Genomic DNA, 1,087,307 nt, shown 5'->3' with positions numbered 1-1,087,307 from the left:
TCCTCGGTCTATTCAGTAAGTCGGGCCTCACTTTGCTAAAATCTATTTAATCTCTGTGTTTGTATTTTCATCTTTACTCACAGTCATTATATGTGGGGGGCTGCCTTTTCCTTTGGGGAATTTCTCTGAGGCAAAGTAGGCTTATTTTTCTATCTTCAGGGCTAGCTAGTTTCTCAGGCTGTGCCCGAGGCGCCTAGGTCTGGTCAGGAGCGCTCCACGGCTACCTCTAGTGTGGTGTGATAGGATTAGGGATTGCGGTCAGCAGAGTTCCCATGTCTCAGAGCTCCTCCTATGTTATTAGTAACTATCAGGTCACTTTGTGTGCTCTTAACCACCAGGTCCATTGTGTTTCTGAACCACCAGTTCATAACAGTACTGGAGGCCCAAAGTACTAATGCTTCTCAATAGAGAGAAAAGAGAAGTTCTGAGACCATTTTTTTTTCTTTGCACTGTGTTTTGTCTTTCTTTTCCCCTTTACATCAGGGTGGTTCAGAACACAGGTGTGGACATGGACATTCAAGGTCTGTCCTCTTTGATGGATAATCTCACTATAAGTGTACAGAACATTCAAGATTTAGTGGTTCAGAATCCTATGTTAGAACCTAAAATTCCTATTCCTGAGTTATTTTCTGGAGATAGAGCTAAGTTTCTGAATTTCAAAAATAATTGTAAACTATTTCTGGCTTTGAAACCCCGCTCCTCTGGTGAACCAGTTCAACAAGTGAAGATCATTATTTCTTTATTACGTGGCGACCCTCAAGACTGGGCATTTTCCCTTGCGCCAGGAGATCCTGCATTATGTGATATTGATGCGTTTTTTCTGGCGCTCGGATTGCTGTATGATGAACCTAATTCAGTGGATCAGGCAGAGAAAAATTTGCTGGCTCTGTGTCAGGGTCAGGATGAGGTAGAGATATATTGTCAGAAGTTTAGGAAGTGGTCTGTGCTCACTCAATGGAATGAATGTGCGCTGGCAGCAATTTTCAGAAAGGGTCTCTCTGAAGCCCTTAAGGATGTCATGGTGGGATTTCCTATGCCTGCTGGTCTGAATGAGTCTATGTCTTTGGCCATTCAGATCGATCGACGCTTACGTGAGCATAAAAATGTGCACCATTTGGCGGTATTATCTGAGCATAAACCTGAGCCTATGCAATGTGATAGGACTTTGACCAGAGCTGAACGGCAAGAACACAGACATCGGAATGGACTGTGCTTTTATTGTGGTGATTCCACTCATGCTATCTCCGATTGTCCTAAGCGCACTAAGCGGTTCGCTAGGTCTGCCACCATTGGTACGGTACAGTCGAAATTTCTTTTGTCCGTTACTTTGATCTGCTCTTTGTCATCCTATTCTGTCATGGCATTTGTGGATTCAGGCGCTGCCCTGAATTTGATGGACTTGGACTTTGCTAGGCGCTGTGGGTTTTTCTTGGAGCCCTTGCAGTATCCTATTCCATTGAGAGGAATTGATGCTACGCCTTTGGCCAAGAATAAGCCTCAGTACTGGACCCAACTGACCATGTGCATGGCTCCTGCGCATCAGGAGGATATTCGCTTTTTGGTGTTGCATAATCTGCATGATGTGGTCGTGTTGGGGTTGCCATGGCTACAAATCCATAACCCAGTATTGGATTGGAAATCTATGTCTGTGTCCAGCTGGGGTTGTCAGGGGGTACATGGTGATGTTCCAGTTCTGTCTATTTCATCATCCACCCCTTCTGAGGTCCCAGAGTTCTTGTCGGATTACCGGGATGTATTTGATGAGCCCAAGTCCAGTGCCCTACCTCCGCATAGGGATTGCAATTGTGCTATCGATTTGATTCCTGGTAGCAAGTTTCCTAAGGGTCGACTGTTTAATTTGTCTGTGCCTGAGCACGCCGCTATGCGGAGTTACGTAAAGGAATCCTTGGAGAAGGGTCATATTCGCCCGTCGTCATCGCAATTGGGAGCAGGGTTCTTTTTTGTGGCCAAGAAGGATGGTTCGTTGAGACCTTGTATTGATTACCGCCTTCTAAATAAAATCACAGTCAAATTTCAGCACCCCTTGCCGCTGCTGTATGATTTGTTTGCTCGGATTAAGGGGGCTAGTTGGTTCACTGTTATGAAAGGTAATTCAGTACCACAATGGACATAGAGGTCAGCGCACATACAGTGACCTGGCAATAACCCAAAAAACAAGAACGAGCTCTGAGACGTGGGAACTCTGTTGACCACAATCCCTAATCCTCTCCAACCACACTAAAGGCAGCCGTGGATTGCGCCTAACGCTCCCTATGCAACTCGGCACGGCCTGAGAAACTAGCTAGCCTGAAGATAGAAAATAAGCCTACCTTGCCTCAGAGAAATACCCCAAAGGAAAAGGCAGCCCCCACATATAATGACTGTGAGTTAAGATGAAAAGACAAACGTAGAGATGAAATAGATTTAGCAAAGTGAGGCCCACTTTCTGAACAGAGCGAGGATAGGAAAGGTAACTTTGCGGTCAACACAAAACCCGACAAAAACCACGCAAAGGGGGCAAAAAGACCCTCCGTACCGAACTAACGGCACGGAGGTACACCCTCTGCGTCCCAGAGCTTCCAGCAAGCAGTAAAAAATAAATTGACAAGCTGGACACAAAAAAACAGCAAACAAATAGCAAAGAGGAACTTAGCTATGCAGAGCAGCAGGCCACAGGAACGATCCAGGAGGAAACAGGTCCAATACTAGAACATTGACTGGAGGCCAGGATCAAAGCACTAGGTGGAGTTAAATAGAGCAGCACCTAACGACTTCACCACATCACCTGAGGAAGGAAACTCAGAAGCCGCAGTACCACTTTCCTCCACCAACGGAAGCTCACAGAGAGAACCAGCCGAAGTACCACTTGTGACCACAGGAGGGAGCTCTGCCACAGAATTCACAACAGTACCCCCCCCTTGAGGTGGGGTCACCGAACCCTCACCAGAGCTCCCAGGACGACCAGGATGAGCCATATGAAAGGCACGAACAAGATCGGGAGCATGGACATCAGAGGCAAAGACCCAGGAATTATCTTCCTGAGCATAACCCTTCCACTTAACCAGATACTGGAGTTTCCGCCTTAAAACACGAGAATCCAAAATCTTCTCCACAATATACTCCAACTCCCCCTCCACTAAGACCGGGGCAGGAGGATCAACAGATGGAACCACAGGTGCCACGTATCTCCGCAACAATGACCTATGGAATATGTTATGTATGGAAAAAGAATCTGGAAGGGTCAGACGAAAAGACACAGGATTAAGAACCTCAGAAATCCTATACGGACCAATAAAACGAGGTTTAAACTTAGGAGAGGAAACCTTCATAGGAATATGACGAGAAGATAACCAAACCAAGTCCCCAACCCGAAGTCGGGGACCCACACAGCGTCTGCGATTAGCGAAACATTGAGCCTTCTCCTGGGACAAAGTCAAATTGTCCACTACATGAGTCCAAATCTGCTGCAACCTGTCCACCACAGTATCCACACCAGGAGAGTCCGAAGACTCAACCTGCCCTGAAGAGAAACGAGGATGGAACCCAGAGTTGCAGAAAAACGGTGAAACCAAGGTAGCCGAGCTGGCCCGATTATTAAGGGCGAACTCAGCCAAAGGCAAAAAGGACACCCAGTCATCCTGATCAGCAGAAACAAAGCATCTCAGATATGTTTCCAAGGTCTGATTGGTTCGTTCGGTCTGGCCATTAGTCTGAGGATGGAAAGCCGAGGAAAAAGACAAGTCAATGCCCATCCTACCACAAAAGGCTCGCCAAAACCTCGAAACAAACTGGGAACCTCTGTCAGAAACGATATTCTCTGGAATGCCATGTAAACGAACCACATGCTGGAAAAACAATGGCACCAAATCAGAGGAGGAAGGCAATTTAGACAAGGGTACCAAATGGACCATCTTAGAGAAGCGATCACAGACCACCCAAATGACTGACATCTTTTGAGAGATGGGAAGATCTGAAATAAAATCCATAGAGATATGTGTCCAAGGCCTCTTCGGGACCGGCAAGGGCAAAAGCAACCCACTGGCACGAGAACAGCAGGGCTTAGCCCGAGCACAAATCCCACAGGACTGCACAAAAGTACGCACATCCCGCGACAGAGATAGCCACCAAAAGGATCTAGCCACTAACACTCTGGTACCAAAGATTCCAGGATGACCAGCCAACACCGAACAATGAACCTCAGAGATAACTTTATTCGTCCACCTATCAGGAACAAACAGCTTCTCCGCTGGGCAACGATCAGGTTTATTAGCCTGAAATTTTTGCAGCACCCGCCGCAAATCAGGGGAGATGGCAGACACAATTACTCCCTCTTTGAGGATACCCGCCAGCTCAGATACACCCGGAGAGTCGGGCACAAAACTCCTAGACAGAGCATCCGCCTTCACATTTTTAGAGCCCGGAAGGTATGAAATCACAAAGTCAAAACGGGCAAAAATCAACGACCAACGAGCTTGTCTAGGATTCAACCGCTTGGCGGACTCGAGTTAAGTCAAGTTCTTATGATCAGTCAAGACCACCACGCGATGCTTAGCTCCTTCAAGCCAATGACGCCACTCCTCGAATGCCCACTTCATGGCCAGCAACTCTCGATTGCCCACATCATAATTTCGCTCAGCAGGCGAAAACTTCCTGGAAAAGAAGGCGCATGGTTTCATCACCGAGCAATCAGAACTTCTCTGCGACAAAACAGCCCCTGCTCCAATCTCAGAAGCATCAACTTCGACCTGGAACGGAAGCGAAACATCTGGTTGACACAACACAGGGGCAGAAGAAAAACGACGCTTCAACTCTTGAAAAGCTTCCACCGCAGCAGAAGACCAATTGACCAAATCAGCACCTTTCTTGGTCAAATCGGTCAATGGTTTAGCAATACTAGAAAAATTGCAGATGAAGCGACGATAAAAATTAGCAAAGCCCAGGAACTTTTGCAGACTTTTCAGAGATGTCGGCTGAGTCCAATTATGGATGGCTTGGACCTTAACAGGGTCCATCTCGACAGTAGAAGGGGAAAAGATGAACCCCAAAAATGAAACCTTCTGAACACCAAAGAGACACTTTGATCCCTTCACAAACAAAGAATTAGCACGCAGGACCTGAAACACCGTTCTGACCTGCTTCACATGAGACTCCCAATCATCCGAGAAGATCAAAATGTCATCTAAGTACACAATCAGGAATTTATCCAGGTACTCTCGGAAGATGTCATGCATAAAGGACTGAAACACTGATGGAGCATTGGCAAGTCCGAATGGCATTACTAGATACTCAAAATGGCCCTCGGGCGTATTAAATGCAGTTTTCCACTCATCGCCTCGCTTAATACGCACAAGATTATACGCACCACGAAGATCTATCTTGGTGAACCAACTAGCCCCCTTAATCCGAGCAAACAAATCAGATAACAATGGCAAGGGGTACTGAAATTTAACCGTGATCTTATTTAGAAGGCGGTAATCTATACAAGGTCTCAGTGAACCATCTGTTAGGAGTCGAGTTTCCTCTGCTGCACAGGGGGAATCTCGATCCATGTCTGCTGCGGTCTTCCATTCGGTATTGGCCGCAGTGGGCTCTGCTCAGCGGAGACGTCGCTCCCAGCGTCTCGCTGGGGCTGATTCGGTGCATAGGGTCACTACTGCCTTTTCTGGCTTTCCTATGGTACCCTGCACTGATCTGCGGCGAGCGAGCCTCTCTGGGACTAAGTCCTTGTTTACTCACACTGAGCATGCCCAGGGCAGGGTCTCCCATTGGAGGTCGAGGGCCACATGTTCGGTCACATGCTCAGGTGCTGCAGTACATTCCATTGGTCCTTCTGGAAGGTCCTGAAAGGGCAAAACATGCTCAGGTACTGCAGCACTTTCCATTGGTCCTTCTGGAAGGTCCTGAAAGGGCAAAAACTTCAGTAGCAGCTTCCTGTGCTGCAACTATATAAACTGCGCATGACCGCACAGCCATGCACTAGTATCGTCTTATGCTATATGCTTTGCGCCAATGTGGTCATGTGTTTGAATGTGTTCAGGCACCCGGCTGAAATAAGCCCCTAGAATGCTGGCACCTCCGGCGAGGAGATTGTGTTTAAGTGTGTTCAGGGACCCAGCTGAAATAAGCCCCTAGAATGCTGGCATCTCCGGCGAGGAGTTTTGTATGCATGCATGACCACTCACTGCTCACATCTGGGTAGTTGGCCTGTGCCTCTGTGAAAGTCTAACAGGGCACAGAGCTTTCCTCTCGCGGTTACTCTGTGAAGCTAACAGAGTTGGTATATACCGCCATATAGAGCCGCCATTATTTAGCAGCAGGTGCTTTCCTGCACGGTGGATCCCGGGTTGCGAACGCACCAATTCCATTTAATAAATTATATATTTGGTGCGTTCCGCCAACCCTAACACCATCCTTCTTGGCTACAAAAAAGAATCCTGCTCCTAATGGCGACGATGACGGGCGAATATGCCCCTTCTCCAAAGACTTCTTCACATAACTCCGCATAGCGGCGTGCTCAGGCACAGATAAATTAAACAGTCGACCTTTTGGGAATTTACTACCAGGAATCAAATCGATAGCACAATCACAATCCCTATGCGGAGGTAGGGTATCGGACTTGGGCTCATCAAATAAATCCCGGTAATCAGACAAGAACTCAGGAACCTCAGAAGGGGTGGATGACGAAATAGTCAGAAATGGGACATCACCATGTACCCCCTGACAACCCCAGCTGGACACAGACATGGATTTCCAATCTAATACTGGATTATGGACTTGTAGCCATGGCAACCCCAACACGACCACATCATGCAGATTATGCAACACAAGAAAGCGAATAACCTCCTGATGTGCAGGAGCCATGCACATGGTCAGCTGGGTCCAGTACTGAGGCTTATTCTTGGCCAAAGGCGTAGCATCAATTCCTCTCAATGGAATAGGACACTGCAAGAGCTCCAAGAAAAACCCACAACGCCTAGCATACTCCAAGTCCATCAAATTCAGAGCAGCGCCTGAGTCCACAAATGCCATGACAGAATACGATGACAAAGAGCAGATCAAGGTAACAGACAGAAGAAATTTTGACTGTACCGTACCAATGGTGGCAGACCTAGCGAACCGCTTAGTGCGCTTAGGACAATCAGAGATAGCATGAGTGGAATCACCACAGTAGAAACACAGCCCATTCAGACGTCTGTGTTCTTGCCGTTCAACTCTGGTCAAAGTCCTATCGCACTGCATAGGCTCAGGTTTAAGCTCAGGTAATACCGCCAAATGGTGCACAGATTTGCGCTCGCGCAAGCGTCGACCGATCTGAATGGCCAAAGACATAGACTCATTCAGACCAGCAGGCATAGGAAATCCCACCATGACATCCTTAAGGGCTTCAGAGAGACCTTTTCTGAAAATAGTTGCGAGCGCACCTTCATTCCACTGAGTGAGTACGGACCACTTTCTAAATTTCTGACAATATACCTCTATTTCATCCTCACCCTGACACAGAGCCAGCAAATTCTTCTCTGCCTGATCCACAGAATTAGGCTCATCGTACAGCAATCCGAGCGCCAGGAAAAATGCATCGATATTACTTAATGCAGGATCTCCTGACGCAAGAGAAAATGCCCAGTCCTGAGGGTCGCCACGCAAAAAAGAAATAACGATCCTAACTTGTTGAAGTGGGTCACCAGAGGAGCGAGGTTTCAAAGCCAGAAATAGTTTACAATTATTTTTGAAACTCAGAAATGTAGTTCTATCTCCAAAAAACAAATCAGGAATAGGGATTCTCGGTTCTAACATAGAATTCTGAACCACAAAGTCTTGAATACTTTGTACTCTTGCCGTGAGCTGATCCACACATGAAGACAGACCTTTAATGTCCATTGCTACACCTGTGTCCTGAACCACCCAAATGTCTAGGGGAAAAAAAAGGCAAAACACAGTGCAAAGAAAAAAAAATGGTCTCAGAACTTCTTTTTTCCCTCTATTGGGAATCATTAGTACTTTGGGCCTCCAGTACTGTTATGAAAGGTAATTCAGTACCACAATGGACATAGAGGTCAGCGCACATACAGTGACCTGGCAATAACCCAAAAAACAAGAACGAGCTCTGAGACGTGGGAACTCTGTTGACCGCAATCCCTAATCCTCTCCAACCACACTAAAGGCAGCCGTGGATTGCGCCTAACGCTCCCTATGCAACTCGGCACGGCCTGAGAAACTAGCTAGCCTGAAGATAGAAAATAAGCCTACCTTGCCTCAGAGAAATACCCCAAAGGAAAAGGCAGCCCCCACATATAATGACTGTGAGTTAAGATGAAAAGACAAACGTAGAGATGAAATAGATTTAGCAAAGTGAGGCCCACTTTCTGAACAGAGCGAGGATAGGAAAGGTAACTTTGCGGTCAACACAAAACCCGACAAAAACCACGCAAAGGGGGCAAAAAGACCCTCCGTACCGAACTAACGGCACGGAGGTACACCCTCTGCGTCCCAGAGCTTCCAGCAAGCAGTAAAAAACAAATTGACAAGCTGGACAGAAAAAAACAGCAAACAAATAGCAAAGAGGAACTTAGCTATGCAGAGCAGCAGGCCACAGGAACGATCCAGGAGGAAACAGGTCCAATACTAGAACATTGACTGGAGGCCAGGATCAAAGCACTAGGTGGAGTTAAATAGAGCAGCACCTAACGACTTCACCACATCACCTGAGGAAGGAAACTCAGAAGCCGCAGTACCACTTTCCTCCACCAACGGAAGCTCACAGAGAGAACCAGCCGAAGTACCACTTGTGACCACAGGAGGGAGCTCTGCCACAGAATTCACAACAGTTCACCAAGATAGATCTTTGTGGTGCGTATAATCTTGTGTGGATTAAACAGGGCGATGAATGGAAAACAGCATTTAATACGCCCGAGGGCCATTTTGAGTACCTGGTTATGCCATTCGGGCTTTCCAATGCTCCATCAGTATTTCAGTCCTTTATGCATAACATCTTCCGAGAGTACCTGGATAAATTCCTGATTGTATACTTGGATGATATTTTGGTCTTCTCGGATGATTGGGAGTCTCACGTAAAGCAGGTTAGAATGGTGTTCCAGGTCCTGCGTGCGAATTCTTTGTTTGTGAAGGGGTCAAAGTGTCTCTTTGGTGTTCAGAAGGTTCCATTTTTGGGTTTCATTTTTTCCCCTTCTACTATCGAGATGGACCCTGTTAAAGTTCAGGCCATTTATGATTGGACTCAGCCGACATCTCTGAAAAGTCTGCAAAAGTTCCTGGGCTTTGCTAATTTTTATCGTCGCTTCATCAATAATTTTTCTAGTATTGCTAAACCGTTGACTGATTTAACCAAGAAGGGTGCTGATGTGGTCAATTGGTCTTCTGCTGCTGTAGAAGCTATTCAGGAGTTGAAGTGTCGTTTTTCGTCTGCCCCTGTGTTGTGACAGCCAGATGTTTCGCTCCCGTTCCAGGTCGAGGTTGATGCTTCTGAGATTGGAGCAGGGGCTGTTTTGTTGCAAAGAAGTTCTGATGGCTCGGTGATGAAACCATGTGCCTTCTTTTCCAGGAAGTTTTCGCCTGCTGAGCGTAATTATGATGTTGGCAATCGAGAGTTGTTGGCCATGAAGTGGGCATTCGAGGAGTGGCGTCATTGGCTTGAAGGAGCTAAGCATCGCGTGGTGGTCTTGACTGATCACAAGAACTTGACTTATCTCGAGTCTGCCAAATGGTTGAGTCCTAGACAGGCTCGTTGGTCGCTGTTTTTCTCCCGTTTTGACTTTGTGGTTTCGTACCTTCCGGGCTCTAAGAATGTGAAGGAGGATGCCCTGTTTAGGAGTTTTGTGCCCGACTCTCCGGGTTTGTCTGAGCCGGAGGGTATTCTCAAAGAGGGGGTAATTTTGTCTGCCATCTCCCCTGATTTGCGGCGGGTGCTGCAAAAATTTCAGGCTAATAGACCTGACCGTTGCCCAGCGTAGAAACTGTTTGTCCCTGATAAATGGACGAGTAGAGTTATCTCTGAGGTTCATTGTTCGGTGTTGGCTGGTCATCCTGGAATCTTTGGTACCAGAGATTTGGTGGCTAGATCCTTTTGGTGGCCGTCTCTGTCGCGGGATGTGCATTCGTTTCTGCAGTCCTGTGGGATTTGTGCTCGGGCTAAGCCCTGCTGTTCTCGTGCCAGTGGGTTGCTTTTGCCCTTGCCAGTCCCGAAGAGGCCCTGGACACATATCTCTATGGATTTTATTTCGGATCTCCCCGTCTCTCAAAAGATGTCGGTCATTTGGGTGGTTTGTGATTTATTCTCTAAGATGGTCCATTTGGTACCCTTGTCTAAATTGCCTTCCTCCTCTGATTTGGTGCCATTGTTTTTCCAGCATGTGGTTCGTTTATATGGCATTCCGGAGAACATCGTTTCTGACAGAGGTTCCCAGTTTACTTCGAGGTTTTGGCGAGCCTTTTGTGCTAGGATCGGCATTGATTTGTCTTTTTCCTCGGCTTTCCATCCTCAGACAAATGGCCAAACTGAACGAACCAATCAGACCTTGGAAACATATCTGAGATGTTTTGTTTCTGCTGATCAGGATAATTGGGTGTCCTTTTTGCCTTTGGCTGAGTTCGCCCTTAATAATCGGGCCAGCTCGGCTACTTTGGTTTCGCCGTTTTTCTGCAATTCTGGTTTCCATCCTCGTTTCTCTTCAGGGAAGGTTGAGTCTTCAGACTGTCCTGGTGTGGATACTGTGGTGGATAGGTTGCAGCAGATTTGGACTCATGTAGTGGACAATTTGACATTGTCCCAGGAGAAGGCTCAACGTCTTGCTAACCGCATGCGCTGTGTGGTTCCCCGACTACGTGTTGGGGATTTGGTTTGGTTGTCGTCTCGTTATATTCCTATGAAAGTTTCCTCTCTGAAGTTTAAGCCTCGTTTCATTGGTCCGTATAGGATTTCTGAGGTTCTTAATCCTGTGTCTTTTCGTTTGACCCTTCCAGCTTCTTTTTCCATCCATAATGTATTCCATAGGTCATTGTTGTGGAGATACGTGGCACCTGTGGTTCCATCCGTTGATCCTCCTGCCCCGGTTTTGGTTGAGTATATAGTGGAGAAGATTTTGGATTCTCGTATTTCGAGACGGAAACTCCAGTACCTGGTTAAGTGGAAGGGTTATGGTCAGGAAGATAATTCCTGGGTCTTTGCCTCTGATGTTTATGCTGCCGATCTGGTTCGTGCCTTTCATTTGGCTCATCCTGGTCAGCCTGGGGGCTCTGGTGAGGGTTCGGTGACCCCTCCTCAAGGGGGGGTACTGTTGTGAATTCTGTGGTCAAGCTCCCTCCTGTGGTCATGAGTGGTACTTCGGCTGGTTCTGTCTATGAGCTTCCTCTGGTGGATGTGAGTGGGGCTGCGGCTTCTGAGTTTCCTTCCTCAGGTGACGAGGTTACGTTGTTAGGTGCTGCTCTATTTAACTCCACCTAGTTCTTTGTTCCTGGCCTCCAGTCAATGTTCCAGTATTGGTCTTGCTCTCTCCTGGATCGTTCTTGTGGCCTGTCTGCCCTGCATAAGCTAAGTTCTGCTTGTGTTACTTTTGTTTGCTATTTTTTCTGTCCAGCTTGCTATATTGGTTTTTCTTGCTTGCTGGAAGCTCTGGGACGCAGAGGGAGCACCTCCGTGCCGTTAGTCGGTACGGAGGGTCTTTTTGCGCCCTCTGCGTGGTTGTTTGTAGGTTTCTGTGCTGACTGCAAAGCTATCTTTACTATCCTCGGTCTATTCAGTAAGTCGGGCCTCACTTTGCTAAAACCTATTTCATCCCTGTGTTTGTATTTTCATCTTTACTCACAGTCATTATATGTGGGGGGCTGCCTTTTCCTTTGGGGAATTTCTCTGAGGCAAGGTAGGCTTATTTTTCTATCTTCAGGGCTAGCTAGTTTCTCAGGCTGTGCCCGAGGCGCCTAGGTCTGGTCAGGAGCGCTCCACGGCTACCTCTAGTGTGGTGTGATAGGATTAGGGATTGCGGTCAGCAGAGTTCCCACGTCTCAGAGATCGTCCTATGTTATTAGTAACTATCAGGTCACTTTGTGTGCTCTTAACCACCAGGTCCATTGTGTTTCTGAACCACCAGTTCATAACAGGGACCTATTCAAGATTGACTTCCAAAGAACCAGCTAATGGTGCCGGAACTCAGATAGGCAGCTGAATATCCACATGAAAAAAAAATTGCAAGGCCGCGAGCCGGCTGGAATTATCGAAAACCCACAGTCCTACAGGGGGAGCTTGTTCTATTGACACTATGGAACCAGCTTTGATTGCCAGTTCCCGCAGCCCACATTGGAAGCACCTAAACGGCAGGCACCATAGAGTTGGCAAACCCGACCGCAACCCGACAGGACAAAGTATTGGAGGCAAAGTTACCTTGACACTACCCGGAAATAGCTGGCCTGCTGGAACCAGGCTGGGCAGGAGGGAGCACCCGTACCAAAGACACTGCTGAGAACCAGCTGACGGTACTGGAACCCGGATGGGTAGCAGAAGGTACAAGAGCCAATGGAACTACCGAGGACCAGCTGACGGTACTGGAACCTATTTACTAAGCAGGAGGTACCCGTGCTAGAAAGCACTATCAAGGACCACCAGACATTGGTGGAACTCGGATACCGAGAAGGAGGCACCTAAGCCAAAGGCTCTGCCTGGAACCAGCGGACGGTACTGGAACCCAGGGGGACCTATTCAAGATTGACTTCCAAAGAACCAGCTAATGGTGCTGGAACTCAGATAGGCAGCTGAATATCCACATGAAAAAAAAATTGCAAGGCCGCGAGCCGGCTGAAGTTATCGAAAACCCACAGTCCTACAGGGGGAGCTTTTCCTATTGGCACTACGGAACCAGCCTTGCTTGCCAGTTCCTGCAGCCCCCATAGGAAGCACCTAAACTGCAGGCACCATAGAGTTGGCTAACCCGACCGCAACCCGACAGGACAACATATTGGAGGCAAAGTGACCTTGACACTACCGGGAAACAGCTGGCGTGCTGGAACCAGGCTGGGCAGGAGGGAGTACCTGTGCCAAAGACACTGCCGAGAATCAGCTGACGGTACTGAAACCCGGATGGGTAGCAGAAGGTACAAGAGCCAATGGAACTACCGAGGACCAGCTGATGGTACTGGAACCCGGTTACTAAGCAGGAGGTACCCGTGCCAGAAAGCACTACCAAGGACCACCAGACGTTGGTGGAACTCGGATACTGAGAAGGAGGCACCTAAGCCAAAGGCTCTGCCTGGAACCAGCTGACGGTACTGGAACCAGGATGGGGAGCAGAAGGTACAAGAGCCAAAGACACTGCCGAGAACCAGCCGATGGTACTGATACCCAGATGGGTAGCAGAAGGTACAAGAGCCAATGGAACTACCGAGGACCAGCTGACGGTACTGGAACCTGGTTACTAAGCAGGAGGTACCCTTGCCAGAAAGCACTACCAAAGACCACCAGACGTTGGTGGAACTTGGATACCGAGAAGGAGGCACCTAAGCCAAAGGCTCTGCCTGGAACCAGCTGACGGTACTGGAACCCAGGGGGACCTGTTGTGAATTCTGTTGTCGAACTCCCTCCTGTGGTCGTGAATGAAACTTCGGCGAGTTCTGTCCATGGACTCCCTCTGGTGGCTGTGAGTGAAGCTGCTGCTTCTGAGGTTCCTTACACAGGTGACGTGGTTTATCCTTTGGTTGGCTGCTCTATTTAACTCCACTCAGATCGTTACTCCATGCCAACTGGCAATGTTCCTGCATTGGTTCAGTTCGCTCTTGGATCTTTCTGGTGACCTGTCTTCTCCAGCAGAAGCTAAGTTCCTGATAGTTATTATTTGTTCATTGTTTCCTTGTCCAGCTGGTTATCATGATTTTGTCTTGCTAGCTGGAAGCTCTGGGTTGCAGAGTGGCATCTCCGCACCGTTAGTCGGTGCGGAGGTCTTTTTGCACACTCTGTGTGGTCTTTTGTAGTTTTTTGTGCTGACCGCAAAGATACCTTTCCTATCCTCTGTCTGTTTAGTAAGTCTGGCCTCCCTTTGCTGAAACCTGTTTCATTTCTGCGTTTGTGACTTTCATCTTTACTCACAGTCAATATATGTGGGGGGCTGCCTTTTCCTTTAAGGAATTTCTCTGAGGCAAGGTAGGCTTTATTTTCTATCTCTAGGGCTAGCTAGCTCTTAGGCTGTGAAGAGGCGTCTAGGAAGAGTCAGGAACGCTCCACGGCTATTTTTAGTTGTTGTGATAGGATTAGGGCCTGCGGTCAGCAGAGTTCCCACATCCCAGAGCTTGTCCTGTGTGAGTTTAACTATCAGGTCGTGCCGGGTGCTCCTAACCACCAGGTCATAACAGTACAGCTGGCCCAAAGTATTAATGCATCTCAATAGAGGGATAAGAGAAGTTCTGAGACCATTTTTTTTTCTTTGCACTGTGTTTTGTCTTTCTTTTCCCCTAAATCTTTGGGTGGTTCAGGACACAGGTGTAGATATGGACATTCAAGGTCTGTCCTCTTGTGTGGATCATCTCACAGCAAAGGGTACAAAACATTCAAGATTTTGTGGTTCAGAATCCTATGTTAGAGCCTAGAATTCCTATCCCTGATTTATTTTCTGGGGATAGATCTAAGTTCTTGAATTTCACAAATAATTGTAAACTGTTTCTAGCTTTGAAACCCCGCTCCTCTGGAGACCCCGTTCAACAAGTAAAAATCATTATTTCTTTGTTGCGTGGTGACCCTCAAGACTGGGCATTTTCCCTTGCGCCAGGAGATCCTGCATTGCGTGATGTTGATGCGTTTTTTCTGGCGCTTGGATTACTTTATGATGAACCAAATTCAGTGGATCAGGCAGAGAAAATCTTGCTGGCTTTGTGTCAGGGTCAGGATGAAGCGGAGGTGTACTGTCAGAGGTTTAGAAAGTGGTCTGTGCTTACTTATTGGAATGAGTGTGCTCTGGCGGCAATTTTCAGAAAGGGTCTTTCTGAAGCCCTTAAGGATGTCATGGTGGGATTTCCCACGCCTGCTGGTCTGATTGAGTCTATGTCCTTGGCCATTCAGATCGATCGGCGCTTGCGTGAGCGCAAAGCTGTGCACCATCTGGCGGTATTCTCTGAGCATAGGCCTCAGCCTATGCAGTGTGATAGGACTTTGACCAGAGCTGAACGGCAAGAACACAGATGTCGGAATGGGCTGTGTTTTTACTGTGGTGAATCCACTCATGCTATCTCCGATTGTCCTAAGCGCACTAAGCGGTTCGCTAGGTCTGCCACCATTGGTACGGTACAGTCTAAATTTCTTTTGTCCGTTAATCTGATTTGCTCTTTGTCGTCCTATTCTGTTATGGCATTTGTGGATCCAGGCGCTGCCCTGAATTTGATGGACTTGGAGTATGCCAGGCGCTGTGGTTTTTTCTTGGAGCCCTTGCAGTGTCCTATTCCATTGAGAGGAATTGATGCTACGCCTTTGGCCAAGAATAAGCCTCAGTACTGGACTCAATTGACCATGTGCATGGCTCCTGCACATCAGGAGGATATTCGCTTTTTGGTGTTGCATAATCTGCATGATGTGGTCGTTTTGGGGTTGCCATGGCTACAGGTCCATAATCCAGTGTTGGATTGGAAATCTATGTCTGTGTCCGGCTGGGGTTGTCAGGGGGTACATGGTGATGTTCCATTGTTGTTAATTTCACCTTCCACTCCTTCTGAAGTCCCTGAGTTTTTATCAGATTACCGGGATGTATTTGAAGAGCCCAAATCCGGTGCCCTACCTCCTCATAGGGATTGCGATTGTGCTATTAATTTGATTCCTGGTAGTAAGTTTCCTAACGGCCGTCTGTTTAATTTATCTGTGCCAGAGCACGCCGCTATGCGGAGTTATGTAAAGGAATCCTTGGAGAAGGGTCATATTCGCCCGTCGTCATCACCGTTGGGAGCAGGGTTCCTTTTTTTGTGGCCAAGAAGGATGGCTCTTTGAGACCTTGTATTGATTACCGCCTTCTTAATAAGATCACAGTCAAATTTCAGTATCCTTTGCCGCTGCTGTCTGATTTGTTTGCTCGGATTAAGGGGGCTAGTTGGTTCACCAAGATAGATCTTCGAGGGGCGTATAATCTTGTGCGAATTAAACAGGGCGATGAATGGAAAACAGCATTTAATACGCCCGAGGGCCATTTTGAGTACCTGGTTATGCCATTCGGGCTTTCTAATGCTCCATCTGTGTTTCAGTCCTTTACGCATGACTGTTATGACCTGGTGGTTAGGACAATAATGGACCTGATGATCAAGAGATCCGGGAAAGACCTGATAGCTACGAAAACACAGGACAAGCTCTGGGAAGTGGAAACTCTGTTGACCGCAATCCCTAATCCTATCACACACACTAGAAATAGCCGTGGATTGCTCCTAACGCTCCCTATGCAACTCGTTACAGCCTCAGAACTAGCTAGCCCTAAGAAAGGAAAATAAAGGCAACCTTGCCTCAGAGAAATTCCCCAAAGGAAAAGGCAGCCCCCCACATATAATGACTGTGAGTTAAGATGAAATCACAAACACAGAGATGAAATAGATTTAGCAAAGAGAGGCCCGACTTACTGAACAGACAGAGGATAGGAAAGGTCACTTTGCGGTCAGCACAAAAACCTACAAAAAGCCACGCAGAGTGTGCAGGAAAAAAAACCTTCCGCACCGACTCACGGTGCGGAGGCGCCACACTGCGTCCCAGAGCTTCCAGCAAGCAAGGCAAATTTACAATAGCAAGCTGGACAGAAAAAATAGCAAACAGGAAAATAGCAAAGAGGAACTTAGCTTCTGCTGGAGTAAACAGGTAACAGAACGATCCAGGAGCGAACTAGACCAATAGTACAACATTGACAGCTGGCATGGGGCAAAGATCTAAGTGGAGTTAAATATAGCAGCCCACTAACGACTTAGCCTCGTCACCTGTGGAAGGAAACTCAGAAACACCCACAGCCACCAGAGGAAGTCCTTGGACATCAACAGCCGAAGTACCATTCATGACCACAGGAGGGAGCCCGACAACAGAATTCACAACAGTCCCCCCCCCTTGAGGAGGAGTCACTGAACCCTCACCAGAGCCCCCAGGCCGACCAGGATGAGCAAAATGAAAGGCACGAACCAGATCGGCAGCATGAACATCAGAGGCAAAAACCCAGGAATTATCTTCCTGACCATAACCCTTCCACTTAACCAGGTACTGGAGTTTCCGTCTCAAAATACGAGAATCCAAAATCTTCTCCACCACATACTCCATCTCCCCCTCAACCAACACCGGGGCAGGAGGATCAACGGATGGAACCACAGGCGCCACGTATCTCCGCAATAACGACCTATGGAACACATTATGGATGGCAAAAGAAGCTGGAAGGGCCAAACGAAATGACACAGGATTGATAACCTCAGAAATCTTATACGGACCAATGAAACGAGGCTTAAACTTAGGAGAGGAAACCTTCATAGGAACATAACGAGACGACAACCAAACCAAATCCCCAACACGAAGTCGGGGACCCACACAGCGCCGGCGGTTAGCGAAACGTTGAGCCTTCTCCTGGGACAATGTCAAATTGTCCACCACATGAGTCCAAATCTGCTGCAACCTATCCACCACAGTATCTACACCAGGACAGTCCGAAGACTCAACCTGCCCTGAAGAGAAACGAGGATGGAAACCAGAATTGCAGAAAAACGGCGAAACCAAAGTAGCCGAGCTGCCCCGATTATTAAGGGCGAACTCAGCCAACGGCAAAAAGGACACCCAATCATCCTGATCAGCAGAAACAAAGCATCTCAGATATGTTTCCAAAGTCTGATTAGTTCGTTCGGTTTGGCCATTTGTCTGAGGATGGAAAGCTGAGGAAAAAGACAAATCAATGCCCATCCTAGCACAAAAGGATCGCCAAAACCTCGAAACAAACTGGGAACCTCTGTCCGAAACGATGTTCTCCGGGATACCATGTAAACGAACCACATGCTGGAAAAATAATGGCACCAAATCAGAGGAGGAAGGCAATTTAGACATGGGTACCAAATGGACCATCTTAGAAAAGCGATCACAAACCACCCAAATGACCGACATCTTTTGAGAGACGGGGAGATCTGAAATAAAATCCATAGAAATATGCGTCCAGGGCCTCTTCGGGACCGGCAAGGGCAAAAGCAACCCACTGGCACGAGAACAGCAGGGCTTAGCCCGAGCACAAGTCCCACAGGACTGCACAAAAGAACGCACATCCCGTGACAAAGATGGCCACCAAAAGGATCTAGCCACCAATTCTCTGGTACCAAAGATTCCAGGATGCCCAGCCAACACTGAACAATGAATCTCAGAGATAACTCTACTAGTCCATCTATCAGGGACAAACAGTTTCTCCGCTGGGCAACGGTCAGGTCTATCAGCCTGAAATTTTTGCAGCACCCGCTGCAAATCAGGGGAGATGGCAGATAAAATTACCCCCTCTTTGAGAATACCCGCCGGCTCAGGAACACCCGGAGAGTCAGGCACAAAACTCCTTGACAGGGCATCAGCCTTCACATTCTTAGAGCCCGGAAGGTACGAAACCACAAAATCAAAACGGGAGAAAAATAACGACCATCGAGCCTGTCTCGGATTCAACCGTTTGGCAGACTCAAGCTAAGTCAAATTCTTGTGATCTGTCAAGACCACCACGCGATGCTTGGCTCCTTCAAGCCAATGACGCCACTCCTCGAATGCCCACTTCATGGCCAACAACTCTCGATTATCAACATCATAATTACGCTCAGCAGGCGAAAACTTTCTAGAAAAGAAAGCACATGGCTTCATCACTGAGCCATCAGAACTTCTTTCTGACAAAACAGCCCCTGCTCCAATCTCAGAAGCATCAACCTCAACCTGAAAGGGGAGCGAAACATCTGGCTGGCACAACACAGGGGCAGAAGAAAAACGACGCTTCAACTCCTGAAAAGCCTCTACAGCTGCAGAAGACCAATTGACCACATCAGCACCCTTCTTGGTCAAATCAGTCAACGGTTTAGCAACACTAGAAAAATTAGCGATGAAGCGCCGATAAAAATTAGCAAGCCCAGGAACTTTTGCAGGCTCTTCACAGATGTCGGCTGAGTCCAATCGTAAATGGCCTGGACTTTAACAGGGTCCATCTCGATAGTAGAAGGGGAAAAAATGAACCCCAAAAATGAAACCTTCTGAACGCCAAAGAGACACTTTGACCCCTTCACAAACAAGGAATTCGCACGAAGGACCTGGAACACCATTCTGACCTGCTTCACATGAGACTCCCAATCATCCGAAAAGACCAAAATATCATCCAAATACACAATCAGGAATTTATCCAGGTACTCTCGGAAGATGTCATGCATAAAGGACTGAAATACTGATGGAGCATTGGAAAGCCCGAATGGCATAACCAGGTACTCAAAATGGCCCTCGGGCGTTTTAAATGCTGTTTTCCATTCATCGCCCTGTTTAATACGCACAAGATTATACGCCCCTCGAAGATCTATCTTGGTGAACCAACTAGCCCCTTTAACCCCTTCATGACCCAGCCTATTTTGACCTTAAAGACCTTGCCGTTTTTTGCAATTCTGACCAGTGTCCCTTTATGAGGTAATAACTCAGGAACGCTTCAACGGATCCTAGCGGTTCTGAGATTGTTTTTTCGTGACATATTGGGCTTCATGTTAGTGGTAAATTTAGGTCAATAAATTCTGCGTTTATTTGTGATAAAAATGGAAATTTGGCGAAAGTTTTGAAAATTTCGCAATTTTCACATTTTGAATTTTTATTCTGTTAAACCAGAGAGTTTTGTGACACAAAATAGTTAATAAATAACATTTCCCACATGTCTACTTTACATCAGCACAATTTTGGAAACAAAATTTTTTTTGCTAGGAAGTTATAAGGGTTAAAATTTGACCAGCGATTTCTCATTTTTACAACGAAATTTACAAAACCATTTTTTTTAGGGACCACCTCACATTTGAAGTCAGTTTGAGGGGTCTATATGGCTGAAAATACCCAAAAGTGACACCATTCTAAAAACTGCACCCCTCAAGGTACTCAAAACCACATTCAAGAAGTTTATTAACCCTTCAGGTGCTTCACAGCAGCAGAAGCAACATGGAAGGAAAAAATGAACATTTAAATTTTTAGTCACAAAAATTATCTTTTAGCAACAATGTTTTTATTTTCCCAATGGTAAAAGGAGAAACTGAACCACGAAAGTTGTTGTCCAATTTGTCCTGAGTACGCTGATACCTCATATGTGGAGGTAAACTACTGTTTGGGCGCACTGTTTGGGCCCCAAGGAACTTATCTAGATGCATAGTGAGCACTTTGAACCCCCAGGTGCTTCACAAATTGAGCCGTAAAAATGAAAAAGTACTTTTTTTTCACAAAAAAATTCTTTTAGCCTCAATTTTTTCATTTTCACATGGGCAACAGGATAAAATGGATCCTAAAATTTGTTGGGCAATCTCTCCTGAGTACACCAATACCTCACATGTGGGGGTAAACCACTGTTTGGGCACATGGTAAGGCTCGGAAGGGAAGGAGCGCCATTTGACTTTTTGAATGAAAAATTATCTCCATCGTTAGCGGACACCATGTCGCGTTTGGAGAGACCCTGTGTGCCTAAACATTGGCGCTCCCCCACAAGTGACCCCATTTTGGAAACTAGACCCCCCAAGGAACTTATCTAGATGCCTAGTGAGCACTTTAAACCCTCAGGTGCGTCACAAATTGATCTGTAAAAATGAAAAAGTACTTTTTTTTCACAAAAAAATTATTTTCGCCTCAATTTTTTCATTTTCACATGGGCAATAGGATAAAATGGATCATAAAATTTGTTGGGCAATTTCTCCCGAGTACGGCGATACCTCATATGTGGGGGTAAACCACTGTTTGGGCACTCGGCAGGGCTCGGAAGGGAAGGCGCGCCATTTGACTTTTTGAATGGAAAATTAGCTCCAATTGTTAGCGGACACCATGTCGCGTTTGGAGAGCCCCTGTGTGCCTAAACATTGGAGCTCCCCCACAAGTGACCCCATTTTGGAAACTAGACCCCCCAAGAAACTTATCTAGATGCATATTGAGCACTTTAAACCCCCAGGTGCTTCACAGAAGTTTATAACGCAGAGCCATGAAAATAAAAAATAATTTTTCTTTCCTCAAAAATGATTTTTTAGCCTGGAATTTCCTATTTTGCCAAGGGTAATAGGAGAAATTGGACCCCAATTGTTGTTGTCCAGTTTGTCCTGAGTACGCTGATACCCCATATGTGGGGGTAAACCACTGTTTGGGCGCATGGCAGGGCTCGGAAGGGAAGGCACGCCATTTGGCTTTTTAAATGGAAAATTAGCTCCAATCATTAGCGGACACCATGTCACGTTTGGAGAGCCCCTGTGTGCCTAAACATTGGAGATCCCCCAGAAATGACCCCATTTTGGAAACTAGACCCCCAAAGGAACTAATCTAGATGTGTGGTGAGGACTTTGAACCCAAAAGTGCTTCACAGAAGTTTATAACGCAGAGCCATGAAAAAAAAAATATATTTTCTCAAAAATGATCTTTTAGCCTGCAATTTTTTATTTTCCCAAGGGTAACAGGGGAAATTTGACCCCAAAAGTTGTTGTCCAGTTTCTCCTGAGTACGATGATACCCCATATGTGGGGGTAAACCACTGTTTGGGCACATGCCGGAGCTCGGAATTGAAGTAGTGACGTTTTGAAATGCAGACTTTGATGGAATGCTCTGTGGGCGTCACGTTGCATTTGCAGAGCCCCTGATGTGGCTTAACAGTAGAAACCCCCCACAAGTGACCCCATTTTGGAAACTAGACCCCGAAAGGAACTTATCTAGATGTGTGGTGAGCACTTTGAACCCCCAAGTGCTTCACAGAAGTTTATAATGCAGAGCCGTGAAAATAATAAATAAGTTTTCTTTCCTCAAAAATAATTATTTAGCCCAGAATTTTTTAATTTTCCCAAGGGTAACAGGAGAAATTTGACCCCAATATTTGTTGTCCAGTTTCTCCTGAGTACGGTGATACCCCATATGTGGGGGTAAACTACTGTTTGGGCACATGCCGGGGCTCGGAATTGAAGTAGTGACGTTTTGAAATGCAGACTTTGATGGAATGCTCTGCGGGCGTCACGTTGCGTTTGCAGAGCCCCTGATGTGGCTAAACAGTAGAAACCCCCCACAAGTGACCCCATTTTGGAAACTAGACCCCGAAAGGAACTTATCTAGATGTGTGGTGAGCACTTTGAACCCCCAAGTGCTTAATGCAGAACCGTGAAAATCATAAATACGTTTTCTTTCCTCAAAAATAATTATTTAGCCCAGAATTTTTTACTTTCCCAAGGGTTACAGGAGAAATTGGACCCGAAAAGTTGTTGTCCAGTTTCTCCTGAGTACGCTGATACCCCATGTGTGGAGGTAAACCACTGTTTGGGCACACGTCGGGGCTCAGAATGGAAGTAGTGACTTTTGAAATGCAGACTTTGATGGAATGGTCTGCGGGCGTCACGTTGCGTTTGCAGAGCCCCTGGTGTGCCTAAACAGTAGAAACCCCCCACAAGTGACCCCATTTTAGAAACTAGACCCCCCAATGAACTTATCTAGATATGTGATGAGCACTTTGAACCCCCAAGTGCTTCACAGACGTTTACAACGCAGAGCCGTGAAAATAAAAAATCATTTTTCTTTCGTCAAAAATGATGTTTTAGCAAGCATTTTTTTATTTTCACAAGGGTAAAAGGAGAAATTGGACCCCAGTAATTGTTGCGCAGTTTATCCTGAGTATGCTGGTACCCCATATGTGGGGGTAAACCACTGTTTGGGCACACGTCGGGGCTCGGAATTGAGGGAGCACCATTTGACTTTTTGAATACGAGATTGGCTGGAATCAATGGTGGCGCCATGTTGCGTTTGGAGACCCCTGATGTGCCTAAACAGTGGAAACCCCTCAATTCTACCTCCAACACTAACCCCAACACACCCATAACCCTAATCCCAACTGTAGCCGTAACCCTAATCACACCCCTAACCACAACCCTAATTCCAACCCTAACCCTAAGGCTATGTGCCCACGTTGCGGATTCGTGTGAGATTTTTCAGCATCATTTTTGAAAAATCCGCGGGTAAAAGGCACTTCATTTTACCTGCGGATTTTCCGCGGATTTCCAGTGTTTTTTGTGCGGATTTCACATGCGGATTCCTATTGAGGAACAGGTGTAAAACGCTGCGGAATCCGCACAAAGAATTGACATGCTGCGGAAAATACAACGCAGCCTTTCCGCGCGGTATTTTCCGCACCATGGGCACAGCGGATTTGGTTTTCCATAGGTTTACATGGTACTGTAAACCTGATGGAACACTGCTGCGAATCCGCAGCGGCTAATCCGCTGCGGATCCGCAGCCAAATCCGCACCGTGTGCACATGGCCTAATTCTAAAGGTATGTGCACACGCTGCTGAAAACGTTCCGGATCCGCAGCAGTTTCCCATGAGTTTACAGTTCAATGTAAACCTATGGGAAACAAAAATCGCTGTACACATGATGCGGAAAAACTGCACGGAAACGCAGCGGTTTACATTCCGCAGCAGGTCACTTCTTTGTGCGGATTCCGCAGCGGTTTTACAACTGCTCAAATAGAAAATCGCAGTTGTAAAACCGCAGTGAAATGCGCAGAAAAACTGCGGTAAATCCGCCATAAATCCGCAGCGGTTTAGCACTGCGGATTTATCAAATCCGTAGCGGAAAAATCCGCAGAGGACCAGAATACGTGTGCACATACCGAAACCCTAACCCTAGCACTAACCCTAGCCCTAACCCTAGCCCTAGCTCTAACCCTACCCCTAACCCTACCCCTAGCCCTAACCCTACCCCTACCCCTACCCCTAGCCCTAACTCTAGCCCTAACCCTAACCCTATTCTAACATTAGTGGGAAAAAAAAAATTCTTTATTTTTTTATTGTCCCTACCTATGGGGGTGACAAAGGGGGGGGGGGTCATTTATTATTTTTTTTATTTTGATCACTGAGATAGATTATATCTCAGTGATCAAAATGCACTTTGGAACGAATCTGCCGGCCGGCAGATTCGGCGGGCGCACTGCGCATGCGCCTGCCATTTTGGAAGATGGCGGCGCCCAGGGAGAAGACGGACCGGACGGACCCCGGCAGGATCGGTAAGTATGATGGGGTGGGAGGGAGCACGGGGGGGGGGATCGGAGCATGGGGGGGTGGATCGGAGCGCGGGAGGGGTGGAACGGAGCATGGGGGGGTGGAACGGAGCACGGGGGGGTGGAACAGAGCACGGGGGGTGGATCGGAGTGCAGGGGGGTGATTGGAGCATGGGGAGGGTGATTGGAGCAAGGGGGAGCGGACAAGAGCACGGGGGGAGCGGAGCAGAGGACGGAGGGGAGCCGGAGCAGTGTACCGGACAGATCGGAGGGCTGGGGGGGCAATCGGTGGGGTGGGGGCACATTAGTGTTTCCAGCCATGGCCGATGATATTGCAGCATCGGCCATGGCTGGATTGTAATATTTCACCAGTTATAATAGGTGAAATATTACAAATCGCTCTGATTGGCAGTTTCACTTTCAACAGCCAATCAGAGCGATCGTAGCCACGGGGAGGGGGTGAAGCCACCCCCCCTAGGCTAAACTACCACTCCCCCTGTCCCTGCAGATCGGGTGAAATGGGAGTTAACCCTTTCACCCGATCTGCAGGGACGCGATCTTTCCATGACGCCACATAGGCGTCATGGGTCGGATTGGCACCGACTTTCATGACGCCTACGTGGCGTCATGGGTCGGGAAGGGGTTAATACGAGCAAACAAATAAGACAGCAACAGCAAAGGATACTGAAATTTGACTGTAATTTTATTAAGAAGGCGGTAATCAATGCAAGGTCTCAAAGAACCATTCTTCTTGGCCACAAAAAAGAACCCTGCTCCTAACGGTGACGACGACGGGCGAATATGGCCTTTCTCCAAGGATTCCTTTATATAACTTAGCATAGCGGCGTGTTCTGGCACAGATAAATTGAACAATCGGCCCTTAGGAAACTTACTACCAGGAATCAAATTAATTGCACAATCGCAATCCCTATGAGGAGGTAGGGCACTGGCTTTGGGCTCATCAAATACATCCCGATAATCCGACAAAAACTCTGGAACTTCAGAAGGAGTGGAAGACGAGATTGACAAAAATGGAACATCACCATGTACCCCCTGGCAACCCCAGCTGGACACAGACATAGATTTCCAGTCCAATACTGGATTATGAACCTGTAGCCATGGCAACCCCAAAACGACCACATCATGCAGATTATGCAACACCAAAAAGCGGATATCCTCCTGATGTGCAGGAGCCATGCACATGGTCAATTGGGTCCAGTACTGAGGCTTATTCTTGGCCAAAGGCGTAACATCAATTCCTCTCAATGGAATAGGATACTGCAAGGGCTCCAAGAAAAAACCACAGCGCCTAGCATACTCCAAGTCCATTAAATTCAGGGCAGCGCCTGAAACCACAAATGCCATAACAGAATAGGATGACAATGAGCAAATCAGAGTAATGGACAATAGAAATTTAGACTGTACCGTACCAATGGTGGCAGACCTAGCGAACCGCTTAGTGCGCTTAGGACAATCGGAAATAGCATGAGTGGAATCACCACAGTAAAAACATAGCCCATTCCGACGTCTGTGTTCTTGCCGTTCAGCTCTGGTCAAAGTCCGATCACATTGCATAGGCTCAGGCCCATGCTCAGATAGTACCGCCAAATGGTGCACAGCTTTACGCTCACGCAAGCGTCGATCGATCTGAATGGCCAAAGACATAGACTCATTCAGACCAGCAGGCATGGGAAATCCCACCATGACATCCTTAAGGGCTTCAGAGAGACCCTTTCTGAAGATTGCTGCCAGGGCACATTCATTCCACTGAGTGAGCACAGACCACTTTCTAAACTTCTGACAATATATCTCCGCTTCATCCTGACCCTGACACAGAGCCAGCAAGATTTTCTCTGCCTGATCCACTGAATTAGGTTCGTCATAAAGCAATCCAAGCGCCAGGAAAAATGCATCAACATCACGCAATGCCGGATCTCCTGGCGCAAGGGAAAATGCCCAGTCTTGAGGGTCACCACGTAACAAAGAAATAATGATCTTTACTTGTTGAACAGGGTCACCTGAGGAGCGAGGTTTCAAGGCAAGAAACAATTTACAATTATTTTTGAAATTCAAGAACTTAGATCTATCACCAAAAAACAAATCAGGAATTGGAATCCTAGGCTCTGACATCGGATTCTGAACCACAAAATCTTGACTGTTTTGTACCCTTGTAGTGAGATTATCCATCCAAGAGGACAGACCTTGAATGTCCATGTTTACACCTGTGTCCTGAACCACCCAGAGGTAAAGGGGAAAAGAGAGACAAAACACACTGCAAAGAAAAAAAAATGGTCTCAGAACTTCTCTTATCCCTCTATTGAGATGCATTAATACTTTGGGCCAGCTGTACTGTTATGACCTGGTGGTTAGGACAATAATGGACCTGATGATCAAGAGCACCCGGAAAGACCTGATAGCTACGAAAACACAGGACAAGCTCTGGGAAGTGGAAACTCTGCTGACCGCAATCCCTAATCCTATCACACACACTAGAAATAGCCGTGGATTGCTCCTAACGCTCTCTATGCAACTCGTCACAGCCTCAGAACTAGCTAGCCCTAAGAAAGGAAAATAAAGCCTACCTTGCCTCAGAGAAATTCCCCAAACGAAAAGGCAGCCCCCCACATATAATGACTGTGAGTTTTAGATGAAATCACAAACACAGAGATGAAATAGATTTAGCAAAGAGAGGCCCGACTTACTGAACAGACAGAGGATAGGAAAGGTCACTTTGCGGTCAGCACAAAAACCTACAAAAAGCCACGCAGAGTGTGCAGGAAAAAAAACCTTCCGCACCGACTCACGGTGCGGAGGCGCCACACTGCGTCCCAGAGCTTCCAGCAAGCAAGGCAAATTTACAATAGCAAGCTGGACAGAAAAAATAGCAAACAGGAAAATAGCAAAGAGGAACTTAGCTTCTGCTGGAGTAAACAGGTAACAGAACGATCCAGGAGCGAACTAGACCAATAGTACAACATTGACAGCTGGCATGGGGCAAAGATCTAAGTGGAGTTAAATAGAGCAGCCCACTAACGACTTAGCCTCGTCACCTGTGGAAGGAAACTCAGAAACACCCACAGCCACCAGAGGAAGTCCATGGACAGAACCAGCCGAAGTACCATTCATGACCACAGGAGGGAGCCCGACAACAGAAATCACAACACATGACATCTTCCGAGAGTACCTGAATAGATTCATGATTGTATATTTGGATGACATTTTGGTCTTTTCGGATGATTGGGAGTCTCATGTGAAGCAGGTCAGAATGGTGTTCCAGGTCCTTCGTGCGAATTCCTTGTTTGTGAAGGGGTCAAAGTGTCTCTTTGGAGTTCAGAAGGTTTCATTTTTGGGTTTCATTTTTTCCCCTTCTACTATCTAGATGGACCCTGTTAAAGTTCAGGCCATTTATGATTGGACTCAGCCGACATCTGTGAAGAGCCTGCAGAAGTTCCTAGGCTTTGCTAATTTTTACCGTCACTTCATCGCTAATTTTTATAGTATTGCTAAACCGTTGACTGATTTGACCAAGAAAGGTGCTGATGTGGTCAATTGGTCCTCTGCGGCTGTAGAGGCTTTTCAGGAGTTGAAGCGTCGTTTTTCTTCTACCCCTGTGTTGTGCCAGCCAGATGTTTCGCTCCCGTTTCAGGTCGAGGTTGATGCTTCTGAGATTGGAGCAGGGGCTGTTTCGTCGCAAAGAAGTTCTGATGGCTCGGTGATGAAACCATGTGCCTTCTTTTCTAGAAAATTCTCGCCTGTCGAGCGCAATTATGATGTTGGCAATCGAGAGTTGTTGGCCATGAAGTGGGCATTCGAGGAGTGGCGACATTGGCTTGAAGGAGCTAAACATCGCGTGGTGGTCTTGACGGATCACAAGAATTTGACTTATCTCGAGTCTGCCAAACGGTTGAATCCTAGACAGGCTCGATGGTCGCTCTTTTTCTCCCGTTTTGATTTTGTGGTTTCATACCTTCCGGGATCTAAGAATGTGAAGGCTGATGCCCTGTCAAGGAGTTTTGTGCCTGACTCTCCGGGTGTTCCGGAGCCGGCGGGTATTCTTAAAGAGGGGGTAATTTTGTCTGCCATCTCCCCTGATTTGCGGCAGAAGTTTCAGGCTGATAGACCTGACCGTTGTCCTACGGAGAGACTGTTTGTCCCTGATAGATGGACTAGTAGAGTTATCTCTGGGGTTCATTGTTCGGTGTTGGCTGGTCATCCTGGAATCTTTGGTACCAGAGATTTGGTGGCTAGATCCTTTTGGTGGCCTTCTTTGTCACGGGATGTGCGTTCTTTTGTGCAGTCCTGTGGGACTTGTGCTCGGGCTAAGACCTGCTGTTCTCGTGCCAGTGGGTTGCTTTTGCCCTTGCCGGTCCCGAAGAGGCCCTGGACGCATATTTCCTTGGATTTTATTTCTGATCTCCCTGTTTCTCAAAGGATGTCGGTCATTTGGGTGGTTTGTGATCGCTTCTCTAAGATGGTCCATTTGGTGCCCTTGTCTAAATTGCCTTCCTCTGATTTGGTGCCATTGTTTTTCCAGCATGTGGTTCGTTTGCATGGCATTCCAGAGAACATCATCTCGGACAGAGGTTCCCAGTTTGTTTCGAGGTTTTGGCGGTCCTTTTGTGCTAAGATGGGCATTGATTTGTCTTTTTCTTCGGCTTTCCATCCTCAGACTAATGGCCAAACCGAACGAACTAATCAGACTTTGGAAACATATCTGAGATGCTTTGTTTCTGCTGATCAGGATGATTGGGTGTCCTTCTTGCCTTTGGCTGAGTTCGCCCTTAATAATCGGGCCAGCTCGGCTACTTTAGTTTCTCCTTTTATCTGTAATTCTGGTTTCCATCCTCGTTTCTCTTCGGGGCAGGTTGAGCCTTCGGACTGTCCTGGTGTGGATACGGTGGTGGACAGGTTGTAGCAGATTTGGACTCATGTGGTGGACAATTTGACATTGTCCCAGGAGAAGGCTCAACGTTTTGCTAACCGCCGGCGCTGTGTTGGTCCCCGACTTCGTGTTGGGGATTTGGTTTGGTTGTCATCTCGTCATGTTCCTATGAAGGTTTCTTCTCCTAAGTTTAAGCCTCGTTTCATTGGGCCATATAAGATTTCTGAGGTTCTTAATCCTGTGTCATTTCGTTTGGATCTTCCAGCTTCTTTTGCCATTCATAATGTGTTCCATAGGTCGTTATTGCGGAGATACGTGGCGCCTATGGTTCCCTCCGTTGATCCTCCTGCCCCGGTGTTGGTCGAGGGGGAGTTGGAGTATGTGGTGGAGAAGATTTTGGATTCTCGTGTTTCGAGACGGAAACTCCAGTACCTGGTCAAGTGGAAGGGTTATGGTCAGGAAGATAATTCCTGGGTTTTTGCCTCTGATGTTCATGCTGCCGATCTAGTTCGTGCCTTTCACTTGGCTCATCCTGATCGGCCTGGGGGCTCTGGTGAGGGTTCGGTGACCCCTCCTCAAGGGAGGGGTACTGTTGTGAATTCTGTTGTCAAACTCCCTCCTGTGGTCGTGAATGGTACTTCGGCGAGTTCTGTCTATGGGCTCCCTCTGGTGGCTATGAGTGAAGCTGCTGCTTCTGAGGTTCCTTACACAGGTGACGTGGTTTGTCCTTTGGTGGGCTGCTCTATTTAACTCCTCTCAGATTGTTACTCCATGCCAGCTGTCAATGTTTTTGCATTGGTTCAGTTCGCTCCTGGATCTCTCTGGTGACCTGCCTTCTCCTGCAGAAGCTAAGTTCCTGATAGTCATTATTTGTTCACTGTTTTCTTGTCCAGCTGGTTATCATGATTTTGTCTTGCTAGCTGGAAGCTCTGGGATGCAGAGTGGCATCTCCGCACCGTTAGTCGGTGCGGAGGTCTTTTTGCACACTCTGTGTGGTCTTTTGTAGTTTTTTGTGCTGACCGCAAAGATACCTTTCCTATCCTCTGTCTGTTTAGTAAGTCTGGCCTCCCGTTGCTGAAACCTGTTTCATTTCTGCGTTTGTGACTTTCATCTTTACTCACAGTCAATATATGTGGGGGGCTGCCTTTTCCTTTGGGGAATTTCTCTGAGGCAAGGTAGGCTTTATTTTCTATCTCTAGGGCTAGCTAACTCTTAGGCTGTGAAGAGGCGTCTAGGGAGAGTCAGGAACGCTCCACGGCTATTTTTAGTTGTTGTGATAGGATTAGGGCCTGCGGTCAGCAGAGTTCCCACATCCCAGAGCTTGTCCTGTGTGAGTTTAACTATCAGGTCGTGCCGGGTGCTCCTAACCACCAGGTCATAACAGGGACCTATTCAAGATTGGCTTCCAAAGAACCAGCTAATGGTGCTGGAACTCAGATAGACAGCAGAAGGTCCACATGAAAAAAAAACTGCAAGGCCGCGAGCCGGCCGGAGTTTCCAAAAACCCACAGTCCTACAGGGGGAGCTTGTCCTATTGGCTCTACGGAACCAGCCTTGATTGCCAGTTCCCGCAGCCAACATAGGAAGCACCTAAACTGCAGGCACCATAGAGTTGGCTAACCCGACTGCAACCTGACAGGACAACGTATTGGAGGCAAAGTGACCTTGACCCTACCCGGAAACAGCTGGCGTGCTGGAACCAGGCTGGGCAGGAGGGAGTACCCATGTCAAAGACACATCTGAGCAGTAACTGGTGGTGTTGGAGCCCAGGGATTACAGGAGAAACAGAGTGTAGGCTGAGGCCTAATTGGAGCAAGTTCAAAATATGTAGTAGTGTGAATGTGGAGGGAGCAGGAGAAATTGCCGCACACACAGCTGGAAATCAGCTGATGTTACTGATCCCCAAAACACTGGAGCATGTGTTGACTGTACATACGGCACTTCCGATCAGCAACAGGCGGTGTTGGAGCCCAGGGATTACAGGAGAAACAGAGTGTAGGCACAGGCCTAGTTGGAGCAAGTTGAAAGGGAACCCGTCACCCCCCAGGCGTTTGTAATTAAAAGAGCCACCTTGTGCAGCACTAATGCTGCACAAGGAAAAGGTGGCTCTTTTAGTTATGCTCCTTGCACACGCTGAACTAAACACTTATAAAATGTGCCCTCTCATACCGTGAAACCGTCCCGGTGGCGGGACTTTCCTTGTTAATCAGAAGCTGCACAGCCGTTATTCATACCTCCTTGGCGCCGGGCGCCACCTCCTGAGCGTTGTTTGAATCTTTCCCTGTTATGTTATCCCTTGGCCATGCGCAGTTAGCACTGCCTGTCTTCTGACATCATTTGATGTCAGGCTGACTGCGCCTATGCGTCTGCGCTGCCCGAGATCCTGCCTGAGATCACACTGTAGTAGTGTGAGTGTGGATGGAGCAGGAGAAATTGCCGGATACACAGCAGGGGAGGAGCTGACATTACTGAACCCCAATAACACGGCAGCAAGTGTTGACTGTGCAGATGGCACTTCTGAGCAGCAACTGGTGGTGTTGGAGCCCAGGGTCAATGCTAGAAACAGAGTGTAGGCTGAGGCCTAATTGGAGACAGTTTATTATCTGTTGCAGTGTGAGAGTGGATGGAACAGGAGAAATTGCCGGATACACAGCAGGGAGCAGCTGCCGTTAGTGAACCCCAATAACACAGGAGCAAGTATTGACTGTGCAGACAGCACTTCTGAGCAGCAACTGGTGGTGTTGGAGCCCAGGGATTACAGTTCAGGTGGTAGAAACATGAACACAACAAGGAGACCTGGATACTGTTGCCAACCAATTATTTAATTTGGAAGAGGAGTGGCAAATTCCTGAGAGATCCAGGCCTTGTTCATTTTCAGAAAAGTAAGCCGGTCAACGTTATCGGAGGATAGTCGCATGCAACGGTCTGTTAGTACACCACCTGCGGCACTAAAGACGCATTCCGATAATACACTAGCAGCAGGGCAAGCCAGCACCTCCAATGCATACTGGCTAAGCTCTGGCCATGTATCCAGCTAGAGACCCAAAACTTGAAGAGGGAAGAGCCGTCTGGGAGTACACTGAGAGGGCAAGACATGTAGTCTGTCACCATCTGACAGAAACGTTGCCTCCTGCTGACTGGAGCTGTCTGTGATGGTGTAGACATTTGTGGCGGGCACACAAAACTTTTCCACATTTGGGCCATACTGATTTTGCCTTGTGCTGAGGCACTGCTTCTGCTCCCTCTTTGTGCAGAACTTTCTCCACTGCCTCGACGCACTGAGCTGCTCTCGGTTGGAATGGAGAACATGATGGAATGTACCAGTCTGTCTTGGTACTCCCGCATTTTACACTCCCGATTCAACGGTGCAGTGAGGCTTTGTAAGTTGTCCCGGTAGTGAGGATCTAGGAGGGTGTACACCCAATTATCAGCTGTGTTGAGAATGTGGGCGATGCGGCGGTCGTTTTTCAGGCACTGCAGCATGAAATCAACCATGTGCTGCAGACTGCCAACTGGCCAAGAAACGCTGTCCCCTGCTTGAGGCGTGATCCCTGCCTGCTCTGCATCACCCCACCCTCGCTCTACATACTGACTACTAGAGCATTGTGTAACTCCCTCCTCTGGACAGATGTCTTATTCCTCCATTGACTCCTCCTCATTCTCCTCACAAAGTGTCCCCTGCCTAGGCCTTTGTGAGGAACCACGTTGCGCATACTGTCCAGAAGCAGATGGCATTTGTGACTCCTCATCCTCGACCTCTTCCACAACCTTCTCCCTTAGTGCTTGCAGTGTTTTTTTCAAGCAGGCAGATAAGGGGGATAGTCATGCTGACTAGTGCATCATCTGCACTCGCCATCTGCGTGGAATAATTGAAGGCACGTAAAATGTGGCAGATGTCCTTCATAGAGGCCCACTCAGTGGTGGTGAAGTGTGAACGGTGCACAGTGTGACTTGTTTGCACCTGATGCAGCTGGTACTCCATTACTGCTGCCTGCTGCTCACACAACCGCTCCAATATATGTAACGTTGAATTCCACCTGGTGGGTAGGTCACATATGATGCAATGTTCTGGAAGGCGGAATCGGCGCTGCAGAGCTGCAATGCGTGATCTTGCCATGCTGGTACGCACTCTAGGCGGACCTTGTGCAGCAGTGCATCAAGATCCGGATAGTCCCTCAAAAAACTCTGCACGACCAAGTTGAGCACATGTGCCAGACATGGGATGCGAGTGAGGTTACCTAGGGCCAGAGCTGCCACCAGATTTCGGCCATTGTCACACACTACCATGCCTGGCTGGAGATTCACTGGCACAAACCACAGGTTGCTCTCCTGCTTGATGGCATTCCAGAGCTCCTGCGCTGTGTGGCTTCGATTACCCAAAGAAATCAATTTCAAGACGGCCTGTTGACGTTTGGCTACGGCTGTGCTCATATCAGTCGGAACAGGTAAGCGTTCACGGGTCCTTGTGGAGGTGGACTGTGACGGCTCCTGCAGCGATGATTCAGAGGAACTGGAGTAAGAGGAGGAGTCAATGTGTACAGACTGGATTCCTGCAATCCTTGGAGTTGGCAGAACACGTACAGTGCCACTCACACGATCTGTACCCGGCTCCACAACATTTACCCAATGGGCAGTGAGGGAAAGGTATCGTCCCTGTCCATGGTGACTGATCCACGCATTGGTGGTGAGGTGGACCTTGCTACTGACGGCATTTAGTAGCGCATTTTTAAATGTTTCCCTCCACATGCTTTTGCAGGGCAGGGACGGCTTGCCTGCTGAAATAAAAGCGGCTGGGCACGTTGTATTGTGGGACTGTCAATGCCATGAAGTTACGGAAGGTGTCAGTCTCCACCAGCCTGAATGATAGCATTTCAAGGGACAGTTTTGCAATGCCAGCATTCAGAGCCTGTGCTTGGGGGTGGTTTGCCGAGAATGGCCGCCTTTCCTCCCATGCCTGTGCTACCGATGGCTGTAGACTGGGCTGGGAGCGTGAGGATGACAGGGAACGTGGCGCTGTGGGTGGACTTACACTGGGTCTCTGGACAACAGTGCCAGAGGTTCTTCCATGGTGATCCTGTGAGGAAGCCAAACCAGCTGTGTGTGAGCTGGAGGAAGAGGCTACAACACGAGCTGAAGAGGTGGTAGGTGGCGCTGTAGGTTGGCGTAGGTCTCCAGTGTGTTTTTGTAACTCCACACATGCTTGGTCCACACATGTTTCCACATATTTGTGGTATTGAGATTGCTGCCCCTTTTCCCTCTTTTCACTTTCTGATGACACAGCTTGCATTTGACAAAGCAAATGTCATCTGCAAATGTGTCGAAAAAGGACCAGGCACTGCAAGTCTTGGGAACGCCCGTTTTGAAAGATGCATGCTCTTAATGGGTACTGAAGTGGAGGCTACAGGCAACCCAGTCTGCCCCCTTCCTCTCCCTCCTTTTTGGGCTGTTCGGGCAATCTCTTCCTCAAAGCTGCTCCCACCACCTTCCTGTACCTCACGCCATGATGGTTCAAGGACCTCATCATCTACACTGTTATGAATTCTGTTGTCGGGCTCCCTCCTGTGGTCATGAATGGTACTTCGGCTGGTTCTATCCATGGAATTCCTCTGGTGGCTGTGGGTGTTTCTGAGTTTCCTTCCACAGGTGACGAGGTTAATTCGTTAGCTGGCTGCTCTATTTAACTCCACTTAGATCTTTGCTCCATGCCACCTGTCAATGTTCCAGTATTGGTCTAGTTCACTCCTGGATCGTTCTTGTTACCTGTCTTCCCAGCAGAAGCTAAGTTCCTGCTTGTTTTCCTTTGGTTTGCTATTTTTCTGTCCAGCTTGCTATTTTGATTGTTGTCTTGCTTGCTGGAAGCTCTGGGACGCAGAGGGAGCGCCTCCGCACCGTGAGTCGGTGCGGAGGGTCTTTTTGCGCCCTCTGCGTGGTCTTTTTGTAGGTTCTTGTGCTGACTGCAAAGCAACCTTTCCTATCCTCAGTCTGTTCAGTAAGTCGGGCCTCACTTTGCTAAATCTATTTCATCTCTGTGTTTGTATTTTCATCTTTACTCACAGTCATTATATGTGGGGGGCTGCCTTTTCCTTTGGGGAATTTCTCTGAGGCAAGGTAGGCTTTATTTTTCTATCTTCAGAGCTAGCTAGTTCCTTAGGCTGTGCCGAGTTGCATAGGGAGCGTTAGGAGCAATCCACGGCTATTTCTAGTGTGTGTGATAGGATTAGGGATTGCGGTCAGCAGAGTTCCCACGTCCCAGAGCTCGTCCTTTATTATCAGTAACTATCAGGTCATTCCGTGTGCTCTTAACCATCAGGTCCATTATTGTCCTGACCACTAGGTCATAACAGTACAGGTGGACCAAAGTACTAATGCATCTCAATAGAGGGATAAGAGAAGTTCTGAGACCATTTTTTTTTTCTTTGCACTGTGTTTTGTCCCTCTTTTCCCCTTTACCTCTGGGTGGTTCAGGACACAGGTGTAAACATGGACATTCAAGGTCTGTCCTCTTGGATGGATAATCTCACTACAAGGGTACAAAACATTCAAGATTATGTGGTTCAGAATCCGATGTCAGAGCCTAGGATTCCAATTCCTGATTTGTTTTTTGGTGATAGATCTAGGTTCTTGAATTTCAAAAATAATTGTAAATTGTTTCTTGCCTTGAAATCTCGCTCCTCAGGTGACCCTGTTCAACAAGTAAAGATCATTATTTCTTTGTTACGTGGTGACCCTCAAGACTGGGCAATTTTCCCTTGCGCCAGGAGATCCGGCATTGCGTGATGCTGATGCGTTTTTCCTGGCGCTTGGATTGCTTCATGACGAACCTAACTCAGTGGATCAGGCAGAGAAAATCTTGCTGGCTCTGTGTCAGGGTCAGGATGAAGCGGAGATAGATTGTCAGAAGTTTAGAAAGTGGTCTGTGCTCACTCAGTGGAATGAATGTGCCCTGGCAGCAATCTTCAGAAAGGGTCTCTCTGAAGCCCTTAAGGATGTCATGGTGGAATTTCCCATGCCTGCTGGTCTGAATGAGTCTATGTCTTTGGCCATTCAGATCAATCGACGCTTGCGTGAGCGTAAAGCTGTGCACCATTTGGCGGTACTATCTGAGCATGGGCCTGAGCCTATGCAATGTGATCGGACTTTGACCAGAGCTGAACGGCAAGAACACAGACGTCGGAATGGGCTATGTTTTTACTGTGGTGATTCCACTCATGCTATTTCCGATTGTCCTAAGCGCACTAAGCGGTTCGCTAGGTCTGCCACCATTGGTACGGTACAGTCTAAATTTCTATTGTCCGTTACTCTGATTTGCTCTTTGTCATCCTATTCTGTTATGGCATTTGTGGATTCAGGCGCTGCCCTGAATTTAATGGACTTGGAGTATGCTAAGCGCTGTGGTTTTTTCTTGGAGCCCTTGCAGTATCCTATTCCATTGAGAGGAATTGATGCTACGCCTTTGGCCAAGAATAAGCCTCAGTACTGGACCCAATTGACCATGTGCATGGCTCCTGCACATCAGGAGGATATCCGCTTTCTGGTGTTGCATAATCTGCATGATGTGGTCGTTTTGGGGTTGCCATGGCTACAGGTTCATAATCCAGTATTGGACTGGAAATCTATGTCTGTGTCCAGCTTGGGTTGCCAGGGGGTACATGGTGATGTTCCATTTTTGTCTATTTCGTCTTCCACTCCTTCTGAAGTTCCAGAGTTTTTGTCGGATTATCGGGATGTATTTGATGAGCCCAAAGCCAGTGCCCTACCTCCTCATAGGGATTGCGATTGTGCAATTGATTTGATTCCTGGTAGTAAGTTTCCTAAGGGCCGACTGTTCAATTTATCTGTGCCAGAACACGCCGCTATGCGGAGTTATGTAAAGAAATCCTTAGAGAAGGGTCATATTCGCCCGTCGTCATCACCGTTAGGAGCAGGGTTCTTTTTTGTGGCCAAGAAGGATGGTTCTTTGAGACCTTGTATTGATTACCGCCTTCTTAATAAAATTACAGTCAAATTTCAGTATCCTTTGCCGTTGCTGTCTGATTTGTTTGCTCGTATTAAAGGGGCTAGTTGGTTAACCAAGATAGATCTTCGAGGGGCGTATAATCTTGTGCGTATTAAACAAGGCGATGAATGGAAAACAGCATTTAATACGCCCGAGGGCCATTTTGAGTACCTGGTTATGCCATTCGGGCTTTCCAATGCTCCATCAGTATTTCAGTCCTTTATGCATGACATCTTCCGAGAGTACCTGGATAAATTCCTGATTTGTGAAGGGGTCAAAGTGTCTCTTTGGAGTTCAGAAGGTTTCATTTTTGGGGTTCATTTTTTCCCCTTCTACTATCGAGATGGACCCTGTTAAAGTCCAGGCCATTTATGATTGGACTCAGCCGACATCTGTGAAGAACCTGCAAAAGTTCCTGGGCTTTGCTAATTTTTATCGGCGCTTCATCGCTAATTTTTCTAGTGTTGCTAAACCGTTGACTGATTTGACCAAGAAGGGTGCTGATGTGGTCAATTGGTCTTCTGCAGCTGTAGAGGCTTTTCAGGAGTTGAAGCGTCGTTTTTCTTGTGCCCCTGTGTTGTGCCAGCCAGATGTTTCGCTCCCATTTCAAGTTGAGGTTGATGCTTCCGAGATTGGAGCAGGGGCTCTATTGTCGCAAAGAAGTTCTGATTGCTCGGTGATGAAGCCATGTGCTTTCTTTTCTAGAAAGTTTTCGCCTGCTGAGCGCAATTATGATGTTGGTAATCGAGAGTTGTTGGCCATGAAGTGGGCATTCGAGGAGTGGCGTCATTGACTTGAAGGAGCCAAGCATCGCGTGGTGGTCTTGACAGATCACAAGAATTTGACTTATCTTGAGTCTGCCAAATGGTTGAATCCGAGACAGGCTCGATGGTCGTTATTTTTCTCCCGTTTTGATTTTGTGGTTTCGTACCTTCCGGGCTCTAAGAATGTGAAGGCTGATGCCCTGTCAAGGAGTTTTGTGCCTGACTCTCCGGGTGTTCCTGAGCCGGCGGGTATTCTCAAAGAGGGGGTAATTTTGTCTGCCATCTCCCCTGATTTGCGGCGGGTGCTGCAAAAATTTCAGGCTGATAGACCTGACCGTTGCCCAGCGGAGAAACTGTTTGTCCCTGATAGATGGACTAGTAGAGTTATCTCAGAGATTCATTGTTCAGTGTTGGCTGGGCATCCTGGAATCTTTGGTACCAGAGATTTGGTGGCTAGATCCTTTTGGTGGCCGTCTTTGTCACGGGATGTGCGTTCTTTTGTGCAGTCCTGTGGGACTTGTGCTCGGGCTAAGCCCTGCTGTTCTCGTGCCAATGGGTTGCTTTTGCCCTTGCCGGTCCCGAAGAGGCCCTGGACGCATATTTCTATGGATTTTATTTCGGATCTCCCCGTCTCTCAAAAGATGTCGGTCATTTGGGTGGTTTGTGATCGCTTTTCTAAGATGGTCCATTTGGTACCCTTGTCTAAATTGCCTTCCTCCTCTGATTTGGTGCCATTATTTTTCCAGCATGTGGTTCGTTTCGGACAGAGGTTCCCAGTTTGTTTCGAGGTTTTGGCGATCCTTTTGTGCTAGGATGGGCATTGATTTGTCTTTTTCCTCGGCTTTCCATCCTCAGACAAATGGCCAAACCGAACGAACTAATCAGACTTTGGAAACATATCTGAGATGCTTTGTTTCTGCTGATCAGGATGATTGGGTGTCCTTTTTGCCGTTGGCTGAGTTCGCCCTTAATAATCGGGGCAGCTCGGCTACTTTGGTTTCGCCGTTTTTCTGCAATTCTGGTTTCCATCCTCGTTTCTCTTCAGGGCAGGTTGAGTCTTCGGACTGTCCTGGTGTAGATACTGTGGTGGATAGGTTGCAGCAGATTTGGACTCATGTGGTGGACAATTTGACATTGTCCCAGGAGAAGGCTCAACGTTTCGCTAACCGCCGGCGCTGTGTGGGTCCCCGACTTCGTGTTGGGGATTTGGTTTGGTTGTCGTCTCGTTATGTTCCTATGAAGGTTTTCTCTCCTAAGTTTAACCCCTTACCGGCATCGGACGTACTATACCGTCCGATGCCGGCTCCCCTGCTTTGATGCAGGGCTCCGCGGTGAGCCCGCACCAAAGCCGGGACATGTCAGCTGTTTTGAACAGCTGACATGTGCCCGTAATAGGCGCGGGCAGAATCGCGATCTGCCCGCACCTATTAACTAGTTAAATGCCGCTGTCAAACGCAGACAGCGGCATTTAACTACCGCTTCCGGCCGGGCGGCCGGAAATGACGTCATCGCCGACCCCCGTCACATGTCCGGGGGTCGGCGATGCGTCTCCATTGTAGCCATAGAGGTCCTTGAGACCTCTATGGTTACTGATTGCCCGTCGCTGTGAGCGCCACCCTGTGGTCGGCGCTCACAGCACACGTGCAATTCTGCTACATAGCAGCGATCAGCAGATCGCTGCTATGTAGCAGAGCCGATTGTGCTGTCCCTGCTTCTAGCCTCCCATGGAGGCTATTGAAGCATGGCAAAAGTTAAAAAAAAAAGTTTAAAAAAATGTGAAAAAAATAAAAAAAACATAAAAGTTTAAATCACCCCCCTTTCGCCCCAATCAAAATAAATCAATAAAAAAAATATCAAATCTATGCATATTTGGTATCGCCGCGCTCAGAATTGCCCGATCTATCAAATAAAAAAAAGTATTAACCTGATCGCTAAACAGCGTAGCGGGAAAAAAACTCGAAACGCCAGAATTACGTTTTTTTGGTCGCCGCGACATTGCATTAAAATGCAATAACGGGCGATCAAAAGAACGTATCTGCACCGAAATGCTATCATTAAAAACGTCATCTCGGCACGCAAAAAATAAGCCCTCAACCGACCCCAGATCACGAAAAATGGAGACGCTACGAGTATCGGAAAATGGCGCAATTTTTTTTTTTTTTTTTTTAGCAAAGTTTGGAATTTTTTTTCACCACTTAGATAAAAAATAACCTAGTCATGTTTGGTGTCTATGAACTCGTAATGACCTGGAGAATCATAATGGCAGGTCATTTTTAGCATTTAGTGAACCTAGCAAAAAAGCCAAACAAAAAACCAATGTGGGATTGCACTTTTTTTGCAATTTCACCGCACTTGGAATTTTTTTCCCGTTTTCTAGTACAAGACATGCTAAAACCAATGATGTCGTTCAAAAGTACAACTCGTCCCGCAAAAAATAAGCCCTCACATGGCCAAATTGACGGAAAAATAAAAAAGTTATGGCTCTGGGAAGGAGGGGAGCGAAAAACGAACACGGAAAAACGAAAAATCCCCTGGTCATGAAGGGGTTAAGCCTCGTTTCATTGGTCTGTATAAGATTTCTGAGGTTATCAATCCTGTGTCATTTCGTTTGGCCCTTCCTGATTCTTTTGCCATCCATAATGTGTTCCATAGGTCGTTATTGCGGAGATACGTGGCGCCTGTGGTTCCATCCGTTGATCCTCCTGCTCCGGTGTTGGTTGAGGGGGAGTTGGAGTATGTGGTGGAGAAGATTTTGGATTCTCGTATTTCGAGACGAAAACTCCAGTACCTGGTCAATTGGAAGGGTTATGGTCAGGAAGATAATTCCTGGGTTTTTGCCTCTGATGTTCATGCTGCCGATCTGGTTCGTGCCTTTCATTTGGCTCATCCTGGTTGGCCTGGGGGCTCTGGTGAGGGTTCGGTGACCCCTCCTCAAGGGGGGGGGGTACTGTTGTGAATTCTGTTGTCGGGCTCCCTCCTGTGGTCATGAATGGTACTTCGGCTGGTTCTATCCATGGAATTCCTCTGGTGGCTGTGGGTGTTTCTGAGTTTCCTTCCACAGGTGACGAGGTTAATTTATTAGCTGGCTGCTCTATTTAACTCCACTTAGATCTTTGCTCCATGCCACCTGTCAATGTTCCAGTATTGGTCTAGTTCACTCCTGGATCGTTCTTGTGACCTGTCTTCCCAGCAGAAGCTAAGTTCCTGCTTGCTTTCCTTTGGTTTGCTATTTTTCTGTCCAGCTTGCTATTTTGATTGTTGTCTTGCTTGCTGGAAGCTCTGGGACGCAGAGGGAGCGCCTCCGCACCGTGAGTCGGTGCGGAGGGTCTTTTTGCGCCCTCTGCGTGGTCTTTTTGTAGATTTTTGTGCTGACCGCAAAGCAACCTTTCCTATCCTCAGTCTGTTCAGTAAGTCGGGCCCCACTTTGCTAAATCTATTTCATCTCTGTGTTTGTATTTTCATCTTTACTCACAGTCATTATATGTGGGGGGCTGCCTTTTCCTTTGGGGAATTTCTCTGAGGCAAGGTAGGCTTTATTTTTCTATCTTCAGGGCTAGCTAGTTCCTTAGGCTGTGCCGAGTTGCATAGGGAGCGTTAGGAGCAATCCACGGCTATTTCTAGTGTGTGTGATAGGATTAGGGATTGCGGTCAGCAGAGTTCCCACGTCCCAGAGCTCGTCCTTTATTATCAGTAACTATCAGGTCATTCCGTGTGCTCTTAACCATCAGGTCCATTATTGTCCTGACCACCAGGTCATAACACTACACTACCCTCTTCCAACAACTGCTTCTCCTGGGTAGTCTCGGCAGCACAGTACACACCATAAAGTGGCACCTGAGTCTCAACATCAGATGCGTACTGAGGTGTGCTGACCGTAAGCACTGGCCCACCCACCTCTTCAGAGTCAGAGAGACAAAGCAGTTGTGCATCACTGCATACTGCCTTCTTCCATTTCTCGAATACTGCTTGGCTGGCCCCCTCTTTTCAAGCCAAGAGATTCAGAGAACAGAAGTAGAGAAGGCTCCTGTCCAGGGCTCTCTGACTGCCTGAGCAATTTGGCAGGTGGTGAAGAGACAGATGGGTGCTCTTCAGTGCTCTGGACCTGGAGGATGTGGCACTAATTGAAGTCGATGCGTTAGCTGCCATCCATCCGACAACTGCTTTAATTTGCTCGTCCCGCAGCAGTGGGGTACGGCAAGCTCCTACAAAGCTGTGCATAAAGGACTGTTCCCTGGTAAAACTGGGTGATGCTGAGTCACTGGTGCACGCAGCAGGCACAGAATCCCCACGTCCTCTCCATGCAGAAACTCCACGCCCATGACGACTTCCCTTACTCCCTGCCTTCTTCATCTTGGTAGACTGATAAAGATAGGCAGAAAAGTACTAAGGGGTTAGTGTGCTTATTCCTGAACAGCTGCTAACAGGTATAAGAAACACTAATTTTATAAAGTGTGGACTAGACTTTAATATGAGCTAATGTGGCCTACACAACTGTAAAGTGGAGTGTTTGGTGAACTTTATTTATTTTTTTTTTTGGACAAAAAAAAGTGGATGTGCCCAAAGATATAAAACGGATAGTATCACAAACTTTTTGTAGCTATTACAATGCAGGAAGGTGACCTACAATGCAATAGATGAGGCTCCAAAAAATAAGCTAATACTAATCTGGCTGGGGCTGCAGGGCACAAGGCTGCAGAAAGGCTCCTCTATCTACTCCTATATAGTGCACGCAATCAAGCTGGATACGGATGTAAACACACCACTAATAGGAGAAATCAGGAAAAATGGGCTGCACTAATGAAAAAAAGGACAATGTCTGAGGCAGTGACACACGCTGAGCGGACTACAACCAGATGTGGCTGCAGAACACACTGCAGCAAAAGCTAAACTCACACACACAGACCTTGCAGACAGCCGTGAATGGCGCTGCAAGGCTGCAGAAAAGCTCCTCTATCTACTCCTATATAGTGTTTGCACGCTATCTAGCTGGATACGGATGGAAACACAATAATAGGAGAAATCAGCAAAAATGTGCAGCAGCACAAATGAAAAAAGACAATAGAACAGTATGAGGCAGTGATGCATGCTGAGGGAACTAGAACCAGATGTGGCTGCAGAACACACTGCAGCGTGAGCTACGCTCACACACACAGAGACCTTGCAGACAGCCGTGAGCAGCACTGCAAGGCAAATAAAAGGTTCTCACACAGCGGTTGCTACAGTAGCCTGGGTAAAGCACAATGAAGCAAATCGCTATCTCAAACTGTCCCTCAGTCAGAACAGCAGCGTCCTGTCCCTAACTGAATTCACAGCATAGTGAACCCAAAATGGCGGCGGCGGCTTTTATAGTGCATCATTTCAGCAGCAAATCACAGCCAAGCCAGTAGTTACATGCCTAACATGCATAACAGGATGTGCCCACACTTCTTAGGATTCCTCATTGGCTGAATTAAATCAAACTGGCTCATAGTATTATGGGAAATTCCGATTCCGCTATTCGATATTGCAAAAGTATCGGAACTCAGTATCGGAATTCCGATACCGCGAATATCTGCCGATACCCGATATTTGCAGTATCGGAATGCTCAACACTAACTATGACGCGTATGCCTGAGAAACTACGATTTTTCCACCACCGATACACCAGGCCACAGCAACAGATAACAGACTGTCTAACTTTTTCTCTCTTATATGTGAAATTTGGCAAAAAATTAAAAATTGGTACAACGCTAGCAGACAGAATTGTGAAACTTATGCCTGCAAAGCTACGATTTTTCCACCACAGATACAAAAGCGTTAGTCCGATATAGCAGACTGTATAATTTTTTTTTTTGGGGGGTTGGAGAATTTTAAAATAAAAAAAAGCGTGGAGCAAGGCTAGCAGACAGAACTATGAAACTTATGCCTGCGAAGCTATGATATTCCACCACAGATACACAAGGTCTCAGTTTAACATAACAGAGTGTATAACTTTTTTTTTGGTTTTTGGAGAATTTAAAAAAAAAAAGAGTGGAACAAGGCTAGCAGACAGAACTATGAAACTTATGCCTGCGAAGCAGCGATTTTTCCACCACAGATACAACAGGCCTCAGCCTGACATAACAGACTGTATAAAAACTTTTTGGCTTTTGGAGATTTAAAAAAAAAAAAAAAAAGTGGAGCAAGGTCAGCAGACAGAACTAGGAAGCTTATGCCCTCGAAGCTATGATTTTTCCACCTCAGATACACCAGGCCTCAGCCTGACATAACAGACTGTATAAAATATTTTTTTTCAGTTTTTGGAGATTTTTTTTTTTTTAAAGAGTGGAACTAGGCTAGCAGACAGAACTATGAAACTTATGCCTGCGAATAGGGGAGAGAGAGAGAGAGAGAGAGAGAATGAGAGAGAATGAGAGAGAATGAGAGAGAGAGAGAGAGAGAGAGAGAAAAAAAAAATCCCATTGACTTTGCATTGGGTTTCGTGTTTCGGTCGATCCCCGACTTTTCGCCATAATCGGCCGATTTCACTCGACTCGACTTTAGAGATAGTCGGGTTTTGCGAAACCTTACTCGACCCTAAAAAAGTAAAAGTCGCTCAACCCTACCTGCGAAGCTACAATTTTTCAAACACAGATACAACAGGCCTCAGCCTGACATAACAGACTGTATAAAAAATTTTTTTGTGGGGATGAATTTTTGAAAAAAAATTAAGAGACCAAGGCTAGCACAGAGAACTAAGACACGTATGCCTGAGAAACTACGATTTTTCCACCACCCATACACCAGGCCGCAGCAACAGATAACAGACTGTCTAACTTTTTGTCTCTTATATGTGAAATTTGGCAAAAAATTAAAAATTAGTGCAACGCTAGCAGACAGAACTGTGAAACTTATGCCTGCGAAGCCACGATTTTTCCACGACAAATGCACAAGGCCTCAGCCTGACATAACAGAACATATACAAATTTTTGGGGGGCTTTTGGAGAATTAAAAAAAAAAATAATGGAACAAGGCTAGCAGACGGAACTATGAAACTTATGCCTATGAAGCTACGATTTTTCCACCACAGATACACAAGGCCTCAGCCTGATATAGCAGACTGTATAATTTGGGGGGGGAGGTGGAGAATTTTAAAATAAAAAAAAAAGAGTGGAACAAGGTTGGCAGACGGATCTATGAAACTTTTGCCTGCGAAGCTACGATTTTTCCACCAGAGATACACAAGACCTCAGACTGACATAACAGACCATATACAAATTTTTGGGGGGCTTTTGGAGAATTAAAAAAAAAAATAGTGGAACAAGGCTAGCAGACGGAACTATGAAACTTATGCCTATGAAGCTACGATTTTCCCACCACAGATACGCAAGGCCTCAGCCTGACATAACTGACTGTGTAACTTTTCATTTTGGTTTTTGGAGAATTAAAAAAAAAGAGTGGAACAAGGCTAGCAGACAGAACTATGAAACTTATGCCTGCGAAGCTACGATTTTTACACCACAGATACACAAGGCCTCAGCCTGACATAACAGACTGTATAATTTTTGGGAGAGGTTTTGGAGAATTTTTAGAATTAAAAAAAAAGAGTGGAACAAAGCTAGGAGACAGAACTATGAAACGTATGTCTGCGAAGCTATGATTTTTCCACCACAGCTACAACAGGCCTTAGCCTGACATACAGTAACAGACTGTATAAAAAATGTTTTTGGATTTTGGAGATTTTTTTTTTTTAAAGAGTGGAACTAGGCTAGCAGACAAAACTATGAAACTTATGCCTGTGATGCTACGATTTTTCAAACACAGATACAACAGGCCTCAGCCTGACATAACAGACTGTATACATTTTTTTTTAAGGGGGGGTGAATTCTTGAAAAAAAAAAAAGGAGACCAAGGCTAGCACACAGATCTATGACACGTATGCCTGAGAAACTACGATTTTTCCACCACCGATACACCAGGCCGCAGCAACAGGTAACATACTGTCTAACTTTTTCTGTCTTGTATGTGAAATTTGGCAAAAAATAAAAAATTAGTATAACGCTAGCACACAGAACTGTGAAACTTATGCCTGCGAAGCCACGATTTTTCCACGACAGATGCAAAAGGCCTCAGCCTGACATAACCGACTGTATAATTTTTTGGGAGGGATTTGGAGAATTTTTAAATAATAAAAAGAGTGGAACAAGGCTAGCAGACAGAACTATGAAACATATGCCCGCAAAACTAAGATTTTTCAACCACACATACATCAAGTCTCAGCCTGACATAACAGACTGCATAACATTATTTTTTTTTTTTTGGGGGGGGGGGGTGAATTTAAAAAAAAAAAAAAAGGAGACCAAGGTTATCACACAAAACTATAATACGTACGCCTGTGAAACTACGATTTTTCTACCACCGATACACCAGCCTACAGTCACAGATATCAGACTGTCTAATTTTTTTTTCTCTTGTATGTGAAATTTGGCAAAAAATTTAAATGAGTACAACAATGCTAGCAGACAGAACTGTAAAACTTATGTCTACGAAGCTATGATTTTTCCACCACAGATACACAAGGCCTCAGCCTCACATAAGAGACTGTATAGTTTTGGGGGGTTTTGGAGAATTTTTAAAATAAAAAAAAAAAGAGTGGAACAAGGCTAGCAGACAGAACTATGAAACTTATGCCTGCGAAGCTACGATTTTTCCACCAAAGATAAAGCTGGCCTCAGCCTGACATAACAGACTGCATAATTTTTGGGGGTGATTTAGAGAATTTTTAAAATAAAAAAAAAAGAGTGGAACAAGGCTAGGAGACCGAACTATGAAACTTATGCCTGCGAAGCTATGATTTTTTAACCACAGATACAACAGGCCTCAGCCAGACATAACAAACTGTATAAATTTTTTTTTGAGTTTTTGGAGAATTTAAAAAAAAAAGGAGTGGAACAAAGCTAGCAGACAGAACTATGAAACTTTTGCCTACGAAGCTACGATTTTCGACCACAGATATGGATCGCCCCCATGGAGCCGTGGGGTGCACGGTACCGGGTCCTGCGGTTCACAGGGGGATGTCACAGTGGCTGACCCGGTCCATGGCCCTGGGCCATCCGTGTAAACGGGAAAGGTCTTTAAAGGGATAAAGTTTGTGTTCGTGACGCCACCAGTGGTATTTAGTCAGGGTGACCAACGCTGCTTTAAGGGGTCCACTGGGGTGATGTTATGGTAGCTAGATGGTATACCTTCCCACAGATGAAGTATGTCCCCTGGGCTTCCCGGTGTGTAGATGGTGGATGGTGAGAGGCGCAGAGAAGAACGAGGACACAAGGTTGCAGTCTCTTTACCTTTACTGAAGACTTCAGCATCCACAGTCCAGGGCACCAGATCACAAGGCAGGCAGAGTCCGGCCGGTTTGGCCGCAAGTCCAGAGTCCCCTTTGTCCAGGTGGAAATCGGCAGCCTTCCCTTGCGCTGCAGTGGTGTAGTCCTTTACTGACTATGGCTTCACATAAGGTAACTTGCAAATAGCTGCCCTGCCGGTCTCTGGAGCAAAGCATAAAGGCCATTACTCCCTCAGTGTTCCGGCTACCGTGATTCTGTGCCTTTGCAGGGCTGTTCCCCTTCTGGTATACTCTTCTTTGCTTCGACTTCCCTTGCACGCTCGCTGCAATACAGTTCTGCCTTAGATGTCTCTTCCCAGGAGCTGCAGCTCTGAGGGCATGCACAGCTCCTTGTCCTTTCTCCTTCATTCTCTGACAGGATCCCACCCCTGTCAGGGACCAACTAACTGAGCTGAGCTCAGCCAGCAACTTACTAACTTTCCCTACAGGCGACCAGTTTTACCTATGTGGGGAGTGACCTAATAAATAGGAGCAGATCCTCTCCCTGTTGGAGTGGAGTGTGAAATGTGTTGCATGTTTGTGATACCTGGATGCAGTTATCCTTCTTTGCCTCCAAACGTAGCATCACTCTCCCCGAGAGGAAAGCGTACTATTGCGATGACCAGGACCCTGGGGCGCTGCACTCCCCCCATTAAATCCAGCACTCCCAGACTGGGAAAGGAAAACAACAGTTACAGGTTAGCAAAAAGACATACACATTTTTGAAATACTATAAACCAAATTAATATAACTGATGCTTCCCTTTATGGGAGGTGAGGACTCTTGAATGTTACATAACAAAACATATTTACATAGTAGGCCTACTTTTAGAAATTGAACAATTTCGCAAAACAGTACATTAACTAACTATGAAATGCCACGACCCTCATGGGTATACTATCTTTTAAATACAAAGGCAAACATTCTATCTTTATTCAAGTGCAAATTTGTCGTCCAAACCCCGCGGGTTACTTTATTCCCTTCATTTATCAGTACTCACTATCGGCTATATTGAAACATCATTCTGACTAAATTCAAGTATTAGCTTTCATTACTCTCTACTATATTAGCTCTTTAATATATTCTAGCAAAGTGCAACTAGCAAACATTTCCTTTAAAGGGACACTGTCACCTGAATTTGGAGGGAACAATCTTCAGCCATGGAGGCGGGGTTTTTGGGTTTTTGATTCACCCTTTCCTTACCCTCTGGCTGCATGCTGGCTGCAATATTGGATTGAAGTTCATTCTCTGTCCTCCATAGTACATGCCTGCACATGGCAATCTTGCCTTGCACAGGCGTGTACTATGGAGGATAGAGAATGAACTTCAATCCAATATTGCAGCCAGCATGCAGCCAGAGGGTAAGGAAAGGGTGAATCAAAAACCCAAAAACCCCGCCTCCATGGCTGAAGATTGTTCCCTCCAAATTCAGGTGACAGTGTCCCTTTAAGGGCATCAACGTTACTCAAGTCTATCTTAATGAGGTAGTGCAAAATATCAATACCTAAGTCAATTAATAACATTGTAGCGGCAGAAACGAGCGAGGGACCTGTCATCAACCTCAACGTTGGTCTTGGGTGGGCTACAAGGCGTGTATCCAGACCTGGAATCCTGCCGCGCCAAACAGGTTTTTCTTCAGGTCTCTGAAAAACAAAGTAGTTCTCACAACAAGATTAGAAAAAGTCTCTTCTAGAAGCAGTCTCTGTAAAAGCTTCCTTTGTAAAACCAGTAGGAAGCACCATTAAGAAGGTGCAAACTATTTACAACAAAGTTCCGATCATGCACAGTTCATGATTCCCAGTTCGTTAAGGCAACTTGTGCAAACATGTGTAAACTGATGCAAAACATAGGATCCTCCTGGAACTGAGGACCCCTTTAAGAATAACCCTGGTCGGGTTCAATAAACTTTAGCAGCAAAAGGCAAACAGTTAACTATTTACAGTCATGTCAGATTTCACCTATTGAGTAGCTCTGGAGGTAGCAAAGATTATGGCAGTCCCCTAGGGTATGGACTGCTACCAGGTGCTATGTATGGTGCTACTTCACTCCAGACGGGGGTCTGAGTGCCAACTGACTTCTGTTCCACATCGGCTTGAGTGCATGTGATGGTTGGTCCTGTGGCTACTGCAGTCTCTGTAGTAGTAATGGTACATACTGTCGCCTTGATAAAGGTACAACCAGGAGTGACTGTAGGGGTAGTAATGGCTGTGGCCGCTTTAGCACGAGGAGGCGTTGTGACTGCACGAGGTGGCACGGCTGGCACGGCTGGCATCTTGGTGCTAGGTGGCTTGGCGACGGGGTCTTTGTATTTATGCACATTCAGAGCGAACCATCCTTTGGCGCCAAAGTGCCCGGTGTAGGTGACATGATCACCTGGGTACAGATCCCTATCCGGGTGTCCTTTCCAAAGGTGAGACTCCACGTCCCTCCTGTTGACAAAGATCTCCGCATAGAGTCCCTGCTCTTTGATGAAGCCCCAGCCTCCATTTAGTTTAAAGTTTTAGTTTAGTTTACTACTATGCCCTGCTTACGCAGGGGCCTGGTTAACAGAGTGGTCCTTGGAGGCCTGGGCCTTGGCCTGCAGATCCCTTTTATCAAAGGCTCTGCGCTGGGCCTGGTGTTCCTCCTCCCGTGCCTTCAATTTACGGGCGAGTTGACCCTAGTATTTGTCCCAGCTCAGGACTTCTAGGGTTTCTCCCTCCTGCTTAGAGGTCCCGGGGAACCCCATGAGGTTGGGTCCAGGGTTAACTCAGCGGTACACTGTATTTTCCGCATACAGTTCACCCAGCAAGGTGGTAGATGCTATTGGGGCCTTCATAAAGCTCTCAAATACTACTGCGACGACCAGGACCCTGGGGCGCCGCAGATACACAAGGCCTCAGCCTGACATAACCGACTGTATAATTTTTGGGGGGGGTTTGACGAATTTTTAAAATAAAAAAAGAGTGGAACAAGGCTAGCAGACAGAACTATGAAACTTATGCCTGCGAAACTATGATTTTTCCACCACAGTTACACCAGGTCTCAGCCTGACATAACAGACTGTATAACATAATTTTTTTTGGGGGGGGGGGCTGAATTTTTGAAAAAAAAATGGAGACCAAGGTTATCACACAGAACTATGATACGTATGCCTGCGAAGCTACGATTTTTCCACCACAGATACAACAGGCCTCAGCCTGACATAACAGAGTGCATAATTTTTTGGGTGGATTTGGAGAATTTTTAAAATAAAAAAAAAAGATTGGGACAAGGCTAGCAGACAGAACTATGAAACGTATGGCTGTGAAGCTACAATTTTTCCTCCACAGATACAAAAGGTCTCAGTAGGGTTGAGCGACTTTTCTTTTTTAGAGGTCGAGTCGGGTTTCGCGAAACCCGACTTTCTCAAAAGTCGGGTCGAGTGAAATCGGCCGATCTTATTGAAAAGTCGGGGTCGGGGATCGGCCGAAACACGAAACCCAATGCAAAGTCAATGGGAAATTTTTTTTTGTATATTTACTTCAGCGCGATATAGCAGAAAAGCCGGTAATTCAATTGCCGACTTTTCATTTCTCCTGCCTAAACCCGACATGATATGAGACATGGTTTACATACAGTAAACCATGTCATATCCCCCTTTTTTTTGCATATTCCACACTACTAATGTTAGTAGTGTGTATGTGCAAAAATTCGGCGCTCTAGCTATTAAATTTAAGGGTTAAATCGCGGAAAAAATTGGCGTGGGCTCCTGCGCAATTTTCTCTGCCAGAGTAGTAAAGCCAGTGACTGAGGACAGATATTAATAGCATAGAGAGGGTACATGGTTATTGGCCCCCCTGGCTAAAAACATCTGTCCCCAGCCACCCCAGAAAAGGCACATCTGTAAGATGCGCCTATTCTGGCACTTGGCCACTCTCTTCCCATTCCCGTGTAGCGGTGGGATATGGGGTAATGAAGGGTTTATGTCACCTTGCTATTCTAAGGTGACATTAAGCCAGATTAATAATGGAGAGGCGTCAATTCTGACACCTATCCATTATTAATCCAATTGTATGAAAGGGTTAAAAAAACACACACACATTATTTAAAAGTATTTTAATGAAATAAACACACAGGTTGTTTTAATATTTTATTGCTCTCTCAATCCACCTGAAGACCCTTGTTCTGTAACAAATTAAAAATAATAAACCAACAATATACATACCTTCCGTTGATCTGTAACGTCCCACGATGTAAATCCATCTGAAGGGGTTAAAATATTTTACAGGCAGGAGCTCTGTTATAATGCAGCTGTGCTCGTGCCTGTAAAACCCCGGGGAATTAAGGTAATGTATGTCAATGACCTGTAGTTACCTTCATAAGCAGTGATGCGCCCTCTGCTGGATGTCCTCATATGCCCTCGAGCCTGGGAACTTTTCTGAATATTTTCCCATGCTCGAGGGACATCCATATAAGGTTTATATGAAGGGATATAAGGTTTTATATGAAACCTTAAATATATTATTAAACATCCCAGTGGCTTTGAAGTGTGATCCACCTAGCATGGGTTTAATAGAAAACTCTGTATAGCTGGGTAGCAAGCTGTATTTAGACGTGCAGCCTGACTAAATGTGACACCGCACAGTGTAATAATAGTGTTAATACAAAGTCTTACATACTCTCTTTTCAGCTCTGTGGTACAGCGCTAGGGCATATAGTATGAACCCTATCAGGCTGCTTGGCGCTATTGCGCAAGCGTCAGTGACATAGGTCGCAATATTCTAATGTGCCACAACTAACATGGTGATTTTCAGTGTTACTGCGCATGCGCCGTGTAAAAAATGCCACACAGAGCGCCCTATTGGTTAGAACAGCGTTTCTGTGTGATGATGCATGTAAGACATGCGCAGTAAGCGGCAGGGAATGCCGACTTACAAATAAATCGTCCTCCATGAGTCCAGATGTAAATCAGGGGTAAGTGGACTGTAATGTATGCAAAATGAAACGGATATTAGGGTGCTTATCATTATAATGACTATAGGCAGTATACTAGGTGAATCTGGGGATAAAAGAAGAATATGTTTTTAATGCACAGAAGCACAAGTCACTTTATTGAATATGGGCACTAGATGATAATATGAACAAATGAGAAAATATATATGGTATGTAAGCACAAATTGATTGTAAATTATAATTCGATCGAATTTAATATTTGTTGAGACACGTATAAATAGGCATCAGGTATGGTTAGTCACTGCTTGAAAAAGGCTCAGATGGAGCTGAAACGTCGCCCGGCTATGTGGGTTGATTAAACCATCCACTTTTTTCACTTTAACAATGGAGTGCTGCCTCTTTTTTGAATCTTTATATATATATATATATATATATATATATATATATATATATATATATATATATATGTCATAGAGACACATATATATATATTTATATTTATCCCACAGTGGGATCGGGTCGGGTTTCACGAAACCCGACTTTGCTAAAAGTCAGCGACTTTTGAAATTTGCCAATCTGTTTCGCTCAACCGTAGGCCTCAGCCTGACATAACAGACTGTATGAAAAATTTTTGGGGTTTTTGGAGATTTAATAAGAAAAGAAAAAATAGTGGAACAGGGCTAGCACACAGAACTATGAAACTTATGCCTGCGAAGATACGATTTTTCCACCACAGATACAACAGGCCTCAGCCTGACATAACAGACTGTATAATTTTTTGAGGGGGTTTTGGAGAATTTTTAAAATAAAAAAGAGTGGAACAAGGCTAGTAGACAGAACTATGAAATGTATGTCTGTGAAGCTACAATTTTTCCTCCACAGATACAAAAGGCCTCAGCCTGACATAACAGACAGTATACATTTTTTTTTTTTGAAAATTAACCCTATTACCCCCAAGGGTGGTTTGCACGTTAATGACCAGGCCAATTTTTACAATTCGGACCACTGTCCCTTTATGAGGTTATAACTCTGGAACGCTTCAACGGACAGTATAATTTTTTTGGAGGAGTTTGGAAAACTTTTAAAATAAAAAAAGAGTGGAACAAGGCTAGCAGACAGAACTATGAAACGTATGCCCTCGAAACTACGATTTTTACACCACAGATACACAAAGTCTCAGCATGACATAACAGACTGTATAACATTATTTTTTTTTTGGGGGGGGGGGGTGAATTTTTGAAAAAAAAAAGGAGACCAAGGTTATCACACAGAACTATGATACGTATGCCTGCAAAGCTACGATTTTTCCACCACCGATACACCAGGCCGCAGCCACAGATAACAGACTGTCTATTTTTTTTTTCTCTTCTATGTTAAATTTGGCAAAAAATTTAAATGAGTGCAACAACGCTAGCAGACAGAACTGTAAAACTTATGTCTGCGAAACTACGATTTTTCTACTACAGATACACAAGGCCTCAGCCTGACATAACAGACAGTATAAATTTTTGGGGGGGCTTTTGTAGAATTAAAAAAAAAAGAAAAGAGTGGAACAAGGCTAGCAGACAGAACTATGAAACTTATGCCTACAAAGCTACGATTTTTCCACCACAGATGCACAAGGCATCAGCCTGACATAACGGACTGTATAATTTTTGGGGGGGTTTTGGAGAATTTTTTAAATAAAAGAGTGGAACTAGGCTAGTAGACAGAACTATGAAACTTATGCCTGCGAAGCTGTAATAGTATGCAGGTACTGAGTATGTCACCATGGAAAAGACAGACCAACAGTTGAGGGGTTTAATAACAGGAATCAGGTTCTCCTCGCAGGGAGGAAGCAATGGAAAATAACTGGCAATAAAACGGTGCAAAAATATGGAAGTCAAACAGTGTAACAGAAGTAAGCAAGATTTCTTGAGAAAAGAACACTTATCAGTCTGATGATGACTTGCTTGAAGGGTTGTCTTCTCCAACATAGGCGCCGAGAAATAACAGCACTTGTTGTCCCTCTGTTGTCCGTGGGCTGAGTAGTCTCTAGGAGCCCGCTGCCTGGGGTTTCGGGAGTTAATGTGATATGCACAGGCTCTGAGTCTTTAGCTTTTACAGCACAGCCTATCCCGGGAAAACGATGGTCTGTCTATTATTAAGTCTCTCAACAGGAATCAGGGGCTGTGCACTGTTAAGTCTCTCACCAGGAATCAGGGGCTGTGCACTGATACCGTGGGTACCAGGGGTCACAGTCTTTGTACTGAGACCACAGGTGCCAGGGGGTCGCAGTCTCTGCAAGGGCCAATGTCTCTACACGGGTCTCAAAGTGCCCCTCTCCAGCCACAGCAGAGTCCATTTTTATGTACTCACAAGAAGCAGTCTTTCTGGGCAATCCCCCTGTATTTGTCCTCTGACCGGGAGCCCTCTCTCTCCCGGAGCGCAGCTGCACCCTGCTCTGACTGCTGCTCACGCTGCTCTGTTCCTTGCGTGTGTGCCTTTCTCGCTCTCTGCCCGGCTTCCTTCCTGTCCCAGTCTCTAAGTCTGCCACCTGGGGAACCTGTAGCACAGCTCAATGGTTCCAGGCACAGAGCCGAGAAGGTAACCGCCCCCGGACTCTTCTTGTGCTTCACCTCGTTACATTCCCCCCCTCTTTCTGCTCGCCATTCCATGGGCGAGATTTTCAGGAGTTCCTGTAGGCAATATTCCAGTTCTTGCACAATCTGCTGCCAGATGAACTCATCCTGATTGTAGCGAACAGGGGGTACACCAGCCATTGAACGTTCAGAGCATCTCAAATCAGCAGGGGTGGTGGTGTCAACTGCTGTGGGAGGAGTCGAGGTTTCCTCCGATACGTTGGTAGTTTCAGGCACCAGCCCTGTTTCTGGGTTCCCTGGGATAGATTGGGAGTCTTCCTCGTCTTTCACATCTACATTGATCAATGGAGCAGCCGTTGGGGGCTCTGGAGCCAATTGGACTGATTCAGGATCTCGACACAAACATGGACGCAGCATATTCCTGTGCAGTGTGCGGTTGGGAGTCCCCTCTTCCGTTTCGGGCTTGACCTCATAAACGGGACCCCCGTTGCTGAGCCGCCGCTTCACTCGGTATGGCCTTTTCTCCCACCGGTACTCTAGTTTGTTGTGTGGGCGCTTTTCCCTCACTAAGACTTGGTCTTCAGGCCACAGGGCTGTCCCCTTTTGAGGAGCTACCTGGGGATGCTCCAATTCTTGCAGCCGATTCTGCACTAGACATTGAATTGTCCGCAGCCAACGACGATGTTCTTGAACCTAGGAGTACACCCCGTCCGTGGGTAGTCCTCCTCTGGTCCCAGCTCCAGCTCTGCCAGCCCCTTCCTGGGTCGGCCAAAGAACAAAGAGTAGGGGGTGAATCCGGTGGTGCTGTGTTTCCGATTGTTATATACCCACACCAATTCAGGGACGGACTCAGTCCACTTCGCCTTCTGGTTCTCTTCCAGGGTCCTCAGCATTTGAATCAGAGTGCGGTTAAATCTTTCACAAGCCCCATTCCCCTGTGGATGATAAGGGGTGGTTGATGTGGTTCTTAGTGCTCACTAGTAACTCTCTGTCATGCTCAAGGAGCATATTCATGATGATATTTGAACAACGTAGCAACCCTTGTTCCCATGTGGAGCGAAAGGTCACAGAGGGTTCCCATGCAGGATAAATGGGAACCCTTAGGCCCCGAGGCACAATGTTGGCTTTAATGTACTCTTCTAAACTACGGATGTTCCACCACAATCCACCACAGTCTATGGGCTGTAGTAAGCTCAGATGATAATGTGGAGAATTCAGAGCCCGATACACAGGTCTCTATAGAGGAAAAGACATTAGTGGATTCGGCACGCCAAGCCGCCTCGCAAGCGTCCCAGTCCATGACAGACCCAAGACCAACAGTAGGCTATAAAGACAAAATATGCAATATATGATCAGTAAAATATTTACAGATCCTCAATCCCCCTAATAGGGTGCGTGCAGGCAGAAAGAAAGACCTGCTATAAAGAGCTAGGCCTGAACAATTCATGGAATTAAAGAGAACCAGCGTACAGCCATAGAAAATTGTATGTGAACAGGGGGTGCAAGTAGTAGAATGAGCTGAACAAAAAAGGAAAAGAAAAGACACTACTACAATATGCACACCACCCAATAAACATATAATACAAAACACTTTATTGGCACATATATAAAAACAATTTTAAAAACACTACGCCACTGCGTACAACCTGGGACACATATCAATATACAGTCTGTTAAGCAGGACAGTGGAATATACAATATATAATCCTACCACCCTTCTTAGCGGCCCATGGGGTATCTGAGGTCATATACAGGGCATAATAGATTATTCAGGACCCTAGAAGGTGAGTAAACACCAAGCTACCCCCATAATAGTAGCAGAAAAAATCACCAAGTACCAGCATGAACCCTGCAATGGTTAACAATGTGGTGATATAATACAAACCGGCACTAGGGGAAGCAGACTGCGGTGCCCAGGAGGACTAGTGGACCATAGCGCCACGCGTATCGCCTCCCAAGCGAGGCTTCGTCAGGGGAAGTTGAAAGTTTGCCAATGCACAAACATATATACACATGTAATACTAATACTAAATAGCCTACCGGTGTGGAACAGGGTGTCACCACAAATCCGGAACTGACGCTGAGACCGGGAGAACACGTAGTGCGCATGTCCCCATAACCCCTCCGTAGCACGAGGTGGGGAATAGAAATACAAGGCTAGCAGGTCAAACCGCGCATGCGCTGTTAACCAAAGTCGCGCGTGCGCAGCTGTGACCAAAGCCACGCACGCAGATGAAGAGACACACCAGCGTTGAGAATGAACAGCTGGTGGAAATGGGAAAATATACAAAAAAGGTTGCACTCTATTGTGCAAAAGCATGTCTAATCTGAAATATATGAAATATGAATAGCAAAATGGCTTTTGAACATTAGGAAAATATTTAAGAGACGCTTTGCACAGAATTTGATATAATCAAATAGTGTGAGCCCATCAACCGTCGTCAAGGTGGTTTCATAACTGATGGGTCCCTGACCCTCCTGTCCAAATGTGAACACTTACCGAAGGCCAATGTCTGTATGCCTGGGTGAATGTGGACACCTCTGTTCAGCAAAGCCTACATATATGGGTTGGCCGGGACCAAGTGTGATGAGATGCAATTAAAAACCACATGGTGATGGGAGGAGTGCTGAGTCAGTCAGCTACCATAGAAATGCAAAAGCATGTCTAATCTGAAATATATGAATAGCAAAATGGCTTTTGAACATTAGGAAAATAATTTTTGTCATTTCTATGGTAGCTGACTGACTCAGCACTCCTCCCATCACCATGTGGTTTTTAATTGCATCTCATCACACTTGGTCCCGGCCAACCCATATATGTAGGCTTTGCTGAACAGAGGTGTCCACATTCACCCAGGCATACAGACATTGGCCTTCGGTAAGTGTTCACACTTGGACAGGGGGTCAGGGACCCATCAGTTATGAGACCACCTTGACGACGGTTGATGGGCTCACACTATTTGATTATATCAAATTCTGTGCAAAGCGTCTCTTAAATATTTTCCTAATGTTCAAAAGCCATTTTGCTATTCATATTTCATATATTTCAGATTAGACATGCTTTTGCACAATAGAGTGCAACCTTTTTTGTATATTTATGTATGGAGGTATGCACCTCCTGGTATGCACCTATTCACACTAGTTTGGATGTGCGAGTCTTTTTTTTTGTCATTTTTTGTCAAAAAATGGGAAAAGGCATAAGGGGCATGTGAAGCCCATATGGGATAAGTCAGTACGTACCATAGGAATAAACCCAACTAGTGATAACATGGGATGGGAAGAGGTATGTAAATAGCCACAAAAATTGAAGATGGAGGCGGGGGGGAGGGGGGAAGGAGAGAGACGGGGCCATATAGGGCATAAATGGAATTGCATGCATATGTATAGCATTAGGCCATAAGGCCTGACAATAACTTGGAGGCATAGTAAATAGCCTCTATGTGTGCCAGAATGAACCCTATACGGCACACAGGCGATGACTCGCATCCACAAACCTACACAATCAAAAATACATACATCCAGTCCCCAGGGATTAAACAGACCGACCAATCATGCTCCACTAAACTGAAGACAATATAAACCATAAACCGAGAATTTTACTATAAATGAGTATTTTATTACATTTATATAAATAGATAAAGACTTGGTACAAATTCTAATTGAGACCCAACAATCCCGGTTTGTTATAAAAGTATTGCAAAAAGTGAGCCTAAAGATATTTTTTAGGGGCATGCTGAGAACAAGCAGATGGGACCAGATATTCTTAAGACCGGTGGGTGTAGGATCAAAAACCCCACCAGCCACCACCAGATGCCCTCAAAAAAAAGTGGGGTATCATCACAGTGAAATAATTAAAAAACCAACTCAGCCATATGCCTGGACATAAATTTGAGACCACCATACACAACCCATTGACCCATATCCCATAGGGTGTCAGGTGCATACAGACACCCATACGCATGTGTAGAGTAAACGCATCCAATGCCTAACCCCTGAGCCTATCTAAAAGAAGCCTGACCAATAACACCAGCCCCATGAGCCAAATCCAATCAAGGAAACTATATAATTGGACCACACTGCCCACAGGGACAGAGAAGCAATCCACCTTCTAACCAATATGCTTCAAAGTCCATAAATAGTCCATGGGGTAAGGTTCCAAAAATTCTCTCCAGTCAAGAAGAGTCCCAACGGAAGTCCTCATTCACTATACGTTCTTCATATCCGAGATCTCGCGTGCTGGGCTCAATTTGGACTTCGACCCCATCCAGCGGGATGCCGGCTCATATAGGCAGGGGAAGCACAGTCTGCCCAGGGGGCAACACTCAATTGACTGAGGGGGGCGACGACTTTGCCAAGTTCCTTTCCGTCGCTGTATGCTTCCCGGACCTGGGCGGTCCATATCAGTTGTTGAAAGACCCTTCTCTGGGGGGTTTGGTCACTCCATTGTTGCAGGAACTGTTCCAGACTCGATGAAAACCAGGCTTCCGAGGTGTTTTAACACCTTTATGCCCAGGGTCACAGTATGGTCTTTAACTACCTCTACATCCACCAATACCACTCCTCTTCTCCCGAGGTCTTTTCCGCAGACCTCTATGTTCATCCATACCACACCTGCGACCGGGAGGGCGCGGGGATGGTTGGCTCCGCCGGGGACACCATCGAGCAATGTGGCCAGATTCTCCACAAGTGTAGCATATAAGAGGGCTTCTCCTTCTGGTAGTTTTACCCTCCCTTTGGGGGGCAGCTTCTCTGTCTTGCACCAGAGGGCCCGGCCCTCTTCTGGAGACCGCCATTTCTTCACGGACCTGTCTAATCTCCATTCTCAGGTCCTCCACCCGCTAGGGGATATTGTCTGGGGTGGTGGTTACCTCCCCGTTCTGCACCCTTCCCACCAGCCCCATCACTCCCTGTTCTTGTTCTCGCACATGCGCCTCACTGCCAACCTCAGAGAAAGTCATGTCTGGCTTTCTCGTATGCACTCTCGCAGTGCCTGTTTCATCACTGCGTCACGCAGTCCCGTCACCAGCTGATCTCTGAGCACCACATCAACTGACCCAACCCTTACACCGTCCTTTTGTCTGATAGCAGTGTGAAGCTCTTGTAGGGGATTCATGAATTGGGTCACGGTCTCCCCCTTCCGTTGTACCCGGTGTCCCCATGCATCTCCTCAAGTATGCGCAGCACTTTGTCCAAGATATCTCTCTCCCAGGGGAACCTATGCATGACAGAATACTGCACCTCCCCCTCCAGGGCCATCAATGCAATTTCTGCATCTAAGGCTGATGTCATGGGATGCATCCTCATCATTCCCTGGATACGCTCCTGGATCACCCCCAGACACAGGGCCACGAGTTCTCGGTACCGGGCCTCTCTGGTTTGGTGCTGAGGCTGTCACGGTGGCTAGACCCAGTCCATGGCCCTGCTAAGGGGCGTCTAGTAAAGGGGGAATAGTCTGTCAGGAGTTCGTGACGCCACCTGTGGTCACCCTGACATCGAATCTCCATCGGGTGGCCCAATCGGGAACTCACATGAGCTTGGGCCTTCAGGCAGCGAGCCAGCTGCCGGGCCTCAGCCGCGGCCATCCCACCGACGGGCATCCATCCGCCGGGTTTTCCCTCCGGCTGCTCCGCGATGGGAAGTTTCTGCAGCGGTGATGATTCTGAAGTCGCTGCAGGGGATGCAGGTCGCTGCCTGGCCGGGTTGTCGCCATGCGGTGGCCTGGACGTCGCCATCTTTGTCTCCTCCTCTGGGTCTTCTTCCCGGGCTCTTTTCCGAGGGCGGTCCCATCTCCATTGTCTCCACCCTCCATGGAGAATGAGGAGGCGGATCTCAGCCGCTGACGGACATGCCCTCAGGATACAGCAATGCTTAGACTGGACAGCCATTATCCTTCGCGCTCCCCAGCTTACTCACGCCCACATCCACGCCCTTCTTCTTCTCCTGCGCCCCTCATGGTGCGGCAATGGCGGCAGTCTTGGCGGGAATCTTGCGGTAGATAGCAATACACAGTCCTTGTAATAAACCACAGTCCAACACGCTTCAATCACAGTTCCAAGGCACACATGACCCAACTCTTCAGGCTTAAGTACGATCCTGTTCATGACGCCAAGTTGGATCTCCCCCAGACACAGGGCCACGAGTTCTCAGTACCGGGCCTCTCTGGTTCGGTGCTGAGGCTGTCACGGTGGCTAGACCCGGTCCGCGGCCCTGCTAAGGGGCGTCCAGTAAAGGGGGAATAGTCTGTCAGGAGTTCGTGACGCCACCTGTGATGTTCGGTCAGGGTGACCGACGCTGCTGTGGGGTCTGCTGGGGTGATGGAATGGCAGCTGGATGGTATAACTTCCCACAGGTGAAGTATGTCCCCAGGGCTTCCCAGTAAGGTGGATGGTGATGGTGTGAGGTGCAGGCAATAACGAGGACACAGGGTTGCAGTCTCTTTACCTCTTTACTGAAGACTTCAGGATCCTCAATACAGAGGCTATCAGAGACCGGCCGGTCCGATGGACACATCCAGAGTTTCCTTCACAGATGGAAATAGTTGCCTACCACTAGCGCCTGTGTGTTGTAGTCCTACCCTGCTGAGCATTCGGAATAGTCCTCACAACTGCTGTTCTCGTTCGTTCGTTCTCTACAGCTCTCTCTCGTACTTTGGTTCCAGATGTTTCTAGTTTCTAACGTCCCCCAGGTACAGTATGTTATGGCTAGGACGCCACCCGTATGATGGGAAGGCTCGGAGCTCTTCCGGGACCCTAGAGACGCCCCTCTCCACGCGTTGCCCCCTATGTCTTCGTAGGTGTAGTAAGGTAGACAGCCAACCTATAATTAACTGTCCGGCGGAGTTTGAAGTAAGGCCTGAAGTCAGTTACTCCTGCGGTGTTCCGGCCACCGACTACGTGCCTCAGTAAGATGTTGCCTCTCTCTCTCAGCACGACTTTTACTGGCTCTCCTTTGTGCTTGATCTCGTTTACACTGTTCCACAATATCCTTCCCTTCGTGTCTCTCTCCTGGATACCGCCGCAGGGTGTGCAGGCGCGGTTCCGTTCCGTTCTGTTCTGTTCGCTAGGCACCTGCCAGGTTCCCACGCCTGACAGGGACCCCCCTGTGCCTTCTCCCTGCAACACCCCCTGCCACGGGATGTTGCCTGAATCCAACCCAGTCAGCTTCTGACTAACTTCCTCCCCAGCCCCTAGTTTTACCAATGTGAGGAGTGGCCCAATAAATAAAGCCTTTTTCTCCCCCTAGAGGCCAGAGTGTGAAGTGTAATGTGTTCTGGTGATACCTGGTCAGGAGAACTCCTTAGTGCCATCAGACGTACCGCCACTCTCCTTAGCCGCAGAGTGTCATACTGCAACGACCAGGTCTCTGGGGCGCTGCACTCCATCCAACTCCACAGCATTACATTATTCCCAGTGAACCTTGGCAAATTATTCAACATGGCTCCCAGGGAAATGCTAGACCTGGGAACTTCCCCAGCTGCTTGGTCTGCCCTGTCCACGCTACCGTGTAACATCCTGCCGACTACGCCAAATGTAATAGTATGCAGGTACTGAGTATGTCACCATGGAACAGACAGATCAACAGTTGAGGGGTTTAATAACAGGAATCAGGTTCTCCTCGCAGGGAGGAAGCAATGGAAAATAACTAGCAAAACAACAATGCAAAAATATGGGAGTCAAACAGTGTAACAGAAGTAAGCAAAATTTCTTGAGAAAAGAACACTTATCAGTCTGATGAGGACTTGCTTGAAGGGTCGTCTTCTCCAACGTAGGCGCCGAGAAACAGCGGCACTTGTCGTCCCTCTGTTGTCCGTGGGCTGAGTAGTCTCTAGGAGCTCGCTGCCTGGGGTTTCGGGAGTTAATGTGATATGCACAGGCTCTGAGTCTTTAGCTTTTACAGCACAGCCTATCCCGGAAAAACGATGGTCAGTCTATTATTAAGTCTCTCACCAGGAATCAGGGGCTCTGCACTGTTAAGTCTCTCACCAGGAATCAGGGGCTGTGCACTGATACCGTGGGTACCAGGGGTCACAGTCTTTGTACTGAGACCACAGGTGCCATGGGGTCGCAGTCTCTGCAAGGGCCAATGTCTCCACACGGGTCTCAAAGTGCCCCTCTCCAGTCACAGCAGAGTCCGCTTTCATGTACTCACAAGAAGCAGTCTTTCTGGGCAATCTCCCTGTATTTGTCCTCTGACCGGGAGCCCTCTCTCTCTCCAGGTAATACAAAAACGACCGGTGCACCGCCATAGAGCAAATATGTATATAGGGGGTGCAACGTAGTAGAAAAAACTGAGTAGCAAACAAAAGAAACAAAAGACTCTACTATAAGATGCACACCACCCAATATAATATACAAATTACAAATTTTATTGGCACATAAATTAAAACACAATTAAAAACACTATGCTGCTTGCAATCAACCAGAATACATAGTACAAATATCTACAAAGTATCCATTATACAGCCTGAGACACAAATCTAATAATATGTATACCCTATATAGTCAAAACACCCTGCCTAATGGCTCATGAGGTATCTAAATGTATGTGGACACCAATAAACAGAACCATGCAAGGGTCAACAAAACGCTGTAAACAAATACAAACCAGCGTTTGAAGAGAGCAGGCTGGAGGATATGGGAAGATTTAGCAAGCCATAGACCCACGCGTATCACCTCCCAAAAGAGGCTTCGTCAGGGAAAGTACAGAGAATGCCAATTCCAGTGTATATATACACATGAGTAATCAATATTTAACAGCCTACCGGTGTGGAGCCGCCTACCGCCATGGAGCCTGGACAGGCGCGCCAGCCCTCATCACGCTTGGAAAGCAGGGAAGTGACGCACCTCTACCCAGAATTCCTAGCGACAGAGTAAGAGGGCTCGATCCATAGCAGCCAATAGGCTGCAAACAAATGCCGCACACGCGCACACGGTTATCAGAGCTCCGAGTTAAGCCTGGGCAAAGTGGGCAAAGTACATAGCAGCGAATAAGCTGCAGAGAAGGAAGCTGTGCGGACGGACACTATAATATCGATATAACAATAAGGGGAAACCCCTGACCTGAACAAGTCCGCCATAAAAACATAATCCGACCCACTGTGCATGCGCTGAGTCCCAAATTCCACGCTAGTGAAAGGGGGTTGTAAGTAGATGTAACAGAACGTAAAAAGGTCGGGGGGGAAAAGAAAAGAAAAATAAATAAAGATGAAAAAAAAATATATATATATATAAATGGAGGCGGAAAGACTCAAGATGTGTGGGGAAATATAAAGCTGTTAATTGTGTAAAGTATAAAGTCCAAACATCGTTGCATAATAATGAGATGCGTGCACATGGATATATAGCAATACGGATAAGTATCGATTAGGATGGCAGGTGTGGCTAACATGCATGTACTGACGGAATATGCATAGAAAGAGGCACACTAGTCTGCCCAATCTATGCATAATATGAAAAGGCCTATACCTATAAAGGACCACACATATGTATGTAAAGATGGAGGTACAATACAGCGCACAAGTGCACAACACACACAATTCCAAACAATCCAATATACATGCATAGAGTCCCCGGGGATCACACAGTCCCACCAATCATTCTCATTCCCCACAAATCAACAACAATGGATACAACAAACAATATTGAGCAATCCTTTTATTGTATAAAGTTATAAATACACATTAATTAGTTTATTGGTTTTCCATTAGAACCCGGTAGTCCTGATCTCGCTATCAAAATTTTGCATGTAATATGCATAAAAGGGAAGTCCAGAACCTAAAAGACGGGGGAACCGAATGCTACAGGGACAATACCAAAATATACTAAACAACTACAGTGGGCCAGCATACCAAGCCCAATTGGACATAGGAGGTCACAAAAGACCTAGTCATATACCATCTATGCCTATAGAGTACCTACATACTATACGGGGCCCCATGAGCCAAGGCCAAAAGAAACACAATCCCTACGCCACACCCCATGAGCCGATGTCACAACATGTGTAAACGAGCACTCATCCATTTCTGATAACACCAATAAATAACATTGGAATTGGTAGATGAAAGTAAATGTAAATTCAAACAACCCATTGTAAGGTCCATAGCATGGGCTTCCAAAATCCCCTCCAAATATAGAGAACACTAACAGAAGTCCATATCCGCAGTATGTTTTCATTCTACAGCGGTCCACGTAGATAAAAAGGTGGAATTGAGGACCACCTAACTTCCTTCCCCTCGAATACAACTCCAAGGGATTCCGTGTATAGCATGGTCCATCCAAGAATAGTCGCTCCTTCAACCCAAGAACCCGGTGAATAGAAGCTCTTCATTTAAACCTGCAGGGGTGATAGAACCCAGATTAAATATCCAGCGTGATTCAGCTTGAAGTAGTCTTTTCTTAGGAGAATCACCCCTCTCTGAGATAAGTATCTTTTCCAATCCTACCACCTGTATGTTAGAAACACTACCCGAATGGTGTGCCAAAAAGTGGGCCGCTACCGGAGTAAGTGTCCTTCCCTTGCCAACATCACTACTGGCCAAATTTATAGTGGAAAAGTGTTTTTGTACCCTACGTCTCAGCTCTTGGGAGGTCTAGCCCACATAGACCAGCTGACACGGACAGATTAAGGATTGCTCAATATTGTTTGTTGTATCCATTGTTGTTGATTTGTGGGGAATGAGAATGATTGGTGGGACTGTGTGATCCCCGGGGACTCTATGCATGTATATTGGATTGTTTGGAATTGTGCGTGTTGTGCACTTGTGCGCTGTATTGTACCTCCATCTTTACATACATATGTGTGGTCCTTTATAGGTATAGGCCTTTTCATATTATGCATAGATTGGGCAGACTAGTGTGCCTCTTTCTATGCATATTCCGTCAGTACATGCATGTTAGCCACACCTGCCATCCTAATCGATACTTATCCGTATTGCTATATATCCATGTGCACGCATCTCATTATTATGCAATGATGTTTGGGCTTTATACTTTACACAATTAACAGCTTTATATTTCCCCACACATCTTGAGTCTTTCCGCCTCCATTTATATATATATATATATATATATATATATATTTTTCATCTTTATTTATTTTTCTTTTCTTTTCCCCCCGATCTTTACGTCCTGTTACATCTACTTACAACCCCCTTTCACTAGCGTGGAATTTGGGACTCCGCGCATGCACAGTTGGTCGGATCATGTTTTTATGGCGGACTCGTTCAGGTCAGGGGTTTCCCCTTATTGTTATATCGATATTATAGCGTCCGTCCGCACAGCTTCCTTCTCTGCAGCTTATTCGCTGCTATGTACTTTGCCCACTTTGCCCAGGCTTGACTCGGAGCTCTGATAACCGTGTGCGCGTGTGCGGCTTTTGTTTGCAGCCTATTGGCTGCTATGGATCGAGCCCTCTTACTCTGTTGCTGGGAATTCTGGGTAGAGGTGCGTCACTTCCCTGCTTTCCAAGCGTGATGAGGGCTGGCGCGCCCGTCCAGGCTCCATGGTGGTAGGCGGCTCCACACCGGTAGGCTGTTAAATATTGATTACTCATGTGTATATATACACTGGAATTGGCATTCTCTGTACTTCCCCTGACGAAGCCTCATTCGGGAGGCGATACGCGTGGGGCTATGGCTTGCTAAATCTTCCCATATCCTCCAGCCTGCTCTCTTCAAACGCTGGTTTGTATTTGTTTACAGCGTTTTGTTAACCCTTGCGTGGTTCTGTTTATTGGTGTCCACATACATTTAGATACCCCATGAGCCATTAGGCAGGCTTTTTTGACTATATAGGGTATACATATTATTAGATTTGTGTCTCAGGCTGTATAATGGATACTTTGTAGATATTTGTACTATGTATTCTGGTTGATTGCAAGCAGCATAGTGTTTTTAATTGTGTTTTAATTTATGTGCCAATAAAATTTGTATTTTGTATATTATATTGGGTGGTGTGCATCTTATAGTAGAGTCTTTTGTTTCTTTTGTTTGCTACTCTCTCTCTCCAGGAACGCAGCTGCACCCTGCTCTGACCGCTGCTCACGCTGCTCTGTTCCTTGCGCGCATGCCTGTCCCGCTCTCTGCCCAGCTTCCTTCCTGTCCCAGTCTCTAAGTCTGCCCCCTTGGGAACCTGTAGCACAGCTCAATGGTTCCAGGCACAGAGCCGAGAAGGTAACCGCCCCCGGACTCTTCGTGTGCTTCACCTCCTTACAAAGCTATGATTTTTCCACCACAGATACAACAGGTCTCAGCCTGTCAAAACAGACTGTATAATTTTGGGGGGGTTTTGAGAATTTAAAAAAAAAAAAAAAGAGTGGAACAGGGCTAGGAGACAGAACTATGAAACTTATGCCTGTGAAGCTATGATTTCTCCACCACAGATACAACAGGCCTCAGCCTGACATAACAGACTGTATAACATTTTTGGGGGGTTTTGGAGAATTAAAAAAAAAAAAAAGAGTGGAAAAGGGCTAGCAGACAGAACTCTGAAACTTATGCAAAGAAACAAGAAAATGTGGCACTCACCAGCTTGTGCTGCGATAAAAAAAAGTCCTTTATTGCGCCATAGCGTGGACTGAGGACATCATAATAACAGCTGCAGGTATGTATATGCGAGTGTGCAAGGTGACCGAGGACGACGGCCGTTTCGCACGAACTGCGCTTCAACCGGTCAAGGTGCCACATTTTCTTCTTTCTTTGTATATGTTGCTCTTGGACTGCTAATCTATATTGAGCACCACAAAGACATTGCAAGATACCACCATAGTGTACAGGGAACTTTTGCTGCTGCAGCCACAGAAAAGTGCAGGTGTAACCTAGCGCCATTCTACTGTTCTCTATGAAATTCATCAGAACTATGAAACTTATACCTGCGATGCTAGGATTTTCCCCCACAGATATAACAGGCCTCAGCCTGACATAATATACTGTATACAGTTTTGGGGGGCTTTTGGAGAATTGAAAAAAAAAAAAGCAGTCTAACAAGGCTACCAGACAGAACTATGAAACATATGCCTGTGAAGTTACAATTTTTCCACTACAGATACACAAGGCCTCAGCCTGACATAACAGACTGTATAATTTTTTGGGGGTGTTTAGGATAATTTTTAAAATCTAAAAAAAAGAGTGGAACAGGGCTAGGAGACAGAACTATGAAACTTATGCCTGTGAAGCTATGATTTCTCCACCACAGATACAACAGGCCTCAGCCTGACATAACAGACTGTATAATTTTTTAGGGGTGTTTAGGATAATTTTTAAAATATAAAAAAAAAGAGTGGAATAAGGCTAGCAGACAGAACTATGAAACTTTTCAAACACAGATAGACATAACAGACTGTATAAAATATATATTTTTGGGGGGTGAATTTTTGAAAAAAAAAGTACAAGGCTAGCACACGGAACTATGATACGTATGCCTGATGAGAGAGAGAATGTTCTGTCCTCACTAGCTGAGGCAGGCTTATACGTAGCTATACAGTCAGCTAAACCGCTATACCGGGGTCCAATAAGGAGACTGTGGTTGAGTCTGTGCTTTATTAAACGTAGTGGTATATTGATGCGGTGAAACTGTGAACAATGATATACATAGAATCAGTGCATGGTATAGAACAAATACATACTACACATGATGTACATTATGCATAACATTTAGAAGGCTAGTAACTGAACTAGAAGTACAACTGGTTAAGCCAGGCTAATATAGAGCAGGGATTATATCTAGAGAAAACATAAAGACATACCGGCAATGCAATCGCAAGGGGGATGAAGTAGAAGTGTCTTTCCTTGAAAGCAGACTGAAGGAAGTGAAAGGGAAATGGAGGGAAATGGAGGCTGAGCTACCATAATGCATTGCAAAGGGGGAGGAGAATGAGAAATGTAAAATGCCAAAAACAGAAAATGGAACTGCCAACATAAATCTGACCGCTAGAGGGAGCCAAAGCATCACAAACAAAGGTATGAATATATCCATACTGAAAAACCAGCAATTATGCAAACAGATAATCGGGGTAACAATATTTGATGGCGGAGACAGAACACTCCCCGTCTAGCATCAACGGATGTCACTACTCCTTTCTTCCGAAGGCAACAATAGGACCAGTTCAGATACCGGTCTGGAAAATGTCTTAGGTTCATTACCTTTGGTCATCCTTAGCTCAACTTTGCGGACGTTGCCGTCCTTGCTCGGGAATGTTGCGGTAACTAGACCAAGTGGCCACTGGTTCCGGTGCCGGTGAATCTGACATTCTTTCACAAGAACAAGGTCACCTATGTTCAGATTAGGTTTAGTAGATTGCCACTTCGCACGTGGCTGCAGGGTAGACAAATATTGTTTGCGCCACCTGTCCCAGAAAGTATTTGCAAGACATTGTACCTGTCTCCATTGGCGCTTGTAGAGGTCCTTAGCGTCGAATCCTCCTGGAGGGGCACTGGACAGTCCTGTTTTCTGGGTAAGTAGAGTAGCTGGAGTCAATAACAAGGGCTCCTCGGGGTCATTAGGAACTGGAACCAGGGGTCTTGCATTGATTATAGCTGCAGCTTCAGCCATGAAGGTGATTAGGCTTTCGTGGGTGAGCCTCGCTGCTCCTTTACATTTTTCTGTGCCACGAGTTCTGGTGGTCCTGAATGAGCGAGCTATATGAGTCAGGCAGGTAATGGCTCGAGTAAGTGACTTCCAACTTGATAATCTGTCGAACCTGCAAGATCCAAGCTGGATAACAGAGGTCATTGTATGAAGTGTAGACACCTGAGGGCGGATTTCAGCATCTGAGTCCTTTCCTACTAGTTCAAAGGTGTCTGGAAAATATTCCTCAATGTACAATAGTTTTGGTCCAGAGAGCCACGTTGTGCTTCCTAGTCGACTTGCGTCAACTGCTCTAGTTGCATGATCTGCGGGATTCTGGTCTGTGGGTATGTAATGCCACTGCTTTGGATGAACTGATCTCCTGTTTCATAGCACTCTGTTATTGACATAAACGTAGAATCACCTGGTTTCGTTGTGGATATATCCCAGGACTACTTTGCTGTCTGAGTAGAACTTGGCCTGTGTCAGGTCGATATCCATTTCGGATGAGATGAACTCCGCTAACTCAACGGCTAAGACTGCGGCACAAAGCTCTAACCTGGGTATAGTGTGCTCTGGTTGTGGTGCGAGTTTGGCCTTTCCCATGACGAAACCAATGTGGCACTGACACTTGGAGTCTACAGTTTTGAGGTAGGCAACAGCGGCAATTGCTTTGACAGAAGCATCTGCAAATACGTACAGTCTTTGGCTCTGTATCTCAGTAGATGGCACAGGGGTGTATGGTCTTGGCACATGCAGGTTGGAGAGTGCCGCTAACGAGTTCTTCCACTCTTCCCACTGGATCCTCTTATCAGGTGGCAGAGGTGCATCCCAGTCAGATGTTTCCCTAGTTAAGTCTCTTAGTAGGGCATTGCCTTGTATAGTAACAGGAGCTGCGAAACCCAAGGGATCGTACAGACTGTTGATGGTAGACAGGACGCCTCTACATGTGAAAGGCCTTTCTTCCTGGCTGACCTGAAAGGTGAAAGTGTCTGATTGTAGATTCCAGAGAAGCCCGAAGCTGCGTTGCATTGGTGCGGGGTCTGACCCCAGGTCCAGGTCTCTGAGACCATTACATAGGTCCTGAGAAGGGAACGCTTCCATGAGTTCTTGGCTGTTTGAGGCTATTTTATAAAGCCTAAGGTTCGAGCAGGCAAGCATGTCCTGGGCTCTCCTGAGAAGACTGATGGCAGTATCATTTGAAGGCATGGCTTTTAGACAGCCATCAACATAAAAGTCCTTTTCTATGAATTGTCTGACATCTGCTCCGTATTCTGCTTCTCCTTCCCGAGCCGACCTTTGAGTCCATAAATGGCGACTGCAGGTGAAGGACTGTTGCCAAAGATGTGCACTCTCATGCGATACTCTGTGACTTCTTTAGTAGGATCATTGTCTCTGTACCAGAAGAATCTTAGGAAGTTCCTGTCTCTCTCTCTTACAAGGAAACAATGGAACATTTGCTGGATGTCAGCGATGAAGGCAATGGAATCCTTACGGAAGCGCATAAGTACACCCAATAGTTTGTTATTGAGGTCTGGTCCTGTCAGCAGAACGTCATTCAGGGAGACATCATTAAATTTAGCACTGGAATCAAACACGACTCTGATCTGGCCTGGTTTCTTAGGGTGGTATACTCCGAACATGGGTAGGAACCAGCATTCTTCAGAGTCTTTGAGAGTGGGAGCTAGTTCTGCGTGACAGTTTTCAAAAATCTTTGACATGAAGGAGAGAAAGTGATCTTTCATCTCTGGTTTCTTTTGCAGATTACGAATGAGAGAGGAGAAATGTTGTAATGCCTGATTTCTGTTGTTCGGTAGACGTGGTCTGTGGGTTTTGAAGGGAAGAGGTGCGACCCAGCTGTTGGTCTCATCTTTAACGAGTCCCTTGTCCATTACCTCTAAGAACAACTTGTCCTCTACCGACATTGCCACTTGGTTGTCCTGCTTAGTTCTCTGGAAGACTGTGCACCCTAACTGATCCTCATAGCTTCCCGACACTATACTGCTGTCGTGAGTAAAGTCTATTAAATGATCATGTAGTTGGATGCTGTGTGGCAGTTCCCTGACATGGAACTCATTGTTACAAGGTTGAAACAGAGATGGACGTCCTTTCTCCAATGTATTTGTCAGCATGCTTGTCATAGAAGATGGGGCGTGCATGCGTCCCAAGCATACGTTGCCAATTATGACCCATCCTAGGTCTAGCCTTTGGGCATAGGGAGCATTGTGGAGTCCATTGATATGACGTCTCACTTTATGAACCTGCAGGATATCTCTCCCCAACAGCAGAATTATCTTGGCCTGATGGTCGAGTTCCGGTATAAAGTGTGCTATTCGTTTTAAGTGAGCATGATGGATTGCTACATCTGGTATAGGGATTTCAGATCTGTTGTCTGGAATCTGGTTACATTCGATGATCGTAGGTAGCGGTAAGCAGAATTGTCCGTCTAAAGACTCGATCTGGTAGTCAGTAGCTTTCCTGCCTGCTGTTGTCACAGTACCTGCACACGTCTTTAAGGAGTAGGGAGTGCTTGGCCCTTTGATGTTGAATAGGTCAAAGAACGTTGATCTAGCCAAGGATCGATTACTTTGATCATCCAAGATAGCATACAGTCTTACAGCTTGGTCTCTATGGCCCTTCGGGTATATTTTGATGAGGCATATTTTTGAACAGGACCTACTGTCTATTGTCCCTTTGCAGACCTCGGTGCATTGTGAAGTGATCTCTGGCGTAGCTGTATCAGTGTTCCTTTCCTCCCCGCCATGCTCACTGTCAGCAGGCGTGTTTTGTGTACTCCATGGAGCTGGGCCAGGGTGTAGAGCGGTGTTATGGTCTGTGGTGCCACATTCTGTGCATTTTACACTGACCTTGCAGTCCTTGGCGAGATGAGCTGTGGACGAGCAGCACTTGTAGCAGATACCGTTTTCTTTCAGGAAGCTTCTGCGATCTGGCATAGATTTTCCTCTGAAGGCTTTGCATTTCAGGAGAGGATGAGGCTTCTGGTGAAGTGAGCACTGCTTGTCAGGGTCCTGCACCTTTGTCTCTGATTGGGAGCAGCCAGCAGACCTGTAATTAGAACCTGAAGAAGAAACATAAGGGTATGTGTCCACGTGCAGTAAACGCTGCGTGTTTGACGCTGCATAGAGCCGCAGCGTCAGACACGCAGCGTCCAGATGTTACAGCATAGTGGAGGGGATTTAATGAAATCCCGTCTCCACTATGCGTGGTATCACGCACGCGGCGGCCCTGCGACTCCGGACATGCTGCGCGTCTTTTCAGATCGCAGCATGTCCGTATATCTTGCGGCGACGCTGCGTCGCCGCAAGATATAGCACAGGGCCCTATGGTGGGGAGCGATGATGCCGGATGTGTGCGGTGAACACATCCGGCATCATCGCGTCCCAGAAAGGGGGCGGGGCTTACCGCAGATCGGCTAAGCCGCTCCGACGATACCGCCGGCCATCCTGAAAGTGGACACATACCCTCAGTCTTGTGTACTGCCACAGATGTTCTGCGTGGATTTGCAGGTGGTGATGGTGTGGCATATGGTATTGCAAAGTCAAAGCTGGGATCGTTTCTGATTCTCGCTTGTTGGTGTATGAAGTCTACAAAAACGGAGAAGGGAGGGAATGGAACGCTGTGTTTGTATTTGTACGTGGAACCATGTGTGAGCCACCTCTCCTGTAGATTGTAGGGCAACTTCTGGACTATAGGGTTAACACCTCTGGCTGTGTCGAGAAATGCAAGTCCCTGTAGGTCGTCCTCGTATTTGGCAACTTGGACTTCCTTCAGCAGGTCGCTTAGCTCTCTAAGTTTCTGGAGACCTTTGTTAGATATTTTAGGAAAGTCATCGATTCTTTTGAACAAGGCTCTTTCTATTACTTCTGCTGAGCCGTAACACTCATCCAGCCTTTTCCAGATCTCTTTGAGGCCAGTCTCAGGGCGGTTTATATTAATGTCTCTGATCCTTACTGCGTGTTTGACTGACTCTTCTCCCAGGTATTTGACTAACAGGTCTATCTCTTCCCTGTGTTGTAGCCCCAAGTCTCTAATGACATTTTGGAAGGAAGCTTTCCAAGCTCTGTAACCTTCAGCTCGGTCAGTGAATTTCATGAGTCCCTTGGCAACCAGTTCACGTCGTGTGAAGAACTTGGCAAATTCTGTCGTGAACCGGTTGTCAGCAGAGTATACTAGTGATGGGTCGCCCTGATAGTGATGTGAGGTGCATTTGTACCTGTTAGTGTCCTCAGGGTGGCGCCAGCCAGTGTCGTATTGCTTCGGCCTGATGTACGGTGTGTCAGCAGGGTGATCCACGTTGGTTACCTGATGAGGGGCAGGGTAGTCATTAGCAGAGTTGTTTTGCCTCACATTTTCGAGTTTGTTTCTGTCCTGAGCCTCGTGACGACTCTCGCTCACTTCGCTGGAGGTGTCGTATTCTGGTTTTGGTACTGGTTCAGGGTTATAGTTTGGATCAGGAAGGTCATTAACATACTGAGATGTGCATTGTGGTGAGTCTTGCAGTGGAAACTCCAGACTCGACGTACTGCTTTGGCTATGCAGCTTGGGATTTTGCGCGGCTTCTAGCGATTCTGCTTCGGCAAGGGCTGCAGCAGCTTCCCTTTTTGCTGCTAGGCTTTCTAAGGCGGCATCCACACGTGCCTTCTCTAACTGCGTTCTTCTCTCTTGGTCGGCTCTCTCATGATCTATGCGTGCTTTCTCTAAGCATGACCTTCTCTCTTCATCATCTAGGCGTGCCTTTTCTAATTTAAGTTGCATCTCTTGGTCAGCAAAGCTCGCTCGTATTTTGGTGGCTTCAGCATTTGCGCGGGCAATGGCGACCGCGCTGCTGATGGATGTTGTCTTTGAGGAGACGGAAGTAACAGATCTTGTCCTATGTGATTTGTGAGACATGGTGTCTTGGGAAAGTGCTGGGTTGTGCAGAAATTACTGTAGCTGTATTTAGTCTCTGAGTACCCGGTGACTTGAATCCCACTAGTCGGATGGCTGCCGTTTCACTGTTCTGTCCTCACTAGCTGAGGCAGGCTCATACGTAGCTATACAGTCAGCTAAACCGCTATACCGGGGTCCAATAAGGAGACTGTGGTTGAGTCTGTGCTTTATTAAACGTAGTGGTATATTGATGTGGTGAAACTGTGAACAATGATATACATAGAATCAGTGCATGGTATAGAACAAATACATACTACACATGATGTACATTATGCATAACATTTAGAAGGCTAGTAACTGAACTAGAAGTACAACTGGTTAAGCTAGGCTAATATAGAGCAGGGATTATATCTAGAGAAAACATAAAGACATACCGGCAATGCAATCGCAAGGGGGATGAAGTAGAAGTGTCTTTTCTTGAAAGCAGACTGAAGAAAGTGAAAAGGAAATGGAGGGAAATGGAGGCTGAGCTACCATAATGCATTGCAAAGGGGGAGGAGAATGAGAAATGGAAAATGCCAAAAACAGAAAATGGAACTGCCAACATAACTCTGACCGCTAGAGGGAGCCAACGCATCACAAACAAAGGTATGAATATATCCATACTGAGAAACCTGCAATTATGCAAACAGATAATCGGGGTAACAATATTTGATGGCGGAGACAGAACAGAGAGAGCGAGAGAGAGAGAGAGAGACCCTAAAAAAGTAAAAGTCGCTCAACCCTAGTGCCCATTTTAATGCCAAAAACATCAATTCGTATTACTGAAGCTTGTCAATCTTAATTTACTTTATAATAATAGTTAGGCATTAAAAACAGGGGGTCATTTGGCTAAAGTTGTGGGGGGGGTAGGGCTGGCTCAAGATTTTCGTGGGCCCAGGAAACGCAGAATACGTCACGGCGGTGGAGCAGGGAGAGGAAAGTATTTCAACTTTGCAAGTGCTGTGATCCTGAGCAAGCAGGGGGGGGCCCACTAGTTGGCTCAGGCACAGGGCCCCTCATAGTACGGTGGTGTGTTTGACGGTGGTGTGTCCCACTGCCAGAGACACTTTTGCGTACTATGAGGGGCCCTGTGCCAGTTTCAACGAGTATGCCCACCCCACCTGATGATGGAACCTGCACCTTCCTCTTTGTCCCCGTGTAAGGTGATATAGTATGCGGGAAGGGGAACCTGACTTTCAGCAGGGTCAGATTCTGGCTGTGTAGAGTGCAAGGGGAATGTAGTGGTCTGGGTCAATGTACCAGCAGACTAATCTAGCTGTGGCTGGGCAATGGGCAGGATGAGGAGGAAACACAGATATAGGTCCAAGTAATAAAGTAGGCTAAATGCAGTTCAAAATTGGTAACAGGACTAATAAGGCGGCATAGCTTTGTTCAGTGGAGGACAACTGCAATGAGTGGCACAGACACAGTTAGTAGGCCCCCCCCCAAAAAAAAAGGAGGCTAAATGCAGTTCAAAATTGGTAACAGGACTAAACAGGCTGCATTGCTTTGTTCAGTGGAAGACAACTGTAATGAGTGGCGCAGACACAGTTAGTAAACCCAAAATAAAAAAGGAGGCTAAATGCAGTTCAAAATTGGTAAAAGGACTAATAAGGCGGCATAGCTTTGCTCAGCGGAGGACAACTGTAATGAGAGGCTGACACAGTTTCGATATCGGAAAGTATCGGTATCGGATTGGATCGGCCGATATTCGAAAAATATCGGATATCGCCGATACCGATACCCGATACCAATGCAAGTCAATGGGACCAAAATATCGGAATTAAAATAAACCCTTTCTTTCCTTGTAGGTTCATTCTACATGAAGGAAAACAACTAAGAATAATGTAGGATGTATTGGGGGAGGTGGCGGAGACATTAAAGGCATAGAGGTTTAGCCCAATCAAATAGAATAGCAGGAATTTTTTTTTTTTTTAAGATGTTCGGAGTTACAAAGATATTGACTATGTTAAGATATTTTTTATTTTGGCAGATATTGATGTTTCACTACTTCCACGCCCTTCACTTTTTTTTTTTTACTTTTCCCACACTTTCTTCTTCATTATCATCAGCATCTTTGACATCAACTTCTTCTTCACCTTATTCATCTTCTTCATCTTCTACCTATTTTTTTTATGACATTCTTCATATAATTTTTATTCAACTATTATTATTCTTCATATTCTACTTCTTCATCATATTCTTATTTGTGACAGGCATTCCCATAGTTGTTATCTATAAAAGTTTGAAGATTACACCTTCCGTTCTGCCTGTCACAAAAGAGTTACATTTGTCTGCGTTCAGTTTGGCCTGCAGCATCAGGCTTTATCCAGGGGCACCAAGAGGAGGAATGGACTCACCCCCATACACTGCTTAGTCTTCTTCTGCATATAATTTAGATAATATCTTTTGCTCTGATATTAAGTGTTATGCTTAATGTTCTTCTGCTCTTTGTTCTGCAGCCTCTTGTTCTTCTGCTTCTCGGTCTTCCATGTCGTAGTCTCCAGGGTCGTCGTCGTCGTCGTCATCGGGGTGGTCTTCAGGGTCGTCGTCTCCAGGGTCGTCGTCATCTCAGTGGTTGTCGTCTCTGGTGTCGTCGTCATCTTAGGGGTGGTCTTCCGGGTCGTCGTCTTTAGGGTCTTGAACTTGAAAATGTAGCAGAAGATACAAGAAGGCTGAGAAAATGCCGAGAACCAGCTGATGGAACTGGAACTCGGATGGCTACCCGAAGGTCCAAGAGCCAATGGAACTACCGAGGACCAGCTGACGTTACTGGAACCCGGTTACTAAGCAGGAGGTACCCGTGCCAGAAAGCACTACCAAGGACCACCTGACGTTGGTGGAACTCGGATACCCAGAAGGAGGCACCTAAGCCAAAGGCTCTGCCTGGAACCAGCTGACGGTACTGGAACCAGGATGGGGAGCAGAAGGTACAAAAGCAAAAGACACTGCCGAGAAACAGCTGACGGTACTGGAACCCGGATGGGTAGCCGAAGGTCCAAGAGCCAATGGAACTACCGAGGACCAGCTGACGTTACTGGAACCCGGTTACTAAGCAGGAGGTACCCATGCCTGAAAGCACTACCAAGGACCACCTGACGTTGGTGGAACTTGTATACCCAGAAGGAGGCACATAAGCCAAAGGCTGTACCCGGAACCAGCTGATGGCACTGGAACCAGGATGGGGAGCAGAAGGTACAGGAGCAAAAGACACTGCCGAGAACCAGCTGACGGTACTGGAACCCGGATGCGTTGGCCAAGGGTGCAAGAGCCAATGGCACGACCGAGGACCAGCTGACGGTGCTGGAACCCGGTTACTTAGCAGGAGATACCCGTGCTAAAAAGCACTACCAAGGACCGCCTGACGTTGGCGGAACTCGGATACCCAGAAGGAGGCACCTAAGCCAAAGGCTCTGCCCGGAACCAGCTGATGGTGCTGGAACCAGGATGTGGACCAGAAGGTCCACAGGAGAGGAGAGAACAGCTAGGCCACGAGGCTGCCGCAGTTACCGAACACCAACAGTCCTACAGGGGGAGCTTGGCCTACTGGCACTACAGAACCAGCCTTGATTGCCAATTCCCGCAGCCCACATAGGAAGCTCCTAAACTGGAGGCACCATGGAGTTGGCTAACCCGACCGCAACACGACGGGACAACGTATAGGCATGTAAGTGATCTTGACACTACCCGGAACCAGCTGACGGTGCTGGAACCAGGCTGGGCAAGAGGGAGTACCTGTGACAAAGACACTGCCGAGAACCAGCTGACGGTACTGGAACCCGGATGCATTGCCCAAGTGTGCAAGAGCCAATGGCACGACCAACGACCAGCTGACGGTGCTGGAACCCGGTTACTAAGCAGGAGGTACCCATGCTAATAAGCACTACCAAGGACCGCCTGATGTTGGCGGAACTCGGATACCCAGAAGGAGGCACCTAAGCCAAAGGCTCTGCCCGGAACCAGCTGACGGTGCTGGAACCAGGATGTGGACCAGAAGGTCCACAGGAGAGGAGAGAACAGCTAGGCCGCGAAGCTGCCGCAGTTACCGAACACCAACCGTCCTACAGGGGGAGCTTGGCCTACTGGCACTACAGAACCAGCCTTGATTGCCAATTCCCGCAGCCCACATAGGAAGCTCCTAAACTGGAGGCACCATGGAGTTGGCTAACCCGACCGCAACACGACGGGACAACGTATAGGCATGTAAGTGACCTTGACACTACCCGGAACCAGCTGACGGTGCTGGAACCAGGCTGGGCAAGAGGGAGTACCTGTGACAAAGACACTGCCGAGAACCAGCTGACGGTACTGGAACCCGGATGCATTGCCCAAGTGTGCAAGAACCAATGGCACGACCAACGACCAGCTGACGGTGCTGGAACCCGGTTACTAAGCAGGAGGTACCCGTGCTAAAAAGCACTACCAAGGACCGCCTAACGTTGGCGGAACTCGGATACCCAGAAGGAGGCACCTAAGCCAAAGGCTCTGCCCGGAACCAGCTGACGGTGCTGGAACCAGGATGTGGACCAGAAGGCCCACAGGAGAGGAGAGAACAGCTAGGCCGCGAGGCTGCCGCAGTTACCGAACACCAACAGTCCTACAGGGGGAGCTTGGCCTACTGGCACTACAGAACCAGCCTTGATTGCCAATTCCCGCAGCCCACATAGGGAGCTCCTAAACTGGAGGCACCATGGAGTTGGCTAACCCGACCGCAACATGACGGGACAACGTATAGGCGTGTAAGTGACGTTGACACTACCCGGAACCAGCTGACGGTGCTGGAACCAGGCTGGGCAAGAGGGAGTACCCGTGACAAAGACACTGCTGAGAACCAGCTGACGGTACTGGAACCCGGATGCGTTGGCCAAGTATGCAAGAGCCAATGGCACGACCGAGGACCAGCTGACGGTGCTGGAACCCCCGTTGCTAAGCAGAAGGTACCCGTGCTAAAAAGCACTACCAAGGACCGCCTGACGTTGGCGGAACTCGGATACCCAGAAGGAGGCACCTAAGCCAAAGGCTCTGCCCGGAACCAGCTGACGGTGCTGGAACAGGATGTGGACCAGAAGGTCCACAGGAGAGGAGAGAACAGCTAGGCCGCGAGGCTGCCGCAGTTACCGAACACCAACAGTCCTACAGGGGGACCTTGGCCTACTGGCACTACAGAACCAGCCTTGATTGCCAATTCCCGCAGCCCACATAGGAAGCTCCTAAACTGGAGACACCATGGAGTTGGCTAACCCGACCGCAACACGACGGGACAACGTATTGGAGTCTAAGTGGCCTTGACACTACCCGGAACCAGCTGACGGTGCTGGAACCAGGCTGGGCAGGAGGGTGTACCCGTGACAAAGACACTGCCGAGAACCAACTGATGGTACTGGAACCCGGATGCGTTGGCCAAGTATGCAAGAGCCAATGGCACGAACGAGGACCAGCTGACGGTGCTGGAACCCGGTTGCTAAGCAGGAGGTACCCGTGCTAAAAAGCACTACCAAGGACCGCCTAACGTTAGCGGAACTCGGATACCCAGAAGGAGGCACCTAAGCCAAAGGCTCTGCCTGGAACCAGCTGACGGTGCTGGAACCAGGATGTGGACCAGAAGGTCCACAGGAGAGGAGAGAACAGCTAGGCCGCGAGGCTGCCACAGTTACCGAACACCAACAGTCCTACAGGGGGAGCTTGGCCTACTGGCACTACAGAACCAGCCTTGATTGCCAATTCCCGCAGCTCACATAGGAAGCTCCTAAACTGGAGGCACCATGGAGTTGGCTAACCCGACCGCAACACGACGGGACAACGTATTGGAGTCTAAGTTACCTTGACACTACCCGGAACCAGCTGATGGTGCTGGAACCAGGCTGGGCAGGAGGGAGTACCCGTGACAAAGACACTGCCGAGAACCAGCTGACGGTACTGGAACCCGGATGCGTTGGCCAAGTATGCAAGAGCCAATGGCACGACCGAGGACCAGCTGACGGTGCTGGAACCCGGTTGCTAAGCAGGAGGTACCCATGCTAAAAAGCACTACCAAGGACCGCCTGATGTTGGCGGAACTCGGATACCCAGAAGGAGGCACCTAAGCCAAAGGCTCTGCCTGGAACCAGCTGACGGTGCTGGAACCAGGATGTGGACCAGAAGGTCCACAGGAGAGGAGAGAACAGCTAGGCCGCGAGGCTGCCGCAGTTACCGAACACCAACAGTCCTACAGGGGGAGCTTGTGCTACTGGCACTACAGAACCAGCCTTGATTGCCAATTCCCGCAGCCCACATAGGAAGCTCCTAAACTGGAGGCACCATGGAGTTGGCTAACCCGACCGCAACACGACGGGACAATGTATAGGCGTGTAAGTGACCTTGACACTACCCGGAACCAGCTGACTGTGCTGGAACCAGGATGTGGACCTATTGAAGATTGTCATCCTAGAGCCCCAACTAGCGGTGTTGGAGCAAAGGGTCAGCAGGGGGAGCAGAGTGTAGGCCGAAGTCTGCACTGGAGGCAGCTTTGTGTCTGCATGGTGTTTGCAGGACACGTTGCCGGCTAAACAGCAGGGGAACAGCTGGCGTTGCTGAACCCCACTGACACATTGGTTGGTGTTTTTCTCTGTGCAGCTAGCACTTCCGGGCACCAACTGGCGGTGTTAGAGCCCGGGGTCAGCAGGAGGAGCAGAGTATAGGCCGAAGCCTAATTGAACCAATTTCAAAGGTAACCTTTAACACCCCCTCAGGTGTTACAAAGTAGAAGAGCCACACCTTGTGCATCAGAATTGCTGAACAAGTAAAAGGTTGCTCTTTAAATTTTGCTCCTTGCACACGCTGAATGAAACACGTATACAATTTAGCCCATTATACAGTCTAACTGTATTGGAGGCGTGACTTGCCTTTTTAATGAGACACAGCACAGGTGTCAAAAATAACACCTTGGTGCTGGGCGCAGCCTCCTGAGCGTCGTTATTTGCTGTACAGGAGTCTGCGCTCTTGTGTTCTCCCTTGGCTATGCGCTGTTAGCGCTGCCCGTCTTCTGACCTCATTTCATGTCGGCCGGTGCGGTTAGAGATGCCCATGAATCTCAGCCCCGCAGTGTCTTTTGAATAATTCACATTGCGGGGCTGGGATTCATGGCCCTGCGCAGCAAATATGTTCACCTCTCACACATGTCCTTACACCTGCTTCAGACTGGGCGGCTTCAGCTGATCCCTTATCGCATGCCACGGCCATGAGGCCGCACAGTCTGAAGAAGGCGGAAGGAGATGAGTGATGAGTCAGACAGGCGAAGATATGCACTGCTCATGCCCATCAATCACTCTCTCGCAGTCAACATAAATAAGACACCGAGGGGCGTTGTATCGGGCAGGGCGGACGCACAGGCACAGCAAGCCAACCAATGATGTCAGAAGATGGCTAGCGCTACCAAGGGGGTTGCTGCGTGTCATTAAAAAGGAAAGTCACACCTCAGGGACAGTGTAATGGTCTCAGGGGACACTTTTTTTACGTGTTGAGTTCGACGTGTGCAAGGAGAAAAAGTGAGCCACCTTGTACAAATGCAGCATTACTGCTGTACAAGGTGGCTGTTACACATAGAAACGCCTGGGGGGGGGCCGGTTCCCTTTAATTTCAGTTCAGGTGTCTGCGTGGCGTTTGCAGGACACGATGCCGGCTACACAGCAGGGGAACAGCTGGCGTTGCTGAACCCCACTGACACACTGGCTGGTGTTTTTCTCTGTGCAGCTAGCACTTCCGGGCAAAAACTGGCGGTGTTAGAGCCCAGGGTCAGCAGGAGGAGGAGAGGAGCAGAGTGTAGGCCGAAGCCTGCACTGGAGGCAGCTTTGTGTCTGCGTGGCGTTTGCAGGACACGATGCCGGCTGCACAGCAGGGGAACAGCTGGTGTTGTTGAACCCCACTGTCACATTGGCGGGTGTTTTTCTCTGTGCAGCTAGCACTTCCGGGCACCAACTGGCGGTGTTAGAGCCCAGGGTCAGCAGGAGGAGCAGAATGTAGGCCGAAGCCTAATTGAACCACTTTCAAAGGTAATCATTAACACCCCCTCAGGTGTTACAAAGTAGAAGAGTCACACCTTGTGCAGCAGAATTGCTGAACAAGTAAAAGGTTGCTCTTTAAATTTTGCTCATTGCACACGCAGAATGAAACGCGTATAAAATTTAGTCCCTTATAAAGTCAAACTGTCTATGAAGGCGTGACTTGCCTTCGTTATGAGACGCAGCACAGCTGTCACAAATCCCACCTTGGTGCTGGGCGCAGCCTCCTGAGCGTCGTTATTTGCTGTACAGGAGTCTGCGCTGCTGTGTTATCCCTTGGCCATGCGCTGTTAGCGCTGCCCGTCTTCTGACCTCATTTCATGTCGGCCGGTGCGGTTAGCGATGCCCATGAATCTCAGCCCCGCAGTGTCTTTTGAATAATTCACACTGCGGGGCTGGGATTCATGGCCTTGCGCAGTAAATATGTTCGCCTCTCACACATGTCCTTACACCTGCTTCAGACTGGGCGGCCTCAGCTGATCCCTTATCGCATGCCACGGCCATGAGGCCGCACAGTCTGAAGAAGGCGGAAGGAGATGAGTGAAGACAGGCGAAGATATGCACTGCTCATGCCCATCAATCACACCCTCGCAGTCAAAATAAATAAGACACCGAGGGGCGTTGTGTCGGGCAGGGCGGACGCACAAGTGCAGCCAGCCAAACAATGATGTCAGAAAACGGGCAGCGCTACCAAGGGGGTTGCTGCGTGTCATTACAAAGGAAAGTCACACCTCAGGGACGGTGTAAGGCCGGCATCACACTAGCGAGTTTTACGGACGTAAGAGCGCATAAAATACGTCCGTAAAACACGCCTAACAAACGTCCCAATTATTCTCTATGCCCCTGCTCCTATCTGCCGTATGTTACTGATCAGCATTATACGGCTTTCTACGGCCGTAGAAAATCGCAGCATGCTGCGTTTGTCACTGTATTGCGCAAAAAAAACGCCAATGAAAGTCTATGGAAGCCAGAAAAATACGGAGTACACACGGACCAGCAGTGTGACTTGCAAGAAATACGCAGCGGTGTTAGAGAGAAAAGCCCGCAATTCAGTGCGGTGTACAGTAAAATCACATGCGGGGAAGAGAACAGCTGACCGCACCACCGCTACTCCGACCAAAATGCATAGAACTCACAGCTTTCAGCCAGCCGGCAGACCTTAGGTGCTACAGCCAGAACAACGACCATCAGCGATACAGCAGCGAAGAAGAAACTTGGCGGCACTCACCGGTCTTCAAACAGGTATTTATTTCATAACTTCACGGCACGGGGGTGTATACAAAGAGAGCAGCAGGCGAACGACGGCCGTTTCGCGCCCTCCTGGCGCTTCAACGGGTTCGTAAACACAAAAAATGCGATAAGTTTATTAAGGATAAAAAAGACTTTGAACTGGGCCAAATTTTCACGTGGAACAAGCAACCTAAGAGTGAAGGACGATTTAATTATGACAAACCTGGCCGACAGAAAAAGAGGCCCTGGCGGCGTTATACCCATCAGAGAAGGGACTATGTTACCACCGAATCTGACTCCAGTCAGAGTGAGGGAGCAACGGCCTCAGGGAGCCTGACAGAGGATTTAACCCTTCCAGGCACCTCCACGGCAGATCTCCCTTTAGGAGAAGAAAGACACGCCGGGGAGGCAAGAGGAATCAGATCTGTGCAAGATCACAAAAGGAAGTTCGTGTCATGGAGGCAGAGGAAATGAACAGACTCCACGCACAGCATATAGTTAATTTGACTGAACACACATTAAATTCTGCTCACCTTTCTTTGCTTGCCAAAGGTTTAAATTATTGTATCCCTAAAGAGTTTGACATGGCTGAATTTCAGATCGATCTGTTTAAGTCTATTCGTAAAATCCACTTATATAAGCACTTTCGTAATGCTCCTATAACACAACAGACCTTGGAGGGTGAGCGCCCGTGTGCTATTGGGCCCCTGGGATTTATGGCAGTGGCTGGATTGCACACATTGGCAGACACCCATGGTGAAGCAGAGATATTGGTGGGTCTAACGGAGACTGATAACTTTGACCCAGGGATGTACACAACACCCACGGCCCCTTTCACAGGGGGGGTTACGTCACGATATATGCCCCCGGTGTCCCCTGGGAATGTGATTGACTTGTTCGAGATGCATGTCATCAAAGATATAGAGTCCTTGATTTATCCAAAAGCACCGGCCAATCTGACGGTGCAAGAACAAACAGCTCTACAGGAAATAAGGGGATGGAAAGACACCGTAGTTCGGCCTGCGGACAAAGGGGGTAAAACAGTGCTAATACCCAAGGATATGTACATTACAGAGGCCCATAGGCAATTGGCCGACACGAATACCTATAAAAACTGCAGGGTGACCCCACCAACAAATTTAAGAATGAGTTGAGAACCTTACTTAGGAAAGCGGTGGAAGCCAATGTCCTATCAACTGACAAAGCTGGAAAGTTGCTGTCGGAGTTCCCCAAGAAGCCGCACTGGTACCATGTCCCCAAAATACACAAGGCTGTTAGCAATCCCCCAGGTCGACCGATAGTGTCAGGGGCGGGATCACTGACAGAACCTCTTTCCAGATATATAGACTGGTTGTTACGGCCCCTATTGATACACATACCAGCATATACTAAGGACACTAGCGCCTTCCTGCGACAAATCCGTTCGTTCACTTGGCAACCAACCTTTCAGTTGGTGTCAATAGATGTAGTAAATCTCTACACACGGATACCACAGGATTTGGGAGTTACAGCGGTGCGCCACATTCTGAACACTACAGATATGGGACAGGATACCATAGAATTTATATGTGACAGCCTCGGTTTTATTCTTTCGCATAATGCGTTTACATTTTTGGACCTCTGGTACCTGCAGATCGTCGGTACGGCGATGGGGACTCCGGCAGCTTGCACTTTCGCTAATTTGTATTTGGGGTACTTTGAAGAGTCATATATGTACTCCTTAGGGAATCCCTATTTGAAGCATATCAGGATGTACCTACGGTACGTCGATGATATGTTCTTCGTATTGGATGGGACGCAGGATACCTTCGGACATTTTGTTTCATATTTGAATGACAACACCATGGGTATGGCCTTTACCTCCAATTTTGGGGGGGCACACTTAGAATTTTTGGACGTGTCTGTGGACATAGTGGATGGCGAGGTGAATACCTCCTTGTACTGTAAATCAGTCTCCACGAATGCATTGATGCACTACCACAGCTATCATCCGGGTCACACCAAACGCTCGTTGCCTTATGGCCAGTTGGTACGTACTAGTCGTGCCAATAACACACAGGAGGGCCTTGCAGCACAAAGCCTAGATTTACAACAGAGGTTAAGGTATAGAGGATACACAGATCATGTGTGGAAAGATGCTTGTGAAAAAATGAGTAATAGAGACCAACACAGGGGTAAGGTGCAACCACCTATGGGCAAAAGGTTTACATTTTGTTTCCAGTATGGCCCCATGGACCGGCAGATTAGGACCGCCATAAGAAAAAATTGGCACTTGCTAGACAGGGATAAAGAGCTAGCCGAGGTGGTAGCCAGGGGCCCCCTTATTTCAAATAGAAGGAGCACTAGACTTAGGGATGTGCTAGTACGGAATAGATTGGTAGAGAATAAGCCTGATAATTGGCTGAGTAAAAGTACCCCGATGGGGAATTATCAGTGTGGGCACTGCACGTTCTGTAAACAGCATGTCACGGATAGGATTCTACATATTGGGCCAGTTAAACATAAGGTGGGTCAATTAATCACATGTAGAACCAATAACGTAGTATATGTGGTGTGGTGCCCGTTTGGGCGCTTTTACTTGGGCAAGACCATTAGATGTCTGTATGTGCACTTTAGAGGACATTGTCGTTCGGTTACTACAGGGAAGGGAGCACCCAGACTTATTAACCATGTACAAGAGGAGCATGGAGGAAACGTGGAGGCATTAACATTTGCAGGTGTGGAACAAGTAAAGATCCCGAACAGAGGGGGTGACCACCATAATGCACTACTGAGATGTGAGGCAGTGTGGATCATACGCACAGGGGCCATGGGTCCGGCAGGGCTCAATGACAAGGTTGACATGTCCATCTTTCTTTGAGTAGTACTATGGGGTATGTTGCGTTTAGTGTATATCCCTAGCGGTGGTGGAGCCTCACTATGGTTGGTCCTGTGATTTGCGCAGAGCCCGATGGTAGGTATCTAGGATGGGTATCATGGGAGGCTTGTAATGGTCTCATGTAACTGTAGTATTGAGATATGTAGATTTCTACATCTGCGGTATGTCTTTAAAAAGCCCGCTCTGTGCAGCGGTCAAACACTTCATAGTTCTTTCAGTATTGTGTATTTAATATAGTGGTAGCTCATTGCCTGGTGTTAGGTTTTGTTTTTAATGCAAAAAAAAAAAAAGAAAAAAGGAACCCGTTGAAGCGCCAGGAGGGCGCGAAACGGCCGTCGTTCACCTGCTGCTCTCTTTGTATACACCCCCGTGCCGTGAAGTTATGAAATAAATACCTGTTTGAAGACCGGTGAGTGCCGCCAAGTTTCTTCTTCGCTGCTGTACAGTAAAATCACGCTGACTGCTTACAGTAGAATAGGTAGAATAAATGTGTACACATAGAATAGGTATATAAATATGTATGTCAGTGAGACACATACTGTATATGTATATACATTAATATTTCATACAGCGCGAGATAGCTTTAAAGCCGGTAATTCAATTGCCGGCTTTTGCTATCTCTTTCCTAAACCCGACATGATATGAGACATGGTTTACATACAGTACATATCACCTTTTTTTTGCATATTCCACACTACTAAAGGTGACATTAAGCAAGATTAATAATGGAGAGGTGTCAATTATGACACCTATCCATTATTAATCCAATAGTAGTAAAGGGTTAAAAAAACACAAACACATTATTTAAAAGTATTTTAATGAAATAAACACAAAGGTTGCTGTAATATTTTATTCTACGCTCAATCCATCTGAAGACCCTCGCTCTGTAACAAAGAAAAAATAATAAACCAACAATATACATACCTTCCGAAGATCTGTAACGTCCCACGATGTAAATCCATATGAAGGGGTTAAAATATTTTACAGCCAGGAGCTCTGCTAATGCAGCGGTGCTCTTGGCTGCAAAACCCCAGGGAATGAAGGTAATGTAGGTCAATGACCTATATTTACCTTCATTCGCGGTGATGCGCCCCCTGCTGGTTGTTCCTCGAGCGTGGGAACTTTCCTAGAAAGCTCCCAGGCTCGAGCTCATATGAGGACAACCAGCAGAGGGCACCTCACCGCAGGCAGTGTTAGAGCCCAGGGTCTGCAGGAGGAGCAGAGTGTAGGCCGAAGCCTGCACTGGAGCAACTTGAAAGGGAACCATTAACCGCCCCCCCCCAGGCGTTTGTTGCTGAAAGAGCCATCTTGTACAGCCCTAATGCTGCAAAAGGAAAAGGTGTCTCTTTTAATTATGCTCCTTGCAAACGCTGAACTAGACACTCATGTAACGTGTCCCCTCACACCGTAAAACCGTCCCGGAGGTGAGACTTTCCTTTGTAATGTGATGCAGCACAGCCGTCATTACTACCCCCTTGGTGCCGTGCGACGCCTCCTCAGCGATGTTTTAATCTGTCCCGGAGCCTGCGCTGTAATGTTATCCCTTGGCCATGCACACTTAGCGCTGCCCGTCTTCTGACATCATTTGGTGTCAGGCTGGCTGCGCCTGTGCGTCCACGCTGCCCGAGATCCCACCTCGCAGTGTCATCTAATGTAATCTCACTGCGGGCCTGGGATCCATGGGCATGCGCAGTGCATATCCTCGCCTCTCACTCCCCTCCTTCCGGCTTCTTCAGACTGTGCGGCGTCACGGCCGTGGCATGCTATTAGGGATCAGCTGACGCCGCACAGTCTGAAGAGGCCGGAAGGAGGGGAGTGAGAGGCGAGGATATGCACTGCGCATGCCCATAGATCCCAGCCCCGCAGTGGGATTAAATTAGACGACACTGCGAGGTGGGATCTCGGGCAGCTTGGACGCACAGGCGCAGCCAGCCCAACATCAAATGATGTCAGAAGACAGGCAGCGCAAACTGTGCATGGCCAAGGGATAACATAACAGCGCAGGGTCCGAGACAGAATCAAACAACGCTGAGGAGGCGGCACACGGAGCCAAGGGGGTAGGAATGACGGCTGTGCTGCGTCACATAACAAAGGAAAGTCACACCTCCTGGACGGTTTAACTGTGTGAGGAGACACATTTCATAAGTGTTAGGTTCAGCGTGTGCAAGGAGCACAAAAAAAATAGGCACCTTTTCCTTGTGCAGCATTACTGCTGCACAAGGTGGCTCTTTCAGTAACAAACGCCTGGGGGGGGACACAGGTTCCCTTACATTTTAGTTGTGCCAGCGTGGCGGTCGCATGACACGTTGCCGGATACACAGCAGGGGAGCAGCAGGCGTGACTGAACCCCACTATCACATTGGCGAGGTGTTTGGCTCTGTGCAAACAGCACTTCCGGGCAGCAACCAGCAGTGTTGGAGCCCAGGGACAGCAGGAGGAGCAGAGTGTAGGCCGAAGCCTGCACTGTAGGCATGTCAATGTCTGTTAGTGTGCCAGCGTGGCGGTCGCATGACACGTTGCCGGATACACAGCTGGGAATCAGCTGACGTTACTGAAACCCAATAACACGGCAGCAAGTGTTAACTGTGCAGCCAGCACTTCCAGGCACCAACTGGTGGTGTTAGAGCCCAGGGACAGCAGGAGGAGCAGATTGGAGGTATTGCCGCACACACAGCTGGGGAACAGCTGACGTTACTGAACCCCAATAACAGAGTAGCAACTGTTGACTGTGCGGACAGCACTTCCAGGCACCAACTGGCGGTGTTAGAGCCCAGGGACCGCAGGAGGTGCAGATTGGAGGTATTGCCGCACACACAGCTGGGGAACAGCTGACGTTACTGAACCCCAATAACAGAGGAGCAACTGTTAACTGTGCAGACAGCACTTCCAGGCACCAACTGGCGGTGTTAGAGCCCAGGGACAGCAGGAGGAGCAGAGGAACAGAGTGTAGGCCGAAGCCTGATTTGGAGCAAGTTGAAAGGGAACCTTTAACCCCCCCCAAGGCGTTTGTAGCTGAAAGAGCCATCTTGTGCAACACTAAGGATGCAAAAGTAAAAGGTTGCTCTTTTAATTATGCTCCTTGCAAACACAGAACTAAACACTTATAAAATGTGTCCCCTGATACCGTGAAACTGTCCCGGAGGTGGGAATTTCCTTTGTAATGGGACGCCGCACAGCCGTCATTCCTACCCCCTCGGTGCCATGTGCCGCCTCCTCAGCGTAGTTTGAAGCTGTCACGGAGCCTGCGCTGTAATGTTATCCCTTGGCCATGCACACTTAGCGCTGCCCGTCTTCTGACATTATTTAGGTGTCAGGCTGGCAGTGCCTGTGCGTCCACGCTGCCCGAGATCCCACCTCGCAGTGTCATCTAATGCAATCCCACTGCGGGCCTGGGATCCATGGGCATGCGCAGTGCATATCCTCGCCTCTCACTCCCCTCCTTCCGGCTTCTTCAGACTGTGCGACGTCACGGCAGTGGCATGCAATTGGGGATCAGCTGACGGCGCACAGTCTAAAGAAGGCGGAGGGAGATGAGCGAGAGCCTGAGGTGAAGATATGCACTGCGCATGCCCATGGATCCCAGGCCCGCAGTGTGATTAAATCAGAAGACACTGCGAGGCGGGATCTCGGGCAGCGCGGCCGCACAGGCGCAGCCAGCCTGACACCAAATTAAGTCAGAAGACAGGCAGCGCTAAGTGTGCATGGCCAAGGGATAACAGAACAGCGAAGGCTCCAGGACAGCTTCAAACAACGCTGAGGAGGCGTTGCATGGCACCAAGGGGGTAGGAATGACGGCTGTGCTGCGTCACATTACGAAGGAAAGTCCCACCTCCGGGACGGTTTAACGGTATCAGTGGACACATTATATAAGTGTTAAGTTCTGCGTGTGCAAGGAGCTAAACTAAAAGAGCTACCTTTTCCTTGTGCAGCATTACTGCTGCACAAGGTGGCTCTTTCAGTAACAAATGCCTGGGGGGGGGGCTTCAGGTTCTCTTACATTTCAGTTGTTGTGTCAGCGTGGCGGTCACAGGACACATTGCCGGCTACACAGCTGGGGATCAGCTGACGTTACTGAAACCCAATAACACTGGGTCGTATGTTTTGACTGTGCAGCCTGTACTTCTGAGCCTCAACTGGCGGTGTTGGAGCCCAGGAATTACAGTTCAGGTGGTAGAAAGATGAACACATCTGGAGACCTGGATGACACCCAATTATTTAATCAGGCAGAGGAGTGGCAAATTCCTTCGAGATCCAGGCCTGGTTCATTTTCAGAAAAGTAAGCCGGTCAACGTTATCGGAGGATAGTCGCATGCGATGGTCTGTTAGTACACCAGGCAAGCCAGCACTTCCAATGCATACTGGCTTAGCTCTGGCCATGTATCCAGCTTAGAGACCCAAAACTTGAAAGGAGAAGAGCCGTCTGGGCGTACAGTAAGAGGGCAAGACATGTAGTCTGTCACCATCTGATGGAACCGTTGCCTCCTGCTGACTGGAGCCGCCGGTGATGGTGTAGACATTTGGGGCGGGCACACAAAACTGTGCCACAGTTGGGCCATACTGGTCTTGCCTTTGGCAGAGGCACTGCTTCTGCTCCCTCTTTGTGCAAAGCCTCCTCCACTGCCTTGACGCACTGAGCTGCTTTGTAAAGCACTAGCAGCACTCCTCTCAGTTGGACTGGAGAAGATGATGGAATTCACCAGTGTGTCTTGGTACTCCCGCATTTTACGCTCCTGGGTCAACGGTGTGATGAGGTTTTGGATGTTGTCCCGGTAGCGAGGATCGAGGAGGGTGTACACCCAATAATCAGGCATGTTGAGAATGTGGTCGATGCGGCGGTCATTTCTCAGGCACTGCAGCATGAAATCAACCATATGCTGCAGACTGCCAACTGGCCAAGAAACGCTGTCCCCTGCTTCAGGCGTGATCTCTGCCCGCTCTTCATCACCCCACCCTCGCTGTACACACTGACTACTGGACAATTGTGTAACACCCTCCTCTGGAGGGACGTCTTCCTCGTCCATTGACTCCTCATCCTCCTCACAAAGTGTCCCCTGCCTACGGCTTTGTGAGGAACCACGTGGCGCTGACTGTCCAGAAGCTGATGGAAGTGGTGACTCCTCATCCTCCATCTCTTCCACAACATCATCCCTTAGCGCTTGTAGTGTTTGCTGAAGCAGGCAGATAAGGGGGACAGTCATGCTGACTAGTGCATCATCTGCACTTGCCATCCGCGTGGAATAATCGAAGGGATGCAAAACCTGGCAGACGTCCTTCATAGTGGCCCACTCTGTGGTTGTGAAGTCTGAACGGCATGGAGTGCGACTTCTTTGCGCCTGATGCAGCTGGTACTCCATTACTGCTTGCTGCTGCTCACACAACCGCTCCAACATATGTAATGTGGAATTCCACCTGGTAGGTAGGTCACATATGATGCGATGTTCCGGAAGGCGGAATCGGCGCTGCAGAGCTGCAATGCGCGATCTTGCCGTGCTGGAACGCCGCAAGTGAGCACACTCAGGGCGGACCTTGTGCAGCAGTGCATCAAGATCTGGATAGTCCCTCAGAAAACTCTGCACAACCAAATTGAGCACATGTGCCAGATATGGGATGTGAGTGAGGTTGCTAAGGGCCAAAGCTGCCACCAGATTTCGGCCATTGTCACACACTACCATGCCTGGCTGGAGATTCGCTGGCACAAACCACACATTGCTCTCTTGCTTGATGGCATTCCAGAGCTCCTGTGCTGTGTGGCTTCGATTCCCCAAAGAAACTAATTTCAAGACGGCCTGTTGACGTTTGGCCACGGCTGTGCTCATGTCGGTCGTAACAGGAAAACATTCACGGGTCCATGTGGAGGTGGACTGTGACGGCTCCTGCAGCGATGATTCTGAGGAACTTGTGTATGAGGAGGAGTCAATGCGTACAGACTGGATTCCTGCAATCCTTGGAGTGGGCAGGACACGTCCTGCGCCACTCGCACGATCTGTACCCGGCTCAACAACATTAACCCAATGGGCAGTGAGGGAAAGGTATCGCCCCTGTCCATGTTGACTGGTCCACGCATCGGTGGTGAGGTGGACCTTGCTACTGACGGCGTTCAGTAGCGCGTGTTTTATGTGTCCCTCCACATGCTTGTGCAGGGCAGGGACAGCTTGCCTGCTGAAATAAAACCGGCTGGGCACATTGTACTGTGGGACTGCCAATGCCATTAAGTCACGGAAGCTGTTATGACCTGGTGGTTAGGACAACAATGGAACTGATGGTTAAGAGCACCCGGAAAGACCTGATAGCTACAAAAACACAGGACAAGCTCTGGGAAGTGGAAACTCTGCTGACCGCAATCCCTAATCCTATCACACACACTAGAAATAGCCGTGGATTGCTCCTAACGCTCCCTATGCAATTCGTCACAGCCTCAGAACTAGCTAGCCTTAAAGATAGGAAAATAAAGCCTACCTTGCCTCAGAGAAATTCCCCAAAGGAAAAAGGCAGCCCCCCACATATATTGACTGTGAGTAAAGATGAAATCACAAACACAGAGATGAAATAGATTTAGCAAAGAGAGGCTCGACTTACTGAACAGACAGAGGATAGGAAAGGTAACTTTGCGGTCAGCACAAAAACCTACAAAAAACCACGCAGAGAGTGCAGGGAAAAAAACCTTCCGCACCGACTCACGGTGCGGAGGCGCCCCTCTGCGTCCCAGAGCTTCCAGCAAGCAAAGCAATATTCACAATAGCAAGCTGGACAGAAAAAATAGCAAACAAGAAAATAGCAAAGAGGAACTTAGCTTCTGCTGGAGTAAACAGGTAACCAGAACGATCCAGGAGCGAACTATACCAATAGTACAACATTGACAGCTGGCATGGGGCAAAGATCTAAGTGGAGTTAAATAGAGCAGCCCACTAACGAATTAGCCTCGTCACCTGTGGAAGGAAACTCAGAAACACCCACAGCCACCAGAGGAAGTCCATGGACAGAACCAGCCGAAGTACCATTCATGACCACAGGAGGGAGCTCGACAACAGAATTCACAACAGGAAGCTGTCAGTCTCCACCAGCCTGAATGAGAGCATTTCCAGTGACAGAAGTTTGGCAATGCCTGCATTCAGAGCCTGTGCTCGGGGGTGGTTTGCTGAGAATGGCCGCCTTTTCTCCCATGCCTGTACTACCGATGGCTGTAGACTGGGCTGGGAGTGTGAGGATGACTGGGAACGTGGTGCTGTGGGTGGAATTACAGTGGGTCTCTGGACAACAGTGCCAGAGGTTCTTCCATGGCGATCCTGGGAGGAAGCCGAACCAGCTGTGTGTGAGCTGGAGGAAGAGGCAACATGAGCTGAAGAGGTGGTAGCTGCCGCTGTTGGTTGGCCTAGGTCTTCAGTGTGTTTTTGTAACTCCACTGCATGCCTGTTCCGCACATGTTTCCACATATTTGTGGTATTGAGGTTGCTGACACTTTTCCCTCTTTTGACTTTCTGATTACACAGCTTGCATTTGACAATGCAAATGTCATCTGCAACTGTGTCAAAAAAGGACCAGGCACTGCAAGTCTTGGGAGCGCCCTTTTTGGCTTTTGGAAGAGACAAGCTCCTAACGGGTGCCAAAGTGGAGGCTACAGGCTCCGCAGTCTTCCCCCTCCCTCTCCCTCTTTGGCCCGTTCGGGGAATCTCTTCCTCAGAGCTGCTCCCACCACCTTCCTGTACCTCACGCCACGATGGGTCAAGGACCTCATCATCTACACTACCCTCTGCCACCAACTGCTCCTCCTGGGTAGTCTCGGCAGCACAGTACGCACCAGAAAGCGGCACCTGAGTTTCATCATCAGATGCGTACTGCGCTGTGGTGACCGGAGGCACTGGCCCACCCGCCTCTTCAGAGTCAGAGAGACAAAGCTGTTGGGCATCACTGCACACTGCCTCTTCTTCCATTTATCCAATGCTGCTTGGCTGGCCCCCTGTTTCCAAGCCAAGAGATTCAGAGAACAGAAGTAGAGACGGCTCCTGTCCTGGGCTCTCTGACTGCCTGGCCAATTTGGAAGGTGGTGAAGAGACAGATGGCTGCTCTCCAGTGCTCGGTGCCTGAGAGGATGTGGCACTAATTGAAGTCGATGCGTTAGCTGCCATCCATCCGACAACGGCTTCAATTTGATCTTCACGCAGCAGCGGTGTACGGCGCTCTCCGACAAAGCTGCGCATGAAGGACTGTTCCCTGCTGAAACTGGGTGATGATGAGTCACCGGTGCCCGCAGCAGGCACAGAATCACCATGTCCTCTCCCTGCTCCACGCCCACGCCCACGTGCCTTACTCCCTGCCCTCTTCATCTTGGTTGACAGATAAAGATAAGCAGAAAAGTACTAAAGGCTTAGTGTGCTTATTCCTGAACAGCTCCTCCTAACAGGTATAAGAAACACTAATTTTCTAAAGTGTGGACTAGACTTTATTATGAGCTAATGTGGCCTACACAACTGTGAAGTGGTGTGTTTGGTGAACCTTACTTTTTTTTGTTTTTTTTGGGACAGATCTGACTACAGAGCGAGTTTAACTCACATGGAGACCGTGCAGACAGCCGTAAACGGCGCTGCAAGGCCCAAAAAACCTCCTCTATGTTATCCTATGTAGTGTTTTTCCACTATTAAGCTGGATACGGGTGGAAAGCCGCTAATAGGAAATTTTTGAAAAAATGTGCAGCAGGCTGCACTATTAGCAAAAAAGGACAATGTATTTTACGGTATGAGGCAGTGACGCACCCTGAGCTGAATACAACCGGCTGTGGCTGCACACAGACTACAGGGCAAGCTGCACTCACACCAAAACCGTGCAGACAGCCGTAAACGGCGCTGCAAGGCCCAAAAACCCTCCTCTATGTTATCCTATGTAGTGTTTTTCCACAATTTAGCTGGATACAGGTGGAAAGCTAATAATAGGAAATTTTTGAAAAAATGTGCAGCAGGCTGCACTATTAGGAAAAAAGGACAATGGATAGAACAGTATGAGGCAGTGTGAACCCCCCTGAGCTGAATACAACCGGCTGTGGCTGCACACAGACTACAGAGTGAGCTGCACACACACACACACACACACACAGAGACCTTGCAGAACGCTGTTAAAACAGCGCTGCAAGGCAAGAGCAAGGTGAACACACAGCGGTTGCTAAATTAGCCTGGGAAAAGCGCAATGAAGCAATTCGCTATCTCAACTGGCCCACAGTTAGAACACAGCATCCTGTCCCTAACTGAAATCACAGCAGAGTGAGCGCAAAATGGCGGCAGCATTTTTTATAGTGCATCATGACATCATTTCAGCAGCCAATCACAGCCTTGCCAGTAGTTACATGCCCACCATGCTGAACAGGATGTGCCCACACTTGCAATCAATCCTCATTGGCTGAATTTGTGCAGTTTGAATTCTGGGGCCTGGGCACTTCTGATTCTGGTATCCGATATGCGGTAAATATCGGAACTCGGTATCGGAATTCCGATACCGCAAATATCGGCCGATACCCGACACTTGCGGTATCGGAATGCTCAACACTAGTAAGTAGGCTAAATGCAGTTCAAAATTGGTAACAGGAGTACACAGGCGGCATTGCTTTGTTCAGTGGAGGACAACTGTAATAAGTGGCTCAGACAGACTTAGTAGGCCTAAATTAAAAAAGTAGGCTAAATGCAGTTCAAAATTGGTAACAGGAGTACACAGGCGGCATTGCTTTGTTCAGTGGAGGACAACTGTAATAAGTGGCTCAGACAGACTTAGTAGGCCTAAAATAAAAAAGTAGGCTAAATGCAGTTCAAAATTGGTAACAGGAGTACACAGGCGGCATTGCTTTGTTAAGTGGGGGACAATTGTAATAAGTGGCTCAGACAGACTTAGTAGGCCTAAAATAAAAAAGTAGGCTAAATGCAGTTCAAAATTGGTAACAGGAGTACACAGGCGGCATAGCTTTGTTCAGCGGAGGGCAACTGTAATGAGAGGCTGACACAGTTACTAGGCCCAAATAAGTAAGTAGGCTAAATGCAGTTCAAAATTGGTAACAGGAGTACACAGGCGGCATTGCTTTGTTCAGTGGAGGACAACTGTAATAAGTGGCTCAGACAGACTTAGTAGGCCTAAAATAAAAAAGTAGGCTAAATGCCGTTCAAAATTGGTAACAGGAGTACACAGGCGGCATTGCTTTGCTCAGTGGAGGACAACTGTAATAAGTGGCTCAGACAGACTAAGTAGGCCTAAAATAAAAAAGTAGGCTAAATGCAGTTCAAAATTGGTAACAGGAGTACACAGGCGGCATTGCTTTGTTCAGTGGAGGACAACTGTAATAAGTGGCTCAGACAGACTTAGTAGGCCTAAATTAAAAAAGTAGGCTAAATGCAGTTCAAAATTGGTAACAGGAGTACACAGGCGGCATAGCTTTGTTCAGCGGAGGGCAACTGTAATGAGAGGCTGACACAGTTACTAGGCCCAAATAAGTAAGTAGGCTAAATGCAGTTCAAAATTGGTAACAGGAGTACACAGGCGGCATTGCTTTGTTCAGTGGAGGACAACTGTAATAAGTGGCTCAGACAGACTTAGTAGGCCTAAAATAAAAAAGTAGGCTAAATGCCGTTCAAAATTGGTAACAGGAGTACACAGGCGGCATTGCTTTGCTCAGTGGAGGACAACTGTAATAAGTGGCTCAGACAGACTAAGTAGGCCTAAAATAAAAAAGTAGGCTAAATGCAGTTCAAAATTGGTAACAGGAGGACACAGGAGGACACAGGTGGCATAGCTTTTTTCAGTGGAGGACAACTGTAATGATAGGCTGACACAGTTACTAGGCCCAAATAAGTAAGTAGGCTAAATGCAGTTCAAAATTGGTAACAGGACTAAACAGGCGGCCTAGCTTTGTTCAGTGGAGGACAACTGTAATGAGTGGCTGACACAGTTAGTAGGCCAAAATAATAAAGTATATATTTATTTATTTATTTTTGTATGTATATTTTTATTATCATCTATAACTTCAACAAATTTGTGTTGGCAGTGCCATTGAAGGATTTAACAGCACAGACTACACAGTGGTGGAGCAGGGAGAGGTAAGTTTTGCAAGTGGTAGTGCAGCGCCCCAGAGTCCTGGTCGTTGCAGTAATGTCGCTCTGCCACTAAGGGGAGCGATGTTATGTCTGATTGCACTAAAGGAGTTCACCTGACCAGGTATCACAGTCACACATTACACTTCACACTCCGGCCACCAGGGGGAGCAAAAGGCACTATGTATTAGGCCACTCCTCACACTCTGGTAAAACTGGGGGTTGGATAGGAAGTTAGACAGAAAGCAGCCTGGGAGAGCTCCAGGGAGGACCTGTCAGGGGTGGGTTCCTGGCAGGTACCTAGCAGAAAGAACAGATCGTTACGGAGCCGCGCTTGCACTATCTTGCGGCGGCATCCTAAGGAAGGACACAAAGCGAAGTATATTGTGGAGAAGTGAGAAACGAGATCACAGCACAAAGGAGATATAACCAGTAGGAGTCGTGCCCCGAGATCGGCAACATCCTACTGAGGCGCGTAGCCGGTGGCCGGAACGCCGAGGAAGTAACAGATTTCAAGCATTACTTCAAACAGCGGCAGGACAGTTGATTATAGGTTGGCTGTCTACCTTAAATCACCTAAACAGACATAAGGGGCAATTGTGGGAGAGGGGCGTCTCTAGGGTCCCAGAATAACTCCAGGCCTTCCCATCATACGGGTGCGTCCTAGCCAGATAAACTGGGGGACGGAGAAGAGAAAGAACATACGAAAGTTGTGAGGACTATCCCGTGGTGCTCAGCAGGGAAGGACTACAACACACAGGCGCTAGTTGGTAGGCACTGATTTCCACCTGCAAAGGGAACTCTGGATGTGCCTTCGGACCGGCCAGTCTCAGCCAGCCCTGTTAACAGTGCTCTGGATTGCGGATCCCGAAGCCTTCAGTAAAGAGGTAAAGAGACTGCAACCCTGTGTCCTCGTTATTAACTGCGCCTCGCATCATCACTACTTACACTACTGGGAAGCCCTGGGGATATACTTCACCTGTTGGAAGGAATACCATCTTGCTGCCATTACATCACCCCAGTGGACCCCTAAGCAGCGTCGGTCATCCTGACCGAATACCACAAGTGGCATCACGAACTCTTAGAAAAGAAAGGAATGTCCAGCTTCACCGAGTCCATAAAAAAGCGTTTTCTTTATTAACAAACTTTTAACATGGAGGATACAGACTTCAGCACAACCATATGGGTAAGAATCTCAACGCGTTTCTGGAGACTAGGCTCCCTTAATCATGACAACATGACATGTCATGATTAAGGGAGCCTAGTCTCCAGAAACGCGTTGAGATTCTTACCCATATGGTTGTGCTGAAGTCTGTATCCTCCATGTTAAAAGTTTGTTAATAAAGAAAACGCTTTTTTATGGACTCGGTGAAGCTGGACATTCCTTTCTTTTCTTGGATCTTGTACGCCTGGACACAGCGGGTCCGTGCTCCCGAGGTTTGGTTGCAGTATCACGGGTGAGCTGGTTTATGTTCCTTCTTACAAAATCACGAACTCTTGACAAACTCTCACCACCTTTCATTGGACGCCCCTTAGCAGGGTAACGGACCGGGTCTAGCCACCGTGACAACCCCAGGACTGAGACAGAGAGGATCGGTTCCGAGTACCGCGCGGCTCTGCATCTGGGGGCGCTCCAGTAGAGCACTGTTCGAGCTAGGGGGAACACTCTCTCGTGGGCGGCGGTACTGGCACAGGGCCCCTCATATTACGACGGTGTGTCTGACGTTGGTTGTGCACCACCACCATCAGAGACACTTTATTGTACTATGAGGGACCCTGTGCCAGTGCCGTCGCCCAAGAGTGGGCACACCCACCTGTCCAGGCAAACGGCACTCGCACGGGTGCTTGTGCCAAGTGGTGGCCACGGCCCTGTGGGGGAAGTCAGCCCATTTAGGGAGGTATAAAAATGGCTTATGGTGGACATTCAGCAGCTGCAAATGGAGGAATTGGAGCAGTCAGTAAGAGGAGGCCAAAAGACATTTTTCAGACAAGCTACGTGTCAGCAGGGAAAGATGGGGCAAAATAATTTGAAATCCATGATTGGTTCATTTTAATGGAGGTTAGATCATCAACATTTCTGGTAGCCAGACGTGTCCTTTTTTCGGTCAGTATTGAACCAGCAGCACTGAAGACTCTTTCTGATAGCACACTAGCAGCTGGGCAAGTGAGCTCTTGTAATACATGTTCTGCCAATTCAGGCCAGGTGTCTATTTTAGATGCCCAGTAATCAAAGGGGAATGACCTGTGAGGGAGAACATCGATAAGGGAGGAAAAATAGCTCGTAACCATACTGGACAAATGCTGTCTCCTGTCACTTTGAATTCATGCAGCAGTACCTGTCGTGTCTGCGGTCATTGCGAAATCACTCCACAACCTGGTCATAAAACCCCTCTGTCCAACACCACTTCGGATTTGTGCACCTCTAACACCTCTGCCATGTTGCCCCCCCTACAGCTTGTGTAAGAATCATCACCGGCGCTGTGTGCTGGGAATGCCTGAACCAAACAGTCTACAAGAGTTGCTTGTTTGGTAGCCAATATTTGCTCAAGGTTCTCATGTGGCATGATATTTTGTAATTTTCCTTTATATCATGGATCCAGGAGGCAGGCCAACCTGTAATCGTTATCGGTCATCATTTTGATAATGCGGGGGTCCCTTTTTAGGATACGCAAGACATACTCAGCCATGTGGGCCAAAGTTCCAGGTGTCAATTCACTGATTGTGCTGGGCTGAGGAGCACTTTCTTGCAAATCAACAACACTTGTGGCCCGCAAAAACCCTGTATCTGACCTTGCAATGCCACCAGTTTCTATTGCCCCCTGAGGAGCATCCTCCTCCCATAAATATTCATCCCCATCCTCCTCCTCCTCCTCTTCATCCGCCACCTCGTCCAGGAGAGTTCCCTGAGCAGACAATGGCTGACTGTCATCAAGGCTTCCCTCCTCGGCTGCAGACGCCTGCTCCTTAATGTGCATCAAACTTTGCATCAGCAGACGCATTAGTGGGATGCTCATGCTTATGATGGTGTCGTCTGCACTTACCAGCCGTGTGCATTCCTCAAAACACTGAAGGACTTGACAGAGGTCTTTGAGCTTCGACCACTGCACACCAGACAACTCCATGTCTGCCATCCAACTGCCTGCCCGTGTATGTGTATCCTCCCACAAATAAATGACAGCACGCCTCTGTTCGCACAGCCTCTGAAGCATGTGCAGTGTGGAGTTCCACCTTGTTGTAACTTCGATTATTAGGCGGTGCTGGGAAAGATTCAGCGATCACTGATGGTTCAGCATACGGCTGGAGTGTACGGGCGATCGGCGGTGGATGTGCGAGCAAAGTCTTCGCACCTTCAGGAGCAAGGCTGGTAACTCTGGATAATTTTTCAGGAAGCACTGCACCAACAGGTTCAAGGTGTGAGCCAGGCAAGGTATGTGTTTCAATTCTGAAAGGGCTATGGCAGCCATAAAATTCCTTCCGTTATCACTGACTACCTTGCCTGCCTCAAGATGTGCACTGCCCAGCCATGACTCAGTTTCTTGCTGCAAGTACTCGGCCAATACTTCCACGGTGTGTCTGTTGTCGCCCAAACACTTCATTTGTAGCACAGCCTGCTGACGCTTACTACTAGCTGTTCGATAATGGGACACCTCGTGTGCAACACTGGCAGCTGCGGATGGAGTGGTCGTGCAACTGCACTCTGTGGATGAGCTTTCGCTTCTGGAGGAGGAGGAGGGGTGGCGAATGCCTACAGCCAACTGTTTCCTAGACCGTGGGCTAGGCAGAACTGTCCCACTATGGCTGTCCCCTGTGGACCCTGCATCCACCACATTAACCCAGTGCGCCGTGATGGATATGTAACGTCCCTGGCCATGCCTACTGGTCCATGCATCTGTTGTGAGGTGCACCTTTCTACTGACTGATTGCCTCAGTGCATGGACAATGCAGTCTTTGACATGCTGGTGGAGGCCTTGGATGGCTTTTCTCGCAAAGAAGTGTCGACTGGGTAGGTCATAGCATGGTACTGCGTAGGCCATCAGGGCTTTGAAAGCTTCGCTTTCAACCAACAGGTAGGGCATCATCTCTAACGAGATTAGTATAGCAATGTGGGCGTTCAAACCCTGTGCACGCGGATGAGAGGATGAGTACTTTCTTTTCCTAACGAGAGTCTCTTGCAGGGTGAGCTGGACTGGAGAGCTGCATATGGTGGAACTAGCGGGGGTGGTGGTGGACATGGCAGATTGAGAGAGGGTTGGTGATGGTATTCTTGATGTTGGCCTACCAAGAACCTTGTGATTCCCTGACTGCTTTGGCCTTGCGATGATACCTCCACATTTGCTGCTGGTGTTTGGCCTAACCAGTGGGCTTACAGTGAGGGAAGCAATGTAGCGTTGCTGACTACCTTTGTTCTGTCCTCACTAGCTGAGGCAGGCTCATACGTAGCTATACAGTCAGCTAAACCGCTATACCGGGGTCCAATAAGGAGACTGTGGTTGAGTCTGTGCTTTATTAAACATAGTGGTATATTGATGCGGTGAAACTGTGAACAATGATATACATAGAATCAGTGCATGGCATAGAACAGATACATAATACACATGATATACATTATGCATAACATTTAGAAAGCTAGTGACTAAACTGGGAGTACAACTGGTTAAACTAAGCTAATATAGAGCAGGAATATCTATATGAAGCATAAAGACATACCGGCAATGCAATCGCAAGGGGGATGAAGTGAAGCGTCTTTCCTTGAAGGCAAACTGAAGAAAGTGAAAGGAAAAATGGAGGGAAATGGAGGCTGAGCTACCATAATGCATTGCAAAGGAGGAGGAGAATCAGACATGGATAATACAAAAACAAGATTGAACTGCCAACATAACTCTGACCGCTAGAGGTAGCCAAAGCATCACAGATGAATAAAGGCATGAATATATCAATACTGTATACTGAGGAAACTGCAATTATGCAAGCAAATAATCAGGGTAACAATATTAGATGGTGGAGACAGAACACTCCCCGTCTGGCATCAACGGATGTCACTACTCCTTTCTTCCGAAGGCAACAATAGGACCAGTTCAGATACCGGTCTGGAAAATGTCTTAGGTTCATTCCCTTTGGTCATCCTTAGCTCAACTTTGCGGACGTTGCCGTCCTTGCTCGGGAACGTTGCGGTAACTAGATCAAGTGGCCACTGGTTCCAGTGAATCTGACAGTCTTTCACAAGAACAAGGTCACCTATGTTCAGATTAGGTTTAGTAGATTGCCACTTCGTCCGTGGCTGCAGGGTAGACAAATATTGTTTGCGCCACCTGTCCCAGAAAGTATTTGCAAGACATTGTACCTGTCTCCATTGGCGCTTGTAGAGGTCCTTCGCGTCGAATCCTCCTGGAGGGGCACTGGACAGTCCTGTTTTCTGGGTAAGTAAAGTAGCTGGAGTCAATAACAAAGGCTCCTCAGGGTCGTTAGGAACTGGAACCAGGGGTCTTGCATTGATTATAGCTGCAGCTTCGGCCATGAAGGTGATTAGGCTTTCGTGGGTGAGCCTCGCTGCTTCTTTACATTTTTCCATGTCACAAGTTCTGGTGGTCCCGAATGAGCGAGCTATATGAGTCAGGCAGGTAATGGCTCGAGTAAGTGACTTCCAACTTGAGAATCTGTCGAACCTGCAAGATCCAAGCTGGATAACAGAGGTCATTGTATGTAGTGTAGACACCTGAGGGCGGATTTCAGCATCTGAGTCCTCTCCTACTAGTTCAAAGGTGTCTGGAAAACATTCCTCAATGTACAATAGTTTTGGTCCAGAGAGCCACGTTGTGCTTCCTAGTCGACTTGCGTCAACTGCTCTAGTTGCATGATCTGCGGGATTCTGGTCTGTGGGTATGTAATGCCACTGCTGTGGGTGAACTGATCTCCTGATTCGTAGCACTCTGTTATTGACATAAACGTAGAATCGCCTGGTTTCGTTGTGGATATATCCCAGGACTACTTTGCTGTCTGAGTAGAACTTGGCTTGCGTCAGGTCGATATCCATTTCGGATGCGATGAACTCCGCTAACTCAACGGCTAAGACTGCGGCACAAAGCTCTAAGTCTACGTTCACATTAGCGTCGCGTCGCCGTTGCGTCGGCGACGCAGCGGCGACGCACGGAAAAACGCGCACAAACGCGCGCAAAAACGCGCGCGTTTTGCGACGCGTGCGTAGTTTTTTGCCGAAATCGGACGCAAGAAAAATGCAACTTGTAGCGTTTTCTTGCGTCCGACGCTAGCATCTAAAACGACGCACGTGTCGGAAAACGCGTGCAAAAAGACGCACGCGTCCCCTATGTTAAACATAGGGGCGCGTCGCCGCTGCGTCGCCGCTGCGTCGCCGACGCAACAGCGACGCACATTAGCGTAATGCTAATGTGAACGTAGCCTAACCTGGGTATAGTGTGCTCTGGTTGTGGTGCGAGTTTGGCCTTTCCCATGACGAAACCAATGTGGCACTGACATTTGGAGTCTACAGTTTTGAGGTAGGCAACAGCGGCAATTGCTTTGACAGAAGCATCTGCAAATACGTACAGTCTTTGGCTCTGTATCTCAGTAGATGGCACAGGGGTGTATGGTCTTGGCATATGCAAGTTGGAGAGTGCCGCTAACGAGTTCTTCCACTCTTCCCACTGGATCCTCTTATCAGGTGGCAGAGGTGCATCCCAGTCAGATGTTTCCCTAGTTAAGTCTCTTAGTAGGGCCTTGCCTTGTATAGTAACAGGAGCTGCGAAACCCAAGGGGTCGTACAGACTGTTGATGTTAGACAGGATGCCTCTACGTGTGAAAGGCCTTTCTTCCTGGCTGACCTGAAAGGTGAAAGTGTCTGATTGTAGATTCCAGAGAAGCCCGAGGCTGCGTTGCATTGGTGCGGGGTCTGACCCCAGGTCCAGGTCTCTGAGACCATTACATAGGTCTTGAGAAGGGAACGCTTCCATGAGTTCTTGGCTGTTTGAGGCTATTTTATGAAGCCTAAGGTTCGAGTAGGCAAGCATGTCCTGAGCTCTCCTGAGAAGACTGATGGCAGTCTCATTTGAAGGCATGGCTTTTAGACAGTCGTCGACATAAAAGTTCTTTTCTATGAATTGTCTGACATCTGCTCCGTATTCTGGTTCTCCTTCCTGAGCTGACCTTTTGAGTCCGTAAATGGCGACTGCAGGTGAAGGACTGTTGCCAAAGATGTGCACTCTCATGCGATACTCTGTGACTTCTTTAGTAGGATCATTGTCTCTGTACCAGAAGAATCTTAGGAAGTTCCTGTCTCTCTCTCTCACAAGGAAACAGTGGAACATTTGCTGGATGTCAGCGATGAAGGCAATGGAATCCTTACGGAAGCGCATAAGTACACCCAGTAGTTTGTTATTGAGGTCTGGTCCTGTCAGCAGAACGTCATTCAGGGAGACATCATTAAATTTAGCACTGGAATCAAACACGACTCTGATCTGGCCTGGTTTCTTAGGGTGGTATACTCCGAACATGGGTAGGAACCAGCATTCTTCAGAGTCTTTGAGAGTGGGAGCTAGTTCTGCGTGACGGTTTTCAAAAATCTTTGACATGAAGGAGAAAAAGTGATCTTTCATCTCTGGTTTCTTTTGCAGATTACGAATGAGAGAGGAGAAACGTTGTAATGCCTGATTTCTGTTGTTCGGTAGACGTGGTCTGTGGGTTTTGAAGGGAAGAGGTGCGACCCAGCTGTTGGTCTAATCTTTAACGAGTCCCTTGTCCATTACCTCTAAGAACAACTTGTCCTCTACCGACATTGCCACTTGGTTGTCCTGCTTAGTTCTCTGGAAGACTGTGCCCCCTAACTGATCCTCATAGCTTCCCGACACTATACTGCTGTCGTGAGTAAAGTCTATTAAATGATCAGGTAGTTGGATGCTGTGTGGCAGTTCCCTGACATGGAACTCATTGTTACAAGGTTGAAACAGAGATGGACGTCCTTTCTCCAATGTATTTGTCAGCATGCTTGTCACAGAAGATGGGGCGTGCATGCGTCCCAAGCATACGTTGCCAATTATGACCCATCCTAGGTCTAGCCTTTGGGCATAGGGAGCATTGTGGAGTCCATTGATATGACGTCTCACTTTATGAACCTGCAGGATATCTCTCCCCAACAGCAGAATTATCTGGGCCTGATGGTCGAGTTCCGGTATAAGGTGCGCTATTCGTTTTAAGTGAGCATGATGGATTGCTACATCTGGTGTAGGGATTTCAGATCTGTTGTCTGGGATCTGGTTACATTCGATGATCGTAGGTAGCGGTAGGCAGAATTGTCCGTCTAAAGACTCGATCTGGTAGTCAGTAGCTTTCCTGCCTGCTGTTGTCACAGTACCTGCACACGTCTTTAAGGAGTAGGGTGTGCTTGGCCCTTTGATGTTGAATAGGTCAAAGAACGTTGATCTAGCCAAGGATCGATTACTTTGGTCATCTAAGAGAGCATACAGTCTTACAGCTTGGTCTCTATGGCCCTTCGGGTATACTTTGACGAGGCATATTTTTGAACAGGACCTACTGTCTATTGTCCCTTTGCAGACCTCGGTGCATTGTGAAGTGATCTCTGGCGTAGCTGTATCAGTGCTCCTTTCCTCCCCGCCATGCTCACTGTCAGCTGGTGTGTTTTGTGTACTCCATGGAGCTGGGCCAGGGTGTAGAGCGGTGTTATGATCTGTGGTGCCACATTCTGTGCATTTTACACTGACCTTGCAATCCTTGGCGAGATGAGCTGTGGGCGAGCAGCACTTGTAGCAGATACCGTTTTCTTTCAGGAAGCTTCTGCGATCTGGCATAGATTCTCCTCTGAAGGCTCTGCATTTCAGGAGAGGATGAGTCTTCTGATGAAGTGGGCACTGCTTGTCAGGGTCCTGCACCTTTGTCTCTGATTGGGAGCAGCCAGCAGACCTGTAATTAGAACCTGGAGAAGAAACATAAGTCTTGTGTACTTCCACAGATGTTCTGCGTGGATTTGCAGGTGGTGACGGTGTGGCATATGGCATTGCAAAGTCAAAGCTGGGATCGTTTCTAATTCTTGCTTGTTGGTGTATGAAGTCAACAAAAACGGAGAAGGGAGGGAATGGAACGCTGTGTTTGTATTTGTACGTGGAACCATATGTGAGCCACCTCTCCTGTAGATTGTAGGGCAACTTCTGGACTATAGGGTTAACACCTCTGGCTGTGTCGAGAAATGCAAGTCCCTGTAGGTCGTCCTCGTATTTGGCAACTTGGACTTCCTTTAGCAAGTCGCTTAGCTCTCTAAGTTTCTGGAGACCTTTGTTAGATATTTTAGGAAAGTCATCGATTCTTTTGAACAAGGTTCTTTCTATTACTTCTGCTGAGCCGTAACACTCATCCAGCCTTTTCCAGATCTCTTTGAGGCCAGTCTCAGGGCGGTTTATATTAATGTCTCTGATCCTTACTGCGTGTTTGACTGACTCTTCTCCCAGGTATTTGACTAACAGGTCTATCTCTTCCCTGTGTTGTAGCCCCAAGTCTCTAATAACATTTTGGAAGGAAGCTTTCCAAGCTCTGTAACCTTCAGCTCGGTCAGTGAATTTCATGAGTCCCTTGGCAACCAGTTCACGTCGTGTGAAGAACTTGGCAAATTCTGTCGTGAACCGGTTGTCAGCAGAGTATACTGGTGATGGGTCGCCCTGATAGTGATGTGAGGTGCGTTCGTACCTGTTAGTGTCCTCATGGTGGCGCCAGCCGGTGTCGTATTGCTTCGGCCTGATGTACGGTGCGTCAGCAGGGTGATCCACGTTGGTTACCTGATGAGGGGCAAGGTAGTCATTAGCAGAGTTGTTTTGCCTCACATTTTCGAGTTTGTTTCTGTCCTGAGCCTCGTGACGACTCTCGCTCACTTCGCTGGAGGTGTCGTATTCTGGTTTTGGTACTGGTTCAGGGTTATAGTTTGGATCAGGAAGGTCATTAACATACTGAGATGTGCGTTGTGGTGAGTCTTGCAGTGGAAACTCCAGACTCGACGTACTGCTTTGGCTATGCAGCTTGGGATTTTGCGCGGCTTCTAGCGATTCTGCTTCGGCGAGGGCTGCGGCAGCTTCCCTTTTTGCTGCTAGGCTTTCTAAGGCGGCATCCACACGTGCCTTCTCTAACTGCGTTCTTCTCTCTTGGTCGGCTCTCTCTAAGCGTGACCTTCTCTCTTGCTCGTCTCTCTCTAAGCGCGACCTTCTCTCTTGCTCGTCTCTCTCTAAGAGTGACCTTCTCTCTTCGTCATCTAGGCGTGCTTTTTCTAATTTAAGTTGCATCTCTTGGTCAGCAAAGCTCGCTCGTATTTTGGCGGCTTCAGCATTTGCGCGGGCTATGGCGACCACGCTGCTGATGGATGTTGTCTTTGAGGAGATGGAAGTAACAGATCTTGTCCTATGTGATTTGTGAGACATGGTGTCTTGGGAGAGTGCTTGGCTGTGCAGAGATTGCTGCAGCTGTATTCAGTCTCTGTGTAGCCGGTGACTTGAATCCCACTAGTTGGATGGCTGCCGTTTCACTGTTCTGTCCTCACTAGCTGAGGCAGGCTCATACGTAGCTATACAGTCAGCTAAACCGCTATACCGGGGTCCAATAAGGAGACTGTGGTTGAGTCTGTGCTTTATTAAACGTAGTGGTATATTGATGCGGTGAAACTGTGAACAATGATATACATAGAATCAGTGCATGGCATAGAACAGATACATAATACACATGATATACATTATGCATAACATTTAGAAAGCTAGTGACTAAACTGGGAGTACAACTGGTTAAACTAAGCTAATATAGAGCAGGAATATCTATATGAAGCATAAAGACATACCGGCAATGCAATCGCAAGGGGGATGAAGTGAAGCGTCTTTCCTTGAAGGCAAACTGAAGAAAGTGAAAGGAAAAATGGAGGGAAATGGAGGCTGAGCTACCATAATGCATTGCAAAGGAGGAGGAGAATCAGACATGGATAATACAAAAACAAGATTGAACTGCCAACATAACTCTGACCGCTAGAGGGAGCCAAAGCATCACAGATGAATAAAGGCATGAATATATCAATACTGTATACTGAGGAAACTGCAATTATGCAAGCAAATAATCAGGGTAACAATATTAGATGGCGGAGACAGAACAACCTTCATTCTGAGCATGTGCAGCAACGGTACGGGACGTTTGGTAGTTTGTCCAGGCTTGCAAGTGCATGCTGGTTAAATGTCTAAGCATGCACGTTGTATTTAAATTTTGGAGATTCTTCCCTCTGCTAAAGGTCTTTGAGCATTTCTTACAGATATCTTTGCACTGATCATTCGGATCTTGGTTAAAAAATTCCCACACTGCACTCTTCCTACTATGGAATACCTTTTCAGGCATTGCACGCTGTGCTACTTTAACCGGATGGCCACGCTGTCCTAAAACTTTTTGGTTTAGACAAACGTTTTTGGCCAGATACGGGCCTGCCAGATGAAAGCTGTTGCGATGTAGATGGCTGCTGCGGATCATCCTCCTCCGCTTCTGAGCTACTGGCAGCGGCACTCTCTTCCCCCAATAGCTGCCAATCTGGGTCAACAACTGGGTCATCTATCACCTCCTCTTCAATGTCATGTGCACCTTCCTCTGTGTCACCGTGTAAGGTGCTATAGCGTTCGGGATGGGGCAACATAGTCTCATCAGGGTCAGATTCTGGCTCAGTACACTGTGAGGGCAATGTAGCGATCTGAGTCAATGGAACAGCAAAATAATCTAGCTGTGGCTGGGCATCTGTGCACTCCATGTTTGATTCATCTTGTAATGGGCTGTTAACAATTTCCCTCTCTAACCCAGGTACGGTATGTGTAAAGAGCTCCATGGAGTAAACTAGTGTCGCCTGCCGCATCCTTCAATTTTGGTTTGGGTGAAGGACACAAGGAAACGTCTTGTTCCTGACCGGGAGCATCCACTAACGACTTGCTGCTTTTATATTTCGAACTTTCTGAAGAGGAGGTGAAAGAGCTAGAGGCTGAGTCAGCAAGGAAAGCCAAAACTTTTTCCTGCTGCTCCGGATTTAAAAGCTGTTTTCCTTCTCCCAGATAAGGGAGCCTTCGAGGCCTTGTGTAGCCAGATGATAACACTGGCTCAACACCTTGAGCCTTTGGTGCTATTTTGCTTTTTCCACTACCACCAAGATGCTCCACCACCACCACCACCAACAGTACCAGCTGGCAACGATCGCCCACGGCCTCTTCCACCAGACTTCCTCATTTTTGGAAAAATCTAACCAAAATAACAACCGTTATATGGTACTGTAAAACAAGGTAGAAGGTGTATATAAACTTGTTGAGAATTTAAATCTCCTTTTTGTGGGGGGAGACTGCAAGAAAACTCAGGCCCAGTGAATTACACTACACAATGTAAGTGGCAGAACGTGGCTGGAAGATATACAACAAACCAACAGAACTGACGTAGGTCCACTTAGTGCCAATTTAAATCTCCCTTTTTTGGGGGGAGACTGCACCAAAACTCAGGCCCAGTGTATTACTCTACACAATGTAAGTGGCAGAACGTGGCTGGAAGATATGCGACAAACTAACAGAACTGACGTAGATCCACTTAGTGCCAATTTAAATCTCCCTTTTTTTGGGGGGAGACTGCACCAAAACTCAGGCCCAGTGTAAGACACTACACAATGTAAGTGGCAGAACGTGGCTGGAAGATATACGACAAACTAACAGAACTGACGTAGATCCACTTAGTGACAATTTAAATCTCCCTTTATTTGGGGGAGACTGCACCAAAACTCAGGCTCAGTGTATTACACTACACAATATTAGTGGCAGAGCATGGCTGGAAGATATACAACAAACTAACAGAACTGACGTAGATCCACTTAGTGTCAATTTACATCTCCCTTTTTTGGGGGGAGACTGCACCAAAACTCAGGCCCAGTGTATTACACTACACAATGTAAGTGGCAGAACGTGGCTGTAAGATATACCACAAACTAACAAAACTGACGTAGATATACTTAGTTTCAATTTAAATCTCCCTTTTTTAGGGGGAGTCTGCACCAAAACTCAGGTCCAGTGTATGACACTACACAATGTAAGTGGCAAAACGTGGCTGGAAGATATACGACAAGCTAACAGAACTGATGTAGATCCACTTAGTGACAATTTAAATCTCCCTTTATTTGGGGGGAGACTGCACCAAAACTCAGGCCCAGTGTATTACACTACACAATATTAGTGACAGAACGTGGCTGGAAGATATACAACAAACTAACAGAACTGATGTAGATCCACTTAGTGCCAATTTACATCTTCCTTTTTTTGGGGGGAGACTGCACCAAAACTCAGGCCCAGTGTATTACACTACACAATGTAAGTGGCAGAACGTGGCTGGAAGATATAGCACAAACTAACAAAACTGGCGTAGATCCACTTAGTTTCAATTTAAATCTCCCTTTTTTGGGGGGGGGGGGGAGACTGCACCAAAACTCAGGCCCAGTGTATTACACTACACAATGTAAGTTGCAGAACGTGGCTGGAAGATATATGACAAAACAACAGAACTGACGTAGATCCACTTAGTGCAAATTTAAATCTCCCTTTTTTGGGGGGAGACTGCACCAAAACTCAGACCCAGTGTATTACACTACACAATGTAAGTGGCAGAACGTGGCTGGAAGATATACAACAAACCAACAGAACTGACGTAGATCCACTTAGTGCCAATTTAAATCTCCCTTTTTTTTTGGGGGGGAGACTGCACCAAAACTCAGGCCCAGTGTATGACACTACACAATGTAAGTGGCAGAACGTGGCTGGAAGATATATGAAAAAATACAAGGGCTGTAGTACAATTTCAATCTCCCTACAATGATCTCAGGACAAGTATGGCAGCAATAAAAAGGACTGTTGCACACAAAAGTGTGGACAAATAAACAAGATAACTGTGCAGAAAGGAACAACAGGATTTTTGCTGTTAAAAAAGCAGTTGGTTTGCACAGCAGCGTGCAAACAGCAATGCAGCTATCAGGGAGCCTTATAAGGCAGCCTAATAATCTACAGAGCTGATGCACAAAAATATAAACTCCACTGTCCCTGTAAACAAATGGTGGTGTTGGACAGTGGAAATCGCTACAGCACAAGCAGTTTCGGGGCTTAATCTTCCCTCCCTAACTATATCCCTTCTTCTGCTGGAGCTGTGGCAACCTCTCTCTATGCTACGATCGGCAGAAGGAAGATGGCGGTCAGCGTGCACGCCCTTTTATAGCCCCTGTGACAAAGCAGAAAGCAAGACAATCACTGTCATGCCCTTCTCTAAGATGGTGGGGACCGACACCTATGTCATCACGCTGCCCACACTCAGCGTCCTCCTTCATTGGCTGAAAAATGGCGCTGAAAACGTCATACGAAACGCGACTTTGGCGCGCTGATCGCCGACCTCATGGCCGATCCCACACTAGGATCGAGTCGGGTTTCATGAAACCAGACTTTGCCGAAAGTCGGCGATTTTTGAATTTGTCCGATCAGTTTCGCTCAACCCTAGTGTCAAACAATTGACTATGAGCCTATGACACAAAAAAAAAAAAAAAAAAGATTTTAGGCGCACTCACATCTGGTGCCTTGGACAAAAAAAAAAGCCGCGGAAAACTGCAACTATATATATATATATATATATACAGTTAGGTCCATATATATTTGGACAGAGACAACATTTTTCTAATTTTGGTTATCGACATTACCACAATGATTTTTAAACAAAAAAAAATCAGATGCAGTTGAAGTTCAGACTTTCAGCTTTCATTTGAGGGTATCCACATAATAATTGGATGAAGAGTTTAGGAGTTTCAGCTCCTTAACATGTGCCACCCTGTTTTTAAAGGGACCAAAAGTAATTGGGCAGATTCAATAATTTTAAATGAAATGTTTATTTTTAGTACTTGGTTGAAAACCTTTTGCTGGCAATGACTGCCTGAAGTCTTGAACTCATGGACATCACCAGACGCCGTGTTTCCTCCTTTTTGATGCTCTGCCAGGCCTTCACTGCGGTGGTTGTCAGTTGCTGTTTGTTTGTGGGACTTTCTGTCTGAAGTTTAGTCTTTAACAAGTGAAATGCTGCTCAATTGGGTTGAGATCAGGTGACTGACTTGGCCATTCAAGAATATTCCACTTCTTTGCTTTAATAAACTCCTGGTTTGCTAAGGCTTTATGTTTTGGGTCATTGTCCATCTGTAGTATGAAACAACGACCAATCAGTTTGGCTGCATTTGGCTGGATCTGAGCCCACAGTATGGCGGCTCTGAATACCTCAGAATTCATTCTGCTGCTTCTGTCCTGTGTCACATCATCAATAAACACTAGTGACCCAGTGCCACTGGCAGCCATACATGCCCAAGCCATCACACTGCCTCCACCGTGTTTTACAGATGATGTGGTGTGCTTTGGATCATGAGCTGTACCACGCCTTCACCATACTTTTACTTTTCTCTTTCCATCATTCTGGTAGAGGTTGATCTTGGTTTCATCTGTCCAAAGAATGTTCTTCTAGAACTGTGCTGGCTTTTTTTGATGTTTTTTAGCAAAGTCCAGTCTAGCGTTTTTATTCTTGATGCTTATGAGTGGCTTGCACCGTGCAGTGAACCCTCTGTATTTACTTTCATGCAGTCTTCTCTTTATGGTAGATTTGGATATTGATCCGCCGACCTCCTGGAGAGTGTTGTTCACTTGGTTGGCTGTTGTGAAGGGGTTTCTCTTCACCATGGAGATTATTCTGTGATCATCCACCTCTGTTGTATTCCGTGGGCGCCCAGGTCTTTTTGCATTGATGAGTTCACCAGTGCTTTCTTTCTTTCTCAGGATGTACCAAACTGTAGATTGTTCCACTCCTAATATTGTAGCAATTTCTCAGATGGGTTTTTTTCTGTTTTCGCAGCTTAAGGATGGCTTGTTTCTCCTGCATGGAGAGCTCATTTGACCGCATGTTTACTTCACAGCAAAACCTTCCAAATGCAAGAACCACACCTCAAATCAACTCCAGGCCTTTTATCTGCTTAATTGAGAATGACATAACAATGGGATTGCCCACAACTGTCCATGAAATTACCATGGAGTCAATTGTCCAATTACTTTTGGTCCCTGTAAAAACAGGGTGGCACATGTTAAGGAGCTGAAAGTCCTCAACCCTTCATCGAATTTTAATGTGGATACCCTCAAAAGAAAGCTGAAAGTCTGAACTTCAACTGCATCTGAATTGTTTTGTTTAAAATTCATTGTGGTAATGTCTATAACCAAAATTAGAAAAATGTTGTCTCTGTCCAAATACATATGGACCTAACTGTATATATATATTAAATAAGCAGCAGCAGCAAACAGTATTGGAGCTTTTGGAGGTATGCAGTGAGAGCTATGTACTCACATACAGTGCCTGCATGACTGTGGAAACCTGGGTGTCGTAACCAGTGCCTTCCCCCCTCCCATCAATCCCGTAATGAAACACACACACAGTCCTAGGTGGGTTGAACAGGTCGGTCACAGTTTATTAATTAAATAATCAGAGAAAGGGCAATTACATATCGTAACGAGCGGCTCGCGCCGAGCTCCTGTCCGTGATCGACAGGGGAATTGGCCCAACGAGCAGTTACGACCTTTGCCCTCCTCCGCTTTTTCTGCTGTGACTTAATAAAGGTTACCAGGGGTTAGTTCTATCAACATGCGTACTAAAATTTTTTTTTTTTTTAAATCTTACAACATAATTCACACATTTACATTCTCCTGCGGGTTAGTTTAATCATTAGCCTTTAAAAAGGGAGGGTGGGTGGGACAAAAGCTTCCAGGTGTCCTGCCGAGAGTGAAATAGAAAGTTCCTGGCCGGACACCTGGATTTAACCCCTGTAGGAGTGGCCGTAGGACCCTTCCCCTCTAGTGCCCACTGGCCGGCTGGGGGGTCTTCCAATTAGTGCATCACTAAGGGGGAGTGATGCTAGGGGGGATCTGGCACGGACATCCTTTACGTGCAGCTCTCTCTATGTGCTCCCCAGTCAGAGACGCGTACCTTAATCAGTACTGCGTCTGCCAGACTGTGGAGACCTGGGTGTCGTAACCAGTGCCTTCCCCCCTCCCATCAATCCCGTAATGAAACACACACACAGTCCTAGGTGGGTTGAACAGGTCGGTCACAGTTTATTAATTAAATAATCAGAGAAAGGGCAATTACATATCGTAACGAGCGGCTCGCGCCGAGCTCCTGTCCGTGATCGACAGGGGAATTGGCCCAACGAGCGGTTACGACCTTTGCCCTCCTCCGCTTTTTCCGCCACGGAGGATCCCGTGTATTAACTACGCAGGACTCCGACCCCACCCCTCGATGTTAGGGCCTGTTCAACCCCATCCTGTAAACCAGACAGAAAAATATCGAGGCCAATGTCCGTTAGGTGAACTCCGTCCGGCCTTAATTGTGGCGTGTTATCCCCTTGTAGCTGGTGGTGACGGATCACGATACCGCCTCTTCCTCTCACATATTTTCCAATCCACGCGTTGAATTTCCTTCTTGTCCGCCCTATGGCTTTTTTATCTCTTACTCCTTGCCAAACGGCCCGTGGTGTTATATCTGACCACACCAGTATTATGTTCCTGAATAGACAGTTGAACCTTTCCATATCCGTTGTCACCCATTTGTACAATTCGGCCACCTTTTGTTTGCCCAGGTCATTGCCACTCGCGTGTACCACCATTATCACCGGATGTTCCGCCATCCTTGCTATGCCAACCATCTCTTTGAACACCTGTCTCCACTGGAGGCCTCTGACACTCCTCCAGTTAACTTTTATGCCCGGGAGGTAAAGATTTGTTCCTCCTGGCCGCAGTTTGGCCCTCTTTTTGGCCCAGTAAACGTAGGAATCTCCTACCACCCAAACTTCAACCCCTGTAAGAGACAACACATGTTAATTAAGCAAGTCGGGTCTTATGTATCTGACGAAGCATGCAGACTTCCAACGACCCATTCTCTGCACTTCGGCCTCTGACACTCCTGCCCTAGCCGCTTCTGTGGCTGCACCTATGCGAAACGAATGTGTTCCGTACTCCTTTGGATTTGCGCCGGCTTTTTCCAAGCATAGCTTGAACATCGCCTGAAATTGGTACTTGGTCAGAGGGGACCCGTCTGTATGAGTGAAGAAAAATCTACCAGCGTGTCTTATCCCGGCGTATCTTCTAACCATTTTTAGCGGGCAAGCTGGGCCATCTGTGGAGTTAACCAGTACCCATGTGCCCCTACCAGTGGGATCGCATTTGGATTTTCTAACCCTGATGCACAGGGCGTCGCTGCATATAACTATGTCCTCATTAATTAGGCCTCCTTCCGATGCGTTTTTTGACCGCGGTAGCAATTCGCTGATACGCAGAGCTCTGAAAAAGACGGTCGCAAAAGCTGCTGATATAAGGGCCGCCTCATATTGCGATAAGCAGACCGACGGGGATATTGCAATCAGGTCCTGCAATAGTCTCAGAGAAATGGGGCGGCGACATTCTTGGCTTGGCTGAAGCCTTTTCCAACCTTTTATGGCTTGTCTTATGCAGAAGGACTTAGTTACGTCTACCCAACCCAATAATTGAAAGAAAAATGCTAGCCCCGATAATTTCCGTTGTGCCGAGGTGCCCGACGCCCCACCTTCCCTCATCCGTAATAGGAAATCGGTTGTCACTGCGCTTCGTGCTCGGTTGCATTTATCGACTGGCCTACCCTGAATTAGTGAGCACCACTCCTCTCAAGCCTTACCATACACCTGCCAGGTAGCTGGCGAAACGGAGGCCCGGATTAAGGGCATCAATGATTGGCCACTGTGTCCCACAGGGACTGTGGACACAGAATACCCCGGGGTTGCGCGTTGGGCTGCTGGATTCTGAAAGCCTGCCAATTGGAAAATAACAATGGGTTAATGATATTCTCGTCGACCTCCGCCACCACGGTGGCTCTACACCAAATATTGTTTTCTAGGCATAACAGCGCAAGCCGTCGCAAGAGAGCTAGTATGGGCAAGGATGAAGAAGACGTGATTTAGACTCCTCGCTGTTTTCACATTTTTAGTTTGGAAACGAATGTTCATGTTCCTCAACTGATCGGCCCATAACTCCATCGCTGCTACTACAGCAAACAATTCCCATAGGGCCGGGTCTTGCCCCCACTTTGTTGTCGTCCATTTCTCCGGCCAACCAGATTTGCACCATTGGTTTTTATAGATTGCTGCGAAACCCTCTTTTTTGTTCCACCCTACTGTCAGCCCTAATTCCTTGCTTGTGATCTCTCTAGCCATGACGCACGTGTGACCGCTGTACGATTGTAGGAACGTCTGCCATACCAGCAGATCTGCTTTTAGTGAACGAGTGAGCCTAATTCTATGGCCGGGCTGAGAAGCGCCTTTTGTCGCCAGAGATAGTCTGCGCGAGAATGCTCTGCCGACCGGCATTACACGGCAGGCGAATGTCAGAAGACCCAATAACGCCTGCATTTGCTGTAGGGTTACCTTGTTAACTTCGCGGAAGCCTTTCAACATTTGCAGGGTTTTTTGTATTTTATCCTCTGGTAAGCGGAACACCATCATGTTGGTATCTATTTCAATGCCCAGAAAGGGCGATACATTACATGGTCCCTCCGTTTTCTCCGGTGACAATGGCACGCCGAATTTGAGTGAGATAGATTTGAATTTTTCTAGTAGATCGGAGCAGAGTTTAGAATTTCTGGGGCCGACGAACAGGAAATCGTAGAGGTAGTGAATTAGGGATTTACTGCCCGTTTCGTACCAAACTACCCAATCTAGGAAGGTGCTGAATAGCTCGAAATAGTGACATGAGATGGAACATCCCATCGGGAGGCACATGTCGAAGTAATAGTATTGGTCCACTTTGCAGCCCAGAAGGTGGAAACATTCGGGGTGCACGGGTAGTAAACGGAATGCCGATTCTATGTCGGATTTGGCTAGCAGGGCGCCGGGTCCGGCTGCCCGCATTAATTCTACCGCTTTATCGAAAGACGCGTATGAGACGGAAGCTTCTTCTGGGGAAATTGCGTCGTTAACCGAATCGCCCTTTGGGTGAGATAAATGATGGATTAGGCGGTATTTACCAGGTTCCTTTTTTGGTATAATGCCTAATGGAGATATTTTAATGTTTTTGAAGGGGAGCGACTTAAAGGGGCCTGCTACCCTACCCAATTCCACCTCCTTGACGATTTTTTGTCTAAGAATTTTGGGGAATTCGCGAGCCGATTTTAGGTTATCAGATAGGGTTGGCATTCTTGTTAGCCTAAAGGGAATAAAGAACCCGTCAGAGAATCCTGCTTGCAGCTGCTGAGCCGCTTCCTTATTGGGGTAGAGCTTTAGCCAGGGGTCCATCGCGGTTACGCTCACTGGGGTTCTGCCTTGTAGGCCTTTTGTATGCCTGACGAGTGCACCTTGAAGCTGGGTGTCCCCCCCCCCGCAAGCGGAGCAGTCATGTCTGAATTTGCATAATGTGTGGAAACGGCAGTTTCCCTCGTTATATAGCCAGCAGGCCCCGGGTTTTCACACGACCACTGAGTTCTGACCTGCAGCTGTGGAGTAATTAGTGGTCGTAGCTGAAAAGGGGGGCTGCTTTTGGGACAGCATCAGACGCAACCACACGTCAGTCGCTTTAACCCCCCAGCCTAGATCGGGCTGTAGGGCCAGACGCCTGCGGAACTCCTCGTCGTACCGACGCCAGGCTGAACCGCCGTGCGACTTGTATGAACTATATATCATGTCCTGATATATAAACAATTCGGAGCAGCGTTCCGGATGTTTCTGGCCCATAATACAGCCCAATACTGCGAAGGCCTGGAGCCAATTATTCATGGTTAACCCGATTTTTGATCTCCCCCTATCGAAAACCCTCTCGTTAGCTCTATCAACCGTTTGTTGGTCCGCTGATAACAGCGACCATATATCAATATAATCGTTGTTCCAGATTTTCTGTCTCGTTTCCTGGTCTATATGAGCGCCTAGCGGGCTGATCCCGCAGAAGAAGGCGTCTTTGTGTAGATTAGCCGACTGTGGTGTTGAATTGTTCACCACAATTCCCCTTGCATGAGATAATTGTATGATTATCTCCTTTAACGCTGAAGTTAGCTCCATTTCCTTTACATTAACCCCGTTGCGTAACGTTTCCTCGCTATCCTTGGAACACTCACCGCTGTGTGACTCTGGACGAGTGTACACCGATCCTGGAGGAACCCCCGCAGATGTTGACGGGGTGATGTCGCAGGACGGGGAAACTCTTGCTCCCGCTACAGCGAGGGACTGGCCGACGTGCTGAGTATCGTGCGTTGGAGCCCGATTACTACCACGTAGTGGCGGATTGATGGCTCTGTCTTCCGCGACTGCGTGGTGGTTGTTGTGGCTGGAAGCCGCGGGGGATTGTTCTCCCCGGCTGAAAGCCCTAGAGGGTGCCCGTGATTTAGCGGACTTGCCACGTGCATGATGACTCCTATCCGGGCTCAGCGATACTTCGGACCCCTCGGATATTGCTGATGACGGCCATCCTGTGGCCCGGGATCTGCGGCGGCTCGTATGGGGGCTGCATCTGCAATGGTGACCGGAGGGGCGTTTAGAGGAGTAGCGGAAACGGCGACGGGAGTTATCGGAGGAAGATTGGGAGGACGTGCGGCATCTACGCCTTCGTCCGCCGTTATTATGCGGTGTAATGGGGGGGATTCTATCAGTAGACGGAGGGGGATAATTGGCCGTAGACGGTCCTGTAGTGCTAATTAGAAGGGGGGGCGTAAGGAGGTAACTGTATTCCTCCCTATTGCTGGGATTTGACGGGGCGGCGGTTAACGGAAAATTTTTATTAAGACTTTGGGCAGTGTGGGGAGGTGAGAATGTGTCTGTGCTTGGTGCGTTTACTGAGATGTCATCGTGATTCCCGCTGTGTGGCTGTTGAGCGCCCTGCTCGGTCCTATGGGACCGAACAACGCGCTCTTCAGCTGCCCTGTGACCTCTTCGGCCTGACCCCTGACACCCCCGTACAGGCATCAGTGCTGCGTCTGCCAGGGGTAGGCTGGAGGTCAGGCCGGGTGACAAATCAGCACGCTGTTCGGTCGAGTTCGACCGAACAGCGCGCTCTGGGGAACGTGAGGGGTTAAAACCAGCCTCCAGGTTATCCCCTGCGGGCGGCGTATATGTGCCCGCAGGGAAGGTAATGGAGGACTGGCCAGCACTGTGTTCAGCGCTGATATGCGGCGACCGGAAGTGGGAGGGCGGGGACCGGAAGTGGCTGGGCGGAGCCTCCCAGCACTCCGAGCGGTGTCCGAGGCCTCCGGAAGACGCCTGCAGCTGCGAGGCGGCGAGGCCCTCCCCTCCCCGACCTGGAGCCGCTCCGGGGCGCAGGGTAAGCGGGCGGATCGCCTTCCACCCGGCGCCACCACCGGCCTCTCCGGAGCGGCCGGGGAAGGGGGCGACACCGTCCGCCGCCGGGCGCCGCCGGATGTAGCCCCGCACAGCCGGGACGGAGCAGCCGGCGCCGGCTGCCCATCGCCGCCCTCCGCCCCCACCGGAGTCCGGACAAGAGCCGACGAGGAGACGCCGGCCACCCTCCGACGGGTGCGACGCCCGGCTCTACCCCGCCGCCTTCGAGAGGCCCCCAGACCCTCTACAGCCGAGGGGCCTGGTACCGGCAGCGGCGCAGATAGGGGCCTCCGTCCAACGATTGGGGCTGGGCCAAACGACGGACCACAGGGTGCTGGTGCTCCCGAAGGCAGCGGACGTGAGCTAGGCCCGAGGGGGCCCGGGGGGCCCGAGGGCGGAGGGGTACAGGAGAACAGACCTGGGTGACCCAGGGGAGAAGGTATACTGGGGGACGGACCTAGGGGACCAGGGGGCGACGGGGTAATGGAGGACGGACCTATGGGACCAGGGGACGAAGGGGTGAGGAAAGACAAAGCGGGGTCGGGAGAAGGCCCAGGGAGGTGAGCCCTGACGCCGGTAAGGATGGCCTGAAGCCAGTGCTCACCTCTCTGTTCCAATCCTTTCCGCAGGGCCTCGACCAGGGGGTCCGACATTACTACGGGGATGCAGGGACAAAAGCTTCCAGGTGTCCTGCCGAGAGTGAAAGAGAAAGTTCCTGGCCGGACACCTGGATTTAACCCCTGTAGGAGTGGCCGTAGGACCCTTCCCCTCTAGTGCCCACTGGCCGGCTGGGGGTCTTCCAATTAGTGCATCACTAAGGGGGAGTAATGCTAGGGGGGATCTGGCACGGACATCCTTTACGTGCAGCTCTCTCTATGTGCTCCCCAGTCAGAGACGCGTACCTTAATCAGTACCGCGTCTGCCAGCCTTGCGCTGATGAGGATATACGCACATAGACTCCCCTGCCTACCTAGGGTTGCAATCTCGGGTCCCCCGAATTAGCCCAAAAATGGACTGTTGGTTTCTCAGGAGTTGTGGACTGAACAGTTGCAGACCTACACTAACTATTAGGCTGCCGTCACACTAGCAGTATTTGGTAAGTATTTTACATCAGTATTTGCAAGCTAAAACCAGGAGTGGGTGATAAATGCAGAAGTGGTGCATACAGTATGTTTCTATTATACTTTTCCTCTAATTGCTCCTCTCCTGGTTTTGGCTTACAAATATTGATGTAAAATACTGACCAAATACTGCTAGTGTGACGGCAGCCCTAGGGGTCATACTCACTTGCGAGCAAAACGGACGAGTGCAATCCAATAAAAAATCGGATTGCACTCTGACCAATGTTATTCAATAGGTGACATCTTATTTGCCATTTTTTTCTCCGCCGAAATCGGACTGAGAAAAAAAATCGCAGCATGCTGCGATTTGCTGCGAGTCTCGGAAGAGACTCGCCAATGCAAGTGAATGGGTGCGAGAAAAAAACAGGACCATTTACAGTGTTCTATGCCACTGAAAGGTAAGATATCTGTAAAAAACGGACGGAAAACGGATGGTCCGTATTCCGTCCGTTTTTTACAGATACCTTACCTTTCAGTGGCATAGAACACTGTAAATGGTCCTGTAAATGATTGTATAAAAATAGCTGCTGAGAAAAAAAACGCATTGCATACGGATGTCATACGGATGTAAAACGCATGGTGCGATTAAAAATCGCATTGAATTCGCATGACAATCGCATAGTTTGCAACCAATTTTCTCAGTCCAGATTACCAACCGTTTTTTTCCTCGCAAATTGGGTATGAGCCCTTAAAAGCATGATTCTGAACCTATCTCAGCAGCAGCTCTCCCTACACTCGCTAAGTCCGGAGCAGAGCCCTCATATACCTGATGACGCTGTGCGGCCAGCCAATCACTGTAATACTACAACAAAGATGGCTGCGGCGTTACAGTGCATGGCTGACAATTCCCGCACTGTCATTGGCTCTATAAAGAGCACCAGAATTGCAGGGCGGAGACCCGAGCTCCTGTCGAATATTCCCGGAAATACTCGGTGCTCGCCGAGTACACTGAGCATAGTGATACTCGGGCGAGTACCAAGTAGTGGCTAGCACGTTCGCTCAACATTAGTCACCTCCTATTAATTCTATTTCTACTCTGGTGAAATTGATGCCGCATTGGTGGTGACTGCCACTAATTTTTGTTAATGTGGAGAGCCCTGATTGGGTCTCTCCATCTGCTGGGTTGGCTGCAGTGGAAGAGATGTCGCTCCCCATTATACTATTTCTACTCTACTGAAATTGATGCCGCTTTGGTGGTGTCTGCCACTAATTTTTGGAAATGTGGAGAGTCCTGATTAGTTCTTTCCATCTGCTGGGTTGGCTGTAGCGGAAGAGATTTCGCTCCCCATTATACTATTTCCACTCTGGTGAAATTGATGGCACGTTGTTGGTGTCTGCCATCAATTTTGGAAATGTGAACACTCCTGGTTGGATCTCCATCTGCTGAGTTGGCTGTAGTGGAAGAGGTGTCAGTTCCTCTTATACTATTTCTACTCTCGTGAAATTGACAACATACGAGAACAAAACGGAGTTAAAGTCCATAAAATTTTCACAAATTTATTAATTACATACTAAATAGCCATAGTTGTATAAATACACAATTCATATTATATATTATATTAGATAACATAGAAAAAAAGGGGGGGTGGAGGTAGCAATGATGGAAACAACACAGCTTGGAGACTCCTGAGTGCCATATATTAATATTTAAAGTGCATAGTGCAAATCCCAAATGGGCCTAGAACTAGATGATTTATCTTACTACAGGAAAAAGTACTGGTCACTAATGACATATATCAAGCCCTGCGCACGGCTCAAAAAAGTCAAGTCAATAATGAAAGTAAAAAAAGAGACATGTGGGGATGTGGTGAACCCACGCTAGTTCTTACCCAGGTGTTGGCCCTAGGGGCCACAGCGAGGTTTTTTCCGTCTGCCAACACCTGGGTAAGAACTAGCGTGGGTTCACCACATCCCCACATGTCTCTTTTTTGACTTTCATTATTGACTTGACTTTTTTGAGCCGTGCGCAGGGCTTGATATATGTCATTAGTGACCAGTACTTTTTCCTGTAGTAAGATAAATCATCTAGTTCTAGGCCCATTTGGGATTTGCACTATGCATTTTAAATATTAATATATGGCATTCAGGAGCCTCCAAGCTGTGTTGTTTCCATCATTGCTACCTCCACCCCCCCTTTTTTTCTATGTTATCTAATATAATATATAATATGAATTGTGTATTTATACAACTATGGCTATTTAGTATGTAATTAATAAATTTGTGAAAATTTTATGGACTTTAACTCCGTTTTGTTCTCGTATGTTGCCAATTGTTGGAGTGTCCTCGTGGTATTAGTAAATCGGTATCTCCCTGAGAAGCTCCCCCACTGGGGTGTGAGCATGGTGGGGAAACCTGAACAGTTGTTTTTCAATTTGGGTTTTTTGTGTCTCGTGAAATTGAGCCCACTTTGGTCGTGTCAGGCTCTAATTTTTTTTAAATTTGAAGACTCAAGATTGTGTTTTCATCTGCAGTGTTGGCTGTAGTGGAAGAGGTGTCGGTCCCTATTATACTATTTCTACTGTGGTGAAATTGATGCCACTTTAGTAGTGTCTGCCCCTAATTTTTGGAAATGTGATGAGTCCTGAATGGGTCTCTCCGTCTGCTGGGTTAGCTATAGTGGAAGAGATTTCGCTCTCCATAATACTATTTCTACTCTTGTGAAATTGATGCCACTTTGTTGGTGTCTGCCACTAATTTTTTTAAATTTGAACACTTCTGGTTGGGTCTCCATCTGCTGAGTTGGCGCTTAGTTGTAAAAGGTGTCGTTCCCAATTATACTATTTCTGCTGTTGTGAAATTGATGCCACTTTGTTGGTGTCTGCTATAAATTTTTGGCAATGTGAAAACTCCTGGTTGGGTCTCTATCTGCTGGATTGGCTTTAATGGAAGAGGTGCCGGTTCCTGTTATATTATAAAATAAATAACTTGGCACTCAACTTGGTGGATAGTGATATTATAGAAAATCAATTTTTTATTACTTGAGTAGCAGTCCAGCAAAATAAACGTTTCGGTCAAACATATAGACCTTCTTCAGTAAACTGCATAAATGTATAACAGAACATGACAATTACAATGTCGAAAAATTAATAACAAAAAAGGTAAATCTCATAGTCTAGATATGTGATGGATGGGAGGGAAGGAAAGAGAGGTGGGGAAAAAAGGTAACATATTTACATACCCGACTGCTGTGGTGATGGTATATATAAGGCACTGATGTATGTGGAAATGATCCAATTGCGAGGTTAAATTGTAGGGCCTCAGACATGAAGGCCAATATCCTAAGATAGTGAAAAGGATATGAGAGGTGTTGTGCCATTGGTAATTTACAAGAAAGAAGAATCTAGGTGTACTAACCGAGCAAATGAGACTTGAGTGTATATGATCTCGTCCACAATGGGTATATGGAATAATTAACTGAAAGAATGGAATACTCATTATAGAATAGTGGAGCTGAACCACAGAGGAAATTTAGAGGAAAAGGAATCTCACCTATTATGGATGTTCGGAGAGATAAGGGATGCTAGGATGATCCCGAAACAAGGTATCGAACGGTATACCATAACATAGCTATAAGTTGGAAAGGAAAAGGAAATACTGTAATGTGGCCAAAGAATAGAAAGCTCAATACAGGATATAAATATTCTTCTCACCCTGGGGCACTGTGATCCTGGCCTAAATAGAGTATAGAGCCTGGGCAGCGGAAATCTAAATAAAGGGTACATTATAAGTATAATATATTAGGAGTAATCTTTACCAAAGGAGTAAGATAGGCTCACCTAATGCACAAAGTTACATGGAGAAAATTCCATAGAGGAGTAGCGATGCAGGTCCGCTCCTAAGAAATGGCAGGATATTAGGAAAAAGCCATAGGAGTAGGAGGTCAAAGATAGAGGCTGCTATATGACTCACCTGTTATATGTCTACTCTTGTTAAATTGTTACCACTTTGATGGTGTCAGGCTCTAATTTTTTTAAATTTGAAGGCTCCTGATTTTGTCTGCATCTGCTGGGTTTGCTGTAGTGAAAGAGATGTCGCTTCCCATTATACTATTTCTACCCTGGTGAAATTGATGCCACTCTGGTGATGTCTCATACTAATTTTAGGAAATATGGAGACTCCAGATTGGCAGATTGGGTCTCTTCATCTGCTGGGTTGGCTGTAGTGGAAGAAATGTCACTCCCCATTATACTATTTCTACTCTGGTGAAATTCATGCCACTTTGGTGATGTCAGGCCCTAATTTAAAAAAAAAAATTTAAGACTCCCGTTTGGTTCTCCAATCCATCTGCTGCATTGACTGTAGTGGAATAGGTGTCAGTCCCCATTATACTATTTCTACTCTATTGCAATTGATGCCACCTTGCTGGTTTCTGCTGTTATGATCTGGTGATTAAGGAGTGACATGTGACTAGCTCTGAGCAGGTGCTAGCTATACTGACCGCAGTCCCTAAGCTCAACACAACACTAGAAGTAACTGTGGGGGGTACCTGACACTCCCTAGACCCCTCGACAAAGCCTAAGAGCTAACTACCCCTAAAGACAGAAGCAGGAAAACTATCTTGCCTCAGAGAAAATCCCCAAAGGATAGATAGCCCCCCACATGTAATGTCTGTGAGAGGAGAAGGAAATGACATACGTAGTATGAAACAAGATTTAGCACAGGAGGCCACTTCTAGCTAGATAGAAAAAGTACAGAAAAGAGCACTGTGCGGTCAGTAAAAAAAAAATAGAAAAAGTCCACCGCAGAGAAATGCAAAAAGTCTCCACACCTAACTAAAGGTGTGGAGGGCAAACTCTGCTGCCCAGAGCTTCCAGCTAGCTGAATAGATTCATATTGATAAGCTGGACAAAAGAGCAAAAACTACAAAATGCTGATCAACAAAGTCCACAACAAGTGAACTGCAAAAAGACAAGCAAGGACTTAGCTTTGCAGAGCTGGTCAGAGTGTCAGGAAATCCTAAGAGCAATGACTCCAGGTAGGAACAATTGACAAATGGCAATTAATGAGAGAAAAGGCCAGACTAATATAGCCGAGCCAAGAAGACGATCAGTGAAAACAGCTGCAGAAGCTAAATCCAAGAAGCAGCCATACCACTCAAAACCACAGGAGGGAGCCCAAGAGCAGAACTCACAAAAATGCCACTTACAACCACCGGAGGGAGCCCAAGAGTGGAATTCACAACATTCTGCCACAAATTTTTGGAAATCTGTAGACTCCTGGTTTGGTCTACTACATGTGTGTTGCCAGTAGCAGTAGGCGTCTGAGACTGGTAGTCTCCACTTACTTTAAGTCAACTACTCCTGTTACTATAGTAGTCTTCAAAACTGGTATTTGTGACACCTGAGTGTGGCTGAGCATCAAATTAGGTTGAGCTGTTGTATGTAGTATCAGTGCTCCTAGCACAGCAGGCCTACACCGATCCCTCACCCACCTCATCTTAATTTGAGGTTCAATTCAAAGCTATAAATTCTGGCCCAAACAATGATACCTCATGCATGGCTGATTGCTGCCATACCATTCTAAAATGTGCGTTGTGGGAGAATTGAGACCACTTTTCTGCTGTCTGCTCCTAATTTGATGTGTTTTGGCAGCTTTTAGGAACGTTTGAAGGTGTTGTGCATGCTTTTGTTCTGCATCCCGTTGATTTCAATGGCGTTCTGCTCTGTTCGATGAATATTTGATGAATATATCTGTGAATATTACAAAATCGGTGATAGTATTACGAAGCCTACACTTAAATATTCGCTCATGTCTATTCCTCACCCATCCATTGTAGATTGTTTGTGTGACCTCGTTCGCAGGGCCCTCTCTCCTCTTGTACCAGTCAGTAACTCCTTTTCACATGTAAAGTGTCATGGAATAAATGGCACTAGAATATTAATTAATAATAATAATTATACTACTTGTATCCTGGATCGATTGATGCCACTTTCCTGGTGTCTGACTCTAATTTTTAAAAATTTGAAAGACTCCTGACTGGGTTTCCATCTTCTTGGTAGGCTGTTTTGGAAGAGGTATCAGTCCCCATTATACTAGTTGTACTCTACTGAAATCAGTGGTTTGAGGCCCTAATGTTTGGAAATTTGAAGACTCCTAATTGGGTTTCCGTCTGCTGGGTTGGCTGAGTTGGCTGTGGTAGAAAAGATGTCGGTCCCCATTATACTATTCCTACACTGGTGAAATTGATGCGACTTTGGTGGTATCTGCCCCTAACTTTTAGAAATGTGGAGACTCCTCATTGAGTCTCTATAGTGTCGGCACCTCAGGCTTCTGCTTCACACTCCCGGGAGAGACACTCTATCACCAATGCAGCCCCTGTCCTGCACTTCCTTCTTCCTCCACGTTTGCAAAATTGGCCATAGTAATCTGAACCAAACATTGAAATATCCACTCATCTCTAGCCGGCACGCACCTGTCCCACTTTGCTGGGTGAAGATGGCAGAGAACGCCAAGCATTCACAGTATGTCTGTCTTCAGTGCAGTACAGTAATTTATGTTAAAGGTCAAAGTAAAATCATCTAAAGGGACTTTGATCCGTGGTTTCACAAGCACTCTGTTACTTTATTCCTGCCTGGGGAATTATACTTCAGGGAAAGAAGAGAAGGAAAACAGAAGAAGAAAGGTGTTTTGGCGAAAGCTACATGAACTGTTTAGACAGAGAAACTAGCACACTCTTTGGGAATCCAAGAAATTGTTTGGATAAGAATAGACTTCAGGTGAATGAGTCTGTGAGAGACATGGAGGACAAGACCCAGGTATGTTTTAAGTCATTTTTTGTTCAGCTTTTTAAGTATTATTTAAAGGGAACCTGTTAGCAAGGATTGTGCACAGTAGCCTACAGACAGTGTCAGGTTGGTGCTGTTACACTGATTAAAATTTTATTTTGGTTGATGAAATCCATTTTGTGGTTGTTGTTTAATCTTTGTTTTCAGTTTTCAGTTAATGAGATTCTCGTGCTCTGGGGCGGCCTGTGGGGGGTCTTTAAGTGGTGCTCTGCTTAGATATTCATACTAATGGCTTATGACAGGTCGCTGAAACCTCAGTGACCTGCCCCCTATTTTACATACTGTAAATAATATGTATTGAAAAAAATCACATTCAGCAGGCATGCGCTGGCGGAGGTGCCTGCGCTGCTGCGTGATCGCATCTGTAATATGCGTTAAATTTTATTTAGCCATATACATTTATTCTGAAAAAAAATCTGTCTCCAAATGGCAGGTACTGTCAGTGCCATTTTGCTAGAGGATAAAAAATTGCTCCCAGCAAGATGGCTCTGCATCAATAGATTGTCAATAGATGCTACTGCGCAGGCACCATTTTGAAACAGAATTTATTTTGCAGAATAAATGTAAATGACTAAATAAAATAATTTAATGCATATTTCAGATGCCATTATGCTGCATAGTCAGCACAATCTTGCTGACAGGTTCCCTTTATAGCTCCAGTCTTCCTTTAACTATGGTAACATTAACTATCAAAATTTTAAAGGGTCCATTTAATTTACAAGAAACTAGAGAAATCATAGTCATCATAGACAAGTCTCAGAGCCAAAAGACACAAAGTAGTGCAGCTACTCAACTGAACATTATCGTTTTGATATTTTAGCAAACATTAAGGGTTTCAGCCCCAAAATACCACTGACTAAAACCTCTGACATGTTTTTATAACCCTGCTGTTCTGTTGGTCAAAAATGACCGACTTTGAACTTCAATATTCTTTAAAATATTCAAGATGCGGCTCTGAAACCCGTGGCCGACCGACCCATCCTCATTTAAGTCAATCAACCACAAGTTTCAGAACCGCATCTTGAACACCCCAAAAAATACCAAAGTTCAAAATAGGTCTCCCCAGACCGAACAGAACAGCAGGGTTTTAATATGGTAGATAAACTTCAGATATTTTTCACTAAATCACAGCAAGACAGACTGGCATTCAAGATTTTTAAACTAGGCTTATTTTGTTTTGCTAATCTAAATTTAAGTATGTGCAATTCAGCGCTACTAGATTTAAGACATTTAATTAATGTACAAAAATCTTTCTTTCAATTTAAAGGTATTAGGCAGAAAAAGATGCATAGTATAATGATTGTATCCTGTTCTTGCTGGTTTTTGTACATAGTAAATAATTTCAAATGGAATCTAGACCACCCATCAGCTTCACTGTCTGCCAATTGATTTTAGCGGATGACATGTAATGCCTCAATACAGACATGCTTTCCCAGGAATAGCAGCTTAAGGCTGGACACACACTAGTGATTTTAATATTGGTCCAATTTTGTTCCTGTAAAGTCTGATGAGTGTAATTCAAGTGTCATGCGTTTATCATGCGAGTACAAACAGACTTTTAAAACCTAGCATCCAATTTACATGCAAATGCAGTGCGATTGTTATTTGATTGAAATGCAATTTTAACATGAGCTTTCACATAGAAAAAAATTCTACGTCTATTACACATAGTTTTCAAAGCAAATATTCATTAAAACACTTATGTATATATATATATATATATATATATATATCTATAATATAACGCTGGGAGCGTCACTCTGTCCGAAGCCTCTATAGACTGCGCAAGCGCAAGCGCCGGCGCAGTCTGGGCCTCACAGAGCGACGCTCCCGGGAGATCGCGGTGTGCGTTCACACTGAACGCACACCGCGATCTCCAACAGAGAAGCAGGGACCGCCAGGAGGGTGAGTATCGGCCTATATTCACCTGTCCCCGTTCCATCGCTGCGCGCCGCCATCTTCCCGGTCTTCGGCCTGTGACCTTCAGTTCAGAGGGCGCGATGACGCGCTTAATGCGCGCCGGCGCCGCCCTCTGACTGAACAGTCACAGCCAGGAGACCGGGAAGATGGCGGCGCGCAGCGATGGAACGGGGACAGGTGAATATAGTAAGTGCTGGGGGGGCCTGAGCTGGCGGCGATACCGGCACCTGACCCCCACAGCGCGCCGGTGTCCCCGCCTGCTCAGGCCCCCCAGCACTCGGCGCTGAGCGGGTCAGAGGCAGTATGGGTACGCAGGATGCAGCAGCACATAAGGATGGGGACGCAGGATGGAGCAGCACATGAGGATGGGGACGCAGGATGGGAGCAGCACATAAGGATGGGGACGCAGGATGGAGCAGCACATAAGGATGGGGATGCAGGATGGAGCAGCACATAAGGATGGGGAGGCAGGATGGAGCAGCACATAAGGATGGGGACGCAGGATGGAGCAGCACATAAGGATGGGGACGCAGGATGGAGCAGCACATAAGGATGGGGACGCAGGATGGAGCAGCACATGAGGATGGGGACGCAGGATGGAGCAGCACATGAGGATGGGGACGCAGGATGGGAGCAGCACATAAGGATGGGGACGCAGGATGGAGCAGCACATAACAGTATGGGGACGCAGGATGGAGCAGCACATAAGGATGGGGATGCAGGATGGAGCAGCACATGAGGATGGGGACGCAGGATGGGAGCAGCACATAAGGATGGGGACGCAGGATGGAGCAGCACATAAGGATGGGGACGCAGGATGGAGCAGCACATAAGGATGGGGACGCAGGATGCAGCAGCACATAAGGATGGGGACGCAGGATGGAGCAGCACATAAGGATGGGGATGCAGGATGGAGCAGCACATAAGGATGGGGACGCAGGATGGAGCAGCACATAAGGATGGGGACGCAGGATGGAGCAGCACAAAAGGATGGGGACGCAGGATGGAGCAGCACATAAGGATGGGGACGCAGGATGGAGCAGCACATAACAGTATGGGGACGCAGGATGGAGCAGCACATGAGGATGGGGACGCAGGATGGAGCAGCACATAAGGATGGGGATGCAGGATGGAGCAGCACATAAGGATGGGGACGCAGGATGCAGCAGCACATGAGGATGGGGACGCAGGATGGGAGCAGCACATAAGGATGGGGACGCAGGATGCAGCAGCACATAAGGATGGGGACGCAGGATGGAGCAGCACATAACAGTATGGGGACGCAGGATGGAGCAGCACATAAGGATGGGGACGCAGGATGGAGCAGCACATAAGGATGGGGACGCAGGATGCAGCAGCACATAAGGATGGGGACGCAGGATGGGAGCAGCACATAAGGATGGGGACGCAGGATGGAGCAGCACATAAGGATGGGGACGCAGGATGGAGCAGCACATAAGGATGGGGATGCAGGATGGAGCAGCACATAAGGATGGGGACGCAGGATGGAGCAGCACATAAGGATGGGGACGCAGGATGGAGCAGCACATAAGGATGGGGACGCAGGATGGAGCAGCACATAAGGATGGGGACGCAGGATGGAGCAGCACATAACAGTATGGGGACGCAGGATGGAGCAGCACATGAGGATGGGGACGCAGGATGGAGCACCACATAAGGATGGGGATGCAGGATGGAGCAGCACATAAGGATGGGGACGCAGGATGGAGCAGCACATGAGGATGGGGACGCAGGATGGGAGCAGCACATAAGGATGGGGACGCAGGATGCAGCAGCACATAAGGATGGGGACGCAGGATGGAGCAGCACATAACAGTATGGGGACGCAGGATGGAGCAGCACATAAGGATGGGGACGCAGGATGGAGCAGCACATAAGGATGGGGACGCAGGATGCAGCAGCACATAAGGATGGGGACGTAGGATGGGAGCAGCACATAAGGATGGGGACGCAGGATGGAGCAGCACATAAGGATGGGGACGCAGGATGGAGCAGCACATAAGGATGGGGACGCAGGATGCAGCAGCACATAAGGATGGGGACGCAGGATGGGAGCAGCACATAATGATGGGGACGCAGGATGGAGCAGCACATAAGGATGGGGACGCAGGATGGAGCAGCACATAAGGATGGGGACGCAGGATGGAGCAGCACATAAGGATGGGGACGCAGGATGGAGCAGCACATAAGGATGGGGACGCAGGATGCAGCAGCACATAAGGATGGGGACGCAGGATGGAGCAGCACATAAGGATGGGGACGCAGGATGGAGCAGCACATAAGGATGGGGACGCAGGATGGAGCAGCACATAAGGATGGGGACGCAGGATGCAGCAGCACATAAGGATGGGGACGCAGGATGGAGCAGCACATAAGGATGGGGACGCAGGATGGGAGCAGCACATAAGGATGGGGACGCAGGATGGAGCAGCACATGAGGATGGGGACGCAGGATGGAGCAGCACATAAGGATGGGGACGCAGGATGCAGCAGCACATAAGGATGGGGACGCAGGATGGAGCAGCACATAAGGATGGGGACATAGGATGCAGCAGCACATAAGGATGGGGACGCAGGATGGAGCAGCACATAACAGTATGGGGACGCAGGATGGAGCAGCACATAAGGATGGGGACGCAGGATGGAGCAGCACATAAGGATGGGGACGCAGGATGGAGCAGCACATAAGGATGGGGACGCAGGATGGAGCAGCACATAAGGATGGGGACGCAGGATGCAGCAGCACATAAGGATGGGGACGCAGGATGGAGCAGCACATAAGGATGGGGACGCAGGATGGAGCAGCACATAAGGATGGGGACGCAGGATGGAGCAGCACATAAGGATGGGGACGCAGGATGCAGCAGCACATAAGGATGGGGACGCAGGATGGAGCAGCACATAAGGATGGGGACGCAGGATGGAGCAGCACATAAGGATGGGGACGGAGGATGGAGCAGCACATAAGGATGGGGACGCAGGATGGAGCAGCACATAAGGATGGGGACGCAGGATGGAGCAGCACATAAGGATGGGGACGCAGGATGCAGCAGCACATAAGGATGGGGACGCAGGATGGAGCAGCACATAAGGATGGGGACGCAGGATGGAGCAGCACATAAAGATGGGGACGCAGGATGGAGCAGCACATAAGGATGGGGACGCAGGATGGAGCAGCACATAAGGATGGGGACGCAGGATGGAGCAGCACATAAGGATGGGGAAGCAGGATGGAGCAGCACATAAGGATGGGGACGCAGGATGGAGCAGCACATAAGGATGGGGACGCAGGATGGAGCAGCACATAAGGATGGGGACGCAGGATGGAGCAGCACATAAGGATGGGGACGCAGGATGGAGCAGCACATAAGGATGGGGACGCAGGATGGAGCAGCACATAACAGGATGGGGACGCAGGATGGAGCAGCACATAAGGATGGGGACGCAGGATGGGAGCAGCACATAAGGATGGGGACGCAGGATGGAGCAGCACATAACAGGATGGGGACGCAGGATGGGAGCAGCACATAAGGATGGGGACGCAGGATGGAGCAGCACATAAGGATGGGGACGCAGGATGGAGCAGCACATAAGGATGGGGACGCAGGATGCAGCATGAACATAAGGATGGGGCCGCAGGATGCAGCATGAACATAAGGATGGGGACGCAGGATGCAGCATGAACATAAGGATGGGGACGCAGGATGGAGCAGCACATAAGGATGGGGACGCAGGATGGAGCAGCACATAAGGATGGGGACGCAGGATGGAGCAGCACATAAGGATGGGGAAGCAGGATGGAGCAGCACATAAGGATGGGGACGCAGGATGGAGCAGCACATAAGGATGGGGACGCAGGATGGAGCAGCACATAAGGATGGGGACGCAGGATGGAGCAGCACATAAGGATGGGGACGCAGGATGGAGCAGCACATAAGGATGGGGACGCAGGATGGAGCAGCACATAACAGGATGGGGACGCAGGATGGAGCAGCACATAAGGATGGGGACGCAGGATGGGAGCAGCACATAAGGATGAGGATGCAGGATGGAGCAGCACATAACAGGATGGGGACGCAGGATGGGAGCAGCACATAAGGATGGGGACGCAGGATGGAGCAGCACATAAGGATGGGGACGCAGGATGGAGCAGCACATAAGGATGGGGACGCAGGATGCAGCATGAACATAAGGATGGGGACGCAGGATGCAGCATGAACATAAGGATGGGGACGCAGGATGCAGCATGAACATAAGGATGGGGACGCAGGATGGGAGCAGCACATAAGGATGGGGACGCAGGATGCAGCAGCACATAAGGATGGGGACGCAGGATGCAGCATGAACATAAGGATGGGGACGCAGGATGGGAGCAGCACATAAGGATGGGGACGCAGGATGCAGCAGCACATAAGGATGTGGACGCAGGATGCAGCAGCACATAAGGATGGGGACGCAGGATGGAGCAGCGCATGACAGGATGGGGACGCATGATGGAGCATCGCATGACAGGATGGGGACGCAGGATGGAGCAGCACATGACAGGATGGGGACGCAGGATGGGAGCAGCGCATCACAGGATGGGAGCAGCGCATCACAGGATGGGGACGCAGGATGGGAGCAGCGCATGACAGGATGGGGACGCAGGATGGGAGCAGCGCATGACAGGAAGGGGAACGCAGGATGGAGCAGCACATGACAGGATGGGGACGCAGGATGGAGCAGCGCATGACAGGATGGGGACGCAGGATGGAGCAGCACATGACAGGATGGGGACGCAGGATGGAGCAGCGCATGACAGGATGGGGACGCAGGATGGAGCAGCACATAAGGATGGGGACGCAGGATGGAGCAGCACATAAGGATGGGGACGCAGGATGGAGCAGCACATAAGGATGGGGACGCAGGATGGAGCAGCACATAACAGGATGGGGACGCAGGATGGAGCAGCACATAAGGATGGGGACGCAGGATGGGAGCAGCACATATGGATGGGGACGCAGGATGGAGCAGCACATAACAGGATGGGGACGCAGGATGGGAGCAGCATATAAGGATGGGGACGCAGGATGGAGCAGCACATAAGGATGGGGACGCAGGATGGAGCAGCACATAAGGATGGGGACGCAGGATGCAGCATGAACATAAGGATGGGGACGCAGGATGCAGCATGAACATAAGGATGGGGACGCAGGATGCAGCATGAACATAAGGATGGGGACGCAGGATGGAGCAGCACATAAGGATGGGGACGCAGGATGGAGCAGCACATAAGGATGGGGACGCAGGATGGAGCAGCACATAAGGATGGGGAAGCAGGATGGAGCAGCACATAAGGATGGGGACGCAGGATGGAGCAGCACATAAGGATGGGGACGCAGGATGGAGCAGCACATAAGGATGGGGACGCAGGATGGAGCAGCACATAAGGATGGGGACGCAGGATGGAGCAGCACATAAGGATGGGGACGCAGGATGGAGCAGCACATAACAGGATGGGGACGCAGGATGGAGCAGCACATAAGGATGGGGACGCAGGATGGGAGCAGCACATAAGGATGAGGATGCAGGATGGAGCAGCACATAACAGGATGGGGACGCAGGATGGGAGCAGCACATAAGGATGGGGACGCAGGATGGAGCAGCACATAAGGATGGGGACGCAGGATGGAGCAGCACATAAGGATGGGGACGCAGGATGCAGCATGAACATAAGGATGGGGACGCAGGATGCAGCATGAACATAAGGATGGGGACGCAGGATGCAGCATGAACATAAGGATGGGGACGCAGGATGGGAGCAGCACATAAGGATGGGGACGCAGGATGCAGCAGCACATAAGGATGGGGACGCAGGATGCAGCATGAACATAAGGATGGGGACGCAGGATGGGAGCAGCACATAAGGATGGGGACGCAGGATGCAGCAGCACATAAGGATGTGGACGCAGGATGCAGCAGCACATAAGGATGGGGACGCAGGATGGAGCAGCGCATGACAGGATGGGGACGCATGATGGAGCAGCGCATGACAGGATGGGGACGCAGGATGGAGCAGCACATGACAGGATGGGGACGCAGGATGGGAGCAGCGCATCACAGGATGGGAGCAGCGCATCACAGGATGGGGACGCAGGATGGGAGCAGCGCATGACAGGATGGGGACACAGGATGGGAGCAGCGCATGACAGGAAGGGGAACGCAGGATGGAGCAGCACATGACAGGATGGGGACGCAGGATGGAGCAGCGCATGACAGGATGGGGACGCAGGATGGAGCAGCACATGACAGGATGGGGACGCAGGATGGAGCAGCGCATGACAGGATGGGGACGCAGGATGGAGCAGCACATACCATGATGGAGACAATATACCAATATAAATGCTCGCCACCTGGGCGTAGAACGGGTTCAATAGCTAGTATATATATATATATACATACAGCTCTGGCTAAAGTTAAGAGACCACTGCAAAATTTTCAGTTTCTCTGATTTTTCTCTTTATAGGTATATTTTTGAGTAAAATGTAAATTGTTCTTTTTTTCTATAAACTACTGACAACATGTCTCCGAAGTTCCAAGCAATAAATTTTGTATTTATTTTCTGAAAATGAGAAATGGTCAAAATAATGAAAAAATGCATTGCTTGTAGACCTCAAATAATGCAACAACAAAAAAACAAGTTCATAATCATTTAGAAACAACAATACTAATGTTTTAACTCGGGAAGAGTTTAGAAATCAATATTTTATGGAATAATCATTATTTTTAATCACAGCTTTCATTCGTCTTGTCACAAGCCATCAAACAAAGAAGAACTGCTTAAATTTTTGTACCAGGAGTGGCATAAGGTCACCCAAAAGTGTGAAAGACTAGTGGAAAGCATGTCAAGATGCATGAAAGATGTGATTAAAAATCATGGTTATTCCACAAAGCAGCTGCAGGCTGATATTAATAGTCTAGGAAGGGGCCATGGATAACATCAGCTCTCATTTATAAGATGCGCCAATTCAGGCACTTAGTCTCGCTCTTCCCATTTGCCCTGATGTGGTGGCAAGTGGGGTAATAATTGGGGGGTTGATGTCACCTTTGTATTGTCCGGTGACATCAAGCCCAGAGGTTAGTAATGGAGAGGCATCTATAAGACCCTCTATTATTAACCCCATAGTCATATTGAATAAAAAAAAAAAACACACCCAGAATAAAGACCTTTAATTTAAAGAATGATGTGAGATAGGAGTGCGGTCGTTGGGGAGCACTGAGAATAGGATCCCAAAGGGTATAATTGTTTGAAGGCAAGATAAGTGAAGACAGCCAGCCTCCAACAGCTCCAGACTTGTTCCCTCAGCAGAGGGAAGGAGAGATAAGATGCAGAAAAACACGGTCAAAGGAGCGCTCAGGACAAGGTTGCAAGGGCAAATCCTTTATTCCACAACGCGTTTCAATGGCAAGTCGCTGTCTTCATCAGGTGCAAGATCTTGTCACCTCTTGAAACACGTTGTGGAATAAAGAATTTGCCCTTGCGACCTTTTCTTGAGCGCTCCTTTGACCATATTTTTCTGCATCTTATCTTTAATTGAAAGAATGACACCGACTCATTTAATTAATCTAAATTAAACCATACTTACAACATCAACTATTACAGTGACGCCATTATCCCCTGTAAGAGAATTAAAGTAATAAACAACAAAATTCCTCACCTGTCCGATGACAAGATAATAATCCATTTGTCCCACAATGGGTTTAGCTTTGCTACATCTAGATGGCAGGCTGCATGGTTGCATGATGCGACTATACAGTCTCCCATCCATTTGAGATACTGAGCTGCGTGTGTTCAGTGTTTCCCGGTGAACTCCTATTACACGCTCACGGTGCTGTCAGAAAAGTCCTGGAAGTTCACAGCGTATTAACTCAGTTCACCTATCTGACGTCAGTGCAAGTGCTGTTAGATATGTTTAATTGGCTGTGAACTCCCAGGACCTTTCTGACAGCACCATGAGCGTGATAACTTTCTCATGCTCACGGTGACGTCAGTCAGGTAATAGGAGTTCACCGGGAGACACTGAGAACACTGCTCAGTGTCTCTGTTAGATGTCAGGCTGTATGGTCACATCATGCAACCATGCAGCCTGGCATCTAGATGTAGCATAGCTAGAGCCGTCGTGGGACAAATGGATTATTATCTTCTCAGCGGACATGTGAGGAATTTTGATTATTATTTAATATTGTCTTGCAGTAGATAATGACATCACTGAAATGGGTGATGTCGTAAGTATGGTTTAACCCCTTCCCGACCCATGACGCCACATAGGCGTCATGAAAGTCGGTGCCAATCCGACCCATAATGCCTATGTGACGTCATGGAAAGATCGCGTCCCTGCAGATCGGGTGAAAGGGTTAACTCCCATTTCACCCGATCTGCAGGGACAGGGGGAGTGGTAGTACAGCCCAGGGGGGGTACAGGGGGGCCCCGTGGCTACGATCGCTCTGATTGGCTGTTGAAAGTGAAACTGCCAATCAGAGCGATTTGTAATATTTCAGCTATTAAAACTGGTGAAATATTACAATCCAGCCATGGCCGATGCTGCAATATCATCGGCCATGGCTGGAAACACTGATGTGTAGGGCTAGGGTTAGGGCTAGGGTTAGGGCTAGGGTTAGGGTTAGGGTTTCGGTATGTGCACACGTATTCTGGTCCTCTGCGGATTTTTCTGATGCGGATTTATGGCGGATTTACCGCGTTTTTTCTGCACATTTCACTGCGGTTTTACAACTGCGATTTTCTATTTGAGCAGTTGTAAAACCGCTGCGGAATCCGCACAAAGAAGTGACATGCTGCGGAATGTAAACCGCTGCGTTTCCGTGCAGTTTTTCCGCAGCATGTGTACAGCGATTTTTGTTTCCCATAGGTTTGCATTGAACTGTAAACTTATGGGAAACTGCTGCGGATCCGCAGCGTGTGCACATACCTTTAGAATTAGGCCATGTGCACACGGTGCGGATTTGGCTGCGGATCCGCAGCAGTGATCCATCAGGTTTACAGTACCATGTAAACCTATGGAAGACCAAATCCGCTGTGCCCATGGTGCGGAAAATACCGCGCGGAAACGCTGCGTTGTATTTTCCGCAGCATGTCAATTCTTTGTGCGGATTCCGCAGCGTTTTACACCTGTTCCTCAATAGGAATCCGCAGGTGAAATCCGCACAAAAAACACCGGAAATCCGCGGAAAATCCGCAGGTAAAACGCAGTGCCTTTTACCCGCGGATTTTTCAAAAAATGATGCTGAAAAATCTCACACGAATCCGCAACGTGGGCACATAGCCTTAGGGTTAGGGTTGGAATTAGGGTTGTGGTTAGGGTTAGGGGTGTGTTGGGGTTAGGGTTGTGGTTAGGGGTGTGTTGGGGTTAGGGGTGTGATTAGGGTTATGGCTACAGTTGGGATTAGGGTTAGGGGTGTGGAGGGGTTAGTGCTGGAGGTAGAATTGAGGGGTTTCCACTGTTTAGGCACATCAGGGGTCTCCAAACGCAACATGGCGCCACCATTGATTCCAGCCAATCTCGTATTCAAAAAGTCAAATGGTGCTCCCTCAATTCCGAGCCCCGACGTGTGCCCAAACAGTGGTTTACCCCCACATATGGGGTACGAGCATACTCAGGATAAACTGCGCAACAATTACTGGGGTCCAATTTATCGTGTTACCCTTGTAAAAATAAAAAAATGCTTGCTAAAACATCATTTTTGAGGAAAGAAAAATGATTTTTTATTTTCACGGCTCTGCGTTGTAAACGTCTGTGAAGCACTTGGGGGTTCAAAGTGCTCACCACATGTCTAGATAAGTTCCTTGGGGGGTCTAGTTTCTAAAATGGGGTCACTTGTGGGGGGTTTCAACTGTTTAGGAACACCAGGGGCTCTGCAAACGCAACGTGACTCCCGCAGACCATTCCATCAAATTCTGCATTTCAAAAGTCACTACTTCCCTTCTGAGCCCCGACGTGTGCCCAAACAGTGGTTTACCTCCACACATGGGGTATCAGCGTACTCAGGAGAAACTGGACAACAACTTTTGGTGTCCAATTTCTCCTGTAACCCTTGGGAAAATAAAAAATTCTGGGCTAAATAATTATTTTTGAGGAAAGAAAACGTATTTATTATTTTCACGGTTCTGCATTATAAACTTCTATGAAGCACTTGGGGGTTCAAAGTGCTCACCACACATCTAGATAAGTTCCTTTCGGGGTCTAGTTTCCAAAATGGGGTCACTTGTGGGGGGTTTCTACTGTTTAGCTACATCAGGGGCTCTGCAAACGTAACGTGACGCCCGCAGAGCATTCCATCAAAGTCTGCATTTCAAAACGTCACTACTTTAATTCCGAGCCCCGGCATGTGCCCAAACAGTAGTTTACCCCCACATATGGGGTATCACCGTACTCAGGAGAAACTGGACAACAAATATTGGTGTCAAATTTCTCCTGTTACCCTTGGGAAAATTAAAAAATTCTGAGCTAAATAATTATTTTTGAGGAAAGAAAACGTATTTATTATTTTCATGGCTCTGCATTATAAACTTCTGTGAAGCACTCGGGGGTTCAAAGTGCTCACCACACATGTAGATAAGTTCCTTTCGGGGTCTAGTTTCCAAAATGGGGTCATTTGTGGGGGGTTTCTACTGTTTAGCCACATCAGGGGCTCTGCAAACGCAACGTGACGCCCGCAGAGCATTTCATCATAGTCTGCATTTCAAAACGTCACTACTTCAATTCCGAGCCCCGGCATGTGCCCAAACAGTAGTTTACCCCCACATATGGGGTATCACCGTACTCAGGAGAAACTGGACAGCAAATATTGGGGTCAAATTTCTCCTGTTACCCTTGGGAAAATTAAAAAATTCTGGGCTAAATAATTATTTTTGAGGAAAGAAAACGTATTTATTATTTTCACGGCTCTGCATTATAAACTTCTGTGAAGCACTTGGGGGTTCAAAGTGCTCACCACACATCTAGATAAGTTCCTTTCGGGATCTAGTTTCCAAAATGGGGTAATTTGTGGGGGGTTTCTACTGTTAAGCCACATCAGGGGCTCTGCAAACGCAACGTGACGCCCACAGAGCATTCCATCAAAGTCTGCATTTCAAAACGTCACTACTTCACTTCCGAGCCCCGGCATGTGCCCAAACAGTGGTTTACCCCCACATGTGGGGTATCAGCGTACTCAGGAGAAACTTGACAACAACTTTTGGGGTCAAATTTCTCCTGTTACCCTTGGGAAAATAAAAAATTGCAGGCTAAAAGATCATTTTTGAGAAAATAATTTTTTTTATTTTATTTTCATGGCTCTGCGTTATAAACTTCTGTGAAGCACTTGGGGGTTCAAAGTCCTCACCACACATCTAGATTAGTTCCTTTGGGGGTCTAGTTTCCAAAATAGGGTCATTTGTGAGGCATCTCAAATGTTTAGGCACACAGGGGCTCTCCAAACGTGACATGGTGTCCGCTAATGATTGGAGCTAATTTTCCATTTAAAAAGCCAAATGGCGTGCCTTCCCTTCCGAGCCCTGCCGTGCACCCAAACAGTGGTTTACCCCCACATATGGGGTATCAGCGTACTCAGGACAAACTGGACAACAACATTTGGGGTCCAATTTCTCCTATTACCCTTGGAAAAATAGGAAATTCCAGGCTAAAAAATCATTTTTGAGGAAAGAAAAATTATTTTTTATTTTCATGGCTCTGCGTTATAAACTTCTGTGAAGCACCTGGGGGCTTAAAGTGCTCAATATGCATCTAGATAAGTTCCTTGGGGGGTCTAGTTTCCAAAATGGGGTCACTTGTGGGGGAGCTCCAATGTTTAGGCACACAGGGGCTCTCCAAACGCGACATGGTGTCCGCTAACAATTGGAGCTAATTTTCCATTAAAAAAGTCAAATGGCGCGCCTTCCCTTCCGATCCCTGCCGAGTGCCCAAACAGTGGTTTACCCCCACATGTGAGGTATCGGCGTACTTGGGAGAAATTGCCCAACAAATTTTATGATCCATTTTATCCTATTGCCCATGTGAAAATGAAAAAATTGAGGCGAAAAGAATTTTTTTCTGAAAAAAAGTACTTTTTCATTTTTACAGATCAATTTGTGAAGCACCTGAGGGTTTAAAGTGCTCACTAAGCATATAGATAAGTTCCTTGGGGGGTCTAGTTTCCAACATGGGGTCACTTGTGGGGGAGCGCCAATGTTTAGGCACACAGGGTCTCTCCAAACGCGACATGGTGTCCGCTAACGATGGAGATAATTTTTCATTCAAAAAGTCAAATGGCGCTCCTTCCCTTCCGAGCCTTACTGTAAGTATTCGGACAGAAATCCGAGAGTGGACCCTCTGGGTCGTGACTCTAGAGCCCCCGGGGTCGAGCGGACCAGATGGAATCACCCCCTATACAGGGAGTGTTAGGAGCAGGACCTCGGGGGAATGGAGACACAACAGCTAGAGCCAAAGGGACGACCCAAAATAAAGAGGGAAACCACAGGCTATAAGGATGGCAGGGAATAATAGGAAAACAAGACTTAACTGAAAGAATGTCTGGAACACGGAACGGCAGGACACAGCAGGAACACGGACCGGCAGGATACAACAGGAACACGGACTGGCGGGATACAGCAGGAACACGGACTGGCAGGACACAGCAGGAACACGGACTGGCAGGATACAGCAGGAACATGGACTGGCAGAATACAGCAGGAACACGGACAGGCAGGATACAGCAGGAACACGGACTGGCAGAATACAGCAGGAACACGGACTGGCAGAATACAGCAGGAACACGGACTGGCAGAATACAGCGACAAAGCAAGGACTGGGCTGAGAAAAGACACTGGTACAGGGGAGCCTAGGGCATAGGGACACTGACGGCAGACAGTGCACCTACAAAGCAAAGGCGTCTTACCTAGGAAGACACCGGGAAGAAATACCCGATGGGCGCCGCCATGTTGGGGCGGAGCCACCGGGTCGCGACCTCCCAGAAGGCTCAGCGACGGGGGAGACGCGACCGCGCATGCGCGAAGAGACCAGACGCTGAGAGCCGGCGAAGGAGGAGGCAGAGCGGCGCGGGACAGGATCGTGAGCGCGCCGAGGGATGGGAGAAGCCGGGTAAGTATGTGCGGGCGTGACAGTACCCCCCTCCTTAGTCCCCCTCCTTTTAAGGCTAGAAAGGAATCTTTTCATGATAAGGGGAGCGTTGATGTTCTCTCGGGGCTCCCAGGACCTCTCCTCAGGGCCAAATCCCTCCCAATCAATCAAAAAATAAGTTTTACCCCTAACTACTTTTTTGGCAAGAATATCTTTAACATTAAAGATTCCATCAGAAGTACAGAGCTGAGGAGAGGAAGAGGTAGCGGAGTGAAAACAATTAAAGACTGCGGGTTTAAGAAGAGACACATGGAAGGCATTGGGGATGCGCAAAGAGGCAGGTAGCTTCAACTTATAAGAGACATCATTAATGCGACTCAAGATAGGAAAAGGACCAATGTAGCGAGGACCCAGTTTGTAAGAGGGAATTTTAAGCTTGATATAGCGAGAGGAGAGCCAAACTTTATCACCCGGAGAATATGGCGGAGCATCCAAACGCTTCTTGTCAGCAAACCTTTTCATATTAAGGCTAGCTTTCTCAAGAGCCACTTTGGTCTCATTCCAAATCGTAGAGAATTCCCGGGACAAGAAATCCGCTGCCGGTACCCCCGAGGAAAGAGAAACAGGAAGAGGAATGTTCGGATGTTGACCATAGACTACGAAAAAGGGAGATTTGGAGGAAGACTCGCTGGGAAGATTGTTGTAAGAGAATTCAGCCCAAGGGAGAAGAGAGACCCAGTCATCTTGGTGTGCATTGGTGAAGTGTCGCAGATATGTAGTCAGAACTTGATTAACTCGCTCCACTTGTCCGTTGGACTGAGGGTGATAGGCGGAAGAGAAGTCCAAGTTAACCTTTAATAGACTGCAGAGAGCTCTCCAAAAACGTGAGGTAAATTGTACTCCACGGTCTGAGACAATATGATGTGGAAAACCATGAAGACGGAAGACTTGGTGTAAAAAGATCTTTGCCAACTCAGGAGCGGAAGGCAGACCAGGCAAAGCGATGAAGTGAGCCATTTTAGAGAACCGATCTACAACAACCAAGATGACAGAGCAATTCAAGGAAGAAGGTAGATCAGTGATGAAGTCCATAGCGATATGACTCCATGGAACGGAAGGCACAGGCAGAGGATGCAGGAGACCGAAGGGAAGCTGCCTAGGGACTTTATTTTTAGCACAAGAAGGACAAGAAGCGATGAATTTGGTGACGTCTTGACGGAGAGATGGCCACCAGTAGTGCCGAGAGATAAGAGACAGTGTCTTCTTGACTCCTACATGTCCTGCAATTTTGGAGGAGTGACCCCAACGTAAAACTCTCTCCTTGTCTTGATTAGCCACAAGAGTCTTGCCAGGAGGAGTAGGAATCACTCTTAGAGGAGCAAGAGTGACGATCCTCGCAGGATCAATGATGTGAGCCGGAGAATCCTCCATGTCCTGAGGTTGAAAGGATCTCGAAAGAGCATCTGCTTTGACATTCTTATTTCCAGGTCGGAAATGAAGTTCAAACTCAAATCGTCCGAAGAATAAAGACCATCTGGCTTGTCGTGGATTTAGTCTTTGGGCAGACTGAATATAGGCCAGATTCTTGTGGTCAGTGTAAATGATGAATGGATGAAGAGACCCTTCAAGAAGATAACGCCATTCTTCCAAGGCTAGCTTGATAGCCAATAGCTCCTTATCCCCTATAGAGTAGTTACGCTCAGGAGCGGAAAAAGTTTTAGAAAAGAAACCACAGGTCACCAAACGTCCGGACGAAGATCTTTGCAAAAGTACTGCTCCAGCTCCAATAGAAGATGCGTCGACCTCAAGGACAAACGGTCTATTAGCATCAGGACGATGAAGCACAGGGGCCGTAGCGAAACTTTGTTTAAGGGACAAAAAAGACTCTTCAGCCTCAGGGGTCCAAAGGCTGGAATTGACTCCCTTGCGAACTAGGGCAGAGATAGGCTTGGTCATGGAAGAAAAATGAGGAATAAATTGTCTATAGTAGTTGGCAAAGCCAAGAAAACGTTGGATTGCTTTTGTTCCAAGAGGACGAGGCCAATTCAGGACAGCAGAAACCTTCTCTGGATCCATCTCTAAGCCAGATCTTGAGACAATATACCCAAGGAAGGGAAGAGAGGACTGTTCAAAGACGCACTTTTCAATCTTAGCGAACAGATGATTCTCTCTTAGCCTTTGCAGGACTCGGCGGACATCTCGCCTGTGAGTGGAGAGATCCGGAGAGAAGATGAGGATGTCGTCAAGGTAAACCACGACTGAGGAGTAGAGAAGATCCCGAAATACATCGTTCACAAATTCCTGGAAAACCGCGGGGGCGTTGCAGAGACCAAACGGCATAACCAAGTATTCGTAGTGACCGTCACGAGTATTGAAGGCGGTCTTCCACTCATCGCCTGCACGAATACGAACCAGATTGTATGCGCCACGTAGATCTTATTTGGTAAAGATTTGCGCACCCCGAAGACAGTCGAAGAGTTCCGGAATGAGTGGCAGAGGATATTTGTTCTTCACCGTGATGTTGTTTAGGCCTCGATAATCAATGCAGGGACGGAGGGAACCGTCTTTCTTCTTCACGAAAAAAAACCCTGCTCCGGCCGGAGAAGAAGACTTGCGGATGAAACCTTTAGCAAGATTTTCTTGAATGTACTCAGACATAGCTTGAGTCTCAGCAGGAGAGAGAGGATAGATTCTGCCCCTGGGCGGGTTAGTTCCAGGTACGAGATCTATGGGACAATCATAGAGACGGTGAGGCGGAAGCTCCTCAGCCTCCTTCTTGTTGAAGACATCAGAAAAAGCGCTGTAGACAGAGGGTAAGGCAGGAAAGGAAGAAGAAGGAGAAGAATTAGAGGAATATCCCACAGGACGCACCGGCAGCAGACAACGTTCCCGACAAAGCTCACCCCAGCGCAAGATATTACCATTGCGCCAATCTAAAATGGGCTCGTGGCTCCGTAACCAAGGAAGACCTAAGAGCATAGGATGAGACAGACCCGCTAAAACATAAAATGCAATTCTCCCCTTGTGCAGAGCCCCAACCTGAAGTTCCACCTCAAGTGTCACTTGAGTAATGGTCTCCTGTAAAGGTTTACCATCCACAGATGCTAGAATCACAGGAGCCTCTAAGGTTCTGACTGGAACGGAGAATTTCAAAACCTCTTCCAACCTAATAAAATTCCCTGCAGCGCCCGAATCCACATACGCATCCAGAGAAACGCCCTTGCCCGCAATATGCAAAAGAACGGACAAAGTAAGGGGTTGAGAGGAATCACACACACCTAGGGAGGCCTCTCTTACCTGACCTAGGCGGAGGAGTTTTCCGGACGTTCAGGGCAAGAGCGCAATAAATGAGCAGCACTTCCGCAGTAAAAACATAACCCCTGAGTGCGCCTCTCTTTACGACGTTGTTCGGACATTTTAAGATGGTCCACTTGCATAGGTTCCGGTGCGGACGCCTGAGAGGAGGTTCTAGGCTGTGGACTGAGTGGCTTACGGGTGGCAGAAGAAGGACGAAGAGACCTCCGCTCGCGAGCGCGTTCTTGGAACCGAAGGTCAATACGGGTCGCTAAGGAAATTAATTCCTCCAAAACCGTAGGGGTGTCCCGACCAGCTAACTCATCCTTTATTCGCCCAGAGAGGCCCCGCCAGAAAGCACCCACCAACGCCTCATTGTTCCAGCCCAAGTCAGAGGAGAGGGTGCGGAACTGAATAGCGTACTGGCCTACGGATAACGATCCCTGATGGAGAGAGAATAGGGCTTCAGTTGTAGAGGCCAGTCGTCCAGGTTCGTCAAAGACAAGACGGAAAGTCTCCAAAAATTCAGACAACCGGGAGACTAGGGGATCGTCTCGCTCCCAAAGTGGATTAACCCATGCCAAGGCGTCACCCTCTAGATGGGAAATCAAAAACGCAACTTTGGACCGATCCGTCGGGTAATGCTGGGGCAGAAGCTCAAAGTGAAGACGGCATTGGTTTAGAAATCCTCGGCAGGACTTAGGATCCCCATTGTACCGAGGCGGTTTAGCCAAGCGGGGTGGAGGGTGGGAAGCAGGAGCAGACGTAGAAGCGGCTGTCTGGATGGAAAGCAGCCGATCGTCAATAGAAGACATATAACTAAGTATATGGGCCTGGGTGTCACGCTGCTGAGCTAACTCTTGCTGTAAGCCAATGAGTAGAGCGGCGTTGCCAGGATCGGAGGACTGGAGCGTGGACAAACGAGAATCCATAGCCTTCATAAAGGACATCATACGGGACTGATTCTCCCGCAAAAAGAGTAGCTCTTTTTGCGTAGCAGAGGCCCCAGCGGGGTCCATGGCCTTTGCTTCCTGTAAGTATTCGGACAGAAATCCGAGAGTGGACCCTCTGGGTCGTGACTCTAGAGCCCCCGGGGTCGAGCGGACCAGATGGAATCACCCCCTATACAGGGAGTGTTAGGAGCAGGACCTCGGGGGAATGGAGACACAACAGCTAGAGCCAAAGGGACGACCCAAAATAAAGAGGGAAACCACAGGCTATAAGGATGGCAGGGAATAATAGGAAAACAAGACTTAACTGAAAGAATGTCTGGAACACGGAACGGCAGGACTCAGCAGGAACACGGACCGGCAGGATACAACAGGAACACGGACTGGCGGGATACAGCAGGAACACGGACTGGCAGGACACAGCAGGAACACGGACTGGCAGGATACAGCAGGAACACGGACTGGCAGAATACAGCAGGAACACGGACAGGCAGGATACAGCAGGAACACGGACTGGCAGAATACAGCAGGAACACGGACTGGCAGAATACAGCAGGAACACGGACTGGCAGAATACAGCGACAAAGCAAGGACTGGGCTGAGAAAAGACACTGGTACAGGGGAGCCTAGGGCATAGGGACACTGACGGCAGATAGTGCACCTACAAAGCAAAGGCGTCTTACCTAGGAAGACGCCGGGAAGAAATACCCGATGGGCGCCGCCATGTTGGGGCGGAGCCACCGGGTCGCGACCTCCCAGAAGGCTCAGCGACGGGGGAGACGCGACCGCGCATGCGCGAAGAGACCAGATGCCGAGAGCCGGCGAAGGAGGAGGCAGAGCGGCGCGGGACAGGATCGTGAGCGCGCCGAGGGATGGGAGAAGCCGGGTAAGTATGTGCGGGCGTGACACTTACCATGTGCCCAAACAGTGGTTTACCCCACATGTGAGGTATTTGTGTACTTAGGAGAAATTGCCTAACAAATTTTAGGATCCATTTTATCCTGTTGCCCATGTGAAAATGAAAAAATTGAGGCTAAAAGAATTTTTTTGTGAAAAAAAAGTACTTTTTCATTTTTACGGATCAAATTGAGGGTTCAAAGTGCTCACTATGCATCTAAATAAGTTCCTTGGGGCGTCTAGTTTCCAAAATGGAGTCACTTGTGGGGGAGCTCCAATTTTTAGGCACACGGGGGCTCTCCAAACGTGACATGGTGTCCGCTAAAGAGTGGAGCCAATTTTTCATTCAAAAAGTCAAATGGCGCTCCTTCCCTTCCAAGCCCTGCCGTGTGCCCAAACAGTGGTTTACCCCCACATATGAGGTATCAGCGTACTCAGGACAAATTGGACAACAACTTTCGTGGTTCAGTTTCTCCTTTTACCATTGGGAAAATAAAAAAATTGTTGCTAAAAGATAATTTTTGTGACTAAAAAGTTAAATGTTCATTTTTTCCTTCCATGTTGCTTCTGCTGCTGTGAAGCACCTGAAGGGTTAATAAACTTATTGAATGTGGTTTTGAGTACCTTGAGGGGTGCAGTTTTTAGAATGGTGTCACTTTTGGGTATTTTCAGCCATATAGACCCCTCAAACTGACTTCAAATGTGAGGTGGTCCCTAAAAAAAATGGTTTTGTAAATTTCGTTGTAAAAATGAGAAATCGCTGGTCAAATTTTAACCCTTATAACTTCCTAGCAAAAAAAAATTTTGTTTCCAAAATTGTGCTGATGTAAAGTATACATGTGGGAAATGTTATTTATTAACTGTTTTGTGTCACATAACTCTCTAGTTTAACAGAATAAAAATTCAAAATGTGAAAATTGCGAAATTTTCAACATTTTCGCCAAATTTCCATTTTTATCACAAATAAACGCAGAATTTATTGACCTAAATTTACCACTAACATGAAGCCCAATATGTCACGAAAAAACAATCTCAGAACCGCTAGGATCCGTTGAAGCGTTCCTGAGTTATTACCTCATAAAGGGACACTGGTCAGAATTGCAAAAAACGGCCAGGTCATTAAGGTCAAAATAGGCTGGGTCATGAAGGGGTTAATTTAGATTCATTAACGGTGTCTGTGTCATTCTTTCAATGAAAGGACATTATTCTGAGTGTGTGTTCTTTCACAAAATATGACTATGGGGTTAATATACAATACAAAGGTGACATCAACCCCCCCAACTATTACCCCACTTTTCACCGCATCAGGGTAAGTGGGAAGAGCTAGGCTTAGTGCCAGAATTGGCACATGTTGCAGATGCGCCTTTTCAGGGGTGGCTGAGAGCTGATGTTTTTAGCCTGGTGGGGCAATATCCATGGCCCCTTTCCTAGGCTACTAATATCAGCACGCCGATGTCTGCCTAGCCTTGCTGGTCATTAATTGTAGTGGGACCTACGTCATTTTTTATTTGGGTCCCCTATTTTAATAGCCAGTAAAAGCTAAGTATACAGTTGTAAGCTGATATTAATAGCCTGGTAAACTCCATGGGTATTACCCCCTTCCCAAGCTATAAACATCTGCACCCAGCTGTCCGCTTTCCCTCTGCTGGTTAAGAAAATTTGAAGGGAGCCCACACCATTTTTTTTCCAAAAAATAATCTTGTAATAATTAAATACATGTATAGTTATCTGGACACGCACTGTACTAATTGTATATGTGACTGACATCTATATACCTATCTTTTCTATGTGTATATACTGTATGTACTCCATCTATTCTATCTGGTCGGGTCCCGCTGTGATTTTACTGTTTGTGGCCGCTGAATTGCCAGCTTTTCTTCTATCTATCTATGTAATATATATATACATATATATGTGTGTGTGTCACTGATATCTATACATCTATGTATTCTATGTGTATATATTTATTCTATCTATTCTATTCTAACCTGTCACTCTATGATTTTACTGTACACAGCAGATGAATTGCCGGCTTTTCAAAGGACATTAATGTGTAAAAATCGCATGGTCCGAGTGCTGTGAGATTTTTTTCTTGCACCCATTGACTTCTATTGTGGGATGCAATCCAATTTCTGATTACAAACACAGCATGCGATCCGAGCTGAAAAAATAATCGCAGATGAACACACAATGATAGACTAACATCGGTCTGAATGCAATTCGATTTTTAATCAGATTACGTTAGTCCGATTTCATTGCAAGTTGCAATGAGACCTCACACACAGGTGCCTACAGAGAGAGTTCAGTTGACACTCTTATTGTTTTGGCAATATGAAAACAAAATAAGAATTTGCCGAAAGCAGACAACATCTTAAGCCACGTTCCCACCATCAGTAATAGGTCAGAATTTTACATCAGTATTTGTAAGCCAAAATAAGGAAAGGAACAGTCTTTATCACCCAAACCTGGTTTTGGCTTACAAGTACTGATGTAAAACACTGACCGAATAGTGATAGCATGGCCGCAACCTTAAAGTGAGGCCTTTAAGTATTGGAATTCATAGCCATAAATTGTATTTCAGGAAATAACAGTGACTGTCTTATCGTTATGCTTTATGCCCTGATATTAAATTCCTTTCATTTCTACCATTCAATAAAAAAAGAAACACTACTGCGTCACTATGCATGCATATAAATTTTGATTTCTCTCTTCAAACTTTTGTAGCCAGATTTATAGTCACAACAAGGTAGACTCTACTGCTTAGATGCATGGATAAGCTAGGAATTGCTAGGTGTATATTTCTACCTATGTTTCATTTATATAAGTGCATCTGAAAAACACATTTTAGCCTCAAAAATTGTTTTTTACCATGTTATTTTACAGTGTAATGTACTATATATGCTTAAAGGCATTGTACATTTTTGTGGACATTTTTTTCTTACTTAAATGCCTGTACTTTTGCCTCCCCCACCCCTCCAAAAAAAAAAATCATTTTTTGTAATTGTATTTCATTAACAAAATTGCACTGTTTGCCTTCTATTGCCTCTTTGTTGCATTGCCTATTGCTGGGTACAAAATCCATCATTGACCCCATTCTTCTGATGGTCCAATGGTAGAGCTTATAACTCTTTTATCTGTCTTTTTTTTTAAACTTCTTTCAGCTGACTTATGACCACAGATTGCATCAAAGAGGAATGCACAGGGAAACATACTGTAGAGCCAAAACCCATTGCAAAAATGATTTTCAACCCTAAATATATGCATCAAGTAAAAAAAAATGTCCCCACAGTTGGACATTCTCTTTAATCAAGCATTTACGTTTTCATTCTTTGTCCTTTGGACCCTGTGTCAATCATTTGCATGAGACACGAGTACACTTTGGGAGTAAAGTCCAGAAACTGATATCTCCCTGTGTGATAGCAAACGTTTACCTGCACAGGAGTTTTGAAAGATTTTTTTTGTTCCAAGCACAATTGAACATAACAAATAAGTAAGAAAAAAACTTGAAATGTTACTTGGCAAACTGTTTTGTGTGTGATAAACAAATTGGACGCTAGTTGCTTGAATATCTCAGTTTTTTACTTTAATTCATATTTCAACTGTTATTGAAAAATAATGTGCATATACTGTATACTTCAGTAGCCCTAGGAACTATTCTCTACGATGCCTACTTGCATCAGTTTTGAGATGAAGCATTTGTACATTTTCTAGCTTCCTTCCAATATGTTTGAATTCATATTCTCCTGGACCATAATGCAAAGTATAGTTATGGGAGGTTGGTCTGCATTGATCAAATTAATTTGAAGACAGGGCTAGGGATGTGACCTGAATCTTTGCCCTGGGACATAGAAATCCTAGCTAATAGTGAATCACTAACCCTATACTTAAATTTCCTGGCAATTGTACTATTTCCTGGCTCCATCTACTATTCCAAGACCACGTTCACATGTGGTCAGTATTTTACGTCAGTATTTGAATGGCAAAATCAGGAGTGGAACAATGAGACAAGAATCATAATAGAAACATATGCACAACTTCTGCATCTATCACCCACTTGGCTTACACATACTGAGCAAGTACTGAACATGTGAACATGGCCAAAAAGTAAAGATAGAAATTCCAAGCAGGAAAATATTAGGTATAATGCCACATTTACACATTCGGTATTTGGTCAGTATTTTCCATCAGTATTTGTAAGCCAAAACCAGGAGAGGAACAATCAGAGGAAAAGTATAATAGAAACACATCACCACTTCTGTATTTATCACCCACTCCTGGTTTTGGCTTACAGATACTGATGTAAAATACTGACCAAATACTGCTAGTGTGAATGTGGACTCAAATATTTTCCTGCAAAGCTATAAATCAATTTGCCCGTTCAATGTGATGGGTTTGTTTTAAAGTTTGATATATATTAAACCTGTCACCAGGTTAGTCTCATATGAGGTAAGGCCAGTACCTTTCAGCCCGGATATACAGCATTCTTGCTTTGCGTGGATGACGGGTCCTATGCCATACACACAGTGTCCTCGACATTGCACTCTTCCACAGGTGTATTTCTTTCTGCCCTGTTGAGGGCAGAGCAATGTACTGTATTGTGCATGTGCAGGAAAAGGCCGAAGAGCCTCGGTGCATACGCACTGCAGTACTTTGCATTAGTCAGCACAGAGAAGTGCGCCTGCGCAGCACAGAGATGTTGGAGACACTGCGGATGACATAGGACGTGTCATCCACATGAAGCACAGGAGGACAACGGCATTGCAAGAAGAGAGGATGCACCGGACTAAGACAGCAATGCTTAATGGAGCCGTCTGCCCTATAAGTGAGTTTTATAGAATGTATTTTTCTTGTCTTTGTCTGTCTTGCAGCCGAATTGGGGGCATATATACAGCATGTTACAATGCTGTATATAATATCAGGGTTGAAAGTCACTGGCCTTACCTCATATGGGAAAAACCTGGTGACAGGTTCCCTTTAAAGGAATTTCTGATTAAATTTAAAAAGTTTACAGACAGCAAGAATTCTTATTAGAAAATATTAATTTAAAACAACTGGAGTCCTCCACCACTTCATTGTTGCTTTTTTGATGGTCTCAGCGGGTGCAGGAAGCAAAGACTGCCTTAATGTTCGGTCCTGACAGAGACCATCAGAGCAGCAGCACTGGAACAGCAGAGGTTTCCAGTAGTAAGTAAGGTTACATTTCTTACCATTAATTCCATTTGCTTTAGTCCAAAGAGCAGCACCAATGGATTCTGTCCTCCTGAAATAATAAGGCAGCCACATTGTGTACTTATAAAAAGTAAGCAGAAAAACATCACAAGGTCTGCTGAGGAGAGTCAAGATACAATCGTTTCCACTTCCATCTGTATCTCGTTGATGATCGGTTCCACTTCTATTAGGACTACTAAGGATTGAGTGCTTCCCTGACAATCACTTCTACTTCTATGAAAGTGACTACGGACCAAGAGCCTCCCTGACTCAATACAGCTTATTAGGAGGGATAGCTATGCTGCTGCTTTGGACTAAAGGAAAGAGAATTTATAGTAAGGAATTAAAATTTCCTTGTTATCCTTCAGCTACACTAATGGGGATTTAGCAATTAACCTTTAAGAAAGTGTTATTTTGAAACATTGATATTACCACCGATCTGCCAAAGGCCGGTTTCACACGTCAGTGGCTCCGGTACGTGAGGTGACAGTTTCCTCACGTACCGGAGCCACTGACACACGTAGACACACAAAAATCAATGCATCTGTTCAGATGTCATTGATTTTTTGCGGACCGAATCTCCGTGTGCCAAACACGGAGACATGTCAGTGTTCGTGGGAGCGCACGGATTACACGGACCCATTAAAGTCAATGGGTCCGTGTAAAACACGTACCGCACACGGACATTGTCTGTGTGCAGTCCGTGTGCCGTGCAGGAGACAGCTCTACATTAAGCGCTGTCCCCCCCACTGGTGCTGAAGCCGCGATTCATATCTTCCCTGCAGCAGCATTTGCTGCAGGGAAGATATGAATAATAGTGTTTAAAATAAAGATCTATCTGCCCCCCACCCTCCCATCCCCTGTGCGCCCCCCCCCCCCCCCCGCTGTTCTGAAAATACTCACCCGGCTCGCTCCCTTGCCGGAGCTGCTTCCTCTCCTGGCCGCAGCTTCTCCTGTATGTGGTCACGTGGGGCCGCCGATTACAGTAATGAATATGCGGCTCCACCTCCCACAGGGGCGGAGCCGCATATTCATTACTGTAATCGGCGGCCCCACGTGACCGCATACAGGAGAAGCTGTGGCCAGGAGAGGAAGCAGCGACAGCCAACGAGGGAGCCAGGTGAGTATTTTCAGAACAGCGGGGGGCGCACAGGGGGTGGGAGGGCGGGGGGCAGATAGATCTTTATTTTAAACACTATTATTCATATCTTCCCTGCAGCAAACGCTGCTGCAGGGAACATATGAATGGGGCTTCAGCACGATGCCGGGGACAGCGCTAAACTTTAGCGCTGTCTCCGGCACGGTGCGTGTGGTACCCAGTGGGCACACGGGCGGCACACGTGTGCCGCACGTGTGCCACACTGATGTACCACAGAAACTCACCGGCACACAGACACGGATAATTCCGGTACCGATTTTTCCGGTACCGGAATTATCTGGACGTGTGGGACTGCCCAAAGGCTGTTTCACCAGAGCTTGGAATATTTAGAAGAGGCCATTTAAGGGTATGTGCACACGTTGCGGATTTGGCCCTTTGGATCCGCAGCAGTTTTCCATGCGTTGTACAGTACCATGTAAACATATGAAAAACCAAATCCGCTGTGCACATGCAGTGGAAATTTCAGTGTGGAATCGCTGTGGTTTATTTTCCACAGCATGTCAATTCTTTGTGCGGATTCTGCAGCATTTTACACCTGTTCCATAATAGGAATCCGCAGGTGTAAAACCGCAGGTGAAATCTGCACAAAAACCGCACAAAATCTGCAGTAAAATCGCAGTGAATCCGCAGGTAAAACGCAGAATCCGCCCGGAAAAATCCATAATGGAATCCGCAACGTGTGCACATAGTTTTCATTTGGAATGCAATTCTGAAACAGACATGGCTCTGTTTCGGTGAACTTCAATTACCTTTGGCAAAAATCTAAAGTGTGGCTAAAAAGTGGGCTAACATACAGCTCTGGCAAAAATTAAGAGACCACTGCAAAATGCTCAGTTTGTCTGATTTTTCTGTTTATAGGTATATTTTTTAGTAAAGTGTACATTTTTCATTTATTCTATAAACTACTGATGTTTCTGAATTTCCAAGCAATACATTTTGTATTGTTTTTCTGAAAAGAAGAAATGGTCACATTTTAAAAAAAAAACAAAAAACAGTACTTTCAGACCTCAGATAATGCAAAGACAACAAGTTTATAATAATTTAGAAACAAAAATAGTAATGTTTTAACTCAGGAAGAGTTCAGAAATCAATATTTTGTGGAATAACCATGATTTCTAATCACAGCTTTCATGCGTCTTGACATGCTTTCCACCAGTCTTTCACACTGCTTCTGGCCCCAAAATTTAAAGGGAAGGTGCCATCAAAAAAATTTTTTTTTCAGAAATTGTAAAAATGTAAAGAATTAATGATTACATTTTCTTAAAAAAATATTATCATTTGTTTATAATTTAGTAAAATATGAAAAATAATTTGAAAAGTTTTGGAATTTCCACTTTTCAACACTAGGGGGAGCAGCTGCTGAAATTTCAGAAAAACCTAGTGTACAACTAGCTCACATTACAGCACTGCAGTAATTATGGGCGGAGTCTGCTGACCTGTGTGATGTCTCCTCTCCTTATGGGTGTTTGCTAAGGGATTAGAGAGGATGATATTCAGGAACCCAGTGAGCAGCCATTTTGTTGGTGACTGCAGAGTATGGCTGCCGTCACACTATCAGTATTTGGTCAGTATTTTACCTCAGTATTTGTAAGCCAAAACCAGGAGTGGAACAAATAGAGGAAAAGTATAATAGAAACATATGCATCACTTCTGCATTTATCACCCACTCCTGGTTTTGGCTACAAATACTGAGGTAAAATACTGACCAAATATTGCTAGTGTGACGGCAGCCTTATACTGACAAGTAGACAGTCACCAAGGATGGCAGGCAGCAAGGATTCTGGGAGATATGTGGTGGAGGGAGCAGGGTGACAGCAGCACAGAGTATTTCAGGAGAGCAGTGTGCAGGTCTATGGGGGGGCCCCCTGTTTGGTGCGCAGAGCAGCCAGGGATTGTACATAGAGCGCTATCTTTTATACACATGGATGGACCGTCTGCTCCACAGAAATCCAGGAAACATTTCTGCGGATTGATGGCCTGGTCTGATCCAGACTTTGCATGCAGACCCCATTCCCCTCCTCAGATCCTGTCTTCTCCATCCTGTCCTGGCGATGTGTGAAAGCGAGGTGACAGGCGCAATCTGTGGTGACGCTGGGAAGGAAATGTAGCCATATAGTAACGATAAAAATGAGACCCCTCTCTTCAGCTGCCTCACCAGCCCTGACTGCACCTAACTGGAGGTCATGCTTTACCCTCTATTACCCCAGACCCGCGTGCAGGTGCTCAGCCAGAACCACCATAGAATGGGTCCGCTTTCTGAAGATAATACTGCCATAGTGTTCTCGCATAATACCGCCATATAGATCACACACAATACTATCAAATAGATCACACAATACTGTCATACAGTTCTCACATAATACCACCATATAGATCACACATAATACCGCCAGTGTTCTCACATACCGCCATATAGATCACACATAATACCGCCAGTGTTCTCACATACCGCCATATAGATCACACATAATACCGCCAGTGTTCTCACATACCACCATATAGATCACACATAATACCGCCAGTGTTCTCACATACCACCATATGCTTCTCACATAATACCGCCATATAGATCACCCATAATGCCGCCACATAGATCTCACATGTATTGTAAATAAAGACTCGGCCAGAATAAAGTCCTTTATTAATCTTTTTTATACCATACCGAACGCATAATCCTCGACTCCCTCATCTCCCACAACAAAAATAATAAACCACAATGGGGAAAGACACGCAGGGGGGAGAGGAGTGCATAGGAGAGGATTAGATACTGACTGCTGAGCCGTGTATCTAATCCTGTCCTGTGTGATACTGTGCTGCGCCGTGTATCTAATCCTATCTTGTGTGAAACTGTACACAGGACAGGATTAGCTACACAGGACTAGATTAGCTACACAGGACAGAGGTAGCAGTGGTAGATGGTATATAGAGGCAGGCAGCAGTGGTAGATGGTATATAGAGGCAGGCAGCAGTCGTAGATGGTATATAGAGGCAGGCAGCAGTGGTAGATGGTATATAGAGGCAGGCAGCAGTGGTAGGTGGTATATAGAGGCAGGCAGCAGTGGTAGATGGTATATAGAGGCAGGCAGCAGTCGTAGATGGTATATAGAGGCAGGCAGCAGTGGTAGATGGTATATAGAGACAGGCAGCAGTGGTAGATGGTATATAGAGGCAGGCAGCAGTGGTAGGTGGTATACAGAGGCAGGTAGCGGTGGTATACAGAGGCAGGTAGCGGTGGTATACAGAGGCAGGTAGCGGTGGTATATAGGGGCAGGTAGCAGTGGTATATAGGGGCAGGAAGCTGTCGTATATAGGGGCAGGTAGCAGTGGTATATAGGGGCTAGTAGCAGTGGTATATAGGAGCAGGTAGCAGTGGTATATAGGGGCTGGTAGCAGTGGTATATAGGGGCTAGTAGCAGTGGTATATAGGGGCTAGTAGCAGTGGTATATAGGGGCTAGTAGCAGTGGTATATAGGGGCTGGTAGCAGTGGTATATAGGGGCTGGTAGCAGTGGTATATAGGAGCAGGTAGCAGTGGTATATAGGGGCTAGTAGCAGTGGTATATAGGGGCTAGTAGCAGTGGTATATAGGGGCTAGTAGCAGTGGTATATAGGGGCTAGTAGCAGTGGTATATAGGGGCTAGTAGCAGTGGTATATAGGGGCTGGTAGCAGTGGTATATAGCAGCAGGTAGCAGTGGTATATAGGGGCAGGTAGCAGTGGTATATAGGGGCTGGTAGCAGTGGTATATAGGGGCTGGTAGCAGTGGTATATAAGGGCTGGTAGCAGTGGTATATAGGGACAGGTAGCAGTGGTATATAAGGGCTGGTAGCAGTGGTATATAGGGGCTAGTAGCAGTGGTATATAGGGGCTAGTAGCAGTGGTATATAGGGGCTGGTAGCAGTGGTATATAGGAGCAGGAAGCAGTGGTATATAGGAGCAGGTAGCAGTGGTATATAGGAGCAGGTAGCAGTGGTAGGTGGTATATAGGGACAGGTAGCAGTGGTATATAAGGGCTGGTAGCAGTGGTATATAGGGACAGGTAGCAGTGGTATATAAGGGCTGGTAGCAGTGGTATATAGGGGCTGGTAGCAGTGGTATATAGGGGCTAGTAGCAGTGGTATATAGGGGCTAGTAGCAGTGGTATATAGGGGCTAGTAGCAGTGGTATATAGGGGCTAGTAGCAGTGGTATATAGGGGCTAGTAGCAGTGGTATATAGGGGCTAGTAGCAGTGGTATATAGGGGCTGGTAGCAGTGGTATATAGGAGCAGGTAGCAGTGGTATATAGGGGCTAGTAGCAGTGGTATATAGGGGCTAGTAGCAGTTGTATATAGGAGCAGGTAGCAGTGGTATATAGGAGCAGGTAGCAGTGGTAGGTGGTATATAGGGACAGGTAGCAGTGGTATATAAGGGCTGGTAGCAGTGGTATATAGGGACAGGTAGCAGTGGTATATAAGGGCTGGTAGCAGTGGTATATAGGGGCTGGTAGCAGTGGTATATAGGGGCTAGTAGCAGTGGTATATAGGGGCTAGTAGCAGTGGTATATAGGGGCTAGTAGCAGTGGTATATAGGGGCTAGTAGCAGTGGTATATAGGGGCTAGTAGCAGTGGTATAAAGGGGCTGGTAGCAGCGGTATATAGGGGCTGGTAGCAGTGGTATATAGGAGCAGGTAGCAGTGGTATATAGGGGCTAGTAGCAGTGGTATATAGGGGCTAGTAGCAGTGGTATATAGCAGCAGGTAGCAGTGGTATATAGGGGCTAGTAGCAGTGGTATATAGGGGCTGGTAGCAGTGGTATATAGGAGCAGGTAGCAGTGGTATATAGGAGCAGGTAGCAGTGGTATATAGGGGCTAGTAGCAGTGGTATATAGGGGCAGGTAGCAGTGGTATATAGGAGCAGGTAGCAGTGGTATATAGGGGCTAGTAGCAGTGGTATATAGGGGCTAGTAGCAGTGGTATATAGGGGCTAGTAGCAGTGGTATATAGGGGCTAGTAGCAGTGGTATATAGGGGCAGGTAGCAGTGGTATATAGGGGCTAGTAGCAGTGGTATATAGGGGCTAGTAGCAGTGGTATATAGGGGCTAGTAGCAGTGGTATATAGGGGCTAGTAGCAGTGGTATATAGGGGCTGGTAGCAGTGGTATATAGGAGCAGGTAGCAGTGGTATATAGGGGCAGGTAGCAGTGGTATATAGGGGCTGGTAGCAGTGGTATATAGGGGCTGGTAGCAGTGGTATATAAGTGCTGGTAGCAGTGGTATATAGGGACAGGTAGCAGTGGTATATAAGGGCTGGTAGCAGTGGTATATAGGGGCTAGTAGCAGTGGTATATAGGGGCTAGTAGCAGTGGTATATAGGGGCTGGTAGCAGTGGTATATAGGAGCAGGTAGCAGTGGTTTATAGGAGCAGGTAGCAGTGGTATATAGGAGCAGGTAGCAGTGGTAGGTGGTATATAGGGACAGGTAGCAGTGGTATATAAGGGCTGGTAGCAGTGGTATATAGGGACAGGTAGCAGTGGTATATAAGGGCTGGTAGCAGTGGTATATAGGGGCTGGTAGCAGTGGTATATAGGGGCTAGTAGCAGTGGTATATAGGGGCTAGTAGCAGTGGTATATAGGGGCTAGTAGCAGTGGTATATAGGGGCTAGTAGCAGTGGTATATAGGGGCTAGTAGCAGTGGTATATAGGGGCTAGTAGCAGTGGTATATAGGGGCTGGTAGCAGTGGTATATAGGAGCAGGTAGCAGTGGTATATAGGGGCTAGTAGCAGTGGTATATAGGGGCTAGTAGCAGTGGTATATAGGAGCAGGTAGCAGTGGTATATAGGAGCAGGTAGCAGTGGTAGGTGGTATATAGGGACAGGTAGCAGTGGTATATAAGGGCTGGTAGCAGTGGTATATAGGGACAGGTAGCAGTGGTATATAAGGGCTGGTAGCAGTGGTATATAGGGGCTGGTAGCAGTGGTATATAGGGGCTAGTAGCAGTGGTATATAGGGGCTAGTAGCAGTGGTATATAGGGGCTAGTAGCAGTGGTATATAGGGGCTAGTAGCAATGGTATATAGGGGCTAGTAGCAGTGGTATATAGGGGCTAGTAGCAGTGGTATATAGGGGCTGGTAGCAGTGGTATATAGGGGCTGGTAGCAGTGGTATATAGGAGCAGGTAGCAGTGGTATATAGGGGCTAGTAGCAGTGGTATATAGGGGCTAGTAGCAGTGGTATATAGGGGCTAGTAGCAGTGGTATATAGGGGCTAGTAGCAGTGGTATATAGGGGCTAGTAGCAGTGGTATATAGGGGCTGGTAGCAGTGGTATATAGGAGCAGGTAGCAGTGGTATATAGGGGCTAGTAGCAGTGGTATATAGGTATATAGAGGCTGGTAGCAGTGGTATATAGGAGCAGGTAGCAGTGGTATATAGGAGCAGGTAGCAGTGGTATATAGAGGCTAGTAGCAGTGGTATATAGGGGCAGGTAGCAGTGGTATATAGGAGCAGGTAGCAGTGGTATATAGGGGCTAGTAGCAGTGGTATATAGGGGCTAGTAGCAGTGGTATATAGGGGCTAGTAGCAGTGGTATATAGGGGCAGGTAGCAGTGGTATATAGGGGCAGGTAGCAGTGGTATATAGGGGCAGGTAGCAGTGGTATATAGGGGCTAGTAGCAGTGGTATATAGGGGCTAGTAGCAGTGGTATATAGGGGCTAGTAGCAGTGGTATATAGGGGCTAGTAGCAGTGGTATATAGGGGCTAGTAGCAGTGGTATATAGGGCTAGTAGCAGTGGTATATAGTGGCTGGTAGCAGTGGTATATAGGGGCTAGTAGCAGTGGTATATAGGGGTAGGTAGCAGTGGTATATAGGAGCAGGTAGCAGTGGTATATAGGGGCTAGTAGCAGTGGTATATAGGGGCTAGTAGCAGTGGTATATAGGGGCTAGTAGCAGTGGTATATAGGGGCTAGTAGCAGTGGTATATAGGGGCTAGTAGCAGTGGTATATAGGGGCAGGTAGCAGTGGTATATAGGGGCAGGTAGCAGTGGTATATAGGGGCTAGTAACAGTGGTATATAGGGGCTAGTAGCAGTGGTATATAGGGGCTAGTAGCAGTGGTATATAGGGGCTAGTAGCAGTGGTATATAGGGGCTGGTAGCAGTGGTATATAGGAGCAAGTAGCAGTGGTATATAGGAGCAGGTAGCAGTGGTATATAGGGGCTAGTAGCAGTGGTATATAGGGGCTGGTAGCAGTGGTATATAGGAGCAGGTAGCAGTGGTATATAGGAGCAGGTAGCAGTGGTATATAGGGGCTAGTAGCAGTGGTATATAGGGGCAGGTAGCAGTGGTATATAGGAGCAGGTAGCAGTGGTATATAGGGGCTAGTAGCAGTGGTATATAGGGGCTAGTAGCAGTGGTATATAGGGGCTAGTAGCAGTGGTATATAGGGGCAGGTAGCAGTGGTATATAGGGGCAGGTAGCAGTGGTATATAGGGGCTAGTAGCAGTGGTATATAGGGTCTAGTAGCAGTGGTATATAGGGGTTGGTAGCAGTGGTATATAAGGGCTAGTAGCAGTGGTATATAGTGGCTGGTAGCAGTGGTATATAGGGGCTAGTAGCAGTGGTATATAGGGGCAGGTAGCAGTGGTATATAGGAGCAGGTAGCAGTGGTATATAGGGGCTAGTAGCAGTGGTATATAGGGGCTAGTAGCAGTGGTATATAGGGGCTAGTTGCAGTGGTATATAGGGGCTAGTAGCAGTGGTATATAGGGACAGGTAGCAGTGGTATATAGGGGCTAGTAGCAGTGGTACATAGGGGCTAGTAGCAGTGGTATATAGGGGCTGGTAGCAGTGGTATATAGGGGCTGGTAGCAGTGGGATATAGGGGCTGGTAGCAGTGGTATATAGGAGCAGGTAGCAGTGGTATATAGGGGCTAGTAGCAGTGGTATATAGGGGCTAGTAGCAGTGGTATATAGGGGCTAGTAGCAGCCGTATATAGTGGCTGGTAGCAGCGGTATATAGGGGCTAGTAGCAGCGGTATATAGGGACAGGTAGCAGTGGTATATAGGAGCAGGTAGCAGTGGTATATAGGGGCTAGTAGCAGTGGTATATAGGGGCTAGTAGCAGTGGTATATAGGGGCTAGTAGCAGTGGTATATAGGGGCTAGTAGCAGTGGTATATAGGGGCTAGTAGCAGTGGTATATAGGGACAGGTAGCAGTGGTATATAGGGGCTAGTAGCAGTGGTATATAGGGGCTAGTAGCAGTGGTATATAGGGGCTAGTAGCAGTGGTATATAGGGGCTGGTAGCAGTGGTATATAGGAGCAGGTAGCAGTGGTATATAGGGGCTAGTAGCAGTGGTATATAGGGGCTAGTAGCAGTGGTATATAGGGGCTAGTAGCAGTGGTATATAGGGGCTGGTAGCAGTGGTATATAGGAGCAGGTAGCAGTGGTATATAGGGGCTAGTAGCAGTGGTATATAGGGGCTAGTAGCAGTTGTATATAGGGGCTAGTAGCAGTGGTATATAGGGGCTAGTAGCAGTGGTATATAGGGGCTAGTAGCAGTGGTATATAGGGGCTAGTAGCAGTGGTATATAGGAGCAGGTAGCAGTGGTATATAGGGGCTAGTAGCAGTGGTATATAGGGGCAGGTAGCAGTGGTATATAGGGGCTGGTAGCAGTGGTATATAGAGGCTGGTAGCAGTGGTATATAAGGGCTGGTAGCAGTGGTATATAGGGACAGGTAGCAGTGGTATATAAGGGCTGGTAGCAGTGGTATATAGGGGCTAGTAGCAGTGGTATATAGGGGCTAGTAGCAGTGGTATATAGGGGCTGGTAGCAGTGGTATATAGGAGCAGGTAGCAGTGGTATATAGGAGCAGGTAGCAGTGGTAGGTGGTATATAGGGACAGGTAGCAGTGGTATATAAGGGCTGGTAGCAGTGGTATATAGGGACAGGTAGCAGTGGTATATAAGGGCTGGTAGCAGTGGTATATAGGGGCTGGTAGCAGTGGTATATAGGGGCTAGTAGCAGTGGTATATAGGGGCTAGTAGCAGTGGTATATAGGGGCTAGTAGCAGTGGTATATAGGGGCTAGTAGCAGTGGTATATAGGGGCTAGTAGCAGTGCTATATAGGGGCTAGTAGCAGTGGTATATAGGGGCTGGTAGCAGTGGTATATAGGAGCAGGTAGCAGTGGTATATAGGGGCTAGTAGCAGTGGTATATAGGGGCTAGTAGCAGTGGTATATAGGGGCTAGTAGCAGTGGTATATAGGGGCTAGTAGCAGTGGTATATAGGGGCTGGTAGCAGTGGTATATAGGAGCAGGTAGCAGTGGTATATAGGGGATAGTAGCAGTGGTATATAGGGGCTAGTAGCAGTGGTATATAGGGGCTAGTAGCAGTGGTACATAGGGGCTAGTATCAGTGGTATATAGGGGCTAGTAGCAGTGGAATATAGGGGCTGGTAGCAGTGGTATATAGGAGCAGGTAGCAGTGGTATATAGGGGCTAGTAGCAGTGGTATATAGGGGCTAGTAGCAGTGGTATATAGGGGCTAGTAGCAGTGGTACATAGGGGCTAGTATCAGTGGTATATAGGGGCTAGTAGCAGTGGTATATAGGGGCTGGTAGCAGTGGTATATAGGAGCAGGTAGCAGTGGTATATAGGGGCTAGTAGCAGTGGTATATAGGGGCTAGTAGCAGTGGTATATAGGAGCAGGTAGCAGTGGTATATAGGGGCTAGTAGCAGTGGTATATAGGGGCTAGTAGCAGTGGTATATAGGGGCTAGTAGCAGTGGTATATAGGGGCTAGTAGCAGTGGTATATAGGGGCTAGTAGCAGTGGTATATAGGGGCTGGTAGCAGTGGTATATAGGAGCAGGTAGCAGTGGTATATAGGGGCTAGTAGCAGTGGTATATAGGGGCTAGTAGCAGTGGTATATAGGGGCTAGTAGCAGTGGTATATAGGGGCTAGTAGCAGTGGTATATAGGGGCTAGTAGCAGTGGTATATAGGAGCAGGTAGCAGTGGTATATAGGGGCTAGTAGCAGTGGTATATAGGGGCTGGTAGCAGTGGTATATAGGGGCTAGTAGCAGTGGTATATAGGGGCTAGTAGCAGTGGTATATAGGGGCAGGTAGCAGTGGCATATAGGGGCAGGTAGCAGTGGTATATAGGGGCTAGAAGCAGTGGTATATAGGGGCTAGTAGCAGTGGTATATAGGGGCTAGTAGCAGTGGTATATAGGGGCTAGTAGCAGTGGTATATAGGGGCTAGTAGCAGTGGTATATAGGGGCTAGTAGCAGTGGTATATAGTGGCTGGTAGCTGTGGTATATAGGGGCTAGTAGCAGTTGTATATAGGGGTAGGTAGCAGTGGTATATAGGAGCAGGTAGCAGTGGTATATAGGGGCTAGTAGCAGTGGTATATAGGGGCTAGTAGCAGTGGTATATAGGGGCTAGTAGCAGTGGTATATAGGGGCTAGTAGCAGTGGTATATAGTGGCTGGTAGCAGTGGTATATAGGGGCTAGTAGCAGTGGTATATAGGGGCAGGTAGCAGTGGTATATAGGAGCAGGTAGCAGTGGTATATAGGGGCTAGTAGCAGTGGTATATAGGGGCTAGTAGCAGTGGTATATAGGGGCTAGTAGCAGTGGTATATAGGGGCTAGTAGCAGTGGTATATAGGGGCTAGTAGCAGTGGTATATAGGGGCTAGTAGCAGTGGTATATAGGGACAGGTAGCAGTGGTATATAGGGGCTAGTAGCAGTGGTATATAGGGGCTAGTAGCAGTGGTATATAGGGGCTGGTAGCAGTGGTATATAGGGGCTGGTAGCAGTGGTATATAGGAGCAGGTAGCAGTGGTATATAGGAGCAGGTAGCAGTGGTATATAGGAGCAGGTAGCAGTGGTATATAGGGGCAGGTAGCAGTGGTATATAGGAGCAGGTAGCAGTGGTATATAAGGGCTAGTAGCAGTGGTATATAGGGGCAGGTAGCAGTGGTATATAGGAGCAGGTAGCAGTGGTATATAAGGGCTGGTAGCAGTGGTATATAGGGGCTGGTAGCAGTGGTAGATGCATAAGAAAATAAAAACTCTGTACTTACCTTCAGTCCTCTTCCAGGAAGTGCTGAGTCATGTTCAGGGCAGAGCAGTGTGACGATCTCTCTGCTCTGAACGGCAGTGAGCAGTGATTGCAACCTGTGCTGTAATAATAAGTACAGGCTGCAATCACAGCTCCTGGCTGCAGATACTCACCCCGACCCTCGCTTCCCAGCAGCAGCTTCTCCCTGGCAGCTCCTGTCATCGCACGCACTGAGCTGTGTGTGCGATGACAGAGGAAAATAAAAAAACAAAATGGCCGCGATCTCCTCTCACAGCTGTGACGTAGCAGCTCAGGGGGCGTGCCCAAGTCACAGCTGAGAGGCAGGAGGAGCGGTCGAGCCCGACTGTTGGCTCCTATGCCCATGGCTGCCGTAAGTGAGGGGTGCAAGTGTCGTGCCCAGACACTTACACCCACACTAATGAAAATGGCGGCCTCCAGTGGCAAAAGTAAAAATGAATAAATAAAAAAGTATTAAAGTAGTACATTTACTTTTGTATTAAAAATAATTGATTATATAATCAATAATTATTAATACAAAAACTAAAATCACGGCACCCTCCCTTTAAGCAGTTCTTCTTTGTTTGATGGCTTGTGAGTATCCATCATCCTCTTGATTACATTCCAGAGGTTTTCAATGGGGTTCAGGTCTGGAGTTTGGGCTGCCCATGACAGAGTTTTATGCCAGAGCTGTATTTGTTTCATCATACAGAATAATTTAGAGTGTGAGCTGATTGTATACTGTTAAATGAGTGGCAATCGACTTTATTCAATTCGTCCTGTGCTTTTTTATTGGCCTCATTGAAGAGGCTGACAAAGAATGATGGGTTTATAATCACTAGTGATGAGCGAATATACTCGTTACTCGAGATTTCCCGAGCACGCTCGGGTGTCCATCGAGTATTTTTTAGTGCTTGGAGATTTAGTTTTTATTGCCGCAGCTGAAGGTTTTACATCTGTTACCCAGCATAAGTACATGTGGGGGTTGCCTGGTTGCTAGGGAATCCCCACATGTTCTTATGCTGGCTAACAGATGTAAATCATTCAGCTGCAGTGAGGAAAACTAAATCTCTGAGCACTAAAAAATACTCGGAGGGCACCCGAGCGTGCCCGGAAAATCTCGAGTAACGAGTATATTCGCACATCACTAATAATCACTAATAAATTGCTCTGTCCCGTTATAAATCACTAGCTATTGAACCCGTTCTATGCCCGGGTGGCGAGCATTTATATTGGTATATGGTCTCCATCCTGGTATGTGCTGCTCCATCCTGCGTCCCCATCCTGTCATGTGCTGCTCCCATCCTGCACCCCCATCCTGTCATGTGCTGCACCCATCCTGCGCACCCATTCTGTCATGTGCTGCTCCCATCCTGCGCCCCCATTCTGACATGTGCTGCTCCCATCCTGCTCCCCCATTCTGACATGTGCTGCCATCCTGCGCCCCCGTTCTGTCATGTGCTGCTCCCATCCTGCACCCCCGTTCTGTCATGTGCTGCTCCCATCTTGCGCCCCCGTTCTGTCATGTGCTGCTCCCATCCTGCGCCACCGTTCTGTAATTTGCTGCTCCCATCCATATGCCCCATACGCTGCTCTATAAAGGTTTATGGCCCCCATAAGATGCTCCATATTATATGCCCCGTACACTGCTCCATAAAGGTTTATGGCCCCCATAAGATGCTCCATAGCATATGCCCCGTACACTGCTCCATTATGGTTGATGGCCCCATAAGATGCTCCATAGTATATACCCCCGTACACTGCTCCATTATGGTTGTTGGCCCCCATAAGATGCTCCATAGTATATGCCCCCGTACACTGCTCCATTATGGTTGATGGCCCCCATAAGATGCTCCATAGTATATGCCCCCGTACACTGCTCCATTATGGTTGATGGCCCCCATAAGATGCTCCATATTATATGCCACCGTACACTGCTCCATTATGGTTGATGGCCCCCATAAGATGCTCCATAGTATATGCCCCCATACACTGCTCCATTATGGTTGATGGCCCCCATAAGATGCTCCATATTATATGCCCCCGTACACTGCTCCATTATGGTTGATGGCCCCCATAAGATGCTCCATAGTATATGCCCCCGTACACTGCTCCATTATGGTTTATGGCCCCCATAAGATGCTCCATATTATATGCCCCCGTACACTACTCCATTATGGTTGATGGCCCCCATAAGATGCTCCATAGTATATGCCCCTGTACACTGCTCCATTATGGTTGATGGCCCCCATAAGATGCTCCATAGTATATGCCCCGTACACTGCTCCATAAAGGTTTATGGCCCCCATAAGATGCTCCATATTATATGCCCCCGTACACTGCTCCATTATGGTTGATGGCCCCCATAAGATGCTCCATATTATATGCCCCCGTACACTGCTCCATTATGGTTGATGGCCCCCATAAGATGCTCCATAGTATATGCCCCCGTACACTGCTTCATTATGGTTGATGGCCCCCATAAGATGCTCCATATTATATGCCCCGTACAGTGCTCCATAAAGGTTTATGGCCCCCATAAGATGCTCCATGGTATATGCCCCCGTACACTGCTCCATTATGGTTTATGGCCCCCATAAGTTGCTCCATAATATATGCTCCCGTACACTGCTCCATTATGGTTTATGGCCCCCATAAGATGCTCCATAATATATGCCCCGTATGCTGCTGCGATATATAAAAAAAAAATACCATACTCACCTATCGCTGCTGGGTGCCGAGTGCTGGGGGGCCTGAGCAGGCGGGGACACCGGCGCGCTGTGGGGGTCAGGTGCCGGTATCGCCGCCAGCTCAGGCCCCACAGCACTTGCTATACTCACCTGTTTGTACCGTTCCAGCGCTGCCCGCCGCTTCTTCCGGCTCCTCTGGCTGTGACTGTTCAGTCAGAGGGCGGCGGGCATTAAGCGCGTCATCGCGCCCTCTGAACTGTGAACGTCACAGGCAGAGGACCCGGAACACGGAGCCGCACGCAGCGCTGGAACGGGGGACAGGTGAATATACTTACCCTCCTGGCGATCCCTGCCTCCCCTTTGGAGATCGCGGTGTGCATTCAGTGTTTACGCATACCGCGATCTCCTGGGAGTGTCACTCTGTGGGGTCCAGACTGCGCCGGCACTTGCGCTTGCACAGTCTATAAAGGCTTCGAACAGAGTGACGCTCCCAGCGTTATATTATAGATGTTATCAGCAGCAGGTCTCCTGTTTAAACGGGGTGATGTGCTGCCACGGACAATGATTTTTATTCTAGCATGAACGATATACAAAACCCAACACCAATATTACCAATATTACCACCATGTGGTGATAGTTTAATGGTAGTAAACAATTCTGAGGAATATGTTAAGAGATTACAGTACAGATATAGCTTACAGTTGATGTTCTTTCTAATGGAGTCATTCACTTTTCCTGTCATTTCCATCTGACCCAGACCTACATAACTTCTAGTCTGCAGAGTTCACAACAAAGACATTTGACTTCTCACATGTCCAGCACTATGTCCATCTATTCCCAGCCCACAACACCCAACACTGTTGGGAACCCCACAGCTCAGTATATACAATATACAATGTTGTGGCCCCACAGATTTATACGTGCAGTAGGATGGCCTCACATCTATTTATGTACAGTACCTGGCCCCCAGAGCTCTTTACATACAATATAAGGCAACGGCCTCCCTTACACAGTTTAAATGACCACACAGCTCACTATATAAAGTATTAACACCCTGGCAGCGCCATATATACAGTATAATGCCCCCACATATCCCTACATGTATTGACTTATATAATAAAAAATATAAACACTATATATTCAACTAATCCAGTAGTGGCCGGAGCTGGAGCCGCCCCTCCCCCCAGCGGCGTAAGTGGAGGCGAACATGACCATGGGATGGAGGGAGGGGTTAGGGTTAATAGGGAGGAATAGTGGAAAGAGTGGGAGCTTATATAGTGGTGGGGGGGTGGGGCCAAGCAGTTCCCGCTCTCCAGGCATCGTGAGTACACCTTACCTGACAATGGCTGCGGTGGACCAGATCCTGGAGAGCCTGAGGGCTGCGGCTGCCTCGCACCCTCCCGACTGGCTACAGCAGCAAGTGGCGGGCATCCTTGGGAGCGGTGGTCAGGCTGCGGCGGCGGCGGCTTCCCCGCTGCGGCGCTCGCGCCGCGCCAGGCCGCCGGACCGACTCTCACCCGACTCTGCACCTCGGGCCCCCCGTAGGCGTAGGAGCCCCTCCAGGGACCCTCCAGGCCGGGCGCCAGCGGGTCGCGGTGCTAGGGGGCCCCGGCCTGGGAGGAATCCATTGGCCACGAGGGGTCCATCTTCGCAGCACTGTGGGGGCGGAGCCTGTGCGAGCTGGGCAACGTGGAAGGACTTGTGCGACGGGGGGGCGCAGCGGTGATGTCCCTGCCGCGCGGCCTGCCTCAGCGTCACCGGTGGCTACGCAGAGCAGAGGTTTCGGTACGGGCGGCTTGGGGTCTCATGCACTGGGGCCGGCCCCGAGTACTGCAGCAGGATACTCTCCTGCCCCGGGAGTGCAGGATGGGATGGCGTTTTCACCAGGACCGGTTGGTGGCTCCGCAACTTCGTCGGTGCAGTCATTTGGAGGGCGGCTGGCACCAGATCTGACACCCTCATCGGCTGGAGCATCGCAGGGATCGCAACTGGATTCAAGCCAGGGGCCCAGCACGGCATCCCCCTATGATGGATCGTCTGCAGCGGGACGGAGTCGTCAGGACCCTGGTACTCCGGCTGGAGGGATCACAGCTCCTTCGCAGCCTGGTGAGTGTGCGTCTTTGTCTTCACTATCTGCTCAATTGTTATCCACGCCAGTGGTTCGGGGTCTGCAGGGGGATGGGGGGTCTGCTTTTGGGGCCGTGGGCCCGAGTGCAGGGGATACAGGGGGGGTAAGTGCGCTTTTGGAGAATGTGAGGGATTTAATGACAAGATTGGAGAGGGGTATGAATGATCAGAGGCATTTGGCAGCATGGATAGGTGCTGGCGGTGTGGGTATGGGAACGAGGGAGGTAGCGGTTAGCCCTGTGGCTCCGGTTTCAGTTTCAGTTTCAGTGCAGACGGAGAAGGAGAAAGAATGCCGTATTCACTTGGATGATAGGGCGCATGGGGAGGTGTATGTCTGTTTTGAGGGCCCCTTGGGGGCGCACCTTAAAAAAGAGGTGAGAGAAAAAATTGTAAAAGATGAGTATGTGGAGATTTTTTCGTTACTTCCCCTTGAAAAATTTAACCTGGATAAAGGGAAGAAAGAGGACAGTAAAAAGGAGGAGGAGGAGAAGCGCAGATGGCGTTTAATTCCTCAGACTTTTGTTAACTGGCTGCAAGCCTTTGCTATTTTGGCTAGTGTGATTGGGGAGAAGGCGCCGGAGAATTGTTCGGGCCTGTTCTGTTACATGGACTCTATTGGGGAAGCTCATAGAGTGTATGGGGGGCAGGCTTGGCTGAGGTATGACGAACAATTTCGTCAGCGTAAAGCGATTCGGCCGACATTGCGGTGGGACCAAAAGGATATAGGGCTATGGCTGCGCGTGATGGCGCAGTATAAATTCGGTCATTCCTTTCAAGGGGGGGCCGGATCTTCCGGTCAAGGTAACCAGTCCACCAGTACAGGGGCATCAAGCCAGTCCGGTCAGTCAGGGGGGCATAAGGCAGGTCTGTGTTGGCAGTACAATGACGGACAGTGTAAGTACGGGGTCAATTGCAAATTCAAGCATTTGTGCTCCCATTGCAATGGATCCACACACGGGGCAACAAAATGCTTTAAAAAAGGCAAGTCAAAGACAGGGGCAGGGAATTCCTATGGGGGTGACGCCGGTGAGGCTGGAAAGGATGGCCCCCTATCTAAGTAGATATCCTGAGAGGGAGGCGGCAGAGTTGTTATTCAGTGGTTTCCAGGTTGGTTTTGTTATCCCGGCTCCGTCGTTTGAGGTGCCTCGGGTCCTTAAGAATTTACGTTCGGCTTTGGTTCATAAGGAGATTGTGTCGGAAAAATTGAATAAGGAGGTGGCGCTAGGGAGGATGTCGGGCCCGTTTTCGTCATCGCCGTTGAAGGATTTGGTAGTCTCCCCGCTGGGTGTGGTCCCTAAGAAGGAGATGGGTAAGTTTCGGCTCATTCACCATCTTTCTTACCCGCGTGGACTATCGGTTAACGATGGTATCGCTCCTGAGCTTTGCTCTGTGGTGTATGCATCATTTGATGAAGCCATTGGGTGGGTGCGTAAGTTTGGGAAGGGGGCGCTGTTGGCAAAAACGGATATTGAGGCAGCATTCCGGTTACTGCCTGTTCATCCGGATAGCGTAAGACTTCTTGGTTGTTTTTGGGAAGGGGGGTTTTTTGTGGATCGATGTTTGCCCATGGGTGGTGGAGCGGTTTGGGGTACCGTTGGCTCCTGGTAAAACAGAAGGCCCGTGCACGTGCTTGAGTTTTCTGGGCATTGTCATAGATACTGTGGATTGGGAGTTTCGGCTGCCTGTTGAGAAGATTGAGGGGCTTCGCCAGGATTTGGTCAGAGCGCGTCGGGTGAAAAAATTGCCATTGCAGGATCTGCAGTCATTGTTGGGAAAACTCAATTTTGCGTGCAGGGTGATGCCGATGGGGAGAGTTTTCTCCAGACGGCTGGCAAGTGCTACTGCGGGTGTCCGAGCCCCGCATCATTTTGTGCGGTTGTCAGCTGATTTAAAAGAGGATTTGGCGGTATGGAGCACTTTTTTGGAAACTTACAATTGTCGTTCATTGGTGATGGAAGAGGTTGTGGGCAATGACTCGTTGGATTTGTTCATGGACGCGGCTGGCAGCAGTGGTTTCGGAGCGTACTTTCGAGGGCAGTGGTGTGCGGCACCTTGGCCTGCGGAATGGTTCTCGGAAGGGTTGGTGCGTAATGTTGCGTTATTGGAAATTTTTCCTATTCTGGTGGCAGTTCATTTGTGGAAGCAGGAATTCCGTAACAGGCGCATTCGTTTCAACTGTGATAATATGGGGGTGGTGTGTGCGGTTAATGGTCTCACTGCATCGTCACCTCCGGTGGTAAAAGTGTTGATACAGCTGGTTCTTTGTTGTTTGGAGTTGAATTCTCAGGTTACGGCTACTCATGTGCCTGGGGTGCGTAATTCAATAGCTGATTCTCTTTCTCGTTTCCAGTTCGACCGTTTTCGGTCCTTGGCTCCAGAAGCGGAGAGCAGCGGTTTGGAATGCCCGGCGGAACTTTGGCTATTGGTATCCGGGACACAGAAGATCTGATAAGATCGTCGTTGGCTCCCAAGACGTGGGAGGCTTATCAGGCGGCTTGGTTGTTATGGGAAAGAGAGTTGTCTTTTCACCATGGTGAGGGTGATCCTGATGGACAGGTGGGGGTCTTGTTGTCATGGTTGAGACGGGGGTTTTCTGAAGGTTGGTCCTGGTCTAAAGCGTCGCGTTTGTTAGCTGCTTTAGCTTTTGGTTTTAAGCTAAGAGGACAGCGGGATTTATCAAAAGTGTTCCTGGTAAAACAGGCAGTTAAGGGTTTTCGTAGACAGTATAATCGTTTGGATTCTCGGCGTCCAATTTCTTTCGTGATGTTGGAGAGGTTAGGCGAGGTGTTAGGTGAGTGTTGTGAGTCGGAATTTGAACACTGTTTGTTCAGACTGGCGTTTTCTTTGGCCTTTTTCGGCGCTATGAGAATTGGAGAGTTAGTGTCTCCCAATAAGAGAGTAGTGGGGGGCATTTTGGCACGCGATGTAATTTTGTATGACGGGCGTGTGGAATTTTGGTTACGTCGATCTAAGACGGATCAGGCGGGTCGAGGTAAGAAGATTGTGCTCGGCTCAGTTAGTTGTTCAAGAATGTGCCCAGTTGATTGTTTGAGAGTTTTTTGGGGACGGGGTTCGTCCAGGGCGGGTTCGTTGCTTTGCCACGGGGACGGTTCCTCGCTGTCACGATATCAGTTTCATATGGTCTTTAAAAGGGCGATTAGAGCCTTAGGTCTAGATGACTCTCGATTCGCTCCTCATTCGTTTCGGATTGGGGCAGCAACCGTTGCAGCGGAAGGGGGTCTGGATTCCGAGGTCATCAAGCGCATTGGTAGATGGAAGTCTAACAGATATCGCAGTTACGTTAGGAATTGATGGTAGGGTGCTGGGTGACATCAGGTTTGGTGTCCGGGTCGTTTTAGCGTTGGTTTAACTGCATGTGTTTGTATTTTTCAGATTCCCCCCCCACTGCTTGTGTGGATTTTCGGCCATTCTTATGTCCATTGGGGAGCCCTGAGAGCTGACGTGCGGTCGGAGGGTAGACAGCTGGGATTCGATCGCTCGGTGGCGGTGGTTCGATGGATCGGATTTAGGGGCTTGGTCTGGAACAAGGTGCTGAAGGAAATCCAAAAGGCAGTTATTTTGGATAAGTCACCTGATATTTTGGTGTTGCATGTGGGGGGTAATGATTTGGGGGCAAGACCCTTTAGAGAGTTAATCAGGGATATTAAGCAAGATTTGCTTCGGGTATGGCTTTTATACCCGGGTGTGGCAGTGGTTTGGTCCGAGATAGTGCCGCGTAAGCATTGGCGGAACATGAGATCTTTGGACAAGCTTAACAAAGCTAGAATTAAAGTAAACAGAGCGGTGTCTGCTTTTGTTGTACGGAATGGGGGAGTTGCCGTGCGGCATTTTGAATTGGAAAAAGGTGATGGGGCCTTTTGGTTGGCAGATGGTGTCCATCTGAATGCAGTCGGAATGGATTTCTGGGCACTGGGATTGCAAGAAGGTGTGGAGAAGGCCATAGCGTTTCGTTCTGGTGGGGTCTTGGGCCTTTGAGGTGTTCAAAGACCCTCGTTGTGGTGGCTGGGGGGAGTCCTTGGAGTTGGTGGAAATTGGGTTGGGGGAGACATTGGCTGATGGCTCCTCTGTATTTAGAGGTCAATTGGTTTTGGATCTGGTGACTGGGGTGGGGGTTCCGGCAGGGGTGGTCGGTTCCCCTGGAATATTAGCGTGAACAGTTAACCCTATGGGGTTCTTTGGTGCTTCCGAGCCAGTAGGGTAACGGCTGGGAGTAATTTTGATTTGGATAAAGTCACGCTATGCTGTGTTGGTCACCAGATTCTTGGGAGCTCCAAGGACTCCTTCACAGTTTTAATGATTGGTGTTTTTTATATATTCAATGTTTGTTTTATGTTAAATAAATAAAAAGGCTGCTGTGGCCGATATTATTCCAAAGAATATGTTGTAAGTGTGTTATTGGTGGGCAATGGGGTTGGCAAACGGAGGTATGTACAAGTTTAAGTAGGATGGGGTGTTTCCCCGTTACCCCAATCGCTCGACATTACCAGGGTCATGAGTATGCCAGCACAGTCAGTGCCCAAGCACACATTCATACCACTTGTGCCAGGATGCTGATGTTTTATGCGTGCTTCAGGCATTCTGTAGGCTGCTTTAGGTTTGTGGCTTACAAAATGGAATCAGTAGGGAATGGAGACCATTAATTATGAACGCAAGTGCTTTCGAGTTTGCCTAGGATGCTCAAGTGACATGTTTGAGTCCCCGCAACCTCATGTTTCATTGTTGTTTGCCACAAAACATGAGGGGATTGCTTGACAAACACAGGTATTCCCTGCATGTTTTGCGGCTGTCCAACAGCCACAAAACATGTGGCCGTGGGGATTCGAACTTGTCACTAGAGCACCCGCGATACTGGGTGTATACCCAAGCACCCTAGGCAAACACAAGTAAAGAGCACTTGTGCTCATTACTAGAGACCATGTTTCTCTTCTCTACCACAAAATTAATCTGTGTTGATGTGCTGTGCACGTTGATATAGTTAGAAGTGGCGATCTCTTTGAGTCTGTCTCTGTGAGTGTGTAGGCTCTGGGTGACTGCATTATCTGATCTGCTCCTGCTAGTTTTCCCTCATCCCTAAAGGTACCGTCACACTTAGCGATGCTGCGCGATACCGACAACGATCCGGATCGCTGCAGCGTCGCTGTTTGGTCGCTGGAGAGCTGTCACACAGACAGCTCTCCAGCGACCAACGATCAGGGGAAAGACTTCGGCATCGTTGAAACTGTCTTCAACGATGCCGAAGTCCCCGGGTAACCAGGGTAAACATCGGGTTACTAAGCGCAGGGCCGCGCTTAGTAACCCGATGTTTACCCTGGTTACCATCGTTAAAGTAAAAAAAACAAACGCTACATACTTACCTACCGCTGTCTGTCCCCGGCGCTGGGCTTCTCTGCTCTGGCTGTGAGCACAGCGGCCGGAAAGCAGAGCGGTGACGTCACCGCTGTGCTCTGCTTTCCGGCCGCTGTGCTCACAGCCAGAGCAGAGAAGCCCAGCACCGGGGACAGACAGCGGTAGGTAAGTATGTAGCGTTTGTTTTTTTTACTTTAACGATGGTAACCAGGGTAAACATCGGGTTACTAAGTGCGGCCCTGCGCTTAGTAACCTGATGTTTACCCTGGTTACCAGCGAAGACATCGCTGAATCGGCGTCACACACGCCGATTCAGCGATGTCAGCGGGACCTCAACGATCAAAAAATGGCCCAGGCCATTCCGACACGACCAGCGATCTCACAGCAGGGGCCTGATCGCTGCTACGTGTCACACATAGCGAGATCGCTACTGAGATCGCTGTTGCGTCACAAAACTTGTGACTCAGCAGCGATCTCGCTAGCGATCTCGCTATGTGTGACGGGGCCTTAACTCAGCCCTGTGGAGATCCACTTGCTCACAGCAGATGGGTACTGTTTCTATTTTCCATTTGAACAAAGAACCTTTGACACATTCTGACTCTTATTTCTCCTAAAGTAAGAAAAAGATACTATGACTTCCTTGTTTCATTGATGCATTCTACATAGGTCTTTAAGGTAGTTAAAGGGTTATTCACATCTTCAAGATCCTATCCAAATACGCAGTATAATAATATTAGCAAATACCTCCAATAAGAAATGTATATAGTTTTTCTGATTCGCTATGTCTCTTTCCTCATATGCATGGCATCTTTCCCGTCAATCCTAAATACCCAGTAAATGATGTTCATTGGACAAAAGAATTATTGATTGGACAAAAATTGCATACATGAATTAAGACAATTGTAAATAAACAAAATATTATTATTAAATTATTAATATTTTGTTATTTTCACTTGTCTTAATTCATGTATGTAATTTTTGTGCAATCAATAATTCTTTGTATATATTTTTTTTGTTTTCATGTTTCTTGTTTTCATTGTTCTTTTATGCAGTTTTCTAGCATGTTTTTTTTGTCCAATGAGCATCATTTACTGGGTATTTAGGATTGATGGGAAAGATTTCCCATCAGGCATTGAGGAAGAATGCTGTTTGTGTTCGAAACGCGTCGCCATGTTATTTCCTGTCCCCCGCAATGTGCCATGCGCCATGAAATCTTTGAAAGTATAAGTGTCTTCAATAAAGGATTTTCATATTTTTATGGATTGTTGCCAGAAACTGAATTTCATTTCTACTTGTCTCTAATGAAAGTTAAGGCCTGTATTTCAGTAATCCTGCTTACATCAGGACACAGACATTGAGAGATAGATGACAGCAGACAGAAGTGGCTCAAAGGAAACTATACAATACTGATATAGGAGAAGGCTAAGATCCCATCTGAGAATTGGGTCCACAGCAATAAATCAAATTCTATTGACTGCCACAATAAATCTTTGTATAAGGCCAGGTTCACATTAGTGTAGCTGTGAGCAGCGTATGCCTGCAAACCGATCCGAATACATCTTGCGTACATATATTTAACATTGTGTACGCAGGAATATGCGTTAGCCTGCGGATGCGTACCCATGCGTCGTTTCGTGGTGTGTGGCGAACGCAACATGTTGCATTTTTGAGGCGTCAATTTAGCGCAGACATACGCATGCGGATGAGTGCGTTAAAACAACGCATTACTGTCTATGGGAATGCATTGGTACGCAAGAACATGCATACGCATGTGTTCAATACCTTTGCGCATTTCGGACTGAGCATGTCCAGGACACGCCCATTGAGACACGCCCTCCTGGAAATATCGAACGCATGCGCATAATCAAAGCAAAGGCAGGCAAAAACGCATACAAACACAGCGTTTTTTGGCGTCATGCCAAAAATGCAGCATAAACATGCATTTGAATACGTTTCGGCATGCGTTTGCACATGCAGATGATACCCTGCGCACAGAGACGCTAAGCCTAAGTGATTCCCTGATAGCAGTAAGTTTAAGAACCACATCAAACCTATAGTTAGAGAAGTCTAGAATATTTTGGATTGAAGGAAAAAGGGATAACACCTGGTTTCTGTGGCATCAACTACAGAAAGTTGCCTTAATCCTTAGATATGTCCAATAGGTATCATCACCTCTATAACATTTAAAAGCATTAGTGACCACCTCATATATTGCAGAACTGACTAAAGGAAGAGATCAACCTCTATGCAGTTAAGGCTAGTTTCACACTAGCGTTCAACAGGGCTGCGGATGGCAGCCTTCTTCTCTTGTTAAGCCCTGCCCACTGCCGCACCTCTTCCTTCAGCTCTGCTTATGTCTGCATGCGTCCTGCGTACCCCATCTTTAACATTGGGCACGCAGGCCATGCGGATGTATGCGGATGCCTCCGCATGCGCCGTTTTGATGCTGCTCTGACTGCAACAAAATGCAGCATGTTGTGTTCCACGCAGTTCAGCGCAGCGTCAAAACAATGCATGAGAGGCATCCGCACACATCTGCATGGCCTGCGTACCCAGTGTTAAAGTTAGGGTACGCAGGACCCATGCAGACGTAGGCAGAGCTGAGGGAAGAGGTGCTGCAGTGGGCAGGGCTTAACAGAGAAAGAAGGCTGCCATCCGCAGCCATGCCGAAAGCTAGTGGAACACCTGCCAGGGCCGTGGGGTACTACCGGGTCCGGTACTTAAAGGGATATGTCACCGCAGCTGTGACCCAGTCTGTGGCCCTGGGCGCCCATGTAAAAGGGAAATTCTTTAAAGGGGTTGTGAAAATAAAAGTTTGTGTTCGTGATGCCACCTGTAGTATTCGGTCAGGGTGACTGACGCTGCTTTAAGGGGTTCTCTGGGGAGATGTTGTGGCAACAATAATGGTATGGCTTCCCACAGGTGAAGCTGGGTCCCCAGGGCTCCCAGTGTATAGATAAAGATGGTAGGTGGTGTAGCAAGAAACGGAGGACAGAGGTTTGCAGTCTCTTTACCTGGTTTACTGATGAATTCAGGCAGCCACAGTCCAGGGCACCAGATCACAGGTACAGGTAGGGCCCGGCTGGCTTGGAAGTGAGTTGGGAGTCCCCTTTACCAGGTGGAGTTAGAAGCCTTCCTTCTAGTGCTGTGGTGTAGTTCCTTGCTGCTCTAGGCCTCTCACAAGATCCTCACATGTTCTCTCTGTCCCCCTTGTAGGTAGGACACTAACCCATATGAGAGGTGTCTCGAGCCTTTTTACAGGGTCTCTATCATGACCCGGGTTCTATGCGCTACTGTGTCTCTAGGTGTCATGGCGGACAGGTGTCTTGTAATCCAGCTGTTCTGCCGGTTTCTGCTGTGATACGTAGAGTCTCTCACAACCTCTGTCTTCTGGCTACCGGTGTCTGCGCTCTGTAGGGAGGTAGCCCAGTCGCAGCTATTCTCCCCAGTTCTCACTCTCCTACACTTCACTTCTCCTTCATGCTCTCTACATTTCCGTTTGGCTTTTCTCTTTCTCTCTTTCTAGGAGCTGCAGCACTTCTCGTGGCTTCATGGCCCCTCTACTCCCTTTTCCTCTGTCTCTCTGACAGGAACTAACTGAACTCACTTTCCCTCCAGACCAGAATATATATATATATATATATATATATATATATATATATATATATATAGGGGAGCCACCCACAAGCTGGATCAGAGCTCCCCCTTCTGGCCTGGAGTATGAACATGTTGTACGCTTGTGATTACCTGATAAGAGAGATTCTTCCTCGCTTCCAAGCGTGACATCACTCTCCCTGTGAGGAAAGCAATGCCACTGTAACAACCAGGAACCTGGAGTGTTACACTAGTGTGAAACTAGCCTTATTTGGAGTCATTACAGGTGAAGATAACATCAGCTGATCTGAGTCACTGAATTCTAGGAAGCTTCCTGGATTTCACCTTTCTTTCAGAGCATTGAACCAGGCTCTCTTAGGCCATTATGGGCAGATGACAATTGCTGATCCTTGTTCACGTTTGAGCTTCGGTAAGACCTTTGGAATCACTGGCAGAAACACATAGGCTTTCTGGAATGTCAATGGAACTGAGAGCGTCTCCAGTGATGTTGGCTGATAGTCTTGTACGATGTAGCGGAAATGAGGGTTTTGAAGTGTATGTGTGTGTGTGTGTGTGTGTGTTTTTATGCATTTTTACATGCTTTTTTCTCCATTTATTTGAATACGTGAAAAACACTGCAAATGCAACAACTTACAGCATTTCTACATGCAAATTCTTTTATAGATTTTACTTTAAAAAGTCATTAAAATTAGGTAAATTAATGTTTATGCATATGGTTACCTCACAGAATCACCTATAGATACAGATATATACTTGTAAGGGATGATTGAGTATTCCCTATCAAAGAAACAGCAACATAACTTGTTGGTAAAGCAAATTACTTATTTTTACTCTTTTGCACAGTTACTATTGAATGTTACACTAGGCTTGATGGCTGCAATATTCTTAAAGTGGTACAAATAATCATTTTGTTTTCAGCCCATTCTTGATGGTTCAATAGATTTGCACATGGTACTCAATAATAAAGACCTGTTCAGTGTCAACAAAGAATAAAATAGTACAATTTCAAGAACAAGTTATGGTATACGGCAACAAGGGATAACTGGATGGACGCTTGTGCTTTCTCCTTCCTGTTAGCAGAAAACAGAGGCCCCGATTCTATTTCCATGTAGGTCTTCATGAGGAGACGTGTTGGAGTCACACGTTCCTGATCCTTTAAGAGGCGCATGCCTCTTCATACTTCTAATGAAGTGTCTGACACATCCGCATCCATCCACCCTGCCACAAATCTTACTCCAGTTAGGGCCTGAAGAAAAGATTTCTGGTGTAAGGAACATCACACCTTGTCATGAATGTGGTGTCATGCCCCCGCCATGCCCCTGTACCACCCCAGCTCCACCAGTTTTGCCAAAGGCCTACAAAGGTCCAATGAGTCAATGGGAATTTATAAGAATCATAAAGCCAATTAAAATACCCCCATACAAGGAAAAATTAAATCTTTATTGAAAAACCTTACATAATAATACATTAATATATCTAAAAAATTGTTAAAAAGACGTACTGCATAGATAAATAACTAGTAAGTATAAATAGATTGTGTGTGTCTTTTTAAGAAGTAAAATTTGGAAGGTCCAAACAGCACTACGGGCAGTTACTATTTATCTACTTGGGGACCTTATCTGAATATTGGTCCCATTTTATACTGTATGTGTACATCTTCACCTGCCCGTAGCGCCGTATGGACATTCTAAATTTGACATATTTTTTTTAGGCTACAGGTGGTAATTGTTCACCAAACCAGAGAGCTGGGTAGTTTTTATCCTGTCTAGCACCAGTGCCTCATTGATTCCTTCTTTTTAAGAAGTATTACTCAAAGCAATTGCTATACATGTGTAAAACAATTTATTAATGGAATACTATAAACCCATATAGAGAAGAGTATACTATTATGTATAGAAGAATCACATTTAGTAAATCAATCAGATCATTCATAGTATAATGTCTCCATCTAGTGGTGCAGTATGAATATAGAACTAGAAAAAATGCATAAACAGGAATAGTTATAAAATAGTATACAGAATAAATGAGTATATAACGATATTGCAATTGGCATCCACGTGTCGGGAAAATGCTCAGCTCAGAGAAAAAAAAATTTGGTTGAAAAAATCTGAATAAATAGTGTGATTAAATACATAAAGTGTGAGTGCATTTGGCCAGTCATCAACCATAGGAACAAGGGCAATTTCCAGTCACTCGGCAGTCAAAAGCAAAGGGAAGATAAATAGTGATGAGTGAATACATTTGGCACTATTCGTTACTCTCATGAATAGTACGCTATTCGGGCTATTCGTTACTCAGTGAGTATTTAGCTATTCACCTCGGTATATTTAAATTACCTTTATTTGCAGCCACTGAACATGCTGGGCTTGTTTGCCAATTACAGTAATGCCGTCGCCATTTTTGGTGTGGCATTACTGTGATTGGCTGGCCTTACAGGGTCATAGGGTATAATTAAGCCCTGCCGGCGCCAGCTTGTGCACATTACATGTGGAAACAGCGTAGTGAGAGCTTAGTGTTAGCATAGAGAGAGTGAAAGCAGTGTATAGGGAGAGTTTCTGAGTCCAAAAAGCTCTTTTAACACTAGGACTACTGGACTCGTGACCCCGCCTAGAACTACTGAAAGGAGTCATTTTGACTCCTTGCTTGTTTTCGTTTATTTTTAGAGTTTCATTTGTGGTTATTTATTAATAATTATATTTTTTGTAATGTATTATTATTGTGAGATCCAACAGTAATGCTTTTGATTGTTTTTTTTCTGCTTTTCTTATTTTTCTACAGAAAATAACAATAATTATAATAGACGTTTTTCAAACATTTTTTTTATTCAAGTGCACACATATAAACAACAACTGCAGAACAAAAAGCAGAGAAAATGTAGGTGGAGGAGCATAAAAATGAAAATATGGCGCAGAATTCACCTTCTAAACATTTGGTGTTTCGCATTTTAGGCATTGCCTTTGATTTATGGCAGTACATTGCCCACACAAAGACTTACCACAAGTCTTACAATTGCCGACAGATCTATTTTTCTTGCACTTTTCTTTGATCTGGCAAAATTTTGTTTGAACCATCACTTCTGAACATGTAGAAACTTGGGACGTGGAACCCTTTTCCCTATCTGTGACATAAGGACCACTCAACTCTCTCACAAGCGTTTGCAAAAATGCCTTGCGTGACATTTTTTGGTGGGTAATCTCCTTGAATATTATACATGCATTTATACCCGCAAAGTCTAAGGCATTTTCAAATGCATGAACAGGCCATCTCCTTGTGGATGTTCGTGTGGTATATTTTCGTGCCATCTGATCCACTACATCTACTCCATATTTTGTTTCATTGTAAAACTTTACCGTTTCTGGAGTTTTTTTAGCGGAATCAGACGCAACAACAACATCTGGATGGACGGAACTCAAAATGACAACATTTTTGTTGGGCTTTCCTTGATATACTGTAAGTGTAAAATTGTCTTCATTTCTAAACACTTTAGTGTTGTACAATTCCGCTTTCATGGATTTTATTTCTTTAGGCACTTCTCGCCTTATCTTATTCAGTGTTCCCACGATGGTTGTTCCTTTGCTTTTTAGCTGTTTAGCTAATTTTAATGAAATAAAATAATTATCGGTTGTAACATTGCGACCTTTTTTCAAAAACGGGTCCAATAACTTCATTACCACATGGTCAGCTAAACGGTCCTCAGCACGGCGTGTGTCATCTTTGCCTAGATAAGGGAAGCCATTTGCCAGATATTTGCTCTCCTTATCAACAGCTAGCCAATATTTGTGGCCATATTTATCTGGTTTGGAAGGCATGTACTGCGTGAATGGACACCTAGTTTTGCTTGGGAAAAGTTGCTCATCCACCGTTATGTATGGGCCAGGTTTGTAACACGCAATACAATTTTCAATAAACCTGTCCCACACAGTAGAAAATAGAGCAAACTTGTCCGTTTGCAGTCTCTCCGATCGAGTAGATTTCTCATCAAATCTGAGAAACCTCATAATTTCAACAAAGCGGTCCCTAGACATTGTCGCTTTGCAAAACGGTATTCCCCAGTCATTACACCAAATACTGCTAATCGAGTGACGGTTCGTGCCAGATATTCCACGAGCATAGAATATCGCAATGAATGCATCTAGCTCCTCATCAGATAGAGTAAACTGTAAATTATTGTTCCTGCATGCTTCTGCAAGCGTACAGTTCTTTATATGTGTCAATATATATGAATCAAAAAATAAACGCCATGCGCTCAAAGGACTATCGATAATGATATTTCTTCTGGCGTATCCTGTAGGGCCAGGTGCTTCTCGAAGAATATTTTGGCTGTCACGCCTACCAGGCAAGTGTTGTCCAATTTCAACAGGTTTCCATTGAATACCATCCGCTGAAACTAGTATTCCTTCAGATTCGCCTTCTCTGGTGTTTGTTGTTGCATTACCTTCGCCGCCATCGTTATCTGTTGTTCTTTCATTTCTGGGACGTTTTGCTGATTTTTTCTGTCCACGACCAGGAGGATGGTCACGAGGCAACATAACTGCATGAGCCCGATCCCCAGTTGATGTGCTTGGAATATCTGGAAAAAAGTTGATGAATATTTAGAATTTTTGTTTTGTAAGGGTCCGTGCACACTGGCTGGATTAGCGGCGGAATATCCGACCGGATATTCTCACCACAATCCGGCCCGTACCTGCCCGCTCAGGAACAGAGCGGAGTTTCATACCTGAAGCTCCGCTCCGAACCCCGGGCTGGAGCCGCTGTCTGGGACGGAGCCGTGCTCGCGCGTAAGCAAGCGCTGCTCTGTCCCTGACAGCGGCTCCAGCCCGGGGTTCGGAGCGGAGCTTCAGGCATGAGCGGGCAGGTACGGCCTGTATTGCGACAAGAATATCCAGATGGCTATTCAGCCAGAATTCTGCTAGTGTGCACAGGCCCTAACTCAGTGTGTGGAAGAACAAATAAATACACATAACTACTTACCTTCTGGATTTGTTCCTTCTGAGTCTTCAGATTCACTTGATATGTTCTGAGGAATGAAATCTTCATCACTGTCAGAATCAAATACATGTTCCTGCAATTCGGATTCCGATTCATCCTCCGGTATGGATTGCAAAGTAGCCAGAATATCCTGAGGCTTTATCAAACGTCTTCTCTCCATATTCCTCACAAATTCCATAATTCTATATAGTTCCCTGCTGAAAAATAGAAATGAAATGAAAACTAAAAGTAGGTGGGCTGAATCAGTTGACAGACAGCTAAACTATTTCATAACAATTCATACCTGTATGAGTCTTCAGAGCTCGTATGTCTGCGTCTGTTCTCTTTGTCTCTTCAGCTGAACTGAAAGTAAAGTTACTATCCAGAATACTGTCTCCTGCTAGGACCTTAGAAAAACACCACCCTTCATTAGCATGAGATAAGAGCCTAGAGTAAACAAGCTATTTTGTTCAGCATTACACAGTAATACAAGCAGGTAAAACACAAGGAAAATGTGAAAAGTTGACATGTAAATTGACCTACATCTATATGAACATCAGGGTAAATAAGACAGAGTGAAAAAATTATGCACAAAACTTTATAGCAACATTTAGTGACAAAAGGACCTCAAAATATAGTAGGGAGTCAAAATGACTCCCTTCAGTAGTTCTTGGTAAATTTTGAAAAAAACGCGCAAATTTTTTACCAAAATTATTTATTCTCACAAAATCTTTTTTCACATCATATTTGAGGAAAAGTCACCGAGTTTCAAGCCGGAATTCTGAAAAATGTAGTCACAGAAGAGAAATGAAAAACGAAAGGAGTCAAAATGACTCCATCAGTAGTTCTAGTGATGAGAGTGAAGATTAGTTCTCTGTTAGTTTGAGATAGCCTAGGGAGAGATTTAATATGAGGGAGAGGGAAAGGCAGTCAGGATGTTAGCATTGCAAGTATATGCTGCAGATCTCTGCTAGTTGCATTGAGTATACTGTAAGGACAGATTGTGGGAGTAGGGAGAGAGGCATGATTTCATATCCAGTACCATAATATACAAAACAGCTTTTTTTAGAGCAAAGTAATATTCCTGAGTACCAGCATATACTACCACTTTCTTTACAGCTAAATAATATTACTCAGTCCCAGCATATAAATAACCACTCTATTTTTACAGCTAAATAATATTGCTCAGTGCAAGCATATACTAAAGACCTTTTTTTTTAAAGTTAAATAATATTCCTCACCTATTGCTGAAATAGCATATATTTAGCTAGCAGTTGAGCGACTGGTGCAAAGCCTACTGAGATACGCAAACGTCACTATTTACCAGTAATTTTCCTGAGCCTGCTGTTGCCATGTGTAATAAAGCTGATAGCTAAAAAAATACCCACCCATTGCTAGATACAGGGAATTTGCACATAACACCTCTGTGAGGGTACTTGTGAAAAATAAAGCCAGGACATTTGTTTTCATAATGCATTCAATATGGGAAAGGGCGACATTAAGGAATGGGGATGTGGATGTGGCGGTGCTCGCCAAGGCCATGTGACAGATCAGAAGGCGACTTTCTCTTGTTCTAGCTTCCTGTCAAAATTCAGTCTGCACACTACACCACTGTCGAACGCAGACAAGTGCAAGGATGTAGTGGGTTGGATGGCAGACAAAGGCTTCAGTGTGTTAACAAGCAGCACCACCAAGTCTTCCAAATGGTCCAGTCTCAGTAGCCAAGAGGCTGGGGCTCACAATCCTCAACTTAGTCATCCTTCCTCCCCCATCAAGAGTCCCAAAGAGTTCCTGGAGACTTGTGACCCCAATGCTGGCCTCTCTGAGGAACGGTTTAAGTTTACTTATAATTATTCAGGCCTCTCACGTGCACCATTAAAGATTGTCATGAGGAGGTAAAGTGCAGTAATGCACAAACATTTGAGCACCCACGGTCAGAAGAAAGACACATTGGGGAAGGTCAATTGATGTCTGAAGAGGTGGAGGATAATCATGACGCACAGTTGCCATCAGATCAGCCTAAATTGGCAACTCAGAAGGAGTATCAGATTGATGAATTGGAAGACAAAGTGGTCGATGATGAGGCCACTGATCCAACCTGGCATGGTGACACGCATAGCGGGCACAACAGTGCAGAGAGGGATGAATCTGCAGCATGAAAACAGACGAGGTAGTGGTTTGACCAGAGGGATAACTCTGTCAACTGCTCCACAGAAACCCACCACTCATCTAGATAACAGGCCAAGGGTTTGTTGTTCCCCTGTACTGCAGTTTCTTTCTGAAAGTCCTTCAGACAAAAAACTGTAATTTGCAGCATGTGCCATACCATGCTGAGAAGAGGCAAGAACACTACCAACCTGAGCACCACCAGCATGCAGAATCACATGGCAGCCAAGCAATCCAGTAAGAGGGTAGAATGCCTGGGTACAAAATCCGTGTCTCAGGGTGAAACCACTACCCATTCCCCTGTGTTACGGCCTTTCCAATCTGCTGTCCATGAAGCAGGCGCTGATGCCTCCTGCCCACAACCTACAGTTGCACAGACACAACAGTCAGCAACCACAACCAGTTCATTGTTCCAGCACAGCGATCAGTTGTCCCTGACCCAGAAGTATCACAGGAAGCAGAAACATCCACCCACCCACAGGCCCTAATGCTAAACACTCACATTGCTAGAGTGCTAACCCTGGAAATGTAGCCTTTTCAGCTTGTGGGAACTGAGTCTTTCCATGGCCATATGGCAGTGGCAGCCCCACAGTACTCAATTCCCAGCCGCCACTTTTTTCTGGTGTGCCGTCCCCGCATTACATAAGCATGTATTACATAATATCAGTCATGCTGTGGCCAAATCAGTGACAGGGAAGGTCCACCTAACCCCAGACACGTGACAAGTTCTTGTGGACAGGGATGCACACTGGGTGAACCTGGTGGAGTCTGGGACAGAGTAAGAGGATGGGACATCATATATCTTACCCACACCAAGAATAGCGGGCCCAGCTTCCATCAGGGTTTCAGTCTCCTTGTATGCCAGTTCCTGTCTTTCCTCCTCCTCAGCTGAACTAGCCTCCCCATCACTCCCCAGCTGAGAGCTCTGCAGCAGTGCCTTGTCAAAACAGCAGCACGCTCTGCTGAAGCTCATCCGTTTAGGTGATAAAGCTCATGATAGAGCTGCTGAAAGGGATAAAAGACCGGACCGATCAATGGCTCTCCCCATTGAACATCTATCCAGGGGGTTAAAAATAACTGCCTAGCTAACTAGCTAAAATCTAGGCACAGCATCAGGAGCAGCCTCTCTGCACTGTTATACTGACAAAATGGTGGTAAAACAAGATGTATGTTCTTTATATGGAGAGGGACATGTGATTTCAGCAGCCAATGACCTTATTGAGCGGTGCCACGTGATCGCTCAGCACAGGAAGAGCAACTGGAAGCCTGTATCAACGAGATGCTGCACGGGCAAGCTGGAGGGTAAATAGGATGTTTTTTTTTTTTTGTAATAGGAAGCATGCATACCAGGACAGGATGGGGGAGCTACGCAATGCCAGGACAGCAACAAGGGCAGCCACGCATACCAGGACAGCGACAGGGGGAGCCACACATACCAGGACAGGACGGGGAGCCACGCATACCAGGACAGCTATGGGGGGAGCCCTGCATACCGGCTTATACTCGAGTCAATAAGCTTACCCAGTTTTCCATGGCATAATTAGGTGCCTCAGCTTATACTCGGGCAGGCTTATACTCGAGTATGTATGGTACTATAGAAAATGTATTAGGGGTTTCTTAGTCCCAGAAACGTCTGTTCGCCGCTGTCTAATGCTGGTTGCTATAGCTGAACCTGTAGAGATAGCAGCAACCAGACGCACAGCTTGAGACTGAGCAAGACGCTGGGACCGACATCTTTGCTGAGCAGAATCTTCTGCGGCTGAGACAGAAGGGGAGACTGCAGAATACATGGCTTGGAATTCCACCTGTGCAGCGGGATAATCCCGATGCCTAACATTACCTCCCTTCTAGGGCCCCCTGTTGTGAATTCTGTGGCAGAGCTCCCTCCTGTGGTCACAAGTGGTACTTCGGCTGATTCTCTCTGTAAGCTTCCGTTGGTGGAGGGAAGTGGTACTGCGGCTTCTGAGTTTCCTCCCTCAGGTGATGTGGTGAGGTCGTTAGGTGCTGCTCTACTTAACTCCACTTAGTGCTTTGATCCTGGCTTCCTGTCAATGTTCCAGTATTGGACTTGTTTTCCTCCTGGATCATTCCTGTGGCCTGCTGCTCTGCATAGCTAAGTTTTCCTTTGCTATTTTGTTTGCTTTTCTTCTGTCCAGCTTATCTATTTGTTTGCTGGAAGCTCTGGGACGCAGAGGGTGTACCTCCGTGCCGTTAGTTCGGTGCGGATGGTCTTTTTGCCCCCTTTGCGTGGTTTTTAGGGTTTTGTGTTGACCGCAAAGTTACCTTGCCTATTCTTGCTCTGTTCAGAAAGTCGGGCCTCGCTTTGCTAAATCTATTTCATCTCTACGTTTGTCTTTTCATCTTACTCACAGTCATTATATGTGGGGGGCTGCCTTTTCCTCTGGGGTATTTCTCTGAGGCAAGGTAGGCTTATTTTCTATCTTCAGGCTAGCTAGTTTCTCAGGCTGTGCCGAGTTGCATAGGTAGCGTTAGGCGCAATCCACGGCTGCCTCTAGTGTTGTTGGATAGGATTAGGGATTGCGGTCAACAGAGTTCCCACGTCTCAGAGCTCGTTCTATGTTTTTGGATTATTGTCAGATCACTGTATGTGCTCTGACCTCTGTGTTCACTGTGGTACTGAATTGCCTAATCATAACAGCCCCCCCTTCCTTGGGCCTCGCCACAGCAAGCTGAGGAGCCCGAATGTGGTCAATTGGTTCCCAGGTCCTATCCTCTGGACCATGACCTTTCCAGTCCACCAGATAGAAATTTTTTCCGTGTACCACCTTCGAACCGACAATGGCGTTCACCTCAAAATCATCTGCGGACGAGCCCAATGTCTGGCTGATGACTCAGAGAACCGGGACATGTGAACGGGTTTTAAGAGGGAAACATGAAAGGTGTCTGTTACGTGTTATGGAACCACTCAGCACCCAGAATATGTTGTGCAGTTATATGTATGTATAATAGGTTCCATGTGAGATGCATGTCCCTAATGCATCAGCCCACAGGTTGTGCCCCTAGGCAGAGGGGGCGCGATATTCCCCTTTTGTCCGCCCCCCACCTTTGTAATTCCCACAGTAAATATCGGCAGGCTCCATCCACGTGTGGCTATTGTAATGTATGTCTGGCCTGCCGCTTTTCTATTGGCCTGCCCTCTGTATCTGTGTTATATATTCTGTGTCCTGTGAGTAAAGTGTTGTCAGACTGGAAATACGTGGAGAAGCAGTGATCTTTTATATGCGCCCATGTAACCAAGGAATTCCAGCCAGCGTCCTTCATTCAGACTCCAGCCAACACAGGGCGGACCTCCGAAAACACGGGGTGGTACTGAAAGAGGTACCCCAGATTGGTAGACCCCGTTACACTGGTGGCAGACAGCGGGATATGATACCCCTTCTACAGGATAAAAGGAATGAATGGAAAACAACTACCAGAAGTTAAAGAGGACTACATTAAAAGATCTGGTGGAAGCCCGAGTGTTGAATGCCAGCAACAAAACAAAAGCGGATTTGATATCAATCATCATTTAACACGACAGTGCAGCGCCCCCCAATGTGAACGTGGAGGAGACTGAATTCCAGAGGGAGGTAAAGAACAGACTGGAGTTCTATGGCCCAAACCCTGCAGTAGAGATCATACGAGAGGTGATGGCTGATGTGCGTACTGATCTGAAGGAAAAGATGGCCGAGCGGAACAGGATAGAACTAGCCAAGATGAAGATGGCAGAGCGGACCAAAGTGGAGCTGCCCAAGATGGAGATGGCAGAGCAGAGAGAGGAGAGTCAGCGAGCAGGGGGAGCTCTGGCCTTCGACCAGGGGGAGCTCTGGCCTTCGACCAGGTACCTTCAACAGTAAGCCACAAAAAGATCCAGTATAATGCCTTCCGACAGTTGGGGGAGGCAGAGGAAGACATTGATGGCTTTCTGCAGGACTTTGAGCGGCAGTGTGCCCTTCATCAAGTGAAGCTGGAGGAACGGGTTCAGATTCTGGCCAGCAAGCTGATAGGCCGGGCAGCGGATGTCTATCGCACGGTACCTGATTAGGACTGTATGGACTATGAGCAGATCAAAGAAGTGATCTTGGCCCGGTATGCGATGACACCAGATGCATACCGCCAAAAGTTCCGCGGACTTATAAAACGCGTAACCGATACCCATGCTGAATGGGCCTGTAAATTACTGTGGTCACTGCTACAGTGGGTACAAGGGAGCCAAGCAATCACTAAGGAGGACGTCCTCCAGCTCTTCTTGTTAGAACGATTCTTTAATGGACTAACCCCCGAGACACAGGAATGTCTTTGGGACAGGCGGCCAACGACTCTTGAGGAAGCCGCTCGTCTGGCCGATGAACATTATGATGCCAGGATGCCGCAGTTGTCCGGATCAAAGATGGTCACTAGGGGACCGCCCATGGACCTGAAGGGCCCTAAACCACCGAAAATTGTAGGGGGACCAGCTAGGCCTACCACAGTCCCCCTGGGGCACGATGCCACACCGCCGTCAGCTGGGCCACCTGCAAAGACAATGTCCCAACCGGACTCAGCATACCCAGTGGCCAAAGGCGGGAACAGCTACCTTCAGCCGGGGGCAACGAAGGGGGTGGAAGAGATGGAGGAAGTGCTGCATGAATGTAGACCCCGTGCAGGCAGCCCGGGCAGATAATCTACAACAGCATCGACAGGTCGTGTGGGTTAATGGGAAACATATGCAGGGACTAAGAGATTCCGGGGCAACTTTGACTCTTGTGAAGCCTCATCTCGTCCGGGACCAAGAGAAGATGGACCGGACAGTGGCAGTCAGTGTAGCAGGGGAGCTATACATCGACTAACGACTGCCAGGATTCACCTGAACTGGCCTTGTTGAGGTCGGCTTGATGGAGGATTTGCCTGCAGACGTCTTGCTGGGAAATGACTTGGGGCCCATGTTGTCTGCATTCTCGGTTGCCCCTCTAGCTGAGACATATCCTGTGACCACCCGGAGCTCGAGCTGCGGAGGCAGAATCACACTCAGAGGACGCGCAGGTAAGACATCCCAGCCCTACATGTATTCCCATAACCAGACACATTTCTTGGGCCACCCCAGATGAATTTAAGAGGGAGTTACTTGAGGATCCTTCATTAGAGGGATATCGTGGGAAGGCACAGGAGGGGAGAGGGATACTGGAAGGGGAACAGTTTGTATGGAAGCAGGGACTCCTCTACCGGATCACAGAGCAGCACCACCCAGGGACGAGCCCCACTATAAAACGACAGCTGGTAGTTCCCAAGAAGTATAGGCAGGAGTTATGGCGAATCTCTCATGACATACCCTTGGCCGGGCACTTCGGCGTCAGTCGCACCAGGCATTGTCTGACACAAAACTTCTTTTGGCCGGGGGTAACCTATGATGTTCGTCAGTACTGCCAGACCTGTAACAGTTGCTAGCTCATTGGCAAGAGGGGGGATCGATGCAAGGCCAAATTACACCCCCTCCCCATTGTGGAGGAACCATTTAGCCGAGTAGCGGTCGATCTGATAGGGCCGTTAGCCAAACCCAGTCCATCAGGGAAAAGGTATATATTGACAGTGGTAGATTATGCCACACGGTATCCAGAGGCGGTTGCGTTACCTAAAATACTGGCAGAGACGTTGGCGGCCGCCCTGTTCCAGGTTTTCTCACGGGTTGGATTTCCCTGGGAGATTATCTCAGACCAGGGTACCCAGTTTACAGCAGAGGTGACCAACCAATTGTGGAAGCTGTGCGGCGTAAAGTCCATTCGAAGCGCCCCGTACCAACCGCAAACCAATGGGTTGTGTAAACGCTTTAATGGGACATTCAAACAGCTCATTTGGACTTTTACCAGGACCTACAGGGACTGGAAGAAATTCTCGCCACACCTCCTGTTTGCCTATCGGGAGGTGCCCCAAGAATCCATGGGGTTCTACCGGATCGAGCTGGTATACGGAGACGGGTCAGGGGACCCCTAGACTTAGTGCTAGAACACTGGGAAGGGGAGGGCCTCATAGAAAGGGTACCTATTGTACCCTATGTGCTGGAATTCCGGGACCGCCTACAGGAGCTGACCCAGGCTGTACGTGAGAACTTGCAGGTGACCCAGCGGCGCCAGCACGTATGGTACGATCGGAGGGCCAGAAAGCGCACCTTGGAAATAGGACAGAAGGTCCTGGTTTTAGAGCCCACTAAGCAGAACAAGTTTCAAGCTGCATGGCAGGGGCCCTACCAGGTAGTGGGGAAAATAGCCGACACAACCTATAATGTCGCCGATTGTGACGACCCCAGGGTTATCCGCATGTTCCATGTGAATATGCTGAAGCTCTACCGGGAGCGTCCTGAAGAGGTAGTGGCCATCTGTGCACCTGAAGCAGAGGATATAGCCGGACTTCCCTTGCTGGATGTCTTAGGGGAAAGGACTCAGTCTAAAACATGGGACCAGGTACACTTGGGTGAAGACCTAGGCCCCCGGGAAAGACAGCAGGTGGAGGAGTTGTTGAGGCAGTGACAGAGGATGTTTTTGGGTAGACCAGGGTACACTCGCCTGGCACAACACAAGGTTGAGACCCAGGATCAGACCCCCCTGTGACAAAATCCCTTCCGCATTCCTGAGTCTGTACGAGAGGGGATGCGACAAGAGATACAAGAGATGCTGCATTTAGGGGTCATTGAAGAGTCAGATAGTCCCTGGGCATAGCCCGTAGTGTTAGTGCCCAAGAAGGATGGGTGTTGTGAATTCTGTGGCAGAGTTCACTCCTGTGGTCACAAGTGGTACTTCGGCTGATTCTCTCTGGGATCTTCCGTTTGTGGAGGAAAGTGGTACTGCAGCTTCTGGGTTTTCTCCCTCAGGTGATCTGGTGAGCTCGTTAGCTTCTTCTCTACTTAACTCCACCTGATGCTTTGATCCATGCTTCCTGTCAATGTTCCAGTGTTGGACTGGTTTTTTCCCTGGATCATTCCTGTGGCCTGCTGCTCTGCAAAGCTAAGTTTTGCTTTTGTTATTTTGTTGCTATTTTTCAGTCCAGCTTGCTTTATTGGTTTTTTCTCGCCTGCTGGAAGCTCTGAGACGCAGAGGGACGACCTCCGTACCGTTAGTCGGTGCGGAGGGTCTTTTTGTCCCCTCTGCGTGGTTATTTGTAGGTTTTTGTGCTGACCGCAAAGTTATCTTCCCTATCCTCGTTCTATTCAGCTAGTCGGGCCTCACTTTGCTAAATCTGTTTCATCTCTATGTTTGTGTTTTCATCTTACTCGCAGTCATTATATGTGGGGGGCTGCCTTTTCCTTTGGGGAATTTCTCTGAGGCAAGGTAGGCTTATTTTTCTATCTTCAGGAATAGCTAGTTTCTCAGGCTGTGACGAGGCGCCTAGGTTCTGGTCAGGAGCGCTCCACGGCTGCCTTTAGTGTGGTTTGATAGGATCAGGGATTGCGGTCTGCAGAGTTCCCACGTTTCAGAGCTCGTTCTTTAATTTTGGGTGTTTGTCAGATCACTGTATGTGTTCTGACCGCTATGTCCATTGTGTTACTGAATTGGTTAACATAACAGTACAGGAAGCCAAAAGTGCTAATGAGTCTCAATAGAGGGAAAAAAGAAGTTCTGAGACCATTTTTTTTTCTTTGCACTGTGTTTTGTCTTTTTTTTCCCCTAGACATTTGGGTGGTTCAGGACACAGGTGTGGACATGGAGATTCAGGGTCTGTGCTCTTCAATGGATAATCTCGTTATAAATGTGCAAAAGATTCAAGATTTGGTGGTTCAGAAGCCTATGTTAGAACCAAGAATTCCTATTCCTGATTTGTTTTATGGTGATAGAGTCAAGTTTGTGAATTTCAAAAATAATTGCAAACTGTTTTTGGCCTTGAAACCTCACTCCTCTGGTGACCCAGCTCAACAAGTGAGAATTATTGTTTCTTTTTTGCGTGGCGACCCTCAGGATTGGGCATTTTCTCTTGCGCCGGGAGATCCTGCATTAAGTAATGTTGATGCGTTTTTCCTGGCGCTCGGATTGCTGTACGATGAGCCTAATTCAGTGGATCAGGCAGAGAAAAATTTGCTGGCTTTGTGTCAGGGTCAGGATGAGATAGAGGTATACTGTCAAAAATTTAGAAAGTGGTCTGTACTCACTCAATGGAATGAAGCTGCGCTCGCAGCGATTTTCAGAAAGGGACTCTCTGAAGCCCTTAACCCCTTCCCGACCCATGACGCCACGTAGGCGTCATGAAAGTCGGTGCCAATCCGACCCATGACGCCTATGTGGCGTCATGGAAAGATCGCGTCCCTGCAGATCGGGTGAAAGGGTTAACTCCCATTTCACCCGGCCTGCAGGGACAGGGGGAGTGGTAGTTTAGCCCAGGGGGGGTGGCTTCACCCCCTCGTGGCTACGATCGCTCTGATTGGCTGTTGAAAGTGAAACTGCCAATCAGAGCGATTTGTAATATTTCACCTATTATAACTGGTGAAATATTACAATCCAGCCATGGCCGATGCTGAAATATCATCGGCCATGGCTGGAAATACTAATGTGCCCCCACCCCACCCCACCGATCGCCCCCCCCAGCCCCCCGATCTGGCCGGTACACTGCTCCGGCTCCCCTCCGTCCAGTGCTCCGCTCCCCCCCCGTGCTCTTGTCCGCTCCCCCTGTGCTCCAATCACCCCCCCGTGCTCCAATCACCCCCCCTGCACTCCGATCCACCCCCCCGGTGCTCCGTTCCACCCCCCCGTGCTCCATTCCAGCCCCCCGTGCTCCGTTCCACGCCCCCGTGCTCCGTTCCACCCCTCCCGCGCTCCGATTCCCCCCCCGTGCTCCGATCCCCCCCCCGTGGTCCCCCCCCACCCCATCATACTTACCGATCCAGCCGGGGTCCCGTCCGTCTTCTCCCTGGGCGCCGCCATCTTCCAAAATGGCGGGCGCATGCGCAGTGCGCCCGCCGAATCTGCCGGCCGGCAGATTCGTTCCAAAGTACATTTTGATCACTGAGATAGATTATATCTCAGTGATCAAAATAAAAAAAATAATAAATGACCCCCCCTTTGTCACCCCCATAGGTAGGGACAATAAAAAAATAAAGAAATTTTTTTTTTCCACTAATGTTAGAATAGGGTTAGGGTTAGGGTTAGGGGTAGGGTTAGGGTTAGGGGTAGGGTTAGGGTTAGGGGTAGGGTTAGGGTTAGGGGTAGGGGTAGGGTTAGGGGTAGGGTTAGGGGTAGGGTTAGGGCTAGGGGTAGGGTTAGGGCTAGGGTTAGGGTTTCGGTATGTGCACACGTATTCTGGTCCTCTGCGGATTTTTCCGCTGCGGATTTGATAAATCCGCAGTGCTAAACCGCTGCGGATTTATGGCGGATTTACCGCGTTTTTTTCTGCGCATTTCACTGCGGTTTTACAACTGCGATTTTCTATTGGAGCAGTTGTAAAACCGCTGCGGAATCCGCACAAAGAAGTGACATGCTGCGGAATGTAAACCGCTGCGTTTCCGTGCAGTTTTTCCGCAGCATGTGTACAGCGATTTTTGTTTCCCGTAGGTTTACATTGAACTGTAAACTCATGGGAAACTGCTGCGGATCCGCAGCGTTTTCCGCAGCGTGTGCACATACCTTTAGAATTAGGCTATGTGCACACTGTGCGGATTTGGCTGCGGATTGGCCGCTGCGGATTCGCAGCAGTGTTCCATCAGGTTTACAGTACCATGTAAACATATGAAAAACCAAATCCGCTGTGCCCATGGTGCGGAAAATACCACGCGGAAACGCTGCGTTGTATTTTCCGCAGCATGTCAATTCTTTGTGCGGATTCCGCAGCGTTTTACACCTGTTCCTCAATAGGAATCCGCGGGTGAAATCCGCACAAAAAACACTGGAAATCCGCGGAAAATCCGCAGGTAAAACGCAGTGCCTTTTACCCGCGGATTTTTCAAAAATGGTGCGGAAATATCTCACACGAATCCGCAACGTGGGCACATAGCCTTAGGGTTAGGGTTGGAATTAGGGTTGTGGTTAGGGTTGTCATTAGGGTTATGGCTACAGTTGGGATTAGGGTTAGGGGTGTGTTGGGGTTAGGGTTGTGATTAGGGTTATGGCTACAGTTGGGATTAGGGTTAGGGGTGTGTTGGGGTTAGTGTTGGAGTTAGAATTGAGGGGTTACCACTGTTTAGGCACATCAGGGGTCTCCAAACGCAACATGGCGCCACCATTGATTCCAGCCAATCTCGTATTCAAAAAGTCAAATGGTACTCCCTCACTTCCGAGCCCTGACGTGTGCCCAAACAGTGGTTTACCCCCACATATGGGGTACCTGCATACTCAGGACAAACTGCGCAACAATTACTGGGGTCCAATTTCTCCTGTTACCCTTGTGAATCTAAAAAAATGCTTGCTAAAACATAATTTTTGAGGAAAGAAAAATGATTTTTTATTTTCACGGCTCTGCGTTGTAAACGTCTGTGAAGCACTTGGGGGTTCAAAGTGCTCACCACATATCTAGATAAGTTCCTTGGGGGGTCTAGTTTCTAAAATGGGGTCACTTGTGGGGGTTTTTACTGTTTAGGCACACCAGGGGCTCTGCAAACGCAACGTGACACCCGCAGACCATTCCATCAAAGTCTGCATTTCAAAAGTCACTACTTCCCTTCTGAGCCCCGACGTGTGCCCAAACAGTGGTTTACCCCCACTCATGGGGTATCAGCGTACTCAGGAGAAACTGGACAACAACTTTTGGGGTCCAATTTCTCCTGTAACCCTTGGGAAAATAAAAAATTCTGGGCTAAATAATTATTTTTGAGGAAAGAAAACGTATTTATTATTTTCACGGCTCTGCATTATAAACTTCTATGAAGCACTTGGGGGTTCAAAGTGCTCACCATACATCTAGATAAGTTCCTTTCGGGGTCTAATTTCCAAAATGGGGTCACTTGTGGGGGGTTTCTACTGTTTAGGCACATCAGGGGCTCTGCAAACGCAACGTGATGCCCGCAGAGCATTCCATCAAAGTCTGCATTTCAAAACGTCACTACTTCAATTCCAAGCCCCGGCATGTGCCCAAACAGTAGTTTACCCCCACATATGGGGTATCAGCGTACTCAGGAGAAACTGGACAACAACTTTTGGGGTCAAATTTCTCCTGTTACCCTTGGGAAAATAAAAAATTGCAGGCTAAAAGATCATTTTTGAGAAAATATATATATTTTTTTATTTTCATGGCTCTGCGTTATAAACATCTGTGAAGCACTTGGGGGTTCAAAGTCCTCACCACACATCTAGATTAGTTCCTTTGGGGGTCTAGTTTCCAAAATGGTGTCATTTCTGGGGGATCTCCAATGTTTAGGCACACAGGGGCTCTCCAAACGTGACATGGTGTCCGCTAATGAATGGAGCTAATTTTCCATTTAAAAAGCCAAATGGCGTGCCATCCCTTCCGAGCCCTGCCGTGCGCCCAAACAGTGGTTTACCCCCACATATGAGGTATCGACGTACTCGGGAGAAATTGCCCAACAAATTTTATGATCCATTTTATCCTACTGCCGATGTGAAAATGAAAAAATTGAGGCGAAAAGAATTTTTTTGTGAAAAAAAAGTACTTTTTCATATTTACAGATCGATTTGTGAAGCACCTGAGGGTTTAAAGTGCTCACTAGGCATCTAAATAAGTTCCTTGGGGGGTCTAGTTTCCAAAATGGGGTCACTTGTGGGGGAGCGCCAATGTTTAGGCACACAGGAGCTCTCCAAACGCGACATGGTGTCCGCTAACGATGGAAATAATTTTTCATTCAAAAAGTCAAATGGCGCTCCTTCCCTTCCGAGCCTTACCATGTGCCCAAACAGTGGTTTACCCCCACATGTGAGGTATTGGTGTACTCAGGAGAAATTGCCCAACACATTTTAGGATCCATTTTATCCTGTTGCCCATGTGAAAATGAAAAAATTGAGGCTAAAAGAATTTTTTTGTGAAAAAAAAGTACTTTTTCATTTTTACGGATCAATTTGTGAAGCACCTGGAGGTTCAAAGTGCTCACTATGCATCTAGATAAGTTCCTTGGGGCGTCTAGTTTCCAAAATGGGGTCACTTGTGGGGGAGCTCTAATTTTTAGGCACACGGGGGCTCTCCAAACGTGACATGGTGTCCGCTAAAGAGTGGAGCCAATTTTTGATTCAAAAAGTCAAATGGCGCTCCTTCCCTTCCAAGCCCTGCTGTGCGCCCAAACAGTGGTTTACCCCCACATATGAGGTATCAGCGTACTCAGGACAAATTGGACAACAACTTTCATGGTTCAGTTTCTCCTTTTACCATTGGGAAAATAAAAAAATTGTTGCTAAAAAATAATTTTTGTGACTAAAAAGTTAAATGTTCATTTTTTCCTTCCATGTTGCTTCTGCTGCTGTGAAGCAGCTGAAGGGTTAATAAACTTCTTGAATGTGGTTTTGAGTACCTTGAGGGGTGCAGTTTTTAGAATGGTGTCACTTTTGGGTATTTTCAGTCATATAGACCCCTCAAACTGACTTCAAATGTGAGGTGGTCCCTAAAAAAAATGGTTTTGTAAATTTCGTTGTAAAAATGACAAATCGCTGGTCAAATTTTAACCCTTATAACTTCCTAACAAAAAAAAATTTTGTTTCCAAAATTGTGCTGATGTAAAGTAAACATGTGGGAAATGTTATTTATTAACTATTTTGTGTCACATATCTCTCTGGTTTAACAGAATAAAAATTCAAAATGTGAAAATTGCGAAATTTTCAAAATTTTCGCCAAATTTCCGTTTTTATCACAAATAAACGCAGAATTTATTGACCTAAATTTACCACTAACATGAAGCCCAATATGTCACGAAAAAACAATCTCAGAACCGCTAGGATCCGTTGAAGCGTTCCTGAGTTATTACCTCATAAAGGGACACTGGTCAGAATTGCAAAAAACGGCAAGGTCTTTAAGGTCAAAATAGGCTGGGTCATGAAGGGGTTAAAGATGTCATGGTGGGATTTCCTATGCCTGATGGTCTGAATGAATCTATGTCTTTGGCCATTCAGATCAGTCGACGCTTGCGTGAGCGTAAATCTGGGCACCATTTGGCGGTATTACCTGAGCTTAAACCTGAGCCTATGCAGTGCGATAGGACTTTGTCCAGAGTTGAACGGCATGAACACAGACGTCTGAATGGTCTGTGTTTCTACTGTGGTGATTCCACTCATGCCATCTCTGATTGTCCTAAGCGCTCTAAGCGGTTCGCTAGGTCTGCCACCATTGGTACGGTACAGTCAAAATTTCTTCTGTCCGTTACCTTGATCTGCTCTTTGTCATCGTATTCTGTCATGGCATTTGTGGATTCAGGCGCTGCCCTGAATTTGATGGACTTAGAGTATGCTAAGCGTTGTGGGTTTTTCTTGGAGCCCTTGCAGTGTCCTATTCCATTGAGAGGAATTGATGCTACACCTTTGGCCAAGAATAAGCCTCAGTACTGGACCCAGCTGACCATGTGCATGGCTCCTGCACATCAGGAGGATATTCGCTTTCTGGTTTTGCATAATCTGCATGATGTGTTCGTTTTGGGGTTGCCATGGCTACAAGTCCATAATCCAGTATTAGATTGGAAATCCATGTCGGTTTCCAGCTGGGGTTGTCAGGGGGTACATGGTGATGTTCCATTTCTGTCAATTTCGTCATCCACCCCTTCTGAGGTCCCAGAGTTCTTGTCTGATTACCGGGATGTATTTGATGAGCCCAAGTCCGATACCCTACCTCCGCATAGGGATTGTGATTGTGCTATCAATTTGATTCCTGGTAGTAAATTCCCAAAAGGTCGATTGTTTAATTTGTCCGTGCCTGAGCACACCGCTATGCGCAGTTATGTGAAGGAATCCCTGGAGAAGGGGCATTTTCGCCCGTCATCGTCGCCATTAGGAGCAGGGTTCTTTTTTGTAGCCAAGAAGGATGGTTCGCTGAGACCTTGTATAGATTACCGCCTTCTAAATAAGATCACGGTTAAATTTCAGTACCCCTTGCCATTGTTATCTGATCTGTTTGCTCGGATTAAGGGGGCTAGTTGGTTCACAAAGATAGATCTTCGTGGTGCGTATAATCTGGTGCGAATTAAGCAGGGCGATGAATGGAAAACTGCATTTAATACGCCCGAGGGTCATTTTGAGTATCTCGTGATGCCATTCGGACTTGCCAATGCTCCATCAGTGTTTCAGTCCTTTATGCATGACATCTTCCGAGAGTACCTGGATAAATTCCTGATTGTGTACTTGGATGACATTTTGATCTTCTCGGATGATTGGGAGTCTCATGTGAAGCAGGTCAGAACGGTTTTTCAGGTCCTGCGTGCTAATTCTTTGTTTGTGAAGGGATCAAAGTGTCTCTTTGGTGTGCAGAAGGTTTCATTTTTGGGGTTCATCTTTTCCCCTTCTACTATCGAGATGGATCCTGTTAAGGTCCAAGCCATCCATGATTGGACTCAGCCGACATCTCTGAAAAGTCTGCAAAAGTTCCTGGGCTTTGCTAATTTTTATCGTCGCTTCATCTGCAATTTTTCTAGTATTGCTAAACCATTGACCGATTTGACCAAGAAGGGTGCTGATGTGGTCAATTGGTCTTCTGCTGCTGTGGAGGCTTTTCAAGAGTTGAAGCGTCGTTTTTCTTCTGCCCCTGTGTTGTGTCAACCAGATGTTTCTCTTCCGTTCCAGGTCGAGGTTGATGCTTCTGAGATTGGAGCAGGGGCTGTTTTGTCACAGAGAGGTTCAGGTTGCTCAGTGATGAAACCATGCGCTTTCTTTTCCAGGAAGTTTTCGCCTGCTGAGCGAAATTATGATGTGGGCAACCGAGAGTTGCTGGCCATGAAGTGGGCATTCGAGGAGTGGCGTCATTGGCTTGAAGGAGCTAAGCATCGCGTGGTGGTATTGACTGATCATAAGAACTTGACTTATCTCGAGTCTGCCAAGCGCTTGAATCCTAGACAAGCTCGTTGGTCGTTGTTTTTTGCCCGTTTTGACTTTGTGATTTCGTACCTTCCGGGCTCTAAAAATGTGAAGGCGGATGCTCTGTCTAGGAGTTTTGTACCCGACTCTCCGGGCTTATCTGAGCCGGCGGGTATCCTCAAGGAAGGAGTAATTGTGTCTGCCATCTCCCCTGATTTGCAGCGGGTGCTGCAAAAATTTCAGGCTAATAAACCTGATCGTTGCCCAGCGGAGAAATTGTTTGTCCCTGATAGGTGGACGAATAGAGTTATCTCTGAACTTCATTGTTCGGTGTTGGCTGGTCATCCTGGAATCTTTGGTACCAGAGAGTTAGTGGCTAGATCCTTTTGGTGGCCCTCTCTGTCGCGGGATGTGCGTTCTTTTGTGCAGTCCTGTGGGATTTGTGCTCGGGCTAAGCCCTGCTGTTCTCGTGCCAGTGGGTTGCTTTTGCCCTTGCCGGTCCCGAAGAGGCCTTGGACACATATCTCTATGGATTTTATTTCTGACCTTCCCGTTTCTCAAAAGATGTCAGTCATTTGGGTGGTCTGTGATCGCTTTTCTAAGATGGTCCATCTGGTACCCTTGTCTAAATTGCCTTCCTCCTCTGATTTGGTGCCTTTGTTCTTCCAGCATGTGGTTCGTTTGCATGGCATTCCAGAGAATATTGTTTCTGACAGAGGTTCCCAGTTTGTTTCGAGGTTTTGGCGAGCCTTTTGTGGTAGGATGGGCATTGACTTGTCTTTTTCCTCGGCTTTCCATCCTCAGACAAATGGCCAGACCGAGCGAACCAATCAGACCTTGGAAACATATCTGAGGTGCTTTGTTTCTGCTGATCAGGATGACTGGGTGTCCTTTTTGCCTTTGGCTGAGTTCGCCCTTAATAATCGGGCCAGCTCGGCTACCTTGGTTTCGCCGTTTTTCTGCAATTCTGGGTTCCATCCTCGTTTCTCTTCTGGACAGGTTGAGTCTTCGGACTGTCCTGGTGTGGATACTGTGGTGGACAGGTTGCAGCAGATTTGGACTCAGGTAGTGGACAATTTGACCTTGTCCCAGGAGAAGGCTCAACGTTTCGCTAATCGCAAACGCCATGTGGGTCCCCGACTTCGTGTTGGGGATCTGGTTTGGTTATCTTCTCGTCATATTCCTATGAAGGTTTCCTCTCCTAAGTTTAAACCTCGTTTTATTGGTCCGTATAGGATTTCTGAGGTTCTTAATCCTGTGTCTTTTCGTCTGACCCTTCCAGATTCTTTTTCCATACATAACGTATTCCATAGGTCATTGTTGCGGAGATACGTGGCACCTATGGTTCCATCTGTTGAGCCTCCTGCCCCAGTTTTGGTGGAGGGGGAATTGGAGTATATTGTGGAGAAGATTTTGGATTCTCGTGTTTCAAGACGGAAACTCCAGTATCTGGTTAAATGGAAGGGTTATGCTCAGGAAGATAATTCCTGGGTTTTTGCCTCTGATGTCCATGCTCCCGATCTTGTTCGTGCCTTTCATGTGGCTCATCCTGGTCGGCCTGGGGGCTCTGGTGAGGGTTCGGTGACCCCTCCTCAAGGGGGGGGTACTGTTGTGAATTCTGTGGCAGAGTTCACTCCTGTGGTCACAAGTGGTACTTCGGCTGATTCTCTCTGGGATCTTCCGTTTGTGGAGGAAAGTGGTACTGCAGCTTCTGGGTTTTCTCCCTCAGGTGATCTGGTGAGCTCGTTAGCTTCTTCTCTACTTAACTCCACCTGATGCTTTGATCCATGCTTCCTGTCAATGTTCCAGTGTTGGACTGGTTTTTTCCCTGGATCATTCCTGTGGCCTGCTGCTCTGCAAAGCTAAGTTTTGCTTTTGTTATTTTGTTGCTATTTTTCAGTCCAGCTTGCTTTATTGGTTTTTTCTTGCCTGCTGGAAGCTCTGAGACGCAGAGGGACGACCTCCGTACCGTTAGTCGGTGCGGAGGGTCTTTTTGTCCCCTCTGCGTGGTTATTTGTAGGTTTTTGTGCTGACCGCAAAGTTATCTTCCCTATCCTCGTTCTATTCAGCTAGTCGGGCCTCACTTTGCTAAATCTGTTTCATCTCTATGTTTGTGTTTTCATCTTACTCACAGTCATTATATGTGGGGGGCTGCCTTTTCCTTTGGGGAATTTCTCTGAGGCAAGGTAGGCTTATTTTTCTATCTTCAGGAATAGCTAGTTTCTCAGGCTGTGACGAGGCGCCTAGGTTCTGGTCAGGAGCGCTCCACGGCTGCCTTTAGTGTGGTTTGATAGGATCAGGGATTGCGGTCTGCAGAGTTCCCACGTCTCAGAGCTCGTTCTTTAATTTTGGGTGTTTGTCAGATCACTGTATGTGTTCTGACCGCTATGTCCATTGTGTTACTGAATTGGTTAACATAACAGATGGGACTACACAGTTTTGTGTAGACTATTGTAAGCTCAATGAGAAAACAGTGACGGATGCATATCCCATGCCGCTTGTGGATGAGTTGTTAGACCGGCTGGCGGGGGCAAATTATTTGACCACCATCGATCTATGCAAAGACTACTGGCAGATTCCCTTTAGTCCTGACGCTATTTCCAAGTCGGCATTTGTCACCCCATTCGGCTTATTCCAGTTTCGAGTTATGCCATTCGGGATGAAGAATGCCCCGGCGACCTTCCAAAGGCTGGCTGACCGGCTTCTGGATGGTCTCCAGGACTATGCTTGTGCCTACCTGGACGACATCGCCATCTACAGTGCGACATGGGAAGAGCATCTAAATCACCTAGAGACAGTATTGGACAGGATCCACCAGGCTGGAATCACCCTGAACCCAAACAAGTGTCATGTGGGCAAAGCAGAGGTTCAGTATTTAGGGCATTGGGTGGGAAGTGGGAAACAGCGACCAGAACCAGCCAAGATTGAGGCCATAGCCAAATGACCCATCCCACGCACTAAAACCCAGGTCATGGCGTTTCTAGGGACAGCGGGGTATTACAGGAAATTCGTTCCCAATTACAGCAGCATAGCCAAGCTCCTCAGTGATCTGACCCGTAAGAACCAACCCCGCCAGGTAACTTGGATCCCAGAGTGTGATGAAGCCTTCCGCCAACTAAAGGACACCCTAACCAATACCCCAGTATTGGCCGCACCCGATCCAACTAAACGTTTCCTTGTTCACACAGACGCTTCTATGTTTGGATTGGGGGCAGTACTGAGCCAAGTCGGGCCGGACGGCCAAGAACACCCGGTAGTTTACCTGAGTCGGAAACTACTGCCCTATGAAGTAAGCTATGCGGCCATCGAGAAGGAGTGCCTGGCTGTAGTATGGATGTAGTATGTTATATGTATGTATAATAGGTTCCATGTGAGATGCATGTCCCTAATGCATCAGCCCACAGGGTGCGCCCCTGGGCAGAGGGGACACGATATTCCCCTTTTGTCTGCACCCCCCACCTTTGTAATTCCCACAGTAAATATCGACAGGCTCCGGCCACCTGCGGCTATTGTAATGTATGTCTGGCCTGCCGCTTTTCTATTGGCCTGCCCTCTGCACTCTGTATCTGTGTGATATATTCTGTGTCCTGTGAGTAAAGTGTTGTCAGACTGGAAACACGTGGAGAAACAGTGATCTTTTATATGCGCCCATGTAACCAAGGAATTCCAGCCAGCGTCCTTCATTCAGACTCCAGCAAATGCAGAGCAGACCTCCGAAAACACGGGGTGGTACTGAAAGAGGTACCCCAGATTGGTAGACCCCGTTACAGTGTCGGTGATACCCAAGCGCGGAGGAAGGGCCATGCTATAAACCACAAGGCTAACTTTTTCCCGGACCTTGAAGGGACCAATGAAGCGGGGAGCAAACTTAGTGGACTGTACTCGCAGCCTGATGTTATGGTTGGAGAGCCAAACTAAGTCACCAGGAGCAAAGTTTGGAGTGGGATGCCGATGCGCGTCGGTGGTGACTCTCATTCTCTACTTAGAGGCCTGGATGACATCCTGCGTGTGGTCCCAAATGTCAAAGGCCTCTACCACCCAGTCTGCCACCCTAGATTCGGTGGACGACACAGGCATGGGCACAGGAACACGTGGATGCTGGCCATAGGTAAGGAGGACAGGAGTATGTCCAGTGGAATCGGCAACAGCATTGCACAAATCGGCAACGGCATTGCACATAGCACAAACTCTGCTTATGGTAGCAAGGATGCCCAGTCATCCTGCCTAGCGGAAATAAAATGTCGTAGATATGTGCCCAGGGTCTGGTTGGCCCTCCCTTCCAACCCATTTATCTCGGCATGGTAAGCAGAAGAGAGATTCAACTCAATAGAGAGTAGACGACACAGCTCTCTCCAGAACCGAGACACGAACTGGGGACCCTGGTCACTGACTATTTTGTCTGGCATACTGTGCAGGCAAAAAATGTGCTTGATAAAAAGTGCCGCCAAAGCCCATGCCGTAGGTACCCGTGGAAGAGGTACCAAGTGCACCATCTTGGAGAAATGGTCAGTTACCACCCAGATAACAGTACAGTTAAGGAATTTCGGTAAACCCACAAAAAAATCCATGCCAACCATCTCCCAGGGCCTATCCGCAGGGGATACAGTAAGCCCGCGGTCTGCTGCCCAGAGGACCGATTTTTAGCGCACTAGACACATGCCCAAATCCAACGTCATGCACCATATGCGGCGACCAGTATGACCTCACCAGGAGCTCAGATGTCCCCTTGGTCCCGAAATGTTCCCCCACCCTGGAATAGTGAGCCCAGGAGAGAACCTCCGGTCGCAAATTAGGTGGGACAAAAGTCTTGCCCAGAGGCACAGACTCCAGTGAAACTGGAGCTACAGTTGTCAAACTCTCCAAAGGGATAATAAGCTGAGGCTCCTCTCCCTCCTCAGATGAGACCACGGAACGGGAAAGAGCATCAGCATGTGCGTTCTTCTCCCCAGAAAGAAAGTGGAGAGTAAAATTAAAGTGGGAGAAGAACAGGGACCATCTGACCTGGCGAGAGTTCAACCACTGGGCGGTTTGTAAATATAGGAGGTTCTTGTGGTCGGCACAGTATATACTTGAAAGGGGTAGCGAGCCCCCTCGAGGAGATGTCTCCACTCTGAAAAGGCCAGCTTCATAGCTAGGAACTCCCTGTCTCCAATGGAATAATTCCTCTCCACCGGTGTGAAGGTCTTAGAGAAGAAAAAACAAGGAGCATCCTTCTGAAAGAGAACGGCTCCAGCACCGAAGGAAGAGACATCCACCTCCATAATAAATGGTTTATCAACATTGAGGTGATTTAGAATGGGAGCGCTAGCAAAGTGGGACTTTATGGAGAGAAAGGCCTTGAAGACCTCCTCTGACCACAACTTGGGATTAGCCCCTTTGTTGGTGAGGACTACCAGAGGAGCTACCAAAGTTGTGAAGTGGGGAAAGAAATGGCGATATTAATTAACGAACCTCATAAAGCGTTGCACTGCTTTAAGAGAATGGGGTTCTTGCCAGTTCATCACAGATTCCAGCTTGGCAGAATCCATGGCCAATCCCTGGGCCGAGATGATACAGCCCAGGAATGTCAGGGACTCCTGCTCAAACATGCACTTCTCAAGCTTTGTATAGAGAGAATTAGCCCGTAGGAGGTCGAAGACATTGCAGACATCTCTCCAGTTGGAATCAATATCTGGAGAGTAGATTATAATATCATCCAGATAGACTATGACCAAGGTGGATAACAGTTGCCGGAAGATGTTATTTTCAAAGTCTTGAAATATGGCTGGGGCATTACAAAGCCCGAAGGGCATCACCAAGTACTCATAGTGACCATCCCTAGTGCTAAATTCCATCTTCCACTCATCCCTGTCATAGATGCCTATCAGGTTGTAAGCGCCCAGCAGATCCAGTTTAGTAAATACCCTCGCTCCCCGCAACCTATCGAAGAGCTCAGAAATAAGAGGTAGAGGGTATTTATTTTTAACGGTTATTGCATTAAGACTCCTGTAGTCAATGCATGGACGTAACTCCCCATTCTTCTTCTGCATGAGGAAGAAGCCAGCCTCTGCAGGTGACACTGACTTCCTAACGAACCCTCTCGCCAGGTTCTCCTTAATATATTGGGACATTGCCTCCGTCTCTGGAAGAGATAACGGATAGACTCGACCCCGGGGCGGCTCTGCACCTGGCAAGTGATCAATAGGACAGTCATAGGGGTGATGAGGTGGAAGAGTCTCTGCAGTTTTTTTGGAAAATATGTCCGCATAAGACCAATAGTGTTTGGGGAGAGAGGTTAGATCTGTGGGCACCCCAATAGTAGCGACCTGAACGTAAACGCTCTGACATCTACCCTAACAGGAATCACTAAATCCCAATATTCTCCCAGAAGACCATTCAATATGGGGAGAATGATACCATAGCCATGGTACCCCTAGCAAGACTTCATCAATACCCTCAGGTATGATTAATAGGGAGATTGTCTCCTGATGAGCTGGAGACATGGTGAGAGCGAGGGGAATGGTCTGGTGAGTCATCTCTGAGGGCAAAGTCGACCCATTTACTACTCGGACGGTCACTGGTTTGGTGAGCATCACCAGAGTTATAGCATGCCATTGGGCGAAGGCAGAAGACATGAAATTGCTCTCCTCCCCAGAATCCACACAAATCTCCACCACATGAGTGGACAGGCCTAGGGAAAGTGTCCTCTAAAAGGACAATTTGGAGGAAAACGCCGCTGTGTCTAGTGAGCCTCCTCCTATAGCCACTAGATGCGATCATTTCCCGACCGCTGAGGACATCTGTTGGCATGATGTCCCGACTGTCGACAGACATAACAGACCGACAGACATGGACAGATCTACCGATGGAAGTTAGCAATATATACTTATTATTTTTCTAGCCCAAATCTGTGGCCCAATATCTTACTATAATAGAACAAAGAACCTCATGTCTTGAGAGGGATATCAGACCAGTTTCAGCTGGAGGGAGATTTGTACAGCTACAAGCGCAATAAAAATTCCTGGCTTGGAGGAAGGGCAGAGCATAGAGGAATAACTTCACATACAGCAGAAGCTTAGAGAGAAGGGGGGATCGGAGCCCACAGTGGTGTGCTAACAGGGAATATGAAAAATCCTGATCCATTTTATACATTATCGTGACACCTCCCCCTTTTGGTCTGCACTAAGGAGGCAGAACCACTCGGTATGCCTCCATGTGCACCTCAGTTCACACTGGCAGAACAGTCCATCTGCATTGCCATGCTCCCTGCTCGTTTTGTGTTCAATGGTGAAGTCAAACTGCTGAAGGACAAGGCTCCAGCGTAGCAACCTTCTGTTGGTTCCACACATGGCGTTCAGCCAGCGCAGAGGGTTGTGGTCGGTCAACACAGTGAAGGCGCAGCCATACAAGTAGGGTTGCCGGCGTTGCAGGGCCCAGACTATGGCCAGGCACTCCTCGACGGTGGAGTAGGCCACTTCCCTCGGCAGAAGTTTCCATTTCAGGTATAACACGGGGTGCTCTTGGTCCTCCGAGTCAACCTGACTGAGCACAGCACCAAGGCCAAATTGGCTGGCGTCGGTCTGCAACAAGAACGGTCAACTGCTGTCAACTGCTTTCAACACAGGGGCGTTGCACAGTGCTGTTTTCAACGCCTGGAAGGCCCCCTCACAGCCGTCGGTCCAGTTAACGATATGGGGTAGCTTTTTCCTGGTGAGGTCTGTCAAAGGTTTTGCCAGGCTACTATAGTGCTGTACGAAGCGCCTATAGTACCCTTCAGTGCCCAAGAAGGACATCACCTGTTTCTTGGTCCTGGGGGTGGGCCAGTTCTCGATCGCTCCCACTTTCTCAGGCTCTGGCTTTAGGGTGCCCCCGCCTACTCGGTGCTCCAGGTAGTAGACCTCACTCATGAGGGAGATTTGTGCAGCTACAAGCGCAATAAAAATTCCTGGCTTGGAGGAAGGACAGAGCATAGAGGAATAGCTTCACACACAGCAGAAGCATAGAGAGAAGGGGGGTCGGAGCCCACAGTGGTGTGCTAACAGGGAATATGAAAAATCCTGCTCCATTTTATACATTATCGTGACACGCTTGTTCAGCCATGTCCAAAGGGAGGGGGAGTCATTGATGCAATACATTAATGAGTTACAAGAGATACAAGCGCATATTGCCCGGTGGGATGATGTGGGGGTAATAAGAATGGAGCCCCTGATGTCATATCGAGGGGCCAGTTTGTGGTGGGCCTTAGAGACACGTCGCTTATGCAAGCTTTGGGGGGCCTGTATGCTAGGCCGCTCATGACCTTCTTAGAAGCTGGAGCAGAAGCATGCGAAAGAGAACAGGGGACAGCAGCCTTGGCAGGGATGGTCCAAAGCAATGGGGTACTCCCCTCACCCACAGCAGAACCAGAATGGGCCCGAGAGATCCAGAAGGAAATATGTGACATGTGAGAAGAATAGTCCAGTCTAAGAGGAGCCCCCACTGCAGCCCCAAATGTGCCTAGAGACAGGAGTGACTCAGAGCCCTGCTTGCTAGTTGAACAGCACCAAGGATGGGGTAACCCGGCACAGAGAAAAATCCAACTTGTTTAAAGCGCAGGGACGCAGGGAACTATGCCCAAGGGTGCATGAGATGGGGCTCCCTCTAGCTCGGTGGCCATTAAACTAGTGGGCTCCGTGGCTGGGGGACACTGCCCGGAGCCTAAAAGGCCAAGGAGGAGAGAAGGCAGTCCAGAAAGTTTAATTTCTATGAGTCCCCTCGTATAGGCTGAGATAATTGGATGAGCCATCCGCTGTCTAGTCAATACCGGATCGCAGGTAATCACCATGCCAGAAATGTATTTCAGATGTCATTTTCCTGAGGGGACGTGGCCCGAATGGGGCCCGGTAATCAAGCTGACGGCAGCCAATCCCTTGCCCATCCCGGTAGCAGGGGTGGTCTGGATGCAGATTACAGCGTGCAGCAAAGATGTGAGCAGGAAAGGAGTTATGTTAGTCAACGGAGACACTGGCAATGGTCCTGCGGTGACTCTGGGAATGAATGTGCTGAAGGAACTCAGAACCCTCTTGATCAGTGAGTCATGTCAAGATGCTTTTCTGGACCGATGGAGCTCACCCCCCCCCCCCCCCCCCAGAGGAAGGTGTTTCAACAATTGATACGAGTTGCCCAGGCCCAGGAAGCATCCAGCAAAGGGAGGGAACTAGGAAAGATGATACAATTGGGTCCATATTATTATGCTGTAAGAATCAGGCTGCACTCAGATGTCACCCGAGCGCAGTACTATAGTGAGCATGATGATTCACAGGAGGAAAACGGGAAGTGGACCCTCTAGACTGCGACGATGAACCCCTCACGGACGAGCTGACCAGATAGACCGCCCCCTATACAGGGAGAGTTAGGGGCAGGCCCGTGAGGGACTATCGCCACGGAAGCTGGAGGACCAGGACAGGAGAAGACCAAGATGAGACGGGGATAGTAGGACCACAGAGTAATGCTATAGAATCAGGCTGCACTCAGATGACACCCGAGTGCAGTCCTATAGAAAGTACTGCAGAGACACAGGACTGATGGGTAAACTGCACCAGTACAGGGACTGGCGAAGGAACTGAGGAAACACTGAGGCTAGCAGGATCCAGGAAAGACAGGAACTGCAGAGACACAGGATAAACCCAAAGTCAGAGGGAAAACGAACTTCACAGAGACTAAGAGCGGCCAGGAACACCTGAAGGAACAAATGATAACCAGGCACAGAGGGACGGCAGGAAGCAATTTAAATACCTACAGGCAGGGTAGCACTTCCAGGTAACAGACCTCCAGTACCATAGAGAGGACAATAAGGAGAACCGACCTCAGGGTATTAGTCCTCCAAGACCATAGAGGAGACAGAAGATCAGAAGTGCACACGTGCAGCACTGAACCTGGTATGCATGCGCGCACGAGAAGCAGAGGCCGGGAGAGAGCGCGGAGAAAGAGACGCTGACTGGGGAGGCGGCAGCAACGGTATGACATATATATATTTGGACAGACAAAACATTTTCTTAATTTTGGTTATAGATATTACCACAATGAATTTTAAACAAAACAATTCAGATGCAGTTGAAGTTCCGACTTTCAGCTTTCATTTGAGGGTATCCACATTAAAATTGGATGAAGGGTTTAGGAGTTTCAGCTCCTTAACATGTGCCACCCTGTTTTTAAAGGGACCAAAAGTAATTGGACAGGTTCACTAATTTTAAATAAAATGTTCATTTTTAGTACTTGGCTGAAAACCCTTTGTAGGCAATGACTGCCTGAAGTCTTGAACTCATGGACATCACCAGACGCTGTGTTTCCTCCTTTTTGATGCTCTGCCAGGCCTTCACTGCGGTGGTTTTCAGTTGCTGTTTGTTTGTGGGCCTTTCTGTCTGAAGTTTAGTCTTTAACAAGTGAAATGCTGCTCAATTGGGTTGAGATCAGGTGACTGACTTGGCCATTCAAGAATATTCCACTTCTTTGCTTTAATAAACTCCTGGTTTGCTTTGGCTTTATGTTTTGGGTCATTGTCCATCTGTAGTATGAAACGACGACCAATCAGTTTGGCTGCATTTGGCTGGATCTGAGCACATAGTATTTCTCTGAATACCTCAGAATTCATTCGGCTGCTTCTGTCCTGGGTCACATCATCAATAAACACTAGTGACCCAGTGCCACTGGCAGCCATGCATGCCCAAGCCATCACACTGCCTCCGCCGTGTTTTACAGATGATGTGGTATGCTTTGGATCATGAGCTGTACCACGCCTTCTCCATACTTTTCTCTTTCCATCATTCTGGTAGAGGTTGATCTTGGTTTCATCTGTCCAAAGAATATTATTCCAGAACTGTGCTGGCTTTTTTAGATGTTTTTTTAGCAAAGTCCAGTCTAGCCTTTTTATTCTTGATGCTTATGAGTGGCTTGCACCGTGCAGTGATCCCTCAGTATTTACTTTCATGCAGTCTTCTCTTTATGGTAGATTTGGATATTGATACGCCGACCTCCTGGAGAGTGTTGTTCACTTGGTTGGTTGTTGTGAAGGGGTTTCACCATGGAGATTATTCTGCGATCATCCACCACTGTTGTCTTCCGTGAGCGCCCAGGTCTTTTTGCATTGATGAGTTCACCAGTGCTTTCTTTCTTTCTCAGGATGTACCAAAGTGTAGATTTTGCCACTCCTAATATTGTAGCAATTTCTCGGATGGGTTTTTTCTGTTTTCGCAGCTTAAGGATGGCTTTTTTCACCTGCATGGAGAGCTCCTTTGACCGCATGTTTACTTCACAGCAAAACCTTCCAAATGCAAGCACCACACCTGAAATCAACTCCAGGCCTTTTATCTGCTTGAGAATGACATAACGAAGGGATTGCCCACACCTGCCCATGAAATAGCCGTGGAGACAATTGTCCAATTACTTTTGGTCCCTTTAAAAACAGGGTGGCACATGTTAAGGAGCTGAAACTCCTAAACCCTTCATCCAATTTTAATGTGGATACCCTCAAATGAAAGCTGAAAGTCTGAACTTCAACTGCATCTGAATTGTTTTGTTTAAAATTCATTGTGGTAATGTTTATAACCAAAATTAGAAAAATGTTGTGTCGTCCAAATATATATGGACCTAACTGTAGTCCCTGCAGCAGCTAAACTCATTCTACCGCCAGGTCATACCGTGCTCACGTTACCCGTCTGGGCTTGTACACCTCTCGAAGGGGTGGAAGTGCAGATCGAGCCAACCGTAGTGCATCAGATACCCTCAGGACTCTTCGTCGCTTGGACATTAGCCACAGTCCATGATGGTGACGTGATAGTGTGGTTCGTCAATCTAAGGGAAGAAGATCTCACCCTCTCGCCTAAAAGTAAAGTGGCTTAGGTGTTGGGAATGCCAGAAGCACTGATACAATCGGAAGCCATACAATTGGCAGCCATGCAAGGCGACCCCTGGACCCTAGCCGTCATGATGACACCGCAACATCCGCCTGAAGGAGGGCCGCTGAATACTGGAATAGATATGGGTGAACCGATCGGACTCTCCCCACAACTGGTGCAACATGTTGAAGCTGTACTGGAGCGCTACCAGGAGGTTTTCGCTTGTCATAAAGATGACTTTAGGTAACCACGGCTTATAGCCCATGAAATTCCTACAGGAAGTGCTGCCCTGATCCGGGGGAGATATCGGTGGATACTGCCTCAAATCTACAAAGACGTAACGGAGATGCTGGCTCACATGCTGCAGAGTGGAATCATAAGGGAGAGCCAGAGCACTTGGGCAGCTCCCATCGTTTTAGTCTGGAGAAAGGATGGAACCCTGCACTTTTGTGTCGATTATCAATGACTGAATGCCTGTATGGGCGGGACTCCTATCCCCTACCCAAAATCGAGGAGTCGCTATCTGCCTTGTGAAAGGCAAAGTATTTTTCATCCCTGGATATGCCCAGCGGATATTGGCAGGTGCCCATGGCTGAACACGATGGGCCACAGTCAGAGTTCATACTGCCCATGGGATTGTTTGAATTTAATCGGATGCCCTTCAGCCTGACTAATGACTTTTCAGCGATTGATGGAATGATCCTTGGGGAATCTAAACTTCAAAGCAATACTTATCAACCTGGATGATATCATTGTCTATGCAGCCACCTTTGAAGAACACCTCCAGTGGCTGGAGCAAGTGTTGAGTCAATTACAGAAGCATGGCCCGAAAATGAAGCCCCAAAAATGTCAACTTTTCTGTAAGCAAATCGAGTACCTAGTGCACATCGTATCAGCTAAAGGAGTGAGACCTGCACTTGAGGAGAAAGTGGCAATACAGGACTGGCCCACCCAGAAGACAGTGAAAGATGTTTGGGCCTTTCTGGTACTTACTGGGTACTACCAAAGGTTCGTGAAGAATTTCACTCACATCGCTAATCTGTTGCTGGAACTACTAAAGGGAGTGCCGTCGGGTTCAAAGAATCAGACTATTCAATGGTGAGGTAGCCAGGAAGAAGCTTTCCAAGCTTTGAAGATGGTCTTGACTGAAGCCCCAATCCTCAACTATGCGGACTTCTCCCGGCTCTTCATTCTTCACACCGATGGAAGCCTACATGGTCTGGGGGCTGTGCTATCGCAAATGCAGAAAGGGAAGGAATGAGAATTTGACTATGTGAGCTGGTCTCTCCATGACACAGAACGGAACCCGGACAATTACAGCTCCTTCAAGCTGGAACTGCTGGCATAGTGTGGGCGATGACCGAAAAGATTACCAAATACTTGTCGGGGTCCGAAGTCCTGGTGCGCACCAACAACAATCCCCTAGCCCACTTGAAAAATGCAAAATTGGGGTGCTTGGAACAAACATGAATGGCCTGCATGCCAAAGCATCGGTACAAGATCGCTTATCGGGTCGGAGCCGAGAATACGCATGCTGATGTTTTGTTGAGAGTGACCCATGAGTAGCCTGGACATGACTGAGAAGAAGAGCTAGAGGCAGAGGAGATTCCTGGTTTTCGGGACCTTGCCAGGTCTTTGGTGGCGATACAGGGACAGATCGGAGAGTTGTCTGGAGAACAGGTGCTAAGACGACCTCGGGATGACTGGGTGCAACTCCAGCAACAAGATAAGGAACTTGCCCGGTTGAGACAGTGGGTGGCTCTGAAGTGACTTCCCAGACAGAGTGAAAGTGACACTCTGTCCCCGGGGACTCTGCAGATTCTAAGGCAGTGGGAGAGACTCCAGATGGAGGACGGCTTGCTGAATAGGAAAGTGCAGTTGGTGCAGGAGTTGAGGGTCACCTGACAAGTGGTTCTCCCAGAGAAGTTGATTCATGTAGTGGCCAGAGAGGCCTATGAGAGAGGGGCTCACTTTGGTCTCTAGATGATGTTCCAGTGGTTACAAAAGGTTCTATATCACCCCCGATTGAAGACTGCAGTAGAGAAGGCCTGTCAATGATGTCGGAGCTGTAAACTAGCCAAACCTCCGGAGCAGAGAACTCGAGCACAGACCATTGTGACTTCTGCCCCCTTAGAATTGTTGATGATCGACTACTTAACCATGGGCCCAGCTCATCTCGGGTATGAACATTGTCTGGTGATGACTGACCACTTTACCAAGTTCACTGTGGTGACTCCAACTCGGAATCAGACTGCTGAGACAGCAGTGCAGGTCATCTGCTGGCACTTAATCCGGGTGTATGATTGCCCGAAGAGGATCTATTCTGATCAAGGTACTTGTTTCCAGGGTCGAGTGATGGAGGAGTTACATCATCTGTACCAGATTGAGAAGTCAAGGACGACACCCTATCATCCTCAGGGGAATGGAGCCTGTGAACGTTTCAATCAGATGCTTATTCAGATGCTCCGGACATTGGAGGAAGATTGGAAAATACGGTGGCCTGAGTACGTGGCTGAATTGGTCTGGGTGTACAACAACTGAGTGCACAGTACAACAGGAAACACTCCATATACCTTGCTGTTCAGGCGAAAGGTACAGAAAATTACAGAGCTGGAGTTGGATCCGGAAGACTACCCACGGATGGGGGTGTCTTCCTGGGTCCGAGAACATCGACTTCGACTGCAGACTCTTCCCCAGCTGGTGCAGACTAAGTTTTAGGAACTCCAATACCATGAAACGATGCCCATTGGAGGGATACCACTCAAGGCCGGAGATTGAGTGTTGGTCTGAGACAAACGGCCTCGGGGCAAGTTGGAGCATCGATTGGAAAAAAAACCATATCGAGTGAAACGCCAAGTTGGGTCTTATGGGCCAGTGTATGACGGTCAACCCGAATGGGAAGAAGGAACACCTACCCAGATAGTCCACCGCAGCATGTTGCATCCTTGCTTGTCACAGGGTCCTGTAGGAGGAGAGAGTGCCGAACACCACCAAAACGCTCACCCCAACGGTTCTCGACTGTGATGAGAAAGAGACACTCGCCTCGTTCTCAGACTTGGATAGTCTGCTGTCCACCAGTCCTAGGGAAGTGCATAGGCTTGAAATCCCAGAGATGGTTGACTCATCGGATCAAGATATGCTCCCTTCCTCTACCACTCAACCTGAACTGCACCCCGCAAGGAGCAGATGACAGCTGGAATACCTCTCACTCGTTATGAACAAGACCAGTTTATTTGACAATTAATTATTTGACAAATGGAAAAGTGTGAACATTTGATGAAGGAACTATTGCCCGTGGAATGGCGAGTTAAAGGAGGGCAGGAGTGTAAGGAGGAAGACCAAGCTGCGGATACCTGCATTGTGCCGGGTCCAGAATTGCCGAGGCTGTGCCCAGTGTTCCCGGGTGGAAGGAATGAGAGACCGGACAAGTCCCATGACCTGGGGAGAGGGTGTGTGGCTAAGCCGGGCAGTGAGAAGGAAGCGCAGGAAGAAGCTCTCAGTTTCCCACCAGCAGCGAGAGTAGAGGCAAGTGTGCGGCGTGAGAGGCAGCGTGGAGTCGAGCCTCAGCAGAGCTTAAGTGAGCGCTCTAATCAGACAGTGAGCATGCAGAGCGCCATGCGCCCAGCTAAGCAGAGGGCTGTGCCAGTGTGTAGGAGCGGGTGAAAAGTGCAGGACCCCGAGGTGCGTTCCCCACTGCTGAAAGACAAGCAGCAGCATGTGTGTTGGACAGAGACTCCTGCAGTGCTCCCAACTTTGGCTGCACAGATTTATGGCCTAGGGGCTCAACGGGTAAAACCGGTGACCGCTTGTTGCCACAAGAAGCTGGACTGTGAGTTGCTGTAATTCATCTTAGGACACCACGCTGGCCATGGCCGGTACTACAACCCCCATCAGACTGTATTCGGATGAGAACCAGAGAAGACCACGATAAGTGCTATTTACATATCAGACTGTCACGTTAACCCTCTATTTACCCCCCTTGTTACTATTCATTGTTTAATGTCACTAGCTCCCTTCTAGGAGACCATTGCTATCCTTTTTGTTAACCAATTAAACAACTTTGTTATACAGCCTTGTTCTGCAATCCCTGCATTACTGCATTTCCGCACCTGCTTACAGTGTCAAATGTAGCAGAGGGATACAGGAGAATAAGCAGGGAGTAGGGACCATTAGATTTAGCTTTTAATACATCATTAGAGACTTTAATAAGGGCAGTTTCAGTAGAGAGAAAAGAGTGGAAATCAGATTGTAAATGATCAAGAAGTTCTGGTTGAGGGATAGTTTTTTTTAGTTATAGGTGTATGCTGTCATGTTTAAATGAGTAGGGAAAGATATCAGAAGAGAGATAGAGATTAAATATTTTAGTTAGGTGATTGGTGACAGCCAGGGAAAGGGACTTGAGACGTGAGGGCATAGGGTCACTACTGCAGGTAGTAGGGCAAAAAGATACAAGGAGCCTATTTACTTCTTCTTCAGTGACCGGTCTAAATACAGAAAGTGAGCTAGATGCAGTGCAGGATTGAGGAGAATGCATAATGCTAGGAAATTGGGAGAAAATTTCCTGTCGGATGTGGTCAATTTTTGGTTTGAATTGTGAAATGAAATTAAAAGTGTCAGAGGTATTTAGGATTGTTGGATAGTACAGTGCTAATGGTGTTGAATTAGGCTTGTTTGGAGAGGTGAAGGGCAGAGTTGTATGATTTATGCATAAACTTATAATGGATGAAATCTTCAGCCAAATTGGATTTTGTCCACAGACGTTCAGTGCACCTGGAGTACCACTGGAAAAAATGTGTTTACAGCGTGTGCCAGGTTTGCCGCAGTCTATGCCAAGTTTTTCTATATGTAGAAGGTGCAGCTTCATCCAGGGCACTTTGCAGTGTTTCATTATAATGTTTTAGAGCAGAGTCAGGACACGAGAAGGAGGAAATTGGGATTGGGATCAATGATGTCTTAAAATTCTTCATAAGTGTTAATGGTATGTATATTCCTATGCGTGTGGTAAGTGGAGGTGTTCTGAGTGGTGTCAATTCTTGACTGAGAAAGAAAGAACATTGTGGTCAGAGAGCGGGAGAGGGGAATTTGTAAAATCATGCAGTGAGCAGAGCCAGAAGAAAATCAGGTCCAGAGTATTTCCATCTTCATGCGTAGGAGAGTTAGTAAGCTGTGAAAGACTGAAAGAATAATTTAGAGATAAAAAGTAAGTGGCAGATAAGGAGAGGGGATCACAAATGGGGAAGTTAACGTCCGGCATGATGAAGGTGGGGATGTCACAGGATAGAAACTGTGGGAGTCAGGTGGCCAAGTATTCCAGAAACTGACGGGAGTGGCCCGAAGGGTGATATACAACAGCCATTCATAGGGAGAAGAGCTGGTAGATTCCGAAAGTGTGGACCTCCAAAGAAGCGAAAATTAATTATGATACTTTGGGGATAACCGGAAAATTACATTTTTGCTGAGAGGAGCAGACCAACACCTCCACCTGGTCTGTTGTCAGGTCAGGTAGTATGTGAAAAATGTAGGCCACCATAACAGTGAAGCCCAAACAAGGTCTTACACATATTATGCAGTGTAAATCAACATAATATTTTACAAAGATTACTCCCATAAACAAAAAACTCAGTATGAAAAATTAATATTGAAACAATCAACAGATGCATAAAAGCATGTTAAAAGAAGAGGTTTTGCCGAAAAAAAATATAATCAGGTAAGTAAACAAAATGTATTTTAAATCTGTCCCACAGTATGGAAAAAGTATAAAAAAATATAAAATACTACACTACTATATTGTATTGCATATATAGTACTACTTTACTGTGTATGCAATACGATATAGTAGTGTGGTTATTTATATTTTTAAAACTTTTTCTATATGGGCTTATTCTGACTCTTCAAGGCAGTATGAGTCTCTAAATCTTTAGCCATCAATTCCTTAGATAACTATATGATTGTTGTACTCATATGCCAGGCGTCCTCAGATATTTATTACAAGTCAGTACAGCTTAGTTGGCACTAATAGTCCAGGAGAAACAGAGTTGATATTCTCTGAAATCTTGTAGTAAGTACAATGCAGCAAGTGGAAAGTGTAATTCCAAAACAGGAACTTATACATGTGCATCAAAAGATGGCTACAGCAAACTGATAATGAAGAAGAAGGGAGGAGCAAGGGCTAACAACATCAACTACAGAAGAGAAGAAGGGACACACTTCAAAAGACAGAGCTTCTCCCTAGCAACAGCAGAATTAAATGCATAACACAGAAAATACACAACAAGTTGTTCCCATTCATGGAACACAACACTCCCCTTCTGAAATCTTCAAATTTCACAATGTCTCTGTATGACATGATGAGTCATTTCTGTCCAAAGCAGATATGGAATCTGAAAAAGGATAGAAGACAATATGCAACAATAATGCAACAATTCAAGTCCATACTTGAACGATGACACCTAGTCCTTGAATAAAAAATAAAAAATGAATATGAGTTCAGTAGAAAAACCCATCTTCGGGTTGGGGAACTCTTCCACCAACCCAGCAATCCAATGGTAATGTTTAATCCACAGAGAAGTGTTCAAGGCCGGTTTCACGCAGAGCGTTTTATGTTCTAACACAACTGGGGTGTGAGAAAGTATGCTCCCCGCCGTGATGGAATCCAGCAACAATTTATGTGACATCCTCCTTTGGTAGAAGTAGCATGAGTTCAGTGACTGAGCGAAAGAAGACTCAGCTTGAACCCCTTTTGTCACCTTGACTTCTACCTTTCGAGTCTTTCCGTCATCGCTGGGCACAACCTTGGTGATAAGATCCATCGGCCAGTGGTTACGATGAGCCTCTTTGTCTTTTAAAAGTACGATATCTCCTTCTTGTAAGTTAGGAGTTGGCTTAATTTCCTTGTCAGATTCTGGATCCACCAGCTCATATGCGATGTTGACATTATCGCAGGTATCCTCATATAAGATACTTGGAGGTGTCAGCCACATGTTGTCACTAAGCTTGGATGCAGCTGTGAGTCTCGTTCCTCGGTTAGCTGGGTTTAGATCAGAGGGGATGTGATGCCACTGGTCAAGAGTAGCAAAACGTCTGATGCACTCTACTCTATTACTCACGTAAAGATAGAATTGTTTTGTTTGGTTATATATACAGTACATCCGAGTACCACTCTATTATCTGTGTAAAGCACTCGATTGTAATGTCCATTTCAACTTTCACTACTTTAGCAATTTCTACCACCAATACTGCTGCACAAAGTTCAAGCTTTGGTACTGAGTGTGCAAGTTTAGGGGTTAGTTTGGCCTTACCCAGAATGAAACCACAGTGCACTTCATTGTGCACTCCCAAGGTCTTCAGATAAGCTACTGCGGCTATGGCTTCTGTAGATGCGTTGGAGAAAATGAGGACTTCTCTTCTGGTGGCAACTGAAGAAGATTTTACAGAGTATGAACGTGGAACTTGAAGTTGTTCTAAGACCATTAGTGACTTCTTCCAGGCCTCCCATCTTTGTTGTTTCTGGGATGGCAGCGGAGCATCCCAATAGGTATTTTTGGCAGTGATTTGTTTTAGCAGAATCTTGCCTTGAATAGCAATGAGTGCGACGAACCCAAGAGGATCGTAGATACTGTTTATGACAGATAGGACTCCTCGTTTGGTTAATGATTTGTCACAGGGTGACATTTGAAAAGTATATGTGTCCTGTTTAATATCCCATAGCAGACCAAGGCTGTGTTGTGTGGGAGGGACATCGGAATCTAAATCGAGGTCTCTTAAGCTTGTGGCATAGTCTTCGGATGGAAATGCCTCCATTACCTCTTGACTGTTGGAGATAATCTTGTGAAACCTGAGATTTGATGAAGAGAGCATTTCCTGAGTCCTGGAGAGCAGATTGATAGCCTCTTCCCTCGAGGATAAAGACTTGAGCCCGTTGTCCATGTAGAAGTTCTTCTCTGCAAACTGACGAGCATCGTGTCCATATTCTCTCTCACCTTCCTGGGCTGCCCATCTCAGTCCATAGATCACTACAGCAGGTCAAGGTCAAAGGTGAAGGTTGCCGAAAATGTGTACCTTCATCCGGTAGTCCATGACCTCGTTGTGGATGTTGTTGCCCATGTGCGATAGGAACCTGAGATATTTTCTACTGTCTTCCCTCACGATGAAGGGATGTCGGCCATTATTGCCACAGATTCCTGCCTGAAGTGAATTAACACTCCTACGAGGCTATTGTTCATGTTGGGTCCAATAACAAGCAAGTTGTTGAGGGAAATGCCTTCCTGCTGAGCACTGGAGTCAAATACCACCATGATCTGGTTAGGTTGGTTTCCGAGGGTGGTAGAGCACGAAGGACAGAAGGCACTAGCATTTTTCTCCTTCTTTCAGTGGTGTTTCGGATTCTGCATGATCTCTGTCAAAGATGTTTTGCATGAATTCTATGAAATGTCTTTCCATCTCTGGCCTTTTTTTTAAAGTGAGAAGAGAACCTTGCTGTTGCTTGCTGCATATTGTTTGGCAACCTTGGTCTTGAAGAACGAAAGCGTAACGGAGCCACCCAGCTGTTGGAGTCATCTTGATTCTGCTTGGGAGAGACATCCTCCGTTTACACAAGGTACATCAGCAAATCAATGGTCCTCACGATGCACCATTTGCTCAACGCTTCGACCTAGGCTGGGTGATCATAAGGAATGTCCGCGTCTTCTCCTACAACACGCACATCTTGCCAAATGGTTGCAGCACTGATTTCCAGCCATGCCCACATTACTCGGTAAAAGAGAAACTGAGAGACATCAAGTGGCGACGGCCACCACTTGACAGTGCAAATATGGACCGTCCCTGGGATGACGACCTTGGGTCAACGGTTTTCAGTCCAAGTTGGAACAACAAGTTAGCACCCACAAGAGAAGATAAAGAATTTATAAGGGTTATGGACAAAGAATTCGCTCTGGATTTCTGCGTTGTGATCGAGAGCTGGAATCTTACTGGCTATAGTCTTCAGGTGAGGGTGATGAAGAGCGGTTTCCGGCGTTGGGATCTCTTCCTTGTTAGACGGTATCTGATCGTATTCGACTAGTGTGGTTAGAGATATTTCTACAATATTTTCAAGAGACATTAACATGAGACAACTGGCCCTTCTTCCGAAGACTTCTGAGATGCCGCTACAGGTGCCTAAGGTGCAGGGATAAGCGCTTCCCTTTAAATCGAACAGATCAAAGAGTTCTGACCTTGCTAGTGATCGATTGCTCTGATTGTCCAGGATGCTATACACCTTCACGGCCTTTGGCCTTCTATGGGTGACCCTTGGGATATACCTTCACCAGGCAAATCTTCTCACAAGACTTGTCCCAAAGACCTTCTCCGCAGACTTCTGTGCATGAAGAAGATACTGTGAGTATGACTTGCTGCTTGGCCTGTGCTCTCCCCTCCATGACTTGTGGTGAGCAGGCGCAGGCATAGGATTAAGCTGGGATGGATGGAGCGCTTGTATGTGGTCCTTGCTGCCACAATTCCATACACTTGATTGTAATCTTACAGTCCTTAGCAAGGTGTTCGGTAAAAGCACAACATCTGAAGCATACTCCAAACTTCTTTAGAAGCTCCTTGTGTTCTTGGAGCAGTTTCTTTCTGAAGCCAATACACTTCTTCAGTGGATGAGGATTCTTGTGGATGGGACACGGACAGTTTGGATTCTCGACTCTTTCACCCTTGTCGCCCTCATCAGCAACTGGTCTTCTATATTTTTTGTCAATTTGACGAGGGCTCTCATATTTAGTAGCGGATGAAGCTGCAATGGCGGGTTCTCCACAGGTGAAGCTTGGGTCCACCTGACGCTCTGCAATGTCTTTGATGAACTAGCAGAAATGGGAGAACGGAGGAAAGGACACCTGGTGTTCCATTTCTTATCTTGTCCCTAGCATAGTCCACCTTTCTTGCATGTTATATGGCAGCTTGGCGACTATGGGTTTCCCCCCCCACGTGCAGTGTCCAGGTAGCTGAGGCCAGGTAGATGTGTGTCTGTCTTGGTCAGCAGGTTGCTGAGTTCCAGGAATTTTGAAGCGTCCTTGCCAGATATTTTAGGAAAATCCTGTAATTGTTTGAACAGTGCATCTTCTATAGCTTCAGGACTGCCGAAACCATTCTCTAGTCTGTCCTGTCATGACTCAGGATGGGATGGTTCAGCCTCCGTCCTGGTCAGGTCAGGGTTAATTCTAGTTCGCCTCTCTTAGGTTCTGGGGAAGCTATTTATGCTGGTTGTTCCTGGATCCGGTGTTGGTGATACTTCTGTTACTCTCGGCCTGGTTTTCTGCACACATACTGCTTAGAATCATCACCAAAAAAATGAACTTTTTTGAATATATCAAATGGCTGCAATGAAACAAAGAGTGGCAGAGTGGCCTGACAGAAGCCTCTCCTCAGTGCAAGACATATGAAAGCCCTCATAGAGTTTGCTAAAAACACATGAAGGACTCCCAGGCTATGAGAAATAAGATTCTCTGGTCTGATGAGAGAAATCTAGACCTTTTTGGTGATAATTCTAAGTGGTATTTGTGCAGAAAACCAGGCACTGCTCATCACCTGCCCAATACAATCCCAACAGTAAAACATGGTGGTGGCAGCATCATGCTATGGAGGTTTTTTCAGCTGCAGAGACAGGACGACTGATTGTCATTGAAGGAAGCATGAATGCGGCCAAGTGCAGAGATATCCTGGATGAAAACCTCTTCCAGAGTGCTCTGGACCTCAGACTTGACTGAAGGTTCACCTTCCAACAAGACAATGACCCTAAACACACAGCTAAAATAACAAAGGAGTGACTTCAGAACAACTTTGTGACCATTCTTGACTGGCCCAGCCAGAGCCCTGACCTAAACCCAATTAAGCATCTCTGGAGAGACCTGAAAATGGCTGTCCGCCAATGTTCACCATCCAACCTGACGGAACTGGAGAGGACCTGCATGCCATGACTAAGACCTGATGGTCGAAACGCGTCGGCGTTGACCACCTGGGACCCCCATCTCTTTTTTGCAACTGTTTGCATTTTAAAGTGTTTTCAATAAATTGACTTTTTAGAAGATCCATGCTGGAGATTATTTTTTCTTTTTCATTGCTGGCTCTGGACTACGCCCTTGACCAAGGCGGCTCCGTGCATGGACATCATTGCACTGTTGAGGGATTGGTGAGCTGACTTATTTTCTTCCCATTTTTTCCTTTTTCCCTATTTTTGTGTTTTGCAAGGAAGAATGGCAGAGGATCCCCAAATCCAGGTGTGAAAAACTTGTTGCATCATTCCCAAGAAGACTCATGGCTGTACTAGCTCAAAAGGGTGCTTCTACTCAAAACTGAGCAAAGGGTCTGAATACTTATGACCATGTGATATTTTCTTTTTTCTTTTTAAGTAAATTTGCCAAAATTACTACATTTCTGTTTTTTTACGGTCAATATGGGTTGCAGAGTGTGCATTAATGAGAAAAATGAACTTTTTTGAATTTACCAAATGGCTGCAATAAAACAAAGAGTGAAAATTTTGAAGGGGTATGAATACTTTCTGTACCCACTGTATATGTAAATGATCATTCTTAATCATACTGTAAGACAAATTTAAAACACATTTTTTTTACTTACCCGATGATATTTTTCTCTATATGACCTCTTTTTAAACATGTTTTTATGCGTTTGTTGATCATTTCAGAAAAAATATTGCTTTTTCACCATAATAGAGAGCAGCAGGGGAGGTGGCGTCCAACTTCTGGAACCAGGGTTCAGTAAGAGCCAGAAGGTTAAGGGAATTTGAAAGGAAAAAGTCATGGATGTAGTAGAGTTTGTTACATGCTGACCGTGGATTCCACAGGGCACAATTAAAAGACATAAGGCATGCAAGTAACATAAATGAGATTTGCTGGGGTTTCTGAGTGTAGCAGGGGAAAGTTTAAACTTACTATTACAAGAAGGATGCGACTAGGAAAAGGAGAATTGACAGAATGAGCAGATGGTTCAGTAATTTGTGAGAGCATCTCGTGTTTTATTATTGTATGGTGGGAGTGAATGATTCTGTATGGTTTAAGATTGTGAAAAGAGCATAAAAACTGTACATAGAAGAGGAGAGGGGCTGATATGGATCAAGTGCACAGAGTGTGTGGCGAGATGTAGAAGTGAATGACTGCAGAGGTTAGAATATAAATTATACAAATACAGTGCCTTGCAAAAGTATTCGGCCCCTGGAACTTTTCAACCTTTTTCCACATATGCTTCAAACATAAAGATACGAAATGTATATTTTTGGTTAAGAATAGTGATGAGCGTGCACTAAAATGCTCAGGTGCTAGTTGCTCGGGTCGAGCAGATTGGAATGCTCGGCTACTAGGCCAGAACATCGAGCCCAATGTAAGTCTATGGGAGACCCGAGTATTTTTACGAAATTTTTTGAACACAATTTATTGGTTATTTTAAATTTTTGAGGAAATGTAAAAACTGAAAAGTGGGGCGTGCAATATTATTAGGCCCTTTAATTTCAGTGCAGCAAACTCACTCAGGAAGTTCATTGTAGATCTCTGAATGATCCAATGTTGTCCCATATGCCTAATCATGATAAATATAATCCACCTTTTCTTTCTTTCTGTTACTGAAATTATTTACAGCACTATTTAGCATAAAAAATATTAAAAGGCCACATATTGGCCAGTGAGGTATTTCCGTTAGAGCCCTCATATATCTGAGTGCTCCAAGTTTGGTCATTGTAGGCCGGAGGACATCTTTTTTTCTGTCTGATACTCTAAGATTCTATAGAGCACTATTTAGCTTCCAAAATTACAAAAAGGCCACATATTTGCCAGTGTGGTATTTCCGTGACAGCCCTCATATATCTGCGTGCTCCAAGTTTGGTCATTGTAGGCCGGAGGACCACTTTTTTTGCTGTCTGTTACTGAAATTATATACAGCACTATTTAGCATAAAAAATATAAAAAGGGCACATCTTTGCCAGTGTGGTATTTCCGTAAGAGCCCTCATATATCTGTGTGCTCAAAGTTTGGTCATTGTAATCCGGTGTATTCCTTTTTTGCTGTTATGCTACTTATATACAGCACTATTTTGCATACATTAAATTCACAAAAAAGCCCCACAAAATTGAATACAGTCTGTTATGTAAGGCTGAGGCCTGCCTGGTGTTTGGATTTGAAAAATCGTAGATTTGCAGGCCTACTGATCAGATATTATTTCACTACTAATAAATATATTTAAAACAATTGATAACAATGCACAGTCAACCTACATATGATGTCTGTGCCTATACAGGAAATTACAATTAAGCAAGTCCCATGCAAACAATATACAATAGCCCCTACATATAAAAATTTGCACAACCAGGATCAAATGTAATAAAAATAATTGTTTTTATTAGACATAATCTTAAAACAATACATACCATAACACTACTATGGGATTCAATGATGGGTACAACTACAAAGGAGCCACAGGTCAAAGGCAAATGCTATGCAATCTAATCATATTTGCACCCTATATTAACCTTGGAACATACATACAGAAGGTCCATTGTTTAATAGGACACAGTATCACCGCGCTAGTAAATAGCATCCAGCAAAAATAACACCAAACAGGTTAAAGGGGGAACACCAAAAATATCTGCAGCATATTTAACTAAGACCAGCAGCACCACCAACCCTACACGTGTTTCGGAGTGCGTGCCTTCTTCCGGGGGAATTTGCCTTACCTGTGGCTCCTTGGTAGTTGTACCCATCATTGAATCCCATAGTAGTGTTTTGGTATGTATTGTTTTAAGATTATGTCTAATAAAAATAATTATTTTTATAACATTTGATCCTGGTTGTGCACATTTTTATATGTAGGGGCTAATAAATATATTTGTGTTGAGCATTTGAAATAGTTCAGTAGTCCATTTAAAATGGGCAAGGCAAGGGGCAAGGGATGGGGCAGTGGACATGATGATGATGGTGCATGCAGAGGACGAGGCCGTCGCCAAGGTGAAAGTGGGCTGCAACAAAGACCCACATCTTCTCGCTCGACCTTCCTGCCCCAGTTTCCAGGGGACCGCAGCACACCACTATTGAATCCAGAGCAGTGTGAAACGGTTGTTGGTTGGATGGCGGATAATACTTCCAGTCACTTAGCCACCACCACCATATCTTCCACACGGTCAAGTCTGAGTAGCCGTGATTGTGGCCCAGATATTCATCACCTTGAACCTCATTCTTCCCACCGTGCCGAGTGCCCTAAGACAACTGATCCCACACTTGGACACTCTGAAGAGCTGTTCAGTTTTCCATTTCAAGAATTTGAACTCTCGGACGATCAACTTGAAGTGGTGACAGCTGAGATCGCATATAGAGATACCCAGAGCTTTGACCAGCCCCGGTCACACGAAGGTGATGGTGGGAAAGTGTCAGAAGAGATGGACAATGATGAGACACAATTGCCAGAAAGTCAGGAGGAGGAGCATGGTGCGGATGTGGAAGATGAGGTGGTGGATGACTATGTGACTGACCCAACCTGGCAGGAGGACATGCAGAGCGAGGGCAGCAGCACACGTGGGAAAGGAGGCATATCACCACAACAGGCAGGAAGAAGCCACAGACAGAAGGCGTGCATCCGTTCCCTGTGACACCAACATGACAAAAGTAGCCATTCCAATTGTTAGATCTTCCCGAGTCTGGATATTTTTTAAAGACTCTGTTGATAACCCCAAACAGGTCTTTTGCAGCATCTGCCATGCCCGCATCAGCAGGGGTAGCAAAACAACCAGCCTGACCACCACCAGCATGATCAGGTACATGGCAGCAAAGCACCTGACTTTGTGGGCCAAACCCCAGGCTCCAGGACCACTGCCTGCAGGTCACACCACTGCTTCTTCCACTGTTTTGCGTAGAAGCCAATCCCCAGTACACCGTGCATGTAAAGATGCCCCTAGCCCTGCACCTGATGTGGCCCACAGTCAAGCAGCACCATCAGCAAGCCCGTCCACGTCCTTGTCCCAGCACAGCAGTTGTCTATCACCCAGTCTTTGGAACACAAGCGGAAATACCCAGCCAACGCTCCACAGGCCATAGACCTCAATTCTAGAAATGCTGTCTTTTAGGCTTGTTGAGATGGAAGCTTTCCGCAACCTGATGGCGGCAGCCATCCCAAGGTACTCGGTCTCCAGTTGCCACTATTTCTCCCGGTGTGCCGTACCGGCATTACACCAGCATGTGTCCCACAACATTACCCGTGCCCTCAACAATGCTGTTACTGGGAAAATCCACCTAACCACGGACAAGTGCTTGTGGGCAGGGACGGTTCATCTCACTGACGGCACACTGGGTTAACATAGTGGAAGCCAGGACCCAGTCGGACCTTGGGATGGAACACATCCTTCCCACGCAGAGCATTGCTGGCCCTACGTCAATCAGGGTTGCCCCCACATTCTACAGCTCCTGAAACTCCTACTCCTCCTCTTCATCCTCCATCTCTGAAATAAACACATCAGTCAGAAGCTGGAAGCACTGCAGCACTGCCTCAGCCAAGCGGCAATAGGCTGTGCTGAAGCTAATCTGCATATGTGACAAACTGCACAATGCAGAAGAGTTGTGGACAGTAGGGTTGTGCGACATTTACTTTTATAGGATCGGGTCGGGTTTCACGAAACCCGACTTTCTCAAAAGTCGGGTCGAGTGAAATCGGCCGATCCTATAGAACAGTCAGGGTCGGGGTCGGCCGAAACACGAAACCCAATGCAGTGCATTGGGTTTCTAATGGTTCCCAGGGTCTGAAGGAGAGGAAACTCTCCCTCAGGCCCTGGGATCCATATTTAAGTGTAAAATAAAGAATTAAAATAAAAAATATTGCTATACTCACCCTCGGACGCGCCCTGGTACTAAGCGGCAGCCTTCCTTCCTTAGAATCAGCGCGTGAAAGCCCTTAGATGACGTCGCGGCTTGTGATTGGTCGTGCGACCGCCCATGTGACCGCTCACGCGACCAATCACAAGCCGCGACGTCACCGAAGGTCCTTCAAGCGCTGATTCTTAGGAAGGATAATACCTAATAGGAATATACTCACCCTCGGACGCGCCCTGCTTCTTTCCGGCAGCCTTCCTTCCTAAGAATCAGCGCTTGAAGGACCTTCGGTGACGTCGCGGCTTGTGATTGGTCGCGTGATTGGTCACATGGGCGGTCGCGCGACCAATCACAAGCCGCGACGTCATCTAAGGTCTTTCACGCGCTGATTCTAAGGAAGAAAGGCTGCCGCTTAGTACCAGGGCACGTCCGAGGGTGAGTATAGCAATATTTTTTATTTTAATTCTTTATTTTACACTTAAATATGGATTCCGATACCGATTTCCGATATTGCAAACATATTGGAACTCGGTATCGGAATTCCGATACCAGATTCAGAAGATCGCCGACCTCATGGCCGACCCCACACAGGGGTCGGGTCGGGTTTCATGAAACCCGACTTTGCCAAAAGTCGGCGACTTCTGAAAATGGCCGACCCGTTTCGCTCAACCCTAGTGGACAGCGCTGAAAGAGCAGTTAGATGTTTGGATGACACCGCTGAACCTACAGCCACGCATGGTCATGCGTGACCTGGTGGCGGCTCTGAGGCAAGGTGAGCTCACACACTTACCTTGCTTGGCCCATGTGCTTAACCTCGTGGTTCAACGTTTTGCGAAAAGCTACCCGGAGCTGCCGGATCTGCTAGTGAAAGTACGCCATCTGTCTGCCCATTTTAGAAAGTCAGCTACAGCTTCAGCCGCCCTTGCCATGCTTCAGCAGCGTTTGCAGCTTCCAGCTCACCAGCTGGTGTGTGATGTCCCCACATACTGGAACTCTATGCTGCTTATGTCAGAAAGGCTTTGTGAGCAGAAGAGGGCAGTTGTTTACTACCAGCATCAACAAGCCCATCGATATTCAGTTCAGACTCCACACATAAGACCTCAGGAGTGGCCTTAATGTCCGACATATGTACCATCTTCCAAAACTTTGAGGACTGCACCCAGATGGTGAGCGGCGATGACGCCATAATTAGAGTCACCATCCTGCTTCTCAGCATTCTGAAAACCTCTATGCTCACAATTAAAGAGGCTGCCTTGCAGGCAGAGCATGAGGACATGGAGCAAAGAATGATACAGGGGGATTACACTCAGCCAAGCCTCATGTCTTCTCATCGCGGATTGGTGGTCAATGAGGAGGAGGAGGAGGAAGACCTTGAGCTACTTCATGCGCTATAGATGGTACTACAAACACAGCTGTCATACCGTCTGTTCAGTGAGGATGGCCTGAGGACAGGGAGGAGGAGGATGAGGAGGACAGCATGGTCAGTCGTCCTGTTGGTGAGTACACGGAAGTCTTGCCTGTTAGCAGTCTGGACTCATGGCTGACTTTATGTTGTGCTGTGTTTCATGTGACCCTCACATTATAAAAATTTTGGGTGACACTCATTTCTGGTTGGTGACACTTCTAGACCCACGCTGCAAAGGAGAACTTTCAATCTCTTCTACCAGAGGCAGAGAGGTGTGCTAAAATGTTGCAGTACCAGAGGGCCCTTGTAGCGGAATTACTTAGAAAATTCCCATGTGAGAATGCTGGTAGCAGATGTCAGAGTTTGTTGTACAACCAAGGAGTCCAAGCGAGAGAGACAGAAGTGCAATCCAGCTCAGGCAGGGGAACAATGGCAAAGTTCTGGGACAGTTTTCTCAGACCCTCCCATCGTAATGGCACAGAGGCAAGGAGTGCTGTTACAAGAAGTGCAATGTTTGTGAAGATGGTGAGGGAGTACCTTGCAGATAGTACAAACGTCCTCCGTGATTCCTCTGTCTTTTAATTATTGGGTATCCAAGCTGGACAAGTGGCCTTGGAGGCCCTGGATTGCCCTGCTGCTAGCATTCTGTCAGAGCGGGTTTTAGTGCCGCTGGTGGAATTATAACAGATAAGCGCATCCGCCTGTCAACTGAAAATGCTGACAGGCTGACTCTTATAAAAATGAACAAGGACTGGACCGGGAAAGACTTCTGTACATCACCAAGTGAAAACAGCGAAACATAACCTCAAATACATTCTCTCTTTTGGGGAGGTCTATTCTCATGCACCTCTTCCTAACCACACATGGGTATACGCTTCCACATTTGGTCTGTTTGTTGTTATCCTCCTCCTTATCCTCATCCTCATCATCCAGAACCACTAGATGACCAGGGTGAACGTGTTCTGTACTTTTATAGGCAGGTGAATTTTTCTGCACGGGGGCTGTGAAGGCACTATTTTATTTCTTAAAAAAGGACCCCACATTGGGGAATTGGGCATGACATTACATTGGGCCTACTTCTTCATTCTGTCTCCTGCAATGTGTCCTTTAACTGCCACTAGATCACCAGGGTGAACGTGCTCTGTACGGGAAATTTTGGGTATGGGGGCTGTGAAGGCACTATTTTATTTCTTAAAAAAGGACCCCACATTGGGGAACTGGGCATTACATTACATTGGGCCTACTTCTTAAGTCTGTCTCCTGCAATGTGTCCTTTACCTGCAACTAGATCTCCAGGGTGAACATGCTCTGTACTGTTATAGGCCGATGAAGTTTGGGCTAGGGGCCTGCGATAGCACTAGTCTATTTTTAAAAAAGGTACACCCATTGGGGAATCGTTTGGCAGATCATGCACTGCATTTCAAGTCTCAGAGACACACACCACTACATTGGGCCTAATTCTTAACTCTGTCTCATGCAATGTCTCTTCTTTAACTGCCACTAGATCACCAGGGTGAACGTGCTTTGTACTGTTATAGGCTGGTGAAGTTTGGGCAAGGGGGGGTTGTGATAGCAATAGTATATTTTTAAAAAAGGTACCCCCCATTGGTGAAACCACATCCTTGTTGGCAAACACTTCATAACATTTGTGTACCTTACAGAGCTCACTTGAAAAGCTACTTTTTGTGTTGTCTGGTTGCTCACATTGGACACAATACACTTCATATAAATTTGATAAAGCAATACTGTTAGTTTTGGCTCCGTAGTTCATTAAAAATATAGCTTTGTCCACTATATTAGTTTCTCTCCTTGAGAGCCATAACTTTGGCTGCCTCAAATGCATGGAGCGCCCCCAGACGCAGGGCCGCGGGTTACTCGGTACCAGTCCTCTGCTGGCTCAGTTCTGGGGATGTCACGGTGGCTGGACCTGGTCCGTGACCCTGCTAAGGGGTGCCCAATGAAAGGTGATACGAGTCTGTCAAGGTTGTGTGACGCCACCTGTGGTATTCGGTCAGGGTGACCGACGCTGCTTGGGGTCCACTGGGGTGATGTGATGGCAGCTAGATGGTAAACCTTCCCACAGGTGAAGTGAGTCCCCAGGGCTTTCCAGTAGTGTAGGTGGTGATGGTGTGAGGTGCAGACAATAACGAGGACACAGGGTTGCAGTCTCTTTACCTCTTTACTGGTGACTTCAGGATACTCAATCCAGAGCACAGTTAACCGGGCTGTCTGAGACCGGCCGGTCCGAAGGCATATCCAGAGTTCCCTTCGCAGGTGGAAATCGTTGCCTACCACTAGCACTTGTGTGTTGTATTGCTTCCCTGCTGAGCATTCGGGATAGTCCTCACAACTTCTGTTCTCGTTCGTTCTAGTTCTTTCTAGCTCTTTCTATTCTCCGTCCCCCAGTTTTGTTATGGCTAGGACGCACCCGTTTGACGGGTAGGCTTGGAGCTCTTCTGGGACCCTAGAGATGCCCCTCTCCACGCGTTGCCCCCTATGTCTGCTTAGGTGATATCAGGTAGACAGCCAACCTATAATTAATTGTCCTGCGGTATTTGAAGTAAGGCATAAAGTCAGTTACTTCCTCGGTGTTCCGGGCACCGGCTACGCGCCTCAGTAGGATGTTGCCGGGCACGACTCCTGCTGGCTCTCCTTTGTGCTTGATCTCGTTTCTCACTGTCCACAATATCCTTCGCTTTGTGTCCTTTCTTAGGATACCGCCGCAAGGTAGTGCAGGCGCGGTTCCGTAATGTTCTGCCTTGTCGTTAGGTACCTGCCAGGTTCCCACGCCAGACAGGGACCCCCTGAATCTTCCCTGCAATACCCCCTGCCACGGGATGTTGCCTGGACAAAACCCAGTCAGCTTCTGACTAACTTCCTATCCAACTGCTAGTTTTACTGGTGTGAGGAGTGGCCTAATAAGTAAAACCTTTTGCTCCCCCTAGTGCCCGGAGTGTGAAGTGTAAGGTGTGCTGGTGATACCTGGTCAGGTGAACTCCTTTAGTGCCATCAGACATACCATCACTCCCCTTAGTGGCAGAGCGACACTACTGCAACAACCAGGTCTCTGGGGCGCTGCATGTACAAATGGCGAATACACAAATGGCGATTTGTTAACACGATTGAAATACTGTACACCGAATGCATTCAGACAATCACATAGCTGCATTTCTTGTAAAACATTTACAGATGTGACAGACAATGCTCATAGTGACACAATCTTGATAAATGTTTGTTTGTTTATTCACTTCACAAACAGTTCTAAACCTCTATATGTTTGCTGTTTGTCATTGTAAAATATTAAGGCTTACTGAAACCATGTCTGTGGTGATTTGATCTAAATCCTTGTGGCTTTTATTTTCTAGGGGTTTATGGCCCCTTGTCTGATGACTCCATGATATCTCAGTTTCATCGAACCTTGAAAAGTGGCCACTTGAAGGTCTGGGTGAAACTAGAGTCACTACATAGTGTAAATCACTATATAAGACCAGAGAAACATGACTAAGACAGATACCAAAACTGAGGTACCTGTACATGTACAGTGTGCTGATACCTGTATAATTGGGGACGCCCATGCAGTGTAGGTAATCTACCAGAGGTTCTCTGTATTGGTGTTGCTTCTCTGATATTCCAGAGGGATGATGTTTAAAAGCCTCTTGGTGATGATCTAAGTATATTGTGTGTAGTTAATCTTCATATATACGTAATCACTATATTTATATAATCCTTATATGTACTTATTAACCTTTCTATGTTAACATATACAAAAGTGTATGGACTCACACTATTCAATCATACTATTCCTTGAACTGTGTAGTTTCCAATAAAATTGCGTTGTATTGCAAGTATTAGCTTTTTTTAAAGCCGTATCTGAATCTTAGTGTTAAAAACATGGCAAATAAAATAGCCAAATTCTCCTGTAAATAATTCTGCAAAAAGGAAACCATCATACCATTAAAAAAATTGACTGGATTTTCATGGGTCCATCCAATATGTGGGTTCAAAGGTGTAATGGGGTGCATATGACTGACTATGCAGCAGGGATGGCCTTGCTGCCAATGTGTAAAACAAAGGATCACCGGGTACAAAATGCATATTGTGAAGTGGATTTTCATGGGCCCATCCAGTATGTGGGTTCCAAGACATAATGGGGTGCATATGACTATGCAGCAGGGCTGGCCTTGCTGCCAATGTGTAAAACAAAGGAGTACGGGAGTACAAAATGCATATTGTGAAGTGGATTTTCCTGGGCCCATCCAGTATGTGGGTTCCAAGACATAATGGGGTGTATATGACTATGCAGCAGGGCTGGCCTTCCTGCCAATGTGTAAAGCAAAGGAGTTCCGGTGTACAAATGCATATTGTGAAGTGGATTTTCATGGGCCCATCCAGTATGTGGGTTCCAAGACTTAATGAGGTGCATATGACTGACTATGCAGCAGGGCTGGCCTTGCTGCCAATGTGTAAAACAAAGGAGTACGGGAGTACAAACTGCATATTGTGAAGTGGATTTTCATGGTCCCATCCAGTAAGTTGGTTTCAAGGCTTAATGGGGTGCATATGACTGACTATGCACCAGGGCTGGCCTTGCTACAAATGTGTAAAACAAAGGAGAACTGGAGTACAGAATGCACATTGTGAATTAGATTTTCATGGGCCCATCCAGTATGTGGGTTTAAAGGCTTATTGGGGTGCATATGAATTGGGCAGGCCTTGAATTCAATGCAACACTTTTTCAGGAGTCCCCCCTGGACATCTTATGACAGGGGTATTGTGGTGCGTCGTAATTCTTGGCAGCCCATCCACTCACAGCATAAGCTACAACAGCTTAGGAGACCCACATGTTTCACAATGGCCCATTAAGAAGATTAATGCCGCCTGATGCACCAGTAAAAATAGACTCTGTGATTTTAAGAGTCCCTCCTTCATAAACGAAACAAGATGGGTCTGCTTATGTGTCACACACCACATGGCCAGCTAGGGTTGTTAAATGTTACAATTAAATTTCCCAGTGAATGCATTTGTAGTGGTTGAAAGCAATGTTGAAGTTGAAAAACGCTTAAAAAACGCTGCGTCTGAACTAAGCCTAAGTGGGAGAGGAAATTTTCGGTCTGGAGTTAAATATTTGGCCTTACAGGCAAGTCATTAACCTGGAAAGGATGTATCTTGATTCTTGACATATTTTCAAGCAAAACCTGTTTTGGTTTCGTTTTAATGTCTTTTTGTGGCACCGGTAAAAATGGCATGAATCTCTGAAAAAATTGATTAAAGCTGAGAACTAGGAGACAGGAATGCTTCCAGGGGCGATCCCCATGATGTTCCTGTGTCATTTGAGCAGTGCTTCCATCATTTTCAGATGTTTTTAGACCTTAAAAGGACCCCTGGGGGGGGGGGGATTGCGGTAAAAATACTCGGGTCTCCCATAGACTTACATTGGGCTCGTTGTTCTGGCCGAGTACCCGAGTATTCCAATCTGCTCAACACGAGCAACAAGCACCCGAGCATTTTAGTGCTCGCTCATCATTATTCTTCACCAAAAATTTACATTTGGTATCTTTATGTTTGAAGCATGATATGTGGGAAAAGGTTGAAAAGTTCCAGGGGGCCAAATACTTTCGCAAGGCACTGTACATATGTTGAATACAGTTTGCAATGCAAATTACCTGGAAACAATTTTCTTTAAAGGGAACCTGTCACCCCGTTTTTTCAGATTGAGATAAAAATACTGTTAAATAGGGCCTGCGCTGTGCGTTACAATAGTGTATGTAGTGTACCCCAATTCCCCACCTATGCTGCGAAATACATTACCAAAGTCACGGTTTTTGCCTGTCAATCAGGCTGGTCAGGTCGGGTGGGCGTGGTCAATTCATGCTGGTCAGGTCGGGTGGGCGTGGTCACAGCGCTGTTTCTTCCCCAGCTTTACGTTGGTGGCGTAGTGGTGTGCGCATGTCCCAGTGCCGAATCCACTGCGCGCACGTGAAGAAACAGCGCGCAATCTGCGCTATTACTGGCATCGGTGGGGCGTCCATCTTCCTGGGGCCGCGCGTGCGCAGATGGAGTGCTCTGCTGCACGGGGCTTCAGGAAAATGGCTGCGGGATGCTGCGCGTGCGCAGAAGAGATCGCGGCGGCCATTTTCCTGAAGCCGAGATGCAAACTGTCCAACTGCCACGTTTAACTGTCCTGGCACTTTAACAAAATATGACACGTTGACAAAATCTGCATAAATACCTCCTAAATAATTTTATCTTTTTAAATTTTACGTAATTAATTTTACCTTTCTCCTTTCATACACTTAGGATGCCAATGATATGCAGAGTTTGGCGCTTCTAGATTTACTGTTTGATTGTCAAGATGGTATTCTGCGGCATGAATATTCAACTGCTGAAACCTTGTGGACATCTGAAACAAATGTTGGTATATATTTATAGATTATTTAGCAATGCTGTATTTGTTTTCTTATTTTTATCTGTTATAATTTTGTATCTTGTGATGCAGAATCCTACTAAGGATGAAGAGGCACTTTTGTCTTTCCTCCTGGCACCTAAAGATTCTTCCTCAGACTCACATCTCTGGTCGCCTGCTGCTAGTGATAGTGGTCTTTCTGAAGATAACCACTCAGACCAACAGGATAGCCCTGGCCAGTATTACTATACAGATTCTTACCATATGATGCACAATCAGACGGATTTACAAGAATATGACATGTCTATTGATCTGGGTGAAAATTCAGGTATTTTTATGTAAACTAAAAGAGAAGACTTGCTTTAAGTTAAACTACATAATAAATGACAAATTCACAATATTGTGCGCATTTTACTCCTCAATATTGAAATTGCAACACCAAGATGATGTTGTGGAATTATGGAAATTACAGAATTGGTATGTTAAGGGCATCTGTCAGTAAGATCCACCCTCCTAATCTATCTATGATACCTATGTATAAGTCATGGGAAGTTGAATAAAAAGACACCTTTACATTTGTGTTCTAATGTCAAATTCCAGAGAAATCCACGTTTTTCTTATATTTATATGAGCTGTTCAGAACTATGGGCCGGACACTGATTTGCATGAGACTCCAGAGATTATTTTATATGAAAGGGAGTTACCCATATGATACATAATGGCTGTACTGTGCTCTCCTGATTTCACTGCAGAGTGGTGTGTGATTACAACTGACACATCTGCAGGTCCCTCTCTGGGCTTTAGCTTCTATCTCACAGGCAGCCATTGTTACAATACAGCAGAGCTGTGAAAGCTGCAGAAAATGTGTTTTTAAGTGGACAAAGTTCAATTCCACTGTTCTGTGTTAGTTATTACATATTTTACACTGGTAATGTCCCCCCCCTTTCATTTATAATAATCTCTGGAGGCAGATTCTCATACAGATCAATGTGCGGCCCATAGTCCTGATCAGCTCATTTACATATAAGAATAATGTGGATTTCTGTGGAGTGAGACATCGGATCACAGATACCAAGGTATCATTTTATTCAACTTCCTATGACCTACATACCCTTATAGATGGCTTAAAGGGGTTGATCCTACTGTCAGATTCCCTTGGTATTCCCTGGTATGAAAAAGATGAAAAAATGGACAAAACATTTAAAAAATATCTTGATTTATTCAGCATCTAGTATGAACAGAATTACATGCACTTACATGATTTAGCTGCCAACAATGAGGTTATTATGGTTCTCTGAGGAATGGTCTGCCATCATGAAAGCACATGGACACACCATCAAGATATGCTTGTTACTATCTGTGCAATTTCCAACCAATGTTGCCCCAGATGTGCTCCATAGGAGACAAGTCCAAAAGTGCTGCAGGCCATGGTAGTACGTTTAGACCTCGGAGTCTCCTCACAGTAACACAAGTTACATGTGTCCTGTCATTGTCTTATTGAAAAATGGCTCCTGGGACACTTTGGAGAAATGGCTGTGTTGAGGGAGGATCTAAATTGATCCTTCACGGTTGACTCAGTGATTTCCAAATTTATCTACAGGGCGTTGCCGGCAACTGAAAATGACCAGACGGAGACACATGTCTCTGTATGGGGGATCGAGCAGATCTCTGGGCCCCCGTTTATTGTGTTGCAGTTTTATCATATTAGCAAATTCTACTTCAACCAATCAGCATAAGAACACGCTCACAGTTCTTAACCTTTAAGAATACAGGAAAAACTGAACCCATGAGGATACAGGAAAAATGGAAACTACAGATATGGTCATGTCTTTTTGGCATAAAAAACATATTAACAGATGCCTCAGTCTTGTATAGCGATACACCCACGAGTCTCTTATCTGGCTCGGCTCGAGTTAGAACACTCAAGGTCTTTATACCAATTATGAACCATAGCCTAATTGAATAACAAAATATTATCTTCGTGAGAAACAGGACAGAGTTACTTCACGGCAGCTGTAACCTTCTACCTAAGTAAATAACAGAATTTATCTTTAACCAACAACAAAATGGAGTCAAAGCACAAAATGGAGAATCTAGCACAAAATGGAGAATCTTTCATAATTTGTTCCTTCACATTCCCCCCTAGATAAATTTTGTTAATTAATGTCCAGCATCAGAGGTACTATCCCAAGCTTTAAGCTCGAGGGGTACTGGTCTTCACATGACTGGTGCCATGTTACCAGCCATGGCTGTTGTGGCGTACCCGTCCCCCCTGTATACTAGAATTTACGAATAACAATTATTGATAACGGTGGTGGGGATCCTTTGAAGATAGCCATGCGCTTGGCTTCAACATCTTCATCAGGTAACTTTGTGAAATTGGTGTAGAGAAGAGCAGGGGTGGCAATGCTTTTCGTTTCATCATTAGTTGTCTTAGTGCAGATTTTCCTAATACATACAGAAATACACCAAAGAACAAGTTTTAGTATTACATACATGACAAGGATAAAGGCAGCGATGTGAAACAAACTTTGCAAGATTCCAGCTATCCAGCCCCCAAGTCCCTCAAACCAATTGGCTGGATTAAGAAAGGAGAAGATATCTGCCCACCAACTGTCCTTATTACGGTCATTGTCTTTATCATATTGATCTGAGTTTTTTTTAATATCTTCTAACTTTAACTTTAAAGTACTATTGGGATCTGTATAATAACAGAAAGCGGGTCCAATAATCTGACACATACCACCCTGTGCTGCTGTTAAGTAGTCCAGTACTACAGTATATTGATTAGTGAATATGATAAGTTGGTTTTGAACAACAACAGTAGTATTAAGTATATCCAATATATCTCAAATTTGATCATCTGGATAATCTGTGGCCCTAAGCAATTTATCCCACATTTGTGTAATCATAGGGTAAATGAAAATAGAACTGACAATTTTATTGGCTATACCCATCTGTACTACTAATCTTTCATGATATTGTACAAACTTATTATTCAAGGATGTTGGGGAATTTAGGCTGTCCCATGCGGTTACCAATATTATTAAATGGACATACGAAAAACTAAAACATTATGTTCCCTTATTTGCTACTAGTCTGTTTGACCAGCTTGTAGTGCGATACGTTGATCCACGTTGGCCTTCCTTCCAGCTTTACTGACATAGGAGTGATGAGGAGGACTTGGTAGGGACCATCATACAAGGGTTCTAGTCCGTGTTTTCTAATATAGCTTTTCACGACCATAAAACCACAAGGCTTCAAATTGTGACAAGTGTCGGTTTCTGCTGAATCTGGAAGGGAAGAATAAACTAAAACATGGGTGTTAGCAAGATTTTTACTAAGCTGAATAACATATTGAACAGCACGATCAGTTTCTTCTGACAACTACTGAGACTGAAAATTTGCAACTGAGAACCTAGCACCAAACAATATCTCATATGGGGACAGGCCATGTTTTGCAATAAGGGCAGTACGAATGTGGCACAGTACAATAGGTAGGAGCTCTGGCCATGGAGTTGTAGTCTCCTGCATCATTTTGGTCAATTGTCCCCTCAGTGTGCCGTTCAGCCTCTCAACTTTCCCTCTGGATTGTGGATGGTACGGAGTATGGAGGGCTGCTGTGGATCCAAGCATTGTCAGAACCTCCTGATACACATGAGAAGAAAAGGCCGGGCCTTGGTCACTTTCAACAACTTCTGGAACACCATATCTGCATATAACTTCCATCACCAGTTTCTTTGCTGTGGTCTTTGCAGTCATGTTGGCAACGGGGAATGCTTCCGGCCAATTGGAGAACATGTCGACAACCACCAGACAATATTCATACCTTCCAGACTTAGGCAACGTGATGTGGTCCACCTGGAGCCTTTGGAAAGGATAGTCGGGCTTAGCAAGATGCTTTGGGGGTACACGTTGAAGTTGACCGGGATTGCAGGTCTGACAGATATTACATGTACGGTTGAGTGCTGTCAGGACTGTAGAAATACCTGGAGCCCAGTAGAATTTTTGTACCAGGGCAAGGGCCTGGTTTTTTTTCCTCGATGTGTGGGCCCATGTGCCCACGTGGCAATAGCAGGGTACATCCGCTTAGGGAGACACGAGTTGGTCCTTTTTCCTGAGACCATTGTCCATACGTGCTCCATCAGCTTTCCACTGCTTCACTTCTTCCTTGGGAGACATTCTCTGCATCGTCATTAAGCGGTCTCGCGGGGTCCGACAGAAAACTTCAGTCTGTTGTGGATCATCAGGTTCCTGTAGAGTCAGTGTTTCTTTTAACTTTACGCTGAGAGCGTGTGGTCACCATAGCTGGTATGGTCTGTTCAACGGGTAGGAGAGCAGCAGCTTTTGCTTGCATATCTGCAGAGGCGTTACCAACAGTCTGTGGACTGTTCCTAGGACCGTGCTCCTTAACTTTGATAATGGCCACCTGAGTAGGTAATTTGATTGAGTCCATGAGGGTTTTAACAGCTTCAGCATTCTTCACTGGAGTTCCGGCAGTAGTAATAAACCCTAGATTGGCCCATAGAGCCCCCAAATCATGAGCAATACCAAATGCATACTGTGAGTCCGTGAATATATTAGCCCACCTGTCTTTGGCCAAAGTACATGCAGTAGACAGAGTCTGAAGTTCTGCTTCTGGTGCTGACAGTGAGGGAGGGAGGGAGGGAGGGAGTGCAGCTCCGTGCACTACAGTGTCTTCCGTAGTAACAGCGTATCTGGTGTGGAATCTGCCAAACTCATCAGCATATCTTGAACCGTCTTTCAGGGCATTGTAGAGAGGTTGCATTATGCGGGATGCATCCGGTATCCACTGACAACAATAAGTACATAGTCCAAGAAAACGCTTGGAGTGCAGTCTCATCTTTTGGGAAAGGAAGGGAGCTGACGGCTATTTTTTTTGCTTTTTCTTCTGTGAGGTGTCTGGCACCCTGAAGGAGACAGTGACCCAAAAATATCACTTGACCAAGGCAGAACCAAAGTTTCGAGGCCGAAACCCGACAGTTCAGATCTGCCAGATACTTGAGAAGGCTAACAGTGGCAACAATGGCTTCCTGCTCTGTCCGTGCACACAACAAAAGATCAGCCACATACTGAAGCAGCATAACTGTTATGATCTGGTGATTAAGGAGTGACATGAGACTAGCTCTGAGCAGGTGGGAACTATACTGACCGCAGTCCCTAAGCTCAACACAACACTAGAAGTAGCCGTGGAATGCTCCTAACTCTGCCTAGGCATCTCGTCACAGCCTAAGAGCTAACTACCCCTAAAGATAGAAGCAGGAAAACTATCTTGCCTCAGAGAAAATCCCCAAAGGATAGATTAGCCCCCCACATGTAATGACTGTGAGAGGAGAAGGAAATGACATACGAAGTATGAAACAAGATTTAGCACAGGAGGCCACTTCTAGCCAGATAGGAATAGTACAGGAAAGAGCACTGTGCGGTCAGTAATAAAACCTAGAAAAAGTCCACCGCAGAGAAATGCAAAAAACTCCACACTTAACTAAAGGTGTGGAGGGCAAACTCTGCTGCCCAGAGCTTCCAGCTTAGCTGAATAGATCCATACTGATAAACTGGACAAATGAGCAAAAACAAGACAGTACTGAACAACAAAGTCCACAATAAGAAACTGCAAAGGACAAGCAAGGACTTAGCTTTGCAGAACTGGTCAGAGTGTCAGGAAAATCCAAAGAGCAATGACTCCAGGCTGGAACAATTGACAACTGCCAATGAATGAGGGCTAAGGCCAGACTAATATAGCCGAGCCCAAAAGACGATCAGTGAAAACAGCTGCAGAAGCTAAATCCAAGAAGCAGCCATACCACTCAAAACCACAGGAGGGAGCCCAAGAGCAGAACTCACAAAAATAATACTTACAACCACCGGAGGAAGCCCAAGAGCGGAATTCACAACAGTACCTCCCCCTTGAGGAGGGGTCACCGAACCCTCACCAGAGCGCCCAGGCCGATCAGGATGAGCCAAATGAAAAGCACGAACCAAATCAGCGGCATGAACATCGGATGCAACAACCCAAGAATTATCCTCCTGGCCATAACCCTTCCACTTGACAAGATACTGAAGCTTCCGCCTTAAAAAACGAGAATCCAAATTTTCTCAACCACATATTCCAACTCCCCCTCAACCAACACCGGGGCAGGAGGATCAACAGATGGAACAACGGGCACCACATATCTCCGCAACAAAGATCTATGGAAAACATTGTGGATGGCAAAAGAAGCTGGAAGGGCCAAACGAAAAGACACAGGATTGATAATCTCAGAAATCTTATAAGGACCAATAAACCGAGGCTTGAACTTAGGGGAAGAAACCTTCATAGGGACATGACGAGAGGACAACCAGATCAAATCCCCCACACGAAGCCGAGGACCAACACACCGACGGCGGTTAGCAAAACGCTGAGCCCTTTCCTGGGACAACGTCAAATTGTCCACCACATGAGCCCAAATCCACTGCAACCTGTCCACCACAGAATCCACACCAGGACAATCAGAAGGCTCAACCTGCCCTGAAGAAAAACGAGGATGGAAAACAAAATTACAAAAGAAAGGCGAAACCAAAGTAGCCGAACTGGCCCGATTATTAAGGGCAAACTCGGCCAATGGCAAAAAAGTCACCCAATCATCCTGATCAGCAGACACAATGCATCTCAAATAGGTTTCCAAGGTTTGATTAGTTCGCTCAGTTTGGCCATTTGTCTGAGGATGGAACGCCGAAGAAAAAGACAAATCAATACCCATCCTAGCACAAAAGGCCCGCCAAAACCTGGAAACAAACTGGGAACCTCTATCAGACACAATATTCTCCGGAATGCCATGCAAACGATCAGATGTTGAAAAAACAATGGAACCAAATCAGAGGAGGAAGGCAATTTAGGCAAAGGTACCAAATGGACCATTTTAGAGAACCGATCACAAACCACCCAGATAACAGACATCCTCTGGGACACAGGAAGATCCGAAATAAAATCCATGGAAATATAAGTCCAAGGCCTCTCCGGAATGGGCAAAGGCAAAAGCAACCCACTAGCATGGGAACAGCAAGGCTTAGCCCGGGCACAGGTCCCACAGGACTGCACAAAAGAACGCACATCCCACGACAAGGAAGGCCACCAAAAGGACCTAGCAACCAAATCTCTGGTACCAAAAATCCCAGGATGACCGGCCAACACAGAACAATGGACCTCAGAAATTACCTTACTTGTCCATCTATCAGGAACAAACAGCTTCCCTACAGGACAGCGGTCAGGCTTATCAGCCTGAAATTCCTGAAGCGCCCGCCGCAAATCAGGGGAGATGGCAGATAGAATCACCCCTTCCCTAAGAATGCCAACCGGCTCAAGGACTCCAGGGGAATCAGGCAAAAAACTCCTAGAGAGGGCATCCACCTTAACATTCTTAGATCCCGGAAGATATGAGACCACAAAATCAAAACGGGAGAAAAACAGGGACCACCGAGCCTGTCTAGGGTTCAGCCGCTTGGCTGACTCAAGGTAAATCAGATTCTTATGACCGGTCAAGACCACAATGCGGTGCTTGGCTCCCTCAAGCCAATGTCACCACTCCTCAAATGCCCACTTCATAGCCAACAACTCCCGATTGCCGACATCATAATTGCGTTCCGCAGGCGAAAACTTTCGGGAAAAGAAGGCACATGGCTTCATCAAGGAACCATCAGAATTCCACTGTGACAAAACGGCCCCTGCCCCAATCTCAGAAGCGTCAACCTCAACCTGAAAAGGAAGAGAAACATCCGGCTGATGCAAGACAGGGGCAGAAGTAAATCGGCGTTTAAGTTCCCGAAAGGCCTCAACAGCCTCAGAGGACCAATTAATCACATCAGCGCCTTTCTGCGTCAAATCGGTTCAGGGGTTTAACCACACTAGAGAAGTTGGCAATGAAACGACGATAAAAATTAGCAAAGCCCAAAAATTTCTGAAGGCTCTTCACAGATGTGGGTTGAATCCAGTCATGAATGGCTTGGACCTTAACAGGATCCATTTCTATAGACGAAGGAGAAAAAATAAACCCCAAAAAAGAGACCTTCTGAACTCCAAATAGGCACTTAGACCCCTTCACAAATAGAGCATTATCACGAAGGATCTGGAATACCATCCTGACCTGCTTCACATGAGACTCCCAATCATTGGAAAAAATCAAAATATCATCCAAATACACAATCAAGAATTTGTCAAGATAATAGCGGAAAATATCATGCATAAAGGACTGAAATACAGAAGGAGCATTAGAAAGCCCGAAAGGCATCACGAGGTATTCAAAATGGCCTTCGGGCGTATTAAATGCAGTTTTCCATTCGTCACCCTGTTTAATACGAACAAGATTATATGCCCCTCGAAGGTCAATCTTGGTAAACCAACTAGCCCCCTTAATCCTAGCAAACAAATCAGAGAGCAAAGGTAAAGGGTATTGGAATTTGACCGTGATTTTATTAAGAAGGCGATAATCAATACAGGGTCTTAAGGAGCCATCCTTCTTGGCAACAAAAAAAAATCCCGCTCCCAATGGTGACGAAGACGGCCGAATATGCCCCTTCTCTAAAGACTCCTTAACATAGCTCCGCATGGCGGCATGCTCTGGCACAGACAGATTGAAAAGTCGGCCCTTAGGGAACTTACAGCCAGGAATCAAGTCAATAGCACAATCACAGTCCCTATGTGGAGGAAGGGAACTGAACTTGGGCTCATCGAATACATCCTGGAAATCTGACAAAAATTCAGGAACATCAGAAGAGGGGGAAGAGGAAATTGACATTAAAGGAACGTCACTATGTACCCCTTGACACCCCCAACTACTCACAGACATAGATTTCCAATCCAGCACTGGATTGTGTACTTGTAACCATGGAAAACCCAGTACAACAACATCATGTAAATTATGCAAAACCAGAAAACGGCAATCTTCCTGATGTGCAGGAGCCATGCACATAGTCAGCTGAGTCCAATACTGAGGTTTATTCTTGGCCAATGGTGTAGCATCAATACCCCTCAAGGGTATGGGACTCTGCAAAGGCTGCAAAGAAAAACCACAGCGCCTAGCGAATTCTAAGTCCATTAAGTTCAGAGCAGCGCCTGAATCCACAAATGCCATGACAGAAAAAGATGACAACGAGCAAATCAGGGTCACAGACAGGAGAAACTTAGGCTGCACAGTACTAATGGTAACAGATCTAGCGACCCTCTTAATACGCTTAGGGCAATTAGAAATAGCATGAGCAGAATCACCACAGTAAAAACACAGCCAATTCTGATGTCTGTATCCCCTCAGTTCAGCTCTAGTCAAAATCCTATCACATTGCATGGACTCAGGACTCTGCTCAGAGGACACTGCCATATGGTGCACCACTTTGCGTTCGCGCAGGCGCCGATCAATCTGAATGGCCAGAGACATAGATTTGCTCAAACCAACAGGCGTGGGAAACCCCACCATAACATCTTTAAGGGCTTCAGAAAGACCCTTTCTGAAAATGGCTGCCAGAGCGTCCTCTTTCCATCTAGTGAGCACAGACCATTTTCTAAATTTCTGGCAGTATAATTCTGCCGCTTCCTGACCCTGACACAGGGCCAACAGTGTTTTCTCAGCATGCTCTACAGAGTTAGGTTCGTCATATAATAATCCGAGCGATTGAAAAAATGCATCTACATTAAGCAATGCCAGATTCCCTGACTCAAGAGAGAATGCCCAGTCCTGAGGATCGCCACGCAGCAGAGAAATAACTATCTTTACTTGCTGAATGGGGTCACCAGAGGAAAGGGGTTTCAGAGCAAAAAAACAATTTGCAGTTATTTTTAAAGTTCAAAAACTTAGATCTATCCCCGTAAAACAAATCCGGAGTAGGAATTCTAGGCTCTAAGGCCGGAGTCTGAACAACATAATCTTGAATACTCTGTACTCTTGCAGCAAGCTGATCCACACGAGAAAATAACCCCTGAACATCCATGCCTGCATCCAAATCCAGAATCACCCAGATATTAAGAGGAAGAAAAAAAGACAAAACAATCCAAAGAAAAAAAATGGCTCAGAACTCCTTTTCTTTTCCTTCTTTTGAAATGCATTCAGCTCATTTTTGGCCAGTTGTACTGTTATGATCTGGTGATTAAGCAGCGACATGAGACTAGCTCTGAGCAGGTGGGAACTATACTGACCGCAGTCCCTAAGCTCAACACAACACTAGAAGTAGCCGTGGAATGCTCCTAACTCTGCCTAGGCATCTCGTCACAGCCTAAGAGCAAACTACCCCTAAAGATAGAAGCAGGAAAACTATCTTGCCTCAGAGAAAATCCCCAAAGGATAGATTAGCCCCCCACATGTAATGACTGTGAGAGGAGAAGGAAATGACATACGAAGTATGAAACAAGATTTAGCACAGGAGGCCACTTCTAGCCAGATAGGAATAGTACAGGAAAGAGCACTGTGCGGTCAGTAATAAAACCTAGAAAAAGTCCACCGCAGAGAAATGCAAAAAACTCCACACTTAACTAAAGGTGTGGAGGGCAAACTCTGCTGCCCAGAGCTTCCAGCTTAGCTGAATAGATCCATACTGATAAACTGGACAAATGAGCAAAAACAAGACAGTACTGAACAACAAAGTCCACAATAAGAAACTGCAAAGGACAAGCAAGGACTTAGCTTTGCAGAACTGGTCAGAGTGTCAGGAAAATCCAAAGAGCAATGACTCCAGGCTGGAACAATTGACAACTGCCAATGAATGAGGGCTAAGGCCAGACTAATATAGCCGAGCCCAAAAGATGATCAGTGAAAACAGCTGCAGAAGCTAAATCCAAGAAGCAGCCATACCACTCAAAACCACAGGAGGGAGCCCAAGAGCAGAACTCACAAAAATAATACTTACAACCACCGGAGGAAGCCCAAGAGCGGAATTCACAACAGTACCCCCCCCTTGAGGAGGGGTCACCGAACCCTCACCAGAGCCCCCAGGCCGATCAGGATGAGCCAAATGAAAAGCACGAACCAAATCAGCGGCATGAACATCGGATGCAACAACCCAAGAATTATCCTCCTGGCCATAACCCTTCCACTTGACAAGATACTGAAGCTTCCGCCTTAAAAAACGAGAATCCAAATTTTCTCAACCACATATTCCAACTCCCCCTCAACCAACACCGGGGCAGGAGGATCAACAGATGGAACAACGGGCACCACATATCTCCGCAACAAAGATCTATGGAAAACATTGTGGATGGCAAAAGAAGCTGGAAGGGCCAAACGAAAAGACACAGGATTGATAATCTCAGAAATCTTATAAGGACCAATAAACCGAGGCTTGAACTTAGGGGAAGAAACCTTCATAGGGACATGACGAGAGGACAACCAGATCAAATCCCCCACATGAAGCCGAGGACCAACACACCGACGGCGGTTAGCAAAACGCTGAGCCCTTTCCTGGGACAACGTCAAATTGTCCACCACATGAGCCCAAATCCACTGCAACCTGTCCACCACAGAATCCACACCAGGACAATCAGAAGGCTCAACCTGCCCTGAAGAAAAACGAGGATGGAAAACAAAATTACAAAAGAAAGGCGAAACCAAAGTAGCCGAACTGGCCCGATTATTAAGGGCAAACTCGGCCAATGGCAAAAAAGTCACCCAATCATCCTGATCAGCAGACACAATGCATCTCAAATAGGTTTCCAAGGTTTGATTAGTTCGCTCAGTTTGGCCATTTGTCTGAGGATGGAACGCCGAAGAAAAAGACAAATCAATACCCATCCTAGCACAAAAGGCCCGCCAAAACCTGGAAACAAACTGGGAACCTCTATCAGACACAATATTCTCCGGAATGCCATGCAAACGATCAGATGTTGAAAAAACAATGGAACCAAATCAGAGGAGGAAGGCAATTTAGGCAAAGGTACCAATTGGACCATTTTAGAGAACCGATCACAAACCACCCAGATAACAGACATCCTCTGGGACACAGGAAGATCCGAAATAAAATCCATGGAAATATAAGTCCAAGGCCTCTCCGGAATGGGCAAAGGCAAAAGCAACCCACTAGCATGGGAACAGCAAGGCTTAGCCCGGGCACAGGTCCCACAGGACTGCACAAAAGAACGCACATCCCACGACAAGGAAGGCCACCAAAAGGACCTAGCAACCAAATCTCTGGTACCAAAAATCCCAGGATGACCGGCCAACACAGAACAATGGACCTCAGAAATTACCTTACTTGTCCATCTATCAGGAACAAACAGCTTCCCTACAGGACAGCGGTCAGGCTTATCAGCCTGAAATTCCTGAAGCGCCCGCCGCAAATCAGGGGAGATGGCAGATAGAATCACCCCTTCCCTAAGAATGCCAACCGGCTCAAGGACTCCAGGGGAATCAGGCAAAAAACTCCTAGAGAGGGCATCCACCTTAACATTCTTAGATCCCGGAAGATATGAGACCACAAAATCAAAACGGGAGAAAAACAGGGACCACCGAGCCTGTCTAGGGTTCAGCCGCTTGGCTGACTCAAGGTAAATCAGATTCTTATGATCGGTCAAGACCACAATGCGGTGCTTGGCTCCCTCAAGCCAATGTCACCACTCCTCAAATGCCCACTTCATAGCCAACAACTCCCGATTGCCGACATCATAATTGCGTTCCGCAGGCGAAAACTTTCGGGAAAAGAAGGCACATGGCTTCATCAAGGAACCATCAGAATTCCACTGTGACAAAACGGCCCCTGCCCCAATCTCAGAAGCGTCAACCTCAACCTGAAAAGGAAGAGAAACATCCAGCTGATGCAAGACAGGGGCAGAAGTAAATCGGCGTTTAAGTTCCCGAAAGGCCTCAACAGCCTCAGAGGACCAATTAATCACATCAGCGCCTTTCTGCGTCAAATCGGTTCAGGGGTTTAACCACACTAGAGAAGTTGGCAATGAAACGACGATAAAAATTAGCAAAGCCCAAAAATTTCTGAAGGCTCTTCACAGATGTGGGTTGAATCCAGTCATGAATGGCTTGGACCTTAACAGGATCCATTTCTATAGACGAAGGAGAAAAAATAAACCCCAAAAAAGAGACCTTCTGAACTCCAAATAGGCACTTAGACCCCTTCACAAATAGAGCATTATCACGAAGGATCTGTAATACCATCCTGACCTGCTTCACATGAGACTCCCAATCATTGGAAAAAATCAAAATATCATCCAAATACACAATCAAGAATTTGTCAAGATAATAGCGGAAAATATCATGCATAAAGGACTGAAATACAGAAGGAGCATTAGAAAGCCCGAAAGGCATCACGAGGTATTCAAAATGGCCTTCGGGCGTATTAAATGCAGTTTTCCATTCGTCACCCTGTTTAATACGAACAAGATTATATGCCCCTCGAAGGTCAATCTTGGTAAACCAACTAGCCCCCTTAATCCTAGCAAACAAATCAGAGAGCAAAGGTAAAGGGTATTGGAATTTGACCGTGATTTTATTAAGAAGGCGATAATCAATACAGGGTCTTAAGGAGCCATCCTTCTTGGCAACAAAAAAAAATCCCGCTCCCAATGGTGACGAAGACGGCCGAATATGCCCCTTCTCTAAAGACTCCTTAACATAGCTCCGCATGGCGGCATGCTCTGGCACAGACAGATTGAAAAGTCGGCCCTTAGGGAACTTACAGCCAGGAATCAAGTCAATAGCACAATCACAGTCCCTATGTGGAGGAAGGGAACTGAACTTGGGCTCATCGAATACATCCTGGAAATCTGACAAAAATTCAGGAACATCAGAAGAGGGGGAAGAGGAAATTGACATTAAAGGAACGTCACTATGTACCCCTTGACACCCCCAACTACTCACAGACATAGATTTCCAATCCAGCACTGGATTGTGTACTTGTAACCATGGAAAACCCAGTACAACAACATCATGTAAATTATGCAAAACCAGAAAACGGCAATCTTCCTGATGTGCAGGAGCCATGCACATAGTCAGCTGAGTCCAATACTGAGGTTTATTCTTGGCCAATGGTGTAGCATCAATACCCCTCAAGGGTATGGGACTCTGCAAAGGCTGCAAAGAAAAACCACAGCGCCTAGCGAATTCTAAGTCCATTAAGTTCAGAGCAGCGCCTGAATCCACAAATGCCATGACAGAAAAAGATGACAACGAGCAAATCAGGGTCACAGACAGGAGAAACTTAGGCTGCACAGTACTAATGGTAACAGATCTAGCGACCCTCTTAATACGCTTAGGGCAATTAGAAATAGCATGAGCAGAATCACCACAGTAAAAACACAGCCCATTCTGACGTCTGTATCCCCTCAGTTCAGCTCTAGTCAAAATCCTATCACATTGCATGGACTCAGGACTCTGCTCAGAGGACACTGCCATATGGTGCACCACTTTGCGTTCGCGCAGGCGCCGATCAATCTGAATGGCCAGAGACATAGATTTGCTCAAACCAACAGGCGTGGGAAACCCCACCATAACATCTTTAAGGGCTTCAGAAAGACCCTTTCTGAAAATGGCTGCCAGAGCGTCCTCTTTCCATCTAGTGAGCACAGACCATTTTCTAAATTTCTGGCAGTATAATTCTGCCGCTTCCTGACCCTGACACAGGGCCAACAGTGTTTTCTCAGCATGCTCTACAGAGTTAGGTTCGTCATATAATAATCCGAGCGATTGAAAAAATGCATCTACATTAAGCAATGCCAGATTCCCTGACTCAAGAGAGAATGCCCAGTCCTGAGGATCGCCACGCAGCAGAGAAATAACTATCTTTACTTGCTGAATGGGGTCACCAGAGGAAAGGGGTTTCAGAGCAAAAAAACAATTTGCAGTTATTTTTAAAGTTCAAAAACTTAGATCTATCCCCGTAAAACAAATCCGGAGTAGGAATTCTAGGCTCTAAGGCCGGAGTCTGAACAACATAATCTTGAATACTCTGTACTCTTGCAGCAAGCTGATCCACACGAGAAAATAACCCCTGAACATCCATGCCTGCATCCAAATCCAGAATCACCCAGATATTAAGAGGAAGAAAAAAAGACAAAACAATCCAAAGAAAAAAAATGGCTCAGAACTCCTTTTCTTTTCCTTCTTTTGAAATGCATTCAGCTCATTTTTGGCCAGTTGTACTGTTATGATCTGGTGATTAAGCAGCGACATGAGACTAGCTCTGAGCAGGTGGGAACTATACTGACCGCAGTCCCTAAGCTCAACACAACACTAGAAGTAGCCGTGGAATGCTCCTAACTCTGCCTAGGCATCTCGTCACAGCCTAAGAGCTAACTACCCCTAAAGATAGAAGCAGGAAAACTATCTTGCCTCAGAGAAAATCCCCAAAGGATAGATTAGCCCCCCACATGTAATGACTGTGAGAGGAGAAGGAAATGACATACGAAGTATGAAACAAGATTTAGCACAGGAGGCCACTTCTAGCCAGATAGGAATAGTACAGGAAAGAGCACTGTGCGGTCAGTAATAAAACCTAGAAAAAGTCCACCGCAGAGAAATGCAAAAAACTCCACACTTAACTAAAGGTGTGGAGGGCAAACTCTGCTGCCCAGAGCTTCCAGCTTAGCTGAATAGATCCATACTGATAAACTGGACAAATGAGCAAAAACAAGACAGTACTGAACAACAAAGTCCACAATAAGAAACTGCAAAGGACAAGCAAGGACTTAGCTTTGCAGAACTGGTCAGAGTGTCAGGAAAATCCAAAGAGCAATGACTCCAGGCTGGAACAATTGACAACTGCCAATGAATGAGGGCTAAGGCCAGACTAATATAGCCGAGCCCAAAAGATGATCAGTGAAAACAGCTGCAGAAGCTAAATCCAAGAAGCAGCCATACCACTCAAAACCACAGGAGGGAGCCCAAGAGCAGAACTCACAAAAATAATACTTACAACCACCGGAGGAAGCCCAAGAGCGGAATTCACAACAGTACCCCCCCCCTTGAGGAGGGGTCACCAAACCCTCACCAGAGCCCCCAGGCCGATCAGGATGAGCCAAATGAAAAGCACGAACCAAATCAGCGGCATGAACATCGGATGCAACAACCCAAGAATTATCCTCCTGGCCATAACCCTTCCACTTGACAAGATACTGAAGCTTCCGCCTTAAAAAACGAGAATCCAAATTTTCTCAACCACATATTCCAACTCCCCCTCAACCAACACCGGGGCAGGAGGATCAACAGATGGAACGAAGGGCACCACATATCTCCACAACAAAGATCTATGGAAAACATTGTGGATGGCAAAAGAAGCTGGAAGGGCCAAACGAAAAGACACAGGATTGATAATCTCAGAAATCTTATAAGGACCAATAAACCGAGGCTTGAACTTAGGGGAAGAAACCTTCATAGGGACATGACGAGAGGACAACCAGATCAAATCCCCCACACGAAGCCGAGGACCAACACACCGACGGCGGTTAGCAAAACGCTGAGCCCTTTCCTGGGACAACGTCAAATTGTCCACCACATGAGCCCAAATCCACTGCAACCTGTCCACCACAGAATCCACACCAGGACAATCAGAAGGCTCAACCTGCCCTGAAGAAAAACGAGGATGGAAAACAAAATTACAAAAGAAAGGCGAAACCAAAGTAGCCGAACTGGCCCGATTATTAAGGGCAAACTCGGCCAATGGCAAAAAAGTCACCCAATCATCCTGAACTCCTAAAGAGGGCATCCACCTTAACATTCTTAGATCCCGGAAGATATGAGACCACAAAATCAAAACGGGAGAAAAACAGGGACCACCGAGCCTGTCTAGGGTTCAGCCGCTTGGCTGACTCAAGGTAAATCAGATTCTTATGATCGGTCAAGACCACAATGCGGTGCTTGGCTCCCTGAAGCCAATGTCACCACTCCTCAAATGCCCACTTCATAGCCAACAACTCCCGATTGCCGACATCATAATTGCGTTCCGCAGGCGAAAACTTTCGGGAAAAGAAGGCACATGGCTTCATCAAGGAACCATCAGAATTCCACTGTGACAAAACGGCCCCTGCCCCAATCTCAGAAGCGTCAACCTCAACCTGAAAAGGAAGAGAAACATCCGGCTGATGCAAGACAGGGGCAGAAGTAAATCGGCGTTTAAGTTCCCGAAAGGCCTCAACAGCCTCAGAAGACCAATTAATCACATCAGCGCCTTTCTGCGTCAAATCGGTTCAGGGGTTTAACCACACTAGAGAAGTTGGCAATGAAACGACGATAAAAATTAGCAAAGCCCAAAAATTTCTGAAGGCTCTTCACAGATGTGGGTTGAATCCAGTCATGAATGGCTTGGACCTTAACAGGATCCATTTCTATAGACGAAGGAGAAAAAATAAACCCCAAAAAAGAGACCTTCTGAACTCCAAATAGGCACTTAGACCCCTTCACAAATAGAGCATTATCACGAAGGATCTGGAATACCATCCTGACCTGCTTCACATGAGACTCCCAATCATTGGAAAAAATCAAAATATCATCCAAATACACAATCAAGAATTTGTCAAGATAATAGCGGAAAATATCATGCATAAAGGACTGAAATACAGAAGGAGCATTAGAAAGCCCGAAAGGCATCACGAGGTATTCAAAATGGCCTTCGGGCGTATTAAATGCAGTTTTCCATTCGTCACCCTGTTTAATACGAACAAGATTATATGCCCCTCGAAGGTCAATCTTGGTAAACCAACTAGCCCCCTTAATCCTAGCAAACAAATCAGAGAGCAAAGGTAAAGGGTATTGGAATTTGACCGTGATTTTATTAAGAAGGCGATAATCAATACAGGGTCTTAAGGAGCCATCCTTCTTGGCAACAAAAAAAAATCCCGCTCCCAATGGTGACGAAGACGGCCGAATATGCCCCTTCTCTAAAGACTCCTTAACATAGCTCCGCATGGCGGCATGCTCTGGCACAGACAGATTGAAAAGTCGGCCCTTATGGAACTTACAGCCAGGAATCAAGTCAATAGCACAATCACAGTCCCTATGTGGAGGAAGGGAACTGAACTTGGGCTCATCGAATACATCCTGGAAATCTGACAAAAATTCAGGAACATCAGAAGAGGGGGAAGAGGAAATTGACATTAAAGGAACGTCACTATGTACCCCTTGACACCCCCAACTACTCACAGACATAGATTTCCAATCCAGCACTGGATTGTGTACTTGTAACCATGGAAAACCCAGTACAACAACATCATGTAAATTATGCAAAACCAGAAAACGGCAATCTTCCTGATGTGCAGGAGCCATGCACATAGTCAGCTGAGTCCAATACTGAGGTTTATTCTTGGCCAATGGTGTAGCATCAATACCCCTCAAGGGTATGGGACTCTGCAAAGGCTGCAAAGAAAAACCACAGCGCCTAGCGAATTCTAAGTCCATTAAGTTCAGAGCAGCGCCTGAATCCACAAATGCCATGACAGAAAAAGATGACAACGAGCAAATCAGGGTCACAGACAGGAGAAACTTAGGCTGCACAGTACTAATGGTAACAGATCTAGCGACCCTCTTAATACGCTTAGGGCAATTAGAAATAGCATGAGCAGAATCACCACAGTAAAAACACAGCCCATTCTGACGTCTGTATCCCCTCAGTTCAGCTCTAGTCAAAATCCTATCACATTGCATGGACTCAGGACTCTGCTCAGAGGACACTGCCATATGGTGCACCACTTTGCGTTCGCGCAGGCGCCGATCAATCTGAATGGCCAGAGACATAGATTCGCTCAAACCAACAGGCGTGGGAAACCCCACCATAACATCTTTAAGGGCTTCAGAAAGACCCTTTCTGAAAATGGCTGCCAGAGCGTCCTCTTTCCATCTAGTGAGCACAGACCATTTTCTAAATTTCTGGCAGTATAATTCTGCCGCTTCCTGACCCTGACACAGGGCCAACAGTGTTTTCTCAGCATGCTCTACAGAGTTAGGTTCGTCATATAATAATCCGAGCGATTGAAAAAATGCATCTACATTAAGCAATGCCAGATTCCCTGACTCAAGAGAGAATGCCCAGTCCTGAGGATCGCCACGCAGCAGAGAAATAACTATCTTTACTTGCTGAATGGGGTCACCAGAGGAAAGGGGTTTCAGAGCAAAAAAACAATTTGCAGTTATTTTTAAAGTTCAAAAACTTAGATCTATCCCCGTAAAACAAATCCGGAGTAGGAATTCTAGGCTCTAAGGCCGGAGTCTGAACAACATAATCTTGAATACTCTGTACTCTTGCAGCAAGCTGATCCACACGAGAAAATAACCCCTGAACATCCATGCCTGCATCCAAATCCAGAATCACCCAGATATTAAGAGGAAGAAAAAAAGACAAAACAATCCAAAGAAAAAAAATGGCTCAGAACTCCTTTTCTTTTCCTTCTTTTGAAATGCATTCAGCTCATTTTTGGCCAGTTGTACTGTTATGATCTGGTGATTAAGCAGCGACATGAGACTAGCTCTGAGCAGGTGGGAACTATACTGACCGCAGTCCCTAAGCTCAACACAACACTAGAAGTAGCCGTGGAATGCTCCTAACTCTGCCTAGGCATCTCGTCACAGCCTAAGAGCTAACTACCCCTAAAGATAGAAGCAGGAAAACTATCTTGCCTCAGAGAAAATCCCCAAAGGATAGATTAGCCCCCCACATGTAATGACTGTGAGAGGAGAAGGAAATGACATACGAAGTATGAAACAAGATTTAGCACAGGAGGCCACTTCTAGCCAGATAGGAATAGTACAGGAAAGAGCACTGTGCGGTCAGTAATAAAACCTAGAAAAAGTCCACCGCAGAGAAATGCAAAAAACTCCACACTTAACTAAAGGTGTGGAGGGCAAACTCTGCTGCCCAGAGCTTCCAGCTTAGCTGAATAGATCCATACTGATAAACTGGACAAATGAGCAAAAACAAGACAGTACTGAACAACAAAGTCCACAATAAGAAACTACACCTCTATATGATTCCACCCAAAAATCACCCACCATCGGGGACAAACCTCAGATCCTCTTTGCAGCACAAACACAGGAAAACCACACCAAACGGTCAGTCTGGACAGTATAACTGCCAACGTACAGTGGTTGTTGTGGGGGATGATCAGTCCCAATTTTCCAGTGCCTGTGTCCGGTCCGAGGGTCCTTTGTCTTGTTGTCCTCCAGGGGGCAGAGGCGTTCCTGTTTGGGGCCCCACGTTACGGGCGCCAAGCTGTTGAGGGAGGATCTAAATTGATCCTTCACGGTTGACTCAGTGATTTCCAAATTAATCTACAGGGCGTTGCCGGCAACTGAAAATGACCAGACGGAGACGCATGTCTCTGTATGGGGGATCGAGCAGATCTCTGGGCCCCCGTTTATTGTGTTGCAGTTTTATCATATTAGCAAATTCTACTTCAACCAATCAGCATAAGAACACGCTCACAGTTCTTAACCTTTAAGAATACAGGAAAAACTTAACCCATGAGGATACAGGAAAAATGGAAACTACAGATATGGTCATGTCTTTTTGGCATAAAAAACATATTAACAGATGCCTCAGTCTTGTATAGCGATACACCCACGAGTCTCTTATCTGGCTCGGCTCGAGTTAGAACACTCAAGGTCTTTATACCAATTATGAACCATAGCCTAATTGAATAACAAAATATTATCTTCGTGAGAAACAGGACAGAGTTACTTCACGGCAGCTGTAACCTTCTACCTAAGTAAATAACAGAATTTATCTTTAACCAACAACAAAATGGAGTCAAAGCACAAAATGGAGAATCTAGCACAAAATGGAGAATCTTTCATAATGTGTTCCTTCACAGCTGTATCCCTAGTTCTTTGGCCAGATCTATATAATGTCGAGCTGTTAGTATACGTGGAATGATTATGATTACATTATGCCACCACCAGGGCCACCATCAGGGCATTATTGCCCTTACTGCTGTACGGGGCCCAGTGAACAGCAGTACACAGAGGTGCCTGCAGGTCCAAGGCCCCGCTTATGTGCAACTGATCATCGGGCCCCATATTGCAGCAAAGGGGTGCGGGCTGCTGCGTACACATCGGCGCTGGGGCCCGGAAGCTTTCCGGAGCTGTGCACGGCGTCTTACCTTGACGGCTGCGGAGCTCCTAGTGCTCCCTCTGTCTTCTGTGTACTTCCTGTCAGGTGACAGTGCGTACACAACGACTTCATTGCGTATGCGCTGCCTGACATGTGCCGGCCGCTGGAGGCAGAGCCGCGCTGCTGGGGAGTGACTGTGAGGTAAGTATATAAAATGTTTTTTGTTTTCTGAACAAAATGAATTAAATGGGTTAGGGGAGGAGGAGGAATTGCACATGATGACAGGGGAAGGAGTAATGTGGAGAGGGGGTTAAAGGGGGACTGCACATGATGATCTGGGGAGGGGAGGTTAAAGGGGGACTGCACATGATGATGTGGGAGTTAAAGGGGGACTGCACATGATGTGGGGAGGGGGATTAAAAAGGGGACTGCACATGATGTGGAGAGGGGAGGTTAAAGGGGACTGCACATGATGATGTGGAAGGTTAAGGGAGGACTGCACATGATGTGGGGAGTTGGTTAATGGCTGACTGCACATGAAGTGAGGGGTTAGAAGGAACTTCAAAGGATGACATGGGGTAAAGGGGACTGCACATGATGAAGTGGGGGAAGGGGACTGCACATGATGAAGTGGGGGAGGGACTGCACATGATGAAGTGGGGGAAGGGGACTGCACATGATGAAGTGGGGGAGGGACTGCACATGATGAAGTGGGGGAGGGGATGGGAGACTTCAAATGATGAATTGAGAGTGAGGGAAGAGGAACAGCAATTTAATTGAAGGTGGGGGTGGAAGAGCAAATGATCGGGAGAGAGCAAATAATAATGAATTTCAAGGATGGGGGAGTAAATAATGTATTGAATGTGGGGGTAGAGCTGTTAATAATGAATAGAGGGTGGCAGAGAGAAGACATGACAATGAATTGGGCCGGAAGGGGCATGTAAATATAATGAGTGGGGGGATTAGGAGGCACATAGTGGGGAGCGTTGTGGGCCAGATCAGAGCAGCGTGCAGAGCAGTGAGTGGTGTGCTCAGTCTCCCTTGCCCTCAGACAGTACTGGCACTTTAGCAGGCCACATAGACTGGGCCCCATCACCAGGAGTGCACAGTAGCACGCAAGAGAGAGAGACTGCTGCAATGCCGCGCAGAGTGGAAAAGAGCTGTGCAGAACCAAGGTGGGCAGAGCCATGCACACAGAGCGGAGCCGAGACGGGTGCTGCAGCAGACATAGAGAGGAATTCTCCGGTCGGAAGCACCAGCGCCAAAGAGATAAGCATCGCCTGCTGCCAACAGCGGGGACCAGGGAGACCGGGATGTGCGGTGTGTGCCTAGTGATAGCCAGAGAGTACCAGGTGCTCTACACGATGTGACCGTGAGTACCACAGATGCATTGCCCCCAAGAAAGATCACACAAGGGACTGAGACTTGCAAACTGATGTGGGGAGAGAATAGTTGTCCTGACCGTCTGTTACCTGACTACCCCCATTTGAAATAGTTACTGAGCCACGTTGAGCTCGCAGCGGACTGTGGCCTGTGCCTTTAATAGCCACATTAGTATATGCACTAGGCCCAGTGGAAGATATCGGAGACTGACCACTGCTGCTAGAAGATGGAACCAGCGACTACAGTACCCTCCAGGAGGAGGCGCTGTGCCTGCCATTGCCGGTGCTATTTAGTGTGCAGCATGAGCTGCAGTGAGAGAACTACCATATACTCTTGTTTCCTAACTGTCCTGTTTGAACTGTTGCATCTCCCAGTGCCTTTAATACCGTTAACTCTTTATCTCCCTGCATGGAGTATCTCCCCTGTAAATAAACCTGTTAAACCTTGCTCTGCCTCCCATCGCTCACTGCATCCTGCATTCCTGCTTGATATCTTACACTTGGCATAGTCGGCAGGATGCAGTCTACGGACGTGGGGGTAGCAGACCAAGTGGTCAGGGGCACACCAGAGCCACCATACCATTAGGGACAATATTGAATAACCTCCCTAAGTTTGCAGGAGGCAATATTCTACTGTGGGGCTGGACTGACCGAGAAAGGGGTATGTTGAGGATGTATCTCATGGATCCCTGTTATGACAGGCAATTCAGTACTACAATGGACATAGCGGTCAGAGCACATACAGTGATCTGACAATAACCCAAAATCATAGAACGAGCTCTGAGACGTGGGAACTCTGCAGACCGCAATCCCTAATCCTCTCCAAACAACACTAGAAGCAGCCCCCCACATATAATGACTGTGAGTTAAGATGAAAAGACAAACGTAGAGATGAAATAGATTCAGCAAAGTGAGGCCCGACTTTCTTAACAGATCGAGGATAGAAAAGGTAACTTTGCGGTCTACACAAAACCCTAAAGAAAACCACGCAAAGGGGGCAAAAAGACCCTCCGTACCGAACTAACGGCACGGAGGTACACCCTTTGCGTCCCAGAGCTTCCAGCAACAAATTAGACAAGCTGGACAGAAAAAATAGCAAACAAATAGCAAAAAATAACTTAGCTATGCAGAGCAGCAGGCCACAGGAATGATCCAGGGAAAAGTAAGTCCAACACTGGAACATTGACAGGAAGCCAGGGTCAAAGCTTTAGGTGGAGTTAAGTAGAGAAGCACCTAACGACCTCACCAGATCACCTGAGGGAGGAAACTCAGAAGCCGCAGTAACACTTTCCTCCACCAACAGAAGCTCACAGAGAGAATCAGCCGAAGTACCACTTGTGACCACAGGAGGGAGCTCTGCCACAGAATTCACAACAGATCCCAGAATAGAGGCAGAGATTGCCCTGATGGCTCTGGACGGAGAGGCGAGGACCTCCATTATGTTACGACCTTCCCATGAGCGAGACACCTTTGACAGAGTACTGCAGATACTTGAGGAGACGCATGGAGACCCCAAGGACGTAGGAGAGTTACGCACATGCTTATTTAGGCGTATTCAAAGAGAGGGGGAAACTGTGACGCAGTACATGAACGTGATACAAGAGCTACAGGTAGGCGAAATTGTGAGCAGCTGTCGGCCTTCAGACAAGCAACGTGGAGGACGACGAATCCTCGCCCGTGGAATGGTGAGTTAAAAGAGAGGGGGAGTGTAAGGATATAGACCAGACCTCGGGTACCTGCATGCCGGGTCCAGAACTTGAAATGCTGCATCCTCTGTTCCCGGGGGACAGCTTTGAGGAGGTGGACCTTCCCCTGCAGCCTGAGGGAAGCCTGAGTGGGAGGGACCTTCCTGCAGACCCAGGGAGGCACGGCGAGGCAGAAAAGGGCAAGCAGCCAGAGACGAGAAACCACACGCAAGAGGAGAGTTGCGGGCCAGAGCAGCGCGCAGAGCAGTGAGTGGCGTGCTCGGTCTCCATTGCCCTCAGAGAGTACTGGCGCTGTAAAAGGCTGCATAGACTGGGCCCATTCACCTGCAGAGACAGGTGTGCACAGTAGCATGCAAGAGAGAAATTGAGGGCTGCAGAGCTGTGTAGAGTGGAGCAGAGCTGTGCAAAACCAAGGTGTGCAGGGCCGTGCACACAGAGCTTAGCCGAGACGGGTGCCGCAGCAGAAATTGAGAGGAGTGCTCCGGTTGGAAGCACCGGCGCAGAAGAGCCCAGCGTCGCCTGCCACCAACAGCGGGGATCAGGGAGAGTGGGATATGCGTTGTGTGCCTAGTGATAACCAGAGAGTACCAGGTGCTGTACACAACATGACAGTGAGTACCGCACACACGTTGCCCCCAAGAGAGATCACACAAGGGACTGAGAGTTGTACCCTGACGTGGGGAGAGAATAGTTATCCTGAGCGTCTGTTACCGGACTACCCCCCATTTGAGATAGTTAATGAGCCACGTTGGGCTCGCACCGGACTGTCGCCTGTGCCTTTAATAGCCACATTAGTATATGGACTAGACCCAGTGGAAGATACCGGAGACCGACCACTACCGCCAGAAGATGAAACCAGCGACTAAAGTACCCTACAGGAGGAGGCGCTGTGCCCACCGTTGCCTGCGCTATTTAGTGCGCAGTAGGAGCTGCAGTGTGAGAAAAACAATATACTCTTGTTTCCTAATTGTTGTGTTTGAACAGTGGCATCTCACCATGCCTTTAATACCATTAACTCTTTACCTCAGTATCTCCCCTGTAAATAAACCTGTTAATCCATGCTCTGCCTCCCGTCCGTCACTGCATCCTGCATTCCTGCTTGACATCTTACAGATGAAGGACTTCAGCTAGAGACATCACTGGTGAGCAGTGTGTTACCTGTACAATGATACTATACACTCTATACTCTGTACAGAGCTCCTGTGTATAATGTCTCACCAGTGATCACTTTATTATCTGTTGACTAACACTGTATACTGAGCTCCAGTGTATAATGTCACCAGTGATCACTGTATTACCTGTACACTGACACTACATACTTTGTACAGAGCTTCTGTGTATAATGTCATTTGTGATCACTGTACAGAGTTCCTGTGTATAATGTCATTTAGTATTGTGTTTTTTTTTATTTATTAATGATCATTATTGTAGTATTCAGTCACTATGTGGTGGTAATATGTGGGCTGGTCATGGTGTGATGGCATTTGCCCCTTGTATGTGGTATTATAGGTCACTAGGTGGTGGCAATATGTGGTCTGATCATGTGATGGCATTTGTCCCTTGTATGTGGTATCATTGGTCTCTATGTGGTGGTATTATGTGGTCTGGCCATGGTGTGACGGTATTTGTCCCTTGTATGTTGTATTAATGGTCATTTAAAAAAAATGTATGTGACTCACTCCCTTAACCCCTTAACGACCGCCGATACGCCTTTTAACAGCGGCAGTTAAGGGTACTTAAACCACAGCGCCGCTAATTAATGGCGCTGTGGAAGAAGTGAATAGAGCCCCCCAGGGTCGGATTTTCTCTGGGGTCTCAGTTGCCGGAGGTAGCCGAGACCCCAGAGAACATGATTTGGGGGTTTCTTACTGACCCCCGAGTTGCGATCGCCGGTAATTAACCGTTTTCCGTCGGTCGCAAAAAAAAAAACACGATTTCCCTTTTAATTTTTCTGTCCTCCGATGTGATCGCACATCAGAGGACAGAGAAATGGGGTCCCCAATAGCCCCCCGATACTCACCTGTCTCCCCCGGTGCTCCTCATGGCTCCCGATGGGCGCCGCCATCTTTATCCGGCAAAGAAATGGCGGACGCATGCGCAGTGCGCCCGCCTGCCAGCACCCGGTGGATCTTTGGGGTCTCGGCTGACGGGAGTAGCCGAGACCCCAAAGAACATGATCGGGGTCGGTTTTTACCCACCCCTGTTTTGCAATCGCCGGTAATTAACTGTTTACCGGCGGTTGCAAAAAAAAAAGCGATCTGTCATTTTCTGTCCTCTGATGTGACCGCACATCAGAGGACAGAGAAATAGGGGGATTCGGGGACCCTGTTATACTTACCGGTGGTGTCCCTGTGTCTTCCTGTGTCCCCTCCTGCCCACTGGCTTCTTCATCGGGAAAGAAAATGGCAGGCGCATGCGCAGTGCGCCCGCCATGATCTGCCGACCGGCAGCTAGAGGAGTTGGGGCTAAAATTAGGGTTAGGGCTAGGGTTGGGGCTAAATTTAGGGTTAGGGTTGGGGCTAAATTTAATGTTAGGGTTAGGTCTAGGGTTAGGCTTCTTTCACACTTGCGTCGGTACGGGGCTGTCGCAATGCGTCGGACCAACGTACCGACGCACGTTGTGAAAATTGGGCACAACGTGGGAAGCGGATCCAGTTTTTCAACGCATCCGCTGCCCTGTCTATGTCCTGGGGAGGAGGGGGCAGAGTTACGGCCACACATGCGTGGTCGGAAATGGCGGAAGCGACTTACAAAAAAAAGGTTACATTGAATGTTTTTTTGTGACGATGGTCCGCCAAAACACAACAGATCCAGTGCATGACGGACGCGACGTGTGGCCATCCGTCAGCAATACACGTCTATGGGCAAAAAAGGCATCCTGCGGGCACATTTGCAGGATCCGTTTTTTGTCCAAAACGACGGATTGCGATGGATGCCACACACTAGGGCTAGGGGTTAGGGTTAAATTTGGGTTTAAGGTTAGGGTTGGGGCTAAATTTAGGGTTAGGGTTAGGGCTAAAGTTAGGGTTAGGGCTAGGGTTGGGGCTAAAATTAGGGTTAGGGCTATGGTTAGGGTTGGGGCTAAAGTTAGGGCTAGGGTTAGGTTTAGGGTTGGGGCTAAAGTTAGGGTTAGGGCTAGGGTTGGGGCTAAAGTTAGAGCTAGGGTTGCAGCTAAAGTTAGGGCTAGGGTTGCGGCTAAAGTTAGGGTTAGAGTTGGGATTAGGGTTAGGGTTTGGATTAGGGTTGGTATTAGGGTTAGGGTTGGCATTAGGGTTACGTTTGGGATTAGGGTTAGGTTTGGGATTAGGGTTAAGGTTAGGGTTGGGATTAGGGTTAGGTTTGAGGTTATGGTTGAGATTAGGATTAGGGGTGTGTTGGATTTAGGGTTTTGATTAGGGTTATGGTTAGGGTTGAGATTAGGGTTGTTTTGGGGTTAGGGTTGTGATTATCGTTAGGGTTGTGATTAGGATTATGGATCGGGTTGGGATTAGGGTTAGGGGTGTGCTGTGGTTATGGTTGGAGTTAGAATTGGGGGGTTTCCACTGTTTAGGTACATCAGGGGGTCTCCAAACACGACAGCCAATTTTGCGCTTAAGTAGTCAAATGGTGCTCCCTCCCTTCTGAGCTCTGCCGTGCGCCGAAACAGTGGTTTACCCCCACATATGGGGCATCAGCGTACACGGGATAAATTGGACAACAACTTTTGGGGTCCAATTTCTCCTGTTACCCTTGTGAAAATAAAAACTTGGGGGCTAAAATATTTTCTTTGTGGAAAAAAAATATATTTCTTATTTTCACGACTCTGCATTATCAACTTCTGTGAAGCACTTGGGCTTTCAAAGTTCTCACCACATATCTATATAGGTTCCTTGGGGGGTCTAGTTTCCAAAATGGGGTCACTTGTGGGGGGTTTCTACTGTTTAGGTACATCAGGGGCTCTGCAAACGCAACATAACGCCCGCAGACCATTCTATCAAAACCTGCATTCCAAAACGGTGCTACTTCCCTTCCAAGCTCTGCCGTGCGCCAAAACAGTGGTTTACCTCCACATATGGGGTACCAGCATACCCAGGACAAATTGGACAACAACTGTTGGGGTCCAATTTCTCTTGTTACCCTTGTGAAAATAAAAACTTGGGGGCTAAAAATCTTTTTTGTGGAAAAAAAAATATTTTTTATTTTCACGACTCTGCATTATAAACGTCTGTGAAGCACATGGGCATTCAAAGCTCTCACTACTAGGGTTGAGCAAAACGGATTGTTCATTTTCAAAAGTCGCCGACTTTTGGCAAAGTCGGGTTTCATGAAACCCGACCCGACCCCTGTGTGGGGTCGGCCATGCGGTACGCGACTTTTGCGCCAAAGTCGCGTTTCAATGACGCTAAAAGCGCCATTTCTCAGCCAATGAAGGTGGACGCAGAGTGTGGGCAGCGTGATGACATAGGTCCTGGTCCCCACCATCTTACAGAAGGGCATTGCAGTGATTGGCTTGCTGTCTGCGGCGTCACAGGGGCTATAAAGAGGCGTTCCCGCCGACCGCCATCTTACTGCTGCTGATCTGAGCATAGGGAGAGGTTGCTGCCGCTTCGTCAGAAGCAGGGATAGCATTAGGCAGGGTCCAATTACCACCAAACCGCTTGTGCTGTAGCGATTTCCACTGTCCAACACCACCTTTTGTTTGCAGGGACAGTGGAAGCTACATTTTTTTTTCCTCAGCGCTGTAGCTCATTGGGCTGCCCTAGAAGCTTCCCTGATAGCTGCATTGCTGTGTGTACGCCACTGTGCAAACCAACTGCTTTTTTCAAAGCACAAATCCTGTTGTTCCTTCCTTTCTGCACAGCTATCTTTTTTGTTTGTTCACACTTTTTATTTAATTTGTGCATCAGTCCACTCCTTATTGCTGCCTGCCATACCTGGCTGAGATTACTGCAGGGAGATAGTAATTGTAGGACAGTCCCTTTTTTTTTTTAATTCTCCCTAAAAAAAATAAGTTGTGGGAGATTACGATTGGCATTTCTGCTAGAGTGCCATCCCTGTGTGTGCCATCTCTCTCAAATAGTGGGCCATAGAAAGCATTTTTTTTAATTTTTTTATTGGGTTTATAAATTCTCCCTGACCAAAAAAAAGTGGGAGATTAATATTGGCCTTTGGGCTTGTGTGCCAGTCCTGAGTGTGCCATCTCTCTCAAATAGTGGGCCATAGAAAGCCTATTTATTTTTTTTTTTTTAATTTGGTTTCTAAATTCTCCCTGAAAAAATAACAAAAAACAGTGTGTTAGGGGTCGAGTTCCCGCTTCTGCACAGGGGGAATCTCGAGCCACCTCCGCTGCGGTCTCCCATTCTTGTCCAGCCGCAGTGGAGTCTGCTCAGCAAGGACGTCGGTCCCAGCGTCTTGCTCATTCTCACTCTGTTCTGAGAGTTACTGCTGCTTCTCCAGTCGCTGCTATTAAAGTCTGTGCTGGTCAGCAGCGAGCGGACTTCTCTGGGACTAAGTCCTTGTCTGCATGTACTGAGCATGCCCAGCGTAAGGTCTCCCGTTGGAGATCGAGGGTCATGTGCTCAGGCTCTGCAGCACATTCCATTGGTCCTCTTGGCAGGTCCTAGAAGGGCAAAAGTGCTGTGGCCACTTCCTGTGCTGCTGCTATATAAACTGCGCATGACCGCACGGCCATGCGCTAGTATTGTCAAACAATTGCTAATGTGTGTATGTTGTGAGTGCAAGTCGTCCTTGGATACCCCTACCCTATAGTATGACTGTTCGCGGAAGGTTTATGGCTGCTACCTAGCGCCCGACTTATCCTACAGCACTAGTCACACATTATAGCGTCCAGTTGCTGTGACCGCCAGTACGGCGCCGTGCACTTCCTCTGTGCTTTCCTTACCCAAGCCTGGGTGGTTAGTGGCGTTCGTCAGTGCGGCACTGCATGCTCTTCTGTTTCATTTCACACCCAGTTGCGGTGTTGCGCCAGCAAGGGTCTAATCGGACTTCAATCCCAGTTGGAGTTGAGTTCGCTGACTACTTGCTCGCGCTTTAGGTGCGGTACCGCGGTCCTGTGCCTTAACAGGATTGCTTCTTTCACGCTGGGTGAGGTTAACCCACGCGTGTATACTCTAGTGTACTGCCATATAGTCTGCTAATTGCTAGCAGCAGGTTTTCACCTGCACGGTGGACCCCGGACTGCGAACGCATCTATACCATCTGTCTTGGTGCGTTCCGCCAGTCCTAACAGAATACTAGCGCCAGGGTCTGGCTAGTAAAATGGCGGACGACCAGCGTTTACAGCGGTACATCCAGCAGCTGGAGGGAAGGTTGGTGGCTCTTGAGCGTTCAACCTCAGCTGTGGATGTTACTGCTGTCGCTGTTCAGGCTGCAAGTGTGGCTGCAGCTACCTTGTCCACTGCCGCTCCTGTACCGACGCTATCTCGCCTCCCGCTACCAGAGAAATTTTCTGGTGACAGTAAGTCCTGTAGGGGTTTCGTGAGTCAGTGCTCAATACATCTCGAGCTTCTGGCCTCTCGTTTCCCTACAGAGCGGGCTAAGGTGGGCTTTATAATTTCCTTATTGTCGGACAGGGCGTTGCAGTGGGCTACGCCGCTGTGGGAGCGTGGCGATCATGTGGTGCAGAGTGCTCTGTTATTCCTGAGCACTCTGAAACAGGTCTTTCTAGGACCTCGTGTCACCCATGACATGGCGCTCCAACTGTTGGCACTGACTCAGGGCTCGTCCTTGGTCAGCCTTTTTGCCGTCCATTTCCGCACTCTGGCATCTGAGCTGGAGTGGTCGGATAATGCCCTTATCCCTATATTTTGGAGGGGGCTGGCTGACCACGTTAAGGATGCTCTGGCCACTAGGGAGTTCCCGCCACACTGGAGGAGTTAATAGCAGTATCTACTCGCATTGACCTCCGTTTTCACGAGCGGAGGTTAGAGCGAGCCCAGTGCAGGCAGAGGTTTCGGCTGGCTCCCACCTTCGCCAAACCTTTGGAATCTCCAGTCCAGGCTCCTGAGTTCCAGGAACCTAAGGTGGTGTCACGAGTGGGATCTAAGTCCCAGACCGCTCGTGCACTCCAGGGTTGCCATGTTTGCCAACAGTCAGGACATCTTGCCACCAGATGTCATCAGCGGTCGAGGAAATGTCAGCGTCTAGTGGTAGTAGGTGGAGGTGCACTAGACACTGCGACGTTTGCCTCCAAATTGTCCTTTAAGGGGACAATTACCTTTGGCTCATCCTCCCACTCGGTAGACCTCTGCGTGGATTCTGGGGCGGAGGGCAATTTTATGTCTTCTGCCTTCGCCCAACGTCACGCAATACCCCTGGTTATGCTATCTCAACCAGTAACGGTACGAGTGGTGAATGGGTCGACACTCCCCGCACAGATAACACATCAGACCATCCCTGTTACTCTGTCCCTGTCGCCATCCCATCAGGAGATTATTTCTCTGCTCGTCATTCCTGAGGGTATTGATGAGGTCCTGTTGGGGATACCTTGGCTACGGTACCACTCTCCCCACATCGAGTGGTCCTCAGGCAGAATTCTGGGATGGGGTGAATCATGTGGGGGTAGGTGTCACCGAGAGTGCGTTCAGGTTGCTACTACTGAGGTACCCGCAGATCTATCCTCTCTCCCCAAGCAATATTGGTCTTACGCAGACGTGTTCTCCAAGAAGGCGGCGGAGACCCTTCCGCCCCATCGCCCCTATGACTGTCCTATCGATCTCTTGCCTGGTGCGGAGCCTCCCCGGGGTCGAGTTTATCCATTATCTCTCCCGGAGACGGAGGCCATGTCTCAGTACATTCAAGAGAATCTGGCAAGAGGGTTTATCAGGAAGTCAGTGTCACCTGCTGGGGCAGGGTTCTTCTTCGTGCAGAAGAAGAATGGGGAGCTACGTCCATGCATAGACTACAGGGGTCTTAATGCTATCACCGTTAAGAACAAGTATCCTTTGCCCTTGATATCTGAGCTCTTCGATAGGCTTCGGGGAGCAAGGGTATTTACTAAATTAGATCTGCGGGGTGCTTACAACCTGATTCGCATCCGTGAGGGGGACGAATGGAAAACGGCGTTTAACACCAGAGATGGGCACTATGAGTATCTGGTGATGCCCTTCGGGCTCTGTAATGCCCCAGCCGTTTTTCAAGACTTTGTCAACGACATCTTCCAGGATATGCTTTCCACCTCAGTTGTAGTCTATCTGGATGATATTCTCATCTTTTCTCCAGATATTGACTCCCACCGGAGAGATGTTGGCAGAGTCTTCGACCTCCTACGGGCAAACTCTCTTTACGCTAAGTTGGAGAAGTGTATGTTTGAGCAGGAGTCTTTGCCGTTCCTGGGCTATATCATCTCCGCCCAGGGATTGGCTATGGATCCTGCCAAACTACAGGCTGTGATGGACTGGCAAGAGCCCCATTCTCTTAAAGCGGTGCAGCGCTTTATGGGGTTCATTAACTATTACCGCCAGTTCATTCCCCACTTCTCAACTCTGGTAGCTCCCTTGGTAGCCCTCACCAAGAAGGGAGCGAATCCTAAATTGTGGTCGGAAGAGGTCTCCAAGGCCTTCACTTCTATTAAGTCCCACTTTGCTAGCGCTCCCATCTTACATCGTCCCGATGTGGATAAGCCATTCCTAATGGAGGTGGATGCCTCGTCCGTTGGTGCTGGAGCAGTCCTCTACCAGAAGGATGCTCAAGGTCGGAAGCATCCATGCTTCTTCTTCTCTAAGACTTTCTCGCCAGCGGAGAGAAACTACTCCATCGGGGATAGGGAGCTGCTAGCAATGAAGTTGGCCTTTTCAGAGTGGAGACATCTTCTGGAAGGTGCGCGGTTTCCCTTCCAGGTTTACACTGACCACAAAAATTTAGTCTACTTACAGACAGCCCAGAGGCTAAATTCTCGCCAAGCCAGATGGTCCTTGTTCTTTTCCCGGTTCCACTTTTCTCTTCATTTTCTCGCCGGGGAGAAGAATATTCGTGCTGATGCTCTCTCTCGCTCCCTTATGTCAACTGAAGAGGAGGAAGAGGAGCCTCGGCTTATTGTTCCCTCTGAGAGCCTGAGAACCGTAGCACCGGTTTCGCTTGAGTCTGTGCCTCCGGGCAAGACTTTTGTGCCCATTAATTTGCGACCGGAGGTTCTCTCTTGGGCTCATTCGTCCAGAGTGGGTGGACACTTTGGGACAAAGAGGACATCTGAGCTACTGGCGAGGACGTACTGGTGGCCGCATATGGTCCGGGATGTCAGGGATTATATTCTGGCGTGTGTCTCCTGCGCCAAAAATAAATCTCCGCGTCAAAGGCCAGTTGGGTTGCTCTATCCCTTGCCGGTGGCAGATAGGCCCTGGGAGATGGTCGGGATGGACTTTGTCGTGGGTTTGCCCAAGTCTCGCGGCTGTACCATCATTTGGGTCATCACCGATCATTTCTCGAAAATGGTGCATTTGGTGCCGCTACCACGGTTACCTTCTGCACGGGCCTTGGCTGCGTTGTTCATTAAGCACATCTTCCGCCTACATGGTATGCCTGACAAAATTGTCAGTGACCGGGGTCCCCAGTTTGCGTCTCGGTTCTGGAGAGAGCTGTGTCGTCTTCTCAGTATTGAGTTGAATCTCTCTTCCGCTTATCATCCCGAGACGAATGGGTTGGTAGAGAGGGCCAACCAGACCTTGGTCACATACCTGCGACATTTTGTTTCAGCCAGGCAGGATGACTGGGCATCCTTGCTATCATGGGCAGAGTTTGCGCTGAACAACGCCGTAGCTGACTCCACTGGACAAACCCCATTCCTCCTCAACTATGGTCAGCATCCACGGGTACCTGTGCCTATGCCCGTGTCTTCCGCAGACTCCAGGGTGGCAGACTGGGCTGTGGAGGCACGGGATATTTGGGACCGCACTCAGGATGCCATTCGGGCCTCTAAGGAGAGATTGAGGTCCTCCGCCGATGCTCATCGGCGCCCCGCCCCGTCCTTTGCTCCTGGCGACTTGGTGTGGCTCTCCGCCCGTAACATCAGGCTGCGAGTTGAGTCCACTAAATTTGCTCCTCGCTACTTGGGTCCCTTCAAGGTCCTCGAACAGGTTAATCCTGTGGTCTACCCTCTGGCCCTTCCTCCACGCCTTGGTATCACCGACACCTTTCATGTGTCCCTCCTTAAGCCCGTATATATGTCTCGGTTTTCTGAGTCATCTGCCGGGACATCGGGTTCGTCTACGGACGATTTCGAGGTGAACGCTATCTTAAGGTGCAAGGTGGTACGTGGCAAAAAATTTTTTTTAGTGGACTGGAAGGGTTACGGCCCTGAGGATAGGTCCTGGGAGCCTGCTGAGCACATTCGGGCTCCGCAGCTCATTGCTGCCTTCGAACGTAGCGAGGCCCAAGGAGGGGGGGCAATGTTAGGGGTCGAGTTTCCGCTTCTGCACAGGGGGAATCTCGAGCCACCTCCGCTGCGGTCTCCCATTCTTGTCCAGCCGCAGTGGAGTCTGCTCAGCAAGGACGTCGGTCCCAGCGTCTTGCTCATTCTCACTCTGTTCTGAGAGTTACTGCTGCTTCTCCAGTCTCTGCTATTAAAGTCTGTGCTGGTCAGCAGCGAGCGGACTTCTCTGGGACTAAGTCCTTGTCTGCATGTACTGAGCATAAGCGTAAGGTCTCCCGTTGGAGATCGAGGGTCATGTGCTCAGGCTCTGCAGCACATTCCATTGGTCCTCTTGGCAGGTCCTAGAAGGGCAAAAGTGCTGTGGCCACTTCCTGTGCTGCTGCTATATAAACTGCGCATGACCGCACGGCCATGCGCTAGTATTGTCAAACAATTGCTAATGTGTGTATGTTGTGAGTGCAAGTCGTCCTTGGATACCCCTACCCTATAGTATGACTGTTCGCGGAAGGTGTATGGCTGCTACCTAGCGCCCGACTTATCCTACAGCACTAGTCACACATTATAGCGTCCAGTTGCTGTGACCGCCAGTACGGCGCCGTGCACTTCCTCTGTGCTTTCCTTACCCAAGCCTGGGTGGTTAGTGGCGTTCGTCAGTGCGGCACTGCATGCTCTTCTGTTTCATTTCACACCCAGTTGCGGTGTTGCGCCAGCAAGGGTCTAATCGGACTTCAATCCCAGTTGGAGTTGAGTTCGCTGACTACTTACTTGCGCTTTAGGTGCGGTACCGCGGTCCTGTGCCTTAACAGGATTGCTTCTTTCACGCTGGGTGAGGTTAACCCACGCGTGTATACTCTAGTGTACCGCCATATAGTCTGCTAATTGCTAGCAGCAGGTTTTCACCTGCACGGTGGACCCCGGACTGCGAACGCATCTATACCATCTGTCTTGGTGCGTTCCGCCAGTCCTAACACAGTGGGAGATTAATATTGGCCTTTCTGCTTGTGTGCCAGTCCTGACTCCTGAGTGTGCCATCTCTCTCAAATAGTGGGCCATAGAAAGCCTATTTATTTATTTTTTTAAAAAAATTGGTTTCCAAATTCTCCCTGAAAAAATAACAAAAAAACAGTGGGAGATTAATATTGGCCTTTCTGCTTGTGTGCCAGTCCTGACTCCTGAGTGTGCCATCTCTCTCAAATAGTGGGCCATAGAAAGCCTATTTATTTTTTTAATTTGGTTTCTAAATTCTCCCTGAAAAAATAAAAAAAAACAGTTGGAGATTAATATTGGCCTTTCTGCTTGTGTGCCAGTCCTGACTCCTGAGTGTGCCATCTCCCTCAAATAGTGGGCCATAGAAAGCCTATTTATTTATTTTTTTTTAAAAATTGGTTTCCAAATTCTCCCTGAAAAAATAACAAAAAAACAGTGGGAGATTAATATTGGCTTTTCTGCTTGTGTGCCAGTCCTGACTCCTGAGTGTGCCATCTCTCTCAAATAGTGGGCCATAGAAAGCCTTTTTTTTAAATTTGGTTTCTAAATTCTCCCTGAAAAATAAAAAAAAACAGTGGGAGATTAATATTGGCCTTTCTGCTTGTGTGCCAGTCCTGACTCCTGAGTGTGCCATCTCTCTCAAATAGTGGGCCATAGAAAGCCTATTTATTTTTTTTTTTTTTAAAATTGGTTTCCAAATTCTCCCTGAAAAAATAACAAAAAAACAGTGGGAGATTAATATTGGCTTTTCTGCTTGTGTGCCAGTCCTGGCTCCTGAGTGTGCCATCTCTCTCAAATAGTGGGCCATAGAAAGCCTATTTATTTATTTATTTTTTTAATTTGGTTTCTAAATTCTCCCTGAAAAAATAACAAAAACAGTGGGAGATTAATATTGGCCTTTCTGCTTGTGTGCCAGTCCTGAGTGTGCCAACTCTCTCAAATAGTGGGCCATAGAAAGCCTTTTTTTTTTTTTATTTGGTTTCTAAATTCTCCCTGAAAAAATAAAAAAACAGTGGGAGATTAATATTGGCCTTTCTGCTTGTGTGCAAGTCCTGACTCCTGAGTGTGCCATCTCTCTCAAATAGTGGGCCATAGAAAGCTTTTTTTTTTTAAATTTGGTTTCTAAATTCTCCCTGAAAAAATAAAAAAAACAGTCGGAGATTAATATTGGCCTTTCTGCTTGTGTGCCAGTCCTGACTCCTGAGTGTGCCATCTCTCTCAAATAGTGGGCCATAGAAAGCCTATTTTTTTTTTAAATTTGGTTTCTAAATTCTCCCTGAAAAAATAAAAAAAACAGTGGGAGATTAATATTGGCCTTTCTGCTTGTGTGCCAGTACTGACTCCTGAGTGTCAAAGAGAAAAAAAAAAAAAAAAAAAAAAAACTCCAAGTAAATGTGGCGCTAAGCACCTACGGATTTTTTTAAATTCATCCACTTCAAGTGAAAAATGTTAAAAAATTCATTTATTTTCTCAAAATAAAATATATTTGTAAATTTTTTTAAAAAACAGTACAACGCGTTTCGGCTGCTATTTTTACAGTGCAGCCTTCATCAGGTAGTAAAAAAACAAAAAGAACAAACAATACAATAAGCACTATAAAATGATGTTACAACCTCCAAGTTCTCTTATTTATGAGGGTTCCTAGAAGGGATTAGCAGGGCGGGACCGGGGATCAGGTTCTCCTTTCCTGATGACTAACTACATGGTAGCCTCTAAAGAGACACATTTATCCTATATATATAAAAGAGCAGTTTAGTACTTCTATTCTATCCAAAATGAGCTTTTAGATACATGGTATTACACTGTTACGAACAAACACAACATTAAAAATATAGGTATATACACAATCATAAATATGATTCATTCCAATACCTCATCAATATATTTAAAAAAAATATATAAAAAAAAAAAAAAAAGGGAATTCTCCCTTTTTTTTCCTTTTTTTTTCCTTCCCCCTTCCTTTTTGTGTTGTTGTATTGACACATGCGCGAACGACTGAGCTATTTATGACAAACCCTTACACATTCTCTACTACATCATTAAGTCCATTTGGATAAAGGCTTTGTAACCTATATATCCAATATGACTCCTTGCGGTTTAATAATTTGTTCCTGTTATTAGCCCCTTTTGGTATATGCTCCAGCGGTGTGACCGTAATGCAGAAGCATTTATTGTGCTTCAGCAGGAGATGACGGGACAGACTATGTTTAATCTGCCCGTTCTTTGCATTATAGCGGTGATTATTCATCCGGGCACTCAATTCCTGGGAAGTTCGTCCCACGTATTGGAGCCCGCATTTGCAAGTCACTACGTAGATGACAAAATCCGTTCTACATGTGAGTCTCTGCTTAATCTTAATTGTTTCCCCAGTAGTATTAGATTGAATACTCTGAGCTCCATGGTTAATGATCTTACAACATTTACATTTGTTTGAAGAGCATCTATATACTCCTGTGTTCATCTTCCCTCCATTCACATTGGTATTGTTTCCTATCATGTTTTTTATTTTTGGAACCTCTCTTAATTTACTCTGAGCTACAATATTTTTCACTGTCGCCCCTCTCCTAAAGGTTACTCCCGGTTCCCTTGGAAGCATTTTCCCAAGAATCACATCTTTTTTTAAAATATACCAATATACCAAAGATGCATAAAAATTCCACTAATCCACCTGGTCGCCCGATTATATCTGGTATTGATTCCTTAACAAGTTCATTATCGCATTACATTGATTTATTTCTTCAAGAAATTGTAACTACCCTTCCTTCATATTTGAAAGACTCTGCACAACTGATTGAGGAATGTAGGAATATAGAATGGCAGGAGAATTACAGCTTTATCACACTGGATGTAAATTCATTGTACTCCAACATTGATCACACACTTGGCATCAGATCAGTAGATCATTATTTATCATCAGTATCAGGACTGCAGGAGGAACAAAAAACATTTTTGTTGGAAGGGTTGAAATTCATATTAACGCACAATATCTTTGAGTTCCAGGGTAAACTCTATTTACAGCGCCTTGGTACAGCGATGGGGACTCGGGTAGCGCCAAGTTTCGCAAATCTCTTTATGGGACGTTTCGAGTCCTCATCGCTGTTGTATGCATCTGAATACAAAGAAAAAATATTACTATACCGTAGATATATAGATGATTTGATCATTTTCTGGGCCGGGACTGAGGAAGAAGCCTGTAAATTAATAGATTCTCTTAATAGCAATAACTGGGGCATCTCCTTTACGTCATGCATCAGAAGGGACAAAATCGTGTTCCTGGACCTGGAATTGGGGCATGAAGCGGGGAAAATTATAACAAAAACGCACTTCAAAAGCTGTGATACGAATGGCTACGTGGACTTTAGAAGTGCGCATTATAAAAAATGGAAAACTAATGTACCATTCAGCCAGTTCTTAAGGATACGAAAAAACTGTACAAACACTAAAGATTATGTGACCCAATCAGCGATACTGAAGAAAAGGTTCAGTGATAAGAAGTATCCAAAAAAATTAATCGAGGCAGCATACAGAAAGAATTTGGACAAAGTACAGGAGGATTGTCTCCCAAGTAGGAAGAGAAAAGATTGTAATGCAGAGGAAACTAGAGGGAAAGAACGGCCAGCAAGCAATGAGGAGAATAAGAGAAATCTTTGGAAGTTTAATTTTATAACAACTTATAATAAAGGGAATGTATTGATAAGGAGAATTTTAAAAAAATATTGGTATATTTTAAAAAAAGATGTGATTCTTGGGAAAATGCTTCCAAGGGAACCGGGAGTAACCTTTAGGAGAGGGGCGACAGTGAAAAATATTGTAGCTCAGAGTAAATTAAGAGAGGTTCCAAAAATAAAAAACATGATAGGAAACAATACCAATGTGAATGGAGGGAAGATGAACACAGGAGTATATAGATGCTCTTCAAACAAATGTAAATGTTGTAAGATCATTAACCATGGAGCTCAGAGTATTCAATCTAATACTACTGGGGAAACAATTAAGATTAAGCAGAGACTCACATGTAGAACGGATTTTGTCATCTACGTAGTGACTTGCAAATGCGGGCTCCAATACGTGGGACGAACTTCCCAGGAATTGAGTGCCCGGATGAATAATCACCGCTATAATGCAAAGAACGGGCAGATTAAACATAGTCTGTCCCGTCATCTCCTGCTGAAGCACAATAAATGCTTCTGCATTACGGTCACACCGCTGGAGCATATACCAAAAGGGGCTAATAACAGGAACAAATTATTAAACCGCAAGGAGTCATATTGGATATATAGGTTACAAAGCCTTTATCCAAATGGACTTAATGATGTAGTAGAGAATGTGTAAGGGTTTGTCATAAATAGCTCAGTCGTTCGCGCATGTGTCAATACAACAACACAAAAAGGAAGGGGGAAGGAAAAAAAAAGGAAAAAAAAGGGAGAATTCCCTTTTTTTTTTTTTTTTTTTTTATATATTTTTTTTAAATATATTGATGAGGTATTGGAATGAATCATATTTATGATTGTGTATATACCTATATTTTTAATGTTGTGTTTGTTCGTAACAGTGTAATACCATGTATCTAAAAGCTCATTTTGGATAGAATAGAAGTACTAAACTGCTCTTTTATATATATAGGATAAATGTGTCTCTTTAGAGGCTACCATGTAGTTAGTCATCAGGAAAGGAGAACCTGATCCCCGGTCCCGCCCTGCTAATCCCTTCTAGGAACCCTCATAAATAAGAGAACTTGGAGGTTGTAACATCATTTTATAGTGCTTATTGTATTGTTTGTTCTTTTTGTTTTTTTACTACCTGATGAAGGCTGCACTGTAAAAATAGCAGCCGAAACGCGTTGTACTGTTTTTTAAAAAAATTTACAAATATATTTTATTTTGAGAAAATAAATGAATTTTTTAACATTTTTCACTTGAAGTGGATGAATTTAAAAAAATCCGTAGGTGCTTAGCGCCACATTTACTTGGAGTTTTTTTTTTTTTTTTTTTCTCTTTGAAATTGCCACCTATGTGGATCTGAAGCAGGATCAACACATAGTTCTCCAAAGTGAGCTGCACACCTTATTGGATTATACAACATACGAAGAAGAGTTGCCTAAAGAATTGATTCCTTGAGAATCTCAACGTGCATTTCTTACCGATAGAAGGTGAGCATAACTACAAATAAAAGAAATGTTTTTAACTTGTTGGTAAAAACGTATTACGCTCAGAGGAAGCGCCGCACTTGTCTCTTTTTTTTTTTTCCCCTCTTTCCCTAAACCAGGGTATTTCTAATGACTCCTGAGTGTGCCATCTCTCTCAAATAGTGGGCCATAGAAAGCCTTTTTTTAAATTTGGTTTCTAAATTCTCCCTGAAAAAATAAGAAAAACAGTGTGAGAATAATATTGGCCTTTCTGCTTGTGTGCCAGTCCTGAGTGTGCCATCTCTCTCAAATAGTGGGCCATAGAAAGCCTTTTTTTTTTTATTTGGTTTCTAAATTCTCCCTGAAAAAATAAAAAAACAGTGGGAGATTAATATTGGCCTTTCTGCCTGTGTGCCAGTCCTGACTCCTGAGTGTGCCATCTCTCTCAAATAGTGGGCCATAGAAAGCTTTTTTTTTTTTAAATTTGGTTTCTAAATTCTCCCTGAAAAAATAACAAAAAACAGTGGGAGATTAATATTGGCCTTCCTGCTTGTGTGCCAGTCCTGACTCCTGAGTGTGCCATCTCTCTCAAATAGTGGGCCATAGAAAGCCTATTTTTTTTTTATTTGGTTTCTAAATTCTCCCTGAAAAAATAAAAAAAAAAACAGTGGGAGATTAATATTGGCCTTTCTGCTTGTGTGCCAGTCCTGACTCCTGAGTGTGCCATCTCTCTCAAATAGTGGGCCATAGAAAGCTTTTTTTTTTAAAATTTGGTTTCTAAATTCTCCCTGAAAAAATAAAAAAAACAGTCGGAGATTAATATTGGCCTTTCTGCTTGTGTGCCAGTCCTGACTCCTGAGTGTGCCATCTCTCTCAAATAGTGGGCCATAGAAAGCCTATTTTTTTTTTTAAAATTTGGTTTCTAAATTCTCCCTGAAAAAATAAAAAAAACAGTGGGAGATTAATATTGGCCTTTCTGCTTGTGTGCCAGTACTGACTCCTGAGTGTGCCATCTCTCTCAAATAGTGGGCCATAGAAAGCCTTTTTTTAAATTTGGTTTCTAAATTCTCCCTGAAAAAATAAAAAAAACAGTGTGAGAATAATATTGGCCTTTCTGCTTGTGTGCCAGTCCTGAGTGTGCCATCTCTCTCAAATAGTGGGCCATAGAAAGCCTTTTTTTTTTTTTATTTGGTTTCTAAATTCTCCCTGAAAAAATAAAAAAACAGTGGGAGATTAATATTGGCCTTTCTGCTTGTGTGCCAGTCCTGACTCCTGAGTGTGCCATCTCTCTCAAATAGTGGGCCATAGAAAGCTTTTTTTTTTTTAAATTTGGTTTCTAAATTCTCCCTGAAAAAATAACAAAAAACAGTGGGAGATTAATATTGGCCTTCCTGCTTGTGTGCCAGTCCTGACTCCTGAGTGTGCCATCTCTCTCAAATAGTGGGCCATAGAAAGCCTTTTTTTTTTTTTTATTTGGTTTCTAAATTCTCCCTGAAAAAATAAAAAAAAAAACAGTGGGAGATTAATATTGGCCTTTCTGCTTGTGTGCCAGTCCTGACTCCTGAGTGTGCCATCTCTCTCAAATAGTGGGCCATAGAAAGCCTATTTTTTTTTTAAATTTGGTTTCTAAATTCTCCCTGAAAAAATAAAAAAAAACAGTGGGAGATTAATATTGGCCTTTCTGCTTGTGTGCCAGTCCTGAGTGTGCCATGTCTCTCAAATAGTGGGCCATAGAAAGCCTATTTTTTAAAAAAAATTTGGTTTCTAAATTCTCCCTGAAAAAATAAAAAAAACAGTGGGAGATTAATATTGGCCTTTCTGCTTGTGTGCCAGTCCTGACTCCTGAGTGTGCCATCTCTCTCAAATAGTGGGCCATAGAAAGCCTATTTTTTTTTTTAAATTTGGTTTCTAAATTCTCCCTGAAAAAATAAAAAAAAACAGTGGGAGATTAATATTGGCCTTTCTGCTTGTGTGCCAGTACTGACTCCTGAGTGTGCCATCTCTCTCAAATAGTGGGCCATAGAAAGCCTTTTTTTTAATTTGGTTTCTAAATTCTCCCTGAAAAAATAAAAAAAACAGTGTGAGAATAATATTGGCCTTTCTGCTTGTGTGCCAGTCCTGAGTGTGCCATCTCTCTCAAATAGTGGGCCATAGAAAGCCTTTTTTTTTTTTTATTTGGTTTCTAAATTCTCCCTGAAAAAATAAAAAAACAGTGGGAGATTAATATTGGCCTTTCTGCTTGTGTGCCAGTCCTGACTCCTGAGTGTGCCATCTCTCTCAAATAGTGGGCCATAGAAAGCTTTTTTTTTTTTAAATTTGGTTTCTAAATTCTCCCTGAAAAAATAACAAAAAACAGTGGGAGATTAATATTGGCCTTCCTGCTTGTGTGCCAGTCCTGACTCCTGAGTGTGCCATCTCTCTCAAATAGTGGGCCATAGAAAGCCTTTTTTTTTTTTTTATTTGGTTTCTAAATTCTCCCTGAAAAAATAAAAAAAAAAACAGTGGGAGATTAATATTGGCCTTTCTGCTTGTGTGCCAGTCCTGACTCCTGAGTGTGCCATCTCTCTCAAATAGTGGGCCATAGAAAGCCTATTTTTTTTTTAAATTTGGTTTCTAAATTCTCCCTGAAAAAATAAAAAAAAACAGTGGGAGATTAATATTGGCCTTTCTGCTTGTGTGCCAATCCTGAGTGTGCCATGTCTCTCAAATAGTGGGCCATAGAAAGCCTATTTTTTTTTTTAAATTTGGTTTCTAAATTCTCCCTGAAAAAAATAAAAAAACAGTGGGAGATTAATATTGGCCTTTCTACTTGTGTGCCAGTCCTGACTCCTGAGTGTGCCATCTCTCTCAAATAGTGGGCCATAGAAAACCTATTTTTTAAAAAAAATTTGGTTTCTAAATTCTCCCTGAAAAAATAAAAAAAAACAGTGGGAGATTAATATTGGCCTTTCTGCTTGTATGCCAGTACTGACTCCTGAGTGTGCCATCTCTCTCAAATAGTTGGCCATAGAAAGCCTTTTTTTAAATTTGGTTTCTAAATTCTCCCTGAAAAAATAAAAAAACAGTGTGAGATTAATATTGGCCTTTCTGCTTGTGTGCCAGTCCTGAGTGTGCCATCTCTCTCAAATAGTGGGCCATAGAAAGCCTATTTTTTTTTTTAATTTGGTTTCTGAATTCTCCCTGAAAAAATAAAAAAAAACAGTGGGAGATTAATATTGGCCTTTCTGCTTGTGTGCCAGTCCTGACTCCTGAGTGTGCCATCTCTCTCAAATAGTGGGCCATAGAAAGCCTTTTTTTTTTTTTTTTAATTTGGTTTATAAATTCTCCTTGACAAAAAAACAGTGGGAGATTAATATTGGCCTTTGTGCTTCTGTGCCAGTTGTGTGTGTCATTTCTCAGAAATAGTGGGCCACAGAAAGCCTAGTGCCTGCTTTGGGTTATTAAATTCTCCCTGAAAAAAAAAGAAACAGTGGGAGATTAATATTGACATTTGTGCTTGAGTGACAGTCCTGCGTGTGTGGCATCTCTCTCATTTGGTGTCACAGAAAACAGAGTGTGTAACATCGTGCCTGATTTTCCTTGCCGTCTCACCCACCTATAAAGGGATATCTAAATCATACAGAAGTTAGAGTTCACCTTGTAAGTTGTTTGACAGTAACAAATACCGTTACTTTGGTGACGTTTTTAAAACAATGAGGAAGTCTGGTGGAAGAGGTCATGGCCGTGGGAGTTCATTGCCAGCTGGTAATGATGGTAGTGGTAGTACTAGTGGAGCATCAGGTGGTCGTGGGAAAAACAATGTAGGACCTAAGCCTCGAGCTGTGGAGCCAGGTTCGTCATCTGGCTACACAAGGCCTCGAACGCTCCCTTTTTTGGGAGTAGGAAAACCGCTTTTAAAGCCGGAGCAGCAAGAGCAAGTTTTGGCTTACCTTGCTGACTCAGCCTCTAGCTCTTTTGCCTCCTCTTCTGAAACTGGTAAATGTAAAAGCAGCGCGTCGTTAGTGGATGTTCACGGTCAGGGACAAGTCGCTTCCTTGTCCTCTTCAGCAAAAACAACAACAGAGAAGGATGCAGCAGGCGACACAACGGGTTACTCCATGGAGCTCTTTACACATACCGTCCCTGGCTTAGAAAGTGAAACAGTTAACAGGCCATGCCCATTACAAGTTGAATCTGACATGGAGTGCACTGATGCACAGCCACAGCCAGACTACTATGCTGTTCCTTTTACCCAGACCACAACATTGCCCTCGCAGGGTACTGATCCAGAATCAGACCCTGATGAGACTATGGTGCCCCGTCCCGAACGCTATACCACCGACTTACACGGTGACACAGACAAAGTTGCACACGAGATAGAAGAGGAGGTTATAGATGACCCAGTTGTTGACCCCGATTGGCAGCCATTGGGGGAACAGGGTGCAGGCGGCAGTAGTTCTGAAGCGAAGGAGGAGGGGCTGCAGCAGGCATCAACATCGCAACAGGTTCCATCTGCCGGGCCCGTATCTGGCCCAAAACGCGTTTCAAAGCCAAAACCTGTTGGAGGACAGCGTGGCCATCCGGTTAAAGCTCAGTCTGCAATGCCTGAAAAGGGATCCGATGCTAGAAAGAGTGCAGTCTGGCATTTTTTTAAACAACATCCAATTGATCAGCGCAAAGTCATCTGTCAAAAATGTTCAACTACCTTAAGCAGAGGTCAGAATCTGAAAAGTCTAAATACAAGTTGATTGCATAGACATTTAACCACCATGCATTTGCAAGCCTGGACTAACTACCAAACGTCCCTTAAGGTTGTAGCACCCTCAGCCAATGAGGCTAGTCAGCAACGCTACATCCCTTCCGTCACTGTAAGGCCCCCATTTTCCGCACCACCTGCAGTATCTGTGCAGGTTTCTTTGCCAGGCCAAAGCAGTCAGGGTCAGGGAATCACCAGTTTTGTAGTAGGAAACACTGCATCTAGGCCACCAGTGGCAACAATACCATCTCCAACCGTCTCTCAGTCTGCCATGTCTGTTATGAACAGGTGATTCAGAACCACAATGGACCTTGAAGTTCAGAGCACACAAAGTGACCTGACAATTACCAAAAACATAGGAAGAGCTCTGAGACGTGGGAACTCTGCTGACCGCAATCCCCAATCCCATCCAACCACACTAAAGGTAGCCGTGGAGCGCTCCTGAGCAGACCTATGCGTCTCGAGCACAGCCTGAGAAACTAGCTATCCCCAAGAAAGAAAAATAAGCCTACCTTGCCTCAGAGAAATACCCCAAAGGAAAAGGCAGCCCCCCACACATAATGACTGTGAGTTGAGGAGATGAAAATACAAAAGCAGAGATTAAATAGATTTAGCAAAGTGAGGCCCAACTTACTGAACAGACCGAAGATAGGAAAGATTGCTTTGCGGTCAACACAAAACCCTACAAACAACAACGCAGAGGGGGCAAAAAGACCCTCCGCACCGACTAACGGTACGGAGGTGCTCCCTCTGCATCCCAGAGCTTCCAGCAAGCAAGAAAAACCAATATAGCAAGCTGGACAGAAAAAATAGCAAACAAAAATAACACAAGCAAAACTTAGCTTATGCAGGATAGACAGGCCACAGGAACGATCCAGGAGGAAGCAAGACCAATACTAGAACATTGACTGGAGGCCAGGATCAAAGCACTAGGTGGAGTTAAAAAGAGCAGCACCTAACGACTTAACCTCATCACCTGAGGAAGGAAACTCAGAAGCCGCAGTACCACTCTCATCCACCAAAGGAAGCTCATAGACAGAACCAGCCGAAGTACCACTCACGACCACAGGAGGGAGCTTGGCCACAGAATTCAAAACAGTACCCCCCCTTGAGGAGGGGTCACCGAACCCTCACCAGAGCCCCCAGGCCGACCAGGATGAGCCACATGAAAGGCACGAACCAGATCGGCAGCATGGACATCAGAGGCAAAGACCCAGGAATTATCTTCCTGACCATAACCTTTCCACTTAACCAGATACTGGAGTTTCCGTCTCGAAATACGAGAATCCAAAATCTTCTCCACTATATACTCCAACTCCCCTTCAACCAAAACCTGAGCAGGAGGATCAATAGATGGAACCACAGGTGCCACATATCTCCGCAACAATGACCTATGGAACACGTTATGGATGGCAAAAGAAGCTGGAAGAGTCAAACGAAAAGACACAGGATTAAGAACCTCAGAAATCCTATATGGACCAATGAAACGAGGCTTAAACTTAGGAGAGGAAACCTTCATAGGAATATAACGAGATGACAACCAAACTAAATCCCCAACACGAAGTCGGGGACCCACACAGCGCCTGCGGTTAGCGAAACGTTGAGCCTTCTCCTGGGACAAAGTCAAATTGTCCACTACATGAGTCCAAATCTGCTGCAACCTATCCACCACAGTATCCACACCAGGACAGTCCGAAGACTCAACCTGCCCTGAAGAGAAACGAGGGTGGAACCCAGAATTGCAGAAAAACGGCGAAACCAAAGTAGCCGAGCTGGCCCGATTATTAAGGGCGAACTCAGCCAAAGGCAAAAAGGACACCCAATCATCCTGATCAGCAGAAACAAAACATCTCAGATATGTTTCCAAGGTCTGATTGGTTCGTTCAGTCTGGCCATTTGTCTGAGGATGGAAAGCCGAGGAAAAAGACAAATCAATGCCCATCCTAGCACAAAAGGCTCGCCAAAACCTCGAAACAAACTGGGAACCTCTGTCAGAAACGATGTTCTCTGGAATGCCATGTAAACGAACCACATGCTGGAAAAACAATAGCACCAAATCAGAGGAGGAAGGCAATTTAGACAAGGGCACCAAATGGACCATCTTAGAGAAGCGATCATAAACCACCCAAATGACCGACATTCTTTGAGAGACGGGGAGATTCGAAATAAAATCCATAGAGATATGTGTCCAAGGCCTCTTCGGGACCGGCAAGGGCAAAAGCAACCCACTGGCACGAGAACAGCAGGGCTTAGCCGAGCACAAATCCCACAGGACTGCACAAAAGAACGCACATCCCGCGACAGAGACGGCCACCAAAAGGATCTAGCCACCAAATCTCTGGTACCAAAGATTCCAGGATGACCAGCCAACACTGAACAATGAACCTCAGAGATAACTTTATTCGTCCACCTATCAGGGACAAACAGTTTCTCCGCTGGGCAACGGTCAGGTCTATTAGCCTGAAATTTTTGCAGCACCCGCCGCAAATCAGGGGAGATGGCAGACAAAATTACCCCCTCTTTGAGAATACCCGCCGGCTCAGGCAAACCCGGAGAATCGGGCACAAAACTCCTAGACGGGGCATCCGCCTTCACATTTTTAGAGCCCGGAAGGTACGAAACCACAAAGTCAAAACGGGAGAAAAACAGCGACCAACGAGCCTGTCTAGGATTCAACCGTTTGGCAGACTCGAGATAAGTCAAGTTCTTGTGATCAGTCAAGACCACCACGCGATGCTTAGCTCCTTCAAGCCAATAACGCCACTCCTCGAATGCCCACTTCATGGCTAGCAACTCTCGATTGCCAACATCATAATTTCGCTCAGCAGGCGAAAATTTCCTGGAAAAGAAGGCGCATGGTTTCATCACCGAGCAATCAGAACTTCTCTGCGACAAAACAGCCCCTGCTCCAATTTCAGAAGCATCAACCTCGACCTGGAACGGAAGCGAAACATCTGGTTGGCACAACACAGGGGCAGAAGAAAAACGACGCTTCAACTCCTGAAAAGCTTCCACAGCAGCAGAAGACCAATTGACCACATCAGCACCCTTCTTGGTTAAATCAGTCAACGGTTTAGCAATACTAGAAAAATTATTGATGAAGCGACGATAAAAATTAGCAAAGCCCAGGAACTTCTGCAGACTCTTCAGAGATGTTGGCTGAGTCCAATCATAAATGGCCTGAACTTTAACAGGGTCCATCTCGATAGTAGAAGGAGAAAAAATGAACCCCAAAAATGAAACCGTCTGAACACCAAAGAGACACTTTGACCCCTTCACAAACAAAGAATTAGCACGCAGGACCTGGAACACCATTCTGACCTGCTTCACATGAGACTCCCAATCATCCGAGAAGACCAAAATATCATCCAAGTATACAATCAGGAATTTATCCAGGTACTCTCGGAAGATGTCATGCATAAAGGACTGAAACACTGATGGAGCATTAGAAAGCCCGAATGGCATAACCAGGTACTCAAAATGGCCTTCGGGCGTATTAAATGCTGTTTTCCATTCATCGCCCCGTTTAATACGCACAAGATTATATGAACCACGAAGATCTATCTTGGTGAACCAACTAGCCCCCTTAATCCGAGCAAACAAATCAGACAGCAGCGGCAAGGGGTACTGAAATTTGACCGTAATTTTATTTAGAAGGCGGTAATCAATACAAGGTCTCAGCGAACCATCCTTCTTGGCCACAAAAAAGAACCCCGCTCCCAATGGCGACGATGACGGGCGAATATGACCCTTCTCCAAAGACTCCTTCACGTAACTCCGCATAGCGGCGTGCTCAGGTACAGATAAATTAAACAGTCGACCCTTAGGAAACTTACTACCAGGAACAAAATCGATAGCACAATCACAATCCCTATGCGGAGGTAGGGCATTGGACTTGGGCTCATCGAATACATCCCGGTAATCAGACAAGAACTCTGGGACCTCAGAAGGGGTGGATGATGAGATAGACAGAAATGGAACATCACCATGTACCCCCTGACAACCCCAGCTGGACACAGACATTGATTTCCAATCTAATACTGGGTTATGGACTTGTAGCCATGGCAACCCCAACACGACCACATCATGCAGATTATGCAACACCAGAAAGCGAATATCCTCCTGGTGCGCAGGAGCCATGCACATGGTCAGCTGGGTCCAATACTGAGGCTTATTCTTGGCCAAAGGCGTAGCATCAATTCCTCTCAATGGAATAGGACACTGCAAGGGCTCCAAGACAAACCCACAGCGCCTAGCAAACTCCAAGTCCATCAAATTCAGGGCAGCGCCTGAATCCACAAATGCCATGACAGAATAGGAAGACAAAGAGCAGATCAAAGTAACGGACAAAAGAAATTTTGACTGTACCGTACCAATGGTGGCAGACCTAGCGAACCGCTTAGTGCGCTTAGGACAATCGGAGATAGCATGAGTGGAATCACCACAGTAGAAACACAGCCCATTCTGACGTCTGTGTTCTTGCCTTTCAGCTCTGGTCAAAGTCCTATCGCACTGCATAGGCTCAGGTTTATGCTCAGATAATACCGCCAAATGGTGCACAGATTTACGCTCACGCAAGCGTCGACCGATCTGAATGGCCAAAGACATAGACTCATTCAGACCAGCAGGCATAGGAAATCCCACCATGACATCCTTAAGGGTTTCAGAGAGACCCTTTCTGAAAATAGCTGCCAGCGCACATTCATTCCATTGAGTGAGCACGGACCACTTTCTAAACTTCTGACAATAAATCTCTATCTCATCCTGACCCTGACACAGAGCCAGCAAATTTTTCTCTGCCTGATCCACTGAATTAGGTTCATCGTACAGCAATCCGAGCACCAGAAAAAACGCATCAATATTACATAATGCAGGATCTCCTGGCGCAAGGGAAAATGCCCAGTCTTGAGGGTCGCCACGTAATAAAGAAATAATGATCTTAACTTGTTGAACTGGGTCACCAGAGGAGCGGGGTTTCAAAGCCAGAAATAGTTTACAATTATTTTTAAAATTCAAAAACTTAGCTCTATCTCCAGAAAACAACTCAGGAATAGGAATTTTAGGTTCTAACATAGGATTCTGAACCACTAAATCTTGAATATTCTGTACATTTATAGCGAGATTATCCATCAAAGAGAACAGACCCTGAATGTCCATGTCCACACCTGTGTTCTGAACCACCCTGATGTAAAGGGGAAAAGAAAGACAGAACACAGTGCAAAGAAAAAAAAATGGTCTCAGAACTTCTTTTTTCCCTCTATTGAGAAGCATTAGTACTTTGGGCCTCCAGTACTGTTATGAACAGGTGATTCAAAACCACAATGGACCTTGAAGTTCAGAGCACACAAAGTGACCTGACAATTACCAAAAACATAGGACGAGCTCTGAGACGTGGGAACTCTGCTGACCGCAATCCCCAATCCCATCCAACCACACTAAAGGTAGCCGTGGAGCACTCCTGACCAGACCTATGCGCCTCGAGCACAGCCTGAGAAACTAGCTATCCCCAAGAAAGAAAAATAAGCCTACCTTGCCTCAGAGAAATACCCCAAAGGAAAAGGCAGCCCCCCACACATAATGACTGTGAGTTGAGATGAAAATACAAACGCAGAGATGAAATAGATTTAGCAAAGTGAGGCCCAACTTACTGAACAGACCGAAGATAGGAAAGATTGCTTTGCGGTCAACTCAAAACCCTACAAAAAAACACGCAGAGGGGGCAAAAAGACCCTCCGCACCGACTAACGGTACGGAGGTGCTCCCTCTGCGTCCCAGAGCTTCCAGCAAGCAAGAAAAACCAATATAGCAAGCTGGACAGAAAAAATAGCAAACAAAAATAACACAAGCAAAACTCAACTACCTTAAGCAGAGGTCAGAATCTGAAAAGTCTAAATACAAGTTGATTGCATAGACATTTAACCACCATGCATTTGCAAGCCTGGACTAACTACCAAACGTCCCTTAAGGTTGTAGCACCCTCAGCCAATGAGGCTAGTCAGCAACGCTACATCCCTTCCGTCACTGTAAGGCCCCCATTTTCCGCACCACCTGCAGTATCTGTGCAGGTTTCTTTGCCAGGCCAAAGCAGTCAGGGTCAGGGAATCACCAGTTTTGTAGTAGGAAACACTGCATCTAGGCCACCAGTGGCAACAATACCATCTCCAACCGTCTCTCAGTCTGCCATGTCTGTTATGAACAGGTGATTCAGAACCACAATGGACCTTGAAGTTCAGAGCACACAAAGTGACCTGACAATTACCAAAAACATAGGAAGAGCTCTGAGACGTGGGAACTCTGCTGACCGCAATCCCCAATCCCATCCAACCACACTAAAGGTAGCCGTGGAGCGCTCCTGAGCAGACCTATGCGCCTCGAGCACAGCCTGAGAAACTAGCTATCCCCAAGAAAGAAAAATAAGCCTACCTTGCCTCAGAGAAATACCCCAAAGGAAAAGGCAGCCCCCCACACATAATGACTGTGAGTTGAGGAGATGAAAATACAAAAGCAGAGATTAAATAGATTTAGCAAAGTGAGGCCCAACTTACTGAACAGACCGAAGATAGGAAAGATTGCTTTGCGGTCAACACAAAACCCTACAAACAACAACGCAGAGGGGGCAAAAAGACCCTCCGCACCGACTAACGGTACGGAGGTGCTCCCTCTGCATCCCAGAGCTTCCAGCAAGCAAGAAAAACCAATATAGCAAGCTGGACAGAAAAAATAGCAAACAAAAATAACACAAGCAAAACTTAGCTTATGCAGGATAGACAGGCCACAGGAACGATCCAGAAGGAAGCAAGACCAATACTAGAACATTGACTGGAGGCCAGGATCAAAGCACTAGGTGGAGTTAAATAGAGCAGCACCTAACGACTTAACCTCATCACCTGAGGAAGGAAACTCAGAAGCCGCAGTACCACTCTCATCCACCAAAGGAAGCTCATAGACAGAACCAGCCGAAGTACCACTCACGACCACAGGAGGGAGCTTGGCCACAGAATTCACAACACATGTCCACCGGCACCCCCGCTAGTTCCACGATCTCCAGCTCTCCAGTCCAGCTCACCCTACATGAGACTCTGGTTAGAAAAAGGAAGTACTTAGCCTCGCATCCGCGTACACAGGGTTTGAACGCCCACATAGCTAGACTAATCTCGTTAGAGATGATGCCCTACCGGTTAGTTGAAAGCGAAGCTTTCAAAGCCCTGATGGACTACGCTGTACCACGCTACGAGCTACCCAGTCGACACTTCTTTTCGAGAAAAGCCATCCCAGCCCTCCACCAGCATGTTAAAGAGCGCATTGTCCATGCACTCAGGCAATCTGTGAGTACAAAGGTGCACCTGACAACAGATGCATGGACCAGTAGGCATGGCCAGGGACGGTACGTGTCCATCACGGCACACTGGGTGAATGTGGTGGATGCAGGGTCCACAGGGGACAGCAATTTTGGGACAGTCCTGCCTAGCCCACGGTCTAGGAAACAGTTGGCTGTAGCCGTTCGCACCCCCTCCTCCTCGTCCTCCTTCAGAAGCGAGAGCTCGTCCACAGACCGCAGTCGCCCAACCACTCCATCCGCAGCTGCCACTGTTGCACACCAGTTGTCCCATTATGGGGCAGCTACTGGCAAGCGTCAGCAGGCTGTATTAGCTATGAAGTGTTTGGGTGACAACAGACACACCGCGGAAGTTCTGTCCGAGTTCTTGCAGAAAGAAACGCAGTCGTGGCTGGGCACTGTAGATCTTGAGGCAGGCAAAGTAGTGAGTGATAACGGAAGGAATTTAATGGCTGCCACCTCCCTTTCCCAACTGAAACACATTCCTTGCCTGGCTCACACCTTAAACCTGGTGGTGCAGTGCTTCCTGAAAAGTTATCCGAGGTTATCCGACCTGCTCCTCAAAGTGCACGGACTTTGCTCACATATCCGCCGTTCACCCGTACACTCCAGCTGTATGCAGACCTATCAGCGGTCTTTGAACCTTCCCCAGCATTGCCTAATCATAGACGTTGCAACAAGGTGGAACTCAACACTGCACATGCTTCAGAGACTGTGCGAACAGAGGCGTGCTGTTATGTATTTGTTGGAGGATACACATACACGGGCAGGCAGTAGGATGGCAGACATGGAGTTGTCAGGTGTGCAGTGGTCGAAGATACAAGACATGTGTCAAGTCCTTCAGTGTTTTGAGGAATGCACACGGCTGGTTAGTGCAGACAACGCCATAATAAGCATGAGCATCCCCCTAATGCGTCTGCTGATGCAAAGTTTGACGCACATAAAGGAGCAGGCGTCTGCAGCCGAGGAAGAGGGAAGCCTTGATGACAGTCAGCCATTGTCTGGTCAGGGCAGTGTACAGAACGAGGTAGTGGGCGAACAGGAGGAGGAGGAGGACAAGGAGGATGATGAGGATGAGTATTTTTTTAATGAGTAAGCTTTGCCGGGGCCACTGGAAATTGGTGGCGTGGCAAGGCCGGGTTCTGGTTTTTTTAGGGACACAAGTGACGTAGATTTGCCTGAAACTGCCCCTCAACCCAGCACAACCGCAGATTTGACAACTGGAACTTTGGCCCACATGGCGGATTATGCCTTGCGTATCCTCAAAAGGGACACACGCATTACTAAAATGATGAACGATGACAATTACTGGTTGGCTTGCCTCCTTGATCCTCGCTATAAAGGCAAATTGCAAAATATTATGCCACATGAGAACTTGGAACTAATATTAGCAACCAAACAATCAACTCTTGTTGACCGTTTGCTTCAGGCATTCCCAGCACACAGCGCCCGTGATCGTTCTCACACGAGCTGCAGGGGGCAGCAGACCAGAGGTGTTAGAGGTGCACAAATCAGAAGTCGTGTTGGACAGAGGGGTTTTCTGACCAGGTTGTGGAGTGATTTTGCTATGACCGCAGACAGGACAGGTACTGCAGCATCAATTCAAAGTGACAGGAGACAACATTTGTCCAGTATGATTACTAACTATTTTTCATCCCTTATCGATGTTCTCCCTCAACCGTCATTCCCATTTGATTACTGGGCATCCAAATTAGACACCTGGCCAGAATTGGCAGAATATGCATTGCAGGTGCTTGCTTGCCCGGCAGCTAGTGTCCTATCAGAAAGAGTATTCAGTGCTGCAGGTTCAATATTAACCGAAAAAAGGACTCGTCTGGCTACCCAAAATGTTGATGATCTAACATTCATTAAAATGAACCACAACTGGATTTCGAATTCTTTTGCTCCACCTTGCCTGGCTGACACCTAGCTTTCCTATGAAAAGGTCTTGCTTGTGGACTATTCTGACTGAATTTTCCAATCTCGTAATTTGCAGCAGCTGATTGTCCAGCATACGACATGTTTACACCTCCCTAAATGGCCAAACTCCCCCCACGGGGCCGTGGTCTCGCCACTTGGCGCAAGCACCCGTGAGAGTGCCGTTTGTCTGAAGAGGTGGGTGTGCCCGCTTTTGGTCGACGGCACTGCCACTGGGTCCCCCATAGTACAATAAAGTGTCTCTGGCGGTGGTGGTGCGCACCCAACATCAGACACACTGTTGTAACATGAGGGGCCCTGGGCCTGTACCGCCGGCCACGAGAGTTCCTCCCCCCAGCTGAAACATTGCTGGACCACTTGCACAATTATCTCTCACATTTCCAACAGTGTGTAGTCTATGCGCTGACATTCTTCAATGCCTGGCACTGACAATACCATTGTGTTGACATGTATGATGGTACTTAACATAGTCAGGGGAAGTGTCCTATATTTACACCAGTAAATAATTAGCGCCACATTACTAGGTCTAAAACTCAGTAGAGGAGCCCACCCCTGTACCTAAGTATTCCACCCTTTTGTGTTTTGGTTTTGTTGTAATGCGAGACATTAACATCGATTTATTTTTTGGGAGTACTAACTGGCAGACACTCATTACAATCGGCCTCCGCTGACAACAGCAATGCTGCCTGTGTACCCCTGCAAGAGAATTGCAAGTGCCTACAGCCAAATTTTGTTATGTTAGGCCTACTACGCCTGTCTGCGGTCCCTCCTTCCACTAGTCGTCCACTGACCAGACCACTGCTGCCCGTGTACCCCTGGAACCAATTTTAAAGTGCCTACAGCCAAATTTTGTTATGTTAGGCCTACTACGCCTGTCTGCGGTCCCTCCTTCCACTAGTCGTCCACTGACCAGACCACTGCTGCCCGTGTACCCCTGGAACCAATTTTAAAGTGCCTACAGCCAAATTTTGTTATGTTAGGCCTACTACGCCTGTCTGCGGTCCCTCCTTCCACTAGTCGTCCACTGACCAGACCACTGCTGCCCGTGTACCCCTGGAACCAATTTTAAAGTGCCTACAGCCAAATTTTGTTATGTTAGGCCTACTATGCCTGTCTGCGGTCCCTCCTTCCACTAGTCGTCCACTGACCAGACCACTGCTGCCCATGTACCCCTGGAACCAATTTTAAAGTGCCTACAGCCAAATTTTGTTATGTTAGGCCTACTACGCCTGTCTGCAGTCCCTCCTTCCACTAGTCGTCCACTGACCAGACCACTGCTGCCCGTGTACCCCTGGAACCAATTTTAAAGTGCCTACAGCCAAATTTTGTTATGTTAGGCCTACTACGCCTGTCTGCGGTCCCTCCTTCCACTAGTCGTCCACTGACCAGACCACTGCTGACAGTGTACCCCTGGAACCTTTTTTAAACTGCATTGAGCCAAATTTTAGGCCTACTATTTGTGTATGGGGTGTAGAGACGGTGTGTTCCACTCCAAGGAGTTCCCCAGGTTGCCTCTCCATTGCTTTGATCTTCTTGCTCTCGTTTAGTAGTTGTTGAAAACAACACTGCATTAGGCCTACAAGTTCGGTCTGGGGTGTAGAGACGGTGTGTTTCACTCCAAGGTGTTCCCCAGGTTTCGTCTCCATTGCTTCGATCTTCTGGCTCTTCTTAAGTAGTTGTTGAAAACAACACTGCATTAGGCCTACAAGTTGGGTCTGGGGTGTAGAGACGGTGTGTTTCACTCCAAGGTGTTCCCCAGGTTTCCTCTCCATTGCTTCGATCTTCTGGCTCTTCTTAAGTAGTTGTTGAAAACAACACTGCATTAGGCCTACAAATTGGGTATGGGGTGTAGAGATGGTGTGTTCCACTCCAAGGTGTTCCCCAGGTTGCCTCTCCATTGCTTCGATCTTCTGGCTCTCGTTTAGTAGTTGTTGAAAACAACACTGCATTAGGCCTACAAGTTGGGTATAGGGTGTAGAGAGGGTGTCTTCCACTCCAAGGTGTTCCCCAGGTTTCCTCTCCTTTGCTTCGATCTTCAGGCTCTTCTTAAGTAGTTGTTGAAAACAACACTGCATTAGGCCTACAAGTTGGGTATGGGGTGTAGAGACGGTGTGTTCCACTCCAAGTTGTTCCCCAGGTTTCCTCTCCATTGCTTCGATCTTCTGGCTCTTCTTAAGTAGTTGTTGAAAACAACACTGCATTAGGCCTACAAATTGGGTATGGGGTGTAGAGACGGTGTGTTCCACTCCAAGGTGTTCCCCAGGTTTCGTCTCCATTGCTTCGATCTTCTGGCTCTCGTTTAGTAGTTGTTGAAAACAACACTGCATTAGGCCTACAAATTGGGTATGGGGTGTAGAGACGGTGTGTTCCACTCCAAGGTGTTCCCCAGGTTGCCTCTCCATTGCTTCGATCTTCTGGCTCTCGTTTAGTAGTTGTTGAAAACAACACTGCATTAGGCCTACAAGTTGGGTCTGGGTCGTAGAGACGGTGTCTGCCGCTCCAAGGTGTTCTCCAGGTTGCCATATAATCAAAACTGCATAGAGCCTATTTTGTAATTTTACACCTACAAAGTCTTTCTGCGGTCCCTCCTTCCAATTGTCCTCCACTGAGCACAACAATGCAGACCGTGTACCCATGCAACCTTTTTTAAACCAGCGTCGAGCAAACTTTGTGGTTTAAGGCCTACTTGTAGTGTCTGGCTGCGCCACTCAATACAGCTGTTATCTTTACAAAAAATGACCTACAGTTATCTGTTTTTCAGCCTATCGGAATTTTAAAACTGCAGTGGGCCTACTAGTTGGGTTGGGGCCTTCTATCTGTGTCTTCCGCTCCTTGCTGTTCTCCTACAGTGAACAAAGCTGTGCCGCCGGTTTACTACTGTTGCCAATTTTGAACTGCATTTAGACTACTTACTGATTTGGGCCTACTCTCTGTGTCAGCCTCTCATTCCAGTTGTCCTACACTGAACAAAACAATGCCCCCTGGTTAGTCCTGTTACCAATTTTGAACTGCATTTAGCCCACTTTATTCTTTGGGCCCATATCTGTTTCCCCCTCATCCTGCCCATTGCCCAGCCAGTGATAGATGAGTCTGCTGGTACATTGACCCATAACGCAACATTCCCCGTGCACACTACACTGCAAGATTGTGCCCTGCTGAAAGTCAGGTCCCCCTTCCCGCATACCATACCACCTTACACGGGGAGAAAGAGGAAGGTGCAGATGAAGGTGCAGGTTCCTTCATCAGGTGGGAGGAGGAATACTCGTTGGCGATGTCACTGGCACAGGGCCCCTCATAGTACACAAAAGTGTTGCTGCCGGTGGGAGGCGCCCCCGCCGTGCAAACACACCGCTGTACTTTGAGGGGCCCTGTGCCAGTGCCAATGCCAACGAGTGGGCCCCCCCTGCTTGCTCAGGATCACAGCACTTGCAAAGTTGAAATACTTACCTCTCCCTGCTCCACTGCCGTGACGTGGTCCAGATTTACTGGGCCCACTAATTACTTGAACCAGCCCTACCCCCCACAACTTTAGCCAAATGACCCCCAATTTCCAATGCCTTACTATTATTATAAGGTAAATTTAGATTGACAAGCTTCAGGAATAAGAATGTATGTTTTTTGCCATTAAAATGGACACTGTACATGTTTTCCTGGCCTCCACTCACTGCCGACTATGCTCCCCCATTGACTTGCATTGGGTTTCGTGTTTCGGTCGATCCCCGACTTTTCGCGGTAATCGGCCGATTCCACTCGACTCGACTTTTGAGATAGTCGGGTTTCGCGAAACCCGACTCGACTCTAAAAAAGTCAAGGTCGCTCAACCCTACTCACTACACATCTAGATAAGTTCCATGGGGGGTCTAGTTTCCAAAATGGGGTCACTAGTGGGGGGTTTCTACTGTTTAGGCACATCAGGGGCTCTCCAAACGCAACATGGCGTCCGATCTCAATTCCAGCCAATTCTACATTGAATAAGTAAAGCGGTGCTCCTTCTCTTCCAAGCTCTGCGGTGCGCCCAAACAGTGGTTTACCCTCACATATGGGGTATTGACGTACTCAGGTACTCAGGAGAAATTGCACTACAACTTTTTGGGTCTAATTTCTCCTGTTACCCTTGTGAAAATAAGAATTTGTGGGCGAAAAGATCATTTTTGTGTAAAAATATGCGATTTTTTATTTTCATGGCTCTACATTATAAACTTCTGTGAAGCACTTGGGGGTTCCAAGTGCTCACCACACATCTAGATAACTTCCTTAAGAGGTCTAGTTTCCAAAATGGTGTCACTTGTGGGGGGTTTCCACTGTTTAGGCACATCAGGGGCGCTCTAAACGTGACATGGCATCCAATCTCAATTCCAGCCAATTCTGCATTGAAAAAGTCAAACGGTGCTCCTTCACTTCCAAGCTCTGTGGTGCGCCCAAACAGTTGTTTACCTCCAAATATGGGGTATCGGCGTATTCAGGAAAAATTGCACAACAAAATTTATGGTTAAATTTCTGTTTTTACACTTGTGAAAATAAAAAAATGGTTCTGAAGTAAAATGTTTGCAAAAAAAGTTAAATGTTCATTTTTTCCTTCCACATTGTTTCAGTTCCTGTGAAGCACGTAAAGGGTTAATAAACTTCTTGAATGTGGTTTTGAGCACCTTGAGGGGTGCAGGCTTTAGAATGGTGTCACACTTCGTCATTTTCTATCATATAGACCCCTCAAACTGACTTCAAATGTGATGTGGTCCCTAAAAAAAATGGTGCAAAAATTAGAAATTGCTGGTCAATTTTTAACCCTTATAACTCCCTAACAAAAAAAAAGTTTCCAAAGTTTTGCTGATGTAAAGTAGACATGTAGGAAATGTTATTTATTAACTATTTTTCGTGACATATCTCTCTGATTTAAGGGCATAAAAATACAAAGTTTGAAAATTGCTAAATTTTGAAAATTTTTGCCATATGTCTTTTTTTTCATAAATAATCGCAAGTAATATTGAACAAATGTTACCACTACCATGAAGTACAATATGTCACGAAAAAACAGTCTCAGAATCAGCGGGATCCGTTAAAGCTTTCCAGAGTTATAACCTCATAAAGTGACAGTGGTCAGAATTGTAAAAATTGGCTCGGTCATTAAGTACCAAATTAGCTCTGTCACTAAGGGGTTAAAGAAAAATATAAAAAAATATATTTATATTTCATAGGTTAGAGTAGAGTAGGGTCTGGCCAAAAGAGTCTACCGTGTCATGGTGGTGGCTTAAAAATTCTTTTGGTCAGAACAAAAGCTGCTGGCTATGTACAGTACAGACCAAAAGTTTGGACACATCTTCTCATTTAAAGATTTTTCTGTATTTTCATGACTATGAAAATTGTAAATTCACACTGAAGGCATCAAAACTATAAATTAACACATGTGGAATTATATACTTAACAAAAAAGTGTGAAACAACTGAAAATATGTCTTATATTCTAGGTTCTTCAAAGTAGCCACCTTTTGCTTTGATGACTGCTTTGCACACTCTTGGCATTCTCTTGATGAGCTTCAAGTGGTAGTCACCGGAAATGGTCTTCCAACAATCTTGAAGGAGTTCCCAGAGATGCTAAGCAGTTGTTGGCCCTTTTGCCTTCACTCTGCAGTCCAACTCACCCCAAACCATCTCGATTGGGTTCAGGTCTGGTGACTGTGGAGGCCAGGTCATCTGGATTAGCACCCCATCACTCTCCTTCTTGGTCAAATAGCCCTTACACAGCCTGGAGGTGTGTTTGGGGTCATTGTCCTGTTGAAAAATAAATGATGGTCCAACTAAATGCAAACCGGATGGAATAGCATGCCGCTGCAAGATGCTGTGGTAGCCATGCTGGTTCAGTATGCCTTCAATTTTGAATAAATCCCCAACAGTGTCACCAGCAAAGCACCCCCACGCCATCACACCTCCTCCTCCATGCTTCACGGTGGGAAACAGGCATGTAGAGTCCACCCATTCATCTTTTTTGCTTTGCACAAAGACACGGTGGTTGGAACCAAAGATCTCAAATTTGGACTCATCTGACCAAAGCACAGATTTCTACTGGTCTAATGTCCATTCCTTGTGTTCTTTAGCCCAAACAAGTCTCTTCTGCTTGTTGCCAATCCTTAGCAGTGGTTTCCTAGCAGCTATTTTACCATGAAGGCCTGCTGAACAAAGTCTCCTCTTAACAGTTGCTGTAGAGATGTGTCTGCTGCTAGAACTCTGTGTGGCATTGACTCGTTCTCTAATCTGAACTGCTGTTAACCTGCGATTTCTGAGGCTGGTGACTCGGATAAACTTATCCTCAGAAGCACAGGTGACTCTTGGTCTTCCTTTCCTGGGGCGGTCCTCATGTGAGCCAGTTTCTTTGTAGCGCTTGATGGTTTTATCCACTGCACTTTCAAAGTTTTCTCAATTTTTCGAACTGACTGACCTTGATTTCTTAAAGTAATGATGGCCACTCGTTTTTCTTTACTTAGCTGCTTTTTTCTTGCCATAATACAAATTCTAACAGTCTATTCAGTAGGACTATCAGCTGTGTATCCACCAGACTTCTGCTCAACATAACTGATGGTCCCAACCCCATTTATAAGGCAAGAAATCCCACTTATTAAAACCTGACAGGGCACACCTGTGAAGTGAAAACCATTCCCCATGACTACCTCTTGAAGCTCATCAAGAGAATGCCAAGAGTGTGCAAAGCAGTCATCAAAGCAAAAGGTGGCTACTTTGAAGAACCTAGAATATAAGACATATTTTCAGTCGTTTCACACTTTTTTGTTAAGTATATAATTCCACATGTGTTAATTCATAGTTTTGATGCCTTCAGTGTGAATTTATAATTTTCATAGTCATGAAAATACAGAAAAATCTTTAAATGAGAAGGTGTGTCCAAACTTTTGGTCTGTACTGTATGTGATCTGGTGTTTGATGGGAACTGTTAATATCTGATTGATGAGGACGTGGTGGAGAAGTTGAGTTTTTCCAAGAATGAACAGTGGGACTGTGGAAGGTTCAAAGGGTGGAGGAGGAGCAGGGGTGGAGCCTGGGCGGAGTCTCAAGGGGGCCCGAAATGTTTGCCAGTATGGGGACCCAAAATTCCTAGTGGCAGCCCTGGCCACCACGCACCATAATCTCTGTAAATAGGACCAGTGGGATGTTCTCTTGTGAAGACCTCTTCAACGCATTGCCTATGTGGCCTCCAGACTAACCTTCGGTTATCATTGTTACAAAGTCAAATCCAAGACTCAACACTCAAGAGGATAGACGTCCATAATAGCCTCCATGCTTTCTTGCTCGGCACCATGATAACCTTAGAGAGCTGTAGCATGAGGTCAATGGAACACTTGAGCTGCACGTTTGTAGTCCACTGTTATGCAAACATGTAGCGATCTGCTTGAGTGATAATCCAAGGTCTCTGAGTTCAAGGATTCTTTCCCACTCAGTTTGCCACAAGTGGCAATAACTGCCACAACAATGAACAGAAGGCATCACACTACCATCCCACAGGACATTATCAGATTTTCGAGGTTCCATATGGCTAAAAAAAATACTTTAGATATGACATTTATGCCCCTCCCAAGAACCACAGAATGGAGGTGGGTACTTGAAAATTTAACAATTTGCAGATTACAGTGATGCTTGCTACTTACTCAATTTGCATAACCTTATGGCTTGTCTTCTTAAAGTTGCAATTTACATTTTGAGCAGTGTAATAAAAATTTAGCTTTGTAGTATTGTATTTAAAAAGGAAATATAACATATTTAAATAATTCTTTAAGGTTGTGGGGATCTCATATGGTCAGTGTTCCATCAATCCAAAAGAGATGCCACATCTTGCATGTATGGGATAATTAATATAAGTGGTGCACCCCTGCACAACACATAGAGATGGGGTGCAAAAACCTGGTCAGTAAATAGAATGCTATAAACACAAAAGAAAAAAGACTCGACCAATAATGGTATGCACACCCATAAAATATGTGAAAATATCAAAAAATGTTTAATTACACCTCAAAGAACATGACAAACATATAAAACCATTTAAAAAGGTCTGAATACAGAACCATAAGTCACCATCCCTAAGCACAAATATCATGAAATAACAACACTGCATAGATAAAGTGCTATATATATATACAAGATGTGTCCTGTCTAAACATGTAACGGTCCAATATGACATACATGAATATATAAAGGCCGAAACAAATGCATATGTAAACCTGTAGTCGTACACTGACAGATAATCTAGCAATAAAATTACTGCAATTCAATGTTTGGTATATAACAATGTGAAGTGTTATATCAGCATGCTGTTTAGCCAAGATGATGGTAGTACCAGGATAGGTATATAAATGCGGGGTACAAGCATGTGCCAGAAAGCCTCAAATATGACATACATGAATATATAAAGGCCAAAACAAATGCATACGTAAACCTGTAGTCGCACACTGACAGATAATCTAGCAAATTACTGCAATTCAGTGTTTGGTATATAGCAATATAAAGTGTTATATCAGCATGCTGTTTGGCCAAGATAATGGCAGTACCAAGATAGATATATAAATGCGGGCTACAAGCATGTACCAGAAAGCCTCAAATAGGCATACACTGGTGCTCCCCTGCAATCAAATAATAACCCAATGGGTGCCAAGATGTAAGAAAAAATGAGGGGAGTAAAGAGAGGAAAAATTGTTCCAAAGGAACAGCATGAACACTGAACAATGGTATACCATGAGCCCAGATGCCTAATGGAGACAGGAGACAGGCTTAAGGGGTGAGGCGAGAGCCCCACGCGTATCGCTGCGGACACAGCTTCGTCAGGGGAAGTGAGAGAATCTGCCTGTTCTGAGGTATATATAGATGTGATAATGATAGAAATGAGTCAAGTACTAACCGGTGTGTAGTGCTGACGAGACGCACACTGGAGGCCGCCGCATGGAGTGTGCAGGAAATGGCTATAGCCAGGAAGTGTACACAGTCGTCATGGTGCAGATGCACATGCGAGACGGCAACACTAGGGGGAGACATAGACGCATGCGCAGAAATCCCTGCATGATGGAGGACGGCATACATAGGCCGCAGGTGAAAGAAAATAGGAAACTAGGTCCAAATAAATGCATGCGGACCATAGATGCACTGTCAGTTCATGTTTGAAAATAAGAAATAGGATGACATAATGTAAAAACCTGTAACATATATTGGAAAAACAATAAATCAAAGAGAAAAACCATAATGCGGTGGTTACAAAAATGAACTGGCATCCATATAATAATGGAATAACATTTGATTAGAGGAAGACTGGCATGGAAGCAGACACCGTCCACAGAATGTTAAATAAGCCAGAGCATGAAGCCCTGCTAGGTGAGGGGGCTATACCAAAAAAAAAAAAAAATAGAAATTAAAAATATACTGAGGCAGATTACCCAAAGGAAGCTTATCCATATATTATGTGAAAATCAGAGACACCAACAATACATACGAACGAAGAAGGTTGCACCTGAGAAGGATATGTGTCCATCAATAGGGACTCAAGTACCAGCGCCAGATTGCACACAAATGCCAACCTGGACCCAATTAGGAAGCACGAGTATTGTAACAGATAAAAATAAAAGCAAGGGGAAAAGGCTCAACCACATAGTCCCAGTACGTCTTGTAAGAATGCGCAACCTTGGCAGCGTTCATACGAGTTTGTTTGGTGTCCAGAACAGCATGCTGATATAACACTTTATATTGCTATATACCAAACACTGAATTGCAGTAATTTGCTAGATTATCTGTCAGTGTGCGACTACAGGTTTACGTATGCATTTGTTTTGGCCTTTATATATTCATGTATGTCATATTTGAGGCTTTCTGGCACGTGCTTGTACCCCGCATTTATATACCTATCCTGGTACTACCATCATCTTGGCTAAACAGCATGCTGATATAACACTTCACATTGTTATATACCAAACATTGAATTGCAGTAATTTTATTGCTAGATTATCTGTCAGTGTACGACTACAGGTTTACATATGCATTTGTTTCGGCCTTTATATATTCATGTATGTCATATTGGACCGTTACATGTTTAGACAGGACACATCTTGTATATACAGTTAGGGCCAGAAATATTTGGACAGTGACACAAGTTTTGTTATTTTAGCTGTTTACAAAAACATGTTCAGAAATACAATTATATATATAATATGGGCTGAAAGTACACACTCCCAGCTGCAATATGATAGTTTCCACATCCAAATCGGAGAAAGGGTTTAGGAATCATAGCTCTGTAATGCATAGCGTCCTCTTTTTCAAGGGACCAAAAGTAATTGGACAATGGACTCTAAGGGCTGCAATTAACTCTGAAGGCGTCTCCCTCGTTAACCTGTAATCAATGAAGTAGTTAAAAGGTCAGGGGTGGATTCCAGGTGTGTGGTTTTGCATTTGGAAGCTGTTGCTGTGAACAGACAACATGCGGTCAAAGGAACTCTCAATTGAGGTGAAGCAGAACATCCTGAGGCTGAAAAAAAAGAAAAAATCCATCAGAGAGATAGCAGACATGCTTGGAGTAGCAAAATCAACAGTTGGGTACATTCTGAGAAAAAAGGAATTGACTGGTGAGCTTGGGAACTCAAAAAGGCCTGGGCGTCCACGGATGACAACAGTGGTGGATGATCGCCGCATACTTAATTTGGTGAAGAAGAGCCCGTTCACAACATCAACTGAAGTCCAGAACACTCTCAGTGAAGTAGGTGTATCTGTCTCTAAGTCAACAGTAAAGAGAAGACTCCATGACAGTAAATACAAAGGGTTCACATCTAGATGCAAACCATTCATCAATACCAAAAATAGACAGGCCAGAGTTAAATTTGCAGAAAAACACCTCAAGAAGCCAGCTCAGTTCTGGAAAAGTATTCTATGGACAGATGAGACAAAGATCAACCTGTACCAGAATGATGGGAAGAAAAAAGTTTGGAGAAGAAAGGGAACGGCACATGATCCAAGGCACACCACATCCTCTGTAAAACATGGTGGAGGCAACGTGATGGCATGGGCATGCATGGCTTTCAATGGCACTGGGTCACTTGTGTTTATTGATGACATAAGAGCAGACAAGAGTAGCCGGATGAATTCTGAAGTGTACCGGGATATACTTTCAGCCCAGATTCAGCCAAATGCTGCAAAGTTGATTGGACGGCGCTTCATAGTACAGATGGACAATGACCCCAAGCATACAGCCAAAGCTACCCAGGAGTTCATGAGTGCCAAAAAGTGGAACATTCTGCAATGGCCAAGTCAATCTCCAGATCTAAACCCAATTGAGCATGCATTTCACTTGCTCAAATCCAGACTTAAGACGGAAAGACCCACAAACAAGCAAGACCTGAAGGCTGCGGCTGTAAAGGCCTGGCAAAGCATTAAGAAGGAGGAAACCCAGCGTTTGGTGATGTCCATGGGTTCCAGACTTAAGGCAGTGATTGCCTCCAGAGGATTTGCAACAAAATATTGAAAATAAAAATATTTTGCTTGGGTTATGTTTATTTGTCCAATTACTTTTGACCTCCTAAAATGTGGAGTGTCGGTAAAGAAATGTGTACAATTCCTACATTTTCTATCAGATATTTTTGTTCAACCCTTCAAATTAAACGTTACAATCTGCACTTGAATTCTGTTGTAGAGGTTTCATTTCAAATCCAATGTGGTGGCATGCAGAGCCCAACTCGCGAAAATTGTGTCACTGTCCAAATATTTCTGGCCCTAACTGTATATATAGCACTTTATCTATGCAGTGTTGTTATTTCATGATATTTGTGCTTAGGGATGGTGACTTATGGTTCTGTATTCAGACCTTTTTAAATGGTTTTATATGTTTGTCATGTTCTTTGAGGTGTAATTAAACATTTTTTGATATTTTCACATATTTTATGGGTGTGCATACCATTATTGGTCAAGTCTTTTTTCTTTTGTGTTTACATCTTACATGTATGGCATCACTTTGTAGGATAGAAACACACTTCCTCCTTCTCCTCCTCCTATCTAGACAAATCTTAGCAGAAGCAACTGCCATCTCCTATCTCTATAATGGGAAAGTCTGTCTTCACTGAATACAGATTTTACCTCAGAATTGAGCATTTTGATAACGACTGTTCAATTTTGGCAAAAAAAGATTATCTGATAAGATGTATTACCAAGTTGCCTATTTTCATGTGTACTATTGCTTTATGAAATAACAATTAAAACAATTGTTATGCTTTAAACAGTATCTGAAAATTTTTGGTGCCATTTTATACACATTCTTCTTCAGTCAACTTCAGGAGCAAAAGGAAGGAAACAATATTGCTATCCAGTTTTAAGGTGTGTCTATACATCACCTTTTAGGGGAAGAAGGAAGTAACCATTCACATTGTCAAAATCAGCATAAGTTGCAAAAGTAATTCTTCAGGCACTCACAGCAATTCCAATTTCTTAATTATTACTATAATTTTGGACTATGAAAGGAAGCCAAAGTATTCCCCCCAAAATAAAGTAAATATACAAACCATATGTAGGAAACTCAAGTGGCATCCAAACCTACTACCCATGTGGCACTGACTGATGTCTGCCAGCTTACAGACCGCACCTGATGGCAGTTCTGCTGTTTCAGTTAACCTCATGTCAATAGAGCAGCTCTTCCTTTTCCTCACTACTCTGTTGATGGGGCATCATTGCAGAGATCATGCTGATTGATAGCCAGCATCCTGTAGCTGGGCAGTGAGTAGATAACTTTCAATCAGCATGACATCGGAAGAGACACCCCATCAGCAGAGCAGAGCATAAGAGAAGACGCAACACTGTCAACATGAAATCACTGGGAGCCTGAGCTGTCCATGACTGCTTTGAGACTGCTTTGGCTAGCAGAGAGCTGCGGCGGACAGAACAGGCATAGTGTTAGAAACTACCAGCCTGTTTGTTTTTAGCTAGCCCCATGCCAAAAAAATAATCAAAGTCCCAGATGACACCTTTAACGGTGCAAACCACTGAGCCATTGTGCTGTAAACTATTTTAATGGGATGAAATTTCTAAGCGCTGGTAATTTTTGGTCATTTTAACCCCTTCATGACCCAGCCTATTTTGACCTTAAAGACCTTGCCGTTTTTTGCAATTCTGACCAGTGTCCCTTTATGAGGTAATAACTCAGGAACGCTTCAACGGATCCTAGCGGTTCTGAGATTGTTTTTCGTGACATATTGGGCTTCATGTTAGTGGTAAATTTAGGTCAATAAATTCTGCGTTTATTTGTGATAAAAACGGAAATTTGGCGAAAATTTTGAAAATTTCGCAATTTTCACATTTTGAATTTTTATTCTGTTAAACCAGAGAGATATGTGACACAAAATAGTTAATAAATAACATTTCCCACATGTTTACTTTACATCAGCACAATTTTGGAAACAAAATTTTTTTTTGTTAGGAAGTTATAAGGGTTAAAATTTGACCAGCGATTTGTCATTTTTACAACGAAATTTACAAAACCATTTTTTTTAGGGACCACCTCACATTTGAAGTCAGTTTGAGGGGTCTATATGGCTGAAAATACCCAAAAGTGACACCATTCTAAAAACTGCACCCCTCAAGGTACTCAAAACCACATTCAAGAAGTTTATTAACCCTTCAGGTGCTTCACAGCAGCAGAAGCAACATGGAAGGAAAAATGAACATTTAACTTTTTAGTCACAAAAATTATCTTTTAGCAACAATTTTTTTATTTTCCCAATGGTAAAAGGAGAAACTGAACCACGAAAGTTGTTGTGCAATTTGTCCTGAGTACGCTGATACCTCATATGTGGGGGTAAACCACTGTTTGGGCGCACGGCAGGGCTTGGAAGGGAAGGAGCGCCATTTGACTTTTTGAATCAAAAATTGCTCCACTCTTTAGCGGACACCATGTCACGTTTGGAGAGCCCCCGTGTGCCTAAAAATTGGAGCTCCCCCACAAGTGACCCCATTTTGGAAACTAGACGCCCCAAGGAACTTATCTAGATGCATAGTGAGCACTTTGAACCCCCAGGTGCTTCACAAATTAATCCGTAAAAATGAAAAAGTACTTTTTTTTCACAAAAAAATTCTTTTAGCCTCAATTTTTTCATTTTCACATGGGCAACAGGATAAAATGGATCCTAAAATGTGTTGGGCAATTTCTCCTGAGTACACCAATACCTCACGTGTGGGGGTAAACTACTGTTTGGGCACATGGTAAGGCTCGGAAGGGAAGGAGCGCCATTTGACTTTTTGAATGAAAAATTATTTCCATCGTTAGCGGACACCATGTCGCGTTTGGAGAGCTCCTGTGTGCCTAAACATTGGCGCTCCCCCACAAGTGACCCCATTTTGGAAACTAGACCCCCCAAGGAACTTATTTAGATGCCTAGTGAGCACTTTAAACCCTCAGGTGCTTCACAAATTGATCTGTAAAAATGAAAAAGTACTTTTTTTTCACAAAAAAATTCTTTTCGCCTCAATTTTTTCATTTTCACATGGGCAGTAGGGTAAAATGGATCATAAAATTTGTTGGGCAATTTCTCCCGAGTACGTCGATACCTCAAATGTGGGGGTAAACCACTGTTTGGGCACTCGGCAGGGCTCGGAAGGGAAGGCGCGCCATTTGACTTTTTGAATGGAAAATTAGCTCCAATTGTTAGCGGACACCATGTCGCGTTTGGAGAGCCCCTGTGTGCCTAAACATTGGAGCTCCCCCACAAGTGACCCCATTTTGGAAACTAGACCCCCGAAGGAACTTATCTAGATGCATATTGAGCACTTTAAACCCCCAGGTGCTTCACAGAAGTTTATAACGCAGAGCCATGAAAATAAAAAATAATTTTTCTTTCCTCAAAAATGATTTTTTAGCCTGGAATTTCCTATTTTGCCAAGGATAATAGGAGAAATTGGACCCCAAATATTGTTGTCCTGTTTGTCCTGAGTACGCAGATACCCAATATGTGGGGGTAAACCACTGTTTGGGCGCACGGCAGGGCTCGGAAGGGATGGCACGCCATTTGGCTTTTTAAATGGAAAATTAGCTCCAATCATTAGCGGACACCATGTCACGTTTGGAGAGCCCCTGTGTGCCTAAACATTGGAGATCCCCCAGAAATGACACCATTTTGGAAACTAGACCCCCAAAGGAACTAATCTAGATGTGTGGTGAGGACTTTGAACCCCCAAGTGCTTCACAGAAGTTTATAACGCAGAGCCATGAAAAAAAAAAAAAAATTATTTTCTCAAAAATGATCTTTTAGCCTGCAATTTTTTATTTTCCCAAGGGTAACAGGAGAAATTTGACCCCAAAAGTTGTTGTCCAGTTTCTCCTGAGTACACTGATACCCCATATGTGGGGGTAAATCACTGTTTGGGCACATGCTGGGGCTCGGAAGTGAAGTAGTGACGTTTTGAAATGCAGACTTTGATGGAATGCTCTGTGGGCGTCACGTTGCGTTTGCAGAGCCCCTGATGTGGCTTAACAGTAGAAACCCCCCACAAGTGACCCCATTTTGGAAACTAGACCCCCAAAGGAACTTATCTAGATGTGTGGTGAGCACTTTGAACCCCCAAGTGCTTCATAGAAGTTTATAATGCAGAGCCGTGAAAATAATAAATACATTTTCTTTCCTCAAAAATAATTATTTAGCCCAGAATTTTTTATTTTCCCAAGGGTTACAGAAGAAACTGGACCCCAAAAGTTGTTGTCCAGTTTCTCCTGAGTACGCTGATACCCCATATGTGGGGGTAAACCACTGTTTGGGCACATGCCGAGGCTCGGAAGTGAAGTAGTGACGTTTTGAAATGCAGACTTTGATGGAATGCTCTGTGGGCGTCACGTTGCGTTTGCAGAGCCCCTGATGTGGCTTACCAGTAGAAACCCCCCACAAGTGACCACATTTTGGAAACTAGACCCCGAAAGGAACTTATCTAGATGTGTGGTGAGCACTTTGAACCCCCAAGCGCTTCATAGAAGTTTATAATGCAGAGCCGTGAAAATAATAAATACGTTTTCTTTCCTCAAAAATAATTATTTAGCCCAGAATTTTTTAATTTTCCCAAGGGTAACAGGAGAAATTTGACCCCAATATTTGTTGTCCAGTTTCTCCTGAGTATGGTGATACCCCATATGTGGGGGTAAACTACTGTTTGGGCACATGCCGGGGCTTGGAATTGAAGTAGTGACGTTTTGAAATGCAGACTTTGATGGAATGCTCTGCGGGCGTCACGTTGCGTTTGCAGAGCCCCTGATGTGCCTAAACAGTAGAAACCCCCCACAAGTGACCCCATTTTGGAAACTAGACTCCGAAAGGAACTTATCTAGATGTGTGGTGAGCACTTTGAACCCCCAAGTGCTTCATAGAAGTTTATAATGCAGAGCCGTGAAAATAATAAATACGTTTTCTTTCCTCAAAAATAATTATTTAGCCCAGAATTTTTTATTTTCCCAAGGGTTACAGGAGAAATTGGACCCCAAAAGTTGTTGTCCAGTTTCTCCTGAGTACGCTGATACCCCATGAGTGGGGGTAAACCACTGTTTGGGCACACGTCGGGGCTCAGAAGGGAAGTAGTGACTTTTGAAATGCAGACTTTGATGGAATGGTCTGCGGGTGTCACGTTGCGTTTGCAGAGCCCCTGGTGTGCCTAAACAGTAGAAACCCCCACAAGTGACCCCATTTTAGAAATTAGACCCCCCAAGGAACTTATCTAGATATGTGGTGAGCACTTTGAACCCCCAAGTGCTTCACAGACGTTTACAACGCAGAGCCGTGAAAATAAAAAATCATTTTTCTTTCCTCAAAAATTATGTTTTAGCAAGCATTTTTTTTTATTCACAAGGGTAACAGGAGAAATTGGACCCCAGTAATTGTTGCGCAGTTTGTCCTGAGTATGCTGGTACCCCATATGTGGGGGTAAACCACTGTTTGGGCACACGTCAGGGCTCGGAAGTGAGGGAGCACCATTTGACTTTTTGAATACGAGATTGGCTGGAATCAATGGTGGCGCCATGTTGCGTTTGGAGACCCCTGATGTGCCTAAACAGTGGTAACCCCTCAATTCTACCTCCAACACTAACCCCAACACACCCCTAACCCTAATCCCAACTGTAGCCATAACCCTAAACACAACCCTAACCGCAACACACCCCTAACCACAACCCTAACCCCAACACACCCCTAACCATAACCACAACCCTAATTCCAACCCTAACCCTAAGGCTATGTGCCCACGTTGCGGATTCGTGTGAGATATTTTCGCACCATTTTTGAAAAATCCGCGGGTAAAAGGCACTGCGTTTTACCTGCGGATTTTCCGCGGATTTCCAGTGTTTTTTGTGCGGATTTCACCTGCGGATTCCTATTGAGGAACAGGTGTAAAACGCTGCGGAATCCGCACAAAGAATTGACATGCTGCGGAAAATACAACGCAGCGTTTCCGCGTGGTATTTTCCGCACCATGGGCACAGCGGATTTGGTTTTCCATATGTTTACATGGTACTGTAAACCTGATGGAACACTGCTGCGAATCCGCAGCCAAATCCGCACCGTGTGCACATAGCCTAATTCTAAAGGTATGTGCACACGCTGCGGAAAACGCTGCGGATCCGCAGCAGTTTCCCATGAGTTTACAGTTCAATGTAAACCTACGGGAAACAAAAATCGCTGTGCCCATGCTGCGGAAAAACTGCACGGAAACGCAGCGGTTTACATTCCGCAGCATGTCACTTCTTTGTGCGGATTCTGCAGCGGTTTTACAACTGCTCAAATAGAAAATCGCAGTTGTAAAACCGCAGTGAAATGCGCAGAAAAACCGCGGTAAATCCGCCATAAATCCGCAGCGGTTTAGCACTGCGGATTTATCAAATCCGCAGCGGAAAAATCTGCAGAGGACCAGAATACGTGTGCACATACCGAAACCCTAACCCTAGCCCTAACCCTACCCCTACCCCTAACCCTAACCTTACCCCTACCCCTACCCCTACCCCTAACCCTACCCCTACCCCTAGCCCTAACCCTACCCCTACCCCTAACCCTAACCCTAACCCTAGCCCTAACCCTACCCCTAACCCTAACCCTAACCCTATTCTAACATTAGTGGAAAAAAAAAAATTTCTTTATTTTTTTATTGTCCCTACCTATGGGGGTGACAAAGGGGGGGGGGGGTCATTTATTATTTTTTTTATTTTGATCACTGAGATAGATTATATCTCAGTGATCAAAATGCACTTTGGAACGAATCTGCCGGCCGGCAGATTCGGCGGGCGCACTGCGCATGCGCCCGCCATTTTGGAAGATGGCGGCGCCCGGGAGAAGACGGACGGGACCACGGCTGGATCGGTAAGTATGATAGGGTGGGGGGGGGGACCACGGGGGGGGGATCGGAGCACGGGGGGGGAATCGGAGCGCGGGAGGGGTGGAACGGAGCGCGGGGGGCGTGGAACGGAGCACGGGGGGGCTGGAATGGAGCACGGGGGGGGTGGAACGGAGCACGGGGGGGTGGATCGGAGTGCAGGGGGGGTGATTGGAGCACGGGGGGGTGATTGGAGCACGGGGGGAGCGGACACGAGCACGGGGGGGAGCGGAGCACAGGACGGAGGGGAGCCGGAGCAGTGTACCGGCCAGATCGGGGGGGTGGGGGGGCGATCGGAGGGGTGGGGTGGGGGCACACTAGTATTTCCAGCCATGGCCGATGATATTTCAGCATCGGCCATGGCTGGATTGTAATATTTCACCCGTTATAATGGGTGAAATATTACAAATCGCTCTGATTGGCAGTTTCACTTTCAACAGCCAATCAGAGCGATCGTAGCCACGAGGGGGTGAAGCCACCCCCCCTGGGCTAAACTACCACTCCCCCTGTCCCTGCAGATCGGGTGAAATGGGAGTTAACCCTTTCACCCGATCTGCAGGGACGCGATCTTTCCATGACGCCGCATAGGCGTCATGGGTCGGAATGGCACCGACTTTCATGACGCCTACGTGGCGTCAAAGGTCGGGAAGGGGTTAAAGAAAATGACCTATTTAGTAGTAAAGACATAGTTACATAGTTTCATAGTTATTAAGGTTGAAGGAAGACTATAAGTCCATCTAGTTCAACCCATAGCCTAACCTAACATGCCCTAACATGTTGATCCAGGGGAAGGCAAAAAAACCCCATGTGGCAAAGCGTAAGCTCCACATTGGGGAAAAAAATTCCTTCCCGACTCCACATACGGCAATCAGACTAGTTCCCTGGATCAACGCCCTATCAAGGAATCTAGTGTATATACCCTGTATCATTATACTTTTCCAGAAAGGCATCCAGTCCCCTCTTAAATTTAAGTAATGAATCACTCATTACAACATCATACGGCAGAGAGTTCCATAGTCTCACTGCTCTTACAGTAAAGAATCCGCGTCTGTTATTATGCTTAAACCTTTTTTCCTCCAAACGCAGAGGATGTCCCCTTGTCCCTGTTTCAGGTCTATGATTAAAAAGATCATCAAAAAGGTCTTTGTACTGTCCCCTCATATATTTATGAGCAAAAAAGAAAAAAAATCCAGCTCCAGAAGTAAAATTAAACAAACATTTTTTATTAAATATCTTTAAAAATTGGAAAGCTGCTTACCAAAAATATAAATCACAAAATAAGGATGAAGACAAACATCAATTCGCTGGCGAATTCAGCTATGTCTTTCTTATACACCGGAGACCAGAACTGTGCACAGTATTCTAAGTGTGGTCGAACTAGTGACTTGTATAGAGGTAAAATGATGTTCTCCTCATGAGCATCTATGCCTGTTTTAATGCATCCCATTATTTTATTTGCCTTTGTAGCAGCTGCCTGACACTGGCCACTGAATATGACATTGTCATCCACCCATACACCCAGGTCTTTTTCATTGACGGTTTTGCCCAGAGTTTTAGAATTAAGCACATAATTATACATCTTATTACTTCTACCCAAGTGCATGACCTTACATTTATCCCCATTAAAGCTCATTTGCCATTTATCAGCCCAAGCTTCTAGTTTACATAAATCATCCTGTAATATAAAATTGTCCTTCCCTGTATTGATTACCCTGCAGAGTTTACTGTCATCTGCAAATATTGAAATTCAACTCTGAATGCCCCCTACAAGGTCATTAATAAATATGTTAAAAAGAAGAGGGCCCAATACTGACCCCTGTGGTACCCCACTGCTAACCGCTACCCAGTCCGAGTGTGCTCCATTAATAACCACCCTTTGTTTCCTATCCCTGAGCCAGCTCTCAACCCACTTCCACATATTTTCCCCTATCCCTATTATTCTCATTTTATGTATCAACCTTTTGAGTGGCACCGTATACAAAGCTTTTGAAAAGTCCATATATTCTACATCCACTGGGTTCCCTTGGTCCAATCCGGAACTTACCTCTTCATAGAAACTGATCAAATTAGTCTGACATGAACGGTCCCTAGTAAACCCGTGCTGATACTGGGTCATGAGGTTATTCCTCTTCAGATACTCCAGTATAGCATCCCTTAGAATGCCCTCCAGGATTTTACCCACAGTAGATGTTAAGCTTACTGGCCTATAATTTCCGAGTTCAGTTTTTGTCCCTTTTTTGAATATTGGCACCACATTTGCTATACGCCAGTCCTGTGGTACAGACCCTGTTATTATGGAGTCTTTAAAGATTAAAAATAATGGTCTATCAATGACTGTACTTAATTCCTGCAGTACTCGAGGGTGTATCCCATCCGGGCCCGGAGATTTGTCAATTTTAGTGATTTTTAGACGCTGTCGCACTTCCTGCTGGGTTAAGCAGGTGACATTTAATGGGGAATTTTTTATCACTAGTCATTTTGTCTGCCATGGGATTTTCTTGCGTAAATACTGATGAAAAAAAGTCATTTAGCATATTGGCTTTTTCCTCATCCTCATCCACCATTTCACCCAGACTATTTTTAAGGGGGCCAACACTATCATTTTTTAGTTTCTTACTATTTACGTAGTTAAAGAATATTTTGGGATTATTTTTACTCTCTCTGGCAATGAGTCTCTCTGTCTCAATCTTTGCTGCCTTGATTTGCTTTTTACAGAATTTATTTAATCTTCTGTATTTATTTAATGCCTCATCACTACCTACTTCCTTTAATTCTCTAAATGCTTTCTTTTTGTCACTTATTGCGCCCCTTACAGCTCTATTTAACCATATTGGTTTCCTCCTATTTCTAGTATGTTTATTCCCATACGGTATATACTGTGCACAGGTCCTATCCAGGATGCTAATAAATGTCTCCCATTTTCTTTGTGTATTTTTGTGTCTCAGGATATCGTCTGTTATGGACCTGGTGGTTAGGAGCACCCGGAACGACCTGATAGTTAAACTGGAACAGGACAAGCTCTGGGAAGTGGGAGCTCTGCTGACCGCAACCCCTAATCCTATCACACACACTAAAAATAGCCGTGGATTGCTCCTAATGCTCCCTATGCAACTCGTCACAGCCTAAGAGCTAACTAGCCCTAAAGATAGAAAATAAAGCCTACCTTGCCTCAGAGAAATTCCCCAAAGGAAAAGGCAGCCCCCCACATATATTGACTGTGAGTAAAGATGAAAGTCACAAACACAGAAATGAAATAGGTTTCAGCAAAGGGAGGCCCGACTTACTAAACAGACTGAGGATAGGAAAGGTAACTTTGCGGTCAGCACAAAATACTACAAAAGACCACGCAGAGTGTGCAAAAAGACCTCCGCACCGACTCACGGTGCGGAGGTGCCACTCTGCATCCCAGAGCTTCCAGCTAGCAAGGCAAAATCATGATAGCAGGCTGGACAAGAAAACAATAAACAAATGATAAACTAGCAGGGACTTAGCTTCTGCTGGAGTAGACAGGTCACCAGAAAGATCCAGGAGAGAACTGAACCAGTACAAAAACATTGACAGCTGGCATGGAGTAACGATCTAAGTGGAGTTAAATAGAGCAGCCAGCCAAAGGATTAACTACGTCACCTGTGGAAGGAACCTCAGAAGCAGCAGCTCCACTCACAGCCACCAGAGGGAGTCCAAGGACAGAACTCGCCGAAGTACCATTCATGACCACAGGAGGGAGTTCAATAACGGAATTCACAACAGTACCCCCCCCCTTGAGGAGGGGTCACCGAACCCTCACCAGGGCCCCCAGGCCGACCAGGACGAGCCAAATGAAAGGCACGAACCAGATCGGCAGCATGAACATCAGAGGCAAAAACCCAGGAATTATCTTCCTGACCATAACCCTTCCACTTGACCAGGTACTGGAGTTTCCGTCTCGAAATACGAGAATCCAAAATCTTCTCCACCACATACTCCAACTCCCCCTCGACCAACACCGGGGCAGGAGGATCAATGGAGGGAACCATAGGCGCCACGTATCTCCGCAATAACGACCTATGGAACACATTATGGATGGCAAAAGAAGCTGGAAGGGCCAAACGAAATGACACAGGATTGAGAACCTCAGAAATCTTATACGGACCGATGAAACGAGGCTTAAACTTAGGAGAGGAAACCTTCATAGGAACATAACGACACGACAACCAAACCAAATCCCCAACACGAAGTCGGGGACCAACACAGCGCCGGCGGTTAGCGAAACGTTGAGCCTTCTCCTGGGACAATGTCAAATTGTCCACCACATGAGTCCAAATCTGCTGCAACCTGTCCACCACAGTATCCACACCAGGACAGTCCGAAGACTCAACCTGCCCTGAAGAGAAACGAGGATGGAAACCAGAATTACAGAAAAAAGGAGAAACTAAAGTAGCCGAGCTGGCCCAATTATTAAGGGCGAACTCAGCCAAAGGCAAAAAGGACACCCAATCATCCTGAGCAGCAGAAACAAAGCATCTCAGATATGTCTCCAAAGTCTGATTAGTTCGCTCGGTTTGGCCATTTGTCTGAGGATGGAAAGCCGAAGAAAAAGACAAATCAATGCCCATCCTAGCACAAAAGGACCGCCAAAACCTTGAAACAAACTGGGAACCTCTGTCCGAGACGATGTTCTCCGGAATGCCATGCAAACAAACCACATGCTGGAAAAACAATGGCACCAAATCAGAGGAGGAAGGCAACTTAGACAAGGGTACCAAATGGACCATCTTAGAGAAGCGATCACAAATCACCCAAATGACCGACATCCTTTGAGAGACAGGGAGATCTGAAATAAAATCCATAAAAATATGCGTCCAGGGCCTCTTTGGGACTGGCAAGGGCAAAAGCAACCCACTGGCACGAGAACAGCAGGGCTTTGCCCGAGCACAAGTCCCACAGGACTGCACAAAAGAACGCACATCCCGCGACAATAAGGCCACCAAAAGGATGTAGCCACCAAATCTCTGGTACCAAGGATTCCAGGAGGACCAGCCAACACCGAACAATGAACCTCAGAGATAACTCTACTAGTCCATCTATCAGGGACAAACAGTTTCTCCGCTGGACAACGGTCAGGTCTATCAGCCTGAAACTTCTGCAGCACCCGCCGCAAATCAGGGGAGATGGCAGACAAAATTACCCCCTCTTTGAGAATACCCGCCGGCTCAGGAACACCCGGATAGTCAGGCACAAAACTCCTTGATAGGGCATCAGCCTTCAAATTCTTAGAGCCCGGAAGGTACGAAACCACAAAATCAAAACGGGCGAAAAACAGCGACCATCGAGCCTGTCTAGGACTCAACCGTTTGGCAGACTCGAGATAAGTCAAATTCTTGTGATCCGTCAAGACCACCACACGATGCTTGGCTCCTTCAAGCCAATGTCGCCACCCCTCGAATGCCCACTTCATGGCCAACAACTCTCGATTGCCAACATCATAATTGCGCTCACCAGGCGAGAACTTTCTAGAAAAGAAGGCACATGGTTTCATCACCGAGCCATCAGAACTTCTTTGCGACAAAACAGCCCCTGCTCCAATCTCAGAAGCATCAACCACGACCTGAAACGGGAGCGAAACATCTGGCTGGCACAACACAGGGGCAGAAGAAAAACGACGCTTCAACTCCTGAAAAGCCTCTACAGCCACAGAAGACCAATTGACCACATCAGCACCTTTCTTGGTCAAATCAGTCAACGGTTTAACAACACTAGAAAAATTAGCGATGAAGCGACGATAAAAATTAGCAAAGCCCAGGAACTTCTGCAGGCTCTTCACAGATGTCGGCTGAGTCCAATCATAAATGGCCTGAACTTTAACAGGGTCCATCTCGATAGTAGAAGGGGAAAAAATGAAACCCAAAAATGAAACCTTCTGAACTCCAAAGAGACACTTTGACCCCTTCACAAACAAGGAATTCGCACGAAGGACCTGGAACACCATTCTGACCTGCTTTACATGAGACTCCCAATCATCCGAAAAGACGAACATATCATCCAAATATACAATCAGGAATCTATCCAGGTACTCTCGGAAGATGTCATGCATAAAGGACTGAAATACTGATGGAGCATTAGAAAGCCCGAATGGCATAACCAGGTACTCAAAATGGCCCTCAGGCGTATTAAATGCTGTTTTCCATTCATCGCCCTGTTTAATACGCACAAGATTATACGCCCCTCGAAGATCTATCTTGGTGAACCAACTAGCCCCCTTAATTCGAGCAAACAAATCAGACAGCAGCGGCAAAGGGTACTGAAATTTGACTGTACTTATTAAGAAGACGGTAATCAATACAAGGTCTCAAAGAACCATCCTTCTTGGCCACAAAAAAGAACCCTGCTACTAACGGTGATGACGACGGGCGAATATGACCTTTCTCCAAGGATTCCTTTATATAACTCCGCATAGCGGCGTGCTCTGGCACAGATAAATTGAACAGTCGGCCCTTAGTAAACTTACTACAAGGAATCAAATTAATTCCACAATCGCAATCCCTATGAGGAGGTAGGGCACTGGATTTGGGCTCATCAAATACATCCCGGTAATCCGACAAAACTCAGGGACTTCAGAAGGAGTGGAAGGCGAAATTGACAGTAATGGAACATCACCATGTACCCCCTGACAACCCCAGCTGGACACAGACATAGATTTCCAATCCAATACTGGATTATGGACCTGTAGCCATGGCAACCCCAAAACGACCACATCATGCAGATTATGCAACACCAAAAAGCAAATATCCTCCTGATGTGCAGGAGCCATGCACATGGTCAATTGGGTCCAGTACTGAGGCTTATTCTTGGCCAAAGGCGTAGCATCAATTCCTCTCAATGGAATAGGATACTGCAAGGGCTACAAGAAAAAACCACAGCGACTAGCAAACTCCAAGTCCATCAAATTCAGGGCAGCGCCTGAATCCACAAATGCCATAACAGAATAGGATGACAAAGAGCAAATCAGAGTAACGGACAGAAGAAATTTAGACTGTACCGTACTAATGGTGGCAGACCTAGCGAACCGCTTAGTGCGCTTAGGACAATCGGAGATAGCATGAGTGGAATCACCACAGTAAAAACACAGCCCATTCCGTTCAGCTCTGGTCAAAGTCCTATCACATTGCATAGGCTCAGGCCTATGCTCAGAGAATACCGCCAAATGGTGCACAGCTTTGCGCTCACGCAAGCGCCGATCGATCTGAATGGCCAAGGACATAGATTCATTCAGACCAGCAGGCATGGGAAATCCCACCATGACATCCTTAAGGGCTTCAGAAAGACCCTTTCTGAAAATTGCCGCCAGGGCACACTCATTCCACTGAGTAAGCACAGACCACTTTCTAAACTTCTGACAATATACCTCCGCTTCATCCTGACCCTGACACAAAGCCAGCAAGATTTTCTCTGCCTGATCCACTGAATTTGGTTCATCATAAAGCAATCCAAGCGCCAGAAAAAAACGCATCTACATCACGCAAAGCAGGATCTCCTGGCGCAAGGGAAAATGCCCAGTCTTGAGGGTCGCCACGTAACAAAGAAATAATGATTTTTACTTGTTGAACGGGGTCACCTGAGGAGCGAGGTTTCAAAGCAAGAAACAGTTTACAATTATTTTTGAAATTCAGGAACTTAGATCTATCCCCAGAAAACAAATCAGGAATTGGAATCCTAGGCTCTGACATCGGATTCTGAACCACAAAATCTTGAATGTTTTGTACCCTTGCAGTGAGATGATCCACACAAGAGGACAGACCTTGAATGTCCATATCTACACCTGTGTCCTGAACCACCCAGAGGTTAAGGGGAAAAGAAAGACAAAACACACTGCAAAGAAAAAAAATGGTCTCAGAACTTCTCTTATCCCTCTATTGAGATGCATTAACACTTTTGGCCAGCTGTACTGTTATGGACCTGGTGGTTAGGAGCACCCGGAACGACCTGATAGTTAAACTGGCACAGGACAAGCTCTGGGAAGTGGGAGCTCTGCTGACTGCAACCCCTAATCCTATCACACACTAAAAGTAGCCGTGGATTGCTCCTAACGCTCCCTATGCAACTCGTCACAGCCTAAGAGCTAACTAGCCCTAAAGATAGAAAATAAAGCCTACCTTGCCTCAGAGAAATTCCCCAAAGGAAAAGGCAGCCCCCCACATATATTGACTGTGAGTAAAGATGAAAGTCACAAACACAGAAATGAAATGGGTTTCAGCAAAGGGAGGCCCGACTTACTAAACAGACTGAGGATAGGAAAGGTAACTTTGCGGTCAGCACAAAATACTACAAAAGACCACGCAGAGTGTGCAAAAAGACCTCCGCACCGACTCACGGTGCGGAGGTGCCACTCTGCATCCCAGAGCTTCCAGCTAGCAAGGCAAAATCATGATAGCAGGCTGGACAAGAAAACAATAAACAAATGATAAACTAGCAGGGACTTAGCTTCTGCTGGAGTAGACAGGTCACCAGAAAGATCCAGGAGAGAACTGAACCAGTACAAAAACATTGACAGCTGGCATGGAGTAACGATCTAAGTGGAGTTAAATAGAGCAGCCAGCCAAAGGATTAACTACGTCACCTGTGGAAGGAACCTCAGAAGCAGCAGCTCCACTCACAGCCACCATGGACAGAACTCGCCGAAGTACCATTCATGACCACAGGAGGGAGTTCAATAACGGAATTCACAACAATCGTCCCAGTTAATTGCACCAAGATCCTCTCTCATACGTTGGAAATTTGCCCTCCTGAAGTTTAGTGTCCGTGTAACCCCTCTATTACACATCTTTTTAAAGGATACATGAAAACTTATTCTTTTGTCATCGCTATTTTCCAAGTGACCCCCAACCCTTATATTTGCTATGCGGTCTGGCCTGTTGGTTAATATTAGGTCTAGCAGTGCCTCCCTTCTTGTTGGGTCCTGAAGCAGTTGTGAAAGGTAATTGTCTCTCATAGTTGTCAAAAACAGATTACCTTTGCTGGAACTGCAGGTTTCTGTTCCCCAATTTATTTCAAGGTAGTTGAAGTCCCCCATAATAATGACTTCTCCTTGAGTCGCAGGTTCATCTATTTGCTTTACGAGGATATTCTCCATTGCTTCCATTATTTTGGGAGATTTATAACAAACCCCTATCAGTAATTTATTTTTCCCCCTCCCCTTATCTCCACCCACAGGGATTCTACATTTTCATTAAATTCACCTATATTATCACGCAGGATGGGTTTTAAGGACGATTTTACATATAGACACACCCCACCCCCTCGCTTATCTGTACGGTAATTTCTGAACAGACTATAACCCTGCAAGTTAACAGCCCAGTCATGGCTCTCATCCAGCCACGTTTCAGATATCCCAACCATGTCATAGCTATGCTCCAACAACATTAGTTCTAATTCGTCCATTTTGTTGGCGAGGCTTCTGGCATTAGTGTACATGCACTTGATGTTCCTCTCTGTACCTTTATTTCTTAAATTATTAACTGTTCTAACCCCACCCCCCATGCCACCGCCACCCCCAACTTCCTTATTTGTGCCCAGGTCTCTATCTGCACTATCTTCCCCTCTTATAAAATGAATACCCTCCCCCCAATTCCTAGTTTAAACACTCCTCCAACCTTCTAGCCATTTTCTCCCCCAGCACAGCTGCACCTTCCCCATTGAGATGCAGCCCGCCCCTATCGTAGAGCCTGTAGCCAACTGAGAAGTTGGCCCAGTTCTGCAGGAACCCAAACCCCTCCTTCCTACACCAATTCTTGAGCCACTTATTAACCTCCCTAATCTCCCGTTGCCTCTCTGGCGTGGCACGTGGTACAGGCAGTATTTCGGAAAATACCACGTTGGAGGTCCTTGCTTTCAGCTTGCGGCCTAATTCCCTGAAATCATCTTTAAGGACCATCCACCTACCTATAACTTTGTCATTTGTGCCAATATGCACCATGACCGCTGGGTCCTCACCAGCCCCTCCCAGTAATCTGTCCACCCGATCAGCGATGTGTCGGACTCGAGCGCCAGGTAGGCAGCACACCGTTCGACGATCCCTGTCTTTGTGACAGATTGCCTTATCTGTTCCCCTAATAATTGAGTCGCCCACTACCAGCACCTGTCTGGCCTGCCCTGCTCTCCTATTTCCCTCATTACTGGAGCAGTCACTCCTCCGGCTTTCGGAGGACATGCCTGGCTGCAGCAGTGCTACCCCTGTACTGGCACCCCCTCATCTGCCAACTTAGCAAACTTATTGGGGTGTTCCAGATCAGGACTAGCCTCCATGGCACTCTTCCCTCTACCCCGCTTCCTGTCACCCAGCTTGCTACTTCATCGTCCTGCAGCTCCATCCTACCATCCCCCCCATCTATCCCATTGAGCGTCTGCTCCGTGAGCAGAAGACTCCTCTCCATATTGTCTATGGATCTCAGTGTTGCCAGCTGCACATTCAGAATCTGGGTTTCCAAATGCACAACGTGCTCACATCTCGCACAGCAGTGTGCACCCTTGATTGCCTGCTCAAGGATTGCATACATGTGGCAAGACGCGCACTGGATGGCATTAACAATAGTGGAGCACATTTCCTAATGGGGATTGCACCAGACAGAAAAGTTTAATAAAAAATAAATAAATACAAAGTATTAATAAAAAACAGACAGCAATTCAGTAATTCCTCCCTTGGAAACTCCCTGACTCCAAAGTCACTGAATCACAAGTCACACTTACCGCCGTCCACACTTACGCTCTGGTCACACTCAGCTCTCTCACACTCGCTATGATGAAGATTTATAGATTTTTTTTTCTCTAGTTCCCCTTAACAGCAATTTTCCTTGCTGTTCAAATGCACTTCCAGACGTTGCTCATTTGCAAACAAAATATGCAAGTAAGCCATCCACTGCTTTACGTATATTTTGAAAAATTTTCATTAATAGAATAGTGTTTAATTTTAGAAAGATAAACAAAAATATAGAATAGTTGTCACTAGTGTTGAGCATTCCGATACCGCAAGTATCGGGTATCAGCCGATACTTGCGGTATCGGAATTCCGATACCGAGATCCGATACTTTTGTGGTATCGGGTATCGGTATCGGATACATAGAGATGTGTAAAATAAAGAATTAAAATAAAAAATATTGATATATTTACCTCTCCGGCGGCCCCTGGACTCAGCGCGGGTAACCGGCAGGCTTCGTTGTTCAAAATCAGCGCTTTTAGGACCTGAGAATCACGTCCCGGCTTCTGATTGGTCGCGGGCCGCCCATGTGACCGCCACGCGACCAATCACAAGCCGCGACGTCACCGCAAGCTATTAACGCGCTCATTTTTAAAAATGAGCGCGTTAATGACTTTCAAAGACGTAGCGGCTTGTGATTGGTCGCGTGGCCGCGACCAATCACAATCTGCGACGTCACCGCAAGCTATTAACGCGCTCATTTTTAAAAATGAGCGCGTTAATGACTTTCAAAGACATAGCGGCTTGTGATTGGTCGCGTGGCCGCGACCAATCACAATCCGCGACGTCACCGCAAGCTATTAACGCGCTCATTTTTAAAAATGAGCACGTTAATGACTTTCAAAGACGTAGCGGCTTGTGATTGGTTGCGTGGCCGCGACCAATCACAAGCCGCGACGTCACCGCAAGCTATTAACGCGCTCATTTTTAAAAATGAGCGCGTTAATAGCTTGCGGTGACGTCGCGGCTTGTGATTGGTCGCGTGGCCGCGACCAATCACAAGCCGCTACGTCTTTGAAAGTCATTACCGCGCTCATTTTTAAAAAATGAGCGCGTTAAGGACCTGCGAATGACGTCACGGCTTGTGATTGGTCGCGTGGCGGTCACATGGGCGGCCCGCGACCAATCAGAAGCCGGGACGTGATTCTCAGGTCCTAAAAGCGCTGATTTTGAACAAAGAAGCCTGCCGGTTACCCGCGCTGAGTTCTTCGGCCGCCGGAGAGGTAAATATATCAATATTTTTTATTTTAATTCTTTATTTTACACATCCCTATGGATCCCAGGGCCTGAAGGAGAGTTTCCTCTCCTTCAGACCCTGGGAACCATGAGAATACCTTCCGATACTTGATGTCCCATTGACTTGTATTGGTATCGGATATCGGTATCGGCGATATCCGATATTTTTCGGGTATCGGCCGATACTATCCGATACCGATACTTTCAAGTATCGGACGGTATCGCTCAACACTAGTTGTCACTGGAATGTAATACAATGCATATTTGTCCTTGTTGGGCAATGCCAAGAATCTCATGTCTGTAAGTTCTCTCAAATAGTTTAAATGCGATGGATTAGTGACCTTTAACCCCTTAACGACCGCTGATACGCCTTTTAACGGTGGCAGTTAAGGGTACTTAAACCACAGCGCCGTTAATTAACGGTGCTGTGGAAAAAGTAAATAGCGCCCCCCAGAGTCGGATTTTCTCCGGAGTCTCGGCTGCCGGGGGTAGCCGAGACCCCAGAGAACATGGTTCAGGTTTTTTTTTACCGACCCCGCTTTTGCGATCGCCGGTAATTAACCGTTTACCGGCGATCGCAAAAAAAACCGCAATTTCTTAATGTCTCTGTCCTCCGATGTGATCGCACATCAGAGGACAGAGAAAAGGGGTCCCCGATCGCCCCCCGATACTCATGTGTGTTCCCCGGTGCAGTGTCGCCATCTGCCGGCCGGCAGGAGAAGAGCAGTTGGGGCTCTTCCGAGCTCTGCCGTGCGCCCAAACAGTGGTTTACCCCCACATATTGGGTACCAGCATACTCAGGACAAATTGGACAACAACTTTTGGTGTCCAATTTCTCTTGTTACCCTTGTGAAAATAAAAACTTGGGGGCTAAAAAATATTTTTTTGTGAAAAAAAAATATTTTTTATTTTCACGACTCTGCATTCTAAACTTCTGTGAAGCACTTGGGCATTCAAAGTTCTCACCACACATCTAGATAAGTTCCATGGGGGGTCTAGTTTCCAAAATGGGGTCACTTGTTGGGGGTTTCTACTGTTTAGGCACATCAGGGGCTCTCCAAACGCGACATGGCGTCCGATCTCAATTCCAGCCAATTCTACTTTGAAAAAGTAAAATGGTACTCCTTCTCTTCCAAGCTCTGCGGTGCGCCCAAACAGTGGTTTACCCCCACATTTGGGGTATTGACGTACTCAGGAGAAATTGCACAACATCTTTTGTGGTCTAATTTCTCCTGTTACCCTTGTGAAAATAAAAATTTGGGGGCAAAAAATCATTTTTGTAGAAAAAATGCAATTTTTTATTTTCATGGCTCTACGTTATAAACTTCTGTGAAGCACATGGGTGTTCAAAGTGCTCACCACACATCTAGATAAGTTCCTTAAGGGGTCTAGTTTCCAAAATGGTGTCACATGTGGGGGGTTTCCACTGTTTAGGCACATCAGGGGCTCTTCAAACGCGACATGGCGTCCAATCTCAATTCCAGCCAATTCTACATTGAAAAAGTAAAACGGCACTCCTTCTCTTCCAAGCTCTGCGGTGCGCCCAAACAGTGGTTTACCCTCACATATGGGGTATCGACGTATTCAGGAGAAATCGTACAACAATTTTTGTGGTCTAATTTCTCCTGTTACCCTTGTGAAAATAAGAATTTGTGGGCGAAAATATCATTTTTGTGTAAACAAATGCGATTTTTTTATTTTCACGGCTCTACGATATAAACTTCTGTGAAGCACTTGGGGGTTCAAAGTGCTCACCACACATCCAGATAAGTTCCTTAAGGGGTCTAGTTTCCAAAATGGTGTCACTTGTTGGGAGTTTCCACTGTTTAGGCACATCAGGAGCTCTCTAAACGTGACATGGCGTCCAATCTCAATTCCAGCCAATTCTGCATTGAAAAAGTCAAACGGCGCTCCTTCAATTCCAAGATCTGCGGTGCGCCCAAACAGTTGTTTACCCCCACATATGGGGTATTGGCGTATTCAGGAGAAATTGCATAACAAAATTTATGGTTACATTTCTGTTTTTACACTTGTGAAAATAAAAAAAAATGGTTCTGAATTAAAATGTTTGCAAAAAAAAGTTAAATGTTCATTTTTTCCTTCCACATTGTTTCAGTTCCTGTGAAGCACGTAAAGGGTTAATAAACTTCTTGAATGTGGTTTTGAGAACCTTGAGAGATGTAGTTTTTAGAATGGTGTCACACTTCGTTATTTTCTATCATATAGACCCCTCAAAATTACTTCAAATGTGATGTGGTCCCTAAAAAAATGGTGTTGTAAAAATGAGAAATTGCTGGTCAACTTTTAACCCTTACAACTCCCTAACAAAATAAAAAAATTTTTCCAAAATTTTGCTGATGTAAAGTAGACATGTGGGAAATGTTATTTTTTAACTATTTTTTTGTGACATATCTCTCTGATTTAAGGGCATAAAAATACAAAGTTTGAAAATTGCAAAATTTTAAAAATTTTCGCCATATTTCCATTTTTTTCATAAATAATCGCAAGTAATATCGAAGAAATGTTACCACTATCATGAAGTACAATATGTCACAAAAAACAGTCTCAGAATCAGCGGGATCCGTTGAAGCGTTCCAGAGTTATAACCTCATAAAATGACAGTGGTCAGAATTGTAAAAATTGGCTCGGTCATTAAGTACCAAATTGGCTCTGTCACTAAGGGGTTAAAGGACTTTTGAAAGTCTGATGGCATCAAATGTCTTTATTCTATTTTCTTTGCAGTATGTCTTCTTACAATGCTCCTGTACAGATATACGACATAGCTGCATGAATTATCAATAGATGGATAATTACAATTTTAACTCCATATCTTCCTTTTTTAGACTTGTGGACCGGACAGCCTTGTAGGGAGGACAATATGAAAATTAATTCTCAGGGCAGAGATATATCATATTCCCTGACTGTAAAAGACCTTTTGCTATCAAATAACTTTGATTTGGTAAGCTTTACATTAATTTAAAAGCAGACATTTGCTTAACCAAAATGTTATATTATTTGCATTTTAATGCTCTTCACCTCACTTTTTTAATTTGCAATGATTTTCTCAAAGCAGCAGCCTAGCTTCCCATCAAGTGGTCGGATTTCTGGGACTTGTGGTGAATTATTTCTGACTGAAGATGAAAAGAAACTTCTTTCAAAGGAAGGGGTAACACTGCCTACTCAGCTACCACTCACAAAGGTAATATGAGGATCACAGTAGTGTTTGATGATTTTACTCTTAACCATTGTTAGGCTTGGTTCCCATTGCGTTAATGGGAACGCGCTAACGGACAGCGTTGCACGGCGAAATTAACGCCGTGCAACGCGTCCGTTAGCGCGCCCATTCACGGCAATGGGAACGCGCAGCACTAGCGCGTGCCATGTTCGGCACGCGCTAGCGACGCGCCGGTGTTTCCTGGCGCGCCGCGGACGCTGCTTGCAGCGTCCAAGGCGCGCCCGCGGTCCGTTCCCCGCTCTCGCAGATCGGGGATCTGCGAGAACGGGGACGTTACCGCGACCCCGGGACGCGGCCACATAAAAACATTGCGTTAGCGCAACCCGCTAGCGCTATCGCTAAACGGGTTGCACTAACGCAATGTGACCCTAGCCTTAGAGAAGGGATTTCCAACCTACTCAGGTGTTCTGTCTTTTAGGTACCTACGCAATGAAGCAATAATCAGAGAGACACACGCTCGTTGTCTGTCCAAATAGTCTCTGGTCTTTTATTTCTAGGGCTGGGCTTATAAAGGCCCAGGATCAAAAGGAAATGTAGAGTTACATAATAAATTGGCACAAATGAATGTCTTATACAATAAGTTGAAAAAAACATCCTGGGATACAAGATGGATGAGGTGAAAGAATGCGGGGAGTTGTTGTGCATGTCTGCGGTTTTATTAGATTTTGGCTGAACATTCTGGATTTTGGGAAATTCTGACCACTACTATGTAAGATATTCGGGAAATAAGACTCAGATGATAATCTTGTGCAATACTTTGTTTTTCGGCTATTTTCCTGATAATTAACAAAATGAAGATTAACCATTTCATTAACAATTCCCCTCTTTTTATCATCTGATCTACCTTGCCCTAGCTGATCCCTTCCTGTTACTCAGGTCTGCAAGATAACCCTACTTCACGAAATACATGGCTTATCCAGTGTATATGAAACCAAACCAAAAAGAACACTCTACATATGCTGCCCACGAGTTGAATTCTCATAGTCCTCATATCATAGGCATATTAACATCAAATGGACACTCCTACTAGCACTATACAACCAAATAAATCAATGGAGTACTCAGTCCAAACAAATCTTCCTTTTTTCAAAACATGTAAAGTACTTTATTAAATAATTAATGAATACATTAGCACAAAGTATAATACAAAAACAGGGTAAGGGTAGTCACAGGTACCCGGCTCATACTGATAAAGTGCATAGTGCTCATAATCTACATGAGAAGCTCATCTCCCATTCATATCACATATAGCATCACAAGTATCCACACTGTGGTGGCATATCAATATGCAGTTAAATGCTAATATTTATTAGGGGGCTTACCCATAACAGCGTGGAGTGCCGGGCCCGTGTCACGCCGCCACCGACGCGCGTTTCGCAGATCTTTATCAAGGTGCGGTAATCAGGTGTGTGGGGGCCGCCATTTAATACCCGTAGGAGCCGGAAACTGCGTAGCCGGCGCATGTCCCCTGACTTGTGCGCGGCCGAAGACATCACTTCCGGCGGGCGGGACAACACTGCGTGTCAGCATCACCATAAATATGATGTAACTGGAACGCATATGTTCTCCCTATTCGCCATCAGCCATGCCCCGTAACGCACCACAGAGGACATGCGCACCACAGGATCCGGACAAGATTAAACACCAAGCTGGGACAGCAATCGGACCGGAGGGACAGAGAGAGTGCTACCGCCACATTAATACATATCGGCCGTGAATAAACGTGATACATTTATATTATACGTACCATCATTATATAAATATATAAATATAGAATTATATACAAAGACAATTATAATCTATCAGTAAAAAAAGGTGAATGTGAATACCCACAATACGAAACACATAATTATATATGACACATCCAACTTGTACAACTATTATTATTAAGATGTGACATTCTCATATATCGTGATAATTGTGATGATGTCCAGTCTGTTCTCCATGTTTCCGATGTTGCTGTCAGAATGTTCCATCCAGCATAACTATATGGCCCAGAAGGTTATGTGATTCACACATCAAGGGGATAATATTACAGAACTAAACTAAAAATAAAATAAAAATAAAAATAAAAAACAACAATTAATATCAAAGACATGACAAACATAACCCATAAAAACACCCAAAATTAAAAAATCCAGGACTGGGATAACGCATATTGTACCTATAAAAATGGACTAAAGCTCACTTGTTCATTAAGTCCTGCCGGTGCCACCGTGTTTAATACCGTGATCCACCGGCACTCTCTTTGAGCCAAAAGACGCTTGGTGTCACCACCCCTGATGCCCACACGGATTTTGTCTATTCCCCAGGCTTTAAAGCCATCAGGATTACTGTTGTGCTTGAGACGAAAATGTTTCGGAATTGGTTTCATTGTAGCCACATCCTCCATGTCATGTGCGGCCCTTATGTCCCTTACGTGCTCACGTATGCGAACACTCAGTTCTCTAGATGTAAGGCCTACATACACCAAATTACAAGGACATACTGCGTAGTACACCACATTAGTGGTGCTACATGTGATATAGTCCCTTATAGTGTATTCTTTCTGGCCATCTGATGACATGAAGGATGTGGCACGTCTCAAATTTTTACATGCTAGGCATCCACCACAAGGGTAGAAGCCTGTCCTAGGAGCACCAACACCAAAAATGTTAGTCTTCCTCTGTACGTAATGACTTTTTACAACAATATCCTTGAGGTTTCTACTCCTCCGTGCAGTCATCAAGGGTCTATGTGGTAGGCATTCCCGCAGGATAGGATCAGTCCTCAATACTGACCAATGTTTGTTCAGAATAGACCTCATGCCCCCCCACCTATGGTTAAATGTGGATATGAATCTGAGTTCTCCCTCATTATTAGATCTATCAATCCTTCTTCTCTGCGCCAATAACTCATTCCTTTGCACTCCCCTTGCTCTCAAATATCCCCTCCTAACACTCCTCTTACTATAGCCCCTCTGGGCAAATCTCTCCCCAAGGTCCACTGCCTGCTCCTCGAAGGCTTCATCCGTAGTGCATATCCTCCTGGCTCTCAAAAATTGCCCTACTGGTATGGATCTGATCGTGGACTGCGGATGTGACGAGGACGCATGTAGGAGGGCATTCACAGATGTCTCTTTCCGATATAAATCGGTATGTATCAAACCATCCGGTTGAATTTTCAATTTTACGTCCAAGAATGTAATTTCCTGCTGACTAAACATGTAGGTGAGAAAGATGTTGGAGCTGTTCCTGTTCAGTCCCGACATAAATTTCTGCAGATCTATAATGGGGCCCTGCCAGATGAACAGGACATCATCGATGTACCTGTACCATCCCATGATCTGAGGGGCGGCATGTGCGCCATCCGAAAATAACTCCCTCTCCCAAAATCCCAAAAATAAATTAGCATAGGATGGCGCACATGCCGCCCCCATGGCAGTCCCTTGTTTCTGCAGAAAAAAACGATCTTTAAAAGTAAAAAAATTATGAGTCAGGACGAACTCCAACAGCTCCAACACCAACTCACGCACCTCAGCGTCCAAGTTGCTATTCTCCAGAAAAAATCTGGATGCCCTCATACCGTCCTCGTGGCGGATGCTAGTGTAAAGTGACTCCACATCCGCCGTAACTAGTACCATATCCGCGTCCACGAACAGACCATCCAGGCGTCTCAAGATGTCATTAGTATCCCTGACATAGGAGGGAAGTGTCTCCACCTGTGGATGCAAATAATACTCAATAAACTTGCAGATTGGGTCACACATCCCCCCTATGCCAGAGACAATAGGGCGACCAGGAGGATTCACCGGATCCTTGTGGACCTTGGGGAGAATATAAAACGTAGGGATTACTGGAGTAGTAACCAGGAGACCACCCAACACTTTTTTTGTGATAATCCCCCTTTCATAAGCCATCTCAAGAATATTATTGAGCTGAATCTGAAATTTAGATAGGGGGCTCTCAGGCAGCTGCACATATGTTTCCCTATTCTTCAGCTGCCTCATGGCCTCCCTCTCGTATTTATCTACTGGCCAGATCACCACATTGCCCCCCTTGTCCGCAGGTTTTATCTGCACATCATCCCACATTCTAATTTCTTCCAAAGCTTGTCTCTGGGTTGGGCTTAAATTATCCCTTTTCTTAAAGTTGTTAATGGTCTTAAAATCCTCCGTGACCAGACGGGTAAAAATATCCACCTGTGGGCATAATGACAATGGGGGAAATGTGGTGCATCTGGCCGCGATCGGGGGCATAGATGTACTCACCGACTCAGAATTTGCCTCATTTTCAAGCTCTTCCAATATACGCAAAGTTTCTGCCTCAGTGTTCTCCATCCCACGATTAGATGTAAATCGTGCATGTAGTCTTTTTAGGATGATCTTTCGGGAGAATAGATGCAAATCTTTTATTGCTATAAACAAATCAAAGTTATTAACTGGTGAGAAGGATAATCCCAATTCAAGAACACATTTCTGTGGCTCCGAAAGAATGTGGGAGGAGAGATTAATTACCTCTAGTGTATTTGGTCGAGCTTTTTTATCACTTTTGGGTGACATCATGTTTTTACGTTTATTGTTCGGTCTTCCCCCTCTCCAGCGGCCATCCTTCGTAATCTCCCTTCTATCTCCAAAGGATTTTACATAGTCCATAGTGTGCCCTGCATCTTCAGCCGAAGATACTGATGATATTGAAGTAGATCTACCCCTCGAGGGTGCCCTATTACCAACAGAGTGACGGCCACGCCATCTATAGACCTGATTTTGCTGTCGATCAGTCATATCACGCTGATACTTTTTGGTTTTCCTCTGAACAATCTCTGTCTCCCATTTCTTTAGCAATATATCCAGCTCTAATTTGAACTTAGTAAGAGTTTCTACACTTAATTGTTTATTAATCTCATCCTGTATGGCCCCAATTTCCACGTCAAGTTCATTAAGTTGTTTCTCATTGGATTTATGTAACAATTCCATAAATTTCCTGGAACATGTGGAGGCCGCATCTTCCCACTGGGCCACAAAGTCCATATCACTCACATTGAATGAGGGGAACACCTGGATCCGTAGACCCCTAGGTATCAGACCGCATGTTAAATATCTCTGCAGGAATGCCTTATTCCACCACAGTCTTATGCGTCTGTTCAAAAATTCTTTATATCTCATAGTAAGTACAGCAACATCACCAGTCCTGGATTCCAAACCACTACCCGAACCCTCATTAAAAACTTTGTCTAGCTCTGTGAGCCACGCTTTTTCGCGTTCACGGAAATCCATGTGTTCCTTATTGGTAGCTGTGAAAACACAGAGAACAACAATATGAAACCAAACCAAAAAGAACACTCTACATATGCTGCCCACGAGTTGAATTCTCATAGTCCTCATATCATAGGCATATTAACATCAAATGGACACTCCTACTAGCACTATACAACCAAATAAATCAATGGAGTACTCAGTCCAAACAAATCTTCCTTTTTTCAAAACATGTAAAGTACTTTATTAAATAATTAATGAATACATTAGCACAAAGTATAATACAAAAACAGGGTAAGGGTAGTCACAGGTACCCGGCTCATACTGATAAAGTGCATAGTGCTCATAATCTACATGAGAAGCTCATCTCCCATTCATATCACATATAGCATCACAAGTATCCACACTGTGGTGGCATATCAATATGCAGTTAAATGCTAATATTTATTAGGGGGCTTACCCATAACAGCGTGGAGTGCCGGGCCCGTGTCACGCCGCCACCGACGCGCGTTTCGCAGATCTTTATCAAGGTGCGGTAATCAGGTGTGTGGGGGCCGCCATTTAATACCCGTAGGAGCCGGAAACTGCGTAGCCGGCGCATGTCCCCTGACTTGTGCGCGGCCGAAGACATCACTTCCGGCGGGCGGGACAACACTGCGTGTCAGCATCACCATAAATATGATGTAACTGGAACGCATATGTTCTCCCTATTCGCCATCAGCCATGCCCCGTAACGCACCACAGAGGACATGCGCACCACAGGATCCGGACAAGATTAAACACCAAGCTGGGACAGCAATCGGACCGGAGGGACAGAGAGAGTGCTACCGCCACATTAATACATATCGGCCGTGAATAAACGTGATACATTTATATTATACGTACCATCATTATATAAATATATAAATATAGAATTATATACAAAGACAATTATAATCTATCAGTAAAAAAAGGTGAATGTGAATACCCACAATACGAAACACATAATTATATATGACACATCCAACTTGTACAACTATTATTATTAAGATGTGACATTCTCATATATCGTGATAATTGTGATGATGTCCAGTCTGTTCTCCATGTTTCCGATGTTGCTGTCAGAATGTTCCATCCAGCATAACTATATGGCCCAGAAGGTTATGTGATTCACACATCAAGGGGATAATATTACAGAACTAAACTAAAAATAAAATAAAAATAAAAATAAAAATAAAAAAAGCAAGCACAACAGTAATCCTGATGGCTTTAAAGCCTGGGGAATAGACAAAATCCGTGTGGGCATCAGGGGTGGTGACACCAAGCGTCTTTTGGCTCAAAGAGAGTGCCGGTGGATCACGGTATTAAACACGGTGGCACCGGCAGGACTTAATGAACAAGTGAGCTTTAGTCCATTTTTATAGGTACAATATGCGTTATCCCAGTCCTGGATTTTTTAATTTTGGGTGTTTTTATGGGTTATGTTTGTCATGTCTTTGATATTAATTGTTGTTTTTTATTTTTATTTTTATTTTATTTTTAGTTTAGTTCTGTAATATTATCCCCTTGATGTGTGAATCACATAACCTTCTGGGCCATATAGTTATGCTGGATGGAACATTCTGACAGCAACATCGGAAACATGGAGAACAGACTGGACATCATCACAATTATCACGATATATGAGAATGTCACATCTTAATAATAATAGTTGTACAAGTTGGATGTGTCATATATAATTATGTGTTTCGTATTGTGGGTATTCACATTCACCTTTTTTTACTGATAGATTATAATTGTCTTTGTATATAATTCTATATTTATATATTTATATAATGATGGTACGTATAATATAAATGTATCACGTTTATTCACGGCCGATATGTATTAATGTGGCGGTAGCACTCTCTCTGTCCCTCCGGTCCGATTGCTGTCCCAGCTTGGTGTTTAATCTTGTCCGGATCCTGTGGTGCGCATGTCCTCTGTGGTGCGTTACGGGGCATGGCTGATGGCGAATAGGGAGAACATATGCGTTCCAGTTACATCATATTTATGGTGATGCTGACACGCAGTGTTGTCCCGCCCGCCGGAAGTGATGTCTTCGGCCGCGCACAAGTCAGGGGACATGCGCCGGCTACGCAGTTTCCGGCTCCTACGGGTATTAAATGGCGGCCCCCACACACCTGATTACCGCACCTTGATAAAGATCTGCGAAACGCGCGTCGGTGGCGGCGTGACACGGGCCCGGCACTCCACGCTGTTATGGGTAAGCCCCCTAATAAATATTAGCATTTAACTGCATATTGATATGCCACCACAGTGTGGATACTTGTGATGCTATATGTGATATGAATGGGAGATGAGCTTCTCATGTAGATTATGAGCACTATGCACTTTATCAGTATGAGCCGGGTACCTGTGACTACCCTTACCCTGTTTTTGTATTATACTTTGTGCTAATGTATTCATTAATTATTTAATAAAGTACTTTACATGTTTTGAAAAAAGGAAGATTTGTTTGGACTGAGTACTCCATTGATTTATTTGGTTGTATTATCCAGTGTATATCATGGGATACCGACATGCTGTGTATCCATTCAAATTATACTTGTGGGTCAGACCTTCTGTTCCTTCTAACCCTATTTCTATTGAGGGATTATTATAAGGGGATGATATAGATAATTTTTTATGACAGAGAAATATAGACATTTATATTAATATATTAAAATGTGTTAGAAAATAGAATATAGTTTTTGTTTGTTAGTATAATTCATACAGTCCATATTGTCAATGTGTCTTTGTAAGTTCTCTGTGGGTTCTTTGTCTTTTATCAGACCTTTGGTGTTCTGAAATACAATCCGCCAAGTCTACTGAACTTGCTTGTTGCAGAATATGCATTCAGGTTGGAGTGCAGTTATTGAGGTAGTCATCACTTGGGTTTACTTTATTATCAAGGTAGTCATCACTTGAGTTTGCCTTATCTCAGAGTCAGTATCGATTTTAGCTTTACGTTTACCTGGAAAACATGTGCAATTAGAACTAAGAATTTTCTTTATTGCATAACAATAACTTTATCATCACTGCAATGATTAGTATCACTAAAACTGCTTGAATTAGGACATGAATTACACCCGATATCCATCCACCTATTCCTTTGAACAGGTTCACTGGGTTTACCCATAAGAGCCATTCAGGGAGGGGTAAATCATCCAGTGAGTTAGCTTTTCTCACCCCTTCCCTTTATCATTTCAAGTTATTCTGTATCAGGAGTAACTCTCATTAGTCCGGAAGGATCTATATAGCGGCAACAGGCAGGTCCTACCACCTGACAGAATCCTCCTTGAGAGGCTGTGAGATAATTATGTACTATAGAATGATGATTAATAATAACTATAAGCTGTTTCATGTAGGCTGATTCAACATTTAGAGCATCAAATAAATAATCAGTTATACTATCAAAAATGTCACCTAGTCGATATATACCAACACATATTTATAGATGCCTACCTCTAGAAGCTGTATGAAATTAGTTTGAGGTAGCTGGAGCAGGTACAATGGTCAGGCGGTGCACTTTTCCCACATTTAGGCATACACAGACTACGCATCCCTATACGAATCTAGCAGCAGCACAATGGAATTCTGGGGTCACCCAATTGGCTATTACCTGACTTACCATTGCGCCTTTAGACTGATGCACCAGTCCATGAGAGAGCGCACATCATGGAGACCAGTGCCCTAGGAAGGCAGTACTTACTGTCCGCTCTGCTCAGTCCATCTTCTTCCTTCGCACAGGAGTGCCTTTGCCATCCTTCTTTTTCCGCTGTAGAGGCCTGATCTACAGGCTCTGGAGTAGTTGTAGGTCCATCCCCCCGGACACCTGCACAGTGTATATCTTTGCGGGGAGAGGTAGTAGTGCAGCAGCCTTTGCCGCAATGTCAGCTCTATTATTGCCTTCAGCTTCTCTAGTGCGCTCCTTAGTATGAACCTGCACTTTAATTATTGCAACTCTCTTGGGCAGTTCCAGTGCTCTCAGAAGCTGAGCTACCAACTCTGATTTTTTTAACGGGTTTACCAGAAGAACCAATAAACTTTCTGCTCTTCCACATGGGACCACAATCATGGAAAATGCCGAATGCGTGGCACTATCAGTAAATGCTCTGCCATTATACATGCCTCAGCGAGTGCTTTCAATTCAGCTTCCCGAGCAGACATCCTAGAACAGGGGTCCCCAACTCCAGTCCTCAAGGCCCACCAACATGTCATGTTTTCAGGATTTCCTTAGTCTTGCCCAGGTAATAATTGCATCACCTGTGCAATGCAAAGGAAATCCTGAAAACATGACCTGTTGGTGGGCCTTGAGGACTGGAGTTGGGGACCTCTGTCCTAGAACATATAGCTTCACTTTTTACTACCTCATATTGATCAACTATTGCACAACCTCTATGAGGTACTATGTCTTTTTAAAAAAAAACAACAACCTGTGACCCGCTTACATAAAGCTCTAGATTTACATTAGGGATTGGTGGCTCTTGCATATTGGCAAGTATTTGTGTTTAAACAGTACACTCATAACATGTCCCCCTGGATTTATGACAGTACAAACGGAAAGGGAGGTTATAACTTGGGATTCCTAGTGCTGGGGCTGAGAGAATGGCTTCCTTCCAGTCCCTAAACCCCTCTTTTGCTTCCGTGGTCAGTTGGTATGGGTGACCCTTGTTTCACATTGACAACACATCAAATAGAGGGTGCATGATTTATGATGCAGAGGGAATCCATTTTCTACAGTAGCTGATCAGCCCTAGGGATGGTCCCAGTGTACTTATGGCCTTTTACCCATTCAGTGACCTAAGAAAACTACTTTTTTCCTCTTTTTTTTTTTTCTTGAAACCTTACATCCTTTGTGGTACAAAAAGATTAGCAAAGAATCTATTTTCAATTAGACATACCTGGTTGCTCTCTGCTCAGGAGATATTGTCTAATAAATCAAAACACCTAAACAACAAGGATCCCTAAAATATAACGTTTATTGAACCAATAATAAAAAATCTCTTAATCATGACACAAGTAAAAACGAATTAAATAGACAAATTATGTACCTATTAGGTCCTAGTAAGTCACTACGCTAAATCCTACCTGCCAGTGGAGGTTGGCACCCTAATTTTCTGCGGTAGGCGCCCCCACTCCGCGTCGACTCGACCCTCACAAGTCCCTAGAATTCCCTAAATAAGGAACCCTAGGAGATCCTAACAATATCCCTAAAGGAAAATCCTACCTGGCAGTGGGGGTAGGCACCCTAATTTGAAACGGTAGGCGCCCCCACTCCGCGTCGACTAACCCTAGGAACCCTACAAAGTCCCTAAATAGGGATAGAAATAAAGAAATGTACCCAAAAACTCCCAAAAAACCCAAAGATAAAGAGAAACACACAGAAAAAAAGGGGAAAAAAAAAAAATAATAATAATAAAAAATAGAAACAAAAAATATATACAAAAAAAATGAGACAATGTCTCATCCCCTAAGAGATACGCCCAAATAGTCCAATATCGGGTATCTCTATAATATAGCACAAATATGCTCTTATATGTGTAAATGCAGAAATCTCAAGATGGGTAAATGAGATGATACTGTATGATTTTAATATTGTCCATATACAAAAAAGCGCTCATACAATATAATACATGGATGCTTATAGTGTGTATATCAAATGAAAAACACACTATTTACTGCATACTGACATGCACCATAACAAAAAACCACCTCTACAGATAGTGGTCAAAATTATATGTCAAGACGTCTCAATGAACCAGTGCCTTATTAGAGAGACATGTATCACAAATGGGAATCAAATAGCACCTCAGGGTAAATAGCAAAGCACCTCAGGGTAAATAGATATCACCATATATTGTACCTATCCCATTTAAAGTGCACAGTGCAATAAGCATGATCTAACAAGTAGATAAAATCTTATAGACAAGTTATCTTAAGTGCATGCTGCAGTAATGTAACAGGTCGACCCCACAAGCCTGGAGCCCCCAGAGAGGCAATATATTCTCAAACATGGAGGGACACAATCATCCCCCCAAAAAATGCCATATCATTGATACTCATCTGCAGGCTTGCGGAGATGTCCGGCACAACTAGAATACCATTCGCATCCAGCGCTAGATAGCAATCTCCCCACAACAATGCCCGACGCGTTTCTCCCCATCTATGTATAGTGGGGGTTCATCAGGGGTATATAGAGCTGATAGATAGCTGCATAAAATAGGAGCTGTGGACTTACCATGTGTCTCTCCTTAAATAGCAGTGCGAGCACATGTGGAGCACGCCGGCAACAGTTCCGTCCCCAGAGATGACCTCATCACACCGTGCCGCCTAGGTCAATGAAGCGCACAATGCGTGTCACCCACAATATCCTATCCACGCATGCGCAGAGTCAGTTGCACAAAGGAGAAGCCGATATGTGTGCAATCATAGCCGGCGCATGCGCAGAAGCAAAGTGGCGTGATAATCAGTCACAATGCCACCTAGCGGCAGGCGAAGGAACAGTCCGTGGAACGTACAATACGGTACCACACTGAAATAGGCGCCTGCGCATAAACTAAAAGCCTCAGACGGACCCACATACATGATGGAGAGGCACATTAATGAATAACTCTCAAGCCGGATGACTATAACGTACTCATATTGGAGCATAACCATAACTGTATTAAAAAAGTGCCACACCTCTATCGGGGGCCCAAAATGCATACTAGAATCTTATTATATGATGCATTTATAAGCGTACATACAATATATAGTATTAATAAATGTAATATACACAAATTGAAGAAAAATTGCATCCTTCAATATCTAACACATAGTTAAGTCTCCCAAGTAGTGTGATAAAAGTAATAATAAACAAATAAGTATCCACAACAAAAAACGGACAACATAGCAAAGCATGAAAAGAGAAAAAATGAAACAATTAAGTGTCCAAAAAATAAGACAAAAATAAATAACTACATTCTGTATCAATATACATGGCTATGGTTCAAAATTTATACAAGGCCTGATAGGTGGCTAGATAAAACTAGCAAAAGTCAACTGTTCATTGAGGCCAGAAGGATTCATGGATCTCAATAAATAGATCCATCTGGTTTCACGCTGTGTGATCTTTTTATCCCAGTCACCACGTCTAACAGAGGGAGGGATAACCTCGATGACACTGAATTTTAAAGAGCCAGGATCACCATTATGTACTTGGGTAACATGACGTGCAATTGGTGTATCCTTGCAGTGCCGGATATCACCAAGGTGTTCACCAATGCGGACCCGGAGTTCACGTTTGGTCTTACCCACATAGTCTTTCGGGCAAGTACACATACAGAGATACACCACCCCCACAGTCCTGCAACTGGCAAAATGTCTCATAGAGAATGTCCTATTGGTGGCCGAACTTTTGAAGGTTTTGGAGACGTTAATGTGTTTACAAAAAGAACACCGTCCACACCTAAATGTACCAATAGATCTCTTGTCCAACCATGTACCCTGTTTGGTTGGGGGTACAAAATGGCTCTGGACAACGTTGTCCCTGATTGACCTCCCCCTCCTATATGTAATCGATGGATGTGGGGCCACAAAAACGCCTATATCTGGATCAGATGTCAGAATACGCCAATGTCTCCTGAATATATCAAAAACTCTCTTAGACTGATCATCAAAGGTGCCAATCAGGCGTGTGATAGATGTAGATTCAGTCTCGATCTTAGGTAGCAAAAGTGATGTCCTATTTGAGTCCAGAGCTGTTTCATAGGCGGAAGTGACCACATCATCAGGGTATCCCCTATCTCTAAAGCGATGTCCAAGTTCGGTGGCCCTATTGTTAAACTCACTTAGGGAGGAACAGTTCCTCCGAAGCCGGAGGAACTGCCCCTTAGGGATACCACGTTTCAACGGGAAAGGGTGGTGGCTCTCCCATCTCAGAAGACTATTTGTGGCCGATGGTTTACGGTAAATAGATGTACCCAGAGAGCCATCCCTAAGTATCTTGATAGAAACATCAAGGAAGGTGATACTGTCCCCACCTATTTCATAGGTAAAAAACAACCCTTCCACAGTGGTATTCAAATACTGCAGGAAGTTGGAAAACGAGACAGCATCACCCCTCCACAGGACGAGAATGTCGTCAATATACCTGCCCCAGAATATAATCCTGGGGCACCACATCTCATCCTCGTCCCTGAAGACAAAAATGTCCTCCCACCAGCCCAGGAGCAAATTAGCATAAGTGGGAGCACAAGGGCTCCCCATCGCTGTGCCCCTGAGCTGGTGGTAGCATTTCCCGTTAAACAGAAAATAATTCCGTTGGAGGACGAAGTTAAGGAGCTCAATCAAAAAGGCATTATGTTGGGCACAGTGGATGCCTCTACTACTCAGAAAATACTTAACAGCCCCGAGGCCATCCTGATGGCGAATGCTACTATAGAGTGCCTCCACATCAATGGAGGCAACAATAGTATCGGACTCAACCACAATCCCCTCCAATTTGGTCAGGAGGTCACTCGTGTCCCTGATGTAAGAGGGAAGGGCGGTCACAAACGATCTCAACAGTTTGTCCAAATAAACACTTGAGTTTTGGGAGAGAGCATCCACCCCTGATACTATGGGACGTCCCTTTAGGGGACTCATGCCCTTATGCACCTTAGGGAGTGCGTAAAAGGTGGCTACAGTAGGAAACTTAGGTAACAAGAAGTTATATTCATTATTTGAGATCAGCTTAGACCCGATGGCCCGAGTCAGGATGTCTTGTAATTCCGAAATATACCCTACCGTAGGGTCATTTTTTAAAATCTCATACGACAAGTTGTCTGATAGAATAGCGTTACACATCTCCACATACTGTAAATGATCCAAGATAACAATGTTCCCGCCTTTATCAGACGGCTTGATGACAATTGAACTGTTATTCTTAAGATCATTAAGTGACTTTCTCTCAGCCAGTGTCAGATTAGGGTGAGTAGGATCGAGGCCAGGAGTAATGTTGTTAATTTCATCTGTGACCAATTTCTGAAATATCTCAATGCTTCCGTAATCACTTGGCGGTGGCATCCGCCTACTAACCGGCTTCAAATTTGAAAAAGGACCCTCACCCCCTGGTCTCTCCCCTTCCTCGCTCAATTCAGTGAGTATGTCCAAATCAGAGAGGTCATCCATAGAGATCCCTAACTGTAGGCACCTCTGGAGATCATTCTTATGAAAGAAACGTCTCCATTTGAGTTTACTGGTGAACAGGTCCAAGTCTTTGATCCATGTAAAAGGATCAAACCTCATTGTGGGAACAAATGTAAGGCCCTTGCCAAGAACCCGCTTTTCAGTATCCTTTAGATGATATGATGACAGATTGATGATCTGATTTCTGTCACTTCCCGCCAGCATCATTGTTTCTGCTGACTGTTGGGATTCCGGTTCCGCAGATGGTACATACTTCCCCCATGATCCCCTAAAAAAGAGGAAAATGAGGAGGAAGAGGGTTGATATCCCCTTTCTGGCCTTTGCCATTTTCGCCCACCTCTCTTACCACGATTTCTAGATCTTACAAATTGTGTAGCTGAGTAACCTCTTGGTGCAGAATCAAGGTCAGAGGAGTCTATATCCGATGATGAAATATCGGTAGTCGGTGTAGGAGCAATTTGTAGAGAGGGATATGCCCTCTTTTCTTTAAACTCAGAGCAGTCCTTAATAAACCGCTTGTGTTTTCTCTCCTTTATTTCTAAATGAAATTTTTCTACAGCGTTTTTAAGGGTCTCCTCTCTATTATTGAACTCTGGGTCACTCTTAAATTTCAAAATAGACTCAATATGTTCTTTGAGTTTGAATGACATACTCTCCAGAGTCTTTTTCTCCTCGTCCAACAATATCTGCATAAATCGCAAAGATGACGAAATAGACTCCTCCTCCCACCTAGTTAGTAACGTGGGAGAAGCACACCTAGGGGCTGGCAAGAGATGAATTCTGAGGCCACATGGTATAACACGATGTTTGATATAATTGTCCAGAGACTGAACCTCCCACCAGGATTTAATATTATTCCTATAGACAGTCAGAAGGTCAGCAAACAAATTCCTCAAAGTAGGAGTAGAGGATGAACCCCCCGTACCTTCAACATCCGAGAAGACCTCCCTAGCGTCATCCAACCACCTCCTATTATCCAAAGGCCCTGACAAAAAACCAGCCATAACAAAGACCTAAAGAACAAAACCAAAAAAGGGGTAACTAAGGACCCTAGAAAAATCAAAACACCTAAACAACAAGGATCCCTAAAATATAACGTTTATTGAACCAATAATAAAAAATCTCTTAATCATGACACAAGTAAAAACGAATTAAATAGACAAATTATGTACCTATTAGGTCCTAGTAAGTCACTACGCTAAATCCTACCTGCCAGTGGAGGTTGGCACCCTAATTTTCTGCGGTAGGCGCCCCCACTCCGCATCGACTCGACCCTCACAAGTCCCTAGAATTCCCTAAATAAGGAACCCTAGGAGATCCTAACAATATCCCTAAAGGAAAATCCTACCTGGCAGTGGGGGTAGGCACCCTAATTTGAAACGGTAGGCGCCCCCACTCCGCGTCGACTAACCCTAGGAACCCTACAAAGTCCCTAAATAGGGATAGAAATAAAAAAATGTACCCAAAAACTCCCAAAAAACCCAAAGATAAAGAGAAACACACAGAAAAAAAGGGGAAAAAAAGAAAAAAAAATAATAATAATAATAAAAAATAGAAACAAAAAATATATACAAAAAAAATGAGACAATGTCTCATCCCCTAAGAGATACGCCCAAATAGTCCAATATCGGGTATCTCTATAATATAGCACAAATATGCTCTTATATGTGTAAATGCAGAAATCTCGAGATGGGTAAATGAGATGATACTGTATGATTTTAATATTGTCCATATACAAAAAAGCGCTCATACAATATAATACATGGATGCTTATAGTGTGTGTATATCAAATGAAAAACACACTATTTACTGCATACTGACATGCACCATAACAAAAAACCACCTCTACAGATAGTGGTCAAAATTATATGTCAAGACGTCTCAATGAACCAGTGCCTTATTAGAGAGACATGTATCACAAATGGGAATCAAATAGCACCTCAGGGTAAATAGCAAAGCACCTCAGGGTAAATAGATATCACCATATATTGTACCTATCCCATTTAAAGTGCACAGTGCAATAAGCATGATCTAACAAGTAGATAAAATCTTATAGACAAGTTATCTTAAGTGCATGCTGCAGTAATGTAACAGGTCGACCCCACAAGCCTGGAGCCCCCAGAGAGGCAATATATTCTCAAACATGGAGGGACACAATCATCCCCCCAAAAAATGCCATATCATTGATACTCATCTGCAGGCTTGCGGAGATGTCCGGCACAACTAGAATACCATTCGCATCCAGCGCTAGATAGCAATCTCCCCACAACAATGCCCGACGCGTTTCTCCCCATCTATGTATAGTGGGGGTATATAGAGCTGATAGATAGCTGCATAAAATAGGAGCTGTGGACTTACCATGTGTCTCTCCTTAAATAGCAGTGCGAGCACATGTGGAGCACGCCGGCAACAGTTCCGTCCCCAGAGATGACCTCATCACACCGTGCCGCCTAGGTCAATGAAGCGCACAATGCGTGTCACCCACAATATCCTATCCACGCATGCGCAGAGTCAGATGCACAAAGGAGAAGCCGATATGTGTGCAATCATAGCCGGCGCATGCGCAGAAGCAAAGTGGCGTGATAATCAGTCACAATGCCACCTAGCGGCAGGCGAAGGAACAGTCCGTGGAACGTACAATACGTACCACACTGAAATAGGCGCCTGCGCATAAACTAAAAGCCTCAGACGGACCCACATACATGATGGAGAGGCACATTAATGAATAACTCTCAAGCCGGATGACTATAACGTACTCATATTGGAGCATAACCATAACTGTATTAAAAAAGTGCCACACCTCTATCGGGGGCCCAAAATGCATACTAGAATCTTATTATATGATGCATTTATAAGCGTACATACAATATATAGTATTAATACATGTAATATACACAAATTGAAGAAAAATTGCATCCTTCAATATCTAACACATAGTTAAGTCTAATACACACCGGTACAGTACCTGGCTTGAATTTGATGGATACTTGTGTTATCCTTAACAAACCAACGCCTCTCTTATCCTTTACCCATACTGCAGCTGTTTGCTCGATCATTTGATGAATGTCCTCATCTTTGTCAATTTGCAGTTTTTCATCATGTAGCTAAATTAGCGACATCATAGTGGAGAGGGTTGCTCCAGACAATGGGCCTGTAACAGTAATACTTTTCTTCCAAACAATTAATAACTGCATTCATTGCACTCAGGATATCAGCACCTATCAAGCTTAGGACATTTATCTGAGACCAGCAATTGGGCACACCAGTCTGTGGTACATGCTATTCACACATTCTTAGGTTCTGTTTTATGCAAGGGATGGACTGCCCCATCTGTCCCTACACCCTGGACTGTTTTCATTGTCATGAATCGTTGTGGCATCTCCATTTTCTTATATCAGTACGACTCGCCCATGTATCAATCAGGCATTATAATTGTGTGAAAGTGATTGCCATCCTGTGGAGGGCCACTATTTTTGTTTACTCTTCTCTGGTGAACAATCCCATTTTTCCTTTTCTTCTCTCCCCCTGTTCCCCTGTGACATATACCTGTCCCCTGCACCGCAGTTTTCACAGCATTATTAAATACATCCGGAGGTATATTCACCATAACAGAGGTTGGCTTTTGCTGCTTCTTTTGGTTTCCTACTCTTAAATCTGGTCCTCTATCCTCCTAAACATGGGAAGGGATTGATCGAGTGTTGCATAGATACATTCTGGCCTCACTCTTCTCTTAATCCTGTCAGGAACATATTTTTAAGAAACCTAGCTTCCCTATTTTTCAGGTCATAATTAGTGTTGAGCGATACCTTCCGATATCGGAAAGTATCGGTATCGGATTGGATCAACCGATATTCAAAAAATATCGGATATCGCCGATACCGATACCCGATCCCAATGCAAGTCAATGGGACGAAAATATCGGAATTAAAATAAACCATTTCTTTCCTTGTAGGTTCATTCTACATGAAGGAAAACAACTAAGAATAATGCAGGATGTATTTGGGGAGGTGGCGGAGACATTAAAGGCATAGAGGTTTAGCCCAATCAAATAGAATAGCAGGAATTTTATTTATTTTTTTTTTTAAGACGTTCGGAGTTACAAAGATATTGACTATGTTAAGATTTTTTTTATTTTGTCAGATATTGATGTTTCACTATTCCACGCCCTTCACCTTTTATTTTTATTTTTTTACTTTTCCCACACTTTCATCTTCATCATCATCAGCATCTTTGACATCAACTTCTTCTTCACCTTATTCATCTTCTTCTTCATCTTCTACTTAATTTTTTTTTTATTACATTCTTCATTTTATTCAACTATTATTCTTCCTATTCTACTTCTTCATCATATTCTCATTTGTGACAGGCATTCCCGTAGTTGTTATCTATAAAAGTTTGAAGATTACACCTTCCGTTCTGCCTGTCACAAAAGTTACAGTGGGGCAAAAAAGTATTTAGTCAGTCAGCAATAGTGCAAGTTCCACCACTTAAAAAGATGAGAGGCGTCTGTAATTTACATCATAGGTAGACCTCAACTATGGGAGACAAACTGAGAAAAAAAAATCCAGAAAATCACATTGTCTGTTTTTTTATAATTTCTTTTGCATATTATGGTGGAAAATAAGTATTTGGTCAGAAACAAACAATAAAGATTTCTGGCTCTCACAGACCTGTAACTTCTTTAAGGCTATGTTCACACTTTGCGGATTTTGCTGCGGATCCGCAGCGGATTTGACCGCTGCGGATCTGCAGCAGTTTCCCATGAGTTTACAGTACAATGTGAACCTATGGGAAACAAAAAACGCTGTGCACATGCTGCAGAAAAAAACGCGCGGAAAAGCAGCGGATTACATTCCGCAGCATGTCACTTCTTATCTGCGGATTTTCACCTGCTCCAATAGGAAACTGCAGATGAAAATCCGCAGAAGAAACCGCAGTAAAAACCGCGATAAATCCGCGGTAAAAACCGCGACAGGTTTTCACTGCGGATTTTGGAATTCTGCTGCAGAAAAATCTGCAGTGGAAACCGCAAAGTGTGAACTTAGCCTAAGAGTCTCCTCTTTCCTCCACTCATTACCTGTAGTAATGGCACCTGTTTAAACTTGTTATCAGTATAAAGACACCTGTGCACACCCTCAAACAGTCTGACTCCAAACTCCACTATGGTGAAGACCAAAGAGCTGTCAAAGGACACCAGAAACAAAATTGTAGCCCTGCACCAGGCTGGGAAGACTGAATCTGCAATAGCCAACCAGCTTGGAGTGAAGAAATCAACAGTGGGAGCAATAATTAGAAAATGGAAGACATACAAGACCACTGATAATCTCCCTCGATCTGGGGCTCCACGCAAAATCCCACCCCGTGGGGTCAGAATGATCACAAGAACGGTGAGCAAAAATCCCAGAACCACGCGGGGGGGACCTAGTGAATGAACTGCAGAGAGCTGGGACCAATGTAACAAGGCCTACCATAAGTAACACACTACGCCACCATGGACTCAGATCCTGCAGTGCCAGACGTGTCCCACTGCTTAAGCCAGTAAATGTCCGGGCCTGTCTGAAGTTTGCTAGAGAGCATTTGGATGATCCAGAGGAGTTTTGGGAGAATGTCCCATGGTCTGATGAAACCAAACTGGAACTGTTTGGTAGAAACACAACTTGTCGTATTTGGAGGAAAAAGAATACTGAGTTGCATCCATCAAACACCATACCTACTGTAAAGCATGGTGGTGGAAACATCATGCTTTGGGGCTGTTTCTCTGCAAAGGGGCCAGGACGACTGATCCGGGTACATGAAAGAATGAATGGGGCCATGTATCGTGAGATTTTGAGTGCAAACCTCCTTCCATCAGCAAGGGCATTGAAGATGAAACGTGGCTGGGTCTTTCAACATGACAATGATCCAAAGCACACCGCCAGGGCAACGAAGGAGTGGCTTCGTAAGAAGCATTTCAAGGTCCTGGAGTGGCCTAGCCAGTCTCCAGATCTCAACCCTATAGAAAACCTTTGGAGGGAGTTGAAAGTCCGTGTTGCCAAGCGAAAAGCCAAAAACATCACTGCTCTAGAGGAGATCTGCATGGAGGAATGGGCCAACATACCAACAACAGTGTGTGGCAACATTGTGAAGACTTACAGAAAACGTTTGACCTCTGTCATTGCCAACAAAGGATATATTACAAAGTATTGAGATTAAATTTTGTTTCTGACCAAATACTTATTTTCCACCATAATATGCAAATAAAATGTTAAAAAAACAGACAATGTGATTTTCTGGATTTTTTTTCTCAGTTTGTCTCCCATAGTTGAGGTCTACCTATGATGTAAATTACAGACGCCTCTCATCTTTTTAAGTGGTGGAACTTGCACTATTGCTGACTGACTAAATACTTTTTTGCCCCACTCTACATTTGTCCGCGTTCAGTTTGGCCTGCAGCATCAGGCTTTATCCAGGGGCACCACGAGGAGGAACGGACTCACTGCTTAGTCTTCTTCTGCATATAATTTAGATAATATCTTTTGCTCTGATATTAAGTGTTATGCTTAATGTTCTTCTGCTCTTTGTTCTGCAGCTTCTTGTTCTTCTGCTTCTCGGTCTTCCATGTCGTCGTCTCCAGGGTCGTCGTCTCCAGGGTCGTCGTCTCCGCCGTCGTCGTCATCGGGGTCGTCTCCAGGGTCGTCGTCATCTCAGTGGTTGTCGTCTCTGGTGTCGTCGTCATCTTAGGGGTGGTCTTCCGGGTCGTCGTCTTTAGGGTCTTGAACTTGGAAATGTAGCAGAAGGTACAAGAAGGCTGAGAAAATGCCGAGAACCAGCTGATGGAACTGGAACTCGGATGGCTACCCGAAGGTCCAAGAGCCAATGGAACTACTGAGGACCAGCTGACGTTACTGGAACCCGGTTACTAAGCAGGAGGTACCTGTGCTAAAAAGCACTACCAAGGACCGCCAGACGTTGGCGGAACTCGGATACCCAGAAGGAGGCACCTAAGCCAAAGGCTCTGCCCGGAACCAGCTGACGTTACTGGAACCAGGATGGGGAGCAGAAGGTACAAGAGCAAAAGACACTGCCGAGAACCAGCTGACGGTACTGGAACCCAGATGCGTTGGCCAACTGTGCAAGAGCCAATGGCACTACCGAGGACCAGCTGACTGTGCTGGAACACGGTTACAAAGCTGTAGGTACCCGCGCTTAAAAGCACTACCAAGGACCGCCTGGCGTTGGCAGAACTCGGATACCCAGAAGGAGGCACTTAAGCCAAAGGCTCTGCCCGGAACCAGCTGACAGTGCTGGAACCAGGATGTGGACCACAAGGCCCACAGGAGAGGAGAGAACAGCTAGGCCGCGAGGCTGCCGCAGTTACTGAACACCAACAGTCCTACAGGGGGAGCTTGGCCTACTGGCACTAGAGAACCAGCCTTGATTGCCAATTCCCGCAGCCCACATAGGAAGCTCCTAAACTGGAGGCACCATGGAGTTGGCTAACCCGACCGCAACACGACGGGACAACGTATTGGAGTCTAAGTGACCTTGACACTACCCAGAAACAGCTGACGGTGCTGGACCCAGGCTGGGCACGAGGGAGTACCCGTGACAAGGACACTGCCGAGAACCAGCTGACGCTACTGGAACCCGGATGCGTTGCCCAAGTGTGCAAGAGCCAATGGCAACGAGGACCAGCTGACGGTGCTGGAACACGGTTAAAAAGCTGTAGGTGCCCGCTCTTAAAAGCACTACCAAGGACCGCCTGGCGTTGGTGGAACTCGGATACCCAGAAGGAGGCACCTAAGCCAAAGGCTCTGCCCGGAACCAGCTGACGGTGCTGGAACCAGGATGTGGACCACAAGGCCCATAGGAGAGGAGAGAACAGCTAGGCCGCGAGGCTGCCACAGTTACCAAACACCAACAGTCCTACAGGGGGAGCTTGGCCTACTGGCACTACAGAACCAGCCTTGATTGCCAATTCCCGCAGCCCACATAGGAAGCTCCTAAACTGGAGGCACCATGGAGTTGGCTAACCCGACCGCAACACGACGGGACAACGTATTGGAGTCTAAGTGACCTTGACACTACCCGGAAACAGCTGACGGTGCTGGACCCAGGCTGGGCACGAGGGAGTACCCGTGACAAAGACACTGCCGAGAACCAGCTGACGGTACTGGAACCCGGATGCGTTGCCCAAGTGTGCAAGAGCCAATGGCACCGAGGACCAGCTGACAGTGCTGGAACACGGTTAAAAAGCTGTAGGTACCCGCGCTTAAAAGCACTACCAAGTACCGCCTGGCGTTGGCGGAACTCGGATACCCAGAAGCAGGCACCTAAGCCAAAGGCTCTGCCCGGAACCAGCTGACGGTGCTGGAACCAGTATGTGGACCACAAGGCCCACAGGAGAGGAGAGAACAGCTAGGCCGCGAGGCTGCCGCAGTTACCGAACACCAACAGTCCTACAGGGGGAGCTTGGCCTACTGGCACTACAGAACCAGCCTTGATTGCCAATTCCCGCAGCCCACATAGGAAGCTCCTAAACTGGAGGCACCATGGAGTTGGCTAACCCGACTGCAACACGACGGGACAACGTATAGGCGTGTAAGTGACCTTGACACTACCCGGAAACAGCTGACGGTGCTGGAACCAGGCTGGGCAGGGGGGAGTACCCATGACAAAGACACTGCCGAGAACCAGCTGACGGTACTGGAACCCGGATTTGGACCTATTCAAGATTGTCTTCCGAGAGCCACAACTAGCGGTGTTGGAGCAAAGGATAAGCAGGGGGAGCAGAGTGTAGGCCGAAGCCTGCACTGGAGGCAGCTTTGTGTCTGCGTTGCATTTGCAGGACACGTTGCCGTCTACACAGCAGGGGAACAGCTGGTGTTGCTGAACCCCACTGACACAATGGCGGGTGTTTTTCTCTGTGCAGCCAGCACTTCCGGGCACCAACTGGCGGTGTTAGAGCCCAGGGTCAGCCGGAGGAGCAGAGTGTAGGCCGAAGCCTAGTAGAACCAATTGCAAAGGTAATCTTTAACCCCCCTCAGGTGTTACAAACTACAAGAGCCACACCTTGTGCAGCATTAATGCTGCACAAGTAAAAAGTTGCTCTTTGAATTTTTCTACTTGCACACGCTGAATGAACCACATATACAATTTAGCCCATTATACAGTCAAACTGTATTGGAATCGTGACTTGCCTTTTTAAGGACCCGCAGCACAGGTGTCAAAATTTACACCTAGGTGCTGGGCGCAGACTATTAAGCGTCGTTATTTGCTGTACAAGAGTCTGCGCTCTTGTGTTTTCCCTTGGCCATGCGCTGTGAGCGCTGCCTGTCTTCTCACCTCATTTTATGTTGGCCGCTGCGGTTAGCGATGGCCAGGAATCCCAGACCCGCAGTGTCTTTTCAGAAAGTCACACTGCGGGGCTGGGATTCATGGCCTTGCGCAGTAAATATGTTTGCCTCTTACTCATGTCCTTACACCTGCTTCAGACTGGGCGGCCTCAGCTGATCCCTTATTGCATGCCGCGGCCATGAGGCCGCACAGTCTGAAGAAGGCGGAAGGAGATGAGTGAAGACAGGCGAACATATGCACTGCACATGCCATCAATCACACCCTCGCTGTCAAAATATATCAGACTACGAGGGGTGTTGTGTCGGCCAGGGCGGACGCACAGGCACAGCCAGCCAACCAATGATGTGAGAAGACGGCCAGCGATACCAAGGGGGGTGCTGCGTGTCATTTAAAAAGGAAAGTCACCCCTCAGGGACAATGTAATGGTCTCTAATGAGACACATTTTGTATGTGTTGAGTTCGACGTGTGCATGGAGAAAAAGTGAGCCACCTTGTACAAATGCAGCATTACCGCTGTACAAGGTAGCTGTTATACATACAAATGCCTGTGGGGGGGCAGGGTCCCTTTAATTTCAGTTCAGGTGCCTGCGTGGCGTTTGCAGGACTCGTTGCCGGCTACATAGCAGGGGAACAGCTGGCGTTGCTGAACCCCACTGACACATTGGCTGTTGTTTTTCTCTGTGCAGCTAGCACTTCCGGTCAAAAACTGGCGGTGTTAGAGCCCAGGGTCAGCAGGAGGAGGAGAGGAGCAGAGTGCAGGCACTGTTGGCAGCTTTTGGTCTGTTGTGCCAGCGTGGCTTGTGCTGAACACGTTGCCGGCTACACAGCAGGGGAACAGCTGGCGTTACTGAACCCCACTGACACATTGGCGGGTGTTTTTCTCTGTGCAGCCAGCACTTCCGGGCACCAACTGGTGGTGTTAGAGCCCAGGGGCAGCAGAAGGAGGATAGTGTAGGCCGAAGCCTAATTGAACCAATCTCAAAGGTAACCTTTATCCCCCCCTTTCAGGTGTTACAAAGTACAAAAGCCACACCTTGTGCAGCATTAATGCTGCACAAGTAAAAGGTTGCTCTATGAATTTTGCTCCTTGCACACGCTGAATGAAACATGTACACAATTTAGCCCATTATACAGTCAAACTGTAGTGGAGGCGTGACTTTTCTTTTTAAGGAGACGCAGCACAGGTGTCCAAAATAACGCCTTGGTGCTGGGCGCAGCCTCCTGAGCGTTGTTATTTGCTGTACAGGAGTCTGCGCTCTTGTGTAATCCCTTTGCCATGAGCTGTGAGCGCTGCCTGTCTTCTCAGCTCATTTCATGTCGGCCGGTGCGGTTAGCGATGCCCATGAATCCCAGACCCGCAGTGTCTTTTCATAAAGTCACACTGCAGGGCTGCGATTCATGACCTTGCGCAGTAAATATGTTCGCCGCTCACACATGTCCTTACACCTGCTTCATGACCGCGTATAGCCCATATGGAACATTTCCCCCCCCCTAAATATGCAAAAAGAGCATGACACATTAAATTCTTTGGAAATTTTTGGCCACAGCGGCCAGTTTATTAACAAACAACAATTAAAACATTATAAACATACAGAATTATCTGAAAACTTGAGGGGGAGGGTTCTTGGAGCTAAAAGATCTGGCATCATATATATATAGGCAAAAACCAACACTTTTTACCCTCAGCCGTAACCACCAGCTCGAGGGCACCATGCAACCCTTTTTCAGGGCAAACCAAAAACCCGAAAGCTCCCGAGGACAATCCCCGTCCAGAGCGCGTAACCACAAGCCAGATCCACCCCATCCAATTGACCTTCCTCCAATAAACATCAGCAACTCCAAGAACCCCGCCCCCCCGCCACACTTGCCACTGTGACAATGAGAACTCTTAAAATTATTAAAAACAACAACCTCACCCACTAAATAATCGTATTAAATACCCTAAACAACAGCCCTAATCGATGCCCCTGAAAACAAAGGGAGGGTGGGCTTTCTCTGCTGACTTCCTCCTCGTGACTGCACTTCTTCCCGCACTTTTTCCCCCTAGCCAGTGATACCCAGCCCCCTAGCTCCTCCCCCCCCTTTTCCCACAGCCAATCCCCTTCAATAAATTCAAAATATAATATGGGAAAAAACCCTCCCATGGCAACGCAGTCATGGGGGGCTTTCATCTAGCTCTGCCCATTCCAGCCCCCCCCTGACTGGGCGGCCTCAGCTGATCCCTTATCACATGCTGCGGCCATGAGGCCGCACAGTCTGAAGAAGGCGGAAGGAGATGAGTGAAGACAGGCGAACATATGCACTGCACATGCCCATCAATCACACCCTCGCTGTCAAAATAAATAAGACAACGAGGGGCGTTGTGTCGAGCAGGGCGGACGCACAGGCGCAGCCAGCCAACCAATGATGTCAGAAGACGGGTAGCGCTACCAATGGGGGTGCTGCGTATCATTAGAAAGGAAAGTCACACCTCAGGGACAGTGTAATGGTCTCTAATGAGACACATTTTGTACGTGTTGAGTTCCACGTGGGCAAGGAGAAAAAGTTAGCCACCTTGTACAAATGCAGCATTACTGCTGTACAAGGTGGCGGTTATACATAGAAACGCCTGGGGGGGAGGTCCCCTTTAATTTCAGTTCAGGTGCCTGCGTGGCGTTTGCAGGACACGTTGCCGGCTACACAGCAGGGGAACAGCTGGCGTTGCTGAACCCCACTGACACATTTGATGGTGTTTTTCTCTGTGCAGCAAGCACATCTGGGTACCAACTGGCGGTGTTAGAGCCCAGGGTCAGCAGGAGGAGAGGAGCAGAGTGTAGGCCGAAGCCTGCACTGGTGGCAGCATTAGGTCTGTTGTGCCAGCGTGGCTTGTGCTGGATACATTGCCGGCTACACAGCAGGGGAACAGCTGGCGTTGCTGAACCCCACTGACACAATGGCGGGTGTTTTTCTCTGTGCAGCCAGCACTTCCGGGCCCCAACTGGCGTAGTTAGAGCCCAGGGTCTGCAGGAGGAGCAGAGTGTAGGCCGAAGCCTAGTTGAACCAATTTCAAAGGTAACCTTTATCTCCCCCCTCAGGGGTTACAAAGTACAAGAGCCACACCTTGTGCAGCATTAATGCTGCACAAGCAAAAGGTTGCTCTATGATTTTTGCTCCTTGCACACGCTGAATGAAACACGTACACAATTTAGCCCATTATAAAGTCAAACTGTATTATCATCCCTTAACGCTTGCAGTGTTTGTTGAAGCAGGCAGATAAGAGGGACCGTCATGCTGACTAGTGCATCATCTGCATTTGCCATCTGCGTGGAATAATCGAAAGGATGCAAAACCTGGCAGATGTCCTTCATAGTGGCCCACTCTGTGGTTGTGAAGTCTCATCGGCGCTGACTGCGACTTCTTTGCGCCTGATGCAGCTGGTACTCCATTACTGCTTGATGCTGCTCACACAACCGCTCCAACATATGTAACGTGGAATTCCACCTGGTAGATTGGTCACATATGATGCGATGTTCCGGAAGGCGAAATCGGCGCTGCAGAGCAGCAATGCGGGATCTTGCCAAGTTGGAACGCCGCAAGTGAGCACACTCTAGGCGGGCCTTGTGCAGCAGTGCATCAAGATCCGGATAGTCCCTCAGAAAACCCTGCACAACCAAATTGAGCACATGTGCCAGACATAGGATGTGAGTGAGGTTGCCAAGGGCCAAAGCTGCCACCAGATTTCGGCCATTGTCACACACTACCATGCCTGGCTGGAGATTCGCTGGCACAAACCACACATCGCTCTCCTGCTTGATGGCATTCCAGAGCTCCTGCGCTGTGTGGCTTCGATTCCCCAAAGAAACTGATTTCAAGACAGCCTGTTGACGTTTGGCCACGGCTGTGCTCATGTCGGTCGTAACAGGTAAACGTTCACGGGTCCATGTGGAGGTGGACTGTGACGGCTCCTGCAGCGATGATTCTGAGGAACTTGTGTATGAGGAGGAGTCAATGCGTACAGACTGGATTCCTGCAATCCTTGGAGTGGGCAGGACACGTCCTGCGCCACTCGCACAATCTGTACCCGGCTCAACAACATTAACCCAATGGGCAGTAACGGAAAGGTATCGCCCCTGTCCATGTTGACTGGTCCACGCATCGGTGGTGAGGTGGACCTTGCTACTGACGGCGTTCAGTAGCGCGTGTTTTATGTGTCCCTCCACATGCTTGTGCAGGGCAGGGACGGCTTGCCTGCTGAAGTAAAAGCGGCTGGGCACCTTGTACTGTGGGACTGCCAATGCCATCATGTCACGGAAGCTGTCAGTCTCCACCAGCCTGAATGAGAGCATTTCCAGTGAAGTTTGGCAATGCCTGCATTCAGAGCCTGTGCACGGGGGTGGTTTGCCGAGAATGCCTGCCTTTTCTCCCATGCCTGTACTACCGATGGCTGTAGACTAGGCTGGGAGTGTGAGGATGACTGGGAACGTGATGCTGTGGGTGGAATTACACTTGGTCTCTGGACAACAGTGCCAGAGGTTCTTCCATGGCGATCCTGGGAGGAAGCCGAACAAGCTGTGTGTGAGCTGGAAGAAGAGGCAACACGAGATGAAGAGGTGGTAGCTGCCGCTGTTGGTTGGCCTAGGTCTTCAGTGTGTTTTTGTAACTCCAACCGCGTGCCTAGACATGTTTCCACTAGTGTTGAGCGATACCGTCCGATACTTGAAAGTATCGGTATCGGATAGTATCGGCCGATACCCGAAAAATATCGGATATCGCCGATACCGATATCCGATACCAATACAAGTCAATGGGACATCAAGTATCGGAAGGTATTCTCATGGTTCCCAGGGTCTGAAGGAGAGGAAACTCTCCTTCAGGCCCTGGGATCCATAGGGATGTGTAAAATAAAGAATTAAAATAAAAAATATTGATATGCTCACCTCTCCGGCGGCCCCTGGACATCATGCTGCTAACCGGGAGGCTTCTTTGTTTAAAATGCGCGCCTTTAGGACCTGGGAATGACGTCCCGGGTTCTGATTGGTCGCGTGCCGCCCATGTGACCGGCACGCGACCAATCAGAAGCCGTGACGTCATTCGCAGGTCCTCAATTCCTAGAATTAGGAGTTTTTGTGAATGAGAATGACGTCGCCTCCCGGTTAGCAGCATGATGTCCAGGGGCCGCCGGAGAGGTGAGCATATCAATATTTTTTATTTTAATTCTTTATTTTACACATCCCTATTGATCCGATACCGATACCCGATATCACAAAAGTATCGGATCTCGGTATCGGAATTCCGATACCGCAAGTATCGGCCGATACCCGATACTTGCGGTATCGGAATGCTCAACACTAGTTTCCACATATTTGTGGTATTGAGGTTGCTGACACTTTTCCCTCTTTTGACTTTCTGATGACACAGCTTGCATTTGACAAAACAAATGTCATCTGCAACTGTGTCAAAAAAGGACCAGGCACTGCAAGTCTTGGGAGCGCCCTTTTTGGCTTTTGGAAGAGACAGGCTCCTAACGGGTGCCAAAGTGGAGGCTACAGGCTCCGCAGTCTTCCCCCTCCCTCTCCCTCTTTGGCCCGTTCGGGGAATCTCTTCCTCAGAGCTGCTCCCACCACCTTCCTGTTCCTCACGCCACGATGGGTCAAGGACCTCATCATCTCCACTACCTTCTGCCACCAACTGCTCCTCCTGGGTAGTCTCGGCAGCACAGTATGCACCAGAAAGCGGCACCTGAGTTTCATCATCAGATGCGTACTGTGCTGTGGTCACCGGAGGCACTGGCCCACCCGCCTCTTCAGAGTCAGAGAGACAAAGCTGTTGGGCATCACTGCACACTACCTCTTCTTCCATTTCTCCAATGCTGCTTGGCTGGCCCCCTGTTTCCAAGCCAAGAGATTCAGAGAACAGAAGTAGAGACGGCTCCTGTCCTGGGCTCTCAGACTGCCTGGCCAATTTGGCAGGTGGTGAAGAGACAGATGGCTGGTCTCCAGTGGTCTGTGCCTGAGAGGATGTGGCACTAATTGAAGTCGATGCCGATGCGTTAGCTGCCATCCATCCGACAACGGCTTCAATTTGATCTTCACGCAGCGGTGCACGGCGCTCTCCGACAAAGCTGCACATGAAGGACTGTTCCCTGCTGAAACTGGGTGATGATGAGTCACCGGTGCCCGCAGCAGGCACAGAATCACGTCCTCTCCCTGCTCCTCTCCCTGCTCCGCGCCCACGCCCACGTGCCTTACTCCCTGCCCTCTTCATCTTGGTTCACAGATAATGATAAGCAGAAAAGTATTAAGGCCTTAGTGTGCTTATTCCTGAAATGCTCCTCCTAGCAGGTGTAAGAAACACTAATTTTCTAAAGTGTGGAATAGACTTTATTAATGACAAAATGTGGCCTACACAAGTGTTAAGTGGTGTTTGGCGAACTTTACTTTTCTTTTTTTGGGCAGATCGAGCTACAGAGCGAGTTTCACTCACACGAAGACCGTGCGGGACAGCCGTTAACGGCGCTGCAAGGCCCAAAAACCCTCCTCTAGGTTATCCTATGTAGTATTTTTCCACAATTTAGCTGGAGACGGGTGGAAAGCCACTAATAGGAAATTTGAGAAAAAATGTGCAGCAGGCTGCACTATGAGCAAAAAAGGACAAGTTTTTTTACGGTATGAGACAGTGACGAACCCTGAGCTGAATACAACCGGCTGTGGCTGCACACAGACTACAGGGCGAGCTGCACTCACACGGAGACCGTGCAGACAGCTGTAAACGGCGCTGCAAGGCCCAAAAAAACCCCTCTAGGTTATCCTATGTAGTGTTTTTCCACAATTTAGCTGGAGACGGGTGAAAAGCCACTAATAGGAAATTTGAGAAAAAATGTGCAGCAGGCTGCACTATGAGCAAAAAAGGACAAGTTTTTTTACGGTATGAGACAGTGACGAACCCTGAGCTGAATACAACCGGCTGTGGCTGCACACAGACTACAGGGCGAGCTGCACTCACACGGAGACCATGCAGACAGCCGTAAACGGCGCTGCAAGGCCCAAAAAACCCCCTCTAGGTTATCCTATGTAGTGTTTTTCCACAATTTAGCTGGAGACGGGTGGAAAGCCACTAATAGGAAATTTGAGAAAAAATGTGCAGCAGGCTGCACTATGAGCAAAAAAGGACAAGTTTTTTTACGGTATGAGACAGTGACGAACCCTGAGCTGAATACAACCGGCTGTGGCTGCACACAGACTACAGGGTGAGCTGCACTCACACGGAGACCGTGCAGACAGCCGTAAACGGCACTGCAAGGCCCAAAAAAAACCCTCTAGGTTATCCTATGTAGTGTTTTTCCACAATTTAGCTGGAGACGGGTGGAAAGCAACTAATAGAACATTTGAGAAAAAATGTGCAGCAGGCTGCACTATGAGCAAAAAAGGACAATGGATAGAACTGTATGAGGCAGTGTGAACCCCCCCTGAGCTGAATACAACCGGCTATGGCTGTACACAGACTACAGAGTGAGCTGCACACACACACACACACACACACACACACACAAGAGAGACCTTGCAGAACGCTGTTAAAACAGCGCTGCAAGGCAAGAGCAAGGTGAACAGTGAACACAGCGGTTGCTAAATTAGCCTGGGAAAAGCGCAATGAAGCAATTCGCTATCTCAACTGGCCCTCAGTTAGAACACAGCGTCCTGTCCCTAACTGAAATCACAGCAGAGTGAGCGCAAAATGGCGGCAAGCATTTTTTATAGTGCATCATGACATCATTTCAGCAGCCAATCACAGCCTTGCCAGTAGTTACATGCCCACCATGCTAAACAGGATGTGCCCACACTTCCATTCATTCCTCATTGGCTGCTGCGTGCAGTTTGAATTCTGGGAACTTCAGATTCCGGTATCCGATACGCGGTGAGTATCGGAAATCGGTATCGGAATTCTGATACCGCAAATATCGGCTGATACCCGATACTTGCGGTATCGGAATGCTGAAGACTAGTCGCTACCCATTATACAATTTCTACTCTGGTGAAATTGATGAAACTTTGGTGGTGTCTGCCTCTAACACTGGTCAATGCAATTTTTCTGGCAAAAGGTTTTAAAACATATTTTAAGTCAATTTTGGCTGTTGATTACGAATATGAACTCCGTTTTTGGCTATCACATCAGGATTTCGAGATATTTTCAAGTTTTGATGTGATAGAGAAATTATAAGATCAGATTTGAATTCAGCACCCTCAAATTAGTCTAAAACTGTTCTTAAAGTCCATGCCAGAATATTAATTTGTTTTTGTTTTGTAGACCAGTGTAATTTTTGGAAATGTGTAGACTCCTGGTTGGGTCTCTTTCATGTGTGTTGCCTGTAGTAGTAGGCCTCTGAATCCGGCAGCCCTCCTTTGAGTCAACTACCCGTGTTACTATTCTTACATTTTTCTGACAATAGTAGTTTACCAGACTTATATTTATGTTGACCTGTTGCATGCCTATCAGGGCTCCCAGCACAGCAGGCCTACTCCGAACCCTCACTCACCTCATCTTAATTTGAAGTTCAATTCAAAGCTGTAAATGCTGGCCCAGACCCCGATACCTCATGCATGGCTGACTGCTGTTGTGCTATTCTAAAATTTGTACTGTGGGTGAATTCAGGCAACTTTTTAGGGGAATTTAGGGGCAGTAAGGTGTCTGCTCATAATTTGATTTGTTTTGACAGCTTTTGGGAATGTTTGAAGGTGTTGTGCATGATTTTAGTTTTGCCTCCCGTTGACTCCAATGGCGTTCAGCTATGTTCGGTGAATATGTCACAAATAAATTGGCGATCATTGCATAATCGGCGATCATAATCCGAATGGAATGCTGAGATATTCACTCATCTCTAATCTTTATCAAATGTAGTGAGGCTCAAAATTCTGTGTTATGCTAATCTCATCAGAAATCTGCAACAGGCAGTCTGTTTTGGTGATTTTACAAACATACTCCCTGCATGTAGGTTCCTTTAGTGGCAGCTGCAGGTTGCCGCTGTGGCACTGTCATGGCAAGCAGCGGAAGTATTCATTTTATTTGACCACCTTTCCCCACAACCACCAGAACAATTTCAATATGCTTTTTGAGCTGAAAATGTTTGTAATACATTTAATCAACAGTATGAAGAACGTGTCCTTAAGAAAATTAGACGTAAAATCCGTAATAAACAGTCAGCACAAGAAAGTCGAAAGAAGAAGAAAGAATACATGGAAGGACTGGAGACCAGGTATATATATTTATACCAGCTTCTTACAAATAAATAACAGAAAGCATGCATTGAAGTGTATTCACATTGTGTGATTGCAGCATTGCAGTAAAATAACAAGTGAAACTTGATGAGCAAACACAAAAGTAATGACAAATATGGATGTTTTTATTAAAAGAATGCTTCACTACAAATCAGATTGGTGAGAGTCTGACACCTAGCATAATCTCAAATAGTTGTTCTCAGCTCCGGTGCCAGCTGGATGTAAGTAGCTGCACAGCTGAACAGCTGCTAAATATGAGCTGCAGCACCCGACCACTACACAGTTAATGGAACTGTGCTGCTCAGCTGTTTACATTTGGCCGCAGCTGAAGCAGAGATCAACTGATCTGTGCATGTGCTGCGTGTCAGACCAGGATGATCTGATAGATGACCTATCCTAATAGTTAAACACCTCTTTAATTTAGGAGCTCAAATCACACAGAGTATGGCTACTATTGTGGTAAGGGCTCATACACATATGTGTGAAAAAAGTTCCGATATCAGAACTGAAAAAACGGACGAGTGTCATGGAAGTATATACACATAGGATAGATATATAGATGTCAGTGACACACACATGTATACGGTTATAGGATGTTTCGCCCCCAGCAGTTTGACCCCGGGTACATTTAGTCCCCGCACATGATGACGGATGGGAATTCATGAACCACAAGGGTACAAACATCTGGGGGCAAACTGCTGGGGGCGAAACATCCAAATCCCCATATACACTGTGTGCAGAATTATTAGGCAAGTTGTATTTTGATCACATGATGCTTTTTATACATGTTGTCCTACTCCAAGCTGTTCAGGCTTGAGAGCCAACTACCAATTAATTAAATCAGGTGATGTGCATCTCTGTAATGAGGAGGGGTGTTGTCTAATGACATCAAAACCCTAAATAAGTTGTCCTTAATTATTAGCCAACTTCCTTTCCTTTGGCAAAATGGGTCAGACTCAGAAGAGAGATTTGACGGGCTCTGAAAAGTCCAAAATTGTGAGATGTCTTGCAGAGGGATGCAGCAGTCTAGTGCAGGCTGGAGCAGGCGCCCATCCCCCATGCGGCGCTAAGTGGAAGCCGACATGACAGGGGTTGGGGAAAATGAGTCACTTTAAGGGGGTGGTTATGGTAATGGGAGGGGGGTTTATAAGGGTAAGGGGGGAGGAGCGGGGCACTTTCCCGCTCTGAAGTGCAGCGAGAAGTCCCCTAGCTGCTTCACTCACCATGTCATCGGTGGCCCAGGTCCTGGAGTCCCTCCGGCAGGCAGCGGAGAAGCAGCCGCCAGGCTGGCTGGAAGCACAAGTGGCGGGGATCATCGGAGGCAGAAGCGGCGCTGCGGCGGATCCTGGAACGGTGCGGCGTTCACGCCGGGTACGTCCCCCAGAGCAGCTATCGCCCGACGTCCCATCCAGGCCTCAGCACCGGCGCCGGAGCCCCTCTAGGGACCCTCCAGGCCAGGCGTCTGCATCCAAGCGCCCCAGCAGACCCCGGGCTGGGAGGAATCCACCAGCCAGGCTGAGGCCTACAGTGTTGCGCGGGCCTTCCCGCCCTGTGTCGGGGGCGGAGTCAGCGCTCGCTGGAGCTGCAGGGGAGTCCAGAGACGTCACAGCAGGCCGCCGGGGTAGCTCACCTGGCAGGCGTCCTGCTTCGTCGCCGGGAATGAGTCGGCGGTGGAGTACAGCGGCAGGTGGCACCCCAGTGGATTCGGGGTTGCTGGACCTGCCACCAGATGGCGCTCTTGGCGCGCGCCAGCACAGGAGTGCTGGCAGTGGATCGTCGCATCCCTCCCCACATCGAGGAGCGGGCAGGGGGTCCGGAGTCAGCAGGGACGCCCCAGTTCAGGGGCCCGCTGTCTTATCTGCAAGCAACAGGCTCCCCATTTCCAGGGCGGCCGGGCCCTCGGCAGCGTCGCCAGCGGGATCCGTGAGGTCGGTCATCAGCGGACCTCCTCTCCCGGAGGGTCCTGAGGGAGCCTCGAGGTCATCGATCAACGGGACGGACGCACGCTCGGCGGCTGGAGGGATCACAGCTCTCTAGCAGCCTGGTGAGTATAGCTCCATGTCTAGTTCGTCCATGGCGGTTTCTCAGTCAGTGGGGGTCGGTACGGTGGGGGCATCAGGCGTAGTTAGTCAGGGCGTGTCGGCAGCGGCCGGTTTGGGGGAAGCTGGCGTTAGCGAATTGCTGGGTAATGTGAGAGAGTTGATTGCGCGTTGGGATAGCGGTGTGCCTGGTCAGCTGGCCGCGTGGGTAGGGCCGCAGGAAGCCAGGCACATGTTTCCGGGTTGGGGCTTATTGGTGCACAACAGTGCTGCTGCACCGGTGTCAGTATCGGTCCAGACCGAGAAGGAGAAGGAATGCAGGATTCATTTAGATGACAGGGCGCATGGCGAAGTGTATGTGTGCTTCGAGGGCCCGCTGGGGGTCCATTTGAAGAATGAAGTGAGGAAAAGATTTGGAAAGACGAATACATGGAAATCTTTTCCCTTCTCCCGCTAGAAAAGTTTAACTTGGATAAGGGGAAAAAAGATGAGAGCAAGAAGGAGGAGGAAGAGAAGCGTAGGTGGCGGCTTATACCGCAGACTTTTGTGAATTGGTTGCAGGCATTTGCTATCCTGGCCAGTGTTGTGGGCAAGAAGGCGCCCGAGAATTGCTCCGGCCTGTTCTGTTACATGGACTCGATTGGTGAGGCGCACCATGTATATGGGGGTCAGGCGTGGCTCCGATATGATGAGCAGTTCAGGCAGAGAAAAGCGATACGGCCGGCTATACGTTGGGATCAAAAAGATATTGGCTTATGGCTTTGGGTGATGGCACCCACACGGTTTGGCCAACCCTTTCAGGGTGGGGCCGGGGCACCGGCCAGTCTGCATCTCAAGGGACCGCTTGGGGGTCCGGGAGTCAGTCAGGGGGGCAGAAGCATGGTTTGTGCTGGCAGTTTAATGAGGGCCAGTGTAGATTCGGCGCTACGTGCCGGTTTAAGCACGTGTGTTCGCACTGCAGTGGTTCCTCACATGGTGCCGCACGATGTTTCAAAAAGAACAAGTCTAAGACCGAATCCGGTAACTCCAAAGGGGGTGACGCCGGTGAAGCTGGGTGCGATGGCCCCTTATCTAAGTAGGTACCCTGACAGGAAAGGGGCCAAATTGTTATGGTCTGGGTTTCAGGATGGTTTTAAGATACTGCCCCCCCGTTTGTTATCCCCCGGTCTTGTAAAAACTTCAGGTCGGCTGAGGAATATGCTGGTGTCGTCACTGAGAAATTGTCAAAGGAGGTTGCATTGGGCAGAATGTCGGGGCCGTTTCAGGACCCCCCTTTTGTGGATTTGGTGGTCTCCTCATTGGGTGTCGTGCCTAAAAAAGAACCTAATAAGTTCAGGCTGATTCCCCATTTGTCGTACCCCCGGGGTCGATCCGTCAATGACGGGATTGACCCTGAACTCTCCTCGGTTGTTTATACATCATTTGATGAGGCGGCCCGTTGGGTTCGGCGTTGCCGTAGGGGAGCGCTTTTGGCGAAGACAGACAGGTTCTTCCTGAGAGTTCAAAGGTTATTGGGGTGTTTTTGGAACGGCAGGTTTTTTGTGGACAGATGTTTGCCGATGGGCTGTTCCTTGTCATGACTTTTTGTGCATTGGTCCGGCAGATTCCAGGTGCTGTGAATTTATTTTGTGGTCAGTTTGTTGGGTGGCTGAGCTCTTTGGCGTGCCGTTGGCTCTGAGCAAGACTGAAGGGCCTTGTACGTGCCTTTCCTTCTTAGGCATTGTTATCGACACAGTGAACTGGGAATTTCGGTTACCGGAGGAGAAGGTGGTCGCTTTATGGCTTGAGGTCGCAAGGGCGAGGCGTGTGAAGAAGTTGCAGTTACGTGAGGTTCAGTCGCTGCTTGGTAAATTGAATTTTGCGTGCCGCATCGTTCTGATGGGGAGGGTTTTTTCCTGTAGACAAGCAGCCGCTACGAGCGGGGTTCGCGCGCCGCATCATTTTGTACGGCTAACAGCTGAGCACAGGGCCGATTTGGAGGTTTGGGATCGTTTTTTGGCAGATTACAATGGTATGTCTTTGCTAATGGAGGATGTTGTGGTTAACTCAGAGTTGGATTTGTTTATGGATGCTTCTGGCGGTGTAGGTTTTGGGGCCTACTTCAGAGGACAATGGTGCGCTATGAGGTGGCCTGCTGAATGGTTTGCGAATGGCTTGGTAAAAAATGTGACTTTGCTGGAGATCTTTCCCATTTTGGTGGCCGTGCATTTGTGGAAGTCTGAGTTTCGAAATAGGAGAATCCGTTTTAATTGCGACAATATGGGTGTGGTGTGTGCTATCAACAGCCTATCAGCTTCCTCACCTCCGGTGATTCGCGTTAGTGTTGTCCTGCCTGTCTTTAAATGCGCACGTTACCGCCACTCATGTTCCTGGGGTTCAGAATTCCATTGCTGACTCATTGTCTCGTTTGCAGTGGGATCGTTTTCGTTTGCTGGCTCCGACGGCAGAGGAACTGAGTCTGGATTGCCCACCGGAACTCTGGAGCGTGGTCTCAGGGCTGCAGACCAATTGATACGGGCTTCCTTGGCTCCCAGCACTTGGGCCGCGTATCAGTATCAGGGTGGTTGGAATCCTGCCAAGGTGGAGGTTCTGCAGAAGATCAGGTGGGTGCCTTATTGTTGTGGCTGAGTAACGGGGCTAGGGAGGACTGGTCCGCAGCAAAGGCGGGGCGTATTTGTGCTGGTTTGGCTTTTGGCTTTAAACGTAGAGGGCTCAGGGATTTGACGAAAGTATTTCTGGTCCGGCAGGCGTTTAAGGGGTTTGGGCGACAGAGCGGTGCGGGGGACCACAGACGCCCGGTTTCTTTCCAGATGTTGGAATCTTTGGGGGAGCGGCTGCCGGAAGTTTGTGTTTCCGGTTTTGAAATTGCTCTTTTTCATTTGGCTTTTTCCTTAGCCTTTTTTGGGGCTTTACGGATGGGGGAGCTGGTGGCTCCAAGCAGGAGTAGTTGTGGAGGTTTGCTGGCTAAGGATGTTGTGCTGGGTAATGGTCGTTTGGAATTCTGGATTCGGCGGTCAAAAACGGATCAGCTGTGAAGGGGTCGAAGGGTGGTGCTGGGGGCAGTGGTTAATTCGTTGATGTGCCCCATTCGTTGTTTGCAGGTGTTCCTTAGTTTTGATCCGGTGAAGTCTGGTCCTATATTATGCCACGCTGATGGGTCATTTCTGTCAAAATTTCAGTTCATAGCGGTTTTTAGACAAGGTTTAGCGCTGATGGGTTTGGACACATCTCGGTTCGCCTCGCATTCCTTTCGGATCGGGGCTGCGACTGAGGCTGCGTCGGGCGGTTTGTTGCCCGAGGTGGTGCAGAGAATTGGGAGATGGGAGTCGAACCGGTACAGGAGTTACATTCGGCCCTGAAGGGTGGGGGGTCGTTACAAAGTTTAGAGTGTTGTTGTACGGTTTTCTATGTTAAGTTTCTTCTTTCGTTGTAGGTGCCAAACCCCTCTTGGTCTGGATATTGGGACATTCTTATGTCCATTGGGGCGCTCGATGGGCCAATATGCGGCGAGACGGACGGCAGCTCGGGTTCCATCGGGACGTGGCGGTGATTCGGTGGTTAGGTTTCCGGGGCATGGAGTGGAGCAGGGTCAGCCAGGAGGTGCAGAACAGTGCCCAGCTTGACAGGCCTCCAGACATTCTGGTGCTCCACGCGGGAGGCAACGACCTGGGTGTTCGTCCAATCCGGGAGTTGGTAAAGGACATTAAACATGACCTTTTATGCTTGTGGTTGGCGTATAGCGGTTTAACGGTAGTTTGGTCGGATATCGTGTCGCGCAGGTGTTGGCGCCACGCGAGATCGTTTGTGAAGATTAATAAGGCGCGGATCAAACTTAATCGAGTGGTGTCCGGGTTTCTACAGCAGAATGGGGGTGTGGCGGTGCGGCATGTGGACCTGGAGGACGGGGGCGAGGAATTTTTGTTGGGTGACGGTGTGCACCTAAACGCTGTGGGTATTGATCTATGGGCACTGGGTTTACAGCAAGGTATTGAGAGGGCCATAGCAATTCGGTGTGGTGGGGTCTCGGGTCTTTGAGGGGTCAAGAGACCCTCGTTGTTGCGGTTGGGAGGGGTCCTTGAAGTTGGTGCTAAATTGCGCTGGGGGGTCCGTGGGTATATGGATTCCTCAGTTGGTCTTATGTGGTGGTTATTTATTTATTCATGGTTATTTATGTAATGTTAATTTGTTTGTTTAATAAAGGCTGCTGTGGCCAAAATTATCCAACGATGGCTTTAGTGTCGTTTATGGGTTAAAGGGGGAGGGGGGAATCTTCGGGCCTGGGGCCGAAAAGGTTAAGCACCCTACGAGGATTGATCATACCAATGTCATGAAATTGCCAAACTTTTGAAGCGTGATCACCAAACAATCCAGCGTTTCATGGCAAATAGCCAACAGGGTTGCAAGAACTGTGTTGAGCAAAAAGGCGCAAAATAACTGCCCATGAATTGAGGAAAATCAAGCGTGATGCTGCCAAGATGCCACTTGCCACCAGTTTTGCATATTTCAGAGCTGCAATGTTACTGGAGTAACAAAAAGCGCAAGGTGTGCAATACTCAGGGACATTGCCAAAGTAAGGAAGGCTGAAAACGACTACCTTTGAACAAGAAACGTAAGATAAAACGTCAGGACTGGGCCAAGAAATATCTTAAGACTGACTTTTCAAAGGTTTTATGGACTGATGAAATGAGAGTGACTCTTGATGGGCCAAATGGATGGGCCAGAGGCTGTATCAGTAAAGGTAGAGGTGGGGTACTGGTATGGGCTGGTATCATCAAAGATGACACTGTCTGACCTTTTCGGGTGGAGGATGGAGTGAAGCTGCAATACGCACTGACTTCATAGTGAGCGGTCAGGACGAGGTGCAGCGTATTGCAGCAGCCCCCGATTCGGGAAACAAGCCCTTTTCTGGTCCCCTGATGAACCCCAGTCTATATTCCTGGGGAAAATGCGTCGGGATGGGCAACAAATTGATAAGTACTATCTGTACTATTTTTTCTATGACCACGATCTAACTATGGATCACCGATATCCCTGCAATGTGCTATATAACTAGGAATTTATTATTGATTAAGCACCTGTGAGCATGATCGTGCCTTTATAGTTGTGGGCATACTGTGATTGATGATATCAGGCAACCTGATTATATAACTAACTAGAAGCAGTGTTATTATCACTTGCTGGTTACTTTTTTGTGGTATACTACTAATTGTGGTATCTATTATTTTATAAGCATTTGTGAGCGGTGCTTTCACATTTGTGGACATACTACAATTTTCTGACTTGGGAACCTACTATTGAATCAACCAGCAATAATAATAATAATAATAATAATAATTTTATTTATATAGCGCCAACATATTCCGCAGCGCTTTACAAATTATAGAGGGGACTTGTACAGACAATAGACATTACAGCATAACAGAAATACAGTTCAAAACAGATACCAGGAGGAGTGAGGGCCCTGCTCGCAAGCTTACAAACTATGGGGAAAAGGGGAGACACGAGAGGTGGATGGTAACAATTGCTTTAGTTATTCGGACCAGCTATAGTGTAAGGCTCAGGTGTTCATGTAAAGCTGCATGAACCAGTTACCTGCCTAAGTATGTAGCAGTACAGACACAGAGGGCTAATACTGCATAAAGTGTATGAGAACATGATGCGAGGAACCTTTTTTTTTTTTTTTATTATAAATAGGCCACACAGGGATCGTTAGGTTAATGCATTGAGGCGGTAGGCCAGTCTGAACAAATGAGTTTTTAGGGCACGCTTAAAACTGTGGGGATTGGGGATTAATCGTATTAACCTAGGTAGTGCATTCCAAAGAATCGGCGCAGCACGTGTAAAGTCTTGGAGACGGGAGTGGGAGGTTCTGATTATTGAGGATGCTAACCTGAGGTCATTAGCGGAGCGGAGGGCACGGGTAGGGTGGTAGACTGATACCAGGGAGGAGATGTAGGGTGGTGCTGAGCCATGGAGTGCTTTGTGGATGAGGGTAGTAGTTTTGTACTGGATTCTGGAGTGGATGGGTAGCCAGTGTAATGACTGGCACAGGGTAGAGGCATCGGTGTAACGGTTGGTGAGGAATATGATCCTGGCTGCAGCATTCAGGACAGATTGGAGCGGGGAGAGTTTTGCAAGAGGGAGACCGATTAGTAGAGAGTTACAATAGTCCAGACGAGAATGAATAAGTGAAACAGTCAGAGTTTTTGCAGAGTCAAAATTAAGAAAAGGGCGAATTCTAGAAATGTTTTTGAGATGCAGGTAAGAAGAGCGAGCCAGTGATCGGATGTAGGGGGTGAATGAAAGGTCAGAATCAAGGATGACCCCAAGGCAGCGGGCATGTTGCTTTGGAGTAATGGTGGAACCGCACACGGAGATGGCAATGTCAGGCAAAGGTAGGTTAGTAGAGGGAGAGAACACGAGGAGTTCAGTTTTTGACAGGTTTAGTTTCAGATAGAGGGAGGACATGATGTTAGAGACAGCGGTAAGACAATCACTGGTGTTTTCTAAAAAGGTCGGTGTGATATCGGGAGCAGAAGTGTATAATTGGGTGTCGTCAGCATAGAGATGGTACTGGAAACCAAATCTACTGATTGTTTGTCCAATAGGGGCAGTATACAACGAGAAGAGTAGGGGGCCTAGGACTGATCCTTGAGGAACCCCAACAGTAAGGGGAAGGTGAGAGGAGGAGGAACCAGCAAAACATACAGTGAAGGATCGGTCAGAGAGATAGGAGGAGAACCAGGAGAGAACGGTGTCCTTGAGGCCGATGGAGCGGAGCATAGTGAGGAGGAGCTGATGATCCACAGTGTCGAATGCTGCAGAGAGATCCAAGAGAATTAGCATGGAGTAGTGACCATTAGATTTAGCTGTTAGTAGGTCATTAGAGACTTTAATGAGGGCAGTTTCAGTAGAGTGTAAAGAGCGGAAGCCAGATTGAAGAGGGTCGAGAAGAGAGTTATCTGAGAGATAGCGGGTAAGACGGGAGTGGACCAGGCGTTCGAGGAGTTTAGAGATGAAGGGAAGATTAGAGACAGGTCTATAATTAGCGGCACAGTTTTGATCGAGGGATGGTTTTTTAAGTAATGGATGTATGATGGCATGCTTAAATGAGGAGGGAAAAATACCGGAAGTGAGGGAAAGGTTGAATATTTTTGTTAGGTGAGAGGTGATAGCCGGGGAAAGGGACTGGAGGAGATGTGACGGAATGGGGTCACTGGTGCAAGTGGTCGGGCGAGAAGATGCAAGGAGCCTGCTTACTTCTTCTTCTGTAACTGCTTCAAAGTCAGAGAGTGAACTAGATGCAGTGGGGGAGGGAGGACAGTGCATGGTATGAAGAGATTGGGAGATGATTTCCTGTCGAATGTGGTCAATTTTTTCTTTGAAGTAATTGGCCAGATCGTCAGCACGGAGATCCGTGGTTGGGGCCTGCTCTCTTGGGTTGAGTAGGGACTGGAACGTGTCAAAGAGACGTTTAGGGTTATTGGACAGGGAGGTGATGAGGGTGTTGAAGTAGGTTTGTTTGGAGAGGTGAAGGGCAGAATTGTATGTCTTTAGCATGAACTTATAATGGATGAAATCTTCGGGTAGATTAGATTTTCTCCACAGACGTTCTGCGCACCTGGAGCACCGCTGCAGGAAACGTGTTTGCAGCGTGTGCCACGGTTGTTGCCGTCTGTGCCGAGTTGTTTTATGTATAGGAGGAGCAGCTTCATCCAGAGCACTTTGCAGGGTTTCATTGTAATGCTTCAATGCAGAATCAGGACATGAGATGGAGGAAATAGGGGCCAATGAGGACTGCAAGTTCATCATAAGTTTCTGGGTGTTAATGGCCTGTATGTTTCTATAGGTGTGGAAAGTGGGGGTGACCTGAGCGGGATGGCAGTTCTTGATAGAGAATGAAAGAAGGTTGTGGTCAGAGAGTGGGAGAGGGGAGTTTGTGAAGTCATCCACTGAGCAAAGTCGGGAGAAGACCAAGTCAAGGGAGTTTCCATCTTCATGTGTTGGAGAGTTAGTATGCTGCGAGAGGCCAAAAGAGGAGGATAGAGATAAAAGGTGAGAAGCAGATGGGGAGAGGGGAGAGGCAATGGGGATGTTGAAATCACCCATGATAAGGGTGGGGGTGTCACAGGAGAGAAAGTGTGGAAGCCAGGTGGCAAAGTGATCCAGGAACTGATGAGAGGGGCCGGGAGGACGATACACCACCGCCACTCGCATGGAGAAGGGGACGTAGAGTCTGACCACATGGACCTCAAAGGAAGGGAAGACAAGTGAGGGTACTTGGGGGATAACTTGGGGGATAACTTGGGGGATAACTTGATAGTGTTACTATCCCTCATTGGTTGTCTCTCCCTTTGTGTGGTACATTGTTTAATATCTATAACTAATGAGATAAGGTATAATAACCTGTATCTTCTTTATGAGGTTATAATAAACTGCTCAATGTAAGGCACAATTAGCATTAGTATAATACCATTATTGATCTTTGCTCACAACTGCACCTTAGTTATAAAGCATCAGGACTCATATCAACAAGAATCCTGAAACAAAAAAGATTGGTTTATGAGAATATTGGTATATACCTATGCAGGTGTTATTTAAGCACTTTTAAAGCACATTAGCACTTTAATATACTGGTGTTGGTGGTGGTGTTTTCTTTGTTAGTCCCCCTTAGGGTCTTAACGGAGAGCCGTCGTCGAGTGGGGACGCCATGTTCAACTTAGGGTGCCAACCTCCGCGGTAAGGTAGTGTGAGTTAGGGAGAGAGCACCCCCTCACCTATTATACCTCTATCCTTTTTAGTGTTAAGTTTATATGGTTAAATTAACTACTGTCTCCTGACCCTTAATAGGTCATTTTACCTAATACAATAAAAGATATATTTTAGGGGCATTTTTTTGGTTCTTTATGGTTGATATTAGTTTATATGCTCCAGTTCTATTTGATTTGGTTTATTCCTAAACAGCCAGATCAACCCTATAAGCATCATCACCAACTCCAAGAACCCCACCCCCCACCACACACGAACAGCCCGGACCACCTCAGGCTCGTGAGTGCCCCACCACCGCCAAAGCACTTTCTACTCCTTCCTGTAGACCGAGAGCCCATAAATCCATACCTATATCATTGAGATGCACTCCATCATCCCTCCAAAAATTACCGATCCCGGCCTCCAGTTCAAAATGTCTCACGGCAATACCCCCGTTCCGAGACACAAAGCTCGCCACCGCCCTATTCAGCTTCACCCTGGCCCTGTTAATCCTTTATGAGAATGGGCCTCTGCCACGTCCGCCATGGCACAATGTCTTACCACACCGTCATTACACCAGAAAAAGATACCCACAGTCTCATCAAATCAAACCGGATATCCCGAATCAATTCCCTCACTGGTTTTGCCCCCAAATCGTTACCTCCAAGAAGAACAACCACGATGTCCGGGAGGCGATCCAAACGGGCGGCGCGGGAGAATTCCGGCAACAAACTACGCCACAACATACCCCGAAAACCCATCCAACGAATGACCACTGCATCCCTACCAAAACCCAATTGCCTACCATTCAACCTAGCATCAGCCCGGAGGGCACCCCAGTAAACGAAAGGGTGTCCAACAATCCAAGCCAAGAAGGGGGTCCGACCTGGAAAACATAACCACAATTAACACAACGCAAAAGCATGCCCCACCATCATTGACTCAATGTCGAACATAAGACATATAACAATTTGAACTCCATCTGCCTATTTTCTTAATCACATCCGGACCCAAGCCCAAACCATCGGCTTCGGAAGCGGCCCCAATTCTAAAAGAGTGTGACCCGAAATTATCCGGGTTAACATCCAGGAATCCCAAGCCTTTCTTCAATATGGCTACAAATTGGAAGCGCGACAGAAAATCCCCTTCTTGGTGTTGTAACAAAGGGCCTGACCTAACCAGGCACAAACTCCAATATGCTTCCAAACAGTGTTGCCGGCACATACAGCTACCAGCCACCCTTCCCAACACTACCTTCTTTCCCCTACCCAGCTGATCAGTCTTTGAACGCCTGATCCAAAAAGCGATACCACCATCCCAAAAAACCACATCTTCCGCTAAAAGACCACTCGCCTTGTCCTTGCTCAGGGACAACAACTCTCCCAAGCGCAAAGCACCAAAAAATGCTAAAGAAAAGGCCAACCGAAACAGTACCGCCTCAAACTGAGAACAACAAATGAAACCTAAGGCCTCACCTAACCGCTGCAACATCCCAAAAGAAATGGGCCTATGCTTATCAAAAGTCACATTGCCTTTTCGAAAACCCTTCAACACCTGCCGTATCACAAAATCCTTTGTAACATCCCTTAACCCTTGCAGCTGAAAACCGAAAGCCAAACATGCAATAAACTTGTTTAACCTAGACACAGACCAACCCCACTCCACCACCTTACCTATCAGGGCCAATAACGCCATCGTCCTATCGCTATCGGACTCAGCCCAGCCACATTGGGCCAACCAACCTTCCCACATACCCCATGCCGCTGTATAATCTGACCATGTCCTGCTTGACACTGAAGCTTGGATCAATTGGCCTCCCCTTCCGCAACAACCTGCCACAGATGCGAAGGACATGCTGCTCCTGTCACCTCTGAATCTGGAGCCAATTCCCAGAATCATTCCCACTGCAAACGAGACAAAGCATAAGCTATAGTGTTTTGAACGCCTGGCACGTGCATCGCCGAAATCCATGCATTCAAATCCAAGCACTTCAACACCAATTCCCTGACCAGCCTGATTACTTAGGGGGGGGAGGAAGAAGATAGGCTGTTAATCATGGACACCACACTCGAGTTATCACAATGAAAACGTACGTGCCGGTCCTTAAAAATGTCACCCCAAATAAACACCGACACCACAATTGGGAACAGCTCCAACAACGCTAAATTCTTGGTAAGCCCATTTTTTCGTCAATCTTCAGGCCACACCCCCACACTCCATTTTCCTCCACAATAGGCACCATAACCAACTCCACCCGCTGCATCCGTGTAGATCTTGCAGTTAAAGGCGTTCAGATCCTCCTGCTGAATAAGCGACCTGCTGTTATAATTTTCCAAGAAACGTTGCCAAACAAGAAGGTCGTCCTTATGCTCTCTACCCAGACGGATAAAATGATGGGCAGACCAGGCGCTCGCCATAGCCCTGGACAATCTGCAGCAAAAAATCCTGCCCATCTGCATAATACGGCAAGCAAAATTCAGGCGGCCAAGCAACGACTGCAACTCCTTCAGAGTTGTCTTCCGCAATTTTAAGATCCTGAACACCTCCTGATTAAGCAACAACAACTTGTCGTCTGGCAACCTGCACTCCATTTTTTCGGAATCAATCAGAATCCCTAGAAAACTCAAAACCGTGCAAGGGCCCTCCGTTTTATTCTGTGCCAAAGGAACACCAAACTGTCCGGCCACCCATTCCATGGCTGCAAGTAGATGCCCACACACCGCAGAATCCGGTGGACCAACAAACAAAAAAATCATCCAAGTAATGAATGACCGAAGGAACATCCGAAACGTCTCTAACTACCCATTCCAAAAAGTCTCGAACAATGAACAAGAAATCGAACATCCCATAGGCAAACACCTATCCAAGTAAAAACCACCCTCCCACCAACAACCTAACAAAGGAATGCTCTGCGGGTGTACCAGCAAAGGCCTAAACGCTGACTCGATGTCTGTCTTCACCAACAAGGCCCCGGCCCCGTACCTTCGCACCCACTGGACAGCCGCATGAAATGACGTGTACACAACGGAGCACAACTCCTCCGCAATCCCATCATTAACAGAGGATCCCTTGGGATATGACAGGTGCTGAATTAGCCGAAACTTGTTCGGCTCCTTCTTGGGCACCCCAAGCGGGGAAACAATTACACCAGCCATGGGCAACGAACTAAACGGCCCCGCAATTCTTCCCAATTCGACCTCTTTTGCCAACTTAGCCGTAACAACCTCCGTATACAAACTTGCCGATCTCAAATTTTTCGTAGAAAAGGGGACCACATGCGTCAGGTGAGGAATCTTAAACCCTTCAAGAAAACCATCCCTAATAACCTCCGCCTTTTGATAGTCCGGGTATCTATTTAGATAGGGGGCCATCTTTTGAAGCCTCACTGGCATCACCCCCTTGACCGCCACCCACTGGTGGCTTGCTCCGTGATTTTTTTGAAACACTTAGAAGCCCCGTGTGAGGCCCCATTACAATGGGAGCACACGTGTTTAAACTTGCAGGTGGCGCCATACTTACACAGGCCATCATTAAACTGCCAGCAGGTCCCCGTTCTTTCCTTTGCCCCCTGTGACCCCTGTCCTCCTCCACCTTGTCCTGACTGCTGACTGCTACCCCCCCACCCCCTTGAATGGACTGCCCATACCCTTTTGATCCCATTTTATCTCGGGCCTAACCGCTTTCCGCTGCCTAAACTGTTCATCGTATCGCAGCCAGGCCTGGCCCCCATACGTACGATGTGCTTCTCCAATGGCATCAAAATAACAAAACAGGCCCGAGCAATTCTCTGGGAATTTCTCCCCTATGACACTTGCCAGAATGGCAAAGGCCTGCTGCCAGTTTACGAACGTCTGAGGAATAAGGCGCCAACGTCTCTTTTCCTCCTCCTCCTTTTTGCTATCGTCTTTCTTTCCTTTATCCAAATTAAATTTTTCCAAAGGAAGGAGAGAGAAATCTCCACGTATTCGTCCTTCCAAATTTTTTCTTTCACCTCTTTCTTCAAATGGGCCCCCAGCGGGCCCTCAAAACACACATAGACCTCGCCTTTCGCCCTATAGTCTAACTTCACCGCATCACTCTTCCCTGTTTCCGTTTGCACCGACACCAACACCCAAGCCACTGAAGCCGGCAGCTTGCTACCAGAGCTCGCAATCTCGCTAGCACCCCCTGCTCCGCAACCAGCAACTGGCAACCAAGCGCCTGCGGGCGACGCTCCCACACTATCCCCAACCCCACCATCCAATCTCCTCAGAATCTGCGACATAAGCTCTCTAACGCCTGGAACCCCTGCACTACCACCCCCACCCCACTCCGCTAACCCCGCCACACCCGGCACCGGAAAAAGACTGGACATATACTCACGGGGCTGCGCAGGTGCTGTGTCCCCACCAGCCGTGCCTCCTGAATCCTACCACTCTCCCTCATCACGATGCTTGCTCCCGGAGTCGTCGCTGCCACTCATCTGCCCCAGGCCCGCGCCCCTGGCCTCCACGTCACCAGGGGGACTGAGACTGGCGAAGGCGACCAGTCCCTCGACCTCCTGCTGGATCTGGACCTGGCAGCCTCCATAGGACCTCTGTACGCTGCAGCCGGACTGGCCCCTCTAGCCGCCGCTCCCACGGTGCGACCACGACCCTATCCCTTCCGAAGCGCTGCCACTGGCCTGCCCGACATCCTGCTCTACCGACCTGTTCCCGAGCCAGGTGCACCGTGCGGCTGTGATCCCGGTGCGTCCGTCGCTGTCCCATCTGGCTCCAAGCTCCTGGATGCTGCCGCCGTCGCTGGGCTCCTTCCTCGTCCCATCGCTGATGCCTCTGCCGCTGGAGCTGCTCCCCGGCGGGTCCTGGCTGTAGTCCCCGGCGCTGCGGCGCCCTCGCGCCCAATGCTACACCGCACTTCCGGTGCGGCCCTGACTTCCTGTGCAGCGCTGGCGTCTGGCCGTGCCTGCACCATCCTCCCAGCGCCTCGTTGCCTCGCGCCGGCAGGGCTCGACAGGTAGATTCCTGCCGGAGGGGGGACGGACGAGGTGGCTGCGCCGCATCCCACAGCCCCCGCAGGGTCCCCAGAGGGGCTCCGCGGCCTGCGTCTGCCACGTAATGTCACGTCGGTCGGGTGGCCTCGTCCTCCTGGTCATGCTGCCCTGACTCCCGCTGTCCCCTAGCAGCCCGGTGAGCTGCTCTTCAAGCCATCCGGCCCTCCTGGACCGTGCCTCCCTCCGAAGCTGCGTGACCAAGCTGTCCACTGTGGCCATGGTAAGTAACGCTGTGGCAGCAGGTCCACTCTCTTCGCCTGTCACTGACAAACTGATCCCATTTCTGCACTTTTCCCAAGCCCCCGCCTCCCATTCCCACAAAACCCCCCGCCTTATTCCTAACCTACCAATCCCGGGACAACCTGTTTATTTTTGAAAAAATTCTACACTACTCCCCATGGCAATGCAGTCATGTGGGGGCTTCCTTTTAGCTGCGCCCCATACAACCCCCTTCTAGAAGATGGAAAAGGCTTTACCTCCAGCTGTCCTCATTACCAAACCTGTGCTATGCTTCTGCTGTTCTTCAGCATCCTCTCTCTCCCGCCCTCTCTCCTGTTCCAAGGACTTTCACTGCTTGCATTAGTACCTGCTAAACCCCAAGGACATAAGTACCGTACATTTACAGATTCTTATGCATTATACCCTCTCTAACATTGTGGGGATGTATGTAATATTGACGTAATCTATATACATTCTATGCATCCCAAACAGTTGTCTCTTAGGTAAGCTTCAAATTAGCTTTAGCAGTTCAGTTTTTCTGTTCCATGATAGTAACAGAAAAATTAAACTACTGCAAGAAACAGGTTTGTCCTGGGACAGATAAAAAATGATACCAGATGAACCCCATTAACTACAGTGGGACCTCTTTTGCTTCAGGTTGGCTGGCCATCATTTTACTGTAGAAAAATAGTTCAGTAGGCTGCATTTTTTTTTAATTGACTGAACCAGCAAAGGACCGTCTAAGAGTAGGTTCACATGACTGAGGATATTTTTCTCACTTGTCATGCATATGCAGACTGTATGCAATCCATTTTTTATAGCAATAGGTATTAATTAATAACAGTGCTACTCAGACTTAACCGTGTGGAAGACAGAGTGCTGGTGGTGGCCAAGTAACTGGTATTATCCACTATCCAATCAACAACCTTTTCACACTGCTCTGGCTTCAATAGTGGTGTCTTGCTGTGGTCCCCTAGGACTTCGGACAGTAAGGTCCAGCGATAAGATGTGGGTGTTTTTTGTGGCCCAATTTCAGTTGCCCACAGCCTCGGTCTTGGCATGCACCATCACGTCCACTTCCCCATCCCTTGCCACGTGCCTTGCCCATTGTAAATGGCCTAGAATATTTTACACGTTCACTACAAAAGGCTGAATTGGGAGCGAACTTGTGTGTGATATGTGGCAGGAAAACCTCACTTTAAACTATCTGGTCTGTAGTTAAAAATGTTTTTTTGGTTATCAAATTGGTGTCAATAAGTAGGGTAATAGACAGCAAAAACACTAGAATATGTAGGCCTAAAATTGCCAAATTTTTAGCACAGATAGATGAGACCTGTCACGGAGATACCACACTGCCAAATATGTGGCCTGTATTTTTCATTTTTCATTTTTTTTTCAATGCAAAATAGTGCTGTATATAACTAGATTAACAGACAGGAAAAACACTGGAATACCGGCCTAAAATGCCCAAACTTGGAGCACGCAGATACATGAGGCCTGTCACGGAAAAACCACACTGCCAAATATGTGGCCTGTATTTTTTTTTAGGCCTGCTAAATAGTGCTGTATATAACTAAAATATCAGACAGGAAAAACACTGGAATACTGGCCTAAAATGCCCAATCTTGGAGCATGCAGATATATGAGGCCTGTCACGGAAAAACCACACTGCCAAATATGTGGCCTGTATTTTTTTTTAGGCCTGCTAAATAGTGCTGTATATAACTAAAATATCAGACAGGAAAAACACTGGAATACCGGCCTAAAATGCCCAAACTTGGAGCACGCAGATACATGAGGCCTGTCACGGAAAAACCACACTGCCAAATATGTGGCCTGTATTTTTTTTTAGGCCTGCTAAATAGTGCTGTATATAACTAAAATATCAGACAGGAAAAACACTGGAATACTGGCCTAAAATGCCCAATCTTGGAGCATGCAGATATATGAGGCCTGTCACGGAAACACCACACTGCCAAATATGTGGCCTGTATTTTTTATTTTTTTAATGCAAAATAGTGCTGTATATAACTAGATTAACAGACAAGAAAAACACTGGAATACTGTCCTAAAATGCCCAAACTTGGAGCACGCAGATATATGAGGCCTGTCAAGGAGATACCACACTGCCAAATATGTGGCCTGTATTTTTTATTTTTTTAATGCAAAATAGTGCTGTATATAACTAGATTAACAGACAAGATAAACACCGGAATACTGGCCTAAAATGCCTAAACTTGGAGCACGCAAATATATGAGGCCTGTCACAGAGATACCACACTGCCAAATATGTGGCCTGTATTTTTTTTTTAGGTCTGCTACATAGTGCTGTATATAACTAAAGTAACAGACCAGAAAAAAACTGGAATACTGGCATAAAATGCCCAAACTTGAAGCATGCAGATATATGAGGCCTGTCATGGAGATATACACTGCCAAATCTATGGCCTGTATTTTTTTGAGGTCTGCTAAATAGTGCTGTATATAACTAGAGTAACAGACAGGAAAAACACTGGAATACCAGCCTAAGTGACCAAACTTGGAGCACACAGGTATATGAGTCCTGTCACAAAAATACCACACTGCCAAATATGTGGCCTGTATTTTTTTTTTAGGTCTGCTAAAGAGTGCTTTATATAACTAGAGTAACAGACAGGAAAAACATTGGAATCCCGGCCTAAAATTCCCAAACTTGGAGCACGCAGATATATGAGGTCTGTCACGGAGATTAGTGATGGGCGAGCATTAAATTGCTCGGGGGCTCGTTGCTTGGGTCGAGCAAACTGGAATACTCGGGTACTCTGTACTCAGAACAACGAGTCTATGGGAGACCCGAGTATTTTTACCGCGATCACCCCCGGGGTCCTTTTGAGGTCTACAAACATCTGAAAATGATGGAAACACTGCTCAAATGACACAGGGACCTAATGGGGATCGCCCCTGGAAGCATTCCTGACTCCTAGTTCACAGCCTTAATCTTTTTTTTCCGAGATTCATGCCATTTTTCCTGGTGCCACAAAAAACACATGAAAACGAAACCAAAATGGGTTTCGCTTGGAAATATGCCAAGGTACATCCTTTACAGGTTAATGACTTGCCTGTAAGGCCAAATATTTAACCCCGGACCGAAAATTTCCTCTCCCACTTAGGCTTAGTTCAGACGCAGCGTTTTTTAAGTGTTTTTCAACTTTAACATTGCTTTCAACCACTACAAACGCATTCACTGGGAAATGTCATTGTAACATTTAACACTCCTAGCTGGCCATGTGGTGTGTGACACAAAAGCAGGCCCATCTTGTTTCATTTACGAAGGAGGGACTCTTAAAGTCACAGAGCCTATTTTTACTGGTGCATCAGGCGGCGTTAATCTTCTTAAAGGGCTATATGAAACAGTGGGTCTCCTAAGCTGTTGTAGCTTATGCTGTGAGTGGATGGGCTGCCAAGAATTACGACGCACCACAATACCCCTGTCATAAAATGTCCAGGGGGGACTCCTGAAAAAGTGTTGCATTGAATTCAAGGCCTGCCCTGATACCAATTCATATGCACCCCAATAAGCCTTTGAACCCACATAGTGGATGGGCCCAGGAAAATCCACTTCACAATATGCATTTTGTGCTCCATACTCCTTTGTTTTATACATTGGCAGGAAGGCGAGCCCTGCTGCATAGTCATATGCACCCCATTAGGCCTTGGAACCCACATACTGGATGGGACCATGAAAATCCACTTCACAATATGCATTTTGTGCTCCATACTCCTTTGTTTTATACATTGGCAGGAAGGCAAGCCTTGCTGCATACTCAGGCATATGCGCCCCATTAGGCCTTGGAACCCACGTATTAGATGGGCCCAGGAACATTCACTCGTATTTTTAATGGTATGATGGTTCCCTCTTTGCACAATTATTTATAAGAGAATTTTGCAATTTTATTTGACATGTTTTTAACACTAAGGTTCAGATACGGCTTTAAAAAAGGCTAATACTTGCAATACAAGGCAATTTTATTGCAAACTACAAAATTCAAGGAATAGTATGATTGAATAGTGTGAGTGTGTACACTTTTGTATGTGTTAACATACACAGGTAATAAGTACATATAAGGATTAAATAAATATAGTGATTACGTATATATGAAGATTAACTACACACAGTATAGTTAGATCATCACCAAGAGGCTTTTAAACATCATCCGTCTGGAATATCAGAGAAGCAACACCAAGACAGAGAACCCACAAGGATTTAGATCAAACCACCACTGGCATAGTTTCAGTAAACCTTAATGTTTTACAATGACAAACAGCAAACATATAGAGGCTTAGAACTGTTTGTGAAGTGAATAAACAAACATTTATCAAGATTGCATCATTATGAGCATTGTCTGTCACATCTCTAAATGTTTTACAAGCAATGCAGCTATGTGATCGTGTATACCGAATGCATTCAGACAATTTCAATCTTATTTACAAATCGCCATTTGTATATTCTCCATTTGTACATTTGAGGCAGACAAAGTTAAGGCTCGCAAGGAGAGAAACAAATATAGTGGACAAAGCTATATTTTTTATGAACTACTGAGGCAAAGTAACAGCATTGCTTTATCAAATTTATATGAAGTGTATTGTGTCCAATGTTAGCAACCAGGCAACACAAAAAGGAGCTTTTCAAGTGAGCTCTTTAAGGTACACAAATGTTATGAAGTGTTGTCCAACAAGGATGTGGTTTCACCAATGGGCGCTACCTTTCGTAAAAATAGACTAGTGCCATCACAGCCCCCCTTGACCAAACTTTACCGGCCTATAACAGTACAAAGCACATTCACCCTGTGATCTAGTGGCAGTTAAACAAGAGACGTTGCAGGAGACAGAGTTAAGAAGTAGGCCCAATGGAATGCCATGCCAAATTCCCTAGTGTGGGATCCTTTTCGGACTGATTAAAATAGTGCCATCACAGCCCCCTAGACCTAAATGCCCCTTACAGACCACGTTCACCCTGGTGATCTACAGGCAGGAACTGGACAGATTGCAGGAGACAGAGTTAAGAAGTAGGACGAATGTAATGTCATGCCCAATTCCCCAATGTAAAATCCTTTTTTTAAATAAAAGAGTGCCATCACAGCCCCCTTTCCAAAATGCACCGTACAGAGCACGTTCACTCTGGTGATCTAGTGGCAGGTACATATTAGCCATCACAGCCCCCTTGCCCAAAATTTACTGGCCTATAACAGTACAGAGCACGTTCACCCTGGTGATCTACTGGCAGGTACAGGACAGATTGCAGGAGACAGAAGTAGGCCCAATGTAATGCCATGCCCAATTCCCCAATGTGTTGTCCTTTTTAAAAAAAATAAAACAGTGCCATCACAGCCCCCTTGGCCAACATGTACCGTACAGACCACGTTCACCCTGGTCATATAGTGGTTCTGGATGAGGAGGATGAGGATAAGGAGGATAAAAACAATCAGACCAAATCTGGAAGCATATACCCATGTGTGTTTGTGAAGAGGTGCATGAGAATACACCTCCCCAAAAAAGAGAATGTATTTGAGGTTATGTTTCACTGTTTTCACTTGGTGGTGTACAGAAGTCTTTTGCAATCCAGGCCTTGTTCATTTTGATAAGAGTCAGTCTGTCAGCATTTTCGGATGCGCTTATCTGTTATAATCCCACCAGCGGCACTAAAAACCCTCTCTGACAGAACGCTAGCAGCAGGGCAGGTCAGGACCTCCAAGGCGTAGAGAGCCAGTTCATGCCACGTGTCCAGCTTGGATAACGAATAATTAAAAGACACAGAGGAATTATGGAGGACATTTGTACGATCTGCAAGGTACTCCCTCACCATCTTCACAAACATTGCACTTCTTGTGACAGCACCCCTTGCCTCTGTGCCACCACGATGGGAGGGTCTGAGAAAACTGTCCCAGAACTTGGCCATTGTTCTCCTGCCTGAGCTGGATTGTACTTCTGTCTCTCTCGCTTGGAGTCCTTGGTTGTACAACAAATTCTGACATCTGCTGCCAGCGTTCTTACATGGGAATTTTCTAAGTAATTCCGCTACAAGGGCCCTATGGTAATGCTACATCTTAGTACACCTCTCTGCCTCAGGCAGAAGAGATTATAAATTCTCCCTCCTAGCGTGGGTCTAGAAGTGTCACCAACCAGTAATGAGAGTCACCCAAAGTTTTGAGAATCCGAGGGTCACGTGAAATGCAGCGCAACATAAAGTCAGCCATGCATGCCAGACTGCTAACAGGGAAGACTTCCGTGTCTTCACCAACAGGACGACTGACTATGCTGTACTCCTCATCCTCCTCCTCCCTGTCCTCAGGCCATCCCCGCTGAACAGGAGCTAATACAGATGTGTTTGTAGTAAAGTCTATAGCTCAATGAAAGTAGCACCTGTTCTTCCTCTTCCTCATTGCCTACCAATCCACGTTGAGAAGACATGAGGCTGGGCTGAGTGTAATCCCCTGTATGTTTCTTTGCTCCATGTCCCCGTGCTCTGCCTGCAATGCATTCTCTTTGATTGTGAGCAGAGTTTTTCAGAATGCTGTGAAGCGGGATGGTGATGCTAATTATGGCATCATCGCCGCTCACCATCTTGGTGCAATCCTCAAAGTTTTGGAGGATGTTACATATGTCTGACATCCATGTCCACTCCTAAGGTCTTATGTGTGGAGTCTGACCAGAAATTTGATGGCCTTGTTGATGTTGGTAGTCAACAATGGCCCTCTTCTGCTCACAAATCCTTTCCAACATATGCAGCATGGAATTCCAGCACGTGGGGACATCACACAACAGTCGGTGAGCTGGAATCTGAAACTGCTGCTGAAGCACGGGAAGGGTGGCTGAAGCTGTAGCTAACTTTCTAAAATGGGCAGACAGATGGCGTACTTTCACTAGCAGATCCGGCAGCTCCGGGTAGCTTTTCAGAAAATGTTGAACCACGAGGTTAAGCACATGGGCCAAGCAAGGTACGTGTGTGAGCTCACCTTGCCTCAGAGCCACCATCAGGTTACGGCCATTGTCACATATGACCATGCCTGGCAGTAGGTTCAGTGGTGTCATCCAAACATCTAACTGCTCTCTCAGCACTGTCCACAACTTTTCTGAATTGTGCGGTTTGTCACCTATGCAGATTAGCTGAGGCAGTGCTGCAGTGCTTCCAGCTTGTGACTGATGTGTTGATTTCAGACATGGAGGATAAAGAGGAGGAGGAGGAGGTGCAGGAGCTGTAGACTGTGGGGGCAACCCTGATTGACATACGGCCAGCAATCCTCGGCGTGGGGAGGATGTGTTCCATCCCAAGGTTCGACTGTGTCCCGGCTTCCACTAGGTTAATCCAGTGTGCCGTAATTGAGATGTACCGTCCCTTCCCACAAGCACGTGTCCACATGTCCGTGGTTAGGTGGACTTTCCTGGTAACAGCCTTGTTGAGGGCACGGGTAATGTTGTGGGACACATGCTGGTGTAATGCCGGTACCGCACACCAGGAGAAATAGTGGCAACTGGGGACCGAATACCTTGGGATGGTCGCCGCCATCAGGTTGCAGAAAGCTACCGTCTCAACAAGCCTAAAAGGCAGCATTTCTAGCGCATGCAGAAGAGAAATATTAGAATTGAGGACTGTGGCCTCTGGGGCGTTGGCTGGGTATTTCTGCTTGCGTTCCAAAGACTGGGTTATAGACAACTGAACACTGTGCTGGGGCAAGGACGTGGACACGCTTGAGGATGGTGCTGCTTGACTGTGGGCACAGCCTATTATATCCACTATGCCTGCTATGCTAATATCAGAAGGGGTACCTTCTTGATAGGTTGGGTAAGAAGGATAGGGTTCGTTTCGGGTGGAAACCCTGTTGAATATTTATTCATTTTCGGATTTTCCTGAGATCAGTACACAACCTGGGTATCTTGTTCAGCCATAAATGCATCTTTTTGGATAGATGTTCATATCAGTTCAACTTGCTATTTCTATGGGTATTGGCATCTTTTGCAAATAACAGCATGCATATAACTGGTTATTAGGATTTGACTATGTGGATATGTATTGTACTGTAATTTCGCTGTGAATAGTTCTCCTTGGTATTTACCTTATATTTATGTGGACCCGTAACCTCTACCCACTTTGTTGGGCTTTTTAAACTGTTTTTAATGTTTTTTGTGTGGTGTTTTCAATAAATATTATTATACTAGATGGAGGCCCGATTCTAACGCATCGGGTATTCTAGAATATGCATGTCCACGTAATATATTGCCCAGGGACGTAGTATATTGGCCAGCGACATAGTATATTGCCCAGCCCACGTAATATATTGCCCAGCCACGTAGTATATTGCCCAGCGACGTAGTATATTGCCCAGCCCACGTAATATATTGCTCAGCCATGTAGTATATTGCCCAGCGACGTAGTATATTGCCCAGCAACGTAGTATATTGCCCAGCGACATAGTATATTGCCCAGCGACGTAGTGTATTGCCCAGCCACGTAGTATATTGCCCAGCCATGTAGTATATTGCCCAGTGACATAGTATATTGCACAGCCTACGTAGTATACAGCACAGAGCCACGTAGTATATTGCACAGCGTTGTGGTATACAGCACAGAGCCACGTAGTATATTGCACAGCGACGTAGTATATTGCCCAGCGACGTAGTATATTGCCCAGCGAAGTAGTATACAGCACAGAGCCACGTATTATATTGCCCAGCCACGTAGTATATAGCCCAGCCACGTAGTATATTTCCCAGCCACGTATATTGTCCAGCCACGTATATTGTCCAGCCACGTAGTATATTGCCCAGTGACGTAGTATATTGCACAGCCTTTGTAGTATACAGCACAGAGCCACGTAGTTTACAGCACAGAGCCACGTAGTATATTGCACAGCGACGTAGTATACAGCACAGAGCCACGTAGTATATTGCCCAGTGACGTAGTATATTGCCCAGCCACGTAGTATATTGCCCAGCCAAGTAGTATATTGCACAGTTACGTAGTATACAGCACAGAGCCACGTAGTATATTGCCCAGTGACATAGTATACAGCACAGAGCCACATAGTATATAGCTCAGCGACGTAGTATACAGCACAGAGCTACTTAGTATATTGCATAGCGACATAGTATATTGCCCGCGACGTAGTATATTGCCCAGTGACGTAGTATATTGCCCAGCCACGTAGTATATTGCCCAGCCATGTAGTATATTACCCAGTTACGTAGTATACAGCACAGAGCCACGTAGTATATTGCCCGCGACGTAGTATATTGCCCAGTGACGTAGTATATTGCCCAGCCACGTAGTATATTGCCCAGCCATGTAGTATATTACCCAGTTACGTAGTATACAGCACAGAGCCACATAGTATATTGCCCAGCCACGTAGTATATTGCCCAGCCAAGTAGTATATTGCACAGTTACGTAGTATACAGCACAGAGCCACGTAGTATATTGCCCAGTGACATAGTATACAGCACAGAGCCACATAGTATATTGCACAGCGACGTAGTATATTGCTCAGCGACGTAGTATACAGCACAGAGCTACTTAGTATATTGCATAGCGACATAGTATATTGCCCAGCGACGTAGTATATTGCCCAGTGACGTAGTATATTGCCCAGCCACGTAGTATATTGCCCAGCCATGTAGTATATTACCCAGTTACGTAGTATACAGCACAGAGCCACGTAGTATATTGCCCGCGACGTAGTATATTGCCCAGTGACGTAGTATATTGCCCAGCCACGTAGTATATTGCCCAGCCATGTAGTATATTACCCAGTTACGTAGTATACAGCACAGAGCCACATAGTATATTGCCCAGCCACGTAGTATATTGCCCAGCCAAGTAATATATTGCACAGTTACGTAGTATACAGCACAGAGCCACGTAGTATATTGCCCAGTGACATAGTATACAGCACAGAGCCACATAGTATATTGCACAGCGACGTAGTATATTGCTCAGCGACGTAGTATACAGCACAGAGCTACTTAGTATATTGCATAGCGACATAGTATATTGCCCAGCGACGTAGTATATTGCCCAGTGACGTAGTATATTGCCCAGCCACGTAGTATATTGCCCAGCCATGTAGTATATTACCCAGTTACGTAGTATACAGCACAGAGCCACGTAGTATATTGCCCGCGACGTAGTATATTGCCCAGTGACGTAGTATATTGCCCAGCCACGTAGTATATTGCCCAGCCATGTAGTATATTACCCAGTTACGTAGTATACAGCACAGAGCCACATAGTATATTGCCCAGCCACATAGTATATTGCCCAGCCAAGTAGTATATTTCACAGTTACGTAGTATACAGCACAGAGCCACGTAGTATATTGCCCAGTGACATAGTATACAGCACAGAGCCACATAGTATATTGCACAGCGACGTAGTATATTGCTCAGCGACGTAGTATACAGCACAGAGCTACTTAGTATATTGCATAGCGACATAGTATATTGCCCAGCGATGTAGTATATTGCCCAGTGACGTAGTATATTGCCCAGCCACGTAGTATATTGCCCAGCCATGTAGTATATTACCCAGTTACGTAGTATACAGCACAGAGCCACGTAGTATATTGCCCAGTGACATAGTATACAGCACAGAGCCACATAGTATATTGCACAGCGACGTAGTATATTGCTCAGCGACGTAGTATACAGCACAGAGCTACTTAGTATATTGCATAGCAACATAGTATATTGCCCAGCGACGTAGTATATTGCCCAGTGACGTAGTATATTGCCCTGCCACGTAGTATATTGCCCAGCCATGTAGTATATTACCCAGTTACGTAGTATACAGCACAGAGCCACGTAGTATATTGCCCAGTGACATAGTATACAGCACCGAGCCACATAGTATATTGCACAGCGACGTAGTATACAGCACAGAGCCACGTAGTATATTGCCCAGTGACGTAGTATATTGCCCAGTCACGTAGTATATTGCCCAGTCACGTAGTATACAGCACAGAGCCACGTAGTATATTACCCAGCCACGTATGTCACAGGTTAAAAAATAAAAAATAAACATACTCACATAATGATCAGAGGGCCCCTTGTAGTTTAACATACTCACCATTCTTGTCGCTGCTCCTCAGCGTCCCGTCTCTCTGCCTCCTGGGATCCAACGGCGCAGTGTCGATGGGCGCGCGGCTGCCACCATCTTCCGTTCCCAGGATGCATTGCAAAATTACCTAGATGACTTAACCGTCTCGCAAGACCGCTAGGTCTTCTGGGTAATTTCGCAATGCATCGCTGGGAAAGGAAGATAGCGGCAGGCGCGAGCGGACAACGGAGGGTGAGTATAGCAGGTTTTTTGTTTTTTTACTATTTTTAACATTACTTTTTTTTACTATTGATGCCACATAGGCAGCATCAATAGTAAAAGGTTGGGGACCCACAGGGTTAATAGCGGCGGTAACGGAGTGCGTTACCCACGGCATAACACGGTCCGTTGCCGTTGGCATTAACCCTGTGTTAGCGGTGACCGGAGGGGAGTATGGAGCAGGTCCCGGGGACAGTGACTGCGGGAAGCATGGAGCAGAGCACCGGAGACACTGCGTGGAGTATGGAGCGGAGCGCCGGGGACACTGACTGCGGGGAGTATGGAGCGTTTCGCCGGGGACACTGACTGCGGGGAGTAAGGAGCGACCATTTTCTTCTGGACTGTGCCCGTCGCTGATTGGTCGCGGCAGCCATGACAGGCAGCAGTTGAAAGTCCGTGTTGCCAAGCGAAAAGCCAAAAACATCACTGCTCTAGAGTAGGGTTGAGCGAAACGGGTCGTTCATTTTCAAAAGTCGCCGACTTTTGGCAAAGTCGGGTTTCATGAAACCCGATCCGACCCCTGTGCGGGGTCGGCCATGCGGTACGCGACTTTCGCGCCAAAGTCGCGTTTCAATGACGCGAAAAGCGCCATTTCTCAGCCAATGAAGGTAAACGCAGAGTGTGGGCAGCGTGATGACATAGGTCCTGGTCCCCACCATCTTAGAGAAGGGCATTGCAGTGATTGGCTTGCTGTCTGCGGCGTCACAGGGGCTATAAAGGGGCGTTCCCGCCGACCGCCATGTTACTGCTGCTGATCTGAGCTTAGGGAGAGGTTGCTGCCGCTTCGTCAGAAGCAGGGATAGCGTTAGGCAGGGTCCATTAACCACCAAACCGCTTGTGCTGTAGCGATTTCCACTGCCCAACACCACCTTCGGTGTGCAGGGACAGTGGAAGCTACATTTTTTTTTTTTCCCCTCAGCGCTGTAGCTCATTGGGCTGCCCTAGAAGGCTCCCTGATAGCTGCATTGGTGTGTGTACGCCGCTGTGCAAACCAACTGCTTTTTTCAAAGCACAAATCCTCTTGTTCCTTCCTTTCTGCACAGCTATCTTTTTTGTTTGTCCACACTTTTTATTTAATTTGTGCATCAGTCCACTCCTTATTGCTGCCTGCTATACCTGGCTGAGATTACATGCAGGGAGATAGTAATTGTTGGACACTCCCTGTTTTTTTTTTTGTGGGAGATTAAGATTGACATTTCTGCTAGAGTGCCATCCCTGTGTGTGCCATCTCTCACTCAGTGGGCCATAGAAAGCCTATTTATTTTTTTGCTTGATTTGGGTTATAAAATCTACCTGAAAAAATCACTACATCAATCAGTGGGAGAAAAATATTGGCCTCAGGGCTTGTGTGCCACTCTTGACTCCTGTGTGTGCCATCTCTCAGTCAGTGGGCCATAGAAAGCCTATTTTTTTTTTGCTTGATTTGGGTTCTAAAATCTACCTGAAAAAATCACTACATCAATCAGTGGGAGAAAAATATTGCCCTCAGGGCTTGTGTGCCACTCCTGACTCCCGTGTGCATCATCACTCACTCAGTGGGCCATAGAAAGCCTATTTTTTTTTTTTTGCTTTATTTGGGTTCTAAATTCTACCTGAAAAAATCAATAAATCAATCAGTGGGAGATTAATATTGGCCTTTGGGCTTGTGTGCCAGTCCTAAGCGTGCCATCTCTCTCTCTCAGATAGTGGGCCATAGAAAGCCTATTTATTATTTTTTTTATTGGGTTTATAAATTTTCCCTGGAACAAAAAAAAAAAAAGTGGGAGATTAATATTGGCCTCTGGGCTTGTGTGCCAGTCCTGAGCGTGCCATCTCCCTCACAAATAGTGGGCCATAGAAAGCCTATTTATTTATTTTTTTTGGTTTTATAAATTCTCCCTGAAAAAAAAAAGGGAGATTAATATTGGCCTTTGGGCTTGTGTGCCAGTCCTAAGCGTGCCATCTCTCTCTCTCAGATAGTGGGCCATAGAAAGCCTATTTATTATTTTTTTTATTGGGTTTATAAATTTTCCCTGAAAAAAAATAAAAAGTGGGAGATTAATATTGGCCTCTGGGCTTGTGTGCCAGTCCTGAGCGTGCCATCTCTCTCACAAATAGTGGGCCATAGAAAGCCTATTTATTTTTTTGGTTGATTTGGGTTCTAAATTCTACCTGAAAAAATCAATAAATCAATCAGTGGGAGATAAATATTGGCCTCTCGGCTTGTGTGCCACTCCTGACTCACTCAGTGGGCCATAGAAAGCCTATTTTTTGTTTTATTTGTTTTATAAATTCTCCCTGAAAAAATCATTTTTATTTTATTTGGTTTCTAAATTCTTCCTGAAAAAATCATTTTATTCTATTTTTTTTTTTCCTAAAGTCTCCCTGAAAAAAAAAAAAAAAATCAGTGGGAGATTAATATTGCCCTTTCTGCTTGTGTGCCAGTCTTGACTCCTGGGTGTGCCATCTCTCTCTCTCTCTCCAATTGTGGGCCATAGAAAACCGATTATTTTTTTAGCTTGATTTGGGTTCCAAAATCTACTTGAAAAAATCACTACATCAATCAGTGGGAGATAAATATTGGCCTCTGGGCTTGTGTGCCACTCCTGACTCCTGTGTGCGTCATCTCTCACTCAGTGGGCCATAGAAAGCCTTTTTTTGTTTTATTTGTTTTCTAAATTCTCCCTGAAAAAATCATTTTATTTTATTTGGTTTCTAAATTCTTCCTGAAAAAATCATTTTATTCTATTATTTTTTTTTCCTAACGTCTCCCTGAAAAAAAAAAAAAAATCAAATCAGTGGGAGATTAATATTTACATTTGTGCTTCAGTGACAGTCCTGCGTGTGTGGCATCTCTCTCATTTGTTGCCACCAACAACAGAGTGTGTAACATTGTGCCTGATTTTCGTTGTGGTCTCACTCACCTGTAAAGGGGTAGCTAAATCATACTGAAGTTATAGCTCACCGTGTAAGTTGTGTGACAGCAACAAATACCGTTAGTTTGGTTACGTTTTTAAAACAATGAGGAAGTCTGGTGGAAGAGGTCGTGGCCGGGGGCGTTCATTGTCAGCTGGTAATGAGGGTAGTGGTAGTGGTGGAGCATCAGCTGGTCGTGGGAAAAAAAATATTGCACCTAAGTCTGGAGCTGTGGAGCCAGGTTCGTCGTCTGGCTACACAAGGCCTCGAACGCTCCCTTTTCTGGGAGTAGGAAAACCGCTTTTAAAGCCGGAGCAGCAAGAGCAAGTTTTGGCTTATCTTGCTGACTCAGCCTCTAGCTCTTTTGCCTCCTCTCGTGAAACTGGTAAATGTCAAAGCAGCGCGTCGTTAGTGGATATTCACGGTCAGGGACAAGTCGCTTCCTTGTCCTCTTCAGCAAAAACAACAACAGAGAAGAATGCAGCAGGCGACACAACGGGTTACTCCATGGAGATCTTTACACATACCGTCCCTGGCTTAGAAAGTGAAGCAGTTAACAGTCCATGCCCATTACAAGTTGAATCTGACATGGAGTGCACTGATGCACAGCCACAGCCAGACTACTATGCTGGTCCTTTGACTCAGACCACAACATTGCCCTCGCAGGGTAATGATCAAGAATCAGACCCTGATGAGACTATGTTGCCCCATCACGAACGCTATACCACCGACCGACACGGTGATACAGACGAAGTTGCACACGAGCTACAAGAAGAGGTAATAGATGACCCAGTTCTTGACCCCGATTGGCAGCCATTGGGGGAACAGGGTGCAGGCGGCAGCAGTTCTGAAGCGGAGGAGGAGGGGCCGCAGCAGGCATCAACATCGCAACAGGTTCCATCTGCCGGGCCCGTATCTTGCCCAAAACGCGTGGCAAAGCCAAAACCTGTTGGAGGACAGCGTGGCCATCCGGTTAAAGCTCAGTCTGCAATGCCTGAAAAGGTATCCGATGCTAGAAAGAGTGCAGTCTGGCATTTTTTTAAACAACATCCAATTGATCAGCGCAAAGTCATCTGTCAAAAATGTTCAACTACCTTAAGCAGAGGACAGAATCTGAAAAGTCTCAATACAAGTTGCATGCATAGACATTTAACCACCATGCATTTGCAAGCCTGGACTAACTACCAAACGTCCCTTAAGGTTGTAGCACCCTCGGCCAATGAAGCTAGTCAGCAACGCAACATCCCTTCCGGCAGTGTAGGGCCACCATTTTCCGCACCACCTGCAGTATCTGTGCAGGTTTCTTTGCCAGGCCAAAGCAGTCAGGGTCAGGGAATCACCAGTTTCGTAGTAGGAAACACTGCATCTAGGGCACTGGAGGCAACAATACCATCTCCCACCGTCTCTCAGTCTGCCATGTCCACCGGCACCCCCGCTAGTTCCACGATCTCCAGCTCTCCAGTCCAGCTCACCCTACATGAGACTATGGTTAGAAAAAGGAAGTACTTAGCCTCGCATCCGCGTACACAGGGTTTGAACGCCCACATAGCTAGACTAATCTCGTTAGAGATGATGCCCTACCGGTTAGTTGAAAGCGAAGCTTTCAAAGCCCTGATGGACTATGCTGTACCACGCTACGAGCTACCCAGTAGACACTTTTTTTCCAGAAAAGCCATCCCAGCCCTCCACCAGCATGTTAAAGAGCGCATCGTCCATGCACTCAGGCAATCTGTGAGCACAAAGGTGCACCTGACAACAGATGCATGGACCAGTAGGCATGGCCAGGGACGTTACGTGTCCATCACGGCACACTGGGTGAATGTTGTGGATGCAGGGTCCACAGGGGACAGCAAGTTTGGGACAGTTCTGCCTAGCCCACGGTCTAGGAAACAGTTGGCTGTAGCCGTTCGCACCCCCTCCTCCTCCTCTTCGTCCTCCTGCAGAAGCGAGAGCTCGTCCACAGACCGCAGTCGCACAACCACTCCATCCGCAGCTGCCACTGTTGCACACCAGGTCTCCCATTATGGGGCAGCTACTGGCAAACGTCAGCAGGCTGTATTGGCTATGAAGTGTTTGGGCGACAACAGACACACCGCGGAAGTTCTGTCCGAGTTCTTGCAGAAAGAAACGCAGTCGTGGCTGGGCACTGTAGATCTTGAGGCAGGCAAGGTAGTGAGTGATAACGGAAGGAATTTCATGGCTGCCATCTCCCTTTCCCAACTGAAACACATTCCTTGCCTGGCTCACACCTTAAACCTGGTGGTGCAGTGCTTCCTGAAAAGTTATCCGGGGTTATCCGACCTGCTCCTCAAAGTGCGTGGACTTTGCTCACATATCCGCCGTTCGCCCGTACACTCCAGCCGTATGCAGACCTATCAGCGTTCTTTGAACCTTCCCCAGCATCGCCTAATCATAGACGTTGCAACAAGGTGGAACTCAACACTGCACATGCTTCAGAGACTGTGCGAACAGAGGCGGGCTGTTATGTTTTTGTGGGAGGATACACATACACGGGCAGGCAGTAGGATGGCAGACATGGAGTTGTCAGGTGTGCAGTGGTCGAAGATTCAAGACATGTGTCAAGTCCTTCAGTGTTTTGAGGAATGCACACGGCTGGTTAGTGCAGACAACGCCATAATAAGCATGAGCATCCCCCTAATGCGTCTGCTGATGCAAAGTTTGACGCACATAAAGGATCAGGCGTCTGCAGCTGAGGAAGAGGAAAGCCTTGATGACAGTCAGCCATTGTCTGGCCAGGGCAGTGTACAGGACGAGTTAGCGGGCGAAGAGGAGGAGGAGGACGAGGAGGATGATGGGGATGATTATATTTTTAATGAGGAAGCTTTTCCGGGGCCACTGGAAATTGGTGGCGCGGCAAGGCCGGGTTCTGGTTTTTGGAGGGACACAAGTGACGTGGATTTGCCTGAAACTGCCCCTGAACCAAGCACAACCGCAGATTTGAGAACTGGAACTTTGGCCCACATGGCGGATTATGCCTTACGTATCCTCAAAAGGGACACACGCATAACTAAAATGATGAACAATGACGATTACTGGTTGGCCTGCCTCCTTGATCCTCGCTATAAAGGCAAATTGCAAAAATATAATGCCACATGAGAACTTGGAACTAATATTAGCAACCAAACAATCAACTCTTGTTGACCGTTTGCTTCTGGCATTCCCTGCACACAGCGCCCGTGATCGTTCTCAGACGAGCTGCAGGGGCCAGCAGACCAGAGGAGTTAGAGGGGCAGAAATCAGAAGTGGCGTTGGCCAGAGGGGTTTTCTGACCAGGTTGTGGAGTGATTTTGCTATGACCGCAGACAGGACAGGTACTGCAGCATCAATTCAAAGTGACAGGAGACAACATTTGTCCAGTATGGTTACAAACTATTTTTCATCCCTTATCGATGTTCTCCCTCAACCGTCATTCCCATTTGATTACTGGGCATCAAAATTAGACACCTGGCCAGAATTGGCAGAATATGCATTGCAGGAGCTTGCTTGCCCGGCATCTAGTGTCCTATCAGAAAGAGTATTCAGTGCTGCAGGTTCAATAGTAACAGAAAAAAGGACTCGTCTGGCTACCCAAAATGTAGATGATCTAACCTTCATTAAAATGAACCACAACTGGATTTCGAAATCTTTTGCCCCACCTTGCCCGGCTGACACCTAGCTTTCCTATGAAAAGGTCTTGCCTGTGGACTATTCTGAATGCCTTTTCCAATCTCGTAATTTTCTGTACCTGATTGTCCAGCATACGACATGTTTACACCTCACTAAATGGCCAAACTCCCCACACGGGGCCGTGGTATCGACACTTGGCGACAGCACCCGTGAGAGTGCTGTTTGTCTGAAGAGGTGGGTGTGCCCGCTTTTGGTCGACGGCACTGCCACTGGGTCCCTCCTAGTACAATAAAGTGTCTCTGGCGGTGGTGGTGCGCACCCAACGTCAGACACACCGTTGTAATATGAGGGGCCCTGGGCCTGTACCGCCGGCCACAAGACAGTTCCCCCCCCAGCTCAAACAGTGCTCTACCACTTGCAAAATTATCTCACAGCTCCACCAATGTTTAGTCTATGCGCTGACATCCTTCAATGCCTGCCACTGACAATACCATTGTATTGACATTTTTGTTATGTTAGGCCTTCGAAGCCTGTCTGCGGTCACTCCTTCCACTATGCCTCCACTGACCACACCACTGCTGCCCGTGTACCCCTGGAACCAATTTAAAATTGCCTACAGCCAGCCCAATTTTTTTATTTTAGGCCTTCGATGCCTGTCTGCGGTCCGTTCTTTCTACTACTACTACACTGACCAGGCCACTGCTGCCCGTGTACCCCTGGAACCAATTTAAAATTGCCTACAGCCAGCCCAATTTTTTTATTTTAGGCCTTCGATGATGCCTGTCTGCGGTCACTCCTTCCACTAGGCCTCCACTGACCACACCACTGCTGCCCGTGTACCCCTGGAACCAATTTAAAATTGCCTACAGCCATGTGTTATTATTTTAGGCCTTCGATGCCTGTCTGCGGTCACTCCTTACAATATGCCTCCACTGACCACACCACTGCTGCCCGTGTACCCCTGGAACCAATTTAAAATTGCCTACAGCCAGCCCAATTTTTTTATTTTAGGCCTTCGATGCCTGTCTGCGGTCACTCCTTCCACTAGGCCTCCACTGACCACACCACTGCTGCCCGTGTACCCCTGGAACCAATTTAAAATTGCCTACAGCCATGTGTTATTATTTTAGGCCTTCGATGCCTGTCTGCGGTCACTCCTTACAATATGCCTCCACTGACCACACCACTGCTGCCCGTGTACCCCTGGAACCAATTTAAAATTGCCTACAGCCAGCCCAATTTTTTTATTTTAGGCCTTCGATGCCTGTCTGCGGTCACTCCTTCCACTAGGCCTCCACTGACCACACCACTGCTGCCCGTGTACCCCTAGAACCTATTTATAATTGCATAGAGCATCCTTTTTTTTATAGTAGGCGTACAAAGTCTGTCTGCGGTTCACTATTGAACTTGTCCTCCACTGCCCAGAGCACTGCAGCTTGTGTACCCCTGTAACTTTTTTCTGCTGCAGTGAGCCACATTTTTGGCTTGAGTCCTACTACCTGTGTCTGTCTGCGCCACTCAATTCAGCTGTGTTCCTTTGAAAAAAGCTGAGCGTCAATAGTCTTGTTTTCAGCCTCTAGGAATTTTAAAACTGCATTGGGTGTACAACTTTGGTAGGGCCTACTAACGGTGTCTGCCTCCCCAAGGTGTTCCCCAGGTTTCGTCCACATTGCTTCGGTCTTCCGACTCTCGTTTAGTAGTTGTAGAAAACTACACTGCATTAGGCCTACAAATTGGGTATGGGGTGTAGAGAGATGGTGTGTTCCACTCCAAGGTGTTCCCCAGGTTTCCTCTCCATTGCTTCGATCTTCATGCTCTCGTTTAGTAGTTGTTGGAAACTACGCTGCATTAGGCCTACAAATTGGGTATGGGGTGTAGAGAGATGGTGTGTTCCACTCCAAGGTGTTCTCCAGGTTGCCTTTCCTGAGCTTCAATCTTCATGCTCTCGTTTAGTAGTTGTTGGAAACTACGCTGCATTAGGCCTACAAATTGGGTATGGGGTGTAGAGAGATGGTGTGTTCCACTCCAAGGTGTTCTCCAGGTTGCCTTTCCTGAGCTTCGATCTTCTGGCTCTCGTTTAGTAGTTGTTGGAAACTACACTGCATTAGGCCTACAAATTGGGTATGGGGTGCAGAGAGATGGTGTGTTACACTCCAAGGTGTTCTCCAGGTTGCCTTTCCTGAGCTTCTATCTTCAGGCTCTCATTAAATTGTGGTTAAATGGAACAACTGCATTTGGCGTACTAGTTGGTTTGGGGCCTACTATCGGTGTCTGCCACTCCTTGCTGTTCTCCTCCACTGAACAAAGCTGTGCCGCCTGTTTACTACGGTTGCCAATTTTGAACTGCATTTCGACTACTTACTGATTTGGGCCTACTCTCTGTGTCAGCCTCTCATTCCAGTTGTCCTCCACTGCAATGCCCCCTGGTTAGTCCTGTGTTACCAATTTTGAACTGCATTTAGCCAACTTTATTCTTTGAGCCTATATCTGTGTTTCCTCCTCATCCTGCCCATTGCCCAGCCAGTGATAGATGAGTCTGCTGGTACATTGACCCATAACGCAAAATTCCCCGTGCACGCTACACAGCAAGATTGTGACCCTGCTGAAAGCCAGGTTCCTCTTCCCGCATACCATACCACCTTACACGGGGACAAAGAGGAAGGTGCAGATGAAAGTGCAGGTTCCTTCATCAGGTGGGGGGAGGAATACTAGTTGGCGACGTCACTGGCACAGGGCCTCTCAAAGTACGCAAAAGTGTTGCTGCCGGTGGGAGGCGCCCCCGCCGTGCAAACACACCGCTGTACTTTGAGGGGCCCTGTGCCAGTGCCAATGCCAACGAGTGGGCCCCCCCTGCTTGCTCAGGATCAGAGCACTTGCAAAGTTTAAATACTTACCTCTCCCTGCTCCACTGCCGTGACGTGGTCCAGATTTACTGGGCCCACTAATTACTTGAACCAGCCCTACCCCCCACAACTTTAGCCAAATGACCCCCAATTTCAAATGCCTTCCAATTATTATAAGGTAAATTACGATTGACAAGCTTCTTTAACAAGAATGGATGTTTTTGCCATTAAAATGGGCAGTGTAGGTGTTTTCCTGGCCTCCACTCACTGCCGACTATGCTCCCCCATTGACTTGCATTGGGTTTCGTGTTTCGGTCGATACCCGACTTTTCGCGATAATCGGCCGATTCCACTCGACTCGACTTCTAAGATAGTCGGGTTTCGCGAAACACGGCTCGACTCTAAAAAGGTCAAGGTCGCTCAACCCTACTCTAGAGGAGATCTGCATGGAGGAATGGGCCAACATACCAACAACAGTGTGTGGCAACCTTGTGAAGACTTACAGAAAACGTTTGACCTCTGTCATTGCCAACAAAGGGTATATTACAAAGTATTGAGATGAAATTTTGTTTCTGACCAAATACTTATTTTCCACCATAATATGCAAATAAAATGATAAAAAAACAGACAATGTGATTTTCTGGATTTTTTTTTCTCAGTTTGTCTCCCATAGTTGAGGTCTACCTATGATGTAAATTACAGACGCCTCTCATCTTTTTAAGTGGTGGATCTTGCACTATTGCTGACTGACTAAATACTTTTTTGCCCCACTGTATATGACGGCTGTAACGGAAATACCACAATGGCAAATCAGTGGCTTTTCAATTTTTTTGGAAAAAAAAGGTATAAAAAGGTATATAGACAGTATATAAGCTGCAGCAGCAGGCAATTATGGAGCTTTGGGAGGGATGCAGTGGGAGCAATGGACACGCATACAGTGCCTGCAGGCCTTGCACTGATGTGGATATGCTGTGCCCTGCCTGCCTAGCGCTGCAATATCGGGACCCACAAATAAGCCCTTAAAGGACTGTTGGTTTCTCAGGAGTTGTGGATGTAAGAGTTGCAGACCTACACTAACTCTAAAAACCACGATTCTGACCCTATTTAGGCAGCAGCTCTCCCTACTCTCACTGAAACAGGAACAGAATGTGACGAGCAGGGCGATGCTTGGTCTCATACTCGGGATGATGCTGTACGGCCCAGCCAATCACTGTGGATCGCCCCCCAAGGGCCGTGGGGTACTCGGTACCGGGTCCAATGTTCACTGGGGGATGTCACGGTGGCTGACCCGGTCCGTGGCCCTGGGACGTCCGTGTGAAAGGGAAAGGTCTTTAAAGGGATAGAGATTATGTTCATGACGCCACCTGTGGTATTCGGTTAGGGTGACCGACGCTGCTTTAAGGGGTCCACTGGGGTGATGTTATGGCAGCTAGATGGTATACCTTCCCACAGGTGAAGTATGTCCCCCGGGCTTCCGGGTGTATAGATGGTGGTATGATGAGAGGTGCAGTGAAGAACGAGGACACAAGATTGCGGTCTCTTTACTTTTACTGAAGACTTCAGCATCCACAGTCCAGGGCACCAGATCTCAGGGCAGGCAGAGTCCGGCCGGTATGGAGGCAAGGCAAGAATTCCCTTGTCCAGGTGGAAATCAGTAGCCTTCCCTTGCGCTGCAGTGATGTAGTCCCTTACTGCCTATGGCTTCACATAAGGGTCTCACAGTTGTGGTGTTTCGTTCTCTCTGTCCCCCATATAGGACAAAACCCGTATGACTGGTGACTTGAGCCTAATTATAGGGTCTCTTAGATAACCCAGCTCTGTAGGTGTCACCGTGCCTCCTGGGTGTAGGTGCGGACAGGTAACCTGCAATTAGCTGTCCTGCCGGTCACTGAAATAAGGCATAGAGGTTCATACTCCCTCGGTGTTCCGGCTACCGGGATTGTAAGACAGCTTGAGCGGGGCTGGTCCCCTTCTGGTATCCTCTCCTTTGCATCAACTTCCTTCACGCTCGCTGCAATGCAGTTCTGCCTTTCAATGTCTCTTTCTGGGAGCTGCAGCTCTGAGGGCATGCACAGCTCCTTTGACCCTCTGTCCTCTGTCCTCCTCAAACTCTGGTCTGGAACTAACAGAACTCCTGTCTGGAGCTCTGCCGGGAACTGACTCCTGTCTGGAACTGACCAAACTTTTCCTACAGACTACCAGTTATATATAGGTGGGGAGTGACCTAATAAATGGGAGCAAAAGGCTTCCCCTGGTGGTCTGGATTGTGAAATGTGTTGCATATTTGTGGTACCTGGATGCAGTTATCCTTCTTTGCCTCCAAACGACGCATCACTTTCCCCGAGAGGAAAGCAATACCACTGCGATGACCAGGACCCTGGGCGCCACAACTGCACGACCACAACAAAGATGGCTGCGGTGTTTCATGACCTGGCAGACAATCCCTGCACCGTGATTGGGTCTCTAAAGTCTGCCAAAACTGCTGGATGGAGACTGCAGTTACCGCCAAATAATCCCGGAAATGCTCGCTGTTCGGCGAGTACCCCGAGTACTGCGATACTCGGGCGAGTGACGAATAGTGACGAGCACGTTCGCTCATCACTAATGGAGATACCACACTGCCAAATATGTGACCTGTATTTTTTATTTTTTTTAATGCAAAATAGTGCTGTATATAACTAAAGTAACAGAAAGGAAAAACACTGGAACCTCCGCCTAAAGTGCCCAAACTTGGAGCTCGCAGATATATGAGGCCTGTCACGGAGATACCACACAGCCAAATATGTGGCCTGTATTTTCTTATTAGGTCTGCTAAATAGTGCTGTATATAACTAGAGTAACAAACTTCAAAAAAATGGAATTTAGGCCTAAAATGTCCAAATTTTTAGCACACGGATGTATGAGGCGTGTCACAGATATACCACTCTGTAAAATATGTGGCTTGTATGTATTTTTTGGGGGGTTCAGCAAAATGGTGTCAAGGAATTGTGTAAGAAACTCAAAAAAAATTATACTCTACCATACCAAAAAAAATGAATGATTTTTCTACGCACTCATAAGTGATTTTTGTGACTCCTCTAAAATTGCTGGATTTTCACACTGTGCTAGGAAAAGGATCTGGCTGTATTGTACAGTGTCAAAAAGCAAATGGAGAAAAAAAGGGCTCTGGATTGCTTTGAAATAAAATAATTTCTATTAACCTGGCAAAAAAAATTTCCTAGCTAATTACACCCGGGGCTAGGTATATATGGTCAATATATGGTATAGGTAGCAGCAGCAGACACTAATGAAATGGACCCTCATGATGTATGCAATGATATCTATACAGTATACACACATATACACACATACATTGCTTGCAGGCCTTGCACTGATATGTATAGACCGACGTACACTAACACTCCCTGGGCCCTGCCTACTTAACACTGCAACCTACAGTGGGGCAAAAAAGTATTTAGTCAGTCAGCAATAGTGCAAGTTCCACCACTTAAAAAGATGAGAGGCGTCTGTAATTTACATCATAGGTAGACCTCAACTATGGGAGACAAACTGAGAAAAAAAAATCCAGAAAATCACATTGTCTGTTTTTTTAACAATTTATTTGCATATTATGGTGGAAAATAAGTATTTGGTCAGAAACAAAATTTCATCTCAATACTTTGTAATATATCCTTTGTTGGCAATGACAGAGGTCAAACGTTTTCTGTAAGTCTTCACAAGGTTGCCACACACTGTTGTTGGTATGTTGGCCCATTCCTCCATGCAGATCTCCTCTAGAGCAGTGATGTTTTTGGCTTTTCGCTTGGCAACACGGACTTTCAACTCCCTGCAAAGGTTTTCTATAGGGTTGAGATCTGGAGACTGGCTAGGCCACTCCAGGACCTTGAAATGCTTCTTACGAAGCCACTCCTTCGTTGCCCTGGCGGTGTGCTTTGGATCATTGTCATGTTGAAAGACCCAGCCACGTTTCATCTTCAATGCCCTTGCTGATGGAAGGAGGTTTGCACTCAAAATCTCATGATACATGGCCCCATTCATTCTTTCATGTACCCGGATCAGTCGTCCTGGCCCCTTTGCAGAGAAACAGCCCCAAAGCATGATGTTTCCACCACCATGCTTTACAGTAGGTATGGTGTTTGATGGATGCAACTCAGTATTCTTTTTCCTCCAAACACGACAAGTTGTGTTTCTACCAAACAGTTCCAGTTTGGTTTCATCAGACCATAGGACATTCTCCCAAAACTCCTCTGGATCATCCAAATGCTCTCTAGCAAACTTCAGACGGGCCCAGACATGTACTGGCTTAAGCAGTGGGACACGTCTGGCACTGCAGGAGCTGAGTCCATGGTGGCGTAGTGTGTTACTTATGGTAGGCCTTGTTACATTGGTCCCAGCTCTCTGCAGTTCATTCACTAGGTCCCCCCGCGTTGTTCTGGGATTTTTGCTCACCGTTCTTGTGATCATTCTGACCCCACGGGGTGGGATTTTGCGTGGAGCTCCAGATCGAGGGAGATTATCAGTGGTCTTTAATGTCTTCCATTTTCTAATTATTGCTCCCACTGTTGATTTCTTCACTCTAAGCTGGTTGGCTATTGCAGATTCAGTCTTCCCAGCCTGGTGCAGGGCTACAATTTTGTTTCTGGTGTCCTTTGACAGCTCTTTGGTCTTCACCATAGTGGAGTTTGGATTCAGACTGTTTGAGGGTGTGCACAGGTGTCTTTTTATACTGATAACAAGTTTAAACAGGTGCCATTACTACAGGTAATGAGTGGAGGAAAGAGGAGACTCTTAAAGAAGAAGTTACAGGTCTGTGAGAGCCAGAAATCCTGATTGTTTGTTTCTGACCAAATACTTATTTTCCACCATAATATGCAAATAAATTGTTAAAAAAACAGACAATGTGATTTTCTGGATTTTTTTTTCTCAGTTTGTCTCCCATAGTTGAGGTCTACCTATGATGTAAATTACAGACGCCTCTCATCTTTTTAAGTGGTGGAACTTGCACTATTGCTGACTGACTAAATACTTTTTTGCCCCACTGTATATACTCCAGAATTAGTTCCTAGAAGGACTGTTGGTTTAGCTGGATTTGAGTAGTTTAGGATGGTAGACCCCACGCTGACTAAGAAATCCCAAAATCTGACCCTATCTCAATCCGGAGCAGAATGCTGCGAGCAGGGCAGCATCTGGTCTCTTATACCACTGATGATGCTGTGCGGCCAGCCAATCACTGCAAGACCACAACAAAAATGGCTGCGGCGTTACAGGGCCTGGCAGACAATCCCTGCATGTTGAATGGGTCTCTAAAATCTGCCAAAAATGCAGAGTGGAGACCCACGTTCCCGCCGAATAATTCCAGAAATGCTCGGTTCTCGCTAAGTACATCGAGTACAGTGATACTCGGGCGAGTAACGAGTAGTGCCGAGCACATTCGCTCATCAACACTTCTTAACTGTTTAAGTGTTCGACATAACATAAAAATCACATACTAACAAAAGTATGTATTATGTCAAGTCCTTGGGTATGGAGCAGGCTCAGAAACTGAGCCCACAAAATACGCGGCACATGTCAGATGTACTACATAGGTGGCATCTGCCTGTAAAAGCAGCTGCCAGTGCACGCTCTGATCAGGTATCTCAGACAGCAGCATTTAATAGACAGTGAGAGCAGTTACTGGCTTCCACCGCTTCTCCTTCACATGATAATGGGGAACCAAAGGCCCTCATTGGTACTGGTTCTTCTGATGGGAGAACATAAAAGTAAATAAATTAAAAAAGGAAACAAATATTTTTTATTGCTGCATTAATAAAAGTTTGATCTATCAAAATAAGAAACTAATTAAATGGGTTTTCCACTATTTGGACAGCCCCTTCTCAAACTGAATGTTTGTCCCTTTCAAAATGAAGACACTTAACACTCATCTTTGGTTCCAGCATTGTTCCAGTTGCATCGTCACTTGCATTCTTGTGGTTTTCGGGAAGTAAAGTCATGTGAGCACAGTGTCCAGCCAGCACCCACATAAAGACTTACTGTATCTAGCATCAACAGGAAGTCATAGCTGTGGCTGGCTGCTCTTTCACCTCCTCTAGCAGGTTGAGTTTTCTGAAGGTGGGGACCGGGAAGCCGGCGCTGATTGGGAACAGGGCTACTGTGATGTAACAACCTCACGTGAGCCCAAGGAATGCAGTGCCTACACCACTGAAACAACAACAGCATGGGAACAAAGTATAAGAGTTGTTATTTTGACGTGTGCATACAGTACATTCAGATTGAAAAGGACTTGTCCTAGTAGTGGACAACCCCTTTAAAGCGAACCTGTCACCACGTTTGGCCAATATGAGTTACGGCCACCACCTTTCAGGGCTGATATACAGCATTCTATAAGGCTGTATATCAGCCCCCAACCCGACCTGTAAGGGTGCGTGTCCACGGTTCGGATTGTTTGCACTTTGGACAGAGAGGAAAACCCGCTCCGCCCAAAGCGCCGCTCCCTTCTCTATGCACGGTGATTCCGGATGTGTTCATTGCACACATCTCGAATCGCCGCACCCTATACATGCTTGACAAAGACCCATGTGGGTTGAAACGTTGCACTTTGGCAAATAAAGGAATCCATTTTTGAACACTTTCACCTGGATTGGATGCTGTCCTTCATTGTTTACTTGGTATGTACACTTTTCATGGGGGTCCAGTGGAACTAGGACGTGCATCCACTTATCCCATGTGCTGTCGGCCATTTTGCTATTCTGTAGGAAAACCTGCTCCGCCCAAAGCGCCGCTCCCTTCTCTACGCACGGTGATTCCGGATGTGTTCATTGCACACATCTCGAATCGCCGCACCCTATACATAGGACCCTGTTATTTACCTTGCGGCGACAGAGTGTCGCCGCAAGGTAATCAGACATGCTGCGTTCTAAAAAGACACGCCGCATGTCCGTAAACACAGGGCCGACCGGATGCAAGTTAGCACGCATAGTGGAGACGGGATTTCATAAAATCCCCTCCACTATGCTGTAACATCTGGACGCTGCGGGTTGAATGCTGCGGTTGTACGCAACGTTCAATCAGCAGCTAATCCCCATGTAAACCAGCACGTGGACACATACCCTAAGACAAGAAAAATTACTTTTATTATACTCACCTGTGGGGTGTTGCTCTTCTTGATCTAACACCTCCCATCTTCTAACGATCGCCATTGTCCTTCTTAGTTCGTGTGGATGGCGTGTGCCTGCATCATCCACACAGTCTCCCCGGCTCTCTGGCGCAGGCAGCTCATTTTTACTGCACAATGACCTCCATGAAAACGAAGCCCCCAAAAAATATTATAGAATTTTTTCAGCATTTCATTTCACAAAAATTTTAAAGACTTTCCAATACATTATATAGTATTGGTAAAGTGAATGGTGCCATTCAAATTTGTACCATAAAAAATATGCCCTTATACAGCCACTGTATGTAAATGGAAATAGCAAATAGATCAATGGCTGCACTCAAAATTTACTGTGCTAAGCAAGGAAATGTGCGATACATGAAATGGGAATAGCATAATGGCTTGTGAAATATATGAAAAAACACATGAGATTCTTAGCACAAGATTTGGCCAAAAGTTGTGAGCCCATCCACCAAACGTCAAGGTAATCTCAGAACGGATGGGTACCTGAGCTGACTGCCTAGTGTGAACACTTACCTATGGCTAATAACATGGTAAAGCCTGCTTTTATAGGAATCTCAGAACCAACTGTGTTTGGATGTAATTAAAATCACAGCATGGTGAAGGGAAATAGTCATGGCTCTAGGAACAGTGGTGAAAGAAAATAAAGCGCAAAAGACTAAATTGGTTGTGTCCTTAACCATGCATACCCAACAATTTTAACGTAGACATAATTTACAAGCGGTTTGGCACCACAGACACAGATGCAATCTGACTGCAGATGTTTTAATTATTTTAGTATAATCTGAAAATATTATTAAGACCTAAGAAGTCTGCCTACTAATTCATCGTCAGCAGTTTTCTCACCTACAAAGAATGCTTTCCTTTCTTTTAATTGTACATGGATTGTGCTTTTAGTTAGAGCAGAATATTGCTGGATTTTGGAATCTTGGGCTTAATTATTTTGAAAGAATATGACCAAGAGAGGAGAGGCCTTAAATGTAAGGTTCCATTTGATAAGGTCGCAATGTTGTTGACAGCGATCCTTATATAGTATAATAATAATAATTTTATTTATATAGCGCCAACATATTCCACAGCGCTTTACAAATTATAGAGGGGACTTGTACAGACAATAGACATTACAGCATAACAGAAATCACAGTTCAAAACAGATACCAAGAGGAATGAGGGCCCTGCTCGCAAGCTTACAAACTATGAGGAAAAGGGGAGACACGAGAGGTGGATGGTAACAATTGCTTTAGTTATTCGGACCAGCCATAGTGTAAGGCTCGGGTGTTCATGTAAAGCTGCATGAACCAGTTAACTGCCTAAGTATGTAGCAGTACAGACACAGAGAGCTACTAACTGCATAAAGTGTATGAGAACATGATACGAGGAACCTGATTATGTTTTGTTTTTTTTTGTTTTTTTATGATAGGCCACACAGGGATCGTTAGGTTAATGTGTTGAGGCGGTAGGCCAATCTGAACAAATGAGTTTTTAGGGCACGCTTAAAACTGTGGGGATTGGGGATTAATCGTATTAACCTGGGTAGTGCATTCCAAAGAATCGGCGCAGCACGTGTAAAGTCTTGGAGACGGGAGTGGGAGGTTCTGATTATTGAGGATGCTAACCTGAGGTCATTAGCAGAGTGGAGGGCACGAGTAGGGTGGTAGACTGAGACCAGAGAGGAGATGTAGGGGGGTGCTGAGCCATGGAGTGCTTTGTGGATGAGGGTAGTAGTTTTGGACTGGATTCTGGAGTGGATGGGTAGCCAGTGTAATGGCTGGCACAAGGTAGAGGCATTGGTGTAATGGTTGGTGAGGAATATGATCCTGGCTGCAGCATTCAGCACAGATTGGAGCGGGGAGAGTTTGGTAAGAGGGAAGCCGATTAGTAGAGAGTTACAATAGTCCAGACGAGAATGAATAAGTGAAACAGTAAGAGTTTTTGCAGAGTCGAAAGTAAGAAAAGGGCGAATTCTAGAAATGTTTTTGAGGTGCAGATAAAAAGAGCAAGCCACTGATCCAGTGATCGGATGTGGGGGGTGAATGAAAGCTCGGAATCAAGGATAACCCCAAGGCAGCGGGCATGTTGCTTTGGAGTAATGGTGGAACCGCACACGGAGATGGCAATGTCAGGCAAAGGTAGGTTAGTAGAGGGAGCGAACACGAGGAGTTCAGTTTTGACAGGTTCAGTTTCATATAGAGGGAGGACATGATGTAAGACAATCACTGGTGTTTTCTAAAAAGGTTGGCGTGATAACAGGAGAAGAGGTGTATAATTGGGTGTTGTCAGCATAGAGATGGTACTGGAAACCAAATCTACTGATTGTTTGTCCAATAGGGGCAGTATACAAAGAGAAGAGGAGGGGGCCTAGGACTGATTCTTGAGGAACCCCAACAGTAAGGGGAAGGTGAGAGGAGGAGGAACCAGCAAAACATACAGTGAAGGATCGGTCAGAGAGATAGGAGGAGAACCAGGAGAGAACGGTGTCCTTGAGGCCGATGGAGCGGAGCATAGTGAGGAGGAGCTGATGATCCACAGTATCGAATGCTGCGGAGAGATCCAAGAGATCCAATAGTATAAACAAAATCTCCGCTAAGAAACTTACATTTCTTCTATATATAGTGAATAAGGTAGTAATAGTACTTAAACACATTCATATAGTCAATGTTTACATACAGGGCTGGCTCCATGCTTTTGTGAGCCCCACGCGAAAGAGGCGCAGTGGGCTCCTTTAACACATACTACAATACATGATGAACAGATACGGCAAAGAAATATAGATATAGTACAATGCCAAAGATTTCACTTACTTCTTCCATTACATGAGTGATATCTGTTGTAAAATCTTCCGTCCATTCCCGTAGAATGTAATTCCGCAAGGACAGGGTCCTCTCCCCTCTGTACCTGTCTGTCATTGTAAATTTGTTTACTTTAAACGATATCTATAACTCTGTACGTAACCCCTTTCTCATCTATAGCACCATGGAAATAATGGTGCTATATAAATCTAATATATAATTGCCTAGAATACTACTTCCTGCAATTTGTGCCAACTTCCGTGGCTTTGTCCGGAGCTAATGTCCGGAGCTAATGTCCGGAGCTAATGTCCGGAGCTAATGTCCGGAGATAAGTGACGTCAACAGTGTCCAGTGTCTGTTTGGTTGCCGCCTGCTGCGAGCGACCAATCAGAAACATGCCGTACTGTGACACACTCCGCCCGCAATTTTGGTGTGATTTTTGAATTTTTACCTCACAGCAAGTTTCTACTGCGTGGAGGCGGGCCCAGTGACGTTGCTCTTCAAGCTCCTGCCGAATTTCGTCAAAAAAATGATAATACCATTTACCAAAACTATATATATTTAGTTGTGAAGTGGTTCAGTGACATTTTCACACCAATTTTGAACTTTTGTTTGGTGTTTTCTCCATATACTGCCTATTATTCACTGACTGTTATACTGAGAGACTGCCGTTTATTAACCTCTTCTTTGCCACATTGGGTATATTGCTCTATTATTTGCCACATAAGGACATTGTCCATTATTGCCCAGCAATTTCTCTGCAATATAAACTGCCTATTTATTAATATCTGCATTCCTGCAAAGAACTATTGCCTATTATTAACTGGCTATTTTCCTACTACCTGACATTGCCTCTTATTAACCTGTTGTTTGCCACCACCACGCTTAAAGCTGTTTAGCTTAGCCAACATGAGCTCTAATAGTAAGGATACTAATGACACAGAGCCCAAAGCTGCTGATGGCGCACGTAAGATTAGGTCTGATAGAAAGTATACTAATAATGCAGAGCAATAAGACGCCGATTCCGCACGTAAGCGCAAACAGCGTGCTAACAAGAGTACAGAGGATAGATGCAAGCGCATGGACACTGTTAAGTATACTAATGACACAGAGTCCAAAGCTTATGATGGCGCACGTAAGATCAGGTCTGATATAAAGTATGGTAATGATGCAGAGCGAAAAGCCGCCGATGCCGGACGTAAGCGCAAACAGCGTGTTAACAAGAGTACAGAGGATAGATGCAAGTGCCTGGATACTGTTAAGTATACTAATGACACAGAGCCCAAAGCTGCTGATGGCGCACGTAAGATCAGGTCTGATATAAAGTATGGTAATGATGCAGAGCGAAATGCCGTCGATGCCGCACGTAAGCGCAAACAGCGTGTTAACAAGAGTACAGAGGATAGATGCAAGCGCCTGGATACTGTTAAGTATACTAATGACACAGAGTCCAAAGCTGCTGATGGCGCACGTAAGATCAGGTCTGATATAAAGTATGGTAATGATGCAGAGCGAAAAGCCGCCGATGCCGCACGTAAGCGCAAACAGCGTGCTAACAAGAGTACAGAGGAGAGATGCAAGCGCCTGGACACTGTTAAGTATACTAATGACACAGAGCCCAAAGCTGCTGATGGCGCACGTAACATCAGGTCTGATAATAAGTATACCAATGACGCTGAGCGAAAAGCCGCCGATGCCGCAAGTAAGCACAAACAGCGTGCTAACGAGACTACAGAGGACAGACATAAGCGCCTGGACACTGTTAATGCTGCTTGCAATAAACGCATTACTAATGAGTCTTTTGAGGACAAAACTAATCGATTAAGTAATAAAGCTGCTGCTGCACGCTCTCAACGTTGCAAACATAATATTTCCACGTCCTCAGTCATAGATTCTGCCCACAATACAGCTTCTTTGTCTCCATTCATAGAATGTGTGCAGCTTGAAGCTCCTTTAACCGTTGGTAAATCTGCACGTAAGCGCAAACACTGTCCTACTTACACTCCAAATGATAAACGCCGTCGCCTGCACACTGTTAAGTCTGCTTATAAGACATGCTTCACACCTGACTCTTCTAAGGCAACAAACAAACCATTACCAAATGCAGCTGGTGCACGCCGTGAATGGCGCAAAAAAACCGCTTGCACCTCCATATTAATAAACTCTGACCACGATACACCTTCCAACTCCTCAGTGATCGTCTGATGTCTTTCATCCCTCCCCTCATAAGCATGTTCATGGATCCTGTGTAACTGTACCTTAAATAACAAGAATTGTCAAGAGCTGGTGAGTGCAGCCATTTTTTGTTCTTTCTTACTATTATTTATTAATTGTATTATTCTTACATTTGAATAAATAAAGTATATATGGATTCTAGACTCCCGATTCTTTAGAATCGGGCTGCCATCTAGTAAATAATAATAATAATAACAATTCTACAATAGCTCAGAAACTGGCAAATCCTCACAGTGCACAGTGCACAGTGCATGCCCTGGTGGGATTCAAAAGTCTGCAGTCAGTGACTGCAGCCTTTTCATTTTAGACCGTACAGTAAAGTCCTCCATATAGTACCATACAGTATTATGGGCAGCATAGTCCTCCTTACAGTATAATGGACCCCATATATTGCTCCATACAGTATAATGAGTCCTATATAGTGCTTCATGCAGTATAATGAGCCCCATATATTGCTCCATACAGAATAATAGACCCCACATAATGGTCCATACAGAATAATGGACCCCATATAATGCTCCAAACAGAATAACGAACTCCATATAATGCTCAATACAGAATAATGGACCCCATATAATGCACAATACAGAATAATAGACACCATATACTGCTCTATGCAGAATAATGGACCCCAAATAATGTTCCTTACAGAATAATGGTCCCCAAATAATGCTCAATACAGAAAAATGGTCCCCATATAATGCTCCATACAGAATAATGGACCCCATATAATGCTCCATACAGAATAATGGACCCCATATATTGCTCCTTTCAGAATAATGGACCCCAAATAATGTTCCATACAGAATAATGGACCCCATATAATACTCCATACAGAATAATAGATGGCATATAATGCTCCATACAGAATAATGGACCCCATATATTGCTCCATACAAAATAATGGGCCCCATATGGCAAGCCTACAACCTGCAGTAACCACCGATCGACCAAACCACTGCACGACCAGCTCTATCCTCACCTACTGTATCCTCACCCATCCCCTGTAGATTGTGAGCCCTCGCTGGCAGGGTCCTCTCTCCTCCTGTACCAGTTGTGACTTGTATTGTTCAAGATTATTGTACCTGTTTTTATTATGTATACCCCTCCTCACATGTAAAGCGCCATGGAATAAATGGCGCTATAATAATAAATAATAATAATAATAATAAATAATAATAATATAAAGCTGGTGGCTCTAATGGAAAGTGAGCTCCCGCTTGCTCACGTCCCCGGCACTTGCCCGGGTGCATCAGATAATGTTGCCAGCCCTGTTTACATAGGTCTTAAGCCTAATTCATGAAGGTGAGTGTTGGAGAGAGACTTGCCTGGTTCAATAAAGGGGATGTCCACTACTAGGACCACATCCTTTTGATCAAAATGTTTGTCCCCTAAACAATAGTTCAGCTTATACTCACCTCCCAAGCCGGCGTCATTCCTACAATGTTGGCACTCATTCTCCCTGAGACTCTCCTGCGGTGTTGTGAAACAATGACGCCAGCACCATATCAGCGCTGTTGTCATTGTCTCCACTTTCAGACAAATCGAACATGAAGAGAAAATCAAGGGTGAGGGTGCGGGAAGTGACTGGAGGATAGAAGGTGCAGTCCAGGGCATGGGTAAAAGGTGATGATGGGGGTCCTGGCAGCCTGGAAGCAACTTAGGATCCACCAAGCCAGGTGGGTTTGAAGGCCTCCCTGCTGCGCTCTCTTAGGTCCTAGATGCTTAAAGCTCTGCTCAAGTTCCTCTCCTGCATGCTGCTTCTAACCTGTATGGCAAACAGCATGAGCCTATCACGAGTGCTGCCTTTTCACTGGCAGCACCTGGCTTTTGGTCTCCCGCGGTGCCTCCGGGTGTTTGGTGTGGCAAGGGAGCTTCCAGTCCCCTGCCTTCCAGATTTGGTGGTCAGGGTGTACAGTACCCACACAGCCAAGGACTCTGGCATCCTCTTTGTCAGCACTCTGTTCTGGGGTGAGCTTGGCTACAGCTCCACTCCCCAGGTTCTCCTCGTCTGCTCTCCTCTCACTCTCAGACTCGACTCACTAACTCCTTCTCCAGGCCAGAACTTATAGGGAAGCTCCCCTGAAACCATGTGTTAGAGCTCCTCCTTCTTGTCTGGAGTAGAAAAAGTGTTCGATGCTGGTATTACCTGTTAAGGGGACCCCTCCTTGCTTCCAGGCATTACATCACCCCCTGTGAGGTAGGCAATGCCACTGTGGCAACCGAACTCCTGGGGTGCCACAAAGACATACTTTGTCATTTTTATATTCTCTCCTGATAGATCCCCTGGACCAGTCTATAACATACTTCCAATCTCAATGGGAGAGAGCTCTGAACTGCACCTTAACAAGGGATCAATGGAGGCGTATCTTTACCTTGACACATAAATCATCCATCAGCTCGTGATTTTAGGAGGCTGGCTACAAACTAATGAAGCGATGGCCGGGGGACCACCACGGTGCAAGGAGACTACCGTACACAAGATGAGGTGCAAACAACAAAGGGTAAATTTATTGGAAGGCATGGAATGAAGTGGATGAGGAAGGTGCAAACAGGGGTATACAATGGAAAAAGATAATTTACAAGAGTTGTATTCTTTAGCTGGGCCGTCAAATAGCACAGTGCTCCAACTATTACAGAATCAACATACCTCACACAAGCAAATGCAAACAATAAACAAAGAATGATGTTACTCTATGTATAGCCTCCCTGGCCTCTACTAAGCAGGCCACACGGCTGCCGTGTTCTGTCTATTGAAGCCTACACTAGGCCCTGACATGTGCACAAAACAGAAACAACATAACGGTGATGTTGGGGACTCAGATCCAGTTCCAGGGGGCCCCCAACAGTCTAGTACGGTGGTGCGCATGGTTCTCTGCCAGCTCTGTGAAATGTGGTTTTCTCCTTGCTTCTGGGTCCTGGATGTGGTCATGGAAACTGTAAATCCCTTTCTCGGTCTCTTCGTGGCTTCTCAAACTAGCACACAACAGCCACCTTTGCTTCTCCCAAAGAATCTGTCCAATTTCATGAGTCCACTCCATCCCAGGCTGTGGCACCTCTTTTACAGGTACAAGCTTAGCACCGACGTTCTCTGCAGCAGCTTCTGATCTGTTCACACACTTCCAAAGCTCAACTCCTCCCCCTAGAACAGGGCAGTTCATTTTACACAGTCCATTCCAGGGGGAAGCAAAACATTCCAGACAAGGGGGTGCTGTCTCTTAAATTGGCAGCGTGTTCCTATTGTTCATAACAGCACCACCCCCTTACACTACTCTCTTGATGCACGGGGGTCCCAACTCACCTACACTCTATATTTTCAGATGCAAGTCCTACTAACCTACTACATATTTTTTGGACATGCAAATTCCTGTCATCTAGTGATTCGTAAACTCACAGATCTTACAGATCACAGATCTTATTTTAGACTTTGACCCGACTATCGATCTCCTCCATCACAGTGACATTCCATTAAAACATATGAAAACTCGATTCTGAGGCATTTCATTACGTCTGCTACAGCATGTATTCCTTTGTTATGGAAACGTGAGACCACCCCGACAATCCCACTTTGGTTTTCCCAAATAAACAACATTATGGAAATGGTGGATCTCACCTCCATGATCAACAACTCTCATGATTTTATAAAACATGGTTTTACTAGCTGGAAATTAAATCTTTAGCTGATTATTTTGACTTTCTTGGGGAAACGTACATATATTTTCTCTTCAGGGCCCTTTATGATGTTCTCTTCTGCTCACCCTCTTACCTTTACACACCTTCCCTCAATCCCATTGTCTTTATGTTTTTGAGTTTTTACTTCTTTTTTGTTTCTCTTTACCATTCCTCTTTAGTAATTTACATGGCCATGTAATGATTTAAAGATTAAATTTGAATCATCACCACGCTGTTATGTTCTAAAAAACATTGAGCCAATGCACAATCAGCGATTACACTTTGGAATATATTTACTTCTTTTACCTTGTTCTAAATGTTATGGAGATATTGTTTCTGATTCCCTTGCGGTTTTGTTTGACTCATTACCTGTGGCACAATTCGTGTCTTTTGTTAGGATTTGTATTTATATTTCCTCTCCAAAACTCAATAAAGTTAAATTTATAAAAAAAAGTAGTGGAGAACTACTTTAAGAGGTGCTGCTCCACAAATCTTACTTCAGTCAGAGACTGGAGTAAGATTTGTGATGTACGGCACGCCACAGCTAGTCAAGAATTAGACAAGCGGCCATAGTCACGCCCTGTCCCACCACAGCAATGCCCATTTGGTGGAGCTGGCCCAAAATTCATAATTTTGTAATTTTTCAAAGTATTTCATATGCTAGACATCTTGCATAATTGCTTTTATTAAATGGCATCTTTGTGCTTTCTGTAGGACTTCCATTTTTGCCTTTTTGTTTTTTCCACCCCTTCTTCCAAGAGCCATATTTTTTTTCATCCACAAAGCTGAATGAGGGCTTTTTTTGCAGAATAACACAGCCATCATCTGCATCAAAGACAGGGACCTCACATATTACATCATATGTTGGGAATTGGTTAAAGACTAAAGTTGCCCAAACACACTAATTTTGGTAAAACCAGAAGATCAATAATTTTGTTCGCTGCAGAGAAGAAATATTGTCAAATCTATCTGTCTGTAGCTTAATCCATTCTCACGCTAGAGATCGTATTCAGCTGCACAAGCATTAGTACATTAGGTTACTGAAATGTTGGCACATGCTTCTGAAATAAAGTCTTGAAAATCTTAATATGCAGTGGTAAATAATAATTTGATTAATACAAAGTGCAACATAATCTGCCAAATCTATTTTCCTTGTAGAATGTGGTACAGTCTATTATATAAATCTCTGAAGAATCTTTTCTGTCTGCATCTTTTAGGATGTCCGCTTGTACTGCTCAGAATCAGGATCTGCACCGCAAAGTTCTAATTCTGGAGAAACACAACTTGTGAGTGGTTTATCTTTTACAAAACACTTTATTAATTTTAATTTGAATTAGAAACTATTAAAAAGGTATCTTTGAGAATGCACCCCTACCCAAATATGTATATGGTCATGTTGCTGTGTTGAACATAATGCCATTCTCACTTTTATTTATCCACTCTGTTGCTCCTTGACTGAAAACTCACTTTTTTAATGCAAATAATAGTAAAGTACTCTGGGTATGTCAAAGCACTTCTGCTTCCCTGGCTCTTTTCCCAGCCCAGTCCCTCTTTTCTCGGCTTGACTGACAGCTCACTGTGTAGCCAAGCCAGTGAACTGCCAGTTAAAGGGGTTGTCCGGTCAAAATCGATAAGTCTGCAGACACTCTGTGTGACTACAGACTTATAAATCCCCCAAGCGCACGCACTGTGCACTGCCGGGATTCACCGGTTTCAGATTTCAAATTTGAAGTCACAATTCAATATTTATAATTTGTTATTCATTCTCATCTGGACTATTGTAACTCTCTACTAATCAGTCTCTCTCTTACCAATCTCTTCCCTCTCCAATCTGTCATGAATGCTGCAGTCAGGATCATATTCCTCACCAACCGTAACACCGATGCCTCTACCATGTGTCAGTAATTGCACTGGTTACCCAACCACTCTAGAGTTCAATATAAACGTATCACTCTCACCCACAAAGCACTCCACGGTTCAGCATCACCCTACATCTCCTCCCTCGTCTCAGTCTACCACCCTACCCATGCCCTCCATTCTGCTAATGACCTGAGGTTAGCATCCTCAATAATCAGAACCTCCCACTTCTGTCTCCAAGACTTCTCACGTGCTGTGCCAATTCTTTGGAATGCATTAGCCAGGATCAGGGGTGGATTAAGGGTAGCCAGGGCCCCGGGCTGTTCAGACACTGTGGGCCCCCCCCGGTCATGTGATGGGGGTCATGTGACGGGGGTCATGTGACGGGGGTCAAGATATACCCGAACCAGATTATTCCAGAAAAATGGCCGGGCCCTACTCTACTGTAACCTATTAAATATTTGTTAGAATCTGCAATACAATTTAGGTATATTTTGACCAATAATATCACATACAAGGAACAAATACCACCGCACCATGACCAGACCACAAATTACAACCACAGTGATCGAATTATATCACATACAAGGAACAAATACCACCGCGCCATGACCAGACCACAAATTACAACCACAGTGATCGAATAATATCACATACAAGGAACAAATACCACCGCACCATGTCAAGACCACATATTACCACCACTTGGTGACCAAATATCACATACAAGGGACAAATACCACAACACCATTTCCAGACCACATATTACCACCACATAGTGACTGAATACTACAATACTGATCAGTAAAAAACAACAACACAATACTATCACCATAAGTGCCAGTAGTCACAGGAGATCTGTACTTAGTATGCAGTGTCTGTGTAGAGGTAATACAGAGATCACTGGTGGTATTATACACAGGACCTCTATATAGTATACAGTGTATAGTGTCAGTGTATAGGTAACACTGACTCACCAGTGACGTCTCTAGGTGAAGTCCTTCATCTTTCATCCAGCACAGACCGCCATCATTTCTTCCAGCCAGGACTCGTTTCTGCAGGAAATAACACAGTTATCTCGAGCTCCGCTTGCAGAACACATTACTTAATTTTTCACAACTTCTACATTACACCACATGAAGAAAAAAAGGCGATATAGTGTCACTCTGCACAGTAACAGGACCGACCCCCATTTAAAACAGTATACTCAAAAAATAAAATAAATACATCACTGCAGTAATAATATCCCTTAATTAGCCCCTATGGTAATAATATTCCACATCCTGGCCCCGTGTGTCTGATTCCTGGCTCCAGCCATATGTTCTCGCATCCTGCCCTCATGAGTATCCATTCTACCCCATATGATCTCAACGTCCTGCCCCATATGTCTCCATCGTATCCATCCTGCCCCATGATCCAATCCTGCCCCATGTCTTTCATTCTGCCTCGTGTCTCCAATCATGCCCCGTGTCTACATTCTGCCCATGCCTCCAGTCCTGCCCCCAGTGTGTCCAGCAATCTGCCCCAGTATGTCCAGCATATTGCCCCAGTGTCCAGCAATCTGCCCCAGTGTCTCCAGCATATTGCCCCCAGTGTGTCCAGCATTGCCCCAGACAGTGTGTCCAGCAATCTGCCCCAGTGTGTCCAGCAATCTGCCCCAGTGTGTCCAGCATATTACCCCCAGTGTGTCCAGCAATCTGCCCCAGTATGTCCAGCATATTGCCCCAGTGTGTCCAGCATATTGCCCCCAGACAGTGTGTCCAGCAATCTGCCCCAGTGCGTCCAGCATTGCCCCCAGACAGTGTGTCCAGAATATTACCACCAGTGTGTCCAGCAATCTGCCCCAGTATGTCCAGCATTTCCCCCAGTATGTCCAACATTTCCCCCAGTGTCTCCAGCAATCTGCCCCAGTGTCTCCAGCAATCTGCCCCAGTGTCTCCAGCAATCTGCCCCAGTGTCTCCAGCATTGCCTCAGTGTCCTCCAGCAATCTGCCTCAGTGTCCTCCAGCAATCTGCCTCAGTGTCCTCCAGCATTGCCCCAGTGTCCTCCAGCATTGCCCCAGTGTCCTCCAGCATTGCCCCAGTGTCCTCCAGCAATCTGCCCCAGTGTCCTACAGCAATCTGCCACAGTGTCCTCCAGCATTGCCCCAGTGTCCTCCAGCATTGCACCAGTGTCCTCCAGCAATCTGCCCCAGTGTCCTCCAGCATTGCCCCAGTGTCCTCCAGTATTGCCCCAGTGTCCTCCAGCATTGCCCCAGTGTCCTCCAGCAATCTGCCCCAGTGTCCTCCAGCCATCTGCCCCAGTGTCCTCCAGCCATCTGCCCCAGTGTCCTCCAGCATTGCCCCAGTGTCCTCCAGCAATCTGCCCCAGTGTCCTCCAGCCATCTGCCCCAGTGTCATCCAGCAATCTGCCCCAGTGTCCTCCAGCATTGCCCCAGTGTCCTCCAGCAATCTGCCCCAGTGTCCTCCAGCAATCTGCCCCAGTGTCCTCCAGCAATCTGCCCCAGTGTCCTCCAGCCATCTGCCCCAGTGTCCTCCAACAATCTGCCCCAGTGTCCTCCAGCAATCTGCCCCAGTGTCCTCCAGCATTGCCTGTTATGACCTGGTGGTCAGGACAATAATGGACCTGGTGGTTAAGAGCACACGGAATGACCTGATAGTTACTGATAATAAGGACGATCTCTGGGACGTGGGAACTCTGCTGACCGCAATCCCTAAACCTATCAAACACACTAGAAATAGCCGTTGATTGCGCCTAACGCTCCCTATGCAACTCGGCACAGCCTAAGAAACTAGCTAGCCCTGAAGATAGAAAAATAAAGCCTACCTTGCCTCAGAGAAATTCCCCAAAGGAAAAGGCAGCCCCCCACATATAATGACTGTGAGTAAAGATGAAAATACAAACACAGAGATGAAATAGATTTAGCAAAGTGAGGCCCGACTTACTGAACAGACCGAGGATAGGAAAGGTTACTTTGCGGTCAGCACAAAGACCTACAAAAAGACCACGCAGAGGGCGCAAAAAGACCCTCCGCACCGACTCATGGTGCGGAGGCGCTCCCTCTGCATCCCAGAGCTTCCAGCAAGCAAGACAACAAATTAAATAGCAAGCTGGACAGAAAAATAGCAAACCAAAGAAATACAAGCTGGAACTTAGCTTCTGATGGTAGACAGGTCACAAGAACGATCCAGGAGTGAACAGACCAATACTGGAACATTGACAGGTGGCATGGAGCAAAGATCCAAGTGGAGTTAAATAGAGCAGCAGCTAACGAATTAACCTCGTCACCTGTGAAACTCAGAAACACCCACCAGAGGAAGTCCATGGACAGAACCAGCCGAAGTACCATTCATGACCACAGGAGGGAGCCCGACAACAGAATTCACAACAATTGCCCCAGTGTCCTCCAGCAATCTGCCCCAGTGTCCTCCAGCAATCTGCCCCAATGTCCTCCAGCAATCTGCCCCAGTGTCCTCCAGCAATCTGCCCCAGTGTCCTCCAGCAATCTGCCCCAGTGTCCTCCAGCATTGCCCCAGTGTCTCCAGCAATCTGCCTGTTTCCTCCAGCATTGCCCCAGTGTCCTCCAACATTGCCCCAATGTCCTCCAGCATTGCCCCAGTGTCCTCCAGCCATCTGCCCCAGTGTCCTCCAGCCATCTGCCCCAGTGTCCTCCAGCAATCTGCCCCAGTGTCATCCAGCAATCTGCCCCAGTGTCCTCCAGCATTGCCCCAGTGTCCTCCAGCATTGCCCCAGTGTCCTCCAGCAATCTGCCCCAGTGTCCTCCAGCAATCTGCCCCAGTGTCCTCCAGCCATCTGCCCCAGTGTCCTCCAGCAATCTGCCCCAGTGTCCTCCAACAATCTGCCCCAGTGTCCTCCAGCCATCTGCCCCAGTGTCCTCCAGCCATCTGCCCCAGTGTCCTCCAACAATCTGCCCCAGTGTCCTCCAGCAATCTGCCCCAGTGTCCTCCAGCAATCTGCCCCAGTGTCCTCCAGCAATCTGCCCCAGTGTCCTCCAGCATTGCCTGTTATGACCTGGTGGTCAGGACAATTATGGACCTGGTGGTTAAGAGCACACGGAATGACCTGATAGTTACTGATAATAAGGACGATCTCTGGGACGTGGGAACTCTGCTGACCGCAATCCCTAAACCTATCAAACACACTAGAAATAGCCGTGGATTGCGCCTAACGCTCCCTATGCAACTCGGCACAGCCTAAGAAACTAGCTAGCCCTGAAGATAGAAAAATAAGCCTACCTTGCCTCAGAGAAATTCCCCAAAGGAAAAGGCAGCCCCCCACATATAATGACTGTGAGTAAAGATGAAAATACAAACACAGAGATGAAATAGATTTTAGCAAAGTGAGGCCCGACTTACTGAATAGACCGAGGATAGGAAAGATAGCTTTGCGGTCAACACAAAAACCTACAAACAACCGCGCAGAGGGCGCAAAAAGACCCTCCGCACCGACTAACGGTACGGAGGTGCTCCCTCTGCGTCCCAGAGCTTCCAGCAAGCAAGACAAACCAATATAGCAAGCTGGACAGAAAAAATAGCAAACAAAAGTAACACAAGCAAAACTTAGCTTATGCAGGGCAGACAGGCCACAAGAATGATCCAGGAGAGAGCAAAACCAATACTGGAACATTGACTGGAGGCCAGGAACAAAGAACTAGGTGGAGTTAAATAGAGCAGCACCTAACGACTTAACCTCGTCACCTGAGGAAGGAAACTCAGAAGCCGCAGCTCCACTCACATCCACCAGAGGAAGCTCATGGACAGAACCAGCCGAAGTACCACTCATGACCACAGGAGGGAGCTTGACCACAGAATTCACAACAGTACCCCCCCCCCCTTGAGGAGGGGTCACCGAACCCTCACCAGATCCCCCAGGCCGACCAGGATGAGCCAAATGAAAGGCACGAACCAGATCGGCAGCATGAACATCAGAGGCAAAGACCCAGGAATTATCTTCCTGACCATAACCCTTCCACTTAACCAGGTACTGGAGTTTCCGTCTCGAAATACGAGAATCCAAAATCTTCTCCACTATATACTCCAACTCCCCCTCAACCAAAACCGGGGCAGGAGGATCAACGGATGGAACCACAGGTGCCACGTATCTCCGCAACAATGACCTATGGAATACATTATGGATGGAAAAAGAAGCTGGAAGGGTCAAACGAAAAGACACAGAATTAAGAACCTCAGAAATCCTATACGGACCAATGAAACGAGGCTTAAACTTAGGAGAGGAAACTTTAATAGGAATATAACGAGACGACAACCAAACCAAATCCCCAACACGAAGTCGGGGACCCACACAGCGCCTGCGTTTAGCGAAACGTTGAGCCTTCTCCTGGGACAATGTCAAATTGTCCACTACATGAGTACAAATCTGCTGCAACCTATCTACCACAGTATCCACACCAGGACAGTCCAAAGACTCAACCTGCCCTGAAGAGAAACGAGGATGGAAACCAGAATTGCAGAAAAACGGCGAAACCAAAGTAGCCGAGCAGGCCCGATTATTAAGGGCGAACTCAGCCAAAGTCAAAAAGGACACCCAATCATCCTGATCAGCAGAAACAAAACATCTCAGATATGTTTCCAAGGTCTGATTGGTTCGTTCAGTTTGGCCATTTGTCTGAGGATGGAAAGCCGAGGAAAAAGACAAATCAATGCCCATCCTAGCACAAAAGGCTCGCCAAAACCTCGAAACAAACTGGGAACCTCTGTCAGAAACGATGTTGTCTGGAATGCCATGTAAACGAACCACATGCTGGAAAAACAATGGCACCAAATCAGAGGAGGAAGGCAATTTAGACAAGGGTACCAAATGGACCATCTTAGAGAAGCGATCACAAACCACCCAAATGACCGACATCTTTTGAGAGACAGGGAGATCCGAAATAAAATCCATAGAGATATGTGTCCAGGGCCTCTTCGGGACCGGCAAGGGCAAAAGCAACCCACTGGCACGAGAACAGCAGGGCTTAGCCCGAGCACAAATCCCACAGGACTGCACAAACGAACGCACATTCCGCGACAGAGACGGCCACCAAAAGGATCTAGCCACCAAATCTCTGGTACGAAAGATTCCAGGATGACCAGCCAACACCGAACAATGAACCTCAGAGATAACTCTACTCGTCCATTTATCAGGGACAAACAGTTTCTCCGCTGGGCAACGGTCAGGTCTATTAGCCTGAAATTTTTGCAGCACCCTCCGCAAATCAGGGGAGATGGCAGACAAAATTACCCCCTCTTTGAGAATACCCGCCGGCTCAGGCAAACCCGGAGAGTCGGGCACAAAACTCCTAGAAAGGGCATCCGCCTTCACATTCTTAGAGCCCGGAAGGTACGAAACCACAAAGTCAAAACGGGAGAAAAACAGCGACCAACGAGCCTGTCTAGGATTCAACCGTTTGGCAGACTCGAGATAAGTCAAGTTCTTGTGATCAGTGAAGACCACCACGCGATGCTTAGCTCCTTCAAGCCAATGACGCCACTCCTCGAATGCCCACTTCATGGCCAGCAACTCTCGATTGCCAACATCATAATTACGCTCAGCAGGCGAAAACTTCCTGGAAAAGAAGGCACATGGTTTCATCACCGAGCCATCAGAACATCTTTGCGACAAAACAGCCCCTGCTCCAATCTCAGAAGCATCAACCTCGACCTGGAACGGGAGCGAAACATCTGGCTGGCACAACACAGGGGCAGAAGAAAAACGACGCTTCAACTCCTGAAAAGCTTCCACAGCAGCAGAAGACCAATTGACCACATCAGCACCCTTCTTGGTTAAATCAGTCAACGGTTTAGCAATACTAGAAAAATTATTGATGAAGCGACGATAAAAATTAGCAAAGCCCAGGAACTTTTGCAGACTCTTCAGAGATGTTGGCTGAGTCCACTCATAAATGGCCTGAACTTTAACAGGGTCCATCTCGATAGTAGAAGGGGAAAAAATGAAACCCAAAAATGAAACCTTCTGAATACCAAAGAGACACTTTGACCCCTTCACAAACAAAGAATTAGCACGCAGGACCTGGAACACCATTCTAACCTGCTTCACGTGAGACTCCCAATCATCCGAGAAGACCAAAATATCATCCAAGAATACAATCAGGAATTTATCCAGGTACTCTCGGAAGATGTCATGCATAAAGGACTGAAATACTGATGGAGCATTGGAAAGCCCGAATGGCATAACCAGGTACTCAAAATGGCCCTCGTGCGTATTATATGCTGTTTTCCATTCATCGCCCTGTTTAATACGCACAAGATTATACGCAGCACGAAGATCTATCTTGGTGAACCAACTTGCCCCCTTAATCCGAGCAAACAAATCAGACAGCAGCGGCAAGGGGTACTGAAATTTGACTGTGATTTTATTTAGAAGGCGGTAATCAATACAAGGTCTCAGCGAACCATCCTTCTTGGCCACAAAAAAGAACCCTGCTCCCAATGGTGACGACGACGGGCGATTATGACCCTTCTCCAAGGATTCCTTTACGTAACTCCGCATAGCGGCGTGCTCAGGCACAGACAAATTAAACAGTTGACCTTTAGGAAACTTACTACCAGGAATCAAATTAATAGCACAATCGCAATCCCTATGCGGAGGTAGGGCACTGGACTTGGGCTCATCAAATACATCCCGGTAATCCGACAAGAACTCTGGGACCTCAGAAGGGGTGGGTGACGAAACAGACAGAAATGGAACATCACCATGCACCCCCTGACAACCCCAGCTGGACACAGACATAGATTTCCAATCCAATACTGGGTTATGGACCTGTAGACATGGCAACCCCAACACGACCACATCATGCAGATTATGCAACACCAAAAAGCGAATATCCTCCTGGTGCGCAGGAGCCATGCACATGGTCAGTTGGGTCCAGTACTGAGGCTTATTCTTGGCCAAAGGCGTAGCATCAATTCCTCTCAGTGGAATAGGATACTGCAAGGGCTCCAAGAAAAACCCACAGCGCCTAGCAAACTCCAAGTCCATCAAATTCAGGGCAGCGCCTGAATCCACAAATGCCATGACAGAATAGGACGACAAAGAGCAGATCAAAGTAACGGACAAAAGAAATTTCGACTGTACCGTACCAATGGTGGCAGACCTAGGGAACCGCTTAGTGCGCTTAGGACAATCGGAAATAGCATGAGTGGAATCACCACAGTAAAAACACAGCCCATTCCGACGTCTGTGTTCTTGCCGTTCAGCTCTGGTCAAAGTCCTATCACATTGCATAGGCTCAGGTTTATGTTCAGATAATACCGCCAAATGGTGCACAGTTTTACGCTCACGTAAGCGTCGATCGATCTGAATGGCCAAAGACATAGACTCATTCAGACCAGCAGGCATAGGAAATCCCACCATGAAATCCTTAAGGGCTTCAGAGAGACCCTTTCTGAAAATTGCTGCCAGCGCACATTCATTCCATTGAGTGAGCACAGACCACTTCCTAAACTTCTGACAATATATCTCTACCTCATCCTGACCCTGACACAGAGCCAGCAAATTTTTCTCTGCCTGATCCACTGAATTAGGTTCATCATAAAGCAATATGAGTGCCAGAAAAAACGCATCAATATTACATAATGCAGGATCTCCTGGCGCAAGGGAAAATGCCCAGACTTGAGGGTCGCCACGTAATAAAGAAATAATGATCTTAGCTTGTTGAACTGGGTCACCAGAGGAGCGGGGTTTCAAAGCCAGAAATAGTTTACAATTATTTTTAAAACTCAGAAACTTAGCTCTATCTCCAGAAAACAAATCAGGAATAGGAATTCTAGGTTCTAACATAGAATTCTGAACCACAAAGTCTTGAATATTTTGTACTCTTGCAGTGAGATGATCCACACAAGAAGACAGACCTATAATGTCCATCACTACACCTGTGTCCTGAACCACCCAAATGTCTAGGGGAAAAGAAAGACAAAACACAGTGCAGAGAAAAAAAAATGGTCTCAGAACTTCTCTTTTCCCTCTATTGAGAAGCATTAGTACTTTGGGCCTCCAGTACTGTTATGAACTGGTGATTCAGAACCACAATGGACCTGGTGGTTAAGAGCACACAAAGTGACCTGATAGTTACTAATAACATAGGACGAGCTCTGAGACGTGGGAACTCTGCTGACCGCAATCCCTAATCCTATCACACCACACTAGAGGTAGCCGTGGAGCGCTCCTGACCAGACCTAGGCACCTCGGGCACAGCCTGAGAAACTAGCTAGCCCTGAAGATAGAAAAATAAGCCTACCTTGCCTCAGAGAAATTTCCCAAAGGAAAAAGCAGCCCCCCACATATAATGACTGTAAGTAAAGATGAAAATACAAACACAGAGATTAAATAGATTTTAGCAAAGTGAGGCCCGACTTACTGAATAGACCGAGGATAGGAAAGATAGCTTTGCGGTCAACACAAAAACCTACAAACAACCACGCAGAGGGCGCAAAAAGACCCTCCGCACCGACTAACGGTACAGAGGTGCTCCCTCTGCGTCCCAGAGCTTCCAGCAAGCAAGACAAACCAATATAGCAAGCTGGACAGAAAAAATAGCAAACAAAAGTAACACAAGCAGAACTTAGCTTATGCAGGGCAGACAGGCCACAAGAACGATCCAGGAGAGAGCAAGACCAATACTGGAACATTGACTGGAGGCCAGGAACAAAGAACTAGGTGGAGTTAAATAGAGCAGCACCTAACGACTTAACCTCGTCACCTGAGGAAGGAATCTCAGAAGCCGCAGCCCCACTCACATCCACCAGAGGAAGCTCATGGACAGAACCAGCCAAAGTACCACTCATGACCACAGGAAGGAGCTTGACCACAGAATTCACAACAAGCCACGTAGTATATTGCCCAGTGACGTAGTATATTGCCCAGCCACGTAGTATATTGCCCAGCCACGTAGTATATTGAACAGCCACGTAGTATATTGCTCAGCCACATAGTATATTGCCCAGTGACGTAGTATATTGCTCAGCCACGTAGTATATTGCCCAGCTACGTAGTATATTGAACAGTGACGTAGTATACCGCACAGAGCCACATAGTATATTGCCCAGCAACGTAGTATATTGCCCAGCCACGTAGTATATTGCCCAGCCACGTAGCATATTGCCCAGCCACGTAGCATATTGCCCAGCTACGTAATATTTTGCCCAGTGACATAGTATATTGCACAGCGACATAGTATATTGCCCATGCACGTTGTATATTGCCCAGCTACGTAGTTTATTGCCCAGTGACATAGTATATTGCCCAGCCACGTAGTATATTGTCCAGCTACGTAGTATATTGCACAGCGACGTAGTATATTGCACAGTGACGTAGTATACAGCACAGAGCAACATAGCATATGACCCAGCAACGTAGTATATTGCCCCGCCACGTAGTATATTGCCCAGCCACATAGTATATTGCCCAGTGACGTAGTATATTGCCCAGCCACGTAGTATATTGCCCAGCTATGTAGTATATTGCCCAGTGACATAGTATATTGCCCAGCCACGTAGTATATTGTCCAGCTACGTAGTATATTGCACAGCGACGTAGTATATTGCACAGTGACGTAGTATACAGCACAGAGCAACATAGCATATTGCCCAGCAACGTAGTATATTGCCCCGCCACGTAGTATATTGCCCAGCCACATAGTATATTGCCCAGCCACGTAGTATATTGCCCAGTGATGTAGTATATTGCTCAGCCACGTAGTATATTGCCCAGCCACATAGTATATTGCCCAGTGACGTAGTATATTGCCCAGTCATGTAGTATATTGACCAGTGACGTAGTATATTGCCCAGCCACGTAGTATATTGCCCAGCTACGTAGTATATTGCCCAGTGACATAGTATATTGCCCAGCCACGTAGTATGTTGTCGAGCTACGTAGTATATTGCACAGCGATGTAGTATACAGCACAGAGCCACGTAGTATATTGCCCAGCCACGTAGTATGTTGCCCAGTGACGTAGTATATTGCCCAGCCACATAGTATATTGCCCAGCCACGTAGTATATTGCCCAGCCACGTAGTATATTGCCCAGTGACGTAGTATATTGCACAGCCACGTAGTATATTGCCGAGTGAAGTAGTATATTGCCCAGTGACGTAGTATACAGCACAGAGCCACGTAGTATATTGCCCAGTCACGTAGTATATTGCTCAGCCACGTAGTGTATTGCACAGCGATGTAGTATATTGCCCAGTGACGTAGTATATTGCACAACGACGCAGTATATTGCCCAGTCACGTAGTATATTGCCCAGCTACGTAGTATATTGCCCAGCCACGTAGTATATTGCCCAACCACGTATGTCACAGGTTAAAAAATAAAAAATAAACATACTCACCTTCGGATCCGAGGGCCCATTGTAGTTCTAACATACTCACCTTCGGTTCCGAGGGCCCCTTGTAGCGCGAGGCTGCCGCCAACTTCCGTTCCCAGGATGCATTGCAAAATTACCCAGATGACTTAGCGGTCTCGCGAGGCCACTAAGTCTTCTGGGTAATTTCACAATGCATCGCCAGGAACGGAAATGGCGGCCGGCCCTGCGGACAACGGAGGGTGAGTATAGCAGGTTTTTAGTTTTTTTTATTATTTTTAACATTACATTTTTTACTATTGATGCCGCATAGGCAGCATCAATAGTAAAAAGTTGGGGACACAGAGGGTTAATAGCGGCAGTAACGGAGTGCGTTACCCGTGGCATAATGTGGTCCGTTACCGCTGGCATTAACCCTTTGTTAGCGGTGGCTGGAGGGGAGTATGCGGGCGCCTGGCAGTGACTGCGGGGAGTAAGGAGCTGCCATTTTCTTCCGGACTGTGCCCGTCGCTGATTGGTTGAGGCTGTTTTGCCGTGACCAATCAGCGACTTGGATTTCCTTGACAGAAAGAGGTCGCGACCAATGAATATCCGTGACAGAAAGAAGGAAAGACAGAAAGACAGAAGTGACCCTTGGACAATTACATAGTAGATATATACATACAGTATCTATAATATAACGGTGGGAGTGTCACTCTGTCCGAAGCCTTTATAGACTGCGCAAGTGCGACGCACCGCGCCTGCGCAGTCTGGACCAGAGTGACTCAGCCGAACTTACTTATCACTCCCCCCAATATACCGGCCATGGGGGCTCCACACACCCGTATATCCCCCATAATATAGCGGCCATGGGGGCACCGTGTTCTGCAGCTCCGGTCAGGGTAGATGTAGAGCCCAGTGGGGCTCCAGGACCTTCGATGATGTCACTTGCATGTGACCAGTGACGCGAGTGGGCAGAGTCAGCCCTCGCTGTGCTGGCTGCAGGGGTGCTGTATCCATTAATGCCAGCGCCGCACTCAGGCAGTAAGTACAGCCACACTCTCCCGCACTCAGGCAGCACAGCCGCACTCGGGCAGCACAGCCGCACTCAGCACAGCCGCACTCAGCACAGCTGCACTAGGCACAGTTGCACTCGGGCAGTACAGCCGGAGAGAGAAAGATGGGAGCAACATATGGCAGAATGGAACCAGGAACAGGCAGAAAGGGTGCAGCACATTACAACAGAATGGGGGCACAGGATGGGAGCAGAACATGACAGAATGGTTGCGCAGGATGGGAGCACCACATGACAAAATGGCAACGCAGGATGGGAACAGCACATGACAGAATGGTTGCGCACGATGGGAGCACCACATGACAGGATGGGGGCAGGATGGGAGCAGAACATGACAAGACGGGGGCGCAGGATGGGAGCACATGACAGGATGGGGACGCAGGATGGAGCAGCACATGACAGGATGGGGGCGCAGGATGGAGCAGCACATGACAGGACGGGGACGCAGGATGGAGCAGCACATGACAGGATGGGGGAGCAAGATGGGAGCAGCACATTCCAGGATGGAGACCATATACCAATAAAAATGCTCGCCACCCGGGCATAGAACGGGTTCAATAGCTAATATATATATATATATATGTGTGCGTCTCACTGAGATATATATATATATATATATATATATATACTGTATATATAGACTGCCTATATGTTTTCACGTATATATGAGCCCATGGATCCATTCTATGTCCATTTTGCAAGCCGCCGAGAAAATCTCGCCGTACGGATGCCATATGGATGAAACACGGATAATTGTTTGGGAAAAGAATCGTATCCTCGCTTTGAATACGGATCACTGTTCAGGAACTTTTCTTCGTATTACGCCTGTAAAAAACGGACCGTATTTTCCTACGCTAAGTGTGATGCCAGCCTTATTGTTAGTCCCCTTAGGGGACTTGAAAATGCGTGTAGCAGTAATCATGGTCTCCTTCAAAGCCCGGCTATAGGCAAGGTTTCAAAGGAGCTCCGTAAAGACAAGCACGAGGTCATCAGCTGACACCTGGCTGTTATGACAAGCCATCAGCGACCCATGACATGGGCACGCCGTCTTAAATGCCAATGTCAGAGATTGGTCATCAGCCTTTATTCCATGTCTACCAATTATAGTGGCTACTTTATTTTTGTGTAATAATTGGGCTAGAACAAATCTGTCCATCCCTCTTACTAAAATTTCGATTAGATTGTTGGAATTCTGTATACCTTATCTTATCTGCCGGGGCATCAACAATATGTTACTTTGCTATAAGGATCACAACGGCAATGGGGTCTTACATACTTTCAACGTGCTCTACTACACTTTTAAGGGGAGCTGTGTTTCCGTGTCTCTTTGGCTACGTCCCACAGATCCTGAGATGTCTGCCCTATAATAGCTCAAATGGTGAGAACCCTGTTGAAGACTGCCGTAGCTCTCTGACTCCCAATATTAAACAGGGTAGTAACATGTCCCAATCCCTCCTGTCTTTGGAGACTGCGTTTTTAAGCACATATTTCAGGGTTTTGTTAAATCTTTCATTTAGACCATCAGTTCGTGGATTATACACCGACGTGCGCAATTGTTTAATCTGAAGCAGCTTGCACAGTTCCTTTCTAACCTTGAACACAAGAGGAGTCCCCTGATCCATAAGGATCTCCTTAGGTAGCCCAAGGTGGCAGAACACAGGAAACAGCTCCCGGGCAATTAAGTTTAGCCGAGATTTAACTAAGCGAATTGTAATGAGTGGCATAATCCACTACCACTAATATGTGGTAGTGGCCATGGGCGGATTTTACTATTGGCCCCACCAGATCCATGGCAATCCACAACCAATGGACTATGGAAACTTGCAGTTGGTGTGGTCAGCTGACACTCTGGGTAAGACTCACAAAACCTCTGCAACTCTGCATAAATCCTGTGTCTAAAGAACGGCTGTAAAATCTGCTTTTGCGTCTTTCTATCCCCTAGGTGACCACCCAGCATGTGTTTTTGGGCCATCTCGAGAAACACCCGATGGTACGATTGGGGCACTACCAGCTGTTCCACCACTTGGTCCCGGATTTTTTCAGCCTGATATAGGAACTCCTGGTTGATCATCATTCACAGAAAAACTGCCTTTGCCCCAGGTTGCTGAGCCAGCTCATCTATGCCAGCGCATAGATTGGAGCTCATGCTTTACTGTGCCTGGGTCAGTGTGGGATCCTGGAGATGAGCTGTCCCAAACATTCCCCAAGATGCTTTTGGATTGATGTCGCCTCCTTGAGCTCTTCTGCCAGCACCTCTAGGAGAAACCTTTTGAGTTTACGCTCTTTCCCTATGAGGGTGACCCCTACGCTAGATATCCCCGACTCGGGATCTTCGGGTTCTGCACTTGGGCATACCTTTATCTTTGGAGGGTTAATTTTACTCTCCCACAAAGACCAGAACAGGGGCAAGTCTCTTCCCAGCACCGACCAGTAAAGAAGGTTCTTTATTATTTTCACCACATGTTTAACTACCTTGTAAAGAGTGGAAAGTTCACCATGTATACAAATAACCCAGACTTTACCGCCCAGTGAGACCTAACACCGAGATCAATGACTCATGGACGAATGTCACTAGGCTCCCTGAGTCCAAGAGAGTCTCCACCCGGTGTCCATTGACAAGCACCTGGCACAGGTGGGGTTCCCTAGCTGGATCGACGACGTCTGCAGTGTAGATGGTCTGGACATACGACACCGGGCAAGTAAACCTGCAGTCCATTGGTTTAGTGGTCAGGGGGCAGTTGGCAGCCACAAGTTCTGGCCCTTGGAACCGCCAGCACCTGATAGAGTTGGCACCATTAGTCCACGAGACTGGTTTAGTGAGAACTGGTCTCCTGCCACCCTCACTCCAGGGTAGCTCCCCAGCATGGGTTCTGTTCTGACTGACCTCAGCAGAGGGTTGAGTCCCTTTCCTGGGTGGCCACATAACGCTCGATAAGGCTAACCACCTGATCTAGGTTGCCCGGGTCCAATTGCCCCTGCCAGCACAATATGGCTACTGCCAGAATTTGTACCACCCGTTCGACTACTGCTCTCTCTACCATCTGGGCTGGGCTCAAAGGCGCAGGCTGGAGCCATTTTTTTATACTAACTGCAACAAGTCACATGCCTGAGACCTAGCAGGTTGGGTCTCCACAAAAGAACACTTGAACACTCGTGCCCGTACATATGTACACTGCTCAAAAAAATAAAGAGAACACTAAATTACTTCATCCTAGATATCATAGTAACATAGTAACATAGTTTTTAGGGTTGAAGGAAGACTTTAAGTCCATCTAGTTCAACCCATAGCCTAACCTAACATGCCCTAACATGTTGATCCAAAGGAAGGCAAAAAAAACCCATGTGGCAATGAGTTAGCTCCACATTGGGGAAAAAAATTCCTTCCCGACTCCACATACGGCAATAAGACTAGTTCCCTGGATCAACACCCTAACAAGGAATCTAGTATATATACCCTGTAACATTATACTTTTCAAGAAAGTATCACTGAGTGAATGAAACATTTCAGCTGTAAATCTTTGTTTATTACATAGTAGAATGCATTGAAGACAATAAAACATAAAAATAATCACGGTAAATCAAAATTTATATCCCATGGAGATCTGGATTTGAAATGATACTCAAAATCAAAATGGAAAATCAATTGAAAGACTGATCCAACTTTAGTGGAAATGCCTCAAGAAAAGGAAATGATGCTCAGTAGGGAGCAGGGCCGGACTGGCCATCGGGCAGTTCTGGCAAATGCCAGAAGGGCCAGTGCCAGTAGTACGCCGCTGCACAGTGCCCCCCGCCAGCGCCGCCGCATTCAACTATACCGCCATCTATGACGCCGGTACAGTTCAATGCAATGATGGAGGAGAGAGCGTCTGACGACGCTCCCTCTCCCATCATTCCCCACTCTGCCTCTGACACTGCGGGTGCACGATGACGTCATCGCACACTCACTGTGTGCCGTGCAGTTCCTGTTGCTGCGGACCCTCTCGTCCCTTGGCATCACAGACTGGGCCCTATCCTGGATCTCATCATACCTAACTGACCGAACATTCAGCGTCTCCCACTCACACATCACCTCCTCACCTCGCCCTCTATCTGTCGGAGTCCCGCAAGGCTCAGTCCTAGGGCCCCTGCTCTTCTCCATTTACACTTTTGGCCTGGGACAGCTCATAGAATCTCACAGTTTTCAGTATCATCTCTATGCTGACGACACACAGATCTACACCTCTGGACCAGATATCACCACCCTACTAACTAGAATCCCTCAATGTCTATCCGCTGTTTCATCCTTCTTCTCCGCTAGATTTCTAAAACTTAACATGGACAAAACAGCACTATGTGGGCACTTTATACAGTTTGGAGCACTATTTGGGGCCATTATACAGTATCCTATATATTTAAATTATGCTATTGGGCCACATGCTTTTTACTGCTCTTACATAACATGATATATTATTCCATTATAATTCCAAAAGTTAATAGTTTTATTTGTAAAAAAAAAATGTCTACAATTTATTTCCTTAACAAATAGCAAAGTTGGCCAGTGACTTTGTGCAAGCTTTTATCTCCTTCGCTTGAAGGGTTATTTTCATCATGATAAAGGGCTACAATTGCAAAGAAGTTTTAAAACCAAACAATTTTGCAATTTTACATTTGATTCAAAATCCTCTTCATTCTCAAGAACAGACCTTCACTACAATCGGTGGCTAGCATCTTAGGCTTGGAGTGCAGCACTTACAAGCTCTTTGCTATAGACTCTATAGCACGCTAATGTACAAATTGTTTTTCTAATCTAAAACATCAGTATTCCAGTTAAATTGCTGTGTTGGCACTTTGCGATAAATAAGTGGGTTTTGGATTGCAGTTTGGGCACTTGGTCTCTAAAAGGTTCGCCATCACTGGTATAGTGTGAGCGCTATCTTGTTACCCTACACTAATCACCTATACAAGCATAATAACCTGATGGAGGGCCTTTGCATTGTTTGCGTTTTTTTTTTACAAGCTACTCTTACATTTCTGTTTGTTTTCGTACATCTAACTGAGCCTGTGGATAGAAGTTTGCTGAAAAAGTACAGTCCTTTTAACACATTAAATTATGAACTATTTAGTAACTGGAACCACTAACAATTTTATTTTTGCCCATTTAGGTCCCTCCTTGAACAACTGCGCAAACTTCAAGCTTTAGTCTCTCAGACTGCAGGAAAAACAGCTCAGACAGGAACATGTGTAGCAGTAAGTAACATCATGAATTTTATGTCCTATTTGTGTGTTATATAGCATAGAACTTTTAAAGGGGTTGTCCACTACTCTGACAACCCCTTTTTCAATCACTATGTTTTTTCCAAGTAAAATAATAACAGATATACTTTCCTCCGTGGCTAGTGCATTCACAAAATCTATCCTTTTGTGACTGATATTATTTTGCTCACTTATATAGTGCCATTAATTCCTCAGCGCTTTACACACATTATCATCACTGTCTCCATTGGAGCTCACACTCTACATTCCCAATCACTATGTCTTTGGAGTGTGAGAGGAAACCGGAGAACCCGGAGGAAACCCACACAAACACGTGGAGAACATAGAAACTCCTTGCAGATGTTGTCCTTGGTGGGATTTGAACCCAGGACCCCAGCGCTGCACTGCTAACCTCTGGGCCACCGTGCTGCACATCAAACCTCAGAGCCACATAATCTATTTTTATGTTATTACATTTATTTCACCCAATTAAATTTCACTTTATTTATTCACTTTAGTTCACACAGCAGAACTAAGATAATTAATCACACAATTAAGATATAAATCACCCCCCACCCCTAAACAAAAAGCTATATTTAAAATAATTTTTGTTAAAATCATAATGTTTGCACAACTAGATATAATTAAAAAAGTTAAGTTGATTTATACAATTTGTAAATAATAGTTAAATGGTTTAGTAGTATGGCTGTGTTACATTTCTGTGGGGCGAGGCTGTGCCCACAAAATTGCTTCTGCCCCAGAGTATGCATATCGCATGTATCACTGCCAGAAACCAGCGAATCATTGCAGCACATAGTGTGTGTGTGTGACCTGGGGGGATTCAGTTAGAGTAAATGCAGACTTTTTCTTTTAGATGGGACAGCCTCTTTATATCACTCTCCAAAGACTGTAATGGGCATTTCCCATCTGCAAATGTAAAAAGTAAAGCATGCTGCTTTTTAAAAATTAAGGGCATACTTTCATGCACATGTGACTAAACTCACAGATTAAAATGATCTCCTGTGAATCCACAACAGGAAATCTACTAGCTAGAATGTACATTTAATCCTCGGTAAACTGGATGAGATAAAGGAATATTGGTTTGCTTAGTACTAGTAGACCAAGTCTTTTTATAAAGTGTCATGTCTGAGCCTGCATTGATATGGCATGGCCAGTAGGATTGATAGTGAGACTTGGTATTCCCATTGACTTCAGTACTTTTCATGTAGAGTCAAATGGACTTATTTTTTTTGTAGTTTAAATATAGGTGAAACTTGATGATGTTTAACATGTGTCCAGGTGGACAGACGGCCAAGCTGTGACTTCACTTGCTTGCTAAATGCAAATTTTAGGCATCTTTTTTAATCGTCTTCATTCATTCTTTGTGCAATTTTGTATATATATATATATATATATATATATATATATATATATATATATATATATTATATAAAGGTGTGTGTGTGTGTGTGTGTGTGTGTGTGTGTGTGTGTGTGTGTGTGTGTGTGTGTCCGGGATTGGCATCTGCACCGTCGCAGCTACAGCCACAAAATTTTGCACAGTCACACGTCTGGACCCCGAGAGCGTCATAGGCTATGTTGTGAGACGAAATTTTAACCCCGCGCGTTCCAATTCACCAAACAATTTTGCCCCTATCTACATAATGGGGAAAAAAGTGAAAGGAAAAGTGTTGGAAGCGTCGCAGCTACAGCAACAAAATTTTGCACAGTCACACGTCTGGACCCCGAGAGCGTCATAGGCTACGTTGTGAGGTGAAATTTTAACCCCGCGCTTTCCAATTCACCAAACAATTTTGCCCCTATCTACATAATGGGGATAAAGTGAAATGAAAAGTGTTGGGAGCAAATTGACAGCTGCCAGATGTGAACAAGGGGGACTTAAAGAATGAGAGCGATGGCGCCAAAGAGTATATACCGCACAGTTGCTAAGGTGGGGCCCCGACATGAGATACTCACCACACATGGGGATATGAACACACACACAAAATGCGCCACACACTACCACGTGCTTGAACACATATACCACCCTCAGCACACATTTCACCACACATACACCAACCTCGCCACATAAAAGTCGAAACACAAAAGTCGCCGCTCAAAACTCACCACGCGCAAAACTCGCCACATGCAAAAACTAGGCTTACGCAAAACTCGCCACAAGTGCAAAACTCACCTCATGGAAAACTCGCCACACGCAAAACTTGCACACGCGGAAAAATTGCCACATGCACAAAATTTGCAACACATGCAAAAGTTGCTTCACACAAAACTTGCACATACTCAAAAGGCACCAGACATAAAACTCGCCATGCACAAAACTTGCTGCACACAACTTGCTACACTAACCTGTCACATGCAACTCGACACACAAAAAGTTGCTATACGCATGTTGCCACACAAAACTCATCTCACAAAAGTCGCTACATGCGTGTCGCCACACACAACTCAACACACACAACTTGACAAACGAAACTCGCCCTAAAACACACACAAGTCCTGGTATTAGCCTTCAAAAATAAAAATCTGATTAATAAGCAGACAAACTACAAGAGCAACAAATGTACCATATAGGAAATACAGCAGCTGTCAGTCACATGACCTGTCTATTATGTGTATGTGTGAGCTAATATATACTGCCAGGGGGAGGGCTTCCTGTTGGCTGGGGATTTATCAGGCTGCCAATTTATCTTACAAATACTGAGGTAAAAATACTGAGCAAATAACGTGTTAACGAGGTCTAATACAGGAGATCACACAGGTATATACTATATACAGGGGAGATGACACACAGGTATATACTATATAGATGAGGAGATGACATACAGGTACATACTATATACAGGAGGAGATGACATACAGGTATATACTATATACAGGAGGAGATGACACACAGGTATATGCTATATATAGAAGATGACATACAGGTATATACTATATACAGGAGGAGATGACACACAGGTATATGCTATATATAGAAGATGACATACAGGTATATACTATATACAGGAGGAGATGACACACAGATATATACTATATACAGGAGCAGATTACCTACAGGTATATACTATATACAGGAGGAGATGACATACAGGTACAGGGCCGGCGTCAGCACCCGGCATCCCGGGCAAATGCCGGGGCCCTGGGGAGAGAGGGGGGCCCACTGTCATAGATACAGCTGGGAGAGCAGAGCAGGAGAACATGCTCTCTCCGCCCACAATGTCACAGCTGGCTGCGTTCTCTTAACCCCTATGTGCCAGCTCTGACACAAGCATCTTCTCACTCAGTCAGTGCAGCCAGGCAGGCACACATAGGGGTTAACAGAAGGCAGCCAGTGTGACATTGTGGGCGGAGAGAGCACGTTCTCTGCTCTCCCCCCTGGCTGGCTGCAGACAGTGCTGAAGTTTATCAAGCAGATTCCGGAGGAGCTCTGTCCTACCAGTGCCTGAGTGCAAAGGTATCCAGCAGTGGTTGCAGTTGTGGCTCAGTCTGCTGTCTGTCTCCGCTGCCTAAAAATGTGGGTGATGTCTGGAGGAGCAGCTGGTGCGGTGCAGCCTGCAACCTGCAGCCACCCAGCTCTCCCAGAATACATGCATGCTGCACCAAACCTGCACCAGTGGGTTAGGAAGAAGCGTAACCCCTTCCCATCTGTATGAAGGTTATTGCTGAACCTTAAAGATAACAATCCGACCCGCATAAATGGGGTTAACCAGATGCCAGGAGGAAGGGGAGCTGCTGCCATGGATAAATCTGAGCTGTGGGCTGTAGGTTGGGGCCCTATGGCCCCAGGCTGGTGACTGGAGGGACTCTGCCCAGTGCTGGCATGTGGGTGATTTCTGCTCCGGAGTCTCAGCTTCTCTCCTCCAGGTCACACTGTGCAGTCACAGCAACATTGGTTGTCTCTGTCCAGGTCCCAGCAGCTGCCACTGCTCCCACCAAGGACATGGCATCACTTAACCCTTCCCCTGCAGCCACCGGCAACAAATCCACATTATTCCTTGATTAAATCAGGTTCCAACCCAATAGAGGAGCAGACATTTCCTGCTGCCATTATGGTCTGGGAGGGGGTGACATTGGCTGCCCTGCTACTCTGTAGTGGGGGGTGACAAGTGTAACATGGGGTAACGATGACGGAGAAATGCACAGGATAATAGTGAGAGCGACAGAGGGCAGTGTATGGTATGGAGCAGTCAGGGGGTGGGCTGCAGGATCCCCCCATACTGTACATGACTGCCCGGGACAGGGAGGCGTTTAATGAGGTTCTAATGACGGGGCACTAATTGGGTCATTAGGGTTTGTGGAAAGGATTCAGCATCAGGTCCCTCATTAATGCCCGAGCCGCCTGTTACTTTGTAGCACAGATCTGTTGGGGCCGCAAAACCAAACAACGTTGTTTATGTAGAAAAGTCTTTGTTTCATAGAAAAACTCAAAACAGAAAAGCACCTCTCCTGTATATATACACTGCACAGCACCTTTCCTCCTGCATATATACACTGCACAGCACCTCTCCTGTATATATACACTGCACAACACCTCTCCCCCTGTATATATACACTGTACAGCACCTCTCCCCCTGTATATATACACTGCACAGTACCTTTCCTCCTGTATATATACACTGCACAGCACCTTTCCTCCGGTATATATACACTGCAGAATCTACAATAGCTGTCACTCATGTAAGAAGCGAAATCTGGCATTGTACTATACATTTCTCTGCCGTATCTGTGCATCATAAATCGGGATATGTGTTAAAGGGGGGGGGGCCCACTGAGACTCTTTCGCCCGGGGCCCTCGAAAACCTGGAGCCGGCCCTGTACAGGTATATGCTATATATAGAAGATGACATACAGGTATATACTATATACAGGAGGAGATGACACACAGATACAGTGGGGCAAAAAAGTATTTAGTCAATCAGCAATAGTGCAAGTTCCACCACTTAAAAAGATGAGAGGTGTCTGTAATTTACATCATAGGTAGACCTCAACTATGGGAGACAAACTGAGAAAAAAAAATCCAGAAAATCACATTGTCTGTTTTTTTAACAATTTATTTGCATATTATGGTGGAAAATAAGTATTTGGTCAGAAACAAACAATCAAGATTTCTGGCTCTCACAGACCTGTAACTTCTTCTTTAAGAGTCTCCTCTTTCCTCCACTCATTACCTGTAGTAATGGCACCTGTTTAAACTTGTTATCAGTATAAAAAGACACCTGTGCACACCCTCAAACAGTCTGACTCCAAACTCTACTATGGTGAAGACCAAAGAGCTGTCAAAGGACACCAGAAACAAAATTGTAGCCCTGTACCAGGCTGGGAAGACTGAATCTGCAATAGCCAACCAGCTTGGAGTGAAGAAATCAACAGTGGGAGCAATAATTAGAAAATGGAAGACATACAAGACCACTGATAATCTCCCTCAATCTGGGGCTCCACGCAAAATCCCACCCCGTGGGGTCAGAATGATCACAAGAACGGTGAGCAAAAATCCCAGAACCACGCGGGGGGACCTAGTGAATGAACTGCAGAGAGCTGGGACCAATGTAACAAGGCCTACCATAAGTAACACACTACGCCACCATGGACTCAGATCCTGCAGTGCCAGACGTGTCCCACTGCTTAAGCCAGTACATGTCCGGGCCCGTCTGAAGTTTGCTAGAGAGCATTTGGATGATCCAGAGGAGTTTTGGGAGAATGTCCTATGGTCTGATGAAACCAAACTGGAACTGTTTGGTAGAAACACAACTTGTCGTGTTTGGAGGAAAAAGAATACTGAGTTGCATCCATCAAACACCATACCTACTGTAAAGCATGGTGGTGGAAACATCATGCTTTGGGGCTGTTTCTCTGCAAAGGGGCCAGGACGACTGATCCGGGTACATGAAAGAATGAATGGGGCCATGTATCGTGAGATTTTGAGTGCAAACCTCCTTTCATCAGCAAGGGCATTGAAGATGAAACGTGGCTGGTTCTTTCATCATGACAATGATCCAAAGCACACCGCCAGGGCAACGAAGGAGTGGCTTCGTAAGAAGCATTTCAAGGTCCTGGAGTGGCCTAGCCAGTCTCCAGATCTCAACCCTATAGAAAACCTTTGGAGGGAGTTGAAAGTCCGTGTTGCCAAGCAAAAAGCCAAAAACATCACTGCTCTAGAGGAGATCTGCATGGAGGAATGGGCCAACATACCAACAACAGTGTGTGGCAACCTTGTGAAGACTTACAGAAAACGTTTGACCTCTGTCATTGCCAACAAAGGATATATTACAAAGTATTGAGATGAAATTTTGTTTCTGACCAAATACTTATTTTCCACCATAATATGCAAATAAATTGTTAAAAAAACAGACAATGTGATTTTCTGGATTTTTTTTTCTCAGTTTGTCTCCCATAGTTGAGGTCTACCTATGATGTAAATTACAGACGCCTCTCATCTTTTTAAGTGGTGGAACTTGCACTATTGCTGACTGACTAAATACTTTTTTGCCCCACTGTATATACTATATACAGGGGAGATGACACACAGGTATATACTATATACAGGAGGAGATGACATACAGGTATATAATAAATATAGAAGGAGATGACATACAGGTATATACTATATATAGGAGGAGATGACATACAGGTATATACTATATATAGGAGAAGATGACATACAGGTATATACTATATATAGGAGGAGATGACATACAGGTATATACTATATACAGGGGAGATGAGACACAGCAGGTATATACTATATACAGGGGAGATGAAATACAGGTATATACTATATACAGGAGATGACATACAGGTGTATACTATATATAAGGGAGATGACAAACATGTATATACTGAGGTGAAAATGAGGTGTGAGGTGAAAATGAAAAGGTGTGAGTGCAAAATGAGAGGAGTGAGGGAAAATAGTGTAGTGATCGGAAAATGACAGATGTGAGGTCGAAATGACAAGTGTTAGGCGGGAATGAGAGGAGTGAGGGAGAAAATGAGAGATGTGAGGGGGGAAAATGAGAGATGTGATTGGGAAAATAAGAGACATGAGGTGCCATAACTAACCACAGATATTTACTATGCCCAGGCAACGCCGGGCTCTTCAGCTAGTATATATATATATATATATATATATATATATATATATATATATATATATATATATATATATATTTAAAAATTGGAACAGCATCTACAAAGTACCTGATAAAGTGCAAAGCTTCCCCAGTCAGTAGTCCAGTGACTTCCAGCAATATGAAGAAAAAACGGAGCAGCACCAAGAATATAGAAAAAGTGGACTTTATTGCCTGGATGGCGTGGCCACGCCATCCAGGCAATAAAGTCCACTTTTTCTATATTCTTGGTGCTGCTCCGTTTTTTCTTCATATATATATATATATATATATATATATATATATATATATATATATATATATATATATATTGTAAGATTGCTCTTACTAACGGGTAGGGGATTACTCGCTTGGCACGGGATTGACGTACTCAGGCACGATTTTTTCAAACAAGACAGTCCATACGGTTTATTTTGTACAGCATAAACCGCATCGTAAGCCAAGTTGCATATCACTGTCTTACATGTAGTCCATTCGTTAACACATTATCTTTACATTAAGTCTCAGAACCTTAGTCTGTGGTAACTAAACACACTGGTCCTCCTGACCAGTTGCCGTGGGTTACCACACAGTTCATATCACACAGGTTGCAGCAACTAATCACGCTGGTCCTCCTCTGACCAGTTGCCGTGGGTTACCACACAGTTCATAGAACACAGGTTGCAGCAACTAAACACGATGGTCCTCCTGACCAGTTGCCGTGGGTTACCACACAGTTCATAACACAATAAGGACCAACAGTCTATGAAGGTACCTTACGGGAGCTCCTGTTCCACCAGCTGACTCCTTGTCAGTCCTCTCTTCTGGAGAAGCTGCCAAACGGGGATCACCAACTTGCCTTTGCAAGTCCAGACCCACCGAGGACTGTAGCTTCCCCAAGTTCCACTGCGCTGCTCAGGGATCCAGTCCTACTCCCAAGACCTCCCACGCTAGCATGTGCTTTCCAGGAAGCAACACAGGCTTCCACAGGTCACTCATACACCGGGCCCATGTGACCCACACCCTGGTCACATTATATACCTTGAACAACTTCCCCTGGGTGGGAGTGTGGGTGTGTGTGGCTACTCTGACCCGCCCATCTCTCATGACTAGCCCTGCCAATCTCCCATTAGAACTTCACATTTACTTGTGGGACTACAGGTCCCAGCACACCAACCAAACTTCAGACTGGCAGCGCAGAGTCCCCTCCTCTGCGACACATATATCGGCCATTAACCACAATGCCGGATTTTGTCACATCATCACATCCACGCCTGTGATTCCCAAGCACTCTCACGGCCTCAATGCACCTCTGTGCGCATACTTGAGAAACCATGCAGCGCCCCCTACCTGTTACAGGGGTCACTGCATCACAATATATATATATACTAGCTGGTGAACCCGTTCTACGCCCGGGTGGCGAGCATTTATATTGGTATATGGTCTCCATCCTGGTATGTGCTGCTCCATCCTGCGTCCCCATCCTGTCATGTGCTGCACCCATCCTGCATCCCCATCCTGTCAAGAGCTGCTCCCATCCTGCATCCCCATCCTGTCATGTGCTGCACCCATCCTGCACCCCCATTCTGACATGTGCTGCTCCATCCTGCGTCCCCATCCTGTCACGTGCTGCACCCATCCTGCACCCCCATCCTGCCATGTGCTGCACCCATCCTGCGCCTCCATTCTGACATGTTCTGCACCCATCCTGCCCTTCCATTCTGTCATTTGCTGCTCCCATCCTGCACCCCCATCCTGTCATGTGCTGCTCCCATCCTGTGCCCCCGTTCTGTCATGTGCTGCTCCCATCCTGCGCCCCTGTTCTGTCATGTGCTGCTCCCATCCTGCACCCCTGTTCTGTCATGTGCTGCCCTATTCTGTCATGTGCTGCTCCTATCCTGCGCCCCCGTTCTGTCATGTGCTGCTCCCATCCTGCGCCACCATTCTTTAATTTGCTTCTCCCATCCATATGCCCCATACGCTGCTCCATTATGGTTGATGGCCCCCATAAGATGCTCCATAGTATATGCCCCCGTACACTGCTCCATTATGGTTTATGGCCCCCATAAGATGCTCCATAGTGTATGCCCCCCGTACACTGCTCCATAAAGGTTTATGGCCCCCATAAGATGCTCCATAGTGTATGCCCCCGTACACTGTTCCATAAAGGTTTATGGCCCCCATAAGACGCTCCAGTGTGTATGCCCCCTTACACTGCTCCATAAAGGTTTATCGCCCCCATAAGACGCTCCAGTGTGTATGCCCCTGTACACTGTTCCATAAAGGTTTATGGCCCCCATAAGACGCTCCAGTGTGTATGCCCCCGTACACTGCTCCATAAAGGTTTATGGCCCCCATAAGACGCTCCAGTGTGTATGCCCCCGTACACTGCTCCATAAAGGTTTATGGCCCCCATAAGATGCTTCAGTGTGTATGCCCCCTTACACTGCTCCATTATGGTTTATGGCCCCCATAAGATGCTCCATTGTATATGCCCCGTATGCTGCTGCGATATATATATAAAAAAAACAAACCATACTCGCCTATCGTCGCTGGGCGCCGAGTGCTGGGGGGCCTGAGCAGGCGGGGACACCGGCGTGCTGTGGGGGTCAGGTGCCAGTACCGCCGCTAGCTCAGGCCCCCCAGCACTTGCTATATTCACCTGTCCCCCGTTCCAGCACTGCGCGCCGCCATCTTCCGGGTCCTCTGGCTGTGACTGGTCAGTCAGAGGGTGGCGCCGGCGCGCATTAAGCGCGTCATCGCGCCCTCTGAACTGTGTACGTCACAGCAGAGGACCTGGGAGACGGAGCCGCATGCAGCGCTGGAGCGGGGTACAGGTGAATATACTCACCCTCCTGGCGCGTTCCTGACTCTCTGGTGGAGATCGCGGTGTGCGTTCAGTGTTTACGCATACCGCGATCTCCTGGAAGCGTCACTCTGTGGGGGCCAGACTGCGCCGGCGCTTGCCCTTGCGCAGTCTATAAAGGCTTCAGACAGAGTGACTGCTCCCAGCGTTATATTATATATATATATATATATATATATATATATATATATACAGTACAGACCAAAAGTTTGGACACACCTCATTTAAAGATTTTTCTGTATTTTCATGACTATGAATATTGTACATTCACACTGAAGGCATCAACACTATGAATTAACACATGTGGAATTATATATTTAACAAAAAAGTGTGAAACAACTGAAAATGTCTTATATTCTAGGTTCTCCCAAGTAGCAGTCAAAGGTGGCTACTTTGAAGAACCTAGAATATAAGACATGTTTTCCGTTGTTTCACTCTTTTTTGTTAAGTATATAATTCCACATATGTTAATTCATAGTTTTGAATGCTTTAGTGTGAATTTACAATTTTCATAGTCATGAAAATACAGAAAAATATTTAAATGAGAAGGTGTGTCCAAACTTTTGGTCTGTACTGTATATCTGAGTGCTTTGTTACAAATCCACTAAAGCTTTTAGAGCTAGTAACAGTAGGGAAGAGGGCAGTACCCAGATCTCAGTATCGACAGGAGAGAACCTAGAAATATGTATGGTTCTTAGTCATTGGGACCACTACCGCTTGTTTCACACCGTGCATGTGCCCTCAATACTTAGGGACACAAGAGCACTTTCGTCTATTTTGGGATACTCACCCTAGTGATCATGACCGGCTTATGAGGGGGAGTGGTTTCTATTGTGAGTGGGGTGTTTAAATATGGCGTTTTTGATCTGAGACATGCCACATCAACCATCATTATATTTATATATCTCTATAAATCCTCCTGAGGCAGAGTGGCATATCTCAATCATCAGTTTGGATAAGTACTACCTTCTGACAGGATCTACTCTATTGCAGATATACCATATGCTTTTATTAACAAACTGTCTGCATCATTATTGAGTCACTGTCCTGAGTCAGAGGTAGGGCCATCTAGGATCAATAAAGGACAGCCCACATTGAGTGAGCTCCAATTCACTAATTGTTTGGGTGTCATCCTCCGCTGACATGCAGGGGACAGCCATCTTGGTGACTCCCAGGGTGAGGTACACAGTGTTTTTACTGGTAGTTTTATGTATTATCATTGATTGCTACTGTGACGCCCAGGAGACCGGGATACCCAGCACCGGACCAATGGAGTCTGTCTCTTAAGGGGGATGTCACGGGTGGCTTGACCCGGTGCTGTGGCCTCAGGCAATGCACAGTGTAAGGGGTATCGTGAGGGGACAGGCACTTACTTGATCAGCAGCAGGTTCTCCCAGCGGTGATGATCCCGATCCTGGATAGATGGCTATTGTCCAAATGAAAGACTGGGGCACTGAAACGTTTAACCAGTTTACTTTAACATAAAAGGATTTACAACCAGTCCTGTCACCGGAGTCTGTATGGGAACTCTGAGTTACTTTGACCCTGCCGGGGTCTTCGCCTTTTATTGTGTGCAATTTCTGTGTGGCCCTGCTGCTGTATGTGAACTGGCTGCCGGCCCAATCTGTCCCCTCCGGGTCCTGGTTCGACGGGCAACCCGAGTCCTTTTATCGGTTTACCCCCTCTGGGAGTACCGCTGAACTCTGTGTCTGTTGCTGCGTCCGGTCCTAGTGAAGCTGATATCACCTCACGTTTTTCCGGTTGCTGTATTATATATAATGAATACAGCCACGGATCCGGTATCCGTCTTTGCGCCTGTTCTGGGTAGTGATTAATGCTACCCGGTTCTCACAATGTCCCTTTTCTCTGTCCCTCTTCTCCTCAGGCTGGTGATTTAGGCCTGGAAACCGTCATAGGGCTGTTAGAAATTCAGCTGTATGACCTCTCACTTTCAGCTCCTTAGCCCAACTGCCATTTCTTCTCTCAGACCAGAATGGATTAAGGGGAGTCTCTGGAGCTCCCCCTTCTGGCCGGAAGTGGTAGTGCAGTTTTGCTATCTTAATATTTGTATTTAGTGTCAGTAACTATTTTTGTGGCAAATACCCCTAGGGGTGCCACATTCCCCCTTAGTTAAGAACAGTACTCCGGGACTGTGGGACGATAACATTTTGAAATAACAATTAATATGTACAGAGTCTTAAAAATGAAAAGTTACAAAAACCACTCAAGGAAACAAAAATAGCGTTCTGTAAAAAGTCACTTCAAATAGCGTCCATTAATACAGTTCTACCCTTGAAGGTACTCAATATAAAGTCTAAAGAAAGTTCAAAAAGAGCAAAAAGCAAAGTTCAAAAAGCAGTCTTTCCGGAGCTTTGATTTAGTGCCTCCGGGCTGATAACAAGTTCAAGAATATGCAAGAAGATCATACAGACAAGTCTCTGTAGGTACTGGGCTTAAACATTGCAGAATGATAACAATGACTATACTACATTTTCTGTTTAACTATATACGGCATAACATATATACAATTCACATTATGAGCTTTATAGTTGGTAATCTGCATACCTGGCCGGTAATTGACCCTGGGTACTACGTTGTGATCTACGTAATAGCGGTGTCTCTTCATGTGGTGTACTACTGTCTACTGCGGATGTAGTATCTGCCCGCTCTGCTAAAGATAATTCCACGACTATGGAGTTGGCAAGTCCACCGTGAATGGGATTACTCTGACCAGGAATCTGTTCTTCCTGGCCTGGAACCTCCTGTAGTACGGGGTCAGCCTCTTCCTGTCTTGGGACTTCTGGTATTGGGTTCGGTGTTGGGTAAAAGGCCACCATGGGAACCACTACTGCACCATGGTATGTTAGTAGGGTTTTGGGAAAGTCTCCTATACAGGTGTGATACACTTCCTCTTCTTTTTCCTTTACTGGTTGAACCTGTATGGGTTGAATAACTTCTGGTTCTGGCTGGACAACGTCTGGCTCTTTCAATGCTTCCGGACATAATTTAAGATTGTCTCTTGACACTAGTACAGATGTCAAGCCTCCGTTTTTGCTAATGAGACACATTTTAGGATTATCCACTCTTGTTGGTAAAACTGTGTAGGGTACGGCTTCCCACTGATTGTCCAGTTTATTGGTTCGACGATTTCTCTTGAGCACTTGGTCACCCGGTCTTAAAGGGGTCGCTAGAGCATTCTGGTTGAAAGTTCGCTCTTGTCTTTCTCTAGTTTGCTGAAGGCTTCTTTCCACACTCTCTTGCACTTGGCGATACTGCTTTTGCCGTAGGATATCCCAATTAGAGTCGTGAACTTCTGCGTCTGGTTTCAGAATTCCCATTTCTAGATCGATTGGTAATTGGCCGGGTCTTGCACGCATAAGGTAAGCTGGGGTGCAGTTGGTGGAGCTCACCGGGACATGATTATACAGATCCACCAAGTCAGGCAATTTCTCTGGCCATTGATTCCTTTCTGTCTCAGGTAAAGTCTTTAGTAGGTCTATTACAATATGGTTCATCTTCTCGCATAAGCCGTTTGTTTGTGGATGATAGGCCGTCGTCCGGATCTTTTTGCAACCATACATATTACAGAATTCTCTGAAGATCTCTGATTCAAAGGCTGTTCCTTGGTCAGTGAGAACCTGTTCCGGATATCCATGGGGTCTACAAAAGTACGTTTGGAACACTTTGGCTGCTGTTTTTGCTGTCAGATCTTTTACGGGTACTACTACCAAGAAGCGTGAATAATGGTCCACGATGGTCAAGGCATAGACATAGCCGGACCGGCTTGGTATTAACTTCACGTGGTCTATGGCTACAAGTTCAAGTGGTTGTTTGGTGATTATGGGCTGCAGTGGTGCTCTTTGGTTCTTTTGATCGTTTCTTCTGAGGTTGCACGGGCCACAATTTCTGCACCACTGTTCGATTGATTTTCTCATCCCGACCCAATAAAATCTTTCTCTTAGAAGTACTTCTAACTTTTTCCAACCGAAGTGACCAGCACCAATATGGTAAGCTTCGAGGACCATCTTCACATCTTGTTTAGGCACGATAATTTGCCAAACCAATTCATGTGTTTTCGGATTGGTGTACCTTCTACAGAGCTTCCCTTGATACAGGAACATTTTGCCTCTCTCTTTCCAGAGTTGATGCGTCTCTTCTGGGGCATCCTCATCGGGATATGCACTTTGCTCAGTCAGCAGTTCCTTCACCAACTTCACAGCCGGATTGCTGTCTTGGGTGTCAGCCCATCTATGGTGTGCTAACGGATTAAAATTCACCTCTTGTTGTTTCTGATAGGTACTTGACTGATGATGTTTTGCCTTGGGATGATGGAAGGCTGGTAGTTCAATTTCTTCAAGCTCCCCCGTTTCTTCTTCTACATCTCTCAAGTGTGGCATCCGGGATAGGGCATCAGCATTTCCATTCTTGTGACCTGCTCGATACTTGATCTTGAAGTTGTAATTAGATAACCGGGCTATCCATCGCTGTTCTAACACACCTAATTTGGCTGTGTCCAGGTGGGTCAACAGATTGTTGTCAGTATAGACAATAAATTCTGCAGCGGCCAGATAGTGTTTGAAACGTTCCGTCACAGCCCAAACTACTGCCAGTAGTTCCAATTTGAAGGAGCTATAATTTTCTGGATTTCTTTCAGTAGGCCGGAGGTTTCTACTTGCAAAGGCGATGACTTTCTCCCGACCTTTTTGCTTTTGTGACAGCACCGCTCCTAGTCCCACATTACTGGCATCGGTGTAGAGGATGAAAGGTTGATGGTAATCTGGGTATGCCAGAACCTCTTCTCCGGTTAGTGCCTTCTTTAGTTGTTCAAAGGAGTCTTCCCTTTCGTCGTTCCACTGGAAAGGAGGGTTTCGGTTTGAAGGTTTCTTCGTCTGCCCTACCAAGGCGTCTTGCAAGGGTGCTGCCAACTTGGTAAATCCTTTTATAAATCTGCGATAGTAACCCACCAATCCCAGGAATTGCTTCACTTCTTTTGCGCTGGTAGGTCTCGGCCAATCCCTTATGGCGGTTATTTTCTCGGGATCTGGTGCTACTCCCTCCGAACTCACGATGTGTCCCAGGTACTGTACCTTTGGCTTGAGGTGACATTTGGATGGCTTGACTTTCATGCCATACCTGGATAAGGCTTCGAACACTTCTGCCAGGTCTATTAAGTGTTGTTCGTAAGTCTTTGAGTAGACGATCACATCATCTAGGTACAGGAGGACGGTCTCGAAGTTCTTGTGTCCGAGGCAGCATTCCATCAGCCGCTGGAAGGTACCGGATGCGTTGCAGAGTCCGAACGGCATGCGATTAAATTCACATAGACCCATTGGTGTGGTGAATGCCGTCTTTTCCTTATCTCTCTCAGCCACAGGGACTTGCCAATACCCGCTTGTTAAGTCTAAGGTGGAAAAATAATTAGCAGATTTCAAAGCAGTTAAGGACTCTTCTATCCTAGGCAAGGGGTAGGCGTCTTTATGGGTGATGTTATTAATCTTCCGGTAGTCTACGCACATTCTCATGGTTCCGTCCTTTTTTTTGACAATCACTAGAGGGGCCGCCCAGGGGCTACAGCTGTCTCTTATTACCCCGGCCTGTTTCATCTCCCTCAGCATATCTTTTGCACATTGATAGTGAGCGGGCGGTATGGGTCTATATCTTTCTTTTATTGGGGGATGGTCACCGGTGGGGATTGTGTGTTCTACCCCTTCTATCCGTCCGAAGTCCAATGGGTGTTTACTGAAGACTTGTTCATATTCCATCACTAGCCTATACACCCCTTGTTTTTGATGGGTAGGTGTTGAATTTATGCCCACGTGTAGCTGTTGGCACCAATCCTCCAATTCTCTGTCTGAGCCGTTGCCTTCCACCTGACAGGTTGGTTCTAAGGGCTCAATGGTTGTGATGGCATTGTTGTCAACAGTATATAGCTTTGCCACTGTAGCATACCTTGGCAAAGTGACCTCTTCCTCTCCACAGTTCAAAAGTCGTACCGGCACTCGTCCCCGGTGTACCTCGACTACCCCTCGTGCTGTTAGTATAGTGGGCCTGCTGTCGGTGTACACTGGTTCTATTAAGGCTTGATAATCTCGTCCCTTAGTACCAATGGCTGCTCTACACCATACCAGCATTTCTGTTTTTGGTGGGATTACAATAGATGTCGGATCACTTACCCTCACACTGCCGATTTCTCCACCTGCAACTTCTACCTGTTGCCTTAACATCAATACTTTTATTTCCCTCCGGAGAACTCTCTGCTGGCAGGATTGGGCAGTTTCAGCAATTTGCTGTAAGACAGAAATGACTTCGGAAAAGCAGTTCTCTAACACATTCATTCCTATCAATACAGTTGGTTCACAGTTCCGCCGGTCAACATCAAGAACAATTATACCCTGTTTCTTCAATTCTACTTTACCAATCTTTATGGTCATCTCCCGGAAACCTAGTTTCGGTACCAACTTACCATTACTGGCCCATATATCTAGTTCAACATCGGAGGGCCCTTTATCAATATCTGCATCAGCCCAGTACCTCTTATAAAGGATATACGGTATAGATGAAATCTGGGAACCTGTGTCCAGCAAAGCGTTGAGGGGCATTCCGTCCAGCACGATAGGGATAATGGGTCGTCCTCTGATGTACCTGTCGTGCCAGGGTGTTGGGCCTTGAAAGTTCATTCCTGCGAAGCGGCCCGCATTCCCAGGGGATTCCCGTTTAAATCACAATCTCGTGCAAAGTGGCCTGGCTGCTGGCAACGGCGGCAAATGGGCTGTCCATCCGGTTGGTAGCGGTCGCGGGGTCGTCCTCTCCATGTTGGGTATCTCCGGGGTCTCATCCATGGAACATCCTCTCTACAGTTTGCCAACTCCATCTTGTGTCCTCTCATCTCCTGCATGGTTTTAGCCATTGAAGCAACAACATCAGCTAAAGAGTCAAGCTTTTGTTGAAGAGCCTCATTAGTACTGGGCCCCAGGGGCTTAGCAATGGCCCCAGACATAGCTGATGTCACTGGCACTCCCTGTTGTTGAGGTGCCTCTGCCATGGGTTGCGCAGGATCCTGATCCCGAGGTGCCTCTGCCAGCTGGAGACGTATAGCGCTCTCCGTTAATTGGGCAAATGTCAATTCAGGGTTCTTAAAAACAAGCATGCTCACATGCCCCCAGTGAGAAGGGGTGTAGAGTCCCTCAATAAATTGATCTCTTAGCAGTTTATCCGCTCCGGTGTTAAAAATGGGTTCAGCCAGTGTAAGTGATTTAAGGGCTTCCTGCAGGTTTAAGGCAAAGTCTCTCACGCCCTCATTAACTTTTTGTTTGCAATTAAAGAATCGTACGTTAGCTTTGCTGCTGGCAGTGGTTTCAAATGTAGCTTTTAATCCAGCAAATATGCGTTCAACAGTGCCTTTTAGATCAGCTGCCCATGCTGTGACTTCTCGCTTAGCATGGCCACTTAACTGCATCATCAGGAGACTAACACGCTGAACTTCACCCACGGGGAACATGTCAAAATGGGCCAGCATCTTTTCTCTGAAATCGTCAAGGGTATTAGGCTCACCTTCATACATTGGAAGCCACGGGCCACCCGGGGTATATGGCATCAGCACCGGCATGATGGGCGCCACTCCTTGCACCGCTGTGCTACCGGACTCTCTATCGACACTCTGTCTTTCAGCTGCATTAGCGTCGCCGGGTGCTGCGGCGTCTCCGTGCTGCGACATACTGTGCCCCCTTAGTTAATCCGGACCCTTCCGGTCCTCCGCTTCCGTCGGGATAGTGTAGATTAGTTCCGCTGTGCAGCAGGATCATAGTAACATAGTAACATAGTAACATAGTTAGTAAGGCCGAAAAAAGACATTTGTCCATCCAGTTCAGCCTATATTCCATTATAATAAATACCCAGATCTACGTCCTTCTACAGAACCTAATAATTGTATGATACAATATTGTTCTGCTCCAGGAAGACATCCAGGCCTCTCTTGAACCCCTCGACTGAGTTCGCCATCACCACCTCCTCAGGCAAGCAATTCCAGATTCTCACCGCCCTAACAGTAAAGAATCCTCTTCTATGTTGGTGGAAAAACCTTCTCTCCTCCAGACGCAAAGAATGCCCCCTTGTGCCCGTCACCTTCCTTGGTATAAACAGATCCTCAGCGAGATATTTGTATTGTCCCCTTATATACTTATACATGGTTATTAGATCGCCCCTCAGTCGTCTTTTTTCTAGACTAAATAATCCTAATTTCGCTAATCTATCTGGGTATTGTAGTTCTCCCATCCCCTTTATTAATTTTGTTGCCCTCCTTTGTACTCTCTCTAGTTCCATTATATCCTTCCTGAGCACCGGTGCCCAAAACTGGACACAGTACTCCATGTGCGGTCTAACTAGGGATTTGTACAGAGGCAGTATAATGCTCTCATCATGTGTATCCAGACCTCTTTTAATGCACCCCATGATCCTGTTTGCCTTGGCAGCTGCTGCCTGGCACTGGCTGCTCCAGGTAAGTTTATCATTAACTAGGATCCCCAAGTCCTTCTCCCTGTCAGATTTACCCAGTGGTTTCCCGTTCAGTGTGTAATGGTGATATTGATTCCCTCTTCCCATGTGTATAACCTTACATTTATCATTGTTAAACCTCATCTGCCACCTTTCAGCCCAAGTTTCCAACTTATCCAGATCCATCTGTAGCAGAATACTATCTTCTCTTGTATTAACTGCTTTACATAGTTTTGTATCATCTGCAAATATCGATATTTTACTGTGTAAACCTTCTACCAGATCATTAATGAATATGTTGAAGAGAACAGGTCCCAATACTGACCCCTGCGGTACCCCACTGGTCACAGCAACCCAGTTAGAGACTATACCATTTATAACCACCCTCTGCTTTCTATCACTAAGCCAGTTACTAACCCATTTACACACATTTTCCCCCAGACCAAGCATTCTCATTTTGTGTACCAACCTCTTGTGCGGCACGGTATCAAACGCTTTGGAAAAATCGAGATATACCACGTCCAATGACTCACCGTGGTCCAGCCTATAGCTTACCTCTTCATAAAAACTGATTAGATTGGTTTGACAGGAGCGATTTCTCATAAACCCATGCTGATATGGAGTTAAACAGTTATTCTCATTGAGATAATCCAGAATAACATCCCTCAGAAACCCTTCAAATATTTTACCAACAATAGAGGTTAGACTTACTGGCCTATAATTTCCAGGTTCACTTTTAGAGCCCTTTTTGAATATTGGCACCACATTTGCTATGCGCCAGTCCTGCGGAACAGACCCTGTCGCTATAGAGTCACTAAAAATAAGAAATAATGGTTTATCTATTACATTACTTAGTTCTCTTAGTACTCGTGGGTGTATGCCATCCGGACCCGGAGATTTATCTATTTTAATCTTATTTAGCCGGTTTCGCACCTCTTCTTGGGTTAGATTGGTGACCCTTAATATAGGGTTTTCATTGTTTCTTGGGATTTCACCTAGCATTTCATTTTCCACCGTGAATACCGTGGAGAAGAAGGTGTTTAATATGTTAGCTTTTTCCTCGTCATCTACAACCATTCTTTCCTCACTATTTTTTAAGGGGCCTACATTTTCAGTTTTTATTCTTTTACTATTGATATAGTTGAAGAACAGTTTGGGATTAGTTTTACTCTCCTTAGCAATGTGCTTCTCTGTTTCCTTTTTGGCAGCTTTAATTAGTTTTTTAGATAAAGTATTTTTCTCCCTATAGTTTTTTAGAGCTTCAATGGTGCCATCCTGCTTTAGTAGTGCAAATGCTTTCTTTTTACTGTTAATTGCCTGTCTTACTTCTTTGTTTAGCCACATTGGGTTTTTCCTATTTCTAGTCCTTTTATTCCCACAAGGTATAAACCGCTTACACTGCCTATTTAGGATGTTCTTAAACATTTCCCATTTATTATCTGTATTCTCATTTCTGAGGATATTGTCCCAGTCTACCAGATTAAGGGCATCTCTAAGCTGTTCAAACTTTGCCTTCCTAAAGTTCAATGTTTTTGTGACTCCCTGACAAGTCCCCCTAGTGAAAGACAGGTGAAACTGCACAATATTGTGGTCGCTATTTCCTAAATGCCCAACCACCTGCAGATTTGTTATTCTGTCAGGTCTATTAGATAGTATTAGGTCTAAAAGTGCTGCTCCTCTGGTTGGATTCTGCACCAATTGTGAAAGATAATTTTTCTTGGTTATTAGCAGAAACCTGTTGCCTTTATGGGTTTCACAGGTTTCTGTTTCCCAGTTAATATCCGGGTAGTTAAAGTCCCCCATAACCAGGACCTCATTATGGGTTGCAGCTTCATCTATCTGCTTTAGAAGTAGACTTTCCATGCTTTCTGTTATATTTGGGGGTTTGTAACAGACCCCAATGAGAATTTTGTTACCATTTTTCCCTCCATGAATTTCAACCCATATGGACTCGACATCCTCATTCCCTTCGCTAATATCCTCCCTTAAAGTGGACTTTAGACAAGACTTTACATAGAGACAAACCCCTCCTCCTCTCCGATTTTTACGATCCTTTCTAAACAGACTGTAACCCTGTAAGTTAACTGCCCAGTCATAGCTTTCATCTAACCATGTCTCGGTTATTCCCACTATGTCAAAGTTACCTGTAGATATTTCTGCTTCTAGTTCTTCCATCTTGTTTGTCAGGCTTCTGGCGTTTGCGAGCATGCAGTTCAGAGGATTTTGTTTTGTTCCAATCTCCTCACTGTGGATTGTTTTACAAATGTTCTTACCTCCCTTCTGAGTATGTTTTCCTGGGTCGTCTTTGTTCGAGTCTAATGTTTTTCTTCCCGTCCCCTCTTCTTCTAGTTTAACGCCCTCCTGATGAGTGTAGCGAGTCTTCTGGCGAATGTGTGTTTCCCAGGTTTGTTGAGGTGTAGTCCGTCTCTGGCGAGGAGTCCATCATACCAGTAATTCACACCGTGGTCCAGGAATCCAAATCCTTGTTGTCTGCACCATCGTCTTAGCCAGTTGTTTGCATCAAGGATCCTGTTCCATCTCCTGGTGCCATGCCCGTCTACTGGAAGGATAGAAGAAAAAACTACCTGTGCATCCAGTTCCTTTACTTTCTTCCCCAACTCTTCAAAGTCCTTGCAGATTGTCGGTAGGTCCTTCCTTGCCGTGTCATTGGTGCCAACATGTATCAGAAGAAATGGGTGGACGTCCTTGGAGCTGAAGAGCTTTGGTATCCTATCGGTCACATCCTTGATCATCGCACCTGGAAGGCAGCATACTTCTCTTGCAGTTATGTCCGGTCTGCAGATGGCTGCTTCTGTGCCTCTCAGTAGTGAGTCTCCCACCACCACCACTCTTCGTTGCTTCTTGGCTGTACTTTTTGCTGTCACTTGTTGCTGTGTGCCCTTTTCTTTTTTGCTTGCTGGTATTGCTTCATTCTTAGGTGTGCCATCTTCATCCTCTACAAAGATTTGATATCGGTTCTTCAGTTGTGTGGTTGGTGATTTCTCCATGGTCTTCTTGCTTCTTTTGGTCACATGCTTCCACTCATCTGCTTTTGGAGGTTCTCTGACACTTTTTGCACCTTCTGTGACTAGTAGAGATGCTTCTGTTCTGTCTAGAAAGTCTTCATTCTCTTTGATGAGTTTCAAAGTTGCTATTCTTTCTTCCAGACCCCGCACCTTTTCTTCTAAAAGGGCCACTAGTCTACACTTCTGACAGGTGAAATTGGATTCTTCTTCTGGTCGATCTGTGAACATGTAGCACATGCTGCAGCTCACCATGTAGGTTGTCACATCTGCCATGTTGCTCCTAGATCCTGCTGACTTGCTGTGTGTTTTCCTTCTTGTGTAATCTACTCAGCCAAGCTCTCTTGCAATAATGTCCTACAGGCGCGCGGTTTGGTGATGCTTTCGAAGCAGCTGGTCCCGGCTGTACCCAACGATCTTCTAGCTTAGGGAGACTTCGCTTCTCCCAGAAGGCACCTGGAATATGCAAATTAGCCTCCTGAAGCTTGAATCCCTGGTTTGGTGATGCTTTCGAAGCAGCTGGTCCCGGCTGTACCTAACGATCTTCTAGCTTAGGGAGACTTCGCTTCTCCCAGAAGGCACCTGGAATATGCAAATTAGCCTCCTGAAGCTTGAATCCCTGGTTTGGTGATGCTTTCGAAGCAGCTGGTCCCGGCTGTACCCAACGATCTTCTAGCTTAGGGAGACTTCGCTTCTCCCAGAAGGCACCTGGAATATGCAAATTAGCCTCCTGAAGCTTGAATCCCTGGTTTACAGATCGATTTTCCCCTTGCTCTGACGTCAGAGCGCTCAGCTTGGTGCCGCCCACAATGACACGCCCCCTGCTGCTCCCACCCGCCGCGCTCTGTAATGGCGGATTCTGAAGTTTTTCAGTTAGACTGGGGCTCAGGTGATGGCGTAGCTCAATTAACAGTCTTGTGCCTAACGGTTATGAGGTGATTACCTCAGGGGATGGCGGCCATCTTTACTCCATTATAACCAATGGGAAAAAGTCACTTTCAATAGTTTTCAATGGGAAATGGAATTTTGTTTAATAAAGTCAATTTTCAAGATTTTTCATCCAAGTTTTCACAATTTTGGACTCCAATCATGGCACACAATACCCGGTATACGGGCTGGCTGGATCCTGTTCGTGACGCCAATTGTGACGCCCAGGAGACCGGGATACCCAGCACCGGACCAATGGAGTCTGTCTCTTAAGGGGGATGTCACGGGTGGCTTGACCCGGTGCTGTGGCCTCAGGCAATGCACAGTGTAAGGGGTATCGTGAGGGGACAGGCACTTACTTGATCAGCAGCAGGTTCTCCCAGCGGTGACGATCCCGATCCTGGATAGATGGCTATTGTCCAAATGAAAGACTGGGGCACTGAAACGTTTAACCAGTTTACTTTAACATAAAAGGATTTACAACCAGTCCTGTCACCGGAGTCTGTATGGGAACTCTGAGTTACTTTGACCCTGCCGGGGTCTTCGCCTCTTATTGTGTGCAATTTCTGTGTGGCCCTGCTGCTGTATGTGAACTGGCTGCCGGCCCAATCTGTCCCCTCCGGGTCCTGGTTCGACGGGCAACCCGAGTCCTTTTATCGGTTTACCCCCTCTGGGAGTACCGCTGAACTCTGTGTCTGTTGCTGCGTCCGGCCCTAGTGAAGCTGATATCACCTCACGTTTTTCCGGTTGCTGTATTATATATAATGAATACAGCCACGGATCCGGTATCCGTCTTTGCGCCTGTTCTGGGTAGTGATTAATGCTACCCGGTTCTCACAATGTCCCTTTTCTCTGTCCCTCTTCTCCTCAGGCCGGTGATTTAGGCCTGGAAACCGTCATAGGGCTGTTAGAAATTCAGCTGTATGACCTCTCACTTTCAGCTCCTTAGCCCAACTGCCATTTCTTCTCTCAGACCAGAATGGATTAAGGGGAGTCTCTGGAGCTCCCCTTTCTGGCCGGAAGTGGTAGTGCAGTTTTGCTATCTTAATATTTGTATTTAGTGTCAGTAACTATTTTTGTGGCAAATACCCCTAGGGGTGCCACACTACTATAGCCCATTAGCCTATTTCACCCAATTCTGCCAGGCTTCTTTTTCTACAAGTATTGGTCACTGATTTACAGTTATGCCCTTAGGGCCATACACTGAACTATGTATGCATCTATGACAATGATTATCTTTCTGTGTGTCTAAATATTGGCACATGGAGGGTACCATTTTCGGTTGGTAGCATTGCTTATCCTACTGGTTTTAGACTCCTGTGGGAATCTATAATTATTTATCTCCTACCACCAACACTGTGTCTCTCTCTATCTAAGAATAGGGCTTCCTAGGGACAGCCGCCAAGGAGCCGGGGAACCACTGCTGTGTATCACAGAATGTTAACCTCTGCTGATAGGCAGGCTACAGAACAGGTCCCTTATTAGGGGTGTAGTAGCAATTTTTCTTTTTTTGTTTTTGGTCGTGATGTATTTTGTCTCATAGGAGTATTATCCTTTTTAATATATATTTAATGCAATTATTGATTTTAGAGGTTTTTTCATATGTTAGCCGATTTCTTTGAGACCTCACACTGGTATCTAACAATGTTACATGGTTCTTGGTCATGCCATAACTAAGAACTGTACATATTTCTAGGTTCGAGGCATGAAGAATTGTTTGTAGGATGTCCTGCTTTCAAACTTGTGTTTTTGTATCTTTTTAGTGGATCAATAAAGCACTTTTTTACTTGGAAAATGTGGAGATTGAGTGGTGGACAAGATTACTGTTTTTATTCACATGTGTTGGAAGTTGTACTGGAATATTATATCTGTAATTCCAAGTACAAACCATAAGCATGTATATACAGTATTTTATGAAAATATGAAAAGTAAAATTGCCACAATAGAAAATAAGAGAAGAATTTGGAAGGGGATGGGAAATAAAACAAAAAAGGCCATAACATAAGGAGGGATAGGAAAGACATCATAACTAGTGATGATGAGCGAGCACTAAACTGCTCGGGTGCTCGGGTTGAACAGATTAGAATACCCAGGTACTCGACCTGAGCAACGAGCCCAATGTAAGTTTATGGGAGACGCGAGTATTTTTACCGCGATCCCCCTGGGGGTCATTTTAAGGTCTAAAAAAGTCTGAAAATGATGGAAACACTGCTCAAATGACACAGGAACATCATGGGGATCGCCCCGGGAACCATTCCTGACTCCTAGTTCACAGCTTTAATCAATTTTTTCCGAGATTCATGCCATTTTTCCCGATGCCACAAAAAACACACTAAAACGAAACCAAAACGGATTTTGCTGGGAAATATGTTAAGGTACATCTTTGTAGGTTAATGACTTGCCTGTAAGGCCAAATTATTAACCCCAGACCTCCCCCACTTGGGCTTAGTTCAGGCGCAGCGTTTTTGAAGCGTTTTTTCAACTTTAACATTGCTTTCAACCACTACAAATGCATTCACTGGGAAATGTCATTGTACTTTACCAGGTGGAGTTAAAAGCCTTCCTCTAGCACGGTAGTGTTGTAGTCCCTTACTGCCTATGTCTTAAGATAAGATCCTCACAGTTCTTCTCTCTGTCCTCCATATAGGATAGGGCAATACCTGTATGACAGGTAACTCGAGACTTTTTACAGGGTCTCTATCACGCCCCGGGCTCTATGCGATACTGTGCATTCAGGTGTGTGTAGTGGACAGGTAACTTGCAATACAACTGTCCTGCCGGTCTCTGATGTAAGTCTTAGAGTCACTTACAACCTCGGTGTTCCGGCTACTGCTTATCTGCGCATTGCCAGGGAGACAGTCTGCTCACTGTTGTCCTCCCCTGGTGTCCTCGCCTGTGCCTCGCTCTCCTCACTCTCAGTGAACAATGTTCTGCTTTCTGTATGTCTCTTTCTTTAGGAGCTGTAGCGACACGGCCCCTTCAGCCCTTCCAACACTCTATGTCTGGCTGCTTCCTCCTCTGTCCTCTGACAATCTGACTAACTTCCCTCCAAACCACAATATATCTGCATATGCAGGGGAGTCACCTAGTAATAGGATCAAAATCTCCCCCTTGTGGCCTGCAGTGTGAACATATTGTGTGCATGGTGATTACCTGATGAGAGTTATCCTTCATCACTTCCAAGCGTAACATCACTCTCCCCGTGAGGAATGCAATGCTACTGTGACAACCAGGACCCTGGGGCACCACATAAACTCAGTTAGTGTCTTGCTTCTGAGCTGCCAGGCCTTGCTCTGTGTTTTGCCTTCTCTGGAGGCTTTTCTCCTCGCCTTGATCTTGTTTGTCTGCCCTCCAGGAGGCAGTATATCCTGGTCTCAGTGTCTTTGTTCTAGCCTTTGCTTTGTACTTGTCTGTCCGCCCTCCATGAGGCAGAATTTCCTGGTCCCTGTGTCTTTGTTCTTGTACCTTGTATCGTTCCATTACCTTGTCTGAACTTTGTCCTACCTCTGTCTCCTTGTCTGTGGCTTCTTTCCCTGCTGTGTCTTTCCTTGTGTCCTCTCTGTTTGCTTATGCTCTGCTCTCTTGCGGCTCTGCCTGCTCTGTACCCTTGTGACTTTGCCTGTACTCTGCTCTCTTGCAGCGTTACCTCTGCTCCGCACTCCTGCGGTTCTGCTCCATTCTACTCTGCTCCGCTCCTGCTGCTGCAGAATCTCTTCCTGATTTACAGCTGTTATCCGCAACCTTGCGGGCTACACTTGGGGCTATTTAGTTTGGAAAAACGAAGACTAAGGGGTGATCTCATTTTAATGTATAAATATATGAGGGGACAGTGCAAAGACCTTTCTGATGATCTTTTTAATCATAGACCTGAAACAGGGACAAGGGGGCATCCTCTGCGGTTGGAGGAAAAAAGGTTTAAGCATAATAACAGACACGGATTCTTTACTGTAAGAGCAGTGAGACTATGGAACTCTCTGCCGTGTGATGTTGTAATGAGTGATTCATTACTTAAATTTAAGAGGGGACTGGATACCTTTCTGGAAAAGTATAATGTTACAGGGTATATACACTAGATTCCTTGATAGGGCGTTGATCCAGGGAACTAGTCTGATTGCCGTATGTGGAGTCGGGAAGGAATTTTTTTCCCCAATGTGGAGCTTACTCTTTGCACATGGGGTTTTTTTGCCTTCCTCTGGATCAACATGTTAGGGCATGTTAGTTTAGGCTATGGGTTGAACTAGATGGACATATAGTCTTCCTTCAACCTTAATAACTATACTATACTTGCAGTTCTCCTCCTGTGTGAACAGGTCTCAACCTGTTCCTTCATACTTCATTCCTTCCTGCTTGTATCTGTACCTTTACCTTCTGTGTGAACAGGTCCCAACCTGTTCCTTCATACTTCATTCCTTCCTGCTTGTATCTGTACCTGCACTTCCTGTGTGAACAGGTCCCAACCTGTTCCATCATACATCATTTCTTCCTGCTTGTATCTGTACCTGCACTTCCTGTGTGAACAGGTCCCAACCTGTTTCTTCTTACTTCATTCCTTCCTGCTTGTATATGTACCTGCACCTCCTATGTGAACAGGTCCCAACCTGTTCCATCATACATCATTCCTTCCTGCTTGTATCAGTACCTGCACTTCCTGTGTGAACAGGTCCCAACCTGTTCCATCATACATCATTCCTTCCTGCTTGTATCTGTACCTGCACTTCCTGTGTGAACAGGTCCCAACCTGTTCCTTCATACTTCATTCCTTCCTGCTTGTATCTGTACCTGCACCTCCTATGTGAACAGGTCCCAACCTGTTCCATCATACATCATTCCCTCCTGCTTGTATCTGTACCTGCACTTCCTGTGTGAACAGGTCCCAACCTGTCCTTTCATACTCCACTCACTCCTCTCTGTTCCAGTACTAGCATCTTATGTGTGAACAGGTCTCTACCTGTTCCTTGATACACCATGCCAGCTGCCCTGTGTCTCAGCTGTGCTTGACTGTCTTGTGCCTCAGCCGTGCCTGCCAGCCCTGTGTCTCAGCCGTGCCTGCTTGCCCTGTGTCTCAGCCATGCTTGCTTGCCTACTCGTCTGAGTTTCAGCCATGCTCATCTGCCAGTCCTGCCTGATGCCCGCACCAATCCTGGTGTTCCTGTCTCTCAAGTGGGATCAGCAGCCACATCCAGACATCGCCCTGGAGTGGCACCTGGCAGCTGCCTGCCGCACAAGCCTGACCTCACCATCAGAGGCTCCAGTGAAAACCAAGGCAGCTGTCCTATTCACACCCCTTCCAGGGTAGCCTGGTTTGTGGCACAGTGGGTCCACAAACCCCCTGGCTCACGCTCACCAGTCAGGGCGTGAGCGTGACACAGACTCTATAGCATAATAAACTTCCCATAGGCAAAAAAATACATTACTCACCTCTCCTCCTCATTTCCCTGCTGCTCCTAGCGCGCGCACATCTCCGGACAACAGGCACCAAGTAATGATGTCAGATGCTGAGAGGGTGAATGATGGGAGATGGAGCATAATGCATCAATGCCAATGCGGTCAACTGTATCGGCATCTAGCCAATAAAGTTGAACACAGTCACAAGAAAGAAGTCAGTCGACCGGCACTGATCGAGCTCTCCCGAAATTAGACCCCAACGAAACTCTCCTTGGAGACCAGACGGAGCAAGCTTCTTCTGAAGACGTGGAGGTGCATGCACTAGGAGCAGCTGAATCACCGGTAAATGAAGGAATGAATGAAAGCAGCACGGCCATTTCGCGAACAATCGCTTCAACGGGTCTCACTGGACCCGTTGAAGCGATTGTTCGCGAAACGGCCGTCGTCTGTCTCGTCTCTGCACGCTCCCTCACCGCTCCCTCCTCATGTCGTAGCCTGTGTGATTCCTAGCTGGGAATGCTGAGCCATGGTCAAAAAAGGACTATTATACCATTGAAGATTACGGGTGAGTGCTGCTTTCATTCATTCCTTCATTTACCGGCAATAAAGTTGAACTATGAGGCCCCCTCCTGCTCAGGGTCATCATAGTGGCCCGGTGTCATTGCAGGGAGATCGATTCTCGCTGCTCTGCCACAGAGTGTAACTGTATGGGTCCGCTGTGCACACTGATACAGTTACAGTGGCTTAGCTTTGGGTGGGCCCCCTCAGAGCTCGGGGCCCGGTGCGACTGTTCCTCTGTTCCCCGGTAGCTGCGCTACGGGCACACCCTTAAGACATAAATTCCTATAAGACATAAACTCCCTTGTCAAAGCCAAGGCGAAATGTGCGTCGAGTACATGCGGGTCAAACAAGGGGTATGTACAATTTGGTCAGCACCTTATTCATTGTTATGTATTAGCACTTTTTATGCAGAAGCACTTTCCCAAGCATTAGCACTTTGGTAGGCTGGCTATTTTCTTTCCATTATATATGACATTAGTATAGTATTTTACTTCATGCTAACCTGCCCTATGTTCATAATCCTATAGGGTTGTATACTATTAACACTGCTGCACTGTTTGTTGATTTAGCTTTTTTGTGTTTGAAAATCAGCAGCTGACCATGATATTATTTACTGCATATAAATATGTATGATATCACTATAGCACCTTATCTAGACATATATATTAATTTTCATACTTTTTTCACACACAGTAATTCATTTGGCTCTATATTATTTATTTATTTGTATTATTATTATTATTATTATTATTATTATTATTTTGCTACAGCAAACAAGTTTACTGTGTATTAGATTGTATAATTTATCTATTTATTTATTTAAATTGTATGTCTTTCTGATTAGGGTGCATGTTTCTATCATATATACTATTGGAATTTATACATATATGCACACCCCATTGTTTTGTCCTGCAATCTTTTGCCACCTGGTGACATTTCCTTTTATCAATTCTTTAAGATATATACAGTACAGACCAAAAGTTTGGACACACCTTCTCATTTAAAGATTTTTCTGTATTTTCATGACTATGAAAATTGTACATTCACACTGAAGGCATCAAAACTATGAATTAACACATGTGGAATTATATACTTAACAAAAAAGTGTGAAACAACTGAAATTATGTCTTATATTTTAGGTTCTTCAACCTAGCCACCTTTTGCTTTGATGACTGCTTTGCACTCTTGGCATTCTCTTGATGAGCTTCAAGAGGTAGTCACCGGGAATGGTTTTCAATTCACAGGTGTGCCCTGTCAGGTTTAATAAGTGGGATTTCTTGCCTTATAAATGGGGCTGGGACCATCAGTTGTGTTGTGCTGAAGTCTAGTGGATACACAGCTGATAGTCCTACTCAGGGGTGGATTAAGGGTAGCCAGGGCCCCGGCTGTTCAGACACTGTGGGCCCCCCGGTCATGTGATGTTGTCATGCGACGGGGTCATCATATACCTGAACCAGATTATTCCAGAAAAATAGTTGCTGTGTGAAACTATAACCTGTCAAACATCCATTGATCTAGTCAATTTACCCTTCAGTTATGAAGAAAAAAAAAACAAAACACAATTCTATCACCATAAGTGCTAGTTTTCACAGGAAATCTGTAATTAGTAAGCAGTGTCTGTGTACAGGTAATACAGTGATCACTGGTGACATTACACACAGGAGCTCTGTATATAATGTGTAGATAATACAGTGATCACTGGTGACATTGTACACAGGACCTCTGTATAGAGTATACAGTGTATAGTGTCATTGTATAGGTAACACTGACTCACTAGTGACGTCTCTAGGTGAAGTCCTTCACCTTTCATCCAGCACAGACTTCCATCACTTCATCCAGCCAGGACTCGTCTCTGCAGGAAAAAAGGCTGGGTTCTCATTGCGTTAGTGCAGTCCGTTCAACGCATACGCTAACGGACTGCGCTAACGCAAGTGCCGAAAAAGGATCGCGTTTAGATGCTCTATCTGCGCTAGCGGTAACGGACCCAAAAATGCTGCAGACTGCGTCCAAGGGTCCGTCACAGAATGAAGTCACATCACTAATGCATGCCGATTATGACATGCGTTAGTGATGCGCTACATAATGGCAGTTAATGGGTGCGCTAACGGATCCGTTACATAGCGGCACTAATGCTAGTGTGTCCAGCAACCTGCTCCCAGTGTGTCCAGAATATTACCCCCAGTGTGTCCAGCATATTGCCCCTAGTGTGTCCAGCATCCTGCCCCAGTGTGTCCAGCATATTGCCTCCAGTGTGTCCAGCAATCTGCCCCAGCATCTCCAGCATATTACCCCCATTGTGTCCAGCATATTGCCCCCATGTGTCCAGCATATTGCCCCCAGTGTGTCCAGCATATTGCCCAGTGTCTCCAGCATATTGCCCCCAGTGTGTCTCCAGCATATTGCCCCCAGTGTGTCCAGCATATTGCCCCCAGTTTGTCCAGCATATTGCCCCCAGTGTGTCCAGCATATTGCCCCCAGTGTGTCCAGCATATTGCCACCAGTGTGTCCAGCATATTGCCCTCAGTGTGTCCAGCATATTCCCCAAGTGTGTCCAGCATCCTGCCCCCAGTGTGTCCAGCATATTGCCCCCAGGGTGTCCAGCATATTGCCCCCAGTGTGTCCAGCAATCTGCCCCAGTGTCTCCAGCATATTGCCCCCAGTGTGTCTCCAGCATATTGCCCCCAGTGTGTCCAGCATACTGCCCCCAGTTTGTCCAGCATATTTCCCCCAGTGTGTCCAGCATATTGCCCCCAGTGTGTCCAGCATATTGCCCCCAATGTATCCAGCATATTGCCCCCAGTGTCTCCAGCATATTGCCCCCAGTGTCTCCAGCATATTGCCCCAGTGTGTCCAGCATTCTGCCCCCAGTCTCCAGCATTCTGCCCCGGGCCCCCCGGATTGCCGTTCGCAATAAAAAAAAAGTTCTTCTCACCTGTCCACGCTCCAGCGGCGAAGCTCTCTCCTCGCAGCTGAAGCGCGCACTCGCCGGCGACTGACAGTGACATCAGATGGCGGCAATGTGCGCGCTGCGGCTGATGTCAGCTGCCAGCCTCCGATTGGCTGGCGGCTGTTAACTGTTGACATGCGGGCGAGCGCCCGCACATCAATAGCGTTTAACTGCCGCAGCGCCGGTAGGGGCCCGGTGAGCAGATGAGACGGGGCCCGATGCGGGCCCCCTCTGCCCACCAGGCCCATACGCCAGTCAGGGCAGTAATGCCCTGATGGCAGTGGGAAATCTGAGCGGTAGCCCAGGGCCTCCCCACACCACTGGGCCCTGGGCTACTGCCCAGATTGACCCTATTATAATCCACCCCTGTGTCATGATCCCAATGGCAGGGGATCACAAAAAGGACAAGCACAGATACAAACAAGCTCTAGGGCGATGGAACCTGAGCTGACCGCGACCCTGAACCTAACACACAAATAAAAGTAGCCGGGGAACGTGCCTACGATGATCCTAGACGTCTCGCTCCAGCCGAAGATCTAACTTCCCCTATCAGAAGAAACACAGACCTCTCTTGCCTCCAGAGAAATACCCCACAGCAAATAGCAGCCCCCCACATATAATGACGGTGAAATGAGAGGAAAGCACATACGTAGTATGAAAACAGTTTCAGCAAAATGAAGCCCGCTAAAGCTAGATAGCAGAGGATACAAAAGTGAACTGCGCGGTCAGCGAAAAACCCTTCAAAAAACCATCCTGAAATTACTTGAACTCATGTGCCAACTCATGGTACATGAAAAGCAATTTCAGCCCACTAGAGCAACCAGCAGCAGAGAATCACATATCTGCAGGCTGGACTAAAAACCAAATTAAGCAAAACACAAAACAGGAAAATCCAAACTTAGCTTTTCCAGAAGGTTCTAGGAGCAGGGAGCAGAGGTAACAAGACACACTGGATACATTGATAACCGGCGAGGAAATGCCAGCAAAGCCAGGTTAAATAGGAAACTCCCATATGCTGATGGAACAGGTGGAACCCAGAAACCCAGGAAAGACAAGTCACCCAGTACCATCAGTAACCACCAGAGGGAGCCCAAAAACAGAACTCACAACAGTACCCCCCCTTGAGGAGGGGTCACCGAACCCTCACGAGAACCACCAGGGCGACCAGGATGAGCCCTATGAAAAGCGCGAACCAAATCATCAGCATGAACATCCGAGGCAACCACCCAAGAATTATCCTCCTGACCATAACCCTTCCACTTGACCAAATACTGGAGTTTCCGTCTGGAAACACGAGAATCCAAGATCTTCTCCACAACATACTCCAATTCTCCCTCCACCAGCACTGGAGCAGGAGGCTCAAGAGAAGGAACAACAGGTACCTCATACCTCCGCAACAACGACCGATGAAACACATTATGAATAGCAAACGATGCCGGGAGATCCAAACGAAACGACACAGGGTTAAGAATTTCCAAGATCCTATAGGGACCGATGAACCGAGGCTTGAACTTAGGAGAAGAGACCTTCATAGGAACAAAACGAGAAGACAACCACACCAAGTCACCAACAAGAAGTCAAGGACCCACGCGGCGACGGCGATTAGCAAACTGCTGAGCCTTCTCCTGGGACAACTTCAAATTGTCCACCACATGACTCCAAATCCGATGCAACCTATCCACCACCATGTCCACTCCAGGACAATCAGAAGGTTCCACCTGACCAGAGGAAAAACGAGGATGAAACCCCGAATTACAAAAGAAAGGAGAAACCAAGGTAGCAGAACTAGCCCGATTATTAAGCGCAAACTCGGCCAGCGGCAAAAAGGTAACCCAGTCATCCTGATCAGCAGAAACAAAACACCTTAAATAAGTTTCCAAGGTCTGATTAGTTCGTTCAGTCTGGCCATTCGTCTGAGGATGGAATGCAGACGAAAAGGACAAATCAATGCCCATCTTAGCACAGAAAGTCCGCCAAAATCTAGACACAAACTGGGATCCCCTGTCAGAAACGATGTTCTCAGGAATCCCATGCAAACGAACCACATTCTGAAAAAACAGAGGGACCAACTCAGAGGAGGAAGGCAACTTAGGCAAGGGTACCAGATGAACCATTTTAGAAAAGCGATCACACACAACCCAGATGACGGACATTTTTTGAGAGACAGGGAGATCCGAAATAAAGTCCATGGAAATGTGCGTCCAAGGCCTCTTCGGGATAGGCAAAGGTGACAACAATCCACTGGCCCGAGAACAGCAAGGCTTAGCCCGAGCACAAACCTCACAAGACTGCACAAAAGAACGCACATCCCTCGACAAGGAAGGCCACCAAAAAGACCTGGCCACCAAGTCTCTAGTACCAAATATTCCAGGATGACCTGCCAACGCAGAAGAATGGACCTCGGAGATGACTCTACTGGTCCAATTATCCGGAACAAACAGTCTCTCAGGCGGACAACGATCAGGTTTAGCCACCTGAAACTCCTGCAAAGCACGTCGCAAGTCTGGGGAGACAGCAGACAAAATCACCCCATCCCTAAGGATACCAGAGGGCTCAGAATTTCCAAGGGAGTCAGGCACAAAACTCCTAGAAAGAGCATCCGCCTTCACATTCTTTGAACCTGGCAGGTATGAAACCACAAAATTGAAACGAGAGAAAAACAGTGACCAACGAGCCTGTCTAGGATTCAGACACCTGGCAGACTCAAGGTAAATCAAATTTTTGTGATCAGTCAAGACCACCACACGATGTCTAGCACCCTCTAGCCAATGACGCCACTCCTCAAATGCCCACTTCATGGCCAAAAGTTCCCGATTACCAACATCATAATTCCGCTCAGCCGGCGAAAACTTTCTAGAAAAAAACGCGCATGGCTTCATCACTGAGCCATCGGAGCTTCTCTGTGACAAAACCGCCCCCGCTCCAATCTCGGAAGCATCAACCTCAACCTGAAAAGGGAGCGAAACATCTGGCTGACGCAACACAGGAGCAGAAGAAAACCGGCGCTTAAGTTCCTGAAAGGCCTCCACAGCCGCAGGAGACCAATTAGCAACATCAGCACCCTTCTTAGTCAAATCCGTCAAAGGCTTAACAACACTAGAAAAATTAGTTATAAAACGACGATAGAAATTAGCAAAGCCCAAGAACTTCTGTAGACTCTTAAGAGATGTAGGCTGCGTCCAGTCACAAATAGCCTGAACCTTGACGGGATCCATCTCAATAGTAGAAGGGGAAAAAATATACCCCAAGAAAGAAATCTTCTGGACTCCAAAGAGACACTTTGTGCCTTTTACAAACAAGGAATTGGCCCGCAGGACCTGAAACACCTTCCTGACCTGCTGAACATGAGACTCCCAGTCATCAGAAAAAAACAAAATATCATCCAAATACACAATCATAAATTTATCCAGATATTCACGGAAAATATCGTGCATAAAGGACTGGAAGACTGAAGGAGCATTAGAAAGTCCAAAAGGCATTACCAAATACTCAAAATGGCCCTCAGGCGTATTAAATGCGGTTTTCCACTCATCACCTTGCTTTATTCGTATAAGATTATACGCACCCCGAAGATCAATCTTAGTGAACCATTTAGCCCCCTTAATGCGAGCAAACAAATCAGTCAACAATGGCAAAGGATACTGATATTTTACGGTAATCTTATTCAAAAGACGATAATCTATACAAGGCCTCAAGGAACCATCTTTCTTGGCCACGAAAAAAAAACCTGCTCCCAAAGGGGACAAAGATGGACGGATATATCCCTTTTCCAAGGACTCCTTAACATAATCCCGCATAGCAGTATGCTCTGGCACTGACAGATTGAACAAACGACCTTTAGGAAATTTACTGCCCGGAATTAAATTTATAGCACAATCGCAATCCCTGTGAGGAGGAAGCGAACTGAGCTTAGGCTCCTCAAAAACATCCCGATAGTCAGACAAAAACACAGGAATCTCAGAAGGAGTAGATGAAGCGATAGAAATCGGAGGTGCATCATCATGAACCCCCTGACAACCCCAGCTTAACACAGACACTGATTTCCAGTCAAGGACTGGATTATGAGTTTGTAACCATGGCAGACCAAGTACTAGAACATCATGCAAATTATACAGTACCAGGAAGCGAATCACCTCCTGATGAACGGGAGTCATACGCATGGTCACTTGTGTCCAGTACTGAGGTTTATTCATAGCCAAAGGTGTAGAGTCAATTCCCTTCAAAGGAATAGGGACTTCCAGAGGCTCCAGACTAAACCCACAGCGATTGGCAAATGACCAATCCATAAGACTCAGGGCAGCGCCTGAATCCACATAGGCATCGACGGAAATGGATGATAATGAACAAATCAGAGTCACAGACAGAATGAACTTAGACTGTAAAGTACTAATGGCAACAGACTTATCAACCTTTTTTGTGCGTTTAGAGCATGCTGATATAACATGAGCTGAATCACCACAATAAAAGCACAACCCTTTTTTCCGCCTATACTTTTGCCGTTCACTTCTGGACTGAATTCTATCACATTGCATTATCTCAGGTGACGGTTCAGACGACACCGCCAAATGATGCACAGGTTTGTGCTCCCGTAAACGCCGATCAATCTGAACAGCCATAGTCATAGACTCATTCAGACCAGCAGGCGCAGGGAACCCCACCATAACATCTTTAATGGCCTCAGAAAGGCCATCTCTAAACTTTGCAGCCAGAGCGCACTCATTCCACTGAGTAAGTACCGACCACTTCCGAAATTTTTGACAATAAATTTCTGCTTCATCTTGCCCCTGAGAGAGGGCCAACAAAGCTTTTTCAGCCTGAATCTCTTGGTTAGGTTCCTCATAGAGCAAACCCAATGCCAGAAAAAACGCATCCGCATTAAGCAACGCAGGGTCCCCTGGTGCCAATGCAAATGCCCAATCCTGAGGGTCACCCCGCAGGAAAGATATAATTATCTTGACTTGCTGAGCAGGGTCTCCAGAGGAGCGAGATTTCAAAGAAAGAAACAACTTGCAATTGTTCCTAAAATTCAGAAAACGAGATCTATCTCCAGAAAAAAACTCTGGGACAGGAATTCTAGGTTCAGACATAGGAGCATGTACAACAAAATCCTGTATATTTTGAACCTTAGTGGCAAGATTATTCAGGCTGGAAGCCAAACTCTGGACGTCCATGATAAACAGCTGAGATCAGAGCCATTCAAAGATTAAGAGGAGGAGGAAGTAGCCAGGCTGCAATAAGGCTAGGCAGCAAACTCTGAGGGGAAAAAAAAAAAAAAACTTCCTCAGACTACTTATCCTCCTACTTCAGCCAATACAATTAACACTTTGTGGGCCGGTTATACTGTCATGATCCCAATGGCAGGGGATCACAAAAAGGACAAGCACAGATACAAACAAGCTCTAGGGCGATGGAACCTGAGCTGACCGCGACCCTGAACCTAACACACAAATAAAAGTAGCCGGGGAACGTGCCTACGATGATCCTAGACGTCTCGCTCCAGCCGAAGATCTAACTTCCCCTATCAGAAGAAACACAGACCTCTCTTGCCTCCAGAGAAATACCCCACAGCAAATAGCAGCCCCCCACATATAATGACGGTGAAATGAGAGGAAAGCACATACGTAGTATGAAAACAGTTTCAGCAAAATGAGGCCCGCTAAAGCTAGATAGCAGAGGATACAAAAGTGAACTGCGCGGTCAGCGAAAAACCCTTCAAAAAACCATCCTGAAATTACTTGAACTCATGTGCCAACTCATGGTACATGAAAAGCAATTTCAGCCCACTAGAGCAACCAGCAGCAGAGAATCACATATCTGCAGGCTGGACTAAAAACCAAATTAAGCAAAACACAAAACAGGAAAATCCAAACTTAGCTTTTCCAGAAGGTTCTAGGTAACAAGACACACTGGATACATTGATAACCGGCGAGGAAATGCCAGCAAAGCCAGGTTAAATAGGAAACTCCCATATGCTGATGGAACAGGTGGAACCCAGAAACCCAGGAAAGACAAGTCACCCAGTACCATCAGTAACCACCAGAGGGAGCCCAAAAACAGAACTCACAACACCCCTGGTCCTACTGAATAGACTGTTAGAATTTGTATTATGGCAAGAAAAAAGCAGCTAAGTAAAGAAAAACAAGTGGCCATCATTACTTTAAGAAATTAAGGTCAGTCAGTCTGAAAAATTGTGCAAACTTTGAAAGTGTCCCCAAGTGCAGTGACAAAAAACATTAAGCAGTACAAAGAAACTGGCTCACATGAGGACCGCCCCAGGAAAGGAAGACCAAGAGTCACCTCTGCTTCTGATGATAACTTTATCCGAGTCACCAGCCTGAGAAATCACAGGTTAACAGCAGCTCAGATTAGAGACCAGGTCAATGCCACACAGAGTTCTAGCAGCAGACACATCTCTACAACAACTGTTAAGAGGAGACTTTGTGCAGCAGGCCTTCATGGTAAAATAACTGCTAGGAAACCACTGCTAAGGACAGGCAACAAGCAGAAGAGACTTGTTTGGGCTAAAGAACACAAGGAATGGACGTTAGACCAGTGGAAATCTGTGCTTTGGTCTGATGAGTCCAAATTTGAGATCTTTGGTTCCAACCACCGTGTCTTTGTGTGATGCACAAAAGGTGAACGGATGGACTCTACATGCCTGGTTCCCACCGTGAAGCATGGAGGAGGAGGTGTGATGGTGTGGGGGTGCATTGCTGGTGACACTGTTGGAGATTTATTCAAAATTGAAGGCATACTGAACCAGCATGGCTACCACAGCATCTTGCAGCGGCATGCTATTCCATCCGGTTTGCGTTTAGTTGGACCATCATTTATTTTTCAACAGGACAATGACCCCAAACACACCTCCAGGCTGTGTAAGGGCTATTTGACCAAGAAGGAGAGTGATGGGGTGCTATGCCAGATGACCTGGCCTCCACAGTCACCAGACCTGAACCCAATCGAGATGGTTTGGAGTGAGCTGGACCGCAGAGTGAAGGCAAAAGGGCCAACAAGTGCTAAGCATCTCTGGGAACTCCTTCAAGATTGTTGGAAGACCATTCCCGGTGACTACCTCTTGAAGCTCATCAAGAGAATGCCAAGAGTGTGCAAAGCAGTCATCAAAGCAAAAGGTGGCTACTTTGAAGAACCTAGAATATAAGACATAATTTCAGTTGTTTCGCACTATTTTGTTAAGTATATAAATCCACATGTGTTAATTCATAGCTTTGATGCCTTCAGTGTGAATGTGTTATGAAAGGCAATTCAGTACCACAATGGACATAGCGGTCAGAACACATACAGTGATCTGACAATTACCCAAAATCATAGAACGAGCTCTGAGACGTGGGAACTCTGCAGACCGCAATCCCTAATCCTCTCCAAACAACACTAGAGGCAGCCGTGGATTGCGCCTAACTCTGCCTATGCAACTCGGCACAGCCTGAGAAACTAACTAGCCTGAAGATAGAAAATAAGCCTACCTTGCCTCAGAGAAATACCCGAAAGGAAAAGGCAGCCCCCCACATATAATGACTGTGAGTAAGATGAAAAGACAAACATAGGGATGAAATAGATTCAGTAAAGTGAGGCCCGACTTTCTAAACAGAGCGAGGATAGGAAAGATAACTTTGCGGTCTACACAAAACCCTAAAGAAAACCATGCAAAGGGGGCAAAAAGACCCTCCGTACCGAACTAACGGCACGGAGGTACACCATTTGCGTCCCAGAGCTTCCAGCAAAACAAATAGACAAGCTGGACAGAAAAAATAGTAAACAAATAGCAAAGAAGCACTTAGCTATGCAGAGCAGCAGGCCACAGGAATGATCCAGGGAAAAACAAGTCCAACACTGGAACATTGACAGGAAGCATGGATCAAAGCATTAGGTGGAGTTAAGTAGAGAAGCACCTAACGAGCTCACAAGATCACCTGAGGGAGGAAACTCAGAAGCCACAGTACCACTTTCCTCCACAAACGGAAGCTCCCAGAGAGAATCAGCAGAAGTACCACTTGTGACCACAGGAGAGAGCTCTGCCACAGAATTCACAACAGTACCCCCCCCTTGAGGAGGGTTCACCGAACCCTCACCAGAGCCCCCAGGACGACCAGGATGAGCCACATGAAAGGCACGAACAAGATCGGGAGCATGGACATCAGAGGCAAAAACCCAGGAATTATCTTCCTGAGCATAACCCTTCCATTTAACCAGATACTGGAGTTTCCGTCTTGAAACACGAGAATCCAAAATCTTCTCCACAATATACTCCAACTCCCCCTCCACCAAAACCGGGGCAGGAGGGTCAACAGATGGAACCATAGGTGCCACGTATCTCCGCAACAATGACCTATGCAATACGTTATGTATGGAAAAAGAATCTGGAAGGGTCAGACGAAAAGACACAGGATTAAGAACCTCAGAAATCCTATACGGACCAATGAAACGAGGTTTAAACTTAGGAGAGGAAACCTTCATAGGAATATGACGAGAAGATAACCAAACCAGATCCCCAACACGAAGTCGGGGACCCGCACAGCGTCTGCGATTAGCAAAACATTGAGCCCTCTCCTGGGACAAGGTCAAATTGTCCACTACATGAGTCCAAATCTGCTGCAACCTGTCCACCACAGTATCCACACCAGGACAGTCCGAAGACTCAACCTGTCCTGAAGAGAAACGAGGATGGAACCCAGAGTTGCAGAAAAATGGCGAAACCAAGGTAGCCGAGCTGGCCCGGTTATTAAGGGCGAACTCAGCCAAAGGCAAAAAGGACACCCAATCATCCTGATCAGCAGAAACAAAACATCTCAGATATGTTTCCAAGGTCTGATTGGTTCGTTCGGTCTGGCCATTAGTCTGAGGATGGAAAGCCGAGGAAAAAGACAAGTCAATGCCCATCCTACCACAAAAGGCTCGCCAAAACCTCGAAACAAACTGGGAACCTCTGTCAGAAACGATATTCTCTGGAATGCCATGTAAACGAACCACATGCTGGAAGAACAATGGCACCAAATCAGAGGAGGAAGGCAATTTAGACAAGGGTACCAGATGGACCATCTTAGAAAAGCGATCACAGACCACCCAAATGACTGACATCTTTTGAGAAACGGGAAGATCTGAAATAAAATCCATAGAGATATGTGTCCAAGGCCTCTTCGGGACCGGCAAGGGCAAAAGCAACCCACTGGCACGAGAACAGCAGGGCTTAGCCCGAGCACAAATCCCACAGGACTGCACAAAAGAACGCACATCCCGCGACAGAGATGGCCACCAAAAGGATCTAGCCACTAACTCTCTGGTACCAAAGATTCCAGGATGACCAGCCAACACCGAACAATGAACCTCAGAGATAACTTTATTCGTCCACCTATCAGGGACAAACAGTCTCTCCGCTGGACAACGATCAGGTTTATTAGCCTGAAATTTTTGCAACACCCGCCGCAAATCAGGGGAGATGGCATGAGTGGAATCACCACAGTAGAAACACAGCCCATTCAGACGTCTGTGTTCTTGCCGTTCAACTCTGGTCATAGTCCTATCGCACTGCATAGGCTCAGGTTTAATCTCAGGTAATACCGCCAAATGGTGCACAGATTTACGCTCACGCAAGCGTCGACCGATCTGAATGGCCAAAGACATAGACTCATTCAAACCAGCGGGCATAGGAAATCCCACCATGACATCCTTAAGGGCTTCAGAGAGACCCTTTCTGAATATAGCTGCAAGCGCAGATTCATTCAATTGAGTGAGCACGGACCATTTTCTAAATTTCTGGCAATATACCTCTATCTCATCTTGAGCCTGACAAAGAGCCAGCAAATTTTTTTCTGCCTGATCTACTGAATTAGGCTCATCGTACAGCAATCCAAGCGCCAGGAAAAACGCATCGATATTACTTAATGCAGGATCTCCTGACGCAAGAGAAAATGCCCAGTCCTGAGGGTCGCCACGCAAAAAAGAAATGACGATCCTAACCTGTTGAACTGGGTCACCAGAGGAGCGAGGTTTCAAAGCCAGAAACAGTTTACAATTATTTTTGAAACTCAGAAATTTAGTTCTATCTCCAAAAAACAAATCTGGAATAGGAATTCTCGGTTCTAACAAAGAATTCTGAACCACAAAATATTGAATATCTTGAACTCTTGCCGTGAGCTGATCTACACATGAAGACAGACCTTTAATGTCCATTGTTACACCTGTGTCCTGAACCACCCAAATGTCTAGGGGAAAAAAAAGGCAAAACACAGTGCAAAGGAAAAAAAATGGTCTCAGAACTTCTTTTTTCCCTCTATTGAGAATCATTAGCACTTTTGGCTTCCTGTACTGTTATGAAAGGCAATTCAGTACCACAATGGACATAGCGGTCAGAACACATACAGTGATCTGACAATTACCCAAAATCATAGAACGAGCTCTGAGACGTGGGAACTCTGCAGACCGCAATCCCTAATCCTCTCCAAACAACACTAGAGGCAGCCGTGGATTGCGCCTAACTCTGCCTATGCAACTCGGCACAGCCTGAGAAACTAACTAGCCTGAAGATAGAAAATAAGCCTACCTTGCCTCAGAGAAATACCCCAAAGGAAAAGGCAGCCCCCCACATATAATGACTGTAAGTAAGATGAAAAGACAAACGTAGGGATGAAATAGATTCAGCAAAGTGAGGCCCGACTTTCTAAACAGAGCGAGGATAGGAAAGATAACTTTGCGGTCTACACAAAACCCTAAAGAAAACCACGCAAAGGGGGCAAAAAGACCCTCCGTACCGAACTAACGGCACGGAGGTACACCCTTTGCGTCCCAGAGCTTCCAGCAAAACAAATAGACAAGCTGGACAGAAAAAATAGTAAACAAATAGCAAAGAAGCACTTAGCTATGCAGAGCAGCAGGCCACAGGAATGATCCAGGGAAAAACAAGTCCAACACTGGAACATTGACAGGAAGCATGGATCAAAGCATTAGGTGGAGTTAAGTAGAGAAGCACCTAACGAGCTCACAAGATCACCTGAGGGAGGAAACTCAGAAGCCGCAGTACCACTTTCCTCCACAAACGGAAGCTCCCAGAGAGAATCAGCCGAAGTACCACTTGTGACCACAGGAGGGAGCTCTGCCACAGAATTCACAACAGAATGTACAATTTTCATAGTCATGAAAATACAGAAATATCTTTAAATGAGAAGGTGTGTCCAAACTTTTGGTCTGTACTGTATATAATTTGTTAATAAACATGCTATTTTCTATACCATCTGGTTGGATATCATATTTTTAGGTACTTTAATTGTTAGTGGATACACAATATTTCTATTTATTTGTCTCTTTGTGTGCTAAATTAGCTGTGGTTTATAGGATCTTTGGGAAGTTTAGTTCAAATTCCATAGACACACCCAGGGCTGATTACTGCCACATCTTTTCTCAATCAAGAAATCACTAAAATAAAACTTGCCTGACAAAGTGAAGCAGACCAAAAGAATCTCAAAAGCTAGACATCATGTGTAACAACCCAGGTTCCTGGTTGTTACAGTGGCATTGCTTTCCTCACGGGGAGAGGGATGTCATGCTTGGAAGCGAGGAAGGATCCCTTTATCAGGTATTCACAAACATGCAACATGTTCTTACTCCAGGTCATAAGAGGGAGCTCTGATCCAGTTTGTGGGTGGCTCCCCTATATATTTTCTCTCTGGAGTTAAAGTAGTAAGTCAGTCTGTGAGAAAGACAGAGGAAAGGGGCCATGCAGACGAGAAGATCTGCAGCTCCTGTGAAGAAAGTGTGGAGCTGTGCAGCCACGTGAGGTGCTGCAGCTCCTGGAAAGGAGAGGTAAATGGATGGAACAAGCTGTAGAGAGTGTGAAGGAGGAAAATGAGCAAAGGAGAGTTGAGAGCTGGAGAGAAGCTGTGACTGAGCTTCCTCCACACTGAGTGCAGATACCGGTAGCCAGAAGACCGAGGTTGTGGAGGTAACTCTATGCCCGATGGTAGAAACTGGTGGACAGCAGATTGCAAGTTACCTGCCCACCATTAACACCCGAAGACACAGTAGGAGATAGAGCCTGTAAAGATGAATATATTTTATTAAATTATCAAGAAAAAATACATTATAATGGAGACCAATAACATTGGTTATAACACAAAGTATGCAAACCAAAGGCCAAATGGAGAAGTCAAAAAGCCCAAGAGGTACGTGCGTGAATATAATAAGGAAGGTCCTCATGCGTGGCCACAGGAAATGATAACTCACAAGATTTCCAGAGCACGAAGATATAAGTATTCCATACTGGAATCCAAATGATGGATCATGCCACAAGGTTAGGAAGCAAGTAAATCCAAGGGCCAAAATGAGGAATCCAAGGAGCTGGACAGAGGACATCTGCCACTGATGAAAAAAGGAGAGTCCAAATACATAAATGTGGAGAATCATTATTCCTGAAGATGCCATGAAAAATCCACGTAGAAGGTGCCAATATTCCAAATTAGGCCATAAGATCTCCATATGACCAAAGTCCAGGTAGCCTGAGAAAAGAAAATTAATTCATTAAGGATGAAAAAATTAATTAGAAGAAATATAAAAGACAACCCTTTATCAGCCCAAAAAGCCCGTAAATAAGAGTTCCTCGTTAAGCCCCACTGGGGAGACAGACTGTAACTCAAATATCCACCTGGATTCAGCCTGGACAAGCGTTTACAGCTGCTGCCTCCTCTGCCATTATGAGTGATTCTCTGTAGACTCACAAACTTGATCTTTGATGCAGTGCCCCTGTATGAAGACAGAAAGTGGGCAGCCACCGGGGTGAGGGCCTTGCTTTTTCTTTGATCTGCTGCAGCCAAATGGATAGTAGAAATATGTTTCTGGGCCCTTTTCCTCAACTCCTGTGAGGTCTGCCCTACATACACCTTATTACAGGGGCAAATGAGCACATAGATCTTTAAAAATGCTTCCTTAAGGTTGAGGGGATTAAGAAAGGCATCTCGTGTCGGAATAATAAATGTGCAGACATGACAGTCCCCACATGGGAAAGATCCCTTCAATATGATCCCCCTATTCAACTTTTGGGTGGTCCAAGAAAAATGGCTTCTGGTCAAGAGATCCAGTAAATTGGGTGCTCTTCTGACTGCAAGGAGAGGCCGTGTGCTTGTTACTACAGAAGTCTGGCTATCCGTGGTAAGGATTGGTCAAGGCCTAGATAGTATACTATTTACCTGGTGCCATCTATTCTTGTAGTCCGTGATGAATCTTGGCTGGGACTCATGTTCACAAATGCGCGGGGAAAGAAGTGAGGCTTGATCTTGTTGTTAGGCCTGCTGAAATGCGGTAAAAATTACCATCCTAGGGTAGCCTCGTTGTTTGAAGCGGTCTGTTAAACCCTGAGCTTGTAAGAGAAAGTCCTAGTTACGTGTGCAATTCTGTCTGACCCTAAGAAATTGACCAATAGGCATGCCACCTTCATGTGGATCGGATGAAAGCTGTTGTACTCCAATAATGAATTTGTGGTGGTTGGCTTGCGATAAAGGTCAGTGGCCAGGTGAAAATTATCCACAAAAATCCTCAAATCCAGAAAGGTGGTAAAGCTGGAAGAGAAGGAATGCGTAAGAAAAATATTATGTGAATTGAGGTTCGAGCTGTTCAGAAACTGGACATATTCAGTCTCAGTACCCATCCATATGAAGAAAATGTCATCTATGTAGCGATGTCAGTGACAAACCTGGTCTTGGAAGATACCAGATGAATAGACCACATTCTCCTCCCACCATCCTAAAAAGAAATTTGTGTATGCCAGCGCACAGCGAGCCCCCATCGCCACTCCACTCCAGAGATTTGTCGAAAAAATACTTTATCAAAAAGAAAATAATTGTGGTGGAGAATGAATGCCAAAAGGTCAAGCAGAAACGAATTATGCCTATGGTCAACATGCTTACATTTATCCAAGAAAAATGTGATGTCACTCATCCTATCCTCGTGTCTGATATTTGAGTAAAGCGACGCCACATCACGTGACCAGTAAAAATTCAGATGGCAAGATGATTTCGTGACAAACCTCAATAAAATGGGCTGAGTCCATGATAAATGAAGGCAAGGATGTAGCCAGGGATTGTAAAAAGAAATCCACATAGGCACAGGCTTACTCGCATATACTGCCAATGCTTGAAACAATTGGATGGCATGGGGGCTTGGTGGCATGCTTGTGGACCTTTGGCAGCATGTAAAAGGTGGAGATGATCGGATGCTACACTCACGTGCATTTCTTCTCATTAGAAATGATGATGCCATAATGAACAGCTCAATTCAACAATGTTTGGAATTTAGCTGAAAAGACCGAGGTAGGGTCTGAAGGTAACCTTTGATAAAACTGAGAGTTCCTCTGTTCCCTGCGCCTTTTTGCCATGTACCATTCAGCAAGTGTATTTGATTGGGTACACTCTGGTTAAATTTTGTCTTAAGCTTTAGTTACACTAAACGACTTACCAACGATCACAACCAGCGATACGACCTGGCCGTGATCGTTGGTAAGTCGTTGTGTGGTCGCTGGGGAGCTGTCACACAGACAGCTCTCTCCAGCGACCAACGATCAGGGGAACGACTTCGGCATCGTTGAAACTGTCTTCAACGATGCCGAAGTCCCCCTGCAGCACCCGGGTAACCAGGGTAAACATCGGGTTACTAAGTGCAGGGCCGCGCTTAGTAACCCGATATTTACCCTGGTTGCCATTGTAAAAGTAAAAAAAAAACACTACATACTCACATTCTGATGTCTGTCACGTCCCCCGCCGGCATCCACAGGGTTAAAACTGCTTTCGGAAAGAGCGCTGCTAATGCTCGCGCTGCTGCCGAGAGCTTCCCTGCACTGACTGTGTCAGCGCCGGCAGTAACAGCGTGTGCTCTGCTTTACAGCCGGCGCTGACACATTAGCAGCGCTCCTGCCGAAAGCAGTTTTAACCCTGTGGACGCCGGGGGACGTGACAGACATCAGAATGTGAGTATGTACTGTTTTTTTTTTTACTTTTACAATGGTAACCAGGGTTAATATCGGGTTACTAAGCGCCGCCCTGCGCTTAGTAACCCGATTTTTACCCTGGTTACAAGTGAACACATCACTGGATCGGCGTCACACACGCCAATCCAGCGATGACAGCTGGTGATCAGCGACCAAAAAAAGGTCCTGATCATTACCCAACGACCAACGATCTCCCAGCAGGGGCCTGATCGTTGGTCGCTGTCACACATAACGAGATCGTTAGCGGGATCGTTGCTACGTCACCAAAAGCGTGATGTTGCAACGATATCGTTAACAATATCGTTATGTGTGACTCCCCCTTTATTGTGGCCGATCTTATCTCTGCTCATGAGCAATCTCAGTTCTTTTCCAAGGGCCTGATACCATCTGCACACGCGCTATCTATGTCACACTTGGCAATCCCCCATTTTTGGAACAGACCGGTCTGTTACATTGCACATGCGTGCACTTCGATGCTTCCGGGTTTCTCCACATGATCTGGCCACATCCCTGCCATCTCCATTCTGGACTGCCTTCTTGCTTGGACCAATTAGGCAGACGCCACACACCGGTAGTTGACTGAAGCACTAATTGTCTTCAATATACTTCCCGCAATTTGATTCTTTTACATACTCCCCTGACGAAGCTGCTTTTAGCAGCAATATGTGATGGGTCTTTTCCCACACCCCTTTGCATTGTGGACTCTTTGCCTAGTTTGGCTTGCTTTACGAGGCCTCCAGAGCCTGTCAGGTAGCGATGGTTAGGGACATCTCTATTTAGAGCCTGCACTTTACTTTTCCAGCAGGTTACAATATATTTTTTCCACCTATCTACTTCCACATTGTTCTTTTTTGATTACATTTTGTCTTTTAGGCTACGTTCCTCACATTATGTCATCTGCAGTTTATATCTGCATGATCTTATATATAGCAGATGTATGAGTGGTCTTCTAACCATTTCAGGCGTACTGTGTGTCATTATGGGCTATTTATCCCTTTAACAAGCTTGGTTATTAGGCCATGCCCTTGATATTTTTGCATTTTTGCAGAAGCACAGGGTGGACACAACGTACTGGTGACTGCAGCGCACTGGTCACTACATTGTACTGGTCACTACAATGTCAGTTAGCAATTTTCACTGGGCAACATTCATTGCTGCTTGTTTCTGGAAAATACCCATGGAGTCAAAATCGTGACTTATTTGTGACTCACTACACTTGTAAATAAATTCCCAAAGGGGTATAATTTCCTTGGCGTCAAATGAGGGGGGATTCTGCTCTTCTAGCAATTAAGGGCTGTGTATTTGGAGTCCTCAAACTGTTCTAGGAAAATCTGCACTCCAAGAGGCAAACAGCACTGCGTCCCTCCTGAGTTTCTCAGTATGACTAAGCAGTACTGTGCAGCTACATATGGGGTATTGCCACGTTCAGTAGAAATTGTGGGACAAATTATAGTGCCATTTTTACCCACTTCTTGTGTGAAAATGTAAAATCTGGGGAGAAAACAACATTTTAGTGGTAAAAAAGTAGATATTTTTTTCTTTTTTTCAGAGAATATGAATGATTAAACCAAAGCTTTTTCTCCACTCATGGTGTGTGGTTGGGTGAAGCCATTTATTGTCAAACTACTGTGTTTTCTATCTTTGAATCATAATGACAACCCAAAACATCCAAATGACCCTGATCAAAAGTTCACATACCCCATTTCTTAATACCGTGTGGACATGAAAAGATAAGTTTGGAAAATAGCAAAATTTGCCAAATTTTCGCTTAATTTCTGTTTTTTTCACAAATTAGCGCAAGTCATACTAATGAAATTTTATCACTATCATGAAGTACAATACATCACAAAAAAACAAAAAAAACAATCTCAGTGTTACGTGTTACAGAACCACTCAGCTCCCAGAATATGTTGTGCAGTTATATGTATGTATAATAGGTTCCATGAGAGATGCATATCCCTAATGCATCAGCCCACAGGCTGCGCCCCTGGGCAGAGGGGACACGATATTCCCCTTTTGTCCACCCCCATATTTGTAATTCCCACAGTAAATATCAGCAGGCTCCAGCCACCTGCGGCTATTGTAATGTATGTCTGGCCTGCCGCTTTTCTATTTGCCTGCCCTCTGTATCTGTGTTATATATTCTGTGTCCTGTGAGTAAAGTGTTGTCAGACTGGAAATATACGTGGAGAAGCAGTGATCTTTTATATGCGCCCATGTAACCAAGGAATTCCAGCCAGCGTCCTTCATTCAGACTCCAGCCAACGCAAAGCAGACCTCCGAAAACACGGGGTGGTACTGAAAGAGGTACCCCAGATTGGTAGACCCCGTTACACTGGTGGCAGACAGCGGGATACGATACCCCTTCTACAGGAGGAAAAGAATGAATAGAAAACAACTACCAGAAGTTAAAGAGGACTACATTAAAAGATCTGGTGGAAGCCCTAGGGTTGATCGCCAGCAACAAAACAAAAGCGGATTTGATAGCAGCCATGATGGAACACGACAGTGCAGCGCCCCCCAATGTAAACGTGGAGGAGACTGAATTCCAGAGGGAGGCAAAGAACAGACTGGCGTTCTATGGCCCAAATCCTGCAGTAGAGATCATACGAGAGGTGATGGCTAATGTGCGTTCTGATTTGAAGGAAAAGATGGCCGAGTGGACCAGGATAGAGCTAGCCAAGATGGAGATGGCAGAGCGGACCAAAGTGGAGCTGGCCAAGATGGAGATGGCAGAGCGGAGAGAGGAGAGTCAGCGAGCAGGGGGAGCTCTGGACTTTCACCAGGTACCTTCAACAGTAAGCCACAAAAAGATCCAGTATAATGCCTTCTGACAGTTGGGGGAGGCAGAGGAAGACATTGATGGCTTTCTGCAGGACTTTGAGCGGCACTGTGCCCTTCATCAAGTGAAGCCGGAGGAACGGGTTCTGATTCTGGCTAGGCAGCGGACGCCTATCGCACGGTACCTGATGAGGACTGTATGGACTATGAGCAGATCAAAGAAGTGATCTTGGCCCGGTATGCGCTGACACCAGAGGCATACCGCCAAAAGTTCTGCGGACTTCTAAAACGCATTATCGATACCCACGCTGAATGGGCTTCTAAATTACGGTGGTCACTGCTACAGTGAGTACAAGGGAGCCAAGCAACCACTAAGGAAGATGTCCTCCAGCTCTTCTTGTTAGAACAATTCTTTAATGGACTAACCCCCGAGACACAGGAATGGCTTTGGGACAGGCGGCCAACGACTCTTGAGGAAGAGTCGATGAACAGCATGATGCCAGGAGGCTGCATTTGTCCGGATCAAAGATGGCCACTAGGGGCCCGCCCATGGACCTAGAGGGCCCCAAACCACCGAAGATTGAAGGGGGACTAGCTAGAAACCCGGCCTACCACAGTCCCCCTGGGGCGCGATGCCACCCCTGCCGTCAGCTGGGCCACCTGCAAAGACAATGTCCCAACCGGACTCAGCATACCCAGTGGCCAAAGGCAGGAACAGCTACCTTCAGCTGGGCAGCTGTACACTGCTACCAAGGTGAAGCTGACCCGGCATTGGGGGCTACGACTAACCAAGGGGTGGAAGAGATGGAGGAAGTGCTGCATGAAGTAGACCCCGTGCAGGCAGCCCGGGCAGATAATCGACAACAGCATTGACAGGTCATGTGGGTTAATGGGAAACGTATGCAGGGACTATGAGATTCCGGGGCAACTTTGACCCTTGTGAAGCATCATCTCGTCCGGGACCAAGAGAAGACGGACCGGACAGTGGCAGTCCGTGTAGCAGGGGGAGCTATACATTGACTGCCTACTGCCAGAATTCACCTGAATTGGGGAGTCGGGGATAGCCTTGTTGGGGTCGGCTTGATGGAGGATTTGCCTGCAGACGTCTTGCTGGGAAATGACTTGGGGCCCATGTTGTCTGCATTCTCGGTTGCCCCTCTGGCTGAGACATATCCTGTGACCACCCAGAGTCAAGCTTGAGCTGCGGAGGCGGAATCACACTCAGAGGAGGCCCAGGTAAGACATCCCAGCCCTACATGTATTCCAATAACCAGACACATTTCTTGGGCCACCCCAGATGAATTTAAGAGGGCGTTACTTGAGGATCCTTCATTAGAGGGATATTGTGGGAAGGCACAGGAGGGGAGAGGGGTAGTGGAAGGGGTACAGTTTGTATTGAAGCAGGGACTCCACTACCAGATCACAGAGCAGCACCACACAGGGATGAGCCTCACTATAAAACGACAGCTGGTAGTTCCCAAGAAGTATAGGCAGGAGTTACTGCGAATCTCCCATGACATACCCTTCGCCGGGCACTTCGGCGTCAGTCGTACCAGGCATCGTCTGACACAAAACTTCTTTTGGCCAGGGTTAACCTATGATGTTCGTCAGTACTGCCAGATCTGTGACAGTTGCCAGCGCATTGGCAAAAGGGGGAATTAATGCAAGGCCAAATTACGCCCCTCCCCATTGTGGAGGAACCATTTAGCCGAGTAGAGGTCGATCTGATACGGCCATTAGCCAAACCCAGTCCGTCAGGGAAAAGGTATATATTGACAGTGGTAGATTATGCCACACGGTATCCAGAGGCGGTTGTGTTACCTAACATACTGGCAGAGACGGTGGCGGTCGCCCTGCTCCAGGTTTTCTCACGGGTTGGATTTCCCCGGGAGATTATCTCGGACCAGGGTACCCAGTTTACAACAGAGGTGACCAACCAACTGTGGAAGCTGTGCAACGTAAAGTCCATTAGAAGCGCCCCGTGCCACCCACAAACCATTGGGTTGTGTGAACGCTTTAACGGGACATTAAAACAGCTCATTGGGACTTTTATCAGGACCTACAGGGACTGGGAGAAATTCTTGCCATACCTCCTGTTTGCCTATTGGGAGGTGCCCCAAGAATCCAAGGGGTTCTCCCCGTTCGAGCTGGTATACGGGAGACGGGTAAGGGGACCCCTAGACTTAGTGCTAGAACACTGGGAAGGGGAGGGCCTCAAAGAAGGGGTACCTATTGTACCCTATGTGCTGGAATTCCAGGACCGCCTACAGGAGCTGACCCAGGCTGTACGTGAGAACATGCAGGCGCCCCAGCGGCGCCAGCGCGTATGGTACGATCGGAGGGCCAGAGAACGCACCTTGGAAATAGGACAGAAGGTCCTGGTGTTAGAGGCCACTAAGCAGAACAAGTTTCAAGCTGCATGGCACAACCTATAATGTCGCCGATTGTGACGACCCCAGGGTTATCCGCATGATCCACGTGAATATGCTGAAGCCCTACCGGGAGCGCCCTGAAGAGGTAGTGGCCATCTGTGCACCTGAAGCAGAGGATTTAGCTGGGCTTCCCTTGCCGGATGTCTTAGGGGAAAGGACTCAGTCCAAAACATGGGACCAGGTACACTTGGGTGAAGACCTAAGCCCCCCGGGAGAGACAGCAGGCGGAGGAGTTGTTGAGGCAGCGACAGAGGATGTTTTTGGGGAGACCAGGGTACACTCGCCTGGCACAACACAAGGTTGAGACCCAGGATCAGACCCCCTGCGACAAAACCCCTTCTGCATCCCTGAGCTTGAACGAGAGAGGATGCGACAAGAGATACAAGAGATGCTGCGTTTAGGGGTCATTGAAGAGTCAGATAGTCCCTGGGCATCCCCCGTAGTGTTAGTGCCCAAGAAGGATGGGACTACACAGTTTTGTGTAGACTATTGTAAGCTCAATGAGAAAACAGTGACGGATGCATATCCCATGCCGCTTGTGGATGAGTTGTTAGACCGGCTGGCGGCGGCAAAGTATTTGACCACCATCGATCTATCCAAAGGCTACTGGCAAAGGCAGTTACTGTAAAAAAACAAAAAAACAAAAAAAAAACATAAATAAGAACCCAAACAACAAAAAATGCAAGAAGAGATGTTCCTCCAGCCTGACAGAGGGTGAAACTATAAAAGACAAGGCCCAATATTCCAAGGCCCAATAGTCCTGACGCTATTCTCAAGTCGGGATTTGTCACCCGGTTTGGCTTATTCCAGTTTCGAGATATGCCATTCGGGTTGAAGAATGCCCTGGCGACCTTCCAAAGGCTGGCTGACCGGCTTCTGGATGGTCTCCAGGACTATGCTTGTGCCTACCTGGACAACATCGCCATCTACAGTGCGACATGGGAAGAGCATCTAAATCACCTAGAGACAATATTGGACAGGATTCACCAGGCCGGAATCACCCTGAACCCAAACAAGTGTCACGTGGGCAAAACAGAAGTTCAGTATTTAGGGCATTGGGTGGGAAGTGGGAAACAGTGACCAGAACCAGCCAAGATTGAGGCCATAGCCAAATGGCCCATCCCACGCACTGAAACCCAGGTCATGGCATTTCTAGGGACAGCAGGGTATTACATGAAATTTGTTCCCAATTACAGCAGCGTAGCCAAGCCCCTCACTGATCTGACCCATAAGAACCAACACCGCCAGGTAACCTGGACCCCAGAGTGTGAGGAAGCCTTCTGCCAACTAAAGGACACCCTCACCAATACCCCTGTATTGGCCGCACCCGATCCAACTAAGCGTTTCCTTGTTCACACAGACGCTTCTATGTTTGCATTGGGGGCAGTACTGAGCCAAGTCGGGCCAGATGCCAAGAACACCCGGTAGCTTACCTGAGTCGGAAACTACTGCCCCATGAAGTAAGCTATGCGGCTATTGAGAAGGAGTGCCTTGCAACCATATTTGTATGGAGTTTTCCCTCCTAACAGACCATAATCTCCTAGTCTGGCTTAATCAGGTCTCCGGAGACAACGCCAGATTGCTGCGGTGGAGTTTAGCCCTACAACCTCTGGACTTCACCATCCACTACAGACCCGGCAAACAAAACGGTAATGCCGATGGACTAAGTCGATAAACGGAACTTGTACCAACCCCATAAACTTCGGTAATCCCCAAACCGATCCGTTGAGGATCAGACTGTATGCCGATCGCGTCGCTGAATAGGGGAGCCGTGTTACGTGTTACAGAACCACTCGGCACCCAGAATATGTTGTGCAGTTATATGTATGTATAATAGGTTCCATGTGAGATGCAAGGCCCTAATGCATCAGCCCACAGGCTGCGCCCCTGGGCAGAGGGGGCACGATATTCTCCTTGGACCTCGGAAAACACGGGATGGTACTGAAAGAGGTACCCCAGATTGGTAGACCCCGTCACACTCAGAATCACTGGGATCCGTTGAAGCAATCCAGAGTTATTACCTCATAAAGTGATAGTGGTCAAAATTGTAAAAATTGGCCTGGTCATTAACGTGCAAACCACCTTCGGGGCTAAAGGGGTTAAGTGTATCATTTTTGTTTTTAAATTATATATGTTATTTTTATATTATATTTTTTATTTAGGGGTATAAGTTTTCTATTTGGGTTTTTGCCTCTAAGCTCTCATATAATTTCTCTGTTTGCAGGTATTGCTACTCTCTTTCTCCCTTATCCTTTTCCCATCGTTGAGTCAATTTACAAAAAACAAAGCCAAAGAGGGGAGTGATTTCCAACCAGTCAGAGGTAAATTACTCAAATCCTTCATGTGCTTTCTTTCAGTAATATCTATACTTAAAGATGACCTGTCACCAGATCAAAAGTGGCCAGTTTTGCACTAATTTTATTACCTTTGTTTTAATTTGCCACACAGTTCCAGAGATATGTTATGTTACTTAGTGCTAATTTTCATGGTCTATAGTTAGATGTTTCCTAGTAAAAATATATAGAATTTACTAATACTTGTACTATCAAACAAAGATGCTCTGAACTCCAGATATAGAATTGATAATACAAAGTATTCCCCCCTTGACTTTTAACCTATTTTGTTTGTTACATTACAACCTGTGTTTAAATATTTTTGTAACCAAATGGTTACAATGGTGGTGTGATCCATCAGAACTTAACCCTCCGTCACATACAATATTCGGACTAACGAGTTCACATACAATGTGCCTGTCAGGCGCCTGCTGGAAAAATACCTATAATATCTAATGTTTGCAATTTCAGTGCTCTAAAAGTGATCAGTGACCTTCATGGGGATGTAATAAAAGAGACTACACATAATCAGTTGCAAAAAAAACATTTACTTAACATAAAACTAATAACTAGGAAATACAAACTTTTCAAAACTCCCGCCAAATAGTCCCCAGTTCGACTCTCTCAAAAAAATGTACAAAGAAAATTTTTGAACACAAACTTAATTTTAAGGTACCTTAAGTACTATTAAAAACATATTCAATCAGAAGTAGATGCTGAGGTTTCCCCAGAAAAGTCACACTTGCAGAGCAAATAGCAAGAATTACACACCATTTTTGCATGTGTCAGGCAAATTGCTTTATGACATTTGAGACATTCATAATTTGAAAGCCTTCTGGTTCCGCTTTCCGTTTGGCAGGTGGTGCATCTCCTTCTTTTGTGAGGTGGTGCAGATGGTGACTTTTCACCATCATCTTCTGGGCGGAACCTTTTGAGCTGAACTTGAAGGCGAGAGGGGATACCGATTGTTTTCACGCTTCTCCTGCGTAGCTCTCCAAGTACTAGTTCATGGGCCAATTTTTTCAGATACAATCGTCTACAGAGTGGTTCAAGCTTGTTTTCAAGATAAATTACTTGTGAATTTATACCACCCAAATTCAACATAGCAAAAAATATGACCATTGGCCAGCGTTTGATGTTTCTGATGACGTTGAAAGTGGAGCACATCTGATCTGCTGTATCCACACCCCCTTTGGTGGCATTGTAAAATGTAATTATCTCCGTTTTTTTTTTCTGCCCCAGTCCCAGGATCGATGGCAGCATCATCATGAAGTGTTGATAGAAGTACGATTTTTTTTTGGCATGTGGTACATAGGAAACTAAAGCCTTTCCATTATGGAATGCAAACATACTGCTGTACTGTTGTCTCTCTTTCACACTTACAAACTGTGGCGGCAATTCCCTTTTGTTTTTTCTTACAGTTCCCACATATGACCGCTTCTGAATTTTCAGATAATCAATCAGATCACAGCTTGTAAACCAATTGTCAGCTGTAATATTGCGCCCCGATCCAAATAAGGGTTCAGCCAGTCTTTTTACAACATCAATGGGTTTGTTGCTCACACAGTAAGGACCTTCTGGTTGTTTTCCTGCATAAACTTCCAGGTTGTAAGTGTAGGTCTTACTGGCATCAACAAGGGCATAAATTTTTATTCCATATTTGTTTGGCTTTGATGGAATATATTGACGAAAGGCACATCTACCACGAAAACCAGGGAGCATTTCGTCAATAGTGAGATTCTCTCCAGGGTAATAACTTTGTTTACAGTTTACAACAAATCTTTGAAATATATCACGAATTGGAGCAAGTCGGTCATGTGTTTTGCGTTCGGTTCGGGTAGTTCTGTCGTCAAACCGAAGGCAACGAATTAGAATCTTGAATCTGTTTATGGACATAACAAGGCTAAATTTTTCAACTCCATCCCCATCTTTACCCCAAAGTTCCTCCAAACTTTGTCTATTTGCCCTATAAGCTCCTGCAAGGTACAGTAATTCAAAAAAAGCACGCAGTTCTATTTCATCTGTGGGCTTGATGGTTCTGTTGCAGATGTACTTGTCCTTTATAATGTCTATATATTGGTTGGTATATGTGACAATAGAGTCCAGAGTTTCATCTGTAAAACTACTGTTCCAGCATTCAACTGCAGTTTTTGCATTACGTGCAGTTCCTATTACTGCAGGAAGGTGAGTAATAATGTTTAAAGGTTCCCTACGTTTTTTTCTGGAATGTCTTCTTGTTCCATTTAGTATTTTTATCTTTTCCAATATAATATGATCCAACTTCTTCATCCTCACCACTGTCACCATCTTGCTCTGTTTCAGAATCCAGGACACATTCTTCCACCTCATCATGAGAATCAATCTCACTTTCCTCTCCTAAATCCTCATTCAGTGTGAGGTCTCTATCATCTAACAGCATGTTTGTTACTTCCTCAACATCAAGTTGTTTGGATAAATTGTACGTTTTCCTCTCCATTTCAGCAGATAATCTGAAGCAAGAGAAGGAATATGTTAGGGAACTACTGTATATGCCTGAGCAGCACACTTTCTTTTATAAAATCTCCCTTATTTCTATTAAATATCCTCACATTTTGTGCTATACATTCATAAAACAAGCTAAATAAACTATTGTGATGAATAAAAACATAAAATACCAACCTTACTGAATGTGACGTATTCACATACAATGAGCCTGAGAGATCTGTGCAGCTATATCCTCTCCCCTGAAGCTCTGAAATCCAACTGTGATATCAGGTTTCACAGACCTTCAAGAGACAGGAGACTACCTGGAGGGAGGGGGTTTCCTCACAATCTGGTGAGGAAGGAGAAATGAAAGTAAAAGAGAAGCGCCTGTCAGATCAGTTGTATGTGACGGAGGGTTAATAGTAGTATCCAACTATAGCAAGAAGTCTAAGCCATGAAGTAAAATCAATAAATTTTATTAATACAAAGGCCGGTTTCACATTTGCGGTTGTGTCCGCAGAGTTTCTTCTGCAAATATCCGCATGTGTTGTGTATTCCTATATTTAACATTAGGGACGCATGCGTCTGCAATCGGTTGCGTTTTGCCGCGTTTGACGACGCATGCGTCATTTCGTTGTCTGCGGTTTGGCGCGGTAAACACTACATGTAGTAATTTTAGAGGCGTCAATTTGCCGCCTAGAAACATATGCGGTCGATTGCGTAAGGAATGTGCAAAAAAACGCATTGCTGTCTATGTGAACGCATGCGTTCACAAGCACATGCGTTGCTTGCGTTTGTGAACGCATGCGCTGTATCCCAGGAAAACATGTATAGACACTGATTAGCCACCCCCCACATGCAAAGGTGATAAAGGGAGGGAGTGGACATTTGCAGGTCACTTCTCAGCAGACAGTGAACCAGACGAGACGCCGGCTACAACCTTGGAGAAAAACAAGACACTGAACAATGTGAGTATATCATAGCCAATGCCTATATTTTCTACTTTCTGTTTCTACATGTCCTAATTTCTGCCATTTCTTTCTGCATGCATGCATCATGCGGAAAATGTCAGCGAAGTGAGTATTCACCTCCTCAGATTGGTAAGTATTCACTGTCACATAAACACATATGACAATTTTTTGGTTTGTTTTTGTAGAGCACTTCTTCCACTGCGGCAGAGGCTGAGCAGGAGGAGCGGGGTCGCAGGAGGAGCGGGGTCACAGTCGGGTGGCACGGCGGCAGCGTGCATGTATACGTGGCTGACTGTTTATTGTATCCACACTTGACAATTCTTGAATCTTAATTTCTTTACTTTTCTCTTTCTTTCCCTTTTACTTCTGCACTCCTTTTTTCTTGACTTTCAATATTCATGCCGTTTCTCTGATTCTGTTTTCTTTCTTCCTTATGTTAATGTCTCCAAAATTAATGTCCTTTTTTTTTTAGGTTCCAGAATGGGATGAGGACCTCATAGACAATGACCACCTCATCTCCTTGGTCCATGAGCGAGTCCCGTTGTGGGACACCCGGGTTCCGCAGCACTCGGACAACGTGACGATCCGGCGGCTATGGAATGAGGTGGCCAAAGCGATGTGGGATGGCTGGGACAACGCCCCTACTCGGGTCCGAAATGCATTTGGTAAGTATTGCAATGCAGTGTGAAGCAGCAGAGACCTTGGCCGTGCTCACACAACTGTATGTGATGAGAGAAACTCCTGAGAGTTTCTCTCATCACACACAGTTGTGTGAGCACAGCCAAAAGACCATTGTTGAACCATTGTTTTGTTTTTTCAACGGTGCTCAAAGTCAAAACACGTTGGCGTACGATGAAGGACCGCTTCAACAAGGACCTGCATCAAGACAGCCAGCTTCCTAGTGGTTCCGGAGCAAGGATCAGAAAATACAAATATCACCGCCTCCTTGCATTTTTGAGAGCGGTCCTTTCCAGAGAACGTAAGTATATTTTTGGTGAAAAAAAAAAAATGTTTTGTATTGCATTAGGCTGCCATCACACTAGCAGTTTTTGGTCACTATTTGTAAGCCAAAACCATGAGTGGGTAATCAATGCTGAAGTGGTGCATATGTTTCTATTATACATTTCCCCACATTGTTCCACTCGTGGTTTTGGCTTACCAATAGTGATGTAAAATACTTACCAAATAGTGACAGTGTGACGACAGCCTACAAAAACAGATTTATAGTCATCAAGTCAGGCGTCAGAAATAATGAATCCATGATGCACAAATAAATGCCTCATGAATTCATTATTTCTGACACATGTCCTGGTGAGTATAGATAATAATAATCTTTATTTTTATATAGCGCTAACATATTCCGCAACGCTTTACAGTTTTGCACACATTATCATCACTGTCTCCGATGGGGCTCACAATCTAGAATCCCTATCAGTATGTCTTTCGAATGTGGGAGGAAACCGGAGTGCCCGGAGGAAACCCACGCAAACACGGAGAGAACATACAAACTCTTTGCAGATGTTGTCCTGGGTGGGATTAGAACCCAGGACCCCAGCGCTGCAAGGCTGCTGTGCTAACCACTGCGCCACCGTGCTGCCCTGCTAGATATGCCTTGTATGACCTCCATCGACCCTTCATATTTTACATCAGTATTTGTAAGCCAAAACCATGAGTGGGTGATCAATGCAGAAGTGGTGCATATGTTTCTATTATACTTTTTCTCACATTGTTCCACTCGTGGTTTTGGCTTACCAATAGTGATGTAAAATACTGACCAAATACTGACACAGGAGTTTGCGTTTTTTAAATGTTTGGTATTAATTTATTTTTCTTCTTTTTTCACAGCACATGGAGCAGCACCGTTGGCCCTGGTTCTGGAGCGGTCCTTCATCAGACAGCCACGGACTCGTCCCAGCCATTCTCCAGCGCTGCAGCAAGTGGGCCTGCCACACTTAGGGTATGTTTCCACGTTCAAGAAAAGCTGCATTTTTGACGCTGCGTTAAGCCGCAGCGTCAAAAACGCAGCATCCAGATGTTACAGCATAGTGGAGGGGATTTAATGAAATCCCGTCTCCACTATGCAGGAAAAAACGCATGTGGCATAGCGGCAAAAACGCACATGCGGCACGTCTTTTCAGAACGCAGCATGTCGTTACAATGAGCAAAACACGCAAGAACACCGCAGGCGACCTGCCAGTGACCTCAGGTGCAGATTTGGTCAGGAATTTACCTGCATAAAATCCTGACCAAATCCTAAAGCAAGCCTGAACGTGGACACATACCCTAACTGAAGACCAGGAAGCTGGTCCATCAGGTGATCCCCTTTCCCAGTCCTCTGCCTCTGCCCATTTTTGGGGGGCTCCTCCCGGCAGCGGCAGAGGGCCGCGGACAGGTCACTCATGCCCGAGTTTTTGCACTTGAGCTCGGTTTTCCACGAGGGACTCAAGGCGATGGGTGACCGACTGGATACTGCCATTAGCCATGAGTACACGTATCCAAGAGGTTACCACAGACCTTGCCCAAGTGAAAGCCAACCTCCAGAGGCCAGCACATCAATTTTTTAATCAAATTTAACAGGGCATGTCAGAACACCTTACTCCCGATCTCCAGATTAGTGTTATACAGGCCTGCAATGCTGCTTACGTGCAGGCTATGCAGCAGAATCGGTATTTTCAGCAAACAGTGGGGGCATTTCCACCTGTGCCCACCCTGTCACGCTTTACCTCTATGCCGACATCTGTTGCATACCACTGCACGGCCACCTCCATTCCAAGCACTGCCGGACACCACTATAGCACCACCACTATGCCGAGTGCTGTTGGACAGCCCACTGCCACCACCATGACAACTGCTGCTCCTGCTTCGACCTCCTCCACTGCCACCACCATGCGGCAGCCGCAGGACCCTGGCATGGCCTTCTGCATTACCAATAACATGCAGCAGCTGCCGGACCCTGGCCTGGCCTTCCCCGCCACCACAACAATGCCATTGCCGGACCCTGGCCTGGTCTTACCCGCTACCACAGCAATGCCGCTGCCGGAGCCGATACCAGTGAGCTCAACGAGGCTCCGCGGACCGCAGTGCCAATCACAAAAAGGGAAAAGCAAAAAAAAAAAATAGAGAAGATCCCTCTCCTCCCAATGTGTCTGTAATGTCTGGTTTGTCTCGCCCTTCCAGTGTGTCTCTGCCCTCTCATGTGTCTAGCCCAATCCCCGAATTTCCAGACCCCAGTAATTTTATTGCACCTTCTCCAGCCACCCCTGCGCTCACAGCTCCACACCCCCCATTTCCGTCAATCAATCCCAAACAGGCACAGTGAATTTTCTTTTTGGTTGTTTTGTTAAAATAAATAATCATGTTTTTTGCCCCCAATAAGGTTTGGTCAATTGTGTATTTTGCCATCGGCAACACACACCATGCGCCAAATAAAAAAATGCGCCGCACACTTTATTTTTTTGCCACCTCCTAGCTCTTAAAGTTAGTAAATACAACACTGCAGCTTTGTGTGTGTTTGGTATAGAGATATGAGGTGGCTCAAAAAAATAATACTTGTATTTTCTCCATAATCTCTTCTTTCTGTTTACTCTGTGACTTTGTGTCGCAGACTGAATAGAAAATTGTAGTAATACACAGCAGAATACACAGCAGAACTATGCTCAACAAGTCATGTGTTCAAAAAATCATTAGTTATGACACCTGACCTGGTGATTAGAGAAATGCCTTGTATTACCTCAATTTTATCTTCGGTGTACATAAAATCTATTTCACACAAATTGAAGGGACGATGGAGGTCATACAAGGCATATCTATACTCACCAGTACATGTGCCAGAAATAATGAATTTATGAGGCATTTATTTGTGCATCATGAATTCATTATTTCTGACACCTGACTTGATGACTATAGATCTGTTTTGTAGGCTGTCGTCACACTGTCAATATTTGCTCACTATTTTACATCACTATTGGTAAGCCAAAACCACGAGTGGAACAATGTGAGAAAAAGTGTAATAAAAACATATGCACCACTTCTGTATTTATCACCCACTCATGGTTTTGGCTTACAAATACTGATGTAAAGTACTGAACAAATACTGCTAATGTGACGGCACAAAACAGCCATAGTCTCTTCAGTCTGCGTCAAATAGCTACTGGTGAACCAAGTCAGGACGCAATGACATCAACAACCTAAGCCCAAAAAACCAAAGTGGTTTGGATAGGAAATACATAGGAGACATGGTCAAGATAATAAAACACGTATTTTATTAACAACAAACATTAGTAACATTTAAAACATAACTGTACAGACCCAAAGCCAACAGGACATTTTACACAATATTGTCCTGCCATGCCACACGTCCTATCTCAGAATCAAAAAAGGCAGCAAATTGGTCCCGCATGTGGCCAACTTCAACAGTTGACCGCAGCGGGTGATGCCGGTAATCAGGCAAAGGGTTTGCAACTTGTTCATCAAGTTCAATGGTGGGTCGCTCCTTAGCCAGAATGTAATTGTGGAGAACCACACAGGCTTTTACCACCTCATCCACTGTCTCCATTTTTAGATTTATGGCTGTTGCAAGAATGCGCCATTTTGAGTTTATAATCCCAAAGGCACACTCTACTGTTCTGCGGGCCCTGGTGAGTCTGTAGTTATAGATCCGTTTTGTGCGGTTCAAGTCCCGACTTGAATAAGGCTTCAGTAGATTTTCACTCATCTGAAAGGCCTCATCCCCAACCATAACAAATGGCATCAGTGGGCCTCGAGTGTTGGGGAGAGGTCGTGGCTGTGGAAAATTAAAATTTTTGCCATAAACCCGTCGGCCCATATCCTAGTTTTTGAAAGTCTGGGAATCGTTGCCACTGCCAAAAGCACCAATGTCCACGGCGATGAAGCGACAGTCCGCATCAGCTATTGCCATGAGAACTACCAAAAAATATTTTCCAGGACGTCCCCCTGACAGCACCATGGAGGACATCCTCCTCCCCTTGCTGGGACAGGAAACACATGAGTTTAAAAGGTCATGTCCCACCCCCAGTCCTCAGTGTTTTTCCTGTCCCTGCAAGGAATGGACGCATGAGTGAAAGCTGCGCAAGGCTTACCAGCGCTCAGGGGGATCGTGCAGCTTGCCAATACCCTTCCCCCTGTCAAGAGGCTCAGGGCAGAAACCCTCCGGAGGGGGGTCCCTCTACTCCAAAGACCAGGAGTGGGACGAGGCTCCTGGTGGCAGCCGCTCCTCCCGGTGGGAGGCTCTCGGCTGCGGACGCCATCCACGTGGTGTGCAGACCTCCAGGAAGCAGCGTGGTGTCCAGCACGGCGTCTCCAGACGGAAGTTCCAGGGACGTGTCACTTCCGGTTTTTCGGCATCCGGTACCGTCATTTCCGGTATCGCTGCATGTGTGGGGGAAAGTGTGCATTCCAGCACGGATTGCATAGCGGCTGAAACGCTCCTGATCTGGCGCTAGGAGCTGCGGGGACCTGCAACCTTCATCATGGATGCAAGCATACCAGTCGAGGAGGGGGTAAGTGCGCATAGCACGGATTCCCCTACCTGTATGCAGGAGCAGGCTTACCCCAGTGCTTATCCCTATCTTATTATTATTATTATTATTTATTTATATAGCACCATTGATTCCATGGTGCTGTACATGAGAAGGGGTTACATACAAGTTACAAATATCACATACAGTAAACAAACTAACAATGACGGACTGATACAGAGGGGCGAGGACCCTGCCCTTGCGGGCTTACATTCTACAGGATTATGGGGAAGGAGACAGTAGGTTGAGGGTTGCAGGAGCTCCGGTGTTGGTGAGGCGGTAGCTCTGGTGTTGGTGAGGCGGTAGCTTCGATAGTGATGAGGCAGCAGCAGTGTCAGTGCAGGCTGTAGGCTTTCCTGAAGAGATGAGTTTTCAGGTTCCGTCTGAAGGATCCGACTGTGGTTGATAGTCGGACGTGTTGGGGCAGAGAGTTCAAGAGGATGGGGGATATTCGGGAGAAGTCTTGGAGGCGATTGGATGAGGAGCGAATAAGTGTGGAGGAGAGAAGGAGGTCTTGGGAGGACCGGAGATCACGTGAGGGAAGATATCGGGAGATTAGTTCAGAGATATATGGAGGAGACAGGTTGTGGATGGCTTATGTCATTTAAGTTAAAAGATCCGGCAAGGCCTCTGGGAAATCCATTAGATGCCCTATTTGTAATACGAAGCTCCCAGACTCCCATGGGAAGACCTTGTGTGCAGATTGCACATCTAAGGTCATGAGGGACGAACAACCCGCACTGCTGTCTGAGATGAGATCTCTTATACGCGAAGAAGTACAAGCTTCTTTGTCTAGCATGGTGCAGAAATCCAGTCCTATTCCCAGCCGCAAGAAAGCCAGACGGGAGCGAGACTTAAAAGAGCAGGAGTTTACTTCTGAGGACAAGTCTGACTCAGAAGACTTAGTCTCAGAAGAAGATGGAGAAATTCCATCAGGGAGCCAGGACTACCAAAGAAAATATCTCTTCCAAGCTGAAGAGACGAATGACCTTGTGCAGGTTGTACGTTGCACTATGCAGATAGAAGAAACTGCAAAGCCACAATCCAGGCAGGACCTGATGTTTGGGGGACTTATGTCACGCCAGCAGACAGTGTTCCCGGTCAGTGAGCATATTAAGGCCATGATACTGGAGGAGTGGAAAGAGGCGGAACACCGGCTGGTACTATCTAAAGACTTCAAAGCTCGGCTACCATTCGAGCCTGAAGACATAAGACTTTGGGAAGAAATTCCCAAGGTAGACGTTCCAGTGGCAAAGGTGGCTAAAAAGACAGCCATACCATTTGAGGACTCGTCAAACCTGCGTGATCCCATGGATAGGAAGACTGACATACTGTTGAAAAGAGCCTGGGAATCTTCTGCGGCTCTAAAACTAACATAGCTGCTACTTCAGTAGCTCGGTCTATGTACCTATGGATGGGTCAATTGGAGGAGCACCTGTCCAATAAGACTCCGAGATCTGAAATCCTAAATTCTCTCCCTATAATGAGATCCGCCACGGCTTTTCTGTCCGATATGACTGCCGAGTCAGTCAGATTTTTGGCTAGAAGTGGTTCTCTATCCAATGCAGCTAGGAGGGCAGTTTGGCTGAGATCCTGGTGTGGGGTTAATGCTTCTAAATCTAAACTATGTTCAATTCCCTTCTCAGGAGCAAGGGTATTTGGGCCCTCCCTGGATACTATTCTAGAGTCGGCCTCTGATAAAAAGAAAGGGTTTCCGGAAGAGAAACCTAGGAAACCTCAGTCCTTTCGGAGAGGATTCCCCTTCAGGAGACAGTCTGATTTTAGAGGAGGTAGATCCAATAGAGGTTTTTATAGGGGTTCCCGTAGCCAGGGAAATAGAAACAGAAGTTTCTTCTTTAGTCCCTCCTCAAAGCCTAAGACACAATGACGCCACACTCATAGGGGGTCGGCTCCGTGATTTTGCGCACAATTGGGCCCGGGTCACCCAGAACCAGCGGGTCCTTCGGACCATGTCAGAAGGCTACAAAATCGAGCTTTACTCCCCCCCACCAGACAGATTCATCATGCCTACGGTAGTATCGCGAGACTCTCCCATGATGATAGACCTAAGGGATATGCTTTCCTCAGAGGTCATAGTTCCAGTACCACCACTAGAGGTAGGCCTGGGGCATTACTCCTCCCTTTTCTTCATAACAAAACCATCCGGCGAATCTCGCACGATAATAAATCTGAAACCTCTGAATGCCTGGGTCAGATACAAGAGGTTCCGTATGGAGCCCATTCGATCGGCAATCCTCCTCATAGCTCAGGATGCCGTGATGTGCACTCTCGATTTGAAGAGCGCCTATTACCAGGTTCCCATCCACCTTTCATCTCAAAGGCTTCTGAGGTTTGCGGTAGTTCTGCCGTCCGGGACCTGTCACTACCAGTTCCAGTGCCTTCCGTTCGGTCTTGCCTCATCACCCCGTATCTTTACGAAACTGATGTCGGAGATTGTCGCTTTCCTAAGGAACCAAGGGATCATAATAATCCCATATCTCGACGACTTCCTTCTGGTAGCAAGAAAGTCAGAGATTCTATCAGACCACAGGAACCGAACCATTTCTGTGATGGAAGAATTAGGATGGGTCATAAACTGGCGGAAATCCAACCTAACTCCAGAACACAGGAAGACCTTGCTGGGAGTATGTCTGGATTCAACAAACAGAATATAACTCCTACCCGAGGCCAAGTTGGATGCTATACAGTCCCAGATCTGGCTCTTATTAGAGCACAGAGTATCAATAAGGACAGCCATGAGAGTTCTTGGTCTAATGACGGCTTGTATTCCATGTGTAAGATGGGCACAGTTCCATTCAAGGCCACTGCAGAAATTAATCCTTTCCAAATGGGACAGGCACCTGTCTTCTCTGGACAGTACTTTAAGGCTACCACATTCCGTAAAAAGGTCTCTCCTCTGGTGGACAGAGCCAGCGAACTTAAGAAGAGGAGTGTTATGGTCTGCCGATCCCTATGTAGTAGTTACTACAGACGCCAGCGCCTGGGGCTGGGGAGCTCACTTAGAAGACAGGATTCTTCAAGGGAGATGGCCGGAAGACATTATCCACTGCTCCTCCAACTACAAAGAGCTGTATGCTGTTTGGGAGGCCTTGAGAAGGAACAGACATATTCTGGAGAATCGCCATGTCAGAATAATGTCCGACAACGTGACAACAGTCTCTTTCCTGAAACATCAGGGAGGCGCAAGACACCATCTGCTCCAGAAATTGGCGGGGAGAATATTTAGTTGGGCAGAAAGATCAGTCCTATCCATTACGGCAATTCACCTGGAAGGCTCCCAGAATGTCATAGCAGACTATCTCAGCAGGAGAAAGGTGTTCGCAACAGAGTGGGAACTCAACCAAGATGTTTTCCAGGACTTGTGTCTACGCTGGGGAACTCCCTGTATAGACCTGTTCGCAAACAGGAGAAACTCGAAGATCTCAAGATTCTTCTCTCTGAAGCCTCGGGATCTTCCGGAAGGAATAGATTTTCTGAGCCAGGATTGGACGGAACCTCACTCGTATGCATTCCCTCCTCTGGCATTAGTCCCGGCTGTTCTCAGAAAGATCAAGGAGGATCAAGCTCGTGTCATATTGATTGTTCCATACTGGCCAAGAAAGAGTTGGTTTTCCCTTCTATTAGAGCTGGCAATCGAGAATCCAGTAGAGCTTCCTCTCAGAGCAGACGTAATCCACCAGGGTCCGGTATTTCACCCGAACCCAGAGAAGCTCCATCTTTCAGCATGGATCCTGAAGGGTTCATCCTGAAGGCAAGAGGTCTGTCAAGCCAAGTAATAACTACTATCAAGTCCAGTAGGAAGCCTGTTACATCAGCAATTTTTCCTGAAGATCTGGTTTTGTCTGGAAGGTGGCAGGTCTGAGGTTTCGGCAGGCACTCCCGACTTACCTAGAATTCTAGATTTCCTACAGGCTGGGTTTGACAAAGGTCTCAAACCAAGCACCTTGAAGGTGCAGATTTCGGCACTTAGCTCCTTTCTTGACTATCCCCTAGCGACGCACCCGTGGATAGTTAGATTTATCAGAGCCACCCAGAGGTTGCGCCCCACCATTAGACACTTCTCTCCTTCCTGGGACCTTAATTTGGTCCTCAATTTCCTCTGTAAAGACCTCTATGCTTCAACTGATAATATGCCCATCTCGGTTCTCACACGTAAAACGGCTTTTTTAGTAGCAATTACCACGGCTAAAAGAGTGGGGGAAATTCAGGCCCTGTGCACTAGGGACCCGTACCTCCAAATTAGAGAGGATTGTATAATTCTTAAACTAGACCCCTCTTTTATTCCAAAAGTAGGAACAACTAAAATTAGAAATCAAGAGATCGTGTTACCATCTTTCTGCAATAACCCTGCTAATGCTAAAGAAAAGGCCCTTCATTCGCTGGATGTCAGGCAGGCAGTTCTAGACTACCTGGCAGCCACCAACTCATGGCGCATTGATCCAAACCTATTCATTCTGTATGGGGGAAAGAATAGGGGTAAGAAGGCCTCTAAGGCCTCTATCGCGCGGTGGATCACATCTGTGATCTCTGAGGCCTACCAGTCAGAGGGTGTCTCTCCTCCAAAAGGTCTCCATGCACATTCTACTAGAGGGATAGCTACTTCTTGGGCAGAGAGGGCAGGCGCCTCTCTAGAACAGATCTGCAAGGCAGCGACGTGGCCTAGTGCCAACACCTTTTGTAAACACTACAAACTTGATGTTTTGTCTGGTCAACATACTGCATTTGGGAGAAAAGTTCTCCAAGCGGTAATCCCACCCTGAGGAGGTGCTTTGGTACTCTCCAGGGTGCTGTCAGGAGGACGTCCTGGAAAATAGGTATTAAGCTTACCGTTAATGATGTTTCCTGGAGTCCATCCTGACAGCATGGGTAGTTCCCTCCCTGTAATATCTATATCAGGTTATAGTATCCAGACATGTATGTAACATGTTCCTAACATATGATGTAATATGTTTTTGGATACAATGTAATATGTGTGTTACCATTAAACAATTTTTTTCTGCATTTCCTTGAAGCAGTTCTTGTTACAACACTGAGGACTGGGGGTGGGACATGACCTTTTAAACTCGTGTGTTTCCTGTCCCAGCAAGGGGAGGAGGACGTCCTCCAGGGTGCTGTCAGGATGGACTCCTGGAAACATCATTAACGGTAAGCTTAATACCTATTTTTTATAGTTGAAGAACTCTGATCCCGTTCTGGCTGGTTTGAGAAACCGGATGTGCTTTCCATCCACCGCACCCAAACAGTTTGGGAAATCACACACAGTCCAGAATTTATCAGCAATTGCCATCCACGTGTCCTCGGTGGGTAAAGGTATAAATTCTTGACGGAGAACGTTCCACAAAGCCTGGCAGGTATCCAAAACTATTCCGGACAGGGTGGAAATTCCAAGCCGGTACTGGAAGTGGAGGGATGACAAGCTCTCTCCGGTTGCCAGAAATCTGTAATAAAATAAAGAAAAAATAAATTACAATCAATTCTATTTCTGGTGTTATTCTGCTAAAGACATAAAATAAAATACAAAGAATACATGTCATACCAACAATAATTATGACTGGCATTTGTTTTTGAATTATTACGTACCTTAAGGTAACCGTAACCAGGAGACGTTCCTCTGCTGGAATCGCTCTACTGAGCTGGGTGTCCTGTCTCCGGATTACTCCTTGAACACAAGCAAGCAACTCCAAAAAAAGAGTCTTGCGACATCCTGGTATATTCCGGGAATTTGTCCGGGTTGGCATTAAGCTCGCCATACAGAGTGTGATATGCTCCACGGCTCTCTTGCAGTTCTATAATGGGGTTTTGCCAAAAACGCCTACGCCGTGTCCTTCTCCGTCTTTCACGGTTTAGGTGTTGCTCCCAAGCAAACGCACACGCAATAAAAAGCTTGATGCTTAGATCCAGGTTAAAGTAAAAGCTATCCATGTAAAGATCCATCATGACACAGGATACAGTAGCACACTGGTAAGAATTCGAAAGTCCTAGGGTCTATATATAGATATCCCATAATACATGCCCTCTGTAGTCCCATTGGCGGTGTCTGGTTATCTAGATTTTTCTTCTGTAAAATTATCTACCATGCGCACAAAAAACGCAAACGCATGAAAAAACGCATAGAAGCGCGTACAAACGCAGCGTTTTTAAACCGCATGCGTTCCCGCATGCACCTAAAAACCGCTGCGTTTCTACGCACTTCTATGCGTTTTTTCCTGTACTTGCGTTTGCGGATTAAACGCCGCGGATTCTAACGCAAATGTGAAACTAGCCAAATACATAAAATCCACAGGTAAAAAGGAGTACATGTCCAATATTACTGCCTGGCAGTGCCAAATCCCATATATAATTACCAGTGTAACCTATCAACAACCTACAAGGCATATAATGCTGTAGCCATAGAGTCTGTACAGGTATAAAACAGATATCTGGGAATCCCCTAAGATATTGGTAGGTCTAATTCATTACATATATACAATAGTATAGAGGGCCATCACAGCTCAAAAATGCATAGACCATTTAAAAAAATCTTATATATAAATAACATATTCCCTAGAATGGGACACACAGACAAATGACAACTAAAGCAAGTATAAAGGTAATAGGTAGATAAATGGTATATGACCTTATCCAGGCAGTCTTGGTCCTCGACGCACGTTTCGCATTTAGCTTCTTCCAAAAGGGGGTTAACATGTAAACTTAATAGTTTAAGTTGGTGAAGGGAAGTGAAAAAAATATAGGCATAAATTAAATGTATGGGATCAAATAACTAAAAATTGGCATGTATTCACTAGTGATGAGCGAATACATTCGGCATTCGTTATTCGCACGGATAGTATTGTATTTGGGCTATTCATGACTTGGCGAGTAATTTGCTATTTGCCTCAGTATATTCGAGTGACCCGCCCAGCGTGTTTGGCACTTTATTTGCAGCCAACATGCTGGGCTTGCTTGCCGATCTGTCACGCACAGTGAGGGAAGACTAAGTGCAACACGAAGGGAAGGAAGCCCAGACACTAGGGAAGGGGTGAGAAGAGACCCCTAGGTAGATCTAATAACACCCTACCTGCCCTACCGTCCCTAAATTGGTTCCTCACTAATCGTCAAGCAGGAAACCTAAGAATTGTATCTTCCAAGTGCTAGGCCCTGGATAGAGATGGGGAGGGGATGTGCACTGGTCAGTCCTCAATGTAAACTAAAGACAAAAAGGTAGATGGAAAAGGGGAAAAAACTTGGCTTGAGCAGACTCAGAGAGGTAACACCAAACGTCCTCAAACAACTTCAGAGAGGAAGTTAGCCGACTGCTATAGCGCCAAGTCTTCACTGGGAGAAATGTGAGTATCACCAGTGACTCAGCCAGATTGTCTGTTGCGTTTGACACACTCATGACAGTACCCCTCCTATTACAAGTTCCCTCTGGACACTCAGGACCTCAGGATAGGTGGTGTTCAATGAACGTACCAGCCTGGGGGCATTCACCTCTGATGCTGAAGCCCACATCCTCTCCTCTGGAACATAACCCTTCCTGTTCACCAAGTACTGTAGGGAACAATGCTGGAGATGAGAAAATACAATCCTCAAAATTTGAAACTCCAGATTACCATCAACCATTATTAGTGCGGCGGTAGGGATGAGGACTCAAGAGGTTCCACATATTTCTTGAGTAGAGACCTGTGAAAGACATTGTGGATCTTAAGGGCCTGAGGTTTATCAAGACAAAACACTTCTGGGTTAATGATGGCTGTTATTTTATAGGGACCAATAAATCTAGGTCCCAACTTCCAGGAAGGAACCTTCAAATTGATATTCCTAAAAAACAACCACACAAAGTCATTCACATTCAGGTCCGGACCTGGCAAGCGCTTTAGGTACCGTTACACTAAACGATTTACCAACGATCACGACAAGCGATACGACCTGGCCGTGATCGTTGGTAAGTCGTTGTGTGGTCGCTGGGGAGCTGTCACACAGACAGCTCTCTCCAGCGAACAACGATCAGGGGAAAGACTTTGGGTTACTAAGTACAGGGAAGCTCTCGGCCGGAGCGCTTGCATTAGCAGCGCTCCTGCCGAAAGCAGTTTTAACCCTGTGGACGCCGGGGGACGTGACAGACATCAGAATGTGAGTATGTACTGTTTTTTTTTTTTTTTTTACTTTTACAATGGTAACCAGGGTAAATATCGGGTTACTAAGCGTGGCCCTGCGCTTAGTAACCCAATATTTACCCTGGTTACAAGTGAACACATCGCTGGATCGGCGTCACACACGCCGATCCAGCGATGACAGCGGGTGATCAGCGACCAAAAAAATGTCCTGATCATTCCCCACGACCAACGATCTCCCAGCAGGGGCCTGATCATTGGTCGCTGTCACACAATAACGAGATCATTAGCGGGATCGTTGCTATGTCACAAAAAGCGTGACGTTGCAACGATATCCTTAGCGATGTCGTTATGTGTGAAGGTACCTTAACTGTCAGCCTTATGTTCAAACCTGTCACCCATGATCTTTAAAGGGAACCTGTCACCTGAATTTGGCGGGACTGGTTTTGGGTCATATGGGCGGAGTTTTCGGGTGTTTGATTCACCCTTTCCTTACCCGCTGGCTGCATGCTGGCTGCAATATTGGATTGAAGTTCATTCTCTGTCCTCCATAGTACACGCCTGTGCAAGGCAATCTTGCCTTGTGCAGGCGTGTACTATGGAGGACAGAGAATGAACTTCAATCCAATATTGCAGCCAGCATGCAGCCAGCGGGTAAGGAAAGGGTGAATCAAACACCCGAAAACTCCGCCCATATGACCCAAAACCAGTCCCGCCAAATTCAGGTGACAGAGTCCCTTTAAATTACTCAGTACTCCCTGCCACACTGAGGAGAGCGACGAAGCAAAACATTCCTCTTCAGGAGCTCCCGCAGCCCCTCCAACACTAAAAGTACCAAACTGTGGATGGTAACCGTATGCACCAAAAAATGGTGACCTGCCAGTAGATTCTTGACTATGATTATTTATAGCAAATTCTGCCAGCGGTAAGTAGGATGCCCAATTCTTCTAATTTTCAGAGAAAAAAAAAAAGGTAAGTCTCCAAATTCTGATTAACGCACTTGGACTGTCCATTCGACTGTGGATGGAAGGCAAAGGAAAATGACAGCTGCACCCCCAGTCAAGAACTTGGAAACAAACTGGATCCCCTGATCTGACACCACATCGGAGGGAACCCCATGAAGCTTCACAATCTCATTTATAAACATCTGAGTCTTGGCATTCGGAAGTGCCAATAATGTGACGATGTGAACCATTTTACTGAACCTATCTACAACCACCAAAAACACAGACTTGCCTGCAGATACCAGTAGGTCAGTAATAAACTCCATGGCCAAGTGTGTACATGGCCTGCTAGGAATAGTTAGCGGAAGAAGAGTACTAGACGAATGGGAATGTGATACTTTAGAATGTGCATAGATACTGCAAGCAGATACGTGTTCAACCAAATCCAGATGCAACCCCAGCCACCAAAAACAATGAGAAATGAGGCTCGCAGTTGCCTTACCACCTGGAAAACCAGCAAGCACAGAGTTGTTATGTTCTTAATTACTTTGTGGTGCAGAGTAGATGGTACAAATGGCCTTCCTAAAGGGCTGGAGGCAGGGGTGTCTCCTTAGGTCTCCTACACCTCACCCTACTGCTAAGAGTACAATGACTACCTCCTTTTGTAAAATCGGGGCAGGGTTCTCATGGTCGCCACCCCCAGGCGAGCTCCAGGACAAAGCATCATCCTTGACATTTTTGACCCCTGGACAGAAAGTGCCCAGAAAATTGAACCTAGTAAAAAACAGGGACGATCTAGCTTGCCTAAGGTTGAGATGTTTATTGTTTAGCCAATTGAAGATATGACAAGTTCTTATGGTCAGTGATAACAGTAATAAGATGGGCAGCCCCCTCAAAGCAATGTCATCATTCTTCAAATGCCAATTTAGTCTCTCAGCTGAAGCCAATTTTTTAGAAAAGAAAGCAGCATGGATTCCATTTACCAGGGGACGGATCCTGAGACAACACAGCCCCAAACCCCACCTCTGATGCATCATCCTCCACAACAAAGGGTTGCGAAACATCGGGTTGACTGAGTATAAGGGCCATGTCAAAACAGCTCTTAAGGGAGGAAAAAGCCTGCAGGGCCGCATCTGACCATTTGGAAAAATCAGACCTCTTCCTTGTCATGTTAGTAAGGGATTTCATAATTATTGATTAATTTTGGATACATTTCCGGTAAAAATTAGTAAGGCCCAGAAAAATGCTGTAGAACCTTAAGGTTCTCGGGACGGGCATATAGTTTGTTTTCCCTTATCATTTGCAGCACCTGTTTAACATGCACCCGATGTGTCTCAAAATCAGGTGAGCAAACCAAAATATCATTCAGATAGACCACCACAAATCTGCCCACCAAATGATGGAAAATATAATTAATTAAATGTTGGAATACCGCAGGTGCATTTGTCAGACTGAAAGGCATGACCAGACTCAAAAATGACCCTAAGGGGTATTGAATGTCATTTTCCATTCATCCCCTTCTCTGATTCTAACCAGGTTATAGGCCCCCTTAAATGCAACTTGGAGAATACCTTAGCTCCCACAACCTGGCTGAACAGATCCGTAATCAGAGGAAGAGGGTATGGATATCGGAAATCAAAACAGGGACATAGACCACCTTTTTTCTTCACAAAGAAGAACCCGGCCGCCTGGGGCGAAGATGAGGGTCGAATATGTTCCTTCTCCAGACATTCTGCAATAAAATCCTTCATGGCCTGTCTCTCAGGGCTGGAAAGATTATACAGTCCTGACTTTGGAAGCTTAGCTACAGGGGTCAGGTTAATACGACAGTCATATGTACGGTGAGTAGGCAAATCCTGACACCTCTTCTCAGAAAAAACGTCCTCAAAACCCGACAAAAATGCAGATAGAGAGACTAATGTAGAGACTGTAGAAAGATAAATATTAAAACAGTTCTCATGGCAGTAATCTTTTCACTCAATGGTCTCCCAGGCTTACCAGTCCACCAATGGATTATGATTCACCAACCAGGGAAGACCCAATACAATTGCGGTAGGTAGACTGTCCAGGACATAGAAAGGAATTATCTCACAATGAATCAGCCCAACGCTCAGTCTTACATTATGAACAATCTGAGTCACAGCTTTCTGTGCAAGTGGCGCTGAATCAATGGCAAAGATGGGAATGGGTTTAACGAAAGTACAGCAAGCCAGCCAATGAGTTCTAGCAAACTCACCATCAATCATGCTAACTCCAGATCCACTGTCAACAAACACAGAAATCTCCTTGGTTTTGCTCTCCAGCACCATCTCTGCTGTCAGGACAAACTTGGAACTGCAGGTTGACGATAAATCCACCCCTTGCTTATTCAACTCCAGACTACCATGGGTTAAACAAGTCTCCTTTTGCTTAGTCATCATAGCACAAGCCCAATACAAAGAAAAATTGCCACAAAAAAACCCACACTCCCTTCTATTCGTGACTCTGTGGAAATGTACGATGCAGAGGCACCCCCTAACTGCATGGGTTCCTCCACCTTCCCCAGACCTGGTTCACTGCTAGACTGCTCCCCTGGCAAAGGGGCAGTACCTCAAAAAAGAGGCTCCGGAGAAGGTGGTCTTACCCACCGATCTCATAGGTGTCTATCAATGAGAATAGCCAACGACATAGCAGCCTCCAAGGACTGAGGGGTTTTATACACTGCCAAAGCATCATTTAACCTTTCAGTAAGGCACTGAAGAAATTAGCTTCTGAGAGCCAGGTCATTCCATTTAGTATCAGTTGCAGATCTGCGGAATTCGGAGCTCTACACTGACCGATTCCTTTGCTGAAGGCGACTCAACCTGGATTCAGCCATGGCAACTCGTTTAGGGTCATCATAGATAAGGGCTAGAGCCCCCAAAAATCCCTCCATAGACTGGACAAAAAACGAATCCTGCGGCAATACCAACTCGCTGCTCCTCATTTCCGTAGGAGTGAGGATGAAGTTTAAAAATCAGTTGGCAAGCTTCCTTGAAAACAAAAAACTTGTCTCTACCTATGGAAAACCTGTACAGGAGGGCAACCTTGGGTTCCAGTTGAACTGGCCTACCTTCAGAGACCCCAACATTAGCAACCTGGAGCAGGTGTTGCTGCTGCAGAACCTTATGGCGAAGGTCAGTCACCTCCAGCGACAGTCAGCGAAGCTGCTCTGCCAGCCCTGCAACTGGATCCATGACCAAGGGAGAATAGAAAAAAAACACACCCGGGGAAAAAAAACATACACACCATAAAACCACTTGTCAGTTTATTTTATGTTTTTCTAAGTATGCACAGCTGGTGATAATGTCCTGCACAGTGTGGGAGGACTAAGTGCAACATGAAGGGGAGAGGGGAAAGGAGCACAGACACTAGGGAAGGGGTAAGTGGAGACCCCTAGGAAGATCTAATAAATATCTACCTGCCCTACTATTCCTAAATTGGTTCCTCACCAATTGCTGAGCAGGAAACCTAAGCTCTTTTTCTCCCTAGAACTAGGCCCTGGATAGGGAGGAGGAGGGGATGACACTGGTCAGTCCCCACTGTAAACAAAAGACAAAAAGGTAGACAGACAAGGGGAATTGAGCTTGAGCAGACTCAGAGTGGTAACACCAAACATCCTCCAGAGAGGAAGTTAGCCGACTGCTATAGCTCCAAGCCTTCACAAGGGAATAATGTGAATATCACCTGGGACTCTGCAGCAGACTGGGGATTTATAAACACCCAAGTCCAGGTGTGTCAACTAGAGCTGGAGAAAGGTTGCCGCTGGGTCTAAGAGTCAGAAGGATTAAGGAAGCATCTGTAATGTCAAAGGCAGACACCTTCAGCAGTCAGATGCAGAGAGACAGTTGCATCTGACACACCCATGACACAATCACAGTAAAGGCGGCATCATTTTTGGTGCAGCATTACTGTGATTGGCTGGCCTTACATCATCATAGGGGATATTTAGTCCCTGCTGGCACAATCTTGCACACATTACAGCCGGAAACAGAGTAGTGTGAGCATAGTGTGAGTGTGGGGAGAGTGAAAGCAGCATATAGGGAGAGTTTGTGATTACAAAAAGCTCTTTTAAGAGCTACTGAGAGTGAAGATTATTTCTCTGTTAGGTGAACATAGGGAGAGGTTTAACAAGATGGAGAGCGAAATACAGTCACCTGGGTGTTATCATTGCAAGTACATGCTGCAGATCTCTGCTTGTTTGCATTGTGTTGTATAGTGTAGGAACAGACTGTGGGATTAGGGAGAGAGGCAGGATTTCATATTTTGTACCATAAAATGCAAAACAGCTCTTTTTAGAGCCAAATAATATTACTCAATACCAGCATATGCAAAACAATTTTATTTGGAGCTACATAATATTCCTGTGCACCAGCATATAGTTAAAACCTTTTTTTACAGCTAAACAATATTCTTCAGTGCCACCACATACGAAACATTTTTAAAAAGCTAATTACGAAATAATATTCCTCGCCTAATGTTGAAATAGTAATATTTATCTAGCAGTTGTGCGACTGGTGCAAAACCTGCAGAGATACACAAATGTCACTATTTACAATTAATTTCCCTGAGTTTGATGTTGGCGTGTATCATAAAGGCGATATAAGAAAATAATAATTTTTTATTGGTTAAATAAATAGTGTATATTTATCTAGCATCTGTGCGACTTGCGCAAAGCCTGCAGAGATATGCAAACGATACTATTTACCAGTGCCAATAGCTTTCCTTACTCTGGTGTTGGCAAGTGTCATAAAGGAGATATAAAAAAATAATAATTTTCTATTGGGTGAAAAAATAGCGCATATTTACATATGAGGTCAACATTGTTGGTACCCCTTGTCTAATGACAGAAAAACCCACAATGGTCACAGAAATAACTTGAATCGGACTTAAGTAATAATAAATAAAAAATCTATGAAAATGAACAAATGAAAGTCAGACATTGCTTTTCAATGGGCGGGAGGATCACATAGCTCTGCTACATCCACCTTGGCCAGCACTAATAATACCTACTTATCCATCTTCTTTACTCAGGAAATAAACTCTTTTAGGCTATGTGCCAACGTTACAGATTCTTGTGCGGATTTTTCAGCACTGTTTTTGAAAAATCCTCAGGTAAAATGCACCGTGTTTTACATGCGGATTAACTGCAGATTTACTGCGGAATTCCTGCGTTTTTTGTACGGATTTCACCTGCGTTTTTACACCTGCGGATTGCTATTTAGGAGCAGATGTAAAATGCTGCGGAATCCGCAGAAAGAATTGACATGCTGCAGAAAATACAACGCAGCATTTCCATGCGGTATTTTCCGCAGCATGTGCACTGCGTTTTTGGTTTCCCATAGGTTAACATGGTACTGTACACCGCATGGAAAACTGCTGCACATCCGCAGCGTCAAATCCGCTGTGGATCCGCATGCCAAATCCGCAACATGTGCACATATTGTTTTTAGCCTATCTTCTAGATTATGTGCATCTTTTGCCTCAATTACTGGGATATTATGATGCCTTAGCCCTTGACTCTATAGACCTTGCTGCTATTAATAGAATTGCCACTGCTTAGGACACAATTTATTTGCATACTGCACATTTGTTTTCCTGCAATGAGACTACCTATTTTGCACCTATGTATCTTTTAATTCTTTGACTTGCCTATTGGATTCATAATATGTCATTGATAAACTTCATGTGACCTTTACTCAGATATTTATTTGTTGCAGCACCACAGGGTCTTGGTCGTTGCAGTAATATTGTTCTCCTCTAGGGGGAGTGATGTTATGTTTGAAGGCAATGAAAGACAACCGAATCCAGGTAACACAAACATACAACACATTTCGCTCTCTAGGCCACCAGGGGGAGCTATGCTCCTATTTATTAGGGCCCTCTTCATACTGAGGTAAAACTGGTTGCCTGGATAGGAAGTTAGGCAGTTGCTGGCTGAGCTTCGCTCAGTTAGTGGTCCCTGACAGGGGTGGGATCCTATCAGTGGCTGAGACAGAAGGACACGGAGCTGTCCCTGCCCTGAGTGCGGCAGACTCCCAGAAAGAGACACGGAAAGAAAACTGTATTGTAGAGAGGATGAAGAAGTCGTAGCCAAGGAGTGGATATCAGAGGAGTTCTGCCCTGCACAGGCTGCCTCCTTCTGAGGCGCAAGATCCCGGTAGCCGGAACTCCGAGGGAGCAACAGTCCTTTATGCCTTGCTCCAGAGACCGGCAGGACAGCTAATTTCACGTTACCTGTCCGCCCTATACCCAGGAGGCACGGTGGCACCCCTTAGAGGCTGGGGCATGATAGAGTCCCTGTAAAAAGTCTCAAGCCACCAGCCATATGGGTTTGTCCTATCCATCTGGGGGACAGAGAGCGAGACATTACATCTGTAACATCTTCAATAGTTGTGAGGACCTTATGAGAAGCTTAGCAGTAAGGTACTACAACACTGCAGCGCTAGAGGAAGGCTACTGATTTCTACCTGGATAAGGGGACTTTGGATTTGCCTCCAAACCGGCCGGACTCTGCCTGCCCTGTGGTCTGTGCTCTGGACTGTGGATACTGAAACCTTCAGTAAAAAGGTAAAGAGACTGCAACCCTGTGTCCTCGTTCTTCACTGCGCTTCACACCATCCACCATTTACACACTGGGAAGCCTTGGGGACATACTTCACCTGTGGGAAAGTATACCATCTAGCTGCCATAACATCACCCCAGCTGACCCCTTAAAGCAGCGTCGGTCATCCTGATCAAATACCACAGGTGGAGTCACGAACATTCCCTTTAAAGACCTTTCCCCTTTAACATGGACATCCCGAGGGCCACGGACCGGGTCAGCCACCTTGACATTCCCTTGAGAACCGAAGGACCCGGTACCGAGTACCCCACGGCCCCATGGGGGCGATCCATTTTGGCGTCACGAACAGGATCTACTTAAGCCTGAAAATCGGGTCATGTGCGCCTAGAGACTGTGCCAGAATTGTGCCTGAACTGTGATTTATTAAAAGACTGTGTATTGCATGATTGCCGCGCCGCGTGGAGCGGAGCTAGCTGAAAAGAGCGTGAATGAGAAAGGATGGGTGCCGCACTGCTGCCTGGAACACCGGAAGTGAAGACGTCATACAGCGGAGCCGCAAAAGGAGGCGCCGGCTTCTATCAGGTTAGCGAGGGGGAAGAACAATGTCTAACCCGGGAGGGGAGTTGGCGGCAGTTGCAGCCGCGTACCTAATAGCACCCCCGACCTCGCAGCGGATGTGCCCGCAGGCCCAGTGATGCCCATGAGCCCCGCGGAGAACGCAACTGTAGCTCCCATAGGCCGGCCAGACACCGCCACAGCTACAAAGGCCATCATGCCCTTGTCCTTGCCATGCATACCTGGAGCAGCCTGGCTCCTGCAATATTCTGAAGAATTGCATACGTTAGCTGACTTTAAAAAAAGACCTGCAGCCCGCACCTTTGACCTCAGCGGAGCCGGAAAGTGAGACGCTGCTGAGGGAGACAACAGCACCGCGGCCCATCCAGTGACCAGCTAGGGCTAGGGTTAGGGCTAGAGGTAGGGTTAGGGCTAGGATTAGGGTTAGGGTTAGGGCTAAATTTAGGGTTAGGGTTGGGGCTAAATTTAGGGTTAGGCTTCTTTCACACTTATGTCGGTACGGGGCCGTCGCAATTCATCGGCCCGACATACCTACGCACGTTGTGAAAATTGTGCACAACGTGGGCAGCGGATGTAGTTTTTCAACGCATCCGCTGCCCAATCTATGTCCTGGGGAGGAGGGGGCAGAGTTACGGCCACGCATGCGCAGTCAGAAATGGCGGATGCGACGTACAAAAAAACGTTACATTGAACGTTTTTTGTGCTGACGGTCCGCCAAAACACTGATCCAGTGCACGACGGACGCGACGTGTGGCCATCCGTCACAATCCGTCGGCAATACAAGTCTATGGGCAAAAAACGCATCCTGCGGGCACATTTGCAGGATCCGTTTCTTGTCCAAAACGACAGATTGCGATGGATGCCAAACGACGCAAGTGTGAAAGTAGCCTTAGGGTTAGGGTTGGGGCTAAAGTTAGTGCTAGGGTTGGGGCTAAAGTTAGGGTTAGAGCTGGGATTAGGGTTAGGGTTTGGATTAGGGTTGGTATAAGGCTAGGGTCACATTGCGTTAGTGCAATCCGTTTAGCGCTAGCGGATTGCGCTAACGCAATGTTTTCTATGGGGCTGCGGTCGGGGTCGCGGTAACGTCCCCGCTCTCGCAGATCCCCGATCTGCGAGAGCGGGGAACGGACCACGGGCGCGCCTCGGACGCTGCAAGCAGCGTCCGCGGCGCGCCAGGAATCACCGGCGCGTCGCTAGCGCGTGCCGAACATGGCACGCGCTAGTGAAGCGCGTTCCCATTAGCGTGAATGGGCGCGTTAACGGCCGCGTTGCATGGCGTTAATTTCGCCGTGCAACGCTGTCCGTTTAATGCGGTCCCATAACGCAATGGGAACCCAGCCTTAGGGTTAGGGTTGGCATTAGGGTTACGCTTGGGATTAGGGTTAGGTTTGGGATTAGGGTTAAGGTTAGGGTTGTGATTAGGGGTGTATTGGGATTAGGGTTAGGTTTGAGGTTAGGGTTGAGATTAGGATTAGGGTTGTGTTGGATTTAGGGTTTTGATTAGGGTTATGGTTAGGGTTGACATTAGGGTTGTTTTGGGGTAAGGGTTGTGATTATCGTTAGGGTTAGTGATTAGGATTATGGATTGGGTTGGGATTAGGGTTAGGGGTGTGTTGGGGTTAGGGTTGGAGCTAGAATTGGGGGGTTTCCACTGTTTAGGTACATCAGGGGGTCTCCAAACACGACAGCCAATTTTGCGCTCAAAAAGTCAAATGGTGCTCCCTCCCTTCTGAGCTCTGCCGTGCGCCCAAACAGTGGGTTACCCCCACATATGGGGCATCAGCATACTCGGGATAAATTGGACAACAACTTCTGGGGTCCAATTTCTCTTGTTACCCTTGTGAAAATAAAAACTTGGGGGCTACAAAATCCTTTTTGTGGAAAAATATATATATATATTTTTTATGACTCTGCATTATAAACTTCTGTGAAGCACTTGGGCATTTAAAGTTCTCACCACACATCTATATAAGTTCCTTGGGGGGTCTAGTTTCCAAAACGGGGTCACTTGTGGGGGGTTACTACTGTTTAGGTACATCAGGGGCTCTGCAAACGCAACATAACGCCCACAGACCATTCTATCTAAGTCTGCATTCCAAAACAGCGCTCCTTCCCTTCCAAGCTCTGCCGTGCGCCCAAACAGTGGTTTACCCCCACATATGGGGCATCAGCATACTCAGGATAAATTGGACAACAACTTTAGTGGTCCAATTTCTCCTGTTACCCTTGTGAAAATAAAAACTTGGGGGCTACAATATCTTTTTTGTGAAAAAAAAAATATTTTTTATTTTCACGACTCTGCATTCTAAACTTCTGTGAAGCACTTGGGCATTCAAAGTTCTCACCACACATCTAGATAAGTTCCCTGGGGGGTCTAGTTTCCAAAATGGGGTCACTTGTGGAGGGTTTCTACTGGTTAGGTACATCAGGGGCTCTGCAAATGCAACATAATGCCCGCAGACCATTCTATCAAAGTCTGCATTCCAAAACGGCGCTCCTTCCTTCCGAGCTCTGCCGTGGGCCCAAACAGTGGTTTACCCCCACATATGGGGTTCCAGCATACTCAGGACAAATTGGACAACAACTTTTGGGGTCCAATTTCTCTTGTTACCCTTGTGAAAATAAAAACTTGGGGGCTAAAAAATCTTTTTTGTGGAAAAAAAAATATTTTTTATTTTCACGACTCTGCATTATAAACTTCTGTGAAGCACATGGGGGTTCAAAGTGCTCACCACACATCTAGATAAGTTCCTTAAGGGGTCTAGTTTCCAAAATGGTGTCACTTGTGGGGGGTTTCTACTGCTAAGGCACATCAGGGGCTCTCCAAACGCGACATGGCGTCCAATCTCAATTCCAGCCAATTCTACATTGAAAAAGTAAAACGGCACTCCTTCTCTTCCAAGCTCTGCGGTGCACCCAAACAGTGGTTTACCCCCACATATTGGGTATCAGCGTACTCAGGAGAAATTGCACAACAACTTTTGTGGTCTAATTTCTCCTGTTACCCTTGTGAAAATAAAAATTTGTGGGCAAAAAGATCATTTTTGTAGAAAAAATGCGATTTTTTTTTCACGGCTCTACATTATAAACTTCTGTGAAGCACATGGGGGTTCAAAGTGCTCACCACACATCTAGATAAGTTCCTTAAGGGGTCTAGTTTCCAAAATGGGGTCACTTGTGGGGGGTTTCCACTGTTTAGGCACATCAGGGGCTCTCCAAACGCGACATGGCGTCCAATCTCAATTCCAGCCAATTCTACATTGAAAAAGTAAAACGGCGCTCCTTCACTTCCAAGCTCTGCGGTGCCCCCAAACAGTGGTTTACCCTCACATATGGGGTATCGACGTATTCAGGAGCAATCGCAAAACAACTTTTGTGGTCTAATTTCTCCTGTTACCCTTGTGAAAATAAGAATTTGTGGGCGAAAAGATCATTTTTGTGTAAATAAAAGCGATTTTTTATTTTCACGGCTCTACGTTATAAACTTCTGTGAAGCACTTGGGGGTTCAAAGTGCTCACCACACATCTAGATAAGTTCCTTAAGGGGTCTAGTTTCCAAAATGGTGTCACTTGTGGGGGGTTTCCACTGTTTAGGCACATCAGGGGCTCTCTAAACGTGACATGGCGTCCGATCTCAATTCCAGCCAATTCTGCATTGAAAAAGTCAAACGGCGCTCCTTCACTTCTAAGTTCTGCGGTGCGCCCAAAAAGTGGTTTACCCCCACATATGGGGTATTGGCGTATTCAGGAGAAATTGTATAACAAAATTTATGGTTACATTTCTGTTTTTACACTTGTGAAAATAAAAAAAATGGTTCTGAATTAAGATGTTTGCAAAAAAAAGTTAAATGTTCATTTTTTCCTGCCACATTGTTTCAGTTCCTGTGAAGCACGTAAAGGGTTAATAAACTTCTTGAATGTGGTTTTGAGAACCTTGAGGGGTGTAGTTTTTAGAATGGTGTCACACTTCATTATTTTCTATCTTATAGACCCCTCAAAATGACTTCAAATGTGATGTAGTCCCTAAAAAAAATGGTGTTGTAAAAATGAGAAATTGCTGGTCAACTTTTAACCCTTATAACTCCGTAACAAAAAAAAAATTTGTTTCCAAAATTGTGCTGATGTAAAGTAGACATGTGGGAAATGTTATTTATTAACTATGTTTCGTGACATATCTCTCTGATTTAATGGCATAAAAATACAAAGTTTGAAAATGGCAAAATTTTAAAAATTTTCGCCATATTTCCGTTTTTTTCATAAATAATCACAAGTAATATCGAAGAAATGTTACCACTAACATGAAGTACAATATGTCACGAAAAAACAATCTCAGAATCAGCAGGATCCGTTGAAGCGTTCCAGAGTTATAACCTCATAAAGTGACAGTGGTCAGAATTGCAAAAATTGGCTCGGTCATTAAGTACCAAATTGGCTCTGTCACTTAGGGGTTAAAGGGGTGACTTGTTTAAAGGGATCCTCTGTTTGCAGAATTTCATTTTGCTTCTAGGACATTTGGATCATGGACAGTGAATGGTTCACAAACTTTCCATTGCACATAGTTGGCACCCACAAGGTGCACCTTGGTTCGGACGACTTGCAGGCGTGGGTAGGGTCGTACTTGCTGTATATAGTTTGCACCTTCTTAAAGTGCTTCCTACTGGTTTTACAAGAGAAGCTTTTGAAGAGACTGCTTTGTGAATGTTATTATTGCTGCTGTTTTAAAGTTAATAACTGACTAGAGTATTATTTGCACTACCTCATTGAAAGACTTGAATGTTATTCGAACCCTTAGGCCGGCTTCACACTCAGCGTATGAAAATACGGTCCGTATATTACGGCCGTAATACGCTGAAATGTCCCGAAAATAGTGGTCCGTAGCTCCTCCGTAGGCAGGGTGTGTCAGCGTTTTTTGCGCATGGCATCCTCCGTATGTAATCCGTATGGCATCCGTACTGCGTGGTTTTCTCGCAGGCTTGCAAAACCAACATACCGCTATAGAAATGATCCATGTGTCCCAAAAAGAAAAAAATATATATATATACTGTCTATATATATATATATATATATATATATATATATATATATATATGTCATTAGACACATATATGTATATATATTAATATTTTTTCCAGCGCTATACAGCTTGAAAGCCGGTAATTCAATTACCGGCTTTTTCTTTCTCCTTCCTAAAACCCGACATGATTTGAGACATGGTTTACATACAGTAAACCATGTCTTCTCTCCATTTTTTTTGCAGATTCCACACTACTAATGTCAGTAGAGTGTATCTGCAAAATTTGGCCGTTCTAGCTCTTAAAATAAAGGGTTAAATGGCGGAAAAAATTGGCGTGGGCTCCCGCGCAATTTTCTCCGCCAGAGTAGTAAAGCCAGTGACTGAAGGCAGATATTAATAGCCTGGAGAGGGTCCATGGTTATTGGCCCCCCCTGGCTAAAAATATCTGCCCCCAGCCACCCCAGAAAAGGCACATCTGGAAGATGCGCCTATTCTGGCACTTGGCCACTCTCTTCCCATTCCCGTGTAGCGGTGGGATATGGGGTAATGAAGGGTTAATGCCACCTTGCTATTGTAAGGTGACATTAAGCCTAATTAATAATGGAGCGGCGTCAATTATGACACCTATCCATTATTAATCCAATTGAATGAAAGGGTTAAATAAAACACAAACACATTATTTAAAATTATTTTAATGAAATAAAAACAATGGTTGTTGGAGTATTTTATTCTACGCCCAATCCAGTCACTGAAGACCCTCGTTCTGTGAAAGAAAAAACATAATAAACCAACAATATACATACCCTCCGCAGATCTGTAACGTCCAACGATGTAAATCCTTCTGAAGGGGTTAAAACATTTTGCAGCAAGGAGCTTTGCTAATGCAGGCTGCTCCTCGCTGCAAAACCCCGGGGAATGAGTCTAAATATAGATCAATGAGCTATATTTAGCTTCATTTGCGGTGAGGCGCCCTCTGCTGGCTGTTTATAGATCGTGGGAACTTGCCTAGAAAGCCTGGGAGCTTTCTAGGAAATTTCCCACGATCTATGAACATCCAGCAGAGGGCGCCTCACCGCAAATGAAGCTAAATATAGCTCATTGATCTATATTTAGACTCATTCCCCGGGGTTTTGCAGCGAGGAGCAGCCTGCATTAGCAAAGCTCCTTGCTGCAAAATGTTTTAACCCCTTCAGAAGGATTTACATCGTTGGACGTTACAGATCTGCGGAGGGTAAGTATATTGTTGGTTTATTATGTTTTTTCTTTCACAGAACGAGGGTCTTCAGTGACTGGATTGGGCGTAGAATAAAATACTCCAACAACCATTGTTTTTATTTCATTAAAATAATTTTAAATAATGTGTTTGTGTTTTATTTAACCCTTTCATTCAATTGGATTAATAATGGATAGGTGTCATAATTGACGCCTCTCCATTATTAATTAGGCTTAATGTCACCTTACAATAGCAAGGTGGCATTAACCCTTCATTACCCCATATCCCACCGCTACACGGGAATGGGAAGAGAGTGGCCAAGTGCCAGAATAGGCGCATCTTCCAGATGTGCCTTTTCTGGGGTGGCTGGGGGCAGATATTTTTAGCCAGGGGGGGGCCAATAACCATGGACCCTCTCCAGGCTATTAATATCTGCCCTCAGTCACTGGCTTTACTACTCTGGCGGAGAAAATTGCGCGGGAGCCCACGCCAATTTTTTCCGCCATTTAACCCTTTATTTTAAGAGCTAGAACGGCCAAATTTTGCAGATACACACTACTGACATTAGTAGTGTGGAATCTGCAAAAAAAATGGAGAGAAGACATGGTTTACTGTATGTAAACCATGTCTCAAATCATGTCGGGTTTTAGGAAGGAGAAAGAAAAAGCCGGTAATTGAATTACCGGCTTTCAAGCTGTATAGCGCTGGAATAAATATTAATATATATACATATATGTGTCTCACTGACATATATATATATATATATATACCTATTCTATGTGTACACATTTATTCTACCTATTCTACTGTAAGCTGTCAGTGTGATTTTACTGTACACCGCACTGAATTACCGGCTTTTCTCTCTAACAGCGCTGCGTATTTCTCGCAAGTCACACTGCTTGTCCGTGTGAAATCCGTATTTTTCACGCTTCCATAGACTTTCATTGGCGTATTTCTTGCGCAGTACGGTGACAAACGCAGCATGCTGCGATTTTGTACGGCCGTAGAAAGCCGTATAATACTGATCAGTAAAATACGGCAGATAGGAGCAGGGGCATAGAGAATAATTGTGCCGTATTTTTTGCGAGTTTTACGGACGTAGTTTCTGCGCTCTTACGTCCGTAAAACTCGCAAGTGTGAAGCCGGCCTTAAAGGGAATGATGAATCGTCGCACTTTGCTGAACTCGTGCTTAGAGTTGGTTTATCATACTAGTTAGTCGGTATATTAGAAAGTTAATTTATTAAAGAAAGATTGCCAGAAGGGAGCTTGTCGTGGAACATCAGCTGAGGTGGAGCTGGCACGATGGGAGAATAGCTGGGCAGACGTGGGAGTTTGCAGCTCCTGGCAAAAAGAGGAAACTGAGAAGGAAAGCTCATCGTCCAGTTAGTTAGATAGTCTGTAAATATATAGAGCACTTTGAATAAAATTGAGATTGAGTTAGATGATAGAAAATTTTTAATGATGCACTTTTGAATAAACTGAAGGAAAATGCAGTGAGCCCGTGGGGGATTATTCTTGGTGTTCAAGGTGTACGTGGGGTAGGTGGTAAGGTTTGTGAAAGCACTAGTGAACAAACAATGTCACGTTCTATACAAAGACAACTGACAACTTCTGTTACTGGAAAGGCTACACCAAGACATTTCTTTGGCAGACGCACAGCAGTACGCCTTGTTGATGAAGCCCAGAAAGAGCATGTGCTCGAGTGGATAAAAAGTGCAGTTTCAAGTGGTCTCTACTCCTCTTCCTCCACCTCAACATCACACCCAGTACAATCCACAGAGGCGGTACCACAATTAACCATGCTTCACCCCATGTCAAAACCCTCAAACTACACAACTGACTGTAGGGAACCACAGATTGGTGAGTCTGCAGAGCTGTTCACACATTCTATGCCATGGGCATCAGAAATGTAATAAAAGCTTCACAAAGTCAAGAGAAGGAAATCATCTGCACCCTTGCCCCCTTTTTTTTTTTTTTTTTAGCTTGGATCCGTGGCTGGACGAAGTAGGGTCCGAGCAGCATCCTGATCCTCATCACCAGATGTTAACCCCCTGGGGTGGTGACCCTAATGGTCTTAGATATGTGAGGCTCATGCAGTCTATGTTAGGTGTCGAGTTCCCACCGCTGCACAGGGGAAATCTCGAACCATGTCCACTATGGTCTCCCAATTCTCCTTCAGCCACAGTGGAGCCTGCTCAGCAGAGACGTCGATCCCAGCATCTGGCTCAAGCTGATACTGTGCGCTTGGGTACTGCTACCTTTCCAGGCTCTGCCTTTGTAGCCAGCACTGTTCAGCAGCGAGCAGGCATTTCAGGGCCTAAGTGCTGCTTTTCTCACACTAAGCATGCCCACGGGACAACCTCCCATTGGAGGTCGGGGGTCCCATGCTCAGGTCCTGTGGAGGCTCCTATTGGACCATCAGGAAGGTCTCGGAGCACTACTGCTATAAAAGGTTCACATGGCCGCTCGACCATGCGCTAGTGTAAACTTATTAACTTGTGTGTGTGTGGATGAATACCTGTCGATGGATGAAAGCTCCGAATCATTCCCATCCCTAGTGTTGCTGCCTGCTCGCGAATGGTAGAGCTACCTAGCGCCCGACAGTGCTATCCTGCACAATTGCACAAGTTGCTGAATCCAGTTTGCAGCGACCGCCAGAGCGGCACCGTGTGCATATAGTGCGCTTTCCTGACACTAGTTTTTGTGGTTAGTGGCGTCCGCTAGAGCAGTGCTGCATGCACTCCTGTACTTTAAATATTTACTTTAGTTGTTTCCCTGGCACCACAGTAGCGGTGTCGAGTGCAAGAGATCTAGAGGGACTCTTACCCTGAGTCTTGGGGCAGAGTTCTGTGTCGTCTTGCTTGCGCTCTCTGTGCTCTGTGATGCAACAGGGTTCGCTTCCTTCATACTGGGTGAAGCTAACCCGTGTGTGTACTCACATTATACCGTCATATAGTCCGTCATTACCAAGCAGCAGGTGTCTTTGCTGCACTGTGGATCCTGGACTGCGAATGCACCTTATATCATCTCTAATTATTATTTAGTGCATTCCGCCAGTCCTAACAGACTGTGCTGTTCTTTCAGGACAGGAAGAAGAAGAGGGTGACTCTCAGGGCGAGGAATGCGATATCACAGAGGATGATGATGAGGTGGTAGATACCAGTTGGCGTGAACACAGAGGCATGCAGCTGAGCAGCACCAAACAACGCAGACACTTAGTAATGCAGCCACAATGAGCAATGCATCCTCAGCCACAACTGTGGCTGTGGTCAGCAGCGTTCATGGGTCTGCAGCTCACAGGGGTGACAAGGGTTGCCTAGCCTGGGCCTTTTTTGACACCGCAATGGATGAGCCAACTCACGTAATCTGCCAACTTTGCAAAAAAAAAAAAAAATGAGTAGAGGGAAAAAGTACAATAATTTGACCACTACATGCATGAACCATCACATGCACAATTAACATGAGTTACTCTGGGAATCCCACTACGCTAAAATGTGCACCATCAGACATCAACAACCATCAGCTGCCCCATCAATTGCATTTGCTGCTTCTACCTCCTCCTGCATGTCCTATGCCCTTGCCTCCTTCCTTAATCCCTATTTGCGGCGCTATTTCCTTTTATTTATAGGATATTTCCTAACTTGCAACACCATTGCTCATTGCTCATAGGAATTCCTCCTTGTGGGTATTTTCTTGCCTGTTACCAGGTGGTATATTTATTAGTGATGCGCAGGCGTGTACTATGCAGGACAGAGAATGAACTTCAATCCAATATTGCGGCCAGCATGCAGCCAGCGGGTAAGGAAAGGGTGAATCAAACACCTGAAAACTCCGCCCATACGACCGAAAACCAGTCCCGCCAAATTCAGGTTACAGGTTCCCTTTAAGGCACATCCTTTCCAGGGTAATGACTTGTATGAAAGGCAAAATAATTAACCCCAGACCAAAATGTTCCTCCGCCAATTGGGATATGTTCACACGCAGCATTTTTATGCACTTTTCAACTTTGCTTTCAACCAATACAAATGCATTCACTGGGAAATGTCATTGCAACATTTAACAACCCTAGCTGACCATGTGGTGTGTGACACATAAGGGGACACATCTTGTTTCATTTGTGAATGATGGACTCTTAAAGTCAAACAGCCTATTTTTAGAGGGGCATCAGCCGGCATTAATATTCTTAAAGGGCCATTACTAAACAGTGGGTTTCCTATGCTATTATTGCCTATACAGTGAGTGGCTGGGCTGCCAACAATTACAAGGCACCACAATACCCCTTTCATGAGAGGTAGAGGAGGGCTTCCTGTAAAAATGTTGCATTGAATGCCAGGCCTGCCCTGCTATCAAGTCATATGCACCCCAAGAATCCTTTGAACTCAGTTACTGGATGGCCACAGGAAAATACACTTCACTAGGGTTGAGCGACTTTTGTTTTTATAGGATCGGGTCGGATTTCACGAAACCCGACTTTTTCAAAAGTCCCCGACTTTTCTATAGGATCGGCCGAAACACGAAACCCAATGCAGTGCATTGGGTTTCTAATGGTTCCCAGGGTCTGAAGGAGAGGAAACTCTCCTTCAGGCCCTGCGATCCATATTAATGTGTAAAATAAAGAATAAAAATAAAAAATATTGCTATACTCACCCTCGGACGCGCCCTGGTTGTAACCAGGAGCCTTCCTTCCTAAGAATGAGCACCTGAAGGACCTTTCGATGACGTCTCGGCTTGTGATTGGTCGCGTGAGCGGTCACATGGGCGTCACGCGACCAATCACAAGCCGCGACGTCATCGAAAGGTCCTTCAAGCGCTGATTCTTAGGAAGGAAGGCTGCGGGTTAGAACCAGGGCGCGTCCGAAGGTGAGTATATACCTAGCAGGAATATACTCACCCTCAGACGCGCCCTGGTTCTAACCCGCAGCCTTCCTTCCTAAGAATCAGCGCTTGAAGGACCTTTCGATGATGTCGCGGCTTGTGATTGGTCGCGTGAGCGGTCACATGGGCGTCACGCGACCAATCACAAGCCGCGACATCATCGAAAGGTCCTTCAGGCGCTCATTCTTAGGAAGGAAGGCTCCCGGTTACAACCAGGGCGCGTCCGAGGGTGAGTATAGCAATATTTTTTTTTTTATTCTTTATTTTACACTTAAATCTGAATTCTGATACCGATTCCCGATATCTTAAACATATCGGGAATCAGTATCGGAATTCCAATTCCAGTTCAGAAGATCGCCGACCTCATGGCCGACCCCACACAGGGGTCGGGTTTCATGAAACCTGACTTTGCCAAAAGTCGGCGACTTCTGAATCTGGCCAACCCGTTTCGCTCAACCCTACACTTCACATTAGTCATTTTGTAATCCCATACTGTTTAACCCCTTCATGACCTTGGGATTTTTCGTTTTTCCGTGTTCGTTTTTCACTCCTCTCCTTCCCAGAGCCATAACTTTTTTATTTTTCCGTCAATTTGGCCATGTGAGGGCTTATTTTTTGCGGGATGAGTTGTACTTTTGAACAACATCATTGGTTTTAGCATGTCGTGTACTAGAAAATGGGAAAAAAATTCCAAGTGCGGTGAAATTGCAAAAAAAGTGCAATCCCACACTTGTTTTTTGTTTGGCTTTTTTGCTAGGTTCACTAAATGCTAAAACTGACCTGCCATTATGATTCTCCAGGTCAGTACAAGTTCATAGACACCTAACATGACTAGGTTATTTTTTACCTAAGTGGTGAAAAAAAATTCCAAACTTTGCTAAAAAAAAAAAAAATGCGCCATTTTCTGATACCCGTAGCGTCTCCATTTTTCATGATCTGGGGTCAGTTGAGGGCTTATTTTTTGCGTGCCGAGATGCCGTTTTTAATGATAGCATTTTGGTGCTGATACGTTCTTTTGATCGCCCTTTATTGCATTTTAATGCAATGTCGCGGCGACCAAAAAAAGTAATTCTGGCATTTCGCATTTTTTTCTCGCTACGCCGTTTAGTGATCAGGTTAATGCTTTTTTTTAATTGATAGATCGGGCGATTCTGAGTGCGGTGATACCAAATATGTGTAGGTTTGATTTTTTTTTATTCATTTATTTTGATTGGGGCGAAAGGGGGGTGATTTAAACTTTTATATTTTTTTTATTTTTTTCACATTTTTTTTAACTTTTTTTTTTTACTTTTGCCATGCTTCAATAGCCTCCATGGGAGGCTAGAAGCAAGCACAGCACGATCGCCTCTGCTACATAGCAGCGATCATCAGATCGCTGCTATGTAGCAGAATTGCAGGTGTGCTGTGAGCGCCGACCACAAGGTGGCGCTCACAGCTGCCGAGGATCAGTAACCATAGAGGTCTCAAGGACCTCTATGGTTACTATTCTGAAGCATCGCCGACCCCCAATCATGTGACGGGGTCGGCGATGACGTCATTTCCGGCCGCCCGGCCGGAAATGGTAATTAAATGCCGCTGTCTGCGATTGACAGCGGCATTTAACTAGTTAATAGGTGTGGGCAGATCGCGATTCTGACCGCGCCTATTACGGGCACATGTCAGCTGTTGAAAACAGCTGACATGTCCCGGCTTTGATGCGGGCTCACCGCGGAGCCCTGCATCAAAGCAGGGGATCTGACCTCGGGCGTACTATCCCGTCCGAGGTCAGAAAGAGGTTAATTATGTATTGATTGCAAGGCCTGCCCTGCTACCAAGTCATATGCACCCCAATAGGCAGAGGCGTAGCTAGGGTTTCAACTTAGGGGGGGCGAAACATCTGAGTGGGCCCCTAACCAGCTAACCCTGATTACAGCTATGGTTGCGGACTCTAATTATGACTATAGTGGAACCTCAGAATATGACGGCGCTGTTATTGAAAATAAATCTATATACAAAAACGAACATTGACATTACCGCCATATTGTGTCGATATGCAACTTTGACGGTCACAATACTCTGAGTGCCCCTATAACAATGATACTTAAGTGCCCACTTAACATTTAATAATGTCCCCTAAGTTCCCCCATGTACTGCTCCATTATACACAGTATGGTGAGCTCAAAGCTTCCATATACACAGTATAAGGCCCCCACAGCTCCCCTATACACAGTATGATGATTCTATAACTCCCCGCTACACCGTATGATGTTCCCACTGCTCCCCTTTACACAGTATGATCCCACTTCTCCCCTATACATAGTATGAGCCCAATGCTCCCTTATAGACAGTATAATGCTGACAGAACTCCACTATAGAAAGTATAATGCCCCCCAGAGCTCCCCTATATACAGTGTAATGGGCCAACAGCTCCCATATGCACAATATGACTTCACAGTTCCCTATACATAGTATGGTGTCCCCCACAGTTCACCAAACATAGTATAATGGGCCCACAGCTTCCTTATACACAGTATAATGGGCCCACAGCTTCCTTATACACAGTATAATGGGCCCACAGCTTCCTTATACACAGTATGATGGGCCATCAGCTCCCTTATACACAGTATGATGGGCCCGCAACTCCCTTATACACAGTATGATGGGCCAGCAGCTCCCATATACACAGTATGATGGGCCTGCAGCTCCCATATACACAGTATGATGTGTGCACAGCTCCCTTATACACAGTATGATGGACTCACATCTCCCTTATACACAGTATGATGGGCCCGCAGCTTCCTTATACACAGTATGATGGACTCACATCTCCCTTATACACAGTATGATGGGCCCGCAGCTTCCTTATACACAGTATGATGGACTCACATCTCCCTTATACACAGTATGATGGGCCCGCAGCTTCCTTATACACAGTATGATGGGCCCACAGCTCCCTTATACACAGTGTGATGGGCCCACAGCTCCCATATACACAGTATGATGGGCCCACAGCTTCCTTATACACAGTATGATGGGCCCGCAGCTTCCTTATACACAGTATGATGGACTCACATCTCCCTTATACACAGTATGATGGGCCCACAGCTCCCTTATACACAGTGTGATGGGCCCGCAGTTCCCTTATACATAATATGATGGGCCCACAGCTCCCTTATACACAGTGTGATGGATTCACAGCCTCCTGTTATGATTTGGCTGTCCCGGTCATTTACTCATCCTCCAGTGTATTCACTATTTTTTGTGGCATTGCTGCTGCTCAAACTTGTGAGCGCAGCTTCTGACTGGCCAGAAGTTAGAAGTTATATCACAAGCGCTCAATGTTAGACTATGAGGCTATGTGCACTTGTTGCGGATTTGTGTGCGGAATTACCATGGATTTCCTGTGTTTTTTGTGCAGATTTCACCCGCGTTTTACCACCTGCGGATTCCTATACAGTAGCAGGTGTAAAACACTACGGAATCTACACAAAGAAATGACATGCTGCGTTTCCGCGCGGTATTTTCCGCAGCATGTGCACTGCGGATTTGGTTTTCCATAGGTTTACATGGCACTGTAAACCAGACGGAAAACTGCTGCGAATCCTCAGCGGCCAATCCGCAACGTGTGCACATAGCCTGAGAGTGAGAAAGAGGCCAGAACGAGGCTCCCACAGACTCACATTGATTATTGACCTCTGTGCTGCTCCATGAAACACTGGGGCCGCGGACAGGCCACAAACTGCAGGAGATGGAGCCGAGCGGAGACAAAAACAGATGAAAAACGCCAGAAGGTGAGTATCAGACAGAGGGCAGGGGACGTGGATTTTCAGCACCGCTCCAGCAATTATTATTATTATTATTTATTGTTATAGCGCCATGAAATAACAATAGCAATGAAATAATGAAATAACAATAGCAATGAAATAAAATAATGCTGGAATGGTGCTGTAAATGTGATGCAGCTCTTGGTTACTGCATGCGGGCTCCTTATACTAATACTCATAAAAGACCCAGGTGGTACACATCAAAAGCCCCCTACCCCCCCATCTCCAGCCTCCCCAGACAGCAAATATTACATGTGATGGATCACATATAATATCATAACAATATAATATTCAGCCCCCAGTGCCCTGTCCCCCCTCCCCCACTTCAGCCCCAATACCCCCATCATCTCACATCCACCCCCTCAGTGCCCTGTCCCACCTCACCCACCTTCTGCCCTCACAACCCCCAAATGGTCTCACATTCACCCCCCAGTGCCCTGACTCCCCTCCCCCACAATACCCCCATGGTCTCACAATCACCCCCCAGTACCCTGTCCCCCCTCACTCACTTTCAGCCCCCACAATACCCCTACAGTCTCAGTGACATACCTGAATTTAATAAATCTAATAAGGTCCATCCCTACTTACTGAGAAAGTTTGGACTGCAGGCAGGACCAGGAAGTAAGTGAAATGAAAGGTGGGCACTAGGACCCAGCGTGCACAGAGTGAAGAAACTGCAGCCAGGAAAAGCTTCAGGATCAGGTCAGACACTGACAGGCGAAACCATTCACTGCAGGGGGGAGGAGACTGCAGCCGGCCACTGTGCTAGCAGCGTGCAGACATCAGATGGGAGCAGACATTATACTGGTCTGCTCCTATGCGGTGTTCTGCCTCCTCTCACAGAAGTGGCCCTGCCCTGGCTCCCAGTGGGCCCCTTCATGTGACTGGGCCCGGGGCGATGGCCCCCTCTGCCCCCCCAGTAGCTACGCTACTGCCAATAGGCCTTGAACCCAGGTACTGGATGGCCACAGGAAAACCCACTTCACATTATTCATTTGGTCCTGCCATACTGTTTTCTTATGTATTAACTGCAAGGCCTGCCCTGTTACAAAGTTATATGCACCCCAATAAGCCTTTGAACCCAGGTACTGGATGGCCACAGGAAAACACACTTTACATTCTTCAGTTGGTCCTGCCATACTGTTTCCATATGCATTGAATGCAAGGGCCGCCTTGACCCAAATTTGCACGCAACACAATCCCCCTTTGGAAGAAATATGGAGGATGGCCTCATAAAAAAAACTGTCCCATTACAAAGTAGCGGGTCTCCTAGACTCGTAATGCCCATACTGTACACTAAGTGCATGGCCCGACAAACATTTCCCCATGGGGGTACATTTTTAAAAAATATTATATGGGGACCATAGACACCCTTGCCCAAAAATTGGACTGGCTGTAGCAGCACGGAACACGTTAACCCTGGTGATCTATTGGTGGAGAATGATGAGACGTTGAGGAAGGCCTCATTAAAAACTAGGCCCAATGCAAAGGAGCGGGTCTCCTTAACTTGTAATGCCCATACACTAAGTGCATGGGCTGACAAACATTTCCCCATGGGGGAGGAAAAATTTTGGGGGTTTAAAATTATTAATCGGCATCATAATCACCCTTGCACAAAAAATGAGTGACTTTTGCATCATGGAATACGTTCACCCTGGTGTTCTTTTGGTTGTGGATGATGAGGATGAGGATAAGAAGGAGGATAACATCCAACAGACCAAATCAGGAAGCGTACACCCATGTGTGGCTGTGCATGAGAATACACGTCCACAAAAAAGACAATGTATTTGAGGTTATGTTTCGCTGTTTTCATTCGGTGGTGTACAGAAGTCTTGCCCAATCCAGCCCTTGTTCATTTTTATAAGAGTCAGCCTGTCAGCATTTTCAGTTGACAGGTGGATGCGCTTATCTGTTATAATTCCACCAGTGGCACTAAGAACTCGCTCTGACAGCAGCAAGGCAGGCCAGGACCTCCAAGGCGTAGAGAGCCAGTTCATGCCATGTGTCCAGCTTGGATACCCAATAATTAAAAGGCACAGAGGAATCATGGAGGATGTTTGTACGATGAGCAAGGTACTCCTTCAGCATCTTCCCATACATTGCACTTCTTGTGACGGCTCCCCTTGCCTCTGTGCCATCACGATGCGAGGGTCTGAGAAAACTGTCCCAGAACTTTGCCATTGTTCTCCTGCCTGAGATGGATTGTACTTCTGTCTCTCTCGCTTAGACTCCTTGGTTGTACAACAAACTGTGATGTCTGCTGCCAGCATTCTCGGATGGGAATTTTTTAAATAATTATTGATTTTAGTACACCTGTCTGCCTCTGGAAGATGAGATTGAAAGTTCTCTTTGTAGCGTGGATCTAGAAGTGTCATCAACCAGAAATAAATGTCACCAAAAATTTTAATAATGCGAGGGTCACGGGAAACGCAGTGCAAGATAAAGTCAGCCATGCGGGCCAGACTGCTAACAGGCAAGACTTCCGTGTCCTCACCAACAGGATGACTGACCATGCTGTCCTCTTCCTCCCTGTTCTTAGGCCATTCATGCTGAACAGACTATATGACAGCTGTGCTTGTAGTACTGTCTATAGCACATGAAAGTTGCTCCTGTTCTTCCTCCTCCCCCTTTTCCTCATTGTCTACCAATCGATGTTGGGACGACATGAGGCTGGGCTGAGTGTAATCACCCTTGTTCCATGTCCTCATGCTCCACCTGCAATGCATCCTCTTTAATTGTGAGCAGAGAGGTTTTCAGAAAGCAGAGAAGCTGGATGGTGACGCTAGATATGGCGTCATCGCTGCTCACCATCTTGGTGCAGTCCTCCATCTTTTTGAGGATGGTACATAGGTCTGACATCCATGTCCACTCCTGAGGTCTTATGTGTGGAGTCTGACCTGAATAACGACAGTATTGTTGATGCTGATAGTCAGAAACTGCCCTCTTCTGCTCACAAATCCTTTCCAACATATGCAGTGTAGAGTTCCAATGCGTGGGGACTTCACACACCAGTTGGTGAGTCGGAAGCTGCAAACGCTGCTGAAGCACAGAAGGGTGGCTGAAGCTGTAGCTGACTTTCAAAAATGGGCAGACAGGCGGTGTACTTTCACTAGCAGATTTGGCAGCTCCAGTTAGCTTTTGAGAAAGCATTGAATGATGAGGTGAAGCACATGAGCCAGGCAAGGTACGTGTGTGAGCTCACCTTGTCTCTAAGCCGATACCAGGTTCCCGCAATTGTCACACACGACCATGCCTGGCTGTAGGTTCAGCGGTGTCATCCAAATATCTGACTGCTCTTTCAGCGCTGTCCACAACTCTTCAGCATTGTGCAATTTGTCACTTAAGAAGATTAGCTTCAGCACAACCTGTTGCCACTTGACTGAGGCAGTGCTACAGTGCTTCCAGCTTCTGACTAATGTGCACATTTCAGAGATGGAGGCTGAAGAGGAGAGGAGGTGCAGGAGCTGTAGACTGTGGGGGCAACCCTGATTAACGTAGGGCCCGCCATCCTCGGCATGAGGAGGAGGTGTTCCATCCCAAGGTCCGACTGGGTCCCAGCTTCCACTATGTTAACCCAGTGTGCCGTCAGTGAGATGTACCATCACTGCCCACAAGCACTTGTCCACATGTCTCTGGTTATTTGGACTTTCCCAGTAACAGCATCGTTGATGGCACGGGTAATATTGTGGAACATATGCTGGTGTAATGCTGGTACGGCACACTGGGAGAAATAGTGGCGACTGGGCACTGAGTACCTTGGGACGGCTGCCACCATCAGGTTGAAGAAAGCTTCCATCTCATTGAGCCTAAAAGGCAACATTTCGAGCGCAAGCAGGCGAGAAATGTTAAAATTTAGTACTGTGGCCCGTGGGGCGTTGGCTGGGTATTTCCGCTTCCATTCCAATGACTGGGGTATAGACAACTGAAGGCTGTGTTGGGACAAGGATGTGGATGGGTTTGATGATGGTGCTGCATGGGCAACAACAGGTGCAGGGCTATAGGCATCTTCACATGCACGGTGGACTGTGGATTGGCTTCTACACAAAACCGTGGAAGAAGCAGTGGTGTCACCAGCAGAAAGTGTTCCTGGAGCCTGGTGTTCGGCCCACAAAGTCGGGTGCTTTGCTGCCATGTGCCTGATCATGCTGGTGGTGGTCAGGCTAGTAGTTCTGCTACCCCTGCTAATGCTGGCAGGGCAGGTGCTGCAAATGGCCTGTTTGGGGTTATCGACAGAGTCTTTAAAAAATAACCAGACTCGGGAAGATCTAACAGTTGGAATGGCAACTTCCCTCATGTTGGTGTTACGGGGAATGGATGCATGCCTTCTGTCTGCGGCCACCACACTGCTTCTTCCTGCTTTTTGGGGTGCTATGCCTCTTTCCCCATGTGTGCTGCTGTCCTCGCTCTGCATGTCCTCCTGCCAGGTTTGGTCAGTCACTATGTCATCCATCACCTCGTCTTCCACATCCGCACCCTGCTCCTCCTCCTGACTTTCTGGCAATTGTGTCTCATCATTGTCCACCTCTTGTGACACTTTCCCACCATCACCTTCGTGTGACCGTGGCTGTTCAAATCTGAGGCCATCTCTTCATGCAATCTCATCTGGCCTCAGGGCACTCGGCATGGTGGGAGGATCAGGATCAGGGCCCTCATTCCTCCTGGTATCTGTTTTGAACTGTATTTCTGTTATGCTGTAATGTCTATTGTCTGTACAAGTCCCCTCTATAATTTGTAAAGCGCTGCGGAATATGTTGGCGCTATATAAATAAAAATTATTATTATTATAGTAATATGCGGTCCACACTCACGGCTACTCTGACTTGACCGTGTGGAAGACGTGGTGGTGATAGCTAAGTGACTGTAAGCATTATTCGCTATCCAATCAACAACTGTTTCACACTGCTCTGGCTTCAATAGTGGTGTGCTGCGGTCCCCTAGAAACTGGGAGAGGAAGGTCGAGCGAGATGATGAGGGTCTTTGTTGTGGCCCACTTTCAGCTTGGCCACGGCCTCGTAATCTGCAGACACCATCAGCATTACGTCCACTTCCCCGTCCCTTGCCTTGCCCATTTTAAATGGACTACTGAAATGTTTGAAAAGTTCAATACAAATTGATTAATATTGAGAAAACTTATATGTGATCAGTATGTCTGCAAAGTTAGGATTTTGACACCACAGATACACAGAAATATATGGCCTTTTTTTCTTTAAAAAAAATTTAAGCCACAAAATAATGAGTAGACCAAGGCTAGCAGACAAAACAATGTAATGTATGCCTGCAAAGTGAAGATTTTGACACCACAGATACACCAGGCGTCTGACGGAGAAAACAGACTGTTTAAATATGTGGCCTTTTTTTTTTTTAAACCACTAAATACTGAGTATACCAAGTCTAGCAGACAAAAAAATACAATGTATGCCTGCAATGCAAGGATTTTGACATCACAGATACATCAGGCATCTGACGGAGATAACAGACTGTTTAAATAAGTGGCCTTTTTTTAAAAAAAAAAAAATTTAAACCATAAAATAATGAGTAGACCAAGGCTAGCAGACAAAACAATGCAATGTATGCCTGCAAAGCGAAGATTTTGACACCACAGATACACCAAGCATCTGATGGAGAAAACAGACTGTTTAAATATGTGGCCTCTTTTGTAAAAAAAAAAAAGTTTTACCACAAAATAATGAGTAGACCAAGGCTAGCAGACAAAAAAATGCAATGTATGCCTGAAAAGCAAGAATTTGGAGACCACAGGTAGACCAGGTGTCAGACGGAGTTAACAGACTTATCAAAATGTGGCCTTGATTTTTTTGGGCCCACCAAAATTGTCAATAAGTAGACTATGACACTAAAAAAAAGTTGTAGTACTAAAATTGAAAAGTATTTAGGGCAATGATATGCGATGCGTGTGGCGTACAAATCACAGTGATAAATATAAGAACTGTAGCTAAATATTTTTTGGGCCAGCTACAGATTTTTCGGGTATCAAAATGATGTCCAAAAATGTTGTAAGACACTCCAAAAAATAATATAGTACCAAAAAAAGGCCAGATTTTTCTTTGCATCCACATCTGATGCATGGGACAAAAATATATATTTTTAAATTGTTAGATTTTCACCCTTTTGTATTGCATTGACCCGGCTGTAGTCTTCAGCGTGACCAAGCAAATAAATGTAGAAAAAAGGGGCTATGGATTGCCTTCTGATAAAATAAGCAGGTATAAACTGCAAAAAAAATAAAAAATTGCCACGGATACCAGCAGCTATATATATATATATATATATATATATATATATATATATATATATATATATATAAAATACTCAGCAGCAGACAGGAATGGAGCTTTTTGAGGTATGCAGTGAGATTTATATACTCACACACAGTGCCTGAAGGCCTTGCACTGATGTGGATATGTGAACATAGACTCCCCTGCCTACCTAGCGCTGTAATCTATGTACCCCTGAATTAGCCAAAAAAAGGACTGTTGGTTTATCCGGAGTTGTGCATTGAACACTGGTAGATCCACACTAACTAATAAATGTAAGAATCTGACCCTATTTCAGCAGCAGCTCTCCCTACACTAGCTGAATCTGGAGCACAATGCGGCGAGCAGGGCGGCGCTAGGTCTCTTATAGACTTGATGATGCTGTGCGGCCAGCCAATCATTGTAATAGCTCAACAAAATGGCTGTGGCATCACAGTGCATGGCAGACAATACCTGCATGCCGATTGGCGCTCTAAAAAGCGCCAAAATTAAAAGGAGGAGACCCAAGCTCCCGCCGAATAATCCCGGAAATGCTCGGTGCTCGCCGAGTACACCGAGCATAGTGATACTCGGGCGAGTACTGACCAGTGGCGAGCACTTTCGCTCATCACTAATGTTTATTTATGGTCCATTGCTGGACATTGTGTTCCAATGTTGTTATCCCTTTGACTTTGTGAGTATGCATTTTGCCACTTTAGGTTTTTCCTAGGGCTGGCTACTCTTGATATTTATCAGCATATGTTAACTGCTTCTTCAGTTGGACTGTCTAATCTCTTTATTTCTTTCTTGGTTTGTACACTGTTATCTTATGCGTTTGTGTGGGTTTCCTTCAGGTACTCTGGCTTCCTCCCACAATCCAAAGACATACTGATAGGGAATTTAGATTGTGAGAGCCATCGGGGACAGCGATGGAATATGATAGCGCTATGTAAAAATAAAGATTATTATTATTGTTATTAATACAGTACAGTTGTACTCTAGTGAATTTGATGCAACTATGGTAGTGTCTGCCACTCAGGGCTAGCTCCAGGTTTTTGAGGGCCCCGGGTGAAAGTCTCAGTGGGCTCCCCTCCCTTTAACATACCATGATTTAAGATGCACAGATACAGCAGAGAAATATAGGTATGGTACAATGCCAGATTTCACTTCTTACTTGAGTGATAGCTATTGTAAATTCTATAATACCATACAGCAGAGGGGACTTATATAAGTCAACCCCTTATATGCCAATTTTTGTGACCTACTCCCTCTTCCTCAGTTACCAGTAGGCATTTTATTGTTAGCTAAACTTGCTGCAAACAAAAAACTGCATACATTGAATATGACAATTTTTTTTAAAGGAAAACTTTTTAAAGTAAATGTTCGAAAGTATTAACGTAGAACATTTGTAAAAGTGCAAAATGGGTAGCATATGGGCTGTGTTATATACTACGTGGCTGTGCTATATACTGCATGGCTATGTTATATACTACGTGGCTGTGCTATAGACTACGTGGCTGTGCTATATACTACGTGGTTGTGCTATATACTATGTGGGCTGTGTTATTTACTACGTGGCTGTGCTATATACTATGTGGGCTGTGTTATATACTACGAGGCTATGCTATATACACTATGTGACTGTGCTATATACTAGGTGGCTGTGCAATATGCTACCCATTTTGCACTTTTACAAATATTCTATGTAGCTGACTTTCTAAAATGGTCTTACAGATGGCGTACTTTCACTAGCAGATCCAGCAGCTCCGGTAGCTTTTCAGAAAATGTTGAACGATGAGGTTAAGCACATGGGCCAGGCAAGGTACCAGAGGCGTAGCTAGAGCTTTTGCCGCCCGGGGCTGTTCCCGAGCTTGGCGCCCCCCAGAAGGAATAAGACGTCAGATGTAGAACTTTAATTGTTTCGCCAGTGAATGTTACCATCACATGATCGGGACTGCAAAAAAAAAAAACAAGTTCTGCTTACCTGACCGCGCTCCTGCTCTCTCCACGCAGCTGAAACGTGCACTCGCCGGCGACTGACAATGATGTCAGACGCCGGCGACATGCACACTGGGACTGACGTCAGCTGCCAGCCTCAGATTGGCTGGCGGCTGTTAACTATTGACGTGCGGGCGCGGGCCCGCACATCAATAGCGTTAAACAGCTGCAGCGCCGGCCGCGGCCTGGTGACCCACCCCCAGGGCTGGCTCCAGGTTTTTGAGGGCCCCGGGCAAAAGAGTCTCAGTGGGTCCCCCCTTTAACACATACCACGATTCATGATGCCCAGATACGGCAGAGAAATCTAGGTATAGTACAATGCCAGATTTCACTTCTAACATGAGTGACAGCTATTGCAAATTCTACAGTGTATATATACAGGATAGGAGAGGTACTGTGTAGTGTATATATACAGGATAGGAGAGGTACTGTGCAGTGTATATATACAGGATAGGAGGAGTGGTACTGTGCAGTGTATATATACAGGGGAGTGATGGTACTGTGCAGTGTATATATACAGGGCAGTGGTACAGTGCAGTGTATATATACAGGGCAGTGGTACTGTGCAGTGTATATATACAGGATAGGAGGAGAGGTACTGTGCAGTGTATATATACAGGACAGGAGGAGAGGTACTGTGCAGTGTATATATACAGGACAGGAGGAGAGGTACTGTGCAGTGTATATATACAGGATAGGAGGAGAGGTGCTGTGCAGTGTATATATACAGGGGAGTGATGGTACGGTGCAGTGTATATATACAGGGGAGTGATGGTACTGTGCAGTGTATATATACAGGATAGGAGGAGAGGTACTGTGCAGTGTATATATACAGGATAGGAGGAGAGGTACTGTGCAGTGTATATATACAGGGGAGTGATGGTACGGTGCAGTGTATATATACAGGGGAGTGATGGTACTGTGCAGTGTATATATACAGGGGAGTGATGGTACTGTGCAGTGTGTATATACAGGGCAGTGGTACTGTGCAGTGTATATATACAGGGCAGTGGTACTGTGCAGTGTATACATACAGGGCAGTGGTACAGTGCAGTGTATATATACAGGGCAGTGGTACTGTGCAGTGTGTATATACAGGGCAGTGGTACTGTGCAGTGTATATATACAGGGGAGTGATGGTACTGTGCAGTGTATATATTTCAGCAGCCGCCCAGGCCCCCAGCACCTGTCCTGTATATATATTATATATACTGTCATACAGGCTGTACAGATACAGTATATACATATACAGGACAGGTGCTGGGGGCCTGGGCGGCTGCTGAAGTATATAATATACAGTATATCAGCTGTGGCCGCCCCAGGTCACCCAGACTGTCAGAATACAGCGATACATTGCACTCACTCAGGGCGGCAAGGCTTGCCAAGGAGCTCCTCCGGAATCTGCATCTGTCCTCCTGATAAGTTCAGCAGCCAGCGAGGGGCGGGCGGGAGAGCAGAGCAGGAGAACTCTCCGCCCACAAACAATGTCACACTGGCTGCGTTCTTAACCCCGATGTGCCTGCACTGCCTGGCCCTGCACTGACTGAAAAGATGCTTGTGCCAGCACGGCTAGATGCCCGCCCCCCGCATTGTGCCGCCCGGGGCGGCCCGCCCCCCCGCACCCCCCTTCCTACACCACTGCAAGGTATGTGAGTGAGCTCACCTTGCCTCAGAGGTGCCACCAGGTTCCAGCCATTAACACACATGACCATGCCTGGCTGTAGGTTCAGCGGTGTCATCCAAATATCTGACTGCTCTTTCAGTGCTGTCTACAACTCTTTTGCATTGTGCGGTTTTTCACCTATGCAGATTAGCTTCAGCACAGCCTGTTGCCACTTGGCTGAGGCAGTGCGGCAGTGCTTCCAGCTTCTGACTGATGTGTTGATTTCTGAGATTGAGGATAAAGAGAAGGAGGAGTTGCTGGAGCTGCAGACTGTGGGGGCAACCCTGATTGACGTAGGACCCGCAATCCTCGGCAAGGGGAGGATGTGTTCCATCCCCAGGTCTGACTGGGTCCGGGCTTCCACTATGTTAACCCAGTGTGCCATCAGTGAGATGTACCGTGCCTGCCCACAAGCACTTGTGCACATGTCCGTGGTTAGGTGGACTTTCTCAGTAACAGCATTGTTGAGGGCAAAGGTAATGTTGTGGGACACATTTTGGTGTAATGCCGGTATGGCACACCGGGAAAAATAGTGGCGACTGGGGACCGAGTACGTTGGGATGGCCGCCGCCGCCATCAGGTTGTGGAAATCTTCCATCTCAACGAGCCTAAAAGGCAATATTTCAAGCGCAAGCACAAGAGAAATGTTAGAATTTAGTACTGTGGCCTGTGAGGCATTGGCTGGGTATTTCCGATTGCATTTTAATGACTGGGGAATAGACAACTGAATGCTGTGCTGGGACAAGGACGTGGATGGGCTTGATGATGATGCTGTTTGACTGTGGGCAACAGGCGCAGGGCTAGAGGCATCTTCACATGCACGGTGCACTGGGGATTGGCTTCTACGCAAAACAGTTGAAGAAGCAGTGGTGTCATCTGCATACAGTATTCCTGGAGCCTGGGGTTCAGCCCACAAGGTCAGTTGCTTTGCTGCCATGTGTCTGATCATGCTGGTGGTGGTCAGGCTGGTAGTTTTGCTACCCCTGCTGATGCGGGCATAGCAAGTGCTGCAAATGGCCTGTTTGGGGTTATTGGCAGAGTCTTTAAAAAATAATCAGACCCAGGAAGATCTAACAGTTGGAATGGCAACTTCCCTCATGTTGATGTTACGGGGAACGGATGCACGCCATCTGCCTGTGGCCACCACACTGCTTCTTCCTGCCTGTTGGGGTGAAATGCCTCGTTACCCATGTGTGCTGCTGTTCTCACTCTGCATGTCCTCCTGCCATGTTAGGTCAGTCACTATGTCATCCACTACCTCGTCTTCCACATCCGCACCCTGCTCCTTCTCCTGACTTTCTGGCAATTTTGTCTCATCATTGTCCACCTCTTGTGACACTTTCCCACCATCACCTTCATGTGACCGTGGCTGTTGAAAGCTACATGCAATCTCATGTGGCACCACTTCAAGTTCACCAACCGAGAGTTCAGAATCTTGAAAGGGAAAACTAAACAACTCTTTGGAGTATCCAAGTGTCGGATCAGTTGTCTCAGGGCACTCAGCATGGTGGGAGGAAGGAGGATCAGGGTCAGGAATTTTCGGTCCACACTCATGGCTACTCAGACTTGACCGTGTGGAAGACAAGGTCGTGGTGGTGGTGGTGGTGGCGGCGGCTAAGTGACTGGAAGCATTATCCGCTATCCAACCAACAACCATTTCGCACTGCTCTGGCTTTAATAGTGGTGTGCTGCGTTCCCTTAGAAACTGGGACAGGAAGTTTGAGCGAGAAGATGTGGGTCTTTGTTGTGCCCCACTTTCAGCTTGGCCACGGCCTCGTCCTCTGCATACATCATCAGCATCACGTCCACTTCCCCGTCCATTGCCCATTTTAAATCGACTAATGAACCATTTCAAAAGCTCAACACAAATGTATTTATTTGGAGCTAAATTATATCTGATAAGTAGGCCTTCAAAGCTACGATTTTTCCACCACAGCTACAACAGGTCTCAGCCTGACATAACAGACTGTAAAATTTAGTTTTTTAGAGAATTTTTAAAATAAAAGAAAGAGTGTAACAAGGCTAGCAGACAGAACTATGAAACTTATGCCTGCGAAGTTACGATTTGTCCACCACTGATACACCAGGCCTCAGCCTGACATAACGGACTGTATAATTTTTTGGGGGGGATTTTGGATAATTAAAAAAAGTGGAACAAGGCTAGCAGACAGAACTATGGATCTTAGCCTGCGAAGCTATGATTTTTAAAACACAGATACACCAGGCTTCACCCTGACATAACAGACTGTCTTCTTCTGCTTATAATTTAGATAATATCTTTTGCTCTGATTTTTAGTCTTATGCTTAATGTTCTTCTTGCTTTTTGTTCTGCAGCTTCTTGTTCTTTTGCTTCTTGGTCTTCAGGGTCGTCATCTTTAGGGTCTTGAACTTGGAACTGTAGCAGGAGGTACAAGAAGGCTGAGGAACTGCCGTGAACCAGCTGACGGTACTGGAACCCGGATGCGTTGCCCAAGGTAGAAGAGCCAATGGAACTACCAAGGACCAGCTGACGGTACTGGAACCCAGTTACTAAGCAGGAGGTACCCGTGCCACAAAGCACTACCAAGGACCACCTGACGTTGGTGGAACTCGGATACCCAGAAGGAGGCACCTAAGCCAAAGGCTCTGCCCGGAACCAGCTGATGGTGCTGGAAGCAGGAAGGGGAGCAAAAGGTAAAAGAGCAAAAGACACTGCCAAGAACCAGCTGACGGTACTGGAACCTGGATAGCTACCCGAAGGTAGAAGAGCCATTGGAACTACCGAGGACCAGCTGACGGTACTAAAACCCGGTTACTAAGCAGGAGGTACCCATGCTACAAAGCACTACCAAGGACCAACTGACGTTGGTGGAACTCGGATACCCAGAAGGAGGCACCTAAGCCAAAGGCTCTGCCCAGAACCAGCTGACGGTACTGGAACCAGGATGGGAAGCAGAAGGAACAAGAGCAAAAGACACTACCGAGAACCAGCTGATGGTACTGGAACCCGGATGGTTACCCGAAGGTAGAAGAGCCAATGGAACGACCGAGGACCAGCTGATGGTACTGGAACCAGGGGGACCTAGTCAAGATTGTCTTCCCAAGAACCAGCTAATGGTGCTGGAACTCAGATAGGCAGCAGAAGGTCCACAGGAAAAGAAAAAATAGCTAGGCTGCGAGCCGGCCGCAGTTACCGAAAACCTAAAGTCCTACAGGGGGAGCTTGTCCTATTGGCACTTCTGAACCAGCCTTGACTGCCACTTCCTGCAGCCCACATAGGAAGCACCTAAACTACAGGCACCATGGAGTCAGCTAACCTGACCGCAACACGACAGGACGTTTTGGAGTCTAAGTGACCTTGACACTACCCGGAAACAGCTGGTTTGCTGGAACCAGGCTGGGCAGGAGGAAGTACCCGTGCAAAAGACACTGCCGAGAACCAGCTAATGGTACTGGAACCAGGATGCGTTGCCCAAGGTGCAAGAGCCAATGGAATGACCGAGGACAAGCTGACGGTACTGGAACCCGGTTACTAAGCAGGAGGTACCCATGCCACAAAGCACTACTGAGACCCCCTGACGTTGGTGGAACTCGGATACCCAGAAGGAGGCACCTAAGCCTAAGGCTCTGCCCAGAACCAGCTGGCGGTGCTAGAACCAGGCTGGGCAGGAGAGAGTACCCGTGCCAAAGACACTTCTGAGCAGCAACTGGTGCTGTTGGAGCCCAGGGATTACATGACAAACATAGTGTAGGCTGAGGCCTAATTGGAGCAAGTTGAAAGGGAACCTTTAACCCCCCCCAGGCATTTGCACCTAAAAGAGCCACCTTGTGCAGCACTAACGCTGCACAAGGAAAAGGTGGCTCTTTTAATTATGCTCCTTGCACACGCTTAGCTAAACACTTATAAAATGTGTCCATGTGTCCACTGATACCGTGAAACCATCCCGGAGGTGGGACTTTACTTCGTAATGATATAGAAGATGCTAAGCACAGCCTAAATAGGGGAGGTGCACAGTCATAGGTGCCCAAACCTGAACGTATACAATATAAAGTGACTAGCACACTCCAGGGTGTTGTGATGCAAAAAAGTGGGGATTTATTACATACAGTAAATCACAAACGTTTCGATCGATACTGGACCTTCATCAGTGTGCTAGGTATAATTGTATACTTGTATGGCCCCAAAAACAATAGAATACTCGGATTTGCATCAATCAGACATGCTGGAAAAAAAGGCAACAAGCCGGGAAGAAACAGAACCAGGCTGGTCAACTGACGGTGAGTCAGAATAATAGGTGGCGCTGAGGCTTAAAAGAGCTGTCAGTACGCCGGGACACTAGGGATAAATGCGGTATCCACCGCTAATAGAGTGTGACACGCCCATGAATCCCAGCCCCGCAGTGTGACTAAATCAGAAGACACTGCGGGGCGGGATCTCGAGCAGCGCGGCCACACAGGTGCAGTCAGCCTGACATCAAATGATGTCAGAAGACGGGCAGTGCTAGCTGCACATGCCCAAGGTTAAACATAACAGCGCAGGCTCCATGACAGATTCAAACAACACTGAGGAGGCGGCGCCCAGTGCCAAGGGTGTATGAATGCCGGCTGTGGTGCGTCTCATAAGGAAGGAAAGTACCACCTCCGGGACGGTTTCACAGTATGAGGGGACACATATTTTATAAGTGTTAAGTGCAGCGTCTGCAAGGAGCATAACTAAAAGAGCCACCTGTTCGCTGTGCAGCATTAGCGCTGCACAAGGTGGCTCTTTCAGTTACAAATGCCTTGGGGGGGACAGGTTCCCTTTTATTGCTGTTGTAGTGTCAGTGTGGAGGGAGCAGGCAAATTTGCCGGATACACAGCTGGGGATCAGTTGACGTTACTGAACCCCAATAACACGGCAGCAAGTGTTGACTGTGCATACAGAACTTCCGGGCAGCAACTGGCGGTGTTGGAGCCCAGGGACAGCAGGAGGAGCAGACTTGTGTTATTGCCGCACACACAGCAGGGGAGCAGCTGGCGTTACTGAACCCCAATAACAGAGGAGCGACTGTTGACTGTGCAGACAGCACTTCCGGGCAGCAACTGGCGGTGTTGGAGCCCAGGGACAGCAGGAGGAGCAGACTTGTGTTATTGCCGCACACACAGCAGGGGAGCAGCTGGCGTTACTGAACCCCAATAGCAGAGGAGCGACTGTTGACTTTGCAGACAGCACTTCCGGGCAGCAACTCGCGGTAGTGGAACTCAGGAACAGCAGGAGGAGCAGACTTTTGTTATTGCCGCACACACAGCAGGGGAGCAGCTGGCATTACTGAACTCCAATAACGGAGGAGCAACTGTTGACTGTGCAGACAGCACTTCCGGGCAGCAGCTGGCGGTGTTGGAGCCCAGGGACAGCAGGTGGAGCAGACTTTTGTTATTGCCGCACACACAGCAGGGGGGAGCTGGCGTTACTGAACCCCAATAACAGAGGAGCGACTGTTGACTGTGCAGACAGCACTTCCGGGCAGCAACTGGCAGTGTTGGAGCCCAGGGACAGCAGGAGGAGCAGACTTTTGTTATTGCCACACACACAGCAAGGGAGCAGCTGGCGTTACTGAACCCCAATAGCAGAGGAGCGACTGTTGACTGTGCAGACAGCACTTCCGGGCAGCAACTGGCGGTGATGGAGCCCAGGGACAGCAGGAGGAGCAGACTTGTGTTATTGCCGCACACACAGCAGGGGAGCAGCTGGCGTTACTGAACCCCAATAACAGAGGAGCGACTGTTGACTGTGCAGACAGCACTTCCGGGCAGCAACTGGCACTGTTGGAGCCCAAGGACAGCAGGAGGAGCAGACTTGTGTTATTGCCACACACACAGCAGGGGAGCAGCTAGCGATACTGAACCCCAATAGCAGAGGAGCGACTGTTGACTGTCCAGACAGCACTTCCGGGCAGCAACTGGCAGTGTTGGAGCCCAGGGACAGCAGGAGGAGCAGACTTGTGTTATTGCTGCACACACAGCAGGGGAGCAGCTGGCATTACTGAACCCCAATAACAGAGGAGCGACTGGTGATTGTGCAGACAGCACTTCCAGGCAGCAACTGGTGGCGTTGGAGCCCAGGGACAGCAGGAGGAGCAAAATGTAGGCCGAGACCTGCACTGGAGGCATGTTAATGTCTGTTGTTGTGCCAGCGTGGCGGTTGCTAGACACCTTGGCAGATACACATCAGGGGAGCAGCTGGCATTACTGAACTCTATTGACACATGAGCGAGTGTTTTTCTCTGTGTAGCCAGCACTTCCGGGCAACAACTGACGGTGTTGAAGCCCAGGGAATCCAGGGGGAACAGAATGTAGGCCGAGGTCTGCACTGGAGGCATGTTAATGTCTGTTGTGCCAGTGTAATAAAGTAACAAATTTCACCGCACTCTCTATAGATCAATTATGCAGAGGTTCTGTACATTTATTGGTATAAACTAGGAGCGTAACAGAATATTGCAGTATATGCGATGTTAATCGCATATACTGCAATATTCTGTTACGCTCCTAGTTTATACCAATAAATGTACAGAACCTCTGCATAATTGATCTATAGAGAGTGCAGTGAAATTTGTTACTTTATTGTTATCGGGCCATTGGTACATTGCACCAGCACCTCGCCTTATATTGGCTGAGTGCACGCCAAATAACCCCTTTGTTGTGCCAGTGTGGCAGTCGCTGGACACGTTGCCGTATGCACAGCAGGGGAGCAGCTGGCATTACTGAACCCCACTGACACATGAGCGAGTGTTTTTCTCTGTGCGGCCAGCACTTCCGGGCAACAACTGGCGGTATTGGAGCCCAGGGAATCCAGGAGGAGCAGAGTGTAGGCCGAGGCCTGCACTGGAGGCAGGTTAATGTCTGTTGTTGCGCCAGCATGGCGGTCGCTGGACACGTTGCCAGATACACAGCAGGGGAGCAGCTGGCATTACTGAACCCCACTGACACATGAGCAAGTGTTTTCCTCTGTGCAGCCAGCACTTCCAGGCAACAACTAGCAGTATTGGAGCCCAGGGAATCCAGGAGGAGCAGAGTGTAGGCCGAGGCTTGCACTGGAGGCAGGTTAATGTCTGTTGTTGTGCCAGCCTGGCGGTCGCTGGACTCATTGCCGGATACACAGCAGGGTAGCAGCTGGCATTACTGAACCCCACTGACACATGAGCGAGTGTTTTTCTCTGTGCAGTCAGCACTTCCAAGCACGAACTGGCGGTATTGGAGCTCAAGAACAGCAGGAGGAGCAGAGTGTAGGCCGAGGCCTAATTGGAGCAAGTTGAAAGGGAACCTTTAACCTCCCCCCCAGGCGTTAGCAACTGAAAGAGCCACCTTGTGCAGCACTAAACAACAGCGCAGGCTCCGTGACAGATTCAAACAATGCTGAGGAGGCGGTGCCCGGCTCCATGGGGGTATGAATGCCGGCTGTGCTGCTCTCATTACGAAGGAAAGTCCCACCTCCGGGACGGTTTCACGTTATGAGGGGACACATATTTTATAAGTGTTAAGTGCAGCATCTGCAAGGAGCATAACTAAAAGAGCCACCTGTTCCTTGTGCAACATTAGTGCTGCACAAGTTGGCTCTTTCAGTTACAAACGCCTGGGAGGGGGGACAGGTTCCCTTTCATTTCTGTAGTAGTGTGAGTGTGGAGGTAGCAGGAGCAATTGACGGATACACAGCAGGGGATCAGCTGACGTTACTGAAACCCAATAACACTGGGTCATCTGTTGACTGTGCAGCCGGCACTTCTGAGCAGCAACTGGCGGTGTTGGAGCCCAGGGATTAAAGTTCAGGTGGTAGAAACATGAACACAACAGGAGACCTGGATACTGTTGCCAACAAATTATTTAATCTGTAAGAGGAGTGGCAAATTCTTGTGAGATCCAGGCCTTGCTCATTTTCAGAAAAGTTAGGATAGTCGTATGCGACAGTCTGTTAGTACACCACCTGCGGCACTAAAGACGCGTTCCGATAATACACTAGCAGCAGGGCAAGCCAGCACCTCCAATGCATACTGGCTAAGCTCTGGCCATGTTTCCAGCTTAGAGACCCAAAATTTGAGGGGGAAAAAGCCGTCTGGGAGCACGCTGAGAGGGCAAGACATGTAGTCTGTCACCATCTGACGGAAACGTTGCTTCCTGCTAACTGGACCCGTCTTGTGATGGTGTAGACATGTGTGGCAGGCACACAAAACTTTGCCACTGTTGGGCCATACTGGTCTTGCCTTGTGCTGAGGTACTGCTTCTGCTCCCTCTTTGTGCAGAGCTTCCTCCACTGCCTCGACGTACTGAGCTGCTTTGTAAAGCACTAGTAGCACTTCCCTCGACTGGACTGGAGAACATGATGGACTGCACCAGTGTGTCTTGGTACTCCCGCATTTTACGCTCCCGCTGCAACGGTGTTATGAGGTTTTGTAAGTTGTCCCGGTGGCGCGGATCTAGGAGGGTGTACACCCAATAATCAGTCGTGGTAAGAATGTGGGCGATGCGGCGGTCGTTTCTCAGGCACTGCAGGATGAAATCAACCATGTGCTGCAGACTGCCAACTGGCTAAGAAACGCTGCCCCCTGCTTGAGGCGTGATTTCTGCCTGCTCTGCATCACCCCACCCTCGCTCTACATACTGACTACTGGAGATTTGTGTAAATCCCTCCTCTGGACAGATGTCTTCCTCCTCCATTGACTCCTCCTCATCCTCCTCACAAAGTGTCCCCTGCCTAGGCCTTTGTGAGGAACCACGTCGTGCAGACTGTCCAGAAGCAGATGACATTTCTGACTCCTCATCCTCCACCTCTTCCACCACCTCATCCCTTATCGCTTGCAGTGTTCTTTCAAGCAGGCAGATAAGGGGGACAGCCAGGCTGACTAGTGCATCATCTGCACTCGCCATCTGCGTGGAATCATCGAAGGTGCGCAAAACCTGGCAGATGTCCTTCATAGAGGCCCACTCAGTGGTTGTGAAGTCTGAACGGCGCACAGTGTGACTTTTTTGCGCCTGATGCAGCTGGTACTCCATTACTGCTGGCTGCTGCTCACACAACCGCCCCAACATATGTAACGTTGAATTCCACCTGGTGGGTAGGTCACATATGATGCAATGTTCTGGAAGACAGAATCGGCGCTGTAGAGTTGCAATGCGTGCTCTTGCCATGCTGCAACGCCGCAAGTGAGCACACTCTAGGCGGACCTTGTGCAGCAGTGCATCAAGATCCGGATAGTCCCTCAAAAAACTCTGCACGACCAAGTTGAGCACCTGTGCCAGACATGGGATCTGAGTGAGGTTGCCTAGGCCCAGAGCTGCCACCAGATTTCGGCCATTGTCACACACTACCATGCCTGGCTGGAGATTCGCTGGCACAAACCACACGTCGCTCTCCTGCTTGATGGCATTCCAGAGCTCTTGCGCTCTGTGGCTTCGATTCCCCAAAGAAATTAATTTCAATATGACCTGTTGACGTTTGGCCACGGCTGTGCTCATATTGGTTGGAACAGGTAAGTGTTCACGGGTCCATGTGGAGGTGGACCATGACGGCTCCTGCAGCGATGATTCTGAGGAACTGGAGTATGAGGAGGAGTCAATGTGCACAGACTGGATTCCTGCAATCCTTGGAGTTGGCAGAACACGTAGAGCGCCACTCTCACGATCTGTACCTGGCTCCACAACATTAACCCAATGGACAGTGAGGGAAAGGTATCGTCCCTGTCCATGGTGACTGGTCCATGCATCGGTGGTGAGGTGGACCTTGCTACTGACGGCGTTTAGGAGCACATGTTTAATGTTTCCCTCCACATGCTTTTGCAGGGCAGGGACGGCTTGCCTGCTGAAATAAAAGCGGCTGGACACATTGTATTGTGGGACTGCCAATGCCATCAAGTTACGGAAGCTGTCAGTCTCCACCAGGCTGAATGACAGCATTTCAAGGGACAGTAGTTTTGCAATGCCAGCATTCAGAGCCTGTGCTCGTGGGTGGTTTGCCGAGAATGGCCGCCTTTTCTCCCATGCCTGTGCTACCGATTGCTGTAGACAGGGCTGGGAGTGTGAGGATGACTGGGATCGTGGTGCTGTGGGTGGAATTACACTGGGTCTCTGGACAACGGTTCCAGAGGTTCTTCCATGGCGATCCTGTGAGGAAGCCGAAGAGCTGTGTGTAAGCTGGAGGAAGAGGCTCCAACACGAGCTGAGGAGGTGGTAGGTGCCGCTGTAGGTTGGCCTAGGTTTTCAGTGTGTTTTTGGATCTCTACCGCGTGCTTGGTCCGCACATGTTTCCACATACTAGTGGTATTGAGGTTGCTGACACTTTTCCCTTGTTTGATTTTCTGATGACACAGCTTGCATTTGACTAAGCAAATGTCAGCTGCAACTGTGTCAAAAAAGGACCAGGCACTGCAAGTCTTGGGAGTGCCCGCTTTGGCTTTTGGAAGAGGCATGCTCCTAATGGGTGCCGAAGTGGAGGCTACAGGCACCGCAGTCTTCCCCCTCCCTATCCCAGCCATTCGGGGAATCTCTTGCTCAGAGCTGCTCCCACCACCTTCCTGTACCTCACGCCATGATGGGTCAAGGACCTCATCATCTACGCTACCCTCTTCCACCAACTGCTTCTCCTGGGTTGTCTCGGCAACACAGTACGCACCCGAAAGTGGCACCTCAGTCTCATCATCAGATGCATACTGAGGTGTGCTGACCGGAGGCACTGTCCCACCCACCTCTTCAGATTCAGAGAGAAAAAGCTGTTGGGCATCACTGCATACTGCCTCTTCTGATTCTAGAATGCTGCTTGGCTGGCCCCCTCTTTCCAAGCTAAGAGATTCAGAGAACAGAAGTAGAGATGGCTCTTGGCCTGGGCTCCCTGACTGCCTGGGCAATTTGGCAGGTGGTGAAGAGACAGATGGTTGCTCTTCAGTGCTCTGTGCCTGAGAGGATGTGGCACTAATTGAAGTCGATGCGTTAGCTGCCATCCATCCGACAACGGCTTCAATTTGTTCGTCCCGCAGCAGCGGGGTACGGCGAGCTCCTGCAAAGCTGCGCATGAAGGTCTGTTCCCTGCTAAAACTGGGGGATGATGAGTCACCGGTGCCCGCTAGGGTTGAGCGACCTTGACCTTTTTAGAGTCGAGCCGTGTTTCGCGAAACCCGACTATCTTAGAAGTCGAGTCGAGTGGAATCGGCCGATTATCGCGAAAAGTCGGGTATCGACCGAAACACGAAACCCAATGCAAGTCAATGGGGGAGCATAGTCGGCAGTGAGTGGAGGCCAGGAAAACACCTACACTGCCCATTTTAATGGCAAAAACATCCATTCTTGTTACAGAAGCTTGTCAATCGTAATTTAGCTTATAATAATTGGAAGGCATTTGAAATTGGGGGTCATTTGGCTAAAGTTGTGGGGGGTAGGGCTGGTTCAAGTAATTAGTGGGTCCATTAAATCTGGACGACGACACGGCAGTGGAGCAGGGAGAGGTAAGTATTTCAACTTTGCAAGTGCTGTGATCCTGAGCAAGCAGGGGGGGCCCACTCTTTGGCATTGGCACTGGCACAGGGCCCCTCAAAGTACAGCGGTGTGTTTGCACGGCGGGGGCGCCTCCCACCGGCAGCAACACTTTTGCGTACTATGAGAGGCCCTGTGCCAGTGACGTCGCCAACTAGTATTCCTCCCCCCACCTGATGAAGGAACCTGCACTTTCATCTGCACCTTCCTCTTTGTCCCCGTGTAAGGTGGTATGGTATGCGGGAAGAGGAACCTGACTTTCAGCAGGGTCACAATCTTGCTGTGTAGCATGCACGGGGAATGTTGCGTTATGGGTCAATGTACCAGCAGACTCATCTATCACTGGCTGGGCAATGGGCAGGATGAGGAGGAAACACAGATATAGGCCCAAAGAATAAAGTTGGCTAAATGCATTTCAAAATTGGTAACACAGGACTAACCAGGGGGCATTGCAGTGGAGGACAACTGGAATGAGAGGCTGACACAGAGAGTAGGCCCAAATCAGTAAGTAGTCGAAATGCAGTTCAAAATTGGCAACCGTAGTAAACAGGCGGCACAGCTTTGTTCAGTGGAGGAGAACAGCAAGGAGTGGCAGACACCGATAGTAGGCCCCAACCCAACTAGTAGGCCAAATGCAGTCTAACATTAACAACTACTTAACGAGAGCCTGAAAATGGAATTTCAGGACAGGAAACCAGGAGAACAGCAAGGAGCGGCAGACACTGTTAGTAGGCCCCAAACCAACTAGTACGCCAAATGCAGTTGTTCCATTTAACCACTATTTAACAAGAGCCTGAAGATAGAAGCTCAGGAAAGGCAACCTGGAGAACACCTTGGAGTGGAAGACACCGTCTCTACACCCCATACCCAATTTGTAGGCCTAATGCAGTGTAGTTTCCAACATCTACTAAACGAGAGTCGGAAGACCGAAGCAATGGCGAGGAAACCTGGGGAAAACCTTGGATTGGAACACACCGTCTCTACACCCCATACCCAATTTGTAGGCCTAATGCAGTGCAGTTTTCACCAACTACAAAAACGAGAGTAGGAAGATCGAAGCAATGTGGACGAAACCTGGGGAACACCTTGGAGTGTAACACACCGTCTCTCTACACCCCATACCAAATTTGTAGGCCTAATGCAGTGTAGTTTGCAACAACTACTAAACGAGAGTAGGAAGACCGAAGCAATGTGGACGAAACCTGGGGCACACGTTGGGGCGGCAGACACCGTTAGTAGGCCCTACCAAAGTTGTAGCCCCAATGCAGTTTTAAAATTCCTAGAGGCTGAAAACAAGACTATTGACGCTCAGCTTTTTTCAAAGGAACACAGCTGTATTGAGTGGCGCAGACAGACACAGGTAGTAGGCCTTAAACCAAAAATGTAGCTCACTGCAGCTTAAAAAAGGTTACAGGGGTACACAGGCAGCATTGCTCTGGGCAGTGGAGGACAATTTCAATAGTGGACCGCAGACAGACTTTGTACGCCTACTATTAAAAAAAGGATGCTCTATGCAGTTAAAAATAGGTTCCAGGGGTACACGGGCAGCAGTGGTCTGGTAAGTGTAGGAGTAGTAGAAAGAACGGGCCGCAGACAGGCTTCGAAGGCCTAACATAAAAAAATATTGGGCTGTAGGCACTTTAACATTGGTTCCAGGGGTACACGGGCAGCAGTAGACTGGTCAGTGTAGGAGTAGTAGAAAGAATGGGCCGCAGACAGGATTCGAAGGCCTAAAATAAAAAAATATTGGGCTGTAGGCACTTTTAAATAGGTTCCAGGGGTACACGGGCAGCAGTGGTCTGGTCAGTGTAGGAGTAGTAGAAAGAACGGGCCGCAGACAGGCTTCGAAGGCCTAACATAAAAAAATATTGGGCTGTAGGCACTTTTAAATAGGTTCCAGGGGTACACGGGCAGCAGTGGTCTGGTCAGTGTAGGAGTAGTAGAAAGAACGGGCCGCAGACAGGCTTCGCAGGCCTAACTGTCATGATCCCAATGGCAGGGGATCACTTAAGGACAAGCACAGATACAAACAAGCTCTAGGGCGATGGAACCTGAGCTGACCGCGACCCTGAACCTAACACACAAATAAAAGTAGCCGGGGAACGTGCCTACGATGATCCTAGACGTCTCGCTCCAGCCGAAGATCTAACTTCCCCTATTAGAAGAAACACAGACCTCTCTTGCCTCCAGAGAAATTCCCCACAGAAATAGCAGCCCCCCACATATAATGACGGTGAAATGAGAGGAAAGCACATACGCAGTATGAAAACAGTTTCAGCAAAATGAGGCCCGCTAAAGCTAGATAGCAGAGGATACAAAAGTGAACTGCGCGGTCAGCGAAAAACCCTTCAAAAAACCATCCTGAAATTACTTGAACTCATGTGCCAACTCATGGTACATGAGGAGCAATTTCAGCCCACTAGAGCAACCAGCAGCAAAGAATCACATATCTGCAGGCTGGACTAAAAACCAAATAAAGCAAAACACCAAAACAGGAAAATCCAAACTTAGCTTGACCAGAAGGTTCTAGGAGCAGGGAGCAGAGGTAACAAGACACACTGGATACATTGATAACCGGCGAGGAAATGCCAGCAAAGCCAGGTTAAATAGGAAACTCCCATATCCTGATGGAACAGGTGGAACCCAGAGACCCAGGAAAGACAAGTCACCCAGTACCATCAGTAACCACCAGAGGGAGCCCAAAAACAGAACTCACAACAGTACCCCCCCCCTTGAGGAGGGGTCACCGAACCCTCACAAGAACCACCAGGGCGACCAGGATGAGCCCTATGAAAAGCGCGAACCAAATCATCAGCATGAACATCCGAGGCAACCACCCAAGAATTATCCTCCTGACCATAACCCTTCCACTTGACCAAATACTGGAGTTTCCGTCTGGAAACACGAGAATCCAAGATCTTCTCCACAACATACTCCAATTCTCCCTCCACCAGCACTGGAGCAGGAGGCTCAAGCGAAGGAACAACAGGTACCTCATACTTCCGCAACAACGACCGATGGAACACATTATGAATAGCAAACGATGCCGGGAGATCCAAACGAAACGACACAGGGTTAATAATTTCCAAGATCCTATAGGGACCGATGAACTGAGGCTTGAACTTAGGAGAAGAGACCTTCATAGGAACAAAACGAGAAGACAACCACACCAAGTCCCCAACAAGAAATCGAGGACCCACGCGGCGACGGCGATTAGCAAACTGCTGAGCCTTCTCCTGGGACAACTTCAAATTGTCCACCAAATGACTCCAAATCCGATGCAACCTATCCACCACCATGTCCACTCCAGGACAATCAGAAGGTTCCACCTAACCAGAGGAAAAACGAGGATGAAACCCCGAATTACAAAAGAAAGGAGAAACCAAGGTAGCAGAACTAGCCCGATTATTAAGGGCAAACTCGGCCAGCGGCAAAAAGGTAACCCAGTCATCCTGATCAGCAGAAACAAAACACCTTAAATAAGTTTCCAAGGTCTGATTAGTTCGTTCAGTCTGGCCATTCGTCTGAGGATGGAATGCAGACGAAAAGGACAAATCAATGCCCATCTTAGCACAGAACGTCCGCCAAAATCTAGACACAAACTGGGATCCCCTGTCAGAAACGATGTTCTCAGGAATCCCATGCAAACGAACCACATTCTGAAAAAACAGAGGGACCAACTCAGAGGAGGAAGGTAACTTAGGCAAGGGTACCAGATGAACCATTTTAGAAAAGCGATCACACACAACCCAGATGACGGACATTTTTTGAGAGACAGGGAGATCCGAAATAAAGTCCATGGAAATGTGCGTCCAAGGCCTCTTCGGGATAGGCAAAGGTGACAACAATCCACTGGCCCGAGAACAGCAAGGCTTAGCCCGAGCACAAACCTCACAAGACTGCACAAAAGAACGCACATCCCTCGACAAGGAAGGCCACCAAAAAGACCTGGCCACCAAGTCTCTAGTACCAAATATTCCAGGATGACCTGCCAACGCAGAAGAATGGACCTCGGAGATGACTCTACTGGTCCAATTATCCGGAACAAACAGTCTCTCAGGCGGACAACGATCAGGTTTACCAGCCTGAAACTCCTGCAAAGCACGTCGCAAGTCTGGGGAGACAGCAGACAAAATCACCCCATCCCTAAGGATACCAGAGGGCTCAGAATTTCCAAGGGAGTCAGGCACAAAACTCCTAGAAAGAGCATCCGCCTTCACATTCTTTGAACCTGGCAGGTATGAAACCACAAAATTGAAACGAGAGAAAAACAATGACCAACGAGCCTGTCTAGGATTCAGACGCCTGGCAGACTCAAGGTAAATCAAATTTTTGTGATCAGTCAAGACCACCACACGATGTCTAGCACCCTCTAGCCAATGACGCCACTCCTCATATGCCCACTTCATGGCCAAAAGTTCCCGATTACCAACATCATAATTCCGCTCAGCCGGCGAAAACTTTCTAGAAAAAAACGCGCATGGCTTCATCACTGAGCCATCGGAGCTTCTCTGTGACAAAACCGCCCCCGCTCCAATCTCGGAAGCATCAACCTCAACCTGAAAAGGGAGCGAAACATCTGGCTGACGCAACACAGGAGCAGAAGAAAACCGGCGCTTAAGTTCCTGAAAGGCCTCCACAGCCGCAGGAGACCAATTAGCAACATCAGCACCCTTCTTAGTCAAATCCGTCAAAGGCCTAACAACACTAGAAAAATTAGTTATAAAACGACGATAGAAATTAGCAAAGCCCAAGAACTTCTGTAGACTCTTAAGAGATGTAGGCTGCGTCCAGTCACAAATAGCCTGAACCTTGACGGGATCCATCTCAATAGTAGAAGGGGAAAAAATATACCCCAAGAAAGAAATCTTCTGGACTCCAAAGAGACACTTTGAGCCTTTTACAAACAAGGAATTGGCCCGCAGGACCTGAAACACCTTCCTGACCTGCTGAACATGAGACTCCCAGTCATCAGAAAAAACCAAAATATCATCCAAATACACAATCATAAATTTATCCAGATATTCACGGAAAATATCGTGCATAAAGGACTGGAAGACTGAAGGAGCATTAGAAAGTCCAAAAGGCATTACCAAATACTCAAAATGGCCCTCAGGCGTATTAAATGCGGTTTTCCACTCATCACCTTGCTTTATTCGTATAAGATTATACGCACCCCGAAGATCAATCTTAGTGAACCATTTAGCCCCCTTAATGCGAGCAAACAAATCAGTCAACAATGGCAAAGGATACTGATATTTTACGGTAATCTTATTCAAAAGACGATAATCTATACAAGGCCTCAAGGAACCATCTTTTTTGGCCACGAAAAAAAAACCTGCTCCCAAAGGGGACAAAGATGGACGGATATGTCCCTTTTCCAAGGACTCCTTAACATAATCCCACATAGCAGTATGCTCTGGCACTGACAGATTGAACAAACGACCTTTAGGAAATTTACTGCCTGGAATTAAATTTATAGCACAATCGCAATCCCTGTGAGGAGGAAGCGAACTGAGCTTAGGCTCCTCAAAAACATCCCAATAGTCAGACAAAAACACAGGAATCTCAGAAGGAGTAGATGAAGCGATAGAAATCGGAGGTGCATCATCATGAACCCCCTGACAACCCCAGCTTAACACAGACATTGATTTCCAGTCAAGGACTGGATTATGAGTTTGTAACCATGGCAGACCAAGCACTAAGACATCATGCAAATTATACAGTACCAGGAAGCGAATCACCTCCTGATGAACAGGAGTCATACGCATGGTCACTTGTGTCCAGTACTGAGGTTTATTCATAGCCAAAGGTGTAGAATCAATTCCCTTCAAAGGAATAGGGACTTCCAGAGGCTCCAGACTAAACCTACAGCGATTGGCAAATGACCAATCCATAAGACTCAGGGCAGCGCCTGAATCCACATAGGCATCGACGGAAATGGATGATAATGAACAAATCAGAGTCACAGACAGAATGAACTTAGACTGTAAAGTACTAATGGCAACAGACTTATCAACCTTTTGTGTGCATTTAGAGCATGCTGATATAACATGAGCTGAATCACCACAATAAAAGCACAACCTTTTTTTCCGCCTATAATTTTGCCGTTCACTTCTGGACTGAATTCTATCACATTGCATTATCTCAGGTGACGGTTCAGACGACACCGCCAAATGATGCACAGGTTTGCGCTCCCGTAAACGCCGATCAATCTGAATAGCCATAGTCATAGACTCATTCAGACCAGTAGGCGCAGGGAACCCCACCATAACATCTTTAATGGCCTCAGAAAGGCCATCTCTGAACTTTGCAGCCAGGGCGCACTCATTCCACTGAGTAAGCACCGACCACTTCCGAAATTTTTGACAATAAATTTCTGCTTCATCTTGCCCCTGAGAGAGGGCCAACAAAGCTTTTTCAGCCTGAATCTCTTGGTTAGGTTCCTCATAGAGCAAACCCAATGCCAGAAAATACGCATCCGCATTAAGCAACGCAGGGTCCCCTGGTGCCAATGCAAATGCCCAATCCTGAGGGTCACCCCGCAGGAAAGATATAATAATCTTGACTTGCTGAGCAGGGTCTCCAGAGGAGCGAGATTTCAAAGAAAGAAACAACTTGCAATTGTTCCTAAAATTCAGAAAACGAGATCTATCTCCAGAAAAAAACTCTGGGACAGGAATTCTAGGTTCAGACATAGGAGCATGTACAACAAAATCCTGTATATTTTGAACCTTAGCGGCAAGATTATTCAGGCTGGAAGCCAAACTCTGGACGTCCATGATAAACAGCTGGGATCAGAGCCATTCAAAGATTAACATAGTAACATAGTAACATAGTTAGTAAGGCCGAAAAAAGACATTTGTCCATCCAGTTCAGCCTATATTCCATCATAATAAGTACCCAGATCTACGTCCTTCTACAGAACCTAATAATTGTATGATACAATATTGTTCTGCTCCAGGAAGACATCCAGGCCTCTCTTGAACCCCTCGACTGAGTTCGCCATCACCACCTCCTCAGGCAAGCAATTCCAGATTCTCACTGCCCTAACAGTAAAGAATCCTCTTCTATGTTGGTGGAAAAACCTTCTCTCCTCCAGACGCAAAGAATGCCCCCTTGTGCCCGTCACCTTCCTTGGTATAAACAGATCCTCAGCGAGATATTTGTATTGTCCCCTTATATACTTATACATGGTTATTAGATCGCCCCTCAGTCGTCTTTTTTCTAGACTAAATAATCCTAATTTCGCTAATCTATCTGGGTATTGTAGTTCTCCCATCCCCTTTATTAATTTTGTTGCCCTCCTTTGTACTCTCTCTAGTTCCATTATATCCTTCTTGAGCACCGGTGCCCAAAACTGGACACAGTACTCCATGTGCGGTCTAACTAGGGATTTGTACAGAGGCAGTATAATGCTCTCATCATGTGTATCCAGACCTCTTTTAATGCACCCCATGATCCTGTTTGCCTTGGCAGCTGCTGCCTGGCACTGGCTGCTCCAGGTAAGTTTATCATTAACTAGGATCCCCAAGTCCTTCTCCCTGTCAGATTTACCCAGTGGTTTCCCATTCAGTGTGTAATGGTGATATTGATTCCCTCTTCCCATGTGTATAACCTTACATTTATCATTGTTAAACCTCATCTGCCACCTTTCAGCCCAAGTTTCCAACTTATCCAGATCCATCTGTAGCAGAATACTATCTTCTCTTGTATTAACTGCTTTACATAGTTTTGTATCATCTGCAAATATCGATATTTTACTGTGTAAACCTTCTACCAGATCATTAATGAATATGTTGAAGAGAACAGGTCCCAATACTGACCCCTGCGGTACCCCACTGGTCACAGCGACCCAGTTAGAGACTATACCATTTATAACCACCCTCTGCTTTCTATCACTAAGCCAGTTACTAACCCATTTACACACATTTTCCCCCAGACCAAGCATTCTCATTTTGTGTACCAACCTCTTGTGCGGCACGGTATCAAACGCTTTGGAAAAATCGAGATATACCACGTCCAATGACTCACCGTGGTCCAGTCTATAGCTTACCTCTTCATAAAAACTGATTAGATTGGTTTGACAGGAGCGATTTCTCATAAACCCATGCTGATATGGAGTTAAACAGTTATTCTCATTGAGATAATCCAGAATAACATCCCTCAGAAACCCTTCAAATATTTTACCAACAATAGAGGTTAGACTTACTGGCCTATAATTTCCAGGTTCACTTTTAGAGCCCTTTTTGAATATTGGCACCACATTTGCTATGCGCCAGTCCTGCGGAACAGACCCTGTCGCTATAGAGTCACTAAAAATAAGAAATAATGGTTTATCTATTACATTACTTAGTTCTCTTAGTACTCGTGGGTGTATGCCATCCGGACCCGGAGATTTATCTATTTTAATCTTATTTAGCCGGTTTCGCACCTCTTCTTGGGTTAGATTGGTGACCCTTAATATAGGGTTTTCATTGTTTCTTGGGATTTCACCTAGCATTTCATTTTCCACCGTGAATACCGTGGAGAAGAAGGTGTTTAATATGTTAGCTTTTTCCTCGTCGTCTACAACCATTCTTTCCTCACTATTTTTTAAGGGGCCTACATTTTCAGTTTTTATTCTTTTACTATTGATATAGTTGAAGAACAGTTTGGGATTAGTTTTACTCTCCTTAGCAATGTGCTTCTCTGTTTCCTTTTTGGCAGCTTTAATTAGTTTTTTAGATAAAGTATTTTTCTCCCTATAGTTTTTTAGAGCTTCAATGGTGCCATCCTGCTTTAGTAGTGCAAATGCTTTCTTTTTACTGTTAATTGCCTGTCTTACTTCTTTGTTTAGCCACATTGGGTTTTTCCTATTTCTAGTCCTTTTATTCCCACAAGGTATAAACCGCTTACACTGCCTATTTAGGATGTTCTTAAACATTTCCCATTTATTATCTGTATTCTCATTTCTGAGGATATTGTCCCAGTCTACCAGATTAAGGGCATCTCTAAGCTGTTCAAACTTTGCCTTCCTAAAGTTCAATGTTTTTGTGACTCCCTGACAAGTCCCCCTAGTGAAAGACAGGTGAAACTGCACAATATTGTGGTCGCTATTTCCTAAATGCCCAACCACCTGCAGATTTGTTATTCTGTCAGGTCTATTAGATAGTATTAGGTCTAAAAGTGCTGCTCCTCTGGTTGGATTCTGCACCAATTGTGAAAGATAATTTTTCTTGGTTATTAGCAGAAACCTGTTGCCTTTATGGGTTTCACAGGTTTCTGTTTCCCAGTTAATATCCGGGTAGTTAAAGTCCCCCATAACCAGGACCTCATTATGGGTTGCAGCTTCATCTATCTGCTTTAGAAGTAGACTTTCCATGCTTTCTGTTATATTTGGGGGTTTGTAACAGACCCCAATGAGAATTTTGTTACCATTTTTCCCTCCATGAATTTCAACCCATATGGACTCGACATCCTCATTCCCTTCGCTAATATCCTCCCTTAAAGTGGACTTTAGACAAGACTTTACATAGAGACAAACCCCTCCTCCTCTCCGATTTTTACGATCCTTTCTAAACAGACTGTAACCCTGTAAGTTAACTGCCCAGTCATAGCTTTCATCTAACCATGTCTCGGTTATTCCCACTATGTCAAAGTTACCTGTAGATATTTCTGCTTCTAGTTCTTCCATCTTGTTTGTCAGGCTTCTGTCGTTTGCGAGCATGCAGTTTAGAGGATTTTGTTTTGTTCCAATCTCCTCACTGTGGATTGTTTTAGAAATGTTCTTACCTCCCTTCTGAGTATGTTTTCCTGGGTCGTCTTTGTTCGAGTCTAATGTTTTTCTTCCCGTCCCCTCTTCTTCTAGTTTAACGCCCTCCTGATGAGTGTAGCGAGTCTTCTGGCGAATGTGTGTTTCCCAGGTTTGTTGAGGTGTAGTCCGTCTCTGGCGAGGAGTCCATCATACCAGTAATTCACACCGTGGTCCAGGAATCCAAATCCTTGTTGTCTGCACCATCGTCTTAGCCAGTTGTTTGCATCAAGGATCCTGTTCCATCTCCTGGTGCCATGCCCGTCTACTGGAAGGATAGAAGAAAAAACTACCTGTGCATCCAGTTCCTTTACTTTCTTCCCCAACTCTTCAAAGTCCTTGCAGATTGTCGGTAGGTCCTTCCTTGCCGTGTCATTGGTGCCAACATGTATCAGAAGAAATGGGTGGACGTCCTTGGAGCTGAAGAGCTTTGGTATCCTATCGGTCACATCCTTGATCATCGCACCTGGAAGGCAGCATACTTCTCTTGCAGTTATGTCCGGTCTGCAGATGGCTGCTTCGGTGCCTCTCAGTAGTGAGTCTCCCACCACCACCACTCTTCGTTGCTTCTTGGCTGTACTTTTTGCTGTCACTTGTTGCTGTGTGCCCTTTTCTTTTTTGCTTGCTGGTATTGCTTCATTCTTAGGTGTGCCATCTTCATCCTCTACAAAGATTTGATATCGGTTCTTCAGTTGTGTGGTTGGTGATTTCTCCATGGTCTTCTTGCTTCTTTTGGTCACATGCTTCCACTCATCTGCTTTTGGAGGTTCTCTGACACTTTTTGCACCTTCTGTGACCAGTAGAGATGCTTCTGTTCTGTCTAGAAAGTCTTCATTCTCTTTGATGAGTTTCAAAGTTGCTATTCTTTCTTCCAGACCCCGCACCTTTTCTTCTAAAAGGGCCACTAGTCTACACTTCTGACAGGTGAAATTGGATTCTTCTTCTGGTCGATCTGTGAACATGTAGCACATGCTGCAGCTCACCATGTAGGTTGTCACATCTGCCATGTTGCTCCTAGATCCTGCTGACTTGCTGTGTGTTTTCCTTCTTGTGTAATCTACTCTGCCAAGCTCTCTTGCAATAATGTCCTACAGGCAAAAATTCGCGCGCCGTAAGGCGCGCGGTTTGGTTATGCTTTCAAAGCAGCTGGTCCCGGCTGTATCCAACGATCTTCTAGCTTAGGGAGACTTCGCTTCTCCCAGAAGGCACCTGGAATATGCAAATTAGCCTCCTGAAGCTTGAATCCCTGGTTTAGAGGAGGAGGAAGTAGCCAGGCTGCAATAAGGCTAGGCAGCAAACTCTGAGGGAAAGAGAAAAAAAAAAAAAAACTTCCTCAGACTACTTATCCTCCTACTTCAGCCAATACAATTAACACTCTGTGGGCCGGTTATACTGTCATGATCCCAATGGCAGGGGATCACTTAAGGACAAGCACAGATACAAACAAGCTCTAGGGCGATGGAACCTGAGCTGACCGCGACCCTGAACCTAACACACAAATAAAAGTAGCCGGGGAACGTGCCTACGATGATCCTAGACGTCTCGCTCCAGCCGAAGATCTAACTTCCCCTATTAGAAGAAACACAGACCTCTCTTGCCTCCAGAGAAATTCCCCACAGAAATAGCAGCCCCCCACATATAATGACGGTGAAATGAGAGGAAAGCACATACGCAGTATGAAAACAGTTTCAGCAAAATGAGGCCCGCTAAAGCTAGATAGCAGAGGATACAAAAGTGAACTGCGCGGTCAGCGAAAAACCCTTCAAAAAACCATCCTGAAATTACTTGAACTCATGTGCCAACTCATGGTACATGAGGAGCAATTTCAGCCCACTAGAGCAACCAGCAGCAAAGAATCACATATCTGCAGGCTGGACTAAAAACCAAATAAAGCAAAACACCAAAACAGGAAAATCCAAACTTAGCTTGACCAGAAGGTTCTAGGAGCAGGGAGCAGAGGTAACAAGACACACTGGATACATTGATAACCGGCGAGGAAATGCCAGCAAAGCCAGGTTAAATAGGAAACTCCCATATCCTGATGGAACAGGTGGAACCCAGAGACCCAGGAAAGACAAGTCACCTAGTACCATCAGTAACCACCAGAGGGAGCCCAAAAACAGAACTCACAACACCTAACATAAAAAAATATTGGGCTGTAGGCACTTTAACATTGGTTCCAGGGGTACACGGGCAGCAGTGGTCTGGTCAGTGTAGGAGTAGTAGAAAGAATGGGCCGCAGACATGCTTCGAAGGCCTAACATAAAAAAATATTGGGCTGTAGGCACTTTTAAATAGGTTCCAGGGGTACACGGGCAGCAGTGGTCTGGTCATTGTAGGAGTAGTAGAAAGAACGGGCCGCAGACAGGCTTCGAAGGCCTAACAAAATAAAATATTGGGCAGTAGGCACTTTTAAATAGGTTCAAGGGGTACACGGGCAGCAGTAGACTGGTCAGTGTAGGAGTATTAGAAAGAACGGGCTGCAGACAGGCTTCGAAGGCCTAACATAAAAAAATATTGGGCTTGTCACGATTCCCCTGACCGCTGTCACCAATGGGTCAGGATTCACACCGTGACCGTCACCCCTACGTCACGGATTGAGGTGACTTTAGGCCAACAGACGGCTATCACATGTGCAGGGGGGGTTATCTTAGTTATCCCTCCACTCCACGATGTGATGAAAAACCACACACAAGGCTATTGACCTCTTGCTTACAGCAGGGGCTTATTCTAGGTATCCCACTGCTTTCAATATACCACGAACTGCAGGGATTTATGTATATCCCGCTTACAGTTCCACTTAACACTTGCAGTTCTCTGGCGCCCCCTTACTCTCAGGTCAGATTAGGTACTGCACCCTGGGTAATTAGTCGCCAGGAAGGCTGCCTGCTATGTACTGGCTATTGGGCACGCTGCAGCGACGCGATAACTACTCCCACTCAGGCAGGAACAATAATTATCAAACCCGCAGTTGCTTCAGCATAATCCAACAGTCAGCGCACTTTCGCTGCCACCAGCTTCGATTAAGCGGGTCCGAAGCTAACCCAACACAACAGTAACAGTAGCGTATTTCCCTTCAGAAGACAGGGTAAGTTTAGAGCATGGATGAACGAACTAATATATAATAGTATATTCCATTGAAATTAATTAGGCAGTGCTTTATCAAAAATATTTTATAAAGAAGTTACAAATGAGACAATTGCAAATATGTACAAGGGTAATTATAACATAAAGGGAATAAATGAGAAAAAGCAACACTTACATGTTCAAAGCATGACAGGCAACCAGGCTAGGGCAGTTTTTCCCATACGTCCCAGCTCATTTGGACGTGAGCAGGGCTCTTCCAGGACAAGACAAGAAATCAAGCAGCAAGAGACATCAGCAGAAGAGACAGCTGGGGAGCCTGCCACAAACTTAATACCTTAAGGCTTTGACATCACAGAAGGGCTGGCTTATCCAGACCCTCCTCTCTCTACATTCTGCCTAAACTTTAAACTATTCTCTCTGATTTCTATAACTTCACTACAAAACATGTCAGAGTCAGACCAAACCTATCATTCATCTCGGATTAACGTGAGCATTCTAATGAGATCAAATATGTCCTATCTGGGATACATATTTACAGAGAAAACCCTACTTCTTTACCAGACGGAGTTAGAAGCCCGAGTTTCAAGGGATGGGTACCTACACCGAGTGGGAATACGAATATATATTTTCGTGTTCTTACCGTAACCATGGTGCATAATATCGTACCAAAACCAAACAAAGGATCTTTCATGAATTTTGGAGCCACTTTACCAGTTCTGACTAGTGAAGGTGGGAGGGGTGAGGGACTTTCCTCTGAGCCTGGAATTTACGACCCCAGGGCAATAAAACCCCCTTCTAGCATACAGTCCGTAGCCCAGAGAGAAACAAGTAGAGTCAGCTAGTGAAGGGGGTTTTTAGCCCACCTCATGAGCTGACGAGCAACTAAACTTATATGATATTTCATACCATATCGTGACACCTCCCCCTTTTGGTGTGCGCTAGGGAGGCAGTACCCCACGGTATGCCTCCATGGGCACCTCAGTAGGTTCACCCTGGCGGGAGAGTCCATCTGCATTCCCATGCTCTTTGCCCGTTTTATGTTCAATGGTGAAGTCAAACTGCTGAAGGGCAAGGCTCCAGCGTAGCAACCTGCCGTTGGTTCCACACATGGCGTTTAGCCAGCGCAGAGGGTTGTGCTCGGTCACCACAGTGAAAGTGTGACCATACAAGTAGGGCTGCAAGCGCTGCAGGGCCCAGACTATGGCCAGGCACTCCTTCTCAATTGTGGAGTAGGCCACTTCCCTCGGCAAAAGTTTCCGGCTCAGGTATAACACGGGGTGCTCTTGGTCCTCCGAGTCAACCTGGCTGAGCACTGTTGTGAATTCTGTGGCTGAATTCACTCCTGTGGTCACAAGTGGTACTGCAGCTTCTGAGCTTCCTCCCTCAGGTGTTCTGGTGAGCTCGTTAACTGCTTCATTACTTAACTCCGCCTGATGCTGCTATCCTTGCTCCTTGTCAATGTTTCAGTGTTGGATCTGAGCTTCTCCTGATTGTACCTGTGACCTGCTGCTCTGTATAGCTAAGTGCTTTTTGTTTTTTTGTTGCTTTTTTTCTGTCCAGCTTGTCTTTTGTTTTGCTGGAAGCTCTGAGACGCAAAGGGTGTACCGCCGTGCCGTTAGTTCGGCACGGTGGGTTTTTTTTGCCCCCTTTGCGTGGTTTTGCTTTAGGGTTTTTTGTAGACTGCAAAGTTCGCTTTACTGTCCTCGCTCTGTCCTAGAATATCGGGCCCCACTTTGCTGAATCTATTTCATCCCTACGTTTTGTCTTTTCATCTTACTCACAGTCATTATATGTGGGGGGCTGCCTTTTCCTTTGGGGAATTTCTCTGGGGCAAGTCAGGCCTATTTTTCTATCTTCAGGCTAGCTAGTTTCTTAGGCTGTGCCGAGTTGCCTAGGTAGTTGTTAGGCGCAATCCACAGCCGCTTTTAGTTGTGTTTAGGATAGGATCAGGTGTGCAGTCTACAGAGTTTCCACGTCTCAGAGCTCGTTCTTGTATTTTTGGGTATTTGTCAGATCACTGTGTGCGCTCTGATCGCTAAGCACACTGTGTTTCTGGATTGCCTTCATAACACCTGTCATTAGCATACATAACAGTACAAGGAGCCAAACTAATGATTCTCAATAGAGGGAAAGAAAAAGTTCTGACATCATTTTTTTTTTTTTTCTGCTCTGTGTTCACTTTTTTTTTTCCCCTAGACATTTGGGTGATTCTGGACACAGGTGTGGACATGGATATTCAGGGTCTGTGCTCTTCAATGGATAATCTCGTTATAAATGTACAAAAAATTCAAGATACTATTGATCAGAAATCTATGTTAGAACCAAGAATTCCTATTCCTGATTTGTTTTTTGGAGATAGAAGTAAGTTTCTAAGTTTCAAAAATAATTGTAAGCTATTTCTGGCCTTGAAACCTCATTCTTCTGGTAATCCTATTCAACAGGTTTTGATTATTATTTCTTTTTTGCGCGGCGACCCTCAAGACTGGGCATTTTCTCTTGCGCCAGGAGACCCTGCATTGAGTAGTGTCGATGCGTTTTTCCTGGCGCTCGGATTGCTGTACGATGAGCCTAATTCAGTGGATCAGGCTGAGAAAAATTTGCTGGCTTTGTGCCAGGGTCAGGATGATATAGAAGTATATTGTCAGAAATTTAGGAAATGGTCAGTACTCACTCAGTGGAATGAATCTGCGCTGGCAGCTTTGTTCAGAAAGGGTCTCTCTGAGGCTCTTAAGGATGTCATGGTGGGATTTCCTATGCCTGCTGGTTTGAATGAGTCTTTGTCTTTGGCCATTCAGATCGGTCGACGCTTGCGCGAGCGTAAATCTGTGCACCATTTGGCGGTACTGCCTGAGGTTAAACCTGAGCCTATGCAGTGCGATAGGACTATGACTAGAGTTGAACGGCAGGAATACAGACGTCTGAATGGTCTGTGTTTCTACTGTGGTGATTCCACTCATGCTATTTCTGATTGTCCTAAGCGCACTAAGCGGTCCGCTCGGTCTGCCGTCATTGGTACTGTACAGTCCAAATTCCTTCTGTCCATTACCTTGATATGCTCTTTGTCGTCGTTTTCTGTAATGGCGTTTGTGGATTCGGGCGCTGCCCTGAATCTGATGGATTTGGATTATGCTAAACGTTGTGGGTTTTTCTTGGAGCCTTTGCGGTGTCCTATTCCATTGAGAGGAATTGATGCTACACCTTTGGCCAAGAATAAACCTCAATACTGGGCCCAGCTGACCATGTGCATGGCTCCTGCACATCAGGAAGTTATTCGCTTTCTGGTGTTGCATAATCTGCATGATGTGGTCGTGTTGGGGTTGCCATGGCTACAAACCCATAATCCAGTATTGGATTGGAATTCCATGTCGGTATCCAGCTGGGGTTGTCAGGGGGTACATGGTGATGTTCCATTTTTGTCGATTTCGTCATCCACCCCTTCTGAGGTCCCAGAGTTCTTGTCTGATTATCAGGATGTATTTGAAGAGCCCAAGTCCGATGCTCTACCTCCGCATAGGGATTGTGATTGTGCTATCAATTTGATTCCTGGTAGTAAATTCCCTAAAGGTCGATTATTTAATTTATCCGTGCCCGAACACGCCGCTATGCGCAGTTATGTGAAGGAATCCCTGGAGAAGGGACATATTCGCCCATCGTCATCACCACTGGGAGCAGGGTTCTTCTTTGTAGCCAAGAAGGATGGTTCGCTGAGACCGTGTATTGATTACCGCCTTCTTAATAAGATCACTGTTAAATTTCAGTATCCCTTGCCATTGTTATCTGACTTGTTTGCTCGGATTAAGGGGGCTAGTTGGTTCACTAAGATAGATCTTCGTGGTGCGTATAATCTGGTGAGAATCAGGCAAGGAGATGAATGGAAAACTGCATTCAATACGCCCGAGGGTCATTTTGAGTATCTAGTGATGCCGTTCGGACTTGCCAATGCTCCATCTGTGTTTCAGTCTTTTATGCATGACATCTTCCGTGAGTATCTGGATAAATTCCTGATTGTTTACTTGGATGACATTTTGATCTTCTCAGATGATTGGGAGTCTCATGTGAAGCAGGTCAGAATGGTTTTTCAGGTCCTGCGTGCTAACTCTTTGTTTGTGAAGGGATCAAAGTGTCTCTTCGGTGTGCAGAAAGTTTCATTTTTGGGGTTCATCTTTACCCCTTCTACTATCGAGATGGATCCAGTTAAGGTCCAAGCCATCCAGGATTGGATTCAGCCGACATCTCTGAAAAGTCTGCAAAAGTTCCTGGGCTTTGCTAATTTTTATCGTCGCTTCATCTGTAATTTTTCTAGCATTGCCAAACCATTGACCGATTTGACCAAGAAGGGTGCTGATTTGGTTAATTGGTCTTCTGCTGCTGTGGAAGCTTTTCAGGAGTTGAAGCGTCGTTTTTGTTCTGCCCCTGTGTTGTGTCAGCCAGATGTTTCTCTTCTGTTCCAGGTCGAGGTTGATGCTTCGGAGATTGGAGCAGGGGCGGTTTTGTCACAGAGAGGTTCTGATTGCTCAGTGATGAAACCATGTGCTTTCTTTTCCAGGAAGTTTTCGCCCGCTGAGCGTAATTATGATGTGGGCAATCGAGAGTTGCTGGCCATGAAGTGGGCATTCGAGGAGTGGCGTCATTGGCTTGAAGGAGCTAAGCATCGCGTGGTGGTATTGACTGATCATAAGAACTTGACTTATCTCGAGTCTGCCAAGCGCTTGAATCCTAGACAGGCCCGTTGGTCGTTATTTTTTGCCCGCTTCGACTTTGTGATTTCGTACCTTCCGGGCTCTAAAAATGTGAAGGCGGATGCTCTGTCTAGGAGTTTTGTGCCCGACTCTCCGGGTTTATCTGAGCCAGCGGGTATCCTCAAGGAAGGAGTCATTGTGTCTGCCATCTCCCCTGATTTGTGGCGGGTGCTGCAAAAATTTCAGGCGAATAAACCTGATCGTTGTCCAGCAGAGAAACTGTTCGTCCCTGATAGGTGGACTAATAAACTTATCTCTGAACTTCATTGTTCGGTGTTGGCTGGTCATCCTGGAATCTTTGGTACCAGAGAGTTAGTGGCTAGATCCTTCTGGTGGCCATCTCTGTCACGGGATGTACGTACTTTTGTGCAGTCCTGTGGGATTTGTGCTAGGGCTAAGCCCTGCTGTTCTCGTGCCAGTGGGTTGCTTTTGCCCTTGCCGGTCCCAAAGAGGCCTTGGACACATATTTCGATGGATTTCATTTCTGACCTTCCCGTTTCTCAAAAGATGTCAGTCATTTGGGTGGTCTGTGATCGCTTTTCTAAAATGGTCCATCTGGTGCCCTTGGCTAAATTGCCTTCCTCCTCTGATTTGGTACCTTTGTTCTTTCAGCATGTGGTTCGGTTGCATGGCATTCCTGAGAATATTGTTTCTGACAGAGGTTCCCAGTTTGTTTCAAGGTTTTGGCGAGCCTTTTGTGGTAGGATGGGCATTGACCTATCCTTTTCCTCGGCTTTCCATCCTCAGACTAATGGCCAGACCGAACGAACCAGTCAGACCTTGGAAACATATCTGAGATGTTTTGTTTCTGCAGACCAGGATGATTGGGTGTCCTTTTTGCCGTTGGCTGAGTTCGCCCTTAATAATCGGGCCAGCTCGGCTACCTTGGTTTCTCCATTTTTTTGCAATTCTGGGTTCCATCCTCGTTTCTCTTCAGGACAGGTTGAGTCTTCGGACTGTCCTGGTGTGGATTCTGTGGTGGATAGGTTGCAGCAGATCTGGACTCAGGTAGTGGACAATTTGATCTTGTCCCAGGAGAAAGCTCAACTTTTCGCTAATCGCAGACGCCGTGTGGGTCCCCGACTTCGTGTTGGGGATCTGGTTTGGTTATCTTCTCGTCATATTCCTATGAAGGTTTCCTCTCCTAAATTTATACCTCGTTTTATTGGTCCGTATAGGATTTCTGAGGTTCTCAATCCTGTGTCTTTTCGTTTGACCCTCCCAGACTCCTTTTCCATACATAATGTATTCCATAGGTCGTTGTTGCGGAGATACGTGGCACCTATGGTTCCATCTGTTGAGCCTACTGCCCCGGTTTTGGTGGAGGGGGAATTGGAGTATATTGTGGAGAAGATTTTGGATTCTCGTGTTTCTAGACGGAAACTCCAGTATCTGGTTAAATGGAAGGGTTATGCTCAGGAAGATAATTCCTGGGTTTTTGCCTCTGATGTTCATGCTTCCGATCTTGTTCGTGCCTTTCATGCGGCTCCTCCTGGTCGGCCTGGGGGCTCTGGTGAGGGTTCGGTGACCCCTCCTCAAGGGGGGGGTACTGTTGTGAATTCTGTGGCTGAATTCACTCCTGTGGTCACAAGTGGTACTGCAGCTTCTGAGCTTCCTCCCTCAGGTGTTCTGGTGAGCTCGTTAACTGCTTCATTACTTAACTCCGCCTGATGCTGCTATCCTTGCTCCTTGTCAATGTTTCAGTGTTGGATCTGAGCTTCTCCTGATTGTTCCTGTGACCTGCTGCTCTGTATAGCTAAGTGCTTTTTGTTTTTTTGTTGCTTTTTTTCTGTCCAGCTTGTCTTTTGTTTTGCTGGAAGCTCTGAGACGCAAAGGGTGTACCGCCGTGCCGTTAGTTCGGCACGGTGGGTTTTTTTTGCCCCCTTTGCGTGGTTTTGCTTTAGGGTTTTTTGTAGACTGCAAAGTTCGCTTTACTGTCCTCGCTCTGTCCTAGAATATCGGGCCCCACTTTGCTGAATCTATTTCATCCCTACGTTTTGTCTTTTCATCTTACTCACAGTCATTATATGTGGGGGGCTGCCTTTTCCTTTGGGGAATTTCTCTGGGGCAAGTCAGGCCTATTTTTCTATCTTCAGGCTAGCTAGTTTCTTAGGCTGTGCCGAGTTGCCTAGGTAGTTGTTAGGCGCAATCCACAGCCGCTTTTAGTTGTGTTTAGGATAGGATCAGGTGTGCAGTCTACAGAGTTTCCACGTCTCAGAGCTCGTTCTTGTATTTTTGGGTATTTGTCAGATCACTGTGTGCGCTCTGATCGCTAAGCACACTGTGTTTCTGGATTGCCTTCATAACACCTGTCATTAGCATACATAACAGAGCACATCACCAAGGCCAAACTCGCTGGCGTCGGTCTGCACCAAGAACGGTCGACTGCTGTCGACTGCTTTCAACACAGGGGCGTTGCACAGTGCGGTTTTCAACGCCTGGAAGGCCCCCTCACAGCCATCTGTCCAGTTGACAATGTGAGGTAGCTTCTTCCTGGTGAGGTCCGTCAAAGGTTTTGCCAGGCTACTATAGTGCTTTACGAAGTGCCTATAGTACCCTGCAGTGCCCAAGAAGGACATCACCTGTTTCTTGGTCACGGGAGTGGGCCAGTTCACGATCACTCCCACTTTGCCAGGCTCTGGCTTCAGGGTGTTTCCGCCTACCCGGTGCCCCAGGTAGTGAACCTCCCTCATGCCCATCTGACACTTTCCCGGCTTGATAGTCAGTCCTGCTTGGTGAATCCGCCTGACCACCTCCTCGAGATGCTGCAGGTGTTCCTTCCAGGAGGGACTGAAGATGGCAATGTCATCCAAGTACGCCACGGCGTATGTCTCCAGTCCCTGAAGCAGGAGGTTGACCATCCGCTGGAAAGTGGCAGGGGCATTCTTCAGGCCGAAGGGCATGACCGTGGACTCGTACAGTCCAAAGGGTGTGATAAAGGCGGACTTTTCCTGCGCCTCGGGGCTCAGGGGAATCTGCCAGTATTCTCGACTCAGATCCATTATTGTTAGGTAATCTGCGCCAGCTAACTTCTCAAGCAGCTCCTCCATGCGCGGCATTGGGTGCGCATCCGAGGCTGTGATGGCGTTGAGCCCCCTGTAGTCCACGCAGAACCGGGTGGTCCGGTCCTTCTTTGGCACGAGAACTACAGGTGATGCCCACGCGCTCTTTGACCGTCGAATCACCCCCAGCTGTAACATCTCATCGATCTCTTGGCGCATAGTCTGCTGCACCTGGTCAGAGATTCGATAGGGTGTTCGCCGAAGTGGGGCGTGATTCCCGGTGTCCACCTCGTGGACTGCTAACTCAGTCCTCCCAGGTCGGTTGGAGAATGCGACCCGGAAGGGTTCCAGTGTGGTTTGCAACTGCACCCGCTGGGGTTCAGTTAACGAGGCGCTTACCTCCACATCCTCGATGGACCCATTGGCCTTGGCTTGGGCCAGCAAGTCCAGGAGGGTGTCTTCCTCCCCGTCTTCGGGTAAGCTGCAGACCGGTAGGACGAAAGGTTCACGTTCGTGATGAGCCTTCATCATGTTGACGTGAAAGGCCTTTCGCCTACCCCGAGCGTGGTCAAGCGTGACCACGTACGTGACCGGGTTGAGCTGTTGGTGGACGACGTACGGGCCCTCCCAGGCTGCCTGAAGCTTATCCGTTGGTACAGGGACCAGCACCCACACCTTTTGACCCACGTGGTAGGTCCGCTCCCGGGTGTTCTGGTCGTACCAGTGCTTCTGGTCAGCCTGAGCCTGCGTCATGTTGTCATGCACCAACTGCGTCAAGGTCTGCATCTTGTCACGGAAGCGCATGACATACTCCACTATGAACACTTCAGAAGGGTTCGGCTCCTCTTCCCAGGATTCTCTTACCAACCCAAGGGGTCCCCGAACTCGCCTGCCGTACAGGAGATCGAAGGGGGAGAACCCCGTCGAGGTCTGCGGAACCTCTCGGTAAGCGAACAGCAGGTGTGGGAGGTACCGCTCCCAGTCGCGCCCTTGAGTCTCAACCAGCATGCGTAGCATCTGTTTGAGGGTACCATTGAAGCGTTCACACAGGCCATTGGTCTGTGGGTGATACGCACTCGATACCAGGTGCTTCACCTGCATTCTCTTACAGAGAGCCTCCATTAGGCGAGACATAAATTGGGTCCCTTGATCAGTAAGCATTTCCCTGGGAAACCCTACACGTGAAAAGATAGCCAACAGGGCATCCGCCACCTTATCTGCCCTAGTTGACGACAGAGCTACTGCCTCTGGGTACCGGGTAGCGTAGTCTACCACAGTAAGGATATATTGCTTTCCAGAGCTGCTGGGGACGGCCAGCGGGCCCACAATGTCCACCGCGATCCTCTGGAAAGGCTCCTCTATCACTGGCAAAGGGATCAGGGGAGCCTTAAGAGCAGGCCCCGCCTTCCCCACTCTTTGACAAGTGATACAGGAGCGGCAGTAGTTTGACACATCTGTCCCCATCTTAGGCCAATAGAAGTGTTGAGACAGCCGGGCCTTAGTTTTGCTGATCCCCAAGTGTCCAGCTAGCGGGATCTCATGGGCAATCCGCAACAACTCACCCCGGAATTGCTGTGGGACAACCAGCTGTCTTTCCCTCAACCACTCCTTTTGTGATTCTCCGGGTACTGTCTCCCGGTACAACCTTCCTTGTTCCCAGAACACCTTCTCCTTATCAGTCTCGGAGAAGGGCGTCCCGGCAAGTTGTCTCAAACTCTCTAGGCTCGCATCTTTGTGCAGAGCGGCCTGAAACTCCTGGCTAGGGGAAGCCAGAAGAGACGTCAGGGTCCCTTCCCCACGGGAACCCTCTTGGACCTGCTCTGGGTCCACCTCTGGTTCAGTCACAGTGGTGACTGAGGAGGGTCCGGAAGGCAGACAGTTATCTGCGTTCCGGGCACTCTGACTGCGGGTGACAGCAGCTATGTAGGCTGTCTCCCCGGGGGTTTCTACAGGCCCATCAGCCGGCGCTGCTATGGGCTCTACCTACCCATCCACCCCCAACACTCCAGGGGCAGTGCTACTTATGGGCCAGTTACCTTCCTCGGTGGCACTGGTCACTTTCATGGCATCACCTTCCTCACGGTTCCCATGCATCTCCCCATCTCCTGTAGCATCGACACTTGCCCCTATTAGGGGTTCCTCAGCCGTCTCACTCCGCAGAGCGACGTGGCTGGGCACGCCTGTACCTATGGACACATTAACCTTCACAGAAAAATCATTATCAGGTTCAGCTGGCACAGGTACAACATTTTCACCATCAATCCTAGGGAAAAAATGGTTAATCGATGCATCATTACAAGATAAAGCATGGTCAGGTAACACATGCGATTTCCCATCATCATCATCATCATCATCAGGGTTAACTTTACCTTTATTAGTAGATTGGTTAGGGGTGTCAGGGACGTAGTATGCAACCATCCTCCCCAAATCAGTCCCCAACAATACATCAGTGGGCAAATTATCAGACAGCCCCACTTCCTTCACCCTGCTCCCGGCACCCCAATCAATAAAAACCCGGGCCATCGGTAAGGGACAGCTGATGCCCCCAATCCCAGTGACAGTTAGGGTTTTCCCTGGAATGATTTCTTCAGGGGCCGCCAGTTCGGGTCGGATGAGGGTTCGTTCAGCCCCGGTGTCCTTGAGGCCTGTAGCAACATGGCCTCCCACAGTGACGTGCTGTACGTTGTCACACACCCTCCCAACCATACCACCCACCAAAAGAACTGCTGCATTAGACCCTGGGGCCTTGGCTGGGGTGTTCTTCTGCTTGGCTGGGCAGTAGGTACTGATATGACCAGTCTGATTGCAGGTGTAACACTTGCGAGGTTCGGTGGTAGGTCTGGTGTTGTTGGCTACGGGGACAGGACCTCTGGTGTGCTGGCTGGCAGGGGTACTGGCGTTGGATGCCGGCTTACCCCCTCTCCAGCTGGTGGCGACTGGCTTCCGCGCTTCCGATCTACGGTTGGCCTCATAGGCATCGGCAATCTGCGCTGCTTTCGTCACGTCTTTGGGTTCTCTGTCCATCACGAACTGTCGCACCTCAGCTGGGCAAAGATGAAAGAACTGGTCTTTGATCATCAGGTCTCGCAGCTGTGCAAAGGTGGTCACTGACAGTCCTTGGGTCCACTGGTCAAAGTGGGTCCCCAGTCCATGCACCACATCACAGTTGGAGGGTCCGGAACTTTCTACGGTACACCTCGGGTGTAAGCTGGTACTTGGCTATCAGAGCCTGCTTGATGGCCTCATAGTCACCATCTTGTTCTTGAGGGAGGGCAGCAAATGCCTCCAGAGCTTTGCCTCTCAGCCCTGGTGTCAGGTATCGTGCCCAGTCATCTGTAGGCAGCTGGTACTGTCTGCAGGCTTTCTCAAAGGCCCGCAGAAAAGTGTCCAAGTCCCCGTCCTTCTCCATAACAGGGAAGTGATCGGGCCGGGGCTTAGGTATCTGAGCGCTGCTGGGCTCACGTCTCTGGACGGTGGAGGGCATCCCCCCGTGCCGGAGCATCTCCAGTTCATGTTCTCGCTGGGCTTGGCGCTCGGCTCTCTCAGCCTCCCGCTCGGCTCGCTGGGCCTGGGCCTCTCGCTCGGCTCGGGCCTCCTGCCGATACTGCTGAATCAGCCGTAGGCGTCCCTCATGGTCATCAGTGGGGAGTTCTTCCAAGGCCGCCTGCAGGTGGGGGTCCAATTCGCCCGGATTGCTAACAGGGCCAGCATTCAGTGGTTGGACCTCTGCTGCAGCACCATGTTCGCTGGTGCTGGCTTCTGCGGCCTCTGCGCTCTGAGAGCGGTCTCGAGCGGCTTCCCATTGCACCAGATCTGCGACCAGTTGGGCTTTGTTTTTGCTTGCAAAGTCAATGTGCTGTGTCTTGCATAAGGCAACAAGGGTGTCTCTGGTCTGCTGCTCATAAAAGGTTTCTCCCAGCACAACCATGGTTGCCAAATAAAAGATAGGATAGAAAAAGGAAGAGAAAGGGAAGGGATAATTACCAGTACGCAATTGTCTCACAACTAAAAAGCACTGAGTTCGTTCTCCAAACTTATTTGCGCAGAGTCCTCGCAAGAACTTTCTGCAAGTTTTTAGTGAGAGGAATGATTACTCAAACCAAATCACTAATGCTCTAAGATATCCCACCGCCTTGCCACCAATTGTCACGATTCCCCTGACCGCTGTCACCAATGGGTCAGGATTCACACCATGACCGTCATCCCTACGTCACGGATTGAGGTGACTTTAGGCCAACAGATGGCTATCACATGTGCAGGGGGGCTTATCTTAGTTATCCCTCCACTCCACGATGTGATGAAAAACCACACACAAGGCTATTGACCTCTTGCTTACAGCAGGGGCTTATTCTAGGTATCCCACTGCTTTCAATATACCACGAACTGCAGGGATTTATGTATATCCCGCTTACAGTTCCACTTAACACTTGCAGTTCTCTGGCGCCCCCTTACTCTCAGGTCAGATTAGGTACTGCACCCTGGGTAATTAGTCGCCAGGAAGGCTGCCTGCTATGTACTGGCTATTGGGCACGCTGCAGCGACGCGATAACTACTCCCACTCAGGCAGGAACAATAATTATCAAACCCGCAGTTGCTTCAGCATAATCCAACAGTCAGCGTACTTTCGCTGCCACCAGCTTCGATTAAGCGGGTCCGAAGCTAACCCAACACAACAGTAACAGTAGCGTATTTCCCTTCAGAAGACAGGGTAAGTTTAGAGCATGGATGAACGAACTAATATATAATAGTATATTCCATTGAAATTAATTAGGCAGTGCTTTATCAAAAATATTTTATAAAGAAGTTACAAATGAGACAATTGCAAATATGTACAAGGGTAATTATAACATAAAGGGAATAAATGAGAAAAAGCAACACTTACATGTTCAAAGCATGACAGGCAACCAGGCTAGGGCAGTTTTTCCCATACGTCCCAGCTCATTTGGACGTGAGCAGGGCTCTTCCAGGACAAGACAAGAAATCAAGCAGCAAGAGACATCAGCAGAAGAGACAGCTGGGGAGCCTGCCACAAACTTAATACCTTAAGGCTTTGACATCACAGAAGGGCTGGCTTATCCAGACCCTCCTCTCTCTACATTCTGCCTAAACTTTAAACTATTCTCTCTGATTTCTATAACTTCACTACAAAACATGTCAGAGTCAGACCAAACCTATCATTCATCTCGGATTAACGTGAGCATTCTAATGAGATCAAATATGTCCTATCTGGGATACATATTTACAGAGAAAACCCTACTTCTTTACCAGACGGAGTTAGAAGCCCGAGTTTCAAGGGATGGGTACCTACACCGAGTGGGAATACGAATATATATTTTCGTGTTCTTACCGTAACCATGGTGCATAATATCGTACCAAAACCAAACAAAGGATCTTTCATGAATTTTGGAGCCACTTTACCAGTTCTGACTAGTGAAGGTGGGAGGGGTGAGGGACTTAACTCTGAGCCTGGAATTTATGACCCCATGGGAATAAAACCCCCTTCTAGCATACAGTCCGTAGCCCAGAGAGAAACAAGTAGAGTCAGCTAGTGAAGGGGGGGTTTAGCCCACCTCATGAGCTGACGAGCAACTAAACTTATATGATATTTCATACCATATCGTGACAGGGCTGTAGGCACTTTAACATTGGTTCCAGGGGTACACGGGCAGCAGTGGTCTGGTCAGTGTAGGAGTAGTAGAAAGAACGGGACGCAGACAGACTTTGAAGGCCTAACATAAAAAAATATTGGGCTGTAGGCACTTTTAATTAGGTTCCAGGGGTACACGGGCAGCAGTGGTCTGGTCAGTGTAGGAGTAGTAGAAAGAACGGGCCGCAGACAGGCTTCGAAGGCCTAACATAAAAAAATATTGGGCTGTAGGCACTTTAACATTGGTTCCAGGGGTACATGGGCAGCAGTGGTCTGGTCAGTGTAGGAGTAGTAGAAAGAACGGGCCGCAGACAGGCTTCGAAGGCCTAGCATAAAAAAATATTGGGCTGTAGGCACTTTTAAATAGGTTCCAGGGGTACACGGGCAGCAGTGGTCTGGTCAGTGTAGGAGTAGTAGAAAGAACGGGCCGCAGACAGGCTTCGAAGGCCTAACATAAAAAAATATTGGGCTGTAAGCACTTTAACATTGGTTTCAGGGGTACACGGGCAGCAGTAGACTGGTCAGTGTAGAAGTAGTAGAAAGAATGGGCCGCAGACAGGCTTCGAAGGCCTAACATAAAAAAATATTGGGCTGTAGGCACTTTAACATTGGTTCCAGGGGTACACAGGCAGCAGTGGTCTGGTCAGTGTAGGAGTAGTAGAAAGAACGGGCCGCAGACAGGCTTCGAAGGCCTAACATAAAAAAATATTGGGCTGTAGGCACTTTTAAATAGGTTCCAGGGGTACACGGGCAGCAGTGGTCTGGTCAGTGTAGGAGTAGTAGAAAGAACGGGCCGCAGACAGGCTTCGAAGGCCTAACATAATAAAATATTGGGCTGTAGGCACTTTTAAATAGGTTCCAGGGGTACACGGGCAGCAGTGGTCTGGTCAGTGTAGGAGTAATAGAAAGAACGGGCCGCAGACAGGCTTCGAAGGCCTAACATAAAAAAATATTGGGCTGTAGGCACTTTTAAATAGGTTCCAGGGGTACACGGGCAGCAGTGGTCTGGTCAGTGTAGGAGTAGTAGAAAGAACGGGCCGCAGACAGGCTTCGAAGGCCTAACATAAAAAAATATTGGGCTGTAGGCACTTTTAAATAGGTTCCAGGGGTACACGGGCAGCAGTGGTCTGGTCAGTGTAGGAGTAGTAGAAAGAACGGGCCGCAGACAGGCTTTGAAGGCCTAACATAATAAAATATTGGGCTGTAGGCACTTTTAAATAGGTTCCAGGGGTATACAGGCAGAAGTGGTCTGGTCAGTGTAGGAGTAGTAGAAAGAACGGGCCGCAGACAGGCTTCGAAGGCCTAACTTAAAAAAATATTGGGCTGTAGGCACTTTAACATTGGTTTAAGGGGTACACGGGCAGCAGTAGACTGGTCAGTGTAGGAGTATTAGAAAGAACGGGCCACAGACAGGCTTCGAAGGCCTAACTTAAAAAAATATTGGGCTGTAGGCACTTTAACATTGGTTCCAGGGGTACACGGGCAGCAGTGGTCTGGTCAGTGTAGGAGTAGTAGAAAGAACGGGCCGCAGACAGGCTTCGAAGGCCTAACATAAAAAAATATTGGACTGTAAGCACTTTTAAATAGGTTCCAGGGATACACGGGCAGCAGTGGTCTGGTCAGTGTAGGAGTAGTAGAAAGAACGGGCCGCAGACAGGCTTCGAAGGCCTAACATAAAAAAATATTGGGCTGTAGGCACTTTTAAATAGGTTCCAGGGGTACACGGGCAGCAGTGGTCTGGTCAGTGTAGGAGTAGTAGAAAGAATGGGCCGCAGACAGGCTTCGAAGGCCTAACATAAAAAAATATTGGGCTGTAGGCACTTTTAAATAGGTTCCAGGGGTACACGGGCAGCAGTGGTCTGGTCAGTGTAGGAGTAGTAGAAAGAACGGGCCGCAGACAGGCTTCGAAGGCCTAACATAAAAAAATATTGGGCTGTAGGCACTTTAACATTGGTTCCAGGGGTACATGGGCAGCAGTAGACTGGTCAGTGTAGGAGTGGTAGAAAGAATGGGCCGCAGACAGGCTTCGAAGGCCTAACATAAGAAAATATTGGGCTGTAGGCACTTTAACATTAGTTCCAGGGGTACACAGGCAGCAGTGGTCTGGTCAGTGTAGGAGTAGTAGAAAGAACGGGCCGCAGACAGGCTTCGAAGGCCTAACATAAAAAAATATTGGGCTGTAGGCACTTTAACATTGGTTCCAGGGGTACACGGGCAGCAGTGGTCTGGTCAGTGTAGAAGTAGTAGAAAGAACGGGCCGCAGACAGGCTTCGAAGGCCTAACATAAAAAAATATTGGGCTGTATGCACTTTTAATTAGGTTCCAGGGGTACACAGGCAGCAGTGGTCTGGTCAGTGAGTGTAGGAGTAGTAGAAAGAACGGGCCGCAGACAGGCTTCGAAGGCCTAACATAATAAAATATTGGGCTGTAGGCACTTTTAAATAGGTTCCAGGGGTACACGGGCAGCAGTGGTCTGGTCAGTGTAGGAGTAGTAGAAAGAACGGGCCGCAGACAGGCTTCGAAGGCCTAACATAAAAAAATATTGGGCTGTAGGCACTTTAACATTGGTTCAAGGGGTACATGGGCAGCAGTAGACTGGTCAGTGTAGGAGTATTAGAAAGAACGGGCCGCAGACAGGCTTCGAAGGCCTAACTAAAAAAAATATTGGGCTGTAGGCACTTTAACATTGGTTCCAGGGGTACACGGGCAGCAGTGGTCTGGTCAGTGTAGGAGTAGTAGAAAGAACGGGCCGCAGACAGGCTTCGAAGGCCTAACATAAAAAAATATTGGACTGTAGGCACTTTAACATTGGTTCCAGGGGTACACGTGCAGCAGTGGTCTAGTCAGTGTAGGAGCAGTAGAAAGAACGGGTCGCAGACAGACTTCGAAGGCCTAACATAATAAAATATTGGGCTGTAGGCACTTTTAAATAGGTTCCAGGGGTACACGGGCAGCAGTGGTCTGGTCAGTGTAGAAGTAGTAGAAAGAACGGGCCGCAGACAGGCTTCGAAGGCCTAACATAAAAAAATATTGGGCTGTAGGCACTTTAATATTGGTTCAAGGGGTACACGAGCAGCAGTAGACTGGTCAGTGTAGGAGTAGTAGAAAGAACGGGCCGCAGACAGGCTTCGAAGGCCTAACATAATAAAATATTGGGCTGTAGGCACTTTTAAATAGGTTCCAGGGGTACACAGGCAGCAGTGGTCTGGTCAGTGTAGGAGTAGTAGAAAGAACGGGCCGCAGACAGGCTTCGAAGGCCTAACATAAAAAAATATTGGGCTGTAGGCACTTTAACATTGGTTCAAGGGGTACACGGGCAGCAGTAGACTGGTCAGTGTAGGAATAGAAGAAAGAACGGGCCGCAGACAGGCTTCGAAGGCCTTACATAATAAAATATTGGGCTGTAGGCACTTTTAAATAGGTTCCAGGGGTACACAGGCAGCAGTGGTCTGGTCAGTGTAGGAGTAGTAGAAAGAACGGGCCGCAGACAGGCTTCGAAGGCCTAAAATAAAAAAATATTGGGCTGTAGGCACTTTTAAATAGGTTCCAGGGGTACACGGGCAGCAGTGGTCTGGTCAGTGTAGGAGTAGTAGAAAGAACGGGCCGCAGACAGGCTTCGAAGCCCTAACATAAAAAAATATTGGGCTGTAGGCACTTTAACATTGGTTCAAGGGGTACACGAGCAGCAGTAGACTGTTCAGTGTAGGAGTAGTAGAAAGAATGGGCTGCAGACAGGCTTCGAAGGCCTAACATAATAATATATTGGGCTGTAGGCACTTTTAAATAGGTTCCAGGGGTACACAGGCAGCAGTGGTCTGGTCAGTGTATGAGTAGTAGAAAGAACGGGCCGCAGACAGGCTTCGAAGGCCTAACATAAAAAAATATTGGGCTGTAGGCACTTTAACATTGGTTCAAGGGGTACAAGGGCAGCAGTAGACTCGTCAGTGTAGGAGTAGTAGAAAGAACGGGCCGCAGACAAGCTTCGAAGGCCTAACATAATAAAATATTGGGCTGTAGGCACTTTTAAATAGGTTCCAGGGGTACACAGGCAGCAGTGGTCTGGTCAGTGTAGGAGTAGTAGAAAGAACGGGCCGCAGACAGGCTTCGAAGGCCTAACATAAATAAATATTGGGCTGTAGGCACTTTTAAATAGGTTCCAGGGGTATACAGGCAGAAGTGGTCTGGTCAGTGTAGGAGTAGTAGAAAGAAAGGGCCGCAGACAGGCTTCGAAGGCCTAACATAAAAAAATATTGGGCTGTAGGCACTTTAACATTGGTTCAAGGGGTACACGGGCAGCAGTGGTCTGGTCAGTGTAGGAGTATTAGAAAGAACGGGCCGCAGACAGGCTTCGAAGGCCTAACATAAAAAAATATTGGGCTGTAGGCACTTTTAAATAGGTTCCAGGGGTACACGGGCAGCAGTGGTCTGGTCAGTGTAGGAGTAGTAGAAAGATCGGGCCGCAGACAGGCTTCGAAGGCCTAACATAAAAAAATATTGGGCTGTAGGCACTTTTAAATAGGTTCCAGGGGTACACGGGCAGCAGTGGTCTGGTCAGTGTAGGAGTAGTAGAAAGAACGGGCCGCAGACAGGCTTCGAAGGCCTAACATAAAAAAATATTGGGCTGTAGGCACTTTTAAATAGGTTCCAGGGGTACACGGGCAGCAGTGGTCTGGTCAGTGTAGGAGTAGTAGAAAGAACGGGCCGCAGACAGGCTTCGAAGGCCTAACATAAAAAAATATTGGGCTGTAGGCACTTTAACATTGGTTCCAGGGGTACATGGGCAGCAGTAGACTGATCAGTGTAGGAGTAGTAGAAAGAATGGGCCGCAGACAGGCTTCGAAGGCCTAACATAAGAAAATATTGGGCTGTAGGCACTTTAACATTAGTTCCAGGGGTACACAGGCAGCAGTGGTCTGGTCAGTGTAGGAGTAGTAGAAAGAACGGGCCGCAGACAGGCTTCGAAGGCCTAACATAAAAAAATATTGGGCTGTAGGCACTTTTAAATAGGTCCAGGGGTACACGGGCAGCAGTGTTCTGGTCAGTGTAGGAGTAGTAGAAAGAACGGGCCGCAGACAGGCTTCGAAGGCCTAACATAATAAAATATTGGGCTGTAGGCACTTTTAAATAGGTTCCAGGGGTACACAGGCAGCAGTGGTCTGGTCAGTGTAGGAGTAGTAGAAAGAACGGGCCGCAGACAGGCTTCGAAGGCCTAACATAAAAAAATATTGGGCTGTAGGCACTTTAACCCCTTCCCGACCTTTGACGCCACGTAGGCGTCATGAAAGTCGGTGCCATTCCAACCCATGACGCCTATGCGGCGTCATGGAAAGATCGCGTCCCTGCAGATCGGGTGAAAGGGTTAACTCCCATTTCACCCGATCTGCAGGGACAGGGGGAGTGGTAGTTTAGCCCAGGGGGGGTGGCTTCACCCCCTCGTGGCTACGATCGCTCTGATTGGCTGTTGAAAGTGAAACTGCCAATCAGAGCGATTTGTAATATTTCACCCATTATAACGGGTGAAATATTACAATCCAGCCATGGCCGATGCTGAAATATCATCGGCCATGGCTGGAAATACTAGTGTGCCCCCACCCCACCCCTCCGATCGCCCCCCCACCCCCCCGATCTGGCCGGTACACTGCTCCGGCTCCCCTCCGTCCAGTGCTCCGCTCCCCCCCGTGCTCGTGTCCGCTCCCCCCGTGCTCCAATCACCCCCCCGTGCTCCAATCACCCCCCCTGCACTCCGATCCACCCCCCCCCCGTGCTCCGTTCCACCCCCCCGTGCTCCATTCCAGCCCCCCCGTGCTCCGTTCCACGCCCCCCGCGCTCCGTTCCACCCCTCCCGCGCTCCGATTCCCCCCCCCGTGCTCCGATCCCCCCCCCGTGGTCCCCCCCCACCCTATCATACTTACCGATCCAGCCGTGGTCCCGTCCGTCTTCTCCCAGGCGCCGCCATCTTCCAAAATGGCGGGCGCATGCGCAGTGCGCCCGCCGAATCTGCCGGCCGGCAGATTCGTTCCAAAGTGCATTTTGATCACTGAGATATAATCTATCTCAGTGATCAAAATAAAAAAAATAATAAATGACCCCCCCCCCCTTTGTCACCCCCATAGGTAGGGACAATAAAAAAATAAAGAAATTTTTTTTTTTCCACTAATGTTAGAATAGGGTTAGGGGTAGGGTTAGGGTTAGGGGTAGGGATAGGGTTAAGGTTAGGGCTAGGGGTAGGGGTAGGGTTAGGGTTAGGGTTAGGGGTAGGGTTAGGGGTAGGGTTAGGGGTAGGGTTAGGGGTAGGGCTAGGGTTAGGGTTAGGGCTAGGGTTAGGGTTAGGAATGTGCACACGTATTCTGGTCCTCTGCGGATTTTTCCGCTGCGGATTTGATAAATCCGCAGTGCTAAACCGCTGCGGATTTATGGCGGATTTACCGCGTTTTTTTCTGCGCATTTCACTGCGGTTTTACAATTGCGATTTTCTATTGGAGCAGTTGTAAAACCGCTGCGGAATCCGCACAAAGAAGTGACATGCTGCGGAATGTAAACCGCTGCGTTTCCGTGCAGTTTTTCCGCAGCATGTGTACAGCGATTTTTGTTTCCCATAGGTTTACATTGAACTGTACACTCATGGGAAACTGCTGCGGATCCGCAGCGTTTTCCGCAGCGTGTGCACATACTTAGAATTAGGCTATGTGCACACGGTGCGGATTTGGCTGCGGATCCGCAGCGGATTGGCCGCTGCGGATTCGCAGCAGTGTTCCATCAGGTTTACAGTACCATGTAAACATATGAAAAACCAAATCCGCTGTGCCCATGGTGCGGAAAATACCGCGCGGGAACGCTGCGTTGTATTTTCCGCAGCATGTCAATTCTTTGTGCGGATTCCGCAGCGTTTTACACCTGTTCCTCAATAGGAATCCGCAGGTGAAATCCGCACAAAAAACACTGGAAATCCGCGGAAAATCCGCAGGTAAAACACAGTGCCTTTTACCCGCAGATTTTTCAAAAATGGTGCGGAAATATCTCACACGAATCCGCAACGTGGGCACATAGCCTTAGGGTTAGGGTTGGAATTAGGGTTGTGGTTAGGGTTAGGGGTGTGTTGGGGTTAGTGTTGTGGTTAGGGGTGTGTTGGGGTTAGGGTTGTGATTAGGATTATGGCTACAGTTGGGATTAGGGTTAGGGGTGTGTTGGGGTTAGTGTTGGAGTTAGAATTGAGGGGTTACCACTGTTTAGGCACATCAGGGGTCTCCAAACGCAACATGGCGCCACCATTGATTCCAGCCAATCTCGTATTCAAAAAGTCAAATGGTGCTCCCTCACTTCCGAGCCCTGACGTGTGCCCAAACAGTGGTTTACCCCCACATATGGGGTACCAGCATACTCAGGACAAACTGCGCAACAATTACTGGGGTCCAATTTCTCCTGTTACCCTTGTGAATCTAAAAAAATGCTTGCTAAAACATCATTTTTGAGGAAAGAAAAATGATTTTTTATTTTCACGGCTCTGCGTTGTAAACGTCTGTGAAGCACTTGGGGGTTCAAAGTGCTCACCACATATCTAGATAAGTTCCTTGGGGGGTCTAGTTTCTAAAATGGGGTCACTTGTGGGGGGTCTCTACTGTTTAGGCACACCAGGGGCTCTGCAAACGCAACGTGACACCCGCAGACCATTCCATCAAAGTCTGCATTTCAAAAGTCACTACTTCCCTTCTGAGCCCCGACGTGTGCCCAAACAGTGGTTTACCCCCACATATGGGGTATCAGCGTACTCAGGAGAAACTGGACAACAACTTTTGGGGTCCAATTTCTCCTGTAACCCTTGGGAAAATAAAAAATTCTGGGCTAAATAATTATTTTTGAGGAAAGAAAACGTATTTATTATTTTCACGGCTCTGCATTATAAACTTCTATGAAGCACTTGGGGGTTCAAAGTGCTCACCACACATCTAGATAAGTTCCTTTCAGGGTCTAGTTTCCAAAATGGGGTCACTTGTGGGGGGTTTCTACTGTTTAGGCACATCAGGGGCTCTGCAAACGCAACGTGACGCCCGCAGAGCATTCCATCAAAGTCTGCATTTCAAAACGTCACTACTTCAATTCCAAGCCCCGGCATGTGCCCAAACAGTAGTTTACCCCCACATATGGGGTATCACCGTACTCAGGAGAAACTGGACAACAACTTTTGGGGTCAAATTTCTCCTGTTACCCTTGGGAAAATTAAAAAATTCTGGGCTAAATAATTATTTTTGAGGAAAGAAAACGTATTTATTATTTTCACGGCTCTTCATTATAAACTTCTATGAAGCACTTGGGGGTTCAAAGTGCTCACCACACATCTAGATAAGTTCCTTTGGGGGTCTAGTTTCCAAAATGGGGTCACTTGTGGGGGGTTTCTACTGTTAAGCCACATCAGGGGCTCTGCAAACGCAACGTGACGCCCACAGAGCATTCCATCAAAGTCTGCATTTCAAAACGTCACTACTTCACTTCCGAGCCCCGGCATGTGCCCAAACAGTGATTTACCCCCACATATGGGGTATCAGCGTACTCAGGAGAAACTGGACAACAACTTTTGGGGTCAAATTTCTCCTGTTACCCTTGGGAAAATAAAAAATTGCAGGCTAAAAGATCATTTTTGAGAAAATAATTTTTTTTTTATTTTCATGGCTCTGCGTTATAAACTTCTGTGAAGCACTTGGGGGTTCAAAGACCTCACCACACATCTAGATTAGTTCCTTTGGGGGTCTAGTTTCCAAAATGGTGTCATTTCTGGGGGATCTCCAATGTTTAAGCACACAGGGGCTCTCCAAACGTGACATGATTGGAGCTAATTTTCCATTTAAAAAGCCAAATGGCGTGCCATCCCTTCCGAGCCCTGCCGTGCGCCCAAACAGTGGTTTACCCCCACATATGGGGTATCAGCATACTCAGGACAAACTGGACAACAATATTTGGGGTCCAATTTCTCCCATTATCCTTGGCAAAATAGGAAATTCCAGGCTAAAAAATCATTTTTGAGGAAAGAAAAATTATTTTTTATTTTCATGGCTCTGCGTTATAAACTTCTGTGAAGCACCTGGGGGTTTAAAGTGCTCAATATGCATCTAGATAAGTTCCTTGGGGGGTCTAGTTTCCAAAATGGGGTCACTTGTGGGGGAGCTCCAATGTTTAGGCACACAGGGGGCTCTCCAAACGCGACATGGTGTCCGCTAACAATTGGAGCTAATTTTCCATTCAAAAAGTCAAATGGCGCGCCTTCCCTTCCGAGCCCTGCCGTGTGCCCAAACAGTGGTTTACCCCCACATATGAGGTATCGGCGTACTCGGGAGAAATTGCCCAACAAATTTTATGATCCATTTTATCCTACTGCCCATGTGAAAATGAAAAAATTGAGGCGAAAATAATTTTTTTGTGAAAAAAAAGTACTTTTTCATTTTTACAGATCAATTTGTGAAGCACCTGAGGGTTTAAAGTGCTCACTAGGCATCTAAATAAGTTCCTTGGGGGGTCTAGTTTCCAAAATGGGGTCACTTGTGGGGGAGCGCCAATGTTTAGGCACACAGGAGCTATCCAAACGCGACATGGTGTCCGCTAACGATGGAAATCATTTTTCATTCAAAAAGTCAAATGGCGCTCCTTCCCTTCCGAGCCTTACCATGTGCCCAAACAGTGGTTTACCCCCACATGTGAGGTATTGGTGTACTCAGGAGAAATTGCCCAACACATTTTAGGATCCATTTTATCCTGTTGCCCATGTGAAAATGAAAAAATTGAGGCTAAAAGAATTTTTTTGTGAAAAAAAAGTACTTTTTCATTTTTACGGATCAATTTGTGAAGCACCTGGGGGTTCAAAGTGCTCACTATGCATCTAGATAAGTTCCTTGGGGCGTCTAGTTTCCAAAATGGGGTCACTTGTGGGGGAGCTCCAATTTTTAGGCACACGGGGGCTCTCCAAACGTGACATGGTGTCCGCTAAAGAGTGGAGCCAATTTTTGATTCAAAAAGTCAAATGGCGCTCCTTCCCTTCCAAGCCCTGCCGTGCGCCCAAACAGTGGTTTACCACCACATATGAGGTATCAGCGTACTCAGGACAAATTGGACAACAACTTTCGTGGTTCAGTTTCTCCTTTTACCATTGGGAAAATAAAAAAATTGTTGCTAAAAGATAATTTTTGTGACTAAAAAGTTAAATGTTCATTTTTTCCTTCCATGTTGCTTCTGCTGCTGTGAAGCACCTGAAGGGTTAATAAACTTCTTGAATGTGGTTTTGAGTACCTTGAGGGGTGCAGTTTTTAGAATGGTGTCACTTTTGGGTATTTTCAGCCATATAGACCCCTCAAACTGACTTCAAATGTGAGGTGGTCCCTAAAAAAAATGGTTTTGTAAATTTCGTTGTAAAAATGACAAATCGCTGGTCAAATTTTAACCCTTATAACTTCCTAACAAAAAAAAATTTTGTTTCCAAAATTGTGCTGATGTAAAGTAAACATGTGGGAAATGTTATTTATTAACTATTTTGTGTCACATATCTCTCTGGTTTAACAGAATAAAAATTCAAAATGTGAAAATTGCGAAATTTTCAAAATTTTCGCCAAATTTCCGTGTTTATCACAAATAAATGCAGAATTTATTGACCTAAATTTACCACTAACATGAAGCCCAATATGTCACGAAAAAACAATCTCAGAACCGCTAGGATCCGTTGAAGCGTTCCTGAGTTATTACCTCATAAAGGGACACTGGTCAGAATTGCAAAAAACGGCAAGGTCTTTAAGGTCAAAATAGGCTGGGTCTTGAAGGGGTTAACATTGGTTCAAGGGGTACACGGGCAGCAGTAGACTGGTCAGTGTAGGAGTAGTAGAAAGAACGGGCCGCAGACAGGCTTCGAAGGCCTAACATAATAAAATATTGGGCTGTAGGCACTTTTAAATAGGTTCCAGGGGTACACGGGCAGCAGTGGTCTGGTCAGTGTAGGAGTAGTAGAAAGAACGGGCCGCAGACAGGCTTCGAAGGCCTAACATAAAAAAATATTGGGCTGTAGGCACTTTTAAATAGGTTCCAGGGGTACATTGGCAGCAGTGGTCTGGTCAGTGTAGGAGTAGTAGAAAGAACGGGCCGCAGACAGGCTTCGAAGGCCTAACATAAAAAAATATTGGGCTGTAGGCACTTTTAGATAGGTTCCAGGGGTACACGGGCAGCAGTGGTCTGGTCTGTGTAGGAGTAGTAGAAAGAACGGGCCGCAGACAGGCTTCGAAGGCCTAACATAATAAAATATTGGGCTGTAGGCACTTTTAAATAGGCTCCAGGGGTACATGGGCAGCAGTGGTCTGGTCAGTGTAGGAGTAGTAGAAAGAACGGGCCGCAGACAGGCTTCGAAGGCCTAACATAAAAAAATATTGGGCTGTAGGCACTTTTAAATAGGTTCAAGGGGTACACGGGCAGCAGTGGTCTGGTCAGTGTAGGAGTAGTAGAAAGAACGGGCCGCAGACAGGCTTCGAAGGCCTAACATAATAAAATATTGGGCTGTAGGCACTTTTAAATAGGTTCCAGGGGTACACGGGCAGCAGTGGTCTGGTCAGTGTAGGAGTAGTAGAAAGATCGGGCCGCAGACAGGCTTCGAAGGCCTAACATAAAAAAATATTGGGCTGTAGGCACTTTAACATTGGTTCAAGGGGTACACGGGCAGCAGTAGACTGGTCAGTGTAGGAGTAGTAGAAAGAACGGGCCGCAGACAGTCTTCGAAGGCCTAACATAAAAAAATATTGGGCTGTAGGCACTTTTAAATAGGTTCCAGGGGTACACGGGCAGCAGTGGTCTGGTCAGTGTAGGAGTAGTAGAAAGAACGGGCCGCAGACAGGCTTCGAAGGCCTAACATAAAAAAATATTGGGCTGTAGGCACTTTAACATTGGTTCCAGGGGTACACGGGCAGCAGTGGACTGATCAGTGTAGGAGTAGTTGAAAGAACGGGCCGCAGACAGGCTTCGAAGGCCTAACATAAAAAAAATATTGGGCTGTAGGCACTTTAACATTGGTTCCAAGGGTACACGGGCAGCAGTGGTCTGGTCAGTGTAGGAGTAGTAGAAAGAACGGGCCGCAGACAGGCTTCGAAGGCCTAACATAATAAAATATTGGGCTGTAGGCACTTTTAAATAGGTTCCAGGGGTACACAGGCAGCAGTGGTCTGGTCAGTGTAGGAGTAGTAGAAAGAACGGGCCGCAGACAGGCTTCGAAGGCCTAACATAAAAAAATATTGGGCTGTAGGCACTTTTAAATAGGTTCCAGGGGTACACGGGCAGCAGTGGTCTGGTCAGTGTAGGAGTAGTAGAAAGAACGGGCCGCAGACAGGCTTCGAAGGCCTAACATAAAAAAATATTGGGCTGTAGGCACTTTTAAATAGGTTCCAGGGGTACACGGGCAGCAGTGGTCTGGTCTGTGTAGGAATAGTAGAAAGAACGGGCCGCAGACAGGCTTCGAAGGCCTAACATAATAAAATATTGGGCTGTAGGCACTTTTAAATAGGCTCCAGGAGTACATGGGCAGCAGTGGTCTGGTCAGTGTAGGAGTAGTAGAAAGAACGGGCCGCAGACAGGCTTCGAAGGCCTAACATAAAAAAATATTGGGCTGTAGGCACTTTTAAATAGGTTCCAGAGGTACATGGGCAGCAGTGGTCTGGTCAGTGTAGGAGTAGTAGAAAGAACGGGCCGCAGACAGTCTTCGAAGGCCTAACATAAAAAAATATTGGGCTGTAGGCACTTTAACATTGGTTCCAGGGGTACACGGGCAGCAGTGGTCTGGTCAGTGTAGGAGTAGTAGAAAGAACGGGCCGCAGACAGTCTTCGAAGGCCTAACATAAAAAAATATTGGGCTGTAGGCACTTTTAAATAGGTTCCAGGGGTACACGGGCATCAGTGGTCTGGTCAGTGTAGGAGTAGTAGAAAGAACGGGCCGCAGACAGGCTTCGAAGGCCTAACATAAAAAAATATTGGGCTGTAGGCACTTTAACATTGGTTCCAGGGGTACACGGGCAGCAGTGGACTGATCAGTGTAGGAGTAGTAGAAAGAACGGGCCGCAGACAGGCTTCGAAGGCCTAACATAAAAAAATATTGGGCTGTAGGCACTTTAACATTGGTTCCAAGGGTACACGGGCAGCAGTGGTCTGGTCAGTGTAGGAGTAGTAGAAAGAACGGGCCGCAGACAGGCTTCGAAGGCCTAACATAAAAAAATATTGGGCTGTAGGCACTTTTAAATAGGTTCCAGGGGTACACGGGCAGCAGTGGTCTGGTCAGTGTAGGAGTAGTAGAAAGAACGGGCCGCAGACAGGCTTCGAAGGCCTAACATAATAAAATATTGGGCTGTAGGCACTTTTAAAGAGGTTCCAGGGGTACACGGGCAGCAGTGGTCTGGTCAGTGTAGGAGTAGTAGAAAGAACGGGCCGCAGACAGGCTTCGAAGGCCTAACATAATAAAATATTGGGCTGTAGGCACTTTTAAATAGGTTCCAGGGGTACACAAGCAGCAGTGGTCTGGTCAGTGTAGGAGTAGTAGAAAGAACGGGCCGCAGACAGGCTTCGAAGGCCTAACATAAAAAATTATTGGGCTGTAGGCACTTTAACATTGGTTCAAGGGGTACACGGGCAGCAGTAGACTGGTCAGTGTAGGTGTATTAGAAAGAACGGGCCGCAGACAGGCTTCGAAGGCCTAACTAAAAAAATATTGGGCTGTAGGCACTTTAACATTTGTTCCACGGGTACACGGGCAGCAGTGGCCTGGTCAGTGTAGGAGTAGTAGAAAGAACGGGCCGCAGACAGGCTTCGAAGGCCTAACATAAAAAAATATTGGGCTGTAGGCACTTTTAAATAGGTTCCAGGGGTACACGGGCAGCAGTGGTCTGGTCAGTGTAGGAGTAGTAGAAAGAACGGGCCGCAGACAGGCTTCGAAGGCCTAACATAAAAAAATATTGGGCTGTAGGCACTTTTAAATAGGTTCCAGGGGTACACGGGCAGCAGTGTTCTGGTCAGTGTAGGAGTAGTAGAAAGAACGGGCCGCAGACAGGCTTCGAAGGCCTAACATAATAAAATATTGGGCTGTAGGCACTTTTAAATAGGTTCCAGGGGTACACAGGCAGCAGTGGTCTGGTCAGTGTAGGAGTAGTAGAAAGAACGGGCCGCAGACAGGCTTCGAAGGCCTAACATAAAAAAATATTGGGCTGTAGGCACTTTAACATTGGTTCAAGGGGTACACGGGCAGCAGTAGACTGGTCAGTGTAGGAGTAGTAGAAAGAACGGGCCGCAGACAGGCTTCGAAGGCCTAACATAATAAAATATTGGGCTGTAGGCACTTTTAAATAGGTTCCAGGGGTACACAGGCAGCAGTGGTCTGGTCAGTGTAGGAGTAGTAGAAAGAACGGGCCGCAGACAGGCTTCGAAGGCCTAACATAAAAAAATATTGGGCTGTAGGCACTTTTAAATAGGTTCCAGTGGTACACGGGCAGCCGTGGTCTGGTCAGTGTAGGAGTAGTAGAAAAAACGGGCCGCAGACAGGCTTCGAAGGCCTAACATAAAAAAATATTGGGCTGTAGGCACTTTTAAATAGGTTCCAGGGGTACACGGGCAGCAGTGGTCTGATCTGTGTAGGAGTAGTAGAAAGAACGGGCCGCAGACAGGCTTCGAAGGCCTAACATAATAAAATATTGGGCTGTAGGCACTTTTAAATAGGCTCCAGGAGTACATGGGCAGCAGTGGTCTGGTCAGTGTAGGAGTAGTAGAAAGAACGGGCCGCAGACAGGCTTCGAAGGCCTAACATAAAAAAATATTGGGCTGTAGGCACTTTTAAATAGGTTCCAGAGGTACATGGGCAGCAGTGGTCTGGTCAGTGTAGGAGTAATAGAAAGAACGGGCCGCAGACAGTCTTCGAAGGCCTAACATAAAAAAATATTGGGCTGTAGGCACTTTAACATTGGTTCCAGGGGTACACGGGCAGCAGTGGTCTGGTCAGTGTAGGAGTAGTAGAAAGAACGGGCCGCAGACAGGCTTCGAAGGCCTAACATAAAAAAATATTGGGCTGTAGGCACTTTTAAATAGGTTCCAGGGGTACACGGGCAGCAGTGGTCTGGTCAGTATAGGAGTAGTAGAAAGAACGGGCCGCAGACAGGCTTCGAAGGCCTAACATAAAAAAATATTGGGCTGTAGGCACTTTAACATTGGTTCCAGGGGTACACGGGCAGCAGTAGACTGGTCAGTGTAGGAGTAGTAGAAAGAATGGGCCGCAGACAAGCTTCGAAGGCCTAACATAAAAAAATATTGGGCTGTAGGCACTTTAACATTAGTTCCAGGGGTACACAGGCAGCAGTGGTCTGGTCAGTGTAGGAGTAGTAGAAAGAACGGGCCGCAGACAGGCTTCGAAGGCCTAATATAAAAAAATATTGGGCTGTAGGCACTTTAACATTGGTTCCAGGGGTACACGGGCAGCAGTGGTCTGGTCAGTGTAGGAGTAGTAGAAAGAACGGGCCGCAGACAGGCTTCGAAGGCCTAACATAAAAAAATATTGGGCTGTAGGCACTTTTAAATAGGTTCCAGGGGTACACGGGCAGCTGTGGTCTAGTCAGTGTAGGAGCAGTAGAAAGAACGGGTCGCAGACAGACTTCGAAGGTCTAACATAATAAAATATTGGGCTGTAGGCACTTTAACATTGGTTCAAGGGGTACACGAGCAGCAGTAGACTGGTCAGTGTAGGAGTAGTAGAAAGAACGGGCCGCAGACAGGCTTCGAAGGCCGAACATAATAAAATATTGGGCAGTAGGCACTTTTAAATAGGTTCCAGGGGTACACAGGCAGCAGTGGTCTGGTCAGTGTAGGAGTAGTAGAAAGAACGGGCCGCAAACAGGCTTCGAAGGCCTAACATAAAAAAATATTGGGCTGTAGGCACTTTAACATTGGTTCAAGGGGTACACGGGCAGCAGTAGTCTGGTCAGTGTAGGAGTAGTAGAAAGAACGGGCCGCAGACAGGCTTCGAAGGCCTAACATAATAAAATATTGGGCTGTAGGCACTTTTAAATAGGTTCCAGGGGTACACAGGCAGCAGTGGTCTGGTCAGTGTAGGAGTAGTAGAAAGAACGGGCCGCAGACAGGCTTCGAAGGCCTAACATAAATAAATATTGGGCTGTAGGCACTTTTAAATAGGTTCCAGGGGTACACGGGTAGCAGTGGTCTGGTCAGTGTAGGAGTAGTAGAAAGAACGGGCCGCAGACAGGCTTCGAAGGCCTAACATAATAAAATATTGAGCTGTAGGCACTTTTAAATAGGTTCCAGGGGTATACAGGCAGAAGTGGTCTGGTCAGTGTAGGAGTAGTAGAAAGAAAGGGCCGCAGACAGGCTTCGAAGGCCTAACATAAAAAAATATTGGGCTGTAGGCACATTAACATTGGTTCAAGGGGTACACGGGCAGCAGTAGACTGGTCAGTGTAGGAGTATTAGAAAGAACGGGCCTCAGACAGGCTTCGAAGGCCTAACTAAAAAAAATATTGGGCTGTAGGCACTTTAACATTGGTTCCAGGGGTACACGGGCAGCAGTGGTCTGGTCAGTGTAGGAGTAGTAGAAAGAACGGGACGCAGACAGGCTTCGAAGGCCTAACATTAAAAAATATTGGGCTGTAGGCACTTTTAAATAGGTTCCAGGGGTACACGGGCAGCAGTGGTCTGGTCAGTATAGGAGTAGTAGAAAGATCGGGCCGCAGACAGGCTTCGAAGGCCTAACATAAAAAAATATTGGGCTGTAGGCACTTTTAAATAGGTTCCAGGGGTACACGGGCAGCAGTGGTCTGGTCAGTGTAGGAGTAGTAGAAAGAACGGGCCGCAGACAGGCTTCGAAGGCCTAACATAAAAAAATATTGGGCTGTAGGCACTTTTAAATAGTTTCCAGGGGTACACGGGCAGCAGTGGTCTGGTCAGTGTAGGAGTAGTAGAAAGAACGGGCCGCAGACAGGCTTCGAAGGCCTAACATAAAAAAATATTGGGCTGTAGGCACTTTAACATTGGTTCCAGGGGTACATGGGCAGCAGTAGACTGGTCAGTGTAGGAGAAGTAGAAAGAATGGGCCGCAGACAGGCTTCGAAGGCCTAACATAAGAAAATATTGGGCTGTAGGCACTTTAACATTAGTTCCAGGGGTACACAGGCAGCAGTGGTCTGGTCAGTGTAGGAGTAGTAGAAAGAACGGGCCGCAGACAGGCTTCGGAGGCCTAACATAAAAAAATATTGGGCTGTAGGCACTTTAACATTGGTTCCAGGGGTACACGGGCAGCAGTGGTCTGGTCAGTGTAGGAGTAGTAGAAAGAACGGGCCGCAGACAGGCTTCGAAGGCCTAACATAAAAAAATATTGGGCTGTAGGCACTATTAAATAGGTTCCAGGGGTACACGGGCAGCAGTGTTCTGGTCAGTGTAGGAGTAGTAGAAAGAACGGGCCGCAGACAGGCTTCGAAGGCCTAACATAATAAAATATTGGGCTGTAGGCACTTTTAAATAGGTTCCAGGGGTACACGGGCAGCCGTGGTCTGGTCAGTGTAGGAGTAGTAGAAAGAACGGGCCGCAGACAGGCATCGAAGGCCTAACATAAAAAAATATTGGGCTGTAGGCACTTTTAAATAGGTTCCAGGGGTACACGGGCAGCAGTGGTCTGGTCAGTGTAGGAGTAGTAGAAAGAACGGGCCGCAGACAGGCTTCGAAGGCCTAACATAAAAAAATATTGGGCTGTAGGCACTTTAACATTGGTTCCAGGGGTACATAGGCAGCAGTAGACTGGTCAGTGTAGGAGAAGTAGAAAGAATGGGCCGCAGACAGGCTTCGAAGGCCTAACATAAAAAAATATTGGGCTGTAGGCACTTTAACATTGGTTCCAGGGGTACATAGGCAGCAGTAGACTGGTCAGTGTAGGAGAAGTAGAAAGAACGGGCCGCAGACAGGCTTCGGAGGCCTAACATAAAAAAATATTGGGCTGTAGGCACTTTAACATTGGTTCAAGGGGTACACGGGCAGCAGTAGACTGGTCAGTGTAGGAGTAGTAGAAAGAACGGGCCGCAGACAGGCTTCGAAGGCCTAACATAATAAAATATTGGGCTGTAGGCACTTTTAAATAGGTTCCAGGGGTACACAGGCAGCAGTGGTCTGGTCAGTGTAGGAGTAGTAGAAAGAACGGGCCGCAGACAGGCTTCGAAGGCCTAACATAAAAAAATATTGGGCTGTAGGCACTTTTAAATAGGTTCTAGGGGTACACGGGTAGCAGTGGTCTGGTCAGTGTAGGAGTAGTAGAAAGAACGGGCCGCAGACAGGCTTCGAAGGCCTAACATAATAAAATATTGAGCTGTAGGCACTTTTAAATAGGTTCCAGGGGTATACAGGCAGAAGTGGTCTGGTCAGTGTAGGAGTAGTAGAAAGAAAGGGCCGCAGACAGGCTTCGAAGGCCTAACATAAAAAAATATTGGGCTGTAGGCACATTAACATTGGTTCAAGGGGTACACGGGCAGCAGTAGACTGGTCAGTGTAGGAGTATTAGAAAGAACGGGCCTCAGACAGGCTTCGAAGGCCTAACTAAAAAAAATATTGGGCTGTAGGCACTTTAACATTGGTTCCAGGGGTACACGGGCAGCAGTGGTCTGGTCAGTGTAGGAGTAGTAGAAAGAACGGGCCGCAGACAGGCTTCGAAGGCCTAACTTAAAAAAATATTGGGCTGTAGGCACTTTTAAATAGGTTCCAGGGGTACACGGGCAGCAGTGGTCTGGTCAGTGTAGGAGTAGTAGAAAGATCGGGCCGCAGACAGGCTTCGAAGGCCTAACATAAAAAAATATTGGGCTGTAGGCACTTTTAAATAGGTTCCAGGGGTACACGGGCAGCAGTGGTCTGGTCAGTGTAGGAGTAGTAGAAAGAACGGGCCGCAGACAGGCTTCGAAGGCCTAACATAAAAAAATATTGGGCTGTAGGCACTTTTAAATAGGTTCCAGGGGTACACGGGCAGCAGTGTTCTGGTCAGTGTAGGAGTAGTAGAAAGAACGGGCCGCAGACAGGCTTCGAAGGCCTAACATAATAAAATATTGGGCTGTAGGCACTTTTAAATAGGTTCCAGGGGTACACGGGCAGCCGTGGTCTGGTCAGTGTAGGAGTAGTAGAAAGAACGGGCCGCAGACAGGCTTCGAAGGCCTAACATAAAAAAATATTGGGCTGTAGGCACTTTTAAATAGGTTCCAGGGGTACACGGGCAGCAGTGGTCTGGTCAGTGTAGGAGTAGTAGAAAGAACGGGCCGCAGACAGGCTTCGAAGGCCTAACATAAAAAAATATTGGGCTGTAGGCACTTTAACATTGGTTCCAGGGGTACATGGGCAGCAGTAGACTGGTCAGTGTAGGAGAAGTAGAAAGAATGGGCCGCAGACAGGCTTCGAAGGCCTAACATAAGAAAATATTGGGCTGTAGGCTCTTTAACATTAGTTCCAGGGGTACACAGGCAGCAGTGGTCTGGTCAGTGTAGGAGTAGTAGAAAGAACGGGCCGCAGACAGGCTTCGAAGGCCTAACATAAAAAAATATTGGGCTGTAGGCACTTTTAAATGGGTTCCAGGGGTACACGGGCAGCAGTGGTCTGGTCAGTGTAGGAGTAGTAGAAAGAACGGGCCGCAGACAGGCTTCGAAGGCCTAACATAAAAAAATATTGGGCTGTAGGCACTTTAACATTGGTTCCAGGGGTACACGGGCAGCAGTAGACTGGTCAGTGTAGGAATAGTAGAAAGAATGGGCCGCAGACAAGCTTCGAAGGCCTAACATAAAAAAATATTGGGCTGTAGGCACTTTAACATTAGTTCCAGGGGTACACAGGCAGCAGTGGTCTGGTCAGTGTAGGAGTATTAGAAAGAACGGGCCTCAGACAGGCTTCGAAGGCCTAACTAAAAAAAATATTGAGCTGTAGGCACTTTAACATTGGTTCCAGGGGTACACGGGCAGCAGTGGTCTGGTCAGTGTAGGAGTAGTAGAAAGAACGGGCCGCAGACAGGCTTCGAAGGCCTAACATAAAAAAATATTGGGCTGTAGGCACTTTTAAATAGGTTCCAGGGGTACACGGGCAGCAGTGGTCTGGTCAGTGTAGGAGTAGTAGAAAGATCGGGCCGCAGACAGGCTTCGAAGGCCTAACATAAAAAAATATTGGGCTGTAGGCACTTTTAAATAGGTTCCAGGGGTACACGGGCAGCAGTGGTCTGGTCAGTGTAGGAGTAGTAGAAAGAACGGGCCGCAGACAGGCTTCGAAGGCCTAACATAAAAAAATATTGGGCTGTAGGCACTTTTAAATAGGTTCCAGGGGTACACGGGCAGCAGTGGTCTGGTCAGTGTAGGAGTAGTAGAAAGAACGGGCCGCAGACAGGCTTCGAAGGCCTAACATAAAAAAATATTGGGCTGTAGGCACTTTAACATTGGTTCCAGGGGTACATGGGCAGCAGTAGACTGGTCAGTGTAGGAGAAGTAGAAAGAATGGGCCGCAGACAGGCTTCGAAGGCCTAACATAAGAAAATATTGGGCTGTAGGCACTTTAACATTAGTTCCAGGGGTACACAGGCAGCAGTGGTCTGGTCAGTGTAGGAGTAGTAGAAAGAACGGGCCGCAGACAGGCTTCGGAGGCCTAACATAAAAAAATATTGGGCTGTAGGCACTTTAACATTGGTTCCAGGGGTACACGGGCAGCAGTGGTCTGGTCAGTGTAGGAGTAGTAGAAAGAACGGGCCGCAGACAGGCTTCGAAGGCCTAACATAAAAAAATATTGGGCTGTAGGCACTTTTAAATAGGTTCCAGGGGTACACGGGCAGCAGTGTTCTGGTCAGTGTAGGAGTAGTAGAAAGAACGGGCCGCAGACAGGCTTCGAAGGCCTAACATAATAAAATATTGGGCTGTAGGCACTTTTAAATAGGTTCCAGGGGTACACGGGCAGCCGTGGTCTGGTCAGTGTAGGAGTAGTAGAAAGAACGGGCCGCAGACAGGCTTCGAAGGCCTAACATAAAAAAATATTGGGCTGTAGGCACTTTTAAATAGGTTCCAGGGGTACACGGGCAGCAGTGGTCTGGTCAGTGTAGGAGTAGTAGAAAGAACGGGCCGCAGACAGGCTTCGAAGGCCTAACATAAAAAAATATTGGGCTGTAGGCACTTTAACATTGGTTCCAGGGGTACATGGGCAGCAGTAGACTGGTCAGTGTAGGAGAAGTAGAAAGAATGGGCCGCAGACAGGCTTCGAAGGCCTAACATAAGAAAATATTGGGCTGTAGGCTCTTTAACATTAGTTCCAGGGGTACACAGGCAGCAGTGGTCTGGTCAGTGTAGGAGTAGTAGATAGAACGGGCCGCAGACAGGCTTCGGAGGCCTAACATAAAAAAATATTGGGCTGTAGGCACTTTAACATTGGTTCCAGGGGTACACGGGCAGCAGTGGTCTGGTCAGTGTAGGAGTAGTAGAAAGAACGGGCCGCAGACAGGCTTCGAAGGCCTAACATAAAAAAATATTGGGCTGTAGGCACTTTTAAATGGGTTCCAGGGGTACACGGGCAGCAGTGGTCTGGTCAGTGTAGGAGTAGTAGAAAGAACGGGCCGCAGACAGGCTTCGAAGGCCTAACATAAAAAAATATTGGGCTGTAGGCACTTTAACATTGGTTCCAGGGGTACACGGGCAGCAGTAGACTGGTCAGTGTAGGAATAGTAGAAAGAATGGGCCGCAGACAAGCTTCGAAGGCCTAACATAAAAAAATATTGGGCTGTAGGCACTTTAACATTAGTTCCAGGGGTACACAGGCAGCAGTGGTCTGGTCAGTGTAGGAGTATTAGAAAGAACGGGCCTCAGACAGGCTTCGAAGGCCTAACTAAAAAAAATATTGAGCTGTAGGCACTTTAACATTGGTTCCAGGGGTACACGGGCAGCAGTGGTCTGGTCAGTGTAGGAGTAGTAGAATGAACGGGCCGCAGACAGGCTTCGAAGGCCTAACATAAAAAAATATTGGGCTGTAGGCACTTTTAAATAGGTTCCAGGGGTACACGGGCAGCAGTGGTCTGGTCAGTGTAGGAGTAGTAGAAAGATCGGGCCGCAGACAGGCTTCGAAGGCCTAACATAAAAAAATATTGGGCTGTAGGCACTTTTAAATAGGTTCCAGGGGTACACGGGCAGCAGTGGTCTGGTCAGTGTAGGAGTAGTAGAAAGAACGGGCCGCAGACAGGCTTCGAAGGCCTAACATAAAAAAATATTGGGCTGTAGGCACTTTTAAATAGGTTCCAGGGGTACACGGGCAGCAGTGTTCTGGTCAGTGTAGGAGTAGTAGAAAGAACGGGCCGCAGACAGGCTTCGAAGGCCTAACATAATAAAATATTGGGCTGTAGGCACTTTTAAATAGGTTCCAGGGGTACACGGGCAGCCGTGGTCTGGTCAGTGTAGGAGTAGTAGAAAGAACGGGCCGCAGACAGGCTTCGAAGGCCTAACATAAAAAAATATTGGGCTGTAGGCACTTTTAAATAGGTTCCAGGGGTACACGGGCAGCAGTGGTCTGGTCAGTGTAGGAGTAGTAGAAAGAACGGGCCGCAGACAGGCTTCGAAGGCCTAACATAAAAAAATATTGGGCTGTAGGCACTTTAACATTGGTTCCAGGGGTACATGGGCAGCAGTAGACTGGTCAGTGTAGGAGAAGTAGAAAGAATGGGCCGCAGACAGGCTTCGAAGGCCTAACATAAGAAAATATTGGGCTGTAGGCTCTTTAACATTAGTTCCAGGGGTACACAGGCAGCAGTGGTCTGGTCAGTGTAGGAGTAGTAGAAAGAACGGGCCGCAGACAGGCTTCGAAGGCCTAATATAAAAAAATATTGGGCTGTAGGCACTTTAACATTGGTTCCAGGGGTACACGGGCAGCAGTGGTCTGGTCAGTGTAGGAGTAGTAGAAAGAACGGGCCGCAGACAGGCTTCGAAGGCCTAACATAAAAAAATATTGGGCTGTAGGCACTTTTAAATAGGTTCCAGGGGTACACGGGCAGCAGTGGTCTGGTCAGTGTAGGAGTAGTAGAAAGAACGGGCCGCAGACAGGCTTCGAAGGCCTAACATAAAAAAATATTGGGCTGTAGGCACTTTAACATTGGTTCCAGGGGTACACGGGCAGCAGTGGTCTGGTCAGTGTAGGAGTAGTAGAAAGAACGGGCCGCAGACAGGCTTCGAAGGCCTAACATAAAAAAATATTGGGCTGTAGGCACTTTTAAATAGGTTCCAGGGGTACACGGGCAGCAGTGGTCTGGTCAGTGTAGGAGTAGTAGAAAGAACGGGCCGCAGACAGGCTTCGAAGGCCTAACATAAAAAAATATTGGGCTGTAGGCACTTTAACATTGGTTCCAGGGGTACACGGGCAGCAGTAGACTGGTCAGTGTAGGAGTAGTAGAAAGAATGGGCCGCAGACAAGCTTCGAAGGCCTAACATAAAAAAATATTGGGCTGTAGGCACTTTAACATTAGTTCCAGGGGTACACAGGCAGCAGTGGTCTGGTCAGTGTAGGAGTAGTAGAAAGAACGGGCCGCAGACAGGCTTCGAAGGCCTAACATAAAAAAATATTGGGCTGTAGGCACTTTTAAATAGGTTCCAGGGGTACACGGGCAGCAGTGGTCTGGTCAGTGTAGGAGTAGTAGAAAGAACGGGCCGCAGACAGGCTTCGAAGGCCTAACATAAAAAAATATTGGGCTGTAGGCACTTTTAAATAGGTTCCAGGGGTACACGGGCAGCAGTGTTCTGGTCAGTGTAGGAGTAGTAGAAAGAACGGGCCGCAGACAGGCTTCGAAGGCCTAACATAATAAAATATTGGGCTGTAGGCACTTTTAAATAGGTTCCAGGGGTACACGGGCAGCCGTGGTCTGGTCAGTGTAGGAGTAGTAGAAAGAACGGGCCGCAGACAGGCTTCGAAGGCCTAACATAAAAAAATATTGGGCTGTAGGCACTTTTAAATAGGTTCCAGGGGTACACGGGCAGCAGTGGTCTGGTCAGTGTAGGAGTAGTAGAAAGAACGGGCCGCAGACAGGCTTCGAAGGCCTAACATAAAAAAATATTGGGCTGTAGGCACTTTAACATTGGTTCCAGGGGTACATGGGCAGCAGTAGACTGGTCAGTGTAGGAGAAGTAGAAAGAATGGGCCGCAGACAGGCTTCGAAGGCCTAACATAAGAAAATATTGGGCTGTAGGCTCTTTAACATTAGTTCCAGGGGTACACAGGCAGCAGTGGTCTGGTCAGTGTAGGAGTAGTAGAAAGAACGGGCCGCAGACAGGCTTCGGAGGCCTAACATAAAAAAATATTGGGCTGTAGGCACTTTAACATTGGTTCCAGGGGTACACGGGCAGCAGTGGTCTGGTCAGTGTAGGAGTAGTAGAAAGAACGGGCCGCAGACAGGCTTCGAAGGCCTAACATAAAAAAATATTGGGCTGTAGGCACTTTTAAATGGGTTCCAGGGGTACACGGGCAGCAGTGGTCTGGTCAGTGTAGGAGTAGTAGAAAGAACGGGCCGCAGACAGGCTTCGAAGGCCTAACATAAAAAAATATTGGGCTGTAGGCACTTTAACATTGGTTCCAGGGGTACACGGGCAGCAGTAGACTGGTCAGTGTAGGAATAGTAGAAAGAATGGGCCGCAGACAAGCTTCGAAGGCCTAACATAAAAAAATATTGGGCTGTAGGCACTTTAACATTAGTTCCAGGGGTACACAGGCAGCAGTGGTCTGGTCAGTGTAGGAGTATTAGAAAGAACGGGCCTCAGACAGGCTTCGAAGGCCTAACTAAAAAAAATATTGAGCTGTAGGCACTTTAACATTGGTTCCAGGGGTACACGGGCAGCAGTGGTCTGGTCAGTGTAGGAGTAGTAGAATGAACGGGCCGCAGACAGGCTTCGAAGGCCTAACATAAAAAAATATTGGGCTGTAGGCACTTTTAAATAGGTTCCAGGGGTACACGGGCAGCAGTGGTCTGGTCAGTGTAGGAGTAGTAGAAAGATCGGGCCGCAGACAGGCTTCGAAGGCCTAACATAAAAAAATATTGGGCTGTAGGCACTTTTAAATAGGTTCCAGGGGTACACGGGCAGCAGTGGTCTGGTCAGTGTAGGAGTAGTAGAAAGAACGGGCCGCAGACAGGCTTCGAAGGCCTAACATAAAAAAATATTGGGCTGTAGGCACTTTTAAATAGGTTCCAGGGGTACACGGGCAGCAGTGGTCTGGTCAGTGTAGGAGTAGTAGAAAGAACGGGCCGCAGACAGGCTTCGAAGGCCTAACATAAATAAATATTGGGCTGTAGGCACTTTAACATTGGTTCCAGGGGTACATGGGCAGCAGTAGACTGGTCAGTGTAGGAGAAGTAGAAAGAATGGGCCGCAGACAGGCTTCGAAGGCCTAACATAAGAAAATATTGGGCTGTAGGCACTTTAACATTAGTTCCAGGGGTACACAGGCAGCAGTGGTCTGGTCAGTGTAGGAGTAGTAGAAAGAACGGGCCGCAGACAGGCTTCGGAGGCCTAACATAAAAAAAATTGGACTGTAGGCACTTTAACATTGGTTCCAGGGGTACACGGGCAGCTGTGGTCTGGTCAGTGTAGGAGTAGTAGAAAGAACGGGCCGCAGACAGGCTTCGAAGGCCTAACATAAAAAAATATTGGGCTGTAGGCACTTTTAAATAGGTTCCAGGGGTACACGGGCAGCAGTGTTCTGGTCAGTGTAGGAGTAGTAGAAAGAACGGGCCGCAGACAGGCTTCGAAGGCCTAACATAATAAAATATTGGGCTGTAGGCACTTTTAAATAGGTTCCAGGGGTACACGGGCAGCCGTGGTCTGGTCAGTGTAGGAGTAGTAGAAAGAACGGGCCGCAGACAGGCTTCGAAGGCCTAACATAAAAAAATATTGGGCTGTAGGCACTTTTAAATAGGTTCCAGGGGTACACGGGCAGCAGTGGTCTGGTCAGTGTAGGAGTAGTAGAAAGAACGGGCCGCAGACAGGCTTCGAAGGCCTAACATAAAAAAATATTGGGCTGTAGGCACTTTAACATTGGTTCCAGGGGTACATGGGCAGCAGTAGACTGGTCAGTGTAGGAGAAGTAGAAAGAATGGGCCGCAGACAGGCTTCGAAGGCCTAACATAAGAAAATATTGGGCTGTAGGCTCTTTAACATTAGTTCCAGGGGTACACAGGCAGCAGTGGTCTGGTCAGTGTAGGAGTAGTAGAAAGAACGGGCCGCAGACAGGCTTCGAAGGCCTAATATAAAAAAATATTGGGCTGTAGGCACTTTAACATTGGTTCCAGGGGTACACGGGCAGCAGTGGTCTGGTCAGTGTAGGAGTAGTAGAAAGAACGGGCCGCAGACAGGCTTCGAAGGCCTAACATAAAAAAATATTGGGCTGTAGGCACTTTTAAATAGGTTCCAGGGGTACACGGGCAGCAGTGGTCTGGTCAGTGTAGGAGTAGTAGAAAGAACGGGCCGCAGACAGGCTTCGAAGGCCTAACATAAAAAAATATTGGGCTGTAGGCACTTTAACATTGGTTCCAGGGGTACACGGGCAGCAGTGGTCTGGTCAGTGTAGGAGTAGTAGAAAGAACGGGCCGCAGACAGGCTTCGAAGGCCTAACATAAAAAAATATTGGGCTGTAGGCACTTTTAAATAGGTTCCAGGGGTACACGGGCAGCAGTGGTCTGGTCAGTGTAGGAGTAGTAGAAAGAACGGGCCGCAGACAGGCTTCGAAGGCCTAACATAAAAAAATATTGGGCTGTAGGCACTTTAACATTGGTTCCAGGGGTACACGGGCAGCAGTAGACTGGTCAGTGTAGGAGTAGTAGAAAGAATGGGCCGCAGACAAGCTTCGAAGGCCTAACATAAAAAAATATTGGGCTGTAGGCACTTTAACATTAGTTCCAGGGGTACACAGGCAGCAGTGGTCTGGTCAGTGTAGGAGTAGTAGAAAGAACGGGCCGCAGCCAGGCTTCGAAGGCCTAACATAAAAAAATATTGGGCTGTAGGCACTTTTAAATAGGTTCCAGGGGTACACGGGCAGCAGTGGTCTGGTCAGTGTAGGAGTAGTAGAAAGAACGGGCCGCAGACAGGCTTCGAAGGCCTAACATAAAAAAATATTGGGCTGTAGGCACTTTAACATTGGTTCAAGGGGTACACGAGCAGCAGTAGACTGGTCAGTGTAGGAGTAGTAGAAAGAACGGGCCGCAGACAGGCTTCGAAGGCCTAACATAATAATATATTGGGCTGTAGGCACTTTTAAATAGGTTCCAGGGGTACACAGGCAGCAGTGGTCTGGTCAGTGTAGGAGTAGTAGAAAGAACGGGCCGCAGACAGGCTTCGAAGGCCTAACATAAAAAAATATTGGGCTGTAGGCACTTTAACATTGGTTCAAGGGGTACACGGGCAGCAGTAGACTGGTCAGTGTAGGAGTAGTAGAAAGAACGGGCCGCAGACAGGCTTCGAAGGCCTAACATAATAAAATATTGAGCTGTAGGCACTTTTAAATAGGTTCCAGGGGTACACAGGCAGCAGTGGTCTGGTCAGTGTAGGAGTAGTAGAAAGAACGGGCCGCAGACAGGCTTCGAAGGCCTAACATAAAAAAATATTGGGCTGTAGGCACTTTTAAATAGGTTCCAGGGGTACACGGGCAGCAGTGTTCTGGTCAGTGTAGGAGTAGTAGAAAGAACGGGCCGCAGACAGGCTTCGAAGGCCTAACATAATAAAATATTGGGCTGTAGGCACTTTTAAATAGGTTCCAGGGGTACACGGGCAGCCGTGGTCTGGTCAGTGTAGGAGTAGTAGAAAGAACGGGCCGCAGACAGGCTTCGAAGGCCTAACATAAAAAAATATTGGGCTGTAGGCACTTTTAAATAGGTTCCAGGGGTACACGGGCAGCAGTGGTCTGGTCAGTGTAGGAGTAGTAGAAAGAACGGGCCGCAGACAGGCTTCGAAGGCCTAACATAAAAAAATATTGGGCTGTAGGCACTTTAACATTGGTTCCAGGGGTACATGGGCAGCAGTAGACTGGTCAGTGTAGGAGAAGTAGAAAGAATGGGCCGCAGACAGGCTTCGAAGGACTAACATAAGAAAATATTGGGCTGTAGGCTCTTTAACATTAGTTCCAGGGGTACACAGGCAGCAGTGGTCTGGTCAGTGTAGGAGTAGTAGAAAGAACGGGCCGCAGACAGGCTTCGAAGGCCTAATATAAAAAAATATTGGGCTGTAGGCACTTTAACATTGGTTCCAGGGGTACACGGGCAGCAGTGGTCTGGTCAGTGTAGGAGTAGTAGAAAGAACGGGCCGCAGACAGGCTTCGAAGGCCTAACATAAAAAAATATTGGGCTGTAGGCACTTTTAAATAGGTTCCAGGGGTACACGGGCAGCAGTGGTCTGGTCAGTGTAGGAGTAGTAGAAAGAACGGTCCGCAGACAGGCTTCGAAGGCCTAACATAAAAAAATATTGGGCTGTAGGCACTTTAACATTGGTTCCAGGGGTACACGGGCAGCAGTGGTCTGGTCAGTGTAGGAGTAGTAGAAAGAACGGGCCGCAGACAGGCTTCGAAGGCCTAACATAAAAAAATATTGGGCTGTAGGCACTTTTAAATAGGTTCCAGGGGTACACGGGCAGCAGTGGTCTGGTCAGTGTAGGAGTAGTAGAAAGAACGGGCCGCAGACAGGCTTCGAAGGCCTAACATAAAAAAATATTGGGCTGTAGGCACTTTAACATTGGTTCCAGGGGTACACGGGCAGCAGTAGACTGGTCAGTGTAGGAGTAGTAGAAAGAATGGGCCGCAGACAAGCTTCGAAGGCCTAACATAAAAAAATATTGGGCTGTAGGCACTTTAACATTAGTTCCAGGGGTACACAGGCAGCAGTGGTCTGGTCAGTGTAGGAGTAGTAGAAAGAACGGGCCGCAGACAGGCTTCGAAGGCCTAACATAAAAAAATATTGGGCTGTAGGCACTTTTAAATAGGTTCCAGGGGTACACGGGCAGCAGTGGTCTGGTCAGTGTAGGAGTAGTAGAAAGAACGGGCCGCAGACAGGCTTCGAAGGCCTAACATAAAAAAATATTGGGCTGTAGGCACTTTAACATTGGTTCAAGGGGTACACGAGCAGCAGTAGACTGGTCAGTGTAGGAGTAGTAGAAAGAACGGGCCGCAGACAGGCTTCGAAGGCCTAACATAATAATATATTGGGCTGTAGGCACTTTTAAATAGGTTCCAGGGGTACACAGGCAGCAGTGGTCTGGTCAGTGTAGGAGTAGTAGAAAGAACGGGCCGCAGACAGGCTTCGAAGGCCTAACATAAAAAAATATTGGGCTGTAGGCACTTTAACATTGGTTCAAGGGGTACACGGGCAGCAGTAGACTGGTCAGTGTAGGAGTAGTAGAAAGAACGGGCCGCAGACAGGCTTCGAAGGCCTAACATAATAAAATATTGAGCTGTAGGCACTTTTAAATAGGTTCCAGGGGTACACAGGCAGCAGTGGTCTGGTCAGTGTAGGAGTAGTAGAAAGAACGGGCCGCAGACAGGCTTCGAAGGCCTAACATAAAAAAATATTGGGCTGTAGGCACTTTTAAATAGGTTCCAGGGGTACACGGGTAGCAGTGGTCTGGTCAGTGTAGGAGTAGTAGAAAGAACGGGCCGCAGACAGGCTTCGAAGGCCTAACATAATAAAATATTGAGCTGTAGGCACTTTTAAATAGGTTCCAGGGGTATACAGGCAGAAGTGGTCTGGTCAGTGTAGGAGTAGTAGAAAGAAAGGGCCGCAGACAGGCTTCGAAGGCCTAACATAAAAAAATATTGGGCTGTAGGCACATTCACATTGGTTCAAGGGGTACACGGGCAGCAGTAGACTGGTCAGTGTAGGAGTATTAGAAAGAACGGGCCTCAGACAGGCTTCGAAGGCCTAACTAAAAAAAATATTGGGCTGTAGGCACTTTAACATTGGTTCCAGGGGTACACGGGCAGCAGTGGTCTGGTCAGTGTAGGAGTAGTAGAAAGAACGGGCCGCAGACAGGCTTCGAAGGCCTAACATAAAAAAATATTGGGCTGTAGGCACTTTTAAATAGGTTCCAGGGGTACACGGGCAGCAGTGGTCTGGTCAGTGTAGGAGTAGTAGAAAGATCGGGCCGCAGACAGGCTTCGAAGGCCTAACATAAAAAAATATTGGGCTGTAGGCACTTTTAAATAGGTTCCAGGGGTACACGGGCAGCAGTGGTCTGGTCAGTGTAGGAGTAGTAGAAAGAACGGGCCGCAGACAGGCTTCGAAGGCCTAACATAAAAAAATATTGGGCTGTAGGCACTTTTAAATAGGTTCCAGAGGTACACGGGCAGCAGTGGTCTGGTCAGTGTAGGAGTAGTAGAAAGAACGGGCCGCAGACAGGCTTCGAAGACCTAACATAAAAAAATATTGGGCTGTAGGCACTTTAACATTGGTTCCAGGGGTACATGGGCAGCAGTAGACTGGTCAGTGTAGGAGAAGTAGAAAGAATGGGCCGCAGACAGGCTTCGAAGGCCTATCATAAGAAAATATTGGGCTGTAGGCACTTTAACATTAGTTCCAGGGGTACACAGGCAGCAGTGGTCTGGTCAGTGTAGGAGTAGTAGAAAGAACGGGCCGCAGACAGGCTTCGGAGGCCTAACATAAAAAAATATTGGGCTGTAGGCACTTTAACATTGGTTCCAGGGGTACACGGGCAGCAGTGGTCTGGTCAGTGTAGGAGTAGTAGAAAGAACGGGCCGCAGACAGGCTTCGAAGGCCTAACATAAAAAAATATTGGGCTGTAGGCACTTTTAAATAGGTTCCAGGGGTACACGGGCAGCAGTGTTCTGGTCAGTGTAGGAGTAGTAGAAAGAACGGGCCGCAGACAGGCTTCGAAGGCCTAACATAATAAAATATTGGGCTGTAGGCACTTTTAACTAGGTTCCAGGGGTACACGGGCAGCCGTGGTCTGGTCAGTGTAGGAGTAGTAGAAAGAACGGGCCGCAGACAGGCTTCGAAGGCCTAACATAAAAAAATATTGGGCTGTAGGCACTTTAACATTGGTTCAAGGGGTACACGGGCAGCAGTAGACTGGTCAGTGTAGGAGTAGTAGAAAGAACGGGCCGCAGACAGGCTTCGAAGGCCTAACATAAAAAAATATTGGGCTGTAGGCACTTTTAAATAGGTTCCAGGGGTACACGGGCAGCAGTGGTCTGGTCAGTGTAGGAGTAGTAGAAAGAACGGGCCGCAGACAGGCTTCGAAGGCCTAACATAAAAAAATATTGGGCTGTAGGCACTTTAACATTGGTTCCAGGGGTACACGGGCAGCAGTAGACTGGTCAGTGTAGGAGTAGTAGAAAGAATGGGCCGCAGACAAGCTTCGAAGGCCTAACATAAAAAAATATTGGGCTGTAGGCACTTTAACATTAGTTCCAGGGGTACACAGGCAGCAGTGGTCTGGTCAGTGTAGGAGTAGTAGAAAGAACGGGCCGCAGCCAGGCTTCGAAGGCCTAACATAAAAAAATATTGGGCTGTAGGCACTTTTAAATAGGTTCCAGGGGTACACGGGCAGCAGTGGTCTGGTCAGTGTAGGAGTAGTAGAAAGAACGGGCCGCAGACAGGCTTCGAAGGCCTAACATAAAAAAATATTGGGCTGTAGGCACTTTAACATTGGTTCAAGGGGTACACGAGCAGCAGTAGACTGGTCAGTGTAGGAGTAGTAGAAAGAACGGGCCGCAGACAGGCTTCGAAGGCCTAACATAATAATATATTGGGCTGTAGGCACTTTTAAATAGGTTCCAGGGGTACACAGGCAGCAGTGGTCTGGTCAGTGTAGGAGTAGTAGAAAGAACGGGCCGCAGACAGGCTTCGAAGGCCTAACATAAAAAAATATTGGGCTGTAGGCACTTTAACATTGGTTCAAGGGGTACACGGGCAGCAGTAGACTGGTCAGTGTAGGAGTAGTAGAAAGAACGGGCCGCAGACAGGCTTCGAAGGCCTAACATAATAAAATATTGAGCTGTAGGCACTTTTAAATAGGTTCCAGGGGTACACAGGCAGCAGTGGTCTGGTCAGTGTAGGAGTAGTAGAAAGAACGGGCCGCAGACAGGCTTCGAAGGCCTAACATAAAAAAATATTGGGCTGTAGGCACTTTTAAATAGGTTCCAGGGGTACACGGGCAGCAGTGTTCTGGTCAGTGTAGGAGTAGTAGAAAGAACGGGCCGCAGACAGGCTTCGAAGGCCTAACATAATAAAATATTGGGCTGTAGGCACTTTTAAATAGGTTCCAGGGGTACACGGGCAGCCGTGGTCTGGTCAGTGTAGGAGTAGTAGAAAGAACGGGCCGCAGACAGGCTTCGAAGGCCTAACATAAAAAAATATTGGGCTGTAGGCACTTTTAAATAGGTTCCAGGGGTACACGGGCAGCAGTGGTCTGGTCAGTGTAGGAGTAGTAGAAAGAACGGGCCGCAGACAGGCTTCGAAGGCCTAACATAAAAAAATATTGGGCTGTAGGCACTTTAACATTGGTTCCAGGGGTACATGGGCAGCAGTAGACTGGTCAGTGTAGGAGAAGTAGAAAGAATGGGCCGCAGACAGGCTTCGAAGGACTAACATAAGAAAATATTGGGCTGTAGGCTCTTTAACATTAGTTCCAGGGGTACACAGGCAGCAGTGGTCTGGTCAGTGTAGGAGTAGTAGAAAGAACGGGCCGCAGACAGGCTTCGAAGGCCTAATATAAAAAAATATTGGGCTGTAGGCACTTTAACATTGGTTCCAGGGGTACACGGGCAGCAGTGGTCTGGTCAGTGTAGGAGTAGTAGAAAGAACGGGCCGCAGACAGGCTTCGAAGGCCTAACATAAAAAAATATTGGGCTGTAGGCACTTTTAAATAGGTTCCAGGGGTACACGGGCAGCAGTGGTCTGGTCAGTGTAGGAGTAGTAGAAAGAACGGTCCGCAGACAGGCTTCGAAGGCCTAACATAAAAAAATATTGGGCTGTAGGCACTTTAACATTGGTTCCAGGGGTACACGGGCAGCAGTGGTCTGGTCAGTGTAGGAGTAGTAGAAAGAACGGGCCGCAGACAGGCTTCGAAGGCCTAACATAAAAAAATATTGGGCTGTAGGCACTTTTAAATAGGTTCCAGGGGTACACGGGCAGCAGTGGTCTGGTCAGTGTAGGAGTAGTAGAAAGAACGGGCCGCAGACAGGCTTCGAAGGCCTAACATAAAAAAATATTGGGCTGTAGGCACTTTAACATTGGTTCCAGGGGTACACGGGCAGCAGTAGACTGGTCAGTGTAGGAGTAGTAGAAAGAATGGGCCGCAGACAAGCTTCGAAGGCCTAACATAAAAAAATATTGGGCTGTAGGCACTTTAACATTAGTTCCAGGGGTACACAGGCAGCAGTGGTCTGGTCAGTGTAGGAGTAGTAGAAAGAACGGGCCGCAGACAGGCTTCGAAGGCCTAACATAAAAAAATATTGGGCTGTAGGCACTTTTAAATAGGTTCCAGGGGTACACGGGCAGCAGTGGTCTGGTCAGTGTAGGAGTAGTAGAAAGAACGGGCCGCAGACAGGCTTCGAAGGCCTAACATAAAAAAATATTGGGCTGTAGGCACTTTAACATTGGTTCAAGGGGTACACGAGCAGCAGTAGACTGGTCAGTGTAGGAGTAGTAGAAAGAACGGGCCGCAGACAGGCTTCGAAGGCCTAACATAATAATATATTGGGCTGTAGGCACTTTTAAATAGGTTCCAGGGGTACACAGGCAGCAGTGGTCTGGTCAGTGTAGGAGTAGTAGAAAGAACGGGCCGCAGACAGGCTTCGAAGGCCTAACATAAAAAAATATTGGGCTGTAGGCACTTTAACATTGGTTCAAGGGGTACACGGGCAGCAGTAGACTGGTCAGTGTAGGAGTAGTAGAAAGAACGGGCCGCAGACAGGCTTCGAAGGCCTAACATAATAAAATATTGAGCTGTAGGCACTTTTAAATAGGTTCCAGGGGTACACAGGCAGCAGTGGTCTGGTCAGTGTAGGAGTAGTAGAAAGAACGGGCCGCAGACAGGCTTCGAAGGCCTAACATAAAAAAATATTGGGCTGTAGGCACTTTTAAATAGGTTCCAGGGGTACACGGGTAGCAGTGGTCTGGTCAGTGTAGGAGTAGTAGAAAGAACGGGCCGCAGACAGGCTTCGAAGGCCTAACATAATAAAATATTGAGCTGTAGGCACTTTTAAATAGGTTCCAGGGGTATACAGGCAGAAGTGGTCTGGTCAGTGTAGGAGTAGTAGAAAGAAAGGGCCGCAGACAGGCTTCGAAGGCCTAACATAAAAAAATATTGGGCTGTAGGCACATTCACATTGGTTCAAGGGGTACACGGGCAGCAGTAGACTGGTCAGTGTAGGAGTATTAGAAAGAACGGGCCTCAGACAGGCTTCGAAGGCCTAACTAAAAAAAATATTGGGCTGTAGGCACTTTAACATTGGTTCCAGGGGTACACGGGCAGCAGTGGTCTGGTCAGTGTAGGAGTAGTAGAAAGAACGGGCCGCAGACAGGCTTCGAAGGCCTAACATAAAAAAATATTGGGCTGTAGGCACTTTTAAATAGGTTCCAGGGGTACACGGGCAGCAGTGGTCTGGTCAGTGTAGGAGTAGTAGAAAGATCGGGCCGCAGACAGGCTTCGAAGGCCTAACATAAAAAAATATTGGGCTGTAGGCACTTTTAAATAGGTTCCAGGGGTACACGGGCAGCAGTGGTCTGGTCAGTGTAGGAGTAGTAGAAAGAACGGGCCGCAGACAGGCTTCGAAGGCCTAACATAAAAAAATATTGGGCTGTAGGCACTTTTAAATAGGTTCCAGAGGTACACGGGCAGCAGTGGTCTGGTCAGTGTAGGAGTAGTAGAAAGAACGGGCCGCAGACAGGCTTCGAAGACCTAACATAAAAAAATATTGGGCTGTAGGCACTTTAACATTGGTTCCAGGGGTACATGGGCAGCAGTAGACTGGTCAGTGTAGGAGAAGTAGAAAGAATGGGCCGCAGACAGGCTTCGAAGGCCTATCATAAGAAAATATTGGGCTGTAGGCACTTTAACATTAGTTCCAGGGGTACACAGGCAGCAGTGGTCTGGTCAGTGTAGGAGTAGTAGAAAGAACGGGCCGCAGACAGGCTTCGGAGGCCTAACATAAAAAAATATTGGGCTGTAGGCACTTTAACATTGGTTCCAGGGGTACACGGGCAGCAGTGGTCTGGTCAGTGTAGGAGTAGTAGAAAGAACGGGCCGCAGACAGGCTTCGAAGGCCTAACATAAAAAAATATTGGGCTGTAGGCACTTTTAAATAGGTTCCAGGGGTACACGGGCAGCAGTGTTCTGGTCAGTGTAGGAGTAGTAGAAAGAACGGGCCGCAGACAGGCTTCGAAGGCCTAACATAATAAAATATTGGGCTGTAGGCACTTTTAACTAGGTTCCAGGGGTACACGGGCAGCCGTGGTCTGGTCAGTGTAGGAGTAGTAGAAAGAACGGGCCGCAGACAGGCTTCGAAGGCCTAACATAAAAAAATATTGGGCTGTAGGCACTTTAACATTGGTTCAAGGGGTACACGGGCAGCAGTAGACTGGTCAGTGTAGGAGTAGTAGAAAGAACGGGCCACAGACAGGCTTCGAAGGCCTAACATAATAAAATATTGGGCTGTAGGCACTTTTAAATAGGTTCCAGGGGTACACAGGCAGCAGTGGTCTGGTCAGTGTAGGAGTAGTAGAAAGAACGGGCCGCAGACAGGCTTCGAAGGCCTAACATAAAAAAATATTGGGCTGTAGGCACTTTTAAATAGGTTCCAGGGGTACACGGGCAGCAGTGGTCTCGTCTGTGTAGGAGTAGTAAAAAGAACGGGCCGCAGACAGGCTTCGAAGGCCTAACATAATAAAATATTGGGCTGTAGGCACTTTTAAAAAGGCTCCAGGGGTACATGGGCAGCAGTGGTCTGGTCAGTGTAGGAGTAGTAGAAAGAACGGGCCGCAGACAGGCTTCGAAGGCCTAACATAAAAAAATATTGGGCTGTAGGCACTTTTAAATAGGTTCCAGAGGTACATGGGCAGCAGTGGTCTGGTCAGTGTAGGAGTAGTAGAAAGAACGGGCCGCAGACAGTCTTCGAAGGCCTAACATAAAAAAATATTGGGCTGTAGGCACTTTAACATTGGTTCCAGGGGTACACGGGCAGCAGTGGTCTGGTCAGTGCAGGAGTAGTAGAAAGAACGGGCCGCAGACAGGCTTCGAAGGCCTAACATAAAAAAATATTGGGCTGTAGGCACTTTTAAATAGGTTCAAGGGGTACACGGGCAGCAGTGGTCTGGTCAGTGTAGGAGTAGTAGAAAGAACAAGCCGCAGACAGGCTTCGAAGGCCTAACATAATAAAATATTGGGCTGTAGGCACTTTTAAATAGGTTCCAGGGGTACACGGGCAGCAGTGGTCTGGTCAGTGTAGGAGTAGTAGAAAGATCGGGCCGCAGACAGGCTTCGAAGGCCTAACATAAAAAAATATTGGGCTGTAGGCACTTTAACATTGGTTCAAGGGGTACACGGGCAGCAGTAGACTGGTCAGTGTAGGAGTAGTAGAAAGAACGGGCCGCAGACAGGCTTCGAAGGCCTAACATAAAAAAATATTGGGCTGTAGGCACTTTTAAATAGGTTCCAGGGGTACACGGGCAGCAGTGGTCTGGTCAGTGTAGGAGTAGTAGAAAGAACGGGCCGCAGACAGGCTTCGAAGGCCTAACATAAAAAAATATTGGGCTGTAGGCACTTTAACATTGGTTCCAGGGGTACACGGGCAGCAGTGGACTGATCAGTGTAGGAGTAGTAGAAAGAACGGGCCGCAGACAGGCTTCGAAGGCCTAACATAAAAAAATATTGGGCTGTAGGCACTTTAACATTGGATCCAAGGGTACACGGGCAGCAGTGGTCTGGTCAGTGTAGGAGTAGTAGAAAGAACGGGCCGCAGACAGACTTCGAAGGCCTAACATAAAAAAATATTGGGCTGTAGGCACTTTTAAATAGGTTCCAGGGGTACACGGGCAGCAGTGGTCTGGTCAGTGTAGGAGTAGTAGAAAGAACGGGCCGCAGACAGGCTTCGAAGGCCTAACATAATAAAATATTGGGCTGTAGGCACTTTTAAATAGGTTCCAGGGGTACACGGGCAGCAGTGGTCTGGTCAGTGTAGGAGTAGTAGAAAGAACGGGCCGCAGACAGGCTTCGAAGGCCTAACATAATAAAATATTGGGCTGTAGGCACTTTTAAATAGGTTCCAGGGGTACACAAGCAGCAGTGGTCTGGTCAGTGTAGGAGTAGTAGAAAGAACGGGCCGCAGACAGGCTTCGAAGGCCTAACATAAAACATTATTGGGCTGTAGGCACTTTAACATTAGTTCCAGGGGTACACAGGCAGCAGTTGTCTGGTCAGTGTAGGAGTAGTAGAAAGAATGGGCCGCAGACAGGCTTCGAAGGTCTAACATAAAAAAATATTGGGCTGTAGGCACTTTAACATTGGTTCAAGGGGTATACGGGCAGCAGTAGACTGGTCAGTGTAGGAGTAGTAGAAAGAACGTGCCGCAGACAGGCTTCGAAGGCCTAACATAAAAAAATATTGGGCTGTAGGCACTTTTAAATAGGTTCCAGGGGTACACGGGCAGCAGTGGTCTTGTCAGTGTAGGAGTAGTAGAAAGAACGGGCAGCAGACAGGCTTCGAAGGCCTAACATAATAAAATATTGGGCTGTAGGCACTTTAACATTGGTTCAAGGGGTACACGGGCAGCAGTAGACTGGTCAGTGTAGGAGTAGTAGAAAGAACGGGCCGCAGACAGGCTTCAAAGGCCTAACATAATAAAATATTGGGCTGTAGGCACTTTTAAATAGGTTCCAGGGGTACACAGGCAGCTGTGGTCTGGTCAGTGTAGGAGTAGTAGAAAGAACGGGCCGCAGACAGGCTTCGAAGGCCTAACATAATAAAATATTGGGCTGTAGGCACTTTTAAATAGGTTCCAGGGGTACATGGGCAGCAGTAGACTGGTCAGTGTAGGAGTAGTAGAAAGAATGGGCCGCAGACAGGCTTCGAAGGCCTAACATAAGAAAATATTGGGCTGTAGGCACTTTAACATTAGTTCCAGGGGTACACAGGCAGCAGTGGTCTGGTCAGTGTAGGAGTAGTAGAAAGAACGGGCCGCAGACAGGCTTCGGAGGCCTAACATAAAAAAATATTGGGCTGTAGGCACTTTAACATTGGTTCCAGGGGTACACGGGCAGCAGTGGTCTGGTAAGTGTAGGAGTAGTAGAAAGAACGGGCCGCAGACAGGCTTCGAAGGCCTAACATAAAAAAATATTGGGCTGTAGGCACTTTTAAATAGGTTCCAGGGGTACACGGGCAGCAGTGTTCTGGTCAGTGTAGGAGTAGTAGAAAGAACGGGCCGCAGACAGGCTTCAAAGGCCTAACATAATAAAATATTGGGCTGTAGGCACTTTTAAATAGGTTCCAGGGGTACACGGGCAGCCGTGGTCTGGTCAGTGTAGGAGTAGTAGAAAGAACGGGCCGCAGACAGGCTTCGAAGGCCTAACAAAAAAAAATATTGGGCTGTAGGCACTTTAACATTGGTTCAAGGGGTACACGGGCAGCAGTAGACTGGTCAGTGTAGGAGTAGTAGAAAGAACGGGCCGCAGACAGGCTTCGAAGGCCTAACATAATAAAATATTGGGCTGTAGGCACTTTTAAATAGGTTCCAGGGGTACACAGGCAGCAGTGGTCTGGTCAGTGTAGGAGTAGTAGAAAGAACGGGCCGCAGACAGGCTTCGAAGGCCTAACATAAAAAAATATTGGGCTGTAGGCACTTTTAAATAGGTTACTGGGGTACACGGGCAGCAGTGGTCTGGTCAGTGTAGGAGTAGTAGAAAGAACGGGCCGCAGACAGGCTTCGAAGGCCTAACATAAAAAAATATTGGGCTGTAGGCACTTTTAAATAGGTTCCAGGGGTACACGGGCAGCAGTGGTCTGGTCAGTGTAGGAGTAGTAGAAAGAACGGGCCGCAGACAGGCTTCGAAGGCCTAACATAAAAAAATATTGGGCTGTAGGCACTTTAACATTGGTTCCAGGGGTACACGGGCAGCAGTGGACTGATCAGTGTAGGAGTAGTAGAAAGAACGGGCCGCAGACAGGCTTTGAAGGCCTAACATAAAAAAATATTGGGCTGTAGGCACTTTAACATTGGTTCCAGGGGTACACGGGCAGCAGTGGTCTGCTCAGTGTAGGAGTAGTAGAAAGAACGGGCCGCAGACAGGCTTCGAAGGCCTAACATAATAAAATATTGGGCTGTAGGCACTTTTAAATAGGTTGCAGGGGTACACGGGCAGCAGTGGTCTGGTCAGTGTAGGAGTAGTAGAAAGAACGGGCCGCAGACAGGCTTCGAAGGCCTAACATAATAAAATATTGGGCTGTAGGCACTTTTAAATAGGTTCCAGGGGTACACAAGCAGCAGTGGTCTGGTCAGTGTAGGAGTAGTAGAAAGAACGGGCCGCAGACAGGCTTCGAAGGCCTAACATAAAAGATTATTGGGCTGTAGGCACTTTAACATTGGTTCAAGGGGTACACGGGCAGCAGTAGACTGGTCAGTGTAGGAGTATTAGAAAGAACGGGCCGCAGACAGGCTTCGAAGGCCTAACTAAAAAAAATATTGGGCTGTAGGCACTTTAACATTTGTTCCACGGGCACACGGGCAGCAGTGGCCTGGTCAGTGTAGGAGTAGTAGAAAGAACGGGGCGCAGACAGGCTTCGAAGGCCTAACATAAAAAAATATTGGGCTGTAGGCACTTTTAAATAGGTTCCAGGGGTACACGAGCAGCAGTGGTCTGGTCAGTGTAGGAGTAGTAGAAAGAACGGGCCGCAGACAGGCTTCGAAGGCCTAACATAAAAAAATATTGGGCTGTAGGCACTTTTAAATAGGTTCCAGGGGTACACGGGCAGCAGTGGTCTGGTCAGTGTAGGAGTAGGAGAAAGAACGGACCGCAGACAGGCTTCGAAGGCCTAACATAAAAAAATATTGGGCTGTAGGCACTTTAACATTAGTTCCAGGGGTACACAGGCAGCAGTTGTCTGGTCAGTGTAGGAGTAGTAGAAAGAACGGGCCGCAGACAGGCTTCGAAGGCCTAACATAATAAAATATTGGGCTGTAGGCACTTTTAAATTGGTTCCAGGGGTACACAGGCAGCAGTGGTCTGGTCAGTGTAGGAGTAGTAGAAAGAACGGGCCGCAGACAGGCTTCGAAGGCCTAACATAAAAAAATATTGGGCTGTAGGCACTTTAACATTGGTTCAAGGGGTACACGAGCAGCAGTAGACTGGTCAGTGTAGGAGTAGTAGAAAGAACGGGCCGCAGACAGGCTTCGAAGGCCTAACATAATAATATATTGGGCTGTAGGCACTTTTAAATAGGTTCCAGGGGTACACAGGCAGCAGTGGTCTGGTCAGTGTAGGAGTAGTAGAAAGAACGGGCCGCAGACAGGCTTCGAAGGCCTAACATAATAAAATATTGGGCTGTAGGCACTTTTAAATTGGTTCCAGGGGTACACAGGCAGCAGTGGTCTGGTCAGTGTAGGAGTAGTAGAAAGAACGGGCCGCAGACAGGCTTCGAAGGCCTAACATAAAAAAATATTGGGCTGTAGGCACTTTAACATTAGTTCCAGGGGTACACAGGCAGCAGTTGTCTGGTCAGTGTAGGAGTAGTAGAAAGAACGGGCCGCAGACAGGCTTCGAAGGCCTAACATAATAAAATATTGGGCTGTAGGCACTTTTAAATTGGTTCCAGGGGTACACAGGCAGCAGTGGTCTGGTCAGTGTAGGAGTAGTAGAAAGAACGGGCCGCAGACAGGCTTCGAAGGCCTAACATAAAAAAATATTGGGCTGTAGGCACTTTAACATTGGTTCAAGGGGTACACGAGCAGCAGTAGACTGGTCAGTGTAGGAGTAGTAGAAAGAACGGGCCGCAGACAGGCTTCGAAGGCCTAACATAATAATATATTGGGCTGTAGGCACTTTTAAATAGGTTCCAGGGGTACACAGGCAGCAGTGGTCTGGTCAGTGTAGGAGTAGTAGAAAGAACGGGCCGCAGACAGGCTTCGAAGGCCTAACATAATAAAATATTGGGCTGTAGGCACTTTTAAATAGGTTCCAGGGGTACACAGGCAGCAGTGGTCTGGTCAGTGTAGGAGTAGTAGAAAGAACGGGCCGCAGACAGGCTTCGAAGGCCTAACATAAAAAAATATTGGGCTGTAGGCACTTTAACATTGGTTCAAGGGGTACACGGGCAGCAGTAGACTGGTCAGTGTAGGAGTAGTAGAAAGAACGGGCCGCAGACAGGCTTCGAAGGCCTAACATAATAAAATATTGGGCTGTAGGCACTTTTAAATAGGTTCCAGGGGTTCACAGGCAGCAGTGGTCTGGTCAGTGTAGGAGTAGTAGAAAGAACGGGCCGCAGACAGGCTTCGAAGGCCTAACATAAAAAAATATTGGGCTGTAGGCACTTTTAAATAGGTTCCAGGGGTACACGGGTAGCAGTGGTCTGGTCAGTGTAGGAGTAGTAGAAAGAACGGGCCGCAGACAGGCTTCGAAGGCCTAACATAATAAAATATAGAGCTGTAGGCACTTTTAAATAGGTTCCAGGGGTATACAGGCAGAAGTGGTCTGGTCAGTGTAGGAGTAGTAGAAAGAAAGGGCCGCAGACAGGCTTCGAAGGCCTAACATAAAAAAATATTGGGCTGTAGGCACATTAACATTGGTTCAAGGGGTACACGGGCAGCAGTAGACTGGTCAGTGTAGGAGTATTAGAAAGAACGGGCCTCAGACAGGCTTCGAAGGCCTAACTAAGAAAAATATTGGGCTGTAGGCACTTTAACATTGGTTCCAGGGGTACACGGGCAGCAGTGGTCTGGTCAGTGTAGGAGTAGTAGAAAGAACGGGCCGCAGACAGGCTTCGAAGGCCTAACATAAAATAATATTGGGCTGTAGGCACTTTTAAATAGGTTCCAGGGGTACACGGGCAGCAGTGGTCTGGTCAGTGTAGGAGTAGTAGAAAGATCGGGCCGCAGACAGGCTTCGAAGGCCTAACATAAAAAAATATTGGGCTGTAGGCACTTTTAAATAGGTTCCAGGGGTACACGGGCAGCAGTGGTCTGGTCAGTGTAGGAGTAGTAGAAAGAACGGGCCGCAGACAGGCTTCGAAGGCCTAACATAAAAAAATATTGGGCTGTAGGCACTTTTAAATAGGTTCCAGGGGTACACGGGCAGCAGTGGTCTGGTCAGTGTAGGAGTAGTAGAAAGAACGGGCCGCAGACAGGCTTCGAAGGCCTAACATAAAAAAATATTGGGCTGTAGGCACTTTAACATTGGTTCCAGGGGTACATGGGCAGCAGTAGACTGGTCAGTGTAGGAGAAGTAGAAAGAATGGGCCGCAGACAGGCTTCGAAGGCCTAACATAAGAAAATATTGGGCTGTAGGCACTTTAACATTAGGTCCAGGGGTACACAGGCAGCAGTGGTCTGGTCAGTGTAGGAGTAGTAGAAAGAACGGGCCGCAGACAGGCTTCGGAGGCCTAACATAAAAAAATATTGGGCTGTAGGCACTTTAACATTGGTTCCAGGGGTACACGGGCAGCAGTGGTCTGGTCAGTGTAGGAGTAGTAGAAAGAACGGGCCGCAGACAGGCTTCGAAGGCCTAACATAAAAAAATATTGGGCTGTAGGCACTTTTAAATAGGTTCCAGGGGTACACGGGCAGCAGTGTTCTGGTCAGTGTAGGAGTAGTAGAAAGAACGGGCCGCAGACAGGCTTCGAAGGCCTAACATAATAAAATATTGGGCTGTAGGCACTTTTAACTAGGTTCCAGGGGTACACGGGCAGCCGTGGTCTGGTCAGTGTAGGAGTAGTAGAAAGAACGGGCCGCAGACAGGCTTCGAAGGCCTAACGTAAAAAAATATTGGGCTGTAGGCACTTTTAAATAGGTTCCAGGGGTACACGGGCAGCAGTGGTCTGGTCTGTGTAGGAGTAGTAGAAAGAACGGGCCGCAGACAGGCTTCGAAGGCCTAACATAAAAAAATATTGGGCTGTAGGCACTTTAACATTGGTTCAAGGGGTACACGGGCAGCAGTAGACTGGTCAGTGTAGGAGTAGTAGAAAGAACGGGCCGCAGACAGGCTTCGAAGGCCTAACATAATAAAATATTGGGCTGTAGGCACTTTTAAATAGGTTCCAGGGGTACACAGGCAGCAGTGGTCTGGTCAGTGCAGGAGTAGTAGAAAGAACGGGCCGCAGACAGGCTTCGAAGGCCTAACATAAAAAAATATGGGCTGTAGGCACTTTAACATTGGTTCAAGGGGTACACGGGCAGCAGTAGACTGGTCAGTGTAGGAGTAGTAGAAAGAACGGGCCGCAGACAGGCTTCGAAGGCCTAACATAATAAAATATTGGGCTGTAGGCACTTTTAAATAGGTTCCAGGGGTACACAGGCAGCAGTGGTCTGGTCAATGTAGGAGTAGTAGAAAGAACGGGCCGCAGACAGGCTTCGAAGGCCTAACATAAAAAAATATTGGGCTGTAGGCACTTTTAAATAGGTTCCAGGGGTACACGGGCAGCAGTGGTCTGGTCAGTGTAGGAGTAGTAGAAAGAACGGGCCGCAGACAGGCTTCGAAGGCCTAACGTAAAAAAATATTGGGCTGTAGGCACTTTTAAATAGGTTCCAGGGGTACACGGGCAGCAGTGGTCTGGTCTGTGTAGGAGTAGTAGAAAGAACGGGCCGCAGACAGGCTTCGAAGGCCTAACATAATAAAATATTGGGCTGTAGGCACTTTTAAATAGGCTCCAGGGGTACATGGGCAGCAGTGGTCTGGTCAGTGTAGGAGTAGTAGAAAGAACGGGCCGCAGACAGGCTTCGAAGGCCTAACATAAAAAAATATTGGGCTGTAGGCACTTTTAAATAGGTTCCAGAGGTACATGGGCAGCAGTGGTCTGGTCAGTGTAGGAGTAGTAGAAAGAACGGGCCGCAGACAGTCTTCGAAGGCCTAACATAAAAAAATATTGGGCTGTAGGCACTTTAACATTGGTTCCAGGGGTACACGGGCAGCAGTGGTCTGGTCAGTGTAGGAGTAGTAGAAAGAACGGGCCGCAGACAGGCTTCGAAGGCCTAACGTAAAAAAATATTGGGCTGTAGGCACTTTTAAATAGGTTCAAAGGGTACACGGGCAGCAGTGGTCTGGTCAGTGTAGGAGTAGTAGAAAGAACGGGCCGCAGACAGGCTTCAAAGGCCTAACATAATAAAATATTGGGCTGTAGGCACTTTTAAATAGGTTCCAGGGGTACACGGGCAGCAGTGGTCTGGTCAGTGTAGGAGTAGTAGAAAGATCGGGCCGCAGACAGGCTTCGAAGGCCTAACATAAAAAAATATTGGGCTGTAGGCACTTTAACATTGGTTCAAGGGGTACACGGGCAGCAGTAGACTAGTCAGTGTAGGAGTAGTAGAAAGAACGGGCCGCAGACAGGCTTCGAAGGCCTAACATAAAAAAATATTGGGCTGTAGGCACTTTTAAATAGGTTCCAGGGGTACACGGGCAGCAGTGGTCTGGTCAGTGTAGGAGTAGTAGAAAGAACGGGCCGCAGACAGGCTTCGAAGGCCTAACATAAAAAAATATTGGGCTGTAGGCACTTTAACATTGGTTCCAGGGGTACACGGGCAGCAGTGGACTGATCAGTGTAGGAGTAGTAGAAAGAACGGGCCGCAGACAGGCTTCGAAGGCCTAACATAAAAAAATATTGGGCTGTAGGCACTTTAACATTGGTTCCAAGGGTACACGGGCAGCAGTGGTCTGGTCAGTGTAGGAGTAGTAGAAAGAACGGGCCGCAGACAGACTTCGAAGGCCTAACATAAAAAAATATTGGGCTGTAGGCACTTTTAAATAGGTTCCAGGGGTACACGGGCAGCAGTGGTCTGGTCAGTGTAGGAGTAGTAGAAAGAACGGGCCGCAGACAGGCTTCGAAGGCCTAACATAATAAAATATTGGGCTGTAGGCACTTTTAAATAGGTTCCAGGGGTACACGGGCAGCAGTGGTCTGGTCAGTGTAGGAGTAGTAGAAAGAACGGGCCGCAGACAGGCTTCGAAGGCCTAACATAATAAAATATTGGGCTGTAGGCACTTTTAAATAGGTTCCAGGGGTACACAAGCAGCAGTGGTCTGGTCAGTGTAGGAGTAGTAGAAAGAACGGGCCGCAGACAGGCTTCGAAGGCCTAACATAAAAAATTATTGGGCTGTAGGCACTTTAACATTGGTTCAAGGGGTACACGGGCAGCAGTAGACTGGTCAGTGTAGGAGTATTAGAAAGAACGGGCCGCAGACAGGCTTCGAAGGCCTAACATAAAAAAATATTGGGCTGTAGGCACTTTAACATTAGTTCCAGGGGTACACAGGCAGCAGTTGTCTGGTCAGTGTAGGAGTAGTAGAAAGAATGGGCCGCAGATAGGCTTCGAAGGTCTAACATAAAAAAATATTGGGCTGTAGGCACTTTAACATTGGTTCAAGGGGTACACGGGCAGCAGTAGACTGGTCAGTGTAGGAGTAGTAGAAAGAACGGGCCGCAGACAGGCTTCGAAGGCCTAACATAATAAAATATTGGGCTGTAGGCACTTTTAAATAGGTTCCAGGGGTACACAGGCAGCAGTGGTCTGGTCAGTGTAGGAGTAGTAGAAAGAACGGGCCGCAGACAGGCTTCGAAGGCCTAACATAAAAAAATATTGGGCTGTAGGCACTTTTAAATAGGTTCCAGGGGTACACAGGCAGCAGTGGTCTGGTCAGTGTAGGAGTAGTAGAAAGAACGGGCCGCAGACAGGCTTCGAAGGCCTAACATAAAAAAATATTGGGCTGTAGGCACTTTAACATTGGTTCAAGGGGTACACGGGCAGCAGTAGACTGGTCAGTGTAGGAGTATTAGAAAGAACGGGCCTCAGACAGGCTTCGAAGGCCTAACTAAAAAAAATATTGGGCTGTAGGCACTTTAACATTGGTTCCAGGGGTACACGGGCAGCAGTGGTCTGGTCAGTGTAGGAGTAGTAGAAAGAACGGGCCGCAGACAGGATTCGAAGGCCTAACATAAAAAAATATTGGGCTGTAGGTACTTTTAAATAGGTTCCAGGGGTACACGGGCAGCAGTGGTCTGGTCAGTGTAGGAGTAGTAGAAAGAACGGGCCGCAGACAGGCTTCGAAGGCCTAACATAAAAAAATATTGGGCTGTAGGCACTTTTAAATAGATTCCAGGGGTACACGGACAGCAGTGGTCTGGTCAGTGTAGGAGTAGTAGAAAGAACGGGCCGCAGACAGGCTTCGAAGGCCTAACATAAAAAAATATTGGGCTGTAGGCACTTTTAAATAGGTTCCAGGGGTACACGGGCAGCAGTGGTCTTGTCAGTGTAGGAGTAGTAGAAAGAACGGGCAGCAGACAGGCTTCGAAGGCCTAACATAATAAAATATTGGGCTGTAGGCACTTTAACATTGGTTCCAGGGGTACACGGGCAGCAGTAGACTGGTCAGTGTAGGAGTAGTAGAAAGAATGGGCCGCAGACAAGCTTCGAAGGCCTAACATAAAAAAATATTGGGCTGTAGGCACTTTAACATTAGTTCCAGGGGTACACAGGCAGCAGTGGTCTGGTCAGTGTAGGAGTAGTAGAAAGAACGGGCCGCAGACAGGCTTCGAAGGCCTAATATAAAAAAATATTGGGCTGTAGGCACTTTAACATTGGTTCCAGGGGTACACGGGCAGCAGTGGTCTGGTCAGTGTAGGAGTAGTAGAAAGAACGGGCCGCAGACAGGCTTCGAAGGCCTAACATAAAAAAATATTGGGCTGTAGGCACTTTTAAATAGGTTCCAGGGGTACACGGGCAGCAGTGGTCTGGTCAGTGTAGGAGTAGTAGAAAGAACGGGCCGCAGACAGGCTTCGAAGGCCTAACATAATAAAATATTGGGCTGTAGGCACTTTTAAATAGGTTGCAGGGGTACACGGGCAGCAGTGGTCTGGTCAGTGTAGGAGTAGTAGAAAGAACGGGCCGCAGACAGGCTTCGAAGGCCTAACATAAAAAAATATTGGGCTGTAGGCACTTTAACATTGGTTCAAGGGGTACACGGGCAGCAGTAGACTGGTCAGTGTAGGAGTAGTAGAAAGAACGGGCCGCAGACAGGCTTCGAAGGCCTAACATAATAAAATATTGGGCTGCAGGCACTTTTAAATAGGTTCCAGGGGTACACAGGCAGCAGTGGTCTGGTCAGTGTAGGAGTAGTAGAAAGAACGGGCCGCAGACAGGCTTCGAAGGCCTAACATAAAAAAATATTGGGCTGTAGGCACTTTAACATTGGTTCAAGGGGTACACGGGCAGCAGTAGACTGGTCAGTGTAGGAGTAGTGGAAAGAACGGGCCGCAGACAGGCTTCGAAGGCCTAACATAATAAAATATTGGGCTGTAGGCACTTTTAAATAGGCTCCAGGGGTACATGGGCAGCAGTGGTCTGGTCAGTGTAGGAGTAGTAGAAAGAACGGGCCGCAGACAGGCTTCGAAGGCCTAACATAAAAAAATATTGGGCTGTAGGCACTTTTAAATAGGTTCCAGAGGTATATGGGCAGCAGTGGTCTGGTCAGTGTAGCAGTAGAAGAAAGAACTGGCCGCAGACAGGCTTCGAAGGCCTAACATAAAAAAATATTGGGCTGTAGGCACTTTAACATTGGTTCCAGGGGTACACGGGCAGCAGTGGTCTGGTCAGTGTAGGAGTAGTAGAAAGAACGGGCCGCAGACAGGCTTCGAAGGCCTAACATAAAAAAATATTGGGCTGTAGGCACTTTTAAATAGGTTCCAGGGGTACACGGGCAGCAGTGGTCTTGTCAGTGTAGGAGTAGTAGAAAGAACGGGCAGCAGACAGGCTTCGAAGGCCTAACATAATAAAATATTGGGCTGTAGGCACTTTAGCATTGGTTCAAGGGGTACACGGGCAGCAGTAGACTGGTCAGTGTAGGAGTAGTAGAAAGAACGGGCCGCAGACAGGCTTCGAAGGCCTAACATAATAAAATATTGGGCTGTAGGCACTTTTAAATAGGTTCCAGGGGTACACAGGCAGCTGTGGTCTGGTCAGTGTAGGAGTAGTAGAAAGAACGGGCCGCAGACAGGCTTCGAAGGCCTAACATAAAAAAATATTGGGCTGTAGGCACTTTTAAATAGGTTCCAGGGGTACACGGGCAGCAGTGGTCTGGTCAGTGTAGGAGTAGTAGAAAGAACGGGCCGCAGACAGGCTTCGAAGGCCTAACATAAAAAAATATTGGGCTGTAGGCACTTTAACATTGGTTCCAGGGGTACACGGGCAGCAGTGGACTGGTCAGTGTAGGAGTAGTAGAAAGAATGGGCCGCAGACAGGCTTCGAAGGCCTAACATAAAAAAATATTGGGCTGTAGGCACTTTAACATTGGTTCCAGGGGTACACGGGCAGCAGTGGTCTGGTCAGTGTAGGAGTAGTAGAAAGAAAGGGCCGCAGACAGGCTTCGAAGGCCTAACATAAAAAAATATTGGGCTGTAGGCACTTTTAAATAGGTTCCAGGGGTACACGGGCAGCAGTGGTCTGGTCAGTGTAGGAGTAGTAGAAAGAACGGGCCGCAGACAGGCTTCGAATGCCTAACATAATAAAATATTGGGCTGTAGGCACTTTTAAATAGGTTCCAGGGGTACATGGGCAGCAGTAGACTGGTCAGTGTAGGAGTAGTAGAAAGAATGGGCCGCAGACAGGCTTCGAAGGCCTAACATAAGAAAATATTGGGCTGTAGGCACTTTAACATTAGTTCCAGGGGTACACAGGCAGCAGTGGTCTGGTCAGTGTAGGAGTAGTAGAAAGAACGGGCCGCAGACAGGCTTCGGAGGCCTAACATAAAAAAATATTGGGCTGTAGGCACTTTAACATTGGTTCCAGGGGTAAACGGGCAGCAGTGGTCTGGTCAGTGTAGGAGTAGTAGAAAGAACGGGCCGCAGACAGGCTTCGAAGGCCTAACATAAAAAAATATTGGGCTGTAGGCACTTTTAAATAGGTTACTGGGGTACACGGGCAGCAGTGGTCTGGTCAGTGTAGGAGTAGTAGAAAGAACGGGCCGCAGACAGGCTTCGAAGGCCTAACATAATAAAATATTGGGCTGTAGGCACTTTTAAATAGGTTCCAGGGGTACACGGGCAGCCGTGGTCTGGTCAGTGTAGGAGTAGTAGAAAGAACGGGCCGCAGACAGGCTTCGAAGGCCTAACAAAAAAAAATATTGGGCTGTAGGCACTTTAACATTGGTTCAAGGGGTACACGGGCAGCAGTAGACTGGTCAGTGTAGGAGTAGTAGAAAGAACGGGCCGCAGACAGGCTTCGAAGGCCTAATATAATAAAATATTGGGCTGTAGGCACTTTTAAATAGGTTCCAGGGGTACACAGGCAGCAGTGGTCTGGTCAGTGTAGGAGTAGTAGAAAGAACGGGCCACAGACAGGCTTCGAAGGCCTAACATAAAAAAATATTGGGCTATAGGCACTTTAACATTGGTTTAAGGGGTACACGGGCAGCAGTAGACTGGTCAGTGTAGGAGTAGTAGAAAGAACGGGCCGCAGACAGGCTTCGAAGGCCTAACATAATAAAATATTGGGCTGTAGGCACTTTTAAATAGGTTCCAGGGGTACACAGGCAGCTGTGGTCTGGTCAGTGTAGGAGTAGTAGAAAGAACGGGCCGCAGACAGGCTTCGAAGGCCTAACATAAAAAAATATTGGGCTGTAGGCACTTTTAAATAGGTTCCAGGGGTACACGGGCAGCAGTGGTCTGGTCAGTGTAGGAGTAGTAGAAAGAACGGGCCGCAGACAGGCTTCGAAGGCCTAACATAAAAAAATATTGGGCTGTAGGCACTTTAACATTGGTTCCAGGGGTACACGGGCAGCAGTGGACTGGTCAGTGTAGGAGTAGTAGAAAGAATGGGCCGCAGACAGGCTTCGAAGGCCTAACATAAAAAAATATTGGGCTGTAGGCACTTTTAAATAGGTTCCAGGGGTACACGGGCAGCAGTGGTCTGGTCAGTGTAGGAGTAGTAGAAAGAACGGGCCGCAGACAGGCTTCGAAGGCCTAACATAAAAAAATATTGGGCTGTAGGCACTTTTAAATAGGTTCCAGGGGTACACGGGCAGCAGTGTTCTGGTCAGTGTAGGAGTAGTAGAAAGAACGGGCCGCAGACAGGCTTCGAAGGCCTAACATAATAAAATATTGGGCTGTAGGCACTTTTAAATAGGTTCCAGGGGTACACGGGCAGCCGTGGTCTGGTCAGTGTAGGAGTATTAGAAAGAACGGGCCGCAGACAGGCTTCGAAGGCCTAACAAAAAAAAATATTGGGCTGTAGGCACTTTAACATTGGTTCAAGGGGTACACGGGCAGCAGTAGACTGGTCAGTGTAGGAGTAGTAGAAAGAACGGGCCGCAGACAGGCTTCGAAGGCCTAACATAATAAAATATTGGGCTGTAGGCACTTTTAAATAGGTTCCAGGGGTACACAGGCAGCAGTGGTCTGGTCAGTGTAGGAGTAGTAGAAAGAACGGGCCGCAGACAGGCTTTGAAGGCCTAACATAAAAAAATATTGGGCTATAGGCACTTTAACATTGGTTTAAGGGGTACACGGGCAGCAGTAGACTGGTCAGTGTAGGAGTAGTAGAAAGAACGGGCCGCAGACAGGCTTCGAAGGCCTAACATAATAAAATATTGGGCTGTAGGCACTTTTAAATAGGTTCCAGGGGTACACAGGCAGCAGTGGTCTGGTCAGTGTAGGAGTAGTAGAAAGAACGGGCCGCAGACAGGCTTCGAAGGCCTAACATAAAAAAATATTGGGCTGTAGGCACTTTTAAATAGGTTCCAGGGGTACACGGGCAGCAGTGGTCTGGTCAGTGTAGGAGTAGTAGAAAGAACGGGCCGCAGACAGGCTTCGAAGGCCTAACATAAAAAAATATTGGGCTGTAGGCACTTTTAAATAGGTTCCAAGGGGTACACGGGCAGCAGTGGTCTGGTCAGTATAGGAGTAGTAGAAAGAACGGGCCGCAGACAGGCTTCGAAGGCCTAACATAAAAAAATATTGGGCTGTAGTCACTTTAACATTGGTTCCAGGGGTACACGGGCAGCAGTGGACTGATCAGTGTAGGAGTAGTAGAAAGAACGGGCCGCAGACAGGCTTTGAAGGCCTAACATAAAAAAATATTGGGCTGTAGGCACTTTAACATTGGTTCCAGGGGTACACGGGCAGCAGTGGTCTGGTCAGTGTAGGAGTAGTAGAAAGAACGGGCCACAGACAGGCTTCGAAGGCCTAACATAAAAAAATATTGGGCTGTAGGCACTTTTAAATAGGTTCCAGGGGTACACGGGCAGCAGTGGTCTGCTCATTGTAGGAGTAGTAGAAAGAACGGGCCGCAGACAGGCTTCGAAGGCCTAACATAATAAAATATTGGGCTGTAGGCACTTTTAAATAGGTTCCAGGGGTACACGGGCAGCAGTGGTCTGGTCAGTGTAGGAGTAGTAGAAAGAACGGGCCGCAGACAGGCTTCGAAGGCCTAACATAATAAAATATTGGGCTGTAGGCACTTTTAAATAGGTTCCAGGGGTACACAAGCAGCAGTGGTCTGGCCAGTGTAGGAGTAGTAGAAAGAACGGGCCGCAGACAGGCTTCGAAGGCCTAACATAAAAAATTATTGGGCTGTAGGCACTTTAACATTGGTTCAAGGGGTACACGGGCAGCAGTAGACTGGTCAGTGTAGGAGTATTAGAAAGAACGGGCCGCAGACAGGCTTCGAAGGCCTAACTAAAAAAAATATTGGGCTGTAGGCACTTTAACATTTGTTCCACGGGTACACGGGCAGCAGTGGCCTGGTCAGTGTAGGAGTAGTAGAAAGAACGGGGCGCAGACAGGCTTCGAAGGCCTAACATAAAAAAATATTGGGCTGTAGGCACTTTTAAATAGGTTCCAGGGGTACACGAGCAGCAGTGGTCTGGTCAGTGTAGGAGTAGTAGAAAGAACGGGCCGCAGACAGGCTTCGAAGGCCTAACATAAAAAAATATTGGGCTGTAGGCACTTTTAAATAGGTTCCAGGGGTACACGGGCAGCAGTGGTCTGGTCAGTGTAGGAGTAGTAGAAAGAACGGGCCGCAGACAGGCTTCGAAGGCCTAACATAATAAAATATTGGGCTGTAGGCACTTTTAAATAGGTTCCAGGGGTACACAGGCAGCAGTGGTCTGGTCAGTGTAGGAGTAGTAGAAAGAACGGGCCGCAGACAGGCTTTGAAGGCCTAACATAAAAAAATATTGGGCTATAGGCACTTTAACATTGGTTTAAGGGGTACACGGGCAGCAGTAGACTGGTCAGTGTAGGAGTAGTAGAAAGAACGGGCCGCAGACAGGCTTCGAAGGCCTAACATAATAAAATATTGGGCTGTAGGCACTTTTAAATAGGTTCCAGGGGTACACAGGCAGCAGTGGTCTGGTCAGTGTAGGAGTAGTAGAAAGAACGGGCCGCAGACAGGCTTCGAAGGCCTAACATAAAAAAATATTGGGCTGTAGGCACTTTTAAATAGGTTCCAGGGGTACACGGGCAGCAGTGGTCTGGTCAGTGTAGGAGTAGTAGAAAGAACGGGCCGCAGACAGGCTTCGAAGGCCTAACATAAAAAAATATTGGGCTGTAGGCACTTTTAAATAGGTTCCAAGGGGTACACGGGCAGCAGTGGTCTGGTCAGTATAGGAGTAGTAGAAAGAACGGGCCGCAGACAGGCTTCGAAGGCCTAACATAAAAAAATATTGGGCTGTAGTCACTTTAACATTGGTTCCAGGGGTACACGGGCAGCAGTGGACTGATCAGTGTAGGAGTAGTAGAAAGAACGGGCCGCAGACAGGCTTTGAAGGCCTAACATAAAAAAATATTGGGCTGTAGGCACTTTAACATTGGTTCCAGGGGTACACGGGCAGCAGTGGTCTGGTCAGTGTAGGAGTAGTAGAAAGAACGGGCCGCAGACAGGCTTCGAAGGCCTAACATAAAAAAATATTGGGCTGTAGGCACTTTTAAATAGGTTCCAGGGGTACACGGGCAGCAGTGGTCTGCTCATTGTAGGAGTAGTAGAAAGAACGGGCCGCAGACAGGCTTCGAAGGCCTAACATAATAAAATATTGGGCTGTAGGCACTTTTAAATAGGTTCCAGGGGTACACGGGCAGCAGTGGTCTGGTCAGTGTAGGAGTAGTAGAAAGAACGGGCCGCAGACAGGCTTCGAAGGCCTAACATAATAAAATATTGGGCTGTAGGCACTTTTAAATAGGTTCCAGGGGTACACAAGCAGCAGTGGTCTGGCCAGTGTAGGAGTAGTAGAAAGAACGGGCCGCAGACAGGCTTCGAAGGCCTAACATAAAAAATTATTGGGCTGTAGGCACTTTAACATTGGTTCAAGGGGTACACGGGCAGCAGTAGACTGGTCAGTGTAGGAGTATTAGAAAGAACGGGCCGCAGACAGGCTTCGAAGGCCTAACTAAAAAAAATATTGGGCTGTAGGCACTTTAACATTTGTTCCACGGGTACACGGGCAGCAGTGGCCTGGTCAGTGTAGGAGTAGTAGAAAGAACGGGGCGCAGACAGGCTTCGAAGGCCTAACATAAAAAAATATTGGGCTGTAGGCACTTTTAAATAGGTTCCAGGGGTACACGAGCAGCAGTGGTCTGGTCAGTGTAGGAGTAGTAGAAAGAACGGGCCGCAGACAGGCTTCGAAGGCCTAACATAAAAAAATATTGGGCTGTAGGCACTTTTAAATAGGTTCCAGGGGTACACGGGCAGCAGTGGTCTGGTCAGTGTAGGAGTAGTAGAAAGAACGGGCCGCAGACAGGCTTCGAAGGCCTAACATAAAAAAATATTGGGCTGTAGGCACTTTAACATTAGTTCCAGGGGTACACAGGCAGCAGTTGTCTGGTCAGTGTAGGAGTAGTAGAAAGAATGGGCCGCAGACAGGCTTCGAAGGCCTAACATAAAAAAATATTGGGCTGTAGGCACTTTAACATTGGTTCAAGGGGTACACGGGCAGCAGTAGACTGGTCAGTGTAGGAGTAGTAGAAAGAACGGGCCGCAGACAGGCTTCGAAGGCCTAACATAATAAAATATTGGGTTGTAGGCACTTTTAAATAGGTTCCAGGGGTACACAGGCAGCAGTGGTCTGGTCAGTGTAGGAGTAGTAGAAAGAACGGGCCGCAGACAGGCTTCGAAGGCCTAACATAAAAAAATATTGGGCTGTAGGCACTTTAACATTGGTTCAAGGGGTACACGGGCAGCAGTAGACTGGTCAGTGTAGGAGTATTAGAAAGAACGGGCCGCAGACAGGCTTCGAAGGCCTAACTAAAAAAAATATTGGGCTGTAGGCACTTTAACATTTGTTCCACGGGTACACGGGCAGCAGTGGCCTGGTTAGTGTAGGAGTAGTAGAAAGAACGGGGCGCAGACAGGCTTCGAAGGCCTAACATAAAAAAATATTGGGCTGTAGGCACTTTTAAATAGGTTCCAGGGGTACACGAGCAGCAGTGGTCTGGTCAGTGTAGGAGTAGTAGAAAGAACGGGCCGCAGACAGGCTTCGAAGGCCTAACATAAAAAAATATTGGGCTGTAGGCACTTTTAAATAGGTTCCAGGGGTACACGGGCAGCAGTGGTCTGGTCAGTGTAGGAGTAGTAGAAAGAACGGGCCGCAGACAGGCTTCGAAGGCCTAACATAAAAAAATATTGGGCTGTAGGCACTTTAACATTAGTTCCAGGGGTACACAGGCAGCAGTTGTCTGGTCAGTGTAGGAGTAGTAGAAAGAATGGGCCGCAGACAGGCTTCGAAGGCCTAACATAAAAAAATATTGGGCTGTAGGCACTTTAACATTGGTTCAAGGGGTACACGGGCAGCAGTAGACTGGTCAGTGTAGGAGTAGTAGAAAGAACGGGCCGCAGACAGGCTTCGAAGGCCTAACATAATAAAATATTGGGTTGTAGGCACTTTTAAATAGGTTCCAGGGGTACACAGGCAGCAGTGGTCTGGTCAGTGTAGGAGTAGTAGAAAGAACGGGCCGCAGACAGGCTTCGAAGGCCTAACATAAAAAAATATTGGGCTGTAGGCACTTTTAAATAGGTTCCAGGGGTACACGGGCAGCAGTGGTCTGGTCAGTGTAGAAGTAGTAGAAAGAACGGGCCGCAGACAGGCTTCGAAGGCCTAACATAATAAAATATTGGGCTGTAGGCACTTTTAAATTGGTTCCAGGGGTACACAGGCAGCAGTGGTCTGGTCAGTGTAGGAGTAGTAGAAAGAACGGGCCGCAGACAGGCTTCGAAGGCCTAACATAAAAAAATATTGGGCTGTAGGCACTTTAACATTGGTTCAAGGGGTACACGGGCAGCAGTAGACTTGCCAGTGTAGGAGTATTAGAAAGAACGGGCCGCAGACAGGCTTCGAAGGCCTAACTAAAAAAAATATTGGGCTGTAGGCACTTTAACATTGGTTCCAGGGGTACACGGGCAGCAGTGGTCTGGTCAGTGTAGGAGTAGTAGAAAGAACGGGCCGCAGACAGGATTCGAAGGCCTAACATAAAAAAATATTGGGCTGTAGGCACTTTTAAATAGATTCCAGGGGTACACGGCCAGCAGTGGTCTGGTCAGTGTAGGAGTAGTAGAAAGAACGGGCTGCAGACAGGCTTCGAAGGCCTAACATAAAAAAATATTGGGCTGTAGGCACTTTTAAATAGGTTCCAGGGGTACACGGACAGCAGTGGTCTGGTCAGTGTAGGAGTAGTAGAAAGAACGGGCCGCAGACAGGCTTCGAAGGCCTAACATAAAAAAATATTGGGCTGTAGGCACTTTTAAATAGGTTCCAGGGGTACACGGGCAGCAGTGGTCTGGTCAGTGTAGGAGTAGTAGAAAGAACGGGCCGCAGACAGGCTTCGAAGGCCTAACATAAAAAAATATTGGGCTGTAGGCACTTTAACATTGGTTCCAGGGGTACACGGGCAGCAGTAGACTGGTCAGTGTAGGAGTAGTAGAAAGAATGGGTCGCAGACAAGCTTCGAAGGCCTAACATAAAAAAATATTGGGCTGTAGGCACTTTAACATTAGTTCCAGGGGTACACAGGCAGCAGTGGTCTGGTCAGTGTAGGAGTAGTAGAAAGAACGGGCCGCAGACAGGCTTCGAAGGCCTAATATAAAAAAATATTGGGCTGTAGGCACTTTAACATTGGTTCCAGGGGTACACGGGCAGCAGTGGTCTGGTCAGTGTAGGAGTAGTAGAAAGAACGGGCCGCAGACAGGCTTCGAAGGCCTAACATAAAAAAATATTGGGCTGTAGGCACTTTTAAATAGGTTCCAGGGGTACACGGGCAGCAGTGGTCTGGTCAGTGTAGGAGTAGTAGAAAGAACGGGCCGCAGACAGGCTTCGAAGGCCTAACATAATAAAATATTGGGCTGTAGGCACTTTTAAATAGGTTCCAGGGGTACACGGGCAGCAGTGGTCTGGTCAGTGTAGGAGTAGTAGAAAGAACGGGCCGCAGACAGGCTTCGAAGGCCTAACATAAAAAAATATTGGGCTGTAGGCACTTTAACATTGGTTCAAGGGGTACACGGGCAGCAGTAGACTGGTCAGTGTAGGAGTAGTAGAAAGAACGGGCCCAAGACAGGCTTCGAAGGCCTAACATAATAAAATATTGGGCTGTAGGCACTTTTAAATAGGTTCCAGGGGTACACAGGCAGCAGTGGTCTGGTCAGTGTAGGAGTAGTAGAAAGAACGGGCCGCAGACAGGCTTCGAAGGCCTAACATAAAAAAATATTGGTCTGTAGGCACTTTAACATTGGTTCAAGGGGTACACGGGCAGCAGTAGACTGGTCAGTGTAGGAGTAGTAGAAAGAACGGGCCGCAGACAGGCTTCGAAGGCCTAACATAATAAAATATTGGGCTGTAGGCACTTTTAAATAGGCTCCAGGGGTACATGGGCAGCAGTGGTCTGGTCAGTGTAGGAGTAGTAGAAAGAACGGGCCGCAGACAGGCTTCGAAGGCCTAACATAAAAAAATATTGGGCTGTAGGCACTTTTAAATAGGTTCCAGAGGTATATGGGCAGCAGTGGTCTGGTCAGTGTAGGAGTAGAAGAAAGAACTGGCCGCAGACAGGCTTCGAAGGCCTAACATAAAAAAATATTGGGCTGTAGGCACTTTAACATTGGTTCCAGGGGTACACGGGCAGCAGTGGTCTGGTCAGTGTAGGAGTAGTAGAAAGAACGGGCCGCAGACAGGCTTCGAAGGCCTAACATAAAAAAATATTGGGCTGTAGGCACTTTTAAATAGGTTCCAGGGGTACACGGGCAGCAGTGGTCTGGTCAGTGTAGGAGTAGTAGAAAGAACGGGCCGCAGACAGGCTTCGAAGGCCTAACATAATAAAATATTGGGCTGTAGGCACTTTAACATTGGTTCAAGGGGTACACGGGCAGCAGTAGACTGGTCAGTGTAGGAGTAGTAGAAAGAACGGGCCGCAGACAGGCTTCGAAGGCCTAACATAATAAAATATTGGGCTGTAGGCACTTTTAAATAGGTTCCAGGGGTACACAGGCAGCTGTAGTCTGGTCAGTGTAGGAGTAGTAGAAAGAACGGGCCGCAGACAGGCTTCGAAGGCCTAACATAAAAAAATATTGGGCTGTAGGCACTTTTAAATAGGTTCCAGGGGTACACGGGCAGCAGTGGTCTGGTCAGTGTAGGAGTAGTAGAAAGAACGGGCCGCAGACAGGTTTCGAAGGCCTAACATAAAAAAATATTGGGCTGTAGGCACTTTAACAATGGTTCCAGGGGTACACGGGCAGCAGTGGTCTGGTCAGTGTAGGAGTAGTAGAAAGAACGGGCCGCAGACAGGCTTCGAAGGCCTAACATAATAAAATATTGGGCTGTAGGCACTTTTAAATAGGTTCCAGGGGTACACAGGCAGCAGTGGTCTGGTCAGTGCAGGAGTAGTAGAAAGAACGGGCCGCAGACAGGCTTCTAAGGTCTAACATAATAACATATGGCTGTAGGCACTTTATAATTGGTTCCAGGGGTACACGGGCAGCAGTGGTCTGGTCAGTGGAGGCCTAGTGGAAGGAGGGACCGCAGACAGGTTTCGAAGGCCTAACATAATAAAATTGGACTGGCTGTAGGCACTTTATAATTGGTTCCAGGGGTACACGGGCAGCAGTAGACAGGTCAGTGGAGGCCTAGTGGAAGGAGGGACCGCAGACAGGCTTCGAAGGCCTAACATAAAAAAATTGGGCTCGCTGTAGGCAATTTAAAATTGGTTCCAAGGGGTAAACGGGCAGCAGTGGTCTGGTCAGCGGAGGCCGATTGTAATGAGTGTCAACCAGTTAGTAGTCCAAAACAATAAATAAATGTGAATGTCTCGCGTTAAAACAAAACGAAAACACTAAAGGGTGCAATCATTAGGTACAGGGGTGGGATCCTCTGCGTAGTTTCAGACCTACTAATTTGGCGCAAAGTATTTACTTTGGTAAATAGAGGACACTGCCCCTGACTATGTTAAGTACCATCATACATGTCAACACAATGGTATTGTCAGTGGCAGGAATGGAAGGATGTTAGTGCATAGACTAAACATTGGTGGAAGTGTGAGAGATAACTGTGGAAGTGGTAGAGCAATGTTTGACCTGGGGGTGGGTGAACTCTCTTGTGGCCGGCGGTACAGGCTCAGGGCCCCTCATGTTACAACAGTGTGTCTGACGTTGTGTGCGCACCACCACCGCCAGAGACACTTTATTGTACTATGAGGGACCCAGTGCCAGAGCTGTCGACCAAAAGCGGGCACACCCACCTCTTCAGACAAACTGCACTCTCACGGGTGCTTGCGCCAAGTCGCGATACCACGGCCCCGTGTGGGGAGTTTGGCCATTTAGGGAGGTGTAAACATGTCGTATGCTGGACAATCAGCTGCAGCAAATAAAGACATTAGAAAAGTAATTCACAGTAGTCCACAGGCAAGAGCTTTTCATAGGAAAGCTAGGTGTCGGCCGGGCAAGGTGGGGCAAAAGAATTCGAAATCCAGTTGTGGTTCATTTTAATGAATGTTAGATCATCAACATTTTGGGTAGCCAGACGAGTCCTTTTTTCGGTTAATATTGAACCTGCAGCACTGAATACTCTTTCTGATAGGACACTAGCTGCCGGGCAAGCAAGCTCCTGCAATGCATATTCTGCCAATTCTGGCCAGGTGTCTAATTTGGATGCCCAGTAATCAAATGGGAATGACGGTTGAGGGAGAACATCGATAAGGGATGAAAAATAGTTTGTAACCATACTGGACAAATGTTGTCTCCTGTCACTTTCAATTGATGCAGCAGTACCTGTCCTGTCTGCGGTCATAGCAAAATCACTCCACAACCTGGTCAGAAAACCCCTCTGTCCAACACCACTTCTGATGTGTGCACCCCTAACACTCCTGGTCTGCTGCCCCCTGGAGCTCGTGTGAGAACGATCACGGGCGCTGTGTGCTGGGAATGCCTGAAGCAAACGGTCAACAAGAGTTGATTGTTTGGTTGCTAATATTAGTTCCAAGTTCTCATGTGGCATAATATTTTGCAATTTGCCTTTATAACGAGGATCAAGAAGGCAGGCCAACCAGTAATCGTCATCGTTCATCATTTTTGTAACGCGTGTGTCCCTTTTGAGGATACGTAAGGCATAATCCACGATGTGGGCCAAAGTTCCAGTTGTCAAATCTGCTTTTGTGATTGGTTGAGGGGCAGTTTCAGGCAAATCTACGTCACTTGTGTTCCTCAAAAAACCAGAACCCGGCCTTGCCACGCCACCAATTTCCAGTGCCCCCGGGAAAGCTTCCTCATTAAAAATATACTCATCCCCATCATCCTCCTCGTCCTCCTCGTCCTCCACCTCCTCTTCACCCGCTACCTCGTCCTGTACACTGCCCTGACCAGACAATGGCTGACTGTCATCAAGGCTTTCCTCTTCCTCTCGTGCAGACGCCTGATCCTTTATGTGCGTCAAACTTTGCATCAGCAGACACATTAGGGGGATGCTCATGCTTATTATGGCGTTGTGTGCACTAACCAGCCGTGTGCATTCCTCAAAACACTGAAGGACTTGGCACATGTCTTGTATCTTCGACCACTGCACACCTGACAACTCCATGTCTGCCATCCTACTGCCTGCCCGTGTATGTATATCCTCCCACAAAAACATATATGCCCGCCTCTGTTCGCACAGTCTCTGAAGCATGTGCAGTGTTGAGTTCCACCCTGTTGCAACGTCTATGATTAGGCGATGCTGCGGAAGGTTCAAAGACCGCTGATAGGTCTGCATACGGCTGGAGTGTACAGGCGAACGGCGGATATGTGAGCAAAGTCCACGCACTTTGAGGAGCAGGTCGGAAAACCCAGGATAAGTTTTCAATAAGCACTGCACCACCAGGTTTAAGGTGTGAGCCAGGCAAGGAATGTGTTTGAGTTGGGAAAGGGAGATGGCAGCCATGAAATTCCTTCCGTTATCACTCACTACCTTGCCTGCCTCAAGATCTACTGTGCCCAGCCACGACTGCGTTTCTTGCTGCAAGAACTCGGACAGAACTTCTGCGGTGTGTCTGTTGTCGCCCAAACACTTCATAGCCAGTACAGCCTGCTGACGCTTGCCAGTAGCTGCCCCATAATGGGACAACTGGTGTGCAACAGTGACAGCTGCCGATGGAGTGGTTGGGCGACTGCGGTCTGTGGAAGAGCTCTCGCTTCTGCAGGAGGAGGAGGAGGAGGGGGTGAGAACGCCTACAGCCAACTGTTTCCTAGACCGTGGGCTAGGCACAACTGTCCCGAAATTGATGTCCCCTGTGGACCCTGCATCCACCACATTCACCCAGTGTGCCGTGATGGACACGTAATGTCCCTGGCCATGCCTACTGGTCCATACATCTGTAGTCAGGTGCACCTTTGTACTCACAGATTGCCTGAGTGCATGGACGATGCGCTGTTTAATATGCTGGTGCAGGGCTGGGATGGCTTTTCTGGAAAAAAAGTGTTGACTGGGTAGCTCGTAGCGTGGTTCAGCGTACTCCATCAGGGCTTTGAAAGCTTTGCTTTCAACTAACCGGTAGGGCATCATCTCTAACAAGATTAGTCTAGCTATGTGGGCGTTAAAACCCTGTGTACGCGGATGCGAGGATAAGTACTTCCTTTTTCTAACCAGAGTCTCATGTAGGGTGAGCTGGACTGGAGAGCTGGAGATCGTGGAACTAGCGGGTGTGCCGGTGGACATGGCAGACTGAGAGACGGTTGGAGACGGTATTGTTTCCGCCGGTGCCCTAGATGCAGTATTTCCTCCTATAAAACTGGTGATTCCCTGACCCTGACTGCTTTGGGCTGGCAAAGAAACCTGCACAGGTACTGCCGGTGGTGCGGAAAATGGTGGCCTTACAGTGACGGAAGGGATGTTGCGTTGCTGACTAGCTTCATTGGCCGAGGGTGCTACAACCTTAAGGGACGTTTGGTAGTTAGTCCAGGCTTGCAAATGCATGGTGGTTAAATGTCTATGCATGCAACTTGTATTGAGACTTTTCAGATTCTGACCTCTGCTTAAGCTAGATGAACATTTTTGACAGATGACTTTGCGTTGATCAATTGGATGTTGTTTAAAAAAATGCCAGACTGCACTCTTCCTAGCATCGGATCCCTTTTCAGGAATTGCAGACTGAGCTTTAACCAGATGGCCACGCTGTCCTCCAACAGGTTTTGGCTTTGCCACGCATTTTGGGTCAGATACGGGCCCGGCAGATGGAACCTGTTGCGATGTTGATGCCTGCTGCGGCCCCTCCTCCACCTCCGCTTCAGAACTACTGCCGCCTGCACCCTGTTCCCCCAATGGCTGCCAATCGGGGTCAACAACTGGGTCATCTATAACCTCCTCTTCTAGCTCGTGTGCAACTTCGTCTGTGTCACCGTGTCGGTCGGTGGTATAGCGTTCGTGACGGGGCAACATAGTCTCATCAGGGTCTGATTGTGGATCAGTACCCTGAGAGGACAATGTTGTGGTCTGAGTCAAAGGACCAGCATAGTAGTCTGGCTGTGGCTGTGCATCAGTGCACTCCATGTCAGAATCTACTTGTAATGGGCATGGCCTGTTAACTGTTTCACTTTCTAAGCCAGGGACGGTATGTGTAAAGAGCTCCATGGAGTATCCCGTTGTGTCGCCTGCTGCATCCTTCTCTCTTGTTGTTGTTTTTGCTGAAGAGGACAAGGAAGTGACTTGTCCCTGACTGTGAACATCCACAAACGACGAGCTGCTTTTACATTTACCAGTTTCAGAAGAGGAGGCAAAAGAGCTAGAGGCTGAGTCAGCAAGGTAAGCCAAAACTTGCTGTAGCTGCTCTGGCTTTAAAAGCGGTTTTCCTACTCCCAGAAAAGAGAGCGTTCGAGGCCTTGTGTAGCCAGACGACGAACCTGGCTCCACAGCTCCAGACTTAGGTGGAATATTTTTTTTCCCACGACCACCTGATGCTCCACTACCACTACCATCATTACCAGCTGACAATGAATGCCCACGGCCACAACCTCTTGCACCAGACTTCCTCATTGTTTTAAAAACTTAACCAAAGTAACTTTATTTGTTGCTGTCAAACAACTTACACGGTGAGCTATAACTTCAGTATGATTTCGATATCCCTTTACAGGTTGGTGAGACCGCAAGGAAAATCAGGCACAATGTTACACACTCTGTTTTCTGTGGCACCAAATCACAGAGATGCCACACACGCAGGACTGTCACTCAAGCACAAATGTCAATATTAATCTCCCATTTTTTTATTTTTTTCAGGGAGAATTTAGAAACCAAATAAAATAAATTGATTTTTTCAGGAAGAATTTAGAAACCAAATAAAATAAAATGATTTTTTCAGGGAGAATTTAAAAACCAACCAAAAAAAAAAATAGGCTTTCTATGGCCCACTGAGTGAGAGATGGCACACACAGGAGTCAGGAGTGGCACACAAGCCCAGAGGCCAATATTCATCTCCCACTGATTGATTTAGTGATTTTTTCAGGTAGAATTTAGAACCCAAATCAAACAAAAAAATAAATAGGCTTTCTATGGCCCACTGAGTGAGAGATGGCACACACAGGAGTCAGGAGTGGCACACAAGCCCAGAGGCCAATATTTATCTCCCACTGATTGATTTATTGATTTTTTCAGGTAGAATTTAGAACCCAAATCAACCAAAAAAATAAATAGGCTTTCTATGGCCCACTATTTGAGAGAGAGAGATGGCACACCCAGGAGTCAAGACTGGCACACAAGCAGAAAGGGCAATATTAATCTCCCACTGATTTTTTTTTTTTTTTGCAGGGAGACTTTGGAAACAAAATAAAATAAAATGATTTTTTCAGGAAGAATTTAGAAACCAAATAAAATAAAATGATTTTTTCAGGGAGAATTTAGAAACCAAACAAAAAAATAAATAGGCTTTCTATGGCCCACTGAGTGAGAGATGGCACACACAGGAGTCAGGAGTGGCACACAAGCCCAGAGGCCAATATTTATCTCCCACTGATTGATTTATTGATTTTTTCAGGTAGAATTTAGAACCCAAATCAACCAAAAAAAAAAAAAGGCTTTCTATGGCCCACTGAGTGAGAGATGGCACACACAGGAGTCAGGAGTGGCACACAAGCCCAGAGGCCAATATTTATCTCCCACTGATTGATTTATTGATTTTTTCAGGTAGAATTTAGAACCCAAATCAACCAAAAAAATAAATAGGCTTTCTATGGCCCACTGAGTGAGAGATGGCGCACACAGGAGTCAGGAGTGGCACACAAGCCCAGAGGCCAATATTTATCTCCCACTGATTGATTTATTGATTTTTTCAGGTAGAATTTATAACTCAAATCAACCAAAAAAATAAATAGGCTTTCTATGGCCCACTATTTGAGAGAGAGATGGCACACCCAGGAGTCAAGACTGGCACACAAGCAGAAAGGGCAATATTAATCTCCCACTGATATTTTTTTTTTCAGGGAGACTTTAGAAACAAAATAAAATAAAATAATTTTTTCAGGAAGAATTTAGAAACCAAATAAAATAAAATGATTTTTTCAGGGAGAATTTAGAAACCAAACAAAAAAAAATAGGCTTTCTATGGCCCACTGAATGAGAGATGGCACACACAGGAGTCAGGAGTGGCACACAAGCCCAGAGGCCAATATTTATCTCCCACTGATTGATTTAGTGATTTTTTTAGGTAGAATTTAGAACCCAAATCAACCAAAAAAATAAATAGGCTTTCTATGGCCCACTGAGTGAGAGATGGCACACACAGGAGTCAGGAGTGGCACACAAGCCCAGAGGCCAATATTTATCTCCCACTGATTGATTTATTGATTTTTTCAGGTAGAATTTAGAACCCAAATCAACCAAAAAAAAAAATAGGCTTTCTATGGCCCACTGAGTGAGAGATGGCACACACAGGAGTCAGGAGTGGCACACAAGCCCAGAGGCCAATATTTATCTCCCACTGATTGATTTATTGATTTTTTCAGGTAGAATTTAGAACCCAAATCAACCAAAAAATAAATAGGCTTTCTATGGCCCACTGAGTGAGAGATTGCACACACAGGAGTCAGGAGTGGCACACAAGCCCAGAGGCCAATATTTATCTCCCAGTGATTGATTTAGTAATTTTTTCAGGTAGAATTTAGAACCCAAATCAACCAAAAAAATTTATAGGCTTTCTATGGCCCACTGAGTGAGAGATGGCACACACAGGAGTCAGGAGTGGCACACAAGCCCAGAGGCCAATATTTATCTCCCACTGATTGATTTAGTGATTTTTTCAGGTAGAATTTAGAACCCAAATCAACCAAAAAAATTAATAGGCTTTCTATGGCCCACTGAGTGAGAGATGGCACACACAGGGATGGCACTCTAGCAGAAATGCCAATCTTAATCTCCCACACACAAAAAAAAAACAGGGACTGTCCTACAATTACTATCTCCCTGCAGTAATCTCAGCCAGGTATGGCAGGCAGCAATAAGGAGTGAACTGATGCACAAATTAAGTAAAAAGTGTGGACAAACAAAAAAGATAGCTGTGCAGAAAGGAAGGAACAAGAGGATTTGTGCTTTGAAAAAAGCAGTTGGTTTGCACAGCGGCGTACACACAGCAATGCAGCTATCAGGGAGCCTTCTAGGGTAGCCCAATGAGCTACAGCGCTGAGAAAAAAAAAAATGTAGCTTCCACTATCCCTGCACACCGAAGGTGGTGTTGGACAGTGGAAATCGCTACAGCACATGCGGTTTGGGGGTTAATGGACCCTGCCTAACGCTATCCCTGCTTCTGACGAAGCGGCAGCAACCTCTCCCTAAGCTCAGATCAGCAGCAGTAAGATGGCGGTCGGCGGGAACGCCTCTTTATAGCCCCTGTGACGCCGCAGACAGCAAGCCAATCACTGCAATGCCCTTCTCTAAGATGGTGGGGACCAGGACCTATGTCATCACGCTGCCCACACTCTGCGTTCACCTTCATTGGCTGAGAAATGGCGCTTTTCGTGTCATTGAAACGCGACTTTGGCGCGAAAGTCGCGTACCGCATGGCCGACCCCGCACAGGGGTCGGGTTTCATGAAACCCGACTTTGCCAAAAGTCGGCGACTTTTGAAAATGAATGACCCATTTCGCTCAACCCTAGTGCCCGCAGCAGGCACAAAATCCCCACGTCCTCTCCCTGCTCCACGACCACATGCCTTACTCCCTGCCTTCTTCATCTTGGTAGGCTGATAAAGATAGGCAGAAAAGTAGTAAGAGCTTAGTGTGCTTATTCCTGAACAGCTGCTAACAGGTATAAGAAACACTAATTTTATGAAGTGTGGACTACACTTTAATAAGAGCTAATGTGGCCTACACAACTGTAAAGTGGAGTGTTTGGTGAACTTTATAAACTTTTGGTTTGTTTCGCAGAACAGACACTGCAGAGTGAGCTGCACTCACACAGAAACAGTGCAGACAGCCGTGAACGGCGCTGCAAGGCCAAGAAAAGCTCTTCTAATCCTATTTAGTGTTTTTCCACAGAATACGGATGGAAAGCCACTAATAGGATAAATTTGAAAAAATGTGCAGCAGGCTGCACTAATTGCAATAAAGCACAATGGATTCAAGAGTATGAGGCAGTGACGCACCCTGAACTGACTACCACCGGCTGTGGCAGCAGAACAGACTACAGAGCGAGCTGTACTCACACACAGACTGTGCAGACAGCCGAGGACGGCACTGCAAGGCCAAGAAAAGCTCCTCTATCTAATCCTATATAGTGTTTTTCCACAATCTAGCAGGTATCCTGGAATGGAAAGCCACTAATAGGATAAATTTGAAAAAATGTGCAGCAGGCTGCACTAATTGCAATAAAGGACAATGGATTGAGCAGTATGAGGCAGTCACGCACCCTGAGCTGACCACAACCGGCTGTGGCTGCGGACAGACTACAGAGTGAGATGCACTCACACACACAGAGACCTTGCAAATAGCTGTGAACAGCGCTGCAAGGCAAAAGCAAGGTTCTCACACAGCGGTTGCTAAATTAGCCTGGGTAAAGCACAATGAAGCAAATCGCTATCTCAAAACTGGCCCTCAGTCAGAACACAGAGTCCTTTCCTAACTGAATTAACAGCAGAGTGAGCTAGGGTTGAGCGACTTTTAGTTTTTTAGGGTCGAGTCGGGTTTCGCGAAACCCGACTATCTCAAAAGTCGAGTCGAGTGGAATCGGCCGATTATCGCGAAAAGTCGGGGATCGACCGAAACCCGAAACCCAATGCAAGTCAATGGGGGAGCATAGTCGGCAGTGAGTGGAGACGAGGAAAACATGTACAGTGCCCATTTTAATGGCAAAAACATCCATTCTTGTTACTGAAGCGTGTCAATTTTAATTTACCTTATAATAATAGTAAGGCATTGGAAATTGGGGGTCATTTGGCTAAAGTTGTAGGGGGTAGGGCTGGTTCAAGTATTTAGTGGGCCCAGGAAATCTGGACCACGTCACAGCAGTGGAGCAGGGAGAGGTAAGTATTTCAACTTTGCAAGTGCTGTGATCCTGAGCAAGCAGGGGGGGCCCACTCATTGGCATTGGTACTGGCACAGGGCCCCTCAAAGTACGGCGGTGTGTTTGCACGGCGGGGGCGCCTCCCACCGGCAGCGACACTTTTGCGTACTATGAGGGGCCCTGTGCCAGTGACGTCTCCAACGAGTATTCCTCCCCCCACCTGATGAAGGAACCTGCACTTTCATCTCCACCTTCCTCTTTGTCCCCGTGTAAGGTGGTATGGTATGCGGGAAGAGGAACCTGACTTTCAGCAGGGTCACAATCTTGCTGTGTAGCGTGCACGGGGAATGTTGCGTTATGGGTCAATGTACCAGCAGACTCATCTATCACTGACTGGGCAATGGGCAGGATGAGGAGGAAACACAGATATAGGCCCAAAGAATAAAGTGGGCTAAATGCAGTTCAAAATTGATAACAGGACTAACCAGGGGGCATTGCAGTGGAGGACAACTATAATGAGAGGCTGACACAGAGAGTAGGCCCAAATCAGTAAGTAGTCTAAATGCAGTTCAAAATTGGCAACAGTAGTAAACAGGCGGCACAGCTTTGTTCAGTGGAGAACAGCGTGGAGCGGCAGACACCGATAGTAGGCCCCAACCCAACTAGTAGGCCAAATGCAGTCTAACATTAACAACTACTTAACGAGAGCCTGAAAATGGAATTTCAGGACAGGAAACCAGGAGAACAGCAAGGAGCGGCAGACACTGTTAGTAGGCCCCAACCCAACTAGTAGGCCAAATGCAGTTGTTCCATTTAACAACTATTTAACAAGAGCCTGAAGATAGAAGCTCAGGAAAGGCAATCTGGAGAACACCTTGGAGTGGAAGACACCGTCTCTACACCCCATACCCAATTTGTAGGCCTAATGCAGTGTAGTTTCCAACATCTACTAAACGAGAGCTAGAAGATCGAAGCTATGGAGAGGCAACCTGGAGAACACCTTGGAGCGAAAGACACCATCTCTACAACCCAGACCCAACTTGTAGGCCTAATGCAGTGTTGTTTCAACAACTACTTAACGAGAGCTAGAAGATCGAAGCTATGGAGAGGCAACCTGGAGAACACCTTGGAGCGAAAGACACCATCTCTACAACCCAGACCCAACTTGTAGGCCTAATGCAGTGTTGTTTCAACAACTACTTAACGAGAGCTAGAAGATCGAAGCTATGGAGAGGCAACCTGGAGAACACCTTGGAGCGAAAGACACCATCTCTACAACCCAGACCCAACTTGTAGGCCTAATGCAGTGTTGTTTCAACAACTACTTAACGAGAGCTAGAAGATAGAAGCTATGGAGAGGCAACCTGGAGAACACCTTGGAGCGGAAGACACCGTCTCTACAACCCAGACCCAACTTGTAGGCCTAATGCAATGTTGTTTCAACAACTACTTAACGAGAGCTAGAAGATCGAAGCTATGGAGAGGCAACCTGGAGAACACCTTGTAGCGGCAGACACCATCTCTACAACCCAGACCCAACTTGTAGGCCTAATGCAGTGTTGTTTCAACAACTACTCAACGAGAGCTAGAAGATCGAAGCTGTGGAGAGGCAACCTGGAGAACACCTTGGAGCGGAAGACACTGTCTCTACAACCCAGACCCAACTTGTAGGCCTAATGCAGTGTTGTTTCAACAACTACTTGACGAGAGCTAGAAGATCGAAGCTATGGAGAGGCAACCTGGAGAACACCTTGGAGCTGCAGACACTGTCTCTACAACCCAGACCCAACTTGTAGGCCTAATGCAGTGTTGTTTCAACAACTACTTAACGAGAGCTAGAAGATCGAAGCTATGGAGAGGCAACCTGAAGAACACCTTGGAGCGGCAGACACCGTCTCTACAACTCAAACCCAACTTGTAGGCCTAATGCAGTGTTGTTTCAACAACTACTTAACGAGAGCTAGAAGATCGAAGCTATGGAGAGGCAACCTGGAGAACACCTTGGAGAGGCAGACACCGTCTCTGCAACCCAGACCCAACTTGTAGGCCTAATGCAGTGCTGTTTCAACAACTACTTAACGAGAGCTAGAAGATCGAAGCTATGGAGAGGAGAGGCAACCTGGAGAACACCTTGGAGCGGCAGACACCGTCTCTGCAACCCAGACCCAACTTGTAGGCCTAATACAGTGTTGTTTCAACAACTACTTAATGAGAGCTAGAAGATCGAAGCTATGGAGAGGCAACCTGGAGAACACCTTGGAGCGGCAGACACCGTCTCTACAACCCAGACCCAACTTGTAGGACTAATGCAGTGTTGTTTCAACAACTACTTAACGAGAGCTAGAAGATCAAAGCTATGGAGAGGCAACCTGGAGAACACCTTGGAGAGGCAGACACCGTCTCTGCAACCCAGACCCAACTTGTAGGCCTAATGCAGTGCTGTTTCAACAACTACTTAACGAGAGCTAGAAGATCGAAGCTATGGAGAGGAGAGGCAACCTGGAGAACACCTTGGAGCGGCAGACACCGTCTCTGCAACCCAGACCCAACTTGTAGGCCTAATACAGTGTTGTTTCAACAACTACTTAATGAGAGCTAGAAGATCGAAGCTATGGAGAGGCAACCTGGAGAACACCTTGGAGCGGCAGACACCGTCTCTACAACCCAGACCCAACTTGTAGGCCTAATGCAGTGTTGTTTCAACAACTACTGAACGAGAGCTAGAAGATAGAAGCTATGGAGAGGCAACCTGGAGAACACCTTGGAGCATCAGACACCGTTAGTAGGCCCTACCGAAGTAGTAGCCCCAATGCAGTTTTCAAATTCCTATAGGCTGAAAACCAGACTATTGACGCTCAGCTTTTTTCAGAGGAGGACAGCTGTATTGAGTGGCGCAGACAGACACAGGTAGTAGGCCTTAAACAAAAAATTTGGCTCAATGCAGTTTAAAAAAGGTTACAGGGGTACACAGGCAGCATTGCTCTGGTCAGTGGAGGACAATTTCAATTATGGACCGCAGACAGACTTAGTACACCTACAATTAAAGAAAGGATGCTCTATGCAATTTAAAATAGGTTCCAGGGGTACACGGACAGCATTGGTCTGGTCAGTGGAGGACTATTGGAAGGAGGGACCGCAGACAGGCTTAGTAGGCCTAACATAACAAAAGTAGGCTGTAGGCACTTTAAAAAAGGGTTCCAGGGGTACACGGGCAGCAGTGGTCTGGTCAGTGGAGGACTATTGGAAGGAGGGACCGCAGACAGGCTTAGTAGGCCTAACATAACAAAAGTAGGCTGTAGGCACTTTAAAATAGGTTCCAGGGGTACACGGGCAGCAGTGGTCTGGTCAGTGGAGGACTATTGGAAGGAGGGACCGCAGACAGGCTTAGTAGGCCTAACATAACAAAAGTAGGCTGTAGGCACTTTAAAAAAGGGTTCCAGGGGTACACGGGCAGCAGTGGTCTGGTCAGTGGAGGACTATTGGAAGGAGGGACCGCAGACAGGCTTAGTAGGCCTAACATAACAAAAGAAGGCTGTAGGCACTTTAAAATAGGTTCCAGGGGTACACGGGCAGCAGTGGTGTGGTCAGTGGAGGACTATTGGAAGGAGGGACCGCAGACAGGCTTAGTAGGCCTAACATAACAAAAGTAGGCTGTAGGCCCTTAAAATAGGTTCAAGGGGTACACGGGCAGCAGTGGTCTGGTCAGTGGAGGACTGTTGTGAATCCCGCTCTTGGGCTCCCTCCGGTGGTTGTAAGTGGCACTTTTGTGAGTTCTGCTCTTGGGCTCCCTCCGGTGGTTTTAAGTGGAATGGCTGCTCCTTGGATTTAGCAGTCTGCAGCTGCTTCCACTGATTGTCTTTCTGCTCGGCTTTTATGCCTGGCTCTTCCCTTCAGCCAGTGCTACTTGTCAATGGTTCCTGGTTGGATTCACATCTCTGCTTGGATTTCCCTAATATCCTGACCAGTTCAGCAAAGATAAGTCCTTGCTTTGCTCTTTTCTGTCCACATGTTGTGGACTTAATTGCTCTGTACATTCTATGTTTTTGTCCAGCTTGTCTGTATGGATTTATTCAGTTAAGCTGGAAGCTCTGGGAAGCAGATTTACCCTCCACACCTTTAGTCAGGTGTGGAGATTTTTGTAAACTCTGTGTGGACTTTTCTAGTTTTTAATACTGACCGCACAGTATTCTGTCCTCCTTTGCTACATCCTGATTTCATTCTACGTATGTCATTTCCCTCTCCACTCACAGTCATTATTTGTGGGGGGCTATCTATCCTTTGGGGATTTTCTCTGAGGCAAGATAGCTTTCCTGTTTCTATCTTTAGGGGTAGTTAGTTCTCTGGCTGTGACGAGGTGTCTAGGGAGTGACAGGAACATCCCACGGCTACTTCTAGTGTTGTGTTGAGCTTAGGAACTGCGGTCAGTACAGGTACCACCTCCTTCAGAGCTCGTCCCATGTTGCTCCTAAACCACCAGTTCATAACAGAGGACTGTTGGAAGGAGGGACCGCAGACAGGCTTAGTAGGCCTAACATAACAAAAGTGGGCTCTATGCACTTGGAATTATCTTGCAGGGGTACACAGGCAGCATTGGTGTTGTCAGCGGAGGCCGATTGTAAGGAGTGTCTGACAGTTAGTACTCCCAAAAAATAAATAGATCTTAATGTCTCGCAATACAACAAAACCAAAAAACAAAAGGGTGGCATAATTAGGTAAAAGGGGTGGGCTCCTCTGCTGAGTTTCAGACCTAGTAATTTGGCGCAAAGTATTTACTGGTGTAAATATAGGACACTGCCCCTGACTATTTTAAGTAACATCATACATGTCAACACATTGGTATTGTCAGTGCCAGGCATTGAAGGATGTCAGCGCATAGACTAAACATTGGTCGAGCTGTGAGAGATAATTTTGCAAATCGTAGAGCACTGTTTGAGCTGGGGGGGGGGAAACTGTCTTGTGGCCGGCGGTACAGGCCCAGGGCCCCTCATGTTACAACGGTGTGTCTGACGTTGGTTGTGCGCCACCACCACCAGAGACACTTTATTGTACTATGAGGGACCCATTGGCAGTGCCGTCGACCAAAAGCGTGCACACCCACCTCTTCAGACAAACTGCACTCTCACGGGTGCTTGCGCCAAGTGGCGAGACCACGGCCCCGTGGGGGGAGTTTGGCCATTTGGGGAGGTGTAAACATGTCGTATGCTGGACAAACAGCTGCTGCAAATTACAAGATTGGAAAACTCAGTCAGAGCAGTCCACAAGCAAGACCTTTTCATAGGAAAGCTATGTGTCAGCCGGGAAAGGTGGGGCAAAATAATTCGAAATCCAGTAGTGGTTCATTTTAATGAAGGTTAGATCATCAACATTTTGGGTAGCCAGACGAGTCCTTTTTTCGGTTAATATTGAACCTGCAGCACTGAATACTCTTTCTGATAGCACACTAGCTGCTGGGCAAGCAAACTCCTGCAATGCATATTCTGCTAATTCTGGCCAGGTGTCTAATTTGGATGCCCAGTAATCAAATGGGAATGACGGTTGAGGGAGAACATCGATAAGGGATGAAAAATAGTTAGTAACCATACTGGACAAATGTTGTCTCCTGTCACTTTGAATTGATGCTGCAGTACCTGTCCTGTCTGCGGTCATAGCAAAATCACTCCCCAACCTGGTCAGAAAACCCCTCTGTCCAACGCCACTTCTGATTTGTGCACCTCTAACACCTCTGGTCTGCTGCCCCCTGCAGCTCGTGTGAGAACGATCACCGGCGCTGTGTGCTGGGAATGCCTGAATCAAACGGTCAACAAGAGTTGATTGTTTGGTTGCTAATACTTGTTCCAGGTTCTCATGTGGCATAATATTTTGCAATTTGCCTTTATAGCGAGGATCAAGGAGGCAGGCCAACCAGTAATCGTCATCGGTCATCATTTTAATAATGCGTGGGTCCCTTTTGAGGATACGTAAGGCATAATCCACCATGTGGGCCAAAGTTCCAGTTGTCAAATCTGCGGTTGTGCTGGGTTGAGGGGCAATTACAGGCAAATCTACATCACTTGTGTCCCTCAAAAAAACAGAACCCGGCCTTGCCACGCCAGCAATTTCCAGTGGCCCCGGAGAAGCTTCCTCATTAAAAAAATACTCATCCCCATCATCCTCCTTGTCGTCCTCCTCCTGTTCGCCCGCTACCTCGTCCTGTACACTGCCCTGACCAGACAATGGCTGACTGTCATCAAGGTTTTCCTCTTCCTCTGCTGCAGACACCTGCTCCTTTATGTGCGTCAAAATTTGCATCAGCAAACACATTAGGGGATGCTCATGCTTATTATGGCGTTGTCTGCACTAACCAGCCGTGTGCATTCCTCAAAACACTGAAGGACTTGACACATGTCTTGTACCTTCGACCACTGCACACCTGACAACTCCATGTCTGCCATCCTACTGCCTGCCCGTGTATGTGTATCCTCCCACAAAAACATAACAGCCCGCCTCTGTTCGCACAGTCTCTGAAGCATGTGCAGTGTTGAGTTCCACCTTGTTGCAACGTCTATGATTAGGCGATGCTGGGGAAGGTTCAAAGACCGCTGATAGGTCTGCATACGGCTGGAGTGTACGGGCGAACGGCGGATATGCGAGCAAAGTCCGCGCACTTTGAGGAGCAGGTCGGATAACCCCGGATAACTTTTCAGGAAGCACTGCACCACCAGGTTTAAGGTGTGAGCCAGGCAAGGAATGTGTTTCAGTTGGAAAAGGGCGATGGCAGCCATGAAATTCCTTCCGTTATCACTCACTACCTTGCCTGCCTCAAGATCTACAGTGCCCAGCCACGACTGCGTTTCTTTCTGCAAGAACTCGGACAGAACTTCCGCGGTGTGTCTGTTGTCGCCCAAACAGTTCATAGCCAATACAGCCTGCTGACGCTTGCCAGTAGCTGCCCCATAATGGGACAACTGGTGTGCAACAGTGGCAGCTGCGGATGGAGTGGTTGTGCGATTGCGGTCTGTGGACGAGCTCTCGCTTCTGCAGGAGGATGAGGAGGAGGAGGAAGGGGGGTGAACGGCTACAGCCAACTGTTTCCTAGACCGTGGGCTAGGCAGAACTGTCTCAATATTGCTGTCCCCTGTGGACCCTGCATCCACCACATTCACTCAGTGTGCCATGATGGACACGTAACGTCCCTGGCCATGCCTACTGGTTCATGCATCTGTTGTCAGGTGCACCTTTGTACTCACAGATTGCCTGAGTGCATGGACGATGCGCTCTTTAACATGCTGGTGGAGGGCTGGGATGGCTTTTCTCGAAAAGAAGTGTCGACTGGGTAGCTCGTAGCGTGGTTCAGCGTAGTCCATCAGGGCTTTGAAAGCTTCGCTTTCAACTAACCGGTAGGGCATCATCTCTAACGAGATTAGTCTAGCTATGTGGGCGTTCAAACCCTGTGTACGCGGATGCGAGGATGAGTACATCCTTTTTCTAAAGAGCGTCTCATGTAGGGTGAGCTGGACTGGAGAGCTGGAGATCGTGGAACTAGCGGGGGTGCCGGTGGACATGGCAGACTGAGAGACGGTTGGAGACGGTATTCTTGCCAGTGCCCTAGATGCAGTGTTTCCTACTACGAAACAGGTGATTCCCTGACCCTGACTGCTTTGGCCTGGCAACGAAACCTGCAAAGATACTGAAGGTGGTGCGGAAAATGGTGGCCTTACAGTGAAGGAAGGGATGTAGCGTTGCTGACTAGCTTCATTGGCCGAGGGTGCTACAACCTTAAGGGATGTTTGGTAGTTAGTCCAGGCTTGCAAATGCATGGTGGTTAAATGTCTATGCATGCAACTTGTATTTAGACTTTTCAGATTCTGACCTCTGCTTAAGGTAGTTGAACATTTTTGACAGATGACTTTGCGCTGATCCATTGGATGTTGTTTAAAAAATGCCAGACTGCACTCTTTCTAGCATCGAATACCTTTTCAGGCATTGCAGACTGAGCTTCTTTAACCGGATGGCCACGCTGTCCTCCAACTGGTTTTGGCTTTGCCACGCATTTTGGGCCAGATACGGGCCCGGCAGATGGAACCCGTTGCGATGTTGATGCCTGCTGCGGCCCCTCCTCCTCCGCTTCAGAACTGCTGCCGCCTGCACCATGTTCCACCAATGGCTGCCAAACAGGGTCAACAACTGGGTCATCTATGACCTCCTCTTCTATCTCATGTGCAACTTCGTCTGTGCTACCGTGTAAGCCGGTGGTATCGCGTTCGTGACAGGGCACTATAGTCTCATCAGGGTCTGATTCTGGATCAGTACACTGCGAGGGCAATGTTGTGGTCTGAGTCAAAGGAACAGCATAGTAATCTGGCTGTGGCTGTGCATCTGTGCACTCCATGTCCGATTCAACTTGTAAGGGGCATGGCCTGTTAACTGTTTCACTTTCTAACCCAGGAACGGTATGTGTAAAGAGCTCCATGGAGTAACCCGTTGTGTCACCTGACGCATCCTTCTCTGTTGTTGTTTTTGCTGAACAGGACAATGGAGAAACTTGTCCCTGAGCGTGAACATCCACTAACGACGCGCTGCTTTTACTTTTACCAGTTTCAGAAGAGGAGGCAAAAGAGCTAGAGGCTGAGTCAGCAAGGAAAGCCAAAACTTGCTCCTGCTGCTCCGGCTTTAAAAGCGGTTTTCCTACTCCCAGAAAAGGGAGCGTTCGAGGCCTTGTGTAGCCACACGATGAACCTGGCTCCACAGCTCGAGACATAGGTGCTATTTTGTTTTTCCCACGACCACCTGATGCTCCACCACCACTACCATCATTACCAGCTGGCAATGAACGCCCACGGCCACGACCTCTTCCACCAGACTTCCTCATTGTTTTAAAAACGTAACCAAAGTAATGGTATTTGTTACTGTAAAACAACTTACAAGGTGAACTCAAACTTCTGTAGGATTTAAATATCCCTTTATAGGTGGGTGAGACTGCAAGGAAAATCAGGCACAATGTTACACACTCGGTTTTCTGTGGCACAAAATGAGACAGATGCCACACGCGCAGGACTGGCACTGAAGCACAAATGCCAATATTAATCTCCCACTATTTATTTTTTTCAGGGAGAATTTAAAAACCAAAATAAAAAAACAGGCACTAGGCTTTCTGTGGCCCACAATTTGAGAGAGATGGCACACACGACTGGCACTGAAGCACAAATGCCAATTTTAATCTCCCACTATTTATTTTTTTTCAGGGAGAATTTAAAAACCAAAAAAAAAACAAAAAACAGACACTAGGCTTTCTGTGGCCCACAATTTGAGAGAGATGGCACACACGACTGGCACTGAAGCACAAATGCCAATATTAATCTCCCACTATTTATTTTTTTTCAGGGAGAATTTAAAAACCAAAATAAAAAAACAGACACTAGGCTTTCTGTGGCCCACAATTTGAGAGAGATGGCACACACGACTGGCACTGAAGCACAAATGCCAATATTAATCTCCCACTATTTTTTTTTTCAGGGAGAATTTAAAAACCAAAATAAAAAAAACAGACACTAGGCTTTCTGTGGCCCACAATTTGAGAGAGATGGCACACACGACTGGCACTCAAGCACAAATGCCAATATTAATCTCCCACTATTTATTTTCTTTCAGGGAGAATTTAACCCCCCCCCCCAAAAAAACAAAAACAAACAGACACTAGGCCTTCTGTGGCCCACAATTTGAGAGAGATGGCACACACGACTGGCACTGAAGCACAAATGCCAATATTAATCTCCCACTATTTATTTTTTTTCAGGGACAATTTAAAAATAAAAAAAAAATAAAAAAACACACTAGGCTTTCTGTGGCCCACAATTTGAGAGAGATGGCACACACGACTGGCACTGAAGCACAATTGCCAATATTAATCTCCCACTATTTATTTTTTTTCAGGGAGAATTTAAAAACCAAAATAAAAAAACAGACACTAGGCTTTCTGTGGCCCACAATTTGAGAGAGATGGCACACACGACTGGCACTGAAGCACAAATGCCAATTTTAATCTCCCACTATTTATTTTTTTTTCAGGGAGAATTTAAAAACCAAAATAAAAAAAAAAACAGACACTAGGCTTTCTGTGGCCCACAATTTGAGAGAGATGGCAAACACGACTGGCACTGAAGCAAAAATGCCAATATTAATCTCCCACTATTTATTTTTTTTCAGGGAGAATTTAAAAACCAAAATAAAAAAAACAGACACTAGGCTTTCTGTGGCCCACAATTTGAGAGAGATGGCACACACGACTGGCACTGAAGCACAAATGCCAATATTAATCTCCCACTATTTTTTTTTTCAGGGAGAATTTAAAAACCAAAATAAAAAAAACAGACACTAGGCTTTCTGTGGCCCACAATTTGAGAGAGATGGCACACACGACTGGCGCTCAAGCACAAATACCAATATTAATCTCCCACTATTTATTTTTTTTCAGGGAGAATTTAAACCCCCCCCAAAAAAAAAAAACAGACACTAGGCTTTCTGTGGCCCACAATTTGAGAGAGATGGCACACACGACTGGCACTGAAGCACAAATGCCAATATTAATCTCCCACTATTTATTTTTTTTCAGGGACAATTTAAAAAAAAAAAAAAATAGAAAAACACACTAGGCTTTCTGTGGCCCACAATTTGAGAGAGATGGCACACACGACTGGCACTGAAGCACAATTGCCAATATTAATCTCCCACTATTTATTTTTTTTCAGGGAGAATTTAAAAACCAAAATAAAAAAAACAGACACTAGGCTTTCTGTGGCCCACAATTTGAGAGAGATGGCACACACGACTGGCACTCAAGCACAAATGCCAATATTAATCTCCCACTATTTATTTTTTTTCAGGGAGAATTGAAAAACCAAAATAAAAAAAACAGAAACTAGGCTTTCTGTGGCCCACAATTTGAAAGAGATGGCACACACGACTAGCACTCAAGCACAAATGCCAATATTAATCTCCCACTATTTTTTTTTTTAGGGAGAATTTAAAACCCCCCCCAAAAAAACCAGACACTAGGCTTTCTGTGGCCCACAATTTGAGAGAGATGGCACACACGACTGGCACTGAAGCACAAATGCCAATATTAATCTCCCACTATTTATTTTTTTTCAGGGAGAATTTAAAAACCAAAATAAAAAAACAGACACTAGGCTTTCTGTGGCCCACAATTTGAGAGAGATGGCACACACGACTGGCACTCAAGCACAAATGCCAATATTTATCTCCCACTATTTTTTTTTTCAGGGAGAATTGAAAAACCAAAATAAAAAAAACAGACACTAGGCTTTCTGTGGCCCACAATTTGAGAGAGATGGCACACACGACTGGCACTGAAGCACAAATGCCAATATTAATCTCCCACTATTTATTTTTTTTCAGGGACAATTTAAAAATAAAAAAAAAATAAAAAAACACACTAGGCTTTCTGTGGCCCACAATTTGAGAGAGATGGCACACACGACTGGCACTGAAGCACAATTGCCAATATTAATCTCCCACTATTTATTTTTTTTCAGGGAGAATTTAAAAACCAAAATAAAAAAACAGACACTAGGCTTTCTGTGGCCCACAATTTGAGAGAGATGGCACACACGACTGGCACTGAAGCACAAATGCCAATATTAATCTCTCACTATTTTTTTTTTTTTCAGGGAGAATTTAAAAACCAAAATAAAAAAAACAGACACTAGGCTTTCTGTGACCCACAATTTGAGAGAGATGGCACACACGACTGGCACTGAAGCACAAATGCCAATATTAATCTCCCACTATTTATATTTTTTCAGGGAGAATTTAACCCCCCCCCAAAAAAAAAAAAAAAGAAAAAAAAAAGCCCCTAGGCTTTCTGTGGCCCACAATTTGAAAGAGATGGCACACACGACTGGCACTGAAGCACAAATGCCAATATTAATCTCCCACTATTTATTTTTTTTCAGGGAGAATTTAACCCCCCCCCAAAAAAAAAAACAGACACTAGGCTTTCTGTGGCCCACAATTTGAGAGAGATGGCACACACGACTGGCACTGAAGCACAAATGCCAATATTAATCTCCCACTATTTATTTTTTTTCATGGAGAATTTAAAAACCAAAAAAAAAAACAAAAAAACAGACACTAGGCTTTCTGTGACCCACAATTTGAGAGAGATGGCACACACGACTGGCACTGAAGCACAAATGCCAATATTAATCTCCCACTATTTATTTTTTTTCAGGGAGAATTTAAAAACCAAAATAAAAAAAAACAGACACTAGGCTTTCTGTGGCCTACAATTCGAGAGAGATGGCACACACGAATGGCACTGAAGCAGAAATGCCAATATTTATCTCCCACTATTTTTTTTTTCAGGGAGAATTGAAAAACCAAAATAAAAAAAACAGACACTAGGCTTTCTGTGGCCCACAATTTGAGAGAGATGACACACACGACTGGCACTCAAGCACAAATGCCAATATTAATCTCCCACTATTTTTTTTCTCAGGGAGAATTTAAACCCCCCCCCCCAAAAAAAAAAAACCAGACACTAGGCTTTCTGTGGCCCACAATTTGAGAGAGATGACACACACGACTGGCACTGAAGCACAAATGCCAATATTAATCTCCCACTATTTATTTTTTTTCAGGGACAATTTAAAAAAAAAAAAAAAAAAACACACTAGGCTTTCTGTGGCCCACAATTTGAGAGAGATGGCACACACGACTGGCACTGAAGCAAAAATGCCAATATTAATCTCCCACTATTTATTTTTTTTCAGGGAGATTTTAAAAACTAAAATAAAAAACAGACACTAGGCTTTCTGTGGCCCACAATTTGAGAGAGATGGCACACACGACTGGCACTCAAGCACAAATGCCAATATTTATCTCCCACAATTTTTTTTTTCAGGGAGAATTGAAAAACCAAAATAAAAAAAACAGACACTAGGCTTTCTGTGGCCCACAATTTGAAAGAGATGGCACACACGACTAGCACTCAAGCACAAATGCCAATATTAATCTCCCACTATTTTTTTTTTCAGGGAGAATTAAAAAAAAAAAAAAAAAAACAGACACTAGGCTTTCTGTGGCCCACAATTTGAGAGAGATGGCACACACGACTGGCACTGAAGCACAAATGCCAATATTAATCTCCCACTATTTATTTTTTTTCAGGGAGAATTTAAAAATAAAAATAAAAAAAACAGACACTAGGCTTTCTGTGGCCCACAATTTGAGAGAGATGGCACACACGTCTGGCACTGAAGCACAAATGCCAATATTAATCTCTCACTAGTTTTTTTTTTTTCAGGGAGAATTTAAAAACCAAAATAAAAAAAACAGACACTAGGCTTTCTGTGACCCACAATTTGAGAGAGATGGCACACACGACTGGCACTGAAGCACAAATGCCAATATTAATCTCCCACTATTTATATTTTTTCAGGGAGAATTTAACCCCCCCCCCAAAAAAAAAAAAAAAGAAAAAAAAAAGCCCCTAGGCTTTCTGTGGCCCACAATTTGAAAGAGATGGCACACACGACTGGCACTGAAGCACAAATGCCAATATTAATCTCCCACTATTTATTTTTTTTCAGGGAGAATTTAACCCCCCCCCAAAAAAAAAAACAGACACTAGGCTTTCTGTGGCCCACAATTTGAGAGAGATGGCACACACGACTGGCACTGAAGCACAAATGCCAATATTAATCTCCCACTATTTATTTTTTTTCATGGAGAATTTAAAAACAAAAAAAAAAAAAAAAAAAACAGACACTAGGCTTTCTGTGGCCCACAATTTGAGAGAGATGGCACACACGACTGGCACTGAAGCACAAATGCCAATATTAATCTCCAACTATTTATTTTTTTTCAGGGAGAACTTAAAAACCAAAATAAAAAAAACAGACACTAGGCTTTCTGTGGCCCACAATTTGAGAGAGATGGCACACACGACTGGCACCAGTGGCGTAGGAAGGGGGTGCGGGGGGGGGGAGGGCGGGCCGCCCCGGGCGGCACAATCCGGGGGGCGGGCATCTAGCCCTTCTGGCACAAGCATCTTTTCAGTCAGTGCAGGGCCAGGCAGTGCAGGCACATCGGGGTTAAGAACGCAGCCAGCGTGACATTGTTTGTGGGTGGAGAGGGCACGTTCTCCTGCTCTGCTCTCCCGCCTGCCCCTCGCTGGCTGCTGAACTTATCAGGACAGGCAGATTCCGGAGGAGCTCCTTGCCGCCCTGAGTGAGTGCGATGTATCTTTGTATTCTGACAGTCTGAGTGACCTGGGGCGGCCACAGCTGATATACTGTATATTATATACTTCAGCAGCCGCCCAGGCCCCCAAGCACCTGTCCTGTATATGTATATACTGTATATGTACAGCCTGTATGACAGTATATATAATATATATACAGGACAGGTGCTGGGGGCCTGGGTGGCTGCTGAAATATATACACTGCACAGTACCATCACTCCCCTGTATATATACACTGCACAGTACCACTGCCCTGTATATACACACTGCACAGTACCACTGCCCTGTATATATACACTGCACTGTACCACTGCCCTGTATGTATACACTGCACAGTACCACTGCCCTGTATATATACACTGCACAGTACCACTGCCCTGTATATACACACTGCACAGTACCATCACTCCCCTGTATATATACACTGCACTGTACCACTGCCCTGTATATATACACTGCACAGTACCACTGCCCTGTATATATACACTGCACAGTACCACTGCCCTGTATATATACACTGCACAGTACCACTGCCCTGTATATATACACTGCACAGTACCACTGCCCTGTATATATATACACTGCACAGTACCACTGCCCTGTATATATACACTGCACAGTACCACTGCCCTGTATATATACACTGCACAGTACCACTGCCCTGTATATATACACTTCACAGTACCACTCCTCCTGTATATATACACTGCACAGTACCACTGCCCTGTATATATACACTGCACAGTACCACTGCCCTGTATATACACACTGCACAGTACCACTGCCCTGTATATATACACTGCACTTTACCACTGCCCTGTATATATACACTGCACAGTACCATCACTCCCCTGTATATAAACACTGCACAGTACCACTCCTCCTATCCTGTATATATACACTGCACAGTACCACTCCTCCTATCCTGTATATATACACTGCACAGTACCTCTCCTATCCTGTATATATACACTGCACAGTACCTCTCCTATCCTGTATATATACACTGTAGAATTTGCAATAGCTGTCACTCATGTTAGAAGTGAAATCTGGCATTGTACTATACCTAGATTTCTCTGCCGTATCTGGGCATCATGAATCGTGGTATGTGTTAAAGGGGGGACCCACTGAGACTCTTTTGCCCGGGGCCCTCAAAAACCTGGAGCCAGCCCTGGGGGTGGGTCACCAGGCCGCGGCCGGTGCTGCAGCTGTTTAACACTATTGACGTGCGGGCCCGCGCCCGCACGTCAATAGTTAACAGCCGCCAGCCAATCTGAGGCTGGCAGCTGACGTCAGTCCCAGTGTGCATGTCGCCGGCGTCTGACATCATTGTCAGTCGCCGGCGAGTGCACGTTTCAGCTGCGTGGAGAGAGCAGGAGCGCGGTCAGGTAAGCAGAACTTGTTTTTTTTTTTGCAGTCCCGATCATGTGATGGTTACATTCACCGGCGAAACAATTAAAGTTCTACATCTGAGGTCTTATTCCTGCTGGGGAAGGGGGGGGGGGGGGGGGGCGCCAAGCTCGGGAACAGCCCCGGGCGGCAAAAGCTCTAGCTACGCCTCTGACTGGCACTGAAGCACAAATGCCAATGTTAATCTCCCAATTTTTTTTTTTTCTGGGAGAATTGGCAAGAAATCATGCCCACTGTTAGACTGTATGTTTTCTGTGCCAGAAAATTAGACACAGATGCCACACACAGCACTGCCACTTATGCAGATTTGCCAATTTTAATCTGCACCCTTTTTTTTTTTATTCAGGGAGACTAGTGAATAAATCTGTGCCACTGTATTGGAGTATATTTTCTGTGGCAGAAAGTGGCTTGAGCAGATGTAACGAAAAAAAAAAAAAAAAGGGACTGTCCTACAATTACTATCTCCCTGCAGTAATCTCAGCCAGGTATGGCAGGCAGCAATAAGGAGTGGACTGCTGCACAAATTAAATCAAAAGTGTGGACAAACAAACAAGATAGCTGTGCAGAAAGGAGGGAGCAACAGGATTTGTGCTTTGAAAAAAGCAGTTGGTTTGCACAGCGGTGTACAAACAGCAATGCAGCTATCAGGGAGCCTTCTAGGGCAGCCCAATGAGCTACAGCGCTGAGGAAAAAAAATGTAGCCTCCACTGTCCCTGCTAACAAAAGGTGGTGTTCGACAGTGGAAATCGCTACAGCACAAGCGGTTTGGCGGTTAATGGACCCTGCCTAACGCTATCCCTGCTTCTGTCGAAGCGGCAGCAACCTCTCCCTATGCTCAGATCAGCAGCAGTAAGATGGCGGTCAGCGGGAACGCCCCTTTATAGCCCCTGTGACGCCGCAGACAGCAAGCCAATCACTGCAATGCCCTTCTCTAAGATGGTGGGGACTGATACCTATGTCATCACGCTGCCCACACTCTGCATCCACCTTCATTGGATGAGAAATGGCGCTTTTCGCGTCATTGAAACGCGACTTTGGCGCGAAAGTCGCGTACCGCATGGCCGACCCCACACAGGGATCGGGTCAGGTTTCATGAAACCCGACTGTGCCAAAAGTCGGCGACTTATGAAAATGACCGACCCGTTTTGCTCAACCCTACAGTGAGCCCAAAATGGCAGCAGCAACTTTTATAGTGCATGATGACATAATTTCAGCAGCCAATCACAGCCATGCCAGTAGTTCAATGCCTACCATGCAGAACGGGATGTGCCCACACTTCTAATCATTCCTCATTGGCTGAATTAAATAAAACCGGGACTTTGCATTATGGGAACTTCCAATTCCGGTATCCGATATACTAAAAGTATCGGAACTTGGTATCGGAATTCCGATACCGCAAATATCGGCCGCTACCCGATACTTGCGGTATCGGAATGCTCAACACTAATCACCACATTTTGAGAGCTATAATTTTTCCATATTTTGGTCCACTGAGTCATGTGAGGTCTTATTTTTTGCGGGACGAGTTGACGCTTTTATTAGTACCATTTTGGGGCACATGATTTTTGTTAGGCAGAATGAACAAAACCCAGCAATTCATGAATTTTTTTGGGGGGGCGTTTATTCCATTCCTCGTGTGGTAAAATTGATAAAGCAGTTTTATTCTTCGGGTTAGTACAGTTACAGTGATACCTCATTTATATCATTTTTTATGTTTTGGCGCATTTATACAATAGAAACTATTTTATATAAAAAAGAATTATTTTTGCATCGCTTTATTCTGAGCGCTATAACTTTTTAATTTTTTCGCTGATGACACTGGATTGCGGCTCGCTTGTTGCGGAACAAGATGACGATTTCAGCGGTACCATGGTTATTTATATCCGTATTTTTGATCGCTTGTTATTCCACTTTTTGATCGGTGGTATGATGATAAAGCATCGTTTTTTGCCTCGTTTTTTTTTTTGGCTTCTCACTAAAGGGGTTAACTAGTGGGACAGTATTATAGGTCGGGTCATTATGGACGGGGTGATACTAAATATGTGTACTTTTATTGTTTTTGTTTTCATTTACATAAAGAATTGTATTTATTGGAACAATATTTTTTTTTCCTTTATTTAGGAATTTAAAAAATATATTTTTTTACACAGTGTAATATTAGTTTTTTACCTTTTTACATTGTCCCAGGCTTGGATATCACTGTATAAAATCAGATCGCTGATCTGACACTTTGCAGAGCTTTGTATCAGATCCGCAATCTGACAGGCAGTGCTGGAGGCTTGCCGGTGCATGCTCTCAGCAGGCACTGACAAGCCGCCTCCCTGCAGGACTCGGAAGGACCACGCGACCACCTTGGATCCAGGGGCCTGCAGGAAGGAGACAGGAGGAGACAGGAGGAAAACAACTCAATCACATCGCGTTGTTCTAAGGGACTCAGTAAAGCATGCAGGGAGCCCCCTCCCTGCACAATGCTTCCCTATGCCACCGGAATGTTGCAATCATGTTTGATCACAGTGTTACGGGAGTTAAAGTGCCGTGAGCCGTCCGTGACTGCTCCTGGCACATAGTGCCGGATGTCAGCTCTGATAATTACAGTAGCGGACACCCAGCCACGATCGGCTGCGCTCCCCCCCGAGGTGCCGGAATTATAAAGGCTATACGCCTGCCCCGAGCACACACAAACAAGTCCACACTACTGTATTGTTCCACACACATATAACATAAATGACCTTAGCGCACTGACGGGCACGCCAAAGATCCTTTTATAGACTGTGCCAATCAGACAGGACCTTGCTCGCGGGCAAATCCGGAGCCCGCACAGGACCTGAGCAGCTTATGACTGACCGCCAATGAGAGGTTGCCACCTCACGAGCATGCTCAGTAGAGCAAGACTAGGACTTAGTCTCAGGAATGACAGCTCTCTGCTGTCTATTACTAGTTACCATAGCTGAACCTGGAGAGGCAGTGGTAACAATGCGCACAGCCCAAGTCTGAGCAAGACGCTGAGACCGACGTCTTTGCTGAGCAGCATCCACTGTGGCCGAGACTGAAAGGGAGACTGCAGAGGAAGATAAGGCTTGGGATCTATACTGTGCAGAGGAATAATCCCGACACCTAGCACACATACCCTGGTGATTTTGGCCTGATAACAAGCACAGAAGTTGACACAAATGGGTTTGAATGGCTACTAAAGGTAACATCCTCACCTGTGACCTGTTTGCTTGTAATCAGTGTGTGTGTGCATAAAGCTGAGTGAGTTTCTGGGATCCAGACAGACTCTTGCATCTTTCATCCAGCCATTGATGTTTCAGGATAGTGAGTCATGGGGAAAGCAAAAGAATTGTCAATGGATCTACAGGAAAACAGAGTTGGACTGTATAAAACAGGAAAGGTATGCAAAAAGATATCCAAGGAATTGATATTGTCAGTCAGCAGCGTTCAAACTGATTAACAAATGGAAAATCAGGGGTTCTGTAAAAACAAAACCACGATCAGGTAGACCAACATAAATGTCGTCCACAACTGCCTGGAAAATTGTTTGGGATGCAAAGAAAAACCCACAAATAAAATCATCTGAAATACAAGTCTCTGAAAACTAGTGGTGTGGCTGTTTCAAGATGCACAATAAGGAGGCAATTGAAGAAAAATGGGCTGCATGGTCGAGTTGCCAGAAGAAAGCTATTACTGCACAAATGCCACAAAGTATCTGTCACGCTCACGCCCTGACTGGTGGGCGTGAGCTCGGGGGGTTTGTGGCCCCACTGTGTCACAAACCAGACTACCCTGGAAGGGGCGTGACTATGACAGCTGCCTTGGTTTTCACTGGAGCCTCTTATGGTGAGGTCAGGCTTGTGCAGCAGGTGCTACTCCAGAGTGGTGTCTGGCTGTGGCTGCTGATCCCACTTGGAGAACAGGAACACTAGGACAGGTGTGGGCATTAGGCAGGACTGGCAGAAGAGCACGGCTGAAACTCAGACGAGTAGGCTGGCACGGCTGAGACACAGGGTTGGCAGAGACACGGCAGAGAACACAGGGCTGGCAGAGACACGGCAGAGAACACTGGACTGGTAGGAACGGCAGGAACACTGGACTGGCAGGGAGGGCAGGAACACTGGACTGGCAGGAACACAGGACTGGAAGGCACGGCAGGAAACACAGGACTAGTTGATGTGGTATATGAAGGAACAGGTAGGGGCCTGTTCACACTGGAGGTGCAGGTACGGATTTGTAGTTTGGAGGAACAGGTAGGGACCTGTTCACACAGGAGATGTAGGAACGGAAACAAGCCAGAAGAAAAGGAGAATGAAGGAACAGGTAGAGCAGCAAGAGATAGTGTAGCAACAAAAGCTACCGCAAGGAATACGGAGAGGAGCTGCAGCAAGAGGTTTCTGCAGCAAAGCAGAGCGGAGCCACAAAGAATGTGGAGAGGAGCTGCAGCAAGGAATAACTGCAGCAGCAGAAGATAAGCAGAGTAGAAAGGAGCAGAACCGCAGGAGTGCGGAGCAGAGGTAAAACCACAAAGGTACAGAGCAGGCAGAGCCGCAAGAGTGCGGAGTGTAAGCAGACTGAGAACACAAGGAAAGACACAGCAGGGAAGGAAGCCACAGACAAGGAGACCGAGATAAGACTAAGTTCAGACAAGGAAAAGGAACAAGACAAGAAACAAGGACAAAGACACAGGGACCAGGATATTCTGCCTCCTGGAGGGCGGACAACAAGATCAAGGCAATAGCACAGAGAAAAGCCTCCAGAGAGGGAGTAACTCAGAGCGAGGCCTGGCAAACTCATCAGCTAAACACAAACTGAGCTAACACATTGCACAGGCCCAGTCCACAGGGTGGGGCTGCACTATATACTGGAGGCCTCTTGGTAATTGGTCAGGAACAGATTAGACAGATGCACCTAATTCCTATAAGAACCAGAGAGTTCAGGCGCCGCCCCCCTATGCACACAGCCAGGAAGCATGCAGAGAGCAGAGACACAGATCATGTAGCTGGCATGAAACAGAAACCACATCATGACCTGGAGCAGTGGGTAAGATAGCGTGAGAGATGTGAGGCCATGTAGTGATGCCAGCAGAGTTGTTCCAGTATCTCACCTACAATACGTAAAACAGCACAGAGACAAGACTCAAAACTTCTGGAACAAGGCAATTTAGAGTGAAGAGACTAAAATTGAACTTTTTAGCCACATCCATAAACGTTACATTTGGAGAGAGGTCAACAAGGCCTATGATGAAAGGAACACCATTCCTAATGTAAAGCACGATGATGGATCGCTGATGTTTTGGGGATGTATTAAGAAATGGGGCATGTGAACTTTTGCTGAGGGTCATTTGAATGATTTGGATTGTCATTATTATTTAAAAACAGAAAACACAGTAGTTTGGCAATAAATGGCTTCACCCAACCACTGAGTGGAGAAAAAGTTTTGGTGTTATCATTCATATTCTCTGAAAAAAGACCAAGAAAGCAAAAATTCTGATGGGGTATGTAAACTTTTGAGCACAGCCCTACATAGAGTTGCTCATTTTGCTTTTCTACCTAGCTAATTCTTCTCTTTTCTCTGCTCTAAGTAGAGAGTGCTGTATAATATGATGACTGCAATATATTAAGAGGATAAAAAGTTTGATGAGTGCCTCTTTACGAGGAGTTATACTCTATTTAGTATGAAAAGTAGTAAGACGTTTGAGATTGACAGCTTTAATGCTGTCCATATATTAACCGTTTCATAACTGTGCACTGTCTTTTGAGTGAGGGTGGTGCTGGTCCTCAGTCTGCAGTTATGTCTTTAGACTGCATGAACACTCCTGTAGTCTAGCACTATCAGGACTCTGAGAGCTATGGATCCTGAAGAGACGATGGAAGCCGTTTATTACAGCTTCTGTCTTTTTGTTTGCCAAGTTGAAGCATACGATAATAAAAAAAAAATGGGGAAAACACATTATATCTATATTTGCTTTTGAAAAAAATATGTAAAATATGCATTTATTTATAATGTACCACCTACACAGATCCACAAAATATATATATACATTCTCCAGAGTTAAACAAGACCTTATACTGTCACATATGTGCAACAATAAAAAAAACTGTGCTGAGTAAACGAGGGAAGACAAAAATGAAAAATAAATGGCTGGTCATTAAAGTTTTTCAGTCCTAGTATTGGATTAAAGTAAAAATGTCACATAATCCATCTAACATTTATTTTTTTGTTTTTTCCTAGTATTTTCCAGGTCCTTGCATAATGCAGCTTCATCAAGAGTATTACATTTTCAACATGAGATCCAAGGGAGCCAGACACATAAGAGAGAAATGGGGTCTCTTCGAAAGTATCTGGATGAAGCACTATTTATCAAAGCACAACATTTAACTGAGGAGCAGTCACTTGAAATAAAGAATCTGACACGGAAGCTAAATAAGGATCATGTCTCATTGTTGGATGATAGAAGAGGAGAAAGCCTACATGGGTTAAAGGATGATCAAGTGGCACCACAACTGATGACACATGTGTCTTGGAAAGAACCCTTGAAACAGGAGGGGGAGCTGTAAATTTTCAGCCTGGAAATAAAGATTTCATTCAAATACGGGACAACATAATAAAAAATGTAAATCCTGTCACATTCTAGGGAATGGACCTCATTCCAGTTAGCTCACATATGGCAGAAAAGCTGGACTGTAGTTTTGTGTAATTACTGTGAATGATTACAATATTTTTAGAAATATATAAAAAGGGAGATCTAATATTGATAAAGCTGGCCATAGACAATAGATGGAAATTGCTTTGTGTACAGCTATGATTGACTGTAGCACTAACTTCAGACTGTAACTGCCCAGCTTTAATGTTTACCTTTCATATAAATGTGGATGTACATATTATGATTTATAGAGGCTTTCCCTTTTAAACTTTTCACTAATTCAGTCTGCCCCTATTTTAAAAAATGAAACTAGCAAGTATTCATCCTTCTTGAGTCCATCGCTGCATCTTCACAGCTCAGGGATTGGCTGCAGCAATAGTGATCTAATGTCATTGGTGCAGCCTGTACACAGTCACCTGAGCAGTGGCGGAGACACAGTGCTGGACTCAAGGAAAATGAATACAAACTGATTTTATTAATTTTATTACTGTAACGACAAGATTAGTAAAAATATGGTTAAAAGGGAAAACCCCTTTAGCATTAATATAACTACAAGGGGATGTTAAGGTGGCTTCTATTCTATTTATTGTTTTTTTATATTATCATTTGCATTGAATTTCTTATCACTAGACTATTGTCCAACACAATCCTTTTCTTAAAATCATCTGTAGCTTTAAATAATAATGTTTGAATGGATTTCTTCCTTTGAAAAAACTGAAAATCTGACTGTCACATTTGGGTTATCAGCAGGATACTTCAAAATTTCCTAGCCCTAATATCAATTATCTGTCCTCGGAGACCAAAATTGGTATGTGTAAATTGCCATTGTATCTGATTAAAATGTTCTGCCACAAAATTAATCTGACTTGCTTAAAAATGTGTCTGCGAAACACAATGATTCTAGAATGTAAACAGATATCTGAAACAATGGTTCAGTTGATCGTTTGGCTGGCTGCTATCTCACCTGACTCTCTAATACACAGCAGCAACACATTCTGGCACCCAATAATGCCAGAAATACTGAAAAGATCCATAATATTAAAATTAATATAACTTGAATTTATTTTTTTAAGAAAAAATATTAATAAACAACACAATTTTAAAATAACAGAATGCCTCACAGGGGAACGCCACATTAGCTATTAGGGCTCCTTCTCACTTGCGTGAAATACCGAGTCTTGCAGGTTAAAACTCGGCTCTGCCGCCGGCACTCCAGAGCGGAGCGTGCGGCCGCACAGCAGTACATGGAGCTGCATGTTCCGCCCTCAAGTGCCGGCGGCAGAGCCAGGTTTTAACCTGCGAGACTCGGCCGTATTTCGCGCAAGTGAGTATGAGCCCTTAAAGTACAGCTCTGGCAAAAATTAAGAGACCACTGCAAAATGTTTAGTTTGTCTGATTTTTCTCTTTATAGGTATACTATAGCTGTACTACCCGGCTTCGCCCGGGTTAATAACTGCTGTTAGCAAAATAGAATGTGTTAACAAAAATGTATTCTGCACACAAAAGCCACAAAACAAATAGAAATGTAATTATTAAAAGGCAAAAACTAAGGTAATAGAAGCATTTCATAACATATATTTCAACACCAGAGATATTCCACACAGATTTAACTAAATTGGCCAAGTAATGTGAAGTAATCTTCTACTACTTATTCGAGAGCCTTTTGATAAACGACATTCTTAGTTTTTCCTTCAGGTGCAAAGATGAACAGATTTTTGGCTGTTCCAACTCTTGAACAGGCCACATAAAGTTGACCATGAGAAAAGCATGAAGATTGTAAATCAATTTCAACTACTTTCAAGGACTGTCCCTGAGCCTTGTTGATGGACATAGCAAATGCCAGTCAAATAGGAAACTGGAGGCGTTTAAAATCAAAAGGTAAATCAGATGGAATGAGCAGAATTGTTGGAATGAAAACAAACAACAGTTGCTTGGAAAGGTGATCTGTCCAGTGGTTGAGTTTACTGATGCCTTGCCATCTCCAATAGTCAATAGCTGGCTCGAAAACAGTCCAGCAGAAACATCGCCTGTCATGTAGACCCTCATGTTTGTGTTCAGTGACATTTTCTTTACTTTTCTCCAAAAGTACGATGCTTTGAGACAGGCATTGAGTTAGTCTGCAGGGGTTGATCTGGGAATAACAGGTAGTGTTTGGCGGAAGTCACCTGGCAAAACAAGAACTACTCCTCCCATGATATATTTGTTTCTACGCAGGTCTTGCAGCAGTCTGTCCACTGTTTCCAGAGCCCTTTTGTGTGACATGGTGCATTCATCCCAAATGATGGCACTGCATTTTTGAACCAATTTGGCCAGTCCTGATCCCTTGGCAATATTACACACGGGGCTGTCACTATGAGACAGGTTAAATGGTAGTTTGAATGTCGAATGTGCTGTCCTGCCACCTTTTAAAAGAGTAGCTGCAATTCCAGAAGATGCCACTGCAAGTGCAATCTTTTTTTGAAGTCGAAATTTTGCCAGGCGCAAGATGATTACAAATGCCTTTCCTGTTCCACCTGGAGCATGAAGGAAGACAATCCCACCTTTGTCGGTTTAACTGAAACTTAAAATGTAGTTATAGGCGTCCCTTTGATCTGGTACCAATATTGGCTCGTTCTGAGACACAAATGCTGCCAGTTCATCAATATTGTAGTTTGTTTCTATGAAAATCTCCCTACACATTTGGATGCCTTCAGGATTTCTTATTGGAGAAGGCAAACCAAGCAACTGTAAGGCTTTTCCTGACATTGCTATGCACTGATCTTCAAGGAGCATTAAAGTTTCATTGAATATTTCCTCAGTCAAGTTGATGAGTTGCTGAGGATTTTCCCTTCTAATCCACATGAGGATGTCCTCACTGAGATCAGTTTTGTACTTTGCCCAAATCTCAAGAGGACTTGAAATGCTACAGGTTGTTAGAATAATAGCAAAGAGGTGTCTAAGTCGCTTTGGGGTTTGTGTGGCTGCTGCTTCACTGAGGGTCCTGTCCCAGTGTCAATCATTTTCCAGAAGTCCTTTTCTTTGGCAAGCTTCCCTGAATGTCTCATACACATTGCCTCTGACAGTCTTCAGGTCAGAAAATGATGTAGGGCCTTTGACTAGGGTTGAGCGAAACGGGTCGGCCATTTTCAGAAGTCGCCGACTTTTGGCAAAGTCGGGTTTCATGAAACCCGACCTGACCCCTGTGTGGGGTCGGCCATGAGGTCGGTGATCTTCTGAATCTGGTATCGGAATTCCGATACCGAGTTCCGATATGTTTGCAATATCGGAAATTGGTATCGGAATCCATATTTAAGTGTAAAATAAAGAATTAAAATAAAAAATATTGCTATACTCACCCTCTGACGCGCCTTGGTACTAACCGACAGCCTTCCTTCCTGAGAATCAGCGCGTGAAAGACCTTTAGATGACGTCGCGGCTTGTGATTGGTCGCGCGACTGCCCATGTGACCGCTCACGCGACCAATCACAAGCCGCGACGTCACCGAAGGTCCTTCAAGCGCTGATTCTTAGGAAGGAAAGCTGCCGGAAAGAAGCAGGGCGCGTCCGAGGGTGGGTATATTCCTATTAGTTATATACTCACCCTCGGACTCGCCCTGCTTCTTTCCGGCAGCCTTCCTTCCTAAGAATCAGCGCTTGAAGGACCTTCGGTGACGTCACGGCTTGTGATTGGTCGCGTGAGCGGTCACATGGGCGGTCGCGCGACCAATCACAAGCCACGACGTCACCTAAAGTCTTTCACGCGCTGATTCTAAGGAAGGAAGACTGCCGGTTAGTACCAGGGCGCGTCCGAGGGTGAGTATAGCAATATTTTTTATTTTAATTCTTTATTTTACACTTAAATATGGATCCCAGGGCCTGAAGGAGAGTTTCCTCTCCTTCAGACCCTGGGAACCATTAGAAACTCAATGCACTGCATTGGGTTTCATGTTTCGGCCGACCCCAACCCCGACTTTTCTATAGGATCGGCCGATTTCGCTCGACCCGACTTTTGAGAAAGTCGGGTTTCGTGAAACCCGACCCGATCCTATGAAAGTAAAAGTCGCTCAACCCTACCTTTGACACCATGAAGTAACATGTGCAGGTAGAAGCACTCTGCATTTGATGAACAGTGTAGATGCGACCAAGAGTTGCTTTCACCCCTGGATAGCCTTCAATGTCAAGCCCCCGTTTCCTCTGTTCCAGTGTTTTTCTGGAGGCATTCCAAGTGGTAAATCACAAATCACTTTGGTAAATTACAGTAGAGAATTGCTTTTGCAAAAGGGTGTTGTTGACACAGCTCAAAAAATGCCAAGAGGGTGGTCTTAGGTGATGTTAGGAGCTGCTGCTGCAAGTTTGCTGGGTTAAAGTAAATTATCTGTCCATTTTCCAAGTGCACACTCAGATGCACAACTGGTGGGTAGCGCTCATGAATGGAGAATCCTAGTATTCTCCAAACAGCTTCATTGCTGTTTATGTACCTGCCCATCTGGAATGTCTCCACTTCATCAATAATAGGTCAATTTTTCTGGAGTTCAAAAACTGCTTGATCACTTCCTTTGTGGACATATTTGCAGATATACTTGATTGATTTCATAGAGTGGCAAGATTACACATTTATGTGGGCCTGGAAGATTTTTGAGAGCAAAGGGTTGTAAGGCACAACCCACCTGTTGTCAATTTCTATCTCTTGGAGTGATGATCCAACACGCATTTTGAGCTTTGCTGTGAAACCACCATCCCCTGGCTTTCTTCTTCGGCAGACTGGATATTCATCTTGTCCTGTTTGAGTTTCTTGGACCAGGGATCGTGGGTAATGCTTTGAACACCTGCCATCAATCATACAGGGAGAATTTTTGTTGAGACTCCCACACGGACAATGGATCATGTTTTTTGTGATGGTGTCAAACAGCAGTGGGTCAATCTGAAGGTCTGGAAATTCGGCACTGATGATATTGTCAATTGTGGTAGGCTGTATTTTTTGCTTCAGCCAGATCAAGATGTGGGCGTGAGGAAGGCCTCTTTTTTGCCATTCAACTGAATACATCCAGCACTGAGTCTCACCATAAATATGTGATTTTCTGATGAGATTAGCCATTTTTAAAAGTTTCTGTTTGAAAACCCGAGCAATAAGGTCATGGCGATTCACTGTTTTTTGGCCCGGCAACATGTGCCCTCCAATTTCCTCCCAGGCAGGATTGCAAGTAAAGGTGATGAAAAGATCTGGACGGCCATACTTTCTCACATAAGTCATTGCATCCTGTGTGTATTCATGCATGTGTCGTGGGCTTCCAGTGACAGTTGATGGAAGAATAACCATTTTCCCCAACTCTTTTGGATCAGCATCATTTGCAACAGCATCTCTAAGGTGAATATATTCCTCTGCCCTGAGCTTTTTTGATTTAGTCGGATATATAAAAGAAGTTCACTCTCAATCTTTGCATACATGTCAACAATAAATTGGTGGAAGAGGTGTTTGTATGATCCTATATGAATAGAAGTTCATGGCAGACACTTTTTTTCCTGTTGTAGGATCTGTCTGAGGTATTCCAAAGTGATAGCCATCCTGTCCCTGCCAAAAGATGATTGGATATTGCAGTGCATCATAGGACCTGTGAGTTTCTGCTACTCATTGCAAACTATTGTTCGTTTTCTGAAGCACAATGTCACGGCTTTGAAAATCATTACCTACAATCAAGATGGCTACCTCATCAAATGTGGGAGCATTAAAACGTTGCTGATGTTCACCTTGTGATGTTTTGTCAGCTTGAATGACAACCTTGTAATCGTCATTTGGCATGCATTCAAGTGCAGTCTTGAAAAGTTGAACATATGGATTGTTGGAGTGAAGGAACTGCTGCAAAATAGTGACAGTATCAAGGCGAGTGTTAGGAATTAAAGAGCATCTCCGCTGAGCCTCTGATTCTGCATTTCCCATGAAGAAGAGTTGAAGAAATTGAGGTTCTTCTCCTTGTAATGGAAGCAGTGAGCCAATTGAGTGGTAAACCTGTCCTTGAACTTTAAATGTCGGCATAAATCCTGTTGTAAACATTTCTTTTGTTGCACCAAATGATGTCATTTGGAAGCAGGAGTTGTATTTCCAGATGTTGTCCAAGAAATGCTTTGATATTGTGCTGGTGCCTGTCATCAGAGACTTTAGGGGATCTGGTGGTGACAGGAGAGGTGGAAGTTTTATGTTGCCATTTGCACAGCATAAACCTGGCGCTTCATCTTTCCATTTCAGGGCACTGCAGTACATGCATACCACATCCATTTTTCCTATCTTAACTTTAGGATTATCCTGATAGTTTATGTCTGACTGGTAACAAAAGGCAGCATGTTTCAAATCTCCAACCAATTCTCTTAGTGGCAAGTCGGCCTTCTCTCTGCAGAAATGACTCACTGGCCCTTGAGGAAGCAGCTCTACTTCTCTTATCTGCAAGCCTCGCTTCCCTCTCCTCGGAAACTTCATTGGCTCTTGAGGAAGCAGCTCTTGTTTTCATGTCTGCAAGCCTCGCTTCCCTCTCCTCAGAAATTTCATTGACCCTTGAGGAAGCAGCTCTTGTTCTCTTGTCTGCAAGCTTCACTTCCCTCTGCTCAGAAAGTTCATTGGCTCTTGAGGAAGCAGCTGCTGTTCTCATGTGTGTCAGCCTTGCTTCTCGGTCTTCACATTTTTCATTGACCCGTAATGCTGCTTTTCTTTTCGCATCAGCTGACATTTGTGCCATGGAATTCCTTTTCTTATGGGGCATTATTGTGGTAAAAATAGTCTGTAACTGGCAGTTTCTATATCCTCTCACATAGAGGTAATGTGACTGACATCAGCCTTTCCACCCACACACCCTTACTGACATGCTATTACCTCACACAAGCTTTGTTATACTGAGAATGTCCTTTGTTGCTTATATTAACTAATCAGAGCTCAGATTAATTAACTGTAGCAAAATAGAAGCTGAGCTGTGATTGGTTGCTATTGGCAGCCTGACAAATCCCCAGCCAACAGGAAGCCCTCCCCCCTGGCAGAATATATTAGCTCACACATACACATAATAGACACCTCATGTGACTGACAGCTGCCATATTTCCTATATGGTAAATTAGTTGCTCTTGTAGTTTGTCTGCTTATTAATCAGATTTTTATTTTTGTAAGATAATACCAGACTTGTGTGTGTTTTAGGGCGAGTTTCATATGTCAAGTTGTGTGTGTTGAGTTGCGTTTAGGCGATATGCATGTAGCAACTTTTGTGAGATGAGTTTTATTTGGCGACATGTGTGTAGCAACGTTTTGTGTGTCGAGTTGCATGTGACAGGTTAGTGTAGCAAGTTGTGTGCAGCAAGTTTTGCACATGGCGAGTTTTGCGCATGGCAAGTTTTATGTGTGATGCGTTTTAAGTATGTGCAAGATTTGTGTGAGGCAACTTTTGCATGTGTTGCAACTTTTGTGCATGTGGCAATTTTTCTGCATGTGCAAGTTTTGCATGTGGCGAGTTTTCCATGAGGTGAGTTTTGCACGTGTGGCGAGTTTTGCGTGAGCCTAGTTTCGCATGTAGCAAATTTTACACATTGCAAGTTTTGTGTTTTGACTTTTATGTGGCGAGGTTGGTGTATGTCTGGAGAAATGTGTGCTGAGGGTGGTATATATGTTCAAGCACGTGGTAGTATGGCGCATTTTGTGTGTGTGTGGTGAGTATCCCATGTCGGGGCCCTACCTTAGAAACTGTACGGTATATACTCTTTGGCGCCATCGCTCTCATTCTTTAAGTCCCGCTTGTTCACATCTGGCAGCTGTCAATTTGCCTCCAACACTTTTCCTTTCACTTTCTTCCCATTATGTAGATAGGGGCAAAATTGTTTCGTGAATTGGAACGCGCAGTGTTAAAATTTTGCAGTGTGACTGGGCAAAATTTTGTGGCTGTAGCTGCGATGGTGCAGATGCCAATCCCGGACATACACATATACATACAGTACAGACCAAAAGTTTGGACACGCCTTCTCATTTAAAGATTTGTCTGTATTTTCTTGACTATGAAAATTGTACATTCACACTGAAGGCATCAAAACTATGAATTAACACATGTGGAATTATATACTTAACAAAAAGTGTGAAACAACTGAAATTATTTCTTATATTCTAGGTTCTTCAAAGTAGCCACCTTTTGCTTTGATGTATTCTTTGTACACGCTTGGAATTCTCTTGATGAGCTTCAAGAGGTAGTCACCGGGAATGGTTTTCACTTCACAGGTGTGCCCTGTCAGGTTTAATAAGTGGGATTTCTTGCCTTATAAATGGGTTTGGGACCATCAGTTGTGTTGTGCAGAAGTTTGGTGGATACACAGCTGATAGTCCTAATGAATAGACTGTTAGAATTTGTATTATGGCAAGAAAAAGGCGGCTATGTAAAAAATAACGAGTGACCATCATTACTTTAAGAATTGAAGGTCAGTCAGCCCGAAACATTGGGAAAAGTTTGAAAGAGTCCCCAAGTGCAGTAGCAAACACTAGAGTTGAGCGACTTTTACTTTTTTAGGATCGAGTAGGGTTTTGCGAAACCCGACTTTGTCAAAAGTCGGGTTGGGTGAAATCAGCCGATTATTGCGAAAAGTCGGGGGCCAACCGAAACACGGAACCCAATGCAAGTCAATGGGGAATCAAAGTCGGCAGTGAGCGGAGGACAGGAAAACACCTACAGTGCCCATTTTAATGCCAAAAACATCAATTCTTATTTCTTAAGCTTGTCAATCTTAATTTACTTTATAATAATAGTTAGGCATTGAAAACAGGGGCTCATTTGGCTAAAGTTGTGGGGGGGTAGGGCTGGCTCAAGATTTTCGTGGGCCTGGGAAACGTGGAATATGTCACGGTGGTGGAGCAGGGAGAGGTAAGTATTTCAACTTTGCAAGTGCTGCGATCCTGAGCAAGCAGGGGGGGGGCACTAGTTGGCACTGGCACAGGGCTCCTCATAGTACGGCGGTGTGTTTGACGGCGGGCGGCACCTCCCACTGCCAGAGATACTTTTGCGTACTAGGAGGGGCCCTGTGCCAGTGCCAACGAGTATGCCCCCCCCCGACTGATGAAGGAACCTGCACTTTCATCTGCACCTTCCTCTTTGTCCCCGTGTAAGGTGGTATAGTATGCGGGAAGGGGAACCTGACTTTCAGCAGCGTCAGGTTCTGGCTGTGTAGAGTGCAAGGGGAATGTAGTGGTCAGGGTCAATCTACCAGCAGTCTCATCTAGCAGTGGCTGGCCAATAGGCAGGATGAGGTGGAAACACAGATATAGGCCCAAATAATAAAGTAAATAAACCTACATAGAAAAGAAATACCAATAATATTTCAAAATAAAGAAAAGGATACTAAACACAAGCATATAAACCCAAAAGAAAGCATCCAAAAAAGCAATGTGACAACATATAATTTTTATTTAATAAAACATAACACTACATGATTGTACAACAATATAATTAAAAAGCATGTACAACATGCTAGATACGAAAAATTAAAACAAACAGTTTATTAATGGAAAAATATGTATATAGTATCTATGTAAAATAATATAATATAGAAGGAGTGGGTTTGTGAGCTGGTCAGGAGTAGAAATAATTGATTAGCACCTAGCATGTATAATGCGACAAATTCATATTCATAAAGAGCATAGTACAAAAGTGAACCAGCTAATCAACAGTACCCTAGACTGATGCAACCATATATATGTAATGCTAATTAGCTGTAAAGTGCATAGTGCAAAAAATAGTTAAATAAAATGCAAAACAAGAAGTTTGTTATGGTTACAGGGCACTATATGGCAATGGTAAATCCTTTGCATTTGGTCAAAGCCATGTTCAATATAAGATATAAATGAAGCAATTAATAGCCCAGAATATCATAAGGCAATGTGTCAAGATATACAAAGCAATAGAAAAATCATGAATATAAATAAGTGGCACATGATAATACTGACCAGGAAACACAGCCCACTCCCTCACTACACTCCAACGCGCGTTTCGCTTCCGCTTCGTCAGGGAGTGAGGGAGACAGAGTGGACGGGCGATATATAGCAGTGGCACAGCTGTAAATAATAATTATTAAGGGAGACGCCATGATTACAGGGCGCCGCACTCACCCATGCAGCAGCGGCGCCGCCATTACCCGGGAGTCGGAAGTGCGTCACCGAGTGCGACGTAAGTCACAGTCGGCGGCGCACCCAGCAACACCAGGGAACGCAGCACAGCCGGCGCATGCGCAGAGCGGCGCACAGTGCCTCCGCAGCCATGATTGAGAAGGGCAAATTCGCCAGATACTAAATAGATGTTGGGGGAACCAAACCAATAATCAGAAAAAAACAACAAAAAAAAACAAAAAAACCAAAGATATATTAATAAACCTGGAGGAAATGTTGTGGAAAGAAAAAAACTAAAATGATAAAGGTCTGATCAGAAAAAAATATATGTAATGAAAGTGGCATATTGAAGCTATTTTGAAAGAAAATCCAGACATGAATATGTGAAAAAATGAAAAAAGGGGGGAAACTAAATAAATAATAAATAAACTAATAACAAAGAAAATAGGAAGAAAAAAGAAATGTTAAAAATAAATGAAAATAAAAAGAACTGGATTATAAAGAAAAAAAGTATAATAAAAATAAAAAAATATATATATAAAGAAAAAAATATATGTGTAAAATATACATATATCTATCATCAATATAGTATGGCCCACCTATAGAAAAGCAATAGTTAGTTAAGAAATTTGCATACATAGATATGCATAACATAACTAAGAAAACCCCACACGCACATATATGAACCCAATTAGAGATGAATAATTTTTATTAATAATAGATAAAGAAAATAAGCATATAAAAAATGCAGAAGATGGACAGGCATCAATCAAGGCTGTAATCCCAAAAAGAGTATGGTGAATGACCAATATATACAACATATAGTTTAGTGCAGGACAAATAATTACTCAAATTGAGGCTCAAAGGAAACTCCCAAAACCCCATTGTTCGTTCAAGCCATTTGGAGTCATACTATTGAGAAGCGTTATCCACCTGCATTCTTTCTGTGCTAGCTTGGTGCTTATATCACCCCTCCGATTACCAGGGTATAGGCGATCAATGCCTCTAACCCGCAGGAGATGAGATTGATTGTTGTGGAACTGTCGAAAATGTCTAGCAAATGGTTTGAGTTTCAATATAGTATCCCTATCATCCAGATTAATTCTCTCTGCAGCTTTGATATCTCTGACATGTTCTAAAATACGAACACGTAATTCACGTGTCGTCATCCCTACATATGTTAAATTGCAGGGACAAGTAGCCATATAAATCACCATAGAGGTCCTGCAATTAATGTAATGCAAGATTTTAAATTCTCGTTTTTGAGTTGAATCATGAAACACATTGGTTCGAACTATGTGTTTACAGGCTTTACATGAGCCACAGCTAACAGAACCCCATTTCGGGCCCCTAGATTCCCCAAAGTAATGTGATGTAGGTGGTACATAATGGCTGTGGACTAAAAAGTCCTGTAAAGTTTTTCCACGTTTGGCCACAATAGACGGCTGTTTGGTGAGGATTCTTGATAATGACGGATCCCGTAGCAAGATAGGCCAGTGTTTGTTAATTATACTCGACATCTCCCACCACCTCGAGTGGTAATTGGTGATGAGACGTACCTGGCCATCATTTGTCCTATTGCTTTTATTTTTAGAAGTCAAAAGCGATGAACGATTTGTACTTTTAGCGCGTGAATAAGCTCTATGGATGTTATCCCTCTGATAGCCACGTTGTAAAAATCTAGATGAAAGGTCCTGCGCTTGTTTCTCAAAGACATCGTCTTGATCACAAATCCGACGCATCCGTAAGAATTGTCCGGTAGGTATGGCTCTAATGACATGAGACGGATGGGCAGATTTTGCATGGAGTAAAGCGTTGGTGCTGGTAGTCTTCCGGAACACGTCTGTGTGTAGATTGCCTAGTTCATCAAAAGAAATTTTTAAATCCAAGAAGTCGATAGAGTCCTGCCGAATGGTATGGGTCAGTCTGATATTCCTGTCATTGTTGTTAAGATAGTCCAGGTAATCCACCAAATTGCTGTGAGAGCCCTGCCAAATGAACAAGATGTCATCAATAAATCTCATATATGACAACACTAGTCCTGAAGAATCACTACTTTGGATGAAATCATGCTCCCATGAGCCCATAAACAAATTGGCGTACGAGGGGGCGAAAGCCGCCCCCATAGCCATGCCCCTTTTCTGCCTAAAAAACGGTCCTTAAATACAAAATAATTATGGTATAAAACAAATTCTAATAATTCCATCAAAAATTGGACTAATTGGGCATCCAAAGTACGGTTCGACAGATATCGCTTAACTGCACGAATACCTTCATCATGTGAAATTGCAGTATAAAGCGATTCTACATCGCAAGTGACTATATACATGTCTCTACTCACATGTATACCATCCAACCTCTGCAGCGCCTCGGTAGTATCCCTGATGTATGATGTTTCCATCTGTTCATTGAGTAGATCCTCTAACGATTGTATCGCCGCCAATTCTTCTTCTGTTGAAAAAATGTTAGGAACATTTTTGTCAGTGTGAAACTTCTTTAACAACAACTTCCGGGCAAATAAAAAGATATCCTTGATTATTGTAAACTGGTCAGACCTTGCTGTCGGGCAGAAACCAAAACCCAATTCAAGAACAGAGATCTGTTCAGCTGTCAATAAAATATCAGAAAGGTTGATTACCTTGAGTGCGCCATCCTTATTTGTCTCATGTCTTATATTTTCACCAGTCTCATCTAGCAGTGGCTGGCCAATAGGCAGGATGAGGTGGAAACACAGATATAGGCCCAAATAATAAAGTAGGCTAAATGCAGTTCAAAAGTGGTAACAGGACTGTTGTGAATTCCGTTCTGGAGCTCCCTCCTGTGGTTGCTAATGGTATTTTTGTGAGTTCTGCCCTTGGGCTCCCTCTGGTGGTTTCAAGTGGAACTGCTGCTCTTTTAGGTAGTTGTAGCAGCTGCCTTCACTAATCGCCTTGCCTGGGTTTGTTATTTAAACCTGCTCTGGGCTTTAGTTCATGCCTGCTGTCAATGTTCTTGGTTGGATTTGGTTCTCTCCTTGGAACTCTCACATGGCCAGTCCTGGTCTGCAAAAGATAAGTTTTTGCTAGTTTTTGTTTGTCCATTTGTTTGGACTTCATTGCTCTGCAGTTATGTCTCTTTTTGTCCAGCTTGTCACTATGTCTCATTCAGGCTAGCTGGAAGCTCTGGGAAAGCAGATTTGCCCCTCCACACCGTGAGTCGGTGTGGAGTTCATTTTTGTAAACTCTGCGTGGATTTTGTAGTTTTTATACTGACCGCACAGTATCCTTTTCTATCTGCCTATCTAGTTTAGTATTGCTGAATTCTGATTTCATTTATATGTAAGTCTTTTCCCCTCCTTTCACAGTCAATATTTGTGGGGGGTTTCTCTGAGGCAAGATAGCTTTCTATTTCCTTCTTTAGGGGTAGTTATATCTTAGGCTGTGAAGAGGTGTCTAGGCAGAGTCAGGAACATCCCACGGCTATTTTTAGTTATGTTGTTAGGATTAGGGACTGCGGTCAGTAGAGATACCACCTTCTCAGAGCTCGTCCATGTTACGTTTTAGCCACCAGGTCATATCAGTGTGGCCTCTTAACCACGAGGTCATAACAGTACAGCAGGCCAAAGATGAATTAAGTGTATCTCAAAAGAAGGAAAAGAAAGTTCTGAACCATTTTTTTTTCTGTGCTTTGCTTTGTCTTTTTTTTCCTCTTGATATCTGGGTGGTGCTGGATATATGCTCTGGTATGGAGGTTCAGGGTTTGTTTTCTCGTGTGGATCAACTTGCTGCAAGAGTCCAGAGTATCCAAGATTATATTGTCCAGACTCCGGCTCTGGAGCCTAGAATTCCTACTCCTGATTTGTTTTTTGGGAACAGATCCAAGTTTTTGAATTTTAAAAATAGCTGCAAATTGTTTGTTGCTTTGAAACCCCATTCTTCTGGTGATTCCATTCAGCGGGTGAAAATCATCATATCCTTGCTGCGTGGTGATCCTCAAGACTCGGCTTTTGCTCTTGAAACAGGAGATCCGGCATTATTGAACGTAGATGCATTTTTTCAAGTGCTCGGATTATTGTATGACGAACCTAACTCTGTAGAGCATGCTGAGAAAACACTGTTGGCCCAGTGTCAGGGTCAAGAAGCGGCATAGGTATACTGCCAAAAATTTAGAAAATGGTCTGTGCTCACAAAATGGAATGAAGAGGCTCTGGCTGCTATTTTCAGGAAAGGTCTTTCTGAAACCCTTAAAGATGTTATGCTGGGCTTTCCTACGCCTACCGGTTTGAGTGAATCTATGTCTCTAGCTATTCAGATTGATCGGCGCTTGCGTGAGCGCAAGGTGGTGCACCATATGGCAGTGTCCTCTGAGCAATGTCCTGAGCCTATGCAATGTGATAGGATTTTGACTAGAGCAGAAAGGCAGAAATTCAGACGTCAGAATGGCCTGTGTTTCTACTGTGGTGATTCTGCGCATGCTGTTTCTGATTGCCCTAAGCGTACAAGGAGGGTTCCTGGGTCTGTTACCATTAGTACGGTACAACCTAAATTTCTCTTGTCTATTACCCTGATTTGCTCATTGTCGTCCTTTTCTGTTATGGCATTTGTGGATTCTGGCGCTGCTCTGAACTTAATGGACTTAGAATTTGCCAAGCGCTGTGGTTTTTCCTTGGAGCCTTTGCAGAGTCCTATTCCCTTAAGGGGGATTGATGCTACGCCATTGGCCAAGAATAAACCTCAGTACTGGACTCAGTTAACCATGTGTATGGCTCCAGCACATCAGGAAAATATTCGTTTTTTGGTGTTGGATAATTTGCATGATGTTGTTGTGCTGGGTTTTCCATGGTTGCAGGTACATAACCCAGTGCTGGATTGGAGATCTAGGTCTGTGACTGGTTGGGGTTGTCAGGGGATACATAGTGATATTCCTTTGATGTCCATTTCCTCGTCCCCTTCTTCTGAAGTTACTGAGTTTTTGTCAGATTTCCAGGATGTATTTGATGAGCCCAAGTCCAGTTCCCTGCCTCCTCATAGGGACTGCGATTGTGCCATTAATTTGATTCCTGGCTGTAAGTTCCCTAAAGGCCAACTTTTCAATCTGTCTGTGCCAGAGCATGCCGCTATGCGGAGTTATGTAAAGGAATCCTTGGAGAAGGGGCATATTCGTCCGTCTTCATCACCATTGGGAGCGGGATTTTTCTTTGTTGCCAAGAAGGATGGCTCTTTGAGACCCTGTATAGATTATCACCTTCTCAATAAGATCACTGTAAAATTTCAGTATCCCTTACCTTTACTTTCTGATTTGTTTCCTCGGATTAAGGGTGCCAGTTGGTTTAGTAAAATCGACCTTCGAGGGGCGTATAATCTCGTGCGTATTAAACAAGGTGATGAATGGAAAACAGCATTTAATACGCCCAAAGGCCATTTTGAATATCTTGTGATGCCATTCGGGCTCTCTAATGCTCCATCGGTATTTCAGTCCTTTATGCATGATATCTTCCAGAATTATCTGGATAAATTCATGATTGTGTATTTGGATGATATTTTGGTTTTCTCCGATGATTGGGAGTCTCATGTGAAGCAGGTTAGGATGGTATTTCAGGTCCTTGGTAGTAATGCGTTATTTGTGAAGGGGTCTAAGTGCCTCTTTGGAGTTCAGAGGGTTTCTTTTTTGGACTTCATTTTTTCCCCTTCGGCTATTGAAATGGACCCTGTTAAAGTCCAGGCCATTCATGATTGGACTCAACCTACATCTGTAAAGAGCCTTCAGAAATTTTTGGGCTTTGCCAATTTTTATCGCCGCTTTATTGCTAATTTTTCTAGTGTGGTGAAGCCTCTGACCGATTTGACTAGGAAGGGCGCTGATGTGGTGAATTGGTCCTCTGCGGCTGTTGAGGCCTTTCAGGAGCTTAAACATCGTTTTACTTCTGCCCCTGTGTTGCGTCAGCCAGATGTTTCTCTCCCTTTTCAGGTTGAGGTTGATGCTTCTGAGATTGGGGCAGGGGCCGTTTTGTCTCAGAGAAATTCTGATGGCTCTTTGATGAAACCATGTGCTTTCTTCTCCAGAAAGTTTTCGCCTGCTGAGCGTAATTATGATGTCGGCAATCGGGAGTTGTTGGCTATGAAGTGGGCATTTGAGGAGTGGCAACATTGGCTTGAGGGAGCCAAGCATCGTGTGGTGGTCTTGACTGATCACAAGAATCTGATTTACCTCGAGTCTGCTAAGCGGCTGAATCCTAGACAGGCTTGGTGGTCTTTGTTTTTCTCACGTTTTGATTTTGTGGTCTCGTATATTCCGGGATCTAAGAATGTGAAGGCTGATGCTCTTTCTAGGAGTTTTTTGCCTGATTCTCCGGGAGTTCTTGAGCCGGCTGGGATCCTCAAGGAGTGGGTGATTCTTTCTGCCATCTCCCCTGATTTGCGGCGGGTACTTCAGGTGTTTCAGGCTGATAAACCTGACCGCTGCCCTGTGGGGAAATTGTTTTTTGTTCCTGATAGATGGACTAGTAGGGTAATTTCTGAGGTTCATTGTTCGGTGTTGGCTGGTCACCCTGGGATTTTCGGTACCAGAGATTTGGTGGCTAGGTCCTTTTGGTGGCCTTCCTTGTCGCGGGATGTGCATTCGTTTGTGCAGTCCTGTGGGACCTGTGCTCGGGCTAAGCCTTGCTGTTCCCGTGCCAGCGGGTTGCTTTTGCCTTTGCCTATTCCTGAGAGGCCCTGGACGCATATTTCCATGGATTTTATTTCTGATCTTCCTGTTTCTCAGAAGATGTCTGTCATCTGGGTGGTTTGTGACCGGTTTTCTAAGATGGTCCATTTGGTGCCGTTGCCTAAGTTGCCTTCCTCCTCTGATTTGGTTCCATTATTTTTTCAGCATGTGGTTCGTTTGCATGGTATTTCGGAGAATATTGTTTCTGACAGAGGTTCCCAGTTCGTTTCTAGGTTTTGGCGGTCCTTTTGTGCTAGAATGTGCATTGATTTGTCTTTTTCTTCAGCATTCCATCCTTAAACAAATGGCCAAACAGAGCGAACTAATCAGACCTTGGAAACCTATTTGAGATGCTTCGTGTCTGCTGATCAGGATGATTGGGTGACCTTTTTGCCGTTGGCCGAGTTTGCTCTTAATAATCGGGCTAGTTCGGCTACCTTGGTTTCACCTTTCTTTTGTAACTTCAGTTTTCATCCTCGTTTTTCTTCAGGGCAGCTTGAGCCTTCTGACTGTCCTGGTGTGGATTCTGTGGTGGACAGGTTGCAGCAAATTTGGACTCATGTGGTGGACAATTTGACGTTGTCTCAGGAAAAGGCTCAACGTTTTGCTAACCGTCGTCGGTGTGTTGGTCCCCGGCTTCGTGTGGGGGATTTGGTCTAGTTGTCTTCTTGTCATGTTCCTATGAAGGTTTCTTCCCCTAAGTTCAAGCCTCGCTTTATCGGGCCTTATAAGATTTCTGAAATTATCAATCCAGTGTCTTTTCGTTTGGCCCTTCCAGCTTCCTTTTCCATTCATAATGTGTTCCATAGATCCTTGTTGCGGAGATATGTGGTACCTATGGTTCCTTCCGTTGATCCTCCTGCTCCGGTGTTGGTTGAGGGGGAATTGGAATATGTGGTGGAGAAGATTTTGGATTCTCGCTTTTCGAGGCGGAAGCTTCAGTATCTGGTCAAGTGGAAGGGTTATGGCCAGGAGGATAATTCTTGGGTTGTTGCCTCCGATGTTCATGCTGCCGATTTGGTTCGTGCCTTCCAGTTGGCTCGTCCTGATCGGCCTGGGAGCTCTGGTGAGGGTTCGGTGACCCCTCCTCAAGGGGGGGGTACTGTTGTGAATTCCGTTCTGGAGCTCCCTCCTGTGGTTGCTAATGGTATTTTTGTGAGTTCTGCCCTTGGGCTCCCTCTGGTGGTTTCAAGTGGAACTGCTGCTCTTTTAGGTAGTTGTAGCAGCTGCCTTCACTAATCGCCTTGCCTGGGTTTGTTATTTAAACCTGCTCTGGGCTTTAGTTCATGCCTGCTGTCAATGTTCTTGGTTGGATTTGGTTCTCTCCTTGGAACTCTCACATGGCCAGTCCTGGTCTGCAAAAGATAAGTTTTTGCTAGTTTTTGTTTGTCCATTTGTTTGGACTTCATTGCTCTGCAGTTATGTCTCTTTTTGTCCAGCTTGTCACTATGTCTCATTCAGGCTAGCTGGAAGCTCTGGGAAAGCAGATTTGCCCCTCCACACCGTGAGTCGGTGTGGAGTTCATTTTTGTAAACTCTGCGTGGATTTTGTAGTTTTTATACTGACCGCACAGTATCCTTTTCTATCTGCCTATCTAGTTTAGTATTGGCCTCCCTTTGCTGAATTCTGATTTCATTTCTATGTAAGTCTTTTCCCCTCCTTTCACAGTCAATATTTGTGGGGGGCTATCTTTCCTTTTGGGGGGTTTCTCTAGTTATATCTTAGGCTGTGAAGAGGTGTCTAGGCAGAGTCAGGAACATCCCACGGCTATTTTTAGTTGTGTTGTTAAGATTAGGGACTGTGGTCAGTAGAGATACCACCTTCTCAGAGCTCGTCCATGTTACGTTTTAGCCACCAGGTCATATCAGTGTGGGCTGTTAACCACCAGGTCATAACACAGGACTAAACAGGCGGCATAGCTTTGTTCAGTGGAGGACAACTGTAATGAGTGGCAGACACAGTTAGTAGGCCCAAGTAATAAAGTGGGCCAAATGCAGTTCAAAATTGGTAACAGTAGTAAACAGGCGGCTCAGCTTTGTTCAGTGGAGGAGAAAAGCAAGGCGCGGCAGACACCGTTAGTAGGCCCAACCAAACAAGTAGGCCAAATGCAGTTTAATATCTGAAACAGGGTGAAAATTGAGGCTCAGCTTTGTTCAGTGGAGGAGAAAAGCAAGGAGTGGCAGACACCGTTAGAAGGCCCTCGGACTCACCCTCGGACGCGCCCTGCTTCTTTCCGGCAGCCTTCCTTCCTAAGAATCAGCCCTTGAATGACCTTCGGTGACGTCGCGGCTTGTGATTTATCGTGTGAGCAGTCACATGGGCGGTCGCGCGACCAATCACAAGCCGCGACGTCATCTTAGGTCCTTCACGCGCTGATTCTAAGGAAGGAAGGCTGCCGGTTAGTACCAGGGCGCGTCAGAGGGTAAGTATAGCAATATTTTTTATTTTAATTCTTTATTTTACACTTAAATATGGATTCCGATACCGATTTCCGATATTGCAAACATATCGGAACTCGGTATCGATACCAGATTCAGAAGATCGCCGACCTCATGGCCGACCCCACACAGGGGTCGGGTTTCATGAAACCCGACTTTGTCAAAAGTTGGCGACTTCTGAAAATGGCTGACCCGTTTCGCTCAACCCTACTCCTCACCAATTGATCCTTAAGACTCCGTCCCCTCCTACCTGTGAGCAACGGTCGATCAGGTAGAATCCTATTAAGGGTCGGTTCAGTCTTCAGCACGGACCAGTGTCTCTGCAGGACCTCCCGAATGTCATCCCATCGATTATTAAATGTTGTAATAAATCTAAGAGGTTGTTCCTTTTTGGTGGGAACCAGATGAGAGGAACGGCAGAGCAACTGGTCCCTGGGGGCCGTCTTGGCACGGAGGTATCCCTTTTTAATGACCCTCCTGCTGTAACCCCGATCCTGGAAACGAGATGTAAGGTCGCGAGCCTGAGCCTCAAAGATTGCATCCGTGGAGCAGATCCTTTTGGTCCTCAAAAATTGGCCAATAGGTATGGCTCGTATTGTGGATCTGCTATGAGCTGATGTAGAGTGTAATAGGGCATTCACCAAAGTCTCTTTCCGAAAGACATCAGTCAATACCCTCCCTCCATCACATCTCATGATCTTAATATCCAAGAAGTCAATATCATTGACCGCAATCCTATGAGTGAGACGGATATTGCGGTTATTTTGGTTTAGTCCACGGATGAAATCCACGAGGCCAGGCTCGGGACCTTGCCAAATCATAAGCACATCATCGATATAACGGTACCAGCACTGCACATGAGAGGCGGCGCACGCGCCCTCACCGAAAACCTCCCTCTGCCAGAACCCGAGAAAGAGGTTAGCGTACGAAGGCGCGCACGCCGCGCCCATGGTAGTGCCGCGTTTTTGCAAAAAAAAAACCGATCTTTAAACGTAAAGAAGTTGTGTGTCAATATGAATTGGAGTAATTCCAGGATCAGGGAACGCAATGGAGGGTCGAGATTACTCATCTCTAGGAAAAACTCTACCGCCTCCAAGCCATCACCAATGCTCAATGCTCGTGTACAAGGATTCGACGTCGACCGTTGCAAAAAGCATGTCTGGTTCCAGAGTGAGGCCGTCTAACTTCCTCTGGACGTCCGTCGTGTCTCTGACATAGGAGGGGAGCGACTCAACCAAAGGGTGCAGATAGTATTCAATAAACTTACAAACGGGGTCGCATAGCCCCCCTATGCCAGAGACAATCGGACGCCCCGGGGTTCCCGCGGATCCTTATGTATCTTCGGCAGCAGGTAGAAGGTAGGGACCACCGGAAACTGAACCAAAAGGCCCTCAAATACCCTCTTCGGTATAATCCCCAGTGTCAGGGCTCGATCCAAAATCTCAAACAAGACTTTCGAAAAGGCAGATAGTGGATTATGTGATAGGGGTGTGTAGGATTCCCTATCCCTCAGCTGGCGAAATGCCTCCTTCTCGTACTTAACCGTCGGCCAAATGACCACGTTCCCCCCCCTTATCTGCTGGTTTAATCACTATGTCTCGCAGGGACTTCAACTCATTGAGAGCCCTCCGCTGTGATACTGTTAAATTATCCCCCCTTTTATTGCTAAGAATTTTTTTCAAATCCTCCAATACAAGTTTGTTAAAGATGTCAATCTGGGGACACAGAGAAAAGGGGGGAACGTGGTAGATCTCAGCACAATGGAAGCAGGAAAGGTACCTGTAGTGGGTGGGTCATTTTCGCCAGCGAGTTCCTCCAAAGCAGCAAGTGCCTCTTGCTCTAGGGTGGTCTCTGGATCCAGGATATCTATCGGTTTGTAGTGTAATTTCCCGCAAGATAACCTTCCTCAGGAACAGCTGAGTGTCTTTCATAGCTGCAAAATAGTTGAAGTTATTGGTAGGGACAAATGTTAAACCCAGACCAAGAACATTTAGTTGGTCTTGAGACATTACATGCTCTGATAAGTTTATTACCTCTAAACTATTAGTAGATTTAGATTTTTTCTCCTTAGATTGCGGTGGGGTAAACCGACGCTTGTTTTTCCCTTTTCGTTGGTCGAATTTACCCAATCCTAGCCTCTCATTGAGAGTGCTATTGGAGTGACTACCGCCAGCTGATTCATCGTCCATGGATGATGCAGACGAAAAAGAGTTACGATGAGTCTGTACTTTAGGCTGAGTCACTTGTTTTTTCCGTCATCTATACACCTGGTTGTTTTTAAAGTCCAATACATCCCTCTGGTATTTTTTAGTCTTGGATGTCACAATCTCTTTTTCCCACTTTTGGAATTCAGCTTCCAATTCTTCGTCGAGCTTAGTTTTGGCTGCCACTGACAAGGTGCCACATAAGCTCTCTTGGATAGAGCTGACTTCTCTCTCCACCTCCTGTAAGGAGGCTGTATTGGACTTTATCAATAGTTCCATATACCCTCTAGAACAACAGGAGGACAACTCCTCCCACTGTTTTTTAAGGGCCTCATCATCCATGGTGAAGGACGGGAAAACTTGCACCCGTAAGCCTCTCGGGATTAAACCCTTACCGATATATCGTTCCAAAAAGGCCCTGTTCCACCAAAGGCGCGTTTTCTTATTTAACAAGTATTTTAATTTTGTAACCGAATCCTCTGTTTCCCTTGAATTAAAAGCCACAACTGAGTCATCACCAAATACCTCATCCAATTTTGTGAGCCATTTTGTTTCACGGGCTCTATGATCCATGCGATCGGTTGAGCAAGCTGTGAAAATACACAGTAACAATATTAATACTGAACAAAAACCAATCTTGCGGATACATACACAAATGTGTTGTTCCCAGATATTGAAAGTGCCCATAGCACTCTTTACCAGAACAGGGGGGGGGGCAAAACTCCCAAACTACAGGTAAACCTATCAACTAATCAAGAGCATGTTGCCCCATGAAAAGACATGCCGCCATATATAATGCAAAAAATATACAATTTTATTGGTGACAGCATACAAAATTTAAAAGGCATCAGTAAATGAACTGTAGAGGACATGAATAGGAGAATGACCAAATGGACAAACACAGCCTACCAAACCCACATAACACAAGTAAGGGTGCAGACCCCAAGCGGACATATGCATAAATACATATATGTGGAGAGAAAATTTCAGGCAAAGTAAAACAATATGTTATGTATATACTAACATGCACTAAAAAGGAATGGGAAGAGATGCAGGAGTATGTTGTCTAAGATAATTGTCATAAATCTTCATTCCAAAAAGTGGAGCCCCCTGCAGCCTTACCATACAACCCCCATATTGCACTATGCCCATGAAGTGTACACTATAACAGTCGCCATATAGTCTGCTTACCCATGGGAGGTCTGATGCTGTGTGTGTCCATAAGCGAGCCCCGACGCGCGTTTCGCGTAGTGAGCTTCCTCGGGGGGCCGTGTGGATAGTGGAATGGATCGGGTTTTATATCCCCCTGCCCCAGCTGTATTTAATTGCAGTCCTGATTAATGCAGCACATGGGGGCGGACCTATCCGCCGCTGACACACTCCTTCAGGCCATCTTGGCGGCGCGCAGAGAGGGAAAAAGTTCCCGTGATGTCATTATTCTGCGCGCCGTCATCCAGAGATGCCATTGGGAGTGCGACCAAACCGGAAGTCCACCGCGCATGCGCACCACTGCCGCGGCCATTTTGGAACAGGGAGAAATGTACTGGCAAAAGTAAGAAGGGGAACGGACACCCAGGGGCACGACAATGCGAGCAGGTATACTAAAACAGAGCGATCCTATAGCCATATGATGGCAATATATAAAGCAGACATCTATAATCTCATAAATGGCAAAAATAATAAAACAGTGCGTCCCAATGGGTCCAGTCTCTAAGGCGCTCTGATGATGTTATAATTCCTGCGATGTCCACTGGGCACTTCAGTCTGTATCAGTCCTCCTTGTTCCCCAACGCTAAACAGCAAGCACGGACCTCACGGACATTATGAATAATGGAAATATATGCTAAATCTAAAAAATAATGGCAAATACAAATAAGTGAAACAAATAAAAATAAAACCACAAACATACAAATAAAATCAAAGGGAACAGAGTGTCAATAGAGGAAAAAACCCCTATTAACCAAACACCCTTACAGGAAAGGAACAAAGGATAGTTTTTCATTGAGGCCATGTGGGGTCATGGTCCCCAATGTAACTATCCAACGGCACTCAAGTTGAGCTAACATACGTTTCAGGTTACCTCCCCTGATACCAGAATGGACTCGATCGATAACCCATACTTTTAGAGCATCAGGGTTGCAATCGTGGTGCAGCCTAAAGTGTCTCGGAATGGTCTTTAATTCCGAGACATTAACAACATCCTTTGCAGCTATGATGTCCCTCACGTGCTCCCGGGCCCTGACACGGAGCTCCTGGGAGGTGAGGCCTATGTAAATCAATTTACACGTACAAACCGCATAGTAAACTACATGCGTAGTACTACATGAGATGTAGCTAGTGATCCGGTATTCCATCCCTCCACCCGCTGCCGAAAAACCCGAGGCGCGCACGATGTTCCTGCACGCCTAACAGGATCCACAGGGAAAATAGCCCCACCTCTTTCGACCAGATCCAAAAATATTCGGGGGGACCGCAACATAATGGCTCCTCACCAATTGATCCTTAAGACTACGTCCCCTCCTAGCTGTGAGCAACGGTCGATCAGGTAGAATCCTATTAAGGGTCGGTTAGGTCTTCAGCACGGACCAGTGTCTCTGCAGGACCTCCCGAATGTCATCCCATCGATTATTAAATGTTGTAATAAATCTAAGAGGTTGTTCCTTTTTGGTGGGAACCAGACGAGAGGAACCGCAGAGCAACTGGTCCCTGGGGGCCCTCTTGGCACGGAGGTATCCTTTTTTAATGACCCTCCTGCTGTAACTCCGATCCTGGAAACGAGATGTAAGGTCGCAAGCCTGAGCCTCAAAGATTGCATCCGTGGAGCAGATCCTTTTGGTCCTCAAAAATTGGCCAATAGGTATGGCTCAAATTGTGGATCTGCTATGAGCTGATGTAGAGTGTAATAGGGCATTCACCGAAGTCTGTTTCCGAAAGACATCAGTCAATACCCTCCCTCCATCACATCTCATGATCTTAATATCCAAGAAGTCAATATCATTGACCGCAATCCTATGAGTGGGACGGATATTGCGGTTATTTTGGTTTAGTCCACGGATGAAATCCACGAGGCCAGGCTCGGGACCTTGCCAAATCATAAGCACATCATCAATATAATGGTACCAGCACTGCACATGGGAGGCGGCGCACGCGCCCTCACCGAAAACCTCCCTCTCCCAGAACCCGAGAAATAGGTAAGCGTACGAAGTCGCGCACGCCGCGCCCATGGCAGTGCCACGTTTTTGCAAAAAAAGCAATCTTTTAACGTAAAGAAGTTGTGTGTCAATATGAATTGGAGTAATTCCAGGATCAGGGAACGCAATGGAGGGTCGAAATTACTCATCTCTAGGAAGAACTCTACCGCCTCCAAGCCATCACCGTGCCCAATGTTCGTGTACAAGGATTCGACGTCGACCGTTGCAAAAACTAGCTACATCTCATGTAGTACTACGCATGTAGTTTACTATGCGGTTTGTACGTGTAAATTGATTTACATAGGCCTCACCTCCCGGGAGCTCCGTGTCAGGGCCCGGGAGCACGTGAGGGACATCATAGCTGCAAAGGATGTTGTTAATGACTCGGAATTAAAGACCATTCCGAGACACTTCAGGCTGCACCACGATTGCAACCCTGATGCTCTAAAAATATGGGGTATCGATCGAGTCCATTCTGGTATCAGGGGAGGTAACCTGAAACGTATGTTAGCTCAACTTGAGTGCCATTGGATAGTTACATTGGGGACCATGACCCCACATGGCCTCAATGAAAAACTATCCTTTGTTCCTTTCCTCTAAGGGTGTTTGGTTAATAGGGTTTTTTTTCCTCTATTGACCCTCTGTTCCCTTTGATTTTATTTGTATGTTCGTGGTTTTATTTTTATTTGTTTCACTTATTGGTGTTTGACATTATTTTTTAGATTTAGCATATATTTCTATTATTCATAGTATCCGTGAGGTCCGTACTGGCTGTTTAGCGTTGGGGAACAAGGAGGACTGATACAGACTGAAGTGCCCAGTGGACATCGCAGGAATTATAACATCATCAGAGCGCCTTAGAGACTGGACCCATTGGGACGCACTGTTTTATTATTACTGCCATTTATGTGATTATAGATGTCTGCTTTATATACTGCCATCATATGGCTGTAGGATCGCTCTGTTTTAGTATACCTGCTCGCATTGTCGTGCCCCTGGGTGTCCGTTCCCCTTCTTACTTTTGCCAGCACATTTCTCCCTGTTCCAAAATGGCCGCGGCAGTGGTGCGCATGCGCGGTGGACTTCCGGTTTGGTCGCACTCCCAATGGCATCTCTGGATGACGGCGTGCAGAATAATGACGTCACGGGAACTTTTTCCCTCTCTGCGCGCCGCCAAGATGGCCTGAAGGAGTGTGTCACCGGCGGATAGGTCCGCCCCATGCGCCGCATTAATCGGGACTGCAATTAAATACAGCTGGGGCAGGGGGATATAAAACCCGATCCATTCCACTATCCACACGGCCCCCCGAGGAAGCTTACTACGCGAAACGCGCGTCGGGGCTCGCTTATGGACACACACAGCATCAGACCTCCCATGGGTAAGCAAACTATATGGCGGCTGTTATAGTGTACACTTCATGGGCATAGTGCAATATGGGGGTTGTATGGTAAGGCTGCAGGGGGCTCCACTTTTTGGAATGAAGATTTATGACAATTATCTTAGACAACATACTCCTGCATCTCTTCCCATTCCTTTTTAGTGCATGTTAGTATATACATAACATATTGTTTTACTTTGCCTGAAGTTTTCTCTCCACATATATGTATTTATGCATATGTCCGCTTGGGGTCTGCACCCTTACTTGTGTTATGTGGGTTTGGTAGGCTGTGTTTGTCCATTTGGTCATTCTCCTATTCATGTCCTCTACAGTTCATTTACTGATGCCTTTTAAATTTTGTATGCTGTCACCAATAAAATTATATATTTTTTTGCATTATATATGGCGGCATGTCTTTTCATGGGGCAATATGCTCTTGATTAGTTGATAGGCTTACCTGTAGTTTGGGAGTTTTGCCCCCCTGTTCTGGTAAAGAGTGCTATGGGCACTTTCAATATCTGGGAACAACACATTTGTGTATGTATCCGCAAGATTGGTTTTTGGTTCAGTATTAATATTGTTACTGTGTATTTTCACAGCTTGCTCAACTGATCGCATGGATTATAGAGCCCGTGAAACAAAATGGCTCACAAAATTGGATGAGGTATTTGGTGATGACTCAGTTGTGGCTTTTAATTCAAGGAAAACAGAGGATTCAGTTACAAAATTAAAATACTTGTTAAATAAGAAAACGCGCCTTTGGTGGAACAGGGCCTTTTTGGAACGATATATCGGTAAGGGTTTAATCCCGAGAGGCTTACGGGTGCAAGTTTTCCCGTCCTTCACCATGGATGATGAGGCCCTTAAAAAACAGTGGGAGGAGTTGTCCTCCTGTTGTTCTAGAGGGTATATGGAACTATTGATAAAGTCCAATACAGCCTCCTTACAGGAGGTGGAGAGAGAAGTCAGCTCTATCCAAGAGAGCTTATGGGGCACCTTGTCAGCGGCAGCCAAAACTAAGCTCGACTAAGAATTGGAAGCTGAATTCGAAAAGAAGGAAAAAGAGATTGGGACATCCAAGACTAAAAAATACCAGAGGGATATATTGGACTTTAAAAACAACCAGGTGTATAGATGACGGAAAAAACAAGTGACTCAGCCTAAAGTACAGACTCATCGTAACTCTTTTTCGTCTGCATCATCCATGGACGATGAATCAGCTGGCGGTAGTCACTCCAATAGCACTCTCAATGAGAGGCTAGGATTGGGTAAATTCGACCAACGAAAAGGGAAAAACAAGCATCGGTTTACCCCACCGCAATCTAAGGAGAAAAAATCTAAATCTACTAATAGTTTAGAGGTAATAAACTTATCAGAGCATGTACTGTCTCAAGACCAACTAAATGTTCTTGGTCTGGGTTTAACATTTGTCCCTACCAATAACTTCAACTATTTTGCAGCTATGAAAGACACTCAGCTGTTCCTGAGGAAAGTTATCTTGCGGAAATTACACTACAAACCGATAGATACCCTGGATCCAGAGACCACCCTAGAGCAAGAGGCACTTGCTGCTTTGGAGGAACTCGCTGGCGAAAATGACCCACCCACTACAGGTACCTTTCCTGCTTCTGTTGTGCCGAGATGTACCATGTTCCCCCCCTTTTCTCTGTGTCCCCAGATTGACATCTTTAACAAACTTGTATTGGAGGATTTGAAAAAATTCCTAGCAATAAAAGGGGGGATAATTTAACAGTATCACAGAGGAGGGCTCTCAATGAGTTGAAGCCCCTGCAAGACATAGTGATTAAACCAGCAGATAAGGGGGGGAACGTGGTCGTTTGGCCGACGGTTAAGTACGAGAAGGAGGCATTTCGCCAGCTGAGGGATAGGGAATCCTACACACCCCTATCACATAATCCACTATCTGCCTTTTCGAGAGTCTTGTTTGAGATTTTGGACCGGGCCCTGACACTGGGGATTATACCGAAGAGGGTATTTGAGGGCCTTTTGGTTCAGTTTCCGGTGCTCCCTACCTTCTACCTGCTGCCGAAGATACATAAGAATCTGCGGGAACCCCCGGGGCGTCCGATTGTCTCTGGCATAGGGGGGCTATGCGACCCCGTGTGTAAGTTTATTGAATACTATCTGCACCCTTTGGTTGAGTCGCTCCCCTCCTATGTCAGAGACACGACGGACGTCCTGAGGAAGTTAGACGGCCTCACTCTGGAACCAGACATGCTTTTTGCAACGGTCGACGTCGAATCCTTGTACACGAGCATTGGGCACGGTGATGGCTTGGAGACGGTAGAGTTCTTCCTAGAGATGAGTAATCTAGACCCTCCATTGCTTTCCCTGATCCTGGAATTACTCCAATTCATATTGACACACAACTTCTTTACGTTTAAAGATCGTTTTTTTTTTTGCAAAAATGCGGCACTGCCATGGGCGCGGCGTGCGCGCCTTCGTACGCTAACCTCTTTCTCTGGTTCTGGGAGAGTGAGGTTTTCGGTGAGGGCGCGTGTGCCGCCTCCCATGTGCAGTGCTGGTACCATTATATCGATGATGTGCTTATGATTTGGCAAGGTCCCGAGCCTGGCCTTGTGGATTTCATCCGTGGACTAAACCAAAATAACCGCAATATCCGTCTCACTCATAGGATTGCGGTCAATGATATTGACTTCTTGGATATTAAGATCATGAGATGTGATGGAGGGAGGGTATTGACTGATGTCTTTCGGAAAGAGACTTCGGTGAATGCCCTATTACACTCTACATCAGCTCATAGCAGATCCACAATACGAGCCATACCTATTGGCCAATTTTTGAGGACCAAAAGGATCTGCTCCACGGATGCAATCTTTGAGGCTTAGGCTCGCGACCTTACATCTCGTTTCCAGGATCGGGGTTACAGCAGGAGGGTCATCGTGCGCGCCTCGGTTTTTACGGCAGCGGGTGGAGGGAGGGAGTACCGGATCACTAGCTACATCTCATGTAGTACTACGCATGTTTTTTACTATGCGGGTTGTACGTGTAAATTGATTTACATAGGCCTCACCTCCCGGGAGCTCCGTGTCAGGGCCCGGGAGCATGTGAGGGACATCATAGCTGCAAAGGATGTTGTTAATGTCTCGGAATTAAAGACCATTCCGAGACACTTTAGGCTGCACCACGATTGCAACCCTGATGCTCTAAAAATATGGGGTATCGATCGAGTCCATTCTGGTATCAGGGGAGGTAACCTGAAACGTATGTTAGCTCAACTTGAGTGCCATTGGATAGTTACACTGGGGACCATGACCCCACATAGCCTCAATAAAAAACTATCCTTTGTTCCTTTCCTGTAAGGGTGTTTGGTTAATAGGGTTTTTTTCCTCTTTTGACCCTCTGTTCCCTTTGATTTTATTTGTATGTTCGTGGTTTTATTTTTATTTGTTTCACTTATTTGTATTTGTCATTATTTTTTAGATTTAGCATATATTTCTATTATTCATAATATCCGTGAGGTCCGTACTGGCTGTTTAGCGTTGGGCAACAAGGAGGACTGATACAGACTGAAGTGCCCAGTGGACATCGCAGGAATTAAAACATCATCAGAGCGCCTGAGAGACTGGACCCATTGGGATGCACTGTTTTATTATTACTGCCATTTATGTGATTATAGATGTCTGGTTTATATATACTGCCATCATATGGCTATAGGATCGCTCTGTTTAGTATACCTGCTCGCATTGTCGTGCCCCTGGGTGTCCGTTCCCCTTCTTACTTTTGCCAGCACATTTCTCCTTGTTCCAAAATGGCCGCTGCAGCGGTGCGCATGCGCGGTGGACTTCGGGTTTGATCGCACTCCCAATGGCATCTCTGGATGACGGCGCGCAGAATAATGATGTCACGGGAACTTTTTCCCTCTCTGCGTGCCACCAAGATGGCCTGAAGGAGTGTGTCACCGGCGATAGGTCCGCCCCCATGCGCCGCATTAACCGGGACTGCAATTAAATACAGCTGGGGCAGGGGGATATAAAACCCGATCCATTCCACTATCCACACGGCCCCCCGAGGAAGCTCACTACGTGAAACGCGCATCGGGGCTCGCTTATGGACACACACAGCATCAGACCTCCCATGGGTAAGCAGACTATATGGCGGCTGTTATAGTGTACACTTCATGGGCATAGTGCAATATGGGGGTAGTATGGTAAGGCTGCAGGGGGCTCCACTTTTTGGAATGAAGATTTATGACAATTATCTTAGACAACATACTCCTGCATCTCTTCCCATTCCTTTTTAGTGCATGTTAGTATATACATAACATATTGTTTTACTTTGCCTGAAGTTTTCTCTCCACATATATGTATTTATGCATATGTCCGCTTGGGGTCTGCACCCTTACTTGTGTTATGTGGGTTTGGTAGGCTGTGTTTGTCCATTTGGTCATTCACCTATTCTTGTCCTCTACAGTTCATTTACTGATGCTTTTTAAATTTTGTATGCTGTCACCAATAAAATTATAAATATTTTGCATTATATATGGTGGCATGTCTTTTCATGGGGCAACATGCTCTTGATTAGTTGATAGGTTTACCTAAATAAGTAAGTAGGCTAAATGCAGTTCAAAATTGGTAAGAGGAGTACACAGGCGGCATAGCTTTTTTCAGCGGAGGACAACTGTTATGAGAGGCTCACACAGACTTAGTAGGCCTAAAGTAAAAATGTAGGCTAAATACAGTTCAAAATTGGTAAGAGGAGTACACAGGCGGCATAGCTTTTTTCAGCGGAGGAGGACCACTGTTATGAGAGGCTCACACAGTTACTAGGCCCAAGTAACTAAGTAGGCTAAATGCAGTTCAAAATTGGTAACAGGAGTACACAGGCGGCATTGCTTTGTTCAGCGGAGGACAACTGTTATGAGAGGCTCACACAGATTTAGAATGCCTAAAATAAAAAAAGTAGGCTAAATGCAGTTTAAAATTGGTAAGAGGAGTACACAAGCGGCATAGCTTTTTTCAGCGGAGGACAACTGTTATGAGAGGCTCACACAGACTTAGTAGGCCTAAAGTAAAAATGTAGGCTAAATACAGTTCAAAATTGGTAAGAGGAGTACACAGGCGGCATTGCTTTGTTCAGCGGAGGAGGACAACTGTTATGAGAGGCTCACACAGATTTAGAATGCCTAAAATAAAAAAGTAGGCTAAATGCAGTTTAAAATTGGTAAGAGGAGTACACACGCGGCATAGCTTTTTTCAGCGGAGGACAACTGTTATGAGAGGCTCACACAGACTTACTAGGCCTAAAATAAAAAAGTAGGCTAAATGCAGTTCAAAATTGGTAACAGGACTAACCTGGCGGCATAGCTAGGTACTGGGGTGGGCTCCTCTGCTGAGTAGCAGACAGTGGTAGTAGGCGCAAAGTATTAACTGGTCTAAATGGAGGCCAGGGCTCCTGTATATTTTAACTATCATCTATCATTTTAACACATTTGTATTGGCAGTGGCATTGAAGGATTTACCATCACAGACTACACAGTGGTGGAGCAGGGAGAGGTAAGTATTGCAAGTGGTAGAGCACTGTTCGAGCTGGGGAGGAACACTCTCTCGTTGGCGGCGGTACTGGCACAGGGCCCCTCATATTACGACGGTGTGTCTGACGTTGGGTGTGCACCACCACCGTCAGAGACACTTCATTGTACTATGAAGGACCCTGTGCCAGTGCCGTCGCCCAAAAGTGGGCACACCCACCTGTCCAGGCAAACGGCACTCGCACGGGTGCTTGCGCCAAGTGGTGACCACGGCCCTGTGGGGGGAGTCAGACCATTTAGCGAGGTAGAAAAATGGCCTATGGTGGACATTCAGCAGCTGCAAATGGAGGAATTGGAGCAGTCAGTAAGAGGAGGCCAAAAGCAAGACATTTTTCAGGCAAGCTACGTGTCAGCAGGGGAAGGTGGGGCAAAATAATTTGAAATCCATGATTAGTTCATTTTAATAAAGGTTAGATCATCAACATTTCGGGTAGCCAGACGAGTACTTTTTTCGGTCAGTATTGAACCAGCAGCACTGAAGACTCTTTCTGAGAGCACACTAGCAGCTGGGCAAGCGAGCTCTAGGAATGCATATTCTGCCAATTCAGGCCAGGTGTCTATTTTTGATCCCAGTAATAAAAGGGGAATGACCTGTGAGGGAGAACATTAATATGGGAGGAAAAATAGTTCGTAACCATACTGGACAAATGCTGTCTCCTGTCATTTTGAATCGATGCAGCAGTACCTGTCGTGTCTGCGGTCATTGAGAAATCACTCCACAACCTGGTCATAAAACCCCTTAGTCCAATGCCACTTCTGATTTGTGCACCTCTAACACCTCTGCCATGTTGCCCCCTACAGCTCATGTGAGAACCATCACCACCGCTGTGTGCTGGGAATGCCTGAACCAAACGGTCTACAAGTGTTGCTTGTTTGGTAGCCAATATTTGCTCAAGGTTCTCATGTGGCATGATATTTTGTAATTTCCCTTTATATCGTGGATCCAGGAGGCAGGCCAACCAGTAATCGTCATCGGTCATCATTTTTATAATGCGGGGGTCCCTTTTTAGGATACGCAAGGCATACTCAGCCATGTGGGCCAGATGTTCCAGGTGTCAATTCACTGCTTGTACTGGGTTGAGGAGCACTTTCTTGCAAATCAACATCACTTGTCTCCCGCAAAAACCCTGTACCTGACCTTACAACACCACCAGTTTCTATTGCCCCCTGAGAAGCATCCTCCTCCCATAAATATTCATCCCCATCATCCTCCTCCTCCTCCTCTTCATCCACCAACTCGTCCAGGAGAGTTCCCTGAGCAGACAATGGCTGACTGTCATCAAGGCTTCCCACGTCCTCGGCCGCAGACGCCTGCTCCTTAATGTGCGTCAAACTTTGCATCAGCAGATGCATTAGTGGGATGCTCATGCTTATGATGGCGTCGTCTGCACTTACCAGCCGTGTGCATTCCTCAAAACACTGAAGGACTTGACAGAGGTCTTGTAGCTTCGACCACTGCACACCAGACAACTCCATGTCTGCCATCCAACTGCCTGCCCATGTATGTGTATCCTCCCACAAATACATTACAGCACAGCTCTGTTCACACAGCCTCTGAAGCATGTGCAGTGTGGAGTTCCACCTTGTTGCAACATCAATTATTAGGCAGTGCTGGGGAAGCTTCAGCGATCGCTGATGGTTCAGCATACGGCTGGAGTGTACGGGCGACCGGCAGATGTGCGAGCAAAGTCTTCACACCTTCAGGAGCAGGGCTGGTAACCCCGGATAATTGTTCAGGAAGCACTGATTGACCAGGTTCAAGGTGTGAGCCAGGCAAGGTATGTGTTTCAGTTCTGAAATGGCTATGGCAGCCATAAAATTCCTTCCGTTATCACTGACTACCTTGCCTGCCTCAAGATGTACACTGCCCAGCCATGTCTGAGTTTCTTGCTGCAAGTACTCAGCCAGTGCTTCTGCGGTGTGTCTGTTGTCGCCCAAACACTTCATTTCCAACACAGCCTGCTGACACTTACCACTAGCTGTTCCATAATGTGACACCTCGTGTGCAACACTGGCACCTGCGGATGAAGTGGTTGGGCGACTGCGTTCTGTGGATGAGCTTTCGCTTCTGGAGGAGGAGAAGGAGGAAGAGGAGGGGTGTTGAACGCCTACTGCCAGCTGTTTCCTAGACCGTGGGCTAGGCAGAACTGTCCCACTATGGCTGTCCCCTGGTGACCCAGCATCCACCACATTAACCCAGTGTGCCGTGATGGACACGTAACGTCCCTGGCCATGGCTACTGGTCCATGCATCTGTTGTGAGGTGCACCTTTCTACTGACTGATTGCCTCAGTGCATGGACAATGCGGTCTTTGACATGCTGGTGGAGGGCTGGGATGGCTTTTCTCGCAAAGAAGTGTCGACTGGGTAGGTCATAGCGTGGTACTGCGTAGGCCATCAGGGCTTTGAAAGCTTCGCTTTCAACCAACCGGTAGGGCATCATCTCTAATAAGATTAGTCTAGTAATGTGGGTGTTCAAACCCTGTGTACACGGATGAGAGGATGAGTACTTCCTTTTCCTAACGAGAGTCTCTTGTAGGGTGAGCTGGACTGGAGAGCTGCATATGGTGGAACTAGCGGGGGTGGTGGTGGACATGGCAGATTGAGAGAGGGTTGGTGATGGTATTCTTGATGTTGGCCTACCTACAGTGTTTTCTACCAAGAACCTTGTGATTCCCTGACTGCTTTGGCCTTACGACGATACCTCCACATTTGCTGTTGGTGGTGTCCTAACCGGTGGGCTTACAGTGAGGGAAGCAATGTAGCGTTGCTGAGTACATTCATTCTGAGAGGGTGCACCAACGGTACGGGACGTTTGGTAGTTAGTCCAGGCTTGCAAGTGCATGCTGGTTAAATGTCTATGCATGCACGTTGTATTTAAATTTTGGACATTCTTCCCTCTGCTAAAGGTCTTTGAGCATTTCTTACAAATAACTTATGACTGATCATTCAGATCTTGGTTAAAAAATTGCCACGCTGCACTCTTCCTACTATGGAATACTTTTTCAGGCATTGCACGCTGTGCTACTTTCACCGGAGGGCCATACTGTCCTAAAACTGTTTTTGTTTTTGACAAACGTTTTTAGCCCGATACGGGCCTGCCAGATGACAGCTGTTGCGATGTAGATGGCTGCTGCGGATCATCCTCCTCCGCTTCAGAGCTACTGGCAATGGCACCCTCTTCCCCCAATGGCTGCCAATCTGGGTCAACAACTGGGTCATGTATCACCTCCTCTTCAATGTCATGTGCACCTTCCTCTGTGTCACCGTGTATGGTGCTATAGTGTTCGGGACGGGGCACCATAGTCTCATCAGGGTCAGATTCTGGCTCAGCACACTGCGAGGGCAATGTAGTGATCTGAGTCAATGGAACAGCTTAATAATCTAGCTGTGGCTGTGCATCAGTGCACTCCATGTCCGATTCATCTTGTAATGGGCAGTTAATAATTTCCCATTCTAACCCAGGCACGGTATGTGTAAAGAGCTGCATGGAGTAACCTGTAAAGTCGCCTGCCGCATCCTTTACTTTTGGTTTGGGTGAAGGACACAAGGAAACGTCTTGTTCCTGACCGGGAGCATCCACTGACGACTCGCTGCTTTTATATTTGGAACTTTCTGAAGAGGAGGCGAAAGAGCTAGAGGCTGAGTCAGCAAGGAAAGCCAAAACTTTTTCCTGCTGCTCCGGCTTTAAAAGCCATTTTCCTACTCCCAGATAAGGGAGCCTTCGAGGCCTTGTGTAGCCTGATGATGACGCTGGCTCAACACCTCCAGCCTTAGGTGCTATTGTGCTTTTGCCACTACCACCAGATGCATCACCACCACCATCAGTACCAGCTGGCAACCACCGCCCGCGGCCTCTTCCACCTGACTTCCTCATTTTTTGGAAAATCTAACCAAAATAACAACCGTTATATGGTACTGTAAAACAAGGTAGAAGGTGTATATAAACGTGTTGAGATTTTAAATCTCCCTTTTTTGGGGGGAGACTGAACAAAGAATCAGGCCCTGTGCAAAAAACAACACAATGTAAGTGGCTGAAAGTGGCTGGCTGATATACGACAAACTAACAGGACAGAAGTATATCCACTTGGTGACAATTTGAATCTCCCCTTTTTTTTGGGAGACTGAACCACAACTTTGGCCCTGTGTATATCACAACGCAATCCAAGTGGCAGAAAGTGGCTGACTGATATACGACAAACTAACAGGACAGAAGTATATCCACTTTGTGAGAATTTGAATCCCCCCCTTTTTTGGGGAGACTGACCCAAAACTCAGGCCCAGTGTATAAAACAACGCAATGTAAATGGCAGAAAGTGGCTGGCTGATATACACCAATCGAACAGGACTGCAGTAGATCCACTTTGTGAGAATTTGAAACACCCTTTTTTGGGGGGGAGACTAACCCAAAACTCAGGCCCAGTGTATAAAACAACGCAATCTAAGTGGCAGAAAGTGGCTGGCTGACATACACCAAACTAACAGGACTGCAGTAGATCCACTTTGTGAGAATTTGAAACTCCCTTTTTTGGGGGGAGACTGACCCAAAACTCAGGCCCAGTGTATAAAACAACGCAATGTAAGTGGCAGAAAGTGGCTGGCTGACATGCACCAAACTAACAGGACTGCAGTAGATCCACTTTGTGAGAATTTGATACTCCCTTTTTTGGAGGGAGAATGACCCAAAACTCAGGCCCAGTGTATAAAACAACGCAATGTAAGTGGCAGAAAGTGGCTGGCTGACATTCACCAATCTAACAGGACTGCAGTAGATCCTGTAATGTATAAGAATTAGATCTGTCTCTTTAAGAAAGCGAGGTTGGGAGTTGAGTGTAGTTTCTGTTTCAGTTCTAGCCTGAGGAGGAAATCTTATGCTGCTGTTATGCTGTGTGCTGGAGGAAAAGAGGAATACAGTTAAAGCTTACTCTCTCTTAAATTCCTTAGGGTCTGTTTCCACGATCAGGAAACGCTGCGTGTCTGACGCTGCATAGAGCCGCAGCGTCAGACAAGCAGCGTCCAGATGTTACAGCATAGTGGAGGGGATTTAATGAAATCCCGTCTCCACTATGCGTGGTAACACGCACGCGGCGGCCCTGCGACTCCGGACATGCTGCGCGTCTTTTCAGATCGCAGCATGTCCGTATATCTTGCGGCGACGCTGCGTCGCCGCAAGATATAGCACAGGGCCCTATGGTGGGGAGCGATGATGCCGGATGTGTGCTGTGAACACATCCGGCATCATCGCGTCCCAGAAAGGGGGCGGGGCTACCGCAGAGCGGCTAAGCCGCTCCGGCGATACCGCCGGCCATCCTGACCGTGGAAACATACCCTTACACCGTGTGAACATTACAACTGGCGACGAGGATGGGATTGAATCACCTGCTACTGTGAGTACTGACCCCTGCTTTACTGTTTCACACGCCAGCGCCACTGAGAGACTCCAACATGGCTGAATACTTGCACATGTTCCCACAGTTTGATATGACTGATGTCACTAATCTCTCTCATAACTGGAGAAAATGGTTAAATCGATTTGAGAATTTCCTGGAAGCAATAGATATAAAAGAGGAGAACAGAAAAGGAGCCGTGTTCCTGCATTGTGCGGGCACAGGAGTCTATGACATATACAGCACATTACCAGCAGTGGAGACAGACACGTACAGCAAATGCTCCAAAGCTCTCACTGACTACTTCAACCCTAAACAAAATATCAGATATGAAAGATACAAGTTCAGGATTGCTAAGCAGCTTCCAGAAGAATCCATAGACACCTAAGTCACCTGGCTAAAAGAACTAGCACATGGGTGTGCATTTACTGACGTAGATGATGAAATCCTAACTCAAGTAATTGTCACCTGCTCGTCTAATACCATAAGGCGTAAAGCTCTGCAGCAGGATCTCTCTCTGCATGATTTACTCAAGATGGCCCATGCTATAGAGATAGCAGATCATCAGGCAAGTGCAATGGAGAGTGGGGATAATTTACATGTGCATAATCTCAAACATAACAGTGCACAAGGCAAGCAGGCCCCGCAACAGAAGAAATGTTATAGATGTGGACAAGATTTCCCTCACCACATGAACAAATGTCCAGCTATAGGACAAACTTGCAGTAAATGTGGAAAAGGGAACCATTTTGCAGTTGTCTGCAAATCAGCGCCCAACAAGTCTCCTCTGCCAATTACAAAGCCTGCAAATATAAAAATGGTAAATCAGGATATAGAAGAAATGTCTGTGGCTGAGAACTATGTGTTCACAACTTCTGTCACTAGCTTAGTGCAGTCTCTATGTATTAGGCCGGCGTCACACTTGCGAGTTTTACGGACGTAAGAGCGCAGAAACTACGTCCATAAAACTCGCAAAACATACGGCACAATGATTCTCAATGGGTCTAGTCCTATCAGCCGTATATTACGGATACAAAATATACGTCGTTCTACGGCCGCACAAAATCGCAGCATGCTGCGTTTGTCCGCGTATTGCGCAAAAAATACGCCAATTCAAGTCTATGGGAGAGCGTATAATACGGAATGCATACGGACCATGCGTGTGACTTGCGAGAAATACGCAACTCACTAGCAGATGTCCTGAAATGTCCAAAGGCCTCAATCAGGCAGGTGAGACATGCTAATTATCTGAAAAAGCCAGACAGTGAACCCGGAAGTCTGCTGCACGCCTCCACGGAGTGAGAATCAGCAAGGCAAACATAATAAATATCGACATGCTGATCATTTTGATCCAGGAGAGGCCTGAAATCTGGGACCAAAGAGACCCCAACTATGCTAACCGGGCATTAAAACAGGCAGCATGGAGGAGCGTGTGTGGGTCCCTCTTCCCACAGTATGACCAGCAGCCACGTGCGGCCCAGCGACAAATAAGTAAGTACACCCATGTTTGAAATGTAATGTTCTTGTTAAACAACAGGCCCTTACTGTTAACCCCTTTACCCCCAAGGGTGGTTTGCACGTTAATGACCGGGCCAATTTTTACAATTCTGACCACTGTCCCTTTGTGAGGTTATAACTCTGGAACGCTTCAACGGATCCCAGTGATTCTGACATTCTTTTCTCGTGACATATTGTACTTCATGACAATGGTAAAAATTCTTTGATAGTACCTGCGTTTATTTGTGAAAAAAACGGAAATTTGGCGATAATTATGAAAATTTTGCAATTTTCCAACTTTGAATTTTTATGCAATTAAATCACAGAGATATGTCACACAAAATACTTAATCCGTAACATTTCCCACATGTCTACTTTACATCAGCACAATTTTGGAACCAAAATTTTTTTTTGTTAGGGAGTTATAAGGGTTAAAAGTTGACCAGCAATTTCTCATTTCTACAACACCATTTTTTTTAGGGACCACATCTCATTTGAAGTCATTTTGAGGGGTCTATATGATAGAAAATACCCAAGTGTGACACCATTCTAAAAACTACACCCCTCAAGGTGCTCAAAACCATATTCAAGAAGTTTATTAACCCTTCTGGTGCTTCACAGGAATTTTTTGAATGTTTAAATAAAAATGAACATTTAACTTTTTTTCACAAAAATTTTTATTCAGCTCCAATTTGTTTAATTTTACCAAGGGTAACAGGAGAAAATAGATCCCAAACATTGTTGTACAATTTGTCCTGAGCACGACAGTACCCCACATGTGGGGGTAAACCACTGTTTGGGCGCATGGCAGAGCTCGGAAGGGAAGGAGCGCTGTTTGACTTTTCAATGCAAAATTGACAGGAATTGAGATGGGACGCCATGTTGCGTTTGGAGAGCCACTGATGTGCCTAAACATTGAAACCCCCCACAAGTGACACCATTTTGGAAAGTAGACCCCCTAAGGAACTTATCTAGAGGTGTGGTGAGCACTTTGACCCACCAAGTGCTTCACAGAAGTTTATAATGCAGAGCCGTAAAAATAAAACAAAAAATTTTTCCCACAAAAATTATTTTTTTAGCCCCCAGTTTTGTATTTTCCCGAGGGTAACAGGAGAAAGTGGACCCCAAAATTTGTTGCCCAATTTGTCCTGAGTGCGATGATACACCATATGTGGAGGGAACCACTGTTTGGGCGCATGGAAGGGTTCGGAAGGGAAGGAGTGCCATTTGAATGCAGACTTAGATGGAATGGTCTGCAGGTGTCACATTGCGTTTGCAGAGCCCCTAATGTACCTAAACAGTAGAAACCCCCCACAAGTGACACCATTTTGGAAAGTAGACCCCCTAAGGAACTTATCTACATGTGTGGTGAGCACTTTGACCCACCAAGGGCTTCACAGAAGTTTATAATGGAGAGCCGTAAAAATAAAACAAAAATTTTTTCCCACAAAAATTAGTTTTTTAGCCCTCAGTTTTGTATTTTCCCGAGGGTAACAGGAGAAATTGGACCCCAAAATTTGTTGTCCAATTTGTTCTGAGTGCGCTGATACCCCATATGTGGGGGGGGGGGGAAACCACTGTTTGGGCGCATGGGAGGGCTCGGAAGGGAAGGAGCTCCATTTGGAATGCAGGCTTAGATGGAATGGTCTGCAGGTGTCACATTGCATTTGCAGAGCCCCTAATGTACCGAAACAGTAGAAACCCCCCACAAGTGACACCATTTTGGAAACTAGACCCTCTAAGGAACTCATCTAGATGTGTTGTGAGAGCTTTGAACTCCCAAGTGTTTCACTACAGTTTGTAACGCAGAGCCGTGAAAATTGAAAAAAAAAATCCTTCCCCCAAAAATTATTTTTAAGCCCCCAGTTTTGTATTTTCCCGAGGGTAAGAGGAGAAATTTGACCCCAAAAGTTGTTGTACAATTTGTCCTGAGTACGCTGATACCCCATATGTGGGGGGGAACCACTGTTTGGGCGCATGGGAGGGCTCGGAAGGGAAGGAGTGCCATTTGGAATGCAGACTTAGATGGAATGGTCTGCAGGCGTCACATTGCGTTTGCAGAACCCCTAATGTACCTAAACAGTAGAAATCCCCCACAAGTGACCCCATATTGGAAACTAGACCCCCATGGAACTTATCTAGATGTGTTGTGAGAACTTTGAACCCCCGAGTGTTTCACTACAGTTTATAACGCAGAGCCGTGAAAATAAAAAATCTTTTTTTTTCCCACAAAAATTATTTTTTAGCCCCCAGTTTTGTATTTTCCCAAGGGTAACAGGAGAAATTGGACCCCAAAAGTTGTTGTACAATTTGTCCTGAGTATGCTGATACCCCATATGTTGGGGTAAACCCCTGTTTGGGCACACGGGAGAGCTCGGAAGGGAAGAAGCACTGTTTTACTTTTTCAACACAGAATTGGCTGGAATTGAGATCGGACGCCATGTCGCGTTTGGAGAGCCCCTGATGTGCCTAAACAGTGGAAACCCCCCAATTATAACTGAAACCCTAATCCAAACACACCCCTAACCCTAATCCCAACAGTAACCCTAACCACACCTCTAACCCTGACACACACCTAACCCTAATCCCAACCCTATTCCCAACTGTAAATGTAATCTAAACCCTAACCGTAACTTTAGCCCCAACCCTAACTGTAGCCTTAACCCTAGCCCCAACCCTAACTTTAGCCCCAACCCAAACTGTAGCCCTAACCCTAGCCCTAACCATAGCCCTAACCCTAACTTTAGCCCCAACCCTAACTGTAGCCTTAACCCTAGCCCTAACCATAGCCCTAACCCTAGCCCTAGCCCTAACCCTAGCCCTAACCCTAGCCCTAGCCCTAACCCTAGCCCTAACCCTAACCCTAGCCCTAACCCTAGCCGTAGCCCTAACCCTAGCCCTAACCCTAGCCCTAGCCCAAACCCTAACCCTAGCCCTTGCCCTAACCCTAGCCCTAATGGAAAAATGGAAATAAATACATTTTTTTAATTTTTCCCTAACTAAGGGGGTGATGAAGGGGGGTTTGATTTACTTTTATAGCGGGTTTTTTAGCGGATTTTTATGATTGGCAGCCGTCACACACTGAAAGACGCTTTTTATTGCAAAAAATATTTTTTGCGCTACCACATTTTGAGAGCTATAATTTTTCCATATTTTGGTTCACAGAGTCATGTGAGGTCTTGTTTTTTGCGGGACGAGTTGACGTTTTTATGGGTAACATTTTCGGGCACGTTACATTTTTTGATCGCTTTTTATTCCGATTTTTGCGAGGCAGAATGACCAAAAACCAGCTATTCATGAATTTCTTTTGGGGGAGGCGTTTATACCATTCCGCGTTTGGTAAAATTGATAAAGCAGTTTTATTCTTCGGGTCAGTACGATTACAGCGACACCTCATTTATATCATTTTTTTATGTTTTGGCGCTTTTATACGATAAAAACTATTTTATAGAAAAAATAATTATTTTTGCATCGCTTTATTCTCAGGACTATAACTTTTTTATTTTTTTTCTGATGATGCTGTATGGCAGCTCGTTTTTTGCGGGACAAGATGACGCTTTCAGCGGTATCATGGTTATTTATATCTGTCTTTTTGATCGCGTGTTATTCCACTTTTTGTTCGGCGGTATGATAAAAAAGCGTTGTTTTTTGCCTCGTTTTTTTTTTTTTTCTTACGGTGTTTACTGAAGGGGTTAACTAGTGGGCCAGTTTTATAGGTCGGGCCGTTACGGACGCGACAATACTAAATATGTGTACTTTTATTGTTTTTTTTTTATTTAGATAAAGAAATGTATTTAGGGGAATAATATATATATTTTTTTTCATTATTTAGGAATATTTTTTTTTATTTTTTTTTTACACATTTTGAAATTTTTTTTTTTAACTTTTTTACATTGTCCCAGGGGGGGACATCACAGATCAGTGATCTGACAGTGTGCACAGCACTCTGTCAGATCACTGATCTGACATGCAGCGCTGCAGCCTTCACAGTGCCTGCTCTGAGCAGGCTCTGTGAAGCCACCTCCCTCCCTGCAGGACCCGGATCCGCGGCCATCTTGGATCCGGGGCTGGAGGAAGCAGGGAGGGAGGTGAGACCCTCGCAGCAACGTGATCACATCGCGTTGCTGCGGGGGGCTCAGGGAAGCCCGCAGGGAGCCCCCTCCCTGTGGGAAGCTTCCCTATACCGCCTGCACATCGCGATCATCTTTGATCGCGGTGTGCCAGGGGTTAATGTGCCGGGGGCGGTCAGTGACCGCTCCTGGCACATAGTGCCGGATGTCAGCTGCGATAAACAGTGAGACATGCTAATTATCTGAAAAAGCCAGACAGTGAACCCGGAAGTCTGCTGCACGCCTCCACGGAGTGAGAATCAGCAAGGCAAACATAATAAATATCGACATGCTGATCATTTTGATCCAGGAGAGGCCTGAAATCTGGGACCAAAGAGACCCCAACTATGCTAACCGGACATTAAAACAGGCAGCATGGAGGAGCGTGTGTGGGTCCCTCTTCCCACAGTATGACCAGCAGCCACGTGCGGCCCAGCGACAAATAAGTAAGTACACCCATGTTTGAAATGTAATGTTCTTGTTAAACAACAGGCCCTTACTGTTAACCCCTTTACCCCCAAGGGTGGTTTGCACGTTAATGACCGGGCCAATTTTTACAATTCTGACCACTGTCCCTTTGTGAGGTTATAACTCTGGAATGCTTCAACGGATCCCAGTGATTCTGACATTCTTTTCTCGTGACATATTGTACTTCATGACAATGGTAAAAATTCTTTGATAGTACCTGCGTTTATTTGTGAAAAAAACGGAAATTTGGCGATAATTATGAAAATTTTGCAATTTTCCAACTTTGAATTTTTATGCAATTAAATCACAGAGATATGTCACACAAAATACTTAATCAGTAACATTTCCCACATGTCTACTTTACATCAGCACAATTTTGGAACCAAAATTTTTTTTTGCTAGGGAGTTATAAGGGTTAAAAGTTGACCAGCAATTTCTCATTTCTACAACACCATTTTTTTTAGGGACCACATCTCATTTGAAGTCATTTTGAGGGGTCTATATGATAGAAAATACCCAAGTGTGACACCATTCTAAAAACTACACCCCTCAAGGTGCTCAAAACCATATTCAAGAAGTTTATTAACCCTTCTGGTGCTTCACAGGAATTTTTTGAATGTTTAAATAAAAATGAACATTTAACTTTTTTTCACAAAAAATTTAATTCAGCTCCAATTTGTTTAATTTTACCAAGGGTAACAGGAGAAAATAGACCCCAAACATTGTTGTACAATTTGTCCTGAGCACGACAGTACCCCACATGTGGGGGTAAACCACTGTTTGGGCGCATGGCAGAGCTCGGAAGCGAAGGAGCGCCATTTGACTTTTCAATGCAAAATTGACTGGAATTGAGATGGGACGCCATGTTTCGTTTGGAGAGCCCCTGATGTGCCTAAACATTGAAACCCCCCACAAGTGACACCATTTTGGAAAGTAGACCCCTTAAGGAACTTATCTAGATGTGTGGTGAGCACTTTGACCCACCAAGTGCTTCACAGAAGTTTATAATGTAGAACCGTAAAAATAAAAAATCATATTTTTTCACAAAAATTAACTTTCGGCCACCAATTTTTTATTTTCCCAAGGGTAAGAGAAGAAATTGGACCCCAAAAGTTGTTGTACAATTTGTCCTGAGTACGCTGATACCCCATATGTGGGGGTAAACCACTGTTTGGGCGGATGGGAGAGCTCGGAAGGGAAGGAGCGCTGTTTGACTTTTCAATGCAAAATTGACAGGAATTGAGATGGGACGCCATGTTGCGTTTGGAGAGCCACTGATGTGCCTAAACATTGAAACCCCCCACAAGTGACACCATTTTGGAAAGTAGACCCCCTAAGGAACTTATCTAGAGGTGTGGTGAGCACTTTGACCCACCAAGTGCTTCACAGAAGTTTATAATGCAGAGCCGTAAAAATAAAACAAAAAATTTTTCCCAAAAAAATTATTTTTTAGCCCCCAGTTTTGTATTTTCCCGAGGGTAACAGGAGAAAGTGGACCCCAAAATTTGTTGCCCAATTTGTCCTGAGTGCGATGATACACCATATGTGGAGGGAACCACTGTTTGGGCGCATGGAAGGGTTCGGAAGGGAAGGAGTGCCATTTGAATGCAGACTTAGATGGAATGGTCTGCAGGCGTCACATTGCGTTTGCAGAACCCCTAATGTACCTAAACAGTAGAAATCCCCCACAAGTGACCCCATATTGGAAACTAGACCGCCATGGAACTTATCTAGATGTGTTGTGAGAACTTTGAACCCCCGAGTGTTTCACTACAGTTTATAACGCAGAGCCGTGAAAATAAAAAATCTTTTTTTTTCCCACAAAAATTATTTTTTAGCCCCCAGTTTTGTATTTTCCCAAGGGTAACAGGAGAAATTGGACCCCAAAAGTTGTTGTACAATTTGTCCTGAGTATGCTGATACCCCATATGTTGGGGTAAACCCCTGTTTGGGCACACGGGAGAGCTCGGAAGGGAAGAAGCACTGTTTTACTTTTTCAACACAGAATTGGCTGGAATTGAGATCGGACGCCATGTCGCGTTTGGAGAGCCCCTGATGTGCCTAAACAGTGGAAACCCCCCAATTATAACTGAAACCCTAATCCAAACACACCCCTAACCCTAATCCCAACAGTAACCCTAACCACACCTCTAACCCTGACACACACCTAACCCTAATCCCAACCCTATTCCCAACTGTAAATGTAATCTAAACCCTAACCGTAACTTTAGCCCCAACCCTAACTGTAGCCTTAACCCTAGCCCCAACCCTAACTTTAGCCCCAACCCAAACTGTAGCCCTAATCCTAGCCCTAACCATAGCCCTAACCCTAACTTTAGCCCCAACCCTAACTGTAGCCTTAACCCTAGCCCTAACCATAGCCCTAACCCTAGCCCTAGCCCTTACCCTAGCCCTAACCCTAGCCCTAGCCCTAACCCTAGCCCTAACCCTAACCCTAGCCCTAACCCTAGCCCTAACCGTAGCCCTAACCCTAGCCCTAACCCTAGCCCTAGCCCAAACCCTAACCCTAGCCCTTGCCCTAACCCTAGCCCTAATGGAAAAATGGAAATAAATACATTTTTTAAATTTTTCCCTAACTAAGGGGGTGATGAAGGGGGGTTTGATTTACTTTTATAGTGGGTTTTTTAGCGGATTTTTATGATTGGCAGCCGTCACACACTGAAAGACGCTTTTTATTGCAAAAAATATTTTTTGCGCTACCACATTTTGAGAGCTATAATTTTTCCATATTTTGGTTCACAGAGTCATGTGAGGTCTTGTTTTTTGCGGGACGAGTTGACGTTTTTATGGGTAACATTTTCGGGCACGTTACATTTTTTGATCGCTTTTTATTCCGATTTTTGCGAGGCAGAATGACCAAAAACCAGCTATTCATGAATTTCTTTTGGGGGAGGCGTTTATACCGTTCCGCGTTTGGTAAAATTGATAAAGCAGTTTTATTCTTCGGGTCAGTACGATTACAGCGACACCTCATTTATATCATTTTTTTATGTTTTGGCGCTTTTATACGATAAAAACTATTTTATAGAAAAAATAATTATTTTTGCATCGCTTTATTCTCAGGACTATAACTTTTTTATTTTTTTTCTGATGATGCTGTATGGCAGCTTGTTTTTTGCGGGACAAGATGACGCTTTCAGCGGTATCATGGTTATTTATATCTGTCTTTTTGATCGCGTGTTATTCCACTTTTTGTTCGGCGCTATGATAATAAAGCGTTGTTTTTTGCCTCGTTTTTTTTTTTTTTCTTACGGTGTTTACTGAAGGGGTTAACTAGTGGGCCAGTTTTATAGGTCGGGCCGTTACGGACGCGACGATACTAAATATGTGTACTTTTATTGTTTTTTTTTTATTTAGATAAAGAAATGTATTTAGGGGAATAATATATATATATTTTTTTCATTATTTAGGAATATTTTTTTTTATTTTTTTTTTACACATTTTGAAATTTTTTTTTTTACTTTTTTACATTGTCCCAGGTGGGGACATCACAGATCAGTGATCTGACAGTGTGCACAGCACTCTGTCAGATCACTGATCTGACATGCAGCGCTGCAGCCTTCACAGTGCCTGCTCTGAGCAGGCTCTGTGAAGCCACCTCCCTCCCTGCAGGACCCGGATCCGCGGCCATCTTGGATCTGGGGCTGGAGGAAGCAGGGAGGGAGGTGAGACCCTCGCAGCAACGTGATCACATCGCGTTGCTGCGGGGGGCTCAGGGAAGCCCGCATGGAGCCCCCTCCCTGCGGGAAGCTTCCCTATGCCGCCTGCACATCGCGATCATCTTTGATCGCGGTGTGCCAGGGGTTAATGTGCCGGGGGCGGTCAGTGACCGCTCCTGGCACATAGTGCCGGATGTCAGCTGTGATAAACAGCTGACACCCGGCCGCGATCGTCGGCGCTCCCCCCGTGAGCGCCGCCGATCGCGCTGGATGTACTATCCCGTCCATGGTCATGGGGGCCCACCCCACCTCGACGGGATAGTACGTCCCATGTCAGAAAGGAGTTAAGGACTGGCGGAACGCACCAAGTATAGATGATATGAAACTAGGTGCGTTCGCAGTCCGAGGTCCACCGTGCAGGTAAAGACCCTGCTGCTAGTAAGACGGACTATATGGCGGTACTAAGTATACACACATGGGTTAACTTCACCCTGCGTGAAGGAAGCGATCCTGTTGTGTCACAGGACCGCAGTACCGCACATAGAGCGCGAGCAAGAAGTCAGCGAACTCAACCCCTACTCAGGATTGAAGTCCGATTAGACACTTGCTGGCACAACACCGCAACTGGGTGTGTAAGGAAACTAATAAATAGAATATAAAGGCACGAGAGTGCGTGCGGTGCCGCACTGATGGACGCCACTAACCACCCAGGCTTGGGTAAGGAAAGCGCAGAGGAAGCGCACGGCGCCGTACTGGCGGACACAGCAACTGGACGCTGTGATGTGTGTTACATGCAGATGGCTAGTCGGGCGCTAGATAGCTACCATCATCCGCGAGCAGTCAACAACACTAGGGAGGGATACTTAGGAGCTTTCATCCATCGACATACATCCATCTACACACACACATTATCAAGACAATACTAGCGCATGGCCGTGCGGTCATGCGCAGTTTATATAGTTGCAGCACAGGAAGCTGCTACAGAAGTTTTGCCCTTTCAGGACCTGCCAGGAGGACCAATGGGATGTGCTGCAGTACCTGAGCATGTGACCCTCGATCTCCAACGGGAGATCTTGCCCTGGGCATGCTCAGTGTGTGCAAATAAGGACTTAGTCCCAGAGAAGCTCGCTCGCCGCAGATCAGTGCAGGGTACAACAGGAGAGTCAGAAAAGGCAGCAGTAACCCTCTGCACAGAATTAGTCCCAGCGAGATGCTGGGAGCGACGCCTCCGCTGAGCAGAGCCCACTGCGGCTGAAGCAGAATGGGAGACCGCAGCAGACACGGATTGAGATTCCCCCTGTGCAGCAGAGGAAACTCGACTCCTAACACTTACTACTTTGAATTTCTAAACAATAATGTAAAAATTAATCATGAAAGAAATCCAAAGCACACCAGTATATACATGATGTTGGCCATGATAAACGGATTTCATTAATGTTTTAAACAGGTTTCCCTTACTAACACTGTTTCCCAGTAATTGTGCTTTCTGGGATAGAGGTTAGCGTACTCTGTCCTTGTGGGCTTGCTTCATAATTGTGTGTTTGTTTAAAATTTAATCCTAAATGTGATCCACAAATGCCTATTTCTATGCTACACGTAAATCTGTGTAGTCAATTACACCTTGTGTGAGCACTCTGCATATAATGGGCTAATCAATGTGTGTAATTTTTGTTGTTTCAGTGGATGATGTTACAACAAGGTGGCGGAGTATCCGTGACCAGTATAGGAGGGAAAGACAGCAGCGGGAGAAAAGTGGAGCTGGGGCACCTCCTAAAAAACGTAAATACTTCTATTTTGACCGCCTAACCTTTCTGAACCCCAGCATGGACCTCAGGCCGTAAGTAAAAACATCTCAAACTGTTTTAATTTTTGAATTTGGAGAAATGATTCCAAATAACATTGAAACTAAATTAATTTTTCTTTTTCAGAACTCAGTCTAACCTCACTGACATGGAGACAGGGTCTGACTCAGAACTGTTCATTGACCCAGTTGGTGAAGGTGAAGAGGTGGCTGGTCCATCTGCTGCTCCCTCAGGCTTCATCCCACAAGGATCCTCCTCATCTGGCCAGCCAGTTCCAGCTGCAGCAGAACCAAACCCAGAGGCCACACAGTTCTCATCTGCAGCATCATCAGCAGCAGCAGCACCACCACCTAGCCAGGATGACCCTGGAAATAGCAGCAGCCCAACTGTTGCCCTGGACCAATCCCCACAGGCTGCAGTCAGACCCCAGCGTGCACGACGCAGGAGAGAGCTTCTCCAAAGCAGGAGAAACGTGGATGCTGGGGTCATGAACTATTTGGCACGGGTTCGAGAGGATGATGGGGAGGAGGGATTTACACGGAGCCTTGCCCAGTATTTACGCTCCATAGAGCGGGAGTTGAGGCTGCGTTTGAGAGGGTGTTTTCAGATCCTTATTGACGCATGCACCCCCCCAAATAATCCATACAATCTCTTGCAGATGATTGAACAGTGGCAGATGTCACCAGAAAATATTCTGCGGCCTCAGAGTTTACAAGGCCTGCATGCTCAACAAGGATCTGAAGCACCCCCTCCACGTCAGCCAACACCTCAACCCTAACCTACAACTAACCCACAATGGCAACCTCAGCACCATATGGCAGGATATCAGCACCCATCCCAATATGGCCACTTGTCCACACCCAGTGCTGGAGGCTGGTCCCAACCTGGGTTTGGACAATATGGTCATTTTGGGTTGGGGTATGATTCCCGCCCATATAGCCATCAACATCAGGGGTATCTCCAAAATCCTGTCCCCATGATTCGGGTCGGTTTTCACCGACCCCGCTTTTGCGATCGCCGGTAATTAACCGTTTACCGGCGATCGCAAAAAAAACCCAAAAAACGCAATTTGCGTTGTGTTTCTCTCCCCTCTAATGTGATCGGACATTAGAGGTTAGAGAAATAGGGTCCCCCAGCCCCCCACGGTACCTTATGTACCGCAGAAGGTGCCCCCCCAGTCCCTGACCCTCCTCCTCCTTTCTAGTGCTCCAAAATGGCGGGCGCATGTGCAGATGCGCCCGCCAAAACCTAGCTTCCCCCGCAGTGTATTGGGGTCGGTTTTTACCGACCCCTGGAGCGATCGCAATCCCGGGGGTCTTTACAGACCCCCGGGGTTGCGATCGCTGCAAATAGTTCGTAAAAAAAAAAAATGCCTTGCATTTCTCTCCCCTCTGATGTGATTGCACATCAGAAGGGAGAGAAATAGAGCCCCCCACCATACCTCTAGTAGTCCTGCTTGCTGATGTGCCCCTGTCCCCGATCCGCGGTCCATGGTCCCCGGTCCTCAGCCCACGGCTCCTGGCCCCCCTTCTTCTTCTCTGCTGGAAGAAAATGGCGGGCGCATGCGCAGTGCGCCTGCCATGATCTGCCAGCAGAGACCCAGCAACCTATGAGAATTTTCTCATTGGCTGCTGGGTTTTGATTACTGTAATATGTCCAATTACAGTGATCAAAACCCCTAATATTTAATAATTATGGCAGCACTTGGGCTGTACCTCTCTCTTCTCTCCTTGTAGGTGTTCTAGGAGAGAAGAGAGAGAGACTACAGTTCAAGTGCTGCCTTGTCAGTTACAAAAAACACTTTAATTATATCCGCCAGCATCCAATTTACCCACCCCCGTTCTCCGTAATCCCTGCATCATCAGCAGAGGATTATAAAAAAAAAAAAGAAAAAAAAATTATAATTTTTTTTAGAAATTTTTTTAGGGTTAGGGTTAGGGGAGGAATTAGATAAAATGGCCCGCAGAACTTTCAGCGCAGAGCAAGCTTACAGCCTGCTTTGCTCTGGCAGCTCCGGCAGTGAAACAGATTCTGCCTCTGAAGTTGAGCAGCTTTCAGACAGTGATGACGACTCTTCCTCCATGGGATCCCCCAGCCCGGTGGTAGCGGAGTCGGTCGTCACTGCTGAAGCTTCAGAAGCAGGATCAAGTACCGCAGTCCCCCCACTGCTGTGTAATAATGACACCTCATTTTCCCCTCAAATTCCCCCTTTTTCTGCAGTCCCTGGAATAAAAGTAGATGTCACCAATTTTACCCCCATTGATTTTTTTGAAATTTTCATTAGCCCCGAAGTCCTGCAATTAATCGTCCACCAAACAAACCTATATGCCCGGCAATATATTTCCCAAAAACCCACTGCCTTTCATTCCCGTTCCTGGATTCCCACAAATGTCCCCAAAATAAAAAAATTCTTAGGCTTCACCCTGAATATGGGTATAGTAAAAAAAAACCACTCTCCGCTCTTACTGGGCAACAAAAGCTGTCCACTGCACCCATGTATTTGAAGCCATCATGTCCCGAGCCCATTACGAAGCCCTGATGAGATTCCTCCACTTCAGTGACAATTCCCAAGCTCTCCCAAGAACTGACCCCAACTACGATCGGCTAAATAAATTAAGACCCCTAATTTCCCTCCTAAAAACTTCCTTTCTAAATTCCTATACCCCAGAGCAAAATGTGGCAGTCGACGAGTCCTTGATGAGCTACAAGGGCCGTCTGTTATTCCGTCAATTTATTCCCTCCAAGAGAGCCAAATACGGCATAAAATTATATAAAGCTTGCGAGAGCTCATCAGGGTACATGTCAATCTTCTTAATTTATGAAGGTAGGGACCGCCAAATAAACCCCCCAAACTGCCCCCAGACAATTGGTATCCCAGGCAAAATTGTCTGGGAGCTAATGACGCCCTTTCTCAATCAAGGGTACCACGTGTATACCGACAACTATTGCACGAGCATCCCCCTATACAAATCCCTCCATGCTGCAAATACAGGGACCTGTGGGACAGTGAGGAAAAACAGAGTGGGGTTTCCGTCACAGTTGGTGTCCAGACGTTTGGAGAGGGGGGCGTCATTCTCACTTGCAAGCGACCAACTTCTTGCAGTGAAGTGGAAAGACAGGAAGGACGTCTACATGCTTTCCACACTGCATACGGACACCACTGTGACGGTCAGGCCGGCGTCACACACAGCATATGAAAATACGGTCCGTATATTACGGCCGTAATACGCTGAAAAGTCCCGAAAATAGTGGTCCGTAGCTCCTCCGTAGGCAGGGTGTGTCAGCGTTTTTTGCGCATGGCATCCTCCGTATGTAATCCGTATGTCATCCGTACTGCGTGTTTTTATCGCAGGCTTGCAAAACCGACATACGGCTAGACAAGGGATCCATGTTTAAAAAACAAAACAAAAAAAATATATACTGTCTATATATATATATATATATATATATATATATATGTCAGTAGACACATATATGTATATATATTAATATTTCATCCAGCGCGATATAGCCGAAAGCCGGTAATTCAATTACCGGCTTTTGCTTTCTCCTTCCTAAAACCCGACATGATATGAGACCTGGTTACATACAGTAAACCATCTCATATCACCTTTTTTTTTGCATATTCCACACTACTAATGTTAGTAGTGTGTATATGCAAAATTTGGCCGCTCTAGCTAGTAAATTAAAGGGTTAAATGGCGGAAAAAATTGGCGTGGGCTCCCGCACAATTTTCTCCGCCAGAGTAGTAAAGCCAGTGACTGAGGGCAGATATTAATAGCCTGGAGAGGGTCCATGGTTATTGGCCCCCCCTGGCTAAAAACATCTGCCCCCAGCCACCCCAGAAAAGGCACATCTGGAAGATGCGCCTATTCTGGCACTTGGCCACTCTCTTCCCATTCCCGTGTAACGGTGGGATATGGGGTAATGAAGGGTTAATGCCACCTTGCTATTGTAAGGTGACATTAAGCCAAATTAATAATGGAGAGGTGTCAATTATGACACCTATCCATTATTAATCCAATACTAGTAAAGGGTTAAAAAAACAAACACATTATTAAAAATTATTTTAATGAAATAAAACAAAGGTTGTTGTATTATTTTATTTAACGCCCAATCCAATCACTGAAGACCCTCGTTCTGTAACAAAAAAAACATAATAAACCAACAATATCCTTACCTTCCGCAGATCTGTAAAGTCCAACGATGTAAATCCATCTGAAGGGGTTAAAATATTTTGCAGGCAGGAGTTCTGCTAATGCAGCGCTACTCCGGCCTGCAAAATCCCAGCGAATGAAGGTAAAGTAGGTCAATGACCTATATTTAGCTTCATTTGCGGTGAGGCGCCCTCTGCTGTCTGTTCCTAGATCGTGGGAACTTTCCTAGAAAGCTCCCAGGCTCGAGATCATAAGAGGGCGCCCTCTGCTGGTTGTCCTCACCCTGTCCCTGTCACTCCCACCCAAAGGTATCCTCAAAAAAGGTGCCGAGTTTGCAGAAAGCATGGCAGACGGAGTGATTCCCGATTCTATTGCCCCACATGCCCATCCCAACCAGGCCTTTGTATCTCCCCCTGTTTTGAGACCTACCACACCACCTACAATTATTAGTTTGTTTTTTTCAATAATTTTTATTTTCTGCTTAGTGGCCCCAGTAGTACAATTTGGAACAATTGATAAATAATATTTTAATTAGTAGATCCCATTTTACCCCATTTCACAATTAATTCCAGAACTTGATCAATCCCATACCAAACTACTATCCCAACAAATTCTCGTCCATGTACCCACATCTGTACGCTCTAGAGTGTGGACCCCACAAATGTTCTTGCAAAGTCAGGTCATCTGAAAATTCTACGACTCGATCAATCCCATACCAAACTACTATTCCAACAAATTCTCGTCCACGTACCTATGTCAATAAGCGTTAGAATGTGGACCCCAGAAATGATCTTGAAAAGTGAGATCATCTGAAAATGAATTCTAGGACTTGATTACTCACAAACATTTTTGACCATTTATCTAACTTTGACTGTTTTATGACTGTCTTGCTACACAAAACTTTGGCTTCCATTTATATTACTTATATTTATGTTGATGATACGGGCATGATCATTTTATTGTAGGATTTCTAAAAAAATTAGGAAGTTCCGTACTTATACACTATGGGCTTTACTTTATGGTTCTTGCCGAATCTCTGGTACCAGACAATACTTTCTATAGAGAACTGGTTGTTTTGTGCATATAGCGGTTCTGACTAGGGTTGAGCGACTTTTACTTTTATAGGATCGGGTCGGGTTTCACGAAACCCGACTTTTTCAAAAGTCAGGTCGAGTGAAATCGGCCGATCCTATAAAAAAGTCGGGGTCGGGGTCGGCCGAAACTCGAAACCCAATGTAGTGCATTGGGTTTCCAATGGTTCCCAGGGTCTGAAGGAGAGGAAACTCTCCTTCAGGCCCTGGGATCCATATTTAAGTGTAAAATAAAGAATTAAAATAAAAAATATCGCTATACTCACCTTCGGACGCGCCCTGGTACTAACCGGGAACCTTCCTTCCTTCGAATCAGCGCTTCCAGGACCTTGCGGTGACGTCGCGGTGACATCACGGCTTGTGATTGGTTGCGCGACCGCCCATGTGACCGCTCGCGCGACCAATCACAAGCCGCGACATCACCGCGACGTCACCGAAGTTCCTGCAAGCGCTGATTCGAAGGAAGGAAGGCTGCCGGAAAGAAGCAGGGCGCGTCTGAGGGTGAGTATATTCCTATTAGGTATATTCCTGGAAGGATTTTCTTTTTTGCTCAATGTCTCTAGAAGCTTTGAATGGGTCCTGGATCTTCAATTTCAAATAAAGCCAAATTTGTCACATTGTGCCCCTTTCTGTCCAAGCCCTGCCATTTGTCCAAACAGAACTTTTTGACTACATATGGGATATCGCTGCGCTCATAATAAAGTGGGTAACGAATTGTGGGGTCCACTTTTTGATGTTATTTCTGAAAAAGTGAGACATTCAGGTCTAAAACAAGATTCTCGTGGAAAAAAATGAATTTTTTCAATATGACGAACTAATGTTATCAAACTCTGTGTCATACATGTGGGTTCAAATTGCTCAATATACCCCTGATTAAAATCTTTGAGGGGTGAAGTTTCCAAAACGGGGTCAGTTGTGGGGGGTTTCTGCTGTTAGGCACATCTACAAACCCAAAATGGCGTCCGCTCTAAACAATTAAGAGATTAAAAAGTCAAACGGCGCTCCTTCCCTTCCAAGCTCCGCAGTGCGCCCAAACAGAGGTTTACCCCCACATACGGGGTATCGACATACTCAGGACAAATTGCTCAACAACCTTTGGGAACCAATTTCTCTTGCTACCCTTGGGAAAATAAAAAATTGGGGGTGAAAAGATAATTTTTGTGAAAAAAAAAAAAAGATTTTTAATTTTTTCGGCTCTACGTTATAAACTTGTGTGAAGCACTTGGGGGTTCAAAGTGTTGACCACATGCCTAGATAAGTTCCTTAGGGGGTCTAGTTTCCAAAAAGGGGTCACTTGTGGGGGGTTTCTGCTGTTAGGCACAGCTACAAACCCAAAATGGCGTCCACTCTCACAATTAAGAGATTAAAAAGTCAAACGGCACTCCTTCCCTTCCAAGCTCCGCAGTGCACCCAAACAGAGGTTTACTCCCACATATGGGGTATCGACATACTCAGGACAAATTGCACAACAACTTTTTGGAACCAATTTCTCTTGCTACCCTTGGGAAAATAAAAAATTGGGGGTGAAAAAATAATTTTTGTGAAAAAAAAAAGATTTTTAATTTTTTCGGCTCTACGTTATAAACTTGTGTGAAGCACTTGGGGGTTCAAAGTGTTGACCACACACCTAGAAAGTTCCTTAGGGGGTCTAGTTTCCAAAATGGTGTCACTTGTGGGGGGTTTCCACTGTTTAGGCACATCAGCGGCTCTCCAAACACGACATGGTGTCCGATCTCAATTCCAGAGAACTCTATGTTGAAAAAGTCAAATGGCGCTCCTTCCCTTCTCAGCTCTACTGTGCACCCAAACAGAGGTTTACCCCCACATACGGGGTATTGACATACTCAGGACAAATTGCACAACAACTTTTAGGGTCCAATTTGTCTTGCTACCCTTGGGAAAATAAAAAATTGGGGGTGAAAAGATCATTTTTGTGAAAAAAAAAATGATTTTTAATTTTTTCGGCTCTACGTTATAAACTTGTGTGAAGCACTTGGGGGTTTAAAGTGTTGACCACACACCTAGATAAGTTCCTTAGGGGGTCTAGTTTCCAAAATGGTGTCACTTGTGGGGGGTTTCCACTATTTATGCACATCAGCGGCTCTCCAAACGCGACATGGTGTCCGATCTCAATTCCAGAGAATTCTATGTTGAAAAAGTCAAATGGCGCTCCTTCCCTTCTGAGCTCTACTGTGCACCCAAACAGTGGTGCCTCCCCACATATAGGGTATCGGCATTCTCCGGACAAATTGCACAACAAATTGGGTGGTTCATTTTCTTTTTTTACACTTGTGAAAAGAAAAAAAATTGGTTCTGAAGTAAAATGTTTGTGAAAAAAAGTAAAATGTTCATTTTTTCATTCCACATTGCTTCAGTTCCTGTGCAGCAACTGAAGGGTTAATAAACTTCTTGAATGTGGTTTTGCGCACCTTGAGGGGTGCAGTTTTTAGAATGGTGTCTATTTTGGGCATTTTCTGCCACATAGACCCCTCAAACTGACTTCAAATGTGAGGTGGTCCCTAAAAAAATGGTTTTGTAAATTTTGCTGTAAAAATAAAAAATTGCTGGTCAAATTTTAACCCTTATAACTCCCTAATAAATTTTTTTTTTCCCCAAAATTGTGTTGATGTAAAGTAGACATATGGGAAATGTTATTTATTGACCGTTTTGTGTGACATATCTCTTTGATGTAAGGGAATAAAAATTCAAATTTTGAAAATTGCTAAATTTTCAAAATTTTCGCCATATTTCCGTTTTTTTAATAAATAATCGCAAGTAATATCGAAGAAATGTTACCACTAACATGAAGTACAATATGTCACGAAAAAACAATCTCAGAATCAGCGGGATCCGTTGAAGCGTTCCAGAGTTATAACCTCATAAAGTGACAGTGGTCAGAATTGTAAAAATTGTCTCGGTCATTAAGTACCAAATTGGCTCTGTCACTAAGGGGTTAAAGGACTCTCAAGTGCATCTTCATGTGGATGACAGTGTTCGTCCAGTAGCCCAGGCTCACAGGCGTATTCCATTTCTCCTGAGAAAGAAGGTAGAAAAGGAACTCCAATTACTCATGGATGATGATGTCATTGAAACAGTTTCTGGTCCCACTCCGTGGGTCTCTCCACTTGTGGTAGTTCCAAAACCAAAGACTCCAGAGCAAGTAAGACTGTGTGTTGACATGCGCCTGCCCAACACTGCTATTCAAAGGAAATGACACATCTCACCCACAATTGATGACATTATTCATTTATTAAATGGAGCAACCGTTTTTTCAAAGCTCGACCTCAATAAGGGCTATCATCAATTAGAATTGAGTCCAGAATCCAGATACTTAACAACATTTTCCACCCATGTGGGTCTCAGAAGATACAAAAGATTGACGTTTGGGGTCTGCTCAGCAGCAGAAATTTTTCAAGATACGATAAGGAGCGTCATTCAACATATTCCAAATGCCTTTAATTACAGTGATGACATACTGGTTTTTGGGAAAACTCAAGCTGAACATAATCGTGCTCTATATGCTATCTTTGAATGTCTGCTCTCTGCTGGACTCACTTTAAACAAAGAAAAATGTGAATTTGATAAAAATTCATTGGAGTTCTATGGTCCCATTTTCTCGGCGGAAGGAGTACGACCTGATCCCAAGAAAGTAGAATCCATCAGAGCAGCTTCAATTCCACAGGATGCCAGTGAAGTGCGCTCTTTTCTTGGAATGGCAAGTTACTGTGCTAGATATATTCCAAATTTTTCGACAATCAGTACTCCATTAAGGGAACTTACGAAACAAAATTGCGTTTTTCAATGGTCCCAAGACTGTCAGGCCTCTTTTGAAACAATCAAAAACAAACTCTGCTCAACAACCACCATGGCCTATTTTGATCCAGCTCTTCGAACCGAACTGATTGTGGATGCTAGTCCCGTGGGACTAGGTGCAATTTTAGCACAATACAAGGATGACAATTAAAGTCCCCACGTCATTTCTTATGCAAGTAAAAGCTTAACAAGCACTGAAAGAAAGTATTCACAACCTGAAAAAGAAAGCTTGGCAGTCGTCTGGGGATGTGAACACTTACACTTATTTCTCTATGGCGCTCCCTTCACTATTGTCACAGATCATCAAGCTCTCCTTACAATTTTTGGAAATCCCCGAGCTAAAATGCCAGCACGGATTGAACGATGGGGTCTACGTCTACAGGACTATAATTACAAAATTGTTCGCAAACCTGGAAAATACAGCAATCCGGCTGATTATCTCTCAAGACATCCCACGAATGATGATTTACCTGTGCATTCCTCCATTGAAGAATACATCCACTTTGTTGCAGCTCACGCCATGCCAAAAGCACTTTCTGTTGATCAGTTTGTGAATACGACAACAAGTAACAAGACACTCTGTGCATTAATAGATATTATCCAAAATAGAAGGTGGCATGAAATTCAAAAGAAAAAATTTCCTGAAGATGGGATTGATCTGAAAGAGTTAAAACTATTTTCAAATGTACGTGAGGAATTATCAGTCACTGAAGATCAACTCATCCTTCGTGGTACCAAACTGGTTGTACCTAAGGGCTTGCGCAACCTAGTCATACAGATAGCACACGAAGGTCATCTAGGAATTGTTGGCACAAAAAATTTACTCAGAGAAAAAGTGTGGTTCCCAAATATGGATAGATTGGTGGAAGAGAAGATTAGACATTGCTCCACTTGTCAATTAATTACTCCATCATCAACTCTAGAGCCATTACAAATGTCTCCGTTACCCACTGCTGTATGGGAGGAAGTGGCAGTCGACATATATGGACCATTACCAAATGGCCAATACATTCTAGTAACAATTGATGAATATTCTAGATACCCTGTCATTTCATTCATCTCTTCAACGTCTGCTAATAGTGTCATACCAGAACTGGATGACATATTCTCTGCATATGGTATTCCAAGAGTGGTCAAAACAGATAATGGACCGCCATTCAATGGACATGTGTTTGCACAGTTTTCTGAATACTTGTGGTTCGGCCACAGAAAAATCACACCTTGCTGGCCGCAAGCTAATGGAATCGTAGAACGTTTCATGAGCACCATGGGGAAACGAATCAAGGCAGCTAGCCTGGAGCACACCCCACTGAAACAGTCACTATACAAATTCCTGCGCAATTACCGCAACACGCCACATTCCACCACTAATGCTGCACCATCTCATCTAATGTTCAGCAGAACTCTTCGTACATGGATCCCTGATGTGACCAGTCATCCCTTACCAAATGACTCTTCAGTGCGATCAACGGATTTCTTTAACAAGCAAGCCATGAAACATTATGCAGACAGAAGGTGACAGGCACAGCCATGTGCCATCAAAAGAGGTGATATGGTTGTTGTGCGTCAAAAATCAACCAACAAAACCTCAGCTGTATATAGTCCTGCAAAATATAATGTTACTGAGAGAAAAGGCAGTATGGTCACGGCTGAGCGAGACGGATACTCCATCACTCAAAATTCCTCACATTTTAAAATCATGCCGCAGAACAATGGTAATGAACTCCCACCAGTGGAAGATTTGATACCCGACGGTGGAGAGGACCAACAAGAGGTGACTGATCCGTCAGCACTGAATGAACCCAGTAATGAACCCAGACATTACCCTACACGGGAAAGAAGGGCTCCATCGAGACTTATTGAAGAGATATAGTTTTAAAAAAAGGGGAATAAGACAATACAGTCATATGGTTTTTCTTGGACATTTTCGTGTTGTTACATTGTCAATATTTGTTTTAGGTTGTTAATATATATATATTAAAAAAAAAAAAGGGGGATGATCTAATGTATAAGAATTAGATCTGTCTCTTTAAGAAAGTGAGGGCGGGAGTTGAGTGTAGTTTCTGTTTCAGTTCTAGCCTGAGGAGGAAATCTTATGCTGCTGTTATGCTGTGTGCTGGAGGAAAAGAGAAGAATAAAATACAGTTAAAGTTTACTCTCTCTTAAATTCCTTACACCGTGTGGACATTACAGATTCTCTTTGTGAGAATTTGAAACTCCCTTTTTTTGGGGGAGACTGACCCAAAACTCAGGCCCAGTGTATAAAACAACGCAATGTAAGTGGCAGAAAGTGGCTGGCTGACATACACCTAACTAACAGGAATGCAGTAGATCCACTTTGTGAGAATTTGAAACTCCTTTTTTGGGGGGAGACTGACCCAAAACTCAGGCCCAGTGTATAAAACAACGCAATGTAAGTGGCAGAAAGTGGCTGGAAGATATATGAAAAAATACAAGGACTGTAGTACAATTTCAATCTCCCTACAATGATCTCAGGAAAAGTATGGCAGCAATAAAAAGGACTGCTGCACACAAAAGTGTGGACAAATAAACAAGATAACTGTGCCGAAAGGAGCAACAGGATTTTTGCTTTTAAAAAAGCAGTTGGTTTGCAAACAGCAATGCAGCTATCAGGGCGCCTTATAAGGTAGCCTAATGTTGTGAATTCTGTGGTCAAGCTCCCTCCTGTGGTCATGAGTGGTACTTCGGCTGGTTCTGTCCATAAGCTTCCTCTGGTGGATGTGAGTGGGGCTGCGGCTTCTGAGTTTCCTTCCTCAGGTGACGAGGTTAAGTCGTTAGGTGCTGCTCTATTTAACTCCACCTAGCTCTTTGTTCCTGGCCTCCAGTCAATGTTCCAGTATTGGTCTTGCTCTCTCCTGGATCGTCCTTGTGGCCTGCATAAGCTAAGTTCTGCTTGTGTTTCTTGGTTTGCTATTTTTTCTGTCCAGCTTGCTATTTTGGTTTGTCCGTACGGTACGGTACGGAGGTGCTCCCTCTGCGTCCCAGAGCTTCCAGCAAGCAAGACAAACCAATATAGCAAGCTGGACAGAAAAAATAGCAAACAAAAGAAACACAAGCAGAACTTAGCTTATGCAGGGAAGACAGGTCACAAGAACGATCCAGGAGAGAGCAAGACCAATACTGGAACATTGACTGGAGGCAAGGAACAAAGAACTAGGTGGAGTTAAATAGAGCAGCACCTAACGACTTAACCTCGTTACCTGAGGAAGGAAACTCAGAAGCCGCAGCCCCACTCACATCCACCAGAGGAAGCTCATGGACAGAACCAGCCGAAGTACCACTCATGACCACAGGAGGGAGCTTGACCACAGAATTCACAACAGTACCCCCCCTTGAGGAGGGGTCACCGAACCCTCACCAGAGCCCCCAGGCCGACCAGGATGAGCCAAATGAATGGCACGAACCAGATCGGCAGCATGAACATCAGAGGCAAAGACCCAGGAATTTTCTTCCTGACCATAACCCTTCCACTTAACCAGGTACTGGAGTTTCCGTCTCGAAATACGAGAATCCAAAATCTTCTCCACCACATACTCCAACTCCCCCTCAACCAAAACCGGGGCAGGAGGATCAACAGATGGAACCACAGGTGCCACGTATCTCCGCAACAATGACCTATGGAATACATTATGGATGGAAAAAGAAGCTGGAAGGGTCAAACGAAACGACAAGAACCTCAGAAATCCTATACGGACCAATGAAACGAGGCTTAAACTTAGGAGAGGAAACCTTCATAGGAATATAACGAGACGACAACCAAACCAAATCCCCAACACGAAGTCGGGGACCCACACAGCGCCTGCGGTTAGCGAAACGTTGAGCCTTCTCCTGGGACAATGTCAAATTGTCCACTACATGAGTCCAAATCTGCTGCAACCTATCCACCACAGTATCCACACCAGGACAGTCCGAAGACTCAACTTGCCCTGAAGAGAAACGAGGATGGAAACCAGAATTGCAGAAAAACGGCGAAACTAAAGTAGCCGAGCTGGCCCGATTATTAAGGGCGAACTCAGCCAAAGGCAAAAAGGACACCCAATCATCCTGATCAGCAGAAACAAAGCATCTCAGATATGTTTCCAAGGTCTGATTGGTTCGTTCAGTTTGGCCATTTGTCTGAGGATGGAAAGCCGAGGAAAAAGACAAATCAATGCCCATCCTTGCACAAAAGGCTTGCCAAAACCTCGAAACAAACTGGGAACCTCTGTCAGAAACGATGTTCTCCAGAATGCCATGTAAACGAACCACATGCTGGAAAAACAATGGCACCAAATCAGAGGAGGAGGGCAATTTAGACAAGGGTACCAAATGGACCATCTTATAGAAGCGGTCACAAACCACCCAAATGACCAACAGCTTTTGAGAGGCAGGGAGATCCGAAATGAAATCCATAGAGATATGTGTCCAGGGCCTCTTCGGGACCGGCAAGGGCAAAAGCAACCCACTGGCACGAGAACAGCAGGGCTTAGCCCGAGCACAAGTCCCACAGGACTGCACAAACGAACGCACATCCCGCGACAGAGACGACCACCAAAAGGATCTAGCCAGCCAACACCGAACAATGAACCTCAGAGATAACTCTACTCGTCCATTTATCAGGGACAAACAGTTTCTCCGCTGGGCAACGGTCAGGTCTATTAGCTTGAAATTTTTGCAGCACCCGCCGCAAATCAGGGGAGATGACAGACAAAATTACCCCCTCTTTAAGAATACCCGCCGGCTCAGGCAAACCCGGAGAGTCGGGCACAAAACTCCTAGACAGGGCATCCGCCTTCACATTCTTAGAGCCCGGAAGGTACGAAACCACAAAGTCAAAACGGGAGAAAAACAGCGACCAACGAGCCTGTCTAGGATTCAACCGTTTGGCAGACTCGAGATAAGTCAAGTTCTTGTGATCAGTCAAGACCACCACGCGATGCTTAGCTCCTTCAAGCCAATGACGCCACTCCTTGAATGCCCACTTCATGGCCAACAACTCTCGATTGCCAACATCATAATTACGCTCAGCAGGTGAAAACTTCCTGGAAAAGAAGGCACATGGTTTCATCACCGAGCCATCAGAACTTCTCTGTGACAAAACAGCCCCTGCTCCAATCTCAGAAGCATCAACCTCGACCTGGAACGGGAGCGAAACATCTGGCTGGCACAACACAGGGGCAGAAGAAAAATGATGCTTCAACTCCTGAAAAGCTTCCACAGCAGCAGAAGACCAATTGACCATATCAGCACCCTTCTTGCTTAAATCAGTCAACGGTTTAGCAATACTAGAAAAATTATTGATGAAGCGACGATAAAAATTAGCAAAGCCCAGGAACTTTTGCAGACTCTTCAGAGATGTCGGCTGAGTCCAATCATAAATGGCCTGAACTTTAACAGGGTCCATCTCGATAGTAGAAGGGGAAAAAATGAAACCCAAAAATGAAACCTTCTGAACACCAAAGAGACACTTTGACCCCTTCACAAACAAAGAATTTGCACGCAGGACCTGGAACACCATTCTAACCTGCTTCACGTGAGACTCCCAATTATCCGAGAAGACCAAAATATCATCCAAGTATACAATCAGGAATTTATCCAGGTACTCTCGGAAGATGTCATGCATAAAGGACTGAAATACTGATGGAGCATTGGAAAGCCCGAATGGCATAACCAGGTACTCAAAATGGCCCTCGGGCGTATTAAATGCTGATTTCCATTCATCGCCCTGTTTAATACGCACAAGATTATACGCACCACGAAGATCTATCTTGGTGAACCAACTAGCCCCCTTAATCCGAGCAAACAAATCAGACAGCAGCGGCAAGGGGTACTGAAATTTGACTGTGATTTTATTAAGAAGGCGGTAATTAATACAAGGTCTCAACGAACCATCCTTCTTGGCCACAAAAAAGAACCCCGCTCCCAATGGCGACGACGACGGGCGAATATGACCCTTCTCCAAGGATTCCTTTACATAACTCCGCATAGCGGCGTGCTCAGGCACAGACAAATTAAATAGTCGACCTTTAGGAAACTTACTACCAGGAATCAAATCGATAGCACAATCGCAATCCCTATGCGGAGGTAGGGCACTGGATTTGGGCTCATCAAATACATCCCGGTAATCCGACAAGAACTCTGGGACCTCAGAAGGGGTGGATGATGAAATAGACAGAAATGGAACATCACCATGTACCCCCTGACAACCCCAGCTGGACACAGACATAGATTTCCAATCCAATACTGGGTTATGGACCTGTAGCCATGGCAACCCCAACACGACCACATCATGCAAATTATGCAACACCAAAAAGCGAATATCCTCCTTATGCGCAGGAGCCATGCACATGGTCAGTTGGGTCCAGTACTGAGGCTTATTCTTGGCCAAAGGCGTAGCATCAATTCCTCTCAATGGAATAGGATACTGCAAGGGCTCCAAGAAAAACCCACAGCGCCTAGCAAACTCCAAGTCCATCAAATTCAGGGCAGCGCCTGAATCCACAAATGCCATGACAGAATAGGATGATAAAGAGCAGATCAAAGTAACGGACAAAAGAAATTTCGACTGTACCGTACCAATGGTGGCAGACCTAGCGAAACGCCTGGTGCGCTTAGGACAATCGGAGATAGCATGAGTGGAATCACCACAGTAAAAACACAGACCATTCCGACGTCTGTGTTCTTGCCGTTCAGCTCTGGTCAAAATCCTATCACAATGAATAGGCTCAGGTTTATGCTCAGATAATACCGCCAAATGGTGCACAGTTTTACGCTCACGTAAGCGTCGACCGATCTGAATGGCCAAAGACATAGACTCATTCAGACCAGCAGGCATAGGAAATCCCACCATGACATCCTTAAGGGCTTCAGAGAGACCCTTTCTGAAAATTGCTGCCAGAGCACATTCATTCCATTGAGTGAGCACAGACCACTTCCTAAACTTCTGACAATATATCTCTACCTCATCCTGACCCTGACACAGAGCCAGCAAGATTTTCTCTGCCTGATCCACTGAATTAGGTTCATCATAAAGCAATCCGAGCGCCAGAAAAAACGCATCAATATCACATAATGCAGGATCTCCTGGTGCAAGGGAAAATGCCCAGTCTTGAGGGTCGCCACGTAATAAAGAAATAATGATCTTTACTTGTTTAACTGGGTCACCAGAGGAGCGGGGTTTCAAAGCCAGAAATAGTTTACAATTATTTTTAAAACTCAGAAACTTAGCTCTATCTCCAGAAAATAACTCAGGAATAGGAATTCTAGGTTCTAACATAGAATTCTGAACCACAAAGTCTTGAATATTTTGTACTCTTGCAGTGAGATGATCCACACAAGAAGACAGACCCTTAATGTCCATCACTACACCTGTGTCCTGAACCACCCAAATGTCTGGGGGAAAAGAAAGACAAAACACAGTGCAGAGAAAAAAAAATGGTCTCAGAACTTCTCTTTTCCCTCTATTGAGAAGCATTAGTACTTTGGGCCTCCAGTACTGTTATGAACTGGTGATTTAGAACCACAATGGACCTGGTGGTTAAGAGCACACAAAATGACCTGAAAGTTACTAATAACATAGGACGAGCTCTGAGACGTGGGAACTCTGCTGACCGCAATCCCTAATCCTATCACACCACACTAGAAGTAGCCGTGGAGCGCTCCTGACCAGACCTAGGCGCCTCGGCACAGCCTGAGAAACTAGCTAGCCCTGAAGATAGAAAAATAAGCCTACCTTGCCTCAGAGAAATTCCCCAAAGGAAAAGGCAGCCCCCCACATATAATGACTGTGAGTAAAGATGAAAATACAAACACAGAGATGAAATAGATTTTAGCAAAGTGAGGCCCGACTTACTGAATAGACCGAGGATAGGAAAGATACCTTTGCGGTCAGCACAAAAACCTACAAACAACCACGCAGAGGGCGCAAAAAGACCCTCTGCACCGACTAACGGTACGGAGGTGCTCCCTCTGCGTCCCAGAGCTTCCAGCAAGCAAGACAAACCAATATAGAAAGCTGGACAGAAAAAATAGCAAACAAAAGAAACACAAGCAGAACTTAGCTTATGCAGGGAAGACAGGTCACAAGAACGATCCAGGAGAGAGCAAGACCAATACTGGAACATTGACTGGAGGCAAGGAACAAAGAACTAGGTGGAGTTAAATAGAGCAGCACCTAACGACTTAACCTCGTTACCTGAGGAAGGAAACTCAGAAGCCGCAGCCCCACTCACATCCACCAGAGAAAGCTCATGGACAGAACCAGCCGAAGTACCACTCATGACCACAGGAGGGAGCTTGACCACAGAATTCACAACAGCGGGGACCGAGACCTATGTCATCACGCTGCCCACACTCTGCGTCGTCCTTCATTGGCTGAAAAATGGTGCTGAAAGTGTCATACGAAACGCGACTTTGGCGGAAGATCGCCGACCTCATGGCCGATCCCACACTAAGATCGGGTCGGGTTTCATGAAACCCGACTTTGCCGAAAGTCGGTGATTTTTGAATTTGTCCGATCCATTTCGCACAACCCTAGCTGATGCTCCTAAAGCCTTCATCCAATTTTAATGTGGCTACCCTCAAATGAAAGTCTGAACTTCAACTGCATCTGAATTGTTTTGTTTAAAATTCATTGTGGTAATGTCTATAACCAAAATTAGAAAAATGTTTTCTTTGTCCAAATATATATGGACATAATTGTATCTAGATGCATAGTGAGCACTTTGAACCCCCAGGTGCTTCACAAATTGATCCATAGAAATGAAAAAGTACTTTTTTCACAAGAATGTTATTTTAGCCTCAATTTTTTTCATTTTCACATGGGCATCAGGATAAAATGGATGCTAAAATTTGTTGGGCGATTTCTCCTAAATACACCGATACCTCACATGTGGGGTAAACCAATGTTTGGGCACATGGCAAGGCTCAGAAGGGAAGGAGCGCTATTTGACTTTTTGAATGAAAAATTAGCTCCAATTGTTAGTGGAAGGTATGAAGTGTATGTCAGGTTGGTGGGTGTGGTGTAGTATACACCACACACACACACACACACCAACCTGACATACACTATACCACACCACACACCAACCTGACGTACATTACTCCATACACACCAAACTGACACACTATGTCAGATTGGTGTGTGTGGTGTAGTGTACGTCAGGTTAGTGTGTGGTGTAGTGTAGTGTACACCACACACACACACCAACCTGACATACACTATACCACACACCAACCTGACGTACACTACGCCATACACACCAACATGACACAGTACGTCAGGTTGGTGTGTGTGGTGTAGTGTATATCAGGATGGTGTGTGGTGTAGTGTACGTCAGGTTGGTGTGTGTGGTTTAATGTACACCACACACACCACACACACACCAACCTGACGTACACTATACCACACCACACACCAACCTGACATACTCTACGCCAAACACACCAACCTGACACACTACATCAGGTTGGTGTGTGTGGTGTATTGTATGTCAGATTGGTGTGTGGTGTAGTGTGCGTCAGGTTGGTGTGTGTGGTGTAGTGTACACCACACACACACACACCAACCTGACGTACACTATACCACACCACACACCAACCTGACGTACACTATACCACACCACACACCAACCTGACATACACTACACCATACACACCAACCTGACACACTACGTCAGGTTGGTGTGTGTGGAGTAGTGTATAATATGCAAATTGCCTTTTCTGAGAAAAAGAAGACTTAAACTCCATAGCGCCACATATTGGAAGTAGCCATCCTAAAAGTCACAATCAACCCTTTAACGAGTCATGCAATATGACTTAGGATAAAAGCCAAATCAATATCTCAATTCGCAGACACGGTGTTTCGGGCTGTTGGCCCTCGTCAGTGCGAAGCATGAGAACTGATTTGGCTAGGTGAAAGGCTCTGGACTGGAGTCTAAAAGGAATCTTTTCTCCTTATGGAGAGTGACATACCATCTCCGGCTTGTCAAGGTAAGGAGGTGTAGTGTATGTCAGGTTGGTGTGTGGTGTAGTGTATGTCAGGTTGGTGTGTGTGTGTGTGTGTTGTTGTGTATGTCAGGCTGGTGTTGGTGAGTTCTGTGGGGGAATGTCAGGATGTGTTTCGTCCATGGACATGTGATGAATTCTGAAGCATTCATTCAAACACAGTCCAGGTTTGTCGGGACACGTTTCACATTGGAAATGAGTTTCCCTTCTTATCCCCCTTTTATAGCATACCCAGCACCTTTTTTTTGCTCTCCCCCATAGGGAAAATGTTGCTTTGGTACCATACGGGAAACTTGAGTTCCAGGGGTGCTGGGGCCCGCTCCTTCCACGCCTCCAAACATCACAGCCTCCTGGAACTGAGGGAAAGTGGTGTTGGTCTGGCCTGCACATCGTGATAGTACGTATGCATTATACAGTGCCATTTGTACGATGTGCACAGCCATTTTATACCATTCCTTCCCCTTCCACATGGCACTATAGGGCTGGAGGACTTGATCAGAAAGGTCAACTCCCCCCATGTGTTTGTTGTACCCCAGGGCACAGTCCGATTTGTGGACCTCTGCTGGGGTACCTCGAACGGTGGTGGCCGTGGTGCCGGGACCATGGATTGTTGTCAAGAAAAAGATGTCCCTTTTGTCTTTGAACTTGACCACAAGCATGTTGCTGCTACATTGGGCTCGGCTCTCACCTTTTGGGAGAGTCTGCTCAATTAGCGACAAAGGGAGACCCCTCTTGTTTCTGCGCACAGTACCGCAAGCTGCGGTAGCTCTGGCAGAGAGGGATTGAAAGAGTGGGATGCTTGTATAAAAGTTATCAACGTACAGATGGTAAACTTTATCAAGCAGTGGGTGGAACAAATCCCACACTATTTTCCCACTCACCCCAGAGCAGGTGGACATTCCGGGGGCTGGATACTGCTGTCCTTTCCTTGATAACCTCTAAAGCTGAGATGGTACCTTGAGCAGGGCCGGACTGGCCATCGGGCAGTTCTGGCAAATGCCAGAAAGGCTGGTGCCAGTAGTGGGCTGCCGCACGCTGACTCCCCCTTCCCCGCCCCAGCGCCGCCGCTGCCGCATTCAACTATACCGGCGTCTATGACGCGGTACAGTTGAATGCAATGATGGAGGAGAGAGCGTCTGCTGATGCTCCCTCTGCCATCATTCCCCGATCTGAAACTGCTGGTGAGTGCGCACACACTGTGTCCCAGGCAGTGCAACGGCAACCACCGAGACAGGAGCAGGGAGCACCGCAGGCACGAGGGGAGGTGAGGAGTGTTTTTTTTCTTTTTCTGGACTGTGGGGCCATTCTAGGGGGGGAGGAGAGATGTGGGATCTGCTGTATACAACTATGTGGGCTGTGCTATATACTACTGTGTGGGTTCTGCTGTACACTACTGCTATGTGGGCTTTGCTATACACTACTATGTGGGCTCTGCTGTATACTACTATGTGGGCTGTGCTGTATACTACTATGTGGACTCTGCTGTATACTACTATGTGGGCTGTGCTATACACTACTATGTGGGCTCTGCTGTATACTACTATGTGGTCTCTGCTGTCAGTATATATATATATATATATATACATAGCATATACTGCTATGTGGGCTGTGCTCTACACTACTATGTGGGCTCTGCTGTATACTACTATGTGGGCTGTGCTATACACTACTACGTGGGCTCTGCTGTATACTACTATGTGGGCTCTGCTGTATACTACTGTGTGACCTCTGCTGTATAATACTATGTGGGCTGTGCTATACACGACTAATGTGGGCTCTGCTGTATACCACTATGTGGGCAGTGCTGTATACTACTGTGTGGGCTGGGCTGTATACTACTATGTGGGCTGTGCTATATATTACTGTGTGGGCTGTGCTGTATACTACTGTGTGGGCTCTGCTGTATACTACTATGTGGGCTGTGCTATACACTACTATGTCGGCTCTGCTGTATACTGCTATGTGGGCTGTACTATACACTACTATGTGGGCTCTGCTGTATACTACTCTGTGTGGGCTGTGCTATACACTACTATGTGGGCTCTGCTGTATACTACTATGTGGGCTTTGCTGTATACTACTGTATGGGCTCTGCTCTATACTACTATGTGGGTTGTGCTATATACAACTGTGTGGGCTCTGCTGTATACTACTGTGTGGGCTCTGCTGTATACTACTGTGTGGGCTGTGCAGTACACTGCTATGTGGTCTGTGCTATTCACTACTATGTGGGCTTTGCTGTATACTACTATGTGGGCTGTGCTGTATACTACTGTGTGGGCTGTGCTGTATACTACTGTGTGGGCTGTGCTGTTTACTACTGTGTGGATTGTGCTGTATACTACTGTGTGGGCTCTGCTATATACTACTATGTGGGCTGTGCTGTATACTACTATGTGGGCTGTGCTATATACTACTGTGTGGGCTGTGCTGTATACTACTATGTGGGCTGTGCTATACACTATTGTGTGGGCTCTGCTGTATACTATGTGGGCTGTGCTATACACTACTATGTGGGCAGTGCTGTATACTATGTGGGCTGTGCTGTATACTACTATGTGGGCAGTGCTGTATACTACTGTGTGGGCTGTGCTGTAAACCACTGTGTGGGCTGTGCTGTATACTACTATGTGGGCAGTGCTGTATACTACTGTGTGGGCTGTACTACATACTACTATGTGGGCTGTGCTATATACAGTACTATTGTGTGGGCTCTGTTGTATACTACTGTGTGGGCTGTGCTGTATACCTCTATGTGGGCTGTGCTACATACTACTGTGTGGGCTCTGCTGTATACTACTATGTGGGCTGTGCTATACACTACTATGTGGACTCTGCTGTATACTACTATGTGGGCAGTGCTGTATACTACTATTTGGGCAGTGCTGTATACTACTATGTGGGCTCTGCTGTATACTACTTTGTGGGCTGTGCTATATACTACTATGTGGGCAGTGCTGTATACTACTATGTGGGCTTTGCTGTATACTACTGTATGGGCTCTGCTCTATACTACTATGTGGGTTGTGCTATATACTACTGTGTGGGCTCTGCTGTATACTACTGTGTGGGCTGTGCAGTATACTGCTATGTGGTCTGTGCTATACACTACTATGTGGGCTCTGCTGTATACTACTATGTGGGCTGTGCTGTATACTGTTGTGAATTCTGCTCTTGGGCTCCCTCCGGTGGTTATGATTGGTAGTGCTGCGGTAGTTGGATCGCAGCATTTATCAGGTGTATCCATTTTTTGCAATTTGGGCTGGGCTATTTAAGTTCTGCTTTATCCTTTAGTCAGTGCCAGTTGTCCATTGTTTTTGGAGGATTCACATCCATACCTGGTCTCTCCTGTTCTGCTGTTCATTTCTTCAAAGATAAGTTCTGGCCTTGTTTTTGCTGTCCACCTGCTGTGGACCTTATAGTTCTGTGCATTTTCATGTTTTGTCTTGTCCAGCTTTGTCTGTGAAGGATTTTTTGCAGCTAAGCTGTGTCTCTGGAGATGCAGATATACCCTCCATGTCTTTAGTCAGATGTGGTGTTTTGTATTTTCTGTGGTGGATATTTTCTAGTGTTTTGATACTGACCGCATAGTACTCTGTCCTATTCTTCCTTTTTAGCTAGTATTGCCTCCTATGCTAAATCCTGATTTCATGTCTGCGTATGTTATTTCCCTCTCCTTTCACAGTCAATATTTGTGGGGGGCTGTCTATCCTTTGGGGATTTTCTCTGAGGCAAGATAGTTTTCCCGTTTCTGTCTTTAGGGGTAGTTAGTTCTTAGGCTGTGTCGAGGGGTCTAGGGAGTGTTAGGTACCCCCCACCGCTACTTTTAGTTGCGATGCTAAGTTCAGGGTTTGTGGTCAGTAAAGGTACCACCTTCTCCAGAGTACATCTCATGCTGCTCCTAGGCTACCAGATCATAACAGTACAACTGGCCAACAATGAGTTAAATGCATCTCAGAAGAAGGGAAGGAAGCTCTTGAGCCATTTTTTTTTTCTCCAGTCTATTTTGTGTTCTCTTCCCTCTAAAACCTCTGTGTGGCTACGGAACCTAGTAATAACATGAATGTTCAGGAGTTAGTTTCTCGGGTGGATCAGCTTGCTGCTAGGGTACAGGGTATTTCAGATTTTATTATTCAGACTCCTGCCTTAGAACCTAAGATTCCCACTCCTGATTTATTTTTTGGTGACAGATCCAAATTTTTGAGTTTCAAAAATAATTGTAAACTGTTTTTTGCAGTGAGACCCCGTTCTTCTGGTGATCCCATTCAGCAGGTTAAAATCATCATATCCTTGCTGCGTGGTGACCCACAGGATTGGGCATTTTCCCTGGAATCTGGCAATCCTGCTTTGCTTAATGTTGATTCTTTCTTTCAAGCATTGGGGTTATTATATGATGAGCCTAATTCTGTGGATCAAGCTGAGAAGATCTTGTTAGCCCTGTGTCAGGGTCAAGAAGCGGCAGAATCGTATAGCCAGAAATTTAGAAAATGGTCTGTATTGACTAAATGGAATGAGGATGCCTTGGCAGCAATTTTCAGAAAGGGTCTTTCTGAATACGTTAAAGATGTCATGGTGGGGTTCCCCACGCCTGCTGGTCTGAGTGATTCTATGTCTCTGGCCATTCAGATTGATCGGCGCTTGCGCGAGCGCAAAGTTGTGCACACTGTGGCGTTGTCCTCCGAGAGGAGCCCTGAGCCTATGCAGTGTGATAGGATTTTGTCTAGAGCTGAACGACAAGGATTTAGGCGTCAGAATAGGTTGTGTTTTTACTGCGGCGATTCTGCTCATGTTATTTCTGATTGCCCTAAGCGTACAAAGAGAATCGCTAGTTCTGTTACCATCAGTACTGTACAACCAAAATTTCTGTTATCTGTGACCTTGATCTGCTCAATATCGTCATTTTCTGTCATGGCATTTGTGTATTCAGGCGCCGCTCTGAATTTAATGGACTTAGAATTTGCCAGACGTTGTGGTTTCTGTTGTGAATTCTGTGGCCAAGCTCCCTCCTGTGGTCGTGGGTGGTACTTCGGCTGGTTCTGTCTATGAGCTTCCTTTGGTGGATGAGAGTGGTACTGCGGCTTCTGAGTTTCCTTCCTCAGGTGATGAGGTTAAGTCGTTTGGTGCTGCTCTATTTAACTCCACCTAGTGCTTTGATCCTGGCCTCCAGTCAATGTTCTAGTATTGGTCTTGCTTTCTCCTGGATCGTTCCTGTGGCCTGTCTTCCTGCATAAGCTAAGTTTTGCTTGTGTTATTTTTGTTTGCTATTTTTTCTGTCCAGCTTGCTATATTGGTTTTTCTTGCTTGCTGGAAGCTCTGGGACGCAGAGGGAGCACCTCCGTACCGTTAGTCGGTGCGGAGGGTCTTTTTGCCCCCTCTGCGTGGTTGTTTGTAGGGTTTTGTGTTGACCGCAAAGCAATCTTTCCTATCTTTGGTCTGTTCAGTAAGTTGGGCCTCACTTTGCTAAATCTATTTTTCTTTCTTAGGGCTAGCTAGTTTCTCAGGCTGTGCTCGAGGCGCATAGGACTGGTCAGGAGCGCTCCACGGCTACCTCTAGTGTGGTATGATAGGATTAGGGATTGCGGTCAGCAGAGTTCCCACGTCTCAGAGCTCGTCCTATGTTTTTGGTAATTGTCAGGTCACTTTGTGTGCTCTGAACTTCAAGGTCCATTGTGGTTCTGAATTACCTGTTCATAACAGGTTTCCCCTTGCAGCCTTTGCAGAACCCTATTCCTTTAAGGGGGATTGATGCTACACCGTTGGCTAAAAATAAACCTGTTTTGGACACAGCTGACCATGCGCATGACGCCAGCCCATCAGGAAGATTGTCGTTTTCTGGTGTTGCATAATTTGCATGATGATATTGTGCTGGGTTTTCCATGGTTACAGCTACATAATCCGGTGTTAGATTGGAAATCCATGTCTGTGACTAGTTGGGGTTGTCAAGGGGGTTCATGGTCACGTTCCTTTGATGTCAATTTCCTCTTCCCCCTCTTCTGAAATTCCTGAGTTTTTGTCAGATTTCCAGGATGTATTCGATGAGCCTAAATCCAGTTTCCTTCCACCACATAGGGACTATGATTGTGCTATTGACTTGATTCCAGGTTGTAAGTTCCCTAAGGGTCGACTTTTCAACCTGTCTGTGCCAGAACATGCCGCCATGCGGAGCTATATTAAGGAGTCTTTGGAGAAGGGGCATATTCGGCCATCTTCTTCACCATTGGGAGCAGGTTTTTTTTTTGTGGCCAAGAAGGATGGCTCCTTGAGACCATGTATTGATTATCGCCTCTTGAATAAGATCATGGTCAAATTTCAATACCCTTTACCTTTGCTTACTGATTTGTTTGCTAGGATTAACGGGGCTAGCTGGTTTACTAAGATTGACCTTCAAGGGGCATATAATCTTATTCGTATTAAACAGGGTGACGAATGGAAAAATGCATTTAATACGCCCGAAGGCCATTTTGAATACCAAGTGATGCCGTTCGGACTCTCTAATGCCCCATCTGTGTTCCAATCCTTCATGCATGATATCTTTCGGAGTTATCTTGATAAATTCATGGTTGTATATTTGGATGATATTTTGATTTTTTCCGATGATTGGGAGTCTCATGTGAAACAGGTCAGGATGGTATTTCAGATCCTCCGTGATAATGCTTTATTTGTGAAGGGGTCGAAGTGCCTCTTTGGAGTGCAGAAGGTTTCTTTTTTGGGCTTCATTTTTTCTCCCTCATCTATAGAAATGGATCAGGCCATTCATGATTGGATTCAGCCCACATCTGTGAAGAGCCTTCAGAAATTCTTGGGCTTTGCTAATTTTTATCGTCGTTTCATTGCCAACTTCTCCAGTGTGGTTAAACCTCTGACCGATTTGACGAAGAAAGGCGCTGATGTGATGAATTGGTCCTCTGCGGCTGTTTCTGCCTTTCAGGAGCTTAAACGCCCCTGTGTTGCGTCAGCCGGATGTTTCTCTTCCATTTCAGGTTGAGGTTGACGCGTCTGAGATTGGGGCAGGGGCCGTTTTGTCTCAGAGGAATTCTGATGGTTCCTTGATGAAACCGTGTGCCTTCTTTTCTCGGAAGTTTTCGCCTGCGGAATGCAATTATGATGTCGGCAATCGGGAGTTGTTGGCTATGAAGTGGGCATTTGAGGAGTGGCATCATTGGCTTGAGGGGGCCAAGCACCGTATTGTGGTCTTGACCGATCATAAGAATCTGATTTACCTCGAGTCTGCCAAACGACTGAATCCTAGACAGGCTCGATGGTCCCTGTTTTTCTCCCGTTTTGATTTTGTGGTCTCGTACCTTCTTGGTACTAAGAATGTTAAAGGGACACTGTCACCTGAATTTGGAGGGAACAATCTTCAGCCATGGAGGCGGGGTTTTGGGGTTTTTGATTCACCCAATGTTAGGACTGGCGGAACGCACCAAGTAAGATGATATAGATGCGTTCGCAGTCCGGGGTCCACCGTGCAGGCGAAACCCGCTGCTAGTGAATGACAGACTATATGGCGGTACTAAAAGTATAAGCACGTGGGTTAAACCTCACCCAACGTGAAGAAAGCGATCCTGTTAAGTCACAGGACCGCGGTACCGCACATAGAGCGCGAGCAAGTAGTCAGCGAACTTAACCCCGAAAGGGATTGAAGTCCGATTAGACCCTTGCTGGCACAACACCGCAACTGGGTGTGTAATGAACCTTATTAGTAATAAATGAGCATAAGAGTGCGTGCGATGCCGCACTGACGGACGCCACTAACCACCCAGGCTTGGGTATGGAAAGCGCAAGGCAAGCGCACGGCGCCGTACTGGCAGGCACAGCTATAGGACGCTGTGATGTGTGTAACATACAGATGGATAGTCGGGCGCTAGAGAGCTACCATCATCCGCGAGCAGTCAACAACTCTAGGGAGGGATACTTAGGAGCTTTCATCCATCGACATACATCCATCTACACACACACATAATAATTGTACACTAGCGCATGGCCGTGCGGTCATGCGCAGTTTATATAGTTGCAGGACAGGAAGTGGCCACAGAAACTTTGCCCTTCCAAGACCTGCCAAGAGGACCAATGGAATGCGCTGCAGAGCCTGAGCACATGACCCTCGATCTCCAACGGGAGATCTTGCCCTGGGCATGCTCAGTGTGCGCAAATAAGGACTTAGTCCCTGAGAAGTCCGCTCGTTGCTGGCCAGCACTGACTTTAATGGCAGAAGCTGAAGAAGCAGCAGTAACTCTCTGTACAGAGCGAGACCGAGCAAGACGCTGGGACCGACGTCCCTGCTGAGCAGACTCCACTGCGGCTGGATAGGAATGGGAGACCGCAGCGGAGACGGCCCGAGATTCCCCCTGTGCAGAAGTGGGAACTCGAGACCTAACATTACCCCCCCTCCTAGGGCCCCCCCTCCTTGGGCCTCGCTACGCTCGAAGGCAGCAATGAGCTGTGGGGCCCGAATGTTTTCAGCAGGTTCCCATGACCTGTCCTCTGGGCCATAACCCTTCCAATCCACCAAATTGAACTTTTTGCCGCGTACCACCTTGCACCCCAAAATAGCGTTCACCTCATAATCGTCCGTAGACGAACCCGATGTCCCGGCAGATGACTCGGAAAACCGGGACATGTATACGGGTTTCAAGAGGGATACGTGAAAGGTGTCGGTGATACCCAAGCGTGGAGGAAGAGCCAGACGGTAGACCACAGGATTAACCTGTTCGAGAACCTTGAAGGGACCCAAGTAGCGAGGAGCAAACTTAGTGGACTCAACTCGCAGCCTGATGTTACGGGCGGAGAGCCACACCAAGTCGCCAGGGGCAAAGGTCGGAGCGGGGCGCCGATGAACATCGGCGGAGGACCTCATTCTCTCCTTGGAGGCCCGAATGGCATCCTGCGTGCGATCCCAAATGTCCCGTGCCTCCACAGCCCAGTCTGCCACCCTGGAGTCAGCGGAAGACACAGGCATGGGCACAGGAACACGCGGATGCTGGCCGTAATTTAAGAGGAATGGAGTCTGACCGGTGGAGTCGGCTACAGCATTGTTAAGTGCAAACTCTGCCCACGGTAGCAAGGATGCCCAGTCATCCTGCCTGGCAGAAACAAAATGTCGCAGATATGTGACCAAGGTCTGGTTGGCCCTTTCAACCAACCCATTCGTCTCTGGATGATATGCCGAAGAGAGATTTAACTCAATACTGAGTAGACGACAAAGCTCTCTCCAGAATCGAGACGCAAACTGGGGACCCCGGTCACTAACAATTTTGTCTGGCATACCGTGTAGGCGAAAGATATGCTTGATAAACAAGACAGCCAACACCCGTGCAGATGGTAGCCGTGGAAGAGGCACCAAATGCACCATTTTGGAAAAATGGTCGGTGATCACCCAGATAATGGTGCAGTTACGAGACTTGGGCAAGCCCACCACAAAGTCCATCCCGACCATCTCCCAGGGCCTGTCCGCCACGGGCAGAGGATAAAGCAAACCAGCTGGCCGTTGCCGAGGAGTCTTGTTCCTGGCGCAAGAGACACACGCCCGAACATACTCCGCGACATCACGGGCCATATGCGGCCACCAGTATGTCCTCGCCAGTAGCTCAGATGTCCTTTTAGTACCAAAATGTCCACCCACCCTGGATGAGTGCGCCCAAGAAAGAACCTCCGGTCGCAAACTGGATGGAACAAAAGTCTTGCCCGGGGGCACAGACTCCAGTGAAACCGGAGCCACAGTTCTCAAGCTCTCGGTGGGGACAATAAGCCGAGGCTCCTCCTCCTCCTCCGCAGATGACACAACGGAGCGAGAGAGAGCGTCGGCCCGAATGTTCTTCTCCCCAGAAAGGAAATGGAGGGTGAAATGAAACCGGGAGAAGAACAAGGACCATCTGGCCTGGCGAGAATTCAACCGCTGAGCTGTCTGCAGGTACACCAGATTTTTATGGTCTGTGAAGACTTGGAAGGGAAAACGTGCTCCCTCCAAGAGATGTCTCCACTCTGAGAAAGCCAACTTCATGGCTAGCAACTCCCTGTCCCCGATGGAATAATTCCTCTCTGCTGGTGCGAAGGTCTTGGAGAAAAAGAAGCATGGATGCTTCCGACCTTGAGCATCCTTTTGGAAGAGGACTGCTCCAGCACCAACAGAAGAGGCATCCACCTCCATGATAAATGGCTTATCAACATCGGGGCGATGTAGAATGGGAGCGCTAGCGAAGTGTGACTTTATAGAGATAAAGGCCTTGGAGACCTCCTCAGACCACAATTTGGGATTCGCCCCCTTTTTGGTGAGGGCAACCAAGGGAGCTACCAAAGTTGAGAAGTGCGGGATGAACTGGCGATAATAATTGATGAATCCCATAAAGCGCAGCACCGCTTTAAGAGAATGGGGTTCCTGCCAGTCCATCACAGCCTGTAGTTTGGCAGGATCCATAGCCAATCCCTGGGCTGAGATGATGTAGCCCAGGAAAGGCAAGGACTCCTGTTCAAACACACACTTCTCCAACTTGGCACAGAGAGAGTTTGCCCGTAGGAGGTCGAAGACTTTGCTAACATCTCTCCGGTGGGAGTCAATATCTGGAGAGTAGATGAGAATATCATCCAGATAGACTACGACCGAGGTGAAAAGCATATCCCGGAAGATATCGTTCACAAAGTCTTGGAAAACGGCTGGGGCATTACAGAGCCCGAAGGGCATCACCAGATATTCACAGTGCCCATCCCTGGTGTTAAACGCCGTCTTCCATTCGTCCCCCTCACGGATGCGAATCAGGTTGTAAGCACCCCGCAGATCTAATTTAGTAAATACCCTTGCTCCCCGAAGCCTATCGAATAGCTCGGATATCAGAGGCAAAGGGTACTTATTCTTAACGGTGATGGCGTTAAGACCCCTGTAGTCTATGCATGGACGCAATTCCCCATTCTTCTTCTGCACGAAGAAGAATCCTGCCCCAGCAGGTGACACTGACTTTCTGATGAACCCTCTAGCCAGATTTTCCTGGATGTACTGTGACATTGCCTCCGTCTCCGGGAGAGATAGCGGATAGACTCTACCCCGGGGAGGCTCAGCACCAGGCAAGAGGTCAATAGGACAGTCATAGGGGCGATGGGGCGGAAGGGTCTCCGCCGCCTTTTTGGAGAACACGTCTGCATAAGACCAATACTGCTTGGGGAGAGAGGATAGATCTGCGGGTACCTCTGTTGTAGCAACCTGAACGCACTCCCTCTGACACCTACCCCCACAAGATTCACCCCATCCCAGAATTCTGCCTGAGGACCACTCGATATGAGGAGAGTGGTACCGTAGCCAAGGTATTCCCAACAGGATCTCATCAATTCCCTCTGGAATGACGAGCAGAGAAATAGTCTCCTGATGAGATGGCGACATGGACAGAGTAAAAGGGATGGTCTGGTGTGTTATCTGTGAGGGCAGTGTCGACCCATTCACCACTCGTACCGTTACAGGTTGAGCTAGCATAACCAGGGGTATTGCGTGACGTTGGGCGAAGGCAGAAGACATAAAATTGCCCTCCGCCCCAGAATCCACGCAGAGCTCTACTGAGTGGGAGAATGAGCCTATAGTAATTGTCCCCTTAAAGGACAATTTAGAGGCAAACGTCGCCGTGTCTAGTGTACCTCCACCTACGACCACTAGACGCTGACGTTTCCTCGACCGCTGAGGACATCTGGTGGCTAGATGTCCTGACTGCTGGCAAACATGACAGACCCTGAGTGCACAAGCGGTCCGGGACTTAGATCCCGCTTGTGACCCTTCTCTGGCCTCATGTGACTCAGGAACCAGGACCGGAGATTCCAGAGGTTTGGCGAAAGTAGGAGCCAGCCGAAACCTCTGCCTACACTGGGCTCGCTCTAACCTCCGCTCGTTAAAACGGAGATCAATTCGAGTGGAGACTGTTATTAACTCCTCCAGTGTGGTAGGAATCTCCCTAGTGGCCAGAGCGTCCTTTACGTGGTCAGCCAAGCCCCTCCAAAATATGGGGATAAGAGCTTTATCCGACCATTCCAGCTCAGATGCTAAAGTGCGGAATTGGACGGCAAAATGACTGACCAAGGACTCACCCTGAGTTAATGCCAGCAGTTGGAGCGCAGTATCATGGGTGACTTGAGGTCCTAAAAAGACCTGTTTCAGAGTGCTCAAAAACAGCGGAGCACTCTGCACCACATGATCGCCACGCTCCCACAGCGGCGTAGCCCATTCCAACGCCCTGTCCGACAATAGAGATACAATAAATCCCACCTTAGCCCGCTCTGTGGGGAAGCGTGCAGCCAGGAGCTCAAGATGAATAGAGCACTGACTCACAAATCCCCTACAAAATTTGCTATCACCAGAAAATTTTTCTGGCAGTGGGAGGCGAGAAAATGTCGGAACAGGGGTGGCAATGGACAAAGTTGCTGCAGCCACGCTGGCAGCCTGTACAACAACTGCGGTCACATCCACAGCTGAGGTTGCGCTCTCGAGAGCCGCCAACCTACCCTCCAGCTGCTGGATATACCGGAAGGATTGCTGTTTGTCTGTCATCACTAGCCAGACCCTGGCGCTACTGTAATGTTAGGACTGGCGGAACGCACCAAGTAAGATGATATAGATGCGTTCGCAGTCCGGGGTCCACCGTGCAGGCGAAACCCGCTGCTAGTGAATGACAGACTATATGGCGGTACTAAAAGTATAAGCACGTGGGTTAAACCTCACCCAACGTGAAGAAAGCGATCCTGTTAAGTCACAGGACCGCGGTACCGCACATAGAGCGCGAGCAAGTAGTCAGCGAACTTAACCCCGAAAGGGATTGAAGTCCGATTAGACCCTTGCTGGCACAACACCGCAACTGGGTGTGTAATGAACCTTATTAGTAATAAATGAGCACAAGAGTGCGTGCGATGCCGCACTGACGGACGCCACTAACCACCCAGGCTTGGGTATGGAAAGCGCAAGGCAAGCGCACGGCGCCGTACTGGCAGGCACAGCTATAGGACGCTGTGATGTGTGTAACATACAGATGGATAGTCGGGCACTAGAGAGCTACCATCATCCGCGAGCAGTCAACAACTCTAGGGAGGGATACTTAGGAGCTTTCATCCATCGACATACATCCATCTACACACACACATAATAATTGTACACTAGCGCATGGCCGTGCGGTCATGCGCAGTTTATATAGTTGCAGGACAGGAAGTGGCCACAGAAACTTTGCCCTTCCAAGACCTGCCAAGAGGACCAATGGAATGCGCTGCAGAGCCTGAGCACATGACCCTCGATCTCCAACGGGAGATCTTGCCCTGGGCATGCTCAGTGTGCGCAAATAAGGACTTAGTCCCTGAGAAGTCCGCTCGTTGCTGGCCAGCACTGACTTTAATGGCAGAAGCTGAAGAAGCAGCAGTAACTCTCTGTACAGAGCGAGACCGAGCAAGACGCTGGGACCGACGTCCCTGCTGAGCAGACTCCACTGCGGCTGGATAGGAATGGGAGACCGCAGCGGAGACGGCCCGAGATTCCCCCTGTGCAGAAGTGGGAACTCGAGACCTAACACCCTTTCCTTACCCGCTGGCTGCATGCTGGCTGCAATATTGGATTGAAGTTCATTCTCTGTCCTCCATAGTACACACCTGTACAAGGCAAGATTGCACCTTGTGCAGGCATGTACTATGGAGGACAGAGAATGAACTTCAATCCAATATTGCAGCCCGCATGCAGCCAGCGGGTAAGGAAAGGGTGAATCAAAAACCCCGCCTCCATGGCTGAAGATTGTTCCCTCCAAATTCAGGTGACAGTGTCCCTTTAAGGCGGATGCCCTCTCTAGGAGTTTTTTTCCTGATTCCCCTGGGGTTCTTGAGCCGGTCGGCATTCTGAAGGAAGGGGTGGGTCTTTCTGCCATCTCCCCTGATTTACGACGGGTTCTTCAGGAATTTCAGGCTAATAAACCTGACCGCTGTCCAGTGGGGAAACTGTTTGCTCCTGATAGATGGACTAGTAAATTGATTTCTGAGGTTCATTGTTTTGTGTTGGCTGGCCATCCTGGGATTTTTGGCACCAGAGATTTGGTTGGTAGGTCCTTTTGGTGGCCTTCTTTGTCGCGGGATGTGCGTTCTTTTGAGCAGTCCTGTGGGATTTGTATGCGGGCTAAGCCTTGCTGTTCCCGCGCTAGTGGGTTGCTTCTGCCTTTGCCGGTCCCTGAGAGACCTTGGACGCATATTTCTATGGATTTTATTTCAGATCTTCCGGTTTCCCAGAGGATGTCGGTTATCTGGGTGGTTTGTGACCGGTTTTCTAAGATGGTTCATTTGGTACCTTTGCCTAAATTGCCTTCCTCTTCTGATTTGGTTCCGTTGTTTTTTCAGCATGTGGTTCGTTTGCATGGCATCCCGGAGAATATTGTGTCCGATAGAGGTTCCCAGTTTGTTTCTAGGTTTTGGCGGGCCTTTTGTGCTAGGCTGGGCATTGATTTGTCTTTTTCTTCCGCATTTCATCCTCAGACAAATGGCCAGACCGAGCGAACTAATCAGAAACTTATTTGAGATGCTTTGTGTCTGCTGATCAGGATGATTGCAAAAAATGGATACACCTGATAAATGCTGCGATCCAACTACCGCAGCACTACCACTCATAACCACCGGAGGGAGCCCAAGAGCGGAATTCACAACAGTACCCCCCCCCTTGAGGAGGGGTCACCGAACCCTCACCAGAGCCCCCAGGCCGATCAGGACGAGCCAAGTGAAAAGCACGAACCAAATCGGCGGCATGGACATTGGAGGCAACAACCCAAGAATTATCCTCCTGGCCATAACCCTTCCACTTGACAAGATACTGAAGCCTCCGCCTCGGAAAACGAGAATCCAAAATTTTCTCAACCTCATATTCCAACTCTCCCTCAACCAACACCGGGGCAGGATGATCAACCGAGGGAACAACGGGCACCACATATCTCCGCAACAAAGATCTATGGAAAACATTATGAATGGCAAAAGAGGCTGGAAGAGCCAAACGAAAAGACACCAGATTGATAATTTCAGAAATCTTATAAGGACCAATAAACCGAGGCTTAAACTTAGGGGAAGAAACCTTCATAGGAACATGACGAGAAGACAACCAAACCAAATCCCCCACACGAAGCCAGGGACCAACACACCGACGGCGGTTAGCAAAACGTTGAGCCTTTTCCTGAGACAACGTCAAATTGTCCACCACATGAGTCCAAATCTGCTGCAGCCTGTCCACCACAGAATCCACACCAGGACAATCAGAAGGCTCAACCTGCCCCGAAGAAAAACGAGGATGAAAACCAAAATTACAAAAGAAAGGTGAAACCAAAGTAGCCGAACTAGCCCTATTATTAAGGGCAAACTCGGCCAACGGCAAGAAAGCCACCCAATCATCCTGATCAGCAGACACAAAGCATCTCAAATAGGTTTCCAAGGTCTGATTAGTTCGCTCAGTTTGGCCATTAGTCTGAGGATGGAACGCCGAAGAAAAAGACAAATCAATGCCCATCCTAGCACAAAAGGCCCGCCAAAACCTAGAGACAAACTGGGAACCTCTGTCAGACACAATATTCTCCGGAATGCCATGCAAACGAACCACATGCTGAAAAAACAATGGAACCAAATCTGAGGAGGAAGGCAACTTAGGCAAAGGTACCAGATGGACCCAGATAACAGACATCCTCTGGGAAACAGGAAGATCCAAAATAAAATCCATGGAAATATGCGTCCAGGGCCTCTCAGGGACCGGCAAAGGCAAAAGCAACCCACTAGCGCGGGAACAGCAAGGCTTGGCCCGGGCACAAGTCCCACAGGACTGCACAAAAGCACGCACATCCCGCGACAAGGAAGGCCACCAAAAGGACCTAGCAACCAAATCTCTGGTACCAAAAATTCCAGGATGACGAGCCAACACTGAACAATGAACCTCAGAAATTACCTTACTTGTCCATCTATCAGGAACAAACAGCTTCCCCACTAGACAGCGGTCAGGCTTATCAGCCTGAAATTCCTGAAGCACCCGCCGCAAATCAGGGGAGATGGCAGAAAGAATCACCCCTTCCTTAAGAATGCCAACCAGCTCAAGGACTCCAGGAGAATCAGGCAAAAAACTCCTAGAGAGGGCATCAGCCTTAACATTCTTAGATCCCGGAAGATACGAGACCACAAAATCAAAACGGGAGAAAAACAGGGACCATCGAGCCTGTCTAGGATTCAGCAGCTTGGCCGAGGTAAATCAGATTCTTATGATCAGTCAAGACCACAACGCGGTGCTTGGCTCCCTCAAGCCAATGTCGCCACTCCTCAAATACCCACTTCATAGCCAACAACTCCCGATTGCCGACGTCATAATTGCGCTCCGCAGGCGAAAACTTTCTGGAAAAAAAAGCACACAGTTTCATCAAAGAACCATCAGAATCCCTCTGAGACAAAACGGCCCCTGCCCCAATCTCAGAAGCGTCAACCTCAACCTGAAAAGGAAGAGAAACATCTGGCTGACGCAACACAGGGGCAGAAGTAAATCGGCGTTTAAGCTCCCGAAAGGCCTCAACAGCCGCAGAGGACCAATTCGTCACATCAGCGCCTTTCTTCGTCAAATCAGTAAGGGGCTTAACCACACTGGAAAAGTTGGCAATGAAACGGCGATAGAAATTAGCACAGCCCAAAAATTTTTGAAGGCTCTTCACAGATGTGGGTTGAATCCAGTCATGAATAGCTTGGACCTTAACAGGATCCATTTCCATAGACGAGGGAGAAAAAATAAAACCCAAAAAAGAGACCTTCTGAACTCCGAATAGGCACTTAGATCCCTTCACAAATAAAGCATTATCACGAAGGATCTGGAATACCATCCTGACCTGCATCACATGAGACTCCCAATCATCGGAAAAAATCAAAATATCATCCAAATATACAACCATGAATTTATCAAGATAATTGCGGAAAATATCATGCATGAAAGATTGGAGCACAGATGGAGCATTAGAGAGCCCGAATGGCATCACGAGGTATTCAAAATGGCCTTCGGGCGTATTAAATGAAGTTTTCCATTCGTCACCCTGTTTAATACGAACAAGATTATATGCCCCTCGAAGGTCAATCTTAGTAAACCAACTGGCACCCTTAATCCGAGCAAACAAATCAGAAAGTAAAGGTAAGGGATACTGGAATTTTACAGTGATCTTATTGAGAAGGCGATAATCTATACAGGGTCTCAAAGAGCCATCCTTCTTGGCAACAAAGAAAAATCCCGCTCCCAACGGTGATGAAGACGGACGAATATGCCCCTTCTCCAAGGACTCCTTTACATAACTCCGCATAGCGGCATGCTCTGGCACAGACAGATTGAAAAGTCGGCCCTTAGGGAACTTACAACCTGGAATCAAGTTAATAGCACAATCACAGTCCCTATGTGGAGGAAGGGAACTGGACTTGGGCTCATCAAATACATCCTGGAAATCCGACAAAAACTCAGGGACCTCAGAAGAGGGGGAAGAGGAAATTGACATCAAAGGAACGTCACTATGTACCCCTTGACAACCCCAACTAGTCACAGACATAGTTTTCCAATCCAGCACCGGATTATGTTCCTGTAACCATGGAAAACCCAGTACAACAACATCATGCAGGTTATGCAACACCAGAAAACGGCAATCTTCCTGATGTGCTGGAGCCATGTACATGGTCATCTGCGTCCAGTACTGAGGTTTATCCTTGGCCAACGGTGTAGCATCAATGCTCCTCAAAGGAATAGGGCTCTGCAAAGGCTTCAAGGAAAAACCACAGCGCCTGGCGAATTCCAAGTCCATTAAGTTCAGGGCAGCGCCTGAATCCACAAATGCCATGACAGAAAAGGACGACAATGAGCAAATCAGGGTCACAGATAAAAGAAATTTAGGCTGTACAGTACTGATGGTAACAGACCTAGCGACCCTCTTAGTACGCTTAGGGCAATCAGAAATAACATGAGCAGAATCACCACAGTAAAAACACAGCCTATTCTGACGTCTGAATTCCTGCTGTTCTAGTCAAAATCCTATCACATTGCATAGGTTTAGGACTCTGCTCAGAGGACACTGCCATATGGTGCACAGCTTTGCGCTCGCGCAGACGCCGATCAATCTGAATGGCTAGAGACATAGATTCGCTCAAACCAGCAGGCGTAGGGAAGCCAACCATAACATCTTTAAGGGCTTCAGAAAGACCTTTTCTGAAAATAGCAGCCAGAGCATCCTCATTCCATTTAGTAAGCACAGACCATTTCCTAAATTTCTGGCAGTATAATTCTGCCGCTTCCTGACTTTGACACAGGGCCAACAGGGTTTTTTCTGCATGATCCACAGAATTAGGTTCGTCATACAATAATCCGAGCGCTTGAAAAAATGCATCTACATTCAGCAATGCCGGATCCCCTGATTCAAGGGAGAATGCCCAGTCCTGAGGGTCACCACGCAGCAAGGATATGATGATTTTAACTTGCTGAATGGGATCACCAGAAGAACGGGGTTTCAAAGCAAAAAACAATTTGCAGTTATTTTTTAAGTTCAAAAACTTGGATCTGTCCCCAAAAAACAAATCAGGAGTAGGAATTTTAGGCTCCAAAGCCGGAATCTGGACAACATAATCTTGGATACTCTGTACTCTTGCAGCAAGTTGATCCACACGAGAAAACAAACCCTGAACATCCATGCCAGAGCATAAATCCTGAACCACCCAGAGATCAAGAGGAAAAAAAGACAAAACAGAGCACAGAAAAAAAAATGGCTCAGAATTTTTTTTTCCTTCTTTTGAGATGCATTTAATTCAGTTTTGGCCACTTGTATTGTTATGAACTGGTGGTTTAGCAGCAACATGGGACGAGCTCTGAAGGAGGTGGTACCTGTACTGACTGCAGTCCCTAAGCTCAACACAACACTAGAAGTAGCCGTGGGATGTTCCTGTCACTCCCTAGATACCTCGTCACAGCCTGAGAATTAACTACCCCTAAAGATAGAAAAAGGAAAACTATCTTGCCTCAGAGAAAATCCCCAAAGGATAGATAGCCCCCCACAAGTAATGACTCTGAGTGGAGAGGGAAAAGACATACACAGAATGAAACCAGGATGTAGCACAGGAGGCCAGTCTAGCTAGATAGATAGGACAAGATAGAATACTGTGCGGTCAGTATTAAAAACTACAAAAATCCACACAGAGTTTACAAAAATCTCCACACCTGACTAAAGGTGTGGAGGGTAAATCTGCTTCCCAGAGCTTCCAGCTTAACTGAATTAATCCATACTGACAAGCTGGACAAAACATAGAATGCACAGAACGAATAAGTCCACAACATGTGGACAGAAAAGAGCAAAGCAAGGACTTATCTTTGCTGAACTTGTCAGAATATCAGGGAAATCCAAGCAGAGATGTGAATCCAACCAGGAACCATAGACAAGTGGCACTGGCTGAAGGGAAGAGCCAGGCATAAATAGCCGAGCAGAAAGACAATTAGTGGAAGCAGCTGCAGACTGCTAAATCCAAGGAGCAGCCATTCCACTTAAAACCACCGGAGGGAGCCCAAGAGCAGAACTCAGAAAAGTGCCACTTACAACCACCGGAGGGAGCCCAAGAGCGGAATTCACAACAGTATACTACTATGTGGGCTGTGCTGTATACTACTGTGTGGGCTGTGCTGTATACTACTGTGTGGGTTGTGCTGTATAATACTGTGTGGGTTGTGCTGTATACTACTGTGTGGGCACTGCTATATACTACTATGTGGACTGTGCTGTATACTACTATGTGGGCTGTGCTATATACTACTGTGTGGGCTCTGCTGTATACTATGTGGGCTGTGCTATACACTACTATGTGGGATCTGCTGTATACTACTACGTGGGCTGTGCTGTATACTACTATGTGAGCAGTGCTGTATACTACTGTGTGGGCTGTGCTGTATACCACTGTGTGGGCTGTGCTGTATACTACTATGTGGGCAGTGCTGTATACTACTGTGTGGGCTGTACTACATACTACTATGTGGGCTGTGCTATATACTACTGTGTGGGCTCTGCTGTATACTACTGTGTGGGCTGTGCTGTATACTTCTATGTGGGCTGTGCTACATACTACTGTGTGGGATCTGCTGTATACTACTATGTGGGTTGTGCTATACGCTACTATTTGGACTCTGCTGTATACTACTATGTGGGCAGTGCTGTATATTACTATTTGGGCAGTGCTGTATACTACTATGTGGGCTCTGCTGTATACTACTTTGTGGGCTGTGCTATATACTACTATGTGGGCAGTGCTGTATACTACTATGTGGGCTGTGCTGTATACTGCTACATGGGCTGTGTTATCTGTTGTGCAGGTTGTGCTATATACTATGGGGGGTATATTATATTCTATGGGGGAGGCCGTGTTATATACTATGTGGCTGTTATATACTATTGTGGGGGTATATTATATTCTATGGGGGAGGCTGTGTTATACTATGGGGGGCTGCATTATATTCTATGGGGACTACATTATATATTATGGGGAGGTAGGCTGTATTATATTCTATGGGGTGGCTGCATTATACTCTGGGGTGGCTGCATTATATTCTGTAGGGTGGGGGCTGCATTATACTATATGTGGGCTGCATTATACTGTATCGAGGATTATGGGGAACACGTTATACTATATGAATAACTATGGGGTGCATTATACTATGGGAAGTGAACTGTACTACATGGATGACTATGGCGGTTGATTATACTATATCGAGCACTATGAGGAGTGTATTATGCTATATGGAGGACTGAGCAGTGTATTTTAATATATGGAGGACTATAGGGAGTGTATTATACTATATGGAGGACTGTGGTGCACATTATAATATATGGAGGACTATGGGGTGTATTTTACTAAACAAGTAAAATGGTGCATATTCAGATTGTTTTTGCTGGAACAGAAATCATTGTTCTCAACAGCACATCGCCGGTGTAAACTGTAGATTAGGGTTGAGCGACTTTTACTTTTTTAGGGTCGAGTCGGGTTTTGCGAAACCCGACTATCTCAAAAGTCAAGTCGAGTGAGATCGGCCAATTATCGTGAAAAGTAGGGGATCAACCGAAACACGAAACCCAATGCAAGTCAATGGGGAAGCATAGTCGGCAGTGAGTGGAGACCAGGAAAACACCTTCAGTGCCCATTTTAATGGCAAAAACATCCATTCTTGGTACTGAAGCTTGCCAATCTTAATTTACCTTATAATAATAGTTAGGCATTGGACATTGGGGGTCATTTGACTAAAGTTGTGTGGGGTATGGCTGAATCAAGTATTTAGTGGGCCCAGGAAACGTGGACCACGTCACGGCAGTGGAGCAGGGAGAGGTAAGTATTTCAACTTTGCAAGTGCTGTGATCCTGAGCAAGCAGGGGGGCCCACTCGTTCGCATTGGCACTGGCACAGGGCCCCTCAAAGTACGGCGGTGTGTTTGCACGGCGGGGCAGCGATACTTTTGCGTACTATGAGGGGCACTGTGCCAGTGACGTCGCCAACGAGTACCCCCCCACCTGATGAAGGAACCTGCACTTTCATCTACACCTTCCTCTTTGTCCCCGTGTAAGGTGGTATAGTATGCGGGAAGGGGAACCTCACTTTCAGCAGGGTCAGAATCTGGCTGGGTAGTGTGCAAGGGGAATGTAGCGGAACACCTTGGAGTGGCAGACACTGTTAGTAGGCCCCAACCAAACTATTAGCCCCACTGCAGTTGTTCCATTTAACAACTATTTAACAAGAGCCTGAAGATAGAAGCTCAGGAAAGGCAACCAGGAGAACACCTTGGAGCGGCAGACACTGTTAGTAGGCCCCAAACAAACTAGAAGCCCCACTGCAGTTTTAAAATTCCGATAGGCTGAAAACCTGATAATTGCAGGTCATTTTTTTTAAGAGGACAGCTGTATTGAGTGGCGCAGCCAGACACTGCTGGTAGGCCTTACACCACAAAGTTGGCTCGATGCAGGTTTAACCCCTTCATGACCCAGCCTATTTTGACCTTAAAGACCTTGCCGTTTTTTGCAATTCTGACCAGTGTCCCTTTATGAGGTAATAACTCAGGAACGCTTCAACGGATCCTAGCGGTTCTGAGATTGTTTTTTCGAGACATATTGGGCTTCATGTTAGTGGTAAATTGAGGTCAATAAATTCTGCGTTTATTTGTGATAAAAATGGAAATTTGGCGAAAATTTTGAAAATTTCGCAATTTTCACATTTTGAATTTTTATTCTGTTAAACCAGAGAGTTATGTGACACAAAATAGTTAATAAATAACATTTCCCACATGTATACTTTACATCAGCACAATTTTGGAAACAAAATTTTTTTTTGCTAGGAAGTTATAAGGGTTAAAATTTGACCAGCGATTTCTCATTTTTACAACGAAATTTACAAAACCATTTTTTTTAGGGACCACCTCACATTTGAAGTCAGTTTGAGGGGTCTATATGGCTGAAAATACACAAAAATGACACCATTCTAAAAACTGCACCCCTCAAGGTGCTCAAAACCACATTCAAGAAGTTTATTAACGCTTCAGGTACTTCACAGCAGCAGAAGCAACATGGAAGGAAAAAATGAACATTTAACTTTTTAGTCACAAAAATTATCTTTTAGCAACAATTTTTTAATTTTCCCAATGGTACAAGGAGAAACTGAACCAAGAAAGTTGTTGTCCAATTTGTCCTGAGTACACTGATACCTCATATGTGGGGGTAAACCACTGTTTTGGCGCACGGCAGGGCTTGGAAGGGAAGGAGCGCCATTTGACTTTTTGAATGAAAAATTGGCTCCACTCTTTAGCGGACACCATGTCACGTTTGGAGAGCCCCCGTGTGCCTAAAAATTGGAGCTCCCCCACAAGTGACCCCATTTTGGAAACTAGACGCCCCAAGGAACTTATCTAGATGCATAGTGAGCACTTAGAACCCCCAGGTACTTCACAAATTGATCCGTAAAAATGAAAAAGTACTTTTTTTTCACAAAAAAATTCTTTTAGCCTCAATTTTTTCATTTTCACATGGGCAACAGGATAAAATGGATCCTAAAATTTGTTGGGCAATTTCTCCTGAGTACACCAATACCTCACATGTGGGGGTAAACCACTGTTTGGGCACATGGTAAGGCTCGGAAGGGAAGGAGCGCCGTTTGACTTTTTGAATGAAAAATTATCTCCATCGTTAGCGGACACCATGTCGCGTTTGGAGAGCCCCTGTGTGCCTAAACATTGGAGCTCCCCCACAAGTGACCCCATTTTGGAAACTAGACCCCCCAAGGAACTTATCTAGATGCCTAGTGAGCACTTTAAACCCTCAGGTGCTTCACAAATTGATCTGTAAAAATGAAAAAGTACTTTTTTTTCACACAAAAAAATTTTTTGCCTCAATTTTTTCATTTTCACATGGGCAATAGGATAAAATGGATCATAAAATTTGTTGGGCAATTTCTCCTGAGTACGCCGATGCCCCATATGTGGGGGTAAACCACTGTTTGGGCGCACGTCGGGGCTCAGAAGGGAAACAGTGACTTTTGAAATGCAGACTTTGATGGAATGGTCTGCGGGCGTCACGTTGCGTTTGCAGAGCCCCTGGTGTGCCTAAACAGTAGAAACCCCCCACAAGTGACCCCATTTTAGAAACTAGACCCCCCCAAGGAACTCATCTAGATGTGTGGTGAGCACTTTGAACCCCCAAGTGCTTCACAGAAGTTTATAATGCAGAGCCGTGAAAATAATAAATACGTTTTCTTTACTCAAAAATAATTATTTAGCCCAGAATTTTTTATTTTCCCAAGGGTTACAGGAGAAATTGGACCACAAAAGTTGTCCAGTTTCTCCTGAGTACGCTGATACCCCATGTGTGGGGGTAAACCACTGTTTGGGCACACGTCGGGGCTCAGAAGGGAAGTAGTGACTTTTGAAATGCAGACTTTGATGGAATGGTCTGCGGGCGTCACGTTGCGTTTGCAGAGCCCCTGGTGTGCCTAAACAGTAGAAACCCCCCACAAGTGACCCCATTTTAGAAACTAGACCCCCCAAGGAACTTATCTAGATATGTGGTGAGCACTTTGAACCCCCAAGTGCTTCATAGACGTTTACAACGCAGAAAATAAAAAATAATTTTTCTTTCCTCAAAAATGATGTTTTAGCAAGCATTTTTTTATTTTCACAATGGTAACAGGAGAAATTGGACCCCAGTACCTGTTGCGCAGTTTGTCCTGAGTATGCTGGTACCCCATATGTGGGGGTAAACCACTGTTTGGGCACACGTCGGGGCTTGGAAGTGAGGAAGCACCATTTGACTTTTTGAATACAAGATTGGCTGGAATCAATGGTGGCGCCATGTTGCGTTTGGAGACCCCTGATGTGCCTAAACAGTGGAAACCCCTCAATTCTACCTCCAACACTAACCCCCCCACACCCCTAACCCTGATCCCAACTGTAGCCATAACCCTTTTCACAACCCTAACCACAACCCTAATTCCAACCCTAACCCTAAGGCTATGTGCCCACGTTGCGGATTCGTGTGAGATTTTTCAGCATCATTTTTGAAAAATCCGCGGGTAAAAGGCACTGCGTTTTACCTGCGGATTTACCATGGATGTCCAGTGTTTTTTGTGCGGATTTCATCTGCGGATTCCTATTGAGGAACAGGTGTAAAACGCTGCGGAATCCGCACAAAGAATTGACATGCTGCGGAAAATACAACGCAGCGTTTCCGCGCGGTATTTTCCGCACCATGGGCACAGCGGATTTGGTTTTCCATAAGTTTACATGGTACTGTAAACCTGATGGAACACTGCTACGAATCCGCAGCGGCCAATCTGCTGCGGATGCGCAGCCAAATCCGCACCGTGTGCACATAGCCTAATTCAAAAAGGTATGTGCACACGCTGCGGAAAACGCTGCGGATCCGCAGCAGTTTCCCATGAGTTTACAGCTCAATGTAAACCTATGGGAAACAAAAATCGCTGTACACTGCACTGCACACTGGAGGCAGCTTTGTGTCTGCGTTGCGTTTGCAGGACACGATGCCGGCTACACAGCGGGGGGAACAGCTGGCGGTGCTTAACCCCACTAACACATTGGCTGGTGTTTTTCTCTGTGCAGCTAGCACGTCCGGGCAAAAACTGGCGGTGTTAGAGCCCAGGGTCAGCAGGAGGAGGAGAGGAGCAGAGTGTAGGCCGAAGCCTAATTGAACCAATTTCAAAGGTAACCTTTAACCCACCCTCAGGTGTTGCAAAGTACAAGAGCCACAGCTTGTGCAGCACTAATGCAGCACAAGTCAGAGGTTGCTCTATGAATTTTGATCATTGCACACGCAGAATGAAAGACGTACACAATTTTGCCCATTATACAGTAAGACTGTATTGGAGGCGTGACTTGTCTTTTTAAGGAGACGCGGCACAGGTGTCCAAAAATAACGCTTTGGTGCTGGGCGCAGTCTCCTGAGTGTTGTTATTTGCTGTACAGGAGTCTGTGCTCTTGTTATCCCTTGGCCATGCGCTGTGATCGCTGCCTGTCTTATGACCTCGTTTCATGTTGGTCGGTGCGGTTATCGATGGCCATGAATCCCAGACCCCCAGTGTGTTTACAATAATTAACACTGCGGGGCTGTGATTCATGGCCTTGTGCAGTAAATATGTTCGCCGCTCACACATGTCCTTACACCTGCTTCAGACTGGGCGGCCTCAGCTGATCCCTTATCGCCTGCCACGGCCATGAGGCCGCACAGTCTGAAGAAGGCAGAAGGAGATGAGTTAAGAACTTAAGACAGGCGAACATATGCACTGCACATGCCCATCAATCACACCCTCGCAGTCAAAATACATGAGACAACGAGGGGGGTTGTGTCGGGCAGGGCGGACGCACAGGCACAGGCAGCCAACCAATGATGTCAGAAGACGGGCAGCGCTACCAAGGGGGGTGCTGCGTGTCATTAAAAAGGAAAGTCACACCTCAGGGACATTGTAATGGTCTGTAATGAGACACATTTTGTACGTGTTAAATTCAAGGTGGGCAAGGAGAAAAAGTCAGCCACCTTGTACAAATGCAGCAGTACTGCTATACAAGGTGGCTGTTATACATAGAAACACCTGGGGGGGTGGGGGCAGGGTCCCTTTAATTTCAGTTCAGGTGCCTGCATGGCGTTTGCAGGACACATTGCCAGCTACACAGATGGGGGAGAGCTGGCGGTGCTGAACCCCACTGACACATTGACTGGTGTTTTTCTCTGTGCAGACAGCACTTCCAGGCACCAACTGGCGGTGCTAGAGCCCAGGGACAGCAGGAGGAGCAGATTGGAGGTATTGCCGCACACACAGCTGGGGATCAGCTGACGTTACTGAACCCCAATAACAGAGGAGCGACTGTTGACTGTGCAGACAGCACTTCCAGGCACCAACTGGCGGTGTTAGAGCCCAGGGACAGCAGGAGGAGCAGATTGGAGGTATTGCCGCACAGACAGCTGGGGATCAGCTGACGTTATTGAACCCCAATAACAGAGGAGCGACTGTTGACTGTGCAGACAGCACTTCCAGGCACCAACTGGCGGTGTTAGAGCCCAGGGACAGCAGGAGGAGCAGATTGGAGGTATTGCCGCACACACAGTTGGGGATCAGCTGACGTTACTGAACCCCAATAACAGGAGCGACTTTTGACTGTGCAGACAGCACTTCCAGGCACCAACTGGCGGTGTTAGAGCCCAGGGACAGCAGGAGGAGCAGAGGAACAGAGTGTAGGCCGAAGCCTGATTGGAGCAAGTTGAAAGGGAACCTTTAACCCCCCCCAAGACGTTTGTAGCTGAAAGAGCCATCTTGTGCAGCACTAAGGATGCAAAAGGAAAAGGTTGCTCTTTTAATTATGCTCCTTGCAAACAGAGAAGTAAACACTAAAAATGTGTCCCCTTATACCGTAAAACCGTCCCGGAGGTGGGAATTTCCTTCGTAATGGGACGCAGCACAGCTGTCATTCCTATCCCCTTGGTGCCGTGCGCTGCCTCCTCAGCGTTGTTTTAAGCTGTCACGGAGCCTGCGCTGGTCTGTTATCCCTTGGCCATGCCCAATTTGCGCTGCCTGTCTTCTGACATAATTTGGTGTCAGGCTGTCAGTGCCTGTGCGTCCACGCTGCTCCAGATCTCACCTCGCAGTGTCGTCTAATGTAATCCCACTGCGGGCCTTGGATCCATGGGCATGCACAGTGCATATCCTCGCCTCTCACTCCCCTCCTTCCCTCTTCTTCAGACTGTGCGGCGTCACGGCCGTGGCATGCTATTAGGGATCAGCTGACGGCGCACAGTCTAAAGAAGGTGGAGGGAGAGGAGCGAGAGCCCGAGGTGAAGATATGCACTGCCCTTGCCCATGTATTCCAGGCTCGCAGTGTGATTCAATCAGAAGACACTGCGAGGCGGGTTCTCGGGAGCGCGGGCGCACAGGCGCAGCCAGCCTGACACCAAATTATGTCAGAAGACAGGCAGCGCAAATTGGCCATGGCCAAGGGATAACAGAACAGCGCAGGCTCTGTGACAGCTTAAAACAATGCTGAGGAGGCAGCGCATGGCACCAAGGGGGTAGGAATGACGGCTGTGCTGCGTCACATTATGAAGGAAAGTCCCAGCTCCGGGACGGTATAACGGTATCAGTGAACACATTTTATAAGTGTTAAGTTCTGCGTGTGCAAGGTGCTAAACTAAAAGAGCTACCTTTTCCTTGTGCAGCATTACTGCTGCACAAGATGGCTCTTTCAGTAACAAACGCCGGGGGGGGGACAGGTTCCCTTACATTTAGGTTGTTGTGCCAGTGTGGCGGTCGCAGGACACATTGCCGGCTACACAGCTGGGGATCAGCTGACGTTACTGAAACCCAATAACACTGGGTCGTATGTTTTGACTGCGCAGCCTGCACTTCTGAGCCGCAACTGGCGGTGTTGGAGCCCAAGAATAGCAGTTCAGGTGGTAGAAAGATGAACACATCAGGAGACCTGGATGACACCCAATTACTTAATCAGGCAGAGGAGTGGCAAATTCCTGCGAGATCCAGGCCTGGTTCATTTTCAGGAAAGTAAGCCGGTCAACGTTATCGGAGGATAGTCGCATGCGACGGTCTGTTAGTACACCACCTGCGGCACTAAAGACACGTTCCGATAAGACACTAGCCGCAGGGCAAGCCAGCACCTCCAATGCATACTGGCTTAGCTCTGGCCATGTATCCAGCTTAGAGACCCAAAACTTGAACGGGGAAGAGCCGTCTGGGAGTACAGTAAGAGGGCAAGCCATGTAGTCTGTCACCATCTGACGGAACCGTTGCCTCCTGCTGACTGGAGCTGCCGGTGATGGTGTAGACATTTGGGGCGGGCACACAAAAGTGTGCCAGAGTTGTGCCATACTGGGCTTGCCTTGGGCAGAGGCACTGCTTCTGCTCCCTCTTTGGGCAGAGCCTCCCCCACTGCCTCGACGCACTGAGCTGGTTTGTAAAGCACTAGCAGCATTCCTCTCAGTTGGACTGGAGAAGATGATGGAATTCACCAGTGTGTTGTGGTACTCCCGCATTTTACGCTCCCGGGTCAACGCCAGGATGAGGTTTTGGACGTTGTCCCGGTAGCGAGGATCGAGGAGGGTGAACACCCAATAATCAGGCATGTTGAGAATGTGGTCGATGCGGCGGTCGTTTCTCAGGCACTGCATCATGAAATCCTCCATGTGCTGCAGACTGCCAACTGGCCCAGAAACGCTGTCCCCTGCTTGAGACATGATCTCTGCCCGCTCGTCATCACCCCACCCTCGCTGTACACACTGACCACTGGATAATTGTCTCACTCCCTCCTCTGGACGGAGCTCTTCCTCCTCCATTGACTCCTCCTCATCCTCCTCACAAAGTGGCCCCTGCGTACCCCTTTGTGAGGAACCACGTGGCGCTGACTCTCCAGAAACTGATGGAAAAGGTGACTCCTCATCCTCCATCTCTTCCACAACATCATCCCTTAACACTTGCAAAGTTTGCTGAAGCAGGCAGATAAGGGGGACAGTCATGCTGACTAGTGCATCATCTGTACTTGCAATCCGCGTGGAATAATCGAAAGGACACAAAACCTGGAAGACGTCCTTCATAGTGGCCCACTCTGTGGTTGTGAAGTCTGATCGGCGCTGACTGCGACTTTTTAGCGCCTGATGCAGCTGGTACTCCATTACTGCTTGCTGCTGCTCACACAACCGCTCCAACATATGTAACGTGGAATTCCACCTGGTAGGTAGGTCACATATGATGCGGTGTTCCGGAAGGCGGAATCGGCGCTGCAGAGCAGCAATGCGGGATCTTGCCAAGCTGGAACGCCGCAAGTGAGCACACTCTAGGCGGACCTTGTGCAGCAGTGCATCAAGATCCGGATAGTCCCTCAGAAAACTCTGCACAACCAAATTGAGCACATGTGCCAGACATGGGATGTGAGTGAGGTTGCCAAGGGCCAAAGCTGCCACCAGATTTCGGCCATTGTCACACACTACCATGCCTGGCTGGAGATTCGCTGGCACAAACCACACATCGCTCTCCTGCTTGATGGCATTCCAGAGCTCCTGCGCTGTGTGGCTTCGATTCCCCAATGAAACTAGTTTCAAGACGGCCTGTTGACGTTTGGCCATGGCTGTGCTCATGTCGGTCATAGGTAAACGTTCACGGGTCCATGTGGAGGTGGACTGTGACGGCTCCTGCAGCGATGATTCTGAGGAACTTGTATATGAGGAGGAGTCAATGCGTACTGTTGTGAATTCTGTGGTCAAGCTCCCTCCTGTGGTCATGAGTGGTACTTTGGCTGGTTCTGTCTATGAGCTTCCTCTGGTGGATGTGAGTGGGGCTGCGGCTTCTGAGTTTCCTTCATCAGGTGACGAGGTTAAGTCGTTAGGTGCTGCTCTATTTAACTCCACCTAGTTCTTTGTTCCTGGCCTCCAGTCAATGTTCCAGTATTGGTCTTGCTTTCTCCTGGATCGTTCTTGTGGCCTGTCTGCCCTGCATAAGCTAAGTTTTGCTTGTGTTACTTTTGTTTGCTATATTTTCTGTCCAGCTTGCTATATTGGTTTTTCTTGCTTGCTGGAAGCTCTGAGACGCAGAGGGAGCACCTCCGTACCGTTAGTCGGTGCGGAGGGTCTTTTTGCGCCCTCTGCGTGGTTGTTTGTAGGTTTTTGTGCTGACTGCAAAGCTATCTTTCCTATCCTCGGTCTATTCAGTAAGTCGGGCCTCACTTTGCTAAAATCTATTTCATCTCTGTGTGTGTATTTTCATCTTTACTCACAGTCATTATATGTGGGGGGCTGCCTTTTCCCTGGGGGAATTTCTCTGAGGCAAGGTAGGCTTATCTTTCTATCTTCAGGGCTAGCTAGTTTCACGGCTCTACCTCTAGTGTGGTATGATAGGATTAGGGATTGCGGTCAGCAGAGTTCCCACGTCTCAGAGCTCGTCCTATGTTATTAGCAACTATCAGGTCACCTTGTGTGCTCTTAACCACTAGGTCCATTGTGGTTCTGAATCACCAGATCATAACAGTACTGGAGGCCCAAAGTACTAATGCTTCTCAATAGAGGGAAAAGAGAAGTTCTGAGACCATTTATTTTTCTCTGCACTGTGTTTTGTCTTTCTTTTCCCCTAGACATTTGGGTGGTTCAGGACACAGGTGTAGTGATGGACATTAAAGGTCTGTCTTCTTGTGTGGATCATCTCACTGCAAGAGTACAAAATATTCAAGACCTTGTGGTTCAGAATTCTATGTTAGAACCAAGAATTCCTATTCCTGATTTGTTTTCTGGAGATAGAGCTAAGTTTCTGAGTTTTAAAAATAATTGTAAACTGTTTCTGCCTTTGAAACCCTGCTCCTCTGGTGACCCAGTTCAACAAGTTAAGATCATTATTTCTTTATTACGTGGCGACCCTTAGGACTGGGCATTTTCCCTTGCGCCAGGAGATCCTGCATTATGTAATATTGATGCGTTTTTTCTGGCGCTCGGACTGCTTTATGATGAACCTAATTCAGTGGATCAGGCAGAGAAAAATTTGCTAGCTCTGTGTCAGGGTCAGGATGAGGTAGAGATATATTGTCAGAAGTTTAGGAAGTGGTCTGTGCTCACTCAATGGAATGAATGTGCGCTGGCAGCAATTTTCAGAAAGGGTCTCTCTGAAGCCCTTAAGGAAGTCATGGTGGGATTTCCTATGCCTGCTGGTCTGAATGAGTCTATGTCTTTGGCCATTCAGATCGGTCGATGCTTGCATGAGCGTAAAACTGTGCACCATTTGGCGGTATTATCTGAGCATAAACCTGAGCCTATGCAGTGCGATAGGACTTTGACCAGAGCTGAACGGCAAGAACACAGACGTCAGAATGGGCTGTGTTTCTACTGTGGTGATTCCACTCATGCTATCTCCGATTGTCCTAAGCGCACTAAGCGGTTCGCTAGGTCTGCCACCATTGGTACGGTACAGTCGAAATTTCTTTTGTCCGTTACTTTGATCTGCTCTTTGTCATCCTATTCTGTCATGGCATTTGTGGATTCAGGCGCTGCCCTGAATTTGATGGACTTGGAGTATGCTAGGCGCTGTGGGTTTTTCTTGGAGCCCTTGCAGTATCCTATTCCATTGAGAGGAATTGATGAAACGCCTTTGGCCAAAAATAAGCCTCAGTACTGGACCCAGCTGACCATGTTCATGGCTCCTGCGCATCAGGAGGATATTCGCTTTTTGGTGTTGCATAATCTGCATGATGTGGTCGTGTTGGGGTTGCCATGGCTACAAGTCCATAACCCGGTATTGGATTGGAAATCAATGTCTGTGTCCAGCTGGGGTTGTCAGGGGGTACATGGTAATGTTCCATTTCTGTCTATTTCATCATCCACCCCTTCTGAGGTCCCAGAGTTCTTGTCGGATTACCGGGATGTATTTGATGAGCCCAAGTCCAGTGCCCTACCTCCGCATAGGGATTGCGATTGTGCTATCGATTTGATTCCTGGTAGTAAGTTTCCTATGGGTCGACTGTTTAATTTGTCTGTGCCTGAGCACGCCGCTATGCGGAGTTACGTAAAGGAATCCTTGGAGAAGGGTCATATTCGCCCGTCGTCGTTGCCATTGGGAGCAGGGTTCTTTTTTGTGGCCAAGAAGGATGGTTCGCTGAGACCTTGTATTGACTACCGCCTTCTAAATAAAATCAGTCAAATTTCAGTACCCCTTGCCTCTGCGGTCTGATTTGTTTGCTCGGATTAAGGGGGCTAGTTGGTTCACCAAGATAGATCTTCGTGGTGCGTATAATCTTGTGCGTATTAAACGGGGCGATGAGTGGAAAACAGCATTTAATACGCCCGAGGGCCATTTTGAGTACCTGGTTATGCCATTCGGGCTTTCTAATGCTCCATCAGTGTTTCAGTCCATTATGCATGACATCTTCCGAGAGTACCTGGATAAATTCCTGATTGTATACTTGGATGATATTTTGGTCTTCTCGGATGATTGGGAGTCTCACGTGAAGCAGGTCAGAATGGTGTTCCAGGTCCTGCGTGCGAATTCTTTGTTTGTGAAGGGGTCAAAGTGTCTCTTTGGTGTTCAGAAGGTTTCATTTTTGGGTTTCATTTTTTCGCCTTCTACTATCGAGATGGACCCTGTTAAAGTTCAGGCCATTTATGATTGGACTCAGCCGACATCTCTGAAGAGTCTGCAAAAGTTCCTGGGCTTTGCTAATTTTTATCGTCGCTTCATCAATAATTTTTCTAGTATTGCTAAACCGTTGACTGATTTAACCAAGAAGGGTGCTGATGTGGTCAATTGGTCTTCTGCTGCTGTGGAAGCTATTCAAGAGTTGAAGCGTCGTTTTTCTTCTGCCCCTGTGTTGTGCCAACCAGATGTTTCGCTCCCGTTCCAGGTCGAGGTTGATGCTTCTGAGATTGGAGCAGGGGCTGTTTTGTCGCAAATAAGTTCTGATGGCTCGGTGATGAAACCACGCACCTTCTTTTCCAGGAAGTTTTCGCCTGCTGAGCGTAATTATGATGTTGGCAATCGAGAGTTGCTGGCCATGAAGTGGGCATTCGAGGAGTGGCATCATTGGCTTGAAGGAGCTAAGCATCGCGTGGTGGTCTTGACTGATCACAAGAACTTGACTTATCTCGAGTTTGCCAAACGGTTGAATCCTAGACAGGCTCGTTGGTCGCTGTTTTTCTCCCGTTTTGACTTTGTGGTTTCATACCTTCTGGGCTCTAAAAATGTGAAGGCGGATGCCCTGTCTAGGAGTTTTGTGCCCGACTCTCCGGGTTTGCCTGAGCCGGCGGGTATTCTCAAAGAGGGGGTTGTCACGATATGGTATGAAATATCATAAGTAGTTCTCTTGCTAGCCTGCGTGGGCTAAGCCGCCCTTCTTGGAGTAACAGTTTGTAGCTGCCAATTCCTGGCTTTCCTTCTCAGAGTGTGGGGAGTTTTATGGCCGAACGTTATTTACGGCCAGGTTAGAATCTTTCACTAGTTAGAACTGGAAAAGTGGCTCCAAAAATTCATGAAAGATTCTTTGTTTAGTTTTTGTTAGATATTAGGCAAACGATTTAAGCTAGAAATACGAAAATATACATTCTTATTGTCACTCGGTGTATCTACCCATCCCTTGAAACTCGGGCTTCTAACTCCGTCTGGTAAAGAAGTAGGGTTTTCTCTGGAAATATGTATCCCAGATAGGACATATTTGATCTCATTAGAATGCTCACGTTAATCCGAGATGAATTATGAGCATGTTAGGACTCTGACATGTGTTGTAGTGAAGTTATAGAAATCAGAGAAAATAGTTTAAAGTTTACTCAGAAGGTAGAGAGAGGAGGGTCTGGATAAGCCAGCCTTTCTGTGATGTCACAGCCTTGAAGTTATATCTGGCTGCACACATCCCCAGCTGAGTCTCTCTGCTTGATTTCTTCTTCTGGACTTCTTGTCTTCTCCTGAAGCCAGCAGCCCGTCCTAATGAGCTGGGACATATGGAAAACTCCACTAGCCTGCTTGCCTGTCATGCTTTGACCATGTAAGTGTTGCTTTTTCTCATTTATTCCCTTTATGTTATAATTACCCTTGTACATATTTGCAATTGTCTCATTTGTAACATCTTTATAAACTATTTTTGATAAAGCATTGCCTAATTATTTTTATGGGATATAATATTTCATATTAGTTCGTTCATCCATGCTCTAAACGTACCCTGTCTCTTGAAGAGAATTACGCTACTGTGTTGGGTTAGCTTCGGACCCGTTTAATCGAAGCTGGTGGCAGCAAATGTTTTGTACCGGGTAGTTGGGTGGCGTTATAGCGACTGCGGCATTGATAATTATTGACCCTGCCTAAGTGGGAGTAGTTATCGCGTCGTTGCAGCGTGCCCAATAGCCAGTACATAGCAGGCAGCCTTTCTGGCGACTAATTACCCAGGGTGCAGTACCTAATCTGACCTGAGAGTAAGGGGGCGCCAGAGAGCTGCAAGTGTTAAGTGGAACTGTAAGCGGGATATACATAAATCCCTGCAGTCTGTGGTATATTGAAAGCATTGGGATACCTAGAATAAGCCCCTGCTGTAAGCTAAGAGGTCAATAGCCTTGTGTGTGGTTTTTCATCACATCGTGGAGTGGAGGGATAACTAAGATAAGCCCCCCTGCACATGTGATAGCCGTCTGTTTGCCGAAAGTCACCCCAACCCGTGACGTAGGGGTGACGGTCACGGTGTGAATCCTGACCCATTGGTGACAGCGGTCAGGGGAATCGTGACATTTGGTGGCAAGGCGGTGGGATATCTTAGAGCATTAGTGATTTGGTTTGAGTAATCATTCCTCTCACTAAAAACTTGCAGAAAGTTCTTGCGAGGACTCTGCGCAAATAAGTTTGGAGAACGAACTCAGTGTTTTATTAGTCTTCAGACAATTGTGTACGGGTAATTATCCCCTCCCTTTCTCTTCGTTTTTCCATCCTATCTTTTATTTGGCAACCATGGCTGCGAAAGGAGAAGCCTGGTACAACCAGCAGAAGAAGGACTTTCTGGCTGGGATATGCACGTGCCATGGCCTGAACCACCAGGGCAAGACCAAGACTCAAATGGTCGCTGAACTGGTGCAATTTGAAGCAGACCAAGCCAGGTCACAGAGCCCAGAGGCCGCAGAAGCCAGCACAAGTGAACATGGTGCTGCAGCAGAGGTCCAACCACTGAATACGGGCCCTACTAGCAACCAGGGGGGTGCAGACCTCCTCCTGCAGCTGGCTCTGCAACAATGCTCCGCAGATGACCTAGAGAGACGTCTGCAGCTGATCCAGCAATACCAGGTGCGCGCCGAGAGAGAGGCCCGAGCTGAGCGAGAGGCCCAGGCCCAGCGAGCCGAGCGGGAGGCTGAGAGAGCCGAGCGCCAAGCCCAGCGAGAACATGAACTGGAGATGCTCCGGCAGGGGGGATGCCCTCCACCGCCCAGAGACGTGAGCCCAGCAGCGCTCAGATACCTAAGCCCCGGCCCGATCACTTCCCTGTTATGGAGAAGGACGGAGACTTGGACACTTTTCTGCGGGCCTTTGAGAAAGCCTGCAGACAGTACCGACTGCCTACAGATGAATGGGCACGATACCTGACACCAGGGCTGAGAGGTAAAGCTCTGGAGGCGTTTGCTGCCCTCCCTCAAGAACAAGATGGTGACTATGAGGCCATCAAACAGGCTCTGATAGCCAAGTACCAGCTTACACCCGAGGTGTACCGTAGAAAGTTCCGGACCCTCCAACGTGGCCCACATGACAGTTACAGTGATGTGGTGCATGGACTGGGGACCCACTTTGACCAGTGGATCCAAGGACTGTCAGTGACCACCTTTGCACAGCTTCGAGACCTGATGATCAAAGACCAGTTCTTTCATCTTTGCCCAACTGAGGTGCGACAGTTTGTGATGGACAGAGAACCCAAAGACGTGACGAAAGCAGCGCAGATTGCCGATGCCTATGAGGCCAACCGTAGATCGGAAGTGCGGAAGCCAGTCACCACCAGCTGGAGAGGGGGTAAGCCTGCAACCAACGCCAGTACCCCTGCCAGCCAACACACCAGAGGTCCTGTCCCTGTGGCCAACAACACCAGACCTACCACCGAACCTCGCACGTGTTTCACCTGCCATCAGACTGGTCATATCACTCCCTCCTGCACAACCAAGCAGAAGAACACCCCAGCCAAGGCCCCAGGGCCTAATGCAGCAGTTCTTTTGGTGGGTGGTGTGGTTGGGAGGGTGTGTGACAACGTACAGCCCGTCACTGTGGGAGGCCATGTTGCTACAGGCCTCAAGGACACCGGGGCTGAACGAACCCTCATCCGACCCGAACTGGCGGCCCCTGAAGAAATCATTCCGGGGAAAACCCTAACTGTCACTGGGATTGGGGGCATCAGCTGTCCCTTACCGATGGCCCGGGTTTTTATTGATTGGGGTGCCGGGAGCGGGGTGAAGGAAGTGGGGCTGTCTGATAATTTGCCCACTGATGTTTTGTTGGGGACTGATTTGGGGAGGATGGTTGCATACTACGTCCCAGACACCCCTCCCCAATCTACTAATGAGGGTAAAGTTAACCCTGATGATGATGATGATGATGATGGGAAATCGCATGTGTTACCTGACCATGCTTTATCTTGTAATGATGCATCTAATAACCATTTTTTCCCTAGGATTGATGGTGAAAATGTTGTACCTGTGCCAGCTGAACCTGATAATGATTTTTCTGTGAAGGTTAATGTGTCCATAGGTACAGGCGTGCCCAGCCACGTCGCTCTGCGGAGTGAGATGGCTGAGGAACCCCTAACAGGGGCAAGTGTCGGTGCTACAGGAAATGGGGAGATGCATGGGAACCGTGAGGAAGGTGATGCCATGAAAGTGACCAGTGCCACCGAGGAATTTAACTGGCCCATAAGTAGCACTGCCCCTGGAGTGTTGGGGGTGGATGGGGAGGTAGAGCCCATAGCAGCGCCGGCTGATGGGTCTGTAGAAACCCCCGGGGAGACAGCCTACGTAGCTGCTGTCACCCGCAGTCAGAGTGCCCGGAACGCAGATAACTGTCTGCCTTCCGGTCCCTCCTCAGTCATTACTGTGACTGAACCAGAGGTGGACCCCGAGCAGGTCCAAGAGGGTTCCCGTGGGGAAGGGACCCTGACGTCGCTTCTGGCTTCCCCTAGCCAGGAGTTTCAGGCCGCTCTGCACACAGATGCGAGCCTAGAGAGTTTGAGACAACTTGCCGGGACGCACTTCTCCGAGGCTGATAAGGAGAAGGTGTTCTGGGAACGAGGAAGGTTGTACCGGGAGACAGTACCCGGAGAATCACAAAAGGAGTGGTTGAGGGAAAGACAGCTGGTCGTCCCGCAGCAATTCCGGGGTGAGTTGTTGCGGATTGCCCATGAGAACCCGCTAGCTGGACACTTGGGGATCAGCAAAACTAAGGCCCGGCTGTCTCAACACTTCTATTGGCCTAAGATGGGGACAGATGTGTCAAACTACTGCCGCTCCTGTATCACTTGTCAAAGAGTGGGGAAGGCGGGGCCTGCTCTTAAGGCTCCCCTGATCCCTTTGCCAGTGATAGAGGAAAGCAGCAAAGCATCACGGCAGCTAAGCATACAGACGCCGCAGTTATTTCAACGGCAGTTAGTCACGGCAGGAGTCAGGACCCCACTCTATGTTCTGTTTCTTCTGGGTGTGTCTTCCGAGTAAGCACTTCTTATTACTTGAATCTAGCTTTCTATTAACCCATCTTACTTCTTTGCCATGTTTACCTGTGCCCCTACACTGTTTGCTCCACTAGTCCTCTCTCTCCTTCGCTATCACAAATCCCAACACTCCCTAACCTAATAATCATCTCCCCTTCCCTCTTACCTCCCCACCTGTCCTCCTCTGCTGACCTGCTCCTCAACCTCAAATCTGTCCAACAAACACATAAAACAAGTCGGCCACTCTCTTTCTCCCACCTGCTCTCTCTCTCTCCTTCTCCTCACTGCTGGAGACATATCTCCCATCCCTGGACCCCCACATCTCATACCTCCCATTACTACTCCCTCCTATCACTCACTATCCAACATGAACTTCCGCACTCTTTCCAACATAAAACCCGTGCCCCTGACGCCCACCCCCCTGCTCCCTCTCTCTGGAGCACTCTGGAATGCCCGCTCAATCTGCAATAAGCTTCATGTGATTCACGACCTTTTTCTCTCCTTCAATCTTGCCTTCCTTGGCCTCACAGAAACATGGCTAACACCCTCTGACACCGCCTCCCCTGCTGCGCTGTGTTACGGAGGCCTCCACTTCACCCACACCCCTCGACCTGGCAACAAACACGGTGGAGGAGTGGGTCTTCTCCTTTCTTCAAACTGCACCTCTAACCCAATCCCACCTCTTCCCTCCCTTATCCTCCCCTCTTTTGAAGTCCATTCTGTCCGCATCTACTCTCCCTCCAACCTCCAAGTGGCCGTCATATACCGACCTCCGGGCCCGGCCACTGCCTTTATTGACCAATTCTCCACCTGGCTTCTTCACTTTCTCTCTGCTGACACTCCCACCATCATCATGGGTGACTTCAACATCCCCATTGATACCCTTCAGTCAACAGCCTCCAAACTTCTGTCCCTTACCTCATCCTTTGGACTTACTCAGTGGTCCTCCGCAGCCACCCACACGGATGGGCATACACTAGACCTGGTATTCACCCGTCTCTGCTCTCTATCTAACTTCACCACCTCCCCTCTCCCTCTATCCGACCACCATCTGCTCACCTTCTCATCCCTGTCCTCCTCACCAATCATCCATATCCAGCAACATGCGCACCCACGCAGAAACCTTGCACACCTAGACACCCACACACTCTCTGACTCCATCCTACCACTGGCATCCATATCCTCACTCCACGACACAGACAGTGCTGCTGCTTTCTACAATGCCACTCTCGCATCAGCTATTGACACGGTTGCCCCTCTCGTCCATGGCAGAGCGCGACGTATCAATAGACAACCTTGGCATAATAACACCACCAAAAAGCTAAGGCAAGTGTCCAGGGTTGCGGAGCGGCGTTGGAAGAGAACACACTCGCAAGACGACTTCACTGTATTCAAACAAGCAACACTCGCTTTTAAATCTGCACTCACCTCTGCTAAACAGGCCTACTTCACAACCCTCGTATCTTCCCTATCCCACAACCCCAAACAGTTATTCAAAACATTTAACTCCCTCCTCCGCCCCCCACTGCCCCCTCCAACCTCCCTCATCTCTGCTGAGGACTTTGCCACACACTTTAAAAATAAGATCGACCAGACAAGGCAAGACTTTATTGTTCAACCACCACAACCCCTTTGTATACCAGACCAATGCCCAAACCCCATAACCTCCCTATCCAACATCACTGAAGGGGGACTTAATTGTCTCCTCTCCAAATCCCACCTCACCACCTGTGCGCTCGACCCCATCCCATCCCACCTCCTCCCCAACCTCACCACCACACTTATCCCATCCCTAACCCACCTCTTCAACCTATCACTAACTTCTGGCACCTTCCCCTCTGCGTTCAAACATGCCACAATCACGCCTATCCTTAAAAAGCCAACCCTCGATCCAACTGCTATGTCCAGCTATCGCCCAATATCGCTGCTCCCATTTGCTTCCAAACTCCTGGAGCAGCACGTCCATGCTGAACTCTCCTCCCACTTCTCATCTAACTTGTTGTACGACAATCTACAATCTGGTTTCCGCCCCCATCACTCAACTGAGACTGCCCTGACCAAAATCACTAACGACCTACTTACCGCCAAAGCTACTGGACAATACTCTGTACTCCTCCTTCTAGACCTGTCCTCTGCTTTCGACACAGTTGACCACTGCCTCCTACTACAGATCCTCTCCTCCTTTGGCATCAAAGACCTCGCCCTATCCTGGATCGCCTCGTACCTTTCCAACCGCACATTCAGCGTTTCCCACTCCCATACTACCTCCTCATCCCACCCTCTCTCTGTTGGAGTCCCCCAAGGCTCTGTTCTAGGACCCCTACTCTTCTCAATCTATACACTTGGCTTGGGACAACTCATAAAGTCCCATGGATTCCAGTACCACCTCTATGCTGACGACACTCAGATCTACCTCTCTGGCCCAGACGTCACCGCTCTGCTGTCCAGAATCCCAGAGTGCCTATCAGCCATATCCTCCTTCTTCTCCTCTCGCTTCCTCAAACTCAATGTGGACAAATCTGAACTCATCATCTTTCCTCCATCCCACAAATCTTCCTTACTTGACCTATCTATCGCAGTCAATGACATCATGCTTTCCCCTGTACCCGAAGTCCGCTGCCTCGGAGTAACCTTCGACTCTGCCCTGTCCTTCAAACCACACATCCAAGCTCTTTCCACCTCCTGTTGCCTCCAGCTCAAAAATATCTCCAGGATCCGTCCTTTCCTCAACCCCCAATCTACTAAAATGCTTGTGCACGCCCTCATCATTTCCCGCCTTGACTACTGCAACATCCTTTTCTGTGGCCTCCCTGCTAACACCCTTGCACCTCTCCAGTCCATCCTTAACTCTGCTGCCCGACTAATCCATCTCTCTCCTCGCTACTCCTCCGCTTCCCCCCTCTGCAAATCTCTTCACTGGCTCCCATTCCCTCAGCGTATCCAGTTCAAATTGCTAATACTGACCTACAAAGCCATCCACAACCTGTCTCCTCCATATATCTCTGAACTAATCTCTCGATATCTTCCCTCACGTGACCTCCGGTCCTCCCAAGACCTCCTTCTCTCCTCCACACTTACTCGCTCCTCATCCAATCGCCTCCAAGACTTCTCCCGAATATCCCCCATCCTCTGGAACTCTCTGCCCCAACACGTCCGACTATCAACCACAGTCGGATCCTTCAGACGGAACCTGAAAACTCATCTCTTCAGGAAAGCCTACAGCCTGCACTGACACCGCTGCTGCCTCATCACCAACGAAGCTACCGCCTCACCAACACTGGAGCTACCGCCTCACCAACACCGGAGCTACCGCCTCACCAACACCGGAGCTCCTGCAACCCTCAACCTACTGTCTCCTTCCCCATATTCCTGTAGAATGTAAGCCCGCAAGGGCAGGGTCCTCGCCCCTCTGTATCAGTCCGTCATTGTTAGTTTGTTTACTGTATGTGATATTTGTAACTTGTATGTAACCCCTTCTCATGTACAGCACCATGGAATCAATGGTGCTATATAAATAAATAATAATAATAATAATAATAATAGAGGAGCCTTTCCAGAGGATCGCGGTGGACATTGTGGGCCCGCTGGCCGTCCCCAGCGGCTCTGGAAAGCAATACATCCTTACTGTGGTAGACTATGCTACCCGGTACCCAGAGGCAGTAGCTCTGTCGTCAACAAGGGCAGATAAGGTGGCGGATGCCCTGTTGGCCATCTTTTCACGTGTAGGGTTTCCCAGGGAAATGCTTACTGATCAAGGGACCCAATTTATGTCTCGCCTAATGGAGGCTCTCTGTAAGAGAATGCAGGTGAAGCACTTGGTATCGAGTGCGTATCACCCACAGACCAATGGCCTGTGTGAACGCTTCAATGGTACCCTCAAACAGATGCTACGCATGCTGGTTGAGACTCAAGGGTGCGACTGGGAGCGGTACCTCCCACACCTGCTGTTCACTTACCGAGAGGTTCCGCAGGCCTCGACGGGGTTCTCCCCCTTCGAGCTCCTGTACGGCAGGCGAGTCCGGGGACCCCTTGGGTTGGTCAGAGAATCCTGGGAAGAGGAGCCGAACCCTTCTGAAGTGTCCATAGTGGAGTATGTCATGCGCTTCCGTGACAAGATGCAGACCTTGACGCAGTTGGTGCATGACAACATGACGCAGGCTCAGGCTGATCAGAAGCACTGGTACGACCAGAACGCCCGGGAGCGGACCTACCACGTGGGTCAAAAGGTGTGGGTGCTGGTCCCCGTACCAATGGATAAGCTTCAGGCCGCCTGGGAGGGCCCGTACGTCGTCCACCAACAGCTCAACCCGGTCACTTACGTGGTCACGCTTGACCACGCTCGGGGTAGGCAAAAGGCCTTTCACATCAACATGATGAAGGCTCATCACGAACGTGAACCTTTCGTCCTACCGGTCTGCAGCTTGCCCGAAGACGGTGAGGAAGACACCCTCCTGGACTTGCTGGCCCAAGCCAAGGCCAATGGGTCCATCGAGGATGTGGAGGTAAGCGCCTCGTTAACTGAACCCCAGCGGGTGCAGTTGCAAACCACCCTGGGACCCTTCCGGGTCTTGTTCTCCAACCGACCTGGGAGGACTGAGTTAGCAGTCCACGAGGTGGACACCGGGAATCACGCCCCACTACGGCGAACACCTTATCGAATCTCTGACCAGGTGCAGCAGATTATGCACCAAGAGATCGATGAGATGTTACAGCTGGGGGTGATTCGACGGTCAAAGAGTGCGTGGGCCTCGCCTGTAGTTCTCGTGCCAAAGAAGGACCGGACCACCCGGTTCTGCGTGGACTACAGGGGGCTCAACGCCATTATAGCCTCTGACGCGCACCCCATGCCGCGCATCGAGGAGCTGCTTGAGAAGTTAGCTGGCGCAAAATACCTGACAATAATGGATTTGAGTAGAGGATACTGGCAGATTCCCCTGAGCCCCGAGGCGCAGGAGAAGTCCGCCTTTATCACGCCCTTCGGACTGTACAAGTCCACGGTCATGCCCTTCGGCATGAAGAATGCCCCTGCCACTTTCCAGCGGATGGTCAACCTCCTGCTTCAGGGACTGGAGAAGTACGTCGTGGCGTACTTGGATGACATTGCCATCTTCAGTTCCTCCTGGGAGGAACACCTGCAGCATCTTGAGGAGGTGCTCAGGCGGATTCACCAAGCAGGACTGACTATCAAGCCGGGAAAGTGTCAAATGGGCATGAGGGAGGTTCACTACCTGGGGCACCGGGTAGGCGGGAACACCCTGAAGCCAGAGCCTGACAAAGTGGGAGTGATCGTGAACTGGCCCACTCCCGTGACCAAGAAACAGGTGATGTCCTTCTTGGGCACTGCAGGGTACTATAGGCGCTTCGTAAAGCACTATAGTAGCCTGGCAAAACCTTTGACGGACCTCACCAGGAAGAAGCTACCTCACATTGTCAACTGGACAGATGGCTGTGAGGGGGCCTTCCAGGCGTTGAAAACCGCACTGTGCAACGCCCCTGTGTTGAAAGCAGTCGACAGCAGTCGACCGTTCTTGGTGCAGACCGACGCCAGCGAGTTTGGCCTTGGTGCTGTACTCAGCCAGGTTGACTCGGAGGACCAAGAGCACCCCGTGTTATACCTGAGCCGGAAACTTTTGCCGAGGGAAGTGGCCTACTCCACCATCGAGAAGGAGTGCCTGGCCATAGTCTGGGCCCTGCAGCGCTTGCAGCCCTACTTGTACGGTCACCCCTTCACTGTGGTGACCGACCACGACCCTCTGCGCTGGCTAAACGCCATGTGTGGAACCAACGGCAGGTTGCTACGCTGGAGCCTTACCCTTCAGCAGTTTGACTTCACCATTGAACACAAAACGGGCAGTGAGCATGGGAATGCAGATGGACTCTCCCGCCTGGGTGAACCTACTGAGGTGCCCATGGAGGCATACCGTCGGGTCCTACCTCCCTAGCGCACACCAAAAGGGGGAGGTGTCACGATATGGTATGAAATATCATAAGTAGTTCTCTTGCTAGCCTGCGTGGGCTAAGCCCCCCTTCTTGGAGTAACAGTTTGTAGCTGCCAATTCCTGGCTTTCCTTCTCAGAGAGTGTGGGGAGTTTTATGGCCGAACGGTATTTATGACCAGGTTAGAATCTTGCACTAGTTAGAACTGGAAAAGTGGCTCCAAAAATTCATGAAAGATTCTTTGTTTAGTTTTTGTTAAATATTAGGCAAACGATTTAAGCTAGAAATACGAAAATATACATTCTTATTGTCACTCGGTGTATCTACCCATCCCTTGAAACTCGGGCTTCTAACTCCGTCTGGTAAAGAAGTAGGGTTTTCTCTGGAAATATGTATCCCAGATAGGACATATTTGATCTTATTAGAATGCTCACGTTAATCCGAGATGAATTATGAGCATGTTAGGACTCTGACATGTGTTGTAGTGAAGTTATAGAAATCAGAGAAAATAGTTTAAAGTTTACTCAGAAGGTAGAGAGAGGAGGGTCTGGATAAGCCAGCCTTTCTGTGATGTCACAGCCTTGAAGTTATAACTGGCTGCACACATCCCCAGCTGAGTCTCTCTGCTTGATTTCTTCTTCTGGACTTCTTGTCTTCTCCTGAAGCCAGCAGCCCGTCCTAATGAGCTGGGACATATGGAAAACTCCACTAGCCTGCTTGCCTGTCATGCTTTGAACATGTAAGTATTGCTTTTTTCTCATTTATTCCCTTTATGTTATAATTACTCTTGTACATATTTGCAATTGTCTCATTTGTAACATCTTTATAAACTATTTTTGATAAAGCACTGCCTAATTATTTTTATGGGATATAATATTTCATATTAGTTCGTTCATCCATGCTCTAAAAGTACCCTGTCTCTTGAAGAGAATTACGCTACTGTGTTGGGTTAGCTTCGGACCCGTTTAATCGAAGCTGGTGGCAGCATACGTTTTGTACCGGGTTGTTGGGTGGCGTTATAGCGACTGCGGCATTGATAATTATTGACCCTGACTAAGTGGGAGTAGTTATCGCGTCGTTGCAGCGTGCCCAATAGCCAGTACATAGCAGGCAGCCTTTCTGGCGACTAATTACCCGGGGTGCAGTACCTAATCTGACCTGAGAGTAAGGGGGCGCCAGAGAGCTGCAAGTGTTAAGTGGAACTGTAAGCGGGATATACATAAATCCCTGCAGTTTGTGGTATATTGAAAGCAGTGGGATACCTAGAATAAGCCCCTGCTGTAAGCTAAGAGGTCAATAGCCTTGTGTGTGGTTTTTCATCACATCGTGGAGTGGAGGGATAACTAAGATAAGCCCCCCTGCACATGTGATAGCCGTCTGTTGGCCTAAAGTCACCCCAACCCGTGACATAGGGGTGATGGTCACGGTGTGAATCCTGACCCATTGGTGACAGCGGTCAGGGGAATCGTGACAGGGGTAATTTTGTCTGCCATCTCCCCTGATTTGCGGCCGGTGCTGCCCAGCGGAGAAACTGTTTGTCCCTGATAAATGGACGAGTAGAGTTATCTCTGAGGTTCATTGTTCGGTGTTGGCTGGTCATCCTGGAATCTTTGGTACCAGAGATTTGGTGGCTAGATCCTTTTGGTGGCCGTCTCTGTCGCGGGATATGCGTTCGTTTGTGCAGTCTTGTGGGATTTGTGCTCGGGCTAAGCCCTGCTGTTCTCGTGCCAGTGGGTTGCTTTTGCCCTTGCCTGTCCCGAAGAGGCCCTGGACACATATCTCTATGGATTTTATTTCGGATCTCCCCGTCTCTCAAAAAATGTCGGTCATTTGGGTGGTTTGTGATCGCTTCTCTAAGATGGTCCATTTGGTACCCTTGTCTAAATTGCCTTCCTCCTCTGATTTGGTACCATTGTTCTTCCAGCATGTGGTTCGTTTACATGGCATTCCGGAGAACATCGTTTCTGACAGAGGTTCCCAGTTTGTTTCGAGGTTTTGGCGAGCCTTTTGTGCTAGGATGGGCATTGATTTGTCTTTTTCCTCGGCTTTCCATCCTCAGACAAATGGCCAGACTGAACGAACCAATCAGACCTTGGAAACATATCTGAGATGTTTTGTTTCTGCTGATCAGGATGATTGCGTGTCCTTTTTGCCTTTGGCCGAGTTCGCCCTTAATAATCGGGCCAGCTCGGCTACTTTGGTTTCGCCGTTTTTCTGCAATTCTGGTTTCCATCCTCGTTTCTCTTCAGGGCAGGTTGAGTCTTCAGACTGTCCTGGTGTGGATACTGTGATGGATAGGTTGCAGCAGATTTGGACTCATGTAGTGGACAATTTGACATTGTTCCAGGAGAAGGCTCAACGTTTCGCTAACCGCAGGCGCTGTGTGGGTCCCCGTGTTGGGGATTTGGTTTGGTTGTCATCTCGTTATATTCCTATGAAAGTTTCCTCTCCTAAGTTTAAGCTTCGTTTCATTGGTCCGCATAGGATTTCTGAGGTTCTTAATCCTGTGTCTTTTTGTTTGACCCTTCCAGCTTCTTTTTCCATCCATAACGAATTCCATAGGTCATTGTTGCGGAGATATGTGGCACCTGTGGTTCCATCCGTTGATCCTCATGCCCCGGTTTTGGTTGAGGGGGAGTTGGAGTATATAGTGGAGAAGATTTTGGATTCTCGTATTTCGAGACGGAAACTCCAGTACCTGGTTAATTGGAAGGGTTATGGTCAGGAAGATAATTCCTGGGTCTTTGCCTCTGATGTTCATGCTGCCGATCTGGTTCGTGCCTTTCATTTGGCTCATCCTGGTCGGCCTGGGGGCTCTGGTGAGGGTTCGGTGACCCCTCCTCAAGGGGGGGGGGGGGGTACTGTTGTGAATTCTGTGGTCAAGCTCCCTCCTGTGGTCATGAGTGGTACTTCGGCTGGTTCTGTCTATGAGCTTCCTCTGGTGGATGTGAGTGGGGCTGCGGCTTCTGAGTTTCCTTCCTCAGGTGACGAGGTTAAGTCGTTAGGTGCTGCTCTATTTAACTCCACCTAGTTCTTTGTTCCTGGCCTCCAGTCAATGTTCCAGTATTGGTCTTGCTTTCTCCTGGATCGTTCTTGTGGCCTGTCTGCCCTGCATAAGCTAAGTTTTACTGGTGTTACTTTTGTTTGCTATTTTTTCTGTCCAGCTTGCTATATTGGTTTTTCTTGCTTGCTGGAAGCTCTGAGACGCAGATGGAGCACCTCCGTACCGTTAGTCGGTGCGGAGGGTCTTTTTGCGCCCTCTGCGTGGTTGTTTGTAGGTTTTTGTGCTGACTTCAAAGCTATCTTTCCTATCCTCGGTCTATTCAGTAAGTCGGGCCTCACTTTGCTAAAATCTATTTCATCTCTGTGTTTGTATTTTCATCTTTACTCACAGTCATTATATGTGGGGGGCTGCCTTTTCCTTTGGGGAATTTCTCTGAGGCAAGGTAGGCTTATCTTTCTATCTTCAGGGCTAGCTAGTTTCTCAGGCTGTGCCCGAGGCGCCTAGGTCTGGTCAGGAGCGCTCCACGGCTACCTCTAGTGTGGTATGATAGGATTAGGGATTGCGGTCAGCAGAGTTCCCACGTCTCAGAGCTCGTCCTATGTTATTAGTAACTATCAGGTCACCTTGTGTGCTCTTAACCACTATGTCCATTGTGGTTCTGAATCACCAGATCATAACACTCTTCATCTTGGTTGACAGATAAAGATAAGCAGAAAAGTACTAAGGCCTTAGTGTGCTTATTCCTGAAATGCTCCTCCTAACAGGTGTAAGAAACACTAATGTTGTAAAGTGTGGACTAGACTTTATTATTTATAAAATGTGGCCTACACAAGTGTTAAGTGGTGTTTGGTGAACTTTACTTTTTTTTTCTGCAGATCGGGCTACAGAGCGACTTTAGCTCACACGGGGACCGTGCAGACAGCCGTAAACGGCGCTGCAAGGCCCAAAAACCCTCCTCTTGGTTATCCTATGTAGTGTTTTTCCACTATTTAGCTGGAGACGGGTGGAAAGACACTAATAGGAAATTTAAAAAAAATTTTCAACAGGCTGCACTATTTGAAAAAAAGGACAAGTTATTCAACGGTATGAGGCAGTGACCAACCCCGAGCTGAATACAACGGGCTGTGGCTGCACACAGACTACAGGGCGAGCTGCGCTCACACGGAGACCGTGCAGACAGCCGTATACGGCGCTGCAAGGCCCAAAAACCCTCCTCTAGGTTATCCTATGTAGTGTTTTTCCACTATTTAGCTGGAGACGGGTGGAAAGACACTAATAGGAATTTTTTTAAAAAATTTCAACAGGCTGCACTATTTGAAAAAAAGGACAAGTTATTCAACGGTATGAGGCAGTGACCAACCCTGAGCTGAATACAACGGGCTGTGGCTGCACACAGACTACAGGGCGAGCTGCGCTCACACGGAGACCGTGCAGACAGCCGTAAACGGCGCTGCAAGGCCCAAAAACCCTCCTCTAGGTTATCCTATGTAGTGTTTTTCCACTATTTAGCTGGAGACGGGTGGAAAGACACTAATAGGAATTTTGAAAAAAACATTTCAACAGGCTGCACTATTTGAAAAAAAGGACAAGTTATTCAACGGTATGAGGCAGTGACGAACCCTGAGCTGAATCCAACCGGCTGTGGCTGCACACAGACTACAGGGCAAGCTGCGCTCACACGGAGACCGTGCAGACAGCCGTAAACGGCGCTGCAAGGCCCAAAAACCCTCCTCTAGGTTATCCTATGTAGTGTTTTTCCACTATTTAGCTGGAGACGGGTGGAAAAACACTAATAGGAATTTTTTAAACATTTTTTCAACAGGCTGCACTATTTGAAAAAAAGGACAAGTTATTCAATGGTATGAGGCAGTGACGAACCCTGAGCTGAATCCAACCGGCTGTGGCTGCACACAGACTACAGGGCGAGCTGCGCTCACACGGAGACCGTGCAGACAGCCGTAAACGGCGCTGCAAGGCCCCAAAACCCCCCTCTAGGTTATCCTATGTAGTGCTTTTCCACAATTTAGCTGGAGACGGGTGGAAAAACACTAATAGGAAATTTTAGAAAAAATGTGCAGCAGGCTGCACTATGAGCAAAAAAGGACAATGGATAGAACTGTGTGAGGCAGTGTGAACCCCCCCTGAGCTGAATACAACCAGGTATATGGCTGCACACAGACTACAGAGTGAGCTGCACACACACACACATAGAGACCTTGCAGAATGCTGTTAAAACAGCGCTGCAAGGCAAGAGCAAGGTGAACAGTGAACAACACACAGCGTTTTGCTAAATTAGCCTTGGGAAAGCAAAATAAAGCAATTAGCTATCTCAACTGGCCCTTAGTTAGAACACAGCGTCCTGTCCCTAACTGAAATCACAGCAGAGTGAGCGCAAAATGGCGGCAGCGTTTTTTATAGTGCAGAGTGACATCATTTCAGCAGCCAATCACAGCCTTGCCAGTACTTACATGCCCACCACGCTAAACAGGATGTGCCCACACTTCCATTCATTCCTCATTGGCTGCTGCGTGCAGTTTGAATTCTGGGAACTTCCGATTCCGGTATCCGATACGCGGGAAGTATCGGAATTCGGTATCGGAATTCCGATACCGCAAGTATCGGCCGATACCCGATACTTGCGGTATCGGAATGCTCAACACTACCCGTTAGTATATCGGTGAAACAGATGCGCATGTTTGACTCGGCATAAACAATGCCTGTCAAAAATATGTTGCCAAGCCAAAGACGCACCTGTCTGTCAAATGTCCTTTAAACAAACGAACTCTGTAAACAGAGGATCCCTTTAAATTAGGGACCCCTTTAAATAGAAACCTGGTCAGGTTTAATGAACTTTTAAATTGTAGCAGTCATTTTTAAACTGTTAGCATCAATGGGCAAACTTTCAACTATTTACAGTCAGTACAGTTTCTAAGGTAGTACCAGCGGATTTGGGCAGTTACCAGGTACCACATAAAGTGCATCAATGCTCCGGATAGGAGTCTGGGTGCTAACTGACTTCTGATCAATGGTAACCTGTGTGGCCTTTAAGCACATGGTGACGGGTGCTCTGCCAGAAGTGGGTTCAAGTGTCACTTTGCCAGATGGAAGCGCTAGTGAGTAAAGCAGGGCTGCTTGGGATGGTTCAAGGTTACGAGCTGGTAGTTTGGTGACCTTCGGCACACTTATGTACATGCAGGGCATACCACTCTTTAACTCCCCAGTGCCGGGTGTAGGTGACGCTGTCACCGGGGTAGAGGTCCCTATCTGGGTGTCCCTCCCACAGGTGGGCCTCCACATGATGCCTGGTGACAAACACCTCTGGGTAAAGATCGGGCTCTTTGATAAAGCCCCAACGGGAGTTGATGCAAAACACCACCACAGTCCCACAGGCCTTTATCCTCCTGACTCACTTTTCTGGCCCGGGCCTTGGCCTGCAAGTCCTTTTCTTTTGCGGCGCGGCGTCAGAGATCCTGCTACCTGTCCTCCCGTTCTCGCTGGAGCACCTGCTGCCGACGGTACTCCTCCCGGCTAATTGTTTCCAACTGCTCCCCTTCAGCTTGGGCCTCCCCGGGGAACCCAATTAGGTTGGTGCTGGTGTGTTTCCACTGAAAGGTCACCCATTCTCCTTGCATGTATAGGGCCTTTCTCATTGGCTGCAGCGGGGCATCAGTGGTCTTTAAGGTCTCCCAGGACCGTTCCTACTCGAGGAGACTACACACCCGGCTGGGTGGTAGCGGTGGCGGGGCATCTATGGGCATTAGCAGGGTATCCTCGGCGACCGGGGCAGGGTTGATGTTTTTACCTGCCGCCGCGGCGTCTCCGGTGCCGGTCTCCTCTGCTGCAGGCTTGAGCTCCAGGGGTTGGCTGTGCTGCTGCTCCTGGACGTTTGCGGCTGCACGGTACCAAGATCGCCGGAGTTGACGACATAGCTCCTCCAGCTCTGCGCCGAGAACCTCCGGGTCCATCGGTGACGACGGGGACTTCTCCTCCTCCAATTGGCTGGAAAAGCTGCAGGCTTCCTCCCCCTCCTCCGGGTGACCTCCGCTCGCCATCTTGCCAACCAGGTTCTCTTCGGCGTCCTCCTGTTCTGGGCGGTCTCTTCTCCTTCCCCCGCCATTCCAGACTAGGAGGCGGATCTCTTTCGTTGATGTACATATCTTTCGGACATAATAGTATCTGTGAGGGGCGGCTACTACTTTCGTGCCGTTTTTCCAAGCTCCGCCCACGACAACACGCCCCATTCCTCCTGCACGCCACATGGTGCTCAAATGTCGGCGGTTTTGGCGGCAATTTACATTACACAGTCTCTCAATAAAGTACAGCTCAGGCACAGTCTTTTAGGCGCACATGACCTGATTTGCTGGGTCAGTCCATCCTGTTTGTGACACCAAGATGAGTCGCCCTGCCAGGGCCATGGGGTAATCGGTACCGGGTCCGGTGTTTCACAGGGGGTTGTCACGGTGGAGAACCGCTCCGTGACCCTGGGCGCCCATGTAAAAGGGAAAGGTCTTTAAAGGGAATAAAGTTTATGTTCGTGACGCCAACTGTGGTATTCGGTCAGTCGGGACAGACGCTGCTTTAAGGGGTCCTCTGGGGTGATGTAACGGCAGCTACATGGTATAACTTGCAACAGGTGAAGTATATTCCCAGGGCTTCCTGTGTGTAGATGGAAGATGGTGAATGGCACAGTTAGGAACGAGGACACAGGTTTGCAGTCTCTTTACCTTGTTTACTGAAAACTTCAGGCAGCCACAGTCCAGGGCACCAGATCACAGGGCAGGCAGGGTCCGGCCAGCTTGGAGGCAAGTTAGGAGTTCCCTTATCCAGGTGGAAATCAAAGCCTTCCTCTAGCGCCGTGGTGTTGTAGTCCCTTACTGCCTTTGGCTTCAGATAAGGTCCTCACAGATGTTCTCTATCTCTCTGTCCCCCATATAGGATGGGACATAACCCGTATGACTGGTTACTTGGGTCTGTTTTTAGGGACTCTAGCATGCCCCGGGCCCTAAAGGTGTCACCGTGTCTCCTGGGTATTAAGGCGAATAGGTAACTTGTTCAGCTGTCCTGCCGGTCTCTGATGTAAGTCGTAGAGGCCCTTACAACCTTGACAGTTATTCCTTCTAGCGTCCAAAAATAACATCACTCTCCCCGTGAGGAAAGCAATGCTACTGTGACGGCCAGGACCCTGGGGTGCCACATATGTCCCAATGCATCAGAGAATGTGTCTCAGCTAGATTCCTGGACAAAAACTAGGGGAAAAATGACCTCCCACTATCTTATACCTGTGCCCAAAACTAAAGCACTCCCCTCTGCTGACCTCACTGAGTGGCCTGAATACTCCCTTTTCTGAAAGATATGAAATCCTGCTATTACCCATTTCTCTTAGGGTGAACTTCGTAAAAGAAAGACAAAATTATCATTATGCTCATCATGACATGGGAGTTCATTTAAGTCCATGCACGGCTTGGTTATGAGCCTCGGTTAGGCTAGGTTCACATTGCGTTAATGGGTTAACGCTAACGGACTGCATTGCACGGTGAAAATGTCGCAATTAACGCCGTGCAACGGGTCCGTTAGCGCACCCACGGACAGCAATGTGATTTGTGTCTGTAGCGCATCGCTAGCGCATGCCATTTTCGGCATGCGCTAGCGATGTGCCGTTCTTTTGTGACGGACCTCGGATGCTGCTTGCAGCGTCCGAGGTGCGTCCAAGGTCCGTCCCTCGCTAGCGCCGATCGTGGTTCGGCGCTAGCGGGGACGGCGAACACGAACCCAAAATAAATATTGCGTTAGCGCAATTCGCTAGCGCTATGCGCTTAACGGATTGCCCTAACGCAATGTGAACCTAGCCTTCAGCAGTAATGCGTTTCTCAATTTCTGCTAATTGCTGAGCTCCCAAAACTAACCCGTTGAGAGCCCTGTCCTTGCGGTTTCCAGAAATATGAACCGCCTATTTCTGTGAATATCCTGTGTGGATATATTTGGCCTTAAAATATCACTGTAGCTAAACAAAGGGATTGCCATGTGTTGCTACTCTGTACTTTCAATTTCACATCTGCATGCAGGAGGGGGGGTGGTTTAGAATTGCACAGAGCTGATAGGCAAGAGTGAGAAGTGTATTCACCCACGGGAAAGGGGGGGGGGGGGGCGTCAGAAAGCCCACAGCGTGTATCTGTTCACAGACCTCATGAATGTAGCAGAGCTGAGTGTGCGTAATAATATAGAATCAAATATAATATTCCTGACAGGGCTCTTTTATGATGATTGACGGTTGCGCTATTTTTTTATGACTGTCGGTTGCGCTCTATTATGATGATTGACGGTTGTGCTCTTTTTTGATGACTGTTGGTTGCGCTTTTATGCTGATTGACTGTTCCGCTCATTTTTGATGACTGCTGGTTGCAATCTTTTTTGATGACTGTCCTGTTGTGCTCTTTTATGATGAATGATGGTTGCGCTCTTTTACGTGTCTCAATGTGAAGCTCCACCCACTCCTCACAATGTCGCTGCTGCGAACAGGACTGGTCACAGACGGGAGAAGTCACATTCTGGCAACACTGAACAATCAGTGCTGAGTGTAATTATTTATAATACAAAAAGCCACAGTAAAAATGTAAGGCTAAGTTCACACTTGCGTTTGGCAGCCCTGAGTAGGGCTGCGTACTCTTTCCCTTCATAACATGTTGCGTTCGGCGGCACGTCAAAACGAGGCACGAGGACGCATCTGCAAACGCATGTCCCTGCGTTCCCAATGTTAAAGATAGGTACGCAGGACGCATGCGCAGCTGTGCTGATAAGAAGGGCTGCAGAACGCAAATATGAACCTGGCCTTAGTTTTACAAACCAGGGAAAAAATGAATTTTGTATAAATAAATAAAATATAACAATGTAAGAAATATCCCTGTCTGTCCTGTGATGTTTGCTCCATTAACACCGTTTATTTCTGACATTGTATGTATTCATAGCCAGTTCAACTATATATTTGTTCTATTCTTATGGTCTATATAACCTGAAGGGGTGTGGGTTTATTGGTCATGTAGTCATGTTTTTAAATGGTTTTATTAGTGTGTCATTGAGATATAATAAAGGTTTTTTCTATTTACTTATAATTGCTGGCCGTGCATGCCATTATTAGTCTAGTCTTTTTTTCTTTGTCCTCCCGTTTATGATTTCTACAGACTAGGTTTTGCACCCCATACTATTAGTGTTATATGAGTGCACCCTATGCAGTATATTCACTTACTGCTCCATTGATACCTTCAGCAATTCCATAGAAAAAGCATTAAAAAGCCGGATGAGGAGACTACAATGAAGTTTGTATGTGGAGTTCGTGGAACCAACTCCCATTCAGTCATTTCAGTGCTGAACTGTAACGTTGGAGGGGATTGTTTGAGGTCCTCTCTCCAGCAACTCCGATCTAATCACCTGGCACTGAAGAATGTAGATCGGAGTGACTATGGCGAAATCCTCAAAAATCACCTACCATCTAGGAACCTAATGAGCCGTCTAGAACGGACTGGCTAAAAAAATCCATTCCGATCCAGACGCTATCCCCACAGAAAACACAGCCTCGTCAGTTCCAACCACGCATGCGCGGGCGGCTGTCATGACAACGTTAAACTACCTGCTCCTATACAACGCCCCCTCATATCTGCTCCTGCGCTGGCATCTATCAAAGGCCATTACACAAGGCATTGTGGGCAGTATTATATGATAATTGCGCATGCGCCACATGCACGCGCGGCACTCGCGTCCGCACGGCCGCGCACACCTGGCGCTTGCGCAGTAGCTAGGGATACTGCGCGCCGCCCGAGGCTGCACGGCCGCGTGCACCTGGCGCACCTAGCGCATGCCCAGTAGCTGCGCGCCGCCCGAGGCTGTAATAGCAATGCCTTGTGGTGGGCGTGTAATAGCAATGCCTTGTGGTGGGCGGGTGGTCTCCTGGGCGGGTTCTCTCCCAGCGAAACACGCCCCAACCCCCTTCTCCCGCCTTCTCGTTTTGGCGGCATGCCAGACAGCGGACAGTGACACTGCTACCGGTATTAACCCTTTAGGGGGGGTGCCAACACTTCTACCGGTATTAACCCTTTGGAGGGGTGCCAACACTTCTACCGATATTAACCCTTTAGGGGGGGTGCCAACACTTCTACCGGTATTAACCCTTTAGGGGGGGTGCGAACACTGCTACCGTTATTAACCCTTTGGTGGTGAGAGGGTGCGGGGGGGGCTCAGAGAGGGGGGAGAGGGCGCGGGGGGGGGGGGGTGAGCACGGATAGATAGGGGGGTCCGTTATGGCGGGGGCCCGTGTATGGATGGATAGGGGGTCCCTTACTGGGGGGGGGGGGAGGGTGAGTACGGATAGATAGGGGGTCCCTTACTGGGGTGGGGGGTGAGTATGGATAGATAAGGGGGTCCGTTATGGCGGGGGTCAGTGTATGGATGGATAGGGGGTCCCTTACTGGGGGGGGAGGGTGAGTACGGATAGATAGGGGGTCCCTTACTGGGGTGGGGGGGTGAGTATGGATAGATAAGGGGGTCCGTTATGGCGGGGGTCAGTGTATGGATGGATAGGGGGTCCCTTACTGGGGGGGAGTACGGATAGATAGGGGGTCCCTTACTGGGGTGGGGGGTGAGTATGGATAGATAAGGGGGTCCGTTATGGCGGGGGTCAGTGTATGGATGGATAGGGAGTCCCTTACTGGGGGGGGAGGGTGAGTACGGATAGATAGGGGGTCCCTTACTGGGGTGGGGGGGTGAGTATGGATAGATAAGGGGGTCCGTTATGGCGGGGGTCAGTGTATGGATGGATAGGGGGTCCCTTACTGGGGGGGAGTACGGATAGATAGGGGGTCCCTTACTGGGGTGGGGGGTGAGTATGGATAGATAAGGGGGTCCGTTATGGCAGGGGTCAGTGTATGGATGGATAGGGGGTCCCTTACTGGGGGGGGGGCTGTGTATGGATGGATAGGGGGTCCCTTATGACGGGGGCCCGTGTATGGATAGATAGGGGGTCCCTTATGGCGGGGATCGGATCACTGAGCGCATCTGATCACTGAGCGCATCGGATCACTGAGCGCATCGGATCACTGAGTGCAGCGGATCACTGAGCGCAGCAGATCACTGAGTGCACTGGATCACTGAGCGCACTGCATCACTGAGCGCAGCAGATCACTGAGTGCACTGGATCACTGAGTGCACTGGATCACTGAGTGCACTGGATTACTGAGTGCACTGGATCACTGAGCGCACTGGATCACTGAGCGCACTGGATCACTGAGTGCATCGTATCACTGAGCGCAGCAGATCACCGAGTGCACTGGATCACTGAGTGCAGCGGATCACTGAGCGCAGCAGATCACTGAGCGCAGCAGATCACTGAATGCACTGGATCACTGAATGCACTGGATCAGAGTGCAGCAGATCACTGAGCGCACTGGATCACTGAGTGCAGCGGATCACTGAGCGCAGCAGATCACTGAGTGCGCTGGATCACTGAGTGCACTGGATCACTGAGCACACTGGATTACTGAGTGCATCACAGCACAGCAGATCACTGAGCGCACTGGATCACTGAGCGCACTGGATCACTGAATGCACTGGATCACTGAGTGCACTGGATCAGAGTGCAGCGGATCACTGAGCGCACTGGATCACTGAGCGCATTGGATCATTGAGCGCACTGGATCACTGAGAGCATCGGATCACTGAGAGCATCGAATCGCTGAGCGCACTGGATCTCTGAGTGCAGCGGATCAATGAGCGCACTGGACCATTGAGCGCACTGGACCACTGAGCGCACTGCATCACTGAGCGCAGCGGATCACTGAGCACACCTGATCACTGAGCACCTGTGGATTTACCTGCGTGATCAGAACGCCGCGTCAAAGACGCTATTATTCCTGATCGTTGAGAACGTGGCCAATATGGTTATATTTTCTTTTTGTTTTCTTACAGGAGATGAGGGCTTCGGTGGAATTAGGTGTTAGGCGAGTAATACTGTGTTTAGTCTGATTTCTAATAAAGGACTTTATTCTGTCTGTGTCTTTATTTACCATATAACTATAGGATTAGTAATGGAGAGGTGTCTTATAGACACTTCTCCATTACTAACCAGTGGGCTTGATGTCACTGGACAATACAGAGGTGACATCAATCCCACAAATATGAACCCCACGTGCCACCGCTACAGGTCAACTGAGAAGAGTCGGGCAAAGCGCCAGAATAGGAGCATCTAATAGATGTGCCTTTTCTGGGTAGCTGAGGGCTGCTATTTGTAGGCTGGAGGGGGTCAATATCCATGGCCCCTTACCAGCCTGAGAATACCAGCCCCCAGCTGTCTGCTTTAGCGATCATGGTTGTCAAAAAAGGGGGTGACTCCTCTATTCTTGATAACCAGCCATGATAGCCCTGAGGGTTGCTGCCCCAGTTTTGCCTGGTTGGTTATCAAAAAATACAGGGGAACCCATGGCATTTTTTAAAATTTATTTATAGTGCAGGAGCCGGCTGATGAATACTGTTAGGAGCGGCAGCAGGCATAGGCTGATGGGAGTAGTAGTCCCATCAGCCTACGCCTGTAACCAGAGGTAACATTTCAACTTCGAACAGGGGAGGGATATATATGAACATATATTCCTGCCCACAATGCCTTGTACTTCATATACTCTGGACACAGAAAGCCATAACGCCATGCAAATAGACGTATGAGCATGCGCGCCACTGACTGGCGGTCTCTGATCACGTGACAGTACGTCAAGACTTGCCATTCGGTGTAGACTATCTTAGCAACGTTACGCCACGCTGTGGTTTACCTGGCGAAGGGGACAGCAGACAAGGCATTGTGGGCAGGAATATATGTTCATTGCGCATGCGCCACATGCACACGCGGCACTCGCGTCCGCACAGGCCGTGCGTACCTGGCGCATGCGCAGTAGCTAGGGCTACTGCGCGCCGCCCGAGGCTGCACGGCCGCGCGCACCTGGCGCATGCGCAGTAGCTGCGCGCCGCCCGAGGCTGTAATAGCAGGTGGGCGGGTGCTCTCCCAGCGAAACACGCCCAACCCTTCTCCCGCCTTCTCGTTTTGGCGGCATGCCAAAACAGCGGACAGCCGGACACTGCTACCAGTATTAACCCCCGGGGGGGAGAGGGCGGGGGTATTAACCCTTTAGGAGGGGTGCCAACACTGCTACCTGTATTAACCCTTTGGGGGGAGAGGGCGCGGGGGGCTCAGAGAGGGGGGAGAGGGCACAGGGGGTGAGTACGGATAGATAGGGTGGTACGTTATGGCGGTGGTCCGTTTATGAATGGATAGGGGGACCCTTATGGCGGGGGGGGGTGTGTGTGTGGATGGATAAGGGGTCCCTTATGGCGGGGGCCCATGTATGGATGGACAGGGGGTCCCTTACTGGGGGGGGTGAGTACGGATAGATAGGGGGGTCCGTTATGGCAGGGGCCTGTGTATAGATGGATAGGGGGTCTCTTATGGCGGGGGCCTGTGTATGGATGGATAGGGGGTCCCTTACTGGGGGGGTGAGTACGGATAGATAAGGGCATCCGTTATGGCGGCAACCATCTTCTGTAATGGTGGCATTTTGGAGGCTGCAATTTCATCGGCCATGGCTGGAAACACTAATGTGCCCCCACCCCACCGATCGCCCCCCCAGCCCTCCGATCTGTCCAGTACACTGCCCCGGCTCACCTCCATCCTGTGCTCCGCTCCCCCCGTGCTCCAATCACCCCCCCGTGCTCTGATCCAACCCCCCCTGCACTCCGATCCACACCCCCGTGCTCCGATCCACCCCCCCGTGCTACGTTCCAGCCCTTCCACGCTTCGTTCCACCCCCCGTGCTCCGATCCACCCCCATGCTCCCCCCCCACCCCATCATACTTACCGATCCTGCCGGGGTCCGTCCGTCTTCTCCCTGGGCGCTGCCATCTTCCAAAATGGCGGGCGCATGCGCAGTGCGCCCGCCGAATCTGCCGGCCGGCAGATTCGTTCCAAAGTGCATTTTGATCACTGAGATATAATTTATCACAGTGATCAAAATAAAAAAAATAATAAATGACTCCCCCCACTTTGTCACCCCCATAGGTAGGGACGATAAAAAAATAAAGACATTTTTTTTTCCACTAATGTTAGAATAGGGTTAGGGGTAGGGCTAGGGTTTCGGTATGTGCACACGTATTCTGGTCCTCTGCGGATTTTTCCGCTGCGGATTTGATAAATCTGCAGTGCTAAACCGCTGCGGATTTATGGCGGATTTACCGCGTTTTTTCTGCGCATTTCACTGCGGTTTTACAACTGCGATTTTCTATTGGAGCAGTTGTAAAACCGCTGCGGAATCCGCACAAAGAAGTGACATGCTGCAGAATGTAAACCGCTGCATTTCCGTGCAGTTTTTCTGCAGCATGTGTACAGTGATTTTTGTTTCCCATAGGTTTACATTGAACTGTAAACTCATGGGAAACTGCTGCGGATCCGCAGTGTGTGCACATACCTTTAGAATTAGGCTATGTACACACGGTGCGGATTTGGCTGCGGATCCACAGCCGATTGCCCGCTGCGGATTCGCAGCAGTGTTCCATCAGGTTTACAGTACCATGTAAACCTATGGAAAACCAAATCCGCTGTGCCCATGGTGTGGAAAATACCGCGCGGAAACGCAGCGTTGTATTTTCCGCAGCATGTTAATTCTTTGTGCGGATTCCGCGGCGTTTTACACCTGTTCCTCAATAGGAATCCGCAGGTGAAATCCGCACAAAAAACACTGGAAATCCGCAGGTAAAACGCAGTGCCTTTTACCCGCGGATTTTTCAAAAATGATGCTGAAAAATCTCACACGAATCCGCAACGTGGGCACATAGCCTTAGGGTTGGAATTAGGGTTGTGGTTAGGGTTATGGCTACAGTTGGGATTAGGGTTAGGGGTGTGTTGGGGTTAGTGTTGGAGGTAGAATTGAGTGGTTACCACTGTTTAGGCACATCAGGGGTCTCCAAACGCAACATGGCGCCACCATTGATTCCAGCCAATCTTGTATTCAAAAAGTCAAATGGTGCTCCCTCAATTATGAGCCCCGGCGTGTGCCCAAACAGTGGTTTACCCCCACATATGGGGTACCAGCATACTCAGGACAAACTGCACAACAATTACTGGGGTCCAATTTCTCCTGTTACCCTTGTGAAAATAAAGAAATGCTTGCTAAAACATCATTTTTGAGGAAAGAAAAATTATTTTTTATTTTCACGGCTCTGCGTTGTAAACGTCTGTGAAGCACTTGGGGGTTCAAAGTGCTCACCACATATCTAGATAAGTTCCTTGGGGGGTCTAGTTTCGAAAATGGGGTCACTTGTGGGGGGTTTCTACTGTTTAGGCACACCAGGGGCTCTGCAAACGCAATGTGACGCCCGCAGACCATTCCATCAAAGTCTGCATTTCAAAAGTCACTACTTCCCTTCTGAGCCCCGACGTGTGCCCAAACAGTGGTTTACCCCCACACATGGGGTATCAGCGTACTCAGGAGAAACTGGACAACAACTTGTGGGGTCCAATTTCTCCTGTAACCCTTGGGAAAAAAAAAATTCTGGGCTAAATAATTATTTTTGAGGAAAGAAAACGTATTTATTATTTTCACGGCTCTGCATTATAAACTTCTATGAAGCACTTGGGGGTTCAAAGTGCTCACCACACATCTAGATAAGTTCCTTTCGGGGTCTAGTTTCCAAAATGGGGTCACTTGTGGGGGGTTTCTACTGTTTAGCCACATCAGGGGCTCTGCAAACGCAACGTGACGCCCGCAGAGCATTCCATAAAAGTCTGCATTTCAAAGCGTCACTACTTCAATTCCGAGCCCCGACATGTGCCCAAACAGTAGTTTACCCCCACATATGGGGTATCACCGTACTCAGGAGAAACTGGACAAATATTGGGGTCAAATTTCTCCTGTTACCCTTGGCAAAATAAAAATTTGCAGGCTAAAAGATCATTTTTGAGAAAATAATTTTTTATTTTTATTTTCATGGCTCTGCGTTATAAAATTCTGTGAAGCACTTGGGGGTTCAAACTCCTCACCACACATCTAGATTAGTTCCTCTGGGGGTATTACTAATCCTATAGTTATATGGTAAATAAAGACACAGACAGAATAAAGTCCTTTATTAGAAAACAGACTAAACACAGTATTACTCGCCTAACACCTAATTCCACCGAAGCCCTCATCTCCTGTAAGAAAACAAAAAGAAAATATAACCATATTGGCCACGTTCTCAACGATCAGGAATAATAGCGTCTTCGACGCGGCGTTCTGATCACGCAGGTAAATCCGCAGGTGCTCAGTGATCCGGTGCGCTCAGTGATGCAGTGCGCTCAGTGGTCCAGTGCGCTCAGTGGTCCAGTGCGCTCAGTGAACTGCTGCGCTCAGTGATCCAGTGCGCTCAGTGATCTGCTGCGCTCAGTGATCCGCTGCACTCAGTGATCCAGTGCGCTCAGTGATCTGCGCTCAGTGGTCCAGTGCGCTCAGTAGTCCAGTGCACTCAGTGGTCCAGTGCGCTCATTGATCCGCTGCACTCAGTGATTCAATGCTCTCAGTGATCCGATGCTCTCAGTGATCCAGTGCGCTCAGTGATCCAGTGCGCTCAGTGATCCGCTGCACTCAGTGATCCAGTGCGCTCAGTGATCTGCGCTCAGTGATGCAGTGCGCTCAGTGGTCCAGTGCGCTCAGTAGTCCAGTGCACTCAGTGGTCCAGTGCGCTCATTGATCCGCTGCACTCAGCGATTCAATGCTCTCAGTGATCCGATGCTCTGTGATCCAGTGCGCTCAGTGATCTGCTGCGCTGTGATCCGCTGCACTCAGTGATCCAGTGCGCTCAGTGATCTGCTGCGCTCAGTGATGCAGTGCGCTCAGTGGTCCAGTGCACTCATTGATCCGCTGCACTCAGTGATCCAGTGCGCTCAGCGATTCAATGCTCTCAGTGATCCGATGCTCTCAGTGATCCAGTGCGCTCAGTGATCCGATGCTCTCAGTGATCCGCTGCACTCAGTGGTCCAGTGATCCGATGCGCTCAGTGATCCTGTGCGCTCAGTGATCCGGTGCGCTCAGTGATCCAGTGCGCTCAGTGATCCAGTGCGCTCAGTGATCCGCTGCACTCAGTGATCCAGTGCGCTCGGTGATCTGCTGCGCTCAGTGATGCGATGCGCTCAGTGATCCAGTGCGCTCAGTGATCCAGTGCACTCAGTGATCTGCTGCGCTCAGTGATGCAGTGCGCTCAGTGATCTGCTGCGCTGTGATCCGCTGCACTCAGTGATCTGATGCGCTCAGTGATCCGCTGCACTCAGTGATCTGCTGCGATCAGTGATCCAGTGCGCTCAGTGATCCGATGCGCTCAGTGATCAGATGCGCTCAGTGATCCGATCCCCGCCATAAGGGACCCCCTATCCATCCATACACACCACCCCCCCAGTAAGGGACCCCCTATCCATCCATACACAGGCCCCAACCATAACGGACCCCCTTATCTATCCGTACTCACCCCCCCCAGTAAGGGACCCCCTATCTATCCGTACTCACCCCCCCCCCGCAGTAAGGGACCCCCTATCTATCCATACACGGGCCCCCGTCATAAGGGACCCCCTATCCATCCATACACAGGCCCCCCCAGTAAGGGACCCCCTATCCATCCATAATAATAATAATAATAATAATATTTATTTATATAGCGCCAACATATTCCGCAGCGCTTTACAAATTATAGAGGGGACTTGTACAGACAATAGACATTACAGCATAACAGAAATACAGTTCAAAACAGATACCAGGAGGAATGAGGGCCCTGCTCGCAAGCTTACAGACTATGAGGAAAAGGGGAGACACGAGAGGTGGATGGTAACAATTGCTTTAGTTATTCGGACCGGCCATAGTGTAAGGCTCAGGTGTTCATGTAAAGCTGCATGAACCAGTTAACTGCCTAAGTATGTAGCAGTACAGACACAGAGGGCTATTAACTGCATAAAGTGAATGAGAACATGATGCGAGGAACCTGTTTTTTTTATTTTTTTATATATAAATAGGCCACACAGGGATCGTTAGGTTAATGCATTGAGGCGGTAGGCCAGTCTGAACAAATGAGTTTTTAGGGTACGCTTAAAACTGTGGGGATTGGGGATTAATCGTATTAACCTAGGTAGTGCATTCCAAAGAATCGGCGCAGCACGTGTAAAGTCTTGGAGACGGGAGTGGGAGGTTCTGATTATTGAGGATGCTAACCTGAGGTCATTAGTGGAGCGGAGGGCACGGGTCGGGTGGTAGACTGATACCAGGGAGGAGATGTAGGGTGGTGCTGAGCCATGGAGTGCTTTGTGGATGATGGTAGTAGTTTTGGACTGGATTCTGGAGTGGATGGGTAACCAGTGTAATGACTGGCACAAGGTAGAGGCATCGGTGTAACGGTTGGTGAGGAATATGATCCTGGCAGCAGCATTCAGGACAGATTGGAGCGGGGAAAGTTTGGTAAGAGGGAGGCCGATTAGTAGAGAGTTACAATAGTCCAGACGAGAATGAATAAGTGAAACAGTAAGAGTTTTTGCAGAGTCGAAAGTAAGAAAAGGGCGAATTCTAGAAATGTTTTTGAGGTGCAGATAAGAGCGAGCCAGTGATCGGATGTGGGGGGTGAATGAAAGGTCAGAATCAAGGATGACCCCAAGGCAGCGGGCATGTTGCTTTGGAGTAATGGTGGAAGCGCACACGGAGATGGCAATGTCAGGCAAAGGTAGGTTAGTAGAGGGAGCGAACACGAGGAGTTCAGTTTTTGACAGGTTAAGTTTCAGATAGAGGGAGGACATGATGTTAGAGACAGCGGTAAGACAATTACTGGTGTTTTCTAAAAAGGTCGGTGTGATATCAGGAGAAGAAGTGTATAATTGGGTGTCGTCAGCATAGAGATGGTACTGGAAACCAAATCTACTGATTGTTTGTCCAATAGGGGCAGTATACAACGAGAAGAGGAGGGGGCCTAGGACTGATCCTTGAGGAACCCCAACAGTAAGGGGAAGGTGAGAGGAGGAGGAACCAGCAAAACATACAGTGAAGGATCGGTCAGAGAGATAGGAGAACCAGGAGAGAACGGTGTCCTTGAGGCCGATGGAGCGGAGCATAGTGAGGAGGAGCTGATGATCCACAGTATCGAATGCTGCAGAGAGATCCAAGAGAATTAGCATGGAGTAGTGACCATTAGATTTAGCTGTTAGTAAGTCATTAGAGACTTTAGTGAGGGCAGTTTCAGTAGAGTGTAAAGAGCGGAAGCCAGATTGAAGAGGGTCGAGAAGAGGGTTATCTGAGAGATAGCGGGTAAGACGGGAGTGGACCAGGCGTTCGAGGAGTTTAGAGATGAAGGGAAGATTAGAGACAGGTCTATAATTAGCGGCACAGTTTTGATCGAGGGATGGTTTTTTAAGTAATGGATGTATGATGGCATGTTTAAATGAGGAGGGAAAAATACCGGAAGTGAGGGAAAGGTTGAATATTTTTGTTAGGTGAGAGGTGACAGCCGGGGAAAGGGACTGGAGGAGATGTGACGGAATGGGGTCACTGGTGCAAGTGGTCGGGCGAGAAGATGCAAGGAGCCTGCTTACTTCTTCTTCTGTAACTGCTTCAAAGTCAGAGAGTGAACTAGATGCAGTGGGGGAGGGAGGACAGTGCATGGTATGAAGAGATTGGGAGATGATTTCCTGTCGAATGTGGTCAATTTTTTCTTTGAAGTAATTGGCCAGATCGTCAGCACGGAGATCTGTGGTTGGGGCCTGCTCTCTTGGGTTGAGTAGGGACTGGAACGTGTCAAAGAGACGTTTAGGGTTATTGGACAGGGAGGTGATGAGGGTGTTGAAGTAGGTTTGTTTGGAGAGGTGAAGGGCAGAATTGTATGTCTTTAGCATGAACTTATAATGGATGAAATCTTCGGGTAGATTAGATTTTCTCCACAGACGTTCTGCGCACCTGGAGCACCGCTGCAGGAAACGTGTTTGCAGCGTGTGCCACGGTTGTTGCCGTCTGTGCCGAGTTGTTTTATGTATAGGAGGGGCAGCTTCATCCATACACTGACCCCCGCCATAACGGACCCCCTTATCTATCCATACTCACCCCCCGATCCCAGTAAGGGACCCATCTATCCGTATTCCCCCCCCACCCCCCAGTAAGGGACCCCCTATCCATTCATACACTGACCCCCGCCATAACGGATCCCCTTATCTATCCATACTCACCCCCCCACCCCAGTAAAGGACCCCGTATCTATCCGTACTCACCCTCCCCCCCCCCAGTAAGGGACCCCCTATCCATCCATACACGGGCCCCCGCCATAACGGACCCTCCTATCTATCCATGCTCACCCCCCCGCGCCCTCTCCCCCCTCTCTGAGCCCCCCCCCCGGACCCTCTCACCTCTAAAGGGTTAATAACGGTAGCAGTGTTGGCACCCCCCCCTAAAGGGTTAATACCGGTAGAAGTGTTGGCACCCCTCTAAAGGGTTAATACCGGTAGAAGTGTTGGCACCCCCCCCTAAAGGGTTAATACCGGTAGCAGTGTCACTGTCCGCTGTCTGGCATGCCGCCAAAACGAGAAGGCGGGAGAAGGCGGGAGAAGGGGGTTGGGGCGTGTTTCGCTGGGAGAGAACCCGCCCAGAAGACCACCCGCCCACCACAAGGCATTGCTATTACACGCCCACCACAAGGCATTGCTATTACAGCCTCGGGCGGCGCGCAGCTACTGCGCATGCGCTGGGTGCGCCAGGTGCGCGCGGCCGTGCAGCCTCGGGCGGCGCGCAGTAGCCCTAGCTACTGCGCAAGCGCCAGGTGCGCGCGGCCGTGCGGACGCGAGTGCCGCGCGTGCATGTGGCGCATGCGCAATTATCATATACTGCCCACAATGCCTTGTGCCATTACAACTGGTGACCACCCACGTGACACGGCAGCAGAGATGACGCATTTCCGGTGCTAAGTGTCATTTCCGGTGCCGCGCTCTATAAATGCCTGCCACGTGCATTGTTATACATGTCAAAAGCGCGGGAGCACGCCAAGCGCACGTCAGAGCAAGGTAAGACCTGCTGCACGCCCTGATTGGGCTGGCACACTTGGCATTTCTCTAAGGCCCCTTGCCAGGTTCTTCCATCGCGCATATTCATCTGTATCAGCGCGATACATGCCGATACACATGAAAGTGATGATGGAGGAGAGAGAGCGTCCGGCTACGCTCCCTTTACGTCACTGCAGTGCGCGCCACACTGGCCTCAACGTCACTGCAGTGCGCGCCACCCTGCTGAGGAGCAGCGGAGAAATGGGGATACGAAAGCAATGTATTTTTTGTAATTGTTTCATTGGCTGCGTTGTGTTCTCTACCTACCTCCGTGGGGAGCCCCTCATTGCCGCTTTTCACTGTGTACTGTATATGTGAGCACTGCGGTGTGTACTGCATTCTGTGTACTACTTGGGGGCCTCTGCATTGGCCGCTCTGTGGGGAGCCCCTCATTGCCCGCTCTTCACTGTGTACTGTATATGTGATCTCTGCATACTGCATTGTGTTCTTCTTGGGGGGCCTCTGCATTGCCCGCTCTGTGGGGAGCCCCTCATTGGCCGCTCTTCACTGTGTACTGTATATGTGATCTCTGTATACTGCATTGTGTTCTTGGGGGGCCTCTGCATTGGCCGCTCTGTGGGGTGCTCTGCATTCCCCTCTCCGTGGACAGCCCCTCATTGCCCACTCTTCACTGTGTACTGTATGTGATCTCTGTATACTGCATTGTGTTCTTCTTAAGGGGCCTCTGCATTCCCCTCTCCGTGGAGAGCCCCTCATTGGCCACTCTTCACTGTGTACTGTATATGTGATCTCTGTATACTGCATTGTGTTCTTCTTGGGGGCCTCTGCATTGGCTGCTCTGTGGGGTGCTCTGCATTCCCCTCTCCGTGGGGAGCCCCTCATTGGCCGCTCTTCACTGTGTACTATGTGATCTCTGTATACTGCATTGTGTTCTTCTTGGGGGGCCTCTGCATTGGCCGCTCTGTGGGGAGCCCCTCATTGCCCGCTCTTCACTTTGTACTGTATATGTGAGCACTGTATACTGCATTGTGTTCTTGGGGGCCTCTGCATTGGCCGCTCTGTGGGGAGCCCCTCATTGCCCGCTCTTCACTGTGTACTGTATATGTGAGCACTGTATACTGCATTGTGTTCTTCTTGGGGGTCCTCTGCATTGGCCGCTCTGTGGGGAGCCCCTCATTGGCCGCTCTTCACTGTGTACTGTATATGTGATCTCTGTATACTGCATTGTGTGTACTACTTGGGGGCCTCTGCATTGGCCGCTCTGTGGGGCGCTCTGCATTGCCCGCTCTGTGGGGCGCTCTGCATTGGCCCCTTCCTTGGGGCTCTCCGCATTCTCCGCTCTTCACTGTGTACTGTATATGTGAGCTCTGCTTTGTGTAATGCATTGTGTGTTCTTCTTGGGGGCCTCTGCATTGGCCGCTCCGTGGGGCGCTCTGCATTGTATACTGTGGATGTATGAGTTATGTGTTGTGTAGTGCATTGTGTACCTCCTGGGGACCTCTGCATTTGCTCTTTGTTGTGGTGGGGAGGGAGGACTCTGCATTGCCCGCTCTGTGGGGCCCTCTGCATTGCCCGCTCTGTGGGGCCCTCTGCATTGCCCGCTCTGTGGGGCCCTCTGCATTGCCCGCTCTGTGGGGCGCCCTGCATTGCCCGCTCTGTGGGGCGCCCTGCATTGCCCGCTCTGTGGGGCGCCCTGCATTGCCCGCTCTGTGGGGCGCCCTGCATTGCCCGCTCTGTGGGGCGCCCTGCATTGCCCGCACTGTGGGGCGCCCTGCATTGCCCGCACTGTGGAGCGCCCTGCATTGCCTGCTCTGTGGGGTGCCCTGCATTGTGTACTGTGTATGTTTGAGCTCTGTGTTGTGTAGTGCATTGTGTGTACTTCCTGGGGACCTCTGCATTTGGTATTTGTTGTGGTGGGTAGGGAGGACTCTGCATTGCCCGCTCTGTGGGGTGCTCTGGATTTAATCGCTCTGTGGGGCCCTCTGCATTGCCCGCTCTGTGGGGCCCTCTGCATTGCCCGCTCTGTGGGGTCCTCTGCATTGCCCGCTCTGTGGGTCCCTCTGCATTGCCCGCTCTGTGGGGCGCCCTGCATTGCCCGCTCTGTGGGGCGCCCTGCATTGCCCACTCTGTGGGGCGCCCTGCATTGCCCGCACTGTGGGGCGCCCTGCATTGCCCGCACTGTGGAGCGCCCTGCATTGCCTGCTCTGTGGGGTGCCCTGCATTGTGTACTGTGTATGTTTGAGCTCTGTGTTGTGTAGTGCATTGTGTGTACTTCCTGGGGACCTCTGCATTTGGTATTTGTTGTGGTGGGGAGGGAGGACTCTGCATTGCCCGCTCTGTGGGGTGCTCAGGATTTAATAGCTCTGTGGGGCCCTCTGCATTGCTCGCTCTGTGGGGCCCTCTTCATTGCCCGCTCTGTGGGGCGCTCTGCATTGTGTACTGTGTATGTTTGAGCTCTGTGTTGTGTAGTGCATTGTGTGTACTTCCTGGGGACCTCTGCATTTGGTATTTGTTGTGGTGGGGAGGGAGGACTCTGCATTGCCCGCTCTGTGGGGTGCTCTGGATTTAATCGCTCTGTGGGGCCCTCTGCATTGCCCGCTCTGTGGGGCCCTCTGCATTGCCCGCTCTGTGGGGTCCTCTGCATTGCCCGCTCTGTGGGTCCCTCTGCATTGCCCGCTCTGTGGGGCGCCCTGCATTGCCCGCTCTGTGGGGCGCCCTGCATTGCCCGCTCTGTGGGGCGCCCTGCATTGCCCGCTCTGTGGGGCGCCCTGCATTGCCCGCTCTGTGGGGCGCCCTGCATTGCCCGCTCTGTGGGGCGCCCTGCATTGCCCGCTCTGTGGGGCGCCCTGCATTGCCCGCTCTGTGGGGCGCCCTGCATTGCCCGCTCTGTGGGGCGCCCTGCATTGCCCGCTCTGTGGGGCGCCCTGCATTGCCCGCTCTGTGGGGCGCCCTGCATTGTGTACTGTGTATGTTTGAGCTCTGTGTTGTGTAGTGCATTGTGTGTACTTCCTGGGGACCTCTGCATTTGCTCTTTGTTGTGGTGGGGAGGGAGGACTCTGCATTGCCCGCTCTATGGGGTGCTCAGGATTTAATCGCTCTGTGGGGCCCTCTGCATTGCCCGCTCTGTGGGGCGCTCTGCATTGTGTACTGTGTATGTTTGAGCTCTGTGTTGTGTAGTGCATTGTGTGTACTTCCTGGGGACCTCTGCATTTGCTATTTGTTGTGGTGGGGAGGGAGGACTCAGCATTGCCCGCTCTGTGGGGTGCTCTGGATTTAATCGCTCTGTGGGGCCCTCTGCATTGCCCGCTCTGTGGGGCCCTCTGCATTGCCCGCTCTGTGGGGCCCTCTGCATTGCCCGCTCTGTGGGGCCCTCTGCATTGCCCGCTCTGTGGGGCCCTCTGCATTGCCCGCTCTGTGGGGTCCTCTGCATTGCCCGCTTTGTGGGGTCCTCTGCATTGCCCGCTCTGTGTGGCCCTCTGCATTGCCCGCTCTGTGAGGCGCCCTGCATTGCCCGCTCTGTGGGGCGCCCTGCATTGCCCGCTCTGTGGGGCGCGCTCTGCATTGCTAGCTCTGTGGTGCGCCCTGCATTGCCCGCACTGTGGGGCGCCCTGCATTGCCCGCTCTGTGGGGCGCCCTGCATTGTGTACTGTGTATGTTTGAGCTCTGTGTTGTGTAGTGCATTGTGTGTACTTCCTGGGGACCTCTGCATTTGCTATTTGTTGTGGTGGGGAGGGAGGACTCTGCATTGCCCGCTCTGTGGGGCCCTCTGCATTGCTCGCTCTGTGGGGCCCTCTGCATTGCCCGCTCTGTGGGGCGCTCTGCATTGTGTACTGTGTATGTTTGAGCTCTGTGTTGTGTAGTGCATTGTGTGTACTTCCTGGGAACCTCTGCATTTGCTATTTGTTGTGGTGGGGAGGGAGGACTCTGCATTGCCCGCTCTGTGGGGTGCTCTGGATTTAATCGCTCTGTGGGGCCCTCTGCATTGCCCGCTCTGTGGGGCCCTCTGCATTGCCCGCTCTGTGGGTCCCTCTGCATTGCCCGCTCTGTGTGGCCCTCTGCATTGCCCGCTCTGTGGGGCACCCTGCATTGCCCGCTCTGTGGGGCGCCCTGCATTGCCCGCTCTGTGGGGCGCCCTGCATTGCCCGCTCTGTGGGGCGCCCTGCATTGCCCGCTCTGTGGGGCGCCCTGCATTGCCCGCTCTTTGAGGCGCCCTGCATTGCCCACACTGTGGAGCGCCCTGCATTGCCTGCTCTGTGGGGTGCCCTGCATTGTGTACTGTGTATGTTTGAGCTCTGTGTTGTGTAGTGCATTGTGTGTACTTCCTGGGGACCTCTGCATTTGCTCTTTGTTGTGGTGGGGAGGGAGGACTCTGCATTGCCCGCTCTGTGGGGTGCTCTGGATTTAATCGCTCTGTGGGGCGCCCTGCATTGCCCGCTCTGTGGGGCGCCCTGCATTGCCCGCTCTTTGAGGCGCCCTGCATTGCCCACACTGTGGAGCGCCCTGCATTGCCTGCTCTGTGGGGTGCCCTGCATTGTGTACTGTGTATGTTTGAGCTCTGTGTTGTGTAGTGCATTGTGTGTACTTCCTGGGGACCTCTGCATTTGCTCTTTGTTGTGGTGGGGAGGGAGGACTCTGCATTGCCCGCTCTGTGGGGTGCTCTGGATTTAATTGCTCTGTGGGGCCCTCTGCATTGCCTGCTCTGTGGGGCGCTCTGCATTGCCCGCTCTGTGGGGCGCTCTGCATTGCCCGCTCTGTGGGGCGCTCTGCATTGCCCGCTCTGTGGGGCGCTCTGCATTGCCCGCTCTGTGGGGCGCCCTGCATTGCCCGCTCTTTGAGGCGCCCTCTGTGGGGCGCCCTGCATTGCCCGCTCTTTGAGGCGCCATGCATTGCCCACACTGTGGGGTGCCCTGCATTGTGTACTGTGTATGTTTGAGCTCTGTGTTGTGTAGTGCATTGTGTGTACTTCCTGGGGACCTCTGCATTGCTCGCTCTGTGGGGCGCTCTGCATTGCTCGCTCTGTGGGGCGCTCTGCATTGCTCGCTCTGTGGGGCGCTCTAAATTGCTCGCTCTGTGGGGCGCTCTGCATTGCTCGCTCTGGGGCACTCTGCATTGCTCGCTCTGTGGGGCGCTCTGCATTGCTCGCTCTGTGGGGCGCTCTGGATTTAAAAGCTCTGTGGGGCGCGCTCTGCATTGCTAGCTCTGTGGTGCGCCCTGCATTGCCCGCACTGTGGGGCGCCCTGCATTGCCCGCTCTGTGGGGCGCCCTGCATTGTGTACTGTGTATGTTTGAGCTCTGTGTTGTGTAGTGCATTGTGTGTACTTCCTGGGGACCTCTGCATTTGCTATTTGTTGTGGTGGGGAGGGAGGACTCTGCATTGCCCGCTCTGTGGGGCCCTCTGCATTGCTCGCTCTGTGGGGCCCTCTGCATTGCCCGCTCTGTGGGGCGCTCTGCATTGTGTACTGTGTATGTTTGAGCTCTGTGTTGTGTAGTGCATTGTGTGTACTTCCTGGGGACCTCTGCATTTGCTATTTGTTGTGGTGGGGAGGGAGGACTCTGCATTGCCCGCTCTGTGGGGTGCTCTGGATTTAATCGCTCTGTGGGGCCCTCTGCATTGCCCGCTCTGTGGGGCCCTCTGCATTGCCCGCTCTGTGGGTCCCTCTGCATTGCCCGCTCTGTGGGGCGCCCTGCATTGCCCGCTCTGTGGGGCGCCCTGCATTGCCCGCTCTGTGGGGCGCCCTGCATTGCCCGCTCTTTGAGGCGCCCTGCATTGCCCACACTGTGGAGCGCCCTGCATTGCCTGCTCTGTGGGGTGCCCTGCATTGTGTACTGTGTATGTTTGAGCTCTGTGTTGTGTAGTGCATTGTGTGTACTTCCTGGGGACCTCTGCATTTGCTCTTTGTTGTGGTGGGGAGGGAGGACTCTGCATTGCCCGCTCTGTGGGGTGCTCTGGATTTAATCGCTCTGTGGGGCGCCCTGCATTGCCCGCTCTGTGGGGCGCCCTGCATTGCCCACACTGTGGAGCGCCCTGCATTGCCTGCTCTCTGGGGTGCCCTGCATTGTGTACTGTGTATGTTTGAGCTCTGTGTTGTGTAGTGCATTGTGTGTACTTCCTGGGGACCCCTCTGCATTTGCTCTTTGTTGTGGTGGGGAGGGAGGACTCTGCATTGCCCGCTTTGTGGGGTGCTCTGGATTTAATTGCTCTGTGGGGCCCTCTGCATTGCCTGCTCTGTGAGGCGCTCTGCATTGCCCGCTCTGTGGGGGCGCTCTGCATTGCCCGCTCTGTGGGGCGCTCTGCATTGCCCGCTCTGTGGGGCGCCCTGCATTGCCCGCTCTTTGAGGCGCCCTCTGTGGGGCGCCCTGCATTGCCCGCTCTTTGAGGCGCCATGCATTGCCCACACTGTGGGGTGCCCTGCATTGTGTACTGTGTATGTTTGAGCTCTGTGTTGTGTAGTGCATTGTGTGTACTTCCTGGGGACCTCTGCATTGCTCGCTCTGTGGGGCGCTCTGCATTGCTCGCTCTGTGGGGCGCTCTGCATTGCTCGCTCTGTGGGGCGCTCTGCATTGCTCGCTCTGTGGGGCGCTCTGCATTGCTCGCTCTGGGGCGCTCTGCATTGCTCGCTCTGTGGGGCGCTCTGCATTGCTCGCTCTGTGGGGCGCTCTGGATTTAATCGCTCTGTGGGGCCCTCTGCATTGCCCGCTCTGTGGGGCCCTCTGCATTGCCCGCTCTGTGTGGCCCTCTGCATTGCCCGCTCTGTGGGGCGCCCTGCATTGCCCGCTCTGTGGAGCGCCTGCATTGCCCGCTCTGTGGGGTCCTCTGCATTGCCCGCTCTGTGGGGCGCCCTGCATTGCTCGCTCTTTGAGGCACCCTGCATTGCCCACACTGTGGAGCGCCCTGCATTGCCTGCTCTGTGGGGTGCCCTGCATTGTGTACTGTGTATGTTTGAGCTTTGTGTTGTGTAGTGCATTGTGTGTACTTCCTGGGGACCTCTGCATTTGCTCTTTGTTGTGGGGAGGGAGGACTCTGCATTGCCCGCTCTGTGGGGTGCTCTGGATTTAATCGCTCTGTGGGGCCCTCTGCATTGCCCGCTCTGTGGGGCGCTCTGCATTGCTCGCTCTGTGGGGCGCTCTGCATTGCTCGCTCTGTGGGGCGCTCTGCATTGCTCGCTCTGTGGGGCGCTCTGCATTGCTCGCTCTGTGGGGCGCTCTGCATTGCTCGCTCTGTGGGGCGCTCTGCATTGCTCGCTCTGTGGGGCGCTCTGCATTGCTGGCTCTGTGGGGCGCTCTGCATTGCTCTCTCTGTGGGGCTCTGCATTGCTCGCTCTGTGGGGCGCTCTGCATTGCTCGCTCTGTGGGGCGCTCTGCATTGCTCGCTCTGTGGGGCGCTCTGTATTGCCCGCTCTGTGGGGCGCCCTGCATTGCCCGCTCTGTGGGGCGCCCTGCATTGCCCACACTGTGGAGCGCCCTGCATTGCCTGCTCTGTGGGGTGCCCTGCATTGTGTACTGTGTATGTTTGAGCTCTGTGTTGTGTAGTGCATTGTGTGTACTTCCTGGGGACCTCTGCATTTGCTCTTTGTTGTGGTGGGGAGGGAGGACTCTGCATTGCCCCCTCTATGGGGTGCTCAGGATTTAATCGCTCTGTGGGGCCCTCTGCATTGCCCGCTCTGTGGGGCGCTCTGCATTGTGTACTGTGTATGTTTGAGCTCTGTGTTGTGTAGTGCATTGTGTGTACTTCCTGGGGACCTCTGCATTTGCTATTTGTTGTGGTGGGGAGGGAGGACTCTGCATTGCCCGCTCTGTGGGGTGCTCTGGATTTAATCGCTCTGTGGGGCGCCCTGCAGTGCCCGCTCTGTGGGGCGCCCTGCATTGCCCGCTCTGTGGGGCGCCCTGCATTGCCCGCTCTGTGGGGCGCCCTGCATTGCCCGCTCTGTGGGGCGCCCTGCATTGCCCGCTCTGTGGGGCGCCCTGCATTGCCCACACTGTGGAGCGCCCTGCATTGCCTGCTCTGTGGGGTGCCCTGCATTGTGTACTGTGTATGTTTGAGCTCTGTGTTGTGTAGTGCATTGTGTGTACTTCCTGGGGACCTCTGCATTTGCTCTTTGTTGTGGTGGGGAGGGAGGACTCTGCATTGCCCGCTCTGTGGGGCCCTCTGCATTGCCCGCTCTGTGGGGCCCTCTGCATTGCCCGCTCTGTGGGGCCCTCTGCATTGCCCGCTCTGTGGGGCGCTCTGCATTGCCCGCTCTGTGGGGCGCTCTGTATTGGCCCCTTCCTTGGGGCTCTCCTCATTCTCCGCTCTTCACTGTGTACTGTATATGTGAGCTCTGCTTTGTGTAATGCATTGTGTGTTCTTCTTGGGGGCCCCTGCATTGGCCGCTCCGTGGGGCGCTCTGCATTGTATACTGTGTATGTATGAGCTCTGTGTTGTGTAGTGCATTGTGTGTACTTCCTGGGGACCTCTGCATTTGCTCTTTGTTGTGGTGGGGAGGGAGGACTCTGCATTGCCCGCTCTGTGGGGCGCCCTGCATTGCCCGCTCTGTGGGGCGCCCTCCATTGGTCGCTCTGTGGGGCGCTCTGCATTGGTCGCTCTGTGGGGCGCTCTGCCTTCGTCACTCTGTGGGGCGCTCTGCATTGCCCGCTCTGTGGGGCGCCCTGCATTGTCCGCACTGTGGAGCGCCCTGCATTGCCCGCTCTGTGGGGTGCCCTGCATTGTGTACTGTGTATGTTTGAGCTCTGTGTTGTGTAGTACATTGTGTGTACTTCCTGGGGACCTCTGCATTTGCTATTTGTTGTGGTGGGGAGGGAGGACTCTGCATTGCCCGCTCTGTGGGGTGCTCTGGATTTAATCGCTCTGTGGGGCCCTCTGCATTGCCCGCTCTGTGGGGCCCTCTGCATTGCCCGCTCTGTGGGTCCCTCTGCATTGCCCGCTCTGTGGGGCGCCCTGCATTGCCCGCTCTGTGGGGCGCCCTGCATTGCCCGCTCTGTGGGGCGCCCTGCATTGCCCGCTCTTTGAGGCGCCCTGCATTGCCCACACTGTGGAGCGCCCTGCATTGCCTGCTCTGTGGGGTGCCCTGCATTGTGTACTGTGTATGTTTGAGCTCTGTGTTGTGTAGTGCATTGTGTGTACTTCCTGGGGACCTCTGCATTTGCTCTTTGTTGTGGTGGGGAGGGAGGACTCTGCATTGCCCGCTCTGTGGGGTGCTCTGGATTTAATCGCTCTGTGGGGCGCCCTGCATTGCCCGCTCTGTGGGGCGCCCTGCATTGCCCACACTGTGGAGCGCCCTGCATTGCCTGCTCTCTGGGGTGCCCTGCATTGTGTACTGTGTATGTTTGAGCTCTGTGTTGTGTAGTGCATTGTGTGTACTTCCTGGGGACCCCTCTGCATTTGCTCTTTGTTGTGGTGGGGAGGGAGGACTCTGCATTGCCCGCTTTGTGGGGTGCTCTGGATTTAATTGCTCTGTGGGGCCCTCTGCATTGCCTGCTCTGTGAGGCGCTCTGCATTGCCCGCTCTGTGGGGGCGCTCTGCATTGCCCGCTCTGTGGGGCGCTCTGCATTGCCCGCTCTGTGGGGCGCCCTGCATTGCCCGCTCTTTGAGGCGCCCTCTGTGGGGCGCCCTGCATTGCCCGCTCTTTGAGGCGCCATGCATTGCCCACACTGTGGGGTGCCCTGCATTGTGTACTGTGTATGTTTGAGCTCTGTGTTGTGTAGTGCATTGTGTGTACTTCCTGGGGACCTCTGCATTGCTCGCTCTGTGGGGCGCTCTGCATTGCTCGCTCTGTGGGGCGCTCTGCATTGCTCGCTCTGTGGGGCGCTCTGCATTGCTCGCTCTGTGGGGCGCTCTGCATTGCTCGCTCTGGGGCGCTCTGCATTGCTCGCTCTGTGGGGCGCTCTGCATTGCTCGCTCTGTGGGGCGCTCTGGATTTAATCGCTCTGTGGGGCCCTCTGCATTGCCCGCTCTGTGGGGCCCTCTGCATTGCCCGCTCTGTGTGGCCCTCTGCATTGCCCGCTCTGTGGGGCGCCCTGCATTGCCCGCTCTGTGGAGCGCCTGCATTGCCCGCTCTGTGGGGTCCTCTGCATTGCCCGCTCTGTGGGGCGCCCTGCATTGCTCGCTCTTTGAGGCACCCTGCATTGCCCACACTGTGGAGCGCCCTGCATTGCCTGCTCTGTGGGGTGCCCTGCATTGTGTACTGTGTATGTTTGAGCTTTGTGTTGTGTAGTGCATTGTGTGTACTTCCTGGGGACCTCTGCATTTGCTCTTTGTTGTGGGGAGGGAGGACTCTGCATTGCCCGCTCTGTGGGGTGCTCTGGATTTAATCGCTCTGTGGGGCCCTCTGCATTGCCCGCTCTGTGGGGCGCTCTGCATTGCTCGCTCTGTGGGGCGCTCTGCATTGCTCGCTCTGTGGGGCGCTCTGCATTGCTCGCTCTGTGGGGCGCTCTGCATTGCTCGCTCTGTGGGGCGCTCTGCATTGCTCGCTCTGTGGGGCGCTCTGCATTGCTGGCTCTGTGGGGCGCTCTGCATTGCTCTCTCTGTGGGGCTCTGCATTGCTCGCTCTGTGGGGCGCTCTGCATTGCTCGCTCTGTGGGGCGCTCTGCATTGCTCGCTCTGTGGGGCGCTCTGTATTGCCCGCTCTGTGGGGCGCCCTGCATTGCCCGCTCTGTGGGGCGCCCTGCATTGCCCACACTGTGGAGCGCCCTGCATTGCCTGCTCTGTGGGGTGCCCTGCATTGTGTACTGTGTATGTTTGAGCTCTGTGTTGTGTAGTGCATTGTGTGTACTTCCTGGGGACCTCTGCATTTGCTCTTTGTTGTGGTGGGGAGGGAGGACTCTGCATTGCCCCCTCTATGGGGTGCTCAGGATTTAATCGCTCTGTGGGGCCCTCTGCATTGCCCGCTCTGTGGGGCGCTCTGCATTGTGTACTGTGTATGTTTGAGCTCTGTGTTGTGTAGTGCATTGTGTGTACTTCCTGGGGACCTCTGCATTTGCTATTTGTTGTGGTGGGGAGGGAGGACTCTGCATTGCCCGCTCTGTGGGGTGCTCTGGATTTAATCGCTCTGTGGGGCGCCCTGCATTGCCCGCTCTGTGGGGCGCCCTGCAGTGCCCGCTCTGTGGGGCGCCCTGCAGTGCCCGCTCTGTGGGGCGCCCTGCATTGCCCGCTCTGTGGGGCGCCCTGCATTGCCCGCTCTGTGGGGCGCCCTGCATTGCCCGCTCTGTGGGGCGCCCTGCATTGCCCGCTCTGTGGGGCGCCCTGCATTGCCCACACTGTGGAGCGCCCTGCATTGCCTGCTCTGTGGGGTGCCCTGCATTGTGTACTGTGTATGTTTGAGCTCTGTGTTGTGTAGTGCATTGTGTGTACTTCCTGGGGACCTCTGCATTTGCTCTTTGTTGTGGTGGGGAGGGAGGACTCTGCATTGCCCGCTCTGTGGGGCCCTCTGCATTGCCCGCTCTGTGGGGCCCTCTGCATTGCCCGCTCTGTGGGGCCCTCTGCATTGCCCGCTCTGTGGGGCGCTCTGCATTGCCCGCTCTGTGGGGCGCTCTGTATTGGCCCCTTCCTTGGGGCTCTCCTCATTCTCCGCTCTTCACTGTGTACTGTATATGTGAGCTCTGCTTTGTGTAATGCATTGTGTGTTCTTCTTGGGGGCCCCTGCATTGGCCGCTCCGTGGGGCGCTCTGCATTGTATACTGTGTATGTATGAGCTCTGTGTTGTGTAGTGCATTGTGTGTACTTCCTGGGGACCTCTGCATTTGCTCTTTGTTGTGGTGGGGAGGGAGGACTCTGCATTGCCCGCTCTGTGGGGCGCCCTGCATTGCCCGCTCTGTGGGGCGCCCTCCATTGGTCGCTCTGTGGGGCGCTCTGCATTGGTCGCTCTGTGGGGCGCTCTGCCTTCGTCACTCTGTGGGGCGCTCTGCATTGCCCGCTCTGTGGGGCGCCCTGCATTGTCCGCACTGTGGAGCGCCCTGCATTGCCCGCTCTGTGGGGTGCCCTGCATTGTGTACTGTGTATGTTTGAGCTCTGTGTTGTGTAGTACATTGTGTGTACTTCCTGGGGACCTCTGCATTTGCTATTTGTTGTGGTGGGGAGGGAGGACTCTGCATTGCCCGCTCTGTGGGGTGCTCTGGATTTAATCGCTCTGTGGGGCCCTCTGCATTGCCCGCTCTGTGGGGCCCTCTGCATTGCCCGCTCTGTGGGGCGCCCTGCATTGCCCGCTCTGTGGGGTCCTCTGCATTGCCTTAAGCCTTAGCCAGCACTTGTGCCTGTGTGTTAAGACTTAGCCAGCACTTGTACCCCTGCCTTATGCCTAGCCTGCACGTGTGCCCCTGCCTTATGCCTAGCCTGCACTTGTGCCCCTGCCTTATGTAGAGAAAGGAAATGTGGATCCAGCTCCAGGAATAAAATGTAAAAAACTTTATTAGTTCACATTAAAATGCTGCTGAGACATGACCAGCATAGTGGGTAAAGGAGAGCAACCAGCACCTGACTGGACGCGTTTCGAGCAACAAATGTGCCCTTAGTCCTCAGTATGCTGATAGAAACACAGGTTGCAATAAATATGTTCACAGCAGGTGAGTACAATTAAAATGGACACGTGATATAGATACAAACGTGATAAACTCAACATAGTGAACAAATTAAAACTGCTTGATGAAAAGGTTGACAGAAAAATATGTAAATAAAGAACGTGCGTTTACATGGGAAAAATGAAAATAATAATAAGGAAAAAAAAAAACCACAAGATTCGTTAGTAATGGAGCATAATCTCCTTTCTAAGATTTAACCCCCAAGGGGCTCTGGTATTGAGTCTGAAAATCCAGAAAGCCTCCCTGTCACGCAGTTTTTTTTCCCGATCACCACCACGTATATCTTTATGTATTTGCTCAATGGCAAATGTCTTAAGATGCATAGTTTGCCTGTTATGATTATTAATAAAGTGGTTAGATACATTGGATACATGTCGAAGTGTGGGATGTACTATATCATAAAGATGTTCTCTGAATCTTTCTCTGAACTTCCTAATAGTAGATCCAACATAGAACAATTTACATTCAGTACATTCAACAATGTAAACCACATGATCAGAATTACAATTGAGAAATTTTTTTATGGGAAAAGTGGTTAAATTTTGTGAGCAATTAAAAAATGTGGTTTTTTTCATGTAAGCACAAGTTTTACAGGAGTGCGAACCGCACTTAAAACAGCCTGTGAAGGACAACCAATCTGCATGATTTTTAGTTTTTTTGGAATGTAAAAAACTAGGCGATAAAGCATTCCCCAATGTAGGGGCTCGTCTTGATACCGTTTTACATGCCAAAAGTTTCCATCCTCCACATACCATTCAGTCGATTCCTTTAGGTGAAGCCTTGAGAGCACGTAGAAACTGCAGTCTTGAATCCTCTTTCAGCCGTGAAAAAACAATTATCTAACAGCGGCTTCACTACAGAAAATATCCTAATTGGACTTTGAACAGAGCCTTTAACATTGCTGATTCCAGACAGAGGTCAGAACTCATTGAACCTACAGTAATTGATAGTCGCACTCAAATACTGTGTCCAACATAAATTCCCTTCGCAATGCGCATTCAGCACAGCCTGTGCTGGTTCTTACTTATAGTACTTTTTTCAAATCTGTCTCCCAAATTGTTACACGTAATCTAAATTTACTCAGAGATGACCATATCATGGATTCTATCTTGAAAGACGGCATCAGAATCGTATCAAGACGAGCCCCTACATTGGGGAATGCTTTATCGCCTAGTTTTTTACATTCCAAAAAAACTAAAAATCATGCAGATTGGTTGTCCTTCACAGGCTGTTTTAAGTGCGGTTCGCACTCCTGTAAAACTTGTGCTTACATGAAAAAAACCACATTTTTTAATTGCTCACAAAATTTAACCATTTTTCCCATAAAAAAATTTCTCAGTTGTAATTCTGATCATGTGGTTTACATTGTTGAATGTACTGAATGTAAATTGTTCTATGTTGGATCTACTATTAGGAAGTTCAGAGAAAGATTCAGAGAACATCTTCATGATATAGTACATCCCACACTTCGACATGTATCCAATGTATCTAACCACTTTATTAATAATCATAACAGGCAAACTATGCATCTTAAGACATTTGCCATTGAGCAAATACATAAAGATATACGTGGTGGGGATCGGGAAAAAAAAACTGCGTGACAGGGAGGCTTTCTGGATTTTCAGACTCAATACCAGAGCCCCTTGGGGGTTAAATCTTAGAAAGGAGATTATGCTCCATTACTAACGAATCTTGTGTTTTTTTTTTTTTTTCCTTATTATTATTTTCATTTTTCCCATGTAAACGCACGTTCTTTATTTACATATTTTTCTGTCAACCTTTTCGTCAAGCAGTTTTAATTTGTTCACTATGTTGAGTTTATCACGTTTGTATCTATATCACGTGTCCATTTTAATTGTACTCACCTGCTGTGAACATATTTATTGCAACCTGTGTTTCTATCAGCATACTGAGGACTAAGGGCACATTTGTTGCTCGAAACTCGTCCAGTCAGGTGCTGGTTGCTCTCCTTTACCCACTATGCTGGTCATGTCTCAGCAGCATTTTAATGTGAACTAATAAAGTTTTTTACATTTTATTCCTGGAGCTGGATCCACATTTCCTTTCTCTACACGTCGACCAGTGTTGTGGCAGCAACACTTTGTTTCCGTGCTCGGATGGATACTTACCACACCGGACAGATGAACTAAGGGTGAGCTGAAATATACTCTTTTTTTTTTTTTGTGCCCCTGCCTTATGCCTAGCCAGCACGTGTGCCCCTGCCTTATGCCTAGCCAGCACTTTTGCCCCTGCCTTATGACTAGCCTGCACTTGTGCCCCTGCCTTATGCCTAGCCTGCACTTGTGCCCCTGCCTTATGCCTAGCCAGCACTTGTGCCCATGCCTTAAGCCTGAGCCAGCACTTTTGAGCACCTTGCATGTTTGTTTTTCTGTCTTTAGTTACATGATGGTTATGCACACAGGGCAGGCTTTACGCTCTTCGCTCTTGTCCCGTCTGAATGCGCATGCACAAATTTAATTGGGGAAAAAAACATTACCCATTTACGGAGGACAGACAAGAAGTGCCTGGTCGCTTGGAGCATGGGGTTATGGAGAGGCTCCGCTCTGTACAACAAAAGATTTAGTCCTAAATGTCAAAGTACAGAGTAGAGTGGTGAAAGCTAGCTCTTCACCCCTATGGGTGCCTAACCCTTTATGCAAAAAGTGCAAAGAGTTAGCCGTATGCCGTAAGCCTAGCCAGCACTTGTGCCCTTGCCTTAATCCTAGCCAGCACTTGTGCCCATGCCTTAAGCCTTAGCCAGCACTTGTGCCCATGCCTTAAGCCTAGCCAGCACTTGTGCCCCTGCCTTATGCCTAGCCAGCACTTGTGCCCCTGCCTTATGCCTAGCCTGCACGTGTGCCCCTGCCTTATGCCTAGCCTGCACTTGTGCCCCTGCCTTATGCCTAGCCTGCACTTGTGCCCCTGCCTTATGCCTAGCCTGCACTTGTGCCCCTGCCTTATGCCTAGCCTGCACTTGTGCCCCTGCCTTATGCCTAGCCTTCACGTGTGCCCCTGCCTTATGCCCAGCCAGCACTTGTGCCCCTGCCTTATGCCCAGCCAGCACTTGTGCCCCTGCCTTATGCCTAGCCAGCACTTGTGCCCCTGCCTTATGCCTAGCCAGCACTTGTGCCCCTGCCTTATGCCTAGCCAGCACTTGTGCCCCTGCCTTATGCCTAGTCAGCACTTGTGCCCCTGCCTTATGCCTAGCCAGCACTTGTGCCCCTGCCTTATGCCTAGCCTGCACTTGTGCCCCTGCCTTATGTCTAGCCTGCACTAGTGCCCCTGCCTTATGCCTAGCCTGCACTTGTGCCCCTGCCTTATGCCTAGCCTGCACTTGTGCCCCTGCCTTATGCCCAGCCATCACTTGTGCCCCTGCCTTATGCCTAGCCAGCACTTGTGCCCCTGCCTTATGCCTAGCCAGCACTTGTGCCCCTGCCTTATGCCTAGCCAGCACTTGTGCCCCTGCCTTATGCCTAGCCTGCACTTGTGCCCCTGCCTTATGCCTAGCCTGCACGTGTGCCCCTGCCTTATGCCTAGCCTGCACGTGTGCCCCTGCCTTATGCCTAGCCTGCACTTGTGCCCCTGCCTTTTGCCTAGCCTGCACTTGTGCCCCTGCCTTATGCCTAGCCTGCACTTGTGCCCCTGCCTTATGCCTAGCCTGCACGTGTGCCCCTGCCTTATGCCTAGCCTGCACTTGTGCCCCTGCCTTATGCCTAGCCTGCACTTGTGCCCCTGCCTTATGCCTAGCCTGCACTTGTGCCCCTGCCTTATGCCTAGCCTGCACTTGTGCCCCTGCCTTATGCCTAGCCTGCACTTGTGCCCCTGCCTTATGCCTAGCCTGCACGTGTGCCCCTGCCTTATGCCTAGCCAGCACTTGTGCCCCTGCCTTATGCCTAGCCAGCACTTGTGCCCCTGCCTTATGCCCAGCCAGCACTTGTGCCCCTGCCTTATGCCTAGCCAGCACTTGTGCCCCTGCCTTATGCCTAGCCAGCACTTGTGCCCCTGCCTTATGCCTAGCCAGCACTTGTGACCCTGCCTTATGCCTAGCCAGCACTTGTGCCCCTGCCTTATGCCTAGCCAGCACTTGTGCCCCTGCCTTATGCCTAGCCAGCACTTGTGCCCCTGCCTTATGCCTAGCCAGCACCTGTGCCCCTGCCTTATGCCTAGCCAGCACCTGTGCCCCTGCCTTATGCCTAGCCAGCACCTGTGCCCCTGCCTTATGCATAGCCAGCACCTGTGCCCCTGCCTTATGCCTAGCCAGCACCTGTGCCCCTGCCTTATGCCTAGCCAGCACTTGTGCCCCTGCCTTATGCCTTGCCAGCACGTGTGCCCCTGCCTTATGCCTTGCCAGCATTTGTGCCCCTGCCTTATGCCTAGCCAGCACTTGTGCCCCTGCCTTATGCCTAGCCAGCACTTGTGCCCCTGCCTTATGCCTAGCCAGCACTTGTGCCCCTGCCTTATGCCTAGCCAGCACTTGTGCCCCTGCCTTATGCCTAGCCTGCACGTGTGCCCCTGCCTTATGCCTAGCCTGCACGTGTGCCCCTGCCTTATGCCTAGCCAGCACTTGTGCCCCTGCCTTATGCCTAGCCTGCACGTGTGCCCCTGCCTTATGCCTAGCCTGCACGTGTGCCCCTGCCTTATGCCTAGCCTGCACTTGTGCCCCTGCCTTATGCCTAGCCTGCACTTGTGCCCCTGCCTTATGCCTAGCCTGCACTTGTGCCCCTGCCTTATGCCTAGCCTGCACTTGTGCCCCTGCCTTATGCCTAGCCTGCACTTGTGCCCCTTGCATTATTGTTTTTTTGTCTTTAGCTTCATGTTGGTTATGCACACAAGGCAGGCTTTACGCTCTTCGCTCTTGTCCCGTCTGAATGCACATGCACGACTGTAATTGGGGACGAAGGCATTACCCATTTACGGAGGACAGACAAGATGTGCCTGGTCGCTTGGAGCATGGGGGTTATGGAGTGGCTCCGCACTGTACAACAAAGTACAGAGTAGAGGGGTGAAAGCTAGCTCTTCACCCCTAAGGGTGCCTATCCCTTTATGCAAAGAGTGCAAAGAGTTAGCCGTATGCCTTATGTGTAGCCATCACTTGTGCCCCTGCCTTAAGCCTAGCCTGCATAGGTGCCCCTGCCTTATGCCTAGCCAGCACTTGTGCCCCGGCCTTATGCCTAGCCAGCACTTGTGCCCCGGCCTTATGCCTAGCCAGTACTTGTGCCCCGGCCTTATGCCTAGCCAGCACTTGTGCCCCGGCCTTATGCCTAGCCAGCACTTGTGCCCCGGCCTTATGCCTACCCAGCACTTGTGCCCCTGCCTTATGCCTAGCCAGCACTTGTGCCCCTGCCTTATGCCTAGCCAGCACTTGTGCCCCTGCCTTATGCCTAGCCTACACTTGTGCCCCTGCCTTATGCCTAGCCTACACTTGTGCCCCTGCCTTATGCCTAGCCAGCACTTGTGCCCCTGCCTTATGCCTAGCCCGCACTTGTTCCCCCTGCCTTATGCCTAGCCAGCACTTGTGCCCCTGCCTTATGCCTAGCCAGCACTTGTGCCCCTGCCTTATGCCTAGCCAGCACTTGTGCCCCTGCCTTATGCCTAGCCAGCACTTGTGCCCCTGCCTTATGCCTAGCCAGCACTTGTGCCCCTGCCTTATGCCTAGCCAGCACTTGTGCTCCTGCCTTATGCCTAGCCAGCACTTGTGCCCCTGCCTTATGCCTAGCCAGCACTTGTGCCCCTGCCTTATGCCTAGCCAGCACTTGTGCCCCTGCCTTATGCCTAGCCAGCACTTGTGCCCCTGCCTTATGCCTAGCCAGCATTTGTGCCCCTGCCTTATGCCTAGCCAGCACTTGTGCCCCTGCCTTATGCCTAGCCAGCACTTGTGCCCCTGCCTTATGCCTAGCCAGCACTTGTGCCCTGGCCTTATGCCTAGCCAGCACTTGTGCCCCGGCCTTATGCCTAGCCAGCACTTGTGCCCCGGCCTTATGCCTAGCCAGCACTTGTGCCCCGGCCTTAAGCCTAGCCCGCACTTGTGCCCCGGCCTTAAGCCTAGCCCGCACTTGTGCCCCGGCCTTAAGCCTAGCCCGCACTTGTGCCCCGGCCTTAAGCCTAGCCCGCACTTGTGCCCCGGCCTTAAGCCTAGCCCGCACTTGTGCCCCGGCCTTAAGCTTAGCCCGCACTTGTGCCCCGGCCTTAAGCCTAGCCAGCACTTGTGCCCCTGCCTTATGCCTAGCCAGCATTTGTGCCCCTGCCTTATGCCTAGCCAGCACTTGTGCCCCTGCCTTATGCCTAGCCAGCACTTGTGCCCCTGCCTTATGCCTAGCCTGCACGTGTGCCCCTGCCTTATGCCTAGCCTGCACGTGTGCCCCTGCCTTATGCCTAGCCTGCACTTGTGCCCCTGCCTTATGCCTAGCCTGCACTTGTGCCCCTGCCTTATGCCTAGCCAGCACTTGTGCCCCTGCCTTATGCCTAGCCAGCACTTGTGCCCCGGCCTTAAGCCTAGCCCGCACTTGTGCCCAGGCCTTAAGCCTAGCCCGCACTTGTGCCCCGGCCTTAAGCCTAGCCCGCACTTGTGCCCCGGCCTTAAGCCTAGCCCGCACTTGTGCCCCGGCCTTAAGCCTAGCCCGCACTTGTGCCCCGGCCTTAAGCTTAGCCCGCACTTGTGCCCCGGCCTTAAGCCTAGCCAGCACTTGTGCCCCGGCCTTATGCCTAGCCAGCATTTGTGCCCCTGCCTTATGCCTAGCCAGCACTTGTGCCCCTGCCTTATGCCTAGCCAGCACTTGTGCCCCTGCCTTATGCCTAGCCTGCACGTGTGCCCCTGCCTTATGCCTAGCCTGCACGTGTGCCCCTGCCTTATGCCTAGCCTGCACTTGTGCCCCTGCCTTATGCCTAGCCTGCACTTGTGCCCCTGCCTTATGCCTAGCCTGCACTTGTGCCCCTGCCTTATGCCTAGCCTGCACTTGTGCCCCTTGTATTATTGTTTTTTTGTCTTTAGCTTCATGTTGGTTATGCACACAGGGCAGGCTTTACGCTCTTCGCTCTTGTCCCGTCTGAATGCACATGCACGACTGTAATTGGGGACGAAGGCATTACCCATTTACGGAGGACAGACAAGATGTGCCTGGTCGCTTGGAGCATGGGGGTTATGGAGTGGCTCCGCACTGTACAACAAAGTACAGAGTAGAGGGGTGAAAGCTAGCTCTTCACCCCTAAGGGTGCCTATCCCTTTATGCAAAGAGTTAGCCGTATGCCTTATGTGTAGCCATCACTTGTGCCCCTGCCTTAAGCCTAGCCTGCATAGGTGCCCCTGCCTTATGCCTAGCCAGCACTTGTGCCCCGGTCTTATGCCTAGCCAGCACTTGTGCCCCGGCCTTATGCCTAGCCAGCACTTGTGCCCCGGCCTTATGCCTAGCCAGCACTTGTGCCCCGGCCTTATGCCTAGCCAGCACTTGTGCCCCGGCCTTATGCCTACCCAGCACTTGTGCCCCTGCCTTATGCCTAGCCAGCACTTGTGCCCCTGCCTTATGCCTAGCCAGCACTTGTGCCCCTGCCTTATGCCTAGCCTACACTTGTGCCCCTGCCTTATGCCTAGCCAGCACTTGTGCCCCTGCCTTATGCCTAGCCCGCACTTGTGCCCCTGCCTTATGCCTAGCCAGCACTTGTGCCCCTGCCTTATGCCTAGCCAGCACTTGTGCCCCTGCCTTATGCCTAGCCAGCACTTGTGCCCCTGCCTTATGCCTAGCCAGCACTTGTGCCCCTGCCTTATGCCTAGCCAGCACTTGTGCCCCTGCCTTATGCCTAGCCAGCACTTGTGCCCCTGCCTTATGCCTAGCCAGCACTTGTGCCCCTGCCTTATGCCTAGCCAGCACTTGTGCCCCTGCCTTATGCCTAGCCAGCACTTGTGCCCCTGCCTTATGCCTAGCCAGCACTTGTGCCCCTGCCTTATGCCTAGCCAGCACTTGTGCCCCTGCCTTATGCCTAGCCAGCACTTGTGCCCCTGCCTTATGCCTAGCCAGCATTTGTGCCCCTGCCTTGTGCCTAGCCAGCACTTTTGAGCCCCTTGCATTATTGTTTTTTTGTCTTTAGCTTCATGTTGGTTATGCACACAGGGCAGGCTTTACGCTCTTCGCTCTTGTCCCGTCTGAATGCACATGCACGACTGTAATTGGGGACGAAGGCATTACCCATTTACGGAGGACAGACAAGATGTGCCTGGTCGCTTGGAGCATGGGGGTTATGGAGTGGCTCCGCACTGTACAACAAAGTACAGAGTAGAGGGGTGAAAGCTAGCTCTTCACCCCTAAGGGTGCCTATCCCTTTATGCAAAGAGTGCAAAGAGTTAGCTGTATGCCTTGTGTAGCCATCACTTGTGCCCCTGCCTTAAGCCTAGCTTGCACTTGTGCCTTTGCCTTATGCTTAGTTTGTGCTTGTGCCCCTGCCTAAAGCCTAGCCAGCACTTGTGCCCCTGCCTTATGCCTAGCCAGCACTTGTGCCCCTGCCTTATGCCTAGCCAGCACTTGTGCCCCTGCCTTATGCCTAGCCAGCACTTGTGCCCCTGCCTTATGCCTAGCCAGCACTTGTGCCCCTGCCTTATGCCTAGCCAGCACTTGTGCCCCTGCCTTATGCCTAGCCAGCACTTGTGCCCCTGCCTTATGCCTAGCCAGCACTTGTGCCCCTGCCTTATGCCTAGCCAGCACTTGTGCCCCTGCCTTATGCCTAGCCAGCACTTGTGCCCCTGCCTTATGCCTAGCCAGCACTTGTGCCCCTGCCTTATGCCTAGCCAGCACTTGTGCCCCTGCCTTATGCCTAGCCAGCACTTGTGCCCCTGCCTTATGCCTAGCCAGCACTTGTGCCCCTGCCTTATGCCTAGCCAGCACTTGTGCCCCTGCCTTATGCCTAGCCAGCACTTGTGCCCCTGCCTTATGCCTAGCCAGCACTTGTGCCCCTGCCTTATGCCTAGCCAGCACTTGTGCCCCTGCCTTATGCCTAGCCAGCACTTGTGCCCCTGCCTTATGCCTAGCCAGCACTTGTGCCCCTGCCTTATGCCTAGCCAGCACTTGTGCCCCTGCCTTATGCTTAGCCAGCACTTGTGCCCCTGCTTTATGCCTAGCCAGCACTTGTGCCCCTGCCTTATGCCTAGCCAGCACTTGTGCCCCTGCCTTGTGCCTAGCCAGCACTTTTGAGCCCCTTGCATTATTGTTTTTTTGTCTTTAGCTTCATGTTGGTTATGCACACAGGGCAGGCTTTACGCTCTTCGCTCTTGTCCCGTCTGAATGCACATGCACGACTGTAATTGGGGACGAAGGCATTACCCATTTACGGAGGACAGACAAGATGTGCCTGGTCGCTTGGAGCATGGGGGTTATGGAGTGGCTCCGCACTGTACAACAAAGTACAGAGTAGAGGGGTGAAAGCTAGCTCTTCACCCCTAAGGGTGCCTATCCCTTTATGCAAAGAGTGCAAAGAGTTAGCTGTATGCCTTGTGTAGCCATCACTTGTGCCCCTGCCTTAAGCCTAGCTTGCACTTGTGCCTTTGCCTTATGCTTAGTTTGTGCTTGTGCCCCTGCCTAAAGCCTAGCCAGCACTTGTGCCCCTGCCTTATGCCTAGCCAGCACTTGTGCCCCTGCCTTATGCCTAGCCAGCACTTGTGCCCCTGCCTTATGCCTAGCCAGCACTTGTGCCCCTGCCTTATGCCTAGCCAGCACTTGTGCCCCTGCCTTATGCCTAGCCAGCACTTGTGCCCCTGCCTTATGCCTAGCCTGCACTTGTGCACCTGCCTTATGCCTAGCCTGCACTTGTGCACCTGCCTTATGCCTAGCCTGCACTTGTGCCCCTGCCTTATGCCTAGCCTGCACTTGTGCCCCTGCCTTATGCCTAGCCTGCACTTGTGCCCCTGCCTTATGCCTAGCCTGCACTTGTGTCCCTGCCTTATGCCTAGCCTGCACGTGTGCCCCTGCCTTATGTCTAGCCTGCACGTGTGCCCCTGCCTTATGCCTAGCCTGCACGTGTGCCCCTGCCTTATGCCTAGCCTGCACGTGTGCCCCTGCCTTATGCCTAGCCTGCACGTGTGCCCCTGCCTTATGCCTAGCCTGCACGTGTGCCCCTGCCTTATGCCTAGCCTGCACGTGTGCCCCTGCCTTATGCCTAGCCTGCACGTGTGCCCCTGCCTTATGCCTAGCCTGCACGTGTGCCCCTGCCTTATGCCTAGCCTGCACGTGTGCCCCTGCCTTATGCCTAGCCTGCACGTGTGCCCCTGCCTTATGCCTAGCCAGCACTTGTGCCCCTGCCTTATGCCTAGCAAGCACTTGTGCCCCTGCCTTATGCCTAGCCAGCACTTGTGCCCCTGCCTTATGCCTAGCCAGCACTTGTGCCCCTGCCTTATGCCTAGCCAGCACTTGTGCCCCTGCCTTATGCCTAGCCAGCACTTGTGCCCCTGCCTTATGCCTAGCCAGCACTTGTGCCCCTGCCTTATGCCTAGCCAGCACTTGTGCCCCTGCCTTATGCCTAGCCAGCACTTGTGCCCCTGCCTTATGCCTAGCCAGCACTTGTGCCCCTGCCTTATGCCTAGCCAGCACTTGTGCCCCTGCCTTATGCCTAGCCAGCACTTGTGCCCCTGCCTTATGCCTAGCCAGCACTTGTGCCCCTGCCTTATGCCTAGCCAGCACTTGTGCCCCTGCCTTATGCCTAGCCAGCACTTGTGCCCCTGCCTTATGCCTAGCCAGCATTTGTGCCCCTGCCTTATGCCTAGCCAGCACTTGTGCCCCTGCCTTATGCCTAGCCAGCACTTGTGCCCCTGCCTTATGCCTAGCCAGCACTTGTGCCCCTGCCTTATGCCTAGCCAGCACTTGTGCCCCTGCCTTATGCCTAGCCTGCACTTGTGCCCCTGCCTTATGCCTAGCCTGCACTTGTGCCCCTGCCTTATGCCTAGCCTGCACGTGTGCCCCTGCCTTATGTCTAGCCTGCACGTGTGCCCCTGCCTTATGCCTAGCCTGCACGTGTGCCCCTGCCTTATGCCTAGCCTGCACGTGTGCCCCTGCCTTATGCCTAGCCTGCACGTGTGCCCCTGCCTTATGCCTAGCCTGCACGTGTGCCCCTGCCTTATGCCTAGCCTGCACGTGTGCCCCTGCCTTATGCCTAGCCTGCACGTGTGCCCCTGCCTTATGCCTAGCCTGCACGTGTGCCCCTGCCTTATGCCTAGCCTGCACGTGTGCCCCTGCCTTATGCCTAGCCAGCACTTGTGCCCCTGCCTTATGCCTAGCCAGCACTTGTGCCCCTGCCTTATGCCTAGCCAGCACTTGTGCCCCTGCCTTATGCCTAGCCAGCACTTGTGCCCCTGCCTTATGCCTAGCCAGCACTTGTGCCCCTGCCTTATGCCTAGCCAGCACTTGTGCCCCTGCCTTATGCCTAGCCAGCACTTGTGCCCCTGCCTTATGCCTAGCCAGCACTTGTGCCCCTGCCTTATGCCTAGCCAGCACTTGTGCCCCTGCCTTATGCCTAGCCAGCACTTGTGCCCCGGCCTCATGCCTAGCCAGCACTTGTGCCCCGGCCTCATGCCTAGCCAGCACTTGTGCCCCGGCCTCATGCCTAGCCAGCACTTGTGCCCCTGCCTCATGCCTAGCCAGCACTTGTGCCCCGGCCTTATGCCTAGCCAGCACTTGTGCCCCGGCCTTATGCCTAGCCAGCACTTGTGCCCCGGTCTTATGCCTAGCCAGCACTTGTGCCCCGGTCTTATGCCTAGCCAGCACTTGTGCCCCGGTCTTATGCCTAGCCAGCACTTGTGCCCCGCCAGCACTTGTGCCCCGCCAGCACTTGTGCCCCGGCCTTATGCCTAGCCAGCACTTGTGCCCCGGCCTTATGCCTAGCCAGCACTTGTGCCCCTGCCTTATGCCTAGCCAGCATTTGTGCCCCTGCCTTATGCCTAGCCAGCATTTGTGCCCCTGCCTTATGCCTAGCCAGCACTTGTGCCCCTGCCTTATGCCTAGCCAGCACTTGTGCCCCGGCCTCATGCCTAGCCAGCATTTGTGCCCCGGCCTCATGCCTAGCCAGCACTTGTGCCCCTGCCTCATGCCTAGCCAGCACTTGTGCCCCGGCCTCATGCCTAGCCAGCACTTGTGCCCCGGCCTTATGCCTAGCCAGCACTTGTGCCCCGGCCTTATGCCTAGCCAGCACTTGTGCCCCGGCCTTATGCCTAGCCAGCACTTGTGCCCCGGCCTTATGCCTAGCCAGCACTTGTGCCCCGGCCTTATGCCTAGCCAGCACTTGTGCCCCGGCCTTATGCCTAGCCAGCACTTGTGCCCCGGCCTTATGCCTAGCCAGCACTTGTGCCCCGGCCTTATGCCTAGCCAGCACTTGTGCCCCTGCCTTATGCCTAGCCCGCACTTGTGCCCCGGCCTTAAGCCTAGCCCGCACTTGTACCCCGGCCTTAAGCCTAGCCCGCACTTGTGCCCCGGCCTTAAGCCTAGCCCGCACTTGTGCCCCTGCCTTATGCCTAGCCAGCACTTGTGCCTCTGCCTTATGCTTAGTTTGTACTTGTGCCCCTGCCTTATGCCTAGCCAGCACTTGTGCCCCTGCCTTATGCCTAGCCAGCACTTGTGCCCCTGCCTTATGCCTAGCCAGCACTTGTGCCCCTGCCTTATGCCTAGCCAGCACTTGTGCCCCTGCCTTATGCCTAGCCAGCACTTGTGCCCCTGCCTTATGCCTAGCCAGCACTTGTGCCCCTGCCTTATGCTTAGCCAGCACTTGTGCCCCTGCCTTATGCCTAGCCAGCACTTGTGCCCCTGCCTTATGCCTAGCCAGCACTTGTGCCCCTGCCTTATGCCTAGCCAGCACTTGTGCCCCTGCCTTGTGCCTAGCCAGCACTTTTGAGCCCCTTGCATTATTGTTTTTTTGTCTTTAGCTTCATGTTGGTTATGCACACAGGGCAGGCTTTACGCTCTTCGCTCTTGTCCCGTCTGAATGCACATGCACGACTGTAATTGGGGACGAAGGCATTACCCATTTACGGAGGACAGACAAGATGTGCCTGGTCGCTTGGAGCATGGGGGTTATGGAGTGGCTCCGCACTGTACAACAAAGTACAGAGTAGAGGGGTGAAAGCTAGCTCTTCACCCCTAAGGGTGCCTATCCCTTTATGCAAAGAGTGCAAAGAGTTAGCTGTATGCCTTGTGTAGCCATCACTTGTGCCCCTGCCTTAAGCCTAGCTTGCACTTGTGCCTTTGCCTTATGCTTAGTTTGTGCTTGTGCCCCTGCCTAAAGCCTAGCCAGCACTTGTGCCCCTGCCTTATGCCTAGCCAGCACTTGTGCCCCTGCCTTATGCCTAGCCAGCACTTGTGCCCCTGCCTTATGCCTAGCCAGCACTTGTGCCCCTGCCTTATGCCTAGCCAGCACTTGTGCCCCTGCCTTATGCCTAGCCAGCACTTGTGCCCCTGCCTTATGCCTAGCCAGCACTTGTGCCCCTGCCTTATGCCTAGCCAGCACTTGTGCCCCTGCCTTATGCCTAGCCAGCACTTGTGCCCCTGCCTTATGCCTAGCCAGCACTTGTGCCCCTGCCTTATGCCTAGCCAGCACTTGTGCCCCTGCCTTATGCCTAGCCAGCACTTGTGCCCCTGCCTTATGCCTAGCCAGCACTTGTGCCCCTGCCTTATGCCTAGCCAGCACTTGTGCCCCTGCCTTATGCCTAGCCAGCACTTGTGCCCCTGCCTTATGCCTAGCCAGCACTTGTACCCCTGCCTTATGCCTAGCCAGCACTTGTGCCCCGGCCTTATGCCTAGCCAGCACTTGTGCCCCTGCCTTATGCCTAGCCAGCACTTGTGCCCCTGCCTTATGCCTAGCCAGCACTTGTGCCCCTGCCTTATGCCTAGCCAGCACTTGTGCCCCTGCCTTATGCCTAGCCAGCACTTGTGCCCCTGCCTTATGCCTAGCCAGCACTTGTGCCCCTGCCTTATGCCTAGCCAGCACTTGTGCCCCTGCCTTATGCCTAGCCAGCACTTGTGCCCCTGCCTTATGCCTAGCCAGCACTTGTGCCCCTGCCTTATGCCTAGCCAGCACTTGTGCCCCTGCCTTATGCCTAGCCAGCACTTGTGCCCCTGCCTTATGCCTAGCCAGCACTTGTGCCCCTGCCTTATGCCTAGCCAGCACTTGTGCCCTGCCTTATGCCTAGCCAGCACTTGTGCCCCTGCCTTATGCCTAGCCAGCACTTGTGCCCCTGCCTTATGCCTAGCCAGCACTGGTGCCCCTGCCTTATGCCTAGCCAGCACTTGTGCCCCTGCCTTATGCCTAGCCAGCACTTGTGCCCCTGCCTTATGCCTAGCCAGCACTTGTGCCCCTGCCTTATGCCTAGCCAGCACTTGTGCCCCTGCCTTATGCCTAGCCAGCACTTGTGCCCCTGCCTTATGCCTAGCCAGCACTTGTGCCCCTGCCTTGTGCCTAGCCAGCACTTTTGAGCCCCTTGCATTATTGTTTTTTTGTCTTTAGCTTCATGTTGGTTATGCACACAGGGCAGGCTTTACGCTCTTCGCTCTTGTCCCGTCTGAATGCACATGCACGACTGTAATTGGGGACGAAGGCATTACCCATTTACGGAGGACAGACAAGATGTGCCTGGTCGCTTGGAGCATGGGGGTTATGGAGTGGCTCCGCACTGTACAACAAAGTACAGAGTAGAGGGGTGAAAGCTAGCTCTTCACCCCTAAGGGTGCCTATCCCTTTATGCAAAGAGTGCAAAGAGTTAGCCGTATGCCTTGTGTAGCCATCACTTGTGCCCCTGCCTTAAGCCTAGCTTGCACTTGTGCCTTTGCCTTATGCTTAGTTTGTGCTTGTGCCCCTGCCTAAAGCCTAGCCAGCACTTGTGCCCCTGCCTTATGCCTAGCCAGCACTTGTGCCCCTGCCTTATGCCTAGCCAGCACTTGTGCCCCTGCCTTATGCCTAGCCAGCACTTGTGCCCCTGCCTTATGCCTAGCCAGCACTTGTGCCCCTGCCTTATGCCTAGCCAGCACTTGTGCCCCTGCCTTATGCCTAGCCAGCACTTGTGCCCCTGCCTTATGCCTAGCCAGCACTTGTGCCCCTGCCTTATGCCTAGCCAGCACTTGTGCCTCTGCCTTATGCCTAGCCAGCACTTGTGCCCCTGCCTTATGCCTAGCCAGCACTTGTGCCCCGCCTTATGCCTAGCCAGCACTTGTGCCCCTGCCTTATGCCTAGCCAGCACTTGTGCCCCTGCCTTATGCCTAGCCAGCACTTGTGCCCCTGCCTTATGCCTAGCCAGCACTTGTGCCCCTGCCTTATGCCTAGCCAGCACTTGTGCCCCTGCCTTATGCCTAGCCAGCACTTGTGCCCCTGCCTTATGCCTAGCCAGCACTTGTGCCCCTGCCTTATGCCTAGCCAGCACTTGTGCCCCTGCCTTATGCCTAGCCAGCACTTGTGCCCCTGCCTTATGCCTAGCCAGCACTTGTGCCCCTGCCTTATGCCTAGCCAGCACTTGTGCCCCTGCCTTATGCCTAGCCAGCACTTGTGCCCCTGCCTTATGCCTAGCCAGCACTAGTGCCCCTGCCTTATGCCTAGCCAGCACTTGTGCCCCTGCCTTATGCCTAGCCAGCACTTGTGCCCCTGCCTTATGCCTAGCCAGCACTTGTGCCCCTGCCTTATGCCTAGCCAGCACGTGTGCCCCTGCCTTATGCCTAGCCAGCACTTGTGCCCCTGCCTTATGCCTAGCCAGCACTTGTGCCTCTGCCTTATGCCTAGCCAGCACTTGTGCCCCTGCCTTATGCCTAGCCAGCACTTGTGCCCCTGCCTTATGCCTAGCCAGCACTTGTGCCCCTGCCTTATGCCTAGCCAGCACTTGTGCCCCTGCCTTATGCCTAGCCAGCACTTGTGCCCCTGCCTTATGCCTAGCCAGCACTTGTGCCCCTGCCTTATGCCTAGCCAGCATTTGTGCCCCTGCCTTATGCCTAGCCAGCATTTGTGCCCCTGCCTTATGCCTAGCCAGCACTTGTGCCCCGGCCTCATGCCTAGCCAGCACTTGTGCCCCGGCCTCATGCCTAGCCAGCACTTGTGCCCCGGCCTCATGCCTAGCCAGCACTTGTGCCCCGGCCTTATGCCTAGCCAGCACTTGTGCCCCTGCCTTATGCCTAGCCAGCACTTGTGCCCCTGCCTTATGCCTAGCCAGCACTTGTGCCCCTGCCTTATGCCTAGCCAGCACTTGTGCCCCTGCCTTATGCCTAGCCAGCACTTGTGCCCCTGCCTTATGCCTAGCCAGCACTTGTGCCCCTGCCTTATGCCTAGCCAGCACTTGTGCCCCTGCCTTATGCCTAGCCAGCACTTGTGCCCCTGCCTTATGCCTAGCCAGCACTTGTGCCCCTGCCTTATGCCTAGCCAGCACTTGTGCCCCTGCCTTATGCCTAGCCAGCACTTGTGCCCCTGCCTTATGCCTAGCCAGCACTTGTGCCCCTGCCTTATGCCTAGCCAGCACTTGTGCCCCTGCCTTATGCCTAGCCAGCACTTGTGCCCCTGCCTTATGCCTAGCCAGCACTTGTGCCCCTGCCTTATGCCTAGCCAGCACTTGTGCCCCTGCCTTATGCCTAGCCAGCACTAGTGCCCCTGCCTTATGCCTAGCCAGCACTTGTGCCCCTGCCTTATGCCTAGCCAGCACTTGTGCCCCTGCCTTATGCCTAGCCAGCACTTGTGCCCCTGCCTTATGCCTAGCCAGCACTTGTGCCCCTGCCTTATGCCTAGCCAGCACTTGTGCCCCTGCCTTATGCCTAGCCAGCACGTGTGCCCCTGCCTTATGCCTAGCCAGCACTTGTGCCCCTGCCTTATGCCTAGCCAGCACTTGTGCCCCTGCCTTATGCCTAGCCAGCACTTGTGCCCCTGCCTTATGCCTAGCCAGCACTTGTGCCCCTGCCTTATGCCTAGCCAGCACTTGTGCCCCTGCCTTATGCCTAGCCAGCACTTGTGCCCCTGCCTTATGCCTAGCCAGCACTTGTGCCCCTGCCTTATGCCTAGCCAGCACTTGTGCCCCTGCCTTATGCCTAGCCAGCACTTGTGCCCCTGCCTTATGCCTAGCCAGCACTTGTGCCCCTGCCTTATGCCTAGCCAGCACTTGTGCCCCTGCCTTATGCCTAGCCAGCACTTGTGCCCCTGCCTTATGCCTAGCCAGCACTTGTGCCCCTGCCTTATGCCTAGCCAGCACTTGTGCCCCTGCCTTATGCCTAGCCAGAACTTGTGCCCCTGCCTTATGCCTAGCCAGCACTTGTGCCCCTGCCCTATGCCTAGCCAGCACTTGTGCCCCTGCCTTATGCCTAGCCAGCACTTGTGCCCCTGCCTTATGCCTAGCCAGCACTTGTGCCCCTGCCTTATGCCTAGCCAGCACTTGTGCCCCGGCCTTATGCCTAGCCAGCACTTGTGCCCCGGCCTCATGCCTAGCCAGCACTTGTGCCCCGGCCTCATGCCTAGCCAGCACTTGTGCCCCGGCCTCATGCCTAGCCAGCACTTGTGCCCCGGCCTCATGCCTAGCCAGCACTTGTGCCCCGGCCTCATGCCTAGCCAGCACTTGTGCCCCGGCCTCATGCCTAGCCAGCACTTGTGCCCCGGCCTCATGCCTAGCCAGCACTTGTGCCCCGGCCTCATGCCTAGCCAGCACTTGTGCCCCGGCCTCATGCCTAGCCAGCACTTGTGCCCCGGTCTTATGCCTAGCCAGCACTTGTGCCCCGGCCTTATGCCTAGCCAGCACTTGTGCCCCGGCCTTATGCCTAGCCAGCACTTGTGCCCCGGCCTTATGCCTAGCCAGCACTTGTGCCCCGGCCTTATGCCTAGCCAGCACTTGTGCCCCGGCCTTATGCCTAGCCAGCACTTGTGCCCCGGCCTTATGCCTAGCCAGCACTTGTGCCCCTGCCTTATGCCTAGCCAGCACTTGTGCCCCGGCCTTATGCCTAGCCAGCACTTGTGCCCCTGCCTTATGCCTAGCCTGCACTTGTGCCCCTGCCTTATGCCTAGCCTGCACTTGTACCCCTGCTTTATGCCTAGCCTGCACTTGTGCCCCTGCCTTATGCCTCGCCTGCACTTGTGCCCCTGCCTTATGCCTAGCCTGCACTTGTGCCCCTGCTTTATGCCTAGCCTGCACTTGTGCCCCTGCCTTATGCCTAGCCTGCACTTGTGCCCCTGCCTTATGCCTAGCCTGCACTTGTGCCCTTGCCTTATGCCTAGCCAGGACTTGTGCCCCTTGCATTATTGTTTTTTTGTCTTTAGCTTCATGTTAGTTATGCACACAGGGCAGGCTTTACGCTCTTCGCTCTTGTCCCGTCTGAATGCACATGCACGACTGTAATTGGGGACGAAGGCATTACCCATTTACGGAGGACAGACAAGATGTGCCTGGTCGCTTGGAGCATGGGGGTTATGGAGTGGCTCCGCACTGTACAACAAAGTACAGAGTAGAGGGGTGAAAGCTAGCTCTTCACCCCTAAGGGTGCCTATCCCTTTATGCAAAGAGTGCAAAGAGTTAGCCGTATGCCTTATTCCTAGCCATCACTTGTGCCCCTGCCTTATGCCTAGCCTGCACTTGTGCACCTGCCTTATGCCTAGCCCGCACTTGTGCCCCTGCCTTATGCCTAGCCCGCACTTGTGCCCCTGCCTTATGCCTAGCCCGCACTTGTGCCCCTGCCTTATGCCTAGCCCGCACTTGTGCCCCTGCCTTATGCCTAGCCTGCACTTGTGCCCCTGCCTTATGCCTAGCCTGCACTTGTGCCCCTGCCTTATGCCTAGCCAGCATTTGTGCCCCTGCCTTATGCCTAGCCAGCACTTGTGCCCCGGCCTTATGCCTAGCCAGCACTTGTGCCCCGGCCTTATGCCTAGCCAGCACTTGTGCCCCGGCCTTATGCCTAGCCAGCACTTGTGCCCCGGCCTCATGCCTAGCCAGTACTTGTGCCCCGGCCTCATGCCTAGCCAGCACTTGTGCCCCGGCCTCATGCCTAGCCAGCACTTGTGCCCCGGCCTCATGCCTAGCCAGCACTTGTGCCCCGGCCTCATGCCTAGCCAGCACTTGTGCCCCGGCCTCATGCCTAGCCAGCACTTGTGCCTCGGCCTTATGCCTAGCCAGCACTTGTGCCCCGGCCTTATGCCTAGCCAGCACTTGTGCCCCGGCCTTATGCCTAGCCAGCACTTGTGCCCCGGCCTTATGCCTAGCCAGCACTTGTGCCCCTGCCTTATGCCTAGCCAGCACTTGTGCCCCTGCCTCATGCCTAGCCTGCACTTGTGCCCCTGCCTTATGCCTAGCCTGCACTTGTGCCCCTGCCTTATGCCTAGCCTGCACTTGTGCCCCTGCCTTATGCCTAGCCTGCACTTGTGCCCCTGCTTTATGCCTAGCCTGCACTTGTGCCCCTGCCTTATGCCTCGCCTGCACTTGTGCCCCTGCCTTATGCCTAGCCTGCACTTGTGCCCCTGCTTTATGCCTAGCCTGCACTTGTGCCCCTGCCTTATGCCTAGCCTGCACTTGTGCCCCTGCCTTATGCCTAGCCTGCACTTGTGCCCCTGCCTTATGCCTAGCCTGCACTTGTGCCCTTGCCTTATGCCTAGCCAAGACTTGTGCCCCTTGCATTATTGTTTTTTTGTCTTTAGCTTCATGTTAGTTATGCACACAGGGCAGGCTTTACGCTCTTCGCTCTTGTCCCGTCTGAATGCACATGCACGACTGTAATTGGGGACGAAGGCATTACCCATTTACGGAGGACAGACAAGATGTGCCTGGTCGCTTGGAGCATGGGGGTTATGGAGTGGTTCCGCACTGTACAACAAAGTACAGAGTGGAGGGGTGAAAGCTAGCTCTTCACCCCTAAGGGTGCCTATCCCTTTATGCAAAGAGTGCAAAGAGTTAGCCGTATGCCTTATTCCTAGCCATCACTTGTGCCCCTGCCTTATGCCTAGCCTGCACTTGTGCACCTGCCTTATGCCTAGCCTGCACTTGTGCACCTGCCTTATGCCTAGCCTGCACTTGTGCCCCTGCCTTATGCCTAGCCTGCACTTGTGCCCCTGCCTTATGCCTAGCCTGCACTTGTGCCCCTGCCTTATGCCTAGCCTGCACTTGTGCCCCTGCCTTATGCCTAGCCTGCACTTGTGCCCCTGCCTTATGCCTAGCCTGCACGTGTGTTCCTGCCTTATGTCTAGCCTGCACGTGTGCCCCTGCCTTATGCCTAGCCTGCACGTGTGCCCCTGCCTTATGCCTAGCCTGCACGTGTGCCCCTGCCTTATGCCTAGCCTGCACGTGTGCCCCTGCCTTATGCCTAGCCTGCACGTGTGCCCCTGCCTTATGCCTAGCCTGCACGTGTGCCCCTGCCTTATGCCTAGCCTGCACGTGTGCCCCTGCCTTATGCCTAGCCTGCACGTGTGCCCCTGCCTTATGCCTAGCCTGCACGTGTGCCCCTGCCTTATGCCTAGCCTGCACGTGTGCCCCTGCCTTATGCCTAGCCAGCACTTGTGCCCCTGCCTTATGCCTAGCAAGCACTTGTGCCCCTGCCTTATGCCTAGCAAGCACTTGTGCCCCTGCCTTATGCCTAGCCAGCACTTGTGCCCCTGCCTTATGCCTAGCCAGCACTTGTGCCCCTGCCTTATGCCTAGCCAGCACTTGTGCCCCTGCCTTATGCCTAGCCAGCACTTGTGCCCCTGCCTTATGCCTAGCCAGCACTTGTGCCCCTGCCTTATGCCTAGCCAGCACTTGTGCCCCTGCCTTATGCCTAGCCAGCACTTGTGCCCCTGCCTTATGCCTAGCCAGCACTTGTGCCCCTGCCTTATGCCTAGCCAGCACTTGTGCCCCTGCCTTATGCCTAGCCAGCACTTGTGCCCCTGCCTTATGCCTAGCCAGCACTTGTGCCCCTGCCTTATGCCTAGCCAGCACTTGTGCCCCTGCCTTATGCCTAGCCAGCACTTGTGCCCCTGCCTTATGCCTAGCCAGCACTTGTGCCCCTGCCTTATGCCTAGCCAGCACTTGTGCCCCTGCCTTATGCCTAGCCAGCATTTGTGCCCCTGCCTTATGCCTAGCCAGCACTTGTGCCCCTGCCTTATGCCTAGCCAGCACTTGTGCCCCTGCCTTATGCCTAGCCAGCACTTGTGCCCCTGCCTTATGCCTAGCCAGCACTTGTGCCCCTGCCTTATGCCTAGCCTGCACTTGTGCCCCTGCCTTATGCCTAGCCTGCACTTGTGCCCCTGCCTTATGCCTAGCCTGCACGTGTGCCCCTGCCTTATGTCTAGCCTGCACGTGTGCCCCTGCCTTATGCCTAGCCTGCACGTGTGCCCCTGCCTTATGCCTAGCCTGCACGTGTGCCCCTGCCTTATGCCTAGCCTGCACGTGTGCCCCTGCCTTATGCCTAGCCTGCACGTGTGCCCCTGCCTTATGCCTAGCCTGCACGTGTGCCCCTGCCTTATGCCTAGCCTGCACGTGTGCCCCTGCCTTATGCCTAGCCTGCACGTGTGCCCCTGCCTTATGCCTAGCCTGCACGTGTGCCCCTGCCTTATGCCTAGCCTGCACGTGAGCCCCTGCCTTATGCCTAGCCTGCACGTGTGCCCCTGTCTTATGCCTAGCCAGCACTTGTGCCCCTGCCTTATGCCTAGCAAGCACTTGTGCCCCTGCCTTATGCCTAGCCAGCACTTGTGCCCCTGCCTTATGCCTAGCCAGCACTTGTGCCCCTGCCTTATGCCTAGCCCGCACTTGTGCCCCTGCCTTATGCCTAGCCCGCACTTGTGCCCCGGCCTCATGTCTAGCCAGCACTTGTGCCCCGGCCTCATGCCTAGCCAGCACTTGTGCCCCGGCCTCATGCCTAGCCAGCACTTGTGCCCCGGCCTCATGCCTAGCCAGCACTTGTGCCCCGGCCTCATGCCTAGCCAGCACTTGTGCCCCGGCCTTATGCCTAGCCAGCACTTGTGCCCCGGCCTTATGCCTAGCCAGCACTTGTGCCCCGGCCTTATGCCTAGCCAGCACTTGTGCCCCGGCCTTATGCCTAGCCAGCACTTGTGCCCCGGCCTTATGCCTAGCCAGCACTTGTGCCCCTGCCTTATGCCTAGCCAGCACTTGTGCCCCTGCCTTATGCCTAGCCTGCACTTGTGCCCCTGCCTTATGCCTAGCCTGCACTTGTGCCCCTGCCTTATGCCTAGCCTGCACTTGTGCCCCTGCCTTATGCCTAGCCTGCACTTGTGCCCCTGCCTTATGCCTAGCCTGCACTTGTGCCCCTGCTTTATGCCTAGCCTGCACTTGTGCCCCTGCCTTATGCCTCGCCTGCACTTGTGCCCCTGCTTTATGCCTAGCCTGCACTTGTGCCCCTGCCTTATGCCTAGCCTGCACTTGTGCCCCTGCCTTATGCCTAGCCTGCACTTGTGCCCTTGCCTTATGCCTAGCCAGGACTTGTGCCCCTTGCATTATTGTTTTTTTGTCTTTAGCTTCATGTTAGTTATGCACACAGGGCAGGCTTTACGCTCTTCGCTCTTGTCCCGTCTGAATGCACATGCACGACTGTAATTGGGGACGAAGGCATTACCCATTTACGGAGGACAGACAAGATGTGCCTGGTCGCTTGGAGCATGGGGGTTATGGAGTGGTTCCGCACTGTACAACAAAGTACAGAGTGGAGGGGTGAAAGCTAGCTCTTCACCCCTAAGGGTGCCTATCCCTTTATGCAAAGAGTGCAAAGAGTTAGCCGTATGCCTTATTCCTAGCCATCACTTGTGCCCCTGCCTTATGCCTAGCCTGCACTTGTGCACCTGCCTTATGCCTAGCCTGCACTTGTGCACCTGCCTTATGCCTAGCCTGCACTTGTGCCCCTGCCTTATGCCTAGCCTGCACTTGTGCCCCTGCCTTATGCCTAGCCTGCACTTGTGCCCCTGCCTTATGCCTAGCCTGCACTTGAGCCCCTGCCTTATGCCTAGCCTGCACTTGTGCCCCTGCCTTATGCCTAGCCTGCACGTGTGCCCCTGCCTTATGTCTAGCCTGCACGTGTGCCCCTGCCTTATGCCTAGCCTGCACGTGTGCCCCTGCCTTATGCCTAGCCTGCACGTGTGCCCCTGCCTTATGCCTAGCCTGCACGTGTGCCCCTGCCTTATGCCTAGCCTGCACGTGTGCCCCTGCCTTATGCCTAGCCTGCACGTGTGCCCCTGCCTTATGCCTAGCCTGCACGTGTGCCCCTGCCTTATGCCTAGCCTGCACGTGTGCCCCTGCCTTATGCCTAGCCTGCACGTGTGCCCCTGCCTTATGCCTAGCCTGCACGTGTGCCCCTGCCTTATGCCTAGCCTGCACGTGTGCCCCTGCCTTATGCCTAGCCTGCACGTGTGCCCCTGCCTTATGCCTAGCCTGCACGTGTGCCCCTGCCTTATGCCTAGCCTGCACGTGTGCCCCTGCCTTATGCCTAGCCTGCACGTGTGCCCCTGCCTTATGCCTAGCCTGCACGTGTGCCCCTGCCTTATGCCTAGCCTGCACGTGTGCCCCTGCCTTATGCCTAGCCTGCACGTGTGCCCCTGCCTTATGCCTAGCCTGCACGTGTGCCCCTGCCTTATGCCTAGCCTGCACGTGTGCCCCTGCCTTATGCCTAGCCTGCACAGTGTGCCCCTGCCTTATGCCTAGCCAGCACTTGTGCCCCTGCCTTATGCCTAGCAAGCACTTGTGCCCCTGCCTTATGCCTAGCAAGCACTTGTGCCCCTGCCTTATGCCTAGCCAGCACTTGTGCCCCTGCCTTATGCCTAGCCAGCACTTGTGCCCCTGCCTTATGCCTAGCCAGCACTTGTGCCCCTGCCTTATGCCCCTGCCTTATGCCTAGCCAGCACTTGTGCCCCTGCCTTATGCCTAGCCAGCACTTGTGCCCCTGCCTTATGCCTAGCCAGCACTTGTGCCCCTGCCTTATGCCTAGCCAGCACTTGTGCCCCTGCCTTATGCCTAGCCAGCACTTGTGCCCCTGCCTTATGCCTAGCCAGCACTTGTGCCCCTGCCTTATGCCTAGCCAGCACTTGTGCCCCTGCCTTATGCCTAGCCAGCACTTGTGCCCCTGCCTTATGCCTAGCCAGCACTTGTGCCCCTGCCTTATGCCTAGCCAGCACTTGTGCCCCTGCCTTATGCCTAGCCAGCACTTGTGCCCCTGCCTTATGCCTAGCCAGCACTTGTGCCCCTGCCTTATGCCTAGCCAGCACTTGTGCCCCTGCCTTATGCCTAGCCAGCACTTGTGCCCCTGCCTTATGCCTAGCCAGCACTTGTGCCCCTGCCTTATGCCTAGCCAGCACTTGTGCCCCTGCCTTATGCCTAGCCAGCACTTGTGCCCCTGCCTTATGCCTAGCCTGCACTTGTGCCCCTGCCTTATGCCTAGCCTGCACTTGTGCCCCTGCCTTATGCCTAGCCTGCACGTGTGCCCCTGCCTTATGCCTAGCCTGCACGTGTGCCCCTGCCTTATGCCTAGCCTGCACGTGTGCCCCTGCCTTATGCCTAGCCTGCACGTGTGCCCCTGCCTTATGCCTAGCCTGCACGTGTGCCCCTGCCTTATGCCTAGCCTGCACGTGTGCCCCTGCCTTATGCCTAGCCTGCACGTGTGCCCCTGCCTTATGCCTAGCCTGCACGTGTGCCCCTGCCTTATGCCTAGCCTGCACGTGTGCCCCTGCCTTATGCCTAGCCTGCACGTGTGCCCCTGCCTTATGCCTAGCCTGCACGTGTGCCCCTGCCTTATGCCTAGCCTGCACGTGTGCCCCTGCCTTATGCCTAGCCAGCACTTGTGCCCCTGCCTTATGCCTAGCCAGCACTTGTGCCCCTGCCTTATGCCTAGCCAGCACTTGTGCCCCTGCCTTATGCCTAGCCAGCACTTGTGCCCCTGCCTTATGCCTAGCCAGCACTTGTGCCCCTGCCTTATGCCTAGCCAGCACTTGTGCCCCGGCCTCATGCCTAGCCAGCACTTGTGCCCCGGCCTCATGCCTAGCCAGCACTTGTGCCCCGGCCTCATGCCTAGCCAGCACTTGTGCCCCTGCCTCATGCCTAGCCAGCACTTGTGCCCCGGCCTTATGCCTAGCCAGCACTTGTGCCCCGGCCTTATGCCTAGCCAGCACTTGTGCCCCGGTCTTATGCCTAGCCAGCACTTGTGCCCCGGTCTTATGCCTAGCCAGCACTTGTGCCCCGCCAGCACTTGTGCCCCGGCCTTATGCCTAGCCAGCACTTGTGCCCCGCCAGCACTTGTGCCCCGGCCTTATGCCTAGCCAGCACTTGTGCCCCGGCCTTATGCCTAGCCAGCACTTGTGCCCCTGCCTTATGCCTAGCCTGCACTTGTGCCCCTGCCTTATGCCTAGCCTGCACTTGTGCCCCTGCCTTATGCCTAGCCTGCACTTGTGCCCCTGCCTTATGCCTAGCCTGCACTTGTGCCCCTGCCTTATGCCTAGCCTGCACTTGTGCCCCTGCCTTATGCCTAGCCTGCACTTGTGCCCCTGCCTTATGCCTAGCCTGCACTTGTGCCCCTGCCTTATGCCTAGCCTGCACTTGTGCCCCTGCTTTATGCCTAGCCTGCACTTGTGCCCCTGCCTTATGCCTCGCCTGCACTTGTGCCCCGGCCTTATGCCTAGCCAGCACTTGTGCCCCGGCCTTATGCCTAGCCAGCACTTGTGCCCCGGCCTTATGCCTAGCCAGCACTTGTGCCCCGGCCTTATGCCTAGCCAGCACTTGTGCCCCGGCCTTATGCCTAGCCAGCACTTGTGCCCCGGCCTTATGCCTAGCCAGCACTTGTGCCCCTGCCTTATGCCTAGCCAGCACTTGTGCCCCTGCCTTATGCCTAGCCAGCACTTGTGCCCCTGCCTTATGCCTAGCCAGCATTTGTGCCCCTGCCTTATGCCTAGCCAGCACTTGTGCCCCTGCCTTATGCCTAGCCAGCACTTGTGCCCCTGCCTTATGCCTAGCCAGCACTTGTGCCCCTGCCTTATGCCTAGCCAGCACTTGTGCCCCTGCCTTATGCCTAGCCAGCACTTGTGCCCCTGCCTTATGCCTAGCCAGCACTTGTGCCCCTGCCTTATGCCTAGCCAGCACTTGTGCCCCTGCCTTATGCCTAGCCAGCACTTGTGCCCCCTGCCTTATGCCTAGCCAGCACTTGTGCCCCTGCCTTATGCCTAGCCAGCACTTGTGCCCCTGCCTTATGCCTAGCCAGCACTTGTGCCCCTGCCTTATGCCTAGCCAGCACTTGTGCCCCTGCCTTATGCCTAGCCAGCACTTGTGCCCCTGCCTTATGCCTAGCCAGCACTTGTGCCCCTGCCTTATGCCTAGCCAGCACTTGTGCCCCTGCCTTATGCCTAGCCAGCACTAGTGCCCCTGCCTTATGCCTAGCCAGCACTTGTGCCCCTGCCTTATGCCTAGCCAGCACTTGTGCCCCTGCCTTATGCCTAGCCAGCACTTGTGCCCCTGCCTTATGCCTAGCCAGCACTTGCGCCCCTGCCTTATGCCTAGCCAGCACTTGCGCCCCTGCCTTATGCCTAGCCAGCACTTGCGCCCCTGCCTTATGCCTAGCCAGCATTTGTGCCCCTGCCTTATGCCTAGCCAGCATTTGTGCCCCTGCCTTATGCCTAGCCAGCATTTGTGCCCCTGCCTTATGCCTAGCCAGCACTTGTGCCCCGGCCTTATGCCTAGCCAGCACTTGTGCCCCGGCCTCATGCCTAGCCAGCACTTGTGCCCCGGCCTCATGCCTAGCCAGCACTTGTGCCCCTGCCTCATGCCTAGCCAGCACTTGTGCCCCGGCCTTATGCCTAGCCAGCACTTGTGCCCCGGCCTTATGCCTAGCCAGCACTTGTGCCCCGGTCTTATGCCTAGCCAGCACTTGTGCCCCGCCAGCACTTGTGCCCCGGCCTTATGCCTAGCCAGCACTTGTGCCCCGGCCTTATGCCTAGCCAGCACTTGTGCCCCGGCCTTATGCCTAGCCAGCACTTGTGCCCCTGCCTTATGCCTAGCCAGCACTTGTGCCCCTGCCTTATGCCTAGCCAGCACTTGTGCCCCTGCCTTATGCCTAGCCAGCACTTGTGCCCCTGCCTTATGCCTAGCCAGCACTTGTGCCCCTGCCTTATGCCTAGCCAGCACTTGTGCCCCTGCCTTATGCCTAGCCAGCACTTGTGCCCCTGCCTTATGCCTAGCCAGCACTTGTGCCCCTGCCTTATGCCTAGCCAGAACTTGTGCCCCTGCCTTATGCCTAGCCAGCACTTGTGCCCCTGCCCTATGCCTAGCCAGCACTTGTGCCCCTGCCTTATGCCTAGCCAGCACTTGTGCCCCTGCCTTATGCCTAGCCAGCACTTGTGCCCCTGCCTTATGCCTAGCCAGCACTTGTGCCCCTGCCTTATGCCTAGCCAGCACTTGTGCCCCTGCCTTATGCCTAGCCAGCACTTGTGCCCCTGCCTTATGCCTAGCCAGCACTTGTGCCCCTGCCTTATGCCTAGCCAGCACTTGTGCCCCTGCCTTATGCCTAGCCAGCACTTGTGCCCCGGCCTCATGCCTAGCCAGCACTTGTGCCCCGGCCTCATGCCTAGCCAGCACTTGTGCCCCGGCCTCATGCCTAGCCAGCACTTGTGCCCCGGCCTCAAGCCTAGCCAGCACTTGTGCCCCGGCCTTATGCCTAGCCAGCACTTGTGCCCCTGCCTTATGCCTAGCCAGCACTTTTGCCCCTGCCTTATGCCTAGCCAGCACTTGTGCCCCTGCCTTATGCCTAGCCAGCACTTGTGCCCCTGCCTTATGCCTAGCCAGCACTAGTGCCCCTGCCTTATGCCTAGCCAGCACTTGTGCCCCTGCCTTATGCCTAGCCAGCACTTGTGCCCCTGCCTTATGCCTAGCCAGCACTTGTGCCCCTGCCTTATGCCTAGCCAGCACTTGTGCCCCTGCCTTATGCCTAGCCAGCACTTGTGCCCCTGCCTTATGCCTAGCCAGCACTTGTGCCCCTGCCTTATGCCTAGCCAGCACTTGTGCCCCTGCCTTATGCCTAGCCAGCACTTGTGCCCCTGCCTTATGCCTAGCCAGCACTTGTGCCCCTGCCTTATGCCTAGCCAGCACTTGTGCCCCTGCCTTATGCCTAGCCCTAGCCAGCACTTGTGCCCCTGCCTTATGCCTAGCCAGCACTTGTGCCCCTGCCTTATGCCTAGCCAGCACTTGTGCCCCTGCCTTATGCCTAGCCAGCACTTGTGCCCCTGCCTTATGCCTAGCCAGCACTTGTGCCCCGGCCTCTATGCCTAGCCAGCACTTGTGCCCCTGCCTCATGCCTAGCCAGCACTTGTGCCCCGGCCTTATGCCTAGCCAGCACTTGTGCCCCGGCCTTATGCCTAGCCAGCACTTGTGCCCCGGCCTTATGCCTAGCCAGCACTTGTGCCCCGGCCTTATGCCTAGCCAGCACTTGTGCCCCGCTTGCCTTATGCCTAGCCAGCACTTGTGCCCCGGCCTTATGCCTAGCCAGCACTTGTGCCCCGGCCTTATGCCTAGCAGCACTTGCCCGCCTTATGCTGCCAGCACTGGCCCCTCTTATGCCTAGCCAGCACTTGTGCCCCTGCCTTATGCCTAGCCAGCACTTGTGCCCCTGCCTTATGCCTAGCCAGCACTTGTGCCCCTGCCTTATGCCTAGCCAGCACTTGTGCCCCTGCCTTATGCCTAGCCAGCACTTGTGCCCCTGCCTTATGCCTAGCCAGCACTTGTGCCCCTGCCTTATGCCTAGCCAGCACTTGTGCCCCTGCCTTATGCCTAGCCAGCACTTGTGCCCCTGCCTTATGCCTAGCCAGCACTTGTGCCCCTGCCCTTATGCCTAGCCAGCACTTGTGCCCCTGCCTTATGCCTAGCCAGCACTTGTGCCCCTGCCTTATGCCTAGCCAGCACTTGTGCCCCTGCCTTATGCCTAGCCAGCACTTGTGCCCCGGCCTTATGCCTAGCCAGCACTTGTGCCCCGGCCTCATGCCTAGCCAGCACTTGTGCCCCGGCCTCATGCCTAGCCAGCACTTGTGCCCCGGCCTCATGCCTAGCCAGCACTTGTGCCCCGGCCTCATGCCTAGCCAGCACTTGTGCCCCGGCCTCATGCCTAGCCAGCACTTGTGCCCCGGCCTCATGCCTAGCCAGCACTTGTGCCCCGGCCTCATGCCTAGCCAGCACTTGTGCCCCGGCCTCATGCCTAGCCAGCACTTGTGCCCCGGCCTCATGCCTAGCCAGCACTTGTGCCCCGGCCTCATGCCTAGCCAGCACTTGTGCCCCGGCCTCATGCCTAGCCAGCACTTGTGCCCCGGCCTCATGCCTAGCCAGCACTTGTGCCCCGGCCTCATGCCTAGCCAGCACTTGTGCCCCGGCCTCATGCCTAGCCAGCACTTGTGCCCCGGCCTTATGCCTAGCCAGCACTTGTGCCCCGGCCTTATGCCTAGCCAGCACTTGTGCCCCGGCCTTATGCCTAGCCAGCACTTGTGCCCCGGCCTTATGCCTAGCCAGCACTTGTGCCCCGGCCTTATGCCTAGCCAGCACTTGTGCCCCGGCCTTATGCCTAGCCAGCACTTGTGCCCCGGCCTTATGCCTAGCCAGCACTTGTGCCCCTGCCTTATGCCTAGCCAGCACTTGTGCCCCTGCCTTATGCCTAGCCAGCACTTGTGCCCCTGCCTTATGCCTAGCCAGCACTTGTGCCCCTGCCTTATGCCTAGCCAGCACTTGTGCCCCTGCCTTATGCCTAGCCAGCACTTGTGCCCCTGCCTTATGCCTAGCCAGCACTTGTGCCCCTGCCTTATGCCTAGCCAGCACTTGTGCCCCTGCCTTATGCCTAGCCAGCACTTGTGCCCCTGCCTTATGCCTAGCCAGCACTTGTGCCCCTGCCTTATGCCTAGCCAGCACTTGTGCCCCTGCCTTATGCCTAGCCAGCACTTGTGCCCCTGCCCTATGCCTAGCCAGCACTTGTGCCCCTGCCTTATGCCCAGCCAGCACTTGTGCTCCTGCCTTATGCCTAGCCAGCACTTGTGCCCCTGCCTTATGCCTAGCCAGCACTTGTGCCCCTGCCTTATGCCTAGCCAGCACTTGTGCCCCTGCCTTATGCCTAGCCAGCACTTGTGCCCCTGCCTTATGCCTAGCCAGCACTTGTGCCCCTGCCTTATGCCTAGCCCGCACTTGTGCCCCTGCCTTATGCCTAGCCCGCACTTGTGCCCCTGCCTTATGCCTAGCCCGCATCTGTGCCCCTGCCTTATGCCTAGCCCGCACTTGTGCCCCTGCCTTATGCCTAGCCCGCACTTGTGCCCCTGCCTTATGCCTAGCCCGCACTTGTGCCCCTGCCTTATGCCTAGCCCGCACTTGTGCCCCTGCCTTATGCCTAGCCTGCACTTGTGCCCCTGCCTTATGCCTAGCCTGCACTTGTGCCCCTGGCTTATGCCTAGCCTGCACTTGTGCCCCTGCCTTATGCCTAGCCTGCACTTGTGCCCCTGCCTTATGCCTAGCCTGCACTTGTGCCCCTGCCTTATGCCTAGCCTGCACTTGTGCCCCTGCCTTATGCCTAGCCTGCACTTGTACCCCTGCTTTATGCCTAGCCTGCACTTGTGCCCCTGCCTTATGCCTCGCCTGCACTTGTGCCCCTGCCTTATGCCTAGCCTGCACTTGTGCCCCTGCTTTATGCCTAGCCTGCACTTGTGCCCCTGCCTTATGCCTAGCCTGCACTTGTGCCCCTGCCTTATGCCTAGCCTGCACTTGTGCCCTTGCCTTATGCCTAGCCAGGACTTGTGCCCCTTGCATTATTGTTTTTTTGTCTTTAGCTTCATGTTAGTTATGCACACAGGGCAGGCTTTACGCTCTTCGCTCTTGTCCCGTCTGAATGCACATGCACGACTGTAATTGGGGACGAAGGCATTACCCATTTACGGAGGACAGACAAGATGTGCCTGGTCGCTTGGAGCATGGGGGTTATGGAGTGGCTCCGCACTGTACAACAAAGTACAGAGTAGAGGGGTGAAAGCTAGCTCTTCACCCCTAAGGGTGCCTATCCCTTTATGCAAAGAGTGCAAAGAGTTAGCCGTATGCCTTATTCCTAGCCATCACTTGTGCCCCTGCCTTATGCCTAGCCTGCACTTGTGCACCTGCCTTATGCCTAGCCCGCACTTGTGCCCCTGCCTTATGCCTAGCCCGCACTTGTGCCCCTGCCTTATGCCTAGCCTGCACTTGTGCCCCTGCCTTATGCCTAGCCTGCACTTGTGCCCCTGCCTTATGCCTAGCCAGCACTTGTGCCCCTGCCTTATGCCTAGCCAGCACTTGTGCCCCTGCCTTATGCCTAGCCAGCACTTGTGCCCCTGCCTTATGCCTAGCCAGCACTTGTGCCCCTGCCTTATGCCTAGCCAGCACTTGTGCCCCTGCCTTATGCCTAGCCAGCACTTGTGCCCCTGCCTTATGCCTAGCCAGCACTTGTGCCCCTGCCCTATGCCTAGCCAGCACTTGTGCCCCTGCCTTATGCCCAGCCAGCACTTGTGCTCCTGCCTTATGCCTAGCCAGCACTTGTGCCCCTGCCTTATGCCTAGCCAGCACTTGTGCCCCTGCCTTATGCCTAGCCAGCACTTGTGCCCCTGCCTTATGCCTAGCCAGCACTTGTGCCCCTGCCTTATGCCTAGCCCGCACTTGTGCCCCTGCCTTATGCCTAGCCCGCACTTGTGCCCCTGCCTTATGCCTAGCCCGCATCTGTGCCCCTGCCTTATGCCTAGCCCGCACTTGTGCCCCTGCCTTATGCCTAGCCCGCACTTGTGCCCCTGCCTTATGCCTAGCCCGCACTTGTGCCCCTGCCTTATGCCTAGCCCGCACTTGTGCCCCTGCCTTATGCCTAGCCTGCACTTGTGCCCCTGCCTTATGCCTAGCCTGCACTTGTGCCCCTGGCTTATGCCTAGCCTGCACTTGTGCCCCTGCCTTATGCCTAGCCTGCACTTGTGCCCCTGCCTTATGCCTAGCCTGCACTTGTGCCCCTGCCTTATGCCTAGCCTGCACTTGTGCCCCTGCCTTATGCCTAGCCTGCACTTGTACCCCTGCTTTATGCCTAGCCTGCACTTGTGCCCCTGCCTTATGCCTCGCCTGCACTTGTGCCCCTGCCTTATGCCTAGCCTGCACTTGTGCCCCTGCTTTATGCCTAGCCTGCACTTGTGCCCCTGCCTTATGCCTAGCCTGCACTTGTGCCCCTGCCTTATGCCTAGCCTGCACTTGTGCCCTTGCCTTATGCCTAGCCAGGACTTGTGCCCCTTGCATTATTGTTTTTTTGTCTTTAGCTTCATGTTAGTTATGCACACAGGGCAGGCTTTACGCTCTTCGCTCTTGTCCCGTCTGAATGCACATGCACGACTGTAATTGGGGACGAAGGCATTACCCATTTACGGAGGACAGACAAGATGTGCCTGGTCGCTTGGAGCATGGGGGTTATGGAGTGGCTCCGCACTGTACAACAAAGTACAGAGTAGAGGGGTGAAAGCTAGCTCTTCACCCCTAAGGGTGCCTATCCCTTTATGCAAAGAGTGCAAAGAGTTAGCCGTATGCCTTATTCCTAGCCATCACTTGTGCCCCTGCCTTATGCCTAGCCTGCACTTGTGCACCTGCCTTATGCCTAGCCCGCACTTGTGCCCCTGCCTTATGCCTAGCCCGCACTTGTGCCCCTGCCTTATGCCTAGCCTGCACTTGTGCCCCTGCCTTATGCCTAGCCTGCACTTGTGCCCCTGCCTTATGCCTAGCCAGCATTTGTGCCCCTGCCTTATGCCTAGCCAGCTCTTGTGCCCCGGCCTTATGCCTAGCCAGCACTTGTGCCCCGGCCTTATGCCTAGCCAGCACTTGTGCCCCGGCCTTATGCCTAGCCAGCACTTGTGCCCCGGCCTCATGCCTAGCCAGCACTTGTGCCCCGGCCTCATGCCTAGCCAGCACTTGTGCCCCGGCCTCATGCCTAGCCAGCACTTGTGCCCCGGCCTCATGCCTAGCCAGCACTTGTGCCCCGGCCTCATGCCTAGCCAGCACTTGTGCCCCGGCCTCATGCCTAGCCAGCACTTGTGCCCCGGCCTTATGCCTAGCCAGCACTTGTGCCCCGGCCTTATGCCTAGCCAGCACTTGTGCCCCGGCCTTATGCCTAGCCAGCACTTGTGCCCCGGCCTTATGCCTAGCCAGCACTTGTGCCCCGGCCTTATGCCTAGCCAGCACTTGTGCCCCTGCCTTATGCCTAGCCTGCACGTGTGCCCCTGCCTTATGCCTAGCCTGCACGTGTGCCCCTGCCTTATGCCTAGCCTGCACGTGTGCCCCTGCCTTATGCCTAGCCAGCACTTGTGCCCCTGCCTTATGCCTAGCAAGCACTTGTGCCCCTGCCTTATGCCTAGCCAGCACTTGTGCCCCTGCCTTATGCCTAGCCAGCACTTGTGCCCCTGCCTTATGCCTAGCCAGCACTTGTGCCCCTGCCTTATGCCTAGCCTGCACGTGTGCCCCTGCCTTATGCCTAGCAAGCACTTGTGCCCCTGCCTTATGCCTAGCCAGCACTTGTGCCCCTGCCTTATGCCTAGCCAGCACTTGTGCCCCTGCCTTATGCCTAGCCAGCACTTGTGCCCCTGCCTTATGCCTAGCAAGCACTTGTGCCCCTGCCTTATGCCTAGCCAGCACTTGTGCCCCTGCCTTATGCCTAGCCAGCACTTGTGCCCCTGCCTTATGCCTAGCAAGCACTTGTGCCCCTGCCTTATGCCTAGCCTGCACGTGTGCCCCTGCCTTATGCCTAGCAAGCACTTGTGCCCCTGCCTTATGCCTAGCCAGCACTTGTGCCCCTGCCTTATGCCTAGCCAGCACTTGTGCCCCTGCCTTATGCCTAGCCTGCACGTGTGCCCCTGCCTTATGCCTAGCCTGCACGTGTGCCCCTGCCTTATGCCTAGCCAGCACTTGTGCCCCTGCCTTATGCCTAGCCAGCACTTGTGCCCCTGCCTTATGCCTAGCAAGCACTTGTGCCCCTGCCTTATGCCTAGCCAGCACTTGTGCCCCTGCCTTATGCCTAGCCAGCACTTGTGCCCCTGCCTTATGCCTAGCCAGCACTTGTGCCCCTGCCTTATGCCTAGCCAGCACTTGTGCCCCTGCCTTATGCCTAGCCAGCACTTGTGCCCCTGCCTTATGCCTAGCCAGCACTTGTGCCCCTGCCTTATGCCTAGCCAGCACTTGTGCCCCTGCCTTATGCCTAGCCAGCACTTGTGCCCCTGCCTTATGCCTAGCCAGCACTTGTGCCCCTGCCTTATGCCTAGCCAGCACTTGTGCCCCTGCCTTATGCCTAGCCAGCACTTGTGCCCCTGCCTTATGCCTAGCCAGCACTTGTGCCCCTGCCTTGTGCCTAGCCAGCACTTGTGCCCCTGCCTTGTGCCTAGCCAGCACTTTTGCCCCTGCCTTGTGCCTAGCCAGCACTTTTGCCCCTGCCTTGTGCCTAGCCAGCACTTTTGAGCCCCTTGCATTATTGTTTTTTTGTCTTTAGCTTCATGTTGGTTATGCACACAGGGCAGGCTTTACGCTCTTCGCTCTTGTCCCGTCTGAATGCACATGCACGACTGTAATTGGGGACGAAGGCATTACCCATTTACGGAGGACAGACAAGATGTGCCTGGTCGCTTGGAGCATGGGGGTTATGGAGTGGCTCCGCACTGTACAACAAAGTACAGAGTAGAGGGGTGAAAGCTAGCTCTTCACCCCTAAGGGTGCCTATCCCTTTATGCAAAGAGTGCAAAGAGTTAGCCGTATGCCTTGTGTAGCCATCACTTGTGCCCCTGCCTTATGCCTAGCCAGCACTTGTGCCCCTGCCTTATGCCTAGCCAGCACTTGTGCCCCTGCCTTATGCCTAGCCAGCACTTGTGCCCCTGCCTTATGCCTAGCCAGCACTTGTGCCCCTGCATTATGCCTAGCCAGCACTTGTGCCCCTGCCTTATGCCTAGCCAGCACTTGTGCCCCTGCCTTATGCCTAGCCAGCACTGGTGCCCCTGCCTTATGCCTAGCCAGCACTTGTGCCCCTGCCTTATGCTTAGCCAGCACTTGTGCCCCTGCCTTATGCCTAGCCAGCACTTGTGCCCCTGCCTTATGCCTAGCCAGCACTTGTGCCCCTGCCTTATGCCTAGCCAGCACTTGTGCCCCTGCCTTATGCCTAGCCAGCACTTGTGCCCCTGCCTTGTGCCTAGCCAGCACTTTTGCCCCTGCCTTGTGCCTAGCCAGCACTTTTGAGCCCCTTGCATTATTGTTTTTTTGTCTTTAGCTTCATGTTGGTTATGCACACAGGGCAGGCTTTACGCTCTTCGCTCTTGTCCCGTCTGAATGCACATGCACGACTGTAATTGGGGACGAAGGCATTACCCATTTACGGAGGACAGACAAGATGTGCCTGGTCGCTTGGAGCATGGGGGTTATGGAGTGGCTCCGCACTGTACAACAAAGTACAGAGTAGAGGGGTGAAAGCTAGCTCTTCACCCCTAAGGGTGCCTATCCCTTTATGCAAAGAGTGCAAAGAGTTAGCCGTATGCCTTGTGTAGCCATCACTTGTGCCCCTGCCTTAAGCCTAGCTTGCACTTGTGCCTTTGCCTTATGCTTAGTTTGTGCTTGTGCCCCTGCCTAAAGCCTAGCCAGCACTTGTGCCCCTGCCTTATGCCTAGCCAGCACTTGTGCCCCTGCCTTATGCCTAGCCAGCACTTGTGCCCCTGCCTTATGCCTAGCCAGCACTTGTGCCCCTGCCTTATGCCTAGCCAGCACTTGTGCCCCTGCCTTATGCCTAGCCTGCACGTGTGCCCCTGCCTTATGCCTAGCCTGCACGTGTGCCCCTGCCTTATGCCTAGCCTGCACGTGTGCCCCTGCCTTATGCCTAGCCAGCACTTGTGCCCCTGCCTTATGCCTAGCAAGCACTTGTGCCCCTGCCTTATGCCTAGCCAGCACTTGTGCCCCTGCCTTATGCCTAGCCAGCACTTGTGCCCCTGCCTTATGCCTAGCCAGCACTTGTGCCCCTGCCTTATGCCTAGCCAGCACTTGTGCCCCTGCCTTATGCCTAGCCAGCACTTGTGCCCCTGCCTTATGCCTAGCCAGCACTTGTGCCCCTGCCTTATGCCTAGCCAGCACTTGTGCCCCTGCCTTATGCCTAGCCAGCACTTGTGCCCCTGCCTTATGCCTAGCCAGCACTTGTGCCCCTGCCTTATGCCTAGCCAGCACTTGTGCCCCTGCCTTATGCCTAGCCAGCACTTGTGCCCCTGCCTTATGCCTAGCCAGCACTTGTGCCCCTGCCTTATGCCTAGCCAGCACTTGTGCCCCCTGCCTTATGCCTAGCCAGCACTTGTGCCCCTGCCTTATGCCTAGCCAGCACTTGTGCCCCTGCCTTATGCCTAGCCAGCACTTGTTCCCCTGCCTTATGCCTAGCCAGCACTTGTGCCCCTGCCTTATGCCTAGCCAGCACTTGTGCCCCTGCCTTATGCCTAGCCAGCACTAGTGCCCCTGCCTTATGCCTAGCCAGCACTTGTGCCCCTGCCTTATGCCTAGCCAGCACTTGTGCCCCTGCCTTATGCCTAAACAGCACTTGTGCCCCTGCCTTATGCCTAGCCAGCACTTGCGCCCCTGCCTTATGCCTAGCCAGCACTTGCGCCCCTGCCTTATGCCTAGCCAGCACTTGTGCCCCTGCCTTATGCCTAGCTAGCATTTGTGCCCCTGCCTTATGCCTAGCCAGCATTTGTGCCCCTGCCTTATGCCTAGCCAGCACTTGTGCACCGGCCTTATGCCTAGCCAGCACTTGTGCCCCGGCCTCATGCCTAGCCAGCACTTGTGCCCCGGCCTCATGCCTAGCCAGCACTTGTGCCCCTGCCTCATGCCTAGCCAGCACTTGTGCCCCGGCCTTATGCCTAGCCAGCACTTGTGCCCCGGCCTTATGCCTAGCCAGCACTTGTGCCCCGGTCTTATGCCTAGCCAGCACTTGTGCCCCGCCAGCACTTGTGCCCCGGCCTTATGCCTAGCCAGCACTTGTGCCCCGGCCTTATGCCTAGCCAGCACTTGTGCCCCGGCCTTATGCCTAGCCAGCACTTGTGCCCCTGCCTTATGCCTAGCCAGCACTTGTGCCCCTGCCTTATGCCTAGCCAGCACTTGTGCCCCTGCCTTATGCCTAGCCAGCACTTGTGCCCCTGCCTTATGCCTAGCCAGCACTTGTGCCCCTGCCTTATGCCTAGCCAGCACTTGTGCCCCTGCCTTATGCCTAGCCAGCACTTGTGCCCCTGCCTTATGCCTAGCCAGCACTTGTGCCCCTGCCTTATGCCTAGCCAGCACTTGTGCCCCTGCCTTATGCCTAGCCAGCACTTGTGCCCCTGCCTTATGCCTAGCCAGCACTTGTGCCCCTGCATTATGCCTAGCCAGCACTTGTGCCCCTGCCTTATGCCTAGCCAGCACTTGTGCCCCTGCCTTATGCCTAGCCAGCACTGGTGCCCCTGCCTTATGCCTAGCCAGCACTTGTGCCCCTGCCTTATGCTTAGCCAGCACTTGTGCCCCTGCCTTATGCCTAGCCAGCACTTGTGCCCCTGCCTTATGCCTAGCCAGCACTTGTGCCCCTGCCTTATGCCTAGCCAGCACTTGTGCCCCTGCCTTATGCCTAGCCAGCACTTGTGCCCCGGCCTTAAGCCTAGCCCGCACTTGTGCCCAGGCCTTAAGCCTAGCCAGCACTTTTGCCCCTGCCTTATGCCTAGCCTGCACTTGTACCCCTGCTTTATGCCTAGCCTGCACTTGTGCCCCTGCCTTATGCCTCGCCTGCACTTGTGCCCCTGCCTTATGCCTAGCCTGCACTTGTGCCCCTGCTTTATGCCTAGCCTGCACTTGTGCCCCTGCCTTATGCCTAGCCTGCACTTGTACCCCTGCTTTATGCCTAGCCTGCACTTGTGCCCCTGCCTTATGCCTCGCCTGCACTTGTGCCCCTGCCTTATGCCTAGCCTGCACTTGTGCCCCTGCTTTATGCCTAGCCTGCACTTGTGCCCCTGCCTTATGCCTAGCCTGCACTTGTGCCCCTGCCTTATGCCTAGCCTGCACTTGTGCCCCTGCCTTATGCCTAGCCTGCACTTGTGCCCTTGCCTTATGCCTAGCCAGGACTTGTGCCCCTTGCATTATTGTTTTTTTGTCTTTAGCTTCATGTTAGTTATGCACACAGGGCAGGCTTTACGCTCTTCGCTCTTGTCCCGTCTGAATGCACATGCACGACTGTAATTGGGGACGAAGGCATTACCCATTTACGGAGGACAGACAAGATGTGCCTGGTCGCTTGGAGCATGGGGGTTATGGAGTGGCTCCGCACTGTACAACAAAGTACAGAGTAGAGGGGTGAAAGCTAGCTCTTCACCCCTAAGGGTGCCTATCCCTTTATGCAAAGAGTGCAAAGAGTTAGCCGTATGCCTTATTCCTAGCCATCACTTGTGCCCCTGCCTTATGCCTAGCCTGCACTTGTGCACCTGCCTTATGCCTAGCCCGCACTTGTGCCCCTGCCTTATGCCTAGCCCGCACTTGTGCCCCTGCCTTATGCCTAGCCCGCACTTGTGCCCCTGCCTTATGCCTAGCCCGCACTTGTGCCCCTGCCTTATGCCTAGCCTGCACTTGTGCCCCTGCCTTATGCCTAGCCAGCATTTGTGCCCCTGCCTTATGCCTAGCCAGCACTTGTGCCCCGGCCTTATGCCTAGCCAGCACTTGTGCCCCGGCCTTATGCCTAGCCAGCACTTGTGCCCCGGCCTCATGCCTAGCCAGCACTTGTGCCCCGGCCTCATGCCTAGCCAGCACTTGTGCCCCGGCCTCATGCCTAGCCAGCACTTGTGCCCCGGCCTCATGCCTAGCCAGCACTTGTGCCCCGGCCTCATGCCTAGCCAGCACTTGTGCCCCGGCCTCATGCCTAGCCAGCACTTGTGCCCCGGCCTCATGCCTAGCCAGCACTTGTGCCCCGGCCTCATGCCTAGCCAGCACTTGTGCCCCGGCCTTATGCCTAGCCAGCACTTGTGCCCCGGCCTTATGCCTAGCCAGCACTTGTGCCCCGGCCTTATGCCTAGCCAGCACTTGTGCCCCGGCCTTATGCCTAGCCAGCACTTGTGCCCCTGCCTTATGCCTAGCCAGCACTTGTGCCCCTGCCTTATGCCTAGCCTGCACTTGTGCCCCTGCCTTATGCCTAGCCTGCACTTGTGCCCCTGCCTTATGCCTAGCCTGCACTTGTGCCCCTGCCTTATGCCTAGCCTGCACTTGTGCCCCTGCTTTATGCCTAGCCTGCACTTGTGCCCCTGCCTTATGCCTTGCCTGCACTTGTGCCCCTGCCTTATGCCTAGCCTGCACTTGTGCCCCTGCTTTATGCCTAGCCTGCACTTGTGCCCTTGCCTTATGCCTAGCCAGCACTTGTGCCCCTGCCTTATGCCTAGCCAGCACTTGTGCCTCTGCCTTATGCTTAGTTTGTACTTGTGCCCCTGCCTTATGCCTAGCCAGCACTTGTGCCCCTGCCTTATGCCTAGCCAGCACTTGTGCCCCTGCCTTATGCCTAGCCAGCACTTGTGCCCCTGCCTTATGCCTAGCCAGCACTTGTGCCCCTGCCTTATGCCTAGCCAGCACTTGTGCCCCTGCCTTATGCCTAGCCAGCACTTGTGCCCCTGCCTTATGCCTAGCCAGCACTTGTGCCCCTGCCTTATGCCTAGCCAGCACTTGTGCCCCTGCCTTATGCCTAGCCAGCACTTGTGCCCCTGCCTTATGCCTAGCCAGCACTTGTGCCCCTGCCTTATGCCTAGCCAGCACTTGTGCCCCTGCCTTATGCCTAGCCAGCACTTGTGCCCCTGCCTTATGCCTAGCCAGCACTTGTGCCCCTGCCTTATGCCTAGCCAGCACTTGTGCCCCTGCATTATGCCTAGCCAGCACTTGTGCCCCTGCCTTATGCCTAGCCAGCACTTGTGCCCCTGCCTTATGCCTAGCCAGCACTGGTGCCCCTGCCTTATGCCTAGCCAGCACTTGTGCCCCTGCCTTATGCTTAGCCAGCACTTGTGCCCCTGCCTTATGCCTAGCCAGCACTTGTGCCCCTGCCTTATGCCTAGCCAGCACTTGTGCCCCTGCCTTATGCCTAGCCAGCACTTGTGCCCCTGCCTTATGCCTAGCCAGCACTTGTGCCCCTGCCTTATGCCTAGCCAGCACTTGTGCCCCTGCCTTGTGCCTAGCCAGCACTTTTGCCCCTGCCTTGTGCCTAGCCAGCACTTTTGAGCCCCTTGCATTATTGTTTTTTTGTCTTTAGCTTCATGTTGGTTATGCACACAGGGCAGGCTTTACGCTCTTCGCTCTTGTCCCGTCTGAATGCACATGCACGACTGTAATTGGGGACGAAGGCATTACCCATTTACGGAGGACAGACAAGATGTGCCTGGTCGCTTGGAGCATGGGGGTTATGGAGTGGCTCCGCACTGTACAACAAAGTACAGAGTAGAGGGGTGAAAGCTAGCTCTTCACCCCTAAGGGTGCCTATCCCTTTATGCAAAGAGTGCAAAGAGTTAGCCGTATGCCTTGTGTAGCCATCACTTGTGCCCCTGCCTTAAGCCTAGCTTGCACTTGTGCCTTTGCCTTATGCTTAGTTTGCGCTTGTGCCCCTGCCTAAAGCCTAGCCAGCACTTGTGCCCCTGCCTTATGCCTAGCCAGCACTTGTGCCCCTGCCTTATGCCTAGCCAGCACTTGTGCCCCTGCCTTATGCCTAGCCAGCACTTGTGCCCCTGCCTTATGCCTAGCCAGCACTTGTGCCCCTGCCTTATGCCTAGCCAGCACTTGTGCCCCTGCCTTATGCCTAGCCAGCACTTGTGCCCCTGCCTTATGCCTAGCCAGCACTTGTGCCCCTGCCTTATGCCTAGCCAGCACTTGTGCCCCTGCCTTATGCCTAGCCAGCACTTGTGCCCCTGCCTTATGCCTAGCCAGCACTTGTGCCCCTGCCTTATGCCTAGCCAGCACTTGTGCCCCTGCCTTATGCCTAGCCAGCACTTGTGCCCCTGCCTTATGCCTAGCCAGCACTTGTGCCCCTGCCTTATGCCTAGCCAGCACTTGTGCCCCTGCCTTATGCCTAGCCAGCACTTGTGCCCCTGCCTTATGCCTAGCCAGCACTTGTGCCCCTGCCTTATGCCTAGCCAGCACTTGTGCCCCTGCCTTATGCCTAGCCAGCACTTGTGCCCCTGCCTTATGCCTAGCCAGCACTTGTGCCCCTGCCTTATGCCTAGCCAGCACTTGTGCCCCTGCCTTATGCCTAGCCAGCACTTGTGCCCCTGCCTTATGCCTAGCCAGCACTTGTGCCCCTGCCTTATGCCTAGCCAGCACTTGTGCCCCTGCCATATGCCTAGCCAGCACTTGTGCCCCTGCCTTATGCCTAGCCAGCACTTGTGCCCCTGCCTTATGCCTAGCCAGCACTAGTGCCCCTGCCTTATGCCTAGCCAGCACTTGTGCCCCTGCCTTATGCCTAGCCAGCACTTGTGCCCCTGCCTTATGCCTAGCCAGCACTTGTGCCCCTGCCTTATGCCTAGCCAGCACTTGTGCCCCTGCCTTATGCCTAGCCAGCACGTGTGCCCCTGCCTTATGCCTAGCCAGCACTTGTGCCCCTGCCTTATGCCTAGCCAGCACTTGTGCCCCTGCCTTATGCCTAGCCAGCACTTGTGCCCCTGCCTTATGCCTAGCCAGCACTTGTGCCCCTGCCTTATGCCTAGCCAGCACTTGTGCCCCTGCCTTATGCCTAGCCAGCACTTGTGCCCCTGCCTTATGCCTAGCCAGCACTTGTGCCCCTGCCTTATGCCTAGCCAGCATTTGTGCCCCTGCCTTATGCCTAGCCAGCATTTGTGCCCCTGCCTTATGCCTAGCCAGCACTTGTGCCCCGGCCTCATGCCTAGCCAGCACTTGTGCCCCGGCCTCATGCCTAGCCAGCACTTGTGCCCCGGCCTCATGCCTAGCCAGAACTTGTGCCCCTGCCTTATGCCTAGCCAGCACTTGTGCCCCTGCCTTATGCCTAGCCAGCACTTGTGCCCCTGCCTTATGCCTAGCCAGCACTTGTGCCCCTGCCTTATGCCTAGCCAGCACTTGTGCCCCTGCCTTATGCCTAGCCAGCACTTGTGCCCCTGCCTTATGCCTAGCCAGCACTTGTGCCCCTGCCTTATGCCTAGCCAGCACTTGTGCCCCTGCCTTATGCCTAGCCAGCACTTGTGCCCCTGCCTTATGCCTAGCCAGCACTTGTGCCCCTGCCTTATGCCTAGCCAGCACTTGTGCCCCTGCCTTATGCCTAGCCAGCACTTGTGCCCCTGCCTTATGCCTAGCCAGCACTTGTGCCCCTGCCTTATGCCTAGCCAGCACTTGTGCCCCTGCCTTATGCCTAGCCAGCACTTGTGCCCCTGCCTTATGCCTAGCCAGCACTAGTGCCCCTGCCTTATGCCTAGCCAGCACTTGTGCCCCTGCCTTATGCCTAGCCAGCACTTGTGCCCCTGCCTTATGCCTAGCCAGCACTTGTGCCCCTGCCTTATGCCTAGCCAGCACTTGTGCCCCTGCCTTATGCCTAGCCAGCACGTGTGCCCCTGCTTTATGCCTAGCCAGCACTTGTGCCCCTGCCTTATGCGTAGCCAGCACTTGTGCCCCTGCCTTATGCCTAGCCAGCACTTGTGCCCCTGCCTTATGCCTAGCCAGCACTTGTGCCCCTGCCTTATGCCTAGCCAGCACTTGTGCCCCTGCCTTATGCCTAGCCAGCACTTGTGCCCCTGCCTTATGCCTAGCCAGCACTTGTGCCCCTGCCTTATGCCTAGCCAGCACTTGTGCCCCTGCCTTATGCCTAGCCAGCACTTGTGCCCCTGCCTTATGCCTAGCCAGCACTTGTGCCCCGGCCTCATGCCTAGCCAGCACTTGTGCCCCGGCCTCATGCCTAGCCAGCACTTGTGCCCCGGCCTCATGCCTAGCCAGCACTTGTGCCCCGGCCTCATGCCTAGCCAGCACTTGTGCCCCGGCCTTATGCCTAGCCAGCACTTGTGCCCCGGCCTTATGCCTAGCCAGCACTTGTGCCCCGGCCTTATGCCTAGCCAGCACTTGTGCCCCGGCCTTATGCCTAGCCAGCACTTGTGCCCCGGCCTTATGCCTAGCCAGCACTTGTGCCCCGGCCTTATGCCTAGCCAGCACTTGTGCCCCGGCCTTATGCCTAGCCAGCACTTGTGCCCCGGCCTTATGCCTAGCCAGCACTTGTGCCCCGGCCTTATGCCTAGCCAGCACTTGTGCCCCGGCCTTATGCCTAGCCAGCACTTGTGCCCCGGCCTTATGCCTAGCCAGCACTTGTGCCCCTGCCTTATGCCTAGCCAGCACTTGTGCCCCTGCCTTATGCCTAGCCAGCACTTGTGCCCCTGCCTTATGCCTAGCCAGCACTTGTGCCCCTGCCTTATGCCTAGCCAGCACTTGTGCCCCTGCCTTATGCCTAGCCAGCACTTGTGCCCCTGCCTTATGCCTAGCCAGAACTTGTGCCCCTGCCTTATGCCTAGCCAGAACTTGTGCCCCTGCCTTATGCCTAGCCAGCACTTGTGCCCCTGCCCTATGCCTAGCCAGCACTTGTGCCCCTGCCTTATGCCTAGCCAGCACTTGTGCCCCTGCCTTATGCCTAGCCAGCACTTGTGCCCCGGCCTTATGCCTAGCCAGCACTTGTGCCCCGGCCTTATGCCTAGCCAGCACTTGTGCCCCGGCCTTATGCCTAGCCAGCACTTGTGCCCCGGCCTCATGCCTAGCCAGCACTTGTGCCCCGGCCTCATGCCTAGCCAGCACTTGTGCCCCGGCCTCATGCCTAGCCAGCACTTGTGCCCCGGCCTCATGCCTAGCCAGCACTTGTGCCCCGGCCTCATGCCTAGCCAGCACTTGTGCCCCGGCCTCATGCCTAGCCAGCACTTGTGCCCCGGCCTCATGCCTAGCCAGCACTTGTGCCCCGGCCTCATGCCTAGCCAGCACTTGTGCCCCGGCCTCATGCCTAGCCAGCACTTGTGCCCCGGCCTCATGCCTAGCCAGCACTTGTGCCCCGGCCTCATGCCTAGCCAGCACTTGTGCCCCGGCCTCATGCCTAGCCAGCACTTGTGCCCCGGCCTCATGCCTAGCCAGCACTTGTGCCCCGGCCTTATGCCTAGCCAGCACTTGTGCCCCGGTCTTATGCCTAGCCAGCACTTGTGCCCCGGCCTTATGCCTAGCCAGCACTTGTGCCCCGGCCTTATGCCTAGCCAGCACTTGTGCCCCGGCCTTATGCCTAGCCAGCACTTGTGCCTCGGCCTTATGCCTAGCCAGCACTTGTGCCCCGGCCTTATGCCTAGCCAGCACTTGTGCCCCTGCCTTATGCCTAGCCAGCACTTGTGCCCCTGCCTTATGCCTAGCCAGCACTTGTGCCCCTGCCCTATGCCCAGCCAGCACTTGTGCCCCTGCCTTATGCCCAGCCAGCACTTGTGCCCCTGCCTTATGCCTAGCCAGCACTTGTGCCCCTGCCTTATGCCTAGCCAGCACTTGTGCCCCTGCCTTATGCCTAGCCAGCACTTGTGCCCCTGCCTTATGCCTAGCCAGCACTTGTGCCCCTGCCTTATGCCTAGCCAGCACTTGTGCCCCTGCCTTATGCCTAGCCCGCACTTGTGCACCTGCCTTATGCCTAGCCCGCACTTGTGCCCCTGCCTTATGCCTAGCCCGCACTTGTGCCCCTGCCTTATGCCTAGCCCGCACTTGTGCCCCTGCCTTATGCCTAGCCCGCACTTGTGCCCCTGCCTTATGCCTAGCCCGCACTTGTGCCCCTGCCTTATGCCTAGCCAGCACTTGTGCCCCTGCCTTATGCCTAGCCTGCACTTGTGCCCCTGCCTTATGCCTAGCCTGCACTTGTGCCCCTGCCTTATGCCTAGCCTGCACTTGTGCCCCTGCCTTATGCCTAGCCTGCACTTGTGCCCCTGCCTTATGCCTAGCCTGCACTTTTGCCCCTGCCTTATGCCTAGCCTGCACTTGTGCCCCTGCCTTATGCCTAGCCTGCACTTGTGCCCCTGCCTTATGCCTAGCCTGCACTTGTGCCCCTGCCTTATGCCTAGCCTGCACTTGTACCCCTGCTTTATGCCTAGCCTGCACTTGTGCCCCTGCCTTATGCCTCGCCTGCACTTGTGCCCCTGCCTTATGCCTAGCCTGCACTTGTGCCCCTGCTTTATGCCTAGCCTGCACTTGTGCCCCTGCCTTATGCCTAGCCTGCACTTGTGCCCCTGCCTTATGCCTAGCCTGCACTTGTGCCCTTGCCTTATGCCTAGCCAGGACTTGTGCCCCTTGCATTATTGTTTTTTTGTCTTTAGCTTCATGTTAGTTATGCACACAGGGCAGGCTTTACGCTCTTCGCTCTTGTCCCGTCTGAATGCACATGCACGACTGTAATTGGGGACGAAGGCATTACCCATTTACGGAGGACAGACAAGATGTGCCTGGTCGCTTGGAGCATGGGGGTTATGGAGTGGCTCCGCACTGTACAACAAAGTACAGAGTAGAGGGGTGAAAGCTAGCTCTTCACCCCTAAGGGTGCCTATCCCTTTATGCAAAGAGTGCAAAGAGTTAGCCGTATGCCTTATTCCTAGCCATCACTTGTGCCCCTGCCTTATGCCTAGCCTGCACTTGTGCACCTGCCTTATGCCTAGCCCGCACTTGTGCCCCTGCCTTATGCCTAGCCCGCACTTGTGCCCCTGCCTTATGCCTAGCCCGCACTTGTGCCCCTGCCTTATGCCTAGCCCGCACTTGTGCCCCTGCCTTATGCCTAGCCTGCACTTGTGCCCCTGCCTTATGCCTAGCCAGCATTTGTGCCCCTGCCTTATGCCTAGCCAGCACTTGTGCCCCGGCCTTATGCCTAGCCAGCACTTGTGCCCCGGCCTCATGCCTAGCCAGCACTTGTGCCCCGGCCTCATGCCTAGCCAGCACTTGTGCCCCGGCCTCATGCCTAGCCAGCACTTGTGCCCCGGCCTCATGCCTAGCCAGCACTTGTGCCCCGGCCTCATGCCTAGCCAGCACTTGTGCCCCGGCCTCATGCCTAGCCAGCACTTGTGCCCCGGCCTCATGCCTAGCCAGCACTTGTGCCCCGGCCTCATGCCTAGCCAGCACTTGTGCCCCGGCCTCATGCCTAGCCAGCACTTGTGCCCCGGCCTTATGCCTAGCCAGCACTTGTGCCCCGGCCTTATGCCTAGCCAGCACTTGTGCCCCGGCCTTATGCCTAGCCAGCACTTGTGCCCCGGCCTTATGCCTAGCCAGCACTTGTGCCCCTGCCTTATGCCTAGCCAGCACTTGTGCCCCTGCCTTATGCCTAGCCTGCACTTGTGCCCCTGCCTTATGCCTAGCCTGCACTTGTGCCCCTGCCTTATGCCTAGCCTGCACTTGTGCCCCTGCCTTATGCCTAGCCTGCACTTGTGCCCCTGCTTTATGCCTAGCCTGCACTTGTGCCCCTGCCTTATGCCTTGCCTGCACTTGTGCCCCTGCCTTATGCCTAGCCTGCACTTGTGCCCCTGCTTTATGCCTAGCCTGCACTTGTGCCCTTGCCTTATGCCTAGCCAGCACTTGTGCCCCTGCCTTATGCCTAGCCAGCACTTGTGCCTCTGCCTTATGCTTAGTTTGTACTTGTGCCCCTGCCTTATGCCTAGCCAGCACTTGTGCCCCTGCCTTATGCCTAGCCAGCACTTGTGCCCCTGCCTTATGCCTAGCCAGCACTTGTGCCCCTGTCTTATGCCTAGCCAGCACTTGTGCCCCTGCCTTATGCCTAGCCAGCACTTGTGCCCCTGCCTTATGCCTAGCCAGCACTTGTGCCCCTGCCTTATGCTTAGCCAGCACTTGTGCCCCTGCCTTATGCCTAGCCAGCACTTGTGCCCCTGCCTTATGCCTAGCCAGCACTTGTGCCCCTGCCTTATGCCTAGCCAGCACTTGTGCCCCTGCCTTGTGCCTAGCCAGCACTTTTGAGCCCCTAGCATTATTGTTTTTTTGTCTTTAGCTTCATGTTGGTTATGCACACAGGGCAGGCTTTACGCTCTTCGCTCTTGTCCCGTCTGAATGCACATGCACGACTGTAATTGGGGACGAAGGCATTACCCATTTACGGAGGACAGACAAGATGTGCCTGGTCGCTTGGAGCATGGGGGTTATGGAGTGGCTCCGCACTGTACAACAAAGTACAGAGTAGAGGGGTGAAAGCTAGCTCTTCACCCCTAAGGGTGCCTATCCCTTTATGCAAAGAGTGCAAAGAGTTAGCCGTATGCCTTGTGTAGCCATCACTTGTGCCCCTGCCTTAAGCCTAGCTTGCACTTGTGCCTTTGCCTTATGCTTAGTTTGTGCTTGTGCCCCTGCCTAAAGCCTAGCCAGCACTTGTGCCCCTGCCTAAAGCCTAGCCAGCACTTGTGCCCCTGCCTTATGCCTAGCCAGCACTTGTGCCCCTGCCTTATGCCTAGCCAGCACTTGTGCCCCTGCCTTATGCCTAGCCAGCACTTGTGCCCCTGCCTTATGCCTAGCCAGCACTTGTGCCCCTGCCTTATGCCTAGCCAGCACTTGTGCCCCTGCCTTATGCCTAGCCAGCACTTGTGCCCCTGCCTTATGCCTAGCCAGCACTTGTGCCCCTGCCTTATGCCTAGCCAGCACTTGTGCCCCTGCCTTATGCCTAGCCAGCACTTGTGCCCCTGCCTTATGCCTAGCCAGCACTTGTGCCCCTGCCTTATGCCTAGCCAGCACTTGTGCCCCTGCCTTATGCCTAGCCAGCACTTGTGCCCCTGCCTTATGCCTAGCCAGCACTTGTGCCCCTGCCTTATGCCTAGCCAGCACTTGTGCCCCTGCCTTATGCCTAGCCAGCACTTGTGCCCCTGCCTTATGCCTAGCCAGCACTTGTGCCCCTGCCTTATGCCTAGCCAGCACTTGTGCCCCTGCCTTATGCCTAGCCAGCACTTGTGCCCCTGCCTTATGCCTAGCCAGCACTTGTGCCCCTGCCTTATGCCTAGCCAGCACTTGTGCCCCTGCCTTATGCCTAGCCAGCACTTGTGCCCCTGCCTTATGCCTAGCCAGCACTTGTGCCCCTGCCTTATGCCTAGCCAGCACTTGTGCCCCTGCCTTATGCCTAGCCAGCACTTGTGCCCCTGCCTTATGCCTAGCCAGCACTAGTGCCCCTGCCTTATGCCTAGCCAGCACTTGTGCCCCTGCCTTATGCCTAGCCAGCACTTGTGCCCCTGCCTTATGCCTAGCCAGCACTTGTGCCCCTGCCTTATGCCTAGCCAGCACGTGTGCCCCTGCCTTATGCCTAGCCAGCACTTGTGCCCCTGCCTTATGCCTAGCCAGCACTTGTGCCCCTGCCTTATGCCTAGCCAGCACTTGTGCCCCTGCCTTATGCCTAGCCAGCACTTGTGCCCCTGCCTTATGCCTAGCCAGCACTTGTGCCCCTGCCTTATGCCTAGCCAGCACTTGTGCCCCTGCCTTATGCCTAGCCAGCACTTGTGCCCCTGCCTTATGCCTAGCCAGCACTTGTGCCCCTGCCTTATGCCTAGCCAGCATTTGTGCCCCTGCCTTATGCCTAGCCAGCACTTGTGCCCCTGCCTTATGCCTAGCCAGCACTTGTGCCCCGGCCTCATGCCTAGCCAGCACTTGTGCCCCGGCCTCATGCCTAGCCAGCACTTGTGCCCCGGCCTCATGCCTAGCCAGCACTTGTGCCCCTGCCTTATGCCTAGCCAGCACTTGTGCCCCGGCCTTATGCCTAGCCAGCACTTGTGCCCCGGCCTTATGCCTAGCCAGCACTTGTGCCCCGGCCTTATGCCTAGCCAGCACTTGTGCCCCGGCCTTATGCCTAGCCAGCACTTGTGCCCCGGCCTTATGCCTAGCCAGCACTTGTGCCCCGGCCTTATGCCTAGCCAGCACTTGTGCCCCGGCCTTATGCCTAGCCAGCACTTGTGCCCCGGCCTTATGCCTAGCCAGCACTTGTGCCCCGGCCTTATGCCTAGCCAGCACTTGTGCCCCGGCCTTATGCCTAGCCAGCACTTGTGCCCCGGCCTTATGCCTAGCCAGCACTTGTGCCCCGGCCTTATGCCTAGCCAGCACTTGTGCCCCGGCCTTATGCCTAGCCAGCACTTGTGCCCCGGCCTTATGCCTAGCCAGCACTTGTGCCCCGGCCTTATGCCTAGCCAGCACTTGTGCCCCTGCCTTATGCCTAGCCAGCACTTGTGCCCCTGCCTTATGCCTAGCCAGCACTTGTGCCCCTGCCTTATGCCTAGCCAGCACTTGTGCCCCTGCCTTATGCCTAGCCAGCACTTGTGCCCCTGCCTTATGCCTAGCCAGCACTTGTGCCCCTGCCTTATGCCTAGCCAGCACTTGTGCCCCTGCCTTATGCCTAGCCAGCACTTGTGCCCCTGCCTTATGCCTAGCCAGAACTTGTGCCCCTGCCTTATGCCTAGCCAGCACTTGTGCCCCTGCCCTATGCCTAGCCAGCACTTGTGCCCCTGCCTTATGCCTAGCCAGCACTTGTGCCCCTGCCTTATGCCTAGCCAGCACTTGTGCCCCTGCCTTATGCCTAGCCAGCACTTGTGCCCCGGCCTTATGCCTAGCCAGCACTTGTGCCCCGGCCTTATGCCTAGCCAGCACTTGTGCCCCGGCCTCATGCCTAGCCAGCACTTGTGCCCCGGCCTCATGCCTAGCCAGCACTTGTGCCCCGGCCTCATGCCTAGCCAGCACTTGTGCCCCGGCCTCATGCCTAGCCAGCACTTGTGCCCCGGCCTCATGCCTAGCCAGCACTTGTGCCCCGGCCTCATGCCTAGCCAGCACTTGTGCCCCGGCCTCATGCCTAGCCAGCACTTGTGCCCCGGCCTCATGCCTAGCCAGCACTTGTGCCCCGGCCTCATGCCTAGCCAGCACTTGTGCCCCGGTCTTATGCCTAGCCAGCACTTGTGCCCCGGTCTTATGCCTAGCCAGCACTTGTGCCCCGGCCTTATGCCTAGCCAGCACTTGTGCCCCGGCCTTATGCCTAGCCAGCACTTGTGCCCCGGCCTTATGCCTAGCCAGCACTTGTGCCCCGGCCTTATGCCTAGCCAGCACTTGTGCCCCGGCCTTATGCCTAGCCAGCACTTGTGCCCCGGCCTTATGCCTAGCCAGCACTTGTGCCCCTGCCTTATGCCTAGCCAGCACTTGTGCCCCTGCCTTATGCCTAGCCAGCACTTGTGCCCCTGCCTTATGCCTAGCCAGCACTTGTGCCCCTGCCTTATGCCTAGCCAGCACTTGTGCCCCTGCCTTATGCCTAGCCAGCACTTGTGCCCCTGCCTTATGCCTAGCCAGCACTTGTGCCCCTGCCCTATGCCCAGCCAGCACTTGTGCCCCTGCCTTATGCCCAGCCAGCACTTGTGCTCCTGCCTTATGCCCAGCCAGCACTTGTGCTCCTGCCTTATGCCTAGCCAGCACTTGTGCCCCTGCCTTATGCCTAGCCAGCACTTGTGCCCCTGCCTTATGCCTAGCCAGCACTTGTGCCCCTGCCTTATGCCTAGCCCGCACTTGTGCACCTGCCTTATGCCTAGCCCGCACTTGTGCCCCTGCCTTATGCCTAGCCCGCATTTGTGCCCCTGCCTTATGCCTAGCCCGCACTTGTGCCCCTGCCTTATGCCTAGCCCGCACTTGTGCCCCTGCGTTATGCCTAGCCAGCACTTGTGCCCCTGCCTTATGCCTAGCCTGCACTTGTGCCCCTGCCTTATGCCTAGCCTGCACTTGTGCCCCTGCCTTATGCCTAGCCTGCACTTGTGCCCCGGCCTTATGCCTAGCCAGCACTTGTGCCCCGGCCTTATGCCTAGCCAGCACTTGTGCCCCGGCCTCATGCCTAGCCAGCACTTGTGCCCCGGCCTCATGCCTAGCCAGCACTTGTGCCCCGGCCTCATGCCTAGCCAGCACTTGTGCCCCGGCCTCATGCCTAGCCAGCACTTGTGCCCCGGCCTCATGCCTAGCCAGCACTTGTGCCCCGGCCTCATGCCTAGCCAGCACTTGTGCCCCGGCCTTATGCCTAGCCAGCACTTGTGCCCCGGCCTTATGCCTAGCCAGCACTTGTGCCCCGGCCTTATGCCTAGCCAGCACTTGTGCCCCGGCCTTATGCCTAGCCAGCACTTGTGCCCCGGCCTTATGCCTAGCCAGCACTTGTGCCCCGGCCTTATGCCTAGCCAGCACTTGTGCCCCTGCCTTATGCCTAGCCAGCACTTGTGCCCCTGCCTTATGCCTAGCCTGCACTTGTGCCCCTGCCTTATGCCTAGCCTGCACTTGTGCCCCTGCCTTATGCCTAGCCTGCACTTGTGCCCCTGCCTTATGCCTAGCCTGCACTTGTGCCCCTGCTTTATGCCTAGCCAGCACTTGTGCCCCTGCCTTATGCCTCGCCTGCACTTGTGCCCCTGCCTTATGCCTAGCCTGCACTTGTGCCCCTGCTTTATGCCTAGCCTGCACTTGTGCCCCTGCCTTATGCCTAGCCTGCACTTGTGCCCCTGCCTTATGCCTAGCCTGCACTTGTGCCCTTGCCTTATGCCTAGCCAGGACTTGTGCCCCTTGCATTATTGTTTTTTTGTCTTTAGCTTCATGTTAGTTATGCACACAGGGCAGGCTTTACGCTCTTCGCTCTTGTCCCGTCTGAATGCACATGCACGACTGTAATTGGGGACGAAGGCATTACCCATTTACGGAGGACAGACAAGATGTGCCTGGTCGCTTGGAGCATGGGGGTTATGGAGTGGTTCCGCACTGTACAACAAAGTACAGAGTGGAGGGGTGAAAGCTAGCTCTTCACCCCTAAGGGTGCCTATCCCTTTATGCAAAGAGTGCAAAGAGTTAGCCGTATGCCTTATTCCTAGCCATCACTTGTGCCCCTGCCTTATGCCTAGCCTGCACTTGTGCACCTGCCTTATGCCTAGCCTGCACTTGTGCACCTGCCTTATGCCTAGCCTGCACTTGTGCCCCTGCCTTATGCCTAGCCTGCACTTGTGCCCCTGCCTTATGCCTAGCCTGCACTTGTGCCCCTGCCTTATGCCTAGCCTGCACTTGTGCCCCTGCCTTATGCCTAGCCTGCACTTGTGCCCCTGCCTTATGCCTAGCCTGCACTTGTGCCCCTGCCTTGTGCCCCTGCCTTATGCCTAGCCTGCACGTGTGCCCCTGCCTTATGTCTAGCCTGCACGTGTGCCCCTGCCTTATGCCTAGCCTGCACGTGTGCCCCTGCCTTATGCCTAGCCTGCACGTGTGCCCCTGCCTTATGCCTAGCCTGCACGTGTGCCCCTGCCTTATGCCTAGCCTGCACGTGTGCCCCTGCCTTATGCCTAGCCTGCACGTGTGCCCCTGCCTTATGCCTAGCCTGCACGTGTGCCCCTGCCTTATGCCTAGCCTGCACGTGTGCCCCTGCCTTATGCCTAGCCTGCACGTGTGCCCCTGCCTTATGCCTAGCCTGCACGTGTGCCCCTGCCTTATGCCTAGCCTGCACGTGTGCCCCTGCCTTATGCCTAGCCTGCACGTGTGCCCCTGCCTTATGCCTAGCCTGCACGTGTGCCCCTGCCTTATGCCTAGCCTGCACGTGTGCCCCTGCCTTATGCCTAGCCTGCACGTGTGCCCCTGCCTTATGCCTAGCCTGCACGTGTGCCCCTGCCTTATGCCTAGCCTGCACGTGTGCCCCTGCCTTATGCCTAGCCTGCACGTGTGCCCCTGCCTTATGCCTAGCCTGCACGTGTGCCCCTGCCTTATGCCTAGCCTGCACGTGTGCCCCTGCCTTATGCCTAGCCAGCACTTGTGCCCCTGCCTTATGCCTAGCCAGCATTTGTGCCCCTGCCTTATGCCTAGCCAGCACTTGTGCCCCTGCCTTATGCCTAGCCAGCACTTGTGCCCCGGCCTCATGCCTAGCCAGCACTTGTGCCCCGGCCTCATGCCTAGCCAGCACTTGTGCCCCGGCCTCATGCCTAGCCAGCACTTGTGCCCCTGCCTCATGCCTAGCCAGCACTTGTGCCCCGGCCTTATGCCTAGCCAGCACTTGTGCCCCGGCCTTATGCCTAGCCAGCACTTGTGCCCCGGCCTTATGCCTAGCCAGCACTTGTGCCCCGGCCTTATGCCTAGCCAGCACTTGTGCCCCGGCCTTATGCCTAGCCAGTACTTGTGCCCCGGCCTTATGCCTAGCCAGCACTTGTGCCCCGGCCTTATGCCTAGCCAGCACTTGTGCCCCGGCCTTATGCCTAGCCAGCACTTGTGCCCCGGCCTTATGCCTAGCCAGCACTTGTGCCCCTGCCTTATGCCTAGCCAGCACTTGTGCCCCTGCCTTATGCCTAGCCAGCACTTGTGCCCCTGCCTTATGCCTAGCCAGCACTTGTGCCCCTGCCTTACGCCTAGCCAGCACTTGTGCCCCTGCCTTATGCCTAGCCAGCACTTGTGCCCCTGCCTTATGCCTAGCCAGCACTTGTGCCCCTGCCTTATGCCTAGCCAGCACTTGTGCCCCTGCCTTATGCCTAGCCAGCACTTGTGCCCCTGCCTTATGCCTAGCCAGAACTTGTGCCCCTGCCTTATGCCTAGCCAGCACTTGTGCCCCTGCCCTATGCCTAGCCAGCACTTGTGCCCCTGCCTTATGCCTAGCCAGCACTTGTGCCCCTGCCTTTTGCCTAGCCAGCACTTGTGCCCCTGCCTTATGCCTAGCCAGCACTTGTGCCCCGGCCTTATGCCTAGCCAGCACTTGTGCCCCGGCCTTATGCCTAGCCAGCACTTGTGCCCCGGCCTTATGCCTAGCCAGCACTTGTGCCCCGGCCTCATGCCTAGCCAGCACTTGTGCCCCGGCCTCATGCCTAGCCAGCACTTGTGCCCCGGCCTCATGCCTAGCCAGCACTTGTGCCCCGGCCTCATGCCTAGCCAGCACTTGTGCCCCGGCCTCATGCCTAGCCAGCACTTGTGCCCCGGCCTCATGCCTAGCCAGCACTTGTGCCCCGGCCTCATGCCTAGCCAGCACTTGTGCCCCGGCCTCATGCCTAGCCAGCACTTGTGCCCCGGCCTCATGCCTAGCCAGCACTTGTGCCCCTGCTTTATGCCTAGCCTGCACTTGTGCCCCTGCCTTATGCCTAGCCTGCACTTGTGCCCCTGCCTTATGCCTAGCCTGCACTTGTGCCCTTGCCTTATGCCTAGCCAGGACTTGTGCCCCTTGCATTATTGTTTTTTTGTCTTTAGCTTCATGTTAGTTATGCACACAGGGCAGGCTTTACGCTCTTCGCTCTTGTCCCGTCTGAATGCACATGCACGACTGTAATTGGGGACGAAGGCATTACCCATTTACGGAGGACAGACAAGATGTGCCTGGTCGCTTGGAGCATGGGGGTTATGGAGTGGCTCCGCACTGTACAACAAAGTACAGAGTAGAGGGGTGAAAGCTAGCTCTTCACCCCTAAGGGTGCCTATCCCTTTATGCAAAGAGTGCAAAGAGTTAGCCGTATGCCTTATTCCTAGCCATCACTTGTGCCCCTGCCTTATGCCTAGCCTGCACTTGTGCACCTGCCTTATGCCTAGCCCGCACTTGTGCCCCTGCCTTATGCCTAGCCTGCACTTGTGCCCCTGCCTTATGCCTAGCCTGCACTTGTGCCCCTGCCTTATGCCTAGCCTGCACTTGTGCCCCTGCCTTATGCCTAGCCTGCACTTGTGCCCCTGCCTTATGCCTAGCCTGCACTTGTGCCCCTGCCTTATGCCTAGCCTGCACGTGTGCCCCTGCCTTATGTCTAGCCTGCACGTGTGCCCCTGCCTTATGTCTAGCCTGCACGTGTGCCCCTGCCTTATGCCTAGCCTGCACGTGTGCCCCTGCCTTATGCCTAGCCTGCACGTGTGCCCCTGCCTTATGCCTAGCCTGCACGTGTGCCCCTGCCTTATGCCTAGCCTGCACGTGTGCCCCTGCCTTATGCCTAGCCAGCACTTGTGCCCCCTGCCTTATGCCTAGCCAGCACTTGTGCCCCGCCAGCACTTGTGCCCCGGCCTTATGCCTAGCCAGCACTTGTGCCCCGGCCTTATGCCTAGCCAGCACTTGTGCCCCTGCCTTATGCCTAGCCTGCACTTGTGCCCCTGCCTTATGCCTAGCCTGCACTGGTGCCCCTGCCTTATGCCTAGCCTGCACTTGTGCCCCTGCCGTATGCCTAGCCTGCACTTGTGCCCCTGCCTTATGCCTAGCCTGCACTTGTGCCCCTGCCTTATGCCTAGCCTGCACTTGTGCCCCTGCCTTATGCCTAGCCTGCACTTGTGCCCCTGCTTTATGCCTAGCCTGCACTTGTGCCCCTGCCTTATGCCTCGCCTGCACTTGTGCCCCGGCCTTATGCCTAGCCAGCACTTGTGCCCCTGCCTTATGCCTAGCCAGCACTTGTGCCCCTGCCTTATGCCTAGCCAGCACTTGTGCCCCGGCCTTATGCCTAGCCTGCACGTGTGCCCCTGCCTTATGCCTAGCCTGCACTTGTGCCCCTGCTTTATGCCTAGCCTGCACTTGTGCCCCTGCCTTATGCCTCGCCTGCACTTGTGCCCCGGCCTTATGCCTAGCCAGCACTTGTGCCCCTGCCTTATGTCTAGCCAGCACTTGTGCCCTGGCCTTATGCCTAGCCAGCATTTGTGCCCCGGCCTTATGCCTAGCCAGCACTTGTGCCCCGGCCTTATGCCTAGCCATCACTTGTGCCCCGGCCTTATGCCTAGCCAGCACTTGTGCCCCGGCCTTATGCCTAGCCAGCATTTGTGCCCCTGCCTTATGCCTAGCCAGCACTTGTGCCCCTGCCTTATGCCTAGCCTGCACGTGTGCCCCTGCCTTATGCCTAGCCTGCACGTGTGCCCCTGCCTTATGCCTAGCCTGCACGTGTGCCCCTGCCTTATGCCTAGCCTGCACGTGTGCCCCTGCCTTATGCCTAGCCTGCACGTGTGCCCCTGCCTTATGCCTAGCCTGCACGTGTGCCCCTGCCTTATGCCTAGCCAGCACTTGTGCCCCGCCAGCACTTGTGCCCCGGCCTTATGCCTAGCCAGCACTTGTGCCCCGCCAGCACTTGTGCCCCGGCCTTATGCCTAGCCAGCACTTGTGCCCCGGCCTTATGCCTAGCCAGCACTTGTGCCCCTGCCTTATGCCTAGCCTGCACTTGTGCCCCTGCCTTATGCCTAGCCTGCACTTGTGCCCCTGCCTTATGCCTAGCCAGCACTTGTGCCCCTGCCTTATGCCTAGCCAGCACTTGCGCCCCTGCCTTATGCCTAGCCAGCACTTGCGCCCCTGCCTTATGCCTAGCCAGCACTTGCGCCCCTGCCTTATGCCTAGCCAGCATTTGTGCCCCTGCCTTATGCCTAGCCAGCATTTGTGCCCCTGCCTTATGCCTAGCCAGCACTTGTGCCCCGGCCTTATGCCTAGCCAGCACTTGTGCCCCGGCCTCATGCCTAGCCAGCACTTGTGCCCCGGCCTCATGCCTAGCCAGCACTTGTGCCCCTGCCTCATGCCTAGCCAGCACTTGTGCCCCTGCCTCATGCCTAGCCAGCACTTGTGCCCCGGCCTTATGCCTAGCCAGCACTTGTGCCCCGGCCTTATGCCTAGCCAGCACTTGTGCCCCGGCCTTATGCCTAGCCAGCACTTGTGCCCCGGCCTTATGCCTAGCCAGCACTTGTGCCCCGGTCTTATGCCTAGCCAGCACTTGTGCCCCGCCAGCACTTGTGCCCCGGCCTTATGCCTAGCCAGCACTTGTGCCCCGGCCTTATGCCTAGCCAGCACTTGTGCCCCGGCCTTATGCCTAGCCAGCACTTGTGCCCCTGCCTTATGCCTAGCCAGCACTTGTGCCCCTGCCTTATGCCTAGCCAGCACTTGTGCCCCTGCCTTATGCCTAGCCAGCACTTGTGCCCCTGCCTTATGCCTAGCCAGCACTTGTGCCCCTGCCTTATGCCTAGCCAGCACTTGTGCCCCTGCCTTATGCCTAGCCAGCACTTGTGCCCCTGCCTTATGCCTAGCCAGCAGTTGTGCCCCTGCCTTATGCCTAGCCAGAACTTGTGCCCCTGCCTTATGCCTAGCCAGCACTTGTGCCCCTGCCCTATGCCTAGCCAGCACTTGTGCCCCTGCCTTATGCCTAGCCAGCACTTGTGCCCCTGCCTTATGCCTAGCCAGCACTTGTGCCCCTGCCTTATGCCTAGCCAGCACTTGTGCCCCTGCCTTATGCCTAGCCAGCACTTGTGCCCCTGCCTTATGCCTAGCCAGCACTTGTGCCCCTGCCTTATGCCTAGCCAGCACTTGTGCCCCGGCCTCATGCCTAGCCAGCACTTGTGCCCCGGCCTCATGCCTAGCCAGCACTTGTGCCCCGGCCTCATGCCTAGCCAGCACTTGTGCCCCGGCCTCATGCCTAGCCAGCACTTGTGCCCCGGCCTTATGCCTAGCCAGCACTTGTGCCCCTGCCTTATGCCTAGCCAGCACTTGTGCCCCGGCCTTATGCCTAGCCAGCACTTGTGCCCCTGCCTTATGCCTAGCCAGCACTTGTGCCCCTGCCTTATGCCTAGCCAGCACTTGTGCCCCTGCCTTATGCCTAGCCAGCACTTGTGCCCCTGCCTTATGCCTAGCCAGCACTTGTGCCCCTGCCTTATGCCTAGCCAGCACTAGTGCCCCTGCCTTATGCCTAGCCAGCACTTGTGCCCCTGCCTTATGCCTAGCCAGCACTTGTGCCCCTGCCTTATGCCTAGCCAGCACTTGTGCCCCTGCCTTATGCCTAGCCAGCACGTGTGCCCCTGCCTTATGCCTAGCCAGCACTTGTGCCCCTGCCTTATGCCTAGCCAGCACTTGTGCCCCTGCCTTATGCCTAGCCAGCACTTGTGCCCCTGCCTTATGCCTAGCCAGCACTTGTGCCCCTGCCTTATGCCTAGCCAGCACTTGTGCCCCTGCCTTATGCCTAGCCAGCACTTGTGCCCCTGCCTTATGCCTAGCCAGCATTTGTGCCCCTGCCTTATGCCTAGCCAGCATTTGTGCCCCTGCCTTTTGCCTAGCCAGCACTTGTGCCCCTGCCTTATGCCTAGCCAGCACTTGTGCCCCGGCCTCATGCCTAGCCAGCACTTGTGCCCCGGCCTCATGCCTAGCCAGCACTTGTGCCCCTGCCTCATGCCTAGCCAGCACTTGTGCCCCGGCCTTATGCCTAGCCAGCACTTGTGCCCCGGCCTTATGGCTAGCCAGCACTTGTGCCCCGGCCTTATGCCTAGCCTGCACTTGTGCCCCTGCCTTATGCCTAGCCTGCACTTGTGCCCCTGCCTTATGCCTAGCCTGCACTTGTGCCCCTGCTTTATGCCTAGCCTGCACTTGTGCCCCTGCCTTATGCCTCGCCTGCACTTGTGCCCCGGCCTTATGCCTAGCCAGCACTTGTGCCCCTGCCTTATGCCTAGCCAGCACTTGTGCCCCTGCCTTATGCCTAGCCAGCACTTGTGCCCCGGCCTTATGCCTAGCCTGCACGTGTGCCCCTGCCTTATGCCTAGCCTGCACTTGTGCCCCTGCTTTATGCCTAGCCTGCACTTGTGCCCCTGCCTTATGCCTCGCCTGCACTTGTGCCCCGGCCTTATGCCTAGCCAGCACTTGTGCCCCTGCCTTATGTCTAGCCAGCACTTGTGCCCTGGCCTTATGCCTAGCCAGCATTTGTGCCCCGGCCTTATGCCTAGCCAGCACTTGTGCCCCGGCCTTATGCCTAGCCATCACTTGTGCCCCGGCCTTATGCCTAGCCAGCACTTGTGCCCCGGCCTTATGCCTAGCCAGCATTTGTGCCCCTGCCTTATGCCTAGCCAGCACTTGTGCCCCTGCCTTATGCCTAGCCTGCACGTGTGCCCCTGCCTTATGCCTAGCCTGCACGTGTGCCCCTGCCTTATGCCTAGCCTGCACGTGTGCCCCTGCCTTATGCCTAGCCTGCACGTGTGCCCCTGCCTTATGCCTAGCCTGCACGTGTGCCCCTGCCTTATGCCTAGCCTGCACGTGTGCCCCTGCCTTATGCCTAGCCTGCACGTGTGCCCCTGCCTTATGCCTAGCCAGCACTTGTGCCCCGCCAGCACTTGTGCCCCGGCCTTATGCCTAGCCAGCACTTGTGCCCCGCCAGCACTTGTGCCCCGGCCTTATGCCTAGCCAGCACTTGTGCCCCGGCCTTATGCTTAGCCAGCACTTGTGCCCCTGCCTTATGCCTAGCCTGCACTTGTGCCCCTGCCTTATGCCTAGCCTGCACTTGTGCCCCTGCCTTATGCCTAGCCAGCACTTGAGCCCCTGCCTTATGCCTAGCCAGCACTTGCGCCCCTGCCTTATGCCTAGCCAGCACTTGCGCCCCTGCCTTATGCCTAGCCAGCACTTGCGCCCCTGCCTTATGCCTAGCCAGCATTTGTGCCCCTGCCTTATGCCTAGCCAGCATTTGTGCCCCTGCCTTATGCCTAGCCAGCACTTGTGCCCCGGCCTTATGCCTAGCCAGCACTTGTGCCCCGGCCTCATGCCTAGCCAGCACTTGTGCCCCGGCCTCATGCCTAGCCAGCACTTGTGCCCCTGCCTCATGCCTAGCCAGCACTTGTGCCCCGGCCTTATGCCTAGCCAGCACTTGTGCCCCGGCCTTATGCCTAGCCAGCACTTGTGCCCCGGCCTTATGCCTAGCCAGCACTTGTGCCCCGGCCTTATGCCTAGCCAGCACTTGTGCCCCGGTCTTATGCCTAGCCAGCACTTGTGCCCCGCCAGCACTTGTGCCCCGGCCTTATGCCTAGCCAGCACTTGTGCCCCGGCCTTATGCCTAGCCAGCACTTGTGCCCCGGCCTTATGCCTAGCCAGCACTTGTGCCCCTGCCTTATGCCTAGCCAGCACTTGTGCCCCTGCCTTATGCCTAGCCAGCACTTGTGCCCCTGCCTTATGCCTAGCCAGCACTTGTGCCCCTGCCTTATGCCTAGCCAGCACTTGTGCCCCTGCCTTATGCCTAGCCAGCACTTGTGCCCCTGCCTTATGCCTAGCCAGCACTTGTGCCCCTGCCTTATGCCTAGCCAGCAGTTGTGCCCCTGCCTTATGCCTAGCCAGAACTTGTGCCCCTGCCTTATGCCTAGCCAGCACTTGTGCCCCTGCCCTATGCCTAGCCAGCACTTGTGCCCCTGCCTTATGCCTAGCCAGCACTTGTGCCCCTGCCTTATGCCTAGCCAGCACTTGTGCCCCTGCCTTATGCCTAGCCAGCACTTGTGCCCCTGCCTTATGCCTAGCCAGCACTTGTGCCCCTGCCTTATGCCTAGCCAGCACTTGTGCCCCTGCCTTATGCCTAGCCAGCACTTGTGCCCCGGCCTCATGCCTAGCCAGCACTTGTGCCCCGGCCTCATGCCTAGCCAGCACTTGTGCCCCGGCCTCATGCCTAGCCAGCACTTGTGCCCCGGCCTCATGCCTAGCCAGCACTTGTGCCCCGGCCTTATGCCTAGCCAGCACTTGTGCCCCTGCCTTATGCCTAGCCAGCACTTGTGCCCCGGCCTTATGCCTAGCCAGCACTTGTGCCCCTGCCTTATGCCTAGCCAGCACTTGTGCCCCTGCCTTATGCCTAGCCAGCACTTGTGCCCCTGCCTTATGCCTAGCCAGCACTTGTGCCCCTGCCTTATGCCTAGCCAGCACTTGTGCCCCTGCCTTATGCCTAGCCAGCACTAGTGCCCCTGCCTTATGCCTAGCCAGCACTTGTGCCCCTGCCTTATGCCTAGCCAGCACTTGTGCCCCTGCCTTATGCCTAGCCAGCACTTGTGCCCCTGCCTTATGCCTAGCCAGCACGTGTGCCCCTGCCTTATGCCTAGCCAGCACTTGTGCCCCTGCCTTATGCCTAGCCAGCACTTGTGCCCCTGCCTTATGCCTAGCCAGCACTTGTGCCCCTGCCTTATGCCTAGCCAGCACTTGTGCCCCTGCCTTATGCCTAGCCAGCACTTGTGCCCCTGCCTTATGCCTAGCCAGCACTTGTGCCCCTGCCTTATGCCTAGCCAGCATTTGTGCCCCTGCCTTATGCCTAGCCAGCATTTGTGCCCCTGCCTTTTGCCTAGCCAGCACTTGTGCCCCTGCCTTATGCCTAGCCAGCACTTGTGCCCCGGCCTCATGCCTAGCCAGCACTTGTGCCCCGGCCTCATGCCTAGCCAGCACTTGTGCCCCTGCCTCATGCCTAGCCAGCACTTGTGCCCCGGCCTTATGCCTAGCCAGCACTTGTGCCCCTGCCTTATGGCTAGCCAGCACTTGTGCCCCGGCCTTATGCCTAGCCAGCACTTGTGCCCCGGCCTTATGCCTAGCCAGCACTTGTGCCCCGGCCTTATGCCTAGCCAGCACTTGTGCCCCGGCCTTATGCCTAGCCAGCACTTGTGCCCCGGCCTTATGCCTAGCCAGCACTTGTGCCCCGGCCTTATGCCTAGCCAGCACTTGTGCCCCGGCCTTATGCCTAGCCAGCACTTGTGCCCCGGCCTTATGCCTAGCCAGCACTTGTGCCCCTGCCTTATGCCTAGCCAGCACTTGTGCCCCTGCCTTATGCCTAGCCAGCACTTGTGCCCCTGCCTTATGCCTAGCCAGCACTTGTGCCCCTGCCTTATGCCTAGCCAGCACTTGTGCCCCTGCCTTATGCCTAGCCAGCACTTGTGCCCCTGCCTTATGCCTAGCCAGAACTTGTGCCCCTGCCTTATGCCTAGCCAGCACTTGTGCCCCTGCCCTATGCCTAGCCAGCACTTGTGCCCCTGCCTTATGCCTAGCCAGCACTTGTGCCCCTGCCTTATGCCTAGCCAGCACTTGTGCCCCGGCCTTATGCCTAGCCAGCACTTGTGCCCCGGCCTCATGCCTAGCCAGCACTTGTGCCCCGGCCTCATGCCTAGCCAGCACTTGTGCCCCGGCCTCATGCCTAGCCAGCACTTGTGCCCCGGCCTCATGCCTAGCCAGCACTTGTGCCCCGGCCTCATGCCTAGCCAGCACTTGTGCCCCGGCCTCATGCCTAGCCAGCACTTGTGCCCCGGCCTCATGCCTAGCCAGCACTTGTGCCCCGGCCTCATGCCTAGCCAGCACTTGTGCCCCGGCCTCATGCCTAGCCAGCACTTGTGCCCCGGCCTCATGCCTAGCCAGCACTTGTGCCCCGGCCTCATGCCTAGCCAGCACTTGTGCCCCGGCCTCATGCCTAGCCAGCACTTGTGCCCCGGCCTCATGCCTAGCCAGCACTTGTGCCCCGGCCTCATGCCTAGCCAGCACTTGTGCCCCGGCCTCATGCCTAGCCAGCACTTGTGCCCCGGCCTCATGCCTAGCCAGCACTTGTGCCCCGGCCTTATGCCTAGCCAGCACTTGTGCCCCGGTCTTATGCCTAGCCAGCACTTGTGCCCCGGCCTTATGCCTAGCCAGCACTTGTGCCCCGGCCTTATGCGTAGCCAGCACTTGTGCCCCGGCCTTATGCCTAGCCAGCATTTGTGCCCCGGCCTTATGCCTAGCCAGCACTTGTGCCCCGGCCTTATGCCTAGCCAGCACTTGTGCCCCTGCCTTATGCCTAGCCAGCACTTGTGCCCCTGCCTTATGCCTAGCCAGCACTTGTGCCCCTGCCTTATGCCTAGCCAGCACTTGTGCCCCTGCCTTATGCCTAGCCAGCACTTGTGCCCCTGCCTTATGCCTAGCCAGCACTTGTGCCCCTGCCTTATGCCTAGCCAGCACTTGTGCCCCTGCCTTATGCCTAGCCAGCACTTGTGCCCCTGCCTTATGCCTAGCCAGCACTTGTGCCCCTGCCTTATGCCTAGCCAGCACTTGTGCCCCTGCCTTATGCCTAGCCAGCACTTGTGCCCCTGCCTTATGCCTAGCCAGCACTTGTGCCCCTGCCTTATGCCTAGCCAGCACTTGTGCCCCTGCCTTATGCCTAGCCAGCACTTGTGCCCCTGCCTTATGCCTAGCCAGCACTTGTGCCCCTGCCTTATGCCTAGCCAGCACTTGTGCCCCTGCCTTATGCCTAGCCAGCACTTGTGCCCCTGCCTTATGCCTAGCCAGCACTTGTGCCCCTGCCTTATGCCTAGCCAGCACGTGTGCCCCTGCCTTATGCCTAGCCAGCACTTGTGCCCCTGCCTTATGCGTAGCCAGCACTTGTGCCCCTGCCTTATGCCTAGCCAGCACTTGTGCCCCTGCCTTATGCCTAGCCAGCACTTGTGCCCCTGCCTTATGCCTAGCCAGCACTTGTGCCCCTGCCTTATGCCTAGCCAGCACTTGTGCCCCTGCCTTATGCCTAGCCAGCACTTGTGCCCCTGCCTTATGCCTAGCCAGCACTTGTGCCCCTGCCTTATGCCTAGCCAGCACTTGTGCCCCTGCCTTATGCCTAGCCAGCACTTGTGCCCCTGCCTTATGCCTAGCCAGCACTTGTGCCCCGGCCTCATGCCTAGCCAGCACTTGTGCCCCGGCCTCATGCCTAGCCAGTACTTGTGCCCCGGCCTCATGCCTAGCCAGCACTTGTGCCCCGGCCTCATGCCTAGCCAGCACTTGTGCCCCGGCCTCATGCCTAGCCAGCACTTGTGCCCCGGCCTTATGCCTAGCCAGCACTTGTGCCTAGCCAGCACTTGTGCCCCGGCCTTATGCCTAGCCAGCACTTGTGCCCCGGCCTTATGCCTAGCCAGCACTTGTGCCCCGGCCTTATGCCTAGCCAGCACTTGTGCCCCGGCCTTATGCCTAGCCAGCACTTGTGCCCCGGCCTTATGCCTAGCCAGCACTTGTGCCCCGGCCTTATGCCTAGCCAGCACTTGTGCCCCGGCCTTATGCCTAGCCAGCACTTGTGCCCCGGCCTTATGCCTAGCCAGCACTTGTGCCCCGGCCTTATGCCTAGCCAGCACTTGTGCCCCTGCCTTATGCCTAGCCAGCACTTGTGCCCCTGCCTTATGCCTAGCCAGCACTTGTGCCCCTGCCTTATGCCTAGCCAGCACTTGTGCCCCTGCCTTATGCCTAGCCAGCACTTGTGCCCCTGCCTTATGCCTAGCCAGCACTTGTGCCCCTGCCTTATGCCTAGCCAGCACTTGTGCCCCTGCCTTATGCCTAGCCAGCACTTGTGCCCCTGCCTTATGCCTAGCCAGCACTTGTGCCCCTGCCTTATGCCTAGCCAGAACTTGTGCCCCTGCCTTATGCCTAGCCAGAACTTGTGCCCCTGCCTTATGCCTAGCCAGCACTTGTGCCCCTGCCCTATGCCTAGCCAGCACTTGTGCCCCTGCCTTATGCCTAGCCAGCACTTGTGCCCCTGCCTTATGCCTAGCCAGCACTTGTGCCCCTGCCTTATGCCTAGCCAGCACTTGTGCCCCGGCCTTATGCCTAGCCAGCACTTGTGCCCCGGCCTTATGCCTAGCCAGCACTTGTGCCCCGGCCTCATGCCTAGCCAGCACTTGTGCCCCGGCCTCATGCCTAGCCAGCACTTGTGCCCCGGCCTCATGCCTAGCCAGCACTTGTGCCCCGGCCTCATGCCTAGCCAGCACTTGTGCCCCGGCCTCATGCCTAGCCAGCACTTGTGCCCCGGCCTCATGCCTAGCCAGCACTTGTGCCCCGGCCTCATGCCTAGCCAGCACTTGTGCCCCGGCCTCATGCCTAGCCAGCACTTGTGCCCCGGCCTCATGCCTAGCCAGCACTTGTGCCCCGGCCTCATGCCTAGCCAGCACTTGTGCCCCGGCCTTATGCCTAGCCAGCACTTGTGCCCCGGTCTTATGCCTAGCCAGCACTTGTGCCCCGGCCTTATGCCTAGCCAGCACTTGTGCCCCGGCCTTATGCCTAGCCAGCACTTGTGCCCCGGCCTTATGCCTAGCCAGCACTTGTGCCCCGGCCTTATGCCTAGCCAGCACTTGTGCCCCGGCCTTATGCCTAGCCAGCACTTGTGCCCCTGCCTTATGCCTAGCCAGCACTTGTGCCCCTGCCTTATGCCTAGCCAGCACTTGTGCCCCTGCCTTATGCCTAGCCAGCACTTGTGCCCCTGCCCTATGCCCAGCCAGCACTTGTGCCCCTGCCTTATGCCCAGCCAGCACTTGTGCTCCTGCCTTATGCCTAGCCAGCACTTGTGCCCCTGCCTTATGCCTAGCCAGCACTTGTGCCCCTGCCTTATGCCTAGCCAGCACTTGTGCCCCTGCCTTATGCCTAGCCAGCACTTGTGCCCCTGCCTTATGCCTAGCCCGCACTTGTGCACCTGCCTTATGCCTAGCCCGCACTTGTGCCCCTGCCTTATGCCTAGCCCGCACTTGTGCCCCTGCCTTATGCCTAGCCCGCACTTGTGCCCCTGCCTTATGCCTAGCCCGCACTTGTGCCCCTGCCTTATGCCTAGCCAGCACTTGTGCCCCTGCCTTATGCCTAGCCTGCACTTGTGCCCCTGCCTTATGCCTAGCCTGCACTTGTGCCCCTGCCTTATGCCTAGCCTGCACTTGTGCCCCTGCCTTATGCCTAGCCTGCACTTGTGCCCCTGCCTTATGCCTAGCCTGCACTTGTGCCCCTGCCTTATGCCTAGCCTGCACTTGTGCCCCTGCCTTATGCCTAGCCTGCACTTGTGCCCCTGCCTTATGCCTAGCCTGCACTTGTGCCCCTGCCTTATGCCTAGCCTGCACTTGTACCCCTGCTTTATGCCTAGCCTGCACTTGTGCCCCTGCCTTATGCCTCGCCTGCACTTGTGCCCCTGCCTTATGCCTAGCCTGCACTTGTGCCCCTGCTTTATGCCTAGCCTGCACGTGTGCCCCTGCCTTATGCCTAGCCTGCACTTGTGCCCCTGCCTTATGCCTAGCCTGCACTTGTGCCCTTGCCTTATGCCTAGCCAGGACTTGTGCCCCTTGCATTATTGTTTTTTTGTCTTTAGCTTCATGTTAGTTATGCACACAGGGCAGGCTTTACGCTCTTCGCTCTTGTCCCGTCTGAATGCACATGCACGACTGTAATTGGGGACGAAGGCATTACCCATTTACGGAGGACAGACAAGATGTGCCTGGTCGCTTGGAGCATGGGGGTTATGGAGTGGCTCCGCACTGTACAACAAAGTACAGAGTAGAGGGGTGAAAGCTAGCTCTTCACCCCTAAGGGTGCCTATCCCTTTATGCAAAGAGTGCAAAGAGTTAGCCGTATGCCTTATTCCTAGCCATCACTTGTGCCCCTGCCTTATGCCTAGCCTGCACTTGTGCACCTGCCTTATGCCTAGCCCGCACTTGTGCCCCTGCCTTATGCCTAGCCCGCACTTGTGCCCCTGCCTTATGCCTAGCCCGCACTTGTGCCCCTGCCTTATGCCTAGCCTGCACTTGTGCCCCTGCCTTATGCCTAGCCTGCACTTGTGCCCCTGCCTTATGCCTAGCCAGCATTTGTGCCCCTGCCTTATGCCTAGCCAGCACTTGTGCCCCGGCCTTATGCCTAGCCAGCACTTGTGCCCCGGCCTTATGCCTAGCCAGCACTTGTGCCCCGGCCTCATGCCTAGCCAGCACTTGTGCCCCGGCCTCATGCCTAGCCAGCACTTGTGCCCCGGCCTCATGCCTAGCCAGCACTTGTGCCCCGGCCTCATGCCTAGCCAGCACTTGTGCCCCGGCCTCATGCCTAGCCAGCACTTGTGCCCCGGCCTCATGCCTAGCCAGCACTTGTTCCCCGGCCTCATGCCTAGCCAGCACTTGTGCCCCGGCCTCATGCCTAGCCAGCACTTGTGCCCCGGCCTCATGCCTAGCCAGCACTTGTGCCCCGGCCTTATGCCTAGCCAGCACTTGTGCCCCGGCCTTATGCCTAGCCAGCACTTGTGCCCCGGCCTTATGCCTAGCCAGCACTTGTGCCCCGGCCTTATGCCTAGCCAGCACTTGTGCCCCTGCCTTATGCCTAGCCAGCACTTGTGCCCCTGCCTTATGCCTAGCCTGCACTTGTGCCCCTGCCTTATGCCTAGCCTGCACTTGTGCCCCTGCCTTATGCCTAGCCTGCACTTGTGCCCCTGCCTTATGCCTAGCCTGCACTTGTGCCCCTGCTTTATGCCTAGCCTGCACTTGTGCCCCTGCCTTATGCCTTGCCTGCACTTGTGCCCCTGCCTTATGCCTAGCCTGCACTTGTGCCCCTGCTTTATGCCTAGCCTGCACTTGTGCCCCTGCCTTATGCCTAGCCTGCACTTGTGCCCCTGCCTTATGCCTAGCCTGCACTTGTGCCCTTGCCTTATGCCTAGCCAGGACTTGTGCCCCTTGCATTATTGTTTTTTTGTCTTTAGCTTCATGTTAGTTATGCACACAGGGCAGGCTTTACGCTCTTCGCTCTTGTCCCGTCTGAATGCACATGCACGACTGTAATTGGGGACGAAGGCATTACCCATTTACGGAGGACAGACAAGATGTGCCTGGTCGCTTGGAGCATGGGGGTTATGGAGTGGTTCCGCACTGTACAACAAAGTACAGAGTGGAGGGGTGAAAGCTAGCTCTTCACCCCTAAGGGTGCCTATCCCTTTATGCAAAGAGTGCAAAGAGTTAGCCGTATGCCTTATTCCTAGCCATCACTTGTGCCCCTGCCTTATGCCTAGCCTGCACTTGTGCACCTGCCTTATGCCTAGCCTGCACTTGTGCCTCTGCCTTATGCCTAGCCTGCACTTGTGCCCCTGCCTTATGCCTAGCCTGCACTTGTGCCCCTGCCTTATGCCTAGCCTGCACTTGTGCCCCTGCCTTATGCCTAGCCTGCACTTGTGCCCCTGCCTTATGCCTAGCCTGCACTTGTGCCCCTGCCTTATGCCTAGCCTGCACGTGTGCCCCTGCCTTATGTCTAGCCTGCACGTGTGCCCCTGCCTTATGCCTAGCCTGCACGTGTGCCCCTGCCTTATGCCTAGCCTGCACGTGTGCCCCTGCCTTATGCCTAGCCTGCACGTGTGCCCCTGCCTTATGCCTAGCCTGCACGTGTGCCCCTGCCTTATGCCTAGCCTGCACGTGTGCCCCTGCCTTATGCCTAGCCTGCACGTGTGCCCCTGCCTTATGCCTAGCCTGCACGTGTGCCCCTGCCTTATGCCTAGCCTGCACGTGTGCCCCTGCCTTATGCCTAGCCTGCACGTGTGCCCCTGCCTTATGCCTAGCCTGCACGTGTGCCCCTGCCTTATGCCTAGCCTGCACGTGTGCCCCTGCCTTATGCCTAGCCTGCACGTGTGCCCCTGCCTTATGCCTAGCCAGCACGTGTGCCCCTGCCTTATGCCTAGCAAGCACTTGTGCCCCTGCCTTATGCCTAGCCAGCACTTGTGCCCCTGCCTTATGCCTAGCCAGCACTTGTGCCCCTGCCTTATGCCTAGCCAGCACTTGTGCCCCTGCCTTATGCCTAGCCAGCACTTGTGCCCCTGCCTTATGCCTAGCCAGCACTTGTGCCCCTGCCTTATGCCTAGCCAGCACTTGTGCCCCTGCCTTATGCCTAGCCAGCACTTGTGCCCCTGCCTTATGCCTAGCCAGCACTTGTGCCCCTGCCTTATGCCTAGCCAGCACTTGTGCCCCTGCCTTATGCCTAGCCAGCACTTGTGCCCCTGCCTTATGCCTAGCCAGCACTTGTGCCCCTGCCTTATGCCTAGCCAGCACTTGTGCCCCTGCCTTATGCCTAGCCAGCACTTGTGCCCCTGCCTTATGCCTAGCCAGCACTTGTGCCCCTGCCTTATGCCTAGCCAGCACTTGTGCCCCTGCCTTATGCCTAGCCAGCACTTGTGCCCCTGCCTTATGCCTAGCCAGCATTTGTGCCCCTGCCTTATGCTTAGCCAGCACTTCTGCCCCTGCCTTATGCCTAGCCAGCACTTGTGCCCCTGCCTTATGCCTAGCCAGCACTTGTGCCCCTGCCTTATGCCTAGCCAGCACTTGTGCCCCTGCCTTATGCCTAGCCTGCACTTGTGCCCCTGCCTTATGCCTAGCCTGCACTTGTGCCCCTGCCTTATGCCTAGCCTGCACGTGTGCCCCTGCCTTATGTCTAGCCTGCACGTGTGCCCCTGCCTTATGCCTAGCCTGCACGTGTGCCCCTGCCTTATGCCTAGCCTGCACGTGTGCCCCTGCCTTATGCCTAGCCTGCACGTGTGCCCCTGCCTTATGCCTAGCCTGCACGTGTGCCCCTGCCTTATGCCTAGCCTGCACGTGTGCCCCTGCCTTATGCCTAGCCTGCACGTGTGCCCCTGCCTTATGCCTAGCCTGCACGTGTGCCCCTGCCTTATGCCTAGCCTGCACGTGTGCCCCTGCCTTATGCCTAGCCTGCACGTGTGCCCCTGCCTTATGCCTAGCCTGCACGTGTGCCCCTGCCTTATGCCTAGCCAGCACTTGTGCCCCTGCCTTATGCCTAGCCAGCACTTGTGCCCCTGCCTTATGCCTAGCCAGCACTTGTGCCCCGGTCTTATGCCTAGCCAGCACTTGTGCCCCGGTCTAATGCCTAGCCAGCACTTGTGCCCCGCCAGCACTTGTGCCCCGGCCTTATGCCTAGCCAGCACTTGTGCCCCGGCCTTATGCCTAGCCAGCACTTGTGCCCCGGCCTTATGCCTAGCCAGCACTTGTGCCCCGGCCTTATGCCTAGCCAGCACTTGTGCCCCTGCCTTATGCCTAGCCAGCATTTGTGCCCCTGCCTTATGCCTAGCCAGCATTTGTGCCCCTGCCTTATGCCTAGCCAGCACTTGTGCCCCTGCCTTATGCCTAGCCAGCACTTGTGCCCCGGCCTCATGCCTAGCCAGCACTTGTGCCCCGGCCTCATGCCTAGCCAGCACTTGTGCCCCGGCCTCATGCCTAGCCAGCACTTGTGCCCCGGCCTTATGCCTAGCCAGCACTTGTGCCCCGGCCTTATGCCTAGCCAGCACTTGTGCCCCGGCCTTATGCCTAGCCAGCACTTGTGCCCCGGCCTTATGCCTAGCCAGCACTTGTGCCCCTGCCTTATGCCTAGCCAGCACTTGTGCCCCTGCCTTATGCCTAGCCTGCACTTGTGCCCCTGCCTTATGCCTAGCCTGCACTTGTGCCCCTGCCTTATGCCTAGCCTGCACTTGTGCCCCTGCCTTATGCCTAGCCTGCACTTGTGCCCCTGCTTTATGCCTAGCCTGCACTTGTGCCCCTGCCTTATGCCTTGCCTGCACTTGTGCCCCTGCCTTATGCCTAGCCTGCACTTGTGCCCCTGCTTTATGCCTAGCCTGCACTTGTGCCCCTGCCTTATGCCTAGCCTGCACTTGTGCCCCTGCCTTATGCCTAGCCTGCACTTGTGCCCTTGCCTTATGCCTAGCCAGGACTTGTGCCCCTTGCATTATTGTTTTTTTGTCTTTAGCTTCATGTTAGTTATGCACACAGGGCAGGCTTTACGCTCTTCGCTCTTGTCCCGTCTGAATGCACATGCACGACTGTAATTGGGGACGAAGGCATTACCCATTTACGGAGGACAGACAAGATGTGCCTGGTCGCTTGGAGCATGGGGGTTATGGAGTGGTTCCGCACTGTACAACAAAGTACAGAGTGGAGGGGTGAAAGCTAGCTCTTCACCCCTAAGGGTGCCTATCCCTTTATGCAAAGAGTGCAAAGAGTTAGCCGTATGCCTTATTCCTAGCCATCACTTGTGCCCCTGCCTTATGCCTAGCCTGCACTTGTGCACCTGCCTTATGCCTAGCCTGCACTTGTGCCTCTGCCTTATGCCTAGCCTGCACTTGTGCCCCTGCCTTATGCCTAGCCTGCACTTGTGCCCCTGCCTTATGCCTAGCCTGCACTTGTGCCCCTGCCTTATGCCTAGCCTGCACTTGTGCCCCTGCCTTATGCCTAGCCTGCACTTGTGCCCCTGCCTTATGCCTAGCCTGCACGTGTGCCCCTGCCTTATGTCTAGCCTGCACGTGTGCCCCTGCCTTATGCCTAGCCTGCACGTGTGCCCCTGCCTTATGCCTAGCCTGCACGTGTGCCCCTGCCTTATGCCTAGCCTGCACGTGTGCCCCTGCCTTATGCCTAGCCTGCACGTGTGCCCCTGCCTTATGCCTAGCCTGCACGTGTGCCCCTGCCTTATGCCTAGCCTGCACGTGTGCCCCTGCCTTATGCCTAGCCTGCACGTGTGCCCCTGCCTTATGCCTAGCCTGCACGTGTGCCCCTGCCTTATGCCTAGCCTGCACGTGTGCCCCTGCCTTATGCCTAGCCTGCACGTGTGCCCCTGCCTTATGCCTAGCCTGCACGTGTGCCCCTGCCTTATGCCTAGCCTGCACGTGTGCCCCTGCCTTATGCCTAGCCAGCACGTGTGCCCCTGCCTTATGCCTAGCAAGCACTTGTGCCCCTGCCTTATGCCTAGCCAGCACTTGTGCCCCTGCCTTATGCCTAGCCAGCACTTGTGCCCCTGCCTTATGCCTAGCCAGCACTTGTGCCCCTGCCTTATGCCTAGCCAGCACTTGTGCCCCTGCCTTATGCCTAGCCAGCACTTGTGCCCCTGCCTTATGCCTAGCCAGCACTTGTGCCCCTGCCTTATGCCTAGCCAGCACTTGTGCCCCTGCCTTATGCCTAGCCAGCACTTGTGCCCCTGCCTTATGCCTAGCCAGCACTTGTGCCCCTGCCTTATGCCTAGCCAGCACTTGTGCCCCTGCCTTATGCCTAGCCAGCACTTGTGCCCCTGCCTTATGCCTAGCCAGCACTTGTGCCCCTGCCTTATGCCTAGCCAGCACTTGTGCCCCTGCCTTATGCCTAGCCAGCACTTGTGCCCCTGCCTTATGCCTAGCCAGCACTTGTGCCCCTGCCTTATGCCTAGCCAGCACTTGTGCCCCTGCCTTATGCCTAGCCAGCATTTGTGCCCCTGCCTTATGCTTAGCCAGCACTTCTGCCCCTGCCTTATGCCTAGCCAGCACTTGTGCCCCTGCCTTATGCCTAGCCAGCACTTGTGCCCCTGCCTTATGCCTAGCCAGCACTTGTGCCCCTGCCTTATGCCTAGCCTGCACTTGTGCCCCTGCCTTATGCCTAGCCTGCACTTGTGCCCCTGCCTTATGCCTAGCCTGCACGTGTGCCCCTGCCTTATGTCTAGCCTGCACGTGTGCCCCTGCCTTATGCCTAGCCTGCACGTGTGCCCCTGCCTTATGCCTAGCCTGCACGTGTGCCCCTGCCTTATGCCTAGCCTGCACGTGTGCCCCTGCCTTATGCCTAGCCTGCACGTGTGCCCCTGCCTTATGCCTAGCCTGCACGTGTGCCCCTGCCTTATGCCTAGCCTGCACGTGTGCCCCTGCCTTATGCCTAGCCTGCACGTGTGCCCCTGCCTTATGCCTAGCCTGCACGTGTGCCCCTGCCTTATGCCTAGCCTGCACGTGTGCCCCTGCCTTATGCCTAGCCTGCACGTGTGCCCCTGCCTTATGCCTAGCCAGCACTTGTGCCCCTGCCTTATGCCTAGCCAGCACTTGTGCCCCTGCCTTATGCCTAGCCAGCACTTGTGCCCCGGTCTTATGCCTAGCCAGCACTTGTGCCCCGGTCTAATGCCTAGCCAGCACTTGTGCCCCGCCAGCACTTGTGCCCCGGCCTTATGCCTAGCCAGCACTTGTGCCCCGGCCTTATGCCTAGCCAGCACTTGTGCCCCGGCCTTATGCCTAGCCAGCACTTGTGCCCCGGCCTTATGCCTAGCCAGCACTTGTGCCCCTGCCTTATGCCTAGCCAGCATTTGTGCCCCTGCCTTATGCCTAGCCAGCATTTGTGCCCCTGCCTTATGCCTAGCCAGCACTTGTGCCCCTGCCTTATGCCTAGCCAGCACTTGTGCCCCGGCCTCATGCCTAGCCAGCACTTGTGCCCCGGCCTCATGCCTAGCCAGCACTTGTGCCCCGGCCTCATGCCTAGCCAGCACTTGTGCCCCGGCCTTATGCCTAGCCAGCACTTGTGCCCCGGCCTTATGCCTAGCCAGCACTTGTGCCCCGGCCTTATGCCTAGCCAGCACTTGTGCCCCGGCCTTATGCCTAGCCAGCACTTGTGCCCCGGCCTTATGCCTAGCCAGCACTTGTGCCCCGGCCTTATGCCTAGCCAGCACTTGTGCCCCTGCCTTATGCCTAGCCCGCACTTGTGCCCCGGCCTTAAGCCTAGCCCGCACTTGTACCCCGGCCTTAAGCCTAGCCCGCACTTGTGCCCCGGCCTTAAGCCTAGCCCGCACTTGTGCCCCTGCCTTATGCCTAGCCAGCACTTGTGCCCCTGCCTTATGCCTAGCCAGCACTTGTGCCTCTGCCTTATGCTTAGTTTGTACTTGTGCCCCTGCCTTATGCCTAGCCAGCACTTGTGCCCCTGCCTTATGCCTAGCCAGCACTTGTGCCCCTGCCTTATGCCTAGCCAGCACTTGTGCCCCTGCCTTATGCCTAGCCAGCACTTGTGCCCCTGCCTTATGCCTAGCCAGCACTTGTGCCCCTGCCTTATGCCTAGCCAGCACTTGTGCCCCTGCCTTATGCTTAGCCAGCACTTGTGCCCCTGCCTTATGCCTAGCCAGCACTTGTGCCCCTGCCTTATGCCTAGCCAGCACTTGTGCCCCTGCCTTGTGCCTAGCCAGCACTTTTGAGCCCCTTGCATTATTGTTTTTTTGTCTTTAGCTTCATGTTGGTTATGCACACAGGGCAGGCTTTACGCTCTTCGCTCTTGTCCCGTCTGAATGCACATGCACGACTGTAATTGGGGACGAAGGCATTACCCATTTACGGAGGACAGACAAGATGTGCCTGGTCGCTTGGAGCATGGGGGTTATGGAGTGGCTCCGCACTGTACAACAAAGTACAGAGTAGAGGGGTGAAAGCTAGCTCTTCACCCCTAAGGGTGCCTATCCCTTTATGCAAAGAGTGCAAAGAGTTAGCCGTATGCCTTGTGTAGCCATCACTTGTGCCCCTGCCTTAAGCCTAGCTTGCACTTGTGCCTTTGCCTTATGCTTAGTTTGTGCTTGTGCCCCTGCCTAAAGCCTAGCCAGCACTTGTGCCCCTGCCTAAAGCCTAGCCAGCACTTGTGCCCCTGCCTTATGCCTAGCCAGCACTTGTGCCCCTGCCTTATGCCTAGCCAGCACTTGTGCCCCTGCCTTATGCCTAGCCAGCACTTGTGCCCCTGCCTTATGCCTAGCCAGCACTTGTGCCCCTGCCTTATGCCTAGCCAGCACTTGTGCCCCTGCCTTATGCCTAGCCAGCACTTGTGCCCCTGCCTTATGCCTAGCCAGCACTTGTGCCCCTGCCTTATGCCTAGCCAGCACTTGTGCCCCTGCCTTATGCCTAGCCAGCACTTGTGCCCCTGCCTTATGCCTAGCCAGCACTTGTGCCCCTGCCTTATGCCTAGCCAGCACTTGTGCCCCTGCCTTATGCCTAGCCAGCACTTGTGCCCCTGCCTTATGCCTAGCCAGCACTTGTGCCCCTGCCTTATGCCTAGCCAGCACTTGTGCCCCTGCCTTATGCCTAGCCAGCACTTGTGCCCCTGCCTTATGCCTAGCCAGCACTTGTGCCCCTGCCTTATGCCTAGCCAGCACTTGTGCCCCTGCCTTATGCCTAGCCAGCACTTGTGCCCCTGCCTTATGCCTAGCCAGCACTTGTGCCCCTGCCTTATGCCTAGCCAGCACTTGTGCCCCTGCCTTATGCCTAGCCAGCACTTGTGCCCCTGCCTTATGCCTAGCCAGCACTTGTGCCCCTGCCTTATGCCTAGCCAGCACTTGTGCCCCTGCCTTATGCCTAGCCAGCACTAGTGCCCCTGCCTTATGCCTAGCCAGCACTTGTGCCCCTGCCTTATGCCTAGCCAGCACTTGTGCCCCTGCCTTATGCCTAGCCAGCACTTGTGCCCCTGCCTTATGCCTAGCCAGCACGTGTGCCCCTGCCTTATGCCTAGCCAGCACGTGTGCCCCTGCCTTATGCCTAGCCAGCACTTGTGCCCCTGCCTTATGCCTAGCCAGCACTTGTGCCCCTGCCTTATGCCTAGCCAGCACTTGTGCCCCTGCCTTATGCCTAGCCAGCACTTGTGCCCCTGCCTTATGCCTAGCCAGCACTTGTGCCCCTGCCTTATGCCTAGCCAGCACTTGTGCCCCTGCCTTATGCCTAGCCAGCACTTGTGCCCCTGCCTTATGCCTAGCCAGCATTTGTGCCCCTGCCTTATGCCTAGCCAGCACTTGTGCCCCTGCCTTATGCCTAGCCAGCACTTGTGCCCCGGCCTCATGCCTAGCCAGCACTTGTGCCCCGGCCTCATGCCTAGCCAGCACTTGTGCCCCGGCCTCATGCCTAGCCAGCACTTGTGCCCCTGCCTCATGCCTAGCCAGCACTTGTGCCCCTGCCTCATGCCTAGCCAGCACTTGTGCCCCGGCCTTATGCCTAGCCAGCACATGTGCCCCGGCCTTATGCCTAGCCAGCACTTGTGCCCCGGCCTTATGCCTAGCCAGCACTTGTGCCCCGGCCTTATGCCTAGCCAGCACTTGTGCCCCGGCCTTATGCCTAGCCAGCACTTGTGCCCCGGCCTTATGCCTAGCCAGCACTTGTGCCCCGGCCTTATGCCTAGCCAGCACTTGTGCCCCGGCCTTATGCCTAGCCAGCACTTGTGCCCCGGCCTTATGCCTAGCCAGCACTTGTGCCCCGGCCTTATGCCTAGCCAGCACTTGTGCCCCGGCCTTATGCCTAGCCAGCACTTGTGCCCCGGCCTTATGCCTAGCCAGCACTTGTGCCCCGGCCTTATGCCTAGCCTGCACTTGTGCCCCTGCTTTATGCCTAGCCTGCACTTGTGCCCCTGCCTTATGCCTCGCCTGCACTTGTGCCCCTGCCTTATGCCTAGCCTGCACTTGTGCCCCTGCTTTATGCCTAGCCTGCACTTGTGCCCCTGCCTTATGCCTAGCCTGCACTTGTGCCCCTGCCTTATGCCTAGCCTGCACTTGTGCCCTTGCCTTATGCCTAGCCAGGACTTGTGCCCCTTGCATTATTGTTTTTTTGTCTTTAGCTTCATGTTAGTTATGCACACAGGGCAGGCTTTACGCTCTTCGCTCTTGTCCCGTCTGAATGCACATGCACGACTGTAATTGGGGACGAAGGCATTATCCATTTACGGAGGACAGACAAGATGTGCCTGGTCGCTTGGAGCATGGGGGTTATGGAGTGGCTCCGCACTGTACAACAAAGTACAGAGTAGAGGGGTGAAAGCTAGCTCTTCACCCCTAAGGGTGCCTATCCCTTTATGCAAAGAGTGCAAAGAGTTAGCCGTATGCCTTATTCCTAGCCATCACTTGTGCCCCTGCCTTATGCCGAGCCTGCACTTGTGCACCTGCCTTATGCCTAGCCCGCACTTGTGCCCCTGCCTTATGCCTAGCCCGCACTTGTGCCCCTGCCTTATGCCTAGCCCGCACTTGTGCCCCTGCCTTATGCCTAGCCCGCACTTGTGCCCCTGCCTTATGCCTAGCCTGCACTTGTGCCCCTGCCTTATGCCTAGCCAGCATTTGTGCCCCTGCCTTATGCCTAGCCAGCACTTGTGCCCCGGCCTTATGCCTAGCCAGCACTTGTGCCCCGGCCTTATGCCTAGCCAGCACTTGTGCCCCGGCCTCATGCCTAGCCAGCACTTGTGCCCCGGCCTCATGCCTAGCCAGCACTTGTGCCCCGGCCTCATGCCTAGCCAGCACTTGTGCCCCGGCCTCATGCCTAGCCAGCACTTGTGCCCCGGCCTCATGCCTAGCCAGCACTTGTGCCCCGGCCTCATGCCTAGCCAGCACTTGTGCCCCGGCCTCATGCCTAGCCAGCACTTGTGCCCCGGCCTCATGCCTAGCCAGCACTTGTGCCCCGGCCTTATGCCTAGCCAGCACATGTGCCCCGGCCTTATGCCTAGCCAGCACTTGTGCCCCGGCCTTATGCCTAGCCAGCACTTGTGCCCCGGCCTTATGCCTAGCCAGCACTTGTGCCCCGGCCTTATGCCTAGCCAGCACTTGTGCCCCTGCCTTATGCCTAGCCAGCACTTGTGCCCCTGCCTTATGCCTAGCCAGCACTTGTGCCCCTGCCTTATGCCTAGCCTGCACTTGTGCCCCTGCCTTATGCCTAGCCTGCACTTGTGCCCCTGCCTTATGCCTAGCCTGCACTTGTGCCCCTGCCTTATGCCTAGCCTGCACTTGTGCCCTTGCCTTATGCCTAGCCTGCACTTGTGCCCCTGCTTTATGCCTAGCCTGCACTTGTGCCCCTGCCTTATGCCTCGCCTGCACTTGTGCCCCTGCCTTATGCCTAGCCTGCACTTGTGCCCCTGCTTTATGCCTAGCCTGCACTTGTGCCCCTGCCTTATGCCTAGCCTGCACTTGTGCCCCTGCCTTATGCCTAGCCTGCACTTGTGCCCTTGCCTTATGCCTAGCCAGGACTTGTGCCCCTTGCATTATTGTTTTTTTGTCTTTAGCTTCATGTTAGTTATGCACACAGGGCAGGCTTTACGCTCTTCGCTCTTGTCCCGTCTGAATGCACATGCACGACTGTAATTGGGGACGAAGGCATTACCCATTTACGGAGGACAGACAAGATGTGCCTGGTCGCTTGGAGCATGGGGGTTATGGAGTGGTTCCGCACTGTACAACAAAGTACAGAGTGGAGGGGTGAAAGCTAGCTCTTCACCCCTAAGGGTGCCTATCCCTTTATGCAAAGAGTGCAAAGAGTTAGCCGTATGCCTTATTCCTAGCCATCACTTGTGCCCCTGCCTTATGCCTAGCCTGCACTTGTGCACCTGCCTTATGCCTAGCCTGCACTTGTGCACCTGCCTTATGCCTAGCCTGCACTTGTGCCCCTGCCTTATGCCTAGCCTGCACTTGTGCCCCTGCCTTATGCCTAGCCTGCACTTGTGCCCCTGCCTTATGCCTAGCCTGCACTTGTGCCCCTGCCTTATGCCTAGCCTGCACTTGTGCCCCTGCCTTATGCCTAGCCTGCACTTGTGCCCCTGCCTTGTGCCCCTGCCTTATGCCTAGCCTGCACGTGTGCCGCTGCCTTATGTCTAGCCTGCACGTGTGCCCCTGCCTTATGCCTAGCCTGCACTTGTGCACCTGCCTTATGCCTAGCCTGCACTTGTGCCCCTGCCTTATGCCTAGCCTGCACTTGTGCCCCTGCCTTATGCCTAGCCTGCACTCTTGCCCCTGCCTTATGCCTAGCCTGCACTTGTGCCCCTGCCTTATGCCTAGCCTGCACTTGTGCCCCTGCCTTATGCCTAGCCTGCACTTGTGCCCCTGCCTTATGCCTAGCCTGCACTTGTGCCCCTGCCTTATGCCTAGCCTGCACGTGTGCCCCTGCCTTATGTCTAGCCTGCACGTGTGCCCCTGCCTTATGCCTAGCCTGCACGTGTGCCCCTGCCTTATGCCTAGCCTGCACGTGTGCCCCTGCCTTATGCCTAGCCTGCACGTGTGCCCCTGCCTTATGCCTAGCCTGCACGTGTGCCCCTGCCTTATGCCTAGCCTGCACGTGTGCCCCTGCCTTATGCCTAGCCTGCACGTGTGCCCCTGCCTTATGCCTAGCCTGCACGTGTGCCCCTGCCTTATGCCTAGCCAGCACTTGTGCCCCCTGCCTTATGCCTAGCCAGCACTTGTGCCCCGCCAGCACTTGTGCCCCGGCCTTATGCCTAGCCAGCACTTGTGCCCCGGCCTTATGCCTAGCCAGCACTTGTGCCCCGGCCTTATGCCTAGCCAGCACTTGTGCCCCTGCCTTATGCCTAGCCTGCACTTGTGCCCCTGCCTTATGCCTAGCCTGCACTTGTGCCCCTGCCTTATGCCTAGCCTGCACTTGTGCCCCTGCCTTATGCCTAGCCTGCACTTGTGCCCCTGCCTTATGCCTAGCCTGCACTTGTGCCCCTGCCTTATGCCTAGCCTGCACTTGTGCCCCTGCCTTATGCCTAGCCTGCACTTGTGCCCCTGCCTTATGCCTAGCCTGCACTTGTGCCCCTGCCTTATGCCTCGCCTGCACTTGTGCCCCGGCCTTATGCCTAGCCAGCACTTGTGCCCCTGCCTTATGCCTAGCCAGCACTTGTGCCCCTGCCTTATGCCTAGCCAGCACTTGTGCCCCGGCCTTATGCCTAGCCTGCACGTGTGCCCCTGCCTTATGCCTAGCCTGCACGTGTGCCCCTGCCTTATGCCTAGCCTGCACTTGTGCCCCGGCCTTATGCCTAGCCAGCACTTGTGCCCCGGCCTTATGCCTAGCCAGCATTTGTGCCCCGGCCTTATGCCTAGCCAGCACTTGTGCCCCGGCCTTATGCCTAGCCAGCACTTGTGCCCCGGCCTTATGCCTAGCCAGCACTTGTGCCCCGGCCTTATGCCTAGCCAGCATTTGTGCCCCTGCCTTATGCCTAGCCAGCACTTGTGCCCCTGCCTTATGCCTAGCCTGCACGTGTGCCCCTGCCTTATGCCTAGCCTGCACGTGTGCCCCTGCCTTATGCCTAGCCTGCACGTGTGCCCCTGCCTTATGCCTAGCCTGCACGTGTGCCCCTGCCTTATGCCTAGCCTGCACGTGTGCCCCTGCCTTATGCCTAGCCTGCACGTGTGCCCCTGCCTTATGCCTAGCCAGCACTTGTGCCCCACCAGCACTTGTGCCCCGGCCTTATGCCTAGCCAGCACTTGTGCCCCGCCAGCACTTGTGCCCCGGCCTTATGCCTAGCCAGCACTTGTGCCCCGGCCTTATGCCTAGCCAGCACTTGTGTCCCTGCCTTATGCCTAGCCTGCACTTGTGCCCCTGCCTTATGCCTAGCCTGCACTTGTGCCCCTGCCTTATGCCTAGCCAGCACTTGTGCCCCTGCCTTATGCCTAGCCAGCACTTGCGCCCCTGCCTTATGCCTAGCCAGCACTTGCGCCCCTGCATTATGCCTAGCCAGCACTTGCGCCCCTGCCTTATGCCTAGCCAGCATTTGCGCCCCTGCCTTATGCCTAGCCAGCATTTGTGCCCCTGCCTTATGCCTAGCCAGCACTTGTGCCCCGGCCTTATGCCTAGCCAGCACTTGTGCCCCGGCCTCATGCCTAGCCAGCACTTGTGCCCCGGCCTCATGCCTAGCCAGCACTTGTGCCCCTGCCTCATGCCTAGCCAGCACTTGTGCCCCGGCCTTATGCCTAGCCAGCACTTGTGCCCCGGCCTTATGCCTAGCCAGCACTTGTGCCCCGGCCTTATGCCTAGCCAGCACTTGTGCCCCGGTCTTATGCCTAACCAGCACTTGTGCCCCGCCAGCACTTGTGCCCCGGCCTTATGCCTAGCCAGCACTTGTGCCCCGGCCTTATGCCTAGCCAGCACTTGTGCCCCGGCCTTATGCCTAGCCAGCACTTGTGCCCCTGCCTTATGCCTAGCCAGCACTTGTGCCCCTGCCTTATGCCTAGCCAGCACTTGTGCCCCTGCCTTATGCCTAGCCAGCACTTGTGCCCCTGCCTTATGCCTAGCCAGCACTTGTGCCCCTGCCTTATGCCTAGCCAGCACTTGTGCCCCTGCCTTATGCCTAGCCAGCACTTGTGCCCCTGCCTTATGCCTAGCCAGCACTTGTGCCCCTGCCTTATGCCTAGCCAGCAGTTGTGCCCCTGCCTTATGCCTAGCCAGAACTTGTGCCCCTGCCTTATGCCTAGCCAGCACTTGTGCCCCTGCCCTATGCCTAGCCAGCACTTGTGCCCCTGCCTTATGCCTAGCCAGCACTTGTGCCCCTGCCTTATGCCTAGCCAGCACTTGTGCCCCTGCCTTATGCCTAGCCAGCACTTGTGCCCCTGCCTTATGCCTAGCCAGCACTTGTGCCCCTGCCTTATGCCTAGCCAGCACTTGTGCCCCTGCCTTATGCCTAGCCAGCACTTGTGCCCCGGCCTCATGCCTAGCCAGCACTTGTGCCCCGGCCTCATGCCTAGCCAGCACTTGTGCCCCGGCCTCATGCCTAGCCAGCACTTGTGCCCCGGCCTCATGCCTAGCCAGCACTTGTGCCCCGGCCTTATGCCTAGCCAGCACTTGTGCCCCTGCCTTATGCCTAGCCAGCACTTGTGCCCCGGCCTTATGCCTAGCCAGCACTTGTGCCCCTGCCTTATGCCTAGCCAGCACTTGTGCCCCTGCCTTATGCCTAGCCAGCACTTGTGCCCCTGCCTTATGCCTAGCCAGCACTTGTGCCCCTGCCTTATGCCTAGCCAGCACTTGTGCCCCGGCCTTATGCCTAGCCAGCACTTGTGCCCCTGCCTTATGCCTAGCCAGCACTTGTGCCCCTGCCTTATGCCTAGCCTGCACTTGTGCCCCTGCCTTATGCCTAGCCTGCACTTGTGCCCCTGCCTTATGCCTAGCCTGCACTTGTGCCCTTGCCTTATGCCTAGCCTGCACTTGTGCCCCTGCTTTATGCCTAGCCTGCACTTGTGCCCCTGCCTTATGCCTCGCCTGCACTTGTGCCCCTGCCTTATGCCTAGCCTGCACTTGTGCCCCTGCTTTATGCCTAGCCTGCACTTGTGCCCCTGCCTTATGCCTAGCCTGCACTTGTGCCCCTGCCTTATGCCTAGCCTGCACTTGTGCCCTTGCCTTATGCCTAGCCAGGACTTGTGCCCCTTGCATTATTGTTTTTTTGTCTTTAGCTTCATGTTAGTTATGCACACAGGGCAGGCTTTACGCTCTTCGCTCTTGTCCCGTCTGAATGCACATGCACGACTGTAATTGGGGACGAAGGCATTACCCATTTACGGAGGACAGACAAGATGTGCCTGGTCGCTTGGAGCATGGGGGTTATGGAGTGGTTCCGCACTGTACAACAAAGTACAGAGTGGAGGGGTGAAAGCTAGCTCTTCACCCCTAAGGGTGCCTATCCCTTTATGCAAAGAGTGCAAAGAGTTAGCCGTATGCCTTATTCCTAGCCATCACTTGTGCCCCTGCCTTATGCCTAGCCTGCACTTGTGCACCTGCCTTATGCCTAGCCTGCACTTGTGCACCTGCCTTATGCCTAGCCTGCACTTGTGCCCCTGCCTTATGCCTAGCCTGCACTTGTGCCCCTGCCTTATGCCTAGCCTGCACTTGTGCCCCTGCCTTATGCCTAGCCTGCACTTGTGCCCCTGCCTTATGCCTAGCCTGCACTTGTGCCCCTGCCTTATGCCTAGCCTGCACTTGTGCCCCTGCCTTATGCCTAGCCTGCACTTGTGCCCCTGCCTTGTGCCCCTGCCTTATGCCTAGCCTGCACGTGTGCCGCTGCCTTATGTCTAGCCTGCACGTGTGCCCCTGCCTTATGCCTAGCCTGCACGTGTGCCCCTGCCTTATGCCTAGCCTGCACGTGTGCCCCTGCCTTATGCCTAGCCTGCACGTGTGCCCCTGCCTTATGCCTAGCCAGCACTTGTGCCCCGGCCTCATGCCTAGCCAGCACTTGTGCCCCGGCCTCATGCCTAGCCAGCACTTGTGCCCCGGCCTCATGCCTAGCCAGCACTTCTGCCCCGGCCTCATGCCTAGCCAGCACTTGTGCCCCGGCCTCATGCCTAGCCAGCACTTGTGCCCCTGCTTTATGCCTAGCTTGCACTTGTGCCCCTGCCTTATGCCTAGCCTGCACTTGTGCCCCTGCCTTATGCCTAGCCTGCACTTGTGCCCTTGCCTTATGCCTAGCCAGGACTTGTGCCCCTTGCATTATTGTTTTTTTGTCTTTAGCTTCATGTTAGTTATGCACACAGGGCAGGCTTAACGCTCTTCGCTCTTGTCCCGTCTGAATGCACATGCACGACTGTAATTGGGGACGAAGGCATTACCCATTTACGGAGGACAGACAAGATGTGCCTGGTCGCTTGGAGCATGGGGGTTATGGAGTGGCTCCGCACTGTACAACAAAGTACAGAGTAGAGGGGTGAAAGCTAGCTCTTCACCCCTAAGGGTGCCTATCCCTTTATGCAAAGAGTGCAAAGAGTTAGCCGTATGCCTTATTCCTAGCCATCACTTGTGCCCCTGCCTTATGCCTAGCCTGCACTTGTGCACCTGCCTTATGCCTAGCCCGCACTTGTGCCCCTGCCTTATGCCTAGCCTGCACTTGTGCCCCTGCCTTATGCCTAGCCTGCACTTGTGCCCCTGCCTTATGCCTAGCCTGCACTTGTGCCCCTGCCTTATGCCTAGCCTGCACTTGTGCCCCTGCCTTATGCCTAGCCTGCACTTGTGCCCCTGCCTTATGCCTAGCCTGCACGTGTGCCCCTGCCTTATGTCTAGCCTGCACGTGTGCCCCTGCCTTATGCCTAGCCTGCACGTGTGCCCCTGCCTTATGCCTAGCCTGCACGTGTGCCCCTGCCTTATGCCTAGCCTGCACGTGTGCCCCTGCCTTATGCCTAGCCTGCACGTGTGCCCCTGCCTTATGCCTAGCCTGCACGTGTGCCCCTGCCTTATGCCTAGCCAGCACTTGTGCCCCCTGCCTTATGCCTAGCCAGCACTTGTGCCCCGCCAGCACTTGTGCCCCGGCCTTATGCCTAGCCAGCACTTGTGCCCCGGCCTTATGCCTAGCCAGCACTTGTGCCCCTGCCTTATGCCTAGCCTGCACTTGTGCCCCTGCCTTATGCCTAGCCTGCACTTGTGCCCCTGCCTTATGCCTAGCCTGCACTTGTGCCCCTGCCTTATGCCTAGCCTGCACTTGTGCCCCTGCCTTATGCCTAGCCTGCACTTGTGCCCCTGCCTTATGCCTAGCCTGCACTTGTGCCCCTGCCTTATGCCTAGCCTGCACTTGTGCCCCTGCTTTATGCCTAGCCTGCACTTGTGCCCCTGCCTTATGCCTCGCCTGCACTTGTGCCCCGGCCTTATGCGTAGCCAGCACTTGTGCCCCTGCCTTATGCCTAGCCAGCACTTGTGCCCCTGCCTTATGCCTAGCCAGCACTTGTGCCCCGGCCTTATGCCTAGCCTGCACGTGTGCCCCTGCCTTATGCCTAGCCTGCACTTGTGCCCCTGCTTTATGCCTAGCCTGCACTTGTGCCCCTGCCTTATGCCTCGCCTGCACTTGTGCCCCGGCCTTATGCCTAGCCAGCACTTGTGCCCCTGCCTTATGTCTAGCCAGCACTTGTGCCCCGGCCTTATGCCTAGCCAGCACTTGTGCCCCGGCCTTATGCCTAGCCAGCACTTGTGCCCCGGCCTTATGCCTAGCCAGCACTTGTGCCCCGGCCTTATGCCTAGCCAGCATTTGTGCCCCTGCCTTATGCCTAGCCAGCACTTGTGCCCCTGCCTTATGCCTAGCCTGCACGTGTGCCCCTGCCTTATGCCTAGCCTGCACGTGTGCCCCTGCCTTATGCCTAGCCTGCACGTGTGCCCCTGCCTTATGCCTAGCCTGCACGTGTGCCCCTGCCTTATGCCTAGCCTGCACGTGTGCCCCTGCCTTATGCCTAGCCTGCACGTGTGCCCCTGCCTTATGCCTAGCCAGCACTTGTGCCCCGCCAGCACTTGTGCCCCGGCCTTATGCCTAGCCAGCACTTGTGCCCCGCCAGCACTTGTGCCCCGGCCTTATGCCTAGCCAGCACTTGTGCCCCGGCCTTATGCCTAGCCAGCACTTGTGCCCCTGCCTTATGCCTAGCCTGCACTTGTGCCCCTGCCTTATGCCTAGCCTGCACTTGTGCCCCTGCCTTATGCCTAGCCAGCACTTGTGCCCCTGCCTTATGCCTAGCCAGCACTTGCGCCCCTGCCTTATGCCTAGCCAGCACTTGCGCCCCTGCATTATGCCTAGCCAGCACTTGCGCCCCTGCCTTATGCCTAGCCAGCATTTGTGCCCCTGCCTTATGCCTAGCCAGCATTTGTGCCCCTGCCTTATGCCTAGCCAGCACTTGTGCCCCGGCCTTATGCCTAGCCAGCACTTGTGCCCCGGCCTCATGCCTAGCCAGCACTTGTGCCCCGGCCTCATGCCTAGCCAGCACTTGTGCCCCTGCCTCATGCCTAGCCAGCACTTGTGCCCCGGCCTTATGCCTAGCCAGCACTTGTGCCCCGGCCTTATGCCTAGCCAGCACTTGTGCCCCGGCCTTATGCCTAGCCAGCACTTGTGCCCCGGTCTTATGCCTAGCCAGCACTTGTGCCCCGCCAGCACTTGTGCCCCGGCCTTATGCCTAGCCAGCACTTGTGCCCCGGCCTTATGCCTAGCCAGCACTTGTGCCCCGGCCTTATGCCTAGCCAGCACTTGTGCCCCTGCCTTATGCCTAGCCAGCACTTGTGCCCCTGCCTTATGCCTAGCCAGCACTTGTGCCCCTGCCTTATGCCTAGCCAGCACTTGTGCCCCTGCCTTATGCCTAGCCAGCACTTGTGCCCCTGCCTTATGCCTAGCCAGCACTTGTGCCCCTGCCTTATGCCTAGCCAGCACTTGTGCCCCTGCCTTATGCCTAGCCAGCACTTGTGCCCCTGCCTTATGCCTAGCCAGCACTTGTGCCCCTGCCTTATGCCTAGCCAGCAGTTGTGCCCCTGCCTTATGCCTAGCCAGAACTTGTGCCCCTGCCTTATGCCTAGCCAGCACTTGTGCCCCTGCCCTATGCCTAGCCAGCACTTGTGCCCCTGCCTTATGCCTAGCCAGCACTTGTGCCCCTGCCTTATGCCTAGCCAGCACTTGTGCCCCTGCCTTATGCCTAGCCAGCACTTGTGCCCCTGCCTTATGCCTAGCCAGCACTTGTGCCCCTGCCTTATGCCTAGCCAGCACTTGTGCCCCTGCCTTATGCCTAGCCAGCACTTGTGCCCCGGCCTCATGCCTAGCCAGCACTTGTGCCCCGGCCTCATGCCTAGCCAGCACTTGTGCCCCGGCCTCATGCCTAGCCAGCACTTGTGCCCCGGCCTCATGCCTAGCCAGCACTTGTGCCCCGGCCTCATGCCTAGCCAGCACTTGTGCCCCGGCCTCATGCCTAGCCAGCACTTGTGCCCCGGCCTTATGCCTAGCCAGCACTTGTGCCCCTGCCTTATGCCTAGCCAGCACTTGTGCCCCTGCCTTATGCCTAGCCAGCACTTGTGCCCCGGCCTTATGCCTAGCCAGCACTTGTGCCCCGGCCTTATGCCTAGCCAGCACTTGTGCCCCTGCCTTATGCCTAGCCAGCACTTGTGCCCCTGCCTTATGCCTAGCCAGCACTTGTTCCCCTGCCTTATGCCTAGCCAGCACTTGTGCCCCTGCCTTATGCCTAGCCAGCACTAGTGCCCCTGCCTTATGCCTAGCCAGCACTTGTGCCCCTGCCTTATGCCTAGCCAGCACTTGTGCCCCTGCCTTATGCCTAGCCAGCACTTGTGCCCCTGCCTTATGCCTAGCCAGCACGTGTGCCCCTGCCTTATGCCTAGCCAGCACTTGTGCCCCTGCCTTATGCCTAGCCAGCACTTGTGCCCCTGCCTTATGCCTAGCCAGCACTTGTGCCCCTGCCTTATGCCTAGCCAGCACTTGTGCCCCTGCCTTATGCCTAGCCAGCACTTGTGCCCCTGCCTTATGCCTAGCCAGCACTTGTGCCCCTGCCTTATGCCTAGCCAGCATTTGTGCCCCTGCCTTATGCCTAGCCAGCATTTGTGCCCCTGCCTTATGCCTAGCCAGCACTTGTGCCCCTGCCTTATGCCTAGCCAGCACTTGTGCCCCGGCCTCATGCCTAGCCAGCACTTGTGCCCCGGCCTCATGCCTAGCCAGCACTTGTGCCCCTGCCTCATGCCTAGCCAGCACTTGTGCCCCGGCCTTATGCCTAGCCAGCACTTGTGCCCCGGCCTTATGGCTAGCCAGCACTTGTGCCCCGGCCTTATGCCTAGCCAGCACTTGTGCCCCGGCCTTATGCCTAGCCAGCACTTGTGCCCCGGCCTTATGCCTAGCCAGCACTTGTGCCCCGGCCTTATGCCTAGCCAGCACTTGTGCCCCGGCCTTATGCCTAGCCAGCACTTGTGCCCCGGCCTTATGCCTAGCCAGCACTTGTGCCCCGGCCTTATGCCTAGCCAGCACTTGTGCCCCGGCCTTATGCCTAGCCAGCACTTGTGCCCCGGCCTTATGCCTAGCCAGCACTTGTGCCCCTGCCTTATGCCTAGCCAGCACTTGTGCCCCTGCCTTATGCCTAGCCAGCACTTGTGCCCCTGCCTTATGCCTAGCCAGCACTTGTGCCCCTGCCTTATGCCTAGCCAGAACTTGTGCCCCTGCCTTATGCCTAGCCAGCACTTGTGCCCCTGCCCTATGCCTAGCCAGCACTTGTGCCCCTGCCTTATGCCTAGCCAGCACTTGTGCCCCTGCCTTATGCCTAGCCAGCACTTGTGCCCCGGCCTCATGCCTAGCCAGCACTTGTGCCCCGGCCTCATGCCTAGCCAGCACTTGTGCCCCGGCCTCATGCCTAGCCAGCACTTGTGCCCCGGCCTCATGCCTAGCCAGCACTTGTGCCCCGGCCTCATGCCTAGCCAGCACTTGTGCCCCGGCCTCATGCCTAGCCAGCACTTGTGCCCCGGCCTCATGCCTAGCCAGCACTTGTGCCCCGGCCTCATGCCTAGCCAGCACTTGTGCCCCGGCCTCATGCCTAGCCAGCACTTGTGCCCCGGCCTCATGCCTAGCCAGCACTTGTGCCCCGGCCTCATGCCTAGCCAGCACTTGTGCCCCGGCCTCATGCCTAGCCAGCACTTGTGCCCCGGCCTCATGCCTAGCCAGCACTTGTGCCCCGGCCTTATGCCTAGGCAGCACTTGTGCCCCGGTCTTATGCCTAGCCAGCACTTGTGCCCCGGCCTTATGCCTAGCCAGCACTTGTGCCCCGGCCTTATGCCTAGCCAGCACTTGTGCCCCGGCCTTATGCGTAGCCAGCACTTGTGCCCCGGCCTTATGCCTAGCCAGCACTTGTGCCCCGGCCTTATGCCTAGCCAGCACTTGTGCCCCGGCCTTATGCCTAGCCAGCACTTGTGCCCCTGCCTTATGCCTAGCCAGCACTTGTGCCCCTGCCTTATGCCTAGCCAGCACTTGTGCCCCTGCCTTATGCCTAGCCAGCACTTGTGCCCCTGCCTTATGCCTAGCCAGCACTTGTGCCCCTGCCTTATGCCTAGCCAGCACTTGTGCCCCTGCCTTATGCCTAGCCAGCACTTGTGCCCCTGCCTTATGCCTAGCCAGCACTTGTGCCCCTGCCTTATGCCTAGCCAGCACTTGTGCCCCTGCCTTATGCCTAGCCAGCACTTGTGCCCCTGCCTTATGCCTAGCCAGCACTTGTGCCCCTGCCTTATGCCTAGCCAGCACTTGTGCCCCTGCCTTATGCCTAGCCCGCACTTGTGCCCCTGCCTTATGCCTAGCCCGCACTTGTGCCCCTGCCTTATGCCTAGCCCGCATCTGTGCCCCTGCCTTATGCCTAGCCCGCATCTGTGCCCCTGCCTTATGCCTAGCCCGCACTTGTGCCCCTGCCTTATGCCTAGCCCGCACTTGTGCCCCTGCCTTATGCCTAGCCAGCACTTGTGCCCCTGCCTTATGCCTAGCCTGCACTTGTGCCCCGGCCTCATGCCTAGCCAGCACTTGTGCCCCGGCCTCATGCCTAGCCAGCACTTGTGCCCCGGCCTCATGCCTAGCCAGCACTTGTGCCCCGGCCTCATGCCTAGCCAGCACTTGTGCCCCGGCCTCATGCCTAGCCAGCACTTGTGCCCCGGCCTCATGCCTAGCCAGCACTTGTGCCCCGGCCTCATGCCTAGCCAGCACTTGTGCCCCGGCCTCATGCCTAGCCAGCACTTGTGCCCCGGCCTCATGCCTAGCCAGCACTTGTGCCCCGGCCTTATGCCTAGGCAGCACTTGTGCCCCGGTCTTATGCCTAGCCAGCACTTGTGCCCCGGCCTTATGCCTAGCCAGCACTTGTGCCCCGGCCTTATGCGTAGCCAGCACTTGTGCCCCGGCCTTATGCCTAGCCAGCACTTGTGCCCCGGCCTTATGCCTAGCCAGCACTTGTGCCCCGGCCTTATGCCTAGCCAGCACTTGTGCCCCTGCCTTATGCCTAGCCAGCACTTGTGCCCCTGCCTTATGCCTAGCCAGCACTTGTGCCCCTGCCTTATGCCTAGCCAGCACTTGTGCCCCTGCCTTATGCCTAGCCAGCACTTGTGCCCCTGCCTTATGCCTAGCCAGCACTTGTGCCCCTGCCTTATGCCTAGCCAGCACTTGTGCCCCTGCCTTATGCCTAGCCAGCACTTGTGCCCCTGCCTTATGCCTAGCCAGCACTTGTGCCCCTGCCTTATGCCTAGCCAGCACTTGTGCCCCTGCCTTATGCCTAGCCAGCACTTGTGCCCCTGCCTTATGCCTAGCCAGCACTTGTGCCCCTGCCTTATGCCTAGCCCGCACTTGTGCCCCTGCCTTATGCCTAGCCCGCACTTGTGCCCCTGCCTTATGCCTAGCCCGCATCTGTGCCCCTGCCTTATGCCTAGCCCGCATCTGTGCCCCTGCCTTATGCCTAGCCCGCATCTGTGCCCCTGCCTTATGCCTAGCCCGCATCTGTGCCCCTGCCTTATGCCTAGCCCGCACTTGTGCCCCTGCCTTATGCCTAGCCCGCACTTGTGCCCCTGCCTTATGCCTAGCCAGCACTTGTGCCCCTGCCTTATGCCTAGCCTGCACTTGTGCCCCTGCCTTATGCCTAGCCTGCACTTGTGCCCCTGCCTTATGCCTAGCCTGCACTTGTGCCCCTGCCTTATGCCTAGCCTGCACTTGTGCCCCTGCCTTATGCCTAGCCTGCACTTGTGCCCCTGCCTTATGCCTAGCCTGCACTTGTGCCCCTGCCTTATGCCTAGCCTGCACTTGTGCCCCTGCCTTATGCCTAGCCTGCACTTGTGCCCCTGCTTTATGCCTAGCCTGCACTTGTGCCCCTGCCTTATGCCTCGCCTGCACTTGTGCCCCTGCCTTATGCCTAGCCTGCACTTGTGCCCCTGCTTTATGCCTAGCCTGCACTTGTGCCCCTGCTTTATGCCTAGCCTGCACTTGTGCCCCTGCCTTATGCCTAGCCTGCACTTGTGCCCCTGCCTTATGCCTAGCCTGCACTTGTGCCCTTGCCTTATGCCTAGCCAGGACTTGTGCCCCTTGCATTATTGTTTTTTTGTCTTTAGCTTCATGTTAGTTATGCACACAGGGCAGGCTTTACGCTCTTCGCTCTTGTCCAGTCTGAATGCACATACACGACTGTAATTGGGGACGAAGGCATTACCCATTTACGGAGGACAGACAAGATGTGCCTGGTCGCTTGGAGCATGGGGGTTATGGAGTGGCTCCGCACTGTACAACAAAGTACAGAGTAGAGGGGTGAAAGCTAGCTCTTCACCCCTAAGGGTGCCTATCCCTTTATGCAAAGAGTGCAAAGAGTTAGCCGTATGCCTTATTCCTAGCCATCACTTGTGCCCCTGCCTTATGCCTAGCCTGCACTTGTGCACCTGCCTTATGCCTAGCCCGCACTTGTGCCCCTGCCTAATGCCTAGCCCGCACTTGTGCCCCTGCCTTATGCCTAGCCAGCACTTGTGCCCCCTGCCTTATGCCTAGCCAGCACTTGTGCCCCCTGCCTTATGCCTAGCCAGCACTTGTGCCCCTGCCTTATGCCTAGCCAGCACTTGTGCCCCTGCCTTATGCCTAGCCAGCACTTGTGCCCCTGCCTTATGCCTAGCCAGCACTTGTGCCCCTGCCTTATGCCTAGCCAGCACTTGTGCCCCTGCCTTATGCCTAGCCAGCACTAGTGCCCCTGCCTTATGCCTAGCCAGCACTTGTGCCCCTGCCTTATGCCTAGCCAGCACTTGTGCCCCTGCCTTATGCCTAAACAGCACTTGTGCCCCTGCCTTATGCCTAGCCAGCACTTGCGCCCCTGCCTTATGCCTAGCCAGCACTTGCGCCCCTGCCTTATGCCTAGCCAGCACTTGCGCCCCTGCCTTATGCCTAGCCAGCATTTGTGCCCCTGCCTTATGCCTAGCCAGCACTTGTGCCCCGGCCTTATGCCTAGCCAGCACTTGTGCCCCGGCCTCATGCCTAGCCAGCACTTGTGCCCCGGCCTCATGCCTAGCCAGCACTTGTGCCCCTGCCTCATGCCTAGCCAGCACTTGTGCCCCGGCCTCATGCCTAGCCAGCACTTGTGCCCCGGCCTTATGCCTAGCCAGCACTTGTGCCCCGGTCTTATGCCTAGCCAGCACTTGTGCCCCGCCAGCACTTGTGCCCCGGCCTTATGCCTAGCCAGCACTTGTGCCCCGGCCTTATGCCTAGCCAGCACTTGTGCTCCGGCCTTATGCCTAGCCAGCACTTGTGCCCCGGCCTTATGCCTAGCCAGCACTTGTGCCCCGGCCTTATGCCTAGCCAGCACTTGTGCCCCGGCCTTATGCCTAGCCAGCACTTGTGCCCCTGCCTTATGCCTAGCCAGCACTTGTGCCCCTGCCTTATGCCTAGCCAGCACTTGTGCCCCTGCCTTATGCCTAGCCAGCACTTGTGCCCCTGCCTTATGCCTAGCCAGCACTTGTGCCCCTGCCTTATGCCTAGCCAGCACTTGTGCCCCTGCCTTATGCCTAGCCAGCACTTGTGCCCCTGCCTTATGCCTAGCCAGCACTTGTGCCCCTGCCTTATGCCTAGCCAGAACTTGTGCCCCTGCCTTATGCCTAGCCAGCACTTGTGCCCCTGCCTTATGCCTAGCCAGAACTTGTGCCCCTGCCTTATGCCTAGCCAGCACTTGTGCCCCTGCCCTATGCCTAGCCAGCACTTGTGCCCCTGCCTTATGCCTAGCCAGCACTTGTGCCCCTGCCTTATGCCTAGCCAGCACTTGTGCCCCTGCCTTATGCCTAGCCAGCACTTGTGCCCCTGCCTTATGCCTAAACAGCACTTGTGCCCCTGCCTTATGCCTAGCCAGCACTTGCGCCCCTGCCTTATGCCTAGCCAGCACTTGCGCCCCTGCCTTATGCCTAGCCAGCACTTGCGCCCCTGCCTTATGCCTAGCCAGCATTTGTGCCCCTGCCTTATGCCTAGCCAGCACTTGTGCCCCGGCCTTATGCCTAGCCAGCACTTGTGCCCCGGCCTCATGCCTAGCCAGCACTTGTGCCCCGGCCTCATGCCTAGCCAGCACTTGTGCCCCTGCCTCATGCCTAGCCAGCACTTGTGCCCCGGCCTCATGCCTAGCCAGCACTTGTGCCCCGGCCTTATGCCTAGCCAGCACTTGTGCCCCGGTCTTATGCCTAGCCAGCACTTGTGCCCCGCCAGCACTTGTGCCCCGGCCTTATGCCTAGCCAGCACTTGTGCCCCGGCCTTATGCCTAGCCAGCACTTGTGCTCCGGCCTTATGCCTAGCCAGCACTTGTGCCCCGGCCTTATGCCTAGCCAGCACTTGTGCCCCGGCCTTATGCCTAGCCAGCACTTGTGCCCCGGCCTTATGCCTAGCCAGCACTTGTGCCCCTGCCTTATGCCTAGCCAGCACTTGTGCCCCTGCCTTATGCCTAGCCAGCACTTGTGCCCCTGCCTTATGCCTAGCCAGCACTTGTGCCCCTGCCTTATGCCTAGCCAGCACTTGTGCCCCTGCCTTATGCCTAGCCAGCACTTGTGCCCCTGCCTTATGCCTAGCCAGCACTTGTGCCCCTGCCTTATGCCTAGCCAGCACTTGTGCCCCTGCCTTATGCCTAGCCAGAACTTGTGCCCCTGCCTTATGCCTAGCCAGCACTTGTGCCCCTGCCTTATGCCTAGCCAGAACTTGTGCCCCTGCCTTATGCCTAGCCAGCACTTGTGCCCCTGCCCTATGCCTAGCCAGCACTTGTGCCCCTGCCTTATGCCTAGCCAGCACTTGTGCCCCTGCCTTATGCCTAGCCAGCACTTGTGCCCCTGCCTTATGCCTAGCCAGCACTTGTGCCCCTGCCTTATGCCTAAACAGCACTTGTGCCCCTGCCTTATGCCTAGCCAGCACTTGCGCCCCTGCCTTATGCCTAGCCAGCACTTGCGCCCCTGCCTTATGCCTAGCCAGCACTTGCGCCCCTGCCTTATGCCTAGCCAGCATTTGTGCCCCTGCCTTATGCCTAGCCAGCACTTGTGCCCCGGCCTTATGCCTAGCCAGCACTTGTGCCCCGGCCTCATGCCTAGCCAGCACTTGTGCCCCGGCCTCATGCCTAGCCAGCACTTGTGCCCCTGCCTCATGCCTAGCCAGCACTTGTGCCCCGGCCTCATGCCTAGCCAGCACTTGTGCCCCGGCCTTATGCCTAGCCAGCACTTGTGCCCCGGTCTTATGCCTAGCCAGCACTTGTGCCCCGCCAGCACTTGTGCCCCGGCCTTATGCCTAGCCAGCACTTGTGCCCCGGCCTTATGCCTAGCCAGCACTTGTGCTCCGGCCTTATGCCTAGCCAGCACTTGTGCCCCGGCCTTATGCCTAGCCAGCACTTGTGCCCCGGCCTTATGCCTAGCCAGCACTTGTGCCCCTGCCTTATGCCTAGCCAGCACTTGTGCCCCTGCCTTATGCCTAGCCAGCACTTGTGCCCCTGCCTTATGCCTAGCCAGCACTTGTGCCCCTGCCTTATGCCTAGCCAGCACTTGTGCCCCTGCCTTATGCCTAGCCAGCACTTGTGCCCCTGCCTTATGCCTAGCCAGCACTTGTGCCCCTGCCTTATGCCTAGCCAGCACTTGTGCCCCTGCCTTATGCCTAGCCAGCACTTGTGCCCCTGCCTTATGCCTAGCCAGCACTTGTGCCCCTGCCTTATGCCTAGCCAGAACTTGTGCCCCTGCCTTATGCCTAGCCAGCACTTGTGCCCCTGCCTTATGCCTAGCCAGAACTTGTGCCCCTGCCTTATGCCTAGCCAGAACTTGTGCCCCTGCCTTATGCCTAGCCAGCACTTGTGCCCCTGCCCTATGCCTAGCCAGCACTTGTGCCCCTGCCTTATGCCTAGCCAGCACTTGTGCCCCTGCCTTATGCCTAGCCAGCACTTGTGCCCCTGCCTTATGCCTAGCCAGCACTTGTGCCCCTGCCTTATGCCTAGCCAGCACTTGTGCCCCTGCCTTATGCCTAGCCAGCACTTGTGCCCCTGCCTTATGCCTAGCCAGCACTTGTGCCCCTGCCTTATGCCTAGCCAGCACTTGTGCCCCTGCCTTATGCCTAGCCAGCACTTGTGCCCCGGCCTCATGCCTAGCCAGCACTTGTGCCCCGGCCTCATGCCTAGCCAGCACTTGTGCCCCGGCCTCATGCCTAGCCAGCACTTGTGCCCCGGCCTCATGCCTAGCCAGCACTTGTGCCCCGGCCTCATGCCTAGCCAGCACTTGTGCCCCGGCCTCATGCCTAGCCAGCACTTGTGCCCCGGCCTCATGCCTAGCCAGCACTTGTGCCCCGGCCTTATGCCTAGCCAGCACTTGTGCCCCTGCCTTATGCCTAGCCAGCACTTGTGCCCCTGCCTTATGCCTAGCCAGCACTTGTGCCCCTGCCTTATGCCTAGCCAGCACTTGTGCCCCTGCCTTATGCCTAGCCAGCACTTGTGCCCCTGCCTTATGCCTAGCCAGCACTAGTGCCCCTGCCTTATGCCTAGCCAGCACTTGTGCCCCTGCCTTATGCCTAGCCAGCACTTGTGCCCCTGCCTTATGCCTAGCCAGCACTTGTGCCCCTGCCTTATGCCTAGCCAGCACTTGTGCCCCTGCCTTATGCCTAGCCAGCACGTGTGCCCCTGCCTTATGCCTAGCCAGCACGTGTGCCCCTGCCTTATGCCTAGCCAGCACTTGTGCCCCTGCCTTATGCCTAGCCAGCACTTGTGCCCCTGCCTTATGCCTAGCCAGCACTTGTGCCCCTGCCTTATGCCTAGCCAGCACTTGTGCCCCTGCCTTATGCCTAGCCAGCACTTGTGCCCCGGCCTCATGCCTAGCCAGCACTTGTGCCCCGGCCTCATGCCTAGCCAGCACTTGTGCCCCGGCCTCATGCCTAGCCAGCACTTGTGCCCCGGCCTCATGCCTAGCCAGCACTTGTGCCCCGGCCTCATGCCTAGCCAGCACTTGTGCCCCGGCCTCATGCCTAGCCAGCACTTGTGCCCCGGCCTCATGCCTAGCCAGCACTTGTGCCCCGGCCTCATGCCTAGCCAGCACTTGTGCCCCGGCCTCATGCCTAGCCAGCACTTGTGCCCCGGCCTCATGCCTAGCCAGCACTTGTGCCCCGGCCTCATGCCTAGCCAGCACTTGTGCCCCGGCCTCATGCCTAGCCAGCACTTGTGCCCCGGCCTCATGCCTAGCCAGCACTTGTGCCCCGGCCTCATGCCTAGCCAGCACTTGTGCCCCGGCCTCATGCCTAGCCAGCACTTGTGCCCCGGCCTCATGCCTAGCCAGCACTTGTGCCCCGGCCTTATGCCTAGCCAGCACTTGTGCCCCGGCCTTATGCCTAGCCAGCACTTGTGCCCCGGCCTTATGCCTAGCCAGCACTTGTGCCCCGGCCTTATGCCTAGCCAGCACTTGTGCCCCGGCCTTATGCCTAGCCAGCACTTGTGCCCCGGCCTTATGCCTAGCCAGCACTTGTGCCCCTGCCTTATGCCTAGCCAGCACTTGTGCCCCTGCCTTATGCCTAGCCAGCACTTGTGCCCCTGCCTTATGCCTAGCCAGCACTTGTGCCCCTGCCTTATGCCTAGCCAGCACTTGTGCCCCTGCCTTATGCCTAGCCAGCACTTGTGCCCCTGCCTTATGCCTAGCCAGCACTTGTGCCCCTGCCCTATGCCTAGCCAGCACTTGTGCCCCTGCCTTATGCCCAGCCAGCACTTGTGCTCCTGCCTTATGCCTAGCCAGCACTTGTGCCCCTGCCTTATGCCTAGCCAGCACTTGTGCCCCTGCCTTATGCCTAGCCAGCACTTGTGCCCCTGCCTTATGCCTAGCCAGCACTTGTGCCCCTGCCTTATGCCTAGCCCGCACTTGTGCCCCTGCCTTATGCCTAGCCCGCACTTGTGCCCCTGCCTTATGCCTAGCCCGCATCTGTGCCCCTGCCTTATGCCTAGCCCGCACTTGTGCCCCTGCCTTATGCCTAGCCCGCACTTGTGCCCCTGCCTTATGCCTAGCCAGCACTTGTGCCCCTGCCTTATGCCTAGCCAGCACTTGTGCCCCTGCCTTATGCCTAGCCTGCACTTGTGCCCCTGCCTTATGCCTAGCCTGCACTTGTGCCCCTGCCTTATGCCTAGCCTGCACTTGTGCCCCTGCCTTATGCCTAGCCTGCACTTGTGCCCCTGCCTTATGCCTAGCCTGCACTTGTGCCCCTGCCTTATGCCTAGCCTGCACTTGTGCCCCTGCCTTATGGCTAGCCTGCACTTGTGCCCCTGCCTTATGCCTAGCCTGCACTTGTACCCCTGCTTTATGCCTAGCCTGCACTTGTGCCCCTGCCTTATGCCTCGCCTGCACTTGTGCCCCTGCCTTATGCCTAGCCTGCACTTGTGCCCCTGCTTTATGCCTAGCCTGCACTTGTGCCCCTGCCTTATGCCTAGCCTGCACTTGTGCCCCTGCCTTATGCCTAGCCTGCACTTGTGCCCTTGCCTTATGCCTAGCCAGGACTTGTGCCCCTTGCATTATTGTTTTTTTGTCTTTAGCTTCATGTTAGTTATGCACACAGGGTAGGCTTTACGCTCTTCGCTCTTGTCCCGTCTGAATGCACATGCACGACTGTAATTGGGGACGAAGGCATTACCCATTTACGGAGGACAGACAAGATGTGCCTGGTCGCTTGGAGCATGGGGGTTATGGAGTGGCTCCGCACTGTACAACAAAGTACAGAGTAGAGGGGTGAAAGCTAGCTCTTCACCCCTAAGGGTGCCTATCCCTTTATGCAAAGAGTGCAAAGAGTTAGCCGTATGCCTTATTCCTAGCCATCACTTGTGCCCCTGCCTTATGCCTAGCCTGCACTTGTGCACCTGCCTTATGCCTAGCCCGCACTTGTGCCCCTGCCTTATGCCTAGCCCGCACTTGTGCCCCTGCCTTATGCCTAGCCCGCACTTGTGCCCCTGCCTTATGCCTAGCCCGCACTTGTGCCCCTGCCTTATGCCTAGCCTGCACTTGTGCCCCTGCCTTATGCCTAGCCAGCATTTGTGCCCCTGCCTTATGCCTAGCCAGCACTTGTGCCCCGGCCTTATGCCTAGCCAGCACTTGTGCCCCGGCCTTATGCCTAGCCAGCACTTGTGCCCCGGCCTCATGCCTAGCCAGCACTTGTGCCCCGGCCTCATGCCTAGCCAGCACTTGTGCCCCGGCCTCATGCCTAGCCAGCATTTGTGCCCCGGCCTCATGCCTAGCCAGCACTTGTGCCCCGGCCTCATGCCTAGCCAGCACTTGTGCCCCGGCCTCATGCCTAGCCAGCACTTGTGCCCCGGCCTCATGCCTAGCCAGCACTTGTGCCCCGGCCTCATGCCTAGCCAGCACTTGTGCCCCGGCCTCATGCCTAGCCAGCACTTGTGCCCCGGCCTCATGCCTAGCCAGCACTTGTGCCCCGGCCTCATGCCTAGCCAGCACTTGTGCCCCGGCCTTATGCCTAGCCAGCACTTGTGCCCCGGCCTTATGCCTAGCCAGCACTTGTGCCCCGGCCTTATGCCTAGCCAGCACTTGTGCCCCGGCCTTATGCCTAGCCAGCACTTGTGCCCCGGCCTTATGCCTAGCCAGCACTTGTGCCCCGGCCTTATGCCTAGCCAGCACTTGTGCCCCGGCCTTATGCCTAGCCAGCACTTGTGCCCCTGCCTTATGCCTAGCCAGCACTTGTGCCCCTGCCTTATGCCTAGCCAGCACTTGTGCCCCTGCCTTATGCCTAGCCAGCACTTGTGCCCCTGCCTTATGCCTAGCCAGCACTTGTGCCCCTGCCTTATGCCTAGCCAGCACTTGTGCCCCTGCCTTATGCCTAGCCAGCACTTGTGCCCCTGCCTTATGCCTAGCCAGCACTTGTGCCCCTGCCTTATGCCTAGCCAGCACTTGTGCCCCTGCCTTATGCCTAGCCAGCACTTGTGCCCCTGCCCTATGCCTAGCCAGCACTTGTGCCCCTGCCTTATGCCCAGCCAGCACTTGTGCTCCTGCCTTATGCCTAGCCAGCACTTGTGCCCCTGCCTTATGCCTAGCCAGCACTTGTGCCCCTGCCTTATGCCTAGCCAGCACTTGTGCCCCTGCCTTATGCCTAGCCAGCACTTGTGCCCCTGCCTTATGCCTAGCCCGCATTTGTGCCCCTGCCTTATGCCTAGCCCGCACTTGTGCCCCTGCCTTATGCCTAGCCCGCACTTGTGCCCCTGCCTTATGCCTAGCCAGCACTTGTGCCCCTGCCTTATGCCTAGCCAGCACTTGTGCCCCTGCCTTATGCCTAGCCTGCACTTGTGCCCCTGCCTTATGCCTAGCCTGCACTTGTGCCCCTGCCTTATGCCTAGCCTGCACTTGTGCCCCTGCCTTATGCCTAGCCTGCACTTGTGCCCCTGCCTTATGCCTAGCCTGCACTTGTGCCCCTGCCTTATGCCTAGCCTGCACTTGTGCCCCTGCCTTATGCCTAGCCTGCACTTGTGCCCCTGCCTTATGCCTAGCCTGCACTTGTGCCCCTGCCTTATGCCTAGCCTGCACTTGTGCCCCTGCTTTATGCCTAGCCTGCACTTGTGCCCCTGCCTTATGCCTCGCCTGCACTTGTGCCCCTGCCGTATGCCTAGCCTGCACTTGTGCCCCTGCTTTATGCCTAGCCTGCACTTGTGCCCCTGCCTTATGCCTAGCCTGCACTTGTGCCCCTGCCTTATGCCTAGCCTGCACTTGTGCCCTTGCCTTATGCCTAGCCAGGACTTGTGCCCCTTGCATTATTGTTTTTTTGTCTTTAGCTTCATGTTAGTTATACACACAGGGCAGGCTTTACGCTCTTCGCTCTTGTCCCTTCTGAATGCACATGCACGACTGTAATTGGGGACGAAGGCATTACCCATTTACGGAGGACAGACAAGATGTGCCTGGTCGCTTGGAGCATGGGGGTTATGGAGTGGTTCCGCACTGTACAACAAAGTACAGAGTGGAGGGGTGAAAGCTAGCTCTTCACCCCTAAGGGTGCTTATCCCTTTATGCAAAGAGTGCAAAGAGTTAGCCGTATGCCTTATTCCTAGCCATCACTTGTGCCCCTGCCTTATGCCTAGCCTGCACTTGTGCACCTGCCTTATGCCTAGCCTGCACTTGTGCCCCTGCCTTATGCCTAGCCTGCACTTGTGCCCCTGCCTTATGCCTAGCCTGCACTTGTGCCCCTGCCTTATGCCTAGCCTGCACTTGTGCCCCTGCCTTATGCCTAGCCTGCACTTGTGCCCCTGCCTTATGCCTAGCCTGCACTTGTGCCCCTGCCTTATGCCTAGCCTGCACGTGTGCCCCTGCCTTATGTCTAGCCTGCACGTGTGCCCCTGCCTTATGCCTAGCCTGCACGTGTGCCCCTGCCTTATGCCTAGCCTGCACGTGTGCCCCTGCCTTATGCCTAGCCTGCACGTGTGCCCCTGCCTTATGCCTAGCCTGCACGTGTGCCCCTGCCTTATGCCTAGCCTGCACGTGTGCCCCTGCCTTATGCCTAGCCTGCACGTGTGCCCCTGCCTTATGCCTAGCCTGCACGTGTGCCCCTGCCTTATGCCTAGCCTGCACGTGTGCCCCTGCCTTATGCCTAGCCTGCACGTGTGCCCCTGCCTTATGCCTAGCCTGCACGTGTGCCCCTGCCTTATGCCTAGCCTGCACGTGTGCCCCTGCCTTATGCCTAGCCTGCACGTGTGCCCCTGCCTTATGCCTAGCCAGCACTTGTGCCCCTGCCTTATGCCTAGCCAGCACTTGTGCCCCTGCCTTATGCCTAGCCAGAACTTGTGCCCCTGCCTTATGCCTAGCCAGCACTTGTGCCCCTGCCTTATGCCTAGCCAGAACTTGTGCCCCTGCCTTATGCCTAGCCAGCACTTGTGCCCCTGCCCTATGCCTAGCCAGCACTTGTGCCCCTGCCTTATGCCTAGCCAGCACTTGTGCCCCTGCCTTATGCCTAGCCAGCACTTGTGCCCCTGCCTTATGCCTAGCCAGCACTTGTGCCCCTGCCTTATGCCTAAACAGCACTTGTGCCCCTGCCTTATGCCTAGCCAGCACTTGCGCCCCTGCCTTATGCCTAGCCAGCACTTGCGCCCCTGCCTTATGCCTAGCCAGCACTTGCGCCCCTGCCTTATGCCTAGCCAGCATTTGTGCCCCTGCCTTATGCCTAGCCAGCACTTGTGCCCCGGCCTTATGCCTAGCCAGCACTTGTGCCCCGGCCTCATGCCTAGCCAGCACTTGTGCCCCGGCCTCATGCCTAGCCAGCACTTGTGCCCCTGCCTCATGCCTAGCCAGCACTTGTGCCCCGGCCTCATGCCTAGCCAGCACTTGTGCCCCGGCCTTATGCCTAGCCAGCACTTGTGCCCCGGTCTTATGCCTAGCCAGCACTTGTGCCCCGCCAGCACTTGTGCCCCGGCCTTATGCCTAGCCAGCACTTGTGCCCCGGCCTTATGCCTAGCCAGCACTTGTGCTCCGGCCTTATGCCTAGCCAGCACTTGTGCCCCGGCCTTATGCCTAGCCAGCACTTGTGCCCCGGCCTTATGCCTAGCCAGCACTTGTGCCCCTGCCTTATGCCTAGCCAGCACTTGTGCCCCTGCCTTATGCCTAGCCAGCACTTGTGCCCCTGCCTTATGCCTAGCCAGCACTTGTGCCCCTGCCTTATGCCTAGCCAGCACTTGTGCCCCTGCCTTATGCCTAGCCAGCACTTGTGCCCCTGCCTTATGCCTAGCCAGCACTTGTGCCCCTGCCTTATGCCTAGCCAGCACTTGTGCCCCTGCCTTATGCCTAGCCAGCACTTGTGCCCCTGCCTTATGCCTAGCCAGCACTTGTGCCCCTGCCTTATGCCTAGCCAGAACTTGTGCCCCTGCCTTATGCCTAGCCAGCACTTGTGCCCCTGCCTTATGCCTAGCCAGAACTTGTGCCCCTGCCTTATGCCTAGCCAGAACTTGTGCCCCTGCCTTATGCCTAGCCAGCACTTGTGCCCCTGCCCTATGCCTAGCCAGCACTTGTGCCCCTGCCTTATGCCTAGCCAGCACTTGTGCCCCTGCCTTATGCCTAGCCAGCACTTGTGCCCCTGCCTTATGCCTAGCCAGCACTTGTGCCCCTGCCTTATGCCTAGCCAGCACTTGTGCCCCTGCCTTATGCCTAGCCAGCACTTGTGCCCCTGCCTTATGCCTAGCCAGCACTTGTGCCCCTGCCTTATGCCTAGCCAGCACTTGTGCCCCTGCCTTATGCCTAGCCAGCACTTGTGCCCCGGCCTCATGCCTAGCCAGCACTTGTGCCCCGGCCTCATGCCTAGCCAGCACTTGTGCCCCGGCCTCATGCCTAGCCAGCACTTGTGCCCCGGCCTCATGCCTAGCCAGCACTTGTGCCCCGGCCTCATGCCTAGCCAGCACTTGTGCCCCGGCCTCATGCCTAGCCAGCACTTGTGCCCCGGCCTCATGCCTAGCCAGCACTTGTGCCCCGGCCTTATGCCTAGCCAGCACTTGTGCCCCTGCCTTATGCCTAGCCAGCACTTGTGCCCCTGCCTTATGCCTAGCCAGCACTTGTGCCCCTGCCTTATGCCTAGCCAGCACTTGTGCCCCTGCCTTATGCCTAGCCAGCACTTGTGCCCCTGCCTTATGCCTAGCCAGCACTTGTGCCCCTGCCTTATGCCTAGCCAGCACTAGTGCCCCTGCCTTATGCCTAGCCAGCACTTGTGCCCCTGCCTTATGCCTAGCCAGCACTTGTGCCCCTGCCTTATGCCTAGCCAGCACTTGTGCCCCTGCCTTATGCCTAGCCAGCACTTGTGCCCCTGCCTTATGCCTAGCCAGCACGTGTGCCCCTGCCTTATGCCTAGCCAGCACGTGTGCCCCTGCCTTATGCCTAGCCAGCACTTGTGCCCCTGCCTTATGCCTAGCCAGCACTTGTGCCCCTGCCTTATGCCTAGCCAGCACTTGTGCCCCTGCCTTATGCCTAGCCAGCACTTGTGCCCCTGCCTTATGCCTAGCCAGCACTTGTGCCCCGGCCTCATGCCTAGCCAGCACTTGTGCCCCGGCCTCATGCCTAGCCAGCACTTGTGCCCCGGCCTCATGCCTAGCCAGCACTTGTGCCCCGGCCTCATGCCTAGCCAGCACTTGTGCCCCGGCCTCATGCCTAGCCAGCACTTGTGCCCCGGCCTCATGCCTAGCCAGCACTTGTGCCCCGGCCTCATGCCTAGCCAGCACTTGTGCCCCGGCCTCATGCCTAGCCAGCACTTGTGCCCCGGCCTCATGCCTAGCCAGCACTTGTGCCCCGGCCTCATGCCTAGCCAGCACTTGTGCCCCGGCCTCATGCCTAGCCAGCACTTGTGCCCCGGCCTCATGCCTAGCCAGCACTTGTGCCCCGGCCTCATGCCTAGCCAGCACTTGTGCCCCGGCCTCATGCCTAGCCAGCACTTGTGCCCCGGCCTCATGCCTAGCCAGCACTTGTGCCCCGGCCTCATGCCTAGCCAGCACTTGTGCCCCGGCCTTATGCCTAGCCAGCACTTGTGCCCCGGCCTTATGCCTAGCCAGCACTTGTGCCCCGGCCTTATGCCTAGCCAGCACTTGTGCCCCGGCCTTATGCCTAGCCAGCACTTGTGCCCCGGCCTTATGCCTAGCCAGCACTTGTGCCCCGGCCTTATGCCTAGCCAGCACTTGTGCCCCTGCCTTATGCCTAGCCAGCACTTGTGCCCCTGCCTTATGCCTAGCCAGCACTTGTGCCCCTGCCTTATGCCTAGCCAGCACTTGTGCCCCTGCCTTATGCCTAGCCAGCACTTGTGCCCCTGCCTTATGCCTAGCCAGCACTTGTGCCCCTGCCTTATGCCTAGCCAGCACTTGTGCCCCTGCCCTATGCCTAGCCAGCACTTGTGCCCCTGCCTTATGCCCAGCCAGCACTTGTGCTCCTGCCTTATGCCTAGCCAGCACTTGTGCCCCTGCCTTATGCCTAGCCAGCACTTGTGCCCCTGCCTTATGCCTAGCCAGCACTTGTGCCCCTGCCTTATGCCTAGCCAGCACTTGTGCCCCTGCCTTATGCCTAGCCCGCACTTGTGCCCCTGCCTTATGCCTAGCCCGCACTTGTGCCCCTGCCTTATGCCTAGCCCGCATCTGTGCCCCTGCCTTATGCCTAGCCCGCACTTGTGCCCCTGCCTTATGCCTAGCCCGCACTTGTGCCCCTGCCTTATGCCTAGCCAGCACTTGTGCCCCTGCCTTATGCCTAGCCAGCACTTGTGCCCCTGCCTTATGCCTAGCCTGCACTTGTGCCCCTGCCTTATGCCTAGCCTGCACTTGTGCCCCTGCCTTATGCCTAGCCTGCACTTGTGCCCCTGCCTTATGCCTAGCCTGCACTTGTGCCCCTGCCTTATGCCTAGCCTGCACTTGTGCCCCTGCCTTATGCCTAGCCTGCACTTGTGCCCCTGCCTTATGGCTAGCCTGCACTTGTGCCCCTGCCTTATGCCTAGCCTGCACTTGTACCCCTGCTTTATGCCTAGCCTGCACTTGTGCCCCTGCCTTATGCCTCGCCTGCACTTGTGCCCCTGCCTTATGCCTAGCCTGCACTTGTGCCCCTGCTTTATGCCTAGCCTGCACTTGTGCCCCTGCCTTATGCCTAGCCTGCACTTGTGCCCCTGCCTTATGCCTAGCCTGCACTTGTGCCCTTGCCTTATGCCTAGCCAGGACTTGTGCCCCTTGCATTATTGTTTTTTTGTCTTTAGCTTCATGTTAGTTATGCACACAGGGTAGGCTTTACGCTCTTCGCTCTTGTCCCGTCTGAATGCACATGCACGACTGTAATTGGGGACGAAGGCATTACCCATTTACGGAGGACAGACAAGATGTGCCTGGTCGCTTGGAGCATGGGGGTTATGGAGTGGCTCCGCACTGTACAACAAAGTACAGAGTAGAGGGGTGAAAGCTAGCTCTTCACCCCTAAGGGTGCCTATCCCTTTATGCAAAGAGTGCAAAGAGTTAGCCGTATGCCTTATTCCTAGCCATCACTTGTGCCCCTGCCTTATGCCTAGCCTGCACTTGTGCACCTGCCTTATGCCTAGCCCGCACTTGTGCCCCTGCCTTATGCCTAGCCCGCACTTGTGCCCCTGCCTTATGCCTAGCCCGCACTTGTGCCCCTGCCTTATGCCTAGCCCGCACTTGTGCCCCTGCCTTATGCCTAGCCTGCACTTGTGCCCCTGCCTTATGCCTAGCCAGCATTTGTGCCCCTGCCTTATGCCTAGCCAGCACTTGTGCCCCGGCCTTATGCCTAGCCAGCACTTGTGCCCCGGCCTTATGCCTAGCCAGCACTTGTGCCCCGGCCTCATGCCTAGCCAGCACTTGTGCCCCGGCCTCATGCCTAGCCAGCACTTGTGCCCCGGCCTCATGCCTAGCCAGCATTTGTGCCCCGGCCTCATGCCTAGCCAGCACTTGTGCCCCGGCCTCATGCCTAGCCAGCACTTGTGCCCCGGCCTCATGCCTAGCCAGCACTTGTGCCCCGGCCTCATGCCTAGCCAGCACTTGTGCCCCGGCCTCATGCCTAGCCAGCACTTGTGCCCCGGCCTCATGCCTAGCCAGCACTTGTGCCCCGGCCTCATGCCTAGCCAGCACTTGTGCCCCGGCCTCATGCCTAGCCAGCACTTGTGCCCCGGCCTTATGCCTAGCCAGCACTTGTGCCCCGGCCTTATGCCTAGCCAGCACTTGTGCCCCGGCCTTATGCCTAGCCAGCACTTGTGCCCCGGCCTTATGCCTAGCCAGCACTTGTGCCCCGGCCTTATGCCTAGCCAGCACTTGTGCCCCGGCCTTATGCCTAGCCAGCACTTGTGCCCCGGCCTTATGCCTAGCCAGCACTTGTGCCCCTGCCTTATGCCTAGCCAGCACTTGTGCCCCTGCCTTATGCCTAGCCAGCACTTGTGCCCCTGCCTTATGCCTAGCCAGCACTTGTGCCCCTGCCTTATGCCTAGCCAGCACTTGTGCCCCTGCCTTATGCCTAGCCAGCACTTGTGCCCCTGCCTTATGCCTAGCCAGCACTTGTGCCCCTGCCTTATGCCTAGCCAGCACTTGTGCCCCTGCCTTATGCCTAGCCAGCACTTGTGCCCCTGCCTTATGCCTAGCCAGCACTTGTGCCCCTGCCCTATGCCTAGCCAGCACTTGTGCCCCTGCCTTATGCCCAGCCAGCACTTGTGCTCCTGCCTTATGCCTAGCCAGCACTTGTGCCCCTGCCTTATGCCTAGCCAGCACTTGTGCCCCTGCCTTATGCCTAGCCAGCACTTGTGCCCCTGCCTTATGCCTAGCCAGCACTTGTGCCCCTGCCTTATGCCTAGCCCGCATTTGTGCCCCTGCCTTATGCCTAGCCCGCACTTGTGCCCCTGCCTTATGCCTAGCCCGCACTTGTGCCCCTGCCTTATGCCTAGCCAGCACTTGTGCCCCTGCCTTATGCCTAGCCAGCACTTGTGCCCCTGCCTTATGCCTAGCCTGCACTTGTGCCCCTGCCTTATGCCTAGCCTGCACTTGTGCCCCTGCCTTATGCCTAGCCTGCACTTGTGCCCCTGCCTTATGCCTAGCCTGCACTTGTGCCCCTGCCTTATGCCTAGCCTGCACTTGTGCCCCTGCCTTATGCCTAGCCTGCACTTGTGCCCCTGCCTTATGCCTAGCCTGCACTTGTGCCCCTGCCTTATGCCTAGCCTGCACTTGTGCCCCTGCCTTATGCCTAGCCTGCACTTGTGCCCCTGCTTTATGCCTAGCCTGCACTTGTGCCCCTGCCTTATGCCTCGCCTGCACTTGTGCCCCTGCCGTATGCCTAGCCTGCACTTGTGCCCCTGCTTTATGCCTAGCCTGCACTTGTGCCCCTGCCTTATGCCTAGCCTGCACTTGTGCCCCTGCCTTATGCCTAGCCTGCACTTGTGCCCTTGCCTTATGCCTAGCCAGGACTTGTGCCCCTTGCATTATTGTTTTTTTGTCTTTAGCTTCATGTTAGTTATACACACAGGGCAGGCTTTACGCTCTTCGCTCTTGTCCCTTCTGAATGCACATGCACGACTGTAATTGGGGACGAAGGCATTACCCATTTACGGAGGACAGACAAGATGTGCCTGGTCGCTTGGAGCATGGGGGTTATGGAGTGGTTCCGCACTGTACAACAAAGTACAGAGTGGAGGGGTGAAAGCTAGCTCTTCACCCCTAAGGGTGCTTATCCCTTTATGCAAAGAGTGCAAAGAGTTAGCCGTATGCCTTATTCCTAGCCATCACTTGTGCCCCTGCCTTATGCCTAGCCTGCACTTGTGCACCTGCCTTATGCCTAGCCTGCACTTGTGCCCCTGCCTTATGCCTAGCCTGCACTTGTGCCCCTGCCTTATGCCTAGCCTGCACTTGTGCCCCTGCCTTATGCCTAGCCTGCACTTGTGCCCCTGCCTTATGCCTAGCCTGCACTTGTGCCCCTGCCTTATGCCTAGCCTGCACTTGTGCCCCTGCCTTATGCCTAGCCTGCACGTGTGCCCCTGCCTTATGTCTAGCCTGCACGTGTGCCCCTGCCTTATGCCTAGCCTGCACGTGTGCCCCTGCCTTATGCCTAGCCTGCACGTGTGCCCCTGCCTTATGCCTAGCCTGCACGTGTGCCCCTGCCTTATGCCTAGCCTGCACGTGTGCCCCTGCCTTATGCCTAGCCTGCACGTGTGCCCCTGCCTTATGCCTAGCCTGCACGTGTGCCCCTGCCTTATGCCTAGCCTGCACGTGTGCCCCTGCCTTATGCCTAGCCTGCACGTGTGCCCCTGCCTTATGCCTAGCCTGCACGTGTGCCCCTGCCTTATGCCTAGCCTGCACGTGTGCCCCTGCCTTATGCCTAGCCTGCACGTGTGCCCCTGCCTTATGCCTAGCCTGCACGTGTGCCCCTGCCTTATGCCTAGCCAGCACTTGTGCCCCTGCCTTATGCCTAGCAAGCACTTGTGCCCCTGCCTTATGCCTAGCCAGCACTTGTGCCCCTGCCTTATGCCTAGCCAGCACTTGTGCCCCTGCCTTATGCCTAGCCAGCACTTGTGCCCCTGCCTTATGCCTAGCCAGCACTTGTGCCCCTGCCTTATGCCTAGCCAGCACTTGTGCCCCTGGCTTATGCCTAGCCAGCACTTGTGCCCCTGCCTTATGCCTAGCCAGCACTTGTGCCCCTGCCTTATGCCTAGCCAGCACTTGTGCCCCTGCCTTATGCCTAGCCAGCACTTGTGCCCCTGCCTTATGCCTAGCCAGCACTTGTGCCCCTGCCTTATGCCTAGCCAGCACTTGTGCCCCTGCCTTATGCCTAGCCAGCACTTGTGCCCCTGCCTTATGCCTAGCCAGCACTTGTGCCCCTGCCTTATGCCTAGCCAGCACTTGTGCCCCTGCCTTATGCCTAGCCAGCACTTGTGCCCCTGCCTTATGCCTAGCCAGCACTTGTGCCCCTGCCTTATGCCTAGCCAGCATTTGTGCCCCTGCCTTATGTCTAGCCAGCACTTGTGCCCCTGCCTTATGCCTAGCCAGCACTTGTGCCCCTGCCTTATGCCTAGCCAGCACTTGTGCCCCTGCCTTATGCCTAGCCAGCACTTGTGCCCCTGCCTTATGCCTAGCCAGCACTTGTGCCCCTGCCTTATGCCTAGCCAGCACTTGTGCCCCGGCCTTATGCCTAGCCAGCACTTGTGCCCCGGCCTTATGCCTAGCCAGCACTTGTGCCCCGGCCTCATGCCTAGCCAGCACTTGTGCCCCGGCCTCATGCCTAGCCAGCACTTGTGCCCCGGCCTCATGCCTAGCCAGCACTTGTGCCCCGGCCTCATGCCTAGCCAGCACTTGTGCCCCGGCCTCATGCCTAGCCAGCACTTGTGCCCCGGCATCATGCCTAGCCAGCACTTGTGCCCCGGCCTCATGCCTAGCCAGCACTTGTGCCCCGGCCTCATGCCTAGCCAGCACTTGTGCCCCGGCCTCATGCCTAGCCAGCACTTGTGCCCCGGCCTCATGCCTAGCCAGCACTTGTGCCCCGGTCTTATGCCTAGCCAGCACTTGTGCCCCGGCCTTATGCCTAGCCAGCACTTGTGCCCCGGCCTTATGCCTAGCCAGCACTTGTGCCCCGGCCTTATGCCTAGCCAGCACTTGTGCCCCGGCCTTATGCCTAGCCAGCACTTGTGCCCCGGCCTTATGCCTAGCCAGCACTTGTGCCCCGTCCTTATGCCTAGCCAGCACTTGTGCCCCGGCCTTATGCCTAGCCAGCACTTGTGCCCCGGCCTTATGCCTAGCCAGCACTTGTGCCCCTGCCTTATGCCTAGCCAGCACTTGTGCCCCTGCCTTATGCCTAGCCAGCACTTGTGCCCCTGCCTTATGCCTAGCCAGCACTTGTGCCCCTGCCTTATGCCTAGCCAGCACTTGTGCCCCTGCCTTATGCCTAGCCAGCACTTGTGCCCCTGCCTTATGCCTAGCCAGCACTTGTGCCCCTGCCTTATGCCTAGCCAGCACTTGTGCCCCTGCCTTATGCCTAGCCAGCACTTGTGCCCCTGCCCTATGCCTAGCCAGCACTTGTGCCCCTGCCTTATGCCCAGCCAGCACTTGTGCTCCTGCCTTATGCCCAGCCAGCACTTGTGCCCCTGCCTTATACCTAGCCAGCACTTGTGCCCCTGCCTTATGCCTAGCCAGCACTTGTGCCCCTGCCTTATGCCTAGCCAGCACTTGTGCCCCTGCCTTATGCCTAGCCCGCACTTGTGCCCCTGCCTTATGCCTAGCCCGCACTTGTGCCCCTGCCTTATGCCTAGCCCGCATCTGTGCCCCTGCCTTATGCCTAGCCCGCACCTGTGCCCCTGCCTTATGCCTAGCCCGCACTTGTGCCCCTGCCTTATGCCTAGCCAGCACTTGTGCCCCTGCCTCATGCCTAGCCAGCACTTGTGCCCCTGCCTTATGCCTAGCCTGCACTTGTGCCCCTGCCTTATGCCTAGCCTGCACTTGTGCCCCTGCCTTATGCCTAGCGTGCACTTGTGCCCCTGCCTTATGCCTAGCCTGCACTTGTGCCCCTGCCTTATGCCTAGCCTGCACTTGTGCCCCTGCCTTATGCCTAGCCTGCACTTGTGCCCCTGCCTTATGCCTAGCCTGCACTTGTGCCCCTGCCTTATGCCTAGCCTGCACTTGTGCCCCTGCCTTATGCCTAGCCTGCACTTGTGCCCCTGCCTTATGCCTAGCCTGCACTTGTGCCCCTGCTTTATGCCTAGCCTGCACTTGTGCCCCTGCCTTATGCCTCGCCTGCACTTGTGCCCCTGCCTTATGCCTCGCCTGCACTTGTGCCCCTGCCTTATGCCTAGCCTGCACTTGTGCCCCTGCTTTATGCCTAGCCTGCACTTGTGCCCCTGCCTTATGCCTAGCCTGCACTTGTGCCCCTGCCTTATGCCTAGCCTGCACTTGTGCCCTTGCCTTATGCCTAGCCAGGACTTGTGCCCCTTGCATTATTGTTTTTTTGTCTTTAGCTTCATGTTAGTTATGCACACAGGGCAGGCTTTACGCTCTTCGCTCTTGTCCCGTCTGAATGCACATGCACGACTGTAATTGGGGACGAAGGCATTACCCATTTATGGAGGACAGACAAGATGTGCCTGGTCGCTTGGAGCATGGGGGTTATGGAGTGGCTCCGCACTGTACAACAAAGTACAGAGTAGAGGGGTGAAAGCTAGCTCTTCACCCCTAAGGGTGCCTATCCCTTTATGCAAAGAGTGCAAAGAGTTAGCCGTATGCCTTATTCCTAGCCATCACTTGTGCCCCTGCCTTATGCCTAGCCTGCACTTGTGCACCTGCCTTATGCCTAGCCAGCACTTGTGCCCCGGCCTCATGCCTAGCCAGCACTTGTGCCCCGGCCTCATGCCTAGCCAGCACTTGTGCCCCGGCCTCATGCCTAGCCAGCACTTGTGCCCCGGCCTCATGCCTAGCCAGCACTTGTGCCCCGGCCTCATGCCTAGCCAGCACTTGTGCCCCGGCCTCATGCCTAGCCAGCACTTGTGCCCCGGCCTCATGCCTAGCCAGCACTTGTGCCCCGGCCTCATGCCTAGCCAGCACTTGTGCCCCGGCCTTATGCCTAGCCAGCACTTGTGCCCCGGCCTTATGCCTAGCCAGCACTTGTGCCCCGGCCTTATGCCTAGCCAGCACTTGTGCCCCGGCCTTATGCCTAGCCAGCACTTGTGCCCCGGCCTTATGCCTAGCCAGCACTTGTGCCCCGGCCTTATGCCTAGCCAGCACTTGTGCCCCGGCCTTATGCCTAGCCAGCACTTGTGCCCCTGCCTTATGCCTAGCCAGCACTTGTGCCCCTGCCTTATGCCTAGCCAGCACTTGTGCCCCTGCCTTATGCCTAGCCAGCACTTGTGCCCCTGCCTTATGCCTAGCCAGCACTTGTGCCCCTGCCTTATGCCTAGCCAGCACTTGTGTCCCTGCCTTATGCCTAGCCAGCACTTGTGCCCCTGCCTTATGCCTAGCCAGCACTTGTGCCCCTGCCTTATGCCTAGCCAGCACTTGTGCCCCTGCCTTATGCCTAGCCAGCACTTGTGCCCCTGCCCTATGCCTAGCCAGCACTTGTGCCCCTGCCTTATGCCCAGCCAGCACTTGTGCTCCTGCCTTATGCCTAGCCAGCACTTGTGCCCCTGCCTTATGCCTAGCCAGCACTTGTGCCCCTGCCTTATGCCTAGCCAGCACTTGTGCCCCTGCCTTATGCCTAGCCAGCACTTGTGCCCCTGCCTTATGCCTAGCCCGCATTTGTGCCCCTGCCTTATGCCTAGCCCGCACTTGTGCCCCTGCCTTATGCCTAGCCCGCACTTGTGCCCCTGCCTTATGCCTAGCCAGCACTTGTGCCCCTGCCTTATGCCTAGCCAGCACTTTTGCCCCTGCCTTATGCCTAGCCTGCACTTGTGCCCCTGCCTTATGCCTAGCCTGCACTTGTGCCCCTGCCTTATGCCTAGCCTGCACTTGTGCCCCTGCCTTATGCCTAGCCTGCACTTGTGCCCCTGCCTTATGCCTAGCCTGCACTTGTGCCCCTGCCTTATGCCTAGCCTGCACTTGTGCCCCTGCCTTATGCCTAGCCTGCACTTGTGCCCCTGCCTTATGCCTAGCCTGCACTTGTGCCCTTGCCTTATGCCTAGCCAGCACTTGTGCCCCTTGCATTATTGTTTTTTTGTCTTTAGCTTCATGTTAGTTATGCACACAGGGCAGGCTTTACGCTCTTCGCTCTTGTCCCGTCTGAATGCACATGCACGACTGTAATTGGGGACGAAGGCATTACCCATTTACGGAGGACAGACAAGATGTGCCTGGTCGCTTGGAGCATGGGGGTTATGGAGTGGTTCTGCACTGTACAACAAAGTACAGAGTGGAGGGGTGAAAGCTAGCTCTTCACCCCTAAGGGTGCCTATCCCTTTATGCAAAGAGTGCAAAGAGTTAGCCGTATGCCTTATTCCTAGCCATCACTTGTGCCCCTGCCTTATGCCTAGCCTGCACTTGTGCACCTGCCTTATGCCTAGCCTGCACTTGTGCACCTGCCTTATGCCTAGCCTGCACTTGTGCCCCTGCCTTATGCCTAGCCTGCACTTGTGCCCCTGCCTTATGCCTAGCCTGCACTTGTGCCCCTGCCTTATGCCTAGCCTGCACTTGTGCCCCTGCCTTATGCCTAGCCTGCACTTGTGCCCCTGCCTTATGCCTAGCATGCACGTGTGCCCCTGCCTTATGTCTAGCCTGCACGTGTGCCCCTGCCTTATGCCTAGCCTGCACGTGTGCCCCTGCCTTATGCCTAGCCTGCACGTGTGCCCCTGCCTTATGCCTAGCCTGCACGTGTGCCCCTGCCTTATGCCTAGCCTGCACGTGTGCCCCTGCCTTATGCCTAGCCTGCACGTGTGCCCCTGCCTTATGCCTAGCCTGCACGTGTGCCCCTGCCTTATGCCTAGCCTGCACGTGTGCCCCTGCCTTATGCCTAGCCTGCACGTGTGCCCCTGCCTTATGCCTAGCCTGCACGTGTGCCCCTGCCTTATGCCTAGCCTGCACGTGTGCCCCTGCCTTATGCCTAGCCTGCACGTGTGCCCCTGCCTTATGCCTAGCCTGCACGTGTGCCCCTGCCTTATGCCTAGCCTGCACGTGTGCCCCTGCCTTATGCCTAGCCTGCACGTGTGCCCCTGCCTTATGCCTAGCCTGCACGTGTGCCCCTGCCTTATGCCTAGCCAGCACGTGTGCCCCTGCCTTATGCCTAGCCAGCACTTGTGCCCCTGCCTTATGCCTAGCAAGCACTTGTGCCCCTGCCTTATGCCTAGCCAGCACTTGTGCCCCTGCCTTATGCCTAGCCAGCACTTGTGCCCCTGCCTTATGCCTAGCCAGCACTTGTGCCCCTGCCTTATGCCTAGCCAGCACTTGTGCCCCTGCCTTATGCCTAGCCAGCACTTGTGCCCCTGCCTTATGCCTAGCCAGCACTTGTGCCCCTGCCTTATGCCTAGCCAGCACTTGTGCCCCTGCCTTATGCCTAGCCAGCACTTGTGTCCCTGCCTTATGCCTAGCCAGCACTTGTGCCCCTGCCTTATGCCTAGCCAGCACTTGTGCCCCTGCCTTATGCCTAGCCAGCACTTGTGCCCCTGCCTTATGCCTAGCCAGCACTTGTGCCCCTGCCTTATGCCTAGCCAGCATTTGTGCCCCTGCCTTATGCCTAGCCAGCACTTGTGCCCCTGCCTTATGCCTAGCCAGCACTTGTGCCCCTGCCTTATGCCTAGCCAGCACTTGTGCCCCTGCCTTATGCCTAGCCAGCACTTGTGCCCCTGCCTTATGCCTAGCCTGCAGTTGTGCCCCTGCCTTATGCCTAGCCTGCAGTTGTGCCCCTGCCTTATGCCTAGCCTGCACTTGTGCCCCTGCCTTATGCCTAGCCTGCACGTGTGCCCCTGCCTTATGTCTAGCCTGCACGTGTGCCCCTGCCTTATGCCTAGCCTGCACGTGTGCCCCTGCCTTATGCCTAGCCTGCACGTGTGCCCCTGCCTTATGCCTAGCCTGCACGTGTGCCCCTGCCTTATGCCTAGCCTGCACGTGTGCCCCTGCCTTATGCCTAGCCTGCACGTGTGCCCCTGCCTTATGCCTAGCCTGCACGTGTGCCCCTGCCTTATGCCTAGCCTGCACGTGTGCCCCTGCCTTATGCCTAGCCTGCACGTGTGCCCCTGCCTTATTCCTAGCCTGCACGTGTGCCCCTGCCTTATGCCTAGCCTGCACGTGTGCCCCTGCCTTATGCCTAGCCTGCACGTGTGCCCCTGCCTTATGCCTAGCCTGCACTTGTGCCCCTGCCTTATGCCTAGCAAGCACTTGTGCCCCTGCCTTATGCCTAGCCAGCACTTGTGCCCCTGCCTTATGCCTAGCCAGCACTTGTGCCCCTGCCTTATGCCTAGCCAGCACTTGTGCCCCTGCCTTATGCCTAGCCAGCACTTGTGCCCCTGCCTTATGCCTAGCCAGCACTTGTGCCCCTGCCTTATGCCTAGCCAGCACTTGTGCCCCTGCCTTATGCCTAGCCAGCACTTGTGCCCCTGCCTTATGCCTAGCCAGCACTTGTGCCCCTGCCTTATGCCTAGCCAGCACTTGTGCCCCTGCCTTATGCCTAGCCAGCACTTGTGCCCCTGCCTTATGCCTAGCCAGCACTTGTGCCCCTGCCTTATGCCTAGCCAGCACTTGTGCCCCTGCCCTATGCCTAGCCAGCACTTGTGCCTCTGCCTTATGCCCAGCCAGCACTTGTGCTCCTGCCTTATGCCTAGCCAGCACTTGTGCCCCTGCCTTATGCCTAGCCAGCACTTGTGCCCCTGCCTTATGCCTAGCCAGCACTTGTGCCCCTGCCTTATGCCTAGCCAGCACTTGTGCCCCTGCCTTATGCCTAGCCAGCACTTGTGCCCCTGCCTTATGCCTAGCCAGCACTTGTGCCCCTGCCCTATGCCTAGCCAGCACTTGTGCCCCTGCCTTATGCCCAGCCAGCACTTGTGCCCCTGCCTTATGCCTAGCCAGCACTTGTGTCCCTGCCTTATGCCTAGCCAGCACTTGTGCCCCTGCCTTATGCCTAGCCAGCACTTGTGCCCCTGCCTTATGCCTAGCCAGCACTTGTGCCCCTGCCTTATGCCTAGCCAGCACTTGTGCCCCTGCCCTATGCCTAGCCAGCACTTGTGCCCCTGCCTTATGCCCAGCCAGCACTTGTGCTCCTGCCTTATGCCTAGCCAGCACTTGTGCCCCTGCCTTATGCCTAGCCAGCACTTGTGCCCCTGCCTTATGCCTAGCCCGCACTTGTGCCCCTGCCTTATGCCTAGCCAGCACTTGTGCCCCTGCCTTATGCCTAGCCAGCACTTGTGCCCCTGCCTTATGCCTAGCCTGCACTTGTGCCCCTGCCTTATGCCTAGCCTGCACTTGTGCCCCTGCCTTATGCCTAGCCTGCACTTGTGCCCCTGCCTTATGCCTAGCCTGCACTTGTGCCCCTGCCTTATGCCTAGCCTGCACTTGTGCCCCTGCCTTATGCCTAGCCTGCACTTGTGCCCCTGCCTTATGCCTAGCCTGCACTTGTGCCCCTGCCTTATGCCTAGCCTGCACTTGTGCCCCTGCCTTATGCCTAGCCTGCACTTGTGCCCCTGCTTTATGCCTAGCCTGCACTTGTGCCCCTGCCTTATGCCTCGCCTGCACTTGTGCCCCTGCCTTATGCCTAGCCTGCACTTGTGCCCCTGCCTTATGCCTAGCCTGCACTTGTGCCCCTGCCTTATGCCTAGCCTGCACTTGTGCCCTTGCCTTATGCCTAGCCAGGACTTGTGCCACTTGCATTATTGTTTTTTTGTCTTTAGCTTCATGTTAGTTATGCACACAGGGCAGGCTTTACGCTCTTCGCTCTTGTCCCGTCTGAATGCACATGCACGACTGTAATTGGGGACGAAGGCATTACCCATTTACGGAGGACAGACAAGATGTGCCTGGTCGCTTGGAGCATGGGGGTTATGGAGTGGCTCCGCACTGTACAACAAAGTACAGAGTAGAGGGGTGAAAGCTAGCTCTTCACCCCTAAGGGTGCCTATCCCTTTATGCAAAGAGTGCAAAGAGTTAGCCGTATGCCTTATTCCTAGCCATCACTTGTGCCCCTGCCTTATGCCTAGCCTGCACTTGTGCACCTGCCTTATGCCTAGCCAGCACTTGTGCACCTGCCTTATGCCTAGCCAGCACTTGTGCCCCGGCCTCATGCCTAGCCAGCACTTGTGCCCCGGCCTCATGCCTAGCCAGCACTTGTGCCCCGGCCTCATGCCTAGCCAGCACTTGTGCCCCGGCCTCATGCCTAGCAAGCACTTGTGCCCCGGCCTCATGCCTAGCCAGCACTTGTGCCCCGGCCTTATGCCTAGCCAGCACTTGTGCCCCGGCCTTATGCCTAGCCAGCACTTGTGCCCCGGCCTTATGCCTAGCCAGCACTTGTGCCCCGGCCTTATGCCTAGCCAGCACTTGTGCCCCGGCCTTATGCCTAGCCAGCACTTGTGCCCCGGCCTTATGCCTAGCCAGCACTTGTGCCCCGGCCTTATGCCTAGCCAGCACTTGTGCCCCTGCCTTATGCCTAGCCAGCACTTGTGCCCCTGCCTTATGCCTAGCCAGCACTTGTGCCCCCTGCCTTATGCCTAGCCAGCACTTGTGCCCCTGCCTTATGCCTAGCCAGCACTTGTGCCCCTGCCTTATGCCTAGCCAGCACTTGTGCCCCTGCCTTATGCCTAGCCAGCACTTGTGCCCCTGCCTTATGCCTAGCCAGCACTTGTGCCCCTGCCTTATGCCTAGCCAGCACTTGTGCCCCTGCCTTATGCCTAGCCAGCACTTGTGCCCCTGCCTTATGCCTAGCCAGCACTTGTGCCCCTGCCTTATGCCTAGCCAGCACTAGTGCCCCTGCCTTATGCCTAGCCAGCACTTGTGCCCCTGCCTTATGCCTAGCCAGCACTTGTGCCCCTGCCTTATGCCTAAACAGCACTTGCGCCCCTGCCTTATGCCTAGCCAGCACTTGCGCCCCTGCCTTATGCCTAGCCAGCACTTGCGCCCCTGCCTTATGCCTAGCCAGCACTTGCGCCCCTGCCTTATGCCTAGCCAGCATTTGTGCCCCTGCCTTATGCCTAGCCAGCATTTGTGCCCCTGCCTTATGCCTAGCCAGCATTTGTGCCCCTGCCTTATGCCTAGCCAGCATTTGTGCCCCTGCCTTATGCCTAGCCAGCACTTGTGCCCCGGCCTTATGCCTAGCCAGCACTTGTGCCCCGGCCTCATGCCTAGCCAGCACTTGTGCCCCGGCCTCATGCCTAGCCAGCACTTGTGCCCCGGCCTCATGCCTAGCCAGCACTTGTGCCCCTGCCTCATGCCTAGCCAGCACTTGTGCCCCGGCCTTATGCCTAGCCAGCACTTGTGCCCCGGCCTTATGCCTAGCCAGCACTTGTGCCCCGGTCTTATGCCTAGCCAGCACTTGTGCCCCGCCAGCACTTGTGCCCCGGCCTTATGCCTAGCCTGCACTTGTGCCCCTGCCTTATGCCTAGCCTGCACGTGTGCCCCTGCCTCATGCCTAGCCAGCACTTGTGCCCCTGCCTCATGCCTAGCCAGCACTTGTGCCCCGGCCTTATGCCTAGCCAGCACTTGTGCCCCGGCCTTATGCCTAGCCAGCACTTGTGCCCCGGTCTTATGCCTAGCCAGCACTTGTGCCCCGGTCTTATGCCTAGCCAGCACTTGTGCCCCGGCCTTATGCCTAGCCAGCACTTGTGCCCCGGCCTTATGCCTAGCCAGCACTTGTGCCCCGGCCTTATGCCTAGCCAGCACTTGTGCCCCGGCCTTATGCCTAGCCAGCACTTGTGCCCCGGCCTTATGCCTAGCCAGCACTTGTGCCCCGGCCTTATGCCTAGCCAGCACTTGTGCCCCTGCCTTATGCCTAGCCAGCACTTGTGCCCCTGCCTTATGCCTAGCCAGCACTTGTGCCCCTGCCTTATGCCTAGCCAGCACTTGTGCCCCTGCCTTATGCCTACCCAGCACTTGTGCCCCTGCCTTATGCCTAGCCAGCACTTGTGCCCCTGCCTTATGCCTAGCCAGCACTTGTGCCCCTGCCTTATGCCTAGCCAGCACTTGTGCCCCTGCCTTATGCCTAGCCAGCACTTGTGCCCCTGCCTTATGCCTAGCCAGCACTTGTGCCCCTGCCCTATGCCTAGCCAGCACTTGTGCCCCTGCCTTATGCCTAGCCAGCACTTGTGCTCCTGCCTTATGCCTAGCCAGCACTTGTGCCACTGCCTTATGCCTAGCCAGCACTTGTGCCCCTGCCTTATGCCTAGCCAGCACTTGTGCCCCTGCCTTATGCCTAGCCAGCACTTGTGCCCCTGCCTTATGCCTAGCCCGCACTTGTGCCCCTGCCTTATGCCTAGCCCGCACTTGTGCCCCTGCCTTATGCCTAGCCAGCACTTGTGCCCCTGCCTTATGCCTAGCCAGCACTTGTGCCCCTGCCTTATGCCTAGCCAGCACTTGTGCCCCTGCCTTATGCCTAGCCAGCACTTGTGCCCCTGCCTTATGCCTAGCCAGCACTTGTGCCCCTGCCTTATGCCTAGCCAGCACTTGTGCCCCTGCCTTATGCCTAGCCAGCACTTGTGCCCCTGCCTTATGCCTAGCCAGCACTTGTGCCCCTGCCTTATGCCTAGCCAGCACTTGTGCCCCTGCCTTATGCCTAGCCAGCACTTGTGCCCCTGCCTTATGCCTAGCCAGCACTAGTGCCCCTGCCTTATGCCTAGCCAGCACTTGTGCCCCTGCCTTATGCCTAGCCAGCACGTGTGCCCCTGCCTTATGCCTAGCCAGCACTTGTGCCCCTGCCTTATGCCTAGCCAGCACGTGTGCCCCTGCCTTATGCCTAGCCAGCACTTGTGCCCCTGCCTTATGCCTAGCCAGCACTTGTGCCCCTGCCTTATGCCTAGCCAGCACTTGTGCCCCTGCCTTATGCCTAGCCAGCACTTGTGCCCCTGCCTTATGCCTAGCCAGCACTTGTGCCCCTGCCTTATGCCTAGCCAGCACTTGTGCCCCTGCCTTATGCCTAGCCAGCATTTGTGCCCCTGCCTTATGCCTAGCCAGCATTTGTGCCCCTGCCTTATGCCTAGCCAGCATTTGTGCCCCTGCCTTATGCCTAGCCAGCACTTGTGCCCCGGCCTCATGCCTAGCCAGCACTTGTGCCCCGGCCTCATGCCTAGCCAGCACTTGTGCCCCTGCCTCATGCCTAGCCAGCACTTGTGCCCCGGCCTTATGCCTAGCCAGCACTTGTGCCCCGGCCTTATGCCTAGCCAGCACTTGTGCCCCGGCCTTATGCCTAGCCAGCACTTGTGCCCCGGTCTTATGCCTAGCCAGCACTTGTGCCCCGGCCTTATGCCTAGCCAGCACTTGTGCCCCGGCCTTATGCCTAGCCAGCACTTGTGCCCCGGCCTTATGCCTAGCCAGCACTTGTGCCCCGGCCTTATGCCTAGCCAGCACTTGTGCCCCGGCCTTATGCCTAGCCAGCACTTGTGCCCCGGCCTTATGCCTAGCCAGCACTTGTGCCCCGGCCTTATGCCTAGCCAGCACTTGTGCCCCTGCCTTATGCCTAGCCAGCACTTGTGCCCCTGCCTTATGCCTAGCCAGCACTTGTGCCCCTGCCTTATGCCTAGCCAGCACTTGTGCCCCTGCCTTATGCCTAGCCAGCACTTGTGCCCCTGCCTTATGCCTAGCCAGCACTTGTGCCCCTGCCTTATGCCTAGTCAGCACTTGTGCCCCTGCCTTATGCCTAGCCAGCACTTGTGCCCCTGCCTTATGCCTAGCCAGCACTTGTGCCCCTGCCTTATGCCTAGCCAGCACTTGTGCCCCTGCCTTATGCCTAGCCAGCACTTGTGCCCCTGCCTTATGCCTAGCCAGCACTTGTGCCCCTGCCTTATGCCTAGCCAGCACTTGTGCCCCTGCCTTATGCCTAGCCAGCACTTGTGCCCCTGCCTTATGCCTAGCCAGAACTTGTGCCCCTGCCTTATGCCTAGCCAGCACTTGTGCCCCTGCCCTATGCCTAGCCAGCACTTGTGCCCCTGCCCTATGCCTAGCCAGCACTTGTGCCCCTGCCTTATGCCTAGCCAGCACTTGTGCCCCTGCCTTATGCCTAGCCAGCACTTGTGCCCCTGCCTTATGCCTAGCCAGCACTTGTGCCCCTGCCTTATGCCTAGCCAGCACTTGTGCCCCTGCCTTATGCCTAGCCAGCACTTGTGCCCCTGCCTTATGCCTAGCCCGCACTTGTGCCCCTGCCTTATGCCTAGCCCGCACTTGTGCCCCTGCCTTATGCCTAGCTCGCACTTGTGCCCCTGCCTTATGCCTAGCCCGCACTTGTGCCCCTGCCTTATGCCTAGCCCGCACTTGTGCCCCTGCCTTATGCCTAGCCCGCACTTGTGCCCCTGCCTTATGCCTAGCCCGCACTTGTGCCCCTGCCTTATGCCTAGCCCGCACTTGTGCCCCTGCCTTATGCCTAGCCCGCACTTGTGCCCCTGCCTTATGCCTAGCCCGCACTTGTGCCCCTGCCTTATGCCTAGCCCGCACTTGTGCCCCTGCCTTATGCCTAGCCCGCACTTGTGCCCCTGCCTTATGCCTAGCCCGCACTTGTGCCCCTGCCTTATGCCTAGCCAGCATTTGTGCCCCTGCCTTATGCCTAGCCAGCACTTGTGCCCCGGCCTTATGCCTAGCCAGCACTTGTGCCCCGGCCTTATGCCTAGCCAGCACTTGTGCCCCGGCCTCATGCCTAGCCAGCACTTGTGCCCCGGCCTCATGCCTAGCCAGCACTTGTGCCCCGGCCTTATGCCTAGCCAGCACTTGTGCCCCGGCCTTATGCCTAGCCAGCACTTGTGCCCCGGCCTTATGCCTAGCCAGCACTTGTGCCCCGGTCTTATGCCTAGCCAGCACTTGTGCCCCGGCCTTATGCCTAGCCAGCACTTGTGCCCCGGCCTTATGCCTAGCCAGCACTTGTGCCCCGGCCTTATGCCTAGCCAGCACTTGTGCCCCGGCCTTATGCCTAGCCAGCACTTGTGCCCCGGCCTTATGCCTAGCCAGCACTTGTGCCCCGGCCTTATGCCTAGCCAGCACTTGTGCCCCTGCCTTATGCCTAGCCAGCACTTGTGCCCCTGCCTTATGCCTAGCCAGCACTTGTGCCCCTGCCTTATGCCTAGCCAGCACTTGTGCCCCTGCCTTATGCCTAGCCAGCACTTGTGCCCCTGCGTTATGCCTAGCCAGCACTTGTGCCCCTGCCTTATGCCTAGCCAGCACTTGTGCCCCTGCCTTATGCCTAGCCAGCACTTGTGCCCCTGCCTTATGCCTAGCCAGCACTTGTGCCCCTGCCCTATGCCTAGCCAGCACTTGTGCCCCTGCCTTATGCCCAGCCAGCACTTGTGCTCCTGCCTTATGCCTAGCCAGCACTTGTGCCCCTGCCTTATGCCTAGCCAGCACTTGTGCCCCTGCCTTATGCCTAGCCAGCACTTGTGCCCCTGCCTTATGCCTAGCCAGCACTTGTGCCCCTGCCTTATGCCTAGCCCGCATTTGTGCCCCCGCCTTATGCCTAGCCCGCACTTGTGCCCCTGCCTTATGCCTAGCCCGCACTTGTGCCCCCGCCTTATGCCTAGCCAGCACTTGTGCCCCTGCCTTATGCCTAGCCAGCACTTGTGCCCCTGCCTTATGCCTAGCCTGCACTTGTGCCCCTGCCTTATGCCTAGCCTGCACTTGTGCCCCTGCCTTATGCCTAGCCTGCACTTGTGCCCCTGCCTTATGCCTAGCCTGCACTTGTGCCCCTGCCTTATGCCTAGCCTGCACTTGTGCCCCTGCCTTATGCCTAGCCTGCACTTGTGCCCCTGCCTTATGCCTAGCCTGCACTTGTGCCCCTGCCTTATGCCTAGCCTGCACTTGTGCCCCTGCCTTATGCCTAGCCTGCACTTGTGCCCCTGCTTTATGACTAGCCTGCACTTGTGCCCCTACCTTATGCCTCGCCTGCACTTGTGCCCCTGCCTTATGCCTAGCCTGCACTTGTGCCCCTGCCTTATGCCTAGCCTGCACTTGTGCCCCTGCCTTATGCCTAGCCTGCACTTGTGCCCCTGCCTTATGCCTAGCCTGCACTTGTGCACTTGCCTTATGCCTAGCCAGGACTTGTGCCCCTTGCATTATTGTTTTTTTGTCTTTAGCTTCATGTTAGTTATGCACACAGGGCAGGCTTTACGCTCTTCGCTCTTGTCCCGTCTGAATGCACATGCACGACTGTAATTGGGGACGAAGGCATTACCCATTTACGGAGGACAGACAAGATGTGCCTGGTCGCTTGGAGCATGGGGGTTATGGAGTGGTTCCGCACTGTACAACAAAGTACAGAGTGGAGGGGTGAAAGCTAGCTCTTCACCCCTAAGGGTGCCTATCCCTTTATGCAAAGAGTGCAAAGAGTTAGGCGTATGCCTTATTCCTAGCCATCACTTGTGCCCCTGCCTTATGCCTAGCCTGCACTTGTGCACCTGCCTTATGCCTAGCCTGCACTTGTGCACCTGCCTTATGCCTAGCCAGCACGTGTGCCGCTGCCTTATGCCTAGCCTGCACGTGTGCCCCTGCCTTATGCCTAGCCTGCACGTGTGCCCCTGCCTTATGCCTAGCCTGCACGTGTGCCCCTGCCTTATGCCTAGCCAGCACTTGTGCCCCTGCCTTATGCCTAGCCAGCACTTTTGCCCCTGCCTTATGCCTAGCAAGCACTTGTGCCCCTGCCTTATGCCTAGCAAGCACTTGTGCCCCTGCCTTATGCCTAGCCAGCACTTGTGCCCCTGCCTTATGCCTAGCCAGCACTTGTGCCCCTGCCTTATGCCTAGCCAGCACTTGTGCCCCTGCCTTATGCCTAGCCAGCACTTGTGCCCCTGCCTTATGCCTAGCCAGCACTTGTGCCCCTGCCTTATGCCTAGCCAGCACTTGTGCCCCTGCCTTATGCCTAGCCAGCACTTGTGCCCCTGCCTTATGCCTAGCCAGCACTTGTGCCCCTGCCTTATGCCTAGCCAGCACTTGTGCCCCTGCCTTATGCCTAGCCAGCACTTGTGCCCCTGCCTTATGCCTAGCCAGCACTTGTGCCCCTGCCTTATGCCTAGCCAGCACTTGTGCCCCTGCCTTATGCCTAGCCAGCACTTGTGCCCCTGCCTTATGCCTAGCCAGCACTTGTGCCCCTGCCTTATGCCTAGGCAGCACTTGTGCCCCTGCCTTATGCCTAGCCAGCACTTGTGCCCCTGCCTTATGCCTAGCCAGCACTTGTGCCCCTGCCTTATGCCTAGCCAGCACTTGTGCCCCTGCCTTATGCCTAGCCAGCACTTGTGCCCCTGCCTTATGCCTAGCCAGCACTTGTGCCCCTGCCTTATGCCTAGCCAGCACTTGTGCCCCTGCCTTATGCCTAGCCAGCACTTGTGCCCCTGCCTTATGCCTAGCCAGCACTTGTGCCCCTGCCTTATGCCTAGCCAGCACTTGTGCCCCTGCCTTATGCCTAGCCAGCACTTGTGCCCCTGCCTTATGCCTAGCCAGCACTTGTGCCCCTGCCTTATGCCTAGCCAGCACTTGTGCCCCTGCCTTATGCCTAGCCAGCACTTGTGCCCCTGCCTTATGCCTAGCCAGCACTTGTGCCCCTGCCTTATGCCTAGCCAGCACTTGTGCCCCTGCCTTATGCCTAGCCAGCACTTGTGCCCCTGCCTTATGCCTAGCCAGCACTTGTGCCCCTGCCTTATGCCTAGCCAGCACTTGTGCCCCTGCCTTATGCCTAGCCAGCACTTGTGCCCCTGCCTTATGCCTAGCCAGCACTTGTGCCCCTGCCTTATGCCTAGCCAGCACTTGTGCCCCTGCCTTATGCCTAGCCAGCACTTGTGCCCCTGCCTTATGCCTAGCCAGCACTTGTGCCCCTGCCTTATGCCTAGCCAGCACTTGTGCCCCTGCCTTATGCCTAGCCAGCACTTGTGCCCCCTGCCTTATGCCTAGCCAGCACTTGTGCCCCTGCCTTATGCCTAGCCAGCACTTGTGCCCCTGCCTTATGCCTAGCCAGCACTTGTGCCCCTGCCTTATGCCTAAACAGCACTTGCGCCCCTGCCTTATGCCTAGCCAGCACTTGCGCCCCTGCCTTATGCCTAGCCAGCACTTGCGCCCCTGCCTTATGCCTAGCCAGCACTTGCGCCCCTGCCTTATGCCTAGCCAGCACTTGCGCCCCTGCCTTATGCCTAGCCAGCATTTGTGCCCCTGCCTTATGCCTAGCCAGCATTTGTGCCCCTGCCTTATGCCTAGCCAGCACTTGTGCCCCTGCCTTATGCCTAGCCAGCACTTGTGCCCCTGCCTTATGCCTAGCCAGCACTTGTGCCCCGGCCTCATGCCTAGCCAGCACTTGTGCCCCGGCCTCATGCCTAGCCAGCACTTGTGCCCCGGCCTCATGCCTAGCCAGCACTTGTGCCCCTGCCTCATGCCTAGCCAGCACTTGTGCCCCTGCCTCATGCCTAGCCAGCACTTGTGCCCCTGCCTCATGCCTAGCCAGCACTTGTGCCCCTGCCTCATGCCTAGCCAGCACTTGTGCCCTGGCCTTATGCCTAGCCAGCACTTGTGCCCCGGCCTTATGCCTAGCCAGCACTTGTGCCCCGGTCTTATGCCTAGCCAGCACTTGTGCCCCGGCCTTATGCCTAGCCAGCACTTGTGCCCCGGCCTTATGCCTAGCCAGCACTTGTGCCCCGGCCTTATGCCTAGCCAGCACTTGTGCCCCGGCCTTATGCCTAGCCAGCACTTGTGCCCCTGCCTTATGCCTAGCCAGCACTTGTGCCCCTGCCTTATGCCTAGCCAGCACTTGTGCCCCTGCCTTATGCCTAGCCAGCACTTGTGCCCCTGCCTTATGCCTAGCCAGCACTTGTGCCCCTGCCTTATGCCTAGCCAGCACTCGTGCCCCTGCCTTATGCCTAGCCAGCACTTGTGCCCCTGCCTTATGCCTAGCCAGCACTTGTGCCCCTGCCTTATGCCTAGCCAGCACTTGTGCCCCTGCCTTATGCCTAGCCAGAACTTGTGTCCCTGCCTTATGCCTAGCCAGCACTTGTGCCCCTGCCCTATGCCTAGCCAGCACTTGTGCCCCTGCCTTATGCCTAGCCAGCACTTGTGCCCCTGCCTTATGCCTAGCCAGCACTTGTGCCCCTGCCTTATGCCTAGCCAGCACTTGTGCCCCTGCCTTATGCCTAGCCAGCACTTGTGCCCCTGCCTTATGCCTAGCCAGCACTTGTGCCCCTGCCTTATGCCTAGCCAGCACTTGTGCCCCTGCCTTATGCCTAGCCAGCACTTGTGCCCCTGCCTCATGCCTAGCCAGCACTTGTGCCCCGGCCTCATGCCTAGCCAGCACTTGTGCCCCGGCCTCATGCCTAGCCAGCACTTGTGCCCCGGCCTCATGCCTAGCCAGCACTTGTGCCCCGGCCTCATGCCTAGCCAGCACTTGTGCCCCGGCCTCATGCCTAGCCAGCACTTGTGCCCCGGCCTTATGCCTAGCCAGCACTTGTGCCCCGGTCTTATGCCTAGCCAGCACTTGTGCCCCGGCCTTATGCCTAGCCAGCACTTGTGCCCCGGCCTTATGCCTAGCCAGCACTTGTGCCCCGGCCTTATGCCTAGCCAGCACTTGTGCCCCGGCCTTATGCCTAGCCAGCACTTGTGCCCCGGCCTTATGCCTAGCCAGCACTTGTGCCCCGGCCTTATGCCTAGCCAGCACTTGTGCCCCGGCCTTATGCCTAGCCAGCACTTGTGCCCCGGCCTTATGCCTAGCCAGCACTTGTGCCCCTGCCTTATGCCTACCCAGCACTTGTGCCCCTGCCTTATGCCTAGCCAGCACTTGTGCCCCTGCCTTATGCCTAGCCAGCACTTGTGCCCCTGCCTTATGCCTAGCCAGCACTTGTGCCCCTGCCTTATGCCTAGCCAGCACTTGTGCCCCTGCCTTATGCCTAGCCAGCACTTGTGCCCCTGCCTTATGCCTAGCCAGCACTTGTGCCCCTGCCTTATGCCTAGCCAGCACTTGTGCCCCTGCCTTATGCCTAACCAGCACTTGTGCCCCTGCCCCATGCCTAGCCAGCACTTGTGCCCCGGCCTTATGCCTAGCCAGCACTTGTGCCCCGGCCTTATGCCTAGCCAGCACTTGTGCCCCGGCCTCATGCCTAGCCAGCACTTGTGCCCCGGCCTCATGCCTAGCCAGCACTTGTGCCCCGGCCTCATGCCTAGCCAGCACTTGTGCCCCGGCCTCATGCCTAGCCAGCACTTGTGCCCCTGCCTCATGCCTAGCCAGCACTTGTGCCCCGGCCTCATGCCTAGCCAGCACTTGTGCCCCGGCCTCATGCCTAGCCAGCACTTGTGCCCCGGTCTTATGCCTAGCCAGCACTTGTGCCCCTGCCTTATGCCTAGCCTGCACTTGTGCACCTGCCTTATGCCTAGCCTGCACTTGTGCCCCTGCCTTATGCCTAGCCTGCACTTGTGCCCCTGCCTTATGCCTAGCCTGCACTTGTGCCCCTGCCTTATGCCTAGCCTGCACTTGTGCCCCTGCCTTATGCCTAGCCTGCACTTGTGCCCCTGCTTTATGCCTAGCCTGCACTTGTGCCCCTGCCTTATGCCTCGCCTGCACTTGTGCCCCTGCCTTATGCCTAGCCTGCACTTGTGCCCCTGCTTTACGCCTAGCCTGCACTTGTGCCCCTGCCTTATGCCTTGACTGCACTTGTGCCCCTGCCTTATGCCTAGCCTGCACTTGTGCCCTTGCCTTATGCCTAGCCAGCACTTGTGCCCCTTGCATTATTGTTTTTTTGTCTTTAGCTTCATGTTAGTTATGCACACAGGGCAGGCTTTACGCTCTTCGCTCTTGTCCCGTCTGAATGCACATGCACGACTGTAATTGGGGACGAAGGCATTACCCATTTACGGAGGACAGACAAGATGTGCCTGGTCGCTTGGAGCATGGGGGTTATGGAGTGGCTCCGCACTGTACAACAAAGTACAGAGTAGAGGGGTGAAAGCTAGCTCTTCACCCCTAAGGGTGCCTATCCCTTTATGCAAAGAGTGCAAAGAGTTAGCCGTATGCCTTATTCCTAGCCATCACTTGTGCCCCTGCCTTATGCCTAGCCTGCACTTGTGCACCTGCCTTATGCCTAGCCTGCACTTGTGCACCTGCCTTATGCCTAGCCTGCACTTGTGCCCCTGCCTTATGCCTAGCCTGCACTTGTGCCCCTGCCTTATGCCTAGCCTGCACTTGTGCCCCTGCCTTATGCCTAGCCTGCACTTGTGCCCCTGCCTTATGCCTAGCCTGCACTTGTGCCCCTGCCTTATGCCTAGCCTGCACTTGTGCCCCTGCCTTATGCCTAGCCTGCACTTGTGCCCCTGCTTTATGCCTAGCCTGCACTTGTGCCCCTGCCTTATGCCTCGCCTGCACTTGTGCCCCTGCCTTATGCCTAGCCTGCACTTGTGCCCCTGCTTTATGCCTAGCCTGCACTTGTGCCCCTGCCTTATGCCTAGCCTGCACTTGTGCCCCTGCCTTATGCCTAGCCTGCACTTGTGCCCTTGCCTTATGCCTAGCCAGCACTTGTGCCCCTTGCATTATTGTTTTTTTTGTCTTTAGCTTCATGTTAGTTATGCACACAGGGCAGGCTTTACGCTCTTCGCTCTTGTCCCGTCTGAATGCACATGCACGACTAATTGGGGACGAAGGCATTACCCATTTACGGAGGACAGACAAGATGTGCCTGGTCGCTTGGAGCATGGGGGTTATGGAGTGGCTCCGCACTGTACAACAAAGTACAGAGTAGAGGGGTGAAAGCTAGCTCTTCACCCCTAAGGGTGCCTATCCCTTTATGCAAAGAGTGCAAAGAGTTAGCCGTATGCCTTATTCCTAGCCATCACTTGTGCCCCTGCCTTATGCCTAGCCTGCACTTGTGCACCTGCCTTATGCCTAGCCTGCACTTGTGCACCTGCCTTATGCCTAGCCTGCACTTGTGCCCCTGCCTTATGCCTAGCCTGCACTTGTGTTATGCCTAGCCTGCACTTGTGCCCCTGCCTTATGCCTAGCCTGCACTTGTGCCCCTGCCTTATGCCTAGCCTGCACTTGTGCCCCTGCCTTATGCCTAGCCTGCACGTGTGCCCCTGCCTTATGCCTAGCCTGCACGTGTGCCCCTGCCTTATGCCTAGCCTGCACTTGTGCCCCTGCCTTATGCCTAGCCTGCACGTGTGCCCCTGCCTTATGCCTAGCCTGCACGTGTGCCCCTGCCTTATGCCTAGCCTGCACGTGTGCCCCTGCCTTATGCCTAGCCTGCACGTGTGCCCCTGCCTTATGCCTAGCCTGCACGTGTGCCCCTGCCTTATGCCTAGCCTGCACGTGTGCCCCTGCCTTATGCCTAGCCTGCACGTGTGCCCCTGCCTTATGCCTAGCCTGCACGTGTGCCCCTGCCTTATGCCTAGCCTGCACGTGTGCCCCTGCCTTATGCCTAGCCTGCACGTGTGCCCCTGCCTTATGCCTAGCCTGCACGTGTGCCCCTGCCTTATGCCTAGCCTGCACGTGTGCCCCTGCCTTATGCTTAGCCTGCACGTGTGCCCCTGCCTTATGCCTAGCCTGCACGTGTGCCCCTGCCTTATGCCTAGCCTGCACGTGTGCCCCTGCCTTATGCCTAGCCTGCACTTGTGCCCTTGCCTTATGCCTAGCCAGCACTTGTGCCCCTTGCATTATTGTTTTTTTTGTCTTTAGCTTCATGTTAGTTATGCACACAGGGCAGGCTTTACGCTCTTCGCTCTTGTCCCGTCTGAATGCACATGCACGACTAATTGGGGACGAAGGCATTACCCATTTACGGAGGACAGACAAGATGTGCCTGGTCGCTTGGAGCATGGGGGTTATGGAGTGGCTCCGCACTGTACAACAAAGTACAGAGTAGAGGGGTGAAAGCTAGCTCTTCACCCCTAAGGGTGCCTATCCCTTTATGCAAAGAGTGCAAAGAGTTAGCCGTATGCCTTGTGTAGCCATCACTTGTGCCCCTGCCTTAAGCCTAGCTTGCACTTGTGCCTTTGCCTTATGCTTAGTTTGTGCTTGTGCCCCTGCCTTATGCCTAGCCAGCACTTGTGCCCCTGCCTTATGCCTAGCCAGCACTTGTGCCCCTGCCTTATGCCTAGCCAGCACTTGTGCCCCTGCCTTATGCCTAGCCAGCACTTGTGCCCCTGCCTTATGCCTAGCCAGCACTTGTGCCCCTGCCTTATGCCTAGCCAGCACTTGTGCCCCTGCCTTATGCCTAGCCAGCACTTGTGCCCCTGCCTTATGCCTAGCCAGCACTTGTGCCCCTGCCTTATGCCTAGCCAGCACTTGTGCCCCTGCCTTATGCCTAGCCAGCACTTGTGCCCCTGCCTTATGCCTAGCCAGCACTTGTGCCCCTGCCTTATGCCTAGCCAGCACTTGTGCCCCTGCCTTATGCCTAGCCAGCACTTGTGCCCCTGCCTTATGCCTAGCCAGCACTTGTGCCCCTGCCTTATGCCTAGCCAGCACTTGTGCCCCTGCCTTATGCCTAGCCAGCACTTGTGCCCCTGCCTTATGCCTATCCAGCACTTGTGCCCCTGCCTTATGCCTAGCCAGCACTTGTGCCCCTGCCTTATGCCTAGCCAGCACTTGTGCCCCTGCCTTATGCCTAGCCAGCACTTGTGCCCCTGCCTTATGCCTAGCCAGCACTTGTGCCCCTGCCTTATGCCTAGCCAGCACTAGTGCCCCTGCCTTATGCCTAGCCAGCACTAGTGCCCCTGCCTTATGCCTAGCCAGCACTAGTGCCCCTGCCTTATGCCTAGCCAGCACTTGTGCCCCTGCCTTATGCCTAGCCAGCACTTGTGCCCCTGCCTTATGCCTAGCCAGCACTTGTGCTCCTGCCTTATGCCTAGCCAGCACTTGTGCTCCTGCCTTATGCCTAGCCAGCACTTGTGCCCCTGCCTTATGCCTAGCCAGCACTTGTGCCCCTGCCTTATGCCTAGCCAGCACTTGTGCCCCTGCCTTATGCCTAGCCAGCACTTGTGCCCCTGCCTTATGCCTAGCCAGCACTTTTGCCCCTGCCTTGTGCCTAGCCAGCACTTTTGAGCCCCTTGCATTATTGTTTTTTTGTCTTTAGCTTCATGTTGGTTATGCACACAGGGCAGGCTTTACGCTCTTCGCTCTTGTCCCGTCTGAATGCACATGCACGACTGTAATTGGGGACGAAGGCATTACCCATTTACGGAGGACAGACAAGATGTGCCTGGTCGCTTGGAGCATGGGGGTTATGGAGTGGCTCCGCACTGTACAATAAAGTACAGAGTAGAGGGGTGAAAGCTAGCTCTTCACCCCTAAGGGTGCCTATCCCTTTATGCAAAGAGTGCAAAGAGTTAGCCGTATGCCTTGTGTAGCCATCACTTGTGCCCCTGCCTTAAGCCTAGCTTGCACTTGTGCCTTTGCCTTATGCTTAGTTTGTGCTTGTGCCCCTGCCTAAAGCCTAGCCAGCACTTGTGCCCCTGCCTTATGCCTAGCCAGCACTTGTGCCCCTGCCTTATGCCTAGCCAGCACTTGTGCCCCTGCCTTATGCCTAGCCAGCACTTGTGCCCCTGCCTTATGCCTAGCCAGCACTTGTGCCCCTGCCTTATGCCTAGCCAGCACTTGTGCCCCTGCCTTATGCCTAGCCAGCACTTGTGCCCCTGCCTTATGCCTAGCCAGCACTTGTGCCCCTGCCTTATGCCTAGCCAGCACTTGTGCCCCTGCCTTATGCCTAGCCAGCACTTGTGCCCCTGCCTTATGCCTAGCCAGCACTTGTGCCCCTGCCTTATGCCTAGCCAGCACTTGTGCCCCTGCCTTATGCCTAGCCAGCACTTGTGCCCCTGCCTTATGCCTAGCCAGCACTTGTGCCCCTGCCTTATGCCTAGCCAGCACTTGTGCCCCTGCCTTATGCCTAGCCAGCACTTGTGCCCCTGCCTTATGCCTAGCCAGCACTTGTGCCCCTGCCTTATGCCTAGCCAGCACTTGTGCCCCTGCCTTATGCCTAGCCAGCACTTGTGCCCCTGCCTTATGCCTAGCCAGCACTTGTGCCCCTGCCTTATGCCTAGCCAGCACTTGTGCCCCTGCCTTATGCCTAGCCAGCACTTGTGCCCCTGCCTTATGCCTAGCCAGCACTTGTGCCCCTGCCTTATGCCTAGCCAGCACTAGTGCCCCTGCCTTATGCCTAGCCAGCACTTGTGCCCCTGCCTTATGCCTAGCCAGCACTTGTGCCCCTGCCTTATGCCTAGCCAGCACTTGTGCCCCTGCCTTATGCCTAGCCAGCACTTGCGCCCCTGCCTTATGCCTAGCCAGCACTTGCGCCCCTGCCTTATGCCTAGCCAGCACTTGCGCCCCTGCCTTATGCCTAGCCAGCACTTGCGCCCCTGCCTTATGCCTAGCCAGCACTTGCGCCCCTGCCTTATGCCTAGCCAGCACTTGCGCCCCTGCCTTATGCCTAGCCAGCACTTGCTCCCCTGCCTTATGCCTAGCCAGCATTTGTGCCCCTGCCTTATGCCTAGCCAGCATTTGTGCCTCTGCCTTATGCCTAGCCAGCACTTGTGCCCCGGCCTTATGCCTAGCCAGCACTTGTGCCCCGGCCTCATGCCTAGCCAGCACTTGTGCCCCGGCCTCATGCCTAGCCAGCACTTGTGCCCCTGCCTCATGCCTAGCCAGCACTTGTGCCCCGGCCTTATGCCTAGCCAGCACTTGTGCCCCGGCCTTATGCCTAGCCAGCACTTGTGCCCCGGTCTTATGCCTAGCCAGCACTTGTGCCCCGGCCTTATGCCTAGCCAGCACTTGTGCCCCGGCCTTATGCCTAGCCAGCACTTGTGCCCCGGCCTTATGCCTAGCCAGCACTTGTGCCCCGGCCTTATGCCTAGCCAGCACTTGTGCCCCGGCCTTATGCCTAGCCAGCACTTGTGCCCCTGCCTTATGCCTAGCCAGCACTTGTGCCCCTGCCTTATGCCTAGCCAGCACTTGTGCCCCTGCCTTATGCCTAGCCAGCACTTGTGCCCCTGCCTTATGCCTAGCCAGCACTTGTGCCCCTGCCTTATGCCTAGCCAGCACTTGTGCCCCTGCCTTATGCCTAGCCAGCACTTGTGCCCCTGCCTTATGCCTAGCCAGCACTTGTGCCCCTGCCTTATGCCTAGCCAGCACTTGTGCCCCTGCCTTATGCCTAGCCAGCACTTGTGCCCCTGCCTTATGCCTAGCCAGCACTTGTGCCCCTGCCTTATGCCTAGCCAGCACTTGTGCCCCTGCCTTATGCCTAGCCAGCACTTGTGCCCCTGCCTTATGCCTAGCCAGCACTTGTGCCCCTGCCTTATGCCTAGCCAGCACTTGTGCCCCTGCCTTATGCCTAGCCAGCACTTGTGCCCCTGCCTTATGCCTAGCCAGCACTTGTGCCCCTGCCTTATGCCTAGCCAGAACTTGTGCCCCTGCCTTATGCCTAGCCAGCACTTGTGCCCCTGCCCTATGCCTAGCCAGCACTTGTGCCCCTGCCCTATGCCTAGCCAGCACTTGTGCCCCTGCCCTATGCCTAGCCAGCACTTGTGCCCCTGCCTTATGCCTAGCCAGCACTTGTGCCCCTGCCTTATGCCTAGCCAGCACTTGTGCCCCTGCCTTATGCCTAGCCCGCACTTGTGCCCCTGCCTTATGCCTAGCCCGCACTTGTGCCCCTGCCTTATGCCTAGCCCGCACTTGTGCCCCTGCCTTATGCCTAGCCCGCACTTGTGCCCCTGCCTTATGCCTAGCCCGCACTTGTGCCCCTGCCTTATGCCTAGCCCGCACTTGTGCCCCTGCCTTATGCCTAGCCCGCACTTGTGCCCCTGCCTTATGCCTAGCCCGCACTTGTGCCCCTGCCTTATGCCTAGCCCGCACTTGTGCCCCTGCCTTATGCCTAGCCCGCACTTGTGCCCCTGCCTTATGCCTAGCCCGCACTTGTGCCCCTGCCTTATGCCTAGCCCGCACTTGTGCCCCTGCCTTATGCCTAGCCCGCACTTGTGCCCCTGCCTTATGCCTAGCCCGCACTTGTGCCCCTGCCTTATGCCTAGCCCGCACTTGTGCCCCTGCCTTATGCCTAGCCCGCACTTGTGCCCCTGCCTTATGCCTAGCCCGCACTTGTGCCCCTGCCTTATGCCTAGCCCGCACTTGTGCCCCTGCCTTATGCCTAGCCCGCACTTGTGCCCCTGCCTTATGCCTAGCCCGCACTTGTGCCCCTGCCTTATGCCTAGCCCGCACTTGTGCCCCTGCCTTATGCCTAGCCAGCATTTGTGCCCCTGCCTTATGCCTAGCCAGCACTTGTGCCCCGGCCTTATGCCTAGCCAGCACTTGTGCCCCGGCCTTATGCCTAGCCAGCACTTGTGCCCCGGCCTTATGCCTAGCCAGCACTTGTGCCCCGGCCTTATGCCTAGCCAGCACTTGTGCCCCGGCCTTATGCCTAGCCAGCACTTGTGCCCCGGCCTTATGCCTAGCCAGCACTTGTGCCCCGGCCTCATGCCTAGCCAGCACTTGTGCCCCGGCCTCATGCCTAGCCAGCACTTGTGCCCCGGCCTCATGCCTAGCCAGCACTTGTGCCCCGGCCTCATGCCTAGCCAGCACTTGTGCCCCGGCCTCATGCCTAGCCAGCACTTGTGCCCCGGCCTCATGCCTAGCCAGCACTTGTGCCCCTGCCTTATGCCTAGCCAGCACTTGTGCCCCGGCCTTATGCCTAGCCAGCACTTGTGCCCCGGCCTTATGCCTAGCCAGCACTTGTGCCCCGGCCTTATGCCTAGCCAGCACTTGTGCCCCGGCCTTATGCCTAGCCAGCACTTGTGCCCCGGCCTTATGCCTAGCCAGCACTTGTGCCCCGGCCTTATGCCTAGCCAGCACTTGTGCCCCGGCCTTATGCCTAGCCAGCACTTGTGCCCCTGCCTTATGCCTAGCCAGCACTTGTGCCCCTGCCTTATGCCTAGCCAGCACTTGTGCCCCTGCCTTATGCCTACCCAGCACTTGTGCCCCTGCCTTATGCCTAGCCAGCACTTGTGCCCCTGCCTTATGCCTAGCCAGCACTTGTGCCCCTGCCTTATGCCTAGCCAGCACTTGTGCCCCTGCCTTATGCCTAGCCAGCACTTGTGCCCCTGCCTTATGCCTAGCCAGCACTTGTGCCCCTGCCCTATGCCTAGCCAGCACTTGTGCCCCTGCCTTATGCCTAGCCAGCACTTGTGCCCCTGCCTTATGCCTAGCCAGCACTTGTGCCCCTGCCTTATGCCTAGCCAGCACTTGTGCCCCTGCCTTATGCCTAGCCCGCACTTGTGCCCCTGCCTTATGCCTAGCCCGCACTTGTGCCCCTGCCTTATGCCTAGCCCGCACTTGTGCCCCTGCCTTATGCCTAGCCTGCACTTGTGCCCCTGCCTTATGCCTAGCCTGCACTTGTGCCCCTGCTTTATGCCTAGCCTGCATTTGTGCCCCTGCCTTATGCCTCGCCTGCACTTGTGCCCCTGCCTTATGCCTAGCCTGCACTTGTGCCCCTGCTTTATGCCTAGCCTGCACTTGTGCCCCTGCCTTATGCCTAGCCTGCACTTGTGCCCCTGCCTTATGCCTAGCCTGCACTTGTGCCCTTGCCTTATGCCTAGCCAGCACTTCTGCCCCTTGCATTATTGTTTTTTTGTCTTTAGCTTCATGTTAGTTATGCACACAGGGCAGGCTTTACGCTCTTCGCTCTTGTCCCGTCTGAATGCACATGCACGACTGTAATTGGGGACGAAGGCATTACCCATTTACGGAGGACAGACAAGATGTGCCTGGTCGCTTGGAGCATGGGGGTTATGGAGTGGCTCCACACTGTACAACAAAGTACAGAGTAGAGGGGTGAAAGCTAGCTCTTCACCCCTAAGGGTGCCTATCCCTTTATGCAAAGAGTGCAAAGAGTTAGCCGTATGCCTTATTCCTAGCCATCACTTGTGCCCCTGCCTTATGCCTAGCCTGCACTTGTGCACCTGCCTTATGCCTAGCCTGCACTTGTGCACCTGCCTTATGCCTAGCCTGCACTTGCGCCCCTGCCTTATGCCTAGCCTGCACTTGCGCCCCTGCCTTATGCCTAGCCTGCACTTGCGCCCCTGCCTTATGCCTAGCCTGCACTTGTGCCCCTGCCTTATGCCTAGCCTGCACTTGTGCCCCTGCCTTATGCCTAGCCTGCACTTGTGCCCCTGCCTTATGCCTAGCCTGCACGTGTGCCCCTGCCTTATGCCTAGCCTGCACGTGTGCCCCTGCCTTATGCCTAGCCTGCACGTGTGCCCCTGCCTTATGCCTAGCCTGCACGTGTGCCCCTGCCTTATGCCTAGCCTGCACGTGTGCCCCTGCCTTATGCCTAGCCTGCACGTGTGCCCCTGCCTTATGCCTAGCCTGCACGTGTGCCCCTGCCTTATGCCTAGCCTGCACGTGTGCCCCTGCCTTATGCCTAGCCTGCACGTGTGCCCCTGCCTTATGCCTAGCCTGCACGTGTGCCCCTGCCTTATGCCTAGCCTGCACGTGTGCCCCTGCCTTATGCCTAGCCAGCACGTGTGCCCCTGCCTTATGCCTAGCCAGCACGTGTGCCCCTGCCTTATGCCTTGCCAGCACGTGTGCCCCTGCCTTATGCCTTGCCAGCACTTGTGCCCCTGCCTTATGCCTAGCAAGCACTTGTGCCCCTGCCTTATGCCTAGCCAGCACTTGTGCCCCTGCCTTATGCCTACCCAGCACTTGTGCCCCTGCCTTATGCCTAGCCAGCACTTGTGCCCCTGCCTTATGCCTAGCCAGCACTTGTGCCCCTGCCTTATGCCTAGCCAGCACTTGTACCCCTGCCTTATGCCTAGCAAGCACTTGTGCCCCTGCCTTATGCCTAGCCAGCACTTGTGCCCCTGCCTTATGCCTAGCCAGCACTTGTGCCCCTGCCTTATGCCTAGCCAGCACTTGTGCCCCTGCCTTATGCCTAGCCAGCACTTGTGCCCCTGCCTTATGCCTAGCCAGCACTTGTGCCCCTGCCTTATGCCTAGCCAGCACTTGTGCCCCTGCCTTATGCCTAGCCAGCACTTGTGCCCCTGCCTTATGCCTAGCCAGCACTTGTGCCCCTGCCTTATGCCTAGCCAGCACTTGTGCCCCTGCCTTATGCCTAGCCAGCACTTGTGCCCCTGCCTTATGCCTAGCCAGCACTTGTGCCCCTGCCTTATGCCTAGCCAGCACTTGTGCCCCTGCCTTATGCCTAGCCAGCACTTGTGCCCCTGCCTTATGCCTAGCCAGCACTTGTGCCCCTGCCTTATGCCTAGCCAGCACTTGTGCCCCTGCCTTATGCCTAGCCAGCACTTGTGCCCCTGCCTTATGCCTAGCCAGCACTTGTGCCCCTGCCTTATGCCTAGCCCGCACTTGTGCCCCTGCCTTATGCCTAGCCCGCACTTGTGCCCCTGCCTTATGCCTAGCCCGCACTTGTGCCCCTGCCTTATGCCTAGCCCGCACTTGTGCCCCTGCCTTATGCCTAGCCCGCACTTGTGCCCCTGCCTTATGCCTAGCCCGCACTTGTGCCCCTGCCTTATGCCTAGCCCGCACTTGTGCCCCTGCCTTATGCCTAGCCCGCACTTGTGCCCCTGCCTTATGCCTAGCCAGCACTTGTGCCCCTGCCTTATGCCTAGCCAGCACTTGTGCCCCTGCCTTATGCCTAGCCCGCACTTGTGCCCCTGCCTTATGCCTAGCCCGCACTTGTGCCCCTGCCTTATGCCTAGCCCGCACTTGTGCCCCTGCCTTATGCCTAGCCTGCACTTGTGCCCCTGCCTTATGCCTAGCCTGCACTTGTGCCCCTGCCTTATGCCTAGCCTGCACTTGTGCCCCTGCCTTATGCCTAGCCTGCACTTGTGCCCCTGCCTTATGCCTAGCCTGCACTTGTGCCCCTGCTTTATGCCTAGCCTGCACTTGTGCCCCTGCCTTATGCCTCGCCTGCACTTGTGCCCCTGCCTTATGCCTAGCCTGCACTTGTGCCCCTGCTTTATGCCTAGCCTGCACTTGTGCCCCTGCTTTATGCCTAGCCTGCACTTGTGCCCCTGCCTTATGCCTAGCCTGCACTTGTGCCCCTGCCTTATGCCTAGCCTGCACTTGTGTCCTTGCCTTATGCCTAGCCAGCACTTCTGCCCCTTGCATTATTGTTTTTTTGTCTTTAGCTTCATGTTAGTTATGCACACAGGGCAGGCTTTACGCTCTTCGCTCTTGTCCCGTCTGAATGCACATGCACGACTGTAATTGGGGACGAAGGCATTACCCATTTACGGAGGACAGACAAGATGTGCCTGGTCGCTTGGAGCATGGGGGTTATGGAGTGGCTCCACACTGTACAACAAAGTACAGAGTAGAGGGGTGAAAGCTAGCTCTTCACCCCTAAGGGTGCCTATCCCTTTATGCAAAGAGTGCAAAGAGTTAGCCGTATGCCTTATTCCTAGCCATCACTTGTGCCCCTGCCTTATGCCTAGCCTGCACTTGTGCACCTGCCTTATGCCTAGCCTGCACTTGTGCCCCTGCCTTATGCCTAGCCTGCACTTGTGCCCCTGCCTTATGCCTAGCCTGCACTTGTGCCCCTGCCTTATGCCTAGCCTGCACTTGTGCCCCTGCCTTATGCCTAGCCTGCACTTGTGCCCCTGCCTTATGCCTAGCCTGCACTTGTGCCCCTGCCTTATGCCTAGCCTGCACGTGTGCCCCTGCCTTATGCCTAGCCTGCACGTGTGCCCCTGCCTTATGCCTAGCCTGCACGTGTGCCCCTGCCTTATGCCTAGCCTGCACGTGTGCCCCTGCCTTATGCCTAACCTGCACGTGTGCCCCTGCCTTATGCCTAGCCTGCACGTGTGCCCCTGCCTTATGCCTAGCCTGCACGTGTGCCCCTGCCTTATGCCTAGCCAGCACGTGTGCCCCTGCCTTATGCCTAGCCTGCACGTGTGCCCCTGCCTTATGCCTTGCCAGCACGTGTGCCCCTGCCTTATGCCTTGCCAGCACTTGTGCCCCTGCCTTATGCCTAGCAAGCACTTGTGCCCCTGCCTTATGCCTAGCCAGCACTTGTGCCCCTGCCTTATGCCTACCCAGCACTTGTGCCCCTGCCTTATGCCTAGCCAGCACTTGTGCCCCTGCCTTATGCCTAGCCAGCACTTGTGCCCCTGCCTTATGCCTAGCCAGCACTTGTACCCCTGCCTTATGCCTAGCAAGCACTTGTGCCCCTGCCTTATGCCTAGCCAGCACTTGTGCCCCTGCCTTATGCCTAGCCAGCACTTGTGCCCCTGCCTTATGCCTAGCCAGCACTTGTGCCCCTGCCTTATGCCTAGCCAGCACTTGTGCCCCTGCCTTATGCCTAGCCAGCACTTGTGCCCCTGCCTTATGCCTAGCCAGCACTTGTGCCCCTGCCTTATGCCTAGCCAGCACTTGTGCCCCTGCCTTATGCCTAGCCAGCACTTGTGCCCCTGCCTTATGCCTAGCCAGCACTTGTGCCCCTGCCTTATGCCTAGCCAGCACTTGTGCCCCTGCCTTATGCCTAGCCAGCACTTGTGCCCCTGCCTTATGCCTAGCCAGCACTTGTGCCCCTGCCTTATGCCTAGCCAGCACTTGTGCCCCTGCCTTATGCCTAGCCAGCACTTGTGCCCCTGCCTTATGCCTAGCCAGCACTTGTGCCCCTGCCTTATGCCTAGCCAGCACTTGTGCCCCTGCCTTATGCCTAGCCAGCACTTGTGCCCCTGCCTTATGCCTAGCCAGCACTTGTGCCCCTGCCTTATGCCTAGCCAGCACTTGTGCCCCTGCCTTATGCCTAGCCAGCACTTGTGCCCCTGCCTTATGCCTAGCCAGCACTTGTGCCCCTGCCTTATGCCTAGCCAGCACTTGTGCCCCTGCCTTATGCCTAGCCAGCACTTGTGCCCCTGCCTTATACCTAGCCAGCACTTGTGCCCCTGCCTTATGCCTAGCCCGCACTTGTGCCCCTGCCTTATGCCTAGGCCGCACTTGTGCCCCTGCCATATGCCTAGCTTGCACTTGTGCCCCTGCCTTATGCCTAGCCTGCACTTGTGCCCCTGCCTTATGCCTAGCCTGCACTTGTGCCCCTGCCTTATGCCTAGCCTGCACTTGTGCCCCTGCCTTATGCCTAGCCTGCACTTGTGCCCCTGCCTTATGCCTCGCCTGCACTTGTGCCCCTCCCTTATGCCTAGCCTGCACTTGTGCCCCTGCTTTATGCCTAGCCTGCACTTGTGCCCCTGCCTTATGCCTAGCCTGCACTTGTGCCCCTGCCTTATGCCTAGCCTGCACTTGTGCCCTTGCCTTATGCCTAGCCAGCACTTGTGCCCCTTGCATTATTGTTTTTTTTGTCTTTAGCTTCATGTTAGTTATGCACACAGGGCAGGCTTTACGCTCTTTGCTCTTGTCCCGTCTGAATGCACATGCACGACTGTAATTGGGGACGAAGGCATTACCCATTTACGGAGGACAGACAAGATGTGCCTGGTCGCTTGGAGCATGGGGGTTATGGAGTGGCTCCGCACTGTACAACAAAGTACAGAGTAGAGGGGTGAAAGCTAGCTCTTCACCCCTAAGGGTGCCTATCCCTTTATGCAAAGAGTGCAAAGAGTTAGCCGTATGCCTTATTCCTAGCCATCACTTGTGCCCCTGCCTTATGCCTAGCCTGCACTTGTGCACCTGCCTTATGCCTAGCCTGCACTTGTGCACCTGCCTTATGCCTAGCCTGCACTTGTGTTATGCCTAGCCTGCACTTGTGCCCCTGCCTTATGCCTAGCCTGCACTTGTGCCCCTGCCTTATGCCTAGCCTGCACTTGTGCCCCTGCCTTATGCCTAGCCTGCACGTGTGCCCCTGCCTTATGCCTAGCCTGCACTTGTGTTATGCCTAGCCTGCACTTGTGCCCCTGCCTTATGCCTAGCCTGCACTTGTGCCCCTGCCTTATGCCTAGCCTGCACTTGTGCCCCTGCCTTATGCCTAGCCTGCACTTGTGCCCCTGCCTTATGCCTAGCCTGCACTTGTGCCCCTGCCTTATGCCTAGCCTGCACTTGTGCCCCTGCCTTATGCCTAGCCAGCACTTGTGCCCCCGCCTTATGCCTTGCCAGCACTTGTGCCCCCGCCTTATGCCTAGCCAGCACTTGTGCCCCCGCCTTATGCCTAGCCAGCACTTGTGCCCCCGCCTTATGCCTAGCCAGCACTTGTGCTCCCGCCTTATGCCTAGCCAGCACTTGTGCCCCCGCCTTATGCTTAGCCAGCACTTGTGCCCCCGCCTTATGCCTAGCCAGCACTTGTGCCCCCGCCTTATGCCTAGCCAGCACTTGTGCCCCTGCCTTATGCCTAGCCAGCACTTGTGCCCCCGCCTTATGCCTAGCCAGCACTTGTGCCCCCGCCTTATGCCTAGCCAGCACTTGTGCCCCCGCCTTATGCCTAGCCAGCACTTGTGCCCCCGCCTTATGCCTAGCCAGCACTTGTGCCCCCGCCTTATGCCTAGCCAGCACTTGTGCCCCCGCCTTATGCCTAGCCAGCACTTGTGCCCCCGCCTTATGCCTAGCCAGCACTTGTGCCCCCGCCTTATGCCTAGCCAGCACTTGTGCCCCCGCCTTATGCCTAGCCAGCACTTGTGCCCCCGCCTTATGCCTAGCCAGCACTTGTGCCCCCGCCTTATGCCTAGCCAGCACTTGTGCCCCCGCCTTATGCCTAGCCAGCACTTGTGCCCCTGCCTTATGCCTAGCCAGCACTTGTGCCCCTGCCTTATGCCTAGCCAGCACTTGTGCCCCTGCCTTATGCCTAGCCAGCACTTGTGCCCCTGCCTTATGCCTAGCCAGCACTTGTGCCCCTGCCTTATGCCTAGCCAGCACTTGTGCCCCTGCCTTATGCCTAGCCAGCACTTGTGCCCCTGCCTTATGCCTAGCCAGCACTTGTGCCCCTGCCTTATGCCTAGCCAGCACTTGTGCCCCTGCCTTATGCCTAGCCAGCACTTGTGCCCCTGCCTTATGCCTAGCCAGCACTTGTGCCCCTGCCTTATGCCTAGCCCGCACTTGTGCCCCTGCCTTATGCCTAGCCCGCACTTGTGCCCCTGCCTTATGCCTAGCCCGCACTTGTGCCCCTGCCTTATGCCTAGCCCGCACTTGTGCCCCTGCCTTATGCCTAGCCCGCACTTGTGCCCCTGCCTTATGCCTAGCCCGCACTTGTGCCCCTGCCTTATGCCTAGCCCGCACTTGTGCCCCTGCCTTATGCCTAGCCCGCACTTGTGCCCCTGCCTTATGCCTTGCCAGCACTTGTGCCCCTGCCTTATGCCTAGCCAGCACTTGTGCCCCTGCCTTATGCCTAGCCAGCACTTGTGCCCCTGCCTTATGCCTAGCCAGCACTTGTGCCCCTGCCTTATGCCTAGCCCGCACTTGTGCCCCTGCCTTATGCCTAGCCCGCACTTGTGCCCCTGCCTTATGCCTAGCCCGCACTTGTGCCCCTGCCTTATGCCTAGCCCGCACTTGTGCCCCTGCCTTATGCCTAGCCAGCACTTGTGCCCCTGCCTTATGCCTAGCCAGCACTTGTGCCCCTGCCTTATGCCTAGCCAGCACTTGTGCCCCTGCCTTATGCCTAGCCAGCACTTGTGCCCCTGCCTTATGCCTAGCCAGCACTTGTGCCCCTGCCTTATGCCTAGCCAGCACTTGTGCCCCTGCCTTATGCCTAGCCAGCACTTGTGCCCCTGCCTTATGCCTAGCCAGCACCTGTGCCCCTGCCTTATGCCTAGCCAGCACCTGTGCCCCTGCCTTATGCCTAGCCAGCACCTGTGCCCCTGCCTTATGCCTAGCCAGCACCTGTGCCCCTGCCTTATGCCTAGCCAGCACCTGTGCCCCTGCCTTATGCCTAGCCAGCACTTGTGCCCCTGCCTTATGCCTAGCCAGCACTTGTGCCCCTGCCTTATGCCTAGCCAGCACTTGTGCCCCTGCCTTATGCCTAGCCAGCACTTGTGCCCCTGCCTTATGCCTAGCCAGCACTTGTGCCCCTGCCTTATGCCTAGCCTGCACTTGTGCCCCTGCTTTATGCCTAGCCTGCACTTGTGCCCCTGCCTTATGCCTCGCCTGCACTTGTGCCCCTGCCTTATGCCTAGCCTGCACTTGTGCCCCTGCTTTATGCCTAGCCTGCACTTGTGCCCCTGCCTTATGCCTAGCCTGCACTTGTGCCCCTGCCTTATGCCTAGCCTGCACTTGTGCCCCTGCCTTATGCCTAGCCTGCACTTGTGCCCCTGCCTTATGCCTAGCCTGCACTTGTGTCCTTGCCTTATGCCTAGCCAGCACTTCTGCCCCTTGCATTATTGTTTTTTTGTCTTTAGCTTCATGTTAGTTATGCACACAGGGCAGGCTTTACGCTCTTCGCTCTTGTCCCGTCTGAATGCACATGCACGACTGTAATTGGGGACGAAGGCATTACCCATTTACGGAGGACAGACAAGATGTGCCTGGTCGCTTGGAGCATGGGGGTTATGGAGTGGCTCCACACTGTACAACAAAGTACAGAGTAGAGGGGTGAAAGCTAGCTCTTCACCCCTAAGGGTGCCTATCCCTTTATGCAAAGAGTGCAAAGAGTTAGCCGTATGCCTTATTCCTAGCCATCACTTGTGCCCCTGCCTTATGCCTAGCCTGCACTTGTGCACCTGCCTTATGCCTAGCCTGCACTTGTGCCCCTGCCTTATGCCTAGCCTGCACTTGTGCCCCTGCCTTATGCCTAGCCTGCACTTGTGCCCCTGCCTTATGCCTAGCCTGCACTTGTGCCCCTGCCTTATGCCTAGCCTGCACTTGTGCCCCTGCCTTATGCCTAGCCTGCACGTGTGCCCCTGCCTTATGCCTAGCCTGCACGTGTGCCCCTGCCTTATGCCTAGCCTGCACGTGTGCCCCTGCCTTATGCCTAACCTGCACGTGTGCCCCTGCCTTATACCTAGCCTGCACGTGTGCCCCTGCCTTATGCCTAGCCTGCACGTGTGCCCCTGCCTTATGCCTAGCCTGCACGTGTGCCCCTGCCTTATGCCTAGCCTGCACGTGTGCCCCTGCCTTATGCCTAGCCTGCACGTGTGCCCCTGCCTTATGCCTTGCCAGCACGTGTGCCCCTGCCTTATGCCTTGCCAGCACTTGTGCCCCTGCCTTATGCCTAGCAAGCACTTGTGCCCCTGCCTTATGCCTAGCCAACACTTGTGCCCCTGCCTTATGCCTAGCCAGCACTTGTGCCCCTGCCTTATGCCTAGCCAGCACTTGTGCCCCTGCCTTATGCCTAGCCAGCACTTGTGCCCCTGCCTTATGCCTAGCCAGCACTTGTACCCCTGCCTTATGCCTAGCAAGCACTTGTGCCCCTGCCTTATGCCTAGCCAGCACTTGTGCCCCTGTCTTATGCCTAGCCAGCACTTGTGCCCCTGCCTTATGCCTAGCCAGCACTTGTGCCCCTGCCTTATGCCTAGCCAGCACTTGTGCCCCTGCCTTATGCCTAGCCAGCACTTGTGCCCCTGCCTTATGCCTAGCCAGCACTTGTGCCCCTGCCTTATGCCTAGCCAGCACTTGTGCCCCTGCCTTATGCCTAGCCAGCACTTGTGCCCCTGCCTTATGCCTAGCCAGCACTTGTGCCCCTGCCTTATGCCTAGCCAGCACTTGTGCCCCTGCCTTATGCCTAGCCAGCACTTGTGCCCCTGCCTTATGCCTAGCCAGCACTTGTGCCCCTGCCTTATGCCTAGCCAGCACTTGTGCCCCTGCCTTATGCCTAGCCAGCACTTGTGCCCCTGCCTTATGCCTAGCCAGCACTTGTGCCCCTGCCTTATGCCTAGCCAGCACTTGTGCCCCTGCCTTATGCCTAGCCAGCACTTGTGCCCCTGCCTTATGCCTAGCCAGCACTTGTGCCCCTGCCTTATGCCTAGCCAGCACTTGTGCCCCTGCCTTATGCCTAGCCAGCACTTGTGCCCCTGCCTTATGCCTAGCCAGCACTTGTGCCCCTGCCTTATGCCTAGCCAGCACTTGTGCCCCTGCCTTATGCCTAGCCAGCACTTGTGCCCCTGCCTTATGCCTAGCCAGCACTTGTGCCCCTGCCTTATGCCTAGCCAGCACTTGTGCCCCTGCCTTATGCCTAGCCAGCACTTGTGCCCCTGCCTTATACCTAGCCAGCACTTGTGCCCCTGCCTTATGCCTAGCCCGCACTTGTGCCCCTGCCTTATGCCTAGGCCGCACTTGTGCCCCTGCCATATGCCTAGCTTGCACTTGTGCCCCTGCCTTATGCCTAGCCTGCACTTGTGCCCCTGCCTTATGCCTAGCCTGCACTTGTGCCCCTGCCTTATGCCTAGCCTGCACTTGTGCCCCTGCCTTATGCCTAGCCTGCACTTGTGCCCCTGCCTTATGCCTCGCCTGCACTTGTGCCCCTCCCTTATGCCTAGCCTGCACTTTTGCCCCTGCTTTATGCCTAGCCTGCACTTGTGCCCCTGCCTTATGCCTAGCCTGCACTTGTGCCCCTGCCTTATGCCTAGCCTGCACTTGTGCCCTTGCCTTATGCCTAGCCAGCACTTGTGCCCCTTGCATTATTGTTTTTTTTGTCTTTAGCTTCATGTTAGTTATGCACACAGGGCAGGCTTTACGCTCTTTGCTCTTGTCCCGTCTGAATGCACATGCACGACTGTAATTGGGGACGAAGGCATTACCCATTTACGGAGGACAGACAAGATGTGCCTGGTCGCTTGGAGCATGGGGGTTATGGAGTGGCTCCGCACTGTACAACAAAGTACAGAGTAGAGGGGTGAAAGCTAGCTCTTCACCCCTAAGGGTGCCTATCCCTTTATGCAAAGAGTGCAAAGAGTTAGCCGTATGCCTTATTCCTAGCCATCACTTGTGCCCCTGCCTTATGCCTAGCCTGCACTTGTGCACCTGCCTTATGCCTAGCCTGCACTTGTGCACCTGCCTTATGCCTAGCCTGCACGTGTGCCCCTGCCTTATGCCTAGCCTGCACTTGTGTTATGCCTAGCCTGCACTTGTGCCCCTGCCTTATGCCTAGCCTGCACGTGTGCCCCTGCCTTATGCCTAGCCTGCACTTGTGTTATGCCTAGCCTGCACTTGTGCCCCTGCCTTATGCCTAGCCTGCACTTGTGCCCCTGCCTTATGCCTAGCCAGCACTTGTGCCCCCGCCTTATGCCTTGCCAGCACTTGTGCCCCCGCCTTATGCCTAGCCAGCACTTGTGCCCCCGCCTTATGCCTAGCCAGCACTTGTGCCCCCGCCTTATGCCTAGCCAGCATTTGTGCTCCCGCCTTATGCCTAGCCAGCACTTGTGCCCCCGCCTTATGCTTAGCCAGCACTTGTGCCCCCGCCTTATGCCTAGCCAGCACTTGTGCCCCCGCCTTATGCCTAGCCAGCACTTGTGCCCCTGCCTTATGCCTAGCCAGCACTTGTGCCCCCGCCTTATGCCTAGCCAGCACTTGTGCCCCCGCCTTATGCCTAGCCAGCACTTGTGCCCCCGCCTTATGCCTAGCCAGCACTTGTGCCCCCGCCTTATGCCTAGCCAGCACTTGTGCCCCCGCCTTATGCCTAGCCAGCACTTGTGCCCCCGCCTTATGCCTAGCCAGCACTTGTGCCCCCGCCTTATGCCTAGCCAGCACTTGTGCCCCCGCCTTATGCCTAGCCAGCACTTGTGCCCCCGCCTTATGCCTAGCCAGCACTTGTGCCCCCGCCTTATGCCTAGCCAGCACTTGTGCCCCCGCCTTATGCCTAGCCAGCACTTGTGCCCCCGCCTTATGCCTAGCCAGCACTTGTGCCCCCGCCTTATGCCTAGCCAGCACTTGTGCCCCCGCCTTATGCCTAGCCAGCACTTGTGCCCCTGCCTTATGCCTAGCCAGCACTTGTGCCCCTGCCTTATGCCTAGCCAGCACTTGTGCCCCTGCCTTATGCCTAGCCAGCACTTGTGCCCCTGCCTTATGCCTAGCCAGCACTTGTGCCCCTGCCTTATGCCTAGCCAGCACTTGTGCCCCTGCCTTATGCCTAGCCAGCACTTGTGCCCCTGCCTTATGCCTAGCCAGCACTTGTGCCCCTGCCTTATGCCTAGCCAGCACTTGTGCCCCTGCCTTATGCCTAGCCCGCACTTGTGCCCCTGCCTTATGCCTAGCCCGCACTTGTGCCCCTGCCTTATGCCTAGCCCGCACTTGTGCCCCTGCCTTATGCCTAGCCCGCACTTGTGCCCCTGCCTTATGCCTAGCCCGCACTTGTGCCCCTGCCTTATGCCTAGCCCGCACTTGTGCCCCTGCCTTATGCCTTGCCAGCACTTGTGCCCCTGCCTTATGCCTAGCCAGCACTTGTGCCCCTGCCTTATGCCTAGCCAGCACTTGTGCCCCTGCCTTATGCCTAGCCAGCACTTGTGCCCCTGCCTTATGCCTAGCCAGCACTTGTGCCCCTGCCTTATGCCTAGCCAGCACTTGTGCCCCTGCCTTATGCCTAGCCCGCACTTGTGCCCCTGCCTTATGCCTAGCCCGCACTTGTGCCCCTGCCTTATGCCTAGCCAGCACTTGTGCCCCTGCCTTATGCCTAGCCAGCACTTGTGCCCCTGCCTTATGCCTAGCCAGCACTTGTGCCCCTGCCTTATGCCTAGCCAGCACTTGTGCCCCTGCCTTATGCCTAGCCAGCACTTGTGCCCCCGCCTTATGCCTAGCCAGCACTTGTGCCCCCGCCTTATGCCTAGCCAGCACTTGTGCCCCTGCCTTATGCCTAGCCAGCACCTGTGCCCCTGCCTTATGCCTAGCCAGCACCTGTGCCCCTGCCTTATGCCTAGCCAGCACCTGTGCCCCTGCCTTATGCCTAGCCAGCACCTGTGCCCCTGCCTTATGCCTAGCCAGCACTTGTGCCCCTGCCTTATGCCTAGCCAGCACTTGTGCCCCTGCCTTATGCCTAGCCAGCACTTGTGCCCCTGCCTTATGCCTAGCCAGCACTTGTGCCCCTGCCTTATGCCTAGCCAGCACTTGTGCCCCTGCCTTATGCCTAGCCAGCACTTGTGCCCCTGCCTTATGCCTAGCCAGCACTTGTGCCCCTGCCTTATGCCTAGCCAGCACTTGTGCCCCTGCCTTATGCCTAGCCAGCACTTGTGCCCCTGCCTTATGCCTAGCCAGCACTTGTGCCCCTGCCTTATGCCTAGCCAGCACTTGTGCCCCTGCCTTATGCCTAGCCAGCACTTGTGCCCCTGCCTTATGCCTAGCCCGCACTTGTGCCCCTGCCTTATGCCTAGCCCGCACTTGTGCCCCTGCCTTATGCCTAGCCAGCACTTGTGCCCCTGCCTTATGCCTAGCCAGCACTTGTGCCCCTGCCTTATGCCTAGCCAGCACTTGTGCCCCTGCCTTATGCCTAGCCAGCACTTGTGCCCCTGCCTTATGCCTAGCCTGCACTTGTGCCCCTGCCTTATGCCTAGCCTGCACGTGTGCCCCTGCCTTATGCCTAGCCTGCACTTGTGCCCCTGCCTTATGCCTAGCCTGCACTTGTGCCCCTGCCTTATGCCTAGCCTGCACGTGTGCCCCTGCCGTATGCCTAGCCTGCACGTGTGCCCCTGCCTTAAGCCTAGCCTGCACTTGTGCCCCTGCCTTAAGCCTAGCCTGCACTTGTGCCCCTGCCTTATGCCTAGCCTGCACTTGTGCCCCTGCCTTATGCCTAGCCTGCACTTGTGCCCCTGCCTTATGCCTAGCCTGCACTTGTGCCCCTGCCTTATGCCTAGCCTGCACTTGTGCCCCTGCCTTATGCCTAGCCTGCACGTGTGCCCCTGCCTTATGCCTAGGCTGCACGTGTGCCCCTGCCTTATTCCTAGGCTGCACGTGTGCCCCTGCCTTATTCCTTAGCTTCACGTGTGCCCCTACCTTATGCCTAGCCTGCACGTGTGCCCCTGCCTTATGCCTAGCCTGCAAGTGTGCCCCTGCCGTATGCCTAGCCTGCACGTGTGCCCCTGCCTTAAGCCTAGCCTGCACGTGTGCCCCTGCCTTAAGCCTAGCCTGCACGTGTGCCCCTGCCTTAAGCCTAGCCTGCACTTGTGCCCCTGCCTTATGCCTAGCCTGCACTTGTGCCCCTGCCTTATGCCTAGCCTGCACTTGTGCCCCTGCCTTATGCCTAGCCTGCACTTGTGCCCCTAGCATTATTGTTTTTTTGGCTTTAGCTTCATGTTGGTTATGCACACAGGGCAGGCTTTACGCTCTTCGCTCTTGTCCCGTCTGAATGCACATGCACGACTGTAATTGGGGACAAAGGCATTACCCATTTACGGAGGACAGACAAGATGTGCCTGGTCGCTTGGAGCATGGGGGTTATGGAGTGGCTCCGCACTGTACAACAAAGTACAGAGTAGAGGGGTGAAATCTAGCTCTTCACCCCTAAGGGTGCCTATCCCTTTATGCAAAGAGTGCAAAGAGTTAGCCGTATGCCTTATGTGTAGCCATCACTTGTGCCCCTGCCTTAAGCCTAGCCTGCATAGGTGCCCCTGCCTTATGCCTAGCTTGCACTTGTGCCTCTGCTTTATGCTTAGTTTGTGCTTGTGCCCCTGCCTAAAGCCTAGCCCGCACTTGTGCCCCTGCCTTATGCCTAGCCAGCACTTGTGCCCCTGCCTTATGCCTAGCCAGCACTTGTGCCCCTGCCTTATGCCTAGCCAGCACTTGTGCCCCTGCCTTATGCCTAGCCAGCACTTGTGCCCCTGCCTTATGCCTAGCCAGCACTTGTGCCCCTGCCTTATGCCTAGCCAGCACTTGTGCCCCTGCCTTATGCCTAGCCAGCACTTGTGCCCCTGCCTTATGCCTAGCCAGCACTTGTGCCCCTGCCTTATGCCTAGCCAGCACTTGTGCCCCTGCCTTATGCCTAGCCAGCACTTGTGCCCCTGCCTTATGCCTAGCCAGCACTTGTGCCCCTGCCTTATGCCTAGCCAGCACTTGTGCCCCTGCCTTATGCCTAGCCAGCACTTGTGCCCCTGCCTTATGCCTAGCCAGCACTTGTGCCCCTGCCTTATGCCTAGCCAGCACTTGTGCCCCTGCCTTATGCCTAGCCAGCACTTGTGCCCCTGCCTTATGCCTAGCCAGCACTTGTGCCCCTGCCTTATGGCTAGCCAGCACTTGTGACCCTGCCTTATGCCTAGCCAGCACTTCTGCCCCTGCCTTATGCCTAGCCAGCACTTGTGCCCCTGCCTTATGCCTAGCCAGCACTTGTGCCCCTGCCTTATGCCTAGCCAGCACTTGTGCCCCTGCCTTATGCCTAGTCAGCACTTGTGCCCCTGCCTTATGCCTAGCCAGCACTTGTGCCCCTGCCTTATGCCTAGCCAGCACTTGTGCCCCTGCCTTATGCCTAGCCAGCACTTGTGCCCCTGCCTTATGCCTAGCCAGCACTTGTGCCCCTGCCTTATGCCTAGCCAGCACTTGTGCCCCTGCCTTATGCCTAGCCAGCACTTGTGCCCCTGCCTTATGCCTAGCCAGCACTTGTGCCCCTGCCTTATGCCTAGCCAGCACTTGTGCCCCTGCCTTATGCCTAGCCAGCACTTGTGCCCCTGCCTTATGCCTAGCCAGCACTTGTGCCCCTGCCTTGTGCCTAGCCAGCACTTTTGACCCTGCCTTGTGCCTAGCCAGCACTTTTGAGCCCCTTGCATTATTGTTTTTTTGTCTTTAGCTTCATGTTGGTTATGCACACAGGGCAGGCTTTACGCTCTTCGCTCTTGTCCCATCTGAATGCACATGCACGACTGTAATTGGGGACGAAGGCATTACCCATTTACGGAGGACAGACAAGATGTGCCTGGTCGCTTGGAGCATGGGGGTTATGGAGTGGCTCCGCACTGTACAACAAAGTACAGAGTAGAGGGGTGAAAGCTAGCTCTTCACCCCTAAGGGTGCCTATCCCTTTATGCAAAGAGTGCAAAGAGTTAGCCGTATGCCTTGTGTAGCCATCACTTGTGCCCCTGCCTTAAGCCTAGCTTGCACTTGTGCCTTTGCCTTATGCTTAGTTTGTGCTTGTGCCCCTGCCTAAAGCCTAGCCAGCACTTGTGCCCCTGCCTTATGCCTAGCCAGCACTTGTGCCCCTGCCTTATGCCTAGCCAGCACTTGTGCCCCTGCCTTATGCCTAGCCAGCACTTGTGCCCCTGCCTTATGCCTAGCCAGCACTTGTGCCCCTGCCTTATGCCTAGCCAGCACTTGTGCCCCTGCCTTATGCCTAGCCAGAACTTGTGCCCCTGCCTTATGCCTAGCCAGCACTTGTGCCCCTGCCCTATGCCTAGCCAGCACTTGTGCCCCTGCCTTATGCCTAGCCAGCACTTGTGCCCCTGCCTTATGCCTAGCCAGCACTTGTGCCCCTGCCTTATGCCTAGCCAGCACTTGTGCCCCTGCCTTATGCCTAGCCAGCACTTGTGCCCCTGCCTTATGCCTAGCCAGCACTTGTGCCCCTGCCTTATGCCTAGCCAGCACTTGTGCCCCTGCCTTATGCCTAGCCCGCACTTGTGCCCCTGCCTTATGCCTAGCCAGCACTTGTGCCCCTGCGTTATGCCTAGCCAGCACTTGTGCCCCTGCCTTATGCCTAGCCCGCACTTGTGCCCCTGCCTTATGCCTAGCCAGCACTTGTGCCCCTGCCTTATGCCTAGCCCGCACTTGTGCCCCTGCCTTATGCCTAGCCCGCACTTGTGCCCCTGCCTTATGCCTAGCCCGCACTTGTGCCCCTGCCTTATGCCTAGCCCGCACTTGTGCCCCTGCCTTATGCCTAGCCCGCACTTGTGCCCCTGCCTTATGCCTAGCCCGCACTTGTGCCCCTGCCTTATGCCTAGCCAGCACTTGTGCCCCTGCCTTATGCCTAGCCCGCACTTGTGCCCCTGCCTTATGCCTAGCCCGCACTTGTGCCCCTGCCTTATGCCTAGCCCGCACTTGTGCCCCTGCCTTATGCCTAGCCCGCACTTGTGCCCCTGCCTTATGCCTAGCCCGCACTTGTGCCCCTGCCTTATGCCTAGCCCGCACTTGTGCCCCTGCCTTATGCCTAGCCAGCACTTGCGCCCCGGCCTTATGCCTAGCCAGCACTTGTGCCCCGGCCTCATGCCTAGCCAGCACTTGTGCCCCGGCCTCATGCCTAGCCAGCACTTGTGCCCCGGCCTCATGCCTAGCCAGCACTTGTGCCCCGGCCTCATGCCTAGCCAGCACTTGTGCCCCGGCCTTATGCCTAGCCAGCACTTGTGCCCCGGCCTTATGCCTAGCCAGCACTTGTGCCCCTGCCTTATGCCTAGCCAGCACTTGTGCCCCTGCCTTATGCCTAGCCCGCACTTGTGCCCTTGCCTTATGCCTAGCCTGCACTTGTGTTATGCCTAGCCTGCACTTGTGCCCCTGCCTTATGCCTAGCCTGCACTTGTGCCCCTGCCTTATGCCTAGCCTGCACTTGTGCCCCTGCCTTATGCCTAGCCTGCACTTGTGCCCCTGCCTTATGCCTAGCCTGCACTTGTGCCCCTGCCTTATGCCTAGCCTGCACGTGTGCCCCTGCCTTATGCCTAGCCTGCACGTGTGCCCCTGCCTTATGCCTAGCCTGCACGTGTGCCCCTGCCTTATGCCTAGCCTGCACGTGTGCCCCTGCCTTATGTCTAGCCTGCACGTGTGCCCCTGCCTTATGCCTAGCCTGCACGTGTGCCCCTGCCTTATGCCTAGCCTGCACGTGTGCCCCTGCCTTATGCCTAGCCTGCACGTGTGCCCCTGCCTTATGCCTAGCCTGCACGTGTGCCCCTGCCTTATGCCTAGCCTGCACGTGTGCCCCTGCCTTATGCCTAGCCTGCACGTGTGCCCCTGCCTTATGCCTAGCCTGCACGTGTGCCCCTGCCTTATGCCTAGCCTGCACGTGTGCCCCTGCCTTATGCCTAGCCTGCACGTGTGCCCCTGCCTTATGCCTAGCCAGCACTTGTGCCCCTGCCTTATGCCTTGCCAGCACGTGTGCCCCTGCCTTATGCCTTGCCAGCACTTGTGCCCCTGCCTTATGCCTAGCCAGCACTTGTGCCCCTGCCTTATGCCTAGCCAGCACTTGTGCCCCTGCCTTATGCCTAGCCAGCACTTGTGCCCCTGCCTTATGCCTAGCCAGCACTTGTGCCCCTGCCTTATGCCTAGCCCGCACTTGTGCCCCTGCCTTATGCCTAGCCCGCACTTGTGCCCCTGCCTTATGCCTAGCCCGCACTTGAGCCCCTGCCTTATGCCTAGCCAGCACTTGCGCCCCGGCCTTATGCCTAGCCCGCACTTGCGCCCCTGCCTTATGCCTAGCCCGCACTTGCGCCCCTGCCTTATGCCTAGCCCGCACTTGCGCCCCTGCCTTATGCCTAGCCCGCACTTGTGCCCCTGCCTTATGCCTAGCCCGCACTTGTGCCCCTGCCTTATGCCTAGCCCGCACTTGTGCCCCTGCCTTATGCCTAGCCCGCACTTGTGCCCCTGCCTTATGCCTAGCCCGCACTTGTGCCCCTGCCTTATGCCTAGCCCGCACTTGTGCCCCTGCCTTATGCCTAGCCCGCACTTGTGCCCCTGCCTTATGCCTAGCCCGCACTTGTGCCCCTGCCTTATGCCTAGCCCGCACTTGTGCCCCTGCCTTATGCCTAGCCCGCACTTGTGCCCCTGCCTTATGCCTAGCCAGCATTTGTGCCCCGGCCTCATGCCTAGCCAGCACTTGTGCCCCGGCCTCATGCCTAGCCAGCACTTGTGCCCCGGCCTCATGCCTAGCCAGCACTTGTGCCCCGGCCTCATGCCTAGCCAGCACTTGTGCCCCGGCCTCATGCCTAGCCAGCATTTGTGCCCCAGGCTCATGCCTAGCCAGCACTTGTGCCCCGGCCTCATGCCTAGCCAGCACTTGTGCCCCGGCCTCATGCCTAGCCAGCACTTGTGCCCCGGCCTCATGCCTAGCCAGCACTTGTGCCCCGGCCTCATGCCTAGCCAGCACTTGTGCCCCGGCCTCATGCCTAGCCAGCACTTGTGCCCCGGCCTTATGCCTAGCCAGCACTTGTGCCCCGGCCTCATGCCTAGCCAGCACTTGTGCCCCGGTCTCATGCCTAGCCAGCACTTGTGCCCCGGTCTCATGCCTAGCCAGCACTTGTGCCCCGGCCTTATGCCTAGCCAGCACTTGTGCCCCGGCCTTATGCCTAGCCAGCACTTGTGCCCCGGCCTTATGCCTAGCCAGCACTTGTGCCCCTGCCTTATGCCTAGCCAGCACTTGTGCCCCTGCCTTATGCCTAGCCAGCACTTGTGCCCCTGCCTTATGCCTAGCCAGCACTTGTGCCCCTGCCTTATGCCTAGCCAGCACTTGTGCCCCTGCCTTATGCCTAGCCAGCACTTGTGCCCCTGCCTTATGCCTAGCCCGCACTTGTGCCCTTGCCTTATGCCTAGCCAGCACTTGTGCCCCTTGCATTATTGTTTTTTTGTCTTTAGCTTCATGTTAGTTATGCACACAGGGCAGGCTTTACGCTCTTCGCTCTTGTCCCGTCTGAATGCACATGCACGACTGTAATTGGGGACGAAGGCATTACCCATTTACGGAGGACAGACAAGATGTGCCTGGTCGCTTGGAGCATGGGGGTTATGGAGTGGCTCCGCACTGTACAACAAAGTACAGAGTAGAGGGGTGAAAGCTAGCTCTTCACCCCTAAGGGTGCCTATCCCTTTATGCAAAGAGTGCAAAGAGTTAGCCGTATGCCTTATTCCTAGCCATCACTTGTGCCCCTGCCTTATGCCTAGCTTGCACTTGTGCACCTGCCTTATGCCTAGCCTGCACTTGTGCACCTGCCTTATGCCTAGCCTGCACTTGTGCCCCTGCCTTATGCCTAGCCTGCACTTGTGCCCCTGCCTTATGCCTAGCCTGCACTTGTGTTATGCCTAGCCTGCACTTGTGCCCCTGCCTTATGCCTAGCCTGCACTTGTGCCCCTGCCTTATGCCTAGCCTGCACGTGTGCCCCTGCCTTATGCCTAGCCTGCACTTGTGCCCCTGCCTTATGCCTAGCCTGCACGTGTGCCCCTGCCTTATGCCTAGCCTGCACGTGTGCCCCTGCCTTATGCCTAGCCTGCACGTGTGCCCCTGCCTTATGCCTAGCCTGCACGTGTGCCCCTGCCTTATGCCTAGCCTGCACGTGTGCCCCTGCCTTATGCCTAGCCTGCACGTGTGCCCCTGCCTTATGCCTAGCCTGCACGTGTGCCCCTGCCTTATGCCTAGCCTGCACGTGTGCCCCTGCCTTATGCCTAGCCTGCACGTGTGCCCCTGCCTTATGCCTAGCCTGCACGTGTGCCCCTGCCTTATGCCTAGCCTGCACGTGTGCCCCTGCCTTATGCCTAGCATGCACGTGTGCCCCTGCCTTATGCCTAGCCTGCACGTGTGCCCCTGCCTTATGCCTAGCCTGCACGTGTGCCCCTGCCTTATGCCTAGCCTGCACGTGTGCCCCTGCCTTATGCCTAGCCAGCACGTGTGCCCCTGCCTTATGCCTAGCCAGCACTTGTGCCCCTGCCTTATGCCTTGCCAGCACGTGTGCCCCTGCCTTATGCCTTGCCAGCACTTGTGCCCCTGCCTTATGCCTAGCAAGCACTTGTGCCCCTGCCTTATGCCTAGCCAGCACTTGTGCCCCTGCCTTATGCCTAGCCAGCACTTGTGCCCCTGCCTTATGCCTAGCCAGCACTTGTGCCCCTGCCTTATGCCTAGCCAGCACTTGTGCCCCTGCCTTATGCCTAGCCAGCACTAGTGCCCCTGCCTTATGCGTAGCCAGCACTTGTGCCCCTGCCTTATGCCTAGCAAGCACTTGTGCCCCTGCCTTATGCCTAGCCAGCACTTGTGCCCCTGCCTTATGCCTAGCCAGCACTTGTGCCCCTGCCTTATGCCTAGCCAGCACTTGTGCCCCTGCCTTATGCCTAGCCAGCACTTGTGCCCCTGCCTTATGCCTAGCCAGCACTTGTGCCCCTGCCTTATGCCTAGCCAGCACTTGTGCCCCTGCCTTATGCCTAGCCAGCACTTGTGCCCCTGCCCTATGCCTAGCCAGCACTTGTGCCCCTGCCCTATGCCTAGCCAGCACTTGTGCCCCTGCCTTATGCCTAGCCAGCACTTGTGCCCCTGCCTTATGCCTAGCCAGCACTTGTGCCCCTGCCTTATGCCTAGCCAGGCCTTAAGCCTAGCCCGCACTTGTGCCCCGGTCTTAAGGCTAGCCCGCACTTGTGCCCCGGCCTTAAGCCTAGCCCGCACTTGTGCCCCGGCCTTAAGCCTAGCCCGCACTTGTGCCCCTGCCTTATGCCTAGCCCGCACTTGTGCCCCTGCCTTATGCCTAGCCCGCACTTGTGCCCCTGCCTTATGCCTAGCCCGCACTTGTGCCCCTGCCTTATGCCTAGCCCGCACTTGTGCCCCTGCCTTATGCCTTGCCAGCACTTGTGCCCCTGCCTTATGCCTAGCCAGCACTTGTGCCCCTGCCTTATGCCTAGCCAGCACTTGTGCCCCTGCCTTATGCCTAGCCAGCACTTGTGCCCCTGCCTTATGCCTAGCCAGCACTTGTGCCCCTGCCTTATGCCTAGCCCGCACTTGTGCCCCTGCCTTATGCCTAGCCCGCACTTGTGCCCCTGCCTTATGCCTAGCCAGCACTTGTGCCCCTGCCTTATGCCTAGCCAGCACTTGTGCCCCTGCCTTATGCCTAGCCAGCACTTGTGCCCCTGCCTTATGCCTAGCCAGCACTTGTGCCCCTGCCTTATGCCTAGCCAGCACTTGTGCCCCCGCCTTATGCCTAGCCAGCACTTGTGCCCCTGCCTTATGCCTAGCCAGCACTTGTGCCCCTGCCTTATGCCTAGCCAGCACCTGTGCCCCTGCCTTATGCCTAGCCAGCACCTGTGCCCCTGCCTTATGCCTAGCCAGCACCTGTGCCCCTGCCTTATGCCTAGCCAGCACTTGTGCCCCTGCCTTATGCCTAGCCAGCACTTGTGCCCCTGCCTTATGCCTAGCCAGCACTTGTGCCCCTGCCTTATGCCTAGCCAGCACTTGTGCCCCTGCCTTATGCCTAGCCAGCACTTGTGCCCCTGCCTTATGCCTAGCCAGCACTTGTGCCCCTGCCTTATGCCTAGCCAGCACTTGTGCCCCTGCCTTATGCCTAGCCAGCACTTGTGCCCCTGCCTTATGCCTAGCCAGCACTTGTGCCCCTGCCTTATGCCTAGCCAGCACTTGTGCCCCTGCCTTATGCCTAGCCAGCACTTGTGCCCCTGCCTTATGCCTAGCCAGCACTTGTGCCCCTGCCTTATGCCTAGCCAGCACTTGTGCCCCTGCCTTATGCCTAGCCCGCACTTGTGCCCCTGCCTTATGCCTAGCCCGCACTTGTGCCCCTGCCTTATGCCTAGCCAGCACTTGTGCCCCTGCCTTATGCCTAGCCAGCACTTGTGCCCCTGCCTTATGCCTAGCCAGCACTTGTGCCCCTGCCTTATGCCTAGCCAGCACTTGTGCCCCTGCCTTATGCCTAGCCTGCACTTGTGCCCCTGCCTTATGCCTAGCCTGCACGTGTGCCCCTGCCTTATGCCTAGCCTGCACTTGTGCCCCTGCCTTATGCCTAGCCTGCACGTGTGCCCCTGCCGTATGCCTAGCCTGCACGTGTGCCCCTGCCTTAAGCCTAGCCTGCACTTGTGCCCCTGCCTTAAGCCTAGCCTGCACTTGTGCCCCTGCCTTATGCCTAGCCTGCACTTGTGCCCCTGCCTTATGCCTAGCCTGCACTTGTGCCCCTGCCTTATGCCTAGCCTGCACTTGTGCCCCTGCCTTATGCCTAGCCTGCACTTGTGCCCCTGCCTTATGCCTAGCCTGCACTTGTGCCCCTGCCTTATGCCTAGCCTGCACGTGTGCCCCTGCCTTATGCCTAGGCTGCACGTGTGCCCCTGCCTTATTCCTAGGCTGCACGTGTGCCCCTGCCTTATTCCTTAGCTTCACGTGTGCCCCTACCTTATGCCTAGCCTGCACGTGTGCCCCTGCCTTATGCCTAGCCTGCAAGTGTGCCCCTGCCGTATGCCTAGCCTGCACGTGTGCCCCTGCCTTAAGCCTAGCCTGCACGTGTGCCCCTGCCTTAAGCCTAGCCTGCACGTGTGCCCCTGCCTTAAGCCTAGCCTGCACTTGTGCCCCTGCCTTATGCCTAGCCTGCACTTGTGCCCCTGCCTTATGCCTAGCCTGCACTTGTGCCCCTGCCTTATGCCTAGCCTGCACTTGTGCCCCTAGCATTATTGTTTTTTTGGCTTTAGCTTCATGTTGGTTATGCACACAGGGCAGGCTTTACGCTCTTCGCTCTTGTCCCGTCTGAATGCACATGCACGACTGTAATTGGGGACAAAGGCATTACCCATTTACGGAGGACAGACAAGATGTGCCTGGTCGCTTGGAGCATGGGGGTTATGGAGTGGCTCCGCACTGTACAACAAAGTACAGAGTAGAGGGGTGAAATCTAGCTCTTCACCCCTAAGGGTGCCTATCCCTTTATGCAAAGAGTGCAAAGAGTTAGCCGTATGCCTTATGTGTAGCCATCACTTGTGCCCCTGCCTTAAGCCTAGCCTGCATAGGTGCCCCTGCCTTATGCCTAGCTTGCACTTGTGCCTCTGCTTTATGCTTAGTTTGTGCTTGTGCCCCTGCCTAAAGCCTAGCCCGCACTTGTGCCCCTGCCTTATGCCTAGCCAGCACTTGTGCCCCTGCCTTATGCCTAGCCAGCACTTGTGCCCCTGCCTTATGCCTAGCCAGCACTTGTGCCCCTGCCTTATGCCTAGCCAGCACTTGTGCCCCTGCCTTATGCCTAGCCAGCACTTGTGCCCCTGCCTTATGCCTAGCCAGCACTTGTGCCCCTGCCTTATGCCTAGCCAGCACTTGTGCCCCTGCCTTATGCCTAGCCAGCACTTGTGCCCCTGCCTTATGCCTAGCCAGCACTTGTGCCCCTGCCTTATGCCTAGCCAGCACTTGTGCCCCTGCCTTATGCCTAGCCAGCACTTGTGCCCCTGCCTTATGCCTAGCCAGCACTTGTGCCCCTGCCTTATGCCTAGCCAGCACTTGTGCCCCTGCCTTATGCCTAGCCAGCACTTGTGCCCCTGCCTTATGCCTAGCCAGCACTTGTGCCCCTGCCTTATGCCTAGCCAGCACTTGTGCCCCTGCCTTATGCCTAGCCAGCACTTGTGCCCCTGCCTTATGGCTAGCCAGCACTTGTGACCCTGCCTTATGCCTAGCCAGCACTTCTGCCCCTGCCTTATGCCTAGCCAGCACTTGTGCCCCTGCCTTATGCCTAGCCAGCACTTGTGCCCCTGCCTTATGCCTAGCCAGCACTTGTGCCCCTGCCTTATGCCTAGTCAGCACTTGTGCCCCTGCCTTATGCCTAGCCAGCACTTGTGCCCCTGCCTTATGCCTAGCCAGCACTTGTGCCCCTGCCTTATGCCTAGCCAGCACTTGTGCCCCTGCCTTATGCCTAGCCAGCACTTGTGCCCCTGCCTTATGCCTAGCCAGCACTTGTGCCCCTGCCTTATGCCTAGCCAGCACTTGTGCCCCTGCCTTATGCCTAGCCAGCACTTGTGCCCCTGCCTTATGCCTAGCCAGCACTTGTGCCCCTGCCTTATGCCTAGCCAGCACTTGTGCCCCTGCCTTATGCCTAGCCAGCACTTGTGCCCCTGCCTTGTGCCTAGCCAGCACTTTTGACCCTGCCTTGTGCCTAGCCAGCACTTTTGAGCCCCTTGCATTATTGTTTTTTTGTCTTTAGCTTCATGTTGGTTATGCACACAGGGCAGGCTTTACGCTCTTCGCTCTTGTCCCATCTGAATGCACATGCACGACTGTAATTGGGGACGAAGGCATTACCCATTTACGGAGGACAGACAAGATGTGCCTGGTCGCTTGGAGCATGGGGGTTATGGAGTGGCTCCGCACTGTACAACAAAGTACAGAGTAGAGGGGTGAAAGCTAGCTCTTCACCCCTAAGGGTGCCTATCCCTTTATGCAAAGAGTGCAAAGAGTTAGCCGTATGCCTTGTGTAGTCATCACTTGTGCCCCTGCCTTAAGCCTAGCTTGCACTTGTGCCTTTGCCTTATGCTTAGTTTGTGCTTGTGCCCCTGCCTAAAGCCTAGCCAGCACTTGTGCCCCTGCCTTATGCCTAGCCAGCACTTGTGCCCCTGCCTTATGCCTAGCCAGCACTTGTGCCCCTGCCTTATGCCTAGCCAGCACTTGTGCCCCTGCCTTATGCCTAGCCAGCACTTGTGCCCCTGCCTTATGCCTAGCCAGCACTTGTGCCCCTGCCTTATGCCTAGCCAGAACTTGTGCCCCTGCCTTATGCCTAGCCAGCACTTGTGCCCCTGCCCTATGCCTAGCCAGCACTTGTGCCCCTGCCTTATGCCTAGCCAGCACTTGTGCCCCTGCCTTATGCCTAGCCAGCACTTGTGCCCCTGCCTTATGCCTAGCCAGCACTTGTGCCCCTGCCTTATGCCTAGCCAGCACTTGTGCCCCTGCCTTATGCCTAGCCAGCACTTGTGCCCCTGCCTTATGCCTAGCCAGCACTTGTGCCCCTGCCTTATGCCTAGCCCGCACTTGTGCCCCTGCCTTATGCCTAGCCAGCACTTGTGCCCCTGCGTTATGCCTAGCCAGCACTTGTGCCCCTGCCTTATGCCTAGCCCGCACTTGTGCCCCTGCCTTATGCCTAGCCCGCACTTGTGCCCCTGCCTTATGCCTAGCCCGCACTTGTGCCCCTGCCTTATGCCTAGCCCGCACTTGTGCCCCTGCCTTATGCCTAGCCCGCACTTGTGCCCCTGCCTTATGCCTAGCCCGCACTTGTGCCCCTGCCTTATGCCTAGCCCGCACTTGTGCCCCTGCCTTATGCCTAGCCAGCACTTGTGCCCCTGCCTTATGCCTAGCCCGCACTTGTGCCCCTGCCTTATGCCTAGCCCGCACTTGTGCCCCTGCCTTATGCCTAGCCCGCACTTGTGCCCCTGCCTTATGCCTAGCCCGCACTTGTGCCCCTGCCTTATGCCTAGCCCGCACTTGTGCCCCTGCCTTATGCCTAGCCAGCACTTGCGCCCCGGCCTTATGCCTAGCCAGCACTTGTGCCCCGGCCTCATGCCTAGCCAGCACTTGTGCCCCGGCCTCATGCCTAGCCAGCACTTGTGCCCCGGCCTCATGCCTAGCCAGCACTTGTGCCCCGGCCTCATGCCTAGCCAGCACTTGTGCCCCGGCCTTATGCCTAGCCAGCACTTGTGCCCCGGCCTTATGCCTAGCCAGCACTTGTGCCCCTGCCTTATGCCTAGCCAGCACTTGTGCCCCTGCCTTATGCCTAGCCCGCACTTGTGCCCTTGCCTTATGCCTAGCCTGCACTTGTGTTATGCCTAGCCTGCACTTGTGCCCCTGCCTTATGCCTAGCCTGCACTTGTGCCCCTGCCTTATGCCTAGCCTGCACTTGTGCCCCTGCCTTATGCCTAGCCTGCACTTGTGCCCCTGCCTTATGCCTAGCCTGCACTTGTGCCCCTGCCTTATGCCTAGCCTGCACGTGTGCCCCTGCCTTATGCCTAGCCTGCACGTGTGCCCCTGCCTTATGCCTAGCCTGCACGTGTGCCCCTGCCTTATGCCTAGCCTGCACGTGTGCCCCTGCCTTATGTCTAGCCTGCACGTGTGCCCCTGCCTTATGCCTAGCCTGCACGTGTGCCCCTGCCTTATGCCTAGCCTGCACGTGTGCCCCTGCCTTATGCCTAGCCTGCACGTGTGCCCCTGCCTTATGCCTAGCCTGCACGTGTGCCCCTGCCTTATGCCTAGCCTGCACGTGTGCCCCTGCCTTATGCCTAGCCTGCACGTGTGCCCCTGCCTTATGCCTAGCCTGCACGTGTGCCCCTGCCTTATGCCTAGCCTGCACGTGTGCCCCTGCCTTATGCCTAGCCTGCACGTGTGCCCCTGCCTTATGCCTAGCCAGCACTTGTGCCCCTGCCTTATGCCTTGCCAGCACGTGTGCCCCTGCCTTATGCCTTGCCAGCACTTGTGCCCCTGCCTTATGCCTAGCCAGCACTTGTGCCCCTGCCTTATGCCTAGCCAGCACTTGTGCCCCTGCCTTATGCCTAGCCAGCACTTGTGCCCCTGCCTTATGCCTAGCCAGCACTTGTGCCCCTGCCTTATGCCTAGCCCGCACTTGTGCCCCTGCCTTATGCCTAGCCCGCACTTGTGCCCCTGCCTTATGCCTAGCCCGCACTTGTGCCCCTGCCTTATGCCTAGCCCGCACTTGAGCCCCTGCCTTATGCCTAGCCAGCACTTGCGCCCCGGCCTTATGCCTAGCCCGCACTTGCGCCCCTGCCTTATGCCTAGCCCGCACTTGCGCCCCTGCCTTATGCCTAGCCCGCACTTGCGCCCCTGCCTTATGCCTAGCCCGCACTTGTGCCCCTGCCTTATGCCTAGCCCGCACTTGTGCCCCTGCCTTATGCCTAGCCCGCACTTGTGCCCCTGCCTTATGCCTAGCCCGCACTTGTGCCCCTGCCTTATGCCTAGCCCGCACTTGTGCCCCTGCCTTATGCCTAGCCCGCACTTGTGCCCCTGCCTTATGCCTAGCCCGCACTTGTGCCCCTGCCTTATGCCTAGCCCGCACTTGTGCCCCTGCCTTATGCCTAGCCCGCACTTGTGCCCCTGCCTTATGCCTAGCCCGCACTTGTGCCCCTGCCTTATGCCTAGCCAGCATTTGTGCCCCGGCCTCATGCCTAGCCAGCACTTGTGCCCCGGCCTCATGCCTAGCCAGCACTTGTGCCCCGGCCTCATGCCTAGCCAGCACTTGTGCCCCGGCCTCATGCCTAGCCAGCACTTGTGCCCCGGCCTCATGCCTAGCCAGCATTTGTGCCCCAGGCTCATGCCTAGCCAGCACTTGTGCCCCGGCCTCATGCCTAGCCAGCACTTGTGCCCCGGCCTCATGCCTAGCCAGCACTTGTGCCCCGGCCTCATGCCTAGCCAGCACTTGTGCCCCGGCCTCATGCCTAGCCAGCACTTGTGCCCCGGCCTCATGCCTAGCCAGCACTTGTGCCCCGGCCTCATGCCTAGCCAGCACTTGTGCCCCGGTCTCATGCCTAGCCAGCACTTGTGCCCCGGTCTCATGCCTAGCCAGCACTTGTGCCCCGGCCTTATGCCTAGCCAGCACTTGTGCCCCGGCCTTATGCCTAGCCAGCACTTGTGCCCCGGCCTTATGCCTAGCCAGCACTTGTGCCCCTGCCTTATGCCTAGCCAGCACTTGTGCCCCTGCCTTATGCCTAGCCAGCACTTGTGCCCCTGCCTTATGCCTAGCCAGCACTTGTGCCCCTGCCTTATGCCTAGCCAGCACTTGTGCCCCTGCCTTATGCCTAGCCAGCACTTGTGCCCCTGCCTTATGCCTAGCCCGCACTTGTGCCCTTGCCTTATGCCTAGCCAGCACTTGTGCCCCTTGCATTATTGTTTTTTTGTCTTTAGCTTCATGTTAGTTATGCACACAGGGCAGGCTTTACGCTCTTCGCTCTTGTCCCGTCTGAATGCACATGCACGACTGTAATTGGGGACGAAGGCATTACCCATTTACGGAGGACAGACAAGATGTGCCTGGTCGCTTGGAGCATGGGGGTTATGGAGTGGCTCCGCACTGTACAACAAAGTACAGAGTAGAGGGGTGAAAGCTAGCTCTTCACCCCTAAGGGTGCCTATCCCTTTATGCAAAGAGTGCAAAGAGTTAGCCGTATGCCTTATTCCTAGCCATCACTTGTGCCCCTGCCTTATGCCTAGCTTGCACTTGTGCACCTGCCTTATGCCTAGCCTGCACTTGTGCACCTGCCTTATGCCTAGCCTGCACTTGTGCCCCTGCCTTATGCCTAGCCTGCACTTGTGCCCCTGCCTTATGCCTAGCCTGCACTTGTGTTATGCCTAGCCTGCACTTGTGCCCCTGCCTTATGCCTAGCCTGCACTTGTGCCCCTGCCTTATGCCTAGCCTGCACGTGTGCCCCTGCCTTATGCCTAGCCTGCACTTGTGCCCCTGCCTTATGCCTAGCCTGCACGTGTGCCCCTGCCTTATGCCTAGCCTGCACGTGTGCCCCTGCCTTATGCCTAGCCTGCACGTGTGCCCCTGCCTTATGCCTAGCCTGCACGTGTGCCCCTGCCTTATGCCTAGCCTGCACGTGTGCCCCTGCCTTATGCCTAGCCTGCACGTGTGCCCCTGCCTTATGCCTAGCCTGCACGTGTGCCCCTGCCTTATGCCTAGCCTGCACGTGTGCCCCTGCCTTATGCCTAGCCTGCACGTGTGCCCCTGCCTTATGCCTAGCCTGCACGTGTGCCCCTGCCTTATGCCTAGCCTGCACGTGTGCCCCTGCCTTATGCCTAGCCTGCACGTGTGCCCCTGCCTTATGCCTAGCCTGCACGTGTGCCCCTGCCTTATGCCTAGCCTGCACGTGTGCCCCTGCCTTATGCCTAGCCTGCACGTGTGCCCCTGCCTTATGCCTAGCCAGCACGTGTGCCCCTGCCTTATGCCTAGCCAGCACTTGTGTCCCTGCCTTATGCCTTGCCAGCACGTGTGCCCCTGCCTTATGCCTTGCCAGCACTTGTGCCCCTGCCTTATGCCTAGCAAGCACTTGTGCCCCTGCCTTATGCCTAGCCAGCACTTGTGCCCCTGCCTTATGCCTAGCCAGCACTTGTGCCCCTGCCTTATGCCTAGCCAGCACTTGTGCCCCTGCCTTATGCCTAGCCAGCACTTGTGCCCCTGCCTTATGCCTAGCCAGCACTAGTGCCCCTGCCTTATGCGTAGCCAGCACTTGTGCCCCTGCCTTATGCCTAGCAAGCACTTGTGCCCCTGCCTTATGCCTAGCCAGCACTTGTGCCCCTGCCTTATGCCTAGCCAGCACTTGTGCCCCTGCCTTATGCCTAGCCAGCACTTGTGCCCCTGCCTTATGCCTAGCCAGCACTTGTGCCCCTGCCTTATGCCTAGCCAGCACTTGTGCCCCTGCCTTATGCCTAGCCAGCACTTGTGCCCCTGCCTTATGCCTAGCCAGCACTTGTGCCCCTGCCCTATGCCTAGCCAGCACTTGTGCCCCTGCCCTATGCCTAGCCAGCACTTGTGCCCCTGCCTTATGCCTAGCCAGCACTTGTGCCCCTGCCTTATGCCTAGCCAGCACTTGTGCCCCTGCCTTATGCCTAGCCAGGCCTTAAGCCTAGCCCGCACTTGTGCCCCGGTCTTAAGCCTAGCCCGCACTTGTGCCCCGGCCTTAAGCCTAGCCCGCACTTGTGCCCCGGCCTTAAGCCTAGCCCGCACTTGTGCCCCGGCCTTAAGCCTAGCCCGCACTTGTGCCCCGGCCTTAAGCCTAGCCCGCACTTGTGCCCCTGCCTTATGCCTAGCCAGCACTTGTGCCCCTGCCTTATGCCTAGCCAGCACTTGTGCCCCTGCCTTATGCCTAGCCAGCACTTGTGCCTCTGCCTTATGCTTAGTTTGTACTTGTGCCCCTGCCTTATGCCTAGTCAGCACTTGTGCCCCTGCCTTATGCCTAGCCAGCACTTGTGCCCCTGCCTTATGCCTAGCCAGCACTTGTGCCCCTGCCTTATGCCTAGCCAGCACTTGTGCCCCTGCCTTATGCCTAGCCAGCACTTGTGCCCCTGCCTTATGCCTAGCCAGCACTTGTGCCCCTGCCTTATGCCTAGCCAGCACTTGTGCCCCTGCCTTATGCCTAGCCCGCACTTGTGCCCTTGCCTTATGCCTAGCCAGCACTTGTGCCCCTTGCATTATTGTTTTTTTGTCTTTAGCTTCATGTTAGTTATGCACACAGGGCAGGCTTTACGCTCTTCGCTCTTGTCCCGTCTGAATGCACATGCACGACTGTAATTGGGGACGAAGGCATTACCCATTTACGGAGGACAGACAAGATGTGCCTGGTCGCTTGGAGCATGGGGGTTATGGAGTGGCTCCGCACTGTACAACAAAGTACAGAGTAGAGGGGTGAAAGCTAGCTCTTCACCCCTAAGGGTGCCTATCCCTTTATGCAAAGAGTGCAAAGAGTTAGCCGTATGCCTTATTCCTAGCCATCACTTGTGCCCCTGCCTTATGCCTAGTTTGCACTTGTGCACCTGCCTTATGCCTAGCCTGCACTTGTGCACCTGCCTTATGCCTAGCCTGCACTTGTGCCCCTGCCTTATGCCTAGCCTGCACTTGTGCCCCTGCCTTATGCCTAGCCTGCACTTGTGTTATGCCTAGCCTGCACTTGTGCCCCTGCCTTATGCCTAGCCTGCACTTGTGCCCCTGCCTTATGCCTAGCCTGCACGTGTGCCCCTGCCTTATGCCTAGCCTGCACTTGTGCCCCTGCCTTATGCCTAGCCTGCACGTGTGCCCCTGCCTTATGCCTAGCCTGCACGTGTGCCCCTGCCTTATGCCTAGCCTGCACGTGTGCCCCTGCCTTATGCCTAGCCTGCACGTGTGCCCCTGCCTTATGCCTAGCCTGCACGTGTGCCCCTGCCTTATGCCTAGCCTGCACGTGTGCCCCTGCCTTATGCCTAGCCTGCACGTGTGCCCCTGCCTTATGCCTAGCCTGCACGTGTGCCCCTGCCTTATGCCTAGCCTGCACGTGTGCCCCTGCCTTATGCCTAGCCTGCACGTGTGCCCCTGCCTTATGCCTAGCCTGCACGTGTGCCCCTGCCTTATGCCTAGCCTGCACGTGTGCCCCTGCCTTATGCCTAGCCTGCACGTGTGCCCCTGCCTTATGCCTAGCCTGCACGTGTGCCCCTGCCTTATGCCTAGCCTGCACGTGTGCCCCTGCCTTATGCCTAGCCAGCACGTGTGCCCCTGCCTTATGCCTAGCCAGCACTTGTGCCCCTGCCTTATGCCTTGCCAGCACGTGTGCCCCTGCCTTATGCCTTGCCAGCACTTGTGCCCCTGCCTTATGCCTAGCAAGCACTTGTGCCCCTGCCTTATGCCTAGCCAGCACTTGTGCCCCTGCCTTATGCCTAGCCAGCACTTGTGCCCCTGCCTTATGCCTAGCCAGCACTTGTGCCCCTGCCTTATGCCTAGCCAGCACTTGTGCCCCTGCCTTATGCCTAGCCAGCACTTGTGCCCCTGCCTTATGCCTAGCCAGCACTTGTGCCCCTGCCTTATGCCTAGCAAGCACTTGTGCCCCTGCCTTATGCCTAGCCAGCACTTGTGCCCCTGCCTTATGCCTAGCCAGCACTTGTGCCCCTGCCTTATGCCTAGCCAGCACTTGTGCCCCTGCCTTATGCCTAGCCAGCACTTGTGCCCCTGCCTTATGCCTAGCCAGCACTTGTGCCCCTGCCTTATGCCTAGCCAGCACTTGTGCCCCTGCCTTATGCCTAGCCAGCACTTGTGCCCCTGCCTTATGCCTAGCCAGCACTTGTGCCCCTGCCCTATGCCTAGCCAGCACTTGTGCCCCTGCCCTATGCCTAGCCAGCACTTGTGCCCCTGCCTTATGCCTAGCCAGCACTTGTGCCCCTGCCTTATGCCTAGCCAGCACTTGTGCCCCTGCCTTATGCCTAGCCAGCACTTGTGCCCCTGTCTTATGCCTAGCCAGCACTTGTGCCCCTGCCTTATGCCTAGCCCGCACTTGTGCCCCTGCCTTATGCCTAGCCCGCACTTGTGCCCCTGCCTTATGCCTAGCCCGCACTTGTGCCCCTGCCTTATGCCTAGCCCGCACTTGTGCCCCTGCCTTATGCCTAGCCCGCACTTGTGCCCCTGCCTTATGCCTAGCCCGCACTTGTGCCCCTGCCTTATGCCTAGCCCGCACTTGTGCCCCTGCCTTATGCCTAGCCCGCACTTGTGCCCCTGCCTTATGCCTAGCCCGCACTTGTGCCCCTGCCTTATGCCTAGCCCGCACTTGTGCCCCTGCCTTATGCCTAGCCCGCACTTGTGCCCCTGCCTTATGCCTAGCCCGCACTTGTGCCCCTGCCTTATGCCTAGCCCGCACTTGTGCCCCTGCCTTATGCCTAGCCCGCACTTGTGCCCCTGCCTTATGCCTAGCCCGCACTTGTGCCCCTGCCTTATGCCTAGCCCGCACTTGTGCCCCTGCCTTATGCCTAGCCCGCACTTGTGCCCCTGCCTTATGCCTAGCCCGCACTTGTGCCCCTGCCTTATGCCTAGCCCGCACTTCTGCCCCTGCCTTAAGCCTAGCCCGCACTTCTGCCCCTGCCTTAAGCCTAGCCCGCACTTGTGCCCCTGCCTTATGCCTAGCCCGCTCTTGTGCCCCTGCCTTATGCCTAGCCAGCACTTGTGCTCCTGCCTTATGCCTAGCCAGCACTTGTGCCCTGCCTTATGCCTAGCCAGCACTTGTGCCCTGCCTTATGCCTAGCCAGCACTTGTGCCCCTGCCTTATGCCTAGCCAGCACTTGTGCCCCTGCCTTATGCCTAGCCAGCACTTGTGCCCCTGCCTTATGCCTAGCCAGCACTTGTGCCCCTGCCTTATGCCTAGCCAGCACTTGTGCCCCTGCCTTATGCCTAGCCAGCACTTGTGCCCCTGCCTTATGCCTAGCCAGCACTTGTGCCCCTGCCTTATGCCTAGCCAGCACTTGTGCCCCTGCCTTATGCCTAGCCAGCACTTGTGCCCCTGCCTTATGCCTAGCCAGCACTTGTGCCCCTGCCTTATGCCTAGCCCGCACTTGTGCCCCTGCCTTATGCCTAGCCCGCACTTGTGCCCCTGCCTTATGCCTAGCCCGCACTTGTGCCGCTGCCTTATGCCTAGCCCGCACTTGTGCCCCTGCCTTATGCCTAGCCCGCACTTGTGCCCCTGCCTTATGCCTAGCCCGCACTTGTGCCCCTGCCTTATGCCTAGCCAGCACTTGTGCCCCTGCCTTATGCCTAGCCAGCACTTGTGCCCCTGCCTAATGCCTAGCCAGCACTTGTGCCCCTGCCTTATGCCTAGCCTGCACTTGTGCCCCTGCCTTATGCCTAGCCTGCACTTGTGCCCCTGCCTTATGCCTAGCCTGCACGTGTGCCCCTGCCGTATGCCTAGCCTGCACGTGTGCCCCTGCCTTAAGCCTAGCCTGCACTTGTGCCCCTGCCTTATGCCTAGCCCGCACTTGTGCCCCTGCCTTATGCCTAGCCCGCACTTGTGCCGCTGCCTTATGCCTAGCCCGCACTTGTGCCCCTGCCTTATGCCTAGCCCGCACTTGTGCCCCTGCCTTATGCCTAGCCCGCACTTGTGCCCCTGCCTTATGCCTAGCCAGCACTTGTGCCCCTGCCTTATGCCTAGCCAGCACTTGTGCCCCTGCCTTATGCCTAGCCAGCACTTGTGCCCCTGCCTTATGCCTAGCCTGCACTTGTGCCCCTGCCTTATGCCTAGCCTGCACTTGTGCCCCTGCCTTATGCCTAGCCTGCACGTGTGCCCCTGCCGTATGCCTAGCCTGCACGTGTGCCCCTGCCTTAAGCCTAGCCTGCACTTGTGCCCCTGCCTTATGCCTAGCCTGCACTTGTGCCCCTGCCTTATGCCTAGCCTGCACTTGTGCCCCTGCCTTATGCCTAGCCTGCACTTGTGCCCCTGCCTTATGCCTAGCCTGCACTTGTGCCTAGCCTGCACTTGTGCCCCTGCCTTATGCCTAGCCTGCACTTGTGCCCCTGCCTTATGCCTAGCCTGCACTTGTGCCCCTGCCTTATGCCTAGCCTGCACTTGTGCCCCTGCCTTATGCCTAGCCTCCACTTGTGCCCCTGCCTTATGCCTAGCCTGCACTTGTGCCCCTTGCATTATTGTTTTTTTGTCTTTAGTTTCATGTTGGTTATGCACACAGGGCAGGCTTTACGCTCTTCGCTCTTGTCCCGTCTGAATGCACATGCACGACTGTAATTGGGGACAAAGGCATTTCCCATTTACGGAGGACACACAAGATGTGCCTGGTCGCTTGGAGCATGGGGGTTATGGAGTGGCTCCGCACTGTACAACAAAGTACAGAGTAGAGGGGTGAAAGCTAGCTCTTCACCCCTAAGGGTGCCTATCCCTTTATGCAAAGAGTGCAAAGAGTTAGCCGTATGCCTTATGTGTAGCCATCACTTGTGCCCCTGCCTTAAGCCTAGCCTGCATAGGTGCCCCTGCCTTATGCCTAGCTTGCACTTGTGCCTCTGCCGTATGCTTTTTTTTGTGCTTGTGCCCCTGCCTAAAGCCTAGCCCGCACTTGTGCCCCTGCCTTATGCCTAGCCAGCACTTGTGCCCCTGCCTTATGCCTAGCCAGCACTTGTGCCCCTGCCTTATGCCTAGCCAGCACTTGTGCTCCTGCCTTATGCCTAGCCAGCACTTGTGCCCCTGCCTTATGCCTAGCCAGCACTTGTGCCCCTGCCTTATGCCTAGCCAGCACTTGTGCCCCTGCCTTATGCCTAGCCAGCACTTGTGCCCCTGCCTTATGCCTAGCCAGCACTTGTGCCCCTGCCTTATGCCTAGCCAGCACTTGTGCCCCTGCCTTATGCCTAGCCAGCACTTGTGCCCCTGCCTTATGCCTAGCCAGCACTTGTGCCCCTGCCTTATGCCTAGCCAGCACTTGTGCCCCTGCCTTATGCCTAGCCAGCACTTGTGCCCCTGCCTTATGCCTAGCCAGCATTTGTGCCCCTGCCTTATGCCTAGCCAGCATTTGTGCCCCTGCCTTATGCCTAGCCCGCACTTGTGCCCCTGCCTTATGCCTAGCCCGCACTTGTGCCCCTGCCTTATGCCTAGCCCGCACTTGTGCCCCTGCCTTATGCCTAGCCAGCACTTGTGCCCCTGCCTTATGCCTAGCCAGCACTTGTGCCTCTGCCTTATGCCTAGCCAGCACTTGTGCCCCTGCCTTATGCCTAGCCAGCACTTGTGCCCCTGCCTTATGCCTAGCCAGCACTTGTGCCCCTGCCTTATGCCTAGCCAGCACTTGTGCCCCTGCCTTATGCCTAGCCAGCACTTGTGCCCCTGCCCTATGCCTAGCCAGCACTTGTGCCCCTGCCCTATGCCTAGCCAGCACTTGTGCCCCTGCCCTATGCCTAGCCAGCACTTGTGCCCCCGCCCTATGCCTAGCCAGCACTTGTGCCCCTGCCTTATGCCTAGCCCGCACTTGTGCCCCTGCCTTATGCCTAGCCAGCACTAGTGCCCCTGCCTTATGCGTAGCCAGCACTTGTGCCCCTGCCTTATGCCTAGCAAGCACTTGTGCCCCTGCCTTATGCCTAGCCAGCACTTGTGCCCCTGCCTTATGCCTAGCCAGCACTTGTGCCCCTGCCTTATGCCTAGCCAGCACTTGTGCCCCTGCCTTATGCCTAGCCAGCACTTGTGCCCCTGCCTTATGCCTAGCCAGCACTTGTGCCCCTGCCTTATGCCTAGCCAGCACTTGTGCCCCTGCCTTATGCCTAGCCAGCACTTGTGCCCCTGCCCTATGCCTAGCCAGCACTTGTGCCCCTGCCCTATGCCTAGCCAGCACTTGTGCCCCTGCCTTATGCCTAGCCAGCACTTGTGCCCCTGCCTTATGCCTAGCCAGCACTTGTGCCCCTGCCTTATGCCTAGCCAGGCCTTAAGCCTAGCCCGCACTTGTGCCCCGGTCTTAAGCCTAGCCCGCACTTGTGCCCCGGCCTTAAGCCTAGCCCGCACTTGTGCCCCGGCCTTAAGCCTAGCCCGCACTTGTGCCCCGGCCTTAAGCCTAGCCCGCACTTGTGCCCCGGCCTTAAGCCTAGCCCGCACTTGTGCCCCTGCCTTATGCCTAGCCAGCACTTGTGCCCCTGCCTTATGCCTAGCCAGCACTTGTGCCCCTGCCTTATGCCTAGCCAGCACTTGTGCCTCTGCCTTATGCTTAGTTTGTACTTGTGCCCCTGCCTTATGCCTAGTCAGCACTTGTGCCCCTGCCTTATGCCTAGCCAGCACTTGTGCCCCTGCCTTATGCCTAGCCAGCACTTGTGCCCCTGCCTTATGCCTAGCCAGCACTTGTGCCCCTGCCTTATGCCTAGCCAGCACTTGTGCCCCTGCCTTATGCCTAGCCAGCACTTGTGCCCCTGCCTTATGCCTAGCCAGCACTTGTGCCCCTGCCTTATGCCTAGCCCGCACTTGTGCCCTTGCCTTATGCCTAGCCAGCACTTGTGCCCCTTGCATTATTGTTTTTTTGTCTTTAGCTTCATGTTAGTTATGCACACAGGGCAGGCTTTACGCTCTTCGCTCTTGTCCCGTCTGAATGCACATGCACGACTGTAATTGGGGACGAAGGCATTACCCATTTACGGAGGACAGACAAGATGTGCCTGGTCGCTTGGAGCATGGGGGTTATGGAGTGGCTCCGCACTGTACAACAAAGTACAGAGTAGAGGGGTGAAAGCTAGCTCTTCACCCCTAAGGGTGCCTATCCCTTTATGCAAAGAGTGCAAAGAGTTAGCCGTATGCCTTATTCCTAGCCATCACTTGTGCCCCTGCCTTATGCCTAGTTTGCACTTGTGCACCTGCCTTATGCCTAGCCTGCACTTGTGCACCTGCCTTATGCCTAGCCTGCACTTGTGCCCCTGCCTTATGCCTAGCCTGCACTTGTGCCCCTGCCTTATGCCTAGCCTGCACTTGTGTTATGCCTAGCCTGCACTTGTGCCCCTGCCTTATGCCTAGCCTGCACTTGTGCCCCTGCCTTATGCCTAGCCTGCACGTGTGCCCCTGCCTTATGCCTAGCCTGCACTTGTGCCCCTGCCTTATGCCTAGCCTGCACGTGTGCCCCTGCCTTATGCCTAGCCTGCACGTGTGCCCCTGCCTTATGCCTAGCCTGCACGTGTGCCCCTGCCTTATGCCTAGCCTGCACGTGTGCCCCTGCCTTATGCCTAGCCTGCACGTGTGCCCCTGCCTTATGCCTAGCCTGCACGTGTGCCCCTGCCTTATGCCTAGCCTGCACGTGTGCCCCTGCCTTATGCCTAGCCTGCACGTGTGCCCCTGCCTTATGCCTAGCCTGCACGTGTGCCCCTGCCTTATGCCTAGCCTGCACGTGTGCCCCTGCCTTATGCCTAGCCTGCACGTGTGCCCCTGCCTTATGCCTAGCCTGCACGTGTGCCCCTGCCTTATGCCTAGCCTGCACGTGTGCCCCTGCCTTATGCCTAGCCTGCACGTGTGCCCCTGCCTTATGCCTAGCCTGCACGTGTGCCCCTGCCTTATGCCTAGCCAGCACGTGTGCCCCTGCCTTATGCCTAGCCAGCACTTGTGCCCCTGCCTTATGCCTTGCCAGCACGTGTGCCCCTGCCTTATGCCTTGCCAGCACTTGTGCCCCTGCCTTATGCCTAGCAAGCACTTGTGCCCCTGCCTTATGCCTAGCCAGCACTTGTGCCCCTGCCTTATGCCTAGCCAGCACTTGTGCCCCTGCCTTATGCCTAGCCAGCACTTGTGCCCCTGCCTTATGCCTAGCCAGCACTTGTGCCCCTGCCTTATGCCTAGCCAGCACTTGTGCCCCTGCCTTATGCCTAGCCAGCACTTGTGCCCCTGCCTTATGCCTAGCAAGCACTTGTGCCCCTGCCTTATGCCTAGCCAGCACTTGTGCCCCTGCCTTATGCCTAGCCAGCACTTGTGCCCCTGCCTTATGCCTAGCCAGCACTTGTGCCCCTGCCTTATGCCTAGCCAGCACTTGTGCCCCTGCCTTATGCCTAGCCAGCACTTGTGCCCCTGCCTTATGCCTAGCCAGCACTTGTGCCCCTGCCTTATGCCTAGCCAGCACTTGTGCCCCTGCCTTATGCCTAGCCAGCACTTGTGCCCCTGCCTTATGCCTAGCCAGCACTTGTGCCCCTGCCCTATGCCTAGCCAGCACTTGTGCCCCTGCCCTATGCCTAGCCAGCACTTGTGCCCCTGCCTTATGCCTAGCCAGCACTTGTGCCCCTGCCTTATGCCTAGCCAGCACTTGTGCCCCTGCCTTATGCCTAGCCAGCACTTGTGCCCCTGTCTTATGCCTAGCCAGCACTTGTGCCCCTGCCTTATGCCTAGCCCGCACTTGTGCCCCTGCCTTATGCCTAGCCCGCACTTGTGCCCCTGCCTTATGCCTAGCCCGCACTTGTGCCCCTGCCTTATGCCTAGCCCGCACTTGTGCCCCTGCCTTATGCCTAGCCCGCACTTGTGCCCCTGCCTTATGCCTAGCCCGCACTTGTGCCCCTGCCTTATGCCTAGCCCGCACTTGTGCCCCTGCCTTATGCCTAGCCCGCACTTGTGCCCCTGCCTTATGCCTAGCCCGCACTTGTGCCCCTGCCTTATGCCTAGCCCGCACTTGTGCCCCTGCCTTATGCCTAGCCCGCACTTGTGCCCCTGCCTTATGCCTAGCCCGCACTTGTGCCCCTGCCTTATGCCTAGCCCGCACTTGTGCCCCTGCCTTATGCCTAGCCCGCACTTGTGCCCCTGCCTTATGCCTAGCCCGCACTTGTGCCCCTGCCTTATGCCTAGCCCGCACTTGTGCCCCTGCCTTATGCCTAGCCCGCACTTGTGCCCCTGCCTTATGCCTAGCCCGCACTTGTGCCCCTGCCTTATGCCTAGCCCGCACTTCTGCCCCTGCCTTAAGCCTAGCCCGCACTTCTGCCCCTGCCTTAAGCCTAGCCCGCACTTGTGCCCCTGCCTTATGCCTAGCCCGCTCTTGTGCCCCTGCCTTATGCCTAGCCAGCACTTGTGCTCCTGCCTTATGCCTAGCCAGCACTTGTGCCCTGCCTTATGCCTAGCCAGCACTTGTGCCCTGCCTTATGCCTAGCCAGCACTTGTGCCCCTGCCTTATGCCTAGCCAGCACTTGTGCCCCTGCCTTATGCCTAGCCAGCACTTGTGCCCCTGCCTTATGCCTAGCCAGCACTTGTGCCCCTGCCTTATGCCTAGCCAGCACTTGTGCCCCTGCCTTATGCCTAGCCAGCACTTGTGCCCCTGCCTTATGCCTAGCCAGCACTTGTGCCCCTGCCTTATGCCTAGCCAGCACTTGTGCCCCTGCCTTATGCCTAGCCAGCACTTGTGCCCCTGCCTTATGCCTAGCCAGCACTTGTGCCCCTGCCTTATGCCTAGCCCGCACTTGTGCCCCTGCCTTATGCCTAGCCCGCACTTGTGCCCCTGCCTTATGCCTAGCCCGCACTTGTGCCGCTGCCTTATGCCTAGCCCGCACTTGTGCCCCTGCCTTATGCCTAGCCCGCACTTGTGCCCCTGCCTTATGCCTAGCCCGCACTTGTGCCCCTGCCTTATGCCTAGCCAGCACTTGTGCCCCTGCCTTATGCCTAGCCAGCACTTGTGCCCCTGCCTAATGCCTAGCCAGCACTTGTGCCCCTGCCTTATGCCTAGCCTGCACTTGTGCCCCTGCCTTATGCCTAGCCTGCACTTGTGCCCCTGCCTTATGCCTAGCCTGCACGTGTGCCCCTGCCGTATGCCTAGCCTGCACGTGTGCCCCTGCCTTAAGCCTAGCCTGCACTTGTGCCCCTGCCTTATGCCTAGCCCGCACTTGTGCCCCTGCCTTATGCCTAGCCCGCACTTGTGCCGCTGCCTTATGCCTAGCCCGCACTTGTGCCCCTGCCTTATGCCTAGCCCGCACTTGTGCCCCTGCCTTATGCCTAGCCCGCACTTGTGCCCCTGCCTTATGCCTAGCCAGCACTTGTGCCCCTGCCTTATGCCTAGCCAGCACTTGTGCCCCTGCCTTATGCCTAGCCAGCACTTGTGCCCCTGCCTTATGCCTAGCCTGCACTTGTGCCCCTGCCTTATGCCTAGCCTGCACTTGTGCCCCTGCCTTATGCCTAGCCTGCACGTGTGCCCCTGCCGTATGCCTAGCCTGCACGTGTGCCCCTGCCTTAAGCCTAGCCTGCACTTGTGCCCCTGCCTTATGCCTAGCCTGCACTTGTGCCCCTGCCTTATGCCTAGCCTGCACTTGTGCCCCTGCCTTATGCCTAGCCTGCACTTGTGCCCCTGCCTTATGCCTAGCCTGCACTTGTGCCTAGCCTGCACTTGTGCCCCTGCCTTATGCCTAGCCTGCACTTGTGCCCCTGCCTTATGCCTAGCCTGCACTTGTGCCCCTGCCTTATGCCTAGCCTGCACTTGTGCCCCTGCCTTATGCCTAGCCTCCACTTGTGCCCCTGCCTTATGCCTAGCCTGCACTTGTGCCCCTTGCATTATTGTTTTTTTGTCTTTAGTTTCATGTTGGTTATGCACACAGGGCAGGCTTTACGCTCTTCGCTCTTGTCCCGTCTGAATGCACATGCACGACTGTAATTGGGGACAAAGGCATTTCCCATTTACGGAGGACACACAAGATGTGCCTGGTCGCTTGGAGCATGGGGGTTATGGAGTGGCTCCGCACTGTACAACAAAGTACAGAGTAGAGGGGTGAAAGCTAGCTCTTCACCCCTAAGGGTGCCTATCCCTTTATGCAAAGAGTGCAAAGAGTTAGCCGTATGCCTTATGTGTAGCCATCACTTGTGCCCCTGCCTTAAGCCTAGCCTGCATAGGTGCCTCTGCCTTATGCCTAGCTTGCACTTGTGCCTCTGCCGTATGCTTTTTTTTGTGCTTGTGCCCCTGCCTAAAGCCTAGCCCGCACTTGTGCCCCTGCCTTATGCCTAGCCAGCACTTGTGCCCCTGCCTTATGCCTAGCCAGCACTTGTGCCCCTGCCTTATGCCTAGCCAGCACTTGTGCTCCTGCCTTATGCCTAGCCAGCACTTGTGCCCCTGCCTTATGCCTAGCCAGCACTTGTGCCCCTGCCTTATGCCTAGCCAGCACTTGTGCCCCTGCCTTATGCCTAGCCAGCACTTGTGCCCCTGCCTTATGCCTAGCCAGCACTTGTGCCCCTGCCTTATGCCTAGCCAGCACTTGTGCCCCTGCCTTATGCCTAGCCAGCACTTGTGCCCCTGCCTTATGCCTAGCCAGCACTTGTGCCCCTGCCTTATGCCTAGCCAGCACTTGTGCCCCTGCCTTATGCCTAGCCAGCACTTGTGCCCCTGCCTTATGCCTAGCCAGCATTTGTGCCCCTGCCTTATGCCTAGCCAGCATTTGTGCCCCTGCCTTATGCCTAGCCCGCACTTGTGCCCCTGCCTTATGCCTAGCCCGCACTTGTGCCCCTGCCTTATGCCTAGCCCGCACTTGTGCCCCTGCCTTATGCCTAGCCAGCACTTGTGCCCCTGCCTTATGCCTAGCCAGCACTTGTGCCTCTGCCTTATGCCTAGCCAGCACTTGTGCCCCTGCCTTATGCCTAGCCAGCACTTGTGCCCCTGCCTTATGCCTAGCCAGCACTTGTGCCCCTGCCTTATGCCTAGCCAGCACTTGTGCCCCTGCCTTATGCCTAGCCAGCACTTGTGCCCCTGCCCTATGCCTAGCCAGCACTTGTGCCCCTGCCCTATGCCTAGCCAGCACTTGTGCCCCTGCCCTATGCCTAGCCAGCACTTGTGCCCCCGCCCTATGCCTAGCCAGCACTTGTGCCCCTGCCTTATGCCTAGCCCGCACTTGTGCCCCTGCCTTATGCCTAGCCCGCACTTGTGCCCCTGCCTTATGCCTAGCCCGCACTTGTGCCCCTGCCTTATGCCTAGCCCGCACTTGTGCCCCTGCCTTATGCCTAGCCCGCACTTGTGCCCCTGCCTTATGCCTAGCCCGCACTTGTGCCCCTGCCTTATGCCTAGCCAGCACTTGTGCCCCTGCCTTTCGCCTAGCTTGCACTTGTGCCCCTGCCCTATGCCTAGCCAGCACTTGTGCCCCTGCCTTATGCCTAGCCAGCACTTGTGCCCCTGCCTTATGCCTAGCCAGCACTTGTGCCCCTGCCTTATGCCTAGGCAGCACTTGTGCCCCTGCCTTATGCCTAGCCAGCACTTGTGCCCCTGCCTTATGCCTAGCCAGCACTTGTGCCCCTGCCTTATGCCTAGCCAGCACTTGTGCCCCTGCCTTATGCCTAGCCAGCACTTGTGCCCCTGCCTTATGCCTAGCCAGCACTTGTGCCCCTGCCTTATGCCTAGCCAGCACTTGTGCCCCTGCCTTATGCCTAGCCAGCACTTGTGCCCCTGCCTTATGCCTAGCCAGCACTTGTGCCCCTGCCTTATGCCTAGCCAGCACTTGTGCCCCTGCCTTATGCCTAGCCAGCACTTGTGCCCCTGCCTTATGCCTAGCCAGCACTTGTGCCCCTGCCTTATGCCTAGCCAGCACTTGTGCCCCTGCCTTATGCCTAGCCTGCACTTGTGCCCCTGCCTTATGCCTAGCCTGCACTTGTGCCCCTGCCTTATGCCTAGCCTGCACTTGTGCCCCTGCCTTATGCCTAGCCTGCACGTGTGCCCCTGCCTTATGCCTAGCCTGCACGTGTGCCCCTGCCTTATGCCTAGCCTGCACGTGTGCCCCTGCCTTATGCCTAGCCTGCACGTGTGCCCCTGCCTTATGCCTAGCCTGCACGTGTGCCCCTGCCTTATGCCTAGCCTGCACGTCTGCCCCTGCCTTATGACTAGCCTGCACGTCTGCCCCTGCCTTATGACTAGCCTGCACGTGTGCCCCTGCCTTATGACTAGCCTGCACGTGTGCCCCTGCCTTATGACTAGCCTGCACGTGTGCCCCTGCCTTATGACTAGCCTGCACGTGTGCCCCTGCCTTATGACTAGCCTGCACGTGTGCCCCTGCCTTATGCCTAGCCTGCACTTGTGCCCCTGCCTTATGCCTAGCCTGCACTTGTGCCCCTGCCTTATGCCTAGCCCGCTCTTGTGCCCCTGCCTTATGCCTAGCCAGCACTTGTGCTCCTGCCTTATGCCTAGCCAGCACTTGTGCCCTGCCTTATGCCTAGCCAGCACTTGTGCCCTGCCTTATGCCTAGCCAGCACTTGTGCCCCTGCCTTATGCCTAGCCAGCACTTGTGCCCCTGCCTTATGCCTAGCCAGCACTTGTGCCCCTGCCTTATGCCTAGCCAGCACTTGTGCCCCTGCCTTATGCCTAGCCAGCACTTGTGCCCCTGCCTTATGCCTAGCCAGCACTTGTGCCCCTGCCTTATGCCTAGCCAGCACTTGTGCCCCTGCCTTATGCCTAGCCAGCACTTGTGCCCCTGCCTTATGCCTAGCCAGCACTTGTGCCCCTGCCTTATGCCTAGCCAGCACTTGTGCCCCTGCCTTATGCCTAGCCAGCACTTGTGCCCCTGCCTTATGCCTAGCCCGCACTTGTGCCCCTGCCTTATGCCTAGCCCGCACTTGTGCCCCTGCCTTATGCCTAGCCCGCACTTGTGCCGCTGCCTTATGCCTAGCCCGCACTTGTGCCCCTGCCTTATGCCTAGCCTGCACTTGTGCCCCTGCCTTATGCCTAGCCCGCACTTGTGCCCCTGCCTTATGCCTAGCCAGCACTTGTGCCCCTGCCTTATGCCTAGCCAGCACTTGTGCCCCTGCCTAATGCCTAGCCAGCACTTGTGCCCCTGCCTTATGCCTAGCCTGCACTTGTGCCCCTGCCTTATGCCTAGCCTGCACTTGTGCCCCTGCCTTATGCCTAGCCTGCACGTGTGCCCCTGCCGTATGCCTAGCCTGCACGTGTGCCCCTGCCTTAAGCCTAGCCTGCACTTGTGCCCCTGCCTTACGCCTAGCCCGCACTTGTGCCCCTGCCTTACGCCTAGCCCGCACTTGTGCCGCTGCCTTATGCCTAGCCCGCACTTGTGCCCCTGCCTTATGCCTAGCCCGCACTTGTGCCCCTGCCTTATGCCTAGCCCGCACTTGTGCCCCTGCCTTATGCCTAGCCCGCACTTGTGCCCCTGCCTTATGCCTAGCCAGCACTTGTGCCCCTGCCTTATGCCTAGCCAGCACTTGTGCCCCTGCCTTATGCCTAGCCAGCACTTGTGCCCCTGCCTTATGCCTAGCCTGCACTTGTGCCCCTGCCTTATGCCTAGCCTGCACTTGTGCCCCTGCCTTATGCCTAGCCTGCACGTGTGCCCCTGCCGTATGCCTAGCCTGCACGTGTGCCCCTGCCTTAAGCCTAGCCTGCACTTGTGCCCCTGCCTTATGCCTAGCCTGCACTTGTGCCCCTGCCTTATGCCTAGCCTGCACTTGTGCCCCTGCCTTATGCCTAGCCTGCACTTGTGCCCCTGCCTTATGCCTAGCCTGCACTTGTGCCTAGCCTGCACTTGTGCCCCTGCCTTATGCCTAGCCTGCACTTGTGCCCCTGCCTTATGCCTAGCCTGCACTTGTGCCCCTGCCTTATGCCTAGCCTGCACTTGTGCCCCTGCCTTATGCCTAGCCTCCACTTGTGCCCCTGCCTTATGCCTAGCCTGCACTTGTGCCCCTTGCATTATTGTTTTTTTGTCTTTAGTTTCATGTTGGTTATGCACACAGGGCAGGCTTTACGCTCTTCGCTCTTGTCCCGTCTGAATGCACATGCACGACTGTAATTGGGGACAAAGGCATTTCCCATTTACGGAGGACACACAAGATGTGCCTGGTCGCTTGGAGCATGGGGGTTATGGAGTGGCTCCGCACTGTACAACAAAGTACAGAGTAGAGGGGTGAAAGCTAGCTCTTCACCCCTAAGGGTGCCTATCCCTTTATGCAAAGAGTGCAAAGAGTTAGCCGTATGCCTTATGTGTAGCCATCACTTGTGCCCCTGCCTTAAGCCTAGCCTGCATAGGTGCCCCTGCCTTATGCCTAGCTTGCACTTGTGCCTCTGCCGTATGCTTTTTTTTGTGCTTGTGCCCCTGCCTAAAGCCTAGCCCGCACTTGTGCCCCTGCCTTATGCCTAGCCAGCACTTGTGCCCCTGCCTTATGCCTAGCCAGCACTTGTGCCCCTGCCTTATGCCTAGCCAGCACTTGTGCTCCTGCCTTATGCCTAGCCAGCACTTGTGCCCCTGCCTTATGCCTAGCCAGCACTTGTGCCCCTGCCTTATGCCTAGCCAGCACTTGTGCCCCTGCCTTATGCCTAGCCAGCACTTGTGCCCCTGCCTTATGCCTAGCCAGCACTTGTGCCCCTGCCTTATGCCTAGCCAGCACTTGTGCCCCTGCCTTATGCCTAGCCAGCACTTGTGCCCCTGCCTTATGCCTAGCCAGCACTTGTGCCCCTGCCTTATGCCTAGCCAGCACTTGTGCCCCTGCCTTATGCCTAGCCAGCACTTGTGCCCCTGCCTTATGCCTAGCCAGCATTTGTGCCCCTGCCTTATGCCTAGCCAGCATTTGTGCCCCTGCCTTATGCCTAGCCCGCACTTGTGCCCCTGCCTTATGCCTAGCCCGCACTTGTGCCCCTGCCTTATGCCTAGCCCGCACTTGTGCCCCTGCCTTATGCCTAGCCAGCACTTGTGCCCCTGCCTTATGCCTAGCCAGCACTTGTGCCTCTGCCTTATGCCTAGCCAGCACTTGTGCCCCTGCCTTATGCCTAGCCAGCACTTGTGCCCCTGCCTTATGCCTAGCCAGCACTTGTGCCCCTGCCTTATGCCTAGCCAGCACTTGTGCCCCTGCCTTATGCCTAGCCAGCACTTGTGCCCCTGCCCTATGCCTAGCCAGCACTTGTGCCCCTGCCCTATGCCTAGCCAGCACTTGTGCCCCTGCCCTATGCCTAGCCAGCACTTGTGCCCCCGCCCTATGCCTAGCCAGCACTTGTGCCCCTGCCTTATGCCTAGCCCGCACTTGTGCCCCTGCCTTATGCCTAGCCCGCACTTGTGCCCCTGCCTTATGCCTAGCCCGCACTTGTGCCCCTGCCTTATGCCTAGCCCGCACTTGTGCCCCTGCCTTATGCCTAGCCCGCACTTGTGCCCCTGCCTTATGCCTAGCCAGCACTTGTGCCCCTGCCTTTCGCCTAGCTTGCACTTGTGCCCCTGCCCTATGCCTAGCCAGCACTTGTGCCCCTGCCTTATGCCTAGCCAGCACTTGTGCCCCTGCCTTATGCCTAGCCAGCACTTGTGCCCCTGCCTTATGCCTAGGCAGCACTTGTGCCCCTGCCTTATGCCTAGGCAGCACTTGTGCCCCTGCCTTATGCCTAGCCAGCACTTGTGCCCCTGCCTTATGCCTAGCCAGCACTTGTGCCCCTGCCTTATGCCTAGCCAGCACTTGTGCCCCTGCCTTATGCCTAGCCAGCACTTGTGCCCCTGCCTTATGCCTAGCCAGCACTTGTGCCCCTGCCTTATGCCTAGCCAGCACTTGTGCCCCTGCCTTATGCCTAGCCAGCACTTGTGCCCCTGCCTTATGCCTAGCCAGCACTTGTGCCCCTGCCTTATGCCTAGCCAGCACTTGTGCCCCTGCCTTATGCCTAGCCAGCACTTGTGCCCCTGCCTTATGCCTAGCCAGCACTTGTGCCCCTGCCTTATGCCTAGCCAGCACTTGTGCCCCTGCCTTATGCCTAGCCTGCACTTGTGCCCCTGCCTTATGCCTAGCCTGCACTTGTGCCCCTGCCTTATGCCTAGCCTGCACTTGTGCCCCTGCCTTATGCCTAGCCTGCACGTGTGCCCCTGCCTTATGCCTAGCCTGCACGTGTGCCCCTGCCTTATGCCTAGCCTGCACGTGTGCCCCTGCCTTATGCCTAGCCTGCACGTGTGCCCCTGCCTTATGCCTAGCCTGCACGTGTGCCCCTGCCTTATGCCTAGCCTGCACGTCTGCCCCTGCCTTATGACTAGCCTGCACGTCTGCCCCTGCCTTATGACTAGCCTGCACGTGTGCCCCTGCCTTATGACTAGCCTGCACGTGTGCCCCTGCCTTATGACTAGCCTGCACGTGTGCCCCTGCCTTATGACTAGCCTGCACGTGTGCCCCTGCCTTATGACTAGCCTGCACGTGTGCCCCTGCCTTATGCCTAGCCTGCACTTGTGCCCCTGCCTTATGCCTAGCCTGCACTTGTGCCCCTGCCTTATGCCTAGCCTGCACTTGTGCCCCTGCCTTATGCCTAGCCTGCACTTGTGCCCCTGCCTTATGCCTAGCCTGCACTTGTGCCCCTGCCTTATGCCTAGCCTGCACTTGTGCCCCTGCCTTATGCCTAGCCTGCACTTGTGCCCCTGCCTTATGCCTAGCCTGCACTTGTGCTCCTGCCTTATGCCTAGCCTGCACTTGTGCCCCTGCCTTATGCCTAGCCTGCACTTGTGCCCCTGCCTTATGCCTAGCCCGCACTTGTGCCCCTGCCTTTCGCCTAGCTTGCACTTGTGCCCCTGCCCTATGCCTAGCCAGCACTTGTGCCCCTGCCTTATGCCTAGCCAGCACTTGTGCCCCTGCCTTATGCCTAGCCAGCACTTGTGCCCCTGCCTTATGCCTAGCCCGCACTTGTGCCCCTGCCTTATGCCTAGCCCGCACTTGTGCCCCTGCCTTATGCCTAGCCCGCACTTGTGCCCCTGCCTTATGCCTAGCTAGCACTTGTGCCCCTGCCTTTCGCCTAGCTTGCACTTGTGCCCCTGCCCTATGCCTAGCCAGCACTTGTGCCCCTGCCCTATGCCTAGCCAGCACTTGTGCCCCTGCCTTATGGTTAGCCAGCACTTGTGACCCTGCCTTATGCCTAGCCAGCACTTGTGCCCCTGCCTTATGCCTAGCCAGCACTTGTGCCCCTGCCTTATGCCTAGCCAGCACTTGTGCCCCTGCCTTATGCCTAGCCAGCACTTGTGCCCCTGCCTTATGCCTAGCCAGCACTTGTGCCTCTGCCTTATGCTTAGTTTGTACTTGTGCCCCTGCCTTATGCCTAGCCAGACACTTGTGCCCCTGCCTTATGCCTAGCCAGCACTTGTGCCCCTGCCTTATGCCTAACCAGCCCTTGTGCCCCTGCCTTATGCCTAGCCAGCACTTGTGCCCCTGCCTTACGCCTAGCCATCACTTGTGCCCCTGCCTTTCGCCTAGCTTGCACTTGTGCCCCTGCCCTATGCCTAGCCAGCACTTGTGCCCCTGCCCTATGCCTAGCCTGCACTTGTGCCCCTGCCCTATGCCTAGCCTGCACTTGTGCCCCTGCCCTATGCCTAGCCTGCACTTGTGCCCCTGCCCCATGCCTAGCCAGCACTTGTGCCCCTGCCTTATGCCTAGCCAGCACTTGTGCCCCTGCCTTATGCCTAGCCAGCACTTGTGCCCCTGCCTTACGCCTAGCCAGCACTTGTGCCCCTGCCTTACGCCTAGCCAGCACTTGTGCCCCTGCCTTACGCCTAGCCCGCACTTGTGCCCCGGCCTTAAGCCTAGCCCGCACTTGTGCCCCGGCCTTAAGCCTAGCCCGCACTTGTGCCCCGGCCTTAAGCCTAGCCCGCACTTGTGCCCCGGCCTTAAGCCTAGCCCGCATTTGTGCCCCGGCCTTAAGCCTAGCCCGCACTTGTGCCCCGGCCTTAAGCCTAGCCCGCACTTGAGCCCCGGCCTTAAGCCTAGCCCGCACTTGTGCCCCGGCCTTAAGCCTAGCCCGCACTTGTGCCCCGGCCTTAAGCCTAGCCCGCACTTGTGCCCCGGCCTTAAGCCTAGCCCGCACTTGTGCCCCGGCCTTAAGCCTAGCCCGCACTTGTGCCCCGGCCTTAAGCCTAGCCCGCACTTGTGCCCCGGCCTTAAGCCTAGCCCGCACTTGTGCCCCGGCCTTAAGCCTAGCCCGCACTTGTGCCCCGGCCTTAAGCCTAGCCCGCACTTGTGCCCCGGCCTTAAGCCTAGCCCGCACTTGTGCCCCGGCCTTAATCCTAGCCCGGATTTGTGCCCCGGCCTTAAGCCTAGCCCGCACTTGTGCCCCGGCCTTAAGCCTAGCCCGCACTTGTGCTCCGGCCTTAAGCCTAGCCCGCACTTGTGCCCCGGCCTTAAACCTAGCCCGCACTTGTGCCCCGGCCTTAAGCCTAGCCCGCACTTGTGCCCCGGCCTTAAGCCTAGCCCGCACTTGTGCCCCGGCCTTAAGCCTAGCCCGCACTTGTGCCCCGGCCTTAAGCCTAGCCCGCACTTGTGCCCCTGCCTTATGCCTAGCCCGCACTTGTGCCCCTGCCTTATGCCTAGCCCGCACTTGTGCCCCTGCCTTATGCCTAGCCCGCACTTGTGCCCCTGCCTTATGCCTAGCCCGCACTTGTGCCCCTGCCTTATGCCTAGCCAGCACTTGTGCCCCTGCCTTATGCCTAGCCAGCACTTGTGCCCCTGAATTATGCCTAGCCAGCACTTGTGCCCCTGTCTTATGCCTAGCCAGCACTTGTGCCCCTGCCTTATGCCTAGCCAGCATTTGTGCCCCTGCCTTATGCCTAGCCAGCACTTGTGCCCCTGCCTTATGCCTAGCCAGCACTTGTGCCCCCTGCCTTATGCCTAGCCAGCACTTGTGCCCCTTCCTTATGCTTAGCCAGCACTTGTGCCCGTGCCTTATGCCTAGCCAGCACTTGTGCCCCTGCCTTATGCCTAGTCAGCACTTTTGCCCCTGCCTTATGCCTAGCCAGCACTTTTGAGCCCCTTGCATTATTGTTTTTTTGTCTTTAGCTTCATGTTGGTTATGCACACAGGGCAGGCTTTACGCTCTTCGCTCTTGTCCCGTCTGAATGCACATGCATGACTGTAATTGGGGACGAAGGCATTACCCATTTACGGAGGACAGACAAGATGTGCCTGGTCGCTTGGAGCATGGGGGTTATGGAGTGGCTCCGCACTGTACAACAAAGTACAGAGTAGAGGGGTGAAAGCTAGCTCTTCACCCCTAAGGGTGCCTATCCCTTTATGCAAAGAGTGCAAAGAGTTAGCCGTATGCCTTATGTGTAGCCATCACTTGTGCCCCTGCCTTAAGCCTAGCCTGCATAGGTGCCCCTGCCTTATGCCTAGCTTGCACTTGTGCCTTTCCCTTATGCTTAGTTTGTGCTTGTGCCCCTGCCTTATGCCTAGCCAGCACTTGTGCCCCTGCCTTATGCCTAGCCAGCACTTGTGCCCCTGCCTTATGCCTAGCCAGGACTTGTGCCCCTGCCTTATGCCTAGCCAGCACTTGTGCCCCTGCCTTATGCCTAGCCAGCACTTGTGCCCCTGCCTTATGCCTAACCAGCACTTGTGCCCCTGCCTTATGCCTAGCCAGCACTTGTGCCCATGCCTTATGCCTAGCCAGCACTTGTGCCCCTGCCTTATGCCTAGCCAGCACTTGTGCCCCTGCCTTATGCCTAGCCAGCACTTGTGCCCCTGCCTTATGCCTAGCCCGCACCTGTGCCCCGGCCTTAAGCCTAGCCCGCACTTGTGCCCCGGCCTTAAGCGTAGCCCGCACTTGTGCCCCGGCCTTATGCCTAGCCCGCACTTGTGCCCCTGCCTTAAGCCTAGCCCGCACTTGTGCCCCGGCCTTAAGCCTAGCCCACACTTGTGCTCCGGCCTTAAGCCTAGCCCGCACTTGTGCCCCGGCCTTATGCCTAGCCCGCACTTGTGCCCCGGCCTTCAGCCTAGCCCGCACTTGTGCCCCGGCCTTAAGCCTGGCCCGCACTTGTGCCCCGGCCTTAAGCCTGGCCCGCACTTGTGCCCCGGCCTTAAGACTAGACCGCACTTGTGCCCCGGCCTTAAGCCTAGCCCGCACTTGTGCCCCTGCCTTATGCCTAGCCAGCACTTGTTCCCCTGCCTTATGCCTATCCAGCATTTGTGCCCCTGCCTTATGCCTAGCCAGCACTTGTGCCCCTGCCTTATGCCTAGCCAGCACTTGTGCCCCTGCCTTATGCCTAGCCAGCACTTGTGCCCCTGCCTTATGCCTAGCCCGCACTTGTGCCCCGGCCTTAAGCCTAGCCCGCACTTGTGCCCCGGCCTTAAGCCTAGCCCGCACTTGTGCCCCGGCCTTAAGCCTAGCCTGCACTTGTGCCCCGGCCTTAAGCCTAGCCATCACTTCTGCCCCGGCCTTAAGCCTAGCCATCACTTCTGCCCCGGCCTTAAGCCTAGCCATCACTTCTGCCCCGGCCTTAAGCCTAGCCATCACTTCTGCCCCGGCCTTAAGCCTAGCCCGCACTTGTGCCCCGGCCTTAAGCCTAGCCCGCACTTGTGCTCCGGCCTTAAGCCTAGCCCGCACTTGTGCCCCGGCCTTAAGCCTAGCCCGCACTTGTGCCCCGGCCTTAAGCCTAGCCCTCACTTGTGCCCCGGCCTTAAGCCTAGCCCGCACTTGTGCCCCGGCCTTAAGCCTAGCCCGCACTTGTGCCCCGGCCTTAAGCCTAGCCCACACTTGTGCCCTGGCTTTAAGCCTAGCCCGCACTTGTGCCCCTGCCTTATGCCTAGCCAGCACTTGTGCCCCTGCCTTATGCCTAGCCCGCACTTGTGCCCCTGCCTTATGCCTAGCCGGCACTTGTGCCCCTGCCTTATGCCTAGCCGGCACTTGTGCCCCTGCCTTATGCCTAGCCCGCACTTGTGCCCCTGCCTTATGCCTAGCCCGCACTTGTGCCCCTGCCTTATGCCTAGCCCGCACTTGTGCCCCTGCCTTATGCCTAGCCCGCACTTGTGCCCCTGCCTTATGCCTAGCCCGCACTTGTGCCCCTGCCTTATGCCTAGCCCGCACTTGTGCCCCTGCCTTATGCCTAGCCCGCACTTGTGCCCCTGCCTTATGCCTAGCCCGCACTTGTGCCCCTGCCTTATGCCTAGCCCGCACTTGTGCCCCTGCCTTATGCCTAGCCCGCACTTGTGCCCCTGCCTTATGCCTAGCCCGCACTTGTGCCCCTGCCTTATGCCTAGCCCGCACTTGTGCCCCTGCCTTATGCCTAGCCCGCACTTGTGCCCCTGCCTTATGCCTAGCCCGCACTTGTGCTCCTGCCTTATGCCTAGCCCGCACTTGTGCCCCTGCCTTAAGCGTAGCCCGCACTTGTGCCCCTGCCTTATGCCTAGCCCGCTCTTGTGCCCCTGCCTTATGCCTAGCCAGCACTTGTGCCCCTGCCTTATGCTTAGTTTTTACTTGTGCCCCTGCCTTATGCCTAGCCAGCACTTGTGCCCCTGCCTTATGCCTAGCCAGCACTTGTGCCCCTGCCTTATGCCTAGCCAGCACTTGTGCCCCTGCCTTATGCCTAGCCAGCACTTGTTCCCCTGCCTTATGCCTAGCCAGCACTTGTGCCCCTGCCTTATGCCTAGCCAGCACTTGTGCCCCTGCCTTATGCTTAGTTTTTACTTGTGCCCCTGCCTTATGCCTAGCCAGCACTTGTGCCCCTGCCTTATGCCTAGCCAGCACTTGTGCCCCTGCCTTATGCCTAGCCAGCACTTGTGCCCCTGCCTTATGCCTAGCCAGCACTTGTGCCCCTGCCTTATGCCTAGCCAGCACTTGTGCCCCTGCCTTATGCCTAGCCAGCACTTGTGCCCCTGCCTTATGCCTAGCCAGCACTTGTGCCCCTGCCTTATGCCTAGCCAGCACTTGTGCCCCTGCCTTATGCCTAGCCAGCACTTGTGCCCCTGCCTTATGCCTAGTCAGCACTTGTGCCCCTGCCTTATGCCTAGCCAGCACTTGTGCCCCTGCCTTATGCCTAGCCCGCACTTGTGCCCCTGCCTTATGCCCCTGCCTTATGCCTAGCCCGCACTTGTGCCCCTGCCTTATGCCTAGCCCGCACTTGTGCCCCTGCCTTATGCCTAGCCCGCACTTGTGCCCCTGCCTTATGCCTAGCCCGCACTTGTGCCCCTGCCTTATGCCTAGCCCGCACTTGTGCCCCTGCCTTAAGCGTAGCCCGCACTTGTGCCCCTGCCTTAAGCGTAGCCCGCACTTGTGCCCCTGCCTTATGCCTAGCCAGCACTTGTGCCCCTGCCTTATGCTTAGTTTTTACTTGTGCCCCTGCCTTATGCCTAGCCAGCACTTGTGCCCCTGCCTTATGCCTAGCCAGCACTTGTGCCCCTGCCTTATGCCTAGCCAGCACTTGTGCCCCTGCCTTATGCCTAGCCAGCACTTGTGCCCCTGCCTTATGCCTAGCCAGCACTTGTGCCCCTGCCTTATGCCTAGCCAGCACTTGTGCCCCTGCCTTATGCCTAGCCAGCACTTGTGCCCCTGCCTTATGCCTAGTCAGCACTTGTGCCCCTGCTTTATGCCTAGTCAGCATTGTGCCCCTGCCATATGCCTGGCCAGCACTTGTGCCCCTGCCTTATGCCTAGCCAGCACTTGTGCCCCTGCCTTATGCCTGGCCAGCACTTGTGCCGCTGCCTTATGCCTAGCCTGAACTTGTGGCCCTGCCTTATGCCTAGCCACCACTTGTGTCCCGGCCTTCAGCCTAGCCCGCACTTGTGCCCCTGCCTTATACCTAGCCAGCACTTGTGCCCCGGCCTTAAGCCTAGCCCGCACTTGTGCCCAGGTCTTAAGCCTAGCCCGCACTTGTGCCCCGGCCTTAAACCTAGGCAGCACTTGTGCCCCTGCCTTATGCCTAGCCAGCACTTGTGCCTCTGCCTTATGCTTAGTTTGTACTTGTGCCCCTGCCTTATGCCTCTGCCTTATGCCTAACCAGCCCTTGTGCCCCTGCCTTATGCCTAGCCAGCACTTGTGCCCCGGCCTTAAGCCTAGCCCGCACTTGTGCCCCGGCCTTAAGCCTAGCCCGCACTTGTGCCCCGGCCTTAAGCCTAGCCCGCACTTGTGCCCCGGCCTTAAGCCTAGCCCGCACTTGTGCCCCGGCCTTAAGCCTAGCCCGCACTTGTGCCCCGGCCTTAAGCCTAGCCCGCACTTGTGCCCCGGCCTTAAGCCTAGCCCGCACTTGTGCCCCGGCCTTAAGCCTAGCCCGCACTTGTGCCCCGGCCTTAAGCCTAGCCCGCACTTGTGCCCCGGCCTTAAGCCTAGCCCGCACTTGTGCCCCGGCCTTAAGCCTAGCCCGCACTTGTGCCCCGGCCTTAAGCCTAGCCCGCACTTGTGCCCCGGCCTTAAGCCTAGCCCGCACTTGTGCCCCGGCCTTAAGCCTAGCCCGCACTTGTGCCCCGGCCTTAAGCCTAGCCCGCACTTGTGCCCCGGCCTTAAGCCTAGCCCGCACTTGTGCCCCGGCCTTAAGCCTAGCCCGCACTTGTGCCCCGGCCTTAAGCCTAGCCCGCACTTGTGCCCCGGCCTTAAGCCTAGCCCGCACTTGTGCCCCGGCCTTAAGCCTAGCCCGCACTTGTGCCCCGGCCTTAAGCCTAGCCCGCACTTGTGCCCCGGCCTTAAGCCTAGCCCGCACTTGTGCCCCGGCCTTAAGCCTAGCCCGCACTTGTGCCCCGGCCTTAAGCCTAGCCCGCACTTGTGCCCCGGCCTTAAGCCTAGCCCGCACTTGTGCCCCGGCCTTAAGCCTAGCCCGCACTTGTGCCCCGGCCTTAAGCCTAGCCCGCACTTGTGCCCCGGCCTTAAGCCTAGCCCGCACTTGTGCCCCGGCCTTAAGCCTAGCCCGCACTTGTGCCCCGGCCTTATGCCTAGCCGGCACTTGTGCCCCTGCCTTATGCCTAGCCCGCACTTGTGCCCCTGCCTTATGCCTAGCCCGCACTTGTGCCCCTGCCTTACGCCTAGCCCGCACTTGTGCCCCTGCCTTACGCCTAGCCCGCACTTGTGCCCCTGCCTTACGCCTAGCCGGCACTTGTGCCCCTGCCTTACGCCTAGCCCGCACTTGTGCCCCTGCCTTACGCCTAGCCCGCACTTGTGCCCCTGCCTTACGCCTAGCCAGCACTTGTGCCGCTGCCTTACGCCTAGCCTGAACTTGTGGCCCTGCCTTACGCCTAGCCTGAACTTGTGGCCCTGCCTTACGCCTAGCCACCACTTGTGTCCCTGCCTTACGCCTAGCCCGCACTTGTGCCCCTGCCTTACGCCTAGCCCGCACTTGTGCCCCTGCCTTACGCCTAGCCCGCACTTGTGCCCCTGCCTTACGCCTAGCCCGCACCTGTGCCCCTGCCTTAAGCCTAGCCCGCACCTGTGCCCCTGCCTTAAGCCTAGCCCGCACCTGTGCCCCGGCCTTAAGCCTAGCCCGCACCTGTGCCCCGGCCTTAAGCCTAGCCCGCACCTGTGCCCCTGCCTTAAGCCTAGCCCGCACCTGTGCCCCTGCCTTAAGCCTAGCCCGCACCTGTGCCCCGGCCTTAAGCCTAGCCCGCACCTGTGCCCCGGCCTTAAGCCTAGCCCGCACCTGTGCCCCGGCCTTAAGCCTAGCCCGCACCTGTGCCCCGGCCTTAAGCCTAGCCCGCACCTGTGCCCCGGCCTTAAGCCTAGCCCGCACCTGTGCCCCGGCCTTAAGCCTAGCCCGCACCTGTGCCCCGGCCTTAAGCCTAGCCCGCACCTGTGCCCCGGCCTTAAGCCTAGCCCGCACCTGTGCCCCGGCCTTAAGCCTAGCCCGCACCTGTGCCCCGGCCTTAAGCCTAGCCCGCACCTGTGCCCCGGCCTTAAGCCTAGCCCGCACCTGTGCCCCGGCCTTAAGCCTAGCCCGCACCTGTGCCCCGGCCTTAAGCCTAGCCAGCACCTGTGCCCCGGCCTTAAGCCTAGCCCGCACTTGTGCCCCGGCCTTAAGCCTAGCCCGCACTTGTGCCCCTGCCTTAAGCCTAGCCCGCACTTGTGCCCCGGCCTTAAGCCTAGCCCGCACTTGTGCCCCGGCCTTAAGCCTAGCCCGCACTTGTGCCCCGGCCTTAAGCCTAGCCCGCACTTGTGCCCCGGCCTTAAGCCTAGCCTGCACTTGTGCCCCGGCCTTAAGCCTAGCCCTCACTTGTGCCCCGGCCTTAAGCCTAGCCCGCACTTGTGCCCCGGCCTTAAGCCTAGCCCGCACTTGTGCCCCGGCCTTAAGCCTAGCCCGCACTTGTGCCCCTGCCTCATGCCTAGCCGGCACTTGTGCCCCTGCCTCATGCCTAGCCCGCACTTGTGCCCCTGCCTCATGCCTAGCCCGCACTTGTGCCCCTGCCTCATGCCTAGCCGGCACTTGTGCCCCTGCCTTATGCCTAGCCCGCACTTGTGCCCCTGCCTTATGCCTAGCCCGCACTTGTGCCCCTGCCTTATGCCTAGCCCGCACTTGTGCCCCTGCCTTATGCCTAGCCCGCACTTGTGCCCCTGCCTTATGCCTAGCCCGCACTTGTGCCCCTGCCTTATGCCTAGCCCGCACTTGTGCCCCTGCCTTATGCCTAGCCCGCACTTGTGCCCCTGCCTTATGCCTAGCCCGCACTTGTGCCCCTGCCTTATGCCTAGCCCGCACTTGTGCCCCTGCCTTATGCCTAGCCCGCACTTGTGCCCCTGCCTTATGCCTAGCCCGCACTTGTGCCCCTGCCTTATGCCTAGCCCGCACTTGTGCCCCTGCCTTATGCCTAGCCCGCACTTGTGCCCCTGCCTTAAGCGTAGCCCGCACTTGTGCCCCTGCCTTATGCCTAGCCCGCACTTGTGCCCCTGCCTTATGCCTAGCCCGCTCTTGTGCCCCTGCCTTATGCCTAGCCAGCACTTGTGCCCCTGCCTTATGCTTAGTTTTTACTTGTGCCCCTGCCTTATGCCTAGCCAGCACTTGTGCCCCTGCCTTATGCCTAGCCAGCACTTGTGCCCCTGCCTTATGCCTAGCCAGCACTTGTGCCCCTGCCTTATGCTTAGTTTTTACTTGTGCCCCTGCCTTATGCCTAGCCAGCACTTGTGCCCCTGCCTTATGCCTAGCCAGCACTTGTGCCCCTGCCTTATGCCTAGCCAGCACTTGTGCCCCTGCCTTATGCCTAGCCAGCACTTGTGCCCCTGCCTTATGCCTAGCCAGCACTTGTGCCCCTGCCTTATGCCTAGCCAGCACTTGTGCCCCTGCCTTATGCCTAGCCAGCACTTGTGCCCCTGCCTTATGCCTAGCCAGCACTTGTGCCCCTGCCTTATGCCTAGCCAGCACTTGTGCCCCTGCCTTATGCCTAGCCAGCACTTGTGCCCCTGCCTTATGCCTAGCCAGCACTTGTGCCCCTGCCTTATGCCTAGCCAGCACTTGTGCCCCTGCCTTATGCCTAGCCCGCACTTGTGCCCCTGCCTTATGCCTAGCCCGCACTTGTGCCCCTGCCTTATGCCCCTGCCTTATGCCTAGCCCGCACTTGTGCCCCTGCCTTATGCCCCTGCCTTATGCCTAGCCCGCACTTGTGCCCCTGCCTTATGCCTAGCCAGCACTTGTGCCCCTGCCTTATGCCTAGCCAGCACTTGTGCCCCTGCCTTATGCCTAGCCAGCACTTGTGCCCCTGCCTTATGCCTAGCCAGCACTTGTGCCCCTGCCTTATGCCTAGCCAGCACTTGTGCCCCTGCCTTATGCCTAGTCAGCACTTGTGCCCCTGCCTTATGCCTAGCCAGCATTGTGCCCCTGCCTTATGCCTGGCCAGCACTTGTGCCGCTGCCTTATGCCTAGCCTGAACTTGTGGCCCTGCCTTATGCCTAGCCACCACTTGTGTCCCGGCCTTCAGCCTAGCCCGCACTTGTGCCCCTGCCTTATACCTAGCCAGCACTTGTGCCCCGGCCTTAAGCCTAGCCCGCACTTGTGCCCAGGTCTTAAGCCTAGCCCGCACTTGTGCCCCGGCCTTAAACCTAGGCAGCACTTGTGCCCCTGCCTGATGCCTAGCCAGCACTTGTGCCCCTGCCTTATGCCTAGCCAGCACTTGTGCCCCTGCCTTATGCTTAGTTTGTACTTGTGCCCCTGCCTTATGCCTCTGCCTTATGCCTAACCAGCCCTTGTGCCCCTGCCTTATGCCTAGCCAGCACTTGTGCCCCGGCCTTAAGCCTAGCCCGCACTTGTGCCCCGGCCTTAAGCCTAGCCCGCACTTGTGCCCCGGCCTTAAGCCTAGCCCGCACTTGTGCCCCGGCCTTAAGCCTAGCCCGCACTTGTGCCCCGGCCTTAAGCCTAGCCCGCACTTGTGCCCCGGCCTTAAGCCTAGCCCGCACTTGTGCCCCGGCCTTAAGCCTAGCCCGCACTTGTGCCCCGGCCTTAAGCCTAGCCCGCACTTGTGCCCCGGCCTTAAGCCTAGCCCGCACTTGTGCCCCGGCCTTAAGCCTAGCCCGCACTTGTGCCCCGGCCTTAAGCCTAGCCCGCACTTGTGCCCCGGCCTTAAGCCTAGCCCGCACTTGTGCCCCGGCCTTAAGCCTAGCCCGCACTTGTGCCCCGGCCTTAAGCCTAGCCCGCACTTGTGCCCCGGCCTTAAGCCTAGCCCGCACTTGTGCCCCGGCCTTAAGCCTAGCCAGCACTTGTGCCCCGGCCTTAAGCCTAGCCCGCACTTGTGCCTCGGCCTTAAGCCTAGCCCGCACTTGTGCCTCGGCCTTAAGCCTAGCCCGCACTTGTGCCCCGGCCTTAAGCCTAGCCCGCACTTGTGCCCCGGCCTTAAGCCTAGCCCGCACTTGTGCCCCGGCCTTAAGCCTAGCCCGCACTTGTGCCCCGGCCTTAAGCCTAGCCCGCACTTGTGCCCCGGCCTTAAGCCTAGCCCGCACTTGTGCCCCGGCCTTAAGCCTAGCCCGCACTTGTGCCCCGGCCTTAAGCCTAGCCCGCACTTGTGCCCCGGCCTTAAGCCTAGCCCGCACTTGTGCCCCGGCCTTAAGCCTAGCCCGCACTTGTGCCCCGGCCTTAAGCCTAGCCCGCACTTGTGCCCCGGCCTTATGCCTAGCCGGCACTTGTGCCCCTGCCTTACGCCTAGCCCGCACTTGTGCCCCTGCCTTACGCCTAGCCCGCACTTGTGCCCCTGCCTTACGCCTAGCCCGCACTTGTGCCCCTGCCTTACGCCTAGCCCGCACTTGTGCCCCTGCCTTACGCCTAGCCCGCACTTGTGCCCCTGCCTTACGCCTAGCCCGCACTTGTGCCCCTGCCTTACGCCTAGCCCGCACTTGTGCCCCTGCCTTACGCCTAGCCGGCACTTGTGCCCCTGCCTTACGCCTAGCCCGCACTTGTGCCCCTGCCTTACGCCTAGCCCGCACTTGTGCCCCTGCCTTACGCCTAGCCAGCACTTGTGCCGCTGCTTTACGCCTAGCCTGAACTTGTGGCCCTGCCTTACGCCTAGCCACCACTTGTGTCCCTGCCTTACGCCTAGCCCGCACTTGTGCCCCTGCCTTACGCCTAGCCCGCACCTGTGCCCCTGCCTTAAGCCTAGCCCGCACCTGTGCCCCGGCCTTAAGCCTAGCCCGCACCTGTGCCCCTGCCTTAAGCCTAGCCCGCACCTGTGCCCCGGCCTTAAGCCTAGCCCGCACCTGTGCCCCGGCCTTAAGCCTAGCCCGCACCTGTGCCCCGGCCTTAAGCCTAGCCCGCACCTGTGCCCCGGCCTTAAGCCTGGCACGCACTTGTGCCCCGGCCTTAAGCCTGGCCCGCACTTGTGCCCCGGCCTTAAGACTAGACCGCACTTGTGCCCCGGCCTTAAGCCTAGCCCGCACTTGTGCCCCTGCCTTATGCCTAGCCAGCACTTGTTCCCCTGCCTTATGCCTAGCCCGCACTTGTGCCCCTGCCTTATGCCTAGCCCGCACTTGTGCCCCTGCCTTATGCCTAGCCCGCACTTGTGCCCCTGCCTTATGCCTAGCCCGCACTTGTGCCCCTGCCTCATGCCTAGCCAGCACTTGTGCCCCTGCCTCATGCCTAGCCAGCACTTGTGCCCCTGCCTCATGCCTAGCCAGCACTTGTGCCCCTGCCTCATGCCTAGCCAGCACTTGTGCCCCTGCCTTATGCCTAGCCAGCACTTGTGCCCCTGCCTTATGCCTAGCCAGCACTTGTGCCCCTGCCTTATGCCTAGCCAGCACTTGTGCCCCTGCCTTATGCCTAGCCAGCACTTGTGCCCCTGCCTTATGCCTAGCCAGCACTTGTGCCCCTGCCTTATGCCTAGCCCGCACTTGTGCCCCTGCCTTATGCCTAGCCAGCACTTGTTCCCCTGCCTTATGCCTAGCCAGCACTTGTTCCCCTGCCTTATGCCTAGCCCGCACTTGTGCCACTGCCTTATGCCTAGCCCGCACTTGTGCCCCTGCCTTATGCCTAGCCCGCACTTGTGCCCCTGCCTCATGCCTAGCCAGCACTTGTGCCCCTGCCTCATGCCTAGCCAGCACTTGTGCCCCTGCCTCATGCCTAGCCAGCACTTGTGCCCCTGCCTCATGCCTAGCCAGCACTTGTGCCCCTGCCTCATGTCTAGCCAGCACTTGTGCCCCTGCCTTATGCCTAGCCAGCACTTGTGCCCCTGCCTTATGCCTAGCCAGCACTTGTGCCCCTGCCTTATGCCTAGCCAGCACTTGTGCCCCTGCCTTATGCCTAGCCAGCACTTGTGCCCCTGCCTTATGCCTAGCCAGCACTTGTGCCCCTGCCTTATGCCTAGCCAGCACTTGTGCCCCTGCCTTATGCCTAGCCAGCACTTGTGCCCCTGCCTTATGCCTAGCCAGCACTTGTGCCCCTGCCTTATGCCTAGCCCGCACTTGTGCCCCTGCCTTATGCCCAGCCCGCACTTGTGCCCCTGCCTTATGCCCAGCCCGCACTTGTGCCCCTGCCTTATGCCCAGCCCGCACTTGTGCCCAGCCCGCACTTGTGCCCCTGCCTTATGCCCAGCCCGCACTTGTGCCCCTGCCTTATGCCCAGCCCGCACTTGTGCCCCTGCCTTATGCCCAGCCCGCACTTGTGCCCCTGCCTTATGCCCAGCCCGCACTTGTGCCCAGCCCGCACTTGTGCCCCTGCCTTATGCCCAGCCCGCACTTGTGCCCCTGCCTTATGCCCAGCCCGCACTTGTGCCCCTGCCTTATGCCCAGCCCGCACTTGTGCCCCTGCCTTATGCCTAACCAGCATTGTGCCCCTGCCTCATGCCTAGCCTGCACTTGTGTCCCTGCCTTATGCCTAGCCAGCATTGTGCCCCTGCCTTATGCCTAACCAGCATTGTGCCCCTGCCTCATGCCTAGCCTGCACTTGTGTCCCTGCCTTATGCCTAGCCAGCATTGTGCCCCTGCCTTATGCCTAGCCAGCATTGTGCCCCTGCCTTATGCCTAGCCAGCATTGTGCCCCTGCCTTATGCCTAGCCAGCATTGTGCCCCTGCCTTATGCCTAGCCAGCATTGTGCCCCTGCCTTATGCCTAGCCTGCACTTGTGCCCCTGCCTCATGCCTAGCCTGCACTTGTGCCCCTGCCTTATGCCCAGCCCGCACTTGTGCCCAGCCCGCACTTGTGCCCCTGCCTTATGCCCAGCCCGCACTTGTGCCCCTGCCTTATGCCCAGCCCGCACTTGTGCCCCTGCCTTATGCCCAGCCCGCACTTGTGCCCCTGCCTTATGCCCAGCCCGCACTTGTGCCCAGCCCGCACTTGTGCCCCTGCCTTATGCCCAGCCCGCACTTGTGCCCCTGCCTTATGCCCAGCCCGCACTTGTGCCCCTGCCTTATGCCCAGCCCGCACTTGTGCCCCTGCCTTATGCCCAGCCCGCACTTGTGCCCCTGCCTTATGCCTAACCAGCATTGTGCCCCTGCCTCATGCCTAGCCTGCACTTGTGTCCCTGCCTTATGCCTAGCCAGCATTGTGCCCCTGCCTTATGCCTAACCAGCATTGTGCCCCTGCCTCATGCCTAGCCTGCACTTGTGTCCCTGCCTTATGCCTAGCCAGCATTGTGCCCCTGCCTTATGCCTAGCCAGCATTGTGCCCCTGCCTTATGCCTAGCCAGCATTGTGCCCCTGCCTTATGCCTAGCCAGCATTGTGCCCCTGCCTTATGCCTAGCCTGCACTTGTGCCCCTGCCTCATGCCTAGCCTGCACTTGTGCCCCTGACTTATGCCTAGCCAGCACTTGTGCCCCTGCCTTAAGCCTAGCCAGCACTTGTGACCCTGCCTTACGCCTAGCCAGCACTTGTGCCCCTGCCTTACGCCTAGCCAGCACTTGTGCCCCTGCCTTACGCCTAGCCAGCACTTGTGCCCCTGCCTTACGCCTAGCCAGCACTTGTGCCCCAGCCTTACGCCTAGCCAGCACTTGTGCCCCTGCCTTACGCCTAGCCAGCACTTGTGCCCCTGCCTTACGCCTAGCCAGCACTTGTGCCCCTGCCTTACGCCTAGCCTGCACTTGTGCCCCTCCCTTATGCCTAGCCTGCACTTGTGCCCCTGCCTTATGCCTAGCCTGCACTTGTGCCCCTGCCTTATGCCTAGCCTGCACTTGTGCCCCTGCCTTATGCCTAGCCTGCACTTGTGCCCCTGCCTTATGCCTAGCCTGCACTTGTGCCCCTGCCTTATGCCTAGCCTGCACTTGTGCCCCTGCCTTATGCCTAGCCTGCACTTGTGCCCCTGCCTTTTGCCTAGCCTGCACTTGTGCCCCTGCCTCATGCCTAGCCTGCACTTGTGCCCCTGCCTCATGCCTAGCCTGCACTTGTGCCCCTGCCTCATGCCTAGCCTGCACTTGTGCCCCTGCCTCATGCCTAGCCTGCACTTGTGCCCCTGCCTTATGCCTAGCCTGCACTTGTGCCCCTGCCTTATGCCTAGCCTGCACTTGTGCCCCTGCCTTATGCCTAGCCTGCACTTGTGCCCCTGCCTTATGCCTAGCCTGCACTTGTGCCCCTGCCTCATGCCTAGCCAGCACTTGTGCCCCTGCCTCATGCCTAGCCAGCACTTGTGCCCCTGCCTTATGCCTAGCCTGCACTTGTGCCCCTGCCTTATGCCTAGCCTGCACTTGTGCCCCTGCCTTTTGCCTAGCCTGCACTTGTGCCCCTGCCTCATGCCTAGCCTGCACTTGTGCCCCTGCCTCATGCCTAGCCTGCACTTGTGCCCCTGCCTCATGCCTAGCCTGCACTTGTGCCCCTGCCTCATGCCTAGCCTGCACTTGTGCCCCTGCCTCATGCCTAGCCTGCACTTGTGCCCCTGCCTTATGCCTAGCCTGCACTTGTGCCCCTGCCTCATGCCTAGCCAGCAGTTGTGCCCCTGCCTCATGCCTAGCCAGCACTTGTGCCCCTGCCTCATGCCTAGCCAGCACTTGTGCCCCTGCCTCATGCCTAGCCAGCACTTGTGCCCCTGCCTCATGCCTAGCCAGCACTTGTGCCCCTGCCTTATGCCTAGCCAGCACTTGTGCCCCTGCCTTATGCCTAGCCAGCACTTGTGCCCCTGCCTTATGCCTAGCCAGCACTTGTGCCCCTGCCTTATGCCTAGCCAGCACTTGTGCCCCTGCTTTATGCCTAGCCTGCACTTGTGCCCCTGCCTTATGCCTAGCCTGCACTTGGGCCCCTGCCTTATGCCTAGCCTGCACTTGGGCCCCTGCCTTATGCCTAGCCTGCACTTGGGCCCCTGCCTTATGCCTAGCCAGCACTTGTGCCCCTGCCTTATGCCTAGCCTGCACTTGGGCCCCTGCCTTATGCCTAGCCAGCACTTGTGCCCCTGCCTTATGCCTAGCCAGCACTTGTGCCCCTGCCTTATGCCTAGCCAGCACTTGGGCCCCTGCCTTATGCCTAGCCAGCACTTGGGCCCCTGCCTTATGCCTAGCCAGGACTTGTGCCCCTGCCTCATGCCTAGCCTGCACTTGTGCCCCTGCCTCATGCCTAGCCTGCACTTGTGCCCCTGCCTTATGCCTAGCCTGCACTTGTGCCCCTGCCTTTTGCCTAGCCTGCACTTGTGCCCCTGCCTCATGCCTAGCCTGCACTTTTTCCCCTGCCTCATGCCTAGCCTGCACTTGTGCCCCTGCCTCATGCCTAGCCTGCACTTGTGCCCCTGCCTCATGCCTAGCCTGCACTTGTGCCCCTGCCTCATGCCTAGCCTGCACTTGTGCCCCTGCCTCATGCCTAGCCTGCACTTGTGCCCCTGCCTCATGCCTAGCCTGCACTTGTGCCCCTGCCTCATGCCTAGCCTGCACTTGTGCCCCTGCCTTATGCCTAGCCTGCACTTGTGCCCCTGCCTTATGCCTAGCCTGCACTTGTGCCCCTGCCTTATGCCTAGCCTGCACTTGTGCCCCTGCCTTATGCCTAGCCTGCACTTGTGCCCCTGCCTTTTGCCTAGCCTGCACTTGTGCCCCTGCCTCATGCCTAGCCTGCACTTGTGCCCCTGCCTCATGCCTAGCCTGCACTTGTGCCCCTGCCTCATGCCTAGCCTGCACTTGTGCCCCTGCCTCATGCCTAGCCTGCACTTGTGCCCCTGCCTCATGCCTAGCCTGCACTTGTGCCCCTGCCTCATGCCTAGCCTGCACTTGTGCCCCTGCCTTATGCCTAGCCTGCACTTGTGCCCCTGCCTTTTGCCTAGCCTGCACTTGTGCCCCTGCCTCATGCCTAGCCTGCACTTGTGCCCCTGCCTCATGCCTAGCCTGCACTTGTGCCCCTGCCTCATGCCTAGCCTGCACTTGTGCCCCTGCCTCATGCCTAGCCTGCACTTGTGCCCCTGCCTTATGCCTAGCCTGCACTTGTGCCCCTGCCTTATGCCTAGCCTGCACTTGTGCCCCTGCCTTATGCCTAGCCTGCACTTGTGCCCCTGCCTCATGCCTAGCCAGCACTTGTGCCCCTGCCTCATGCCTAGCCAGCACTTGTGCCCCTGCCTTATGCCTAGCCTGCACTTGTGCCCCTGCCTTATGCCTAGCCTGCACTTGTGCCCCTGCCTTTTGCCTAGCCTGCACTTGTGCCCCTGCCTCATGCCTAGCCTGCACTTGTGCCCCTGCCTCATGCCTAGCCTGCACTTGTGCCCAGGCCTTAAGCTCAGCCCGCACTTGTGCCCAGGCCTTAAGCTCAGCCCGCACTTGTGCCCAGGCCTTAAGCCTAGCCCGCACTTGTGCCCAGGCCTTAAGCCTAGCCCGCACTTTTGAGCCCCTTGAATGCTTGTTTGTTTGTTTTTGTCTTCAGCTTCATGTTGGTTATGCACATAGGGCCAGCTTTACGCTCTTCGCTCTTGTCCCGTCTGAATGCGCATGCACGACTGTAATTGGGGAAGAAGGCATTACCCATTTACGGAGGACAGACAAGAAGTGCCTGGTCGCTTGGAGCATGGGGTTATGGAGAGGCTCCGCACTGTACAACAAAGGATCTAGTCCTAAATGTCCAAGTACAGAGTAGAGGGGTGAAAGCTAGCTCTTCACCCCTATGGGTGCCTAACCCTTTATGCAGAGTTAGCTGTAAGTCTTAAGCCTAGCCCGCACTTGTGCCCCGGCCTTAAGCCTAGCCCGCACTTGTGCCCCGGCCTTAAGCCTAGCCCGCACTTGTGCCCCGGCCTTAAGCCTAGCCCGCACTTGTGCCCGAGCCTTAAGCCTAGCCCGCACTTGTGCCCGGGCCTTAAGCCTAGCCCGCGCTTGTGCCTGGGCCTTAAGCCTAGCCTGCACTTGTTCTTGGGCCTTAAGCCTAGCCCGCACTTGTGCCCCGGCCTTAAGCCTAGCCCGCACTTGTGCCCCGGCCTTAAGCCTAGCCCGCACTTGTGCCCCGGCCTTAAGCCTAGCCCGCACTTGTGCCCCGGCCTTAAGCCTAGCCCGCACTTGTGCCCCGGCCTTAAGCCTAGCCCGCACTATTTTGGATGCCCAGTAATCAAATGGGAATGACGGGTAAGGGAGAACATCAATAGGGAAGGAAAAATAGTTAGTAACCATACTGGACAAACGCTGTCTCCTGTCACTTTGAATTGATGCTGCAGTACCTGTCTTGTCTGCGGTCATTGCGAAATCACTCCACATCCTGGTCAGAAAACCCCTCAGTCCAACGCCACTTCTGATTTGTGCACCTCTAACACCTCTGCCCTGTTGCCCCCTGCAGCTCGTGTGAGAACCATCACCGGCGCTGTGTGCTGGGAATGCCTGAATCAAACGGTCAACAAGAGTTGCTTGTTTGGTTGCCAATATTTGTTCAAGGTTCTCATGTGGCATGATGTTTTGCAGTTTCCCCTTATAGCATGGATCCAGGAGGCAGGCCAACCAGTAATCGTCATCGGTCATCATTTTTATAATGCGGGGGTCCCTTTTTAGGATACGCAAGGCATAATCCGCCAAGTGGGCCAATGTTCCAGTTGTCAATTCACTGCTTGTGCTGGGTTGAGGAGCACTTTCGGGCAAATCAACGTCACTTGCCTCCCTCAAAAACCCTGAACCTGGCCTTGCAACGACACCAGTTTCTATTGCCCCCTGAGAAGCTTCCTCATCCAAAAAATACTCATCCCCATTATCCTCCTCTTCGCCCGCCACCTCGTCCAGTAGACTTCCCTGACCAGACAATTGCTGACTGTCATCATGGCTTCCCTTGTCCTCGGCTGCAGATGCCTGGTCCTTTATGTGCGTCAAACTTTGCATCAGCAGATGCTATAGGGGGATGCTCATGCTTATTATGGCGTTGTCTGCACTAACCAGCCATGTGCATTCCTCAAAACACTGAAGGACTTGACAGAGGTCTTGTAGCTTCGACCACTGCACACCTGACAACTCCATGTCTGCCATCCAACTGATTGCCCGTGTATGTGTATCCTCCCACAAACACATAACAGCACGCCTCTGTTCGCACAGTCTCTGAAGCATGTGCATTGTGGAGTTCCACCTTGTTGCAACTTCGATGATTAGGCGATGCTGGGGAAGGTTCAAAGATCGCTGATGGTTCTGCATACGGCTGGAGTGTACAGGCGAACGGCGGATGTGCAAGCAAAGTCTGCACACCTTCAGGAGCAGGTCGGGTAACCCCGGATAACTTTTCAGGAATAATAATAATCTTTATTTTTATATAGCGCTAACATATTCCGCAGCGCTTTACAGTTTTGCACACATTATCATCACTGTCCCCGATGGGGCTCACAATCTAGAATCCCTATCAGTATGTCTTTGGACTGCACGACCAGGTTTAAGGTGTGAGCCAGGCAAGGAATTGTGTTTCAGTTGTGAAAGGGCTATGGCAGCCATAAAATTCCTTCCGTTATGACTCACTACTTTGCCTGCCTCAAGATGTACACTGCCCAGCAATGACTGAGTTTCTTGCTGCAAGAACTCGGACAGAACTTCCGCGGTGTGTCTGTTGTCGCCCAAACACTTCATTGCCAATACAGCCTGCTGACGCTTGCCACTAGCTGTTCCATAATGGGACACCTCGTGTGCAACAGTGGCAGCTGCAGATGGAGAGGTCGTGCGACTGCGGTCTGCGGACGAGCTCTCGCTTCTGCTGGAGGATGAAGGGGAGGGGGGCGAATGCCTACAGCCAACTGTTTCCTGGAATGTGGGCTAGGCAGAACTGTCCCAATATTGCTGTCCCCTGTGGACCCTGCATCCACCACATTAACACAGTGTGCCGTGATGGACACGTAACGCCCCTGGCCATGCCTACTGGTCCATGCATTTGTTGTCAGGTGCACCTTTCTACTCACAGATTGCCTGAGAGCATGGACAATGCGTTCTTTAACATGCTGGTGGAGGGCTGGGATGGCTTTTCTCGAAAAGAATTGTCGACTGGGTAGCTCGTAGCGTGGTACAGCGTAGTCCATCAGGGCTTTGAAAGCTTCGCTTTCAACTAACCGGTAGGGCATCATCTCTAACGAGATTAGTCTAGCAATGTGGGCGTTCAAAACCTGTGTACGCGGATGAGAGGATGAGTACTTCCTTTTCCTAACGAGAGTCTCTTGTAGGGTGAACTGGACTGGAGTGCTGCATATGGTGGAACTAGCGGGGGTGATGGTGGACATGGCAGACTGAGAGAGGGTTGGTGATGGTATTCTTGCTGTTGGCCTACATACAGTGTTTCCTACCAAGAAACTGGTGATTCCCTGACTGCTCTGGCCTTGCGACGAAACCTACACATTTGCTGCAGGTGGTGAGGTAAAAGGTGGACTTAGGGTACCGTCACACTATACGATTTACCTACGATCACGACCAGCGATATGACCTGGCCGTGATCGTAGGTAAATCGTAGTGTGGTCGCTGGGGAGCTGTCACACAGACAGCTCTCCAGCGACCAACGATGCCGAGGTCCCTGGGTAACCAGGGTAAACATCGGGTAACTAAGCGCAGGACCGCGCTTAGTAACCCGATGTTTACCCTGGTTACAAGCGTAAAACTAAAAAAAACCAAACAGCACATACTTACATTCTGGTGTCCGTCAGGTCCCTTGCCGTCTGCTTCCCGCACTGCCGGCCGTAAAGTGAAAGCAGAGCACAGCGGCTGTGCTTTCACTTTCACTTTACGGCCGGCAGTCAGTGAGTGCGGGAAGCAGACGGCAAGGGACCTGACGGACACCAGAATGTAAGTATGTGCTGTTTGTTTTTTTTTAGTTTTACGCTTGTAACCAGGGTAAACATCGGGTTACTAAGCGCGGTCCTGCGCTTAGTTACCCGATGTTTACCCTGGTTACAAGCGCACGCATCGCTGGATCGCATCGCTAGATCGCTAGATCGGTGTCACACACACCGATCTAGCGATGACAGCGGGAGATCCAGCGATGAAAGAAAGTTCTAAACAATCTGCTACGACGTACGATTCTCAGCAGGATCCCTGATCGCTGCTGCGTGTCAGACACCGATATCGTAACGATATCGCTGGAACGTCACGAATCGTACCATCGTAGCGATCGAAATGGTATAGTGTGACGGTACCCTTACAGTGAGGGAAGGGATGTAGCATTGCTGACTAGCTTCATTGTGAGAGGGTGCAACAACGTTAAGGGACATTTGGTAGTTAGTCCAGGCTTGCAAGTGCATGGTGGATAAATGTCTCCGCATGCAACTTGTATTTAGATTTTTAACATTCTGACCTCTGCTGAAGGTTCTTGAGCATTTCTTACAGATGACATTGCACTGATCATTTGGATCTTGGTTAAAAAAATGCCAGACTGCACTCTTCCTACTATCGGATACCTTTTCAGGCATTGCACACTGAGCTACTTTAACCGGATGGCCACACTGTCCTACAACTGGTTTTGGTTTTGCCACACATTTTTGGCCAGATACGGGCGTGCCAGATGGAACCTGTTGCGATCTTGATGCCTGCTGCGGCTCCTCCTCTGCTTCAGAGCTACTGACGGCTGCACCCTCTTCCCCCAATGGCTGCCAATCAGGGTCAACAACTGGGTCATCTATGACCTCTTCTATGTCCTGTGCACCTTCCTCTGTGTCACCGTGTAAGCCGGTGCTATAGCGTTCGTGACCGGGCTCCATAGTCTCATCTGGGTCAGATTCTGGATCAGTGCACTGCGAGGGCAATGTTGTGATCTGAGTCAAAGGAACAGCATAATAATCTGGCTGTGGCTGTGCATCTGTGCACTCCATGTCCAATTCATCTTGTAATGGGCATGGTCTGTTAACAATTTCCCTTTCTAACCCAGGAACGGTATGTGTAAAGAGCTCCATGGAGTAACCCATTGTGTCGCCTGACGCATCCTTCTCTGTTGTTCTGGGTGAAGAACGCAAGGAAGCGACTTGTCCCTGACCGGGAACATCCACTGACGGCGCACTGCTTTTACATTTTGCACTTTCCGAAGAGGAGGCAAAAGAGCTAGAGGCAGAGTCAGCAAGGAAAGCCAAAAATTGTTCCTGCTGTTCCGGCTTTAAAAGCGGTTTTCCTACTCCCAGAAAAGGGAGTGTTCGAGGCCTTGTGTAGCCAGACGATGACAGTGGCTGAACAACTCGAGACTTAGGTGCTATATTGCTTTTCCCACGACCACCTGATGCTCCACCACCACTACCATCATTACCAGCTGGCAATGACCGCCCACGGCCACGACCTCTTCCACCTGACTTCCTCATTCTTGGAAATATGTAAACAAACTAACAAACGGTATTTGGTACTGTAAAACCAGTTACAAAGTGGACGCAAAATTGTTGTGAATTTAAATCTCCCTTTATGCAGTAGATGTGTGAGACTGCAGGGAAAATCAGGCCCACTGTATTACAGTACAGTTTCAGTGGCAGACAGTGGCTGACAGATATGCCACTAACAGGACTGACGCAGATGCACACACTGGAAATAAAAATCTCCCCTTCTTTTTTTTTTTTTCATATGGAAGACTAGTGAATAAATCTGGCCCACTGTATTACAGTATATTTTCTGTGGCAGAAAATGACAGACAGATACCACAGACTGGGCTGGAACAGATGCACAGATTTGCCAATATTAATCTCCCCTTCTTTTTTTTTTCATATGGAAGACTATTGAATAAATCTGGCCCACTGTTTTACAGTATTGTTTCAGTGGCACAAAATGACAGACCGATACCACATACTGGACTGGCACAGCACAGATACACAGATTTGCCAATATTAATCTCCCCTTCTTTTTTTTTTGATGGGAGACTAGTGAATAAATCTGGCCCACTGTTTTACAGTATTGTTTCAATGGCACAAAATGACAGACCGATACCACAGACTGGACTGGCACAGATGCACAGATTTGCCAATATTAATCTCCCATTCTTTTTTTTTTTGATGGGAGACTAGTGAATAAATCTGGCCCACTGTTTTACAGTATTGTTTCAGTGGCACAAAATGACAGACCGATACCACAGAGTGGACTGGCATAGATGCACAGATTTGCCAATATTAATCTCCCCTTCTTTTTTTTTTTGATGGGAGACTAGTGAATAAATCTGGCCCACTGTTTTACAGTATTGTTTCAGTGGCACAAAATGACAGACCGATACCACAGAGTGGACTGGCACAGATGCACAGATTTGCCAATATTAATCTCCCCTTCTTTTCTTTTTTGGTGGGAGACTAGTGAATAAATCTGGCCCACTGTTTTACAGTATTGTTTCAGTGGCACAAAATGACAGACCGATACCACAGACTGGACTGGCACAGATTTGCCAATATTAATCTCCCCTTCTTTTTTTTGATAGGAGACTATTGAATAAATCTGGCCCACTGTTTTACAGTATTGTTTCAGTGGCACAAAATGACAGACCGATACTACAGACTGGACTGGCACAGATACACAGTTTTGCCAATATTAATCTCCCATTCTTTTTTTTTTTTGATGGGAGACTAGTGAATAAATCTGGCCCACTGTTTTACAGTATTGTTTCAGTGGCACAAAATGACAGACCGATACCACAGACTGGACTGGCACAGATGCACAGATTTGCCAATATTAATCTCCCCTTCTTTTTTTTTTTGATGGGAGACCAGTGAATAAATCTGGCCCACTGTTTTACAGCATTGTTTCAGTGGCACAAAATGACAGACCGATACCACAGACTGGACTGGCACAGATGCACAGATTTGCCAATATTAATCTCCCCTTTTTTTTTTTTTGATGGGAGACTAGTGAATAAATCTGGCCCACTGTTTTACAGTATTGTTTCAGTGGCAGAAAATGACAGACAGATACCACAGAGTGGACTGGCACAGATGCACAGATTTGCAATATAAATCTCCCTTTTTAGATGTGGGACAGTGCAGAAAAATACAGGCCCACTGTTTTACACTTCACAGTTTCAGGGGCAGAAAGTGGCTTGAAGATATATATATATATATATATATATATATATATATATATATATATATATATATATATACACAGTGGGGCAAAAAAGTATTTAGTCAGTCAGCAATAGTGCAAGTTCCACCACTTAAAAAGATGAGAGGCGTCTGTAATTTACATCATAGGTAGACCTCAACTATGGGAGACAAACTGAGAAAAAAAAATCCAGAAAATCACATTGTCTGTTTTTTTTACATTTTATTTGCATATTATGGTGGAAAATAAGTATTTGGTCAGAAACAAAAATTCATCTCAATACTTTGTAATATATCCTTTGTTGGCAATGACAGAGGTCAAACGTTTTCTGTAAGTCTTCACAAGGTTGCCACACACTGTTGTTGGTATGTTGGCCCATTCCTTCATGCAGATCTCCTCTTGAGCAGTGATGTTTTTGGCTTTTCGCTTGGCAACACGGGCTTTCAACTCCCTCCAAAAATTTTCTATAGGGTTGAGATCTGGAGACTGGCTAGGCCACTCCAGGACCTTGAAATACTTCTTACGAAGCCACTCCTTCGTTGCCCTGGCGGTGTGCTTTGGATCATTGTCATGTTGAAAGACCCAGCCACGTTTCATCTTCAATGCCCTTGCTGATGGAAGGAGGTTTGCACTCAAAATCTCACGATACATGGCCCCATTCATTCTTTCATGTACCCGGATCAGTCGTCCTGGCCCCTTTGCAGAGAAACAGCCCCAAAGCATGATGTTTCCACCACCATGCTTTACAGTAGGTATGGTGTTTGATGGATGCAACTCAGTATTCTTTTTCCTCCAAACACGACAAGTTGTGTTTCTACCAAACAGTTCCAGTTTGGTTTCATCAGACCATAGGACATTCTCCCAAAACTCCTCTGGATCATCCAAATGCTCTCTAGCAAACTTCAGACAGGCCCGGACATGTACTAGCTTAAGCAGTGGGACACGTCTGGCACTGCAGGATCTGAGTCCATGGTGGCGTAGTGTGTTATTTATGGTAGGCCTTGTTACATTGGTCCCAGCTCTCTGCAGTTCATTCATTAGGTCCCCCCGCGTGGTTCTGGGATTTTTGCTCACCGTTCTTGTGATCATTCTGACCCCACGGGTTGGGATTTTGCGTGCAGCCCCAGATCGAGGGAGATTATCAGTGGTCTTGTATGTCTTCCATTTTCTAATTATTGCTCCCACTGTTGATTTCTTCACTCCAAGCTGGTTGGCTATTGCAGATTCAGTCTTCCCAGCCTGGTGCAGGGCTACAATTTTGTTTCTGGTGTCCTTTGACAGCTCTTTGGTCTTCACCATAGTGGAGTTTGGAGTCAGACTGTTTGAGGGTGTGCACAGGTGTCTTTTTATACTGATAACAAGTTTAAACAGGTGCCATTACTACAGGTAATGAGTGGAGGAAAGAGGAGACTCTTAAAGAAGAAGATACAGGTCTGTGAGAGCCAGAAAGCTTGATTGTTTGTTTCTGACCAAATACTTATTTTCCACCATAATATGCAAATAAAATGATAAAAAAACAGACAATGTGATTTTCTGGATTTTTTTTTCTCAGTTTGTCTCCCATAGTTGAGGTCTACCTATGATGTAAATTACAGACGCCTCTCATCTTTTTAAGTGGTGGAACTTGCACTATTGCTGACTGACTAAATACTTTTTTTCCCCACTGTATATATATATATATATATATATATATATAGGGACTGTACTACAATTACTATCTCCCTACAGTAATCTCGGAAAAGTATGGCAGGCAGCAATAAAAAGGACTGCTGCATACAAAAGTGTGGACAAACAAAGAAGATAGCTGTGCAGAAAGGAAGGAACAACAGGATTTGTGCTTTGAAAAAAGCAATTGGTTTGCACAGCGGCGTACAAACAGCAATGCAGCTATCAGGGAGCCTTATAAGGCAGCCTAATAAGCTACAGAGCTGATGCACAGAAATCTAGCCTCCACTGTTCCTGCAAGGAAAAGGTGGTGTTGGACAGTGGAAGTCGCTACAGCACAAGCGGTTTGGGGGTTTATATTCCCTGCCTAACGCTATCCCTGCTTCTGACGAAGCGGCAGCAACCTCTCCCTATGCTTAGATCAGCAGCAGTAAGATGGCGGTCGGCGTGCACGCCCCTTTATAGCCCCTTTGACGCCGCAGAAAGCAAGCCAATCACTGTAATGCCCTTCTCTAAGATGGTGGGGACTGAGACATATGTCATCATGCTGCGCACACTCTGCGTCCACCTTCATTGGCTGAGAAATGGCGCTGAACGCGTCATTTGAAACGCGACTTTGGCGCGAAGGTCGCGTACCGCATGGCCGACACCCACACAGGGATCCGGTCAGGTTTCATGAAACCCAACTTTGCCAAAAGTCGGCGACTTATGAAAATGACTGTAACGGGGTCTACTGGGCTGTAGTACCTCTTTCAGCACCACCCCGTGTTTCAGGAGGTCCACTCTGCTTTGGCTGGAGTCTGAATGAAGGACGCTGGCAGGAATTTATTGATTACATGAGAACATATAAAAGCTGACTGCTTCTCCATGTATTTCCAGTCTAAAGAACACACTTTATTCACAGCAAACAGAATATATAACGCAGATACGCAGGGCAGGCCAATAGGAAAACAGCAGGCCAGACATACATTACAATAGCCGCAGGGGGCCGGAGCCTGCCGATATTTACTGTTGGAATTACAAAGGTGGGGGAGGTCAGAAAGAGAATCTCTTGTCCAGGGGCACAGCCTGTGGACTGATGCATTTCACATGGAAACTATTATACATACATATACTGCATAACATATTCTTGGTGCTGGGGGGTTCTGTAACAATGACCAATCCGTTTCACTCAACCCTACTGTAGATGTGCTGCTGATAACATGATACTGTATGGTGATCTGTTAGTGATCTATTAGTAATCGCTCTGTCCCATCATTATTCCTCAGCTTGTAAGAGGGTGAACTGTAGTCCCACTGAGAGGGCACTAGGACCCTGTGGTTTTTGCCTATTGCAGAAGAGAACAGACCATGCAAAACTCCCAGAGACAATGTGTGCTGCTGGGTGGGGTCTAGTGTCTCGGGTGTAAAGTGAAACTTGGAAGTGAGAGCTGAGAGAGAAAAAGGCGGGAAGCAAAGGCAGAAGCTGCTGTGATATCTTAAAGAGAGACTGTGTGTGGATTTACTGCAAGTGTTTTTGGAGGAAAAGAAGCTTTTGAGAGACTTTTTGTTGCTAACGTTCCCCTGGAGAAGAATTAACCTTTTGTTTAACTCTGTGAGAGACTTGTGTGGCTAACGTTTCCTGGAGAGGAGTTAACCCTTTATTTAACAAAAGACTGAGACTTTGCTAAGAACCCAGTACGTATTTGGAAGTCTGTGGATTCCCTGTGCATTGAGTGGAGAACCAAGTCTGGACAGACTGCTGATACAGAGACGGACGGATTTTCGTGGAAGCATTCCTAGGAGCTACAGAAGCAGAGACTACATCGTGAGACCACTAACTAAGTCCCCGGCGTTTGGGCTCGGCATCGGCCGACAAGACAAGAGGAGTTTGCTGTAACTTATTGGCGCTGAAAATATGAACTGGCTGCAGCCTGTGCGGATTCCTGCCTGAGAGGAAATCCATCTCAGGATACGGTACCATAGTTATAGATACCCGGGTATCTCTGCTCAGAGTGTTAAATTGTTACTTTAGAGGTGTATCTTATATTAGAGTTGTGTAAGTTATACTCAGTGTGCCATTCCAGGGGCTCCCTTAATAACACTACATTCAATTTACACTTGTTCCTGCTTTTAGTTGCCTGTTAGGTAAATTTCTTACTAGTCTGTTGTAGTATACAGTTCTCAGGAGACCTTGGAGTGGCACAGTGATTTCAGCTGCTGCTGAGCTAGTGTATCTTTGGGGTGCATCTGTCTTAATATTCTCCATATTACCTTGATTATTTTGCCTTTGAGTAAATACCGTTGGAGATTTCTGCCTTGGTCTTGGTTTGTGACTCACTGGATCTTATTCGGACCTCTGGTCATTACAAGCTGGTGGAAAGAGGCCGGGAAACAAGTGTTGAACAACTTCAGTATTGTTGATCAAACTCATTTAGCGACCTGAACTCAGCGCATGTAAATACAACCGAAATGCTTTTGTATGATGTGCAATATGTTAGCATTTGGGGCCCCATTTTAAACTTTGCCTAGGGCCCCAATTTGCCTAAAACTGGCCCTGCCTACAAGTGTACAAAGATATTATACAGTCACCATGTGACAAGCGGGCCTGTGTAACTTCAAATGCCAGGGCTGAATTTTAGTCCCAGTCCGGCCCTGACCCTGAGGTACTCTCACAGAGCTTATAGAGCTTAATCCCATACCTCGCCCTCTTGCTGGGCAGGTTCTGATGGAACTGAAGCCTCCCTTTGAAGTGGATGAGGGATTCATCCACACAAATTTCCCTTTTGAGAATGTACACTTCAGCAAACTTGTTGCTGAAGTGTTCGATGACCGGACGAATTTTGAACAGTCTAAAGGAAGTTCGTATTGTCCGTAAAGTCGCGGAGAAGGATGTCCGTATTGTCCCTAAAATGAAGAACCTTATGAATCACCTCAAAACGCTTGCGAATCATAACCATGCCATATGGTACTCCAGTATTCGCGAATTTCTGGTTTCTTCACAATCCCCATGTGAAGGACCAGTCCCCAATATTTCATCATTTCTACGGAGTCAACGGGTGATCAGAGGGGCAGGGGGTGATCTCCGGGGAGCAGGAGGGGGCTGTCAGGCGTGGGGGTGCAGAGGCGATGCAGCAGCAGCAGATGAAATCTGCGGCAGCAGCAGGGGGTGATCAGGGGGGCAGGGAGTGATCATGGGGTGATCACCAGTGGGCCGGAGGGGGCTGTCGGGAGCTGGCAGCAGCAGCAGGGGGGGTGATCAGGGGGGCATGGGGTAAGATCGGGGGGTGGGTGATCAGGGGGCAGAGAGCGGAGGTCAGGGGAGGGAGCGGAAGTGGAATTGAACGGCATAGAGGGGAATACCTTATAGCGGTAGCAGGAGCAGCGGCAGCAGCAGCAGCGATGATCGCGGCGATCGGTGGCAGACCTGAGAGCAGGGACCTCATTCTCCAGCTTCCAGGGACGGGAAGAGGCTGGAAAACAAGGGCATACATGTTTTACTCCGCCCCTCTAGATCTGATAGGAGAGCTAGCGTCACATGGACGCTAGCTCCAATCAGAGCTGGAGGGGGTGATAAAAAGGTCACCCGGAGCTATCATAGACCCGGGGGGCAAAGCCACCCCCCGGAGTCAAGTACAGGTCCCCCTGTACCTGCAGGTCAAGTGACATTTCAATGACCCGGTCACCCGACCCGCAGGGACGAGATCCCGCCATGACGCCACATAGGCGTCACAGGTCGGATTGGCATCGACTTCTATGATGCCTACGTGGAGTCATAGGTCTTGAAGGGGTTAACTGCCACTAGATCACCAGGGTGAACGTGCTCTGTACTGTCATAGGCCGGTGAAGTTTGGTCAAGGGGGGCTCTGATGGCAATAGTATATTTTTAAAAAAGGTACCCCCATTGGTGAAAACATCCTTGTTGGCAAAGACTTGATAACATTTGTGTACCTTAAAGAGATCACTTAAAAAGCTCCTTTTTGTGTTGCCTGGTTGCTGACATTGGACACAATGCACTTCATATGAATTTGAAAAAGCAATGCTGTTAGTTTGGCTCAGTAGTTTTGGCTCAAAAATAAAAATATTTCTTTGTCCACTATATTACTTTCTCTCCTTGAGAGCCATAACTTTGGCTGCTTCAAATGTACAAATGGCGAATATACCAATGGCGATTTGGAATCCAGATTAAAATACTGTATACTGAATGCATTCAGACAATCACATAGCTGCATTTCTTGTAAAACATTTACAGATGTGACAGACAATACTGATAGTGACATAATCTTGAGAAATGTTTATTCACTTCACAAACAGTTCTAAGCCTCTATATGTTTGCTGTTTGTCATTGTAAAACATTAAGCTTTAAGGTACCTTCACACTAAACGATATCGCTAGCGATCCGTGATGTTGCAGCATCCTGGCTAGCGATATCGTTCAGTGTGACACGCAGCAGCGATCGGATCCTGCTGTGATGTCGTTGGTTGGGGCTAGAAGGCCAGAACTTTATTTGGTCGCTGGTTCTCCCGCTGACATCGCTGAATCGGCGTGTGTGACGCCGATTCAGCGATGTCTTCGCTGGTAACCAGGGTAAACATCGGGTTACTAAGCGCAGGGCCGCGCTTAGTAACCCGATGTTTACCCTGGTTACCATCCTAAAAGTAAAAAAAAAAACACTTCATACTTACCTTCCGCTGTCTGTCCCCTGGCGCTGTGCTTCTCTGTACTCACTGTGAGCACAGCGGCCGGAAAGCAGAGCGGTGACTTCACCGCTCTGCTTTCCGGCTGCTGTGGTCACAGCCAGTGCAGGAAGCAGAGCGCCAGGGACAGACAGCTAAAGGTAAGTATGTAGTGTTTGTTTTTTTTTACTTTTAGGATGGTAACCAGGGTAAACATCGGGTTACTAAGCGTGGCCCTGCGCTTAGTAACCTGATGTTTACCCTGGTTACTGGCATCGTTGGTCGCTGGAGAGCTGTCTGTGTGACAGCTCTGCAGCGACCAAACAGCGACGCTGCAGCGATCCGGATCGTTGTCTGGATCGCTGCAGCGTCGTTTAGTGTGACGGTACCTTTACTGAAACTATGCCTGTGGTGGTTTGATCTAAATCCTTGTGGCTTTTATTTTCTAGGGGTTTATGGCCCATCGTCTGATGACTCCATGATATCTCAGTTTCATCCAACCTTGAAAAGTGGCCACTTGAAGGTCTGGCTGAAACTAGAGTTACTACATAGTGTAAATCACTATATAAGACCAGAGAAACATGCCTAAGACAGATGCTAAAACTGGAGTACCTGGACATGTACAGTGTGCTGATACCTGCATAATTGGGGACGCCCATGCAGTGTAGGCAGGGCCGCCATCAGGGCATTACAGCCGTGACTGGCGTAAGGGGCCCGGTGAGCAGAGGGGGCCCGCATCGGGCCCCCTCTTACCTGCTCACCGGGCCCCTACCGGCAGCCGCAGGCTGAACCGGGCCCTTAGCGGCGGCCGGCGCTGCAGCTGTACGCTATTGACATGCGGGCCCGCGCCCGCACGTCAATAGTTAACAGCCGCCAGCCGCAGCGTGCAGGTCGCCGGCGTCTGACGTCATTGTCAGTCGCCGGCGAGTGCACAGTGGAGCTGCTTGGAGAGATCAGGAGCGCGGCAGGTAAGTAGAACTTTTTTTTTTTTTTCTATTGAGAGCGGAGAGCGGCAGAAGGCTGGACACAGAGGGGGCAGAAGGCCGCTGGACACAGGGGGGCAGTAAAGCTGGACACAGAGGGGGCAGAAGGCAGCTGGACACAGAGGGGGCAGAAGGCCGCTGGACACAGGGGGGCAGTAAAGCTGGACACAGAGGGGGCAGAAGGCAGCTGGACACAGGGGGGCAGTAAAGCTGGACACAGAGGGGGCAGAAGGCAGCTGGACACAGGGGGGCAGAAGGCAGCTGGACACAGAGGGGGCAGAAGGCAGCTGGACACAGGGGGGGCAGAAGGCAGCTGGACACAGGGGGGCAGTAAAGCTGGACACAGAGGGGGCAGAAGGCAGCTGGACACAGAGGGGGCAGAAGGCAGCTGGACACAGAGGGGGCAGAAGGCAGCTGGACACAGGGGGGCAGAAGGCAGCTGGACACGGGGCAGAAGGCAGCTGGACACAGAGGGGGCAGAAGGCAGCTGGACACAGAGGGGGCAGAAGGCAGCTGGACACAGGGGGGCAGAAGGCAGCTGGACACGGGGCAGAAGGCAGCTGGACACAGAGGGGGCAGAAGGCCGCTGGACACAGGGGGGCAGAAGGCCGCTGGACACGGGAGCAGAAGGCCTCTGGACACAGGGGGGCAGAAGGCCGCTGGACACAGGGGGGCAGTAAAGCTGGACACAGAGGGGGCAGAAGGCAGCTGGACACGGGGGCAGAAGGCCGCTGGACACGGGGGCAGAAGGCCTCTGGACACAGAGGGGGCAGAAGGCCGCTGGACACAGGGGGGCAGTAAAGCTGGACACAGAGGGGGCAGAAGGCAGCTGGACACAGGGGGCAGAAGGCCGCTGGACACGGGGGCAGAAGGCCGCTGGACACGGGGGCAGAAGGCCTCTGGACACAGGGGGGCAGAAGGCCGCTGGACACAGGGGGGGCAGTAAAGCTGGACACAGAGGGGGCAGAAGGCAGCTGGACACAGAGGGGGCAGAAGGCAGCTGGACACGGGGGCAGAAGGCCACTGGACACGGGGGCAGAAGGCCGCTGGACACGGGGGCAGAAGGCCGCTGGACACAGAGGGGGCAGAAGGCCGCTGGACACAGAGGGGGCAGAAGGCAGCTGGACACAGAGGGGGCAGAAGGCAGCTGGACACAGAGGGGGCAGAAGGCCGCTGGACACAGGGGGGCAGTAAAGCTGGACACAGAGGGGGCAGAAGGCAGCTGGACACAGAGGGGGCAGAAGGCAGCTGGACACGGGGGCAGAAGGCCGCTGGACACGGGGGCAGAAGGCCTCTGGACACAGAGGGGGCAGAAGGCCGCTGGACACAGGGGGGCAGTAAAGCTGGACACAGAGGGGGCAGAAGGCAGCTGGACACAGAGGGGGCAGAAGGCCGCTGGACACGGGGGCAGAAGGCCCATGGACATGGGGGCAGAAGGCCGCTGGACACAGGGGGGCAGAAGGCCGCTGGACACAGGGGGGGCAGTAAAGCTGGACACAGAGGGGGCAGAAGGCAGCTGGACACGGGGGCAGAAGGCCGCTGGACACGGGGGCAGAAGGCCTCTGGACACAGAGGGGGCAGAAGGCCGCTGGACACAGGGGGGCAGTAAAGCTGGACACAGAGGGGGCAGAAGGCAGCTGGACACAGAGGGGGCAGAAGGCAGCTGGACACAGAGGGGGCAGAAGGCCGCTGGACACAGGGGGGCAGTAAAGCTGGACACGGGGGGGGGGGCAGAAGGCCGCTGGACAGGGGGGCAGTAAAGCTGGACACGGGGGGGGGCAGTAAAGCTGGACACGGGGCAGAAGGCTGGACTCAGGGGGGCAGTAAAGCTGGACACGGGGCAGAAGGCCGCTGGACACAGGGGGGCAGAAGGCTGCTTGACACAGAAGGGCAGTAAAGCTGGACACAGGGGGGGCAGAAGGCTGGACACAGGGGGGCAGTAAAGCTGGACACGGGGGGCAGAAGGCTGGACACAGAGGGGGCAGTAAAGCTGGACACAGAGGGGGCAGTAAAGCTGGACACAGAGGGGGCAGTAAAGCTGGACACAGGGGGGCAGAAGGCCGCTGGACACAGGGGGGCAGTAAAGCTGGACACGGGCAGAAGGCTGGACACAGGGGGGCAGTAAAGCTGGACACAGGGGGGCAGTAAAGCTGGACACGGGGGGCAGTAAAGCTGGACACAGAGGGGGCAGTAAAGCTGGACACAGGGGGGCAGAAGGCCGCTGGACACAGGGGGGCAGTAAAGCTGGACACAGGGGGGCAGTAAAGCTGGACACAGGGGGGGCAGAAGGCTGGACACAGGGGGGCAGTAAAGCTGGACACAGAGGGGGCAGTCAAGCTGGACACGGGGGCAGAAGGCCGCTGGACACAGAAGGGCAGTAAAGCTGGACACAGGGGGGGCAGAAGGCTGGACACAGGGGGGCAGTAAAGCTGGACACGGGGGGCAGAAGGCTGGACACAGAGGGGGCAGTAAAGCTGGACACGGGGCAGTAAAGCTGGACACGGGGCAGTAAAGCTGGACACAGAGGGGGCAGTAAATCTGGACACAGAGGGGGCAGTAAATCTGGACACGGGGCAGTAAAGCTGGACACAGAGGGGGCAGTAAAGCTGGACACGGGGGGGCAGAAAGCTGGACACGGGGGGGCAGAAAGCTGGACAAGGGGGGGGCAGAAAGCTGGACACGGGGGGGGGGGCAGAAAGCTGGACACGGGGGGCAGAAAGCTGGACACATGGGGGGCAGAAAGCTGGACACATGGGGGGCAGAGTGCTGGACAGAGATGGGGCAGAGTGCTGGACAGAGATGGGGCAGAGTGCTGGACAGAGATGGGGCAGAGTGCTGGACAGAGATGGTGCAGGATTGGAAACAGATGGGGCAGGATGGATACGATGGAGACAGATGGGGCAGGATGGGGAGATCATATGGGGTAGAATGGATACTCATGAGGGCAGGATGGGAGAACATATGGCTGGAGCCTGGAATGAGACACACGGTGGCCAGGATGGCGAATATTACCATAGGGGCTAATTAAGGGATATTATTATTGCAGTGATGTATTTATTTTATTTTTTGAGTATACTGTTTTAAATGGGGGGGCGGTCCTGTTACTGTGTAGAGTGATACTATGTTGCCTTCTTCATGTGGTGTAATGTAGAAGTTGGGAAAATTAAGTAATGTGTTCTACAAGCGGAACTCGAGATAACTGTTATATTTCCTGCAGAGACGAGTCCTGGCTGGATAAAGTGATGGCGGTCTGTGCTGGATGAAAGATGAAGGACTTCACCTAGAGACGTCACTGGTGAGTCAGTGTTACCTATACACTTACACTATACACTGTATACTATATACAGAGGTCCTGTGTACAATGTCACCAGTGATCACTGTATTATCTATACATTATATACAGAGCTCCTGTGTGTAATGTCACCAGTGATCACTGTATTACCTGTACACAGACACTGCTTACTAATTACAGATCTCCTGTGCATAATGGCACTGATGGTGATAGTATTGTGGGTTTTTTTTTATTACTGATCAGTATTGTAGTATTCAGTCATTGTTGGTAATATGTGGTCTGGTCATGATGTGGTGGTAATATGTGGTCTGGTCATGGTGTAGCGGTATTTGTTCCTTGTATTTTATATTATTCGATCACTGTGGTGGTAATATGTCATCTGGTCATAGTGTTGTGGTATTTGTTCCTTGTATGCAGTATTATAGGTCATTTTAAAAATTGAAAAATAAATAAAAATATACCTAAATTGTATTGCATATTTTAACAAATATTTAGTAGGTTACAGTAGAGTAGGGCCCAGCCCCAAGTGTCTACCTTGTTGTGGTGGCGGCTTAAAAAATCTTTTGGCCAAAACAAAAGCTGTCGGCTATATGTGTGATCTGGTGATGGGAACTGTTAATGTGTGATAGGTGAGAAGTGGAGATTTTCCAAGAGAGAGTGGTGGGACTGTGGACAGTTCGTGGGGTGGAGCCTGGAGGCGGGGCTGGGGTGGAGCCTGGGCGGAGTTTCAAGGGGGCCCCGAAAATTTTGCCAGTATGGGGGCCCGAAATTTCTAGTGGCAGCCCTGAGTGTAGGCAAAACTGTAAAGTGGTCTCCTACACAGTTGCGGCTGGGAAGGAGCAGGTTTTTAGTAAAAATATGGTGGACGAATCGTTGGATGAAGTGATCAGGAAAAGGGGCATGGTGATGACAGGAATGGGGAACATACATGATTAATAACAGCGGTGGCTATGGGAGGTATGAGATCCAGGATACAGCCAACAATGATTAGTCGTTAAGCCACCACCAATTACCAAAATGTGTTTCATGCCCGTTAGTAGTGTTGAGCAATACCTTCCGATATCGGAAAGTATCGGTATCGGATTGGATCGGCCGATATTCAAAAAATATCGGATATCGCCGATACCGATACCCGATCCCAATGCAAGTCAATGGGACCAAAATATCGGAATTAAAATAAACCCTTTCTTTCCTTGTAGGTTCATTCTACATGAAGGAAAACAACTAAGAATAATGCAGGATGTATTTGGGGAGGTGGCGGAGACATTAAAGTCATAGAAGTTTAGCCCAATCAAATAGAATAGCATGATTTTTTTTTTTTTTAAGACGTTAGGAGTGGCAAAGATATTGACTATGTAAAACATTTTTTTATTTTGTCAGATATTGATGTTTCACTATTCCACGCCCTTCCCCTTATTTTTTTTTTTACTCTTCCCACACTTTCATCTTCATCATCATCAGCATCTTTGACATCAACTTCTTCTTCACCTTATTCATCTTCTTCTTCATCTTCTACCTATTTTTTTTTTTATTACATTCTTCATATTCATTTTATTCAACTATTATTATTCTTCCTATTCTACATATTCATTTTATTCAACTGTTATTATTCTTCCTATCCTACTTCTTCATCATATTCTCATTTGTGACAGGCATTCCCATAGTTGTTGTCTATAAAAGTTTGAAGATTAGGGTTGAGAGAAACGGGTCGTTCATTTTCAAAAGTCGCCGACTTTTGGCAAAGTCAGGTTTCATGAAACCCGACCCGACCCCTGTGTGGGGTCAGCCATGCGGTACACGACTTTCGCGCCAAAGTCGCGTTTCAATGACGCGAAAAGCGCCATTTCTCAGCCAATGAAGGTGGACGCAGAGTGTGGGCAGCGTGATGACATAGGTCCTGGTCCCCACCATCTTAGAGAAGGGCATTGCAGTGATTGGCTTGCTGTCTGTGGCGTCACAGGGGCTATAAAGAGGCGTTCCCGCCGACCGCCATCTTACTGCTGCTGATCTGAGCATAGGGAGAGGTTGCTGCCACTTCGTCAGAAGCAGGGATAGCGTTAGGCAGGGTCCATTAACCACAAAAACGCTTGTGCTGTAGCGATTTCCACTGTCCAACACCACCTTCGGTTTGCAGGGACAGTGGAGGCAAAATATTTTTTTTTTTCCTCAGCGCTGTAGCTCATTGGGCTGCCCTAGAAGGCTCCCTGATAGCTGCATTGCTGTGTGTACGCCGCTGTGCAAAACTGCTTTTTTTAAAGCACAAATCCTCTTGTTCCTTCCTTTCTGCACAGCTATCTTTTTTGTTTGTCCACACTTTTTATTTAATTTGTGCATCAGTCCACTCCTTATTGCTGCCTGCCATACCTGGCTGAGATTACTGCAGGCAGGGAGATAGTAATTGTAGGACAGCCCCTGGTTTTTTTTTTTTGGGGTGGGAGATTAAGATTGGCAATTTGGCATTTCTGCTAGAGTGCCATCCCTGTGTGTGCCATCTCTCTTACATAGTGGGCCATAGAAAGCCTTTTCATTTTTCTGTATTGTTTTTGTGGGGTTTATAAATTCTCCCTGATAAAAAAAAATACAGTGGGAGATTAATATTGGCCTTTGGGCTTGTGTGCCAGTCCTGAGTGTGCCATCTCTCTCTCAAATAGTGGGCCATAGAAAGCCTCTTAATTTTTTTTTATTGGGTTTCTAAATACTCCCAGAAAAAAAAATACAGTGGGAGATTAATATTGGCCTTTTGGGCTTGTGTGCCAGTCCTGATTGTGCCATCTCTCTCTCAAATAGTGGGCCATAGAAAGCCTCTTAATTTTTTTTTATTGGGTTTCTAAATACTCCCTGAAAAAATAAAAAAAAATACAGTGGGAGATTAATATTGGCCTTTTGGGCTTGTGTGCCAGTCCTGATTGTGCCATCTCTCTCTCAAATAGTGGGCCATAGAAAGCCTCTTAATTTTTTTTTATTGGGTTTCTAAATACTCCCTGAAAAAATAAAAAAAAATACAGTGGGAGATTAATATTGGCCTTTTGGGCTTGTGTGCCAGTCCTGATTGTGCCATCTCTCTCTCAAATAGTGGGCCATAGAAAGCCTCTTAATTTTTTTTTTATTGGGTTTCTAAATACTTCCAGAAAAAAAAAAAATACAGTGGGAGATTAATATTAGCCTTTTGGGCTTGTCTGCCAGTCCTGATTGTGCCATCTCTCTCTCAAATAGTGGGCCATAGAAAGCCTCTTAATTTTTTTTTTATTGGGTTTCTAAATACTCCCAGAAAAAAAAAAATACAGTGGGAGATTAATATTGGCCTTTGGGCTTGTGTGCCAGTCCTGATTGTGCCATCTCTCTCTCAAATAGTGGGCCATAGAAAGCCTCTTAATTTTTTTTTATTGGGTTTCTAAATACTCCCAGAAAAAATAAAAAAAAATACAGTGGGAGATTAATATTGGCCTTTTGGGCTTGTGTGCCAGTCCTGATTGTGCCATCTCTCTCTCAAATAGTGGGCCATAGAAAGCCTCTTAATTTTTTTTTTATTGGGTTTCTAAATACTCCCAGAAAAAAAAATACAGTGGGAGATTAATATTAGCCTTTTGGGCTTGTCTGCCAGTCCTGATTGTGCCATCTCTCTCTCAAATAGTGGGCCATAGAAAGCCTCTTAATTTTTTTTTTATTGGGTTTCTAAATACTCCCAGAAAAAAAAAAATACAGTGGGAGATTAATATTGGCCTTTGGGCTTGTGTGCCAGTCCTGATTGTGCCATCTCTCTCTCAAATAGTGGGCCATAGAAAGCTTCTTAATTTTTTTTTTATTGGGTTTCTAAATACTCCCAGAAAAAATAAAAAAAAATCAGTGGGAGATAGTGTTGAGCATTCCGATACCGCAAGTATCGGGTATCGGCCGATATTTGCGGTATCGGAATTCCGATACTGAATTCCGATACTTCCCGCGTATCGGATACCGGAATCGGAAGTTCCCAGAATTCAAATTGAACGCAGCAGCCAATGAGGAATGAATGAAAGTGTGGGCACATCCTGTTTAGCATGGTGGGCATGTAAGTACTGGCAAGGCTGGGATTGGCTGCTGAAATGATGTCACTCTGCACTATAAAAAAGCGCTGCCGCCATTTTGCGCTCACTCTGCTGTGATTTCAGTTAGGGACAGGACGCTGTGTTCTAACTGAGGGCCAGTTGAGCTTGCTAATTGCTTTATTTTCCTTTCCAAAGGCTAATTTAGCAAAACGCTGTGTGTTCTTCACTGTTCACCTTGCTCTTGCCTTGCAGCGCTGTTTTAACAGCGTTCTGCAAGGTCTCTGTGTGTGTGTGTGTGTGTGTGCAGCTCACTCTGTAGTCTGTGTGCAGCCATATACCCGGTTGTATTCAGCTCAGGGGGGGTTCACACTGCCTCACACAGTTGTTCTTTTTTGCTCTTAGTGCAGCCTGCTGCACATTTTTTCTCAAATTTCCTATTAGTGTTTTTCCACCAGTCTCCAGCTCTATTGTGGAAAAACACTACATAGGATAACCTAGAGGGGGGTTTTTGGGCCTTGCAGCGCCGTTTACGGCTGTCTGCACGGTCTCCGTGTGAGCCCAGCTCGCCCTGTAGTCTGTGTGCAGCCATAGCCGGTTGGATTCAGCTCAGGGTTCGTTACTGGCTCATACCTTGAGAAAAATTTTCCTTTTTTTCAAATAGTGCAGCCTGTTTAAAATTTGAAAAAAAAAATTCCTATTAGTGTCTTTCCACTCGTATCCAGCTAAATAGTGGAAAAACACTATATAGGATAACCTAAAGGAGGGTTTTTTGGCCTTGCAGCGCCGTTTACGGCTGTCTGCACGGTCTCCGTGTGAGCCCAGCTCGCCCTGTAGTCTGTGTGCAGCTATAGCCGGTTGGATTCAGCTCAGGGTTCGTTACTGGCTCATACCTTGCGAAAAATTTTCCTTTTTTTTCAAATAGTGCAGCCTGTTTAAAATTTGACAAAAAAAAATCCTATAAGTGTCTTTCCACTCGTATCCAGCTAAATAGTGGAAAAACACTATATAGGATAACCTAGAGGAGGGTTTTTTGGCCTTGCAGCGCCGTTTACGGCTGTCTGCACGGTCTCCGTGTGAGCCCAGCTCGCCCTGTAGTCTGTGTGCAGCCATAGCCGGTTGGATTCAGCTTAGGGTTCGTTACTGGCTCATACCTTGAGAAAAATTTTCCTTTTTTTGAAATAGTGCAGCCTGTTTAAAATTTGAAAAAAAAAAAATTCCTATTAGTGTCTTTCCACCAGTCTCCAGCTCAATTGTGGAAAAACACTACATAGGATAACCTAGAGGGTTTTTTTGGGGCCTTGCAGCGCCGTTTACGGCTGTCTGCACGGTCTCTGTGTGAGCGCAGCTCGCCCTGTAGTCTGTGTGCAGCCATAGCCGGTTGGATTCAGCTCAGGGTGCGTTACTGCCTCATACCTTGAAAAACAATTTCCTTTTTTTCCAAATAGTGCAGCCAGTTTAAAATTTGAAAAAAAAAATTCCTATTAGTGTCTTTCCACTTGTATCCAGCTAAATAGTGGAAAAACACTATATAGGATAACCTAGAGGAGGGTTTTTTGGCCTTGCAGCGCCGTTTACGGCTGTCTGCACGGTCTCCGTGTGATTTAAACTAGCTCTGTAGCCCGATCTGCACCAAAAAAAAAGTTAAGTTCACCAAACACAACTTAACACTTGTGTAGGCCACATTTGAAAAATAATAAAGGTTAGTCCACAATTTACAACATTAGTGTTTCTTACACCTGTTAGGAGGAGCATTACAGGAATAAGCACACTAAGGCCTTAGTACTTTTCTGCTTATCTTTATCTGTCAACCAAGATGAAGAGGGCAGGGAGTAAGGCACGTGGGCGTGGGCGCGGAGCAGGGAGAGGAGCAGGGAGAGGACGTGGTGATTCTGTGCCTGCTGCGGGCGCCGGTGACTCGTCGTCACTCAGTTTCAGCAGGGAACAGTCCTTCATGCGCAGCTTTGTCGGAGAGCGCCGTGCACCGCTGCTGCGTGAAGACCAAATTGAAGCCGTTGTCGGGTGGATGGCAGCTAACGCCTCGGCATCGACTTCAGTTAGTGCCACATCCTCTCAGGCACAGAGCACTGGAGAACAGCCATCTGTCTCTTCACCACCTGCCAAATTGGCCAGGCAGTCAGAGAGCCCAGGACAGGAGCCGTCTCTACTTCTGTTCTCTGAATCTCTTGGCTTGGAAACAGGGGGCCAGCCAAGCAGCATTGGAGAAATGGAAGAAGAGGCAGTGTGCAGTGATGCCCAACACCTTTTTCTCTCTGACTCTGAAGAGGCAGGTGGGCCAGTGCCTCCGGTGACCACAGCGCAGTACGCATCTGATGATGAAACTCAGGTGCCGCTTTCTCGTGCGTACTGTGCTGCTGAGACTACCCAGGAGGAGCAGTTGGTGGCAGAGGGTAGTGGAGATGATGAGGTCCTTGACCCATCGTGGCGTGAGGAACAGGAAGGTGGTGGGAGCAGCTCAGAGGAAGAGCTTCCTCTTACGGGCCAAAGAGGGAGAGGGAGGGGGAAGACTGCGGAGCCTGTAGCCTCCACTTTGGCACCCGTTAGGAGCCTGTCTCTTTCCAAAGCCAAAAAGGGCGCTCCCAAGACTTGCAGTGCCTGGTCCTTTTTTGACACAGTTGCAGATGACATTTGTTTTGTCAAATGCAAGCTGTGTCATCATAAAGTAAAAAGAGGGAAAAATGTCAGCAACCTCAATACCACAAATATGTGGAAACATGTGCGGACCAGGCACGCGGTGGAGTTACAGAAACACACTGAAGATGTAGGCCAACCAACAGCGGCAGCTACCACCTCTTCAGCTCGTGTTGCCTCTTCCTCCAGCTCACGCACAGCTGGTTTGGCTTCCTCCCAGAGACCTTGTGTAATTCCACCCACAGCACCACCTTCCCAGTCATCCTCACACTCCCAGTCTACTCTACAGCCATCGGTAGTACAGGCATGGGAGAAAAGGCGGGCATTCTCGGCCAACCACCCCCGAGCACAGGCTCTGAATGCAGGCATTGCCAAACTGTTGTCCCTGGAAATGCTCTCGTTCAGGCTGGTGGAGACTGACAGCTTCCGTGACTTGATGGCATTGGCAGTCCCACAGTACAAGGTGCCCAGCCGCTTTTACTTCAGCAGGCAGGCTGTCCCTGCCCTGCACAGGCATGTTGAGGCAAACATAAAACATGCGCTACTGAACGCCATCAGTAGCAAGGTCCACCTCACCACCGATGCGTGGACCAGTCAGCATGGACAGGGGCGATATGTTTCCCTCACTGCCCATTGGGTTAATGTTGTTGAGCCAGGTACAGATCGTGCGAGTGGCGCAGGACGTGTCCTGCCCACTCCAAGGATTGCAGGAATCCAGTCTGTACGCATCGACTCCTCCTCATACACCAGTTCCTCTGATTCCTCTCTGCAGGATCCGTCACAGTCCACCCCCACATGGACCCGTGAACGTTTACCTATGACCGACATGAGCACAGCCGTGGCCAAACGTCAGCAGGCCGTCTTGAAACTAGTTTCATTGGGGCATCGAAGCCACACAGCGCAGGAGCTCTGGAATGCCATAAAGCAGGAGAGCGATGTGTGGTTACTGCCAGCGAATCTCCAGCCAGGCATGGTAGTGTGTGACAATGGCCGAAATCTGGTGGCAGCTTTGGCCCTTGGCAACCTCACTCACATCCCATGTCTGGCACATGTGCTCAATTTGGTTGTGCAGAGTTTTCTGAGGGACTATCCGGATCTTGATGCCCTGCTGCACAAGGTCCGCCTAGAGTGTGCTCACCTGCGGCGTTCCAGCTTGGCCAGATCCCGCATTGCTGCTCTGCAGCGCCGATTCCGCCTTCCGGAACACCGCATCATATGTGACCTACCTACCCGGTGGAATTCCACGTTACATATGTTGGAGCGGTTGTGTGAGCAGCAGCAAGCAGTTATGGAGTACCAGCTGCATCAGGCGCAAAGAAGTCGCAGTCAGCGCCGATCAGACTTCACAACCACAGAGTGGGCCACTATGAAGGACGTCTGCCAGGTTTTGCGTCCTTTTGATTATTCCACGCGGATGGCAAGTGCAGATGATGCACTAGTCAGCATGACTGTCCCCCTTATCTGCCTGCTTCAGCAAACTTTGCAAGGGTTAAGGGATGATGTGGTGGAAGAGGTGGAGGATGAGGAGTCACCTTTTCCATCAGCTTCTGGAGAGTCAGCGCCACGTGGTTCCTCACAAAGGGGTACGCAGGGGCCAATTTGTGAGGAGGATGAGGAGGAATCAATGGAGGAGGAAGAGCTCCGTCCAGAGGAGGGAGCGACACAATTGTCCAGTGGTCAGTGTGTACAGCGAGGGTGGGGTGATGACGAGCGGGCAGAGATCATGTCTCAAGCAGGGGACAGCGTTTCTGGGCCAGTTGGCACTCTGCAGCACATGGTGGATTTCATGCTGCAGTGCCTGAGAAACGACCGCCGCATCGACCACATTCTCAACATGCCTGATTATTGGGTGTTCACCCTCCTCGATCCTCGCTACCGGGACAACGTCCAAAACCTCATCCCTGCGTTGACCCGGGAGCGTAAATTGCGGGAGTACCACGACACACTGGTGAATTCCATCATCTTCTCCTGTCCAACTGAGAGGAGTGCTGCTAGTGCTTTACAAAGCAGCTCAGTGCGTCGAGGCAGTGGGGGAGGCTCTGCCCAAAGAGGGAGCAGAAGCAGTGCCTCTGCCCAAGGCAAGCCCAGTATGGCACAACTCTGGCACACTTTTGTGTGCCCGCCCCAAATGTCTGCACCATCACCGGCGGCTCCAGTCAGCAGGAGGCAACGGTTCCGTCAGATGGTGACAGACTACATGGCTTGCCCTCTTACTGTACTCCCAGACGGCTCTTCCCCGTTCAAGTTTTGGGTCTCTAAGCTGGATACATGGCCAGAGCTAAGCCAGTATGCATTGGAGGTGCTGGCTTGCCCTGCGGCTAGTGTCTTATCGGAACGTGTCTTTAGTGCCGCAGGTGGTGTACTAACAGACCATCGCATGCGACTATCCTCCGATAACGTTGACCGGCTTACTTTCCTGAAAATGAACCAGGCCTGGATCTCGCAGGAATTTGCCACTCCTCTGCCTGATTAAGTAATTGGGTGTCATCCAGGTCTCCTGCTGTGTTCATCTTTCTACCACCTGAACTGCTATTCCTGGGCTCCAACACCGCCAGTTGCGGCTCAGAAGTGCAGGCTGCACAGTAAAAACATACGACCCAGTGTTATTGGGTTTCAGTAACGTCAGCTGATCCCCAGCTGTGTAGCCGGCAATGTGTCCTGCGACCGCCACGCTGGCACAACAACCTAAATGTAAGGGAACCTGTCCCCCCCCCCCCCCCGTCGTTTGTTACTGAAAGAGCCATCTTGTGCAGCAGTAATGCTGCACAAGGAAAAGGTAGCTTTTTTTTTTTTTTTAGCTCTTTGCACACGCAGAACTTAACACTTATAAAATGTGTTCACTGATACCGTTATACCGTCCCGGAGCTGGGACTTTCCTTCGTAATGTGACGCAGCACAGCCGTCATTCCTACCCCCTTGGTGCCATGCGCTGCCTCCTCAGCGTTGTTTTAAGCTGTCACGGAGCCTGCGCTGTTCTGTTATCCCTTGGGCATGCCCTATTTGCGCTGCCTGTCTTCTGACATAATTTGGTGTCAGGCTGGCTGCGCCTGTGCGGCCGTGGTGCCCGAGATCCCGCCTCGCAGTGTCTTCTGATTGAGTCACACTGCGGGCCTGGGATCCATGGGCATGCGCAGTGCATATCTTCCCCTCGGGCTCTCGCTCATTTCCCTCCGCCTTCTTTAGACTGTGCGCCGTCAGCTGATCCCTAGCATGCCACGGCCGTGACACCGCACAGTCTGAAGAAGAGGGAAGGAGGGGAGTGAGAGTCGAGGTTATGCACTGTGCATGCCCATGGTTCCAAGGCCCGCAGTGGGATTACGTTAGATGAGACTGCGAGGTGGGATCTGGAGCAGCGTGGACGCACAGGCACTGACAGCCTGACACCAAATTATGTCAGAAGACAGGCAGCGCTAATTGGGCATGGCCAAGGGCTAACAGAACAGCGCAGGCTCCGTGACAGCTTAAAACAACGCTGAGGAGGCAGCGCACGGCATCAAGGGGATAGGAATGACAGCTGTGCTGTGTCCCATTACGAAGGAAATTCGCACCTCCGGAACGGTTTAACGGTATAAAGGGACACATTTTTAGTGTTTACTTCGGTGTTTGCAAGGAGCATAATTAAAAGAGCAACCTTTTCCTTTTGCATCCTTAGTGCTGCACAACATGGCTCTTTCAGCTACAAACGTCTTGGGGGGGGGGGGGTTAAAGGTTTCCTTTCAACTTGCTCCAATCAGGCTTCGGCCTACACTCTGTTCCTCTGCTCCTCCTGCTGTCCCTGGGCTCTAACACCGCCAGTTGGTGCCTGGAAGTGCTGTGTGCACAGTCAACAGTCGCTCCTCTGTTATTGGGGTTCAGTAACGTCAGCTGATCCCCAGCTGTGTGTGCGGCAATACCTCCAATCTGCTCCTCCTGCTGTCCCTGGGCTCTAACACCGCCAGTTGGTGCCTGGAAGTGCTGTGTGCACAGTCAACAGTCGCTCCTCTGTTATTGGGGTTCAGTAACGTCAGCTGATCCCCAGCTGTGTGTGCGGCAATACCTCCAATCTGCTCCTCCTGCTGTCCCTGGGCTCTAACACCACCAGTTGGTGCCTGGAAGTGCTGTGTGCACAGTCAACAGTCGCTCCTCTGTTATTGGGGTTCAGTAACGTCAGCTGATCCCCAGCTGTGTATCCGGCAACGTGTCATGCGACCGCCACGCTGGCACAACTAAAATGTAAGGGGACCTGTCCCCCCCCCCCCTAGGCGTTTGTTACTGAAAGAGCCACCATGTGCAGCACTAATACTGCACAAGGGAAAGGTCGCTCTTGAAATTATGCTCCTTGCAAACGCTGAACTACACACTCATGTAATGTGTCCCCTCACACCGTCCAACCGTCCCGGAGGTGGGACTTTCCTTTGTAATGTGACGCAGCACAGCCGTCATTGCTACCCCCTTGGCACCGTGCGCTGCCTCCTTAGCGTTGTTTGATTCCGTCATGGACCCTGCGCTGTTATGTTATCCCTTGGCCATGCACAGTTTGCGCTGCCCGTCCTCTGACATCATTTGTTGTCGTCCTGGCTGCGCCTGTGCGTCCACGCTGCCCGAAATCACACCTCGCAGTGTCGTCTAATGTGATCCCACAGTGGGCCTGGTATCCATGGCCATGCGCAGTGCATATACTAGCCTCTCACTCCCCTTCTTCACGCTTCTTCAGACTAGGCGGCGTCAGCTGATCCCTAATAGCATGCCACGGCCGTGACGCCGCACAGTCTGAAGAAGCAGGAAGGAGGTGAGTGAGAGGCGATGATATGCACTGCGCATGCCCATGGATCCCTGGCCCCCAGTGGGACTACATTAGATGACACTGCAAGGTTGGATCTCGGGCAGCTTGGACGCACAGGCACTGCCAGCCTGACACCTACATGATGTCAGAAGACGGGCACCGCTAACTGTGCATGGCCAAGGGATAACATTACAGCGCGGGCTCCGTGAGAGAACCAAACAACGTTGAGGAGGTGGCGCCCGGCACCAAGGGGGTTGGAATGACGGCTGTGCTGTGTCACATTACAAAGGAAAGTCCCACTTCCGGGATGGTTTGACGGTGTGAGGGGACACATTATATGAGTGTGTACTTCAGCGTTTGCAAGGAGCATAATTTTCGGAACAACCATTTTCCATGTGCAGTATTACTGCTGTACAAGATGGCTCTTTCAGCAACAAATGCCTGGGGGGGGGGTTAAAGGTTCCCTTTCAACTTGCTCCACTGCAGGCTTCGGCCTATACTCTGCTCCTCTTTGATTCCCTGGGTTTCAACACTGTCAGTTGCCACCTGGAAGTGTTGTCTACACAGAAAAAACACTAGGTGATGTGTCAGTGGGGTTCAGCACCGCCAGCTGTTCCCCTGCTGTGTAGTCGGCAACGTGTCCAGCACAAGCCACGCTGGCACAACAGAACAAAAGCTGCCACCAGTGCAGGCTTCGGCCTACACTCTGCTCCTCTCCTCCTCCTGCTGACCCTGGGCTCAAACACCGCTAGTTTTTGCCCGGAAGTGCTAGCTGCACAGAGAAAAACACCAGCCAATGTGTTAGTGGGGTTCAGCAACGCCAGCTGTTCCCCTGCTGTGTAGCCGGCAACGTGACCTGCAAACGCCATGCAGGCACAGGAACTGAAATTAAAAGGGAACCTGGCCCCACCCCCCAGGTGTTTCTATGTATAACAGCCACCTAGTACAGCAGTACTGCTGCATTTGTACAAGGTGGCTGACTTTTTCTCCTTGCCCACGTGGAACTCAACACGTACAAAATGTGTCTCATTGAGACCATTCCACTGTCCCTGAGGTGTGACTTTCCTTTGTAATGATACGCAGCACCCCCCTTGGTAGCGTTTCCCGTCTTTTGTCATCATGGTTAGCTGGCTGCGCCTGTGCATCCGCCCTGCTAGAAACAACGCCCCTCGTTGTCATATTTATTTTGTCAGCGAGGGTGTGGTTTATGGGCACGAGCAGTGCATATGTTCGCCTGTCTTAACTCATCTCCTTCCGCCTTCTTCAGACTGTGCGGCCTCCTGGCCGTGGTAGGCGATAAGGGATCAGCTGAGGCCGCCCAGTCTGGAGCAGGTGTAAGGACATGTGTAAGCGGCAAACCTATTTACTGCACAAGGCCACGAATCCCAGCCACGCAGTGTGATTTTTTGAAAACACACTGTGGGTCTGGGATTCATGTCCATCGCTAACCGCAACGGCCGACATGAAATGAGGTCAGAAGACAGGAAGCGCTCACAGCGCATGGCCAAGGGATCACAATAGCGCAGACTCCTGTACAGCAAATAACAACGCTCAGGAATCTGCGCCCAGTACCTAGGTGAAAATTTTGACACCTGTGCTGCGTCTCGTTAAAAAGACAAGTCACGCCTCCACAACTGTTTGACAGTATAATGGGCTAAATAGTGTACGTGTTTTAGTCAGCGTGTGCAAGGAGCAAAACAAATAGAGCAACCTTTTACTTGTGCAGCATTAATGCTGCACAAGGTGTGGCTCTTGTACCTTGCAACACCTGAGGGGGGTTAAAGGTAACCTTTGAAATTGGTTCAACTAGGCTTCGGCCTACACTCTGCTCCTCTACTCCTCCTGCTGACCCTGGGCTCAAACACCGCTAGTTTTTGCCCGGAACTGCTAGCTGCACAGAGAAAAACACCAGCCAATGTGTTAGTGGGGTTCAGCAACGCCAGCTGTTCCCCTGCTGTGTAGTCGGCAACGTATCCAGCACAAGCCACGCTGGCACAACAGAACAAAAGCTGCCACCAGTGCAGGCTCCGGCCTACACTTTGCTCCTCTCCTCCTCCTGCTGACCCTGGGCTCAAACAACGCCAGTTTCTGCCCGGACATGCTAGCTGCACAGAGAAAAACACCACCCAATGTGTTAGTGGGGTTCAGCACCGCCAGCTGTTCCCCTGCTGTGTAGCTGGCAACGTTTCCTGCAAACGCCACGCAGGAACATGAACTGAAATTGAAGGGAGCCTGCCCCCCACCCCCCCAGGTGTTTCTATGTATAACAGCCACCTTGTACAGCAGTACTGCTGCATTTGTACAAGGTGGCTGACTTTTTCTCCTTGCACACGTGGAACTCAACAAGTACAAAATGTGTCTCATTACAGACCATTACAATGTCCCTGAGGTGTGACTTTCCTTTTTAATGACACGCAGCACCCCCATTGTTAGCGCTGCCCGTCTCCTGACATCATTGGTTGGCTGACTGTGCCTGTGCGTCCCCCCTGCCCGACACAACGCCCCCCGTTGTCTCATATATTTTGACTGCGAGGGTGTGATTGATGGGCATGAGCAGTGCATATGTTCCCCTGTTTTCACTCCCCTCCTTCCGCCTTCTTCTGACTGTGCGGCCTCATGGCCGCGGCATGCGATAAGGGATCAGCTGAGGCCGCCCAGTCTGAAGCAGGTGTAAGGACATGTGTGAGCGGCGAACATATTTACTGCACAAGGCCACGAATCCCAGCACCGCAGTGTGACTTTAGGAAAAGCCACTGTGGGTCTGGGATTTATGGCCATCGTTAACCGCACCGGCCAACATGAAATGAGGTCATGAGACGGCCTGCACTAACAGGGTATTGCCAAGGGATAACACAAGAGCGCAGTTTCCTGTACTGCAAATAACAACGGTAAGGAATCTGCGCACAGCACCTAGGTGTAAATTTGTACACCTGTGCTGCGTCTCCTTAAAAAGACTAGTAGTCACGCCTCCACTACTGTTTGACAGTATAATGGGCTAAATAGTGTACGTGTTTAATTCAGCGTGTGCAAGGAGCAAAATTAAATAGAGCAACCTTTGACTTGTGCATCATTAATGCTGTTCAAGGTGTGGCTCTTGTACCTTGCAACACCTGAGGGGGGGTTAAAGGTAACCTTTGAAATTTGTTCAACTAGGCTTCGGCCTACACTCTGCTCCTCTACTCCTCCTGCTGACCCTGGGCTCAAACACCGCTAGTTTTTGCCCGGAAATGCTAGCTGCACAGAGAAAAACACCAGCCAATGTGTTAGTGGGGTTCAGCAACGCCAGCTGTTCCCCTGCTGTGTAGTCGGCAACGTGTCCAGCACAAGCCACGCTGGCACAACAGAACAAAAGCTGCCACCAGTGCAGGCTTCAGCCTACACTTTGCTCCTCTCCTCCTCCTGCTGACCCTGGGCTCAAACAACGCCAGTTTCTGCCCGGACATGCTAGCTGCACAGAGAAAAACACCAGCCAATGTGTTAGTGGGGTTCAGCACCGCCAGCTGTTCCTCTGCTGTGTAGTTGGCATCGTGTCCAGCACAAGCCACGCTGGCACAACTGACCAAAAGCTGCCACCAGTGCAGGCTTCGGCCTACACTTTGCTCCTCTCCCCCTCCTGCTGACCCTGGGCTCAAACAACGCCAGTTTCTGCCCGGACATGCTAGCTGCACAGAGAAAAACACCAGCCAATGTGTTAGTGGGGTTCAGCACCGCCAGCTGTTCCTCTGCTGTGTAGTCGGCATCGTGTCCAGCACAAGCCACGCTGGCACAACTGACCAAAAGCTGCCACCAGTGCAGGCTTCGGCCTACACTTTGCTCCTCTCCTCCTCCTGCTGACCCTGGGCTCAAACAACGCCAGTTTCTGCCCGGACATGCTAGCTGCACAGAGATAAAAAAAACAGCCAATGTGTTAGTGGGGTTCAGCACCGCCAGCTGTTCCCCTGCTGTGTAGCTGGCAACGTGTCCTGCAAACGCCACGTAGGCACATGAACTGAAATTGAAGGGAGCCTGCCCCCACCCCCCCAGGTGTTTCTATGTATAACAGCCACCTTGTACAGCAGTACTGCTGCATTTGTACAAGGTGGCTGACTTTTTCTCCTTGCACACGTGGAACTCAACAAGTACAAAATGTGTCTCATTACAGACCATTACAATGTCCCTGAGGTGTGACTTTCCTTTTTAATGACACGCAGCACCCCCATTGTTAGCGCTGCCCGTCTCCTGACATCATTGGTTGGCTGGCTGTGCCTGTGCGTCCCCCCTGCCCGACACAACGCCCCCCGTTGTCTCATATATTTTGACTGCGAGGGTGTGATTGATGGGCACGAGCAGTGCATATGTTCCCCTGTTTTCACTCCCCTCCTTCCGCCTTCTTCTGACTGTGCGGCCTCATGGCCGCGGCATGCGATAAGGGATCAGCTGAGGCCGCCCAGTCTGAAGCAGGTGTAAGGACATGTGTGAGCGGCGAACATATTTACTGCACAAGGCCACGAATCCCAGCACCGCAGTGTGACTTTAGGAAAAGCCACTGTGGGTCTGGGATTTATGGCCATCGTTAACCGCACCGGCCAACATGAAATGAGGTCATGAGACGGCCTGCACTAACAGGGTATTGCCAAGGGATAACACAAGAGCGCAGTTTCCTGTACTGCAAATAACAACGGTAAGGAATCTGCGCACAGCACCTAGGTGTAAATTTGTACACCTGTGCTGCGTCACCTTAAAAAGACTAGTAGTCACGCCTCCACTACTGTTTGACAGTATAATGGGCTAAATAGTGTACGTGTTTAATTCAGCGTGTGCAAGGAGCAAAATTAAATAGAGCAACCTTTGACTTGTGCATCATTAATGCTGTTCAAGGTGTGGCTCTTGTACCTTGCAACACCTGAGGGGGGGGTTAAAGGTAACCTTTGAAATTGGTTCAACTAGGCTTCGGCCTACACTCTGCTCCTCTACTCCTCCTGCTGACCCTGGGCTCAAAAACACCGCTAGTTTTTGCCCGGAAATGCTAGCTGCACAGAGAAAAACACCAGCCAATGTGTTAGTGGGGTTCAGCACCGCCAGCTGTTCCCCCGCTGTGTAGCCGGCATCGTGTCCAGCACAAGCCACGCTGGCACAACCGACCAAAAGCTGCCACCAGTGCAGGCTTCGGCCTACACTTTGCTCCTCTCCTCCTCCTCCTGCTGACCCTGGGCTCAAACACCGCTAGTTTTTGCCCGGAACTGCTAGCTGCACAGAGAAAAACACCAGCCAATGTGTTAGTGGGGTTCAGCACCGCCAGCTGTTCCCCCGCTGTGTAGCCGGCATCGTGTCCAGCACAAGCCACGCTGGCACAACCGACCAAAAGCTGCCACCAGTGCAGGCTTCGGCCTACACTTTGCTCCTCTCCTCCTCCTCCTGCTGACCCTGGGCTCTAACACCGCTAGTTTTTGCCCGGACATGCAATCTGCACAGAGAAAAACACCAGTCAATGTGTCAGTGGGGTTCAGCAACGCCAGCTGTTCCCCTGCTGTGTAGCTTGCAACGTGACCTGCAAACGCCACGCAGGCACATGAACTGAAATTGAAGGGAGCCTGCCCCCCACCCACAGGTGTTTCTATGTATAACAGCCACCTTGTACAGCAGTACTGCTGCATTTGTACAAGGTGGCTGACTTTTTCTCCTTGCCCACGTGGAACTCAACACGTACAAAATGTGTCTCATTAGAGACCATTACAATGTCCCTGAGGTGTGACTTTCCTTTGTAATGACACGCAGCACCACCCTTGTTAGCGCTGCCCGTCTTTTTACATCATTGGTTAGCTGGCTGCGCCTGTGCATCTCCCCTGCTCGAAACAACGCCCCTCGGTGTCTTATTTTTTTGGACAGCGAGGGTGTGATTGATGGGCATGTGCAGTGCATATGTTTGCCTGTGTTCACTCATCTCCTTCCGCCTTCTTCAGACTGGGTGTCCTCATGGCCGCGGCAGGCGATAAGGGATCAGATGAGGCCGCCCAGTCTGAAGCAGGTGTAAGGACATGTGTGAGCGGCAAACATATTTAGTGCACCAGGGCACGAATCCCAGCACCGCAGTGTGATTTTTTAAAAACACACTGTGGGTCTGGGATTCATGTCCATCGCTAACCGCAACGGCCAACATGAAATGAGGTCAGAAGACAGGAAGCGCTCACAGCGCATGGCCAAAGGATCACAAGAGCGCAGACTCCTGTACAGCAACTAACAACGCTCAGGAAGCTGCGCCCATGCAAAAAGGTGTTGTTTTCGACACCTGTGCTGCTTTTCTTTAAAAAGACAAGTCACGCCTCCACTACTGTTTAACAGTATAATGGGCTAAATAGTCTACGTGTTGCATTCAGCTTGTGCAAGTAGAAAAATTAATAGAGCAACCTTTTACTTGTGCAGCATTAATGCTGCAGAAGGAGTGGCTCTTGTACTTTGTAACACCTGAGGGGGGGTTAAAGGTAACCTTTGAAATTGGTTCAACTAGGCTTCGGCCTACACTCTGCTACTCTCCTCCTCCTGCTGACCCTGGGCTCTAACAACGCTAGTTTTTGCCCGGAAATGCTAGCTGCACAGAGAAAAACACCAGCCAATGTGTTAGTGGGGTTCAGCACCGCCAGCTGTTCCCCCGCTGTGTAGCCGGCATCGTGTCCAGCACAAGCCACGCTGGCACAACCGACCAAAAGCTGCCACCAGTGCAGGCTTCGGCCTACACTTTGCTCCTCTCCTCCTCCTCCTGCTGACCCTGGGCTCTAACACCGCTAGTTTTTGCCCGGACATGCAATCTGCACAGAGAAAAACACCAGTCAATGTGTCAATGGGGTTCAGCAACGCCAGCTGTTCCCCTGCTGTGTAGCTTGCAACGTGACCTGCAAACGCCACGCAGGCACATGAACTGAAATTGAAGGGAGCCTGCCCCCCACCCACAGGTGTTTCTATGTATAACAGCCACCTTGTACAGCAGTACTGCTGCATTTGTACAAGGTGGCTGACTTTTTCTCCTTGCCCACGTGGAACTCAACACGTACAAAATGTGTCTCATTAGAGACCATTACAATGTCCCTGAGGTGTGACTTTCCTTTGTAATGACACGCAGCACCACCCTTGTTAGCGCTGCCCGTCTTTTGACATCATTGGTTAGCTGGCTGCGCCTGTGCATCTCCCCTGCTCGAAACAACGCCCCACGGTGTCTTATTTTTTTGGACAGCGAGGGTGTGATTGATGGGCATGTGCAGTGGATATGTTTGCCTGTGTTCACTCATCTCCTTCCGCCTTCTTCAGACTGGGTGTCCTCATGGCCGCGGCAGGCGATAAGGGATCAGATGAGGCCGCCCAGTCTGAAGCAGGTGTACGATACGATACGATACACTTTATTGATCCCGTGGGAAATTATGGTATCACAGCAGCACAACTTAAATCATAAAAATCATAAAGGAATTCCATAGTTGACATGACAGTTTGTTGACAGAAGAACATTATACATTAGAATAGGTCATACACAACGAGTGAACTGAAATGTAGAGAAATAAGTAGACATTCACCTTGGTGGTTTAACCCTAATGTTATTGTTGTACATTCCCATGGCAGTTGGCACAAACGATTTCCTATATTTTTCCTTCTTACACCTCAGAAGTATTAGCCGGTTGCTGAAGGTGCTCTTCTGTCTCATGAATAGCTCATATAATGGATGTGCATTATTGTTCATAATTGTCATACACTTTCTCAGAGTTCTTTTCTCCACTACCTCCCCAAAAGAGTCCAGATTGTAGCCCACAGCAGAACTTGCCTTCTTAATAATCTTATTCGGCTTATTAGCATCAGAGGCCCGCACACTACTACCCCAGCACGTGATTGCAAAAAAGATGGCACTTGCCACCACAGATTGGTAGAACATTTCTAACATTTTGCTACACACATTAAAAGACCTCAGTTTCCTTAGGAAATACAGTCTGCTCATCCCCTTCTTGTAGACAAACTCTGAGTGGCATCTCCAGTCCAGTTTGCTATCCAAATGGACCCCCAAATATTTGTAACTCTCCACCTGCTCTACCTCCTGACCAGCAATAGTGATCGGTAAGCATTCCAACTTTATCCTGCTATAGTTGGCCACCAACTCCTTGGTTTTCTTAACATTTAGCTGCAGATAGTTACCATTGCACCAATCCACGAAATTCGACACCACCCTTCTATATTCCTCATCCCCCTGATCTCCCCTAATGCATCCCACAACCACAGAGTCATCCGAAAATTTTTGAAGATGGCAAAGTTCAGATTTATACTGAAAGTCTGAAGTATACAGTGTGAATAGAAAGGGCGCAAGCACCGTTCCCTGGGGGGCACCTACACTGCTCAATAATCTGCTTGACACCACTGCTCCCATCTGTACAAACTGTGGCCGATCTGATAGGTAGTCAGTTATCCAATTTCTCATCCCCTCCTCCACCTTCATATCAGTCATCTTTTTGTGTAGTAAAAGTGGCTGCAGGGAGTTAAATGCACTCGAGAAATCGAAGAACATCGCTCGCACCGTGGCTCCGTCATTCTCCAGAAATGAATGTACCCTATGTAACAGAGAAAGAATAGCATCATCCACCCCCAATCTATGTCGGTAAGCAAACTGAAGGGGATCAATAAAAGCATTGACCCTCGGTCTTAAGTGAGCAAGCACTAATCTTTCCAAGGCCTTCATAGCATGAGATGTTAAGGCTACAGGACGATAGTCATTTAGGGTTGCAGGAGAAGTCGTCTTGGGTACTGGCACCAGACAGGAAGTTTTCCATAACACCGGTACCCTCTGTGTTTGTAGACTTCCATTAAATAGGCGCGTAAAGACAGTACACAGCTGGTCTGCACACACTTTAAGGACACGTGAGCTGAGTCCATCTGGTCCTGCAGCTTTACCAATGTTAAGTGACTGTAAGGACATGTGTGAGCGGCAAACATATTTAGTGCACCAGGGCACGAATCCCAGCACCGCAGTGTGATTTTTTAAAAACACACTGTGGGTCTGGGATTCATGTCCATCGCTAACCGCAACGGCCAACATGAAATGAGGTCATAAGACAGGAAGCGCTCACAGCGCATGGCCAAAGGATCACAAGAGCGCAGACTCCTGTACAGCAACTAACAACGCTCAGGAAGCTGCGCCCATGCAAAAAGGTGTTGTTTTCGACACCTGTGCTGCTTTTCTTTAAAAAGACAAGTCACGCCTCCACTACTGTTTAACAGTATAATGGGCTAAATAGTCTACGTGTTGCATTCAGCTTGTGCAAGTAGAAAAATTAATAGAGCAACCTTTTACTTGTGCAGCATTAATGCTGCAGAAGGAGTGGCTCTTGTACTTTGTAACACCTGAGGGGGGGTTAAAGGTAACCTTTGAAATTGGTTCAACTAGGCTTCGGCCTACACTCTGCTCCTCTCCTCCTCCTGCTGACCCTGGGCTCTAACAACGCTAGTTTTTGCCCGGAAATGCTAGCTGCACAGAGAAAAACACCAGCCAATGTGTTAGTGGGGTTCAGCACCGCCAGCTGTTCCCCCGCTGTGTAGCCGGCATCGTGTCCAGCACAAGCCACGCTGGCACAACCGACCAAAAGCTGCCACCAGTGCAGGCTTCGGCCTACACTTTGCTCTTCTCCTCCTCCTCCTGCTGACCTTGGGCTCAAACACCGCTAGTTTTTGCCCGGAAATGCTAGCTGCACAGAGAAAAACACCAGCCAATGTGTTAGTGGGGTTCAGCACCGCCAGCTGTTCCCCTGCTGTGCAGCTTGCAACGTGACCTGCAAACGCCACGCAGGCACATGAACTGAAATTGAAGGGAGCCTGGCCCCCACCCCCAGGTGTTTCTATGTATAACAGCCACCTTGTACAGCAGTACTGCTGCATTTGTACAAGGTGGCTGACTTTTTCTCCTTGCCCACGTGGAACTCAACACGTACAAAATGTGTCTCTTTGAGACCATTCCACTGTCCCTGAGGTGTGACTTTCCTTTCTAATGATACGCAGCACCCCCCTTGGTAGCGCTTCCCGTCTTCTGACATCATTGGTTGGCTACTTGCGCCTGTTCGTCCGCCCTGCCTGAATAAAATGCTCCTCGTTGTCTTAATTATTTTGACTGTGAGGGTGTGATTGATGGGCACGAGCAGTGCATATCTTCGCCTGTCTTAACTCATCTCCTTCCGCCTTCTTCAGACTGTGCAGCCTCATGGCCGCGGCATGCGAGAAGGGATCAGCAGAGGCCGCCCAGTCTGAAGCAGGTGTAAGGACGTGTGTGAGCGGCCAAAATATTTACTGCTCAAGGCCACGAATCCCAGCACCGCAGTGTGGCTTTATGAAAAGACACTGGGGGTCTGGGATTTATGGCCATCGTTAACCGCACGGGCCAACATGAAATGATGTCATAAGATGGGCAGCGCTAACAGGGCATTGCCAAGGGATAACACAAGAGCGCAGACTCCTGTACAGCAAATAACAACGCTCAGGAAGCTGCGCCAAGCACCAAGGCGTTATTTTGGACACCTGTGCTGCGTCTCATCAAAAAACCAAGTCACGCATCCACTACAGTTTGACTGTAGAATGGGGTAAATTGTGTATGTCTTTCATTCAGCGTGTGCAAGTAGACAAATTAATAGAGCAACCTTTCACTTGTGCAGCATTAATACTGCACAAGGTGTGTCTCTTGTACTTTGTAAACCTGAGGGGGGGGTTAAAGGTTTCCTTTGAAATTGGTTCAACTAGGCTTCGGCCTACACTCTGCTCCTCTCCTCCTCCTCCTGCTTCAACACGGGCTCTAACATCGCTAGTTTTTGCCCGCAAGTGCTAGCTGCACAGAGAAAAACACACGCCATTGTGTTAGTGGGGTTCAGCAACGCCAGCTGTTCCCCCAGTGTGTAGCCGGCAAAGTGTCCTGCAAACGCAACGCAGACACAAAGCTGCCTCCAGTGCAGGCTTCGGCCTACACTCATCTCCCCCTGCTTACCCTTTGCTCCAACACCGCTAGTTGGGGCTCTAGGAAGACAATCTTTAATAGGCAAGGCAACGCATCTGGGTTCCAGCACCGCCAGCTGGTTCTCGGCAGTGTTCTTGTCACAGGTACTCCCTCGTGCCAAGCCTGGTTTCAGCACCGTCAGCTGTTTCCGGGTTGTGTCAACTTCACTGAGACGCCTATGCTTGCCCCGTCGTGGTGCGGTCGAGTTAGCCAACTCCAGGGTGCCTCCAGTTTAGGAGCTTCCTATGTGGGCTGCGTGAACTGGTAGTCAAGGCTGGTTCTGTAGTGCCAGTAGGCCCAGCTCCCCCTGTAGGACTGTTGGGGTTCGGTAACTGCGGCTGCCTCGCGGCCTAGCTGTTCTCTCCTCTCCTGTGGGCCTTGGGGTCCACCACCTGGTTCCAGCACCGTCAGCTGGTTCTGGGCCGAGCCTTTGGCTTAGGTGCCTCCTCCTGGGTATCCGAGTTCCGCCAACGCCAGGCGGTCCTTGGTAGTGCTTTTAAGCACGGGCACCTACAGCTTAGTAACCGGGTTCCAGCACCGTCAGCTAGTCCTCGGTCGTGCCATTGGCTCTTGCACACTGGGGCAACGCATCCGGGTTCCAGCACCGCCAGCTGGTTCTCGGCAGTGTTTTTGTCACAGGTACTCCCTCGTGCCAAACCTGGTTTCAGCACCGTCAGCTGTTTCCGGGTTGTGTCAAGCTCACTGAGACACGTATGCTTGCCTCGTCGTGGTGCGGTCGGGTTAGCCAACTCCAGGGTGCCTCCAGTTTAGGAGCTTCCTATGTGGGCTGCGTGAACTGGTAGTCAAGGCTGGTTCTGTAGTGCCAGTAGGCCCAGCTCCCCCTGTAGGACTGTTGGGGTTCGGTAACTGCGGCTGCCTCGCGGCCTAGCTGTTCTCTCCTCTCCTGTGGGCCTTGGGGTCCACCACCTGGTTCCAGCACCGTCAGCTGGTTCCGGGCCGAGCCTTTGGCTTAGGTGCCTCCTCCTGGGTATCCGAGTTCCGCCAACGCCAGGCGGTCCTTGGTAGTGCTTTTAAGCGCGGGCACCTACAGCTTAGTAACCGGGTTCCAGCACCGTCAGCTAGTCCTCGGTCGTGCCATTGGCTCTTGCACACTGGGGCAACGCATCCGGGTTCCAGCACCGCCAGCTGGTTCTCGGCAGTGTTTTTGTCACAGGTACTCCCTCGTGCCAAACCTGGTTTCAGCACCGTCAGCTGTTTCCGGGTTGTGTCAAGCTCACTGAGACACCTATGCTTGCCTCGTCGTGGTGCGGTCGGGTTAGCCAACTCCAGGGTGCCTCCAGTTTAGGAGCTTCCTATGTGGGCTGCGTGAACTGGTAGTCAAGGCTGGTTCTGTAGTGCCAGTAGGCCCAGCTCCCCCTGTAGGACTGTTGGGGTTCGGTAACTGCGGCTGCCTCGCGGCCTAGCTGTTCTCTCCTCTCCTGTGGGCCTTGGGGTCCACCACCTGGTTCCAGCACCGTCAGCTGGTTCCGGGCCGAGCCTTTGGCTTAGGTGCCTCCTCCTGGGTATCCGAGTTCCGCCAACGCCAGGCGGTCCTTGGTAGTGCTTTTAAGCGCGGGCACCTACAGCTTAGTAACCGGGTTCCAGCACCGTCAGCTAGTCCTCGGTCGTGCCATTGGCTCTTGCACACTGGGGCAACGCATCCGGGTTCCAGCACCGCCAGCTGGTTCTCGGCAGTGTTTTTGTCACAGGTACTCCCTCGTGCCAAACCTGGTTTCAGCACCGTCAGCTGTTTCCGGGTTGTGTCAAGCTCACTGAGACACCTATGCTTGCCTCGTCGTGGTGCGGTCGGGTTAGCCAACTCCAGGGTGCCTCCAGTTTAGGAGCTTCCTATGTGGGCTGCGTGAACTGGTAGTCAAGGCTGGTTCTGTAGTGCCAGTAGGCCCAGCTCCCCCTGTAGGACTGTTGGGGTTCGGTAACTGCGGCTGCCTCGCGGCCTAGCTGTTCTCTCCTCTCCTGTGGGCCTTGGGGTCCACCACCTGGTTCCAGCACCGTCAGCTGGTTCCGGGCCGAGCCTTTGGCTTAGGTGCCTCCTCCTGGGTATCCGAGTTCCGCCAACGCCAGGCGGTCCTTGGTAGTGCTTTTAAGCGCGGGCACCTACAGCTTAGTAACCGGGTTCCAGCACCGTCAGCTAGTCCTCGGTCGTGCCATTGGCTCTTGCACACTGGGGCAACGCATCCGGGTTCCAGCACCGCCAGCTGGTTCTCGGCAGTGTTCTTGTCACAGGTACTCCCTCGTGCCAAGCCTGGTTTCAGCACCGTCAGCTGTTTCCGGGTTGTGTCAACTTCACTGAGACGCCTATGCTTGCCCCGTCGTGGTGCGGTCGAGTTAGCCAACTCCAGGGTGCCTCCAGTTTAGGAGCTTCCTATGTGGGCTGCGTGAACTGGTAGTCAAGGCTGGTTCTGTAGTGCCAGTAGGCCCAGCTCCCCCTGTAGGACTGTTGGGGTTCGGTAACTGCGGCTGCCTCGCGGCCTAGCTGTTCTCTCCTCTCCTGTGGGCCTTCGGGTCCACCACCTGGTTCCAGCACCGTCAGCTGGTTCTCGGCAGTGTCTTTTGCTCTTGTACCTTCTGCTCCCCATCCTGGTTCCAGTACCGTCAGCTGGTTCCGGGCAGAGCCTTTGGCTTAGGTGCCTCCTTCTGGGTATCCAAGTTCCACCAACGTCAGGTGGTCCTTGGTAGTGCTTTCAGGCACGGGTACCTCCTGCTTAGTAACCGGGTTCCAGTAACGTCAGCTGGTCCTTGGTAGTTCCATTGGCTCTTGGACCTTCGGCTACCCATCCGGGTTCCAGTACCGTCAGCTGGTTCTCGGCAGTGTCTTTTGCTCTTGTACCTTCTGCTCCCCATCCTGGTTCCAGTAACGTCAGCTGGTTCCGGGCAGAGCCTTTGGCTTAGGTGCCTCCTTCTGGGTATCCGAGTTCCGCCAACGTCAGGCGGTCCTTGGTAGTGCTTTTTAGCACGGGTACCTCCTGCTTAGTAACCGGGTTCCAGTAACGTCAGCTGGTCCTCGGTAGTTCCATAGGCTCTTGAACCTTCGGGTAGCCATCCGAGTTCCAGTTCCATCAGCTGGTTCTTGGCATTTTCTCAGCCTTCTTGTACCTTCTGCTACATTTCCAAGTTGAAGACCCTAACGTCGACGACCCGGAAGACCACCCCGATGACGACGACCCGGAAGACCACCCCGATGACGACGACGGCGGAGACGACGACGGCTGAGACGACGACGGCGGAGATGACGACACTGGAGACGACGACCCTGGAGACGACAACATGGAAGACCGAGAAGCAGAAGAACAAGAGGCTGCAGAACAAAGAGCAGAAGAACATTAAGCATAAGACTTAATATCAGAGCAAAAGATATTATCTCAATTATATGCAGAAGAAGACTAAGCAGTGTATGGGGGTGAGTCCGTTCCTCCTCGTGGTGCCCCTGGACAAAGCCTGATGCTGCAGGCCAAACTGAACGCGGACAAATGTAACTTTTGTGACTGGCAGAACGGAAGGTGTAATCTTCCAACTTTTATAGATAACAACTACGGGAATGCCTGTCACAAATGAGAATATGATGAAGAAGTAGAATAGGAAGAATAATAACAGTGGAATAAAAAGAATATGTAGAATAGGAAGAATAATAATAGTTGAAGAAAATGAATATGAAGAATGTAATAAAAAAAAAATATAGGTAGAAGATGAAGAAGAAGATGAATAAGGTGAAGAAGTTGATGTCAAAGATGCTGATGATGATGAAGATGAAAGTGTGGGAAAAGGAAAAAAAAGAAGGGGAAGGTCGTGGAATAGTGAAACATCAATATCTGACAAAATAAAAAAAATTTACATAGTCAATATCTTTTTCAATCCGAACGTCTTTAAAAAAAAAAAAATCATGCTATTCTATTTGATTGGACTAATCCTCATTGCCTTTAATGTCTCCGCCACCTCCCCCATACATCCTACATTATTCTTAGTTGTTTTCCTTCATGTAGAATGAACCTACAAGGAAAGAAAGGGTTTATTTTAATTCCGATATTTTGGTCCCATTGACTTGCATTGGGATCGGGTATCGGTATCGGCGATATCCGATATTTTTTGAATATCGGCCGATCCAAACCGATACCGATACTTTCCGATATCGGAAGGTATCGCTCAACACTAGTGGGAGATTAATATTGCCCTTTCTGCTTGTGTGCCACTCCTGACTCCTGGGTGTGCCATCTCTCTCTCTCTCTCAACTAGTGGGCAGTCACTGGGCCATAGAAAGCCTATTTTTTTTTTTTATTTGGTTTCTAAATTCTATCTGAAATAATAAATCAATCAATCAATCAGTGGGAGATAAATATAGGCCTCTGGGCTTGTGTGCCACTCCTGACTTCTGTGTGTTGCATCTCTCACTCAGTGGGCCATAGAAAGCATTTTTTTTTTTTTCGTTTGATTTGGTTTGGTTTCTAAATTCTACCTGTAAAAATCATTTTATTTTATTTTGTTTCTAAATTCTTCCTTAATAAATCATTTTATTGCATTTTGTTTCTAAAGTCTCCCTGAGAAAAAAAAAAAGCAGTGGGAGATTAATATTGACCTTTCTGCTTGTGTGCCACTCCTGACTCCTGGGTGTGCCATCTCTCTCTCTCAAATAGTGGGCACTGGGCCATAGAAAGGCTATTTCCTTTATTTTTTTGGTTTCTAAATTCTCCCTGGAAAAATCATTTTATGTTATTTGGTTTCTAAATTCTTCCTGAATAAATCATTTTATTTAATTTAGTTTCTAAAGTCTCCCTGAAAAAAAACAGTGGGAGATTAATATTGACATTTGTGCTTGAGTGACAGTCCTGCGTGTGTGGCATCTCTCTGATTTTGTGCCACAGAAAACAATGTGTAACATTGTGCTTGATTTTCCTTGCGGTTTCACCAACCTGTTAAGGGATATCGATATCATACTGAACTTATAGCTCACCGTGTAAGTTGTCTGACAGCAACAAATAGTTACTTTGGTTAAGTTTTGAAAACAATGAGGAAGTCTGGTGGAAGAGGCCGTGGGCGTTCATTTTCAGCTGGTAATGAATGTAGTGGTAGTGGAGCATCAGGTGGTCGTGGGAAAAAAATTATTCCACCTAAGTCTGGAGCTGTGGAGCCAGGTTCGTCGTCTGGCTACACAAGGCCTCGAACGCTCCCTTTTCTGGGAGTTGGAAAACCACTTTTAAAGCCGGAGCAGCAACAGCAAGTTTTGGCTTACCTTGCTGACTCAGCCTCTAGCTCTTTTGCCTCCTCTTCTGAAACTGGCAAATCTAAAAGCAGCGCGTCGTTAGTGGATGTTCACGGTCAGGGACATGTCGCTTCCTTGTCCTCTTCAGCAAAAACAACAACAAGAGAGAAGGATGCAGCAGGCGACACAACGGGTTACTCCATGGAGCTGTTTACACATACCGTCCCTGGCTTAGAAAGTGAAACAGTTAACAGGCCATGCCCATTACAAGTAGATTCTGACATGGAGTGCACTGATGCACAGCCACAGCCAGACTACTATGCTGGTCCTTTGACTCAGACCACAACATTGCCCTCTCAGGGTACTGATCCAGAATCAGACCCTGATGAGACTATGTTGCCCCGTCACGAACGCTATACCACCGACCTACACGGTGACAGAGACGAAGTTGCACACGAGCTAGAAGAGGAGGTTATAGATGACCCAGTTGTCGACCCTGATTGGCAGCCATTGGGGGAACAGGGTGCAGGCGGCAGTAGTTCTGAAGCGGAGGAGGAGGGGTCGCAGCAGGCATCAACATCGCAACAGGTTCCATCTGCCAGGCCCGTATCTGGCCCAAAACGCGTGGCAAAGCAAAAAAATGTTGGAGGACAGCGTGTCCATCCGGTTAAAGCTCAGTCAGCAATTCCTGAAAAGGGATTCGATGCTGGGAAGAGTGCAGTCTGGCATTTTTTTAAACAACATCCAATTGATCAGCGCAAAGTTCAAAAATGTTCAACTAGCTTAAGCAGAGGTCAGAATCTGAAAAGTCTCAATACAAGTTGCATGCATAGACATTTAACCACCATGCATTTGCAAGCCTGGACTAACTACCAAACGTCCCTTAAGGTTGTAGCACACTCGGCCAATGAAGCTACTCAGCAACGCAACATCCCTTCCGTCACTGTAAAGCCACCATTTTCTTCACCACCGGCAGTATCTGTGCAGGTTTCTTTGCCAGCCCAAAGCAGTCAGGGTCAGGGAATCACCAGTTTAGTTGGAGGTAATACTGCATCTAGGGCACCGGCGGAAACAATACCGTCTCCAACCGTCTCTGTCTGCCATGTCCACCGGCACACCCGCTAGTTCCACGATCTCCAGCTCTCCAGTCCAGCTCACCCTACATGAGACTCTAGTTAGAAAAAGGAAGTACTTATCCTCGCATCCGCGTACACATGGTTTGAACGCCCACATAGCTAGACTAATCTCGTTAGAGATGATGCCCTACCGTTTAGTTGAAAGCGAAGCTTTCAAAGCCCTGATGGAGTACGCTGAACCACGCTACGAGCTACCCAGTCGACACTTTTTTTCCAGAAAAGCCATCCCAGCCCTGCACCAGCATGTTAAACAGCGCATCGTCCATGCACTCAGGCAATCTGTGAGTACAAAGGTGCACCTGACTACAGATGCATGGACCAGTAGGCATGGCCAGGGACGTTACGTGTCCATCACGGCACACTGGGTGAATGTGGTGGATGCAGGGTCCACAGGGGACAGCAATTTCGGGACAGTTCTGCCTAGCCCACGGTCTAGGAAACAGTGGGCTGTAGGCGTTCGCACCCCCTCCTCCTCCTCCTCGTCCTCCTGCAGAAGCGAGAGCTCGCCGACAGATCGCAGTCGCCCAATCACTCCGTCCGCAGCTGCCACTGTTGCACACCAGTGGTCCCATTATGGGGGAGCTACTGGCAAGCGTCAGCAGGCTGTATTGGCTATGAAGTGTTTGGGCGACAACAGACACACCGCGGAAGTTCTGTCCGAGTTCTTGCAGCAAGAAACGCAGTCGTGGCTGGGCACAGTAGATCTTGAGGCAGGCAAGGTAGTGAGTGAAAATGGAAGGAATTTCATGGCTGCCATCTCCCTTTCCCAACTGAAACACATTCCTTGCCTGGCTCACACCTTAAACCTGGTGGTGCAGTGCTTATTGAAAACTTATCCTGGTGTCTCCGACCTGCTCCTCAAAGTGCGTGGACTTTGCTCACATATCCGCCGTTCGCCCGTACACTCCAGCCGTATGCAGACCTATCAGCGGTCTTTGAACCTTCCCCAGCATCGCCTAATCATAGACGTTGCAACAAGGTGGAACTCAACACTGCACATGCTTCAGAGACTGTGCGAACAGAGGCGGGCTGTTATGTTTTTGTGGGAGGATACACATACACGGGCAGGCAGTAGGATGGCAGACATGGAGTTGTCAGGTGTGCAGTGGTCGAAGATTCAAGACATGTGTCAAGTCCTTCAGTGTTTTGAGGAATGCACACGGCTGGTTAGTGCAGACAACGCCATAATAAGCATGAGCATCCCCATAATGTGTCTGCTGATGCAAAGTTTGACGCACATAAAGGATCAGGCGTCTGCACCAGAGGAAGAGGAAAGCCTTGGTGACAGTCAGCCATTGTCTGGTCAGGGCAGTGTACAGGACGAGGTAGCGGGTGAAGAGGAGGTGGAGGACGAGGAGGATGATGGGGATGAGTATATTTTTAATGAGGAAGCTTTCCCGGGGGCACTGGAAATTGGTGGCGTGGCAAGGCCGGGTTCTGTTTTTTTGAGGGACACAAGTGACGTAGATTTGCCTGAAACTGCCCCTCAACCAATCACAACCGCAGATTTGACAACTGGAACTTTGGCCCACATGGCGGATTATGCCTTACGTATCCTCAAAAGGGACACACGCATTACTAAAATGATGAACGATGACGATTACTGGTTGGCCTGCCTCCTTGATCCTCGCTATAAAGGCAAATTGCAAAATATTATGCCACATGAGAACTTGGAACTAATATTAGCAACCAAACAATCAACTCTTGTTGACCGTTTGCTTCAGGCATTCCCAGCACACAGCGCCCTTGATCGTTCTCACACGAGCTCCAGGGGGCAGCAGACCAGGAGTGCTAGGGGTGCACACATCAGAAGTGGCGTTGGACAGAGGGGTTTTCTGACCAGGTTGTGGAGTGATTTTGCTATGACCGCAGACAGGACAGGTACTGCTGCATCAATTCAAAGTGACAGGAGACAACATTTGTCCAGTATGGTTACAAACTATTTTTCATCCCTTATCGATGTTCTCCCTCAACCGTCATTCCCATTTGATTACTGGGCATCCAAATCAGACACCTGGCCAGAATTGGCTGAATATGCATTGCAGGAGCTTGCTTGCCCGGCAGCTAGTGTCCTATCTGAAAGAGTATTCAGTGCTGCTGGTTCAATATTAACCGAAAAAAGGACTCGTCTGGCTACACAAAATGTTGATGATCTAACATTCATTAAAATGAACCACAACTGGATTTCTAATTCTTTTGCCCCACCTTGCCCGGGCGACACCTAGCTTTCCTATGAAAAGCTCTTGCCTGTGGACTACTGTGAATTACTTATCAAATGTCTTAATTTGCAGCAGCTGATTGTCCAGCATACGACATGTTTACACCTCCCTAATTGGCCGTGGTATCGCGACTTGGCGCAAGCACCCGTGAGAGTGCTGTTTGTCTGAAGAGGTGGGTGTGCCCGCTTTTGGTCGACAGCACTGACACAGGGTCCCTCATAGTACAATAAACTGTCTCTGGCGGTGGTGGTGCGCACCCAACGTCAGACACACTGTTGTAACATGAGGGGCCCTGGGCCTGTACCGCCGGCCACAAGAGAGTTCACCCACCCCCATGTCAAACATTGCTCTACCACTTCCACAATTATCTCTCACACTTCCACCAATGTTTAGACTATGCGCTGACATCCTTCCATTCCTGCCACTGACAATACCATTGTGTTGACATGTATGATGGTACTTACCATAGTCAGGGGCAGTGTCCTCTATTTACCCAAGTAAATACTTGGCGCCAAATTAGTAGGTCGGAAACTACGCAGAGGATCCCACCCCTGTACCTAAATATTGCACCCTTTAGTGTTTTCGTTGGGTTTTAATGTGAGACATTCACATTTATGTATTGTTTTGGACTACTAACTGGCAGACACTCATTACAATCAGCCTCCGCTGACCTGGCCACTGCTGCCCGTGTTCCCCTGTAACCAATTGAAAATTGCCTACATCAAGCCCAATTTTGTTATGTTAGGCCTTCGAAGCCTGTCTGCGGTCACTCCTTCCACTAGACTTCCACTGACCAGACCACTGCTGCCCGTGTACCCCTGGAACCAATTTAAAATTGCCTACATCAAGCCCAATTTTGTTATGTTAGGCCTTCGAAGCCTGTCTGCGGTCACTCCTTCCACTAGACTTCCACTGACCAGACCACTGCTGCCCGTGTACCCCTGGAACCAATTTAAAATTGCCTACATCAAGCCCAATTTTGTTATGTTAGGCCTTCGAAGCCTGTCTGCGGTCACTCCTTCCACTAGACTTCCACTGACCAGACCACTGCTGCCCGTGTACCCCTGGAACCAATTTAAAATTGCCTACATCAAGCCCAATTTTGTTATGTTAGGCCTTCGAAGCCTGTCTGCGGCCCGTTCTTTCAACTACTACTACACTGACCAGGCCACTGCTGCCCGTGTACCCCTAGAACCAATTTAAAATTGCCTACAGCCAGCCCAATTTTATTATGTTAGGCATTCGAAGCCTGTCTGCGGTCACTCCTTCCACTAGACTTCTACTGACCAGACCACTGCTGCCCGTGTACCCCTGGAACCAATTTAAAATTGCCTACATCAAGCCCAATTTTGTTATGTTAGGCCTTCGAAGCCTGTCTGCGGCCCGTTCTTTCAACTACTCCTACACTGACCAGACCACTGCTGCCCGTGTACCCCTGGAACCAATGTTAAAGTGCCTACAGCCCAATATTTTTTTATGTTAGGCCTTTGAAGCCTGTCTGTGGCCCGTTCTTTCTACTACTCCTCCACTGACCACACCACTGCTGCCCGTGGACCCCTGGAACCTATTTTTAATTGCATAGAGCATCCTTTTTTTAATAGTAGGCGTACAAACTCTGTCTGCGGTCCACTATTGAAATTGTCCTCCACTGCCCAGAGCAATGCTGCCTGGGTACCCCTGTAACCTTTTTTAAACTGCAGTGAGCCACATTTTTGGTTTAAGGCCTACTACCTGTGTCTGTCTGCGCCACTCAATACAGCTGTGTTCCTTTGAAAAAAGCTGAGCGTCAATAGTCTTGTTTTCAGCCTCTAGGAATTTTAAAACTGCATTGGGGCTACAACTTTGGTAGGGCCTACTAACGGTGTCTGCCACCCCAAGGTGTGCCCCAGGTTTCGTCCACATTGCTTCGATCTTCCTACTCTCGTTTAGTAGTTGTTGCAAAGTACACTGCTTTAGGCCTACAAATTTGGTATGGGGTGTAGAGAGATGGTGTGTTACACTCCAAGGTGTTCCCCAGGTTTCGTCCACATTGCTTCGATCTTCCTACTCTCGTTTAGTAGTTGGTGAAAACTACACTGCATTAGGCCTACAAATTGGGTATGGGGTGTAGAGACGGTGTGTTCCACTCCAAGGTGTTCCCCAGGTTTCCTCGCCATTGCTTCGGTCTTCCGACTCTCGTTTAGTAGTTGTTGGAAACTACACTGCATTAGGCCTACAAATTGGGTATGGGGTGTAGAGACGGTGTCTTCCGCTCCAAGGTGTTCTCCAGGTTGCCTTTCCTGAGCTTCTATCTTCAGGCTCTTGTTAAATAGTGGTTAAATGGAACAACTGCATTGGGCGTACTAGTTGGTTTGGGGCCTACTAACAGTGTCTGCCGCTCCTTGCTGTTCTCCTGGTTTCCTGTCCTGAAATTCCATTTTCAGGCTCTCGTTAAGTAGTTGTTAATGTTAGACTGCATTTGGCCTACTAGTTGGGTTGGGGCCTACTATCGGTGTCTGCCACTCCTTGCTATTCTCCTCCACTGAACAAAGCTGTGCCGCCTGTTTACTACTGTTGCCAATTTTGAACTGCATTTCGACTACTTACTGATTTGGGCCTACTCTCTGTGTCAGCCTCTCATTCCAGTTGTCCTCCACTGCAATGCCCCCTGGTTACTCCTGTGTTACCAATTTTGAACTGCATTTAGCCCACTTTATTCTTTGGGCCTATATCTGTGTTTCCTCCTCATCCTGCCCATTGCCCAGCCAGTGATAGATGAGTCTGCTGGTACATTGACCCATAACGCAACATTCCCCGTGCACGCTACACAGCAAGATTGTGACCCTGCTGAAAGTCAGGTTCCTCTTCCCGCATACCATACCACCTTACACGGGGACAAAGAGGATGGTGCAGATGAAAGTGCAGGTTCCTTCATCAGGTGGGGGGAGGAATACTAGTTGGCGACGTCACTGGCACAGGGCCTCTCATAGTACGCAAAAGTGTTGCTGCCGGTGGGAGGCGCCCCCGCCGTGCAAACACACCGCTGTACTTTGAGGGGCCCTGTGCCAGTGCCAATGCCAACTAGTGGGCCCCCCCTGCTTGCTCAGGATCACAGCACTTGCAAAGTTGAAATACTTACCTCTCCCTGCTCCACTGCCGTGACGTGGTCCAGATGTCCTGGACCCACTAATTACTTGAACCAGCCCTACCCCCCACAACTTTAGCCAAATGACCCCCAATTTCAAATGCCTTACAATTTTTATAAGCTAAATTACGATTGACAAGCTTCAGTAGCAAGAATGGATGTTTTTGCCAATACAATGGGCTCTGTACATGTTTTCCTGGCCTCTACACACTGCCGACTCTGCTCCCCCATTGACTTGCATTGGGTTTCGTGTTTCGGTCGATCCCGACTTTTCGCGATAATCGGCCGATTCCACTCGACTCGACTTTTGAGATAGTCGGGTTTCGCGAAACCCGGCTTGACTCTAAAAAGGTCAAGGTCGCTCAACTCTATTGAAGATTACACCTTCCGTTCTGCCTGTCACAAAAGTTACATTTGTTCAGTTTGGCCTGCAGCATCAGGCTTTATCCAGGGGCACCACGAGGAAGAACGGACTCACCCCCATACACTGCTTAGTCTTCTTCTGCATATAATTTAGATAATATCTTTTGCTCTGATATTAAGTGTTATGCTTAATGTTCTTCTGCTCTTTGTTCTGCAGCCTCTTGTTCTTCTGCTTCTCGGTCTTCCATGTCGTCGTCTCCAGGGTCGTCGTCTCCGTCGTCGTCGTCATCGGGGTGGTCTTCAGGGTCGTCATCTCCAGGGTCGTCGTCATCTCACTGGTTGTCGTCTCTGGTGTCGTCGTCATCTTAGGGGTGGTCTTCCGGGTCGTCAACTTTAGGGTCTTCAACTTGGAAATGTAGCAGAAGGTACAAGAAGGCTGAGAAAATGCCAAGAACCAGCTGATGGAACTGGAACTCGGATGGCTACCCGAAGGTTCAAGAGCCTATGGAACTACCGAGGACCAGCTGACGTTACTGGAACCCGGTTACTAAGCAGGAGGTACCCGTGCTAAAAAGCACTACCAAGGACCGCCTGACGTTGGCGGAACTCGGATACCCATAAGGTGGCACCTAAGCCAAAGGCTCTGCCCGGAACCAGCTGATGTTACTGGAACCAGGATGGGGAGCAGAAGGTACAAGAGCTAAAGACACTGCCGAGAACCAGCTGACGGTACTGGAACCCGGATGGGTAGCCGAAGGTCCAAGAGCCAATAGAACTACCGAGGACCAGCTGACGTTACTGGAACCCGGTTACTAAGCAGGAGGTACCCGTGCGTGAAAGCACTACCAAGGACCACCTGACGTTGGTGGAACTTGGATACCCAGAAGGAGGCACCTAAGCCAAAGGCTCTGCCCGGAACCAGCTGACGGTACTGGAACCAGGATGGGGAGCAGAAGGTACAAGAGTAAAAGACACTGCCGAGAACCAGCTGACGGTGCTGGTACCAGGATGTTGACCAGAAGGTCCACAGGAGAGGAGAGAACAGCTAGGCCGCGAGGCAGCCACAGTTACCGAACCCCAACAGTCCTACAGGGGGAGCTTGGCCTACTGGCACTACAGAACCAGCCTTGACCACCAATTCACGCAGCCCACATAGGAAGCTCCTAAACTGGAGGCACCCTGGAGTTGGCTAACTCGACCGCAACACGACGGGGCAAGCATAGGCGTCTCAGTGAGCTTGACACTACCCGGAAACAGCTGACGGTGCTGGAACCAGGCTGGGCACGAGGGAGTACCTGTGACAAAAACACTGCCGGGAACCAGCTGGCGGTGCTGGAACCCGGATGCGTTGCCCCAGTGTGCAAGAGCCAATGGCATCGAGGACCAGCTGACGGTGCTGGAACCCGGTTACTAAGCTGTAGGTGCCCGCGCTTAAAAGCACTACCAAGGACCGCCTGGCGTTGGCGGAACTCAGATACCCAGGAGGAGGCACCTAAGCCAAAGGCTCTGCCCGGAACCAGCTGACGGTGCTGGAACCAGGTGGTGGACCCGAAGGTCCACAGGAGAGGAGAGAACAGCTAGGCCGCGAGGCAGCCGCAGTTACCGAACCCCAACAGTCCTACAGGGGGAGCTTGGCCTACTGGCACTACAGAACCAGCCTTGACTACCAATTCACGCAGCCCACATAGGAAGCTCCTAAACTAGAGGCACCCTGGAGTTGGCTAACTCGACCGCAACACGACGGGGCAAGCATAGGCGTCTCAGTGAGCTTGACACTACCCGGAAACAGCTGATGGTGCTGAAACCAGGCTGGGCACGAGGGAGTACCTGTGACAAAAACACTGCCGGGAACCAGCTGGCGGTGCTGGAACCCGGATGCGTTGCCCCAGTGTGCAAGAGCCAATGGCACCGAGGACCAGCTGACGGTGCTGGAACCCGGTTACTAAGCTGTAGGTGCCCACGCTTAAAAGCACTACCAAGGACCGCCTGGCGTTGGCGGAACTCGGATACCCAGGAGGAGGCACCTAAGCCAAAGGCTCTGCCCGGAACCAGCTGACGGTGCTGGAACCAGGTGGTGGACCCGAAGGTCCACAGGAGAGGAGAGAACAGCTAGGCCGCGAGGCAGCCACAGTTACCGAACCCCAACAGTCCTACAGTGGGAGCTTGGCCTACTGGCACTACAGAACCAGCCTTGACTACCAATTCACGCAGCCCACATAGGAAGCTCCTAAACTGGAGGCACCCTTGAGTTGTCTAACTCGACCGCAACACGACGGGGCAAGCATAGGCGTCTCAGTGAGCTTGACACTACCCGGAAACAGTTGACGGTGCTGGAACCAGGCTGGGCACGAGGGAGTACCCGTGACAAAAACACTGCCGGGAACCAGCTGGCGGTGCTGGAACCCGGATGCGTTGCCCCAGTGTGCAAGAGCCAATGGCACCGAGGACCAGCTGACGGTGCTGGAACCCGGTTACTAAGCTGTAGGTGCCCGCGCTTAAAGGCACTACCAAGGACCGCCTGGCGTTGGCGGAACTCGGGTACCCAGGAGGAGGCACCTAAGCCAAAGGCTCTGCCCGGAACCAGCTGACGGTGCTGGAACCAGGTGGTGGACCCGAAGGTCCACAGGAGAGGAGAGAACAGCTAGGCCACGAGGCAGCCACAGTTACCGAACCCCAACAGTCCTACAGGGGTAGCTTGGCCTACTGGCACTACAGAACCAGCCTTGACTATCAATTCACGCAGCCCACATAGGAAGCTCCTAAACTGGAGGCACCCTGGAGTTGGCTAACTCGACCGCAACACGACAGGGCAAGCATAGGCTTCTCAGTGAGCTTGACACTACCCGGAAACAGCTGATGGTGCTGGAACCAGGCTGGGCACGAGGGAGTACCCGTGACAAAAACACTGCCCGAGAACCAGCTGGCGGTGCTGGAACCCGGATGCGTTGCCTATTCAAGATTGTCTTCCTAGAGCCCCAACTAGCAGTGTTGGAGCAAAGGGTAAGCAGGGGAAGCATAGTGTAGGCCGAAGCCTGCACTGGAGGCAGCTTTGTGTCTGCGTTGCGTTTGCAGGACACGATGCCGGCTACACAGCGGGGGGAACAGCTGGCGGTGCTTAACCCCACTAACACATTGGCTGGTGTTTTTCTCTGTGCAGCTAGCACGTCCGGGCAAAAACTGGCGGTGTTAGAGCCCAGGGTCAGCAGGAGGAGGAGAGGAGCAGAGTGTAGGCCGAAGCCTAATTGAACCAATTTCAAAGGTAACCTTTAACCCACCCTCAGGTGTTGCAAAGTACAAGAGCCACAGCTTGTGCAGCACTAATGCAGCACAAGTCAGAGGTTGCTCTATGAATTTTGATCATTGCACACGCAGAATGAAAGACATACACAATTTTGCCCATTATACAGTAAGACTGTATTGGAGGCGTGACTTGTCTTTTTAAGGAGACGCGGCACAGGTGTCCAAAAATAATGCTTTGGTGCTGGGCGCAGTCTCCTGAGTGTTATTTGCTGTACAGGAGTCTGTGCTCTTGTTATCCCTTGGCCATGCGCTGTGAGCGCTGCCTGTCTTATGACCTCGTTTCATGTTGGCCGGTGTGGTTATCGATGGCAATGAATCCCAGACCCCCAGTGTGTTTACAATAATTCACACTGCGGGGCTGTGATTCATAGCCTTGTGCAGTAAATATGTTCGCCGCTCACACATGTCCTTACACCTGCTTCAGACTGGGCGGCCTCAGCTGATCCCTTATCGCCTGCCACGGCCATGAGGCCGCACAGTCTGAAGAAGGCGGAAGGAGATGAGTTAAGAACTTAAGACAGGCGAACATATGCACTGCACATGCCCATCAATGACACCCTCGCAGTCAAAATACATGAGACAACGAGGGGGGTTGTGTCGGGCAGGGCGGACGCACAGGCACAGGCAGCCAACCAATGATGTCAGAAGACGGGCAGCGCTACCAAGGGGGGTGCTGCGTGTCATTAAAAAGGAAAGTCACACCTCTGGGACATTGTAATGGTCTGTAATGAGACACATTTTGTACGTGTTAAATTCAAGGTGGGCAAGGAGAAAAAGTCAGCCACCTTGTACAAATGCAGCAGTACTGCTATACAAGGTGGCTGTTATACATAGAAACACCTGGGGGGGTGGGGGCAGGTTCCCTTTAATTTCAGTTCAGGTGCCTGCATGGCGTTTGCAGGAAACGATGCCGGCTACACAGCAGGGGAACAGCTGGCGGTGCTGAACCCCACTAACACATTGGCTGGTGTTTTTCTCTGTGCAGCTAGCACATCCGGGCAGAAACTGGCGGTGTTTGAGCCCAGGGTCAGCAGGAGGAGGAGAGGAGCAGAGTGTAGGCCGAAGCCTGCACTGGTGGCAGCTTTTGGTCTGTTGTGCCAGCGTGGCTTGTGCTGAACACGTTGCCGACTACACAGCAGGGGAACAGCTGGCGGTGCTGAACCCCACTAACACATTGGCTGGTGTTTTTCTCTGTGCAGCTAGCACGTCCGGACAGAAACTGGCGGTGTTTGAGCCCAGGGTCAGCAGGAGGAGGAGAGGAGCAGAGTGTAGGCTGAAGACTAATTGAACCAATTTCAAAGGTAACCTTTAACCCACCCTCAGGTGTTACAATGTAGAAGAGCCACACCTTGTGCAGCAGTAATGCTCCACAACTGAGAGGTTGCTCTTTAAATTTTGCTCATTGCACACGCAGAATGAAAGACGTACACAATGTTGCCCATTGTACAGTAGAACTGTATTGGAGGCGTGACTTGTCTTTTTAAGGAGACGCGGCACAGGTGTCCAAAAATAACGCCTTGGTGCTGGGCGCAGCCTCCTGAGCGTTGTTATTTGCTGTACAGGAGTCTGTGCTCTTGTTATCCCTTGGCCATGCGCTTTGAGCGCTGCCTGTCTTATGACCTCATTTCATGTTGGCCGGTGCGGTTATCGATGGCCATGAATCCCAGACCCCCAGTGTGTTTTTAATAATTCACACTGTGGGGCTGGGATTCATGGCCTTGTGCAGTAAATATGTTCGCCGCTCACAAATGTCCTTACACCTGCTTCAGACTGGGCGGCCTGAGCTGATCCCTTCTCGCATGCCGCGGCCATAAGGCCACACAGTCTGAAGAAGGCGGAAGGAGATGAGTGTAGACAGGTGAACATATGCACTGCATATGCCCATCAATCACACCCTCGCAGTCAAAATAGATCAGACAACGAGGGGCGTTGTGTCAGGCAGGGCAGACGCACAGGCACAGCCAGCCAACCAATGATGTCAGAAGACGGGCAGCGCTACCAAGGGGGGTGCTGCGTGTCATTTAAAAAGGAGAATCACACCTCAGGGGCAGTGAAATGGTCTGTAATGAGACACATTTTGTACGTGTTAAATTCAAGGTGGGCAAGGAGAAAAAGTCAGCCACCTTGTACAAATGCAGCAGTACTGCTGTACAAGGTGGCTGTTATACATAGAAACACCTGGGGGTGGGGGTCAGGGTCCCTTTAATTTCAGTTCAGGTGCCTGCGTGGCGTTTGCAGGTCACGTTGCCGGCTACACAGCAGGGGAACAGCTGGCGGTGCTGAACCCCACTAACACATTGGCTGGTGTTTTTCTCTGTGCAACTAGCACGTCCGGGCAGAAAATGGCGGTGTTTGAGCCCAGAGTCAGCAGGAGGAGGAGAGGAGCAGAGTGTAGGCCGAAGCCTGCACAGGTGGCAGCTTTTGGTCTGTTGTGCCAGCGTGGCTTGTGCTGGACACGATGCCGGCTACACAGCAGGGGAACAGCTGGCGGTGCTGAACCCCACTAACAAATTGGCTGGTGTTCTTCTCTGTGCAGCTAGCACGTCCGGGCAGAAACTGGCGGTGTTAGAGCCCAGGGTCAGCAGGAGGAGCAGAGTGTAGGCCGAAGCCTATTAGAACCAATTTCAAAGGTAACCTTTAACCCCCCCTCAGGTGTTGCAAAGTACAAGAGCCACACCTTGTGCAGCACTAATGCAGCACAAGTCAGAGGTTGCTCTATGAATTTTGATCATTGCACACGCAGAATGAAAGACATACACAATTTTGCCCATTATACAGTGCCTGCATGGCGTTTGCAAGACACGATGCCGGCTACACAGCAGGGGAACAGCTGGCGGTGCTGAACCCCACTAACACATTGGCTGGTGTTTTTCTCTGTGCAGCTAGCACATCCGGGCAGAAACTGGCGGTGTTTGAGCCCAGGGTCAGCAGGAGGAGGAGAGGAGCAGAGTGTAGGCCGAAGCCTGCACTGGTGGCAGCTTTTGGTCTGTTGTGCCAGCGTGGCTTGTGCTGGACACGATGCCGGCTACACAGCAGGGGAACAGCTGGCAGCACGGTGGCGCAGTGGTTAGCACAGCAGCCTTGCAGCGCTGGGGTCCTGGGTTCTAATCCCACCCAGGACAACATCTGCAAAGAGTTTGTATGTTCTCTCCGTGTTTGCGTGGGTTTCCTCCGGGCACTCCGGTTTCCTCCCACATTCCAAAGACATACTGATAGGGATTCTAGATTGTGAGCCCCATCGGGGACAGTGATGATAATGTGTGCAAAACTGTAAAGCGCTGCGGAATATGTTAGCGCTATATAAAAAAAAAAAAAAAAAAATAAAGAAAGGTGGTATAATGTTGAAGAGCCACACCTTGTGCAGCAGTAATGCTCCACAAGTGAAAGGTTGCTCTTTAAATTTTGCTCATTGCACACGCAGAATGAAAAACGTACGCAATTTTGCCCATTGTACAGTAGAACTGTATTGGAGGCGTGACTTGTCTTTTCAAGGAGACGCAGCACAGGTATCCAAAAATAACGCCTTGGTGCTGAGCGCAGCCTCCTGAGCGTTGTTATTTGCTGTACAGGAGTCTGCGCTCTTGTTAGCCCTTGGCCATGGGCAATTAGCGCGGCCCGTCTTATGACCTCATTTCATGTTGGCTGGTGCAGTTAACGATGGCCATGAATCCCAGACACGCAGTGTCTTTTTATAAAGTCACAGTGCGGGGCTGGGATTCGTGGCCTTGTGCAGTAAATATGTTCGCCGCTCACACATGTCCTTACACCTGCTTCAGACTGGGCGGCCTCAGCTGATTCCTTGTCGCCTGCCACGGCCATGAGGCCGCACAGTCTGAAGAAGGCGGAAGGAGGGGAGTGAAGACAGGCGAAGATATGCACTGCTCGTGCCCATCAATCACACCCTCGCAGTCAAAATATATGAGACAACGAGGGGCGTTGTGTCGGGCAGGGCGAACGCACAGGCACAAGCAGCCAACCAATGATGTCAGAAGATGGGCAGCGCTACCAAGGGGGGTGCTGCGTGTCATTTAAAAAGGAGAATCACACCTCAGGGGCAGTGAAATGGTCTGTAATGAGACACATTTTGTACGTGTTGAGTTCCACGTGGGCAAGGAGAAAAAGTCAGCCACCTTGTACAAATGCAGCAGTACTGCTGTACAAGGTGGCTGTTATACATAGAAACACCTGGGGGTGGGGGTCAGGGTCCCTTTAATTTCAGTTCAGGTGCCTGCGTGGCGTTTGCAGGTCACGTTGCCGGCTACACAGCAGGGGAACAGCTGGCGGTGCTGAACCCCACTAACACATTGACTGTTGTTTTTCTCTGTGCAGCTAGCACGTCCGGGCCCCAACTGGCGGTGTTAGAGCCCAGGGTCAGCAGGAGGAGGAGAGGAGCAGAATGTAGGCCGAAGCCTGCACTGGTGGCAGCTTTTGGTCTGTTGTGTCAGCGTGGCTTGTGCTGGACACGATGCCGGCTACACAGCAGGGGAGCATCTGGCGGTGCTGAACCCCACTAACACATTGGCTGGTGTTCTTCTCTGTGCAGCTAGCACGTCCGGGCAGAAACTGGCGGTGTTTGAGCCCAGGGTCAGCAGGAGGAGGAGAGGAGCAGAGTGTAGGCCGATGCCTAATTGAACCAATTTCAAAGGTAACCTTTAACCCTCCCTCAGGTGTTACAAAGTAGAAGAGCCACACCTTGTGCAGCATTAATGCTTCTCAAGTGAAAGGTTGCTCTTTGAATTTTGCGCATTGCACACGCAGAATGAAAGACGTACACAATTTTGCACATTGTACAGTAGAACTGTATTGGAGGCGTGACTTGTGTTTTTAAGGAGACGCAGCACAGGTGCACATAAATAACGCCTTAGTGCTGTGAGCAGCCTCCTGAGCGTTGTTATTTGCTGTACAGGAGTCTGCACTATTGTGATCCCTTGGCCATGTGCTGTGAGCGCTGCCTGTCTTCTCGCCTCATTTCATGTTGGCCGGTGCGGTTACCAATGGCCATGAATCCCAGACTCGCAGTGTCTTTTAATAAAGTCACACTGCAGAGCTGGGATTTTTGGCCTTGCGCAGGACAATTGTTCGCCGCTCACACATGTCCTTACACCTGCTTCAGACTGGGTGGCCTCAGCTGATCCCTTCTCGCCTGCCACGGCCATGAGGCCGCACAGTCAGAAGAAGGCGGAAGGAGATGAGTTAAGACAGGCGAACATATGCACTGCACATGCCCATCAATCACACCCTCGCAGTCAAAATACATGAGACAACGTGGGGGGTTGTGTCGGGCAGGGCGGGCGCACAGGCAGCCAACCAATGATGTCAGAAGACAGGCAGCGCTACCAAGGGGGGTGCTGCGTGTCATTAAAAAGGAAAGTCACACCTCAGGGACATTGTAATGGTCTGTAATGAGACACATTTTGTACGTGTTAAATTCAAGGTGGGCAAGGAGAAAAAGTCAGCCACCTTGTACAAATGCAGCAGTACTGCTGTACAAGGTGGCTGTTATACATAGAAACACCTGGGGGGTGGGGGCAGGTTCCCTTTAATTTCAGTTCCGGTGCCTGCATGGCGTTTGCAGGACACATTGCCAGCTACACAGCTGGGGAACAGCTGGCGGTGCTGAACCCCACTGACACATTGACTGGTGTTTTTCTCTGTGCAGACAGCACTTCCAGGCACCAACTGGCGGTGCTAGAGCCCAGGGACAGCAGGAGGAGCAGATTGGAGGTATTGCCGCACACACAGCTGGGGATCAGCTGACGTTACTGAACCCCAATAACAGAGGAGCGACTGTTGACTGTGCAGACAGCACTTCCAGGCACCAACTGGCGGTGTTAGAGCCCAGGGACAGCAGGAGGAGCAGATTGGAGGTATTGCCGCACACACAGCTGAAGATCAGCTGACGTTATTGAACCCCAATAACAGAGGAGCGACTGTTGACTGTGCAGACAGCACTTCCAGGCACCAACTGGCGGTGTTAGAGCCCAGGGACAGCAGGAGGAGCAGATTGGAGGTATTGCCGCACACACAGTTGGGGATCAGCTGACGTTACTGAACCCCAATAACAGGAGCGACTTTTGACTGTGCAGACAGCACTTCCAGGCACCAACTGGCGGTGTTAGAGCCCAGGGACAGCAGGAGGAGCAGAGGAACAGAGTGTAGGCCGAAGCCTGATTGGAGCAAGTTGAAAAGGAACCTTTAACCCCCCCAAGACGTTTGTAGCTGAAAGAGCCATCTTGTGCAGCACTAAGGATGCAAAAGGAAAAGGTTGCTCTTTTAATTATGCTCCTTGCAAACAGAGAAGTAAACACTAAAAATGTGTCCCCTTATACCGTAAAACCGTCCCGGAGGTGGGAATTTCCTTCGTAATGGGACGCAGCACAGCTGTCATTCCTATCCCCTTGGTGCCGTGCGCTGCCTCCTCAGCGTTGTTTTAAGCTGTCACGCAGCCTGCGCTGGTCTGTTATCCCTTGGCCATGCCCAATTTGCGCTGCCTGTCTTCTGACATAATTTGGTGTCAGGCTGTCAGTGCCTGTGCGTCCACGCTGCTCCAGATCTCACCTCGCAGTGTCGTCTAATGTAATCCCACTGCGGGCCTTGGATCCATGGGCATGCACAGTGCATATCCTTGCCTCTCACTCCCCTCCTTCCCTCTTCTTCAGACTGTGCGGCGTCACGGCCGTGGCATGCTATTAGGGATCAGCTGACGGCGCACAGTCTAAAGAAGGTGGAGGGAGAGGAGCGAGAGCCCGAGGTGAAGATATGCACTGCCGTTGCCCATGGATTCCAGGCTCGCAGTGTGATTCAATCAGAAGACACTGCGAGGCGGGTTCTCGGGAGCGCGGGCGCACAGGCGCAGCCAGCCTGACACCAAATTATGTCAGAAGACAGGCAGCGCAAATTGGCCATGGCCAAGGGATAACAGAACAGCGCAGGCTCCGTGACAGCTTAAAACAATGCTGAGGAGGCAGCGCATGGCACCAAGGGGGTAGGAATGACGGCTGTGCTGCGTCACATTATGAAGGAAAGTCCCAGCTCCGGGACGGTATAACGGTATCAGTGAACACATTTTATAAGTGTTAAGTTCTGCGTGTGCAAGGTGCTAAACTAAAAGAGCTACCTTTTCCTTGTGAAGCATTACTGCTGCACAAGATGGCTCTTTCAGTAACAAACGCCGGGGGGGGGGGGGGGGACAGGTTCCCTTACATTTAGGTTGTTGTGCCAGCGTGGCGGTCGCAGGACACATTGCCGGCTACACAGCTGGGGATCAGCTGACGTTACTGAAACCCAATTACACTGGGTCGTATGTTTTGACTGCGCAGCCTGCACTTCTGAGCCGCAACTGGCGGTGTTGGAGCCCAAGAATAGCAGTTCAGGTGGTAGAAAGATGAACACATCAGGAGACCTGGATGACACCCAATTACTTAATCAGGCAGAGGAGTGGCAAATTCCTGCGAGATCCAGGCCTGGTTCATTTTCAGGAAAGTAAGCTGGTCAACGTTATCGGAGGATAGTCGCATGCGACGGTCTGTTAGTACACCACCTGCGGCACTAAAGACACGTTCCGATAAGACACTAGCCGCAGGGCAAGCCAGCACCTCCAATGCATACTGGCTTAGCTCTGGCCATGTATCCAGCTTAGAGACCCAAAACTTGAACGGGGAAGAGCCGTCTGGGAGTACAGTAAGAGGGCAAGCCATGTAGTCTGTCACCATCTGACGGAACCGTTGCCTCCTGCTGACTGGAGCCGCCGGTGATGGTGTAGACATTTGGGGCGGGCACACAAAAGTGTGCCAGAGTTGTGCCATACTGGGCTTGCCTTGGGCAGAGGCACTGCTTCTACTCCCTCTTTGGGCAGAGCCTCCCCCACTGCCTCGACGCACTGAGCTGCTTTGTAAAGCACTAGCAGCATTCCTCTCAGTTGGACTGGAGAAGATGATGGAATTCACCAGTGTGTCGTGGTACTCCCGCATTTTACGCTCCCGGGTCAACGCCAGGATGAGGTTTTGGACGTTGTCCCGGTCGCGAGGATCGAGGAGGGTGAACACCCAATAATCAGGCATGTTGAGAATGTGGTCGATGCGGCGGTCATTTCTCAGGCACTGCATCATGAAATCCACCATGTGCTGCAGACTGCCAACTGGCCCAGAAACGCTTTCCCCTGCTTGAGACATGATCTCTGCCCGCTCGTCATCACCCCACCCTCGCTGTACACACTGACCACTGGACAATTGTCTCACTCCCTCCTCTGGACGGAGCTCTTCCTCCTCCATTGACTCCTCCTCATCCTCCTCACAAAGTGGCCCCTGCGTACCCCTTTGTGAGGAACCACGTGGCGCTGACTCTCCAGAAACTGATGGAAAAGGTGACTCCTCATCCTCCATCTCTTCCACAACATCATCCCTTACCGCTTGCAAAGTTTGCTGAAGCAGGCAGATAAGGGGGACAGTCATGCTGACTAGTGCATCATCTGTACTTGCCATCCGCGTGGAATAATCGAAAGGACACAAAACCTGGCAGACGTCCTTCATAGTGGCCCACTCTGTGGTTGTGAAGTCTGATCGGCGCTGACTGCGACTTTTTAGCGCCTGATGCAGCTGGTACTCCATTACTGCTTGCTGCTGCTCACACAACCGCTCCAACATATGTAACGTGGAATTCCACCTGGTAGGTAGGTCACATATGATGCGGTGTTCCGGAAGGCGGAATCGGCGCTGCAGAGCAGCAATGCGGGATCTTGCCAAGCTGGAACGCCGCAAGTGAGCACACTCTAGGCGGACCTTGTGCAGCAGTGCATCAAGATCCGGATAGTCCCTCAGAAAACTCTGCACAACCAAATTGAGCACATGTGCCAGACATGGGATGTGAGTGAGGTTGCCAAGGGCCAAAGCTGCCACCAGATTTCGGCCATTGTCACACACTACCATGCCTGGCTGGAGATTCGCTGGCACAAACCACACATCGCTCTCCTGCTTGATGGCATTCCAGAGCTCCTGCGCTGTGTGGCTTCGATTCCCCAATGAAACTAGTTTCAAGACGGCCTGTTGACGTTTGGCCATGGCTGTGCTCATGTCGGTCATAGGTAAACGTTCACGGGTCCATGTGGAGGTGGACTGTAACGGCTCCTGCAGCGATGATTCTGAGGAACTTGTGTATGAGGAGGAGTCAATGCGTACTGTTGTGAATTCTGTGGTCAAGCTCCCTCCTGTGGTCATGAGTGGTACTTTGGCTGGTTCTGTCTATGAGCTTCCTCTGGTGGATGTGAGTGGGGCTGCGGCTTCTGAGTTTCCTTCATCAGGTGACGAGGTTAAGTCGTTAGGTGCTGCTCTATTTAACTCCACCTAGTTCTTTGTTCCTGGCCTCCAGTCAATGTTCCAGTATTGGTCTTGCTTTCTCCTGGATCGTTCTTGTGGCCTGTCTGCCCTGCATAAGCTAAGTTCTGCTTGTGTTACTTTTGTTTGCTATATTTTCTGTCCAGCTTGCTATATTGGTTTTTCTTGCTTGCTGGAAGCTCTGAGACGCAGAGGGAGCACCTCTGTACCGTTAGTAGGTGCGGAGGGTCTTTTTGCGCCCTCTGCGTGGTTGTTTGTAGGTTTTTGTGCTGACTGCAAAGCTATCTTTCCTATCCTCGGTCTATTCAGTAAGTCGGGCCTCACTTTGCTAAAATCTATTTCATCTCTGTGTTTGTATTTTCATCTTTACTCACAGTTATTATATGTGGGGGGCTGCCTTTTCCCTTGGGGAATTTCTCTGAGGCAAGGTAGGCTTATCTTTCTATCTTCAGGGCTAGCTAGTTTCACGGCTCTACCTCTAGTGTGGTATGATAGGATTAGGGATTGCGGTCAGCAGAGTTCCCACGTCTCAGAGCTCGTCCTATGTTATTAGCAACTATCAGGTCACCTTGTGTGCTCTTAACCACTAGGTCCATTGTGGTTCTGAATCACCAGATCATAACAGTACTGGAGGCCCAAAGTACTAATGCTTCTCAATAGAGGGAAAAGAGAAGTTCTGAGACCATTTATTTTTCTCTGCACTGTGTTTTGTCTTTCTTTTCCCCTAGACATTTGGGTGGTTCAGGACACAGGTGTAGTGATGGACATTAAAGGTCTGTCTTCTTGTGTGGATCATCTCACTGCAAGAGTACAAAATATTCAAGACCTTGTGGTTCAGAATTCTATGTTAGAACCAAGAATTCCTATTCCTGATTTGTTTTCTGGAGGTAGAGCTAAGTTTCTGAGTTTTAAAAATAATTGTAAACTGTTTCTGCCTTTGAAACCCTGCTCCTCTGGTGACCCAGTTCAACAAGTTAAGATCATTATTTCTTTATTACGTGGCGACCCTTAGGACTGGGCATTTTCCCTTGCGCCAGGAGATCCTGCATTATGTAATATTGATGCGTTTTTTCTGGCGCTCGGACTGCTTTATGATGAACCTAATTCAGTGGATCAGGCAGAGAAAAATTTGCTGGCTCTGTGTCAGGGTCAGGATGAGGTGGAGATATATTGTCAGAAGTTTAGGAAGTGGTCTGTGCTCACTCAATGGAATGAATGTGCGCTGGCAGCAATTTTCAGAAAGGGTCTCTCTGAAGCCCTTAAGGAAGTCATGGTGGGATTTCCTATGCCTGCTGGTCTGAATGAGTCTATGTCTTTGGCCATTCAGATCGGTCGACGCTTGCGTGAGCGTAAAACTGTGCACCATTTGGCGGTATTATCTGAGCATAAACCTGAGCCTATGCAGTGCGATAGGACTTTGACCAGAGCTGAATGGCAAGAACACAGACGTCAGAATGGGCTGTGTTTCTACTGTGGTGATTCCACTCATGCTATCTCCGATTGTCCTAAGCGCACTAAGCGGTTCGCTAGGTCTGCCACCATTGGTACGGTACAGTCGAAATTTCTTTTGTCCGTTACTTTGATCTGCTCTTTGTCATCCTATTCTGTCATGGCATTTGTGGATTCAGGCGCTGCCCTGAATTTGATGGACTTGGAGTATGCTAGGCGCTGTGGGTTTTTCTTGGAGCCCTTGCAGTATCCTATTCCATTGAGAGGAATTGATGAAACGCCTTTGGCCAAGAATAAGCCTCAGTACTGGACCCAGCTGACCATGTGCATGGCTCCTGCGCATCAGGAGGATATTCGCTTTTTGGTGTTGCATAATCTGCATGATGTGGTCGTGTTGGGGTTGCCATGCCTACAAGTCCATAACCCGGTATTGGATTGGAAATCAATGTCTGTGTCCAGCTGGGGTTGTTAGGGGGTACATGGTGATGTTCCATTTCTGTCTATTTCATCATCCACCCCTTCTGAGGTCCCAGAGTTCTTGTCGGATTACCGGGATGTATTTGATGAGCCCAAGTCCAGTGCCCTACCTCCGCATAGGGATTGCGATTGTGCTATCGATTTGATTCCTGGTAGTAAGTTTCCTATGGGTTGACTGTTTAATTTGTCTGTGCCTGAGCACGCCGCTATGCGGAGTTACGTAAAGGAATCCTTGGAGAAGGGTCATATTCGCCCGTCGTCGTTGCCATTGGGAGCAGGGTTCTTTTTTGTGGCCAAGAAGGATGGTTCGCTGAGACCTTGTATTGACTACCGCCTTCTAAATAAAATCAGTCAAATTTCAGTACCCCTTGCCTCTGCGGTCTGATTTGTTTGCTCGGATTAAGGGGGCTAGTTTGTTCACCAAGATAGATCTTCGTGGTGCGTATAATCTTGTGCGTATTAAACGGGGCGATGAGTGGAAAACAGCATTTAATACGCCCGAGGGCCATTTTGAGTACCTGGTTATGCCATTCGGGCTTTCTAATGCTCCATCAGTGTTTCAGTCCTTTATGCATGACATCTTCCGAGAGTACCTGGATAAATTCCTGATTGTATACTTGGATGATATTTTGGTCTTCTCGGATGATTGGGAGTCTCACGTGAAGCAGGTCAGAATGGTGTTCCAGGTCCTGCGTGCGAATTCTTTGTTTGTGAAGGGGTCAAAGTGTCTCTTTGGTGTTCAGAAGGTTTCATTTTTGGGTTTCATTTTTTCCCCTTCTACTATCGAGATGGACCCTGTTAAAGTTCAGGCCATTTATGATTGGACTCAGCCGACTTCTCTGAAGAGTCTGCAAAAGTTCCTGGGCTTTGCTAATTTTTATCGTCGCTTCATCAATAATTTTTCTAGTATTGCTAAACCGTTGACTGATTTAACCAAGAAGGGTGCTGATGTGGTCAATTGGTCTTCTGCTGCTGTGGAAGCTTTTCAAGAGTTGAAGCGTCGTTTTTCTTCTGCCCCTGTGTTGTGCCAACCAGATGTTTCGCTCCCGTTCCAGGTCGAGGTTGATGCTTCTGAGATTGGAGCAGGGGCTGTTTTGTCGCAAAGAAGTTCTGATGGCTCAGTGATGAAACCACGCACCTTCTTTTCCAGGAAGTTTTCGCCTGCTGAGCGTAATTATGATGTTGGCAATCGAGAGTTGCTGGCCATGAAGTGGGCATTCGAGGAGTGGCATCATTGGCTTGAAGGAGCTAAGCATCGCGTGGTGGTCTTGACTGATCACAAGAACTTGACTTATCTCGAGTCTGCCAAACGGTTGAATCCTAGACAGGCTTGTTGGTCGCTGTTTTTCTCCCGTTTTGACTTTGTGGTTTCATACCTTCTGGGCTCTAAAAATGTGAAGGCGGATGCCCTGTCTAGGAGTTTTGTGCCCGACTCTCCGGGTTTGCCTGAGCCGGCGGGTATTCTCAAAGAGGGGGTTGTCACGATATGGTATGAAATATCATAAGTAGTTCTCTTGCTAGCCTGCGTGGGCTAAGCCGCACTTCTTGGAGTAACAGTTTGTAGCTGCCAATTCCTGGCTTTCCTTCTCAGAGAGTGTGGGGAGTTTTATGGCCGAACGTTATTTACGACCAGGTTAGAATCTTTCACTAGTTAGAACTGGAAAAGTGGCTCCAAAAATTCATGAAAGATTCTTTGTTTAGTTTTTGTTAGATATTAGGCAAACGATTTAAGCTAGAAATACGAAAATATACATTCTTATTGTCACTCGGTGTATCTACCCATCCCTTGAAACTCGGGCTTCTAACTCCGTCTGGTAAAGAAGTAGGGTTTTCTCTGGAAATATGTTTTCCAGATAGGACATATTTGATCTCATTAGAATGCTCACGTTAATCTGAGATGAATTATGAGCATGTTAGGACTCTGACATGTGTTGTAGTGAAGTTATAGAAATCAGAGAAAATAGTTTAAAGTTTACTCAGAAGGTAGAGAGAGGAGGGTCTGGATAAGCCAGCCTTTCTGTGATGTCACAGCCTTGAAGTTATATCTGGCTGCACACATCCCCAGCTGAGTCTCTCTGCTTGATTTCTTCTTCTTGACTTCTTGTCTTCTCCTGAAGCCAGCAGCCCGTCCTAATGAGCTGGGACATATGGAAAACTCCACTAGCCTGCTTGCCTGTCATGCTTTGAACATGTAAGTGTTGCTTTTTCTCATTTATTCCCTTTATGTTATAATTACCCTTGTACATATTTGCAATTGTCTCATTTGTAACATCTTTATAAACTATTTTTGATAAAGCACCGCCTAATTATTTTTATGGGATATAATATTTCATATTAGTTCGTTCATCCATGCTCTAAACGTACCCTGTCTCTTGAAGAGAATTACGCTACTGTGTTGGGTTAGCTTCGGACCCGTTTAATCGAAGCTGGTGGCAGCATACGTTTTGTACTGGGTAGTTGGGTGGCGTTATAGCGACTGCGGCATTGATAATTATTGACCCTGCCTAAGTGGGAGTAGTTATCGCGTCGTTGCAGTGTGCCCAATAGCCAGTACATAGCAGGCAGCCTTTCTGGCGACTAATTACCCAGGGTGCAGTACCTAATCTGACCTGAGAGTAAGGGGGCGCCAGAGAGCTGCAAGTGTTAAGTGGAACTGTAAGCGGGATATACATAAATCCCTGCAGTCTGTGGTATATTGAAAGCATTGGGATACCTAGAATAAGCCCCTGCTGTAAGCTAAGAGGTCAATAGCCTTGTGTGTGGTTTTTCATCACATCGTGGAGTGGAGGGATAACTAAGATAAGCCCCCCTGCACATGTGATAGCCGTCTGTTGGCCTAAAGTCACCCCAACCCGTGACGTAGGGGTGACGGTCACGGTGTGAATCCTGACCCATTGGTGACAGCGGTCAGGGGAATCGTGACATTTGGTGGCAAGGCGGTGGGATATCTTAGAGCATTAGTGATTTGGTTTGAGTAATCATTCCTCTCATTAAAAACTTGCAGAAAGTTCTTGCGAGGACTCTGCGCAAATAAGTTTGGAGAACGAACTCAGTGTTTTATTAGTCTTCAGACAATTGTGTACGGGTAATTATCCCCTCCCTTTCTCTTCGTTTTTCTATCCTATCTTTTATTTGGCAACCATGGCTGCGAAAGGAGAAGCCTGGTACAACCAGCAGAAGAAGGACTTTCTGGCTGCGATATGCACGTGCCATGGCCTGAACCACCAGGGCAAGACCAAGACTCAAATGGTCGCTGAACTGGTGCAATTTGAAGCAGACCAAGCCAGGTCACAGAGCCCAGAGGCCGCAGAAGCCAGCACAAGTGAACATGGTGCTGCAGCAGAGGTCCAACCACTGAATACGGGCCCTACTGGCAACCAGGGGGGGGCAGACCTCCTCCTGCAGCTGGCTCTGCAACAATGCTCCGCAGATGACCTAGAGAGACGTCTGCAGCTGATCCAGCAATACCAGGTGCGCGCCGAGAGAGAGGCCCGAGCTGAGCGAGAGGCCCAGGCCCAGCGAGCCGAGCGGGAGGCTGAGAGAGCCGAGCGCCAAGCCCAGCGAAAACATGAACTGGAGATGCTCCGGCAGGGGGGATGCCCTCCACCGCCCAGAGACGTGAGCCCAGCAGCGCTCAGATACCTAAGCCCCGGCCCGATCACTTCCCTGTTATGGAGAAGGACGGAGACTTGGACACTTTTCTGCGGGCCTTTGAGAAAGCCTGCAGACAGTACCGACTGCCTACAGATGAATGGGCACGATACCTGACACCAGGGCTGAGAGGTAAAGCTCTGGAGGCGTTTGCTGCCCTCCCTCAAGAACAAGATGGTGACTATGAGGCCATCAAACAGGCTCTGATAGCCAAGTACCAGCTTACACCCGAGGTGTACCGTAGAAAGTTCCGGACCATCCAACGTGGCCCACACGACAGTTACAGTGATGTGGTGCATGGACTGGGGACCCACTTTGACCAGTGGATCCAAGGACTGTCAGTGACCACCTTTGCACAGCTTCGAGACCTGATGATCAAAGACCAGTTCTTTCATCTTTGCCCAACTGAGGTGCGACAGTTTGTGATGGACAGAGAACCCAAAGACGTGACGAAAGCAGCGCAGATTGCCGATGCCTATGAGGCCAACCGTAGATCGGAGGTGCGGAAGCCAGTCACCACCAGCTGGAGAGGGGGTAAGCCTGCAACCAACGCCAGTACCCCTGCCAGCCAACACACCAGAGGTCCTGTCCCTGTGGCCAACAACACCAGACTTACCACCGAACCTTGCACGTGTTTCACCTGCCATCAGACTGGTCATATCAGTCCCTCCTGCCCAACCAAGCAGAAGAACACCCCAGCCAAGGCCCCAGGGCCTAATGCAGCAGTTCTTTTGGTGGGTGGTGTGGTTGGGAGGGTGTGTGACAACGTACAGCCCGTCACTGTGGGAGGCCATGTTGCTACAGGCCTCAAGGACACCGGAGCTGAACGAACCCTCATCCGACCCGAACTGGCGGCCCCTGAAGAAATCATTCCGGGGAAAACCCTAACTGTCACTGGGATTGGGGACATCAGCTGTCCCTTACCGATGGCCCGGGTTTTTATTGATTGGGGTGCCGGGAGCGGGGTGAAGGAAGTGGGGCTGTCTGATAATTTGCCCACTGATGTTTTGTTGGGGACTGATTTGGGGAGGATGGTTGCATACTACGTCCCAGACACCCCTCCCCAATCTACTAATGAGGGTAAAGTTAACCCTGATGATGATGATGATGATGGGAAATCGCATGTGTTACCTGACCATGCTTTATCTTGTAATGATGCATCTAATAACCATTTTTTCCCTAGGATTGATGGTGAAAATGTTGTACCTGTGCCAGCTGAACCTGATAATGATTTTTCTGTGAAGGTTAATGTGTCCATAGGTACAGGCGTGCCCAGCCACGTTGCTCTGCGGAGTGAGACGGCTGAGGAACCCCTAACAGGGGCAAGTGTCGGTGCTACAGGAAATGGGGAGATGCATGGGAACCGTGAGGAAGGTGATGCCATGAAAGTGACCAGTGCCACCGAGGAAGGTAACTGGCCCATAAGTAGCACTGCCCCTGGAGTGTTGGGGGTGGATGGGGAGGTAGAGCCCATAGCAGCGCCGGCTGATGGGTCTGTAGAAACCCCCGGGGAGACAGCCTACGTAGCTGCTGTCACCCGCAGTCAGAGTGCCCGGAACGCAGATAACTGTCTGCCTTCCGGTCCCTCCTCAGTCATTACTGTGACTGAACCAGAGGTGGACCCCGAGCAGGTCCAAGAGGGTTCCCGTGGGGAAGGGACCCTGACGTCGCTTCTGGCTTCCCCTAGCCAGGAGTTTCAGGCCGCTCTGCACACAGATGCGAGCCTAGAGAGTTTGAGACAACTTGCCGGGACGCACTTCTCCGAGGCTGATAAGGAGAAGGTGTTCTGGGAACGAGGAAGGTTGTACCGGGAGACAGTACCCGGAGAATCACAAAAGGAGTGGTTGAGGGAAAGACAGCTGGTCGTCCCGCAGCAATTCCGGGGTGAGTTGTTGCGGATTGCCCATGAGAACCCGCTAGCTGGACACTTGGGGATCAGCAAAACTAAGGCCCGGCTGTCTCAACACTTCTATTGGCCTAAGATGGGGACAGATGTGTCAAACTACTGCCGCTCCTGTATCACTTGTCAAAGAGTGGGGAAGGCGGGGCCTGCTCTTAAGGCTCCCCTGATCCCTTTGCCAGTGATAGAGGAGCCTTTCCAGAGGATCGCGGTGGACATTGTGGGCCCGCTGGCCGTCCCCAGCGGCTCTGGAAAGCAATACATCCTTACTGTGGTAGACTATGCTACCCGGTACCCAGAGGCAGTAGCTCTGTTGTCAACAAGGGCAGATAAGGTGGCGGATGCCCTGTTGGCCATCTTTTCACGTGTAGGGTTTCCCAGGGAAATGCTTACTGATCAAGGGACCCAATTTATGTCTCGCCTAATGGAGGCTCTCTGTAAGAGAATGCAGGTGAAGCACCTGGTATCGAGTGCGTATCACCCACAGACCAATGGCCTGTGTGAACGCTTCAATGGTACCCTCAAACAGATGCTACGCATGCTGGTTGAGACTCAAGGGTGCGACTGGGAGCGGTACCTCCCACACCTGCTGTTCACTTACCGAGAGGTTCCGCAGGCCTCGACGGGGTTCTCCCCCTTCGAGCTCCTGTACGGCAGGCGAGTCCGGGGACCCCTTGGGTTGGTCAGAGAATCCTGGGAAGAGGATCCGAACCCTTCTGAAGTGTCCATAGTGGAGTATGTCATGCGCTTCCGTGACAAGATGCAGACCTTGACGCAGTTGGTGCATGACAACATGACGCAGGCTCAGGCTGATCAGAAGCACTGGTACGACCAGAACGCCCGGGAGCGGACCTACCACGTGGGTCAAAAGGTGTGGGTGCTGGTCCCCGTACCAATGGATAAGCTTCAGGCCGCCTGGGAGGGCCCGTACGTCGTCCACCAACAGCTCAACCCGGTCACTTACGTGGTCACGCTTGACCACGCTCGGGGTAGGCAAAAGGCCTTTCACATCAACATGATGAAGGCTCATCACGAACGTGAACCTTTCGTCCTACCGGTCTGCAGCTTGCCCGAAGACGGTGAGGAAGACACCCTCCTGGACTTGCTGGCCCAAGCCAAGGCCAATGGGTCCATCGAGTATGTGGAGGTAAGCGCCTCGTTAACTGAACCCCAGCGGGTGCAGTTGCAAACCACCCTGGGACCCTTCCGGGTCTTGTTCTCCAACCGACCTGGGAGGACTGAGTTAGCAGTCCACGAGGTGGACACCGGGAATCACGCCCCACTACGGCAAACACCTTATCGAATCTCTGACCAGGTGCAGCAGATTATGCGCCAAGAGATCGATGAGATGTTACAGCTGGGGGTGATTCGACGGTCAAAGAGTGCGTGGGCCTCGCCTGTAGTTCTCGTGCCAAAGAAGGACCGGGCCACCCGGTTCTGCGTGGACTACAGGGGGCTCAACGCCATTACAGCCTCTGACGCGCACCCCATGCCGCGCATCGAGGAGCTGCTTGAGAAGTTAGCTGGCGCAAAATACCTGACAATAATGGATTTGAGTAGAGGATACTGGCAGATTCCCCTGAGCCCCGAGGCGCAGGAGAAGTCCGCCTTTATCACGCCCTATGGACTGTACGAGTCAACGGTCATGCCCTTCGGCATGAAGAATGCCCCTGCCACTTTCCAGCGGATGGTCAACCTCCTGCTTCAGGGACTGGAGAAGTACGCCGTGGCGTACTTGGATGACATTGCCATCTTCAGTTCCTCCTGGGAGGAACACCTGCAGCATCTTGAGGAGGTGCTCAGGCGGATTCACCAAGCAGGACTGACTATCAAGCCGGGAAAGTGTCAAATGGGCATGAGGGAGGTTCACTACCTGGGGCACCGGGTAGGCGGGAACACCCTGAAGCCAGAGCCTGACAAAGTGGGAGTGATCGTGAACTGGCCCACTCCCGTGACCAAGAAACAGGTGATGTCCTTCTTGGGCACTGCAGGGTACTATAGGAGCTTCGTAAAGCACTATAGTAGCCTGGCAAAACCTTTGACGGACCTCACCAGGAAGAAGCTACCTCACATTGTCAACTGGACAGATGGCTGTGAGGGGGCCTTCCAGGCTTTGAAAACCGCACTGTGCAACGCCCCTGTGTTGAAAGCAGTCGACAGCAGTCGACCGTTCTTGGTGCAGACCGACGTCAGCGAGTTTGGCCTTGGTGATGTACTCAGCCAGGTTGACTCGGAGGACCAAGAGCACCCCGTGTTATACCTGAGCCGGAAACTTTTGCCGAGGGAAGTGGCCTACTCCACCATCGAGAAGGAGTGCCTGGCCATAGTCTGGGCCCTGCAGCGCTTGCAGCCCTACTTGTACGGTCACCCCTTCACTGTGGTGACCGACCACGACCCTCTGCGCTGGCTAAACGCCATGTGTGGAACCAACGGCAGGTTGCTACGCTGGAGCCTTGCCCTTCAGCAGTTTGACTTCACCATTGAACACAAAACGGGCAGGGAGCATGGGAATGCAGATGGACTCTCCCGCCTGGGTGAACCTACTGAGGTGCCCATGGAGGCATACCGTCGGGTCCTACCTCCCTAGCGCACACCAAAAGGGGGAGGTGTCACGATATGGTATGAAATATCATAAGTAGTTCTCTTGCTAGCCTGCGTGGGCTAAGCCCCCCTTCTTGGAGTAACAGTTTGTAGCTGCCAATTCCTGGCTTTCCTTCTCAGAGAGTGTGGGGAGTTTTATGGCCGAACGGTATTTATGACCAGGTTAGAATCTTGCACTAGTTAGAACTGGAAAAGTGGCTCCAAAAATTCATGAAAGATTCTTTGTTTAGTTTTTGTTAGATATTAGGCAAACGATTTAAGCTAGAAATACGAAAATATACATTCTTATTGTCACTCGGTGTATCTACCCATCCCTTGAAACTCGGGCTTCTAACTCCGTCTGGTAAAGAAGTAGGGTTTTCTCTGGAAATATGTATCCCAGATAGGACATATTTGATCTTATTAGAATGCTCACGTTAATCCGAGATGAATTATGAGCATGTTAGGACTCTGACATGTGTTGTAGTGAAGTTATAGAAATCAGAGAAAATAGTTTAAAGTTTACTCAGAAGGTAGAGATAGGAGGGTCTGGATAAGCCAGCCTTTCTGTGATGTCACAGCCTTGAAGTTATAACTGGCTGCACACATCCCCAGCTGAGTCTCTCTGCTTGATTTCTTCTTCTGGACTTCTTGTCTTCTCCTGAAGCCAGCAGCCCGTCCTAATGAGCTGGGACATATGGAAAACTCCACTAGCCTGCTTTCCTGTCATGCTTTGAACATGTAAGTGTTGCTTTTTTCTCATTTATTCCCTTTATGTTATAATTACCCTTGTACATATTTGCAATTGTCTCATTTGTAACATCTTTATAAACTATTTTTGATAAAGCACTGCCTAATTATTTTTATGGGATATAATATTTCATATTAGTTTCTTCATCCATGCTCTAAAAGTACCCTGTCTCTTGAAGAGAATTACGCTACTGTGTTGGGTTAGCTTGGGACCCGTTTAATCGAAGCTGGTGGCAGCATACGTTTTGTACCGGGTTGTTGGGTGGCGTTATAGCGACTGCGGCATTGATAATTATTGACCCTGCCTAAGTGGGAGTAGTTATCGCGTCGTTGCAGCGTGCCCAATAGCCAGTACATAGCAGGCAGCCTTTCTGGCGACTAATTACCCGGGGTGCAGTACCTAATCTGACCTGAGAGTAAGGGGGCGCCAGAGAGCTGCAAGTGTTAAGTGGAACTCTAAGCGGGATATACATAAATCCCTGCAGTTTGTGGTATATTGAAAGCAGTGGGATACCTAGAATAAGCCCCTGCTGTAAGCTAAGAGGTCAATAGCCTTGTGTGTGGTTTTTCATCACATTGTGAAGTGGAGGGATAACTAAGATTAGCCCCCCTGCACATGTGATAGCCGTCAGTTGGCCTAAAGTCACCCCAACCCGTGACATAGGGGTGACGGTCACGGTGTGAATCCTGACCCATTGGTGACAGCGGTCAGGGGAATCGTGACAGGGGTAATTTTGTCTGCCATCTCCCCTGATTTGCGGCTGGTGCTGCCCAGCGGAGAAACTGTTTGTCCCTGATAAATGGACGAGTAGAGTTATCTCTGAGGTTCATTGTTCGGTGTTGGCTGGTCATCCTGGAATCTTTGGTACCAGAGATTTGGTGGCTAGATCCTTTTGGTGGCCGTCTCTGTCGCGGGATATGCGTTCGTTTGTGCAGTCTTGTGGGATTTGTGCTCGGGCTAAGCCCTGCTGTTCCCGTGCCAGTGGGTTGCTTTTGCCCTTGCCTGTCCCAAAGGGGCCCTGGACACATATCTCTATGGATTTTATTTCGGATCTCCCCGTCTCTCAAAAAATGTCGGTCATTTGGGTGGTTTGTGATCGCTTCTCTAAGATGGTCCATTTGGTACCCTTGTCTAAATTGCCTTCCTCCTCTGATTTGGTACCATTGTTCTTCCAGCATGTGGTTCGTTTACATGGCATTCCGGAGAACATCGTTTCTGACAGAGGTTCCCAGTTTGTTTCGAGGTTTTGGCGAGCCTTTTGTGTTAGGATGGGCATTGATTTGTCTTTTTCCTCGGCTTTCCATCCTCAGACAAATGGCCAGACTGAACGAACCAATCAGACCTTGGAAACATATCTGAGATGTTTTGTTTCTGCTGATCAGGATGATTGCGTGTCCTTTTTGCCTTTGGCTGAGTTCGCCCTTAATAATCGGGCCAGCTCGGCTACTTTGGTTTCGCCGTTTTTCTGCAATTCTGGTTTCCATCCTCGTTTCTCTTCAGGGCAGGTTGAGTCTTCAGACTGTCCTGGTGTGGATACTGTGGTGGATAGGTTGCAGCAGATTTGGACTCATGTAGTGGACAATTTGACATTGTCCCAGGAGAAGGCTCAACGTTTCGCTAACCGCAGGCGCTGTGTGGGTCCCCGTGTTGGGGATTTGGTTTGGTTGTCATCTCGTTATATTCCTATGAAAGTTTCATCTCCTAAGTTTAAGCTTCGTTTCATTGGTCCGTATAGGATTTCTGAAGTTCTTAATCCTGTGTCTTTTTGTTTGACCCTTCCAGCTTCTTTTTCCATCCATAACGAATTCCATAGGTCATTGTTGCGGAGATATGTGGCACCTGTGGTTCCATCCGTTGATCCTCATGCCCCGGTTTTGGTTGAGGGGGAGTTGGAGTATATAGTGGAGAAGATTTTGGATTCTCGTATTTCGAGACAGAAACTCCAGTACCTGGTTAATTGGAAGGGTTATGGTCAGGAAGATAATTCCTGGGTCTTTGCCTCTTATGTTCATGCTGCCGATCTGGTTCGTGCCTTTCATTTGGCTCATCCTGGTCGGCCTGGGGGCTCTGGTGAGGGTTCGGTGACCCCTCCTCAAGGAGGGGGGTACTGTTGTGAATTCTGTGGTCAAGCTCCCTCCTGTGGTCATGAGTGGTACTTCGGCTGGTTCTGTCTATGAGCTTCCTCTGGTGGATGTGAGTGGGGCTGCGGCTTCTGAGTTTCCTTCCTCAGGTGACGAGGTTAAGTCGTTAGGTGCTGCTCTATTTAACTCCACCTAGTTCTTTGTTCCTGGCCTCCAGTCAATGTTCCAGTATTGGTCTTGCTTTCTCCTGGATCGTTCTTGTGGCCTGTCTGCCCTGCATAAGCTAAGTTTTACTGGTGTTACTTTTGTTTGCTATTTTTTCTGTCCAGCTTGCTATATTGGTTTTTCTTGCTTGCTGGAAGCTCTGAGACGCAGATGGAGCACCTCCGTACCGTTAGTCGGTGCGGAGGGTCTTTTTGCGCCCTCTGCGTGGTTGTTTGTAGGTGTTTGTGCTGACTGCAAAGCTATCTTTCCTATCCTCGGTCTATTCAGTAAGTCGGGCCTCACTTTGCTAAAATCTATTTCATCTCTGTGTTTGTATTTTCATCTTTACTCACAGTCATTATATGTGGGGGGCTGCCTTTTCCTTTGGGGAATTTCTCTGAGGCAAGGTAGGCTTATCTTTCTTTCTTCAGGGCTAGCTAGTTTCTCAGGCTGTGCCCGAGGCGCCTAGGTCTGGTCAGGAGCGCTCCACGGCTACCTCTAGTGTGGTATGATAGGATTAGGGATTGCGGTCAGCAGAGTTCCCACGTCTCAGAGCTCGTCCTATGTTATTAGTAACTATCAGGTCACCTTGTGTGCTCTTAACCACTATGTCCATTGTGGTTCTGAATCACCAGATCATAACACTCTTCATCTTGGTTGACAGATAAAGATAAGCAGAAAAGTACTAAGGCCTTAGTGTGCTTATTCCTGAAATGCTCCTCCTAACAGGTGTAAGAAACACTAATGTTGTAAAGTGTGGACTAGACTTTATTATTTATAAAATGTGGCCTACACAAGTGTTAAGTGGTGTTTGGTGAACTTTACTTTTTTTTCTGCAGATCGGGCTACAGAGCGACTTTAACTCACACGGGACCGTGCAGACAGCCGTAAACGGCGCTGCAAGGCCCAAAAACCCTCCTCTTGGTTATCCTATGTAGTGTTTTTCCACTATTTAGCTGGAGACGGGTGGAAAGACACTAATAGGAAATTTAAAAAATGTTTTCAACAGGCTGCACTATTTGGAAAAAAAGGACAAGTTATTCAACGGTATGAGGCAGTGACCAACCCCGAGCTGAATACAATGGGCTGTGGCTGCACACAGACTACAGGGCGAGCTGCGCTCACACGGAGACCGTGCAGACAGCCGTATACGGCGCTGCAAGGCCCAAAAACCCTCCTCTAGGTTATCCTATTAATATGTAACACACAGTACCAACGGATATCTAAAAAATCATATAAATATATATAAATATGTGTGTCTAAAAATATCAATAGAACCCGATGGTGTCTGTGAGAAAAAAGAAGTGATTGAACACAAAGAGGTAGAAAACTAAACCACAACAAAAACAAAGAGGTAGAAAACTAAACCACAACAAAAACAAAGAGGTAGAAAACTAAACCACAACAAAAACAAAGAGGTAGAAAACTAAACCACAACAAAAACCCCTGACGAAGGACGAGTTCCGAAACGCGCGTCGGGGTGCGCGATCTCGGGACACTGGGACCCTTGGTATAAGGTATATGATTGAATTACTTTACCCCTTGTAAAATTGGTTGGAAGCATTACTTTGAACAGTGCACATTGCACTTTGGCTGCGTGGTTTATCCACTTATCTGTGGAACATAAGATACATTTTGTGCATTGAGACTGCGTTTTGCACATAGCACATTGCACTTTTTTGAGATATTGCTGATTGACTTAATTGTAGCACATTTTGTTATCTGGTGTTTTACATAGCACTTTGCACTTTTCAGTGGTGTTGATTGTGCCCTGTTGGTACTTTTGTATATTATATTCTCACTCCATTAAGTTTATTTTTATTTTTTTGTGGCAGCACATTCCCAATTTTTGGTATATATATTGAGGGATTTATTATTCATTACAACTTAGTTTTTTTAGTGCACTTACTATATATATTATATATTTTTATTTTTTCTATGTAATGTTTTTAACCATTTTTCTAGCTATCATCATATGAAATATATATACTTATTATATTCAGTATTTTTACCAAGGTCGCCCGCTTATATCCTAAAAAAATTGTTTTTTTATATATATTTTTTATTTATTTGTCCTGTTATATTCGCGTACTATGTATTTTTAAAAGAAAGAAATTAAATTTTGTGCCTATTTGCCAATTTAAATAAAGGCTTGTATTTAATAGCTCTCTGTGTGGATACTATTTTCTGGCTATCCAGGTTTTTGTTGTGGTTTAGTTTTCTAGGTTATCCTATGTAGTGTTTTTCCACTATTTAGCTGGAGACGGGTGGAAAAACACTAATAGGAATTTTGAAAAAAAAATTTCAACAGGCTGCACTATTTGAAAAAAAGGACAAGTTATTCAACGGTATGAGGCAGTGACGAACCCTGAGCTGAATCCAACCGGCTGTGGCTGCACACAGACTACAGGGCGAGCTGCGCTCACACGGAGACCGTGCAGACAGCCGTAAACGGCGCTGCAAGGCCCCAAAACCCCCCTCTAGGTTATCCTATGTAGTGCTTTTCCACAATTTAGCTGGAGACGGGTGGAAAAACACTAATAGGAAATTTTAGAAAAAATGTGCAGCAGGCTGCACTATGAGCAAAAAAGGACAATGGATAGAACTGTGTGAGGCAGTGTGAACCCCCCCTGAGCTGAATACAACCAGGTATATGGCTGCACACAGACTACAGAGTGAGCTGAACACACACACACACAGAGACCTTGCAGAACGCTGTTAAAACAGCGCTGCAAGGCAAGAGCAAGGTGAACAGTGAACAACACACAGCGTTTTGCTAAATTAGCCTTGGGAAAGCAAAATAAAGCAATTAGCTATCTCAACTGGCCCTTAGTTAGAACACAGCGTCCTGTCCCTAACTGAAATCACAGCAGAGTGAGCGCAAAATGGCGGCAGCGTTTTTTATAGTGCAGAGTGACATCATTTCAGCAGCCAATCACAGCCTTGCCAGTACTTACATGCCCACCACGCTAAACAGGATGTGCCCACACTTCCATTCATTCCTCATTGGCTGCTGCGTGCAGTTTGAATTCTGGGAACTTCCGATTCCGGTATCCGATACGCGGGAAGTATCGGAATTCGGTATCGGAATTCCGATACCGCAAGTATCGGCCGATACCCGATACTTGCGGTATCGGAATGCTCAACACTACCTGTTAGTAGATCGGTGAAACAGATGCGCATGTTTGACTCGGCATAAACAATGCCTGTCAAAAATATGTTGCCAAGCCAAAGATGCACCTGTCTGTCAAATGTCCTTTAAACAAACGAACTCTGTAAACAGAGGATCCCTTTAAATTAGGGACCCCTTTAAATAGAAACCTGGTCAGGTTTAATGAACTTTTAAATTGTAGCAGTCATTTTTAAACTGTTAGCATCAATGGGCAAACTTTCAACTATTTACAGTCATATTCAAATTTTTGCTTTACTGCGGCAGTTTCTAAGGTAGTACCAGCGGATTTGGGCAGTTACCAGGTACCACATAAAGTGCATCAATAGAGTTGAGCGACCTTGACCTTTTTAGAGTCGAGCCGGGTTTCGCGAAACCCGACTATCTCAAAAGTCGGGTCGAGTGAAATCGGCCGATTATGACGTAAAGTCGGGATCGACCGAAACACGAAACCCAATGCAAGTCAATGGGGCAGCATAGTCGGCAGTGAGTGGAGGCCAGGAAAACACCTAGAGTGCCCATTTTAATGTCAAAACCATCCATTCTTCTTAATGAAGCTTGTCAAGCGTAATTTACCTTATAATAATTGGAAGGCATTTGAAATTGGGGGTCATTTGGCTAAAGTTGTGTGGGGTAGGGCTGGTTCAAGTAATTAGTGGGCCCAGGAAATCTGGACCACGTCACGGCAGTGGAGCAGGGAGAGGTAAGTATTTCAACTTTGCAAGTGCTGTGATCCTGAGCAAGCAGGGGGGGCCCACTTGTTGGCATTGGCACTGGCACAGGGCCCCTCAAAGTACAGCGGTGTGTTTGCACGGCGGGGGCGCCTCCCACCGGCAGCAACACTTTTGCGTACTATGAGAGGCCCTGTGCCAGTGACGTCGCCAACTAGTATTCCTCCCCCCACCTGATGAAGGAACCTGCACTTTCATCTGCACCTTCCTCTTTGTCCCCGTGTAAGGTGGTATGGTATGCGGGAAGAGCAACCTGACTTTCAGCAGGGTCACAATGTTGTTGTGTAGCATGCACGGGGAATGTTGCGTTATGGGTCAATGTACCAGCAGACTCATCTATCACTGGCTGGGCAATGGGCACGATGAAGTGGAAACACAGATATAGGCCCAAAGAATAAAGTGGGCTAAATGCAGTTCAAAATTGGTAACACAGGAATAACCAGGGGGCATTGCAGTGGAGGACAACTGGAATGAGAGGCTGACACAGAGAGTAGGGCCAAATCAGTAAGTAGTCGAAATGCAGTTCAAAATTGGCAACCGTAGTAAACAGGCGGCACAGCTTTGTTCAGTGGAGGAGAACAGCAAGGAGTGGCAGACACTGATAGTAGGCCCCAACCCAACTAGTAGGCCAAATGCAGTCTAACATTAACAACTACTTAACGAGAGCCTGAAAATGGAATTTCAGGACAGGAAACCAGGAGAACAGCAAGGAGTGGCAGACACCGATAGTAGGCCCCAAACCAACTAGTACGCCAAATGCAGTTGTTCCATTTAACCACAATTTAATGAGAGCCTGAAGATAGAAGCTCAGGAAAGGCAACCTGGGGAACACCTTGGAGTGTAACACACCATCTCTCTCCACCCCATACCCATTTTGTAGGCCTAATGCAGTGTACTTTTCTACAACTACTAAACGAGAGTCGGAAGACCGAAGCAATGGCAAGGAAACCTGGGGAACACCTTGGAGTGTAACACACCATCTCTCTCCACCCCATACCCAATTTGTAGGCCTAATGCAGTGTAGTTTCCAAGAACTACTAAACGAGAGCCGGAAGATCGAAGCTCAGGAAAGGCAACCTGGGGAACACCTTGGAGTGTAACACACCCTCTCTCTACACCCCATACCCAATTTGAAGGCCTAATGCAGTGTAGTTTCCAAGAACTACTAAACGAGAGCCGGAAGATCGAAGCTCAGGAAAGGCAACCTGGGGAACACCTTGGAGTGTAACAAACCCTCTCTCTACACCCCATACCCAATTTGTAGGCCTAATGCAGCGTAGTTTCCGACAACTACTAAACGAGAGCATGAAGATCGAAGCTCAGGAAAGGCAACCTGGGGAACACCTTGGAGTGTAACACACCCTCTCTCTACACCCCATACCCAATTTGAAGGCCTAATGCAGTGTAGTTTCCAAGAACTACTAAACGAGAGCCGGAAGATCGAAGCTCAGGAAAGGCAACCTGGGGAACACCTTGGAGTGGAACACA

The 1,087,307-nt window shown here is 49.5% G+C and overlaps 1 protein-coding gene and 2 long non-coding RNA genes across 3 annotated transcripts; 1 reads left to right on the top strand and 2 right to left on the bottom strand.

Annotated features, from left to right (window-relative positions):
• Positions 1-124,288: 124,288 nt before the first annotated feature.
• On the bottom strand, positions 124,289-127,354 carry LOC138679216 (uncharacterized). Its single transcript, XR_011321611.1, has 3 exons — positions 127,305-127,354; positions 124,382-124,459; positions 124,289-124,306 (listed from the first exon to the last, which is right to left on the bottom strand). It is a non-coding gene; the product is annotated as an uncharacterized lncRNA (long non-coding RNA).
• Positions 127,301-661,764, top strand: LOC138679200 (cyclic AMP-responsive element-binding protein 3-like protein 3). Its single transcript, XM_069767781.1, has 10 exons — positions 127,301-127,647; positions 236,508-236,621; positions 236,707-236,941; positions 324,375-324,490; positions 324,605-324,730; positions 357,647-357,753; positions 411,610-411,678; positions 429,796-429,880; positions 483,629-483,725; positions 660,493-661,764. Exons 1-10 carry the CDS (start codon positions 127,534-127,536, stop codon positions 660,816-660,818), a joined length of 1,389 nt encoding a protein of 462 aa, XP_069623882.1. The 5' UTR covers positions 127,301-127,533; the 3' UTR covers positions 660,819-661,764.
• LOC138679227 (uncharacterized) lies at positions 473,255-524,505 on the bottom strand. The gene is made up of 2 exons (XR_011321612.1): positions 524,420-524,505; positions 473,255-473,711 (listed from the first exon to the last, which is right to left on the bottom strand). It is a non-coding gene; the product is annotated as an uncharacterized lncRNA (long non-coding RNA).
• Positions 661,765-1,087,307: the final 425,543 nt, after the last annotated feature.

This window comes from Ranitomeya imitator, chromosome 1 (assembly GCF_032444005.1).
Source record: "Ranitomeya imitator isolate aRanImi1 chromosome 1, aRanImi1.pri, whole genome shotgun sequence".
Taxonomy (NCBI): Eukaryota; Metazoa; Chordata; class Amphibia; order Anura; family Dendrobatidae; genus Ranitomeya; species Ranitomeya imitator.
Note: the sequence above shows the minus strand (reverse complement) of the source record. Positions and strands in the feature narration are given on the sequence as shown.

What these genes read in the sequence shown, in the direction of transcription:
- LOC138679200 (XM_069767781.1), top strand. Translation starts at nt 127,534, where the DNA reads ATGAACTGTTTAGACAGAGAAACTAGCACACTCTTTGGGAATCCAAGA. An exon ending in ATGGAAGGACTGGAGACCAG is followed by an intron (nt 357,754 to 411,609) that starts GTATATATATTT and finishes TGCATCTTTTAG; the next exon opens with GATGTCCGCTTGTACTGCTC. An exon ending in TGATTTCCAACCAGTCAGAG is followed by an intron (nt 483,726 to 660,492) that starts GTAAATTACTCA and finishes GTTTTTTCCTAG; the next exon opens with TATTTTCCAGGTCCTTGCAT.